At 45.7% G+C, this 971,365-nt stretch overlaps 1 protein-coding gene across 4 annotated transcripts; it reads left to right on the forward strand.

The window, feature by feature from the left end:
• Positions 1–58,815: 58,815 nt before the first annotated feature.
• On the forward strand, positions 58,816–606,568 carry LOC138453113 (uncharacterized). 4 transcript variants are annotated; one of them, XM_069605645.1, is made up of 5 exons: positions 58,816–59,555; positions 311,493–311,606; positions 372,558–372,806; positions 505,356–505,840; positions 600,466–606,568. In XM_069605645.1, exons 4-5 carry the CDS (start codon positions 505,362–505,364, stop codon positions 600,620–600,622), a joined length of 636 nt encoding a protein of 211 aa, XP_069461746.1. In that variant the 5' UTR covers positions 58,816–59,555; positions 311,493–311,606; positions 372,558–372,806; positions 505,356–505,361; the 3' UTR covers positions 600,623–606,568. The 4 variants fall into 4 exon arrangements, with proteins under 4 accessions (XP_069461746.1, XP_069461747.1, XP_069461744.1 ...); XM_069605643.1 differs by lacking the exon at positions 372,558–372,806 and having other exon boundaries at positions 58,829–59,555; XM_069605644.1 differs by lacking the exons at positions 58,816–59,555; positions 372,558–372,806 and adding an exon at positions 238,495–238,705.
• Positions 606,569–971,365: the final 364,797 nt, after the last annotated feature.

Here is a 971,365-nt window from a genome sequence, read left to right on the forward strand (position 1 = left end):
TTTAATGTATGACGGTGTTCAGTGCCCAACTCCCAACATTCCCTGTGTGCATGTCCACATGGACCCAGATATCTATCAAAGTCCCTGTGGTTCAGAAGTATTCGTGAATCGGTGATTGGCGTACTGCATGGCCATCCTGTGCATCACGTACTGGCAGGGGTGCTGCTTCACCTCCGTCTCCATCCTCATCATCTTCACCCAGTGAATGCATGTCAAAGTCAGATGGCAGTGGCACATTTCCCTGGACGCACATGTTGTGCAGCATGACACAGGCCATGGTGATCTTTGCCACCTTCTCAGGCCTATAAAGGAGTGCTCCACCAGACATGCTTATGCAGCGGACCCGCACCTTCAACAGGCCAAAGGTCTGCTCAATCACAACACGGGTACGGGTGTGAACCCAATTGTACTCCTCTTCATGGCTGTTCCATGGGTTCCGCACAGGGGTAAGTAGCCACGGCTTCAAGGGATATCCTCCATCACCTGCAGGCAAATACAAATAGGTGTGTGTCACTCTGAGATGCCACCTTCAGGATTCACAGTCATGCCCGCAGCTATTTGGTGTGGACATGCACATGTCCCTGTACGTATGCACAATTATTATCTAGATGCATTCTATACTGCTATGAGGTGTGGTAGTCTGGATGGCGTTGAATAGATGATGCCTCACATTTTTGCTGTGTATGGTCACACTAGCCACATTGGCACAGTTGCGATCCTATTTAGTCATGCATTGCTTGACATACACATGGGTGGCCAGGGTGTGCGTCTTACATGTGGTCATTTAACTTTAATGGTCAGATGACTGCCAATGATGTGTCATGTTGGGGTTGGGGGGTTCAGGTCAGGAGTCATTAGCTCTTCCTGCATTCTCCACTCACTGTCCATTCCCACCCAGGTGGAGTATGCATCCCCCCCTATTCCCACCCAGGTGGAGTATGCATCCCCCCTCCGATTCCCACCCAGGTGGAGTATGCACCCCCCCCATTCCCACCCAGGTGGAGCATGCATCCCAACATATCACTACCCCAATGCACTGCCCTGGACCAGTCAGGCAACTCACCAAGCAGCCAGGAACGCAGTCCAGCATGTCGCTCCATGTGACGGGGTAGCGTGGAGTTACGCAGTACCATGGCAACATGTGTTGATCCGGGAAATCGGGCGCAGAAATGTGTGATGATCTTGCTGGAGTCACATACCATCTGCACATTGATGGAGTGGTATTGCTTGCGATTGCGGTACACCGCCTCTACGCCATGGGGGACTACCAATTCTACATGGGTGCAGTCCAGGGCACCAACACAATTGGGCATGCCTGCCAGTGCATGGAAGCCTACTTTGGTGTCGGCTATCTCCTGGGCAGTCCGTGGTAGGGATATGTGGGTGTTAGCATGCTTCAGGAGGGCATCCAGCACTTGGGTCAGCATGCGTGAAAATAGTGATTGTGACATGCCATGCAACTGGCCCACTGTGTGCTGGTAGGTGCCTGTGGCCAGGAAGTGGAGCACAGACACCACCTTTAGTAGCAGGGGGATGGCAGTGCAAATTTCTATGAGGCTGGCAATGTCGTTGGTGATGGTGTCCCGGTCCAACCAGTACAGAGTGTGTATCTGGTCAGGGTTTAGATTGAATCGGCTGGGTCTGATGCAAGGGATTGGTGGCTGCCTACGAGGTACTACTGGCTGTAATGGGGGTAATTGCTGGGCCTGTCTCACCCTCCTTCTCCTCCTGCGTCTCCTCTGTGCTGCCTGTTGTTGCTGCTGTAGTTTTTGTTGTAATTTCTGTTGTTGCTGTAGTTGTAGCAGTATAGGCATGTCCTCCAGCACCATGATTGTAACAGCTAGTGGTAGCATTTTGGTGTAGGAAGGGTTGTGGTGTGTGGGTGTACTCCTTTTATACATGGGCCAGACTCCATTGAGTCCACCTGTGGTGATTGTGTGCACCTTTGGCAGTTGGCTTGATTGCTGATTGCTGTTTACGGGTGGTCCGCGATGCCTGTATGGCCGCCATCGTGCAGGCACTGATTACTGGCTTCGGGATGCCAGTATTTGCCAGTATTTGCATGCCCGTGTGGGTTGTGATGTCCTCCTATTCCCGGCATGCCGGTATTTACTCCCTGAAGGGGCGCGTGCACGTGCCCATGCCGGTATGAGGGGGCACGGTACGGGCGGTGCCGGTACTAGCGGGTTGTCGGGTCGGAATGCCCCGGACCCATTAACGATGCCGCTATTACCATTCCGCCTTCCTTATTTTCATTACCTCCATTCTCGTAATGAGGCCCAGTCTTTATATAATTAATATTAAAGGTTATGTACAATATCACGATAACTCACTTTGTACTCTGTTATCTATAATGGCAAATATATACAGTTCTACGTGGTACCACAATTACTATTAGATCTCTTTAAAGTGCATCAACTGTACAGTTAAATGGCACACAAATCAGTTTGTAAAGGAAACCAACAAGGTAAGAGGAAAGCAGTTGGTGAGAACAATAGGCAGAATAATGGTCCCTACCACTAGACACAGTTCTGTGTGGAGATCCCTCCACCTGGGAAACCTGTAGAATAAAGATATATCACAAGCCCAGTCCATGTATTGTTCACAAGAGACTTTCCAATAGTTCTGCAACCCAAAGTACCTGGCATTGTAGCGTTCCTCTTAGGGGAATCGACGGCCCTTCTTGAATGTCCTCCCTTTAATGCAGGAGTCACGGGTCGTCGAACGTCCAACGGAGAACAGGGTGAGCTATGACACTGAAGTGGCAGCTTCGTTCCTAGCGGTGCTCATTGACGGGGAAGCGTAAACGTCCTGAAAGGAAGAGGCGTGCGGGGCACCTCGGTGTCGATAGTTCTGGACTGCAAAGAGTTTGAAGAACTGTGGCCCAGCAAGGGTGTAGAGTCGTCGGCATCCCTGTGGTCTTTAGGTGGCGAGAAACCCACTGGCGGATACTCCTCAGCACGTCGACGGTCAGGCCTTCTCCAGTGGGATAAGACGGGCGACGATGCAGACGAGAGCGTCCTTGGATCAAAAGACGTTCTTAGGCAAATGGGAGCACGGCGGCACCGATCGGCGGCTGCGGTCGTTGACGGTGGCAGACAACAGTCCGGGCGCTTCCCCTTGTGATTCCGTGGCGGTCCCCGTCTCGGGCCGGCAGCCTTTCGTAGGTCTGTCTACAAGGGAGCTTTGGCAAAGATCAGCTGGTGCACGATGGTCCCTCGTAGCTCGGGAAGAGGGCATCTTACCAGGCCCTCTCTGGGTCAGTCCTTGGAGACACAGCAGCTTTCAGATTGATGAAGGAGAGCAACAGCAATTCTTCTCTTCCAGCAGGGCTTCAAGGTTAAGCTTCAGTTACTCCAGTTACTCATCGTAGTGGACGTCAGCTTCTGAACATGAATTCTAGCAGTGAGAGGCCCCCAGATATACTAGTTGATCTCCCATTCACTGCTGGGTCACACTCAGGCAACCAATTGGTCAGAAGGGCATCCATGCAGGCAGGCAACCAATCAGGTGCATAGTGCATTCAGGCCATTCACTTCTCTCCAGACACTCACAACAAGTTATGTGTATTGGGACAAGTACCCAGCCATTCAACACTCCACACTGCATTCATACCAGTTTCGGGCAGGGCTGTCTCAGTCATTGTGTCAAACACCAGATACTAGACATCCACAACACAGAATGCATATTCGTCACACACTCCATTCACCCAGGTCCCACCCACAGGCGTACCCACAACATACATTCATTGGGAAGGCTCCAGCCAGTCTGGCCGGGACTTCACAACAACACCATATATGGAACTTCGACCCAACAGCCGGTCAGGAGGAAGGGACATAGTCAGGGCTTCCCAGGACTTTGGGAAAACAAGGTAACAGGCAATAGAAAGCAAGAGGCCACAGGGGCCATCTTGTTTCCTATCAGGAATCAACTGATTCCAATGGCAGGGCATGGGTATCCCAAAATGGAGGATATTCAGGGCACCTGTCAAATTCAGCATGGAGCTGCCACCAGACCATACCCTGCTCTGTGGGCCACACACAGGTGCCCAAAAACATACACTAGGGGCACAGGTTTGTACCCCCACCCATGGGTGCCATAAGGGTATCTCATGGGTCTGTACATCAAACCAAAAGAAAGAGCTGCACCGCCTGGAGTCCCGCATGAACTCCTGCGTGGAAAACACAACAGAACACACGATTAAAAGCAGTAAAGGACATGTATACAGAAGCCCTGTCCCTCCGATGCATTTCCAACATCACAGTCGTCCCTGTCCTCATCGCTACAAAATCCGTCAGAAAATGGCAATTTGTGTGCATGTGGGTAAAGTACAGTCACACTTTCAAGATTGCTATTCGTTAACCTGCATGCATTCTCCTCCCGTTTCCCTGAGTGTGTTAACTCACTGCCTACCACAGGTGCCTTGGATGTTCTCGCACCCCCATTGGGTACCCCTAAACGACCTGCCTGTTCTGTTGTTCCCCTCGTCGCTCCTCATCACGTTTCTTTCTATCCAACTCCTCCCTTATTGCTTCTCTGAATCATTTTGAGTGCCCGCTCCTCCTCGTCACTCTCGTTACGTTCCCTTGTTACTCGTGCCAGCCTCAACTCTTTTAATTTTCCCTTCTCGTACTTACATGTCTGTTGCAATAATATCTTTCCTCTTTCTCTACTTCTTCCTCTACTTTCTCCATTTATGTTACTTGCCTTGTTCCCATCATATCTCTTTCGGCTGCCTCATCCTGCTCCTTCTCCATCACTGCCAGCGCCCCTTTCGTTCCTGCCCCTGTAGTTCCAGCCCCCTCAATATTGCTTCCTTTTCGTTCCCTCATCTCCTCTTCCAACCTCTGCTCCTGCTGTGCTGTACTTACCACATGTGTCATCTACCCTCTACACCCTGTCCCAGTTCCAACTCCTCTATTGCTCTTGCTGCACCTTCTGCCTCCTCTTTTGTTACCCCTTGCAATTTCAGCAGTACCTGCACCGCCACCCACTCGTCTGGGCCGACCCTTGCAAATTCTGTTTTAGAGCGCTGCAGTCCCTCCTCATCAAGGATCAGTCTGTCGGTCTCTTCTCCCTTCCCTTGCTACGGGATGTTTGGGGCATTAGGGGTGGTTTATACGTGGGATTGGAATATCCTTCCACAGCCTTTATTTCTCGTGGCTCCTTTATTTGGTCTAGGTCCCATAACGGGTATAAGACCTGCTCCTCCTCTATGTCATCGGAGGTGACACTGGGTGGCGCTGGAGGTGGCGCATATGAGTCCGCGCTATCCTCCTTCACACCCCCGAAAACTCATCCATGGCCTGTCCGCCTGGAAAATATGCCATAAATCGTATATCTCCATAAGGTTAGCTAACTTCTTCCCTTTGTATGTGCTCTGCAGATGGGCCAGTAGCGATTGCAGCACGTCTGGGGAACAACTGCTGTTAGGCGGCCAAGTTCTTATTACCTACCCTTCTGTGCCCTTAGTCCATTGTACACTGTACTTAATAATTTTGTCCTTGTAAAGGGGCAAGGTTAGGCACATGATGGGAGTTGAAACTGTTCCTAATTCACTATTACACTTCAATGAGAACAAAATCAGTTTGGGTTTTACCTGACCTCCAATTGCGGATTTTGACACTCCGCTGTCAAAGCAAGATGAAAGAAACTTGTAGGTTATGCAATGCAATATAAACAGTTTTCATCTTTTCTTTCCTTTTTTCTTCACGAGCCTCCGCGGCTCTACACCTTATGCAGCGTACTCTTGTACTTCCCCGCCTCCACCAGAGCTGCCGTAATTTCGCACACCACCTCAATCGTGTGCAGGATCAATCTGCGCACTGCCGCTCATTCACCTGACTAGCAATCCAAGAAATACCAGCTTGCTAATCCTCTACCGAATCCCAATGCAAGGTCCTATGCAATGCCCTATAGGTGACGTCACCAACTGACGACCAATTCTTCCAGTTATGCAGGCCGGTGATCTCGCAATTCCCGTGAGGGTCCTGCAGTCCTCAGCGGTCCGACGGTTGTGGAGGCAGCACCTGGCCGAGCTGACGTCACAAACGATCTCACTGGGGCCTCCAACTTGTTAGGGAGATTTCAGGGGCCAGCAGAGCCGTGCTGAGGTTCCGCAGACTCCCAGCTCATGGAAGGCCCTAACTCCTTCCCTGGTCCCAAGAGTCGAGGTCCATACAAGGAGAAAAGATTTACTGTGGTCTATTATGCAAAACACACAGGGGTCAGATACATGAACGATATTCAGGCACTTCTCCTTGTTCACTGGCTTGCAGGCCGATTCTGTATACTTGTGACTTAATGACCGCCGTCACCCAGCAGACTTCCCCTAAAACATATCGAGGCACAAGATTGGCCTCTGAGTAGTAGGTAATAGTAGGTTCAGTATAGGACCCTATAGGGAAGAGGTGTTATTGGACGTTACTGTGTCAGGTGGTGCACTTGGATCATCCCTAAAAGTTGTTACTTGAAAACAGTTACAGTGAGGAGGCCTAGTGATTGGTTGGCAACCCTTCGCCATCTGCCCCAGAGCCCAGTGCTCCGATTGGTCAGGCGGCGGGACCCCAAGTCTGGGACGAACTCCGTTCCCAGCCTGCAAGATACCTGTTCCCAGTACATTGCAACTATGTGTCTGTGTATTACAATAGAGTGTGGATGACTAATGCCAAGAGAGCGTTCCATTCCCATCATACAAGGTGCCTGGAGGTATCAATATGTTGCAAGCCGCTCTTTAGCTGTGAGGCGGCTGCTCGTTCCCAGCCTCCAGGTCTTGTCCCGTTCTCTGCTCGGCCGGGTCATGTGGTTGGAGTCCACTCTTGCAAGCTCAATTGCCTTGAATTAAGGTGTATTTCGCATGGAATATTCGCTGCTGCAGCCAATGTCACCTTGGCTCGGGATGTGTAATGTCACTTCGCAACATAGTGGCCTTGGCAGTATGCTGTTCATGCCAGGTTTTATTCTGCTAGCACAGCACCTTGCAGTCTGGGATTTCTCTGAGACCATTGCGGCCTACTGTCTTCTCTTAAGGACTGCTCTAGCTTTGGTTATAGAGTACTCATAGTATCCATAGGTTAGTAGAAGTTTTACGGTTGGTCAGGTCCCTTAAGTGCTCCTGTACTTACATAGAGATAATTGCATGTAAGCATCTGCAAGCATATTACATTAGCTCTTCTTTTGCTTCTTGCATTTCTGCAGTGCTATAGCGAGCCTAATGACAAAATAATAAATGTGCTGATAGTGTATATGTGTCCATCCTCTATCTAATCAAACTGTACTTGTTCTTCATGTGGGTTGGTGCGTGCATGTCCCATTTGTGCGGATGGCGCATGTGCTTCATGTCTTACGGAGCTATATTGTTGGGATGTCTCTAACGACCTGCGGCATGGCTGTCTTGGTTCTATGCCGTTAGTTATGTCGGTCCATGCGGTTCTCTCCAGTTCTGTCCTGTGTCTCTTCTTCACCCACCCTAGGCAGGGTTTGCGGTTTAGTAAGAGCATATGATCGCCCATTAGGGTCCCTTTCGCTGTATTTGTTCATAGCCGGAGCAGTAGGGATCGGCATAAGTACGTAGGATCGGCGTCCATGTTGTTGCTGGTGCTTCTTCTGGTTGGAGCGCCGTCTGTGGCTGAAGGTCTGCTCAGATTTTCCCTCTTCAGTGGCTCCCTGTCCCTGGAGCTAGGAATGTTCTGCTTATCACTGACCTTGACTTGCGAGCACCAGCCCTGGACAGTGTGCTGAAAAATCAGTTTTCCTTCATCCCTTAGTATGAGGCATGTGGCATCATGTAACTCTACTATAGTTATGCTATGATTTTTACATGTCTATATTGTACTATTTTCTTTATGGGTTAGTGGAACTTGGCTCTTCCAGGTTCCTTATATGATCCTGTAGTCCCATTTGTTAGTTGCAATAGGCGGCTGCAAGCTTGCTCTGCATCTCTTGCTTTCTTGCGTTTCTGCATTTGGCTAATGAAAGAAGATAAGAAAGGCTTTTGACAGTATGTATATGCATCTGTCCTCCATCTACAGAACTGTGTAAGCATGTTCTTCGTGTATGCACGTGCGTGTCCATGTAACTTCGTGGTGTCTCAAATTATGTCAGCACAGCTGTATATTTATCATTAGTCAACCTGGTCCAGTGTTGAGGAACCTGTATCCATGAAGACATCAGCTGGACAAGGTTTGAATGGTTGTCTGAGAGAATATCTGTTCGCATATGTAGAGGTCACTGGCCCTCCTGGGGGCTGGCCAAGCAGTGACTGGCCTCTTGCGTTTCTGGCTCTTCAGGCTGTAATGCTTATGGGGGTCAAGAGGGGCATTCCAGGACCCCCTCATTGGTTCCACCCTTTGGTCTTCTTGTAGACCACACCCCAAACCTAGTCAGCGTCGCTTTCGGGAGTCACATCTTCGTTTTTCCTCTGAGTTCATAATAATTTGCATGGTCATCCATACTCTATGGGCCTCATTATAACTTGTGCAGAATGGGTTTAATGGCGCCGGTAAAGGTGCCAGCGCCGTTAAACCCATTCCGCACAATTACGAGGTCCCCTCGTGGGACCCGCTCTGGAAGTCTGGTTTTTCCAGACGTCCATAGCGGGTCCCGCCAGGGGACCAGGGAGCTAACAACGGGCCAGTTCGTAATGGGCCCGTTGTTAGCTCCCTCCCCAAACCATTGAGCCCTATGAGGGCTCAATGGGAATGGGGAAGGACCAGGCCCGGGTTCCCTGAGGGAGCTAATACCGGGACCTCCATACTCGGAATGGCCCGGTATTTCCCCATTCAGGGAACCCGGACACGATTTTGCAGGCAGCCATGCCCTTATCAAGGGCACGGCTACCTCCAAAGTCGTAATGAGGCCCTATGTCATGTAACTGCATTCTCCATCTGGGTTGCGCCATACCCATTTCACCCAGTATTTCCTGTTGTCCATGGGATCTTCAAATATTATCATCTCGGTCAGGTACAATGGGCACTCCATTTTCTGTGTCCGTAATTTATTTATTTATTCCACTATCTTGTCGTCCTCACCATTTGTGTCTGCTAACACTTTCATCCCTATTGTCGTCTCTGTCATTTTTCAGCATTCTCATGATGCATATATTAATCACACATAGTGGTACTAGTACCAATATGAGTGTTCCTAGTAATACTTTTAGTCCGTCTTCAATTCATGTTGGCATCCATGAAAACATATACGACAGTCAGCTTTGATCTTTTCCTGTTCATTTCACCTCCTCCTACATCTTGGCATGCATTTTGACAACCTTGTAACTGCTTCTAACCTCTTCTTTCTTCTTGCATTGTCCATCTTAGGGAAGTCTTCAGTTTTGATGTATTTTTCTGGCACTACTTGTGCTGGCGTATTGGTGTGCACAAACAAGCCTACTCCTCCCCAGTTGGGTGGCAGCTTTTCATATGCTTTAGATCTGCATGCCCAATAATGATCCATTAGTACTGCCATCCCAACCTTCATGCCTGGATGCTTTGCTGTCTGCTTGCAATCTTTGTTGTCTTTAACATTCACTGCTGCATCATTCTGGAAACAGAATACTGCCTTCTTCAGTGGTATTATGGGCATTGGTCCAGCATCATTCTCCACCCAGGTAAGTAACTTTGCACTTGCATCCCACTCCTTTAAGCATTTGTCGTTCTCTTCCTGCACTGTGTTTACTGGAACGGTCAGGAGAGTGTGTGCTTTGACCCCTACTAAACCTTCTTTCCATCCTTCAGCTGTCTATACTTGGCCGTGCACGAGCATCTGTGATCTTTCCCAACATCCTGGTTCTCCTATTTCTTTGGGTCTCTTCTTAGGACATGATCATTCATTCAGTGTTATTGTTTTTGTCTCTCCTTTCTGTGGGCCGTCAGTTATGTATTGTTTAGCTGCTTCCCACAATGTATGTGTCTGGTTACTTTGAGAAATAAGGTAATTATGATCAGAGCATCAAATTCCTTTTCCTTATGGCAGTCCACTTCCTTCTCAAGATGGCTGTCTTAGTTCCGCCACTGGCAGTCCCAGCCAGTGATGTCAGTCTGGCACAGCCAACTTTGGATGTGCTCCCTCTGGGCCCTTCATCCTATCAGATCTGCTCAATCAGTTACAACGTTGCCTTCACGCAGATGAGGCATAGGTTAGATCTGGATCTGGCTTCTGTTTTTGCTTTTTGCATTGCATTGTCTGTGTGTCCTCTTTCTCATTGTGTAGTGGCATCCTCTTACCAGCCTCCAAGGGCACATATCTGAGTTGGACTGATTTCATTGGATGTTTATAAATGGGAAGTGCTCCTTCTACTAATATTTCTCCATATTCTATCAGGTGACTCATTTTGAACATACTTCCTATTGGATATCAGTGTGAAGATAGTTACAAAGGGGAGTTTATTTTATCGTTATGCACTACAAGGCTCAACCATGTGATAAAATAAGCATGCCTCTCTTCTCATTTGCATCTGTGATGATCCTTATGAAAGACTTTTAAGTGTATCAGTTAGTTTTACTATTTGCACATTATTGTGTACAGACACTATACTTTGAGTGCCAGCATACAAAAATGAAATGATCCTGAAATCTCTAAAAAACAAAGTTATACAACAATTTGACAATTTAAACAAAAAACAAAAAAAATCTCATCTTCTTAATATTAATTTCCTTGCTTAGCTTTTACAAAGCTATAATTGAAAAGAGTTTAAAGAATATCCCCAAGGCAGACCTGGTAGTAAATGTAGTATATTGAAGAATACATTGGCCCTCATTCAGAGTATAGTGGTAGTCATGGCACTATTTGCGCCACGACTGCCTCCCATACCGGTACCGACTCCGGTTTGGTTCAATGGGACTTACCGGTCCATTCCAACATTGGAGGGACCGGTTAGTCCCCATTTAACAAACCATTCCCCATTCCCATTTGAGCCCCCATAGGGCTCAGTGGGAATTGGGAGGGCGCAAATAACGGGTCGGCATATGCCAAGCCCGTTATTTGCACCTAGGTCCCTTAACGGGTCCCGTACTTAACACCTGGTCAGACTAGGCGTTAAGGAAGGGACCCGCTAAGGGACCTCGTAGTAGGGCGGTAAGGGATTACCGGCACCGGTCTCCTTACCGGGGCCCGGTATCCCTTACCGCCCTACTCGGAATGAGGGCCATTGTGTACTACATATGTTATCCTGATATGTTTTATTAGGTTCTTGCTAATTGATTTTAGTATTAATAGATTCACTTAGACATTTTATTAATTTCTTCTGCCATGTAAACTAATGGAGATGTTCACAAAGTTAACTTTTAATAAATTTCCTCCATTAGAAATGGATGGCACATACATTTCAAATAGTGTATCAGCAATTAGGAGAAAGCTGAAATGGCATTATGTGTAAACATTCCTTTTCCATGAAGAAAGGGAATTGTGATTAATTTAAAATATGCACTGCTATAACAAAAAACGACATAACCCTAGAAATGTTGTCCTGGTGACAAATACAACTGTACATATAAGCCATACCTGTATTAGGGTATGGTGGCCAGCATCTTTTAGAGTTATCCCCGCCACATTAAATTGATTTTGCACGTGTCAGCCATGTGTGCCCAGTTCAGCTGTGGAACGGATTATGTGTATTCCTCTCAGAAAAGGCTCACCCCTGCACACTGACAGGACTAGCCTTGGGGTAGGTAACACCCTTTGCCCCAGGACAGCCACTCTGCAGGACGCTGGCCTGGGAACAGAAGTCAAGAGGCACAACCATTTGCAGACAGGCCTCACACCAGACGCTGCATTTCTAAAGACCTTTGATCCTATTGAGAGGGGACGGGTGGAGTAAGGGTGAGCCTGCACAATTTCTGGAGTGCTATACCAACGTGATTGTCTCTGCCTCTCTCTTTCCTGTCTCCTTCATTACTCTGGAGCACTTTGGGTTTGACATCACAAGAGCAAGGTCCACTCATTTTAAAAGGCAAAGATTGGACTCCTAAAGCAGGCTAGCTTTAGTCCAATCACCTGATGACTTTTGTCTATAAAGGAAAGGGTCTCTCTGTCATGATGCATGCTCCGAAAACCCTGGAACTGATGGGCCCACCCCAGTCACAAGCACCCATAAGGGCTTATCAAGCCCCTAAGAGGTGCCTTAGGACCCCCTGGACTCAGTTCTGGCGCCGTTGGCACCAGGCTCATAATAAGTGTTGAATTGCATGGGACTACTTACTCAGCCTAGTGAGGCTGAGCCTTTCTGCATATCCAGGGTGTGGCTGGCTGAGGGACTACTTTGCCTGAAAGGCAGGGTGTGATTAAGGGACTACTTTACCTGGAACTACTTACAAGGCTATTTAAACCACACCCTGCAGACAGAACACGCTTCACGTTATTCTGCACTCCTGCAGCGTAACGCTCACCCTGTCTGTTCTGTCCTCGAACTGCTACAGCCACGCTCGTTCAGAATTTCCATCCATCGGTACCTGAGAGAAGAAAGAGAAGAGAACAGGAGTCAGTACACCAACAAAGGCCTTACCTGCATCATTCCATCCCATCGGTTTCGCCTCCAGCTGCTCTCTGGACCGCCGCACTTGCTGAAAAGAAGGTATCCGCTCTGGCATCCAATACTCACCCGGGGCCAGCATTCTTCCGGAATACGTTGGAGCGGTTCATCCATTTGTCATTCCGGAGCCACGCCGCATCTGAAAAGAAGGAAAAGAAACAGCAGGTTAGTCACGGACGGAGGAGAAAACAGCCATTCAGACATTCAACGGCACTCTCTCATGCTATTACTCGCATGAAGGAAACCTGCTCAGCATCTTAGGAAGAGTCAATCCTCCATTCAAAATCCGCTCGAGACTGCGCCTGAAAGAAAAGACAAAACACAGATCAAAACTTGGGCAATAAAGACTTCAAGCACCTATACAAAGCAACCATTGGCATAGAGACTTACCTGTTTGGCCCAGCTTTCCTAGACTCAGCAACAGCCCACTGGATCAGCAAAGTAACCATATCCGGGCAGACTGTGCTTGTAAGCACAGAGCCGCGCCCCTGCCAGAGATTGCAGGACGGAGAGCCTACCTCACAAAACTCTAAGGTGAGACCGAAGAGGAGCAGGGCATCAGAAGGTTAAGGAGGTGGATTGAATCCAGTCCCACCCAGTAGCTAATATCTTCTTTCGATCTTGCAGACCAACGCCTCTTTGGGGATAGCAAGGGAGAAGTCGAGGCAAGAAACATCATTCACGCAGTGCCACGCCAGAGCAGACATCATTCGTGCAGCCACGTGCTACGCCCCCGTGGGGACCAGGTGAGCGTTACACTCTCACCCCTTGTTGAATCATCTTGGCAATCATTTTGAAGCATTTTTTGGCCCTCACTTGAGATGACTTTACTGGACCCTGCTGAGAGAGCGGTGAGGTGAAGGAAGAGTTCCAAGTCAGAGACCAGCTCTATCCCCTAACCAGGGACCATTGGGGACGATCTGCTGCTGGAAAGGACCTGTCTCTCTGCCAGACACAATAAACCTCACCATGTTGGAGGAGACCTGCAGTGGTGTGCCAGCCTCCCCCGTGTTAGGGAGCCCGAGAACAGGGACACAGCTTGTCCCCGAGTCTCTAGTGTGGGACTCAGAGCATGCTGAGAGCCAAGACAGCTGGCATCCTAGTTTTGTTCACTGTTGTACTGCTTGGTGTGTGTTTCAAGAACTGTTGAACACATTTGAATCAGCAGGGCCCACCATTTGCCGCCTTTTGCTCTCTCCCGATCTTTACACAGCACCAAGAAGTCTGCATTGGCGATGCCAAACCAACAATAACTGCAAAGAAGGTACTACTGACTGCTAGCTGCCCACTTGGTTCATTTTTGGGCCTTAGAGACTGGTTAAGTCACTTTGAACCCTTTTGCTTACAAGTACATTTCCTTTTTCAAGAACATTGTTGCTTTTGCTTGCATATCACTCCTGATTACCACACAAGGTGAAGGAGGTATACTTCGTGACTGTGCTTGTTTTACCTTTATGGTTGTGTTGACTCTTGGTTTGTAGAAGTGTGAGAGCTGAGTGGGCGTTTTAGCCTCTACTCATTCTTGTACGCCTGCAGTGCAGAAGTCAATACATCACATTGGTGGGCAGCATTGGAATTTGGAACAGACTGTGCCTACAGCCTAGTCAGACAAAATACGAGTGTGCATTTAACATTTAGTTTCACTGCCAAGGCATATTTTGAATTACTATGATGTGGCTCACAATGGACATTGTGCAGCTCCTGAATACAGAGTGCCTGCACAAGCTTTGTGAGAGGTTGCGTCTCCCACATGAAGGTGTCGTTCGAAAAACTGAAGTGCTGAGAAACCTCAGAACAGTGTTAGGTGATGGGGGAATTTCATTTGTGTGGGAAACTCGTAAAACTTCCAGTGCGGAAGGAAGTATTGCTGGCGGTGGCACCCAAGGACAGCCTGGGCACCACATGCCCAAGGACGTAGTCCAACTATCTGAGGTGGGGTGTAAACCTTTTGAGGCATTTAGACATCAACTTTAGAGTCACAGTGCGGATGGACTGCAAGTAACAGAATTGACACAACTCAGGACAATTCTAACTTGGATGCATGTGAAAATACCCTTGCAAAAATGTGAGATGGAGTAACACCCGAGTGTAGGGGACATGAGTGCCACCAAGCCTGTGGCACCTAAGAAGGCTGCAGGGGTTATATGTGATCTTACCAACCACAATTACAGAGTGATAAATTTCATTGTGGAAACAATATAAAAAAATACCAATAATGTTTATTTATTTATTTGGGGGGTCCACCCCAAAGCCCCTCTTTTATAACGCTTAAAAAGCCACCCCAACCCCATCCAAACCCATTTTAACCTCTTTAGCCAATATCCTTTTCTATTTAATTAATGGTTGCAGTGTTTTTCCGTGTTTTTGTCCACTCTGAAATTTACCACTGTTATGTTCAGATATTTTGACTGGATACCGGCTGCAGGCTGGTACGTGAACACTCAATTCCACAAAAGGGCTAAGGCATATGCACCCAAATCAGAGGAAACTGATTATAATAAGCGCAAAGAGGGAAAGGACAGAGGCTCTGACCCTCCTTTCAAGAAAGATCTCCACAAATCCAAAGGGAAATCCTAGACCTGTGGTAGGTCAACTCCCACTCCTAAGCAGTGTGTGGACCCTTCTAGGATTGCCAGGGGTAGTTTCCAGCATGGAGATTTGACACATAGGAAGGGAGATACTCACTGCACAGGGAAACCCACGCAGGTTTTTGTTACTTATGTTCCCCTCGTGGAGGAGGCCACTGTCAGTATGGGCACCAGAACAGATCAAGTCCCTCTAGGTCAGGGAGTGGCTGAAAGGTCCCTACTCTGAATGCGAATGGTATCGGGTCCTTTGAGGGGGGTCCAGTTCCCACCAAGACTGAGATATTTCTGGACCGTGTCTCCAGAAATGGGGAAAAGTCTCCCAACTTGATTGAATATAAACGTAGTGCTACAAACCAACAGAAGTATACTCAAAATGCTTAATGCTTCTAGAGGCCTGTACTAACTTCATATTGCAAAGCAGCTACATAGAAAGAAGTGTGTTTCTATGTGTCACCGTTCATCCATTGATTCATGTAACCATTTATTTTAGCAAAGTGCCTAGTGGTCATGCATTCATGCATGCATGCAAACATGTTTACATATGTAGTTTCATGCAGGCCAGTGCAGAAACCTCATATGCGTATATACACTGGTAGGCCGTGAAATCAAATCCACTTTATTTTCCATGTTAAGGGAATAAACGGCAGTCTGCCTTAGAGCCAAGATGAAATCAAGCATGATTTGACTGAGGTCCTACATAGATAATTCGGCAACTTGCTATGAGCTGATCTTTTAGCAACTTGCTCAGGAGTGATAATTTGGCAACTTGCTAAAGAGGAGGAACTGCTCAAATGATCTATCTACATCACACATACGGGGTAAGGAACTTCCAAGTTATACAGGTTTAGGATCAGAAGAAGAGGTCCTGCCCACCGAATGACAGCACATTGATGCTAAGGGGATTTCCAAGCTATAGACCCTATATATACCATGACGCACCTATACAGGAGGTGACTGGCTTGCTGTGAAAGTGTTATGCTGAGAGCCTGTCAGAGGGAGCGGGAGGGGGTTGGGGGGGGGTGGGGTGACGCTTTAAACTGCACCTTTGAGTATTGCAATGGGGACTGCTTGACTGAATAACGTGCACAATTCTGGTCTTCTTTTTATGGCTGTTGCAGTGAATTGTGCTTTGCGCTATATTGATGATGATATATATATATTGAAATAGAGTTTGATTTATTGATGCTTTATTGATCTAAGCTTTTGGATTCCTTTGGAATCCGTAGATAAGGTTTTGAAAACCTTCATATAGTATTGCTCTTGAATTGTGACTTGAATTGAGCAGTGTACTTTGGCTTTCACTTTCCTTAGGCAGAAAAGATAAGGTTGGACAGGGCCTTTGGGTCTTTGTCAAAAGAAAGATGATTTAGACCCCATGCTGGGTTGGACAGGGCTTGATGTGTTGACATGTATTTGAAGCCCCATGATTAGAGTGTTGGTGTATATTGATTTGATTGTACAAGATGAGACGTGTTATCTATCAAACAACTGTGTTTGGATGCTATGTGCAAATAGCGAGATATTTGGAGGATCGTTTAACGATGACAAATATGTTGGAACAATATGTCGATTGAGCTACAATGCAATAAGTATTCTATGTGTAAATAAACGCAGTGGAATCCTAATTAACAACAGTGTGCTACGTGATGCATTATCCCTCTCTCCATGAAGCCTGTTCTGCCTTGTCAAGTCGTTACCCCTGTCTATATCCATTAGGAGCGACAGGATCTGTGATCCTGTCGTGCACGTGTTGAAGAACCCGTGAGTAAGTTATCAGGTTTTAGCGTTATACACTGATAGAATCGAGTGACTTGGGACTTCGTGAGCCTCAGAACCCTAATTATAAATCATTGTAGCAAGAGCACAAATCTGCACTGAATATAAGACGAGGAGGATTGTCCTCTGGATTCCGTTTCAGTGGCTGATATCTTCCCTATCGCAAAGCGCAGTGCTAGATCTTACTCTTGCCTATGCTGAGAGCTGGGGGTGGGGGGAAGCCCCCTTAAACTCAGAGCTCCGACAAGCGGTGGTGATCCCAAGGGACACGTGACAATTGTTGCTTTTCTTGCCTTTCACCCCCGATTCAATAGAGTGCTGCATCTACTATCTTTGCTTATTCTGTGTTCTTTCTTCAGGGGTGGGTTTTGTGTTGTGGTTTTCTAGGTAGTTTTTATTGTGTGTGGTGTGTTTAATGACAGCTTATTTATTATTCACCTTGATTGGAAATTCATTTATTTTGGACTGTTATACTTCACTGTTTGGGTTGTTACTGAACCACGTTAACACCCCTCTTAAGAAGATAGCCTTCCCTTGGCACATGTTACCACACAAAGCAAAGGAGGTATATCCTTTGACTGTGCCTGTTTCACCTTTATGATTGTGTTGACTCTTGGCTTGTGGAGGTGTGAGGGCTGAGTGAGCGCATTAGCCTCTACTAATCCTTGTGCTCCTGCAGGGCAGAAGTCAATTTGTCGCAGAAATCCTGGATTATCCCCAGGGCATAAGTACACATTTGGACCTTTCTTTGATCATGGAATATAAACTTGCCTGTAACCCTACCTATATGACACACAGGCCCCACTTGTCTGTCTTATTGATCAGAAATGCTGCTAACAATGCATAGGTCTCTTCTATGCCTGCCCCACAACCTTGGGACCCATACCATGATCCTGGGAGAAACCTGTACAACATTAATAACTATGGTGTCTGAGTATTTGATTTCACACAAGAGGCTGGAACTGCTGATTCCTACCTTTTTACCAAATTCTTACATATTGTGTAAGTGCTTAGGATATGGGTCAGCTTAACCCATTAACTCTTTAGGTCAGATTCTATTTTGGTCCAGAATATTATCTATTTTTCCTACCCCGGCCTGTTTTTCAATCATGTTCCAGGTTTGAGTCAACAATTCCCAAAGGGAGTATACAACCTTTGCATTCCTTTAAGAAACAGAACTAATAAAAAACACACCATGTTCGAACTATAATTGTGGTCCTTTTCCATATTACAAAAGGGTAGCTCTATTGGAACCAAAGCGGCACCTGGGCTTGAGTTTAGTAAATATTGGCACTTATGACATACATGTCTCTCGTATGTGCTAAAGTAATGAGTATATCATAGTTATTGCATCATTTCACATGTACCTGGCATTATGCATTCCAGGTCTAATTAACTGGACGCAATATTTTAAACCTTCCTGTTTATTTGTATATCAGTTACTTTAAAAATGCCTGCAAATGTTTTATTTTTGCACCTGAACCGCCAGGGTTGTTGCTAGGTCTGGAAAAGATACGGGGCTACACTAATGTGGGGGCGGTCTTGACTCGGGGCTAGCTAGCCTTTTGGCTGTAGCCACTGAGCTTCTAACTGGGCTACTACCAAAGGACCCGAGGCTATAGCCCCCCCTCAGCTCCCCACCTAGCAATGCCTCGGTATACAGCACACATATAAGCTCCCTACATACAACATTCGAAGGTTGTATGCAGGTACTCACTAGATTTAGAAGAACCTGTAATGTTTAAAATGATTGCTGTTTTGCATGATATCAAGAAGATCTTGGAATCACACACACATGTCAGTAGCTACCGTATACCGTCCTTTCATCGCCAGGTATTTTAACGTCGGACTTTCTAATGAGTACATAATAATGAAAAGGGTTATCGAAATATTTTGGGGGGGGTGTGTAAGGGCAGATAAGGGGTTGGGGAGTCGGAAATAGTTAGAAATAGCTGGGGGAGGCAGGGTTTTCGGGGGGGAACCCCCCCAAAAAAATGTATTACCATTTTCGTTATTATGTACTCGCTAGAAAGGCACATGTTACAATATCTGCCAATGAAAGGTCATAGAACCGTAGCTTCAGCCTCCCCTGTCAGAGGACAACACTGCTCGTCCCCTCAGGTTGGGTTCCTACCGAAGTCGAGGTTATCCTCCGAAAATGTGATCTGGAATATTTGTGGATGAACCATCAACCAGCCAACCCACACCCCAAAGCATCCCTATGCCTATGTACCCCCATTGCACCCCATGGCATCCCTCGTCCGGCAGCATGTGAAGAACTGGAGTACCAGGGTCCTAGAAATAGTTAAAAAGGTTCAAATGCAACACTGGCATCTATTTTTGAGAAGAGAACACCCCCTTCTCTGTCAAATATTTAAATAACTACTCCATGGAATAAACACAAACAGCATGCTTTTGAACGTTATTTGCAACCTGGTCCAAATCCAGTCCAGCGGTTTGGGCTGTGTGCTTCGGACGCGCCCACTGATTGGATTGTGAAAAGCGTGAAGTGCGTCAGATTTTTGGAAACACCTGTTGGATTCGCGGACAGCGGCCGGTGTCCGCGGACATCACAGTAAAAACATATTAAAAAACACAACATTGCACTTGTCAAACTAATCAAATAATATCTGGGGAGATGAGGGGGATGAGGGTGGGATGGAATATGGCTGCAAGAAGCAAAAAAACAGGTGTTTTTTGCCGCGAAAGTCAGCGTACAGTTCGAACGGTCCTGTAAAGTTCGCTGACACCTCTGCATTACTGGGTTGGTGAAAAGCAGTTCTTGGATGGCTTATAACTTTGGCGCCACTTAATTAAACTGTATGAAATTGTTCCCTTATATTCCTAACCTAATTCCGAATGAGTCTACAAAGTTTGGTGGGATTTTGCCAAGAGGGGGTGAAATTAGAGGGGGTCCCAAAATAATATAAAGGATTATACATGAGGTGCCATTTGACGAATCTACACTTAAGTTGGGGAGCTGATAATAGATCTAGGTATAAATGCTTTTGTGAAGTTTGGTGGGATTTTGTAAACAGGGGGCAACATTAGAGGGGGGTTCCAAATTATTTTAAAGGCTTATAAATAGGGTGCCTTTTGACAAATCTACACTAAGGTGTGCAAAAACATCATAGATCTAGATATATATGTTTTTGCAATGTTTCGTGGGATTTTGTCAAGAGGGGGAAAAATTAAAGTGATATAGACTGGTCCTACGACAAGAAAAGAACAGTGTCATTTGTGCATTTGAAAAAATCCTTTATGCACAAAATGAATAGATGGGATTGGAACCAGAACTATACCCACTTCTCTAACCTGAAGGGGTATGAGGCTGTTACACACGTCATCCACAGATATAGGAAGACCCAACACTAACTGATGCTCTGCCCTGACCCAGATGTGCAACAATTTATGTTAAGGTTACATACTAACTAATTACAGGTATTAACTGTTGGTCCGCGGCTGGGCATTTTGAATAAAGATAGGTGATGTTGCATCTGTGGGACAGGAGATAATCTGTAGACAACTAGGCATGTTTTAACACAGTGTCCCCGATTGGGTTCACTGTATATGTGTCTGTTGGGTAAACTGGTATGCAATTACGACTCTATCATGGGAGAGTCGTTTTTGGGACTACTGCTTAAACTCAGACTCTATTGGGACACAACTGGCACTATATAGCGTATGGACCAACGTTAAAAGCATGCTATTGAAGCAGCCATATGCCATAGAGCCCGGAGTGGAATTGGATTGGGAATGTTATTCCCTGTAATTGACGTCAACCTGAGGGGTGGACGAGTAGTCTGCTTAGCACCTCCTGGTATTATTATTTGTTTGTATTATTTGTGCCACACTTTTGTGTTTTTATGTTCTTATGCTTTTATGTTTTTGTGTATTCTTATTCTGTTTTATATATACGTATGCCTTCATCTGTTTACTTGAAGTTGCGATTGTATGTATTAAGTTAATGGATGTATTTGTATTATTTGTGTAAAGTTCAGATTTTCGACTAATTCACAATAAAATTATTATTATTATAAACTATATGAAGTTTTGCACTTATGTTCTTGCCCTAATTCCGAATGAGTCTACAAAGTTTGGTCGGATTCTGTCAAGAGGGGGTGAAATTAGAGGGGGGGTCCAAAAATAATATAAAGGATTATAAATGAGGTGCCATTTGACAAATCTAACTTAAGTTGGGGAACTGATAATAGATCTAGGTATAAATGCTTTTGCGAAGTTTGGTGGGATTTTGTAAAGAGGGGGCAAAATTAGAGGGGTGATCCCAAATTATTTTAAAGGCTTATAAATGGGGTGCCATTTGATGAATCTACACAAAGGTGTGCAAAAACATTATAGCTCTAGATATACATGTTTTTGCAATGTTTGGTGGGATTCTGTCAAGACGGGGCAAAATTAGAGGGGGGTCTCAAATTATTTTAAAGGCTTATAAATGGGGTGCCATTTAACAAATCTACACAAAGGTGTGCAAAAACATTATAGATCTAGATATACATGTTTTTGCAAAGTTTGGTGGGATTCTGTCAAGAGGAGGCAAAATTAAAGGGGGATCCCAAAATATTGCAAAGGCTTATGAATGTGGTGCAATTTGACAAATCTACACACAAGTTTGCAAAAAGATTTGAGATATAGATATAAATGTTTTCATAAAGTCTGAATGGATTTTGTCAAGTGGGGGCTAGGTAAGTGCATACATTTGAGACTTTTGAAAAAATGAAACATGGTTGGATTTCCAGCAAACTTGTGCAAGGAGCATTGGCAAGGATCTGAAAGCATGTTTTTGCAAATGTTTATTTTTGAACAAGGGGGAGTAGGACCCCCGGACAGGGTTGCCTCAGCAACCCATGTCACACTCTATCCTGATAGGCTGGAGGGTCTCCCACCAAGATGACCACTCCACTGTGTGAGTGACAGCTAGGCTGTATGAATGGGGATCTTTTGCATAAAAGCAGGGTCTTGAGGACTGGAAGAGCAAGATGTTGCCACTGGAACTAAGAAGCCGAAGAGGAGAGAAGTCAAAGACAACTGCAAAAACTGAACCACTGGTGAAGCCCTGCTGCAGCATCTCACCACTTTTCTCCACACGATGAGAGAAGATCTTCACCTGCAAGAGCCTTCTTCCCTTGAGCTGGTGGGGCCAACCAGTTTGCCAATCGCCTCTTCCCAGACCAGCCTTGGTCGAATCTCCTGTACCCTGTACTCGGAGACTGGAGAGCTAGGCACCAGTCCACCCGGACCACGATTTAAAGGCGCGTACCTTTTATTCGTCGGGCAGCACCGTGGCTGGTTTCATCCCTGGGTAGTGCAGTAACTCGAACCTTCCTCCACGAAGAGAGCCTCTCTTCCTCTGCTGGATTACCCAAACTGCAGGAACTACCAGGAACAACCACCACCGCAGGAGCCACTTCTTCATTTAAAGGTACATTGTTCCACCAGGCTGCCCTTTCTTCGCGGTAGCACTAAAGGTGTTTTAAATCCTTTAGCTACCTGTTGGGTTGACCACCCCTCTCTCTTAACATTGTCTTTCCAACTTCTGCATCCACCTTTTCCACTTCGTTAACCAAAGACTTGACTGCAGCTACAAGAACAATTTGCTACTGGGCCCTGGCCCTGTACCAAATGACTTTGGCACATGCCTACTGACTCTGGTGACATTTGTTAGATCTGCCTTCTTTTGATTGATTCTCAGCTAGAACTGTGTGGTGCACCTGTTTCTTTTAACTACCCTTTCCTTCCCATTTTTAAACCTTGTGAAATGCCATGTTGCTCAGTTTTCATTTAAATATTGCTACACTGATACACTGTCTTGCTGAAACTGGTCCACAAACTTACGAGAAGTGTTACTAGGGTGTGTAAGAACCTATTTCTATATAACTTGTGCTTTCCCTCCCTTGTGAGGAATTGTTAGGGGATCCCTTGTGTGTAGTTGTCACTGTGCCGTTTTGCTCAGTTTTCTCTCTGGTTCACGTGGTCTACAATTTAACTAGGGAGGTGTATATTTTTCCTTTAATTTATCTTGATTGATGGCTGTGATACATGTGTTTTATCTAGAAATGTGTAAAATAAATATATAACAAATTTTTACTACAAAGCTTTGGTCAGTGTTTCCTTGTGCCGTAGTACTGCAGACCTATTGTGTAAACCCTGAATACTGCTCATCTCCCTCTTGAGATAAGTCTGACCCCTCAGCCACAGCTACCAACTAAATCTTTGTGGTACAGACTGTAACCAAAGGGGATTTATTGCTCTCACCTATAGACCTAACCTTGTGTAATGCTCCCTAAGGTAACTGCACAGGATTCTGTCTAACAGTCTATGGGCCTCATTACACGGTAGGCGGTAAACCATGGCGCTATAAGCGCCATGGTTCATGCCGGTAATTTACTGGTACCGCTTTGGAGGAAAGGGGAATTACCGCCCTATTCCAAGGTTGGGAAGGTGGTAATTCCTCCTTCCTCCATTACCCTTCCCCATTCCCATTTTTGCCCCATAGGGCATAATGGGAATGGGGAAGGCGCTAATTACGGTACCGCAAATTGCGGTCCGTAATTAGCACCCCGGTCCCTTTGCGGGTTTGTTTTTTAACGCCTGCTAAAAGCAGGCGTTAATGTACCAACCCGCAAAGGGACCTCGTAGTAAGGCGGTAAGGGTTTACCGGTACCGGTAAAATACCGGTACCGGTAAACCCTTACTGCCTACCGTGTAATGAGGCCCTATATGTTTTTTTTAGTTCTATTTTTTAACTGTGAACGGTGGTTCCTAAAGGAACATTTCTTCTGTTGTTTTCGGATGTATTTTTGGCAGGAGAGCTTAGAACGAAAAATATCCCTAATATGGAGGGACAGGTGGACAGGGGAAAATATTGCGCGTGTGTTATTTGTAAAGTAGGGGGCAGTGTTTCTCATGCTCCTTGACTACAGCTTCAAAAGCACTTTGAAAGTGCTTCCCTCTGCAGAATGTTTTGTTGTACTATGTACAGAGGACTGTTGTCTTCGAAAAAAATGGATCAAGAGCCTCTTTTGATGCTTGCAAGGTAGCTGGTGGGAATTTGTGTCCCACAGAAGTAGGCTGTGTGATTACAGTATTGGTTGAGGAAGATGAGGTGGAGGAAGACAGCCTCCTACTTGCTAAGAAAGGAACAACCTTTCTGAGAGCATTGCGGTCATTGGATTTGGTGTGGCAGCACATGGAGGTGGTCCCGTAGGATTACTGTCCGGGGAGTCCGCGGCTCTATACAAAGTTGCACTCCTTCCATTTTACTTTGGTAGCTTTAGCCTTTGGTACATTCCCAACAGTGGTAAAGAACTGCCACACCCATGATTCTCTCTGGTGCTAGAGGAAAGCACTTCCTCTACCTCATCTTCTTTGTCCTCTTCATTGTCTAGGAAGTACTGCGCTTTTTTGTTTTGAAGGTCCTCCTGCAGGCGGTGGTGTTGTCTCTTGGGGAGGAGGGATGGCTTTAGATGATGCCATTTTTAAGATAAATAGCAGTTTTGCTAAAATGTTTCCAAGTATGTACTGTGTACTGGATTGTTAATGGATAATGAGTAGGAATAGGTGTAGGAGCTGTGCAAGGGACATTTTGAAGTTGAAACTTCCTCGATCAGTAGAAAATGAAGTTTCTAACTGTCCACGAAGCACAGATCTTATTGGGAAGTGCAGTCGGGTTCTCGGACATGTCATCATGCTGTGCTCCAGCGTATGGTCATTGGGCACTGTCCGGAAGGTCTGCAATGAAGTCAGACGTCTACGGATGCAAAATCAGTTGAAATAGTTGCAAAAAGTGTATAGAAGAGTTAAAAATGATGCTAGAAAGTGGAAATGGCAGGGTTTTAAGTTGACACTTTGTTAACTGGACACAAATATTGCTATATTGGGTAAGTATGATATTAGTAAGTTGTTGGAAAATAGCATGCACTGGTAAAAACCCATGAAATTCACTGAAAAAACGTTGTTAAAGGGACGTTATGGTTAGGCTGAGTAGTGTGGGCTCGCTTTGCTCTTCTTACCAGATCTCTACCTAAATAATAAATCACAGACCAATTATGTTCATGGAAAAGTTGTAGGCCGTAGGCATTTTATTTTCTTACAGAAAATACAAAACAACAAAAATCAATACAATGCCATATGCTTTTGGGCACCTTGTGTCCAGTCTCGAAGTTGCCCAAGGCTCCTCCTGAGTCCTTGTTATCCCTGGGCCTTCGTTCCTGGGCACATGCCGCCTATGACATGCTTTGGACCGTGTACCGAAAGAGTACTCGGCGTTCCCACTCCTGCCTGCTCCTTCTTTTTGGACCGTGTACCGAAAGAGTACTCGGCGTTCCCACTTCTGCCTGCTCCTTCTTTTTTGGACCGTGTACCGAAAGAGTACTCGGCGTCCCGGCTCCTGCTTGCTCCCTTCTTCTTCCGTTATTCTTGTTATCAAACGTTTTTACTTCCCCTTATCCAGACACTAAGAGCCTACCCGAGAGAGGTGAGCTCTTACCTGGTTTGTGCGACCTCTCCTTTTCCAGGCTTACTTATACACCCCAGGCCTTTTGTTGCTTCTTGGGGGCCGGGTTAGCCCCATGACCCCTTGCTGTTACATTTTGCACCTTCCCAGGTGCTGTTTCCTGTCCTTCCTGGGCTTTTGTTTCTTGTGGCGCCATTCGGACGCCCCTCCATACGCTTTCGTGCCGTTTTCCCCCACCCCGCGCCTAAACTCCCAGACCCTCTATCGTCCCGCATTTCATGCGGCCCGGGGCCTGGATCATAGGCTGAGTAGTGTGGGCTCGCTTTGCTCCTCTTACCAGATCCCTACCTAAATAATAAATCACAGACCAATTATGTTCATGAAAAAGTTGTAGGCCGTAGGCATTTTATTTTCATCCAGAAAATACAACACAACAAAATTCAATCCACTGCCATATGCTTTTGGGCACCCTGTGTCCAGTCTCGAAGTTGCCCAAGGCTCCTCCTGAGTCCTTGTTATCCCTGGGCCTTTGTTCCTGGGCACATGCCGTCACACCTGAGCGGGTGTTATTCGTGCCCGTTCAGGTCCCCCCCAAAAGCACCCTACCTACAACCCCGTTCCTGGAGTGCCCTAAAAATGTTGTTGGAAAAACCCCAATCCCCTTCCTTGATAGGTGAACCCCATCCTGGTGAAACATATCCGGATTGTTCCGGTGTGGTCCATGTTTTATGAAGTGTAACCCTGTGCTCTTGCAGTACTTTTCTACTGATTTATTTAGTTTCTTTCTGGCTATTTCGATTGCGTGCCTCCTCTGTGCCCCAAACCAGACCCTTCTTGGTATTATTTCCGACATGAAAATGTCGGTTTTCCACCAACTGTGGGCTATGCTATGTAGCGACTCGCAAATGTTCCTCTGTAATTTACCCCTATTTGTGCTCAGCAGGTCGTTCCCCCCGAGGTGTAAACCCAGGTACTCGGGGGGGGGGTCCCTGAAACCTATCAGGTCCGACAGCCTGTCGTGAATGTCCTCCCAGTGTATCCCCGGGAGGCCCCACCAGGATGTAATTGTGTTTTTGAAATGTAGTTATTGCTTCACTTCCTCCAGCCATCTGCCTGCCCGGGTCACGAAAGAGTGCCCCACTATCCATGCCGATTTGTAGGGTCCAGCTTCTATGAAAACGGGGGAGATAAGTGTTTATATCAGTTCCTCCCTTATGTATTTTTTAAAACATTGCAACTTCCATCCCCCAATCCTTTTCACTCCCTTTGCTCCCAGGCCCCCCGCCCATGCAGAGGTTGCCGCCCCTATCCTGAATGAGTGTGTTCCAAATTCGGCTGGATCCCATCCTGCTTTTGCCACCACCTGTTTTAATACCACCTGAAACTGGTACCTGCTGAGTGCGCTGCCGTCCCTATGTATTAATAGCTGCCCGTCGACTTCTGGCCGGAGATCTACGAATTCTTGGGTGATGCATCTGGGACAGTGGTCCTTCTCTCTGATGCAATTGAGGTCTATTGCTCTCCCCTTCCCCGTTTGGTCTGTTTTAGATTTCTTTAACATTATAGACTCCCCTTGTTTCCCATACTAATATTCCTCCTTGCCAGGCCGTCTCCTGCCACCGTATTACTGGCCACCACCTCCCCTAGCCTGAAAGCCCTGTAATATGCCAGTGCGAATGCTGCCCTGAACAGCGCGGTTTCGTACGTGCTGCTGCATGTATCTCGTAACACTTTTAACAGAATTATTAACTTCCCAAAGTTCACCGGCCTTCTGCTATCTGGTTTCTTCCCTTCTAATTTAGCCCATCCTCTCATAGCATATTTTATTCTAGCGCTGTCAGTTGGGTCCGGTATGCCCGCCACTTTTGTGGTATATGCCACCACCGCTAGGTGCGCTGCTGCCAGATTTTCTTTTTCACTTTGGCAAATGCCCCTTCGAGAAATTCACACATTTTTTCGGTTGAAATTTTTTCCACCTCTTGCACACCTGTTTCCACCAACACATCTTTTACATGCTTTTCGTACTGCTTACCCGTTTTGTACGTCAGGGCATTCCTGGTCAGTTTGTCAATGACCCATTCCGTCCTCTGTGTTTCTCCCACTTCTTTAGAGTCGACCTTGTAGCCAACCGTGCTTTCCTTTCCAGTGCTTCCAACGGGACCCATGCCTTCCGCGGCGTGGGTGTTCTTTCCTTGTCGGGCTCCGGTCTCAGCTCCCTGAATCTCTCCCACTGAAACCGAGAGATTGCATCAGCCACCACGTTTGCTTCCCCAGCGATGTGCCTCGCCCTTATGCATGTATTCATTTTTAGGCTTTCCAGAGTGATTGCCCGCATTAATTCCAACACTATTATGCATGACGCACTTCCTTTATTTAACACGTGCACCACCGCCATGTTTTCCGACCATACTGCCAACTCCTTGTTTCCTAGCTCTTCCTCGCATTCGCATAACGCGACCCATATTGGGAATAGCTTTAGCAGCGTTATGTTTCTTGTCCATTCTGCCACCTGCCATGTTTTTGGCCATTTGCCTGCACACCACTGTCTCCCCAGTATTGCGCCAAACCCAAGGCCACCTGCTGCATCGGTGAACAACACCCTTTTCCCTTCCTCGTTTACGGGTGAGCGCCATATCACTGACCCATTGAAGTACCTCAGGAATTCTGCCCACACTTCCAGATCTCTCTTGATTCCTCCCCCTAGCCTGACTCTGTGGTGCTCCATTGTAGCCCCTCTTGTTTTTAGTTCAATGCTTCTCTGGAACACCCTCCCCTGTGTTATGATTCTTCCTGCGAAGTTCAGCTTTCCTGCCAGCGCTTGCAATTCTCTCACTGTCACTTTGTTTCTTCCTTGTTGTTCCTTTATTGTCTTCAGCAGATCCATCACCTTGTCATCCGGGATCCGGCACACTCCCATGCTTGAGTCAATTTCTATTGCTAGGAATTGGATATTCTGCGTTGGGCCCATTGTCGGGCCAGCGGAAAACCCCACTCGCTCGTTAACTCCGCAAATTTATCCAGGGTTGCTTTGCATAGTCTTTAACCTTTGGGCCCTACGAATAAAAAGCCATCCAGGTAAGTTACCATCAGGGCCTCCCTCATCTCTTCTGTGACTGCCCACTGTAAAAATGAACTTACCCTCTCAAAATATGCACATGAGATGGCGCACCCCATAGGGAGACATTTGTCGATGAAGTATTCCCCCTCCCAATGCATACACAACCACCTTTGAGATCTGCTGTTGACTGGCAACAGCCGGAATGCAGATTTAATGTCTGCTTTCGCCATCCATGCCCCTTTTCCTGCTTTCCTGACCAGTTCTACTGCCTCCTCGAAGTCTGAATATGATACTGTTGCGTCGCTCCGGCGATGCCGTCATTCACCGAGGCCCCCGGGGGGTAGGATAGGTGGTGTATCAGCCTGTATTCCCCTTCATCCTTTTTCAGCACCAGCCCCAGTGGAGAGCATATAAATTCTTCAAATGGTAAGGCTGTAAAAGGTCCCTCCACCCTACCCAGTTCTACCTCTTTTTGGATTTTACTGGTCACTATATCTCTGTTCTCGGTTGCAGACTTCAGGTTTCTAGGAATGTCCTGCGCTCCCTGCCCGGGAAACGGGATGTTAAAACCTTCTCTAAAGCCTTGCCTGATCTCATCTGCTGCTTTTTGATGTGGGTATCTCTGGAGCCACACTTCCATCCTCTCAATTTTTACTGGCGTGGCCCCCATCCTGTCCCAGTTCTTATTTCCGTGTCTCATCGCTTCTGCCGCTTGGAGCTGCGGCCCTTGTGCACTCGAGCTGCTGTGGTCACCCTTACATCTCTCGCACTTGTGGCTGAACTTGCACTTCCATCCCCAGCTACAAGATACTCCCTTCTAAAAATTCCGACATTGTCCTGGTTCTGCCCGTGTTGCACCCGTGCTCCCACTGCCCCTCCCTCCTGCATGGTTGGGGGCAGGCTGCTCTGCCACCCTCTCTGTGACCCATAGTTCCTGCTCCGAAAATGTTGGTCTCTATTTCTGTCATAGCTGTATTCGTATCTTCTGTTATTGTAACTATAATCAGCTTTGTACTCATTCTGCCAATACTGCCTTCTCTGCTGCCCTCCTGCGCTTCGCTCCTTGGAATCCCATTTCTCCTTCAGCACATTAAATATGTAGAGATTAAAATTCTCCTCATCCAATCCCATATCCGGAAAGCAGTCCATCTCCTTTCTGAACTCGTGATCGTACTCCAGCCATGCGTCTCCCCCAAATGCCGCGTGTACCTTCAGCACCCTCTGCTGATACGCAACTAATGCTACCCAGTCTTCTGGGAATTTCTGTAATATAATTGTAAACATTATGGTAAAGACCGCCATCCAGTTGTCAAAATTACTTACTACTGGCCCCTTTTTCAGTAAGCTTTTCTCGTCCTCCTTAATGTCATCTAGTGCCACAATCATCCCCCTCTTTTGACAATCTAACAATGTGAAAATATCAATCAATTCCTTCCTCCATATTTTCTCCTATACTTTGTCATTTATATACCAAGCCATTGCCTTCATTGACCTGCCTTGTGCATCTTTACCCATGGTTGGTCTGTCATATTTCGTCATGAGTGGTCCCCCAACTTCCGCCGCTGCCACTCGTGGTACTGCCCCCGGCGGTGGGTCCCCTGCCACTGGTGTCCCTGTTGGCACCACCGGTTGTGGGTTGGGTCCTTGCAGTGCCCCCCCTGTGTTTGGCTCTACTGGTGCACCTTGTGGCGCCGGAACTATTGGTACCCCTTGTGGCGCCGGGACTATTGGTGCCCCTTGTGGCGCCGGGCCTGGGTTTCCCTGGGTTCTGCCCCTGTCCCCCCACCCCTCTCTGTTTCTCTCTGCTCACCACCCCTCTCCATTTTACCCAAGCCCTTAAATGATCCCTTTCTTCGTCATCACTGCTTTCTTCAGTTGAAGAATTCCCCTGCTGCTCCTCCCTGGATCCCTTATCACGTCTGCTCTTCTTGCCATTGGTTCTGGGCGCCTTACCCGAAACCGTGACGCAATTTTTTAACACTTTTACAATTTTATTCCCCACATCATTATTCACAGTACCTTTGTTTTTCTCTTTTCTTTTCCTCCTCTTGGTAGGTGCCTCTGTCTGTTCCTCCGATCTCCTCGACTCCTCTCTCCCCCTCTTCTGTCCTTGCGGTACCTCGTCTTCTCCTTCGCTGCTGCTGGGCTCTATGAACAGCAAGGGTGACATTGCCTTCGCCCTTTCTTCCTTCTGCATTATCTCCAGCACCCATTGTGCCCCATATTCTTTCTCTGCCTTCTTTGCCCATTCTGAGAATTCTTGAGCCCTTTTTGCTCTTCCTTCCGCAATACTTCTTGTCTGAATTCTGTCAGCCACGCCTTCCTGTTCCTGCACATTGTGCGCCCTCTGCTTCTCCTGGCCTGTCCGCGGCGAAAGTGCTCTGTTCACTTGTGTCCTCGTGGTCCGGCGTACTGCCCCGTCTCCTTATCTGGGCAACTCGTAGCCACTGCACTTAGACCAAATTAAGAGGATGTGGAAAATGCGATAGCCCGCAAGAGCAAACGTTTTTCCTTCCCCTTATCCAGGCACTGAGAGCCTACCCAAGAGAGGTGAGCTCTTTACCTGGTTTGTGCCGCCTCTCCTTTTCCTGGCTTACTTATACACCCCAGGCCTTTTGTTCCTTCTTGGGGGCTGGGTTTCCCCCCCGGCCCCTTGCTGTTATATTTCACACCTTCCCCAGGTGCTGTTTCCTGCCCTTCCCTGGGCTTTTGTTTCTTGTGGCACCGTTCGGACGCCCCTCCCTACTGGTTTTGCGCCGTTTCCCCCCACCCCGCGCCTAAACTCCCAGGCCCTCCATCATCCCGCATTTCATGCGGCCCGAGGCCTGGGGCATAAATTGCACTAATAAAAAGGGTTCCATGTGATAATATCGGCGCAACAATATCGCCATACAAAAATGTTGCCATATTTTTGCGCCATTATTACCCCATGGAACCTGCGGGGGACACCCCCGCAGCCCCCATATATTTTAAAAGGGAGCGGGGCACACCCCCGCTACCCCACCATCCATTTACCCCATAAATTATCCCCACCAAAAATATTGCCTATGGCCGTTCCCGACGACCATATGTACGGCGATATTTTTGGTGGCGATAATATTACCTGATACCATAAAAAACTATGAAATTCAATGAAAAAACTTTGTTAAAGGGATGTTATGGTTAGAAGTAAAACTAAAAAAACACCAGAAATTCGCCAGTTATGGTAAGCTAAGCAACCATAACTTGCGCCACCACTGTGCATCTCCATGCATGCCCACTCCCAAACCAAAAGTCTCCTGTTGTGAAAACAAAGACATAATATGAGGCTGGGTAGCCCAAAAAGGAAACACACCAAACACATGTTACAAAGGAACATACAATGGTCTTTATTTTATGCTAAACAGTTACAAAAAGTCAAAGACAAATCAGATAGCTATGGGCCCTCAGTACAACACAGCGAACTCCAGCGTGGTTCGGTGTGCTCAGTGAGTGGGAATATTCATTGAAACAGTCAGGCTTTTATACAATTTTCAACCTGCTGTCCAGCCCTACTTTGGGTTAACTATTCCATAAATACATTACTGATCTAGGGTTCATGCCAGGTTCGCTTCTAATTTGTTCGTCTATATGTATCTAGTTCATCTTTGGGTTACACATCAACAAGTCAAAATGGCAACAGTGTCTTCTCTAGGTTTAACATTAAGCCTTAGGACATAGTTTAAACAATGTAGTTAAACAGGTGTTCCCATTCAGTTATTAAAACAACATTGCAGTTAATATATGTTCATAGATCAGTTTCGTTGACACAGGTAATCCATTACACACAGGTCAGCAAAGGACAAGGTCTCAGTTCACAACCCTAACAAGTGGCCTGCAGGCAAGTTACATTTTAGATGTACACAGGGGTCATGACGGCCGTGTTCCATTCTGAATGACATTGTCCACCATTTAATTCACAGGGTGACTTTACAGGGAGAGAGAACCTAAAATGGCGGTTTACATTGATTCTAGGGTCAGGACCTTGCAACACGAATTTCTTCACAAGTACCTTGTTAGCAGCTTTGCGTAGGCCAATATACATCTATTCATAGCAATAGGAGGCACGATATAATTTCCAGTTTGACAAACCCTCCTTTTGGCCTATGCCAAGTGCTGGACTACTTCTGATCTCCTTGCAAATAACTCCATGCATCATCGTCCATACACCCTGAATCGCTGTCGGAAATATCTATTGCCATCAGATTGTTTACTAAAATCTCTTTCAGTACATATTCTTTGGAGGTTTTATCCAGGGCATACACTTTATGTCCTATCGCACCTATCACCTGAGCGCAGCATCCACCTAGCATCAAACATATACTAGGTAGACATTGGATACAACAACAAAGGAACAACAGAACTCCCAAAATGATCAGCAAGACTGAAAACACCTTCCAACCCCAAGATCGCAAGAAGTCCCAGAACCAAGCGCTAAAATCCCAGTTTCTCTCTGGAACATGCACTTCTGAACTAAGGATGTGCAGATTCTGTATTGCCTTGAAGATAGTTGGGGAGGAATCTGGTATGAAAACACAGCAAGCGGACCCCACTAATTTACATACTCCACCACGTTCAGCCAGAACGACATCTAAAGCCATTCGGTTCTGAAGTGCTACTAATCTGATCGCTTTCTGCTCTAATGTCATGTTATAGAGTATATCTGTGGTCCGGTTGATGGTTCTCTCCAGTACTCTCGCTAGTCTCCTGATGTCTTCGGAATTCGCTATCTGCCCAAAGAATGCAAGGAATGATTTTGCTACATCTCCCAAAACCTGTGCCGGAGTGTCACCATTCTCGTCCCGCCCTGGAAGAGCCTTTGAAACTTCTACAGTACTTGCTATTAACACCCGAGGTAATAGGATTCCTACATAACAAGTTCCCTGCCAATCCCTGGGTAACCATGGAAATGCTACATTACCGCAAACGAAATAGACAGGTTTGCCTACATACAAAGGTCTGTCTTCCCCAGTCAATTTTGCAACGTTGGCACAACCTTTAAAATCCCCCATTGACCGAGTGCCATTGCTCTGTATGCAGAAAGAAACTGTATTGGGGCTATGGTTAACAGTGTAGGAAGGAGGCATGGCATCCTTATTGCCTATCAGAGCCATTTTAAAGGAAATCAAAGATTGGAAAGGACGAGACAGTCTGTCAGAACGCCTAACAGAAGCAATGTTGAGCTTACTCCTATTTGCGAAAAGCGAGCATCCCAGGGGAGTCAAAGCACGTTTCTCAAAACTATTCAAATTAGTGCCATCAAAGTTCTCGGAGATGCTATCTTTCCAAGGGCCAAAGAACCGTGCTCTGAGAGAAGCATAACAAGCAGTTTTCAAAGATAAAGGGTGAATATACCAACCTAGCCCGTTATCCCCATGTTGCGGTAAATGTAAGCAGACCCAAAAGTTGGGCCTATTAAAGAAGGCATGTGTAGCGTTCATGATAAGTAGCACAGTATTATTATGATATTTTTGTCTGCTGGAAATCTCTAGGAGACAAAGTATGCAAATGTACAAAAGGTGTAGGAACAGTGGGTACATTTTCAGTCGGCAGCAAAGACTCTAAAGGATGAGTTTCTTCAAAGTACCAAAGGCCTAAGACAGTGACTATTATAAAACCAAATATTATCATAAAAACACAGCAATACTTTTTCGGGGCCTAGGCATTCTGCCCATTGTCCCGGCTGGTCACCCGATCATTTACAAGTCCAATACGAGCGGTGGCGGTAGCAGGCATTGTAGTCTTCGGATGGAAACCCCAATGTTCGTTGCTGGTGAGCCCCCGGTCGCGCGACTACTTAGTCCTTCCACAAGCCTAGCCAACAGAATACCCTTTTTTCTCAAATTTGGGCAAAAAGCAAGCCCTCGATGACTCTTTTCCTTCTCCGAATGCACAGCCGAACTGTGCCGTAAGTCTATCAGATGTACAGCAAAACCGTGCCGTATGTCTATTTTCTTGGACGCAGATTGTACTTTGCTGTTCCTGGTACTGATTGATCCGGAAACAATGTGTTGTCACTTCCCGTTGGAAGCAACGTATCAGGAGCAAATACAGATGCAGAGCCTGAAGCAACGATTTCCGGAAGCAAAACTTTTGGAAAGTGTGGAGACAAAATGGCGGCTTCCCCAAGCCTCACGGGCTCAGAGAGATTCTCCAACACACTCTCTGCACTTTTTACTGCTTTGGGATCGTTGGTTGCAGCGTTAGCGAGGGGTTCTGTTTCTTCTGTAACGTATGGCACTGGGTGAGGAAATTTCTTCAGATGTGACGCGTGTATCCAGTGACGTCGGCCTGCTACCTGCGCTGCAGTCTGGGTGACCAGCAGGACTTGGAACAGGCCCTTCCAGCGGGGTGCAAAACAAGTGGATCACTCAAAAGCCTTTACAAGCACCCAATCCCCAGGCCGTATGCTGTGGCCCGGGCCCTCGTATCGCACAGGTAAAGCTTCTCGTACTTGGTGATAAATCAAATACAGGTTTTTAGTCAACTGGCTACAATAATCTGAAAGTAATACATTTTCGACATTCTTCAAAGCTTTGCATTTAGGAAGATTCCAGATATTGGCAGGTCTCCCCATTACCACCTCAAATGGAGAGAGCCCAGTCTTAGTTTGAGGGGTTGTACGCATGGCTAGTAACACGATCGGTAAGGCGTCCGGCCATTTTAATTTGGTGCCGGCACACGTCTTAGCGAGCTTGTTCTTGATGATACCATTGTGTCTTTCCTCTAGTCTGGCGCTCTGAGCATGTCTGGCCGAATGGAATCGTTTGTCAATTTGCAATGCCGCACATATCTGTAGAATTACAGCAGCGATAAAATGTGGACCATTGTCCGACTAGATAACTTTTGGCAAACTGAACCGCGGGAAGTACTCTTCTAACATGGTTTTCGCAGGGCTCATGGCTGTAGCATCTTTGACAGGGAAAGCCTCGACCCATTTACTAAAGGCACAAATGACCACAAGCACGTATTTTAAATTGCTACACCGTTCCATTTCAATAAAATCAAAGTGGATGACTTCAAATGGGACAGAGGGTGGCCCAAAACTTCCCCTTGGAGTTGATGTCCCCTTTCCCACATTGTGTTGTAGGCAAATCATGCAGTTCTGGGCATAGCGCTGGGCAATTTTCGAAATCTTGTCATTTGCCCAAACTTTCTCTAACATTTTCGAAACCTGCGGGGCACAAACCTGTGTAGGGCCATGTGCCATAACAACCATCATCATGACATAGGCGTCAGGTAGCAGCCATTTCCCTTCGACCGTATCCACCCAACACCCATCATCATCAAGTTTCCCCAAGCCTTCAGCCCACCTCTTAGACTCTTCCATTGTGGCATCAGCTTGGATATCCCGTACAGACCCAACACCCTCATCTATTGCATAGGCATCTACAGTCTCCCTTGAAACATACATCTCCGTGAAGAGATCAGTGGCAGTTTGTCTAGCTATCTGATCAGCGAAAGCATTCCCTTTTCCTATATCATCTACAATCTTTCGATGTGCTGCACATTTCACGACCGCTAACTGACTAGGGAGCGCAAGCGCTGAGAGCAGTTGTACTATCAGGGAGCCATGTTGAATCTTGGTGCCATGCAAAGTTAAAAACCATCTCTCTGAGCAAAGTCTCCCCAAAGTTCTGAACCACCCCAAAGGCATACTGACTATCGGTATATATATTTACTGTAAGCCTTTTGGAAAGTTCACAAGCTCGGGTCAATGTTATAATCTCTGCGGCCTGCACGGAGTTATGCGTGATTCTCTTGTTCTCCACAACCGTGCTCAATGTGGTGATTGCATAAGCAGCTGTGGATGTACCATCCAGATGTTTGAAGCAGGAGCCATCACAAAACAGCTCCCCTTGTGCATTATCCAAAGGAGTGTTCTTTAGATCAATTCTACCCTTTGTTTCTTGTTCGGTAGCATACAGACAATCGTGTGACTCTTCGTCACTGCAAGCAGTACCTTGTGGGAAAGGTAGGAGTTCAGCCGGATTAAGAACACAACACCTCTTAATTTGAATGTGAGGAGCAAACAAGATCAATTCATATCTCGTCAACCGTGCGGAAGTGAGGTGTTGCGTTTGGGTTCTGTTCAGTAGAACATCTACAGAGTGAGGCACCATCAGGGTTAGATCATGGCCTAGGACCATTCCCTCACTCTGCATTACAGACGCAGCAGCAGCGACAGCTTGCAAACATCTTGGCAAAGCGCATGCTACAGGATCAAGGGCGGAAGAAAAGTAACCGCATGGCCTATTCTTCCCTCCATGTTCCTGTGTTAATACAGCCAAAGCACATCCATCACATTCATGCACAAACAACACAAAGGCCTTTTCGTAATTTGGTGTGCCCAAAACTGGTGCCGAGCATAATGCAGTCTTGAGCAACTCAAATGATTGTTGGTGTTCCGTGTTCCATGGCAATGGCGAAGAAATGCCCTTCTTTGTCAAGGCCAACAACGGTTTTATCACTAGTGAGAAGTTTGGGATCCATAACCTACAGTAAGAAGCCATACCTATCAAGGCTCTAACTTCCTTCTGTGTATTTGGGACAGACATGCCAGAAATTAACTTTATCCTTTCAGGTGTCAATCTTCTTCCCTCCTTTGACAGGAGATAGCCTAAATAGGCGAACTCCTGGCAACAATATTGAAACTTTTTAAGAAAAGCTTTGTGACCATGTTTAGCTAGATGAATAAGCAACAACACAGTGCCCTCCTTACAAGAGCTCTCGAAGTCAGCAGCCAAAAGCAAATCATCAACATACTGAAGCTATGTATAAGTAGGGGGCAATTCAAGGATATCAAGCTGTTCTTTCAAAGCCCTACTATAAATACTAGGGCTCTCACCTTGAGGTGCACGAGTAAATGTGAACGAGCGTCCTCCTAAGGTGAACGCGAACAAGTACCTACTATCCTTGTGTATAGGAATACTAAAGAAAGCATCCTACAGGTCCACAACACTAAAGTAAGTAGCTGCAGCTGGAATCATAGCTAATATTGTCATCACATCGGGCACAATTGGAAATTGCAAAGCGACGACTTTATTAATGGCACGCAAATCAATTATGAAACGGAATGGAATTGCATTATCGCCTTTCTTGTACACGGGTGAAATCGGACTATTGCACAAACTACCTGCAATTTCCTCAATCACCTCACGATGCACAAAAACAATGCATTTCAAGGCTTGCTCACCCTCAACTGAAATCTTACACTGTGGAATGCGCGGCAGCTTAATTCCATGTTTCAAAACTATTTTAACAGGCTCAATCTGCAAAACACCGATTTATTGTCGTCAACTGCCCACAAACACTGTGGTACATTACTGAATTCAGGTGGCAAATGTCTAGTCAAGAATTGAGAGACAGAAAGTTGCCGTGGTGAAATCATCAAACGCACTCCATCAGAAGAACAATGAATTACCGCATTTAATTCCTTCAACAGATTTAACCCCAACAAATTCTCTCCACAATTCAAAGTCAAAAGAAATGGACAGTGGAAGAGTTAGGTACCGGCGAAGAAACTGGACAGACAACTGGTGTGCCAGAAAACCCTACAGAAACATTGGTTTGCCCTGACAGTGGAATGTTTGGAACCCGGGAATGATCAATGGAACACTTCTGTGCTCCAGTGTCTATCAAAAACTGATGTTTCCTATTTCCCACTACCATTTCAATGCAGGGACCTTTCTGATTAACGGGAATAGGTGTAGGTTCCAAATTCTGCTTCAGGCAATCCTAGCGAAACAAAATATCATCAAAAGGAAGCTCTTCAGATAGATATGCAGCAGAAGGATGATCGAATATGTTTCTAGTATCCACACTCGAAGTCTGATTGTCCTGTGAAAAAGGTTGCGGGGGATCCTGTGAACACTGACCTCTACCAGGGCCCCCTACACCCGGGCGACCTCTGGATCGTCTACCCATATTTCCAAATGTGTTATTCGACCTCTGTCGAAGGACGGGGCATTGTGCACGCCAATGACCCTCCTGGCAACAATAGGCACACTGGTTAATGTTCACAGGACCCAAGGGCACATTCCCTTGTGGAACATACTGACCTCTAAACTGCGAACAACCCCCTCTGGGGCCTCTAACAATTTGTTGTAACAATACTCTAGTCTTTAAATCACCTTTTTCTCTTCTCGACTCTATCTTTTTCATTATTGACACGGTTCTCGTAGTACTGAGCCATGTGCAGTACTTCTGATTGGGATTTTGCCTACCAAGCGCTCTCGGAAGACATAATTTGTGACTGGATATCAGGCAGAAATCCACGTACAAATTTGTCCACAAATAATCTTTTCCCAGACTCTGTGCCTAAGTCTTGTCCACGGAAATCCAAGAATACTTGTTCGAACCGATTAAAGAACTCGGTAGAACCCTCAGACTTTCCTTGGACACAGGCCTTAAGCTTGTCCCAAATAATTCTCTTTTCGGGAATTATGGTTTTTAATTTAGCAACGATTCTGTCAGGCAAAGTTAGTATCACCTGAGGCGGTCTCTCTCCAGCTGGCCTTTCTCCGTCAAGCCTAGTTATGTTAACCCACGTATCTCCCAACCCAGGTACGTCGTCTATAGTTCTAACCTGTTTCCACAAATCTACGGGCAGGAGTACAGGAAACAACAAATCAATGTCGCCTAGGGTGAACACTGAGGACTGCAAAATGGACTCTATCTCTTTATAGAACCCTGTCAGATTTTTCCTAATGTCAGGAATAGACTGCCTAATGGTGTTCACTTCCTGCCGTGAAAACGGGACGTGAACAAACTGTGATACATAATGTGCAGGGATGTTCACAGCGACTATATTATGTGCAGGATCAGCCGCAATCTCAACCTTCGGGACAAATGTCGGAGGAACCTCTCTCAAAAGCAACTGAGATGTAGGCAACTCCGAACGCTTACTAAGCAACAAAGCCAAGTCGTGCGCTAAAGCAGTCGAAGAAGTGTCAAGTGAAAAATCTCTCTTATAAATGCTCAATAACTCTGTGGGACAACTAATCTTCCTTTTTACACACTCATCCTGCAGGTACTCTACCATTACCTGTATCACTTTCCTCTGCATTTCTAGCGTATATTGACAGCATGTGCCATATACCTCAACGGGAGTTATCGATATGTCTGAAATCCATCTAATCGCATCTTTCTTACAAATTCGCGTTTCCTCAGATATCGATTTACGACACGGAAGAAACCGTTTCTGTACATACATACTTTCCCCTTCGTCATCCTCATTCTGTAACCTTTCAAACTCCTTTCTGTACTCAAATATTCTCTCAACATGCTCATTTACTTTCGCCACAGTGTCTCTTGAAAATGCTAAAGTGTTTAAATCTCTTAACCCTTGTGGGAGATCTACATTATTTAATCTTCCCCACATTACACACAAATGAATCCCTAAACCTTCAATGAAAACATTTTTTCTCAGGAAAATTATCCATATTAGAAAGTGTGGCAAAAACATTAGATTGATCATCCTGTCAATAAGCCTACCCCCGGGCATCAGGACCAAGCCCATCAGCTCTGGAAGCAGGCATCCAGATACTACCTAAAACCCCAACAGCCCCGGCTGGAGGCTGTTTGGGTTCAGTCCTGGCGCCTTAGGTGCCAGGCTCATCATGGAAATCAGTCCTGGCGCCATAGGCACCAGGCTCATAGACTTTACTTACCTGATGCAGACCATGCTGCTAGTGAGTCCAAGCCAACGTGAGGCCTGGATGGAACTATTTTTCTACAGGGACTATTTTTTACTCGGGCGTGGTTCTAGGGAACTTCTTACCTGGAACTACTTTGGAGGCTATTTAAACCACGCCCGAACAACAGCACACGCTTCGCGTTATTCTGCATCCAGCAGCGTAACGCTCAGCGTGCCTGCAGTCTGCATCCAGTCTTCTGCCAAGCCCCCTCGAATCTGGAGCTCCTAAAACCAAGAGGAAAGAAAAGGACAAGATTAGAATACAAACTATTTCGAATTCCTCACCTGATTTCAGATCCATCTCGCCTCCGGACCTGGAAAGAACATCATTTCTGTACGTGTCGCTTCTCCAGCTGCAGCGCCGCGCCATACTCACCAGTCTTCACAGCATCTTTCGATTCGGCGCTGTCGCCATCATTTCTTTGCCGAAAGTCCGGCACCTGAGGGACAAAATAAAACAACAAGGTGAGCCGAGAAAACCAACAAATAAAACACTTATCATCATAGACTTACCTGATTACCACCGGAGGCATTATTCTATAACTCTCCACATCTTCATGTGCCGCACCTGCAAAGAGAGAGAAAACAACACGTTAAACACCAGCAACATTTACCGGACGGCATCAGGTAATACAGACTCTTACCTGAGCGCCACCAACTGCCACGAGGGGTATCTTCTCACGATCTTCGTTGTAAGACAAGGAAGGAAGGGGTGAACAAGAGTGAATCATCGGACATATTTAACTCTATGAACTTGATACTTATCGAACCTTGCCAGGAACCTCAGAGTCAATACTCTCTGGAACTCTCCCACACCTTCAAACCAGTGAAGTAACTGGCATCAACGTGCCCCTGCAATCCAAGCAGGATGGAGAGCTCACCATTTAAAAACATAAGGTGAGGTTCCTAAAAGGGGATATGGGAGGTGACAAGAAGGGAGAACGAGAACAGTGGGAGGGGGCTATCACTCATATCCCCGTGTGGCTAAATCCCTTTCTCCACTTGCAGGAGAATACTTCTACGGATCAAGCAGCCGAGATTAGGTGGCCCAGTCCAGACAGTCATGTCGGCACTACGCATCACGTTGGTGGAGACCGCCGTTGTCCGGGTCCGATCAACGCCCCTGTGGGAACCAGGTGAGCGTAACACATCCCTCTCTATACAATGCTTAGCCCATGCAAACAAATCCTGTTTCTTTTCTATAGGAACAGTATTACGAGTAACAACCCTCGACCTCGCACCCTGATCAACTACAAGTGGTACAGGACTACTTGGGAGTGGGGTGCAGGCAAATTCAAGGGAGGTACTATTACCGGTGCAATGGGAAGAGGCGGAGGAGCAGGTGGAGGAACAACAAACGAAGGATTAGGAACAAAGGGTTGACCAGGAAGAGCAGGAATAACAGCAGGAAGAGGTACTGCAGCAGGAAGAGGAACATACGGAGGTGGTGCAGAGGCACCAGGCCTTCTTTCATTTAGCAATCTGTCAATAAACTCATCGGAAACATGAAGATCTTTAGAAGGATAGATTTTCTGAATACCGAGTGAGAAAGCCTTCTCCATATTTTTAGTCACCTCAGACTGTTTGTCCTGATCATATAACAACACTTTTTCAGCGTTTGTCTTATGACGGCGCACATGTTGTTCCCTACTTTTAAGCTGTTGCAACGCTTCTCTTTTCCAATTCTGCAAAACATCAAATGCTGCAGGTCTAGCCTTTTTCTTTAACAAGACTGACTCCAAATATTCAATACGAGGGATCTCAAAACTACCATTGATTGGCCACTGAAGTTCGTGGGCATGTCTGGTTTGTTTGTGCCAAATATCATTAAATACTATACTTCCAATGCCATGCTTACAGTACATAGTACATGCCGGCGACCCCTCCTGTGGTGCCGGACGGCTAAATTCCAAAGATTGTCTATCGCTGCGGAATAATGCCCTAAAGCAGGTGGACAATTTCCCAGGCATATCTCAAATTCTTGGTGTTACCTGGTCAATAATTGTGTCTGCAGATACAATGCGCCAAATTCAATTTGTTAGGGTTAAATTAAGAATCGGGTCACGACTGACCTGACCAAACCTAAGGAGGTCCGATCGGATTTCAAAAAACTTACCTAATGAATTTTACCTAGTGTTTGGTGATTTCAGCAAATCTGCCCGCCTCAAGAAATGGACCCTCGTCAAGATGCCGTCTCGGACCACACGCTTATCGTCCAAGGATCGGATTGTGCAGCGCTGCTGAGGTGTCGCGTCTCGTTCAGTGGGGCCCCTTATGTCACACCGTCCGATCCCTGTCCGATAGCGTGTGTCAACCTTCAACAATCCGGCATCAATCTTGAGGGTCCCTATTCAGGGCGCCAACTGTGAAAACAAAGAAATAATATGAGGCTGGGTAGCCCAAAAAGGAAATACATCAAACACATGTTACAAAGTAACATACACTGGTCTTTATTTTAAGCTAAACAGTAACAAAAAGTCAAAGACAAATCAGATAGCTATCAGCCCTCAGTACAACACAGCGAACTCCGGCATGGTTCAGTGTGCTCAGTGAGTGGGAATATTCATTGAAACAGTCAGGCTTTTATACAATTTTCAGCCTGCTGTCCAGCCCTACTGCGGTTTAACTATTCCATAAATACATTACTGATCTAGGGTTAGTGCCAGGTTCCCTTCTAATTTGTTCGTCTATATGTATCTAGTTCATCTTTGGTTTACACATCAACAAGTCAAAATGGCAACAGTGTATTCTCTAGGTTTAACATTGAGCCTTAGGACATAGTTTATACAATGTAGTTAAACAGGCGTTCCCATTCAGTTATTCAAACGACATTGCAGTTAATATATGTTCATAGATCAGTTTTGTTTAACACAGGTAATCCATTACACACAGGTCAGCAAAGGACAAGGTCCCAGTTCATGACACTAAAAAGTGGCCTGCAGGCAAGTTACATATTAGCTATGCACAGGAGTCATAGCGGCCATGTTCTATTCTGGATGACATCGTCCACCATTTTAACTCACAGGGTGAATTTACAGGGAGAGAGAACCTAAAATGGCGGTTTACATTGATTCTATGGTCAGGACCTTGCAACACAAATTTCTTCACAAGTAGCTTGTTAGCAGCTTAGCGTAGGCCAATATACATATATTCATAGCAATAGGAGGCACAATATCATTTCAAGTTTGACACTGTGGCCTAAACTCCACCGTAACAACAAACAGCTCTTCTGGACATTTTTCGCAAAGGGTACATTTGCATGAACGCCTGCTCAGAACTGCACAAACTGGTTGCCCTTGTCTTCTTTTTTTAAAAAACTGAACTGCCCTAGACAGGAAAAGTATTTTACTTTCCTGTAACTGGCGTGCTACTGAGCTGCATACTTGTTTTGTAAAGCTCAATTACCTGTTTGTTTACTACTTTCTCTCTTGCTTTTTTCTATATACAATGTTTCATTGAGTGCTTGTAAAGAGTGTGTAATGCACCTGCTAACCACCCCTCTCCCCTCCTAAGAGTTGACATGGGCTGCTCTGCCACCCAGCAACTTAGAGAGCCTGGTGAGACATAAGAGAAACCCTGGCACCTAAGGTTGGAATACATACCTATATACCTTGACTACAGGGCATAAGTAACATCTCCCTAACAATTGTAGGGGAGGAATGGCCACGAGGCCCTCCTCACCTGCAGCTCCCTCCCCAGGTGAGGACCATGACTCGGTGGGCGCCCCCTCATGCCACCCGGGCCCAGGTGGAGGAGGGTTCACCCGCCGACGACATTGCCCACACGCACCCCGTCTTTGCATTTGCCAAAATTAAGTTAGGCCTAGACGCCATCTTGCCTAGCAAACATGGTGTGAGTTCAGCACACTGTAACGAGGCCCCCACCTTTGGAGGGCCTTTCATGCATCTCTGTCGCCTCAGCAGCCCTGACAGATCCGCTGCGAGCGCGTTCCCATGAGAAAGTCGGAGATGAGCTAAACCCGAGACGCCAACACGGCAACATTATATTAGTAACAATGTGATATTGCACCCCGTATGACCCGGACCACAAGGCCGGGGTAGCGAGGAAAAAAGCTGAAGCATCATTATCTGAAGAAGGTAGAAAACAATTCAAGTATTGGTATTAATGAACTACCTCTGTTTAAAACGTGAATAAGCCATAAAAATGTAACGTTATATGATATCCCTCCAGGTCTGGACTAATGCTGCTATAACCACGGAGAAAGATGTTGACCAAACGTGTAACCTCTATCTGTAAAAGTGTTTTTCAATAGTATGTAGAAACTTGAACTCATATATGTTTTTCAATGCACCCAAAGCGGCGAGCATCAATCTCTGTAGGCCATAACCTAGATATCTCTCGTATAACGTCTAATGTACATACAATATGCACACAATGTAGTGAATTTAATGTTAGCTAATGAAAAGGTACTGGAACCGACTGTATTAAAGAAATGTGTAACGAAATTGAAATATATATATATATATGTGTCTAAATAACGTCAAAATAAGGCAGATCAGTATAGAACTTCTGCATTTACTGATCGGCAACGCACGAGGAAAATACCTTTGTGGATATATGCAAGGCCATTCCCTCTCCCACCCCACCAAGCCTGCCAGATAAAAAAGCTAAGACTTGTGCCGCGCTCCCTCACCTCCCCCAACCAAGCTGGCGCTACTTCAGAGAGTCAGAGGCCCCGGCGCCGCAACCAAGGCCACAGCCCACCACCTGTGTTATTTACAGCACGGTAATAAACCCACGGATGAACCCACTGATCTACCAGCACCCTCTCATAAATCCCACGAACCCCCCAAGAATCCTGACCCCGTGTAAGGACGACCCCCATCATTTGGACAAGACACAGAGACCCATCTATATAATCACTTCTAACGCAGCAGACAGACATGTATCATTCGGCCCAGGCCCCAGAGCCCCGTCCCGCGACCTAAAATACCGGTCAATAGGACACAGGTAAATCTCACCCCCACCGACGACCACCAGACCTCTCACAAGGTGCATTCCTCATGTGTTGTGTTTATTTTTATAAGATAAGCTGCTGAAGCAATTTATCAATGAACTTAAATGTCATTTTCTGAATAACTGCAGTGTGCATGGCCTAGGGCAAATGAGACAGGAAAGGTATTCGTCATTGTCACAGGCTGCCCCAGCACATCAACACCGCACGGATGACCTCAAGCCGGCCTGCCAGGCCCAACCCAACCCACGAGGCTGACCAGTGACGTCGTCCCGCCAGGACCAACCCCGCTGCAGCAACACCTATAGTTAGTTGATGCCACCCAATCCCAATTGACTTGTGCCCCCTATAGTGTTTAGGTGCTGATGACGTTTTTTGTATTAGAAATACGCCTGTCTTTGCTATTGTCAGGCAGAGCGCTCTCGTAGGTTGCAGAGTTCTTTGCATGCCTTATCCTTGGATAAACTCCCACTTACGCTCACCCGCACTCTGTCTTGGTCTTATTCCCACTACGGGAGAGTCCCTTATTGTCTCTCATTGCGGGGAGGATCGTGCTGAATTGGGGGCGCTTCCCTTCAGTGGTGACCCCGACGTGATATCTCCAAGCTATTTTTCCTAACTCCTTCTTAACGACCCCCTTGTGGCACGAGAATCTCCGGTCGAGAAGGGATACGCATGGTGAGCCGTCTCCGGGAGGCCGCCCGCCAACGGCGACCGGCACAATAAGAAGTGCGCACTCAATGAGAAAGGGTACGGGATCCCGATTGGAAAAAAATCCCCTTTGAGTGCCGCTCGCCGGAGCCAGGGGCTGACCGTTGAGTTACCGGTGACGCCGCCTGGACGGACCCAGTTTCGGAGAGTATCGGTTCAAGACGGGCACGTGAGTACCGAGTGCGAGTGATCGTCAAGGGGAAAAGAAGGGGAATTGGGAACAAAAGAACGGGAATAGGTAGAGGAGAAGAATATCGGGGGTCTACTACAGACGGGTCTTGAAACTTTCTCTATTCTTTCTTTTGCATATGGCCATTAGGAGTAAGAAATAAGTGACGTGGTAGAAGTGACGGGAACCTAGCTCCGAGAGGGGGTGGAAGGCGGCGCCGCATAGTACTATCTAGACTAGTACTGTGAATATATGAACGAGTGAGAAATAAGTTATTGGTGTCTAGCAAAAGGAGACACCGGGAATATTTTTTTAGTGATTGTGCTCTCTCTCTCTATTTTTTCTTTTTCCATTTCCACGGGGTAGGGGGCGAAAACGAGAAGGGTATAAAGAAGTTAAAACATCCTAAAAAGTGGGGACTAAGTAGTGGCACGTACAGACGTGAACACAGTAACCGTAGCAGGAAAACAGGGACAGCTGGCTAGGGAGGAAAGGGAGGAGAAAGACAAAAGTGTGAGTGGAAAGTATTGCGAAGGGTGCGCGCACCGTACGAGTGTTAGAGACGGATGAGTGGCCGCGAGGTGGTGTCAGAGAGTGTGGCCATAACCAGTGCTTAATTAATTACAAGTGAGATCACATAAGAGTGCCTGGGAATGGGAAAGAGATGAGATATGGTGAGTGAGGAGAGATTTGTGCAGTGAATAACAGTGGGTGATAATTTTGAAAGGTCCGCTCTTGTCTGTGCCATAAAGGTATACATACGCATATTTGCACCTAATAAAAAGTAACGAAAGCGAACGCGGTAGCGCTAGCGATTTAAAGTATGGGGGCTGAAACTCCCTTGTCACACATTTGCAAGAGCTTGCCGGGATATGCTGAACGCATAAATAAATATCATGATCAATGGTTAACAGAATTGAAAGGGGAGGGGTTGCCCCAGATTTGGCCAGAAGGAGGGTCTTTTGACAAAAGCGTTCTTGATATGGTATGTACATGTATTCGCCTCAAGTATAAGGGAAAACAATGGCAGAACAGGAAGGAGATATTAGATCTTTGGAGATTGTTTGAGGAAGTACCCCCACCCAAAGCTCCAGCTCCAAATATTGATTTACCCTCCACTACAGACAATCCACTACTGATCCCGCGAGAAGAAAAGGAACAGTTAAGTACAGAACAGCCTGCGGAAGTGGTTATGTTGTACCCAATATTACCTAAACCAGCCCCCGCAGCAGGATATAGCGACCCGATTTATGTGCCTCCCCCTTCGACCAGCACGCCACAAAGACCAACTGCACCCCCACCGTACGAAAACACCAGAGAGCGCGCCCAGGGAGGCACACAGAGGGTGGACATAGAGAAGTTAACGAGTGACTTAGAGTCGAGGCTTACGGTGGCAAGAGATGAACTCTCAAGAATAAAAGACATATGCGAACGCACAGCATGTGCCCCCACACAATCAGGACGCACCTCTAGAGCGTCGAGCGAAAGCAGACAAATTGAGGAGGGATGGAAAAAGGGGGAAATATTGTTCAGAATTGAGGAAGAACCGACCAGGATAATAGAAGTAGGGACAGCAGAAGGAAGCATTTGTGATGTCTCGCGAGAGAGAGGGATCAGAGAGGATTTGTTATGTGATGTCAGAGGAAGGGGGGATGAGAGTGATAGATTGAGCATGGCAGTAGGAGGAGACGGCGAGGAGCTAGATGGTGCATGTTCACTGGGGACTATAGAAGATGAATGGATGGGACGACTAAGAAATAGGGTGGGGAAGATGGCGTCATTAGAGTCAGCAGTGACTAAGGAAAAGGAAGCTGCAACGGCAAAAGGGAAATTACAACTCCCGTTACTCCACAGGGGAGGTGGGAGGCCAAACTACATACCGTGGGCTCAGATGGACAAGGCTAATTTAATGAAATTACTACCACAGCTGTCAGGAGGGGCAAGCAAGTGGATATATGCATTTGAGAAACATACCGCTGGTATACCGCTGGCAGTAGGCGATGTGAAAAGCCTACTAGTGTCCGCAGTAGGGGATCAGGCAGACAGAGTATGGGCTAAAGCGGGTTTTCCAGCTGTGACTTTAGAGTGTGACCGCCATGATGGGGCTTCTTTTAACACCGTGCGAGCAAGGGTGTGGGACGCACTGCGGGAAACCTTCCCAGATACCCCTGATTTGCAGTCAGTAATGCAATGTACCATGAATGACGGGGAGGACGCTATGGATTACATTCTTCGGGTGCAGGAGATGTGGAGAGCGGAAACGGGTACGCCTTGGCACCAATCCACGTCTCTATTTTACTTCATCATTAAGAGAGGGCTCCCAAAGGAAGTGCAAAAGGCACTAGATAAAATAGCAGGTGTTGAGGCAAAAGGCTGGCCGGAGATCCAAAGCATAATAGTACACCATTGTAAACGGATCAAAGAAAGAGAGAGGGAAGTAGCACAGAAAAGGTTGGCGGATGAGGCGAAGCTGGTGCAATCAAAATTGGTGAAGGTCGCAGCAGCGGTAGCGGGACTCCCACTCGTACTGGAGGGAGAGGAAGGAGAGGAGGGGCAAATAGCAATACAAGGAAGAATAGCAGCGAATTGGGCAGGACAAGGGCAACGACAGTGGACAGAGCAGGAGCAGAACGGAGGTCCAACGTGGCAAGAGTGGGCCCCAAGAGGAGGAAGAGGTGGGTACAGGGGTCGAAGAGGAGGCTGTTGGAATTGTGGGAGGTGGGGGCATTACTCAAATGCAAATATCCCGCTGAGAGAGCTCTCGGACGAGGAGCTATTTTCTGACACTGAGGGAGATGGTGAAGTAGTGATGGAACTGGCAATGCCCTGCGACATTGTAGTTACAGCCAGACAAACTAAAGTTGAACTAATGGCGGTAGTAGGAGCGCCGCACACATTTTTTGATGAAGACATGAGTTCAGTACCTGCTAACTTATGGACTAATGGCCCCCACGATGTAGGGTTGCTGCATGAAGTTCAGCCCGTGGTGATAAAAGTAAAACAGGGAGCAATACTACCCCGGGTGAAACAATATCCACTGTCGCGAGAAGCAGAAGAAGGGATCAGAGAGACAATAGAAGCACTGCTGGCACAGGGTATAATAGTGCCCTCAAACTCCCCATGCAACACATGCATTTACCCAATCAAAAAAGCGAAGGGGGGTTCATGGAGGATGATACAAGATTTACGCCCACTGAACGATGTGGTAATGAAGGAGTTCCCTTTAGTCCCGAACCCGGCGACAATACTGTGCAACATTCCAAAAGCAGCATCACACTTCACAGTAATTGACTTAAAAAATGCATTTTTTTCGATTCCCTTAGCAGAAGAGAGCAGGTACTTGACAGCATTTACATTGGGAGGAAGGAGGTTCGAACACTGCAGACTACCACAAGGATATTGCGAGAGCCCAAGCATATTTAACAGGGTACTACATGAAGATCTGGGGAACTTGTCTGTAGAAAGCACAGTGATCCAGTACGTTGATGATTTATTGGTTTGTGCACAGGATGAGGAAGAGTGTAGACAGGACTCGATAACACTATTGACATTATTGGCCAATAAGGGGTACAAGGTGGACAAGGGGAAATTGCAATACTGTCTGACAGAGGTCCTATACTTGGGTCAGTTGATATCGAAGGATGGCAAGCGAATTATACCAGACAGGGCACAGGCGATTAGAACAATTGGAGAGCCCAAAACAGTAAAAGAGATGCAGAAATTTTTGGGTATGTGTAACTATTGCCGAGCATGGATATTGGACTATGCGGCGTACACAAGGCCCTTGCTACAGGCACTGAAAGAAGCACAACAAGAACACAAACACATAGAATGGACGGAGGTGATGAACACAGCATTTAACTCACTAAAAGAGCTGATATCAAGCGCTCCAGTACTAGCAAACCCAGATTATGGGCGCGATTTCTTCTTATTTTCACACTGCAAAGGAACACTGATGACAGCAGTACTGACACAGAAAACATCTTTAGGGCACAAACCACTCGCTTACTATAGCGGCACCCTAGACGCAGTAATGCAAGGTCATTTCGCGTGCGAGCAATCCCTAGCTGCAGCCGCATTCGCAATTGAGAAAAGTGCCACGATAGTGATGGGCTGCCCAGTGACACTGTTTGTGGAACACTCACTTTTTGCAATATTAGAGCGAACAAAGAGCACATTGACAACACAACGCGCCACAGCATATGAGATAATACTGTCCAGCGCTAACATCCATATAGTTAGATGTAAAACAGTGAACCCAGCCACATTCATCACAGAGGCATGCACCGTAGAGGACATGCAAAACCACAACTGCGCCACATACACAGGTGACGAAAGTAAGGATCCAGTGATTTTTGAAAATGCCCTGACCGAGGGTGAGGTGTATTTTGTGGACGGGTCAGCATCAATTGACATGGAGACAGGAGAAAAGCATGTGGGTATGGCAGTGGTACGATTAGAGGAAGATGAATATGAGGTACTAGTACAACACCGCCTCCCATCACACTATTCAGCGCAAGCAGCAGAACTAATAGCGCTAATAGAAGCATTGCATGCCGCCAAGGGGTGCGCAGTGACCATATATACAGACTCAGCATACATGACAACAACAGTTCACGGTGGGTTGGCCCGGTGGGGGCGGAGAGGGTTCCGACGAGCAGACGGAACGCCAGTCCAGCATGCAGAATTATTGAAAGAACTGATTGAGGCCCTGCAAGACCCCACGGCAGTGGCCATCGTAAAATGTCAAGCTCATACCACCAATACAGATTTTGTATCCTTGGGGAACGCGGCAGCAGACGCCGCTGCCAAAGCAGCTTCATATTTACAAAAAGGTGAAATAGGAGAGTACATGTTGCACCACACAGCGAGCCAAGAGGTCCCCACAGGATACAACATGATGTCCACACAGGAGATAATAGAGCTGCAAGAGGGAGCTAGTGCAGAGGAAAAATTACTGTGGACTAAGAGAGGATGCAGCAAATCACCGACTGATTTATTGTGGCGACAAGAGAGTTCAGGAAAAGTGGTAATGCCAATTACGTTGTTAGAAATAGCATTTCAACAACTACACTTTCCCGCACATAACACGAAGAAACACATAATGGCAGAGATACAAGAAGATTGGTTTGCACCATGCCTCCAGGAACACGTCACAAAGTTAGCCCTAGAATGCACGACATGTCAAATTTACAACTCAGGTATGACCTTGCGTACACTAAGGGGTACGATACCAAAACCAAGTGGCCCATTCAGAGAGCTCCACATTGATTATGTAGACATGGGAGAAAGGTGTAACGGAGCTCGATACATGATTGTGGTTGTATGTCCATTTTCGAGGTGGGTGGAGGCAGGCCCCTGTGCCCGCCCTGACGCGAAGGGCGCCGCGAAGTTCCTAGTGCGGGAAGTGTTTCCGCGCTGGGGAATTTGCGACGTTATTCGCTCAGATAACGGGACGCATTTTGTTAATGAATTATTTAAAGAAGTGACTACATTATTGGGAATAAAGCACAAATTATGTTCGATTTATCATCCTCAAAGTAATGGCGTCGTAGAAAAGATAAATGGCCTGTTAAAAAGCAGATTATCAAAACTTTGTTTTTCCCTTAAAAAGACTTGGATGTACTGCCTGCCTTTGGCCTTGTTTGAACTACGAAACCAACCAAGTAAGGATCACCATTTGTCCCCGCACGAGATCGTCACGGGAAGAAGAATGCACACAGCGCATTCGCCTCTCCGTGAGCGTTCTGATGCACACAGAAGCGCAGTTATATTGGGGGAGGAGTTCACAGAATACCTGCGAAAACTGACACGGGCAGCGCGCGTAATTGCAAAGCAACTAGCCCCCCCCTCGACAAGAGAGGAGGGGAACACGACTGAACCAAATAGGTTGCCTGAAACACCACTACAGCTAATGCCTGGTGATTTTATATATGTTAGAAGTTTTGTGCGAAGGTGGAACGCACCGCGTTTTCATGGCCCCTATGAGGTAGTGTTTTGCACGCCTACAGCAGTAAAGGTTAAGGGCCTACGATATTGGGTGCATTTGACAGACGTACGTAAAGCGTACAGCGCTGTGGAGAGTGAGGTGCAGGACGAGGCACAGGCAACAGCGGACGATGAAGTTGTGCGGAATGAATGATTGGAATTTTGTGTGCTTTATGAGATGAACAGTGAACACAATCAGCGCACAACAAATGTCCTGGACTAAAACATTTACATATGTATATGTAAATTTTCTTTTTATTACAATTTTTGAAAGTTTTGCGTGGGGTTCTTTTTTCCCCTCCTGTGCTTTTTAAAATGTTTTTTTATTATTGTTGTTTTTAAAATGTCATTTTTTTTTTATTATTATTATTTATATATGTATAGTAAGGTACGAATAATAATGATTGAAAGGCTACCTTGTCTGTCAACACACCCCCTCCCTCACCCAACCCTATATTTTATCACCGAAACGTTACAACGTGGAAATGTTTACATGTTTGTACTTAATGAACTCTTGTGTCTCAAACAGGATTTATCATGGCATCGAATGGGCAGCCTGCAACTAATAGATATGTTAGATTTAGAGAAATGTTAGTGGCTAGATTAATGTATTCATTTGAATGTGGTTTATCAATGTGTGCTATCGTGTTCTTCATCTCAATGTTTTGTCTGGTATTACACTGGATTATAGCGTTCATCTCTACCGAGATGAACGAGGGGGGAGGGGGGAACAACACCACCCTTGCCCCTGGAATGAAAACAATTCCGACTGTAAGTATCAAAGAAGGTGATTTCTTGATCTGGGATGGATCACACTTTGTGTGGGGATACTATACTACACCACCCACTGCTGTCCTCTCACAATCGAGAACCAAAAATGTAAATAATGACACAATGTCCCAACCTGGAACATACAACAACCGCACGATCCCTCCCGCCCCAATTTCAAACAACGATCTCTTGTTTATTAAGGAGGATGGAAGAGTGATTATGATGACAGAACACAAGTCCCTATATGAAGAATTAGAAAAGGGGGGTGGGAGGGAGGAAGGGAGGCCTGGTTCTTCACCTACTATAACGAGAAGGTACAGAAGAAGGGAGAAAAGTAGGCGGAGAAGAGAGACTGGTGGAAAGGGGTATGATGAGTATTACGGGCTAGGGTTAGACAAAATGGAAGACCCACGACACCCTCACCAAACAAATAAATGGTATGCAGATATGAGCACAACAGCCAAACAGACAACCAATGAGAGCTGTTATGTCTGCTCACTTATCCCCCATGCATCAGGCACACCTAAAGTATTGTTGCCACGAGAATTGCCCATTGTGGATGCCCAATGTCTCCTTCATCTCACGCTGTGTAGAATAAAGAACACCTTCCAAGCACACGATGTCTCTTTCAGAATGCTACAGAACAACAAAACGTGCTATTCGCAGGCGTCTGGAGTGATCTGTCTTAAAGAACCTTTCTTTGCAATACAAGGGACACTGTTTTCCGAAAACAAATGGAAAGACGAAGAAGTGCTGTGCAAGGCAGAAGCACTGAAAGGTGTCCAACCGGACAAGTTGCGGTGGATGGAAAGAACGTGCTTGCCAATATGGAAGGAACACATCCCTAAACTAACATGGGTAACAGCAATGGAGAAACCCTTCAAGCTACAAAGTGAAATACAAAACGAACTATGTTTCAAGGGAGAAGGAAAAATGGCAATGGGAACGAACAAGAACTGTAACAAAACTCTCACCATCCCAGATATGAAAAAAGGAACAGCAGCACTAATGGACACCTACTGGGTATGCGGAAACAAGGCGTACCTGCACCTTCCCCAATCATGGAGTGGCAGCTGCTCAATGGCCACTTTGCACTCAACACTAATGGTGATTCCAGAAAGCCATATTGACAGAAGCAACATGATGAACCAGAATGCAGCTTCTCCAACTACACAAGCGCACCTTTATGTCCTGTCCTCCGGAGGGAAGGAAGAAGAGCTCTCAAGGAACAAGCGAGCCTCGAACTACATATCACAAGCATCATCTGATTTATTGGCACAGATCCCAGACAAGTATCGCCTATTCAGCTCCGTGGAAACATTCTTTGCTTCGCTAGTATCAAGTGTCCAAGCAAGAGCAAATGCAAAATGGCTCCAGATCACACGGTGGGAACTGATCCAGTTGGCCAATGATACGGAAGAAGGGTTCAACATAATAAAGGTGGAACTACGAGCTCTGCGATTAATGACCATGCAGAACAGGTATGTTCTAGACCTGTTAACAGCAATCGATGGAGGTGTTTGCCGAAAAATAGGAAGTGCGTGCTGCACGTTCGTACCTTCCGAAGATGCAGAAAATGGGTCCCTGTCCCACGTTATTGAAGCAGTACATAACCTGGGCGAGAAGATGAAAATGGAAGGTGGAGCTGAGGATAGCTCGTGGTTCGACAATATCTTCTCTTGGGTTCCCTCATGGCTTGGAGTGACAATGAAGTTCCTGATACCAATAGTGGTAATCATCCTTGTGATGTTCTGCCTGTGCCAGGTGGGCCTCCGATGTTGTGCTAATGCAGTTCCTAACGGTGCAATGATGATGGTGACAATGGGCAACTCCGGTGGTACAATTAAAGCAACACAAGAAGTACATGTGCAGACAGGAGCAGACAACACCCCCAGGTACCAGTTAGTGCCTATGTGCCGTGATAAGTACATAGTAGATAAACTATGGCACACCACTATCAAAGAACCCCGAGACGTAGAACTGGAATGGTATGAGGAGGTCTGGGTGGATCTGGAAGAAACTGGCGACTGTATATATTTAACATGTACACCAGATGAGTATGCTAGGAGAGGTGAGAGCTTAAGGGGGGTGTGCAGAGCATGGATGCCTATAAAAGGAACCCCTGCATGGGATGGTGCAGTGTTAGAGGAACAAGAATGTAGAAGATTGGAAGAGCTAAAGAAATTCGTTACTTTAAGTAACGAAAGGGGGGAAATGTAGGGGAGGAATGGCCACGAGGCCCTCCTCACCTGCAGCTCCCTCCCCAGGTGAGGACCATGACTCGGTGGGCGCCCCCTCATGCCACCCGGGCCCAGGTGGAGGAGGGTTCACCCGCCGACGACATTGCCCACACGCACCCCGTCTTTGCATTTGCCAAAATTAAGTTAGGCCTAGACGCCATCTTGCCTAGCAAACATGGTGTGAGTTCAGCACACTGTAACGAGGCCCCCACCTTTGGAGGGCCTTTCATGCATCTCTGTCGCCTCAGCAGCCCTGACAGATCCGCTGCGAGCGCGTTCCCATGAGAAAGTCGGAGATGAGCTAAACCCGAGACGCCAACACGGCAACATTATATTAGTAACAATGTGATATTGCACCCCGTATGACCCGGACCACAAGGCCGGGGTAGCGAGGAAAAAAGCTGAAGCATCATTATCTGAAGAAGGTAGAAAACAATTCAAGTATTGGTATTAATGAACTACCTCTGTTTAAAACGTGAATAAGCCATAAAAATGTAACGTTATATGATATCCCTCCAGGTCTGGACTAATGCTGCTATAACCACGGAGAAAGATGTTGACCAAACGTGTAACCTCTATCTGTAAAAGTGTTTTTCAATAGTATGTAGAAACTTGAACTCATATATGTTTTTCAATGCACCCAAAGCGGCGAGCATCAATCTCTGTAGGCCATAACCTAGATATCTCTCGTATAACGTCTAATGTACATACAATATGCACACAATGTAGTGAATTTAATGTTAGCTAATGAAAAGGTACTGGAACCGACTGTATTAAAGAAATGTGTAACGAAATTGAAATATATATATATATATGTGTCTAAATAACGTCAAAATAAGGCAGATCAGTATAGAACTTCTGCATTTACTGATCGGCAACGCACGAGGAAAATACCTTTGTGGATATATGCAAGGCCATTCCCTCTCCCACCCCACCAAGCCTGCCAGATAAAAAAGCTAAGACTTGTGCCGCGCTCCCTCACCTCCCCCAACCAAGCTGGCGCTACTTCAGAGAGTCAGAGGCCCCGGCGCCGCAACCAAGGCCACAGCCCACCACCTGTGTTATTTACAGCACGGTAATAAACCCACGGATGAACCCACTGATCTACCAGCACCCTCTCATAAATCCCACGAACCCCCCAAGAATCCTGACCCCGTGTAAGGACGACCCCCATCATTTGGACAAGACACAGAGACCCATCTATATAATCACTTCTAACGCAGCAGACAGACATGTATCATTCGGCCCAGGCCCCAGAGCCCCGTCCCGCGACCTAAAATACCGGTCAATAGGACACAGGTAAATCTCACCCCCACCGACGACCACCAGACCTCTCACAAGGTGCATTCCTCATGTGTTGTGTTTATTTTTATAAGATAAGCTGCTGAAGCAATTTATCAATGAACTTAAATGTCATTTTCTGAATAACTGCAGTGTGCATGGCCTAGGGCAAATGAGACAGGAAAGGTATTCGTCATTGTCACAGGCTGCCCCAGCACATCAACACCGCACGGATGACCTCAAGCCGGCCTGCCAGGCCCAACCCAACCCACGAGGCTGACCAGTGACGTCGTCCCGCCAGGACCAACCCCGCTGCAGCAACACCTATAGTTAGTTGATGCCACCCAATCCCAATTGACTTGTGCCCCCTATAGTGTTTAGGTGCTGATGACGTTTTTTGTATTAGAAATACGCCTGTCTTTGCTATTGTCAGGCAGAGCGCTCTCGTAGGTTGCAGAGTTCTTTGCATGCCTTATCCTTGGATAAACTCCCACTTACGCTCACCCGCACTCTGTCTTGGTCTTATTCCCACTACGGGAGAGTCCCTTATTGTCTCTCATTGCGGGGAGGATCGTGCTGAATTGGGGGCGCTTCCCTTCACAATCCCACGGGCAAAGTGCCCGCTGGGTTGGGTACAGGGTGATAGTGGAGGTGCCGGAGACACAGCCTAAGGCAAACATCCTGGGCAAAGTGTCTACTGGGCAGGGCCAACAACCATGCTGAGGTGCCAAAATAGGTGTTGTGGTGGGGAATGGGGCATGGCAGCAGACCATTTACTGATCAGAGTGACCAGTGGGCATGGTTGCTGGCAATACACAGTGGGCACAAAAGGGCTCTTGCAGGAGTCTAGAGCATGGTTGAAGCACCAGGTCCAACTGGTGTGAAGTTCCTAGGTGTTTCCTTGAGTTGTGAAGTGGCTCCCTCTGTGCTGCTTGGTAATGATTCAAGAGGGAAAACATGTTTTTCCACAGCGGCATCCACTGTGTTGCTGGGTTTGTTTTGTAGATGCTTGAATTTGTTGGTACCCCCACGTGTTTTGCAAAAATGTGTCTGTGTCATGAGCTTGTGGTCTGATTTATGGCCTGCATCAGCTGTGCGCGTGTTCAGCTCCCTCATCTCGTCGCCAGTGTGAAGTTCCTCCCTGCCGGTGCAACGAGCAGAGAGAGAAACAAGCAGGGCCTACATCAGTGGCCCAGCTGTGGGAATGCAGGAGCAGACAAAGGACACAACACCCCTGTGTTCTTTCGTGCCCAGAACTGCCTGCCTTCCGGCAGGGCGGGCCCTTTATTTTGAGGGTGCCTCACGTCACCGCGCATGCGGGACGTGAGGCGGATCTGACAACTAGCATGGATGTCGGCCACTGCACACTGGGCAGAATGGGTAGCTTGCAGGTGCCCTGCAATGGCCAAAGTTCATGCTCAGAGCAAAGTGTTCGGTAGACGTGGCAGCAGGCCAGCCCACAAATTAACTGAAAATGTCGTTTAAGTACAGGTGTGGCTAACCTAACCTACTGCTAGACAAACCTTTGATACTCCTTTTAAAAAATATTAGTTAACGAGACATCATGGTTGCAGTAGAAAACTTTACAACTACAGAAATTCTATAGCTAGAATCTAAAGGAACAGTAGCTGGCCAGAGCCATGATTGCTCAGAATGCCACACGCGCCATCACAAGTGCCGTGCATTTACCTCAGGTCCTGAGGGACACGAGGAAGAAAACGAGCTCCTGAGAAACTGCAGTACCCTGGGAGTTATATTGCGTTCCACTTACCACCTGAGGGTCAAACAAAAGAAAGCCAGAGTGAACCGTGAAGGCTGTTTGTTAGACGCCATTTTCTATGTCAATTCACGCAATGCGTGACATTATGAGGAGTGCAGGGCAGTGGTCGAGTTGGCTGCTTTGGAAACCATAAGTTATTGGCTAGTTTCTGTAGTTGTGTGATGAAACAATGTGACTGTCTACATACAGGACATATACACTGTCTTGCTTACTGACTTCTTTTAACTGTATTGCGTTTTAACCCAGCACCTGTATCACCGTCTGAGCCATGGCTGAAGTGCACTTGAAAGAGACTTGCTGGGACTTTCTGCCCTGTTCGGCCCACACACCCCTTGGCAGGGCATTGTGGGAGCTCAGCTGGAACGTGTTACGTCCCTAACCACTCTCCCAGGGCTACCCTTCCCATAGCTCTCAACCTTTCATGGCCCTTAGGTGGGTGAAAAACACCCGATTTTGCATTTGGCGGGTGACAGCCCATTGATTTCTATGGCCGTGTAGGGAGCTTGGCGGGTGAGATAGCTGCCTAAGTGGCGAGTGACGCCCGCCAAAAGCGTCTGAGTTGAGAGGCATGAGAGTCCAGAACGGCTTCTTATACACGTCTGCACACGGAAGCCCACTCAGTGCTAGCCCCTAATGGCAGCAATCGGAGCGAGGCGCGTGCGTCCCACCCAACCCGTTGAGTGATGCTAGAAAAATAATCCCTGTCGCAGTGCTGAGAAGGCTAGAATTCCAAGCACTTTCATGGAAATGAACCTGCAGCCCGTGGAAGCCTAGCACGGGGCCGGAGGGAGCACCGTAGATTCTATGAACGCCCCCAGTCTTCTTGTGGGTGTTGGCACAGAGACATACGCCGGGCAGAACCGGTAGTTAGAATGAGGGCAGCAACACTTTCCCATACAACTTCTTTGGAAGCCATAGAAACTTAAAGAGCCCCCCCCCCCCCTCTTTCCCACAGCCTCGCTTTTCCAGATGTTTCCCCGGTCTTAGATCATTCCAGCCAAGGAATAATATTTATCTATGCCAGAGTCGACAGTGCTTGCCCGGAGTCAGTGGGGCTGGGATCAGGGCGCGGGCACTGCCTCGCTCTCAGCCTGTCTGAGCGAGCCGCTTCCTCCGCAGGTGCCCGTCTCCCGGTGCCTCTTCTCAGCCGCCGCCGGCTTCATCTGTCACCCATTAGCATTCCACAGATGTTAAGGCGATCTACTCACACACTCGGCAGCCTTGCCATAAAGACGCCATTCAGCCAGGGCGAACCCCTCGCTCCCGTGCAGACTGGCAGTCAAGTTCAGGGGGCTGCACACACTGCACTCACTGGCTGCCTGCAGCAGCGGGGCAGGGAAGCTCTGAGCGAGGCGAGCCTGCACCGCCGCTATGGGGCAGAGTCCTGCGTGAGCGACCTGGGACAGACTTACGACCCTAACCCCTCTCCCATGACCATCTCCCGGGTTCCTTGGCTTGTTGTTGGCCCGTGACCTTATTTCACAGGTGCTGCCCTCCTTGTCTCTGGTAAGAAAAAACATGTTTTCGTGCATGTAAACCCGTCTGTGTTTTATCTTTATTTATTTATTTATGGAACAAAAAGAGCCATTTGTATGGCTTTGTAATCGAATGCCACAATGCGCAGTGAAAACATTTTGTGTATTGTTATTAAAGTTATGACTTGCCCAGGAAGACGTAGCTGTTTGGCTTGAATACCTGCTGAGGGTTAAAACCAATATTCTTGGTTCCAAAGTCAGTAAATTAGCTAATATCCGATTTATTATCAAACAACAGAGCCATTATTGTGTATTCAACGTTTCGTTGTTAAATTCATCACACCAGAAGAAGACCTACGCTTGACAACATAAACCTACACAAAGCTCACACATCACTCTGCCAGACGTGAGTAGGTCATTCAACCCAATCCTGCTTTTCTCTCTGCATTCTGGGACTTGGAGTCCTGGCTGCATTTACAATGTAAAAAACTCAGTTACAGTTGCAATCTGGGAGTGCAAGTGCCAGAATGAAATGAATGAATGAACGAACGAACGAACGAACGAACGAACGAACGAACGAACGAACGAACGAACGCAATAAATGACCCACCCCGCATATCGTGGGGAAACTTGAGTTCGCCCCGTATACAGGAAGCGACTTTCTTTCATCGGCTGCAGCTCTCGGACTCGAATACACACAGGCACTGAGTCACATGCATTTCTTTTCATGTGGTCAGGGGTGTCAAGTTGACTCATGGCAAGTGTGGGAAGCGTTTCTATCCGCTTTCTATTTCTTGGCATTCTGACACATGTTCCTCCACGTAATAGAATGTATAGAAAGAGAAACAAGACTGGGTGAGCTTTTTGTGCTTTCAATCACCTCAGCCAGTGCATGCGTTTACACCAGAAAAGCAAGGAAGGTTATTCTGACCTAGTGACTTTCTACTTTATTGCTATTTTCCTGTTAGACCATGGATGGTGTATTAGTTGTGACCAAGTGTGGCTGGCACACTTTTTTGTGTTGAACCATTTTTTCTACAAATACAAATATGACGTTTCAATGCACGCTTTCATTTGGCTGTGCTCCTCCATCACTTTCTTTGAACTGTATTTCCCATATACATTCACTGAGTATAGATTTTCAATTGGGGCTTCTCCCCCACGAGCTTTTATAGAGTGTAAACCATCCAGATGTTCTATTTGGGTTGTATACATCCAGCGCCCTGATGCATGCGGGCTGCCGGCGCTATATAAGCACACATAACATAATTCCTCATTGCACGTTGTCTCTCTCACTTCTCGCTTTAGTTGTATTCCCACATTTGCCTTTCTCTGCCCTCACCCTCCAGGTCACAACCAATCCCCACCTGTTGCCATAGGGTTTTACTCCCCACGAGAGTTTCCTAGGTTGCGTTACCCCATAGGCTTTAATTAGGTTGTATTCCCTCACTGACCTTCATGTCTTTCATGTATAGTTTTAAAGAGGTTTACTATGTGCTTTCATTGCATTATATGCCCACATTTGGGCACCAACCATTCTCAGGAAAACTCTAAAGAGACGATCCACAGAGCTTTTTCCGCATGTACATATATGTTTGATATATATGTGCACAAGGGTGCATTCCTGGGCAGGTGTCAAGGGTTAGAGGAAGGGTATGCAAATGCTGCTTGACCCTGACTGAAGACATCGTCTGAGTGGTGCCGGAAGTGTGCAAAACGGGTGTCGCTTGTGAGATCTCTGCAGTATGCGTTTAGGACGGTTTCTGAGGGAAAAAGTGTGACAACAAAGGACAAGGTCGTTCACAATAAATCATTTTATTTATTTATTTATTTATTTATTTCATTGGTAAAGCACAAATACAACCCGTAGGCATTGAGGCGCTGTTGCAGGTACAACGTACTAGTCTAGCTAATGTAATATGTTATGTTATGTTATTTTGCACTTATATAGCACCTTAAATACCATTGCTATGGTCTGAAGGCGCTGGTAGGTTGAACGCCCTTGGGAACCGAAGTTCAGATCAGTAGAGAGAGTAGGGAGAGTCAAAAGGTGCGTGTGAGCACCGGCTATGTGTGCAGCTCGTGCGGTACTCGTGTAATAGCTGCTTCTTAGCGGTAGGTGTGGTGGTTGAGAGATCAGGAGAATTTGTGCGTTCTGGCAGGATTTATCCGGAACGGATGTGGCTGCGTTAGGCCTGAGGAGAACGCCTGGTTGGGGGTGTGAAACCAGCAGTGTTTACATAGAATGATGTGGAGTAAGCGGCGGATGTTGGTATGAGAACAGTTATACCGAATGGTGTCATAGTATCTCTGTGTTCTAGTTGAGTGGTGATGTAAAGGAGAGAGTAAGTGTGGTGGTGTGATATAATGGGTTATATGCTCTTTCAATGAGCACACTTCTAAATGCAACTTTCCCAGAGAGGGTACAGGGCGAACTTCTAAATTCAATTTTCCACAGAGAGGCTACTGGGCGAACTTCTAAATACAATTTCCCACAGAGAGGCTATTGAGCACACTTCTAAATTCACTTTTCTAGGGAGGCTATTGGGCACACTTCTAAATGCAACTTTCCAGAGTTTCTATTGGATAGACTTCTATAATCAGCTTTCACAGATGCTATTGAGAACACTTCTAAATGCAACTTTCACAGCGTGGCTATTGGGCACACTTCTAAATACAATTTTCCACAGAGAGGCGCACTTGTAAAATCAATTTTCCAGAAAGGCTATTGGGAACACTTCTAGATTCAATTTACCAGAGAGGCTATTGGGCACACTTCTAAATGCAACTTTCACAGCGAGGCTATTGGGCACATTTCTAAAGGCAACTTTCACAGCGAGGCTATTGGGCACATTTCTAAAATCAATTTTCCTCAGAGAGTCTACTGAGCGCACTATTAAATCAATTTTCCAGAGAGGCTATTGGGCACAATATAGTCATAGTTGCATAGACGTACAAGGTGACAAAGGTGTGATCAAACATCAGTTATCATTTATTTATTTATTAGCATTTATAGAGCGCGAATCTGCCCTTAGGCATTGTGGCTCTGTTATTGAAATACTTGCTGGTTACATAGGGAAAGACATATCACTCATTGTTAACCGGGTATACATAAGTACAGCGCTTAGTTGCATGATCCTTCTGTTTCACGAGTATGCATAGACCTAGCTTAGTTACAAGAGTCGGAGGAGGGGTGAAAGGAAGCAGGCGGATAGGGATGTGTGTAGGGAGCGAGGGGGTGGGGCTGAAAAGGCTATATGACCAGCATAGAAACTTACAGAATCATACATAGGTATAAAACCAGGTGACAATTATCCTATAGAACAGGCATTTAGGCTGTAGGACAGAATAGTTCCTGGCTAAAGGCGTGATGGGGGAATTCAGGTTTAGATAAGGAGCAGAGTTTTTAATGCTTTGCGGAAGATCCCATAGGATTTTACTTCCCATAGTGAGGGTGGGAGGTTGTTCCAGAGCTTGGCAGCAAGGCATTTGAAGCTGGAGCCTCTGGATTTGCATCTTTTCACTTTGGGCACAATTCGTCTATCTGTTTAGGGGGCCCTAGTGGGTCTGGAAGAGTGGGCTTTGGCAATTCCTTTGGAGAGGTAAGATGGAGCTGTGTTGGATTGGCACTTGTGGGTGATGGAGAGTGTTTTGAAAATGATCCGCTCCTGAATAGGGAGCCAGTGTGCATCTCTTTTAACTCTCAAGATGTGCTCTCTTTTTGGGATGTTCAGGGCTGCTCTAAGGGCGTTATTCTGGATTACTTGGAAGTTTGAGTATGTTTCTGGAAGAGGTGTCATTGAATAGGACGTTCTAATAATCTTTGAGCCAATGATTGCATGGACAGTGGTTAGGCACTTGTTTTTAGAGAGGAAGGGTCTGGCTGCATTAAGGACCTTGGTTGCATAGGCTGCCGAAGTGGCAATGGCACTTACTTGCCTAGTCATGGTGAGTGATGCGTCTAGGTAGACCCCTAGGGTCTTTATGTTGTTAAAGACAGGAATTGAGCAATTGTTGATTGTGAAGGCAGAATATTGATTGTTCAGGGTCTTTAGGGCACTTGGCGGGCCAACAGTCAGGATGTCTGTCTTGTCGCTGTTGAGACAGAGGTGGTTGGCTGCCATCCAGGCCTGAATTGTGGAATAGATAGTGTTAAGGGTCTTAGAGACTTCTATTTAGTTGCCTGAGAGGTGGATCAATATTTTTGTTCCATCTGCCTTTTGTTCCATCTGCATAGTGTAAGCTATGCGAGTGTAACAAAAATGTGGAATAGGGTCCTTGTAAATATATTGTACAGTGTAGGGGTGATGCAAGACCCTTGTGGAACACCGCAGGTGATAGGCGAGGGAGAGGCATTGGTGATCTCTGAGAAGACCCTCATCACTCTTCTATTAAGGAAGAATGCTATCCAGGCAGTGGTTGAAGGTGAGAAAAGAGCATGAGTGGTGAGGTGGTGGCAGAGGATCTGGTGGTTGACCAGGTCGAATGCTGCAGATAAGTTGAGGAGAATGAGCAGTGCAGACGTGCCTTCATCCCTGATCTCATCTAATAGATTTTTTAGATTGAGCAGGGCAAATTCTGTGCCGTGCCTTGGGCGGAACCCGTATTGCCGCATCCCTGGGATGTGATTGTCCTCCAGGAACTGCTGAACTTGTAGGTAGGCAGCTCTGTCCAATATTTTTAGGAGGAAGGGGACGGTGGTGATAAGCCTGTACTTTGTGGGGATGGCTGGGTCAAGGGATGTTTTTTTTCAGGAGAGGGAGTACCCAGGCTTCTTTGAGGCTGGCTGGAGCAGTGCCTTGAGTGAAGGAGGTGTTTATGATAGCTGTAATGATAGGGCACAGTGCTGACACTGTGGGGCACAGTGTCGGCACTGGGGCACTGGGGCACAGACTGTACCAACATGATGTATGTCAGCACAGTCTTTGACGAGGGGTGCAGGGCATATGTCGGCATTTGCATTTTGAGGGTTTTAGACTGCTAATCATTTTGGTGACATCGGTTTCGGAGAGGTCTCCGAAGAAGAACTGAATGGTGGAGGAAGTAGGGGAAGGAGGTGAGCAATTATTACTGACGGTCATGGGTACTATGTTGACTGTCGCTTGTTGAGATAAAATCTTCCTATTCAAGGTGTCGATTTTGCCTAGGAGTGCCTCTTGGATAATAAAGCACCAGATCTATCTTTAATGATTGTTGTGCGGGAAACAGCAGGGGATTCAAGTTCTCTGTAAACTGTGAATATTTCTTTTGCGTCTGACTTAGCATCGCTAATTCTGGTGGTGAAGGAGTTGGATTTAGCTGTGATTATGGCTGATTTGTATTGTTTGGAGGCATTGGTGAGTTCCTGTTTTGCAGCGATGGTGGGACATTTTTACCAGGTTAACTGGGCTTGTCATTACAGGGTGCGTAATTCTAGTAGGTCAGGGGTAAACCATGAGTTGGAGTGCCTAACAATCTTCTTTTTTGTAATAGGGGGGCTAGGGTGTTCACATTTTAAGGAGCAAGTTAGTTATATTGTGATATATGTTTAGGAAACGTATTCGCTGTTTGAAAATGGATGTCACTGTGATGCTGGAAATGCATCGGAGAGACATGGCCTCCGTATCCTTGTCCTTTACTGCGTTGTATCATGTGTTCTGTCGTGTATCCGCGCAGGAGTTCATGTGGGACTCCTGGCGGTGCAGCTGTCTCTCTTGGTTTGGTGAACAGACCCATGGGATACCCTTATGGCACCCATGGGTAGGGGTGCCCCTAGTGTATGTTTTTGGGCACCTGTGTGTGACCCACAGAGCAGGGTACTGGCTGGTGGCAGCTACGTGCTGAATTGACTGGTGCCCTGAGCGTCCCCCATTTTGGGATGCCCAGGCCCTGTCATTGGAATCAGTAGATTCCTGATGGAGACAAAATGGCCCCCATGGCCTCTTGCTTTCCATCACCTGTTGCCTTGATCTTCCCGAAGTCCCGGGAAGCCCTGACTCTGTCCCTTCCCCCTGACTGGCTGTTGGGTGGAAGTTCCATGTATGATAGTGTGTGGAAGTGCTGACCAGACTGGCTGGAGCCTTCCCAACAACCGTATGTTGTGGGTACACCTGTGGGTGGGAGCTGGGTGAATGGAATGTGTGATGAATACACATTCTATGTTGTGGGTGTCTAGTATCTGGTGATTGACGCAATCACTGAGACAGCCGTGCCCGAAACCGGTATGAATGCAGTGTGGATTGTTGAATGGCTTGGTACTTGTCCCAATACACATAACTTGTTGTGAGTGTCTGGAGAGAAGTGAATGGCCTGAATGCAGTGTGTGCCTGATTGGCTGCCTGCCTGCATGCATGAATGCCCTTAGTCGTGTTTGGAGGCTTGAGTATGACCCAGCGGAATGAATGGGAGATTGTAGTATTTACCATCTGACAGAAGCTGCCTGATCTGTATGAGACATGCCTGATCATGGTATGGTGAGTAGCATTAGAACACTTGGAACGCAGGTGTTAATAGAGTTCTGGAAGGAAGCACGAAATTGAAATGATAACTGTCCAGCTCCCGATAGTATAGGTTGTCTCCCTCCTCCATTCCTTATATATATTACTATACTTATGTTATTATATCATTTGACCCAATAAATATATTTAACTGTATAATTGCCTCATGTATTCATGATATATTACTCGGACACTTCAAGTGGCGACGAGGATGGGATGCGTTGAATGTACGCGGCGTCGAAGTACACGGAGCTGCTCCGCTCATGCCCGAGCGTAGAAGCGGCCCCGTTTCAACGTTCCTGAAGGTAACGTTTGGCAGCTCCAGTGCGGCACATGAAGATTAGGATGTTCCGTGATATGATCACTAAGCCGCTGCAGTATTTAGTGTAAACCAATCTGTTTACATTGACTGCGGAGTTCGCGCATGCGCACAACGCGCTTGTACAGGAGAACTGCCTTAAAGGTGCAGTACACATGATTTTTCCGACGTAATGCTACAATTTAGGCACTTCGACAGTGCTGAATAAGTATTGTCAGAGGAAGTGTTTGTAATAACATTATATGAGTGATCTCTTCTACTGACTAAGGTTATACTTATCTATCCAACCTCAGAAGGTGCATTGGGAACAAGTTTTGATTGAAAATATACTTGCATAATGGCAGGGATTGTGTAGGAAGTGCCCATATACCTAAACACAACCTGATATAGTGCAAGTTGGATCCTAAGGAGCAGCAAAATATATACAGTTTTTTTTGTTGTGGTTTACATAACATAATCTATCATGGCATTCAGCAGTGTGCCTCCACCTGCTTTCTTCATGCCCAGCACTGACGAACCAGCTTTACCTTGGAAAAGGTGGATAAAATCGTTTGAACATTATGCTGGTGTCATATGTGGTACTAATTGCAGTGCAGAAAAAAGGAAATCATTACTTTTGCACTGTTTGGGTCCTGTTGGACAAGAAAAATATGAAACACTTCCGGAATTACCAGAAGATGAGAGTGTGGATCTGAATGAATACCAGTTAGCGGTAAAGAAAATTGATAAACATTTTGAAAAAAAAGTGAGCATAATTCTAGAGCGTTATAAGTTTGGCAAACGCACACAGGAGGAGGGAGAGAGTGTGGAAAAGTTTGTCACTGCATTAAGGAAACTGGCAAAATCATGCAATTTCAATGAGCAATTGGACGAGAGACTCAGAGACCAATTTATGTTGGAGTGTCGCAGTAGCAAAGTAAGGGAAAGGTTGTGGTCAGAAAGTGATCCTTCCCTTGACACTGTTCTTAGAGTAGCAAAAGAAGTAGAGCACACCGAGGAGTGTGTTAAAGAATTGGAGAACAAGATGAAACAAGTAAAAATAGGAAACAGTAATAGTAAAATACATGACACACATGATGAGGAGTTGATTTCAATGATCAATAATGACACCGCTAAGAGGAGATCTGTCACTAAACAATATAATTCAACGAGAGCGGATAGAAGATCAAGCAAATATGGTCAGAAAGGTCCATCATATGAAGTTTCTAAGAAAAACCATAAAGAGAATCAATTAAGGAAAATGGAAAAAAAAACGTCAAGGAAAGTGTTACAGATGTGGCAATGTGAATCACTGGGCTGATGACCCAGACTGTCCAGCATTAAAGATCATTTGTAACAGATGCAAAGGAAAAGGTCATTTCTCAAAATGTTGCAGATTTAGCGACAGTGCCATGAATTGGATAGGAGATAACTCTGATAGTGATCGTAGTGAAATGGAAATTCAAGATGAGTGTGTATGCACTATAACTGACGATGATGATGAAGAAGTATTGGAAAGTCCCAGGGCAATGGTGTCGATTGATGGCAATGAAGTATGCATGATGATTGATACGGGTGCAAAGTATACGCTCCTGCCGAAGCAATTTTGGAACAGGAATAAACATGAATATTTGCATGAGACAGACATCAATCCAAGGGCATATGGAGGTGTGAGAATTAATGTCATTGGTTGGCATTGGGGAAGGTTGAAATTTAAGAACAGAAGTGCAAAAGGAAAAATATATATTACAAGCGAAGGGAAGACTGCCCTACTCAGCTGGACTCACCAGAGTAAATTACAAGTGAAAGTGGACTCAACCAGTGAGGAATCAGTCTTGGCTATAAACAGTGGAAGTACTGAATCGATTAATGGTGGTGATATTATACGTAGGGCTGGGTTACTAAAGGTCTTCCAAGATAATATAGGGTGTCTTAAAGGCTATACTCCTCAAATATTGCTAAAGCCAAATAAAAAACCCATAGCTCAAAGGTTGAGAAGCGTTCCTTTAGCGTTACGAGAAGAAGTCAGCAAGGAGATAAAGAAGTTAGAAGAAGATGGAATCATAGAAAGTATTGATGCCAGTGAGTGGGTTTCTCCACTTGTAGTAATAAGAAAAAAGTCAGGAAAACTTAGGATTTGTGTTGATTTACGTGAATTGAACAAATGTGTCATACCTGATCGTCATCCGTTACCAAATATACAAGAAGTTATTTCTACCATTGGGCCTTCTAAAATATTTTCGACGTTAGATTTGTCATCTGCTTATCATCAGATTAAATTGCATAGAGATTCGAGGAAACTGACTGCGTTCATAACTCATGATGGTTTGTATCAATTTAAAAGAATGCCTTTTGGATTAGTGTCAGCCGCATCAGTCTTCCAGAAGGTTATGTATGGTATGTTCAAGGATATCAATGGAGTGGTTTGTTTTCAAGATGACATATTAATTCATGCTGCCACTCAAGAATTGCATGACAAGAAATTATTACATGTATGCAGAAAGTTGTATGATGCTGGCATGACTTTGAGCAAAGACAAGTGCAAGATAAATTGCAAAGAGATCGAATATTTGGGACATAAAATTACGGCAGAAGGAATTTTTCCAAAGCCTCAATTGGTCAACACTATTGTGGGAATGCCAAGCCCAAGCAATAAGGATGAGATTCGGACATTTATTGGCATGGCTGAATATTACTCAAAATTTGTCAAGGATTTTGCCAAACACACTGTTCCATTAAGAGAGGCACTCAAGAGGAAAGTGTTCGAGTGGAATGTGGAATGTGAAAGTGAATTCAAATTCATAAAGGATGCAATAAATTCTGCTCCTGCATTAAAGAACTTTTGTACTAATGACAAAATTGTAATCACTACAGATGCTAGCAATATAGGATTGGGAGCTGTATTGTCACAGGAGAAGAATGGACAGGAAGCAGTAATTGCTTTCGCATCGAGATTGCTCAAGGGAGCAGAGATTTCATATGCCACTATAGAAAAGGAGGCTTTAGCTATCAAGTGGGCAGCTGATAAATTTAGAAGCTTTATATGGGGCAACCAAGTTGAGTTTCGAACTGATCACAAGCCTCTAACTTATGTGTTCATGTCAAAAGGTCTCAATAAAGTATCCAACAGAATGAGAAGATGGGTCATGATGCTGCAAGAGTTCAATTATACTGTGACATACGTTCCAGGAATAAAGAATGTGTCTGCTGATTGTTTATCTCGATTAACCAACATTTCTGAGATTGGTGATGAGGATGAAGACATGGAGGTGGTATTTTGTGTGGAAAATTCTTCTATATCCAAAGATGTTTGGGATCAGGCTGAATGTAATGATAATAACATCAAGAAATTGAAAGAATTGATTCAAAGTCATGATTCCATGAAGAAATCTAAATTTGAGGGGGCTGATCTAAGTCCTTTCTGGACGGTTGCAGATGAACTACATGTACATGGAAAGTTTGTAATGAGAGGAGATAAAGTCATTCCGCCGACGGATCTGCGGTTGAAGATTATAGAACTGGGTCATGAGGGTCATCAAGGAGTGATAAAGACTAAGCAAAGAATTAGGAATGACTATTGGTGGCCTGGTTGTGACCTGCAAATTGAACGTTATATTAGGGAATGTATCCTTTGTTGTGATGATGAGAAAAAATGTGTGGGTTCCAGACAACCAATGGTTACTACTGATATTCCTAATAGTGTGTGGAGGGATATAAGCATGGATATTTTAGGTCCCGTATGTTGTAAAGGTGTACAAAAGTATTGCTTGGTAGTCATAGATCTTCTCACCAGGTGGGCAGAGATTTTAATTACTCCTAGTGTTACGGGTAAAACTGTGGTGGAATTTTTATCAAATATATGTGAGAGGGAAGGTTATCCGGGAAGCATCCTCTCTGATAACGGTACTCAATTTATTTCTAAGGAAGTGGCTGATTTTTGTAAAAAATTTGCCATTGAGCACAAAACTAGCTCAATTTATCATCCACAAACTAATGGAACAGTGGAACGATTTAATAAGATCCTGAAAGAAACCATCAGAATGGCATGGGCCAATGGGTTAGATTGGGAGGATGCTCTTAAGGAGAAAGTAATTGCTCATCGCTTCACCCCACATACCAGTACAGGAGTCTCTCCTTTTGAGCATAGCAGAGGAAGAAAGGCAAACACCAAATTGGCTCCCATTTGGCTTATTAAAGGTAGTAAAGAAATAGAAAAGAAGTTAGTTAGTGCTAGAAAGAAAATCAGGGAAACACAAAAGAGAAACAAGGTTAATTACGATAAGAAAGTACGTAACAACAAGTATGATATGCGTAAGGCTGTTGGTAAGTTTGTTAAAGTGTTACTGCCTCTTGCTCTAAGAAATGGACCATGCAAATGGTCCAATCCTATTAGGGTGATAGAAGCGTTTCGCAATGCTGTCAGAACAGAAGACAATAGGATATGGAATGTAGAAAGAATTTGGATGTGTGAAAGTGATGAGGGTAACAGGAAAAAAGTGAAAGATATAGACCAGAATACAGTTAAAAATGCTAAGATGTCTAGAAATTCAAGCAGTAGTGCTAAAAGTAAAGTAAGTAGTACTGTTGAGAGGAGAGATAATGGCAAATCTGAGCAGTTCAATCTTTCCTTGCCAAGCACCTCCAGACATGGAGCATGTATGTCGCGATCTGGCAGATCATATCGACTACCGAAGAAGATGGAGGACTATGTGGAGTTCAAATGAACCAGCTGGAATGAGTGCTACAGCAGTTGTACATAGCTTGTGAATAGTGCAAAGGGAAAACGTGTGTTCCATAGCAATTGTACATAGTTTGGAATAGTGTAAATGGAAATTGTTTTGTTAGTACAATATAAAAGGAGGGAGATGTGTAGTATTTACCATCTGACAGAAGCTGCCTGATCTGTATGAGACATGCCTGATCATGGTATGGTGAGTAGCATTAGAACACTTGGAACGCAGGTGTTAATAGAGTTCTGGAAGGAAGCACGAAATTGAAATGATAACTGTCCAGCTCCCGATAGTATAGGTTGTCTCCCTCCTCCATTCCTTATATATATTACTATACTTATGTTATTATATCATTTGACCCAATAAATATATTTAACTGTATAATTGCCTCATGTATTCATGATATATTACTCGGACACTTCAGAGATCAACAGTATATCTGGGGACCTCTCACTGCCAGGAATTGTGTTCAGAAGCTGAAGTCCACTACAACGAGTAACTGGAGTAACTGAAGCTTGACCTTGAAGCCCTGCTGGACGAGAAGAATTTCTGTTGCTCTCCTTCACAATCTGAAAGCTGCTGTTCCTCTAAGGACTGACCCAGAGAGGACCTGGTAAGGCGCCCTTTTCCCGAGCTACGAGGGACCATCGTGCACCAGCAGATCTTTGCCAAAGCTCCCTGGTAAGACAGACCTTCGACAGGCTGCCGACCCAATACAGGGACTTCTGCGGAATCACAAAGTGAAGCACCCATTTGCCTAAGAACTTTCGAATCCAAGGACGCTCTCATCTGCATCGTCGCTGCTGTATCCTGCTGGAGAAGGCCTGACCGTCGACGCGCTGAGGAGCATCCACCGGTGGGTTTCCCTCCACCCAAATACCACAGAGACGCTGATGACTCGATGCCCTTGCTGGGCCACAGTTCTTCAAACTCTTTGCGGTCCAGAACTATCGAGGTCCCCCACACGCCTCTTCCTTGCAGGACGTTTACGCTTCCTCATTACATAGCACTGCTAGGAACGAAGCGGCCACTTCACCGTCGTAGCTCAACCTGTTCTGCGTCGGACGTTCGATGACCCGTGACTCCTGCCTTAAAGGGAGGACACTCAAGAAGGGCTGTCGATTCCCCAACGAGGAACGCTACCACGCCAGGTACTTTGGAGTTTCAGAACTATTGGGAAGTCTAGTGTGAACAATATGGGGACTGGGCTTGTATCTTTATTCTACAGGTTGCCCAGGTGGGGGGGATCTCAACACAGAGCTGTGTTTAACGGTAGTGACCAGTATTCTGCAAAGTGTTCAACCATCTTGCTTTTCTTCCTCTCTCTACTGCTGGTTTCCTCTTTATTGATCTGTGTGACATTTTGACCGTATAGATGATGCACTTTAAAGAGATCTAATAATCATTGTGGTACCACTTTAGAACTGTATATATTTACCATTGTTGATTTTCCGAGCACACAGTGCGTTATCATGATATTGTATATACCTTTGAATATTAATTATATAAAGACTGTGTTTTAACCGATACAGTGTGTGGACATTCCTTTGTGGGTGCTTGGGGACTACACTGTACTTAAGAACCAGCCCGCATCACCTCCTGAGAAGCTAGGCCTTGATTGCTCGTCCATTGCTACCACAATAGAGAATTTTGGCTGGGGTCCTCTGTGTCTCTCCTCTACCATCTAGAGAGCGGAAGTACAGACACCCCCCACCGGCGTCTTTACAGTAACTTCATGGCATCCTTTGGGAAAATAGACATATGTGCGACAAGCAGTGCAAGATTAATGGTCTATCTTGACTGTGTTGCAATGCTAAAAACTGTTATCATTTTAAAATTAATACTCAGAACCCTGATGAAGTGCAGGGCTCTGGGGTGAAACATTTGTAAACTATGTTAAACCTAATAAATTTCAATATTTCTGAACAATACTGCTTGTAGAGTATTTTACTGACTTGCTTCAATGCCTTTTTGGCTTGTGCTGCACAGCTTCCCTCGTTTTATTTATGATGATTGCACAACCTGTGACCACAAGTTACATCACTGTGTTTGCAGCAATGCCTTAATACACATTGGCCCTCATTACGAGGTTGCCGGTCTGGAAACAACAGTACTGGTAAGCCTGCTGGTACCATTGTTTCTGGACCAGAAAACTATGAATCTGCGAGCGGGTGCCTGTCCGCCTGCCAGTTCTGTTCTGGCGGACGGAACCGCACCCACTCGCAGACCATGTCGGATGCACCGGCACCATTTACGAATGGTGCCGGTGCATCCGACCTCCCCTTTCCCATTGAGCCCTTGGAATGGGGAGCAATTTTTATCGGCACCCAGCAAAGGGGAATTACTGTGTCGGCCGGGGCTGGAATGTCCCGGAAAGTCTCCGAAGCTGGGTGCCGGTAAAAAAAATGACTCCGGCGGCAGCTGTACCAGTTTTACCGGCACGGCTACTGCCAGGGTCATAATGTCCCCATTGTGGTAGCACATGCTATTATTAAATTGCACCAAACCACCCATTACTACTCTGTGATTTCCCCTTTTTGCAATTATCCATGTAATGCATGGAGTTTTTTTACAAATGTGTACTTGACAAATGTATGTAAATACCTCTGCAAGCTGTAGCTAATAATAAAGTGTTGTGTGTTCTTATATAGTGCTTCATATCGGATTTCTCCAGCTTCTAAGTGTTATAATACTTATAACCTGAATTTTAGTGGTACTCCTTTTATGGCCATGGATGGCTGAAAAGCTAAGGCAGCCAAGTCATGGGCTTTGTATTTGCCCAGTGGGTTCTATGTGAGAATGTTCCGTGGGAAAAAGTCGCCAGGTAGGCGATTTTGTTTCCGTGCACCACTAAAAGCCTTCCCCCACATATTCTCAGATGGGTATTATTTACTATTCTAACTCCAGTCCTAGAATATTTGAGCAAAGTTCTTGATTTTCGTGGGAGTGTACACTTGGGGAAATGTCGCTCCGTGGCGACTTTATCCCAGATTACTTTATACTGCCAAGTGCAGCAGGCAGCTGTTACATGCAGCGCTTTACTTGTGACCTGATCAACCAAACGAATGCCAACATGAAAGCAAAATGTAGACAACATGTACATCAGTTGTCTTTTTTGCTCCTTTGTGAATCAGTCTCTATGGCCTTAGTAGGAAAGTAGCAATTTTTCTGTCTATCAATCCAGTTACAACAACAAAAAAGAGGGAACCAGTAAGAAAGACAACACCTCCTCTTAAGTCCTTTCCTGAGTAGTGACTAGTTATGGTGTTTGGTGAATGCAGCTTAAAGACTATTAGAATCAGACTGCATCTCATGCAATCCACAGAAACCACCGTCCCTACCTTCAACAAGCCAGTCTATTTGCTTAGCGTCCTAGAGTAAAGCTAGCATGAGCAACATCAACAATTTTGGTTTTGGTGCGGGGATGGCATAAGCGTTTGGCAGGCTCTGCCATAATGGTATTACCTGGCCATAAATTGCCAACAGCTGAACAATGGTGTGAGTATCTGGGGTATATGCTGGCTATCTAATATCTATGACCAAGTCAAAATTGTCAGCTTTGATAAAACAGGACTTCGATGATGCGAGGAACAGATGTGAGGACACACATAATGCTTTTACAGATGCAATTAAGCCTTTAACACTCAGAAGACTGCTTGGAATTAACCCTGTCAGTCCCGATACAGGCCCTATATGGGCTGTGAGGCTAGTTCAGGGGCAACGTGTTTGTCTTTGAAGCAGATCAACACCGAGCAAAACAGATTCAAATCCCAGTCCTGTGCTTAGAGACTGGTCTCCAGTATTAAGTGCGTTATACAAGATCAATTAATTAATACAGAACAACGTTTAATATTGCTGCTTGATAAAGGTAGCCCAAAGAGAACAATGGATTCATTTTGTTGTTGTTGCAGAAGGGGCAGTTAGTGGGTGTGAATGGGAATGGCTAAATAACACAACACCCTCAAACTGTGTTTTCCTCCTCCCATTCCATCTCCCTCCTAGCTGTACACCACTGCAATAGTTTCACCTTATAGGTGATGCTTAAGTACCACCTAATAGCCGAAACTAAAAACATCAATCGTGCAGATTCTCTCCCTGTGTGCCATTGGGTGGACAGCTGGCACTGCTTCTGTGCTGAGAAGATTGTAGTGAGAAAGTGCACTCCATAGCACGGGGTGGCAGAGAGGAGTTTCCAAACACATGTTTCCATTTTATGTCTTGTGTGTTTTGGTTTGGCCCTGAATACCAGGAAACCGCAGTGAGCCTGGATCTGGAGCTACGGCTGGAAAGGGTTTTCTTGTGGCTTTTTTTTTTACAGGGTTTGGATTTTTTTGCAGATGATTCACTGGAGCCATGAAACTCGGATTTCACGTCGATGGGCCTATAAAAAAGCAATAAAGACATGTAGGATTTCACAAGGACATGCATTTTGTACAATGCCACTCTGTTCAAGTCAGACTACAATGACAGCCTGGGAACACGATGTGGTAGCGCTCTCCCCATCAGCTGTCACGCACGGTATTAGCATAATTGACCTAAAAACATGTGACCAAAAACATTTGATCGCATCATGTTGACCTTTTTGTTTTTCAGTCAAATTTAAATAAATATATATATGGGGTGGGTAAGGGTATAGATTCGATTGAGGGGGAGTGGGAGGGGTTGTGGGGGTCTCCCCTGGCATTTTAGACCGAAAACAAGTACAATAAATCAGTTCAAATGTGATTAGGTCAAACAGAGCTAAACCGCCACACACAGCATCTGCAACACATCCTTACTACTGAGATCAAGGCCAGCGAGACGCGACCCCTCATAGGCAGAAGCAGGAAGACTTGGCGAGTGATGGGTGAGTGATGGAGAGCCAGATCATGTCTCCACAAGTATGCAGTGAGTCTGGCTTTTAGGTTGCCAAGGACTGTTCATTTGAAGACTTGCATTAGCGTTCGCTGGTTGTTACAGAACGTCTGTTATGTCATGTATGTTAAAGCATGTTAGTGGATTTTATGCCCTGCTCCACAGTCATTCGCATGGCCCCTTGGACATGAAACAGTGGGGGCGTTGTGTCTGGTTAATAGGGAGAGAGGGGGAAATGCAAATCAGCGCTCCTCTTGCACTGATGTGTGCAGTTTGACGTCGCTGACTCCTGTATCCCGCCACAACGCCATGAAGTTGCAACTTGACATTTCATTGATACTTGCTACCCTCATGTTTATCAACTGTACCTCATGTACCTAGCGCCCAGTTGCCTGCGGGCTCGCGCGATTTACAAATGCAAAAAATAAATAAGTACTCTGGTACTGTGTTCAGGTATGTTTGTAGGTGGTTCGTGCCAAAGGCGTTGAGGTACTGGTGTTCAGAGGTGAGCCACATGTGCACTTGGTTCCATGATTCATACGCCGGGATTGCCATATGTATGTTGGCAGAACAGGTAGGGTGTTTTGATGGTTGATGTCTCTACGGGGTGGCATTATAACCATGTGAGGGTGGCATGATTGGTATCTGTATTAAGTGTTAGAACATAGATGTTGAGGCTGTTAGTATGGCGGGTGTCCAGTGGAGTCTAGCTGGCCTTCTGGACCTCTGGTGTGGCCAAGCCGGCATCCTGATGGTAGTGTACCACTGGCGCCTTGTCAGAGGCATAGCCATCATCGTCTAACAAGTGGGGCCTGAAGTTAACGAAGTTGGGCCCACCACAGTGACATTACCATCTGTAAATGCTGACACAGCATGGCTGAGTGGGCATTTTTACATATTTTGGGTGGGCCTTGCCCGCTCAGGCCTTCCCTGTCTATGCCTCTGCCCCTGGGTAGGCTAGTATCCCTGCCAATGGTTGGTGTTCAGTGACTGGTCCTAAATCAGAGTGAGGAAAGATAGGGAAAGAGGACAGAGATGGGCAAATATGCAGAAACAAGCGGTATTGGGCACCAAGTGGGGTGAAAACGCGCCATGGAAGAGATCACAGTATAGGAATACCTTAAAACCTTGCCAGGGTTAGAGTCAAGTGGGGCCCCTTATATGAAAACCATAGTGGGCAGAGTCGGAGACAATGAAGCATATGCCAGTGGCCAACTGTGTGCATGATATCAGTAGGCACATTTACATCCCATGCCTTCTGCAGTGGGTCTCGCAATATGGTTTTGTCAACCAGGCCTGTTCCGCGAAAGTGCCATGATGTGCTGTCCTGAATGATGGATGCAGAAAATGGTGTGAGGTCGCATAACAGTTTCAGTAGGCCATGGTGGAGTCGAATGTAAATATACCAGGTGGGTGGTGCTGACATGGTTTGATCCCAAGGTGATTCATTGTGTGTTCCTGATGGTGGACCTACCCCATGTTATCCTGCTTGAGTCTTGTAAGCAGTGGCCTGGGTTGGTATGTAGGTGCATCCTCTCGAGTTCAGTGTCAATGCCAGGAGCAGAAACATAATGGAACTTCCATAGATGGTTATTTCTGTTGAAGACCTATGACTTTGTTGTTTTCTTTGAACTTATGGTGATCTATGATTATGCAAATGCCTCTAAGGAGTTAGTTCCAGAGTCAATTCTCTGTGTCTCTTTCAGATGTAATGTGGGATCCTTAAGAGTACATCCTTGTTGGAGCTCAGTTGTCTCCTTAGGCTTATGGGATGATCTTCCCTTGCAAATTCTCGGCCCCACAACCCTGAAGGCTCTGGAGGGTGAGGCAGATGGCTCTGAGATTAATTATTTTCATGGCTGGTAGCTAGTAGAACCAGTTATGTCACCACAAGCGTTCACTGTGCTAATGTGTGTAATGTCAATGTCCACCTGAAGGAGTGTTGGTGGAGACAGCATTTTCTGACTACAGCGTTGAGTTGGGATTCTAGCGTTAGTCTGCTGTCCATCAGTTCAGCCGACCATTTTCAATGGTACTGTCTGAGGTAGGGTGTTTGTGTGGAAAACCACGATCTCTGTCTTGCCTGGATAGAGTTCTAGGTTGTACTGACATCCATGCATTACTTTAGACTATATGCGAGCTGTCTTGTTAGTTCAGAATATGTGTGTTTGTTGTCTGCCATTTTGAAGATGACTTAAAAGATGACCAAAAACTCCCATTTGCCTCCATAGCGCTCTCCCATACCCACTCAAAAACGTGTTGTTCTGTGAGAAACACTTTCATTGCCTGATCTCGTTTTCTTTGGTAGCTGTGATTATCGGACCGAATAACCGCGACTACGGGAAAACACTTGTGCTGCAAACTCAGTCCCTAGCCTATCTTCAACTCCCATATTTCACATGGTGCCCACTCCCCACAACCCCAGCCTCTAGCTTGATGCCACTTCATAGTTTTTCCACCTCCAAAAGCCATTTTTCGGCTTTTCGTTTTCCAATATTCGCGGGTTTAGCCACTGCAATTTCTCTTGAAGTGAACTACTTAACGTTTTAGGAAACAACTCAAGACTTGGCTTCAACCAACCAACTTGAAAGATAACAGCAACCAATCAAGATCTATGCAACAGATATCTTGACGACCACAGCACCCCACAGTGTGCATGAACAAGGGGTCCAGCACATCCCTCAAACATGTCATACCGTGAGGGCAACCTTTTAGCTTCAATCAGTGAAGAACGCTCACACCAAGCTCTTCACTTCTGAATATGAACAGGTACCTCGATAAAACAATCCCTTTAACCTTCAAATCCTCTTGCATTGTTCCCTTTAACATTTAACCTTCAAATCCTCTTGGATTGTTCATTACAATGTGCCAAGTAATGCAAACTTCGTTTGGGTACTATTTGTGGCATACCCCGTTGATTTGTGGACATCCTGGTGCGTGACACCGGACCATAACAGAATCTCTCAAAGAAATGTACACCCAAGACTCGGCAAATAACAATTCCCTAACCCTTTCCACTCTACCCACCACTCTCATCCCTAAAATAACTCCTCATTACTAAAATATTGCAACTTACACTTCTCTCTATCTCTTTAGACAAACTACCCGGTCTAGTGTACTTAACAAACTCCTACCATACCCATCTTCTATTAACAACCATTTTCAATCGATACTTTGCAACCCACGGCTTACCCACATGGCTATCTTACAACCATCTATACCCATCACAAAGAACATAGAGTTTTCATATCAGCACACAGATAACGGGTACTTTAATCTGCACGTATTAACAGCACTGATTTTCAGATTAAACTCCCCACACCTGCTTTTCTTGGAGAACCATGCACATAGAGGCCAACATTCTTGGCAGAAGGACCTATACAAGACCACGCACTCACCTTATTGTAGCATTCATTTAGACTGGCTTTTGCTGTGAGTGTAAAGGTCCTTTCCTCTAGGGACCGCATGCTGGCTCGCACATTCCATTTTCTACATCCTTTTTCTTGGTTGCTAAGTGGACATCGTTGCAGTGCTTCCTGTGATGAAACGCTGTTTCCAAGGACACAGGTGGATTTCTCTGTTAGTGCTGGCTCTTACCTGTCACATGTAACATCCTGAAAACTGGCTCTTTCAATTGTGGGCGGCTCTAGCAGGTGATTGCATTTAGAATTGTTGCAAGTTTAATCTAAACATCTGAGCAGCTGTAGTGTGAGCCCTTAGTTTGTGCAGAATCCTATAACCCTTGAGGTACATATACCTAAATATGATAATCAGTCCATATTTTATATCATTGTAACCATATTCAAGAAAACAAGGCACATGCTTACAGTTGGGATGTGGGTCATGAAGAAAGGAGCACTTGCTGGACATAAAGAGTGTCCCTAATCTGGAGGGCAGAGACTATCAGTGGAGAACAAGGCGAGTGGTCAAGGACATAACACTAGGAGCGATAGTTTGCTTTAACAAATGTCCTGTTATAAAATACAATTAGAAATAAGAGATACTGGATAGCTGGAGCCCTCTGTGCCTTGATTAAGATTCTGCATGTATGAAGACTTTGCCTTTTTTACTTGCAAAACATTAGGATCATGGGTGCACAGGTGCTGTGTATCCACATAGTATTGGCGGTGGGCAGTCATAATTTCGAAAAAAAAATGTCGACAGACAAAAATGTCGAAAAAAAAAATGTCGAAAAAAAAATGCCGACTTTCGTTTTTTTTAATTATATATTTATTTTAGGGGTTCGGCAGTTTAAAAAAAAGGGAAACATTTTAAAAAGGGGGGTTGGAGGGAACCCCCCCATTTAAAAAAAAAATGCATTGAAAAAAAAGTCGACATTTTTTTTTTCGACATTTGTTTTTCGAAATTTTGACTTTCGACATTTTTGTTGTCAAAATTATCACTATAAACCAGTATTGGCAATGCCAGCATGCCATGCATTCACTTGCACCAAAGTCTGCATGTCTGTACATGCGTTTCTGTATTTCACCTTCACATAACATTGCACACGTGCTACACAGATCGCTCTGAATTGTGTTGTGTGCATGTTTTGGTAAATAGATTATTATGTAGTATTGGGGAAAGTCACAACATTGGGACTATTGTCTATAATAACACTAACTCCCAACTTGACTTCGCAAACTCTGTCTACCTCTGGTTACCAAGACACAGAGTCGCTCAAAATCGTGGGTAGTTGGAAGGAAGCCACGGAATTATGTTTCCGATATCTGTATATCTCTACACTGGCCTCTGTGAATATGTGACACTGATTCAAAACCCTCTTTCTCACCCTCACCATGAGAAGTTCCCAAAATACTAAGGTGGAAAAACTCAACAGTCTTTCTTTGGATGCTCTCTTCTAGTCAAAGACAAAAGCTCCTCCAGTTCTCCTGACCAAGTTCTGTCCCAAAAGGAGGATGGAGGGTGGTTTGCAATCCTGACTCTGGCTATGGAATGAACTTCTGATCATTGACTGCAACACAGCCAACAGGCATCCCGTCAGAGAAATAATCAAAACTCATCTTTTAAGAGACTTTTGTGCATCTTTCCTCCTGTTCAGGAAGCACTATCAGGCAAATGAGATGGCCAAGCGGCACTGCATACACATGTTGTTCAACTCATCAGAGCACTGGAGATCCACTGACCAAGGCTTGCCAGAAATTTGGAAATTGGGTGTATATCTCATGACTCTGGGACTTGCTCGCCTTTGACATAGAAGCAGCCCGCACCTCTCAAGTTCAAATCCAGCAGCGCCAATCAGCTCTTCATCCTTCTCAGGTCAATAAATTGAGAACCATTAAATTGGGTACCACACCCCTCCCCTTTTAGCTCAACCCCAGCCACCATGTTCATATATCAAAGCCCTCACCCTCAGCCCCTTTCTAGCTCAACCTCGGCCCCCATTTTCATTTTTATCAACCCTCTTTTAGCTTAACCTCAGCCCCAGCCCCATTTACGTTTATAAAAGCCCCTACCCCAACCCCTTTCTAGCTCGACCTTGGCCACCATTTATGTCAAACTCCCAAACCCACCTCCAGACCCTCCCCAGGCCACGATTGGTGTTGCTGTGGGTAACGTGACCCAAAAAGCACTGTTATTGGACCCTCCCAGGGCACCCTTGCCCAGGCAGCCTGCAAAGGCCAGTGGATAAATCCAATTTCATGTTTGCCTATTCGCCTGCAGACCCCCTCCACTGCCTACCTAGAGGACCACTGACAAAAGGTAAGCAACAAAGCAATATACTCACACATTTTGAATCCATCATTTGGTCACCACATGGAAATCTAATGTCTGAATCCTGCTATTGTGAAGTCTCACCAACTGGAACTTTTGCAGTTTTGAAATTTACCAATTTGATTAATGGTACTGTGAATTTTCACTACATCTGAACTTTGCTACTGTGAGATTGACACCTTTGAGGTGCATTGTTTTTTAATCTTGTCCTGTCACTGTGGGGTCTCGTCACATTTGAATTTCCCTGCTGTTGGGATTCACCACATTTGATTTTGCTACTTTGGGATTTTCATAACACTTGCATTCTGCTATTGTGGTGTTACACCACATTTGAATCTTGCTGCTGTGAGATTTTACCCCATTTCAGTTTGCTTCTGTGGTGTTTTCACCTCACTTGAATTTCGCGACTTTAGGGTTTTCATCAAACTTGCCTTTTGCTACTGTGGGTTTTTACCACATTTGTATTTTGCTACTTTGGGGTTTTCAGCAGACTTGAATCTTGCTACTGTGAGAGTTCACCACATATGAATTTCTGCTACAGTTAGGTCTCACCACATTTGAATTTTGCTAACGTGGGGTTTTCACCTGACTTGAATTTTGTTACTGCTGGGCTGCTGTGGTTTTCACAACATCCGAATTTTGCTACTTTGGGATTTTCATCACACTTGCATTTTGCTACAACAGGGTTTCACCACACTCGGAGTTGCTGCTGTGAGGTTACATCACATCTGAATTTTGCGACTGTGGGGTTTCTACACATTTGAATTTTGCTGCTGAGAGGTCTCACCACATTTGAATTTTGGTACTGTGAGGTTTCGCCACATCTAAACTTTGGTACTCTGAGGTTTCACCACATCTGAACTCTGCTACTGGGTGGTTTCACCAGATAGGAATTTTGCGACAATGAGATCACCAGAAACCAACTAACAACCCATTTCTCTTTTCCACACCCTCACACCTCTCACATACTACACATGCTCAGAGAGCTACTGAAACAACATACCAAAAATGCACAAACCACACACCCCTCTCTAATCATGCTACAACCCCAATACCTGCAGACAACAAACAACTCAGACACTGGACACCACCCTTCCGGACACAACAATCCCAGTGCACGTAAAAGAGCACATCTAGAAAACTCACACACACACACAGTCACCAGTTTCCCCTGGTTCTGCAGGTATCAACGGATGAGCATGACCTCTATCCTATTCCTCTCTCCCTCACTAACCAAACCTACCCAGGTTTCTTACAGAGCCATGTGAGCGCCTGGACACCATGCAAATGGCAGCGGTGCACGGTATAAATCAACATCACATAATATTACTAATATTCACAGCTATTGATAAGGCACTCAGCAGCAGGAGGTATCCGGTTTGAACCGCTGCTAAAAAACTGGTATTATTATTGCTTAACGATAAGGGGATACAAAGCAGGCTTCTTGGGGAGATGGATTGCATTCCTAATCCTCAAATTAAAATGTTTTCTTACCAAGAAGACTAGGCAATCCTGTGGACCCGCGGAAGGATGAAAAACTCGAACATCATCAACATCAGGCCTGCAAGTCGCCATCTGCCCCATTAGAAAGAAAACCTATGCCTACCGACATTTTTATCTAATGTCAACGGCTTTATGTGAAAAAGGATGTGGGATAGGTAGGCTGAAAAATAAGTAAGGACACCTTCAGGACACAATTTACACACGCTCGCACGCACGCTGGCGCGCGCGCGCGTCTTCAGTCAAATGGATGTTGTAAAACTTCACGTCCAGGCTGGGTCTTAGAAAGTGAATGAACTCTCATTATGGAGTAGAATTTCAGAGGATCAAGTCTTCCCCACAATGGAATGACTCTATGCGTAATGGCACAGAGATACATGTGGTGAGTCATGCTTAAGCATAGATTAAAGTTTAAGAGTTGGCCTAAGCCCAACGTAAGTGCTGTGGAAGTGAATAGAAAGCTTTGTACGCCCCAGATAGACAGCACTTGTGGTGAGAACTCCCTCTCTGTTTTAATCCGTCATTGGTAGCAGGGCCCCGTTTATTAAGGGAGTAGTGGTTCAGTGGTTGGAACAAGAGCCGGGCACAGGAAGAGTTTGGAAGTCTGAACCAGTGTTTGTCATGCAAGCCTATATGGCGGAATTCTGACCTGCTTTTCTCTGCACCACTAAAACTATCCATTGCCCTGCTGGCAGTGCTTTTATTCTGATCTCTCATTTTTGGGTCTGCACCCCACGGGCATGTTGTTTGATGCAGATAATGGCCAGATGTAATGGAAGCGAAAAGGCTGGGGAGACAGATGTTTAGGGACATGTCTGTGGGTGATGGCTATTCATACGAGCCAATAGACTGGAGCGGGCCAGAGCCGTTGCCATGGATGTGGGACTGTGCAGATGGGATGGCTTAGTGCAACATTGTTCTAACCTCCGCCATTTTGGTCTGCGCTTCTGCAGGAGCTTTGGGGTTGTAGCCTTTTTATTCTCTGCACTGGGCCACTCTATTAGACAGTGGAAAAACCACCAAAGCTGGACGACCATCCGCGCAGCCTATGTGCACCACGAGGCCCACATTTTAATGATCAGACGTGTCCAGCAGACCTGGAGGGGGGTGATTTTCCTGTGCCTGGAACCCGTAGGCCACTTTAGGAAGGTGCATTGGTCGGACCCCTGCTGAAGAGGTTTCCTGCTCTGGGTAAATCCCCCCTGCTTTGGCAAAAGCCTCTCTGCCACTCACCTGAGGCTGCTGCTTAGGGGGAGAATGCTCCCCAAACTCCCCATTCACAGACTGTGTCCCCCCCTGGTAGCAATACATCCAGATGGACTGCTTTTGTTGTTGCTCAGTGGCAGAGGGCAGAGGTCGAAGTGGGCGTGAGCGGTGCTCCTCTACTTTTTTTAAATTAAGTTTCACTGTTCCTATACTTTTATTTTAAAAAGAAACTGTTCCGGAATGGTTTCATTTTAAAATAAAAGTGTACCAAGAAGCCGAGACGTGCAGTTGAGTGCACTGTGCCAAGCTGCCAGAGATGCGATGGTTCCTTGTGCTACTGAGGATTCGAACCTGGGACATGCTGGATGGGCTCCAACTGCACACCAGGATGAGCTATCGTAGAACTGCTCGGGTGCTGTTCCAGTGGCCAGCTTGGGAAAAATCCTATTCCCACGCCCTATCATAGCCCCACTCCCACAGTAATCCGAATTGATCATTTGCATTAAAGCAACTTAACGTGAAAGTACTGCAGGCACAGCTGTACGTGCAGTTAATGGGTAGGCGGGAGGGGCGGGGTTATTCTTTACCATTTATTTATCTATTTATTGTGCATTTTTGAAGCGCTTATACATCAAGGAATTGTGTTTCAAAGTGGTGCGTGATTAGAAAGAGGAGGGCGCGTAAACCTGCATGCCGTGGGGGACAATGAATAAAGGTAATGGGGGTTGTTTAAAATGCATATTGCATTTTATTTCACTATTTCTTTCAGCCTTTACACAGTGGTGGGGTGGAATGGAGCAAAGGTGTGACCCAGGTATGGGGTTTGCATTGTGCGTGGAATGGGGCATGGCGATGCGGTTCATGGGGAGCGGGGGCGGGCCAGCAGGGAATATAGTTCCACTACTTCTTTTCATACACTTCAATCACTGCTCAGTGGAGGTAACTCACATGACGGTGGTGAGCATTTATTTTATTTTATTTTAGCATTCATAGCAGTGCCCAAGACCCTCGGGTATCACGGCGCTAGTTACAATATGTGCAAAATGAACCGGTTATAAAGTGAAAGACAGCGCAAAATAGTTACAACATGGGGACGGGAGTTAAAAAGCATGCTTGGGTAGTGCGGTGCCTCATGGTACAGGGGCTACTGCAGGAGTACAGGTATGCATGTTGTAGACAGGTAGGATAACAAATACAGAATGGGGCAGTGTGATTCAACATCAGTAATAACAAGTCGGTTGAATATGAACGCCGGGCGGGGCGACGATATCAAATCCAGTAGTTACAGGTAAGTTAATTGCAAGCGCAGTGCAAGGCTGGAAAATGAAGAAACTACATTGGAATGGGTGCACAAGTTAGGGAAGCCTCGCCTCGTGAAGGGGAGGGATACATCAAGTATGCAGGTACAAGTAGGTAAAATGCACCATTGGAATGCCTCAACTCATGGTGCAGGGGGCTACACCCAGTATGCAGGTGCAAGTAGGTAAAATGCAACATTGGAATGCCTCACCTCATGGTGCAGGGGGCTACACTAAGTATGCAGGCAAGAGTAGGTAAAATGCAGCATTGGAATGCCTCACCTCATGGTGCAGGGGGCTACATAATGTATACAGCTAAGAGTAGATAAAATGCAACATTGGAATGCCTCAACTCATGGTGCAGGGGGCTACACCCAGTATGCAGGTGCAAGTAGGTAAAATGCAACATTGTAATGCCTCAACTCATGGTGCAGGGGGCTACATGAAGTATGCAGGTCCAAGTAGGTAAAATGCAACATTGGAATGCCTCACCTCATGGTGCAGGGGGCTACATCAAGTATGCAGCTAAGAGTAGATAAACCGCAACATTGGAATGCCTCACCTCATGGTGCATGGGGCTACAACAAGTATGCAGTAACAAGTTGGTAAAATGCAACAATGGACTGGATGCAAAAATTGGGAAGGCCCCACCTTATGGTATGGGGGGGGCTACATCAGGAGTGCCAACATGCATAAGAGACAAAATTGGTGCGCATACAAGTTCAGGAAAAGCCTCACTTTGAGTTGCCAAGTGCTAGATACGGGAGTGCAAACACGCCAAGAAAGGACATGTTCTTACGAGGGGTCATAAGGAGTGGAGAATGTGGGTTCATTACTTGCAGGCAGTCCAATGAAGTCCAAATCAGAAGGAAATAGGAGGGGAGAGGGTAGGCATTAAGGGCGTCAACAGTGCAAACCTTGGTAGCAGCATGGGACTGGAATCGCTTGGGCCGCTGCAGCGTCCAAGCCAGTATAGTCTGCGGCACAGTAAGGGAGAGTGGAGAGATATGGGAGTGGGGATGGGTGACGAATTAGATCTCGTCTGCGATGCACAATTACAAATGTGAAGAAACATGGCAGAAGTGCAGAGTAAGGCACCAGAGGTCAGGCTTACCTTACGGAAAGGAAGGTTGATCCGGGGTTGCCATCAGGAGTACAGCTTTCAGGCTTTGCCGGCTGAGACCGGCAGAGATGCTACGTTGCAGCCTCGACTTCAGCCTTTACTGAGGCCGGCTGCTCCTCCCGGCACAGGGTGAGAATAATAAAGGCTCCATAGCTCTTCATGGTAGCCAATGGCAAGGCTGCATGTAGAGGGCAGCAAGCATCTCTGGGTGTATTCTTTGGTTTTGTGTCTTCGTTAGTGTGACAATCAAATTGTGTGTCAAATTGCCTATTGCTTAATGCTGTTCTTCATGGTGTTTGTGCATCTATCATGGGCTGTAAATAGGCATGCTTTCTTTTGTGTACACTGGAGCACCTTGTATGTTCCTTCACCCTGTTTTATTGTGCTCTCTGGATTGGGTTCTCCGGGGCTTGAAGAAAGGGGGGTCAACTGGCAATGGCTCATTGTTTGGGGCTCTTGCTTTAAAGTGTTTCCCAGAAGTTAATCGCCCACCAAATCATCCCAATGAAGCAACACATCTGCTGACGGTTCTCAGTGCATAACCATTCAGGGGCCGGAAATGAGTCCACATTTCATTCTAATATTCAGATTGATGCAGGACTCTTAGACCCTTCAGGCTGAACTTCATGGATCAGCAATGGTACTCACGCGCAGTCCATTTCTGCGCAATATAAATAGTATCAATCGCTTATCACTCCACTCAAGCCTGATTACTCCCCCGCTGGAGTTCCCACTACACCTTTCAGCTACCTCTGCTGGCCCCGCCCCCTGCCTGCAACCCCCTGGGATTGGTTCCTTCTCAGGTAGGTCCACATTTTGGTAAATCCCCTACTAACCAAAGTGGCTCTGCTGTATATATACAGGCACGTCAATACACAAAGAGGTAGAGGGTGGTTGTTTGGAGTCTCAAGCAGACCCTCATGTAAGGGGGTTAACCCATCAGTATTAAACAATAGAGCTTTTGACTCCAGAATACCGTTTTCTTAGCAGGAGAAGCTAACTCATGTCCTCAAAGTTTATCCAACACTGGAAAATGATTTAAGCAATACTAGTTTGAGTTGAAAAAATATACATATTTTAATTTTCATTATACAAAAAATACATACAACATATATCATATAACAGAATTATGATTCAAAACGTGTTCAGAAAGGTGTATTAAAGAGGCTATTATAATGCTAGACAATAATTCACTGTAATAATGTGTGTAACGACTTCAAAATCACAGCGCATTGAAAAATGGCTTAGATATTAAAGTGGCTTGTGTCGTGCAAAGTCACTTAGACATACCTAAATTCATCACTCATCCACTTCATTCTCATTCATCCCGTTCATATTCTCAAGTATTCATATTCATTCAAGCATATAAAAAATCAAACATGGTTAAAAAGCCCAACATGTTTCTTTCCTAATCTATTCAGGGTTTTAATCCTTGGAAATTAATCAGGGGCAACAGGTTTGAAGCTATTACACACAAACAATATCTTGGTGCTGTTCTACTAGCCTGATATAGTAAAATAGTACAAGTAATTAGTTGAAATTAGTGATTGTTCAAATCTTCTGGTTCTGGAAGACGTGAGGAGAGGACTACAGGAGGTATCTACCCCTTGCCAACAGTCCAGGGTGTAGGTCGCTGATGGTCGTGCCTGACCAGTTTCTCCTATTAGTGAGAATTTTTGACTCATGAAATATACGAATTGTCCTGCCTTTACGTTATTGTGATTTCAAATCTCAAAAATAGTAGGATCTCACGAGAGGTTGTCCTTCTTATGTGGGTCAGGCATCGGTTTTCATCATGTCGTTGTCGTCCTTCCAGTCCGAACAGTGGTCTTGTTCTGTATGCTTGTTTTTCAGGCTCCAGAAGCGAAATAGATATGACAGGATCACGGCGTTATGGATTAATTACTTCCGTTTCCCTTTAAATCGGTTGCGGGTGCCTTTAGGGACTCGCCCTCTCCTTAATGGTGATTGCTCGTATCGTAGGTTATCGAGCTCTGGGCATACGTTCTCTACAGGTTATTGAGGCGCTTCCCCAGGCAGTCCATTCTGTATGCTCGATGTGCATGAATCATCCGTCTGGAGCGTCAGTCCCTCTGGCTCATTATCGCGTTGCGTCGTATATATACAGGTGGCAGGATACTGCTCCGCTCCTTCTTCCACTACTAACACTGCTGAATCTGGTGCAACCCAGCCCTTGCTCCTCAATATCTAACTAATCAACCAGCCCAGGCAGAAACTGCGGTCTAGTGATGACCATAAGCTTTTGGGACCACGCTTAAAGCTGATGAAGTTTGGTCCGACAAGCTTTGATGTGCAAGCGCCAACAGAATCGGGTGTGCAGTAATAGAATTGCGGCCAGAAAGTTGTCTGTAAAAGAAATGACTGTGGTTTGACCCGGTAAAGGTGTACCCATTATACCATTTAAGGAGAGCGTTGGTTGCGGGGCTGTCCCACCCTTTAAATGGTATAATGTGTCCCGGGGGAAATGATTGCGGCAGCAAAAAAACTGCCTTTTGCCACAATTTCTTTTGTAAAGGGACCATTTTTGCGACGATTTTAACACATATAAACAAGAATGCAATGCTCTTCCTCTTTCTTTAAGGGTGTCCTAAACCTGCTTGAATTTAAAAAGATCTATCAAAACATGTCTGTTCAACTTGAAACCAGGCTTAAACGAGCTGATACCTTTGTCTAACTGTCCTCCAACTGTCTGACTGTCCAGGCCCTTGTGGTATTTGTGCGCCCAGATGCCCATGGTCATTTGGCGTTTGATAGAAAAAAAAATAGTTTGCTAGAAATAAAAAAATACATAAATAAATAAATAAACCTGATGCTCTCTATTATGCTGCCAAACAAAGCCCCTGTTAAAACACCCCTGACGGGTTTCATCTCAGCTCTCGTTGACCATGTCATGACTCGGAAATAAAAATACAGTCACAGAGGACTGATTCACTAGAGAGGCCATGCCATGAACGGGCAGGCCGCCTGTGCCACGCTCCTGCTCTTTGGAGCAGGTTTAAAGCACAGACCAAGGTAAGTAAGGAAACCACCCACTGTCACTGCCTGTGATGGGGGCACAAACATGACTCTGTTTTGCCACATCCTCAACATGGCTCCTTTTCAGAGCCTTAAAATCACAAACTACTTCCAGACATTGATACACACTAGTAAGTTTACTGATTTGCACATGGTTGGGTCACTTGGGAGGAAGGATAGCTCAGGGGCAATGAGCTTGCTTTGGAAGCAAGACAATGAGGAGCAACACAGGTTTGATCCCTGGGTCTGCGCTTAGAAACCTCTGGGTATTACGCACGTTATAAATAACCAATTACAACTACTTCTGTAACTGCCCCGGTAAACTCAAAAAAGTATGCCATTAAATACTAGCCAGTGGCTCTTGAATTTCTATCTATCCATTTTCGTTAGTTGATTTTTGGTATAACTTTTAGATAGAATGCCACTGGCAGCCCCATTTTTGCTTTCAATCTCTCTTTGATCCTCTCACTCCTACTTCAAAGGACAGGATAATAGGATGCCCCTAAGGTACAAACAGGCTGTTTATGTAAGGCCCTAGTGCTGACCCACGTGAGCAGCGTTTATCCGTGCAAAGATAGGGTTTGACAGCCCCCTTTTGAAAAAGGCTTGTTGATGACACCCCTGCAATGCTGCATGAGCTGTTCCAGATGTTGGACTGGAGGAAAGGACCCTGCAAATGAGAGAAGGTGCGGTGCGAGCCTGGGTTGAAGAATTGATTGTGTCACATCAAGTGCAACCTACGCCGCTGTCGGAAGATGATGCATGAAGGATAGGGCTCGCGATCGGACCCTCTTAGTTGGGATACAGGCATTCGTTTTACTTGGTGGAGAGTTTACCCTGATATTAAAAGGCACATCTCAGATGAGGAGCTATAGATAAATCGACCGGATCACATTCGCACAAGTCAGTGACTTCTCTGCAAGCAATGCCATGCAGCGAGATCCCACTCGATCATGAACTTGCTTCTTCCTAGATCCCGTTCAGAAAATAACTCCAAACTGTCCAATCTATGAATAAGGGAAAGTCAATGAGCAAGGCAGATCCCATCAGGGAGGTTTGTAGAACATCCTGGCGTCCTTGCCAGCACCCGCTTATACATACCTGGGCTCTAGTCTCCACGCTTGCCCATCTCTCCACCCATATGGTGAAGCCTCCAAGCAACGCTGCGGTCAATGGGCACCAGAGTCGTCCAGGGCATGGATGCTTGTTTCTGCTGCTAGACCCATTTTTGTTCTGGTCAAGGCTATGCACTATCCAGGTGAGATGATGAGAAGGTACTTTGACACTTGAAGTTTCACTCAAATCCGAGTTGTGCCGGGACTCTCTCCCGGATCAAACAAAGAGAGTGAGGGCTGCAGCTCATGCACATCAAGTGATCTGCACGTTCCCAAGTAGTGGTTGACTGCTGTGTAGGCGTGGGAATGATAAAGTGCGGAGCTAGAGATGAATCAATCGACACCTTGTACATAGTAGCCACACCTAGGACTTAGAAGTAGGACATGGAGTAGCAGATGAGCTATTATCAATAGGGGCGGTCCAGTGGGGGAAGTAGGTCTGAATGGAGCTATCAGTGATTGGTCAGATGGTGCTTTAAGATTAGGGTCTTCACGTCCGGACTGATGTGTAGGATGCAGGGTGGCAGTCTTTTCTGCCATGAGAACTTTTCCCAGGGATAGGAGGCAGACCAGGAAAAGTTCTGCTTCCTGGTTTTTCCTCTTGCTGTCCTTTGTTTCAAGCCTGGCCATGTTGTGACTTCTGGCGGCTTGCTGGCCTCTGTAGTTTCTTTGCTAGGTAGAGTGGTGTTTTGGTTGTGACCGCTTTGCAGATGGAGTAGGATGGCTTGAACACGATGCTTCGCTTGAAGGGGTGTACAGGGAAGCTCCTTGAGCATGGCGGTCGCTAAAATCAAAACAAGTATTGACAAAAAGCAAGCTTTTTGTATAGTCATTGTTTAGACCATTGTCAACAACATGCAAAGGTTCTATGATCATCTGCCCCGCCGCGCATATCATATGACAGTAATTGGCATCATATACCAAAGCTTGGCATTAATTGCCCAGCCACATTTACCAGGTTCGTGACAATTGGCACTTGGTGTGTGCATCACCAATCAGCCAAAACTAAAGCGGGAATCTGTAGGGGAGATCAGGCTAGTTTCCATATGGAATATCATCACAGAGCAGAACACACAAGAGATTCTCACAAGAGACCGCTTCAGCAAAGCTCTAGCAGAGCTCCCAAGCTGATGCAGCATGAGTAGCTCCCAGGCTGACGCAGCATGAGTAGCTCCCAGGCTGACGCAGCATGAGTAGCTCCCAGGCTGACGCAGCATGAGTTGCTCCCAAGCTGATGCAGCATGAGTAGTTGCCAAGCTGATGCAGCATGAGTTGCTCCCAAGATGACGCAGCCTGAGTAGCTCCCAAGATGACGCAGCCTGAGTAGCTCCCAAGATGACGCAGCCTGAGTAGCTCCCAAGCTGACGCAGCATGAGTCGCTCCCAAGCTGACGCAGCATGAGCAGCTCCCAAGCTGACGCAGCATGAGTAGCTCCCAAGCTGACGCAGCATGTGTCGCTCCCAAGCTGACGCAGGATGAGTAGCTCCCAAGCTGACGCAGCATGAGTCGCTGCCAAGCTGACGCAGCATGAGTTGCTGCCAAGCTGACGCAGCATGAGTTGCTGCCAAGCTGACGCATCATGAGTAGCTCCAAAGCTGATGCAACATGAGTAGCTCCCAAGCTGACACAACATGAGTCACTCCCAAGCTGACGCAGGATGAATAGCTCCCAAGCTGACACAGCATGAGTCGCTCCCAAGATGACGCAGCATGAGTCGCTGCCAAGCTGACGCAGCATGAGTCGCTGCCAAGCTGACGCAGCATGAGTCGCTCCCAAGCTGACGCAGCATGAGTAGCTCCCAAGCTGACGCAGCATGAGTAGCTGCCAAGGTGATGCAGCATGAGTAGCTCCCAAGCTGACGCAGCATGAGTAGCTCCTCCCGAGCTCTCCTAGACCTAGACCCGCTCAATCAGGTTTCAGAGCCCGTCACGGGCTAATCTCAATTTGGGATGACCTTATAATGACTGCAGACTCCGCGTGATGCGCGGCACTAATCCTTCTTGACCTATCCGCCACCTTCGACACAATCAATCACTCAATCCTCCTAGACCGCCTCCATTCCCTAGGAATTCGTGGAACCGCTCTTAAATGGATAGCTTCATTCATCAAGGATCAGTACCAAATAACGACACTCTTCAATTATACCTCCCAAGCCCGACCAGTCGACACGGAAGTCCCACAAGGAGCGTGCCTTTCTGCCCTCCTGTTCAATCTCTACTTAATCACCCTCCCACCAATAATTCGTTTGCACAAGATCCTGTGCTATAACTACACTGATGACACTCAACTAATTTTAAAACTCCTGAACTGAAAACCCAACTACAGACCTGACCTGGCCTCCTGCCTCCTTGACATAGAACTCTGCATGACCCAAAGCCATCTCCTGTTAAACCCCTCCAGAATGGAAATCATGGTCTGTGGCAACCTGGAACTTCTCCCACAACCACTACCCTGGCCATCCGCCATGGGCAAGTCTCCGACCCCCTCCAGCTCAGTGAAAAATCTTGGATGCACCCTTGACTCTGACCTAACACTCTCGCGCCAAGTCAACAACGTCTCAAAGTCCTGCCACTACCACCTTAAAACCCTTAGGCGCATCTTTCCATGTCTCTCCTTTCCCAACAGACTCTCCGCGGTCCAATCAATCGTTATATCAAGACTGGACTACGCAAACCCCCTATACCTCAGAGTCCATCCGTACCAACTGAATAAACTCCAAAGGGCACAAAACGCAGCAGCCAAATTGCTTCTTGCACTTGGACCAAGAGACCACATCTCCCCAGCCCTTAAGATGCTGCACTGGCTTCCAGTAGCCCGCAGGGTGACTTTCAAAACCTTGTGCATCTCCCATCGAGCACTGCATAAAACCGGACCTCAATATCTTCAAGGCAAGCTAAAACCCTACAACCCCCCCACGCACCTTAAGATCAAGCTCAGCCGGCCTCCTAGTCATTCCGAAGACAAACTTAAATAGGTTAGGCGGATCATCCTTCTCAGCCTTGGCCCCCACGCTATGGAACTCACTCCCACCCCACATCCGCCGGACTGAGGATTTAATGGCTTTCCGCAAACTGCTGAAAACCTGGCTCTTCTCCTAAAAACCAACCTGTACCAAACTAACCCAAACAGACCAACAGCAACTCAATGACACCAATCCATCAAACCTCATGATGCGAGAAACTGACAGCTAACGACCCCCAATGTAATCTAGAAGGGCAAACAGAATTAAATTAATAAAGTAGATCAAAGCAGTGAAATGGTTAATAAGAGTAAATCATACGGGAACAGGAAAGAGATTTAAACTCCCGAAAATGGATAGAATGCATGCGGAGTAAACAAAGTGAATGGCATAGATGAATTACTTAGAACAGATAACTATATAGTCTAAATTAATGTGGGAATCGAATGAATATGTAGACCGGATGAGTGCATGGAATGGATGAACATGTTGAGTGGATGAGTGTGTAAAGCGGCTGGATGTGTAGAATGGACAAGCGTGTAGAGCGGATGAGCGTGTAATACAGGGAAGCGAGTAGAACGCAGAAGTGCCTAAAACAGATGAATGTCCAGAATGGATGAGCGTATACGGGATAAGTGTGTCGAAAAGACGAGTATGTGAACCTGATGAGTACGTAGAGCACATCAATATGGACAACGCATGAATATGGAAGTGTGAAGAGTGTGTAGACCTAGCGAATGTATAAAGCGGAGGAGCGTATAGAGCAGAGGAGCGTATAGAGCGGAGGAGTGGACAGAGTGGAAGAGAGGATTGAACGGATGAGAGAATGAGTGGATAGGGCGGATGAATGGACAGAGCGGATGAGCGAAAAGAGTGGATGAGAGGATAGAACAAACAAGTGGATAGAACAGATGAGAGAATGAGTGGATAAGGCGGATGAGTGGATAGGGAAGATGAGTGAATAGAGTGGATGAGTGGATAAAGCGGAGGAGTGTTAGAACTTATGAGTGGATAAGTGTACAGACTGGAGGAGTGGATAAAGCGGATGAGTAGATAGAGCGTATGAGTGGATAAGTGTACAAAGTGAATGACTGTACAGAATGGATAAAAGTATAGAACAGATGAGTGTAGAGATGAACATATAAGACAGAATATCGCTGATGAATGCGTGAAAGGCACGAGTCCTTAAAGCAGATGACTACGAGGAGCAGATGAGCGCAGGGAGCAAATGAGCACAGAGATCAGATAAGTGCGTAGAAGGGATGAATGCATAGAGGGATGAGTGCGTAGTGGGGATGAGTGAGTAAAGGGGGTTGAATCACGTAGAGGGATGAGTGCGTAGAGAGGAAGAATGCATAGAGGATGAGTGCCTAGAGGGGGTGAGTGCCTAGAGGGGGTGAGTGCCTAGAGGGGGTGAGTGCGTCGAGGGGGTGAGTGCGTAGAGGGGGTGAGTGCATAGAACGGGTGTGAGGATAGAACGGACAAGTGGATAGAACGGATGAGAGAATGAGTGGATATGGCAGATGAATAGATAGGGCGGATGAGTGAAAAGAGTGGATGAGAGGATAGAATGGACAAGTGGATAGAACAGATGAGAGAATGAGTGGATGAGAGGATAGAATGGACAAGTGGATAGAACGGATGAGAGAATGAGTGGATTGAGCGGATGAGTCGATAGGGCAGATGAGTGAATAGAGTGGATGAGTGGATAAAGCAGATGAGTGTTAGAGAGTATGAGTGGATAAGTGTACAGAGTGGTTGAATGGACAAAGATGATGAGTAGATAGAACTTATGAGTGGATAAGTGTATAGAGTGGATAAGTGTACAGAGTGAATGAGTGTACAGAACGGATGAAGGTATAGAACAGATGAGTGTAGAGATGAATATATAGGACAGGATACTGATGTTGATTGCATGAAAGACACAAGTGCTTAAAATAGAAGAGTGCAGGGAGCAGATGAGTGCGGGGAGCAGATGAGTGCGGGGAGCAGATGAGTGCGGGGAGCAAGTGAGTGCGGGGATCAGATAAATGCGTAGATGGATGAGTGCGTAAAGGGGGTTGAATTGCGTAGAGGGGTTGAGCGCGTAGAGGGGTTGAGCGCGTAGAAGAGATGAATGTGAAGAAGGGATGAGTGCGCAGAAGGGGTGAGTGCGCAGAAGGGGTGAGTGCGCAGAAGGGGTGTGTGCGCAGAGGGGGTGAGGAGATAGAGGGGTTGAGGAGGTAGAGGGGTTGAGTGGGTAGAGGGGTGAGTGGGGTAGAGGGGGTGAGTGGGTACATGCTTGAGGCCGACAAGAGTGCACGCGTGGGGCAAACAAAAGTGGATAGGGGGGGCATAGAACGGACTGAAGCGCAAAGAATTGTGTAACGTATAAAGTATGGTTTGGAACACAGATAACGCTTAAAGAGCATTTAACACCACAATGACTGGAATACGCATGGCGAACTAGAGCGCACAGAACGAACTCGAACGCACGCGGCAAGCCGGAATGCATGAATGCGTGACCGAAATATATGGAACAGACTGGGATGCATGGAGTGGATAGGAGTGCATGGAATGGACTGGAGCACGCGACGTATATAGTATGATTTGGAATGCAGAGAATATCTGAAAGGGTATATAACCCATTTTATACCATCACCACGCTTACTCTCTCCTTACATCACCACTCAACTAGAACACAGTGATACTATGACACCATGCGGTATAACTGTTCTCATACCAACACTCGCCGCCCACTCCACATCATTCTAAGTAATCACTGCTGGTAACACACCCCCTAGCCAGGCGTTCTTCTTCTCAGGCCTAACGCAGCCACATCCGCTCTGGATAAATCCTGCCAGAATGAACACATACTCCTGACCTCTCAACCAGCACACCTACAGCTAGAATGCACCTATTACACGGATACCGTACGAGCTTCACACATACCCAGTGCCCACACGCACCCTTTGACTCTCTCTACTCTCTCTACTGATATGAGCTTTGGTTCCCAAGGGCGTTCAACCTACCAGCGCCTTCAGATCATACCAATGGTACATAAGGCGCTATATAAATGCAAAATAACAATAACAAGCTGGTGCAGTTTAGGCCTGAGTAGCTCATCAAGTACCTATTTTTCCTTATCTTAGAGGGTAGGGGTAGTCGACCGCATTTGACGCTGCTGAAGTTTTTTCCCCATATGTAACTAGAATACTCCATTTTATACCCAAGTAATTTTGGAAATACCCCACCTGCCCTCCCTTGATTGCGACTGCGTACATAGTTTTTAGGGCCGGACGGGTGGCATTTGGCCGGCAGTGGTCCAACCATTCTGATTGGTTCGTCTTATTTGAGCACAGCGTAACGTTTGCATCCAGAATGAATGAATGAATGGCATTTATATGGAAGCTTTCTTCTGGAACTGACCGACTCAAGGCGCCAGAAGGCTTTAGCTACTGCAAGTGATTATGGAGCCTGTCAAACGCTTGGTCTTGTCTAATGAAACACAACCGCGGCACAGCATGGCACTACAGCCCTGTATTGCTGTCAACCAAATATGAATGATAGTACTTGACAAACCCAAGCACTATTGGATGATTAGAGAGGTGGGAAGTGGGACAGACCCTTCTGAGAGTTCTGCTAACAGGTGAAGGCTAGGATGATCATTACCACGGAAGGGTCTTTTTGTCGTCCCCTGGTAGGCTTGCTTCCTTCTGTATGGAGTCCTGATAAGGGTGTTTGCCATATTACCAGACGGTTGTGCTCCACTAATTCCCCTCTGGAACCTTGTTTTAGGATGACTGGGAATTTGTAGTCCTGGTCACATTCTGTTTAAAACTCACTGTAGTAGTAGTAGAAAAGTTTCTTTCGGGAAAACAAAACGTTCCCATAAAAACAGCAACAGTAATGATATGCTAGGTTATTTATAACATGCTTAATACCCAGAGGGTTCTAATCGCAGACCTGGGGATCGAACCTGTGTTGCTTCATGTCGTCTTTTTTCCAAGGCGAGCACATTGCCCCTGAGCTATCCTCCCGAGAGAAATTAACAGCATGATTAGTAATTAACACAGATAAAAAAATGACATTATTCAAAATCACTGTATTATGGAATGTTAGCCCAATAGATTCAAATAAAGTGAAACAAGACCACAACCAGAAGGCGCGCATTTGTACAATGAAAGCCCAGAACTGGTGACTGACATTTCAAGGCTATACAACCAATCAGCCAATGTTACCTCTCCTTAGTGACAATCATGGGAAGGTTGGCTCGGTCTTCCATACTGGACCTCTGCAGCTTTTAAAATGAGTAGGCTCCAGTTTGGTAACAATAGCTATTCAATTGCTGTCTGCAAGAGTGTTGCATGTAGGGTGGCGCACTGCGCGGCACACTTCGGTCTTGCGGACTGTAGACTGGAATTGTGAATGGAGACGGGGCTTAACTGGTAAGAGCGGGGGGAGCCAGGTAGAGTGGGGCACTAGAAGGAGGCAGTGTGGATTTTGGGTGCAGAGGGAAGCAGGGGTGGGCGGAAAGGACTAGGGTTCCATGACAGGATGTTTTTTCGTGGGTTTTATTTCTGTAGATTTTTTTCTGAAAAAACAAATATAATTTTTTTTTTGGGGGGTGGTTGCCACCCATACCCCCATCCCCTTTAATTTTTTATATATTCACGAACACGGACACCCAAAATGTATATTTTTCTAACCACCCCCCAAAAAAGCATGCTGTTTTTTTGACAAAAAATTTGCGGAAAAAAACACTGCAAAAATACATCCCGCGATGAAAGGACATCGTACCAGGACTAGAAGGGCAGGTAGAGGAAAAGGTTGTGGGAGGCCACCTTTGTCCGTCACTCTTTGTAAAGCTACATTGAGACCTAGATCTCATCTACTAGCACAAGGTGGATGTCAGTTGTCTCACTGCTCCCCCGCCAATCAGCTTTGTCAAGCACCAGTCATGGTAATTGACTATTTTGTATTTTTTGTATTTTGTTTATTTGTAATGCGCACCTAACCCAAGGGTAGCCAGGCGCAAAGGCAGCAATAGGGTTGCAAAGCTTAGTTACATACAGTGGGGTGAGGTCCAGCTAGGGTTACAGTGCCGGACGTATCACGCCAAATAGAAAGGGTAGAACACGTACAGTAAAAGGCAATACTATAAACATATTTGCATTCAATGAGGAGCCACATGGTAGTGGCGCATCTGGGTCTCTGAGAGTCGTTATGAGTTGAGAGATTTGAGCCAGTGGACGGTCCTGGCTCTGAACTGGTGGTAGGGAAGGTCCTCCCTGCAAGTAGGAGGGAGGGAGTTCCAGAATTGCGCTGCTTTTACTGGAAAGCTGTTGCCTCCAGATGTAGTACGTTTGAACCTGGGCACCAGAAGAAGGTTGGAATTGGCCGTTCTCGAGGGTCGGGAGAGGGTAGGTCTAGTAAATCTGGTGATGAGGTATTGGGGGGCTGCTTGGTGGAGGCATTTATGAATCAGAGACACCGATTTAAGGAATATCTTGTCCTTGGTGGATAGCCAATTGACAGATCTTCTGGAATCTGAAATATGGGCCGCTCTAAGGGCATTATTTTGGAGGATTTGGATTTTGTTAGAGATATATTTGTTGCAGCCTACATATAAGGCATTGCAATAGTCCAACTTGGACAGGATCAGCGCCCTGGCCAAGGTGGTACAGTTGGTGGGGGAGAGAAAGGGTTTGGCTGCCCTGATGAGTTTGCAAGTGTAGGAAGTGGTGGAGGCCATTGCGTTCACTTGTTTGTTGAAGGTGAGGGTGGAATATAGATAGAAGCCAAGGGTTTTAACCTCCTTAGCTACCTTGATTTTGTTATCGTCAATTATGAACGATGAGTATTTGTGGCCCAGTTTGTTGAGGTAGTGTGTAGAGCCTAGAATGAGAAGTTCCGTCTTGCCATCATTCAGGCATAGACCGTGTGAGGCCATCCATGCCTGGATGATGAGGTACACTTTATTAACGAAGGCCAAATCCTTGTCATAATCACCCGACAACGGGATGAGGATCTGTGTGTAATTGGTGTAGGTGATACCCAGATCATCTAGATCATCAAAAAGGGGCTTCGTGAAAATGTTATAAAGTGTAGGGGAGACGCAAGATCCTTGAGGCATGCCGCACGTGATAGGGGTAGGGTCGGCTGCTGCTGATAATGAGAAGACTCTCATCGTACGGTTATTAAGGAAGGATTGGATCCAGTTGGTTGCTTCTTGAGAGAAGTGGGAAGCTATTTGTAGGTGGTTGCACAAGATCTCATGGTCGACCAGATCGAAGGCCGCAGAGAGATCAAGAAGAAGCAATAATGCTGTCTTCCCCTGGTCTCTCAACTCGTCTATCTGTGCCTTGAGATCTATGAGTGCGGTTTCGGTTCCGTGCTGTGGCCTGAAGCCCGATTGTCGGACGCCTAGGAGATGGAAGTACTCACGGTAGTGTTGGATCTGTTGGTATGCTATTTTGTCGATGATTTTAAGAAGGAATGGTACTGTGGTAATAGGGCGGTAGTTAGTTGGGGTGGAAGGGTCTAAATTCGTTTTTTTAAGCAGAGGGAGGACCCAGGACTGTTTTAAATTATTAGGTACGGTTACGGTGCCTGATGTGAAAGACGCATTTTTCGAGATTCTTTTTTAATGCTTATCTTGGTCTTAAGGGAGGAGATTTTGTTCGCTAGGGCATTTTGAATGCCCGTGCACCAATTTTTATCTTTGATACACGAATCAGGTACTTGGATCGGGGATTCAACCTCTTTAAGTATTGTGAAAAGCTCTCTAGTGTTAGATTTAGCTTGTGAGATTTGCGTGCTATATGACGTTTGTTTGGCCAGTATAATTTCTTTTTTATATTGGGAGGCTAGACTACTCAAGTTTTTTTTGTTATTTTCTGAGGGGGAAGCTCACCAGATTTTTTCACAGCGTCGTTTTTCCTGTCTGAGGGCTTTGAGATGAGGCAAAAACCAGGAGTTAATGTGTTTCCGGGGCTTGCTCTTTTTTAGCTTCAAAGGGGCTATGGCGTCAAGGGATGAGAGCATGATTTTATTATAGATGTCCACCATCGTGAAAGGATCAGTGTGATCCGGGATGGCATTCAAGGTTGGTGTGATAAGCGGGATCAGATTTTCAGGGGTGATGTTTTTTCTATTTCGGGATTGGACAGCTGGAGCTATGCTGTTAGCTTGTGCTGGGGTTGCCTTTAGGGTAAACGAGATCAAGTAGTGGTCTGTCCAGGGCTGCGGGAGTATGGCAGAGACCAGGACTGGGCAGTTGTGCACAGCTAGCCAGTCCAGAGTTCTCCCTTTGATATGGGTAGGCTCGGTGATCTTCTGGGGGAAGCCCAGTTCCTCTAGGGTGTTGTTGATTGTTCTGGCATTGGCGTCTGTGGGGTCGCTAAAACCGAGGTTAAAGTCTCCTAGTAGGATGCGTTGTGAGGAGTTTTTAAAATTGTTTGATAGGATGTCTGTGAGGTCTTCTTCGAATGATCCTAGGGGGCCCGGTGGTCGGTAGATAAGGTGAATGGAGATGGATTGAGTACTAGATAGTGTTAACTTGGCTGTTAGAGATTCACAGGAGTTAACATTGGTAGGTGATTCAATTGTGATAGTAAATTTAGTTTTGGCTATGATGGCAAGACCTCCACCTCTAGAAGTGGTGCGATCAAGTCTTAATAGCGTGTAGTCATCTGGAACTGCTAGCATAATTGCAGGGCCTGCCGTGGGGTGAAGCCAAGATTCGGTGACTGCTAAGAAGTCCAGGTCTTCATTGTGTAGCAGGTCAGCAATGTCTGATGCATGGGCTACCATGGAGCGGGCATTTATTAGTGCACCCTTGGTCCCGAGATCTACTAGGTTTGGGGGTGGTGGCACAGATTCGTGCGTACTTTTCTGGTCACGGATGGGCTCACGGTGGAGTCTACTGTTCAGTTGAAGAGGGTGTAGGGATGGATTCCTGGTCACCTTGTTGTGGGCTAGTTTAGATGGGGGGTCATAGAGTCTTGCAAGCCTGGCACGTAGTCTACGGTTCCTCGTGAGAACAGGGCAAGGTGTGGAGTTCATTTCAGTTAATATGTATGGGTTATGTACGGGCTCAAGTGCTGGTGAGTTGGGTAGCATGATTAGGTGTTGGCTGTTCAAGATGTGCAGTATTAATCTCAGTAACACTGTATAAAGCGCATGGAGATACATTGTAATGTTGGGCAAGATAAACTGGTGCAGTGTAGTTGTTGTCTGGTAGCGTAGGTCTAGTCTAATGGGTCACCTAAAGTCGATTTGAGCAATCAAGGCACGAAAGCAAGGTCACTAACATAGTGCAAGGCAATGGGTCACCTAAGTTCAAATTTTAGCAATCAAGGCACAAAAGCATAGGTCACTAGTAAGGTGCAAAGGCAAAGGGTCATCTAGATTCGATTTTAACAATCAGGACACAAAAGCGTGGGTCACATTAGCAGGGTGCATAGGCAATGGGTCACCTAAATTCGTTTTTTAGCAATCAAGGCACAAAAGTATAGGTCACTAACAAAGTGCAGAGGCAGTGGGTCACCTAAATTCGATTTTAACAATCGGGACACAGAGGCATAGGTCAATAGCAAGGTGCAAAGGTAGTCAATACTAATCAGATATACTGAATGCAGTTTTGTGCTCAGGGCATATTTAAGCTAGTCAATGTTAATCACAGGTGTGCTAAATGCAGTTGCAGGGCATATGAGAGCAATACAAGTGTGTTACATAGGCAAAAGTCAATGGAGGCGCGTTCAGTAGGTTGCAGTTCTTCAAGATGCAATAAGTGACTATGTAGCTCACGCAGTAGACATGGTTTCAGATATAGGGGCATACATGAGAGCAAATGGCAGAGGCCGTGTGGAGGGAGGCAGTAGCAAAGCGGCACTGTGCTCAGAGTCAAGTTAGTCCCTGGAGGTGAAGGTAGGGAGGCTCTGCACGTACGTTTGGGTGAAGAAGGAAGAGAAAAGAGTGGGGTGACGGTATTCAGGCAGGGGACAAGATCGAGCAAACAGGTTATGTAAAAATAGCAGCTCTTTCTGCACATACGTGCAGTATGGTAGAATTGACCCCTTATGTTAGAGCAGCGGCTGGGGAGGATGTACCTTGTATGAGATGGGCCAGGGTGACTGGCACACGGTCCTCACGGCTCCAAACAGGCTTGAAACAGGAGACAGCCTTGCCTCCGTGGGCCTTGGAGCGAGTGGGCCGGCTTCGCCTGCCGGCGCCCAATAGCGCAGGAGATAGGCCAGTAGGCCAATCAGGAGGCTGCTTGGAGGCAGATTAGGTGGAAAGGGCAGCAGGCATCGGGTGGGCGGCCATCTTCAAATGGATAGGTACCTCATGTACCTTAATGGCGGCGAGGGCTGAATTAGGTGTTTCAAGGCGAGGATTGTGCAAATAACGCATTTTGCATTTCAAATTGAAGCGCCTGTAATAAAACAGGGACTATGTTCCATGAGGACATAAGGGGAGTGAACATCATCCCTTGATAGCACCACAGACTGTCAATCAACTTTATTCAGATCACAGAAATAATCTATCAAAGTGCATACATCAACATTGAACACACACAATAATAGAATGGACATTAAATGAGTTATTCAATCACATGCCAAGAATCGAATTCAATAACCTTCTCCTTAACTTCATTGCACGGTGTAAATAAACAAGCAAGGACCAAGCTACCCCAGAAGTGTTAGCCAACAAAATACAGGTCATGGCTGGTCTACACTGCCAAAAGTGTGTTTGGCAACTTCATAGTGCCCCTCCTGATCTGAGTGTGTGCTGCACAAAACAATAAAAAGTGTGGTAAATCCTCCACTGGAGCATTCCTCGGGAGGATAGCTCAGGGAGTGCTCGACTTGGAAGCAAGACAACACGGAGCACAACAGGTTCGATCCCCGGGTCCGCACTTATAAACCTCTGGATATTAAGCGCATTATAAATTTTCATATCATTACATGACAGGAAATTGACTCATGTACACCATCATTGCCTGTAGAAGGCCACTTCCCAGTGATCGACCTTAGTGGCAATAGGTTAAGTCTAGCCCACGTAATCAGGGCGCACTCCATTGTATCGGGAGGATAGCTCAGAGGCAACGTGCTCGCCTTGGTACAAGACGACACGGAGCAACACAGGTGCGATCACCGAGTCTGCGCTTAGAAATCTCTGGGTATAAGCATGTTATAAATAACCAATCATATCATTTAAATGTGATCCGCACCAAATAATCAGAAAGCCTCTCAGTGGACAGTGTTATGCCTTTGCTAACTCTTTTTCTTCCCCAAGTAGTTTTATCTGCATGTCGAGGTTCTGAGGTGCTGGTTTCCTCTGGAGCAAAGTAATGACTGATGGAGTGACAAGGCATTTGCTGCATCGCGATGCCTTTTAACATAAGAGGCCCAAGGAATCAATATTTAATTTGCCTCTGATGCTAGTATATAATTCAAGAGGATACTACGAAGGGTTGCTTTGATGTTTAACCAGACTCAGAACTAAAGCTTAACTGGCTCGGTCGAGTATATCGTCTTCAAAGTATGACATGCACAGCTCTCTATGAAAAGTATATGTAGGGTCTGAGATAGGAAAGCCTAGTATCTGTTTATAAAAATGATTTTCTTCAATCTGAAGACAATCTAGACCAGTTACAGCTCACAACCCTGGGCCATATTTTGCGACTGCTTTGGCCTTAGATGTGTAGACTCTTAACACAAAGACCAGCAGGTGAGAGTTGTAGCATTTTGCAAAATACAACTCTTCCACATTCCTGGTACATTTTAATCTTTTGATGATTAAAGTGACAGGCCCCATTCAGCCTAGGAGTGAACATAAAGCCTACATACGGGTAACTTGCACAAACCTCAAATGAGTCAGTACCAGCTCAGAAAACTGGAAGTTTATTTCGTTTGTGGCTGGATTGGCACACCATAATAGGCTAGACATAAACATCAAATAGTGATATGACATGATATATGGCATTTGTAACGTGCCTATACACAAGTATTTCAAGGCATGACGAGGCAAGGAAGGTGAAACAGAGAGGATAGAGACCACAATCTTACTACGCCAAGTGATATTGAGATTGCGGAAGTGCAGGGGAAGCAGGAGGGGAAAAGTGCCAGGGGGGAGGGGTAGTGCTGTGCATGGGATCAAAACAATAACAAGAAGTGCAGCCATCAGGTGGCAGGTGCAAGGTTAAGTGCAGACAGCAGGTGCCCAAAAGTGCTGGTAGAGGGATTGTAGGGTTACAGATACAGACCCAAGTGCAAGGGTTACCAGGAGGCTGGGCAGGTAGGAATCTGGGCCTGAAATCAGAGGGTAGCCAGGTGACCAGAGCAGTATCAGACAGGAAATGAGCAGGGGAGGGGAAGAGAGAAGGCAGAAGCAAAGAAGAAGGTCTTGAGGTGCTACCAGAAACCGAGATGGTTCTCCTCGAGTTTCAGAGAGGCATGAGGTTGTTCCAGAGGGAGGCCCTAGACGAAGAAAGAGATCTACCACCAACTTGTTGCTGGAGAAGCGACGGACCCTGGAGGAGGTGGAGGAGTGAAGAGCTCGAGAAGGAAGGTATTTACGAAGAGAGAGTTGGAGGTATTTAGGACCCGGGCCCCAGAAGGCCTTGTGGACAATGCAGAAGGCCTTGAACTGAATCCTTGCAGCCACTGGGAGCCAATGTAGAGATTTCAGTGCTGGAGTGATACGATCCCTGGGTTTGAGGCCAAGGACAAGTCTTGCAGTCCTTTTCTGGATGAGTTGCACAGGGCGGACAGTAGAAGCAGGCAGATTTAGAAATAGGCTGTTGCAGTAGTCCAGCCTAGAGAGAACCAGAGCTCTAGAGACAGTGGGCTTCTGGGGGAAGTAAGAATACCTCTGAGAAGGTGCAGTTGGTAGTTTGACTTCTTAGAGACATAGGAGATGTGAGGAGAAAAGGAGATTGTGGAGTCGAAGATGACCCTGAGGTTCTTAGTCTCACAGGTGGGAGCAGGAAAAGGGCCAAGGGAGGCCTGCCAGAGAGTGACGGGAAAGGAGGGTGCAGGTGTGCCAATGAGGAGAATCTATGTCTTACTGGCATTGAGGCAAAGGTCATTGGCGGCACACCACTCCTGGATAGCAGACAGACAGTCCGAGATGAGAGAAGGAGAAGAGGTGGCAGAGGGGAGCCTGAAAATGAGATGAGTGTCATCCGCATAGCACTGAAAGTTGGAGCAGAGAATGTCAATGTTGTAGCCGAGAGGTGCCAGGTATTAGTTGAACAGCCAGGGAGAAATGTTAGATCCCTGGGGAACACCACAGGTAGAGAGTGAGATAGAGGAAAGGAAGGACCCAAGTTGGACCTGGGAGGGTCAGTCAGAGAGGAATGAGGTCATCCAGGACAGGGCCTGATCGGTGATACCCAGGTCATCACAGAGATGATTGAGCAGGATGGCATGGTTGACCGTGTCCAAGGCAAAGAGAGATTGAGTAAGATGAGGACAGAGGGGAGATTAGAATCAAGGTTAGAAAGCAGGTCTTCACCCATATTCAGGAGAGCAGTTTCCGTGCTTCTGGCTGCTCTGAAGATAGACTGATGGCCATGGAGACAACCAACAGATTCAGTGTGAAGATTAAGCTGGGAGATGGCCAGCATTTCAAAGTTAGCCCAGGAAAGGAGTGATGGAGATCAGGCAATAGTTAGCCAGGCAGGAGGGTGCAGCTGAGGGTTTCTGGGGAAGAGGGTGCGCAAGAGAGTGCTTCAGGGGGAAGGGAAGGCTCCAGTGGTGAAGGTGTGGTTGCAGAAGTCGGCCAGGGCAGGAGTGAGGGTGTCAATGTGGTCCTTGATGGTTTTAGAGGAACAGGGAATAACCTGTTTTGATGAGACTTTCATAGATCAGACTTGTCTAGAAATCTTGTCAGGGGAGAACAGAGGAAAGGAAGAGAAAGAGGGGAGAGAAGTGGCCACAGGGGGGCCGGTGGTAGAGGAGAGAGTAGAGGGAGGAGGAGGAGAGGACGAGAGGCAGGACAGGATGTCCTGGCTTTTAGAGATGAAATGAGCCTTTCAAATGCTGAACTTTATTATGAAGCTACTAATAAAGCAACTTCATCTTTTCAATTCAACATATTTGGATTACTAATTATCCATTGCACATGATTTATTGAGGCAGAGCGTGATTACCTTATACCCAATTACACTGTTCCTATATTGAATCAACCTTACCCAGCAATACTCCTTCACAACCATATCTACAAAGTACTACTCAACCATATAGAAAGCAACAGAATACTCATCCACTCTCAAGCCAGCTTCAGACTCATGGGAGAAACTGAATCAGTACTTCTCTCCATATCGGACAACCTAAACATAAACGCAGACAGCCACACCCAATCGACCCTCAAACTATTACATATATCAGCCACCTGTAAAAGAATCAGGCAGACAACACTAATACAGAGACTGGAGGAACATGGCATAAAAAACTCTGCACCACAATGGTTGAAAGATTTCCTCGCCAACCGAACAGGAAGAACACACTTATCGCCATTTACATCTAGTACTAAAAACATCACCTGCGGCATACCTGTGTTGAAGCAGAGCCTCTTCTCGCTCCTCTTCAACATCTACATGCCCATCCGAATGAAACTCATTCCAACCCATAGACTGACGGCCTACAACTACGCAGACAATACCCAACACTTCTTCAAGATAACCTACGCCCAGACCCAAACAATACCCTCAGCAAATGCCTCACAGATATATACATCTGGATGACAAACAACAATCTCAAGCTAAATAGGACCAAAACAGAAATAATTAACTCCCCTCCATAAACAATGCAACACAGAGATACATGAGCTGGGCACCATTCATGGGAATCTAACCTGAGGCATCATCAGTGATAAAAAAAAAAAAAAATGAGAATCCTCATGGACAACAGACTTTGTCTTTAACCACAAGTCAATGCAATAGCAAAGAAATGCTTCTACCTACTGTGACTAATAGGAGGAATACTTGCTTACCTCAACTTCCCACACAGAACACTTGCAATCATCTCCATGGTACTATCAAAACTAGGCTACGTAAACAGCCTCTACCTTGGAAGGCCAAAATGTCTCACAAAAAAATGATAATATACTCAAGGGTAATTCCCTACTCTGTCAAGGACTGGGATGTCAGTAAAAGAAAAAACGAAACAATGTCCTGACAGGTTCACTAAACATACATATAAATTCAATTTATAGTAGTCTCCTCAATGCCAAGGGTATGGCACAAAATATCTGAAACAGCTCCTAGGTATGTATTTATTATTAACGTGTCCACCTAAGTCTTCGTTGGGATCTTTTAAGGTCTTTCAAATTCACCATTTCACAATTCTGTTTAAGAATTTTACAAAAATATATTTTTTATTATTTTGTTATTGCTCACAAGCAAGGTCTAAAAATGATCAAGCACAATTGGCTAAAAAGAAATTCCAAAGCAAGCGCAATATATACAAATAGAGCAAATAGGTATCCATGTTAATGTACACAGTTTTTCATACAAATCAAAATGCAATTGTTCAGAAACATTTGAAAAAAAATTCAAACATCAAACAGTTCAACACAATGTGAACATTGGAAATAATAGGACCCCTTTTGGAGGTTGAAACCATATACAGCTGAATTTTAAATTCTCAGTTCAGCTGGGGGCATTTCCAATTTACTGACTAAACTACGTGTGACACCAGGGTAGATCTTGAGGGTGTCGTACTCGTACATGTATAAATCAAAAAGTACAAGTAATCTACGTTTCGGCGGAGTAGGCAGTGCCGCCTTCCTCAGTACCAGTAGAAGTCATGACTCCTGAGGTACAGAAAAAATAATAAAAGGAAAAGAAGAAAAACATAATCCCACTAAGAATCTTGGAATCACAATCTAAATACCACAAAATAATTTGAATCCTGTGACTCTTTGGGCATGCAACTACAAATCCCACAAGACATTGGGCTCACAAATCTGTGTAGACAGAGAGATGAAAAGAAACTAATCCCTCTATAGACGGAGCCTGTAGTTAACAGTTGCCTCTTGTGCATAGAAAAGGTTCAAATAAATAAAAACCAATGTAAAACCATTAGTGATGTGTCAAGAAACAAAAAATATAACATGCAGAGAGCAAAACCACTCAACCACTACATTTGGTTAATCAAGACCATAGGTTACAGCCAGAGAAAAGTAAGATGGTGAGCAGATTTCCACTGCGCAGCACCATGTGTGTGTATGCACTAATATAAAATAGTGCACCAGGAACTGATAAAGGCCAAAGGTATACACTCACATGGCTAAAGCTCGAGATCTAACTCGCCTCTTGCGATAAAGTCAGTAGAGTGTATAACACATCAACCCGATCCGTACATGAAAAAAATGATAACGCATCCACAATACTGCAGAAAGACTCCTTCTGCGAAAAAATATGTTGTATGGGGTATCCATGGCCCTATGGAACCCACCAGTCGTGGAATGTTTATAGTGGAATGTTTTTCTTGGAATCTGTTCAGTTGGGAGTTGGGAGCAGGAGCTGACTGGAACTGAGGGTGACAGCGACTGATGTTATTTGGAATAAATAAGTAAATCGCTCGCGTGAGCATGGATGTGCTTCACTTTATAATACTGGCAACAGGTGTTGTGGACTTCTGGTGACCCCAAGCATGGGACGCTCACTGTGACCCTATTGTGCCTGCATGCTGCTGATCTCCCCTGTTCTGCTCCCCAGCCAGGCCTCCAACATCGCCGGGTGTGAGCACTGTGAGGGTCTCAGAGCGACCCGCAACCCATTCTGGACTTTGGTGACCAGTATTTGGGGCACAATATTTCCACGGAGGGCCAGAAGCCCAAGAACGGCATGGTTAACGCGATGAAGAATGTTCTGTCTTGAAAGGATAAAGGAGAGTTGAGATCATTCTTAGGAATGATTGAATACTATCAAAAATATGTGCAAGATTTTGCAGACAAAGTAGTGAAAATTAGGAGTTTGTTAACACAGGGGAGAAGAGTTTCTGTGGGATGCAGAGTGTGAAATTAAGTTTGATGGGATTAAGGATGAGACTTACATGGCCAGGGCGCGTGGGCAGTTTAATGCCGAAAGGAAATGCATCATCACGGTGGATGCCAGTGATACCAGCATTGGGGCTGTCTTGTCCAAGCTGGGGATGATAACCAGGAAGGTGTGATAATGCATGCCTCAAGGGTATTGAGGGGAGCAGAGAGAAAATATTTTGTTTTGGAGAAGGAAGTCCTAGTGTGCCACTCGGCAGTGGAACATTTTCAAAACTTTGTGTGTGGGGCAGAGTTTATCATAAGGACCAACCCTTAGCCCCTGAACGTGATATTTGAGGGAAAAGGATTGGAGAGTCCAGGAAAGTTGCTGGTTTTGTAGCTAGAATGCAAGGACACAGATTTGTCATGGAGGTAATTCCAGGAAGAGAAAATGTGTTGGCAGACCATTTGTCGAGAATGGGTGGCACTGATGAGGGTGAGATGACGGAGGTAACGGATACAGTATTTGTCACACATGATGGGGTGATTTGTAATGTAATGTAATTTAATTGTTTATGTATACAGCGCTTATACACAGGTGGAGTGCTTCAAAGCGCTTCAGGGCAGGAAGGGAACAAGGAAATACAGTAATCCTTCTTAGGCGTTGAAGTTTCTGGGAGGATTGGTATCCCTGGAGGATTGGTATAGAGCTGTGAGTCAGGATGCAGTGTTGGAAAAATTCATGATATTTGTCGGACATGGTTGGCCAGAGAAGAGTTTGCTAAGTGGTGAAGAGAAGGCATTCTGGAAGCTCTTGCAGGATTGAGCATGAACGATGGTGTCCTTTATCGATGGGATTACACGGTCGTGCCAAAGATTTTGTGAAAAAGGTTGATTGAAATTGCCCATGAAGGACACATGGGGGTCACTAAAAAAAAAAGGCTTGTTGAGGACTGAGAATTGGTGGCCAGGTTTTGATTGCCATGTAGAAACAGAGCAGTGTGTGGAACTGAGAAGTCTGGGATAGGGGATAGGCGAAGTGGCACGATTACAGCCCCTTGTGAAAGAGTGGGTGTGGAGTGACTTGGCCATTGATGTCCTGGGCCCGGTCGATCTTGGTGGAGGTAGAGGCAAGTTTATCCTGGTCATGATAGATCTGTTGGAACAGTGGAGGGAATTCAAAATTGTGCAGGAGGTTAGAGGAATTTCCGTGGTGGAGTTCCTACAAAGTGAATTTGAAAGGGTAGGTCTACCAAATTCTGTGTTTATGGTCAATGGTAGGCAGTTTGTAGGCGGATGTTTTCAAGAATATATGGAGCGATGTGGCATAAAACATAAACGGACGGCAGTGCACAACTCTGTGGGGGATGGTGCAGTAGAGAGGATGAACAAGTGTGTAATGGAGGCGGAGCGAATGGCAGGTGCTTGCAGGAAGCATAAGAAAGCTGCCATGAGGGATAGACTATATGCCCTGTCTATGGCACCACATGCTGTTACGGGGGTAAGCCCGTTTGAGCTGATAAGAGAAAGAAAGGGAAATACCCAAGTTATGTCCCCCTGGCTTGGCAGGGTGAGGGAGTCGGATTGTGTGGTGGAGGAGCTGAGGGGGACAGTGGATAAAAAGAAAGATGCTTGAGTGAAGAAGGAGAATGACAAGAGTGGAGGGAGGGTAGTGGAGGCACTTATATACCCACCTGGGTCCTGGCCTCCCAACCCCAATTGCCTTCCGCCTCCTCACGCTTCTAGCACTTGCCTTGAGTGCCCACTGGCCTGTGCTTCACAGGCCTGCACTTATTTTTTGGCAGTTGACTACTCTTACCAAGTGATCTCTGCCAGGCACTTAACAACTGCTTGCAACTTACTCCGAGTCGTCTCGGGAGGATAGCTCAGCGGCAACGTGCACGCCTTGGAAGCAAGACGGCACAGAGCAACACAGGTTCGATCCCCGTGTCTGCGCTTAGAAACCTCTGGGTATTAAGCGCGTTATAAATAACCTATAATATCATATATCATATCATAGCTCTTCCCTCCATGGTTCTCCTAGCACTTACCCCCCCTCCCACATCCCTTCTCTCTCTCGCTGCACTTGCATGTTCAGAATGCTCATAAGGCCTAGTAGGACCACCTCTCTCTTTCATTGTTATTGCCTTTCATTCCCATGTTGCTCCCCGTTGCCGTGTGCGCTTTGAAACACAATTTACTTGATATATAAGCGCCTTACAAATGCACAATAAATTAAATAAATAAACACATAAAACCTGAGCGTGGATGTGCTTCACTTTAAAGTAGAAGAGACCACATCACACCAGCCCTGAGAAGTCTACACTGACTACCAGTAACAAAAGTATTAACTTTAAAGCCATCTGCATCGCCCACAAATCACTACATGGACAGGTAGCTGAATTTCTCCAAGCTACAATCAGCCTCTACCAACCAGGAAGGAACCTAAGATCGCATCACTGCGTCCAACTAGAAACCTCAACACTATGAGAAAAGGACATTCAGAGGAACCGTATTCTCCTATTTCATTGACAGATTATGGAACTCGTTACAGAAGAAAACAAGAAGGAAAGGAAGACCATCTAACTTTCAGAAAATGACTGAAAACTTGCCTATTCAACTCATTGAGACAAGCATAAAAGTGTGCACCCCCACAAACCATACTTTGGGACCAAAGCAAACATCGAACAATACGGATCGAAGAACCAAAAATAAAACAACCACACACCCAGAGCCAAACAGAAACCAACTAACCAGCAAAAACTACCAGCAAAACTACACACAAAAACACACAAACACACACACTGCTAACCACACGACAAGACCAAACAGTTGCAAACAACAAACAACCCAAACACTGAACGCTACCCCTCAGAAAACAACAAGGCCAGTGCCCACAACAAAGCACACCCAGAAAGCTGACACAGACAGACGCCAGTTTCTACTGGTTCTGCCAGCATTACCAGAGCACAACTTCTATCCTATCCCTCTTCACTCACTAAACAACCCCACCCACTTTTCTTACAGAGCCACGTGAGCGTATGGAGACCATTCAAATGGCAGCGGTGCGCGGTATAAATCAACATGACCTAACATAAAAAACATAACAAAACATTTAATGGCCAATGTTCCAAGAATCTAGTTAGATGGGTAAATTGAAATTAAAGCCAACAGTAAGTAGAGGAGTTCAGAATGTCTTAAGGCCCTGAAATATGTCATTGGGATACCATCAGGTCCTGGACTCTTACTGAGCAACTAATTCCTTATATCTCTTCTATTGCAAAACTAACATTAGATGACCAATTAGCACCATTCTGATTATGACACAGGCAGTCGTCTTTACTACTGATGTGTTCATTTTACTTTCTTTTTTAAATAAAGTTTTAAGCTTTCACTAAACTGTATTAAAGTGAAAAACACTTGTTTTCCATTTTGCACTATTGGTTTTACTGTTAAATACTATAAAAGTGTTTGCAGTTGGAACAAGACAAATCAATGATACGTATCTGAATGTATATGTATATAAATAATTTCTTTTTTTTAAATGAATTTAGCGTCCGATTCAAGGAATTATTTGTGCGAAAAATAGGGAACTTGCGTGCCAAACTCTGTGCGTAAGTGTGGTATTTGCAGAAAATTACATCTGTAAATGGGCCCTTTGTTCTGTGTTGTCATTCCCTACTTAGCTTGGGACTGTCAACTTGTCAACTTTGAAGCTGTCAATTATCACACATTATTGACCATATTTCCAGGCAATAATGATAAGTGAATCAAGTGATGAGATATGATTTGTATGTGGGAAAGTTGAAGGTCAGGAGTAAGGATATCTTTTTTTTCCCTGCATGCAACAGTAGGTCACCTTGTTTGTCTACACTGGGGGTGAACACACCAGGGTTGGGTAACCTGCTCGTAGCCAATGCAATATGTTTGTACCTCGCTTCTGAAAAACTGCTAAACTCACATACATTGCCTTTTGCGTGGGAAAACAGGACATCTGACCTTAAATGATCAATAAAGGGTTAACTTTCTCAATAAAACGTTTCCTAGAGCTACAAGTGCACGAAGGCCGCCCAATCCACGACAGCGGCCTTTGATGTCAGCATTGCTTTATAGTATGCAATCTGAACATCTTACTCTGCAAAAGCAAAACCATGAACAAGGCATGCACGTGCAACCGACACACGGCATCAGGTGTCACTTTGCAAATGCTAACATGGACACAGGGAGACTGTCCAGGGTGAAAGAGTCAAGGTGGCATACCACACTCTTCCAGGTGCCACAGGCTAGACTAGTTCCCCTTCTGGGGAACTAATCCGGATGCTCAGAAGGATTGTTAACTAGTCCAGTGCTGTTTTTGTTTTTCGATGGACGTCTCCTGTAGTCTCAGCCTCTGCTCCATGTGACCAGCTTGGGTTTTGTATAATTCTGGCTGCCACGAGACCTCCTGCGTTTGTGCTCATACTTCAAATTCAGAAGGCAGGAGAATGCATTCTGCCTAACTGTTGACCTAACTAAAACTTAATCATGGAGGTATTTTGACCTCCCCAAAAAACTGGAATGATACATGTGTTAGAGAGAGTTTGGGATACTGCTTTGAGACGCATGAAACTGGCAGTTTGCTTTTCTTAGGAATGATACAAGAAACACTGCACACGATCTTGGAGAGATGGTACTTTTTTATGCTAACTCGATATTTTTTCTCTGCTATCTTTCAAGGCCACCATCGTTTCTTCCGCAACATTTTAGGCCAGGCACGTTATGGCTTTCCTTCCCGAAAAGTTAACTAAAGCTATAGTTAAATGGTCCTGACTTACAGATGCTCATAGGGAAACGTGAGTATCAAATGGGCCTCCAAAATGGACTATACAAGGCCAATTTACATCACTAGCACACATGGAAGAGCTGACCATGGGATTTGGGATCTTTTATTTCGGGGTGTTACATAGCTGGCAATAACTGGAGCACTGTACATGTCTTTGAAGGAAACATATGACATCAGCAGGGGGGTATATAATGTGTGGCAAGGGATATTCCAGCAATGTGGGTGGGATGTAATAAAGGAAGGCAAGGAGCCTAGCTAGAACATAGGTATTGATTGAAGGGTAAGGTATTGAGTTCCTTCTTGAAATGCAAAAGCATTGCCACGGTCCGTATTACCACCAGGATGGCGCTCCAGTAGTCAGGTGCATACCAAAGAAAGGCCTATTTTCTGGTTTTTATCTTGCGTGTCAGCTTTGTCTTGAGCGTAGCGATGGCGTAGCTCCTGTAAGAGTAAGACTCACCTGAGTTAAACAATTTTGCATCAAGGTAGACAGGTGTGTGAGCGGTGGTTGCCTCATGGGCCAATCAGGCAGTCTTAAAGAGTATTCTGGCTGGTATGGAAACAGAGGAGTTCCCTTAGAATGAGAGAAGTGTGGTTGAATTTTTAGTTTTCGGCTCTGAGTCACGTCGCGGTGTGTTAGGCAGCCTGGAGCGGAGCGAGTTGTGTTGCCGGAACGCCAGTGAGGAGGGCTTTTCTCCATTGTTGTGACCAAGGATATAGTGGACTATTTGGCTGACGGAAGGGTTTCATCTATTGGAGACCTTTCAGTTGATATGTTCTCAGTGCTGTCTAGTGATCCAGAGTGATTTTGTAGGACCAGGCAATGTGTGGCGTTATCACGGTGCAAGGCATTTAGCCACCACTAAATGGTGTCCTGCTTGACTGGGATTGAGGTATGGAGATTTATGTGCTTATCATCCAACAATGCAATTCCTGAGGCAGGAGCTATCCTGGGTACCACTGACCTTTAGGTATAATTGTTTATCATCTGCAAATTGGTGGAGTGAGATGTTTGGGTCATTGCAAAGTGACCCAGTAGACTCATATAAAGATTAAAAATCACTGGCAAGAGTATTGAGCCTTTTGAGATTCTGCAGGTGACCTGGCAGAGATCTGATCTCTAGTTGCCCATCTGGATGGGTCATTGCCTATATAAGAGGTAAAATGTGAACCAGTTGAGAACTGTGTCCTAGACGTCCAGTGTCATTGTGTGTTGTTTGAGTGTCGAATGCAGCAGAGGGTCGAAGAAGACCAAGAGGCAGGAGTCACCCAGTCCATGTTTTCAAAAGCATCCTCTAGGACTTGGATGGTGCCTGTTTCGGTGCTACATTTTGCTCTGAGCCCAGATTGCTAATCGTGGATCACGTCCTATTGGTTAATCCCATCATGGAGTGAGTTGGCAACTGCCTTCTCATTGATTTTTCCAATGAATGGGAGGCTATTGATCGGTTGGTAATTTGCGATATGGTTTGGGTCCAAGGTGGTGGGTTTTCAGAGGGCAGGGTGGATTAGTCATGTTTTTGGGAAGATGCCTTGCGTGAGTGAGGCATATACTATACTAAAATAAAACGAGCCAGATCGTGGACGACAAGGTCACATGACAACTGCAAAGCTCAGTGGAAAATCACAATCTTCTAGATGAGTGATAATCGGATTTTAGAATCAATAAGGGAACGGAGACCCCACTGGCTGACATTTCGGGAGATATTCTCTTACCACTGAACTCTAATACACCTGAAAAGCTCATCTCACTCGACTCAATATATCTACGGCACTTGAGCCGGTTTGACCCACAGTCTGCACAGACTGATTGGAAATATTGGCAGCGGTCCCCTAAACAGCAATAACATGGATTGGCTCCTTCCACATTCGTCCAGTAAGTCAGAATTGTCTTGACCACAGCTGCAGTAAGAAACATCCTGTGTTGCATCCCCGGGGGCTCCTCGTTCTCGCTGCTGCTACTCAACAGCTGCATGTGGCCTTTACGGGATGTGAACACGCAACCTCGGCTAAAGTTCCAAATATATGTTGATGACATGCAGACAGTACTATTCTTAGAGAAGGGCCAATAACAGTGCAATAGAATCACAGAGTGTGTGCAGCATGTGAATGTGTGCATAGACAGCACACAATTAGACGTTTCGGCAATAGGGGGGATATCGCTGTAGATAAAATACCCCTTCAGCAGGCTATAGGATCTAGGAGCTGCACCTTCCAGGAAATTAGGAACCTCAGCACCTGGTTTGATGCATATATTTTATTCGGCGTGTTGAAAACAGACAACAGCCATCATACTGATTACCAACGTCTAATCCTGAAGGCACTCCTGGTGAACCGCAGAACGCATTAATAGTATTTAAAGTTTGTCACCAAATATAGTTCCTCGCTATGGGGGTTTGAGAACGTAACTGATCCGCAGGTGGTAGAAAACAATTTTTTCAAAACATTGCTTGTTTTATCACAATCTGCACCAAATGGTGGTGTTCATATGGAGCTGGCAACATCATTTTGTAGCAGATGATATGTCTGCCGAACCGATTTTAATCTGGCTTAGAATCGGGAGCAACGTTAAGGCAGGGTTTACACGGTGTCTTTTGAAAGAATTATTAGCCAGGAACAGAGCATTCGAGATCTGCGGTACGTAAACACATTCCTAGTGAAAATAAGTGCACACCAACACCCTATTACAGCATGCATTCTGGAGGTGCCAGTAGTATGGCAATTAAAAACACAGGGGACCTCATTCATCAAGGAAAGACAGGATCACTGGAATTATTAGTCATCTAACTGCAAACATGTCAGGTTCGATCCAAAAAGATCTGGTATGGGCAAATAACCCAAATGAAAGAAACTTAATAACCAGAGCAAGATTTAATGATCTCCCTCTGAGAGTTATCAGCCCCCGGTGGTCAGACAATCGTGAGGGGAAACAATGCCTGTTACGCCAAGCTTCAGAAGAAGATCTTTTGCATTTTATGTTTTTTCGCCCAGCGTTTTGTTGTACCTGAGCAGGCATTGTCTAGAAGGAATTTGTTTACTTGCCTCCTAGGAAAAGAGAATGGCATATGAATCTTATATTATGGTTTGCCATCTGTGTATGTGTTTTTATGTACTAGTGTTTTTAATGAACAACTTGTCTCCACCATCTTATGAAATTACTTTTTATGCAGAGGACTATTTTATTCCATTCACTCTGACTCTTGTGTGTGGTGTGGTCCATGTATTTATTGAACTTCTAATCACTAGCGCCTTCTGAGTACCCCCTTATAAAGTATGTTTTTGCATGGTGTGGGGTGCGTGTTCCAAGGAACGTAGCAGATTTACTCATATTTTTACCATTAATTCTGCTCTGAGAATTTTGGATGTGTTTTCAATGAATAAGTATCAAGTCATGTGTATCCTGCGAAACAAATTTAGTTTGCAATCTATCTTTTAATTCGACATAGTATGTATTTTATCATGAATTTTAGCGAACATTAGTGGAATGGTTTATCTGTAATCACTTGTTTTTCTTTAGGCTTTGTGAATGGTTGCTGTGTGGTTATGGAATTCTTGTTCAGAAATAAACATTGCTTGATTGTGATGATTTATATGTAGTGCAAGGGGAGGGAGATGAACATATACAAAGCTCCAGTGGATCGACATCAAGGAAGGCAGGATCAGTCTAAATCTCCTTGAAACGGATCCACTTATTGCCAGAAAAAATGGAAAAGTTGGATACTGATGACCGGAATTGCACCATTGTAAATTGCTTTTGTAATTCAGGCCAGGAATGTTCCTAGCAAAGCGTCCAGGTGCAGAGGCCACTGAAGAGGGCCTCTCGGGGCACGCTCAAACTGAAACGTAGGTCAATTACACCCAGGACATTCTGTGAAGTTAAATTCGAGAGGGAGGAAACCAGAGGAACACCATCATAGTGCGCGGTTCAGCCTCTTGAATGCCATCAGGAGCTCCGGGGGTAGGCCCCATCAACCCTGACACCTGTTAAGCGGCTTCACTTCAACACTACAGCTAAGTCAATGCCTAGTCTGGGATGCTGAGGGAAACCCTTATTGATGTATTTTTATGTCCAGTTCAGTACTCTGGATGACAACCCTTGTATAACACCCCCCTCTTAGAATACCCCTGACCCCACTGAGCCAAGAAGTAGGTCTGTTTTGCAAATTTAAAAGGTTTATTTGAGAAATATAACAATATATATCTATCACACTTTTATAATAAATTAATATTGGATATCACACTTAAAATATGACAGTGATCAACAATGGATAATGTTCTACTGGTAAACTGATTTGGTTACTTAGAAGTAGTATAGAGGATGAGGTAGCTGAAATGCTTTATGGTTTCAAGGAAATGCAAGGTGGAATAAATGCAGTACAGAAAATAAACTGATATGGTTTCACAAGAGATAATATGTTCACTTTTCCCACTGCCTTGGTGGAAAGGGGAATTACCACCCTATTCCAAGGTTGGCGGGGCGGTAATTCCCCCTTCCACCATTGCCCTTCCCCATTCCAATTTTTGCCCCATAGGGCTCTATGGGAATGGGGAAGGCGCTAATTACGGTACCGCAAATTGCGGTACTGCAATTAGCTCTCTGGTCCCTTTGCGGGTTGGATTTTTAACGCCTGCAAAAAGCAGGCGTTAAAATCCCTAACCCTCAAAGGCACCTCGTAGTAAGGCGGTAAGGATTTACCTGTACCGGTAAAATAAAGGTACCGGTAAACCCTTACCGCCATCCGTGTAATGAGGCCCACAGTCTTTAGGAATACAATCAAATACAATACGGAATTCAGTTCCCCCCCCAGCAAGCTTAGACAACAGGTATGCTTTTTAAAACACGGGTAAGAGTGCTTTGTAATGTGGTGGCAAGGAAGTGAAAAATGCTAAAATTGCTTTTAATTCCCTAGAGGAGGTTCAGGGTGAGTGGTAGACACTTTAAATCAGTTCAGGTCAGCCCTAACAATGGTTCAGGGATGGTTATTAGGTTGCAAACGAATTTTAGCAGTTCAGGCAAAAGCGGCTATCTTTTTACAGATGAAGAAATCTGGCCAAATCGCAAATCGCGGTAAATTTCGCGAGTGCGTTTCTCGCGATTACGGAGGCACTATCCCAGCTTTAAAATGAAAGTTAAATTTCGTGCCTAGCCCAAACGGTTCAAGAGATACGGACGATGTAATAAAGGTAGATTTTCGGATTTAAAGTAAACTCAAAATGACAGGTGACAGCTTGCAGCCGCAGAATTGACAGGTGACAGTTGTGCAGCTTTAAAAATGACAGATGACACGATTTCTAGGAGGCTGTTCTAATTAGGTTAAAATAGTTTGGATTAGATTATTTTAACTAAGAGATTGGGTTCTGCACAGTTCTGGCGGATACTCACTCCTAATTTTGAAATGAATGGGCCTCATTACGGATCTGGTCAACACGTCCAGTGGCGGTTCTCTCTGCTCGGCGGGTTATTCAGGCACCAGTTCTGCTCACAGCGATCCGGATCTCTGGTTCTGCTCACAGCGGTCTGGGTCTGGTCTGTGGTTCCGGCAAAAGTTATTGACAAAGAATTCAAACAGCTCGCCCTCTGTTGAATAGTTTGGTTATGTTTGCTGGATTCTGAAGGCCTGCTGAGAATACGTTTGCTTGCAGTGGGCCTTCTAGGTTCAAAGTTCTGTAGTCTATGGGTCCCTGGTTCTGGTCTCTGTCTGGATGGGATGTCGGCCGTCAAAATGCTCAGCAGAAATGGAAAATGAATGTCTCTACCTGTCCCAGCAGTCTCTTTTTATGTGTTTTGGAAGTGGGTGTGTGTGTGGCATAACTGAGCCTGCCCATCTCTTGATTTGATAGGTCAATAGATTCTTTGGTCCCTGATTTGGGAAGGGATAGTGTGTCAGAGTGATGTCATTTTTATGGCCTCCAGAAAGAACACTCCCCTGTCATCTTTACACACAAATCTATTTTTGATTCAAATACATATTTCCCAGGTACACAAGTGGTTGACCTTACATGTACATATTACACCTTGCTTAAGGTAGTCTCTGTTCCGCCTCTGGCGTTTCTAGGAGCTTGCATTCAAAAATGGCAACTTATTTTCGATTTTAGTGGGTTTTGCAATATGGGATTTTCATCAAAAATTATGCAAAGGTACATTTCCCGTCCACATATATCCCAGTAACTTTCCATGTCTCTAGCTTAAATACAGGGTCTACAATATTCATAATTAGCAGGGTTTTGCCCCAGAACATGGTACAAATTGGAGTTTGGACTCAAATCGTGAGGGCATTTTCCATACTAAGACTCTCAAAGTTGTACATTCCTGTCATTTGGTTACAATAAGTTATCACTGTTTCTATAAAATATATATTTGTTGCAATTCAACTCCCCAAAGTGTTTGGGTCCGCCTCCAGAAGTCTGGGTGGGTCAGTGATCACATGTCTCTCCTTGCTGGCAGAGGGCTGTTGACAGGAAACACTCAAAATTAACGTACCCCATTCAACTGAAAGGGGCTATTGTCTCTCTCCTCCAGGCTGAAGGGGAAACCCCCTCCCTCTCACTCAGAAGGGTCAGGTGATATCCTGCCTCCTGTTGTGAGTCTCTGGGGTGTTAAGAGTTCTCAGCCTCTTGGCCTCTGGGAACAGCAGGTGGCTAAGATTTTTTAATTAACCAACAGGCCTTTGAAGTCCAGTTGACTCGGGTCCCTTTGTCAGCCAGTTCTCCTGTCAGAGTTTAGACCGCTAGCGCCGCCTTGTGGAATTTGTCGTTACTGCATCCATTTTTGGGATCTGTCTTGAATTACTGCATTTCAATAAAGTGGTCTTTTGCTTGATAGAATAGGACCCTTGCTTAAAATTGTTTTGATGGCATCCTTACAGATGGAACCCCCCACAAGAAGGTTGTATCTTTGGAGTGGTCTTGTGCCAACTGCGCAGTTCTCCTGGACTCCGGGATGGAATGATGGGCAGCGGCAGCTCATCCCCACATCTACCCAGTATATTGATTCAGCATGGGTCAAAACCCTTCACAACCCCCCCCGCCCGACTACGCTTTGATTCAAGTCAAGGGGAAGTCGGGTGCAAAGGAGGTTTTGAGCCCTTGCGCTGGTATGTCCACATTATCTTCTTCCAATTCTGTAGATGGCACAGTTCAGCATCTTTTCCTCCACCCAGTTGGATCGATCGGTCCTCCTTGCAGGTCCTGATGGGAATATTGGGCGTTACCCCGGGCCCCTCGGATCTTTGCTCTCGGTCCCTGGGTGTCCTCCTTGGCCAGTCTCCAGGTTTTCTTTCTCCTAGGACGACGAAGGAAAGTGGCAATACCTATTCATAGACATTTCTCCCCCACTATTGATATAGTGGGGCGACATATACATTTTATACTTTAATAGACATAGCATTCCAATTTTTAAAAACAAGATATAATTCAGAGACAGTGGCTTACAAGCGTCATAACATTTTAGAGACTATATGTGGGATATTTTAGGGTTGGAACTGAATTAATCTGGAGCGGTCCCCTCTGGTATTGCAGAGGACTCCTCCAGTTGCTGCAGCGTGTGCCTGGGATGGCAACACTTTAGCTGATTTATATGTACCCACTTGTCTTCCCCTTCCACCAGAATACCTTTGGGGATGCAGATCTTGTACGCTACAGCGGAGATCTTGTCTATAATTTCAAACGGTCCCTTCCATGTAGGCAAAAATTTTCGCTGTTTGGCCTGGTTCCTTTGGAAATTGTATAGATGGACCCGGTCCCCCACAGTATATTCCTTCCTGGTGGTCTTCAGGTCGTAGTGCATTTTCATACTCTCAGCTGATATTTTTGGATTCCGCTGAGCATAGGCAAAAGCATGTTGGAGGTGTTTCCTTAAATTCTCCACATACTCATGAGTTGTGGAGGCATTTATCAGTGTCTGCTCCTGGGTCCTGTAGAGCAAATGCTGAGGAAGCACCATCTTGCGTCCAGTCATCAACTCAAATGGTGACATTTTAGTCGCAGATGAAGGGGTAGATCTGATGGCCATTAGGACCAGAGGTAATCGGATATCCCAACTTGGCCCAGAATCTGCCACAAACTTTTTTAATATGCTCACAATGGTTCGGTTGTATCTCTCTACTGCCCCAGAAGAAGCTGGCCTGTAAGCAATGTGTAGCTTCCTTTTGACCCCCAGTATCTCCCACATCTTTGTCATTACTTCACTGGTGAAGTGGCTACCTCTGTCTGACTCAATCCTTTGAGGTAGACCAAAAGGGGAAAAGATGTGGTTAATCATCAGGGCAGCTGCTGTTTCTGCCTTGCAGTTTGGGGCCGGGAGACATTCCACCCACTTGGTAAACAAGCATGTAACGGTCAACATGTACTTGTTTCCTCTAGACGAGTGAATTACAGGGCCTACAAAGTCGATTTGCAAATCTGACCATGGCAGTGTCATCCCCCTCTTTTGGAGAGGCGCAAAGTGTGTGAGGGATGATGGCTGAAACTGTGCACACACAAGACACCCCTTCAAGTACTGGTCGAGGTCCTGCCCCATGTGTGGCCAGTATGCAACCTCTCAAGATTTCCAGTGTTGTGTGAAACCCCCTATGACCGGCGGTGGCCGCATCATGGGCGTGACTTAACATCAGGCTTCGGAATGAGGTAGGGACCACCCACTGATCATGGCCAGCTTGGGATTTCCTTGCTAACAACCTGTCTTGGATTCGGAACCTTTTTGGACATTTCATCAACACTCTTAGGTCCTCTTTCCCAATGTACTCGGTATCCGTCAGGGGAAAGTTCTCAGGGTCCTCAATGTGTTGGTAAAACTTACCAATTATTGGATCCCCCTTCTGAGCTGTGATTAAATCAGCATCAGGGGTCTCCTTACTCCATTGTGCCGTTGAAAGATCATTGTGAGCTTTTGTCTGGGACCTAGTGATAGCAGTGACCTGGATTTCCCCCAACAGGGACTCAATCTCTATTAGATCCCCTTGGATGGCCCCGGTTTTGGCCAGCTGATCAGCTAAGTAATTTCCAGTTTTGTCTGGTCCCTCTACTTTGGAATGACCTTTGATCTTTTTCCAGTAGATGGTCAGCCAATTCGATGTGACCAGATCATCAATATTTCGGATTAACTTCCCATGTTTCAGGGGTTTGTTATTAGCATATAACATGCCTCTGGTTTTCCAATTAACCAGGTGCTCCACGAACCCGTTCCGTACATAATCCGAATCTGTGATTATGACCAGTTTTTGGAGTTCATGTTGGAAAGCAGTGAGGATGGCCTGATGCACAGCCATCAATTCTGCCACCTGACTACTTCGGGGACCAATTTTGTATCCAGCGGAGGGTTCAGGGGACTCATTCACCCATGCATTCCCTACGCCGGCCACCAGTTCTTTCTCCCCGTTGTTGTCAACATGGTACGAGCATCCATCCACATAGACAGTGGGCATTCCCTCACACTTGTCTTCTTCAAAGACTTTGTGGGGGGAATTAAGGTATGCTTCCATGTTGTCCTTGATTTTTAGACTTTCGTCCTCGAGACAGTTTTCTCTGGCACAATCATGCAAGTCAGCCAGACCTTGCGCGACGGGACTTTTCTTGTTTTGGCCATATCTGACCTCTACAGGAAAGCCTTGCATTGACAGAATCCAGGAAGTAATTCGGGAATTACTCACATTTCCGGCCCGGATTCTGTCACTTTGGAGATATTGCAGAGGCTGGTGTGGAGTCTCCACTATGATGTGTTCCCCCTGGATAAACGGGCGGTAATTCTTCAATGCCCACACCATTGCCAGGAGTGCCTTCTCACAATCGTTGAATTTTTCCTCCACAGAGGATAAAGTTTTGCTCGCATAGGAGATTACTTTGTTGACCTTGTCATGCTTTTGGTATAATACTGCCGTCAAGCACCTATTAGAAAACCCTGTCTCCAGGAAGAACTCCTTGTTTCTGACAGGGTAAGCTAGGCAAGGCGCTTGTGAGAGGCTTCTTTTGAGTTGTCTTACTGCCTCGGATTGTTCTGGACCCCATTCCCACTTGACCCCCCCCCCTTCAAGAGATGAATCAGGGGTCTGGTGATCTCTGCGTAGCCCTCAATGAACTTCCTGCTGTAATTAGTCAGTCCAAGGAGGCTCCTTAGTTCCCGCAGAGTTGTGGGATCCTTCAGTTTCTGGAGTGCTTCCACTTTCTTTTCTTGGGGACAGAGACCCTGAGGAGTAATCTCCTGCCCCAAGAAATTAACACAGGTTCTACACCACTGTGCTTTCTGAAAGGAAAGTTTTGCTCCGGCGGCCCTCAATTGCGTCAGAACATAACAGATCTCCGCTATATGTGTTCTTCCACAGATGAACTTTTGATGAGGACATCGTCTACATAAGCCAGGTTACCCCTCGCACCCAGGTCAGGCATGGCCTTATGTAGGAAAATGTTCAATTCATTGCCGGAGTTGAGGTATCCGAAGGGAGTCCGGGTCCATGTGTACTGCTGGCCCCCAAAGGTAAAAGCCAGTTTGTATTGGTCCTCCCTACTGACAGGCATGGCCCAGTATCCATTGGTCAGATCTATTGCTGTGAATACCTGTGACCCCTGAATCTGGCCAGCCCTTGGTCAATGTAGGGCAGAGGCCATCGGGAAGTATGGACCCGTTTGTTGAGCTCCCTAAGGTCAGCACAGAGTCTCCACTGGCCGTTTGGCTTCAATATTCCCAGCACCGGATTATTGAAAATGCTGTGGTCTGGACGGATTATTCCCCGGGACTCAAGGTTCTTAATTATTTCCGTAAGGGACTCCATGGATGCGAGAGGCAAACAATATTGCTTCACAAACACTGGAGCCATGCCAGGGTCCGTGGGAATTGTTGTTGTGTGGATGTTGGTGCGACCACAGTCATATGAGTCTACCGCAAAGAGATCTTGAAAATCCAAGAAAACTTGTTTCAACTTTTGCTTCTGTTCCAGAGTTACACAGGCATCAGCTAGATTGACTCTCTCTTCCACCATCTGTCTGAAGCCTGGAAAGACTTCTGGTTTGGCTATCTCAGGGGCCTCCTCCAGCTGGGTGGAGAAGTCCCTGGTCAGAGTGCTGATTTGGACTGGAGGCTTCAGGTGGGAAAGGCAGCCCTCATGGACCTGGAAAATCAACTCATCCCTCCTGAAGTCACAAGTCACATCTTCCTTACCATAAGGACAAGAAGTGTACACCAGGAAGTTCCCCCCCATGCCGGGTGAAAATCCTGTCTGGGGTTGTATTGTCATCACTGTCAATGTCAAAACAGTCCTTGGGGATCGGTCCTAACAGTTCATTTCCTAGATCAATGGAAAAATGTCGGTCATCAACAGCCATTCCAATAATGGTGCCTGCGGCTAGAGTAATACTCTTTAAGTCGCTGTTATCCACCTCTATTGGAATGGTGTCATGTTCTATGTTGACTAATGGAGTTGGGTTTACCCCCAACCCTTGCTGTTGGAGAGAAGCATTTAGATGTATGTATCAGGGTTTTTCAATTGTCGGGTCCTTTCTGGGATGGTGACTTCCTCTTTAATCTGAATTTCAACTGCATAAGGTAGCAATTGAGCTGACCTAAATGTTTTTTCTGGATCATCAAAGCCCATGGGATTATCCGCTAATCGGGACCAAGCTATGAAGTTGATTAGGTCCAAACTAATGGCGAAGCGATTGAGAATGTCACTGCCTAAGTAAAAGGCGGCAGTGACGTCTCGCACGACCCAACAATTATGGGCTATGCTCTTGTTGCCAATGGAGATTTTGAGCATACACCTGCTTGGCAGGAGATGTTTGGAATTGGATGCTTCCAGGTCCATTTCCCATTTGTCTATCAGTTTGAATGTGGGAATGGCTGGATCTTTTGGGAGTTGGCGGAACATGGCTTCGCTGATGAAGCTCTTACCGTTGTTCACACACACTCGAGCGAGAACAGAGTCCTTCCCGTCATTTAACTGAACAGGGATGAACAACTGATCTCCAATTTGTTGAATATCAGCCAGGCTATGAGCTGATTTCACAACTTTCTGGAATATAGGAGTGGAAGTTTCTGATTATGGATTAGTAAAGAATTTTAGAGTGTTTCCTTCCAGTTTGGAATACCACCTTAATCCGGAAGGAAGGTTGATTTTCAGAAATAGAGAGGACCCCCCCATCACCAGTCTGTTGTCCTACTGCTATTACTGTCACGTCTGGAATTTGGTTGTTCTGGAAGTGAAATTCTACTTGGTCAGATTTTTGTTTCAACCATGTGGCAGGTGCCGTTTAAACTAACACGGTTTTAATTTTATTGGTCGGCTAGTCTGGGTCCAGAGGACCTTGTTTACACAATATATTAGGGGTGACAACCTTCTCAGGAGGTCATTCCCTAGTAAACAAGGGGTGCCCTCTGGAGTCACTACTATGACCGGGTGTTTCACCTTGTGTGATGTCCTAATCTGCAGTCCCCTCTACAGGAATTTCCTTCCCGTCAAAGTTCTGCAGTTGTCCCGGAAGAGAGGTGAGAGGAATACAGTAATTCTCCCACCTTCTTGCATTTAGTTCATCAAAGGCCCTTTTGGTCAGAAGAGTAGCTTGGGATCCAGTGTCCACCAGTGCCGAAATGGTACCCTGCCCCTGTACTTGTACCGGGGCATAATATCTTCCCTCCTTCTCCTCAAGGGTGCACAGATAATGCACATTTTTTGGACAACTGGTGGGCTAACTTTCTGGTTTTGGACATTGCTAGCAAAGAGATTTGGGCAGAATTCTGTGGAGAGCCTGGGGAATCTGAAAGAAAATGTTGGCAACTGGAAATGGTTTCGGGTTCTGGGCCGCCCCCCCCTTTTTGGAGGCAGTCATCAGGATGGGTTTGACCCATGGGATTTTGGTATTGTTGGTTCTGGGATGAGATGATGGGCGGCGGTAGCTCAGTCTCCACATCTCCCCAGTCTGAATTGGAATCCCTTGGGACCCATTTTTTCTTGGGAGGAGTTCCCCCATCTCTGAAGGAGAAGATCCTTTTCCCAGGATCTTCTGAGGATCCCTCTCCCTCAAATTGGAAGACCTGTACCTCCTCCACAAAGTGGGTCTGTTTGGGTCCTTTGTTTCTCCTACCCCCCCTCTGCTCCTTGGGAGGCAGGCTTTCAGGGGCAGGAGATTTTGTTTCCGGTTCCTGGTTTTCCAGGGGCTGTTTACAAGTTGGGAAGGAAGCTTCCTCCAAGGCTTTACACCCCCCTTGCCCTTGTGCCTCGTCCCTGGGAACCGGTGGGTTATCGGGGTGCTGCCCCCGTCATTGTTTTGGAGCACCAGGTCCAGAGTTTGGGGCATTCTGCGGTGGCATGCTCATCTGAGGGTTCTGTTGAGCCCTCACTATGTGACCCAGATCCCGTGCCATATTTTGGACCTGGCGCTCAAGTTGGGAAACCCGCTCAGGTTGATAAGGGGTTCTGTTTTCTCCCCTGGGCTGATCCCGGGAAGGGTAGCTATCCCTTCTCTGGTGGTACCCCTGGTTGGGAAGATTTGGATACCCCTCCACCCTTGGCCTCCCCTCTCCCGGATTAGGTTGTCTGGGCTCAGGGAATTGGGGAAAGAAGGATGGATAATTTTGGGGCTGGAAATTGGGTGGATACGTGGGGAAAAAGTTCTGCCCAGGATATGGTGAATTTCTGCCATCCTGGGGGAAGTTAGGAGGGAAATTCCCTGGGTTAGGTGCTTGGCCGGATCCCCCCCCTTGGGCTGGAGGAGTCCACACATAACCCAGGATGGGTCGGTTTCCCTTGTAGCGGGGACTTACATAATCAGGGGAGTGAGGGACCCCATTTGTGGGACTACCTCCTTGACTCCCTGTCTGTGACTGTCCCGAGGGCCTTCTGGTGTTAGGGTTATTTGGTGCAGGCAGGTTTTTAGGCCCCCCCCCATCTCCAAATCTAAAACGGGGGCAACCTTTACCTCTGCCACCTTGGCAGCAGCAGGGGTGCTGTTGGTTTTGGGGTTTTTCTGCGCATTATTTTTTTTTTCTATGGGCTTCTGCACCTCATAGATCCGGGTAGCCTGTTCAATGACCCAGTCTAGTGACCTCTTCTCGTGAAAATCTCTCACTAGCTGGGTCATGATGTATTTGGGCAAGGCATGGAAAAAAGTATTAACAAACTCTTTGCTGTCTGTGCGCACCCTTCTGGTGGTCTGCACAAAGGCACGCTTCAATTCTTGTACGAATTCTTGTGGGGCCTGATCCTCCCTACATTGCAAATCGTAGGCTGCCTTGCGAGCCTCTTGAGGATTTCTGTGCACAGAAAAATGTTTCAAGATGGCCGCCCTGTATGTGGACCACCTTGAATGGTTTTGATCCTCCAGCCCTGCAAAGAAACTGGAGTATTCTGGTGAGAAGGTCCATTTGACGTACTGGATGCAGCTACTGCTGTCCTTCAAATGGAAAGTCTCCATCATTTGCTCATAGAGCTCCAAGTGTTCCCAAACAGAATACTGGGCGTTAATATGATAAGGCGTGATGACACTCCTTATTGCCTTTATTTGTTTCAATGGGTCCTTAAGCAAGGCCCTTTTTGCCTTATTGGCCTTTTTGGTTCGGGTAACCCTGGTCCATCCATCCTCTGACTCAGAAGCACTGCTCCCAGAGGTGCCCGTCTGATCTTCCAGGTTTTCCCGGATTCTGCGAGCCTGGGAATGGCTGGCAGAATGTGGGGACCTGGTCTCCTGGGTCCTGTGACGCTCAGAGGAGTCTTCAGATTCCTCCTTGCTACCAGGATTTGATGGGTACCTCCCCACTGGCCTAACTGGGCAGAGCTTTTCAGGATGCCCTTAATGGGCCTACTCTCCTGGGGTTCCCCACTAAATTGCACTGTGCTTGGGTGCCCATACCCGGATGTCCGCCCATCCATTCCTGGGAGGTACTGGCCTATGAGCCCCATACTTCTAGCTGGATAGTAATCTGCCATCCCCGTGGCCCTGGGCTCATGTGCGCAAGGGGACATGGGGGTGGCAGAGTCCAGGGACTGGGAGAGATGAAGGCCTCTGGTACTAGGGCTCCTGAGGTTATGCTCAGGAGTTTCTCTTTCCCAGCAAACCTCATCTCTATCCGCCCCTGCTCCCTGTTGCAATGCAAGAGCCTGCGCTTTCAGTTCCTCAGTTAAGGCCTTACTAGACTCTATCAGTCTCTCCTGCATCGCTACCTGTTGCTGGAGCCTATCATTGTGCTGGCAGAGAGCCTCATTCTCTCTCTGTGCCTCCTGATTGGTCCTGGAGTACTGGGCCAGTCTTTGCTGCAGGAGGGTTACCTCCTGAGCTGTGTCCCTATTGGCCTGCTCCTTTCTTGCCAGAGCATTCTCCACCCTTCTGGTGTGCTCTAACAAGTTCTGGTGTTCTTTTTGGAGGTCACCCAGTCCCTGGAGGGCCAGGTGATTTTCTTCCATTTTCCTTTTAAGTGGCAGACTCCCTGGCCTAAGGTATCCCTTTCCTGACTAAGAGCCTGCATCTGTGCCGCCAGGTCGTCCCTTTGCCTTTGGAAGGCACCAGCTTTCTGGCGCTCCTGGTTAAACTCTGCCTGGGTATCCAGGTCTTTCAAAATCAGTTTATTGCTCTCTGCCTTCTCCCTATCTAGGTTGCTTTGCAGGGTGACTACCTGCTCAGCACATGCCCTATTGAAGTCTAACTGTTGCTCCTGCTTTTTCTGGCTCTGCAGTAGGGAGTCCAAACCTTCTTGGCCAGAAATCTGGTATCCTGGTCAGCCTTTTTCTGTTGCAGCCTATCCATATCCTCCTTTTTTTTAGTGATGTACTGTCTGCTGTAATTTTCTGACTCCTGACTCCTGGCTCCCGTGCAGCCTCTGCTCAGAAGAGACCAGGTCAGATTGGGCCTTTTCTAATGCCATCTGTTGCCTATTTGCCAGATCTTGGCCTTCAGCACATTTGTCCTGCATGGCTCCCATATATAGGTACACATATGCTGCTATCCTGGCAAGCTTATTATGTTCATCTTTGGCTTTAGGGGCCATATATAGTTCACTCAGGGCCACATGTAGGGGACCCTGATCTCTCCATATATCTGACCCTGTTTCAGTGACCTGTCGCGCGATTGCCTGCAACCAGACCGTTTGGTCCTGATGAGTCCACTCACCTCTCACAAATAGCTTATGTAAGAAGTGCTCTCTGGCTATTTTGATGTCTACCAGTGTCGTCATTCTGGAATTTGAGTTCCTTCCTGACTTATAGAAGTTTGTATTTTATTTTTGCAAAACAGAACGTTTCCTTACAGGGTTCCTTTGAGGAGTGCTTTACAGCGTAACACAGCGTGGTGATCCGACCGGATGTATGTCTCCTGTCAGTTAGCACACTGTATTAATCTGCACAAGTGATAGATCTAACCCAGAATCCCGGACGAGCCCCCATTTTGTTAAGCGGCTTCACTTCAACACTACAGCTAAGTCAATGCCTTGTCTGGGATGCTGAGGGAAACCCTTATTGATGTTTTTTTATGTCCAGTTCAGTACTCTGGATGACAACCCTTGTATAACACCCCCCTCTTAGAATCCCCCTGACCCAAGAAGTAGGTCAAATTATTTTAAAAGGTTTATTTGAGAAATATAACAATATATATCTATCACACTTTTATAATAAATTAATATTGGATATCACACTTAAAATATGACAGTGATCAACAATGGATAATGTTCTACTGGTAAACTGATTTGGTTACTTAGAAGTAGTATAGAGGATGAGGTAGCTGAAATGCTTTATGGTTTCAAGGAAATGCAAGGTGGAATAAATGCAGTACAGAAAATAAACTCATATGGTTTCACAAGAGATAATATGTTCACTTTTCCCCTGGTGGCAATTCACCCCCCCCTTATATGCAATGCAAGGAGATGGAAGTAACACACACAGTCTTCAGGAATACAATCAAATACAATACGGAATTCAGTCCCCCCCAACCCACCAAGCTTAGACAACAGGTATGCTTTTTAAAACACGGGCAAGAGTGCTTTGTAATGTGGTGGCAAGGAAGTGAAAAATGCTAAAATTGCTTTTAATTCCCTATAGGAGGTTCAGGGTGAGTGGTAGACACTTTAAATCAGTTCAGGTCAGCCCTAACAATGGTTCAGGGATGGTTATTAGGTTGCAAACGAATTTTAGCAGTTCAGGTAAAAGCGGCTACCTTTTTACAGATGAAGGAATCGGGCCAAATCGCAAATCGTGGTAAATTTCGCGAGTGCGTGTCTCGCGATTACAGAGGCACTATAAAGAGTAGCAAGTCGGTTCTAGGTCCGTTGGAAAGCCTAGAATCCCAGCTTTAAATTTCGTTCCTAGCCCAAACGGTTCAAGAGATACGGACGATTTAATAAAGGTAGATTTTCAGATTTAAAGTAAACTCAAAATGACAGGTGACCGCTTTCAGCTGCAGAATTGACAGGTGACAGTTGTGCAGGTTGAATGGATGGCTAAGCTTTGGGACATATTTCTGATGGAAAAGTTAACGGCAATGGTTAATGACTCTGTGGAAAACTTCCACAAGGACTGGGGCATGTATATTATGAAATGGGGGTATGAGAAACAGAGCCACCGGTTATGTTCGATGAGCCTAGTTGAGGGGTTTTCCGGGGAAGGGGCGGAGCGCGCAGTGTGGGAAGCGCTGAAAAGCGAATCCCAGCCGAGAAGTGGGGATAACTGTATGGGTTGTAAAAGCTCTCAATGAGAAGGGATCACGTGACGGGATCTCGCTCCATGATGGGGGAAGAGGAAAGAGACTCGCCAAGGGCTCCCACTTGTTAACTTGAAGTGCTTATTTGGTCATGTATGACATGATGTGCATTGGTTGGGGGGGTCGGGTGGAAGGGGAAGGAGAGGGGCAGTGGGGGACAAGGGGTTGTTGAAACAAGTTCAGAAGATTGAAACGATGTTGAGCTGTAACCCTTCAGAACATTTTAATAAAAACTAACGTTTTTATTTAAAGAAAGTTCGAGAAAAGTGTATTAAGTGTGAAGCCAATAATTTCATAATCGTACAGAGAGGCATAGGAGTCACAGAGGCTACACTTGGTAGCCCCAAAATAGTGGCAGTAGCTTTATTTGCGGTTCTGTTCCGCAGAGGTTACGTGGATCAGGTCCATCTTGGCCGCTATCGCTATCGGAGAGGGCGCGTGCAGCAATTCATGTCTCTTCATGTGACTTGTGGAGACCTAGGAGCTGGCCCATTTTAAAGCAGAGTCTCCCGGGAACAAAAGCGGTGTTAAAAAAAAAAACATGGCGGCCTGAGTTATGATAGTCTAGCAATCTCCTCGTGGCATCCACGTTAATGATTCCGGCATGAGCTGAGGCAGTGCACATCTGCAGACAAATAGGTGAAAATATGTCAAAATGTTCCTCGATTGTGTGCGTGCATAAAAGGTAACTAGAGGCAGGCGAAAACTGGAAATGTGTGGTAAGGTGTCCGTGTGCGTCTTGGAAGCAAGACGACATGAAACAACACAGGTTCGATCCCCGGTCAGTCTTAGAAACCTCAGGGTGTTTAAGCGTGTTATAAATACGCAACTAAGACAAAAAACTATTACGAAATAAAGAACAAACAATTCCTGTAACAGTGCCTCGATGCCCACGTGCTCTGTGAGTGCTGCAAAAATAAAATATAAAAAAAGCCTTAGTGACAATGCCAGTAATAATTAGTCATTTTCTTACTACAAGGAAAACCGGCTGCTTCAAACTGAGCTCGAGTTGTGTCTTCGTTTCCCGCCATGATGAATGTTGAGATATTCAGTGAATTACCTCTGCATAGATAATCAGAGCATGACCCATGCATACAGCCACCTCTGACCCTCCAGCCTGGCTTCATTCATTCGTTAATTCCGTTAATTCCTTCCTCCTTTAAGATTCTGGAGAGCGGAGAGTTTGACCCAGAGAGAAGCCCTGCAGGACATTTCGAAAAATCTAAGAATTCTCTGGATTATTTAAAAAATGTGAACAGATTTTTGAAAAAGAGAGTTTATAGCGAAATGTGCTTTGTCTGCAGAAAAAGCTGCACCACAGGTTTCCACTGCCAGATGTATGATATGATATGGCATTTGTAACACGCCTATACACAAGTGTTTCAAGGCGCGACGAGGCAGGGAGGGGGGGAACAAGGGTTGACAGACAAATGATCCTACTAGGCCAGGTGTCATTCAGATCGCGCAAGTGCATGGGTAGGGGGGACGGGAAAAGTGCAAGGGGGAAAGGGAGAGGGGAAAGTGCAGTACAAAGTGATTAGTAAATACAAGATAAATAATAAGGGCCAGCTAGTGGCAAGTGCAGGATAAGTGCAGACTAGTGCTGGGAGGGGGGGCTGTAGGGATACAGAGACAGTCCCGTAGTGCGGGGGTTTCCAGGGAGGCAGTACAGGGGAGAGTGGCTGGGCCAAGGGGAGAGTGGCTTGGCAAGTGGCCCAGTTGCTGATTCAGTACAGTTTCAGTGATTTAGCAGGGGAGAGGGGGAGAGAAATCAGAAGCAAAGAGGAAGGTTTTGAGGTGCTTCCGGAACCGGAGATGGTTCTCCTCAAGTTTCAGGGAGGCAGGAAGGCTGTTCCAGAGGGAGGCCCCTGCTGCGGAGAGAGATCTCCCCCCAACTCGTTGGTTGGAGAAGCGGCTGACCCTGAGGGAGTTGGAGGCGGATGAGAGAAGAGCTCGAGAAGGAAGATATTTATGAAGAGAGAGTTGAAGGTATTTTGGCCCAAGGCCCCAGAAGCCTTGTGGACAATGCAGAGGGTTTTGAACTTAATCCTCGCAGCCACAGGGAGCCAGTGTAGCGATTTCAGCCCTGGAGAGATACGGTCCCTGGGCTTGAGGCCAAGGACAAGTCTCGCAGTCCTGTTCTGGATGAGTTGCAGCGGGCGGAGAGTAGAGGCAGGCAGATTTAGATAGAGGCTGTTACAGGAGTCCATCCTAGAGAGAACCAGAGCTCTGGAGACAGTGAGCTTCTGGGGGAAGGAGAGGAAAGGAAGGATACCTCTGAGGAGGTGCAGCTGGTAGTGTGACTTCTTAGAAACGTCAGAAATGTGAGGAGAGAAGGAGAGTGTGGAGTCGAAGATGACCCCAAGGTTTTTTGCCTTGCAGGTAGGAGCAGGAAGAGGGCCAAGAGAGGCCGGCCAGAGAGCTGCAGGGAAGGAGGGAGTGGGTGTGCCGATGAGTAGAATCTCAGTCTTACTGGCATTAAGGCAGAGGTCGTTGGCGGCACACCATTCCTGGATAGCAGAAAGACAGTCAGAGATGAGGGAAGGAGAAGAGGAGGCCGAGGGTAGCCTGAAAATGAGCTGGGCATCATCCGCATAGCACTGAAAGTAGGGGCAGAGAGCAGCGATGCGGTGGGCAAGAAGTGCCAGATACTGGTTGAACAGCCAGGGAGAGAGGTTAGAACCCTGGGGGACACCACAGGTAGAGAAAAAGATGTCAGAGAGGAAAGATCCCAGTTGGCCCTGGGAGGGTCGATTTGAGAGGAAAGAGGTCAGCCAGGCCAGAGCCTGACCAGTGATACCCAGGTTATCACGGAGACGGTTTAGCAGGATGGTATGGTTGACAGTATCAAAGGCAGAAGAGAGATCAAGCAAGATGAGAACACATGGAATGTTAGAGTCAAGGTTCGAGAGGAGAACCTCACGGATGTTCAGGAGAGCAGTTTCTGTGCTTCTGGCGGCTCTGAAGCCAGACTGATGGTCATGAAGGCTACCAACAGATTCAGCATGGAGATTAAGCTGGGAGATGGCCAGTTTCTCCAGGAGCTTGCCCAGGAAGGGAGTGATAGAGATTGGGCGATAGTTAGCTGGGCAGGAAGGGTTGGAAGAGGGTTTCTTAAGAAGAGGGTGCACAAGGGAGCGCTTGAGAGGGGATGGGAAGACTCCAGAGGCGAAGGAGTGATTGCAGAAGTCAGCAAGGGCAGGAGCCAAGCCAAGGGCAGGAGACGAGACTTTCATAGATCGGACTTGTCTCGAAACCTCGTCAGCGGAAAAAAGGGGAAAGGCAGAGAAAGAGAGAGGAGGGGAGGCTGCAGAGGGGCCAGAGGCCGGGCAGGGAATAGAGGGGGGGAGGTGATAGGAGGAGAGTGAGGACAGGATGTCCTGAGTTTTTGAAAAGAAGTGGGAGGCCAGTGCCGTACAGAGGGCCTGGGAGGGGACAGGAGAGGTAGATACTGCAGCAGGATTGGCCAGCTCCTTGCAGATTTTAAAGAGTTCGGCCGAATTTGTAGATGCCGCAGTGATGCGGGCTTGGATAAGGGCTCTCTTCTTGGTGAGAACGGAGAGCCGGTATTGCCTTTGGAGTAGGCGACAGGCCAGTTTGTCAGAGGATGAACATGAAGCACGCCATTTCCTCTCTGCCACCCTGCACTTGCGTTTAAAGGTGACGAGATCAGAGTCATACCAGGAGTTGCATTTGGCTTTGGGTTTAAGGCGGATTCTCATGACAGGGGCAAGGATATCAAGAGTATCAGAAATAGCAGAGTGGAGAGAGGAGAGGGCTGTGTCAGGATGGGAGTCAGCCGAGGGGGGAGGAGGGGGCGAGAAGGTGGCAGCTAAAGCCTCAACTGACACACGCTTCATGGGTCGGATGACCGAGAAGGAAGGTGGCAGTGATGACGGTGGCTTTGCCTGTGGGGTAGGGAGGGTGAGGTGGGAAAAAAAAGGAGAAAGTGATCACTCCAGGAGAGAGGAGTGGAGAGAGGGACAGAGGCTGTCTCCTGCCTGGGCAGTGAAAGTATTCCCTTTCCTGGAAAGAAATAATCCCCTTCCCTTGGTTACTGATGGAAAAATCCCTCAAAATAGGAATACCAACATTGCTTTCTGCTTAAAAAAGAGCCTGCTCAGGGCCTATGCACCCATCCTCGTAGAAAGAGAGCTCTTTGCTGCTTGGAAAATTGACACTGTTTCATGAATCTTCACAAATCTTTCTCAATTCATGATGCATCCAACTCTGAATAACTGCGAAAAGTCTTGGCGCTTCCATCCAAAGTTACAGAAGGGGGTCTCAAAATGTGTGCTTTGGGTGCAATTTATTAAAGGCCAATTTTTGATTTCGCCTACAGCAGGGTTCTACAGCCTTTGGCTCTCCAGATGTTTTGGACTACAACTCCCATCATTCCTAGCCAGCATAGTCCATGGTGATGGATCATGGGAGCCGTAGTCCAAAACATCTGGAGACCCATAGGTTGCAGACCCTTGGCCTACAGCAAAAATTGTTTATTGGATCTACACCAAACTTGTGTGAGAAGCTTACGTTCGTCTGACTCACGAACCATTATTGGTTGGATGAAAATCCATCCAGTGTTTGTTTTGTAATTTACAGAAAAGAGGCCAAAATCCTGCTACATAGATCTTTTCCTGTTGGCCAATCCCGGGACGGTTTTGTGAGTTCAAATAGTCTACTTTATTTTTACAGATCAGGCCAGGTCTGAGAAATGTAGTAAAGGTCAACCAGATTGACTAATTGAACGACAGTTATTTTGATCAGTTCGGAGGCCACCATTTTTGTTTTGTGTCCTGATCACCCTGTGCTGCAAATAGTATTGCAGAGGCATATTGCAACCCTCTCTACGGATGGTGTGGGGAGACTCGGAGGGGTGTAATATGACCAGACACACTCACCGTAGTCCACACGTCCTGTGAGAAAACTGCAGTTTTTCAGCCATATAGTAGCCCTTTGGAGCGTGCTTTGATGTGAAACACCTATTGGGTGCGGTGACATGCTGCGTGAGGTGGCCGTGTGAAAAGGAAATATAAATGACTGGCGCCGGCACAGGTGATGCCAGTCACACCCAGCAAGCAATATTGTCTGTGTACTTATTTTGTTCCTCTGTGTGATTTGAGCAGAAGGCTGTAACAGCTGACTTCCAGTGAGTCCCTGCCTCTGTGTGGCTACACCATCACTAGCACCGCCAAGTGCTGATCTTCCCACATCGCCACCACCATCTGCAACCTGAGAGTTGATGTGACAGAGGGTGGCGCTGCCCCTCTTCCCTTGTGGGTGCTTCCTGAGAAACCGATATTGTTCATCCCAGGAAAGTGGTCTACTGGTCCTGGTCTTGGTTACATATCATGCTTTCATCCTTATTCTTCTGGTGTGCTCCTCTGCCACAGGCCATGCCTAAATCAAAGTGTTGTTGGGAAGGGGGGGGTGATCGTACCAGGCCCCCCAGTGCTTTCGAATGCAGCAGAGGCCTGGGAGTGTGCAGTAGGGGCCCAGGGAGGTTACAGGGGGGAAGGGGCTGTCTCTAGGGGCTACTGTGCGGGGAGGGTGGTGTAATGTTTTTGCTCTAGAGTATATGGGAAATCGAACACCATCTTAGAATAGTAGTAGCCATATTGGGATTGAGGCCTAGCTTTGCACTGCAGCCAGGGCTGCAGGCCCGAGCCACACACATATAAATAAGTACATGCATGGGGGAATAGGTTGTAGCTTGGGCACCAGTGAGAAAGGTCAGAGCTGCAGAGATTCATAGACCCTTCATTGTCACATGTTGTCAGCATTCGTATCCCAGAAGGAATGCACCATGCAAGGCCAAGAGGGGGTTGAAAGCTCTCTGCAAAAAGCGTTCCCACAAGAAGGAGGGCACAAACCGCTGACCTTCTATGTCCCTTCTATGTCCCAGCTTTAAATAATGCCTTCACCATAGGTCACATGATTTGTGCTGCGAGGTACCGGGAGGGGTAAAACAACATAGCCAAGGCAAGGGTGGGGAGCTTTGGACGGGCACTGATGTGTCTGGAATCGAGCTGTATGCTGTTAGATGCAATGACCTCGAAGCATCCTCTTACCCCTTGTATGTAGTACCAGGTGCATGTCAGGTTAGAGATAGAGCCTGTATTGTTTTTCTTCCCATAATTACCAATTAATTATAGCTTCATGCCTGATGACGCGCAAGGGGGAGCCCATGTAGACGAAGATGGACAGAAAGGGCTGGGACCAATGGGCTGGCATCCCTTATGGAGCAGGTAGCCTATGTATAGGTTTGCACCAACCAGCCATTTGGATTTGTACATTATGTAATTTAGGTTACTGATGATGATGATGTGTGCCTTCATGAAGTGTTCCTCATACTGATTTTGCCAGAGGGTTCCATGGCAGCAGGGTGCTTTGCTGGCGCATTTCTATTTTTGTTGAAATAAAACTTTGTTCTCCTTGCAAGAGGTGTCCTGGGCTGTTTTTCCCCTAGTGGGTTGCATTTTTTTCTGGTGTAAGCGTTGAGGGGTTTCTCTGCAGTGTCCACCAGACATGGCCATAGAGAGTTAGGAGCAGTGTTTAATTTGCAAGAAAATAAGTGCCAGAGCCCAAATATTTTGTAGCACGCTTGTGAGGCTGCGGGCGGGCAGTCAATTGCTGCCACTACCTACAGCTGCTCCCCACAGTGTCAACACATTTGGGGTTAAACTACAGATTGCCCCTGCACATTGGGGTTGGGGGGTGCTCTGGCTATCATCACTTCATAATCAATATGAGTCTGCGCAATAAGTGCCGGGGCTCAGAAATAAGAGCCTGGGCTGAGACCTGGCAAACCCGCCCAACCCAAATTAAGCACTGGTTAGGAGGTGCCTGAAGCATGTATACATACATGCAACTGTTTCATTTCGATAGAACTCCTGTTGATTCAAATATATGAGGTGTGACTGTATAGAAAGCAACACTAAAGGGTTTCATTTAAGTGAAACAACAAGCCTTAAGATTGTGATCAGGACTTAAAGAGTTACATGCCCATGGGAACACGAGCTGGCAGGATCTTAAATTTGGCCTTAAAACGAGGCTCTGATGGCACCCCCAATCAAGGGCAGATTCAACCCTCCCCTCCCAAACACCTGTTTACGGGGAAGGGAAATCGCTGGAGACATTGAAACCCAAAATGGACCCATTCCACAGAGTTACACCCCACTGATTACTGCAGAGTGTGGCCAGAAGGAAACCCTTCCACTTTTCTAAGGAAAGACAGTTTAACATGTTTTCATATATAAACTGGAATTGGAGAGTGGGTTGAAATACGTACCTCTCAGCTCACAGGCATTTGGCGAGGGTCACCCACTCTGCAATCAGTTCACTGACACGCCAAGCCCCTTAAATGTCCATACACGTCAATGGGCTCTCACCGCCAAAAACAATATCTACTGTTTTCACTTACCCTGGGGGGAGGGGGAGAGGTATTGAGCTGTGGAACTGGTGGGAGATCGACCCTTAAAAGAAACCTTAATTATGTACTATTGATAAGCCATGCCAGACACCGCCTAGGTCCTGCCCACAAATATTGTTGTTACTCCTTAAAGCTCCTCCTTAAGGTCGCATCCCAACTAAAGCGCTGAGTGTGATGCCGAGTCCTATTTTTATGTTAGTGATATTACCGAAAAAATTCAAACAAACACGAAAGGCTATTGAATTGAACTCTGAAGCTCGTTCATACAATCCGTAGGCCTAGTGAAGAATACCTCCTTTCATCTGAAAGAGTTAAAGGGTTCACACATGGAAAGCATTGCTGTAGACAGCTGGCCTGATTTACCTGTTTGAGGCCCCTTTGGGTCAAACCGAGGTCAGGATGAAAACCGGATCAGCTGTGGCGATCAATACCCCATGTCTTCCTTTCATCCCGAACCAGATCGGTGTTAACGTGTCTGAATGGGAGCCTCTTGCACAGAGAAGACAGCTCCGAAAGACTGTAGTCCTTTGTGTTTGCCAGTCGGCGCCATGTCTGCTTCTTTGGCGGAGGGAGCAGATCACAAGTTCAGGGGTTGTCAACAATGGTTGAGTTTGACATTAAGCAGCTTAGTGTGGAGAGTCCTTCTATCAGACAAATAAAGTGGACGCGATCAAGAAGTATGATGCATTCCCTAGACAAAGAGAACTGCTTGCTTGACAATTCTCAAGCACTTATGAAGCACGAAGGGGGTCTTCTTTGCAAAAGCGCCCTTCATTGAAAAACACTTAGTAAATCGGGACCACAATGTTTAAATAATAACTTCCAAGCAGTGATGAGCATTTTTCTTCTGCATGCAGTTCGTGTATTCTGTAAACATCGAACACCTACTTTTAACAAGCATTGACAATGCCAACAGTTTGGGCTTTTGTGTAGACGTGGGAAAGTACTTATCAAGCACAGTCTTAGAGGAATTAACTTGCCATTGATGGTGGTAGCTGCACAATGGTGCGAGTACCTGGGCATCTAGTAGTGGCAGTGCCTGGCAAATGCCTAATACTTTTATACAAGCAAACCGGTTGGCTTTGCCAATGCTTGTTTTTACTGGGACTTCAGTGAAGGACCTGCATAGTTCTTATAAATCGGTTGGCTGAAGGTAGACTAGGTTAAGACATTTTTATTACATCAGTAGCGGATTTACAACGCCTATTAAGTCATTAACTCTCACAAGACTGCTTTAAAAAAAAAAAACCCTGGCAGGTACTTTGAGGCCAATGTTCTATTGTAAGGCTTGATGAAAGCGAGCTCAAGGAGTCCCGGTTTCTTGGGCGGGGAGGGGCAGGATCTGGGTGGGAATGACCATAGGGAATGGTATGGCCATGGGAAGTCAATGGGTGGGCAAATAGCCAAACCACACCCACAAGCATTGTGTCCCTCCTCGTATGCCATTTCTCCCTAGCTATAATACAATAGTTTTGTTTCAGAGGTGTCGCAAGCGTCGCCTAAAAGCTCAAACTAAAAATGTCAGCTGGCAGTTTAGCTGAATTCATTTTTCGTGCCTTATATGTGCCTGTGTAGGGCTTAGTAAAGCCAGAAACGAGGCATTTTTAAAGCACTTTGATTGTTGCTTTATTCATGCCTTTCATTTTGACTCAGACTGATAGAGGACAGCCCCAGGGAAAGAAAAATGCTTGCTTAACGTTTCTCAAGCACATACCAATCAGTTGTTTAAGTAATAACTCCAATAATAGCAGGGGTGTGCATTTCCGATCTCCCTGCAGTTAATTTATTCTCTAAGTATTGAGTAAACACCTTAGAAAACGTTCACTGACTGTTTATTTAGCAAATGCTTATTATTCTATCCCCTGTACATGCCTGGTTAAGCCTTGGATGTCCAGGATGTCGACTGCAGTCCTGGATGTCAAACGCCTACCTCAAAATGTACCCATCCAAGACCAAATTCGTCTTCATCGGTCCCCCACTAAACAACAACTTGTCCAACAATGGATCCATGATATGAATCTAGAAGGATATGGTAGGGAACTCTCAGATCACTATTGACGGCAGCCTGTCCTTCCAGAAACACATTGCCAAGAAGGCCCAAATGGCTTGGCTCTAGATCTCCACCATTTGCAAAACCAAACCTGTCATTGTGTCGCAGGACTTCCAGACAGGACTGCAGACCCTTGTGGTCCCAGCCGCTCACTTGGCCCCCCCTAAAAACAGTCCAACCATGCTGCAGCACGTTATTACGAGTGTGTGCAAATTTGATCGAATCACCCCTGACATAGGCAAACTACATTGGCTTGCTCTCCAATTTAGAATACTGCTTAAGATTGCATCCAAAAAGCAGTCATGAATAGCACATCAATGTACATGGTGGCGAAGTTCCACATATCTGGTGCTACCCGCTCCTCGGGCAGCAAATCGACTAATCAGCTCGAATCACAACTCGTCCACAAAGACAAGACCTGCAAATACTCCTTCTCTTGTCACGCACTGACCCACTGGCACTTGATCCCGGTTTCAGCTTGGATGTCCCAAAATCTCCAATTTTGCGAATCTCTCAAAACGTGGCTTTTTCAATAACACCTGACCAAGGACTAACCACAATGGACGCACATACCGACACACAGACCTCACAGTACTGCGCTACTGCTAAAAGATGCCAGCCCAAAAGTTGTTCACCATAACCTGTACAGCGCGGTGCTGCTCGCGAACTAGGTCCCTGCTTTACATAATAAAATACAAAATAAGTTATTTTGGAAGACGTTTGATTGGTTCATCAACGCTTAAGAAATTCTTTTAATTTTGACTATGGTTGCCATAGAACAGCCCTTGACAAAGAGAAATAATTGCTTAACATTTTTCAAGAACTTATCAAGCAGAATGATTAAATAACTCAATTAAAAGCAGTGGTGCACATTTCTGTTCTCCAAGCAGTTGATGTATTCGCTAAACATTGAGTAAAACACTTAGATATTGTTGACTGTTTATTTAGCTAATTTACCATTTTGATCCACGGATTGGGTTTAGGAAATTCTGAAATAAGGCATTTTGCAAGTTTGATTGCGTAGTCAATGCTTAAGAGATGTCATTCATTTTCACTAGACTAACATGCCACCATTGCCCAAGTCATTTGGGTGATCCTCAGACAGTTCTCTTTCTTCCTGCAGTCTGAGGCTTGTAGACCTGGGTTCAAAATGTAACACTTCTTCTATGCAACGAAAGAACAGGGCTGGGTGTGCATCTTCTGAATGGCATAGAGCACGCTGGCATTCCTGCTGTTGTATATTAGTGCAAACCACCTGTTCATTATTGGCTTTTTATGAAGAAGTGGAAGGAGCCAGAGACCTACTGCGCCTCCGCTTGACCCAAGTCTAGCCCCTTCTGTAGCTTCTGACTTGACCATTGGACAGAGAGACCATCTTGTTTGTTTTGGGTGTGTGCAATGTTATAAGTGCAGCTAAAGGTTTTCACATGAGAAATGTAACTGTTCCCTTCGAAAACCAAAGCAGTTCCGGGAAAAGAAAGAAAGTAACAGAATATGACATCCACGCCAACCCCTGAATGTGAAAGAGAAGTCCAACACGACAGAGTCAGAGCTCCACTGCAAACCTGACTGTAAAAGATAAGGTAACCGTGGCAGAGTCGGAGCTCCACTGCAACCCTGACTGTTAGGGAGAAGGTCACTGTGGAAGAGTCAGAGTGCCACTGCAACCCTGACTGTGAAAGAGAAGACCAATGCTGTAAAGTCAGAGCTCGTCTGCAGCCCCTGACTGTTACGGAGAAGGTCAACGTGGCAGAGCACGACCTCTACTGCAACTCCTGACTGTTAGGGAGAAGACCAATGTGGTAGAGTCAGAGCTCTTCTGCAACCCCTGACTGTTAGGGAGAAGATCACTGTGGCAGAGTCAGAGCTCCACTGCAACCCTGACTGTAAAGAAATAGAGCATTAACATCGCACAATCGGACCTCCACTGAAACCTCTGGCCCTGAAGGGGAGCCACAATATGGCAGAGTCATACCTCCACTATGAGCAGACTCTTAAAGACAGGCCCTTTGAGTCAGAATCAGATATCCACTGCGACCCCAGCACTTTACAACTTCAGTGTGGCAAAGACAGACCTCTACTGCAACCCCTGACAGTTAAAGAAAGCCTCATGCTGGCAGTATCAGACCTCAACTTCAACCGCTGACCCTTACAATAAACTTCAGCATGTCAGAATCAGACATCAACTGGAATCCCTGACCACATTCTGCAGTGGAGAAGCCAACATTGAAGTGATGGCGGGGATCAATATTGCCAAAAGGTCATTTAGGATTGTGGCACTGGAGTGGTTCAGCAGCAGTACTTATTACTTCCTAGTTATGGTTGCAAAGTAAATTAGATGTGTACAGGGTTGCCCTTGGTACTCTTGTTCAGAGAGGAATTGCCATAGCATTTCGGTGCTGGACTGCCCATGTGGGCGGGACAAAGACTGATATGCAAATGGGTATTTCCCATCTGTGAAAGGCATAGTGATCAAAAAAGCGTGTGCTGCAAACTCTCATCTCAGAACAGGTTATCATGCCATGTTCTTTCTGGAGAGGAGCGCCTGCTACATTTTTTGAAATATTTGAAAGGAACTTGAGGTTGGTCACCCTGAGTTACCTGGGGGCAACCAGACGTGGACTCCCTGCTCACTGTTCTCAGAGAGGCACAGCTTCACCTCACTGATGATGCCCAACAAGGCTGAAACCCGTGTATGGGTGTAACGCTCACCTGATTCCCGCAGAGGCGCCGGTCTTGACTGGGTGAATGCCGTATCTTCAAAGGTGATGTGTAACACACGGTTGGCTCTTTGGGCTGGACCTCTGTGCACTGTATGTCTGACTCGAAGAGTAACATGTCTGCAGATAGAAAATATGGGATTAATGAACTGGGGTTATTGGGTGCCTCTCTCCTCTTCCCTTTCTCTTCTCCTGTAAAACCCCAAAGGTTAACGCCCTCACCTTAGGTAAGTGAACGCCGAGCTCTCCATCTGCCTCGGGGCAGGGTGCCGTAACCAGTTTCTTCACTGGATAAGGGTGCAGGCCTCTTGACCTCAGAGGACTGCTGTCCGTCGTTAACTGCACGAACGGTAAGTTCTGGGCACTTCAATGATATCTCTTGTTTTGCAGGGTTCCGGCGATGGCGGATGGCGGGCTGATGAGAGTTGAGGATCGAACCCGCGTGAGGAATAGAAGCGCCTGGAAGCACGTAAGTAAGCGCTTGTAGCCTGCTTCACGATGCGCACTAACTGTCCCTTTTATCTTGCAGGTACAAGTTCGGAGCTTTAGAGAAGCTGAAGGGTGCTGGAATACCCACTGGATTCGGCGTGGGAAGGAGTAATGGCACGTGAGTAATAAAGTTGCCCAATGTCTTTAAACGCACCTTCTTTTGTCTTTCAGATGCGGGATGCAGCGCCGAAGGCCTCCGGAGCGTGCGAAGAGCTGGTAAGCTTTTGTCTTTCAGATGCCGGAATGCAGTGCGAAGACCTCCGGAGCATGCGAAGAGTAGGTAAGCCTTTGTCTTTCAGATGCCGTAATGCAGCGCGAGGCGTTGGTGACAGCGATGGACCAGGTAAGAGATGCGCTGCCACTGAAGACCGTAGTGCTAACCTGTTCTTTCTTTGTCTTTACAGGTGCTGCTGAAGACTGGATTCCAGGATGGTAAGCCTTTGTTCCCTTAGGCCCAGGATCAGAAGCAGAAGACACGATGAGCGTTCTGCTGCAGAGAATGCAGAATAACGCAAAGCAAGATTCATCCATCGGGTGTGGTTTAAATAGCCTCCTGTAGTGCTTAGGTGTCTCCTTCCACAGCCACGCCTAGGTAAGAAAAGAGTTCCTGCTTTCCAGAAGAGTTCCTGTGTTCTGAACCTAGGGAGTGGCTCCTGCCCCACCCAACAGGAAAAGTAGTCCCAAACAGAAGAGGATCAGGGGTTCAACTGGCAGGTAAGTAAGCAGCATGGTCTGCTGCAGGTAAGTCCACCCAAGCATTATGAGCCCGGCGCTTCCAGCGCTGGGACTGGGCATCTTTATGAGCCTGGTGCCACTGGCGCCAGGACAGGGTCCAAAAGGTCCCAATTGGGACTGGCTGGCACTCGGAACCGGGGTTATGGGTCTGCTTCCACGGGAGTCGGGCACGTCCTGATCTTTTGGAAGCAGAGATCATGACAATGGGGTTGCTGGTGGTACTCTTGTTCAGGTTGGAATTGCCATAGCATTTCGGTGCTGGACTGCCCATGTCGGCGGGACAAAGACTGATATGCAAATGGATATTTCCCATCTGTGAAAGGTACAGTGAGCAAAAAAGCGTGTGCTGCAAACTCTCATCTCATAACAGGTTATCATGCCATGTTCTTTCTGGAGAGGAGCGCCTGCTACCTTTTTTGAAATAGATGTGTACAGTGACAGGAAGAAGTGAAGAGCCTAACGCTCGAAGAAAGGATGGATTCAGTGCAGACTGCCTTACACTTAGGAAGGGTGAGTTTTCTCTGGAGATCAGCACAAAGACAGAAAACCTGTTATTACAAAGTGAAACTGCCTCACTATGCGCTATACAAACACAATTTTGCTCTGCTGGAAGAATACGCTCTGAGGAGTAGCAAAGAGGTGACAAGCCAGGTACCTCTAGGAAGGATTGGGTTTTGGGGAGCTGCCCCAGGATAAGCAGTTAAGTTACTTGTGGAAGGGATGGTTTTAGGGGATTCTCTAGAGGCAGAGAATGGGTTACTTTCTGGAAGGAGAGGTTCTGAGGATTTAGGAACCTGTGACAAACAAACTGGAAGCGTGACTGTAGGCTTAATGATTCTAGCTGAGCTCCCACAAAACCCTATTTGACCAACCATAATAATGGAAAGGTCCAGTACATATTCAAAGTATTCCTATCTTGCAAATGAGTAGCCTAAGCCAACCTCAAGACTTATCTCTCTCAGATCAGCCCAGAGTTAAAGACCCACAATTCTAATGTAATCAAGCATTAGAAAATCATATGGATCAAGAATGGATTCATGATATTAACATAGGGAGTACATTCTATGGATCTCTTACCGCACCTCTATTTATTTTTTAAGCCAAATTTTATTGCGCAAATTGTCTTTTTGGCAATATTTCCACCTTTTATTACCACAAATTGCAGGGGAGACCGCACTCTCCTCCCTTGCAAACCCAACTCCCCACCCCCTTTATATATCATCCCCCGACTTAACACAGATAGGTTTGTGGTAAAAGAGGTGGTAACAAATCAGGTAAAGTTCATTCTGCAAAATTCCATTTGGCAAAGTGAGGAATAACCATTCTGTCACTTGTATAAAGGATGATTTGTCCGATTCACTCCCCCGGGGATATAAAGTATGTTACTCAAAGCAACAACCTGTTCTGTTTCTTCAACCACGGGCTGACAACATGCCACCAGTAGTCAGGAAAAGGTACTGGGAAGCCACCCATGGATATAAAACAGGTCAACTACAGCAAAGGTGGATTCGCGTGGAAAGGGAAACCGGACCCTAGAAATAATGGCCGCATACAGAGATGGAGAATCATCCATGTGCAGAAAGAAGCGGTCGCGGCAATCTCTCCAGAGATTAGAAACTTTGCCTGTCGGAGGATTAGCTGAGAGGATACAGAACTGGTCATATGCAGAAACGGTGGTTACTGGTGATTAATCATATGGGATAGGCAAGCGAGTTAGGCACTTAAACATTTGTCTTTAGCCTAGAGGACACACATTCAAAGCCCAGCAAGACCTACTCAACCCGTCACCAGTCTTAAGTCTATACACTGAAGAGCATTACAATAGCTGATACCAACCCCCATTATTACACAGCCCAGAGGCAGGAAGAAACAAGAAAACAGTGCTGCATAATTTACATTTTTAATGAAGTGGCAGATACTCTTTCTAAACAGTACAGACCTCTGGACTTCGCACATGAGTACAGAGCTTCCCATCTCTCGGGCTGGGTGGTCCAGAGCATTGTTACAGGGATACAAAGGCTATGAGCTGGGCTGAATTGGTTCCCCCAGGGGCACTGAGCCTTTCACCTGTAGTGCAGTAGCAGCTTAGAGGATCAGAACAGACCTACAAAATCATTCCCCTCAAATAAGAGATAGCTCCAAAAAGACTTGAAAGAGCTGGGGCTCATTACAAGTTTGCCTGTATCCCAAAGGTAATTCTGGCGGGATACTGGAAAACTGCCCCTACCGTCTCTGCCACCTGATATCCTGGTATTAAGGGCGGCGGAGCCGGCAGCGAGTTCCCATTCCATGGAGTCCCATAAGATTCCACGGGATGGGATTGCCGGAATGACTGGCACCGGTAGTAACAGTGCCGGTGATTCTGGCATTTATTTGTCTCTAGATCAGTGCTCCCACTGGCAAACTCGGGTTTCTCCGGTTCGGTAAAAATGCTGGTGCATGTATTACTGGCCATTTTCCCAGCTGTTTTTCCAGACCGGGTACCCCGTAATGAGGCCCTAAGTCTTGAATAAAGAAACGGGACACCCTCTCTCTTGACCTTGACGGTGTGTCAGCATCAGACATACACTAAAACACAGTGTGGAAGAATTAGGCTGACATTGCAACCTCAGACTCCTAAAGCGAGCCCCAATGTGCATCAGTGGGGGATAATCCAGGGGCTGTGATGCGGGTGGCAGCCTTTGGTCTGGGTGAGTTATGCGCCATCTGTTGAAGCTTCTCGCATACAAAGAGCAAGTGCTTCAGATCGAGTAAACTTCCTGTTGAATGCATAGTTGGAAGGACAACACACACGTTAAGTGCCCGCCCTTGATGAGGGCGTCAGCCTGCACATTCAGAGTTCGAATCCAGCAGTGCCGACTCAGACCTTCAACCTTCCGAGTTAGATATCATTGAATTAGGTAACAATCACACGTATGATTACTGTGCTTAGGTGCACTCAGTACAGCCCTACATTTGTATTATTGTCAGTGTTCACAAACTGATCTGAGCAGACACCTAGAACGCAGGCTACGTGATGGTATAAAGGAGAGGTTTTGGTGCAAGTGATGGTCAGGGGTCTCCAACTATACTGGTGGGCTTCTCCCATACACCAAACCAGTACTTCAGAATTAAACAACTTAATTTTACTTAGGAACTGATGTGAGTGGACCACAAACGGTGAAAATGGTGACATTATACCCCCACACGTTCCCGTCTCAGCGGGTTGAGCGCTCGCTGCTGCTATCTGAGCGTGATCTGCAGGTCGCAGGTTTGAATCCCGGCAAGGCCAACTCAGCCTTTCATCCTTCCGAGGTCGATAAATGAGTACCAATTTCGGTTGGGTGATATTGTATGTAAATATGTGCTCTGTAAAGCGATTTGGATTAAGGCACTATATAAATAACTCATTATTATTATTATTGTTATCCTGATCAGTGTATGACACACAGTGCTGTCCCCATGGGCATAGGACATGGGTGGGATAGGGAGGACAAATCCCCCCACAATTTTAAGGAGTGGGATATAATGGCATTTATCCTCCCCCCCAGAATCTCTGAGGTGTGACTTGTGCAATGTCACTGTCCCCCGGGACCATCAGCAACATTGATTTTGCATTTGTTATGTATTTGACATAGCACAGTATAACTAAATTAAGTCCTCAATGCAAGTAGACGTTTTTGTATTAATCATCAGGTCTATGAAAAGGTTCAAAACTGCATGCTTTTGGCTCGTGCCTTTCCATCTTAAATTTCATACTTAATTTTTGCCTCAACAATGACAGGCTTGTCTAAGGAAAACAGGAGGGCGATGAGTGTTCAGAAATTAAGACTGGAAACAGTGTCTTATGATATTAAATGAGGCCATGATGTCAACTGGCAGACAGATCCTACGGCACCCATTTTTAGCGCCATGTGACAGATCAGCTATGCGGCCAGTAAGATAGCCCAGCCAATTAAGTGCTTATCTGTCTGCAACCTCGGTTGCTTCTCAAAGCTAGGTCTGCGCTCAATAAATAGCATAATAATAATAACAATAATAATAATAATAAAGTGTCAGATTACAATCCAGGCCAGGCCAACTCACTGCTGCGGCCCGCAGGCCGTACGTTGGACAACCTTGCCTTCATCCGTCCGAGGTCAATACCTTGTGTACAGTTAACCTGGGTAAACAAGAAGCCGTTATTGTAGTGCTTTGAAACGGGTGTAATCCCACATGGATTGTTATATAAAAACAGGATGTTACTGTGTCACAAAGAGGGGACTCCCCTGTCAACCTGCTCCTATTGGCATGTTCTCAGCTCTGCCATAAGTGCTAAACATTGTTCACTATTGGTGAGCTCTAGGGTAAGCAGAAGCTTACTATGGAGAAGGTGAAGGCACAAAATGAGTACCTGGGATGTGGGCATCCGATCACTACTGGACAGCTCGGTCTCCTCAGGTTCCCAAGCATTTCAGGTTCACTTCCATTGTGAAAAATCTAAGACATGCCTGGCAGTGCTTCTAACATTGAACGTACACTCTTTTATTATGGTTGACTAAGCTGTATGCACAGACTGTGTCAGATCCCAACAAAATGACTACTGTTCTGCATGAGTACAGGGAGGAGTAGTGTCAAATACACCTACCTAGACACACACTACTACTAAACCAGCTGTGGGCCCCATCATACAAGTGAAAAAGGCACAGCCCTGCAGGTGTAACTCTGTTGCCTCTTTTGGTAGCGTTGGGTAAGGGAAGACTATATTTTTTATTTGTAATTCCTGTATAACGCTATTCGCCCATGGACCTCAAAGCGCACAGAAATCGAAGACAAGATTCACAAACAAAAAGTCAAGGGAATTTAGTACTCGGGCTGTAGACAGGAAACAGTATAGATACAAATATTTAATCTGGGCCAAGATTGAACAGGTGGGTTTTAAGTCTTTTCTTGAATTCCAGACATGACTTGGACTGCCTGACACATAATGCCGTTGCAACAAAAACAACAACAATATGGTGGCGTCAAAATAAAAGTATTACTTTAGTAAAAACTAACAATGCATACAGACAGATACAAAAACGAAAGACCCACCCCTGTAAAGGAAACACAGAGAATGGGTCTTTGACAATAAAGGGCACTTTGGGTTGATAAGCAGGGGCGCTTAGGCAATAGATTTCAGCAACAGTGCCAATGTTCCAGCATATGTCTTCAAAAGGCAAAGAAGTTGGGCTTACATTTTGCCCAGGTACTTTAAAGTGGACCACAAACACAGAGCCTCTTTAAAAGAGCACCTTTTTTTGTTTCTTGTCTTTTTGGATCAACCGCATCAGGCCGGGCTTCTAGGCAGTTTGCTGCAGTCGAGCCGGTGTTGAGATGGTCGAGACCTCCTTTCCCTATGATGATCCTGCGTTCAGTCGGTTTGAAGCACGGGCTCACACTGGATTGCGTTGGAGATGAAGACAGGTTGAGGTGATGTCTTCCAGAGGTTCGAATCAGAGGTTGAGTCGGAAGTGAGATGATGCTTCTGCTGGGTTTTGTTGAGGCTCGAGATGAATAATTCGATAGCTTACAGTGGGCATTTGAGTTTGTTTCTTCCACAGAGTTAAACCGGCGATATGGTTGAGATAAAACAGCCTGCTTCTGGATGGAAGAGCAGATAAGTGGGTCGAAGATCACCAAGTGGCAGAAGCAGCACTGCAGATCCTGCAGACGTTCAAAGTGAGTCGAGCATGGGTGCTGTAAACTGGGGGTCAAGCTACCTATGGACTTCCGAGTTACGGCGAGATTAGGGATCTTTAGCAGAATCCAAGATGGGCTGTCTTTGGAGTACTGTCTCCCAGGGGTCCTCCCAGTTAAGGTGACAGTGCCATAAAGGAGGGTGTGTCTGTCCTTCGGTTGATCAAAGAAGATGCTTCCAGGCTAGGGTAACATGTCAGGAACCGATCACAGAAGAGGCACATGAGTGTACTACATTTGAGGCTGGTAAGGTGTGCTGAAGCTGTCCCCATGTTTCTGCCCACAGTCCCTGCTTTGCACCCTGTGTGACTACTGATCTGTTTGAAAATGTCCTTCAGCATTTGATCATTCTGTAAGCCATGGCTTTGTGCCTGCTATCCATCGCTGTTCACTAGCATGCTCCACCCCCCCGGATTTCAATAAGAATTGTAAAAGAAAACCTATAAAGTGGCCCATCATCAGTGGCAAGAACATGTGATGGGCCAGCCTGTGCAGCCTGTGCGGAGGGAAATTCCATATGATGTCACTTCCGCCACCCCAATGATTTTTGTGTGAAATGCACCAATACATTGAGAACCCAAATCTTTCAGTAAGGAGCCTCGAGGACATCATTTACATGATCCAGGTAAAACATTCAATAACAGCATTCACACATATCAACCGGGTCCATGGCATCGACTTAATGCTAATGCAGTCCTGTTTTCTGTGGTGTGTATGTTTTGCTTGTAGTTGAAATCAAAGCCACATGTCCCAAAATGCATAGAAACAGGACTAGATGGGGAAGGGGATAGGATAAGGTAGGGGGAAGTGGATCTCCCACCGCATAATCACATTTTTTTAAGACAAATATACTAAAGACATTTTTTTTCAAAGTTTTCGCCTTTAGGTGAAATAAATGCAGTGAAATCATAGATATCCTGGTGATCAGACTCCCCTTTCAGTAAGCTTCATGCCACAGGAATAGCCTAAATGTGTGCCCTGCTGCTTTAGTCTCCTGATCTGCAGCTCTTGCACTCCCCTTGGCACAGAGCAGGTTCAGGGGTCACAGGTGCCCTGTGTGACAGCTGCTATGACAGCCAAGTCACTACACTAAAGAGGTTGCATTTAAGTGTACACCTCTGTTCCAAATTCTATGCAACTATGATAAATGCTTCACCTGGGAGTAGAGTAATTATAAAATATAGGATCTATGTGGTTTGGCCAATTGTTTTTTTTGGGCTGAATTACATGTCTGCATTTTTTGTGTGTGCAGCTTGTACCCTTTATTTACTGCAAAATTCACGGTAGATCCCCGTATGCCCCCCCACCCCTCCATATGCACACACTCCCCTGCTCTCATCTAACACAAAACCACCAACTATCGTTTTGCCGTAAAATAAATGGAATTCAGCAAAATGGTAATTGGGCCAAAGTTGATAATATCAAAATATAATCCGTACCCTGTCTGGTATGGTGCTGGATGGTTTACATAACTATTAAGAGCCACATCTGATTGTATCATACACAAGTCAACACTATAAGCTAAGGTCAGCTGTGGACGAGCTGTGTGTATTCTGGTCAGACAGCCTGTCTCGGCAAACCAGCAGGACAACCGACTGAAAATCAATGGGCCTCATTATAAGTTTGCCGGTATCCCACTGGTAATTCCGGTGGGATACCGGAAAACAGACCTACCTTTACCAGCACCTGATACAGGTTCTGGCAACGGCGGTCATTCCCCATTCCATCGAGTCTCATAAGACTCCATGGGGGAAGTGCCATTAATACCTGTAGTTTGGCGGTGTAGGAAAAGTGGTGGTAACGCAATTACCGCCACTTTTCCTGCCACTTTTCCTGAACCACCAAACTTCTTATGAGGCCCTAAGCCTTTCATTCGATCCTTTGCTGTCCTGGGAAACAAGAATCAACGGGCACCCTACACAAAAGCATTAGCCTCACACCCGGTTGTTGCATGTGAAATGATGCCATGTGTCTGAAAAAGGCGGCAGGGATAGCATAGGCAGTGGGAGGTCAGCACAGCTGGGAAAGATAGTGGGAAGAGTTTATAACTGTCCAAACAGGGTCATTCATTTAATTTGTATATAGTATCTTCAGCAAGTGTGAAGCGCAGGGACCCAAGCCCATGACAGTCTTTCTTTCCTTTCTTTCCATTTTCATTTATATCCCCTCCTTTGCTTTCTTACATCCCCTTTGTCTCCCTCTTCTGCCCCCTTATTAGTGCTTTCTTTCTTTCCCTCTGTTTCCTTCTCTAAATGTAGCTCTTTCCCTTTCCCTCTCTTTTTTACTTCTCTTTCTCTGGCCCTTGTCTCCTACTCCTTTCTCTTTCTTTCCTTCTTTTTGTTGCTAATTTTTTCCTTCCTTTGTTACGCCTTACTCTTCCTTTCCCTCCTCTTTCCTTCCTTCCTTCTTTCCTTCATTTCTGTCTTGCCTTGTCTGCTCCTTTCTGAATCCCCTCTTTTTTCTCGTCCTCTTTCAAAGGCCTCTCCAGAAGGAGTACGAAACGATGAAAGCACAATGAGAAGGAAGTAGGAGTGAAGCAAAGCAAACAAAGAACGGGGAACGAAAAAGGGAAAGCTGCATATAGATGAGATGGGAAAGTTGGCAGAGACTCTGAGCCAGGGAGTATGCAATGTGTAGCCCCCCAGCTGTGGCCGTGGTGCATTGATGGGGCGCGTGTGCATCTAATGTGAAATATTAGAAAATCTGCACCAACGTAGAGAACTGTGAAACATACATTCTGTGTACCACATGCAAACTCTGCAGCCGCATATCACTGCTACCCCCCAACAAAATCCACCAAAAAATTCGTTTTGTGATCTGACTCAAAAACGTTTAGTTCAATTTCTCGTTTTCAAATATGAGATGTTTTAAGTCCCACTTTTCAAATGAAGTCAACAAACACCCCTTCCCGCAGCAATCGTGTGTCACAGAATGTCCCTGGTGATACGCAGTCATCATTTGGCCGCCATGTCGGGTGAATTGAGATGTACTTGGAATTCGAGGCAGCCTATTCTATCACTATGTACCGGAAGAGCGGGTCAGTGCCACGCAGAATGCGCGGGGCATGGCCTTCCGGGTCAGCCCGAGTAACGAGCTCGGGATGGATTGGACGGGATGTGCTGCTCGGGACATGGCGCTGTGGGATCCAGACTGGAATGCAGCCCCCGGCCGCTCATAGATCACTTGCTTCCCCTACTGGGAGCTCGCGAGCGTAAATCATCGGCTGCTAGGATCGGAAACAGCTGTCACTGTTAGAAGATGTCACGTGATGATGAATCTTTTTCTCCTATATGTATACGAGCGACCTCAGACTTGGTCCTCATCCAAATAAGCATCCTGCTCATAGGGCCTATCTTTGAGAAGCAACAGAGCACTTTACAGAGGTGTGCACCAAAACAGATGCATAACAGAGCGCTTTACAGAGGTAACAGAACAGTTATACAGCAGGGGGGGGGGCGGGATACAGAGGGACACAGAGGAGGGATACAGCTGTGCCGGGTGGTGGGGAGGAGAGGGGTGCCTTATTATTAGTTTGGGGGTATTTACTCTATTTATACCGACAAAACCATTTACTGTTACCGCATGCGGTAACATAAAGGGTAAGCATGGTTTCTAATCATGCTGCCCATTTGGGAGTCCATAGGACTCCCCTTAGTACAGGCTTGTCCAACTTTTTCGAATGTGGGGCCGAAGCATTAACTTTTTGTCTCCCGGTGGGCCGGCGAGCCAAAAGTCAACGCCCTCACCAATAGCAGTATATTCAAAATCGATGGTGTGTGACCTTTGACACAATAGCATCTCAGGTAGTGATAGCCATGCAGTCCTAAAGATAGCTTTTGGCGTCAGGGACAGTGATCAAAGGTTAGTTTCTTGTGATTTCTTCCAGGCTGTATGTGTTGATATTTTCTGAAATAGTGGGGGCGACCGAGCGTAGGGAGGGAGCTATAACGATCTAGGAGGGTTTGGGGGTGACCCCGCCAAGATCTTTTTTTCCAATATAGGGCTGAAATGGTGGATTTTACAGCAGGAAAAGTGGCCAAAAAGCCATAAGTTTACAATCAGTTCTAAAGGGGAATATGTACATTCCATGTCACCAACAGCAGACAAGAACATTGTAGAGCACAACACATTTTAATGATCAATGTGTCCACATTGTAAGACAGCACTGTCACTGATGTAACACATTGGCATGCTGGTTGTGCCCAAAATATGCCTCTGTAGCAACATGTCTATGCTGGTTGTTCCCAATTTAGGCCAGCATTGGGCCTCATCACGACCCAGGCGGTAAGTTACCGCCTGGGTCGTACCCTTACCACCATGGTGTAAACTACGTTTACACCATGGTGGATGGCGGATTTACCACCCCATTCCAAGGTGAGTGGGGCGGTAAATCCCCATTTCCCATTTTACCCTTCCCCATTCCCATTTTTGCCCCATAGGGCATAATGGGAGTGGGGAAGGCGCTAATTACGCCACCGTAAATTACGGTGGCGTAATTAGCACCATGGTCCCTTAGCGCCATGGATTTTAACGCCTGCAAAAAGCAGGCGTTAAACTCACCATGGCGCAAAGGGACCTCGGAATCAGGCGTTAAGGGTCGGCGCCGTTAACCCCTTAACGCCTGATTCGTAATGAGGCCCATTGTCCGCTACAAAGCATGATTGATGCTGCCTGGGCAGTGTGCCCAATACATATGCCAAGTGATCTCTGTAATACACATTCATTACTTCTGTGGTAATGAAAGAAGCATAATCCCATTCAAAAGATGAAATGTGGAAAATGTATCACCCAAAGGTGAACCCAATTGAAGACTACTCCCATCTTAGTCATAGGGCAAAGTAGGAGTGTGTCCAACCCCAGAAAACTTCAATAAAGGTGTTTCATATTGTACCTATTGTGTACGTGTTATAGTTGTGATACCATGCCTCGCCTACACAACACGCCACTTTGTTAGCAATGATTTTGTCATATAAATTAAGTAGAAAGACGCAGCGATGGTAAAAATGTGCCTAGCAATGCAAGCTTTCAATTTTCCATCAAACACCAAACTAAATTAATGGAAAACATTTGAAGCAAACAGAACCGATTCCGAGATGAATGCTGGCCCTTATTCTCATAGGATGTGTGACAAGAAGAGGAAGGAATAGCAGAACAGGGTCAGAAGAGGAGAATCAAAATCCATCTTTCGGCTGAAAAGAATCTTGTATTGAACAATACACCCTGTGTATCTCACGACGAATTCAGAGAAAGTACCTTTCCACATACTATGCCTGAAGAGGCATCAGCGTGTGCCAAATATCCTGAAGGAGCACAAAGCATTCTACAGCATAGAGAAGTTAAATGTAATGCTGAAAACTGACAGCACACACATTGCAGCAGTGAGCGCTCAACCCACTGAGCTATCATATTGGCTATAGTAAAATGAGCAATTAATCGGTAGTGGATACCATTAAACTGGTAACTGAGATTTAACAGCAGACCAGTTAAGTTCATCTGCAGGTTTGGTGCAAAGTTGGCCGCATGTCAAGCATGCATACATCTACTTTTCAGGGTTCAGAGGTTGGCAACATAGGGAAAGCAGCGCACTCACAGGACATCCACACCCATACAAATTAATAAATAAACCAGGCCATGGCCTGTGACTGCCTCTGGTGCCCCCGGGGCACCAGAGGAAGTAACAGTCCTCCACCACGGCCCAGAATTCGGGTCCACGGACCTGACAACATTGAAAAAATAAATAAATAGACCAGGCCATGGCCTGTTACTACCTCTGGTGCCCCCTCCCAGGGGGCCCCAGAAGTAGTAACAGTGCTCCGCCAAGCCCCAGAATTCGGGTCCACAGACCCGACACAAAATTGAAAAAATAAATAAATAAACCAGGCCATGGCCTGTTACTGCCTCTGGTGCCTGCTCCAAGGAGGCACCAGAGACAGTAACAGTGCTCTGCCACGGCCCAGAATTCGGGTCCACAGACCCGACACAACATTGAAAAAATAAATAAATAAGCCAGGCAATGGCCTGTTACTGGCCCTGGTGCCCCATTCTAGGTGGCACCACAGACAGTAACAGTGCTCTGCTACGGCCCGGTTTATTTATTTATTTGCTCAATGTTTGTCGGGTCCGTGGACCCGATTAATTTATTTATTTCCGCAATGCTGGTCGGGCCCAGCATTGCAGGAATAAATTAATTAATCTGGTCCACGGACCTGACAAAAATCGAGCAAATAAATAAATAAACCTTGTCATGGCCTGTAGGCAGTAACAGTGCTCGCCACTGCCCGGTTTATTTATTTATTTGCTCAATGTTTGTCGGGTCCACGGACCCGACAAACATCAAGCAAATAAATAAATAAACCAGGCTGTGGCCTCGCGGGCCACATGAAATGGCTCGGAGGGCCACATTGTGGCCCGCAGGCCGTACGTTGGACAACCTTGCCTTAGTACATGTGGTGTTACCTGCAAACAAATGGAGGCAGTTATGAAGAGTTTTGGCACAAGAACTCGTAGTTTCGGGGAGCAGTGAGGCTTGCAGTAAAATACTGCAGGTTTTACCCCCCCCCGGCAAGCCCATAATTCCTCAATTATATATAATGGACCTCATTACAAGCTTTGCGGCTCCTGAAATAAAGGTACCGATAGCAACGTACCAGCACCTTTTCCAAAACTATAAATATGCCGGTAGGGGCACAGACCTAACGGAAGGCCTGACCTGCCGCGAGTTCAGGCCCCTATCGGGATACTTTTCACTGAAGCACTGGCACCATTAGTAACAGTGCCGGTGCTTCAGATTTCCCACTCCCACGGCAATGGGAAGTTACCGTTCCGCCACTGCCTATGATATCCCGGTAGCATTGGGAAACAGTGTTACAGAGTTGGAGGCCTCTAGGCATATGTGACGAAATGTCTTCGGAACTGCAGGATTATAGGGATGATCAGGGGCTAAATCGCCCACCCAGCCCCCACACAAACTAAGAGTGAACTGGATCATAAAGGTGAAACGGGCACAGCTAAGAGCTATACCTCCTTCGCCTTTTCTAATATGGTGGGCCGAGGGAAGGCTATACTCTTAAGAGGGGTGTGAATGTGATCCAGCAGCAACCCAAACAGCAAAGTGCAACATTCCAAAATAAAAGGAATGTACAATCAAGGTTCTATAAATAAACACACTTTCATTAAACACAGCAAAGTACAAATACAACTTTTCACCTCTGGACAAAGTCCTCAACTTCGTGGTCCGTACACTCATCCTTTCTTGCTTTACATCTGCCTCTTCTGCCCGTCGCCAGATTGGCCAGCTATGAAAATAATAGCTAAGTATAACTTCTTGTCATCATCTCCAAAACAATCCATGTACTTGCCCCACCCTACCTATCTGCTCATCTCACTCCATACTCTTCCCCTCCCCGTCTTCACAATTATCCTCGGCTCACCGCCTTGCCACTACTCAAGCCCCCTGCACTCCCTCTCTTTTTTGCTCTCTACCTCTCCTCTCTCCCCCTACTTTGAAATTCTCTTCACCTCCGTCTCTCTACTACTCCAACTCGACCACTATTTAAATCTAACTTAGAGCCCTCCTCCTTTCCGAAGAACTTCTTTTCTAGCACTCTATGTTGCTCCATCCTTCTTCCCTCTCTCCCTACCGTCATGGATAACACCATAGCACTTTTCTATCCACCCTCCATCCTTAATTTAGCACTTCCTCCACCATTCCCCCGTTCCTATCTCATTCTGTCCTGGTCATACCCCTGGTATATATTTCCACCTTCCCCTGCAACATCTGGTCTTCATGTCACATTCTCTCACCCCATTGTCAAGGACCCATGTCCTCCACTCTGTTATCAACGTTACATTTTGTAAGCGTTTTTTGTGTGTCAAAAATGCATTGTTTTCCTGTGATTTCTATAAATAAAAAAATAAAACATATAACTATTAAAAGACTATACAAAGTCCCCCCCTGCTAAGAAAGACAGGGAAATGCATATTGTAATAGATGCAAGTACTCTGGATATTCAGCAAGGTGGAAAAAGGCAATACAGTTCCACAACTTTCAAAAAGAATATGTCTTGTGCGAGGAAAAGGGATCAGAGGTGGCCTAACCAGTCTCTGGGGCCCAAAGCTGGACCAGGGAGGAGGCTAGGAGTCAGTTATATCTTCTCGCTTTTCTTGTCAGTTTGAAAGTTTCGAACCAGGCTTCTTATCGGTGGTCAGTCATAATGTAGAATGCAATAATGTCGAAAGTCAAAATGTCGAATTTTTTTTTTAGAAAACAATAATGTCGAAAACCAATAACATCAAATTTTTTCTACATTTTTTCGAATTTTTCAAAAAAATAAAAATAAATATATATATAATTAAAATGTGTTGAGTATGAGGGGTGAAAGGGTGGTGGGGGTAGGGGAGGTGGCCGGGGGGTGTTGGGTGAGGGGTCTGGGGGGGACCCCCCGGGGGACCCCGCCAAGTAAATGATACTCTTCTTGTTTATGTATTTATTGATAGTGCTAATTGACATTTTTTTCGACATTTTTTCTTTCTAAAAATTGACTCTTTTCATTATATGTATAGGTTTTCGACATTATTGTTTTCTACATTTTTTTTTTTCGACATTTTTGTAAGTCGACATTTTTTTTTCTACATTATGACTATAAAGCCTTCTTATCGCTTTGCAAGCGGATCGAACCATGTTCGAGTGCGGCGAGTTGTGAACGTCCAACCGGCGAGAGGTAACCAAGTTAGTTTGAATCACCAGCTTAAAGTGGTTTGAATGCAGCTTTTGAGCAATGCAGTTCGGAGGGCTCACCAGGGTCGATTTGAAGATCAAGCTGGTTCAAGACGTGGTTATGTCTGGTTTGGATCGATGACTGATGCTCCAGTGGTTCCAGTCAAGGTCTAGTGATGGTTTGAAGGTGTGAGCCTGATGGTCCGATCTGCAGTGTGCGAGGTGGTGATTCGATGGCAAGCTGGTTCAAGTTGTTGGTAACCACTGGTTCAGGTCAATACATGCAGCAATGTTTCCAGTGGTTCGAGACCAAACAGGTGAGGGCTTGGCTTGGTATGATGTGCCATCAAGCTGGGACGAATGTACAAAAAGCATTGGTTCAAAGGTCAAGAGAGCACCAAAAGCTCTCTTGAAGGTCCAAAGTGAAAACAAAAATGAATTAAAGGAAAGGGTGGGCAAGCCCCTCTTTTATAGGCAAAAGTCCACAGGTGATTGGACAAAAGCCATCCTCCTTTAAGGGATCAAATCCCAGTCCTTGTGACAAATGGTCTTTTGCCTTCTTGCAGCATGACCAAAGTGCTTTGTGTTAAAGGAAGTGGACGATACAGGAAAGAAGGAGCGCTACAGTCAGAAACAAGATAGTTTCACCTTACACTATCGTGTATGTAAATATATGCACAAGAAGACTATGGCCCTCATTATGAGTGTGCCGATCGGGAAAAAAGCCCGTAAACCAGGCAGTAGTACCAGAGGCAGAATTTTTCCTGGACCTGCGTACTCCGAGTTTGCTGGTATGTCAGTGAACTACCGGCAGGCCTGACCTGTTGGGAGTTCATAGCCCTACCGGGAAAGAATTGCCCCTATCACTGCCACTGCTACTACCGGTGATAGGGGCAAGCCCATTCTGTGGAGTCCTATGGAACTCCATGGAATGGGAACTTACGGTCGTTGCCGGCACGCGTAATACTCTGTTAACACTGGGATAATGGGCGCTGGTAGCGTTAAGGTGAGTCTGCCGGTAACCCGCCGGTAGCACTAGCGGTTTACCAGCAAACTCATAATGAGGACCAATGTCTAGTTCAAAATTAGCACCGCCTAAAGTTCTACATGAGAGTACACTTTACCTAATCTGGAATGGTGCTGATCACACAGAAGAAGCATTTCCTCATTAATGGTGTTCTCTGTGCAGTGATTGCGGCCTTTTCCCTGATAGCAAGAGTAGAAAGAGAAAACCCTGGGATTAGAACTGTGATCTCCTGGTGATGAGCACTGATCTATCTGGTCACAATTCCCTCATTAAAAATCAATAATGCTTCAAATCCAAATAATGGGTTCCCTAAGATGTCTGTGTGGGTATATAATAATGTGGTTATTTACATAGCGCGTCGTACTGGACTCTTTCAGCTCCTAAGAGCTGTTGTAATCACCGGAACCATTATTATCCACTTGTGGTACTCATGTTATGTTATGCCACATAGCTTTTATACTACACCATTCACCACCGCTCACCACTCACTCACCGTGGCCTTACAGCGCCATGGCTTGTCGGAAGTGTGGCGTATCGTGTCCTCACCCCGGGTATCTAGTCACCAGTTTGCGAGGGAACCTGAGCAAGAGAAGGGGAAGAGGAGAGGGAAGGGGAAACACAGAAGGAGGCATGTTTGGAGATAGCTTGAGTGCAAGTAGTTATCGCTGCTGTGGACCTTCCATCAGGATTGGAAGAAAGAAAGGTATATTCCAAAGTGAATGCAGGGTAATGGGACTGCATGCACGAGGCAGCTTCCAGGGAGGACTAGGTCATTGATACCAAGTAGGGTGTGGATGTGTGATGGACATGGGATGTGCTCAGGCGGTTTGGTGGCTCTTTTTCTTGGTGTATCCTAACTTTCCCATGGAGGATACTTCGGAATAATAATTATGAGAATGCCAAGCCTACAGCCCAAGAGTGGTGCAGTCAAGAATAGACTGTGCGCGAGACAAATGTAGCTAGATTACACTGGTGGACAGATTACAGAAATTGTGCACTGGTGCAAGTGCAACTTTGCACAGTATTTGCGCAAGGGCAAAGTTTGGCCTATTTTTAAAAATTATGGCACATATTAGAAAACCTTTACACCTTGGCAAGTGTAGTTGGGCATGTTATAAGCACCAGGGCAAAAGTTGCCCAGGCTAAAAAAAAACAAATTTTCAATGCATTTTTGCTCCAGGGCAAACTTTGCCCTAGGGTTTATATCAATCCGCATTAGCACTAGGGTAAACTTTGCCCTGGTGTAAAAATGTGTTAAAAATGCATCTTTTTTGCACATGGGCAAATCGTGCTGTGGTGCTTATAATATGACAAGCTGCACTTGTCACTGTGAAAAGGTTTTCTAATGTGTTGCAGTGTTTTAAAATAGGGCACATTTTTGACCAGTGCTAATACCGTGCAAACGTTCTCTTGCACCAGTGCAAAGTTTCAGTAATCTGTCCCCAGGGAGGGAAGGGCTGATCTTTTCTGGGTGACTAAATTCCCAGTATATGGTGTTCTACTCTTTATTGTGAGACATTCTGTGATTAAATTCAGCCGACAAAGCACCACTGCCCCTGAATTTGCTCTGATCTGAATGGCCCAAGGGTAGGCAGGCTTCCCGGCAATGCCTTTGTGGCATGGTCAGTCTGGGTGTGCTCAAGCGATAATGGTTAAATGTTAAATGTTAAAGGTATTTGTACCGCGCACCGTCACCAGCGGAATTGGTCCCCAGGCGCTCTGGAGGATCTGTAAATGATAAGGTGGGGTGGAGTGGGTTAGTAAGGTGAAGAGGGAGTATGATAGTGAGAGAAGTGGTGTTCTGTTGGCAGCTTCAACCCGGTATACAACAGATGCTGAGCTTTGGTGCGGGTATTGGATCGGTGACAGGCCACATGTGCTGTTGGTCCGGGTTATGTGTTGTTACAGTGTTGTGAAGTGCGTGCGGCTTGTTGTGCGAGAGATGGTTGTGTGAGTTTTTTGAGTGAGATAAGTATGCAGAGTTTGAGCTTATATTGATTAGTGGGTTACCTGACCCTTGGCATGTTGGCATTTGCAGTTCTGTTCCAGTGTGGCACCAGCTGACCCCCACAACTCTTTCCGGATGCGGCGCGGGCCAATGTTCAGAACTCTATCTGGGTGTGCGCAAGCCAACATTCACAGTCCCATCCAGATGCGGCGCAAGCTAGCGTCTAGAAATCTGTGTGGGCATGCTATCATTCGCAACCCAATCTGGATTCTTGATTGTACTTCCCACGTCCCAGTACAGCTACACAGAGCCTTTTCACAGGCAACACAGCTTGTTTGGCTCTCTAATTACGGAGGGTGAACCTGCTCGGGTGAAGTGGAAATTACAAACATTACGTACCAGGTGTCAAGGGAGCGCTGGCTGTTCCAGACTAATACACACTTCCTTGTTGCCCATTCCCGCTCTTTAAAAATGATTATTGTTATGCTATTTATTGAGTGCGGACCTAACTACAAGAAGCAACATAGCGCTTTACAGATCGGTACAACAGTACAGACACACAGCGCAGCGCTTTACAGCAGTATACAACAATACAGATGCATAACGCAGCGCTTTACAGGGGTATACAACAGTACAGATGCATAACAGAGCATTTTACGGAGGTATACAACAGTACAGATGCATAACGGAGCGCTTTACAGAGGTATAAAACAGTACAGATGCATAACGCAGCGCTTTACAGAGGTATACAACAGTACAGATGCATAACACAGCGCTTTACAGAGGTATAGAACAGTACAGATGCATAACAGAGTGCCTTTTGCCTCCCTGTTGTTTAGCGCCATGGGCGATCAACCACAAGTCGGATGCAAGAGGGTCATTTTGGCTGATAGGAACATGGAGTTGTGTCTTCTGGGCCGAGCATGGTTTTCTGGAGGATAAATTGACACTTGGACGGCTGTGTGTACTTCCTGGGAAAAGCAAGAGATGGAGAAAACGTCCTCCGCCTTGGTTCCCAGTTTAAGGAGGCAGGTATACTGCTATCGTTCCACAGCGATTTGCAACCACACACTGAAAATTGCAAAGCTCTCAAGCTTTTGTGTCCCGGCGTAGGTGAATACACCCGATTTTGTCCTGTGAGAGCCCATTGAAACGTATGCGCATGTGCGGGCTTGGCGGCTGAGTAACCTGATTACAGGGCTGGTGACACCAAAAGCGTGTGAGTTGAGAGGTATGAAATTGTGCAGACAGCGACCTATTCCTGGATGGACAGATCATGGCACTTTACTAGTTCAATGGTAGTGGCAGGTGATCCCCTGTAGACGTCACTATGCGCTACAGGTTTCTTAGCTACCCTCACCCCCCCATTTTAACACCATGCCACAAGCAGGTGAATCGCTGAAATTACTTGAAACTGTCAAGCTGGTGGGGTAAATAGGTATCACAGTTACCTGCTACCGTATCAACATTGTGCATTTAGGCAGTGCTTTAAACAGAGAAAAAAGAAGTGCAGGTACTCACCAATCTAGGCGTTAAGTATGCCCAGACCAGGGAAAATCCAAATATTGCTTCCTTCCCAGGCACCTGCCGGGTCTCCCCGACCCATTTCTATTATATATACCCTGCCTCCCCGTCATGGGACATAGACTCAAAAAAGTTGGGCAAATAGAGAACTATTTGTATCACTTTATGTTTGCTCTCTCCCCAATTACCTTCGCTCCAATCATACTTTCACCCTTTCTTTCGCCCTGTGGAACTCCCATGTTTTCTGAGTTTCGGCCATGGGACCCTGGCGCACTGAAACATTACAATCAGTGATTCCAACCAAAAGCTCAGTATAATGGTGTACCTTTAAGAAATATACTTGAGGGTTGATTCTGTCAGCCTAGTGCTGTCATTTCTCAAAGGCGTCCATCAATCATAGACTGATTTTGCACTGTTTTGGCACCAAAATTGTGACTCATAAAAGTTGTCAGGCTTTGAGGGAAAGGAGGGTCTGAAAAACAATTCATATTACATGACTAATTGAAATCCATCGGTAAACTAGGGTGCTTAAATAGAAAAAACACCCCTAAACTCTCACAATACACACTGCTGAAGGTCGCAGGGCGGCTGTATAAATGAAACAATGGGCCTCATTACACGTGTGCCGGTCCGGTAACAACGGTGCCGGTAAGACTACCGGTTTCCAGAGCAGCACACTATGGGTATGCCGGCCAGAGCCGCTGTGCACGACAGGGCTGACCCTGCTGGGCACAGCAGCAACGGTAGGCAAGCCGTCGGGGAAGCACCGGCACCGTTAACCGTGCTGGTGCTTCCATGGTCCCCATTCCCACGGGACTCCATGGGAATGGGGACTTACAAATTACCGGTGCCTGACTTCCCGGACCGCCAGTGTCGTAATCCCTTGGTGTTACCGGGAAGTCAGGCACCAGTAATTTTTTTGTGTCCAGCGGCAACCCACCGGTATCACAGGGTTATCGCCGGACCCATAATGATGCCCATTGAGCAGATGTCTGTATAATCTAGCTTCAAACATGATTAACCTAATGGGTTGCTCTCTAGATTTTACCGAAGGTAACATACCAGATTATAGAAAATTTGCACCGGTGCAAGTGCTAGTTTGCACAATATTAGCACTAGGGCAAAGTTTTCCCTGATTTTAAAACAAACACTAGGATATATCAGAAAACGTGCGCACAGTGACAAGTGCAGTGACCATGACATAAGCCCCAGGGCAAAAATTGCCCTTGTGCAAAAAAGATACATTTGCAATGCATTTCTATACCAGGGCAAAGTTTGCCCTAGTGCTAATACCAAATCCGTTATATCACTAGGGCAATCTTTGCCCTGGTGAAAAAATACATTGAAAACGTATCTTTTCTGCACAAGTGCATTTTTTTGCCATGGTATTTATAACATGTCAAACTAAATTTGCCATGGTGCAAATGTTTTCTGATATGTCCCAGTGTTCTTACAAATAGGGCACACGTTGCCCTAGTACTGATACTGTGCAAACTAGCCCTTGCATCATCTGGAACCATATATACTCGATATGGTGGTCATTTTATTTCCTCTGCTACTTTGATGGCTTGCACCCCAAAGCGCAAATGCATGGAAATTCAGTTGGACTCATGGCATGAGGCTTTTGCATGAACCCCCATGGTATCCACCTGCTTATGCCAGTTGCTAAAAGCTGTAGGATCGGAATCTAATGCATATCCCCACCATCCGAATCAGATGCTGAACATATACATCTCCTCTCTGCAACACCACACGGACGAGTCAGAACCTTGACAATGTAGTGCAGAGTGAAATGTGGTCAAAAACCATGCATACATCTTTGACACATTATTACTAATATTACTATGGTATTTATTGAGTGTGTCCTTTGCTCCCATCCACGTGTTTTACACTTCATTTACTACTATGGCAGATTGGAAAATGACCCCCTAAACCTGTCCTATTGTTCGGAAGGACTTTTTCCCCCCAGAACTCCCAATTTCTGCAAATAAGCCAAAGTGAGATTACATTATGTGCCCAAGATCACACAATTTGGTGAAACAGCAGAGCTGAGATTTAAACCCAATGTGCAATACCACAAACCTCTCCAGCTCTAGAACGTAGAAACTCAAGTTAAATAAAATACTTACCTACCTGGCATTATATAAATCGTTTTAGAAACATGTCAAGCAGCACAAACATTATTATAGCTTCATTGTACTCATCCTGACTAGCAGATCACAGCAAAACCCTACACATATGTGTGAGTTTTAAAAACTGTTTTCGCAGTGAAAGAAAATGGGGTGTAAAACTGGATACTTCACCTGCTGGAGTCTTTATTTCACAGAGCATGCAATTTATGCTACCCTCCCATTCACTCCTCTTAGCGGAGTAAAGTCCTTGTCCTCTCCCGGCACCCCTGTGCCTGGGCCATCAACCTCCAATCTCTCCTATGGAAATGTATTGCTGGCACAAGTCCGGACCGCAGGGGGAGCAGCTGTGTTTACAGGCCAGTAGGTGAACACCGAGCTGGAGAGGCTTTGGACAGTTGAGGTTTGTGTGATGAGAGCAGTTGCTAATTTTACTGAGTACCGGTGCTCTTCTCAAGCTTGGAGAAGAACTAGGACCTCAGTACTGCCAATAATGAGAAGTGGAGTTACTGAGGGTGGTGCATTTAAAGAACAGCGTTTAGGGATCCCTGCTATCAAACCCCAGGGGAGTAAAGCTTTGGGGGAAGGCACTGAATAATAAACAATGAAAGTAGGCCTGCATGTGGGATAAGAGGGTGTTGCTCATCTCTAAGCACAAGCTCATTTATTTCGATACATGTTTCAGCATATTACTCTCCTAGACATCTGCATAGACTTATCCTGAAATCTGTAGAATTGTAAGAGATGTATGGTGCGGGGGGGGCAGAGTTCCAACCTCTGGTGTGATAATTGGTACAGAATGCACTTTTCTGGGATGCAGAAGTTTGCTCCCCTTCTGGCCCTTAGGTGCATAACAATAAAAGTCCCCCTAGCACTATTGTGAGTCAAAAGGCAGGTTTCCCGGCACTGGAGGAGTTGAAGTAATCTCTGGTCCAAGGCCTAGTTGTGGTGTTGGTATCCTACCTTGAAGCCCTCTTTCTAGTGGTCAAATACACTGTAGATATAATAATGACATCTATAGTAAGGAGAGATCGTATGCAATCCCACCCCCCTTGAAAGAGTTTTTATTTTAAGAACATGTGTACAAAATATAAATAATGTGGTGAATGTGTTACAATGCCACATTGTAGTGAATGTGTTACAATGCCACATGTTGTCCGCATGTGTGCGTGCACCCGCTGTTGCCTGCGTGACTGCGCGTGTGCGCGTCTGTGTGTGTCTGTGTGTGTGTCTGTGTGTGTGTGTCATGAGGGACTTTACAAACAATCAGATGCTTTTTAGGCTCCAGAGTAGAGGACTGTTACAGAAGTTATCCTGGACCCTCACTTCGAGAGGGTGACATTTCCTTTGCCTCACCCAGAGCCATCTGGGCCCCTGCTCTGTGGATCAGTATGTCAGCCCCAAGATTCCTGGTTGATCCAGCCAGGATCCCTGATATCAAACCCGCCGCTTTCTCATCAGGAGGGCTAACCAAGCTCTTTCTTCTTCACCTTAGTGCCCCTAAAACAAGGGTGGCACTGCACACCTCACCACCACATCCCAGGAAACCACCTCAGCAATGTGGTGCTCCCATAGCCAGTGAGAGACCTGCTGCAGTTGGATGTGGCACCGCCCATTGCCTCGTCTTCACTTCGGCTGCTCCAGAATTGCAGCCTGGGACTTTTGTTCATCAGGGCCACCTCCCTAATGCGTTCCAGGGTTTACATTTCACAGGAACTGCCCAGGTCACACAGCCTGGGATAAAAATACTCTGGCAAGCCCCCTTTGTAGCCTATCAAGGACCAGCTTCAACTGCTACCCAATGGCCGACCACCACCAAGAGTCGCAAGATCTTACTAAATGGGAAAGTGTTACAGGCAGCCCTGGCCAGTCTGCCTACTGCAAAGTAAGGACTCCGTTTGTTTTATTAAGATCATTTTAAAGTGCACACTTTATTTTCTATATATATTTACATATTGTTTACTCACCTGATCAGGAAGAGATTATAGGGTCTGCGGTAGTGACACTTTAGTTATAGTTAAGTTGCTCAACCCCTAGGAAGAGCAGTTTTTGGGTGCCATTTGATGAATCTGTACAAAACTTTGCAAAGCATGTATATAACCAATATTTTAAGAATTTTCATATGTTTTCGCCAAGGAGGGCTATAGGCCGGTGGGCCAAAACATTTGAAATCCGAATAGACATGAATGGAAAGAAATATTGCTTGCGGCTACAGCACTAACCGCTGGATCGATTTGCACCAAACTTGCATCAGGAGCGCCAGCCTGGTCCCGAAAGTGCGCTTTTGCAGATTTGGTGTTAACACGTCCAGCAGATTTATTAAAAAGGCCCAAAATGTATGTAAAAAAATGTAGTGATATCTCTGTCCGGTCAACAGACTAGCTTCCTGGTTCGGTATCCACTGATGCCTTTGAGCCATTCAGGGAGCCGTGTAACGTTCACGAACATCATAGGTGCCCGCTGATTGGTCAATTCAAAATGTGAGGTGCGTCAATAAATTTGAAATGGTTGCCATGTTGGATTTGTGATCTGCCTACGTAGTTAGCATCCATCACTGCAAAAATACATTCAAAAACACAACATTGCACTTGTCAAACAACTGAAATAATCTCTGGGAAAGTGAGGGGTGATGAGGATAGGATGGGATACGTCTAGAAAAAGTCAAAAATCTGGGGGTTTTCTTCTCCGATGTCTGTAATGTCACATGTTCAAGTACATTGCTGTGATGCCCCTGATCTTGATAAATGTTTGAGGACATCCATGCAAATGTGTGCATTATAGAGTCGGTGAAGAGCAGTTATTAGTCAGTTCATGACTTTGGGGCCGTTCAACGAAACTGCACGAAATTTTGGAAAAAAAATATATAGGCCCTACTGTTTCGTCAAAAGGGGGAAGATTTAAAGAGGTCCGAAAACATCCTTTTGCAAATCTGTCTTGTTTTCTTTTTTGAAAAGTGTCAAAAGGTAGGTAAAGAAAATAGTGTTATAACTTTGGTGCCGGAACCTTAACCTGTGGTCAGTGGCCTAATGTTCTGGGGAATCCATGCCCCGGACAATCTTGCCACTGGCCATGGCCACAAGGGACCAGCTATGGCGCTAAAGTGGGCATGGCCATCAGGGACCGGTCATGTGATTAGAGTGGGCAAGGACTCTGGCAAGGACAGGTGCAAACAATAGTCATATAACTTTGGTGCCTGAGGCTTAGCTTGTGGTCATGGACAGTGGTTTATGTCCCGGACAATCTGGCCACTGGCCATGGCCACCAGGGACCAGCAATGGGGTTAAAGTGGGCATAGCCACCAGGGACCGGCTATGTGGTAACATTTTTGAAATCATGATACACCTGAATGGGAAACACATTCTGCTCGTGGTTACAGCCAGAAGTGCTTGATGAGCTTTCAACAAATTTGTGCGAGGAGCAATCGCAAGGACCTGAAAGTATGTTTTTGCAAAATCTGTCCTGTGTTTTCTTTTTTCCTAAGTGCCAAAATGTAGGTACAACAATGATAATATAACTTTGGTGCCTGGACAGTGGGACTAGCCCCCGGAAATGACATATGTCTACTCTGATTTGCTTATTGGGGAATGTGGCATGGCTGAAGCCCCTTCCCCATGGATTGTGGACACTGGCCATGGCTGCAAATCCTGAACACTGACCATTGGTCACATTATGGAGGTATAGTGGACACTGGACCAGGATGCAGGCTAGGTGCAGTGGATAACGAGGGTGGTTTGGTGGGGCCGGAGGAATGGTCGCGGCTCATGCCCAAGGCAATTCGACCATGACTTGTATCCCCAGCTTGCACTGCTGAAAATGACACACATCAGTAAGTGCTGCAAAAAATATGTTTGTGAAAGGAGGTGTACAGCCCTTTCATATATGTTAAAAGAGGAATTATTAATAACTTGTATACAGTGTTGTAATGGCATGAAACATTTTGACTTATAAAAACCAATGAAATTCACTGAAGAAACTTTGTTCAAGGGACGTTATGTTTAAGTTGCACTAAGTTGCACTATAAAAAACCTATGAAATTCATTGAAAAAAACGTTCTTCAAAGGACTTTATGGTTGCAAGGTAAAACCAAAAAACCAAAGAAATTCAGCAGTTATGGTGAGCTTTGCAACAATAACTCGCGCCACCGCCATGCACTGCCAAGACTGACAACCAGGGCATCAGAGATGATATCACAAATGGCATCATTAATGACATCACTGATGACATTACATAGACACCACTCCTCTGTAACAATCCCGATGGAAAGTCCCTACAAGGGGTTTTATTTAGAGTGCTGCTAGCAACATATGAAGGGTGATCGGGAAGCCTCTCATAAACTACTCATGAACCACAAAATGTACTTATTGCAATTTTGATCAGGTATGTTTGGCCAGTAGAATCACAGGTCCAAGTCTATCATAATCCTGACTATTGTTAAACTTGGAATCAACGGCTCGTAAAACAAGAATTACACCTGTGAAATTATAAAAAGTATATGTAGAGCACATACAGAAAATGACACTAACATTAGAGTTCATCATCATGTATATACATTTTACTGTCTGTCTGGGGCCTGCTTATTGTTCCATGTATGTGCACCATGAGCTCAGGCCAAACACTAAGGAAAGTGGCTTAAGAACATAGCACAAGATTAAGGTGTACATATACAGCAGAGTGTGTGCATCATGTTTTCAATGCAGTATGACCTGATAAAGTCCTGTTCTTACAATTGTTACTGTCACTGATCAAAAGCAACCGCTGATAGGTGTCGCCATCAGTGTCGCCATCGATGATGCCATTAAGGCCTTGTATGTTGGATGCCCCTTTCTATACAAAAATACAAAACACTGCTGTACTGAGGAGGCTTTGCCCTTTGCAATCCAGGGCAAAGCCAGCAAAAATCTAAGAGAAAACATCTAAAGAAATGAATGAGTGCTCCAGAGATAAAGCAAACAGGGTTTATTTTTCTCACCTCTTTCATATATAAAGCTGCTTGGTCATAGAGTATGACATAGTGCTTTGTTCATATTTAGCTGAGTTCATTATTTTGACCCTAAATTCTTCCTGCTGCAGTGCCTTCCTGCACCTTCTCTACTTCCAATCATAGCGTAGCCCTTAAGCGGTGCTCAGACTTCATAATCAGTGGGGCACGAGAGACAGGTAAGAGGTGACATGAAGGATTGCCATCTGGCAAGGATGTTGAAGCGCTGGCTTTTTTGATTTTTTATGAATATTAAAATGATGTGGATAATTTTGTCTTAGGAATGGTGGTCTGCAAACAGACCACCATTCCTAACAAACTCCATGTCAAAAGCAAAGGGCACACCTGTGGCCTGCTGCATCAGTATCCCGATATGCAGCAGCTCTTCTCCAGTGGCACAGAGCAGGTTTTGGTGGTCATAGGTGCCCTCTTGACAGTGCTTGGGCTGCATTTAAAGTATACACCCCTGTTCTCAAACCACATAACTATACGAAATCTCCATCCTGATGGCAGTTATAATATTTAAACATAAGTCATATCTGTGTTAGGGTATAGTGGCTGGTATTTCCTATAATTATTAAAGCCAGCCCTGTATCTGTATTATACATATGTCAGCACTGTGAGCCAGGCCAGCCATGGACAGACTGTGTGTATTCTCCCCAGACTGGCTGCCTCTGCTCCACCCAGCAGGACCATAGCCAGTGGAGATTGTCTTATTTCGATCCTTTCTGAGTTCGTGTTGCACATCCCTCCAGTAAGACATCCCTTCAGCAGAAGCTGTCCTAGGAACCCTGAATCAAAGGGCACACCCTGCACAATAGAACTAGTCTCTCACCAGGGTGTTGCACTAAAGGACCTTTGATGCTATGGGCTGAGAATGAGTCTGGGTTAGTGTAGCCAGAAGGAGATCAAAACATAAAGTTCTAGCATCTTGTTTCTCTCTATACCTTCCCTTCCGTACTGTCTTCTTCACTTCCTTTAGCACAAAGCACTTTTGCTATGATGAAAACTGGTAAAGCCCACTTGTTAGCAAGGACAGGGATTGGACCGTTAAAAGCCAGCTTAATTTTGTCCAATCCGAAGGAGTCTTTGGCCTATAAAGGAGGGGGTCTCCTACTCCTTCTTTGATTCAGTTTTGGACTTCAGTATTTACGGAATGATTCACGTGGAACCCTTTTGGGAGAGTTTACTTTTCAGAGCCCTCCGCCATTGAGGTGAATTAGTGCTCCAAGGCAGAGGAAAACTCACTGCCCACACCCAGGGCACATTGAGGGTGACCTTTGCTGAGGACCAGGATCTGCCATTATGCAACAAACCTCCCTGGGCTGGGAGAGCAGAACCTGAAAGTACTCACCCTGCCATAGAGCTTCACAGCATCTGGAGGACCAAATCAGTCAGGATCCCTGTTATGCCATATCGAACTGGTCGAACTGCTTTTGAACTGTGGCCACTGCACTCGAACCATAGGCCCCCACTGGTGCTGCTTTGGCACTCCATCAAACTTTGATAGACGGCTGCATCACACCCGTCAAACCGGCTTGCTGCTGCGTCATGCCAAGCAAAGCACATCACCTGTTCAGCTCCAACAACCTGCTTCCCACTGTGAACAAACTCAAACCTGCCACCTCGTCAAATTCTGCATCGGATCACTAAGGTCACTGCATTGAACCAATGGACATCGACTTTAACTTATGCATCACTTGCTGACCCAGGCCAGCAGTTATCATTGTTGAGAACTGTAATAATGGTACATCTGTAATCTCTTGTAGCTTATTAACATAGGCTTTATTGTAAGTTACATTAAGCTAACACATAAGGGAACCACTGGGTCCCATCACCCAGGCATAACTGACATAAGGTAGAACACTCACGCAGCATTCACACATCAACATTCCACATGACATCACAGGGTCTCTCTTTCACAGGCAAGCACATCACAACACATGTCCTTCCTTTCCAATGACACACAACTACATGACATTCACCAACAAGCACTTCACAACATACCTCCTTCCTTTCCCACACCACACCAGCAAACGCATAACACCACATCCCTTTCTTTTTTACTAGGAAACACAACACAATACAGGGCACTCATACAGGACATCCACAACATGCATCTTTTTATAGAGGGATGCAACTCTTAAGAAAATATCTCAGGGACGCTATCCCTACTCTGCTCAGGGACGCTAGCCCTATACTGGTGCGGGGCGCTATCCCTACTCTGATCAGGGATACTATCCCCACTCTTCTCAGGAACGTTATCCCTATACCGGTCCGGGCGCTACCCCTTTTTCACACAGGACGCTATCCCAACTTCACACAGGATCCTATCCCTACTTCCAATGTGGGACGCTATCCCTACTTCAATACGGTACTCTATCCCTACTTCAATACGGGACGCTATCCCTACTTCACACGGGACGCTATCCCTACTTCACACGGGACGCTATCCCTACTTCACACGGGAGGCTATCCTTATTTTACTATGGGACGCTATCCCCACTTTACTTTACTGCGGGACGCTAGCCCTTTATCTCAGTTGGGACAATATCCCTACACCTACATACTTACTTCACATTGATGGGACGCTATCCCTTCTCATACTCGGCACGCTATCCCTTTATCTCAGTTGGGATGCTATCCCTACACCTACATACTGACTTCACATTTAATGGGACGCTATCCCACGTTTCCAACATTCGCCACGCTTTTCAACATTGGCGACTCACTTCACAGATATAATACTTTACATAGTTGCACATCCATGTTACAATATTCTGCCCAAATATATATAAATATATATATATATATATATATGTGCCAAAAAGTCCATGCCGCGTTAATGCAGCCTACTTTGTCTCTATGCACATACTTTCAAAATTCTAAAAGTCCATGTTGCCTCAGACAACGTTATCCTGTAATTCCTCAGGAGGTTAATTCTATCTCACTCAAAACCTCTTTGTTGCACACCCAGGCATACCTAACCATACAGTCTTCATGCTTAAGTCACATTAAATATTTGATGAAGTCCATTTGTGACTGCAAATCCTCAAAAGGTTACTCTTCATCCAGTGACCTTTAAACTTCAATACCAGTATATTAAATGCGTATACTCTCACTACCATTTGCATTGCACTCAGATTCATATTTATAAAAAGTCCATATGTGGCTGCAATACCTAAAAGGGGTTAAACTTAACTTCCTTAAAGCACTTAAAATTCAAAAATAAAATGTGCTGCCCTCTCATGCTCAATCAATGCACTCACCTCTCATGCTCAAACACGAGCATTTTGACACTTCATTGCCATCTTCCTGCAAACATATACATAAAACCAATACAGCTTCCCTTCTTTGAAATGTGTAAGACCTGTAAAGGATACATTTCCCGTGCCTCTGGCATCATTACATTGCACACTCCGCCGTCAGGTATCTCCAGCTCTAGTTACCGGCATACTGCATTGCAGTCTCAGGCGCAGGCCTTTACACTTCTCGCATCCCCGCCGGGATGACACGTCTTCTTCGCTTCTTCTATCCTTCCACAAAGACATGCTTCGCTATTTACGGCGGCTCCTTCATTCACAGATGACATCTCTTGCTGTTAGTCACTTCTCGCTCTTGCTGTACCTCTATCACCTTCCTGCTTACGTTATGCCGCACCGCAGGGTCCTTTACTTGTGCACTTCCCGACATGCTATCAATACGAAACCTTCCTGCTGATTACTCGCAACAGCAGTGTATAACTTTCACAGTTTACAAAGAGAACTTTGGCACCCTGCATTCTTTCATGTCGCCAACTCTCCACTATCCTCGTATGATGTCATCATTTGCTGTGGGGCTCCGGAGCTGTGCTGAGCTCCTTCTTTACTAAGCCGCCAACGGCCCTCCACACCAACGCCCCCACTGGCTTTCAGTACGGATGACGACACTGTTGGCCAAAACAGGCCCATACATGTCAGGCTTTCCTGGGAGTTGTTCCTGGAACTTATTCTCCGCGACCCTCTCCTGTGATAAAACCATTGTTGCTAACTATGCTTAAAAACCATCAGCATCTTCAATTTACTTCCCCCTTTGCTTTGCACCACTGGGTGATGCTGGCACCCTTTCTTCTTCTCTGCATTTGGGGCTGTACTTCACATTTTGGGGCTCCGCTTTTCCTTAAAATCTTCCCCCTCTTTCTTTACTTGTGCCCCGAGCCAGCGATGAGGCTTTCTTTCACAGCATTTCCACCTGCACCTTGTCTCTGCTCCAAACTTCTCCTTTCTGGGGGTCTTCTTCACATTTGGGGCTTTTCTGCACTTCCCCCTGGTTTAAACCTCTGCCTTTGGGGCTGCCTCTACTTCAAACTTCTATTCTCAGGGAATGCTTCACTTTTGGGGCTTTTCTGCACCCGGCCCCTGATTCAAATTTCACTTTTGGGGTTTCACTTCACTTCCCCATTCTGCTTCTGCTTCTAATTAAAACCTCATGCCCCTTGTCTCTGCGCAGGTGCTTCCCCCTTCTCCTTGCCATGGGTTGAGCTTCTACCCCTGGTTGGCGCAGACAACCCTGCTATGGGCTGCCCTGGGTGATGGGACTTACTTCTCTCTCCTTGGGGGGCAGTGGTTCCTCTCCTTCTGCTGCTCCACCCTCAGCAGTCTTCTTCTTCCTCTTTATCAGCACACGTGCCTTTTAGTTGACCTTGTCACCAGTGTAATAATGGTACATCTGTACTCTCTTGTAGCTTATTAACATAGGCTTTATTGTAAGTTACATTAAGCTAACAAGTATGGGAACCACTGGGTCCCATCACCCAGGTATAATTGACATAAGGTAGAACACTCACGCAGCACTCGCACATCAACATTCCACATGACATCACAGGGTCTCTCTTTCACAGGCAAGCACATCACAACAAGAACCAACTTGACCCTCAATTCAAACCTGGTGAGCTAAACGAACTGCACATTCCAAACACTGCACTCGATCGCGCTGAGCTCCCATATCAAACTGACTATACTCCTGGTCGCTGCTTGACATAGCTCTACTCATCGCACCTGAACCTGGTTCGACCTTCACTGCAGTACAGTTCAGAACTTGATTGGACTCTGTCCAACTGCTGAACATTGGATTAAGGTGCGTTGAACTGACCATGCCCCTCTGGCCCACCTTTTGGTGTCCTTGTCCTAGACTGGCTAAGTTCCTTGTGCACCTTTTTCCACTGAAAGCAATATTGTTTTAAATTCCTACACAATTTCTTGCCATTTTTTCCTCCTGGCTGAAAACGTAGGGTCCTGAATCATTGCATTCTATATTTCTTTGTCTTTCTCTTACAGGCATGTGTTTTTATGATTTAGGGTTGTTTTACCACGACTGAAATGTCTGTGACGGAAATGACTGCATGAGAAATGTATGTTATATATAAATGTTTGTACATTTCTCATGCGGACATCCGTGGTAAAACAACCCCAAATCCGTACCAACACTAACCCCTGCCCACTCCCCCAACCCCACCCACACCTCCAATACTCCCCCACCCCCCTACTTACCTTTCATCGCGATGCGTGGTGTTCCTGCAATGCTGCGTCCCTTTCACTTCCGTGATCGTGAACAGGCGCTGCAGGGTCCATTTTTTTTTTGGTTGGGTTATTAGCCGCAGGGGTGTCTCCCGCAACCCCCGCTCACTGTAGTGAGGGTGATACCCCTGCAGCCTTTTCTTTTCACTTGGGTCAGCTGCTGGGGTGTCCCCCGGAGCCCGTGCTCACTATACTGTAAAGCATAGTGAGCAGGGTATTGCAGGGGACACCCCTGCAACACCCGTAGCCTTTGTTTTTCTTTTTTTTACCTACCCCACTAAAAGACCTAATATACATACCTGTAAGCGACTTCAATTCAACACTACAGCTAAGTCAATGCCTAGTCTGGGATGCTGTGGGAAACCCTTATTGATATATTTTTATGTCCAGTTTGTTTACTCTGGATGACCACCCTTATATAACACCCCTCTCTTAGAATCCCCCTGACCCCACTGAGCCAAGAAGTAGGTTTGTTTTGGAAATTAAAAGGTTTATTTGAAAATTAAACAATATATATATATCACACTTTTATAATAAATTAATATTTGATATCACACTTGAGAATATGATGTTGATCAACAATGGATAATGTTATAGTGGTACACTCTTTTTAAAGGCTTAGAAGTGATATAGAGAGGATAAAGTAGCTGAGAATGCTTTTATGGCTTCAAGGACAAGGCAATGATGAATGAAAATGCAGTACAGAAAATAAACTTGATATGATTTCAACCAAAACAATGTAATCACTTTCCCCCTGGTAGCAATTCACCCCCCTCCCCCCTTTATGCAATGTAAAGAGATGGAAGGAAAGCACACAGTTCTCTGGAATGCAATCAAATATAATTCAGTTCCCCCCTAGCAAGCTTAGAGGAAAACAGGTAGGAGTTTTAAACACAGGCAATATACTTTGATGTGGTTGCAATTAAGTGAAAAATATGCGTTAAATGCTTTTAATTCCCTATAGGGGGTTCAGGGTAGGTGATAGATACTTTGAATCAGTTCAGGCCAGCCCTATTCATGATGCAGGGATGGTTATTAGGTTGAAAACAGATTTCAGGGATGGAAGCAAAGACAAATATTTTTACCTGTGGCTAAAATGAAGCAAAATGTCAAATCGTGGCAAATTTTCAGAGTGCGTCGGGCGCGATTACGGAGGCACTATAAGGGGTAGCAAGTCAGTTTTAGGTTCGTTGGAAAGCTTAGAATCTTAGCTTTAAGATGACAAAACTCGCTCCTAACACAAACGGTTCCGGAGATGCTGCCGATTTAGTAAAGGTAGTTTTTCGGATTTGAAATTTTAAAGCTCAGAATGACAGATGACAGTTTTCAGGTTTAAAGATGACAGAATGACACGATTCTAGGAGGCAGTTCAAATAGGTTAAAATAGTTTGGATTAGATTATTTTAAACTAAGAGATTGGTTTTGGCACAGTGCTAGCTGGGTACTCACACTAGATTTTGGACAGGAATGCGACTTCGTCACGGATCGGGTCAACCGGTTTGACTGGACTCCTAGCGGTTCTCTCTCCATGGATGATCTCTGCCTGGTTCTGCTCACAGCGATCTGGGTCAGCTCTGCTAGCGGCACTGCACAGCAGTCTGGATTTCTGGTTCTGACAAAAGTTCTTGGCACTGCACGGCTGTCTGGTCTCTGGTTCCGGGTACAGCTCTGCTTTCTGGGTGTTTCTGGAACAGGGTTTTAGCCAGAATCAGACAGCTCAGCCCGGCTGTCTGAGTAGTTTGGTTTGGTTGCTAGGTTTTGAAGGCCTGCTGATAGGAGTTTAGCTGTTGGGTTCTAGAGTTCTTGGAGTTTCTGGATGTGAAGTCTAAAATCAGAATGTGGAGTTGTCTGTCAAAATGCTCCGCAGAAAGTGAAAAAGAAAGTCCTATTTGGCTTCCAGTGGCTCTTTTTATGTGTTTAGAAAGTGGGTGGGTCGGCTAATTCTGCATGCCCAACCCTCTCAACTTATCATTGGCCAGTTCCTCCTCTCTTCCTTGATTGGGGGAAGGAAATGGAGTGTCAGAGTGATGTCAGCCATTTATGATCTAGTGAAGAATGCCCCTTTACTTTTGCTTTAGAAATCATTTTTCATAACTACACATATTTCCCAGATACACAGTTGTTTGACATTACATGTACATATTACAGATTACTTAAGGTACATTCTGGCCCAACTCTGATCTTCCTGGGGGCTTGCATTCAAAAATGACAAGTTATTTTCGTTTTTAGTTGGTTTACCAATGTTAAATCCGTATCAAACATTACACAAATGTACACCCTCCTTCTACACACATTCCAGTAATTTACTAGGTCTCTAGCATAAACCCAGTGTCTGTAATATCAATAAATAGTGGGGTTTTGCCTCAGAACATGGTACAAAGTTGAATCAAGGCTTGAATTGTGGGTACATTTCTTAGATTAAGGTTCTCGAAATTGCACATTTTTGTGAGCTTAATACAATATTTTAGAAGCATTTAACTTAAACATATATTTGCTGCAATATGTTTCCACAATAGTCAGAAAACACATGTCTCTCCTTCCAGGCAGGGCTCTGTTTACAGTCCACACTGAAAATCAACATACCCCATTCAATTGCAAGGGTCTATTGTGTTGGGTCCAGCACGCTTAGGTCAACAGACCAGGGGGCCACTCTGCATTTGATTAACAGAAACCTGTGATTTCCTGGGCTGTTGTGTGGGTCTCTGAGGTGAGAAGGTTTCCCAGCCTCTTGGCCTGTTAATGCAATCAGATTGTCTTTGGGAACAGCAGGTGGTTAAGAGTTTTAATTAACCAGCAGGCCTTTGAAGTTTCCAGATGTCTCAGGAGGCTGATTAGCTTCTGAAGTAGCAGTTCTCCTGTCAGAGTTTAGACCGCTAGCGCCGGTTTGTGGACAAAGCTGGTACTGCACCCCCATGATTTTAGCAACTTTTTGACATCAAGAAAATGAATTCCCAACAGCTCTGGGTTGCTTTTGGCAATCAGCCTTGCCATTCCCAATGGTTTCAGGCTACTGTGTGTGTAGCCCAATGGTGGTTTTAGGCAGTGCCCTCCTGTGCTCACAACATAGGCAAAAATGGGTGGCAGCCTATTCTTCATGTTTTCCCTGTGCATTTTCTGGGGAGTTCTGGCCATCATGATGTTTTCAATGCCAGTAATGCACATTTTTTTTGTGGTAGGGCTCGGTTGCATGGGTAAAACATCCCACATACCATGACATGTTCAAACCTTTGGTAGTTCAAACTTTTTGTGGTATGTACATTAGATCTTTTGGTGGTGTAAGTAAATTGGATTTGGTCATTTTGTCCGAATCTTTTTTTATATTTATTTACACATTGGTGTGTTTAATTAAAATGTCTATATTTTCATAGAACCTTGACTGGACATTCCTTTTATTTACGATGGCTGTACTTTGCTATTTGGGTTGCTACTGGATCACATTCACACCCCTTCTGAGAGTTCCCCTAAAGTCAAATGAAGCATATCTCTTAACTGCGCCTGTGCTACATTTATGCGTGGGATCACTGCTGCTTTGTGGAAGTGTGGGGGGTGGAGAAGCTGGTTTAGCCATTACTCATCCTTATACTCCAAACCGTACCCCCACCACACATCGAAGGCAACTTCATCTGTGGTCTAATTTCAGAACAGTCGCTGTTTCATATGCTGTTGGGAGCAAGGAATAATGCCCCGTCCAAACCCTAAAACCCATCTGCTTCAAAGGAATGAAAACACTCCCATAACCTACCAATCACAAATGTGCTATTTTTCCATAAATATTTCAACCAATGGTATTGTCTTGCAGTGCCCTGCACCTTCATTGTTGAGCTTAGTGTAGGACCCAAAGGGTATATCTAAAGAAACCCCACTTCCTGACATTACCACTATTTAGAAGTCATTCCCTTTCAAGATGTCAATCTATTTATGAAAATTCCAACACTGACCTACGGATGGCAGGTTGTGTCACCACAACCTACTCAAAGTGTTGGTGGAAGTGACTGACTGGGAACCGAAGTAGACCATGGAAAAGGCTGACTAACGACCCTCAAATGACACCGGACGAACTAAACTCTTGAGCTCTGTCACCTAAAGGGAGGAGCCCGCCGCTCCTGCCCCCAAAAATGATATTACAAAAGAAGCCACACGGTTATTTTTTTTACATACATTCTGAATTAATACCAACGTGAGGTTGTTGAGCACTGTGCAGAATCCCAGAATGTGCTGTGATCCAAAAACTAAGTATGTTCTAGAAAAGGAGAACAAAATGGACAATATGGATTGGCAGAGGCATCGCTGGGAGGGTTCCAGACCCAGCAACACCCCTGTGGATTGGGCTGAGTAATGCAGATGGGTGAGGAGAGGGGACGGTAGAAGATCAGACATGCGACACAATAGCACATAGAGTAAAAGGAAGAAAGAAGAAGGGAACTCAAAATGGGTGGCTGAGCTCAGGACAAGGAAGTGATGGAGACAGTGGGGTAGGGTCAAGACAAGGGGCAGGAGGGATAAGGAGCGTTGAAACCTAGAAATCAAGAGTATGATGGAGCTAGGAACTGGACAGAGCAGTACAGAGGGAAGGAGCTAGTGGAGCAGGGAGGGGTAAAATGGGGGAGCTCAGCGAGACAAAGGGAGGGAGAATATGGGGTCTTGAATTGGGAAATTGAGAAAAGGGAGAGAGATAAGGGCAGGTTGCAGGAATGAGGAAAGTTTCAGAAGTCCTTATACTCAGGCCCGGCTCCAGAATGTATCATATAGGTAGGCCAGAGGTGTTATTGGGGGGGCCCAATTTCCAGTTGGTGTGAGAGTAGCCTAACCCACCCAGGAGCTACATTATATAGTCTTCGAAGCCTCTGGCACAAACAATACACAGGTTAGTTTCTTTTTCCATACAGGCACTATGGACAGTTATCCAAACAGCATGAGCTAATGAGGATCAGTACTTTATAAACAGCCGCAGCCATAACATCAGGCCTCATTACACGGTAGGCGGTAACCATGGCGCTATTAGCGCCATGGTTGTCGCCGGTATTTTACCGTGTCCGCCTTGGTGGATGGCGGAATTACCGCCCTACTCCAAGGTGAGTGGGGGTGGTAATTCTGGCAAATTGCGGTACCGTAATTAGCACCAAGGTCCCTTTGCGGTTTTGTTTTTTAACACCTGCTAAAAGCAGGCGTTAAAGTACCAACCCACAAAGGGACCTCGTAATAAGGCGGTAAGGGTTAATGGTCACCGGTACCTTTACCGGTGACCGTTAACCCTTACCGCCTACCGTGTCATGAGTCCCATCCTCTGGCCAGGCAGTCTTCCATACGTGTTTGATCAGAAACCCTCTAGTAAGTACGTACGACAGAATACACTAAACAAGACCCATACTCACCATCTTGCCCTAGTCCCTGGGAGGCAGGGCAAGCTGCTAAACTCGCCCAAGTACAAAGGATACATTCTGATTAGGTAGGAATCATTATGAGAGGTATCCTTAGAGTGAAGAGGAACAAAGTCATCATTCTTGCCGTGACACATTTTCAGGCAGGGCAGGCTGCCTGACACCCAAGTATAGAAGAGACATTCTGAAAGTCCCATTCTTGGCATCTTCAATTATGGCAGGCATCAAGCATTGTTATTAGGATGGCACTCTGTATGCAGTTTGTGTAAAAATGAAGAGCTCTACAAAGTCCATACCTGCACATCTTACCCATTTTATTTTTAGTTTGGGTTATGATATGACACCTTTAATCTGAAACTATTGTATTTGAGTACAGCAAAGTGGGAGTTGGCAAGTGAGAAAGGACACACCCACTACCTGCCCCTAACCACCCAAAACACATCCAGATCTCTTTGAGCTCACTCTATCAATATGAAATTTCACACTTTTGTCTGCCAGAGTTATTTCTAAGCAGTCTGCTGAGAGTGTATTGCAGAAGTAAATGGCTAATGGTGTAATAAACATGTCTTGACCAAGTGCGCTATTGGCCACTTGATTATTATCTGTTCCTTGCACTGAAGTCCTGTTAAAAACAAGCATTGACAAAGCCAGGTGGCTTATGTATAGGTATTACATAGGAATTTGCCAAGCACTGCTATCAAATGTCTAGGTAATCGTATAATTTTCCCGGCACTGTTGCAAACCTATGGCCAGGTAGTACCACCATAGTAGCAGTGCCTAGCAAATGCCTACCACATACGTAACCAAAAGCTTGGTTACCTTGCCTTTTTAACCAAGCGGCCCATCTGTGTCCTTTCAATTTCTTTTCATTTGTAGAATTCAAACTGCATAACAATGTATGATTAATTAGGTTAGACTTAAGGTTTACTCCCCAAAAACAAAAATACTTTGAACAAAAAACAATAGAGGAAAAAATGAGCAAGACGTGAATTTTTTTCTCCAAAAAGCTGTATTCTCAACAAATGAGAATAGCCCTTTGACAACTGGTTTAAACTAAAAGGGTAATTTTCTCTTTAACTTTTTAAACTCCCTTACAAAGACATCCATGCAAAAAGCTGTATTCTTGACAAATGAGAATGGTCCTTTGGCAACTGATTTAAAGGGGTAACTTTCTCTTTATCTTTGAAAAGTCCCTTACAAAGTCATACATGCAAAGATTTTCCGTCAGTTCTTTCCCGTATGCTAATATGGTCAGATTCTTTTTGCGATCATGAATCATTGAGCGCCGAAAGACTGTGGACACAGGACATAGTAGAAAATTAGTTCTCACAGGACGCAGGTGAAATGCCTATGACCAGTGCAGAGACATATATTTCATGCAGTCCTGGAAAAGCATCTGCATAACTGTTTAGCACTTCACAAATTGTGGCAATATTTGAACCTGCTGTGATTTCTTTGTTGTTGCAGCAATGGTTTTGCCACTGCACGGCTATCTCCCAAACAGCTGAGCTCTCTCGTGTAAACCATGTCTCGAGTCCCTGCTAGTAATCTAGACCACGCTCTCTGAACCTACCTCACTATTACTTAAACTGCTCATTCTGAGTGTACTTTTCCTTCTATAACTACAACTGTCCCATGTACCCTACTGTCAAATGCACCACACTCTACTGCGGTGCCTCCTCCCATTTTTCTTCCTCACTCCCAACCCCACCACACATTGCTGTCTCCCTCATGCAACATATCTCTCCCTGCACCTCATTCTGACATGTGGTTTATCTCTCCCAAAGAAGCATGGCACCTCTCCCTCTGCACCCGTCACTTTCTAACCCTACAAAGCCAAGAAAGCAACAACAAACTACCAGCCACTAGCCCACTACCGTGTCTCTCTGCCTACCTCCTGCTGCAAATACAAAAGCCCAGAAGGGCAGCAGAGCTACAGTGCCTGGCACTGAGAGCATCAGGCTTTCCTACCTTGTTCCCTGCCAGACCAGACTGTCTTTCGTTCTCACTGAAGCTGGTAGCACGACACCAGAGTGTGATTTAGTCTGTGACGGCCTGTTCTCTCACTGTGGTGAAAACTCTTTCATAGTCACAATTACAGTATAGTGGAATTTCCAAGGACTGTTTGCTTTGCATCAGATTTTGCACTCTCTTAAAAAGGTCCAGTATGTGAAAAGTGCATCCTGCAGCTTTTAATTCAAAATAATCTTTTTTTTTAAAGTAAAAGTGCATGCCTTTAAAATAAATTTGTGCAATATTTCCTATTTAATTCCCGGCCAGGTGGCAACTAAAGCTGAAATGAAACAGTTTTTTCTTGGACTAAACTTGGAAATGTTGCAAACAGCTGTTTTTATTGCGATCAGCATGCATCTCGGAAAGCACAGGCTACAAGTAGAGTCTACCGGCTTCATTGAGAAGGACAGGCAGTCATTGTTTCTCTGATGTACCTGACAGACTGTCAGTCCTGAGTCTTCTGCCAGTGCCCTGACTGCCAGTTTCTGGTTAGAATCTCAGTGTGCCAGTGCCACATACTTGCCAACATTCTATGACCATAAAGATGTAGGATTTTTCAAGTTTCAGAAATAATAATTCCCATAACAATGGGGGTCATTACGACCTGGGCGGTAGCCATGGAGCTTTTAGCTCCATGGCTGCCTCCCGTACCGTAACCGTGTCCGGTGTTGTTCAATGGGGACTTAGCGGTGTAGTCCGACCCTGCCGGGACCGGTAAGTCCCCATTGAACAAACCATTCCCCATTCCCATTTGAGCCCCCATAGGGCTCAATGGGAATGGGGAGGGAGCTAATAATGGGCTCGCGACTTGCAAGCCCGTGATTAGTGCCCTGGTCCCTTAGCGGGACCCGTAAGGGACGTGTGGTCAGACCACACGTTCCTTACGGTCCCCACCAAGGGACCTCGGAATAGGGCGGTAAGGGATTACCGGCACCGGTCTCCTTACCGGTGCCCGGTATCCCTTAGCGCCCAGGTCGTAATGACCCCCAATGACATCACAGGAAAATACAAAACATACATTGTTGGCAACATTGAAGCATTCTAAAATACACAACCCATCAAACAGCACAACATGGAAAGATGTTGAAATGTTAAAAATGTATAATTATGTGTTGCATGCTTGGTTCTGCAGCCTGCGGTAGAGTCACATAAATGACTACTCGCCACTTTAAAAGCAGTAGGATCTGTCACTGAAATCAACCCTACAGATTTAGGCTGTAGGCTACTGCTTTTTAAAGTGGCGAGTAGTCATTTATGTGACTCTACGGCAGGCTGCAGGTTCAGATTATCTGTAGGCTGTAGGACTGCTTAAAAAGCAGTAGCCTACTGCCTACAGCCTAAATCTGTAGGGTTGGCAAGTATGCCACCCCGGGGCTACAGCAGACTGGCCTCTGCCTCCTCCACCACCTACCCTTAACTGAAATTCTACTCTCTGTCTCCAAGTCCGACTGACTCCAGCCTCGGAACTTGGGAAGTTCCAACGTAAATTGTAGGCACACTGACACTGCAGCTGGCCCGACCCTTGCCTGCATTCACTGCTGATGTTTGTGCCAGCAAGGGAAGGGTGTTTAGGCTTGGCCCACGCCTGCGCATAGTGAGGGCACGTGAAAATGCTCAATCAATGCGCAGGAGTGGGCCAAAGCAGCCTGTGCGCCGATCCAGCACCAGCTGAGCAGCCTTGCTCTGTGTTGTTCTGCGTGCATGCATGTGAGTGACTTAGCCAGTTACTGCAGTGCTCTAGGGTTAACCCTATTCTTGACCACTGTGCAATGTGCGTGCTGTGTGCATGTACCATTTTCTTTTGTCACGTTCACTAACGGAACTAAAGGAAAACGGTACGGCATACAAACAGCAACAACTTTCTGTCCGAGCAGAGGCCTCCTTTCTAGGGGGGGCCAGAGCAGTTTCTTGGGGGGGCCTGGCCCTCCTGCCCCCCCCCCCCGCTGGAGCCGGGCCTGCTTATACTCCTATTTTCTTAAGAAAAACAGATTATTGTGACCGAGCCAAACTAAGATAGTTTCCTGGATAATCCTGTTTGACATATTTTGCTTCCAATATGATATTATTAAAAACCTTTTGCAAGGTGCTTTCTTGAAACATTGCTGGAGTGGTGAAGTGTTTGCTCCGGCTCAGAGTTGGTGGCGTGTCCAGACTCTTTTAACTGGGGTGGCCCAAGTGGGGCACTGACTAGGGTGACCAGACGTCCTGGTTTTGCCGGGACTGTCCTGGAAATTGGAGCCCTGTACCCCTTTATCAAGATTACGTTTCCATTGGAAACTGCAGTGGTCCCGGTTTTTGGTGGTAGGTCTTCGTAGCTGGCAGGCAGGAATGCACAATTTCACACAGAAGAAATGGCACATTTTCCAACTTAAGATAGTGTTAGTTTGTGATAAATTAGTGATAATTTAATGATATGTGTTTATTTGAACAGTAACACTTAAACCCCCTTCTCCTCCAACTGCTACATAAGTGTAGTGCCTTGACAGCCACTTTCAAGAGTTATTCCAACTTTTATGTTAGTTGCCCTGTCCCGGTTTTTTACTTTTAAAATCTGGTCAGCCCAGTGCTGACTTATGCAGGGGTGGCATGAAGTGCGAGCGCACACACGCATATTGATCATAGTTCAGGATATTGGGGTGGCACCTGGGGTGTCCAATCAGATTCCAGGGTTAGCAGGGCCACCCATGACCACTAACTGGACACGGCACTGCTCCAGGTCTCTCCTCATCCCTTCCGCATATCCCTTTAAGAGACGGGATGTCGGAGGCATTTGACTCAAACCCACGACTACATACTCAACCCCAGAAGATGGAGTAATGAGGCTCAAGCCTCGGTATCCAAAAATCACCGCTCATAAAAATATATCCCCAAGAAGAAGCAACGCAGCATTTGACTCTGACTGAATCCCAGGGGCAGCGCGCCCGCTTGGCCCTGATGGATTGGAGCGGGTCCTCCCCTGACGGCAGGCATACTTCCTCAGCTCAACCCAAGGCATGCTCGCGGGCGGCGGCCCCAGTCGCTTCTGTGCTCGTCCAGAAGGCTTGATGGGGGGGCTGCGTGCTGCAGAGCGACGTGAGGTTGCATATTGTCGAGCTGTGCACCGCGAGCTGCGTGCTACGTGCCTCTCGCTGCGGCGGTCGCCAGTAATTGTTTCATTTCTTGGAAAGTGAAACGCCACATCATGGTTACAGCTGCTGGTGGGATTTATCGTTGCAATTATTTCAAGGGTGATTGGGCCTTCGCACGTTAAGAATGTCTTTGGGAAAAGTAAGTGCACAGTAAAACACATGCAAGAGCTGGTGGCGGGACCATACATCACCGTGACAACAAACGGGTTCCGGGACCTTTCTCATCCAAAACAAATGGCACACACGTTCAGTTTCTGAATGCCCGAAGCTCGAGCAGAATCGGTTTTCGACTCTCTCCTAAAAGGAAGTTGATTTTAAAGATGTCGGGTTTCTCGACACAGGTGCAGTTTTTGTCAGCTGGTTTAGATGACCACATTTTCCAAACAAACAACCGGCCCAATTTCGCAAAGTGAATGCCACAGAAATAAACGAAGGACATCTGGCATGAGCCACGGAATATAAATCACAGACCAGGATGGCTAACCCTGTTGCCTGGCAGTGGGCACATCACAACCAAGCCCACAGAATAATTCATAGATTACAGTTCACTCTCTGCGGAATTAGGATCATATTTAGCTTATTTCAATGCCATGATGGCAGTGCTTTAAGTGGGATAAGAAATCGAGGGGGGCTCTAAGTCGTTGTGATGCAATATTTGGCGGTAGGGCTGATAAAGGGTCTCTCGCAGCCTCAAGTAGCTGATGAAGCTTTATAAGACAGTGGCCTGTGTAATTAAAGGAGTGACCTAAGAGAGACCATCAAGTTTACATATGTGCAATGAAAGCAACATTAATCTGGTTTAAAAGATGTATTGAAATATGGTTAATGAGCAAAATACATATATTCGAATATGAAACAGATCATCAAATCATAAGGGGCCAGTGCACCATGCAATCCCAAGTTCTTCTGAAAGAAATCCATTATTTTTACCTACTAATTAAAGGCATTCTTATGATGGTACTTTAAAACAATCTGTGGCAAAATCAGACAATATTTTGTGTTATAATTTTCCTTTCGTGTTTGAAAGTTATCTAATTTAAAATTACTGTAATTGATGTTGTGATCCTAAACATTGCTGAAGGTGACGTCTACTGGCAAAGAGCAGTATTGACACTCATATTTTTAAAGAAATTTGGTAAGGGTGGTCCGCTCGGAGAGCTCGGAGAGCCCTGGCTCATGGGAAATACGTGGAGACTGCCAGGGCTCAGCCCTGGCTAGCCCTGACCCACTTAAATCCCTGCATGTTGGGATATTTGTAACTATTTCAAGATCAATTTTAAATGGCTAAAACATGTCCAGGGAGATGTTCTGTCTTTTTCTGTGGATGTTCGAATGCGTTAATGAAAATAATGTCTGATGGCACTACAAGTACAACAATGATTGTACATTTCTCAAGTTTATGCTGATGTCATCTGATGGGGACAATAATGAGGCAATGGGTATACATTGCTCAGGTCTATGATGATAATGTTTGACGAGGATGTTAGGGAGAATTCAAATTTCTGTGCTAATTCCCTTCAACCATAGAGACCCCCAGCTCTTTTGCTGGACTTTAGGACTTTTTAATGTTAACCCTGGAGTGTGTGAGCCCCTTTTCTCACTCTCTCATGTGTTTTGACCTGATTTGGATTATGCGTTTCCTTTGTTTTTGGAGTCTGACAAACTCCATAAGCATCTACTTTTTGTATGGTTACACACAGCACCTTCAGGGGACTGTCCCAGAGAAATTCTTTAGATGTCTCATATGGTTTAAATACCTTTTCTTGTGTGAACTACTGTTCCCAAGACAAGTAAAGTGAAATTGACTTTACTAACCTTTTCTCTTTGTAGGTCCAGCACACACCATCTTATGTGGATTGCTGGGGGGTCCCTTAATAGCCCCTTATCCTACCTACTCATGTAACATTTTGTATGTTACCATCACTACTTTAAATGGCTGGTGGCAGTGGGTTAATTACCCTACCAATGTGCTTTTCTACCGCAGGCTGAATCCTCAGCTGCAGTATAGCATCCATGGGTGACTATTTTGTCTAAATGGCCCTGGTCTTCTTTTTTTCGCGATTTTTATGTGTGTGAGGTCTTTCTTGGTTCATTTTGCCTTTGGCGGGCTTCAGTACTGAAACCCTCCTCTGGCACCAGTGTGTCTGGAAGGGTAGGAAGTGAGGGATGTTCCCGAAACTCCCCTGTCCTTTGTCTTTAGGAATGCCTGAATGCACCCAGTCCTGATTTGATGGCAGCCAGTGTGCTGTTTCAGTGACAGCTAGGCTGTGCATGAATGGGAGAAGCCTCCTTAAAAGACAAGGGTTTTGGGACTGCTGACAGAGGTGACCACTGGGAAGTACAACCCGACGAAGAAACCATGAACAAAGCTTGCTGCATCCTCCTGGACCTTTGAATTGCCTGGTGAATCCCTGCTGCTGTGCTGAAGCTCCTTTTTCTAACTAATCGACTTCTTCCCTTGGGTTAGTGGGACCAACAAACCCTGAGAAGAACTCCACTGAACCACCTTCTCCGACTGGCTGTACTTTTTTGCTGCTGCAGGAACCGAGTGCCAGGGGTCGAGAAATCTGTAGTTGAGTGCAACGTGTGTGTTCCAGCCAGAAGCTCCAGGAGTCTCCCCAGGACCCTCCAGAAGCAGGACGACCAGACCTCGAGTCCCCTCATCAGAGTGCAGGACTCAAAGAGTGATGGAAGCCCAACCGCAATCCAAGATCCGTGTGGTGCTATTTACCGAGCGCTGAAACCGCAAAGTACCTCTGACCTGAAAAGAGCCCGTAGCTGCCGCCGACCTCCGAATTGTTGCCGCAGGAGTCCTTGTGATGTCTTCCCTCTTGTCCCCATGACTGAGGCTTAGGAACCCAGGATCTGCATCGCTGAAACCAGATAGAAGCCAGCTGGACCACTCTTCTTCTAGCCAAAGGTACTGTTCTAACTTGGGGTACTTACCTCAGTGTCTTTAGCTTTGCTCTTCTCAGTTGAGACTTGCAGTAGCTACTTTGCTAGATTTGATTTCAGCTCTACCCTTCACAAGTGTAACCGCTTGTGACCCTACAGTGATTTTTCTTCAAAAAACTCTGTAACTTTGTGCAAGACTTTGCTATCTAAGAAGAGCCTCAGCTCCTTAGACTTTACTCCAATTGACTTTGGCTGTCCTGGCTCCCTGCAGACTCTTCTAGTCCATTTGACTTTGATACTTACTGTCCCTCATAGGCGATAACTTGGTTTTTAACTATTATAGCTGGGAAAGGTTTTTATCTAGACTTCATTGGAAGATGTAAAGTGCTCACATGCTCTGAGAATTTGTTAACCTTTTTCCTTCCTCTAAGCATTCCTTTCTGCAAACCTCAGAATCTACAATGTGTACTAGTGATATATACATGCCATTACTGTCCTAGTTATTGAAGTCACCTCTGTGTGTAAGTAGCATCTCTAACTAGCTTTGTGTTGATTCTGGAACATTATTTTAAAGTATATTTGATGGTTACATATATTGCCCTTTTTAAAGAATGCTTATTTAAAAACTACTGTTAAATAAATAATTATTTATAACAAAAACCTCATGTATAAGTATTACTTGGCTACTTGTATTTGTGGATTTCATTGCTACAGCTCTACAGCTCACATTTACCCCACTTGACATAAGCCTGGCTGCTCAGTCACACTACCAACTTTTGTAGTACAGGCCTATACCAAAAAGAGGGATACCTAATACCAAGAGGACAAGGGTTGTCTAGTCTCCCACAGGGTTACTACATCAATTCTTGCCTAACAGAGGACACTAAAGTGGCAATGTGTGTACATTGATCACGTCTATGAGAGTAACATTTGATGGGGACACTTAGGAGGTAGAAGGTGTACATTGCCCAGGTTTGTATTCAGGTCTATGATGGTAATATCGGGGGTTGTTAACAGGGTAAATAGTGTACATTGCTGACGTCTGTTATTATAACCACTAATGGAGTACTTGGTGTAAATTGCTCAGGTCCGAGGGGAGCACAAATGAGACAATGGGCCTCATTACGAGTGTGGAGGTAGCCATGGTGCTATTGGTGCGATGGCTGCCTCCATACCGGGCTCCAATACCGGGTTCCTGCAATGAGGACTTACCAGGTCATTCCGACATAGGAGGACCCAGTAATTCCTCCTTGCCGGAACCCATCCCCATTCCCATTTGAGCCCCCATAAGGGGCACATTACACCTGGCCCGTTATTACCCCCCTATTTCCCTCGCGGGACCCGGAAAGGTCGCCTGGTTTTACCAGGCGTCCTCACAGGGTCCCGCAAAGGGAACCTCGTAATAGCGCATCCCATAATGAAGGGTGCCGGTCCCGTACTAGCACCCTTCATTACGGGAGTGCAAGCCTCGTAATGAGGCCCAATGAATGTGCATTGCTCGCATCTATTCCTTCCCCACCTTTAGCCCATTCTTAATTTTTCTTCCACTCTGCACATTACAGCATCATTCATCCCATCATTTCAAAACACTGTAATTTCACCCAAAGCATTTTATTGAAGTTTTCAAACACAAGATCCACTTGAACCCAAACAGTAGCTTAGATAGTCACAAATGTCAGCATTGTGCATGTACAAAGAATCTTCCTTTATAGCATACCTATGATACCCATTATGGTACCCCAGAATGACAAAAACGTTTGTTAAAATGTGGGGTGAAGTGTGGATATTTCTCTGTGATGTGGGAGGAGTCAGGGGGCACTGATAGCCTAGGCCCTAAGTATAGGAAAACAAAACAAAACAGGCAAATACATCCAGCGCACATTTTGATGCTTTGAGCCCTCATGCCAGTAGTTAATAACCTTTCCAAGTGAAGGTACAATGCGATTTGGGAGAGCTTCTCAGGAAGATGACCCAGCACCCCCAGACATGAAAAGCAAGACCATTCATGTCCCAAGAAAATATCACAATGAATCCCAACTGTTGCATCAGGTGGACTCTGTCTTGGAGCACACCAACTCTAGGAAGCTCATGGCTGCCTTCAGGTCCACACAAAAGGAATAGGTATGGCCATATTCAGATTTGTACATGAGTCCTCTTTCTATCCCCATGATGCTATGAAGAGGTATTGTTTCCAAAATGGTGGTTGCATACATAGAATACATGTCCCTTTTTCGTGTTGATTTTTTTGCAGTCGGTAAGGCCATATTAAGAGTATCGTGTTACACGAGTCCTATTTCTATGCCCATAAGGATGGGTATATACACTGGGCCTCATTATGACTCTGGCGGTAGCCGTGCTGGCATACTCTGAGTTCTGCGGGCGGGTGCCGTTCGCCCGCCAGGTCAGACGTTGCAATGGTACCGGCAAGCTTTTCTGGACAGGCATAATCGTAATGACACCCACTGTGTTCGAAATGGAACCCAGAAATTCAGAATGCCAGTTACATGTGCTTATCAGGGCACTGATCTTGACTGCACCAGGGGGAAAAGACATTGAGTGTGACCCACTAACCTGAAACAAGTGTTAGCATTTTGTGTTGACTTACCTATATGGTTACATGATATTTGGTTCAATATGAATTTAATGTAAAGCATTTGTCATATCTGGCACAATTACTAGGCAAATTGTGAAAGGCTTGGTATTGTATATGTAATTGAAACGTTGTTCAAAATTATCAAATACAATTGGGTTTGTTTACATGCTCATTGTTGGCACACAAAGGGTGTTGTGTAGATTCCACACAAAAGGTTGCCTGAGTGTGTCATGGACTCCACAGTTCACAAAGCCATTCCAGAAAGATTGTAGTTCACCCCATTTATTCAAGGTGTCAGGACATAGGTTAGGAAATGGTATCACTCAATGGCCCCTGTAATGAACTCGCTGCATCCAGATTTACTTCCTCAGTTAAAAATTCATTACCAGGAAGAAGAAACTTTCCAAATCCTCCATTGAAGTCAAAGCAAGCAATCTAATGTTCATAGCCCTCCTAATGCTCTCAAGTCGTTGTATTCTACTTTCCATATGAGCCTCTGCAGGGACCTCACATTTTTCTTCACACACTAAAGGTGTCTATTTCCTTAATTTTGCATTACACACTGGTCATCTTCATGTCCTGCACCCCCAGCTTTGTTGCAATGTGGCCATATTCTTAGTAACTTGATCCATATTGTTGTGTACCATGTGGGGGGTGGCAAGAGGTTGCTCTCCCTGGCTTATCTGTACCACTTGATGACCTTCGAGTTCCCTGAATGAATCACCAGAAAAGTGCTAAACGTTCTATAGAAGAAGAAACATTCAAATTATGGGGGATCACCCAACATGTTGGACCAGCACTGCTCTTGAGTGCCAGTGCTTCCAATGTTGTCTGTGATGGGCCAGTTCATGCATAATGGTGAATGGTGTGCTCTTATCAGACACCATGCCACAACCAGTCATTGCTTACATTTAGTGATTTGCCTACCACCAGGCTGATTAAGGTAGTCAATTATTATAATTTAGATTAGAGGCGTAGAGGGTAAATTGTTACATCTGGTTGCATTCACTTTGTGTCCAAGCAATTGCAATTGTTAGGAATGTACAGGTGACATCTGAACTTGCTCTGTGTCACCACACAGCTAATGCTGTCATGTCAGTAAACAGGTTGCAGAAAGGCACCTGTGTCCATTATAATTTTCGCATGGAACATTTTGAAAGGAGTGTCTGATTAACAGAACTACCATACAGAAACAGAATTATCTACACCATTTTATATTCATACAAATCAAAAAAGCCAGGTCTATCACTACCATGCTGGATGGCATTCTGTCACACGCCTATTTCCTAAATCTTGGGTTTACATGCACTCTCGAGCCTTCCTATTGAACACACCTAGCTTGCCCTCTTCTAATACTTTCTCTTCATGTTCCACTCCAGCATCTCCGGATGAACGGCAGCAATTTCCACTTGATCTTTCTTAACCATCTCCTCCTGATAATCAACTCCAACCTCCTGCTCACACAAAAATCCACCCCACTTCCATTATTCCTTACCATCAATTCCAAAATCCTTGTGGCACTCAACCCCCAACTGCTCCTGATGTTGCTTAACTTTCCCCTCCTAAAACTCCTTGTCCCACACTCCTCTCGTGCCTCTTGCACTCCAAGCTCCCTCAACAATCTCCTCTCTGCACTGCCAACACATTCTAAACTCCTGCTGCATCTGCCATCCCCAAGCACCCACTCTACTCTAGATTGGGCCTGTCATATTATACACCTGGGCGAACCTTCCACCTTCCGGTAATTGTATTTAAATATGTTTGTACTAGTATGTAATGACTGGTGGAGTGCCGGATTGGTCCATTTTGATTCTGTTATCCAAACCATGTGTGTCTGATTGAAGAGTATGTTTGCTGTGAGACTGACACACCCCAGGCATACAGCAACCACAGTGGAGTGGCATCTCTCCCTAAACTAACGGTGAATGTAACAAGTGTATCTGCAGCGTGGGTAGGCAGGCGTCTTTTTTTGACAGGTCCTCCATGGGGACTTGTCTCTTGCCACACAAGGCTGTGGGGCTGCATGGGTTTCCCTTAAAGGGCCAGTGTTGTTTATATGTTGCATGGTACTTCACCTGCATGATGATAGTTTAATGAGGGTGACGAGCAGACCCTCCCCATATCTCTCCAGGGTCCATCATATGCTAACCCGGGCACCACACTTCATATACCCATTATTATGTGTGGGTCTTCATCAGGGCTGGTTGGACAGTATGGCAAATCTAGGTGCTATCTGGGGTGCCCTTGGTACACAGAGTCATGCAACATATAGCACAGATGGTGGCATAATTAGAAGAGTACACTATTGAGGTCCAGCATGTACCATATCAAAACCATAGCAAGCGCAGAAATAGAAAGAGGACTTTATCCTCCTTGATTCAGTGCATGCTTTCGATTAACCCTGTAACTGCTGGGCTATTGTACAAGTCTATGCAAATAGGGCGAGCATACTCATCCTCGGCACTTGCCCTTACACACGCGGCCCTCCAGCCAGCGCATTGCACGTGCACATCCTGTGGCATGATAAAGGTACGCCTACAGCAAGACCCGACAGTGACCCTATCGACTGATAGAGCATCGTGCAATGGGAACACAGAGGAGCGCACATAATCTCTGGGCGCGAGGAGGTGTCTGGAATATTGACTCGGGCAAATTGAATTTGAGTTTTTTCCTCGCACTAAGAGAGCGCTGGAGATTTTAAATCAATTTGACGGGGCCAATGAACCTACACGCACAATCAAGAAGGCAGTCACAAAATTGTTTATTGTTTTGGTGACCTTTACTGTATGTGCTGAATATCTTATAGCCAATACATGGGGAGCAAAGCAATGGTGTGCATCAGCTGCCGCTGCAACATTGCCACGTGTCAGAAAGGAACACAATGCAGGGGACTACCCTGACTTCTTCCGTAGATACACAATGTGGTGAATGTCACAGGTGAACACGCTACACGAATACACCTGCTCCTCCATTAAAATATCAATATTGGAATAGCCGGACAAAATGACTGAGGGCAAAAATGTCCCACCCACAAAAGTCTGACCCCCATTTCCCCACAGATATATATATGGGGGGTAAAGTTAATAAAAATGTATAGGGGTAAGGTGGGGGTCTGTGAGGGGTCTCCCCAAACATATATATTTTGTGAGAATATGAAGAAAAAACGTCGGACCTTTGGTAGTCGGACTTTTGCATTCGGTCATTTCACGCAGATCCATCAATATTTACTCATTGCAAGAACGTTTTACAAGCATGCCATTAAGACAGCAGGTTGAATAACTCAGTGGATCAATGCATCTGCTGCAGATTTGATGTGAAACAGGTTCTGTCTCAACAGATCAACTCAGATTGCAAAGGTTCATAAATGAGTACGAGTAAGTTCAGGAATGTCATTTGAAGGTTACACTTACGACCCCTGATGTGTCCTTGCTAGCCTGTGGTTGCCCTGGCTACCCCTAAAAAAAGTTTTTAAACTTTTTTTTTCATTGAATCTCTTGGGCTGTGGCCAGTGCCAGGTGGCTCTTTGTTTCTGGAGTTGCTGGAATTTTTGCTGAGGCCTCTTAAAAAACCAGGGGGTTCCACAAGTGTAACACTTTGAGCAGTGACCCTAAATGAGAAAGAATAGGAATAACAAATAATTTGTCTTTCTGGAATTTATACAATAATTGCTAGGCTCATTAAAGGGGTGAAAGGTCATCTTCTATCGCTTCCCAGATGTTACTTCAAACACTTCAGGGTGGGGTCACATGACATCACTTCCTGTGATGTCATCAGATGTCAAGGGTCATGTGATGTCACTTCCACCACCGGCAGGCATTTTGGAGAAATTACGTCGCTGAGTAAGTTAGGTAATAGTTGTTCATTTACACCTCTTTGAGAGAGTCTAAATTAGGGATGGGCAAGCCTTAAAGTGCTTGGCTCAAATACTAGTTTGACCCTTTGAAGAAAATGTTAGAGTCGGCTCAAGTCATTCAATCCGCCAGATCAATGTTTCGCTAACCCGAGCCAAGTCAGTAAATATCTGATTTGATGTGAATAGCTTGCAGTCAGTTCAAGTCATAAGTTCCCATGGATGCATGGGCGCTGAGCAGCACATCCTTTGCACTGCCACACAGCCCCCCATGAAAGCTCAGGTAACCGCTGTGGATGAGATGACCTTTTTGTACGCATCACAGAGGCACACATTCAGATGCCATTTTCCACCCCATTTGTCCCTTTGCACAAACAAGGGGACATTTCTGTGCATTTCAAAGTGCATCCCGATTCCAAAAATAAATGGAATGCTCTTTCAAATTAGCATAAAATAGTCACCTGCTTAGAACAGATGCAAAGGGAAGTGAAATGCATGGCACGGTCACTGACAATGCTGCCACGCATTTTCTGTTAGATAGAAAAGCAACGGCTGAAGTCCCACTTGCATTTCCATCCCTCAAAAAGAGATAGAAATGTTTTTTTTATTTTCTATCACGCAATGCCTTTATCTCACAATGCCTTATTGAAACGTGCTTTCGACACACTTGTGGATGCTGGGAGCCTGCCATACATTAATTAGTGTCAGGAGCACTGCCCAAAGCGAATGGATGCAAGAAGGTGGTCCGTGCATCATTTGCTGCTGCACAGACCCCAGCTCCCCCCCCCCCCCTGAAAGGCTCAGGACCCCTTTGTGCATAAGGTGATCTGCGCATTTCTAAAATTAGCGCCAATGAATAAAGCACATTCTCTGCCATTTTGTTTTATTTGCTTTCATTTTTATGTCCCTTTTGAATTTCCTTTCTAGAACACTGGTCGAATTTCCTACCAAAGAGCTGTATTTGAGATGATTTGAGCTAACAAATAGTCGTATTTATAGAAGGGTCTCAAATTCTGGTTAGAAACGTTCCAACTATTTCAACCCTCAGCTCCAAATGGTCCAAGTCTTTCAAATAGAGTCAAACCCACATTGTTTAGATAAGATCGGGTCATTTTTGAGCCAGTTCTCCCATCCCTACTCTGAACGCTTTGAACAAGAATTATGTTCCATATTCGGTTAGATATAGAGCCTCGTTACAAGTTTGGTGGTAATCTTTCAGTAAATCTGTGCTATTACTGCCAGACCCGGTTACCGTTAGTGCCACTCAGTGTTGTGACATTACCACAGTATCATAAGTGGTGGTAAGGAGATGGGAATATCCATTTCTGGAGACCCTAGGACCCCAGGAGGATTATATTGTGAGTTTGCCACACCGGGAATGCTTCATGGTCAATCGACTGAGTTCTGGAAGTAAGGTGGATGATTTGCCTACAGCTTTTCCTGGACGTAAAACCTCAACCTTGCTGCCAAACTTGTACTGTGGCAATGCAGCAATATGGCGGGATAGTGATGGTAGTAGATGTACCAACAATTTACCACCATTGTTACAGCACCACTGAAATTAGCGGGACAGTGGTTAGGGCCTTATTGATATGATAGGACATGATAGGTTATTTATAACACACTTGATACCCAGAGGTTTCTAATCGCAGACCTGGGGATCAAACCTGTGTTGCTCCGTGTCGTCTTGCTTCCAAGGTGAGCACGTTGCCCCTGAGCTATCCTCCGGAGATACTCCTGCCTATTCATAAAAGCCTATACCACCACCCTTCCCAACATGTCTGGGAGAGTGGGAGAAGGTAGTGGGTTACTCACTGCTTTGGCCTGCTTCATCCTACTCCAGCTACAAAATCCATCAGTGCCTCTGCATAAAACACTGGTGTGGTTAGCACTGCTTTGGCATCCACCTCTGCCTACATAATGCACATGGGATCCTCACTACTTTGCCATTTTCCACACCAACAAAAAAATGCATGTGTGCCCAACACTGCCTTGGCCTTCTTTATTGCTTTCACCTGCGTTCATCCTGTTTTGTGGTTCTCCCAATCCAAAAATGCATGTGTGACTAAGACTGCCTTTGTGTTCTCTACTGCCTACAAAATTCACATGGGGTTCTCTCTGCATAATCACCACTGACAAAATACATGTGTGCCTAACACTGCTATGCCCTTCTGCTCAGCTACAAAATGCATGTCGATCACTGATAGGACTTTCTTTTCCCCCTATGAAATGTGTATGGGTTTCACAATGCTTTGGCGTTGCTCTCTTCCTGCAAATCGAATATGTGGTTCTCCCTTAATTTGCATTTTGCGCACCTAAACAAATCACATGCATGCCTTACTCTGCTTTGGCATTCTGCTCCACCCACAACATGCCCCTGGGATTCACATAGGTTTGACATTATCCAGACCTACACAATGCATTTGTGCATAAGACTGCTTGTCTTCTCATTTACCTGCAAATCGGACATGTGCCTAACATTGCCTTGACATTCCCTTTCACCTGAAAAGTGCACATGCGGCTCTTTCCACTTTTGGGTTCTCCCTGCCTACAAAATGTGTGTGTGCTGATTGCTTCCTTGGCAAATGTGTGTTGTGTTCTCACATCTTTGGTGTTCTCCCCTGCCTACAAAATTCATGTGGGCTCAGACTGCTTTGGTCTACTTCACTGCCTACAAAATTTAGATGTGCCTATTTATTTTATTGTATTGCTCATAGTGTCGACATAGCTCAAGAGCAGCAGAGCGCTTTACAAATGGATTGTGCCAGAATTGGGCTTGGCACTTCATCAGTAACACAGTATTGTCATTGCAGGGAGAGATGGAGTTTTAATCCGCTGTCCAGTATTGTAGACAGAGCCACGTTTTTAGTGATTTGCAGAAATGGAGGATGTAGGGGCATCTCAAGCCTCTACCAGGATTGGGTTCCAGATGGCTAGGGGTGGCAGGGAAGGACTGCTTGCAAGTCTTCTCTTTGCAAGTTTGCTTTGATTCCAACCTTTTGATAGTCTTGCTACGTGAGGTGCATGAGCCTCCAAAGGTGCGGAGTTTAGCAGCAAAGTATGTTGGTGTTCCGTTTGAGTCTGCTTTGCCGGTGATACATGCAGTTTTGAATATGATCCTTGTAGGGAGGGGGAACCAGTGAAGCATGCGCACTGTTGGAGAGATACGGTTGAATTTGTAGACACCTGTAATGAGGCAGGCTGCAGCGTGGTGTGCTGCTTTGACGTGAGCCAAGTATGCGGCCCAGTAAGGAGGGCATTTACCCCATCAATGTGGGAGATAACGAATGCTTGGACCTCCGTTTAGAATTTGTTTGAGGAATGGTTGATTTTGCAGAGTGTGCGAATCTGTAGCCATGCGGTTTGCGCCTTTTTGACGTTGTGCTTTTGGAAGGAAAAGCTACTGTCAAAAACTAAGCACAGGGATTCAAGTGAGTTTGACTGCCCAGGGGTGAACCCTTCCAGGCACATGCCATCCAACCATTGTTGCGTAAGTTGTTGTTTGGTGGGGGGACCAATGAGGACACATTTGGTCTTAGTTGGGTTCAGTTTAAGGTAAGCATTTGACATCCATATCTGGATAGTAGCCAGGATTTCATGGTGGCGAGTAGTGTTCTGCGGGTCATTTAACTTAAAGTACAGCTGAGTGTCATCGGAGTACTGATGGATGACTATGTTGGGGTCATTTAGGAGAGGTAAGGGTTCCATGTCTAGAATGAAGATGTTTTGGGAGACAATAGATGCGTGTGGGACCCCAGACGTGAATAGGAGCCGGTTGGAACTGAATGAGCCCATTTATACGACCTGTTGCCTATCGGATAAGTTGGATGCAAACCATTTTAGAACAGTCCCAGAGAAGCCCACCCTGTCAGTGAAGAGGGAGAGGTGTATTTTGTGATCATCTGTGTCAAAGGCAGCTGAGAGGTCTAAGAGGAGTAGGAGACACGAGTCCCCAGTGTCAGTGATACTGAACGCATCATCCACCACTTGGATGGTTTCAGTCTTAGTGCTGCATTTAGGGCGTAAACCAGACTGGTAATCATGGAGGAGAATGCCAAGCTGGTCTATTTTAGCAGGTGGTAGGATTGCAACTACTTTCTTGATAAGCTTCTCAATGAACGGGAGGCTCGTGATAGGCCTGTAGTTAGCTAGGTCCCCAAGGTGAAGCAGGTTTTTTGTTTAGGAGTGGTCATATGAGACCTGTCTTCGACACATCTGGGAGGTGTTCACAATACTGAGGAGTGTGCTAAGTGCAGCGGCACTAAGTTGTTTAATGAGGGATGATGCGAGGAAGTTGTCTGTGCAAGTAGTGGGCGGAGTGAAGCAGGTGTGTCTGAGATATCCTTACTATAGAGGAGGGTGAAGTCCCTGGAGGAGGGCAGTGGTCAGGGGGGGCTTGAGTGTGCTTGCCTAGAACTGATTCAGCATTTACCTCTGTCCACAAAACACATGTACGGTCCTCCCTGCATTGGTATTCTCTCCCACCTGCATATTGCATGTTTGGTTCTCACTGCTTTGATATTCTCTGCACCAACAAAATGCATCTGAGTACTTATATTAATTTGGCACTCTCCTCCTGCTAAGCCTGTTTTTAAAATGTATTTGGGGTTCTCAATTTGTTTTCATTTTGTCCCCCTTACGAAATGTATGTTTGCCTAACACTGCTTTGGCCGTCTCTACTGCCTAAAACATCCCTGCAGTTCCCCTACTCCTACAAACTAACATGACCTGTGATTCTCCATGCTTTGAAAGTCTCCCCACCTACAAAACACAAATGTTGTTTGCCCTGCTTTTGCATACTCCTCTTCCTACAAAATGCAGGTGGGCTTGTCACTGCTTTAGCCATCTCCTCTGCCTACAAAATGCACGCTTTGTTTTCTGTGTGGTAGCCTTTCCCCCTGCATACAAAATAAGACTAACACTGAGTTGGTCCTGTCCTCCTCCTACAAAATGCACATGTGTTTGCCCATGCTTTGGCATTCTCCTCTTCAAACAAAATGCAAGTGGGGTTGTCTCTGCCTTGGCCTTCTCCCTAGCATACACAATACAAGTATGCTGTTTTGAATCCTACAGATCTCTCACTTAACTCCTGCCTAAAGTCTCCTCCTAGATGGCCTTGGAAATCCAGACACTTCCTGATCCTGCCCTTGGGGGTGGTGTTCTGCGGGAGGACCACCTGGGAGGAGAAAAGGCCAAGGGGAGTGAGAGGAATCCGTGGGATGAGGCACAGTATTTCACAAATGCCAAAATACAGAACAGCTTGTTGTCATAATGATTTGTGTATTCTACAAGTTAAACACCATGTTGTGTGTAAAAATTGTCTACAACCCTTTGGCAGAAAGAGAAATAAAAGCCCTCCTCAAACCAGAGGAACTCATGCACCTCAAGCCTCCACTAACTCCCATACATATAGTGGAAGGAAGTATATAAATAATACCAGTCTGAATCCAAAATAAGTTTCTTTTCTCTTATCAATCAAGCTGCATGGCTAAACTTTATGAAACTTCTTTAAAGAATGTTATAAATTATTGAAAAACAAACTTTGTTACTGGGGACTTCGAATCCCATAATTCCCTAATGTACTGGGACGAGGAAGAGGGTTGAAGAGGAAAAATGCAGGAGTGGTCAGTTAATTAATGTGAATGACCCACACCTGAAGGAGGCTGGGAGGCTTAGAAGGCCCCCTCAGGTGCAGACAATGGGCTGTCAATCTAGGGAATGCTGTCCCTGTGAAGTCTCATACTGCAGAGACTGCACAGCGAAAGGCAAAAGCAGCGAGGGACGTTTTCCCTTTGGAGATGTCTCTGGTGTCTGGCATGAACCAGGAACTCCCAGGAGCCAGGAGGGTACCAGCAACAAGTGGCGCAGATGAAGGCGGAACAGGAGAAGGTGTTCACCGAGTCACTGGAGGCCACAGCAGCAGAAAACCTGCAACCGTGGAGAGGATCGGAGGTGTGCAACCTGACCGTTGAGTTCACAGTGGATAAGTGACTCTGGGAGACTCTCATGCTGCTCGCGTGGTGCAGGCAGACCAGTTCAGCCACGTGTGAGTGAAAAAGGCGATAAAGTTAATTTTGAATACCGAAATACTAAGAAGCAGCGAAAGTGGCCTCTTAAGAAACCAAGTGACGGTAAAATAGGACATGTGAGAGTATGGTAAACCCACCAACCCAAGCCAGGAGAGCTTAAACCTTGAACAATGTAAGTCCAGCAAATATTGCCAAAGACAGAAGGGGAGTAATAGCAGACCCCAGGGTTGTGAAGTCTGGCTTTCATGTATGCTAAACTATAATACAACAGCCAATAGAAACACACATTGCCAAAGCCAAAACGGAAGCAAAGCAAATCTACATTGGTGTCAATATATGGTTTCTGGTGCAGTAGGGGATCAAAAGAGGCAGAGAGACTGCCCTTCTGCAGGAAGCTATTCAGAGGGTGAGGAGCATCATTTCAAATGAATCCTGAAGAGCATACAAATAAATCTTGTTTCTCTAAAATGTTGATGAACGTTGAATGCTGCTCTCCAAAGTGTATTGTGAAGTTGTTGCAAAGTTGTTCAAGTTGCTGTTACCACTGAAGCACCTCCTGTTCATAAATAGCTATTTTGGCAGGTGAGTAAACCTAGATGGTGAACCTTTGAAGCAGTGGTCCTGCCACGAGAAGAGACCAGGTAGCAGTTGATAAAGTGCTGAACTGTGGTCCAGATAAACGGTGTGTTATCATTTATGGTGCTGAGGGAAGAATTGTAGCAACTTGTCGTGGAAGAGTTACATTTCTTGAAGGCATTCCGTTGTGTCACAACCATCCAGACAAAGACAATTTGTGTTACCTTAGAGAAAAGATTATCTTGCGGTGCACATGTATGAGCAATTGTCATCATGTATTGTGCTACAGGAAGGGTAGTGTAATCCTGCTGTGAAGGAATTACATTTCTTGAAGGCATTTATTTGTGATGAAAATTATCATGATAAAGACAATCTTGTATATTTCTTAAAGGCATTTAAGTGTGGCAGAACATCACCCTGACAAAGATAAGTTGTGTTGCCTGGTGAAGATTATCCTGAGATACATTTGTATGTGAAGGAGAGAAAGAACATTCTGTTCTGAAGTATTGAAACTTTTTATTGTCCAGTGGAAGTTACAAAAAACTGTGATAGAACTTTGTCATCAACCAGGATTTTCCTACCTTCTTTTTAACTGTGAAACAAGGGCCATGGTGGAATATGGGAAAGGGGATATCAGCCAGAGCATAAACCAGGACTGTGAACATATTACAGATTCAATTATGATGTTGTTTGTTTATGCCTAACTGCCATGTATTTCCTTATTACTTTGTTGAATTTTTAAGTGTGAGGGACAGCTATTCTTTATTAGCGTGTTTTCCACTAGTTACTTTAGGCAGGGAAATCCTTGTTAGGGTAGGGACAGTAAGGTGTTCATCCAACCTTTTTGATTTAACAAAATGGCATATTTTAAAAACTCTTTACAAAGTCATCTGACTCACATTTCTGACCCCTCACATATGGTGTCAGAAATGGGATGCAACTACGTTGATACAGACTAGGTCCCCACCAGTAAGCAAAACATTAAAGTCTCCTTATGAAACTGATAATACGCTCTATAGATGTATAAGAGATTGTTTTACATGTTAAATCACAAGATACCATCTTCCAAATAAAAAAGAGAATAGTCACCAAACAGCCTTTCCCCTTGACTAGCAAAAACGTTTATCGAAGGCCATTATCGAATATTAAAAGAGTGTCAGATTATAATCTAAAATTGTATAATAAACTCACTCTGACACTAGCCCAGACCTAGAATGTCCTTCACCGCCACACACATTTTTGGGTGATGTTACAGACAAAGTAGGAGAAGCTGAGGTAGAAACACCAGTAGAAGTAGATGTACGATCTGACTCGCATACGAGAGAGGAATCCCTTACCCCCCCTGCTCATTCAGAAAGGAATTCTACTAGATCAGAAGAGATACAATCTGAAGGAGTTAACATGACTATGTTGGATGCCCTGTTAACAAAATTCCCATAACATCAGATACAGGCTGAGGCTAGGTTTCAAGAAGTGCTCGACAGAATAACAGCATCTTCAAGAAAATGTGAACAAACCCTCCCATTCTTCATATTGTCCTCAAACCTCTTGAGAAGAGGCCAGGTAGCAGTTGAGAGAGTGCTGGACTGTGGTGCTCATGAACAGTGTCTTATCATTGATGGTGCTGATGGAGGAATTATAGCAACCTGTTGTGGAAGAGTTACATTTCTTGAAGTCATTCAGTTTTGGCCCAACCATCCCGACAAAGACAAGTTGTGTTACCTTAGGGAAAAAAATGCATGTGCGCCTAAGACAACTTTGACCTTCTATACAACCACCAAGATAATAACTGTGTGTATTACCTGGAATTCTCCATTAAGTACAACATACATGTGGGTTTGTCACCCCTTTGTCATTATTGCCCAACTACAAAATTAACTGTCTATAAAATACATATGTGCATGCACTACTATGGTCTTCTCTACTGCCTAATAAATGCACATGTGCATAACATGCTCTTCGTATTCTCCTCCTCATACAAAATGCATGTGTGGTTCTTCCTGCTTTGGTGCTTTCATCTGCATAGAAAATGCATGTGGGGTTCTCACTGCCTTGTCCTTCACCTACAAAATGTATATTTGCCTAACACTGCCTTAGAGTTCTACTCTGCTTACAAAGCAAATTGGTGCCTACAACTATCTTGGTGTTTTCATTTGCCTACAACATGCACATGGGATGGTCAATGTCTTGGCATTCTCCCTTGCCTACAACACACACATATGCCTGACATTGTTTGTCCTTCTCCCCTGCCTACTATACGCATGTGTGCCTAACAGTGATTTGGCTTCTCCTCCACCAACAAAATGGCCATGTGCCTAATACTGCTGGACACCCAATGATTTGTTGCCCCCCCCTTCCGACAAATCATGTGCCCTGAATCCCCTCACTGGATTTGACAGCAATTCCCTTATCTCTTCTAAGCCCTAGTGACATTATAATGCTACTCTTACCTGCACTATAACTAATCCTAATTACCCAGACCTACATAAATTCCCCTCCATTACTAGCCAGGGCTCCATGGTATTTTCCCTGCCTTTTGTATATGCCAACCAATAGGCGTTCACATTTCTTGATCATCCTCCTCTGTGTGCAAGTTTGAACCTCATAAAAGCTTAAAGAGTTTGACCTGGTCAAGCTAGTCACAATTGAAGTCGTTCAGGTTGTACTCAAACATTTTTCACAAAGGCCTTGAAAAGCTGTATATTGAAAACTAGCCCATACTCCCGTGAGGGCACCTCAAAATAAAGATAGCCAGCCTCTTTTGTTAGCATAAGTCAATGAAGGAAAGCTTTGAGGAATACCTGGCACTAGCTAAAGATTGCAATATAAACTGGGCCTCATTACGAGTCCTGCTGCCGGACTTGTGCATTTTTCCGGCACCTGGCTCCACGGTGTTCCTGGAAGTCAGGCGTTGGAAAAATGTTAATCCCCATTTCCATTTGAGGATTCAATGAGAATGAGGATGAGGGAAGCACCGGCACCGTTAATAACGGTTAATAACGGTGCCGGTGCTTCCCGTGCAGTCTGTAGGCGGGTGCCATCCTGCCCGTCAGGTCAGGCCTGATGGGCAGGACGCACCCGCCTGCAGACTCGGAGTCTGCTGGTCCGGTAACAACAGTGCCGGTAGGCTTACCGGCACCGTTGTTACCAGACCGGCACACTCATAATGAGGCCCAGTCATATTGGTGACCACCGCTCCCAGCTTCAATAAATACAATATATACGTTTGCCCATTTGCACAGTTATTATTGGGGCAGGCTGTGGAACCCTACCATTATTTGAGGAGCATGTCTGACAAATCAAAAGATGGAAACAGGATAGTAAAGGACTCATTGGCCAATACTTCTGAAAATGTCAAGGCAAAGGATGTCAAAGCACACCTTATTCCCCCAACTGAATTAAAATCACACTGTTCTATTTCATCAGTCCAGAGAGCTACAGTACTGTTCTAAAGCCACATGCCCACTCAAACAATTTTTATTTAACATAAGATGTCAGCAGGTCACCTGAGCAATAATTGGGATACTGTTTTTAAGTATTAAGTGGTAACTCCAACAGGAATTTTCAAAAGAAATTCTGCCATGTTATGCCATCCCTTTTTTGGTATTAAAGGAGAGAGGACAGCCAATGTGATGACCATGAGAGTGGACCCCAGCTGTGGGAACCTCCATTCAGAGAGGAACGACCTGCCCCACTTTTATTTATAGACAGAAAGACCCCTATTTTAGGGGCTTTGGGGATTCTATTTTTCAAATACACGCAATAGGGCTTTGATCATCAATACAAACCCAATGATGTAATACAGTGAGATAACGAGGTGATATGTGTTTACTAGTTTTGTAATGCTCACTTTACAGACATTAGGTTATTTATGTCATACTGTATTTCTCATATTTGCTTTGCACTGCATCCCCAATGCACCTCTTGCAGGGATAGTCCTTACGTTTGGGCAAACATACCAAAATGATGGCCGAGTACCTTAAAGAGCAATTGGCTCACCAGTGCCTGAATCCTGGGTCTCTCCCACTCCTGTCTGACTTGTGACCTCCTCACAATATAAATGTCCAATGGGCGCTAGGCGTCGTCTCGCATCACTTGAGTCCTCAAACTAAGCACCCTGATAATACCTGCATGGGGTAGAGGCGAAAAAAGTAAGGGCTTAAAAGGAAACAATGCAGAGAGGTACCGGAATCCCGCTTTACACAATGGCTGACATCGGTACACATAATTTCGGGAAAGCGCAGCACAAGGTGATCTAATGCTGGAGGTGTGTGATATATTCTGATGCAGTGACCACACAATTGAGGGAGCCTCCTCTCCAGCGTTGATCAAGTCCTTCAAACGTCTCAGAATGAGGGTCAAGGCCACCTTAAAGTAATTGAGAGCCACAGCACCAATATGAAATCACAGAACAAAAAAGTCACCTCACCCATTTCTGATCTGAAAACTCACAGGTGTTCCAAAAGTCCACCTCATCAACAACCACCTGAGGATCTGCACATTCATTGCCCAAGGCACAGGATATTGACTTCATAGAGATGAAGCCAACACAGGGCAATTCCATCCAGAAAGGCACGACCCAAGTGCCCCAAGTCATGCACTCCCTGAGATAACCGCAAGCAGGAAAGTCCCATCAAACTTTCAAGGAGTCCCCATAACACAACTGCGCCACAAATTAACAAAGACAAGATCACCATCAGGTGCTGAACATTGTTCAGAGTTGAAAGATTCTTAAAGGCTGTCTTTACCAAAGCCCCCTCTGCCAATACCCACTATCAAACCTGCAACCTGCTTGCTGAAACTAAACTCCACTCTTGGAAACAAGCTTTTCCTTCAGCTCCAAAATGGTGCTACCATTTGGTTGGACGAATCACACTGAAAAAAACCAAGGATTGGAGACAGATTGGTGGAAGCAATTTGCAGAACACATATTCACTTCAGGGGGTTAGAGAGTGGGTTGAGGGTCATTTGGCGCGATAGGCAGAAAACAGATGTTTACTTTAACACAATGTAATACTGCCCATATTTTTAACCGTGGAAGGATTGTTTGGGGTTGTTTATTTGTCTGATAATTGTTCGCAGCGAACTGTTTGATATAAAACTGCTTGCATGTGAACAATTATCGGACGAACAAACGAACTAAAATGCGCCCCCCTCTCCCCTGACACCCACTCCCACTACCCTACTTACCTGGTTGCTCGCCGCCACGTCCCCTTCACCCTTGCAAATTAAATCAGACACATGGGTTGGGAGCAATGAGGTTGGATAGGTATAATAAAATGGAACAAAATCCACTGGAAATTTGGGTCTAAAGAAAAAACATATTCTTTTTATTTTCAATATTCACTTGTACAATATAAAACAACCATAGCAACTATATATGTCCAACTGGTTTGGACCACACCTTTCATAACCACCTTTCATACACTTTCATACCATCTCATATTCCCATGTTATCCACACTTTTCTAGCACATATCACCAGTGTACTATACACTGTAATAGTTTTATTTACAAAAAATTGTAATGTCGGCCCTATATTTTCTTTTACAATTAGGTGCCTTTCCTCGAGTCACCTTTCTATACTGGTGGCCCCTGTCTACATATATTTCAGTCCTCAAATGGCACAGTTATTGCCCCGGATTTTCAGGACCTTCTTCAGGACAAAATGTAATATACAGAACAGTAATGAAATCTTTCTATTTGTGTCAAACTGTAGGTGATAGGTGTTTTTCACCGGTATATGTAGTTCTCAGTCACCTAAAAGTAATAAAACAACCAAAACACACTGATTACCAACCAACCTCTATTTCTTATTCACAGCATATTTAAATTTATGCAGCATAACCGTAACTCAATCTGTTGTGTTCTATCACACTCACCTCCGGCTAGTATTTGCAGGGGGCTTGTGTGTATCGGGTAAAGCTGTCCCTCTGGTTCTCACAGACCCTGTGGTGGTCTTGGAACCCCATGAAACCTTCCCACTAGGATCTCAGAAACGACCTACAAAAACATAGGTCCAGAGTGAACTCTCTTAGTTTTAGACATGGCCCATGGGCCGAATGATACACTAATAATATCTACATTGCATGTCAGGGGACAAGATAGAAACAAGCCTATATAGAAAAACTACAGATAAAAATTCTTTGTTGCATTTCCAAAGTTTCCATCCTGAAAGCCTTAAACAGAACTTACCGTACGGCAATTTCTCCGGAAACGGAGAAATTGCTCAGAGAAAGAAACATATTTAGAGCATGTGAACATTTTGAAGGTAAGACTGATAGATCGGGGTTATCCGAAAAAGGCTGGTAAAGCAGAATATGAAACGGGCACTGGACACACATAGGGATATATGCCTGCAAAAGAAAGCAAAAACCAAGAATGATAAACTAATCTGTGTGTCGACTTTTTCACCAATTAGTAATGTTTTTTTAAAAAGCATCACACGAAACTGGCACCTGGTTAGACATCCTGGTAGCCTTGACAAAAAGCCCCTGTTTGCCTTCAAAAGGAACTCTAATTTGCGGCAAAAGTTGGTACACACCTACTTGGAGACACAGCATGATGAGCCTACTGTACTGAACCAATGGGGTCTTCCCCCTGCGACAGGCCATTATAAGTGTGGACATTGTGCAGCATGCCCCTATACAGAAACACACATACTTTTGAATATGGAAGAATTAAATGGACCCTAAGGGGCCACACTAACTGTCTTACAAAAAGTGCGGTGTATGTAATACTATGCCCATGTGATTTTATCTATCGCGGTAAAACAATGCGCCAGATGTGCATGAGAATTTCTGAACACAGGTCATGTGTAAGAAATCAGTTGAAGGACAAACCATTGGTTGAGCACTTTATAAGGGCAAAACATAATGAAAACGACCTGATATGGTTTGTTTTACAGACTGTGAATGTTCCCACCATAGGGGGTGATCTGAGTGGTCTACTACACAAACTGGAACAGAGATGGATCCATTAATTTGATTCAGTCAATCACGGAATAAATGTGGCAGTAGAATGGAATAGGCTATTATGAATGTAGATAGCTAGGATTGCACCTTCTTAATGGCGATAATAGTAACACACTAGTGAGGCCCCAGTAGAGAGAGATCTATATATCACACTTTAGTATTCTGCATCTCTATTATATGAATTTTCACCCTATTACCCTTTGAGCTGCTATGGAGATACAAGTCATCCCACTCTTCTTTGACAAGAGCGAACAATTTTCCACTCTTCCAGTGGTCCTTGATATCGTGATCCACTTTTGACAGTGTGGGTCATGTAAATATTGACTGATGTGTCAGGCATACATGGATTTAGCTCTTCTAGTGGCCCTTGATATAGTGATCCGCTTTTGCAAGTTTGAGTCACGTAAATATTGGCTGTTGTGTCAGCCATACACAGATTTAGGTTTTTACTCTGTAGTCCCATTTCTATGACATTGAAGGGACTCTATTTAAATAAGTCCGTCATTAGTTTCTACAGAATCTAACAGTCACAATCCGAGTCAGATACTGACTGCCTCGGCAACGCGGCAGAGCATTTGGAGACCCAAGGAGTGAGGAGACCCTCCTTACAGGTAAGGAACGACTACGCGTCTACTTTTCTTTTACTAGCACCACAGGGTTCCGCGGACCCGCGTCGAGTGCATCTCTATATTGAGCCATATACAAATAAGCGGCGTAGTCGGCGATATATGACTCACGGGCTTGTTTTGTTTAGGCAGTCCATAAACTCTGCCACAAAAACGATGCAGGGTTCCTAATGGTGTGTGGCCGTGTGGAGCACGTGAAACAGCCATTTTAGTTTGACTGATCCAAGACACTGGCCTCTGGCATGGTTCACTTTTGAGATTTGGTGATTTTGTGATTTAAGATCTTGTGAGAGAGGAGTGAAAACATTTCTGTGGTGATGGGTACCAACGTAAGGGTCACATGGCGGCACATTTTGTGATTTTCAATATGCCGAGAATTGAGGTAATTGTAGGTGCTAACAGGAGCAGTCTTTCTTTTTAGACACTGCTCAGAAAACACAGCGTTCTTTACCTCATCAACAGAGTTGCGATTTCGACTCTCAATATGGGTGAGTGCTACCTCCCTCTTCTATAATAGTGAATGTATATACAATATTTGCATAATCATTCTAATTAGGCCATCTTGTTATAGGTTAATGGCCAGCTATCTTTACCCACATCAGATGACTGAGCTGCCGTCATCCTTTGACATCTAGAGGAAGTAAGTTGCCTTTTGATGTCATGTTACTGCAATGTAGATGTTATTTGTGTATCATTCGGCCCATGGGCCATGTCTAACTAAGAGAGTTTAGTGGACCTATGTTTTTGTAGGTCGTTTCTGTGATCCTAGTGTGAAGGTTTCATGGGGTTCCAAGAAAACTACGGGGTCTGTGAGAACCAGAAGGACAGATTTGCCCGATACACACAAGCCCCCTGCAAATACTAGCCGGAGGTGAGTGTGATAGAACACAACAGATTGAGTTACGGTTGTGCTGCATACATTCAAATATGCTGTGAATAAGAAATAGAGGTTGGTTGTTAATCAGTGTGTTTTGTTTGTTTTATTACTTTTAGGGGCTGAGATCTATATATACCTGTGAAAAACACCTATCACCTACAGTTTGGATCGAACAGAAAGATTTCATCACTGTTCTGTATATTACATTTTGTCCTGAAGAAGGTCCTGAAAATCCGGGGCAATAACTGTGCCATTTGAGGACTGAAACATATGTAGACAGTGGCCACCAGTATAGAGAGGTGGCTCGAGGAAAGGCACCTAATTGTAAAAGAAAATATAGGTCCGAAATTAACATTTTTTGTAAATAAAACTATCACCGTGTATAGTACACTGGTGATATGTGCTAGAAAAGTGTGGATAACATGTGAATATGAGATGGTATGAAAGGTGGTTATGAAAGGTGTGGTCCAAACCAGTTGGACATATATAGTTTCTATGGTTGTTTTATATTGTACAAGTGTATATTGAAAATAAAAAGAATATACATTTTCAGTGGAGTTTATTTCATTTTATTATACCTATCTAACCTTATTGCTCTCAACCCATGTGTCTGATTTAATTTATATTGTTTAACTGAAGGGGTTTGAGGGCTATACAGGTATCCCTTTGTGAGTTCTACCCTTCACCCTTGCACCATCTGATCCGTCCCTGTAATGCGGATCGGTTCCAATGCCGCAGGGACCCTTTTTCTTCTTTTTCTTTTTTTTCGGTCCCCCGCCTGCCATGTTGATGAAGCGGGGGACACCGCCGAATGCCCCCAAGGCCAATGCATACTGAACATGTGGAGTGGGCGACACTGCACCCCCCGCTCCACATGTTCGGTATGTATAAGCCTAATTGTTGGTTTATAATCGATCCAATGGTACAGGCCAAATTCAGTCAAATGCACCATTCCATCAATTAAAACTGAACAATTAGGCTAATACCGAAGGATGAAGGACTGAGTGCCCCTTCCTGGGATTTTAATCTACATCCATGAGTTGAAAAGGAGATCCCTATCATCAATGTGTTGGGCCACAGACCTTGCGAAGAAATACGAAAACCTTTGAGCCACTCATTCAGTGTATTGTCAATCTAACCATGACTAGTCCATATTCCAGTGATATGTCACTATGAGTTAACAATAGGACACTACCTTCTTTGACGAAATTGTCAAACTAGCTTTACAGCTTGCAATCAACTGTATTGAATCGTATTGATTTTCTGCCTTATCTATAGACTGACCAAATGGGGTTCTCCCTCCGTCTTTCAAATAAGAAATCTGCAGCTTGAAAAGTTACCTGCTAATCTGGAACATCAGTGGTGCTCATCTAAAGCAGAGATAGAAAAGGATCAATGCTGGACACACCAGAGATGTCATTATTACTTGTCTGATGTATGGTTTCATGACATACCCACACTACTGAAAGGAGGGTTCCGATTCTGCGGGGGGAAGATGGGTTTGGGTAGGGCAAGATTTGTTGGGAGGGAGCAGTGGGATAGTGGGAAGGAGGGAATGGGTGACAAATAAGAGGGATATTTCAACGAAGGAGGAGGTGTGCGTCTACAGCAAATGTCTTAGTCAATTAAATATCATTGGTTTAGAGGACATTGCATAGACAGATTTGAACAGGTGAGTATTTTGTAGTGTGCAGACCAGAGTTTCAGATGAGGGAGTCCTCAAAATAAGAGTTCTACTGAGCAATCATTTTGTAACTGTGCACAATGGTTGTCGTAATGTTTTGGGAAGTCAGCTTGAGGCATCTGATCAGCTGGTAGCATGGTAATGTTTTGGTAAGGTACCCTTTTGCTTGACCACGAAAGGCCTTTTTGGCCAAGGGATATCAACTATAAGTCAACACGTTGCGTCAGTCAATGTAAGCAGACTTAAGGCTAGAGGGAGGATGACATAAGGGGCATTATTTTGGGTTTATTGAGGCAGTTCATCGATGCCAGTGTAGGCCTTCTTTCAATTATCAGATCTTAAGATTTCTTGGCATTGGCTGTATGTCTTGTTTTATCTGGAGGTAGTAAAAGATGTTACTTAGAACAGCTATCATTTGTGGTATGGACATAATATTCGATTTAAAAGTTACACCCAAGTTGCAAACCACGTGCTTTGGTTCGGTGAAGTGGTGGTTGGGAGTACGCTCAATTCAGCTATTCAAGGTAAATGTAGGGAGGGAGGAAGTATGGCTATATCAGACCCAAAAGTAAACTTTTTAAAGTGTTGTTCAAGGATATTTGCTGGAAAATATTGCTAGACATGTATGAGGCAGTCAGCAGCACTGTGGAAGCTGCCCAGGTATCAATCCAGGCTTAGGCAGAGCTGTGTGTCATATGGATAGACATGAATACCTGCAGTATGGTGTGAGATGACGTGAGCCAATGGAGCCACGTACACATTGATTAGAAGCAGCGTTAGGCCAATCCATGTGGGGTTCTGCAAATGGTTGATAAAGCGGCAAATACAAAAGCCAATATTTTCACCAGAAGGGTCCAGATATGGAGAAAGTGAAGAATGGTCCCAGGGATTCCTATGGATTATTTTGGGAGATGAAGTAGCATATGATGTTTGACCTTATCAAAGGCAGTAGAGGATACAACTGGCCTGATCCTGTGGCTGACTTTTATGATTGTTAGGTAGCCTTTGTCTCAGTAGATAGCAAGAGTTTGTTGTTAAAGCTGGATAAATGGTGTACTCTGCCGGCCCTTTTAAAGTTACTCATTATTTCTCATACTAATACAGAAATGTAGATTAGGTTAGATGATGGTGTTCATTATTCGCATATTATATTTACAAGCAGTTGTCTGTTACTGGAGTGTGTTTTAACTCCCTATCTATTTAATGTATATCTAGCAGAACTGAACTGCACATCATCAGGGATTAATAACATTACCCCACATATAGGTAAGTTTAAGATCACTTGTTTGGCTTATGCTGATGACCTTACTGTTTTTAGTCTTACCCAGATTGGCTTGCAGCGTCCTCCGATGGCAATACATCACATTTCAATAGTGTGACGAATCAACTTCCGGGGCACCAGTGGTCCAGGGATGAATATCGGTTTCTAAACCATCAATGAACCGCACACCTCTAGTACACCAGAAGGGATCTGAACAGATTGGAAACACAAGTAGATTTTAAACCTCCTTTTCGAATTTTAGTAACGTGGACGGAATGGCAGGCTTATCTCCGCAAAGTCATGGATCATTGGTTAGTTGCAACAAAGCGAAAATACAATTATTACCCAATTATAAAAGGGACTGTCCAGTCAAGGTTATATAGAAATATCTACTTTATTATTATTACAACAGACAGTTCTAGCACACTACAAAATACAACCCACCCTGTAAAGGAACACAGAGGACAGACAGTTTCACAAAGGAAAGGGATGCACTCTGGATACTTGACAGGCGGGTAGTGGGTAAAGCAATGAGTCTTAACTGTTCAAGGTTATTTTGTTTCAGTACCACGGGAGCAAGGGGTCATAAATGCCACTAGGGGTCTTCAGAGAAGGACCATGGGGACAGCACTACAATGTACCTGATTCTTTAGATGATCTTGATGCTTGACAGCATCGAGTTGGTTCTAGGATGCTTTGCAGCTCCTGCAACATAGTTCAAGATGGGAGACTGCTGCAGGTATCAGGCAGCAGGCAGTTTGGCAAGCGAGGCTGGACAGACGGCTGCAGGCTGGCCTACACAGTGGCTCAGGGTGAAGAATCATTGTCTCTGTGATGGTTGGCGGATCCGGAATGCTGGTTGAGGCGTCTCTGACAGCTTCAGTGACTGTAGCATGACAACAGTCAGTGGTGTAACCGGGTCGCGGTTTGAGGGATCGGCTGCCTCGAAAATGTGCTTAAAAGTTGAACGCTGGTTGATGCTTGTTGTGCACTCCTCCTAGCTTCTTTGCTGGGCTATTGTTGTCCTTTAAGGTGGACGGCCCAAAGCTGAGATGATTGTTTGCAGGCAACGGCTTTGTCCTTTGGTGAGAGGCCCTCTGGCACTTCCCACCTAGGAAGCTTGCTTGCAGAACCTAGCAGAGCACGCTGTGTGCTGGCTCGGTACCGGTTTTGGAGCTGCTGGATGGTCCTCTGAGGTTGGCACTTCCCTCTGATCCCTGGGAGATATTTAGGGGAGGGATCTTGCTTCGCTTTTGGAAAAAACTGGCCTTCCTTCACTGGCAGAAGCTGTAAGGCAGACTGTACCTTCAGCCAGGGACCAAATGTTACTCCTTGAGAAGTCTTCAGATGATCTGCCAAAAAGTGCCCCAGTAATTGGTGCAGGCTAAGCCTACCATAATGAACCAATCCTGGGTCCCCACCAACAATCTTCTGTTATGCGTGAGGTCATAACCAGAGTGCTTTGCAACAGAAAAGGCAAGGGGTGACAACACGTGCTACTAAGTCCCACCCATCTTTCTGTGTGTTGTGGATCAAAGTTTCTCTCTGGTTAATTGCGCTCTCTGTGGCTCGTGATCAAAGCACAGGTCTCCCTTGAAGTTTGTGTGAGAACAGACTTTCTGTCTCCATCAAATCATATACGTCTTCCCTCTGAAAGGGTGTCCCCCTGCAGGGGTTGCTTACTGTAAACAGTTGTCCCAGACATTACATTCACTGCCCTACATACAGAGGGGTGGGAGCTATCTTCCAGTTGACACATTGCATATCAAAGAGGTGTTGGCTTCCTGTCCCCTTTTGTCAGTTCTTCAATAAGGCCTCTCGCAGACCTGTTTCAATTAACTCTCATCAGTATGTGCTGCCACCAGCAGAACCTTGACAATAGACACAGAAGATCCATGGAGCCTTTGATATTTATTTATTTATTTATTCATTTTAGCATTTGTGGAGCTCACTACAGCCCACAGGCAACAAGGCGCTATAAGGAGTTTTTAAGAAGGCTTGCTTGAGGGTTACAGTAAGCGGCCCCAAAGGTCTGTTTAAATACATTCGCTTATGCACATTTGCATAGTTACATATGATACAGATTGATTGTTACAGTTGGTTACTAAACTTGTCTAGGTATATAGTCTCCTATACGTGGTGAATTCAGTAATAATACATACCTAGAATGACAGGCTCTTTAGATGAAGAGCTTGGTTTTTAAGGCCTTGCGGAAGGTCGTGTGTGAGTCGATTGACCTCATCTGAGCTGGGAGGTTGTTCCATAGGGTAGCCGCCATAGTGGGGAAGCTTGTGCCTCCTGCACGCACTCTCCATGTGTGTGGAACAGTGATGCGGTTGGCATAGGCTGCCCTTGAGGGTCTGGAGACAGTTTGTCTAGATATCCTCTGTGTCAGATAGGGAGGTGCTTGATCGTGAAGGCACTTGTGTGTAAGGGCCAGAGTTTTGAAGATCACCCTTTCCTTGATGGGGAGCCAGTGTACCTCCCTCCTTATCCACGAAATGTGTTCCTTGCGTGAGGTGCCGGTGGCAGCCCTTAAGGCATTAGTTTGGCAATCTGGAGTTTGGCAAGGTTTTTTTGGGAGGTTCCAGTGAACAGGGCATTGCAGTAGTCGAGTCTGGAGCCGATGATGGCTCTGGCTAATGAGATGCAGTTTTGCCGTGATAAGAAGGGCCTGATGGCATTGATGAGTTTGGAGTGATATGCTGAGGATGAGGCGATGGCATTTACCTGTTTGTCCATGGTGAGGCTGGGCTCGAGGTACACCCCCAATGTTTTGATTGTTTGAGAGACTCTGATGGGGATATTGTCCACTGTGAAGGATTGGTATTTAGTTTCAAGTTTGCCCAAAGTGGATGGGGAGCCGACAAGCAGGAGTTCAGTCTTATCGCTGTTTAAACAGAGCTGGTTCTCAGCCATCCATGATTGAATGGAGGCGTAGATGCTGTTGAGTGTGTCCAGGTCCTTGGTGTTGACACCTGACAGGGGGATGAGAACCTGTGTGTCATCTGCATAGTTAGTATATGAGATGCCCAGGGAGTCAAGTATCCTAAAAAGAGGTCTCGTGAAGAGGTTGTAGAGGGTGGGGGCTATGCAGGAGCCCTGTGGGACTCCGCATTTGATGGGGCTTGGTGTTGCGCTGGCGGAGTCTGAGAAGACCTTCATTACCCTCTCCTGAAGGAACGAGGAGATCCATTCACACGCTTTGGTTGAGAAGTGTGCTGAGGTTGTGAGATGGTGGCATAGCGTTTTATGCTCGACCAGATCGAAGGCCGCAGAGAGGTTTAGGAGCAGGAGGAGAGCTGGTTTGCCCACGTCTCTTAGGTCATCTATTTGATTTTTTAGGTCAAGTAGTGCCGTCTTGGTGCCGTGTTGCGGTCGGAAGCCAGATTGGCGAAGCCCAAGGAGGTGGTTGTCTTCAATAAATTTTTGAACCTGCATGTAGGCTTCTTTGTCCAGAATCTTTAACAGAAAGGGGACAGTTGTAATGGGGCGGTAGTTCCCTGGGATAGATGGGACAAGAGAGGGCTTTTTTAGGCTGTTCATGGCAGGAGGAAGGTGTTGCCATGACAGGGGGACTGCATCTGAAGGCTGGTCCCCCAGACTACACCTCACACATGATCTCCCATCATTCAATTTCTTAAAAAACATACAAATTGCCCAGGCGAGTGCGGGTCATCAAATTCCTCCCAATTAGAGAAAAACTTGAATTTAAATTCCAAGAAATCCTCTGTGATGAAGATTAAACGATAACAAATAATAGTTTTGTGTGGCCCGTGAGTAACATGCATTTATCAATAAATAGAGCAAAATATGTATCTTGGTTTTGAATTGCCAATACATTGAAGGCAAAGAATGTACAACTTAAAATGAAAAACGAAATCTATCCAGATAGAAACATTTCAATTTCACTAAGAAACATGGAGGTTTTTCAATGAATCCATCAATAGGCCAATTGAAACAGAAGCTTCCCCCTATCATTCTCTATGGATTGGATGTTGATGTTATTTGAAGGTCTTGGATGGGCCATATGGAGGGTCAACTGTGGCACTCTCTGTTCAGCCTTTGAGCCTTTCCACTGGCCAGTCCAATGAAGCAGAAGGGGCCAAGTTAGGTCTGCTCTCTTTGGATTCTACGGCAACATTGAAGAGAATCAATATATATGCTAAAATCAAATTAGCAGAACATTTATCCAATATTGAAAGAGGCAGCTGAAGGTCTGACATCATCATTCTTAACTATTTTAAAGCTTGTGAAGATGTTTTACACTTACTTGATTTTGATGAGTCCTTATTAACAGTCCAGCCTAACTTGGGCCTTCTCATGATGGAAGTAAGCAGAAAGACTTATTATTGAGATTGGAAGAAATGCTATGCTTATGGCTTATACAAACGTTATTTGAGGGAATATCGAATGGTCTTCCCTAGATATGGTACCATAATATATATATATATTACATGGCCACGGTAGTGGCCATGTAGTTATGGTTAAGTTGCTGTTTCCATAGGAAGAGCACTTTTTGGGTGGCTTATAACTTCGCTCTCCCTGGACGGATCCTCACCAAACTTTGCAAAAAAAGTATTTGGGTCACTCTGAATATGTTTGCAAAGTTTGGTGAGAATTCGTCCAGGGGGGACAAAGTTATAGGGGGGGTCCCAAAACTTTTTTTTTTCCCATAGACTGAATGGGAAAAAAAGTTTGCTCGCGCCTACAGGCCAAACCGCTGGACGGATTTCCACCAAATTTGGACCAGGAGCAGCGGCTTGGTCCCGAAAGTGTGCTTTTGCAAATTTGGTGAAAATCCGTCCAGTAGTTTTTTTTTAAAATAACCAAAAAGTAGGTAAAAAAAAATTAGTGATATCTGTGTTCGGTTCGCGGACACACTTCCCTGTTCGCTCCGCGGACAGTGATCTAATTGGCCAATCGTCTTGCGTGATGTTCGCGGACATGCAACGTGTTCGCTGATTGGACGGCGTGGAGCGTGAAGCGCGTCAGATTTTTCGGTAGCGCCCGCCATCTTGGATTCGCGGACGTCCGCGGACAGCGCGGTGAAACTTTGTTCAAAATGTGTATTTTGTAGAGTGTGTTGGTGTGTAGGAGTGTTTGGGGAGGGTGGGAGTGTATGAGATAGGATGAAAGTTGTGTTTTTTATGTGTTAGACGTTCTTTTTGTGTTCGATTTGTTTGCGGACATCACCGGTGTTCTGAAATGTTCTAAATAAACTGACTAGGGGGTGTTCTAAGGACTCAATATGTGTCCGTTTTGTTCACAAGCAAAGTGAAACTGTTCTAAAAACACTCGAAATGTCCGGTTAGTGTTCGTAGGGGGTGTCCTGAGGACGCTGTCCGTATTGTTCTCTGTCAAGTCGAATGTGTTCTAAGAACACCTGCAGTGTCCTGAAATGTTCGCAAATAAACAAAATGGGGGTGTTCTGAAGACGTTTTTGAGAACACTCCCGGTGTCCTGAAATGTTCGTAGGGGGTGTCCTGAGGACGCTGTCCGTATTGTTCTCTGTCAAGTTGAATGTGTTCTAAGAACACCCGCGGTGTCCTGAAATGTTCGCAAATAAACAAAATACGGGTGTTCTTAAGACGTTTTTGAGAACACTCCCGGTGTCCTGAAATGTTCGTAGGGGGTGTCCTGAGGACGCTGTCCGTATTGTTCTCTGTCAAGTTGAATGTGTTATAAGAACACCCGCGGTGTCCTGAAATGTTGGCAAATAAACAAAATGGGGGTGTTCTGAAGACGCTTCTAAGAACACTCGCGGTGTCCGGGGAGTATTCATAGGGGGTGTCCTGAGGACGCTGTCCGTATTGTTCGCTGTCAAGTTGAATGTGTCCTAAGAACACTCGCGGTGTCCTGAAATGTTCGCAAACAAACAAAATGGGGGTGTTCTGAAGACGCTTCTAAGAACACTCGCGGTGTCCGGGGAGTGTTCGTAGGGGGTGTCCTGAGGACGCTGTCCGTATTGTTTTCTGTCAAGTTGAATGTGTCCTAAGAACACTCGCGGTGTCCTGAAATGTTCGCAAATAAACAAGATGGTGGTGTTCTGAAGACGCTTCTAAGAACACTCGCGGTGTCTGGGGAGTGTTCGTAGGGGGTGTCCTGAGGACGCTGTCCGTATTGTTCTCTGTCAAGTTGAATGTGTCCTAAGAACACTCGCGGTGTCCTGAAATGTCCCCAAATAAACAAGATGGTGGTGTTCTGAAGAAGCTTCTAAGAACACTCCCGGTGTCCTGGAATGTTCGTAGGGGGTGTCCTGAGGACGCTGTCCGTATTGTTTGTTGTTAAGTTGAAAGTGTTCTAAGAACTATCGCGTTGTTCTGAAATGTTCGCAAATAAACAAGATGGTGGTGTTCTGAAGACGCTTCTAAGAACACCCGCGGTGTCCTGAAATGTTCGCAAATAAACAAAATACGGGTGTTCTGAAGACGTTTTTGAGAACACTCCCGGTGTCCTGAAATGTTCGTAGGGGGTGTCCTGAGGACGCTGTCCGTATTGTTCTCTGTCAAGTTGAATGTGTTATAAGAACACCCGCGGTGTCCTGAAATGTTGGCAAATAAACAAAATGGGGGTGTTCTGAAGACGCTTCTAAGAACACTCGCGGTGTCTGGGGAGTATTCATAGGGGGTGTCCTGAGGACGCTGTCCGTATTGTTCGCTGTCAAGTTGAATGTGTCCTAAGAACACTCGCGGTGTCCTGAAATGTTCGCAAACAAACAAAATGGGGGTGTTCTGAAGACGCTTCTAAGAACACTCGCGGTGTCCGGGGAGTGTTCGTAGGGGGTGTCCTGAGGACGCTGTCCGTATTGTTTTCTGTCAAGTTGAATGTGTCCTAAGAACACTCGCGGTGTCCTGAAATGTTCGCAAATAAACAAGATGGTGGTGTTCTGAAGACGCTTCTAAGAACACTCGCGGTGTCCGGGGAGTGTTCGTAGGGGGTGTCCTGAGGACGCTGTCCGTATTGTTCTCTGTCAAGTTGAATGTGTCCTAAGAACACTCGCGGTGTCCTGAAATGTCCCCAAATAAACAAGATGGTGGTGTTCTGAAGAAGCTTCTAAGAACACTCCCGGTGTCCTGGAATGTTCGTAGGGGGTGTCCTTAGGACGCTGTCCGTATTGTTCGTTGTTAAGTTGAAAGTGTTCTAAGAACTATCGCGTTGTTCTGAAATGTTCGTAGAGGGTGTCCTGAAAACGGTGTCCGTATTGTTCGCTGGCAAGTTCAAAGTGTTCTAAGAACACTCACATTGTTCGCGGACATAAATGTTTCCCATAGATCATAGTTCAAATGTTTGACTCTATGGATGTGATATGCTGCGGTGGTTGTTGCCAGGGCATAGAGTCTTGGGTGCATGGCCATTTGGCCATGCACCCAAGACTCTATGCCCTGGCAACAACTACCGCAGCATATCACATTTATATTTGCTTACAACTTTGGGTGAAAAACAAATGTATAAGGAACAAAGGTATTAGATACTATGGATGTGATATGCTGCTATGGTTGTCCTTATTATTGTATACTTACTGTTTGGTCTAGTAATGGGAGTCCATGTTTTTCTTCTTCATTTCTGTGATAAAAGAAAATAGCATGTTAGTATTAGTATTTTGTAATGACTTATTACATTGTATAAGCAATATACTTTTATTTTTTTTCGACCCTCATATTTAGTAGAGTACAAATCAGAGTACTGTGCAATTTGCTTAGTTTCTGTATTTGTTGCTAAAATCATTGGGTCTGTGGGAGAAAAAAAAATCCATGTTGGATTAAAAAAAAAACCTTTTTCTGTTATGCTACAGTTTATTTGTTTGTTTGTTTTCAGTGTTCACTTGTTGTTTCTGGCTAATGCTTTATACTTTGCTTTGTTGTATTTTTTTTGGAGCAGTAACAGATTCTTCATTTGTTTTGATATTATAAAATTTTGGAGCAGTTAGATACCAATTGGCTTATTCTAACTGTCTATTTTTTTAATATATTTTAGTGGTTTTGATTTATCTATTTGGATATTGTTAAATTTTGGGACAGTTAGATACCAATTGGCGTATTCTAACTGTGTATTTTTTGGCCTAATTTAGTGGTATTCATTTATCTGATTAGTTGTTGTAGAATCTTTGAGCTGTTAGATAGCTTTTGGAGTATTCTAACAGTTTATATTATTTTAACACACATTTATAATTTTGGGACAGTTAGACACCAATTGGCGTATTCTAACTGTGTATTTTTGGTCTAATTTAGTGGTATTCATTTATCTGATTAGTTGTTGTAGAATCTTTGAGCAGTTAGAAAGCTTTTGGAGTATTCTAACAGTTTATATTTTTTTAACACAAATTTACTTAAAGGTTTAAATACCGTTTATCAAATTTTGGTTTTAAGAACATCAAATAAGCGTTTGTAAGATTTGCTGGTAATCTCTGCTTTAGAGTAATGGTACTATCATTACATTCAAACCATCCACATTTCTTTTTTATATATGCAGTGTAGTGCCCTGAATTGGTTGTGGCTCCTGCGTGGTAGATTATACCTATTGTTGTGAAGGTTTTCTTACCAAGTGATATTTGACCATGTGTGAATCCAGTCAGCTTGCAGTTGTTTTTGGTACCATCTGCATTGTAATGTAGAAGCATTAGTATTACGTATTTACTATGTGTTTGTATTACTAACGTGGAGCGATTATCTGAATTGCAGGTAGAGCATAATCTACCATGGTTTGCATTTTGTACAAGTTGCTGAAATGGAATGGATTCACAATTTGGTATTGATATATATATGAAGCGTTCATTGGGGATTTCTTCTTGTGTCACATTGTTGCAGAGAGTGCATGTATGTTTCCACATGTATGAAATCTGAAAGATTTCATTTATAGGTATGTTTTTGTTTTCCAGTACTTCTAGTAAGTACATTAGAAATTCTTGTGGATCTTACTGTGAGTTTATAGTGAATTTCACCATTCCAGCGCAGTAGTCCAATTGTCGTCTTATTCCAAAAACACTATATGTGTTGTCAGGATTGTTTGCTGCATTTCTGTGAAGTACTAACATTTGCAAACACAATGGGTCTGTACTGTGTAAGTAAATGTTGTCAACAATTGGTGGTAATTGAAATAGAATATTCATTGCTACATTTGCATAGCAACTTACACCATCTATATTTGAGAATTTAAATGGTCCAGGTAGTTCTGTATCTAACTGCTTTTTTTGGAGTTTGTCTTCCTTCTTTAAAGAAGTACCTGGTTTACTTTTTCTAATTGATTCTTTTTTGTTTGTGGTACTTGATGAAGTATTAGTTTCTTTTACTCTCTTTGGAGGATTTGCAGTGACGTCCTGTTGCATTTCTGTTTGATTTAGTTTTCTTTTACAACGTTTTAGTTTTTGTGGAACAGAATATGTGTTTAGATGGGGAGTGTATAGTGAGCGAAGTCTATTATATTCTAAAATGCAAGGAATATCAGCGTTTACTTTACTTGCATCAAAGTTGATTAGAAATAGACCGTCAAGTGTACGTAAGCGTGATAGTGCTACGTAGCTCATGCCTTCTTTAAAGACTGTGTTACCAATATCTATCATTGCTTTGTCTAGGGTAAGACCTTGTGATTTATGAATCGTGACTGCGTATGCAAGAGTTAGAGAAAATTGTTCTCTGCGTACATACATATCTTTGAAGAGAACGAATCTAGCTGTTGAGCGTCCTATCCGTTTTACTTCTGAAAGTTTGTCAAAGAGTATATTGACAAACTGAATTTGTTTGTCACGTGGGTATGTTTGAAAGCCAACAACTGTACCCAGTGCTCCATTAACTAGTCCTTGGTCCACGTCAAGGTTACATTTAAGCATTACTCTGCAATTTAAGGATAATTTTAACATCTTTTCTAAGCCTGCTGTGTTTGAGATTGATTTTTCTAAATTATTTAGTCTTTTTGTGGCTTGGTCACACATGGGTAGTGTCATACCATGTTCATCTAGTTTGTCTGTGGCGCTAATTTCCATTATTGGTTGCATTTCTTTACTTAACATTATTTCATTGAATTTGAGACAGCTTGCAAGAGTTGGCATTAAGGCCATACAATTGACATTTTTGTGGGCTAATTGTTCCATAACATCTGTAGCACATGCATTATCGCCATAAAGTGCATTAATGTGCCGGGTTTTCAATGTTGCTTCTGCTTCTTTAGAAAGTATACCAACTCTCAAACTTTTTAAAATGTTGGCATAAGTTAGATCTGCAGATTGGCGCATGTTTTCTGTTAATTCTCTGTATTGGAAATGTTGCCAAAGGTTGACATTTCCAATGCTGCCAACAGTTTTACGGCAGAGTTTGTGCCCTAATGTTTTAAAAATAGGTTCACCTTTTACTGGTGTTAATTGAAGCAGATCTCCAAAAACAATAATGTGTTTTCCTGCAAAGAGTTCTTCATAGTCTGTTTTGAGTACTTCTTGTAATCTGAGGTGAATCAAAGCTAACATCAGGTTGGAGACCATGCTCACTTCATCTATTAGTAGCATTTTCATTTGTTTCAATACTCTGCGTAATTCCATTGCAGCCTCTGCAGAAAGTTTGTAATAGTCTAATTTGTTCTGGTGTTCTACTGGTAATAGTAGTCATCGGTGTAATGTAACACCACCTATGTTGTAGGCAGCTAAACCTGTGGGGCAGTGACAACAGCTGACAGTTTGTTGTTTGTCAATTGTTGAAGGAACTTACTAATGATTTTGATTAGGAATGTTTTGCCAGAACCAGCTTCACCACTGACGTACAGTAGTATAGGTTTATAATTATGGCAGGAACATTCTTTATTTTCATGTTTTACACCATGTGCAATTTGTTTTGTTACTTCTTGAAAAATGTTACTTTGCTCAATGTTTAGTTTTGATTGTAGTATAGTTAAGTCTTCCTTATCTTCATACTGACACATGGTGTTTTCTACTTCTATCATAGCTAATTCTGCCTCATTTGTTATTAGTGGTTCTCCCAGTGGTTCTTGGCTTCCTGTTACAGAAGGTTGACTACTGTCAGGAGTATCCTTATCTAGTTTGGCTTGGAGTTCTTCTTCATGTTGCTGTTCATTGTGCAACATTGTTTTGTACTGTGTAAAGTTTACATCAGTTATAGTGCTTTCATTTGCTTTGAAAGCATCCTCATATGGGTCATAGTTATCTAGTAATTGTTCTTCTTTTCTCCATGGTTTCAAGAGTTGTAGCAGGGACATGTAATATACTTCTTTATGTTGAGGAGTCTTCAATGACAATTTGATATGATTAATTAAATTTGGTTTAGTGAGTTTAACTAAGCTGCCTTCACAGTCTGTCACTCTATATTTACCTTTTTTTTCATCAGGTTTCATATTACTTTTGTATGTGTAGTTTTGGGCTATTTGGTATAGACACATGTTTTCCAAAGTATTACTTCTGTTTGGGTAGTATGTGTCCAATAAATTGTTTTTTAAAATGTCTTGGCTGTTGGGATCATGTTTGGCTATTGTTTCTATATATTCATATGATTTTAGAACTCTTTTTCTAGATTTAGCTGGACCAAGACTTAGCCATACTATATTTTCAGATTTACCATACAATTAAGTACCAGTTAAACGATCAGCTGCTTCATAAGATCCACATTCTCTATGGGTGAGCATTTTTATGCCCAAGCTGTATAATTTCTGAGATACTGTTTTATCTGATGACAGGTCATTCGAGAGGTCTTGGAGCTCTGTCTTTTCTGCTTTAGTTAAGTATGCTGTGACATATCGTGCAACTGCAGTAGAATTGTTTGCAATGTACTGCACATGTATGTTTGCATTCCATAAGTGGGCAATGATTGCATTATAATCATTGATATATTTTTCTTCTTCTTTTCTTTTTATGTGATATGTATTTTTAGGTGACTTACCTTTAACACAATGTCTAACTGAAGACATGAGGTTGTTTACTTGACCTGTATTTGTAACTGGTCTAGGGAAACCAAATCGGCATTTGGTGTAGTATTTGCCTTTGTTTTTGTATTTGCGACGACAATATTTTCCACATTTGTGTCTTTGAAATTGTAAAATTTGTGCACGAAGATCAATATTTGTGGCTTCTGATGGAATTTCACAAGTGACATATTTTTCAATAAACTGTAAAACAGTGGCATCACTGTCTTGACCAAATTTAGGAGCATCTTTAATCCATAAAAGCATGTGGATATGTGGTGCTCCTCTGGCTTGGTATTCTTTTCTCCAAAAGAAGTGTTGCACTTCTCCAAGGGGAGGAACAGTTTTATTACAAATAAAATGTAGCATAGCAATGAAGCGATGGTGAAAATATCTTGAAACATTAACAGGATCCAAAGAACAAAGTTCTCCAGGTGTTAGAATATCTATGTTTGTTTTGTTTTTATTTGATATGCGTAGGAAATCATGTAAATCTTCCCATGCATATTCTGCACAACTTAATGTAACAAACCAAGTGGGTGGGCCAAGGTTTCTGATCATACAACATACATCTCAATGACGTCGAAACCAGTACTCTTTAGTACCACGCATATTTGCTAATAGATTTGTAATATTTGATTGTAAAACCTCATCCTTTTGTTGCACTTTCTCTAATAATTGTGTAGCTGTCATATTTTGAAAGTGTGATCCTGATTTTAATATGTGTGCAACTCCGTAACATAAAGTTGCTAGTTCACTTTCAAAGAGTAGGTGGAATATGTATTCCACATTTTGTCTAAATCTGGGATCTTCAGAATACATCCGTAATGAGCGGTATTCAGAAGCTGATATTTGAATAGGTCTATCATCATACCTTCCTCCTTTGCCAGTAGGAAAGAGTAGAGGAAAAACACGTGCTTCTATACTTTTTTCCCATACACTGATTGGCGATCCTTTTGTTTGACGCATTTGGTAGGTTTCCAGTACATCTTGTACGGTGTCATTACAGTGCAAAGGATGAATTGTATAATGAAGTATTTGATATTGTAGCAGGATCTAGTAGCTCAAATTGACCAGCTTCTTGTGTTTCTTGAATTATTTCAGTTGTATCTTTCAAGTTTTCTTCAATATTAATTTCTTTGTAATATTCATTATTTTCTTTAAGATATTGGAAGGCTTGTCTAACTTTATATAAATCTACCAGCTGTTGCCATATTTTTTTGTCTTTTGTAGGTACTCCATTTACTAATATAATTAAAGATTGCTGCATTGGACGTTGCACTCCTAGAGTATGCACATTTTCTTTTAGATTTAATGGTAAATAAACTACTTTTCCACGAATGCCTTTTACCAATTCAGAGGGAGGTAATTTTGCTGTTTTTGGTTGAAGGCGTATTATTGCTTGAAATGGGTGTACTGTTTGAATTATGATGCTCTCATATAAATTAAGTTGTTGTAGAGGTTTTGGTACTGGGTATAATTCCAAATTATTTGTGATAGAACGTGAAGGAGTTTGGTTGTTGTCAAGTTTTGTAGTGCAATAACTGCAAAGTATTAAGGGCTCAGTTATTTCATATTTGTTTTCTGCTACAAGGTAGAGAGCTAATTCAAACCATCTAGAATCTTCATTGTCTTCTTTTTTGTATGATAGGTCCACAGTTTTTGTGTTACTTTTATAAAAAATTCTACGGCAACATACACATACATGGTTTGGTACTTCAGCTGATGTACTTTTAAATTTTAGTATTTCTTTTTTGTATGTGTTTAGCAAAAGGTTGCCATGTGTAGAATTGTTGCTTAATTGGTTTAAAGCTATTTCATTCTGTAAATGGCTTTCACTTCCAAAATATTTTTTCTGGATATAGTGAATTTCTTCAAGTCAAGTAGGTCTTTTGCTGTACCATGTAGAAGGATGTTATTTAACTTTGCTAGTGCTAAAGCAGGACTTTTAGCATAGTACAGTTTATAGACTAGATTTCTTATAGTTGAATGATGTGTTGATATCCTTTTGATATCATGGAAAGTGGTTTTACAAGTAGGTCCTGTAATGCAGGCCAATGAATGTCCTTGTAGTCCTGTGTACTTGCGCACTGGACAGGTATCTATATTTTGCAGCAATTTAATTTTGATTTTGTCTTTGCTTTTTACATATTTATTGAGGAATTGGCGTAAAGATTTGAAACATTGTTTGGGAATGTTACACATTGACGTGCATGGCCATTTGTACACTAGACGTTCTGATTCAGTTGAATGGAGGGGTAATTCTAAGTTTTCAGGGCATATTTTTGTAAGGAGTACTTCTTGTTCCATTATGGTATTATTCACTTTTTCATAACCTCGACCACTGCTATTTATGGCAATTGTATTTGTTTGCTTTTGTTTGTACGCTTCGTCATTAAAATATGGTTCTGTGCTCGTAGTGTGATTCCATTCACCACCGCAGATACTTAAGAAGTTCTTTCTGTTGACATTTTGCTTATTGAGAAGTCTTTTTTGTAATTTAGTTATTAGTTTTGTTAGTGGTTTCATTTTGTTTAACAGTAAAATAAATACATTTCTTTTGAGAAGAATTACACTGTCCATCAATGCTTCTAAGATTAATTTCCTACGATAGGTTTTAAGCTTTGAACCTGATTTCTCTCCTGTTTTTATAAGATTTTGAAGGACTTTTTTGACAGTATATTTTGGCTAAAATACTTTTCTTGGTATGCTTACTTTGCACTATATTAAAATTTGAAGAAGTAGTTTTATCTGTACTGATAGCTGATTTTCTGTTAATTGTTTTTTGGTTTGTTTTACATTTTGATAGAGGAAGCGAAGTTGTTGTACTTGAAACTTCTTGTGTTTCACTAAATGATTGTATTAGCTGTTTTGTTTCAACTTTTTTTACAAATTCTGCTAGAGATGGATGCTTATGTTGGACACCTTTATTTCCATTTGCTCTACTTTTGCGTTGCTTTCTACAGACTTGACTTTTGGTAGGCATTCTTTAGGGTCTGTTGAAAAAAATAAAGAAGGTATGGGTTGGGGTGTTCTGGAATGTATGTGTGCTGTGTGCATGAGTGTTTGAGTAAGATGATAAAGATGTATGTAATGGTGTGTGATTGTGCATTGGGAACTAAAACTAGTAGGGATAGGTATTCTTGAATTTATGTGTTACTACACTGGGGTTCAGATGACAAAAAAAAAGTAAGCTAGTGGTGTGGAAAAGTACAAATAGTAAATCTAATGTATACAATTAAAACAGTTGTTTGTTCTATAATATGAAAATTGTAGTGGTTCAGTTGGCTAATTTGTGTGTCCAAAAATAGACATTTGTTGGCCATTCTGGCTGTAAATCGCTGTTTAAGACATGGACATTTTTGGACAAAATGGTACAAAATCTCTATTTTTAGAAACGGAAATAGCTCGTATTAATGTTATAGTATATTTGATTAATAATACAAATATTATGGTGATATTTTACTTACTTTTTTTTTAAATTAACAGGTAACTTCTTAGTTTTTCTTTCTTCTTCGAATTCGGCTGCTTCTTTTCAGGAAACTGGTCTTCACTGCAACTGTAAAAGCTTCAAATTATTAACTTTGTTTGTATATAGCACTGTTTTTAATTTAGATATTGATTTTTTTAATTGAAATCCTCAGTGCCTTCTGTAAAACCATTAAACTAATTTATTTACATAAGATACATTGCATCAGTTCAGTACATATGATATGTTCTTAATGAACAAATTGTATTGAATGACTAACTCTGTAGCAAAAAAAAAATATCTTTACTATGTCTTGTGAAATTTATAATATATTAGTGAATACCACTATTTCTGTAAGTAAACTGTTCTAGGTAATAGCGCCTCAATGTCATGTCTAATTTAAAGTAATTAAGTAAATAAATAAATAAAAACAAAAAATATGAAATTGTATAAGTATTTTTATAAAGGTTTAAACATAGATTGTGTTTGCATGCAATTTTGTTTGAATATATGTAGTCTATATATTTCATTTAAAAAATGTTAGTTTAACATGATTTGAGTGTGTGTGTATAAAGAAAGTAAATAGTATAAAGGTTTATAAGTGATAGTTGATTTTAGGAAATTGAAAAAAGTACAGTAAATTCATTTTACAGATTTTACAAGGTAAAAGTCTGTTTGACAATGTGTTCATCTACTACACAGAAAATATGCATACCTGTAGTTTGTGTTCATGCATATGGATATGCATGGAGCTGCAAGTAGAAATCTTGAAGACTTGTACAGTATTTCTGGTAGATGCTGCTTGCCAATGATATGACACTTGTACTCAGAGAGATTCAGAGTACATTTGCAGTGCTGATCTATGATGATGCAGTTAGATGTAGAGGTCTTGAATGTGATTGGTGCATGGTCATGTGATTTTTAAGGTACATCCAATGAGGGAATGGCAGAGAGAGTGTAGTGGAAATGGTAGAAGAGCTGTTCATGTTACGATATGTCCGCGGACATGGCGGTAGTTTGCGGACATCAGGAGTTACATCCGGGGATTTTTGGGTTCAGAAGTCATGCAAATGAGAATAAGCACTGAAAGGGATTGGTCAGGAAAGTTTGGTGGGTGTGTTGTGCCAGGAGAGATTTTCTCAGATACTCTTTTTGCTGAGAGAACAAAAGATAGCTATGGCTGTGTGTTTCAGAAAACAGATTGTTTGTATTTTAGGAGATTCGTGGATACATTGGTTGAAGGTGCATGCAGAAAGCTGTGGAGTAGCTGTAGATCTTGGATTCCCACATGTGGAAGTACACTGTCATGGAGTACGTGGAATGAAGTGGTTGGACTTGCTACCTCTCTGTGCTACTTTGGAGACAGAGCAACATCCAGACATAATTGTAATTCATTGTGGAGGGAACAGTTTAGGACATGTGACTGGAATTTTTTTGCAATTTGCTATGAAAGAAGGACTTAGGAAGGTTATCGACATGTTTCCTAATTCTCAAGTGATATTTTCACGGATTGCGCAGAGACAAATGTGGCTTCGTTCTTCTTCATTTGGTCAACAAATGGAAAAAGCAAGGCGCAATGTTAATAAGGCTGTTTGTGCCTTTCTAAGAGATTTTGGCATGTCTTCTTTTCACAATGAAAATATTATGTTTTGTAGTACATACATTTTTCGCAGAGATGGAGTCCATCTTACTTATGCTGGCAATCAGATTTTTCTGAGAAATGTACAAAATGCATTGCGACCTTTTTTGGAATTACAACAACGATTTTGAAGTAGATGTTAAGCATTTACAATTTTTGACTTACAAACACCACCCAAAGGCTCTTTTCAGAGCCACCACTTCTTTCCAGAGAAAATTACAATGTTTGTGATGGAGTAGCAACCCAATTTTTGTAATGTTCGCGAACTGTCCGTGGACTTCTAAAAAATACAAAGAGCACTGCTTCATTTATTTTCACTTCTATTTTTTAACTGGGAAAGGCGGCTCTGAAAAGAGCCTTATTTTTTTTTGATTTTTGTAATTTTGTATTTTTTTTGGTTTTTCAGACACGACACACTAGGAGAGGAGGGTAAAGGAGGGTAAAGGGGGGGACACCAACCACAGGGATAAGAAAGGGCGAGCTGAGAGAGGAAGATGTAGAGTGGGTTTTATTTGGGTAGTGAGAAGGTCTTCTCGTGCTCTGAGACGATAGTCTCAAAAGCACTCCGAAGTCGCTCCCCCCTGCAGAGTACTGTGTCACAGTACATATATACAACTGTGACCCTCGAAAGGTAAGGGTCATCAGCATTCTGTATGGCCTGTGAGGCAGCTTGAGGAAGACACTGTCCCACAGAGGTGGTCCTTGTGGTGACAGGATCAGAAACAGAGGATGAAGTAGAGGAAATCAACCTGCTACGTTCTTCGCAAGGTACAACCCTGCGAATAGCCCCAGAGTGAAATGACCTCAGGTGTCGCTTCATAGTAGTGGTCCCAAAGCTGTACTTACCGTGCTTCCCACGACTGAGTATCATTTTGCACTCATTGCAGGTAACACGGTTCGCACGAGCCTTAGGAACATTACCATGAATGGTAAATAACCGCCACACCCAAGACTCACGCCTAGTGCGGGTAGTAGGGTTTTCCTCTACCTCATTCTCATCATCCTCTTCTTCCTCCTCCGCATCCTCACTCCTGTTCCCCTCTTCAGGCCCTTGGGGAGGTGGTGGTGGTGGAGGGGGTGGGGGTGGTGCTGAAGCAGGTGCAGCACCAAGTGGCAGTTCAGCAGCCAAGGATGCCATCTCGATGATGGCATCCACAGTCTGCAGGTGGCAGCAAAAGTCACTGTGTTCTGAAGAATAGCCAGAAACACAATGGGAATAAGCTCTTGGGCGTGGTCTTTTATAGGGGTGCTTGTGCGCGGTTCGCGGACATGCGCACTGTCCGCGGACAGATCGAACACAAAAAAAGGATCGGAAAGTTTCAAAAGGTATATAGAAACTCAAGATTGCTATGTGGGACTTGTGCCATGGTGAGATTTTATTGAAAAATATTATGGATTAACTGAAAATGTACTTTTAAATTGTTCGGGGACACGAACAGTGTCCGCATTTCAGGACACACGATGAGCGTGGGCGCGGTCATATGATCCATTCGCTAACTAGTCCGCGAAGGAAGCGCCTATCCACAGGACACCAAGTGCACGGAGATTGGTTAACGCATGCGCATTGATGTCCTATGGACACTGTTCGGGTTCTGAAGTAATTAAAAGTGCGTCACACGTGAAACGAATATTTCAGGACACCGCGTGTGTTCTTAGAACAGTTTAAACTTGGTAGCGAACAGTACGAACAGTTGTACTGTTGTTCAGGACACATCATTTTCGTTTATTTACGAACATTTCAGGACACCAATTGTGTTCTTAGGACAGTTTTAAGTTGATAGCGAACATTACGGACAGATATAGTGTTCTTTAGAACACTTTAATTTTTGTTTCTTTACGAACATTTCAGGACACCACTTGTGTTCTTAGAAGAGTTTCAACTTGCTAGCGAACAGTACGAACAGGTGTGGTGTTCTTCAGGACACCTCCATTTTCGTTTATGTACGAACATTTCAGAACACTCGCACTGTCCGCGGACACTTTTATTGTTTTTAAAAAAAAAAAACGGAAACTATTCACAATACAATATAAAAATTAAACTTTATTTAACATATATTAATAATTTATGACAGAGAAGGTGAGGCAGAAACAGAAACAAAAACAGGAGAATTTGGGGTTTCAACATGATTGGTATTAGGTGAAGAAGGGATGGAAATCTCATCAAAACGTTTTGGATTATGGAGAGGGTTTGGGGATAATTGACTGGGATATGGTGAGGAGGGACAAGTACATGTGGGGCAATGGTACAAGGTTTTTGGTTTGAAATGGTTTTCTACAAAAGTTTTTAAATTATTAAAATTAGCCAACAATACATCCATTTTTTGTTCTATATTGTGAAGACTGTTATCCATACCAGGGTTTTCTGAAGTTTTTTCTATTTTGGTATGCTCTGTACAAAAAAATAATATATATGTTAAATGTATATAAAAAAAATAATAAATAAATGGTTTATATTATAAAGTGTTTACCATTAGTTTCACTATCGTGTGACATTTCTTCATGTGGGAAATTGTCCTCTAGCCATTCCAGAGTACTAGACATTTCTGTGAGAAAAAAAAAAAGATAACATATTTTTTAATCTAATACAAAAAGTTTATAAATATATGAGTAAAATGAAGTACACTTACTATTTCTGGTAAAATAAGTCCTATGTATTCAGTGGGTCTTGTCTTGTTCTCAGTTCTGTTGTATCTGTGAGGTAATTATGTTGGAAGCCAATTTATCTTCTTGTGGTATATTCCATTTCAGAACATATTGTATTTAAATGAATGGTTAGTGTGTTACATATATGGGTTACATTTCTTATGTATTACTATATATAATGTGTTTGTGTGCTGCTTTTTGAATTTGTTAAATGTTCCTATATTATGATATAACAATCAAACATACCCCCCCACCCTCCCCCACAGTTTTTAGGTAGTGGTACTGTTCTCCGAACATGTCCGCGAACATTAAATAAGTTCGCGGACATCAAGTTCATAAGAAGAGATCTAGTCAGTTCCATATGACATGTATATAAAGTCAAAGTCATTATTGTTAAGTTGTGCTACTAAAAAACTATGAAATTCAGTGAAAAAACTTTGTTAAAGGGACGTTATGGTTAAGTTGCGCTAGTAAAAACCTATGAAATTCAGTGAAAAAAAACTTTGTTAAAGGGACGTTATGGTTAAGTTGCGCTACTAAAAACCTATGAAATTCAGTGAAAAAACTTTGTTAAAGGGACGTTATGGTTCCAAGTAAAACCGAAAAACCCTTGAAATTCGCCAGTTATGGTAAGCTGAGCAACCATAACTCGCGCCACCACCGTGCACTGCTAAGACTAACACCCAGGACATCAAAGATGACATCACAAATGTCATTGATGACATCACTGATGACATCACATGTCTGGCTCACTATTTTTTCTTTTGCTGACATATCTAGGCCACATGGTTTTCTTCAGTAACAGTCAGAAACTAAGAATTTTATTTTATTTGTAGACATATCCTTCTAGTAGGTTCTTACAGTAATTCACTTAGAGTACAGTCACATCATATGAAACATATACATATGGGAAAACACAAGCTTGAAAGACAGCAATCCTTTTTGTGCATAAAGATAATCACTAGACTTATGAGCACTTTCTGATAGTTCTGTTGTTTTTTATGGCTATACTTTCCCTGTATATGGTCATATTTGGATACATTGTACTCACACTACTTTCCTTAGGGTCCAATCACATCAAGTGATACATATACATAGGGTAAATAGCAGCTTTGAAACAGAGCAATCATTTATTTGCATGAAACTAATCAGTTAATTTATGAATTGTTTCTGCTACTACTTGTGCTTTTTTGCTAACTTCACTTTCCCTGTATATACCCATATTGGTATGTGTTCTTGTGTCTTTTTGTTTTGTATATAGTAATGCAATTATGTAATACATGGGTTTTATTAGCTACTTATTACATATTTCACAGTACACAAAAATCTATTAAGAAAACAATTATCATTTCATTATTCAACATATTAACATTACAATTATCATACCTTCATCTTGTACGCTGCACACAATGTTATGTTTCTGTATGAGTAGCTTAGTATACTAGATAGAACCCCATAATAGGATGCTATTTATATCAATGCATCGTTCAATGCACTTATTAGGGTATATTTCATGCAATGATTCTTGACACTTTTTTCGCAACATAATAAGAATCCCTTCTACACATATTTCATGAGAAGTACATACACATGTGATGTCATCAGTGATGTCATCAATGACATTTGTGATGTCATCTTTGATGTCCTGGGTGTTAGTCTTAGCAGTGCACGGTGGTGGCGCGAGTTATGGTTGCTTAGCTTACCATAACTGGCGAATTTCAAGGGTTTTTCGGTTTTACTTGGAACCATAACGTCCCTTTTAACAAAGTTTTTTCACTGAATATATATATATATATATATATGTTAAGGTTACCGGACAGCGGACAGTACTGTGCTATGTTTTGTATGATTGTTGTTTGAAACAACTCCACTTAAGGTATGTAATTAGAACTAGAGTGGGAATAAAGAAAGGGTATGTTTAAAAGAAAACTCTATAGAAAATGTGCACAACATATTTAAAAAATGTGCCTATTAAATCGATCTTCCCAAGATAATATTTAAGAGATTTGCTAATAATGACGTTTTTATATGTACTGATGAAATTGGACAAATTTGATGTCAGATAATCAAGTTTCGTTAATAACTGCTTTGTGGGCATTTCTATTATTTATGTGTAATTATTTTATTCCGGGACCGTTGTACTTAATTAACATTTTTCATATCTCATTTTATATGTTATAAAAAAGTAAACAATCTAATAAATAAATACATACATACATAAGATCCAAGAGGATTACATAACAGGCCTGCCCCTGTTCTACACTTCACTCACAGTTGCTAAGAGAAGAAAAGGGCTCAGCAGCACTTTGACCCACTTCCAAACAACGCCAAGTGTGTTGCAAACCACCTTTAAACAACCCGGATCCAAGCAAACCGTGATAGGTACGTTTCACAATAAAGCACTTGATGTAGCGTGCTCAGTTGTGATGAATCCAGCTGTCAAGTGAAGTAAGAGTTTGCACATCACCCATATTTTTACATATGAAGGTAGTAATAAAATGATCGGACAAGTCATTACAAAAGACTGGCAGCTTTTTTAAGCAGACTCGGAATGTGAAAAACCTGCTGAAAGTCCTCCCTGGTTCCCTAACAAAAGAGTGATTAATCGTTCTAACCATCACCAGCCTCAAAGCCAATCTGTTCTCACTTTGCAGTAGGAAGGAACGAGTTCATGTCTATTCCGGGAAAATGTTATGAAGGGAATATTTTACACACCCCATCTCCCACAAGAACATTCCTTTCAAAGACTTTGCCACTCGCATCACAGATCACGCATGCATGCTCTGACTGTCCCTGTTCTGTGGCATGGTGTACACTGTCCAAATTGGTCCTGATTCACGGAAGTGTTTTATAATGGCGCAGTCCCATAGGAAAACGCTCTGTGAATCAAGTCTTTAGCGAAGGAGCATTTGACTGAGCATAAAAGCGACATAAGCAACACAAATATGTAAGCACCTAATGCAAGACACTATGTACAAATCAACCATGGCGTTAATCAATTGTGAACATTTATTTGTACTATCATTTTGAAAATCATAAGAGACATTTAACAGGGATATGGAACTACAAAAAAAGACACCTGGACATTGCTTTACAAACACGCTCGCCAAAAGGTATTAATGAATTTGCTAACTGCCACAAAGGTATGCAAAATTAGGATTTGTTTTGTATCGGGTTTGTTTGACATATGTCAGGGTCCATGTTGGAATCATTACTTGTTTAGTATGGATTTTGCAGTCTTTCTACTGTTTCTAGATGACAGGCATGCATGTTGAGGACATGCAAAGTATTCTTTTGAGTTCTTGTTCCCTGAGCAGTAGTTAGTGGGTTAGTTCAGAATTGTCTTAGAAGTAGACACATGCCAGTCATTAGAGTAGACGCATGGCTGCATGCCCCAGCTGAGGCTTTCTCTAGCTTGTTATGAATCACTTATGTTGGGCTATTTGTTTAGATATTTTTTATTTTACTTTTCTAGCACTTGAACAGGATGTGCTATAATAATGGACCGTGTAAATTGCATTAACCACAGCTGGCATGAAAAGGAACTATTTCGTGAAATTCATAAACAAGAGTATGGCGATACATTACTCATTTAATAATCAGCGCACACAAAAGAAAAAGGACTATGGTTGCTCCCTTCTCATCTTTTGGAAGGTCATAGTTCGCAATCATGTCAAGGTTTGCAATTGACTTCATGAACATGTGTGTAATGATGGAACGTTTCATGCTTGGAGAAACACCCCCCTCACCCCCACCCTGATTGCGAAAGGAATGTATTTGCTCTGCTATGACCGGTGGATGACCTCGAGGCCACGTGTTGCAGTTCTGGGGTGTAACACGTCAGAGTCTGGGCTTGGGTAAGTGCTGGTCTTTTACAGTTTCATTGATTCCTATCGGTCTAATGTTGGTAAATATTTTGAGAGATGTACAGCACACTGGATTCTTGATGTACTCATGCCTGGGGGGTTTGAACCCTAGAAATGAAGAATGATGGGTGATATTGGGTTGTCACAGAGATTTTGGGAGAGGATTGGCAAGTTGACATTACAAGGGGGGCCAGAGAAAAGTTGATATCTCTTGAAATTGGTTTGCCTGACATTTTGTGCTGGACTGCCCTTGTGGGCGGGACAAAGACTGATATGCAAATGGATATTCCTCCTTTGTGAAAAGTACAGTGAGCAAAAAAACACAGAGACTGCGGACTCTCAAAGCGGGGAAAAACCACAGAACAGGTTGGCATGCCATTATCTTTCTAGAGAGGGGCGCCTGCTACCTTTTTTGTAATTTTACAAGGAACTTGGGGTTGGTCACCCTAAGTTACCTGGGGGAACCCAGACGTGGACCCCCTGCTCCCTGTGCTCAGAGAGGCACAGCTCCTGAGGCCCAACAATTCTAAAACACGTGTATGGGGTTTCTGTTGGTACTCTGGGTCAAAGGAGGATTGCCTGGCATTTTGGTGCTGGACTGCCCTTATGGGTGGGACAAAGACTGATATGCAAATTGTTATTCTACATTGGTGAAAAGTACAGTGAGCAGAAAGCAAATGGCTGCGGACTCTCAAAGTGGGAAAAACCACAGAACAGGTTATCATGGCATGTTCTTTCTAAAGAGGGGCGCCTGCTAACTTTTTTGTATCTCTTGCAATATAATCAATATTTTATTTGGGGTTGCCACTGCCTCTGGGAAGTGATTATGGCAGTTCCTTTTTTGCTCTCAAAATGTGGGTTAGGCAGGCAGTATACAGTATGCTTGTTGGGTAGCTAGAAGAATTCTGTCATCTTTTGAACATTCTAGCACAGTGTCTGAGCGAAACTAGCTCAACTGACAGAATTTAGTAGCTTTAAAAGGATCAGATTAAAATGACAGTAGTTTGAAATGTAAATCATTGAAGACTAACAGGGTAATTCATAGAATTTCGCAGAAAAGTGTCGCAAGCGGCTGGCGCAGAGTGTCCGCGTGCGATTGTCTGCGCCAGGCACGTGCGCTAAAACCGATTTCCGCGCACAGCGTATTCATGAATTTTAGGCTCCCAAACCAGCCATGGCGCAGAGAATCGCAGCGACCCTGCAGCAGCGCCAGTAACGCCCCCAAGAACGCCCTCGCGCAAGGAAAAGCCATCAAAATCGCTAAATCATCGCAAAGGGCTGCGCTAACCCTGGACCAGTTCACCGGGCTGGCAAACAGCAAACGCCAAGCGGGGAACGTGTATTCCAGGGGTGCGCGGGAAGTTCCACACGCGATTGGCCCCGTGCAAGCAGGGTACGTGTATCCCAGGGGTGCGCGGGAAGTGCCACATGCGATTTCAGGAGGGTATGTGTATTCCAGGGGTGCGCGGGAAGTTCCACACACGATTCCAGCAGGGTACGTGTATTTCAGGGGTGCGCGGGAAGTTCCACACGCGATTCCAGCAGGGTACGTGTATTTCAGGGGTGCGCGGGAAGTTCCACACGCGATTCCAGCAGGGTACGTGTATTTCAGGGGTACGCGGGAAGTTCCACACGCGATTCCAGCAGGGTACGTGTATTTCAGGGGTGCGCGGGAAGTTCCACACGCGATTTCAGCAGGGTACGTGTATTTCAGGGGTGCGCGGGAAGTTCCACACGCGATTTCAGCAGGGTACGTGTATTCCAGGGGTGCGCGGGAAGTTCCACACGCGATTCCAGCAGGGTACGTGTATTTCAGGGGTGCGCGGGAAGTTCCACACGCGATTTCAGCAGGGTACGTGTATTTCAGGGGTGCGCGGGAAGTTCCACACGCGATTTCAGCAGGGTACGTGTATTTCAGGGGTGCGCGGGAAGTTCCACACGCGATTTCAGCAGGGTACGTGTATTCCAGGGGTGCGCGGGAAGTTCCACACGCGATTCCAGCAGGGTACGTGTATTTCAGGGGTGCGCGGGAAGTTTCACACGCTATTCCAGCAGGGTACGTGTATTTCAGGGGTGCGCGGGAAGTTCCACACGCGATTTCAGCAGGGTACGTGTATTACAGGGGTGCGCGGGAAGTCCCACACGCGATTGGCCCAGTGCGAGCAGGGTACGTGTATTCCATGGGTGCGTGGGAAGTTCCACACGCGATTTCAGCAGGGTATGTGTATTTCAGGGGTTCTGGGGAGTACTACACGTGAATTGGCCGTGTAGGTCCTCCCAGGTGTACGCTCCACAACCTCCACGGCCCCTTCAGGCAGCCCACACCACGGGGGACTACCCTGAACCCCTGCTCATGTCCCGCAGGCAGCCCATCCACCATGGGCAGCCCCCACCAGGCCCCCACTCATGTCCCCCTGCACCCCCACACCCAGCAGTGCATGGGCACCCTCCACCAGGCCCCCACTCATGTCTCCCACCACCCAGCCACCAGGGGCAGCCCCCACCAGGCCCCCACTCATGTCCCCCTGCACCCCCACCCCCCAGCAGTGCATGGGCACCCTCCACCAGGCCCCCACTCATGTCTCCCACCACCCCACCCCCAAGCAGTGCAGGGGAACCCTCCACCAGGCCCCCACGCATGTCTCCCACCACCCCACCCCCAAGCAGTGCAGGGGCACCCTCCACCAGGCCCCCACTGATGTCTCCCACCACCCCCAAGCAGTGCAGGGGCACCCTCCACCAGGCCCCCACTCATGTCTCCCACCACCCCCACCACCCAGCCACCAGGGGCACCCTCCACCAGGCCCCTACTCATGTCTCCCACCACCCCCACCACCCAGCCACCAGGGGCAGCCCCCACCAGGCCCCCACTCATGTCTCCCACCACCCCACCCCCAAGCAGTGCAGGGGCACCCTCCACCAGGCCCCCACTCATGTCTCCCACCACCCCACCCCCAAGCAGTGCAGGGGCACCCTCCACCAGGCCCCCACTCATGTCTCCCACCACCCCACCCCCAAGCAGTGCAGGGGCACCCTCCACCAGGCCCCCACTCATGTCTCCCACCACCCCCACCACCCAGCCACCAGGGGCACCCTCCACCAGGCCCCCACTCATGTCTCCCACCACCCCCACCCCCCAGCCACCAGGGGCACCCTCCAACAGGCCCCCACTCATGTCTCCCACCACCCCCACCACCCAGCCACCAGGGGCACCCTCCACCAGGCCCCCACTCATGTCTCCCACCACCCCCACCACCCAGCCACCAGGGGCACCCTCCACCAGGCCCCCACTCATGTCTCCCACCACCCCACCCCCAAGCAGTGCATGGGCACCCTCCACCAGGCCCCCACTCATGTCCCCCTGCACCCCCACCCCCCAGCAGTGCATGGGCACCCTCCACCAGGCCCCCACTCATGTCTCCCACCACCCCACCCCCAAGCAGTGCAGGGGCACCCTCCACCAGGCCCCCACTCATGTCTCCCACCACCCCCACCACCCAGCCACCAGGGGCAGCCCCCACCAGGCCCCCACTCATGTCTCCCACCACCCCACCCCCAAGCAGTGCAGGGGCACCCTCCACCAGGCCCCCACTCATGTCTCCCACCACCCCACCCCCAAGCAGTGCAGGGGCACCCTCCACCAGGCCCCCACTCATGTCTCCCACCACCCCACCCCCAAGCAGTGCAGGGGCACCCTCCACCAGGCCCCCACTCATGTCTCCCACCACCCCCACCACCCAGCCACCAGGGGCACCCTCCACCAGGCCCCCACTCATGTCTCCCACCACCCCACCCCCAAGCAGTGCATGGGCACCCTCCACCAGGCCCCCACTCATGTCCCCCTGCACCCCCACCCCCCAGCAGTGCATGGGCACCCTCCACCAGGCCCCCACTCATGTCTCCCACCACCCCACCCCCAAGCAGTGCAGGGGCACCCTCCACCAGGCCCCCACTCATGTCTCCCACCACCCCCACCACCCAGCCACCAGGGGCAGCCCCCACTAGGCCCCCACTCATGTCTCCCACCACCCCACCCCCAAGCAGTGCAGGGGCACCCTCCACCAGGCCCCCACTCATGTCTCCCAACACCCCACCCACAAGCAGTGCAGGGGCACCCTCCACCAGGCCCCCACTCATGTCTCCCACCACCTCACCCCCAAGCAGTGCAGGGGCACCCTCCACCAGGCCCCCACTCATGTCTCCCACCACCCCCACCACCCAGCCACCAGGGGCACCCTCCACCAGGCCCCCACTCATGTCTCCCACCACCCCCACCACCCAGCCACCAGGGGCACCCACCACCAGGCCCCCACTCATGTCTCCCACCACCCCCACCCCCCAGCCACCATGGGCACCCTCCACCAGGCCCCCACTCATGTCTCCCACCACCCCACCCCCAAGCAGTGCAGGGGCACCCTCCACCAGGCCCCCACTCATGTCTCCCACCACCCCCACCACCCAGCCACCAGGGGCAGCCCCCACCAGGCCCCCACTCATGTCCCCCTGCACCCTCACCCCCAAGCAGTGCATGGGCACCCTCCACCAGGCCCCCACTCATGTCTCCCACCACCCCACCCCCAAGCAGTGCAGGGGCACCCTCCACCAGGCCCCCACTCATGTCTCCCACCACCCCCACCACCCAGCCACCAGGGGCACCCTCCACCAGGCCCCCACTCATGTCTCCCACCACCCCCACCCCCCAGCCACCAGGAGCACCCTCCACCAGGCCCCCACTCATGTCTCCCACCACCCAGCCACCAGGGGCACCCTCCACCAGGCCCCCACTCATGTCTCCCACAACCCCACCCGCAAGCAGTGCAGGGGCACCCTCCACCAGGCCCCCACTCATGTCTCCCACCACCCCACCCCCAAGCAGTGCAGGGGCACCCTCCACCAGGCCCCCACTCATGTCTCCCACCACCCCACCCCCAAGCAGTGCAGGGGCACCCTCCACCAGGCCCCCACTCATGTCTCCCACCACCCCCACCACTCAGCCACCAGGGGCACCCTCCACCAGGCCCCCACTCATGTCTCCCACCACCCCCACCACCCAGCCACCAGGGGCACCCTCCACCAGGCCCCCACTCATGTCTCCCACCACCCCACCCCCAAGCAGTGCAGGGGCACCCTCCACCAGGCCCCCACTCATGTCTCCCACCACCCAGCCACCAGGGGCACCCTCCACCAGGCCCCCACTCATGTCTCCCACCACCCCCACCCCCCAGCCACCAGGGGCACCCTCCACCAGGCCCCCACTCATGTCTCCCACCACCCCCACCACCCAGCCACCAGGGGCACCCTCCACCAGGCCCCCACTCATGTCTCCCACCACCCCCACCACCCAGCCACCAGGGGCACCCTCCACCAGGCCCCCACTCATGTCTCCCACCACCCCCACCCCCCAGCACTGTGGGGCACCTGCCAGCAGGCCCCCACCCATGTCCCGCTTCCCCAGGCCCGATCGCGTGAAAAACTTCAAGCGAACCCCTGTAATACACGTAGCCCGCTCCCCCAGGCCCGATCGTGTGAAAAACTTCACGCGAACCCCTGGAATACACGTAGCCCGCTCCCCCAGGCCCGATCGCCTGAGAAACTTCACGCGAACCCCTGAAATACACGTAGCACGCTCCCCCAGGCTCGATCGCGTGAGAAACTTCACGCGAACCCCTGAAATACACGTAGCCCGCTCCCCCAGGCCCGATCGCGTGAAAAACTTCACGCGAACCCCTGTAATACACGTAGCCCGCTCCCCCAGGCCCGATCGCGTGAAAAACTTCACGCGAACCCCTGTAATACACGTACCCTGCTGAAATCGCGTGTGAGACTTCCCGCGCACCCCGGTATACACGCACACGTATTTTTTGTCAGTGGGTGTCCGTGTTTGTGGGTACCCCTTTGCACGTCATTTGTCCTGGAGGGCCACAGTATAGGACATTCATCATGGCAGTATATAGGTGCTATTTGTTGGCGCACCTTTTGGCGCACATTTCTTACAGCCGCAGAGACGCTACCGCCTGCTTTCTTGTGGCGGTCGTGTTTGTGCCTGTGCGCTGGTTTGAGCGTGCGCTTTTTTCCCCTATTCTATTCCATGAATACGTGTTGTAGGCGAGCGTGTGGGTGTTCCGCGCACTTGTGCCCTGTACTTTCCCCCGTGACGCCCACGTTTTGGCAAGTTGTTCCCCATTCCGAGTGTTACGCCCGTGTTCCGCCTACTTTTGTTGCGTGCGCCGCGCTATGTGCGAATTTCGCTGTGGCCTGTGCGATTTTCGCTGTGACCGGGCGCACGCTGTTAGATGGCCTGTGCGCCAACGTGCGCCGCGCACTTTTTTATCGCACATCCGCTGGTTTGCTCGCGCACGGACTTCCATGAATCGATGTGCGCTGCTTTTCGTGCGATTTTCGCACTTGCACTGCGATTTTCGCTATTCCACTGCGATTCCCACGTTTTTGCCCACTTGCGCCGCGCTAATTATTCCATGAATCGGCCTGTTAGTAGTTACATAAACATGTCAAAAGCAATTGAAGTTTAGCATGATTTAGTCACAGAAAACACAATGGTGCTAATGTTGCTCACAGGTGTCAATTAGTGCGAGGATACCTGTTACATTTGTCTTAGGTGCAAACAGACCCGCACCCCACCCCGGGACATTTTCATCATTGGCACTGCAAAGTGGAAAAGCCAAAAGGCTGGTGAAATTGCCTTTTATGCCACACCTTTGCAGTTCTCAGTACACACTGGGTAAACACTGCCTGCCATTTACGCATTGTGGGCAGTCTTTACGATGGATCCCCATGGAATCCACCTGCCTGTTTCTAGTGGAAAAAAACAGCGGATTCCAAAGGAATCCAAACCAGCGGATTCCAAAGGAATCCATTTGTTTTATGCCAGCATGTAAAAACCACGCTGGCGTAAAACCAAGAGGTTTGTGGAGGTAGAGGGGAAAGGGAGGTGGAAACGCAACGCCCGCTCCATGCCCCCTCTGCCTTAATATATAATTATTGGTGATATATATATGTATATATAGCACTTTTGTCCAGACCCCTACAGCTTCTAAGCACTCAACCCCATGTTGCATGGCATCATCCTGTTTCTAAGACGAGCGCATTGGACCTGTGATATTTTCCTGGCTTATATAAACATAATGATTTTTTAAAATACATTATATTAAATTCTACACTTTAAGGAAACATTTTCAAATGCAGCAATGAAATGTGCTTTTGATTTGCATATATGTTTTTTAACATTCACTGGAGCAGTCTGTTTTTTAGAGTCGGGCCACATTTTAAGCAGTGCAGCTGGAGGTGGAGGAAGTACACAGGCCTTCCAGGTTTAGGGTGATGTAGCCCTTGAATATGCGAGCAGGGAGGTTTGGTTAGGGGTATTTTGTGTTTTATGGGTTTCTCTTTTGCTTTAGGTGGGAAGTAGTATTTGCTTGGAACAAGGACAGGAAGGTTTTTTTTTATTTATGGGGATTAAGCTAATATGTGCTTTGTTATGCTACAGGAGCACACTCGCCACTTGTAGGGGCGGTTTGAGTACTGGGTTTCCTCTACTGTGTAAGGTTGCCCAGAGTCTTAAAGGCAGGCCTGTTTTGGATTAGCTGTAGCAAGCCGGTCTTAGATGCACAGGTACTCTTGCTAGATGTTATTTTTTTTTTTAAAACTTTATTTTTGGTTTTCAACAGATAACATTACAACACCCAAGTGGGTGTAACAACATCTGCAACTCCGATGTCCCCCCTCCCCTCCCTCCTTCCCCGCCACATAGCAGTTACAACCAAAGGATATAATGCTGTCGTGTGTGCACTCCCATTGGGATGTGGCTGTAGTTGAAGCGTCTAGCTAGGTCATTCAGTTGCTAGATGTTATTGCCAGATATATCTGGATGAAATACCTTGATGCGATTGCCCAACTCATTTTTCTTTTCAATGCTTTGGTTTCATGTTCTCTTGTTCTTGCAGTATAGCATGTTGCATGCTGTTGCAGTGTAAAGATGTATGTTGTTGTTTCCTGCCATTTCTAAACAATGCTGTTTCGCTTACATCTATAATGCCAGAAAAACATAAAAATGCGCCTGGCAGAACACTCCTGTGCCTTTGTTCAAGCTATACTATTCTTGAATCAAGGCTCACTGGCCTTCCACTTTCATTTAGGAATTGTGTGGTTTATAGAAGATGGGGGTGCATGGTCCATAATATATTAAAGTATGCATGTATGATTGCCTATACCATATCAGCTGCTATTGTGTACACCACCCTATCAGCTAGTATTGTGAATTCCACTGTCAGCAGGTATTTGGACCCCCCTAACAGCTGGTATTGTGTACCCCGCTCATCAGCTGGTATTGTATTCTCTATATCTGGTGGTATTGTGTATCCCTCTATCACATGGTAATGTTTACCCCCCACTCCCCAGATCAGCCAGTGTTGTGTCTACCACTATCAGCAGGTATTGTGTCTCCCCCTATAAACTGGTATTGTATAAGTCCTCCCCATCAACTACTATTTTGTATCCCGCTATCAGCTGATATTATGACCCTCCCTTCAGCTGATGTTGTATACCCCCACCAGCTAGTATTGTGTAGCCCCCACCCATCAGCTAGTATTGTGTATTTCCCTATCAGTTGGTATTGTGTACCCCCCGTCAGCTGGTATTGTGTACCCCCTCACCAGCTGCTATTATATACCCCCATCTGCTAGTATGATGCATGTCCCTATCAGCTGGTATTATGTATCCCCCTATCAGTTCGTCTTGTGTACCCCACTCCATGAGCTGGCATTGTAAACCTTCATCAGCTAGTATTGTGTATTGTATCGTATTTTATGTATATAGCACGCCTAGCCCACAGGCATCTGGGCACATTTCTTGGAGTTACAATTTATAGATACAAGCAAAGTATTTACACATTCAGAGGAGAATACTCACATAAGGAGTTAGATATATACAGATACAAGCAGAGTATATACACGTTACAGGAGAATTTTGACATATACTTTGATATAAACATGAGAGGAAGTACAATGCCTGTAATGTAGAGTAGCTGGGTAAAATCACAGGCATTTATCAGGGCGGTTTCAGTCCCGTGCCTGGGCCGGAAACCGGATTGGCGTAGCCCTCGAAGGTTTTTGCTTTCCAGGTGGTGCTGGATCAGCAGATAAGCTGCTCGATCAATGATCTTCAGAAGGAAAGGCACTGTGGTGATTGGTCTATAGTTGGATGGATTATTGGGTTTCGAGGGAGGGTTTCTTAAAGAGTGGCATAACCCAAGCGTCCTTAAGGTTGATGTGGGGCAAATGTCACCCATGCACCTGGAGGGTTTTAGACTTAGTATTATTTCTTCAATTTCTTTAATGCTGAGTGAGGAAAATGTGAACAGATCTGATTGATCAGGCGGAGGTGTAGGGATTGTCATTGAAGGAGTGTTGTTGGTTAGGCTCAATTCTTTTAGTCTCAATTTTCTATTGTAAGAGCTCGATTTTGCTTGACAGCGCTTTTTGGATGTTCTGACACCAAGTGATGTCCTTGGCGCAAGTGGTAGGTGGGGTCGTTGGTGATTCTAACTCTCTTAGCATGTTAAAAAGTTCCCTGGTATTTGATTTGGCATTATTGATCCAGTCATTGTAGGAGTCAGATTTAGCTAGGAAGATGGGCGATGTGTAAGTAGCTGAAGCTGGTAGGAAATCCTTCTATTAGCTCGTACTTTGTACCCGCTTCCATTAGCTGGTATAGTATAGGCCCCCCATCAGCTAGTATTGTTTATCCCACTGTCAGCTTGTATTGTGCACCTCCCCATCAGCTGATACGTGTATCCCTCCATCAGCTGGCATAGTCCCCAGCAATCAGCTTTCTGCATACACAGTAAGGACCCGCCTCCAAGACTTGTAATCCCATGATCCCCTTTGGAATAATTGCTTGACTAGCAGGATGATTCAGTTCTTATAATCTTCACAGTTCAGTTGCCTGCACACCTCAGAAGCTACAACTCACTTACACCCTCAACTCCACCCTCAAGAGACCAGACATTCCAATAAACACATTCAGCTCGATTGACTCTTTGCCCATCTGAGGGGTCTCTCCCATTTACACTTTCTGTGACATCATCAGAAGTCTTTTGCAGCAATGTTGAAGAAGAAGCCATCTTTCCAACCATCTTTTCACCAGCTGCAGACAGTGCCAGCACTGGGCCAGAACATCCCTCTGACAGCATAGACCTGAATGCCTGTCTATAAAAAGCAAAAAGTGGCAGGAGTCAAGCACCCTTCACTCGCAGAAAATGTCGTAGGAGACAATGGGCCTCATTACAAGTGTGCCGGTGCGGAAACAACGGTGGCGGTAATGTTTCCAGACTGGCACGCTACGGGGTTTGCCTGACGGAGCCCCTGTACCCAACAGGGCCGACCCTGCCAGACACCACTGCCATAGTAAGCAAGTCGTAACGGAAGCACCAGCACCATTATTACCGGTGCTGGTGCTTCCGTGTTCCCCAACCCCATAGAGTCCCATATGGAAATGGGGAATTACAATTTATCGGCGCCTGACTTTCCAGAATGATGGGGTTGTAATCCCCTGGTGTTACCAGCAAGCCAGGCGCCGGTAAATTTAACAAGCCCGGTGGCAACCTGCCGGTTTTGCCAGCACGGTTACCGCCAGACTTGTAATGAGGCGCAATATCTTAGGTCTTTGCGGAGCTATCTAACCAGCAAGACTTTGCTGCTGGGACAGATGGAGTAACGCAGTTTGGGATTTAAAAAACAGGGTCAGTAGTCCTCAATTTCTCAATTTATGCTTAATCAGAAACCTGTAGCGAGCTGAGCATTGAGTACATTTAAAATTAGGTTAAAAATCCCCCCCAGTTCAATAAAACCCACTGACGAATCAGAATGCCTCATGTGCAAATTAAAACCAGGCACACTAATACAAACATGTGTTTTGTTTGATCAGATGGGACAGGTATTTCACTTCTGTAATATAAAAAACAGCTTTTCCGGGCGCTCCTACCCCTAAAATCTGGGAAGTTTAATCGGAGTGTATGATGTTGTCAGATCATTAATACCTTTCATAATATGAGGGGAGAGTATCCCCAGAGCAGTTCAAATGTGAGCATCATGTCATCACTGACATCACTGAGCTTCAGGTATAAACAATGCCATGGTTATTGTATGTGACATGGATAAGACAAATGGAATGTCAACAAGGCCGAAACATGCCTGTGGATGCTTGTGGTCTTGTGCAGAAGGGATGTGACCAAGCAGTTAGGGCTGGACTTCCCCTTTTGTGGTGGGACCAAGCCCGATTTCCATACGGTCTTTCCCCCTTCTGCAATGGCTTGACAGACAAAGAACGATGGTCTGGAGGGTTACCCAGAGCGATGCCAGAGGTTGAGATTAATTCTAAACCTTCTAGCCATCACCTCTTTTGTTTTGCGTTCTGCCACTGGGTTCCACTTGCATTTCATAAAGCAGGAGCCTATAGAATATCATTCTGAGAATACCTCTGGCACCCGAAGGCATGATGAAGCTGGCCGTCTGGCACTGCTTAATTGCTCTAACAGACCACATCTTTCATTTGAAAAATGTCAAATTGTCAAGAATCCAGGACAAGGTCTACAGTTTTGAAAAGCTTCATGTTTGGACTCTGCAAACATATTAATTTTATCAGAGAGAAAGAAACCATTTCAGAGATCTTACAGGCTGAAAGTGGGAGATTGTGTTACCTCTCTAGTGGTTGAAAGGAGATCTCAATGCTTTTGCATAAGCAACACCTGCGGTGTTGCGGCTTATGAGGCAGAAAAGCGTCAAAAAAAGCTGTGAGATCTGGCCTCTCTGCTTGGCGTCCATCCCAGTGCCGCCTTGCTTCTTTCCAGATGCGAGTGCAGTCCATTAGGGAGTAGACACAACGACTCATTAAAGCATTGTGCTCCAGTTACTACTGATTCCTCGACCCACCATTGAAACGATGAGCACCAAGTCCGTCTCCCGGGCTTTTAAAATGGCCGCCATAACTGCTTGGCTTGTCTTTCTAATTTGGAAATTCTACTTCAGAAAGTGATCAAAACTGCAGAGCGAGCGAGGAAACCTCGCAGAAAGAACCTCATTAAAGAAATACGATCTGTTATTTTGATTTGTAAAGTGTGCATTGCGTATAATTCTTGAGTCAGAAAAATCAGTTCAGTTGGCTTTGCGTGCAACATTTAGATGAAAACCGAGCACGTTATTCGGAAACAAAACGCTTTTTCAATCGCAAGCGGCCTATTTCAGCTGTATGGCACAATTTTGGCAATATTACAAAAATTCCGTGGCTGAATTTCCAGGTCGTTCTGGTTTTTCTAGCAGCAGGAACGAAATAGACAAACAAGCAGCTTGAATGGCAATACCATTTCAAATTACACTGGGATTAAAAACATAAACTCCCGTTTACTTCCAAATCCAAAAAAGCTTTGCACTCTTAACTCTTTCTCCATGCAAGTTCCTAAAGCAGATAAATCCCATACGCGTCTTCTGGTTACGCTGTTGGCGTGAAGAATACGTGAGTGTCTACTCCAAAACAGCAGAAACAATGGGATATATTGTGCTGGAATTGAATGCTTTGACATGCAGCTCACATTGTTTCCAAATCTCATTTTGTACAAGTCCTTATTGTGGACAAAGGATGTTTAATGAGCTGAAACCTGGCCATTTGCTTATCTTCTCTCAAGCAGCAGACGAGGAGAAGCATCATTGGTCACAGTCAAGGCCCATGGTGTGTGGTGCTCCGCTGCTCTTGCAGTGACTGCCAAAGTTCTATGTGGAGCCTGAAAGCCTAGATAGGACTGAGTTTAGAAAGCACCTCCTGAGGAATACTAATTGCAGAAAGGAACCAACCTGGGTCATTGTCCCTGCTGATTCAGAGCCTGAGTCCATGTCTACTGTAGCAGAAGGGTGAGCGTAAGGCATTTGCAAGAGCTATTGCAGGCTTCATCAGTGAATGGAGATTGAGCAAGTTGTGCTTTGCAAGAAACAGGATTATGAGGATCCTGGAGATTAGATGCACAACCTTAATTAATTAGATACACAATTCACCTCCTTCAAAATTGATGGCAACACAATCAAAATATCTAAGTATGTAAAAACCCTAGGTGTCTACATAGACTCGGCTCTCACCCTAACCTGACAAACCAATGCAATTGCCTCATCCTCAGCCTACACATGTAAATTAATCACTACCACTAACCGCATCACAATAGCCAGAGCTCTAGTCATGTCCAAACTTGACTATTGCAATGCACTATACTTAGGAACCACCCAACGGAAACTGGATAAGATGCAAGTCATACAAAATAATGGCATCAGGTCAGCACTAAACATAGCGAGATCCCAGCACATCTCTGAAACAGATGTAACCTAAACTGGCTATCTGTCAAGCAAGGAATCGCACTGAAAACATGGTCACTCACACATAAGTGCCTCACAGATATGGCACCCAAATACATGTCCAATAGCCTCTCGCGCAACATACCCACCCGCCCCACTAGATCTGCCCAGACACACTGCTTCAGAATCCCCAGGTTCAATTTACAAAGAGCAGGAGGGATCGGCTTCCCGTTATTCGTTTCCAAAAGCTGGAATGCTCTGCCGCTATCTTTAAGATCTGAACCATTTTACCATTTGTTCAGAAAGAATGTAAAGATGTGGCTGCACGTACAAGAAAGTAGCAGTTCCCTGTGACTTTGCCTACCCTCAAACTGACTTTTACCTGTGTCATATCTATTTTACTCATAGCTCCACACCTAACGGAACCTACTATAAATATGTAATTATGTAATTCAAAACTTTCTATGTCTCTCTATGTAACAATAATATTTGTGCAATCCTGCAAACTGTAAGATAAGAGTATTGATATATGTAACATGTAAGACAAGCGCCCATATGCCTCTGGGCTTGGTGCGCTGCACAAATAAACAAACTAAACTAAACCATTGGCCAGGACTTTTCTAGGGCAACGCCAAACAGATGGGTAACCAGAAGATGACCCCATATCACCGCGACAGCCATTTGCAAAGCTTGGATGATCTGCCGTTTGATAATGTGGGAGTTGCGGGCATGTTTAACATCAATTGAACGAATTGAACAAATGCATCTGTCGACATAATTTGTAAGTGGGAAACACAGGGCTGGAATAGTGCACTTCTAGAGACATGTATCATCAGGACACCCCACAAGAAATGCAGTGCCACATTTTCATGGGATGCACGGCTTTACCACAAAGTCCTTTCATTTGTAGAAACCATATTACTCCATCTCAGGAAGGCTTTACAAGCCATACAAAAATAAATAGTATCTACCTACCCTGCAAGTCCATGAGCTGTATCTGCCTTCCTTGCAAGTCCATGAGCTGTATCTGCCTTCCTTGCACGTCTATGATCTGTATCTGCCTTCTCTGCATGCCCATGACCTGTGCATGGGCATGTGTTGTATCCACATTCTTTACACTGGCATAAGCTGCATCTGCCTTCTTTGCACAGGGATAAGCTGCATCTGCCTTCTTTGCACAGGGATAAGCTGCATCTGTCTTCTGTGCATGGCCATTTGCACATGCATAGTCTGTATCTGACTTTTATGCACTGGCATATGCTGTATCTACCTTATTTTCTCAGCGATAAGTTGTATCCGCCTTCTTTGCATGGGCATAAGCTGTATCTGCCTTCTTTGCACGGGAATAAATTGTATCTGCCTTCTTTGCGCAGGCATAAGCTGTATCGGCCTTCTATGCAGAGGCATACATTGTATCTGCCTTCTTTGCACTGGCTGTATCTGCCTTCTATTCACAGGCATAAGCTGTATCTGCCTTCTTTGCACGGGCATGACTTGTATCTGCCTTCTATGCAGAGGCATACATTGTAGCTGCCTTCTTTGCACTGGCTGTATCTGCCTTATATTCACAGGCATAAGCTGTATCTGCCTTCTTTGCACGGGCATGACTTGTATCTGCCTTCTATGCAGAGGCATACATTGTATCTGCCTTCTTTGCACTGGCTGTATCTGCCTTCTATTCACAGGCATAAGCTGTATCTGCCTTCTATTCACAGGCATAAGCTGCATCTGCATTCTTTGCACGGGCATAAATTGTATCTGCCTTCTTTGCACGGGCATGAGTTGTATCTGCCTTCTATGCAGAGGCATACACTGTATCTGCCTTCTTTACACGGGCATGAGTTGTATCTGCCTTCTTTGCACGGGCATGAGTTGTATCTGCTTACTTTCCACTGACATGAGTTATGTCTTCCTCCTTTGCATGAATATGCATGAGAATGTACGATAACGAAGAGCCATTTGATGCAGTTTCTCCAACCTGTTTCCCACATGCATGTTACTCTGTGGCCATCTTTCACAATATCTCTGCAAACATGGTCACTTTTATATCTGCGCCCTCTCAACAAAGTACATTTAAGGTGCCTTGGTCTCACTAAAATTCAACCATTTGGCAGGATCACAAGGCCGGAAAGCAAGTGTGTGGAATTGGGTGACTGAAGGTCGTTATTTTAATACTAGAAGCATCTTGAGTCCGGTGGCCTCCACTACCTAACAATCAGCAGTCCCCACCATACACAGGGGACTTTATTACATAATGAATACCCCTGCAGTTAATCAGTACTCTGCCAAGAATACAGCTCTACCAGTAGTTAATATCAGCCGTATAGTAGCTATTTCAGGGTATTACGACTGACAAGTACCAGTATTGCATATCTGGTGATGGAATTTACCACTGGCAGTAATAAATACAGCGGTAGACAACTATTCCCAATACTAGTATTCATTTTACTATCAAAACAATGAGGTCCCATGTGCTACAAACACTGTATTCATATTGGATTTCATTGTAAGGAGCGTCCAAGCTACAGCCCAAAGCATTCCTGAGTCATTGCCTGAGTATTTGGTGATAACACCTTGTTAGGTATTTTACTTAATACCGCTATATGTTTAAACGTGTTTGTTTACGTTTGATTTGCACTGGGTGCTGAAGTATACATGTTTGTTTGTTGGGTTGCCAAGGAAACTCCTGATGATTTCAGGTTCCATTCACAGGGATATAAGCCAGCTTCCCAGTGACTTACAGGGACTGTTAGTGGAGCTGTGGACGAAGGAGGGTCTCATGTTCTGTTGACCATTAAAATACTTGTTGGGAAACTTACCTGGTCTCTCATGTGGTCCGATCCTTTACAGTTTGGTGACGAGCTTCAAGCCCTCCGTGGCCCTCGTGCCCAATACTTTCTGCTCCTGTGGATTTTCAACTCTGTGGTCGCTTCCTGGATTTTCTGCCGCTCTACAGCTCCCTTTGGAGGACATCATCAGTATTGACTTGTAGTCCACATGGTTGCCAGGCTGCATTGAGTGAGACGCTGCCACAACATGAGCTGATCCATCTGCCGCTGCAACTCAAGGAATGTGGCAGCACTGGTCTTCTTTCGCTTCCCCCCTCAGTTTTGTGGGCCCTGAGTAAGCCAGTACCATCTGCAAGCTACATTGGGGGAGACGCTGCCGGTCCTGTTGAGAGGCAGATGGTCATGTCATAGATAGCTACTGGCCCTCACCCAGACCAATACCACACAGGTGAGAAATGTTACTCACTAAGGCACCCGTACCGCCCTTATCCCAAGCAGGTACAGCAGGAGATGAACACAAATGAAACTAAAGATGGCACGAATAAAACCAAATTAATGTTACGAGATTACATGTGCATGCTTTAGACACAAAGCAAATGTGCACTCAACAAGAAGAACAAGGACACTAGGTAATATATGCATTTATACATGAAGAATATTAACATGGCATCCATAAGACATAAAGAATACTACAAAATCAATGTATAAGCTGAATGCAACATGAACGACACGCGATCATAGCTCACTAACAAAGAAACACAATAGTAATGGGCCGCCATCTTTTCAAAATGGAAGACACAGCACGCTTTTAAGTTAATAAAAAGCCTGAAGACTACAAAAGAATTTAAGATGCTTAAATCACTGAAATACAGATCTGTGCAGCGTTCAGGCAGTAGCTGCTAATCAGAGCCAAGGTTACTGCAAAATGAGGGAGGGTTCGAACTCTGTAGAAAAGGCATGAGATAATAGTTCCTAGGACATAATAATTCTACCTGTCTAATTAAAGTTTGGAAGAGCACAACCGACTAAGAAGACCCCACATTGAATAACTCAACAGCGTCCCCAATGGTAAAATGAACCATAACACAAACACTTATTCTAGCTAAAATTTGAATAAATGCAGGGTGAAATAAATCCAAATGCAATCTCATCACGTGTGACCCATAATTGAAGAACACTGTCTATTCATTAGCAATGAACACAGACACCGGCCTCACTCCTCACGCTTATTCCCAGACTCGAGACAACCTACAAGGCCAATTACTAATCAATCCCCCTGGCTCATTGCCTAGGAATAAGAGATGGTATCTGTTTTTATTGAAATGAAAGCAGTGCATAGACCTCTCTCCCCCTACTCCTGTCTGGCTCATGTCTTGACAACGTGTCATTTGCCCAAGGTTGGTCAGGAGAAAGCCAACCAATAACAAACCCCAATGTTAGACCACCCAGTATGTATTAGGCCAACCAGTAGGGATGATGTCTTCTTTTATTATCAATTTAGAGGTGGTCTCAGGATAAGCCATCAGATTGCTGTTACCTGATCAGAAGTTGAACCCTTGCAGAATGTATATGTAGTCAATCCCCTTAACAAATCCCCTCATCCTGTAGGTTTTGGTAACTGTGAGTGTATGATGATGTTGTTGATGACACCTTCCTAGTATAACAATTGTTGTTTTTGATAAGCACGCTAAGACCGACGGCCTCTATGCTTGTATTCTGTCCCTGCTTTTGTTTGGATGTTAATAGAGCTGGGTTTTGCCTTTCACTTTGTCTATTTCCATTATTGAGTCTGGTTCTTCTAGTTCCTGACCCTCTGTGCAATTTTGGGGCTTTCTCAGGCTATCTTAACAGTCCTGAGAGGTCAGGTTGGCAGTTCCGTTGGTTCACATCTGACTTAATGGTCAGAGTAAGGAGCCCTCCACTGTCTCGTTTTCATCACGTCTTGTTTACTCAACATCAAAGATGACACATATTGTGAGTAATTTGGACAAGTCATTTCATGGAGAAACGGCCCTCCAATCCGAGCATTGGTACAGACTTCCACTGGTTACCTTTTGGCTACTGGTGCCAGTGGTAAGAGCATTTGGACTGTAACCTAACAGGCTTCCTCATGTCCCATTATTCTCTTTTGATGCCTGCATGGTTTCTCTTTCATTCTGCAACCATTGCCTCACCGACTCTCTGTGCAGCATCAACTACAGGGAGTTATCTGGTTTCTGCCATTATTTTTTTGTGTGCAGATGTGTTCACTGGGACAATGAAGTGTGCCTGAAAGTGTTGACCCACTTGCTTGTACGAAATGAGTACTCTTCCAGCACAGTTTCCTCCATCCCTTGGATAACCTGTAGTGAGATGGGACACATGGAAGGAAGACTTCCAGGACTACATACTTTCAATCTATGGCGCAACCTTCACAATTTAGCACTGCAGTGTACTCCTCGTTCACTGCCTGGGCTCCGAGGGCAAACCCATTTTAAAGAGCCTACCAGAACCATCTATATCTACCTCTGGTGCTGGTGAAGGGGAGGAAGCACCCAACCCCTATGAAACCATCCTCAAGAAGATGGATAAATATTTTGATGAACAAATCAGCGTCATTCTTCAGCAGTACTATTTTAGCACCAGGGACCAGGACAAAGATGAGTCCATGAAGGACTGCATCACAGGGCTAAGAGAGCTGGCTAATCGTTGTAACTTTGGTCAATCCTACAATGAAAGTCTAAGGGGCCAATGTATGTCAAGAGTGAGAAAATTCAATCATAGAGGAAATCTGGACCAAGGGAGATCTCAGTTTGGACATAGTTAAAGATATTGCAAAAAGGTTAGAGCAAATGTTGGCTTGTGTGAATGAAATGGAAAATAAGGAACCCAAGGACTCTGTGAATGCTGTGGGTCCACCCAGACATAAGAGACCTCTGTGTCTGCCAAGAAAGAGGATTCAGGGGAGAGCCAAGATTGCAAGCGGCAACAGGTTAAGTCTGGTCCAGTTCCTCCTGCAAAGAGATGCTGTCGTTGTGGAAGCACCTTCCACTCACCAACCTTGCATATTGCCCTGGTCACAATCCTATATGTAACAGATGTGGCAGGAAAAGGTATCACTCTTGCTTCTGTCAAAATATCTCACAAAAGGGAATTAAGGAGATCTGTGAATCTCATGAATGTGAAAAGGTGGAACAAACATATGCAGATGAATATTGCTATGATGTTGTTGGGGATGAACCCCGAGGTATGCCAGAGGGATACTGGAAGTTCGGGGACTTGGATGGCCCAACACTCTCCCCCAGAACACGTGGAGGACTCAGTCAATGGCAAGTTCAAACTGCAGTTTATTACAGATAAAACCAGAAAGGATCAGCACAGGAACAGAGAATATTCATGCACATCTCGCTCTTCCTCGGATTGCAGACAGGGTTTACTCCCAGATAGCGTCAGCACTTTGTCACAAGCTGGGCCCCTCCCCAGAAAACCTACTGGGCCAGGTGATTGAGTACAGAACTCTCGATATCCTATACAGGACGCTATAGATGTTATTCTACTGGACTTTGCATGTCAGGTGTCTGGCCCATTCTATCCCCATTTCACTAACTATGACATTGTTGCAGTGTTGTGGACTTACCATTGGTTCTTGCCCATTCCTAGGCACCCCTAGCATGTTAAATTGTGATTGGCTAGAGCTGGCGTCCCCAGGCCTCGGACCGGAAAAGGTTCTCAGCTCACTGTGAGGTCATGAGAACGATTATGTGTCTATATTGTAACTTGTGTGCATCACCTTGCCTTATGAGAGTGCTCTCCTGACCGACGCAACACTTTTTGCATACTTGTTGCATACTTGTTGCAGTCAGTGTCTGGCTGTCTTGTACCAGCTCTTTTTCTTCACTACTGATCACTGTCCATTTTCTGCTGCCGCCACGTCATGTGTACAAAGACCTCAAATTTGAGCTCGGCAGCTTTGATTTATGATGATTTATTAGTATTTTCTGCAGCTGGTCCCTTTGTCATCTGGGTATTGGAATGTCATCCGTATCTCTTGACCTTGGCTGCGGGTACTGTCTTGCTCTCTGTCCAGCCTGAATCAGCTCACCTCGTCTCTTGCTCAGAGGCCTGAGGCTTGCTGTACTTTTACGAAACCATATAATGCGTTTTCTACAGTGTCCAGCTATGCTACATTTTCCATAGGTTAGTCACATTTGGCTCTGTCGGGTCCCATACGGGCTCCTGCAGTTCCATAGTGTTATTTGCATTTAAACATCTGCAAGCTTTGCTCAGGATCTCTTGCCTTGCAGTTTCTGCATGCTGAGTTTGGCTAATGGCAAAAATGATAAAAGAAAATGACAGTATGTATATGCATCTGTCCTCTAACTATAGAACTGTACGCTCCTGTTCTTCATGTATTGGTATGTGTGTTTGTGCCCCGAAGTGCGGGTGGCACGTGTGCTTCATGTCTAATGCTGGTATGTCGTGGTGTCTCAAACGACGTCAGCACCATGGCTTCTTGGTGTTTAGTCCAAGATGTCCATACAGGTGTCTCAGATCATGGGCTGCGGCTCTTCATCTACGCATGGATAGATCTGTATTTCCCCTGGTCGGTATGGCTGGCTGAGGGGATACCTCCAATGTATTTGTCAATCATAGGCCCATTAGGACTTCATCCAAAATAGAATGGATGATTGCAGTGTTTTCTGGCCTTCTGCCTTGTCATGAATTTAGTGGGCGCATGGTATCAGGCTCCCCGATCACTCTTCAGTCCTCCCTCTGGTTGACCTGTCAACCACATCCTTATACAACAGTCACTTTGCTCTTGGCTGCCATATCTTTATGACTGCGAGGTGCCCATAGTAGTTTGTGTAATCATCAAATGACCAGTTCATTTAACAGCACACTCCCTCGGGGTTACACCATACCCACTTTCTTTCATAGTATTTTGCACCGAATGGGTTGTCCAGCTTCATTGCTCCAAGTGAGAAAAGTTCACATTGTGCAATTCATTCCCTTATCTTGTTTTTTTCTGCCACAATCTCGTCCTTTGCTACTCCTATATTTACGTCCATCAGGACCTGCATTCTGATAGCCTCTTCTGCCATTTTCTTGCACCTTGCAATGCATATGTTTATCCCACACATTGACGTTGCTGCCAGCACTAGTGCTCCCATTATAGCCTTTAATCCGTATGACAGTCATGACGGCATCCATGACAAAATATATGCTATCCAGCTTTGGTCCTTTCCAGTCCCCTTTGCTTCTTCATCCACTTTGGCATGCATCTGCGCCAGCTGCGCCACTGCATCTGATAGGGTACCATTGTCTTCATCATTGGCAGGTATGAACGTGCAACAGGAACTCCCAATTTTTGCACCAACTCCTCCTTCCATGGCTCTTTTGAGGTCCCGAACCCATCATTTCTGGAGTGCCACCAACCTTATTGCTCAGAGCTCTTCTTTTATTGCGTTGAACCCATTCACTGTGGAGTTAATGGTCACCATCAGCTCCCAACGGGAAGTTTGTAACCACTTCGCATTTATGTACGTCTGTATGGATGGTATTATTGATGCAAAGAACATTTTTGTCCTGCTGAACAGCCTGTGTTCGGCTGGAATTTCATCTACTTCTGTTTCTGAGGCTTCAGATAAGTCATTTCCTCCTCTCTTTAATCTGCTCAGTTCAGCTGGCTTCTCTGCGTTGGCTGTTGGTACCACATTGATCGACCTCTTCTTCCTTTTATTATCTATCTATCTTCGGGAACTCATCGAGCTTCACATCTTTCTTTGGCATGACCAACGAAAGCATGTTGATATGTACCAATGAGCAAACACCTCCCCATTCGGGTGGCAGCTTCTCGTATGCCTTCGATCCACATACCTTGTAGTGGTCCATCAGTACTGTTGTTCCTGCCTTCATAGCTGTGTGTTGTTCAATGCTTCTGGATCCAACATTTTCCCCAACTTCAACTTCACCATTATTCTGATAGCACAGTGCTGGTGTCTTCAGGTGTTTTTTCGGCATTGGTCCAGCTTCATTCTCCACCCATGTCAGTAGCTTTGCACTCACCTCCCACTTCTTCAAGCACTTGTCATTTTCTTCTTGTACCTTGTTCACTGGTGATTGTGCTAGTGTCAGTGCCTTGCTCCACTTTGTTCTTCCATCCATCTTCTGTGTACACTTGGCCATACACAAGTATCTGCGGTCTCTCCCAGCAACCAGGCTCTCCTCCTGTCTCCTTCACTCTTGTCCATGGACATGGTAGTTCCTTTAGGGTGATAGTCTTTGTTTCTCCTTTGTCAGGCCTATCAGTTATGTACCATATAGCTTCATCTAGCTGCCAATAATTGTTCATCATGTCTAAAGTCTTTATGTAGTTATCTTCGTATGGGAACATTGCATAGACATCCATCTCAATGTTGCTGTCTTCCCTTGAAACCTTATTCGAGTAATCACCATTGAGAGATACAGTAAGCATTTTGCTCTTGCTGTGGGTATTTTAGTTGCTATGAATGTTCTGGAGGCACTCATGGAAAAGGGGATTAAGGAGCAGACATAACGGCTGTCCCTGGTGGTTTCCTTACCGACTTTTGTCATGTGTTTATACCACATATTATTAGACACTCGAGCAGTGTCAGTGAGATACATGTCAACCCCTTTCAAGTCTGTGTCAACACTGCTCTTACCTCTCCTTTCCTTATTAGCAGTGTTCTCCTGTCCAACTGACATGGTTGTTCCATCTGCTTGGGTTGGGGGAATGATATTAGAGGGTACAGCGGTAGCACTAGCAACGCAGGTAATTTCCCAAAATACAAATATCACATCGCTAGGAATAAGTAAGACCAGCAGAATCATTAAACTTTTTAATATGACATTCATTTTCACTTACACTATTTGATCCTTGCAGCTTGAAGATATAATTGCCCGACTGAAATGCGTGAAGAAGTGTGTTATTTTGTTAGTATTCTAAATGCTCTGAAGCCCCGTGGACCAGGTAATCACTGATGGCAAAGGCAAACACTTCTTCTGACACTTTTCCTGCTGCTGATGGGTCTCTCAGAGTTTCGAGAACAGGGGGATTGCTATGCTCAAGTTGTGGATATGTTTGGGCCAAATACTCTATAAAGGCAAGATAATATACTCAGGAGGATTGGGCTCGAAATCTGCTGGGTCTCCTCACAGTATTCACAAATTGGTTTGAGAGAGTATCTGGGTGATGGGCAGAGGGCAACATGAACATGCACAACAGCAACAGTTACATCAGCTTTCACATAGATTGTGTGCGGAAAAGATAAATAACGAATAGAGTGCCCTAATCTGTGTCCACAAGGAGTTCCGGTCTCTACTTCTGCTGCTCCCGAGCACGTGACCATTGGATGTCCTCCTCTCGATGGTGTAAGTTCAGAATACATTAGTAGCTCTCCTAGGTGCTGAACGTTGGCCCTGTCGGTCAAGCTGACCTTGTTGCCAGCCAAGGCCACTGCTTTGTAGAGCTTTACGTCAGCCAAGTGGTTCCAGACCGGCTTCCCCTCGAGTTTGACAGCACGGTCGGCCACTTTCTCAACACTGTGCGGACCCATGATCCATGGCGCATTCCAGAGCCTGATGAAATTTCTGAGGAGGACAATGTACCGGACATTCACAGAGTTTTTAGGTCCAGAGTCTTGTGGTGCACTGTCACAGAGGCTCTCTTTGCTGTCTTCTGGGCCTCCCCGGTGTTGCATCTGGTGAAATACAAAAGAAGCTCTAGCCACCAAAGAAGTAATGTACTCCTGCTTCTCTTGTCCTAAAACATCTGCACTATTCTCAGTCTTTCAGTGCTCTTGTAGGAGGAGCCAGATGGAGTCATGTGCCATCCCGCGACCACCTCATGGGGCATTAAATGGTTGTCAGACCCAGGCTTATTGTGCAATGATAACAAGGCGAGCGGTGCAGCCAGTTGTTTTTTTTACTCTGCTGTGTCTTGGCTATACACTCTTTCAGGAGACCATTCAGGTGTTCACACATTCCATTTGCTTGCGGGTGGTATGCGCAGGTGAACTTGTGTTGAATGTCCAACAATGCTGTGATGTGCTGGAACATTTCATTGGCGATGTGAGGACCGTTGTCAGACTGCAGGACCTCACAAGTGCCCCATCATGGGAATACTTCTCTGAACATGAACTTAGTCCCCCTAAGCTCATCAGCATGCGAACAGGGGCCTGCCTCAATTCACCTGGAGAATGGGCATACATCCACTATCTTATAGCGGTATCCTTGGCAAACTTGGATCATGTCTACATAATCCATATGTATATGATGTAAAGGGCCTACAGGTCTAAGTATGGCTGCTCTCACAACTCTCAGGGTATGCCCTGCCATAAACTGCTGGCAGGTCAAACAAGTGCTCACAAATTCAGCCACGTGTTCTGCCAAATTAGGACAGAACCGTGTTTCTCCAATGCGTGTAGCAATTACCTCCTTCCCTGTGTGTGTTGGATAATGCAATTGTGTCAATGCAGTGTACAATAAGGCTAGGGGCATCAACCACTTTCCCTGTATTATCCTGCCGCCATAGGGCATCTGTCGGAGACATTTCGCATCCCCTCCTAGTCCACAGTTCCTTCTCTTCCCTGGATGCAGCTCCCTACAATTCCTTGATCTGTGCTTCTGGCAGTACATTGTAACCCTCCTTAAGGACCATAAATATGGTGCACTCTCGTGCATTTGGTGCTCCTTCTAGTTCCCATAGCTCCCCAAAATATGCTGTGCACTTTCCCTCAAAGTCTGCTGCTTCGTTCCCCCTTGAGATGGGATCTTCCCCTCTACTGTGTGCTTGGCACTTCACGATAGCTATCTTCCTTGGATAAGCAATTACTTCAATCAATCTGCCCAATAAAATTGCATGTGGAACGGGGGGCCTTGTTCACCCTTCTCAACCCTCTCCGGAGCCAACCTGACAGTCCAGAATGTACGGTTGACATCTCATAGGCGGAGTTGGAGTGTATTATCACCTCCTTCTCTATGTTGTTTTCCAGTGCTAGTATTAGGGACACTAGTTCTGCTGCTTGTGCTGAGTAATGGGATGGTAGTCGTGCACTGGCAACCACCTCACTTGACCCATCTTCCTTCAGTCTTACTACTGCAGTTCTTTTATGCCAGACCCCACCTGTCTGATCAATTGACGATGACCCGTCAATGTAGAGCACTTCTCCCCCCCTCAAGTGCATCCTCCTCTACCTTGCGACTGTCACTGATCATCTCTGTTTGCTGTACAGTCGTGTGCATAGTATCCTACTTGTAGGACATCTGCCTGAAATAATGCTGGGTTAAAAACCCTGCATCTCACTATCTTCAGTCCTATATTTGAAAGTATCACCTCGTATCCTGATGCCCTTTGGGTTGTCAGAGTGCTCTTTGTCTTCTGCAGTATTCAAAGTGGGTGTGCTGCACATAGAGAGTGGTGGTGCACCCCATGTTTATTGCTCGTGACTTCTCAACTGCAAATGCGGCAGCTGGCCAAGCTTGTTCGCGTTGATAGTGCCCTCTCATTATTGGGTCGAGTTTCCCACTGTAGTAAGCTATTGGCTTATGTCCCATGCTTGTCTTTTGTGTCAGTACTGCCTTCATTACTACACCATCAGAGTGTGAAAACGTGAAGAATTATTTTTTGTAGTCTGGGATCCCTAGCACTGGTGCTGTGCATATTGCCTCTTTCAGCATGTTAAATGCCTCAGTCATCTCTGTGGTCCATGTCAGTGTTTTCTTTTCTTTCTTTGCTTTCTTTAGGGAATCCGGTAGTGGCCTCATGTGAGTGCTGTAGTCAAAGACCCAGGCTTTGCAGCAGTTGCATAACCCTAAGAACTGTTGCATTTCCCTTGTTGTTGTGGGCTTACGTGTTTTGCGTATTATCTCTGCTCTCTCTGGGGTGATCTGTCAGACATTTTGGGATATTGTCTGTCTAATGTATGGCACCTTCCTCTGACAGTTCCTCAACTTGTCCTTGTCCACCTTGTATCCTTTGTCAGCAACAACAGTCTGCATGTGTACTGAGTCCTTCCTACACTGCTCTTCTTCTGTGCTGCAAATCAAAATGTCATCTTCGTACTGCAAAAACAAACCAGATAGATGGTGACTCGCAGTACCCATGTGGGAGTCTTGTATGTTTCCACTTCTGGTTTCTATACATAAAGCTGGTCAAGTCTTGGGAGTCTGGTTGTAGTGGTACTGAGAAGAACGCATTCTTCAAATCAATGAACACGAAGCAGGCAGCTTCTGCCAGAATGCTGCACACAATTGTCACTGGATTTGCAACTAAAGGATATTCTGCTTCTACAATGTGGTTAAGAGGCCTTCAATCCTGTATAAAACACCATGACCCCCCATTCATTTCCTCACTAGGTACACTGTGGTATTGCATGGGGACTCTGAGCGTACAAAGATGCCTCTCTCGATCAGGCTGTGATTGTCTCATAAATGCCATCATCTGCTTCTTTAGTTAGGGGATACTGTTTCACTCTTGGCAAAATTGCTCCTGGCTTCAGATTGATCTTCACTCCCCATATGCTCATAATGTGACCCACGACATAGGGACTTGTGGTCCATGTGGTCCTGGGTACGTTGGCCATGTCCTCCTCTCAGAATGGGGGTGGCGCTTCCAGCACTATTGCCATTCTTTGTGGTACTTCCCTGTAGTGGATTTATAACCAGTAAGTCAAAGTAATCTCGAACACCATCTCTATTTCTAGTCTCTCTTCCCTGAATAGCTCTTTGTCTGTCACTGTGGTTAACCTGTACCCTTCTGCCACTGCGATCACTGCTCTCCTTGCTTGCCCTGTGTCATCTATCACATGCACTGCAATCCAATCCTCTCTTGCAAACACTGCCTCTATCTCTATTGGTACTATGGTTCCTTCCTCCTGATCCATTGGTACCTCAGACCTGAATAGGTTTTCATTTGGAACTAGCCACATCTTCCCTGCAATGCCTGGGAGCCATGAAATGGCAATGTCAGTTCCATACTGGAACATTTCTGCATCCACTGGCACCCCCCTCAGTACCGTGCATCCACAATATGCTTGGACAATCCATCTTACATTGAGCATGTGTATTCCTGGTGTAAATCACACTATTCCCTTGTCTGTGAATGAAATGGTCATGTTCAGTCTGCTTATAATGTCTCATCCCAGTATGTTTACAGGTGTCTGTCGAGAGTAAAGTAAAGGCAGAGATAAATCATGATCTCCTATAGAGAGTGAGATATTGTCGATGACAGGAACCACTTCCCAAGCCCCAGAGAATCCTTGAGAGTTCATGACATTGCCTGAAATTGTAGATGCTCCTTCCCTAATGCAGGACCTAGTTGCCCCTTTGTCAACTAGAAAGGAAAACGCTTTGTCACCTATCCCCTCCCATAATCGAGGTTCCTGTGCAGGGTCGGGTGTGATCGACAGAATGGGACAGATCAAGTTCGTCTGTCGGGTATCTTATTGAGGTTATAAGAACATCCCATTCCTTGTAAAGGGGATGTTCCCAACCATGGTAACTCCTCCCAGTAGTCTGACTAGAACTTTCGCCATTGAGTCCACGTGTACTGCTGCAGCATTGCTCTGTATCTGTGCTAATTGCTGTGTATTCCCTCAAATCTGTGGTGCTTGTACATATTGTAGTACTGGCGCTGGCATCTGTGATACTTGCATTTGTGTTGGTGGGACTTGTAATTGTACTTGTGGTATCTGTTGATGTGGGTCTGCATCTGTCCTTGCTGTTGTTGGTCCTGTACATAGTAATCATCCTGGTCTCCTTAATAGGGTGGCTGGCCCAGCGCCACCCAGTTTTGTTGCATCCCCCTGAACCTACATACTCTTCAAATGTGTCCTAATGGCCCACACGTTCAGCACTGTGGTGGCTCCCTCCCTTGCCCTTGAAAACCAACCGAAAAATCCCCTGGGTGTTGCTTCATCTGTTGCCCATATCCCCGAAACCCTCCTGGAAAGCCGCCTTGGTTGTGATGCATCTGCAGCCCAAAGCCACACCCTCTCCGTTGGCCCCCCATCCTCAGAACCCTTCCTGTGAGCCACCCCGCCCCATGAATCCACCCCCAATGGGCAGTGCATACTGCTGTGGCTGTTGCTGCGGCTGCTCTCCCTGTGGGTAAGAGCTGGTTGAGACCGCCCCCTTCATTGCATACTTAGATAGTTTTTTCTGTACTAGTTTCACTTTGTCCATCTTCCTGTCCTCTGCCTTTTTCTTAATCTTCTCCTGCCATAGACTACAATGATGAACTATCGTGCGCTGTATCTCTGGCCACCCCTTTGCTTCCATCCCTACCAATTTCCTTAAACTCTTCTGGAGAGGCTCTGGTAGCCCCTCTACTAGTGTGTGATAAAATATTGCTACTGTTTTGTTCTCGCATATCAAGGTGCCAAAGCACTTGAATCTCCTGAATATACTGCACACGGTCTTCGTCTTCCCCCATCTTCTGAGGCGTAATCCCCCCCAATGTCTGATCTGTCTGGGTATTGTGTCCTTAGTGCTTGCCATACTGCTGCCCTGCAGTTTGCAAACGGCAACCCGTCATGTGCTGTGTTTTGTGTGATCTCCCTCGGGAAACCTGCCCACTTCCATATATCATCAGCCGCATCTCCTAGCACTGATACTAGGATTCCCTGTACGTCCCCCACAGCTAGCCTATTGCCCACTGTCATCTTCTCCATTTCATGAATCCATTTCCCAGCCCCTGCACTCAACGAGGGCAACCTGCATTTCATATTCTCTGTGTCTTTATGCTTCCATTGTATGTAGTGAGGTCGTACCCCTCCTATCTATATAAGGGCATCTGGGACAACCCTGCCTCATCCTCATGCATCTTTCTAGTCAGTCTGACTTGTTGTCCCCTCTCTCGCTCTCGATGCCTGTACATACATCTATAGGCTCTAGTATGGGTACTCTGGTACTGTTGGCTAAATCTCTTTGCTAACCATCCCCTTGAACAAGTCATGGCTGTCTCCCCTTTCCTTCGACCTGGGAGGTCTCTAAGTCTATCGATATATATGTGGTGGCGTCATGCAGGGTGGGTAAGTCAGCTGCCAGTCGTGCCTGCTCATTTGAGCTATCCCTCCTTCTCCCCCTGTGTGCACCCTAAATTCCCATGACACCCACTTGTCTGCCCCCGTTGACTGGGGCCGGAACTGCTCCCCCCTCTTGTCCTCACTGTTCCTGTCCTCATTCTCAAACCATGTGTCCATGTTGCTCCAAAAATTTTCTGCGAAGCTCAGTCTCCTCAATGTCAAGTCTGTGTTAGGATTTGTACTGAGGTCGCTGTCCCTCAAGTCGTATATGATTCCTCCCCCCCAGGCACTTAGGCCTGCTCTGTCCCTCTCTGCTGTGCTCCTACCCCGTGAGCTTGTGCTGTCTGGTTCTGCCCGTCTGTCCTCCTCGAGTCTGTCACCTCCCCTGTCTAGAGCTCCTTGTGTCTTTACCACCCTCTTCATCCTCCTCCCTGCACGCTCGTTCCCTTGCCAGCCTTTCCAACTGTAACTTCCGCTGTTCCCTCTCAGCTAACTTGCGTTTTTCCCACTCTGCTACTCCTTTTGGTCTTTCGATCTCTTCCACTTCCCTTGTCTTTCTACCCTGCTGCTCTTGCTCTGATCTTTTCCTTTGCTTGAGGTCTCTTTCGATCATCTCCTCCCGCTCCCTTTCTATGCACCCCTTCTCCTTCTCCTCCTTCCTTTGCTCCCTATCATCCCTCTTCAGCTTCTCGTCTCTCCTCCTCTCTCTGTCCTGGTATTCTAATCTCTTCTCCCAGTCCTTCTCCCTCCAATCCTCCTCATCCATTTGTTCGTGATTATGCTCCCGAGCCCCTCCCTTGTGCCCCTCTGCACCTTGCTGCCTGCCTCTTGATCAGTAGCTGGCTGCCCTGCGCCTTTCGGGCCTCTCCTCCTTAGTATATGGTGGTGGCTTATGTGTAAGATTTGAGTATCCCTCTGCCGCCCTTAATTCTGATATTGGGTACATACCTTGCTCATCATCATCGGATACTACACTCGGAGTGACATGGTGAGGTGCAGAAGGATGTGTCCCTGGCTCCTTCACCTCCTGCTGGCTCAACATCCACTGACGACTGGCGGCATCCTCCTCGTCCTCCTGAAACATGTGCCACAACTCGAATGTGGCCATGCATTTTGTTAACTTCTTCCCCTTGTATGTGTGTCAATAGTGATTGCTGCACGTCTTTGGAGAAACTTCCACAAGGTGGGCATGGTTTAGTTAACTTTCCCTCAGTACCTTTGGACCATTCCATGCTATACTTGCAAATCTTCTCCCTGTAAGGCAGAAGCGTCTTACACAAGTGCTGAAGGGGCGTGCCCCCCGCACTTCCCTGATACATGTTTTCATGCCTTTACCTGACCTCAAGTTGAGGGTTTGAACAGTCTGCCATTTAAGGAAAGAGTTGCAGTACAATAGCAATACTTTTCAGTTTCTATGAGCCTCTCTGGCTCCCCAACTTATCAGGCGTGCTCCCCACACTGCCCCTCCTTCACAATCACTACCTCCTCAGGCACACACACAATCTTGCGCATGCGCCATCCGCACACTGCCACTGGTTCCCCTCGTCTGCCAGTCCCAAGTTTCCAAAACTATCTCCTCACCATCTGGTGCTCTCTGTGTTCTATGTGTAAACCTATGTGTGCTGCCACCAATCTAACCAAGGTAGGTTTGAACAATCACATTACACGCACACATTGCAATAGACAGTTACTCCCAAACCACACAAAAACCCCACAGCTGTCTTCCCACTTCCAGGCGGAGTATACCAATATTCTCTTGTGATCAAACTGTACCCGCTGCGTTGCCTCGTGTACAAAACGCCTCACTCCAGGAGTCTTAATCAGTTGACTCACCTCCGCAATCAAGGCCAGCTCCCTTGCTATCCCTTACGGGGATACGGTCATCTATGACCAGAGCTAAAACACCCAACCCACAGGAAATCCACTTATTTACATAACTTTTGTCATCCATGTCTTCGAGTCAATAATCTAGGTTATTCACCAGAACTGTTTACCTCTAAAACCGAATGTGCCCTTAACATAAAAAATTGACAACTACCTCTGCTCCTCCCCCTACTAAATTTGATGATGCTAGACAATACTTTACCAATACTTGATGATACTAAACAATACCCCACAATACACAATACCCTCCCTCACACCCACAGTTGCCGTTAGACTGGGTCAATACTTACACTCCATGATCTGATGGTGCTGCTTGGCTGCCGACTCTCCCAGAAGGTGCTCACTTCCCTGTCCTGGTCTGCCTGGACTCCTCGCTGACTTCTGGCAGGATGATTTCCAAAGGAACCCTGATGGCCTTTCCACAGGCATGCCTTTCCTGTCTTCTCGAAATATGCGAGGGTCCTGCGGCCTCTCAGGTTCTGCGATGGAGCAGATGACCTGGTGCCGGGCTGGCACAGCCAACCATCCACTCTGCTACCAACTTGTTGGGGAAAAACCCCCAGGTATACCGGAGGGATACTGGAAGTTCGCAGACTTGGAGGACCCAACGCCCTCCCCCAGAATACATGGAGGACTCAAGCAAGTTCAAACTGTGGTTTATTACAGACAAAACCAACAGGGATCAGCACAGAAACAGAGAATATTCATGCACATTGTAACAACCTGGCTCCGGTATGTCAGAAAGAAAGAATTGCTGCCATTTGTTGATACCTCACGTCCTATTATTGTATAGTAAATAGAGAAATATCAACTATTGGGTTTGGACAACACCAAATCCCAATCTAAACAGATATTCCATATCAGAAAACCCACCTTGACACAGTTTACAAAAAATGGAAAGTTATTTATTTTTCAGTCTCAAGGAAATCATAATATTATTAGTAAACATTAGACATAGGAACACAACATGCAGAGTGGTCCATACATCAAAAACAAACAAAGATTTGATCAATGACAATGTTCAACCAAGGTAATGAACAAGAAACTTAAAAAAATGTATCATGCTTCTGAAATATAAAACTCTATAGATAGAGTGAGAGCAAACGCACTTAAGAAGAAAAGGTGTGGAATCAGTCGACAGACAAAACCCAGTGTGAGGAACCACCCTAGAGTGGTCACATAAGATATAAAGAAGAGAATAGAAAACAGGTTACATAGACCTAACTTATTCAGACCATTTGTTTGTGATTCAATCAAAGCAAGACAAAACAATTAAACAGTTGTACCTCCCAAATTATACTCTCAACATTTTTTGTGGAAGGATGTTGCTAATTTTCAATTAATAATTTTGAAAATAGAAAACAGATTGCATAAACCGTGCTTAAATCCAATAAATTGTTTGTGATTCAATCAAAGCACAAGTAGTTGAACAACTGTAACTCTAAAGTTATGCTCTTAACACTTTACATGAGAGATCTGGGTTACAATTTGTCTTATGCAAATGTAGCGGTTCAAACCAATTTTCCAGTCATTTTGAGAAAATAAAGACAATTTGGAGAAGCAAATAGAATTCCTTGTGTGCGACTCAGGGGCATTTATGTTGCCATTCACATAAAAATACCAGTGTCCATTTTGTTTTAAAAGAATAACCCCCAATCGGTCTGCCTACGCGGGCAAGGGAAGATGATTGACAAGCAGAGTACGATGAAACACAGTGGCTTGTTCAAGGAAAGTGGTATCAAGACACCACCTATGTTCCCTTGCTGTGGTTGCGGTGCGATGGTAAGTACAAATAATTAAAGCCACCTTCCTCAGGGCAGAGTTAGAAAACCCTATAAAGAGAAAGAGGGGTGGAGTGAAAATTAACATGAACTCTGTGTGGGTGGCGACACATGAATATGAGTTAGAATCTATGATGGAGAATTAAGCTGCAGTTTGGGTTTTGGGCAATTAATTAAACCCCCCTTAGGTGTAATAGAAATTCTTACCGTGAGGGGACGGCCAAAAAACCTAAGAAGAGCGTGCTGGTTCACCCCGGAGCAGCTAAGGGTGAAAAGGCATGCCCAATTACTGCAGCAACGTAGAAAAACCATCTGGTTCAACAGCTTCCTGGTGCAGAAATGTTTTTAAACCTAAGAATCAGCCCTACACGTGGTTTGGGGAAGGCTCCGGGCCAGGTGGTTGGGTACTGAGCACTCTATGTCCTATACAGGACGCTATAGATGTTATTCTACTGGCCCTCACAATGTCAGGTGGCTGGCCTGTTCCATCCCCAATTCACTAAATATAACATTGTTGCAGTGTTGTGGACTTACCAATGGTTCATTCCCTTTGCTACCCACCCGCAGGGTGCTAAACTGTGATTGGCTAGGGCTGACGTCCCAGGCCTGGGACCCGAAATGGTTCTCAGATCACTGTGTACTTCTTCAAGGTGATGAGAAAGATTATGAGTCTGTATTGTAACTTGTGTGCACCACCTTGCCTTATGAGGGTGCACTACTGAACGGTGCAACACTTGTTGCATACTATTGCATATGTGTTGCAGTCTGTGTCTGGCGGCCTGGGACCGGCTCTCCTTTCCCCCTTCCGATCACTACCCATTGTCTCCTTCGGCCACGTCACATGTTCAGAGACCAAGAATTTGAGCTCCGCACCTCTGAATTATGAGGGTTTATTAGTAATTTCTGCATTTGGTCCCTTTGTCGTCTGGAGACTGGAATGTCATATGCATCTCTTGGCCTTAGCTCCGGGTCCTGTCTCACACGTCTTGCTCTCTGGCCAGCCTGAATCATCCCAGCTCATCTCTTGCTCAGAGACCTGAGTACTGCTGTTCTTTTCCTAAACCATATAATGCGGTTTCTACAGTGTCCAGGCTATGCTACGTTTTCTGTAGTTTAGTCACACTTGGCTCTGTCAGGTACCATAGGTGCTCCTGAAGTTCCATAGGGTTATTCGCATTTAAGCATATGCAAGCTTTGTTCAGGATCTCTTGCCTTGCAGTTTCTGCATGCTGCGTTTGGCTAATGGCAAAAATAATAAAAGCAAATTATATTATGTATATGTATCTGTCCTTTAACTATTGAACTGTACTCTTGTTTTCTTCATGTATTCAAGTGTGTATTTGTGTTCCGAAGTGCAATGGCATGTGTGATTCATGTCTACTGCTGCTATGTCGTGGTGTCTCTAACGACGTCAGCAACATGGCTTCTTGGTGTTTAGTCCAAGCTGTCCATACAGGTGTCTCTGATCATGGCCTGCGGCTCTTCATCCACGCATGGATATATATGTGTCTCTTGGTCGCTAGGGCTGGCTGAGGGGATACCTCTCAGCGTATTTGTGAATCATAAACCCATTAGGAATTCATCCAAAATAGAATGGGTGATTGCAGTGTTTTCTGAACTTCTTCCTTGTCATGAATTTAGTGGGAGGGTGTGGGAGGATGGCAGGCTCCCCAATCCCTCTTCAGTGAGAGTCGGTCAGTGATTGAGGTTAGACCTACTAAAGGTGTGGATAAGAAGCCTCATCACTGTGGTGCTAGTAGATGTTTTGAGGTATATATGCTGATTGATTCTGGGTCAGACTACACAATTATAAATTGTGAAAAATGGCAACATAAGTTAGCAGTACTAGGCTATGCCTGACACACATAAATGTCAGTGCTTATACTAGTGTTCACATTGGCATGGTAGGTTGTTTTCTAGCAATGCTCAAATGTCAGCACAGACAAACTAGGGCCAAAGTATATGTTTCAGAGAAAGGGGGGTGCCTATTGGGATGGAACCGACAGAGTGCCATGGGCATTGTGATTGATCCTAAGTTGCATAGCAGCATATAGCAAATTCAGCGACCGGTTTTCCAGATGATTCTTTCAATGAGGTTTTCAGAGAGTCCCTAGGGTGTTTGAAGGGTTTCATGCATGACATACAACCGAAGAAAGATGACTCTCCATTAGTGGCCAAGCTCATTTGTGTCCCACTTGCCTTGCATGATGAGTTATCTAAAGAAATTAAGAGACTTGAGTATAAAGATGTAATTGAGGTAGTTGAAGCATCCGAATGGATGTCTCCTGTGGTAGTAGTTAGGAAGAGCAATGGCTGTATGCGGTTGTATGTTGACTTAATAGTCTTGAATAGATGTGTGATTGTTGACAGTTTTGCCTTACCTATCTTTGGGGAACTAGTGAGCCTCATAGCAGGTGCCCAACATTTTTGCAAATTGTATCTTGCTTCAGCTTCACATCGGGTGGTATTTCACCCAGAGTCAAGGGACCTTATCACTCTGAAGGGCACTTATAGGTTCAAAAGAATGCCTTTTGGACTCATTTCAGCCACAGGATTTTTTTGAAGAGCGGTGACTGCAGTACTTAGTAAGATAGTTGTTGTCTTCTATCAGGATGATATTGTAGTTATGGGTAACTCAGTGGAGGATCATGATGCTAAGTTGAGTTAAGTGCTAGAGCAACTGCGTGGGGCTGGACATACATTACATAAGAGTAAAGGCCGGTCAGGTTCCCAGAAAGTGATTAGTATAGTTCAGTGGCAAAGCTCTTGCCTTTGAAGCAAGATAACACAGAGCAACACAGGTTTTAATCCCAGGTTTGCGCTTAGAAACCTCTTTGGTATTAAGTGCTTTATAAAAAAATGATTATAATTATCTTGGTCATAAACCTACTCATGAGGTTATTTCGCCTAATGCAAGCCTGGTAGCCACTATTGTGGATGTAGAAGCCATTAGAGACAAGAAAGGAGTTTAATCTTTCTTGGAAGCAGTAGAATATTACTCTTAAATTTGTACAAAATGTTTCTGACTGTTGTAAAAACATTAGGGACTTATGTAAAAAAGATGCTGTTTTTGAGTGTAATGTAAAATGTGAACAAGAGTTCTCTGACGTTAAGAAGCCATCTCAAAATCACCCATTTTAGGTAGTTTTTGACACAGTTAAAGAGACTTTTGTCTTGACAGACGCCAGCAGCTCAAGGCTAGTTGTGGTCCTGTTACAAATAGATAATGGTACAGAGAGGATTATTGCCTTTGCTTCTAGAGTCAAGGGTTCCAAGCCAATATATACTGTTAAGATTCAGACTCATCATAAGACTTTAGTGGCCACTTTCACCTCCAAGGGACTCAAAAGAGTATCACGCAGAATCGTGAGGTGCGTCACCTCCTTTCAGGGGCTTCATTTTGTAGTATAATTTGTGCAAGGGATAGAGAACATAATTACTGATTATCTTTCATGCAATGGAGGAGGTGTGGAACAGTTGAAAGAAGGTGAGGAGGAGTTCTGTCCTGACGTTTTTGTAGTCTGTGTTGGCATAACTTCTCAAAGTGATTGGAAGGTTGCCAACAGGGAGGATTCTGAACTGTGCAGGGTGTATGGGAGGAAAGGTATTTTAGGCCCCTCCATTCCGACCCTCATGCACACGATGCTCGTCCTACAGCTGCCCAAGCGCCTGTGGCCAGAGGTGCCGGACAGCCGCGGAACGACACATACGGATGCAAAGCTCAATCAGAGGGCCGATTACTGACTCCATTTTGCACCAAACCCCAACTCCATTTTGTACATGTTAAAGCAGGCCTCATAGCAAAACCAGCCTGCAGGGCTGCAGCTTTCCCTTGAAACCGCGCTCAGTGAGCCAGTTATTTACCTCACTCCCTCCCTTCTGTGTCCCTGCAGCAGCCCTGTTCTCACAGGAGACGACACGAACAGCTACAAGTTAAACACTGTATCTCTCGCCTTCCTCCATCCACCACTGACCCATGAATGACCGGCCAAGAGTTTGGTCCTGGAAAAAACAATTCATCTCCACAAACATGTCTCATCACTTGCAGACCCTTCATTTAAGACATATACTGTGGATAACCCCCCCAATCTCACACGTCTTTTGATGTAACAGATACACACCCCATGACTGTGTGCCTCCCTGGGTCACCCACAATGCTAATCCCCTCTGTAAAAGCTATTAACCCCCTCCAGTGGTTGTATATGAGCGGGTTAAGTTAATACGCCTAAATCAATTGCAATGAACATGGAGTTACGAATCAGATGGTGGGGCCATATAATGTTGATTGCACATCGTCCCTTTCCAAAGATCCTCACAAATGTATGACATGTTAGGTGACTTGTTTTGTTATGATGTAAGATGTATGGTCCGTATGCTCACTGGGTTTTCAATATTATGTATATGCGCAAAATGGGTCCAAATGGTATAACACTCATGTGCACAATATAAACGGCAAGGCCACAAGGCCAATGTAAATAGATAGATTCTGCAGCACGATGCCCAGGGTGAACGTGACGGCACAGCTCACAATGTAATCAGAACCTGCTTATTATTTGTTGTAAATGAAATGGCAATAACATGGTTTTATTATATTCTAATGGTTCATGTATAATCCCACTAAATAGGACTGGGCCAAATTCAACAAGCCGCAGGACCTTATCCCCCCTTCTAAGCAGCACCGCACATAACAGCGCGCCCTCATCCCCCACCATTCTCCCCTCATGATGATATGATGGCCAGAGGCCCTTGTCTTACTGATGCCTTAATTCAACCAATGTAACCTCTCACCCTTCTGCCGAGCCGACACTGAGTATTGACCCCCCTTACCCCTGATAGCCTATGTCTCAATAAAACCTACCTCGCACCCACAGACTCTGTTTAAAGAAATATTGGCTACAAGCCCTCTTACCCCAAGGTCCTTTGATTTAACAATTATGTGCCCTCATCTGTTGGCCACCCCAGCTCACCCCAAATTACTAATCCCATGTGTGACAGTATATTTTCTTCATACTAACAAACAACAAACCATTCTCTCATGGATTTAAGGGAATGTTTGATGAATGTGTCAATTAAATATTGTGAATAGATTAGGCGCCTGGACCCATGTAGTCTCACTTTTATCATCCAGGTTAAACGTCTAGTAATATAATTCTTATATGTCAAAACGTATAAATAATGTTTATGGTATGTGTGGCCTCAAGGGCATATGTCACACAGACTATAACTTCATGGCTGGACATCGCCTGACCCTGCACCTCATCCAAATGAGCCCAGCTGACCCACGTGCTCCACGAAGTAACCAGTTCTATGCCAGCCAATCCGGGAGCACCACCTCTACAGAATGGATACACACCTGCCCCCTTCGACCAATGACCACAATTCAATGTATCCCCTATAGCACAGGTCATAGATGATGTGATTTTGTAATATAATGTGAATTTTCTGATGTTGGGGAAGAGCGCTCTCAGAGTTTGCAGAGTCATTTTGACCTTAGATAAACTTTACTTTTATTCTCACCCGCACTTGCTCCTGGTCTCATTCCCTCCTGGGTTGTGTCCATTATTGACTCTCATTGGGGAGTTATCACTGAATTTTTGGGGGGCGCTCACTTTTTATGGTTCAGACAAATTGGTCAATGAAGCTGGACTTGGCACATTCCACAGGATTAAAGATGAACTATGTATTGAGTAGGGACATGTTTTGCGATCAGGGTGCATTATTCCTCCAGGGAGGTGTCAGAAAAAAAGTTATTGGAGATAGCTTGGGATGACACAAACCAAGGGGTGTCTAAGATCTGATTATTGGTGTATCCAGGAGATGTGTAAATAAGGGTTTGTGTTGGTGGGTCTCTACTCAAAATCGGTGGAGACCAAAGTGCTGCAGGAAGCTGACTCGAGATCTGTGGTGCAATATTTGGATGAACATTTTCAAAGAGAGGTTTCTCCCAGCAAACTCCTACCAGACAGTCGTGTACAGTTTACTACTAAAGTAATGAGATTTCCTGGCGAGGATAGGTGTGGTGCAACATAAAGTATCCTTGTTTCATCCCGTCAACAGCAAGGTGGTGGAAAGATTCAACAGAACTCTCGTGCAGAGTGTCCGTATAGCGTTACAGGAAGGTTGAGACTGGGAGGAAAACGCAGACAAGGTTGTATGTGATACAGACTGGCACTGCATACAACCACAGAATTTGTGCCTTTTGAAGGACTGAAGAGGGGGAAGGCATCCACATCTCTCTAACTGCTGTGGTTGGCTTGAATGAAGTTTATAAACTGGAACAAAGATGCACTTAGGAAAGGGCTACGTGCCAATTGCAGAGACATGGAGAGGTATGATCGTGAAAAGAAGACCCGCCTCACCAGGGTTGAAGAGGTTGACAGAGTGTGGGTACGCGCGCCATGTGGGTTTTCCAAGGGAGAGAGTACGATCTCAGAACCCTTTCTTTTATTCATTTATTTAAACATTTATAAAGCGCATTGGGCCCAGGGGCAAACAGGTGCTTTAAACAAAGAAACACAGCACAATTAAAAAAAACAGGAAAGCCTAAAAAACAAGAAAAGCAACATGGGCTCCTAAAACCCAATAAAACCAATGAAACAAAGTAAAATCAACAGATGTAAACAAGACACACATTACAGAGGATAAAAGACAGCAGCAGGAGTAAAAGCAGTAAATATAAAAACAATCAAGGCAAACCTAAAAATAGCAAATATATTTACAGAGCCAGTAAAAACAGATTTAAAAACTGCAGCTTAAGGAAAATAAAACGTTTTGAGCATTTTATTAAAATGATCCAGAGAGACCTCTGAGTGTAGATAGACAGACAATCCATTCCAGAGGTACGGGGCCAGAACCTTGAAGGAACGTTTGCCTGCCCTTTCCAAGGTATAGCGTGGCACAGATGGCATATTGCTGTGTCTTTATCTGAGCATGTAACCGTTTTGTTTGAAGCTCAATCTCTGCTTAAGATAAGCTGGACTGCTGCCAAACAGACATTTAGGCGTGATGGTAAGCAGTCTAAACTTGATCTGTTCCCTAACCGGGAGCCAGTGCAATGATCTTCTGGATCATGGATCATCAGTGATGTACTGGAATATTAAAGAAAAACACAATAATGTGTGGCAGAGGTCGATGCTTCAAAGGAAGCTCCCTTTAATTGCATTTCGGCCGAGAGGATTTGCTTAACAATATGGTTAACACAAATGACTCAATGAACATAGGTTTTAGCAGTTAATTTATACACAAAGTGGCAGGCTGGTCAACATGTCTTTTACACGCAGGCACACGTAAGCAGAACTTGGTTTACAATAGTTTACAACCAGCGCATGATTAACAGAACAATCATCAGTCAACTTCTCAGTTTGCTTGTCCTTGTCAGGAAGGACCCTCCATGAATTAGTTACTTTACATCAATACAGCTGTTTTGATGAGGCCTAGACCGTGTGTCACTGTCCCCCAACCCTCACACATTACGCCACCTGACTCTTCACGTAAGATGGATGCCAATACAGAGCAGATGTTGGTAAATCAAAATGGCACCCAACTACATCGCAATATTTAAAAGCTAGTCCTCTTTATTTTGTATTTCTCCCTTCAGTGACAGGTTCTCTGCGCTTTAAGTGAGCAACCAATCTTACTGCATTGTTCTGGATTACTTGGAGTTTGGTAAGATTGTTCTCAGAGACCAGAAGACTCCCACAGTAACACAGTAATCTATCTTGGCTCTAATAATTTCACAAGCCAGAGTGGCCCAATTATTCTGTGAAATGAAGGGCTGAATCCGACCCAACAATATTAAATAATAGGCCGAAGAGAATATATCAAAATTGACATGATCTTTGATAGACACAGTTGAACTAAGATAAACTCCAAGGTTGTGGAAAGCGTGCGGGTGGGAAAAGTGGTGGATGACGCAGTGTAGCTGGAGGATGGGAGAATTTAGAATAAGAGTGCTGTGGTGGTGAAACCTCAATGTTGATGCGTCTGAGAAGGAGGGAAGTGGGTGAGGTATTTGACTTACTACCGTTATATGTTTAAAAGTGTCTACATTTATTTGCACTTGTGCAGCACGCCCGTGCTGAAGTATACATGTTTGTTTATTGGGTTGCCAAGGAAACTCCTGATGACTTCAGGTTCCATTCACAGGGATATAAGCCAGCCTCCAGTGACTTACAGTGACTGTTAGTGGAGCTGTCGAGGAAGGAGGGTCTCATATTCTGTTCATCTTTAAACTACTTGTTTGGAAACTTACCTGGTCTCTCGTGTGGTCCGGAACCTTAGCACACCTTACCCGCGTTTCCAATTGGAGTAACTGAATATAGCTTTGGGCTTTCGATAAACAGTGAGAGTTGATTTTGTTTTCTGAAGTAATTACCACCTACTTTTAAGTGGTAATATGTAAGGAATGGATGATAACCAGTGGCAATACATTTACTCCCAGTAGTAAAGTTACTGCCATCATTAAATTGATGAAATTGACTTTAGTGCAGGGCAGTATGAACCCTTGCTGCAATTGGCAGTGCAGAATTACCTGTGTTCATCTCCAACTGCTGCCAGCTGTAGTCATAGCAGTTTTCCTGCCAATAACCAGGGTCTATTAATTCTATCTGGGACATAGGACCAAGAGCCTAACCTATTGTTTTAAAATCACAGGTGCTGGGGTCAGTATTGCAGCGTGGTGGTAAAATGCATACCAGGTTATTTTTCCAGTCAAACTACCCCATCCCCTATATACCTCCGTACTTATGCCTGTGCGACGCGTAATATTCAGCATGCCAGGAAATGGCAGGCCAGAGTAGAAGTGACAGTCTCTGAAGCTGTATTGGACTATGGGCCGGCCCCTTAGGGGTGAGGGGTTCAGAAAAGGAGCAACCCCCTGCAAAGAGTCCACGGACAGGAAAAACACCTGCGGCAGGAAAACCTTTTGGTGCATTGACACAGAGCCCACAGATGCATATGCAGCGTGGCATACTCATGCCGCCATAAAGTACTGGCAAATTGTTTGCACTGGTGGATGCAAACTGAGCAGTTCATATGCTGCTCTTATAAATAGGTGCATACACGTTTCTCCAGCTTTTGCTGTTTCTTGGGGGATCTGGTAGCTTTGGTGGGGTTATGAGCAGGGTAACGTCATGGTAATACCATTGCAAATTCACCATTAACCGATTGGAAGCTACTCACACAGTGCTTGATGAGGCCAGAGCGAGCAACAGACTTGCCTGAATGCATGAGGCTCGGGAGGATAGCTCAGCGGCAACGTGCTCACCTTGGAAGCAAGACGACTCAGAGCAACATGGGTTTGATCCCTGGGTCCGCACTTAGAAACCTCTCGGTATTAAGTGCATTATAAATAACCTATCATATCATGAGGCTTTTGCAGTTGGAATCGGTCATCAGTCTGGCTATCCCGAGACGCCTCCAGTCTATGAGCGAGGCCCCAGCTATATCCATTCCCTGAATGTGCGGAAACATCTGTTATTCTTTGTGGTGTGGCAGGGGCCACGGTGGAAGCAGCATCACTGTTAGGATTCTAATCCCAGAAATATTTAATGTTTTCCAGATGTGTTGGCCCACGTTGAGCCTGGCACGAGACTGATCCATATGATTCTGCTTTGGAAAGTTTGCTTTGGGATCAAGTGACTCTCACCCCATCCAGCAATGCTTCCTGGCATTTGAATGTGTGTGTTTGGATCCCAAGGAGAAGAAAATTACTTTTCACTAAGGGACAGGACTTCAGATCTGTGCACATGGCTGTCTGGGCAAAAGCTATGCAGAAGACTGGCATGCGTGTGATCAAAGACCTGGAGGATTGAGTCATGTCTGCTACTCCTTAAGGATGATGGGATACAGGCAACCATCCTGAATGGGAGTGGAACCAGACCCAGGGCCTTTTGGTTCTGGCTGAAAATGGCACTTGATTGGCTGACATAGTGCTACAGGTCAGGCAGAGTGAATTCAATGGTCACCTTTGAGATGTGAGACAAATGATGCTGTGCAAAGGTCCATTTTCCCCTAGGATGGCTGCATGCATCCAAGCCTATTGCGCAAGAGGATTGTGGGGCAGAATGGTACTGCAGAAGAGCACTGCACTACACTGCTTCTAAGATCATCCAAATGATATGTGGACATTGATTGAATGGGTTACTGTATTGGGTGCTGTACGGGAGGCATGGTATCACAAGTATGACGTTGACACAAAAGATACAATTTGTGAAACCTTTATTAACTTCGTGGGGTTTGGAAAAACTCCTACTTTGCCATTAAATAATAAAGAAAACAGTCTTAGTGGTGCCTGTCAAATCTAAATGGTCTATGCCAACAAAACCAAATGCCTGCCCTATCTCTTGTACAATAGTGTGTAAAGGAGGTATTTATATAAAAGGAAAGTCAGTGTTTGTTAAAAAATAAATGTGGCTGAATCAGCTCTCCTCCCCATGGTTGGACAGCACGTCATAAGGCAGTCTCTGTAGGCAGGATGACACACTCTGGCTCGGGCTTTAACACTGAAACAGTTTGGAACGTGGATCGAGGCCCGCCAGGCCTTCCACGTCAAAGGCTCTTGTTCCAGTCTTCCCCATATAACAAAACAAAAGTTCACACTGTCCCCCTCTGTCGGGCTCAGACCTTTTCAAAGGAACAAAAAAGTTCAATGTTGGTCCCCCTCTCCCGGACTCAGACCTTGCACCTTTCAACATTGGCCCCCTTCTGCCATGCTCAGACCTTTCACAATTCAACAACACTGGCCTGGGCTCCCTTCCCCAATCTTTTGATACTTCGGCTCTCCCTCTGACGGGCACAGACCACTTTTCAGATGTTGAAGAATTTTGAATGTGTGGGGCTTCCTTGACAGACCGCCGCAGGACCACTTCGACTCAGAATTCAATGTTCAGCTTTTCCTCTCCCCCTTCTCTCAGGGTTAATTTTGTTCACTTTCGCGCTTACAGTTCATTCACTTTTATCGTCTCAAACAATTCACCTTTCACATAGACTTTTGAGTGGGCTACCCATCTTCGCCCTACAACTCCGTTACTCGGTATCGCTGATTCCACAGCTGTCTTTACCTTAAGGTTAATTCGTCGGTCTGCTTTTCCTCGCAATTCATCCACACGTGTGCAGCCTTCATTTGTGATATATTGTTGCAAACGTCAATCTTTCTTAGCACACACCAGTCTCACCGGCTGTGTGCGGTTCTTATTTGCTTTTCCGATTTTCCATTCACGAGTCAAGGTTAGTACCACAGGCTTGGCCACGCCTCCCCAACTTTACCGTTCACCTGGGAGGGTCGCTGGTGTCCTTGAAACACAATGCAGTCTCCGATTTTGGGATCTGGTCTTCTCCATGTGTCTTTCGTGGCCTTGTAGAGGCAACAACTTGCCGTAAGTAGCTCTTGGGGTTTACGACCCGCTGCTCTCGTCTTTTGGTCCGTCGCTCAGCTCCAGTAGGTTTGCTTTTGCCCCGGAAATTCTGCTCATACTCGTGTTCCACCTTGCTCAGAATGTGTCTCTAGGTTCCGCCTTTTACCCTTGTGAGGAGATCTAATTGGAATCAGGGGTATGCACTTGAAGTCAAGTGCCTGACTTTGCCTGACCTGATTAGAGGGACATGTCCAGTACAAAGTATAAGAGTGAGTCTTGATACTCTCAGACACCCTTGTCCTCAACATATTGTTTGTGCAGAAAGGGGTAGGGGGTGTTGGGACATCGAATCCTAAAAAATAGGAGAGGTTGGATGTACAAAAAAGGGGGGGGGAGTACCGCGTCTCACCATCGGCTGTCTCAACCCCACTTCCCGAATACCGCTCTCCCAGGTGATTCTCTCGCACTGGTCCACCCCCAGGGTCTGGATCCAAAGGTGATGGCCGTGCCCTGGCCACCTGCGAGAGAGATCCCCGGGGACTAGCAGGTGAGACACTCTCTGATTTCTTTCAGTGCTTTCAACTGATACAGCACATTTGAAGGCGATTTGTACACCACTACCATAGCTGGGACCAATCAAAGTGGGAGGAACCCGGTGGTGGCACTTAAACTGCTCTGTGGTATGCATCCTCATCCCCAAAAACAAGGAAAAGTGTACTTTTTTGAAGTGTAAACACAGGAGACTGCCACTTTGAAAACCTAACAAAAAAGTTTTTTTTGTTGATTCTGCAGGTTGGCACTAACCAGGGCTTTGAAGTGTTGTGATGGTAAAAGCCATAGCTGGACTTCACAGGCCCCAGGTCATTCCCCAAGTCTGTTTCTTTGATGTCTTATCTTTTATTATTGGGCTGGGGCAGACACAAGTGTGAAATGGAGAGGTCTAAGGGCCCTTTTCCCTGGCAAGTCAGAGCTCACTGGGAAAGGGCCATTACCATTCCAAAGCCCCTCATTCCGTGTATTCTCCACACTAAATGCCTGCACCACATACGCCCAAAACCATGTGATGCATGCGCACGTGCACATTTTATTCAGAAGATACGTGAGTGAAACAATTCTGTGATGTGAAGACAAGTAGGGCAATACACAGAGATGTCTGGTAGTCTTGTGCCGTTAAGGCATTTTCAAGTATCTGGGTGTTGCAATTATTTACGGACTCCTTTATTTTGGGAATAAGAGATGTTTCAAATTAATTTTGAAAACAAGGGGGTGTTTTATACAAATGGGGACGAGCATGGGTACAAATTTAAACTAAGAGTGCCACCACTAGTGGGGAAGAATACACAATTCGAAATAAGGGGTGGAGTACAGAGGGAGGTTTATGCATGCAGTATTGACTCAAAGATCAGCGGCTAGGAAGATGCTCTTAGAGCAGAAGAATCTTCAGCTCCCCCCTGAAATGCATGAGAGAGGGAGTCATTATAATGTGTGTCAGTATTTTGTTGCAGAACGCTGGTTCATGGCTTAAGACAGATTGCATGTCTTGTTTTGTAACCTATCAATGTCGTTGCTTCTTGTGCTGCGAAAGGCCTCGGAGATGGTGAGGTTTTAGACCGGAATGGATGGCTACTAGTTCCCAACATCACAATATAGGTGGGGAGAGACTTAACAGGATACTCACTTATTAAACAATTACATTCACATTATCCGTGTGCATTTGCAAACAGTGTGGTAAAATGCGTAGCCCACCCTTAACCTGTATGGTGGCCAATATGACGTACTATGTAACCTAAGCTTAAAGTATTCTTGTATCCGCTGCACCTAGTTACCTCCGGGTTCCGTGCACATTATAAATAAAACAAACAAACATACAAACCTGTACCCAAAAATATACAGAATTGTTTGACTGTCAACTATGGGGAAATATTCTGCCGAGGGGTCAGAGTTGTATCTGATAGACAATGAGAGCAAAGCTTGAGTTATCTTTAAGGTGACTCCGAACGCCAAGGTGGATTATATCCCCTTGTTTATAGACACTCAAGTACAATTCAATGTTGTACACGGGGGTCCTTCAACAGTTTTGACCCTCATATAGGGGACATCTGGCCCTTTCCTTTAAGAGGGCCATCGCTTCCTGTTTTGGTGCAGCCTGGGAGCAGTGCAGAATCAGCAGGAAATGGTGTGAGGAGTGACCCGACGAGCATTACAGGGTACAGTAGGTGTGCAGTAGTGTGAGCTCAAATATGTCTTCCATATTTCACTGTGCTGAATTCAGAGCGAGGAGTTATGACTTTTGGGTTCATGTGTATTGAATAATAGGCTTCGATGGAAGCCATATGGAACATCTCAGTGGCACATTTCTCTTAGCAACTCCGATGCAATCTGGTCTTTCTTTATTCTTGGGATCTTGATGAATGGATTTTCCCATTGTCTTTCAACTGTTCAATGGAGTGAGTGCAGCACATGGGAGAAAGGATTTCCTTGGCATACTACATTGATATGGAGAACTGTAATAGCTGATTTGGCCTGAGTGCTAATCTGCATTAACCCAACTCTGCTGCCTTCATTACAGTAATTGACATCTTGCCTTTTTGCTGAGGTTGGTGATTCTCATAGTCTCTCCATCTAGAACTGAAGTTATTATGGAACTCTGGAAAAAAGCACTGCCCATGCTTTAAAGTCCCAAATCTGTCAGTGATCTATCATCCGATAATATGCTGATTAGAGCCGCACGGACCTCATACTCTCTAAAGTCCAGGATGGACATGGTGGTCTTCGGCTCACCTCCTCGTGAATGGCAGAAGGATACTATGGTCACAGGGCCTGTCTGGTACTTTGATTCTTTCAAACCCTAAAATGCAACTGTTCAACACATATGTAAGACTCATTTTGAATTTGTATGTGCTGGGTGACCTAATTGTACGCTAAAGAAAGCGTTAGTCTGCCCCTAAGACGTGAGTCAAATCCGTAGTAAGTGGCAGTGTGCTGCCTATCTACGAAAGTGGATAGAGGAGGGACTAGCCCTCTTTTTTTGGTGACAGTGTGTGTGTTTCGCTCTAGCACCCACAAAATTGCAAACCTATTAAGTAAAGAAAAAATGTTGTGACTAAAGATAAAAAAATATGGAACAGGAATGAACTGCATCCTTTTATTAATCCTTCCTCTGTATGAATGCAAAATGAAAAAAATATGTTTAAAAATAAAATTATTTAAAAAATACAAAAAATTGTTCTAATTGTGACAATTTTAGGATTTGAAGGTATAATGGTATCTCAGATAAATAATGGATATCTCTTCATTCAGTGTTGACCGGTTTCAGCGGTTTTAATAATTGCTCCTCTTTCTTCAGGACATCTTGCAAACTTTTAATTATGGGAGGGTGTTAGATAGCAGTCTCTGGTCACATGGTTTATTGTATGAATACATCATCTTGAGACTTCTTTTAGTCTATAAGGAAGATGGAAAAGGAAATACAAATTATTTATTTTGTTTAACAAATTGTTTTCGTTTAATTTTATTCAATGGGAGGCATGAGGGCAAATTACTTACCCATCCGTGGTGGCACTGATGCTTTTTTTCTTAAACTAGATTTGTTAGACATGCAGCAGTCACTCCATTGAAATCACAGAGAAAAGAGAAGAGAGAGGGTTTGTTTTATCCTCCGATCGTTTTACCGAATCTCGAACAGACAACAAAGCCTATCTGTATCTTTTCTTTGTGCCCATGGTGTTTGGTCACAGACTGAGCAGGAGCCACATGGCTCATGAGAGAGACCAGAGTCCGGACTGGTCATCTTTTTCTGTCAGGGTACCTTGATTGAGTGAACCAAAATATCTTACTGGTTTCTCTGTCTCTGTCTTGGTTGTTGAATTTGCGTGGATCCACATTCTAAATGGGGCATAGTTTTTTTATTTCTCTTTTTGATCAAAAGCGGGGACTAACTCAAGACAGCTGTAGTCTGGTCTTGTGCGTTATTTCACTTCACGTGGTGTGTTTCTTGCTCTTTTGTGGGCTTGCTTTAGTGATTTTTCGGATGTCCACGTGCAGTTAATCATGAAGTCAGCTTTTGTGCTTAGATTTCAGATTCTTTGGGACCGGAACAGTTTTGTCTGTAACGGAAATACTGTCCAAATGGTAAATTGTTGCAAAGAGGTTGTGAATGGTACCTACTGTAATGTAGGAGTGTGTCCCTGTTTGTCGGTTTTTGGAACATGCTCGTGCTAAGTTTGTCGTCCTCTACTAGAACCGTCAGATCTAATAATTATATTTCTTTCTCGCTGAATTGAATCATACATTTTACATGTCTATTTTGGTTTTCAGCCATGTATACAATTGTAACAGCTGCGATTCCTGCTCCAAAAGGTTCTGATCATGACTCCCACAAGGTGAACTGTATGAAGCCTGATTATCAAGCCCTCCCCCCACAGAGCTGGTGTCTGGCAGTGTCTGGTGAGCTGATGTCCATCACTGACAAATAACCCTGGAGGGCCACAGTACCTCAGTCCTGAGTGGAATCCTGTAGATGGCTGCTTCAGCCAGGTTCAAATGGATGGCACTAACTCTGTATGAAAGAGGGCTACATGGTAATGCCTCAATTAACATAAGCAAGCATTGACAACTGATGACAATTCATCACTTGAGGACTGACACATGAATGAGGGCATGGGAGGACGTGCGCAGTGGGTCTCCGCCACTCCAACAGGTCTGCTTGCCCACGCTCATCACTGTACATTTCACTTGTTCCTCTGCGTCCTCCTCCCCTATCAGCTGCCACGGTATTCAACCTCTGTTCCCCCTCCCTACTCTCTAGCACCTACATTCCTCCATCACCATAGTGCGTTCAGTTGCTTCCTGCACATGTGCTCACTTGTGGAGTTGATCCCCGGGAGCCCTGCGTCTGGCAAACACAGTGCTTATATTTCAATCATGCTGCATTTGTTCCGTGCATTGCCCCCCTCTTCTTCCTCAGTCACACAGCTCCCTGATTATCACAGAACCCTCATGGGAAATCTGTAAAGCAACAAGGAACCCCTGAGTTAGTGGTGTTCACCCCCGCACAGCCCACAGAGGAGAGATCACTCACTAGACTTCCTCTGTTTCCAAACAGTGCAGGCCAGTGGTAGTGGAGAGGAAGGTGGGGGCAGAATCAGATTCAAGAACACCCTGAGATAGAAGCCTGTCCTGTTGCCCTTACAAATTAACAAGGGGGGTCCTGGGAGTCCCTCTGTCAGACATTAGTCCTGGTTGCGAGAGACTTACCCAGAGTCTTTAGCTCACTATCTTTCACAGAGAAGAAATATCCTAAACATATCAGTCTTTGTCCTGCCCTGGGGCAGACCAGCACCGAAATGCTAGGCAATTCTCCTCTGAACAAGAGTACCAACAGCATCCCCAGACACGTGTTTCGGTCTGGTTGGACCTCATCAGTAGGGAGGAGCTGTGCCTCTCTAAGAATAGTGAGCAAGGGGTCCACGTCTGGATTCCCCTAGTAATTTAGGGTGAGACCCAAAGTTACTTGCATATGCAAATTAACATCGGGGCCCTGGGAGTCCCTCTGCCAGACATTAGTCCTGGTTGCGAGAGAATTACCCAGAGTAAGTACTCTTGTTCAGAGGAGAATTGCCTAGCATTTTGGTGCTGGACTGCCCCAGGGCAGGACAAAGACTGATATGTTTGGGATATTTCTTCTCTGTGAAAGATATGAGCTAAAGACTCTGGGTAAGTCTCTCGCAACCAGGACTAATGTCTGGCAGAGAGATTCCCAGGACCCCACTTGTCTGTTGCCCTTACAGCCACACCACCGTTCAGGCATACTTACCTCGTGGGCATCCCATTCTCTGTCCTTCATCTGGACTACATCCAGATCCCAATGTCACAGCCGCAAGACTACCAGTTCCACCCGTAATCTTGACTCATAGCCACACCTTCCGCATTGCCTCTTGTCAGTGGAAACAAGTCCCAAAGTGAAGCCTCTGTGACTTCCTGAAGTGTACGTCTGATGCCCCAAAATACGTAAAGGCAAGAACTGAACCATGGGAACAAGCCAGAACAATAGAAAGAATAACATCGAATGTTGTCCGACTGTCGATTTTCTTGTCCCAGTCCTCGAATACTACTCAAGCAGGTTTACTATTGGAAACACAAATGTTGCTGCTATGTGTCGGATGTTCGGATATTATCAAATGATTTAGTGTTGTCTGGTTTGAATGGAAAGCTCACTTGAATACTGGGTAAAATTATTTCTCACTTTTCAAGTAAAGAATACACATTTAGTCAGTCATCTGGACGCAAATGACATCAATAGCACTATCAAATATATCCTGCAGCACTAGAAAACACTCTTCAGTAAGTTTATTAAACCAACAAAAGAAAAGCACAAAGCTAACAAAGCACTGACTTTCTTGCACCAAGACCCAAAGACAGAAGCTCAAGTAATTTCAAATATACATATAGTGTGCATGTACATTGCTAGATTAGTAGTCTGAAACCTAGGTTGTTTCTAAAACAAAAAAAAGATATACTTATTTAATAGTTTATTTAAATATCACTTAATTTTGTGATTGTATTTCCTCCCCTTAATGTATGATTTGTGTATGTCTTACTATTAATTCACTTGCAGTTTATGACTTAAGCATAATCATGTTGTGTTCTATGTGAATATTGGTAATATACAATGTTGGTGGGGTGGTTGGGACTTATTCAAACACATGCTGTATTTTCACTAATTAGTATTTACACGCTTTATCGACTGTCACGTTGGGCCCGCAGCAAGCTTTTGATGTGTATTATTTGAAGTGTTTTTTTTATTTTATTTAGGGTGTACTAATACACAGCTTGCATTGAAAAAGCCCACAGGAGCGAACCACATGTAGGCATTTCTCTTTGCTTAATACGAATGTGGTAATAGAACATAATAAAACCTTGTAACTAAAAACTGTTAACCTATCACGTTTAAATGATGCTAATTTGCATGAAAATGCAATATCGTGCCATTTCATATATTAAGTGCACAGTGTTAAAGTGCTGTATTCTGGTAAGTAAACACATCAATTATTCATTAATAAAATTAGCCCCTAGATTGCAGGTGCCAGGGATTGCGGATTCCATCCCCTCAAACTCACTATATGTTTTAGTCAAACATTTCATTGACAAGCGAGAACAATTTGTTATATGTCATGGAGCGACCCAATTATATAAAGATGTTGAGAGCTTTTGGTCACAGTTGTCCATTAATGACACAATCATGTTTCTTAAAGGAGTAATTGTGTTTTAATGGGTGACCAAGAGGTAATTTATCAAACGCTTGAATGCAGAGTATCATGTAATTATTGAATGCTCCCAAGCAAGAGAGGTGAGAAAAGATTGGGTCCAGCTTATCCAATATAGTAGTTATTGGTAGAGTAAAGTTGAGTCTTTTACCAGCAACCCTTGAGTGGTGTCCATCAAAGTATTCCTTTTGTTGTCTAAGTCCAGCGTTAGTGGTCAGTATCATGATGGGGACACCATGCTTTGTGCACACTGTTGCCTTGCTCAGGAACCAACTACATATACCTCTGCAGTTCTTGCCATACCTTAAGCCCCATTATCCTCTCACATAGTCACAATACTATTATCCTATTATTGCTTCACTAAAACATTGCTATACCAATCATCCTGAGTGTCGATGATATATTTAGCTATCATCTATATGTATTAACATTAAATAATTTAATTTTAATCAATAAATGTCCAGTTTACCATCTGCTTTTTTCAACATTGCCATGACTGATTATTCTCTTTCTCAAATAAATTCTGCAAATAGCATTAATTTTCCTATATTCCTCCAAAGATAAACTCACTGTGTTCTTGCAGCTGCCCCCAGAAATCCAACCTTCCATGTTCCTTGCCTCTAGAAAATTGTCATGCCAGTGTGGCAGTTCCACCAGACAATTGCTTGTCAGTGCTGCCCCAAAAAAGTGCAAGCGACCCTACACAATGTCCATCCCAGGGGGCCAGGACGGCCCTTGAAAATGCACATGCCATTCTCAAAGTGCCTTCAGAAAATAACCATGACAGCCTGAAAATTCTCATGCCAGTTTCACTGCCCTCTTAACATTGCCATGCTGTGATTTCAGTACTACCCTCAGAAAATACCCAAGCCATTTACAGTACAGTTACCCAAGAAGACTGCTGCACCATTTGCTCTACAGTGAATGCATATGACTGTGACATAGAACCCCGAGCCCACAACACCGCTCTAAACATATATACACAACACACACACATACCATGCTATGTGTCAGGGGCTACCCCCAACCACATGCTATGGAAAGTGCCATGCGTTCATACAACTAGCATGCTCAAAGACATACTCCCTCACCACACAGTCACTGGCAGAAACACTTTCCATTTGTTTTGCTTGCCTGGTCCCCCATCTCCAGAGAGTATCCTCCAGCTGCTTTCCTGTGGCCTTGGGTTTTGGTGGTACGCAACTGAAAGCAGCCTTCAACCTTGGCCATTTGCTGTACTGTACAGTGCCTGAGGTTGGGAAATTCCGAGGTCCTCATGGCCCGCATGCACGGTAACCAGCTTGCAAGCTACCGTGTGTGCTATGGTAAGCTTTGCGACCCAACACAGCCAAAAGACATGCAAGACCTTCTAATGCAGATACAGATCGGGTGCCAGTGCTCACTGCAGCAGCCGCCTGCGGGACCAGCATGCACTGACTTTGCATTGGTTCCTCCATAGTGGATGGTGGGGCATCACCCAACCCACATTAAAGAGGAGCCACCTCTGTAAAAACGGATGTGTATTAATGAATGTTATTTCTTGGAGCAGTGTTCCGTCCTGAACCGATTAAGTGGGAAGCGCATTGACAGACACCATTTTCTGACAGTTTAAATACTGGTTTGCTCTATTAAGAAAGTCTGTCTTTCATTAACCTTTTAGGTCCTGCTAACCTCGCTGTGTCTGTCCTCCTCTCCGAATGGGTCACCTTCACCTCTTCTTCTCTTCTGACCTCTTCTTCTAAACTCCTCCTCCTTGGAGATTTCAACATCCACCTGGATTCCACTTTTCCTGCCTCTTCACTTTTCGGTGATCTCTGTGCCTCTCTCTCCCTCACCATTCTCCCGTACAGCCCTACCCACTCTGACGAACACACTCTTGATGCCTTCATCCCAGCAGATATCCCACTCTCCAACCCTCTCACTACCCCTCTCTCCAGATCTGACCGCTCTCTCCTCTAATTTGGGACCTTGTGCCCCCCTGATTGAGCCTCACCAGCACTGCCAGCCTCCTTCGCTGTCATCCGTCTGATGAAACGGGTGTCAACTGCTGCTGCATTTGCCTCCACCTTCATCCCTCCTCCTTCCCATCCTCCTGACTCTCCCACTGACTCTGTCCTTTCCAATCTTCATCTTGTCATCACTAACACTCTTGACATTCTTGCCCGTCATAAGGATCTGCCTAAAACCTGCCTTCAAGCGTAACAGCTGGTACGATTCCATTCTAGCCACTCTGAAACGCAAGTGCAGAGTTGTTGAACGGAAGTGGCAGACCTTGGGCTCAGCCCCTGACAAACTGGCCTGTCGCCTACTCCAATGGCAATACCATCTCTCTATACACTTCAAGAAGAGGGCCCACATCCAGGCCTGCATCTCTGGAGCCTCTAACAACACAGCTGAACTCTTCAAAATCTGCAAGGAACTAGCCAATCCACCGGTAGTCTCCACCTCGCCTCTTCCCTCTCATGCCTTCTGTACTGCACTGGCCACCCATTTCACCTCTAAAACCCAGGACATTCTGACCTCTCTCTCTCTCCCCCCCCTCCATTCTTCCACCTGCACCTCTGCCTGGCCTTTCTTCCACCCCCACCCACTCTCTCCTCCTTCTCACCTCTCATAATGGAGGAGATCATTAGAGTGGTCTGAAGGTCTTATCCGAACAGGTGTCCCCTTGTTCTTCCAGAACCATTCAGGACAACATCTCCTCCCTCGCTCTGGCTCTTGCTGACTTTTGCAACCACTCACTTGCATCTGGCTCTTTCCCTTCTTCTCTCAAGCACTCCCTTGTGCACCCCCTCCTACAAAAGCCTTCTGCCGATCCCTCGTGTCTGGCCAACTACCACCCTATCTCTACTACACCCTTCCTTGGAAAACTCATGAAGAAGTTGGTCATCCCCCAACTGACCCAACACACAGAGCTTGCTGGTTGTATACATGACCATCAATCTGGATTCCGAGCATCCAGAGGCACGGAAACTGCTCTCCTGAACACCCGTGAAGAATTGCTCGCAAATCTTGACTCTAATTCTCCTGCTGTTCTGATTCTCCTAGACCTCTCTTTCGCCTTTGACACGGTCAATCATTATATCCTCATAAAGTGACTCCAAGATACACTTGGTATCTCAGACTGGGCACTGGATTGGCTGGCCTCCTTCCTTTCTGACCACCATTCCCAGGTGCTCCTGGGATCTTCTCCTCCTCCACCACGTTCTCTACTTGTGGTGTTCCCCAGGGTTCTATCCGCTCGTCTTGGCTTTTCAATATCTACCTAGCACCTCTTGCTCACATGAACTCTGCTTTCTGTTCTCATTTCCAGTGTTAGGTGGATGACACAACTCTTCTTCAAGCTCCCCTCTTCCTTATCCTCCTCTATCATCCCTGACTGCTTGTCTACAATTCAGTCTTGGTGCACCTCCAATAATCTCTGCCTTAATGCCAGTAAGACCGAGATCCTGCCTATCGGGACACCTGCTCCCAGTTTTCCATCCTGCACTCTGGCCACTCTCTATTGGCTCGCCTCCCTCTCCTTCCAGTGAGGTCAAAAACCTCAGGGTCATCTTTTACTCATCTAACTCCTTTACTCTTCACTTCTTGGACCTTGCCAAGAAGGCCCACTTTCAACTCCATTTTCAACTTCACCTCCTTAGAGGCATTTTTGCTTTCCTCATCTTCCCCCAAAAGCTCAATGTCTTCAGAGCTCTGGTCCTCTCTTGTCAAGGTTACTGTAACAGCCTCTTCCTCAACCTACCCCTTTCTTCATGCTGTCCTATTCAACTAATTCAGAATAGGGATGTGAGACGTATCTTTGTCCTCAAGCTCAGGGACTGTATCTCTCCAGCTCTAAAATCTCTCCACTGGCTCCCCGTTGTTGCAAGGATCAAATTCAAGATCCTCTGCATCATCCACGAGGCTGTCTGGGGCCTGCGTCCAGGCTACCTGCAACTCTCTCTTACTAAGTACTCTCCTTCCAGATCCCTTCGATCTTCAGGCTCCAACTCTCTTCTGATCAAACACTTTTCCATGCAAAGTGTTGGGGTCAGATCTCTCTCCACAGCTGGCGCCCTTCTTTGGAATCCCTCTTTCTCTCCATATTGAACCGGACCACCTCAAGTTGTGCAAACAACTCAAGATCTTTCTCTTCTCCTCCTCCTTCCCCCCCACCTCTCGTGCTAATCATACCCTCTGTCACTGAGATTGGGGGCCTGGTCCCTCAAGAGTCAAATAGTGTCCAGGCTTCTGCCCAATCGGCTCCAGCACCCTTCTGCATTGCCCACTGGTCCCACACCAGCCTGCCGGGTGGTTTCACCTCCACCCCGCACATACCTGTTGGGCGGGAGACCCCCCTCTTCCTCTGGGATGTCCGCGCCCATGAACTTGTCGGTTGCCTCCCCAACAGTCACCTCTGCCATTTCTGCCCCTAGCAGACCCCAATAGTACTTACCCTCATTCCGCCCCCCTCCCTTTTTTCCTCTTCTCTTCTCTTCTCACTGCACTTGCACTATCCAAATGTCACAAGGCCTAGTAGTACTGCAGTTTCTTACTATTTATTAATTGTTATTTCCATGTATGGTTTTCTCCCTTGTTCCCTTCCCTTGTGCTTTGTGGTGCTTTGAAACACTGGGCCTCATTATAAGTTTGCCGGTCCGTAAACAATGGTGCCAGTAAGCATATCAGCACCGTTTTTTCAGACGGGCAAACTACAAGCCTGCCTGCCAGAGCCGCTGTGCCCGACAGGTCTGACCCTGCCGGGCGCAGCGGCCATGGTAGGCAAATTTGTAACGGGAGCACCGGCATATGGGAATGGGGATTAAAGAAATTGCTAGCGCCTGCCTTCCCAGCCGCCGGACTTTGAATAGCCTGGTGGCACTGGGAAGTCAGGCGCTGGTAATTCATTCTGAGTCCAGCGGCAACCCGCTGGTAGCACCGGTAGGGTTACCGCCAGACACAGAAAGAGGCCCATTGTCTTGTTGTATAAGCGCCTTATAAATGTCCAATAAAATAAAATCAATAAAATTAAAATAAATAACTTGAAAAAGAAATCAGTACGGTTGATGCATCAGAAAGTGGGAGGCAACTGATAAAAGTGTAACAATTGGGATTATTTTGAGAAACATAGGAACAATTACGAATGTCACCACCTCAACTTCCAGAAAGAAAGCCATATATACATCATAAGGGTCAGGTCATATAGTTCTGTTGAGGGTGGATAAGGTATGGCCGATCTTGATCGAGTTGTGCACCACTATATTGAGCGCCAAGAGACCATGCAGGTGGCCACATTGCGCGGTATACAAACCTTTACCATAACACATAAAGACTCACTGCGTGGTATGAGCATGGAATTAGGGCACTTGGATTTGGACAGAGGTGGGATCGGAAGTATAAATAGAGTCACAAATAAATAGTGAGCTATACAAAATGGAGTGGAGGATAAGGAATTCTGGGAGTGTGGACACCATGCAGGTTGATTAGACAAGTGATACCAGCCATATGGACGCTGGTATCTCTGCATGAGAATAAAAGATGGTTATTTTTTATTGTTTTGTGTTGTATTGTTTAAAGCCTGGACCTAGCTTGAGAGCAGCATGGTGCTGTGCAGGGTGTGGATAACTAGCGTTTGGGCTGCCATCTTTTAACAGTAACACAATAGTTACTGCATGTTAGGTATATGTACACATCTCCTAGTGAGCACCTTCCTTTTGTTGCTGGCCCCCTAAATATATTAGGTTGTGCACACCCCATACCACCTCATGTTCAATGAGTTCATACCGCTGCCCACGACAGGTATCTCCGAGAGGTGGTGCGCTCCTCTGCAAAGCATCAGAAAGGTGTGAGCAGTGGGGGTGTGATTGAGGCACCCATTTATCTATGTTTCTAGGCATGGGATATATGTTAAGGATTTCAATCAGGCGACACACGCCTTGGTCTCGGCCTAGTATGCAGCGCACGACTGAAATGCGCTTTCTTTATATTATATATATTCAATATTGAGATGGTACCCCACTCATATCACACACCCTTTTCAACTACCCCAGGTCACAATGGACCATGAACCAGGCTGGTTGGTAAAATACAATATTTATTTATTTATTTTAACATTCAAAAGAAATCATACACTTTTAATATGGGGCAGCAATCACCAATGGGGTGATAATTACAATGAGAATGTAAGCAATGCAATGCACTGTGTTTAACCTTCTAGTGGAACAGATACACAGCACATCGGAATAGGAGCACTTTTTGGTTTAGGAAAGATAGCACCCAAGTTAGGATTTCCCCCATGCAATATTCCCTCACCCACAAATAATTAATTCTGAGTGGATAAACAGAAGCAGCAGGTAACCAGGAACAAGAAACAGGAAATGGAATCCAAATCTGACCTTCCCTCCCCAAATAAGAGAGAAAAGCGGATTTTAAACCCCTTGCAATGTTACGAAATGACACTCGGAAATGGACAAATAAATAATGAATGTGTATTAAAAACCTTGAAGCAAATATAATTCCTCACTAAAGCAACAATGCAAAGACACTAACAATCACAAAGAATGGATTACCAAAGCATACAGTTAAAAAATGAGTGGAAAGTTTAAAACAGATTGCAGCAAAATGACACGTCGGAAGCTTTGCAACTTTTTCAATTCCTGCCTGAAATTACCCAAACGTTTTTAATAAAGTGAAACTAGGTCTCTAGCTGGTAAATTGGAGGAGTTATACAAGATATAAAAATGTGCGCTTTGAGTAAAATGAAGCTGTGAAGTAGGAAAGGAAATCAGTTGCGACTAGAACAGTTTTACTTTAAGCTAGAGTATTCAGGTTAGCCCACCAAACAGGGACACAGTAAGATTCATGGTTGATTCGCGATTCCAACCCTGTCACCCCAGCCCCCAACCCTGGTGGAAACCAATCTCGAAATAGGACTAATGGTTTAGGATTACACAAGACAAAATTACTAAAGAGATGGCGCTAGCTCTAGAAATCAAGGGCAGGGTTGCAAGAATGAGTCTGACAGTTTCAACAAGTTATCAGGATATGGATAGGATGACTTAGAGAGTGAAATAAGGACCAAGGCAAGACAAGGTATACTATGGATTTCTATGGGGTTGTGATTTATACTCACAGTCCAACTTTTAGTTTTGGGATTTTTGGACCGTCAATAGGTTCTGGTCACCACACGGCGGCACGTCTGGCAAACAGCTGGGCAGTTCTGGTCACCGGTTGGCACTGGACTGGAATGGCAATTCTGGTCACTGGATACTAAAGGTCAGCTGGATGGCACGATGGCAGCGGGCATGCAGTTAGGGGGCAGCAAGCCAGGCTGGTTCAGGATCTTCCCAAAAGAATACCACAGCGTTCCCCTTCTTAATGGGAGATTAGTGGGTTTTCAGAATTGAGGCCTTGCTGGAGCAGGATCAGCAATGTTTGGGTTTTGCAGTGGGCCCTGGAGTAGAGTCAGCAATGCTTTGGCCTAGTAGTTGTGATCTAGAATCTGGACGGATGGAACAGGAACGCAGTGCAGGAACTGAAGAGGGAAAATGAGATAATCCCTTCCCCCCATTCTCATCCAGACCTTGGCCTAGGACGTTACGACCCAAGCACCCCCCGCGAGTGGAATTTGTTCCGTTCACTGCTGTACCAGATGTCAAGATCCACTGTGGCCATACCCCACACAGCCAGGGAAGCTGCCTGTCAATCAAACCACATGCTGGAACCTCAGGTGGAGCTGACAACGACCGTATGGATCAACTCAATTAGACAGCAACCACAAAATACCGCCATCGTTAGAGATTACATGACGACATAGCCAAAGGACAAGAACACACGTGCCACCCTGCACATGGATCAGACACACACCAACCCACATGAAGAACATACTCAGTGCTATGACGAAGAGGACTGCGCACACCCACAGACATGCATTGTTGTTATTTTTCACATAAGCCACCTACAGCACCGCAGAAACGCAAGATACCAGAAGAGCTTGTGTACATGCTTGCAGACGCTTCCTCGCCACTAAAACCATGAAGACGTAACCCTGTATATGGACTAATGCATATGAACCTCTTTCGCCCCTCGCGATCCCCAAATTATGGACTATGTACGGCCAACCGTAAACCAGGCAAGGTAGGCCGCAAAGCCACAGTCCCCAGGCCGGAGCAGCTCAGGCAAAGCTGCAAGGTGCTGATCATGCAAAACGACCTCCAACAAGAGCCCGCAGCCAAGGCCACGATGTTGCAACCTACATGCCACGCTCCCCGAGCCAAGGTTACACCTGCCACTGCTAAACACTCCTCAGAGCCGAAATACAAATCAAATGTTCATAATTCTGCTCCAGCCACGGTCCCACAACACGTGACCAGGCCTACCTGATACGATGCCAAGCCCCAAGGGACAGAGAAGTGCTGGGGTCTCACGTTTGGGACATAGACTGCAACAATGAAGTAACAAATTGGACACTGACAGCGATGGGAAAGACCTGCACACCAGCTAATAGTCAGACCTATCCATTGTCTGCCACTGATACATAGTCACACTTTGTTGCTAGTTCCAGGTACACCGCGAGCTGGGATCAACGATGGTGGCTCGCGGGTGCACCAATCAGAATACGAGGGGCTCACCACTGACGCTACTATAGTTTAGCCAATCACTAATCGTACCCTTGTAACAATTCCCTTGTAACAATTATTAGGGATGGCCCTAGCATACCACCTGACCCTTCCTCAACCACTAACAATCTTTCCTATATGTACCTATAGTGCCCTTACCACTCGGAGAGCCAAACCCGTGATGGCGTTAGGTTTTGGGGCTAGTTTTCCCAGGTGACACACGTAGCCGCGTCATATAGCTAGAAAAAGGGCCTGCGAGACCACGATGAGTGAGAGGTCTCCAGGATGCCCATGAACTGAGAGTTCGTCCCTGCCTGTTTTATTCAATAAACAGAAGTAAACTCCTTGCTCTTGTGTGCGCCTCATACTCTTTTTGGGACGCAGGAGGGGTTGGGGCCTCCCCAAACCCAGAGGTCCGCGGACGGCCCTGCCGACCCCTGGAAAATTACCCTGACAAGTTGGAGGCACTGCTGAGATTGATCACAGCGAGGCCGCTTGCGTCAAGGTGGCCCGGCAACGCGGCCCCCTCTGCCATTGCCCCCTTTGGACGACTACAGGACCATGGCGGAACTGCGAGATGACCGGACAGCGCAATCCGGAGATTGGCCGTCGGGAGCCGAATTGAGAAGTATCCCACCCGCGGTTGGTGAGTGTCCAGACGTGGTCTAGACGAGGGGAGGCGGCGAGCTGATCGGGTGGGGTGCCCGCAGTCGAGCAGCACTGGCAAGCGAGAGCTCTATGTGAGTATGGCACACACAACCAGCAATGTAATGTTGTGCGGGAGGGGCGAGGAATTGTGATTAGGGTGGTGGGGGACTCTTACAGTGTGTTAAGAAAAGATTTTTACCATTGGGCGGCAATCTATGTGTAAAGTGTAGCGAGACAGGCACGAGGGCAGTCCCCTCTAGTGTTACAGAGCAGACCGGGTGGGGCGCCGAGCACCCAAGTGTGACTGGCGGATCGCGCTGATTGGTCTAGATCGTGGACACCTGTATAAGGGGGGTGTGGCATTCCTATGAGTTGGCATTGTAGATCAATGAATAGATGAGGATTCCTATTAATTGAGTGTTTTCTCGGTGAATAGATGACGTATTGCCGCAGGAAGTAGCTAGATTGTTTCTCAGTGCAGAAGATAATCGGCTGGTTAAGCTCCCCTGGAGAGGGGGCGTATCACACGCGAGGCGACGCAGCGTGCACAGTCCGATTGTAATAACAAAGTGATTGATGAATACTCCACTCCAGACGTGGTGGGAAGACAGCTTAGGGATAAAGGGGAATAAGAGTGTAAAAAATGTCGCGCGTTGATTGTTTTCTTTAGTTGTACGTACCGGTAATCCCTTGTAGTGGTTGGTGATGTCACCCTTAGGGCTTGCATAGGATACCACAGTCCTCTCGTTTTCATCCAAGAGTGATCGGGGCAAGGAAAGACGGTTAGGGAGGGGTAAAAGGGAAGAGGCCGCCATGCACGGAGAACGCCGGCACGCACTCAACAAAGGGGGCTGCACCAGGAGGTGGTGCGGCCAGTGGGAGGGGATAAGAAGAGCATAAACTGCTCAGGCAGTGAGGGCAGGGGAGATGGAGGAGGAGCAAGAAGTAAGTTGAAGGTGCGTTAAGTAGCAGCAACACAGGAAGGTGGGGCAGCTGAAACGCACGCCACACCAGTCACACAGCCACAGGGGGCTTTGTGCGCCACAGATCGGAGGGGGCCCTAGTTTAATATTGTTGTCTAACAAAAGAGAGTAGTAAAAGTATTGTAATAAAACATTGCTTTTCTTGCAGCGGAAAGTCGGAAGACCCCAATTTATGGGGCCAGGGAAAGGTGGTATTGAAAAAGTAAAATTGTAACATGTCTACATATTATGGGATAGGGGCAGGGGCAGGGTTAGGTCTCAGAGCGAGCGCCTTAACAACACCACTCCAACACATCTGCTCAACCCTAATACTGCAAAGGGATAAAATAGTAAAGTACAGTATTGAATGGACACAAGGGACAGACAACAAAATAAGAATCTCATGGCCGCCCAATGGCAGCTTTGACATGTGCACCCAGCACTCACTAGTAGCGTATCTACATGACACATATAAGGGGAAGAAATTTGCAAGTCACCTAGAAGTTTTCAACCTCTGGAAAATGTTCCAGGGGTGCGCACCAGGGGTACCAGCGATGTTCACAGTGCAGGGAGTAAAGGATGAGAAGGTGGGTGGAGAGGGTAGGTGCAGAGCACCCCAAACCCCCCCAGTGCCGAGGAAAGTGAGGAAGAATCAGAAGGATCGTTCACAGTTGCAGAGGTGAAAAAGGAAAGTAAAGAAGAAATACTGATCACTAAAGAAGCAAAGAAGAGAACTGAGGGAAGCTACCCGATCACAATTAACAGCAGCTGAGGGATATTCGAACCCTGCATACAGCCCACCACCATACGCACCAGCAGACAGCTACCAAAAGGGGGTGGGTGCGAAGAATATAGCAGACATGAAACAAACACAGGTAATCACCGGGGGTGAAAAAGGGGTACAAATTGATTTAGCATATAGGACTAGACGAATGGATAGCTGCACAGGTGCTACTGAGGCTTCGAGGGACGTTAACGGGGGAAGATGAAGCAGCGGTAAAGAAGGTAGATAAGGAAGAGACAGACTACACGCAGAAAGGATACGGGGTAAGTAGAAAGGAAGAGGGAAGAATGACACAGGAGGAAGAAGAGATGTTGGAGGAAAGATTAGCAGAACTAAGGGAAGCATGGAGCACGCTGATCAGGCAGTTCGAGCAAGTAGAGCAGGAAAGGAAAGAAAAGAAGAAAGAAAATAAGGGAGACAAGGTGGGATTAAAACAGCAAGGGGCAGAACAAAGGAAACGAGAAGAGGATCACATAAGGGGGATCGCAGAAAGGGTGGTGTGCATGGTGCAGCGGGAAGTAAGGAGAAAAGAAGAGGAACAAGAAGAAAATGACAGGGAAATGGGACTATGGAGGAAGATGATTATATCGGAAAGTGCACAAAAATATGGGGAGGGGAAAGTTATAGAAAATATATTGGCGAAAGAGGGCAAAATATGGGGCAACAAGGAGGAAGATGAAAAGATATTAGAACAGGTAAGCAACACCATAATGAATGAGCTTTGTAGAGCACGAGCGGAAGTAGGTGGTGAAGTGAGCAAGCAAAGCAATACAGCGCTAGGGGAGATGCGCAAGGAACATGGAGCAAAGACATACGCATGTAGCAACAAGGAGGTAGCGACAACACCAGCACAAAGGGGCGCGGAGAAGAGAGGTGAGTACACAGACATAGACTTAGGGACTGTCACGGTGGGGAAAAAACACCCAGGCTCAGGATTGACATTTTCAGATGGATTTTGCAGTGAAGAGGAGGAGGAATCGTGCGGAGGACGAAGTGATGGAAGTGGGGAAGGGCTAAGCAAATTATACATAACGTGCACCGACTGCGGGTCACCGTGGGAATGTGGGACATGGGAAGAACAAAACACAGGTGGGGAGAAGAAAAGGCGACTAAACAGAAAAACACCACGGCCACTGACACCGCCTGCACAGCACACGCCATATATTAACAGACTCAGAGACCTCCCAGGGCGCAGAATGGAAGAACAAGTTGATACACACAGGATGGGGCAAGAAGGTAAACAGAGGGGTAAAGGAGCATAGGAGGTGATAAAGTAACACATCACAGTATTGACATTGTTGAAGAACTCTTTCATATGGAAGAGGACAGGGAATGTACTCACACATTCCCACATAGACGAACGCCAGGGGATGTGAGGGAGTACACTCTAATGCCACTACTAGAGAGAGGGGGAGCAAGGCCACAATACGTCCCATGGAAACATGCAGACAAGGAAAATATCAAATGCAGACTTCCATCTCTGAGTGGAGGGGCTGGGAAATGGATATATGAAATGGAAAAATACACTGCAGGACATACATTAGCAGTGGGTGATGTAAAGGGGTTGCTAATTTCAATACTGGGTGACGCTGCAAATGACATTTGGAAGAGGGCGGCATTCCCAGGGGTAACTATAAGTGACACATCACATGATGGGCAGCCATTTGCTAACTGTAGACACGCGCTATGGCAGGCACTGATGGTGCAGTACCCAGACACTTCAGACATAGGAGTAATAACGTCATGCAAAATGTGTGAGAATGAAGATCCTGTTGATTACATCAGGAAATTCAGGAGAAGTGGTGCCTGGAAAAGCGGGAACCGTGGGACAAAACACTAGCAATTTTTTATCACATACTGATCCAAGGCCTCACAGAACAAGTTCAGAGACAATTAAAGAAATTAGTAGGAATGGAAGCAAAGGCATGGCTAGTGCACCATTGTAGGATATGGCAAGAGAAGATGAAGCGAAAGGAGGAAGATAGAAAGGCAGTGGAAGCGAAATTGGTCCAAAGAAAGTTGTCCAAATATTCCATGGAAGGTGCTCTAATAACAGGCCCCACCCAGGCCACCCCAGCACTAGACACTACACAACAACAAACAGCATCACTACAGCAAGCACAAATGACGACACAGCAGATTCCACCACCCCCACCATACACAGCACAGATGGGAGGGGGTTATACACAAATGGGGAATGGATACACAAACAACTACCGGGGGAGAGGTGGCCAAACGAGAGGGAGGGTATTTGGGCCAGCAGCACCACAATAAGGGGGAGGATTCCGAGGGTACAACCAGTATGGACAGCAGTGGTATGCAGACAACACTGGGGGATACCCAAAGCAAGCGCGGGAGCCACCAACATGCTGGAGATGTAGCCTGGTAGGACATATGTCATGCACGTGCAGAATGAGGCCAGCACAAGCGGGTTGGGGAGAGCAAGGGCAACAAGGTTACACTGGGGGACAACAATTCTCCCAACAACAACAGCCGCAGCCGGAGACAGAAACACTAATACAACAGCAAGCACCACCACACCCTCAGCAACAACTGCAAAGATACATGCCACAACAATCGCAAGCACACTACCAACAGCCACAACAACAGACACAACAACAGGCGGTCACAACACAAGAACATGTCCAAACAGTCCAACAGCTTACACAAATACAGGACAACAACGTATTACCCACAGACACACCTATACAACAGACACAGCTGGGGAGGGTAACAATATTGGGTCACAACTCATACACAGGGAGCCGACAGTCACTATATCCACAATAGGACAGCCCTCATACGTCTTTGATGTGTCCCATCCTGTCGTTAACACCTAACCCTGTGGAGGAACCACGCATAAAGGTGGCGATAGGTGACAAGACATTCTCTTTCCTAGTAGACACAGGGGCCACTAGGTCCTGCATTAGGGAGGGAAAGATTAAATTTTCAGGTGAAGCTCTGCACACTCAAGGATTTTCTGGGGCTCGAGGGTTGGTTCCCTTCACTGATAACATCTCCTTATCTGTTGGAGATCACGACATGTCTCTACCACTGCTATACTCGAAGAAATCACCAGTAAACATACTAGGGTGAGACATTATGAGCAGACTGAACATGGCCCTATCATTTACTGACAAGGGAATAGTGTGCTCTACACCAGGCATTAACATGCTCACAGCACGCCACATACTGCAGGCTTACTGTGGCAAAACAGTGGCAAGGGCAGAACCAGTAGATGGGGACATCTTCCAATATGGAACAGACATGGCAATAGCATGGCTACCAGGAATTGAGGGCAAGGTGTGGAGGAGACCAGCAGCTTACCTTTTCAGACCAGAAACACTGACCAGTGAAAAGGAAGGGGCTATAATATCAGTGGACATATCATGTGGCAGCCACAGACTACATTGCAGTCCACGCACAGGATAGGGAGGGGAAAGCATGGAGAGCAGTAATAGCACTAGCAGAAGGATGCAGACTAACACAGGTGTCAGATGAGGAGCTCTTCTCAGACAAAAAGGAGATGGGGAGATGGTGTTCCAGATGAGCGTCTGTATTTGGTTAAGAGTGACATACAAGGAGGTAGCACAGAAAATTGCATGGCACTAGAAGCACCCACCACTACCGAAGTACCATTTTATGAGGAGGATTTAGCAGCAGTACCAACTTCTCTATGGACCACTAGTCCATATGACGTAGGCTGCATAAAAAGCATTGCAGGAGTACAAATAAAACTAAAGAAAGGTGCAATGCTGCCAAGGGTGAAGCAGTACCCACTATCCAAAGAAGCTGATGAAGGGATCTATGAAGCAATAACTGCCCTAGTGAATAGAGGAATATTGGTACCATCAGAGCCATGCAACACTGCGGTGTATCCTGTGCGCAAAGCAAAGGGAGGGTCCTGGCGTTTCATACAAGATCTAAGACACCTCAACCACATTGTAGACCCCTCAACCACATTGTAGAAGAGAATACCCAATAGCAGCTAACACAGCCACCATACTGTGCAGAATACCAGCAGAGGCATCACGATTCACGGTGATCGACCTCAAGAACGCCTTTTTCTCTATACCTCTACACCCTGATTCCCAGGATTTAACAAGCTTCACATACCACAACACAAAATGGAAACACACCAGATTACCACAAGGGTATTGCGAGTTAACATCCATCTTTAACAGAGTGATACAAATGGATCTGGGAAACATAGACATGAAAAGTACGGTGCTGCAATATGTAGATGACATCATCATCTGCAGCACCACAGAGGAGACGTGCAGAAGGGACTCTGTAAAAATGCTCACAGTACTGGCTGAGAAAGGATACAAAGTAGACAAGGGGAAACTGCAGTACTTTCAAGAACAAGTGCTTTATATAGGGCAGATCACTTCTCAAAAAGGAAGGAACATTGCACCAGAAAGGGCACAAGCAATAACGAATACACCACAGCCACAGACAGGAAGAGAATTGCAGCAATTTTTGGGCCTATGCAAATACTGCAGGGCATGGGTTTTTGACTACAGCTCATACATAGGACCACTGCTAGAGAAGAACAGAGGCGGGAAAAGAAGTTGGGATGGACAAGAGAAATGACGGAGGCATTCAATGAATTAAAAAATGCCATCTCAACTGCACCAGTGCTAGCTACCCCCAACTATGAAGAACAATTCTACATATACTCACATTGTGATACTGCAGTAATGAAAGCAGTACTGATGCAAAAAACAAGCATGGGACACAAACCAGTGGCGTTTTATAGTGGGCATTTGGATCCTGTAATGATGGGTCACTTCACGTGCGAACAGAGCCTGCCTGCAGCAGCGTTTGCGGTAGAAAAATCCTCCTCAATAACAATGGGATTGCTCTCTGTGCAATATTGAACAATCCAAAATCCACATTAACAACTCAAAGAGCCACAGGTTATGAGATTATACTGTCCAGACCAGAGCTGAAAATAGTAAGGTGCAGTAACGTTAACCCAGCACGGTTTATAGCAGAAGTTGTAGAAGATGGGAAGTACCACATGACTGGACGCAGGTAATTGAAATGTACTCAAGTACCAGGAGAGTGGAAGAAAATGCCCTAGAGGGGGGAGAAATAATGTACATAGATGGGTCATCAACAATTGATCAGAGTGATGGGGTGGGGAGAACAGGCGCAGTAGTGGTACGATTGAGGGAAGATGGGACATACGTTCCAGTGAGATGCGTACAATTACCACCACACTGTTCAGCTCAGGCAGCAGAGCTAGTAGCACTGATTTTAGCTCTCGAAGAAAGCAATGACAAAAGAGTAACAATATACTCTGACAGTGCATATGTTACATCAACAGTACACTCAGGATTAATAAAATGCCAACAAAGAGGTTTCAGGAGAGCAGACGGTACTCCGGTACAACATGCTCTCCTACTTGCTGAATTAATTGAAGTAATTAATTACCTCAAAGAAGTATCTCTAATAAAATGTCAGGCCCACACAAATGGAGACGAACCAATATCAAGGGGTAACGAAACAGCAGACGCACATGCAAAATATGCAGCGTATTTTGGCGAGACATGGACCCTCCCAGAAAAACAAAAAGATAGGGGGGGGGCAAGACAGATGTTGATGAAGGATGGATACACACACATCCCTGAGACACAAATAATGGAACACCAGGCAGCAGCACCAATGGCAGAAAAGAAACTAAGGGTTAAAAGAGGATGCACCATGTCCCCCACAGATCCATTATGGTGACAAAATAACACAGGGAAAGTAGTGATACCCCTGGCCCTATTGAAAATAGCATTGACCCAATTACACTGGCCCACATGTACAGGGAAAGAAGTGATTGCAGCATGAATAAAAGAATCATGGTTCTGTCCCAAGCTAAATTCACATGTTACAAATTTCATTTGCAGCTGACTCACATGCCAGCAATTTACGGCCAGCCACATGCTGCAAGTGATCAAAGCTACTATAACCCGCCTGAAGGATCCTTCCTGCACCTACACATTGACTACATTGACATGATCAGTGTATGTCAAGGTTACAGATACGTGATTGTAGTTGTGTGCCCATTTTCAAGGTGGATCGAGGCCGGTCCATGCTCTCATGACGCCACTGTAGTTTAGCCAATCACTAATCGTCCCCTTGTAACAATTCTCTTGTAACAATTATTAGGGATGGCCCAAGCATACCACCCGACCCTTCCTCAACCACTAACAATCTTTCCTATATGTACCTATAATGACCTCACCACTCGGGGAGCAAACCCGAGATAGCGTTAGGTTTTGGGGCTAGTTTTCCCAGGTGACAAATATAGCCGCGTCATACAGCTAGAAAAAGGGCCTGCGAGCCCACGATGAGTGAGAGGTCTCCCGGATGCCTATGATCTGAGAGTTCATTCCGGCCTGTTTTATGCAATAAACGGCAGTAAACTCCTTGCTCTTGTGTGTGCCTCATACTCCTTTTGGGACGCAGGAGGAATTGGGGCCTCCCCAAATCTGGAGGTCGGCGGACTGCCCGGCCGACCCCCGGGAAATTACCCCGACAGAACGTCAGGAAGAATGTGCGTCTAGAGTCTTGTCAAGGACACTTATTTATAATGCATAGTGACATCATCAAAGTATATGGCTGGGCAGGCTTAACTAAACACGCCTCTAACAACTGGATCGGACAAGGGTGATAGTCTCCACCTCTCTCTCAGCTGGTTGGATTTCCAGAAAATGTCAGATTTATGATGTGAGTTTTACAATGTCCAAAACCTCCCACGATTACTTTACTTAAAATCCATGTTTGCCCTAAATGACACCTTTATACAGTGGAAACATCTAACACTTACATAAGCAGATTACATATTTTATGCAGCACATAGCAGATCAATCCTCCAGTTTGTGAGACCTTGTTTCGCCCTTCTATCAGTTTTTCAAGCTTTCCAATGGGATTTATATGACTCAAAATGTTATAACTTTATACATGGGTGTGGATGATCATAAGGGATGTATATACAAAACTTTGCATTTGCAACATGGATGCTTTTCTTGTAATCCGCAATAATTTGCCATTTCTATCCCCAAGGAGTCAGCGAATTCTACCATGTCTTCAATGAAAGCCCATAAAATCATATTTAAACTATAACATTTTCGCATTTTTACAAAGTCTTGCTGCAGAGATAAAAGTCTTTAAAGTTCATTTATGAAGTAGTCTTTGGAAGCAATTGGCAGTCCTTTGTCTATCACTGGACCATTTTTTTCTTTCTACAGCTGCCACCAACTGTCACTTCCTCCAGAGTAAGATGGGGGTTACAGCTTGATTGAAGGTTAATTGCCCCCCCTCCCGTCTTCACACTTCCTGGCTCTGGGAGCTCCATTATCGGTGGGTTCAGCCCAGCCTAAATTCTTCCCAACCTAGTAATTATCAGTGGGGTGTTAGTCTCTGCTAAGAGTTTGTGGTGTGGCTCCCTTCCTTGGGGGAAGCTTCAACTCTGCCAACCAGAATAACCTGTTTTTGAGAGCTTGCAAATCCAGCCAAGGCGGTTTAAAACCTTTATTTTCTAATATTTGGTCCTGAATTAAAACAAGCCTGTGGAATAAAATATCCCATGTATGTATTTTCACCAGCCACAAACACCTTCACATTGCTAGGTAATGGCAGGCTCTCATTCAACAGTTTACTTTTTTCAAACAGGCATTTTTCTCCTTTCGTTTTGCAAAGCCCATTTTTTACACATGGTGCACAGCTGGCATTTCCTTTTACATTCGTTTGTGCATCTCCATCAGATTCCCACTCTTTCCAACAGCCATGGTTATTTTCCTGAGTGCAGGGGTTTTGTCTGAAGCACAACTGACATGGCTCAGATAGCTGGAGTCTCTTTTGAACTACTGAGCTTTGATACATTTGTAAAGAAATGAACGTGTTTTCCCGTGCGGGAAAAGTGAAGCTCCTTGTTGATTTTTCTCAAAGCTGGTTTGACATGGCCTGTCATTCAGAAATCATGCCTGGTTTTGCTGAAGCACAATGAGATATCCTGGGCATGGCAGGGCCTTATTGATTACAGTGGTGTAAAGAAGAACAGATGGAATTAGCGCCAAAGCAGCATTTTTAAAGGTGAAAAAGTTTCCTTTTCAATAGGGATTTTGGGGTTTCCAACAAAGCAGTGCTGCCTTTTCACTTTCTTCCTTTTGTATATGTCAGAACACACTAGCACGCTCTTTCAGTGTGTCCCCTTGTTCCATCCTGCCCAATGTATGGTTGGCAAGAAGGTGCATCCATCTTGTTGCTGCTGCAAAATGCAGTTTTGAGGCCATGGTGCTCACAGGAACCAGCGCAGCCAATTTGCTGTTTCTGCGCAAATGCAGCTTGGTGATGTGGGGAAATACTGTTGAGTGGGTCAATATATCCCACATATAGAAAGTATAAACCAAGCTGAGAGTGCTGTGTATAGGGTGAACTGGAGACTTCCAGCCCTTTAAGATGAGTAGCAATACCCTGGAGATTGATGGAGATGCAGATTTTAATCAAACATCAATAATTCAGACGACAAAAATAGCTTGGCAAAAAGTTCATCTGTTTTAATGTAAGTAAGTAAAACGGAGTACAACGAACATCAGCAATCGCTCGATAATCAACTCTCAATCATTTCATAAAAAATCTAGTTCTTTAACCCATAATTGGTCAAAGCTGACGTGTTGACCTGCGTCATTACCAACGTCATCCTACGTGGCAAACTTCTAAAACCTATCGGGAAGCGGGATTGGCTCTAAGTGAACTACTAAGTATAGGTATAATATCTGTATAGAGTAACAGAGAGCAAAAATTGGATAGTCAACAGCAGGTGTGACAACTAAGCCCTCCCTTCAAAATGGCCACTATGATTGTCACTAAATGTACGACATCCCATTGGCTGCACAAACTATAGGACCCCAACTACGGGGTCCTCTACAATTGGTTGGCTTCTAACCCCCATCAATAACTTTCCACCTACGTGAGCAGCATGTAGACTCAACAACCAGGTGTGGTGAGCTTGTCTTGGTACCAGCTTCCCACCAATTAAAAAGTACACTCTTTCACCACCTCAATCAGTGTCAATTAGTGTTTTTGTAGTTGGCCTCGAGTCTGTACTGTTCTCTGGGATTTCTTAAGGAGTATGGGTACTGTCTGGCTTCCGTGCGTGGGTGTGATCTCCTCATGCGTCTAACTTTCTTCCATCATGTGACTGGACACCACGAATTGAGCCTTTTCTGTGTTTTTGATTTTATTCCTCATTAGTCCTCTGACGTCTTTTGTTTTCACTTGACCTTCTTGAACATGAGCTTCTGTTCCTTCACGTTAATTGTATCTAATGTCAGCCAATTTAGTTCTGATAAGACCTTGGCTCTTTGGCTCATTCAACTCTTTAGCTGAAATATATTCTGTTTAATTCAATTGCTTTTGTAACTGTGACACTGAATTTGAGGCCTTCCTCGTTGTTCAAGACTGCTATATACATAGTCGAACCTTCATTCTTTATTCAATCCATAGTATCTTTGAGCTATATATGTATATGTTGGTGCTTGCCGCGATCTATTTACTATAACCATTTGGCTAGCTTGTGATTGCTTTGCTGCTTGCGTTTCATTGCATCTGCACATGTTTAAACTAAGTATCTTCATCATGCTTATGGCATAAATCTCTTTATCTTGATCTCAACATTTCACTTATCCTTAGTACTTCTTCATTCTTCATAAATCGTCTGCCTCTCTAGTCTTGTTATCTTCTATATATGGAATCGATTCAGTTTTGTATGATGTCCCCATTCATCCAGGTCATTCAGTTTCTTTGTTTCATCAGGAATCGCATTCAAATGGCCATCATATTTTCTTGGATGTAGGAATGGTTTCCTTAATGGATACTTCACTTCCCATATTCTCTTAGGTATAGGTATTCTTGTGGGTACTGCACAGAGTCATTGCTCTTCTTCTTGCCTTTTCATTGGTGTAGTATATGCCACATACTTTGGTCCATACTTCTCAGGCAATGTAGGCAGGTAGGTGGAGTAGGGGTCCTTGGCTCCTCCTGTACAAGGGGACGCACCCACAGATAACAGGTAGGGTGCAGGGGTTGCAGAGATTGCTGGGTTGGGTAGGAGGAGCGGAGGAGGAGGAGCTCTGGATGGGGAGAAGTGGGTTTGAGTAGAGCGATCAGTAAAATGTTCTTTGAAGCGTAGTGTCTTCACGTTCTTACTGGAGTGTAGAATGAAGGATAGTCTGCCATTGCGACTTGTATTAAATATTGTAAAAGATGTTCAGATGATCACATGATGGACTTTGCTCTCCTGCATGACGTGTTAAAGCACCTTTCTGTTTCCTTCGCAGGGGAGGAGTGGCTCCAGAGAAGCAGAGCCACCAGTCGGAGAGCAGGGTTCTCAAGAATACATTGCAGAGCTAAAGCAAGGTGAAACAAAAGGTGGTGTGGACTCAACAACAACAGTAAGTGAGAAAACACTTACAGATTGTGAGGTATCATCTACTGTAAAGATGACAGCATGGTCTTTATATCAGTAGATAAAACCGGCGTTCTTAGCATTGTGATTGGCCCCGATCCACAAGCATGTTGCTAATTAGGCAATAACATATGCTGTGGTGAGCTGTAAAGGAGTGTAAAGGATTGAATGTGCTTGCCAGCTGAGGTTGATAGGCCTGAGTGAAGCAAGGGCCTTTATTAATGTTAACAAGGTTTGTGGCACTGTTGCGAGCCATTATAGCCCGCCGTTGTGGATATTATCACCAGTTACGTCCACATCCTGTCCAACCCAGACCAAACATGGATACTAGACATTTTTTATGTGTAATGTGACTATTCCTTAAAAGTGCAGTGGATTCTTATCGTAGTTTCTATTTCAGCCCCTTTCTGTGGCATCAGGCCGCTCTCGCTGGGCCTCTTTCTATGTCCAGTGCAGGAGAGGCCCAGCGAGAGCGGCCTGATGCCACAGAAAGGGGCTGAAATAGAAACTACGATAAGAATCCACTGCACCAATCAAAACCAGATACGTTTATTTTTAAACCCAAAGGGGGGAGCGGAGATTGAAAGGGAGTTGTGGGGAAGGCAAGCTACAGCGATCTTAGAACACTAGAACATATCAACTTTCTGATTGCCCGAACCACACCAGCAGGGTGCTTTATTGTGCTCAACCAGGATAAAGACAAGGCATTCACTGGGCCATTCCCCAGCACCCCTGGAGGCAAGCAGAGGAGCACTCCATGACTGGGTGTGTGAGATGGAAAGCCACTCTCATCTTGAAATATGTTTCAACATCAAGATCAAAGTGTAGATCTTTTCTGCAAAGGGCTGTCACACCCGGGACATAGTTCTATGTCATTCCAACTCCTGGTTTTCATTGTGGATTTTGGCATAAAAATCTACCTTTTTGAAAGATTTGGGGTGTCCCCCCCTGTCCACTCCTTCCCAGTTGTTTACTACTTATTCTCCACACCCCATACACCTTATATGACCCCAGCATTTTTAATGAGGTTTTTCAGCCAAAAATCGGTGAAAGAAACCCAGGCGGTGAATGAACGTCGTAACCAGGAACACACTCTTCTCCAAGCTGGCTGAGGCTCTCTTTCTTCACATGATTTGATTACAACAATAAAAGACGCTTGGTGTGTGTTTTGGTCTCATAATCCTCCATTTGCAATGAATGGGTTTTGCGCTCTTTCTTTCTCTTTGCTTTAACTCTGTCACTAATGCACACTTAATGTATGTACAGCAACCGAATATGGCAGTTATTTAGCTAGATGTAATCATTTATATTGTCTTTCCTCTTCCATCAATACCATACCCAGAACCTTGTTGTGTAATCATATTCCAATAGTTCAACAAATCTTACATGCAATTAAAAAAAGGAAAGCTTTATCTTTCTTATGAGACTTGGGAGGATAGCTCAGGGGCAACGTGCTCGCCTTGGCAGCAAGACGACACAGAGCAACACAGGTTCGATCCCCAGGTCCGTGCTTAGAAACCAGTCCACGCTCAGAAACCTCAGGGTATTAAGCGTGTTATAAATAAACTATCATATTATGGGAGAGTGGGCCATGCATAAGACATTTTTTTAAAAAGGATACATAAATATTTCTTTTCCGGGTAGTTAATCATCTGGTCCGTCTTTACAAATTTAACGACTTGTAATTGAGTGCCTCTCGGACAGACCAAATTATGTCTGTCTCACTTCCTAATGCTGATGTAATGTAACTAAATGTATAAAGCGCAACTTAGACCCTCAGGCATCTAGGCGCTAATGCTGACTGATGGCGCCTGATTGGCTGAGTCAGACCGGAAGCCCGGGCCCGTTGTTACACCGCACCTCCCGCCCTCTATTATTATCATATGATTACTCCAGAATTAGCACTTCTTGTGCCATCAGTGCAGTGTGCAGGGCTGCACTGAGGTCAGGTGCTAATGTGTTGTCTGATATCTCCATGCACGGATATAGAACTTCTCTGCAGATACAGCGGCTCAAAGAACACTGTGCTTGCGTGCACATTGTTATCTCGTTTGAGAAAAGAAGACCGCTCTGAAGAAGACATTAATCTAGGGGTACAATCATCCCACAATATTTACCCCACCCCCTTGCAACATCCTCCTGTACAAATCCCTGTCACCCCAACCTATCATTTGCCCTTATCCTCTGGGTGACTGACACAACCCACCCAGGAAGTATATTTTTTCTCAAAGTACATTTTTTAAATTAAATCAGCATCAAAAAAGCCGCTGCAACGCATGTGCGTGGCTGCACACCAGTAGGTACATTGCAATAGGCCTTATGCATTCCACATTCAAACAAATGCAACAGGGTCTTAGAGCAGCTGTCAATGGTGTTTGTGTAATTGCTTTTTTTGAGTCGACCACATCGTGCACACACCTCAACACTCTATCGGCCCGCATCGTCGTACACAGCCTTTCAAGACGCGGTCCATCTTTTCAGCAGAAGGCAGCTCCTTGCAAATCAGTGGAAATAGGAGCACTCGCCTGCCACAGGCACGTGACCCTGAACCTTTTCCCTGTGACACACGTAGTGCTTTACTGGAAGTAATCAGCCTTTCCTCTCTGCTGACTCGAGCTGTTCCTTCCCCTCCTCCAATCCCACTGCACAGAAGGCAACTACTGCATACACTGGAATGTACCAAGCTGGACTTTGTTCTTATTTCTGCATTACCACATTTGCTAACAGATATGGGATGCGCTTATTACTTGTATTTATTGGGATGGCTAGCAGGATACCAAAGATGAGGGACATGACATGACATGACGTAATGGTACGGGCATTCAATGGGTGGGGGGCATACAGTCCATCCACATATTAATCACCGCCCCTTTGCACTCCACAACCACATGAAGCACATTCCTAATGTGACTTATTATCCTTGCACATATTTCTGGGGTCAGGACCTTCCCAAAAATTAACCTTGAGGTACCCCAACTCACAGGGATTATGTCAGGAGATTCTGGGGGAGTTTCAACCCGAGTGAGCCCCATTTTCCCCTATAAAGGCAACTACAGATGAGTGCTTAGGAATAGCCGGTCACATTCCGACCATGCCGGCATTTGGTACTTACCTTTACCAGCACTCGGTCCTGCGGCATTGGTGTAAATCCCCATTCATGGAGTCTGACAGGACTCCATGAGGGGATTTTCCGTCATCACGGCCACTGGCAATGTCTGTGGTGGTAATGAGGGCTTTCTTGGCCGGTAGGGCACCTGGGTTACCTCCAGCATTTAGCAGGAGGTAACCCAGGGGCCCCACCGGCAAACCAGTAGTCAGGCGGTCCTGTAAAGTGCCAGTATCCACAGATACCGGCACCCATGGATATCAGCACTCTTTTAACGGACCAACCCACTCGGAATGAGGCCGAGTATCCTGTCCAATGCAGGATTTCCATGTGGTACTTTGGGAATGTATGCCTCGCTTATGGCTACACCCTCTGCATACGTGTGTTCTCTTTATAGAACGCTGTGACCTCAAAATAAATTAGGGCTCCCTGGACATACGCTTTGATTGGATGCTTTGGACTGGCCTGTCCCTGATGGCTATCCTGTTGAACCATTATAGGGTGATGTCTCACCCACTAACAGGACATCCACACAGTATGCTCACATCTCCATATGGACGTGAGCCCCCTCCTTTCTTCTCTGACATCACAGACCATAGCCAGCTGAATCCTAATAAGGCCTGGTTAGAATTGAAGAATTGAACACTGTCCAGATTACCATCGAAACATAATGCATTGGGGGATGGAAGACCAAGGAGTCAGGGTGGGTCATTGTTACAATGAAAGAACTGAACAATGCCCTGTTTATCATGCAAGCATAAAACACGTGGGCAGCCCAAGCAGTCCTAACTATGCATGACTATAATGAAAGAAATAAGGATTGTTCTGGTTACCACCTTTATATAATGTGTGTGGGGGGGAGGGGTTGGAGCCCGAATAAGGTCTGGTTATACAACTCATAGTTGCCACCCAAGCATAATGCCCTGTGGGGAGGGAAGACTGCAGAGTCAGAATAAGGCATGGTGAGAATGAAGGCAACCAGCACTGCCCTGAGTACCACCCAAACATAATGCATAATGATGGACTGGAGACCAGTGAATCAAGTTAAGGCATGGTAATAATACAATAAATTAACACAGTACTGAATATCACCCACATGTAACTGAACATGCAGTTCTATACATGCTTAGAGTTTCAAAGGCATGTCCAAGTCTGCAATTTAATGGTTTTATCGGGTACCACACAAAGTATACCTATCAAGGCTTAAGGCCTTTATCATGTCCTTTTACAGGGACTTCATTTCACCAACATGCCAGGGGTAGCGGAAGTGACTTCACATGACCCATGGCCCCTGATGACATCACAGTGATGTCATTTGACCCCACCCTGAAGTCATATCGTGGGAAGCGATGGAACACGACCTTTCACCCATTGACAAAACAGGAAGTGGCATCACATAGCATTGTACACTACGAAAAATATGGTTACGATATCACTTTAATGTGATGTACATTTCATACAAGAATGGATCGCCATATGTATCGTTAAGATTAGTGTGTATAGGCCCATATTACCAAATTACTGTAAATGCAATCAGACGTCCATGACCAAATGATAATGATGTGTTATTATATAGCACTTAAGCGCTTTATATAGAAAAATTATACTCCCAACATCACCCAACCTGTTTTGGTACTCATTTATTGACCTCAGAAGGATGAAAGGCTGAGTTGAGGCATTTAACAACAGACTAAATCAGTGACCTAATCAGTGACTCACCCCCTGAAGTGTGCCTAAAATAAACCTTTAATGAGTCTAGCAATTATTGTATAGAATTCCAGAAAGACACATTATTTGGTATTCCTATTCTTTCTTATTTAAGGTCAGTGCTGAAAGTGCTAGACTTGTGGCACTCCTGTTCTTACTTTTCTTCTTTTTTTAATGACCCTGAACAAGAAAGCCACATGGTGCTGGCCACAGCCCAGGAGCTTGCATTACAAAACCTCTGGCGACCCCTAAATGACGTCCCTGGCCTTTTGGCATCTTTCATTCCAGAAAGACATAACCCTTGTGAAAAGGTGCAAACTACTTGCATGTGGCCAGAGAGGGCACTGGTCACTCTTCAGGCGCTTAACATCTCCATTTATTTTATTTTTTTACAGCAGTGTGCCCTTCCACAGCAACAACCCAAACCCAACATTGAAATTGGGAGATGAGACTTTTTTTGTGTGCAAATTAAACTTTGACTACATATTGCTATTTGTAACAAAACCAAATTCACTGTAGCCGTATGGAAAGGGCATCTGTATAGCAGCTTACTGTTATTTATTTAATTGTTTTTTATAATGCGCCCAATCCCATACTTGAGTTTGGTTTGTAGGTGCGGATCCGGGATTCGTACCTCTGTTGCTATCCGTGGTCTTGCTTCCAGGACCAGTGCTATCCTCCTCCATAAATGGAAGGGTCAACTGTGGACTGGGAACTAAGAAGGGGAGTTGGATATCCAGGGCCTCGCGAGAGCACTGCTACACCGGGCATATCAGGCTGGGACAGGTGCCTTTCAGCCCCAGAATAGATGAGTAGTAACACATGAGATGATAAGTTATTTATAGCGTGCTAAATACCCAGAGGTTTCTAAGTGCGGACCCCGGGATCGAACCGGTGTGGCTCCATGTCGTCTTGCTACCAAAGCGAGCACGTTTCCGCTGAGCTATCCTCCCATACATCCTCATACGCCACAATGCCGACCACATGTTTATGTTTAATTTGTCAGCCGGTCAAGAAAACAATAAAACTAAAACTCGATAATATAATATTCACACCGATGAGTAGCTGTATGAAAAAGGTTCAAATTCCGTAGCATAGCTAAAAAGTGTGACTGTGGCCTGAAAACTAAAACGAGGAATTTAATGTCATGTGATTTTAACCTGTGCCACAGTACCAACAAGTGTTGAAAGATAGGGGACACCATACTTCGGGCTTCCAGGCCCAAAGGTATCTTGCAGCTCGCATTGATGAGCAGTAATACATCTTCACACTTCACATCATCAACAGTATTTTTCGATTCAGTTTCGTATGATGTCACCATTCATCCAGGTCATTCAGTTTCTTTGTTTCATCAGGAATCGCATTCAAATGGCCATCATATGGAAAGGGGTAAACCAATACAACACAAAATACAATAAAAAAACAGACTGCCAATTCAAAAAGGCCTTGGCGGAGGTGGTATGAGAACCCAGCGCTGACAAACTGCAACTCGTATGCCCGTGCCCTAACCACTTCACACTCCAACATCATGCATGCGAAGCCCATAGAAGCGCAGCTAAGCCTTATCGCAGCCCCGTGTATCTAGTGACACACCATCGATGGGGGTTGACATGTGCACTCGGTTACTTTACAAGACCATGGGTCTCCTCAAAGGCTAAACAGGGCGTCACACAAAGTCAAACGCTTCAAATCTTGATACGGACTGAACTCAGATTTAATTAATTTATTTTAATTTTTATAACGCGCCACACACCCGTAGGTCTCAGGGTACACACAAAAAAATACAAAGCTGGATTATAAGAGGGACCAGAGAAAAGGGTCAATTTATGCAAGGTTGAAGAGATATAAAAGTGTATTAGCCCTGCAGTTGGGCAAACTAAATTGTGGATCACCTGCTGTGGCTCAACCACACCCTGTGAGGGAGCATGCACCAGATGAATGATGGATCCTTTCCTCCCAGTGGCTGCTCAATGCACCAGATGAATGATGGATCCTTTCCTCCCACTGGCTGGTCAAGGCACCAGATGAATGACAGATCCTTTCCTCCCAGTGCCTGCTGAATGCACCAGATAAATGACGGATCCTTTCCTCCCAGTGCCTGCTGAATGTACCAGATGAATGACGGATCCTTCCTCCCAGTGCCTGCTGAATGCACCAGATGAATGACGGATCCTTTCCTCCCAGTGCCTGCTGAATGCACCAGATGAATGACAGATCCTTTCCTCCCAGTGCCTGCTCATTGCACCAGATGAATGATGGATCCTTTCCTCCCAGTGCCTGCACCAGATGAATGATGGATCCTTTCCTCCCAGTGGCTGCACCAAATGAATGATGGAACCTTTCCTCCCAGTGCCTGCACCAGATGAATGACGGATCCTTTCCTCCCAGTGCCTGCTCATTGCACCAGATGAATGATGGATCCTTTCCTCTCAGTGCCTGCACCAGATGAATGACGGATCCTTTCCTCCCAGTGCCAGCTCAATGGACCAGATGAATGAGGGAGCCTTTCCTCCCATGCGTGCTCAATTGTCGCATATGACAAGGTACACGGCAGGGGCAGCCCTGATTCCATGATGCCCTTCCACCTGCAATCCACAGTGTGATAGCTGAGCCCACATCTCCTGGCCCCACACACTCTATGTGGCCGCCATTCTGACAAGCCCTTCCTTTTGTTACCACCAACTCCTTTCTTCCTCAAACCACCTCCTGTTGTTACCAACTCCTCTTTGTTCCCCTAATCCCTCCTGTAGTTACCTCATCCTCTTTATTTTCTCCAACATCCTCCTTTTGTTACTTAGGTGTGTTTTTCTCCTGTTTTACAAATTTTGCATTGTGAAACCTAGGCCTTTCCCCCTCTATTCTCGAAACAATTGCACTGTGAAAGTATTTAAAATTACATTCAGCAAATGGCGCTGCAGCCCTTGAAGCCCTTGAAGCCCACGCGCACATGGCAACCATGCTCAACCCGTGTTTTGCGGCATTAGCTCTTCCTTCTCTTTCCACTCCAGCTGTTTTAGGACTGCTACAAGCAAGAGTAGGACTTTGAGTAATGGGAATTAGCGATGAGTAACTTGGGAAGGTTCGAGTCCTAGGATAGCAGGACTGGAGCAAGGTCTCAGACCAATGATGAGTAGTATGAACAGTTTGTACAAAGTAGCCGGACTTTGACAAGTTTAGCATTGCTGATTGTTATATGTTTATATGAACATATGCTTGAATACACTTTGATTGAATTCTGGTACACCCCACTCCAATGTGCAGCCCTTCACCTGACTGATCCTAGCACAGGCATGTATGAGTCCCTCCCCCTCCTTTATTTAATGCCCCCCATCTTCCTTGCCCTCTCCCGTGTGGTCTAATCATCAGGTCATGGGATTCAGTAAAGCCTCACCTCCAAAAGTTTTCATCGGTCACTCCTTACAACATGTATTCTTCCTAGTCTGGCTCCTTTATTGCTTGCAGATATATGTGAACCCCTCATGGTTCCATATTATTCCATCTCCAGGTTTTTTTTCGTTGAGGTTTTTGCAGCCAATTTTTTAAATTCTTTTTATTTATTTGGGGGGGTCCCCTCCAATCCCCTTCCCAGTTTTTTACTACCTATTCCCCATAACCCCTAACCCTTATATCCCATTACCCACCCCCTCCAATGATTTTTTTCTCCAAGAAGCCTGGCGCCCTGCCGATGAATGAACGGCATACCCCCCTCACCACAGCAGTCCCACGTTGATGTGTGCCACCTTTGGTGTTTTTTCAGAACCTGAAGCCGCTTGCGAAGGGGATCACACCTGGTGGCCTAATGAAACCTGGAGTTTTCCTATGCAACACTTGCTCTGTGCAGAACATAATGCTACCAGCACTTGCTGCAGCGCTATTGGCACTTCCGGTGACATACATCCAGGCTCATCTGGTTAGGAGGCGCCTGCATTCAATTTGGGAATGATAGTGCTGTATCCGGCCCGCAAATGATGCTGAGGTAGCAGCATCCAAAACCCCATATTAGCAAGGATCTGCGTGAAGTTTCCGAATGGAAAAGCCTGAGTCCCAAAAGTCAGTTTTTTTTCATTTCTTTTCTATTTGTTTGCATATATATATATATATATATATATATATATATATATATATATATATAATGTGGGGGGAGACCCCCCCCTAGCTCCCCACCTTACCCCTATACATTTTTATTAACTTTACCATATATATATATATGTATATATATATATATATATATATACACAAACAAATAGGGGTCAGACTTTTGGGCTTCATACTTTTTGCCCTCAGTCACTTTGTCCTATTCCTGTTAGCAATGCCTGGTCTGGCAGCTTCAGGCGGCTACACATCCGGGACCTTCGACTCCAGCAAATGCCAAGGAGAGGGCAGCAGCAGCAGGCACATCTGCTGGAGCAGTCCTGCAGTCACAGGCGATCAGCCCACTCTCGAGCAAATAGGCAGGAAACATCTGAATACACACAGGAAATTAAAGACCAGTTGCACAGCAAGTACCGTCCTGTGTTTTCATGGGAAAAAGGAACGTCCTTGCGTGAATTATCTAGTAAGAGGGTACGATGCCCTGAAAGACATTTAATTTGTCTTAATTGGCATCGCCATTTGCTGAATATGCTTCCGATGCATCTAGAAAGCCAGCTTCGGGCAGGTCATTGGACAGCCATCTGCATTGGGTTCATGTGCACATTCCTCACAAGCAGACGGGCGGTCTACATGACCTTCAGTCAACCCAACCTTCAAGAACAAGGAGGAACAGACTATATTCCCCACGTCTTCACATGCCTCACAAACCTACTGTAAGGAGACACTACTTTGCTGAAACAAATAATACAACTGACCCTTACACCGTTTAGGGGAATATGAAATATATGTTTTTAAAGAAAATAGTACCCTGTGGGGGCATGTATTCGGCATCCAAACCAATGGGGAGGCTCAGAGTGGAGCCTTCTCAGGGCTGGCGGCGGCCATATTCGCAACAAGTTAAGTGCCCCCCCAGCACTCCCTTTGCCTCAGATTTCTCTCGCGCTTCCTCCCTCTTATCTTACCTTCTTCATTCTGGTCCTAATCGGTAGCAGATTTGCCGGAAACAGTATTATTTCTGGGGTGTCCGCTCCCAATCTGCGACACACCACCATGGAAAGAGAGATGGGACTGGACTGCCCTTCTCCCGTTTCGTGGTGGCCATGTTTTTTCTTTTCGAGATACCACAATGGGCCAGGGTCCTAATAGCAACAAGCCTCTAGCTGGGGGGGACATTACCACTTCAGGTAATGCTCTGGGGCCTGCAACTATGGGTCCCGGGGCATTACCTGAAGTGATAATGCGCCACTAGCTCAGAGCTTATAGCTTAAATAGGAGTAAAGAATTAGTGATCAAAGTGTGTTGTGTATTTTAGCGTGCATCTATTACCACAGCGCATGGTGTTCACGGGAACGTACTGCCAAAAGTCAATGGATATGGATGAAACATACAGTCCATCAACATGCGCTTCAAAATTGTCTCAAGCGCATGCATCTATCTGGTCACCCAGCTCTGCTGGCCAGTAAATGCCTTCTACACTGTTGTTTGAGTGTGGATGTATACTGCATTTGATTATATGCAGCTAGTGGATTCTTTGGCATTAAAATAAATAGCTTTAAGGACTCCTCAAATCTTCTAGATTAAGATCAATGATGGTTACAGATGATTTGGTTAATGATTTTTTTTATTATGAGAGAAGTGCTCATAGGAACTGGTGTAGGTGACTAACACCAACTGGCATGTTTCTTGTCTGTAGTGATTCTATGATACAATACACTTTCATGGGATAACATTTTCAGTCGGTTAATCTGGAGCAACAATGCTGGCAAACTGGAAGGGCTTCAAGAGAATGTCTTAACATTGATGCAATACTGTAGCTTCCTGGTTTCTGGCCTTCGGTGATACTACCCACACATGTATACAGTCTTGTGCTCATAACTCCTTTGGAAATCATGTGGTAGAATGCATCCTGGGAACTGTGTTGTTCTGGTTGACTGTGATTGAACAGACTGTGTGCCTTTCCTGCTGGTATGTGTAGCCAAGTCTCCTACCCAGGCGCACCGGGTCACGTGCATTATTTCCCTCTTCTTTTCCCTTCTGCTCCGACCATGATAAGCGGCACCGTGAATTCTCCCATTGTGTTTTTGTTTGCCGTCCATTATAGTTTTAATCTGCTGTATTACAGAACCGTTGTGTAAATGTTGGTGAAGTGGTGATTTTTTTCTTGGTGTAGTTCTATATTGTAATTAGCCCTGTTAGTGGTTGTTCAGAACGTAAACGTATACAATGTTGTGAATGGTAGTCCACAATATTTGCGACAATTGCGCACTACCCCACAATTCATATTCAACGTATGGAAGGGAAGCTGTGTGTTTATTAGGGAAGTAATAGGTACCCTACACTGCACATAGATTGTAAATGTATGCATTCATTTTAGTACCACTGTTGTTTGAGCTTACTATTTAAATGGGTCTCTGTGGTCCCAGTTATGTTTAATTTCTCTTTATTTTCTTGTAATTCGCATTGGTTGTTTTAGAGCGTGCCCAACCGCTAAAGACCATTAAATATTTGTTTAATAGTTTATATTTTTAGATCATTCTAACATGGCTGACACCTAGCTCACGAGCATCCATATTTGATTGGACGCAGCCGGTCAGATGGTTTGCCTCTGACTCATGTACAGGCAGACAGCATGTCCTCTCTAGTGTTTTGATGTTTATCAGGAAAGTAATGCCCTGGATATTCAGGTCTGGGTGTTTTTCTTTTAGTCACAATGTGTATTTTAGCTCTCATTTTTATTTAATTTATAGTTGATGACAGCCACTATATTGCATTGGGGTTGCCTTACACAAGTTATCCTTCTTTTCAGTTTTTTTTCTTTGCAGTCCTCCCTTTGGTTCCTGGAGTGTGCCTGGGCTTCACATTGTCCATTGATGGTTTCCTTTCTGTGAACATTTTTAGAAGATTCCAACATGTTGGACAAATCACTAGTCTGTGTTCCACTCTAATAGTCAGCTTTGCTGAGCTGCCTTATGCACTGTTGCTCTGCCTATCCACAAGTCAATCGGTGCATGGGCTCTACAGCTAGAGGAATGAAGGCTTGGTACACCTCTGCACACAGGTTGGGCACTGTGCCTTAATTTCTTATTTTTTTATTACTGTGCTGGTTTATTTAAATCTTACACATAAATCCATATGCCATGTCTTAATCATTTGACAAAGTTAGTCCCAGTTCCCAACTCTCTAAGACACTGGGGCTCATTATGGGTCTGGCGGTAACCCTGCTGGAAGCTGGAGGTAATTCCGACACCCTCCCGGTAACCAAACAGTGGTATTACAGGCACCAGTAATACCGGCAAAACCCCCATGGAGTCCTATGGGACTCCATGAATGGGAATGTACTACCAACCCAAACCGGCACTCGTGATCTGGCGGTAATACTGCCAGACTGAGTGCCGGACACGGTATTACCATTTACCTGGTGGTATTACTGGCAGGATGTCCTAAGAGCACTTGACTGCTTTTGATTCCACCTTTTCTTGTAAAATTCCAGAAGCCTCAGCTCCATCCTGTTACAGTTATTTTTGGAGTTATCCATTTGTGGGACCACTATTAGGTCGGCTTTCACCTTGGGGCTGCTCGGCAGTGGACATAATTAGGAGGAGGTGGGTGGCAGGGAGTGTGGGAGAGGTTCTCTATTTAGATCTGGCTGCCACCTTCCACACCATCTACCAGACCATCCTCCTGGGCTGACTTCACCATTTTGGTACTCCAAGGACTGCCTTAAAGTGGATTTGTTCCTTTTTGTCAACGAAGTCAGATTCTATATTCAGATTAACCCTTTAACATATTAAACTATTCAAGCCAAGAAATGATATCAAAAAGATTAAACTATTTTTCCACATATAGACACAATAGAATTTAAAAACTTTTTAAATCCTGTTTTCTGTAAAAGGTAATCTCAGGTCAAAAGGCGACCATAAATTAAGAAGGCAGCCAGAGCATACCCTGCCCCCACCACACAACCACACATCATGTTATCAATGACCTATTGGGCCTGTATCCTGCTGCATGTGACAATCCATATGATGTCAAACATGCTTAGAACATACCATCCTTTCTGCATTCCCATTTATGGTCCCCCTTAATGGTTCCACATGCACCCAAGTTACCACAAAACATTCCTTCCCCCTTTTCCTGCTGTACTAATGTTTATGGCATTTCACCCACTATCCCATCCTCTTACCTCCTCCCTACCCTATATCCTCTGCAGACTACTGTCTGGCTACCACTGGTTGGTGGCACAATACGCCAACCTCCAGAAAAGCCCTGCCCTTTGATACCACTAAACTGGTGATTTGGTGCAATATAAAAGCCTTGTAAGATTAAATAATATAGCTTAACAAAACTTAACATACTCCAAAGATTTGAACCGGCCAGTTATACACTAGACTCCCACCTCTCCAAAGGTGAGCCATAACAATTTAATACATCCCTTCGATCATACCATAATGTCAAGAATCGAATGAACATGGCATCGGCACAGTTTCTAACATTCTTCCCTAAGAAATGGGGTTTAACCACCTGCTCCTAAAATCTCTGAATTACTAACACAGGGGTAGACTCCTAAGAAAAAGTGGGGGGACTCATTAACATAACAATTGAATGAGGTATCACCAGAAATTAGCATGTCAAGGTGCCCTCTGAAAAAAGTGGATGACTTTGTCCACCCGTGTGTACCCTCGACTTGAGCCCTGCTAACCAATGAGGAGGATATTAACCAGTTCAAGAAAGTTGGGGGGCTTATTTGCAAAGTGGCTCACGCAGGCGACTCCTTACAATCCCTGTTGTTTACCACGTGTTGAAATAGTAGATACACTGGTTCATGTTTACTTGTCGCTGGTCACCGGATTCAGACGGATATTAAGCCCATACCGTCCAAAAACATCAGAAAAACCACAAAAGATTCCAGGACTCAGCGCCAATAGTAAAGGTTGTTTATTAGCATAAGCCCTCTACTTGACAACGCATTTCGGCTCCCACGAGCCTTTGTCAAATCAGGGCTATGTCGGTTCAAACAAACATATTATTATATTGAAGTATTACCATTCATACCACAATTCAAAATTGCATATAACATGTCAAGTTAGTAATTTACAAACATGTATGCCATTGGTTTAGATAGAGAATCAAGGGTTGGTGAAGGGGAGGATTGATTGGATTCAGAAAACACCACAGAGATCACAAAAATGGAAAAACAAAACATAAATGGAGAAAGAAAATCGAAAAGTACCCATTAGTACAATTGAAGGATTAAGGAGAATCCTGATTTAAAAAACTAAAAAACACATTAGAGAATCCGCTTACCCAACGTAATTCTGAAAAGATCCGTATTACTGTTGTCCGATATACAGTAATAGGGACAAATCCCAATGACATAAACTCTAGAATTGAAGAGTTAAAAATAACCCCAAATTAGTCTAAAAATATAATTGTCAACCGGTCACGCATAGTGATAGTAAGGCAACCTATATCAAATGTGGAGTGGATACCTATACAGGTCCTGGTCCCCATACCTTTTAATACTGTGGGGTAGCTGCTAATATTATACTTTCATAGCCAAATGCTCTAACTTGAACGATACCAAAATCTGACATAAAAATAAAAAATAATATTGAGAGGTGACTGTCCTCCATATAATCTAGTGCCCATTTTATTTTGGTTCGCGAGGCATTCAAGCCCCGAATATTGTACATGTAGGCACTCGAATTAGCGGTCAAATGCCCATTATGTTACATTTTGCACGGCAGTCCTGCCAGGAAACATTACAAATATAAACACTCGCACCAGCGTGTGTGCGAAGTGAGATGAGAGCATTTGCTTTCAACGAGATGAAAGCATTTATATGGAGCGAGTAAGTACAGATTATCTACTTACTCTATTCCTTCGGTTTCACTCGCGTCGGCTGCTCAAATTGCGAAGGCAGCCGGCGCCATTTTGAATATCCTTAAAAAGGCATTAGGAAACCATGGTAACGTGTCACATTGTTGCCATGGGAGCCTCTCTAGCACTTGCTCACCATAGCTAAGGCGTTCAGCGGCACTAATGCCGCCATGCTGGAATGGTAAAAACCGAGAACAAAAAGACATGCACTCGCGCGTTAGCACAGTGCTTCCCAAACTCTATTATTACAAAAATTGTAATGGGCGGCTACCACGGCCCCCATAATAATAAATAATCGAATGAGACTGAGCCTAATTTAGCGGCTAAAATCTCCCAGCATATACGTAGTGGGCGGTCCCCACGACTCTAAAAATAAAAAGTATAATACAATTAGAGTGAGCCTATTTACTGTCTAAAGTCTCCCAACATATCACTTGCTTCTATGAGAATTATGCCCCATATGCAAAAGGCAATATAATGCATAAAGCCCCAAGATGTTATAACACAAAGTCACTAGCAAAACATTTAATCTTTAGATATTAATATGTGTGCTAAACCCCACATAACCTAATGTTGGGCTAAAATATAGCACCAACCCAGCATTTTATTAACCAGTTCATCTGCATCCCCAATGGAACGTGTACTTCTGGGGTTAGTAATTGTGTTAGGAGCACCAGGAACCATGGGTTGTCGCGCCTTCCATCTCTGTTTTTAAGGTGCACTAGCAGCCAGTTGGTGGAAATCTAAAGAGGCCCGTGCTTGTGGTGCCTACTGTGTGTATCAAGAGAGATTTGTTTTAGTTTCCACTCATTTGGCGCGTGTGCTGTTTAGGTTTCCTCCTTTACTTTCAGTTTAAGGCGCATGAAGAATGCAGGTCCACAGAAATCGTGGTTTCCATTTTTTTGGTTTTATTCTCATGAATCCATCAATTGATGGTATAACAAGTGGTGCGGACAAGTGTTTCGACCTAACAGGTCTTTATCTGGGGGGTGATAGTGAGGGTCTGTCTTCATCTATGCTTGGTGCAAGAGGGTCTGGTAGGCCCAGATGGTCCTGGGTGGTTAGATAAAGATAGACCCTCACTATCACGCACCAGAAAAAGACCTGTTAGGTCGAAACACATGTCGGCACCACTTGTTATACCATCAATTGATGGATTCATGAGAATAAAACAAAAAAAATGGAAACCATGATTTCTGTGGACCTGCTTTCTTCAAGCGCCTAAAATTGAGAGCAACGGAGGAAACCTTTGTATACTAAACAGCACACGCGCCGAATGAGTGGAAACTAAAACAAATCTCTCTTCTGGGGTTAGTGTTGCGCCATTTCATACATGTCTCCAAAAGTAGTACATTAAGCCATGAGGCAAAACAATTCTTCTACAACCAGGCAACTTAACACTTATTGTCTTTCTCACTCTAGTGTAATATGCATGGGAAGGAAGCTTCTTCACTCGGAGCCATTTTGCTTTCCTCTCTTGACAAAGTTCATCAACCTTGATCATAGCTTTCATTTAAATAGGAGAAAAATACTAAAAATGACTTTCGCAAGGAGCCATTATATGGCCCCTCGTTTTCAAGTGGCATCTCCAGGGTCTGACAGAACTGCACCATTTCTACGTCTATGCCAATGACGCCCCAACCTTGTTGGAGGCGAACCTTGATATTCCAGCTTCCACCTCCCGATTTGCTTGAGGTCTGACAGCAATCTGTGACTGGATCAAAACAGACAGCATGAAATGTAATGCCGCAAAACTGAGATCATGCTGTCTGATCCCGCCAATGACCACTGTCACTGTGCCCATTGGAAGAGGTCCCAGCCCAAAACCTATAACGACAGTCTCTGACGTATCATTGATAATGAGTTACCAATGAATACTCAAGTTAAAATAAAACTGTCGGTACATGTTTTTTCACTTTAGACAATTAAGGAAATGCTAAATGCGTTCTTGTTTTCATTGAGTTACCCTTCTAATACGTTTATATCCTTGAGAATGCCAATGGAGGGCAACCTGCTGCCTTGCAGATGTTTAGAACTACAAATCCCACCAACCCTAGTCAGCGTAGTGCTGAGGGATCACGGGAGTCAGGGGCAAAAACACCTGGATGGCTGCATGTTCTCCACCCCTGGATTAGATTATGGAAATGCAGTGTATCTTGGGCTCCTAAAATACATTTTTAAAAAGGCTCTTTAGACTACAAAATCCCACTGCTAGAATTGTGTCGGATCGCTCGGGGAGCTGTAAAACACTGCATTGGGTCCCAATATCTGCTTATATCAAATGTATGTGTCGGCCATAGAGATTATTGTCGGGGAGGAACAACATTCCGGTAGAAACATTTAAAAAGAATGCCCACCCCCTTGCTCTCTTCCATCTACAAGCTTGAAACCGCTACACACTTTCATTTTCTCTCAGCTAGGTGGGAGTGGTGGGCATCTTCACAGCAGAGGCCATTTCATTCTGGAATATTCTCTCGGTTTTCTGGCCTTATGAAACTTCTGAAAAAAAAGATTGCTTCCAAAAAGCGAAATAAACAGTACGTAGGTAGAAGCATTACAAACTGTAGCTATTGGGGACATCAATCAATTTCACTTTATCCAAAATAAGAGCATGATTGCGTCGAAATAAGGCGTAAAGGTAAGCACATTTCAGACAGACCAAAACATGCTGTATGTGGTAAAGAGTTAAGAGAAAAATGAATGATATTTGGAAACATAAGTCACCTAAAGGATGGGAACGCAAAAAAAGAATAATTGTTCTGCTAAGGTAGCTTAACAAATTAAGCACTTCTTTTTGACATCTGTGTGTAACATGTAATCACAATTTCAGATCGCAGCTGTGCCTGCTCTGCTCTCCATCCCTATGAGGTCGGTAAATTGAATACCAATGAACTGAATAATGAACACAGCATTTAAAAGGGGGCGGAATCCTCCATATGTAAGGATATGAAAGTTGATATTATTATTTCTTCTGACTTCTTGCCCACCTGGGAAAACCAACCTCCACTCTGGACCGATAGGTCGCACGAGTGGGATTGATTTTGCCGATCTATGTTCCTCTTGCCACTGAGCACTCATCCTTCATCCCAGGAGATTGTATTTTGCATTTCGCTTGTGAGCACGCGTATTCTCATTGTGACGAGCAGCAGGTGGTGATGCTGGTCTGCTTCTATATGTGCTTCTCCCATGGTTTCTTTGGCACTTCAGCCATTGCGCCGAATCTTTCTAGGAAATATCTTGTACTTTCATTTCCACAAAACACATCTAAGGAACCTCAGCTTGTTTCCTCCTCCCCCACACTCCTCTCTCAACGTCCGTCGAGTCTCACCACCCGCTGCCCGAATAATTTCCACTCTCTCGCCTCACCTCTTTGGACGCTGCCTTCCACTCCTTCTGTTACAGTTCTTGCACGTCTTTATGCAAAGGACTCAAGCGGAATGGCCGGTTTCTACTCTATTTAATGTGGCGTCCTTTCTTCACATTATGCAGGGACGGCTGGCCCAATTTGTTCCACATAAGCACTCAGTGGTGTTTTTTCTGTGCCAATTCAGGGCTGGCTCAATGGCAAAGCAAACCTAGGCATCTAGCCACACTAGGGCCCTCGCCACAGGAGCCTCTTCGTCGGACAAGACTGACTCTCAGAAATTCTGATCTGGTTCCAGCACCCGGTACGAGTGCTCGGTTCCAAGCTATTTCAAGACACTCCTTACAGCGCCATTGGTAGAGGGAAAAGGGGGTGCTATTGTGAGCCTGAAAACATTACATTTTTTCCCATTTCATAAAATGTGGAGGATCGTAAAGGCACATTGTCTGAGGTAGCAGCCATCTTTGCACGGGTCTTAGAAGTGGTCCAGTACTTTGCCTGAGGGGGCACTCGCTGCTGCTGTAACTGCTGTCTCTGAGTTGATTCTGGGCTGATATTCCTTGGTTATGGTTTACTGGCAACTCTTTGTTGTACTGATGGCCGTGAGAAAAGGTTGCATATCCACAGCACATTACAGATGGAGTTTTCCCCAGCTGTCCTACCCTCTCACTGACTTGATCTGGCACTAACTACCCCTTTACCCTCAGTGTATGTCAGCTATCACACACTGATGGATCCCCCCACACAGTGTGAAAGTATCTGTTATCCTAGAACATCGTACAGCGCTTAACATGTCTTCAACTGACCAAGACTTTCAGCCACTTGAGTTACCATGGGCCGTATCGGCATGCACTAAAATGTGGTTTATTGTTACAATGTATACATATTTAAATGCATTAGTCCTAATTTGGGGCGAGGGGCTGTAAATCCTTTCCCCCGCAATCCCAGGCCCCCCTGTCCTGTTGAGGGAGGAGGCGAGCATGCAAAAGGCGAAGGGAATACTCAATTATGGGATGAAAATATGAAAGAACTTGACTGCAGAGAGGGTTATGCCAGTGGCATACCGAAAGGGGGACAGTAGCTCTGCTCCCACATATGCTCCACAGTGAAGATTACAAAGACTTTTATGGGTACTCTAAAAATTGTGTGGGTCATTTGGAGCTTTTGCAAGAGTTGTCATAATTGGTGCATCCCTCCAGCAGGGGTATTCTACTCTTTTGTCGAAATACACGAAATATACGTTTGCCGATTTTTTTGGGCTGCATTCCTTACCACTCCCCCCCCACAAAAATGCAGATGGTAATTTATGGTAAGGCATATAGAGGAGGCATTGGGTTGATGAAGGGTGCCAGGGTTCCCCCTACATTTTGCAGTAAAATCATTAAGCAATAGTGTGTTTCAGCAAAACAAAGGTCAGGGAAACCTCACAGACCCAGAGCATTGGCTACACCTGCATTGCAAATCATTTTATTCACACATTTTCTGTTTTAAAAGGGTGCAACGAGCATCACAAAGGGCGTAGGCGTTATCATCTTTCTATTAAATATCAACTTTTGTACTAATGTTTAGTGGGTCATCAGGACTTGTAGATGCCATAGGCCTTTCAAAACCCTTTGTTTCCTTCTGAATTCGTGCCTGTGCATGAGTAAACTGAATTACAATGTACTCACTTTTGAAAAAAGATTCATAAAGTGAGCTGATCCATATCTTCTTGTTTGGGGAGCAAACAATGTGTTCATCAGTTTTTTTTAGGGAACTACAAAATATGTCAATATTAAGCAGAACAACAATATGCTTGCTGGTGTGAAACAATGTCACAAGGAAAGTGACTTTATCACACACGCTCTTACAGGATGTGTCTTTGTTGGGGAAAACTACTAAAACAGTGCTGATCATGGGACAGTTTGCAAACTGGATCTATGTGATCACTGTGACGGCCGAAAATGCCGACTTTTTTTAACCCTTTACAACACATATGTATGCAGGGGAGACCCCCGCAGCTCCCCCATATTAATATTATACTTATTATATAAAAAAAATAAGTCAGCATTTTCGGCCGTCGCAATTCCCAGGTCGATATTTTTCTATGATTCCTGCAAACTTCTCAGGTTTTCCAGTATCAAATGTAAACTAATAAGCAAGACTTGGGTTCTGCTACCAGTAGTAGGCCTTCATTTATAGTGTGCACAAGAATGCTAGATAACATGGCCTTAAAGTTATGAACAAATTAGTGATGTTAGGTGAGAAAAGAGGGCATTGTCAATCTGCATTACACGCTTTGGTGGGCTTTAGAACCTGTATTCTTATGTTCACACTTCTGTAGGGCCGTCTCTGCTTTTGGTCCTTTTGCAGTCAATAAAATGAAAACCGTTTTGTTGAGTAATATGTGAGTGGTGTTTAGAATGGCGTGAAGCTGCTGTTTTTGGGACTTGTATTTTTATTTATTGTGGGAACACTGGTGTTTCGATTGGTAACTCTTACAAAAGGAAACAGCAATCAGCGGGGAAAGCCTGAATCAGGTGCCGTACCTTAGAGGCAGAGGCGTTGCTTAGGGGAGGTCGAAGGGTGAGGTGGCTATAGCCCCAAGTCTTTTGTTTTTAGTCCAGAATAGAAGCTCAGGGGCTACAACCAAAATGCTAGCTAGCCCCAGGTCCCGACAGACCCGACATTAGCGCAGCCACAGATCTTTTCCAGACCTAGCAACGAGTAGGTGATACAGAAAATGAGCTGATACACAAACTGAGGATGTGACAAGTTATTACAGCTATGTTGTGTTACAGTGATTTACAAAGTACCACTGACCCTGCCTAAGTGGCACCAATGCGCTGGCTTCTAGGCTGCTGGCAGTGCGCTGTTGAGGTTTAGCCGGTCAAGTGGCACAGCGAGTAGAGCGCTCGCTTTGACATCAGTGCAGAGCCTGCGAACGCAGGTTCGAATCCCGGCAGCACCAAACTCAGCGTTTCATCCTTCCGAGGTCGATAAATGAGCACCACACACCGTGGGTAATAATATGCAGCGCTCAGATACCTGAGGGTTTGTAGCGCTATATAAATGCCAAATTATTATTAATTATTATTACTCCTTGCACCAGGAAGCCTTCCCACTCTAGTGGCATTGTTGGAATGAGACGTGGGAGCCAAAAGAGGAAGCTGCTTGGGTATTGCTCCCAGATTTGACCACACATCGACAGATTCCCACAAAGAAAAGGACTTGTAGAGGAAGAGCCAAGTACCCCTACTCCACCTACCCCGCCTACATTACCTGAGAAGTATGAACCAAACTATGTGACATATACTACACCAATCAGAAGGCAATAAGAAGAGCAACAACTCTGTGCAGTTCCCATAAGAATACCTATACCTAAAAGAATATGGGAAGTGAAGTACCCTTTAAGGAAACCATACCCACATCCAAGACAATATGATGGCCATTTGAATACGATTCTTGATGAAACAAAAAAACTGAATGACCAGGATGAATGGTGACGTAATACGAAACTGAATCGACTCTATATAGAAGATAACCAGACCAGAGAGACAGACGATTTATGAAGAAACGAAGAAGTGCCAAGGATAAGTGACATCTTGGGATCAAGAGAAAGAGACTTATGCTATAAACATTATGAAGATGTGTAGTTTGTTTAAACGTGTAGAGATGCAATGAAACGCAAGCAGCAAAGCAATCATGAAGCTAGCCAAATGCTTATAGTAAATAGATTGTGGCAAGTGCCAACATATACATATATACCTCATGGAAACATATGGATTGAATAAAGAATTAATGTTCCACTACATATATAGCAGTCTTGGGCAATGAGGAAGGCCTCAATTCAGTGTCACAGTTACAAAAGCAATTGAATTAAACAGAAAATATTTCAGCTAAGGAGTTGGATGAACCAAAGAGTCAAGGTTTTATCAGAACTAGAATTGGCTGACATTAGATACAATTAACGTGAAAGAACAGAAGCTCCTGTTCAAGAAGGTCAAGTGAAAACAAAAGACGTCAGAGGACTATTGGGGAATAAAATTGAATACACGAAAAGGCTCAATTCGTGGTGTCCAGTCACGTGATGGAAGAAAGTTGGACGCATGAGGAGATAACACTTACTCACGGAAGCCAGACAGTACCGATACGCCTTAAAAAATCCCAGAGAAGAGTACAGACTCAAGGCCAACTTCAAACACTAATTGACAATGAAACATTGAGGTGATGGAGTGTTCTTTTAATTGGTGGAAAGCTAGTATCCAAACAAGCTCACCCGCACCTGATTGTTCAGTCTGCATGCTGCTCACGTAGGTGGAAAGCTACTGACAGGGGTTAGTAGCCCACCAATTATAGAGGACCACGTAGTTGGGGGTCCTATAGTTTGTGTAGCCAATGGGACGTTGTATATTTACTGACGTTCATAGGTGCCATTTTGAAGGGAGGGCTTAGTTGCCCCACCTGTTGTGAAGTATCCAATTATTTCTCTTCGTTACTCTATACAGACATAACACCTATGTTTAGTTACTCACTTAGGCCCAATCCCGCTTCCTGATAGGTTTTAGAAGTTTGCCATGTAGGATGATGTTGGTAAAGACGCAGGTCAGTACGTCAGCTATGACAATTGTAGAGTTTAAGAACCCAGCATTTTAATGAAATGATTGCGAGTTGAGTATCGAGTGATTGATGATGTTCGTTGTACTCCCTGTTTTAGTTACTTTCATTAAAACATTTTGCAAAGCTATTAGTGTCATCTGAATTATTGATGTTTGATTAAAATTTGCATCCCCATTCACCTCAAGGGTATTGCTACTCATCTTAAAGGGCTGGGAGTCTGAGGTAATGACACAGAGGCTGGTAAGTGAGTTTACAGCCTTTAATGAGCGGGCCAGGCCGGAGCGTACAACCAGCCACTTGATAGGCCTCCAGCAACTGTCACCACCGTCTCATGAGCCAGTATCTAACAATACACACAGAGATAGGCTCGTGAGACAGACGCACATTATGACATAGCATTTCAATAAGAACAGATTGAAATCATTACATATCTCCCCCCTTAAGCAGAACTAAACAACAAAACTAAAAAACAAATATAAGATGAAGAAATGTAAGAACTTAAGCAATAATTAAAACAATATGACCAACCAGACAATGCAACAAAAACTAGTGCACATAATCATGCAACCACCCAGGTTTTCGTGTAAACCTCCTCTGAGCACCACCACCAACCCCCATACCAGATGACACAAACAACTCATTCTCTTGCTCAGACTCCCATCCAATCTCCTCACCTTCAACTTGCATATCGTGTGATCCAATACTTCTCTCCATGGCTGACCTGTGCGCATGGCCAATTGTATTCCACCTTTTAAGTACCTATTAACTCTCTCCACCAGTCCATTGGCTCTCGGATGGTACAAGGCTGTCCACGTATGCAGAATGCCGTACCTTTCCAAAAATTCCCTCATGAATGCAGAAACAAACTGAACTCCATTATCAGACACAATCTCAGATGAACACCCATCCCTAAGGAAAATCTGTTCCAAAAACATCACTTACTCCTTAGCTGTAACCTCTCTAACAGCTTCCCATTCAACCCACATCAAGTGAAAGTCTACTAGAACAAATAAATACTTAAAACCATTACCCAGACCTGCAACAGGTCCCAAAATGTCTCCTGCTAATTTCTGCCACGGTTGATCAGGAACAGTATTGGGGATCAAATGAGTCTCTTGCACCACCTTATTTTTGTCACTCAACTGGCACGACATGCAGTCTTTAACAAATCTCTCTGCCATCTTGTCCATCCCTGCCCACAAGTAACTGTGTCTCAATTTCCTCTTTGTAGCCCCTTCACCAGGAAGACCCTGATGCGCTAACTCCACAAGTGCAATCCGTAATGCCTCCGAGAGTACAATGCACCTGCCTCTCCTCAATCTACCGCCAATGATGCTCAATTCTTCTCTGACCACCCACCAAACCTCAAACCTCTTTTCTATAACATCCTTGTTAGGCCAGCCATCCACAGTCCATTGCTTGATGGACTTTAAATCTTCATCTATGAGCTCCCCTTGTTCTAAAGTGATGACACGGAGGCTGGTGAGTGAGTTTACAGCCTTTAATGAGCGGGCCCTGCCCGGAGTGTAACAACCAGCCACTTGATAGGCCTCCAGCAACCGTCACCTCCATCTCACGAGCCAGAATCTAACAATACACACAGAGCCAGGCTCGTGAGACAGATGCAGATAATGACATAACATTTCAATAAGAACGGATTGAAATCATTACATAGTCCCCAGTTCAGACTTTTTCCACAGTAAGCCCCTCCGTCTTCACATGGTCTGTGGTGTGCTTGAATCGACATAGGGAACATTTAATTTCTACATCACGTTACAGTAGCTGCACTTTTCCGTTTCTTTCCGCCGTAAAACACATTAATGTTGTCGTAACCATCAACCATGGTTCTATCTGTATTGAATAGTAATTTTGGGTAGTTTTTATTTTTATTTTCCTGCTAGCTCCTGCAGGTTGTGTTCCATAACACAGTTGGATTGCGGATGATTGCATGTCCTGGTGCTATTGCATTTTCAGTAAGTGCTTTGTGGAAGATGTTATCGTTTGTTGCAGTGGGGATCTTTCGCAGTCAGCTTGTTCTGCAGTTTCTCTAGTGACTCTGCTACAGGGCAATCTTTTCTAAGTTCATTGTCTGGTTTGATACATTGTTCGTTTTGTTTCAAATTGATTTCCGTTCTCCGGGACTCTGCAGAGTCCAAAGTGCCCGAGTCACTTCATCTCTGCTGCATTAACAATGAAACCAAAAATGATTTTGAATAGACACACACACACACACACACACTAAAACACACATGCAGGGTATACAGACACGCCCGTTCTGAATATTTGGCATTATCATATGCTCAAATCATTTCACTGTTATTGCCATTACATTTCCAGGTACAGCATGGCATTTTTGGTGCAAATATTTAATGATGACGTTACGCAATATTATGCTATTGTATTGTGAGACAAGGGCCATTATTGTGTTCAATAAGTGGGTTGGCCATGGTATGTGCTCAAATATAGCTCCATTTCATGCTAAGATTGGCATGCATTTCTCAGACTAAGAGTTTTTAAAGGTTGAATTGGCGAAAACGTAAGATCTGTGGGGTGCAACACCACGGCACGGATTCACCATATTGCAGTAGAACAGTGGGACTGGTCGGAAGGCAAATGATACAGAATGTTTAACAAGGAGCTAATGGTTATATTGGAACACAGGCTTGAATGTCTATGTAACAGCACGTCCATGCTCGCTCCTGTTTGAAGGGGCTGCGGAGTAAGCAGAACAGCGCTGGGGAAAGGGTGAACGGTCTTACCTCCCAGAGGACAATTTTTTATTTGGCATCTATGATAAAGCAAGTCTAAAACTTTCAGCATTGACCCTATGTTTCCTTCTGGAATTCTAAAGAATAATTCCTAGACTCATTAAAGGTGTATTTCAGGCACACTTCAGGGGGTGAGTCACTGATTTAGTCTATTCTTAAACACTTCAACTTAGCCTTTCATCCTTGGGAGGTCGATAAATGAGTACCAACACAGGTTGGGTGATATTCGCTCATCTGCCTCCAACTCTCTCAGGGTCAGTCGCTTCTCCAAGCAACGAGTTGGTGGTAGATCTTTTTCTTTGGCTGGGCTCTACCTCGGGTACAGCCTCTCTGCCTCCTTGAAAATTGAGGAGAACTCTCTCCGGTTCCGGAGCACATCAAAACCTTTCTCTTTGCTTCCACTTTTTCTCCTCCTCTCCCCTGCTGACCTACTGGTTGAAACAGCAACTGCACTGGTTACCTGGCCACCCTGGCCCAGGTCCCTCCCACACCAGTCGCACATGCCCGCACTGCCTGCCCAGCAACCCACGCACTCAGAGACTGTTTCTATATCCCTACAGTCCCACTACCAGCACTTGACACCCGATGTCTGCACTTCCTTGCACTTGCCACCTGCTGGCCATTATTTTTACTTTTGTTATCATTCTAGTCCCATGTATTGCACAGTCCCCTTCCCTCCACCCGCACTTTTCACTTTGCCCCATCTTATGTACTTGCACAATCTGAATGACACCTGGCCTAGTAGGATCATTGTCTGCCCTCCCTTTGTTCCCCATCCCTTGATTCGCCGCGCCTTGATACACTTGTGTATAGGCGCGTTATAAATGCCATATCATATCATATCATCATATCATATATCATAGTTTTGCGATATTAAATGCTTAAGGGTAAGTTCTATATAATAACATATCATTATCATTTGGTCATGGACGTCTGCTGGCATTCACAGTAATTTGGTAATATGGGTCTATACACACTGATCTTAACGATACATATGGCAATCACACTACTAAACCCTTAGTCACCTCCTTCATCTTCTCTAGTCTCTTCTACTGCTCCATTCTTTTCATTGGACTCCCTTCCTCGCACCTCTCCCGCCTCAAATCCATCTACCACTCTGCCATCCGCTCCCTCTGCCTTCTTGCACCTCACAACTCCATCTCCTCTTCTCTCAACTCACTAGGATGGCTCTCATTTCATTCACAGCTCAAATTTAATTTCCTCTGTATTGTCTTCAAATCCCTCTATGGCCTTGCCCCTCACTACCTATCCTCCCTTCTCACTTTTTATACTCCTTCTCGTTCACTGCGTTCTGCGGATCTCTTCCTTCTCTCTCCTCCTCCTCCACCCTACGCCCCTTCCCGCTTACGCTCCTTCCAACTTCTAGCTCCTTTCCATAGGAACCGCCTACCCCTCCCCATCCGCTCTATTACCTCCTAACCCTCATTCCGCACTTCTCTTAAATCTTATCTACTCCACTCACACCCCTAGCATCTTTTTGTTTCCTCTCTCACTACTGACTCTACTTACCCCTCCTACCCCCTCTCTCATTTAGTCCCTTTCCATCAGCACCTTTCCTCAGCTATAATACAAATTGTGCCTTGTACTGTTTTCTGGTTTAGATTCATTTCTCATGTATTGCTTGTTGTTTTATGCTTGTTCCTCTTGTAAAGCGCCTTGGATTAAAGCGCTATATAAATAAAAATAAATACAAATACAAAAATAAATACAAATACAAACACAATCCATGCTTGTATGAAATGTATATCACATTATAGTGATAGCATAACCATATTTTTCGTAGTGTACTTCGGAACAATGCTATGTGATGCCACTTCCTGTTTTGTGGGTGAAAGGTCATGTTCCATCGCTTCCTGTGATATCACTTTGGGGTGGAGTCAAATGACATTACTTCCTGTGATGTCATCAGAGGTCAAGGGCCATGTGATGTCACTTCCGCTACCCCTGGCATTTTGGTGAAATGACGTCCCTGCGTTCCTAAAGTATATATTATTCTGCAACAGCACATTGATTCATGTAGCTATCAGATAATGATGTGCCCAGCAGAAAGCCTGCGTGCACCACTGACAAGCAAGGGTCTGTGCCACAGTGGAGGACTGTGCATGTAATACATTGTGAACTAGACAAAGGAAGAAATGTCTATGATAAATGATATGTCATAAGAAAAAATAGTTTTCAATTCTGTGTGTGCCTGAGGTCTTAAATACTATTAATGTTTCTTTCCCAAAACTTAAGTGTTTTCATCACTTGACAGTCGGCTGACATTACATGCTTCACTGCCTTTAATAAGTATCCTGGCGCTGCTATATATGTCTGAGGTTGACAGCATTATTGGAGTGCTGCTTAAATAGTTTAGGAATATTATACTGTCAGTAGCATTACAAGGCTTCTGGATATGCCATACAGCTGCATAATATGCCAGGTGCTGCACAACATATCCTAGTGATTGACAATATCATGGGTTGCTCTTATGAAGCAAGGGTGCATTTCCAAAATGCCATTTTGCTGTTTGGTGTGCCTAGGGCACTGGTTCATACTTGAGGTGGCCTAATTAAAGTCAGTCTTTTTATTGTTATATAACTTTTTATAGGGCGCAACCCGCCCAAAGACCTCAGTGCGCAGCAAGACAGAGTCAGAAACCAGACATAAGTGACCAGGGAGATATCTAATCATTCAAATTAAAAAGAAACATTTTAAGAGATCTTTTAAAGAAGGGTAATTCTGGGCAAAAACAGAGAGAAGTGGGGAGAAAGTTCCACAAGCGAGGGGCAATAGAATCAAAACTGGTGCCACCAAAGCACTTCAGCTTAAATCTGGGAGGTTCAAGTCTGTTAGAAGTGCTGGAGCGAAGTGAGCGAGAGGAACACAAGCGCTTAATTCGATCTTTGAAATAGACTGGCACTTTGTCGTTAAGGCATTTGTGAGTGTGAAGCAGGACCTTATAAGTCATCCAGTGTTTAATTGGAATCCAATGAAGTGAAATGCGCGCCTCAGTGACGCAATGCCTTCTAGAGAGGCCACAAACCGCTCGAATTGCGTTATTTTGATCAACTTGGAGCATGTCCAAGTTGGACCTACAGGTACCTGCCAGCAGGCTGTTACCATAGTCAAGTTTGGAGTTGACCAGGGCAACAGCAAGGGAGGCAGTATTAGATTCAGAAAGGTTTTATTTGCCTAATCATTCATGTGGTATAGACACAAGATGTCTTGACCTGACTGGCATGTTCCTTCATGTTTAATGAGGAGTCAAAATAGACTCCCAGGGTCTTGACCGAGGGACTAGTTTTGATAGAGGAACCAGCTATGTCGAACGCAGCATATCAAGGATTCAGCTTCAGAAGGCGCTGAGAGGTACCTACGAGCATAAGCTTGGTTTTATTTCCATTAAGTGGCAAGGAATTATTAATCATCCATTGTTCTATTTTAGCATAAATAAAAATATTTTTTAGGTCCATCTCACAATCACTGGTTAATTTAATTAAAACCTGCGTATCATCGGCGTAATTTGTATAGTCTATGCCGAGACTATCAAGAATTTGGAAGAAAAGTCGTGTGTATAAGTTAAAAAGTATAGGGGAGAGGTAGGCTGCCCAAGGAACACTGCATAGAGACAGGCTTGCGGAGGAACACAGCATTAACGGGAGCACTGTCTATTGTGTAATATACTATAGGTTCTGCATAGAGTTCTCAATCTACTAGGGAGAATTCTGGCATTCCAGGATGCTGAGGATGTGGGTAAGCGCACAGTGTGCAGTTGAGCTGCAGGACCATTGACTGCAGAGTCGCTATTTCCCCCAGGAATGATTTTGAGGTAACACAGAGCTATAGAAAAACCCTGTGCCTGCATGGAGCTTGTCAGGGATTGCTGGAGAGTGCAGTTGAACTGCAGTTGGGCGGACTGACCGGCTGGAGCAGCAGATGAAGCCACATTGAATGTGGGTGGTCTGACTGTAATATTGCACCTCCTTGTGAATGTACACAGTAAAAACAAAGGCAGTAATACAAGTACTCCAACAGTCCAGTCGTGGCTAGGGATTATGGGATCCATTATCACCCAAGCCCTTCATCTCCTTGACACGACTGAAATCATCAACCGTCCTTAAAGGAAATAAATAACAAATTTCATTCCCAGAATGCCAAACATCCATAAAGATGTGAATAAGGAGGATGATACTGCAATGGACGGCTCCAATATGCTCCCCATCCAACTTAATCTTGGAAGTCAAGACCAGCCTAGTACTAGTAGTTTGGAAGTAGATAGGCAGGCGGACTTGCCTAATGAAGATCAGCAGAGGGGTGGAATGATGGGCAAAATGATCAGATCGGACATACAAGAGTCCTTTCTAAATATGTCCCACATTTTTACAGACTTTGAATCATCGTTGACGGAGAATTCTACATCTTCCTTCCCTGCAATGAGTCTTTCTAGAGACGTTAGACGCGTTCATGAACTTAAAAGAAAATGACAACACTGGACATACATCACCAATGGCATTACACCAGGTATTAGCTTAACTTGTGAGTCCTTACAACAACATTAGGACAGAGGTAAACTCACATACTTCATTCTTAAAAATAATAAAAGCCAAACTAGAATAGTGGTGGCCATGGACTCAAACCTTAATCTACAACAGCAGTCCACACGCACTCCGCCGACGCATCAAGAAAGAGTGACCAATTCTGGTAGTATAGAGGCAGGGGCTATCGTGACTCTGGGGATGTAAATCAGAGTGTCGTTTGTAGTAGGAGCCTAATAGATCTGGAGGAGGGGCCTACAAAATTGGATGAAAGTCTAAATCATCTCAAGGGACTAGCTTGCCTCAAAAACCCTGCAAACCTGCCAAACAGCCTCAAAACGGAAAACTCAAAAACAAAAAGTGACTGGACCGAATAAATAGATCTTCTAGAAAATTATCAAGGAAACATCACCTACATTAGTAACGCAAGATGCTATTAAGCAGTAAATATTAAAAATAAAGCCTAAACGGGGGAAAAGAAAAAAACAGGTTATTGAAAACAAAGCAGTGGAGGAGATCGAAATGGTGCCACCGGAGCCTTCAGACTGCTATGAAGAGGACTCCGGAGTTTCACATGGAATAGGTGTTAATGGAAAAAGTGTACCGAATTATCCCCTGACAATAGGTTGGATTGCACCAATATTGATGTCATTAAAGATAATACGATTTCTATCAAAGAAGGAAGTGTTGTATGGAGAGGGGTGAAACCAACCAAAGGGTCAAACACATATCTAAGAGGTGCTCGTTCTAGTGCTGAGCTGGAGGGTTTTAATTCCAGCCAAGTTGCCAATAAACTCGACTATAGGGGAATAGGAAAAGCCACCGCAAAAGTCAACAGGCGGCAGAATGATCTCTCCTTAGAGCACCCTCTGAGGCTATTACTGGAGTACCTATTTAAAGAGGATAAAACACCGTTTTGAATAGACCAAATATTCTGACGCTCTTCTTTGAAATCCCTAGCCTGAGACTCATTTCATCATGGGATAGCGACAATTCATTGATTCAACGAGAAATTATTATGTAACCATGGACATTCCTTCTAAGATTGTGTCCTCTCAGCCATAGTCTGCGCTATATACATTTTTAAATAAATAAGTGAGTGATACTCTAATTAGGGAGGCCAACACACTGAGACAGTTGGGATATGATCTTGTAACTTACGATCCTCAGACTCCAATGTTGTTTAATCAGAATGATAATTGGAATGCATTTAGTCCACGGCATATGGAGGACTTAATCTCAGTATCTGGTGGTCAGATGGGAAACTGATCCATTAGCCATGCGGGAGCGAAACAAGTCAAATGATCTGGTGATAATGGTTGGTCTTGGCTTGCTGGATGCATTATCAAATTCCTACTCTGGGCATGTGAAATGGAAATGCAATCGTCATCTTGAGTCAAAGTGATCAGCTTAGAGTTTTTTCCCGGAAAGCCTTTGGGCACTGACATCTGTTTACAAACGCAAACTTAGAGGCTTTGTTGAATATGTATAGAATATTTTTTATACAGGAAACGTGTCTAATGGAAAATGTTTACTTGGATGATTATCATGTAGCATCACAATTGGAAATACAAGGTCAGGCCTTAAGGCTACTGTAATATTCTGAGGGGAGCATTAGCTACTGTCCTATCCCTGGAGTATGGTAATATGAGTGAACATCTTTTAATTCTTAATATATAGTGGAAACAATACCATAGCGAACCGCCTACATTCCTGGAAAAAATATCAGCTTTCCTCGAAGAATGGCACACTACTAGGAAATCAGGGAATTTTCTACTAGCAACAGATATCAATTCCACCTGTGAAATAATAAGAGAAGAGAGAGATTTCTTCAAAGAGTCCATTGCACAAACCAATAAAGAACGCCAGAGTGGTTTGTGTAGGACACTCTAGAGGTTTATGGCATGCCTATGCCTACTGGGAATATGGTGGGAGAGACCCCAGTGCAGTATAGATGGCACAGAGGAGATTCAATGCTAGATTTTATGTTTGTTTCTATGGAAATGTATAATAAATGCCAAAACATCAGTAATCATATGATCTCGCCGACATTCAATGCATATGTGAGCAATCCCATGGTTGAGGGACCGACTGATTTGGTAATAAATTGCAGGAATGATGCAAACGTGGTAAGATTTAATTAAAGCTTCATGGGTGTTGTTAAGAATACAACATTCAAATGTAAAATGGATACTTTTAGCCCTGATTTCTTCAATACTTTCATACAGGATAATGTTAGCAGGAAAATTAGATCACTTAAGATATTTGGGGGTAGGAAAAAACATAGCTACTTTATTGACAAACAAGTCCATGCACAAAACAATAACCTGAGGCAAAAGATTAAAGCAATCAAAAAAAGTGGTTTTGATCAATCAAAAGTGTCAATTAAAAAAGTGAGACAATCATATATGTTCTGGTCTCATCTGCACCATCCCCATTTCTCCAACGAGATGCTGAAATAATGGTAGCTATACTGGCGGGGAAAACAGAAACTCATTTCTGGACAACCATACATTCACGTGATAACAATTAAGCGTAGGGTCCACTAAACCCTACGATGGAGCAGGTGTGGGTGGGCTTCTTTGAGGACCTACATGGGACAAGAGATATCTTGATGTTGAGGTGCAGACTGAATATACATCATACTGGTCACTCATATTTGATATAGAAGACATATCTCTTATCAATAAAAACCAGTTGATAAGAGAGCTGGGTGCCCTAATTCACTATCTAATAGAGTATTCAAACAAGTCCTAGATATTGAACCACCATCCTGTCTACTCTTTCTAAGTATATCTTATCACAACAGAGGACCTCAGATTCATGGAAGAACTCTCATGTAGTCCCAATGTTCAAACAAGGGGATAAAACTGATCCTATAAACTATTACCCTTTTAGATGGCGACAGTAAAACCTTAAGTGGTGCTAATTCTCAGGGCATTGGAGAATTGGGCTAACTCTACTCAACACCTAAAAGAATATCAAACGGGCTTCCAGAAAAACACATGAACTAACATCAATGTATTTGTCATCAATTGCCTACAGGAAGGTGCCAGGGGAAAATCCACTGTTCCTATATTCATGATGTCACCAGATCTGTCTTCCACCTTCTGTCTATTAGATAGGCACATACTTTGGGAGACATTGTCAGAATGAGGAATTCCTGAGGGACTCCTCAGCATTATTGTTTATATACATAATGAGACAGTTAGAAAAGTTAGATTACACCATTAACAACAACTTTCCAAAAACAACTATATGCACAACGGTCTAAGACAAGGGTGTATTTCAGCTCTGTGTCTACTTTATTTTACTTTAATATATTTGCATAGCGCATCAATTGGTGTGGAGGCATACGGGCGCATAACAGACAGGCAAACAAAGAGGCCAGTAACAGAAAGTACAAAAGGGCATGTAAGTAGAACAACTCATGCAAGCAACTTCAGCTGATTGAGTATGGATACTATCTGAATAGTAAAGTTTTTAGGGTCTATTTAACTAATAGGTCTCTGATATTGAGGGGTTCCCAGGGCGATCGGCATTCAATGCCCCTGGATTGGGCTCACACAAATGTATGTGGCTAGCACATAACGATGATTTTATGCTGCTAGTTTGCACCCAGGTCGGTGTGCAGCACCTAACAAATGAACTGCATTCAGGGGATAGCTCAGGAGCAACATATGTGGCAAGAAAACGCAGCTCCATTATTTCATTCAAGAGTTGCCCCCACACTGTGGTGATAATCCCTCCTACCAAGTGAGGATATAATGTATCTATTCAACCAAAAGAAGGGACACATACATAATCAATAACATAACATGCTACCCTCAGAACTCGAAACACTACCAACAGCCACTTAGCAAATGTGGCCTGTGTGTAATTAATAACATATACAACCAATTTGAACTTGATTCTGTGTGGTGGAAATACTACTTTTAACATTGTATACTTTTATGTGGTGTATATGTGTTTTTTAATTCTTTTTTGATACTTGTGCTATGAATAAGTAAATGAATAAAAATATTACATTTTTAGAAAATTGGTAGTATATGTTATTAATTAGATTACACACAGCCCACATTTGCTAAGTGGCTGTTGGTAGTGTTTCGAGTTCTGAGGGTAGCATGTTATGTTATTGATTATGTATGTGTCCCTTCTTTTGGTTGAATAAAGACAACACAGCTCAACACAGGTTCTAATCCCAATCCCGTGCTTAGAAACCAATCTCTGGTACTAAGCGCATTATAAAAGAACAATTATAATTCATATATGACCAAAAGTCACTTGGAAACACATTTAGCAAAAACAAAAATTCTAAGGGTTGGGAAAACCAAAAGGAATCCAAAATGTATATGGAAGATGGAGGAGGTACGACTAGAAATTATGGAGAATCTTATTTACCTGGTTTTTCCATTAACGGCTAGTCTTATTAAAGCCCACATAAATTGATCATTTAAAAAAGAAAGAAATAATGTTAGCAGCTCAGATGAAAAAACAACAGAAAATATGTCAGATTCTCCCTGCTTCCCTTGATTAAATATTATTTGGGAAATGTTTTACCCAAGATAACTTATGGTCTCGAGGTTATGCCTGGATGGACCCTGGAAAGGGTGGATCACTTTGAGCTACTTATATTTAGGAAAGCATGGTTCTTGCCTTACTGCGTCCTGCTACCTATAACACACCACACACTGGGGCTCCAGTCTTTGAAAGGTTGTGTAGAATGTAAGCAATTGCTCTTCTTTCAGAGGTTTTTAGAACCACCTGTTCATTATCTTTTTACTAGTCTTGCAGAAATTGCAGAAGAACGCATCAGAAACCTAGTTAGTGCATATATTGCAAAATGTAAGGATCTGATTTTCACCCTTTATCAAACTAATGAAGGAATCATTCAAAATCCTGGTAGGGTGAAGCTGGCTGTGAGACATAAAGACTGGATAGACACATGTCACACAGTCCAGAATTACTCCTTATATGATCATTTGGGTCTTGAAAAGGGATGTACAAGGGTCCCTGAGACTTATCTAAGTTCCCTAACGAGGCATCTCAAAATAATTGTATGTGCTTTAGATCTAACCTATTACAAACACAAGAGGTTATTTGCATCCTGTGATGAATCAAGTGCATTTGCCCCTTCTCCACAAGTGGAGCCACTTCCTGTGAGGCTAGGGAGGTGAGCCCGCTCCACAACAACCTCCCTAGGAGTAGAGGCAAGTGGGACCTCACCGGGAGAAACTCCCCCTTAGGGGACAAGGACTCCCATTCTCCCGAGGAACTCCCTAAAGCTGTACACGTCATGTCCTACATGAGATGCTCTCAAACACCAGAAACCTCTTTACACCAAGACTGGGATGAAGAAGAAAGTCTAAAGTAAATTCAAAATGTGATAAACCGAAAGCACAAACTATTAAAAAGTTGAATGATGAGAGAGAAAAGCAAATGATACCTTGGGAAAAGGCACCAGTAGTTCAACCAATACAAGGTTGGAGAGACCAAAATTAACTTAACTGTAATATACCAAGGGGCTTAATTGCCCTAATGCTAAAGTGTAGATGCCAGAGGTACAGGAAAACAATTTATCACATCGGGGACCAGTCACAATTAAAATCAAGTTTTAATAATAAATCATAGAAATTTAAACAACCAATTAACTGAAGTGGTCCACAGTACAAAACATACAATATCCAATAAAAGACAAACTAAAACAGAAGTTACGTGACAAACTAGTTCAGCTAGTTACAAAACCAGTGTATTGAAAGAGCACAAGAGGGTACCTATTAAACAGATTGTGTAGTACCCTACTTCCGTTGGAATCAATGTGTCATGAATTTAGATCTCTGGTTACAATACAGAGAGATATCTCGACATGTTTATGTTCCTAAAACAAGTATGGAACATTCATCAGGAGGAAAATATTAACGTAACCCAGTTACAATTGAAATATAGCAAATAACAGTGAACACTCTCTAGCATCTGTGAGGATAAAACAGAAAAACAAATAGTCAGCTCATGAGTAGCAAGATGCTTTGAAAAGTTCAAAATCCATGAACAGAGGCATACAAAAAGAGGGGACAAATACCTCAAATGACGCCTGTGGGTGCTCGCTACTCAGAATAGTAGGAGGTAGAAGACCATTTGGTCAATCCTACAAGAGATAAAAAATACCTTATAAGCATAATCAGTCGCTTACAGAAAAGCAGAGATTGTGTTTCACACACAACAGAAGGGGAGACGAATGTGCAGGATGTCAAGCACTGTGTGGCAGACGTCACAAGGATACACCAGAAATACGAAGGTACGTGGGGGTGGATCACCGAGCAAAATGATTGAATCATTACATAACCGGTGAATTAATGTAAGTCAGAGAAACGCTATGCTCAAAGTGCAAATACAGAAGCTCAACAGTGCTCGAAATTACTATGAGGGCAATACGTCACTTCAAAAAGTAAAGTGGACTGTGAAGGTCAATTACGTCCCGAACCCGAAGATAACACCCAGGGATGTGCTGCTGTGAAATACATAGCAAAACTGGTATACCTTAGGAGAGCCCATAATGGCGACAGTTCAACGGGAATCCTTCGTTCGACACTAGAAGGAAATTGAAACATACGAGCGGAGCTAGCATTAATATTCGCTCATAACCCATCTTGCTTGAACTTGTTCATGAGCGCTTTAAAAAAATTTGCGGGAACAGCTCCGCGAATGACTCAGGAGGCTCGCCACCGCCGATGCTAACAGGTAGTCATAGTTACCTGGTAGTCCTACCACTATGTTTAGTGCAAATATGGCGTGTGCCTGGAAAAACAAGGCCACCTCGTTCCCGCTGAGTACAGAGCACTTATCCTCTGGCGGTTATTAAGCACTGGGTAAGCGAATCTTTTTAAAGCGCTCATGAACAAGTTCAAGCGAGATGTGTTATGATCGAATATTAATGCTAGCTCCGCTCGTATGTTTCAATTTCCTACTAGTGTCGAACGAAGGATTCCCGTTGAACTGTCGCCATTATGGGCTCTCCTAAGGTATACCAGTTTTGCTATGTATTTCACAGCAGCACATCCCTGGGTGTTATCTTCGGGTTCGGGACGTAATTGACCTTCACAGTCCACTTTACTTTTCGAAGCGACGTATTGCCCTCATAGTAATTTCGAGCACTGTTGAGCTTCTGTATTTGCACTTTGAGCATAGCGTTTCTCTGACTTACATTACTTCACCGGTTATGTAATGATTCGACCATTTTGCTCGGTGATCCACCCCCACGTACCTTCGTAATTCTGGTGTATCCTTGTAACGTCTGCCACACAGTGCTTGACATCTGCACATTGGTCTCCCCTTCTGTTGTGTGTGAAACACAATCTCTGCTTTTCTGTAAGCGACTGATTACGCTTATAAGGTATTTTTTATCTCTTGTAGGATTGACCAAATGGTCTTGTACCTCCTACTATTCTGAGTAGCGAGCACCCACAGGCGTCATTTGAGGTATTTGTCCCCTCTTTTTGTATGCCTCTGTTCATGGATTTTGAACTTTTCAAAGCATCTTGCTACTCATGAGCTGACTATTTGTTTTTCTGTTTTATCCTCACAGATGCTAGAGAGTGTTCACTGTTATTTGCAATATTTCAATTGTAACTGGGTTACGTTAATATTTTCCTCCTGATGAATGTTCCATACATGTTTTAGGAACAGAAACATGTCGAGATATCTCTCTGTATTGTAACCAGAGATCTAAATTTATGACACATTGATTCCAACGGAAGTAGGGTACTACACAATCTGTTTAATAGGTACCCTCTTGTGCTCTTTCAATACACTGGTTTTGTAACTAGCTGAAATAGTTTGTCACGTAACTTCTGTTTTAGTTTGTCTTTTATTGGATATTGTATGTTTTGTACTGTGGACCACTTCAGTTAATTGGTTGTTTTAATTTCTATGATTTATTATTAAAACTTGATTTTAATTGTGACTGGTCCCCGATGTGATATATTGTTTTCCTGTACCTCTGGCATCTACACTTTAGCTTTGTCTCTCTTTATATATACAGGCTATTGTCCACCCGGACATAGACAAAGTATACATTGCTAACTTTTCTTAGCTATTAGTATACCGGGCTTCCTCCTAGTATAAGTTGTTGCTTAATTGCCCTAAGCCATGAAAATAGTGACACGTTTATTGAGACCGGAAATCAAGAGATTGAAAGTTGTAGGAGATATAAGAAGGAGATTCCTAAAGGAAGAGAATGGTTCACAGACCCACTGGAAGTGTTACAGAGATTGATCAAGAAGTAACAAGAGGATATATAAGGATCCTACACTCATTTATAGACTTATACTGGAAGTATCCAAAGGAGAAGGGAGTAATTCTCCGAGCCTTGGTTAGTTTATATAGTAGTAGGGTCAGTTAGGGTAGTTTTGGACAGCGGACTGCTTTATTTACACTTCCATGACAGACTGACAAGCACATTAGTTAGAAAGATAGGTTGGGAACACCCATAGTGTTAGGGAAAATTAGGCCTTACGATTTTTACTTTAATAAACCATCCAGATGATGCCATCTAAGAGGCCGAGTCCTTCCTTTGACTCGCCACAATCCGTAACAAACTGCCTAAAATGCTTACCTTCTCTCGGTTTAGCAATAATAATACGGACACTGAACATCTAAAGCCTTTAAGCTTGTACTGCCCGGCTTTATAGTCTGCATGTATAATGTACTTTAGTTGTTTTGTTACTAACATGGCCTTTGTTGAAACAGAAATGTTATGGTAGCTCCTAATGCTTGTAAAAGAAGTATCACTGGCAGCAGTCCTTCGATTTCTAGGAAAACTTGATTTGCTAAAATGCTAAACTCCCTTGCACATAGAGCACATTTTAGTCACTCTGCAAAACAAGTGAAACAGACATTTTATGTTAGCGTTTATTGCGCGGAAGACTAGTATTACTGGCATGGGTAGTATTTCGACTTCTGGAGAAATTTGCTTTGCTAAGGGGCTAATGTAATTAATTTTAATCTCAAATGTATGAAATGGTGTATTGATTTGTGATATTACTAATGTAAAAGCCTGTGTACATGGGCCAAAGTGTGTGAGGAGAGAGATTCTCAGAGTGTCAATATGTTATTTGGTATATTTGGTTGTATTTCTACGGCAACAGATGCCCCTAGTGTGTACACTGAAAATGGTGAAATGAAATGTATTATTCATCTTTAAAAACGTAACATTTTAACCAGACACAAAATAAAAAAATAATTTTGAAAAATATCAGTCTGCTGCTGATTATAATAGGGGGCCTTTCAAAATACTTAGGATGCTGCTCAATATGGCACAGTTCTGCTCAATATATCGTAGAGCTCTGTAATATTCTTGCTCGCTGAAGAAATATTCCATCTTGACTGGTTGCTCAATCATTATGCCATTGTGGGCTGGGATTGGGAGGGGAGCTGAATATGCTATGGCCCGGGGTTACGTCCAAATATAAAAGTGGCGGGACTCATCAACAAACACAAAGGGATGTGATGTCACCAGAAATTAGCATATCAAGGTGAATAATGCACATTTCATTAAATTGACTTTGCATAATCACCCAAATTGCACAGGACGAATGGCATTTGCCTTTCATGAAATCAACATACACACAAAACCAAGAGAGGTTATTTTCTTCTAATGGTATTTTTGGAATCGTTAAAAGGTGTGCATGTTTTAAACTCCAAGAACCAATACAAATGTTTTCCCTGGAACATGTAGGACCAAAATGGGACATTTCATCTTTAGTTGTTTTTCATCAGGTTATATAGTGCAGTGGTGAATTCTCTGGCCTGCAAACCTGATCACTGTGGTTCGATCCCCGAGGTTGGCTTTAATTTATAAATTCAAAGAAGACATTCAATATTTATCATTTTAGCTGGGGGGACACTGAATCCATCCTCTGAAAAAGTGGGTGGACTGCGTCCACCCTCGTGTTGCCGCGACTTCAACCACGGCTATGTGTGAGAAATCTGAGGGTAGTCCTCCAGTAAAACCTCAGGAATCCTTTATTCAGGTTGCCAGGACACAGCCATCACAGTCGGATCTAGTTCCTCGGGGTGGACCAGTGGGGGTGGATCACCATGGTAGGGGATCCTGGGGTTATGTTTGGGGGATTATCCAAGGTGAGATGCAGTATTATGCCGAAGAAAGGGTCGAGGAACACAAGCTTCCTAAAGCTTTTATAGGTTGCACTAACTCAACCTCCCGAAAAGATCTCCCTTACTTAGATTCAACCCCTGCACATAACCTATCCTCTAAAGGCCCAAATTCCAGTACACTCAGAAACCATTCCTTTCAGTATGTTTGTTTTCCTGGTTCCTGCTCAAATACTCCAAGTCATTTGTTTCCCCGTTCTTCTGATTATTATTTTCTGCATTCCCAACCGGATCAGACAAAACACTACGATTCCCACAATCCCCTTTGTTCATGTCATGGCTCCAGCTATTCCCGCTTACCCCGCAAACTCTGCCAATCTGTTCTCTGATTGTCTTCTTCCAAAAACCCAATCTATTATGACAGAATACTATTGTTCCCACAATCCCCTATGTTCTGTTCTCGCTCCCGGTCAATCTCGTCCATTTCGCAAACCTTCCCCATTTTACCTAGTAGGATACTGGAATTCTCTAACTTCCCTCTTTCTGATACAAACATCTTTACACAGCGGTCTTGTAATAAATCTGTTTACCTGACATGTGTCAACACAAGGGCCAATTGCTCAGAATCACACACACCTGATGGCCATTTCCTTTCCCGAGAGGGATATAGGGTGGAGCCAGAGAGCACAGTATGAGCAAGGCAAGCAGGGCAGACAGCACGATGAGACGGCAAAGCAGGCGCTGCAGTTCAAGCAAAGGAGAAAGGCTATAGGAACGAGAGGGTGGCGAGGACAGAAGTGACCTTGCCCTATTCGTCCCAGACCCGCAGAACCTTCGTGGAAGACCTAAGACCGCAAACAATAGCACAAGTGTCCTAAGCCAGATGTCAACATTACACAGGGCAAACTTATGCCGATAAGCAGGAGCGAGGGAAGCTTCTGTGCCAGTGGTACCGGCCTTGACTCCAGAGAAGCCAACATCCAAGCAGTTCATCACATTCAATGAGTCGAGGGGAGAACTGATAAGACCTGAACTGTGTTGCGTGAGAATCGCAAAGTGTCAAGTTTTGAACCAAAGCTGATTAACTTTGAATGAACTGTAAAGAGTGTGAAGGGGAGACCAGCTGTAGAGAGAAACTGACACCACGTGGGTGCTAACTCGAGAGACTCTGGTCGAGCCCCATATGAGAGAAACTACAGATACCAGAAGGCCATAGGAGGCCAGCAAAATAGGTCATAGTGGTCACACAGAGGGTCAAGCAAAATCCCTGTACAATCGAAAGACTTTGATCTCCAAGCACTGTGAAAGAAAGGTAAGTGAATTTCAACAATATTAGACAATTGTGAATGTGAAGTAAAGAGGGACCTGAGCCTGACCACGGGAATTCCAGGGCTGAAGCCATCAACTAAGCAAAAAACATTGAGAAATTGAGGGAGGAGAAATCCCATAAAAGGCAAGGGGGGTCCGAGCCCAACCGAGGGAGATACAGGAGTGAAGCCATTGCCCAAGAATATAAAGAGAAGAGGGGTCCAAGCCTGACCAAGGGAGATCCAGGGGTAATGCTACTGTGATATATTTTGGAATACGATACGTGAAGGGTCAACACTCAGAAGAGGGGGGCCCAGGGGTGAACCCATCACCCAGCGTTGGAAAAGAACTTTCATTTGTTAAAGTAACTTTTGTTTTGTTGTTAGAACCCGTCAGTTTCTCGAAGGCAAGAGACTTTCAAGTAAAACAAGACCTGGCCATCGATGGCCCTGATAACTGAAAGCTCAAGGGTTAAAAGCTGAACTATCATCTTGTGCTAGAAAAGCCAGAGAGTATGTCCTGAGAGCTACCATTAGAACTGTTGTCTCCTGCTAGAGAAGCCCGGGACTGTACTGTGCTCAAAGCTCCCATCTTACCCTATGTGCAAAACATGGGGAAGGGAGACCTAAGCTACTGCATCCTGACATATTATTTGGGAACACTTTTTCATTTTCTTGAGAACTATCCTACACCCCTTTTTCTATTAGTTGTGAGGTTTGGCAATAGGTTTCTTAGTATAGGCCCTTTTTATTTTGACATAACGTCACTAGGACTGCCTTATTTTGATTGTCAATGCTTGCTCCCATCTTAGATATAGGTTTAGATTAGGTGCTTTTCCAACCTGCATACAGCATTCATTGTTCAATTAACACCCTTGAACTGTGATCACATGTGTCTGTCTTACTTGTTGTCACCATGTGTTTCTCACATATGACACTGTACGGATCTTTAATAGTATACCAGAGGACGGGGGCGTTCGCATCAACAATACCACAAGTTAGCAAACTATCTGGGGCCCAACCGGAATCTTCCCCCCGGCAATAACAGAGAACTCAGCCATGGCGCATATTGTAGTCCCTTTTATTTTCCAACTGACAATGTGATCATACCGGAAACAACTCAATCTGCGGCAATCTCAGTCTTTCAGCCTATGTCACCCGGTTTTGTATCATGGTGATACACAAACATTAACACAATCCCCAAAAAGTAAGGGGCATTCCCATTGGGTAGCTTGGTGGTATTACCTATAGAAGTATACCAACAAAGAGGATCAGGGATCACCCTGGTCCAACCTGATGCTCACAGTTAGTCAGTACTTAAATGTTCATCATATTTGAGGTGTTGTAATACATTCTTGAATATAACAACACAATTCTCTACAAAATACAATGAGTTAACTCAGTCAATATTTATTCCATCTCTTCACAATGCAGTATGCAGTGCAGAAGCCAATGCATTTTGGAGCAGTCTCTGTCTTCAGGGCTAACAATTGCAGTCAAAGCATACCCTCTCGTGGAACTGAGTGATGTCCTGCCACCCAATGGTGTTTGTGGTAAAGCACTTGAGCTTTTTCACCATCCAGACTCAATAAAGAATCAAAGGTTTTTAAGATCCTTTCCTCATTACCTATAGAAGTCCCATATGTTACTTATCCTATTGGTTTACCATGTCAGGTCGCTTCTCCTGAGACTCCCCACAAACTATCTATTGCTTTGTTACAGGGTCACACAATGACCATTGGCCATTGCAACATTCTACAGCACCCCATGATCTGAGTGTCTGGATTGGCTGGAGCGAGTCCCCCAAGGCCTGGGACGCTGTTCTGTTGACAGCGCTTGGTGTACCTTTTTAAGGTAATGGGAAAGACTATGGGCCTCATTACGGGTCTGGCGGTATCTCTGCTGCTGCTACTGGCGGGTTGCCGGTGGACCTGTAAACAATTACTGGTCCCTGACATCCCGGTGCCACCGGGCTATTACAAGTCTGGTAGCCGGGAAGTCAGGCTCCAGTCATTTTGTTCATCCCCGTTCCCATAGAATCCCGTAAGAGGAGCGGGGGACACGGAATCCGTGACAGCTTTGCCTACCGTGACCGATGTGCCTAGCACAGCAATTCCGACAGGCAAACCCACAGTTTCCGGGCAAGCAAACTCAGCATGAGGCCCAATACGTCCCCATTGTTGCCACTGGTCTGATCACCTAGACTGAGAGAGTTCCTGCAGTTTTAAGTTTTTGGTGGACAACATATGTATCAATATTGTCTGCTTCTCTGGGAACAGCTCCTCTTCCCACAATGAGTAAATAGCCATTGTTCGGCTCTGCTGGGTCACGTGTGTGAGAACCACAAAACTGAGCCTTTCTGTTTACAATTATGAGGATTTTATTTGGTATTTTGCAGGTGGCTCATTGCCTCCAGAATCTGGAATCTTCCACCCGCCCTTTATCCTTGGCTGCAAATGCAGTCTCTGTGCTTTGTGCTCCAGGGACAGCACTGGTACCTCCATGTATTTGAAGCCTGTGGTTGTATGTGTATTCACTACAGTCATTGTATGGTTTCCCTACATGTCCTAATATCTTCTTATAGGTTAGTCATGATAGAGCCCTGTAGGTCCCTTATACATTTCCATAGCTCCTTTTTATTAATTGCGGTTAAGCGGTTGCAAGCTCAGTCCATGTATGCTTGGTTTCCTTGCATTTCTGCGTATGGTTAATGAAAAAGAAAAGCTCTTGTCAGTATGTACATGTATGTGTACTCTATCTACTGTAAGATCTACTGTACTCTATCATAGTGCCCCCCTGTGTAGTGTCTGTCTGCCCCTTGCCCCCTGTGTAGTGTCTGTCTGCCCCTTGCCCCCCCGTGAGTGACTGTAAGCCCCCACGCCGCTTGTGATTGACTGTTGGTGCCCTCCCCGCTGCCTTGCCCCCCTGTTAGGTCTGTGTATCCCCCCCCTTGAATTGCCTTCTGCCACTCCCCCCTCCAATAACCCCTTCTTTGCAACTTTACTAGTCCTCGTCCCTCTTTCTTTCTCCCTCCTCTCATTCTTCCCCCCACTCAGCACTTACTCTTATCATTTGTTCCCGTGACTTCTGATAGCAGCTTGTCTGTCTCTCCTCCTCCCCCGCTTGTCTCCTCCTTCCTCCCCTCACCCCCTGCTCTATTAATTTGCTGCTGGCAAATTTGTACTGTAGCGTGTCTGTTCATCTCCTTCTCCCCACTCATATCCCACCCGACCCCCCCTCCCAGCCCTCCTCCTGTTTCCCTCGTGCACTACGTCAATTGTCGTCAGGCATAGTAATGCTACTGCTTGTTTTGTTCTCCTTCTTTCCCTTCCCTCTTTGCGTTATTTGTTCTATGCACTTGCACTATCCGAAATGTCGTCAGGCCTATTACGATAGTTATTTTTTCACATTCTGTACTGTTTCAAGGACTTTAATTGAATGTAACTGTATTTTCCCATGTTCCCTCCCTCATTGAAGTGCTTTGAAACACATTGTGTATAGGCGCTATAAACAATCAATCAATCTATAGAAGGTGCAAGCGTGTTGTTCATGTATGTGTGTTTGTCTGCGTATCTTTGTGTAGGAATGCAAGTTTGCTTTGTGACTAACGCTACAATGTCATGTTGTCCCTAGTGACGTTATCACAGCTGGATCTCATCATCAGTCAACCTGATCCATCGATGAGGCACCTGTCTCTTTGAAACCATCAACTGGATAAGGCTTAAAGGGTCGTCTGAGCGAATATCTCTTTCGCACCTTGAAACACTTGTGCATAGGCGCGTTATAAATGCCATATCATATCATATCATATGTGGGATACACTGGGCCTCTTTACAACTCCGGCGGTAGCCGTGTCTGCTACCGCCAATGCTGCAAAACTGGCACGGCTGCTGACGCAGTTGCATTTTTACCGGCATCCGCGAATAGGCAAGAACCGGGTCATGCAGTTGCTGGCGCCTGCAATAAGGGACTCCCCATCCCCAATCGGCCCCATAGGGCTGAATGGGAATGGGACTTCGGATGCACCTGCACGATTCAGAATGGTGCCGGTGCATCCGACGTGCTGTGCTCGCGGGTGCCGCTCTGCACGCCATGTCAGACTTGGCGGGCTGACAGGCGCCCGCGAGCACAGCTCGTAATATGGCGTCCAGGAACTATGGTACTGGCATGCTTACCGGTACCGAGTTCCCGGACCGCCATGCTTATAATGAGGCCCACTGTCAGGCTGCGCCCCTGGAAGCTATGGCAAAGGTGGAGGTTCTAACTCTTTTGTTCTCTCTTTGCAGGAGGACTCGGTCTAGTCCTCATTCAATATGGCAACTTTCTGTTTATCAATGCACCGTTCCTCCTCGGTTTTGTCCTGGTATTCTGTCTGGACACTTCTCTATCTCTCAATTCTTATTCTGCCTTCTCTAACACTTCCACGCTTCCTTTTGTAATTTTAGTTCCACCTTCTACGGTACTCTCAGTGTATCTCGGCGCCCACGCTACTTTCTGTGCCTTCTGTCTTTCTTGCTTTACACATTGCTCGTGCTGCTTTCTGTTCCTCCTATCTTTCTTACCTGTCACAGCGCTCGCGCTGCTTGCTGTACCTCCATCCCTTCTTCCCAGCTTAGCAACCTCTCTGCTTCTTATAAACCTTTCCCCGGGTTATACCGTGGGGTCTTGCCTGTTCTGTCTCCCCAGACATACTGGCTATTCTGACCCTAGCTATTTCAGGGGTCCTTGCATTTCACCCCATTGGATCCATAGAGTTCCCGTTACAGCCATTGGCCGAGTTCAGTCCTCCGTCTAGTGGGGGAATCCAATTCTCCTTGGGTTCTGCTTTAGGAAATAACCATCTGACAAGAAGGCCTCAAGGAGTTATCTGCATCCCAAGGAATCTACTTCTCAAGCACACCGCAAGAGTGGCCATAGGAAGCTTCTACGAACTGAGAGATTGGACTGTTTTATCTCCTGCCATTTCTTTGGAAACAAGCTCTGCCACACCTCCCAGGGTTGTTTGGTGCCCACTGGCCTTTTCCCTGGCATTTAGGGCTGGATCCTCGGGGTTCCCCGTGACTTGGAGCTCCTACCAGTCAAGGTGGCCTCCGAGGGAGCCAGACCCCACTTACACGATAAGAAGGAGAAGAAGTCTAAGGAAAAGAAGACTTCAGTATCTCAACGAATCCGAAAGAAGAAACAGTCGGAGAACAGAGACAGTTCATCAGAAGAACAAGGTTCGGAGGAGGTTCGGAGGGTACGCCGTTGCATGACATACACTGGCGTGCCTGGTGATTGGCCGAACAGTGAGTTACATCGTTCGTTTTTCATACTTTCCAGGGATCCCCTCTTCAGATCTAAAGAGCAGGGTGATTTTGAATGTGCCAGGGTACCATAAGCATAAGCAAGGGGTGCAAAGGTATGTCTGTTCAGTCTCCTGCAGGACTAGCACGCCCCTCTTCCTTTCCAGTGTCATTGCCTCAGTATTATATTAGTCTCCAACTATAATACACATGTTTAAATGATTAACAAGTAATTATCAGATTTCTTAGCAACTACAGAAAATGTATTTACAAAACTCCACGGTGCAGGGTTTGCTTAAGGGCTTTTGTGGCCTCTGTTACAGACAGATGTATGTCCACACACCAAAGAAATGAAGGGATGCAGCAGTATCTCCTCAGCAATCTATATAGCTAAATACCCCGCCATGGCAGAGATCAGAATCATCATTGACAGCCTCATTCCTCCATACACAAGTAAGAATAATAAACATGTGGCATACCAAGGGCAGCTTTGGCAGTCCACAACGTGTGTTCCAGCATAGGTACAGGGCACATTTTAGCCATACCTTTGAGGAACATGTACAGGCTGCAGTATAGATGCAGAACACAGATGTTATGTTGGTTGAGGTTATGCTATGTTAAGGAGATTACTGATGCTCAACCCATCACTGCCTGAAAGTTGTCTCTTGGAACTGAGAAAGGAATACAACACAACTGAAAGCACTAAGGAAAAAGAAAAGTGTGTGGATGTCCTCTAAAGAGTAGATGATCCACCAACCTTCTGAAAGCTGGCAGAAAAGAGATCCAGGGTTTGGAAAAGGCACCTCCCCTGGTTCTTTGTCTTCTGAAGAATAGAACCATCAGGAAGCAAGCATAAGATGAACACACATTCTAGGGGAGTCTAACATATTCAAATATTTTCTTAATGGACTTTGATCACTGAGCATAAAAAGCTCTGTGTACCAAGCAGGAAGCCTTAAAGTCAACACACACAACCTGGGAGCCATCTTTGTGGGCTGTACTTTTTGTTATGTCTGGTTATACATTGTGTGTACGCGCCTATGCCTGCAGGCCACTGTTGCACGTTATAAACTGAATAACACAACTGGGAGCCAATGTGGGGTGCGAATATCCAATAAGATGTGATCACAACCTGTGCATCAGAAGGTGAGTAGCCACATTCTGAACTCGCTGTATTTCGTGCATAAATAATGCTAGCACGCCAAACTAAATTAAAATGGCACAATCCAGACGCAATAATACCATAGTAACCACAGCGTGGACTCTGCCAGCAGAGGGAGGGAAAGTAAAAATGCAATTCAGCACCCAAAATTTAGGAAGACATTTTTCACCATTGAGGCTACTTAGGACATACATGAGTTCATCTGGCAAGATCTCTGGCATGCATGTCAATATGGTCCATGTATGTGCCCAACCAGCATGATTTGCATTTTAGACCGATTCATTTTTAAAAAGTTCTAAAATATCACGAGGCTCTTTTTCAAGTCCCTCAGAGTGTTTAAAAGGGGTCAAGAACGAATGTAAAACCATTGGATTTCCATTTCATGCACATATTTTTAGACGCTGCAAAAAGCTGATGGATTCCATTGGAATTTGATTTAAATGCCTCTAGTCAATTTTAACTTCAGTAGGTATTTTCTCTTTTTCCGTGTGTTAAGGCAATTTCACCTATTTAATACCTTTGCTGTAACTTGTAGTGCAAATAAATGATAAAAAGTGTATTGAGGCAAGGGTGTTGCATGCAAGTTCAAATGTTGGCGTTCCTATCCGTGCAATTTACATTTGTTTTTTAAATGAGTGCCTCAGTTTTTAATGGTAATAGGACAACTTTTAATTGACTGAGATTGCAGAACACTGTGGATCGGGGGCAATTGGAAGCCGATATAGAAGATTAGAGTTCTTGGGATTGGACCCTCAGGAAGAGTCTTCTGTTTATCAAATGAGGACTTTGGAAAATCAGAAAGAGATTTGAGATTAGGTGCAGAGCCTCTAGTCATCAAGAATTGGGACCCAAAGTGAAAGGCAATTTACATTTTCTCAATTATGATTATTACTGGAATGATGCACGGTAGAAGCAGTATCTATGAGGTGATTTGAAATAAGCATCTCAACAACCATTGGGAATATTTATAGTGAACACGTTCTAACATCCTGATGAAGACCACTGAATAAGAGGTCGAAACACGTGTTGGCGATATTTTCATGATAAATGGACATTAAAGAATATTTATATACATGATATAGAACTATTGTCCAAATTCTACTTCTTTCTGAGTGTATCAATTGTTCGCTTAAAATAGATTAATAGGTACATGTTGCATAGGCTAGATACTGTTAAGTTTAGCATTATTTTTAGGCTTCTTTGTCCTTGAAGCCAATTTCTTAATCCTATGCAGCCTAGATGTACCACTAGACAAATGTAGTAACCTGACAATTCTGAATAATTGAATTTAAAAGTGGCCAGTGGAGTGTAAGCCGACATCTTTGCTTCACCCTTCAATTTAGATTGATCCTCAGTGAAATCAGTATGGGTTTAAAAATAAGCTCTGCCTCATCATTATAATTATAACTATAGTCTATGTAGAATGATGTAATAAATCCAATCAATGTTGTCAAATAAGTATTGTCAAATAAATGGTGTCAACTTAATGCTAAATAAAAAGGTTGACACATTCCAGGGTGAATATTTAAAATCGGAAAGACAAATGCATTCCATCCGATCAGTTAAAAAGGCATAACCCAGTTTAAACTTCAATTCTGAACCCATTCAGCTTGGAGACGACCAAGCAGAGCATGGCGACTGATGGTAGCAAACCCCGGAAGGTGCAACAGGGCCAGGATTCTGTGAGCCCCCACACCCCCTTGTCTGCCCCTGGTCCCAAAACAACTGAGATGGAAATAACTACTGCTTCTGTACTGTGAAGAGACACATATCAGCTTTCAAAACGTCCAGACGCTGTCCCTCTTTAACAAATTGTTGAGTCTCTACATTGGCTCTACTTTCAGGTAGATTGAACATATGTGGCAGATTTTGAAGTAACAGGATTCTGCCAGATCTGCAGGGACAGATGAGTAGCCGTATGCAAAAGGTGCACATTCCCCAGCATGCATGCAGAGTCACATGTCACAATACCGAAAGCACACACAACTACTGATACTGGAATATCATTAAAGGGGTATATTACACAACAGTTAAACTTAAAACAATTGCACCTTGAAATTAGTTCAGTATGGCTGTAAAATAAAGGTTCTTGGGAAGCGCAATTGTTGGACTCCGGTTGTATACGAAGAAAAGCAAGCAAAGAGGCTTATATAAAGTCCCAGACAAGGACATCTTGTCCTCCGGTACACAGGTATGTCCCGTCTTCTGGAGACCACACAGCCTCTCTGCCTCGCTTGTGGTATTTTGAGGCTCCATTCCCCTTGGCAAGTGTCCAAAGGGCTTCCTATTTGCTATCCTCTCTGTTAGTTATATCCCTCTTCCAGAATCAAGAGCTCTCTTCCTCTGTCACACATCTCTTCGGGGGAGCATAGTCTCAGTCTCTCTCTCTCTCTCTCTCTCTCTCTCTCTCTCTCTCTCTCTCTCTCTCTCTCTCTCCCTGCCTCTCTCTGCTTCTCTCTCTCTCTGCCTCTCCCTCTCATCAATGCAACACACCTCCTATGGGATAATGGGGATCGCCAACCTAACCCTTTTCTGACATTCAAGGGGGTTCTCTTCTTCAACTACATTTGTCCTCTTCCAGGCATCAAAATCACTCACTCTTACTAATTTCCACACACCTCTTGGGTCAGTGGTCTCTGGTGTATTTTGTTCTTCTGGTCTCAGGGGGCTCTTCTCCTCTTTACTGGAGCACACAAACCTTCTGGGCATTGGCGTCTCTCTTCCTACTCACTGGAGCACACCCCTCTTCCAAGGTCACAAGGCTCTTCTCCCCCTCACTGGCGCACACCCCTCTTCTGGGTTCAAAGGACCCCCCTTTCACTGGAGAACACCCTTTGTCTGGTGTTCAAAGGCACGGTCCTTCCTCACTGGAGCACACTCCTCTTCGAGGGTTCCATGGGTTCACCTCTACTTCACTGGAGCACACTCCTCATCCAGGGTTCCATGAGTTCACCTCTACTTCACTGGAGCACACTCCTCATCCAGGGTTCCATGGGTTCACCTCTACTTCACTGGAGCACACCCCTCTTCGAGGGTTCCATGGGTTCACCTCTACTTCACTGGAGCACACCCCTCTTCGAGGGTTCCATGGGTTCACCTCTACTTCACTGGAGCACACTCCTCTGCGAGGGTTCCATGGGTTCACCTCTACTTCACTGGAGCACACTCCTCATCCAGGGTTCCTTGGGTTCACCTCTACTTCACTGGAGCACACCCCTCTTCGAGGGTTCCATGGGTTCACCTCTACTTCACTGGAGCACACCCCTCTTCGAGGGTTCCATGGGTTCACCTCTACTTCACTGGAGCACACCCCTCTTCGAGGGTTCCATGGGTTCATCTCTACTTCACTGGAGCACACTCCTCATCCAGAGTTCCTTGGGTTCACCTCTACTTCACTAGAGCACACTCCTCATCCAGGGTTCCATGGGTTCACCTCTACTTCACTGGAGCACACTCCTCATCCAGGGTTCCATGGGTTCACCTCTACTTCACTGGAGCACACCCCTCTTCGAGGGTTCCATGGGTTCACCTCTACTTCACTGGAGCACACTCCTCTTCCAGGGTTCAATGGGTTCACCTCTACTTCACTGGAGCACACCGCTCTTCCAGGGTTCCATGGGTTCACCTCTACTTCACTGGAGCACACCCCTCTTCCAGGGTTCCATGGGTTCACCTCTACTTCGCTGGAGCACACCCCTCTTCCAGGGTTCCATGGGTTCACCTCTACTTCGCTGGAGCACACCCCTCATCCAGGGTTCCATGGGTTCACCTCTACTTCGCTGGAGCACACCCCTCATCCAGGGTTCCATGGGTTCACCTCGACTTCACTGGAACACACTCCTCTTCCAGGGTTCCATGGGTTCACCTCTACTTCACTGGAGCACACCCCTCATCCAGGGTTCCATGGGTTCACCTCTACTTCACTGGAGCACACCCCTCATCCAGGGTTCCATGGGTTCACCTCTACTTCACTGGAGCACACCCCTCTTCCAGGGTTCCATGGGTTCACCTCTGTTTCACTGCAGCACACTACTCTTCTGGGCTGAAGGTGCGCTCCAGCTTCTTCCAAAAACTCCTATCCTCCGTGCCCAGCTTCGAAACACTGCCTGTGATCATTAACATCAGTTTTAAAGACCTCACCTTTCTCCCATTGGCTGTGACAAACTTTCCAATTGATTGGCTAATTGGTTTTCTAGTTCAAGCAAGTGGAAGGAAATCTTTAAAGGGCTTGCCACCATTTTAGATTTCTTTCACTAGGCTTCAGTGCAGGAGGTGGAGTTATTTTGCTGCTCTGCTCCAGGTGTCGGGTGTTTAAAATGTCATCGGTTAAGGAAAACCTCAGTGAGTTTGCCACCTGTAAAACATTAGTTTTTTTCTTTGGGAAGGGGAATGCTATAGCTGCAGCGGAGGGGGAAAGGGTTTCTCCTTTACAATCACTGCTGCTGGGGGTGGGGTGTTGGAGTTAGGCTTCAAGTATCTACACCTGTTGTCTAAGAGGCCTCTAAAGGTGCTTGTGTTTCCCCACCCCGTATCTTTCTATGAATCCCTGGTAGACAATCTGAAATCTGCTCTAGGTTTTGTAGCCCTAAATATGATGCATCCTGGGAAATGCAGTCCTAAATATCCTATTTTGTTGGTACCGGGTAATTACCGACCAGCTGATTTCAGGAATAGTTCAGGGAAGGTCTGCCTAACATCTTAGGTCTGATTTAGGGAGACCTATGGGGCAAATACTGTGGGGTTCGTGTACAAGGGCCTCCCCCCGTCATGCATTAATTGATCCCCTTGCACAGGATAACTCTTGGTTCTATGTCATATTTCTGCATTTTAAAGTAGGAACACAAAAAAGACTGATTTCTTTGGCCCGGTTTTGTGTTGGCTTTAAAAAGCGGAAATATTACTTACATACTGCCCCCCTCCTTCTCCAACCCCACCCTCTCCCACTCATTCAGTAGGGGCCTGACATTTCAATTGAGAGAGACTGCTCCATGCGGTCATGGAGCGGTCTTTCTAAATCTGTCTTTTTTCCTTTCGGAAACAAGGAAACACTCATTTGCCCTAATAGCTAACTCTTAGGCTGTTTAGTTGGTCAGTCGTGGTGGCTACTTTATTGTAAAGATTTAACACCCAACAATGGAAACTGTGTCATAGGTTCACCTACGTATAGTTATTGTTTGACTCATACTTACAGATTACTTCATGAGGAGAAAAAGAACATTTGAAATTCTAGAAAAAGCAAACCTTTTGTGTCAAACAAGCAGATCTGAACAAAGGTTTCCTAGAGGTCTTTGATATTAGCTTCTGTTGAGGGACCCTCCCACTCAAATGTCCTACATGAAAAGAAAAAGCAGGCAATGGGATGAAGAATGACACCAGTATTCAGGAAGACAAACCTTTCCCAGGAAACAGTGCCCCAGCGGGATAAGAGCATCTTTCCAGGTCACAGCACCAAGCAGAGGCACGTTGCAGAATGAGCCTCAGCCGTGTTGCAAATATATTTGCATGCTGGACTTTGTTACAACCCTTGCTATGAAGGGACAGGGCTTTAGACCATGTTGATGTTATTTTCATTTTTATAACTAGCAACGTTTGGTGCAGGTATTTTGTTTTGTAACCAAGTAGGTCTCACTATCACCAACGTTTATTTACTCAAGTTTATCAACATCATAGGGGAGAAAGCCCAAGGCAGCTGTGCTAGGATTTGACATTGTGATCTGGCATATGGACACAGATCTTAGGCCTTGTGGCATTCCAACGTATCAATTCGCCTTTCAACCTCAGTTATTGCATGTGACCAATATATTTTAAAAAGAATGGTGAGAATGTGACCGAAAGTGTGCTGCTGTGAAAGAACACGCTTGACTGCAGTCAAGATAGAACACATCACAGGATGAATTCATCAAATCAAAACTTGCATACAACTCCAGCCCGCCTGTGGGTTTAGAGAAGCACACTATTTTTTTTATTTTTTTATTTTTTTTATTACGGTTGGTTTATTTCAAACCTTTCATATTAAATCAGTACATCAATACATCTCCAATATCTTTATAAAAAAAAAAATCAAGGCACACTATACAATATCTTGACATGTCATACCTGTGTTTTGTGAAAAATGTTCACTCGCTTCTATGCATCAGGCAGTCAGGTGGGGTTCGCTCCCTGGGTTGGGGCGCAGGTTACATGCTGGGTGTTGCCCTCTCATAATGATTGCTCTGCCAGGGGGCTGCCTCTTTCATTAGGTCCTGCTTTCCTTTGTTGCGGCTTTCCTCTCGTTGCCACCCTAAGTTATCCTTGGGCTACAGTGCTGTGTAGTTGCAGTACCAGTGGATCAATTAGAACATATGCTAGCCAGGAAGGCTGAGAAGCACTATGCAGATTCCAGATGGGGGGTGAAGGATGCCTCAAGAAGTCTACTTCCTTACAAAGTCCACAGTTCAGCTTGTTGACTCCGGTGGCCTCCACCTTCCTCCACTGTCCCTGACTATGGACCCCCTGGTGAGAAAAGGAAATGAAACCGACACAAACGGATTCTGCAGAGAGCGGACAGGAAGTCTAATGTGCCTGTCCCTCTACTCTACATTCCATGGTAGAGAAGCATTGGCAAAGCCAGCAGTTTTGGCTTTTGGGTAGGCATGGCATAGGCAACTGCCATGCACTGATATAATTGTACTATCTGCCCATCAGGTTATAACTGCTGGAAAATGGTTTGAGTACCTGAGCATATAACAAAAGTACTTGGCACATGCCTTTCTAATACCTATACACAGGCCAAAACGGTTGTCTTTGCCAGTGCTTCTTTTCAAGCGAATTTTGGTGCCAGGCACAAGCACACGTATTGCTTATATATCAAGTGTCTAAAAGTGCACTTGGTTAAGGCATTCGCATATTTACAGCTGCGATGAAGCCTTCAATTCTCAGCAGACTCGTTAGAAAAAAATGTGGGAGGTCATTTAGATCACAAGGTTTGATGTCACTACTTGATAGAGCTAGCTAAAAGAGATAACAGCAGAATTTGTTTGGTGGAGGGGTAGGTAGTGAGTGGAAATGAACATAGCATGGCCTTAGGCAGTTAATGGGTCTGTAAATAACCTAACAAGACGCCCTGGTGGTGTGTCCCTCCTCACACACTATCTCCCACCTAACTTACTCCAATACAATAGTTTCAGCTTAGTTGTTGCTACAGCACCGCCGAATAGCCAAAACTAAATACAATGTTTGCCAGTGGAGCTGCAGGTGGCAGTCAAGCACACCGGTTCAAAGGGGATGCTGAAATAACTGATGCTTATTATTACACTGCAGTCTTTTTTATTGTATGTAACAGACTGTTGCTGCCTGTTTCAATACCTGTTGAATCTCCTTATTAATAGAATCCCTGGATAAAGAGATACACTCCATCTAAAAAAAAACGTTTCTTTCCACGAATACATAAATGAATACAGTGATACATAAAGGAACTGTTGAAGAACTGAAGGGATGATGGTTCCAAGCATTTGACAGCAGCAGGTTGTGCTAGCTTGTCCCAGGATAGTGGATAATTAATTTAATTTTTTTACATTTTTATAGCGCTCACACAGCGCACGGGCATCGAGGCGCTGTTACAGGAATTGTTTGTTTTTTAGTTGCGTAATTGTCTTTTTTATTTCTTTTCTTAGTTGCGTATTTATAACGTGCTTAAATACGCAGAGGTTTCTAAGGGCGGACACAGGGATCGAACCTGTGTTGCTTTGTGTCCTTTTGCTTCCAAGGCGAACACGATGCCGCTGAGCTATCCTCCCGGGATGATGTGGCTAAAAGGGGTTTGGGCTGGGCCTGCCAGATGTGCAGAGATACCACCCTGGGAGAGAATGCTGGCCATGGGCTGTGCCAGTGTTTGAGAGCAGACAGTGGGTTGGGGAGGTGGGCATCGGGACAGATGAGATGGGGGTGACCGGCCAGGGAGGTACCTTTATAATACAGAGACATAGGAAGGGAAGTGAGAATAAACACACAAATGACAGGCGACATGTTGCTTACCCCTCCTCCCCCGCCCCCAACCTCCCACCCCCAGAGTAGGATCCAGACACTAGTGTTTTGTTTCAGAGTTTAGGAGCTCTAGCACAAAGAATTCTGCGGGCAAGTAAAAATGACCAATGTCCCTTCCATGAGATGCTCTACGCATAAACACTGGTGTCAGTGGTTTCTACCCGAGCCAGAAATGTAGCCCTCTTAGTTTGTGACTGGATCACTGATATCCAAGTAGTAGATACACTTCTCAACTTTTTGTTGTGCACAGTTCAATGAAAAACCAGCAGCTGTTATGTGAGTTGGCCCGAATCACTTGATAGCAGCCCCTTTGCACTTTCCTGTAAAAGCATTAGGAAGGTGTGTTTATATTATACAGTTGCCAATTGGCACCACTCACTTTATCAGCATAAAAAGGCATCAGTCAGTCAAAGTATAATATGCATCCAGAGGATTGCAAAGCATACAACAGAAGATGGGTTATTTTCAAAATAGAACTCCATGCAAAAACTTAATTGACGTTCTTAAATATTCTGTGATATTGCATTGCTTAATACTTCGCAATTTGAATGACTAGTGCTCTTTAAAAATAAATGTTGCTGAAGGACTATTATCTTTATGGTCAATATTACTATACATTTTCTGTCTGCGAATGGTGCTGAACCAGTGTGTATTGTAGGAGTGCCACCTAAAAGTAATTTATTCTGCATCCCCCTCTCACCTGGAACTGACCACCTGTCTCAGGTACTTCCCAGGTTGTCTCTTTGTCTACCCAAGGAACACATGTGTCCCTTATCTAAGTGAGCGTAGATGTTCTAAGAGTTGTACTGAGCCCACACCAGACTCTTGGAACCTGTTGATCAGATGCTGAATGTTATGTTATGTTACTTGGCATTTATATAGCGCCTTATATATCATTAGTATGACCTCAAAGCGCTGGTAGGTTGAACGCCCTCGGGAGCCGTAGTTGTGGTCAGTAGAGTGGGAATGTGTTGTAGGGTGCCTGGGTGCACCAGATATGTGTGCAGCTGCTGTAATTACCGGATGGTAGCTGCCTCCTAGCGTTAGGTGTGGGTTTGAGGCTATCAGTTAGATGTGTGCAGTCTGGTGGGTGGAGCCTGATTTAGGCCTGGAGGATGCGTATGTGAACAATTACTCGGAATGTGCTCAGCTAGCTGCGTTTTATAGGGTGACGAGGTGAACATGGGGTCGTGTTCGTATGTGGACATCTAGGTCGGATTAGTCAGGGGTATAGCTGTGTTCTAGTTGAATGATGGTGTATAGTAGAGAGTAAGCATAGTGATGTGATGTGATGGTTATATTTAAAGTGCCCGAGACCAGGCACGTGAACAGGGTGGCGGAGAGGAGAGTGACATACAGACACATGGAGACAGCGTGCTTGGCTTACAGCGACGGGGGGGATACAATATCAAGCAACAGGAGGGAAATGGGGGTAGGCTAACATTTACATTAGTGTTTCATCCGCTCTGTCTGATTCCGTCCAGTCCGTCCGTTCCATCCTCTCTGTCCATTCCATCATTCTGTTCGTTCCTTGCCCTCCACCCACTTCTTCCATTCCATTCACTCTATCCATTTCATCCACTCTGTCCATTTAGTGTGGCACATGCCATCCCTCACAGCTCTATCTAGATGTGACGCAGGCTAAAGTTGACACTTTCATCCAGCTGTGGTGCAGGCAAAAGTTCACGACTCCATCTAAGTGTGGCACATGCTATTGTTCACATTTCTGTCTAGGTGTGGCGCAGGCTGTGGTTCACAATTCAATCTAGGAGCGGCACATGCTATCATTCACACTTCCATCTAGATGCGATGCAGGCTATAGTTCACAATTTCATCTAATTGTAGCTACAGCTAAAGTTCATGATTCCATCTAAAGTTAAAGTTCATAATTTCATCTAAGGGTGGCACATGCAATTCTTCACATTTCTATCAAGATGTGACGCAGGCTAAAGTTCACAATTTCATCCAGCTGTGGGTCAGGCTAAAGTTCACGACTCCACCTAAGTGTGGTACATGCTATCATTCACATTTCTTTTGCGGTGTAGCACAGGGCGAAGTTCACAATTTAATCTAAGTGTGGCACCGGCTAAAGTTCATGATTCCATCTAGGTGTGGGAAAGGTGGGGTTCACAAATCCATTTATGAGTGGCACGAGTTATTGTTCACATTTCTATCTAGGAGCGGCTCATGCTATAATTCACATTTCTATCGTGATGTGACGCAGGCTAAAGTTCACGATTCCATTTAAGTGTGGCACATGCTATCAATCCCAATTTACAATTTCATCTAGCTGTGACGTATGCTAAGATTCACACTTTTATCTAAGGGTGGTACATGCTACCATTCACATTTCTATCTAGATGTGACGCAGGCTAATGTTCATGATTCCAACTAAGGTTAAAGTTCTTAATTTCATCTAAGGGTGGCACAGGCTAATGTTCACAATGTCATCTAAGGGTGGCACATGCTATTATGCACATTTCTATCAAGATGTGACGCAGGCTAAAGTTCACAATTTCATCAAGCTGTGGGGCAGGCTAAAGTTCACGACTCCATCTAAGTGCTATCATTCACATTTGTATCTAGGTGTGGCACAGGGCAACGTTCACAATTTCATCTAAGTGTGGGGCAGGCTGCATAAAGAAAGGAATAAAAGAAAATATCTTCATTATGATTTAGTTAAAACAAGTCAACCTTACAAATAAAACAACAGAGCTCAGGGGCAGCGAGTGTCACTCCCACCATTTTAGAACATGCTGCCTGCTTAGCCTATGCAACCCAGCAAGTCACACTGGCAACTATTGCAAAAGACAGAGGGCACCCCACAAGGGTTCTTTTACCACTAAATGCTAGACCGGGACTTGGAAGTCACCAATTCCATTTGAGGTTACTGTATAAGTGGAGTGCGAAGACCTAGGCCCTCATTACGACCCTGGCGGAAATCGCGGTGCAAAATGCACCATGGAGCACGGCGGAAAGCTGCCGATAGCGCCATGGGGGTTGGCGGATTTTCCGCCCCATTCCGACCTTGGCGGGGCGGTAAATCCCCATTCCCCATTTTACCCTTCCCCATTCCCATTTTTGCCCCATAGGGTATAATGGGAGTGGGGAAGGCGTTAATTACGCCACCTCAAAATACGGTGGCGTAATTAACGACAAGGTCCCGTAGCGCCATGGATTTCTCCGCCCGGAAAAACCAGGCGGAAAACGCTCCATGGCGCTACGGAAACTCGTAGTAGGGCGGACGGGTCCGCCGCGAATAACGCTGGCGTAAACCCACTCCGCCAGGGTCGTAATGAGGCCCCTAGTCTTTTGGTTACTTGTTGGTGCTCAGATGACTCAAAGCCTCCTACTTAGGAAGTTACATTGGAGAGTCAGCACCAGAACAAGACCCTTTCCTTAAAGTCACTGAGGAACAGATGGACGATTGCTGTGAGAGCCACTGAGAATGTCTTTAACTGAGGACCAGAGAGACATGACACCCAGATACACGCAAGGGGACAATATGTCCGGATGTGCTTCAGGGACTTCAACCTGAGTAAGACGACCATAGGAAGGCACCAGTTTGAGAGATTCTTGGAAAAATTCCACCATCACCCAAAAGCCAAGAGGTGTTACTTTCTGCTACTTCCGATGCGCAAAAAACCCTAAATGAACCTTTCGAGGCAACATCAAACTTCCAGTCTCACTATGTCCCTATACAATGAAATTCTTCCTCAGCTATCGAGTCCTACTTCACAATGTCCCATATCAGCTACAAGTGATCCATAATAAACCACCTAGTTTCATTTTAAGCCTCAAGCCGAGAGATCCAGAAATCACATCATGCCAACACTAGTATCTCTAAATTGGATCCCTGTAAGAGCAGGGATTGACTGCATAGAACAAGCAGTAAGGAATGCAATGAAGTTGAACGTATTGTTGAAAATATCTAGATTTGAATGTATCCCTGTCTGTGTTATTTCATTGTACTTTTTCGATCTGATCTGGCGAGTACCTTGTTTCTTGCACAGCCTTTCAGTATTATCCTCCCATACTCCCTGTAAGTGATGAACTTGCCAATTACCAATGGGGGTCCTGGGAGTCCCTCTGCCAGACATTAGTCCTGGTTATGAGAGACATACCCAGAGTCTTTAGCTCACTATCTTTCACAGAGAAGACTCTGGGTACGTCCCTTGTAACCAGGACTAATGTCTGGCAGAAGGACTCCCAGGACCCCCCTTGTCAATTTGCATATTTAAGTAACTTTGGGTCTCACCCTAAGTTACTAGGGGAATCCAGACGTGGACCCCTTGCTCACTATTCTTAGAGAGGCACAGCTCCTCCCTACTGATGAGGTCCAACCAGACCGAAACACGTGTCTGGGGATGCTGTTGGTACTCTTGTTCAGAGGAGAATTGCCTATCATTTCGGTGCTGGACTGCCCCAGGGCAGGACAAAGACGGATATGTTTGGGATATTTCTTCTCTGTGAAAGATAGTGAGCTAAAGACTCTGGATAAGTCCCTTGTAACCAGGACTAATGTCTGGCAGAGGGACTCCCAGGACCCCCCTTGTCAATTTTTTTTAGTGATGAACTTGCCTGCAGCTCTTCTCTCAGCTCCAAGCTGCTGACATGTGCTGTAGTTCTGTGAAACTACATCTCCTGGCAACAGCAGTCCTCTAAAACATGTCGATGGCGCATTAGCGCCGGCACGTTTGAAGAGGCCGGTTGTCTCTGGGAAGTATAAAGTACCCATCCATTCTCGGCATGCTAGTTGGTTGACTAGAGAGTGCTGTGTGTTTTGTTCATGATTGTTTTTTGTGTGAATTAACTGGGGCTTTTTCGCTCACGTTAATCTTTGAACTAAATACAATTTGAATGTTCTATCCCGCTAAGCAGTAAGCACTGCACTGAAGTTGAAAGTCTTGTTGAAAATATCAGATTTGAATTTATACCTGACCATGTTATTTCATTGTACTTTTTCGACCTGATTTGATACCTTGTTTCTCACATAGCCTTCCAGTATTATCCTCCTGTACGCACTGTAAGTGACAAAGTTGCCTGCAGCTCTTCTCTCAGTTCCGAGTTGCTGACTTGGGCTTTAGTTTCTATGAAACTACATCTCCCAGAAATACCAGTCCTCTAAAACACATCGGCAGCGCATCAGCACTACCACGTTTGAAGAGGCCGGAAGAGGCCGGTTGTCACCGGTTTGCATCCAGTGGGCTCCGGGCACAACTCCCCAGAAGTCCTTGTTGTGTAAGGTATTATTTCCTTTACTGTTACACTTCCCAACAAAGTATCATGCAAAGTATTAACGAGGTAAATGAGGAACTTCACTCCTCCACCAGCATACAGCGCACTCCTCACTCTATCCCCTTTCAAGGAAAACTTGCTATCATAACTGAGAAATATAGCAGTCTAGACACTGTATCTGGCTCACTGTCATCTTTGCATGTCTGGGTGCCTTCTCCCCCACCCGGACTCAGGCACACAAATGGGAACAGCTATGGAACAGATGACTGCAGCCCATCAACTTTTGCCCTGCTCCACGATTCTATCTGATGATGTGGACATGCTGTTAGGTAACCACTTCATTTCTCCACCCTTACCAGCTATAATTCCTACTACTAACAACCAATCTGACACTAGCTTTGCTCCCCGTGCCGGCATAGATGAACTGGATTATACCTCCCGCTCTCAGGGCCATCCTCTATGCTTCTCCCTGTTAAACACCAAGTCCCTTCTTCAACACGGATCTTAAATAGACGAGCTATTTTTAAATTCTGCTCCTGACATTCGGACAGTGACGGATTGCTGGCTGAATGACCCTAGCCCTTCAGAGGCCACTTTGGCTGTTTAAGCCAACTACCACATGTTTCGGGCGACCGTCAAAGGAAAAGAGGCAGGGGTTGCCATTTTCTGCAATTAACTTCTGAAGTGCCATCTGACTCCCTGTAAATCACCCGATGAATGTGAAAGTCTTGAGGTGAAACTGAATATTAAGCATAAAGCCTCCATGATCATTGTTGCCATCTACAGATCCCCCAAAGCCATGTCCTCTTTTGTGGGGAAATGTATTGGCCTTCTTAACAGGTTAACTAAAGCCAACACATCTGTTATCGTTCTTGGCGACTTCAACCTGTGGGCACACGACTATTCTGACAAACTAGCTACCTCCTTACTGACAACTCTTGATCCTATAGGGTATGTCCATTAGGTGAATGGACCGACACACGTAGGTGGGCACACTATTGACTAGATTCTTTCTCACTGTTTACCTTTGACTTATCCGTCTCTGCGTGCCTGTGGTCACATCACCATCTAGTGTCCTCTCATGTACACCCACCGGCTCTCCCTCGCAAAATCAATGATGACCCTAGACTTGTGAAAAAGTCAAGAAATCTAAACAAGATCACTGCTGATAAACTATCAACCATTCTTAAACCAAAACTAAATTGTCTTGAGATGTTTCATAATGCAATAGACTTGGTCATCTCTGTCACGAAGATGTTGAACAAAGCTGTTAATTCCTTAGCTCCACCCCAAACCAGAACAATTAAACCAGATACTAACAAGAATACATGGTTTAATGAGGCCATCCTTGATCTTAGACATACTAAAAGGGCAGCAGAAAGAGAATGGCGTAAATCCCCCTCTCCACTTACACTCTCCCAATACAAACAAACAGCACGGAATACGAATGCCACCATTACTGCAGCAAAGACTGATAGCTTTAATAACAGCATCATACAGGCCAATCTAATTCTAAAGAGTTGTTTATGATCCTGAGGGAACTTGAAGGCAAGGCGTCCGTGGGGCTAGCACCCAACAAAAATTCAGCTTGGTGTCAAGGAGTTCCTGATGAATTGAAACTTAAAATTGCCAGACATCAGCAATCCAACCGTGATCAAAGAAAGGCTAGCCTCCCCACCTTGGAGTCCCCCCCCCCTACGAGTGACTCCAGTCCCACTATTACCAATTAGTTATTTTTACCCCCTGTAGCGAGGAAGAAATGTCTAAGGTTATAGGTGCCATGAAACCCACATTCTGTCGTGGTGACACATGCAAAACCTGCCCCATCTACCCCAGCATTTTATAGGCTGCCTGGATATCCTAGTTCTCTAGGTAACGGAACTGGTGAACTCTTCGCAGAAGGCCATGTCCCCCAGTTTCTGAAAGAAGTCTGGATCACCACCCTCTTGAAAAAGAAGAACCTTGATCCCTCCCTGGCAAAGAAGTATTGGCCAATCACTAATGTTCCTTTTTTGCTAAAAATCTTAGAATTATGAGTGCGCTCATTATTTCTCCTGCTGTTCTTTCTGTCAGTCTGCCTGTAGTGAGGGGGGCAGGAGTTTGATTTTTATTTTTCTTCTTCAGTCCCCCCTCTGGTCAACTTGTCGACCATACCACCAAGCAACATTCATGGTCTTTCTGTCAGCATCTCTGTCACTTCTATGAGTTGTCCATAATAGCTCACATGCTCATCGAGGACCAGCACATGTAGGCGTATGCTCCTTCCGTGTTGCACCACTCCCTCTTCCCTTCATACTTCCTCGAGTCACAGGGATTGTCCACCTTCGTTACTGCTGGAACCACACTGCTGTCTTTTCCCTTAGTCCAGCTCTTCATTTCATCATGACTTCTATCGCTCCTCCTATGCTCACATCCATCAGTATTTGCATTCCGATCTCTTCTTCTGCTGTTCTCTTGCATCTTGCAATGTATCTTGATCTTGCACAGTGAAGCTGCGCGCAGTAGTAGTTCTTCAGTTATCACCTTGAATCCATCAGCCAGCCATGATGGCATTCATGGCCATGGGTGGAGACGCTAGCCAGTTCTTGTCTTTCCCTGTTCAAATGTGTTTTCTGCTGAACCGTCTGTGTGCTGGCACTTCATCCAATGTTGCTTCTTGTCTTGCTCGAGAAGTAGTTCCCCCCTATGTACACTCCTCAGTCTGTTTCTCTTCTTCTTTGTTTGGGCTTTTGGTGCTTTGTTCGGTCATCTCTTCTTCCTTCTGTTGATTTCCATCTTGGGAAGTCGTCAGGCCTCACGTCCTCCTTGGGCACCACCACCAAGGGCATGCTGATGTGCACCAACGAACAGTCTCCTCCCCAGTTCGGTGGCAGTTTCTCTTGAGCTTTAGATCCATATGCTCAAATGTAGTCCATATGCACTGCTGTTCCTGGTCTCATCTCCCTACTGATCTCAACCTTCTTGCATCCAGCATTTTCATCCACTTCTTTTCACTGTTGTGCTCGTAACATAAGGCCGGTGCCTTCAGTGTATTTATTGGCATAGGCCCTTTTTCATTCTCCACTCAAGTCACCATTTTCGCACTCCTGTTCCACTCTGTTAGGCACTTGTAATTTTTTTCTTGCAGCTTGTTCACTGGTGCGTTGTGATGGTCAGTGCTTCTCTTCCTACAGTCTCCATCTTCACAGCCATTATTAGCGTACACGTGTCCATGGATCAATATCTGTTGTCTTTCCCAGGAACCATGTTCTACTCCTCTCTCCTTTACTCTTGTCCATGGGCATGTCAGTTCCTTCTGTGTGCTAGTCTCTGTTTCTTCTGTCTGTGGCCCCTCTGTTACATACTGGTGTCCTTCAATGAGCTGCCAGTAGTTGTTCATCATGAGTAATGTCTTGATGTAATCTTCTTTCATAGGGGAATGTCTCTTTTGACATCAATCTCAATGTTGCAGTCTTCCCTTGGAATATTCTTCACCTTTGAAACACTTTGGGATACATTGGCGTCGTGCTTTGCTGTATGTATTTCTGTTGCAATCTATTTTCTCAAGGCACTCAAGGCATAGGTGATTAAAGAGCAGACAGTACAGTTCTCCCCAGTGGTGTCCCTACCAATCTTGTACATGTGTGTTTATCGCTAGTTACTTGTGCTATGTGTGAGGTGTATGTTTACTCCCTTTGTGTCTGTATCAATACTGCGCTTACCTCTCCTTACCTTGGCAGCAGTGTGTTCCCTTCCCTCTGACAAAGTAGGCCTTCCTGCTTGGGTCAGGGAAATGTTAGTAGGGGGTACAGCGATAATGCTCACTGTTACATATAATTTTCAAAGGACCACCCCTCATTATTCCGCTGAGCATTAACAGTCCTGTCATAATGATAAGAGTCCTTTTTATCTTGCCCATAACCACTTACACTGCTGGATCCTTGCAGCTGATGAGATGATAAAGTTGCCCACCTGAAAATCGCAAGAAAGGCATTAATAGGTTAGTATTTGTCAGTACCCTCAAGCTCTGAGAACTAAACAATCACTGAGGGCAAAAATGAAACCTCCGCCCGGACATTTCTTGTTGAGTGTTTCTCTATGTGGGTAGGACAGTATATGCACTGTATTCAAGTTGGGGAAAGGTTTGGGCAAGGTATTCAATGGAAGCAAGGAAATATACTCCATGGAAACGTGCTCTAGGGCGTCTAGGTTTTCTGATATAGTGGGCAAGTTGAGTGGGAAAGGCTTCAGGGTGATTAGTGTAGGTAACATCAAAGAAATTGCCAACACAATTCTAACAACATACATACGAAACAACCTGCATGTGCGAGGAAAAGAGAGAGAACAAAACAGTGTTACAGCTGTCGGGTGCACAAAATATCATTTGAAAATTATTTCAGCATACTATGTACACAGGAGTGTCGGTCCCTATTCTAGCTATTTGTGTGCCTAGGACCATAGGATGGCCAGGTTTCCCTAATTCAAGAGTGTTCGTGCTGTCTTGCAGTTCATGAAAATCTGTTGTCTTGGCTCTGTTGATTGTTGCGCCCTCATTGCCACGGTGTCCACTGCTTTGTAGGGCTTGATGCCTTACACATCTAACAAGGTCTGTCATAAGGGCAAAATGTCGCACTCTAGTCCCTATTCATTGGATTTTAGTTGTCGGTTGTCTTCAGGCCTTCCCTGGGTCCATTGTATCTGGCGAGAAATGAAAATAAAGCGTTTGAGACCTGATAACTGACATATTCTTCAATTTCTTGACCTAACTTCTCTGCTCTACTCTCACACTATTCAGTGTCCTAGTGGGAGGAGCCATGAGTAAATTCATGCACCGTCCTGTCACCACCTGGTGGGTGTTAAATGGTAGTCGGACCCTAACTTGTTGTACAGTTCAAAATTCACCTGGAAAATGAGTAGACAACCACTATCCTGTAGCTGTATCTTTAACACATCTGGGTCATATGCACTTAATTTAGGTGAAGATATTCATGACACACATGATCACGTGGATCATATACACGTGATTTATGTTTAGGTGGTGGTGTACAAATGGGCCTTTGAGTCTTTGTATTTACTGTACTTTAAGCTATTTATAGAGCGCGCCTTTGACCCGGGGGCATAAGGCGCTGACAAGCTAAACAGGGAAACAGCAAGGTGGTAAATCTGTCAGATACAGTGGCTGTGTGTCTAAATTAAGAGGATCATTTTCCTTAATAAAGAGAATCGCAGGGTTTTTAGATCTTTCTTCTATGGCTCCTCTCACAACTCTCAGGGTGTGAACCGCAGTGAACTGCTGGCACTTTAAGCTGGTACTAATGAAATTTGCTATCATGTATCCGCTACCTGTCCCCCCCTTTTTTTTTAAAATCCCAACCGTCACAATTTACTCACATGCCCTCTGTCCCACCACATTGCCACTTGTTAAACCCTAGTCTATTAAATAGTCATTTATTTAAGACTAGCATTGCATTACTCCACTACTTTCATTACTGCTGAAGATAGACAATATATTTCCCTCATCAGGATTTACTCCCAAATTTTAATAGAACCATTATTCTCCAATTCGTGCAGCAATTACCCCTTTCCCCATGTGTGTTGGCTAAGGCATTTGTGCCAGTGCTGTGTTTGAAAGCGCTAGTGGCATGACTACTTTCACTGTGTTATTCTGTCGCAAAAAGGTGTCTGTTGTTGACATTGATCATCCACTCTTTACCCAGAGTTCTCTCCTCCCGTGGTGCAGCCCCTTGCAATTTCATAATGTGTTTCTCTAGTGGATTGTTGTACCCTGTTCCCATCACCATGTCCCTCACTCCTTTCAGGGGTGTGCTCTCTCCTCCAGTTTCTGTGCTGTGTTCCAGTGCCAATTGTGAGGGCAACTAGCTTTTCTTCCTGTGTCAGTGTTCACGGTCAACTAGTTTTGCTGCGTGTGCTTAATAATGTGATGGCAATCGTGCACCCCCAACCGTCTCACTTGTCCTGCCTTCCCTCAGTCTCACTACAGCATTTCCTAACCTCTTGACCCCATCAGGCTGATCGATAGTTAGTGAACCATCAATGAAAGGTACGCCTCCCCCTCAAGTGCACCTTCCTCCACCTTGTGTGCCTCATTTAATTGCTCTGTGTTATTTGTGTATGCATGGGCCCAGTCTCCTTGCTGAAGGATGTGTGCTCAGAATGTAGCTGAGTTTACTGTCTTGCAATGCACTTTAGGCACCCCCTCTGTACTGTGCACCCTCAATATACCTAAACAAGCTTCCTTAGTTTCAGCATGTGTATGCCTGGTGTTGAACAAGTTATTGCTTTGTTTGTGAATAAAATGGTCATATCAAGTCTGTTCATGATGTCACAAAAGTTCATTCCCTGATGCATGACCTAGTTGCCCCACTGTTACCCAGAAAAGAAAATGTTTTGTTACCTATCACCACCCCTATGCAATTGTCCTCCGTAGGATTGAGTGTTTGTGAGTGTGTGTGTGTGTGTGTGTGTGTGTGTGTGGCAGAATGAGACACATCAAATTTGTCTGGGGGCCATCCTATTACATGTATGACAATCCATTCTCTGTGAAAGGGTTGTTCCCCACCATTGTAACCCCTCCAAGTCGTCTAACCGGTACTATTGCTATGGTATCCGTGGGCTCCATTGTGTCAGTGTTCTGTATGTGTGATTACTGTTGTATAGTCCCCCTGGATTGTGATGCATGGAAGTCCTGGGGTAATGGTGCTGTCATGTGGTGTCTGTGTCTGTACCTGTAGTGGTGAAAGTGCCTGTGTTGGTGCTTGTGGTTTGCTGCTGCTGGCCCTGGGCACAATAATTTCCCTGTGCCCCTGCATACTATTGTCATCCCAGCTCCCCCATCTTTTGCTTTTCTCCCCCACAATGACAGGTTCTTGAAACATGTCCACACTGCCCGCAGATTCATCCCGGTGGTGGCTCCCTCCCTTCCATATCCCATGCAAGCTGCTCCACTCCTGACTGAGCCTCTTCCATGTCTGGCTGTGCTGTATTGTTCAGTCCTTCTCTCCTCCTCCCATCTCTTCCTTTCCCATTCCAGTGCCACCCACTCACTGGCCACTTTTATGGCCCGCTCATCCTCCTGCTTTTTGTGCCCATTCCCTTGCTAGTCTTTGTAATTGCAACTTTCTCTGTTCCCTTTCTGCTAGCTCATGTTTTTCTTGCTCTGCTATCTCTCTCCTCTTCTCTTTTCCCTCAAGTTCCCTTCCCCTGTTCTCTCTCCACTCCTTCTCTACCCTCTCCCTTTCCTTCAGTTCCCTTTCTATCCCTTCTCCATGCTCCTTCCCCATAAACTCCCACTTTTCCTTCCTCCTCCATCTCCTCTCTTCCCTTTCCAGTTCCTCCATTCGCTTCCTGTCTCTCTCCCTTCTCTCTTCTTCCTCCATTTTGTTCTGCCCAGTCAAGCCTTTGCGCTCCTTCTCCCCACTCTCTATTGCTGTGGTTACTCCTTGCAACTCCCCTGTTATCTTCCCCTTAATTTTGAAAAAATGAAAACGTGTGCTGCTAGTGGGTTGTTCTGCACACTCCTGTTTGTTCTCTTTAGTGTATGGTGGTGCTTTGCTTGTGAAGGTTGAATTTCTATCTGCTGCTTTCAGTTCTCTCATGGGACACATTCCTTGCTCATCATCTGTGTCACCAAATATTGCACTCCTGGAGGTGCAGAAAGGTGAAACCCCTCTTCCCTCAGCTCGTGCTGGTTCAGCATCTGCTGACGCCTCACCACTTTCCTTTTCTTCATGCGCCACAGTTCAACTATAGCCAGGCGCTTTTTCAGCTTCTTTCCCGTGTAAGTGCTGTGTATGTGTCAGTAGCAATTGCTGCAGGTCTCTGGAGAAGCTGCCTGTGGGTGGCTATGGTCTTATATATTTGCCTTCTGAACTTTTGAACCATTGTACACTATGTTCTGCTAACTTATCTTGGCATGGGTGTCATGGGTATCAGGCAGGTAGTTGGGGCAAGCTGGGTGTAGGCTTGGCAGGCCTGGCATAGGCACACAAAGAACCCATAACAAATCCCTCCCTTCATTCCTTCCTAGTGTTTGCAGTAACTTCCTGGTTACAACTTCCTGTTGCCAAACAGGAAGTGCATGATAGCTCATGAGCTTTCTAGTGTTTGGGTGTGGCTGGCTATATAAGCCACACCCAAGATTCTTCCAGTGCTTCGTGTTGCTTACTGTGAGCTGTATCAGCAACACATTTGTTGTGTTCTGGATCAGCCAGCATCTGCTTACCTCCTCCGGATCATCCTGTTTCTGCTTACCTGCTCCGGATCATCCTGCTTCTGCTTACCTGCTCCGGATCATCCTGCTTCTGCTTACCTGCTCCGGATCATCCTGCTTCTGCTTAGCAGCTCTGGATCATCCTACTTCTGCTTACCCGCTCTGGATCATTCAGCTTCAGCTTACCTGGTTCTTACTCCACGCTGCAGCTATCTCCAGTCAAGAGGGGACTTCTACACCGGCACCTGTAAGAACAAAGAAGAATAGCTTTAACACGCGCACATCAGTAACGCTGCGCATACTCACCGAATCTTTCCGCAATGCTGGAATCCAGGTTAGTTGCACGAGCGCACAAACCCCTGTAAGAAAGAAGAGACATAAGTCATTGCGCTCGCTCCGATAACGCAGACACTTATTTCACTGCGCTCTCTCTCTCTCTACGCGGTGCATACTTACCAAAAGCCTCCGTGCAAACTTACCTAACCACCAAGTCTCAGTAGTGCTGAACCCGGACTCGAGGCGCTAATACCACATAATTTCTCCTGCAAGGAAAAGGAAGAGACATTACCAGGCGCGCTCGAATTGAAGGCGCTGCACAAACCTCCCAGCGGCTAGCTTCTACACGCAGCACTACTCACCCACAAAAATACCGCCAAACAAAGACAATATGGACAATTTTGGACACTCAACATTCTCCGCGCAACGTTCACTTGTGGGAAGGACTTTCTAGCCAGTGAAGAAACTGGGGCCTTGAACTCTCGACCTCGCTGTGAAGGCATAAAACAGCGTTTGGCATCTGAACTCAGCCTACAGACATTGGCACCAATCACATGAGTGAATCGCGCCCCTGCAAATGCAGGATGGAGTGCACACCCTACTAAAGATCAAGGTAAGCCCATAGGGGGACATCACATCACACAGTAAAGAGAAGGGAAGGGTCCAGGGGAACCGGGGGAATTCAGGTCTGAGTGAACACCTTGTATTTGACAGGTATTCCTCCGGGTGAAACAGGGGAAGTGAAGACTCTGGGTCAAGGGAGGCTTGTCCATCGCTCCTGAAGAGACTCAAGTGAGTGTGACAATGGGGGCTGTGTCCTACATAACAGTTAAATGGGAGTCATTTCCCTTCTATTCCTAAATGCATTATGTGACACCGTTTATCTCACCTCAAGTTAAGAATTTCGACAATCTGCTGTTCAGGGAGCAAAAGTTAAAAGATCATTTAACATTTTAAAATTTCTATGAGCCTTCTTGGCTCTGCACCTAAACCAGTATACTCCATGTACAGCCCATCTTCACCAAACCATTGCTTTCTCCGGCAAACCCCCACAATCTTGCGCATGTGCCTTGCGCACACAGCCTCTGGGTCACCTCATCTGCCTCTCCAAATCCACACCACTAGCTCTTCACCATCAAAACTCTGGGTCCTATGCATCAATCTAAAGGGGGGGGTCACCAAACTAAAATCACAGTACAAATGAACAGACAAGTGCGCATACACAGAACAATAACCCATTGCTTCCAATCCCACACAACCCCACAAAGATCCCAAAATGAAACCCCACAATCCCCACAGCTGTATTCCCACTTCACCTAGAGTGGAATATACGTCATTACCCAATTCTCTTTCTATAGTTGATCTGCACCTGCCGCGGCGCCTGATGTGTGATATGTCATGGGTTTTGACCCATGTTGAATCAATAGACTGGGTAGATGTGGGGATGAGCTGTCGCCGCCCATTATTCTATCCCAGAACAAACTAAATCAATAGACTGGGTGGATGTGGGGATGAGCTATCGCCGCCCACATTCACGCCAGAATAGGAGAACTGCGCAGTTGGCACGAGACCACTCCAAAGATACAACCTTCTTGTGGGGGGTTCCACATCACCACTCTACTGTGGGGATGCCATCAAAACAATGTTAAGCAAGGGTCCTATACTATCAAGCAAAAGACCACTCTATTGAAATGCAGTAGTTCAAGACAACTCAAAAAAATGCATGCAGTACCCGCTTTGGACTCAAGGCGGTGCTAGCGGTCTAAACTCTGACAGGAGAACTGCTACTTCAGAAGCTAATCAGCCTTCTGTGACAATTGGGACTTCAAAGCTTGTTAGGTAATGGAAGATCTAACCACCTGCTGTTCCCAGAGACAATCTGATTTGATTAACAGGCCAAAAGGCTGGGAAACCTTCTCACCTCAGAAAGCCCGGGATATCACATGGTCATGCTAACCAAATGCAAAGTGGCCCCCTGGTCTGTTGACCTCAGCTTGCTGGAGCCCACACAAAAGACCTTTTCCCTTGAATAGGATATGGTGATTTTGACTGTTTCCTGTCAACAAAGATCTGCCAGCCAGGAGAGACATGTGATCACTGGCATCCCCAAACTTTGGGGGCGGACTCAAACACTGCAGTACTTTGAATTGAAAGCAAATATATATTTTACAGAAATACTGAGAACTCTTGGTAACCAGATGATAGAAATGTGAAATTTGGGGATCCTTAAAATGAAAACTTTGCCCACAATTCAAGCCCAAACTCCAATTTGTGTGATGTTCTGGGGCAAATCCCCGCTATTTATTGATACTACGACTCTGTGTTTAAGCTAGAGGCATGGGAATTTACTGGAGTATGTATGGACAGGCCGTGTATATGTGTATAATTTTTAATGAAAAACCAATGTTGCATAACCCACTAAAATCGAAAATAAGTTGCCATTTCTTTACATAAGCTCCTAGAAACGCCAGAGTCGGAACAGTGCCTACCTCATGTGATATATGATGTGTGTAGGTGATGTAAAAACAACTGTGTAGTTGGGAAAGATGTATTTGGATCAAATATAGATTTGTGTGTAAAGATGACAGGGGAGGGCCCTCTGGCCATAAAATCTACCTCATCACTCTGACTCACAACTCAGTTCCCCCAATCAAGGGAAAAGGAAAGCTTGGCCAATGATAAATTGAGAGAGGGGCTGGCTTAGTGATGCTGCGCACACACCCACTTTCTAAACACATAAAAGCAGACAGTGCAGGACAAGTGGGGATCCCTTTTTCACTTTCCGCGGGACGCTCTGCCGGGAGACTTCAGACTTCAATCCATCAATCTTCAGAGACCAAGACTTTACTTCAGAATTTGTAAAGAACAGGCCTAACCCACAAGCTGAGTTCTCTTCAGCAGGCCTCAAAATCATTTTCAGACTATTCACAGCCGGGCTGAGCTGTTGATTCTGGCCTGAAACCCTGCGCCAGAAAGATCCAGAAGCAGTGCTGTACCCAGAGAAAGCAGAGACACCCAGAAAGCAGACCAGAGATCCAGAGAACCACAGGCCGCTGTATCCGGGGAGCTGACCCAGACACTGTGAGCAGAACCGGTGCATGACAGACCCAGCAGAGCGGAGCTGACCCAGGCGCTGCGCGCAGAGACCGTCCGTGGTGAGGGAACCGCAGCCAATCCTGTCCCGATCCGTGGCGAGAACCAGTCCTTTCAAAGCTAGGAGTGAGTACTTAGATCAGATTGTGACAGAAATAAGCTCTTAGTTAAAATAATTTAATCCAACTATTTTAATCTGATTAGAACTGTCTCCTAGAAATCGTGTCACCTGTCATTTTCAAAGCTGTCACCTGTCAATTTGAGTTACTTTAAATCCGAAAAACTTGGTTTAACTTTCCTCTGAAAGCTTAGAATCTCAGCTTTCCAACGCACCTAGAACCGACTTGCTACTCCTTATACTTTTGCCGTAATCGCGATTCACGCACTCGCGAATTGTGCCGCGATTTGCGATTTAATCTGATTTCTTTACCTGTAAAAAGATAGCAGCTTTTTGCTTTCCTTTGCTAAAAATTAGCTTGCCTCTTAATAACCATCCCTGAATCATTGCTAAAGTGAGCCTGAGCTCATCCCAAGTATCTCTCACTCACCCTGAACCTCCTAAAGGGAATTAAAAGCATTTTCAGCATATTTCTCACTTCATTGCCACCCCATTCAAAGCACTTGGGCCTGTGTTTTAAAACTCATACCTGTTTTCTCTAAGCTTGCTGGGGTGGGAATAGAATTTCATATTGTATTTGATTGCATTCCTGAGAACTGTGTGTGTTACTTCCATCTCCTTGCATTGCATATAGGGGGGAGGGGGTGAATTGCCACCAGGGGAAAAGTGAACATATGATATCTTGTGAAACCATATTAGTTAGTTTCTGTACTGTATTTTCATTCAACATTGCATCCATTTGAAACCATAAAAGTATTTTCGCTGCCTTATCCATCCTACACCAACTCCTCATTGATTATAAAGAAGTGTGCTAGTGTCAGATTACCCATTGTTGATTAACATTATATTTATAAGGGCGATATCGATTATTAATTTATTATAAAAGCGTGGTATCTATATTTTGTTTTATTTCTCAAATAAACCTTTTAAACTTGCAAAACAGAACTACTTCTTGGCTCAGTGGGGTCAGGGGGATTCTAAGAGAGGGGTGTTATATAGGGGTAGTCATCCAGAACTCATGAACTGGACATAAAGATATATCAATAAGGGTTTCCATTCAGTATCCCAGACTAGGCATTGACTTAGCCGTAGTGTTGAATTGAATCCTATGACAAAGTGGGGGCTCGAGCCGGGATATTCTGGGTTAGATTTACCATTTGTGCAGATTAATACAGTGTGCCAGCTGACCAGATACACATATCCGGTCGGATCACCACGCTGTGTTACGCTGTAAAGCACTCCTCAAAGGAACGCTCTAAGGAAACGGTCTGTTTTGCAAAAATAAAATACTAATTTCTGTAAGTTAGGACGGAAATCAATTTCTAGAATGATGACCTTGGTAGACATGAAAATAGCGAGGGAGCACCTCTTACATAAGCTATTTGTGAGAGGTGAGTGGACTCATCAGGACCAAACGGTCTGGTTGCAGGCAATCGCGCAACAGGTCACTGAAACAGGGTCAGGTATATGGAGAGATCAGGGTCCCCTACATGTGGCCCTGAGTGAACTATATATGGCCCCTAAAGCCAAAGAGGAACATAACAAGATTTCCAGGATAGCGGCATACTTGTACCTGTATATGGGAGTCATACAGAATAAATGTGCTGAAGGCCATGATCTGGCAAATAGGCAACAGATGGCGTTAGAGAAGGCCCAATCTGACCTGGTCTCTTCTGAGCAGAGGCTGCAGAGGAGCCAGGAGTCAGAAAATGAGAGCAGAAAGTATCTCATTAGAATCAAAGAGGACATGTGTATCCTGCAACAGGAAAAGTCTGACCAGGATACCAGATTTCTGGCCTTGCAGAAGGAGTACCAAGAAGGTTTGGACTCCCTCCTGCAGAGCCAGAAAAAGCTGGAGCAACAACTAGACTTTAAAAGGGCATGCACAGAGCAGGTAGCCACCCTGCAAATTCATCTAGATAGAGTGAAGGCAGAGAGCAACAAACTGATTCTGAAAGACCTGGATACCCAGGCAGAGTTTGATGAAGAGCGCCAGAAAGCTGGTGCCTTTCAAAGGCAGAGGGACGACCTGGCGTCACAAATTCAGGCTCTTGGTCAGGAAAGGGACACCTTAGGCCAGGAAGTCTGCCATTTAAAAAGAAAAATGGAAGAAAATCACCTGGCCCTCCAGGGACTGGGTGACCTCCAAAATGAAAACCAGAACTTGTTAGAGCACAACAGGAGGGTGGAGGAGGCTCTGGCAAGAAAGGAGCAGGCCAGTAGGGAAGGGACTCAGGAGATAACCCTCCTGCAGCAAAGACTGGCCCAGTACTCCAGGACCAACCAGGAGGCACAGAGAGAAAATGAGGCTCTCTGTCAGCACAATGATAGGCTCCAGAAACAGGTAGCCATGCAGGAGAGACTGATAGAGTTTAGTAAGGCCTTAACTGAGGAACTGAAGGCGCAGGCTCTTGCATTGCAACAGGGAGCAGGGGCTGATAGAGACGAGGTTCGCTGGGAAAGGGAAGTACCGGAACATAACCTCGGGAGCCCTAGTACCGGAGGCCTTCATCTCTCTCAGTCCCTGGACTCTGCCACCCCCATGTCCCCTGGCGCACATGAGCACCGGGCCACAGGGATCGCAGATTACTATCCAGCCAAAAGCATGGGGCTCATAGGCCAGTACCTCCCAGGAATGGATGGGCGGGTATCCAGGTATGGGCACCCAAGCACAGTGCAATTTAGTTGGGAACCCCAGGAGAGTAGGCCCATTAAGGGCATCCTGAAAACCTCTGCCCAGTTAGGTCAGTGGGGGGGATACCCAGCAAATCTTGGTAGCAAGGAGGGATCTGAAGACTCCTCTGAGTGTCACAGGACACAGGAGACCAGGCCCCACATTCTGCCAGCCATTCCCAGGCTCGCAGAATCTGGGAAAACCTGGAAGATCAGACGGGCACCTAGGGAACAACGCTTCGGAGTCAGAGGATGAATGGACCAGGGTTACCCGAACCAAAAAGGCCAATAAGGCAAAAAGGGCCTTGCTTAAGGACCCATTGAAACAAATAAAGGCAATAAGGAGTGTCATCACGCCTTATCATAAGAACGCCAAGTATTCCGTTTGGGAACACTTGGAGCTCTATGAGCAAATGATGGAGACTTAACATTTGAAGGACAGCCAAAACTGTATTCAATATGTAAAGTGGACCTTCTCACCAGAATACTCCAGTTTCTTTGCGGGGCTGGAGGATCAAAACCATTCAAGGTGGTCCACATACAGGGCGGCCATCTTGAAACATTTTTCTGTGCACAGAAATCCTCAAGAGGCTCGCAAGGCAGCCTACAATTTGCAATGTGGGGAGGATCAGGCCCCACAAGAGTTTGTGCAAGAATTAAAGCGTGCTTTTGCGCAGACCACCAGAAGGGTGTGCACGGATAGCAGAGAATGTATTAATACGTTTTTCCATACCTTACCCAAATACATAATGACCCAGCTTGTGAGAGATTTTCATGAGAAAAGATGTTTAGACTGGGTCATTGAACAGGCTACCCGGATCTATGAGGTGCAGAAGCCTATCGAAAATAAAAATAACGCGCCGAAAAACCCCAGAACCAACAGCACCCCTGCTGCTGCCAAGGTGGCAGAGGTAAAGGTTGCCCCCGTTTTAGATTTGGAGATGGGGGGGCTTAAAAACCTGCCTGCACCAAATAATTCACAGCCCAGAAGGCCCTCGGGCCAGTCACAGACAGGGAGTCGAGGAGGTAGTCCCACAAATGGGGTCCCCCGCTCCCCTGACTATGTAAGTCCCCGCTACAAGGGAATCCGACCAATCCTGGGTTATGTGTGGACTCCTCCAGCCCAAGGGGGGGGATCCAGCCAAGCACCTGACCCAGGGAACTTCCCTCCTAACTTCCCCCAGGAGGGCAGAAATTCACCAAATCCTGGGCAGAACTTTTTTCCCGGGTATCCACCCAATTTCCAACCCCAAAACCATCCATCCTTCTTTCCCCAATTCCCTGAGCCCAGACAACCTAATCCAGGAGAGGGGAAGCCAAGGGTGGAGGGGTACCCAAATCTTCCCAATCCGGGGTATTACCAGAGAAGGGATAGCTACCCTTCCCGGGATCAACCCAGGGGAGAAAATAGAGCCCCGTATCAGCCTGAGCGGGTTTCACAACTTGAGCGCCAGGTCCAAAATATGGCACGGGATCTGGGTCACATACTGAGGACTCAACAGAACCCTCAGATGAGCATGCCACCGCAGAATGCCCCAAACTCTGGTCCTGGTGCTCCAGAACAATGACGGGGGCAGCACCCCGATAACCCACCGGTTCCCAGGGAGGAGGCACAAGGGGAAGGGGGGTGTAAAGCCTTGGAGGAAGCTTCCTTCCCAACTTGTAAACAGCCCCTGGAAAAACAGGAACCGGAAACAAAATCTCCTGCCCCTGAAAGCCTGCCTTCCAAGGAGCAGAGGGGGGGTAGGAGAAACAAAGGACCCAAACAGACCCACTTTGTGGAGGAGGTACAGGTCTTCCAATTTGAGGGAGAGGGATCCTCAGAAGATCCTGGGAAAAGGATCTTCTCCTTCAGAGATGGGGGAACTCCTCCCAAGGAAAAATGGGTCCCAAGGGATGTCAATTCAGACTGAGGAGATGTGGAGACTGAGCTACCGCCACCCATCATCTCATCCCAGAACCGACAATACCGAAATCCCGTGGTTCAAACCCATCCTGGTGACTGCCTCCAAAAAGGGGGGGGTGGCCCAGAACCAGAGCCAGGGGAACCCACAATGGCTCTGATCTCCAGTTGCCAACTTTTTCTTTCAGATTCCCAAGGCTCTCCACAAAATTCTGCCCAAATCTCTTCGCTAGCAATGTCCAAAACCAGAAATTTAGCCCACCAGTTGTCCAAAAATGTGCATTATCTGTGCCCCCTTGAGGAGAAGGAGCGAATATACTATGCCCCGGTACAAGTACAGGGGCAGGGTACAATTTTGGCACTGGTGGAAACTGGATCCCAATCTACCCTTCTGTCCAAAAGGGCCTTTGAGGAACTAAATGCAGGAAGGGGGGAGAATTACCGAATTCCTCTCACCTCTCTTCCTGGACAACTGCAGAACTTTGACAGGAAGGAAATTCCCGTTGAGGGAGACACAAGGTGAAACACCCGGTCATAATAGTGACTCCAGAGGGCACCCCTTGTTTACTAGGGAATGACCTCCTGAGAAGGTTGTCACCCCTAATAGATTGTGTAAACAAGGTCCTCTGGACCCAGACTAGCCGACCAATAAAATTAAAACAGAGTGTCAACCATGTTAGTTTAAACGGCACCTGCCACATGGTTGAACAAAAATCTGACCAAGTAGAATTTCACTTCCAGAACAACCAAACTTCAGACGTGACAGTAATAGCAGTAGGACCACAGACTGGGGATGGGGGTCCTCTCTATTTCTGAAAATCAACCTTCCTTCCAGTTTAAGGTGGTATTCCACACTGGAAGGAAACACCCTGAAATTCTTTACTAATCCACAATTAGAAACTCCCACTCCTATAGTCCAGAAAGATGTGAAATCAGCTCAGAGCCTGGCTGATATTCAGCAAATTGGAGAGCAGTTGTTCATCCCTGTTCAGTTAAATGATGGGAAGGACTCTGTTCTCGCTCGAGTGTGTGTGAACAACGGTAAGAGCTTCATCAGCGAAGCCATGTTCCGCCAACTCCAAAAAGATCCAGCCATTCCCACATTCAAACTGATAGACAAATGGGAAATGGACCTGGAAGCACCTAATTCCAAACATCTCCTGCCAAGCAGGTGTATGCTCAAAATCTCCATTGGCAACAAGAGCATAGTCCATAATTGTTGGGTCGTGCGAGACGTCACTACCGCCTTTTACTTAGGCAGTGACATTCTCAATCGCTTTGCCATTAGTTTGGACCTAATAAACTTCAAAGCTTGGTCCCGATTAGCAGATAATCCCATGGGCTTTGATGATCCAGAAAAAGCATTTAGGTCAGCTCAATTGCTACCTTATGCAGTTGAAATTCAGATCAAAGAGGAAGTCACCAGCCCAGAAAGGACCCGACAATTCTCCCTGGAAGTGAAAGTTAAGAGGACAAAAATTGCAAAACCCTGATGCTTATATACATCTAAATTCTTCTCTCCAACAGCAAGGGTTGGGGGTAAACCCAACACCATTAGTCAACATAGAACATGACACCATTCCAATAGAGGTGGATAACAGCGACTTAAAGAGTATTACTCTAGCCGCAGGCACCATTATTGGAATGGCGATTGATGACCGACATTTCTCCATTGATTTAGGAAATTAACTGTTAGGACTAATCCCCAAGGACTGTTTTGAGAGTGACAGTGAGGATAATACAACACCAGACAGGATTTTCACCCGGCATGGGGGGAACTTCCTGGTGTACACTTCTTGCCCTTATGGTAAGGAAGATGTGACTTGTGACTTCAGGAGGGATGAGGTGATTTTCCAGGTACATGAGGGCTGCCTTTCCCACCTGAAGCCTCCAGTCCAAATCAGCACTCTGACCAGGGACTTCTCCACCCAGCTGGAGGAGGCCGCTGAGATAGCCAAACCAGAAGTCTTTCCAGGCTTCAGGCAGATGGTGGAAGAGAGAGTCAACCTAGCTGATGCATGTGTGACTCTGGAACAGAAGCAAAAGTTGAAACAAGTTTTCTTGGATTTCCAAGATCTCTTTGCGGTAGACTCAATTGACTGTGGTCGCACCGACATCCACACCACAACAATTCCCACGGACCCTGGAATGACTCCAGTGTTTGTGAAGCAATATCGTTTGCCTCTCGCATACATGGAGTCCCTTACTGAAATAATTAAGAACGTTGAGTCCCGGGGAATAATCCGTCCAGTCCACAGCACTTTCAATAATCCGGTGCTGGGAATATTGAAGCCAAACGGCCAGTGGAGACTCTGCGCCGACCTTAGGGAGCTCAACAAACGGGTCCATACTTCCCGATGGCCTCTGCCCTACATTGACCAAGGGCTGGCCCAGATTCAGGGGTCACAGGTATTCACAGCAATAGACCTGACCAATGGATACTGGACCGTGCCTGTCAGTAGGGAGGACCAATACAAACTGGCTTTTACCTTTGGGTGCCAGCAGTGCACATGGACCCGGACTCCCTTCGGATACCTGAACTCCGGAAATTAATTTAACATTTTCCTACATAAGGCCATGCCCGACCTGGGTGCGAGGGGTAACCTGGCTTATGTAGATGATGTCCTCATCAAAAGTTCGTCTGTGGAGGAACACATAGCGGAGCTCCGTTATGTTCTGATACACAGTTGAGGGCCGCCGGAGCAAAACTTTCCTTTCAGAAAGCACAGTGGTGTAGAACCCGTGTTAATTTCTTGGGGCATGAGATTACTCCTCAGGGTCTCTGTCCCCAAGAAAAGAAAGTGGAAGCACTCCAGAAACTGAAAGATCCCACAACTCTGCGGGAACTAAGGAGCCTCCTTGGACTGACTAATTACAGCAGAAAGTTCATTGAAGGCTACGCAGAGATCACTAGACCCCTGATTCATCTCTTGAAGGGGGGGGTCAAGTGGTAATGGGGTCCAGAACAAACCGAGGCAGTAAGACAACTCAAAAGAAGCCTCTCACAAGCGCCTTGCCTAGCTTACCTTGTCAGAAACAAGGAGTTCTTCCTGGAGACGGGGTTCTCTAATACATGCTTGACGGCAGTATTATACCAGAAGCATGACAAGGTCAATAAAGTAATCTCCTATGCGAGCAAAACTTTATCCTCTGTGGAGGAAAAATTCAACGATTGTGAGAAGGCACTCCTGGCAACGCTGTGGGCATTGAAGAATTACCGCCCGTTTATCCAGGGGGAACACATCATAGTGGAGACTCCACACCAGCCTCTACAATATCTCCAAAGTGAGAGAATCCAGGCCGGAAATGTGAGTAATTCCCGAATTACTTCCTGGATTCTGTCAATGCAAGGCTTTCCTGTGGAGGTCAGATATGGCCAAAACAAGAAGAGTCCCCTCGCGCAAGGTCTGGCTGACTTGCATGATTGTGCCAGAGAAAACTGTCTCGAGGACGAAAGTCTAAAATCAAGGACAACATGGAGGCATACCTTAATTCCCCACACAAAGTCTTTGAAGAAGACAAGTGTGAGGGAATCCCCACTGTCTATGTGGATGGATGCTCTTACCATGTTGACAACGACGGGGAGAAAGAACTGGTGGCTGGCGCAGGGAATGCATGGGTGAAGGAGTTCCCAGAACCCTCCGCTGGATACAAAATTGGTCCCGAAGTAGTCAGGTGGCAGAATTGATGGCTGTGTATCAGGTCATCCTCACTGCTGTCCAACATCAACTCCACGAACTGGTCATAATCACAGATTCGGATTATGTACGGAACGGGTTCGTGGAGCACCTGGTTAATTGGAAAACCAGAGGCATGTTATGTGCTAATAACAAACCCTTGAAACATGGGAAGTTAATCCAAAACATTGATGATCTGGTCACATCGAATGGGATGACCATCTATTGGAAAAAGATCAAGGGTCATTCCAAAGTAGAGGGACCAGACAAAACTGGAAATGACTTAGCTGACCAGCTGGCCAAAACCGGGGCCATCCAAGGGGATCTAATAGAAATAGAGTCCCTGTTGGGGGAAATCCAGGTCACTGCTATCACGAGGTCCCAGACAAATGCTCACAATGATCTTTCAACTGCACAATGGAGTAAGGAGGCCCCTGATGCTGATTTAATTACAGCTCAGAAGGGGGATCCAATTATTGGTAAGTTTTACCAACACCTTGAGGACCCTGAGAACTTTCCCCTGATGGATACCGATTACATTGGGAAAGAGGACCTAAGAGTGTTGATGAAATGTCCAAAAATGTTCCGAATCCAAGACGATTTGTTGGTAAGGAAATCCCAAGCTGGCCATGATCAGTGGGTGGTTCCTACCTCATTCTGAAGCCTGATGTTAAGTCACGCCCATGATGCGGCCACCGCCAGTCATAGGGGGTTTCACACAACACTGGAAATCTTAAGAGAGGTTGCATACTGGCCACACATGGGGCAGGACCTCGACCAATACTTGAAGGGGTGTCTTGTGTGTGCACAATTTCAGCCATCATCCCTCACACACCGTGCGCCTCTCCAAAAGAGGGGGATGACACTGCCATGGTCAGATTTGCAAATTGACTTTGTAGGCCCTGTGATTCGCTCGTCTAGAGGAAACAAGTACATGTTGACCGTTACATGCTTGTTTACCAAGTGGGTGGAATGTCTCCCAGCCCCAAACTGCAAGGCAGAAACAGCAGCTGCCCTGATGATTAACCACATCTTTTCCCGTTTTGGTCTACCTCAAAGGATTGAGTCAGACAGAGGTAGCCACTTCACCAGTGAAGTAATGACAAAGATGTGGGAGATACTAGGGGTTAAAAGGAAGCTACACATTGCTTACAGGCCAGCTTCTTCTGGAGCAGTGGAGAGATATAACCGGACAATTGTGAGCATATTAAAAAAGTTTGTGGCAGATTCTGGGCCAAGTTGGGATATCCGACTACCTCTGGTCCTAATGGCCATCAGATCTACCCCTTCATCTGCAAACAAAATGTTACCATTTGAGTTGATGACTGGACGCAAGATGGTGCTTCCCCAGCATTTGCTCTACAGGACTCAAGAGCAGACACTGATAAATGCCTCCACAACTCATGAGTATGTGGAGAATTTAAGGAAACACCTTCAACATGCTTTTGCCTATGCTCAGCGGAATCTAGAAAGATCAGCCGAGAGCATGAAGACCCACTATGATTTAAAAACTACCCGAAAGGAATATAAGGTGGGTGATCGGGTCTATCTATACAATTTCCAAAGGAACCAGGCCAAAGAGCGAAAATTTTTGCCTACATGGAAGGGACCGTTTGAAATTATAGACAAAATCTTCCCTGTGGCCTACAAAATCCGCATCCCCAAAGGCGGTTTGGCAGAGGGGGAAGACAAGTGGGTACATATAAATCAGCTAAAGTGTTTCCATCCCAGGCACACTCTGCAACAACTGGAGGAGTCCTCTGCAATACCAGAGGGGGCCGCTCCAGAGTAATTCTGTTCCAACCCTAAAATATCCCACATATAGTCTCTAAAATATTATACTCTTGTAAGCCACTGTCTTTGAATGATAACTTGTGTCTCAAAAGTAAAATGTTAGGTATATTAAAGTATAAAATGTATATGTTCGCCACACCATTAATAGTGGTGAAGAAATGTCTACGAATAGGTATTGCCGCTTTGCTTTATCATCCTTGGAGAGATGAAACCATGGAGACTGACCAAGGAGGATGATCCGGGGACCGGGAGCAGAGACCCGAGGGGCCCGGGGTACCGCCCAATATTCCCATCAGGACGGGCGAGGAGAACCGATCGATCCAACTGGGTGGAGGAAAAGATGCTGAACTGTGCCACCTACAGGATTGGAGGAAGATAATGGGGACATACCAGCGCAAGGGCTCAAAACCTCCTTTGCACCCAACTTCCCCTCGACTTGAATCAAAGCGCAGTCGGGCGGGGGGGATTTGTCATGGGTTTTGACCCATGTTGAATCAATAGACTGGGTAGATGTGGGGATGAGCTGTCGCCGCCCATTATTCTATCCCAGAACAAACTAAATCAATAGACTGGGTGGATGTGGGGATGAGCTATCGCCGCCCACATTCACGCCAGAATAGGAGAACTGCGCAGTTGGCATGAGACCACTCCAAAGATACAACCTTCTTGGGGGGGTTCCACATCACCACTCTACTGTGAGGATGCCATCAAAACAATGTTAGGCAAGGGTCCTATACTATCAAGCAACAGACCACTCTATTGAAATGCAGTAGTTCAAGACAACTCAAAACAATGCATGCAGTACCCGCTTTGGACTCAAGGCGGCGCTAGCGGTCTAAACTCTGACAGGAGAACTGCTACTTCAGAAGCTAATCAGCCTTCTGTGACAATTGGGACTTCAAAGCTTGTTAGGTAATGGAAGATCTAACCACCTGCTGTTCCTAGAGACAATCTGATTTGATTAACAGGCCAAAAGGCTGGGAAACCTTCTCACCTCAGAAAGCCCAGGATATCACATGGTCATGCTAACCAAATGCAAAGTGGCCCACTGGTCTGTTGACCTCAGCTTGCTGGAGCCCACACAAAATACCTTTTCCCTTGAATAGGATATGGTGATTTTGACTGTTTCCTGTCAACAAAGATCTGCCAGCCGGGAGAGACATGTGATCACTGTCATCCCCAAACTTTGGGGGCGGACACAAACACTGCAGTACTTTGAATTGAAAGCAAATATATATTTTACAGAAATACTGATAACTCTTGGTAACCAGATGACAGAAATGTGAAATTTGGGGATCCTTAAAATGAAAACTTTGCCCACAATTCAAGCCCAAACTCCAATTTGCGTGATGTTCTGGGGCAAAACCCTGCTATTTATTGATACTACAGACTCTGTGTTTAAGCTAGAGACATGGGAATTTACTGGAGTATGTATGGACAGGCCGTATATATGTGTATAATTTTTAATGAAAAACCAATGTTGCATAACCCACTAAAATCGAAAATAAGTTGCCATTTCTTTACCCAAGCTCCTAGAAACGCCAGAGTCGGAACAGTGCCTACCTCATGTGATATATGATGTGTGTAGGTGATGTAAAAACAACTGTGTAGTTGGGAAAGATGTATTTGGATCAAATATAGATTTGTGTGTAAAGATGACAGGGGAGGGCCCTCTGGCCATAAAATCTACCTCATCACTCTGACTCACAACTCAGTTCCCCCAATCAAGGGAGAAAGGAAAGCTTGGCCAATGATAAATTGAGAGAGGGGCTGGCTTAGTGATGCTGCGCACACACCCACTTTCTAAACACATAAAAGCAGACAGTGCAGGACCAGTGGGGATCCCTTTTTCACTTTCCGCGGGACGCTCTGCCGGGAGACTTCAGACTTCAATCCATCAATCTTCAGAGACCAAGACTTTACTTCAGAATTTGTAAAGAACAGGCCTAACCCACAAGCTGAGTTCTCTTCAGCAGGCCTCAAAATCATTTTCAGACTATTCACAGCCGGGCTGAGCTGTTGATTCTGGCCTGAAACCCTGCGCCAGAAAGATCCAGAAGCAGTACTGTACCCAGAGAAAGCAGAGACACCCAGAAAGCAGACCAGAGATCCAGAGAACCACAGGCCACTGTATCCGGGGAGCTGACCCAGACGCTGTGAGCAGAACCAGTGCATGACAGACCCAGCAGAGCGGAGCTGACCCAGGCACTGCGCGCAGAGACCGTCCGTGGCGAGGGAACCGCAGCCAATCCTGACCCGATCCGTGGCGAGGTCCAGTCCTTTCAAAGCTTAGGAGTGAGTACTTAGATCAGATTGTGACAGAAATAAGCTCTTAGTTAAAATAATTTAATCCAACTATTTTAATCTGATTAGAACTGTCTCCTAGAAATCGTGTCACCTGTCATTTTCAAAGCTGTCACCTGTCAATTTGAGGTACTTTAAATCCGAAAAACGACCTTATTAAAATCGTTCATATCTCTGGAACCGTTTGTCCTAGGAACTTGGTTTAACTTCCCTCTGAAATCTTAGAATCTCCGCTTTCCAACTCCTTATGCTTTTGCCGTAATCGCGATTCACGCACTCGTGAATTGTGCCGCGAGTTGCGATTTAATCTGATTTCTTTACCTGTAAAAAGATAGCAGCTTTTTGCTTTCCTTTGCTAAAAATTTGTTTGCCTCTTAATAACCATCCCTGAATCATTGCTAAAGTGAGCCTGAGCTCATCCCAAGTATCTCTCACTCACCCTGAACCTCCTAAAGGGAATTAAAAGCATTTTCAGCATATTTATCACTTCATTGCCACCCCATTCAAATCACTTGGGGAATTTTGTATTGTATTTGATTGCATTCCTGAGAACTGTGTGTGTTACTTCCATCTCCTTGCATTGCATATAGGCGGGTGGGGGGGTGAATTCCCACCAGGGGAAAAGTGAACATATGATATCTTGTGAAACCATATTAGTTAGTTTCTGTACTGCATTTTCATTCAACATTGCATCCATTTGAAACCATAAAAGTATTTTCGCTGCCTTATCCATCCTACACCAACTCCTCATTGATTATAAAGAAGTGTGCTAGTGTCAGATTACCCATTGTTGATTAACATTATATTTAACATTATATTTATAAGGGCGATATCGATTATTAATTTATTATAAAAGCGTGGTATCTATATTTTGTTTTATTTCTCAAATAAACCTTTTAAACTTGCAAAACAGAACTACTTCTTGGCTCAGTGGGGTCAGGGGGATTCTAAGAGAGGGGTGTTATATAGGGGTAGTCATCCAGAACTCATGAACTGGACATAAAGATATATCAATAAGGGTTTCCATTCAGTATCCCAGACTAGGCATTGACTTAGCCGTAGTGTTGAATTGAATCCTATGACAGATATGCTCCATAACCGGAGGAACTTAACCAGTCAACTATCTTCCGCAATCTGAGAAAGACTCTAGCTAACTCCTCTGGGAATCCGACATCTATTTACCGAGCTAAAAACTCAATTAATTAAAAGGAATCCTCATCTACTCATCAAACTACAACGCCAACTCATAGGAATACCCATACATGTGTTCGCCATCCAGACCAATCAGTGCGGAACTCCGTCCAACATGTGGGGACTCGTTAACCCACCCAATAGGCTCATCAACACAAGAAGGGACTACCTCCGCTCCATTCCCCACTACAACTCATGTGCAAATCACCACCGATAGACCATGTTTTGCGACGATGTAAACCACCCACCACCCTATTCCTCCCCCCACAGCTGTCTTCCCACTCACTAGGGCAGAGTAATCACTTTATTCTTATTCTCCTTATCCTCTTGTTTTTGTTTTAAACTGCACAGTTGCGTCACCTCACGAATGATACGCCTCTCTCTGGGGAGACTTAACCAGTCAAACACCTTCCGCAATCTAGGATAGCTCCAGCTAACCAATCACTACGGGAATACCGTCATCCATGATCCAGACTACAACGCCCAACTCACAGATATACCTCTATTTATATACTTCTGCAGTCCAAGCCTGTCAAGTCTATAGTCCTGGTTGTTCACCAGAACCTTTTACCTCGAAGACCGAACACTCCCTACACACAAAATCTCCAGTCCCTATCCAGACAATACAAACATTTCTACAACATACTGATCAACAATACTTCCTAATACTTAAACATTTGGCCACTATTACCCACAAAAGCACACCCTCCCTTAAAGCCCATGTTGCTTGTTGCTTGGACTTGTATTTACATTTCCTGTGCTGCACTGACACTTGCTCTGATGGGCCCCCTGTCATGGCACTACACCTGCCCCTTCTTCTGCAGGGCTCTCACCTGCCTTCAAGCGGGGTATTTCCAAGTGGGCCCTGATGCCTTTATCCAGTTAACGTGTTTCACAGTGGTCTTCAGATGCATGTGAGGGTACCACAGCTTTGGGTCGGCGGCAGGGAAGGGGGTCACTTCAATGCAGGGCTTGCACAGGCAGTGCCCATCCACCAAGGGCCTTATAGTGACAATGGTCCTCAAAGAGGGCACCAACTTGTTGGGGATTAGTTGGATCCCCCCCCCACAAGGGCTTCTGGGGGCCCCAGAGTATGGGAGGCCCCAACACCTCCCATTTTGCCCAAGGGAATGCAGCACAGTCCAAGAAAAATGCAGCATGTTCCAAAAACTGTGGTTTATTTCTGGGCAGCAAGAAAAAACACACAGGGATTTGTGCACAGAGAAAATCCAGGCACCATCTCAGAGGGACTGGTTTGCAAGCCAGCTTTGTAACACACTGCAGGCTGACATCACAAAATTGTGCCACCTCCCAGAAACCTATCTCATCCTGAGATTGGCTGTTGAGTGATTGGTCACATATAGTTCCCTTATAGAAACGCTGATAATTGGTCCTTCGTTGTCAGAGGGCTGGCTTGGCTGTTCTCCCAGTGAGCTAATTCTAAAAATGTTGCATTGTGAATGTGTTCCCATCGGTTTTAGCTGAGCAAGGTTCTCCGGCCCTGGGGCTCGAGTGGTGATTGGCCAGAGCTGAGGTCTCCAAGCCTAAAACAACTCTGCTCTCAGCTCGACAAAGTAACTGTCTCTTGTGCATCATAACTATGTGTGAATCATCACTGCCTGAGCTTGCCTTTTTGTTCTCATAGAGAAGCCACAGAATCACGTGTCTTGCCTCCACACTCTGGGTTGAATTAGCTGTATTTAATGAGAATTATTGGAGCTGTCTGCGCTCTGTTCACTGTCGTTCAAGACACAGGAATTTCATCTTGAAACAAAACAGAGTTTATCTGGTTAGAGACGACCTTGGCTGAGCTGAGCCAGCAAGATGTATTCCTGTCTCTGCACCATCCCATCGCCACTTCTTCAGTGAGACAGGTGTATTTGGCTGTAATTTTCCTGAAGCCTGGCATGGCTTTACACTGTGCCATTTGATAATGAATGAATTGATGAGTTATAGTGCTGTTAGGTTAATTCATGTGAGCATCTGCAAGCCTTTGTTGTGTTTTGTAGATTCTGCATGGCGGTATTGCTGCATTGAGGATAATGTAGCATGTCTTCTTAGCGGCCCTAGCCATTAATGTCATTTAAAGTGTCTCTGCTAGCACCTAGAAGCTCTTCATCCACTCTGGGCAAGGTCTGTGTTACTTTTAGGTTGCAGTGTTGGTGAAATGGGTGTCTTTCAGCATCTTTGTTACCCGTGGGCGCACTGGGGCCTGATGCAAAACGATGAGTGCGCTCATTATTCTTCCTGCTGTTCTTTTTGTTTGTGTGCCTGGGGCGAGGGGGGCAGGAGTTTGATTCCAATTTTCCTCTTCTCCCTCTGTCATGCTCGATGCTGAACTTACCATTAAACATAATTTGACATTCCTGTGGGCCTCTTGTGGCTACATTAATAAACGCCTCAGCCACATCTGCCCTTTTCTTTCATCCAAGATTATTTCTCGATTTACCACTGCATTGGTGAATTCATGTCTATACTACTGAAACAGTTTGTTCCTGGGTACCTCCCATGCAAACATTGCAGCACTACAGGGGATCCAAAATGGAGCAGTGCATGCTATTTGTGGTCTTGCAAGACGCCATCATGTCACCAATGCCAGGAGGGAGCTTCATTAGCTTCCGGTGAAACTTTGCGTTACTCATACATTTCTGACTTTCAGCTACAAGTGCATGAACAATGAGCCACCTTTATACCTCATTGACCGCACTGGCCAAGCCGTCTCCTCAGGTCCTCCGATCAGGCGAGATTCTACCAACCCAAATTCAGGCTGGAGGGGTTTGGTGAGACTATGCTCAATGTCCAGGCTGCCTTAGTCTGGAATGCTCTTCCTCCTGATTTGAGAAAGATAAAAACTTTGACCGTCTTCAAAAGAACGATCAAGATCCATCTTTTTAATCTTACTCCTTAATCAGACTAATCTGTGATCTCTCTTTTCTTTACCTGTATCTTTGTTGTCAGTCTTGTTATGTTTGTGTGTGCCCTGAGACCTCTGGGTGTGTGAGACGTTATAAAGATTTAAATAAATAAATAAATAGTTTGGGAGACATAGGTTCCAAATGATTAGTTGTTAGAACCTTTAGAAAAAAGAAACTGGGAGCCAGAAGTCTGGGTAAGGCGATATCCTGCCTTTGCAATAGCCCGATGGTCACCCCCAGACAGTTGGAGAACCACTTCCACTTCCACAAAAGACTGATGATGTTCCTCTTCAGGAAACATTATTGCTTAGACCCTTGAGTATCAGTCATGTCACCTTTCCAGCTTTGTGAACTTGCATCCTAAACCAGACTTGCCCATCCTTATTGTATGATGCCAATGGTCTACACCCAGTAGCATCAGTAGAGGTTTGGACCTTGAACTTGCAGTCTAAACTACATCTGTGTGTCCTTATCATATAATCCACTTGTTTCATCTACTTTTCTCTCCATCCTACCATTTTATGATATTGCACAATTTACTAAGTTCTTCCCACCACCACCCCCTTTTCGCTTGCACTTAATCAATCTGAACGATTCCTAAGCCAGAAAAGCTGGGATTTGTCTACCACTTTTCTTTGCTCTAGAGGTGCTACAAAACAGCTTGGCCCATGGTAACACCACACAAATAAAACAATAAAAAAGATGAACTGCCAATCAAGTCAATCACTTTAAAGACATCACTGCCCAGACAGAGCACAGTCGAGCCAACTCGCAGATCATGATACGACATGATCGATGCCTGCTTCACACCATCAATATGCCAACCAAACCTGTTGAGCCATCTATCTTGACACCACAGCGAAAATCTTTTTCTTTATAGTCTATTTATTTTTTTACAAACCTCCAGCATTGGTTTTCCTACTGTAGATCTTCAGTCTGTCTACATGATGTTTTTCCATTGCATCTGCAAATTGATTAGCATTTATAGTGTTTTAGTATAACGTGATATTTGTGTGTAGTCTTCCTTGCTAATTGTGTATATACTTCATTGGACATTTCGTTTATATATTATATAGTTACTTGTTGCAGTGTGGTTGGATGCTTCGTCTGCTGACCTACCTTTTTCTGGAGGGTGTCTCCTGCCCCCAGCTATTGCTAGCTAAGGCAAAGGAGGTCTACTTTTGTCTGATGGACCTTTATGATTGACCCACCTCTGAGCCGGGTTGTAGTACAAGTTTGGGCATATCGCACAAGCCTTCGCTCCCTCATTGTACTTCTTCTAGCCAGACAATAATGTTATCTCAATAGTAGTGGCTTGTTTTTTTTCTGCAGTGCGAGCTACTGGATATCTTACCATTTCACTGCACTGCAGAAGCCTCACTGTTAATAACATCCAAATGGATGGTACTCACCTTGTTAACCTCAAAATGATGAAAGGTTGGGTCATGTTTTATGCAATGTAAACTTGCAGCTTGCATGCTGCTCAGCTCTCCTGAGCTGATGCCTACTGTATTCTGATACTGTACCTCACCTGCAAACAAGGGAAGATTTTGCTGGCTTTGCTCTTGTCGGTTTAAAATGATGGTTGTAGCGACCGATCCGCTGCACTGTTTATCTCTGTGCTGATAGACCACTTTAACAGCATTCAAATATGTTCTTTGCTTGACATACTTTTATCAACTTAAGATAAAAGTTATACCAAGTCCTTATTGTTTCTTTCTCGTGTCTATTGCCTTAGGCCAATTCACATAAATTTAGATTAAAATATGGTTTGCTCCTTCACCAACATATTGAAAAATAGACGTATTCCCTTCTTATAGAGTTTACAGGAAAGACAGCTTGAACAGGGTGATTTATTTTATTTGGGTTTTATTGAGTTTAGAATACGTTAGCCATTAACAAAAACTAATATAATGACAGATCAGCTTTAGGATGTCTGTGAGTTCATTGGAATCCCCCACTTCACTTCTATAAAAAAAAAAAAAAAATCACCCCTTCACATCATTGAACGTCGTCTGAGAGCGTGCAAACAAATCTTAACCCCAAGCAACTCTCATGGCTAAGGCACACGTCATATACAAGATAAGCAGTGACTGCTATGGGTACAATGAGAAGGGCAGCAGACGAATTCCCTTTTAGCCATAGAACTAGCATATCTCATATGGATGCTGGCAGCCATCTTAAAATGGTTTTGGTTTCCTTTCATTTCGGCAAAACAGACGAGGGACGTCACAGGAGAAAGAATCACTGTTACTCGGCCATGTTAAATGCCAATGAAGACAATCAGATTTTGGGAAATGATTTAAGTAAAGTAGTTTTTTCTCAGAATATTTTTATTTGGTATGCTTGATACATGGTAAAAGATTGCATATATTTTAAAAGCATGTCTTTAATCAACAGACCCTAATGTATGAATAAACAAACCAGTGCTACCTCTCTAGGGTTTCAAAAGTAAAAATTAAAGTGTGTGATTTGTTTGAGCCGGCTTCGTTTTGGATGTGCAGGGAGGCAGCTAAAGCCTGTCCCGTTTTCTCAAGAAGCTAAGTTCCAGACTGCCTCAATATTCAAACTTGTTTTTGCTGAGGGAGAGTGAACTCTCCTGCTTCCCACTGAGAGGTGCAGGCATTTCTGATGGACATGGAATAAGAAATAAAATGAGCCTCATTACAAGTTAGCCGGTCCGGATTTAACGGTGCCGGTAAAACCGTACCAGCACAGTTTTCTGGACTGGCTAACCACAAGTTCTGTGGCCGTCTGGTGTTACACCCGCCAGTTCTGACCTGGCGAGCGTAATGCCACCGGCCGCAGACAGACATGGAAACACCGGCAACATTACTGCATGGTGCCGGTTTTTCCACAGCCCTCATTCCCGTGAAGTCCTATGGGACTCTACGGGAATGGGGAGTAACGGAATGCCGGCTCCAAAATTACCAGACCAGCGGGGCTGTTATGCCCCGGTAAGTCCAGTGAGTCCGGAGCCAGTAAATCCCTACGGGTCCGGCGGCAGCCTGGCGGTTTTATCGGCACGGCTACCGCCGGACTCGTAATGAAGCCCAATGTGTCTCCTTAGGTCTCTTGGCCAGGTTCATTATCCTGTACGAACACAGAACAAAACAGAACTGAACACCATCCCCTTTACATCTCACCAGTCACAAAGGATGAGAGACCCCCACAAAAAGTGGCTCCTGCCTAAAGACACTTGGTGCTTCCCAGATAACTATGCAGCTTGGCCACATTTCCCCGGAGTCTCGCCTCACTGAGGAAGCCGTGGCATATCCCACATGTTAGATGTGAGCCTCGAGCTGCATATGGACCTATGTGGCTGCAGAGCCGCGAGTTGCAATGGACGCCTGTCAGTCATGCTGCCTCCTGCCCGCACCCCTGAACAGAGTTCACGGTCCTGACTGTACTCATGATGTTGTAAGGCCCTGCCCTAACCCTGCAACTCCTTGCGCACCTAATCCCCACTACTGATAGACCATGGTTTTTCACTAAAAGGATTCTTTCCTCAAGACATAGACACATAGTAGACACACATGTGTACAGCCTGTTCCTAACCCCAGTTCATCCCCCTTCATCCAGCTCTGACCCTTCCATGATGGCAACTCACTTACACCAACCATAGGGTTCAAGCATGTTGCGTGCATCTAGTGTACTACCCTAGTAACCCTGGTAAGTGCTTTCCCTTTAATGCATGGTGCAAAAGCAACTGTGGTGCCTTTCTCGGTGCATAGCCATACAAAGACCTGCAACACATGGCTTAGTAGATAACACCATGCTTCCATATGAGAACCTTCCCCTACTCCTAGCTTCTTTCGAGTCCCTTTCTGATCCATGGACTAGGAACTGCCCTGTTGCATGCCGCATTCTACTGACCACCCCTTCCACATAGTCTATGCCTCCACGCGCGGGCATACTCTATTACACCTTCTGCAGCGCAACATCAAAGTCCAATATATTCAGAGAAATGCAAAGTAGTTTTTCAGAACCACAGTTTGACAAAGTTCAAATGCCTACATATAAAAAAGTTTATGTTAATGATAATGTTAAAGGTATTTATACCGTGCACCGTCACCACTGCTGTGGTCCCCAGGCGTTGTCATTTGACCTAGAGAATGTATGAAAATTGGATGCTTCTATTGTGAAAACCCTGTTATATATGGAACTATCAATGTGTATCAAGGATCTCAATGGGGTAACGCAGAATGACAGAGCCCTGTATAAGTGTGGTGGGAGTCCTCTAAGACACCTGCCACCCAGGCACATATACAAGTCTTGGGCCCGTTTAGAAGCTTCGCCACCAATGTTAAAGGAAGACCACGGCCTCAGGTAACGTAGGAAACGTCTTCCTCTAGGTTTCTGGTTACAGGTCTAGGAATAAGGTGAGTAATTCAGGTAAAGGGTGGCACATGAATAAGGTAAGTACGTCAGGTAAAGGGTAACAGAGCGACATCAAATGGCACCCTCCCAGTCAAGCTGCTCCCTTCTAACTGACACTTAGTGAACACTCAAACTCAAACACTCACTCAACAATCCATAGGCAGGCATTCCAAAGCACACGAGCTCACAGCACTGGGACAGGGGAGAAGCCAAAGCACAACACAGCCCCTGAATAGCACAGGGGAGAGGGGACTGCAATGGTGTTGGTTTGCCCCTGACCATACCCCGAGCCCATGCACAGTGCCCAGACACCCTATAGCCTTGGCCCATACGATAGGAAATGACAGGAATGAAAAGCAACAATATAGACCAGCACAGTAGGGAGGAGCTTGAGCTATGGCTGCTTGAGCTGCCCACACTCAGCAGGCTAAGCACTCACCTCATGTGTTACACAGACCTTGAAGCCGGTTGAGTCTGTAAGGAGGGTGCATAGCAATATTTTGTCAACCCATTCCGTTGAAGTCAATGTGGTTTGTGGGGTATAACCGTTTCAGTGGAAATTCGTACCACAGAAGTCTATGGAACGTATTGAGCTTGCTAGGGGGGTGACATTATTCCAAGGCGAATAAAACCCCCAGAATAAGGGTGAGGTGACAGGTTGGTTTAACCTTTTGTGTGAGCAGTCCCCTTTCTTTAGCTTCCACCCCCATACTACATTCCACACATTTCTAAAGCCAAGTAGTAATTATGTCATGTTGGGATACTGTGAAAGTAAAGATTCTTATCAAATCTGTGTTTTGCCCTCTCTCCAAATATAGCTGGAAAACAAACATACATTTACAAGATATGTGTAATCCTGAAATTGGAAAAAAGACCACCTAGGCTAAAAAAAACAAAATCACAGTGTGTGCAAATGAAGGCCTTTTGCGACTTCTGCAACTAAAAGAGCGTATAATACTGCACTGCTACTTGATAGGGTAACAGCACTTGGGTTTGGCAGTATTGCCTAAGATAGTACCCCCAAAATCTTAATGAAGCCCAGAAAGTGTAAATGGACAAGAAAAAGAAACAATAAACTGGTATCTGGAAGCTGGAAAATATGAGAGATGTGTTACTCGTTATCCAGTCAATATGTCGAAACATTTTTTTTGAAATACCAAAATGTCGAACCAAAAGTGCTGAATTTTTTTTTATTCGAATGTATTGTTTTTTTTATTTTATAGGGTTTAGTTTTGTTTAGTTAGCAAAAAAAGGATGTTTAAAAAAAAAAATACGGGTTGTTGGGGGGAATCCTCCCCAATAAACATTTTTTTTTTAAAAAAGGGCATTCAAAAAAGATTTTCCGCCACTTTTGGTTCGACATTTTGGTATTTCGAAATAGTGACTGTCGGAAAAGTCTCTATAAACCGTGTTACTCTGCTGGACTGAAATACACTTAAGATAGCAAACTTCACATGTAGTTCATATGACAGTAGCATGCCCTCACCTTGTGCCCTCACCATATCCTTCCCCATATGGCATGAAAACACAGTAATGCAGAACATGGGTGTTGAGGCGGGAGGATGCATGCAGAATAGCGCTGGAGGCGAGGGGGCGAGGAAGCTGGAGAAAGGAGAAAAGAAAAGGAAGTTGGAAAAGCGTAAGAGGGGAAAGAGGACAGAGTTTCCAGGAGAACTGTTGCAGGAGGTTAGAAAAGGTAATTGCTAATTTCCGATGACCGCCGTTTGCAGCGAGGAAGGTCTTCGCTAGTGTCGTGTAGTACTTCGGTGGCAGTATTTAGACCATGCAGTCAGGTGAGGAGCGATGGCTGTTGGGGCACCACTCCTAACCTTGAGTGGAGACGTGCATGTAGTCAAAGTCCCATTGTATTGGTCGAAGACGACTGTACTTGTTCAATTTGCTTCTTAACGAAAGATAATTTCTATGTAACGACTTTTCGGATGGTGTGCAAATTCAGTAAAGTGTGTGTGGAGTAGTAATACTATGCCCCCTACTTGAAACTGCAAAGTCTCGGCTAATATCTACGGTTTTGCGCATCTTTTTGTCAGAGGTACAGGTGCAAAATTGGTCAGTAAATGGTTGCAGCAAAAGTGGCGTTCTGTAATGGCGTGGCAAGCTGATAAATGATAGGCTGGCGGTTACCCAGAGCAATACCAATAGTAATGATATGATATGATATTTATAATGCACGTGTAAACAAATGTTTCTAGGCGCAACAAGAGAAGGAAGACAGCGAGAGGACAAAACAACCAATCTCACTAGGCCTTGTGTCATTCAGATTGTGCAAGTGCGATACACAAAGTGCAGGGGGGAGAAGGAGGGACGTTCCTAGGGAGAGGGAAAGGGGAAGTACAATAAGGGCATAATTTCTCTGCGTAAGTGCAGCCAGGGCAGCGCGGCTCTGGTTAAGTGCAAGGAGGCAAGGGACTGGAGGGTTCCTGCTCTGGTTAAGTGCAAGGAAGCAGGGGACTGTAGGGTTCCAGATACGGCTCCTAAGTGCACGGTAGACCTGGAGGTAGTGCAGCGGTTACTGGTCGTGGAGGAGCCTTGTACCCAGTGAGACTCTGAGGGTAGCCAGGAAACCAGTCAGTGCAGCAGACGGGTGGGTCAGCAGGGGGGAGAGAGAGAGACAGCAGAAGCAAAAAGGAAAATATTTAGCTGGTTGCGGAACTTCGGGTGGTCTGCAGGGGTGGACTGGGAACCAAAAGAGGCCCTGGAAATAATTTTCAAAGTGGCCCCATTTTACAAATTTTCACCAAGCCCAAACCGTTCTCCTATGACAAAATTTGGTTACCACACAAAAGAGGCCTAGTGGGAGGCCATTCCACCCCTGCGTCTACTAACCATATAACTAAATGAAAATGACAACACTGTAATGAGTACATTTTGGTCCGTGGCTTAAAATCCCTTTTAGTTATGAATAAATAACCAAAGCAGGGTAACAAAATACAAAACGTGTCCAGTAATGTAAATTGTTAAAGAGCTCCAATTGTGTGCCAGGAAGACAGCAAGGTTAAAAAAACTAGGTACCCCTGCATGGCAAAAGTCTTTGGGCAAAAGTCTTTAGGCAGATGTCAAAAGAGGGCCGATGTGTGTTGGGGACTGGCTTCTCTTACCAGACGCCTGGCCCGCAATAAGCATTTTAGGAGCCCAAGCCCAGCACACGCATTCATCAGCAGAGGCAGGAGGCAGCAGACAGCCCCATGCCCCCCTGTCCAGCAGAACACAAACGCTGAGTCTGACTGACCGGGCGAGCGAGAGAATCTATTACAATGCAATTCAAAATAATAGTCCATTGGAGGCACGACTGAAAATACAAGTATTGCCAAATCTGGGTTATTCATAGATATTATACATAGTTCTCATCATATTCACTGGAAGACAAACCGAGCAGGTGGGGTTGGAGTGCTGTGATGGGAGAGAGTGTGGCAGAAACAGCATGTACCCACTGAGTGAAGGCGGTTAGGGGGCAAGTAGAGGAAGACATGCACCCACATGGAAGGTGGGGGTGGTGGTGAGACACCCAGAGGGTAAAACATTTTCTCACGGGGTGACAGGCTGAGGAAGTGACATGTATCCACAGGGTGATAACTTGAAATAGAGACATGTAGCCACAGAGGACACCTTGGAGACAAAAAGGGTGCACACAGGGTTACAGGACCGAGAAGATGAAGGGACATGTAAGCAAAGCGATTGCTCCTGACAGCAGGTCAGTTCTGAGGCTGACTGAGCCAGGAACACTGCATACGCTGGAAGACAGTGTGACTGGGGACAGAATAATTGATGTGAGCTCATAGAGGAGGCAGAAGGGGCATTGAAAGGAATGGGCATGCATTGAGAAGTGAATGTGTAGGGAGAGCCGTGCACACACCAGCATCGGGACTGCTAGGACTACTCTCAAGGGAAGTACCCACAGGGAGACATTGAGAAAAAGGGCATATGCCCTTTAGTCATGCGTCTACATTAAGGCACGGTGTGCACACTGCCGTTTTGAAAGTGTGACATAGTGAAAGCAATGCATAGGCGACCTGCACACAAACTGTCACGACTGCTGGCAGCTGGCGAGTCTGGCGGAGGTGGAAACTCCGACGCCATTAGACTGTTCCGCCACGTTTCCTTGAAACGCTATCCCGTGGTCTAGTCTTTTTCCAACATGGCCGCCGTCATGTATATAACCATTAGTTACTTGGTGGCTCAGCGTGTTGCAACTGTGCTTTCCCGTGTTGCGTGCGCTCCATTCTGTGAATCCTTCTGCGGTCTTAGTCTGCCTTCTTTTACCTTTCCCCTGCTTCCATACTTGCTACCAGTCTACCCATTTTTCCTTGTCTCTTCCTCCTGGTTCCCTGCCTCTCCACCTTCTTCTTCGTTTCTGCTTGTTTGTGGCAGTTGTGTTTTTCATCCTCACTCCAGTCTTGGAGAGCTCCACCGGAGACTTCTGCTTCAGTTACGGAAAGTTACCTCTCATCGGATCAGCCTATTCGACAGTCCTCTTCGAAGCATCGTGGGGGTTTTTTATGCCCTCGTGGCTTTTTCCCCTCAAACATATCTGGCTGTTGCGGAGAGGAGTCATTGTGAATTTCTCTATATAGAGTCACAGTGGCTTCCTTTCGAGGCAGACCGTATCTGCTCACAAAGAAGAAGACTCCAGTGTGACAACCCCGAAGAAAGAAGCTGAACTATTCTACCTCATCAGGTGAGGAGGCGGAAGAGATTTTGGGGCTGTGCAGTAATTCTAGCAGTGAGGAGGACATAGCAGATTCATAGGTCAATCCTGTAAAAGAGTCTGATAATCCTGACACAAACAACCCACAGTCCCAAATCCACTTATTTACAGCGTGCAACTAAATTGGGGAGCACGACATAGCAAAACTGAGTTTTAGAGTGACTGAAAAAGAGGACTGTCAAAACAAAGGCCAAAAAGCCCTCTCCTTCTTTGCACCACACACATACACCCTGCTACCACATTTTACAGCAAAATGCATCAAAGCATAGCCATGTTCAACTCAAATCACATGTCTATGCAAAATCAGAGACATTTCAAAAGTAAACCCCCGCTGCAAGCTAATTCAATAAGCCACACCAGTGAAAATAGACAAAAAGAGAATAGGTTGACATCACAGTGACACAAACTTTAACATTTAAAAACAAAAAAACACATTTGGGATTCACAGTTAAGGGGAGAAAGAAAGACGGAAAGAAAAGTAACAAAGAAAAAGAAAGAAGAAAGAGAAATTCATGAAGGCACGTTCCCAGTCTCTCTGCTAGCTCAACAATGCGTCTTTCTATTTGAGGGCATATTTCTATTGAATAACGAGGAAGACGCTTACGTTTGGACACCAGGCTGAGAACAGTGTTGGCTGCCTGCAGTCCAGGATGCTTGTGGCCGGGCAGGCTGGGGTTGCTTCCCTTGCTGATGGTCTGGTAGAGCTGCATCATACACGGGGGTACAGGAGGGCATGAGGGGTGCCTTGTGTCCGAATCAAACGCCCGCCGACATCAGTAGTGGAACGTGGCTGACGAGGCCTGTCTTCCCTTCCGAACACAAGAGCAGGCGGGGCTTTGCTTGACATCACTGCACGGCCAGAAGTGCAACAGAAGGCATCTCTAGGTTCCTAGTGCTCGTAGTAGCTCTGGTAGTGGTTGGGAGGTCCATGTTTTGACAGAACTCTTCTGCTGCTTCCTTCATCTACAGTAAAAGGGCAGTGGGGAAGGTGGCTAAATGTTCCAATGCATTTCTCTTACAGGTCACAAAGACCTCCACCATAGCTACTTAAAACCCAAGGGAAATATTGCACAGTTGGCCTTTATATCAGTGCATAATCCCCACCTTCCTCCCAGAATCCTAGGCAGCAGCGACTCTGAGAAGTCAACATTTCCCATCTGTAAAAGTGCAGTCCAAAAAAGTTGGCAGACTACAAGCCTGGCTGTGGCTGACGTGTAATACCATGCCATTTTATAAAACATTCTGCTCAGAAACAACTCAGTTCAGATGTCCACAAGCTTCAGTAGTCAAACACAGTAACCCCTTGATCTCCTGCAGCAGGTACATTTTGTGTTCGGTGCTTTTCCTTATACTACTTTAGCACAGCGAGTAGAGCGCTCGGTTTGACACTCAGCCTTTCATCCTTCCAAGGTTGATAAATGAGCACCACACACAGTGGGTAATAATAAGCAGCGCTCAGATAAATGCTAAATTATTATTATTATTACTCTCATGTTCCCTTGTGAATCCTGACTCCACGAGAAGTTGAGCTTAACGCAATGCTTTTCAAGGCATTCATGAGCACTTCAAACATGAGGCGGGGTCATAGAATTATTGAACCAGCATTGCGTGGTAACAGATAGAAAAAGCATTATGAAACCGGAATTAAAGCATGAACTAAATCGGTCAGAAGACTTGCTACCCCAAATTAATTTTGAGAAGCTGGGTTCAGATGTTAGGATACCCATCACACTGCCGTGAAATAACTTTCAAAAGAACTTACTAGCTTCGGTAAGAGGCGCTCCTTAAGGTGACACTCTAACATAACTTGGCACCAAGTTCAGCGTTAGTTTTAATATTAGGGAGCCGTCTCGGACTGGCACCAAAGGCTGGGCAGAGCCAGAGAGATCGATGGATGCCCGTGGGCTTGCAGTGCACGTTTTGTCTAACATACATTTACTGATTAATCCTCTGCACAAAACATTACATGGTGCACGGCAGGCTGGCAGCCGTCCACAGCCAGCAAACACACCATTTTGTGGAACTGGAACAGATGCAGGCGGCAGCTCTCACCTCGTCATTGCTGAAGCACTGGCAGGTTGCAATGGGCAGCGGGGCTGCACCTGCACATGCGTGCATGGTAGGGCACGTGCAGTGATGCCCTGGCGGTGCCCCCTACTATGCGCAGGCACGAGCTACAGGCTGAACGGCCAGAATCCTGCAGGCCACCCAAGCTTGCATCGTTATGTTACCCAGGGGCGTCATTTCACCAAAATGCCAGGGGTAGCGGAAGTGACATCACATGACCCCCCGCCCCCCTGCGTGACATCACAGGAAGTGATGTTGTTTGACCCCGCCCCGAGTGATGGAAGTGATGCCATTTTACCCCGCCCCCCAAGTGACATCACAGGAAGTGGCATAAAGCATTACAGTGCATTAAGAAAAATGTGGTTACGATATCACTGTAATGTGAGATACATTTCATTCAAGAATGGATCATCATATGTAGCAGTGTGTAAAGGCCCATGTTACCACAGGAATTTAGAGATCCTTTTATCACAGACGTGTTTATCAAATATAGAGATCTCTGATCACCTCCTGAAATGCTCTGTGATTTAATGCAAAGCATACAGGAGCCCCCATTCGTGCTATTTGTCCTCTTTCCCACTCTCACAGAGGTATTTTGAAAGAGTGCAATAAGAGTGTACCAGACTGTCCATCTTGGAATGATAACCTATCAGAAAATAATTCATATGGTTAGTCTAGTATTGCCCCTTGCGAAATACAAGTGGGATGGTACGAACAGAACACCTGCAACACAGCGCCAGTGGGCCCTCAGACCCTGGTAGGCTGGTCACACAGCAGTGTGCCAGTACGAACAGTTTGAAACTGAATTCAGGCCAGGCCTTCCCCAAGTGCAGGTGACAGAAAAACCATTTACCTGGGCAGCAACATCTGTGTTTTCACATTAGATTTCTTCTGTAAATTACTTGAATTACAGTGTAATAAAACCAGCTTTATTGATATAGCAATTATTTATTGATATTGAGGGGTTCTGTCTCATGACACAGGTGTAGTTTGAGAGGGATTTGTGCCAGTCGGGGGGGTCTTAGGGGGTGCATTCTAGTGTTTCGCCCCAGGTACCAAGTTGGCTAGAAACTGCCCTGTCTCCATGCCTCGAGGCCCCTGTTGAAAGGATCCCAGCTCCCAGGAAAAAGCTGGCACGTCCCTGCTCCGAGTCCCTCCTCCCATGTCCTCACCTTAACTGTCATCATACCCTGGTTTATCATTATTCTACTGCAATCAAGTGACACAAGACAGGTGTAGAGCATCCATTCTAAACTTTTGAAGTACATTATTGAAAGAATTTGGCAAACTGTAAGTTAGTGGGTACAAAGGCCATAAAGCTTTTAAAAAATTTAACGGTTAACGTTGGAAGAAATCTGTAATACCTCCTGACGCTACTGGTGAGTGTGTATTTGGGGAGCAGTGGGGGCGCCTAACTCTGCTCCTTAACGCAAGCGCTCCCAAAATCATTTGGTTGGCCATGTGAGGTTGTAATCGTAAAGAAATGCGCGTGTGCGCCGGTGGATTGTGGCTGCAATGTTTTCTGTTTGGAAGAAGTTTGCAGAGCATGTGATGTTTATAATCATGCACTTCTCAGTTCAAACCCACATGGCATGGCAGACGGGACAAATCCTCCGTTTTACACACAAATAAGGGCCATTTTGTTTAAGGTTCACAATGCCACAATAAGAAAGACACCGTTTTCTAGTCATCCACAAGGTCGCAGTATATTTGTCCCAGTGCCAACAATGCAACAGCAGTACATAGATTGTGCATTGTCACATTCCAAAGTAAGCAATGCCAAGTTTCCACATTAATCCCTCACATTTGCTCAGTGTGCATTTTTCCCCCATTAATGACCATATTTGCTCAGTGTTCATTTTTCCACATTAATGCCCATATTTGCAAAATATCCACAATGAACAGTCAATGCTACTTTCACACCAGGGAGCACACAAACCAATACACAGACAGCAGGTCCAGATAAACATGGACAGGTAAGAAGCAGGCACATGCACAAGGGTACGCTCGTGAAAAGCACAGGCAAACACAAAAAGAGACAGGTCAGTCACACAAACACTGAGGCCGAGGCCCAGAGCGGGGTAGGCACACATGCACATGAAGTAAAAAAATAACAGAAAGAACCCCGCCCTCTCCCCAACTTCTCAGCAGCACCAAACGGCAGCCGACTGTGCAGGCAGCACAACAGTGCCAACGGAATGACAACAGTACTCTCGTTTCAATACAAAACCCCGACCTTGCGGGACTCCGCGCTGGGAGGAGGCAAAGTGCAGCTGCAGAGGGCGTAGAATCCCTCAGTCAGATGAGAACGCAGCGTAGCATGGGCAGAGCCCGACAGAGAGAGGGAGTACAGAATCAACCTGGAGAGACACAGGGCAAACCCCTGGGTCAATGTGAAAACAGCCCGTTGAGTAGGAGAAAACAGCCAGGGGGAAAGGAACGCACAAGCACAGCAATGGGTGGAGAAGACCCAAGCCCAGGGACTCTATAGGCAACTTTGTCATACATGCTATGTCTTGGAACAGAAAGCAACAGACTTGCTCGCTCACTTGTGGTACAGTGAAAGATTCAGCAACATCAATCGTTTTGCTTTAAAAATAAGTACAGCCACCTTATTACCTCGCTATGCACTTGTCAGAGCTGGACCTGAGCCCCCTTCAGGCGGCTGCCGGCTTCCAATCCATGCTGGAGCCAACTTACTCTCTGTGAATGAGGTTGTTGACGTCTGGGCGGCAAAGTTCATTTGCTTGCAGGACTGGAGTCGGTAGGCGGTGCGTGGGGTCAGGACAGGCTGCTGCATCACACGAACGATGGAAACAAAATGGAGCCAAGCAACTTGCGTGCTGCTTCCGTGTCTCCACTCTCGGCACGCATTCTCATTAGCCACGCCCCCAGCCCATAATCATTGGTGGATTTGCCTGGGGGTCGCAGGGATTGGCCACCAAATGGCAGCCAACTGTGCAGGCAGGACAACCGTGCCAACAGAGGTCACCAACCAACCGACCCTCAAATGATGACCTGATGTTACCATTGAATTTGTGTCCTTCCCCAAAGAAAAAGAGGCCCTAGGTCCCCGTGGCCTTCCGGGGGAAGTCCCGGTGTCCCGGTGGGTCAGTCCGGGCCTGGTGGTCTTGCTCAAGTTTGAGAGGGGCAGGGAGGCCATTCCAGAGGGAGGCACCTGCAGAGTAGTGATGTCTAGCCCCCACTCTCTGCCTGGGGAAGCGTCTGACCCTCGGAGAGTTGGAGGTGGCTGAGCGAAGGGCTTGAGAAGGAAGGTGTTTAGGAAGAGAGAGTTGGATGTAGTGCAGACCCTGTCCCTAGAAAGCCTTGTGGGTGATGCAGAGGGTCTTAAACTTGATCCTTGCAGCCACAGGGAGCCAGTGGAGAGATTTCAGGGCTAGCGAGATATGGTCCCTGGGCTTGATGCCAAGGACAAGTCTTGCAGTCCTCTTCTGGATTAGTTGCAGAGGGTGGAAAGTAGAGGAAGGCAGATTGAGGAAGAGGCTGTTGCAGTAGTCCAGCCTAGAAAGAACCAGGGCTCTGGAAACAGTGAGCTTCTGGGGGAAAGTGAGAAAATGAAGAATACTGGTAGTGGTAGTGGGCATTATTAGCAAGGTCTTTGATGTGAGATGTGAGGAGAGAAGGGGAGAGTGGAGTCAAAGATTTCACCAAGGTTTTTGGCCTCACAGGAAGGCGAAGGAAGTGGGCCCAAGGAGGGCGGCCAGAGTGAGAGAGGGAAAGCAGGAGCATGGGTCCCAATAAGAAGGATCTGTCTTACTTTCATTAAGGCACAGATAGTTGGAGGCGCACAACTCCTGAATCGTGGATAGACAGTCAGGAAAGAGCGAGAGAGGAGAGGAGGCTGAGGGGAGCTTGCAGGAGAGCCGAGTGTCATCCGCTTAACACTGAAAGTTAGAGGAGAAGGTGGAGATAAGGTGGGCCAAAGGGGCCAAGTAGACATTGAAGAGCCAGGGTGAAAGGTTAGAGCCCTGGGGAACAGCACATGTGGAGAGAGAGGTGGTGGAGAGAAAGGACCCAAGTTGGACCTGGAAGGGTCGGTCCAGGAGGAAGTGTCATGAACCATGGACATAGCCCCTTCTGGTCTTCCTGGTCCTGGTCCAGAAGGAGAGTGTGCTCCTTGATACTTCCAACATGGCCGTGCCCAGTGCCGTGTTCCGTACTAGCCTGTACGTCGGACACGGCACATTCTATAAATGGGCCACGCCCCCGCGCCTCCGCGCGTCTCAACGCTATCTCTAGGTTGTGTCTCGACGTGTGTGTGCTGCTCGGCGTTACCTTTCCAAGTTCCTGGCCAACTCCCTTATTCTTTCTTCCCTTTTCCCCTGTTTCCAGTATCTCTTACCTTTCTTCGATCCTCTTCCTGGACGTCCTGGAACACGCGACTTCCTGGAACTTTGAACGCTCGCGCTGGAGTCAGACTCGACTCGCGCGCACTTATACAAGTCCCGGTCCGGCCGGGAGAAGGAGTCCTCCGCGGAACGCCACAAGAAGAGAACTCAGGTGAGCCGGGGGGAAACCTTTGACAGATTGAGACGCCAAACGATCAACACTGATACCACTATGGAGAAAGCGGTCCAGGACCTCATGCGCGGCATGCAGGAGCTAACAACCGAGGTACAGAACTTAAAGGCAGAGAACGCAGCCTTGAAACAATTAGTGCTGTCAAGTGACTCTGCCAATAAGGAAAGCGTGATACTGGGTGGAGTGGTAGACAAATACGATGGCTCGCCAAAATCCTTACGTGGATTTCTGGATTCTTGCTTGGTGCATTTTACATTCAAGCCCTATTATTTTTCAACTTCCAGGGCCAAGGTGGGCTTCATAATCTCCCATCTTACAGGGAATGCGTTATCTTGGGCCACTCCCCTAGTGAACTCTGGAGACGTCCTCCTGGACGATTATGATGCATTTATCCAGGCGCTCAAGTCTATGTTTGACCGCCCCGAACAAGTGTTCAGCGCCTAGGAACGCCTACTTGATTTTCGGTAAGGGTCCCAGGATATGCTAACGTTCGTTACCAGATTCAAACAGCTGGTAAAGGAGGCTGATTGGGGCCCTGAAGCGAGTTTTACCTTATTTCGCAGGGGCCTAAATGACGATATCAAGGATGAATTAGCCAGAGTGGCTCGCCCCAGTTCGTTTCAGGCTTTGGTAGATCTAGCCTTACAAATAGACTTTCGTATCCAGGAAAGAAGGGCTGAAAGGAAAAAGGCTAAGACTGCCTTTCAACGAACCCCTCCGGAGTCGACTGTGAAATCCGATCCTGTCTCAACCCCTGATAACGACTCCGAACCAATGCAAATAGGTGCCTTTCGTGGGCCAATTACTCCACAAGAAAGGATGAGAAGAATTCACACCGGCCTGTGTATGTATTGTGCCTCAGACAAGCATCTCGTTAGAGAATGTCCTTTAGCCCCTCCACGGCGTTCGGGAAACGCCAGCTCCCGGCCCTAGATGGAGCGAGGTTTCGGGAGAAAGATGTCTGCTCCACATCAATCACATCCTTGAACTCTCCTGGACAGAATAACCTGGTGGTGCTACAGGCCTTTCTGTCGCCCTCCAAGCATAAGACCTATCCCATACTGGCCCTGGTGGACTGTGGAGCTATGGGAATTTTCATTGATCAAGACTGGGTTATCAGATATAAAATACCATATGAGTCACGGAACATTAAACAGCCGGTAGAAGCAATTGATGGGAGACCTCTCTCTTCAGGACCCATAACCCTACAGACAAAAGAGGTCCGTCTCTCCATAAACCACCACCAAGAGCAGATTACATTCGACATCATCAAATCAGCCCATTACCCAATGGTTCTGGGTATGCCCTGGCTTCAAAGACATAATCCGTACATTAATTGGACAGCAGGGTCATTGTTTCTGGGCTCTGAGTTTTGTATGTCCCGCTGTTTATCCCTGGATCTCTCCTTAACACCAGCTATTGAACATTCAGGAGAGCAAAAAACCTCACTCATGGTTTCCAACATTGTACAAGTCCCAGAGGTCTACCAAGGATATACTGATGTCTTTTCGACTGCCATAGTCCAGGCTTTACCCCCTCACAGACCCGAAGATTGTGCCATTGAGACAGATCCCTCGGCAGTAATTCCCTTTGGCAGAATGTTTATCCTTTCAGAACCTGAGAAAAAGGCCCTCCGAGAATACCTGGACATCAATTTGGAAAATGGCACCATAAGACCCTCAAAATCTCCAGCGGGTGCCTCATTGTTCTTCGTTCCTAAGAAGGATTCCAAGGAACTCAGACACTGCCTCGACTACCGTGGTCTAAATCAATGCACCCTCAAAGATCGGTACCCTCTGCCTCTGATTTCAGATATCCTGGAAGCTGTCAGAGGCGCCGTAATATTCACGAAGTTGGACCTCTGGGGTGCCTATCACTTAATCCGTATCCGGGAAGGGGACGAATGGAAGACCGCCTTTAGAACGCCCTTTGGTCACTTTGAATATCTAGTCATGCCCTTTGGATTAGCTAATGCCACTGCAGTTTTTCAACGTTTCATGGATAGGGTGTTTTCTGACATGCTTTTTCTCTTTGTCATTGTCTATCTAGACGACATTTTGATTTATTCCAAGGATCACTTGAAACATGAAGAACATGTCATGGCGGTACTACAACGGCTCCGTGAAAACAAGCTCTTGGTCAAACCTGAGAAATGTCTTTTTCACGTGACTTCAGTTCACTACCTTGGATTCATCCTCAGCCCAGATGGAGTTGGAATAGACCCTTCAAAGGTAAAGGCCATACTGGCCTGGCCTGCTCCTACATCAGTGAAACAGGTTCAGTCTTTCTTGGGACTTGCTAACTTTTATCGAAAGTTCATTCCTACCTTTTCTGAGCTCGTCCAACCGATCGTTGCTCTGCTGAAGAAGGATGTTCCCTTCATCTGGTCTTCCTCGCAAGAGAGGGCTTTTCAACGCTTGAAGACAAGATTCACGCAAGCCCCCGTCCTGGCTCAACCTGACTTAGATCGCCCCTTCATAGTGGAAACGGATGCCTCCAACCATGCCATAGGAGCAGTCTTGAAACAGGTGCTTGAGGACAAGATGGACCACCCGTGGCTTACCTCTCTAGAACCCTAACAACCAGCGAAACCCATTACTCCATCCTGGAAAAGGAGCTGTTGGCAATCCGCCAAGCCTTCACAGAATGGCGACATTTACTCCTGGGTGCTAGATATCCAGTCCAGGTCCGTACAGACCATCGAAATCTACAAATTCTCCAATCTATGGAGTGCAGGAACAGTCGTCAGGCGTGGTGGGCCTACTTCTTTGCCCAGTACCAATTCCAAATCACTCATGTTCCTGGATCACAAAACGTGATTGCGGATGCCTTGTCCCGATGTCCTGACTATTTAACCACTGAAGATAGGACCTATCCTACAATGTTTCCCAACACAATCTTTATAGCTCAAGCGATCAACCTCTTGGAAGAGATTCGAGCCAAAACCCAGTCCTCTGACCTCTGGAAGGACGTCCCTAGGAAGAATCCCTGGAACTTATGAATCAAGAGAGGATACTTATTCAAGGACAATGCCTTGGTCATTCCCACACCGAAACTTCAACATAAAATAATAACTCTCTGCCATGATACTTTTCATTCTGGACATCGTGGTGTAACCAACACGCTCCGTTTTATACAAAGACAGTTTTGGTGGCCGGAAATGAAATGCAAGGTACAAGAGTACATCAAGACCTGTACTGTCTGCAGTCAGAATAAGCATGACAATAAGAGACCGGCGGGCCTTCTATTGCAACCTACACTGCCAACAAGACCGTGGGAATGTATAGCTACAGACTTCATCGTGGAATTACCACCTTCCCGGGGTTACACGACCATCATGGTAACCATAGACTTGTTTACTCATATGGCACATTTCACGCCTCTCTATAATAAACTTCCTTCCTCTTCAGAGCTCGCAGAAATTTTCCTAGAACACATTTTCCGTCTTCATGGACTCCCTTCCAAGATCATATCGGACCGAGGACCGCAATATATTTCACAATTCTGGAAACATCTCTGTCGTGTTCTAGGGATTCAACACGCTCTTTCATCTGGATATCACCCACAGACCAACGGGGCCACAGAACATGTTAATCAAACCCTGGAGCAATATCTTCGTTGTTTCGCAACCAAGGTACAGGATGATTGGTCCCTCCTTATACCCTTGGCCGAATTTGCCTATAACAATTCAGATCACTCAGCGATCAACGTTAGCCCCTTCTACTGCAGTCAAGGTTTTCATCCCTCCGTGTTACCTTCAGTTCTACCACATCCAACTCCAGTACCTTCACTTGATTCCTGGATTGAAACTCTCCTCAACATCCACAAGGAAGCCAAGGAACAATTGGGAAAGGCCCAGATTCGCACTAAGAGATATGCTGATTCCAAAAGAAGACCAGCACCCTCCTATTCTATTGGTGACCAGGTCTGGTTGTCCTCGAAACTGTTACCACGACATCTACGCCCTAACAAGTTAGCCCCCCGATATTATGGTCCATTTTCCATAAAAGAAATCATCAATCCTGTTTCTTATCGGCTCAAGCTACCAGACTCCTGGAAGAGAATACATCCATTTTTTCACACTTCTCTACTCAAACCCTACATCCACTCCACCCGGAAAACCAGCAGACCCAGTCCTGTGATTGTGGACAATCAGCTGGAATATGAAGTATCCAGAATATGTGACTCCAGGTACAAACGGGGTCAGCTTCAATACCTGGTCGAGTGGAAAGGCTATCCTCCTAGCGAGAGAACATGGGAACCACTATCCAACCTAAACACCCCTCGATTGATGAGAAGATTCCATCTTATACACCCTGGCAAGCCTGGTGGGACGGGGTTTCGGAGGAGGCATGCTGTCAGAACCATGGACATAGCCCCTTCTGGTCTTCCTGGTCCTGGTCCAGACAGAGAGTGTGCTCCTTGATACTTCCAACATGGCCGTGCCCAGTGCCGTGTTCCGTACTAGCCTGTACGTCGGACACGGCACGTTCTATAAATGGGCCACGCCCCCGCCCCTCCACGTGTCTCAATGCTATCTCTAGGTAGTGTCTCGACGTGTGTGTGCTGCTCAGCGCTACCCTTCCAAGTTCCTGGCCAACTCCCTTATTCTTTCTTCCCTTTTCCCCTGTTTCCAGTATCTCTTACCTTTCTTCGATCCTCTTCCTGGACGTCCTGGAACACGCGACTTCCTGGAACTTTGAACGCTCACGCTGGAGTCAGACTCGACTCGCGCGCACTTATACAAGTCCCGGTCCGGCCGGGAGAAGGAGTCCTCCGCGGAACGCCACAAGAAGAGAACTCAGGTGAGCCGGGGGGAAACCTTTGACAGGAAGGAGGTCAACCAAGCCAGGGCCTGATACGTGATGCCCAGGTTCTCACAGCGATGATTGATAAGAATGGCATCATTCACCGTGGTAAAAGCAGAGGAAAGATCAAGGAGGGTGAGGACAGAAGGAAGGCTAGAATAAAGATTAGTGAGCAGATCTTCACGGGTGCTCAGGAGAGTGGTTTGCATGCCTCTGGCTACTCTGAAGCCAGACTGATGGTCATGGAGACAACCAACAGATTCAGTCTGGACAGTAAGCTGAGAGATGGCTAGCTTTTCCAGGACTTTGCCCAGGAATGGAGTGATAGAAATTGGGTGATAGTTTGATGGACAGGAATGATCGGCAGAAGGCTTTTTCAGAAGGGGGTGCACAAAGGAGTGCTTGAGCGGAGAGGGAAAAAAATTCAAGTGGCGAAAGAGTGATTGTAGAAATCGGCCAAGGCTGGAGCGAGGATATCTATGTGGTCCTTAATGGTTCTAAGGAGCAGGGGAGCACCTGTTAGGCAACATCTTCATAGATCAGACTTGTCTAGAAACATCGTCAGGTGTGGCAGGAGAGAAAGAGAAGAAAAGAGGAGGATGCTTCCTGGCACTCTGACATTGCACCATCTCCCACATGACTCCCAGCACTCCGACACTGCCCTATCTCCCACATGATTCCCATCACTCCAACTCTGCCCCATTTCCCACATGCTTCCAAGCACTCCACCACTGCCTCATCTCCCACATGATTCCCAGCACTCTGCCACTGCCTCATCTCCCATATGATTCTCAGCACTGCGCCACCGTCCCATCTGCCACATGCTTCCCGGAACTCCGCCACTGCTGCTTCTCACACATGCTTCCTGGCACTCTGCCACTGACCCTTCTCCCACATGCTTCCCAGCACTCTTTCACTGCCACATCTCACATATGCTTCCCAGCACTCCACCACTGCCCCTTCTCCCACATGCTTCTCGGCACTCTTGTTAGGCAGAATCCTGTGCAGTGCCCTTAGGGACCACTACACACAATTAAGACTACAAGTGGTAATACAAGTTCACCTTTGGTACAAGCGGGACCACAATTACTGTGACTCAAGCAAACACTGACTCAAGGTTTCAGATAAAAAATATAAGTACATTTATTTTTAAACTGTTTGTTATAAACACAACACTTCTATTAATTCAAAACCACACGTAAAATACACTACAACCAACCAATTCACTTGGTACACTCTAACTCAAGGTAAGTACCCTATGTTTTAATGGACCGGTGTTGTGAACCAAAAGACGTTACTGGGAATACATATGTGATCCCTTTTTGACAGTAATGACAGTTCGGTCTTACTAAAGATGCGCGTATCCGCGGCAAGAAATGTTACCGGGGCAATAACACACTTAGCACCTGAGTTAACCAGAGAAAGTTTGGGGGTAAAAATCATAGGCAATACTTTTGTCAAGGCGGACAGAATCAAAGAACACTCGTTGACAGAAATCAGTCAATAGGCCAGAGCCAGTGTCAAGTGCAACCGGGTTCCTGTTGTCGAGGATCACACAGTCGGACAGTTCAAGATTCAATGTTGCCAGGAGTACTTAGATATTGTCAACAGAGGAAGCAAAAGTTATAAGAAGGAGGGAAGACAAGGTCTCGCCTTGGAGGAGGAGAAAAGGGATTCACCCGATTTCCTCAAGCAGAACACAGTACCTTATTCAATGAAGAAGCTGGTGCGACGGCAGTTGTTCCTGGTAGTTTCCTGCAGACCAACGGTTCCTGGAGCTTCAGCAAAAAGGAGGACATCTGGCGGGGTCTGCACCACACAGGGATGAAGCCGGCAGCAGCGACGGTGACTAAAAGGTGCGCTCCTTAAAAACAGGAAAGACTCTTCAGATGGCTATCCGGACCACTACAGCAGTGTGCATCGATTTTGACCAAGAAGAGGATCCTCTGGCTGTGGAAGATGAGCTGGTTATCCCCACCAGGCTCAAGGGAAGAAGACTCCAGACTGGATCTTCTCTGGTCGTCGAAGGGTAGATAGCTCAGCACTGCAGCAGGGTTTCACTAGTACGGGATAGTTGCAGCAGCCGTCTTCTTCTCTTTGGTTCCTTGTAGTTCCAGTGGTGACTCTGACTTCTAGCCCAAGATTCCTGACTTTTATTCGAAAATCCCCCATTCACACAGCCTGGCTGTAAATCACACAGCAGGGGGGTTGTCCAGCCCGGACAACCACCTCAGCCAATCATCGCAAAGTGTGACTTGGGTTTCCTAGGATACCCTGTGCAGGGGTGCCTACACCCCTCCCTCACATTCAGCCCACCTAGACATCCAGGCGCCTGGAGGAGGGTTTCTTGACAGAAGCCCTCCAAAAGACAGTGAACAAAGAAGGCGAACCTGGTTCGCTGCGCAAAGTAAAACACAAGAAGGACTTTAACAAAAACAAATGGCGAATAAACCCGACCGGACCCAAAAGAAAGAGTATTTGGTAAAGCGGGTTTATGTTCGAGGCTAATATAATAGCCTAAAACAATACCACGTTTATATAGTATAATCGCGGTAGAAAAGTTAGGGTAAATACCACTGTCACCAGCCAAGTCTAAATGATAAAAGAGCGAAACAATGCTCTAGGAAGTACAGATAGAAAGGTCTAAGGATTAACCCTTTTCAGTACTCCATGTAAGATGGGGTGTACTGGATCTGTGGTTATTTGACTAAGTAAAGTAAATGGCAACTTTACCCTTTTCTGGGGGACTGTAGCCAGCCTCAGAAATGGAGTCGTGGGAAGTCTAAAAGACAACCCTGTGTCACTGCACTGAAGGTGCTGTGTAACACACAAAAGAAGGGGGCTACTGAGGTGGTGTACTCCAGAGTCCACAATCACAAAAACAGATGAAATACACATGGCAAAACACAGGAAAGAGTGGGAAAAAGAGGCACACTCTTACCAAGTGGAAAAAATAAACTCCAGAAATCCAGCAAAGCTGCGGGGGGACTCACTAGGTGAGGGAAATTAGCCATATAATGAGAATTCTCCCTAACAACTCTGCCACTGACTCATCTCCCATATGCTTCCCGGTACTCCGCCACTATCACATCTCACAACATGCTTCCCAGCACTCTGCCACTGCCCTTCTCCCACATGCTTCCCAGCACTCTGCTACTGCCCTTCTCCCACATGCTTCCCAGCAGTCCGCCACTACCCCATCTCCCAACATGCTTCCCAGCACTCTGCCACTGCTCTTCTCCCACATGCTTCCCAGCACTCTGCCACTGACTCATCTCCCACATGCTTCCCAGCACTCTGCCACTGACCCCTCTCTCACATGCTTCCCAGCACTCTGCCACTAATGCTTCTCCCACATGCTTCCCAGCACTCCACCACTGCCCCATCTCCCACATGCTTCCCAGCACTCTGCCACTGCCCGCTCTCTCACATGCTTCCCAGTACTCTGCCACTGCCACATCTCCCACATGCTTCCCAACACTCCGCCACTGCTGCTTCTCCCACATGCTTTCCAGTAGTCTGGAGCAAACCCATCTCCTACATGCTCCTTGGTACTCTGCCACTGCCCATCTTCAACAAGCTTTCCAGTACTCTGCCACTGCCCCATCTCACACTTGCTTCCTGGCAGCCCGCCGCTGCCCCATATACCACACGCTTCCCTGCACTCTGCCACTGACCCATCTCCCACATTCTTCCCAGGACTCCGTCACTGCCCCTTCTCCCACATGCTTCCCGGCACTAAGCCACTGACCCATCTTCTACATCCTTCCCAGCACTCTGCCACTGCCCCACATCCCATATGCTTCCCAGCACTTCGCCACTGCCCCATCTCACACATGGTCCCTAGCACTCTGACCCTGCCCCATTTCCCACATGCTTCCAAGTACTCCACCACTGCCCCATCTCCCACATGATTCCTAGCTCTCCGCCACTGCCCCATCTCCCACATGATTCTCAGCACTCCGCCACTGTCCCATCTGCCACATGCTTCCCAGCACTCTGATGCTGCCCCATCTCCCACATGCTTCCCAGCACTCCACCACTGGCCCCTCTCCCACATGATTCCGAGCACTCTGCCACTGCCACATCTCACATATGCTTCCCACCAGTCTGCCACTGACCCATCTCCCACATGCTTCCCACCAGTCTGCCACTGACCCATCTCCCACATGCTTCCCATTACTCTTCCACTTTCCCATCTCCCACGTACTTCCCGGGGCTCTGCCATTGCCCTATCTCCCACATGCTTAAGATACTTAAAGAACTAGAATCACCATCAGCCCCACCGAACACTTGTAGTAAAGATACTATATGGTGGTCCAATATACAAAGAGCACTCCTTGACAAAATCACCACACTTCAAACTAAAATTAATGCCAAAAAAGTAGCTTACTGACTAACTCACAGTACAGTATTGCCACGGGAAATGCTTCCCCTCCTATTTACACCATTGAACCTTTTAGTTTTTCACCACTGTCTATCAAAGAGGTAGAAAACATCATTAGTAAACTCAAACCTTCCAACTGCCAAGGTGGTGTGTGCCCTGCACCCATCATTAAGGAGGCCTCCTATGAATTAGCACCTTTCATCACCACCTTCATAAACTCCTGTTTTAATTCAGGCATCATACTGGATAACCTCAAGGACGCGTGGGCCATCCCCCTACTCAAAAAACTGTCCCTAGACCCGAGCACCCCTACTAATTACAGGCCCACAATCATTGACCCCTTCTTACTCAAAATCCTGCACCGAGCAGCCTATCTGCAGATCCAGGAATATCTAGAATCCAACAAACTCCTCGGCCTCAGACAATCTGGCTTCCGACCAATACATGGAACAGAAACAGCCCTTATCGACTTAAAAACTCAAATTGAGGACCTTAAAGCTAACGGCAAGCTAGCCCTCCTACTACTGCTAGACTTACCTGCAGCATTTTATCTGGTTAACCATCAAATTCTTTGCCATCATCTCAAATCTGCAGCCCACTTTTCTGTCAAACCCACTACCTGGATTAGATCATTCCTGGCTCCACTGAACCTTCACCAGTCTTGTGCGGGGTCCCTCAAGGTTCATACGTTTCACCTACACTATATAACACTATATAACGTGTTCACGAAGCCTCTCTTCGATATTCTTGACTATCTGGGTGTCACCTACACTAACTAAGCAGATGACACCCAGATACTCATCCCTATCACTGGTGATTATACAGTTGACTCTAAAGCCTTAAACAAAATCTATCAGGTCATCCAGGCCTGGATGGCACAACACGGCTCTGTCTTAACAATGCTAAGACAGAGCTACTCATCCTTAGTTCCAACCACACTCAATAAATTGATCCGGCATTCAAGTCCTTCATCATTGATGGCAATACCATTAAGGTATCCAATGACATGAAAACCCATGACATTTATCTTGACTCAACCCTATCTCTTACTAGACAAACGAATGCTGTTATCTCATCATCAGTCTACACATGTAAACCTATTACAGCATGTTGACCCTTCCTCACTGCGGCCAATTGCAGCATCCTTGCCAGAACCCTCATCATGTCAAACTCGACTACTGCAATGCGCTTTATCTAGGGACCAGTCAACGGATCCTAAGCAAGTTACAGGTAACCCAGAACAACGCCATCAGGGCAGCACTAAATATCCCGAGGGACCAGCATATCTCTGACACCAGACATAGCCTCCACTGGCTCTCGATCTCCCAAAGAATCTCCCTCAAAATCCTTGCACTCACGCATAAATGCCTAGCCAAACATGCTCCAAAATACCTATCGAACCATTTCACACCCAACACCTCCACTCGTCCACAAAGAGCAACCCAGGAACACTGTCTTTCACTACTGAGGTTTAAGCTGCAGAAAGCAGGAGGGGGCAGTTTCCCAGTCCTCACCAATAAGTTGTGGAACTTGCTACCTAATCCACTCAGATCCGAATCCTCCTTCCACTCATTCAAGATGAAAGCTAAAATGTGGCTCATAGAGCAGGACCCTCAAAGCATCCACCTGCCACACTGACCACAATCTCCTACACTGCCGTTCTGCGACTAGGCGATGCCAGGCTTTTGAAGATTTTGATAACCAGTTTGTATGTATATATATTGTAAATATCTTGTAAGTAATTTGAAATTTGAAATGTATATTGTCGTATGTTGCTTTATTTTTTATATCACTGTAACCGTAAGTAATGCTCCCAGATACCTTTATCCCAGGTGCGCTTTATAAATAGCCAAAATACAAATACAAGTGCTTCCCTTCACTGTGCCACTGCCCTATCTCCCACATAATGCTTCCCAGCACTGTGCCATTGCCCTATCTCCCACATGATGCTTCCCAGTGCTGTGCCATTGCCCGATCTCCCACATGATGCTTCCCGGCACTGTGCCATTGCCCTATCTCCCACGTGATGCTTCCTGGCACTGTGCCATTGCCCTATCTCCCACATGATGCTTCCTGGCACTGTAACACAGCCCCACCTCCCACCTGCTTCCTGTCACTCTGCCACTGACCCTTCTCCCCCATGCTTCCTGTCACTCTGCCACTGACCCATCTCCCACATGATGCTTCCTGGCATTGTAACACAGCCCCATCTGCCACATGCTTCCCAGGACTGTAACGCAGCTCCATCTCCCACCTGCTTCCTGTCACTCTGCCACTGATCCATCTCCCACATGATGCTTCCTGGCACTGTAACACAGCCTCATCCCCACATGCTTCCCAGGACTGTAACACAGCTCCATCTCCCACATGCTTCCCAGGACTGTAATGCAGCTCCATCTCTCACCTGCTTCCTGTCACTCTGCCACTGACCCTTCTCCCACATGCTTACCGGGACTCTTCCACTGACCCATCTCCCACATGATGCTTCCTGGCATTGTAACACAGCCCCATCTGCCACATGCTTCCTGTCACTCTGCCACTGGCCCTTCTCCCTCATGCTTCCCAGCACTGTGCCATTGCCCTATCTCCCACATGATGCTTCCTGGCACTGTAACACAGCCCCATCTCCCACATGCTTCCTGTCACTCTGCCACTGACCCGTCTCCCACATGCTTCCCAGCACTGTGCCATTGCCCTATCTCCCACATGATCCTTCCTGGCACTGTAACACAGCCCCAACTGCCATATGCTTCCCAGGACTGTAACGCAGCTCCATCTCCCACCTGCTTCCTGTCACTCTGCCACTGACCCATCTCCCACATGATGCTTCCTGGCACTGTAACACAGCCTCATCCCCACATGCTTCCCAGGACTGTAACGCAGCTCCATATCCCACCTGCTTCCTGTCACTCTGCCACTGACCCTTCTCCCACATGCTTACAGGGACTCTTCCACTGTCCCATCTCCCACATGATACTTCCTGGCATTGTAACACAGCCCCATCTGCCACATGCTTCCTGTCACTCTGCCACTGACCCTTCTCCCACATGCTTCCCAGCACTGTGCCATTGCCCTATCTCCCACATGATGCTTCCTGGCACTGTAACACAGCCCCATCTCCCACATGCTTCCTGTCACTCTGCCACTGACCCTTCTCCCACATGCTTCCCAGCACTGTGCCATTGCCCTATCTCCCACATGATGCTTCCTGGCACTGTAACACAGCCCCATCTCCCACATGCTTCCTGTCACTCTGCCACTGACCCTTCTCCCACATGCTTCCCAGCACTGTGCCATTGCCCTATCTACCACATGATGCTTCCTGGCACTGTAACACAGCCTCATCCCCACATGCTTCCCAGGACTGTAACGCAGCTCCATCTCCCACCTGCTTCCTGTCACTCTGCCACTGACCCTTCTCCCACATGCTTACCGGTACTCTTCCACTGACCCATCTCCCACATGATGCTTCCTGGCACTGTAACACCGCCCCTTCTGCCACATGCTTCCCAGGACTGTAACGCAGCTCCATCTCCCACCTGCTTCCTGTCACTCTGCCACTGACCCATCTCCCACATGATGCTTCCTGGCACTGTAACACAGCCTCATCCCCACATGCTTCCCAGGACTGTAACCCAGCTCCTTCTCCCACATGCTTCCCAGGACTGTAACGCAGCTCCATCTCCCACCTGCTTCCTGTCACTCTGCCACTGACCCTTCTCCCACATGCTTACCGGGACTCTTCCACTGACCCATCTCCCACATGATGCTTCCTGGCATTGTAAAACAGCCCCATCTTCCACATGCTACCCAGGACTGTAATGCAGCTCCATCTCCCACCTGCTTCCTGTCACTCTGCCACTGACCCTTCTCCCACATGCTTACCGGGACTCTTCCACTGACCCATCTCCCACATGATGCTTCCTGCCACTGTAACACAGCCCCATCTGCCACATGCTTCCTGTCACTCTGCCACTGACCCATCTCCCACATGATGCTTCCTGGCACTGGAACACAGCTCCATCTCCCACCTGCTTCTCAGGATTGTAGCACAGCTCCATCTCCCACATGCTTCCCAGGACTATAACGCAGCTCCATCTCCCACCTGCTTCCTGTCACTCTGCCACTGACCCTTCTCCCACATGCTTACCGGGACTCTTCCACTGACCCATCTCCCACATGATGCTTCCTGGCACTGTAACACAGCCCCATCTGCCACATGCTTCCCAGGACTGTAACGCAGCTCCATCTCCCACCTGCTTCCTGTCACTCTGCCACTGACCCATCTCCCACATGATGCTTCCTGGCACTGTAACACAGCCTCATCCCCACATGCTTCCCAGGACTGTACCACAGCTCCATCTCCCACATGCTTCCCAGGACTGTAACGCAGCTCCATCTCCCACCTGCTTCCTGTTGCTTGTGGGATGTTTTTACCCATGCATCCGAGCCCTACCACAAAAACTGTGCAGTACTGGCATGGAAAACATCATGATGGCCAGAACTTCACAGAAAATGCACAGGGAAATGCATGAAGAATAGGCTGCCACCCATTTTTGCCTATGTTGTGAGCACAGAAGGACACAGAGCCTAAAACCATTGTAAAAGGGGCAATGCTGATTGCCAAAAGCAACCCATAACTGGTGGGAATTAGTTTTCTTCAGGTCAAACATGGCTAATTTATGGGCACAAAATTATTTTACTGCAGAACTACACCAATGCCATTTGTTGAACCTGGACAATATACTTCCATGTAATATCTCTTGTTTGAAATGCTTGAATTCAAGACTGATCCAAAAAAATTGCATGCAGTACCCGCTTTTGACTGAGGGCGGCGCTAGCGGTCTAAACTCTGACAGGAAAACTGCATGTCGGGAGTTGCAGGAGAGGCCTTTACATCAAAGGCTGGTTGTTAATTAAAATCTTAACCACATGCTGTTCCCAGAAGACAATCTGATTTAATTAACAGGCCAAAGGCTGGGAATCCTCTCACCTCCAGAGATTCACACCAGGAGTTAGAATCTCACATGACCTCTTGATTGATAGAAGGCAGACTGGCTGGGAGCCTCCTGGAGACCACACAATAGGCTCTTGCACTTGAATAGAATATGTTGATTTTGACTGTTTCCTGTCAACAAAGGCCTGCCTGCCAGAAGACACATGTGATCACTGACCCACCCAAGTCTTGGAGGCGGACTCCAACACTCTGAGAACTGAATTGAAAGCAAAATATATATTTTACAGAAACACTGCTAACTCTTTGTAATCAAATGACAGGAATTTATAACTTTGAGAGCCTTCATTTAAAAAATATACCTTCGATTCAAGCCCAAACTCCAATTTGTGTGATGTTCTGGGGCAAAACCCTGCTATTTATGTATACTACAGACTCTGTGTTTAAGCTAGAGACATGGGAATTTACTTGAGTATGTATGGACAGGCCGTGTATATGTGTATAATTTTTAATGAAAAACCAATATTGCAAAACCAGTTAAAAAACGCAAAATGTTGCCATTTCTGAATGCAAGCTCTTAGAAACATCAGAGTTTGAACAGAGTATACCTCATGTGATACGTGATGGGTGCATGTAATTTAAACCACTGTGTATCTATGAAATATGTCTTTAGGTCAAATATAGATTTGTGGGCAAACTGACCAGGGGAGGATCCTCTGACCCATAAAACCTACAGCATCACCATGACACACATTTCCTTCCCCCAATCAAAGCAGTGCGGAAAGCTTGACCAATGGGCAGTTGAAGGTGAGGCTGGCTAGTGATGCTGCACACACACCCACTTTCAAAAGACATAAAAAGAGCCACTGGAAGCTAGAGAGGACATTCAATTCCATTTGCTGTGGAGCATGCTGACCGACGACTTCACATCCAGAGATCCAGACTTCAAATCCATCAATCTCCAGAACCTGTAGCAGTACCCAGAAAGCAGTGTTACATCCAGAATCCAGAGAGGCTAGACCAGCAGAGCAGAGCTGACCCAGATCACTGTGAAGTGCCGAGACCAGAACCGGAGTCCAGTCCAAAACCTGACCAGATCCGTGGGGAGGCCTATTTCAAAATATATTGTGAGTACCTAGCAGAACTGTGCAGAACCAATCTCTTAGTTAAAATAATATAATTCAATCTATTTTAAATCTAACCAGAACTGCCTCCTAACTGTCACCTGTCATTTGCAAAGCTGTCACCTGTCATTTTCTAGCTGCAAGCTGTAACCTGTCGCTTTGAACTTTTAAAATTTCAAATCCGAAAAACTACCTTTATTTAATCGTCCGTATCTCTGGAACCGTTTGTGCTAGGAACTTGGTTTAACTTTCCTCTTTCGCACTCGCGAATTTTGCCACGATTTGCGATTTGGCCCGATTTCTTTACTTGTAAAAAGATAGCTGCGTTTGCCTGAACTGCTAAATTTCCTTTGCCTCTTAAGAACCATCCCTGAATCATTGCTAGAGTGAGCCTGAACTCATATTAACTAGATACCACTCACCCTGAACCTCCTGAGGGAATTAAAAGCATTTTCAGCATATTTCTCACTGCATTGCCATCATATTCAAAGCCTTTTGCCTGTGTTTCAAACTTCTGTAGTCTAAGCTTGCTGAATTGAACTGAATTACATTTGATTGCATTCCTAAGAACTGTCTCATCTTCATCTTCATCTCCTTACATTGCATAAAAGGGGGGGGGGGGTGAATTGTCCAAGAAAGTGATTACATTGTCTTTTGCTGAAAACCTATCAAGTTTTTTCTGTACTGCATTTTCATTCCACCTTGCATCCATTTAAAACCATAAAAGTATTGTTGCTATCTTATCCATTCTATAACCACTCATCCTTGATTATAAAGAAGTGTGCTAGTGCCAGATTATCCATTATTGATTACTGCTCAGATTAAGTGTGATGTTCAATTATTAATTTATTATAAAGTGTGATATATATATATATATTTTAAATTCTCAAATAAACCTTTTAACTTGCAAAACAGAACTACCTCTTGGCTCAGTGGGGCCAGGGGGATTCCAAGAGAGGGGTGTTATATAGGGGTAGTCATCCAGAACTCATGAACTGGACATAAAGATATATCAATAAGGGTTTCCATTCAGTATCCCAGACTAGGCATTGACTTAGCTGTAGTGCTGGATTGAATCCTCTTACAAAGTGGGGGCTCGAGCCGGACGTTTGGGTTAGATCTATCACTTGTGCAGATTAATACAGTGTGCCAGCTGACCAGATACACATATCCGGTCGGATCACCACGCTGTGTTACGCTGTAAAGCACTCCTCAAAGGAACGCTCTAAGGAAAAGGTCTGTTTTGCAAAAATAAAATACAAACTTCTGTAAATCAGGAAGGAACTCAAATTCCAGAATGACGACCTTGGTAGATATGAAAATAGCCAGAGAACACTTCTTACATAAGCTATTTGTGAGAGGTGAGGGGACTCATCAGGACCAAATGGTCTGGTTGCAGGCAATCGCGCAACAGGTCACTGAAACAGGGTCAGATATATGGGGAGATCAGGGTCCCCTACATGTGGCCCTGAGTGAACTATATATGGCCCCTAAGGCCAAGGATGAGCACCACAAGATTGCCAGGGTAGCGGCATATTTATATTTACATATGGGAGCCATGCAGGACAAATGTGCTGAAGGCCACGATCTGGCGAGTAGGCAACTGCTGGCACTACAGAAGGCCCAATCTGATCTGGACTCTTCTGAGCAGAGGCTGCTCAGGAGCCAGGAGTCAGAAAATGACAGCAGACGGCACATCACTAAAATAAAGGAGGATATGGATGTGCTGCAACAGGAAAAGGCGGACCAGGATACCAGATTTCTGGCCTTGCAGAAGGAGTACCAAGAAGGTTTGGACTCCCTACTGCAGAGCCAGGAAAAGCTGGAGCAACAGTTAGACTTCAATAGGGCATGTGCTGAGCAGGTTGTCACTCTGCAAAGCCACCTAGATAGGGAGAAGGCAGAGAGCAATAAACTGATTTTGAAAGACCTGGATACCCAGGCAGAGTTTGACCAGGAGCGCCAGAAAACTGGTGCCTTCCAAAGGCAAATGGACGGCCTGGCGGCACAGATGCAGGCTCTTAGTCAGGAAAGGGATACCTTAGGCCAGGAAGTCCGCCACTTAAAAAGGAAAATGGAAGAAAATCACCTGGCCCTCCAGGGACTGGGTGACCTCCAAAAAGAACACCAGAACTTGTTAGAGCACACCAGGAGGGTGGAGGATGCTCTGGCAAGAAAGGAGCAGGCCAATAGGGACACAGCTCAGGAGGTAACCCTCCTGCAGCAGAGACTGGCCCAGTACTCCAGGACCAATCAGGAGGCACAGAGAGAAAATGAGGCTCTCTGTTAGCACAATGATAGGCTCCAACAACAGGTAGCGATGCAGGAGCGACTGATAGAGTCTAGTAAGGCCTTAACTGAGGAACTGAAAGCGCAGGCTCTTGCATTGCAACCGGGAGCAGGGGCGGATAGAGACCAGGTTCGCTGGGAAAGGGAAACTCCTGAGCATAACCTCAGGAGCCCTAGTACCAGAGGCCTTTATCTCTCTCAGTCCCTGGACTCTGCCACCCCCATGTCCCCTGGCGCACATGAGCACCGGGCCACAGGGATGGCAGATTACTATCCAGCCAGAAGCATGGGGCTCATAGGCCAGTACCTCCCAGGAATGGATGGGCGGGCATCCGGGTATGGGCACCCAAGCACAGTGCAATTTAGTGGGGAACACCAGGAGAATAGGCCCATTAAAAAAACTTCTGCCCAGTTAGGTCAGTGGGGGGGGGTACCCATCAAATCCTGGCAGCAAGGAGGAATCTGAAGACTCCTCTGAACGGCGCAGGACACAGGAGACCAGGTCCCCACATTCTGCCAGCCAATCCCAGGCTCGCAGAATCCGGGAAAACCTGGAAGATCAGACAGGAACCTCTGGAAGCAGTGCCTCTGAGTCAGAGGATGAATGGACCAGGGTTACCCGAACCAAAAAGGCCAATAAGGCAAAAAGGGCCTTGCTTAAGGACCCATTGAAGCAAATAAAGGCAATAAGGAGTGTCATCACGCCTTATCACAAGAACGCCAAGTATTCTGTTTGGGAACACTTGGAGCTTTACGAGCAAATGATGGAGACTTTCCATTTGAAGGACAGCCAAAGCTGTATTCAATATGTAAAGTGGACCTTCTCACCAGAATACTCCAGTTTCTTTGCGGGGCTGGAGGACCAAAATCATTTAAGATGGTCCACCTATAAGGCGGCCATCTTGAAACATTTTTCTGTTCACAGAAATCCTCAAGAGGCTCGCAAGGCAGCCTACAATTTGCAATGTGGGGAGGATCAGGCCCCACAAGAATTTGTGCAAGAACTGAAACGTGCCTTTGCACAGACCACCAGAAGGGTGCGCACAGACAGCAGAGAATTTGTCAATACATTTTTCCATGCCTTGCCCAAATACATCGTGACCCAGCTCGTGAGAGATTTTCACGAGAAAAGATCTTTAGACTGGGTCATTGAACAGGCTACCCGGATCTATGAGGTGCAGAAGCCCATAGAAAATAAAAATAATACGCCCAAAAACCCCAAAACCAACAGCACCCCTGCTGCTGCCAAGGTGGCAGAGGTAAAGGTTACCCCCGTTTTAGACTTGGAGATGGGGGGGCCTAAAAACCTACCTGCACCTAATAATCCTAAACCCAGAAATCCCTCGGGCCAGTCACAGACAGGGAGTCGAGGAGGTAGTCCCACAAATGGGGTCCCCCGCTCCCCTGACTATGTAAGTCCCCGCTACAAGGGAAACCGACCAATCCTGGGTTATGTGTGGACTCCTCCAGCCCAAAGGGGGGGATCCAGCCAAGCACCTGACCCGGGGAACTTCCCTCCTAACTTCCCCCAGGAGGGCAGAAATTCGCCAAATCCTGGGCAGAACTTTTTCCCCAGGTATCCACCCAATTTCCAGCCCCAAAATCATCCATCCTACTTTCCCCAATTCCCTGAGCTCAGACAACCTAATCCGGGAGAGGGGAGGCCAAGGGTGGAGGGGTACCAAAATCTTCCCAACCAGGGGTACTACCAGAGAAGGGATAGCTACCCTTCCCGGGATCAGCCCAGGGGAGAAAATAGAGCCCCGTATCAGCCTGAGCGGGTTTCCCAGTTAGAGCGCCAGGTCCAAAATATGGTACGGATCTGGGTCACATATTGAGGGCTCAACAGAACCCTCAGATGAGCGTGCCACCGCAGAATGCCCCAAACTCTGGACCTGGTACTCCAGAACAATGACGGAGGCAGCACCCTGATAACACACCGGTTCCCAGGGAGGAGGCACAAGGGGAAGGGGGGTGTAAAGCCTTGGAGGAAGCTTCCTTCCCAACTTGTAAACAGCCCCTGGAAAACCAGGAACTGGAAACAAAATCTCCTGCCCCTGAAAGCCCGCCTCCCAAGGAGCAGAGGGGGGGTAGGAGAAACAAAGGACCCAAACAGACCCACTTTGTGGAGGAGGTACAGGTCTTCCAATTTGAGGGAGAGGGATCCTCAGAGGATCCTGGGGAAAGGACCTTCTCCTTCAGAGATGGGGGAACTCCTCCCAACGAAAAATGGGTCCCAAGGGATGCCAATTCGGACTGGGGAGATATGGAGACTGAGCTACCGCCGCCCATCATCTCATCTCAGAACCCACAATACCAAAATCCCCTGGTTCAAACCCATCCTGATGACTGCCTCCAAAAAGGGCGGGCGGCCCAGACCGGAACCAGGGGAACCCACAATGGCTCTGATCTCCAGTTGCCAACTTTTTCTTTCAGATTCCCAAGGCTCTCCACAGAATTCTGCCCAAATCTCTTCTCTCGCCATGTCCAAAACCAGAAAGTTAGCCCACCAGTTGTCCAAAAATGTGCATTATCTGTGCCCCCTTGAGGAGAAGGAGGGAAGATACTATGCCCCGGTACAAGTACAGGGGCAGGGTACAATTTTGGCACTGGTGGACACTGGATCCCAAGCTACCCTTCTGTCCAAAAGGGCCATTGATGAACTAAATGCAGGAAGGGGGGAGAATTACCGTATTCCTCTCACCTCTCTTCCTGGACAACTGCAGAACTTTGACGGGAAGGAAATTCCCGTTGAGGGGACTGCAGACTTGGACATTAAAATTGGGCGACACAAGGTGAAACACCCGGTCATAGTAGTGACTCTAGAGGGCACCCCTTGTTTACTAGGGAAGGACCTCTTGCGAAGGTTGTCACCCCTAATAGATTGTGTAAACAAGGTCCTCTGGACCCAGACTAGCCGACCAATAAAATTAAAACAGAGTGTCACCCATGTTAGTTTAAACGGCACCTGCCACATGGTTGAACAAAAATCTGACCAAGTAGAATTTCACTTCCAGAACAACCAAACTCCCGACGTGACAGTAATAGCAGTAGGACAACAGACTGGTGATGGGGGGTCCTCTCTATTTCTGAAAATCAACCTTCCTTCCAGTTTGAGGTGGTATTCCACACTGGAAGGAAACACCCTGAAATTCTTTACTAATCCACAATCAGAAACTCTCACTCTTATAGTCCAGAAAGATGTGAAATCAGCTCAGAGCCTGGATGATATTCAGCAAATTGGAGAGCAGTTCATCCCTGTTCAGTTAAATGATGGGAAGGACTCTGTTCTCGCTCGAGTGTGCGTGAACAATGGTAAGAGCTTCATCAGCGAAGCCATGTTCCGCCAACTCCCAAAAGATCCAGCCATTCCCACATTCAAACTGATAGACAAATGGGAAATGGACCTGGAAGCACCCAATTCCAAACAGCTCCTGCCAAGCAGGTGTATGCTCAAAATCTCCATTGGCAACAAGAGCATAGTCCACAATTGTTGGGTCGTGCGAGACGTCACTGACGCTTTTTACTTAGGCAGTGACATTCTCAATCGCTTTGCCATTAGTTTGGACCTAATAAACTTCAAAGCTTGGTCCTGATTAGCGGATAATCCCATGGGCTTTGATGATCCAGAAAAAGCATTTAGGTCAGCTCAATTGCTACCTTATGCAGTTGAAAATCAGATTAAAGAGGACGTCACCATCCCAGAAAGGACCCGACAATTCTCCCTGGAAGTGAAAGTTAAAAGAGGACAATATTTGCAAAACCCTGATGCTTATATACATCTAAATGCTTCTCTCCAACAGCAAGGGTTGGGGGTAAACCCAACTCCATTAGTCCAACATAGAACATGACACCATTCCAATAGAGGTGGATAACAGCGACTTAAAGAGTATTACTCTAGCCTCAGGCACCATTATTGGAATGGCAGTTGATAACCTACATTTTACCATTGATCTAGGAAATGAACTGTTAGGACCAATCCCCAAGGACTGTTTTGACAGTGACAGTGAGGACAATACAACACCAGACAGGATTTTTACCCGGCATGGGGGGAACCTCCTGGTGTACACTTCCTGCCCCTATGGTAAGGAAGATGTGACTTGTGACTTCAGGAGGGATGAGGTGATTTTCCAGGTCCATGAGGGTTGCCTTTCCCACCTGAGGCCTCCAGTCCAAATCAGCACTCTGACCAGGGACTTCTCCACCCAGCTGGAGGAGGCCGCTGAGATAGCCATACCAGAAGTCTTTCCAGGCTTCAGGCAGATGGTGGAAGAGAGAGTCAACCTAGCTGATGCCTGTGTGACTCTGGAACAGAAGCAAAAGTTGAAACAAGTTTTCTTGGATTTCCAAGATCTCTTTGCGGTAGACTCGTATGACTGTGGCCGCACCGACATCCACACAACAACAATCCCCAAGGACCCTGGCATGACTCCAGTGTTTGTGAAGCAATATCGCTTGCCTCTCGCATCAATGGAGTCCCTTACTGAAATAATTAAGAACCTTGAGTCCCGGGGAATAATCCGTCCAATACACAGCACCTTCAATAATCCGGTGCTGGGAATATTGAAGCCAAACGGCCAGTGGAGACTCTGCGCCGACCTTAGGGAGCACAACAAACGGGTCCATACTTCCCGATGGCCTCTGCCCTACATTGACCAAGGGCTGGCCCAGATCCAGGGGTCACAGGTATTCTCTGCAATAGACCTGACCAATGGATACTGGACCGTGCCTGTCAGTAGGGAGGACCAATACAAACTGGCTTTTACCTTTGGGGGCCAGCAGTACACATGGACCCGGACTCCCTTCGGATACCTCAACTCCGGCAATGAATTCAACATTTTCCTACACAAGGCCATGCCCGACCTGGGTGCAAGGGGTAACCTGGCTTATGTAGATGATGTCCTCATCAAAAGTTCATCTGTGGAGGAACACATAGCGGAGATCCGTTATGTTCTGACCCAGTTGAGGGCCGCCGTAGCAAAACTTTCCTTTCAGAAAGCACAGTGGTGTAGAACCCGTGTTAATTTCTTGGGGCATGAGATTACTCCTCAGGGTCTCTGTCCCCAGGAAAAGAAAGTGGAAGCACTTCAGAAACTGAAAGACCCCACAACTCTGCGGGAACTAAGGAGCCTCCTTGGACTTTCTAATTACAGCAGAAAGTTCATTGAGGGCTACGCAGAGATCACCAGACCCCTGATTCATCTCCTGAAGGGGGGGGGCAAGTGGGAATGGGGTCCAGAACAAGCCGAGGCGGTAAAACAACTCAAGAGAAGCCTCTCACAAGCGCCTTGCCTAGCTTACCCTATCAGAAACAAGGAGTTCTTCCTGGAGACGGGGTTCTCTAATACGTGCTTGACGGCAGTATTATACCAAAAGCATGACAAGGTCAATAAAGTCATCTCCTATGCGAGCAAAACTTTATCCTCTGTGGAGAAAAAATTCAACGATTGTGAGAAGGCACTCCTGGCAACGGTGTGGGCATTGAAGAATTACCGCCCGTTTATCCAGGGGGAACACATCATAGTGGAGACTCCACACCAGCCTCTGCAATATCTCCAAAGTGATAGAATCCGGGCCGGAAATGTGAGTAATTCCCGAATTACTTCCTGGATTCTGTCAATGCAAGGCTTTCCTGTAGAGGTCAGATATGGCCAAAACAAGAAGAGTCCCCTCGCGCAAGGTCTGGCTGACTTGCATGATTGTGCCAGAGAAAACTGTCTCGAGAACGAAAGTCTAAAAATCAAGGACAACACGGAGGCATACCTTAATTCCCCACACAAAGTCTTTGAGGAGGACAAGTGTGAGGGAATGCCCACTGTCTATGTGGATGGATGCTCTTACCATGTTGACAACGACGGGGAGAAAGAACTGGTGGCTGGCGTAGGGAATGCATGGGTGAAGGAGTTTCCAGAACCCTCCGCTGGATACAAAATTGGTCCCCGAAGTAGTCAGGTGGCAGAATTGATGGCTGTGCATCAGGCCATCCTCACTGCTGTCCAGCATCAACTCCACGAACTGGTCATAATCACAGATTCGGATTATGTACGGAACGGGTTCGTGGAGCACCTGGTTAATTGGAAAACCAGAGGCATGTTATGTGCTAACAACAAACCCTTGAAACATGGGAAGTTGATCCAAAACATTGATGATCTGGTCACCTCGAATGAGATGACCATCTATTGGAAAAAGATCAAGGGTCATTCCAAAGTAGAGGGACCAGACAAAACTGGAAATGACTTAGCTGATCAGCTGGCCAAAACCGGGGCCATCCAAGGGAATCTAATTGAAATAGAGTCCCTGGAGGGGGAAATCCAGATCACTGCTATCACTAGGTCCCAGACAAATGCTCACAATGATCTTTCAACTGCCCAATGGAGCAAGGAGACCCCTGATGCTGATTTGATTACAGCTCAGAAGGGGGATCCAATTATCGGTGAGTTTTACCAACACCTTGAGGACCCTGAGAACTTTCCCCTGACGGATACCGATTACATTGGGAAAGAGGACCAAAGAGTGTTGATGAAATGTCCAAAAATGTTCCGAATCCAAGACGGTTTGCTGGTAAGGAAATCCAAAGCTGGCCACGATCAGTGGGTGGTTCCTACCTCATTCCGAAGCCTGATGTTAAGTCACGCCCATGATGCGGCCACCGCCGGTCATAGGGGGTTTCACACAACACTGGAAATCTTAAGAGAGGTTGCATACTGGCCACACATGGGGCAGGACCTTGACCAATACTTGAAGGGGTGTCTTGTGTGTGCACAATTTCAGCCATCATCCCTCACGCACCGTGCACCCCTCCAAAAGAGGGGGATGACACTGCCATGGTCAGATTTGCAATTCGACTTTGTAGGCCCTGTGATTCGCTCGTCTAGAGGAAACAAGTACATGTTGACCGTTACATGCTTGTTTACCAAGTGGGTGGAATGTCTCCCAGCCCCAAATTGCAAGGCAGAAACAGCAGCTGCCCTGATGATTAACCACATCTTTTCCCGTTTTGGTCTACCTCAAAGGATTGAGTCAGACAGGGGTAGCCACTTCACCAGTGAAGTAATGACAAAGATGTGGGAGAAACTGGGGGTCAAGAGAAAGCTACACATTGCTTACAGGCCAGCTTCTTCTGGAGCAGTAGAACGCTACAACTGGACAATTGTGAGCATATTAAAGAAGTTTGTGGCAGATTCTGGGCCATGTTGGGATATCCGATTACCTCTGGTCTTAATGGCCATCAGATCTACCCCTTCATCTGCAACCAAAATGTCACCATTTGAGTTGATGACTTGACGCAAGATGGTGCTTCCTCAGCATTTGCTCTACAGAACCCAAGAGCAAACGTTGATAAATGCCTCCACAACTCATGAGTATGTGGAGAATTTAAGGAAACACCTTCAACATGCTTTTGCCTATGCTCAGCGGAATCTAGAAAGATCAGCCGAGAGTATGAAGACCCACTATGACCTGAAAACTTCCATGAAGGAATATCAGGTGAGGGACCGGGTCTATCTATACCAGGGGTCTGCAACCTGTGGCTCTCCAGATGTTTCGGACTACAACTCCCATGATCTCTTGACATTGACTATGCTGTACAGGCCGGATGGGAATGGTAGTCCAAACACATCTGGGAGCCAAAGGTTGCAGACCCCTGGTCTATACAATTTTCAAAGGAACCAGGCCAAACAGCGAAAATTTTTGCCTACATGGAAGGGACCCTTTGAGATTATAGACAAGATCTCCCCTGTGGCCTACAAGATCCGCATCCCCAAAGGCGGTTTGGCAGAGGGGGAAGACAAGTGGGTCCACATCAACCAGTTGAAGTGTTGCCATCCCAGGCACACTCTGCAACAACTGGAGGAGTCCTCTGCAATCCCAGAGGGTACGGCTCCAGAGTAATTCAATTCCAACCCTAAAATATCCTACATATAACCTATCAAATTCTGTGTTTCTCAAGTTTGTGTTCCCGTCGCTTAATTTAAAAAAATGTGCATGTTCATATCTGTTGAGTTCTAAAATATATATGCCACCCCACTATATCAATGGTGAGGGAGAAATGTCCATGAATAGGTATTGCCGCTTTTCCTTTGTCGTCCTAGGAGAAAGAAAACCTGGAGACTGGCCTAGGAGGACGATCCGGAGACCGGGAGCAGAGACGCAAGGGGCCCGGGGTACCGCCCAATATTCCCATCAGGACTGGCGAGGAGAACCGATCGATCGGTACCGGATGGAGGAAAAGATGCTGAACGGTGCCATCTACCGGAAGAAGATGAGGAGAACATCCCAGATCTTGCGAGTTCCATCAGTGAAACAGAATGGCCATCGCAAGAGGGGGGCTTGTGGGATGTTTTTACCCATGCATCCGAACCCTACCACAAAAACTGTGCAGTACTGGCATGGAAAACATCATGATGGCCAGAACTTCCCAAAAAATGCACAGGGAAATGCATGAAGAATAGGCTGCCACCCATTTTTGCCTATGTTGTGAGCACAAAAGGACACAGAGCCTAAAACCATTGTAAAAGGGGCAATGCTGATTGCCAAAAGCAACCCATAACTGGTGGGAATTCGTTTTCTTCAGGTCAAACATGGGTAATTTATGGGCACAAAATTATTTTACTGCAGAACTACACCAATGCCATTTGTTGAACCTGGACAATATACTTCCATGTAATATCTCTTGTTTGAAATGCTTGAATTCAAGACTGATCCAAAAAAATTGCATGCAGTACCCGCTTTTGACTGAGGGCGGCGCTAGCGGTCTAAACTCTGACAGGGAAACTGCATGTCAGGAGTTGCAGGAGAGGCCTTTACATCAAAGGCTGGGAGTTAATTAAAATCTTAACCGCATGCTGTTCCCAGAAGACAATCTGATTTAATAAACAGGCCAAAGGCTGGGAAACCTCTCACCTCCAGAGATTCACACCAGGAGTTAGAATCTCACATGACCTCTTGATTGATAGAAGGCAGACTGGCTGGGAGCCTCCTGGAGACCACACAATAGGCTCTTGCACTTGAATAGAATATGTTGATTTTGACTGTTTCCTGTCAACAAAGGCCTGCCTGCCAGAAGACACATGTGATCACTGACCCACCCAATTCTTGGAGGCGGACTCCAACACTCTGAGAACTGAATTGAAAGCAAAATATATATTTTACAGAAAAACTGATAACTCTTTGTAATCAAATGACAGGAATGTATAACTTTGAGAGCCTTCATTTAAAAAATGTACCTTCGATTCAAGCCCAAACTCCAATTTGTGTGATGTTCTGGGGCAAAACCCTGCTATTTATGTATACTACAGACTCTGTGTTTAAGCTAGAGACATGGGAATTTACTGGAGTATGTATGGACAGGCCGTGTATATGTGTATAATTTTTAATGAAAAACCAATATTGCAAAACCAGTTAAAAAACGCAAAATGTTGCCGTTTCTGAATGCAAGCTCTTAGAAACATCAGAGTTTGAACAGAGTATACCTCATGTGATACGTGATGGGTGCATGTAATTCAAACCACTGTGTATCTATGAAATATGTCTTTAGGTCAAATATAGATTTGTGGGCAAACTGACCAGGGGAGGATCTTCTGACCCATAAAACCTACAGCATCACCATGACACACATATCCTTCCCCCAATCAAAGCAGTGCGGAAAGCTTGACCAATGGGCAGTTGAAAGAGGGGCTGGCTAGTGATGCTGCACACACAACCACTTTCAAAAGACATAAAAAGAGCCACTGGAAGCTAGAGAGGACATTCAATTCCATTTGCTGTGGAGCATGCTGACCGACGACTTCACATCCAGAGATCCAGACTTCAAATCCATCAATCTCCAGAACCTGTAGCAGTACCCAGAAAGCAGTGTTACATCCAGAATCCAGAGAGGCTAGACCAGCAGAGCAGAGCTGACCCATATCACTGTGAAGTGCCGAGACCAGAACCGGAGTCCAGTCCAAAACCTGACCAGATCCGTGGGGAGGCCTATTTCAAAATATATTGTGAGTACCTAGTAGAACTGTGCAGAACCAATCTCTTAGTTAAAATAATATAATTCAATCTGTTTTAAATCTAACCAGAACTGCCTCCTAACTGTCACCTGTCATTTGCAAAGCTGTCACCTGTCATTTTCTAGCTGCAAGCTGTAACCTGTCGCTTTGAACTTTTAAAATTTCAAATCCGAAAAACTACCTTTATTTAATCGTCCGTATCTCTGGAACCGTTTGTGCTTAGAGCTTAGAATCTCAGCTTTTCAACAGGCTTAGAACCGACTCGCTACTCCTTATACTTTTGCCGTAATCACGATTCTCGCACTCGCGAATTTTGCCGCGATTTGCGATTTGGCCCGATTTCTTTACTTGTAAAAAGATAGCTGCTTTTGCCTGAACTGCTAAATTTCGTTTGCCTCTTACGAACCATCCCTAATTCATTGCTAGAGTGAGCCTGAACTCATATTAACTAGATACCACTCACCGCATTTTCAGCATATTTCTCACTGCATTGTCGTCATATTCAAAGCCTTTTGCCTGTGTTTCAAACTTCTGTAGTCTAAGCTTGCTGAATTGAACTGAATTACATTTGATTGCATTCCTAAGAACTGTCTCATCTTCATCTTCATCTCCTTACATTGCATAAAAGGGGGGGTGAATTGTCCAAGAAAGTGATTACATTGTCTTTTGCTGAAACCCTATCAAGTTTTTTTCTGTACTGCATTTTCATTCCACCTTGCATCCATTTGAAACCATAAAAGTATTGTTGCTATCTTATCCATCCTATAACCACTCATCATTGATTATAAAGAAGTGTGCTAGTGCCAGACTATCCATTATTGATTACTGCTCAGATTAAGTGTGATATTCAATTATTAATTTATTATAAAGTGTGATATATATATATATAGTGTTTAAATTCTCAAATAAACCTTTTAACTTGCAAAACAGAACTACTTCTTGGCTCAGTGGGGTCAGGGGGATTCCAAGAGAGGGGTGTTATATAGGGGTAGTCATCCAGAACTCATGAACTGGACATAAAGATATATCAATAAGGGTTTCCATTCAGTATCCCAGACTAGGCATTGACTTAGCTGTAGTGCTGGATTGAATCCTCTTACACACTCTGCCACTGACCCTTCTCCCACATGCTACCCGTGACTCTTCCACTGACCCATCTCCTACATGATGCTTCCTGGCAATGTAACACAGCCCCATCTCCCACATGCTTCCCAGGACTGTAATGCAGCTCCATCTCCCACCTGCTTCCTGTCACTCTGCCACTGACCCTTCTCCCACATGCTACCCGTGACTCTTCCACTGACCCATCTCCTACATGATGCTTCCTGCCACTGTAACACAGCCCCATCTTCCACATGCTTCCCAGGACTGTAATGCAGCTCCATCTCCCACATGCTTCCTGTCACTCTGCCACAGACCCTTCTCCCACATGCTTCCTGTCACTCTGCCACTGACCCCTATCCCACATGATGCTTCCTGGCTCTGTAACACAGCTCCATCTCCCAGATACTTCCCAGGACTGTAACACAGCTCCATCTCCCACATGCGTCCTGTCACTCTGCCACTGACCCTTCTCCCACATGCTTGCTGGCACTCTGACACCTCCCCTTTTGATGCACCTGCGCACACTGGTCAAAGACTCTGGGCCTCATTACGACTTCGGCGGTAGTCATGCCCTATTGGCGGCATCGCTGCCGCGGAAATCGGGTCTGGGTTCCCAGAATGGGGAATTACCGGGCCATTCCGAGTTCAGAGGGCCCGGTAATTCCTCCCTCCAGGAACCCGGGCCCGGATCTTCCCCATTCCCATCTGAGCTCCCATAGGGCTCAATGGGAATGAGAGAGGGTGCAAACAACGGGCCGATTACGAGCGGCCCGTTGTTTGCTCCCTCTTCCCTCGTGGGACCCGGTAAGGATGCCTGGTTTGACCAGGCGTTACTTATCAGGTCGCGTGTGGGGAGCTTGTAATGAGGCGGAACGGGATTTACGGGTCTGCCTCCTTTAGCAGAGCCCGTTTTCCGTTCCGCCTCAGTCATAATGAGGCCCTCTGTTTCACCCTGTCAGTGCCTCCAACACGCGGTGACACTTGACAAGAATACCGATCTGGGAGAGCTTCTCTCCAACATGCATAGCAGGGGTTTTCTTATGAAGGCAGTGATTCATAATAATAATAATAATTTGGCATGTATATAGTGCTATGAACCCTCAGGTATCTGAGCGCTGCTGATTGTTACCTAATTTATTGACCTCGGAAGGCTGAAAGGCTGAGTTTGTCTTTGCCGTGATTTGCACCCACATCTGTAGGCTGTGCCCAGATATCAAAGCGCCCTACTTGGTGTGCTATCGGACCAGCTTCTATTCGACTATTACAGTGCTTGAAAGCCCAGAACCCGCCGGCTGGTCATTCCCTACAATGGACCTTAAAGCACCTAGAAGTGGCAGCAAATAGTCATACAAGTTATTTAATTAATAATCTTGTGTAATGCGCTTAATACCAGAGGCCAGTCTCTAAGCACGGTACTGGGATTCGAACCTGTGCTGCTCTGCGTTGTTGCCCCTGAGCTATCCTCCCAGCCCTTCACAAAACCCCTTGATGAAATAAATGGATGACATGGTGGGTGGCATAACTGCACCCCCTTATGCTGTCACCGCGCGGGCAGTGAACTATCTTTCTCACACTTGAAAGCAGCATCAAGTGGCTTCCCCGAGCCGGGAGAAGTGATCACGACTGCAGACCTCAGATGCCCTTATAGCTTAGCTGCCCCCTTCTGTAACCCCACAGAAGGCCACCCCTTTTGCAATCTGGGTCTTGTGCCAACAGATGCAGTGTGTATGCATGCACTGGCCAGCCTTGAAGAGCAATCTAGAGCCGCGGCGCCACCTAATAACGTGTGTAGGGAGAATTACCTGACAGAAGGGTTATCAAATGAAGGCACTAAATGCGGGAGACAGCCCGACATGAAGACAGAGTGGACCCCTAAAGCCAGCCGTCACAGGCCACAGCCTGCAAAGAGCTCCGAGACGACAGCCAGTTCTCCCAGGTGTAAGTTTGGCCAAAGGCGCAATGAGTGCGGAGACTGCGGTTATTCGAAGGTCAACTCTCACTCCTTGTTTTCCGCCTCATTTTCAGGTTGTCCGTCGGGGTAGCTCATTGCCGTGTGTTTTGTTCGTAACGGCAAGGGGGGGGATCAGCCGCAACGTGCACGCCTTGGAAACAAGATAGCACGAAGCAACACAGGTTCGACATCGGATTTGCGCTTAGAAACCCCTGGGTGTTTAAGCACGTTATAAATACCCGACTAAGACAAACAAAAATAATACAATTAAGCAACTAAAAAAAAAATACAACCATTTTTCTGTAACAGCGCCTTGATGCCCAAGGGCACTCATGCGTAAATAACCAAACCATCCTTGGTGGCATCCATATAAGCTGCATCTTGAATGGGACATAGGTCAGGTGCTTCACAGGGTATAGTGATGCATTCCAGTTTGGAGGCACAGAATTGTCATCTCCATATTGAATTCGTGATCAGCATTTACTATGATAATAATTTGTTATGTATATAACGCTTACACCTAAGGTGGTATATACATCTGAACTGAAGTTACTACTCATTTATCGAATTCGCAAGGATGAAAGGCTGAGTCGGCCTTGCTGGAATTCGAACTTGTGTCCTGCAGATCACACATAGATTGCAGCAGTGAGTGCTCAACCTGCTGAGCTCTTTTACCAGCAAGGTACGATACCTCAGCTAGGCCTTTGTGTGTTTGTTCTGCAGCCTCTAATACCGAGGAATTTGCCTATCTTGTTAGAAATGTAATTTCAAATGTACAAGGTTCTGTTTAGTTTGTATTATCACATAAACAGGGCTTTTCTCTCTAATCTCATTATAGTCAAGTGCACACTTAGCAAAGCCTCTGGCATAATCAGCTGGGGTATTATGCAAAGCCGTGTCACAATTGTCATTAGGCTGGCATCTCAGGGATATTAAACAATGACAATGTACAGCTGCTCCCTTGATGCCTTGCGCAGGAAAAGACCGAAGCCTCCTAAACTGCGCGTGAGGCTAATATGCGCTGTGAAAAGTAACCGGCCATCTCAGCTACGGTTCCCAGGACACGGACCAATCAGGACTGAGACTGCCGCAGTCTAATTTAGATTGTGATTGGACGCCGCATGTTGAACCTAAATCAGGAGTGAAGAGGCTTCCGGTGCATACTGAGAACAGAGGAAGTAATTGTTTTCTCAAATACCATAACAGCTGCTGACGAGAAGGGGGAATGCCGATTCCTGCACACAGGTGAAGAATGCGTTCTTTCCAAGTCAAGTTTAAATAAACTTTAAACTGGACTTAAACATTTAAGGCAGATGTCTGATTCACTGAGCATTTTCCTATGGGATTGCGCCATTATAAAAGGCTTCTGTGAATCTGGCCCAAAGTGTCCTCATTGCCCAGCCTGTATGAATAAGGCAGTTTTCACGTGATCATGAATTCAATTACGTATATATACATGATTATTTTTTTAATCTGACTGAATCGACTAAATTCAGGAGCTGAATGAGCCGCCATTTTTAGGTAAGTCGGGACTGAAGGCTTATGTAGTAGAATCTTAGGGAGAAGGGAAAATAATTCCAAAATAGTGTGCAAGGCACAACCACCCAGTAAAGAAACATTTCAATTGGGGAGGGATGGCCGAGGACTCAGTGCACCTGGAACACTGTGTTCCACTCTTGGCTTGTACTAAACAGCACACTCTACTGTACTGTAGTGTGTGCTATACCAGGTGACAGCATTTTATAATAAGCTGCATACTGTAGTTAAGGATGCTCACTGATGCTAAAGCTTCCTATTAAGGAGGGTAAACTCCAGACCTTTTAGAGCAAAATATGGCCATTTGTCATAGATTTTTACTTACTCCATTCTTTCTCCTTTTTTAAAAATTATCACTTATGCCACTGTAACTCAATGGGCACAACCAGTTCTCCCAGTTCCCTTCTCAAAATCTCAACAAATGTTTCCATGGTTCTTAAAACCAACATTCATGTGCATTACATTTCTTTGCCCTTCTAGGCTCTTGTCTGGAAGTACCCTAGTGTTCTTGTCTGGTTCCCTAGTGAAAGAAGATGACACGTGACCTATGACCCAGCTCAAATCTCTGCTGGTCTCTTGTTTAAAGCTATGTATTGAGTCATCTAGCGCGCTTGGCGAGTTTTGGGTTGGAAATTGCAGACTGCAACTTGAGTCAGATTTTACACCGGGATGGAGGGGGATGAAGGAGTGTGGTTGATGGTTTGTTTAGGTTAAATACTTCTACAGCACGCTCACTTGCCAACAGGGTCCCTTCTAATCCATAGGTGGTTATTCAGTCCTGATTTTTGCCTTCCCTTCTAGGCATGAAGTCATGTTTTTTAATGGGAAAATGAAAGTAGAAAAAAACCTTAGAACTAAGTCACACAGGCCACAGCGCCACCCTGTAGCTATCACTGGAAGTTCACCCACAGTGCAGAGACACATGAGCCAAGCATTGTGGGTATGCAAATTAGCCCAAATGCAAGCCTTTCACTCTAGAAACATGCCTTTGTCATACAGGGTAGTGCTATTTAAAGGAGCACTGCAAGTGCCAGAATGCCAGGAATAAAGCAGACCGGACTGATTTCCTGACATTTTGTGCTGATATACACTGTTACTGTCAAGTGCAATAATTGTTAATTTTTTGGTAAGTACAATATGATATGATAAGTAATTTATAACATGACTGTACACAAGTGTTTCTAGGGTCTCGGGGCGGGGGGCTGTAATGGGGCTGTTAACTGATAGAGTAAAAAAAAAAAAGCATACCTTTAAGGCCGTGTTGCTATGCCTTTTGTGTGTGTACATTACAGTAATGGTGGGTTTCTGTTACGTTCAGGCTATCACCTGTGATCTATTAAATGAAAAAAGAGAAGTGGGTGCTGGACGCAAAACAGTGGATCAAGATAGTCAAGGACTTGGAAGACATGTTGTTCACAGATGAGACAGTTATTGCCTTCGACCAGTTCAACCGGAAGGCATTTCAGGAAAAAAAAGGACATCTATATAGTAAACAGCAACCACAGTACCTTCTGAAAGTCGCTTTTTGAGGGAACAAGTCAAAGGCCCCATAGTGATCCTCAAAGGCATAATCAGCACAGCCTTCTTCAAGGAGCACATTGTCTATGGGGCGCGCTTCCCGCACGTGTAAAGGTTTTATAACTAAGCCAATGCGAAAATGAGGGATAATATAGTGTATCGCGCTTGATTTGTAAGAAAAGAAGTGCCAGTGCCCAAATATTTTTAGCACGCTTGTAACACTGCAGGTGACCAGTTCCCCACCATTGCTGCCACCACCCACAGCTGCTCCCCACAGTGTCAACACATTTGGGGTTAAACTACAGCTCGCACTTGCTCATTGGTCTTGATGGATGCTCTGGATGTCATTACTTCCCAATCAATCTGAGTCTAAAACAGTAAGTGCTGGGGCTCAGAAATAAGTGCCAGGGCTGAGCCCTGGCAACCACCCTCCACAAATTAAGCACTAGTATCGATCCAACGCATTCCTCTGCTGCATGATTCATTGAAAGCCTGGGTCGTCCTAGGATATGAACTCTGAGTCTCCAGTTTGTAATCTGATCAAAACAATATGTGTGCACTTCAAGGGATATTTGAAGTCGGGGCATAAACCCATGTACAAACCTAAGAAAATCAACAGCATACACAAGGTTTCTGTTCAAGTACATACATGAGGCATTTGCTACAGGACAATTACACAGGTTAAAAATGTCATATAAAGGAATCAGTCATCAACAAATATATAATCTGCTTATGCTGTGTATACTGTACTATCTAATACATGAATTTGATCATTTTTTTGGCTTGCACCTAGATGAAATAAAACTAATATGTGGTGCTGTATTAGGTTACAGTAAATCATTCTCTCTATGGAGACATTTTGGATGAACGACACTGTGCAGGGAGTGGGTGCACGGATGTGTATTGTGGCTTTTGTCCGGCACATTTTTCTCAACCTTCATGGTGGCAAAGTGCAAGGTCTTGATCGGATAGGAGAAGGACGGGTATAAAAGGAGTTGAATTCAGCCTGCAATATCAGGCTCAGTACAAGTTTCCCAGTCCGGGAAAAAATGTAGATAAAATTGCTGGTAATTACAGCACGAGTATTTTTTCCTGACCGGGGAAACACAGTGTATAGGAGGTCGCTTTCTTAGGATAATTTCCTGCTACCAGCTTCCCGGGTCCATATTGAAGAAAGGTGCAGGGAATATGCTAGCCAATACTGTACTGTAATAGGTAAAGTGAGAGATGTACTTCACAGTAGAGTCATTAACAGAAGGACAGGAATAGCTATATGTTTCAGTATCTGTGGCATTGAGGCCAGGTGGATAGCTCAGGGGAAACGTGCTAGACTTGGGAACACAATGATGCTGTGCAACATGAGTCAAATAGTTCATGCTTCCAAAGTCGAGCTGGGCATGCCATCTTTGGTGGATGAAATGGAGTTGGATCCCGCTCTGCACTGGCGCAGACTATGGGCCAACCCCAGGGTGGGGGCAACACAATCCTTAAATACGCACATGTTGGGCAAAGGGGGGTGTCAGGGTCATGCCATGGCTGGTCCATGTAAAGAAGTTGTTGTCAAAATTGAACGCTGAACAGCTTGAAGCTTATTACTCAAGCGATAGCAACACATCTTAAGCATTTACTGTTGTCAACATCTAGACCTTATCAGGAAGCCATACAAAACCAGTGCCCTTTTTGAACAGATCCATGTACCAAACGGTCCAACAGGCTGATATTATGGACTGTTGATGACCCCGGATGGAAACCGGTTTGAAAACAATAAAGTATGTTATTTTCCTCCACTCCAGCCTGGATCTCTTTCAGCGCAAGGTGCGCAAACAGTTTCCCGGTAACATCGAGCATGGACAGCAGTCTGTAATTTTCAAGAAGATTTCTGTCTCCCTTTTTATATACAGGAATCAGTACAGACTGCCGCCATGTGTCGGTTATTCTGTGTTCAGTACATACCTTATCGAACAAAACTTTAAGCAAACCAGCCCATCCTGCAGCGTATTTTTTTAAGATTACGTTTGCAAACCCGTTAGGGCCAAGAGCCTTAGAGCTTTTTTGTTTGTTAATGGTTACAATTATCACATTGAAGGAGGTATCTACTGGCCAGCGTTCCGTGTTTGCGACACCTTGCAAAGAAATCATGTCAACTTTCTTCATCTCATCCCCAATAACACTGAGCTAAATCTTTTCGCTAATTGGATTTATAATTTCAACTTCCTTTGAGGCTTTAGCCAGAGTTAACAAATACCATATAGTTCTTGCCTTTTTCCCTTGAAGTGCCCCTTTTGTCCTCAGCCACTGGGCATTCTTAACAGAAAATGTCCAGTTTTTTAGCCAGCCTCTATAGTGGTTCTTGTTCTTATTAATCTCTTTCTACTTCACATGATCTGGAAGATGGGAATTTTTATGCCTTCTGACTTCTCTACATATATTGTGCTTAGAATTTCGTATCGCAATATCAAAGGGTTTGGGTTTTCCCGCGCCACTAACTAGCAGCCCGTCGCCTCCTGCTATTGCCACCTTACATGTCAGTTTTCCCAGCCATAACTTTATTTCGTTTGCTGTGTACCCATAAGAGAATGCCCCACGAGGCAAGACAAGATCATTCATGGCAGAAACCGCGTTATCTATGTTGCCTGGTGACCACTGAATAACGTGGCCTGCATGACTAGGAAACAAACCCTTTATTTTCGTTTCCTTGAATGCACCAAACGGCATCAAACGTGTTAACATCAACAAAGCATGGTCGCTACTCACGTTAGACAACACCTGAAGTTCTCTTACACATTCGAAAATGTTGTTACTGACAAATAATCGATTTCTGCACAACTTTTGCCATTCCTCCAGGTTTCTTGACCCAGCTAATCACCTTTGGTTAGGCCATCCAGTAATAGTAACTCACATTCTTTCAGAAAGTCCACCCACCTTAGACCCTTACCAGTCTCACTTTTTCTGTAAATGAACACTTCCAAGGCTAATATTGGTAACGGGTGCGCACCGCCCGCTGTTGCAACAGCAAGCATTTAAGTCACCTCCCACCAACAGAAGATTATGATTCAGAGCACCCCCCGCCCCACTTGGTGCAGACCGTATCAATGTACGCAAAAGCGTCCTCAGCGAAATCTCCACCCGGTGGGTCATATACATTTAACAAAAGCATATGTTTACTTTTTAACAAAAGCATATGTTTACTTTCTACTACATCGTTAACCACGATTTCTGCAGCAGTCACATTAGAATTTCCATCAACAACAGTTATCGCATTGGAGCATAGGGTTTGTCTGATTCCTTTTATAGGACCCCCCCATAAGGCCTTCCCTTTGGGCCTTTTTCTGCTAACCACTGATAAAGACAAAACCCGTCTATATGGACCACCGTAGTCAAACCGGTCTCTCGGAGTATGAATATGTCTAAATGCACCAATAGGGGGAGAGAACCGGCTATGAGAATGCCCCCTTGTGTTCCAGATTGCCAGCTTTAGGCCTAATTTCACGGCCTCCTGATGTTAGGGCAGGACACATTTTAACTATTCCCACCATTGAAAATTGAGTGAAGTTGGGAGAGAAGAGCCATTGGCAATTTTGACTTCTTTCTGCCCCAAGTACTGCTCCTTTGAACATTTCGCAAAAAAAAATTGTTAAGGTGACTGGGGAATTCAATATCTAATAAAAAAACAAGCGAGGCCAGTGTTTGTTGATGAGTGCATATCATAGCTGCTGTTTCAGCCAGACCCCAATGCAAACGTGTCACTTTTCCCCGGTTTTGGTCCATCTGCTCAACAAAGTCAAGATCTGCTGCATTTAGAATTCGTAGAGAAGGGACTCTAGACAGCAGCTTCAGGACTGCGGTACGATTTAGGCATTTCGTCGAGGGTACCTCAGGGACATGGCAAATATTTTTGGATGTAAATCCGGGGTTTCTTGCACAGACTGAACAGGATTTAGAGACCCGTTTTTTACTTTCTTGGATACCAGTAGCATTCCCATTGAATGCCCCTCCAGACACTACAGTCTTACAAGGCACAGGCTGCAATAGGACAATAGAATCCAGAGTAGTCAATGGGTCTGCGTCCGATTCCTGCCCTTGGCCTACGGATGCATCCTTGACCAGTCAGCTGGTTAAGGTGCCCACGTTCTTCTGTTGCCCTTTCTTCCTTCTGGAGTCCCTTCTTTTTTGCTTCTTTGATTTTTGTCTAGGCATTGTAGCAATGGTGATATTTAAGGGATTTTCTAAGGAATCAACCTCAGATACATGGGACGTTGTGGTGGACCATTCGGCTAAATGCACCATATGCTTAGGAAGGTGGCTGTAGGAGCATTGAATCCCTGCGCTGATCTTGTTCCATATGATGTCTTGCGTCCTGCTGCCATGCACTGGGTCCCTGCGCGACAATGCTCGAGTAGTCCCCTGTGCTGGGATATTGAAAGAAAAAGAGAACCCTGTCTGGAATGGCGCTGAATTTTGAATGTTGTACCCAGTAAAGGTAGTGCGTCAAGCACGATCCAATGATGCGTCTTACTACTTGAGTTTAAGTGCAGTGTTGGTTTGATTGGCATACAGGTGCCACAGCTGTAGAGCACCTTTAGTGCCAATTGCATGGAGAAAGCCGACACGTGTTTCGACCAGATGGTCTTTGTCAAAGCTGTGTTGTTGTGGCATAGTGAATGTGCCATATTGGCGATGTGGTGAGTGGCGAGTGGCCATATACTTAGCTCTCCGTCTTTCCTTGTGTGTTTTGTAGGTGGCCGGGGAAGCTTCAATGTTAGCCTCTAGCATCGATGTCTGGTCTGCACTCTGTAGTCTTTCAGATCCACTATATTGCAAATTGCCAAAACACCCCCCCTAATTATTGGCAAATGTATATTATCAGTTCTCTGGTTCTGCTCCAATACTGCTGAAAAATGTAGAATGCACTGACCTTGTGGTTTTAGGTCCTCGTGAATCCGCCCACATAACTCCAGTACAGTAAATTGGAATGTTCCAATGTTCAGATTAGTTGTGGTACTTGCTATAATTATATTGTTCTCAGTTAAAAGACAGGAATTGTCTGTTTGCTTCCCTGGCTGATCATTGCTAGTTTCCGGATACAAGTTAGGCGTATCGGAGATCCGAGGAGAAGTAGCACCCACGCTATGCAAGATTGTTGATGCTGTATTGCTTGATGCGTAACTGACGTCACCAAAGGTATTATGTTAGCTTGGCTAAAATCCTGCTACCCTTGCGAGACCCCTGGGGGGAGTAAAAGAGGTCAAGGAGTGAGTTATTATCAATATCGACGACAGATCGATTTGAACTTCTCGATAACTCACCCTCAGTTTGCATGGTTCAGACCTCTGTATCTTGGGCACCCTGATACCCACAGGCAATGTGCGCTGTGCCTGCGTAAAAAAAAGCGGTTTTCTCGCCAGGAGATCGCTGACTCATTTGTGCCGCTATAAGAACCTTGGTCGCTGCACCGATACTAACAACGGTTGGCTCCGAGCTTGTTGAGCGAGAGTGAGAGGTTTACGCAGGTTACATGACTTTGACTGATTTATTGTTTTTCCTGGCATAGTTCAAAATGGCTTCATAGTAGCTTAGGGTGCTCTTTTCTGTCTTACATTCTAAATGAAACTTCACACAGCCTGCCCTATGTATCCTTCGACTATGCCACAAAACTTTATCAAGATTAGACCGTTCAAATAGTCAATTCTACCACCTCTATGTGAGACTGCGCCAACCAGCAGAATGCAACGGCCGGGTCCGCTGCCATACTTGCTCCCGCTCCCCCTTCTGTGGTTAATGTCTCCGCACTGAGCACTTTGCAATTAACATATGGAGGGCTATAACACCACTGCTCGGCCCGTCCTCACTCGATACTCTCGCTGCAACAATTCGGTACCCAGCCACTCAGGGGCCATCCGGGACCACAAACAATGAATTGCAGTGTAAGGAAAGGACCCTGCAGCATGCAACACGTATGCCAACTCACACTGACGATTGTCAAGCCCCACCTCCCAGAAACATACATGAATGAGGGTGCTTCGGACAATCGAAACAGACTTCACATTTTGCTGGATAGTTACCTTCACTTTTTTCTCTGCCATCTCTTTCTCTCCCTCTCATCTTTGCTCTATCCTTCTAGCACAATATTTGCTCATTGAGATGGAGTATATATGATGTAATCTATACCAGCTCTGACACATTCTAAAGAGTACAGCCTGAAGCTTCATACTTGCTACCAAACAGTAAACCAAATGTTTTGTGAACCTTTTATTTTGACATAAAATGAAGATTTGCTCATATTGGCAGTGTCAGGGAATTTAAGAAGGACCACTTTTGCACCTATGCAAATCTTGATGAAACTTTCAGCAGGAGATTTAGTCAAACGTTCTCAATTGAACCAGCCAAGATTATAATTGAGAGAATGTGTTTGTCAATTTAATGAGCAACTTGTGAAGGAACATTGGTGTGTCCCAATGAAACTACATCATTCAATGTGAAAAGCTATGAGTAGCTTAAGGTGTCATGCATGACATGGGGCCTCTTCACAGCTATGCATAGTAAAACACAGTGCACAGTAGCATGGCATGCTCCCATGAGTGCCTCAAGATCTGTGCAACCCAAAATCCATTCAATAAAAGATTGTAGCAAGCACCCCCACGTCAGGGGGGGGCAGACGTGCCTGGTAACGGCCCACCAGCCCAAGCCTAGTCAAGCCTGAGCGAAACAACAGCCTCACTAAGGGCTGTCGGCCATTACTGGCCATGTCTGCCCCCCACCCCAACAAGGGGGGGTGATAGCCATTCGCACCATGGGGTTCATCTGGGGTGCGAATGGTTTATTTTTTTTCCCCAGAGAGATTGACTGCACATATTATGCAACGCCAATCTCCCGGAAAAGAAAGATGCCTACCGCCATAGGAAAAAGTGGCAGCTACAGATGGGTGGATCTCTGGAACCAGAGCACAAAGCTCTGCTCCAGCAGGTATGTGAGGTGGAAGGGAGTGCAGAACGGCTATGGTTTGTTTTGTGGCGTGGGGGGTAGTGGGGAGGTAGGGAGGCAACAGGGAGAGGCTGCTTGTTGCTTCCCCACATAAAAACAAAATCAAAAAGAAGATCATGGCAGCACCCGAGGAAGGGCCTTCTGTGGCTGGAAACAGCAAGAGGTACACTGTGTATTCTCGCCCGCTGTTCCAGCAACCTGATTGGCTGAGCTCCCTTCCCTGGGAAATGGAAATTCAGCTGCAGAGCCATCAGGTAACCACATCAGGCCTGACTTATGTTGCGGGGTGAAATCAAAGTCTGATACTGCAGGTAAGGGATGTGAACTTTTTTCCTAAGTTCCAGTGACAAGGTATATATACATCAGGTCAGTCAAAGGGCAAGTAAGTAGGAAGGTACACAGGAGATATCCACCGGCATCCACTCTCACAGGCTGCTTCATTCCAACTGAACATTCATGGAACTTACAGGGGCACTCACACCATGGGGCCGAAAAGCACTGATCCCTCATCCCGATCAACAAACGCTCTTCTCCTTTCATTCCGTGCTCGCTGTAGGCTATTAGAGGAAAGAACCTCTGTATTGCGCTCATCACGTGGAGACATTGCGGCCGTTGCTCATTCCACATGGCAGTTTGTTAGGGGTAGAGCTCCTGCTCCGTAAAAATGCTGCTCTCACAGGCCTAGCAGAAAGGCCCCTGTGGACTGTGGCACCAGCAAAAGGCCCCAAAATTGCAGTGCCAAGACCACAACCCCCACACGGAGCAGCTAACTCCACTGGTTTAACCCGACCGACACCCGCGTCGCACCTCCTGCTGCTCTGATGGTAAACCCCTGGTCGTTTGCATGCAGCGCTCTAACAGTTGCTTGTACAGAAACCTTTTAGTGATACAAATAATGTCAGTAGCATAATCCTCTCTGCCGGCTGAGACCACGTCTGCCTTCAGCAAACTGTTGTCTAAATGGTACTGTTGTCTTTTCCTTTCAAAGCTGCACTTTTGCTCTCTCACAATCCAGACCGCTACTGGCCCTTCCAGTGGCCACAATAATAACGGATGGCCCCACTGGGAACTGGGCAGAAATTGTTACAACGCAAAACTCCCAACATTCTCCCAGTGAACGTCACTACACCTGCCTTACTCCTTGTGCAGCAAAGGATTTCAGAACAGCTTTATTTCTAGCACTTAGAGGCAAGGTTTGCCTCACACAACCAACTCCTCTCCCAGGCTGGATCACTGCCAGTGACCAAAACATTTTTTTTAAGTGGCCCCACTGGGAAATACCACTCCAGTGCAGTGGTAAGACAACTGTAAGGTGCCCCCCCACCCTGGGAAGTACAGCACCAGTGGCCCAGTTTTATACATTCCAAAGGTAGGGAACACAAGACACAACAACTTATTCATCCAGACCAGACTTTCGAAAAGCATTTTCGAGAAGATCTCTCTTGATGCTTTGTCAACATTTTTACACCTTTTCGTCTTCCTTGCTATGCCATGTTATATTTTAATAAATGTAGTTTCAGATTTGTCTCTCCATCAAGGCCTCTGACTGGTCTGCAAACTAACACGCTCAAATTCTACATTACAACACACAATACACATACCAAATAGCCACCCACACATGGTAACTGAAGGCCCCTCCAAACATAAGTACACTGCATTGTTAAAATCAATTTACAAACCACAACCCGAGATAAAACCTCTTCCCACCACAGGCCCCTTCAGAACAAATGCCTCTATGCTCTCGACACAGAACATCTAGAAACTGACCCAGCACACAGAACTCGGGATACTTCCGGTCTACACGCATCAACACAACAGCAAAGCTATCTTGAATGTTCCCTCTCAACCACTAACATCGCCCAGCCTCTTCTCTTTGAGATGCCCCAGAGCACCAGAAGAACCTGCAAATGGAAATGGAGCACAGTTTAAATCCATACCACAACATAGCTGCGCATTCATCTTTCCACAGTGACAAATCAACTTCTAGGGCACCAGTGGTCCAGGGGTGAATATCGGTTTCTAAACCATCAATCAGCCCCACACCTCTAGTACACCAGAAGGGATTCAAACAGACTGGACTAACAAGCAAATGTTGGTAACGTGGACAGAACAGCATGCTTATCTCCACAAGGTCATGGATCGTTGGTTAGTTGCAACACAGAAAAAATTGAATTATTACCCAAAGATAAAAGGGACTGTCCAGTCAAGGTTGTATAAAAAATATCAACTTTATTTATATGACAACAGACAGTTCTAGTAACACTACGAAATACAACCCACCCCGAAAAGGAATGCAGTTTACAGACAGTTTCAAAGAAGGAAAAGTGATGCACTCTGGATACTATCAGGAGGGTGGTCGGTATGGTTAATAACTACAACAGTTTAAGGTTTCTTGACTTCAGCACAAAGGGTACAATGGGTCTTAATATGTTTCTAGGAGCCTTCTGGGAAGGACCAGTGGACGGAACCACAATGTACATTGTGCTGTAGGTGCTCTTGGTGCTCGACAGGGTCGAGTCGGCTTCAGGGCGCTTTGTAGGCTTCTGTGACAGAGTTTGAGATGGGAGTCAGCTGCGGGTATCAGGCGGCAAGACGGTTCAGTGAGTGAAGCTGGACAAATGGCTGAAGGCTGGCTTACACGGCGGCTCAGAGTCAGAAATTGTTGTCTCAGTGCTGATCAGCAGTTCTGAAGCATTGGTCGAGATGTCTTGGATGCCTTTAAGCAGCTGCGGCTTGACAGCGGCCAGCGTTGCAGTTGGTTGCAGCTTGAGGAACTCGACAGGCTCGAAAATTCCTCTAAGGCGGACATTGGTAGATGCTCGTGGAGGCACTTCTCCTAGCTTCTTCAATGGGCTTTGTGTCATCCTTGAAGGCCGACGGCCCATTGCTTAGGTGTGTTGCAGGCAACTGCCCTGTCCTTGGTTGTAGGTTCAGAGACCTTCTGGCACTCCCTGTCCTAGGATCTTGCTACAGAGTCTTTCAGGGCACTCTGTGTGCTGGCTGGGTACTGGTTCTGGAGTGGCTGCAGGGTCCTCTGAGTTCGTTATCTCCCTCTGTTCCCTGGGAGACGTTAAGGGGAGGGATCTTGCTTCCTTCTTTGGATGTCCTGGCCTTCCTTCACTGGTGGAAGCTGTAATGGAGACTGTACCTTGAGCCAGTGTCCAAGGATGAGTTCTTCTTTCCTACTTCTTGGGAAGTTTTCAGATGATCTGCCAAAAGAGGGGCTCTGCCCTCTTTTAAAGCCAAGTGGGCCACATTGATTGGTGTAGGCTAAGCCTGCCTTAATGAACCAATCCCAGAGTCCCTACCAACAATCTCCGGTATGCGTGAGGTCATAACCGGAGTGCTTTGCAGCAGGAAAGATAAAGGGGTGAAAACAGGAACAAGATGTTCCCCAGAACTAAAATGGCGGAATCCTTCCTCCAGCAGAAAGATCTCTGGGCTCACTCCTTTGTGACACTAAGTCCCACCCATCTTCCTGTCGTCTTCAAAGAGTCTCTCTGGTTAATGGTCCTCACTGTGTGGTCCCTGTTAAAGCAGCAGGTCTCCCTTAAAGCTCAGCGAGATCAGACTCTCTGACTCCTGCAAACCACATTCTCGTACCTTATGAATGGGGTCCCCCTAGCAGGGTGGCCTACGGTACACAAAAGTCCCAGACATGACAGCTCACTGTCAATGGTACTGAGGGCGGGAGCTGGCTTCAGGTTGAAACTGTTACATATGAAAGGTTGTTGGGTTTCCTGTCGCCTTTGTTAACCTCTGCAGCCAGGCCCCATGTGGGCCTGTTTGAAGTACCCTTTATTGGTATTTTAATCGCTGCCACCAGCTGCAGGGTCTAACAAAAGAGCAGAGTGTATCCATGGAGCATTTGTTAGTTAATCAGGCTGGGCATGGCAGGGAAGGTTAGGCCACCCCCTTCCTGGAGATGACATGGTGCACTCCTGGCTGTCACATTCCAACTAAATATGACAGGACGGACTGTGCCTGTACGCTGTGTCCACCCAGAGTACAGGGGTCTATGCGTTTGTTGTGGTGTGAGCATAGGAAAATGTGTGTGGATTAGCCCCATTTTCCTGAGGTTGGTCTACCATCATTCCATTTCGTTAAAAGTTTCAAAAAGCCCAGGCGAGTGCCTGCCCGAATTCCTCACACTCAGTCACGTTATTCCAGAGCTGGTGGAAGGGTTAGCTACAGAGAATAATCTAGAACACTATACCACTCTAAATATACCAAGAGGAAAATAAACATAATCCAAGAAAGGAATATCTAAACATTCCCTCCAGCAATCTCAATGTTGCCCACACCAAATAGATACAATTATTATTCATTATTACTTATTTATTGATTATTAGGCAATCAAAAATGTAAAGAAATAAACAAGGCTGGCTGAATGATCCATGCCTGACTTGGAGCAGCATGCAAGCTCTTGCGAGTGAAGCCTGAGGCAATATTAGTATTTGAATTGACAATTATTGCATAAAGCAGATGAATCTGTGTTTTGAACCTAGGAGAAAGAATGATTGTATCAGCCCCGTCTCTGGGTTCTTTACAATTGGAAAGCGCTATGGGCAGGAGGGAATAAAAAAAAGCTGAGTAATTATGTGAATACACTTTGATATTGAAAGACAAATCTAATGGGAAAGAAAAGGAGAGGTTGAGGGTGGGGACAACCAGGACAGATGGGTGTGGGCAACCAGCCAGGGGGCGAAGAGGGGTTCCAATCATGAACGGCCATGGTTGGGAGTGGGTGGGGTTCTGGCGGAACTAGTACGACCTGTCAGAGGAGATAAACCAGCGGGGTGGATAACAAGGCCTGGCAAAGGGAGGTGGCAGGTGGAGCAACCAGAGGCAGCCAGATAATAGGGACTTAGCCACTTGCCAGAGCAGGCACTGCCCCACTGTATTGCCAAGAGTCCTAGCAAAGGAAGAGGGGAGGGCAGCATGCTGCGCATGCAATCAGGCCTTTACCAGGCCACCCTAGCAAACAATGGCCAAGTCCACCAATCAAGTTCTCTGACCACCTGACCAATCAGGGTCACTGATGTCTGCATGTGGGTGGGTGTAAGTCCCGGGAGCAGGTGAAGGTCTCAGCCTGTGAGGGCCTGGCACATACCCCTTCCAGACACCCTCCTATATCTTATGGGTGTATGGTGGTGTAAGGGAGGGCTTCAGTGAATGAATAAACTGAGTTTTATAGCCCGTCACTGCAGTGTCCATCGCCTACAAATCAACAGAATGGCGGTGAAGATGTTCATTTTAAAAAAAAATATTTAATCCTGATGTTCAGTCTGCCCCAAAAGCACTACCGTTTTTATAACTATGCAAACAAATGCACAAGGAGATAAACATGATTTGCAAATAATCACACAATTTACTGCACAAGGGTGACGCCGGGATTAGAAGCCATATTACAATGTCACCACTAAGCTACATCTCCTGCTAGCACATGTCCAAGGTGCAGCTGGAGACCGTGAAGAGCGTGTAGTCCAGATCCACGGCAGGACGTGTTGCAGATGTGTTTGGAAGTTCGCACAGGTAATTCACACGTTATGTTAAATCTAGCAGATGGAAGGAGACTCTCTAGAGTCTAGAGGATTCGCACAAGAGACATGGAAATGTAATTTGCGCCGAGGTCCGCACCTGGCTGGCCCTCTTCATTTCAGACATTTAATCAAGCAGGCAGAGCATCACTTTTCTTATAATTGCAGCGCTACGGTGGGGGTGTAGGTCGCTCTCGTCTGCGTCCTGAAGTGACGTGGAAATGAGATCCCCCCCCCCCCCCCCCAAACTATTAGGAGGCCGGCGGCTGCGTAATGCCAGCCTTTTAATGCAGTAATTACTGTGCAGCTCGGCGAAAAGGCCGCGCTAGGCGGCGAAGCCCCAATGAATGCGTCTCCTCCGCGGCGCGCCCGAGTGTGGCTTTATTGTACAAACACACGTTTGGTTAAAAAAAAAAAAAAACGGCTCCGTATCATTTTTCTATTAAAAATGCAGCGGCTGGCGGGAGGCGCGTGGCCCTGAATCCCCGCCATGGCGACATCTAGCAGGATTAATTAATTAACTTGCCGCCTCATTTGCTGCAAATGAAGCTCTGATAGATAGTCGGGAGCCCTGGAGAGGAAAAGACATTTCAACTACTTAGCATTCCCGAGCCGAGCCCCCCGCTCCACCCTCCCCTGCTTTGGACAAAAGACATATCAACTACTTAGCATACCCCGAGCCGAGCCCCCCGCTCCCCCCCCCTCCCTCCCCTGCTTCGGACAAAAGACATATCAACTGCTTAGCATACCCCGAGCCCCCCGCCCCCCCTCCCCTGCTTCGGACAAAAGACATATCAACTACTTAGCATACCCCGTGCCGAGCAGCCCCCCCCACCCCATCCCCTGCTTCGGACACTCGGTCTGTGTTATTTACACGATGCGGAGGCGGGTCGCTGTCTGCAGAGAATAGAACGCTACAGCCCTGATGATAGATTTTAATGATGCAAAGAACATGTTATAAAAAAAAAATGAAATCACACATTATAGTGTAGCACAAGGGACACTGCAGTTAAGGTTACTCTACCAGAACTGTCAAGTTTCCTATAGCAATAGCGAGGAGGCCATCCAGTTCTGTTTTGCTTGGAATTCTGGAACTTGTATTTTCCATACATTTCAATTAGGAACTCGGACCATTCCGGAACTCCAAGAATATGAGGTCTTGCAAATCTGTGATTCTCGATACCGCAAGGGAAGGCTGGAATATCTGGTGAGGTGGAAGGGTTAACCGGTTTATGAAAATTCGTGGGAAGCCCACACTGACGTCAAGGCTCCTCAACTGCTCCGGAGATGCCACAGACTTCATCCAGGGAAGCCTGGAACCCCAAGGCATCGAAGGGGGCATACTGTCACGCCGTTTCCTCCGTGGTGACTTTGGACTAGATGGAAGGGCCGCCATTGATGTTCCATCATGCAACTCTGCTACGCAGAGCTGCCGTCTAGTGTTTTCCAAGATGACCGCCGCTTGGGATGTCAAAAGACTCTGGAGTCCACAGCGATACGTGTGGCAACCTCCGTTCTTCCCCAGTTGTCACACGCTAGTTGCGCTTATCCCTGTTGCTAAGTGTGCCCTGCTCGTGGCGGCTAACCCTCTTCTCCTCCTGTGCTGGGATCGCTGTTTCACCTTGGGTCTTCCTGTTTCTCTCCGGACGTGCCAGTGATTCTCTTTTTGCTCCGTCTCCATCCTGGTTTTGCAGGGCTCTCTGTTGGTGCCTCCTGGGTCCGCCCCCCCTACCCCCTGCTCGCTGGACTCTCTGTTCAATTCCCCCCCTGGATTCTCTGGGTAGTTATTTTTCTTCGTTCCCTTAATCCTGTGGGTGGGTTATCAGTCACTCCTTGCTCTCTGCCTTCTGCCATTCTCCTTATCATCCTTCAAGCCCACGGACTGTGTTGGGGTTATTCTGGATCTTCCTCTCACCTCAGCCTTCGGAAGTTGCTCTCAAGGACACACCTCAAAGTCTCCACCTGCCTATCCTTCCTTGGATTTTTTTGCCTTTCTCCCAGATTCCAAAGGGCGAAAAAAAAGGACTGGATGGCCTTCTCACGGTTGGCCACAGGAAAATGTAGAGTTCTGCTCTACATGGGAACATATTTATCTCTCCATCTTTGACCTCCTTCATGAAACTTTACCTTGGCTGGAAAGCAACTGACTGGGTCACATCCAAACACTCGTGCCAAATTGGTGATGTTTCGTGATATTTCCATGTAATAATTGAAATTTTAAAAATAAGTGTTTTCTTCCATCAGTTTTTCGATAGACCCCCCCACCCCCCAAAAAAAAATCTCTAAGGATGAACATCTTGAAATTGTCCACTGAATTTTAGGCACACAACTAGAACTGCTTCCAAGGGACAGCATGTCATGATCGACACCTTGAGCCACTCCTGGTTTTACTTTGACCCAGACTTAAAATTGGAAACATGAAATGACAAGTCCCAGCTTGAAAACTGAAAAGCCAGGAACGGTTCAAGGAGTCATGCATGGCCTGGGGCCACATGGAAGCTATGAACTAGCCCTTACAGGAAACTGGAGCAGAAACATTTTCAAAATCAGACCACCCATATTCGAGATATTCCATTTTGAAAAGCTCAAAAATGTATCTATGACGTAATAACAACTAATATGATTATTTGTGACTGACCCAAGAGCACACAATTCCACACCCGCAGTGACCAACAGCGCACGCAACATAAACCCATGCAGCCACAAGCTGCTTGGAATACAAATGTGCCCAATAGGCACAGACAACACACTCCACTATATACCACACGCCCTCTCAATAAACACCCACACCCTACAACCCCACAAACAGACAGACAACCACACACATACATACACACACACACACACACACACACATCCCCTTCCACACAATTATCCCTCTGACTATGTGTATGCACGTTCAGTAGGCTCCAAGTACGCAAAAGCACGATACACGCATACAATAGTATGTAATACACACACACCCAGGCAACAGGCAATGTAAATATTCAGCATGCATGTAAGCAAAGGTTTGGTATTCAGTATATGGATATGCACATACATACTTGGTATTCTCTGGGGCATTATACGTTTGCTGGTATCCCCCCGGGAGTTCCGGTAGGATACCGACAAATGGACCTACCGTTACCGGTGCCTACAGGCTGCCGGGAACGGTAGGTAAATCCCCATAGGACTCCATGAGGGGACTGCCGATATTACCAAACTTGTACTCTGCGGGTCCCGAAAAGTGCTGCTATACAGAAATACCAGCATGTTTCATCTGGACCGGCAGGGTCATACGAGGCCCACAGTGACTAAATGACTACTGCTCTGCTGGAGTACAGGGATGAGTTGTGGCTAAACCGCCTACTCAGCCCTACACTACTACTGAATCAGCAGTGCTCCCAATCAGAAAGGTGAAACAAGCACAGCCCGAAAGGGTGTTCTTCCGTCATCTCTTTTGATAACGTGGGCTGCGGGCAGGCTATATCTTCAGAAGGGGTATGAGGTGGTAGCAGTAGCAACTCAAACAACTAAAGTACAATTGTCTAAAATAAAAGAATGTCCAATCAATGTTCTTTATAAATATAGACTTTTAATTAAACATTCAAAGTGTAACTAACTAAATAAAAGCACAAGCAAAAACTCACCCCTCTAAAGAAACACTGAAATGCAAGCTGTTATAGGAGAGCACTCTGGGAAGATGTTTAGGGTTGTTTCGGGACTCAATTGGCACAATGTCAGTGTTCAAGAAAATATCTTCCAAGAAAAAGAGAGGGAAAGGGAATAAAAAGTCACCATGGCCCCAAACCCTGACTAGGGGGACAGGCTCTCTTCACAGTACCTTATTACGTGGTCTCGACAGCATTGAGCCTGACTTTCACATGCTTTCCTGCGGTCAAGCCAATGTTGAGACTGGTCAATTCTCCTTGATCAAACAGTGAATCAGGTTCAGGTTGAGGCTATGTGTGGATCGAGTCAGTGCTCGAGGCAAAGTGGTTTAATGGGATCCAGCAGGTATGAGACAGCCGTCGAGTTGGGATGAATCACTGTTCCCATTGGTTAGAGTCGGAGAGTGATACAATGGCTTCCAGGGGTTTGAGTCGGTGGTCAAGTCGGATCGAGTCGAGGTCCTGTTGCTTTGATGCAATGCTCAAAGTGCGGCGAGTAAGATACTTCCACAGTGATGAGCCGGCACACAAGTTGAGGTGGCAGTGATCTTCCCTGGTACGAGAATCCGTTGAGACAGGGTAAAGATGTAGCCACTAATCATCTGTTTGCTCAAAGGGCATCGAGCACGGTAAAACCGTCACGAAGATGGCTGAAAGCAGAGAAACAGACTCAAACTGCTCTTGGACTTCTGAGTTGCTGTGAGTCCCAATCCAGGGGCTGCAGGACACATTGGTTCCAGTGCAGCCAGTAGTTGAGGCTTTGTTCCACAGCAGTTCATTCCCACTGTTCCCAGGAGATGGCAGGGAGCAGAGTACTCCTCTGTCTTGGATACCACCTGTCTTTGCCTCTAGGGAAAAGTACTCTGGAATGGACTTCACTCCTAACAGAGGTCCAAAAGTGTATTATTTTCCTAGTGTTCAAAGTTGAATCAAAAAATGATGGGGGTGGGGGCGAGTTATAAGCAAAATGACACGCAGGATTGGTCCAAAGCAAGCCTGCTGCAATGTGTATAATGGGTATCAAGAAACCTTTGCCGTATAAAGTCACAGACTGGTTACCCCTCCCTTACTCAAACAACTTGCAACAAATGCTCACCCTTTCTAAAGTACGTTGTTGTCGGCTTTCATTTGGGCTTCCAAATCAAGAGAAGATGCAGCAATCGACGAAATGTATGTCATTCATTCATATATTATTTAAAGAGACATGTCCAGTTTTTTGTACATTGAGCTGCACGATCATCGTGGGCAATCAGCAAATAAAAAAAAAAAAAGCATTTACATCCACAAATGGATCCAGTTTGATTACAGAGTTCTGCCCTTATGAGCTGGAAGCACACATGAAAGCCGACAGCAACGCAATTTAGAAAGGGTGAGAATTTGTTGCAATTTGAGTAAGGGAGGGGTAACCAGTCTCCTTTAGACTTATAGGGCCTGATTTATGGAACGTTTTCCTATGGGACTGCACCATCATAAAACCCTTCCATGAATCAGGCCCATAGTGTACTACCTCTTCCATGTCAGTTCACCAAACAACAAAAAATGAGTGGAAGTACCCAATTGAAATTCTCTTATAAAATCACACACAGAATGCATTGCTTGTGGGAAATGGAGAGGACAAGAAAGTGAAGGGAAGCCTAACAGAAAGAAAGATTGTGGGACACTTCTCGGGGCCTACCTTCCCTCTCCGGCCACTTTAACCCCACCCCCTTGCATGCTGGCTGCAACGGCCTTCCAGTGGCCACCATCCTGTATGAGGTTGGCTTTGAAATGTCAGTGCTGCTTCTCGGCCACTGTTCCCAGTTTCCTGAAAGGTGTGTCCCTCCTTCCTGGGGAATCAAAGGTGGCTGGCTCCTTGCCATTGTTCCACAAGGGAGCTGTGGAGATACTCAGCCCAGACGCCCATACACATCAGCCCTGTAATAGAGTTCACACTGGTGTGAGATCAGATTGCCGTGGCTTCCATAACTGTGCCCTCGTAAAGGTCAACTTGGCACAACCCAGCCTGTCAGCGGGGGAAGTCATGTAAGGTTGGGAGCACAGCTAGGGCTGCATGTGGTGCAGGAGATGCACAGAGGATGGGGGTTTGCGACTATAAGAGGCAAATAACGCTAGGGGCCTGCCTAGGTGTGGGGCATGTGATGATATAGGTATCTCATTGTGAGCATCCAGGGTAGGCAGAAGCATGCAAGCCTTGAAGATCACGAATGGATAGTTGTCATGCATGGTGGATGGGTATTGATGGTTGGAAGGGTGTCACCTATTGTCTGGTACAGAATGGAGGCCACACCAGTGGTGACTGCGTGGGGTCCCCTTCTTTGACACGTGTTAATACTATAGAACAATGATGTGCGACCTGTGGTTCTCCAAATGTTTCGGACTAAAACTCCCATGTTCTGTTACCATTGACTGTGGCAGTCGGTGCTGAGGGGAATTGTAGTCCACATAATCCAGAGAGCCAGATATTGCAGACTCCGGATAGGACATTAAGCACCAGTGGCAAGAGTGGGTAGATGCTGTAGAAACCCACTGAGTGAAATGCCAGAAAGTGGTTATCTGGCTGGACAAAGGCTGATTGCAGTTTGAGTAACCTCCCCTGCCTCCATCGGATTTGGGGTGTTCTTAGCAGAGTACTGTGATCCCTGGACAGAGATGGGGTCCGATAGATATGTGCAACCTTGATCCTTCTTGGCATTCTTCTCACACTCTGAGGATGCACTCCCTTTTATATGTTACTTTATTTGGAAGCTCCTCCTCTTCTCCTCCAACACATCCCAGCGTTGGGATTGGTGTGCTCTGAGTCTTACTTTCAGTTTGACGTGTCACAGAGTGGGTGAATTTTTGAACAAGCCCCAGAGTGCAAAGACTAAAACCAGGAGTAGATGACCTACTCTGGCCTATCCTGTAGAATCTTGATGTTTCCGCGGATCAGTGTTCCCTGATCTGCCTATTAAAGAGGTAAATCTACCTACTTGCTTTTATGTGACATTTAATGACTAGACTAAGTGTGAGAACTGTTCTTGTGTCTAATGGTCAAAATTCAAGCTTCCTAATGTTTCAGTGTGATGCACCTGTCAGAGTGAATGTTGTGGCTGTTGCAGAACTGCCAGAGTCGGAGGAGAAAGGGGGCTGAGACTCAGCGAGGCCATATTACATAGCCATTGACACCCTTGTTTATCAGAGAGGACCCACACACCGGGCTGCTTTTCGCATCATGAGCTTTGGGGTTGTTATTAAGGGCATGGCTTTATCCAAACTTGGGTCCGGGTCCATGGTCCCTGAATGGGGAAATACAGGCCATTCCAACCTTGGAGGACCCGGTATTTCCCCATTCAGGGAACACATCCCCATTCCCATTTGAGCCCCCATACGGCGGGCCCGTTGTTAGCTCCCTGGACCCCTCGCGGGACCCGCAAAGGACGTCTGGTATGACCAGATGTCCAGAGTGGGTCCTGCAAGAGAACCTCGTAATAGGGCAGAATGGGTTTAACGGCACCGGCACCTTTACCAGCACCGTTAAACCCATTCCGCCTGGGTCGTAATGAGGACCATAATCTTGATGTCTAGGTCTTTGACCAATGAAACTGGTGTGGGAAAAGGGCCCAAACTAGCGGGCCCACACTCTGGGGTCCAGAACAAAGAAGGATTAGCAGTACCAACCACCAGCACCTCTGTCTTCTCCCCGTTCAATTTAAACCAGTTCCTGGCCATCCATCCACCCATGGCCTCCAGCAACTCCTCAACCGACCAGCCATATCAGGGTGAGACAGTTTGAGCCGCAGAATAATCTGTGTGTCGTCAGTGTGGGAGTAGCACAGGAAACCATGTGCGTAGATGATGCCAAGAAGCGGCTGGAGGTAAAGGATGATCATAGTGGGAGACAACGAGGAGCCCTGAGGGAATCCACATAACAGAGGCACAGTTTGGGAATGAAAAGGTGGCAGAGACACAGATTGTGAGCGTCCCGCCAAAAAGGAAGCAAACCAGGCAAAAACCTGACCAGATAGGCCAGCTGAAGAGAGATGGGAAACCAAGATGCCTGTAGCCCACAATGTCAAATGGTACAAAAGATGTAATAGAATAAGGGCACCCACCTCCCACCCCGGTCCACTAACCGCGTCAAATCATCAAATACTGACACTAAGACAGATTCAGTACCTCGGCCCGGGTGAAAACCCGATTGAAAGTGGTCAAAGAAGAAATATAGTTCAAGAAAAGAGCCTCGAAGAGGAGAAACGAGAGACTCAAGTAGTTTCACAAGAAATGGGAGCAGGGAAATAGGGCAAAAATTAGAAAGTACCAACAGATCCGACAACGTTTTATTAAGAAGTGGGAGTATAAGGGCATATTTTAGATCATCAGGGATAGCCCTTGATGAAAGTGAATCGATGACTGCCTTGACCAATCACGGGAAGATTGCACTCAACACATCTTTCAATATTGCAAGCTCGATATGGTCAGAGGGTGATGCTATTTTAGCCCTTTAATAGCAGCTAAAATGTCCTGGGCCATAAAAGTGGGAAAAGTAGACCAGTCAGCTGAAGCTCCACAGTCGCCCACAGATGTATAGGGCAAAGTGGAATGTGAGAGAGTAGTAGTAATCACACTACAAATAGCAGCTATCTTATTGTCAAAGAACTTAGGAAAGGAGTCACAAAGCTTCTGCGAGGGGGGGTAAACTGGGCTGTGACTTAGGCTGTGCAGTCAGTGATTAAACTGCTTCAAATAGAGTTTGTGGTTGGTTGATAGCCTGCTAAATCTTTCCACCAAAAAATAGTTGTTTGGCCACAGTAATAGCACTGTGGTATCTTGCAGTAGCCAGACGAAAGAGAACTTTATCGGCTAATAAATAGCCAGTTCGCCACTTCCTCTCAGCCTGTCTAAGCTTGTGTTTAAGATCTTTAAGACCTAGATTCAGGAAGTAACAGGGCACTTTACAATCACAGCAAAAGAATCAGGTTAGGGAGCAGATAAGCAAAGGAGTGGGGATCTAAAAACAGGAGAGGGAGCTCAATAGTCAGCAATGAATCTACAAGTAAGCAGGGCAGGAAACAGTGGCGATCAGATCACCCAGTCTCAGGTAAGGTGGGGAGTGGATGATGTATGGACCTACGTGTTAGGGAGGAGGCATTCCTTAAAGAGGAGGGTCTTAAGCTCCTTCTTGAACTGTAGCAGCGCTGGGGTGAATCGGAAGGTTATTGGGAGGAGGATCCAGAGTCTGGGGGATTAGACTGAGAAGGCCTGCTTTCTGTTTTGTTCCTTCCTGCAGCGGCAGGCTTCAAGTCTGCACATGTCCTTACTTCTGGTGGATCGTTAAAACAAACATTGGCAAAGACACTACGTTTGGCCATTATATGTTAGATGCAGCCTAAAGTATAGAATATGCATGGTAGTATCACCCTATGAAGGGTACGGCATTACATGTTCAGGCGTTTGCCACATATGCCAAGTGCAGCCACAAATGCCTCAGTAATGCCACCATATTCCTACCAGGTCACCATATGTAAGGGATCGCCTCACAGGTACTGCTACTTTCTACAGAGCACAAAGAGGTCAAGAGAATTATGAACAGGGGGCACTAAATGGGCTGGGCACTGAGTGAAGCAGACAGACGCATCGGGCAAAAAAGAGCGGTGACTGGAGTAGAGAAACACAGCGCCAAGATGGTGAAGGTTGCAAAATATGCCACTGGAGCAGAGACACACAGGGGAATGAGAGTATGAGGAGGGCAGTTAGTTACAGTGGGCAAATAGGTGGTAAGTAGAGCAGGGTAACTCAGGGGTTGATGGAGCGGGGCCACATCACACAGGTGATGATAGGCCTCCAAATACGGTGGCCAAGTTTACAAAATGGTTTTGCAGGACACTTTAGAAGTGGTAGCCATTGAAAGCGGCCTGCAGTGCACACGGTTCCATATAGTGTCATGCCACCACCGGCCCCTCCCATCCACTTTGTGGTAAAATAGGGACAGATGGCATTTTAGCACACACAGCACAAAACAACTATGGGACCATTATAGATGCAGGCCCCTCATCAGCTAGAGATGTGTCCAGGCCCTGGGTGCCAACATATATGCAAACATCCCAAGTTGCATACGTGTTGATACCAACATAAGTGACGTCAGAGAGAGGGCCCTGCAAGAAGCAGAATCAGTCTGTGATACTTCGAGGCACCATGGGAAGTGGCTTTACAATAACTTGGAATTATTACGTTAAGTGGCAAATAACTTTGGGGTGTGAAAAACATGAATGCCACTATTATTAGATATGAAGCAATTCTATAGTCATTAAAAAGTGAGTGGGGATTTTTTTAAATAAAAGCTTATTACAATAACATAATAATATACTGTAAGCTATGACCCGAATCAGTTAGATTACATGATTTGCCCTGGATCAGGCACTTTGGTCTTTCCAGGTGGAGGTGATATAAATATTTATTAAGGTTTGTTTAAAGAAATGCCTTGAAAATAATGCACATAACATCATAAACAAGTATGTCATAATAAACTAAACGTACACTATGTAAATTGTTATAGAAACAGCGTGAGCAAAATAAGTATGGCTTTAGCTTTATTTTCCCCAACCTAGCGCCTGGGGACCAATTCCGTTGGTGACGGTGCGCTATATAAGTACCTTTAACATAACATAACATCCTGCACAGCACCATGGAAAGTAATGTGAGACAAAACAATCTTACTTGGGTTTTAAAACCAGTCTTATTTCACACAGCATGCTGCATTGTGCACTTTTCCCGTTTCTCATCACTGCCATTCCCATTTCTTAAGGACCAAAGTCCCTGCTAATAGTCCCACTTCCTCCTCCTCATCACTGCCTAGTTGCTCCCATTGTGTTAAGGTGCTGCACGGACCTAGTGAGCAGCTGTCTGCTGCCCAAGCTCCAGCGATCACAGTGAAGTGTGAGCCCGGAACTGAAAAGACATGTACGGGCCATTGCCAAGAAAATGCAGGAGTTTGGACGCCCCGCATAGAGTGTCTGCAGAACGCGGGACTAATCCCATCAATACGCGTAAGTCAAGCAAAATACGGGATGGTTGGCCACCCTACCTCCAAACCCCCCATGAGGTACAGAGAGAGTAAAGTGAGCAGAGGAATGCAGGCCAAATAAATGATTAGGGAAACAGGACATGAGGCGGGTGAACCAAGCAGATGAACAGATAGAGAAAAGAGGGTGTTGGAGGTGGACAGGGCATAACAGTCCCACCAAAGTCTAAAGACAGCGAAGGAACAAAACACATGGAGAAGATAATGGGAGCAGAAGAACACCTAGAAGGAAATGGATTATGGGAGTAGAGGAAGACAAGGCAACCAGATTAGAGGAGCACAGAAGCTCAGGATATGAAGACGGTTGAAGGTAACAGAGAAACACAGGCCACAGGTAGTGCAGCGAGGCACAGGGGACAAATCTTTGAGGGGAGCACAGGAACACAGGGGATCAGAGGTGCACAGAGAGGGAGCGGGGGGGAGACGGACAGCATATAATACAGAGAGGCATAGAGAGAGAACACAATCAAGGTGTCAAAAACATGCCTGATGCACCTCACAATGTGCATGAATATTTAACCATAAGAATAGTTTCCAATTTGTGTCGGGGCCACAAGGGCACAAAGCCCAACTCGAGGGACTCTGGCCCCAGACCCCTTCAGACCTGCATGAACTTGGACAGACTGGGCAGTGCTTGCGTTTGTCGATAAAACGCTGCAGTCATGGTGAATAATCGTATGGTTTCAGGCATGACCAGGTCAGATGGAGCACACAGCTAATATCAATAGCTTCCATTGGAGGCCGATTGTGAGAGTGCATCATAATAGGCCCTAGTGGAGGGGTCTGCCACCTTTGGCTCACCAGCTGATCTGGACTGCAACTCTTATCAGCCCCAGCTATTATAGTTAATGAAGCAGGCTCATGGGAGTTGTAGTCCAACACATCTGGAGATTCCACAGGGTTTCAGAACCTTCTGGAATATATTGTGCATGATAGATATTTGAATGGGCAGGAATGTAACCTCAACCTAGGCCATCTTCAGTCCAGGCTAAGAGTCATAGCAATAGCCTCAAAAGCATACTGTAACCATAAAGGAAAAGGGGCGGCACACATGGGTATGCAGTGGGGAGAGCAAGCGCTTCATCACTGGTCATGGCACCATAGCAGTTACAAATTTAGATGGTAAAATGTAATTGATGAAGAATTGGGAGAAGTCTTGCTTCAAAGTTCGTGGTATAGTGTTTGACAACAGCATGTTTTGACTAGTATTCATTCATTCTTGGTATGCAAGCAAGTGGCAATTGGAGTGCTAAAAAACTGCCAATGAATTGGGAATTGTGGCACCAGTAGTAGATTAATTGGCGTGTAGTCAAAGCAGTAACCAGTAAGGCATCAGACGAGCAAATCATCAGCACAAATCATCAGCCAGTGAGATATCTCAGACAGAGTCCTGCATACACACTTTTTATCCCTGGAATCAGTGTCTTTTGTTTTGTAGGGGTATGACTAATCGAGAGTAAAAAAATGGCCATACATGAAGACCTTTGATGTCTGCTAATTTACCAGAACTGCTCATCTTGATGTCTTTGGGAAGAAAAACACCAGGGAATGGGTTGGTTCAGCCGCTACCCAATGTACCTCCCAGAGGGTGAATGAAGAGGGAGCCTGTCAGCTCACTACGCCCCATTAGACACGTTTAACGTTTCCCCAAGTAAGTTTTTCAGGTGACTGATTATAGCGATAAACTCTGCAATGAGAGCCTGAAAGGGCCATTAACTGGCTGCTAGTTTGAGCCAGGTAAGCCGAGAGCAACAAGAGCCGTGGGAGCCCCCAGAAACATTACTGACCCTGTCAGCTTCCTATTGCAGGGGTTTTCAACATTAGCATCCAAGGGGCAACCACTGAGGTCCTAATAGTTTTCAAATTGTTTTTTTTACACATGATCAATCTCCCATGAGAAAACAAAAAACACACTAAAATGGCCACTGCAATGGCAAATAGCCAAGGGAGTAGTCCTGTATCTATTTCCATGGCCGGAGACTAAGAAATTGCAGGACCAGGACAGGGGAGGAGCGTGTATGTGGTGTTGGTAGGGTAGGAGAAGCTTTGGGAAAGAGGAGGGCCGGGGGATTAGCCATGGGGGAGGGGCATTGGGATGGAGTCTGAAAAGAAACATGGCAGACTCCTAAGAGGAGGTGATTGTGTGAGCAAGAAAATAAGGGTGGTTAGTGTGGGATTCTGTATGCATCTCTGCCCACTTGATTGGGCAGCACCTCTCCCCAGATGCTGATATAAGGACTCAAAGTACCAGACTGCATGGAGTGAAGTCAAAGTGGCTGCAGAACTAAACTCACTAAACTGCAACAAAGTGAGAATCCCTGAGTGGGCCTGCAAAGTTTTACAAACGCACAGAAGAAGCGTTCACCTCTTACCAGACCGAGGCAAAACACTGGAGTGATCCGAAGAACAACGTACCTTTGCGCAGTCTTTCCCCTAGCACTTTACAGAGGGGATAACAGAATGCTATTCGCCTGCTTCCCATGTGAGGACTGAATCCAAGATCCAAGTTAGCGCTGCACTCTGTGGCATCTTTACAATCCTTGAGTTCATGAGTTAACCGAACATTAGCCCATGAGGTAATTAATCAATGCTTGTCAACAGCTTAATGATTATAATTAAAAAGCCCCAAGAGAATAACCAATCACAAGAGAAAATTCAAAGAAGCATGGGGAATAACCAATCAGGTGAAGATTAAGGAAACCCTCCCAATCCCAGGTGTAACAAAGGGCTGGGGAAAGAGCAGTTGAAATGAGAATCCCAGTGCAAACAGATGAGAAGAACACACAAAGAGAAAACGTTGGAGGAAGACTGCTTGCTGATAACCCAGGGAAAGGATGTTTGGAAAGACCACACTGCCACCAGTGCTTGGAGGAAGGCAATCCAGACATTAAAGGTTTGGAGAAAGTCTCTGGCAGCTGCAAAGAGCTTGGGACCGCGAAGATGGCACTTCCCATGAACCCTATAGGAATGGGTAAGCCATAAGGGTTAGAAAACGCTTGAAGAAGAGTGACCTCTGACCCTTGACAGAATGGTGATATAATAAGAACTGCCTGATACAGGCTGCGAATGATGGTAGAGTAATACCCATTCAGGCCTTTGTGAACTATGAGAAGAACGAGCTCCAGGAGAGACCTGTTGTGAAGCCTATGAAAGCCAAGGACCAGGAGAATTCTGTTGTGAAGCCTATGAAAGAAAGGGTCCAGGAGGAACCTGTTGTGAAGCCTAAGAAAGCCAAGGTCTAGAAGGAACCTGTAGTGAACCCTATGCAAGCCAAGCTCCAGGAGAAACCTGTTGTGGAACCTATGAAAGACAAGGTCCAGGAGGAAACTGCTGTGAAGCCTAAGAAAGTCAAGGTGCTGGTGGAACCTGTTGTGAAGCCTATAAAGACAGGTTCCAGGAGGAACCTGTTGTGGAAGTCAATGTCCAGAAGGGAAGGGACTTATGCAGGTTAAGTTGAAGTCATTCTGTTGTCCACTTAGTTTTGAGAATAGGGTGTCCCAGAAGGAGCAATGATTCTTAAGATTAGGATTTTGAAACATTATTATTTTGAACACTAAAATGTACAACACCAAAGAAACACCCCACTTTGCGTCATCCCATCCTAGTCACCATTTCATTACAGATACTTTATTGGTGCTAGAGGAACCCTTTTTAGAACCAATAGGTGTTTGACCAAACCCGTTCCTTATTTCTAACTGAAAATAAATATTCCTTCTGTTACAACTCAAACATCTGTGTCGTCAAGAGTGCATTTGCTCGGCCTACTACCTACGGCTCGTACAGCACTCTGAGAGCAACGAGCGGCAGGCCTGGGGTTTAAAGAGCAATTTCCATCCATGACCATGTCAGATGGAGGGAACAGCTAACAGCGATAGCCTCCATACCAGTCCAATGGTGAGAGTGCAGCATGGTACACCCTAGTGGACCACAGAGTGTGTGGTGTGTGAACCTTTAACAAAGGCCACCTTCAGACCAGGATAACCGCCTTATCATTAGCCTCAAAAGCTCATTCTAAGCATAATCTACATGACCTAAGCAGGCCTACCACATGAATAGGCTCCAACTACACGAGGAGCTTAGTGTTTAAAATGTTGTGTTTAGAAAAGTCTTGAACCTGCCTTTCAGAGACAAGCAAAAGCCTTTTCCAATACTTCATCTTTAAATGTATTGGCTGCTTGCAATGTATGGCTCTGAGGACCGCAGGTTGCTTCAGAGAGTGTAGAGGAGCAGGTGGACATGTCATCCCTAGCTTCTGCCCCCAAACCTCTGTCATACTGGAACAACAGGAGAAGAACTCTGTGGGAAACCAGGTATCATCCCAATACTGCATCAAGAGTATGAGAGACTACATGAACTCAGGCAACTGCAAATGACCTGGACAGATGAAATGACTGAAGGAGTTGAGGCGTTGAAAAAGGCAATCCGTACAACCCCTGTGCTAGGAATTACAGATTATCATGAAGAATTTTAGCTGTTTTCCCATTCAAAGTCTCTCGCCCAATGACAGTCTCTTATTGCAGAGGGCCTGATGTAACAAACAAAGCACAAAGGTTGCTTTTCTTTGTCAGGGTTTTCACATTAACAAGTTCACAATTGGTCTCCCTCATTCGGACTCGGACCACAGGTCCCCTCGTTCGGGCTCAGACCCCCTTTTCCACAATGTTTCACATTCACAAGTTCACCACTGGTCTCCCTCATTCGGGCTCAGATCCTCTTGCGGCTCCCCCTCATTTGGTCTCAGACCCCTTTTTCCAAAATGTTCACAATTGGTCTCCCTCGTTTGAGCTTGGAACACAGATCCCCCTTGTTCAGGCCCAGATCCTCTTGATATCAGAATCGAAGACTTTCAAATGTGCGCTGGGTTTTGCTTAAACTGTTGCAGGACCACTTCAATTCACTTCACACAATTGTTCTCATCAATCTTCTACTTTCATTTCTCTTGGTGGGATACCTTACAGAGACTTTCTATTGAGCACACATGCGGCACCAGACAACTCGTCAATGGTATTGTATCTTTTCATCTTAAAAGATGTTTAGCTTTACTCGCTTCTTTCATCAGATGCATTTAACAATGTTTGTTCCAGCACTCATTATACAATGTTGATGCTGGCAACCTTGACTTCAGCACAGACTGGTCCTGCATCGGTCTCCCCAACTCACCGTCCGTGTTGATCATTTTGTCACTTCTTTGTTCGTGGAGCCAAGGACGATAACCCCACATCTTCTGCTCCTCACCGCCTTGGTCAGTTATGCGGGAGGACCCCAGGTATCTCCGACACACAATACAGGATTCTTCAGTCTGGTTTCCCGGCCTTATGTTTTATGACTTGAAAGTTTCTTGAAAGTAACGGCGTCTTGCCGGAAAGGTCTAGGGTGCTTCCCTTCTTACAAACTCTCCTGGGTTTGCCGTATGTCTCCTCTCGTTCAGCTGCCAATTTGAAACTGCTGTACCTTCATGTGCTTTGCCTTACTCCGAGTGTGCTCTTGTGCTCTGCCTTTTATCTGTGTGGGGAAGTTCAATGGCAGTCAGGTGTAAGTGATTGTTAGTAATTGCCTGACCTTGCTTACCATTGTAGTGGGACATGTCAGGTACATGGATCAGGTGTGAGTCTGTTTTCTCCCAGAGCGAACTGTCCATGTGAAAGTGTTTGTGCAAGGAAAGGGGGGGTAGAGTTTCCATATATCCTACTTGCTAGGATGGGGTAAAGATGATACACGGAAAAGAGGGATACCGCATCTCACTATTAGTCATCCCACTCCGACTCCCTGAAGACCCCTCACCTAGGTGATCCTCCCGCACTGGTTCACCCCCAGGAATTGGATCCAAAAACGATGGGCATGTCCTGGCCACCGGAATATTACCGCACAAAACAGAAATCGGAATAAGCTTCTTTTGAGCTAGTTAGTTGGCAGCCCATCAAAATGTGGCCCTAACACTCTCCTTAAACAGAAGAACCCCTTTCCCTTCATGGTGCTCCCTGGCCCTAGAAAGCGCTGTGGCACCACCTACCTAAAAAGAGATAGAAAGAGGGAAAACTCGCACAACTCCTACAATGAATGGGAACCTTTGGGGCAGAGTACTAGCACTTAATTAGCTTTTTACAAAAACACCAATATTGGTTACACTGGTTAAAAAATTGTAGTTGGGTTTTCAATCTCCCCAAAACTACATGCTTTGCTCAAACAGACAGTTCGTGTGGGACTAGACGTCACACAAATTGTACAATTTAATTGCCCTCCATGAAGTGTGTCTGATTTCCTCAAAGCAGATAGTAATAAAACAATTAAGAATATAAATAACACTCTCAAATTGTTGTTATACTCCTTCAAAACTCCTTCTCTCTCCAGAGTCTACACAAGGGTTGATTTCTGAGAGTATACTTTTTCACATAAAAACAATTATAATGTCCGCTTCATTAGTGAGCGTTCCCAATTGATCAAGTCCACTATGTGTCTCCCTTAATCGGGGGACATCACAGAGTCTGGTCGACCGGTTTCAATGATTGTTTCTTTCGTACATCATCTTCTTCAGGACCAATTACTTCTTTTTTGAAGACCAAATCTGTGCGCCCATCAGAAAGTTTTTTAGCATATTCTGTGGGGCAAACAAAAGAAAAAGTCAGGGTGACTTCTCCCGTCTATTAGGCTGAGTGTATCACACTAAATACTTTAATATGTATGACACACTTGCTTTAATTCTTATTCAATTAATGAGAGTCATATCTATGACATTATAAACAAGCTACTCTTCTCACCACCCACCCGGGGCATGCAACATTCATATAGCATTTGATATTTTTAGGTACACCAAATCTTACCTGGATTGTTTGTTGTGTGTGCAATGGGAATGCACACCTAACATTATAGTTACGGCAGTTCTACTCGCTGGATCGGTACTTCCGCCTCAATGCTGTTTCTGTAACAACAGCATACAGACATATATTTTTGTCTTATGTCTGTTCTGGTTATTGTCAATGTGCTTCCAATATTACACACTCCCCATTATCCAGTGGGCACATGGCTGTGCAGACTATAGTATTTAGAACCAGTAGGGGAGGATGATTATGTAAATGACTGTACAACGTATACTGACTTTTATGATAATAGTCCCTGTGTTAAAGAAAATGCTCTCGGAGTGAGGGGGAATTCTCTTTATTGACGGGTCTACAAAAATTGATCAAACAACTGGTGAAAGGAATACTGGATCAGCAGTAGTAAAGTTGAACTGAGAGGGTGAATTTGAAGTAGTCACAAGCACGATATTGTCTTCGCATTGCTCAGCACAGGATGCAGAATTAGTTGAGCTTTTCGCCACACTTCAAAGATACGAGGATGAGGAAGTGACAGTGTACTCGGACTCCACCTATGTGATGTCAACTGTACACGCAGAATTGTCACACTGGAATAGGAGGGGCTTCCTCTGCACAGATGCACTCCAGTGAAACATGCAGCCCTATTGGATAAACTCATCGAGCCATTAAGACTCCCATTCACTATCACAGTCATAAAATGCGCAGCGCATACTAAAAGCACAGACATGATTTCTCGGAGGAATAAAGCCACCGATTTAGAAGCCAAAATGGCAGCATATATAACAAATATTTCTGATTTTGAACTAAAAAGTGGTTAACAAATTACAGGAAAATGCTTTTTGGTAAAGGAGGGTTTCATTATGCTGTCTATTGTTCAGTTCATTGAGATACAAGGTCGAGTCGCACAGGAGGATCAAGATTTGTGGAGAATGCAGGGGTGTTCTTTATCTCCCACTGAGGCAATCTGGAAGCAGGATAGCACTGGAAAGCCAGTTATGCCTCTTGCATTAGTGAGGGTTGCACTGGAAGATCTTCACTATCCTGCGCATATGACACGAGAACGATTGGTTTTCACCAAATATGCTAGAACATATGGCACAGTTTATTGTAAATTGCATCAAGTGCCAGAAATTCACTCCAGGCACACCTTGGGAACAGTGAGAGGATCAATCCCCAGATCCAATGGCCCATTTCAGCATCTACAGATAGATTATGTGGATATGCTGCAAACATACAATGGCTATAGATATATGCTGGTCATAGTATGTCCCTTTTTTAGATGGATTGAGGCAGTTCCATGTGTGCACCCCGATGCCACGTGCGCTGCCAAGTTCCTTGTGTGTGAGGAGTTTCCAAGATGAAGTGTGTATGAGGTTTTACGTTCTGACAATGGACCGTATTTTGTAAATGAACTATTTGAGCAGATACTCTTTTATTTGGGATAAAACACAAGGTCTCTTCAGCCTATCACCCACAGGCGAATGGGATTTGTGAACATTTAGTTAAGTTACAAAATTGGTTACATTGCCTGCCCCTCGCACTGTATGCATTGCAAAATCAGCCTGGTTCAGAGCACCACTTAACTCCTCATGAGTTGACGACTGGATGCCGAATGGGAACACTTCTTGAAACCAAGCTTATATCCAGGGGACCCAATGCTGGTGCGCAAATCTGTCCACACCCGAAATAAACCCCATTTTGAGGGACCTTACGAGGTGGAAGAAGTTACCCCAACAGCTGTCAAACTACTAGGAAGATGAGCCTTGCTTTATCTGCACATCCAACCATACAAGGGAGAATCTCCAACTCCTCCTGCAACTACTGACAGTGAAGCAAGAGAAGAAGTTCCACGCATGCAGACAAGATCAGCAACCAAGAGCAAAGAAAAAGAGTCTATGGAATAATAAAACCCTTTTTGAAATTAGAAATTGACATTTCTTAAATTTAATAAGGAATGAATGGACTTTCAGCTACGCTGAAACCTTTTAAAAAAGGTACAAGGAACAATGTGTTGATGCACAGAAGTAAAATCAAAATGAGCACCCTGCATCGTCTGTTACACATCGTAATAACATTGCACACATTCTTGTATGTTGTTTTTACTTACATATTACAGTCCCACCCAGCTTGATAAGATGACATGTGGACATTTTAAAAATTTTGGGAAATCCTAAGAACAATCATATTATTTTCAGAGTTATAGTGGCAATTATTTCACAATTTCGGAAATAAAAGTGTGATTAATAAAAAATAAAAAAAAGACATATTAAATTAAAAATAAGATGGGAAGGTTCCAGAATGTGATGGATGCATCAGGAATAATTATTGTGATGTAATTTTGTATTATGATCTGCCTATTCTTTCTCATTATCATGGCATTTAGACTATAGACACATAATAATTAAAAATACAGCTACAGTGGATGACAATGAAACATCCTTTATAATCCCCAATAAAAGCATGAGCAGCATATTCCCTGATTTTACTAAATACATTGTTAGACTTAAAAGAGATGCAGGGGAGGATCATGAGGATATAATTTGGCTCATTTAAATAGTAACCTATGGTACCAGCACATGAAGGAGGTGGGAGAGAGAACCTCAGATAAAAGCTGTTGCATGTGTTCTCTCATCCCCTATGCCATGAATGCAGCTAGAACATGTATTGCAAAAGAAATGCCTGCCCATGATGCAAAGTGCCTCAGTCATCTAGCAGCATGCACAATCAGAGGGAGATTCGAAGGAAAATGGGCAACCACACGATGGTGATGAAGGAGAACATTTCCATATGAAGATACCTATGTGAAAACTTAAAGGATGGGAAAAGGGATGGGCTGGACAAGCATAAAACATATGTATCCATCCCAGATTGGAGAACGAATAAAGGTTGTCAAAATGAGGAGGATGGACTGCTCAGATATAGTGGAAAGATCAGGAGTGCCAGGATGCTTGGAGAGACCTCGGGTATTGGTGTATGGATGAGTTGCCACCAGCACAGGAGGGGAAGAAGGAATGTTTTCTTGTCCTGCACACTTATTGAAGAAGGAACCAGTAAGCGTCTTACAAGTAGTAAATGACGTGTGCCTAGAGTCACGGGCCAAGTTCTCTAAACTACTAACATCGGTTGACAATGAAGCAGGACCAGTATCTATAATATCACTAAACAATGCAACCATATGCTTCAGGAATTAATCCTAGTTCTGGCTGGAGAAAATAAAGGACGTGAGCAGGTGCTCAAAGTACCAGAGATGAATGAAGGAACTGCTGTGCTGATGGATCAATATTGGGCCTGTGCATCCAGAAAATGCTCCATTGTGGTCATACTTGTTCCTGCATTACTGATTCCCCCAAGTGATCTCCATATTGACGATTTTCCAAAAATGAACACCAGAGGAAGAAGAGGTCACTTGACCTCCGCCGGATGACGAGGGAGAACTAGTTCTCATTGAAGTCAATAGAAATCTATAAAATATACCAGATGAGCATAAATTATTCAGCAAGACGGCATTGATAACGACATTTATATTTATGCCAGGACTCCAGACTGCAGTGAATGCAAAAATGGCTGCAGATTACCAGATAGAAGCTGCTACAGACGATTAATGCAACAATAAAAGGATTTAATGCAATTAGAGATGAACTGAGGGCCATTAGGCTTATGACCCTCCATAACAGGTATGTCCTGGACTTAATTAAAGTAATGGAAGGGGGCATCTGTGCCAAGGTTGGGCCTTCTTGTTGTACTTTCAAACTGTCAAGCTGTTCACCCTCACCACCCTTCTCCTCACCTGTGGCTTCCTCTTGTTTGTCCTTGGAGTGCTTGGAGGGTCTTCGGGGAGTCCTGGTATCTTCCTTTGTGGGCTTGTCTCTGGACTTCCTGTCATGCAAGTAGGGCCTGGCTCCATCGGAGGCCACCTCGACAGGAAGTGGGACCTGTCTTGGGGGGGGGCCCGAGGAGCCAAGGCCCCGCGACAGGGAAAAGACCGATGGACGGTAAAAAACCCTGTGTAGTCTTCCTGAGATTGTACTGAGTAATAGACTCTCCAATAGCGGATGTGAGTGATCCGGAGTGAACCCGGAAAATAGTTGATCAGGTAAGTTCGTACTGTCCACCAATATGAAGATGGCTTGAGGAAAGGAAGGCAGGATCCGATCCGTGAAGACTTGGCCGGATACAAGGTAAGTAGCAAAGAGGGGAGATGCGGGAGGAAAGAGAAGAGGGATAGAGCCCGGAACGGGGAAACGGTCCGAGCAGAGTGGGATAGGTAGGAATAGAAGGAGAAGCAGTTAAATTCCCTACTTACCAGAAACGGTTGGATCCACGAAAGGCACAGGGAGGAACACGTAGATACGCGAGGATGGCGGCGGGCCGCTAGTACGAGTGGCAAGGTGCCGAAGGCAAAGGAAAAGACTGGGAAGGCGTAACGGTCGAGAGACGTGAAAGGACTAAGGAAGTAGGTAGACAGAAAAACAAAGTTAAGCGGAGAGTAAAGGCAAGCGGGTAGGGGTTAACACTGCATGAGGCACTGAAGGAGCTAAAAGAGAGTTTTAGCCGAGCGCTGGTATCACAGGAAAAATAACACAGATACAACGTGCCGGGAGGTGGGCGGGGCTTGCTTAAATAACAAAGGCAGCCATGTTGGATGAGGACTGGACTGCTAACTGAAGGTTCTTCGCGGCGATAACTTACACTTCTGCCATAGCTTCCAGGGATAGATCCTGACAGTATAACCCTTCTCCCTCCGAAAGCCCCCTGGTTTTCCCGGGTATCTTTGGTGAAACTCTCTCAGTAACCTTGGAGCATGCAGATGGTGTCTGGGTTCCCAGGTTCTTTCTTCAGTGGAGAAACCCTTCCAATGGACAAGATACAGGAGACTGCCTTGGCGATATCGAGAATCCACCAAGTATTCCACTTCATACACTTGTGGTTCTACTGTGGTCAGAGTCTTGGCTTTCCGAAACTTTCGTGAGAAAGGATCCACCTTATATTCTTTAAGCAGTGATGTGTGGAAAACAGGGTGAACTCTCTGGAGGTTCTTAGGCAGGCGGATTTCGTAGGCCACTGGGTTTATTTGTCTCACAATAGGATAAGGACCCAGATATCGTGTAGCAAACTTGCCGGTATGTATCCATTTGGGTAGATAACTCGTGGATAACCAGACCCTTTGTCCGGACTTCCAATCTGGATTGGGTCTTCTGCTTCTGTCGGCCCACTTCTTTTGTGCTAGTTGGCTGTCCTCTAATGCTTCTTTCGGCAACTTATGTACCTTCTTTAGTTCCGATAACCGGTCATCTTTGGCAGGAGATTTGGTGGGTTGTATTCCGGACCAAGGCATCTGCTGAGGATGGTAACCATAAGTGCAATAGAAAGGACTCATTCTAGTCGAGGTGTGGTAGTTGTTGTTATAGGCGAACTCGGCCTGCGCGAGGTAGGAAGACCAGCTCTCCTGTCTATTGCTGCAAAAACATCTTAAGTACTGCTCAAGTCCGGCATTAAGTCTCTCTGTCTGACCGTTGCTCTGTGGGTGAAAGCCGGACGACAGTGCTCGGTGAATCCCCAACTGTTGACACAACGATGTCCAGAACCTGGAGGTAAATTGGGTACCTCTATCCGAGACTATGGTTCGAGGCAGGCCATGCAAGCGTACTATATTCCGGAGGAAGACTGAAGCCGTCTTTGGAGCTGACAGAAGACCTTCTAATGCTGAGAAGTGGGCCAGCTTACTGTGTGAATCGATAGTTACCATGATTGCGGTCATTCCCTCTGATTTCGGTAGATCGACAATAAAATCCGTAGACACATGTTCCCAAGGCTGGGTGGGTAGGGTAGGTTGCTGCAGTTTGCCCAATGGTTTGCCTGTTTGGTATTTGTTGGTAGCACAAATCGGGCAGGCCGAAACGTATCTCTCTACGTCCTTGTGGAGTTCTGGCCACTAGAACCTTCGGCTTATGAGATCCTGGGTCTTCTTAATACCGGGGTGTCCAGCGAGGGAGGCATCATGACACTAGGAGAGGATCTGTTCCTGAAGTGCTTTTGACGGGAGAAACAACCCAGTACCGTGGTAGTACAAACCATCGTTGGCCAGATTGACAGTGGTTGGAATGGTTGATAGCGAACCGTATTGGTTGGTAAGTTCTTGCAAAAAGAGAGAGACACCTACCATGATCTTAAGGTTGGGAAACAAGAGATCGTGATCTTGATTATGGTTGGTTTCTTCTCCTTGACATCTGGAGAGGGCATCTGCCATTCTGTTCTCTAACCCTGGTAAATAAGAGATGTTCATATTGAGAGAAGAAATATGCCCATCTAGCATGTCGGGCGTTAGTACACTTCATCTGCTGTAACACTCTGAGGTTACGATGATCAGTTCGTACTTGAAATGGGTGCGCTGCTCCTTGTAACAAGTGCCTCCACTATTGGCATGCCAGTTTGATGGCCAGTAGTTTTCTCTCTAAAACGGAGTAATTTTGTTCGCTCTTGGTCAGGGTTTTGGAATAATACGCTACTGGATGCGTGAGACCGTCTTCCGCCTCTTGCAATAGAATGGCTCCCACTGCTCCACGCGAGACATCAGTTTCCATTATAAACGGTCTTGCTTGATCTGGTTGCACCAGTATGGGAGCGGAGGTAAACAGCTCCTTGAGCTGTAAGAAGGCTCTTTTCTGTTCTGGTCCAGAGGAGTACTGAACCCCTTTTTTGAGGAGACCTGTGATGGGTAACATCACGGTAGAGAAGTTGGGGATAAATTGGCGATAGAAATTATCCAGACCTAGGAAAGACTGGACCTCCTTGACACTTCTTGGCTCCTTCCAGTCCAGGGTAGCCTTTATTTTTCCGGGTTCCATCTTGATCCCTTCCTTCGAGAGGACATAACCCAGATAAGAGACGGAGGCCACTTCAAATTGGCACTTTTCTGGTTTGACCAGGAGGTGATTTGCCCGGAGCCAATGTAACACTCTTTTGACTTGTTCACGATAGTCCAGTAGCTCTTGAGAATATATCAATATGTCATCTAGATAAACGACCACCGAAACAAACAACTTGTTGGAGAAAATCTTGTCGATAAACCTCTGAAAGACCGCAGGGGCATTTACCAGGCCGAAGGGCATAACCCTGTATTCATACAATCCGGATGGGGTCCGAAATGCGGTCTTCCACTCGTCACCTCTCCTCACTCTGAGGAGATGGTAGGCTCCTCTAAGGTCCAATTTGGTAAAGTAAGAAGCCCCTCTAACTGCTTCTAGGATGTCCCTTATGAGTAGTAGTCTATACAGGGACGTAGTTCGGTGGTGTCCTTCTTAGGAATGAAAAACAGTGAAGCCCCCCCTGAAGACCTTGATTCCTGTACTAGGCCGTTCTGCAGGTTGTCATCCAGATATTTTCTTAAGGCCTGTTTTTCGGAAAGAGATAGAGGATAGAGGAAACATCCTGCCAAATGGGACAACAGACTCCGGGGTCAGTTCTATGGCACAATCCTCTGGCCGATGAGGAGGTAAGAGTTTGGGTGTAGTGTCTTCAAAGACCTCAGCATATTCTTGGTACTGACGGGGAACCGAAAGACCACCTTGAGGAGAGGGGTTCCCTTGTCCTTGTTTTCTTTTTTGACTTGAAGGGCTGATTGGCAATGCTGTTCACAGTAGGAAGAATCAAAACGCACACAGTTGGTAGTCCAGTTTATCTGCGGATTGTGTCTTCTTAGCTAGGGTATCCCTATCACCAAGGGAAAGTTGGCTGCTCTAATGAGATCAAATACCAGCAGTTCCTGATGCTCTCCCAAATCCAAACGTAAGGGTATCGTCTCAGATTGGATTGGGCCTGAGGACAGGGGGTACCATCCACTCCTTCTACTGGAATAGGCCTTTCCTTCTGCCTAAAGGGGATCTGTTGTTCTCGAGCCCATCCTTCGTCCATAAAGTTCCCTGCAGCACCGCAGTTCAGCATGGCTAAGACCTCCACACATGAAGTTCCGGTTGTCCAGAGTTTGACTCGAAACACCATCAGGCTGTTATCCTCCTTTAGTTCTGTTGGTCTGGTAAGGTTGCAAGGACTGTGTCTTGTTCCCCCGAGACCTCCCTTGTGAAGGACCGAGGGTGGAAGTTTTCCTTTCTTCTTGGAGGAACTTCCGGACAATCTCTGAGGAAGTGCTTTGAAGAGCCGCAATACATACAGAGGCCCGAATCCCTGCGTCTTTTGCGTTCTGCAGGCGTGAGGGGGCCTCGGGCTGCCCCTATCTGCATAGGTTCCTCCCGGTTGGACGGTACCTTTGAAGGGTGAGGAGCCGGGCTGGATGAGGGCTGGCTGGGACGAGGTCTTCTCCTTTCCTGGCGTCGTTCGTTGAGACGATACTCTAACCGTAGAGTGAGTGACATGAGATCCTGAAAGGACGGAGGTCGGGCCACTCGGGCTAACTCATCCTTCAACTCATCCTGAAGTCCCCTCCGAAAGAGCATCTGTTTGGCAGATTCTGGCCAATCTGTCTTCGCCGCTAGTCTCAGGAAGCGAGATATGTAGGTCTGTACATCCGTGTTTCCCTGTTCTACATCTAGTATTGCTTCAAAAGAGGTGTACAGAACCTCAGGATGATCGAATCTGGCCTTGAAAAGGTCCACAAATAAGTCATAATTAGCCAGTGCAGGATCATTTATTGTTACCAACGGGGTGGCCCAAGCCAAGGCATTTCTGGTGAGATTGGCTATGAAGAACCCCACCTTAACTCTGGCGGTTTCAAAGGCGTGGGGACGAAAGGCGAAATATACGTGGCAGGCGTCTAAGTACTCCTTTAGACCGCCTGGATAGCCATCATATTTTCCGAAGGATAAAGGCATGGGTGGTAGGTCTCCTTGGTCGTCCCTATGTAGGACCACTTGTTGGCGCAGGGCGGCATTTTCGGTTTTCAGGGATTGGACTTCTAGGGTTAGCCCCTGTAATGCTGCCACCAGCTCTTGATACTGTTCAAGGGAAGCCATGATCCTGTCTGGCGTTGTATTCTGTCAAGCTGTTCACCCTCACCACCCTTCTCCTCACCTGTTGTTAAGACGGATTTCTGAACTCTGTCCTGGTGGCGCAGAAGTTCAGAAGGCCAACCTAATTACTTGGAACAGGGTAACCTCTGGACGAGCCAGACCAATCAAGGTAGCGATCGCGGCGGTCAAGACTAGGTCTCAAGAGGGGTGAGGGTGACTGAAGGCCCGCAATGAGCACACAAAGCAAGAGCGCTTACAAACTACTCCAAACAGTTGTTATATCAAAAATAGATACACATTTATTTTAAGGCCTTTAAAATAATGACCGTAGCGAGAAAATCACAATATCACAATATTAAGCCAACACATACCATATCAACACAATATATATACAAATAAGATAGTCATAAGCGTTACACGCACGAAATGTGTAGTCCACCTGAAAGGGAAGGAAAACAGGCAGTGCGATAATGCTTTAGACTCAGTTCGCCTTCAGAGGCACCTAACTAGATGGAAGTCCGAGCCCTGCGAAGAGTGGAGCCTTGTGCTCAAAGTACCTGCACACGCCGGTGCCAACGGGCAAAAGGAGAAGCTCTTCGGAGGAAGTCAGGCAGTTCGGGTTAGTGCACAGCAGAAGAAGAACAGGTTCCGCAACTCAAGCGCAGCCTCCACAGCGGGCAGAAGCAGAGCGCGAGTACGGCAAAAGGGTGCTGTTTTTACACAGCAGGGAAAAGCAATGGGATACTGCAGGAGGGCGACCAGATCCTAGCTATACTACTCACCGGTCCCCGAAGCAAGCAGACCCAGGCTTCTCCACGTTAGTTTCAGCAGCTGGTAGGTTCAGAAGAGCAGGGAACGCCTCGTGGTCGTGTAGAGCAAAAAGACGTCCCAATCGACGAAACCGGCACAGTTTGTTGCCGCAGCAGGACAACGGAGCGGCCGTGTGTATTCGAGCCAAATGTACACTCCTCCCTTCAGACCTGGGAACGCCAAGTGCACGAAGCGTGGGAGAGTGACAAGGACTCGAAATACAACACAACCTGGCGGCGGTTACAGAGCAGGACTCCCTTGTAAGCTGGTCAGTCAACTGGATGGCCCAGAGACACTTCCGAAGGCTTACTTGGCAGGAGAGGATGAAGTCGCCGGGAATAGCTGTTCCTGCTATTCCAAAGGTCGAAGCACCAGTACAGGCCTTCTGGTTTGATCAAAGGAGGAAAGGGTTTCACAGGACGACAGCGGTGCAAAGGAGGATTCCTTCAGCGGGTCACCAGCGATTCCTCGGTCCAGCCTCGTGGTTGCAGGATACTTGGCTCCTGTATTCCTTCGTTCGTGAGAACTCAGGAGATCGACATGGTAGTGGTGTTTCCAGCCCCCTCTTATCCACGGTTCCCTTCGCGCCAAAACGGAGGGGAGCCAATGGGAGATCCGCTCATCAACACACATACCATACGTGGACCAATCACGGACCACGGTGGTCCCAGGCATTCACACCACCCTAGACTCTCTGGCACCCAGGATGTGTATTGGGACCAGACATCCCAGCCCACACCCTGGAGGCATACAAACGACATGTAGAAGCCCGCGAAAGCATCTGCGTTTCGCGGGAAAGTACATGCCCAAATAAGGAAGGCCCCGGGTCGCTCGACCTGGGGAAGGTGAAGGGAGCAAGACGGTCAGTGGACAGGACAAAGGAGCCTCGTGGTCTGGCCATTTTGGGAGCCAGGCCACCATTTTGGGTTCAGTGCGAAAAACGCGCTCAGAACGCCAAAAGGAGCTCAAAATACACAAAACGATCGCTGCCACCATTCCAGTCCCTGAATGACTTGCACCGATCAAATACCATCCTAATAGAGTATCTAGGGCCCGTAGAAGGCTAGAGACCCAAGAGAGCTGTAACTTAGCTTACAGTGCCCTCTTGTGTCGTGTTGCACTAAAGCTGCGACACGATAAAAGAAACTACGGGAAACAGCGTTCCCCGGTACTGACTGTCTTAAGGGCATGTCACTTTCCCCGTAAGAAAGGAGCGAAAGCCCAGAGGAGTGTGGCAGAAGGCTGCACTTCTCTGGCAAAGTCAAGAACAAGGTGAAAAACAACAGCAAAAAGTTTAGGGGTTGCCACATGGAAGGAAAATTACCTACAATTATGAAATCTTTCCTAACACTCGCTCCTCCCAGACTATGGACAGGGGGAACTAATCCACCCCTGGATGAGTCTCTTGTTCAGGTCGGTTAAACATTCTGGACAACCCATCAGCATTGCTATGTTGGACACCTGGCCTATGCTCAATAGTGAAGTCGAAGCCTTGTAGACTTATGGACCACCTAAGCAACTTTGGATTCTCCCCCTTCATGTTCATTAGCCACTTTAACGGCATATGGTCAGTTTGCACAGTGAAGTGGGTCCCATAGAGGTAGGGCCTCAGCTTCCTTAGGGCCCACACAACAGAGAAACATTCTTTCTCTACCGTGGACCATCTGAGCTCTCTGTCCTTAAACTGGCGACTAATAAAACCGATAGGGTGTTCCTTACCCTTCTCATCTACTTGTGATAGTACAGCTCCTATCCCAGTGTCAGAGGCGTCCGTCTGCACGATAAAAGGTCTTTGATAATCAGGGGCCCTGAGCACAGGGGCCTGGCACAAGGAGTCTTTTAAGCCATTGAAGGCCTTCTCACACTCGTCGGTCCAAGTTACCTTCTTGGGTTTCTTCGGAGTTGTGAGGGCAGTCAGAGGGGCAGCTATGGTACCATAGTCTGCCACAAAATTGCGGTAATACCCCGTGAGTCCTAAGAAGGCTCTCACTTGGGTTTGCGTAGTGGGGGTAGGCCAGTCTTGTACTGCTTGTACTTTACTGAGTAGAGGCTGTATCCTCCCTCCACCTACTTCATGTCCAAGGTAAACCACTGAGCCTTGTCCAATCTGGCATTTACTAGCCTTTATGGTCAAGTGGGCTTTCTGAAGAGCCTGGAGCACAATCCCGAGGTGTTTCACATGGTCTTCCCAGGTGGCACTGAAAACTGCTATATCGTCCAGATATGCAAGACAGAATTCGTCCAACCCATTCAACACATGATTCACAAGCCTCTGGAAAGTGGCAGGTGCATTCTTCAACCCGAACGGCATTACCCGGAATTGGTAAAGGCCGTCTGGAGTAGAAAATGCTGTCTTCTCCCTGGCATGTTCTGCTAACGCTATTTGCCAATAGCCAGCAGTGAGGTCAAACGTGCTGAGGTACTTGGAGGCACCCAAAGTATCCACCAGCTCATCTGTTCGAGGCAAGGGGTGTGCATCTGTCTTGGTGACAGCATTCAGAGCCCTGTAATCCACGCAGAACCTCAATTCAGAAGTGCCTGCCTTTGGAACCAAGACCACAGGACTGGACCAAGGACTACTAGAGGGTTCAATCACCCCAAGGTCTAACATTTTGTTGACCTCGGTCTTAATATAAGACCGTACTTTATCTGACATCCTGTATCCCCTACCTTTGGTAGGTACACTGTCTCCTGTGTCAATGTTATGTTTGCACCAAGGTGTCAAACCAGGTGACTGTGAAAACAGGGGGGAAAATTGCCTAAGCAAACTTTTCACCTCAGCCTGCTGATCAGAAGTCAGGTGAGGGGCCACTCGGACACCCTCAATGGAGCTATCTGAAGGACCGCTCTGGAACAGGTCGGGGAGAGGTTCAGACTCCTCTTCCTCAACGTCTGACGCCAGTAGCAGTGCTGCGATTTCGACTCTTGGGACGAAAGCCTTCAGCCTATTCACGTGGAACACTTTTGGAGCCTGTCCAGGCCTTCCAAGGTCCACTAAATAGTTAACCTCACCCAGGGGCTCCACCACTGTGTAAGGGCCTGACCATTTGTCCTGTAAAGCTCGAGGCCTTATGGGATTCATGATCAGGACTTGCTGACCAGGTGTAAAGTTGATGAGGGAAGCTTTCTGGTCGTACCAATGTTTCACCAGCGCTTGCCCTGCCTTCAATTTATCACTAGCCAAGCCCATCAGAAGTACCATCCGTTTTCTGAGCCCTAGCACATAATCAACTACATTGGTAGTAACAGGGGGAGTGGGCATCTCCCATCCCTCTTTGACGATGGCTAAGGGTCCCCGTACGGGATGACCGAACAGAAGTTCGAAGGGGCTGAAGCCAACACCCTCCTGTGGTACCTCTCGGTAGGTAAACAGTAAGCATGGTAAAAGAAGATCCCATTTTCTTCTCTGGGGCTCCTCCAGAGCCCCAATCATGCTCTTCAACGTCCTGTTGAAACGTTCCACCAGACCATTGGTCTGGGGGTGGTATGCAGAAGAGAACTTCTAGGTGACCCCACATTCTTTCCACATAGCCTGCATATACTTCGACATAAAGTTGCTGCCACGATCTGACACAACTTCTTTAGGGAAGCCAACCCTAGTAAATATGCCGAGTAAAGCTTTTGCAACTGACTTGGCAGTTACAGTTTTGAATGGGATGGCCTCAGGATACCTGGTTGCATGGTCGACCAGCACCAGGATAAACCTATTGCCCGAGGATGTTTGCGGGTCAAGGGGACCAACGATGTCGATCCCTACCCTTTCAAATGGTACCCCCACAACTGGGAGCGGTACCAACGGAGCTTGGATTGTCGCGCCAACCTTACCAGACAACTGGCAGGAGGCACAACTCCTGCAGTGACTTTCTACTTGCACCCCCATCTTGGGCCAGTAGAAGTGCATGGATAACCTTTGCTTGGTCCTCTTCATACCAAGGTGACCAGCAAGGGGAACTTCATGTGCCAACTGCAGGAGGAAGGGCCTAACAGCAAGGGGAACCACCAACCTCCTATGGTCTCCTTCTGTAGACTCTGTGGGCTCACTATACAGGAGTCCACCTTCCCAATAAATCCTATGCGTCCCAGGAGGTTCACCCTCAAGCTGGGAGCAGGCCTGTCTCCTTAGGCCTTCCAGAGATGGGCACTCACGTTGGCCTTTACTGAATTCGTCCCTATCAGGACCTCCTTCAACTAACAAGTCTTTTAGTTCAGGAAGATCGTTGGGGTCGAATACTTCAGGCATCGCCACCTCCTCGTCAGGCCCGGGCGATTGACCAACTTCCTCCACCGCAGTGGTAGGCGAGCTCGGGGGAATATTCTCTTTCCCTCGTCGTGACTTGTTGACTCCTTTCGCCTTGGGTTTCCCCTTCGGCTGGGGCGGCGTATTGGACTTGGCCAATGCTGCCCGTGCTTGAGACCGTGTGTAGGGTCGTTCGGCAGTGTCTCCTACGAGCCCTAAAGCTCTGAGATCATTACCTAATAAGACCTTTCCCGGGACGTTTCTCTGAATGCTCACTGGAATCCTGACTGCTGTACCATTTAAAGTAAGATTTACAGGGATCACGGGAAACATACGGAGGGGGCCGTCAACCAACTTAGTGGGCATCAGAGTAGCTCTGGCAACTTCCTCTGAGTCTACCAAGGTAGAATCCACTACAGTGCGACTGCACCCACTATCCCTAAGAGCTGGAGTATCTACTCCATTGATCAGCACACTGTCTTTAAAGTAGTGCTTGGTATTATCCGGAATCCTAGCATAAGCCTCTGCGACTTTAGGCTCCCAGGAACCCAGGGACACTAAAACTACCTCAGCCTCTATTCCGCTGGGAAATGAGTCTGAGGAGAAGGATGCTCCCGTAATCTCTTCTTCCTCGTAGGAGGAGAAGGCCAGATTAGCGGAGTGGACCCCCAAAGGTCTAACCTTACAACGGGGATCCCCCTTCACGTGGTCAGTTGCTCCACAAGAAAAACAAGCCCCATTGGGTCTGTTTACGTAGGGAGGCTTATTGTAACCAGAGTTCTGTTTCGGAGGCGGACCTCCACTACCCTGTGAGTTCTCTTGTGTCTTACCCTTATTTTTCTTTTTGTGGCCCTTATGGGAAGAAGATTTAGCAGATTCCCCACCCTCCATATCTTTGGACTTTTTCCCCTCCTCCTGCTTACCAGGATGAGTTTTGTCCTTATGGGACACTCGATGTGACACCCATAAGTCTGCTGCAATGGCCAGCTTCTTAGGATCTATCTCCTTCGAATCGGCCAAATGCTGCTTAAGCTCCGGGGAAGAAGAAGCAAAAATGTGTTCCAGAATGACAAGATTTATCATGCCTTCGAAGGTAGAAACCTTATAACCTTCGACCCAGCCAGTTAAGTTTTTCAAGGATTCAGCGACATAAGATACCCAAGTACCACCTTCCTTTTTCTTATACTCTCGAAAACGCTTTAAATATTGGGCCGGAGTCTTCCCAAACTTTAAAATAAGTTTGCTTTAACATTGCGAAATCAGCTCGCTCAGCCTTCGACATTTCCATGATGGCACTACAGCCAGAATGGGGCAGTCTACTGAGTAACCACGCAATCTTATCAGCATTGTCAACTTCTTGAACTTTGCATGCATACTCAAACGCATTCAGCCAGTCCATAATGTCATTCCTTTCTTCATACACACTGAGCAGATCTTTCGGAAACCGTGGATGAGAGGAGGCCCCAGACCCATGTCCAGGACCCTTGGACCCATTTGCAACCTGAAGCTTGGCCAGTTCCAACTGGTGATCCCTGTCTTTTTGTTTTTCTGCCTGTTCGATTTTTAGTTTGGCTATGCTGAATTCAAGCTCCTGCTGCCTAAACCGCAGCTCTTGCTTCTTGAATTCAAGCATAGCCTCCCCATCAGCACTGGCAGAGGAAACATTAGACATCTCGTCCTCCCTGTCCTCGTGGTCGCGGTGGAGCAGTGCGGCGGCAGAACCGTCGGTTCTACCAGTGAGAGCAGCCCCACCACCTTCCGCACTGTCCTCAGAAGTAATAGCGTCAAGCTGCGCTTCTTGCCACGCCACGATTCTTTGGATCATTTCCAATTTCGTTCCTTGAGAGGAAACACCTCTCTCCGCACACATCTTTTTTAGTGTTTCTGATTTAGAAGCATTTAAAGTTAACAAGGTACTTGTTTCCATACTGTTTGATAGGACTATGGCCTTTTTAAAGTTATACTACAACAATTCACTACGTGTACTGGTTGGAATAACCTGAAATGCCTTAGTTCGAGCGCAACACTGGATACCTTCAGTCGTATCCCACCGCTATACACCAATTTTGTTAAGACGGATTTCTGAACTCTGTCCTGGTGGCGCAGAAGTTCAGAAGGCCAACCTAATTACTTGGAACAGGGTAACCTCTGGACGAGCCAGACCAATCAAGGTAGCGATCGCGGCGGTCAAGACTAGGTCTCAAGAGGGGTGAGGGTGACTGAAGGCCCGCAATGAGCACACAAAGCAAGAGCGCTTACAAACTACTCCAAACAGTTGTTATATCAAAAATAGATACACATTTATTTTAAGGGCTTTAAAATAATGACCGTAGCGAGAAAATCACAATATCACAATATTAAGCCAACACATACCATATCAACACAATATATATACAAATAAGATAGTCATAAGCGTTACACGCACGAAATGTGTAGTACACCTGAAAGGGAAGGAAAACAGGCAGTGCGATAATGCTTTAGACTCTGTTCGCCTTCAGAGGCACCTAACTAGATGGAAGTCCGAGCCCTGCGAAGAGTGGAGCCTTGTGCTCAAAGTACCTGCACACGCCGGTGCCAACGGGCAAAAGGAGAAGCTCTTCGGAGGAAGTCAGGCAGTTCGGGTTAGTGCACAGCAGAAGAAGAACAGGTTCCGCAACTCAAGCGCAGCCTCCACAGCGGGCAGAAGCAGAGTGCGAGTACGGCAAAAGGGTGCTGTTTTTACACAGCAGGGAAAAGCAATGGGATATTGCAGGAGGGCGACCAGATCCTAGCTATACTACTCACCGGTCCCCGAAGCAAGCAGACCCAGGCTTCTCCACGTTAGTTTCAGCAGCTGGCAGGTTCAGAAGAGCAGGGAACGCCTCGTGGTCGTGTAGAGCAAAAAGACGTCCCGATCGACGAAACCGGCACAGTTTGTTGCCGCAGCAGGACAACGGAGCGGCCGTGTGTATTCGAGCCAAATGTACACTCCTCCCTTCAGACCTGGGAACGCCAAGTGCACGAAGCGTGGGAGAGTGACAAGGACTCAAAATACAACACAACCTGGCGGCGGTTACAGAGCAGGACTCCCTTGTGAGCTGGTCAGTCAACTGGATGGCCCAGAGACACTTCCGAAGGCTTACTTGGCAGGAGAGGATGAAGTCGCCGGGAATAGCTGTTCCTGCTATTCCAAAGGTCGAAGCACCAGTACAGGCCTTCTGGTTCGATCAAAGGAGGAAAGGGTTTCACAGGACGACAGCGGTGCAAAGGAGGATTCCTTCAGCGGGTCACCAGCGATTCCTCAGTCCAGCCTCGTGGTTGCAGGATACTTGGCTCCTGTATTCCTTCGTGAGAACTCAGGAGATCGACATGGTAGTGGTGTTTCCAGCCCCCTCTTATCCAGGGTTCCCTTCGCGCCAAAACGGAGGGGAGCCAATGGGAGATCCGCTCATCAACACACATACCATACGTGGACCAATCATGGACCACGGTGGTCCCAGGCATTCACACCACCCTAGACTCTCTGGCACCCAGGATGTGTATTGGGACCAGACATCCCAGCCCACACCCTGGAGGCACACAAACGACATGTAGAAGCCCGCGAAAGCATCTGCGTTTCGCGGGAAAGTACATGCCCAAATAAGGAAGGCCCCGGGTCGCTCGACCTGGGGAAGGTGAAGGGAGCAAGACGGTCAGTGGACAGGACAAAGGAGACTCGTGGTCTGGCCATTTTGGGAGCCAGGCCACCATTTTGGGTTCAGTGCGAAAAACGCGCTCAGAACGCCAAAAGGAGCTCAAAATACACAAAACGATCGCTGAATGACTTGCACCGATCAAATACCATCCTAATAGAGTATCTAGGGCCCGTAGAAGGCTAGAGACCCAAGAGAGCTGTAACTTAGCTTACAATGCCCTCTTGTGTCGTGTTGCACTAAAGCTGCGACACGATAAAAGAAACTACGGGAAACAGCGTTCCCCGGTACTGACTGTCTTAAGGGCATGTCAGTTTCCCCGTAAGAAAGGAGCGAAAGCCCAGAGGAGTGCGGCAGAAGGCTGCACTTCTCTGGCAAAGTCAAGAACAAGGTGAAAAACAACAGCAAAAAGTTTAGGGGTTGCCACATGGAAGGAAAATTACCTACAATTATGAAATCTTTCCTAACACCTGTGGCTTCCTCTTGTTTGTCCTTGGAGTGCTTGGAGGGTCTTCGGGGGAGTCCTGGTATCTTCCTTTGTGGGTTTGTCTCTGGACTTCCTGTCATGCAAGTAGGGCCTGGCTCCCTCGGAGGCCGCCTCGACAGGAAGTGGGACCTGTCTTGGGGGCCCCCGAGGAGCCAAGGCCCCGCGACAGGGAAAAGACCGATGGACAGTAAAAAACCCTGTGCAGTCTTCCTGAGAGTAATAGACTCTCCAATAGCGGATGTGAGTGATACGGAGTGAACCCGGAAAATAGTTGATCAGGTAAGTTCGTACTGTCCACCAATATGAAGATGGATTGAGGAAAGGAAGGCAGGATCCGATCCGTGAAGACTTGGCCGGATACAAGGTAAGTAGCAAAGAGGAGAGATGCGGGAGGAAAGAGAAGAGGGATAGAGCCCGGAACGGGGAAACGGTCCGAACAGAGTGGGATAGGTAGGAATAGAAGGAGAAGCAGTTAAAGTCCCTACTTACCAGAAACGGTTGGATCCATGAAAGGCACAGGGAGGAACATGTAGATACGTGAGGATGGCGGCAGGCTGCTAGTACGAGTGGCAAGGTGCCAAAGGCAAAGGAAAAGACTGGGAAGGCGTAATGGTCGAGAGCCGTGATGGGACTAAGGAAGTAGGTAGACAGAAAAACAAAGTTAAGCGGAGAGTAAAGGCAAGCGGGTAGGGGTAAACACTGCAGGAGGCACTGAAGGAGCTAAAACAGAGTTTTAGCCGAGCGCTGGTATCACAGGAAAAATAACACAGATACAACACGCCGGGAGGTGGGCGGGGCTTGCTTAAATAACAAAGGCAGCCATGTTGGATGAGGACTGGACTGCTAACTGAAGGTTCTTCGCGGCGATAACTTCCACTTCTGCCTCAGCTTCCAGGGATGGATCCTGACACAAACCTTCCCATGATGGAGAAAATGAAACCTTGACAGAAGAAATAACTATGCTGACAACCTTGCACACAAAGATGGAGGATGAAGTTGATGGGAGAGCAGGAGATTACTGGTTTTCGTCTCTGTTTTTATGGATTCCAACATGGCTGACAAATGCCTTCAAGCTACTTGGAGCAATACTAGTGTTGGTATTGCTAGGCTTTTGTCTGATAAGGATCATTTTGGGCCAATGCCAGAAGACAACCAAGACATTTATTGGATGAATATAATGATTGACATAGATGCTGAAACTGGGAAACACATGCAAAATAAGGACAGCACCCATGAGAATATAAAGAAAAGTCCCCTGGCACCCCCAGGAACAAAGTTCTACTACCCTAAGGATCACAAGAAGTATGTAGGATGTTGGATATTTCATCCACCATCTGGGGAGTGCTGCCATATGACCTGGAGTGTGGATGAACAAATAAAGAATGCAGTCAAACTGAGGGCGGTGACAAAGATATGAATCCCAAAGAAACCACAGCATGAAGAGAAGATGGAGAAGATTTAGGTGGTGGTTGAGGACTCGTCCAGAGGGGGAATGTAGAGGAGCAGGTGGACACATTATCCCTAGCTCTCACCCCCTCACATAGGACATACTGGAATAGCAGAAGAAGAGCTCTATGTGGGACACCAGGTAGCATCCCAATACCACATTTAGTGTATGAGAGACGATATGCACTCAGAAACCGTACCAAATGTACCCTTGTACTGAAAGGGTGGAAGGATGTCAGCACACACCAATGGACATCATAGAGCTATAAGTGAAATTTGACAAGGACATAGTGACGTCATGAAGGAGACATACGAAGATGCACTGAAATGATATGAACGTATTTAAAGGACCAAGTGTAACTGGAGTAACAAGAGAAACATGTAATAGAATATGAAGGAATTAATATTGATATTTATACAGATATTGATATTTTATTTGTATCATGCTCACACACAAGGGTTTCAGAGTGCGACGAGGCAAGGGAGGGGAACAAGGGAGAACACAACAATGATCTTACTAGGCCCAGTGACATTGGGAACGCGCAAGTGCAAAGGAGAGGGAAGGGGAAAGTGCAGAGGGGGGAGAATATGAAGGAATCATATATGTGAAGAAGATAAAGTAATCTGCTCACTAATAAATGCATATATCCATAAACGCAAGGTAGATGAGACATATAGAATCTGGCTGCAGAAGAAAATAGAACATGGCTAAGGTGGCCATGATGGAAAGAGGGACATCAGACTTGTTTTAAAACTAATCAAGCTACCTCAGAGATAAACTAGGGCTGCAAAGTCAGGAGACACTGGAAACACAGCTCTGTTGTGAGTAATAAAGAGGAGTCTATTGGCCTGGGATCAAGGACTCTGCTTCAAGGAATAATTGCAATGCACAAGGAGAGTTAAACGGATTAGCCATGTACTTAAGACATATTTCTCTTAGATTAAGTAAAGAGGAAAACATCTGTAAGAGCCAAGTATTAAACAATGAAAGATGCGAAAAGCCTATACAAGGTGGAGTGAGCAAGTCTCTAGAGGCCGAGAGGAGTAAGGACACCAGCACAACTGAATCAAATAGCAGTAAAAAGAAGGTTGAAATAAACAAATTTGTGTCTCCTCACAAGTGATTCAGAAGTCGAAAACAAGGGCTATTCATTAAGCTCTTGATGTGGATAATGGTGCAGCCATACTCCCTTAAAAACCCCAGAATAAAGAACAGGATGCAAGGTCAATTACAAAGAAGAAGCCTTGGCTTGGGGCCGGCCCGATGAGAGACGGAGGACTAATTGGGAAAGCGGGGAGTAGTCTGTCGTTACTCGTGGCACCTGAGGAGTATTATGCTTAAGTCCTGTGAACAAGCCGAAAGGTTGGGAAAGCATGCCAATCAATCAGAGGGTCTATGTAGCAACATGTCATATAATGTTTCAAAGGCCAACCCACTGCTTTGAGTTTGCTATAATCAGTATTTTAAGTATTTAGAGGTAGGTTGAGGTGTGCCTAACAGGTAAGAGGCAGCCTATGGTGTCACTTACACTTATAGATACTATAGGTATATATGTTCCCTTAAGCAATCCCTTCCTTCAATAGTTTTACAGTTTGCCACGTAGGATGATATCATAGCTTACACACATCGAGGTATATAAACTTTGTGTAATAAAATGTGGTTGTGAATGTGTTGACTGCAGCGTGTGGTTCGTCAGATTGCCCTACTTTATTTTATGCTAATAATAAAGTAGTACTTTGCCATATTCTTTGAGTCTGTCCTGTTATTTGGGTCCGAGATCTTTATTGGTAACTCCATCTAGCACACAAGACGCTTCAAGGCGCTAGAGCGCAAGAGCGTGAAGACGCATATGAAATGGCTGTGCATTCATTTTCTATATCGCATTTCTGAATTTCCAGTTTACCATTATATACTGTCAGTCAGACATAATGAGAGTAATCACATTCACATCCCAATTGTATTATTCCCTGCAGTGCCAGCATGCCTTTGAGTATGCCAGTATTAATAAATGTCATTCATTTCAGTGAAAGAATGACTGCAGCTTCATTTAAAATGAAATATCATACATTCGAATTCTCAAAAGTTCAACATGGGTTTAACATATGGTTTCAGCGCAAATATGTTCACTACTTGTTTGTGCAAAATCGACCTAAATCAGAACAGGGAGATAAAAAAACAAAAAAAAAAAAAAAAAAAAACACTGATATAAGATTGGTAGTATGATGTTCACAGCATCAAGGCCAGGGTCTGACCGAAGCTCTGTTACTATGAGGGACTGAAGAATACCTGTCTGCCCAGACACCTGGGGATGAAGTATCTGCATAATGTGCTGGGTGCAGAGTGATACTACCCGGGGATGGAGTATCTGCATAATGTGCTGGGTGCAGAGTGATACTACCCGGGGATGGAGTATCTGCATAATGTGCTGGGTGCAGAGTGATACTACCCGGGGATGGAGTATCTGCATAATGTGCTGGGTGCAGAGTGATACTACCCGGGGATGGAGTATCTGCATAATGTGCTGGGTGCAGAGTGATACTACCCCAGTGACAGATTAGCACAAAGAAGAATGTGTCCTACGTTGCTGATGATTTTGCCTTACTTGCAAATGTGCAAGCTGGTATGGTAGGTGCTCGAAAGGATGTGACGTATACATCGTGGTGCAAAGGCGGTGTTATGAAGTGAAGGGTGTATGAACTGGTGAATGTGTGGCAAATGCTGCAGCTGAACGCATTACAAAGCCACGTTTTTACACACTGGATTTCGGTTTAACTTTTTGAAGTACCTTGTTCGTTTTTTTGTAACGTTTCTACATTTTCTGTCAAAGTGTGCACTTCTTATGTAAGGGTGCAGTGAGTGCATGGTAGTGCATGACCTTCGACCCTTCGTTTGTAGATGGAAGGTGCAATACACACACAGCTGTCGGACTGCATCTGGGAGCTGTGTCGTAAGGAGGATTTGAAGGGGGTGCGCACTTTCCAGGTTCGGTGTCTGGCACCCCTTCATGAAAACCCAACTTGTATCTTTAATAGCGTGATGGGTGTGCTTGGTGTGTGCACTGGTGTCAGGAGTGGCCATAAGGCAGTGAACGTGATTGCAATATGTTCATGGTTCTGGAACTGTTTGAATGGGTCCATCACAGATTTTTCTAATGAAATCTGCTTTATTCCCCGCGTGGGTTTTTCTGTAGATGCACAATGCTACACTGCCCAGCCCCTTTCTCTCCCTGCCTACACACACGCCTCGTGAAACACCGTCACATTCAATGTGCACATGCAAAGTGAACACACAGCACAAATTTCACATGGGGTGAAAGTTATTGAATCACCCACACGCCCATTTTGACAACCCCTGTCTGTTGACACTAATTTTTAGTGCATAACACAGGTAGGCAAACAGCGCTCTTTCAAAGTCTGACACCACTGTCCAAAATATATTTGCATGGCTGTGATGTGCATAAAAGATTTGCTGCCTGTAGGATCATTTTGGGGTTCATAATGTACCTCCTACGCATCCTGTTCGTTTCCATTAGAGAATGGCAGCAGAGAACAGCTCTACAAAGTAAACTACATTGTGTCATACGCGTCAAGCTATATTGTATACGTCGTCATGACAAAGCTGATACTGCAGAACCAATTGGCTTCGTTTATGATTACTTTCCAAATACAACTGATCTTCTCTGAGAGGTTTAAGCATGAAATTGTGAGAGCTGTCCTTAAGAGAGAACTCAACCCTTCCAGTTTTCAGATTTCTCCTTCACCTAGACAGTGGGCCTCATTACAACCCTGGCGGTAGCCGTGCCTGTAAAACAGTGACTGGCTTTCTTGTTCTATTCTTTTTAGGGGTAGCAAGGGAGACCTCAGGGGTCGCAAGTGTGACCCCTGTCGACCCCCAAATGACTGCCCTGAAGTTGGACAACCCTGTTTTAGAGCCTTCTTCACTGCACCTTCTTTAGGGACCACCGTCCTGCTACTAGTTGGGTAGAAGGTACAGTCTACCCACACATAAAACATCATCCACCTTTAGGCCATAATTTTATAGAGCGAATGCATCTGTATATTATTTTGGCTACATTTAACTTTTTCTTCAATTGTTTCTCTTCTTTTCTGTTGTTTTCTAATTCGTTTGCTTATTGTTTCAGGTGTGTTACATAAGTACACTACCGCTTTTTGTAAAGACACTAAAATATGTACTGTTCCCCACAACGTTAGAGGGAAATAGATGTTTGGCTTTGTGGAAATCCCTGTTGTCATGCCACCTTCTCCTGTGGACAGTTCTCACAAGATCTGACCTACAGGCAAAAAAGGAAATGGACAATGCACACCATTTCCATTTGTAAAAACGAACCGCACTCAATGGTGAAACATAAATAGGTCTGCCAGTGAAAGTGTTACATTTGTGACAGCCTTCAGAAACGTTCCCACATTTCCACGAGAGCAATTCCCATGCAAAGAAACAAATGATCATTCCCATTGCCATTCCCAGTGGCTGTTCAGCCTCTCTCCCGCAAAGACATATTGTAGTCATTGAACTGGTGCTAGGGGAAAGGCCCATGTGGAGTTTCTGGCCCTCTCCCAGATTCCAAGCGGCCTCTCAGGACCACTCTTAGTGTCAGGTGAGTCTACTACTACAGGGTGGGAATACCCATTGGTCTAGCACAGGGGTCAGCAACCCAAAGCTCTCCAAGTGTTTTGAACTACAACTCCCATGCTCCCTCACCATTGATTACACTAGTAAGAGCTGACAGGAGATGTAGTTCAACACATCTGGTGAGCCAAAGGCTGCAGACCCATGCTCTAGCATGCATTGGAGCCAAAGGGATTACCCTTGCGTCCACCATACCTTCGAATTGGTCATATACCGAATAATTGGGCACAAGTTCCAAATAGATCGCTTTGTTTATTGTTTTAAGAACTTGTTACTGGTGCCCAGCTAAACCCAAGGTTCTACTCTATACATAAGTATGGAGAGATTCTCTAAATATTGAAATAGAAGTCCTGATCCCCCTAATAGGATGCCCTAGAAACAAGCCACATTAAAAAGGTTCCACACTCAGGAGACGGGGCATTAAGTGGTAGGTACTGCCATTGCCCTCTGGCAAAGTCCTCTCTTGGTTTCATGTATAGAAGCGCTCGACTATATAGTTCTTTGTTTTCCCATGTTTCTTAGCCTGTCTCCCATGGCCAGAACGGTGGAATGCATGCATCTGTAATGGCGTTATCCTACTGGTGAATACAGATAACGGGAACTGTCTTTGTTTGGTCTGTTTGAATTTTACCATATTGGTTGGCTAATACAAAGTTCAGTTGGCTTTGGAGTTACTGCTGATATAGCACTAATTTCTATTGTATGCTTTTTCCCCCTCCAGATCACAATGGAGTCACACTGTGCCCTGAGGCTAGCATTGGCCCTTTGCTGTATATTACCCTTCTGCTCAGGTCAGAGCGGTGAAGATGAGCTGCTGGACACTGGATCAGGGTCCACCTTAGAAGAAATGAAGGACAGCGCCCAGGAGTTTAAGAACGAGGTCCATGATCCAGACCACTGTGGTCTGACCTTTTTTACCCCTGCACGTCCGGAATCCTGTGGAAGTGCGAGGTTACCAGCCGCGTCCAAGGAAGATCTGGATTACCTTAATGACCTCCTCAAGGACACCACGCGGATCCTGCAGAGCCTACAGTACACCACACACGCAGAGACGGGGGACCTGAGCTACCAGGAGGCCATTGTAGAGTCCATCAAAGGCACCAAAGAGGACAACCAGGAATTCCATGGCACCTTCAATAAGGTGTTGAATGAGTTTCACACAAAGATGGTGGACGACCTTCCTGACGTTGGAGAGGAGAAAAAGAAGTAAGCACACCTCATTGGCTAGTATCTAATATTTGTCATGCAAATGTGGGAAGTGTTTCTGGACGTAAGCCAGAAAAGATGCAAGGCATAAAATAAGCAGTGTGCATAGCAATTTTCTCTGCAGTTCTGTAGGTTTGCTAATTAAATTGACACTTGTGTAGCAAATCTAGCTATTTAAATTAACCTGTTCAATGAAAGCACAGCTCACCCAGCATTCCCTTCTTGCCCTCAAGGCTCTTTCCGCCCTCTTTTTTTTCTGTTAACTGCAAGTTCAAAGGGGTTAATGGAGAGAGAGTGCAACAGTAATCATCTCCTCTACTCTTAAAAGCACCAAAGACCTGTGTGGGAGTGCTGGCCAAGAAAAGGTCTTTCTTTTTCAAATTATTGCAAACCAGTGGCCATTCATGCATCAAACCTTAGGACTTTACAGATTCCTCTCACTAATGTCTTACTTCAGTGGGACACATAAATATTGCTAATTTTATATCTTGGGTACAAGTAACCTATGGTGACATTAAAACTATTAGTACAGCATTGCTAATCAAATAGGTGTGTTTGCTAATCAAAAATATCTTGATTAGCAAACTCTGCTAATCATGTTTTGAAAACATGCCTTGAAATGTCTTGTGTGTTCAGTACGTTTCGAACACTGGCCTGCCGGCTTCTGTCCCCTTGATACTAACGGCTATTCCAATAAGTACATCTACCTGTAACCTTTCTCTTTTTCCCTTTTTTGCGCTCTCCTTTTCCGAGAGAGACTTGGCATATTTGAGGTTAGGAAAGAGAGGGGTAAGATAGGTAAGTGTTCACTTGGTCGAGTATGTAATGTGCAAGTAAACAATAGGGGGCGCTGCAGGTGAATTAAAGGGTCATACGCCTGTGAATTGCTTTGCAAGGTCTCTCCATTCACAGTAATGAAGCTGGCGGTGCATGATGATGTTTGATTTTGATTTTGATTATTTATACCGCGCTCCAAGACAGACTCAACTGTATCCAGATGCAGGTGGTCAAAATAGCTATATTCAAGGTGTCACAAAACAAGTATCGTAGCGTCTCTGAGTTTGTACCTTTCAGCGGAAGCACCATGGACGTTAATTGCATTCATAAGTTTTGCACACATTCTGTGGCCCTGAGGCAAGGAATATCCAGAGTCAACCATGTATCAGAGACAGTTTCTTTGAATCATAGTCATAGCACTTAAATGGCCAGCTTGCACTTCTATAACTGACCTTCACATCTGTCATTTCAGATGAGTGCTCTTGCCCAAATGCAACATTTTCCTAGTATTCAAAGGGCCAGATTACAGTTCATGAAGTGGTTGGAGAGGTTACACGCTTTAGATAAATGGTCACCCTCCTGCCATTTAATGTTGACCGCAGCTCACCCTATGTTTAAGCACTTCACCCCAGACTGACTGGGCAATGGCCATTCCCAATGATTCCAATAGCCCTTTCAATGGATGAGGGATGAGTCAAAGTCTGGGGGTGGTGGTTCAGATCTGCCTGTAGCCTTTCTGTTTGGATCAGAAGAGGCGGTCAAAGTGCTCTCACATAGACATCTCCTCCCCACTCGACCTTATTCTATCATCCCATCGATATTTTATTTGTTCAGCTGTCATGTTATCATAAAAAGTAAGATAGCAAACAAATTTAAAAAACGGGCATTTAGAAATTGAAAAAAGTTTGTTTGTTTGTTTGTTTTATTTATTTGTATAGCGCTCCAGACCCAAGGGTAGAAGGGCGCTTAAAGAAGATGGTTACAAATTGTGATATATACAGTTCCAAAATAGAAATTTTTACAGACATTCAAGATACAGCAGTTAGCAACTTTCGCGGGCAAGGTTAAGTAAAGGGAGGTGAGACTTCCTAACTAGGGTGTTGCTCTTTGTTCAAGAGCCAGCCGATAACATGTTTCCTAAAGATCGGGAAGGATTCAATAGTTTTAATGCTGAGGGGTAAGGTGTTCCAGAGTTGGGAGGCAAGTACAGTGAAGCTGGTTCCTCCCACACTTTTTAATGAGAATCTGGGCACTGTTAAGCATAGAGTGTTGGAGGATCTGGTGGTCCTTGTGGCAGGTTTCATGGTAAACCTGTTAGTGAGATAGGGAGCGGCTAGGTGGTTTAAAGCCTTGTACGTGAGGCAGATGGTTTTCAAGTCAATTTTTTGTCGAATGGAGAGCCATTTGTGCGATTTCCTAGTGTTGGAAATGTGCTCTCACCTGGGAATGTTGAGTGCTGCGCGAAGAGCATTATTTTGAAGTACCTGTAGTTTGTTAATCATGGTTTGGTTAGCACCTAGGTACAGAATATTGCAATAGTCCAGTTTAGACTGTATGAGGGCTCTGACAAGTGTGAGGCAGCTGTTGGTGGATAAGAAGGGTCTACTGGCCCTAATAAGCTTGCTGGTGTAGGCGGTGGCAGAGGCAATCATGTTAGTATGTTTGTAAAGGCTGGAGTTGGCATCGAGATAAAAGCTGAGGGTTTTCACACTTTTGGCAATAGGGATAGTATGACCATCGATAGAGATGTTGTTATAGTTGGGATTGAGTTTGGACAGGTTGCCGGGAGAGCCGACAAGGAGGAGCTCCGTCTTCTTATCATTTAGGCAGAAGCCGTGCGAGGCCATCCATGCCTGAATGATAGAGAATATTTTGTTGATCCGGGTGACGTCTGTGTGGTAATTGCCTATGATGGTGAGGAGTATCTGGTGTCATCTGCGTAGTTCGTGTAGGTGACACCCAGACGGTCCAATCGGTCAAAGAGTGGCTTTGTAAATATGTTATACAGAATGGGGGAGACACAGGAGCCTTGTGGGACCCCGCATTCAGACCAAGAACTGTTGCATTTCTTACAAATTGGCATCCCTTTCTATACTTATGGATTCATAAAATTGATACACATTAATCTCCACCCTTATCGATACCAGGACAACACTATAACCTCGATTCAGAACCTTTGACTGCATTGGATATACATTTCAATAGCGCAGTACTCCATACATCCATCCCCACTGCACCTTATGCCATTCGTTCCCTGACATTATCATTTCCTCTGTGGACACTTTGAGAGACCACCATCTTCATCTAAAAAATTAACCACTGGCTTCAGTATGATTAGATCATATTTATCAATGGCCATATATACATTTGTTCTTTAGATATTTTAGATCCAATGCCCAGCACTCGTTTTCTGACCTTATCTCCAGGGGTACTTACCGCTTACGACTATAATATAGGGACTTCAAAGAGATCTATTTTTTCAGAATTATCATGAAGGTTAACATTTTTCTGTACGTGACTTAATCATGTCAAATTTCAAACATGCTGGCATCACGCATATATCCTCTCTATATATGTTTGGTTTTTCACCATAGCAAACACAAACATTTAGCACAAATTAGGATCTTTTTTCACGAGAAATAATTAAGGAAACTTCTTTTGTTTTGTTTTGCATTTTAAAACATAATTTGTGATCCCGTCAACACCGTAACTTAAACCGCTTTGGAAATTGCATACAAAATGGTTGACTATCACGTACGTATGACGTCATCACACCTAATTACGACGCGTCGATGTCAACGCTACCTAAATAAAAACAGCCATTTTAAGATAAACATGGCACCTGGACCATCCGCAGCATCAGTAGCATCCATGCACTTTCTGCGATCAGCAACAGAGGTAAATTTGAAACTGCAGAGCTGTTTTGCCACAATGTTACTTTAAATATTCCTCTAAATTAGAGAGCTCTGACCATGATTATTTGTCAAACGCTATACCCTTTCTTTATCGGCCTTACCAGTTCCTCCACACTTAGCTCGTAAATATATTGCTGAGTAAATCAAGCCTCTGCATTTGCTATACTTATGGCAACTAGACAAGACTTACTCAGAACCCAAATGCCCAAACATCAAATGAGTAGTATTTCCCTTTCTTAACCATTAATGTAAATTCTGCACATCATGTATTTTCTTTACATACCCTTTGCTTTTTAGGACATTACCACTCAAATAAAAATATCAAGATGACTTTGATTGCATTTACTTAAGGAGCCAACATAATTGGATAATTACAATCAATCTATACATATGATCAAGGAGAACAATGTAACAAAGCTCCAGTAAAGTGCCAGATGACAATGCTCACGCTATAATTTAATTTATGTGAGTGATACTTAAGCAATAAACCCTGAGCAGAGGGGCATTACCACTTCAGGTAATTCCCTGAGGCCCATAGTTACAGTCCCTGAAGTGGTAGTGTCCCCCATGCAAGGGGCTCATTGCTATTAGTACCCCGCCCATAGAACCGGGGTACTAAAAGCATTTGTTTTCTTTTGCGAAATGCTCTGGCGTTCAAAAAGTTCAAAAATGCCCGCCGGGGAAGGGAAAGCAAACTCTGTTGTCCCTTTCCATGGCGGCCATTGAAAATAATAAAAAAAGTAAACAAACAAAATGGCCACCATGGAAACGGAGAAGGGACTACACGTAGTCCCTGCTCTCTTTCCATGGTGGCCATTCAAATAAAAAGGAATAAAGTAAACAAAAAAAAGGCTGCCATGGAAAGGCGAGAAGGGACTACGTGTAGTCCATTCTTCCTTTCCATGGCGGCCTGTCACAGATCAGGAGCGGACATGCTGGAGACAGAAGTGTTTCCAACCCGTCCACTCCTGAAAAGCAGGTAAGTGTGGGGGGAGGGATGGATGGGCAAGGGGGATAGGGGGGTTAGAAGCACTTACCTAATTCCCCAGCAAGGGGAGATGGTGGCCGCCAGCCCTGAGGAGGCTCAGGGTAGCGGGATTACCATCTGGTATCGGCCACGTTCTGAGCCTCCCCTTTGGCTCGGAGGCCGCGACCCCTCCCTTGCCGAGTACTAATTAGGCAATATGACCCAAGGAGGGGGGACATTACCGGTCAGTTAGAAGCCTGAGAGAATCGAGGGCTTTAATAGAGCCTCAAGGGCATAACCCAACTGGTAATGGCGCCCCTTCGAGGGTCATATTGCCATTAGTACCCCAGCACGTCGTGCCAGGGTACTAATTGCAATTTTTCTCAAGTTGAGAAACAGTGCTGTGACCGTTTCTCAACTCGATCAAAACAAATAAATGCAGCCAGGGCCAATGAGCTTGCTTGTAACAAGCTCAATGACACTCGCTGGGTACTAATGTGAAAATAAAGGCTCTTACCTTTACTTCCAGTATATATTTATTTTTGAAATGTCTGCTTACTTTACAAATTTCAAACTTAATGTCACGTTTAATGAACCTGGCATCTTCCATGTTCCTTCCGTGTTCTTCTTTGCTTTGAACTCTTAATGGTAGCTTCGATCTGCCCACCAGTCATTTGAGTTTCAGACTAAGCATTTTTGGGAATTTACCCTCTCATGGTCGCCTTTACAACTTGGCCATATGTTGATATATGGAATCATGCTACCTCAAGGTGTGACCAAGTTAAAACCACCAATTAACAAAAGAAAGACATAGGGAAAATTTAAATGACCCCAAGATTCATTCCCTCATAAAGGCTTGCGACAGCTTCTAAACTAGAGCATCTTGTGGTCTCTATGTTATCACCCCCCTCAGGATGAGAAAAACTCCACTTAGAAAACAATTACTCAACATCTGAATGTAATAATCAATTGTAATATTTTATTGTATCAAAAACAATTTTTTAGCATATATGCACACACTTCATATAGTTAAAAAACGGAGTGCTATGTACTCCTCTGCGAAAAAACAGAACTTTATAAACACTTATTCATTTGCTTAAAAAGGACAATGCAGTGGAGCCTATAAACTAAGACTATACCTTACACCAAAACAGTTCAAAGAACTGTACCATGTACAAATCTGCTGACTTACTAGCTATCTAAATACTACAACACACCCTGTATAGTGATAAACACTTCTAATAAGTACATAAAACAGTCCCTATTTTATAGGATACATTCTTTTACCATTCAGTATCCTTGGTAGTTGAATCCTCATGTGTACGACCAAGTTAAAATCCAAACCGCTAGGCAGCCTGAGAGCTCAGGATAGTTTGAATTTGAGGACTAGTTGGAGAAGGCCACTAGATTGTGGGCCTCCTTTCTTGTTACCCACTCAAGCACACACCTCGTGGTGCCACTTGTAACTACCCATCATTGTGTGTTCTTAAGGTAATTCTCAGCTCCTTTTGAAAGGCTTTGGTTTTTTAGTTTGATTTCCCTTGTTGGAAAGCCTGGTTTAGTCCATTCTTGAAAGTTCAATGGGGACACATATTCTCTGACCAGTCCTTGCAGGGGCATCTTCACTTAGATCAATGTTACCCCTGGCCCTATTAGGGCCATGCCAGGAGGGTTACAAGGCCCAACCCATTAGGGAAAGAAAAGGTAAATTAAAACAGAAAAATCAGAGGTGGGAACAATACTTTATTTAATGTGTATGTGTTTCAGTGCTATACTGGGATTTATCTGTTTTCATGGGACTGAACCATTTAGACCCTTTCTAGGGGTGACCTTTAACATGGCAAAGAAAGGACAGGTCATTTCCTCGGCTGGGGAAGTAAACTAGCGTTACAGGAGAGTACCCTGAAAGAAGAAGGAAAGTAAAAAATAACGGTCAATGAGAGTTAGGAGAAAAATGTGGGAGACACTGAAGAAGGGCTCCCTGAGTGCAGCAAGCTTGAGCGGCCCTGCCTGGCTTTAATTAACCAGCAAGCCGGGTTGCATATGCCAGAAACAGCCTGGTGGGAAGCCTGAGCCCCAGCCTCGGGAGCTGACGGCACGCCCAAGGGCCAGACCAGATGAAGATTGCCGGAAGATTGCCATACCTGCATGTGCGGGGAGGCACATAATCAAAAACTGGCCTGAGAAACATCTTGATCTTCCCCAGGACCAGACAGGCTGGACGAAGAGGAAATGCACTCCAGGCTGCATGTGAGACCTGGTTGAGCATAGATGCCTAGACCAGGCAGCATGGCCTGGAAGGTATGCGGCCCACCCAGACTCAGTGGGTTGGAGATAGCCAAAGTCCCAGGCCGTGTGGTGAAGAGGTCGTAAATGAATGGGGTGGGTTGGCCCCCATTACAGTGCTTTACAGGCGCATTGAACGAACCACGTGGCAGGGATGTCATTTCACCAAAATGCCGGGGGTATCGGAAGTGACATCACATGGCCCTTGACCTCCGATGATATCACAGGAAGTGATGCCATTTGACCCTACCCCCAAGTGACACCACAGGAAGTGATGGCACGCAACCTTCAGATGTGTCTAACACCTGTGTTTCCAGGTGCTCTCATTTCAGCCAGATATAAGTAACGAAGCACAGAGGGAGGCGAGATTTGTCCACGATCACACAATTGGGGAATGTCATTCTCCAGATTCGACATGGAGCCTATATGTAAACCATCCATAATGAAGTACTTGCAACAGGTTAACCAAAATCTCTAATGCAGGTTACAGCTAGTGTATGAAACATCTATAGATCGGACACAGAAGTACTCATTATTTTTGGCATTGATGTGTTAAACAAGACAGAAAATCACTGACCTGGGAGGCGTGCGCTGTCTGTTTACCCAGGAGCAAAATGCTACACGAGCAAGGCCTGAAAATTAAATAATTAAGCAGGATTTAGTAGCAACAGAATTCCCTGGTTATAAATGAGTCAGCTACCAGAAGAAACTTATTGTGCGGGTGTAAGCTGAGGCCATCTGTCTCAGTGTGCATTTATCTTTAAATTATTTGACAAGCAGCCACATGCTGTCCCCCTCAAACCAGAGCCGAACATAACATCTTAATGTCCTAGGCTTTTATACATGACTCTTTTTCAATCTTTTTTAATGGTGTGAGGTGTGGGGAGGAGGGCGGTCTGCACTTCCCTCAAGCGTGGGTTCAATGCATCTACGATTTTCAGAGCTCTATGTGTGATGTACGTTATTCAATGACCCCCCCCTCACCCTGGACCGGCCATTGAATGAAGCTTACATAAAGCCCTTTCCTTGAAGGAGTTTCAATGAGGAGGGGTGGGTTACTCCATGGCTCTCTCGCTTCTGAGACTCTGTGTCCAATGCTCATTTTCTTAAACAGTGTTGCACCAGAGCAGGGTCCTGGTTGAGTTTGCGGCCCCTCTCAACCATTCACATCACACTTGAATGTGTGCATGGGAGCAGAGGCCAGGAAGTGGCATAGCACAAAATATGGGGGCCCCCCTGTGAACCATGATGAGAGCCCCACCCAAGCTCCTTAACCAAGCACAGGACACACCACACCCCAGTTACTTGACTGCACTTCATTAGCTTAATTTGTCATTTTTGTCTGTATTTCCCTTATAGCTGCTTTCAATGATCCATTTGAAGCCTCTACATCGGGTATTACGGTGCAAGATCTGCTCTCAAACTTGGCACATACTCCACCTTCTATGGCAGTTAGAAGGTCAAGAACATAACGATTTTGGAGAGCCACCAAACATAGTGCCCTCAACTCATCCTTTATTGCATTTAAGCCTTTTGCTGTAGAATTGGCCAATTGCAGCAGCTCATAACGTGTAATCTTGAAGCCACTTCACATTGGCTGCAGCCTGTACACCTGGAAGCAACAGGGATGTAAAGAAAGTGGCAGCCTTGGAGGACAACTTAAATTCGTCAGGGATAGCGGCCACATTTTCAGCACTCTTTCTGGACCAATCGTTGCTCTCTCTCCTCTTTCTGCTTAGCTTTTTTTTTCTTCTCACTTTGCTGTGCCACTCTCTTCTGTAGCCCAAGTTACACAGCACTGCTGTTTGCAGGCACTACCGGGGCAGGGTTGCTCAAAGTGACTATTGCACAGATCCCTCTCCAATCAGGTGGAAGCTGGGCATAGGACTTTGATTCACAGGCCCACCAAACGTCCATGATAGCCGCTGTCCCCTGCATCAGCGCTGCACTCCTCATCATCTTGGCACAGCCAGTATTAGTCCCGAGATCTATAGAACCACTGGACCTGAAACACAGAGCGAATTGTGTAAAGCTCTTTATGTCAACTGGTTGCTGTTTTTCATTTAATCAGGTCAATGCATGTACTTATTTTCCCCATATTGCCTTACATCTTCCATTCACCTTGGCTGCCAAGCTTTGTTCATACCCCATCAACCCTTCAGCACATTATTCCCCCCTCCCATTGGCCACCATACCACACTGCCCATTTTATTCTCATTAGTGGTTTTGTGTGACACCAGGGAATGCTTTGCCCATCCTTATCTTATGCCATGACTGATTAAGTTAATGTTAATGTTAATGTTAAAAGACATTTGTACCGCGCACTATCACCACCGCAGTGGTCCCCTCGCGCTCAAGTAACATCTATTCCGAGTGACACACATAATGAAGACTTAATATCTCTTTTGGATTAGACTACAGTGCCCAGATTAAGTGTGTGCCCAGTACTTTACCCTTAGTATGTAGAAGAGTCAAACGTGAGTGCAAATATGACTCACAAGTCATCTCTGGATATGATGTCGGAAATATTTACCATGAAATTTGCGTCAGAAAATCTACTGAAATTGTGTGGCCATTTGAATGAGGAAATGGCCCTGATTGGGACTGCTTTAGCAAAATTTGAATTCAAAATGCTATAACCAAGTGAAGATCTTCTGTCGGGTCACTGTGCCGGAGGCTCCAAAAGTCACCAAATTGACAGAGATACAAACAGAATCTCAAACTAAAATCATGGACACCAATAACTCAGAGTTTTTATCTCAAACAGCAGCGTTCTTTGAAAGTTCAGCAAAGTCAAATTGGGAGTCTTAGAGCTCGATTAAAGAGAAATCATAAGAGAAAGAGGGTGGAGGCGAAGAAAGTGGGCTCACTTACTGGATGGTTGATTCAGGATCAACAAAAAACCAATGAAGGTCTCTTAGAGTGACATCACTGAGTTGGACATTTCATCTGAGTCAGTAATTGAACAATGCTCTGCACTTGAACCACTGGTTAAGCAGCCTGAAAGACGGCAGAATAGGGTCTTGGAGGATAAAGTGGATAAAGCGGTGCAAGAAAGTGATAACATCCACTTGCCCCCCGTCATATCTCTGGCTGGTGTATAGTGGACTAAAAGCGAAAATGTGATCAATAGGGCGGTGCTTCTAAACATATTACAACAAATTCCTTCCCTTAGAGTCCTTGGCACAGCGGACTTTGATTTTGTCGAGATTGTGTATGCACCGCCTCTCCATAACTAAATTCAAAGGACAAAAAAAGGTGTCGCTGCTTCCCAGTGGTGGCTGCAAAATACTGGAGCACCCTTCCCCCGTTGTTAACATCAGACCCTTCCTATTGGTCCTTCCGCAAAAACCTCAAAACATGGCTATTCAAACAAGATGCATAGTCCACTCGGGTGAGAACAACGCTTCATACATCCTCACAGCAGCAGATCGCCACCTAGCTCATCTCCGATCTGACCATATTCTATGTTTTATGCTGTACTTATTTTTGTCTTTTTTATGTTTTTTGCCTGTATGTCCTCAGGGCCAAGATGCCCGTGGGTTTGGTGTGCTCTACAAATGTAAAATAAATAAATAAATTATGAAAAAGTCTACAACATGCTCATCTCATGTCCATTGCATTTCGAAGGAGGTGGCGGACATGTTCAGAGGTCACAAAGCTCACTTTTTAAAACTGGACTTTCTAATGAAAGAAGTGGAACAGAAGCATTTGGCACATACACAGTACTATAGGTCGAAGACTAGTCCCCGGTTGAATACAAATAAAAAGTCTGGTCCTTATGGAAAGTCAGAGGCTATGTGACATTCAGGGCAGGAAGTGGATTACCCAACTGCCCCTGAAAGTGCTTATGAATCAAGAGCGAATCGAACTACTATCGTTGAATTCACGTGGGTTCACTCATTTGCTGGCTCATACTGGTTCACTGCCCCTATTACAATCCTCAACAATCTTCCTATTTTAGGAATCCTGGACGACTGGAGACTTGCTAGTCGAAGGTTTCTCTGTCTTCCAAAAGAAGGCATAGAAAGGTCCTTTGGGGAGGACATTTTGTGGCCTAGTAATCGGCATTAAAAACGCTATTTGCACGAGGTAGCTGAGATGTCCCATGAGTAATATGATATGATATGATATTTTATTTGTATCGCGCTCGTACACCAGTGTTTCAGAGCGCGACTAGGCAAGGGAGGGGAGCAGGGGAGAACACAGCAGAACATAAAAACGATCTTACTAGGCCCAGTGACATTGAGAATGCGCAAGTGCATGGGAAAGGGAAAAGGGAAAAAGTGCATGGAAGGGGAGAGTGGAAAGTGAAGAAGCTCAGGAGCGCAGATAAATAAAATAAATAGAACATTGAGGAAAACTGTGGTAGTGCAGCCAGCAAGTGGTAAGTGCTGTGTTTAAGGCAGCAGACTGGGTAAGTTTGAATAAGTGCAGAAAAAGAAGAAAAATGGGGGGGGGGGCTGTATGGGTACAGATTTAGTCCCCAGTGCAAGGGGTGGCCAGGAGGCAGTGTAGGAAGGTGGCAGGGTGAGCAGGTACCTGGGCCCAGGGGACAGAGGGTGGCCAGGTGCACAGTGCCAAGAGAGCAGATCAGCAGGGGAGAAGGGGAGCGAAGGCAGAAGCAAAGAGGAAGGTTTTGAGGTGCTTCCGGAACCGGAGATGGTTCTCCTCAAGTTTTAGAGTGGCAGGGAGGCTGTTCCAGAGGGAGGCCCCAGCCGAAGATAGAGATCTACCCTCAGCTCGTTTCTTTGAAAAACGACTGACCCTGAAGGAGCTAGAGGTAGAGGAGCGAAGAGCTTGAGAGGGGAGGTATTTGCGGAGGGATAGCTGAAGGTATTTTGGACCCAGAAAGTCTTGTGGACAATGCAGAGGGTTTTGAATTTAATCCTTGCATCCACTGGGAGCCAATGGAGAGATTTCAAAGCTGGAGAGATACAATCCCATTGCTTGAGGCCAAGGACAAGTCTTGCAGTCCTGTTCTGGATAAGTTGTAGAGGGCGGAGAGTAGAGGCAGGTAGATTTAGAAAGAGGCTGTTACAATAGTCCAAGCTAGAGAGAACCAGAGCTTGGGATACCATGAGCTTCTGGGGGAAGGAGAGGAAAGGCAGAATACCTCTGAGGAGGTGCAGTTGGAAGTTTGACTTTTTAGAGACATCAGAGATATGGGCCGAGAAGGAAAGTGTGGAGTCAAAGATGACGCCAAGGTTCTTAGCCTCGCAGGTAGGGGTAGGAGGAGGGCCAAGGGAGGCCGGCCATAGAGTGAGGGAAAAGGATAGAGATGGTGTGCCGATGAGGAGGATCTCCGTCTTGCTGGCATTCAGACAAAGATCATTGGCAGCACACCAATTTTGAATGGCAGTTAGGCAGAGATGAGAGAGGGAGAGGAGATGGCCGAGGGCAGCCGGAAAATGAGTTGAGTGTCATCAGTGTAGCACTGGAAATTTGAGCCGAAAATGGCAATGCAGTGAGCGAGAGTTGCCAGGTATTGGTTGAAAAGCCAGGGTGAGAGGTTAGCCCCTGGGGAACACCACAGGTGGAGAGGAAGATAGATGATAGGAAAGACCCCAATTGGTCCTGGGAGGGTCGATCACAGAGGAAAAAGGTCAGCCAGGCCAGAGCCTGATCAGTGATACCCAGATTATCATGGAGACGGTTGAGCAGGATGGTGTCGTTGACCGTGTCGAAGGCAGAAGAGAGATCCAGAAGGATGAGGACAGAGGGAATGTTAGAATCAAGGTTGGAGAGCAGATCTTCACGGATATTGAGGAGAGCAGTTTCCGTGCTTCTGGCCACTCTGAAGCCAGACTGGCGGTCATGGAGACAACCAACAGAATCTGAATGAAGGTGAAGCTGAGAGATGGCCAGCTTTTCCAGGAATTTGCCCAGAAAGTGGGTAATGGAAATTGGGCGATAGTTTGCCGGACAGGAAGGATCAGCTGTGGGTTTCTTGAGAAGAGGATGCACAAGGGAGTGCTTCAGAGGGGAGGGGAAGGATCCTGAGGCAAACGAGTGGTTGCAAAAATCAGCAAGGGCAGGAGCGAGGGTGTCATTGTGGTCCTTGATGGTTTTGGAGGAACAGGGATGAACCAGTTTTGACGAGGCTTTCATAGATCGGACTTGTCTAACGACTTTGTCAGGGGAGAAAATAGGAAAGGAAGAGAAGGATAGTGGGGGGGTGCTTAAAGGGAGGTCTCCAAGCACAGACTGGGAGGGGAGGCGAGGGTGGACAGGATGTCCTGGGTTTTAGAGATAAGAAGCAAGGGCATTGCAGAGAGCCTGGGAGGCAAGAGGAGGGGAGGAGACTGCTGCAGGGTTGGCAAGCTCCTTGCAGATTTTAAAGAGTTCGGCCGAGTTGTTGGATGCTGCAGAGACACGGGCTTGAATGTGGGCTCTCTTCTTAATGTGGACAGAGAGTCGGTATTGCCTTTGCAGCAGGCAACAGGCCAGTTTGTCAGAGGATGAGCAAGAAGACCTCCATTTCCTCTCAGCCGCCCTACACTTACGTTTAAGTGTAGCTAGGTCGGAATCATACCAGGAATTGCACTTGGCTTTGGACTTCAAGCGGATCCTCATGACAGGGGCAAGAGCATCAAGAGTATCAGAGACGGAAGAGTAGAGAATGGAAAGGGTTGTGTCGGGGTGTGAGTCAGCCAGGGGAGATGGAGGGGGAGAGAAGGTGGCAGCGAAAGCCTCAGCTGACACACGCTTCATAGGTCGGATGTCCGAGAAGGTAAGTGGAAGTGTTGAGGTGTGGTTGGCTTGGGGAGAAGAGAGTGAGAGAAGGGAGGAGAGGACGCAGTGGTCACTCCAGGAGAGAGGAGTGGTCAGAGGAATAGAGAGGGGGTGGCCAGGGGAGATCAAGACATCAGGTGTGTGTCCTGCAGAGTGCGTCGGGGCAGAGGGGAGGATAGAGAGGGAGAGGGTATCGCAGAGGTTGCGAAAGAGCAGCGATGAGGGACAGTGAGAATCGAGGTGAATGTTGAGGTCACCAAGGAGGAGGAGTTGAGTGGTTGAGGCCAGAAGGGAGGAGGAGAGGTCGGCCCACTCAGGGAGAAAATAACATCTTTGCAGTTGAAATACGCCTGAATATTCTAAACAGTGAACACAGAATTCCTCTTATAAATATCTATAAGCCCTACCCCCAGGGAGAAAAAAACACTGATCGAATATTTGCTACTGTTACAGAATTCATTCTAAGGTGGTGGACATCCAGTGCTGATTATTTAATATTAGCTGGTGACTTAAATGATAATTGTAAGAGTCTTAGTAAGATCAATGCTAACAAATGGGTTTCATGTGACTCTAAATTGCTGCAGGAACATACTAACAGGTCTGCACAACGATGGGCTGGGTTTCTTTCTTAGTGTGACCTTATAATGCTTAATGGGCGCCCTCTAGGGGATTTACCGGGTGGTTATACCTGGTACTCTGGATCTAAAAGACTGACCATTGATTAGGTATGTTAATCGTTGGAACTAACCTATGCTGTAAGAGGTATGGCCCTTTGCCCTAATGTTAATAATGATCACTGTGTAATTAAGCTCTCCCTTGATTTGGTTAGAGCAAGTATTTGCAGGGAGTTTTTGGGTAGGGTACAGGTGAACAATTCTAAAAATAGAATCAGTTGGTTGGAAAGAAATGTGTGCCGTATGTGCCAATATATGGGAAAAATCGATCCCTTGGAATTAAGTGAGCTGAGCTGTAAAAGACCTGATGAGATTGAAATATGGATTGCACAATTAACATCTAGGTTTGCCGGTGTAAACTTATCTGTGGCATTCCAAATTAAAAATTCCCAATGTGCTAAAAAGATTGCCATCAACATCAGGAAAGCCAAACTCTCCCTGAGATTGAAGATCAGGGCCATACGCCATACAGCAAAAGATGAGAAGTCGCACCGCATTTCAATTAGACAAGCAAAAAATAAATATACTAACTGGCTCAAAAGGCACCACTTTTTCCTGAAAAATGCACAATGGCAAAATGATCTCAAAGCCCTGGCTGTTGGGAATATTAGGAAGATCTGGGAGGCCCTAGGTGCATATAAAGGAAATTGCAAAAAATACTCTGTTAATCCTATTTTTGTTAATGGCTGGACCTTATATATCGAAAAGACCTTTAAATGCAAGAATGTACAGGCTCCAACTCAGTTAATGCATTATATTCCTTTTGGGTTGACATATGATGAGGATGATTTGATGAATTGTATAACTTAACTTAAATGTCCCCCTGCCCCATACCCAAATGGTCTTGCTAAGGTTGTTTTAAAAGAAAATCCTGTACAGTGGGCAGCCTTACTTAAAATACTGTTTGACAAGTTTTGTCTATCTGGGCAGATTCCTAAATCTTGGTGTCTCTCTATTCTAATTCCAATCTATAAAAAGAGCGCCCGTACTAACCCTACCAACTATCATTTGTTATAAATGCTAGATGTCACTGGAAAATGTTTTGCAACATTAATATTAAAATCATTGCAAGAATGGGTGAGGGCACATAACATTTTGAGTCCTTTTCAAACTGGCTTTAGTCCAGTTTCATCAACCACCCACAACCTATTATTGTATGACATATTGGTGAAAAGATATGCCCCCGTTGAATATACTATTTGTAGGTTTCCGGGCAGCATTCGATACGGCGGACAGAGTAAGGTTATGGGAGAACCTACGCTTACTCTGTATGTGGGGGTGGCTTTTGGTGGGCATTAGACGGTTACGTGAACAAACCCAGGTGTCAGTACAGTTGGACGGCAGTGGTGCCAGAACGCTACCCATCCCCACTGGACATGGGGTTAATCAAGGTTGCGTGCTGGCCCTGCTGCTGTTCATCCTTTATTTATCTGAATTGCCTGGGACCTTGTCTGGGGTCCAGCGATACCCTCTGAAAATCGGGAATACCTGTGTCGATTGGCTGTCCTACGCAGATGATATTATAATATTTGATCACTCTTCTGTAGGTCTGAGAAGGGCAGCCATTGTCCTGGTGTCTTACCGAGAGGAGAATGTTCTTCTTATGAACTACAACAAGACTAGGTTCATGAGGAATGGTAAGTGTGGAATAACCCCAACCTTAAGATTAACAGGGGGAGTGATAGAAAAAGTCCCTACTTACAAATACGTTGGACTAGAAATGGACACGGGTAAATATAAGACAATGAGGGAGGGAAAATTCATGAAGCCATAATTCAAACCCACCTTATGAAAAGATTTGCATATAATACATTTGGGTATATATTTGCCTGAATATTGAAGCTTTACAAACAAATCATCTGCCAAGCAGTATTATATCTTTTAGAGGCGATTTCTATGGAAGACTTGTAGTGGATCAATAAACTGAAGGGAGATTCTGGCAATCTCTTCTAGGCCATCCCTGATTGCTGCCTATCGAGCTTATTCAATTGGAATTAGGTTTGTTTGCGCTAAGGTCTGAGGTTTTTTGGTGAAGAGGATTGCTTCTATTAAAGGCATGGAAAACTCCACAATGCCCACAGCTCACACTTTTGGGCCAGGACATAAAAAAGAACCAGGAAATACCAGTGTAAATGCTGGAGTAAAATTATCCTTGGCTTTTTGTTAAAAGTATTAATTGGTTACCACACCTGACATTAGAATATTTGACATTGAAGGAAGATTTTACAAAAGAAAAAGTGAAGGCATGGGACTGGATTGAAAACTTGAAAATCTTGAAAGCCTAAAAAGGTATCAAAAACATTATCAGCTGAATTATAACTTCATGTCCACTCAGCAATATCCGATAAAATGTCCTGATGTTCGAATAAGACGCTTTTATCTACTGTTAAGGCTTGACCAACTTGCGGTCTTATCTGTAACTGGTCTTCATCTAGGTGTGCCGAGAGAGATGCGTACTTTTCTAAGGTTGGGTGTACAAGAAACTGTGCATCATGTAATGACTGGCTGTAACCAATGGGCTAGGACCTATGAGAAAAGTTTGTGTCACTTTGTCGCTTCATTGTCCAGCCTAGGTGAACCTGATTTCTGGATTTATTGTATAAATTCGGGTCACATAGCTTTAATGATCGCTTTATACAGTGTTTGGAAGATTGCTGACGATAAACTTGGGAAGGGCCAAACAGGCAGATTTATATGTTATGTCATTTGCATGGTACTAAATTGGTTTGTGGTATATTTTATTTTATTCAAATGTTCATTCTTTATTAATTTTTACATTTATAGCAGTGCCAAGTCCTCAGGCTTCATGGCGCTAGTCACAGTAATTGCGAAGTTAAACATTTGTATATCCCTACAGCCCCCTACAAGCACCTGACACTTGATGTCTGCACTTACCCGGCACTTGCCATCACCCTGCTGCACTTCTTATTTATTGTATTCATTGGGGTTTTTTGTATTTATTTTACTGTTATCCTCTGTACTGCACTGCCCCCTCCCCTTGCACTTTTCCCCTTTCCCCTCCCCTTGCACCATCTCAATGTCACCTGGCCTAGTAAGATCGTTGTCTCTGTCTTCCCTTTGTTCCCCCTCCCTTGCCTCGTTTTGCCTTTAAACCCTTGTGTATATGCATGTTATAAATGCCATATCATATCATATCATTCTTCAATGTGCAAGCCCAAGCATATGGGGTGCAGTGTACAGGTAGTTCTTGTGAAGCATAAATTGACACAGTCATGCCTCATGGTCAATCAGGTATGTGCATAGTCTGTCATGCCACGCCTCATGGTACGGGGGCAACAACGGATATACATTGTCAATCAGATATGTGCTAAGTCTAGCAAAGCCACGCCTCATGGTACAGGGGGCTACTTCAAATATGCAGGTATAGTTACAGTTAGGTGCAATACAAGATCAGCATAGTCTGCCAATAGGTCTGAATGATAAGTCAAAAAACTGTAGTTACAGTCAGGCAAAATACAAAAGCAGCACAGGGCTGAATGATAATTCAAAGATGGTGGTTGAGGACAGGTAAGTATGCCACATAACTCACGAGGCTGAGAGGGTGGATAAAGGGTGGTCAGCAGGGTTTACAACTGTGCTTGATTACAGCGACATCCAAGTACAGCGCAGGTGGGTCAGATGCAGAGTTCAGGGTCACAATAAGGTAAGATAGTCACGTTAGGTCAATTGACAGATAACAAATATTGTGCGTGGGCAGCGTGTTACATCTGCTGCAGCCTGAGGGTATGTTTTTGTAGAGTGATTAAAGTCAGGGTGGTATCGGCGGCAGAGCCATGCTGCTGAAAATGCAAAGTTACTGTCATGCTAGTAGCCGATGCATGTGCTGAGAACTGATTGCAGGGCTTACCTTTCATGGCAGAATTACGACTCCCTACAGACGCCTAACTCATCCAGATCATTGGGGAAATGGAGGCAGCGAGGCAATAGGTGGACTGGAGCCATTGGGCAGGCTGGGCGACCAGAGGCTGGGCGATTGCAGAAGCCATCTTTGTATGCTCCGAGGTAGATGATGTTGGCAGAACAGGGGGTGGTCCTCCGATCCCTCCAGGACCCCGACAGGTCCAGACAGGCTCCTTAAAAGACGTCCTTGGGCGTCCTGTGCCTTCTGCTTCCAGATCCTCGACGCCAACAAAGTGTCCACCTTGTCTTCCTTCTCATAATATCTCTGTTTAAGAAACTGTAGGCCCAAGACCACCTTCCCCACCTCCAATTCCTTCAACTCCCGTAATTTCTCTCTTGCCATTCTCAGTCTGTCTTTGTCCCTCTTCCCCTCTCCAATTCCCCAGCTTCCAAACCTGCGGATCTCCCCCCTCAACTTCTCCACCCGTTGGATCCTCACCCTCTTCTTGGCGGCACCCTCCCTTATCAGGAGGCCTCTCCTGGTGGCTTTAGATGCCTCCCAGACCGTTTCCAGGTCAACCTCCTCAGTGTCGTTGTAGCTAAAGTAGTCCTCAATCGCCCCTCTCATTTCTTTTTTGGGGAATACCAGGTCCTTAAGTAACATGTAATTGCAGTGACACAGGGATTCTTTAGGTCTGAGGCCTGTCAGCAATATAACCATGTCAACCATGTCATGGTCTGACCAACTGATAGGAATGAGTTCACTGGTGGTTACTCTCTGGATATGCTGATGATGCACGTACCAGTAATCAATCCTCATTCGGGACACGTGGACTCGGGAGAAGAAGGTAAAACCTCTTGTGGCTGGGTGGCACTGCCTCCACACATCAATCAACCCCTCTGTTTGTGTTTCTCCACCTCCCGATTGGCCCTGACCCACATTTAAAATCCCCCCCAAAGCAAGCGGAGTGCCCCCATTCGGGTAAGTATCTCTCCCATGACTCCAGATAGAAACTAGGACGGTCTCGTGTTCAGGCAATATACCATGGCAAGGGTCACCTGAACCTATAGCCAGTAGAGTGACTTTCCGCCTCTTGTGTATTTCACACAAATGCCTATAAGATTGAACAATACTGGGCTACTCAACACGCCATGGCCCTAACTTGTAGCGGTCAACCAGAGATCATTCGGCTATGCGGCCCTTAAGAGCTGGAATGCTTTGCCTCTAGATTTGAGGTTGTGCCAATCGTTCTCTACTTTCAAGAGGGATTTGAAAACACATTGTTTGGTTGAACAATAGTCCAACTACAGCGCCCCAGTCAGGTTTGGCTTGAGTGTTGTCCACCCTTTCCCAGACTTATTCTCTGTTTTTTTAATCTGTCATGATTATATGCTGTATGTCCTGTTAGCGCTATTATGCCTCCGGGCCAGTAACATGCACTTTATAAACTTAAATAAATAAATAAATAAATAACTCCCTCCATGGTCCCAGAGACCACGAGGGCCCTCCCATCTGCCCTCCTCCAAACCCATGGTTCTGGATTCTCCGATTAAGGAAGATGCCCACTCCCCCCTTCTTGGTGGGCCTCAACGCCCAAAAAACCTGTCCAATTTCAGCCCCGAGGATGCGCCCTTTCCTCCCCTCGAACCAGCCCCGTTTCCTGTACCATCAATATATCCAAACCTCTATTACGAAATTCCCTTCCCAGCAATGATCGCTTAAAGGGTGAATTCAAGCCCTTGACATTTAAGGTCCCCATCTTAAGTGCCTCGGCCCTGTCACCTTTTTGAATTCACGCCATTCTGCGCATTGATCAAATGTCCTGAACACTCTATTCTTAGTAACACCCCGAAATTCAACTGCTCCCGGGCTGTCTCCCCCCACCTCATTCCCGCCCTCCCTTCCCACCTCCTGGTCCTTTGGGTCTCCCGCGCGGCTTGTGAGTCCTCACATATGGGCATAGATATCCCAACCTTCTGACAGGAAACTTCTGTTCCCTTCCCTTCTTCACAGTTCCCCCCTCACCCCTCCACCCCGTCCTGATCCCTCTCGCCCTGGGACCCACTTGTTCCCTGTGAGACGCCCACCTTATGATGGGCCATCAAGGGTGACCAATGCTTCCTCCACCGTCTCACATATCGTCAGAACCTAAACATTGCAGGCCACCCGGGGCCTGTGTTTACATCAGTCCGCACTTCTCCACTGGGGCCTCAGTCTTATTTCGCCGTTGGGGGAGTGTTAAGCTTCTTGTATTTTCAGCCCCCCCCGGCATCCTTCTCTTTACGCTGCGATTACCCTCCTGGCTCAGTTCCATTGCTGCGCCACCAGTTTCTCCTCTGGGGCCTTTATTCGAGATCTCCTCCTTTAAGACGTAAAAACTGTTGTGCCTCCTGGCCAATTGTGATTCGGTTGTCCACCTCTCCTCTTTCAAAGGTTAGCGCAAAAGGGAAGGACCAGCAGTATCTGATACCCTTCACCGTGAGCCATTGGGTCACAAGGTGGCAATCTCTACACCGGGACAGGGTAAGACTTGATAAATCCTGAAATACCTTGACGGTGTCTCCCTCGAATTGGATACCGCCCAGATGCTTGGCTTTCTCATGCACTTTCATCTTTTCTCTGTACCTCAGGAAACTGACCACTATCGACCTCGGGCCCCTACCATCTCCACTGCCACATCTGTGGGCCCTCTCCAACTGGAGATCCTTCCACCCATCTGCTGTGAAGATGGAGTTAATCAGACCTTGGACCTTCCTCCCCACATCTGCAGCCGTCTCTCCCTTCTGCTCTTTTACCACAAGAATGCATAAATTATCCCAAAGCTCCCTGTTTTTGAGGTCATCCAGTCGTCTGGGTATCTCCCTGATTGTCTCCTGAAGCGCTCTCTGCTGTGGTGCTGGGCCCCTGGGACTATCCAATGTGGCTGGATATAACAGGACTGCCTTGGGTCAGGTCCAGCACCTGGCCCTGCTCTGCCTTGCTGGCTTGGGCCCGGTGTGGCCTCCTCCTTAGTTGTGGTGTATCCCGGCGCAGGGACCCTGATGCTCGCCGATGACGACCTCTCCAGCCACTCCTACTGTGCTTCCTTTTTGTTGGGAGGAGTCCCTATCCTTGTGCCTGTGTCCCCAGGGGGACACCAGCCCTGGGGTCCGAAGCATGAGCTGTGCTGGTAAAAACACTCAGCTGAGGGGAAGGTCGGCCCTCTTCTCCCCTGTGCTCCGGAGTTCAACCCTCACCTCCAGTGCCCTGAGTCCCTGTGCCCTTGAGCTGCCCTGTGATGGCCTGTCGGTTGTGTGCTGAAGGGCCACCGGCTAAGTGATCGGGGGTTGGGGGGGAGGTGAGGAGAACCCACTCCTCCGTTCTTGATGGGCCTGCAGTGCTTCCTGGGCTCCCTCCAGTTCGGGTGTTAGTCTGTGACTGGCCTCCCCCTGGTTCCTCTCCCTTGCGGGTCTCGGCGAGGCGGACTATGCCCCCACACTTCAACCACCGTAGCTGTGGCCCGGTCTGCAGTCAGATTTCAGCTTTTGGACCCGGGGCTGCTCCTCACCCCACGAGCTCTGCGCGTCCTGAAGCACCAGCTGTTTCTGTGTTCCAGGCCACTCCATGGTAGTCTTCCTACTGGGTCTCCTCTTGTCCCTCTGCTTTGGGGCTGAACCGACACTCACTTGATTGCGGGAGGGATTTGGGTGCCGTAGGTGTTTTACCCCGAATGCTCCGGCAAACCCAAGGCTCCCACCTCACTGCTCACTCAGCTTGGCCTGGCCTGCCTGCCTTCACTGCTGCCGAGGAGCGTGTTGTTCACTGCCACTCCTCTCTGGGTGTGTGCCACTGGTTACTGCTGCCCAAGAAACGTGGGAAGCCAATATCCCTCTTAATAGACGGTGTGTGGTGGAGCTCCGTCTCTATGCGGCCATCTTAGTCCATGCCCCCTGTTGGTCTCCTATTGTTTACTTTTAAACACTCTTTACCAAGTTAGTTTTTTCTGGAAAATTATCCAAAACATGTCTTGGAGATTTACTTTCATGTTAAAGAGTAGTTTATATTGTTCAATTCATCTTCTAAATTAAAAGAACTAACCCGAAGATGTGAGCAAGGCCCCAGTTCAAATCCTTACTTAAAGGTTTCACTAAGCACAGACGTATTCAATAAGTGTATTGCAAGACAAAACCTACCTGTGTAGGTGTCTTGATAGTTCATGACAAACATGTACTTGCAAGCTATATTTCAATCTCTGAATTTTGCCATCAATCCTGTGTGTTTAGACACCAAAAACAGACAGACCCATAATGCGTCCTGGGATTTGAAGTACCCATAACTCTGTGATTAACAACATTCCGTACACATCTCCCATGCGATTCATAATTACATGAATACTTGACAGCTTTTATGTTCACTTATGCGTTCGGGCTGTGTGGTTTTTAAGTACACAACCCAAAAGTGTTCCCTTTGCTATACCAGGAAAGTGAAATCGCACCCCAGAGTTTGAAAGTGGGACTGGGAGATAATTATCTACTACTTGTAGCCTAGAAGAGCCTTCTTAGCTTGACACCAACAGCTCCCAGGAGCTACATTTAGCTCCCCAGATCTACTGATGCTGAACAAATACACTTACCAGAATTTAACTCTACATCTGGGACAACCTATAAACAAATATTAGGACGCATCTATACAACATTTAAAGTATATGGGGTAGGGAACGATGGACAAAATTATGTTTGCATCTTATGTGGAAGTTAGAGTTGCAGAATGCCATGTTCTAGGTCTTTGGTCCCCAGTGGTAGTTCCTGATCACTGATCACTGGTTAATGCTGGATAGCCAGGAGCTGCTTTTAGCTCCTGCTTATCCAATCTAAATGTCGATCCCTGCTGCCTCATGGTGATTTCTACATGTTGCCTATAATCTATAAGTATAATTGTCATAGACAAGGTATAGTGGTGTAGTCAAGTGTTTGGTGAAGTGCAGTCAGCATCGTGGACTTTCTGCTGTTACTATATGGGGGCATGGAATCTTATCTGACGGTGCTCGATGCTTCTCCCTTATCAACTTTGCTCTTTAAAAACCAGAGTGGTGCGCATAGCGCATACACGTAGTCGGGTTCTTAGTAATGTGCATTCGACAGTCTGTTTGCTGTTGGCCTAAAGGGAGGGAAGCCTGCTCTTCTGTCAAAATGTCTTCTTCTATTCATTACTTGTTGTAAGTCCTAACGCACCACACTAGGGATTTGCGATTATGCTCTTGAAAAGCAATGCTACAAGCTTCACAATATGGCGCAAAATCAAGCATCTGGAATTCCTTCTTCAAATAATAAAAAAAGAAATGCTAAAGTTTCTCCACCAACTAACTTGGAATCAGAACGCTGCAAAATCACTAACATATTCCCGCCCTTCCAAGCCACTTTTGCAACAGTTATGTAATCACCCACAAACCAGATTATTAATGTCACTTCCATTCCTCCACAAGCTAATCTATGTCTCTTTACCGCCTAATTATAAAAACTCCTTACTTAATTTGTGTTACGGTTCACAGCGAGTCTCTTGGATATCAACATCATGACTCTCCTATTTCCAATAACCAGATGATGTCTTACAATATTTTTTTTGATCTTTCAAAGTCACTGGACTTGGTGAAAATATTAGACAGAATTAATGACTCACTTAATGATTCCTGTTCATCTAGGGAGAGTGGGTCAAGTGACCCAACTAAGGAGTCTTGCATGATAATTGTGCTATTAAAAGCTGTTCTCTCCATTTTAGTTGAAATATTGAAAGAACAAAAGGAACAGCATTTTGCTGTTAAACAGAATGTGTCCATAATCATCTCAAATATTCAACTACCCTCTATTCCACAATGAGAAATCATGAGAGGACTCTATCTCTAACACCATCCATGATTTAGTCTCACAGGATGAACTAAGTCAAGCCCAACTCCATCAAATCCTATTGGTGTGCCAAAGCCAGTGGCTTCGATTGAATCATCTCTTATATTTCCAAGTATAGAAGTGAAAGCAATGGCTCCTGACCTAGATTTGACTACAATTCCTCTAAATCAGAAACTACCCAGAAGGAAATGTAATAGAAAGAAGAATAGGAATAAAACTGTAGGGAAATAAAAGGTACATCGACCAAACAGGGTCCTAATAAAAAGTATCCGGGGGATGTAACCACCGTGACTGATTCCAGTATAATGTGTGTCATGACTGCACATAATTCTGAAATTGTTGAAATACCAAATAGTAAAAGGAAAGGCAAGAACAAGAAGAACGCTGGTACCCTGGATAATTGGTTACAACTTCATAAAGCCCCATCCATTGAAGCAGAATTCACACGATCCATAGATCCCACAGAGGTTTAATCCTTGTCACGATTGATTGACATTAATGACATAATCGAAAATGAGTTGTCCAATATTGACAATATTTTGGAGAAGCTTTATTTTCCACAGACACCAGGCTAGGCAAATGTGCTTAAGATGCCCTTGCCTAGTACTTATCAAGTAGCATCTCCTAGGCGGGTGACTACCTGTAAAAAAGGCCACGAACAATTAAGATACCTGAACTGTTTGCTACGAATGAAAGTATCTTTCTGAACAGAGAGTTATCACTTCTCACGACTTAGAATTGGCGGAGTTACCTGTCTTGTTTAGGGAGGGCAAGTGGGCATATGTCAATTTTTACTCTCCTTTTATTGTGGAATTCCTATTAACATACATTTCACAATGTTTTTCAAAGTCAAGATATGAAATGGTCATTGATTATACTCCTGAGAATGTTATTGACTTGCCTTCTGTTCAACAGAAAATTTTTTAAGCAACATCAAAATTGCAACTAGTGACAGTGGAAGGAAGTTCTAGAAACCCAAGCCCATGACTTGCCGTGAACAATCAATAGACATTATGGATAATTGGTCATGACTTGCAGCTGCATTACTAGGCAACAATAATTCAAAAATGCAATGTCTCAGCTTTCCCTTTTTCTCATTGATCTCGTAGAACACTTAACACCATTGTTGTTTTTTAAATAATCCTGAAAGTTATGGTAACCTTAACTCTAGTGATGCGTTTGTACTCCAAGAAACCTGGTTGAGCAACAATTTACACATGGATGGTGCACCACAGTGTTGAACCCTACTACTAAGAAATCGATTAGTAGACTTTCTGGTGGCCCCATTATAGGAGCCAATATTTATTACCAGTTGTAAGAATATATGCTGCGAGGAACCTGAGGGTGTCCTCACTTCTTTTCCCCCATATATCCTCTTCTCGGGGGGCCGGGGAATGACATTGCTTTCGGATCCCAACCTGGGGGTTGTTTGCGAGGGAGGGTCGCCTTGGTGGAGGAGACCTGGGGAGTGGTAGTGGACATCCTTGGGTGAGACATGGTATCCCCCATTTCGCTTTTGTAATAAACCCTCTATCCCCCAAGCTTTTGTAAGCTATTGTCAACCCTTTCCCTGTTCTTCCCACAAACTGTCACCAATAAACATCCGATTAATACTGGAACGAGGAAGAGACCAACTAGGAAGGCACATCTGTATTTTGGTAATACAAACAAATAGCCTCAGCTGCGTACTTGGACGAGGAGGAGGACAGGAGGAGTAAGACAGAACTGCCATTCTAATGGTGAGCTGACTGGTTTTCTCTGGTCTTACTTTGATGTCGTGAGCTTTAAAAACCAACATCCATTTAGACTGTTTCAGATAAAAAGGTAGAATAAAAATAGCTGAATGCGCATTTGGTGCTCTTTCAGCATGGGAAAAAAGACTGAAGCGCATAATTCCAAACAAGGGGAGCAGGGGTTGCAGGGGTGTCCCGCCCTACACTAGTTTGTCGTTATGGGTTGCAGAGGTGGCAGGGGTTTCCTCTGCATACATTAAATTCCCAGTGTGGGACAAACAACCAAAATTCCAAAAGCTTGAGTAAAAAAATGCATACAAGTGGGTGCCGCAATTTTGTAACTCAAGCTTTTGGGTTTGGTTTTTCAATTTAGATCCGATTTAGACATGGAGCCAGCTGTGGAGGCAGTGAAGCAGATTGCTATGTGCAGGCAGACCTCTCCAGATCAGTGTTGTGGCAGGAGGAGCGTTCAAGTCCCTTTTACGATTGCAGAGTTTATGCAGCAGGAAGTGCAGAGGCAGAATTTATTTATTTATTTATTAAATTTATATAGCGCGCAGGCAGCCCAGGGGCATTGTGGCACTGTTACTTGCAAGGAAGACTTAGTTACAATGTGAGCAGGTTGTGCCTTGGGTTACAGTAAGGCAGTGACCTGTGATCAGATATATCACATAATACATCATACAATACAATTATGAGGGCTAGGCCATGTAATTGTTAGATGAACAGGGTCGTTTTCAGGGTTTTCCGAAAGGCGGTCAGTGAGGGTTCAGAGCGCAGGGAGCTAGGGAGGGTGTTCCAGTGTACGGCAGCGAGGTACGGGAAACTGGAGCCCCCTGCTCTGGTCTTTTTTACCCTGGGTACTGAGAGCATGCTGGCATAGGGTGATCTAGTGGGTCTTGTGGAGGAGACCAGGTGGATCCTCTGCGAAAGGTACATTGGGGCGGCAAGATGGACACATTTGTGGGTGATGCTTAGAGCCTTGAATAGGATCCTCTCCTTTATGGGGAGCCAGTGGGAAGCTTTTCTGGCAGCGGTGATGTGCTCTCTCTTGGCAATGCCTTGTGCAGCGCGTAGGGCACTGTTCTGTATTACTTGGAGCTTCTCAAGATTTTTGTTGGAGGTCCCAAGGAAAAGAATATTGCAGTAATCAAGTCGTGAGCCGGTTATGGCCCTGGCTATGTTAGTGCAGGTGTCTTTTGACAGATAAGGTCTGATTGCGTTAAGGAGTTTTGCATGGTAAGCGGCAGAGGAGGCAATGGCGTTTACTTGTCTGGTCATGGATAGATTGGAGTCTAAGTAGACGCCTAGTGTTTTTACCGTGTCAAGTACTGGGATCGTGATTGAGTCAATGGTGAAATGGCTGAACTGAGCATCAAGTTTCTTGATGGTGTCAGGGGAGCCTACGAGTAGGAGCTCAGTTTTGTCGGAGTTAAGGCAGAGGCCATTGATAGCCATCCACATTTGAATTGTGTTGTAGATGTTGTTGAGGGTAGCAGAGTCCGTGTCATAGTTGCCTGTCAGAGTGAGAAGGATCTGTGTGTCGTCGGCGTAGTTGGTGTAAGAGATGCCCATGGCGTCAAGGATGAGGAAGAGGGGGCGGGTGAAGATGTTGTAGAGGGTGGGGGAGAGGCAGGAGCCTTGGGGCACCCCACATAGCATGATAGAGGGTGATGCAGTGGCTAGGTCGGAGAAGACCTGCATGGTCCTGCCTTGGAGGAAGGAGGCGATCCATGTAATGGCTTCTTGAGAGAAGTTGGCTGTGGAGGAGAGGTGGTGGCAGAGGATGTCGTGGTCTACAAGATCAAAAGCTGCCGACAGATCCAGGAGAAGGAGCAAGGCAGGTTTGCCTTGGTCCCTTGCGTCGTCCATTTGGTTTTTTAGGTCGAGTAGGGCGGTCTCTGTCCCATGCCTAGGGCGAAAGCCGGATTGTCTCAGTCCAAGGAGGTTCTGTTCTTCGAGGAAGTGCTGGACCTGCAGGTAGGCTGCTTTGTCTAGAATCTTGAGGAGGAAAGGGACAGTGGTGATGGGGCGGTAGTTATTAGGGGAGGTGGGGTCAAGTGTGGGTTTCTTTATGAGGGGTCGGACCCATGCTTCCTTTAGGCAGGCGGGGACTCTCCCCGTGGTGAAGGAGGCGTTGACGAAGGCTGTTGGAAAAGGGGCCAAGGTGTCTGCGCAGTCTTTGATGATGGAGGCAGGACAGGGGTCGCCTTTGCAATTGGAGGGTTTTATGTTTTTCATAATGTTGATCATGTCGTTTTCTTGGACGGTTTTAAACAAGAAGGTGGGTGGGGCCTCAGTGGGTGATGGGGGCAGTGGTGGTGGGGAGGGTGTAGTGTGGGTGGAGAGTGTTAGTTTGGTGTTCAAGATTTTGGCTTGGAGAGAGCTGATCTTATTGCGCATGGCTGTTTGGATGTTGTCACACCATTCTTTGTCCTTAGTGAAGTTTTGGGGGGTGGGTGTGGGGTTCTCAAGTTCCCTGAAAATGGCGAACATTTCCTTGGTGTTCGACTTGGCCTCAGCAATTCTCTCTTCGAAGGATTTAGCTTTGGCTTTAATGATGGCTTTCTTGTAATTAATTGCAAGGGATTTGAAGTTGAGTTTGTCTTTCTCATCCCGTGATGTTTGCCAAAGAGCTAATGCTGCCCGTTTGTCGGAGCGTAGTTTTAGAAGGTCTTGGGTGAACCACGCATTAGCGTGTCTAGTGGGTTTGGTTTTCCGAAGTTTAAGTGGGGCGATGGTATTGATTGCTGCTGTGATGGCCGTATCATCATTTTTTGCCAGAGTTTCCGGGTCGTTGGAGAATGGGGCTGTGAAGGCAGGTCCCTGTAAGAAGGGTAGGAGTCTTTCTTTGGTCAGTTGACGGGCACTCCTTGTAAGGGCAGGAGGCAAGGGAGGAGGGGGGTGGGATGTGGTTGTAGTGGTGGGGATGTTAAAGGTGATGGTGTGGTGGTCGGACCATGGGGTGGGGGTGTTGCCCGTGACTGTGATGGGGCAATTGTGGTGGGCGATCCAGTCTAGTGATCTGCCTAGGGCGTGTGTGGGGTTGTTGATGGTGTTGACGAATCCTAGGGTGGCTAGAGCTGTGTCAAGTGCTTTGGCTGTAGGGTCTTTGGCGTCATTCAGGCCAAGGTTGATGTCTCCAAGGAGAATGGCTTTGGATGACTTTTTGAGGTTGTCCGCCAGGAGGTGGGTGATGGAGGCCTGGAAGTCTCCTAGGGGGCCTGGTGGTCGATAGATGAGGTGTAGGGTGATGGTGCATTGGTGCGAGATGGTGAGTTTTAATTGAAGGTAGTCGCTGTTATTGTTGATAGTTTTGTCAGCCCTTCTGATGGTGATTGAGTCTTTGGCTATGAGTGCGACACCGCCTCCAGTGGTCATGCGATCTTGTCTCGTGATGGCATAGCCAGGTGGGAGAGCGAGGGATAGGGCGGGGCCTGAGGCTTCATGTAGCCAAGTTTCGGTGACCATTAGAAGATCTAGATCTAGGGTGGTAATAAGGTCGTGGATGTCTAGTGCATGCGCATTGATGGAGCGGGCGTTGATGAGGGCACATTTGAGGTGCGGTTCAGGGGTGACATTGATGGTCGGGGGTGGCCTATCCGAACCGGTGGGAGGCATGTTTCCTGGGGTCATAGACACAGATAAAGTGGCATTTGCATCATTAGGTAGCAAGGCAGTGGTAGAAGAATTGCAAATAGCGGTAATTTCATTCAAACCAGTGGGGGGCATGTTTTCTGGAGTCATAGACACAGATAAGGTGGCATTTGCATCATTAGGTAGCAAGGCAGTGGTAGAAGAATTGCAAATAGCGGTAATTTCATTCAAACCAGTGGGGGGCATGTTTTCTGGAGTCATAGACACAGATAAAGTGGCATTTGCATCATTAGGTAGCAAGGCAGTGGTAGAAGAATTGCAAATAGCGGTAATTTCATTCAAACCAGTGGGGGGCATGTTTTCTGGAGTCATAGACACAGATAAAGTGGCATTTGCATCATTAGGTAGCAAGGCAGTGGTAGAAGAATTGCAAATAGCGGAAATTTCATTCAAACCAGTGGGGGCATGTTTTCTGGGGTCATAGACACAGATAAAGTGGCATTTGCATCATTAGGTAGCAAGGCAGTGGTAGAAGAATTGCAAATAGCGGTAATTTCATTCAAACCAGTGGGGGGCATGTTTTCTGGGGTCATAGACACAGATAAAGTGGCATTTGCATCATTAGGTAGCAAGGCAGTGGTAGAAGAATTGCAAATAGCGGTAATTTCATTCAAACCAGTGGGGGGCATGTTTTCTGGGGTCATAGACACAGATAAAGTGGCATTTGCATCATTAGGTAGCAAGGCAGTGGTAGAAGAATTGCAAATAGCGGTAATTTCATTCATACGTGTGAGTGACACATTAACAAGAGTCTTAGACATTGTATCCAATGCAAATGGCTCACGGTGGTGCTTGATAAGTGGCGTCAGCTTCGTTGTGTGGATTAGTTTGTGGTATAGATGCAGTACTGGGGAGGTGGCCTTTCGGTTAGTTGTAGGTAAGGTTCTCGACTGTAGTCGTGCATTGCGTGCACTTGTGGGGATGGGCAGAGTGACCAATACGCTAGGTAGAGTACGTGTGCGTAGACGGTCTCGCCGTTTTGCGAGTGTGTGGGGTAGTTCCGGAGTGCGGGACTCCTTACCTTGAGATTCCAGCAAGAGTCCGTGGTAAACGGCAGACTTCGAGCAGCGAAGAGCTGCAAAGAGGAGTGCAGGCCTTGTCCTCTGGCCTTCTTCTTGCGGCTTGAAGCCTGTAACAGACTGCAGGAGGCAGACTGTCCCGACCAAGCAAAGTGGTCAGAAGAATACACAGCTGCAGGTGGAGCAATGCAGTGTGAGCAAAGCCACGAGAAGCAACTGGGAGAAAGAGCAAGGTACCGCAGGTGAAGGAGAAACCTTGTGGCAGTCAAGGACCTTGCTGAAGAGCTTTAAGATCCAACCAGTGAGAGAAACCAGAATAGGGAAAACCGGGCTGGCTGGCACGTAGGACAAGCAGGAATTGAACATTGTTTTACAACGAACTGAAAGCAAGCGCTTTGGAATATCGAATGAAGTGTAAAGCAAATCCAAACACTTGTGAATGCCGAACAGAGCGGATGCAAGCTTTGAGCATTCTTGACCATTGAGCAGAGTGAAGGAAAGATTGGGAATCTGCCTCATACAAGTAACTGTGAATTGGATGAGCAAACAAGCATTGGCAACAGCCAAGAGCATTTAAGAAACTGTGTATTATATGAGAACCCAAGCATTGGCAACAGACAGGAGAGTGCAAAGCAGAGACATAGAGTTGATGGAAAAGAAGCTAAGAAGGGGTTTTGGTTGCGTGACCTGTGATGGGTGGACGTGTGGTCAGACAACTGTCCCTAGACTGAGTACACCTCTGGGTGGTAGAGCCACTGAAAAGATGCTTATGTTTTACAACAACCTTTTGTGTATTTTGAAGTCAAGGAATTGACCTGCCTACATGGACTAGTGAAATGTGACAATCGCTTGAAAGCTGGGAAGTGAATTGTCCCAGGGAACTGTGTTTTTTTTAAAAGGCTGGAAGATTGAAACTTTTGGGCAGGAAACACCTGTGCCTTTTGAACTATTTTGAACTTTGGTAAGGAGAAGCTGATTACAAGACATGAGCTGGACGAAGCTATGAACTTTCCTTTGAACACTTGTTTATATGCTGACATCCCTACACATTGTATACAGTTAGACGTGAGGGCAGGTATAGGTTTTGGACACAGACAGACTTTTACATTGGACATCCTGACACCTCTTTTATTTAGGTAGGGAAATCCCACCTTAGTATAGGTCAAGCTCTTATTAAATATTCCCCCTCTAGACCCCTGCACTCCTTTGGAACCAACTCTTTGTGTGTAAAGCGTTTCGCTAAACAGAAGGCAGGAGGTCAATTACTTTCCCCTGCTGGATCCCTTCTTTGAAACAGCCTCCCCCTCCCTCTTCATCTTGAGCAGTACTTTCTTAAATTCTGGAAGCTCCTCAAGACTTTCCTCTTTATACCCCCCACACTCCACTCTCCTCTGCTAATCTCACAGTTGCTTGTTTGGTGTGCAGGGCCTTTATGCATCCTCAGGGCCCTGACCTCCCACACTGAATCACCCCCAGCTTCTGTCTCTCCCCAGCACTTGCCTTGGCTCACCCTCCTCCCTGGAGGCTCACACTTGCCCTACGTTTCCCTTCACCTGTTGCTCACACATGAACACCACAACACCTATCCCATTCCCCCTTCCAGGGGCTGGAAGGGCTAAAAGGATGCAGGTCCAGCCAGGCTAGTGCGGGGGAATTCAGGTTAGGGAGGGGGTCAGGTGAGAACAAGTGGAGGGGTGGACTGGATTAAGGGGGGGTGCCCTGTAAGACTCTGAAGGAACCAGGCAGTCAGTCAAGAGGTAGACAGGGACATTAGCAGAGGTGGGGGAGAGGGAAGGAAGAAGACAAGGAAGGTCTTCAGAAGCTTCCGGAACTTAAGGAGATCTGGCTCAAGTCTGAGGGGGGCAGGGAGGCCAATCTCTGCTTGAAAAAGGTCTGCTCTGCTCCCAGGCAACTGCAGCTGTCCCACTACACAGAATGACACTGACCAGACCTGTAGGCGCACCCCATCCTAGGAATGGCCCACCAGGGATAAGGGTACTGCCGTGCACGAACGCCAACTGGGAAAGACAGAGACATCTCAGCCCGCTACTAAACGGAAGCGGGGTCACAGACATGTCCAAGGACCACTCGCAAACCCTCCCATAAACATCCATTTGGACCTGTGTCACAGACACCATGAGCCACCAGCTGCCCACACCTCAGGGAGCCCCTTAGAGAAACTCAGACAAGGGAGACCTTTTCTATGGCTCAGATGAAGGCAGTTTCATCCAACAGCTGAAACGTCACTGGATGCAGCACTCCAGGTGCCCAGCAGTCGCAACAAGACCAATCGAATTATTCCTTGACGTAGACCTAAGGTTAGGTCACCCTTTTGACCAGTATTTGACCTTGAGGAGGTCAAGAGAGAGGAGTCAGAAACTGAGTACACTCTCATTAGCAACTAAAACTAGTAAAGTTGTGACATTATATTTGTATGTGATTACTTGTTGGTTATAGGTCAAAGGATCGAATCAAAAGGATCTAAATACTATAGGGTCGAATGAAAAGGACCGAAAACAAAAGGGTCGAATTTTTCTTTTTCATTTTTTTGGGGGGATTGCCCCCCAAACCCTTGTTTTTGGTGTAAAAATCATCTTTTTTTCCTATACGGAAACCCAAAAAAAGATATACATTTAAAAAAAAAATTCAATCCTTTTGTTTTAGGTCCTATTGACTCGACCCTATTGCATTTGTTCCTTTTGCATTCGATCCTTTGACTGGACACCTTACTACTTGTTTGCACTACAATGGTACCTATATGCGTGATACTCGAGCATACATGCTATCCCACACGTGTACGATGGCATTGCATACTAAATGCTGCCCCACACACACAGCATTGATATAGTTTTCCTGTATGTTGACCTCTTTGTATATGTTTTTGTCACTATTGTATGTGTTATGTGTATAATGACAGATGAATAATGACAAAAGAAAAAAGAAACATGATGAAATAATTGTTTGAAAAAATAAGCTTGCAAGCAAAATAATAAATGCTCTGTGAACTTGATCTAGTAAAGTGTTATGGTATCAGGTAAAATTATCCCCACCAATAATATCACCATAGGAAATATTATTAGTGGGGATAAATTCTGGGGTTATTGGGACTGGGGGTTGCAGGGTTGTCCCCGGCTCCATTAAAACAAATTATGGGGGTTGCGTGGGTGTCCCCTGCAGGTTCCATGGCTTAATATTGCCGCAAGAATGTGTCAATATTTTTGGATGGCGATATTTTTGCAGGGATATTAACACATGGAACCAGTGTTATTGTATTTGTATGATGATACCAGCAGATACAGGGTCAGATACAGGGTTGTGAATGGCCTAACTAATAAAAGCCACCATCAAAGAATTGGATGAAAAATTAAAAAAAATCTACATGAATAAATGTGAGTGTAGAATTATATGTGGCAGGACGCCCCTCCTTGTTTCATAAACTGCACAGAGATAGAGCTAGACAACAGAAGGGCAATAGCAGGGAGGTATTTAGGGAGACAGAGCTGGATGTAGAGGGGTCCCAGGCCCCAGATAGCCTTATGGATGATGCAGAGGGTCTTTAACTTGGTCCTTGCAGCAACAGTGTGCAGGAGGGACCCCACCCGGCCCATAGGACTGTGGGTTTCCGAAACAGCACTTTAAGATGAGTAGCAGCACCCGTGAGATGGATGGGGATGCAGATTAATACTCTTGCATCAAATCAATAATGACAACTCAATAGTTTGGCAAAGGGAGTCCGTTTAATAACAAGTACAAAAAACCGGGAGTTCATGAATATCAGCAATTGCTCGATCTCCCTTCTCATTTCAACTTCAATTAATTTCAGAAAAAACATCATTGACGTGTAACTCCTGAAACTTAGCATGCAACTTGATTGGTTATAGGAAGGTAACTTTAAAATAGGCACTATATCTGTATATGGTAATGGGGAGAGGGGATTGGATAAACAATTTCAGGTGGGGCAACTAAGTCCTTCCTTCAAAATGGCTACTGTAAACATGACTAAAAGTACAACGTCCCATTGGTTCTACTCACTATAGGACCCTAGATTACTTGGTCCACTATGATTGGGTTGGCAACAACCCCACTCATACTTTTCCACTTGCTTAGCAGCGTGCAAAATAGCCGGCCAGGTGCAGGGAGTTCGCCGGCACCCCCAGCCTCCCTTCAATTATTGTTACAATCATTCATCACTTCAGTGGTCCTGTGTCAATCATTTCTTTGTAGTTGGCTTCGAATCGGCTTCTTGGTCTGGGAAAGTTAAGGAGTATAGTCTATGGCCGAGGGTCATGCATGGGTGTGAAAGTCTCATCCCTTCTGTGTGCCTGGTCACGTGATTCAGACATCGTGAAATCATTTTATTCTTCATACAATTTCATGTATTTGATTGAATTCTGCCCGCCATCTGCTACCTCTGGCTTATCTTGACCTTTTCTGAACAGGATACTCTGTTCTTATTTTGATTAATTGTATCTACTGTCGCCCTATTTCAGCTGATACGACCTTGGCTTCCTGGCATGGTTTCTTCCATCTGAGTTTCTCTCCATCTTTAATTCTAGATTTGTTTGTCACAAAGCTCTTCTCTTGAGACCTTTAGTAACCTTTGGTTGAGTCTGCTTTTGTGCATAGTGGAAGTACACGTATATAAGGTGCTCCTTTGAGGTAGATATGTATAGGTGGCGCTTGCCGCAATCTATCTTACTACTAAGCATAAGCAAGCCTCACGATTCCTTGCTTCTTGCGGTTTCTTGCATTTGTACACATGTACACTAACTGAATATCTTCATTGCGCATATGGCATAATTTCTGACATCTTGACATCAATGATTTCACTTTAGGCTCAGGATGTCACTTATCCATGGTGTTTCGTCTCTTTTCATCATTCATAGGTCGTAAAATATCTTCTATATGTGAGTCAGTTTGGGTTCTTATGACGTCACCATTCATCTTCCTTCAGTTTCTTCTTGGCTTCTTCAGGTATTGTATTCTGACAATCGTCATTCTGTCTCACATGTCGGTATGGTTTTCTCAATGGATATCTTACTATCCATGTTTTCTTAGGTATAGGTACTTTAATAGGTGCTGTGCTTCTGATAGGTACTGGGCAGATCCCAACTGCGACTCTCTGCTGGTTTATTTGCTCATCATACGTCACGTATTTCGGTGTGAACGTTCCTGGTACTTCAAAATGGGCGGTTGGAGTGTGAATTGAGCTTAGCACCTCCTCTATCCTCCCCCCTCTGGGCGATTCACCGACCACTTTCACTTCTTCCTTTGTATCCATGTTTACGTCATCCTATGGATCAATTTGTACTTCATCCTCTGGATCCAGACATAGAGGTTTGAAGAAATATCTTTTCGGAGTCCATATCTTTAGGACTCCTTTCAAGTTTCCTGCTCTTCTCACATGCTCATCTTTGTTCCAAGTCATTAGTTGACACTGTCCACTTGGACTACAATAAATCCATCTTCCCACATATTTCTGTGTTCCATTTGGTATCTAATCTTTTTTCCTTCTGGTACATAAAGAATGACCTTCACAAAGTCTCCTATTTCTTCATCAGTCAGGTCCTTGGGCTTCCATCCTGACTCGACATCAATCATGATCTTCATCCCTAAGGCCTTTTTTGCAGTTTTCTGGCATTTTGAGATTATTATCTTGATAACACAGAATCCAAGCAATATCATCATTAGCAGGGCTCCTAAAACTTTTAATGCATATGCCTTCCACTGTGGAACCCATGTAAATAGTGATCCAAACCAGCTATCATCATCAACTTCGTCGGTTTCATCAACCATTTGATTCTGCAGTTTTGTCAGCATCCCTATAGCTTCTGTTAAAGTTCCATTTTCATCATTGTGTGAAGGTATAAATGTGCAACATGATTCTCTGATTTTTGCACAAACTCCTCCATCCATAGCTGTGATCATGTCAAGGACATATCTGTTTTGGAGAGTTATTAGTCTAATTGCCCTTAACTCTTCCTTGATTGCATTGAATCCTTTTATAGTCATGTTGATGGTCTGCAGTAACTCCCATCTGGTTATCTGCAACAATTTAGTATTTGCTCCAATCTGAATTCTTGGCATGAAGATTGTGGTGAATACCAATGAGGTCTGGCTGAATAACCTGTGTCCATATGGAATCACATCAAAGGTTTCTATTGATTTGGCAGAAAAGTAATTCTCTCTCTTCATTGGGTTCATCAGTTTCACATATCTCTTCTTCCTCAGGTGAGCATCTGCTTTCGGGAAACTGTCAATATTCAGATCCCTTCTTGGAATCACAAACGTTGGAACATGGACATTCACCAGTGTGCATATACCTCCCCAATTTTTCAGCAGTCTGATATAGGCTTTGGATCCACATGCCCAATAATGATCCATGATCACAGTAGTTCCTTGTACCATTCCTGGAGCCTCAAATACTCATCCACAGTTCTGCTTCTCTCCCATCTTCCTTGTACCGTTATTACTGAAGCAGAATTTGGGACGCTCTAATGGCACTATCTGCAAGGGTCCTCCTCTGTTCTCGACCCATGTCAATAGTTTGGCAAGCTTTGGCCATAATGGCTTGCATCCATTTTGCAGTATGTCAATGGTACCCTGGTAGCAACCTATGACCCTCTGTGCTCTGCAGATCACTACTCCTTTCTCCCATCCGTCTGGTGAAAGTACTGTTCCCCAAATTTGCTTTTGGCCTCTGTTCTACCATATTCAAGCTTCTTGTGGAGTTATTCCATGAACATTCAGTTTTTGGTTTGCCTCTCTTTTGATCTCTACTCCTTTAACTCCAGGCTTCTCATATCTAAACACAGTGTTCTTTGTTTTTCAATTTTTTCGTGTCTTTTTGTCTTGGACATAATCGTCTTCATTAGGATCAGTTGCTTCAGTTGCCCATTTAACTGAAGCATCACTTCCCAAGAACTGGCTTCTGGTTTTGCACATTTCTATGTGTGATAAACATTGTGCTGTCTGGACATCAATTTCCACAACTATGAAGATCTTCGATTTTCCCATGCTCTATGGTAAGAGCGCACAGACAAAACATTCTTCCTCGGAATGTCGTCGTCCAAATTCTTTCATATGTTGGTACCAGATGTTATTTCTCAAGTGTGCTGTCCAGGTAGTCGTTTAGTGCGTTGTTGTCTTCTTGTGTGTGCCTCCTGATTCTCAAGGTTTTCATGTAGTTTGCTATAACTACATCTTTGAACACATCCGTATAGCTCCTTCTTGCTGGAGGATTCTCAGGTATCTCCATTAATGATCCGGGCATTTTCTTCTGTACCATTTGAGTAGGAGAAAGTCTGGTGATTATTTCCTTGTCCTCTTGCCTCTTTTTTTCTCTGGTTATGAATGTCCACATTGACTCTGCTATCATCTCTGCATGTGATAGTTTTGCTAGGCTTGTACTTGCACCTTTCATCGCTGGATCAGGGCTGCTTATCAATGCTATCTCTGTTGGTTTATTCTCCAACTCATTTTGTCTCTTTAAAAGTTCAGCTTTCTCCATTTGCTCTTTAGCTTCTTTTGCTGTGAAGTTTTTCATTGTAGATTGTCCAAACTTCTCCCATCCTTTGGACTGTGGTTCTGCAGTTATTGACACTAGACCTGGTGTATGTGCGCTCATCGTTTGCATGTGTGTGTCTTTCCTTAACTTTTTCTCATGGTTGCTCTGCCGACCCTTTCTCCGGCGTATCAATTTATTTGTTACACAAAGTATGTGTGTGTCATTGTTAATCACATCCATCTCAAGTTCACTCATTCCCCGATCAGACCTTCTAGGGACTGGAATGACTATGTAAGGTCTGGGTCTGGGTTCCTTTGTGGGTTTCATGCGTACATCATTAGGTGGGTGCACTGGAATCAGGACGCTTTGTGCACCAATAAAAAATGCAGTTCAAATCATCAGTGACAGTAAAACAATGATGAATACAATGCATAGGTACATGATTCCTCTATAGGTTAACCTACAACACTTAATTCCTGGACAATGCGTGTGTCTCTCCTCCTGAGGGATGACAACATTACTAGTCTGGTTGCCCATCTCGATCATTTAAGGAAATGAAAACTAACGCTTTAATACATTCTAGGAAATTGTGTTATCTCTGGATTCTGTTGTCTCTGCTTGCAAGTTGCAGATACTGGAACGATTGTCCTTCTTTGCCTGAATAACAGATTCTTTCTTATGTCTGGAAACAGTTCTCTTTTCTGTATTCGAAAATGTCAAATAAGGCAATAAGTTCAGCAAGTCTCTTTACTGGGCGTGTTCAAAATAAACAAGCTCCCAGTCAATTCCTTTTATCTGTTTCACTCTAGAAGACATGTCTTGTCCTTGTCAGTATAAACAAGAGTAAAGTTCTCTGGCAACGCTTTCTCGATCTGTCCCTCGACGGAAAGTTTAAAATCTTCTGTGATTTTGATGAGCTTGAAGAGCAACCAGAATTATGATTCCATTCAGGATTATACTTAAACGTTCTGTGTTTGCTGGGTCTTGAAGAAATGTCAAGACATCAGTGTGTCTCCCAACAAGAATTGGACAGTATTAATTTAAACGAAAGAATTGCATGCTGACAAGCCTATTCGCTTCTTCTTCTGCTTGGGACATTTGTCTTGTCCTCCCTGTATTCTGGAAGCAAGAGGAACTGCTCGGCGATCACTGTGAGCTGCCTCCTTATCATTTTTTCATTCTCAGGATCTTGAAGAAATTCAGTGATGTTAGTGAGCCTTCTCAGTAACGATGGATAAGACCTCAATACTAGTTCGAAGTAGCTCAGCACATCTTTGGTGATGTCACTACTGCGTGACACCATAAGTGAGTCCGAACAAAGCCTCTGTGTTGAAAGAGTCTGGGTACTGTATTTTCTTTCAATTTACGTGTCCTCAATCAAAATTTGGCATATCCTTTTCTTATCCAGGCTTCAGTGCCCCTCAGTCCAAAGTTCAAAGTCAGGCTTGTACATGTAACGTCCTTCTTCACCCTGCAACTAGGATGCACAGAGTGTCCATGTGCATGTCCTTATCCCCCTTTTTTGCTCAGAGGAAATGTCCAAAATTAAGCCCCAACTTGCATTAGTTCTTTGCCTTTACTTTGCTGGTCATGCATCCTTCTTCCTCGTCATGGATCTCGTCTGCACGTGCTGTGGTTCTTCCCCGCTGTCTGTAGTCTCTACGTGCTGGGGTGCGGGCAGAGGGGCTTCTTCGTTGTATGGCTTGATATCCCCCAAAAATATCCAAGCTCTTCTTCCCTGTAGCTTGACTGCAGAGGGAGTAACGTCCTCCACTCTGAATGGTCCATTGAACCTTGGCTCGTCCCACTTCTTCCTCGTGTGGTTTCTCACCAGGACCGTGTCTCCAGGGAACAGTTGTGGTAGACAAAACCCTTGAAGCTGGTCTGTTGCAGTATCTCCATCTGTGTTCTGTGCTGCCCTGCACCCTTTTCATTTTCGCTGCAGCTGTCCTCAAATTACATTAAGACAAGATGTCATGCAATTCAAGTAATTTTGCATTTCTGATCCTAACATTTCCCTTGTTGGCTGAGCATCACATCTAGCTCTATCTCGGGGTGTCAACGGTGTGTGCATCCTTCTGCCTGTCACTATTTTGTGCGGCGTAAAATGATGGTCAGAACCAGGCTGGTTTCTGAGTGCATACAGTGCCAGTGGAAGGCTGTACAACCATCCCTTCTTTAGAGTAAGCTTCAACTTGGCTATCCTTTCCTTTAACAAGCCGTTGAGCTTCTTGCATATTCCATTCCCTTGGGGAGGATACGCTGATGAAAACTTGTGCTTTATACCAAGTAACAAGCTAATCTGTTCAAATACCCCATTAACAAAGTGAGGTCCATTATCTGATCTCATGACTTCACATACCCCCCATCTGCGAAATACCTCCATCACCAAGAATTTGGCTGCACAGGTAGCGTCTGGGTGTGTACATGGCCCTGCTTCTATCCATCTAGAGAATGGACACACCACAATAATTAGATACCTGTACCCGTTACATACTTGAATCATATCGACATAATCGACACGCAAGTGCTAAAAAGGCCCATTTAGTCCTTGGGATGATTCCTCTAATTACAAGTAGTGCATGCACAGCCGTGAACTGTTGGCAGATTATACAGTTCACCATAAAAGATGCAACGTGCTCTGCTAAGTTCGGTATAAACCAGTTTTCAGCAATTGTCGCTGCTAGATTCTATTTTGTTATTTGCGGTGGATAATGCAACTGTTGCAATGCTATTTTCAATAGGGCTATAGGCATCACCGGTTTACCAGTGCTGTCTTGTTGCCACAAGCTCTCAGAGGGGTTTAAAGAACCCCCCCGCCGCTTCCAAAGGTTTTTTTCCCTGTTTGGTGCCTCCCCTGGAGTTCCATTAACTGGGTTTGCCCCATGTTAGTATAACCTTCAGGTTCACTTCATGCAACACTCATTCTCTCATGTACATCGGTTATTTCCACATCCATTATTACTTCATTTTTCGTTGCCACACGCTTGGCTTCCGTGTCTGCTACCTGATTTCCACGTGAGATCAAATCTGTCCCTTTCATGTGGGCGGCGCATTTCACGACCGCTATGCCCACTGGGAGTGGTAGTGCATTAATGAGCCTATCCAATAAGGCTGCGTGCTGCACTGGTGTGCCGTCTGCTCGGAAGTAGCCCCTCCTTTTCCAGTGCGCTAGGCCTGTGTGCATCTGTCGATGTCACATAAGCGGAGTCACTGTACACCATTACTTCCTGGTATGCGTGAGTCTCAATCGCGAGTATCAACGCCAATAATTCTTCAGCTTGTGCTGAATAATAAGATGGTAATCGTGCACTGAGTACTCAAAATTCTCCATTTGCTTTGTGCTTCATCTCAGTGGTGCCTGTATATCTTTACCGTCATGTTGATCGATTCTCAAAGAACCATCAATGAAGACGATTTCTCCTTTTGCCAATGCATTGTCTTTCAGTCGGGGAATCTCATCTTAAAATTCTGCATAGTTCGCACAATCATGGATTGGCTCTCCATCAGTGACTGGCTCTGCTATAAACATAGCTGGGTTCACTATCCTATATCGAATTATCTTAATCGATGGGTTTTATATAAGCAGAAGCTCTCTGATATGTTAACATGCCTTTCGCTTTCTCTAAGATAGCAAATAATGCTTGCTAGACAAACAGCATCATTGAGCATCCCATCACAATGGTTGTAGCCTTCTCTATGGCAAACGCTGCAGCAGCTAAACTTTGTGCGCACAGGAAGTGACCTCTCATCACTGGGTGTAAATTCCCACTGTAGTATGCCAGGGGCTTGTACCCCAACGTGGTTCTCTGTGTAAGTACTGCCGTCATAACACTTCCTTTTGTGTGTGAAAACAGGTAGAATTCCTCTGCATAATTGGGAATCCCTAGAACTGGTGCCGTGCAAATAGCCTTTTTCAGTCCAACAAACCCTTCTTCCATTATCTCGGTCCACTCGATTTTTTCCTTTCATCACCTGTGCTTTCTTTAGGGCTTGTAACAATGGCTTTGGATAGGAACTGTATTCAAAGACCCATGCCCTGACATAATTGAATATTCCTAGAAAGCTCTGCATTTGGTTTATCATGTGTGGCTTGGCTGTGTTCAATATGGCGTCAGCCCTTTCGTGGGTAACCCTTTTCCCTTCATGTGAGATCAGCTGGCCTATGTACAGCACTTCTTGTTGGCAATATTGTAACTTTTCCTTGTCAACTTTATATCCTTTCTCAGCCAATATAGTCAATAGCCTATTAGAATCGTGTCTGCATATTTCCTCTTTCTTGCTGTAAATTAAGATGTCATCCACATATTGCAAGACAACACTCTCTAATGCAATATTGCTTAAGTCAATTTGTAGAACTCTGTTGAAAATCGAAGGAGACTTACAGTACCCTTGGGGAAACCTTGTGCTCTTCAGACGCATTTGCCTGAACATGAATGACGTCAAATCTTGTGAGTTTTTGTGCAATGGGGTTGAGAAAAATGCATTTTTCCAGTCAATCACTGTGAAATAGCTGGTCTCAATGGGTATATTACATAAGATTGTAGCCGGGTTAGGGACTAAAAGGAACTCGGCCTCAACAATATCGTTTATTGGCCTTAAATCCTAAATTAAACGCCAAGACCCACCCTTTGATTTTTTGATAGGGTACACAGCAGTATTGCATGATGACTCTGACATCACTAAGATGCCCTGCTCCATCATAGCAGAAATTGTTGTGAAAATCCCTTCATCTGCTTCCCTAGACATAGGGTAGTGTTGTGCTTTTGGTAAAATTGCTCCTGGTTTCAATTAACTCTTCACTTCTCTGACTCCTTTCAGTAAACCTACGTCATAAGGGCCTGTAGTCCATACTGAGACAGGCACTTTCGCCATCAAAATATTCAGGACGTTTTTGTGCCTGCATCATTCTCTGGGGCACTTCTCTTTTGATCATCTTTACCCAATCAGTGAGATGAACCACAGCTGTTGTTTCCTCTACACCTGCTTGTTCTTCAAACAGATCGTCATCAGTGACGTCAGTCAATCTGTATCCTTCCTCAATGGCGATCACTGCACACCATTTGTGGAATCAGAAATTACAATATTAAGGCTTTTACACCATGCAAAGAGAAATATACTGACACGGGCTTGTAAAGATTCCCAGAACATTTATTGCAATTCTGTGCAGTTTACAAAACAAAGTACACAAATAGCTATTTGGCCGTCAGTACATTACAGAGACCACCAGCAGGGTTCAATGTGAGCAGTGAACAGGAATTGCTAGCTGGACATCAGCGTATTTATACAGTTTCTTTATAACAATGTCCAGCCTCCTACAAGTTAATCATGTACTGAGCTAGGGTCGCGCCAGGTTCGTTCCTAATTTACATATCTCGTGCATGCGGTTTACTTTTTAATACATTTGCTAACAAACACTATATTCTCTAGGTTTAACTTTACACTCTTTACACATTGCTTTAATACAGGTCAAACAGATGTTTTGCATGTCGTGTTTAGATATCGTTATTGTTCTTGTATACCTGTAGGTTAACATCGCCGATTCAAGTAATCCCCTGATCCCGAGGTCAACAAAGGACAAGGTCTACATGACCCTAACATGTAGCCTGCAGGCAGGTTGGACATTAACTCTCCTACAGAGGTTGAAGAGGTTAAAGCAAGAACAAGAGAACACCGGTCTGCCATTTTAGGCCACAGGGTGACTTTGCACGATAAACTAAAATGGCGGCTTTAACCTAAAACGGAGGCTTGATTCACTTAAGGTCACAACCTTGCAATACGGATTTCATCGCAAAGCGACTGGGCATAGGCCAACATATACAATTAGGATGAAACAATATATCAGTTTTAACACATTGTCTGCCTTCGTCATCACAACCATCAGTCAGTGCCACCTTTCTTCGCACTATGGCTGTGTGTATTGTCAAGGGAAACACTCGTCCATTTTCCTCATACATAGATATTCGTGGCCTAAATAGAAACTCATCTGGGGTTCTCATTGGTCTATCTGCAAGGCCTGGTAGCCATGACATTAATATTCATGCTCCATACGTGAATATCTCTGGTTCTAACGGAACAGCTCTCATGGCCGGTCATCCTGCGTATGATGATATGATATGATATGGCATTTATAACGCGCCTATACACAAGTGTTTCAAGGCGCGACGAGGCTGGGGGAGGACAAAGGGAGACGGACAACGATCCTACTAGGCCAGGTGTCATTCAGATCGCGCAAGTGCAAGGGAAAAGGGGAGGGGAAAGTGAAGGGGGAGAGGGAGAGGGGAAGTGCAGTACAGGGTTAGTAATATAAAAAAATAAATAATAAATAAGGGCCAGCTGGTGGCAAGTGCAAGATAAGTGCATACAAGTGCTGGGAAGGGGGGGCTGTAGGGATACAGAGACAGTCCCGCAGTGCAGGGTTTGCCAGGGAGGCAGTGCAGGGGAGAGTGGCTGGGCCAAGGACCGAATTTCAGTGAGTGGCCCATTTGCAGATTCAGTGCAGTTTCAGTAATTTTAGCAGGGGAGAGGGGGAGAGAAAGCGGAGGCAAAGAGGAAGGTTTTGAGGTGCTTCCGGAACCGGAGGTGGTTCTCCTCAAGTTTCAGGGAGGCAGGGAGGCTGTTCCAGAGGGATGCCCCTGCTGCGGAGAGAGATCTACCCCCAACTCGTTGCTTAGAGAAGCGGCTGACCTGAGGGAGTTGGAGGCGGATGAGCGAAGGGCTCGAGAAGGAAGATATTTAGGAAGAGAGAGTTTAAGGTATTTTGGCCCAAGGCCCCAGAAGGCCTTGTGGACAATGCAGAGGGTTTTGAACTTAATCTTCGAGACCACTGGGAGCCAGTGTAGCGATTTCAGTCCTGGAGAGATACGGTCCCTGGGCTTGAGGCCAAGGACAAGTCTTGCAGTCCTGTTCTGGGTGAGTTGCAAAGGGCGGAGAGTAGAAGCAGGCAGATTTAGATAGAGGCTGTTACAGTAGTCCAGCTTCGAAAGAACCAGGGCTCTAGAGACAGCAAGCTTCTGGGGGAAGGAGAGGAAAGGAAGGATACCTCTGAGGAGGTATAGCTGGTAGTGTGACTTCTTAGAGATGTTAGATATGTGAGGAGAGAAGGAGAGTGTGGAGTCGAAGATGACCCCGAGGTTTTTTGCCTTGCAGGTAGGAGCAGGAAGAGAGCCAAGAGAGGCCAGCCAGGGAGCTGCAGGGAAGAAAGGAGTGGGTGTGCCAAAGAGTAAGATCTCAGTCTTACTGGCATTAAGGCAGAGGCCATTGGTGGCACACCATTCCTGGATAGCAGAAAGACAGTCAGAGATGAGGGAAGGAGAAGAGGAGGCCGAGGGTAGCCTGAAAATGAGCTGAGTATCATCCACATAACACTGGAAGTAGGGGCAGAGAGCGGCGATGTGGTGGGCAAGAAGTGCCCGGTACTGGTTGAACAGCCAGGGAAAGAGGTTAGATCCCTGGGGGACACCACAGGCAGAGAAAAAGATGTCAGAGAGGAAGGAACCCAGTTGGACCTGGGAGGGTCGATTGGAAAGGAAACAGGTCAGCCACGCCAGAACCTGACCAGTGATCCCCAGGTTATCACGGAGATGGTTGAGCAGGATGGTATGATTGACAGTATCAAAGGCAGAAGAGAGATCAAGCAAAATGAGAACACATGGAGTGTTGGAGTCAAGGTTCGAGAGCAGGTCCTCACGGATGTTCAGGAGAGCAGTTTCCGTGCTTCTGGCAGCTCTGAAACCAGACTGATGGTCGTGAAGACTACCAACAGATTCAGCATGGAGATTAAGCTGGGAGATGGCCAGCTTCTCCAGGAGCTTGCCCAGGAAGGGAGTGATAGAGATTGGGCAATAGTTAGCCGGGCAGGAGGGGTCGGAATAGGGTTTCTTCAGAAGGGGGTGCACAAGGGAGTGCTTGAGGGGGGATGGGAAGACTCCAGAGGTGAAGGAGTGGTTGCAGAAGTCAGCCAGGGCAGGAACCAGGGAGTCGATGTGGTCCTTGATAGTTTTGGAGGAGCATGGGTGGACCTGTTTTGACGAGACTTTCATAGATCGGACTTGTCTCGAAACCTCGTCAGCAGAAAAGGGGGGAAAGGCAGAGAAGGGGGGCAGAGGGTTGGCTGCAGAAGGGCCAGAGGAAGAGCAGGGAATAGAGGGGGGGATGATAAGAGGAGAGTGAGGACAGGATGTCCTGAGTTTTAGAAATGAAGTGAGTGGCCAGTGCCGTGCAGAGGGCCTGGGAGGGGACAGGAGCGGTAGAGACTGCAGCAGGATTGGCCAACTCCTTGCAGATTTTAAAGAGTTTGGCCAAATTGTTAGATGCCGCAGAGATGCGGGCTTGGATAAGGGCTCTCTTCTTGGTGAGAACGGAGAGCCGATATTGCCTTTGGAGTAGGCGGCAGGCCAGTTTGTCAGAGGATGCACATGAAGCACGCCATTTCCTCTCTGCCACCCTGCACTTGTGTTTAAGGGTGACGAGATCTGAGTCATACCAGGAGTTACATTTGGCTTTGGGCTTCAGGTGGATTCTCATGACAGGGGCAAGGATATCAAGAGTATCAGATATAGCAGAGTGAAGAGTGGAGAAGGCTGTGTCAGGGTGGGAGTCAGCCGAAGGGGGAGGGGACGAGAAGGTGGCAGCGAAAGTCTCAACTGATACGCGCTTCATGGGTCGGATGACCGAGAAGTAGGGTGGCAGTGATGAGGGTGGCTTTGCCTGTGGGGTAGGGAAGGTGAGGTGGGAGGATACGAGAAAGTGATCACTCCAAGAGAGAGGAGTGGAGAGAGGGACAGAGAGGGGAAGGTCAGAAGAAATCAGAGCATCAAGAGTGTACCCTGCAGAATGAGTCGGCCCAGAAGGGAGAATAGAGAGTGAGAGAGAGTCGCAGAGGTCGCAAAAGAGTCCATAGGGGGGACAGGAGGCATCCAGGTAGATGTTGAAATCTCCAAGAAAGAGGAGTTCAGTGGTTGAGGACAGGAGTGAGGAGGAGAGGTCCGCCCACTCGGAGAGGAAGGAGGAAATTTGACCAGGTGGCCGATAGATAGTAGCCACGGTAAGGGAATGGCTAGGAGAGAGAGTCGGCAGACAAGGCATTCAAAAGAGGAGTAAGTCTGCGTAGGAGTGACAGTGGCAGGAATCCACTCAGGGAAGATAAGGGCCACACCCCCGCAGCACGGTTGGGCCTGGGAATGGAGAGGATCTTGTAGCCGTCAGGTAGGAGTGTGTCAAAGCTGGTGACAGAGCTGTCTGTGAACCATGTCTCAGTGAGACCGAGGACGTCAAGGTCCAGTTTATCAAGAAGGTGACAGATGTCAGAGGAATTTTTGACAGCAGAGCGAGAGTTTAGAGTGGCAATGTGGAGAAGGTTGCCAGCCTTGAAGGACTTCCGGGGAGGGGTACAGATCAGAGGTACGCCGAGCGGAGGTGAAGGAGCACAAGAGGGGGGAGGGAGGGTGGAGGCAAGGTAGCCGAGGACAGAGGAGGGGGGACAGCAGGAGAGGACAGGAAGTTGATGAGGCGTGGGAAGCGTCTATCAAAGAGGTGAATGTTGGCCTGAGGGCCTTGGGCCAAGACGGTCCCATTAGTGTAGACATTAATAATGGCCTTTGAGGAGTGGAAGGAGGCCAAGTGGACATCCCAGCGGGTTCCACCATTAATGGGAGAAAGGAGCGAGCACAGAGACCATATGAAGGGTCCATAGGTCAGGGGAAGGCACGAAAAAGAGGATGTCAGTGAGAGTTTCCTTGGAAGAGGCACTGGTGTAGGTGTCAGCGATAGGGAGGCCTGTGTTGGAGACCAGGATGTCCTTTTAAAACCTTTTCCTACCAGATTTAGTGAGGAGAGCAGGATAGTCAATGGAGAAGCAGTTAGAGAAGATAGGTGAGATAGAGAGAACCATGGAATAGGAGAGAGGGGGGAGGAAACAGGACGAGAGCAAGCAGACAGGGAGTGAGCGGAAAGCCCAAGTTTGACCACATTTCAGAGCAACAGTACATACAGAAATGAGTGTTAGGTAACCAGTGGAGAGGCCACCTAAGATTGAGAATCCTGCGAGGGGAGAAAAAAGCCCTAGTTTACCACAATTTAGAGCAACAGTGCATACAGTAATGCGTGTTAGGTAACCAATGGAGAGGCCACCTAAGTTTAAGAATCCTGCGAGGGGAGAAAAAGCCCTAGTTTACCACAATTTAGAGCAACAGTGCACACAGTAATGCGTGTTTAGTAACCAATGGAGAGGCCACCTAAGTTTGAGAATCCTGCGAGGGGAGAAAAAGCCCTAGTTTACCACAATTTAGAGCAACAGTGCATACAGTAATGTGTGTTAGGTAACCAATGGAGAGGCCACCTAAGTTTGAGAATCCTGCGAGGGGAGAAAAAGCCCTAGTTTACCACAAGTTGCAGAACACAATATGAAATTATGTAGGTGGTACCGTAACAATCAATTTAGCGCTGCCCAAAAAAATGAGAATCCTAGAGAGGGAGAAAAAAGCCTAGATTTCACAGTGCGGTAATAGGGCAGGAGGAATTTGCAAGTGGAACAGCAGAGGATTACAGCTCGTAAGCGGAGGGAAGGGTGAGCAAGGGGGTCGAAGGGAGGGGGGCAGGTGCCTGGCGTCCCGTGCGGACACCTGCAGACATTGAAGGAGCCGCCCTTTGCCTGAGGGGCCCTTAGCCGTGGGGGCAGCCTCACAGGGGGCTGCCCAGGAGGGTCCGTTAAGAGAGAGAGTTGTGTGAATACAGGGGTGGGGGGGTGGTGGGCGGTCAGGGAGGTGGGAGGGAGGAGTGGACCAGGAAGTGGCTGCAGGGGTGGGGGGAGGAGGGAAACCAACGTGTGCTCGGAGCACAGAAGCAAACACAATTATTGCAAAAACAAAGAAATGAGGAAATAAAAACCTCACAGGACCCCTGAGCGTCGGATGGGGCCTGATTCTGATGCCTGGACTGCCGGCGAGGTGCTCTCTCAACGCTGTGCTCATGGAAGAAACGAGCAGGGAGAGCAGCCGTCGGGTAGTCCGCAGAGACTATCACAGTCACCAATCAGAGGGGGTGGTGGGCGGGCAGGGAGGCGGGAGGGAGGAGTGGACCAGGAAGTGGCTGCAGGGGTGGGGGAGGAGGGAAACCACTGTGCGCTCGGAGCGCAGAAGCAAACACAATTATTGCAAAACAAAGAAATGAGGAAATAAAAACCTCACAGGACCCCCGAGCGCCGGATGGGGCCTGATTCTGATGCCTGGGCTGCCTTCGAGCTGCTCTCTCAACGCTGTGCTCACGGAAGCTCTAATGGGCACATATGCTCTAATCATTTCATATACGTTCAAATAATGCATTCCTAGAGTCGAACATACTATGTCCTTACTATGCCCTTGTCTGTGAATGAGATTGTCATGTTTAACTTCGTCATTAAGTCTCGTCCCAATACATTTACTGGGGTTTGCCTTGAATATAGCAATGGAACATTCATATCACATTCTCCTATGGAAACTGGAAGTTCTTTTGTGAAAGGAACACGACTTGTTGCTCCTGTGAAGCCCTGAGTATTTATGGCATCACTAGATAAAGAAAACTTGCCTTCACGTATACACGAGCGTGTTGCACCTGTGTCAACTAAGAAGAAATACTCTCTATCCCCTATAACGACATCTACCCTTGGTTTCTCGTGAGGGTTTGGTGTCACTGATAGGATAGAACACATCAGGTTTCCCAGTCAACTGTCCTAGTCCATATATAACTTTGTCCCATTTTGCGTAAATAGACTTCCTCCATCAGCAGTGTTATTTCTTATTCCAGAATTCAGTACCTGTCCTGTACTGACTGTGTGCAACAGTTGCATTGGCGACTGTTGAGACTATCCTTGTGGAAAATGTGCCATATTCTGAGGTTGTAAGCTTTTCTGAGCTCCCGATGCTTGATGCTGCACCGTGTGATTTTGTGCAATTCCATTTCCACCCTGCTGTAAAAACACAGGTGGATTCACCATCCCTACTCTTGTCCCTTGGTCGTTTTGCACCATATATTGACTTCTGCATGTGTGTGGTAGATCATGCGTGCCCAGTCATCCCACACATCCAACATATTGAAGGTGGTCTGATTATTTGCCCATTTGACATTTCCCATTTAACGTTTTGCATGTTTTGGAAACCTCCCTGATTACTCTGAAAACCTCTCTGATTACTCTGCCATCCTCTTCCTCGAAAGCCTCTTCCCGTTGGGTAAAACCCGTTATTGCCTTGATCACCCTGCCCCTGACTATTGACCTGCTGCTTGTTTGATTCGTCTGTATTAGTTATCATTGCCATATTTTGACAACTTCTTCCGCACTAATTTTGCCTCTTCAGCTTTTCGTGCAGACTCTTCTTTGCGATTCTTTTCCTGCAGCAGTCTGCAGTAGTGTGCTATGGTCAACTGTATTTCAGACCACGGTTTGGCTTCTATTCCCACCAATTTCTTAAGCTGCTTCTGTACTTGATCTGGCAGCCTTTGGCATAATATATGGTAAAACACGGGTACGGATTCCCTTCTTGAGCAACGGGAATTGTGACACATGGCACTCCTTTTCCTCTCTCATCATTTTTCTATCTACCGCAGGGGGAATATTTCCACATCGCCGTCTACCTGGCAATGTCCTTAGCCTGCTAACATAGGGTGGTGGAAACACCCGCTTCTGACCGTAAGATACTCTTTTGTGTCGGTCCAACTGTGTGGCTGACTCTGATGCCTTAGGTACAGATCCACTAGAATCTGACCATCTGATTCCCTTTCCACCAGAGAAGCATTTCGCGTCTCTCTCTTCACATTACTCTCTTTCAGCGTCTGCGCCCAACTCGTGCAACTTCTCCCGTCCTCCTCATTCCTGTTTAGCGTCAACCTATCTAGGGACAGCTCTCTATTTCTGCTACTTCTGGAGGCATCCTCAGTGTCGTACAACTGAGTGCTCTCCAGACTCTCGTCTTCTCTTTTTCCTTGGGGTACTTGTTCTAGCCCCATTTCATCATATATTCTATCGATCATCTCTCCAATGCTTCTGGTGTCGAAGTCATCTTCCATATTTGCCCTAGACGTGCCTGGTATGGAATTGTACTCAGGAAAGAATTCTTCTATATCTTCCCAGTCTACTACTGGATTGGGTTTTTTAACCTCCCTTTCCAGATATTCAAGATCCCGTGCTCTCTGTCTTCGCTTACGTTCTATGTCGTCATCAAATTCTCTGCGCTTCTTCGCTTCCTCTCTAACCCTATCTTCTTCCTGCCTCTTCACATCTCTTCGTTCATTTGCCCTTCGTATTTCCTCATCTCTGTCTTTTTATTCTCTTCTCTCATATTTTTTGTTCCTCTTCTTCTATTCTCCTTTGTTCATGCCGGTCCTGATCAATAGCTGCTCTTGGCTTGTTATCGCATTTCCTTTCTTGCTCTTCGCGATACAACTGTTCTCTTCTCAGTCTTTTTTCCTGATTCTTCTGTCTCTCAATCCTTTTTCTTTTTCCTTCTCTTTCCTCTTTGAATCGTCTGAGTTTTCCCTTTGTCTCACATCCTCAATGCCTTTACCATCGTTTTTCAATAAAATCTGACCTCCCATCCCTTAGTTTGTGAATGCCATCTCTTCATTTCTGTCCTCATCTCCTTTCCATCTCTTTCCCTCTCTTCCCGTATCTAGAGATGTACTTGCTTGAGCCTGATCTACTTTTTCCTTTTCATGTCTCTCCTTGCCCCTCGGGCCTTTGGAGGTAATATCTCTTCCTATGTCCTTGTATGGACTTTTGTCACTACTTTGCGTAGGCGACTCATATGACGGGTTGCTATATCCCGTGGCTGCTTTAAGCCCCCTCAACGGGTATAATCCTTCTTCTTTTCTGGCTTCGCTTTTTATTTCAGCCGGGGCAGGTGGCGCAGATGCGTTTTACCCCCCTCTGTGCATACATTAAGTATCCAGTCCACTGGCAGCTCCTCCTCCTTCTCCTTCTCCTCTTGGTACATCTTCCAAAGCTCTAAACTAGCTAGGCGTTTGTCTAGCTTTTTCCCAGTATATGTTGCGTACAAATATGTCTTTAACCCATTTTGCACTGTACTTTTTCAGCGTAGGTTCCTGTTTTGGCAACTGTTCGCATAAATGTACTAACGGTGTAACGTCTTCCACTCTCAAATTTGTTTATCCTCTCCTTCTGTAACACCTTGTTTTGCTTTATGTTTCACAAACAAAATCAACAATATGACCGAGCACCAATCGTCACAGGCTCCAATCCCGTTTTTCATTTAAAAAATTCTTTTCACCTTTTCACCTTTTCAAACAACAATCATCAATTCATATCACACAACATCCAGGCTACACAATCGCACAATTTTCATGCTGTTTCCGTTTACCCCAAAATTGTTCTTACCTCATGACATAAAAAAAAAAGAGAAAACCCCCCCAAAAAAAAAAACACAAAACAGACACGAAAGACTAGACAGACTCCGGCCGGCTACGTAAATCTCATATCCCTACCCTTTTTGTGACATGGAATGTAAGCCCATCCCTTTCAAAAACATCTTTAACCGTTTTGGTCGCCTATTGCGCCCTATTTTATCCAGGGCTTTGAATGCAGGCTTTTTCTAACTGCTATATTAAAGCGTAGGTATCTGGGCGTATGCTCTAGCTCGGGTATCCTCCCGGTATCCTTTCTCTGCTCGGGTATCCTTCCCAGTATCTCTCTATTTATTGCTCGGGTACCCTTGAGTCAATTTGTCCCCTTATTTATACATTATACTCTCACTCTGATGTTATTTCTGCCCCACCTCCCTCCGTTACCTTCCCTCCCTTGTTCTGAGGCATGCAACTTTTTGCCAAAGTATTTAGTCTTTTTCACTCACTATTGGCATTTTTTCCTCTTTGGATGCTCGGGATCACTGCCTTCGTTACCGCCTCTCCTTGTTTTTCTTCTGATCAGCTGCTTGTAGAAGTGGGAAGGGGTTTGTGGGGGAAAGCACAGGTTCCTTCAGACCTTAACCGGCAGGGTTTTACTTAACTAACCACTATCTACGGGGAGCCTCTCGTCATACTTAGCTGGATGTCAAAGGACTCGTGTTATTGCCAAGGGCTCAGAGTTTCTTATGTCGGCGGCTAACATGTGTCTTATCTAATCGATTCTAATCGAACCATCAATCTCTGCTACCAAGTGTGAAGGAGGGACCCCAGCCGGCCCATAGGACTGGGGGCTTCCCAAACAGCACTTTAAGATGATTGCAGCACCTGTGAGATGGATGGGGATGCAGATTAATACTCTTACATCAAATCAAGAATGACAACTCAATAGTTTGGCAAAGGGAGTCTGTTTAATGACAAGTACACAAAAAACAGGGAGTTCATGAATATCAGCAACTGCTCGATCTTCCTTCTCGCTTCAACTTCAATTTCAGAAAAAACATGACATTTATACTAAAAACACGTCATCATTGACGTGTAACTCTTGAAAGAATATGCAGAATAGCCGGCCAGGTGCAGGGAGTTCGCTGGCACTCCAAGCCTCCCTCCAATTATTGTTTCATCACTTCAGTGGTCATATGTCAATTATTTCCTTGTAGTTGGCTTCAAATCGGCTTCTTGGTCTGGGAAAGTTAAGGAGGATAGTCTATGGCAGAGGTCCATGCGCGGGTGTGAAAGTCTCATCCCTTCTGTGTGCCTGGTCACGTGATTCAGACACCTTTAAATCGTTTTATTCTTCATACAATTTCATGTATTTGATTGAATTCTGCCCGCCATCTGCTACCCATGGCTTATCTTGACCTTTTCTAAACAGGATACTCTGTTCTTATTTCGATTAATTGTATCTACTGTCAGCCTATTTCAGCTGATATGACCTTGGCTTCTTGGTATGGTTTCTTCGATCTGAGTTTCTGTCCATCTTTAATTCTAGATTTGTTTGTCACAAAGCTCTTCTCTTGAGACCTTTAGTAACCTTTGGTTGATTCTGCTTTTGTTCATAGTGAAAGTACACGTATATAAGGTGCTCCTTTGAGGTAGATCTGTATAGGTGGTGCTTGCCGCAATCTATCTTACTACTACGCATAAGCAAGCCTCACGATTCCTTGTTTCTTGCGGTTTCTTGCATTTGTACACATGTACACTAACTGAATATCTTCATCGCGCATATGGCATAATTTCGGAGATATTGACATCAATTATTTCACTTTAGGCTCAGGGTGTCACTTATCCATGGTGTTTCGTCTTTCCATCATTCACAGGTCGTCATATCTTCTATATGGGAGTCAGTTTGGGTTCTTATGACGTCACCATTCGTCTTCCTTCAGTATCTTCTTGGCTTCTTCAGGTATTGTATTTTGACAATAGTCATTCTGTCTCACATGTCGGTATGGTTTTCTCAATGGATATCTTACTGTCCATGTTTTCGTAGGTGTCGATACTTCAATAGGTGCTGTGCTTCTGATAGGTACTGGGCAAAGCCCAACTGCGGCTCTCTGCTGGTTTATTTTCTCATCATACGTCACGTATTTCAGCGTGAACGTTCCTGGTACTTCAAAATGGGCATTTGGAGCATGAATCGAGCGTGGCACCTCCTCTACAACAGTAAGCCAGTGGAGAGATTTTAGAGCTAGAGAGATGAGCTCAAGGATAAGTCTTGCAGTCATTTTCTGGATTAGTGTAAGGGGGTAAAGAGAGGAGTTAGCCAGAATGAGGAAGAGGCTGTTGCAGTAGTCAAGCCTGGAGAGAGGACCAGAGCTCTGAAGGCATTGGGCCACATTACGAGTTTGGAGGTAGCCATGCCGTTTTTACCGGCATGGCTACCCCAAACTCGGGTCCAGGTCCTGCAAAATGAGAATAACTGGGCCATTCCTACCTTTGCGTGCCCGGTAATTCCCATTTGCGGGACCCGGACCCGGTAGGTCCCCATTCCCATTTGAGCCCCAATAGGGCCCAATGGGAATGGGGAGGATGGTAACAACGGTCCCATTCATAACGGGACCGTTGCTACCATCCTGTTCTGCTAGCGGGTGTTGTTCTGCACGTCTTGTCTGACCAGGCATGCCGGGCGCGCAAGCAGAACTTGTAATGTGGCGGTAGAGTGAATACGGCACCAGCAGCACTACCGGCACTGTTATCATTCTACCGCCAGGCTCGTAATGAGGCCCATTCAGTTTCTGGGGGAAGGTGAGGAAAGGGAGAATGCCTCTGAGGAGGTGCAGCTGAAAGTGGGCCCACTTGACAAGTTCCAGATTGTGAGGAAAGAAGGATAGAGAGGTGTTGAAGATGAGACCAAGGTTTTTTGTCTCACAGAAGGGTGATGGGAGGGAAATAGGGAGCAGGGGTCCCATTGAGAAGGATCTCTGTCTTACTGGAATTAAGGCACGCATTTTTAGCAGTGCACCAAGCCTGACTAGCAGACAGGCAGTCTGGAATGAGAGAGGAAGAGGAGGAGTCAGAGGAGGGAAGCTTGAAGGAGAGCTGCGTGTCCTCTGCGTCACACTGGAAGTTAGGCGTAAAGAAGGACATCAAGTGGGCTATAGGGACCAGGTAGATGTTGAAAAGCCAAGGTAAGATGATAGAGCCCTGAGGGGCTCCACAGCTGGAGAGTGAGATGTGGAGAGAAAAGGGCCCAGTTGAACTTAAGAAAGTCATTCAGAGAGGACGGAGGTCCGCCAGTTCAGATCCAGGCCTGTGATGCCAAGGGTATCATGGAGCCGATTTATCAGGGTGGCATGATTGACCGTATCAAAGGCAGAGGAAAGGTCAAGAAGGGTGAGAACGGAGGGAGAGCTGGAATTGAGAGTAGACACCAAGACTTCACGGTGTTCAGGAGAGCAGTTTCCTTGCCTCTGGTAGCTCTGAAGCCAGACTGGTGGTCATGGAGTCATCCAACAGATTCAGCATGGTGAATAAGCTGGAAGATGGGACAGTAGTTTGTCAGACAGAAAGGGTCAGCAAAATACTTTTTGAGGAGATGGTGCACAAGGGAGTGCTTGAGGATTGAGGGAAAGGATCCAGTGGCAAAGGAGTCATCGCAGAAATCGGTCAAGGCTGGAGCAAGGGATACAATTTCGTCCTTAATAGTTCTGGAGGAGCAGGGGAGCACATGTTTGGATAAGACATTCATAGTACAGACTTGTTTAGAAACCTCTTCAGGTGTTATGGGAGAAAAAGAGGAGAGTAGGAGGGGGCGGGGGAGCCAAGGGAGGCCTGAGAGCGGGTGAGGGAGAAGGGTGAGGAGTACACGAGAGTGAGGACAGGATGTCCTCAGTTTTAGAAATGAAATGAGAGGCCAGAGAAGTGCAGAGTGCCAGGGAAGGCAGAGGAGAAGTGGAGACTGCGGTAGGGTTGGCGAGCTCCTTGAAGATTTTAAAAAGTTCAGCCATGTTGTTAGTAGATGCAGAGATGTAGGCTTTGATATAGGCCCTCTTCTTCGAGCAGATGGAGAGTCTGTATTGCCTTTGGTGCAGCCGGCAGACCAGTTTGTCAGAGGATGTGCTTGAAGCCCGCCACTTCCGCTCAGCCGTTCTGTACTTGCGCTTCAGAGTGGCCATGTCGCAGTCATACCAGGAGTTGAAATGAGAGTCCAGAAAAGTGCACAATCATACCAGGAGTTGCACTTGGAGGCAGGTTTCATGCGGATCCTCATGACAGGGCCAAGCATGTCCAGAGTGTTAGAGATGGAGAGTTGAAGGTTAGTAATGGCTGAGTCAGTTTGAGCGTCAGTGGCTGGACTAGGAGGGGGAATGAAGGTGGTGGCAAAAACGTCAATTGACACTCATTTCATAGGTCGGATGATGGAGAAGGAGGCTGACAGTACGGGTAGGGGCTTAGTCGGGGGACCCAGGAGGCCCAGGTGAGAGGACAGGAGAGCATGATCAGACCAGGAGAGAGGAGTAATGAGAGGGTTGGAGATGGGGATGTCTGAAGAGATGAGAGTATCCGGGGTGTGTCCGGCTGAGTGCGTCAGACAGGAGGGAGGAATGGAGAGGGGAAAGAGAGGTACAGAGGTTGCTGAAGAGCCCAGAGGCTGAATCTAGGAAGTTAAGGTGAATATTGAAGTCTCCAAGGAGGAGAAGCTTGGAGGAGGAGGCAGGAGAGAATAGATGAGGTTAACCCATTCTGAGAGGAAATGGGCGACCTGGCTTGGAGGCCTGTAGATGGTGCCGTTAATCCCATTCCGCCCTATTACGAGGTTCCCATGCGGGACCCGCTCTGGAAGTCTGGTCAGACCAGATGTCCATTGCGGGTCCTGCGAGGGGACCAGGGCGCTAATAGTTAGCTTACTCCCCATTCCCATTGATCCCTCTGTGGGCTCGAATGGGAATGGGGAAGGTCCGGGTCCGGGTTCCCTGAAGGAGGAACTACCGGGCCCTCCAAAGTCAGAATGGCCTGGTATTTCCCCATTCGGGGAACCCGGACCGCCTCCAAACGCGTAATGAGGCCCCTAGTGTCTTCAATAAGCGAATCCTTGTGAATACAATCTCGAGGTTCTATTTAACTCAATAATTTATTAGTAGGTGTTGTCAACTGTGCAGCACCACAAAACACCCAACATGTTTTGTTCTTTTTCGACAGAATAATAAAAATGTAAGAACTTCTTCAAGGGAAAAAAAACAATTTATTTTGACAAACAGGTCTTCACACTCTTACACACTCTTCTCTGTAGTGTTCTTCATAAACCTTGGGGGATACAGCATGAAAAAACAGCAATCAGTTACGCTGCTCACTGTTAGGAAAGCCTAAACATGAAGGAGCCATAAATCTCCTACTGTTGGCTCACCGTAGCAGTATTTGTTGTTAACACCTTCAACAGATATGTAGACACGTCTTCCAAATAGACTTGCAATCTGTAGACACAAACACACCAATCAGCATCGACCATACCACTCGAGCTTCAATCCAAAAAACAAAAAGTTTCCCTTATTGTCTGGATACTCTATCTAACAAGATCTATTGGGCCTCATTACGACCCTTCACGCTCCCGTAATGAAGGGTGCCGGTCCGGAACCGGCACCCTTCATTACGGGAGAGCCTATTACGAGGTTCCCTTATGGGACCCGGAACAGACGTCTGGTAAAACTAGACGTCCTTTCCAGGTCCCGCGAGGGGAAGAGGGAGCTAATAACAGGCCATTTGTAATATGCCCATTATTACCTCCCTCCCCATTCCCATTGAGCCCTATAGGTGCTCAAATGGGAATGAGGATGGGTTCCTGCAAGGAAGAATTACCGGGTCCTTCAATGTCGGAATGACCCGGTAATTCCTCATTGCAGGAACCCGGTATTAGAGCCCGGTATGGAAGCAGCCATGGCGCTAATAGCACCATGGCTACCTCCACTCGTAATGAGGCCCACTGTAATAAAATCGACGTTGTTCTGTAGTGGAAAGTTGATCCTTGTTCAAGGTAGTCACGTCTCTTCGCTCACAGGATGCAGTCACTCTGTCCGTGGTCTCTGTAAAAAGCACCACTCACTTCCAAGCAAAGACCAGACCTTAGTGCAAGAAAGGGGATATAATCAATATTCCTTCTCTGGCACAACGGTCGGAAGAACCTGATCACAAATGGAGCGGGGAAGCATAGTGAAAAGGAAGACACGTAGCAAGAAAGTGGAAGCGGACTGGGGGGACACGCTAGCAGGGTGATCATTCCATACATTCTGGAATTACGTCTCGAGTATTCCATCACTTCCGCCTGTCGAGGTCACGTTGTCAGTCACCTGATCTTATGGCGTATCATAACAAGGGTGCTTATAAAGGCGACCAATCTGTGCAGCCGGTTGTTGTTAAGGGCGTGTGTAACAACACACGTGATCGTTCGGTGTTGTAAATCGGGATTTGTTCGTTCAAAGAAAAGAGCTGCTAAATGAAGTTGAATTCGAGCCGACCAGGTTCCACAAATACTAACTGACAGCAACGGCAATAAAAGCATGGACCGACAACTCTGGAGGATACCACAATCACAGGAATGAACCGTTATCTGTAGTTCACCAACGGCTAACACTAGACCAAGCACCACCACGGGACAAATAACGTGGGGCTGTCCAGGATGCAATAGAACGTGAACCGAATACGTCCATGCTGAACCAGACGAATCCATTTTGATCGCCTGATCTTGCGTAACAAAACACTTTAGAAATGTCTAAAACTACCAGTTTCTTCCGGTTAGATGTCTGGACCCGAACTACATAGGATATATGATTGTGCAACAAAGGAGACTTCAAGACAGAGAGTTTCCGGATTGAAAATAAATTTCTTTTCCCTAAATATGGAGTCCTTTTTGCTGTTGGGCACCAAATGAATCATGGACCATTCACAGGACTTGTGAAGTTTGAACAACCTAGTTATAAATATTCTTGTGCAATGTGCAATGGCCTATGTACATGAAAAGTGGTTTTTCCAAAACCTGTTGAATTAACATTAACTATTTGTGATGAAATCAGAGGAATAGTATCCTGTTAATCAATTTTATTAGGTTACATTTGAGTTGGTAGACAGCAGACTACCCCTGATGAATTTCTGTTTAATCTGCTTACATACACGATCAGAAAGAAACATGTTTGGAATGTGATGAGAGTATGAGTATGTCTGAATTGGAATTGGAATGAATGTAGTGTGAAAATAAGTTTATTTTGGTGGTATTTGCACAACACTATCACAGAGGCCCTCATTACGACCCTGGCGCAAAGCGAAAAACGATGGCGGTAAACGATTACCGCCATCGTCTTCCGCTAGGGCCGATTACGACCCGTGACCGTAAACTACGATGTCATTAGCGGCATCGTAGCTAACGCTGCCGCTGACTGCGCCAAGGGCGCGCGCACGCGAACATCCACACCGTACTTAGCGCCATGGCGGAAAGGTACGCGAATGCCGACCCAAGCGGACATGCCCCTAACGCCATCACCCAGCCCGTTAAGTACCTTACCGCCATGGTGCTAATTACGCCATCGCGAACCAACCGTAAAGGGCCATGTAAAGTGAATGCAGCTGCCACAGGTGCACAGAAACAGCACAGGTGAAGGCAATACAGACTCAGGAAGTACAAAAAGAGCACACCCCACCCCTTCCCACACCCAGTCACACTCCACAATGATACCAATAGGACTAGCAATGTTGGTGTTGCAGCACCTCATAGCAATGCTAGTGCTACAACAGCAACTACAACAACAACAAAAACAACAACAACAACAGGCTGCACAGAGGAGACGCAGGAGGAGAAGGAGGGCAAGGCAGGCCCAGCAAGCCCCTCCAGCACAGCCAGTGCCACCACGCAGGCAGCCCCCAATCCCACGCATCAGAGCCAGCCCATTCAACCTCACCGCTGAGCAGATCCACACCCTGTACCGACTGGACCGGGACACCATCACCACCATTGTGGACATGATACACAACGACATCGTCAGCATGATTGATACACCCACTGCCACCCCCCCCTACTGAAGGTAGTGTCCGTGCTCCACTTCCTGGCCACAGGCACCTACCAGCACACAGTGGGGCACTTGTATGGCATATCACAACCATTATTCTTGCGTACACTGATGCAAGTGCTCGATGCCCTCCTCAAGCACACAGATGACCACATCTCATTACCACGGTCTGCCCAGGAGATTGCCAACACCAAAGTGGGTTTCCATGCACTGGCCGGCATACCTGGTTGCATTGTTGCCATTGACTGCACCCATGTTGAATTGGTGGTCCCACATGCCATGGAGGTACCGTACCGCAACCGTAAACATTTCCACTCAATCAACGTGCAAATGGTCTGTGACTCCAACAGGATCATCACACATTGTTGTGCCAGATTCCCCGGATCAACCCATGATTCTATGGTCCTTCGGAACTCCACAATACCACGCTACATGGAGCGACATGCAGGCCCAAGATCCTACCTACTGGGTGAGTCTAATGTCATGAGCATGGAAATGCAAAGTGGGTGTTGAATGACGTACCAATGCATATTTCATCTGGCAGATACAGGGGGGTGATGCATACGTCACATGGGTGCAACTAGCAGTAGCCAGATCATTCCCTGTGGCAGCACTGACGTCAACAGAGTAGTGTACACATCATGCCTGACCTAATCATCCCAACATGTGAATGAAAGTGCATCCCAAAAACGACACAACCATCTGCAAGTGCATTGTGCAAATTGTGACCGCATTGACCCTAAAGAAAACCACAAACATGCACGTCACCATGCACCAACTACTGAAAGGCCTGTCCCCCACAACTGCGTACAAAGGAGGCACATGACAGACAGGAACATCAATGCACCACTACAAGACCCACAAACTGTCCCCATTGACACCAGTAATGCTCACTGGGGTCATAATGAGCCAGACATCAATGTTGCTATCATGTGAGCTTCAAGCTCACAGGACACGTGCAAGGTCACATGAATGACGGCCTGAACGGACACAGTGGATGGCCACTCACAAGGCAATCGTCCCCCCTGCATTGTGTTTTTGCATGCAAAACAGTACATGAGAGCCATGAACACATACTGGTTGCACAGTGTAAATCCATAACCACAACTCCAATTGGTGCACAGTAACAGTCAGAATCAAGGCATGGTTGTGCGTCATGTTCACATATCAATCTCGTTCCTGACACATTCTTTTCTCACATTTTACAGGTGATGCGGGCTATCCCCTGAAGAGGTGGCTCCTCACACCAGTGCGGAACCCATCGAACCAGCATGAGGAGGACTACAACCATGCCCATGCACTTACCCGTGTGGTGATAGAGCATGCTTTTGGCCTACTGAAGGCACGTTTCCGCTGCCTCAGCAGGTCTGGCGGGGCACTCCTGTACCACCATGAGAAGGTTGCAAAGATCGTCATGGCATGTGTCATGCTACACAATATGTGCATCAGACGAAACGTGCCTCTGCCCCCTGACGCAGAACCACAACCACCTGATGATGGGGATGATGATGATGGGGATGGGGCAGCACCTCAGGGAGGCAGCGATGCACAGGAGGGGCATATAATGCGTCAGAATGTCATTGACCGATACTTCTAGCACACACAGCGAGTGTGTAACATATGGATGGCACTTGGGGCACTGTGTGTGTCTGGTATGTCAACACTGTGGACTGTAAAACAATAAAGCACACATACGCAATGAGCAATGTCCACACATTTCGTTTGTGAGAAAAGAAAAAGTGTATTGTTCTTCTGAATAGGTATAACAGAACCCCTCCCCCTCCCCCCTGAACACTCCAACACACCCAATTCCCCCTCCCCCTCCCCCCTGAACACTCCAACACACCCAATTCCCCCCTCCCCCTCCCCCTGAACACTCCAACACACCCAATTCCCCCCTCCCCCCTGAACACTCCAACACACCCAATTCCCCCCTCCCCCCTGAACACTCCAACACACCCAATTCCCCCCTCCCCCCTGAACACTCCAACACACCCAATTCCCCCCTCCCCCTCCCCCCTGAACACTCCAACACACCCAATTCCCCCCTCCCCCTCGCCCCTGAACACTCCAACACACCCAATTCCCCCCTCCCCCTCCCCCCTGAACACTCCAACACACCCAATTCCCCCCTCCCCCTCCCCCCTGAACACTCCAACACACCCAATTCCCCCCTCCCCCTCCCCCCTGAACACTCCAACACACCCAATTCCCCCCTCCCCCTCCCCCCTGAACACTCCAACACACCCAATTCCCCCCTCCCCCTCCCCCCTGAACACTCCAACACACCCAATTTCCCCCTCCCCCTCCCCCCTGGACACTCCAACACACCCAATTCCCCCCTCCCCCCTGAACACCCTGCAAACATGTGACAGTGCCCGTGGTGAAGTGTGTATAGTTTAGCACACTATTGACTGCCCCCTCTCCCGGAACCTGGGGCCCCCCTGCCTGTGCTCCTCAGGGTCCTGGATGACCTGCGGATGGGAGAGGCTTGTGCTGAACTTGCAGCTGAGGATGTACCGGGCTGCTCAGTACGGCATGTGTCCACAATTGTCTGGATGAGCTGGCTCATCATCTGCCGCACTGCAGCAAGTTCGGTGCATATGTCCCTGCTGGCAGTTTGGATGGCAGCCCTGATGCCATCAGCACTCCTCTCCATGGCTGCACTGGCACTTCCACATTCTGCAACATGCTGCGTGAGGAGTGTGCCCAGTGCATCCTGCCTGTTGGCAATCTGCTCCAGCGACAGCTGGAATTCTGGCCCAATGGAGGGTGCCAATGGGGGACCAATGGGACTACTCCCATCTTCCACAACTCCCACTGGGCTTGGAGTTGCTGGCCATGAATTAGCTGGTGATGGGCCCTGGGTGTCATCTCCATGATGGCTGATTGGGGATAGGTGTGGTGAGTGCAGTTGGGTGTTGTGGTCAAGTCCAGTGTCATCCTCCATATCACTGTCGGAGCAGGCAGCGATGGCTGCAGTCTCCCCAACAGTACTGCTCCCTGCTGACACATTGCCCTCAGTGGGCAACAGTGGGTGTTGTTGGGCTGCAGGCGCTGTCACGACCCCTTCCTCGGGGGACTTTGCTGCCCTGGCCTCTTCAGCCTGGCATGGTTTCTGCCTGGGTCCAGCAGAGGTGGATGCATGGTTCCCTTCTCCCACTTTCCTGGCCTTCTTGGCTGGGGTGCTGGTGCTGTCGTCCCTGCCAGTGTCCGATTGCGAGCCTGTGGTGGAGCAGAGGAGGGTGACTGTTATTGATGGTTCAGCGGACATTGAGCAGGCATTGTGAAGAGTGTAATGGATAGATGGTGGAGTTAGTAGCCCGTGACATACAGGTTGCCTCCCTTTAGGTTCGGTTTTGCATGCATGTGTGTGTCTGCCTACTGTACAGTGTACATGCTGCATGTGCACTGGGTGTGGCTCATCTGCTGATGTGTTGCGTCTGCCACATTGTGATTGTCACGTGCAAGTGTATCAGGGTGTCTTGCAAGGCTGGATATGAGGCACCTACCTGTGTCTCCAGATGTCGGGGCCCCTCTCTCCATCTCACCGACACCTTCGATGCACTGAATGCCAATCAGAGAGGCACATGTCTCCTCCCATGGCTGCATCTTCAGTGGGGAGTGTGCTCCCCCGCCAGTTCCCAGGGCCAGGTTACGGTTGGCAGACATAATGCCCCGGACCCTGATCCGCAGGTCGTCCCATCTCTTGCGGCACTGTTTGGAGGTGCGTGGGGTGGTTCCAACAGCACTGACACGTTGTGCCACAAGTTCCCACACCTCCTTTTTGCGGTCTATGGCTGTCCGGGTCATCTCAGTGGAGAAGACAACATCGGCCTTCTCCTGGAGTGTGTCTGCAAGCATTTGCAGTTCCTCACGACTGAAGCGCTCCTGCCGCTGCCTGTCACATGCCTTCTTGACAACTTTCTGCATGGTTGGCTGAGGAAATGGGTGGGTTATGGGAATGTCAGGGTTTGAGGGTTGGTTGTGGTGTGGTTGGGTAGGATGGCAATGGATTGTGTTTTTTAAGATGGCCGCTGTGCTGTTTCCCGTTCCGCCGCGATTACGCTATTTCCGGTTCCGCCTAATTGCGGTCACCGCTAATTACGGTGACCGCTGACTACGGTCGGCGCAATGATGGGTGGCGGTAGGTCACCCTGCGCTGTTAACGAGGCCCGTAAGGGCTGTTTACGGCATGGCGTAGTTTACGTTACCGCCATGGCGTAATGCTCGTGCGCAATTGGTCGTAATATGGCGCTCTTATCGCCATCGGACCATGGCGTTAACGCTCATTACGCCATGGCAGTAATTTCGATCACTTACCGCCTGGGTCGTAATGAGGGCCAGAGTGATCCAAATTTCGGATCACGTTTGGTTTACACACAATCTGGTATTATTTATTATCATTATTATATCTTTTTCTTGTCTTTTGGTGTTTATTCTGCTTGTTCACCTCCTAACCTATATGGGTACGTGTTAATTGTATTTGCACTTTCACTAATCCTCTGGATACTGATGTTTTTAATGCTTGTTGACTTAGTGAACAAACTTTTAGCTTTGTTAACCAAAGAGATTAATAAATGATATATATTTTTGCACATATGTTTGGAATCTGTTTTGGAATGGTTGTTTGATGCTCTAGGCATCGGGACCCATACGAATAAGGGAACAGACAAGCCCCTTAGCACTGATGTGTTTTTTGTTTAATGCTTCGCCTATATCGTTGAAGACGTGCTAAGGAAAGGGCTAATAACCCTCTACCTCCCTAAAGGTCTTTTGTGTCCATAAATACTAACCCATATACACCTGAGGCTCCTTAATATCCTACCCGGGTGGCCATGTAACTGAGATGAAATTCCTATTCATTCTACAAGGAAACGTTCCCTTGGGCCGCATATTGTTTTTCTAATTCACAATGGAATTAAGACATAAAGCTAGTTAACCAGAATTTGAAAGGACTCATATGTTCATACCAGACTGTTCCAATCAACAGCCTCATTCAGCCCTGTCACTGCTGATTTACACAGAAAAATCAACCATAGTTCTTTCGCCTGTAATCTTTTAATTACTGACTCGCCATTATTAGATAGTGAAATGTGTAACAACACTGTCAATCATCCATTCCATGGTCCATCATTACAAAATGATTTACCATTGGAGCTGTAGAAACTTTATTTTTTATACAGCTCTTGTGCTCTGAAATCCTCACCTTCATTTTACGTTTTGTCATGTTTATATACAATTTCTTGCAAGGACACCATATTGCATACACGACATTGCCAGTATTTCAATTAGTAACCTTCACCTGTGAGCACAGCTTCTCTAAACCTAGTACCACGTGTGTGGTTCTACTAGTTAGATTGCAATTCACAAAGTGTCCGCAGGGTATATGTCCTAACATTTTCGGTAGGCCCACACCTCGGTGACCCTCCTCTGTTGTTGAATGCCTCTAGAGATGTCATTTTTCATGAGATCTTTTAAATTGGGCCCTCTTTTGAAAGCACATAGTGGGGGTTCAAGTGGACATTCTCCACCCGTCAAAATGTGCCAATTCTTTCTAATAATCTTAACAACTTGATTGGCTAGGGGAGTAAAAACTAAGCTTTTCTTCTCTTTTGGTATGTCCCGATATTCCAGAAGTGCCTCGCGATTATTGTTTGTGGACCTTTTAAGTGCCCGCCTTACTATTTTCCTCGGATATTGCCTGCAATTCAATTTGGAACTTAGAGTTTTTGCTTCAGACAGGAAGATCTCTTGCGTTGAGCTATTTTGCTTAAGGCGCAAAAATTGGCCGAACGTGAGATTCTCCCTGGTGTGACCTGGATGACAACTATCAAAAACCAAGAGAGAATTGCGGTCAGTTGTTTTGTGCAATGGTTTCACTTAGAGAATATTTAAACCAGTGTCCACCGAAATTGTGATATCTAGGAAGTTGATTGCCATGTTACTCTATGTGGAAGTAAACTTGAGGTACCGATTTTGACGATTAATCCACTCCATGAATTCACTAAACAGGGCAGTCGAATCGTTCCACACAATCATAATATCGTCAATATAGTGACGCCACAAACCCAAATTAGAAAAATAGGGATTTGTGGGGCTATAAGTTACTTGCCGTTCAAAAGTTTCAACAAATAAGCTGCTGAAGGGGCCACAGACGAACCCATAGCTGTACCATGGGACTGATGGTATAATTGGCCATTAAAACTGAAATAATTTTTGATTAGTGGCATCTCTGCACACCATAAAATAAAACTATTTGGTGCCTTACCCTCTGTTCTCTTGGTGTGTAAGATCTCCTCTAACACCTGCAAGGTCTCTTGCTGGGGTATACAAGTGTCGAGAGACACAATGTCCAGACTCACTAACAATTGTTTAGTTGGATCAAACTGCATGTCTTTAACCATGTTGACGATTTCAGTGGTATCCTGTACAAAAGAGTACATAGTCGACACATATGGTTTCAAATATCTGTCCGCAAACTTAGAAGTGGTTCTAGAAGCTTACCTGTTCCTGAAACACTTGGACGTCCCGGTGGGTTTAACAATGATTTATGGATTTTGGGGAGGATGTAGAACTTGGGTATTGTTGGATTTTTTACCACTAAATAGTCACTCTCCTGTTGGCAAATCCAACCTCTTGACAAAAAAACCTTTTCCACTTTAGTGATGATCAGTGTAGACAATCTATTTGTCGGATCATCTGTGATAAGTTGGTAGAACTCTCTATCTTCCAGTTGGCAATGACATTCTGTCATATAATCTTGTCGGTTCATCATTACTATGGCTCACCTTTATCTGGCCTGTAGATGGTGGCCAGAGTCAGAGAAAGGCCAGGAGAGACATCAAACCTGCAGAAGAGGCATTCAAAAGAGGAGTAGGCCTGAGTGGAAATGTTAGTAGCATGGACCCACTCAGGGAAGATCAGGGCAGGATCTTGTAGCCCTGAGGGAGGAGAGTTTCAAAACTCATGACAGAGCTGGCAGTGGACCAGATCTTAGTGAGAGTGAGGACCTCTAGGTCAAGGTCTTCAAGGAGGTGGCAGATGTCAGAGGAGTTTTTGATGGCAGAGAGAGAGTTGAGGGTAGCTGAGAGGAGCCGGTTGCCACTTTTGAAGGTCTTCCGAGAAGGGGTACAGGATTGTGGTACACCCGTTGGAAGTGGCAGAGGGACCAGAAGGATGGCAGAAGGAGGAGTGGCAGGAGAGGGGAGAAAGTTGATGAGAGATAGAAAACAAATAATGAAGAAGCAGGAGGTTGGGCTGCAAGCCCTCGTCCATGACAGTGCCATTTCAGTAGACATTAATGATGATCCTTGAGGACAGGAAGGATCCCAAAAGTACAGCCAAGAGTAATGGGAGAGGACGAGAAAGAGGAGAGCACAAAGACCATAAGAGGAATCCACAGGTCCGGCAAAGGAACCGCAAAGAGGATGTTGGTGAAAGTCTTTCTGGAAGAAGCATTGACATAGGTGTCAGCAATGGGCAGGCATGGATTGGATACCAGGAGATTCCTCTCCAACTTTTTCCTCCCAGATTTAGTCAGATGGATAGGATAGGTGATATAATAGTAATTAGAGAAGATATGGGAGATTAGATTGAGAGCACCAGTAAGGGAGAGTGCAGAGAGAAGGAATGAAGGAGAGAGGGAGGATCTGCAGAGCATGACAACAGCTGCAACCAACAGGCTGACACAATTTAGAGTCCAGGAAGGGAAAAGGATAGGTTAAATCATATAGTATAAATACGACACCTAGAACCGAGTTACCAGGGCAGATGGAGTAGCCAAGATAGAGGCATAGATGGCAAAAGCCAGATTTTTTAAACACATCAACAAATGCAAGAACACACACATTCGACCTTCCTAGAAAAGAGGGAAAAAGCCTATTTTTTTTTATCACAGCAGCACATTCAATATCCCACAGATTCGACTTTCCTAGCATAGAGGGAAAATCAATGTTTATGGCCATCCGGGGGGGCTCAATTTGTATGTCTTCTATCCTTCAAAAACTGTATGAATGGAATTGGAATTTCCCTATGAAACAGAATACAACATTGAGTGATTTTAATTCATATTGTGAAACAGCACAGTTGAAAAGGAAAGGCATTGATGTTTTAAATGGGAACGTTATTGCCCAATGGCAAGGTCACCACACATGACTACAGGGGGAAGATGGTTCCAGTTCCTGCAACAATATGGACTGGATTACATTGATCCCACTCACACCAATCCTAAAATCAAGACTGGTACTTAGTCCAATGGGTACATTTACAGTAGAATAGATTACATATACACAACTCATTTAAGTCTTGTTAGATATGCTGTACTTCTAGACCTCTTTCAATAGTGTAGTAGCATACAACAATGAGCAACAAATGTGTCTCTGATTGATACTTGCTAAAACATGGGAAATTAGCTCATACCATTTTATGTGTGACGCTTTGGCTAGGGCAATGCTAGACTTAGTGCTGCCTAAGCACACTACTTTTTTACATTAGTTAAATTAGGTTGACAAATAAACAAACAATGCAGATTTACTAGACCACACAAACAATGGATCAGCACACAGATGTATTCTTTATCATGTACTTTATATGCAAGTAATATATCAACTTGGATATGACTGTTACAATCATATGAAAATGAAGGAAAAACAACAACCTGTAATTTCACATTTTACACTGGAAGGAAAACACTCTATATTTTGCAGGCCAAGACAGCCTTAGTTAATATTTACTATTTCTGGACAGATGATAAACTGGTAAATATTTTCACAGACAGCTCAGTGAGGCGAACACACTTCAATGCCCGTCTTTACATGTTCCCTCCCACAATAGAAGTTTCTCTTTTCATTTAATGAGATGATTTATCCATCATAATTTGGCAGGAGACACAGGGTTATCTTTGACCATGGCAGTCAAACTAGAAACCCTTAGCATTCCTGTGAAATGTATCCCATCACATGAGAACAAAAAAATGCATTGAAAACATAAGCGTTTGAGTCCTCTATATTTTATCCCAAATCAGACCAGGGGTTCTAATTATTTTGTGGCTCATACTCACCAAGCCCAGAAAGAGGACTTGGTTTGCATGGGAAATGGCTTCAGTCCAAATGGCTATCTTTCTACCACTGCTAGCTGCTTGCTGTGGTTATGCCGGCCTGCTTCTCCCTTTCTCCACTGTCTTCGGCTCCCGACTCAGACTGCAGTTTACAGCACCAGGTCAGCTCCCAGCACCCAGGCAGCTCGCCAGGCCCCGAACACCTCCAGTTTACTTCTGTTTTCTTTATTTTGTTCCTTCCTCTCCCATTCAATCTTTTTTTACCTCTCCTTTCTTCCTTCTCTGTCTTATAACCTCTCTTTTCTTTAGTCCCCTTTCCTATATCTTCCTAAAGAAAGCATATGATTTCACCACCCATTTTCATGCCTCCTGCCGTGAGGTCATCCATCAATCAAACACCTCCCCTGTTTAGCTAACCCCCACTAACTTTCCAGACCCTTTCTGCTTCTTCACAGTCATCTTTGTACAGCGTTGATTCTCCGACACGAATGACCTGTGCAACATTTTTTATCCAAGTTCTTGCAGCATCCTGCTCAAACAAAGAGTTGTATTTTACACTTCACATTCAGCTGCCCCATTCCTCTGAGCCTCACGTTCAGAACACAGCAAATTAGCCTTCAATGTCCATGTGTATTCACAGAGTCACATTGCAGTGTAAAAGTATGTGAACCCCCAGCTCAACTGGGCTATGGCCTACTCAAATATTATACTAATCACTAATTAGTTTAGTTTTGTTAAGATTAGTGGTTAATGGATTGGTATGTAGTTTTGTTACTTGTTAGTAGCCCTACACAAATCTAATTGCTAAACCCCAGATTACACCTCCTTTGGTATGGGATGTTTCTCATCAGAGCCTCACATCAGCAATAATTCACACACCTAACACCAGATTAGCACTATTTGTGCATAGTGCACATTACCCCTATTGAATTCAGCCACACCGCCAAAATGATTGGACTAGTTGTCCTTTGTTTCTGTAAGGACCTGAATAAACAAGGCCTCTACAGAAACACAAATCATAGCTACACCACATTACCCATATGATCCTCGGACACAATGTGAGAATGTACACTTTTCATTAATAATCAGCAGCAATTGTCCATAGAGCCGATCATTCACAATTCTCGTGTCCATAAACCTGTGATTATGCTTTTTAAGCATGTCAAAATCTTTTGCGGTTATTTTGTTTATTTAATATATCTTTAAATACATTTTTTGAAATAAATATTTTGGTCTTTTTTTAAGCTTGATAATGCACAATAAACCATTAATTCATACTTGTGTGGTAACAAGTCCTTCTTTAAAAAAAAATGAAAATGGGCAGAATTTTTCCGTGCAGTCAATTGATGCCAGGAGACTAGCAACAATAAATATTCATGCCTAGGAATATGTGGCACTAAATGTCCATAACTAGGAACAAATAGTTTATATTTCAACCATTGTTCATGAGTCAAGGATAGACAGAGATTAGAGAAATTAATAGAAAAGGAATGGAAAGTAAACACTCCTTCATATCGGTGTTGGCATATCCGTCACAAGGCACAATGCTGGTCCCAGCAGTTTTACAGAAGGCTTCTGTTTGCTGGATTGGCTTGTGTCCATGCCACACATTTTCTCACAAAATAGATGCCGTTTCCATCCCCTATATTTGGGGCTCCTCTTTTACGCTCACCAGTTCTGCTCTCTCCTTCCCCCTTCTTGATACTCCGGTCATGGGACGCCACTCCAGAGGCATCCTCTGTTGACACCCGGCTCCAGGGATGCTGGTGAGGCAAACAAGTTAGAAATCTAAATCAGAAGAGAAAGAGACAGGTTAAGTACCAAGCAAAACAATATTCTTCTTTTTTGTATCTCCTTTTGCAATTACCTGGAACTACATTTATGGATTAAACATAATATTAACCTACTATTTACAATCAGATCCTTCCTTTTCAACTACTTGGAAACCAACATGTATACTATACAACCTTTACCTAGAAGTACAATATTTATAAGCATATATTTTTTATTTATTATTGTATTCTTTTATTTTCTATTTACGCACCTCGCATTCATACTTTCATGCACACCTAATTATGTACTCTAATGAATCCCTTCAATCCCTGCCTGAGATGTTAAGCTTGTTCCTTTACTCACCTTGATTTTGATGGAAAAGCTGCACTTTTCACTCCCTACCGGATTCTCCAGGCTGTTCCAGCCATTTAACCTCATGCTTCGGGTGGAATGGCTTTATCTGGCTCAAATGGGCAAATTGTTCCACAGCCAGACCTCCTACCCTCATCAAGATCCTGTAGACCACAGGTGAGACCTTGTCCACAATTTTGTATGGGCCACGTCAGAATGCCAGAAATGTGGCATTCTTGTTTTTGTCTTTTGCAAAATTGAATTTGAACACTTGTTCGCCCACTTCATATTCCCTCACAGAGTTTTCTTGTCATAGTATGATTTGGCACTTTCAGCTGCTCTTACCGAAATCCGCTGTGCAAATGCAAATGCATGCTGCAAGTGCTTTCTCAGATCTTCCACATATTCATGAATTGTGGATGCATTTACTAGGACTTGTGCATTTGTCCTGTATAATAAGTCTTGTGGTAAAACCATTTTCCTGCCTGTCATAATTTCACGTGGGTTGAGGCTTGTGGATTTTTATGGTGTTGACCTAATAGCCATTAGCACCAAAGGGAGTCGTAAATCCCAGCTGCACTCTGATTGGGCCACAAACATTTTCAAAATGTCAATGATTGATCTATTGCAAAGTTCCACACCACCAAAAGAAGATGGCCAATATGAATATGCAGTTTCCCTCTTTTCTCCCCAAACTTGCCACATCTAAGTCATCACTGCACTAATAAAAATGACTTCCACAGTCTGATTCTATGTGTTGGAGAGGCAGGCTGAAACCGCCCACACACTAGACATCCCAGAGTATACAGCGCCACATCTTGGGACATAGGCGGGCAGTAGGCATATTCCTTTAATATTTCCAATGTTTTCTGTGAAGCCCTGCGTCCTTCTGTTATAGCATCATTAGCATGATGTAACATCAAACTACTTAATGACAAGGAAACCACCCATTGGAAGGAGATTCTCAAACTAAAAGTCCGTCTTTAAATTGAAGTCTCTTTTTTATTATTTAATAACACCCTCAGTTCCTCTCTCCCTTTGCAGTCCTCCTATGTTAAAGGATTTTGCTCTGCATCTAACAAATGATTGTAGATCAGACCTAAAATGGAGTCTTCTTTTTGTGCCTTGATTAAATCCTGTTCAGGTGTATTGAAACTTCACAGTGTGCAGGGGATGGGAGGGCTCCCAATCTGGACCCTCTTACTTCCTCTTTCTTTCGAAACTTCACTGCACCCAGAGGCTGATCAACTGTTCCCTGAGATTTGGAACATGTGATCTCCTGATCTTGGATTACACTGAGGAGATGCTCAAAGGGAAGTAACTCCCCCATCACTGCCCCAGTTTTAGCCAACTGATCTGCTTTGTCATCCCCCTCTTTGTCTTCCCCATGTATTTTTAAATAGCCATGTATCTTTCGCCAGTGAATGATGATATTATTTGCAGAGACAAGATTATCAATGGCTTGAATCAGTTTTTCATTTTTGAGTGGCTTTTTGTTACATGTGACCATTCCTCTCAATTTCCACCCCAGTAAATATTCCACAAAAACTGTTTCAGGCACAATCAGAATCAGTAGCTAAAACTCACTCCCGCTATTGATGAACCCAAAATGAGTACATGCAAATGAAGTTGGTTAAATGAAAAGGCAAATGGATTTTGTATATCTTCAGCTTGGGGCACACACCAATACCCTGCTGTAATGATCCAAAGTGGTGAATACCTTTGACCCTTCAGTCTGTGCTAGGTCTTGATCAATAAATGGAAGTGGCCACATTGACACAGATACTCTCTTAATCAGTTCTCTCAAGTCTGCACAATAACGCCATTGACCATTGGGCTTTAGCACACCTAATATGGGTGTATTTGAAGTACTGTGGATGGGTCTAATGATTTGATTATTTCTGCCAAGGATTTTAAACAGGCCAAATGTGGCCTATATAGTCACACAAAAAAGGCTCCCTACCATATCCTGGCATAGTAGTAACATTCAAATCAGTGCGCCCACACTCATAGGCGTCTTTGGGAAATACCTCTTTGAATTCCATGAATATTTTCCTCAACTGATCTTACTCCTCTTCATTGGTGCAAGCATCTACAGCTTAAAGTTTCTCTTCTACCATCTTAGAGAATTCTGGGAAATCCTCTAAAGTGGGAACTTCAGTCCTTTCTTCTAACTGCATGGCGGTATCCCTTTACAGAGATCCCACTATTGTATCTTGGCATTTGAGCCTCTACTTGAATTTGCTGTTTTTTCTTCCTCAATCTCTTCCACCTGAAACAGGATGCAATTGTCCTGATGATAACAAACCACATCATTTGATTCTTAAGAATGTACAGACTGCATCCTGAAAATCCCCTTTGGTTTAGAATCTAAGGACTCAAGGCAATTCATCCTGAGCAGCTTTCAGGGATGTTTCCAATAACTGGGTTATTTAGATCAGCAGTATATGGTGATTCCAGCAATGCCATCCCTAATGCCTTACCTTCTTCCAAGTGAATGTCTTGGCACCCCTTGTTATTCACCAGTATTCAAATGGGGCCCTCCCCAATCTCTACTAAAGGTGTATATTCACATTCTAGTCCCTGCTGTCTCATGGATTCATTGAGACACACAAATGCATTGGGCTCGTTCATCTGTTATCACTTTCTGTACTTTAATGCTATTGCGAATTTCACTGTGAAAGCATGAATGATAACATCCTTCTTTTCTTGTGGTTCAATTGCATATGGCATCATTTGTGCACAATGGTGCACTAGCCTTCTATCCTAAAATTCAGGTGCTGCTCCACCCAGTCTAGACCAAACGTTTTGATTCAGGAAATCTAAAACCATACACATTATGTGCATGATGTCATTTCCCAGATATAATTTAGCTATGGTTCCACTTACAATCCATACATGGTGATGAATGTTTTTGGACCCTGTTGTGATTTTCAACATACATCTCCCTACAATTCTTTGTCCCTACAGTCTGTACACAATCAATTAAGTGACTATTCCATTTTGAAGCGTATGATCTGCTTAAACAGTACAAATAAGCACTCTAAACTGACAGGTACATATAAGATATATCCACAAGGTAATAAAGTCACTTGGAGCAAAGAGAACATAGACAAATGTAACTCTAAATTAAAACAAAACAAGATATTAGCCAGTGACTTAATGACACTGCACCCCAACTCTATCATATAAGTGCTACAAACCCAGGTTCAGGCAATGGAAGACACTACAAAATAGATAACTACACACAATTTAGAATTAAGAAAAATCTTTGATGCTGCGATTGCAGGAAACAAGGGCACTAAAACATACTATAAAAGTAATTAAGCAATAGAGTTTTTATAACCTAATGTAATGAAACAATGGATAATCAATACCGATACTAAATACAAAAACTGTCTAAAACACAGAGACATTCGACCATAATACCAAGTGGCAAATTATATTTAATTGAATTTGCTTCAATGACAATACGAAATTCAGGAATATATACAATAAACACACCAGTTGCATAGTGAAAAATGAGATCAACACTATTTCTGAGTCTACTTGGACTAAGTACATTAGAGATTTATATTATGTTGCACCCACTGCGATTGCTGGATTGTACCATACATTGACTTATGATCAACCTTATAATTACATACAGGATACACACAATATTTATGATATCATTTTAAAGCTCAAGCCATCTGCTGCATAGAAAATATTGTTATTAAGAAGGAGCCCTCTTTTTGGGCTGTTATATTAAACGCATTATATGATAAAGTCTCACGAGCAGCAAGAGTTCCTGAGTGCTAGAAGAATTCCATCCTTATCCCAGTATACAAAAAGGGACCTCGAGAGAATCCCCCAAATTACCGCCTTTTGGCAATGGTGGACTTTTCTTGCAAAATAATTTTGCAATATAATACTGAAGACCTCTGGTCCTGGGTCAATGAGAAACAATTATTACAGAACCAGTAAAGTGGTTTTCGCAGTGGCATTGGCACCATTTACAACATACGGTCCTTCCAGTAGTTAACACATACTACTATTAACACTCTGGGTACTTATCTCCATCTTGCCTTTATTGACTATTCGGGGGCTTTTGATTGTGTTGATCCGTGTAGGCTGGCAGATAAACTGGAAAAAAGGGGGCTTGATCCCTGCATATTAAATCTCATTAAGAAAATGTACCAATACACAATGATCACCATAAGGCTTAAGCATAGAGGTTGTTATCAGCCCATATTGACAGTAATAACAGCTTTAAGCAGGGTTGCGTTCTAGCACCCTGTCTTTATAATCTATATGTTGCAGATCTGCATGACACCCTAAACAACTGTAACAATGTCTCTCCTTGTCTTGACATGCAGCACATTGCCTAGCTTTCCTATCAGGACGACAATGTCACCACGGACAGAACTCCCATATGCCTTCAAAGATCTTTATAAGCTGTACACAATTATTCTAAAGCAAATAAACCTAAAATCAATCACTCTAAAACAAACATTTTGAATATTGGAAATCTGTGGAAAATAGACTCTGCCCCTATTGAATTAGTGAAATGCTACCCATTTAGGGATTTCTCTTCAATCCAGTTTCAAGAAACAACAATTAGAAAATTATATTGTTCCTAATGAGGGCTATCAACAGTTTTATTCACACAGAAGGAGGTTTTTCCAATAACGCATTGCACCAAATCTATAAAGTTAGCGTTATTCCTGGAATCATGTACTGTCTTCAAAGCTACTCAGAGGGTCAAATTGCTGGTTAAAAAAAGTGGAAGGGACATTTTGGAGATCTGTGCTTGGTTTATGGAGCTCTGTACCAATGGAGGCAATCAGATGTGAACTTGGTTGAACCTCCCTGCTTACTCTTTGGAGGATTAAATTAAGTAATTTACATACAAAAATGAATATGGACTATGGCAATGATAATCCCCTACTGATCCTTTTCGCTAAAATGATTAGAAGAGATCTCAGAACTAATAGTATGTTATTTGGAGGGTGCATAAAGAGGTCTGGGAAACCCTCTAGCGGTACGAACATGGCCCATTGACCTGTTTTTGGGTGGATGGCCCCCGGGAGGGTCTCAACCATGCTTTAGCTCACTATGCTTTTCACAGAGGAGAAATTTCCATACACATATCAGTCTTTGTCCTGCCCAGGGGCAGTCCAGCACCAAAATGCTAGGCGATTCTCCTCTGAACAAGAGTACCAACAGCAACCCCATACACATGGCTCTGCCTAGTCGGGCCTATCAGTGAGGTGGAGCTGTGCCTCTCTAAGCACAGTGGGGAAGGGGTCCACGTCTGGATTACCCTAGTAACTTAGAGTGAGAACCCAAAGTACCCAAAATTTGCATAAAGAGGTCTGGGAAACCCTCTACCAGTACGAACATGGCCCATTGACCTATTCTTGGAGGGATGGCCCCTGGTAGGTTCTCAACCACGCTTTAGCTCACTATGCTTTTCACAGAGGAGAAATGTCCATACATATATCAGTTGGGGCAGTCAAGCACCGAAATGCTAGGCAATTCTCCTCTGAACAAGAGTACCAACAACAACCCCATTCACTCATTCATCTGTCAAATTCTATGAAGATATAAACTGGGCTCCTGTTGAGCCAATTAATTATGGAATTGTTTTTAAAAAGTGTGAAAAGGCTTTACAATGGGATCATATTAATAACTTAGAATACTTTACCAAAAAATGATGTAGGGATAGGCAAGGTTATCCCCATTCCAACCCTTTTTAAACACATTGTGAAATTCAAAGATCATCCGGTACAAAGATTTTGTGTGTGGTTGCCGTTTAACTCACTCCCACCACTGATGATTATGGGATCATGCAAAAATATACCTTACAAACCCCAGAGTCTGTCACATATGCCATCTTGAGATGGAAATATTGCGTCATTTGTTGACTCTGTGTGCCAAATTCAATTTTGCATATGTGTCAGGTTGTCCCAAACTTAGTACACAGTATCACTCAAATTCAAACCTGCCAATTTTATCATACATGATTTTAGTTAACTCTATGACCCTTTATAATGCTGTTTATCACATATGGCTTTGCATTTAGCAATTGCTCATGGAGGTCTCTGATATATCCTTGCAGCAAAAAATAGAGAGAAATTATAATATATATTGTGGGGAATGTATTCATGATTGCATTTTATCTATGTAATTATTCATATTATTTTAATTTGTATAATACTTGAATAATACTTCAGATTTGTAATGTATTTTTGTCATTGCTGCGTGAAAGGTTTATTTTGTAAACCACATACACTAATAAAAAATAAAATAATAATAACTAGCTGATATATCCGACGTTTCCCGGGATTTTATTTTCTTATAGGTACTTCTTGTTAGAAATACCTTCATGTAGCTTTACGTTTTTCGGAAAGGTTCCATAGGATAGGTGAAACGAAAAATTCACTACATATTTCGATTATTTCTCATGTTAAAAATGTTTTCTTATAAAGACTAGACAACACCATGTATTGTTCTTCTAAAAATGTTATTCTGAAATGTATAACTGTACATGAGAACAATATGATGGGTGACTTGATGCTGACGGTGCCAACAACTATGGACCTAAAGTTCAATATTACTAGTACATGTTCATTGTAAAGATTGTTTATAAACAAAAATGTTTTGTTTCCCTTCCCGGTGAACACTGTCTCTTCAATTACATTGGGCAGCAATTTGTATTTGTATTACGTATAGCCTTGTGCCATTACACAGCCTAGGTGGGTCGAGATTGTGAAGCAGCATGATGGGTGACCCAACTTTCAGTCAAAGGTGATGTGGTGGAATTCCCGGGAGTTGAGTGAGTTGAATATTTCTGTTGAATAGTTCACAGCTTCATCGGTATCCACCACCATATCGATTGAGTTGTACTCAGTAACCTTTCCCGGAAGCATATCCTGAATCTGATCCTAGGGCCTGGACCTCGAGTTTTGCTCCTCATGACAGGACCGATCCTTCTACGACCACACAGATGTTTCACCGATTACAGTCAGCCGTCTCATATCTGAAGGTTCTAAAATCCAGGGAAAGGGTGGGGTGTCCAAATGTCAGGTAGCCAGAAAGGTCCGTAGAGTCCTAACAGGTAACTATACATATTTTGGTGCAGTTTGATGAAACGGTGTGGAATCGTAATGGGAACAACACTTCGCCAAGCCATAAACCCACATGATTTTGACTTGTGCTGGAATCTGGAGAACGGCGTGGGGTGTCCAAATATCTTGTAGGCAGTCATGTCCAGAGAGTCCTGGCAGGCAACTATGTGAAATTTGGTGCAGATTAGTAAAATGGTGTGGAATTGTATAAAGAACAACGCTTTGCCAAGCCACAAACCCACAAACAAATGTTGACTTGTGCTGAAATCCAGGAAACTGGGATGGATGTACAATTGTCATTTGGGTACGAAATTTACACAGGTTACCAAAACCCCCACCGCCCCCTGATCAGTCACCCTGCATCGCTTTCTGGCCTACTCAGCACCTCCGTTCTGCGACTGCACCCGTGTAGTCCTCTGCCATCCTCGCACTTACTCAGAGCCCTGCAGCCCTTACCCTCATACTCCTTCCCTGCACTTCTCCCCACACCCTCTCCCCTGCACTTTGTGTTGAACTTGCACGATCTAAATGTCGCCAGGTCTAGTAAGAGCGTTTGTCTTGTCATCCCTCTGTCTCCCCTTCTTTGTCTTGTGGCGCCTAGAAACACTTGGGTAAAGGCACATTATAAATAACAAATCATATGATATCACATCATGTAGCCAGTAATGACCGGAGAGCCCTAACAGGTAACTATGCAAAATTTGGCACTGATTGGTGAAACGGTGTGGAATTGTATAAGGAGCAACGCTTTTCCCAGCCACAAACTCTTGAATTTGGCTGAAATCCGGGGAAAGGGTGGGATGTCCAAATGTCCTCTAGCCAGTAATGTCCAGAGGGTCCTAACAGGTAACTATGCAAAATGTGGTGCAGACTGGTAAAACAGCGTGGAATTGTATAAGGAACAACGCTTTGCCGCAATTCCCGCCAAAAACAGATGAACACATTTTCCCATATATATATATATATATATATATATATATATATATATATATATATATATATATATATATATATATATATATAGATTATGGAATGTTGTGTCATTCCATATTAACGTGTTTAGCAACTGGTGATCTAGTTGAATTTGTCTTAATTGACTATTTATTTTCTTTTATATATCACCTGGCTGCTTAAGGCGTTTCTCCCAGATAACACTGCCAACAGGTAATCAATTGATGGTCGTAAAATATCCGAGCAAGTGTCTTAGTTTAATAGTTTTGCCACAATTCGGACGCACAAATTCTGGACCTTCCCAGGTGAAGCCAAAATGATACGGCAATGGACTGCTACACAGGGGCGTTGCTAGGGGGGGGGCTAAGGGGGCTACAGCCCCTGATCTTTTGGTTGTAGCCCCGGATAGAATCTCAGGAGCTACAGCCAAAAGACTAGCTAGCCCCCAGTGCCAACAGTTCCAACATCAGCTTAGCCCCGGGTCTTTTCCAGACCTAGCAACTCCCCTGCTGCTACACTTTGGAGATATTCTGCCTGATTGGTCCCCTTGGTATCATGTCAGCGTGTGGTACAGATTAAGTTATTGATAATGTGACGTAAGCCGTGCAGTCGTCAGCCACATACAGTAAGCCGTGTTACTGTTTTTTTGGCGGCAAAGAACTGCAAGGGTCATATCCGCAGTCGAAGGCTTACTCCTTCAGGTAATGCGTCTTAAAATGAAACGTTGCTGTTTTGCAAAAACTCCCAGGCTGGTTGGTCACCAGCTTTTCATACAACACTCGAGTAATGCTCAAAATGGTGTCCCGAAGTCAAATTAAAAGAAGTATCCGTCTAGCAAGGACTGACAGAATGACAGTCTTGCCATCATGCCCTTACTTTGACCTTAACTGACAAAAAGGTCATCCATTTTGAAAGTGTACTACTAGGAGATATCCTGCAATGAACATATCAAAGGTTGCCTCCAGATTTTGCATTATTAAACTGCTGCGCTTCACAGCCCCATTTCTCTTTTGGAACATTAAATGGCAGCCGCCCTGCTGCCCGCGGGCAAATGGAGCCCGACCGCCGGAGCGGATGCTGCTTCGAAGGCGCGCTCGTCAAAATTAGCCAGTGGCTGAATCGGGTTAATGGCTGCTGAAAATGTGTGTTTAATTTCATTCTTAGCTCCCACATGTGCTTGAAGAGTAAGTACATAATCAGCAACGTAGCTGTGAGCTACAGCAGGAAGCGCGGAAGCAGGGAGCGCAGCCACCTGCTAGAAACGACTTTTTAAAGATATATAACAAGAGTGAGGGACGGCTAGGGGCTGTTTCAAACATCCATACGTAAAGAGCAAGGAGTTTATGTTGGCAAACTGTTTCAAGCTTCAAAACCAACAGCGGTATTACATGGATTTCATTGGCCGCCACAAGGCAAACACAGCACATATTCTCACTCTGCACTGACTGCAAAAGTTGCTAGTGCGCACGTGCACAATACAATGCTTCTCGCGCCGTTGTGTGACGTACACTGGCAACCTGCTGCGAGTGTACATTGCACTTTTGGATGCAAAAGAATGTGCAGGAAAATGGTTACTGTGCAACAATGCATGTCTTTGTTGACCATTCATTCATCAGTGCCACAAATATTGCTTTGCGCATAACCTGGGCATTTGTCCATATTTGTGCCAACACGCTTGCTCATTCTCTTTGCCACCCTTCAAACCCCACTAAGGAAAAAGGTGCTGATTGAGACATTCTTCCTTTGTTGGCATACAAAGGCCGCAGATTTATTTTCACAACATTCTTTATAACTACCAAACTCAAAACACTGCAAACTAACTTCGTGAAAATAGTTCTGAAGGTGCAGCGACCAGCCGACTGCTCTGGGTCCAAACTTTGCTTCCCCCTTTCCCAACCAAGTCCACTGTAGGCCAAAGCTCCCCCAACCATTCTTGTCTGAGCCCCGCCTGCCCTTGCAGGTGTTCCTGGCCTGAGGGAGTGCTACCTCCAGCACCCTAACTGCTTAGGCCACAAGGGGCGCCGGTCACGAGAAGAGCGAAAACCCTTCCCGCTTTTCCACGGCTCGTTAGTAGTCTGTATATTGCCACTGGTCACCAAAACACTGCCACGCCAAAGGTGGGTCCATGCCCACCGTGGCTCCCCCCTTCCTTATCTTATAATTCCAGAAGTTTCATGCACAGATTCCTCAAGAACAGATCTATGCCTGCCAATGACAAGTGCCTGCCAAGTCGCACTTTAGCTACCTTATTAATCCTTGGTACAAAACCCGTCTTGCTTTCTCTTTCAGCAGAAACATTCGACTGAATCACCTTTGTCATACTTCCCCTTCCACTTCTTCGCTCCATTTTTCATTAGGCCAAAGCTCCCGACCCAAATTCAAATAGCTCTGCCTGCCCTTGCAGGAGTCACCATGCTGCGGGAGCGCCGTTCCAGGCGGGGGAAGCTGAGCTTTATTCCCTTGTTAAAAAATGTTTTATCCAAATTTGTCTTCCTTCCCCCTTGCATCAATCCCCTCCATATTTTATTAGGCTTAACTCTCCATCCACACAAATCATCGTTCTGCCTGCACTTGCAGGCGATCCTGTGCTGAAGGAGCGCCGTTTCTAACAGGGGCAGCTGACCTTTTCTTCCTTTATAAAAGCCCCCCTCGCCACTAGGCCTCAGAGGGAGACTCACCACTCCATCTTTACTTGTCATGTAGGACCAAGCTCCCCCACCCTAAACCTCTGTGTACCATGACAGGGGGGAGCTGAGCCTTCCTCCTTTTAAGCAGACCTCCTTCATTGCTTTTATGTCCTCGTTATATCTAGGCCTCCCCCGCCAATCTTTCTTCCACTCCCTCAAAGTAGCGTTTTACCAATAACCCATACCCCTACCTACCAAATGCACCAACACTGTTACTTGTTTATCGAACCTGGAAGGATGAAAGGCTGAGTTGGCCTAGTGTAAAACCCAGCTCCCACTGCTATCGATGTACCCCAACGCATTGCTTAATACCCCTTTTTCCAACTTAGAATGAAACATTGTTAATGCATGACACTTGGCACCCAGTCATACGTTCAGAGATTTCGTTGTTCCCTGGGTCAGTGACACAATGTAAAAGAGTCTTGTTTGTCTTTAGTTGAAAGCTGGTACTATTCATGCTGCTTTTATAACCTTGTAAAGACGATGCTACATCACCCATTCAGCCCGATTAAATAATTTCAGCTCCTGTTATTTTGCTCAAACTGAACCCCCAATCGAGCACTAAATATATCCCACCTTTATAACCATGGCGTTATATTTACTTGCTAACTTGTAGTAACCACTGGCAGATGGGGTGTTTTGAGAGGTACATTTTCCCAAAGTCCCATGAGCCTCAGCGACCCCTGCCAATCCGCACGGATAGTATTAAATTACGAACCCCACCGGAAGTTACACCCCCAACACCATCGCCGAGAGTGAAGCCACTACATGATCATATCCTCAAAATCTGTTGATTCGCCTGCTGACCACTTCCGCTCCGTGGCCTGCAGCCGTGCGACCATCGGAGGCGTCACACTGCCCCAACAGAAAGGTGCGGGGTAATAAGCCAGTGGCCTGGCTTAACCTTCATAACCTAACCCTAGCACGAATATCACACTCGCTACTGTCCCAGGCCCCGTAATAATTCCCCCAGAGCTCCGTCCACAGCGCAAAACAAACAACAGCCATCGCCAGTGTGAAGCAAGCGCATACCCCTGTGAGTTACTTGCAAGAAGCCCCATTTTATCTGGAACACAAGGCTGCAGCGTTTGTACGTTGTAAGTACAACACATTTAACATAAAACAAATTCACTAGGGTGTTCTAACTGCCCTTTATACCAACGATTGGAGCCCTTGATCCGCATTTGTCAATCATTTCGCGCCATCCTTCTTCCCGCTACCATGCACAACAATAACCTCTGCATTTGTCCATTTGCCCTTATTGCCAATTAGCCACTTGCGCTCGTTCCTTCGCTGCGCCTCATTTCTTCCCAAGCAATGAATTGGCATGAAACAGTGTTTTCAAATGGCAAACTTGGCCGCAGTTTTATTTCCATAACAGAATTATTGTACACATTTTGCGAACTTCAGTCTGTAAGTGTGGCGCTTGCTCCGTGTCGGATCTCACCTGCTTCCCCCTATACCTTTGTATAGTTTCCATAGTAGGCCCCCAACTCCCCCCACCCTTTGTGCCTGAGCCTATCCTGCCCATGCAGGTGTCTGTGGGTGGGGAGAGCGCCGTTTCATTTTGGGGGAAGCTGAGCCTTAGTTGTTACCACCAGACGCCCCCGCTGTTAGGCCCCCAAGAGGCGCTGGTCCGGAAGAGCGAAGACCCGTTCCGGTTTCCTTCTGGCTCATCCGGAGTCTATCATTTGTGCTTGCTCGCCCAAACACCGCCACGCCACTAGGTGGGTTACCGCCCACCGTGGCTCCCCTTCCTCTTGTCTCCTTTTCACAACTCCAGCAATTTGGTACATATGTTCTAGTAAACGAGTTCCATTCCCATTGCAGACAGATGCACACCATCCTTTAAAGAGTATTTGGGGATTTTAAGCTGATCCGGCCATGTCTGATTTGTTGGAAGCCTTTGCCCCTGCAGAACTTGCCACAACCCCATTCAGTTTTCCCCCTCGATTTTCAACTGTTGAGTGGTTATCGGCTATGCTGCTATTTCCTGCAAAGAGAGCATTGCCCTGTTCTGGGACACTTCTTCCTCTATCCCTTTTCCATCCTGTTCTGCCTTAACCAGGGCGGGCCTGCTCCGGGACACTTCTGCCCCTGCCACCTTTCCATCATGCTCCGCCTTAACTCGGGCGGGCCTGCTCTGGGACACTTCTGCCCCTGTCCCTCCTGTTCCGCCTTCACCAGGGCAGGCATGCTCTGGGACACTTCTGCCCCTGTCCCTCCTGTTCCGCCTTCACCAGGGCAGGCATGCTCTGGGACACTTCTGCCCCTGTCCCTCCTGTTCCGCCTTCACCAGGGCAGGCATGCTCTGGGACACCTCCGCCTGCCCTTGCAGGAGTTACCTGCTTCCCCCTATTCCTTTGCACCAAGTCCGCAGAAGGCCCAACTCTCCCAACCCTTTGTGCCTGAGCCTACCCTGCCCTTGCAGGTGTCCGTGGGCGGGGAGAGTGTTGTTTCATTTTTGGGGGAAGCTGGGCCCTTGTTGTTACAACCAGACGCCCCTGCCGTTAGGCTCCCAAGAGGCGCTGGTCCGAGAAGTGCGAAACCCTTCGCGAGACATGACTTTCCTGGGGGTTAAAATGCACACCTTTCAGTGTTACCAAATACTATTGGACCCTGACCTGCTAATTACTGGCGATGTCACATCCCCTTGTTTGTTGATGAGTCCCCCCACTTTACTTATTAGGGCTTGACCCTGATAGCAAATTGAACCGTTGTGTACCCAACTGGGCCCACAACAGTCCACCTCACCCTTCGATCACCCCGAAGACCCTGGTATCCCCAAAATTGGGTGCCTAACCGCCCACATAACCTTCACCCCCACGGTACTGGTTTACCCCAACATGTCTTGTACGCCACAGCCCTGACACCCAGGGTTGTCATATAGAGTTACCCATCTAGCAGGCGCTTCTTGCATTATGTGGCTCTGGCCGAGAGAGAGGGAGGTCATGCGAGCTCAGCCCACCCGTCTCCCTTTGGCATGCCCCGGTTAGAAGCGTACTACAGTTATGCTGACTAGGAAAGTGTATTAGCTTATCGTGACCCTGACCCGTGGACAGCAGGTTTAAGATGTCCCATAAAATGACAGCCCTAGACCCGAGCTGCCCATCGCAACCGTGGCCATATGGCCAACCTACGCAACCCGTGGCAGTTGCCATTGCCAAGCGCAAGAGATACGCTCCCTATGGAACGCTCAGCCCGGGTAGACTATGGCCAAGTTGAAAGATGTAACCCTTTATTGTGCAGTTGCACGGGAAAGCGCTGCGGTTTAACACCGTCACCATCTAGTAGTATCTCCGCCGCCGGAATTAAACCTGTCAAACCAACGGCTGCAGCCGCACACACTTGGTTTGCTGCTGGCGGATTGCCCCGCCGGCCAAATCAAAGTGGCACATAACACAACTTGAAACCTGGCTGTACACTTGGAATAATCTTTTAAGGATGCCTGCTTAAACACTGCATTGCTCGCCCCCCTCACCTGGCGTTAATTTGCAAAATCATGGGACCCCCATGTTGCTGATGTCCTCTTCCCCTGAAGAAATGGGGCCAGCACAATAACCCACTCCAACCCAGTTTGAGAACTGACCTTTGGCCCAACGAACCGTCCCCACCAAACTTAACATCACCCCTTGTAATGCAACCATGGCATTATACTGCCTTGTCAGCACTCAACCTGTGTCAAGAAAACTTTGTGCCAACTGGCCCTCTTCCTCCGCATTAAGCGCATCCATGCCCCACCAAGATCTGTCCTCTAACAAACTTCCCACGTAATACCAAGCCCCCAGGCAACCCTATTATACACGTTGCACACAACCCACAGTGGCTGCTCATTTCCCTCTCCAAACAAGTCTGGCAACCATGCGCCTTTTAACACCGCTGCGCACAATCCCTTAAGCACCATACTCCTATTATCACAGCCGCGCCGGGGCCTTTTGATGAGTAAATCCATGCCTAGTAGCAGTGCTCCCACCGAGCGACCCCCCACTACTGTATTCCTTCACTGTGTGCGACCATTCCAACTGTACTGCCCTACGTATGCCTGTGCTGGGGGTGCATTATACTTTGATCAGGGCTTACCTGCAAATCATATTCCAGGCCACTATTGTTTCCCGATAGGCTCCTGCCACCGCTGCCTATAACCAAGGGCCAATTACAACCTTGTGGGTACTGCCAGTCCCCCACAGGCACTCACCTAGTCAAGCCGTACTCGGACGACCTCTCCTCCCGGTAAGGTGTCCCCTGGAATAAATTACCAGCCTGCTATCATGCAGATGCCTAAGTTACACCAATGCCCCATGTGGCCTGGGGACCTGTAACTGCACTTAAACTCTTTTCACCTCAGGCTTCCATGTCCAACCTGAACCCATGGGGTCGGGACCCTGCCCCAGCTCACTTAACTACCTGCTGTTTGTTGAACCGTCCAGCCTGGTGCCTGCTTATTAATATGCATCAGTTAGCCTAAGCCAAGTAGTCGTTTGATTGGTAAATCGCCTGTGCCACGGCTTATTCCTCCCCCCTCCTGTCGTTTAACCTGCCCTCTGTGATCCAGTAGTGTTACTGCACATTATTGCCGAATAACGAAGAATCTTTTAGATGCACAATCTGCCTCCTCCTAGTGTCAAACAACTCCTCTTTCGTTATTATTCTACCCGGAGAAGCGAATAGCCATTTGCCACCGGGGGCTCCTTTCCCATGGCGCCGGCGGCATGAGTGTTACCAGGCTGGAAAAGGACCCCGGGCTATGCTATTGTCAGAACTGTCAGGACTGGGGGGAGTCTTTTGGTCGTAGCTCCTGAGATTCTATCCGGGGATACAACCAAGAGACCAGGGGCTTTAGCCCGCCCCCTAGCACGCCTCTGGCCAGCGGCACCTCTATGCCCCCATCCGTCCCCCTTCTAGACCTGTGAAACCCTGTATCTGACAGTCGCGCCCTCAGCGCAACTTATGTGAACGCGACAGGACCTAGTTCCCCTATTCCGGCAACTGCCTCGTGGACAAGGTGGGTGCTTGGCTGTGGTCACAGTAAACCATGGAGCAAAAAGGAGGAGCCCATTAACCCATTGACCTGGCCGTCCCAAGGCCTGGACTGAGTGGACCCCACTCCCCGCCCGGTTATTTGTGCAACAACGGGGGGAGGGGAATTTTAAGAGGCCACATTACTATGAACAGACCCCAGCCACGTGGGGTGAAACGGGGGGGGGGGTCCCAGACCTAATGAAACTGGGCTAGCAAGACTGCAGCAGGAGTCCCCGCTGTTGGCCTACCTGATGGGGGGGAGGGTAATTTGACCCCAGGCCTGCCGGCTTTCAACCTGCTTGGATAAAACACAGTTCCCCGCACCACTGTATCCCCTGCCTGGCGACTGAGAGTTGGAACTGCGAATACCATAATGCCCTTGGGCAAACAGCCCGACAACCACGTGAACTTCTACAACAATGCAGCCAAGAGCCCGCCTACAATTCAGTGTGTGCCCATTCATAAAATAATGGAAGCTAAAAGTACACACTTTCCACTCCGTACGCCCGGCTCACTACCATTATCCACAACCCCTTCTAACAACTTTCCTTTCGGCTCTCTCCGTACCTTCTCTCCCTCTTGATGCTCAACGCAACCGCTTCCTACACGACTGCCCCCGAAAGCCTGTTGGAATCTGGTTCTCCCTTTGCCTCGAACGCTGTAAACTCCTTCAGCTGGAACGACCGCAACACATCCGGCATAGGGGCTGGAACCAAAGAAAACCCATCTTGTCTTTGGCGCTCAAAACGAAATCCTTCTTCCAGCATGGCGAGTCTGCAGGGTCCTACTGCAGCAGCGAGATGTCTCTGCAGTCGTACCCTGCTGATTATAAAGGGGCTCGCTCCGCCCCTTTCCTTTGTTTTGCCCTTCGCGGGCTTCCGGGTGATTTGGCGCCGTTCCGCCCCCTCTCCTTTCCCAGGGGGAGGGGAACAAGTTGTGTGAGGACCCTCCAGCGGTTAACATGCTGCCTTCTCCATTTTCTTTGGGTCTTTCCCGTCGTCAGCATCATGTATGGTGTATGTATTGTACCCACATCGAATCAGCTCTGAGCAATTACCCAATCACATCCCCCAACCTTAGATACTATCCTTTAACCACTGTCTAAAGCAGCACACCTAAAGACATCTCCGTAGTGCATTTCTGTCGCGCACGCCGAAGACCTCGCCACAATGGCAATGAAAACATCCACCCGCCATCGGGCCATTCGGAAATGCGTACGACTCCGCCATTTAACCTAGGAAGTTCGGCATGCACCGTGCTCAGAAAAATAACCAAGAGCACTTAGTAACACAAAAGTTTTTCATAACAACCGCCCTCCAATACAGTTCAAAGTCATGCGTTTCTGACCCATGTACTGGAGCTCGTCCGAATGTGCCTCGCAACAGGCCCCTTTCACTGTGATGAATTCATCTTTGTAACATGCAAAGTTGTGTTGCTCTGCGTTGAGGCAAACCATTGCCCCTTAGCTATCTCCATGTTCGAAGCAACGTGGTGAACGCAAATGTATGACACGGCGGCCACACACATACCAGCATGTCATTCACTGCAAATATCCGGTGCAGCACTGAACAGAACCGTGCGGTAGGTACAGTGATCATGACCAAACCTACCTAAAATAATGTTGCCCTTGACCCGGGCGAGGTCCCAAGCCAGTGATTGACACAGTGGGATGTGCATGTAGTGCCACTGTTCCACTTGAATGCATGCTGCACTCTTAATGGACTTGCGTAACCAGCGAGCTTTGAAGCAGTAAACCATTACAACCAGGTGCCACCAGAGAAATAAATGTCTGCACCCATCGAAAGCGCATATATGTGCAGAGAACCATATCGGTGCAAAAAGTCTGCAGACACCAAAAACATGGATCCCCTGACCCATCGAAAGGCCATATATGTGCAGAGAACCATAGCGGTGTAAAAAGTCTGCAGGCACCAAAAACATGGATCCCCTGACCCATCGAAAGCCCATATGTGTGCAGAGAACAATAGCGGTGCAAAAAGTCTGCAGGCACCAAAAACATGGTTCCCCCGACCCATCGAAAGCCCATATATGTGCAGAGAACCATATCGGTGCAAAAAGTCTGCAGACACAAAAAACATGGATCCCCTGACCCATCGAAAGCCCATATATGTGCAGAGAACCATAGCGGTGTAAAAAGTCTGCAGGTACCAAAAACATTGATCCCCTGACCCATCGAAAGCGCATATATGTGCAGAGAACAATAGCGGTACAAAAAGTCTGCAGACACAAAAACATGGATCCCCTGACCCATCGAAAGCGCATATGTGTGCAGAGAACCATAGCGGTGCAAAAAGTCTGCAGGCACCAAAAACATGGTTCCCCTGACCCATCGAAATCCCATATATGTGCAGAGAACCATATCGGTGCAAAAAGTCTGCAGACACCAAAAACATGGATCCCCTGACCCATCGAAAGCCCATATATGTGCAGAGAACCATAGCGGTGTAAAAAGTCTGCAGGCACCAAAAACATGGATCCCCTGACCCATCGAAAGTGCATATATGTGCAGAGAACCATAGCGGTGTAAAAAGTCTGCAGGCACCAAAAACATGGTTCCCCTGACCCATCGAAAGCCCATATGTGTGCAGAGAACCATAGCGGTGCAAAAAGTCTGCAGACACCAAAAACATGGATCCCCTGACCCATCGAAAGCCCATATATGTGCAGAGAACCATATCGGTGTAAAAAGTCTGCAGGCACCAAAAGCATGGATCCCCTGACCCATCGAAAGGGCATATATGTGCAGAGAACCATAGCGGTGCAAAAAGTCTGCAGACACAAAAACATGGATCCCCTGACCCATCGAAAGCGCATATATGTGCAGAGAACCATAGCGGTGTAAAAAGTCTGCAGGCGCCAAAAACATGGTTCCCCTGACCCATCGAAAGCGCATATATGTGCCGCGAACAATAGCGGCGCAAAAAGTCTGCAGGCGCCGAAAACATGGATCCCCTGACCCATCGAAAGCCCATATGTGTGCAGAGAACAATAGCGGTGCAAAAAGTCTGCAGGCACCAAAAACATGGTTCCCCTGACCCATCGAAAGCCCATATATGTGCGGAGACACCATAGCGGTGCAAAAAGTCTGCAGACACCAAAAACATGGATCCCCTGACCCATCGAAAGCCCATATATGTGCAGAGAACCATAGCGGTGCAAAAAGTCTGCAGACACAAAAACATGGATCCCCTGACCCATCGAAAGCCCATATATGTGCAGAGAACCATATCGGTGTAAAAAGTCTGCAGGCACCAAAAGCATGGATCCCCTGACCCATCGAAAGGGCATATATGTGCAGAGAACCATAGCGGTGCAAAAAGTCTGCAGACACAAAAACATGGATCCCCTGACCCATCGAAAGGGCATATATGTGCAGAGAACCATAGCGGTGCAAAAAGTCTGCAGACACAAAAACATGGATCCCCTGACCCATCGAAAGCGCATATATGTGCAGAGAACCATAGCGGTGTAAAAAGTCTGCAGGCACCAAAAACATGGCTCCCCTGACCCATCGAAAGCGCATATATGTGCAGAGAACAATAGCGGTGCAAAAAGTCTGCGGGCGCCGAAAACATGGATCCCCTGACCCATCGAAAGCCCATATATGTGCAGAGAACCATATCGGTGTAAAAAGTCTGCAGGCACCAAAAGCATGGATCCCCTGACCCATCGAAAGGGCATATATGTGCAGAGAACCATAGCGGTGCAAAAAGTCTGCAGACACAAAAACATGGATCCCCTGACCCATCGAAAGCGCATATATGTGCAGAGAACCATAGCGGTGTAATAAGTCTGCAGGCACCAAAAACATGGTTCCCCTGACCCATCGAAAGCGCATATATGTGCAGAGAACAATAGCGGTGCAAAAAGTCTGCGGGCGCCGAAAACATGGATCCCCTGACCCATCGAAAGCCCATATGTGTGCAGAGAACAATAGCGGTGCAACCCATCGAAAGCCCATATGTGTGCAGAGAACAATAGCGGTGCAAAAAGTCTGCGGGCACCAAAAACATGGATCCCCTGACCCATCGAAAGCCCATATGTGTGCAGAGACCAATAGCAGTGCAAAAAGTCTGCAGGCACCAAAAACATGGTTCCCCTAACCCATCGAAAGCCCATATTTGTGCAGAGAACCATAGCGGTGCAAAAAGTCTGCAGACACCAAAAACATGGATCCCCTGACCCATCGAAAGCCCATATATGTGCAGAGAAACATAGCGGTGCAAAAAGTCTGCAGGCACCAAAAACATGGATCCCCTGACCCATCGAAAGCGCATATATGTGCAGAGAACAATAGCGATGCAAAAAGTCTGCAGACACAAAAACATGGATCCCCTGACCCATTGAAAGCGCATATATGTGCAGAGAACAATAGCGGTGCAAAAAGTCTGCAGACACAAAAACATGGATCCCCTGACCCATCGAAAGCCCATATATGTGCAGAGAACCATAGCGGTGTAAAACGTCTGCAGGCACCAAAAACATGGTTCCCCGGACCCATCGAAAGCGCATATGTGTGCAGAGAACAATAGCAGTGCAAAAAGACTGCGGGCACCAAAAACATGGATCCCCTGACCCATCGAAAGCCCATATGTGTGCAGAGAACAATAGCGGTGCAAAAAGTCTGCAGGCACCAAAAACATGCTTCCCCTGACCCATCGAAAGCCCATATATGTGCAGAGAACCATAGCGGTGCAAAAAGTCTGCAGACACCAAAAACAAGGATCCCCTGACCCATCGAAAGCCCATATATGTGCAGAGAACCATAGCGGTGTAAAAAGTCTGCGGGCACCAAAAACATGGATCCCCTGACCCATCGAAAGCGCATATATGTGCAGAGAACCATAGCGGTGCAAAAAGTCTGCGGGCACCAAAAACATGGATCCCCTGACCCATCGAAAGCCCATATGTGTGCAGAGAACAATAGCGGTGCAAAAAATCTGCAGGCACCAAAAACATGGTTCCCCTGACCCATCGAAAGCCCATATATGTGCAGAGAACCATAGCGGTGCAAAAAGTCTGCAGACACCAAAAACATGGATCCCCTGACCCATCGAAAGCCCATATATGTGCAGAGAACCATAGCGGTGCAAAAAGTCTGCAGGCACCAAAAACATGGATCCCCTGACCCATCGAAAGCGCATGTATGTGCAGATAACAATAGCGGTGCAAAAAGTCTGCAGACACAAAAACATGGATCCCCTGACCCATCGAAAGCCCATATATGTGCAGAGAACCATAGCGGTGTAAAAAGTCTGCAGGCACCAAAAACATGGTTCCCCAGATCCATCGAAAGCGCATATATGTGCAGAGAACAATAGCGGTGCAAAAAGTCTGCGGGCACCAAAAACATGGATCCCCTGACCCATCGAAAGCCCATATGTGTGCAGAGAACAATAGCGGTGCAAAAAGTCTGCAGGCACCAAAAACATGGTTCCCCTGACCCATCGAAAGCCCATATATGTGCAGAGAACCATAGCGGTGCAAAAAGTCTGCAGACACCAAAAACATGGATCCCTGACCCATCGAAAGCCCATATATGTGCAGAGATCCATAGCGGTGTAAAAAGTCTGCAGGCACCAAAAACATGGATCCCCTGACCCATCGAAAGCGCATATATGTGCAGAGAACAATAGCGGTGCAAAAAGTCTGCAGACACAAAAACATGGATCCCCTGACCCATCGAAAGCCCATATATGTGCAGAGAAACATAGCGGTGCAAAAAGTCTGCAGGCACCAAAAACATGGATCCCCTGACCCATCGAAAGCGCATGTATGTGCAGAGAACCATAGCGGTGCAAAAAGTCTGCAGGCACCAAAAACATGGATCCCCTGACCCATCGAAAGCGCATGTATGTGCAGAGAACCATAGCGGTGCAAAAAGTCTGCAGGCACCAAAAACATGGATCCCCTGACCCATCGAAAGCGCATGTATGTGCAGAGAACCATAGCGGTGCAAAAAGTCTGCAGGCACCAAAAACATGGATCCCCTGACCCATCGAAAGCCCATATATGTGCAGAGAACCATAGCGGTGCAAAAAGTCTGCAGGCACCAAAAACATGGATCCCCTGACCCATCGAAAGGCCATATATGTGCAGAGAACCATAGCGGTGCAAAAAGTCTGCAGGCACCAAAAAAATGGATCCCCTGACCCATCGAAAGGCCATATATGTGCAGAGAACCATAGCGGTGCAAAAAGTCCGCAGGCACCAAAAACATGGATCCCCTGACCCATCGAAAGCGCATATATGTGCAGAGAACCATAGCGGTGCAAAAAGTCCGCAGGCACCAAAAACATGGATCCCCTGACCCATCGAAAGCGCATATATGTGCAGAGAACAATAGCGGTGCAAAAAGTCCGCAGGCACCAAAAACATGGATCCCCTGACCCATCAAAAACCCATATATGTGCAGAGAACCATAGCGGTGCAAAATGTTTGCAAACACCAAAAAACGTGTATCCCCTGCAAACGATCATCTGGCAATCACATGAACAAATGGCAGGTAAGACAATTACACTGGAATGAGCCACCCGGTCTCAGCTGCTGGCGTAAGTGTTTCAAGCATATATTCAAACCGTGTAATTACTTTAAAAAAACGTAATGCCATTCAGTGCCCATTTGTTTGAAAAAATGTTGCCCGAAAAAAACATCACATTTTTAAATTTTGTTTTTCTTGGGCTCCGCCCAACCACTCCTCCCCTATTATTAATCCCCTATTGCTCACCCCGCTGTGGCCCTTTTATGCCCTTACCCCTGCATATATTTCTCTGATTTTTTTTCAGGCAAACGAGTTCGGCAAACAATGGCAAAAAAAAATAATAAGGCACTGCAGGGGATCCTCTTTTATACAGGCCATCATGGTCCTAAGATAATTTTCCTTTAGAGGGTTGAGGTACTATGAGTGTGATACTGGCCTTCCTCAGGAGTATATCAAGTATTATCAACATTGTAATGTTCTGGATCTTTCTATCCACTTTTGCTCTTATTCGGTTTGATCTATGTTTTTTTGACAGTATATTTTTTGGATGAATGCATAATGAACATTGTGCTTCGAACGTGTCCATATTTCTCACCTGGGAATTCCTCAACTTAAAGAAATAAATTATTAAATTAACTCACTACTGTGTTGCCAGACCTTTTTTAGAGGGCCTAACATGTGTTTACCTATGATGCGTTGCCATATTGCCATGTTTATGGCCAATAGAGCAAATGTTCTTGCTTTCTAATGCTAAACTCTCCCGTTCTCTCCTAAACTTCTAGGCTCAACAAAGGTTTTGTGATGATGGATCATATGCTTCGACTAAACCGACGCCTTGCCCAGCAGCTGGACAGCACCTCACAGGACCTGGATGTGCTTCTGACCCAACATTTCAAGAAGTCCATGTCCTTGGTCCACAGGAGCGCCGTGAAATCCTGAGCATGGTGGATGCGCAGGACGCCCCGCTGAAAATAGCTGTACAAGGGCGGACGGTGGAGGCCCGTAACATGCATCATCCTTCGGAGTATCACACTAATGCTGGAGCGTGATCTCCTGTTGAATGGGACATTTGCACACCTGCAACCAAGTCGGTTACTTGAACTTCCTTGGATATACTTCCTGTGCTGCACGCCTCCTGGGTACTTGTTAGCGTGCTGGTGATTTATCCAAGATCAGAGAATCTACAATGTCATGCAGTATACAGTGTGACCCCTGGGTTCATACTTACCCAACCTGAAGAACTACCATCTCCTAGGAAATAGATAAGGGTATTTGTGGCATAAAGAATCCATTGCGGGCATCTACATGCTTAATGCACACAGGTCTGAAATGATTGTTAACAATTCACTAAAAGAGATTTAGTGTAAAACAAATCAATGTATCAAAGTAATTTGATCAGATGGTTAGAATTTGACTATATCTTACACATGCACAACTATTTCAACAGATTAATTTCTTGCACCTTTCAGACATCAATCTTCACTGGGGCGCTCATTAACCCTCATAAATGTTCTTCACAATCCTTCTAATTCAGTCTCCTGGAAGACCACTGAGGCATGGCCATGCATAGGGTGAGTCCACAAAGTCCTAAATAGTTGGATGACTTGCAGCATAAGACATATAAGATGAGGATACCTACACCTTAGAGCCACACTACAGTGTTTGCCGGTCCGGTAACAACTGTACCGGCAAGCTTACCGGTACCATTGTTACCGGACCGGCAACCTTGTAATGAGGTAATGAGGTCTATTGACCATAATAAAGCTTGATGGCTGGCTTTACAGGCCATTGTCAACGTTATGGCCCTTGAAAATCATTGCTCTGCGCATACTCAAGGAATTCATCTAATGCTGCAGTCTTCCATGACCCCAGATGGGTCACGTGAATAAAGTTCTATAAAGAATTGCTTCAAAAGGGTGTCTCCTTTCCCCTTATGATAGACATCCTCCAGATCTCCCTCCTCCAACCTTTTTAATGGTATTACATTTATTCTAAATCAAGAAACTCTTTATGTGTGAGTATTTTTATAATCAGACCGGAGTCTCTAATCCTACTGTCAGCAATTGTTTAAAAGGCCAAAACAACACACATTTCCAGAGGCTTGCATGACTAAACCCAGTGCATGCCGAAGTAGTTTTTATATTGCAGATGTTTTTTCAGTTCACATGATTTATTTGAGTAGGGTGTCAGGGTGATACTCCCGGGGCCGGCAGAGCCGTCCGCGGACCTCTAGGCTGGGGAGGCCCCAACTCCTCCCGTGTTCCCAAAAGGAGTATGAGACACACACAAGAAGCATGGCGGTACTGCAGTTTATTATAATAACGGCAGGGCTGAGTCTCGGTTCGTATGCATCCGAGGGGTCTCTCACCCGTAGTGGGACTTGCAGGCCCTTTTTTCGCCACTCTGGATTGGTTCCCTGAGTGGTAGGGCTAGTATAGGTAACATATGGAAAGAAATATTAGTGGTTGAGGATGGGTCAGGTGGTACGCTTGGGTTGTCCCTAGCAGTTGTTACTATAGAATTGTTACAGAGGGACCCTTGGTGATTGGCTAAGAGTAATGGCGTCAGTAATAAGCCCCCCTGTATTCTGATTGGTTCTCCTGTGAGCCCCAAGCCTGGGACCATTGCCGTTCCCAACTCGCGGTGTACCTGCCATTAGCAACAATGTGCAACTATGTGTTTGTGCAGACGATGGACAGGTCCGATCATGGGCTTGTGGTCAGGTCTTTCCCATCGCTGTAGGTGTCCATCTTGCCGCTTCGTTGTTGCAACGTGTGTCCCAGATGTGGGACCCTGGCGGCTTCCTGTCTCGTGAGCTTGGCACCTTGTCAGTTCGGCTTGGTCACATGTGGAGAGACCGTAGCTGGAGCTGAATTATGAGCATTAGATTTGTATTTTGTCTCTGAGGGCTTGGCACTTGCAGGTGTAACCTTGGCACTGGGCTTGCGGCATGAGAGTTGCAACATCGTGGCCTTGGCTGTGAGCTCTCGCTGGGGGCTCGTCCTGCATGGTCAGCACTTGTACTCTTGTTCTGAGAGGATTTTCATTGCGAGGCTCCTGCGTTGGGACTCTTGCTTGCGGCCTACTCGGGTCTAGTTCATGGGTGGCGGTACATAATCCATAGCATGGAGATCGCGGGGCGACAGAGTGTCACACGCAGCATTAGATATATATAGTGGTGTCGTCATAGGGATGGGTGGTGGAAGAAGCGTCAGCAAGCATGTACACGAGCTCTTCGGCATCTTGCGTTTCTGCGGTGCTGTAAAAAGGCCTATGTAAAAAAAAAACAACGCTGCACGTCAGTGGGTGTGTCAGTCACCTACGTCATAGCACTGAGTATGTTCTTTGTGTAGGTTGGCGTGTGAGTGACCTGTGTGCATGGTGGCACATGTGTTCTAGTCTGTTGGCTATGTCGTTATGGCATCTCTAACGATGTGGATACTTGTGGCTGTTGTTCTTAGTCGAGCTCACTCATGTCGCAGGCGTCTGCTTGAGCTTGGCGTGCTGGTGGGCATGCTCCTCTTATGTGTAAGTTTCTGAACCAGGGTATTTTATCATCTGGTAAATAGACTAACTCGTCTCGTGGGGGGTGTCAGGGCCGTGATCCTCTAGGCCATGGTCTGGATGAGTTTGGGGGAGGGTCTTGTCCCATTCTCCCACTACAATGATCACAGCTTTTCAAAAAAACTAATTAAAGTAGGAATCCTCAAAGTGTAACCTTGCCGTCCAATGAAAATCATGGTTGCCTTTCCTATGTGTCATGTCCTATTTGGCGCAACTGATCTGACTATATTTTCTATCTTTTGGTGAGCACAGCTTTCCTACAATGCTTCATGCACAGCCACACTTGGGCCACTCCGAGTGTGGTGTTCGGTTACACGGGCAGGATGCAATGTGCAAGAAAGGTCTTGACCTAAGCGGAGGAAAGAATCGTGGAAAGATCTTTCTCTGGACCTTGCAGCAGACTGGCAAGGCATACCATGCCCAGCTAAAGAGGCCGGCTGGTGGACAAGTAGCTATCGTAAAGGTTTCCTTCTACACCCACAGCCAACATAAGAGGTCCCTACTTGGTACAGAGCCAATCAAAAAGATCCCACTGAACACAAGGCCAATCCAATCATCTTAGCAATTAAGCAATGTTAAGAGCTTCCAGGTCCTGAAGCTGGTTTGGAAGAAGGGAGGCTTCCATTTACTCAGATTCACCTCTTAGCATTTTCCTTCATAGTTGTTGGAATTTGTGAGACCCCAAATTGTTAATATATTTACTTACTTCCAAATAGCCACTTTGGCCATCTTTTTTACCTTCAAAACACTAGGAATCTGAATGTGTAGGTGATTAGTGACAGGGTGAATTTTAAAAATATTTTTACTTGGAATCCCTGAAATTTAGCTGGAAGAACCCATTGTAATCAGCCGAACAGATCCCGTCCCTGTAGACCTCTGGGTGCTGCAAGAACAGTGACATTCCAGTGCAAAAGAGTTTGATACCTCATCCCCTAATCTTTTGCCACATATAGATCCAGGCTTCTAAGATGTCTTTGTCCTCTTCCAACGTAGGTACTTGGTCGCACGGCAACGTAGCTACTAGGTCGCACTACAACGTAGCTACTTGGTCACAGGGCATGGTAGATGCTTGCTTTGCATATGCAATGCAAACATCCTGCCTGAGCTATAGTCCTCAGAACTATAAGTAATCACGTGACCTTTCCAATAGTCTATGCAAATGCAGATGGATCTGTGTCTGTGCAGAGCCCACCAACATCTTGCTAGTCTTGTCCTATGCTGTAAGTTTGAGATACCGGAGTGGTTGACTCAAGATAATATGATGAAAGCCTTTAGTGTTTTTGGCCATTGGGATCCCATTGCTGGTGGGAGACTACTCCCACACTCACAGGCAGTCCTACGACAGGGAGAACTTGGAACGTATAGGTGATGTTGACCCAGGTCTACCACAGATAGTTTAAACCTGCTTGCAATTCCTTAGATGAAAAAGGTGCTCAGAACATTCTACCTCACCAGGGAGTCAAGAAAATATAGTTATTATAAACCATCCGCCAACTGAGCAAGGAATCGACGTAGGTACATATTTGTAGTCCAGCTGCAAAGTGTATGCTTTCTTATTTTTCAATCTTAAGTGGTGAGAAAATGTCATTTTGCAATCAATTTCAATATTTTGTTAACTGTAAGAAAAACTGGAATCAATTTATAGACATTCAACTCAGACTTGTACAATGTAAAGTAGTTCTATATATGTCTTTTTGTTACACCTTCAGAATGATGTATAGCTTCTCAGTATATCACTATATCTATCTGCTTGAGGTCACCTCCGAACACACAGCGTATCTGGGCAGCATATGTCGACAGCGTATCTGGACAGCATATCTGGATAGCGCATCTGGACAGCGTATCTGGATAGAATTTCTGGACAGGGTATCTGGACAGCGCATCTGGACAGCGCATCTGGACAGCGTATCTGGACAGCGTATCTGGACAGCATATATGGATAGCATATCTGGACAGCGTATCTGGACAGCGTATCTGGACAGCGTTTGTGTGTTTGATGTGCCCCAGGGGATCATGAGAGGATCTCCAGGGCGGTTTCTTGCTCATCGATAGTCTTGGTTGGCTACATTACCTAATTTGTGTATATGACATGTTCACGTCTCAGGGGTTGAAATGATGGACTTATGCACCATAAGAGATAGGAGTGAAGGAAATGGCCAATATTTTGATCAAGAGACTTGAACTCTGCAAGGTGTTTGCCACGTATCTCTCTTCAACTATACCATGGATCAGTGTGGAACAATGTGGAGGATGTATGTTACAGCAAGCAGAAAGCTTGCAGCGACACAGTGCAGAATGTCTTATCCTACCTTTTCTGTCATACCTCAATTCTTCTGCTTGTTCCGTTTGAAAACATGCTACAAAACTAATGGCAAGAACAATATTGAGTATGTATATTTCTACCACCAGTGGCTTCTTTTGCTCTTAAATTCTAATGTGTTAGAACTTTTGAAATCATTTATAATTTGTTAAGCCCCTGTCACCCTCTTCACCCACTCTTGGCATTCCAAAACACATACAACCCCAAAAGACATTTCACTCTGGGATTCCCCCCAAACCAACCAGACGTCCATTCACGTTTTGTCCAGTTTTGAGGGTACGACCAAGAACTAGCTTATCTACCAACACTCCCCAACTCCCCAAAATGCCACCAACATTCGAATTCAGTCAACATTGTTTTAGGTCGATATATTTGTTTATTTTTTTAAGTTGACACTTTACCAGTCGATATTATTACTGGACACCAATCAATGGGCACTTATAGTTGACAATGCCCATTGTGGACAACACCCTATTCCGGGTGCAATTCAAGATATTAGTAAGATTGTTGCACATCGATACAGCGGAAGAGTGAGAATTACTTGGTAGGTCCTTCCAGTTATGTATTGTAGGATGAGGTCAGTATTGTCCATTGATTGGGTAAGATGAAACCTCATACGTTATAACGAAAGAGATCATTGGCAGGGCCAATGGACAGATGGGATACTTCCGCCTTACGGCGGTGGCCACCAACGAAGTTGAAATTCTGCCGAGTGCCTTGGCAGCAGGAATACAGTCCATTGCCAGATGAGGCACTTTTGGCACTGGCATATGTTTGGTGGATCTGTTTTAGGCCACAAAGACATAGCAGATGCTTTAAATGTGCTCCATTGAAATGTCTAAGCACACAGGGATGCATGGAGTCTCTTCTTCAGCCTCTATTGAATCGCAGATAATCGATGACTATTTTCTGTTCATGTATGTAAATGTAAATGTATGTGCAAAGGAGTCATTTTTTTTCATATGTCTAAAAAGCAAATAAATATTTACACAAAAGGCAAATACTTTTTATATAATTGCATTTAGAAGCTCAATATGTGTTTAATTTGCATTCTGCTTTTGTTCAGCACAAACAGCATTCTCTGCAGGGAAACTTGATCCGGACCAATTTAAGATTATGTGCAAAATTCATTGGGCAGTCGAAAGTGAGGGGGATATTCAAAGGCTGAGGCCAGTGTGTTATCTGCCATGGATTTTGTGTTTGCATTTTAAACCAAAATATTAAGGCCGCTTCATACTTCTGATAAAATGCATATGTTATTATGTCTGCTTAATGTAGATTTGTGAATTATGCATTGATGTCCAGGAAGAGTTCTCCAATCCAGGACCTCAATTACCCAATCCACATCAGGTTTTTAGGCTAACCACCGACTATGTGAATCAATCCCATTTTGATTCTCTGTATTCAAATGTATTTTGTGTGGCATCCCGAAAACCTGGAGTGAATTGTACTGTCAAGGCCCAGGCATAGTTCTGTGAAGTGCTTCCAGATGGAGGATCCAAGAGAATATTGATTACATCAAAGAAACTGGCCAAGCTGCATGATGCTGCAAGATTTGGATTGAAGGGACTTATTGCTCCAACTCCAGGCCTCGAGGGCCTGAATCCTGTTTGGTTTATAGGATATCTCACATTAATTTTCATGAGAAAGAATTTGCATACATTTAGAAGCAGTGTATACAAATTTATCTGATGAATATTAATGAGAGGTATCCTGAAAATCTGACATGGATCCTGCCCTCAAGGACTGGAGTTTGACAACCGTGCACTGTTCAAACCGCCTGTACTTCTGTTAATCAGCTGAATATCAGATCCCTCTCTGTCCAGGTAGCCATATGGAATAATCTGGATACCAGCTCACAAAGTGCTGCCATTGACATCCCAGTATTATTCAACATATCGACAGAGAACGGTCTGGATTGTCCTAGAAATACTCCAGATGCCCTAAAAGTAATTTGCTAAAAAATAAAATCTATATCTCCAATCTATTAATTTCCCAGCTTTGGTAGCTAGATGTTCTACTGAGAAAATCTCTCAATTGGAAACATTGTTGCAGAATGCGATGCTCTGTTTATTTTATTTTTTAATTCATTCTTCCAGGCACTGTAGATGCACATGAAACATTGCAATGGCCGGGATTTTCAAAAGGACAATCTGAAAACGAAGTGAATGAACCATGTCCTTCTGCAGAGATCTAAAGCTTCTTAGCGCGCTATTTCTTTTGTACCTGGGATCTGTGAAATCCTTGATTAAGATTGTCTTTGGCTCACATAATCCATTTATAATCTATAAATTAATGGATTTCACTACATTATTCGGAATGTTGAGCCAATAAAGACATCTTTTTGCTACCCATATGGGAATGAAGCGCTGAACTCAAATGATAGAATATCACCGATCTGGAGTTGAGAACTAATGGGCCGATTCATGGAATTATTTGTGCGTAAAATAGGGTACTTGTGTGCCATTCTGCGCTCAAATCCCCGTTCATCGACTCATGGAATCGAATGTGCAGTACTTTTCCTGGACTTGCATGGAGTTTGCGCAGGATTGGCATATCTCTGTGAGATGTCGAGGGCCTTGTGTGACACTCCACGCAGAGCATGGGTGTGGCTTGCGCAGAAGACTGGGAAGAGGGTGGAAACCAAAAATGGGGAAGAACTTGCTCAGAAATGGGCGTTCAGAGGGACGACCTGCAGGCAGTCCCTCGCACACCAACAATTGTGTGGCATGAGACGTATTCATCGATCCGATCGCGCAACCTCACGGCCGGGAAATGGCCACGCAAGTCTCATAATATCCGCCACCCAAAGTCAGGCGTAAGTACACTTGCGCGTAGGATTTGCAGCGCAGAGGTGGGGTTGTATGTCGGATTGCGGGGTGCATGTCCTCAACCGGGGTTCTGATGTAACGTACAGGTGCATGTACACAGTGTAGCCAGGTGCAGAAACGTTTTTCAGGGGTTCGCACACAGATTTACTGAGTTTGGACTGAGTTACAATTTTTCATACGCAGGTTGTCGGGGTGCCGGGAACAGTTAAGGGGGAGCCTGAGCAGGGTCCCCGAGATGCATGTCTGCTTGCGGTGGACTTCCGTAATCTGTTTGAAGGATATGTGTATTTGCATGTGGGGAAGCTCGCAAAGGTAGCTGATTTGGCTGTTTAAGCTTTGCGTGTGGGCTTGTCGGTGGCATTCCGGCCGCAACTTGCGAATCCGGTTACTTTGCACAAACAATTCCATGAATACGTGGCACGTGCAATTTGTTATTCTGCGCGCAGGCTTGTGCAGTGTCCTTCTCAGCAGTCTGCCCTTGCAGGATTTCTACACACATTTCCAGGAATCAGGCCCTAAATGGCTTTGAGTTAAGTCCTAACACTAAGACCGTGGGAACTATTCTCATATACAATGATAAAGCCCCAGGTGGGAGAGAAAGTGCTCTTTCTGTTCTTCACTAGAGGAATTAGAAGTATACGGCCCTTGGATTCCAAGATGGCGGTGTTGGGAATCGGACGTGTGTGAGACGCGCTCCGTCCCCCCATAAGGCAGCGCCAGCAAAGCACATCAATTAAGCGGAAAAATTTGCCTATAGCAGAACTCACCGTGGGCAGCAAACGCCATGCTCGACTGGGAGTGCACCTAAGCAACCCAAGCCCGGTGGCGAACCCCGTTTCAGGCGGCTCCCTGGGGCAGGGGCGCGTCGTGGACTCCGGTGCCGGAGAACATCCCCGGGAGGCAGACCGAAGAGGTCCCGTTGCTCTCCAGCTGGGCAGCGCCAAGACTCCGCGACTCCGGCCCTGGGCTCCCAAGCCGGCGGTTGTGTGGATCGTGTCTGCAAGGAGGAGCACCGTAGACACGCCGCCTCCAGGCTGAGGAGGGGAGGCGTCACGATCCAGCAGGAGACGACCCTGACAGGAGGCAAGGAGTGCACCAGAAGGTACCAGAAGGAACGCAGCACCGAAGCACCACCTCCAGACAGCAGTAGCAGCGACCCGATCCTGCGGGGGACCGGAGTGACTACAAGGCAGCTCAGAGTGGAGGACAAATTACGGACGGGGCAGGACAACATCAGAGGCCCCGAGGCCCGGGGGGACGATTGGCATGCGGGAATAAGGCCGTCTCCTACAGCTTGCAGTCAACACTCCAGGTACGCGGAGCAGGGGGCAGAGGGGGCAAGGAACGCATGTAGAGGCCAACATAGCAAAGCTCCCCCCATACGCTTCAGGCAGACCTCACAGGACCCTCCACCATAACGCCCACTCCCTGCACAGGGACACACTGGTACCAGCAAATACCCTCAACGCAGGGGCGGGCCACCCCCTACCCATATCGCGGGAGTCGGATCAATAATACGGTGACAGCAATTCCCTAAGGCCGACACAGAACGGAGGCAACCAGCATTAACACATGGGAGAAGGGAGAAACACAGACAACGGGAACTCCGAAAACACCAGAAAGAGATGTTACCCCACTCGGCATGAATAGCACACGCAAAATGGAGACAAAGTTTGGGCTAATAAATAACACTCCACAGTGAATAGCGGACAAACAGAGGAGCGATACCCCCAAAAGGGCGGTAGAGAAACAGTACCGATAATACAGAAGAATCTTACCGCCCCTATGTCAAAATGTAGAGGGAGGGCAGCCCAACAAGACCAACAAGCATCACAGAAAAGAGGGGATCAGAGCCTAACACAACTGTGGGGGCCAGAACACTCCAATCCTTCCACATCCACTAGGAAAAAGACCCTAGAGGTCCAATCCGCAACACAGAACACGGACTCGCAGGACACAGGCATGGCATCTAAGGAAGACATGAAATCGTGGTTCGGGGAGTTCCAGACGCAATTCTTAGCAACAACGCAGTCCCAATTCGAAGCCATGAAAAAAGATATGCGAACTGCCATACAAGAACTACGAACAGAGATTACAAGTCTGGGAGAAAGGACGGACACCCTGGAAAAAATAACCCAAAACCTAGACGAGGAGGCACGTCAGAATGCGGAACTTCATGGAACAACTCTTGACCCGCATTCATAACCTTGAATTACAGTGCGAGGATCTAGAAAACAGATCACGAAGATCGAATATAAGAATAAAAAATATGGCGGAAACAGTGGAGGACAGAGACCTTAAAGAAGCAGTGCAACAGGTCTTTAAAGAAATCCTAGACTTAAAGGAGGGAGAGGAAGTAGGAATCGACAGGGTCCACAGGGTGGATCCAAAGAGGATCGGACCTGGCATGCGGCCAAGGGACGTTCTAGTTGCCCTCTCCTTATATACCCAGAAAGAACTAATATTACGGAAAGCCAGGTCAATGGAGCACATCAGGATGAATGGAGAAGAGGTACAGCTATACCAAGATTTGGCACAGTCCACACTACAGAAACACAGAGAAATGGCTCCGGTGGTGAAGATCTTAACATCAAAACAGATCAAATATAAATGGACATTTCCTTTCGGTCTCCTGTTCTCATGGGAAGGCAAGCAATGGAGAATAACGACATGTGAGGAAGGGAAACAACTACTGGGCATGCAAGATCGAGAAGTAGAACAACAAGGAGAGCAGAGAGATAAAAGACCCCAGAAAAGATCAGAATGGCACTGGACGAGAGTAGAGAAAAAGGGGAGAGCTCCGACGTCAAAAGAGATATGACAACAAAAGGGGAAGCTCCAGAAGCCCCCATCGAAGTAAATACGGCCTGCCCACGCAGACATACACAAAGAAAACAAGATGGCAGAAGGCGATTTTTTTTCTCTCCAAAAGATAAGGTGCGGAGGGGGGGAGGAGGGCTCCGGTAACACCTATTGGAATCCAGAGGGTCTTAGAATACCCTACAAGTTACCCCTGTGGTCAGATGAGCATGGCGCACACGTCGAAACGCCTGAGCGAACATAGGAACCAGGGCTCATCCCAGGGCAGTTTTCGGGGGAGTGGGGAAGAAAGGCGAGTTGGGGCATGCCTAGGGGGGGAGGGGATGGATACCGGGAACCACCATAGCTCTTATCATAAAAGTCAACCAGAGACTTTCCATTTATGGACGGGATGGGTTTCAAGGTATTAACATATAACATCAGAGGCCTTAACTCCCATGTCAAAAGGAAAAAAGTGGAAAACTACCTAAAACAAGACAAGTACGACATCATTATGCTACAAGAAACACACATAAAGAGACAGGACAGGGGAAAGGTACGGCTGAAGGGATACAACCAGATAATACAGGCAAACGCTAAGGACAAAAAGGTGGGGGTCCTGATTACATTCAGGGACTCATAAAGGTGCAAGTGCTCCAAACAGAGGCTGATGCTCTGGGCAGATATCTCCTAACCAACATGATAATAGAAGGTTGCCCTCTAACTCTGGCGGCCGTATATGCCCCCAACACAGTACAGGAGGGATTTCTGAAGGATATGCTTGAGAAGCTGGAACACTTCGCCACAGCGGAGATAATACTGGGGGGAGACCTGAACATCGCATGGGATCCCTCCTTAGATAGATCGACCCCCAGACAGCAGGGGCAAAGCCCTCCCTCGGACGCCCTAAAAAAGAAAATGTCTAATATGGCTCTGGGGGACATCTGGAGAGACATAAATACTAATCTCAGAGGATATACATACTACTCGCATGTACACCATACGATGTCTAGGATAGACTACCTATGGGCCTCACCGGGCATCCTAGGCAAAACACGAAAGACAGATATTGGGTCCATATCATTGTCGGATCACGCCCCATTGTGGGCGGAGATAGCATTAACCCCACGGGCGTCCGGGCTATGGAAATGGCGACTCCCAGAGGACATAATCAGAGATCGTGTAATGGGGAATAAAATCCGAGAACAAATCACTGAATACCTTACAAGTAATAACCACCCTGACATATCGATTGAAACACAATGGGAGGCTCTAGAGGCAGTAACCAGGGGACACCTAATTGCATTGAAGGCCCAAAAAGAAAAGCTCAACTATCTGTGGGAGAAGGAGCTGGAAGCCAAAATTGGGAGCATTCAGGCAGAAATACTGCTGAAACCAACTATAAAGCTACAAAAAGCCCTGAGGCACGTCCAAGGACAGTTAGAAGCGATTGCAACTAAGAAGGCAGAAAGTCACCTCCTGAGGCTAAAACACTGGTACTAAGGCTAACAGAGCAGATAAACCTCCAGCTAGACAACCTAAGGGGAAGCAACTAGATAGGACGATATTGGCCCTCCGCAATGATAAAGGGAATAGAAAGACCCATACAACCGAAATGGGGGAGATAATGGAGCGGTTCTACAGAACGTTGTACTTCACAGACGATCCCGATGAAAATCTCCCAAAAACATATATGGAGGGGGTGGACCTTACAGTGCTAAACGCCACAGAAAAACTCTCATTAGATAGGGACATAACGATTGAAGAGGTCAATAAGGCAATCAGGGACCTCCCCAGAAATAAGGCCCCGGGTCCTGATGGCTACACAGCGATATTCTATAGGGAATATGGGGACATACTGGCCCGACCTTGACCGAATTATTTAATTACTTCAAAGAAAAACACGACATCACCCCAACGATGAATGAGGCCAATATGCTGGTGATACACAAACAGGGGGAAGATCCCGAATCTCCGACCTCCTATAGACCAATAGCATTGATAAATTTAGACGCCAAGCTGTATACTAAAATCCTGGCCTACAGACTTACTCAAGTGCTTCCAAAACTAATCCATCAGGATCAGTCTGGTTTCGTCCCCGGACGACAAACACACGATAATATTAGGAGGGTCTGGAAAAAATAGGAATAACGGGCACGCCTGCAGCGATACTAACTCTGGACGCAGAGAAAGCGTTTGACTGAGTAGAATGGTCCCTCCTAATCCACATACTGAGGAAAATGGGCATAGGAGAAACATTTATTAAAATGATAAAAGCCAATTACAAATCCCCCAGCATTAGAATAGCGGTGATGGGCCCCTGTCCAATAAAATACGGATCGAGAGAGGGGCGAAACAAGGTTGCCCACTATCCCCCCTATTATACGCAATTTTCCTGGAAAAACTGCTAGCGCGAATAAGAGACAACCAAAATATAAAGGGAATAGACATGAGAGGTATTACCCACAAAACAGTGTCATATGCTGATGATATGTTGATAACGTTGGGAGATCCCGAAAACTCTCTCCCTATACTAGTGCAGGAGATAGACAACTATGGCTCTATATCCGGCCTCAAGATAAACAGACAGAAATCCGAATTATTGATACTGGCGGGAGACACAACCCGAATCCAATCGGTAGCAGGCGCCCTCCAACTAAAAATCGCTACGACAGGGACCAAATACCTGGGTATTACCTTAACACATAAAATACAGCAATTATACTCCCAAAACTACCCAAACCTGTTGCAACAAGTCAAACGGGACATGGAAAGGTGGAACCCGTTATCGATATCATGGTGGGGGCAGATAACGGTCGTCAAGATGACTATCCTTCCCAAACTCTTGTATCTATTTCAGGCCCTACCAATAAGACTCCTGAGGGCGTTCTTCAAATCCCTAACGAAAGCAGTCAAGGAATATGTCTGGCAAGGGAAAACCCCTAGAGTCTCAAGCTCGGTACTAACAGCCTCACGGAAAGAAGGGGGCTGCGCTCTGCCCCACTTTAGAAGATACTATGAGGCAGCCCAACTATGGGTCCTGAAGGAATGGATTCCGGAAGAGTCCCAAGAACTGTGGGTTGCAAGATAGGGCAGTGGCGAATACCCCGACAAGACACATGCTATGGGCAGGGAAGACACACAGACATCCCAATCTACGCATAAGCGAAATCATGCAGGCAGCACTGGAAATATGGGACGGAGCAACTAAGAAAGGTACACTAACCAAAGACCCAGCCCCATTCATGCCTCTATTTAGAAACCCAGAATTCCCGCCAGGTCTAGAGAATAAGGCATTCCAAAAGTGGGAGGAAGTGGGTTGCAATATGGTAGGGGATATGTATCAGGAACAACAAATAAGGACCTTTTAAGATTGCACAACCCTACTGCACCTGAAGGGGACGGATAGGTACAAATACGACCAACTGTACCATTGGCTAGACACACCGAGAATAAGACAGGCAGCCACCAGAGAACTAACCCCATTTGAGCAATACATCATGTCAAACGATGGGTCAAAGAAGTTCGTATCAAATACATATAGCTTCATTAACTCCGCAGGAGAGAAGGTCACTTGGCAATATATTAAGAGGTGGGAAAAAACCCTGAGAAGAACGATCCCAAAGGGGCAGTGGGAATACATGTGGGAGATGATATCTAAATTAACGAGAGCCATCCACTCAAAAGAAATGTGGATGAAAATTCTCCTACAATGGCACTACACGCCAGAATGGCTCCACGGAATGTTCCGGGACTCCCCCAATATATGCTGGAGGGTATGTGGAGGGGAAGGAAATTGGAGACACATTTGGTGGGAATGCCCAAAGCTTCAACAATACTGGTCGGATGTGAAAGACCACATGAGCTCAATGTTCCAGGGGGCTGGGACTCTGGGGGAGGAGGTGTGGCTTTGTGGGATTTGGAACCCGAAGGACAAAACCCTCTCCAAAACACAGCAAAGAAACTTCATCGGTCTTCTAATTGGGGTGTGGTTGGAAATCACCCAGAAATGGAAGCAAAAGTCCCCGCCTGTTGCAATAGACTGGATACGAAGAGCATGGTACCATATAACAATGAAACATATGACATACAACTTACAAGGGAAATATCAGAAATTCAGGGAGGACTGGTCGGACACCTTGGAGTACCTACAAAGCGACTATATGGAACAGTGGTGCCCACATAAAATTAGAATTCTTGATATGTTCAGATAAGTCACTGAGTCTACAAACAGAAGCTAAATAAGAAGGGTGGACATCCCGGGGGGGAGGAGGAGGGGGGATGGAGGGTGTTATATTGATTGTTCATGTTGTAAAACTAATAAAAATATCTTTAAAAAAAAAAAAGAAGTATACAGCCCTTGGAGGAGTGGAATCGATTACCATGGGCTGCCATTATTGAATGACACATGCACTGCCTATGTGATAGAGGGCCCGGAGGACCACACCGAAGATCAAGACTTGGGCTCCATTGGCAACCGTTGTTGTTATCTGTGAAGTAATAATGCTGCTGCATGGCCTGGACTCTACTCAGAGCTAGATTTGGAAGGTCAAGGTAGACCCTGTTGATAAACCAATTTAGCTATTGTATTTAATAGCTGGTTCCTTGAGGAGGGCTTTGAGTGAAACATGCCTGAGAATACCCGGCCATCACTTACTATATGGTTCCAGGAGGGAAGGGAATTCTGTGAATCGTGGCAGAGAATGCTTAGCCGTCACTTACTAGCTGGTTTTTGAGGAAGACGTGTGCGTGCAGAAAGGCACCTGCTTCTCCACCCTTGTGACAGGTAAAGGCCCGCAAATCTGAGACTCTAGGGAGCAGTGTGATTGCTATTTCAACCCCCACCACTGGTGACCTCAACATGGTTTCCCAGATTCCCAGCTCATGTTGGCTTGTTGCTCATGTTGGCTTGTTGCTCATGTTGGCTTGTTGCTCATGTTGGCTTGTTGCTCATTTTGGCTTTTTGCGGACTTGTTTGCGGCTTAGTTATAGCAGCACAATAAACCAGACTCCCCCCATTCCCTTATCTCCCAAACACCATTGCCCTTCCCTTCCTCAGGGGCCTGGATCTTTATTTACTGCTGTTCTGTTTGAACCAAGAACCGCATTACAGAAATCTAGGGCTTCTGTGAAAAACAGAAGCAAGAGCAGTTTTGAAAATTGGAAGATGGATTCTATAGTGCCGACCTAGCTGGGACATAAAGAAATGCTGTATAATAGAGGGTGAGTGGGCAGCAGGGTAAATGGAAAGAGGCAGAGGATAGAGAGATTAGGACCTTGCACTTAATGTTACATGAGATGCACGTGTTTTTTGAATTTCTTGTGTATCTCCCATGGGTGCTTTTGGGGAACTCCCCCTTCCCCCTTTGTATTTACAGCTCCTCAGTGTAGACGTGATATGTTGGCATGGAACTTCACTTCCGCTTCAGGTTTTGGTTTTCCATCTCGAGTTTTACTAAGCTCCATTTTTCCATTCCGCATTCCCTTCTCACTCTTTTGTGTTTTCCTGCTGGTTTAGGAAACTATTTGCAGGCGCCAGCACTGAAAACAAACATTTCATTCATATACATATATATATTTTTTTAACGAATTTTATTTATTCATGAACACCACTCAGTTACATGAATAGTATCATCTTGTCATATCCAGCCATTGCTATATGCACCCCTGGATTGAGCACTTGAACTGTTACCTTCCTAATCTGAATTATACCACACGCTGGTTACTGACGCTGCATGTTCTGGAAACACATTAGATAACATTACAAGACAATAGGTAACATCACACGCATTCATTGTATAATTTCAAGCAGGCTGAATTGAGACAAGGGGAACCAACATTGTGATACTGCAGACACCGGCTACATTTCTGAGTCAGCCATTTTAAAGAAAACGTCCGCCATTACTGCTTGGGGTAACGTCCAAAATGGCCCTATCGCTTAAACAGATCCTTAGAATATGGACTATCTGTTCTGCAGAGCGTGTCGCCTGTCTGCCATTCTATAGTCTTGTAGGCTGCTATTACCCTGCATAAGGTATCTGTTGTATTAACACTGGAATAGGTAAATCACAGTTCATTTAAGACCTTAAATATTTATTTTGAAGGGTTTCTGGCAGGTCAATCCTTTCTGAATAATGTTTACAGTTTGCTGCTCTGAGCAATATTGTATAGTTCCTTAATGACACTGGTTCGATGTCTTTCCCGTAATCATCAGAGTTTACTCGCCATTGGCATTCCAGTTTCTTTAAGCAATATTTCTTAGGGGTCCGGGAAACCAACGTTGCATTGGTTTATGTCTGGGAGACTTTACTGATTTTTGGAGTGCAATTTAAGTTATTGATCAGATTTTATTAAGCAACAACAGGGTCTCACCAACAGCAAATATTATCTAGCGAGGGATTTATAGATAAAAAAACAATTTCTAGACTCCAAAAATGAATCAATGTATTCTGATGGCTTGATGGAGTAGAGCATTTTAAAAAAAAAAAAAATGGAGCTACAAAGTTCACTGCAACGTGGCTGACTGGTCCAAAACAATCCGAGAATCTGTGTTACTTTGTTTAGATTTGATTTAGCGAATGGCCATGAGTATGCATGCATTCGGTCCCTAAAGCAGGGGTCTGCACCCTGTGGCTCTCCTGATGTTTTGCACTACAGCTCCCACAATCCCTCTCACTATTTACTATGCTGGATAGGTCTGACGAGAGTTATCATCCAAAACATCTGGACAGCCAAGGTTTGCAGACGGCTGCACTAAAGGATGGAATCCCAATGATGCCAGGTTCTCTGGCATACACTGCGCTAAAGAAATTAGGGCAGAATCAAGGCAAGCAGTCAAATCACCCAAAATTCGGAGTTTTGGTGATTTAACTGAAGTAAATACTAACAATATGTTATCTTTTCCCACTATTGACTGAGAAATATTGCAGGGGAAGTAGCACACAAGGAAATCGAATATGGAGGCATCATGAAGAGTCATTCTAATCAAAGGTGCCCCTACAGGGCAAAATAATCTGACTCCTGTAGTTGTTAATTGTCACAGTATTAAATACAGTACAGACTACTAAAAAAACATGACATATGGCACTCTAAGCTTCTTATATACTTCTCATAAATATATATCTTTATATAATAAAAACCTGTGAAATTCCCTGAAAAAACTTACCCTGTCACTTGGATCACAAAAAAGTTGTGCTCCTAGTGTCTGCAGACACTGCACGTAGACTGTGTGGGTGTAGGTCCTATTTCCCCACATACTGGGACTACCCATAAGCCCTGCAAACAGTTTGGGACTCAGATTACTCCATGATCTTTGGAGTTCCTGCCTACGGTTTAGTGTGCGCTCCTTGTGACGCCCAGGAGTGCCGTACGTCCATTTTTTATTTTGTGACCTTGTGCCATCTGGGGCAGTTTCCCCGTACTTCTCCTTTTATTTGGACAACTGACTGGTTCTGCTAAGGTAGGTCCATTTATAATCATGGGATATAGCTTGGTGGGGTGGGGTAGCTATCATTTGGTGTAGCTGTTCAGTACCAAGATAGCTCGGTAAACCCTCCCTTCAAACAAACTATTCCAGAAAATCCAGGACTGAACCATTGATAATACCCTCTGTCCTAATACCTCTAGGAAAGAAATTACCTTTTTGTGATGCCTCCCATTGTAACCCTACCATTTAAATGGTCTCCCTTTATGTGTGCAGCCACTATACTTTTGAATGAGGTGAAGAGCCTCATTGGCATTTCAATATTAAGTTCTCAATATAACTTTTTTTGCCCCCTACTTAGAAATGATGCAATCATTCAAATCTTCCCTTTATGAAAGACTAGTCAGAGATAGCTCTTGTCCTCTTCTGTCTAGATTATTGCAAAAGCTTCTACATGGGGCTAAATAAAAATTAACTAAGTCAACTGCAATTTATCCATAATAAATCATCAAGACTTATCCTAGGAGTCAAACCCTGGGACCGAATCTCACTAGCCCTGAACGCACTAACATGGCTCTTTGTTACACACCGAGGCAACTGCATAACTTTCCAAATTTCCAAATCCGAATTTGGGATGCATCCCTTCCTCAAGTGTTTATCCTGGGGGGTTACACATGCCCAGCTCTTTATAATATTCTGGCTAGGAAGACAGGCATCCACATCCATGTATTGAGGACTAATAAGAGATACACTAGCAATACAGCAATCAGCGGACCTTTAATGAGGACTAATAAAATATAGACTATCAAGGTAGAACTCCAGTGCTTTAATTCACATGCCCATACGAAAGCTAAACTTTATTTTTCCACCTGTGAATATGCATGTTCAGTTACAACTAGACTCTCACCTGCCCAGGATACTATGCTGCACTGAAGAGTGTTAGGCTCTCTTTTATATTCCACTAGTCTGGCTACTAATCCTACTGGACTGGCGTCGACCATAGTTTTCACGCCCGAATTAGGGTTCAAGTACGGCATGAAGGCTGCTGAAGCGACGCGGCTGTGGATGTCCTCGAATGAAGTTTAATAGTTATATAACCACCAGAATTCCTGGTCCACCCTGGTCAGGTTGCGGAGAGAGGCACTGATGGTGGGAAAATCTTGGATGAATATGGCCATCCCCAGGAAAGACTGTAGCGCTGAAACATTTACAGGTCGATTCATGGAAATAATGTGCGCTGAAAAATCCTGCGCAAGCGTGCGATTCGCTGTGAAATAGAGATAATCGCAGTGCATGTGCGAATATCGCAGGGAAAGCAGCGCACAACTATTCATGGAAGTCCATGCGTGAGAAAAATGTGGGATGTGCGATGAAAAAGTGTGCGGCGAACGCCGGCTCACAGGCCATCAAACGGCGTGCGCTAAGGCCACAGCGATAGCGCACATAGCGCGGCGCACACAACAAAAGTAGGCGGAACATGGGGTGTGACAAGCGGAATGGGGAACAACTCTAGTAAATGTGGGCATCACGGGGGAAGTACAGGAGGCAAGTGCGTGGAAAGCCCACACGCTCGTCTACAACACGTATTCATGGAATCGAATAGGGCAAACCAACGCACGGGCAAAGACGCGCACAGGCCCATACACGTCCGCCACACGAAAGCAGGCGGTAGCGTCCCTGCGCATGAAAAAAATGTGCACCAAAATGGGCGCTAACAAAAAGCACGTATACACAGCTCTGATGAAAGTCCCATACTGTGGCACTCTAGGACAAATGACGTGCAAAGGGGTACGCGACAAACACGGACACCCGCTGTGTGAATAATAGCGTGTGCGTGTCTTTCGTGGGTGCGCGGAAAGTTTTACACGTGATCGGGCCTGGGGGAGCGGGGTACGTGTATTTCAGGGGCTCGCGGGTGGTTTTACACGTGATCGGGCCTGGGGGAGCGGGGTATGTGTATTTCAGGGGTGCGCAGGCGTTTTCACATGCGATCGGGCCTGGGGGAGTGGGGTACGTGTATTTCGTGGGTGCGCAGGAAGTTTTACACGCGATCGGGCCTGGGGGAGCGGGATACGTGTATTTCAGGGGTTCGCGGGAAGTTTCACACGCGATCGGGCCTGGTGGAGCGGAGTACGTGTATTTCAGGGGTACGCAGGCGTTTTCACACGCGATCGTGCCTGGGGGAGCGGGGTACGTGTATTTTGTGGGTGCGCGGGAAGTTTTACACGCGATCGGGCCTGGGGGAGCGGGGTACATGTATTTCAGTGGCTCGCGGGAAGTTTCACACGCGATCGGGCCTGGTGGAGCGGGGTACGTGTATTTCAGGGGCTCGCGGGTGGTTTTCACACGCGATCGGGCCTGGGGGAGTGGGGTACGTGTATTTCATGGGTGCGCGGGAAGTTTTACACGCGATCGGGCCTGGGGGAGCGGGGTACGTGTATTTCAGGGGCTCGCGGGAAGTTTCACACGCTATCAGGCCTGGTGGAGCGGGTTATGTGTATTTCAGGGGCTCGCGGGTGGTTTTACACGCGATCGGGCCTGGGGGAGCGGGGTACGTGTATTTCAGGGGTGCGCAAGTGTTTTCACACGCGATCGGGCCTGGTGGAGCGGGGTACGTGTATTTCAGGGGCTCGCGGGTGCTTTTACACGAGATCGGGCCTGGGGGAGCAGGGTACCACTCACCGTCTGCCTTGCGTGTAGCCCATCACGTGTGAAACACACGCGCACCCCTGAAATACACGTACACAGGCCAGTCGCGTGTGAAAACACACGCGCACCCCTGAAATACACATACCCAGGCCAATCGCATGTAGAACTTCCCGCGCACCCCTGGAATACACGTACACTGCTCCCCCAGGCCCGATCGCGTGTGAAGATTCCCGCGCACCCCTGAAATACACGTACCCAGCCCAATCGCATGTGAAAACATACGCGCACCCCTGAGATACACGTACCCAGCCCAGTCGCGTGCGAAAACACACGCGCACCCCTGAAATACACGTACACAGGCCAGTCGCATGTGAAAACACGCGCACCCCTGAAATACACATACCCAGGCCAATCGCGTGTAGAACTTCCTGCGCACCCCTGGAATACACGTACACTGCTCCCCCAGGCCCGATCGCGTGTGAAGATTCCCGCGCACCCCTGAAATATACGTACCCAGCCCAATCGCGTGTGAAACTTCCCGCGCACCCCTGGAATACACGTACACTGCTCCCCCGGGCCCGATCGCGTGTAAGACTTCCCGCGCACCCCTGAAATACATGTACCCAGCCCAATCGCGTGTGAAACTTCCCGCGCACCCCTGGAATACACATACACCGCTCCCCCAGGCCCGATCGCGTGTAGAACTTCCCGCGCACGCCTGAAATACACATACCCAGCCCAATCGCATGTAACACTTCCCGCGCACCCCTGAAATACATGTACCCAGGCCAATCGCGTGTGTAACTTCACGCGAACCCCAGTTATACACGTACCCGCTCGCACAGGCCCTTTCGCGTGTGGAAGTTACCGCGGAACCCGTAATACACACGTTCCCCGCTTGGCGTTTGCTGTTTGGCAGTCCGGTAAACTGGTTTTGGGTTGTTGCAGACCTTTGCCCTGGATTGGGGATTTTGATGACTTTTCCTTGCGCAAGGGCGTTCTTGGGGGCGTAACTGGCGCTGCTGCAGGGTCGCTGCGCCACTCTGCGCCACGGCTGGTTTTGGAGGCTAAAATCCATGAATACGCTGTGCGCTGAAATGGATTTTATCGCACGCGGCTGGCGCTATCGCACGGGAACACTGTGCGCCAGCCGCCTGTGCCACTTTTGTGCGAATTTCCATGAAATACCCTGTTAATGGCGAAGGAGCGATCATCAAAGCCATAGCTTGTGTGAGTCTTTTAGTTTCTGGTTCAACCACTTTGTCAGAAAAGATGTGGCTCAAGAAATTCAATGTGTGTTTCATACATTTACCAATGCTATTATATATTATTTTTAATTAAGTGTGTTTTAGTTAACATAACTTTTCACCATAAGATAGTCAACAAGTCATATAAAAGAACAAATGCATGACTGTTCCTATATACATGAATTAGATACAATGTCTAATTAGTTAATATATATAAACATTCTTTATAAATATCAAATCCAAAACTATAAATTATAATTTAAAAATAATAATTTGTTTAAAGAGTCAATTGATTTCATAATGACTGTCAAAATACCTAAGAGTGAGCTCTTAAGTGAAATTGGAGATCCTGATATGCTCACTGTCCAACAGTCAGCATTTACAATATATTCCATATTATGTACACATTTAGAAAAGGTTCTTGCACATGAAGAAATTAAGAAAGATTAATTATGCGTATTTGTAAATGTATATATGCCATATGGGGAACTAGCCCTCCTTGCTTTGGGAAATTATTCTGTACTTATGTCGATACCTTAGACTCATTTCCAGGGCTATAACTGTCCTAAAGCTACCTAGATACTTCTTGTGAGATCCTCGCCCTCCAACGGACGCTATCTGACTCCTAGGTAGCCACCCACTCTACTTAAGTTCCACCCGAAGCAGACTATTCTGCGAGCTGCACTACCAGGCACTTGCCTCACGCAACCTATATAGCATTCTGCACCCGCACTCTTATCTCAATATGTACACCTCCCACACACAGCAAATCCTCGCAGGCATAGTCTACATCATACTCGCTAGTATTATTGCTTACCTAATGCCCAAAGCGCAACTCAACAGCCAAATAATGCAATTAGGGCACAACACCACACACGCTACCCCTCCCAAAAGGCTGGAGAACCAATTTAGGCAGCACAGACTCAGAACACGCACGCACCCCTTAGCATTCATCTCCACATCCATGAAGGTAACACATAGGTACTCACGCCTAGGATCACGCACTCATGCCAAGACCTGCCACCTTCCCCACGCAAGTGCCCACAAGCACCTAAATAGGGTTAAGACTCTCTCTCCCCTCAGACATCACATTACCAAAAAGCTTACTCCCACTACCAACCTCAGGCCACCTCAATCTAAGAAGCTCCAACATCTCAAATGTGCTCTACTAAATGTTCTCTCCCTCAACCCTCATGCTATAGAAGTCAATGATCTTATTACCAGTCAAGTCTTAGATATCTTAGCCATAACAGAAACATGGTTACATATAGCCTCTGGCCCTACTATCAACATAGCCATACCGTCAGGCTATTCGATCCTGAGACAGGACAGACTAGCTAAAACGGGAGGTGGGGTTGCACTAATTTTTTAAAGACACCCTCGCCATCAGACAGACTCCCACCACAGGGGAAGACACGAATGACATCCTCTCAGCCAAACTAGCGCTCTCCCCTAAAGATATAGTAAACATTCATGTCATCTATAGACCACCAGGCCCAGTCAGTAACTTCACAGGCATAATCAACCACCTCCTTGGAAACAACATTAAAAAAAACTCCAAAACACTGCTCCTAGGAGACCTAAACCTAGGATACAATGACAAACTAGACAAAGCAGCAACCATCCTCGCCAGAGACCTTACAGACCTAGGATTCACACAGATAGTAACAGCTCTGACACACAATAGAGGCTGTACCCTAGATTGGGTAGCAGATCACAACTGTGGCTCTACCCTCAACTCTAACAAAGCCCTCCCATGGTCTGATCACAACTGCCTTCAATTCTGCATTCCCATTACCACATATTCCAAACCGCCAATACCTGCACCAGCCAAGATAGCCAGAAGTGCCCAAAAACTTACAGCAGATAATATACGTCCCTTTCTCAACAATCCCTGCCTAGCACCTCCTTTCTCATCTGACCCCAACATTCTAGCTGAGATCTTCAAAGACACCCTCACCCATGCCATTAACACTGCAGCTCCTATTGAAAACAAAAAAGTGAAAAAATCGTTTCACTCCAACTCATGGTTCTCAGAGGACCTATTAAATCTACGCCAATGCAAGCGCCAAGCTCTCAAAACATGGCAAGCCAATCCCTGTGACGCCACCAAAGTAGACTTTCTTAGCATCTCTAAAAAATACAAAAGTGCCATATTTAAGGCCAAATCAGAAACCTACAATAAGTGTATCACAAAAGCCAACTCCCACTCAAGAGCTATTCACCATCTTTAAAGAGCTCACCGTTCCTCCAATCTGTACAGATGAGATTGTTAAGGATGAAGCCTGGTGCAATAGCTTCCAAATAGCTATGCTAAAGAAAATAGACCTTCTTCAAAATAAAATAGCAGAACACTTCACGGCCCTTCACCCCCAGCAGGCCCATTCCGTCAATACCTCTAAAGACAAGCATTCCCCTAAATTTAACTTTTCTCAAATCACTGAATCGGATGTTCTTCACATCCTCAAACAGCTCAAACCTTCTCCATTCAAAGGCGATATGTGACCCCCAACATCATTAAAGAGTGTGCTGCACCTCTCACACCGATCATCACAGCATTCATTAACGCCTCATTCAAGACTGGCAAAGTCCCAGACAGCCTTAAAGAGGTGTGGGTGCGCCCACTATTAAAGAAACCCTCTCTGGACCCAGCCCAACTGAACAACTACCGTCCCATTACAACGGTTCCATTTCTCCTTAAAATCTTAGATAAAGCTGCACACGTGCAGATACAGTCCTACTTGGAAAACAACTCTGTGCTAGGTAAAAGGCAGTCTGGATTCTGCAAAGGTCATGGCACTGCAACCGCATTACTAGATTTGAAGAACCAAATCACCCAAATTCTAGATAAAGGCAAGCCGGCCCTCTTGCTCCTCCTAGACCTCTCTGCGGCATTTGACTTGGTCGATCATGCCATCCTAACAAACCATCTCACTCAGGATGCACACTTCTCCAAACATGCCACAAACTGGATCACCTCCTTCCTCGAGGGAAGAGTGATGAAAGTGTTTTCCAATATAGCAAATGCAGAGCCTACCACCAGCAGGCATGGTGTCCCTCAGGGCTCATGTACAGCTCCTACCCTCTATAATCTTTTTACCAAACCTCTCTTTGACAAACTGGACGCACTTGGGATCACCTACACCAACTACGCTGATGATACCCAAGTGCTCCTCCCGCTCACAGGACTCTACCATCAGGACGCTGCCACCCTCCAGAATATATACGCCACCATCCAAGCATGGGTGGTCACAAACAGAGATAAGACCGAAAATTCTCATCCTTGGTCAAAAATCCACTCTCACTAACCTCGACTCACTCTACACCAATTTCTGCATAGACAATTGTGTCATCCCAGTTCTACCTTCTGTCAAAACACTAGGAGTCCACATTGACGCCTCACTCTCCATGGACAAGCAAGTCAATGCCATTGTCTCTGCCTCCGCCCTGAGCACTAAGCTTATTAATGCCATCAAACCTTTCCTAACCAAAGATAACTGCCTTTCTATTGCCAGAGCCACCATTGGAGCCAAATTGGATTATTGTAATGCACTAATGGCTGGCACCTCCAACTCTAATCTTAATAAACTCCAAACTACACAGAACAATGCATTAAGAGCAGCTCTCAATATACCAGAAAGGGACCACATTTCGCAAGCCAGAAAGGCAGAACACTGGTTACCTGTCAAAGAGCGTATTACCTTCGTAATTCTTACCACCGCACATAAATGTATCAATCTGTCAGCCCCCTCCTACTTGTCTGATACAATAGCCAGATCACACCTCACCAGACCTACTAGACAATGTCACACCAACCAACTAAGGGTCCCGCACATCAAACGAGCTAGAGCAGGAGGAATAAGATTCCCCTACATTGCCCCAAAGCTATGGAATGCACTACCCAGCACGCTCAGAGCAGAAACCTCTCTCCCTGCCTTCTGCAAAAAACTAAAAACCACATTGTTTAATTAATACTTTCTTCCCTCTCGTTGTCTACTTTCTTTTCCTCCTCTCCCTCAACTGCAATTCTCCTCTTGTAACTAAGTAATGACTTCACTGTATGTATAATAAGTCATTTTTAACTTCTGTAACAAGCGCCACGATGCCCATTGGGCTGCCTGTGCGCTAAATAAATGTGAATAAATAAAGATCATTAAGTCAATAAATGTTGTTTAGACTCCAAATGCTCTCTTGATTTGCAGAGCCTACAAAAACGCTCATAGTGAGGTATTCCAAGTCTAGGAGCCATTATCATCAAAGTTGAAACCAAATTAAGTTGCAACAGTAGAACAAATCTGCATAATTACCCATGAGATGTAGTAATAAAATATCTTTGAGGATTTAAGTAGTCAATGTAACAACTGTTAAGCACTATTGGTAAATGACAAACACCCATAGAATAAATCACCAACCTGATCAGACGTTAGAGATGAGAAGAATCGAGAAATCCCCCTGAAACACCTCTCTCTCTTCCACGGCTTAAATGGCCAGAAGAAAAGGGATGTCCCAGGGAAACCCTATGGGGGAAAAAACCCTGTGTGGTACGGAGTGTGTAGCTGATCTGGAAGTCATGAAGAGGAGGGCGTGTCTTCAATCCATTCTCTGGACCCATATATCTGACACAGATTAGAAAGAGAAAGAAGTGTAAGTAACTATCAGAAAAATAGGATAAGCAGGAAATGTCTAGAGAATAGATTTGTTAACTGTAATACCATCAAAACGCGTTTCAGGAAGTTAGACTCCTAATTCCTTGTGCACTGCCTCTTTGTCTTGTGATAGAGTAACTGTCGTAAGAGAACAAAGATATTTAACACAAGAGGGAAGTACGTGCTAGAAAACGTTTCTGGTAATACCCCAATGATACCTGTGTTTGATGTTTACTCTTCTCAAAGGACGAGTGTAGTGTGCTGGACTCGTAGGGGACTTCGGAAACCATAGAAGACTATTGGAGGACGAAATCAATTAGCAGTCAAAGAGGAGAAGGATTACGTTAAGAAACCACCATCCCTGGAGCCTGTAATGTCTAATGCTCTGTGCAATGTAACCGAGTGAAAATAATTCCCTCGTCGTAGGAGAGACTGGGCAGAGCTCGAAAAGCTGCACGTACCAAACTGGGAGGGAGAACGGCATCTACCGCGACTCAGGGAATACAGTGTATGCCGGAGTGAATTGGAAGAGAATCCTAGGTAGGGGAGGAATGATAGTCAGAGAATAAAAAGTTCTTATAAGGCAAAAACAGTAATATTCCTGGGTGCGAACTCACAAAGCGGTGGCTGACAGCAGTAGCAACGCACCAGCTCGTTGTTCGGGAGAGCAGATAAACAGGTCTCCGAAGTGGGGGCAGAGTCACCGTACGTGAGCAACACTGCAAGACTGAAATGCTGTGATAGTTACCCACTGCCATGTTGGAGGGAAAAATAGAGGAAACGCGGGCACGAGTCCAACGGTGCCATAAAGACCAGCGTTTCTTAAGAGATGTAACAGTCAAAGCGTATGAATTAAAAGTGGTTTGATTTGCTAAATGGGCTATATTATTTTTTCTGTCCCACAAAAAGTATTTTCTTTTTAATGACATACACAAAGGCATTTGACAATTGCATATCAAAATCAATTTCAGTATGAAATTATGTATAAGCCAGAGCAAACTCTGGAAGTGATTTCACCCTGTTATTTGGATCTCACTAGCTCACCCATACGTTGCATTTTTGGGTGTTACAGCTGGGTAAGTATTGTTAGGTATAACACAGGAAGTCCTAAAACTGACCTTCATAACTCTCCTTCAAGTTGGTTTAGCCAATCAATCTTGGCAGTGAGGAATGTTTCAAAGTCATATAATGTGCTTGGCACTATGAGACTTCTAAGCACTATAATTCAAACACAATAGAACATCTGAGATAGGGTTTCAAGATTGTAGGTCGATCTTATAAAATATACATAAAAATAAAAAAAACATTCGAGCAGACCTCAGTTCAAACCACTACCAATTATATGGCTAGTGCACAAGTGAAGTGCCTGAATGGTTCACCAGGTTGCCTTTTATACAAAACTGAGACTGCATCAATATAGGTCACTTGTTATTCATTTGCAAAAGATAATACCATAAATATGTTTAAAATACATACACAATTATTCACCTAATCTCAAGAAGGCAGGACAAATTGCATATTCGACAGAGGTTCTTGATATGTCAAGAATCTTTCCTGTGCTTTATGGCTCAATTGCATATTTAATCTCCCTCTTCATGGTCGGTGACTTATGTTTGAGGTCCTTAAACAAAGAACAATGGTCACCCTATTTGCACAACCTTTTAAAGCTACCTTTCGTGGTTTTAACAAGCATGGAAGGGCTGAAAATGTTGATTCAGTGTGTAACTAATCTTTGCTTAGTGCACTCAATCTTTACACAGGATTTAGCTAAGAGAATGAAATCATATTGAAAAGGCTTTTCTCACTTCGCTGAATGGGAAGTCTTGTTTTTAAGTTTATTCCACCTAAGTTTATTAGTGCAGGCCAGGTGGCTAAAACATGCTGTCTCCATGATAACCTGGGTATCACTGGTCAGGCTCTGGTGTGGCTGACTTCTTTCCTTTCCGACCGACCCTCCCAGGTACAACTTGGGTCCTTCCTCTCTGCTATCTTTTTCTCTACCTGTGGTGTCCCCCAGGGTCTAACCTCTCTCCCTGGCTGTTCAACCAATACCTGGCACTTCTGGCCCACCACATAGCTGCTCTATGCCCCAACTTTCAGTGCTACGCGGATGACACTCAGCTCATCTTCAGGCTACCCTCGGCCTCCTCCTCTACTTCCCTCATCTCTGACTGTCTGTCTGCTATCCAGGAGTGGTGTGCCGCCAATTAACTATTGCCTTAATGCCAGTAAGATTGAGATTCTCCTCATCAGCACACCCGCTCCCTCCTTTCCTGTAACTCCCTGGCTGGCCTCTCTTGGCCCCCTTGCTGTTCCCACACGCAAGGCTAAAAACCTCAGTGTCATCTTCGACACTACACTCTCCTTCTCTCCTCACATCTCTGATGTCTCTGAGAAGTCACACTACCAGCTGCACCTCTTCAGAGGTATTCTTCCTTTCCTCTCCTTCCCCCAGAAGCTCACTGTCTCCAGAGCTCTGATTCTCTCCAGGCTGGACTATTGCAACAGGCTCTTTCTTAATCTACCTGCTTCTACTCTCCGCCCTCTGCAACTTATCCAGAACAGGACTGCAAGACTTGTCCTTGGCCTCAAGCCCAGGGATCGTATCTCTCCAGGACTGAAATCTCTGCAATGGCTCCCAGTGGCTGCGAGGATTAAGTTCAACACCCTCTGCATTGTCCACAAGCAGGGACGTCATTTCACCAAAATGCCAGGGGTCGCGGAAGTGACATCACAATGACACGCCCCCAAGAGTGACATCACAGGAAGTGATGTCATTTGACCACGCCCCCGTGTGACATCACACCGAGTGATGTCATTTGACCACGCCCCCGCGTGACAAGTGGCATCGTAAAGCATTATCACTCAGTACACTAAGAAAAATATGGTTACGATATCACTATATTGTGACATTTCATACACGAATGGATCATCATATGTAGCAGTGTGTCAAGGTCCATGTTGCCATGGGAAGTGTATGAACAAAAATCCCCACGGTCGTCTCGGTTCTGCTTGTAAAACTGAAGAATTTCAGTGCAAGAACAGTTTGTAGCTGTAAAAAACGTATGTGTACCATCATGGCATTTGCGGTATAATTTTGGAATTACCCTTATGCTTTACTCAGTAGTTAATTCGGATAACATGATCGATATATCTCAGTTAGTTAAAAGAACAGTCAGATTCAAAATCGATAAATTACATGAAATTGTTACATTAAACATTAAAGCAAAGTCCAACACAAAATTAAAGCAACGTCCAAAATAGATATGTTTAAAATGTAATTCTGCTGAAATATCTATCCAAGGCGTATGCAATATTTCCACACGCAAAAGTAGCATTTCTTGGGCCCAAGACACATTCACGTTTACCGATGCTAGGGTGGCAAAAATAAACGAGCTTCTCACTTCAGCATTACTTGTAGGAAGGATTAGAACTGGGGCTGTGTGTTTTTTAATAGAACGTGTGTGAGCAGCCGGTATTGCCAAGGTGAAGAAGATTCATGTAATGAGTGTATGAAAGTTTATATGTTTATAAATCAGCTCCATAAAAGTGTAATGTGTTTGAAAGTGTTGCATAGATGGCAGCTTCCCCAATGTCGGTCTGGGAATGCTCGTCAAGTGCGTATTTTGATTCGTAGTGTATGGAACATTTAATCAAGGTTGGACAGGGACTGGGCCATCACATTGTCTCGGGCGCCAATGAAAAAGTGACCCACTTGTAAATGGCAATTAATTCCCTGCGGCAGCAGCTGCCGGCAGACTGACTGTTTTGGAACGAACCAGTCTGCCAGTGGGCCAGGAGGGCCTGTTAAGACTTGAGGAATAATACAATTATCACGGATAAAAAGCTTCAGGCTATGGTGGGACTGTCATGGTTAGCCAGTAAACAGGCAGAATGGATGTGGCTGGCCGACTTCGTTCCGTTTTGTGTGTTTGGGGTACGGTATTAGGGGGTCGGTGGCACGGTGAGGTGGTGGCGTGGGTTAGAAGGGGTCTAGAGGGGAACCCCCATTAAAAAAACACAGCAAAAATGGCCACAGTGAAAACACAACAGCACATATGCAAACGGCTAAAGTAGCCCAGAGGAAAACACGGGAAACCAAAATAACATAACACAACAAAAATAAACATATCTTTCAATGGAGTGAGGAGGACAGAAACCAGATTGGAGTGAAGGAAAAAGGGAGTCAGAATCAAGATAATATGAATGTCTGAAAATAGACAGCTCAAAATATATTATTAGAAAGGGAAGATGGTAGATTTGATGATCGTTAGAAAGAAGAGAGGAATCAAGAACATACTTTTTAAGAATAGGTAGAATAGTAACATGTTTAAAGAGAGAAGGGAACGTGGGAGCAGGTTGAGGAGAGTTGAATGGAGAAGTAAAATTAGAAAGACATAGGGATGTGCCAGAACAATAAGGGCCAAGGAAAGAGCGATAAACAGAGGCAGCACTGGGATTAGCCTATTACAGCATGAGAGTAAATATATATGGAGATAAGGAAGAAGGCGAGAATGAGACAGGTGAAGAGCAAGAAGAGGAAAACAGAGAGACTGATGTGAAAGCAGAAGGACGATGATCAATCTTTGACAAAAATAAGAAGCTATGTCTGAAGCAGGGAGAAAAGAATTAGGCACAGGATCAGGAAGGAGGGACACCAAAATAGTATTACAAGGAGGAAAGAGATTACATGGATAGTGAGAGTAACAGTAGAAATAGTGCAGTCATCATTTGGCATAAAGTAAACATCGATCATAGGAAGCGTGGAGCGAAGATTCAGTACCAAGATCATATGGAGAATGAGAGAATATGTTTTGCATTGCGCTGACGCCCCGTGTGCGAAGCACACACACCCGACCCACACACCCGACCTCAGTCAGCCTGGGCCTGCAGCGGCGGCGCCGTGGCCGCAGGCGAGGGCTGTGCACAGACACACGCCGCAGCAACAAATCCCCAGGCACACACCCGCCCGACTCACACACAGCCAGCCCACCCCGACCTGAGACTGTACTCACTGGGCCTTCGGCACAGCACTCAGGAGGAGCTCAGGAGCACGCCGCGCACATCTTTTAAAACAGAAACCACGCCAAAATGGAGGACAAGCAACACACAGCACGGAATGAAGATCCCTGTGGCCACGCCCCCTCCTCTGATTGGACGGATGCCAGAGGTCGCAAGAGATTGACAGAGGTCGCTGGCCAATCATCAGCGGTCGCTCTTGCGACCTCTGGCGACCCCCAAATGACGTCCCTGTCCACAAGGCCTTCTCGGGCCTGGGGCCTCAATACCTTCAACCCTCTCTTCCTAAATACCTTCCTTCTCGAGCTCTTCGCTCATCTGCCTCCAACCCCCTCAGGGTCGTCAGTTGCTTGTCCAAGCAACGAGTTGGTGGTAGATCTCTTTCTTTGGCTGGGGCCTCCCTCTGGAACAGCCTCCCTGCCTCCTTGAAACTTGAGGAGAATCATCTTCGGTTCCGGAAGCACCTCAAAACCTTTCTCTTTGCGTCTGCTTTTTCTCCTCCTCTCCCTTGCTGATTTCCTGGCTGACACTGAAACTGCACTGGTTACCTGGCCACCTCTGATCTCGGGCCCAGGACCCCTCCCCCGCCAGTTGCACTCCTGCTCTGCCTTCCTGGCAACCCCCACACTTGGTGACTGTTTTCTGTATCCCTATGGTCCCACTTTCAGCACTTGACACCTGACGTCTGCACGTACCCTTTCACTTGCCACCTGCTGGCCGTATTTTTACTTATTGTTTATTGATTGTCTTATTCCATGTACTGCACTGTCCTCTCCCCTTTCCCCCCGCACTTCTCCTTCTTCCCCTTCCCATGCACTTGCGCGATCTGAATGACACCTGGCCTAGTAGGATCGTTGTCTGTCTTCCCTCTGTTCCCCTTCCCTTGCCTCGTCGCGCCTTGAAACACGTGTGTATAGGTGCGTTATAAATGCCATATCATATATCATATCATATCATATCATGCCCTCTACATGGACCCAGTGTTCATCTGTCATAACACATTCTTATAATGACTGACAGAAAAAGCCACATGAGAAAAATGTTTTTTGTGAGGGGCCTGACTCTAGAGGGTTAAGACAGGATAATAGAGGAGGTGACCTCCCCATTTGACGTCCATGAATTGGGTAGTCTTTGACTCTACCTCTCCTATATTATCCAGAAAAAGCCACAGACACATTTCCATTTTGATTTACTCGGTGAAACTGACAAATGCAACCCGTTTTTATCATTGCTAAAAGAACAGGGTTTTGAGCGCAAAAAGGGATTATTTTAGGGCTAAGAAAAATTTATATTATTATTATATTCTAACAACTATACACGTTTTATATAATTCTAATATCCCTAATATCCCTGACATGGAAAAACCTTCCTTTAAACTGGTAAATGTCCTTGCAGACAGGAATTTCTCACGACTTTAGAAGTTGCCTCATTCTTCTCCTTGACTTTTCTATTTGTATTACTCAAAGTAGCACCTACATATTTTCATTTACTTATAGTGTCGACTTTTTGCTCGTTAATAAACCATGCACTTTTATTGGGAGGCCTAGATTGTTTGCCCACAAACATAATTTTGGTTTTAGCATAATTAATTAAAGACCATTTTCAGTGACATAGCCTGCAAGTGAATTTAATGGGCATAGCAGGCAAATAAGCATTTGTTCAAGAACACAACTATATCATCTGAATAGGGGGATAGCTTAAGGGCAACGCGTTTATCTTGAAAGCAAGACAATGCAGCGCAACACAGGTTCGAATCCCGATCCTGTGCTTAGAAACCAATCTGGTAATAAGCGCATTAGAAAAGAACACTCATAATCTGCATAGCCTAGCCAGGGGATTACAAAGATAAGGGCCCAAGACAAGACACAGTCCTCCTTTAGTCCCTTGTTAGTATAGAATAGAGTGCCCAAATTGTCCAGTTTAACTTGCACAGATCTCCCTTCATACATAGATACAACAAGCCTTGTGAAATGCCTCAAAGAAGTTATTTCTTTAAAAGAAGGGAGCGATTCACAGTGTCAAATGCGGCTGTAAAGTCTATAGAGTCCATATATAAGGATTGGCCCTTACTTGCTAACGCGGCCTCCATTAACTGCTGAAGAATGAGAATGTTGTGAGGTGTTCCATATCCGGGTCTAAAGTTGGTACTTATACAGCATTTGCTTATGTTCAGCCCAAGCTCTAAGATCTTTTTATAATGAATGTCCAAATATTTCTCCAAAAACATCCAGCATGGCCAAAGTACATGTGGTCCTTTTTTATGTATGAGGACTAAATATGGCTTTCTCCAAGATCTGGTTATATTCATGTCACCAGCTATGTTTTTAAACAAGGCATGTAGTAATGTAGCCCAACATTCATGATAGGCCTTAAGAACACAATTTACAAACCCATCTGGTGCCCTGGAAGGTTTGGAGGCTACAATGATATCTACAATATCCTCTTCATTGCAATAATAGCAATAGGACGTATTGGGCTTAAGGACTTCGGTCTGCGAAGCTGTAGTGTCAAAAAACATCTTGAAAATATGTTGGGTCCACATAGCTTCGGATAAAGGATTAATGCTATGTTTATTATTAATTATCATGAATTTGTTATGAAGTGCCCAGAATGTTTTTGTTGTCATAAGCTCTTAAAATGTTATTCATAAGATTCCAGTGCACAATATTTTCAGAAGAACGACATCTGCGTACCCAGTTTCTGTAGGTCTTTTTTGCAGTCTGTATATTTCTATATTTACTGAGAGGGGACATTTTTCCATCTTTATTTGAATTTCTAATAGAGTTTCTCATTGCTCTTAAAGAATCATACTGTCATGATCCCAGTCAGTGAGCATAGTCCTCATTCAGGCTTTCAGGCTAGGCAGAGAACCTTAGATACCACAGCAGGTCAAAGGTGGGTGTTAGCCTGGCACACATGGCATTTACATCATTATATGCATACACTTCCATAGACTTTTGAGATGTTTTACAGTAATTCCATAAACTTAACATGGCTGCCGCAAGGTCCTTTTATAAGTTGCAGCATGTTCTATTCATATTGCAGAGGGAGCTATTTAAGCCCCGCCTCTGCTGTAATGCACGCTTCGCGTCTGCTCCGCTGACAGCAGGAAACGCTACCAGTGTTTCTCCTCACAGAACCTTTAAAAGGAGATAATAGAGACATTCGTTTTACAGCAAGACTACAGAGTTCAATAAGTTAATAGAAAATACTTACCTGTCTAAGGTTATTTCCGAAGCAACTAGCTTCCGCCAGAAGTTTCTCTCACAGCTGCAGCATCTTCAGTTAGCAGTCTTCGCTCGTAGTCCCAGCATCTTCCATCAGAAGGTTCACTCACTGCCACAGCATCTTCAGTCAGCAGTCTTCGTTCATAGTCACAGTATCTTCCGTTAGAAAGTTCACTCACCGCCGCAGCATCTTCAGTCAGCAGTCTTCGTTCATAGTCACAGTATCTTCCGTTAGAAAGTTCACTCACTGCCGCAGCATCTTAAGTCAGCAGTCTTCGTTCATAGTCACAGTATCTTCCGTTAGAATGTTCACTCACCGCCGCAGCATCTTCAGTCAACAGTTTTCGTTTGTAGTCACAGCAATTTCAGTCAGAGGTTTCCGCCGCAGCCACTGCATCTTCCAAAGGTATTTTTCCTCAGCTTTCTGAAAACATGCAGACATGACAAGAGGTATTTAAAATAACAGTAAACAAATTTAATAGTTAAAGAAAGAAGACTTTCTGAGAAGTTTTCACCTCACAGTTGTTTCCGCACGCTTACCTGAAGGCTGCAGTTGCTCCATATAAGCGAACTTATGTTTTAAAACGTTTTCTCATTCTGAGTTACTGCAGCCATAATTCCTTTTCCTAATTCAGAGAACCTGCAAAAGAAAGAAAAAAGTGCAAGTTATTAGAAAGAGAGATTTCTCCAGCGTAGGAATTAATCCAAGCCCTAAAGATTACAGTATTTTCACCAGCTACTTACCCCAAGTCTCATTCTTAAAAAAGTTAAGACATTTGTGACAAGAGACTACAGAATACTTCAGCTACCCAAGTTACCATTGTTTCTTCATCTCAACGCGCCCCTGTAGAAAAGCAGGATGGGGAGCTCCACAAACTATAAACACAGGTGAGAAGGTAGCCATTAAAAGAGTACACATCTCATGCAGTAGTATCTTAGTCGGTAGATGTTATAGTGTTCTATTATTGTTATTATTGTTTAAACAGAAAGAGAATCCAAAAAGTATCAAGCACCAGCTCCACAGGCTGAGAAGACATTACGCTCTCGATGAGTCCATGTAAGCATTACACATACTTCCATATCTCATCACTATATATTTCAGTATTTCAATTACATTTTCTGGGGTATTATATACTGCCATATGGAGCAAGCTTTCATAGTTGCAATTTATAGAAATATTCATTTGATTTACATTTTTACTGCTCCAAAATATATGGTTCCCATTTGACTTACTTAAATAGGTGCCATGCAACTGGCATCTTGTTTTATCACTGCCAAGCTTTAAAACAATAACCACATTTGCATGGTCACTAAGCTTGGTAAATTGTGTGTTAAACTGATTGACATTTTTGACTAACATTTCACAAATACATAGTCAATCATGTTTGCCTTGTTACCGCCACTCCAAGTAGTAATTTGATTAGTCAAATGGGAAAATGAAGCATTAGCATTAGTCAAATTTAGAGTAGGAAATAACTCATTTTCCACCCTTATGTGTCAGACCAACCTAGCACCCTTGTGGTGTGCAATTATTATCCTTTAAGTCCAAGTATACATTAGAGGACATGCGTTCATGATAATATGAATGTAAGTCTCCATCCAGGATAATGGGAGCCCTATTGCCCATACATGCCATTTATTGATTACATTATTTTGCATGATATCGGATGCGTACTTCCCTACTGTGGGATCATAAATATTTATAACTAAAATTGACAGTTCCTTAAATCCTAGATGTACAGTTAATTTCCCATGGAGAACGCGATCATTCCTTCTATTTGGACAATATTCATCTGATCTATTTATGTATATTATTTGCCCACACCACAGGGTCTTTCATATTCCCTTTTTTGCCTTTGGTATACATCGTGGAACCCATCAAATGTAACACCAGAGGTAATCCATGTTACCTGTAACAATGCTTGGTCGTATTGTTCCATAATATGAAAACCCTCTGATCCTCTCATACTATGATTGTGATCTCTGGTGGTCCATGATAAAATGGTGAAATTAGCAGTGAGATGGCTCGGAATGTAGCTCTTGTCCACCACCTAATGCACGTGAAGCCAGCCCAAGAAAGTTGAGGCCTCTCTTTAATCTTTTTTCCATGCCTGTACGTGGGCTCTACTGACACATGTCGGACCTTCACAGTTGCAGGTTATCCTAATTTTGTCAATCTTAACATTAGAGGGATCATTTTTGTGTGCACCGTTATTGTACACTCTTTCGACTGGGTATCCCATTCTTAAGAAATTTTCTGTATGTTCCATAATCATATGATTACAAGTAAAACCGAAAACCCCCAGAAATTCGCCAGTTATGGTAAGCTTAGAAACCATAACTTGTGCCACCACCGTACACTTCCAAGACTAACACCCAGGACATGAAAGATAACATCACAAATGTCATTGATGACATCAATGATAATAATAATTTCGCATTTATATAGCGCTACAAACCCTCAGGTATCTGAGTGCTGGTTGTTATTACCCACAGTGTGTGGTGCTCATTTATCGACCTCGGAAGGATGAAAGGCTGAGTTTGGCTTTACCGGGATTCGAACCTGCATTAGCAAGCTCTGCATGGATGTCAACACGAGCGCTCTACTCGCTGTACCACTTGACCGGCTGTTGTGTATGAATGAAGGTATGTCATACTGATGACATCACATATGACATTCATTTTAATAAACAGACCCTAAAAAGGGGTGAGTTTATAATGTTGGAAACAAGATGTTAGGGGTGACTGGGAGATTAAAATGAACTACTTAATGTTTTAAAGTTATTAGATGAAGGAACAAAAGTGCCTTTTTATACACATTTAGCTGTTGATCTGAATATGGAATATACAGCACGTTTCTTAAGAATTGGTCGTCAGTCGCAAGAGTCTACAATAACAGTACAAACAACAATGATCCCTCTAATGTTAATATTGACAAAATTAGGATAACCTGCAATCATGAAGGCCGACATGTGTCAGTGGAGCCCACGTACAGGAATGTGAAAAAGATTAAAGACAGGCTTCACGTGCATTAGGTGGTCGACAAGACCTAAATTCCTAGCTGTCTCTATACTGATTTCACCATTTTGTCATGGAACACCAGAAATCACAATCATTGTATGAGAGGATCAGAGAGTATTCATATTCTGGAACAATATGACTAAGCGTTATTACATTTGTGATGTCATCTTTGATGGCCAGGATGTTAATCTTAGCAGTGCACGGTGGTGGCACTAGCTATGGTTGCTTAGCTTAGCATAACTGTTGAATTTCTTGAGTTTTTTGGTTTTACTTGTAACCATAACATCGTTTAACAAAGTATTTTCTTTGAATTTCATCATTTTTTTATTAGTGCAACTTAACCAGAACATCCCTTTGACAGCATTATTTCATCGAATTTCATACACTTGCACAGCTCCTACAACTATTCTTATTCATTATCCATTAACAATATAGCACAGAGCACATACTTGGAAGAATATTAGCAGAACTGCTATTTATCTAAAAAGTTGCATCAGCTATTTCCATCCCTCCTCCCGAATAGCAACCAATACCACCTCCAGCTGTAGGACCTACGCAACAAAAAAGAGCTGTACTTCCAAAGACAATGAAAAGGACCAAGAAGATGAGGTAGAGGAAGTGCCTACCTCTAGCACCCAAAGAGAATCATGGATGTGGCAGTTCTTTACAACTGTTGGAAATGTACCTAAAGCTACCAAAGTGAAATGCACTGAGCACAACATTGTAATCAGTCACGGACTACCTGGACATTACTCCTACAGGACCAAATCCATGCACCGCCACACCAAAACCAACCACCGCAATGCTCTCAGAAAGCTTGTTCCTTTCTTAGCCAGTATCTGGCTGTTTTAGTCCACCTCATCTTCCTCAAACTATACTGTAACCACACAGCCTACTTCTGTGGGACACAAAATCCCACCAGCTACCTTGCAAGCGATAAAATAGGCTTTTGATCCATATCTTTTGAAGACAACAGTACTATGTATGTACTGCAACACACCACTCTGCAGAGGGGAGCAATTTCGAAGTGCTTTTGAAGCTGTAATCAAGGAGCTTTAGAAACACTGCACTCAACCATAGATGTAACACACGCGCAACATCTTCCCCTGTCCACCTGCCCCTCCATATTTGTGGTTTGTGTCTCTTCTCTCATTTCCCTTCCCACCTTACTTTATGACCTCTCCTGCAAAAAAAACAAAGGTTCCTATAGGAACCACCTTTCACAGTTAAAAGAATTAATCTTATAGACTCCATCTACTTTGCATTTCTCAATAAGGATGATAGACTCAATAAGATTCTATCGCCCTAACGCCAGAGGCCATAACAGCACTGATTATGTTTTCCCATCACTAACGCTAACATCACTATACGTTCAGAATGAGCTCCACCTATTTCAATGACATTAGTGGGCAGCGTAGCCAAACGTACCGTGTCATCACCAATGTGATAAGGTTATCTAATGCAGAACGAGGAACTTAAACACACACATCCACAACAAATTCAAAACTTTTATTTCTTTTTACGAAAATGATAGAAACATTTTATTTTGTAGAAAACAGCAATAGTGAGGACTGTAACAAGTATTTTTCATTTTGACACAACAACGAAAACATTCAATTAAGTCCAAGAAAATTCGATTAACTCTTTGGAACACAGTTCATAGCTACCGAATTTCGCATCATTTTCATTTTTAGTGAAACTGTCAGTGGTGATCTTCTAATGCCTAATTCTATCATCGATCGATGAATGCAATTCTTTGAGTTCTTCACCAAAATTTATCTTCCTTGACCGACGAGTAATCTACACACATGGTGATCCATTACAGAGGAGAAATTAGGGTTTCAAAATTTAAATAAATTCAATCCTTTCTCATCCGCACGTTTCTAGAACCTATACGGTCCCATGTTGCTCTTTGTTACTGCAACCGCCAAAGGTAAGATTGTTGTCTGGTGATCGTCCCAGATGATTATCACATATCCGTTGTTGATAATTATTGTACAAATGCTGTTGAAGAAGCATTCGGCAAAGACACTGTATACATGACATGCGCACATCGGGATTATATAACTATGTTAAATCAAGAATGCAAAAACATATTTCAGTAACCACTTTATAGTTAAATATACACAGTACATTCTTATTTTGGCTTTAAAATTAAGTTACAATTAACACATACAATGTCTATTCTTTGTGTCAAATTGAACATTCATCCAACAGAACATTCATCATATGGCACACCAAAGCACACTTACAATCCACACCTCAATAAATATTATTTAAAATATTGCCTACATCGCGTTTTGCGAATACATACTTCCGATGTAGAGGAGGACCAACAGCTTCAAAACACAGTTTTCTAAAATAGAAACTTTACTTTCTGACATCGGCTTTCAATATAATGAATCTCATCATTTCTTTGTGGATTTTCGACAGATTTAGTCCTTGAAATTTTTAGTGCAGTGTATTTAATGACACATACCAATGAACCCCTTCATATAGCATTCACAGCATGCCTGAGTCAGTTTCGTTTTTGGAAACATGCCACAAAAATGAACACTATTACTGGCAATCAGTATACTGGAAAACAACTAAATATTTCAAGTAAACCAAATATTACAATATTTACTTCCATTTTACTGGTATCAATGCGCCTGTTCCCAATACTTTTACGTTTCCTTTCAAAGATAACCTCAGGCGCGGTCTACATAGGCACGGATTCCGATATACATCAATAGTGACATGCTCCCTGCTCTCTACTATGAGAAGCGTTTCCCCAGCAGAGAGCTGGAGCGACAGGATCGAAGGTATCGTGTAGAAAAGTAGTTTGTCAGAAAGAGCTGCAGGTACTGTGTTCCCACGCCCCAGACAGCCTTGTGGATAATGCAAGGGTCTTGAATTTCATATTTAAAACAACCACGATCATGTAAAAGTGTAGAGACACGAACAGTGGAGTGCAGGTTTACTAGCATCTGTGTACATCTGTTCCCGCAATCATATCCATTTCTGGATTCATTCATGCTCCCCTCATTGCCCTCCCCAGTAAGATGTAAAAGTGCAAAGGCCACAGGCGCATGCTCATAATGCACATTGGCAATACAAATTCCTTTGCCCGTTATTTCAATGTTGGCTAACACTGTGGCACATAAACCTTTGGTGTACTGCAATCCGCAGCCACTTATCATGGTACCTACTTTCCAGTGTGTCCAGACTTAATTTACTTCATTCATTTATTTCTTGGTCATGTGTGTAGCGCCTACACTCAAACATAAATGTGCACATCACCACAAGACCAAAAAAGGGTGGGGGGGGTAGGGAACAAAACAACAATTATATGATATGATAAGTCATTTATAACACGCCTGTGCACAAGTGTTTCTAGGTGCAACAAGACATGGAAGGGAAAAACAAAGGGAGAAATAACAACTGATCTTACTGGGCCTTGTGTCATTCATATCGTGCAAGGGGATGGAAGGGGAGAGTGCAATAAGCAACCTCCAGTAAGTGACGCCGGCGTGGCCGGCTCTAACTAAATGCAAATAGGCATGGAACCATGGGGTTGCAGATACATTCCATAGTGCGTGGTGGGCCCTGAGACAGTGCATGGGGCTACTGGTCATGAGGGAATCTGGTCCCCATAAGGTTTAGAGGGTCGCCAGGTAACCAGTTAGTGCAGCAGAATGAGAACATCAGCAGGGGGGAGAGAGAGAGAGAGAAAGCAGAAGCATACCGGAAAGGCCTCAATTACTTCCAGAAACTGAGGTGTTCATGCTCAAGTTTGAGAGAGGCAGGGAAGCTGTTCCAGAGGGACTCACCAGCCGAGGAGATAAATCTACCCCCTTCCCCACTCTCTACCTAGAGAAGCGTCTAACCCTCAGAGAGTTGGAGGTGGATGAGCAAAGGGCTCAAGAAGAAAAATGCTTATTAAGATAAAGTTGAAAGTAGTGTGGTCCCTGGCCTCAGAAAGCCTTGTGAACAAAGCAGAGGGTCTTGAACTTAATCCTTGCAGCTACCAATTGGAGTCAGTGTAGAGATTTCAGGACTGGAGAAATATCATCCCTTGGCTTAGGGCCAAGGACAAGTCTTGCAGTCCTGTTCTGGATAAGTTGCAGAGGTCGAAGAGTTAATGCACGAAGATTTAGAAAGAGGCTGTTACAATAGTCCAGCCTAGAGTGAACTAGAGCTCTTGAGACAGTGAGCTTCTGGGGGAAAGTGACAAAAGCAACAATACCTCTCAGTAGGGTCAGCTGGTAGTGGTACTTCTAAAAGACGTCCATAAAGTGAGGACAGAAGGAGAGGGTTGTGTTAAAGATGACAGCAAGTTTTTTTTTTTTTCCTCACCGGGAGGCGCAGGTAGAGGACCCAAGGAGGACAGCCGGAGTGAAAGAGGGAAAGCAGTAGCAGGGGTCCAATAAGAATGATCTCAGTCTTACTAGCATTAAGGCAGACATTGTTGGAGGCACACCATTCCTGAATCGCACATACACAGTCGGCAATAAGCGCGATATGAGAGGATGCACCACACAGCTTAAAGGGGAGCTGAGTGTCATCCACATAACACTGAAAGTTAAAAAAGAATGTAGAGATTAGGGGCGCTAGAGGTGCCAAGTAAAGGATGAAGAGCCATGGTGAGATATGCGGTCCCTGGTCTTGAGGCCAATGATAAGTCTTGCAGCCTTATTTCGAATTAGCTGGAGGGGGCTGAGAGAGAAAGTGGGTAGATAAAAGAAGAGGCTGTTGCAATAGTACAGCCTATAAAGTAGCAGAGCTCTACAGAGGTTGAGCTTCTAGGTAAAAGTGAGAGGGGAAGATGAGGTTTGGGCAAGCTTGATAGGCCTGGGACAATGTTCGAGGGACACAAAATATGTTCATTGCAGGAAGGGGGTCTGCAAAGGAAAGTCTGGACACACCAGGACTGCGATGTCCATTTGGACAATAGTCAGTGTATAAGATGCCTTTGAGGTGAACGTGGTGTACCACACCTTGAGCGTCCCCATCCGCCAAGCCCACATTACGAGCGCATGAACACAGGTGCCATCTGCCATGATACTGGAAGAGGGTATATGAGGATGAGGCAAGTGCCATAGGTCAATGCACCTGTTATTGCACACCAATATGTAATGATACTCTTATATGTTTGAACATGTAGTGCACTTACAAACTTTCTCACAACTGTTTATCTTGAATTATTTTTAATATTTGTATTTAGTTTGGTAAGGTGGATATTAATGACACTACATATTATACTGCTGCGGTTGACATAATGGCTGCATCAATCCACGGTATTGTCCGATGTCACTGGGGAATTTATCAATAATGGCCCGAACCACACACGCAGGTATTACTCTTCAGACGCAAAATCCCAATCTTCCATGATTCTGCCATCTAAACACAGGACATGCCACAAACCAGCACCACCTGTGTTGCATTTTTCTTATTTGCACTACCTTGTAAAATGTACTGCATTGTTTTAATTTATGAAATACCTTTTCATACAACGTATTGAGAGTAGCTGTGTTTTGAGATCCACAGACAGAACTCTCTGGTCCATTTAAATTCAGTAACACAAATGGAGTCAATTGTTATACTAATGTAACAATGAATCTTCTCTTTCAACTGTCACCAATTGTTCACAACATTTACTTAAACGACTCGGACCAGTTGTGTTTGCAAATGCTCGTCCTTCAGAGAAATGCCACAAACAATCCTGACAACACTTACAGTCTCTGAGGTATAAAGCAACAACTGGAATACTGGTAAAATGTACCATAAGCACACAAGATACACAAGAATTCCTAACGTACTTACTACAAGTACTGGAAACCAAAAACATCCCTCGAATGAATTCTTCCAAATTTCATACACCTGGAAACATACATGCACTCTCTGCAACCATATTTCACAAGAGCACATCTGTAATGTAATTGTAATGAACAATTTGTATATGTATCCATTCCAAATTCTGAATCCATTGCATTTCACCTGCTTCTGCAGAATGCATATGATGGCATATTATGCCCTTTTTGCAATTCAGACAATCGTTCCTCCATACAAATAAAAACATAGCCAATATGTCATGCTAATGCTTCTAAGGTACAATGCAGATGCTACCAAAAATAACTGTAAGCTTACAGGCTTCACACACGGCCAAGTATTTCTTGGAAATAAACCTTCACAACAGTAGGTATAGTATACCACAATGGTGCCACAACCACTTCAGGGCACTACACTGCTTCTGTAAAAAAAAAAAGTGGTTGGTTTGAATGTAACAATACCTCTGTTACTCCAAAACATAGGTTACCAGCAAATTTAACGAATGCTTGCTTAATATTCCTTCAACCCAATTGTAGACACTAAACTATAGCACATTAACAGTTAGAATACGCCAGCAGGTATCTAACTACAACTATGATACTACAATAGTACTTTTGAAATCTAGTAACAATACGCCAACAGGTATCTAACTACCTGAAAAATAACCTTCATTCCAAAACACTTCAAACACTTAACGTCAATTCTTATATGACAAAACATCTTCTAACCTCTAAAGAAGATAGAATATGCCAACATATATCTAACTACTTCAGGCATTCCCTCGATAACAACATACTTTAAACAAACATACTATCACCCTTACACTCACGTAACTGTAATCAGTTTTGTTTAATACAGTACAGATCATTTTTCCCATTGATTATTTAATGTCAAAACAACAGCAGTGTGTCATACACTAATGTTGTACCAAACATAGTACTTAGAATGTACTCTTTAAGAGGCTCTAAAAAAATGTTACACGTAAAATTGTATACAACTACAGCTTTTAAACTATCCTGCTTAACAAATTGTACTATTTTTATTTTTTTCCACAGATTATAAACCAGAAATTCCAGGAGCATAACGCTATAAAACTAAGTAACCACATCAATTATAATCAAATACATATTCTATGAGCACTATCCTCAATTGTACTTCAATCATAAGTACCATATACAGTTCAATTACATAATTTCTCCATATTACATACACTTTGTACTCCTACTACATTACCTATAATTACTATTCACATATTACCACTGTGGTGGTTGTGCCTAATGCACATATTCTTGGGGCCATGGCCTGCAGCCATGCCCCCCAGAATCTGGCCACTGGCCTCAACCGCCACAATACAATTAACTATATAACAAGTACGTACCATACATCGTCAACGAATAAAACTCACCCTGACCCCCTGCAATCGAAATTATGACCTGGGACACTAAAAGTGGCTGCAGAGTCGGTGGCATCTCCAAACCCTTTTTTCACCTATAAAAACAGGTCCACATTACCTTTAATGAAGGCCTTGTGGACAATGCAGAGGGTCTTGAACTTAATCCTCGCAGCCACTGGGAGCCAGTGTAGAGATTTCAGTCCTGGAGACATAGGATCCCTGGGCTTGAGGCCAAGAACACGTCTCGCAGTCCTGTTCGGGATGAGTTGCAAATGACAGAGATTCGAAGCAGGCAGATTTAGAAAGAGGCTGTTGCAGTAGTCCAGCCTAGAGAGAAACAGAGCTCTGGAGACAGTGAGCTTCTGGCGGAAGGAGAGGAAAGGAAGAATATCTCTGAGGAGGTGTATCTGGTAGTGTGACTTCTTAAAGACGTCAGAGATGTGAGGAGAGAAAGAGAGTGTGGAGTTGAAGATGACCCAGAAGTTTTTAGCCTCACAGGTGGGAGCAAGAAGTGGGCCAAGAGAGGCTGGCCAGAGAGTGACAGGAAAGGAGGGAGCAGGTGTATCGATGAGGAGAATCTCCGTCTTACTGGCATTAAGTCAGAGATCATTGGCAGCATACCACTGCTGGATAGCAGACAGACAGTCAGAGATAAGAGAAGGAGAAGAAGTGGTGGAAGGGAGTCTGAAAATGAGTTGAGTGTCATCCACATAGCACTGAAAGTTGAGGCAGAGAGCAGCAATGCGGTGGGCAAGAAGTGCCAGTTATTTGTTGAACTGTCAGGTAGAGTGGTTAGATCCCAAGAGAGGACACCACAGGTAGAGACCTGGGAGGGTTGATCAGAGAGGAGAGAGGTCAGGCAAGTCAGGGCCTGATCGGTGATACCCAGGTTATCACTGAGACGGTTGAGCCGGATGGCATGGTTGACAGTGTCAAAGGCAGAAGAGAGATCAAGTAAGTTGAGGACAAAGGGGGTGCTGGAATCGAGGTTGGAGAGCAGGTCTTCACGGATGTTCAGGAGAGCAGTCTCTGTGCTTCTGACAGCTGTGAAGCCAGGCTCATGGTCATGGAGACAACCAACAGATTCAGAGGCCGATAAAAGGAATGAATGTGCGCCGAAAATCTCCGCGCAAGCGTGCGAAAGCGTGCGAATCGCAGCGCAAGTGCGAAAATCCCAGCGCAGGCGTGCAAAAGCCGCACACATCGATTCATGGAAGTCCGTGCGCGTGTAAATCCTGGGATGTGCACTAAAATCCTGCGTGGCGCACGCAGGCGCACACGTCATCAAACGGCATGCGCTACGCACACAGCGAAAGCGCACGTAGCGCGGCGCACACAACAAAAGTGGGCGGAACATGGGGTGTAACGCAGAATGGGGAACAACATGTGAAAATGTGGGCGTTACGGGGGAAGTACAGGAGTTAAATGCGCGGAATGCCCACACGCATGCCTACAACAAGTATTCATGGAATCGAACAGGGGAACACGTACGCCAGCAGGAAGCAGGCGTACGCGGCCCTGCGAAGCACAAATGTGCACACAAACAACAAACAAGCTCAGACGCTATGATGAATATACCGTTCCTTGCAGCAGTGGTCGTGGGACACGGCAGGAGGAGGAGGATAGTCAGGCCCAGTATTAATTTTTACACCCAGGACCAGCTTTTTTGGGATGCCTGATGACCAGGTGTATGGGAGGTACAGGTTTCCACCTCACATAATACTCGACTTGGTGAGTGAGTGGGAGGATGACCTTGCATCACCCACCCTGTGCTCCCAAGCACTGAGCCCCTTGGAAAAGGTGCTCAATGTACTGCACTTCTTGGCCACTGGTTCATTTCAGCGGACAAGTGCCATAGTGGGGGGGGTGTCACAGGCCATGCAGTCACGCTGCCTACACCAGGTGTTGGCCATCATGACTGCACGCCCATCAGTCCGCAGGCACATATACCTGCCCAGAACACCTGCAGAAAGGCAGGCTGCTGTCCAGGAATTTTACGGGGTGGCACACTTCCCCAAAGTGCTAGGTGCCATTGACTGCACCCATGTGGCTCTACGTCCTCCCAGGGCAACTGAGCACATCTATAGAAACCGCAAGCACTGGCATTCCATCAACGTGCAGGTAGTATGTGATGCCAAGGGAATCATCACCTCAGTATATGCCAACTATCCAGGGTCCACCCATGACAGTTTCATTTTCAGAATGTCACCCCTAAACCGGGATCTAGAAGCTGGGCGGCATGGCGATACATGGCTGCTTGGTGAGTATAAATGCCTCTGCACATGCATGCATGTCAGATACTGAGTAATGTCACAACCTCACTAATGATACCCATCATCACCTCCCCAGGGGACAGTGCCTACCCTCTGAGCACCCACATGATGACGCCAATTCGGAACCCCACCACACCACCTGAGGTAAGATACAACACAGCCCATATTGCAACCAGGGGCATAGTGGAGCGCACATTCGGAGTGCTCAAGTCACGCTTTCGCTCCCTTGACTGCTCTGGTGGGCAGCTGCAATACGCGCCCCCAGTAGTGTGCAGGATCATAGTGGCAGCATGTGTCCTGCACAATGTTGCAACCCGCCGGGGCCTGCCGGTGGAGATGGTGGTGCCCCACATCCCCAACCACATGCACGGCCGCTGCGCATGGGAAGGGAAAGGGCACGTGGTGAGGCAGCCCGTATGCAGCTGGTGGCTAATTACTTCACCTAATATCACACCCCTGTGGAGTGCACACAACCCTGGCACATACCAGCTGACAATCAATGATGATGACATAAGGGACAGTCAACTGTCACAACCATACCAGCCTGAGATTGGTCACCTGGAAGTGTTACATTGTGTGCATCCCTACCTACCGAAAGACAACCAATGCTGTGTCACAAAAAGACACACATTTATGCTGCATGAATGACTACCCCCTTGCAAAATACAACATGAAAATAGCGCCATGTCACCCAACCCCACCCCGTCTCTGCTACCCAACACACCATGGCATGTCATGCAATGTGAAAGCAAACAAAGGAATGCACAACACATGACACAAGTCTCACAAAGTGCACTGTCCCAAATGGAAACAGGCCACAGACAATATGCTCCCGGTAATCAATAACAAACAGCACACATGACCAAATACTTACCAGCAACACAATACAGCAACACAGGATGAAACATTTCCAAAATATGACAGTACAACATCAAAGTAGTGCAAGTCTTACAACGCGAATAAGCCAGCACATCGACCCCTTCCAACTGCAGAGTGTTGCTGTCAGGCAAATGTGTCAGTGTACTGCATACAACATGAACTGCATCTGCAAAGGAGACGGCCTTGTTGAAGACATGAAGAAGGTACCTGTGAATAAGGAGGAAGACATGGATGCACAAGCACATATCAATACACCATGCAGTGTTCAATACAACAACAATCCCCACTAGGGATGTACACACAGTTTTGACTACAGACTGCCCACACAGCTCATGGGAGCCCAATGTCACTGTGTAAGTCAATGTCACTTGGTCACACCCTTTGCAAGCCCATGGAAAGGGGAAGCAGGAGGGGTGTGTGTGTGTCAGGAACCCAAGCATCTAACCCAAACACAGGACAAGCCTGCATGTGCCCAGCTGCAATACACAGTGGATGCCCACGGGAGCCACACAAGGCAACACACTGTAAAAAAAAGAAAAGAAAAAATCTAAAATGGCCATGTGGGGGCCAGGGGGAGGGGGAGGCCACACAGGAGGTTCGAGGACAGGGTGCACACCAACACCCACCTGTGTGGATGTTGCAAAAAAAAAAAATACCTCCATGGGCTCATGGCCTGCACGGCTACGCCAATGTGGGAGAACTGCTGTCGCTTTCTTTACCCTCTGCTGCTGCATCAGGAGGTGGTGGTGCTATGGGAGGCAGCCCCAAAGCCCTGGTATTGTCCTCCATGGCAGCAAGCATGCGGGTGTTGAAGGTCTGATTCTGGAGGATGATAGTGCAGAGATCCCCATGCAGCACCTCACGGGTTGCCTGCATTTCAGCACGCATGGCCTCATGTGATGCCCGGATCTCCTCACGGGTTGCCTGCAGCTCAGCTGAGAGCGAACGTCTGAGCTGCTCCAGCTGCTGTTCTGCCCTAAAATTTCAGGAAGCCTCAAGTTCAACCAGACTCTCCCTGAGGAAATGGAGTTCTAACCTCAGAGCTTCCCTGTGGCCCTGGGACTCTAGAGATATGGTTTCACGCAGAGTGTCCAGTGCCGCCCGTCGGTCCCTGTTGGATAACAACATGTCTTCCCTGTGTGATTGGCAAATGGAGTCTGTTGCCTGCTGTTGTGCTCCATCTGCCTTTCAGGGGGGAGAATGGAAGTGGCCACCCTCTCCATTGCCTGAGCCATCATTTCAACCGATGCTCCCTGTTGTGCTGCTATACTGTACATGGAGTTTTCCCATACAGTATTGCCTGGTGGCGTACGGCCACCGTGTCGGCGGGCACCACACCTGTTTGGGGCAAGGTGATCTGCACCTTGCTGTGCTGGCACTGCCTGAGGCTGCAGGACTGCATTCCCCCTCTGATCTGCTGGCCCAGGAACAGAATCAGATGTTGTGGAGTGTGACCCTGCATCCGTAACCGCCAAAGGCGTACTTACCAACACTGACATCCCCATAGAGGGTTCTATCCCTGGTGCAGGTGGGTTGGACAGAACAGAATCCCTGCCAGAAACACTCACCTGCGACAGCACATAAGTCTCATCATCCGATTCAGCACCTGAATCATAGAGGTCTGGGGAGGTGCAACCAGAGACACCCCTGGACAGTATGGTCTGCAGTAAGATTGGGTTTTCACCCACCACCACACCATGTCCTCCACTGGTGCCCGGTCGTGGCTGAGATTCCTCCTGGGTCTGCACCATCTCCTCCACCTCAACAGCATCACGTGCGACATCACCTGCAAAAACATGAAAGACAACAAATGGAAACAGGCATGAACACCATAGCACACACATAGGCCTGACAAGCCAGAGATCCATTACATGAATTACACATGTCCCACATGACTATAACCCTGGCATGCATGCACTGTCAATGAGTTGGAAGGGGAGGCAAAAAGCAGACACTGAGGACACCAAGATGGAAAAGCAACACATTTGCTGCATGCTGGGTTGCACTGGCATCACACATTAGCCTCTGAGTGTCATGTCCAATACACATACATGACACATGCCAGCACATAGATGGCATGTAGCATAGCCATGGTACATTTGACAAGTACAGCCATATGTCAGTGAATGAGTACTGTCACCCATCCATGTGAGATGGACATGATGAGATGAAAAATGCAAAATAGTGTGACAAAATACGCATGTGCCACACACTGCATCACATCCAGTGTACAATAATACAGTGATGGCATGCAGATGGATACATCAATGGTTGGTCACTTCAACATGACACGAAACAACTATCATGTTCCACATTCAAACAGGCCCCAAACGTTTTTGTGAGCAGGCCCTTACTCAATCAGCCTGAATGGTCTAATCATTCCCATAACAAGGTAATAAATGTGGCCCAATGTGGGGTGTAATCAATGACAGAAGCATGTCACATATGTGGCATTAGGGCTGAAAAATGCGTTGCAAAAATGGACGAATTGAAACAATCAGGCTGAATGAACACTAAAAATTCAGAACAATGTTGTTGCAAGATGACAGTTCAAGGGCAACTGCAGTAATGTTGCGCTAATTGGCTACTCTGGTCAGAAGGGATACTGTCATACCCAAATCCAGGGCCGCTGAATGTTTTGGAGGAAGCACATGGGTGACCCATATCACTTAGGACTACACACCCTCACCTGGCACTCAATCTGAACACGTCACCCATGCAACATACACATGGATTACACACACATGCATGGGCACTCACCGGACAATGCTTTGTAATCTGGTAGGTCTCCCACACCTTGGATCTGTTCCTCTGTGACAAAGGTTCCAGCAACAGACTCATGTTCAGTGAGTTGGTTGTCCTCTGGTGGAGACCCACCACCAGTCACCAGAGTAGAGGCATGATTGGAAGGCAGCTTGTTCTTTGCTCTGCGTTTCAGGTCATTCCACCGCTTGTAGCAATCATCAGCTGTGCGCCTCACAAATCCAAGGGCACTTATGTGGTCCGCGATGGTCTGCCAGTGTGCCCTACGTTGACCAGGTGTGGTCTTGCACCCTGCAGTCACCACCATTTCGCGGCTATGTGCCGACACATAGGCCACAAGTGCATCAAGTTTGGCGTCATTAAAGCTAGGCTTCCTTGACATGCCGGAGTGTGAGCCGTGTCTGGGGTTTCAGCCTGTAGTGCCAGAGCACCCTTCTTCTTCTTCTTGCAAGGTGGTGCGGATCCTGAGTGGCTTACGCCGCTCTGGTCAGTAGGGGCAGAAGTGCAGGTGGACTGGGTAACAGAAGCCTGTAAAGGCACAATGACCATAGGTCTTGGTGCAGGCATTGGCTGCAGGGTGATGTTGGCAGGGCCAACATCGGTTTTATGGACCTGGACCGACACTGTCCCGGCTCGGAGACTCAGAGCTGGGGTGGATTGAGCTGCAGCTGCCCCTGCAGCCTCCCCACCCTAGCTACTTGGGGCAGCAGATGACATTGCTGCCCCAGATCCACGTGGCCTGGTGACAGCAACTTTCACCGCCACACGTGGCTTAGACTTGCTGACCTGGAAGTCAGCCTGGGAGTCATCCTGTGCCGGTTCAGGTGCCAAAATGGGCTGGTCCAACAAGGGCTGAGCTGGGACGGTGTCAGCTACGTTTCCCACAACCATTGGGGGGGCATGGGTGTCCCCGATTGGTCCTCCACACACGGGGCTCTAGGGGCACCCTGCAAATCCTGGCCACGTCCCCTACCGCGCCCACCATGCCCACCTTTTGGAGGTCAGCCACCTTTGCCTCCCTTACTGCTTGGTTGCCTCCCAACCATGGCACTGATATTGTTGTGCGTATGGGAGTTGCAGTAAACCATTTTCCTGGGCAATTGGGGTGAAAGGGGTAGGGTACTAGATGGAATTCGTACCCTAGTGCTCTAGCAAGGCTGTATGTGACCCCTGGGGGAAGATGATGGGTCACGCAATGCACAGGCACCCCAAAAACAAAAGCACATGTGCACGCACCCCCTGGTAGACCACGTGTGTGGAAAAATAAACCCGCACTACGCTGTGGCACCCAGAAACACAAAAATAAGCATGCGCGTGTTACACGCAGCCTACAATGATCTCTGAAGGGGTACGCGACACACGGGGGCCACCACAGTTGGAAAATACGTGCGCGACTCACCGTCTGCCTTGAAAAAGAACGTGAAAAAGACGCGCGTGTGCGTGTTGGCAACACCCCCGCCAAAAGAAGAAAAGAACGCAGTCTGAGGAAACAGGGAGTACGAACTGGAAACGTTGTGAAGTAATCGCGTGTGAACTGACAAGAAGTACAAGATACACCTGCTCGCTCTCCACAAAAAGCACGTACAAGGAAATAGCGTGATACTCGTACCTTTTAAGCCAGCCCACATGTGAAACGTCGCTTACGCGCTTACGCGCTAAGGCCCTTTCCTCCAATAGCTCAGTTTTCTCACGTGCTGATTCACTATGCACCCGTGTTGTGGGCAACGCCTGCGCGTGTAACGTCGCTGACGCGCTTACGCGCTTAGGGCCTTTCCTCGAAATACACGCTGATGTGCAATTTTTTCACGTGCCAAATCACTCTGTATCAAGCTGGCCACGTGAAAACACACGGAAGACCATGCTCCTGCCCAAAAGGCCATTTTCCTGCTCCCAAGAGCCTTGAGCACGCTCCCACCATCCATCTGCTGCTGCCTGCCTGCTGCCCACGTGCCCTGCTATTTGGTGCCTGCACGTCCGCCATCTGCAGGGGTCCAGTTGCTGTGTCCACCCCTCCTGACTCCTGACTGGGATACTATCGCACCACAGCCCAGCCCAGGAACCAGTTGCCCACCCACGCCTTCCTTGGGGGTCGTCATGTCGGGGAAAACACCATCTGAGACTACTGGCGACCCCCAGTCAGAGAGGCAGAGGGCCACCAGCTTCAGTGAGAAGGAAGTTGGTGTCCTGGTGGAGCATGTCCTGGGGCATTATGGTGCCCTCTTTGGAACATCACGCGCCAACAAGGAAGGACGGTCGAGGATCTGGGAGGACGCAGTGGTTGCCATCCACGTGGAGGGGGTGACAACCCGCGACATCAAGCATGTCAAGAAGCGCTGGGAGGACTTGAGGTCCAGGACCCTCTACAAAGCCCGGCGCCTCACGGAGGGGGGCTGGGGCAGCATGAGCAACATCCAGATGAGGGTCCTGGAACACGTAGCCCCAGCGCTCCACGCGCAGATCCTTCAGAGGTAGACCCGTCTGGATTTGAGCAGTAAGTGGCCAAGCATTGCTGTGTGAGACAGGGCATGTTGCAATGTGCTGGTAGTCTGATACTTGCCTGTATGTGTGACATAGGCCATGTATGGATGTGTGTGTGCAGGGACATCATGGTCATGCATGTGAGACCAGTAATGTGTGAACTACATGGATGGCGCATGTGTTACAATGCAACATGGGGAGCTGTATGCGGAATGCACACATAAAAGCATGCCAGTCTCTGTTCTTGGACATGGAGGGGGTGTGAGGGATGGGTGCTGCTGTCATGTACATGTATGGTGCACATGTGTGTGTGTCTGAGAAGTGTGTGTGTGACTTTGAAACGCCACGGATGCATGACACATGTCCGTGATGATGAGTAGAATCACTCATGCAGTGCCGTCACCGTTGTATCCACTGTGTCTATCCACTGTGTCTGTGGTGTGCAAGCCATGATGCATGACCCTCCGGTGATGTGTGTGCATGGGATCAGTGTGAGCCATGATGCATGTGAGTTTGAAGGCAACATTTTGGTTAACAGAGGCCCTTGTACATGGATGCTGATGCTGATTGCAGGCGCCGGGACTGTCTCTGCATGTGTGTTGCGTGCATTCACCCATGTGTTGTGGAGGGACTGGATGGAAGTGACATTTGACAGTGCCACTCATGTGTTATTGCTTCCTGTCTAGGGGAATGTTGTAAAGTACCCTGATGCTTGTGTTCTATGTCTCCCTCTATGCAGCGTCAAGTGAAGAAGAGGGCGGAGACGGCGCTGTGGAGCCAAGCGGTGGGGATGCCTCCACCGGGCGGCGATGCAAGGCCCAGCCACCCTCCCAGGAATTGCCATCATCCGGGAGCGAGGGGGCTGGTGCCGCGTCTGCCACTATGGCTGTAGCGGAAGGGCCGGGTGAGCCCCCACAGGGGCTTGCAATGGCGGAAGACGGTGTGGAGACATCCAGGTTGGTGGTCTCCACAGAGGAGGAGGAGCCCGCTACTGAGCCGCACATGGGGCCTGGTGGGGGTAGTACCACTGGTGCAAGTGGTGCAGTCCAGGGCCAGGGTCAGGAGGCAGCACAGGTCACCGCGGAGGGGCCTGTGCATGTCGCTGTCCTTGACCCTGTGACTGCACCACCATTCACCAGCAGGGATGCCCCGTCCCAGGCCCGTCCGCAGGTAGGGGGGAGTGCCACGTCATCTGCCTCTCCACTACCTGCGGACGAGGGGTCCCACGACCGTATGGGCTCCGTCCTGGTTGGTGTCGCGTTGCGCACACGTGACATTCGTGATGACGTGTGTGCTTCCTGGGCGGAGCACGCATGCCATCACGAAGAGCAGCGTCGTGACGTGGCACTGTTCTGAGGGGCCCTAGTCGGTGGGTTACTACATGTGTCGCGCACTCTGGCGGCCCTCTCCTCCTCTGTGGGGACTAAGCGCCAGTCGTTCTCCCTGCCGTCTTCCGGCCCAGATTCCACCAGGGCCCCCTGTGGACCTGACCTGACCAACATAGCCAGCTTGGTGGAGATCCCATCCCTGCCACAGTCAGGAGTCGGCGGTCCAGCAGGGGTGGACACCACAACAACTGGAGACCAGCAGATGGAGGATGTGCAGGCATCGGACAGGGCACAGGGACAGCAGCAACAGCAGCAGGCTCTAGGTGGGAGCAATGATGGCTCGGGGTCATCAACATCAGAGGTGCACGCATCGGCCAGAGGGCAGGAGAACCCTGGAATGGGAGTATCTTCCGTGTGGCTGCGGTTGGGCCAGCGCATGGATGCGGAGCGGCGGTGGGTGGAAGAGGCGCAGATCACCATGGTCAGGGCAGAGTTCTCCATGCGTCGGGCGTTGAGGCGGGCAGAGTGCCTCGAGGCAACTCGTAGGGAGTTGGAACAGGCCATGAGTGCATCCTTGCAAGACCTCGGGCCAGGACAGAGGCCCGCCTCCGGGACAATCGACATGGAGTTCGATGATGCCCTGGCCCGGGACATCACAGAGTGAGCCGCAGGACTTGCCCGCCGCCATTGTATATAGTTACATAGTGTTAGGTTTCCTTTGTTTTTCTTTTAATTTGGAGTTAATGGACATTGCTCCACTTCGTGTGTATATAGTTTTTTCTTCATAGGACTTATTTGCAGGTTTCCTTTTGTTTGTGGATCATGGACCATTTGGACTTACATTGTATATAGTTGCAGACTTGTACATACTTTCTTTTTCTATATTCCCATGGATCAATGGTTATTTTTTATTTGGATTATGTTTTTATTACGGACATTGGCAATGGACCACTTTTTTATTCTACATGATTTTTCTTTTTTTTTAACTTCATTGGATTTACAATATTTTTTTTCTACATCGGTCATTGTACATTGATTTTCATTTTACTATTCCTCCAAGTCAGTTCTTTATGTTTTTAATACATTTTTTATTACTTCTGAATTGGTGTTGTGTTCTGTAATTGGTTTTGTGCATGTCTCATTGAACATTTCCTCAGTCACGTGTTGCCACTTTGTGGCTACGTTGTGCATTCCTGCATGGGCATGGTGGTTCATTTCGACTATCATGGCATGGGTAATTTGGGAGTGGGTTCTGTGGATGGTTGCATGCTTGGATTGGGGGCAGGGGGGATTAGGGTTGGCTTTAGGGACATGGGTCTGTTTTGTTAGGACATGTTGTTTGTTGGGACATGAGTCGGGGCCTGCTGGCAGGTGCCCCTCACTGCTGGGGGTTGGGAGTGCTGGGGGACATGAGTCGGGGCCTGCTGGCAGGTGCCCTTCACTGCTGGAGGGTGGGGGTGCTGGGGGACATGAGTCGGGGCCTGCTGGCAGGTGCCCCTCACTGCTGGGGGGTGGGAGTGCGGGGGGACATGAGTCAGGGCCTGAGGCTCACTGCTGGGTGGGTGGGGGTGCTGGGGGAAATGAGTCAGGGCCTGAGGCTCACTGCTTGGTGGGTGGGGGTGCTGGGGGACATGAGTCGGGGCCTGCTGGCAGGTGTCCGTCAATGCTGGGTGGGTGGGGGTGCTGGGGGACATGAGTCGGGGCCTGCTGGCAGGTGCCCGTAAATGCTGGGTGGGTGGGGGTGCTGGGGGACATGAGTTGGTGATCACTAGTGGAAGGTGACATGTGGGCTGGCTGGGGGGCATGCCCATGGTGGATAGGCTGCCTGCGGGACATGACCAGGGGTGCAGGGTAGTCCCCTGTGGTGTGGGCTGCCTGCATGGGCCGTGGAGGGGGTAGAGGGCACACCTGGGAGGACCCACACTGCCAATTCATGTGTGGGACTCCCCGCGCACCCCACTGGATACACGTTCCCCCGCTCTGACAGCGAAATCGCATGTGAATCTTCCCGCGCAGCCCCGTAATCCATGTACCCCGCTCGCACAGGCCCAATCGCATATGGAACTCCCCGCGCACCCCAGTAATACACGTACCCCACTCGCACAGGGCCAATTGCGTGTGAAACTTCCCGCACACCCCAGTAATACACGTACCCCGCTCGCACTGGGACAATCGTGTGTGAGACTCCCCGCGCACCCCATTAATACATGTTCCCCGCTTGCACAGGGACAATCGCATGTAAAACTTCCTGCGCACCCCCGAAATACACATACCCTACTCGCACAGGGCCAATCATGTGTGAAACTTCCCGCGTACCCCGGAAATACACGTACCCCGCTCGCACAGGGCCAATCGTGTGTGAAACTTCCCACGCACCCCAGTAATACACATACCCCGCTCGCACAGGGACAATCGCGTGTGGGACTCCCCACGTACCCCAGTAATACACGTACCCCACTCGCACAGGGCCAATCACATGTGAAACTTCCCGCACACCCCCGAAATACACGTACCCTGCTCGCACAGGGCCAATCGCGTGTGAAACTTCCCACGTACCTTGGAAATACACATACCCTCCTCGCACAGGGCCAATCGTGTGTGACACTTCCCGCGCAGCCCCGAAAAACACATACCCCACTCGCACAGGCCCAATCGCATGTGATTCTTCCCACGCACCCCAGTAATACACGTACCCCACTCGCACACGGCCAATCGCGTGTGTAACTCCCTGCGCAGCGGAGTCCGTGTATTCGGAGGGGTGCGTGGGGAGTTTTACAGGCATTTTCATGGTTGGGGGCCTGTGCGCCATGTACGGGATTTGTGCACTGTACATGGCGCACGGGGAGGGGTTGGGGGCATAATTGGCGTAGCTGCAGGGTCGCTGCGCCACTCTGCGCCACGGCTGGTTAGGGATGTTCAAATCCATGAATATGATGTGTGCGGAAATGGATTTTGGCGCACGCAGCTGGCGCAGACTGTCGCACGCGCACACTGTGTGCCAGCCGCGTGCGCCACTTGTGCGCTGGATTCTATGAATTATCCTGTCAGTGTGAAGATTAAGCTGGGCGATGACCAGCTTTTCCAGGAGTTCGTTTGTTGTCAATTGGAATCTCTTCCTGTGCTGTAGTATCAACTCTTTGGCAAGTGGCCGAATCGGGCAAGGCTGCCTTTGTTTCCACTTGCAGAGTTGTACAATAATCAGTAATTTTCCCACATGACCTGATGGCAACAACACATTGCGGTGAAGCGTTAAGATACTCTCCTCTACTTTTTTAAATTAAGTTTTACTGGTCCCATACTTTTATTTTCAAAAGAAAACATTACGGAATGGTTTCATTTTAAAATATAAATGTAGGAAGAAGGTGAAACTTGCACTTCAGTGCAGTGCACTGAACATTTCCTTAAACAGCGGGTGCGCTTGTTTGGGGGTTTGGATTGCGCATGGAAGGGTGTGTGGTGATGGGGTTTGTGGGGAGCAGGCAACATAGTTCCATTACTTCTTTTTGTACACTTTGACCAATGTTCTTATGTCCCTTATGATTTCCCTCTTCCTTCATATTGCTTCTTACATTGTAACGTTTGCTCATTCTCACAGAATAAAATGACTCTGTGGTTAGTTCACTTGCTAGAGTAAGCGAAGTAGTGGAAATTACCTTTTAGCTGCAATGATGTAGTCAAAGGAAGAGGTCCGCATTGCAAAATCTGCCGTGCACTGCCGTTTTGTAATAAGAGCTTCATGATCACACCGCAGCTCTCCTACGTCGATGAATAAGATCGTAGGAGATTCTTTGCCCTCCTAGATTTAAACACGAATTGAAGCCGCAACAGAAGATTTATCAAAACCATCCAGGCCAGTTATATATCTGATGTGACCGCACCCCCAATGCTACCTACCTATAGGTGACCAAAGCGACTGCGATTCACGAGACTCTACAATTCCCTGAATTCTCCCTTGTCTTGGGCACGACTGTGGCTTCAATTAAGTCCCACAGATTTATCTGAACATCTTGACAACATTGTCTCCCCGTCCTGACGAAGGCCATAAGAATGAAAAGGCCCAGATAGCCCTTTTATATGGCCGAAACATCTTGATGTAGACAAACCTTTTTTTCAACCACAGTGTCACATGTTTGCTCACTGTTTATGTACTGATATACAATCTGTACACCTGTTTCATTTATTTATATGTATTGACCCCTGTCGTTTCTTTGATATATCGACAGCAGTAGTTGCATCATGTTATCTATATAGTTGTATGTGCAAGATCTTTGGCTTGCTTTTGTGTTTTTGTGCAATTTGTTTTTGCTTTACTGTTTAATGTATGATGTGCAGCCTTAAAACCACTAGCAATTGTATGTTATTAATTACAAAGAGAAGTATTCCAAAACAACTAGGTGTGGTACTTTTTTTGCTAGATAGAAATGGTGAATGAGCAGTGAGGGGATTCTCTTTTTTTTTTGTTGACCCATTCACCTGTTTTGTTGTTATATATTGAGCCCTCCTGGGCAGAATAGGGTTTTTTTCAGGAGCCCTTCTTTATAGTCAAAGGAAGAGCGAAATGAGTTGCAATGCTCGGAGGAACCACACTGAGCAGCACCCTCCTCCTTAATAATGTACTGTAAAAGTGGCTTCGCTGCTTCAACTGACACAACTGCCCATGCACTCTGCGTGCACTCCACAATCAATGTTACCAATGCTGCAGTGTTAAAGGCATTCTTCTAATGCCATGCTAACTCAATCTAAAGTGTCATCATGTGATTCCTGTGATGTTACAAAAACAAGAATGCCATCATTGTATTTTTTTTTAATTGGGGATGTGAAATTTGAAGTAATGTATTTGCTCCTGACCGCAGTGGAGGAAAATGCCATAGCACAAGCGCCTATAAAAATCCCATCCCAAGTGTATAGCAAACAAGGAAATGTATCTACACTTTGGTGCAATTTCCAGCTGAGGTCTTGTTCAAAGTTCAATTTGGAAAATACGGTGGCACCGTTAATCAGGTGATTAATGTCAGATATGCATGGGGCCTGGCATCATTCTCTATGAATTTTTCGGCTCAGTACCCTCATGTCGACGTATATTCTAACCCGCTGATCACATTCTTTTTGGGTACAGGCACTATAGGGGAATCCCATGGAATGGACCCTAATGCCAGGTCGATGATGCCCTGCTTGGTGAGGAGCTGCAGTTCTCTTACTTGTTTCTGGGGAAAGAAATGGAATCCCATGATCGTGTTGGACTGTTAGGCATTCTCACATGTCAGTGTGAACTTGATGAATGTTTAGTTTTCCAATGCCATGAAATAAGGATGTGAAAAACATGCCAACTTTCGTTGATAGCTGTCGGTAAAGCCTTGCCATCCTCTGATATAATGTGTACATGAGGCCCATTTGATGCACCTTTTTGAAGCCCTGTATATAGCCACTATGTATTGTGGTTGTGATTACATGAAGTTGAATCTTGGCTGAGTGGGATTTGAATAGTGGCCCCAGACATTCCATTCACTTTCCTTCAAACAGAGGGGTGGGAACTAGCTTAAAGTTGACACATTGCATATCCAAGAGGTGTTAATCCTGCCTTCCTCTTGTCCATTCTGTGATCAAGCCTGACGCAGGCCTGTTCCAATAAACTCCTATTAGTATGCGCTGCCACCAGCAGTTTAGACACTAGGAAGGCAGATCCATGAAGCTTTTGATATTTTAATTAGGCTGCTCATGGCCAGAGAAAGTGTTGCATTCCCCCTTCTTGAGATGCATTGATGTACTAGTGGCTGTCATATTCCAGCTAAACAGAATCAGGGAGGACAGCACCTGTAGTCTGTGTCCTCCCATAGTACATTTAACTATGCATGCAGTGAGCACAGAAAATTTGTGCGGAATAGCCTCACACATTTTTGGAGGTTGATCTTACATCATCCATTTTCATTTCCAAAAAATCAAAAAAGCCCAGGCGAGCGAACACTCCCTGTGTGGATTGTCAAATTCCTTACAATGGGGCACAGCAAGAAGGACTGCTTTCTGGTCCTTTCCTTACGGCTAAGCATGGACTCTAACCTTTTGAGGGTAGAGCTACGGGAGGTGCAGCAAACTCCTGAGATACAGAGTTTCGCTGCCAGGTAAAATGGGGTTCCATTTGAGACCGCTTTGTATGTGATGCACATGGTTTTAAAGAGAATCCTTGCATGTAGGATGAGCTAGTGGAGATCACGTAGGATGGGGGTGATGTGGTCAGATCTATGGGCACCCACGATGAGATGTGCTGTGACGTGGTGGGCAGCCCTGAGGGGAGCCAGGTATGTGGTTGAGAGCCCAGTGAGGAGGGTGTTACCCCTGTCAATGTGTGAGATGACCAGTCCCTGATCTACTGTACGGACGTTAGTGGTGTGGGTGAAGGGTTTGGTTTTTCTAATTGTGGAGATTTGGAGCCATGGGGTTTGAGCTTTCTTGGCCACATGTTTTTGGAGAGGGAGACTGCTATCGATAATGGCGCCTAGCGATTTTGCTGTGTCGGTCAGCTTGGGGGTGAATCCGTCTAGGTTCATCTTGACAAGCCATTTTTGTACGATTTCTTGTTTGGCGGGGGAGCGATAAGGATGAACTCCTTTTTAGTGGGGATGAGTTTAAGGTAGGCGGTTATCATCCAGGTCTGGATGGTATCCAAGCAGCAGCGGGGGCAAGAGATGTCTTGGGGGCCAGTAACCTTAAGGTACTGCTGCGTGTCATCAGCACACTGGCGAAGAAGGAGGCTGGAAGGCCTGCTTAAGTTGGAAAAAGAGCAGGAAAAAAAGCTGAAAAACCAAAGGCTTACCAGTGATTGAAAGATGGGAGGAGACCTAATCCTCTTGCCCCAGCTGCCTTTGGACAGAACGTCATAGCCACACCTGAAACGTGTCTTCCCAGTGACATTTTATTGTGAGGGTACCAACATCTTTTGTAGCGCTGCTGCTTGAAGCAGTGCTGATGATGATATTTTCAGTTTCTACATGCTTTCTCACTGTCGATCATTGGAAATTGCAGTCCTGGCGATTTGTCGGATATCCTCGAGAGAGCAACATTTCTGGAGCATTTTCTTTCAGAATACAGTTGACTCAAACCCTGCTAACACTTGCGATTTCCGTACCTCCTCATTTGAGTAAAGGTGGAAGTCACATTATTTGACACGAGAATGCAATTGCATTACAAGGTTATCCATTGTCTCAACTTTGTTTTGCATCGTGGTCTAAAATATGTGCTACTTATAGTCCACATTTTTGTGTAGGGAAATATAGTAAGTTTAGAAAGGTTTTCTTCAGATTATCAAAGAGCAGTGTCTTGTTCTGACACTTCAAATAAGATGTGACGAACCAAGGGGCCCAAGGCTAAAATAAGAATGCAAAAACCTCCCGGAGACTTGCACCAAATTGTGGTAGCTAGTCAAATTGTTTATTTGTCACAATTAACCAACTGCCCTTTCTGATGACACGTGTTTCGGCTGGTTAGCCTTTCTCAAATCAGGGCAAATTATCATTCGTCTATAATTGGTTGCCAATGAAAGTTCCAATGGTCACTTTGATGGGTTCGATCCCCGTGCAACGTGTTAACTGGAAAGAGTAACGCAGAATCTTTCCAGTTAACACATTGCATGGGGATTGTACCCATTGAAATGACCATTTGAACTTCGATTGGCAACCAATTATGGACGAATGTTAATTTGCCCAGCCGAAACACGTGTCATCAGAAAGGGCAGTTGGTTAATTGTGACAAATAAACAATTTGACTAGCTACCACAATTTGGTGTAACTCTCCGGTAGGTCCTTTCTTTATTTCTGTGCACATCAAGGTGGTTCATGGCTTTCCCTCCACCTACTCCGGGGAGACGCGACAATAGTTCACAATTATATCTACAATCACAATTGACAATTGCATAAGAAGACCAGTTATACTTCCAAGTCTCCAGCAGAAGACCAGTCCTAGGGGGAGAAGTTTTACCTACTAAAACAAGAATGCCTCTATTCCTTTTCTCATTCTTGGGGCGTATTGTGCTGATGAATACATTGAAGTCACAATTCCAGCAGGCCCAGGTTGCTCATGTCACTGGTGTTAAAAGGCTGTGGCACTTGCATCAGGAATGGCTCAATATATAGAATGGTTACTGGGGTCAGCCTTGTTGCCATAATGGAGATTGACACCTCTTCATCAGACATTATGTTTTTTATACATATGCAGGGTCTTCACCTGGAAATGTGTAGGCAAATGTATGATCTGTTATCTACTGACAGGCTTGCGGTGTCCTCCGGTGATGGAACTGAGGACTTGAGAAGAACTAGCACCGACCTGGAAGAGCCGTCCACTTGTGGTCAAGTTGTTGCAGGTGCGCTTGATGGAGGATGTGGCTATCCAGAGTACATTAGGTGCACCACCACATGTGTCTGATGCTTGCACGTAGGAGAAGGAGAATTTTAGGTCCTCACCGCCTACTGGGCAGGTGGGGTATTCCCCTTCAAGTCATAGAAGGCAGGCCACTGCTATGTTCGGGGGTAACGGCGTGTGAGCTGCAACACCATAGGATAAGCGGGTCAGGCACTCTCATGTACACGTGTCTAGCAGTCACAAACAGACTGTGGCATTGCATGTCGGAAGTCCATGAAACAGATACCCATGCTATTCCTTGTAGGAGCGGCACTAGAGCAGAACGAAAGAGAACACTCTCAAGCACCTCCAGGTAGCACGGATGCGGCAGCAGCAGGGAAAGGCAGCACACAGGTAGCACAAATGAAAGAAACAGAACAGACAAGTCACAGATACTCCCTCATGTAGCGTAGGCAATTAGATGCCCCTTCATCGCCATTGCATTGACTTGGGTAAAACTGCGTATAATCAACCACAACACAGTGCCATGAGCTTCAGGAGAACACGTGTTTGTTCTTTCCTTGGCTCTGTGGCGTTGCTGACACTTAACTTCGTTTTTGCCACTTCGTTTCCTACTGGATTCTAACCTTAAGCCCTCCCACATAACGATGTGGAGGGGTATTATATCATCCATGCATTACAGTATGTGGCCAACATTGCCAAAGACTAAAAAAGGGCTACAAAAGGCCTACTTAAGTACAACATTTTTTCACAAAAAATCCTGATAAATGCAGACAGAATACAGCTCAAATACATTGTTTATTTATTTACAATGCATGCATATTCCGCACATTTGCATCAAATGAATGTGTTTGGACCTTATTTTAAAACATGCAAACTAATTGTTCATTGACAAACTACAAACAGGGCACAGAGAGGAGAGGCTAGTGAGATGTTATTGAAGTCTATACATTTACCATGAAACTTTGCAAAAGCCTGGAGAAAGAACCAAAATGCGAAGGCAGTAATAAGAATGTAATTTGGCTTAAGACACATTAACATGTAGACACAACAAAACAAAATAGACTGCCCTAAGTCAAATTGAATGATGGCTGTACGTTTTTCGTTCCTACTATACAAGTTATTTTAAAACTCGTTTTTTAAAAGATGTTTGATATATCTTCCAGCACTTAACGTATAACTTTTGCTGTTTGCCCTTCGAGGCAGCTCGGCTACTAATAGTGATTAGTTCCATTTAATTGGCAGCAGCCCTGTTACTCATTCTTCTGTATATTAATGTAGTTCCTCATGTTACTAATGATGCGAAATGACATATGCAATGTAATCGTGTAGCTGTACACATGAAGACAAATCGCGCTCATTAGACATTCTGCCGATGATGGACTAACGTGCAATTGGAAGACGCAGCACGAAAGCTTCACTCCTGAAAAGAAAGTGTAAAAGTGAGAGATGAGTCAGGTAGGTATTAAAGAACAGTACAACATGTTCAGAAACAGGAAGAGAATTTGTTTCCTTGAAACTGCATTTAAAAAAAGCTAAAAAAAATACAGGCGTGAGTTAAAAATCTAAGTAGTTGCATGCTATTTGTTCATTTATCTGTGTTTTTATTTTATTTTTCTGTAGTACTAATGTCACCAAGGGCAGGCAAAAGACTACATCAGAAAAATGTAGTGGTGTAAATATTGGCGTGACCTGTGGGGCTCAGAGGTAGCTAGAAAAGAACAGTAGCCAGTTGTCTAGCGGCTGAAGCAGGATCTAGAGCGGTGTTGGTATCGTAACCTTTGGATCTGCCAATAGCAGATAGCTCTTTGGAAGGCTTGTTTCAAACATTCCGTTTTATTGTATATCTTATTTGCTAGCCAAAATAATATGTATTAAGATTTAACCTATACCATAAGAAAAGGATAATATGGCTCTCTAGTGGGAATCATTTTTGGTCTGGGAGGATAGCTCAGGGGCATCATGCTTGTTTTGGAAACAAGACAACGGCGAGCAGCAATGGCTGGTCCCGTGCTTAGAGGCTGGACTGATGTAGGTCACTTACCTTCTATGTACGTATCTGCCTGTGGTATGGCCCAATGTCCCTATCTTGATTTAAATAATCAAGGTTGTCTTTAATTGTTATTGTTATTGCAGCATATTTTAAGAAATTTGAGGATTTTTTTTTTAGCATTTCTTCTTGCCTTTTTCTGGCTTCTTCTTGGTTTGTTCAAGACCTCCAAACTCGTGTCCGGGTCCCGAAAAAAGGGAATTACCGGGCCCTTCTGACTTTTGTGGGCCCAGTATGTCCCCATTCCCATTGAGCCCCGACAGGGCTCAGTGGGAATGGGGAGGATGCTAACAACAGACCCGTTCATGACAGGTCCGTTGTTAGCATCCTGGCCTGCTCGCGGGTGCGGTATGCACGTCTGGCCAGACCAGACGTGCATACCACCACCTGCGAGCAAACACGTAATGTGGCGGCCTGGTATGAACGGTGCCGGTACCTTACAGGCACCATTCATACCGCGGCCGCCAGGGTCGTAATGAGGCTCACTGATTCAAAACAAGCAAACTTCAAACATCAAGCAATAGCCTTCTGGTCAGTTGTGGGAAATATTTTTGCTATTTTACTCCCTCTTTTGTTTTGTGCAAGATATTCTGCCTGGGTTTTTTTACCAGGTTCTATTGGTTGGTTCTCCACCGTGTGTTGTTAACTCCCAATGTTGGCAGATTGTATGTTTCTTAATGTCTTGCAGGTTTCCATTTGTTTGAACATTATCAGTTTGGCTCCACTTTTACCTTTTCTTTCCCTCGTGTCCCTTTGAGGATCAGGCCTTGGCTCTCTTGGTGTTAGCTGTGGTGCTTCTGTATTGAGCCAGTTACAAAAGGCTGGGGCAAAGGTGTCATTGCAGAAGGTGCAGTAAAGTAGAAAAAAGGTAGATTTCCTGGGACATGAGATGACACAGCAAGGGTTAAACCCACAAAAGAAAAAGGTTGAAGGTATCCAACAATTAAAACATCACACAAACCTGAAGGGCTTGAATAGTTTATTAGGGATGACAAGCTACTTTGAAGGATATGCAGAAATCACACAACCATTGACTAAGTTACAAAGCAGGGAGAGCCCTGGAAATGGTGAAAGGAGCAATGTGAATCTGTGGCCAAATGAAACCAGTGTCTAATGAAGGCCCCATGTTTGGCTAATCCAAAGAAGAACCAAGATTTCTTTCTGGAGATCGGTTTCACAGATCAGTGTATGTCTGCAGTATTATATAAGAAACGTGATTCAAACAACAAAACCATTGCGTATGCTAGCAAGGTATTATCACTGGTAGAAACAACATTTAATATGGAAAAATCCCTTTTTTTTAAAAAAACATTTCTTTATTGGCAAGGAACAGTAACTGGCACATTACACATTACACCACAACCCATGTTACATAATTTGGAGCGTGGATAACAATGCAGAGTCTTAGCAATAAACCATGTACATTCGCAAGAGCACATCAAGTCCAACAAGGCTGCTCATAGTTCAGCTTACATAACTGCCTGCTCTGGTGATGGGGGAGACGATAGAAGCTCTAGGTCCGTCCTGCTGTTCAGATAGCTACAGAACTCTGTCCACATGTTTATGGGGCGAGTATTCACAGGCAGCATGTTGATGTAGTCCTCCTCACACATCTGTGTCCAGGTAAGAGTCTTTAACCACATTTCTAGTGAAGGGGGGGATCTCCGCTTCCAGCACTGCAGAATGCATCTCTTACCCACTATCGCCCCCACATTCAAAAGTTTAGCGACATGCCTTGCCCCAGTCCCCTCCCACAGCCCAAACAATACAGCAAGGGGGTCACGGTCGACCCGGAACCCCACCATCTCTGAGAGGGCCTCAAGCACAGCCTCCCAAAATGGAGCCAGTTCCCCACAGGACCAGAACATATGGGCGTGATCCGCATCGCTGGATCTGCATCTCTGACAAGGATGGGGCTGATCACGTGCGAATTTCCCAACCACGTGGGGAGTATAATACAGGCGATTAAGTAGCTTATATTGCACACATCTATATCTAGAATTGAGGGAGACCTTGCGTGTGTGTATACACATTTTTGCCCACATATCGTCAGTAATTTCCAACCCCAGCTCGTGGCTCCAAGCGGATCTTGTGGGATAATTCTACAACTCGTGCCATCAGTATTTTATACAGGGCGGACACTATGCCCCTATCCCCTGCGGAATTAGCAATGTAGCAGATCTCGGGGGACTCAGGGGGTTCGTCTGGGTACAGAGGCCACATGTCTTGGACTGCCACTCTGAGTCTAAAGTATTGCAGTAACTCCAGTGATGATTTGGAGTGCCCTGACCTCCATGTCTGCGGGGTGATGAATTTCCCCTCGGGGAACAAGTCAGAGAGTGAACGATATCCCAGGTCCAGCCAGTGCCGCATAAGGAGTTTATCCTGTGTGGGGGTGAGGCCCGGGAATGACCACAGGGGTAACCATTTATAGTACGGAGGGGTTTCAGAGTGGGATTGCAGAATCTGTTTCCATGCCCTGATTGTGGTGGCCACTGGGTCAGCCGGGGCATCCGAATGATACGAGTGGAAGAGGATTAGGGACGTAACATTCACCTCCCCAGTCGCAAGGATCTCGAGTTTAACATGCGGGGGAGGGTCTTGGTGTCTATACCAGTGTGTTGCATGCTGAGCTTGTGCGGCTATCCAGTATTGGGTCAGATCAGGTGCGTTGAAGCCCCCCCCCCTCATAGGGTAATGTCATATGCTGCCACTTCCTGTGTACGGCACCAGAATGCCACAGGAAATGGGCGCACCCCACATGCAGGTCCGTGAAATATTGCTTCCCGGGCCAGAGTGGGACGTTAGCAAATATGTATAGAAGCTTTGGGACTATAATCATTTTGATCAGCGATAGTCTCCCTGATAGGGAGAGGGGGAGGTTACACCACCTCTTCATTCTGGCCTCAGCATATTGCGCGGCAGTCCCGTAGTTGTCAGGCAATAAAGAGGATTTTGACAGGGATACCTGGAGCCCCAGATACTTGATGCCCCCAGGGGCCCACTTGAGCGGGAATTCACATGTCGGTTGGGGAGTTGCAGGTGTGGGGAAGATTTCTGATTTGGTGTAATTTATGGTGAAGCTCGAGAATGTACCAATTTTGGTTATTTCGCGGATGATTGGGTCCAGATGGACCGAGGGGTCCCTGATATACAGAAGTACATCGCCCGCATAAACTGATATAATTTCGGGTGTGTCACGCAGGCGTATCCCCTTGCGAGTATGCTTGTCCCTCACACTATCTGCCATGGGCTCGATAGCCATCGCGAACAGCAGGGGGGAGAATGGGCACCCCTGGCGTGTCCCTCTGTGGAGGGTGAAGGAAGCTGACAGATGAGAGTTAACCAGGACTTTGTCCACGTGGTTAGTATAAAGCAGTTTAATGTAGGAAAGCGTGCACGGGCCGATCCCCATCTTCTCAAGCACCATCCACAGGTATTGCCATGAAACCATATCAAACGCCTTTTGGGTATCTAGTGTCACCGCAACCGCGTTAGCCTTGGGGTCAATTCTAGAGATAACATTGAACAGTTGCCGGATATTTAAGGCAGTGGAGCGGGCGGCGACAAAGCCACTCTGGTCCGGGTGGATCAAATATGTCATGATGGGAAGGAACCTATTTGCTATAATCTTGGCAAATATTTTGGTGTCGGTATTCATGAGGGACAGAGGTCTGTAGGAGCCGCACTCATCAAGAGGCTTACCCGGTTTAGGGAGCACAGTAATGATGGCCTCGCGCAGGGACTGGGGGAGAGTAGCGAGGCGCTGCGATTCATCCCACGCCTTGTGTAGGCGCGGGGCCAGTAGGGCGACATGCTCCTGATAAAATTCGGCAGTTAGGCCAATCCGGGGCAGGAGCCTTTCCCTTAGGGAGGGCCGAGATAGCTGTGGCAATCTCGTCAAGGGTGAAGGGTGTGTCCAATTGCTCTTTAGTGGCGTGGGATATAAGGGACATGGGGATGCGGTCAAGAAGCCGATCCAGATCCTGTGGGCTATGTTCGCACTGCGGAGTGTAGAGGGCAGCATAGAATTCTGCAAAGGTCTCAAGAATGGGTTGGTCGGACCAATGCTGCACTCCGTTCTTATCAGTGATACTATCAATCTGGGTTCTGCCCCTCTCGATCTGGGCCAGTCTGGCCAGGGGTCAACCAGGTCTTTCCCCTTCGCCATACTTCCGAGCCACAATGGGTCGGGCGCAGTATCTTATCTCCCTGAGGGCGTGGGCCTCAAAGGTTTCCAGTTCCGTTCGTATCTGCGCTAACTTGGGAGGGGAAGGGGCGGAAGCGTACTCGCGCTCCAGTTCCCTGAGTTTGGTCTTGGATCGTCGTAAGGAGTTCCTAATGTCTTTCAGGACTCCAGCTTCCCTGGAGATGCGCATCCCTCTGATGAAAACCTTGAATGCCTCCCACCGAACCCCGTCGGTTGTGTCGTGGCGTTTGTTGTTATCAAAAAACGAAGTGATATCTGCAAGGATTTCAGCCTTGAAGACTATATTGTGTAGTGCCTCTGACTTAAAGCGCCAATTGGAGTGACGGGGAGGGCAGGCTGCAGAGTTATGTCCAGCATCACCGGGAAGTGGTTAGAACGCGTGCGCGGCAGTATCTGCATGCCGAGAATTTTCCCCATGAGCCCAGCCGACAGAAGGAAGAGATCAATTCTGGAATGACTGTTGTGCATAGAAGAGTAGGATGTAAATTCTCTAGCCTGTGGGTGAAGCGCTTTCCCGGCGTCAACTAGACCAGCAGGGACCATGTGGGCATGGAGCCGACGAGCGGCTCTGGACATCATCCTGGGTGCAGCGCCTGATCTGTCCAACTCAGAGTCTAATATGAGATTCATGCCCCCCCCCAGATGATCGGGACCCCAACATATCTCTGGAGCAGGGCGTTGATGTCATCGAAAAAGTCAGGAGCATCCATGCTCGGGGCATATGCGTTAACCAGAAGGCACTCTGTGTTAGCAAGCAGACAATGGAGGATCACATACCTACCTTCTCGATCTATGTGACTAGTGCGTAGGGAGAATTCCACTGACTTATGAATTAAGGTGAGGACACACCTGGACTGAGAGGAGTATGCCGTGTAATATTTGTTGGGGTCCCATGCTGGAGCAAGAGAGGACGAGAGGTATGCAAGGGTGTGGGTTTCTTGCAAGAGGAGTATTTTAACCCCATGCCTCTGAGCGATTGCAGTTATCCTGCGGGCCTTCGTGAAGTTGCTGAGCCCTCTGATGTTCCATGACATCAGCCTAATAGCCATTCTACAGTTTTCAGGGGGCATCCCAGCATCGTGCGGCCTTGTTTGTTGAACATGCATTGGTTATCAATGCAATGGCACGCCGCCTCGCACCCCAAGCCATTACTTCCTTGCCATTTTTGTTATAACATTCCGCAACTGTACCCCCCTCCCTCACTGCCCCCCGCACTCAGCAGTGCTCAGAGACCCACCTGGAGACCTAATGCAAGCGTGCCAAACCCAACAGGGCACCGCCCGCCTGTGCGCCCAACTGGGGCGCAATCAGTGATCATAACAAGCCAAACACAGCATTGCAGCTGAAGTGGGGGTTGCTGCTGCCGTGAACCCAACTTAAATGAGTGATTGGTGCAACACACCGTAAATCGTACAGCGATATCAATTAATACAGTTTCTGGGAGGCATTACAACAAGTTACAACTAGCAAAGGATATACAGGATACAGAATCCATAAGTTCAACAAGGGAGATGCAAATGTCGAGCGTGCTGGTGGCACACAAGGAGGCCCACATACAAGGGTCAGGACGGGTCAGAACGGGTTTCCTCAACCATCATCTAATGGCTCGTCCACCGGGCCAGGAAGCGGAATATGGGATTCAATGAATGTTACCGCCTCATCCGGAACAATGAAAAAGTATAGCTTATTGCGATGGGTGAGCTTCAGCCGTGCCGGGAACAACATGGCGTATTCCACTTTCCTCTCTCTAAGCAGCTTTTTCACACCGTTGAACTGCCTGCGCTCCATTTGCACATTAACAGAGAAGTCGGGGAAGATTCGGATAGTCTGAGACTCCAGTTTCAGCTCCCCCCTCTCCCGGGCCAAGCGTAGTATGTGATCTCTATCCCTGAAGCTAAGGACCCTGGCAATAATCGGCCTGGGGAAATCGCCCGGCTTGCGACTGGGGGCCAGCGCCCGATGGGCGCGTTCGATTGTGAAGAATGGAGAGAGTTGAGGATTGCCCAAGAGGTCTCTTAGGAGGTTTTCAACAGCTAGTTCCATCTTGCCTTTAAGGACAGTCTCCGGGACCCCCACAATGCGGATATTGTTCCTGCGGGATCTGGACTCTAAGTCGTCGCACTTCGCCTTGACTTGTTTCATATCACGCACCAGGTCTGAGACAGTGTTTTGGAGAGTGTGCACCTCATCTTCATTGGCCCCAATTCTGGTCTCGGCCTCCACCAGCCTATCGCCGTGCTGATCCAATTTGGCTCGCATAGAGGCCACACTGGTGTTAATGTCATCCAATTTTTCGTGGAATGACGCAAAGTTCTTTGCCATAGTTTCCATTAGTGTTGTGAGGACCGGCTGAGGGGGGCATCAAGGTACATCTGGATCATCCTGAGGCAAGGCAGCCCCCCCTGCTCCTGCCTAGAAAGGGTTTTAGCATACTTGTCCATTGCCCCCGCCTTGTTGGCCCCGTGTGATTTGTACTAAGGCCCCACATGGCAGTCTTTGCAGGATGTTAGCACGAGAGCTTCAGGCCCTTGGGGAGCAACAGGATAAGGAAGGGGGGCTGCACAGTCACATTAGGGTTAAGGGCTCGTAGGCCAGAGACAGCTTGGTATATGTGGGGCCCTTGGTGCCCGAATAATTGGATTGTATGCTGATTATGGGCGTAATAAGTCCTTTAGGGGCCCAGTGTGTGGCAACCTCAGGCCCCCGGCTCCTCACCTGCAAATGTCGGCGTTCAGCTCACAGCCGCCGCACAGTCCACAGCCGCCGCCGGCCGTACGAGGCGACCCGGCGGGGAGCACGCAGGTGGGTCCAAGCGCAGCCCGAGGCAGCAGTCAGCACGGCACCGCGGTCCCCACCCGAGAGGGGCAGCCGGACTGCCAGGCACAGATGGGGGAGCCGCTTCGCCTCTGGGGCAGCAGGACCACACAAGCCGCCACTGCGGGGCCGGGCAACCCGGCAGGGGAGCCGTCAGATGGATCCGGCTCGATGTCTTCGTTGCGGGGGGGCCACTCCGGCAGCCCCCGTGACGTGATGGGAGCAATCTGGCGGTCGCAGGAGTGATGTCGCCGCTGCGCCCGCACCCCACCAGGGGCTGGCCAGAGAGGAGGGCTGCGCGGGCCAGCGGCAGGCACAGGTACACCCCGCCACAGGGAGAACGGGGCAGGGGAAAGACCCCAGAGGCGGGCAAAAGGTCCGATCACACAGCGGGCCAGGCAGAGAGTGAAACAGGCCCGCCGCTCCAAGAGGTAGCACACAACGCAGCTGGGTGGAGAAGCCAGGCAGTCGACGAGTGGGAGAAGGCAGACCGGAACCCTACCAGGACACAGGGGGACGGGCCCGCAGCTGTAGCACGCGGCCCAGCAGGCCTCAGATGTCGGGTGCCCGGCACAGGGGAAGAGAGGGCCCCAAGCAGCCCTGGAGCTCCGATTTTCGCCCCAACACAGATTTATGTGTTGGTCCGATGATAAGCAGCACAATGCACACGGTCTCAGCTCTGGATGATGCAGGGAACCGCTGATTCAGGCGGATGTACAGCCGTCGGGTCACGGAGCAAAAGAGCTAGGCAGCCATCTTGCAGGCTGCTCAACAGCACCCCCAGGAAAAATCCCTTTTGACCACTGTGTGGGCATTACAGTATTTGTGCCCCATTATTTAGGGAGAACGGTTGATTGCTGAAGCTAATCATCAGCCCCAGCACTTCTTGCAGAGTATAAGAATCAGATCAGGGAACAGTCAAGAATTACATTGTGGACATTGGCATTGCAGGGATTCCCAGTGAAAGTGAGAAATGGGTAGAACAAAAGGAATCCAGTAGCTATGGGGCTGGCAGACTTACATGACTGTGCAGCTGTGGGTGCTACAGATGATGCAGAATTAGAAACAAACTTGATTGAATTTGAACAATCACCACACAAAGCCTTTAATGATGAAGCGTGCAGGAATCTCCCAACTGTGTATGTGGATGGGTGGGCATACTATGTAGGGTGGTGATCCTGAAATGGAAATGGTGTCAGGAATAGGGAATGTGTGGGTCACATGTTATGGCATCCCCAGAACGAGCATGAAGTTATGTTCCAAAAGTAGTCAAGTGAGAGAATTGGCTGCAATTTACAAAGCAATATCCACAGCAGTAGAAAATAAATGCAAAGAAATAGTTTTGATAACCGGGGTCCGTTCAAAATCGTGGACAAGGTTTTGCCTGTTGTCTACAGAATAATGATCAAAGAAGGAGCTCTGGCTGTGGACCCATTTGTCCACGTTAACCAGATCAAACAGTTCCACCCGAAGCATGACGTGAAAAGGTTAGAAAAACCTGGTGAAACTGATAGCGAGTAAGAGGTGTAACTGTTACATCAAAATCAAGGTGAGTAAGTCAGTGAATGGCAGTGAGGTAAGTAAGTCGCACAAGGAAGGAAAAGGATTTATCGGAATGGGTAAGTAGGTGTGTTGGGCATGGAAGTATGAATGAAAGTTGTATATATTTAAAAAATATATAGTAAATATATATTTTTATTGTTATTAGAAATGTATATATATATTATGCATGTATTTGTTTATAGGTAATTGTAAAGGGGGTTGTACATAGAATGCTATTTTGGCTTAATACTTAACCGGTCTGTCTCTCTCTTCTGGTTTAGATGAGTTAACTTGTTTCCTTCATCAGCATCCCGTGGATGAACTGGAGTCCCCAAATAAACCGGAGTGCCCTGGATGAACTGGAGTCCCCTTGATTGTGGATGGAGTCCCAAGACCAAAACAAAAGGGGGGAGAAGATGGAAAAGGATGGGTGAGAGGGATCCAGATGACGGGATGGACATCTACAGTCATGTCATGTGCGCTGTTACTTGGGCACAGGCCTCTCTGGCAAACAACCACAATTTGCAGACTGCCGGGGACAGCATTAGCACTTGTGGTGGATATATCAGCACAGAGTCTACTTCATTTTAAAGAAGTGTTCATTTTCCATTTCTTTTCTTTCTCTAGAATTGTTTCATTATATCCCCTGCCTAGCAGCTAAACATTGGAACTCCCTTCCCACCTCTGTGTGGGTCGTAAAATCCTACTGGGTGAACGCAAAGCACTCAAAACAAGCTCTTTTCCTAACTCATAACACCCTGACACCTGATCTCTCTGACGCCCTCTCTGTACCATGCCGCAAAGCCTGATCTTGCTATACTACTGTATTCTATGACTACTAACATGTACCTGTGCTACCTTATTGTATTGTTGGACGAAACCACTGTGAGAACATTGACCTATAACAGTGCCTCAATGCCTCTGGGTTGTATGTGCACTATACAAATTAAATAAATAAATATATATATTGTCAGTCTTCTGTGCTATTCTTAACCTATGGACATTTGTCGTAACACTTATTGCCATTCATTACTAAGAATAGACAATAGTTGCCGGGAAGGACAATGGTTGCTTATTTATTTTTGCACTCTATGCAGAGTTATTACTATTTTGTTTTTAAGCTAGACTCAGATACTTCAATATTAAAAAAGAGAGAACTCTCACAAAGAAACCAAGCACCACATAAACGTTTACATGAGTATGCCAATTCTTTATTTTATTTTATAAAGATATCATCAAAACCCTACTCAACTTAAACAGATTTCAATATTAAACAAGTCCCATAATCACATGGTTAATTACATGAACATTGGTGAATGATGGATTCATTTAAATGTATAGGCAATTGTTGCTATTTTATTGTTAAGTTAAAGTCAAGTTTAAAAAAAAAAAAGAAAAACGTATTTTTAAAAAGTGTACTCACATGGTTGACTGAGGATCATATGAGTTGTTTTGGTGTAGCTAGGGGTCATGCTTCTGCAGAGGCCTTTGTCTATTCAGATCTCTACAGAAGAAGGGGGGGAGATGCTGGAATAATGCAGTGGACGACTTTCAACCATGCACTAATTTCAGTGGGCCACTGATTTCAACAGAGACAGTGTGCACCAGTTTAAAATGTCGCTAGAATTACAGCATGAGTTATGTGTGTGAGTTTTTATAGTAGTACTGATATGTGGCATTGAGAGTACACTAAAGAGCGTGTTGATTTGGGGTTTAGCATAGTATAGTGTAGGGTGTCAACAACCTTAACCACTAACTAACACTGCTAACAATAACCAATTATAATTCTGCTGACATCAGTAATTAGACTGGGGTCAGAGTGGGTTTGCTGCAGGCTGCAAGTGCATGAATTCAGACGGCAATATGGGCCTAGGAAAATAAATACAAAAATTGAAAGCTGAACAGCAGTGTGCTTTGCGGATGTTAGAATCAGAGTACAATGAGGCGGCAAAGTAACTATTTCTTTGTTCAAAGAGGAAAGCCAGAGAGCTGGGAGGATGCAATGTTTCACATTACATCTGGACTTGGTTAATGGTGTGGTGAACAAGAGTGCTGTACAAAGGTCATTGAAGAAAACGCCAAAAGGTTGGAAAGATAGTGGAAGGTTGGCCAAAAAGTGGGTGGTGATTGACCAGAAGCTTCATTCATGACATCACGATAGAATGCATGAAAATGGGTGAATGAATGAATTAATGAATTTTTGTTTCGAAGAACATACAATTTATAAAAGATGGCTTACAAACTATACAAACAGGATAATTCATATAACAAAATAAAATAAGCACATTCAATTAGAAATGTGGGTCTGTGCAACCACAATCATTCTAGCAAATTATATGCAGTCAACTGTATTTGTGACTTCTAAATACATGTATACAGCCCCTGCAGCTTCTTTCTATAAGGGTGATAATATAAAACTAGTCGCTTTTTTATTGGACTGCAATTTGACTTTCTTAAAATTGGTATTAAAAATCTTGACCTAGGTTTGTAAAAAACTGGACAGAAAAACAAAAGATGAACCAGCTTGTGAGATAGAATAACAATTCATGGACTACGAATATTTGATTCGGAGCCCCTGCAGATTGAGCCGTCCTTTCCCCTAAACTAGCTACAATAAATGGTCTGTCCTCAAGTGTAGCAAAACACTCCTCTTTCATTTGCAATTAAACCAAAGCATATAATCAGGATTGTGCCCACTGCAACCGTAGTCATGGTTCCTGAAGACTGACTGCTTTTTGGACTCACAACTACTGTGCAACTTCCTTCTATGCTCCATATTTTTTTTTTGTTGCACCAATGCAACGTCTGCTTTGGAAGCATTTGCCGGAATGGCATAAAGCCCTAACAAGTCAAGGCTCGCAAACGCTTTTTCCCCAAGAGTTCAGCCAGGTAATATTCCTGCAAGTGTCTGAGAGTTTCAGATCTTGTAATGTCTCAAGTGTTAGGTGATGCTCTTAGGTTTTAGGCTTATAAAATCATTTATATATTCCACTCTTAGTTCTCGATGAAGCAAATAGTTTGAGGAACTCTTTGATACTCTAAAACCATTTGAAGGAATCCATATTCATTAACCTGAAACGATTGTACTGGAGACAGACCCCAAACTTCAGCATCATGTTGGATCAATAGTTAACCCACCCATCTCCAGTCCAAACCTATGCAACACACCACAAGCCTGTGCACATTTCGGCATTGTTTTGGAAATATGGCACGACCAATTTGCCCTACTGTTAATGGTCACCCCTAAATAGTTGAATTTGGCCACTCAATCAAGCTTAAGTCCAGATGCAAAAATATGAGGCAAATTTTTAGACTGCCTTCCAATGCACATAACTTGGGACTTCCTTATATTCAGTAACACTTCTCTTCCACCCATATATTTCACATAGGCATTTACAAGTTTCTGTAGTGCTGATGGAGTATGTGCCAGCAGCACTGCGTCATCGGCATAAGGCAGCACATGAAAATGGATGGTAAAACAGTAAAGGATCTTTACAAAGATAAAGGCAGAGGGGAGGTGAAGAAAAGAGAGCTTAAAAGCTGGGCTGAGGAGCAAGAAGAGGGTTGTTGGCTACAGATGGAACACAAATGGTGAGATGAGAGGAAGGAGAAAACAGAAAAAATTAAGGGGATCGGATCGGGTGCTGACTGAGCTGAGCTGGGCGAGACTGCTCACTGCACAGGGGGCGGAGACGGGTGCTAGATGAGAGCTTGCTGTACTCCTTAAGGCAGGCTGTGGGAGTGAGAGAGGGCAGCCAAAAAGAAAAGGAGAATGTTCACTAGCGCAGGCAGAATCATCCGATATCAAATTATTGGTGAGTATAGTTGAAAGAAAAGAGGGAAAGAAATAATTAATCAGTGACACTCATAGTCTAATTAGTGACGTGTCAAATTAGTCACAAAAGGGCAAAAACACATTTGTTCTTAGATAGCGAGACACAAATGTGTTGGCCTGTGAGAAAGTAATAATTAATTGGGAAAAGGGGTATTTAGCAGGAGTGCTAACGTTGTTTGCTATAATCTCAAGGCTGCATACAAAGTATGCATGTAGTCTGCAAAAGGTGTAGCTAATTTTGCTGAAGTCAAAAGAGAAATCATGAAAATATATATATATATATATATATATATATATATATATATATATATATATATGCACTGACAAATTATAAAAGCTGCATTTTTGCAAAGCTATGTTTTTGCCTTTCTTCCTATTTCTTGGAAGTGTTCAATAAGGATGTAATGCTGATGTCTTTCACTGCTCATTTTTGTCTGGTTTGTGGAATGAATACAAAGTGCCTGAGGGAATAATCGTGAAAGCCTGTGTGTGTTGTATTATTGTGTGGCTTGTACATTTTGTGATATGTGGTGAAGTCTGGTATATCCAGTATAGTTGATTTGAAAACATACACGGTAGGCGGTAACCATGTCGCTATTAGTGCCATGGTTGCCGCCAGTATTTTACCGTGTCTGCCTTGGTGGATGGCGGAATTACCGCCCTACTCCAAGGTGAGCGGTGGTGGTAATTCCCCATTCACCAAGGCCCTTCCCCATTCCCATTTTTACCCCCATAGGGCATAATGGGAATGGGGAAGGCGCTAATTACAGTACCGCAAATTGCGGTACCGTAATTAGCACCAAGGTCCCTTTGCGGGTTTGTTTTTTAACACCTGCTAAAAGGGGTTCCAGGTGAGCTTTGCTGGGACTTCCCCACATCCTCTGCTAATGGCCATAATCATGCTATTTGACCTAAGTAGAGTAGCCACCCCCAGCACCACTTATCACTTCTCGCTGGCTTTGATTGAGGGTGAGGACAAACCCCATAGAGTCCAAGGTGAAAATGTTGTTGTCCTGCACCACTGTGTCATTCCTGATTTCTTGGATGCATGAGTGAATGATGTCACTGTTAGAATATTATTGATGAGTGCCTGGAGCATTTGCTTGTGAATAGTGCACCAGTTCAGGCAGTTGAAGAGAGCTAGCCAGGATGGTGGGTGACAGAGAGGCTGTGGGGACTCAGAGAGACTTGAAACAACATACAGGACGGATTAATAGGGCAGCTGGATAAAGTCCTGGTTCAGCAGGGAGAGGTGTTGACTGCAGAGGCCTTTGGACAAACCCTGTGGGTTGCAGCTGTCAGGACACCCAAGGTGCAGAAGTCTGCAGACATGAGTTTCAATGCTTCTGAGGACCCCAGGGCAAGTGGCCAGGGCAGAGTGTAAGCTGACAGATGCTTGCCCATCGCGAACCTGTCTCCAGAGGGCCCTGTGAATGTTTTGTGCGCAGAGCCTACTCTGGGCCGAGTTGATGGTCCTTACCTTGCGACTACGCTGTTGGGAGACGTTGGAGCTCAGGAGCTCTGCCATGCACCCCTGCCAGACAATATTTGCTGATGTCACCGCTTGCCTGCAGGGGTATGGCGAGGAGTGGCACTCTCCCTGCCTTTTGGATTCTCTTCTGTTGAAAGAATGAAGAGCAGTGTCTATGGTCTCTGGATTGGAGGAAAGCACAGTACGACGTGCTGGTGCGTTCTCACTGCTACAGAGCACTGTGGCAGACAGAAGCATAGCAGACGAAAGAATGCTGGCACTGTGAAGGCTGATGGCTAATTGCATGGCACTCGATGCCAGATGGCATATTTATAACAGAGTTGGACCGGTGCTGGTCAAGGTTTGTAGCTGCGAGCAAGCCGTACTGTGAGCAAATGTTCCATGATTGATTTAAGTATTTCTATGGTAGAGTCAAAGCTGCTCTGTGTGGCGTGGTCCATTAGGGCATATCTATCATACACATTAGTGCAAATAAGGAGGGCATTTTTCACACGATTGTTCTTTTGACATGTTCAGTAATGACCAGTAATTTTCTTTGGCGAGTAACGTCATAGCAAGTTCTAAACAATTGAGAAATTGTGAGACATGTTTTATTGGAGTCTGTAATGACTCAATTGACTTCTAGCGCACTTTTACATGGCATGTGGAAACGTGGATATGTGTCTGTGTACAGCGCGTGTGGCAGCAGCCTAGTTTACCAGCAGCATCTTGAGGAATGTACAGGTGGAATGGCTGCCTAGTGCAGCATAGGCATTTTGTATCAACCTCTTTGGCATACAGCCATCAATGGTCAATTTGGATTAGGACATTTGTGCGGTGTCCAAAGGGGAGAAACATGTTGCACATATTTTTCAGTGATTGTGTTTGAGGTACAGTCCAAGCATTACATATGTTATGGTGTTAAGTGTTTGACTGCTTGAGGATTTTCAGGTCTATGTAGTTAACAATAAAATGACTTTCAGGACTTTCTCTAATGTATTAGATACATGTTAAGGTATGCAACTAAATGCTATTTGTGATGCGTTTATCGCGTAACCAAAATAACACACATGTCTAATGTATACATGCCTGTTTGCTGCCCGGAGCAGAGAGTTGAGTGTTTAGTTAAGTGTTTTGAGAGAATGGTTTTTCGTCTTGTATGTGTTATTAGTCCTGTCTATTGGGTTTATTTGGATCCTTGTGTAGCGTGGTAGTTCAGTGTGGCTTGGGACATCTCCCACACTTGTAGATGTGATTTTGTTTATATTGTCAAAACCTACATTTTCTTTTGAAAATGCATTTACGTTTCTTTTTTTGCAGGCTTGCAGGATAGGTGAGCAGGTGTAGTTTCTCAGGTAGTTCTTGGTCAACCATGGTTAGTTTTGCCAACCTATGTGCTCTGGTAGCGGGACCTTTGGATATGAGTAATTGAGTGTATCCTGACCAGTTACTGGTTTAAGTGTTGGGTTGAAGCCCTGTTTGTTTGTTTTTCCTTCCATCTGTTAGTTGCTATTCTTCAACTGTCTACCATCTCAACTTCGATGGTGTTGTTTTAATGGCCCTTTATTGGGAAACGTTGACGGTTGGCTATTAGTGCCTTTTGGTAGGTTGTAGTAGGTCATTATTCTCTGGAGAGGACTCCCAGAAAGTTTCAGGCTGCGGTTGCACGTTATAGGATGAGCCCGTGTAGGCACAAAAGTGTGGCTTGGTAGTTCTGTAGTGGACTGTCCAATGTTGGATGCAGAGGTGTCTGGCCAGTGGTTAAGGATGAGTTGTGGTTTGGAATTCAGGAGTTTAGGTGAGTGGTTCTTCGTGCAGTGTTTTGTCATATCACCTGTACACTTTGGTGCACATTTCTCTTCTTCCCCATTTTACACCTTTGTAATGTCAACAAGGGGAGATGTGTGTGTGTGTGTGGGGGGGGTGAATGGTGTGTATTTAAGAAGTGACTGTTCTCACGGTGTGTTTTATCCTCATGATAGTAATTATGGAAAAGTAGTGATTTTAGCTTGACTATATTTGCGTCCATCTATTGTTCTAGGCTGGACTCTCAGTCATTTGTTCTGCCTCTTGTATGGAGGGGCCCATTGTCAGGGTTTGGGCACTCTTGGTGTTGGCTTCATGTTCGAGATTGGAAGTCTAAAGACCTGGGGATGGAGGACCCCAGGTGAAAGAAGTTCATTTCTGTCTTGTTGGTTTAGTTGTGCAGTGTTTGTAGCCCATTGGATGTGGCAGGATTGTGCTAGGTCATGGCAGATCAAGGTCCAGGGGTGCCCCTCTGGATAGGAGGTATTTGGTTTACTTGGACTGGTTGAGGATGTTGTAAAGTTATTTTAGCATGCTTACGATAGTTTGGTCTAGGTGCTAAGAATCTTTTCATACTGGTTCCAGATATGTGCTTTTGTTTATTGTAGAAGGGAGGTGTGTCATATCCTGATAACTTGGATGCATGAGTGAATTATGTCACTGTGAGAATGTTGATGAGTGCTTGGAATGTTTGCTTGTGAACAGAGTTCCAGCTGAGTCAGAGAGAGCTAACCTGGGTGGTGGGCGCCAGTGGGTCCTGTTGGGTATTTTTTGTAGATTTGGGGCCTAGCAGTCTTTTCTTACCGCCAAAATGAAAATAATTCAGTAATAATCACTCTTTGCATTCAGATTAGGTTAGGTATAATAATAACACGGTGGATATGCATTATTTCAGTACACAGACATGCGTGGTTGGTATGCGTGGTTGGTGGTATTTTTGGTGAGCATAATTCCTTTGTTTTATTTGTGGCCCCAATATCCAGAAACCCTTATTTTTGTTTAGATTGTTCGTGTGATCACTAGAGAGACCTCAGGCCTACATTTCAGAAATACCACATTTTCATTTTTAGTGTGCCACCATGGGCAATTCTCACTGAATTATTTACACCAGCGAGCTAACATGTGGTACAACACTCACTATTTTATATACAATAGTGAACTATGTCCCGGGTCTCTATTTCTGCTGACTCATTTACCTTCAGCAGGCTATTTCACACACACAGTTATTTATAATTGCTCATACTGAATGAAATCGTGCACACAGCTGCAGCCACGTCTTATTTTTAGCTACCTTAAAAATGACAATTGCACTGTCTAAACATCTCCCCACATCATCAGCACTGTAATGGTAAATGCACAAAGGAAACAGAAAATAAAACACACTACACGTCTGCTTTCAGATATTTTTGTGTATTATAAAAATTGCATTTAAACACGATCTTACTCTTTTTACAGAGATAAATGAAATAGCACAGTCAACATTATCTGTAACAAAATGAGAAGAGAGTGCCGAGAACAGTCGCAACATTAAACATGTGGATACACTGGAATTCTTTCTTCTACACTGACTGAATAGTTTCGCACTCATGCACACTGCCCCGTACTTTGCAATGTATAATTACCTAATCAGTTCAGCAAGTGAAATTCTTCGGCTGGTCGCCTTCTGGATGTGGCAATTCCCTCTTCAAGCACCCCCAGTGAGAACAGGCATCTGCCGTTACTCAAACGGGGATTATTGTCTGGGATTCCCATTCTCTGCAGCAGTGCAGCTGGGATCTGCTTTTTCAATCAGGAACTCCACAGCTACCAGTCAGGTCTTTCTCCTCCCTCTCTCCTTCCCCCAGATTCTACAGGAAAACTTGGTTACAGCCTCTAATATGATGCTTGTCCAATAAGAATCCCCTATGTCCTATCCTCCTCCTGCACACAATAGAAATCTTTTACAGTAAGCAACTGTAACAAAACTGATTTCCTGCTTATTCGAATCTTTGCTTCCTGCAAATACTGTGGACAAAGCAGCACAGAGAAAAAAGAAAAATCTGAATGCGCGTTTAAAATGACTTTCAGAGTCTGCCTCATTTTGCAGTGGAGAACACATTATATTATTAAGAAGTTAAGATCAGGTTAGTTTTGTTAATGAGGTTAGTTTATTAATTCTCAAATGTGTCTCTTGCAACAGAGGAATTTCAGGTGATAAAATGGTGTGCATTTTGAATGTGAAAAATGTGTGCTTTTAAAATGAGAAAATGGTTTGTTTTTTACCTGTGTAGCCTGTCTTCATTTACATGTCCATAGGTTGCACTGGCAACACATATCTTGAAACAATTGCATCATAGCAATGCACCAAACCCATGCAATGGCGATGCATAAAAAAAACATGCTAATTAATCTTACATATCCCTCCTTTTTTTTAGAACTTGGCTACGATCCAAGCCAATTTTAAAAAAACAACTTGCTTCTTTTCTTCTTTTCAAAATGTGTCAATCCAATAAAATGAATATTCACGTGCAAAAATGAAAAATTTGAAAAACCACTGTTCAATCAACATAATATTAAAATCCCTTTGCCTTCCCAATGGAAGTGTCCATAGTCCAGTGTTCCAATTTTATAAGTCAATTGAAAACAACAAACTAAAACAACCAACTAAAATAATTAATTAACATAACAAATTAAAATAATTAATTAAAACAATAAATACGTGGAACTCCATATGCCAGGACACTTGTCTGCCTTTGGTTCATTCGGGTACTCTTTCATCTTGGCATTCTTGGATCCTTTTTCCACAGGAGTCATCTCTTTTGGCATTCCGGTTATTTTGTCTTCACCTCCACCCGGAGGCAGGCATCTTTTGATCTTCATCCAGGGGACTCCAGGACTCCATCGTCTCCTGTGACCTCCGGTACAAATATGTTAATATTCTAAATTAAATAGAAAAGAAACAGATTAAGAAAATAGCACAATACTAACTTCACCCTTTTGCCAAAAATAAAACATGCTTTGTAAAACATTTCGCCCTTTTTCTTTCGCCTTCTGAAATTAAGCACAGGTTAAAAAGAAAACAAGCATACATAAAACAACATTCAATATTCAATGCATTTTCATTCTGCACACCAACCATGAGCTTTTATTATTATTTTTTTTATTATTTTATTTTTTTAATTTGTTTTTATTATCTATATTTTATATATTTTTACATATATTACAGTGTGTATGTACCATTTCAACCATCTTTTTAACTTCTCTGTCACTGCCTCCTGATTGTGCCCATTTATTTTACCATTTTGTGTTCAAGGGACTTTATCTGTTTCTACATGCTCAAGCTGCCTGATCTCGTGTCTGGGATGGCATGGCTTGATCTGATTTACATGGACAAATTGCTCTATTGCTGTTTCAACCTCATTCTTCAAAATTTTATAAACTACAGGAGAGACCTTATCTATAATTCGAAATGGCCCCTGCCAGGCTGCTCGAAATTTAGAATTCTTCTGTTTACTTTTTCCAAAATGAAACATATACACCTGATCCCCTACACTGTATTCTCTCACTGATGTTCTTTTATCGTAGTATGTCTTAGCACTGTCAGCAGCCCTTTCCAGATTTCTCTGCGCAAATGCATGTTGTAAATGCTTCCTCAGTTCATCAATGTACTCATGAACTGTGGATGCACTCACAAGTGTCTGCTCATGTGTTCTGTATAGCAGGTGTTGTGGTAACACCATTTTCCTACCTGTCAAGACCTCATGGGGGCTAATACCTGTTGCTTTGGCAGGAGTTGATCTGATTGCCATCAAAACCAATGGTAAACGTAAATCCCAGCTGGAACCTGCTTCAGCTACAAATTTCTTTAAAATGTCCACAACATACCTATTACCCCATTCAACTCCACCTGAAGAAGCCGCCCGATATGCAATATGTAGTTTCCTTTTCACACGCAGTATTTGCCATACCTTGCTCATTAGAGCACTTGTGAAATTACTTCCTCTCTCTGACTCAATTATTTGTGGCAACCCAAACCTTGAGAACACATGATTCACTACCAATGTGGCTGCTGTTTGCACACTACAATCTGGTGTAGGAATACATTCAATCCACTTCGACATCAAACATACCACACTCAAAATATAACGGTTTCCTCTGCCCGACCTTTTTAAAGGGCCTTCATAGTCTATTTGCAAATCTGACCATGGAAGAGTTAGGCCTCTTTTCATAAATGGGGCTCTATGCATTGGTGAAGCAGGTTTAAATTGGGCGCATACTAGACATCCTCTAGTATATAATTCCACATCTTGGGACATATGTGGCCAGTAAGCATAATCTTTTAGTATTTCCAATGTCTTTTGTGAACCTCTGTGGCCTGCAGTTATGGCATCATGTGCATGGTGTAGCATTAGCCCTGTGAATGAAAGGGGTACCACCCACTGTATTTGTCCTGTTATGGACTCTCTAATCATGAGTTCATCCTGCAGTCTAATTCGTTTTTTATTCTTTAATAGTACCCTCAACTCTTCTTTTCCCATACAATCATTTTCTGTTAAAGGGTTTTGTTCAGGATCTATCAAATGATTATAATAGATTCCCAAAATTCGATCATTCTTTTGTGCCTCAATCAAATGTTGGTCTGGTGTATTATGACCCCACTGTACCACTGGTTGATCTACCTCCTTTGGTGCTTTAGAACGTGTTACTGCATCAATTTGTATTTCACCCAGTAAATCATCAATAGGTAGCAATTCTCCCATCACAGCCCCAATTCTAGCCAGGTGGTCTGCCTTATCATTTCCCTCCTTATCCTCTCCTGGTGTTTTTAAATGCCCACAAATTTTTCTCCAGTATATTGTTAAATCATTCTCTAACACCAATTTGTCTATGGCTTGTATCATTTTTCCATGTTTAAGTGGCTTTTTGTTGTATGTAATCATGCCTCTCGCTTTCCAGCCAGGTAAATACTCCACAAAGCTATTTCGTGCATAGTCAGAATCAGTCACCAGGACAAATTCACTGAATTTATTATCAACTGCAGTAGCAATTGCTTTATAAATGGCCGCCAATTCCGCCACTTGACTGCTCCTAGCTCCAATCCTCATCCCTATACTGGGGACGCCTTCACATTTCAACCAGACATTTCCTATTCCTGACACTAATTGTTTGTTACTGTCATTTTCAATGTGAAAAGCACAACCATCGACATATACAGTTGGCAAGTCCTTGCATGTTTTTTCATCAAAAGCTTTGTGTGGTGATTGTTCAAATTCCTGCAAATTAGGTTCCACTTCCATTTCATTTGACACTTGTTCAGCTGCACAGTCATGTAAATCAACTAACCCTTGAGCAATTGGGCTCTTTTTATTTTGTCCATATCTCACTTCTACAGGAAAACCTTGTAATGCCAGCATCCATGATTCTGGACTGCGCTAGATTACCTGACCTAATTCTTTTATTCTCTAAAAACTGCAAAGGTTGATGATTTGTCTCAATAATCACCTTTTCCCCCTGAACAATGGGGCGGAAATGTTGTAGCGCCCACACAGTGGTTAATGGGGTCTTTTCACATTCATTGAATTTCATTTCAACTTGGGAAAATGCCTTACTTGCATAGGCAATGGTTTTGTGATTCAAATTGTGTTTTTGTGATAACACTGCTGACATACATTGTTCAGAGAAACCTATTTCTATAAAGAAATCCCTACCCTTTATGGGATATGCTAAACATGTTGCCTTTACAAGACATTCCTTCAATTTGGCGACTGCCTCAGACTGCTCTTTTTCCCATATCCAGGGTGTATTCAGTTTAAGCAGTTTAGTCAATGGTTGAGTGATTTCAGCATAATTTTCAATGAACTTTCTGTTATAGCCTGTCATCCCTAATAAACTTTGTACCCCTTTCACATTTTTAGGGTCCTTTAGTTTTTGTATGGCCTCTATTTTCTTCTTTTGTGGATTTAGCCCATGTTCAGTCACTTCATGGCCTAGAAAGTTCACTTTTTTCTTGCACCTTTGTGCTTTTTGTAAAGATACTTTGGCGCCTTCTTTCTGCAATTGGCCAAGCACATGTCTTATTTCATCAAAATGGCTTTTCAGGCTTTAATTTTTTATCAGGACATCATCCACATAAACTATGGTTCCTCTTTCCGCTGCATCAGGCATGGCCTTCCTCAAAAAAATTCCAAATTCACTCCCACTATTAACGTACCCGAACAGAGTTCTAACCCATGCGTATTGAGTCCTGTCAAATGTAAAGGAAAATAAATTCTGAATCTCCTCTGCCAATGGCACGCACCAATATCCAGAGGTGAGATCTAATGTGGTAAATACGTTTGAACCATGTACCTGAGCTAGGCCCTGATCAATGAATGGCAGTGGCCATCTGGATACTGGTACTCTTTTATTTAACTCCCTCAAGTCTGCACATAGCCGCCATTGACCATTTGGCTTTAACACACCTAAAATAGGTGTATTGGATGTGCTATGAATGGGCCTGATGATTCCCCGCGATTCCAAATTTTTTATAATCTCTGCTAATGATTCTAAACATGCCAGTGGTAGTCTATACTGGCGTACAAATACTGGACTTCTGCTACACCCTTCTGGTAGTGTGGCCACGTGTAAATCAGTTAAACCGCAATCATAAGCATCTTTTGCAAATGCATCTTTAAATTCCATAAATATCTTTCTCAGTTCGTTCCTATCCTCATCATTGTCACACGTATCCGCTAAGGAGATCTGCTCTTCTACCATTTTGGAAAATTCTGGAAAATGTTCTGGTAGTGGAATCTCGGCACTTTCCTCTAACTGTGTGGCTGTGTCTTTTTGTAAAGCTGCCACTTTTAAATATTTTTGCATATCAGCTTCCACTTCAATGGGCTGATTTTCTGTTTGATTTTCATTTAAATTAAATGTTATGCAACTCTCTTGATAACAGCACACTGTCTCACTTGAATCATAAGTGTACACAGAATCAATTTTAAATATTCCTTTGGGCTGAGAGTCCAGGTATTCTGGTAACTCACCCTTGGCATCTACATACTTTTCAGGGATATTTCCAATCACCATGTTATTTAGATCTGCAGTATAATGTGATTTTTGTATGGCCATTCCTAATGGGGAGTTTTCCTCTAAATGAATATCTTGACAACCCTTATTATTTACCATAATTCTTACAGGCCCTTCACCAATATCTACCAATGGAATGTATTCATAATCCAGGCCTTGCTGTTTTATGGATTCATTCAGGCACACAAATGCATCAGGGTCTTTCATCTGCTGTCCATTTTTGCATTTCAGTGTTATTGCAACCTGTTTGGTGAATGCAGGGATAATAGTATCCTCCCTCATCTGTAATTCAACTGCATATGGGACCAGCTGTGCGCAATGATAAGCCCTTCTTTTGTCTTCAAATTCAGGTGCAGGCCCACCAGGTGTGACCATATTTTTTGATTAAGGAAATCTAACACCATACACATTCTGTGCATGATGTCATTGCCCATGTAAAAATCATTTTGTGCTCCACTCACTATCCATACATTATGGTAAATTGTTTTCTGCCCAATGCTAATTTTAAGCATGCATCTGCCTGCAATTCGGTTTTCAAAGTCTGGACTGTCCAACCCAGAAACATATTGGTTTTTAATCCTAAATTTCGGGATTTCCTCCCTCTCCATTATTTTTTGCAACAATTTCTCATTAATGAAGCGCCTCTTCTGTTCAAGCGCTAAAGTGGCTTTTATTGTTTTAAAACAGTCATTTATACCAACTTGAACCCATGGTTGCTCATCTCCCATGTGTATTTCAGCAAGAGTGGTAATGTGTTTTTCTGAATCTGCTTTAGGAGTAATATTTTGTTTGCATATCTTTTCTTTTAAATAAAAACATAATGTGTGCTCATCTATGGCGGTCTGCCAATTTTTCCTTGGGTCCAAGTATATTTGTACAGGTAGTTTTTCATTGTCGCTCTGCATTTTGTCTTGACACATTAATATAACAGTGACACTAGTTATGCAACTATTCTGGAGATATACCTCCACAGCATCATTTGTTTTGGCAACGGTGTGACATTCATTTATGTTGATGTTTTGTGATTTTAGTTTCTTAGGTCTCAATGGTTTTTTGGTTAAGGACCACAGCACTCCATTTACCCCATCTATGAGAGGAGACAATCTTTTCAGGCAATCTGTCCCCATCAGAAATGGAATTTCACAAATAGATGTGATCAATACCTCTTGTTTCATTCTGTGCTTTCCTATTTTTATGTCAACCTCAGTTACACCTATGATGGGCACCTCCTCCCCATTAAAGTTATGCACTGGATCTTGATTTTCCTTCACTGTGATCTGATTCTATGGGGATCTCCCTTCATTGATACTCTTTACCAGCTCCTTGGACATAATTGTGGCCTGTGTGCCAGTGTCAATCATTGCAAATGTTTGGCATTTTTCTTCTACAGTGATGGGAGCATAATACCTGTCCTCAACTTCCTCTAATACACATAAGAAGTGTGAATTCTTACCTATTTCAGGACTCACCTTTCTCAGGCCTTTTTCACTTTTGGCTAAGCACATTGGTAAATGAAAAGACATTTTTCCCTCCTTTTTACCCATTTCTGCGCAAGAGACTTTATTCATTTCTCCATGTTCAGAGGTTTTTTGGAGTGTGGCCACTGTTCGCCCATCCATCCAGGTATCATCAGGGGCCACATTACAACCCTCCAACTGAACATGTGTAACAACATCACTTGGCAATTCGTCATTGTCTAATTCTGTGCATTTGTGATCATTTATTGTGGTACCAGCCCTTTCAGCCTCTTCAAAAATATGTGGCTCAAAGAATTCTTCAGGTGATTGGCATGTACCCTCCTTTGGAGTATCTCCTTTTTCTGCCTGTGTTTGGTCATTGTTTTGACTGCCCAGGGAAGAAATCATAGCATCCCCACTACCTCCCTGTTTACTGGTATTCCCCATGCATGAGTCATTTTTCTTAAATCTGTCTCTTTGTTCTTTTGGAATTTCAGGTGTTTCTTTTTCATTTGCACAAACCTTCAATGTTTGATTTAGCTCTAGGTTAAACCGTATCTCTCTTTTAGAAGTATTTGCACTTCCTGTTGCATGTTCATTTACTGCCATTTTCAGTTTTAAATCATTAGACATCTCAGAGTCATTATGCGAAATTACATCAGAGCAATCTGTCTTTTTGGCACCGCAGGTATCATAAATACTTTGTCACTTTTCAGACGCCCCCCGGTCATTACTATGGCCATCAGCCCCCTCTTCGGTTGGTTGTTTTTGCGCTGTATAGAGCTTCCCTATTTGCTCAGCTAACATTTTCACTTGGGCCTCGAGGCACTGGAACCTTTCCATCTCTCTAGAAACCTCTTTCTGTGGCCTAGGTCGATATTGGTTGTTTTCCCCCTGATTGGATCTATTCTGATACCTCTCAGGTGAGTGATTTCTATTGGGATGGTTCCTGAACTCTTGATTCATTTGTGGAGGGGAGCGGGGTGCACCCATCCTTTGGTTGTAGTCCCCTGGTGGGGAATCATTGTACTGACGTGGAGTGTAATTCATGTTCTGTCTCATGTCCTGTCTCTCATGTTGTGGGTACTGACCCCTATGTTGATTCCCATTATCAGCAAATCGATCCACATATCGGGGTCTATCCTGATCACCATATATCATGGTGTTGGGATCAAATCTGCTCTGTGTCCCCAATGCCTGGTAGGGACCATCATTTCTTTGATCTTGATTTTGTCTTTGGTTATTATTCATACCTGACATATCAGGCCGATATCCTGCCCGGGGTCTATCCCCTAAATACCTAGGGCTGATGTAGCTCTCCCTATTACTAGAATCATGTGATTGGAACATTGGTACAGGAAATGACGATCTTTGTTGATTACCCCTTTGTTCAGGTGTCACATTATTTTTACCTGGACTTTGAGCAGACTCAAGGGACATTTTGGCTGACATGATTTCCATCACTGTGGCTGAGGGTTCTTTAGATTTGGGTCTAGCATCTTTCATTTTATCACTTTCTCTGCCCTGACAATAGAGTACCTCATATAGTTTTGTGCTTTGATGTACAATCCATTCAATGGACTTGTCACGGTCAAATTCACGGACCAATTGTGATATGATGTCTTTCTTTAGCCCATAGAAGTAGGCGTTTTTAAATTCATTAGAATTGGGGTCAAAAGATACATCAAAGCGAGAAAATGCCCTTTTTAAGTCCTGTAAAAACTGGCGAGGGGATGTATTAGGCCCTGCAGTAAGTGTGTAAGCAACTTTCTTTGCCTCCTGTAATGACTGAAAAGGAGAAAAATGACGCCTAATTTCTTTTTCAAACTCCACCCATGTCATATTCTGCTGTTCATTTAATCCCCTTATGATGCTGGCCGTCGGAGCATCTAAAGTTAAATGAAAATATTGTCTGTACTGTTCCTTAGGTATCTGGAGTGCTTTAAAAATGTCATGAACCGCTTCTAAGTGATCCTCAATGCAGCATTCCCCTCCTTTTTTAAATGGTTTGATCAGAGCTTTAATAGATTTCATTATTTTTATATGGCTACTTGTTGCATTGCATGGAATTGCACTACTTGGTGACTCAATCCTGGTTCCAGGTGTATGGGATTGGTGGCTGCCCCCCATGGGAGCATCAAATCCCCAAAGGGCGCTGCAACCAAGTTCAGTCACCGGCCCAGTCACTGGAGCACTAGCTCTTTGGGCAGAACTAGAATTCACCTCCACTCCATTGAATGTAGTACCCTGCCACCTCTCCTGGGACCTGGCAATGCACATTTGTTGTTCTAAGTCTTTGCACTTTTTTAAGGAGCCTGTGTGCTTCATTTTGCAGATAGTTGTTTTCATCACTCATTTTATTTATTACCTCCTGCATGTCGCACATTTGCATTTGGCATTCATTGAATTCTTTGTTTCTCTTGTCTCTTTCTTGAATCATTTTAACCATTTCGTGCTCTGCACTTTGGAGATCACTTTCTTTTTCAAAATTGTCTTTTTGTAAAATTTCCATTTCTGAAACAATCTCATCTTTATTCTGTCTAATGTGATCCACTAAGGCTTTTAAATGTACCAATTCTTGCTCACTGTCTTCAAACTGTTTCTTGCTTTTGGACAACTGAATATCAAAATCCCTGTATTTTAATTGCATGTCTTTCTGACATCCTTCTAATTCTGTTCTTAACATCTCCTCTTTTTTACTTGCCCTATCTAAGTCAGTCTTTAACCTGTTAATTAGCTGGGTATCATTTTCTTGCATTCGCAGGGACCTATTCAAAATAAACCATATTTTGGCGCATAGCCGTATTAAACAGTCTTTCTCTGCACTTTTATCGGCTGCATTCAATAACCTTGTAAGGCAGACCTGAATTATGCTGCCTTCTGCAAAAATATTGTCTAGTTTTCCTTTCTGCACTTCACCATGTATGCGGTCGTGCCATTCTGTGGCATTGTTCGATGACCACGTCCCATGTGCAAATAGCTTTGCCTCTAAATATTGCACTAGCTCTGGGAATGTGGCTTCAATTTGAGACATTCTGAATTTCGTTTTTAGTGACACACTGTTATTATGAAATGGGTTCCCTTTAATGTACAGATGGCAGTGTGAGACACGCTTGCCACGCCCAGTAGGTGCTCTATGATCACTTTCCCGGCCTGCAACGCACCATAAATATGTTGGGTATTTTGTGTAGTTTTGAGGCCTAGCGGTATTTTCTTACCGCCAAAATGAAAATAATTCAGTAATAATCACTCTTTGCATTCAGATTAGGTTAGGTATAATAATAACACGGTGGATATGCATTATTTCAGTACACAGACATGGGTGGTTGGTATGCGTGGTTGGTGGTATTTTTGGTGAGCATAATTCCTTTGTTTTATTTGTGGCCCCAATATCCAGAACCCCTTATTTTTGTTTAGATTGTTCGTGTGATCACTAGAGAGACCTCAGGCCTACATTTCAGAAATACCACATTTTCATTTTTAGTGTGCCACCATGGGCAATTCTCACTGAATTATTCACAACAGCGAGCTAACCTGTGGTACAACACTCACTATTTTATATACAAAAGTGAACTATGTCCCGGGTTTCTATTTCTGCTGACACATTTACTTTCAGCAGGCTATTTCACACACACAGTTATTTATAATTGCTCATACTGAATGAAATCGTGCACACAGCTGCAGCCAAGTCTTATTTTTAGCTACCTTAAAAATGACAATGGCACTGTCTAAACATCTCCCCACATCATCAGCACTGTAATGGTAAATGCACAAAGGAAACAGAAAATAAAACACACTATACGTCTGCTTTCAGATATTTTTGTGTATTATAAAAATTGCATTTAAACACGATCTTACTCTTTTTACAGAGATAAATGAAATAGCACAGTCAACATTATCTGTAACAAAATGAGAAGAGAGCGACGAGAACAGTCGCAACATTAAACATGTGGATACACTGGAATTCTTTCTTCTACACTGACTGAATAGTTTCGCACTCATGCACACTGCCCCCGTACTTTGCAATGTATAATTACCTAATCAGTTCAGCAAGTGAAATTCTTCGGCTGGTCGCCTTCTGGATGTGGCAATTCCCTCTTCAAGCACCCCCAGTGAGAACAGGCATCTGCCGTTACTCAAACGGGGATTATTGTCTGGGATTCCCAGTCTGCAGCAGTGCAGCTGGGATCTGCTTTTTCAATCAGGAACTCCACAGCTACCAGTCAGGTCTTTCTCCGAGCTGTCTAAAATGTATTCTCCCTCTCTCCTTCCCCCAGATTCTACAGGAAATCTTGGTTACAGCCTCTAATATGATGGTTGTCCAATAAGAATCCCCTATGTCCTATCCTCCTCCTGCACACAATAGAAATCTTTTACAGTAAGCAACTGTAACAAAACTGATGTCCTGCTTATTCGAATCTTTGCTTCCTGCAAATACTGTGGACAAAGCAGCACAGAGAAAAAAAAAATCTGAATGCGCGTTTAAAATGACTTTCAGAGTCTGCCTCATTTTGCAGTGGAGAACACATTATATTATTAAGAAGTTTTGTGAATGAGTTTAGTTTATTAATTCTCAAATGTGTCTCTTGCAACAGAGGAATTTCAGGTGATAAAAAGGTGTGCATTTTGAATGTGAAAAATGTGTGCTTTTAAAATGAGAAAATGGTTTGTTTTTTACCTGTGTAGCCTGTCTTCATTTACATGTCCATAGGTTGCACTGGCAACACATATCTTGAAACAATTGCATCATAGCAATGCACCAAACCCATGCAATGGCGCTGCATAAAAAAAACATGCTAATTAATCTTACAGTCCCCTGTGGGGCTATGCCCCTTAACTGAGCTACCTACATCAAAAAACCTCGAATAAAGGAACTTTTGTGCCTTGCTGCCTCCTGGAACTTACTTTACAACACACAGGGCCTCATCACGACTGGGCGGTAACACCGGCGCAATTAGCGCCGGCGCTATCTACCCTACTACCGAACCCCTCGGCGCTAATAGCGCCGGATCACGAGTTTGGCGGTAATGGTATTCCCCATTCCCCATTGAGCCCATTCGGGAATGCCCCATTCCCCATTGGGCTCAATGGGGAAATTTTGCGCTCATACCGCCGGCGGAAATCTGCCGGCAGTATGAGTGTGAATTTTCGGCAGATTTCCCCCCAGCTCAGAGCTGGGGCGAAATCCGCCGAAGCCCTTATTTGGCGGACCCTTAAATCTGGCAGTAATAGCGCTACCGCCGGATTTAAGGGTTACCACCGAAGTCATGATGAGGCCCACAGTCTTTACTTTTAAGTGTACTTGAGAAACCAATGAGACGGCTGCCTTTTCGACATCCACCAGTACTAGGTGAAACAAGGAAAACTATTCTTTCAAACCAAAATCATTTTTAACTGCGTGTCTCCTGTTGGAGAACAATTTCAAACGAGCATACACATTTTACTAACTTATCCACTGCAAGATGTTTCACTCTGCCAGCAATTTTCCAAGATACCATATTAATCACAATTGTGAAACCTCTCTTGCTATGGAATCTGTGGAGTCAGTGGCATCATGTCACAATTTATTACATGGCACACGAAAGCCAGGGTTCTCCTTCCCCTACAATGAGTGTGGCGCACAATAAAAACAATTTGATTTTTATGCTTTGGATCCTTTTTGAGACGGCCTCCAACCCGTCTCGCACCCAACCTCCACAAACACCCAGTGTCACAATGGACTGGGAACCAGGATGGTGTGTGTATAAATAAGATATTAATTAATTTAATATTTATTGTCAAATGAGAATAAACAGCTTACATCAAGCTTACATCAATTTTGTGGCAACACAAAAATTAAATCTCCTTTTTGATGAAGCAGGACACTGAGATAACTCAAAATATACAGTGACAAGAATTTCCTTTGACTTCTTTCACCACTACCATCAGAGAACAGTTCAAAACACACCAAGAAAATGAAGACAAACAAACAGGAAAGTGCATGCGCACAAAATGATGCTTGAGTCCCAGCAACCCTCCCCCGCCTGCCCAAACATCCACTAGGCTTTTAAGTTTTAGATGGAAAGCAGTGGCAAGAGTGGGAACACAAGGTAAAAATCGAATTTGGTATATAGTTCACAGAAACAATATGGGGAGCAAACAAAGAATGTGAAAACTCGTTTTTAGAGCACAATGGAAGAAGGGGGTTCACAATTATGTATTACCACTGCTATGGGAAAGAATAGAGGGACAGGGAATTTGTTTTGCTTAAACAAAGACTGGCATGGCTTTTAGAGAATACTAGTCAGTACACAAGGCAAAAAATCGGTTTTAGGATATTCAACACATGGGGAATGGGAAAGAAATGCAAATGGAAATTCGTTTTTACCTCACAATGGGGAAAGAGGAACAGAATGGGAAAATCGGTTTTGGGGATGTTGAGCACAATTTCAATGGGAAAGAAAATGCAAATGGGAATTTGTTTTTACTGATGCTTAAAACAGACAAGCTCTAGGAAATGAGGTAGCTCACGAGAGGAAAATCGGTTTTGGGTTAGGATGACAGATGCAATTGGAAAAATAAGGCTGCAGACATAAATTTGTTTAGCAGGGCACATTTGAAACACAGTGACACATTCTTTTCTCAGATCACAATGGGTTTAATTCTTTTGGGCAACACTTTATGACTATACACAATACACTGGGAAAGGATGGTTGGTTTTGAATTCCAACAATATAAATCCAGTGAAATAAATGGGGAAATTAATTGATTTGCTTAGAAAAATACAATAAGGATTTACACAGGCAAATGGGGATTCTTCAATGGGGGAATGACTGAAATACACAGTCAAACAGGGGAGGGGATTTTCAATGGGAAACTCTCTAAGGCAATGCTGAAAGAATATAGGGTTTGTGCACTCTATGGCTTGGGGTAGTTCTACTTACAGGAAGGTCTGAACTGGGCATCAGGGAGCTTCAGAGCTTCACAGTTGTGACAGCCAATGGGGTCAGTCAATGATTTCCTCTTTCCTCCAAGGTGTCACAAGTCAGCGACTAAGTCTCCTGGCTCCTCTGCAAGATTAGGCCTCACTGCTAGAGCTGGGATGTTCCCGCAGATATGGGCAGCAGCACACCTCAGGGGTTAGTGGCAAGAGTCCTGATCTGAAGCAGGGTTATTTAGTTAGAGGGCAAATTACATCACTAATATGTTTATTTCCCGCGGAAGGGATTGGTGGAGTGTCACTAGTCCACTCCCATCTGTGTGCTGATAGGTGCAGAAAATGTGGGAGTGCTTTGGGACACCAAGGGAGGAGACCACTCCATCATCTTGCTTCGACAGGGGGGCTTGGTCTGGTTCGGGACATAGAAATCTCACTGCATGACAAATGCCCTTAACTCCATGTTTTGCAAATATGAATGCATTTTTAAACCTATATTTTGCTGTGCCTCACATAAGCCTCGTCAGGTGTCTGTAGGTCACTCCTGTGCGTAGCTACAGTTTTTCCTCATTTACTCCAGAATTATTTCAGTGAAAATTATGGCCCTTGGTGGGCGGCATATGAATCATATTTTGCATGTTTTCATCAACTTTTTATCCCTCACACATTCACAAGGATGGCCACATGACATTTTCCTAAATAACTTGGGTTGTGTAGGTCCCACAAAAATCATTTTGGGATGCACAGAAGGGGTTAGTGGACCCCTTTCCAGAAATGCCACAACTCATGTGGGGTAGATATTAATGATTTTACACGATGAAAACCATTTCTCCCATTTTACACAATGGACAGCCAAAACCACTCCTTGGCCCTGGCCCCCACCCTTGCAAGTCCCTGTTCCTGGCTATTACGTCAAGAGGGGTTCTGTGTTGAGATTAGCTTACACATTCCAATGGCTAATGACCAGCTAATGCATGTTTCATTGCAGCCTGTGAGATCTGGGTCATAAAAGCTGGAGAGCAGACCTGCCCTTATCTTGTCCACACCATGACTTCGATTTCTAAGCCTCCTACTCTTCCTATCTTTAAGTAACAGGCCTCTCTAGGTTTCCAGGACAACCAAGGAAGGAATTTAGCTTCACATTTGAAGAAATCACAAGCAAAGAAAAACCCATGGCCTTCCCCCACTTTAGCCAAAATTGCCTTTGAACTCACATTTCACTTTAAAATGAACTTTTGAATAGCACACAATTTTAACATGTAGGAGAGTCACTGCAAAGTTGTTCCCTGCATACAGGTTTAAATGAGGGCATCATAATTACATTTTTAAAGGCTTTGGTGCATGTCTAGCTTTGCAGCTTGTCACTTGGAGGCAACATCAAAATGCCATTTTGGTTGATTTCAGCCTTGAAATGCCTTCATTTTACTGCAGCGATTTAAACCCAGTTCTGAATCCCAGTATGACAGAAACCAAGTTCATATATTGAAAGTCTTGCGGACACTTTGATGAGCCTTATTTTAGTTTAAAGGGAAAATTAACATTCATGCATTTGTTTATTTTACAGTAAAAATGCTTCATTTTGCTGCGAAGCCTTGAAACACAATCTCAGCATTTTCCTTTAATATTCTGGGCACTGCTGGTTCTGAGAATGTTACCTCAGCTCTCCAATAGATTGTCAAACCTTGCTGCATGTCTTTCCCTTATGCCAGGCAGTTGGCATCTTTAAATATCTTTTTGTCTTGAGGCCCAATTTCACTCCTTTTTGCTTTGATTTCCTAGGCCTCGTTTTCCACATTATTTCAGGGCAGGCATTTTTACTTAGGGGCATGTCCCCCACTGACTCTGGCATTTTTATTCCTGGATCTTTCATGTATTTATGCAGAGAGAAGAGCTAGCAGAGAGTGGGGTGTCCATTTTACATTGCCTGGGTTTGTCCCAGGAATTGCATTTAGAGTGCACCTGCTCTTGGGTTCGTTCCAGGACTCTCCTTCAGAGTGCATCTGCCCTTTTCCTAGTCCTGATGGAGTGGTGCACTGGTCAGCCTCCACTCTTTTCGGATCTTTTTCCGTTATGTTTTTGATCCTGGGCCTCTCCCATTCTGGAGGCTCCACCTCGGGCATGCAGAGGCAAGGAGTTATTTAATCTGCCAAGAAGAAAGAAGAGATTAAGTATTCCATACAATACTATTTTCCCAGAAAGGGACGTGTAATTTGAAAACAAGAGACACATAACATATATTCATTACACATTTTATTTCTTACATTCCAATCATTCAGCATCACCTCAAAATAATAATAATTGTTCTACTCCCTGTAAATGTATGATTTTCTTCGTCTGGGTTCCAATTCTTTTACCTTTACTCTTCAGAGGATTCCTGGGCTGTACCCTCACTGGGTTCTTCAATCATTCACAAGTTCTGCCTGGGATGACAGCTCTTCAGCTGATTGATGTGAACCCTTTTTTGTACAAGTAGACCCTGTCTCCTACTCAGTACTCTTTCTTATTGGTCTTTACACCGTAGTGGCTTTGCATCCCCTCTGCTGACTTTTCCAGATTTTGCTGAGCGTACGCAAAAGCATGCTGAAGGTGTTTTCGCAAATTCTCAATGTATTCATGGGTCATGGACGCGTTGATCAGAGTCTGCTATTGAGTTTTGTAGAGCAGATGCTGAAGTAGCACCATTTTGTTTGTCCACTCATGAGCTCGAATGGAGACATTTTTGTTGCAGAAGATGGTGTATACCTGATGGCCATAAGGACAAGCGATAGTCAGATGTCCCAACTATGCCCAGAGTCTGCCACAAACTTTTTTAGGATGCCCACAATCATTTTATTGTACCTCTCGACTCCTCCACTCGATGCTGGGAGGTAGGCAATGTGAAGTTTTCTCTTTACGCCGAGTATCTGCCATAACTTTGTCATCACCTCACTGGTAAAGTGACTTCCTCGGTCGAACTCAATCCTTTGGGGAAGGCCAAAATGCAAAAAGATGTGATTGATCATCAGGGCAGACGTTGTTTCTGCCTTGCAATTTGGGGCCAGGAGACATTTCACCCACTTAGTAAACAAGCATGTGACGGTTAACATGTACTTTTTTCCTCTAGAGGAGCAAATCACAGGCCCCATGAAATCTACTTTCAAATCTTATCAAGGCAGTGTCATTCCCCTTTTCTGTAGAGGAGCTCTGAGTGTGATGGAACTTGGCTGAAATTGCGCACACACAAGACACCCCTTAAAGTATTGGTCGAGGTCCTGACCTATGTGGGGCCAGTATGTGACCTCCCGCAAGATTTCCAAATTTGTATGAAACCCCCTATTACTGGCTATGGCCACATCATGGGCGTGACTTAACATCAGGCTTGGCAATGAGGTAGGTACCACCCACTAGTCACATCCAGATATGGATCTCCGTATCAACAATCCATCTTGGATTCGGAACATTTTGGAAAGTTTCAACACCCAGAGATCCTGTTTTTGGTATGATCGGTTTCGGTCAGAGGAAAATTCACAGGGTTTTCAATGTGTTGATAAAACTTCCCAATACTCGGATCCCCTTTTTGTGCCATAATAAAATCAGCATCTGGGGTTTCCTTACTCCACTGGGCAGTTGAGAGTTCATTTTGGGCAAGTGTTTGGGACCTGGTGACAGCAGCGACCTGGATTTCCCCCAACAGGAACTCAATCTCTATGAGATCACTGTGGATGGCTACGGTTTTGGCAACTGGTCAGCCAAGTCATTTCCATTTTTGTCTGGTCCCTCTATTCTGGAGTGACCTTTGATCTTTTTCCAGTAGGTGGTAATCTCCTTAGAGGTGACCAGATCATCAATGGCTTGTATTAATTTCCCATGTCTGAGCGGTTTGCTATTTACACACAGCATGCCTCGATTTTTCCAATTTATCAGGTGCTCCACTATCCCATTCCTGACATTATCTGAATCAGTGACTATGACCAGTGTGTGGACTTGGTGTTGCACGGCAGTGAGGATGGCTTGACCACCATCAACTTTGCCACCTGACTACTTCAGGGACCAAACTTGTACCCAGCAGAGGGCTCTGGTGCATCATCCACCCAGGTATTCCCAAAGCCAGCCACTAGTTCCTTTTCCCCATGGTTGTCAACATGCTAGGAGCACCCATCCACATAAACTGTGGGTATCCCCTGGCACATGTCTTCCTCATAGACTTTGTGTGGGGAAGTCAGGTATGCCTCCATGTTGTCTTGGGTTTTTAGACTTTCGTCCTCGAGAAAGTTTTCTTGCGCACAGTCATGCAAGTCAGCCAAACCTTGCGCAAGGGGACTATTCTTGTTTGGGCATTATCTGACCTCCACAGGAAAGCCTTGCATGGAGAAAATACAGGAAGGAATTCTAGAATAACTCACGGTCCAGGTCCAGATTTGGTCACTTTGGAGATATTGCAAGGGCTAGTGAGGAGTGTCAACAATGATGTGCTCCCCCTGGATGAACGGGTGGTAATTCTTCAATGCCTACACCTTTGCCAGGAGTGCCTTTAGACAATCATTGAATTCTTCCTCCACAGAGGACAAAGTCTTGCTCGTATAGGAGATGACTTTGTTGACCTTGTCGTGCTTTTGGTATAATACTGTTGTTAAGCAAGTATTTGAGAACCCTATCTCCAAGAAGAACTCCTTGTTTTTGATGGGGTAAGCCAAACAAGGCACTTGGGATAGGCTTCTTTTCAGTTGTTTTACTGCCTCAGCTTGCTCTGGACCCCACTCCCACTTGACCACAGCCTTTAGTAAATGGACCAAAGGTCTTGTGACCTCTGCGTAGTCCTCTACGAACTTTCAACCATAATTAGTAAGTCCAAGAAGGCTTCTTAGTTCACGCAGAGTCGTAGATCCTTCTCTGTCTGCAAAGCGGACCAAGTGGTCCCTTTGGTAGTTTATGTTTCTGCCAGTCCAACTCCCTGATCCTCTCATCATAGGAGCCCTCCTTGTCTAAGTGTCTGTTAGTGTACTTTTAAATCTGGATAAAGATGAATATCCATCAATATCTGCTGGGTACTGGCCTTCCAGCTCAGTTGTACTAGGTCTGATTGAGTCGAGCTGCCTAATGTTTCCCTGTTCTTGTAAACTGATAGGCATGAAGTTAGCAGCGCCCTGCACATATAATGTGGTGAGTTGGCTTGAGGCCCCTGGTAAAGAGGACATCACACCGTGGTCAGAGGTTGTTCTTCCATAACCTAACTGTTCAGGGTGCAGCCAGATTGCATCTAGCCATTTCCTTCTCCAATTTCTCTACTTTATCTTTCTCAGCCCCTATCTCTTGGTGGTATATAGAGGACTGAGCCTTGAGCTCTGCTACCAGGGCTTGAGTAGCTTCTATGACCTTTCTTTGTCTCAGGGGGATAGCTCAGGGGGCAACGTGCTCGCCTTGGAAGCAAGACGACAGGAGCACCACAGGTTCGATCCCCGGGTCTGCGCTTAGAAACCTCTGGGTATTAAGCGCGTTATAAATAACCTATTATATCATATCACATTATAAATAACCTATTATTTGTGCCACTACTTGGCCCATAAGTCCCCTTGTTCTCTTCACTGAGGGACTCATTTTCTCTCTGTGCGGCCTATATTTTCTGTGTGTATTCAGACCTCTTCATTTGCAGGAGACTAATCTCCTCACTTTGTGCACTTTTGGTCTGTGTTGCTTGCACAAAATCCCATTTTGTGTGCCTCACATGGCCCTTTAATTTTCCATTTTCTACTCTCATGTCAGTCAGCTCCTGGAAACATGACTCACTTTTCTCAAGGTCTGTCTTTAACTGGCACACTTCCTGGCACAGGGCATTTTTTTCCTGACACAATGTGCTATTCTGTTCGCTGAAGTGATCTCTCTGCTGTTTCATAGCGCTTAAATTCTGGCACTCCTGATCAAATTCTGCCTGGGAATGGACCTCCTTTATGATCCAATGGTTATTCTCCTCTTTCAATTGCTTAAAGGAATGGTGCAGTCAGAAATATTATTGTCCCTTTGGTTCGGCCATGTGTTTTCACCCATACGTTGATCGATCATACAAACATTTCCTATGCACCTTACCGTAGTTTTTGTCTTTTGCACACAAGCGAAATCAGGCAGCAAGGCGCGGCCATCTTGTGATAATCTTATCAGTTGCCGCATCGCCCAAGGTCGACTGCCTTTGCGGCACTAAATCATATCCCCCGCCCCTGAGCCTGACATCAACAAATCATTGATATTCTCCGCCTCTCTCCGTGATATTACTGGGCAGCGTAGCCAAACGCGCCCAGTCGTCACCTACGCGACTTGACGCAGAACCTGGAAAACAACACACATTGTCTCACAACACAGCGCGTCACAATTCGGAGTATGAAACTGTACTTTAAAAGGAAACAGCAAGACTGTACAATTGGTAAAGTACATTTATTTCACATTAAATGCTTTGAGAACAATCAGCGATTGACATATTAAATCAAAATGGAACTTTTTTTCTTTGCTCTCAATCCGCAAATGATTATCGTGAGTCACGCGCTGTTCCTTTTGGGTACACAGGGTGTTCGTTTTGGGTAAATGAAGCACTTTGGTCGCACAGTGAATTGCAAGGCTGGTGCCTCAACTTGGCACTAGCCCACCGTAAAGGTTGTTATGTTGCTCCTAATCGCGGGTACAGCGTATCGGCCCTTGGATATCATCCCAAAAAAGAGTCAAATTAATCCAGTGGTTGACATCACTGGATGTAGCTGCAGCTGGCGGTTGAAGAAACCATCGGTTGCGGTCTGGAAAGATGACAATCACAGAATGGCAGGATGTACCTATTTGCAAAACATAAAAATAGAAATGCGTCTCAGTAGCAGTACAATTAATCATTGTACTTATTAGCACAGATGTGAAATAATGTGAACTGATAGAACACAACGTGGAAAGTACTCCGCTATTTGCTTCCGAGGATAGTGAAATGGAGTATGTTCAGCTCTTAACGTAATACATAAACTGAGGCAACAATTTGAGGTGCACAATGTAATGATTTATTAGCGTTGAACCAGGGGGAAACAAGTGGTGGTCTACAAGCGTGTCGACGCTGGACTGCCCACATGCCCGGTAGAAAGACCAGCACACAAAGGTTGTACTTGCGCTTCACTGCAATATGCGACACAGAATGAACGAGTACAATGTAACTCAGCAATAACGGTCAGCTATTGATATTTGGACTAGTTCTGGTATAAAATCATCTAAAGAGAAACTTACATTATATTCGGCATTTCCATTCTCTTGGCGTAATGCAGAGCGTAACGCAGTCTCCGTTTGTGTCAACAATTTTTCATAAACTGAATTTACATGTAAATCCAGTTTTGGAATGGACAACCTTATCATATCTTATGTTATTACACCCCTCCTTCAATTCAATCCCTTTCAGAATGGCCCCTGTCTCTCAAGGTCAAAAAACAATAGAACCTTACACTGTGTGTGCGACGCGTGAGCCTCCCCAGCTCCCAAGCAAAAATTCAAATCTGGTGACCTTCACTCACAATGAACATACATTCTTAGTTTGCAACATCTCGTGTCAACGCATCCATGAGAACTGGAATAGTGAAGCACGGGCCCTGGAGGGAAAAATTGGGGGCTGTCACTGCTCGCTGTTTGTGGCGCTACTGAGGGGTAAGGGAAACTTGCCAATGATTGAATACAACCTACTCCAAAATTGTAGTCGAGGAAACACAAAAACGGAGTCAAAGTGTGTCTAGTAATAGCCCCACCTCTGCTTATCTCACGGCCTCCTACCCCATGGCATGTTTTCACAGTCAGTACTTCTTGCATGCCCAGTATCTTATGTAGCCTAGGGCTCATCCCATTTGTGTGACAAGCAGTTATTCAGCTGTTTGGGGAACCGTATGGCAAGGCAACTGCCAAAACCCAAAGATTCTTACACACTGTTATCCATTGGGCCCTACCACGATAAGGGAAGGTTCCACAGTAGCTCAACGAAACTGTGAAATGTGAAAGCAGTGTTACATTGTATGGCAATCGTACAAATTGTACTATTTGAAAAAAAAAAGGAGAAAGAGGATAGATTTCAAAAGAGAAATTGCATACCTCATTTGATCACTTCATAAAAACATTTTTGGCAAAAATAAAAATTGATGGTAATCATTTGTACCTCCAAATCTCCTGTGTGACAGAATTCTGTGAGTCCCTTCAGATCTCTTGATAGAGTTTTATCAAACTCAATCTTCTCAAGTGCTTTGTGTGGAGGTGAAGATGGAATCAACCACTTCTTCTTCCGTGCCTGCTCCGGGACAAAGGGCCACGTTCACATTGGTGTAAATGTTGGTTTTCTGTCCAGTGGTGAACGTTGGAACAGTGGTGCATTAGTGACTGCCATTTTTCCAGTAGAATTTCCACAGACCCATCACATGTTTTGGAGCTCCACCAAAGATGGTTGCTGAAAGACTGGGACCACTGTGAAATACTTTCCAAACCTTTTTTTTCCCTGCAACCAAGATTTTTTCATTGATTTGGCAACAATCCATACATCAAATTGATGTTGAATATTTGGAAACTACTCTCTCATTGTCTTGGCTATTAAAACATGTCTGTCCGTGGCTATAAGGTCAATTTGCATTCCCCTCGATTGTAGATCTTCCAGTGATTTTATAAAACCAAGTTTCTCCATGGCCACTGAGGAGTTACATTCGTACACCTGCAAGACCACCAAACTCACAATTTTTTCACTTTCCATGTCCTGAAAGTGGTATGTGCAGTACTTAGCAGAAAATCCGGGGCTTTCACACTGTCCATCGCCGGCTAGCCTGAACCGTTTGTCGGAGAATGTACTTTGAATAGACAATTGTTCAATTTTCCAAGCTTCACTAATGGCAGGGAATATATAATCACGTTGATATTTGTAGTACTGCATTTTAGAAATGAAATGGAGTCCCACAAACTGACAGAAACTGGATAACTTCCTGAAACTAGAGCCACTGAATAGTAAAGCTGCTGCACACACTAGATTACCAGCTGGCAGTTTCCCCAGCATCGGTTGAGCGGACCATGAACATGTTTTATGTAACATTTCACAGGTGGCATGTATTTTGAGGTTACTGCTTTGTTTTAGACGAGTCATATTAAACAATGGCTTCCAACATACTTCCCCTCTCACTGAATGCACAAATTTCAGCATCTTTATAATCTCCATCAAGCTGCTGTCGAATGCTATGTATTTGGCCTCCTTCATTAGACTGTCATCCTGCATTAATGTTGTTACGAACTGAACCGTTGTGGACATATCAGCCAAACTGGACATACTATAGTTGAGATCTTTGTCTAGTTCGTTGGTCAATTGTGTTGATGCTTCAGTCTCTGTCATCTGTTACTTGACCGTGAATAGGAGAAAACATAAATGTCGACTGCTTTTGGGTGGCATTTTCTTGGCGGGTGTCGATTGTGTCAAGTGCTCTGCGACTAATGTTAAAGTATCTTCTATACATTCAGTTTTTCATCTGGTGGAGCAGTCGCATTGTAGCAATGGTCCAAAAACACTTTGCTGGATTCGCCGGTCACATTAAATTCATTTTCTGGCTATTGGACAAAGGCATCTCGAGTGTGAACACGCCGCGCCTCAATTAATAGTTCCTCCATGGTGAAAACAGTTTGGCAAGCAGCATGTCTCATTTGTGTCGCTGTCTGTGTCTGCATAGTCCATACTCCATCGGGCAACTACAGGACAGATAGGAAAAAGGATTTTCAATGTAAATCCAACATACAGTATTGTACAATTTACATAAAAAAGCATATAATGAAGGCCTCAGCACAAAACAATTGCTAAAAATAGAAACTGTTTATAAATAACCTTATTTTTCTTTCTTTTCATTGAAACCTTCTTTAGTGTAACATCACCAACAGCAAGCTGGTGCACCGACTCGGATCCATGTGCATCCCGTTCAATATACGGATTTTGTATACATCCCTAGAAATGAGTATCCATTTAAAATAAGTCATTTGTATTACAAATAAAATTAGACTGACTTTCTTTCATTAGAGGGTACTGTCAGTACGCATACCTCTGGCTCCAGGTCGACTACAAGGGATGATATAATTGTAGAGGATGCTCCAGCAATTCCCTGAAACAGAGTACTTGCGTTAGTATGGATGAAAATATTGGAAACTGAACACACACTTTGGGACGACGACAAAGGTACATATAAATATTAAACCACGAATGAAACATTATGTAAAAGAATTGCACGATATGTAAATATGAGCAGATTATCTCATTTGATGGAACTGTCAGTTCCCATTCCTCTGGTTCAGGATCAACTACAAGGGATGTTGTAATTGTAGAGGATGCTCCAGCATCTCCCTGAAACACAGTACTTGCATTAATAAGGATGAAAATATTGGAAATTGAACACACACATTGGGACGCGGACAAAGGTACATATCAATAGCAAACCATGAATGAAACATTGTGTAAAAGAATTACACGATATGTAAATATGATCAGATTTTCTCATTCGATGGAACTGTCAGTACCCATACATCTGGATCAGGATCAACTACAAGGGATGTTGTAATTGTAGAGGACGCTCCCGCATCTCCCTGAAACACAGTACTTGCATTAATAAGGATGAAAATATTGGAAATTCAACGCACACTTTGGAAAGACGACAAAGGTACATATAAATAGCAAACCACAAATGAACCATTGTGTAAAAGAATTACACAATATGTAAATATAATCAGATTATCTCATTCGATGGAACTGTCAGTACCCATACCTCTGGCTCAGGATCAACTACAAGGGATGTTGTAATTGTAGTGGACGCTTCAGTATCTCCCTGAAACACAGTACTTGCATTAATGAGGATGAAAATATTGGAAATTGAACTCACACATTGGGACGCGGACAAAGGTACATATCAATAGCAAACCACGAATGAAAAATTGTGTAAATGAATTACACAATACGTAAATATGATCACATTATCTCAAATTCCATGCATAAAACGAGTCCGGAACCGAATTGCTAAGTAAGATTACCTGATACACGCTTGAAGTGGTTGATGACTTCAGGCAATACATGGATGTTGAAACTTGTTGCTTCATATTCGGTGGATAGTCATGGAGTTGTAAAGGGAAAGTATTGTTTGATTTAGAAATGCTAATATTAAAAAATGGCATGTAAGGAGACTGAATACGAGAAAATTATGCTTATGTAAATTCATAATATAGCATAGTTATCTGTGCCCATAAATCAATTTTCTATGAGGGTTCTAAAAACAAGGACTGATGTTTAGCAAAATGGTCATTATTTAAAAAGCTATACAATCATATAAATATCGAAAGTATTATAAGTGACATGTACACCTAAAATACCAATCAATCCATTTGGTTACCTGCACAATACCGCAAGGCCTAAAGCTAAATCCGGAAGCGTGACTCACCTGTGGCGGCATGTGAACGAATAAAGTCAGAATAGCGCTTGGGAGCAATTTTCGAGTCGTTTTCAGTTGATTCTTCTTTGTGTACAAGGATGTGTCGTACATATTCGGGGTAAAATGCAGGCTGCAGATGCAGTATCAATCACACCTCTTGTCTTCAAGACTTTTTTGACTCTACTTTCAAGCTCTGCCGGTGCATATCTGCAATATGTGACACATTCTCTAATTCGATCTACAGTCTTAGGGAATACATGCATTGTAGTGCCTTCAAATTTGTCATGGGTCTTCGAAGGGCAACCGAAAATCAAACATGCAGGCATTGTTGTAAATTCTGCAAAAAAAAAGGTCAACATTATTCGAAATTTACTTTGCATAAAAATGTGAGAAAGAAGGAATTAGACACTACATTCTTCAATGCAAGCTTTGTTTTAGTCACCGCAGCAAAACCAGTGCAGCGTGGGCGGCTGTATTATAGGATAACTTTCATAAACAATTCATTGATGTGACGAAAATCAGAGCATGTTACTCGTCCCTTGAATGTACTATCGTGCATAAAAAGGAAACATGCTTATATTATAGACAAGGTCTGCGAAGGACGCAATTCGATGCCAATTGACACTGATGAAAATTGATATCTCGATAACATAACAAATGAAACTCAAGTCAATAGCAATGAGACGAATGAACATAGCACTACTGAGTACGTTATTTCGAAATAGATAGAAATTTACAGATGAAGGAGATATGATTAGGATACATGTCCTTACCTTGACCAACAAACAGTTCGATTCAGCAAGCAGAGTAGTTAGTGTCAGGAGAACAATCAAGATGTTCACAGGTAGCACACTGACGAGTTGACTCGCAGCGGTCACAGATAACACGACAACAAGCAGATTAGCATCGGTTACCGTGGTTCTCAGGTAGCACGTTGACGAGTTGACTTGTAGTGCTCAAAGATGTTCTCATGATAAATATCAAGTGGTTTATAAAGAATTACAAAAAGGGGTGTGTATGTGAATGAATGACGTGAATATGTCGTGGTATTATGTGGATTGCTGGGGCACAGCCTGCTTCAAGGGGAGCCTGCCTGGAGACACGGGGTCTGAGGTGGGCATGTTAACAATGAACCCTGCGCGAAAGATAGATTTGAAGTGTGCATGGTGTTTGGCAACTTGACCGTTCGCGCCCCTGAAAGCACCCTTTGGCAGCGCACATCCACTGGTGCCAACTTCCTTTGATAATGGAGGGGGGATGGATGGGCCTGGGGCGTGCCGACAAGGCACAAGAACACTTCTGAATGGAGACACACTTATGTTGATTGCAGGGGCATAGCCTGCTTCAAGGGGAGTCTGCCTGGAGACACGGGGTCTGAGGAGGGCATGTCATCAATGACCCCTGCGCGAAAGATAGCTTTGAAGTGTACATGGTGTTTGGCACCTTGGCCGTTCAAGCCCCTGAAAGCACCCCTTGGCAACGCACATCCACTGGTGCCAACTGCCTTTGATAATGGAGGGGAGATGGATGGGCCTGGGGCGTGCAGACAAGGCACCAGAACGCTTCTGAATGGAGGCACACTTATGTGGATTGCAGGGGCATAGCCTGCTTCAAGGGGACTCTGCCTGGAGACACGCGGTCTGAGGAGGGCATGTGAACAATGTCCCCTGCGCGAAAGATAGCTTTGAAGTGTACGTGGTGTTTGGCACCTTGGCCGTTTGCGCCCCTGACAGCACCCCTTGGCAGCGCACATCCACTGGTGCCAACTGCCTTTGATAATGGTGGGGGGATGGATGGGCCTGGGGCATGCAGACAAGGCACCGGAACACTGCTGAATGGAGACACACTTGATTCACTGAAAAACTGAAACAACCATTGATGAAAAATATTTTGTGTTTTATTTTGTTTCTTATTTTGATGACACAAAACTACTACACATTGTAAAGGTCTGGTTGCAGCACAGTGAGGGAAAATCCCCTGTACTGACCGCTGTCACTGGGGAAAGTTTCTCTAAAAGCACCAATGACACAGGCAGGTCTTAATTCGTGAACGCGGTGTCCAAGCCTCCCATGAAGCCACCAGGTAAAAGAACGATAGGCCACCAGCCTGTACCACCTGTGAAAGAGAAAGATACAAACTATTTTTAAATTACCATGATAAGTGTATTAAACTTTAGTTGTCAATGACAATTCTTGTATCCAATGGCATTTTTGCCAGGACAAATGCTACCTAGACACTGCACAATATTGAACTACTTTTATACGACTATTACTAGAGAATTGCAAGGCTAAATTGATATGACAATTATATATTGAAGTTACAACAATATTGGAGACAACCATGAAATAGTAGTGTCCTAACTGACATCACAACCAGAGTATACTTACTCGTTACTTGGATTACGAGGGCAAACTGTTGTACAAAGTTTGTGCATAAGCACCATCAAAATCCTCAACACGGACCGGGTAAGGCAGGCTGCCCTGAAGTCTGGCAGCTCGGTAACGCATTGCGAGCGAGGCTCGCCTTGTGATATGTAGGACAAGCATCCAAAGTTTTCTCTGCAGTGGCAGTTCTCCAACTCAGTTGGCATTAGCGCGCACCGATTGCAGGTACACCAGGTGGAGATGCCGTCCATGCGACTAGGCTCAGGCTCTTGATCTGTTGAATCGTCCTCCCAACTGTCGTCCGAATCCCCATAGTTTCTGCATCTTTCTCTTTCCAGTAATTCCTCCTCGGAATAATCGGGCTTGTACTGGTAGGGCATTATTGTTGCCATTGTGTGGTAAACAAACAAAAATAATTTATAGCGATGGTACTGGTATCTGTTCACATGGGCTACAAGCAACAAAGGTAGCTGACCAGAGCAAAGAAACAAATCACATAATACTCAAAGAAATACAGTGAGAGTAATGGAATAGAAAAGCTGCTGTTATGTGTTGTGAAACGGTTTGTTTATACTTATTGAGGAAAGAGGCATCCTGCCATTTCCATGGTGACATGTCATTGGCTGAAGCGCAGAGAATGTGGACACGAGACGTGTTTTGACATTGTGAAATGGGCGGTACATGTCTAGTGATGTCAAGCTTAGGGGAGAGGGATATGATTTAGTGCCGCAAAGGCAGTCCACCCAGGGCGATGCGTCAACTGATAAGATTATCACAAGATGGCCATGCCCTGCTGCCTGATTTTGCTTGTGTTCAAAAGACGAAAACTCTGGTATGGTGCATAGGAAATGTTTGTACGATTGATCAACGTATGGTTAAAAACACATGGCCGAACCATAGGGACAATAATATTTCTGACCGCACCATTCCTTTAATCTGCATTTGAAATGCGCACATATCCTCTAAGCAGGCCCCATTGTGCCCCACTTGTTGACTCAATTTTAGTTGACTCTCAGGTTCTCAACCCCTTCTTGACATTCCTCTCTCAGTGCAGAAAATTGGGCTTCTTACTCTAATTCTTTTTTCTGCTCTGCCGCTAACTCATCCATTAGCTGCTGAATGATATTTTCTAATTTTAACTCAGAAATCTTGACACTTTCTCTGCTACTTGCTCATTGACACTCTTCATCGGTGCATGGATATCAGCAACATTTTTCTACACTGGTTCAAGTCCTACCTTGCCAACCTTCAGCAATTTGTTCAGATGGAGTCCTCTAGAATGCCAATGCTACCCATCACATATGAAGTCCCACAGCGTTCCATCCTCTCCCCAGTGATCTTCACTCTATACATGGATCCACTGGGTGCCCTCCTAGCCACAAACAACATCCGCATCCACAAATACGCTGACGACACACAGCTTTACCTCACGGTCAACTCCAACAAGGACATCCGGAAGGCTCAAAACCTGCCTCTCACTGATCCCTGTTTGGATGTCCAGGGCATACTTGAAGCTCAACCCCTCCAAGACCGAATTCCAACCTCTCACCCACAACATCAAACACCCGGACATACAGACCAGGCTATCAACCATGAAGCCTGAGGGCTTTACATCCGAGTTCACCTCCTGTGCTGAGTCCCTTGGGTTCCACATTGACAAACACCTCTCCTTCAAGACACACATAGCTAAGGAAATTCAGAAATCTTGGCATCAGCTCTCCCACCTGCAGATAGTCAAGCCCTTCCTCCCTCCGGAGAGCTTTAGATCCACTGTTCAAGCACTTGTCCTATCCCAACTGGAGGTGGACAATGCCCTCCTCAAAGGCCTCCCATTGTCTTCCCTTGTGCCCCAGAGAAGAATCCTACACGAGGCTGCATGCCTCATCAAGGATCTACGCAGATACGACCACATCACCCCTGCCCTATTCAACCTTCACTGGCTTTCACTGCATGAATCAATCACCTTCAAATCTTGCTGCATCATCTATTAGGCAGTCACCTGTATGTCACCCGGCCACTTCGTGGAAAACCTCAGCATCTCCAGCAGACAGCGTACCACCAGAACCCAGGACAGGTGCAGACTTGAAACCTGCTGCTGCAGAAAAGGAAAGGACCAGAAAACAAGCCTTCTCTGCCTACACCCCCAAGACTATACATCCTCCTCCCTGTGAGCATCAGACTCGCTCCCACACTCCTACAATTCAGAAAAAAACTCAATACTCATATCTTCAAGGAGTCTCTCCTCCTCACCACCTAGGCCATCCTGTCGCCCCTGCACCACCTGACTCCCTAGACAATGTCTGTCCCTCTCCTCCCCACCACCCTGTACAGCTATACCCCTCCTATGTGCCTATCCGTATCCTACCTCCTGCTCCGTTATGCATCTGTACTGTTGTATAGCTCTGTAAAGTGCTCTGTTGTGTATCTGTATCAGTGTATACCTCTGTGAAGCACTCCATCGCTTCTGGAAGCTATGCCTGTGCTCAATAAATCCAATAATAATAATAATAGTAATAATATTAATAATAATAATAATAATAATCCTCTTGGATCAGTCCACGCACCCAAGACATGCTCTGGTGCTGAATATATTGGAACGAGAGCTTCACATTTGTAGGAGAATCCCATGCCACCATATGTTGATTTAATTGCCACAGACGGCAGGTGGTAATGCGCAGAACATACCACACATCTACGTAGTGTAAGGGTGGAATCTGAAAACAGGTTTCCGGAAAAGGTGTGCTACCAGAGACCCAGAACAGAACTTGGTGCTTGTCAGGTTCAGTAGGGTGTCTATTATGTTGTGCTGCTGGATTGCTTGAGGGAAGCTACTTGAGAGCTGCAGAGACTAACAGGGGTTTTTGCTGTGAGCTATGGGAGCACAGAAAGAGTGATACCATGGAGACACAGCATATAGAGGCTGTGTTGCACTGATGACAAAGGCCATGCAGGCAGAATCCACTGCTGCAGCCCCACAAGGGGAGATCCTGTGCCATGTTCAGAGAGAACAAATGGGTCTGTGGGAGCTTCACTTCTACCAAGTCTTTCCCAGTGGATATTTATTTATTTAAATGTATAAAGCGCACAATGGCCCTTGGGCATCATGGCGCGGATACAGCATGCTTGCTTGGTTGAGAATGGTGCCGTTAAATGACAGTGCAGACAATAATGACAGCAGGAGGGAGGACAGTACAGGTTCCTTGGTTACAGTGGAACAGGATAGCAAGACAGGTCCAATGTTATCAACTTTCACGGTCAGCAAGGTATATGAGCAGCCAATGATCAAGCTATAGTGGCTTACTGCTGTCTATTGCTCCCAGCATGACCTCATTTCAACCCGAGGACTCGACACATCCACCCCGGAATAGTAAGATCCAGGTGGGTTGTCAGAATGATCGACAAATATGCAAATAACGTCCACTGGACTACATTATATGGAAATGTATGCCATACCTATTCTTTGTAGATAGCTTGGAAACCAGAATTGATTTCACTACCCTTGGATCAATAAGCCACGCCCTTGTTGACCCTTACAGCACCTGCATCAGTGCAACTCCTAACACTAAGCAACTTGCTGGAGAGTTTGGAGACACCAACCCCTAGTCTGGAAGTCATCAAGCTCTTCCCAGTTACACTCCTGATGATTCCCGCGCATGTTCTGAGTATTCTGGCTTCCTTTCATGTTCTCCATCAAATGAGACATATGAAGTCGATTGAGCGTCAAATTAATTCTTTAACAGTTCTACTAAATGGTAAATCTAGTTTATGCTCCTCCTCGGAGACAGCTGGGTAATTGTTTAGCCTTATTGCGTTCAATCATTGTCACGCCATCTTGTAATGACTTGACTTCTAATTAAACTTTTCCATATGTTGCTGCAGCTCGGCTGCCCTAACACTTCCAAAAGCATGTGCCGATCCAATCTGTTCAGAGCTAAATGCAAATCTGTTTTCCCTTTACCGGAGGTCCTGTCACGCGACAAGTACTACATTCAAAATACATGCAGCGCGAGGTAACTTTCATCAGGAGTTGAGCAGTACCCTTAAATGCGACGGTAATGTTATTACTGCCGCATCTAAGTGCTGGCCCAATCATGAGTTGGGCGGAATGTTTGGCGTTTTACCACAAGCTTTTTGCTGGAGGTAAAAATCTCCACATTCTGCCCGTTTTTTGGTGCTATTATTCCAATGGGGAATGGGGCTTAACCTTCTTAACGTTACTCGTGATATGGCGCAAATTGTGCCAGACTGAATAGCGGTAACGCTATTTGTGTTGGCAGTATCCCGGTGGTATTACCACTGTGGTACCGCCAAGGCCCTTTATTTCCAATGGATGAGGGGTCCCAGGCGTGGACTGTAAACGTAGCTGCCTGCAATTCCTTTGTTGCTTCACTTCTGCCTCTTCTGTAGTCCCAGGCTGATCCCTACGCCCCTGCTTCACTCCCACAACCAAAATCATATCTGTGATATTTGAACCTAGAATGAATTGTCATTAATGTTCACAGCCTTCTGTATTGCAGGTTGTGTACCAAAAATTAGGTATCCCACTTTTCTTTTATCATGTATTTCTTTTTTTCCAATTATGTTTTTATTGGTTTTTAAACATGCAGGTTAAGCAATACATCTTCAAGGTTGCCTTTTACAACAAACGTGCAATTAAGGGGAAGGTAGCAGGAAAGGGGACAGAACAGGAAACGAGAGAAACATAGTCACCCAACAAAGGGGGGAGTCTTATGGGGAAGAGAGGGCCCGGGGGAAGCCGGGCCGGAAGGGTAACAGGGGGGTAGCTGAGAGTCATGGTGTAGCAGGTTGCAAGGGCAATTCATAGCGTTTATTCAGGTTCGGGGATCCGTTGAGGCGCAGTCCATCCAGCGTGCCAGGTTGGTGGTCTGGGGCGGCTTATTTCTACGTGCTGATTGTGAGGGTTCGACCAGCCTGCCCGCCTTGATATCTGTTCTTCAGATCAGGTCCGCCATCCAGCAGAGGGTGGGGGGCTGCCTCACCAAGCCCGAGTTTTCCGTGTGTAGTCCAGGAAGGGGGACCAGACCCGTTCGAACTCGGAAGAGTTGCCGAATGTTATGGCTGTGATTTTTCCAGCAGCCACAGTTTCCCAGCACTTCGACCACCACATTTATATAGCAGGGCCCTCCGGGTTCCTCCAGAGGCTGGCAAGGGAGATTTTTGCGGCCGTCGGGAGCTTGATGCACAGGTCTGCTATGTGACCTGTGAGTGGGAATTGACCCTCGCCTGAGCCTCCTAGGAGAACGATGCCAGGGTCCCAGGGGATTGTGATTATCCATTTGATTTGTTCAAGCACCGATTTCTAGAACGAAGAGGACTTCGGGCAGGACCAGAGCAGGTGGATCAGTGTACCCCGATGGTGGCAACCTCTCCAGCATTGTGGGGGAATGGCCGGGTCGAATTTGTTCATGGTATCTGGCGTGCGGTACCATCTGTAACACACCTGGTAAGCGCCCTCTCTGTTTGTCGTGCATTTGGAGCTTTGTGTGCTCGGGCCCAGATCTGGTTCCATTCCTCAGGCTCGATGGGTCTGCCGATGTCCCCCTCCCATTTGAGCATATAAGGTTCTTTTTTGTCGGGTCAGATTTGACCAACAGTTTATATAGGGTTGATATTTTCCCTTTGGGAGGGCCCGATGTGAGTGTCCGCTCTAGGCTGGTTAGCTCTCTGTCGCCGAGTTTCTTGGCCGCACCACTGGATAGCCAGTGTCTAAGTTGGGCGTATCGGAATCTCTCTGTCTCGGGGATCTGGAATTTAGCTTTACAGGCCTCGAAGTCCAGATGATTACCGCTCTCGAAGAAGTCCGCCATGGTTCTCAGGCCGCCCTCCAGCCACCTATGGAAGTTGTGCAGGGCCATCCCAGGGGAGAAGTGCGGGTTGCCCGAGATGGGTGGGAGCGGGCCCGTCGGGCTTCTGGATTTCCAGAGGCAGGCTGCTTTCCTCCAACTTGACACAGTATTCCATGTTGCCGGTAGTGGGCCTGCGTTCTGGGGCTGGCTACAGTCTCTCATATGGGGTAGTGCGTCGATCGGGGTGGAGCTCCAGTCCTCTTCTAAGTTCAGCCATCTGGCCCGGTTGGTGGCCGTCTTCCATGCGAAGGCGTGCAAGAGCTGGGCCGAAAGGCAGTACCTGGCGATGTCTGGGACCCCCAGGCCACCCAGGGCCACGAAGCATGATATTTCTCGGGATTCACAGTTTCTTGCCCTCCCAGACATTTTTCAGAATCTCTCTCTGCAGTTTTAGCAGGGCTTTCTTATGGGAAGTTGTGGGGAGCCCCAGGCAGAGGTATAGTAGCCTTGGGAGTAGGTTCATTTTGTTGGGTGTCCTGACCCACGTTTGAGCTATCATGCTGCAACATTTGGTGCTGTGGGCTTAGAAAATCCAAGATGGCCAAAAAGCCCACATGTGCGCCAGAATTCAGGCGAACCATGCAGTTTGTGCGTACACCAAAATGGCTGCCTAACTTGCCACCCACCAGTGCGAGCATGATGGGCCAGGGTGCCATGAGTGGAATGGGTGCCAAAGGTAAAACAGCAGCGCCTGTTAGCTCAAAAACGCTTTAAAATTACCTTTGGTTTCTCTGAATGCCAGCTCAAAATGCCTATTTTCAAACATTGCAACACATCCAAAAATCTCACTGAACACCAACGGACATCTGGCAGAATGAAGTATGTGTGCATACAAAATCTGGGAAGATGAAGAGCTCAAAATAATGTTCATAACAAAACTGGCTGAGCTATGCATGTCAGCAGCCTAACTGAAACTGGATTAAAACCACCAAAATCGAAATGTTTAAATTAACTGAGTGACCTACTTTTGAGTGTCACATAGTTTGTAACTGTTAAAATGTCATAGTTTTGAACTTAGAATCAGCATTCTAGCTGCATATGTAAAAATTGTATTGACTTAAACTGGGGAACAAAAAGTGACATTTTAGCTGAAACCTGGCTTAATGAAATTGAATTTTGCCTGACATCTACCCCCACAGGAGTTAAAACCTGCTCAGCCACTCTTCCCCTTGCCAAAAGGAGTTGTCACCTCTCTGATTAGATTAGGGGTGGAGCAGCTGGGGACTACAGGGAGGTGAACAAAGGCCTGTCCTGTACTCAGGCAAATGTTATATTGGGGGCGTCGTAAAAGTAGCTTCCTCTTGGGAGAAGTGGGAGGAGAAGTGCCTCTGGGAGCCACCCGAGCTGGAGGCGGGGACAGGCAGAAGCTTCCCCCCTGTGCTTTGGAACCTCAACCACACCCATCTGGGCCAGAGCATAATTTTAAAAAGATAGATAACTCAAAGTGCGGACTTGTCAGAATTATATAAGTAATATTATTTTTGTGATTTTTCTGTGAACATTTTGAGATGCGTTAGGAACCTGTGGTGTATTCTGGGGGGTTGCTAGCGGAAAATAGGGTCTCACTCCAAATGTCTGCATGTTAAAAATCTGACACTTCATCAATTAATGTCCATACTCCTTGCGCACATGTGTGTAAATTTGGGTAAATGTCCGATATTGCAAAACCAGTTATAAAGCGTAAAATGTTGTCATTTTTGAATGCAAGCCCCCAGGAAGATCAGAGGCGGACAAGCATGGACCATAAGGAATATATAAGGTGCACATGTAATTTCAACAAATTGTATATCTGGGAAGGATGTATTTCAATCAAATATAGATTTGTGGGCAAACTGACCAGGGGAGGATCCTCTGACCCATAAAACCTACAGCATCACTCTGACTCACATTTCCTTCCCCCAATCATGGGAGAGGGGAGAATTGGGCCAATGACAAGTAGAGAGGGGCAGGCTTAGCTAGGCCCAGGCACACACCCATTTTCAAAACACATAAAAAGAGACTGCTGGGACAGGTAGAGAGATTCAAATCCAGTTGCTGCAGAGCGTTTTGCCGGACCACACAACATCCAGAAGATACCAGTTCCAGACTGACTCCAGCTACATACTCCAGAACCTAGAACTTATACTTTAGAACCTAAATTAGAGGCCTAAAATTACAAGCTGAGTTCTCTGCAGCAGGCCTCAAATCATTGCAAGCTACTCACAGCCAGGGGAGCTGCTTGAATCCCTTGCCAAGAACTTTTGCCAGGACCAGTGCAGAGATCCAGGAGCCGTGCAGAGACCGCTGTATCCGGACAGACCAGACCAGTGCCAGACCCGACCAGACCAGACCATGCAGAACCGCAGACCCAGAGACCAGATCGCTGTGAAGTGCCGCTAGCCTGATTGATCAGACCCAGTCCTTCCAAATATATTGTGAGTACAGCTAGGACGGGGCAACAACCAAATCTCTTAGTTTAAAGTAATATAATTCAATCTATTTAACCTAAGTAGAACTGCCTCCTAACTGTCACCTGTCATTTGTAAAGCTGCACCACTGTCATTTGTCAATTCTGCAGCTGCAAAGCTGTCACCTGTCATTTTGAGTTTACTTTAAATCCGATAAATGACCTTTACAAAATCGTTCATATCTCTGGAACCGTTTGGGCTACGAACTTGGTTTAACTTTCCTCTGAAAGCTTAGAATCTAGGCTTTCCAACAAGCCTAGAACCGACTCCTTATACTTTTTCCGCAATCACGGTTCACGCACGAATTTTACCGCGATTTGCGATTTGGTTAAAAATCCAGCCACGTGTAACCATCAGCAGCCATTTCTTTCCTTGCTAAAAATTTGTTTGCCTCTTAATCACCATCTCTGAATCATTGCTAAAGTGAGCCTGAACTCATCCCAAGTATCTCTCACTCACCCTGAACTTCCTAAAGGGAATTGAAACCATTTTCGGCATATTTTTCACTTCCTTGCCACCACATTCAAGCACTTGGGCCGGTGTTTTAAAACTCATACCTGATTTCTCTAAGTTGCTGGGGGGAGGGAATTTAACTGAATTATATTTGATTGCATTTCTAAGAACTGTGTGCTCTCCTCTTCATCTCCTTACATTGCATAAAGGGGGGGTGAATTGTCAAAGAAAAGTGATTGCTTGTTTTGTTGAAGTGATATCAAGTTATTTCTGTACTGCATTTATTCCACCTTGCATTTCCTTGAACCGTATAAAGCATTCTCTACCCCTTTATTCTTCTGTTCCAATTCACAAGTGTGCTACCTCATCTCCTACACTAACTCCTCATTGATTATAAAGAAGTGTGCTACTGTCAGATTACCCATTGTTGATTAACATTATATTTATAAGGGCGATATCGATTATTAATTTATTATAAAAGCGTGGTATCTATATTTTGTCTTATTTCTCAAATAAACCTTTTAAACTTGCAAAACAGAACTACTTCTTGGCTCAGTGGGGTCAGGGGGATTCTAAGAGAGGGGTGTTATATAGGGGTAGTCATCCAGAACTCATGAACTGGACATAAAGATATATCAATAAGGGTTTCCATTCAGTATCCCAGACTAGGCATTGACTTAGCTGTAGTGTTGAATTGAATCTTCTTACAAAGTGGGGGCTCGAGCCGGGATATTCTGGGTTAGATTTACCATTTGTGCAGATTAATACAGTGTGCCAGCTGACCAGATACACATATCCGGTCGGATCACCACGCTGTGTTACGCTGTAAAGCACTCCTCAAAGGAACGCTCTAAGGAAACGGTCTGTTTTGCAAAAATAAAATACAAACTTCTGTAAGTCAGGAAGGAACTCAAATTCCAGAATGACAACACTGGTAGACATCAAAATAGCCAGAGAGCACTTCTTACATAAGCTATTTGTGAGGGGTGAGTGGACTCATCAGGACCAAACGGTCTGGTTGCAGGCAATCGCGCAACAGGTCACTGAAACAGGGTCAGATATTTGGGGAGATCAGGGTCCCCTACAAGTGGCCCTGAGTGAACTATATATGGCCCCTAAAGCCAAAGATAAACATAATAAGATTGTCAGGATAGCAGCATATTTGTATCTATATATGGGAGCCATGCAGGACAAATGTGCTGAAGGCCAAGATCTGGCAAATAGGCAACAGCTGGCGTTAGAAAAGGCCCAATCTGACCTGGTCTCTTCTGAGCAGAGGCTGCAAAGGAGCCAGGAGTCAGAAAATGATAGTAGGCAGTATATCATTAAAATAAAAGAGGACATGGATAGACTGCAACAGGAGAAGGCTGACCAGGATACCAGATTTCTGGCCTTGCAGAAGGAGTACCAAGAAGGTTTGGACTCCCTTCTGCAGAGCCAGAAAAATCTGGAGCGACAACTGGACTTCAACAGGGCATGCACAGAACAGGTAGCCACCCTGCAAATTCGATTAGGCAGAGAGAAAGAGGAAAGCAATAAATTGATTCTGAAAGACCTGGATACCCAGGCAGAGTTTGATCAGGAGCACCAGAAAGCTGGTGCCTTCCAAAGGCAAAGGGACGACCTGGCGGCACAGATGCAGGCTCTTAGTCAGGAAAGGGACACCTTAGGCCAGGAAGTCTGCCACTTTAAAAGGAAAATGGAAGAAAATCACCTGGCCCTCCAGGGACTGGGTGACCTCCAAAAAGAACACCAGAACTTGTTAGAGCACACCAGGAGGGTGGAGGATGCTCTGGCAAGAAAGGAACAGGCCAATAGGGACACAGCTCAGGAGGTAACCCTCCTGCAGCAGAGACTGGCCCAGTACTCCAGGACCAATCAGGAGGCAGAGAGAGAAAATGAGGCTCTCTGTCAGCACAATGATAGGCTCCAGAAACAGGTAGCGATGCAGGAGAGACTGATAGAGTCGAGTAAGGCCTTAACTAAGGAACTGAAAGCGCAGGCTCTTGCATTGCAACAGGAAGCACGGGCGGATAGAGATGAGGTTCGCTGGGAAAGAGAAACTCCTGAGCATAACCTCAGGAGCCCTAGTACCAGAGGCCTTCATCTCTCCCAGTCCCTGGACTCTGCCACCCCCATGTCCCCTCGCGCACATGAGCCCAGGGCCACGGGGATGGCAGATTACTATCCAGCTAGAAGTATGGGGCTCATAGGCCAGTACCTCCCAGGAATGGATGGGCGGGCATCCGGGTATGGGCACCCAAGCACAGTGCAATTTAGTGGGGAACCCCAGGAGAGTAGGCCCATTAAGGGCATCCTGAAAACTTCTGCCCAGTTAGGTCAGTGGGGGGGGGAGGTACCCATCAAATCCTGGCAGCAAGGAGGAATCTGAAGACTTCTCTGAACGGCACAGGACACAGGAGACCAGGTCCCCACATTCTGCCAGCCATTCCCAGGCTCGCAGAATCCGGGAAAACCTGGAAGATCAGACAGGAACCTCTGGGAGCAGTGCCTGTGAGTCAGAGGATGAATGGACCAGGGTTACCCGAACCAAAAAGGCCAATAAGGCAAAAAGGGCCTTGCTTAAGGACCCATTGAAGCAAATAAAGGCAATAAGGAGTGTCATCACGCCTTATCATAAGAACGCCAAGTATTCCGTTTGGGAACACTTGGAGCTCTATGAGCAAATGATGGAGACTTTCCATTTGAAGGACAGCAGTAGCTGCATCCAGTACGTCAAATGGACATTCTCCCCAGAATACTCCAGTTTCTTTGCGGGGCTGGAGGACCAAAATCATTTAAGATGGTCCACCTATAAGGTGGCCATCTTGAAACATTTTTCTGTTCACAGAAATCCTCAAGAGGGTCGCAAGGCAGCCTACAATTTGCAATGTGGGGAGGATCAGGCCCCACAAGAGTTTGTGCAAGAATTAAAACGTGCTTTTGCGCAGACCACCAGAAGGGTGCGCACGGATAGCAGAGAATTTATCAATATGTTTTTCCATGCCTTACCCAAATACATAATGACCCAGCTCATGAGAGATTTTCATGAGAAAAGATCTTTAGACTGGGTCATTGAACAGGCTACCCGGATCTATGAGGTGCAGAAGCCTATCGAAAATGAAAATAAGGCGCCGAAAAACCCCAAAACCAACAGCACCCCGGCTGCTGCCAAGGTGGCAGAGGTAAAGGTTGCCCCCGTTTTAGATTTGGAGATGGGGGGGCCTAAAAACCTGCCTGCACCAAATAATTCACAGCCCAGAAGGCCGCGGGCCAGTCACAGACAGGGAGTCGAGGAGGTAGTCCCACAAATGGATTCCCCCGCTCCCCTGACTATGCAAGTCCCCGCTACAAGGGAAAACGACCAATCCTGGGTTATGTGTGGACTCCTCCAGCCCAAGGGGGGGATCCAGCCAAGCACCTAACCCAGGGAACTTCCCTCCCAACTTCCCACAGGAGGGCAGAAATTCTCCAAATCCTGGGCAGAACTTTTTCCCCAGGTATCCACCCAATTTCCAACCCCAAAACCATCCATCCTTCTTTCCCCAATTCCCTGAGCCCAGACAACCTAATCCGGGAGAGGGGAGGCCAAGGGTGGAGGGGTACCAACATCTTCCCAACCAGGGGTACTACCAGAGAAGGGATAGCTACCCTTCCCGGGATCGGCCCAGGGGAGAAAATAGAGCCCCGTATCAGCCTGAGCGGGTTTCACAACTTGAGCGCCAGGTCCAAAATATGGCACGAGATCTGGGTCACATACTGAGGGCTCAACAGAACCCTCAGATGAGCATGCCACCGCAGAATGCCCCAAACTCGGGACCTGGTGCTCCAGAACAATGACGGGGGCAGCACCCCGATAACCCACCGGTTCCCAGGGAGGAGGCACAAGGGGAAGGGGGGTGTAAAGCCTTGGAGGAAGCTTCCTTCCCAACTTGTAAACAGCCCCTGGAAAACCAGGAACCGGAAACAAAATCTCATGCCCCTGAAAGCCTGCCTCCCAAGGAGCAGAGGGGGAGTAGGAGAAACAAAGGACCCAAACAGGCCCAGTTTGTGGAGGAGGTACAGATCTTCCAATTTGAGGGAGAGGGATCCTCAGAGGATCCTGGGAAAAGGATCTTCTACTTCAGAGATGGGGGAACTCCTCCCAAGGAAAAATGGGTCCCAAGGGATTTCAACCCAGACTGGGGAGATGTGGAGACTGAGCTACCGCCGCCCATCATCTCATCCCAGAACCGACAATACCGAAATCCCCTGGTTCAAACCCATCCTGGTGACTGCCTCCAAAAAGGGGGGGGCGGCCCAGAACCGGAACCAGGGTACCCACAATGGCTCTGATCTCCAGTTGCCAACTTTTTCTTTCAGATTCCCAAGGCTCTCCACAGAATTCTGCCCAAATCTCTTCGCTAGCAATGTCCAAAACCAGAAAGTTAGCCCACCAGTTGTCCAAAAATGTGCATTATCTGTGCCCCCTTGAGGAGAAGGAGGGAAGATACTATGCCCTGGTACAAGTACAGGGGCAGGGTACAATTTTGGTACTGGTGGACACTGGATCCCAAGCTACCCTTCTGTCCAAAAGGGCCTTTGAGGAACTAAATGCCGGAAGGGGGGAGAATTACCGTATTCCTCTCACCTCTCTTCCTGGACAACTGCAGAACTTTGACGGAAAGGAAATTCCCGTTGAGGGGACTGCAGACTTGGACATTAAAATTGGGCGACACAAGGTGAAACACCCGGTCATAGTAGTGACTCCAGAGGGCACCCCTTGTTTACTAGGGAATGACCTCCTGAGAAGGTTGTCACCCCTAATAGATTGCGTAAACAAGGTCCCCTGGACCCAGACTAGCCGACCAATAAAATTAAAACAGAGTGTCAACCATGTTAGTTTAAACGGCACCTGCCACATGGTTGAACAAAAATCTGACCAAGTAGAATTTCACTTCCAGAACAACCAAACTCCAGACGTGACAGTAATAGCAGTAGGACAACAGACTGGTGATGGGGGGGGGTCCTCTCTATTTCTGAAAATCAACCTTCCTTCCAGTTTAAGGTGGTATTCCACACTGGAAGGAAACACCCTGAAATTCTTTACTAATCCACAATCAGAAACTCCCACTCCTATAGTCCAGAAAGATGTGAAATCAGCTCAGAGCCTGGCTGATATTCAGCAAATTGGAGAGCAGTTGTTTATCCCTGTTCAGTTAAATGATGGGAAGGACTCTGTTTTCGCTCGAGAGTGCATGAACAACAGTAAGAGCTTCATCAGCGAAGCCATGTTCCGCCAACTCCCAAAAGATCCAGCCATTCCCACATTCAAACTGATAGACAAATGGGAAAGGGACCTGGAAGCACCTAATTCCAAACATTTCCTGCCAAGCAGGTGTATGCTCAAAATCTCCATTGGCAACAAGAGCATAGTCCATAATTGTTGGGTCGTGCGAGACGTCACTGCCGCCTTTTACTTAGGCAGTGACATTCTCAATCGCTTTGCCATTAGTTTGGACCTAATAAACTTCAAAGCTTGGTCCCGATTAGCGGATAATCCCATGGGCTTTGATGATCCAGAAAAAGCATTTAGGTCAGCTCCATTGCTACCTTATGCAGTTGAAATTCAGATCAAAGAGGAAGTCACCATCCCAGAAAGGACCTGACAATTCTTCCTGGAAGTGAAAGTTAAAAGAGGACAACATTTGAAAAACCATGATGCTTACATACATCTAAACGCTTCTCTCCGACAGCAAGGGTTGGGGGTAAACCCAACACCATTAGTCAACATAGAACTTGACACCATTCCAATAGAGGTGGATAACAGCAACTTAAAGAGTATTACTCTAGCCGCAGGCACCATTATTGGAATGGCGGTTGATGACCGACATTTCTCCATTGATTTAGGAAATTAACTGTTAGGACCAATCCCCAAGGACTGTTTTGACAGTGACAGTGAGGACAATACAACACCAGACAGGATTTTCACCCGGCATGGGGGGAACTTCCTGGTGTACACTTCCTGCCCCTATGGTAAAGAAGGTGTGACTTGTGACTTCAGGAGGGATGAGGTGATTTTCCAGGTCCATGAGGGTTGCCTTTCCCACCTGAGGCCTCCAGTCCAAATCAGCACTCTGACCAGGGACTTCTCCACCCAGCTGGAGGAGGCCGCTGAGATAGCCAAACCAGAAGTCTTTCCAGGCTTCAGGCAGATGGTGGAAGAGAGAGTCAACCTAGCTGATGCCTGTGTGACTCTGGAACAAAAGCAAAAGTTGAAACAAGTTTTCTTGGATTTCCAAGATCTCTTTGCGGTAGACTCATATGACTGTGGCCGCACCGACATCCACACAACAACAATCCCCACGGACCCTGGCATGACTCCAGTGTTTGTGAAGCAATATCGCTTGCCTCTCGCATCAATGGAGTCCCTTACTGAAATAATTAAGAACCTGGAGTCCCGGGGAATAATCCGTCCAGTTCACAGCGCCTTCAATAACCCGGTGCTGGGAATATTGAAGCCAAACGGCCAGTGGAGACTCTGCGCCGACCTTAGGGAGCTCAACAAACGGGTCCATACTTCCCGATAGCCTCTGCCCTACATTGACCAAGGGCTGGCCCAGATTCAGGGGTCACAGGTATTCACAGCAATAGACCTGACCAATGGATACTGGACCGTGCCTGTCAGTAGGGAGGACCAATGCAAACTGGCATTTACCTTTGGGGGCCAGCAGTACACATGGACCCGGACTCCCTTCGGATACCTCAACTCCGGCAATGAATTCAACATTTTCCTACATAAGGCCATGCCCGACCTGGGTGCGAGGGGTAACCTGGCTTATGTAGATGATGTCCTCATCAAAAGTTCATCTGTGGAGGAACACATAGCGGAGATCCGTTATGTTCTGACCCAGTTGAGGGCCGCCGGAGCAAAACTTTCCTTTCAGAAAGCACAGTGGTGTAGAACCCGTGTTAATTTCTTGGGGCATGAGATTACTCCTCAGGGTCTCTGTCCCCAGGAAAAGAAAGTGGAAGCACACCAGAAACTGAAAGACCCCACCACTCTGCGGGAACTAAGGAGCCTCCTTGGACTGACTAATTACAGCAGAAAGTTCATTGAAGGCTACGCAGAGATCACTAGACCCCTGATTCATCTCTTGAAGGGGGGGTCAAGTGGGAATGGGGTCCAGAACAATCCGAGGCGGTAAGACAACTCAAAAGAAGCCTCTCACAAGCGCCTTGCCTAGCTTACCCTGTCAGAAACAAGGAGTTCTTCCTGGAGACGGGGTTCTCTAATACGTGCTTGACGGCAGTATTATACCAAAAGCATAACAAGGTCAATAAAGTAATCTCCTATGCGAGCAAAACTTTATCCTCTGTGGAGGAAAAATTCAATGATTGTGAGAAGGCACTCCTGGTAACAGTGTGGGCATTGAAGAATTACCGCCCGTTTATCCAGGGGGAACACATCATAGTGGAGACTCCACACCAGCCTCTGCAATATCTCCAAAGTGACAGAATCCGGGCCGGAAATGTGAGTAATTCCCGAATTACTTCCTGGATTCTGTCAATGCAAGGCTTTCCTGTGGAGGTCAGATATGGCCAAAACAAGAAGAGTCCCCTCGCGCAAGGTCTGGCTGACTTGCATGATTGTGCCAGAGAAAACTGTCTCGAGGACGAAAGTGTAAAAATCAAGGACAACATGGAGGCATACCTTAATTCCCCACACAAAGTCTTTGAAGAAGACAAGTGTGAGGGAATGCCCACTGTCTATGTGATGGATGCTCTTACCATGTTGACAACAACGGGGAGAAAGAACTGGTGGCCGGCGTAGGGAATGCCTGGGTGAAGGAGTTTCCAGAACCCTCCGCTGGATACAAAATTGGTCCCCGAAGTAGTCAGGTGGCAGAGTTGATGGCTGTGCATCAGGCCATCCTCACTGCTGTCCAACATCAACTCCACGAACTGGTCATAAGCACCGATTCGGATTATGTACAGAACGGGTTCGTGGAGCACCTGGTCAACTGGAAAACCAGAGGCATGTTATGCGCTAATGACAAACCCCTGAAACATGGGTAGTTAATCCAAAACATTGATGATCTGGTCACCTCGAATGGGATGACCATCTACTGGAAGAAGATCAAGGGTCATTCCAAAGTAGAGGGACCAGACAAAACTGGAAATTACTTAGCTGATCAGCTGGCTAAAACCGGGGCCATCCAAGGGGATCTAATCGAAATAGAGTCCCTGTTGGGGGAAATCCAGGTCACTGCTATCACTAGGTCCCAGACAAATGCTCACAATGATCTTTCAACTGCACAATGGAGTAAGGAGACCCCTGAAGCTGATTTAATTACAGCTCAGAAGGGGGATCCAATTATTGGTAAGTTTTACCAAAACCTTGAGGACCCTGAGAACTTTTCCCTGACGGATACCGATTACATTGGGAAAGAGGACCTAAGAGTGTTGATGAAATGTCCAAAAATGTTCCGAATCCAAGACGGTTTGTTGGTAAGGAAATCCCAAGCTGGCCATGATCAGTGGGTGGTTCCTACCTCATTCCGAAGCCTGATGTTAAGTCACGCCCATGATGCGGCCACCGCCGGTCATAGGGGGTTTCACACAACACTGGAAATCTTAAGAGAGGTTGCATACTGGCCACACATGGGCCAGGACCTCAACCAATATTTGAAGGGTTGTCTTGTGTGTGCACAATTTCAGCCAACATCCCTCACACACCGGGCACCTCTCCAATAGAGGGGAATGACACTCCCATGGTCAGATTTGCAAATTGACTTTGTAGGCCCCGTGATTCGCTCTGCTAGGGTGAATAAGTACATGTTGACTGTGACATGCTTGTTTACCAAGTGGGTGGAATGTCTCCCAGCCCCAAATTGCAAGGCAGAAACAGCAGCTGCCCAGATGATTAACCACATCTTTTCCCGTTTTGGTCTACCTCAAAGGATTGAGTCAGACAGGGGTAGCCACTTCACCAGTGAAGTAATGACAAAGATGTGGGAGATACTGGGGGTTAAAAGGAAGCTACACATTGCTTGCAGGCCAGCTTCTTTAGGAGGAGTGGAGAGATATAACCGAACCATTGTGAGCATCTTAAAAAAGTTTGTGGCAGATTCTGGGCCAAGTTGGGATAACCTCTGGTCCTAATGGCCATCAGATCTACCCCTTCATCTGCAACTAAAATGTCACCATTTGAGTTGATGACGGGACGCAAGATGGTGCTTCCCCGGCATTTGCTCTACAGGACCCAAGAGCACACACTGATAAATGCCTCCACAACTCATGAGTATGTGGAGAATTTAAGGAAACACCTTCAACATGCTTTTGCCTATGCTCAGCGGAATCTAGAAAGATCAGCCGAGAGCATGAAGACCCACTATGATTTAAAAACTACCCGAAAGGAATATGAGGTGGGTGATCGGGTCTATCTATACAATTTCCAAAGGAACCAGGCCAAACAGCGAAAATGTTTGCCTACATGGAAGGGACCGTTTGAAATTATAGACAAGATCTCCCCTGTGGCCTACAAGATCCGCATCCCCAAAGGCGGTTTGGCAGAGGGGGAAGACAAGTGGGTACATATAAATCTGCTAAAGTGTTGCCACCCCAGGCACACTCTGCAACAACTGGAGGAATCCACTGGAATCTCAGAGGGGGCCACTCCAGAGTAATTCAGTTCCAACCCTAAAATATTCCACATATAATAGATAAAATTCTGTGATCCTTGTATATATATATATATATATATATGTTCTTGTCTCCTAAGTTAAAAAAGAAAATGTATATGTTCATATCTTCAGATTCATAAAATGTATATGTTTGCCACACCATTAATAGTGGTGGAAAAATGTCTAGGAATGTGTATTGCCGCTTTGCTTTATCATCCTAGGAGAGATGAAACCATGGAGACTGACCAAGGAGGACGACCGGGGACCGGGAGCAGAGACCCGAGGGGCCCGGGGTACCGCCCAATATTCCCATCAGGACCGCCGAGGAGAACCGATTGATCCAACTGGATGGGGGAAAAGATGCTGAACTGTGCCATTTGCAGAAGATTATGCGGACATACCAGTGCGTGGGTCAAAACCTTCTGTGCACCCGACTCCCCATCGACTCAAATTCAAAGTGCAGTCGCGTGGGGGGGCCTTGTTGGGTGTCCTGACCCACGTTTGAGCTATCATGCTGCAACATTTGGTGCTGTGGGCTTAGAAAATCCAAGATGGCCAAAAAGCCCACATGTGCGCCAGAATTCAGGAGAACCACGCAGTTTGTGCGTACACCAAAATGGCTGCCTAACTTGCCACCCACCAGTGCGAGCATGATGGGCCAGGGTGCCATGAGTGGAATGGGTGCCAAAGGTAAAACAGCAGCGCCTGTTAGCTCAAAAACGCTTTAAAATTACCTTTGGTTTCTCTGAATGCCAGCTCAAAATGCCTATTTTCAAACATTGCAACACATCCAAAAATCTCACTGAACACCAGCGGACATCTGGCAGAATGAAGTATGTGTGCATACAAAATCTGGGAAGATGAAGAGCCCAAAACAATGTTCATAACAAAACTGGCTGAGCTATGCATGTCAGCAGCCTAACTGAAACTGGATTAAAACCACTAAAATTGAAATGTTTAAATTAACTGAGTGACCTACTTTTGAGTGTCACATAGTTTGTAACTGTTAAAATGTCATAGTTTTGAACTTAGAATCAGCATTCTAGCTGCATATGTAAAAATTGTATTGACTTAAACTGGGGAACAAAAAGTGACATTTTAGCTGAAACCTGGCTTAATGAAACTGAATTCTGCCTGACATCTACCCCCACAGGAGTTAAAACCTGCTCAGCCACTCTTCCCCTTGCCAAAAGGAGTTGTCACCTCTCTGATTAGATTAGGGGTGGAGCAGCTGGGGACTACAGGGAGGTGAACAAAGGCCTATCCTGGACTCAGGCAAATGTTATATTGGGGGCGTCATAAAAGTGGCTTCCTCTTGGGAGAAGTGGGAGGAGAAGTGCCTCTGGGAGCCACCTGAGCTGGAGGAGGGGACAGGCATAAGCTTCCCCCATGTGCTTTGGAACATAAACTACACCCATCTGGGCCAGAGCATAATTTTAAAAAGATAGATAACTCAAAGTGCGGACTTGTCAGAATTATATAAGTAATATCATTATTTTTGTGATTTTTCTGTGAACATTTTGAGATGCGTTAGGACCCTGTGGTGTATTCTGGGGGGTTGCTAGCGGAAAATAGGGTCTCACTCCAAATGTCTGCATGTTAAAAATCTGACACTTCATCAATTAATGTCCATACTCCTTGCGCACATGTGTGTAAATTTGGGTAAATGTCCGATATTGCAAAATCAGTTAAAAAGCGCAAAATGTTGTCATTTTTGAATGCAAGCCCCCAGGAAGATCAGAGGCGGACAAGCATGGACCATAAGGAATATATAAGGTGCACATGTAATTTCAACAAATTGTATATCTGGGAAGGATGTATTTGAATCAAATATAGATTTGTGGGCAAACTGACCAGGGAAGGATCCTCTGACCCATAAAACCTACAGCATCACTCTGACTCACATTTCCTTCCCCCAATCATGGGAGAGGGGAGAATTGGGCCAATGACAAGTAGAGAGGGGCAGGCTTAGCTAGGCCCAGGCACACACCCATTTTCAAAACACATAAAAAGAGACTGCTGGGACAGGTAGAGAGATTCAAAATCAGTTGCTGCGGAGCATTTTGCCGGACCACACAACATCCAGAAGATACCAGTTCCAGACTGACTCCAGCTACATACTCCAGAACCTAGAACTTATACTTTAGAACCTAAATCAGAGGCCTAACACCACAAGCTGAGTTCTCTGCAGCAGGCCTCAAATCATTGCAAGCTACTCACAGCCGGGCGAGCTGCTTGAATCCCTTGCCAAGAACTTTTGCCAGGACCAGTGCAGAGATCCAGGAGCCGTGCAGAGACCGCTGTATCCGGACAGACCAGACCAGACGGTGCAGAACCACAGACCCAGAGACCAGATCGCTGTGAAGTGCCGCTAGCCTGATTGATCAGATCCGTGACGAGACCCAGTCCTTCCAAATATATATTGAGTACAGCTAGGACGGGGCAAAAACCAAATCTCTTAGTTTAAAGTAATATAATTCAATCTATTTAACCTAAGTAGAACTGCCTCCTAACTGTCACCTGTCATTTGTAAAGCTGCACCACTGTCATTTGTCAATTCTGCAGCTGCAAAGCTGTCACCTGTCATTTTGAGTTTACTTTAAATCCGAAAAACGACCTTTACAAAATCGTTCATATCTCTGGAACCGTTTGGGCTACGAACTTGGTTTAACTTTCCTCTGAAAGTTAAGAATCTAAGCTTTCCAACAAGCCTAGAACCGACTCCTTATACTTTTTCCGCAATCACGGTTCACGCACTCGCAAATTTTACCGCGATTTGCAATTTGGTTAAAAATCCAGCCACGTGTAACCATCAGCAGTCATTTCTTTCCTTGCTAAAAATTCGTTTGCCTCTTAATCACCATCTCTGAATCATTGCTAAAGTGAGCCTGAACTCATCCCAAGTATCTCTCACTCACCCTGAACTTCCTAAAGGGAATTAAAACCATTTTCGGCATATTTTTCACTTCCTTGCCACCACATTCAAGCACTTGGGCCGGTGTTTTAAAACTCATACCTGATTTCTCTAAGTTGCTGGGGGGGGGGAATTGAACTGAATTATATTTGATTGCATTTCTAAGAACTGCGTGCTCTCCTCTTCATCTCCTTACATTGCAAAAAGGCGGGGTGAATTGTCAAAGAAAAGTGATTGCTTGTTTTGTAGAAGTCATATCAAGTTATTTCTGTACTGCATTTATTCCACCTTGCATTTCCTTGAACCGTATAAAGCATTCTCTACCCCTTTATTCTTCTGTTTCAATTCACAAGTGTGCTACCTCATCTCCTACACTAACTCCTCATTGATTATAAAGAAGTGTGCTAGTGTCAGATTACCCATTGTTGATTAACATTATATTTATAAGGGCGATATCGATTATTAATTTATTATAAAAGCGTGGTATCTATAGTTTGTCTTATTTCTCAAATAAACCTTTTAAACTTGCAAAACAGAACTACTTCTTGGCTCAGTGGGGTCAGAGGGATTCTAAGAGAGGGGTGTTATATAGGGGTAGTCATCCAGAACTCATGAACTGGACATAAAGATATATCAATAAGGGGTTCCATTCAGTATCCCAGACTAGGCATTGACTTAGCTGTAGTCTTGAATTGAATCTTCTTACAATTTTTAGTGCCGTGATGCGGCCGAACCAGGAGATATCCTGCTTGCTCCAGCGTCCCAGGCCATCTTTGAGTTCTCTGATCAGCTGCGGGAAGTTTGCTTTGTAGATGTTCTTACTTGGGAGCTGCACCCCAGGTAGCCTATCTGAGTTGTGGCCCACGGGATCGGAAATGCAGCTTGCAGGCATTTTTGAGGCTTTCTGGCACGTTGATGCCCATAGCGGTAGAATCTGCAATGTTTATCGTAAACCATGAGGCTTCTCTGAACTCCTCCAGCTCCTGCAGCAGGGCCTGCATGGAACCCTCCGTTTGGGTGAGCGTAAGCAATATATCGTCTGCATAGAGGGCCGTTTTATAGGATTCTCCCTTGAAGTCGAGGCCCTGGATCACCGGGTTGTGCCTAATTCTGCTGGCTAAGGGCTCCAAGGAGAGCGCAAATATAAGCGGGGACAATGGTAATCCTTGCCTGGCGCCTCTGGTGATGCTAATTTTCCCTGAGGTGGCTCCGTTCAGTCTCAAGTGGGTGGATGGGTGCTGGTAGTTGGGGAGTGCCCATCTCGTGAAGTTCGGGACAAAGTCGTAGTGGCGCAGAGTTTCTCCTATGTAGCCCCAGTCCAACATGTCAAACGCTTTATGCACGTCCAGCGAGAGCACCACCAGGAAGGTGCTCATCCTATTCGCCGATTCCATGATGTTGATAGTTCTTCTGATGTTGTCCTAGATATTCCGGCCCGGGATGAACCCTGTCTGGTCTGGGTGGATAATGTCTGGGAGGATGGGGGCCAATTGTTAGCCAGTATTTTGGCGAACAGCTTGGCATCATTGTTCAACAAAGTGATGGGTCTGTATGACGCGCATTGTGTCCGGTCTTTGCCCGGCTTCAGGATGAGGACCATGTGGTTCTCCTCCCTAGATGCCATGGTGGCCCCTGTCGACAGGAATGAGTTAAATAGTTCAGCCAGCTGCAGCGCCAGAATGTGCGCAAACTTCTTATAAAATTTTGAAGAGAACCCGTCCGGCCCAAGGGGTCGTGTTTTTCAAGGCGCGGATTGTGTCGGACACTTCCTCCGTTGTGATTGGTTGTTCCAGAGCTTCCAGGGCCGGATGTGGTGCGGGCTTCTGGGTGGCAGCCAGAAATCGAGACAGGGCTGGGACAGCCGTTAGAGGCCCCGACATGATGTTTTTGTGATGTTTTGTTATTAGGCCGAGCTTCTCTGCCTCCGTGTGGTGCAAGGTTCCGGCTTGGTCCGCCAGGCATTGGATATAGTTTCTCGATTGCAGTTTCTTTAGTTTATGCGCTAGGAGGCGGTTTGCGTTATTACTGTTAAGATAGTAAAATTGTTTGGTGTATGTTAGAGCTCTGGCTGCTCAGTCTGCTGGTGCATCTCCAGCTCCGTTTTTGTTCTTTTGAGGTTCCGGCCAATGGCTTTGGCTGGGCGCTTTTTAAAGCTGCTTTCCAATTCCACGACCTTCCTCTCTAGGCTGGTTTGATGCAACTGGTGCAGCTGGCGGAATCTTGCTGTCGCGTCTATGGCCCCCCCTTCGGCCACTGGGTTCATTGCGTCCCATATGGTTACCCTGGGGATGGTGGGGGGAAGAGTTCTCCTTAAAATAATTTGCGAGCGTATCCGCAAGTTCAGTACTGATGGCTACGTCCAACAAGATTTGATCTTGGAATTTACATGGCCTTCGTTAGGGCTTTGGGAGTCCCTGGTTTCAGAGGTACAAGGTTACGGGAGAGTGGACTGAGATGGTGATGTGCCCTATGTGGACACCTTCCACGCAGGGTGCCAGAGGACTCGAAGCCAGCACCAGGTCAATTCTCAAGTATCCTTTGTGGACGTGTGAGAGGAATGTATAGTCTCTCGCTCCTGGGTTCAGTAGTCTCCACATGTCTATAGTTTCTGTTTCCCTCAAGAATTCCGCCATAGCCAGCGCATTGACAAAGTCCTCTCTAGACAGTGGGAGAGTTTTGTCCAGGCTTGGGTCCGGCGGGAGGTTGAAGTCACCCCCGATCAGCAGTTGGCCCCTGGCAAAGGAGGCTATGACTGGCAGAAGCCTATGGAGAAAGGGGCCTTGCTCCTTGTTGGGGCTGTAGATGGCCAGAAAGGTAATCATCATTTCTACCAGAAGACCCCTGAGCAGCAGGTATCTGCCCTCCGGGTCCTTTTTGGTAGAGATTTGAGTCAGAGGCAGGTCGCTGCTAATCAGGATAGCGACCCCCCCTTTTCTTTTGCTTCGCTGAGGCAAAGAAGCGTCTCAGATAGCTTCGGATGTTTATACGCTTCTCGTCTGGCTCTGTGAGATGAGTTTCTTGGAGGAAGACGATGTCCAAACCGAGTCAGGCAAGTCTGTGTTCCACAAGTTTTCTCTTCCTGTGGGCGTTCAGGCCCAGGACGTTCCAGGTCGTTACATGTAAGATCTTATCCTGGGTCCCCATATGTGATCCTTATGAGATCTTGCAATGACGACTCCCCTTGCATCGATTCCCTCCTGTCCCATTTGTCCCTCTTCTGCGAAAAGACCCCCCTCCCCGTTACCCCCCAACACCCCAACTGAAAAAACATCTGTACCAGCCTTCAGCCAACGGGGCAGGCGGCCCGTCTAACGCTCCAAGTCAACGAGAGGCAACAGTGCCTCCTGTGTAACCAGTGAAACTGAAGGAAGTTGCAGCCCGGGTGGTCCCGACTGCGTTGATCTGCCAGGCTGCCAGAGGGCTGATGGTGGCCCGGGGGCATCTGAGAATGCCGGAATTCCATGGCGGGACCCCCGAGGGGTCAGTGTTATTGCTGTGTTTGTGGCTGTCGTGGTTCCCTCGTGAGGCCTTCGCCTGGCGTGGGAGTCGAGTTGTAGGGGCCAATGGGGCAGCCAAGTTTGTGGCCTGGAGGCGGCGCCCTCCGGCTCAGTCATTGCTGTTCTTCTTGTTTTTGGCAGGAGGGCCCCGCGGTCTGCGTCGCCTCTCAACGCGGGTCCAGGATTTTAGGGGCTCCCGCTGTTCCCCCACCGGATTCTGGGAAGCCTTGTCTCTCTCGTCCGGCTCCTCCTCGGGGTTTATGAAACTTGCCACTTCTCTGGGAGTGAGGATGTGTCTGGTTTTTCCTTCCCATGAGAAGGTTAGGGAAGTGGGGTATCCCCAGCGGTATGTGACCTTCCACTCGTGGAGCCACTCGGTTAGTGGCTTCAAGGCTTTCCTCTTAGTCCGGGTGATTGCAGCTAGGTCCTGGTATAGGGAGATAACAGCGTCCCGGAAGAGTATGAGGGAGGAATTTCTGGATTCACGCATGTTCTCTTCTTTAAATTTATAGAAATGCACCCTTACCAAGACGTCTGGAGGGGAGGCGCTGCTTTGCCTGGCCCTGGTTCTATGCACTCTGTCAAGTTCCAGGGGAGCCCCGTCTGGAAGGGTTAGGATAAAGCGTAGGAGGTCGTTAACATAGGCCCCTAGATCCTCGTCCGGGACTCTGGGGGGGATTCCTCGCAGGTGGATGTTGTTGCGCCTGGATCTGTTCTCGGCGTCCTCCTGTTTGAACTCCAGGGCCTCGCACCTGGCCTCCAGTGCTGAAATTTGATCCGCCCCCTCGCCAATTTCAAAGTTCTGTTCGAACAGGGTGGTTTCAATTTTCCTCGGTCCTGGATTCGATTTCCCCCACCCGCTTATCTAGGGTGGGGATCTTGCTTTTCAGTTCCTCAGTCCCTTTTTGGTATTCTTTGGTGATTGCCACGAGGAGGTCTTGAAGGTCCCCTTTTGTGACTCCCTGCACTGTTTGGTCAGGACCGGGTTCCGCGTGTGCCCAGGCTGGGTTCCTCAGGGCGCTCTCCACATTTGGGTTTGTCAGCCATGGTCGCCGAGAATAGGGATGTGATGTCTGCTTGTTTCGGGGGTCTGGGGTTCCTGGACATTCTGGGTTAAAGGTTGATTGATGCCTAGGTGGGACCCCAGGTTGGGAGGCTTCCCAGCTGTCAGCCAGGTGATGGGCGCTGGATTGGGTTACCGGAGGGCCCTTGATCCCCCTCCCCAGAAAAGCAGGATGTAGGCCTAGGGCAGTGTAAGGTTGCTGGGCCCCAAATGCCTGGGAGGCGAAGAGTCCAAGGGCTTGGGGGGATGGGGAGGTAGCTGTCGCTTGTAGAGCTGCTCAGGAGGGCTCACAATCTTCCGTGGGGCTTTCAGGCGGCTCCCTCGGAGCCCGAAGGTAAGGCCCTATGGTTGGGGATCTGCAGGTGTGGAGAAGGGCTCCCGGCGATGCAGTTGGGAAGTGGTAGGAAGGCTGGTGCATGGGTAAGGTCCCCCACAGGGCTGCAGACTAGCTGGGAGCAGGCGTCATGGGTCTCAGTGAGCAGGGCGTAGGGGAGATGTTGTGCAGGGCTCAGAACGCTGGAGAGTGTCTTGTGCAGCTTCAGCAGGTGCTGCCCTACCTCGGGCTATGGCTCCAGTAGATTATGGGGGGGCCAGAGGCATTCTCCGGCCAGCGCAGGCCCTGCATTGAGAGTCCAGGGGTGCCTCCGCTCCGCCGACCCGGCCTCGGGTCATGGTGAGACACAGGTGCGGATGGGCCCCCGGGGGAAGCACCTTCAGCCCCCGGGTTCTGGGCTGCGTCACGCTCTGGCCGACCTCCGAGCCGGTGATGGAAGGGGCGGTACCTTCGCCCCTGTGGCAGCCGCTCCAGCGGGTCCCGCCTGGTCTTCCTCTGGCCGGTGGGGGGGGGGCCCTCAGAGATGCCTCTGGCAAGCTCCGCCTGCTGCGTTGGCGCAGGCCCTGTAGCGATAGTAAAGGGGTGCCCCAGCTCCCCTGACCCAGGCCTCGGGTCAGGTTGAGACACAGGTACAGATGGGCCTCCCGAGGGAAGTACCTTCAGCCTCCGGGTTCTGGGCTGTGTCACGACAGCTGGCTGACCTCCGAACCGTTAATGGGAGGGGCAGTCCCCTCGCCCCCCGTGGCAGCCGCTCCAGAGGGTTCCACCTGGTCGTCCTCTAGCCAGCAGGGGGACCCTCAGACATGCCTCAGACGAGCTCAACCAGTTGTGTTGGAGCGGGTGTGCCCCCGCTGCGCCACCTGGTTTGCTTCTGCCTGCTGCCGTGCTTCGGGCCCCACACTGGTTCAGAGCCGCAGGAGTGGAGCCGGCAAACAGAAAGTGCGGGAGGAGCCTTCGGCAGGTGAGGGACTAGAGCGGGGCAGGCTGCACACCAGGTTAAGGGTCCGTCGTTGGCGATCCGCAGTGCTCAGCCAGCGGGAGGGATGGCAGGAGTTAGATACAGGAGGCTGGCGGTCGCTGGCAGTGGGCTCCGTGAGGAGCAGTACTTGGGGGATCTACCTCAGAGTTGCGCCTGCCATCCTGGATGTGGGGGGAATACTGCAGCTCTCGGTCAGAGCAAGACCGGCTCACATCTCGGGACTCTGGCGCATCTGCAGGCTGCTAGATGGCCATTGTGTGCCAGGGCCCCTCTGGGGCTGAGCACAATTTGTAGATTAGCAGTGGGTTAGCTTTCACTGGGGCATATTGATGCCGCGCGTGGACACGGCCGAGAGCTCTTAGAGAGCCAGACCGACCGCCATGGCGCCAAGCCAAGCCCCCCTTTATCATGTATTTCTATGCACATTTGTTCCTGATCAGCATTTTGTCATAGACCTCCTACTGCGCAGTGCCGCGATTGGTTACTTTGGGTTGGCATTCTCTTTTTGCAGCAGTTAAATACATAAATGAGTCCTAATGAAGCAGTTGCAAAACATATTGGCCCTCATTACGACCCTTGCGGAAAGTGACTGACCGGAGCGCCACAGCGTAAATAGCGTTTCCGCCATTGCACGAAGGAGCAAAGTGCGGCCCATTCCGACCCATCGGGCACGAGCACCACGCCACAGCGGAAGTGCAAAGTCCGCGATGGCGGAAATGACCCCAAAACGGCCCACACCGCCGCCGTACGGCGCCCTAGGTGCAATACCGCCACCCCTCTTAGCGGTCACCGCAGTGTGCGCCTACCGGAAAGTACGGTGACCGGAAATATACGGAAACGGAAGTTAAAACATGGGCCCGGAACGGGAAACATCCCGGCGTACACCTATAAAACCACTAAAACCACACAACCACTAAAATCACTACCCTGAAACACACCCCAACCCGTCACCCACCCTAGCGAAACCAAGACAAATGGGAAAAGTAGCGAAGAAAGCGTGCGACCGCAAGCGGCAGGTCCACTTCTCCCGTGAGGAACTCACCGTGCTAACAGAGACCCTCCAGGAGAATGCTGCCGTCGTCTTCTCCACGCAAATGACCAGAACGGCACTCGCAAACAAGAAGACCATATGGGCTCTGGTGGCACAGCGGGTAAGTGCGGTGGGGACCGCACCCCGCACCCCACAGCAATGCCGCAAGCGATGGGACGACCTGCGGATACGCGTCCGCAGCATACTCTCTGCCAACCGCAACATTGCCACAGCCACCGGGGGAGGTCCTGAATCACCCATCAAGTTGACCCCCTGGGAAGAAATCTGTGCCTCCACCATCGGAATGGAGAGCATAGAGGGAGTCGGAGGGATGGAGAAAGGAGTGCAGACATCCGAAGATTCAGGTAGGTGGGCCAGATAAAACAATGCCAAATCCACACAGTCCATCCATGTGAAGTACCATGCGTCCACATAGTGCAACAGAAACACATGTCCAGGAGAACGTCCACACACATCGGCCTGATAGCGCACGTTAAAACCCACAATAAATACATAAATAATTAAAAACCCCTAATACACGCACTACACGTGCAGCAGGCACACCCAAACTGCAGGCTGCCAAACAACTGCACCCTCACTCCACACACAAATCAAAGCACCTCCAAGGACCCGACCCAAATCACCCTCAGGTACCACCCCAATGCATGTGATACAATGCCATTCCAATTCCCACAGACCCATCAATAACCCTCGCCCTCCTTCACTCCACCACAGGGTCCGATCCAAACGACGAGCTACAGGACACCCCTACCAGCACACCTGCAAAGAGGGCCAAGACCAACGGCCAGAGACCCTCCACCTCAGCTGCACGCATCAAGACACGGCAGCAGCACAAATCAGGTTGCAGCACAGAGGAGGGAACATCAACAGGCACCCCAGCAGCCAGCATGCCCACAACACCACCACCACAGGTCCCCCCAATGGATGCCACAGAAGGCACTGCCTCTGGTGGCAGCAGCACCATAGGTGACACCCCATTGATGGCAGCATGCTCGGACACAGAAAACGGGGATGTCGAAGTCAGATCCATCCATGACCTGTCCCAATCCCCCTGTCTGTCCCATCCCGTACAACATGAGGATACCACGCAGGGGCACCCACAAGACGACGACTGGCCATCCCCCACAAGCCCTGTGGCAAGGCAACATGAGGACAACAGCCCCTCTGTGACACCCCCGCAAATGGCCATGGCCCAGCAGAGGCAACAGTCCCTCGACCAGGTAATCGTACAACAGCAGCAACTGGCCACACTCCTCAAGGACCATGCCGATGAATGTGGGGGCACTAAGGCAGACATAGAAACATCAACTGAGACACTTAGGGCAGAAATGGAGAGAGGTACAGAGACGCTAAGGGCACAAATGGAGAGTAGCACCGAGAGCCTGAGAGTCCAAATGGAGAGTAGCACCGAGAGCCTGAGAGTCCAAATGGAGAGTAGCACCGAGAGCCTGAGAGTCCAAATGGAGAGAAGCACCGAGAGCCTGAGGGGGGAACTGCATGCGACGTCCAAAGACGTATGTGCCGAACTTGCCGCAGTGCGCCGTGTGCTCACTGAGCTCTCGCAAACCCTTAGGGACATGCATGGACGTGAGCAGGCAGACACATCATCCGTTGCAGCCCCCAACGTAGATCTGGAAGGAACCTGCGCTCCACAGGCAGGGGTGCCCCTGATACCCGCAGAGGGGGCTTGCAATAGCGACAGCCCACTGACAATGAGCATCTTTGGACACTGGTGTTCGGGGGGGAGGTAGGAGGGTGGAGGGGGTGTGTTGGGCTCACTTGGGTGGCGGGTCGATAGGGTGTACAACATGATATCACATATGCCATAAAAAGTGCACGATCAACCAATGAGATGTGTGGACATTGATCTTTGTGTACTAGGCCATCATAGGCGTACAGTCCATATTGTGCATGTCCCAGACACACACAGTGCCACGAGTCCCGTGTCCATGTATCAGCCACGAATGTCACGGGCCTCCGGTGCCTCGCAGACTCCATGAGGTGCTGCCACATCCCCACCCTCATCATGACCATCATCAGGTGCTTGCAGTTCTGCGTCAGGGGGCATGGGCACCTTTCTACGTACGCACATGTTGTGGAGCATGACACATGCCATGACCATCTTTGCAACCTTCTCATGGCGGTACAGGAGTGCCCCGCCAGACCTGCTGAGGCAGCGGAAACGAGTCTTCAGTAGGCCGAATGCCTGTTCAATGACTACACGGGTACGTGAGTGGGCATGGTTGTAGTCCTCCTCATGCTGGTCCCGTGGGTTCCGGACTGGTGTGTGGAGCCATCTCTTCAGTGGATATCCAGCATCACCTGTATGTGGACGAGAAACGTATGATGTGGAATGCCATTGCTACGTACGCACACCCCCGCCCCTTCCTGCCAGGTCATTGCCAAATCACATACCCCACATAATCATGCATGTAATGAGACTCACCGAGTAGCCAGGATCTGTTCCCTGCGTGTCGCTCCATGTAGCGTGGTATTGTAGAGTTCCTCAAGACCATAGAATCATGGGTTGATCCAGGGAATCGGGCACAACAATGTGTAATGATCCTGTTGGAGTCACACACCATCTGTACATTCAGGGAATGAAATTGTTTTCGGTTGCGGTACTGGGCCTCCATGGCATGTGGGACGACCAATTCCACATGGGTGCAGTCGATGGCACCAATGCAACCCGGTATGCCGGCAAGTGCATGGAATCCCACTTTTGTGTTGGTAATTTCCTGCTCCGAGCGTGGTAGAGAGATGTAGTCGTCTGCGTGCTGCAGGAGGGCATCGAGCACTTGAAATAGTGTCCGTGAGAACAGTGGCTGAGAAATGCCATGCAACTGTCCGACTGTGTGCTGGTAGGTGCCTGTGGCCAGGAAGTGGAGTACAGACACCACCTTCAGTAGGGGTGGGATGGCGGTTGGGCTATCTATCATGCTGACAAGGTCAGCCTGTGTCATGTCCACAATGGCGGCTATGGTGTCCTGGTCCAAACGGTAGAGGGTGTGGATCTGCTCAGCAGTGAGGTCGAACGGATGTGCTCGGAGGCGTGGGATTGCGGGCTGCCTGCGTGGTGGTAGTGGCTGTGCTGGCGGCCCTTGCTGGCCCTGCCTTGGCCTCCTCCTCCTCCTGCGTCTCCTCCGTGCGGCCGGTTGTAGTTGGTGTTCGTCTTCTTCTTGGAGTTGGAGTAGTTGCAGTGCTATCAGGTCCCCCAGGGCCAACATCGCGAGTCCTGCCGGTAGCATTTCGGTGTGGTTGTGGGAGGAGACTGGCTGTGCAATTTATGTGTTTTCAGGCTGTATGGCCTCCACCTGTGGTGATTCATTCCACCTGTGCAAACTGCTCTCCCCTTTTGCCGAGCACGTCCCGCGCACAACGCTGCAAATCGGGGAATGGAATCTTGCTATTGCAATCATGTATTTGTACCCGATGGCCGTGTAACATTGGTTGACATGTTCATTCTGCTGTGGTCCCATTGTTGCACATACTATCTGTGCAGTCGCGAACAGACTTGTGAAGGGTCAGTGGAACGTAGTACTCGAGTAACGGTGGGCCCTCATGCATCACTGTACCGAGTTGCAACGACGGGCGGGGCGTCCCATTTGTGGGTGAAAGCAGTTGCCATTTTCACACACAGCCGCACTCGATGGAATAATTAGTGATTTCAAACGGCCACAGATGCCTTTTCGGCGTGATGTTGCAAATGAGGAATTCGAAGGGCGGCGCTTTCGGTTTCCAGCTAGCGGCGAGGAGATGCCCACAGGTCTGACTGCAAATATAACGTTCTATTGTTCAATGTCCTTGAGACAGGGCCCATGGCGAGGAAGCAATGATTGATATGAATAGTTTGGGATGCGCAATTGCTACGTGGGCGATGAGGCCGGACGTTCCCAAATACATGTTACTTCACTACACTGGAATTACGGGCTGGGGCACTGTGGATTTTGCAGGCTGCATAACGCACAGACTCAATGGATGTTTCTAATGTTATGTGAGTAATTATTCAGGCGTTTTGATCCCGGGATGAGGGAATGATGAATGGATGCATGGGCAGGTGATTTGATACAGAGTTTGCCATGTACAGGGCTTCTTGGGATCTATCCGCCTCCCCTACGCTATGTGATGCAGGGCTGCCATAGTGGGACCATCGTCTATCTGGCCTTGTTGAGCCCTCCCTGTCTCGACGCGCCCTCAGACACTTGTGTCCATGCACGTTAACATTCCCATCTGATGGATTCTGTTTTGACAGACGCATGCACAGGTACACTCGTTTGTGATGGTGTTTGCACCTCGATATAGATGGTTATGAGTCGCAAGTGGTTTTGGGGTGGTGATGATCCTTTGGAGTGGGCTAGCATGCATATGGCTGTGGATTTCGTGTGATCATTGAAGTGAGTTGTTGGAATGTGGTTCTGATGGCCATTCTGTTCTTTTTCTTTTCTTTTGGTTGACAGGTATCTCCTCCCCTTTTGCCACTGCCATCTGTATGCCACTCCTGCAGATGGCTTTTACTCCCGACACCTGCTGCTTCGTGTTAATCAGTGGAGCAGCATTACGATCTTATGGGACGATCGCCAATGGCCCACATGCCCTTACGCAGTACTGGTGGCTCGGAGCAACATTTCGGCCTTTCAGCTGGACTAGTGCCTCCCCATTGGGACGGCCCTGCGGTTCTGTGCGCTTCCATGTTGCCTTTTCGTACGTGAATGTGGCTCTGTGTACCATGAGGGAACAGGGCGACACACAAGTAGTGGCTGGTCATTTCTTGCGGATGCAGCCCACAATGGTGCTTAGTGTTTTGGAGTTCATGGCCTGATGGCTGTATGGGCTTGGTGACTTTGATGTGCATTAAATTTCTATTCTGATTTGGCCCGTGTAGCGTTTTTCTTTGCAAGTGATGTGGCATATGCCTATTTGGGGGGCGATGTATTGTGAGGAGATCTGCATTGGGTTCCAGCTTCGGAGTTTAGTTGCGTGGTACTGAACTGGGCGCGTTTGCCTACTAAGCCAGTGAGGTCAGGGATGGGGGCTGCCAATATGACAGTTTGAATGTTGTCATGCTCAGGGGCGGGGGATTGGGTTTTGTGTAACAGATGCCGGTCAGCCAGGTGGACTGGTGGAATGATGTGATTCTCGGAATATTGCTGGTCACAGGTGCCTGTGTTTGCGTGCGTTTCTTGGTGGGGGACTGTGGTCATGTCCATTGGGATGGCTTCTGCATTCGTGCCATCTGTGCCCTGCAGCTCCCATTGGCCCCTCTTGTGTTTCTTTTGTTCGTTGCCATGCATGGGTGACTTGTACATTTCACTGGTTGCATTGTGACTTCATTGCACCTACGGGGAGTTGTACTTTGTGGGCAGGGAGCGGTGTACAGGCACTCAGTGGGGCCGTTTACGGTTGATTCGCGATGCCGTACTTCTCACCATGGCGGAATGGTACATTACGCCATGCCTGATGGCGTTAGGTACATGTCCGCTAGGGTCGGAATTGGCGTACCCTTGCGCCATGGTGGTGTTTGCGGTTTCGCATGGCGCGCGCGCGCGTGCTTGGTGCAGTTAGCGTTGGCGTTCACTACGGTGTCGCAAATGGCTTCGTACTTTGCGGTGACGGGTCATAGTCGCACCGAGCGCTATTCGATGGCGGTATTGCATTTCCGCCATCGTTTTCAGATTTCCGCAAGGGTCGTAATGAGGGCCATTGGCTACAAGATTTGTTGGGCAAACTTGTTACTTAAAGACATTTGTGTAAGCACCAATAATATAATTAATTGTTTTAGAAAGGACATTTGAAGTCAGGAAAATAAAGGAAATTGACTAGGCTCTCCAAACTATATCCTTTGTTTTAAAAAGGTGGTATGCCAGCACAGTGCACACAGAGAACCAATCACATGTGTGTTGCTTCATCAAATACAATTCTCTAAACATGGTCAGTAGGTTCAAACGTATAAAATATAGTATTCTGGGAAAGCCTTCACAGATGTCTCAATTCTGTGTTACTGTTACCCCTTCTTCTTAGACCCATGCTACTTTCCACTTCCACCATCATGTCCCACGACTGACGTACTCATTGAAGCTCCAGATAGCTAGTTTATGTCCCCACTCCACTTTCCTTTGTTGATGCCTTCCTCTGTCTTATGCAAAGCACCTTCTAGAGTATGCCCTGTTCCAAGCTTCGTTACACACACACGTTTATCCAAGGATCACTGCTAGTGTTATGGTTTCCAATGTACTCCTACTCCAGCAGAAAGGAATCAGTCACAGATTGCAATATACACCCACTGCAGCAGAATAAAATCAGTAACGCATTGGAATGTACACCACTCCAGCCGCATGGAATCAGTGACAGATTGGAATAGGCTCGGGAGGATAGCTCTGGGGCATCACTCTCGCCTTGGACGCAAGACGCCACCAAGCAACACAGGTTCGATCAGCGGGTCATCGCTTAGAAACCTCTGGGTATTAAGCTTGTTATAAATAACCAATTACAATTACAATATACGCCAGTCCAGCAGCATGAAATCAGTGGCAGATTGGAATATACACCTTGGACTATACACTATTCCAGCAGTATGAAATCCGTTTCAGATTGGAATATACGCCAGTCCAGCAGCATGAAATCAGTGGCAGATTTCAATATACGCCAGTCCAGTAGTATGAAATCAGTGGCAGATTGGAATATACACCATTCCAGCAGCATGGAATCAGTGACAGATTGGAATATACATCCGCTTCAGCAGCATGGAATCAGTGGCAGATTGGAATATGCACCACTCCAGCAACATGGAATAAACTCATCCTCCAATGATTTTGCAACAGGATCAGCCTGGAATCTGGCTGGATCTAAAGACCATTCAGTTATATTTGGATCAAAGGTTGGTTTTTTCAAAAGAGGTCGTATGAGACCAGTTTTCAGGGTGTCTGGGAATTCTCCTTCTGCGAGGGAGACATTGATGATGCAGAGTAGCACATTGAGTGCCGGGCCCGAAAATTGTTTAATGATGGAGGCAACAGTTCTATTGTCATAGTAAGAAGTAGGTTTGAGGGAGGCAATTATGGAGATTCGGGGGAAAGAGAAGAGAGAATTTGGTCCAGAGGGGTAGTGTGCATGACTGGGTGCAGGGGATGCTAACGCTGTGAGAAGTTGATTTTATGGTCTCTGAGACTTTGTCTATTTTTTTTATTTAAAAGGTGTGCTGATTCCATTGCATTTTTCCTGAGTTTCTGGAACCTCAGGGTCGGGTAAGGGTTTGATAAAATGCTCTGCTACTTTAAAGAGGGCTTTCCTCCTGTCGGAGGCTGCTGTAATGGTGGCAGAGTAGTAAGCAGCTTTGGCCTCAGTAAACAGAGTCCTACGGTTTGCGCGGAGAGCTTTAAGGTTGGTGAGGTCTCCTGAGTTATGGTTTTTGTGCAACTGTTTCACTAGGGCTCTGATTGAGCATTTGTTGGATGCTAGCTCGGGGGTGTACCATGGGGTGGATGGTGTGATCTTTGGCTGGCTGGATTTTAGGGGGGCATAAGTGTCCACCAGTTTCATAGCAGCATTGCTGAATAGTTACAGGAGGCCCAGGGGATTCGAGTGGGTGATTGATAATGGGAAGGCAGTGTGATCAGACCAGTCAAGTGGGATAAGTACTGCAAAGGTAATGCAGGGGGATGATGTGAAGCCTATGGGCCTCATTACAAGTATGGAATTAGCCATACCGGGTACCGGGTCCTGGTTCCTTGAATGGGGAAATACCGGGCCATTCTGACCTTGAAGGGCCCAACATTTCCCCATTCAAGGAACGTGGACCCGGTACATCCCCATTCCCATTTGAGCCCCCATAAGGCTCAATGGGAATGGGCAGGATGCTAACAACGTGCCCGTTAATGACGGGCCCGTTGTTAGCATCCTGGTCTGTTCGCTGGTGCCGCTAAGCGGGTCCCGCAAGCAGACCTCATAATGAGATGGTAGAGGGTTAACGGGGCCCTATGTCTATGGTGCTGCATTTGCTGTGTATGGGGAGAACACAATTTGCTTAAGGTCCATGGAAGCGGTCAGTGCAAAAAGTGTGCTTCGATTGTGGTTGTCAGTCTGTGACTTTGGGACGTTAAAATCCCCAAGAAAGACATTATTAGAATGTGCTAATTTGGCAGAGGAAGGTAAGTTGGAGATGTCTGCAATGAACCAGTCACTCATGTGAGGTGGTCTGTAGATGAGTTGGAAGGTGGTGAATTCCTTGTGTGATAGAGGGCACTGCCAGGCAAGTAATTCAAATGAGCTTGTTCTAGGAGAGGGGAAGATGGTTCATGGCCAATCGCTCCTGTGGATGCTCCTGTGGATGCAGTAACCTTAGGGTCGGAGAACATCGACAACATATGGGGAAATTGGGGCAAACCGTGTATTAGTGATTAACAGGGCAGCAATGTTGTTGTTCGAGATAAGGTCTGCGATCTCTGTAGTGTGAGCGACTGCTGAGGGAGCCTTGGTCAACATGAGAGGGCATGTGCACGTGGTTCGTCGGTGCTGGATGGCTGGTTGGGGGCAAGGGCAGTATTGATGAGGTTCACTAGGGTAGCTTGCCAAGGATGCTCAGGGCACTTGGTTATTCGAACCCCAGGGAGAGTGGGGATTGGCTGGAGACCCATCGCAATGTCTTTTCATGAGTAACAGTAGCAGTGATTAGTTTGTAGGCACAAACAGCCCCAAACAGGTGAGGTCCTTGTTTTCACCCGCCCTTTGCTTGTTACGCTCACCTGGCTCCCACAGGGGCGTCGGTCGGACCCGGATGGCTGCGGTCTCCACCAACGTGATGCGTGCTTGACCCGTAGAAGTATTCTCCTGCAAGTGGAGAGATGGATTTAGCCACCCGTGGATTCAAGTGATGGCACCCCCCACAGTCCTCCCACTAATCACCTCTGAAGTGCCCTCTCACCAATCTCACCTTATACTCTTGAAAGATGAGCTCTCCATCCTGCATGGATTGCAGGGGCGCATTGATGCCAGTTACTTCACTGGTTTGAAGGCGTGGGAGAGTTCCGGAGAGTATTGACTCTGAGGTTTCTGGTGAGGACCAGTAAGTATCAAGTTCATAGAGTTCAATATGTCCGATGTTCACTCTTGTTCCCCCCTTCCTTCCTTGTCTTGCAGCTGAGTTTGTGAGAAGATGCTCTCGTGGTAGCGGGTGGCGCTCAGGTAAGAGTCTGTATTACCTGACGCTGTCCAGTAAATGTTGCACGCGTTTAACGTGTTGTTTTCTCTCTCTTTGCAGGTGCGGCACATGAAGATGTGGAGAGTTATAGAATAATGCCTCCGGTGGTAAATCAGGTAAGTCTATGGTGATAAGAGTTATATTTGTTGGTTTTCTCGGCTCACCTTGTTGTTTTCTTTTGTCCCCCTGGTGCCGGAGTTCGGCGAAGAAATGATGGAGCCAGTGCCGAATCGAAAGATGCTGCGAGGTCTGGTGAGTATGGCGCGGCGCTGCAGCTGGAGATGCGACGTGTACTGAAATGATGTTCTTTCCAGTTCCGGAGGCGAGATGGATCCGGAATCAGGTGAGGAATTCGAAAATAGTTTGTTTTCTAACCTTGTCCTTTTCTTTCCTCTTTGTTTTAAGAGTTCCAGATCGAGGCGGGCATGGCAGAAGACTGGATGCTGACTGCAGGCACGGTGAGCAAAGTAGTTCCAGGTAAGAAGTTCCCCAGAACCACGCCTGAGTAAAAAATAGTCCCTGTAATAAAATAGTCCCATCCAGGCCTCACGTTGGCTTGGACTCACATGCAGCATGGTCTGCATCAGGTAAGTAAAGTCTATGAGCCTGGCGCCTATGGTGCCAGGACTGATTTCTATGATGAGCCTGGCGCCTAAGGCGCCAGGACTGAACCCAAACAGCCCCCAGCCGGGGCTGTTGGGGTTTTAATAAGAGTCTGGATGCCCGCTCCCGGGGCTGATGGGTTTGGTCCTGATGCCCGGGGGTAGGCATCATGACAGCACTTCCCCCCCAAGGCCCCTCCTAAAGTTGTTCTTCCCCTTGGCCCTGGTTTTTCTGGGAAGTCCCGATGGAATCTCTTCACCAACCGAGGTGCATGAACGTGGTCACTAGGCTCGCATGACCTTTCATGTGGTCCGTAGCCCTTCCAATCGATTAAATAAAAAAGTTTTGATTTTACCATTTTGGAGTCCAGGATATTTTTTACCTCAAATTCAGGTTCTCCATCTATCAAGATGGGGTCGGTTGGTTTGGTTAATCTTGTTCCTGGTTGAACTGGTTTTAAAAGTGAAACATGAAAGACAGGATGAATTTGCATATTAGAGGGTAATTCCAATTTGACGGCCACCGGGTTGATAATGGCCTTAATGGTGCAAGGTCCCAAATATCTAGGGTTAAAAGTCCGAGTTCCCTTCAGAGGTATGTGTTTTGTAGCCAGCCAAACTTGATCCCCAATCTGGTATTGTGGAGTTTCACTTCTATGTTGATCAGCATTTTTCTTATATTTCTCTTTTGCTTGTTTCAAATGTTCTGTTGCCTCCTTAAAGGCTTGTGTAATAGTAGAGTGCAAATGACTAACTGCGGGCATTTCTAGGTGCTGAGGCAAATCTAGTTCTGAGGTTCGAGGGTGATGTCCATAAATGGTATAAAAGGGGCTTTGTCCGGTTCCTGAATGTACATAGTTATTGTATGCATACTCGGAAATCCATAAAATAGGGGGGACGCTGTTGCGCCGAAGCAAGATGGCCGCCTGAGTGTGTAGCTCCGGACTACGAGGGCCCATATCCTTCGATATAACCTCGTAAAATACATTTGGAACATCCATTGTTGCCGTGGCTGCAAGATTGAACTGTATTCTACACTCGAGCCAAATTTGGGTTCTGGAGACCCCCTGTGAACCTCGCTATCACCACCGTCTACGAGACGCGGCTGATGGCTGTTTTCACACCAGGACAGAGCTCCGTGGAGCTCGGACCAGTGAAGCCACTCTAGCCCCCGGGCGGGTGGCCTGTGTGGGGGAGGGGCATCGGAGCACGTGTCCTGCGCTGAACAGCCGCGCAGCCCAACGAATCTCCTGGTGGACCTGCGACTGCACTATACCATCGCGGGCTGGTGCCCGGTGCCTGAGACCTGTGATCCCCCTCTCATTCGGAGCCGGAGCTGCGAACAGCCGAAGCCGCAGCGGCTGCCCCGATCTACAGTGTGGCCCGTCTCCCTTGCTCCCCCCCTCCTGCGGCGCTCAGGCCACAGTCCGACATCAAGGTAAGGAGGGCGGGTGGTGTGGGGTGGGCTCAAAAGCTGGGATCCTACTCCTGCGGCGGTGGACTGGCCTGGGGCCCTCTCCTCCCCTGACAGAGTAAGGATCTGCGGCAGCATTCAGCTCTCCCACCGCAGCTACTTAAGCCACCCACAACTCGACCGCCCCTGTGGGAGCGACTCGGGGCCTGAAGCCCTTGTCACCCCGGACACTGTGGGGGTCTCCACTCCCCCCGACCTCTTCATACCCAACATTCTAACGTTCCACTGAAGGACCAACCGGGGCATCCCTGATAGAGCGCTCTCTACCCACTCTAATCCATGGCCACTGTGCCTGCACCTCATGCACCAATGCTGCAGTGACTCGGTCACTCACCGCACGCCCCCTTGGGCCCCAGCGCCCGCCTTACACTGAGCTGACCAGGCTATACTGGACCATCAGTGCCTTCATCCCCCACCGACTCTGCCTTAGGTGTCGCCCTCCCACGTGTCTGAGTCCTGCACATTAGGGGACACATACTAAGCTTAACAGGAAAAGATCGAAGCGCACCTTGCTGCAAACGGGTCACTGACCCTGCCCCACAGGGCCGAAAAGCTATTGTGGGACTCTCACTACCTCTGAGTGCCTACTTTCATCCGGGATTCCGGACCCTGATCCCGACCCTCAACATGACCAAGGGTGCTGGTGCTGGGAAAAAGCAAGGCTCATTAAACATGTTCACTAAAACGCCATCCAAGCCTGTCCCAGAGGACCCCAAGGGGCAACCTACTACCTCTGCCCCATCGGCTTCAGACGACTCGCAGAAGATGCTAGAATATATTTGGGATGGCTTCACTACGCTCGATACAAAACTAGATGACATGAATGGGACCATCTCTTCCATTAAAGCCCATATTGGAAAAACGGATGGAAGAGTCGCAGAGGTCGAAATCAGATTGGGAGTTGCCGAAGACGACCTGGGCTCTCTACGTGCTGCAGTCTCCACGCTCACCAACCGGGTGACAGCGGTGGAGAAGAAAAATTACGACCTCGAATCCCGCTAGAGACGGAACAATTTGCGCATTATTGGAATACCCGAGGACAATGGCCCTCATTACAAGTCAGGCATTAAGGGTTTAACGGCGCCGACCCTTAACGCCTGATTCATACTTTAACGCCTGCTTTTTGCAGGCGTTAAAGTCCAAGGCGCTAAGCGACCTTGGTGCTAATTACGGCACCGTAATTTACGGTGCCGTAATTAGAGCCTTCCCCATCCCTATTATGCCCTATGGGGCAAAAATGGGAATGGGGAAGGGCAAATGGTGAATGGGGAATTACCACCCCACTCACCTTGGAATGGGGCGGTAATTCCGCCATCCACCATGGCGGAATCCGGCATGGACCATGGTGCTAATAGCACCATGGTCTACCGCCTAACTTGTAATGAGGGCCAATATCTCAGAGCCCATGGAGGACTATGTGGAACGCATCCTAATGACACTCCTTGATGCCCCTAAACTCTCCTCGCAATTCGCCATTGAGAGAGCACACCGCTCCTTGGCCGCAAAACCCAGACCTGGCCCACCACCGCGACCCATAATAGCCAGGATTCTGAATTTCCGGGACCGCGATGCCTTCCTACGAGCGGCCAGGATCAAGGGAGAACTTCTCCTTGGTGCAAATAGGATCCACCTCTACCCGGACTACTCAGTGGCGGTGCAACGGGAGCACCAATCGTTTATAGCTGTAAAAAAGAGACTTCGAGGCATAGGAGTCAGGTACTCCATGCTCTTTCCCGCAAAATTACGCATTGAACACTCCAACAAAACTTTCTTTTTTACGATCCCAGAGGAGGCCTCTAGGTTCCTCGATGAGCACTTCCCTGGCTAATCCACTGCTGCTACAGGCCCAACATGTTATGATACCTATTTGATGAGTAAGGGCAGTGATGGGCTGCATTTAAGCTCACTCGTAGAGGTTCTGGACCACGCACTCCTACTCTGAATGTACTTCTGATTATTCCTGTTGGATTGACCCTCCGTGCTTTGACCTTCCCTAGGAGAAGAATCTCACTTTGTTTGACTATTATTGATACCCTACAGTCACTCTTGGGCTTGTAGTGGGCCGGCCCCCCTGGAGGGGAGCCGGGCTCAGTGAAATGCTCGCAAGCATGATGTGTCATGGCTGGAATCATTGGTAATGCATAAACATGTTGCGGGGACCCACCTGTCTTTACCATAAATCCTCCACTAATGTAACCCAAGCTGAACGCACTTGTTACTCCTACTGTGTTTTGTACTATCCTCACCCTCTTCCAGTCCATTGCGCCACGGTTAGCACTGCTAACAGCCCCCCAGGCGCTGATGCCGAATTGTTTGTTGATGATTTGTTGGGTATTGGGTTTCATTCCTCAAGTTGGGGGAGGGATGTGGGCAGGGGGCGGGGGGATTGGGAGTTATGTTGGAAAAATCTTGGCAACCACCAGAGAGGGCACACGTGACATACTAATACTACACAGGACCCCGGATGGGGTACTGCATGGGCCTAAGCCGAGAAGGCGTGGACCAACACGAACCCACAGTACAAACTTCAGACCTCCACTCCATGCAGATGGCGGATAACACTATAACCTTCATGAGCTGGAATGTTAGGGGTCTAGGCAACTACAGAAAGATGCGACAAATACAACTCGACACTGAGCGTCATGGTATCCAAGTCCTTTGCTTGCAAGAAACCCACGCTCGCTCCGAACAATGCGAGAGATTCGCTAAACAATGGGGACCCCAGAGGTACTACACAAATTACTCTACTCAAAGCAGAGGTACCCTCACCCTAATCCATAGGAACCTTAAATTCAGTTGTCCCATTCGCATGTTGACCCCCTTGGGAGATATGTACTCATTGTTGGTAAATTACAAAATCAAGAGGTAGCCATTTTGAATATATATGGGCCTAACGTAGACGACCCTGAATTTTACCTGCAACTGGCCTCGATTCTTGAAAGTTACCCCCAGACTCCGATCATATGAGGTGTAGACTTTAACACGATTTTAGATGTTACCCTAGATAGGTCGGGCTCCAGACCTCGCCAGCTATCAAGGGCAGCCTACACGATCCTCACAACTTTACCCAGACTGGCTGTGGTCGACGCTTGGCACTTGATATATCCAAACTCCCGCACGTACACCTATTACTCTTCAGTACATGATTCACATTCAAGAATAGATAGATGGCTAGTGTCCGACATACTAATAAGGTGCCTGTCCCACCTGGCAATCCTCCCCAGAACGCTGTCCGATCACTCCCCGGTGGTAGTCTCTCTAATTTGGGGACATGACTCTGAAAAAGCGAGACAATGGAAAATGAGGCCCTATGCCCTCCTGGACCTTACCTTCGTTTCTGAATTCGAGTCCTCCATTGAGGAGTTTTTTTAGGTCAACACAGATTCAGTACCCTCACTAGCCACCCTATGGGAGTCATTCAAAGCGTACGTCAGGGGTCTAGCCATATCTAAAGGTTGTGGCATTCTAAAACATATTCGAGAGGATATCGCTGCCTGTGAATCATCCCTGGCCGACCTGGAATCCCAATATTCTCTGAACCACTCTTCCACGGCACTTGCAGCATTGGGTCAGGAGCTGGATAGATTCCGCAGCCTTGCAGAGCAGGAAGTTAATTTCCTTGACAATCCCCGGGCAGTTAGACGGTATGGGGAAGGCGAACGGCCGGGTCGAGTACTGGCCAGGCTAATTTGACACAAGTTTGGCGCTCCCAACATCCCGGCAATTGAAAGGGCCAATGGTACTCTAGCTACCTCATCTCAGGACATCAACACAGAGTTCCTCGCATTTTACACATCTCTGTACTCTAAAGCCGATGAGCCTCATATCTCAGAAATCGACGCCTACCTAGAGGAACTCCCTCTTACGGCCCTATCCTTTGACGCCTCCGCTTCCCTAGATAGACCTTTCACCGTCAAAGAGCTAACCGAAGCCATCGATGCACTCGCTCCGGGCAAGGCCCCTGGTCCTGACGGTCTCCCTATGGACTTTTACAAACGTTATAAATCTATCCTGGCACCACATTTACTAGCATTATGGGAAGAGGCCTGCGAAGTAGGCACACTTCCTCCCTCTCTCCGTGAGGCCATGATAACAGTACTCCTCAAACCTGGCAAACCCCCCCACTGAGTGTGGCTCATATCACCCCCATTCGCTAATAAACTGTGATATTAAAATATTTGCAAACCTACTGGCTAACCGCCTAGCCCCCCTCATGCCTCACATCATACATCCCGACCAGTCAGGTTTTGTCCCAGGTAGATCCACATCCCTAAATCTTAGGCGGCTCTTCAATGTGATCAGTAGAATTAATCCAAACACACAGGCGGTAGCAGCCACCCTGGACATGCAGAAAGCATTTGACTCGTTGTCCTGGGAGTACTTGTGGAGAGTCATGGTAAAATGTAGGTTTGGCCCCAACTTTCAATCCTGGGTCCGACTCCTTTACACCAACCCAGTAGCCAGGGTCTGCACCGAGGATAGGTGTTCCACCCTCTTCCAGATAGCCAGGGGGACGCGACAGGGATGTCCTTTTTCGACATTAATTTTCGCTATAGCAATTGAACCCTTTGCTGACATGATGCGCCAATCACATTCTCACAGGGGCTTAAGCACAGCGGGGCAAGCTGATATCGTTTCCTTATACGCTGACGATGCTTTGCTCTACATCCGTTCCCCAGAAGCCAACCTAGCTCCAATCCTACATGACGTGACCCGATTCAGTCAGATATCCGGACTCAAAGTAAACTACTCTAAATCGACCTTGTTTCCACTCACGGACAACACACAACCACCCGCCGACCTTCAGGGGTTCACGTGGTCCCATTCCACCTTCACCTATCTGGGAGTGGCGGTCTCCTGGCACGTAGAGAAGTTGCGCACCGATAATTACCAGAATTACATAGCAAATCTAACGATCAAAACTGCAAGTTGGACTAGACTCCCCATTTCCTTAGCTGGCAGAATCGGTATCCTTAAAATGGTTGTGCTGCCCCAACTCCTATACCGCTTTACAAATATCCCACTATGGCCGGGCGACAGCTTCTTCAAGAGACTACGCAGCATTACCAATACCTTTCTATGGCACTCCGGAGCAGTCCGACTCAAACTAACTACACTCACCACTCTCAAGGAATTAGATGGGTTTGGCGCACCCGACTTCCTCAGATACTGGGTAGTTGCTCAATCCCAATTCGCCTCCTTCTGGTTCAGCACAAGGATCCCCCCACCTCATGTCCGACTTGAAAAACTATAGGTTGGTGAACGCACGATTGGTTCCCTAATTCTTAAGCCCGTTCCACCTGATTCCGACTCACCGGACCCGGTGGTTAGCACGTCACTTGCACTCACAAAAATATGGGTAATGGTTGCAACACCTAATCCGTTCCATGGTGACCTCCCACTCTGGAATTTGTTTCCTGATGTCCCATATATTTCTCAAACTATAGTCTCCCGCTGGTCGGAGGCTGGCTTCCTGGCCCTGCACGATGTATTTGACCGGGGCAACTTCCTGGAGTGGTCGGACCTTCCTCCACCCCTTAGACGTAAGCCATCAGCGTGGCTGCAACATTCCTCGCTCCGGAGGGTTCTCAATGCTAAATATCCCGCGTTTCCTGCAATCCCTCCGGATGACCCCATAATAACTGAACTGTGCTCTTCCGATGCCTTCAGAGGGAAAGTATCTAGACTTTATAACATGCTGCAGCATAGAGCCGCCCCCTCTTTTGTCAAGCTAAAACTCAAATGGGAGGAAGACCTCGGAGTCGAGATCACTGATGAGCGCTGGGCCCGAATGTGTTCGCGTACCCAGGAGGTGTCCTACAATTCCAGGTTCAAATTAGTACAGTTCAAGATACTGCACAGGTATCACCACACACCAGCTAAATTACACTGCATGTTCCAAGAGTATTCACCTCACTGCCCCAGATGTGGAAGCGACCAGGCTACTTATGCTCATATGATCTGGCACTGCCCACACCTTACACAATACTGGCAGGACATATGCATTTCTATGTCAGACATACTAGACTGTTCCATAGATCCATCTCCCATGCGCTGCCTCTTTCATGAGCTACCCGGTCTGAAACCTGACGCCAGGAAATTGGCTGGACTCTGTATGTTGCTGACAGTGTGCTGTATTTTGTTGCGCTGGCTTCGCCCCAAAGCGACCACACGCTCCCAATGGCTCCAGGCAGTCACCTGGGCACATGACACGGAGGAGGCCTGGGGGGCCATGCAACACCCTCACTCCAGACTTAGGGATATCTGGAGACGATTCCGCAAATACATGTCTGCTCTGTCCTCCAGCTCAGACTCAGGAACCCCCCCCCCCGTCCTTCCCACTCTTCTCGGTAGCTCTTTGCGGGATTTACCTCCCTCTCAAATCCTGGCGTAAGCCTCCCTTCAGTATCCGCTCTAAAGGTTTCATGTAATAATGTTGCATTGTATTGTGGAATCTGCTTTGTATGAATTGCAGGCTGATGCCATGATGTACCTTTTCTGATCAGTTCTGTGTCATGCTTTTGTTATCTCCTCAATGGGTTGTCAAGTTGAATAAATAAAGTTTAAAAAAAAAGAAACCCATAAAATATCTTTCCAATTACTTTCGGTCTGGTGTAGCATGCAACGTAAGTACTGCTCAAGGGTCTGGTTGGTCCTCTCCGTCTGACCATCGGTCTGGGGATGGTGACCGTCGATTTGTGCCAATTGACAACATTTCTTCCAAAAATGTGAAATGAATTGACTACCTCGGTCAGAGACCAAAACGGAAGGAAATCTGTGTATTCGAACAATGTTTTCGAGGAACTCCTTGGCCAGAATTGAAGCAGAAGGTAATTCCTTTAAAGGAATAAAGTAGGCCATCTTGGAAAAAAGATCCACAATAACTAGAATGGTGTTAAATCCATTACATGGAGGTAGATCTGTAATAAAGTCTAAAGATAAGGTGTTGCATGGTGTAGGTGGAATATCCAAAGGTTGTAAAAGGCCAGCTGTTTTTTTCTTCTGACTTTTGTTTTGGGCGCAAATGCCACAAGACATCACAAATTATTTTACATCTTTTCGCCAGGTGGGCCACCAGAATTGTCTCTTAATTTAACTTCAGTTTTTGCGATACCTGGGTGCTCTTCCATCAGGGTGTCATGATAATTGGAGATGACTAGTTCTTGTAGTTCCTTGTGTGGTAGAAATAGTCACCCTTGATAATAAGGTAGGTCATTGATGACGGAGTAGTCCGGGCCTTTCTTTACCCAGTCCTGCAGGGCTGTTGGATCAAAGAGTTGTTGGATTTTTACATGAATATCCTCTAGTGTCTGTAGAGTGGTTATGCCAAGAATGTTTGTTCTGAAATTATAGGCACCGGTTCCGGGTTCGCATATGCTTCTCCCATCCCTATTCGGGATAGGGCATCTGCCTTGCCATTTTTACAGCCTGGTCGATAAGTGATCACGAAATCGAACTCGACAAAGAACAATGCCCATCGAAGTTAGCGCAAATGATTGGGCTTTGGCTGTTTTTAAATACTGCAAGTTCCGGTGATCGGTGATTACAGTAATGGTATGCCTGGCACTGAGAAGATAATGCCGCCAAGCCTGGAAGGCGGATTTGATGGCTAATAAGTCTTTATCAGTAACCGCATAATTTAACTCGGGTGCCAAAAACTTTCTTGACCAAAATGCTACTGGGTGAAGTTGACCGGTCTCAGGATCCTTCTGGGACAGGACAGCTCCCATGGCTAAACTGGATGCATCAGTTTCAACTATGTATGGAAGTTCAGGGCGGGGATGTTTTAAGACAGGTGCAGACGTGAATTTCGCTTTCAGCTTTTGGAAGGCCTTTTCAGCCTTTTTGGTCCACAAGAAGCGTTTGTTTTTTCGCAAAAAGTGCTGTGATGGGGTGTACAACATGTGAGAAATCCGGAATGAATCTGCGGTAGAAATGAGCAAATCCGATCATGCTTTGTACCCCTTTAACTGAACTGGGTGATGGCCACTTGAGAATTGCGTCCACCTTTCGAGAATCCATTCAAACTCCTTTTGGAGTCAGGATAAATCCAAGGAATTCAACTTCCGTAGTATGAAAAACACATTTTTCCAATTTTGCATATAACTTGTGCTGGCGTAGTTTCTCAAGGACTGCACACACGTGCTTAACATGGTCTGATTCTGAGGAGGAGTACACTAGAATATTGTCTATGTATACGACAACACAGACATCAATGAGTTCACGAAGTACATCGTTCATAAAATACTTGAAGGCTGCTGATGCATTGGACAACCCGAAGGGCGTCACCTGATATTCGAATAATCCGTACTTGGTGCGAAAGGCTGTCTTCCATTCGTCGCCTTTCTTTACACGTACCAGATGATATGCCCCTCGGAGATCCAATTTAGTGTAGATGCAAACATCCTTTACTTGGTCTAGTAATTCGGGGATCAGAGGCAATGGGTATCGGTTCTTCACCGTAATCTGATTTAATGCGCAGTAGTCTATGCATGTTCTGAGGTCACCTTCCTTTTTAGGCACGAAGAACAAAGCTGAGGATGCAGGGGACTTGGATGGACGAATAAAGCCATTAGCAAGGTATTGGTCCAAGTATTGTCGTAGGTGAAGGTTTTCGGGTTCCGTAAGGGCATAGATTCTACTGCATGGAGGTTGTGCACCGGGTATGAGGTCGATTTGACAATCGTATGATCTGTGAGGTGGTAAGGTGTTTGCCTGTTCTTTTTGAAAAACATCCTGGAATTCTTGATATTCCTGAGGTAACTGCACGACTGTATTAGCAACTGTGGCCAGGCCTTTGTTCAAGGTTTTTTCCGGGTAACAGGTGTGTGCACACTCCGGGAAGGTTATTCTCTTCTCTTGCCAATCAATACTAGTATTATGTGTTTCCAACCAAGGGATACCCAGTATTATTTGGAACTGCGGGGCTTTGATTAAATCAAACACAATATTTTCTCGATGCCCATCTTGACCCAACAGTGTCATCTCTGTGGTGGAATGAGTTACAGGCCCAGAGGCAATTTCAGTTCCATCAACTGTGGTGATGACATCCGAAGAGGTTTTTTTTGCAGAAAGGTAGATTCATCCTAGAAGCCAATTCGTGGTCCATATAGTTTCCTACGGCCCCGCTATCAATGTATGCCCTCACTGCGTGCATACGTGATGGCTGCCTTGGATCAATAAGGACCATTGGTATGATTAGGTGCAAGGTCTGAATGTCCTTCTTCAAGCTCGGCAAGCAGACCTCTACTCTTGTTGGGCGTGGTCATTTCCCGAATCAGGTTCTGCTTGATTTCTATCAGCGACTCCGACTATTTTCTTGGATGGTTTTATAGGGCAATCCCGTAGAAAATGTCCTGAGGCCCCACATCTGCCTCTCCTTTCTCTTTCCTTTTGAGTTAAGGGTCCCTTAACCCCTCCCGATCTGCATAGGTTCTGCTGTATCTGTTCCTTTGGGGGTGACGTTGGGTTTAACCAATACCCGATTCTCGAATTTAACTCGGTCAGCCTTTCTATTCTGAAGTCGATGGTCTAACTGGACCACTAAGTCTATATATTCTACGCAATCCTGAGGTGGGTGCACAACTTGGGCCAACACATCTTTTAGTTCTTCCCGCAGTCCACGATGAAATAGTGTAATTCGTTTTACCTCTGGCCATCCGGTTTCCACCACCAACCTATTAAAGGTTGCGATATAGGTTAACAGATCTGGTTATCTTGTCATAGGGATAAAAGTTCGTTATCCAGGGCCTGTCCCTGGGAATGTCTAGCGAATAGTCTTTCCATGGTCATTTGAAAACCCTGAAAGTCCCGAAGAAGAGGGTCATCCTGATTGACTAGTGGAATCGACCAATCAGCTGCACTGCCACTCAAATATGATAATACAAAAGCTACTTTGGCTTGGTCATTTGGAAAGGCTCCAGGTCTGCATAAAAAGTGCAAACGACATTGGTTTATAAACACGGCGAACCTTTTTGGGTCCCCTGCAAAGCATTCAGGTGGAGCTCAAGGAATAGCCCCTGGTAAAACCACTTGCAGAGGATTGCTCGATGAAACAGGAGTTGGATTCCACCCGAGTCCTGGTAAAGGTGTTTGCCCTGCTTGGTTTTGCAGCAGCTGCCTAGCCAGATCGTCAGTGCGCTCCTTCGAGACAATCAGTTCTCTCCTGAGGGCATTAGTCTCTTGGCGAGCGGAGTGCACTTCCGCCCTAAGTTCCCCCAATAATTGGGCCAGTTGGTCGGTTTCTGAGGTTTCCATAACGCCCGGGTGGGGATTTATAGAGTGCTTCGCGTTCTGTTACGCTCACCAGACTCCCACAGGGGCGTCGGTCAGCCCCGGACAGGGGCGGTCTCCACCAACGTGATGCGCAGTGCAGAGATGACTGACTGGACTGGCTCTCCTAATCTTGTCTGCTTGACCCGTAGAAGTATTCTCCTGCAAGTGGAGAGATGGATTTAGCCACTCCTGGATTCAAGTGATGGCACCCCCCACAGTCCTCCCACTAATCACCTCTGAAGTGCCCTCTCACCAATCTCACCTTATACCCTTGAAAGATGTGCTCTCCATCCTGCATGGATTGCAGGGGCACGTTGATGCCAGTTACTTCACTGGTTTGAAGGCGTGGGAGAGTTCCGGAGAGTATTGACTCTGAGATTCCTGGCGAGGACCAGTAAGTATCAAGTTCATAGAGTTCAATATGTCCGATGTTCACTCTTGTTCCCCCCTTCCTTCCTTGTCTTGCAGCTGAGTTTGTGAGAAGATGCTCTCCTGGTAGCGGGTGGCGCTCAGGTAAGAGTCTGTATTACCCGACACTGTCCGGTAAATGTTGCACGTGTTTAACGTGTTGTTTTCTCACTCTTTGCAGGTGCGGCACATGAAGATGTGGAGAGTTATAGAATAATGTCTCCAGTGGTAAATCAGGTAAGTCTATGGTGATAAGAGTTATATTTGTTGGTTTTCTCGGCTCACCTTGTTGTTTTCTTTTGTCCCCCTGGTGCCGGAGTTCGGCGAAGGAATGATGGAGGCAGCGCCGAATCGAAAGATGCTGCGAGGACTGGTGAGTATGGCGCAGCGCTGCAGCTGGAGATGTGACGTGTACTGAAATGACTGGTGAGTATGGCGCAGCGCTGCAGCTGGAGATGCGACGTGTACTGAAATGATGTTCTTTCCAGTTCCAGAGGCGAGATGGATCCGAAATCAGGTGAGGAATTCGAAAATAGTTCGTTTTCTAACCTTTTCCTTTTCTTTCCTCTTTGTTTTAAGAGTTCCAGATTCGAGGCGGGCGTGGCAGAAGACTGGATGCTGACTGCAAGCACAGTGAGTGTTACGCTGCTGGATGCAGAATAACGCGAAGCGTGTGCTGCTGTTCGGGCGTGGTTTAATTAGCCTCCAAAGTAGTTCCAGGTAAGAAGTTCCCCAGAACCACGCCCGAGTAAAAAATAGTCCCTGTAATAAAATAGTCCCATCCAGGCCTCATGTTGGCTTGGACTCACTTGCAGCATGGTCTGCATCAGGTAAGTAAAGTCTATGAGCCTGGCGCCTATGGTGCCAGGACTGATTTCTATGATGAGCCTGGCACCTGAGGTGCCAGGACTGAACCCAAACAGCCCCCAGCCGGGGCTGTTGTGGTTTTAATAAGAGTCTGGATGCCTGCTCCCGGGGCTGATGGGCTTGGTCCTGATGCCCGGGGGTAGGCATCATGACATTGCTGAGGACGCCAGTGATGAAGACACCCAATGAGGACTGAATAAATAAGTGGTGGGCGGAGCAACCTAGTGACCAGCAGCCTACTCAATGCTTTCTGCTTAGAGCTGGCCTAGAGTCCTTGAGTGGAGGCTTGGAAGGCGCTGCACTACACATCCCCAAAACTGACCATATTTCACAGGCCAGAAGACTTGTCCACTGGCTCCCAGTCAAGGAAAGAATCAACTTTAAAATCCTCACTCTCACACACAAGTGCATCAATCACACAGCACCCCCCTACCTATCTGAAACTATAACTAAGAACTCTTCCATCCGTACCAGAAGAAGCCATCACGCCAACCAACTCCGAGTACCCACTGTAAAAAGAGCCAAAGCCGGCGGCATAGGCTTCCCACACATAGCTCCTAAGCTCTGGAATGCCCTCCCTAACTCACTCAGAGCAGAACCTTCTCTGTACTCCTTTCGCAAATCTCTCAAAACCACTCTATTCAACTAACTCCATCCTTCCTTCACCCACACCAGCTCGCATACGTCTGTTACGAAATGTGCCTTGTAATGAAAACTGCTTTGTAACCATCTTCCTTCCACGGTAACCAGATTATGTATGTCCTCATGTAACAGCGCCACGATGCCCCCGGGCTGACGTGCGCTTTAAATAAATCTGAATAAATAAATAAATAAATGTAAAATGGAGGTTGGTAGGTGCAACTGAGGAGCAGGGACTGGCCATAAGGCTAACCTGCCCAGTTGGTACCAAACACAAGCAAAATAGCGGTTTTCATTTTGAGACACTAGTAACGGGTACGTCCGACCTGCATCCATCAACACTAAAGGTTTCTGTTTCTGCCTTGCCGCTATCCAACTAACAGACCCTGCCCTCCTTTATTACAGAGTCATGGAAAGCAAGGCCAACATTATTGGGAGAAAGGGCGCTATATAAGACCGCTTTACATTGCATTACAATATTTTATGCATAGGGTGAGTTCAGAGGTCCTTTAACTGTGTGAATAAAATTTGACCAAAATGGCCCGGAAGGTAATTTAGAGGCAGAGTTCTTGCAAGTCACGTTCAGGCCCATTAACCTGGGGCAAGACAATGTTGGCACTGTTCTCTCTTTGGATATTTCTTTACCTCCCCTTATGTTCTTTGCACTATGAGACGGCAGGAAAGAAATGAGGGTTGCCTTACAAAACGCCCATAATTAACTAAATTATTACATACATTGATTATCAAATAGCAGTTAAAAGTGAAGCACATAAAATACATCAGTTGTGCAGATCTTTTGGAAGAGATTAAAAGCACAGACTATTAAAAACACAGCACAGGGTGTTGCGTTAGATCCTGGGCTTTAATCATCAAATTAAGCTTATTTTTTAAAATCTTTATTTTTATTTTTATTGTATCTGGTTTATTTCAAATCTTTACAAAACACATAGTAAAAATACATACAAAAATACATCAGATTCTCTTCTATTTTTCAATGAATAACAAATTAACATATTAAAACTTCAATGTTCATGCAAAATAACAATTTCATAACATTTTCAAATAAGAATACATCCGTCATAATGAGCACACATCATAAATAATTAATCTGCCTCTAAAGTAGAACAATTTAGCAATTTGCACTCAACAGAAGTGGTTGCGAACCTAAGATATGCTATTCAATGGTAGTTAAGAAGCGATATAAGGATAAAATCAAGGCAACATTTTCACTCCACGTCAATCTAGACCAAAAAAAGATTCTGTGCATATCTGAAATTATGGTTTCCCTCAAGTTTGAACAGTCCAAGGCCAATCTGTCTAAAGTGTGGACAATCAATTATCCAATGCGTTAGCGTTTCCAGGTGATAATTCTTATTACCGAAGCCACAATTCATATTATTGGCCAAAACATTGAAATATTCCCAGTACTTGATTCGTTCCCTAGTAGGAAATTGATTCAGGCGAAAATTCATAGAAACGCTCATGTTTTGTTGCATGGAAAGAATTTTAGATATGTACAGAGATCCTCCATCTTCATATGAAATTTAGCGTATTCCCTTGTAGGTTCCAATAATATCAACTGTACATGTCCAATCATGACGACATTTTTTTTTGTTTACAATACAAGGCCGGTTAATGAGTTCCTCTTTGCTCGAGTCAATTTCTTCAAGAAGAAGACACATCCTCTGCCTGTATAAGTTAACAGAGTTGGGGGTAGAGTCCACCAGTATAAGGCCTAGGTTAACATACAATGAATTCCATTGAAGATTTAAAAAATTTGCAAAATTTAAAAGTTGGCTACAGCGGTATCTTGTACGTAGTGAGATAAGTCTCAACGCATAGAGTTGGAACAACCAAACACCTCTTTCCTGGACACGGCTCTGCAAACAATGAATATCTAGTCCATAGAGTAAGATAGACTCACTCTTCATCAGATAATACTTCAAAATTGTGAGCAACAAAATGTACTCACCCTGGCATAAAGATATTTCATATGTGATAAGAGCGGTGTCACACTTTTTCTAGAAGGGTAGCTTTACACATACCTATTGAGGAAGAATTAGTAAGATTGTACCCCAGATATCTCAATTCAAAGACTCAATCAATTCTTTCTGTACCCATAGTCCAGTACATAGTTTTAATTTTGTGGAATTTTGAAAATACAACAATGTTGGATTTGACAGCATTGTGCTGCAAGTTATTAACAGCTGCATTTTGCATATGTAAATTCAGTTTGACTTGCAGCCCAAGAGCCGTCCTATCAAAGAAGATGAGATAATCGGCAAAGGCCACCCAATGCAGCTTTAGTCTACCCAACCTCACTGGTGCTATATTTGAAGCATTCCATAAATCTTCTATTTCGCTAAGGTATCAATTAAACAAAGTTAATGCCAGTATACACCCTTGCTTAACCCCAGTGAATGAGGCAATCAATGTTTTTAGTAAGAGCCCCTTCACGGTGGTCCTAATCCTAAACAAGGTGTCCCGATGCAGTAACACCACAAGCTGTACTAATTGGAGGGGAGTTTTATACCTCAACAATTTGTTCCATAACACAGATCTGATCACACAGCCAAAAGCGGATGACGTATCAAGAGAGCCCATATGAATTGGACCAGTTTGACTGTGTTTCACAGTGTTTAAAAGGTGAGTCTACATGGTGGCTTTTAGAGGTGTCCTCATCTTTTTCCTAGAACCAACTTGGAAGTGTGAGAGAATGGCTGACTTTTACCTTACAATTTCTTGTTCCCTAAGTATTAAAAGTGTGAAGACCTTTGACGGTGCATCAGTAAAGGTTATAGGCCTATAATTAGAAGCATCCAAAGTATCACCCTTTTTAAAAATCAGGATTAGCAGAGATTGAGCCCATGATGTTGGGATGCAATTGGATATGAAAATGTGGTCAAATTTAATTTGTGAATTGAAGCCCAAGAGCTGGATCTTGTTTCAGAATCAGGGACGGATACCATTGGGATCCGACGCTCTAGAAGAGTTCAATTTAGAGATGGCCCATACAATAGCCTCCTCATCCCAAGGACAAACTCCCTAAATGTGAGTGCCCACACATGGGCATCACACCTAAAAACTCTTTAAGCAGTTTTTATTTGTCAGTGAAGAACTTAACCAAGGCATCCTCAGGAACCAGAGACTCTAAGGAGATCTGAGATGTTCCAACATGTTTATTAATAATGGACCAAAATGTTCCTGACTTATTATTACAAAGTTGTTTAAGCATTATTTGGTTGCCCTTTATATGAGTATCAATTTTTTAAGATTTAACAAAGTTATTATGAATCTGACAAATTGAGTTTTAACATTTAGCATATTCCATTCGGGTCAAGGTTTGGTTTTGCAAATTTCTGATTTTCCTATTTTTTAGTTTCTTAGAGGTACCAACTCTGGAATCAAATGCATGAACCAATGATGACTCAGATGCGGCCCTCATTGGTCCCACAATCCATTGTAGGCAAAGCAACACAACCTCAGTGAGATTATCATCCCAATCTCCAGTGGGTAGATCAGCATTATACAATACCCCAGTGGTCTCTACCTCTTCCCTTAGTAGACAAATACATGTGTCACTTATTCTTTGATTCCATTTCAAAGACATTCCTGGTTTCTCAAATGAAATGAAGGCAAGTGAAGGAACAATTTCAAACACTGGCACTCTACCAGCAAATATCAGGTAAAGCATCATGTGATCACCCAAGCGCGGATCCCGGAGGTTCACAGGTCAACAGTTTCCTTTACCCCCTGAGGATACATAAAAGTTGTAAATTCTCAAATAAAGATGACCTGTATGCCATGTAAATATAGAGAAACACATCTTATTGCCACCTCTACTTGCTGTAGTTCCCATTCAGATACAAACCAGTCCCAAACCCTGCCTCTTTGACCACTGAGAGAGATCGTAGGGTAAGACTGAGTACAAGAATTCTATATAAGACCCTCTTCACAGTCACAATTAACAATCATCCATTTCTCCAGTAATTTTGATATTTTCTGCAAGAAACCCTCCAAGTTATACTTCTCTGGGTTCCAATAAAGATTTACCAACAATACTCCCCACTTCACCTCCAAAGAGTTAATAGATACTGCTAGAAGACCATCCGATGAGTGGATTAATTCTGTTGCAACTTTTAAATTGAAATCAATTGCGATTGCCAATCCACAACTTGGTCTTCCGAGATCAACTCATAGTGCAGGGCATGTAAAAGTCAAGAAGCCTCTAAGATCAAAGTGAGAGCAGGCCATGAAGCATAAGAATCTTACATTTGTCTAAGGAGCAAGGATTTAGAAACCACCTTTTAAGATTACTCAATCCACAGATACTTCAAGACAAAATGGTAATCGACCGGAGGCTAGGCTTATGAAAGCGCCTGCTTAACAGCAGAAAGGTTTTTTATGTTCCCTCAACCCAAGACCAATCCTGCCCATCCTTGAGCAACCCATAAACTGTCACGATGCCTGCCCCCGGGAAACCAGGTTTGGCCCAGCTACCCCTGAAGCAGGCATCATGCCATTTAATGCAAGCCCATGAACCCCAATTAGGGGCTATTTGGGTGCAGTCCTGGCGCCTATGGCGCCAGGCTCATAAGTTCAGAATCAGTCCTGGCGCCATGGGCGCCAGGCTCATGGTCAAGGACTTACCTGAAGCAGACCATGCTGCTAACTTACCTGAGGCAGACCATGCTGCCAGTGACCAGAAGTCAAATGAGGCCTAGGAGGGACTATTTTACCCTAGGAACTATTTTTTACTCGGGTTTGGCCGCGGAAGGATACTTACCTGGAACTACTTCCAAGGCTATTTAAACCACGCCCTGACAGCAATCCATGCTTCGCGTTATTCTGCACCTGCAGCGTAACGCTCACCGTGCCTGCAGCAGCTTCCAGTCTTCAGCCACGCCTGCCTGGATGCCGGAGCTCCTGAAAACCTGAAAGAAAGCAGAGGGAAGGTTAGAACTGGAGTTTTTACCTGAATCCTGAATCTTCTTGGCTCTGCCTAGAAGGAAGAAATCATCAGACGTGCGCCGCTTCGCATCATGCAGCGCCGCGAGGGAACTCACCCGAAGCAATCCTCCGCATTCCATCGCGCTTTTCAGCATCCAGCGGCCGCTCTCCAACACCTGTGGAAATAAAGACAATAAGGTGAGCAAGGGAGCATTCCCAGACAATAAAGGCAATCCCCAGGACTTGCCTGATACCACAGGGGGTACTTACCTCATCTCGGGTCGGCACGGCCTCTACAGCTTCTCCGCCGTACCCCGGCCCCAAAGGGGAAACAAAAGCAACACAAAAGCGCAAGTAGGGGAAAACGAATTCCGCTACAGACTTACCTGGCTACTGGCTGAGGCCGCAATCACCGGAACCTCCACCGATTCAGCGCCTGCAAAAGGAAAGGGTCACAGGTTAGACCAGGTCCTCATTATCGAACTGAACAGAATCCATAAACACTTACCTGCATCTTACTGGTTGCCACTTGGTACTCTTCTCAAGAACTATTAAGGCAACCTAGGGAATTTGGACAGAGTGAAAGCCAGACGTTTTTGAACTTTTTTTCGAACTATTTCCTTACGGAGTCAATACCGTTCTGCAACTCTCCAACATCCCACACCAGTGAAGTAACTGGTCATCTACGCGCCCCTGCGCTCGAGGCAGGATGGAGAGCTCATCTTTCCAAACTATCAGGTGAGAACATAGCAAGAGTTCGGAAGTAATTTGTGGGAAGAGATCGCAGGAGTGGGGGAAGGTAGGGTTGGCGCCCAGTCCCCGCAGGTGGCTAATTCCCTTTTCTCCATTACAGAAGAATATTCATACGGGCAAAACAAGCTTAGCTGGGTGGTCCGGTCCAGTCCATCATTTCGGTGTCCCGTGTGTCGCTGGAAGAGGTAACAACAGCCCAGTTCAGATCGACGCCCCCGTGGACACCAGGTGAGCGTAACAGAACGCGAAGTCTACCCACAAAAGGCCACCTGGGCTTTATGGAGACCTCAGAGACGGATCAGTTAGCCCAATTATTAGGGGAGCTAAGAGCTGAAGTGCACTCCGCCCACCAGGAAACTAATGCCCTTAGAAGGGAACTGATAGTTTCAAAGGAACGGACAGATGATTTGGCCAGACAGTTATTGCAAAACCAGGCGGGGCAAACACCACTACCTGGACTCGGGGTTAGTCCAGCTCCTGTACCATCAAGTAACCCAGTACAAATAAATTTGCCAGGAACTGTTCTATTGGCTCCGCCCGAACGTTTTGCCGGAGACCCTAAAAGGTTTGCCGTATTCATGAATCAGTGCCGCTTACACTTTTTATGCAGACCTGCAGCATTCCCAAGTGATCAAGCCAAGGTAGCCTTTGTACTGTCCTATCTCAGCGGCAGTGCAGCAGATTGGTTCATTCCTCTAGTTAATCAGGATGACCCAATTCTTCGGGATTTCCAGGGGTTTCAAACAAGCATGGAAAGACTTTTTGCCCGACACTCCCAGGGTCAGGCCCTGGATAACGAACATTTGTCCCTACGACAGGGGAATCAGGATCTTCTTTCTTACATTGCAACCTTTAATAGACTAATAGTAGAAACCGAATGGCCTGAAGTTAAACGAATCACATTGTTCCATCGAGGGCTTCGAGGAGAACTCAAAGATGTCTTGGCCCAAATTGTGAACCCGCCTCAAGATTGTGCAGAATACATCAACCTAGTGGTCCAACTAGATCACAGACTTCAAAATAGGAAGGCCAATCGAGTCAAGTTTGAGAACCGAATATTGGTCAAGACCCACGTCAGTTCCAAGGGAGCAGAAGCCTCAGAACCTATGCAAATCGGTGGGGTGAGAGGACCCTTGACTCAAAAAGAGAGAGAAAGGAGACGGCAAATGCAGCTATGCTTATATTGCGGAAATACTGGTCATTTTCTGCAGAACTGTCCTATAAAACCGCCTAAGAAGGTTGTGGGGGCAGCAGATAAAAACTCTGACTCGGGAAACGATCTCGCCCAGCAAGTGTAGAGGTCCGCTTGCCGAGCTTAAAGAAGGACACTCAGACCTCGCATTTCATCATTCCAATGGTCCTCGTAGGTCCAGAACAGCTATCTCGGATGCATGCGGTAAAAGCATACGTTGATAGCGGAGCCATAGGAAACTACGTGCACCGTGAATTGGCTTCCAGGATGAACCTACCTCTCGCCCAAAAAACCACCTTAGATGTCATCACCACAGTTGATGGAACGGAAATTGCCTCTGGTCCCGTAACTCACTCCACCACAGAGATGACATTGCTGGTGCAGGATGGGCACCAAGAGGCTTTGGTGTTTGATTTAATCAAGGCCCCGCAGTTCCAAGTAATACTGGGGATACCTTGGTTGGAAAAACATAATCCCTGCATTGATTGGCGAGAGAAGAGAATCACCTCCCCAGAATGTGCGCACACCTGTTACCCCAGGAAATCTCAGAACACAGCCCTGGCTTCTGTAACCCCAGCTGCCATGCAATTACCTGCAGAATATCAAGAGTTTCAAGATGTCTTCCAATAAGAACAGGCAAACACCTTACCCCCGCACAGATCGTATGATTGCCAAATAGATCTCATCCCAGGCGCACAACCCCCTTGCAGCAGAATCTATGCCCTTACGGAGCGCGAAAACCTTCACCTACGCCAATACCTGGACCAGTACCTTGCTAATGATTTTATTCGCCCGTCTAAGTCCCCTGCATCATCCGCTTTGTTCTTCATGCCCAAAAAGGAAGGTGACCTCAGAACATGCATAGACTATCGCGCACTGAACCAGATAACCATTAAAAATCGGTACCCGTTGCCTTTGATCCCAGAATTACTAGACCAAGTGAAAGAAGCTTGCATTTATACTAAACTCGACCTCTGGGGGGCATATCATTTGGTACGTGTCAAAGTGGGCGACGAATGGAAAACAGCCTTTCGCACTAAGTACAGACTATTTGAGTACCAGGTGATGCCTTTCGGACTGTGCATTGCACCAGCAGCCTTCCAGTTCTTCATGAACGAAGTCCTTAGAGAACTCATCGATGTTTGCGTTGTCGTTTATATTGATGACATCCTAGTATATTCTTCATCAGAATCTGATCATATCAAACACATCCGAGCAGTTTTAGAAAAATTACGGCAGCACAAACTTTATGCCAAATTGGAAAAATGCGTTTTCCACACCACCGAAGTGGAATTCCTAGGATTTATCCTAACCCCGAGAGGAATCAGGATGGATACACGAAAGGTGGATGCAATTCTCAAATGGCCTTCACCAAGTTCTGTCAAAGGTGTGCAAAGCATGCTCGGCTTTGCCAACTTTTACCGCAGTTTTATCCCAGACTTTTCGCATATTGTTCATCCCATTACGGCGCTCTTATGAAAAAACAAACGCTTTATGTGGACAGACGAAGCGGAAAGCGCCTTTCAAGAGTTAAAGGCTAAATTCACATCTGCACCAGTCCTAAGGCACCCACCTCCTGAACTCCCGTACATTGTGGAGACTGATGCATCCAGCTTAGCAATGGGAGCCGTCCTCTCTCAAAAGGACCCCGAAACTAACCAGATTCACCCAGTGGCCTTTTGCTCAAAAGAATTCTCGATTCCTGAATTAAACTATGCCATTACTGATGAGGAGCTGTTAGCTATCAAGTCCGCCTTCAAGGCTTGGCGGCATTATCTACTCGGAGCCAGACATACCATTACAGTCATCACCGATCACCGAAATTTACAATATCTAAAGACAGCTAAGGCCCAGTCTTCTCGCCAACTCTGTTGGGCACTATTCTTCGCAGAATTTGGTTTTGTAATAATCGGCCCGGTTGTAAGAATGGTAAAGCAGACGCCTTATCCCGAATAGGGTTGGGAGAAGCAGAAGTGACCCTGGAACCCGTACCTATAATTCCTGAACAGCTAATTCTTGGCATAACATCTGCACAGACGCTGGAAGACATTTAAGGAATTATCCGACAACTCTTTGATCCTCTTGCCTTACAAGACTGGGCTAAGAAAGGCGCAGACTTCTCCGTCACCAATTAGCTACCATATTACCGAGAACGTCTATTTCTGCCACAAAAGGAACTACAAGAGCTAGTCGTCTATCGTTACCATGATACGTTAATGGAGGGGCATCCTGGTATTACAAAGACGGAAGAGAAAATCAAGAAACAATTATGGTGGCCCACCTGGCGAAAGGACATTAAGTCGTTTGTCCTATCTTGTGGCATTTGTGCCCAAAACAAGAGTCAAAAAAGAAGACCAGCTGGTCTATTACAACCTATGGACCTCCCACTGATTCCTTGGCACACCTTGTCATTAGACTTTATCACAGACTTACCCCCGTGCTATGGTTTCAACACTATCCTAGTTATTGTGGATCTTTTTTCTAAAATGGCCCACTTCATTCCATTAAAAGGGATACCTTCAGCTGCAGCCCTGGCCAAGGAGTTCCTTGAAAACATCGTTCGCCTACACGACTTCCCATCCGTGTTAATTTCCGACCGAGGGAGTCAATTCATCTCACACTTCTGGAGAAAATGTTGCCAACTGGCACAAATAGATATTAGGCTTTCAACTAGTCACCACCCCCAGACCGATGGTCAAACTGAGAGGACCAATCAGACTCTTGAACAGTACCTGTGTTGTATGCTACATCAGTCTGAGAACAATTGGAAAGACATCTTATGATCGCTGAATATGCGTACAATAATTCAGTACACTCAGGAACTGGACACAGCCCCTTTTATACTATATATGGACATCATCCTCGAACCTCGGACTTGGATTCGCCCCAACGTTTGGAGATGCCTGCAGTAGACCATCTCCACACCGTCATTACACAAACCTTCAAGGAAGCAACAGAACATTTACAGAGAGCTAAGGATAAATACAAGAAAAAGGCTGATCAATTTAGGAGAGAAGCACCACAATACCAGATAGGAGACCAAGTATGGCTATCTACTAAACACATCCCACTCAAGGGAACACGAACCTTTAATCCTAGATATTTGGGACCATACTCAATCAAGACCGTTATCAACCCAGTGGCCGTCAAGTTGGACCTACCCGCCCATATGCAAATTCATCCCATCTTCCATGTCTCTCTCTTGAAACCATTCCAACCAGGAACTAGATTAACCAAACCACCAGATCCCATCCTCATTGACGGGGAACCTGAATTTGAAGTTAAAGACATCTTGGACTCCAAGAGGGTTAGGTCAAAACTCTTTTACCTAATCGATTGGAAAGGATACGGACCCCAAGAAAGGTCCTGGGAAAGTAGTGACCATGTGCACGCACCCCAATTGGTGAAGAAATTCCACCGGGAGTTCCCTAACAAACCAAAGCCCAGAGGAAGAACGACTTTAGGAGGGGCCTTGAGAGGGAGTGCTGTCACGATGCCTGCCCCTGGGAAACCAGGTTTGGCCGAGCTACCCCGGAAGCAGGCATCATGCCATTTAATGCAAGCCCATGAACCCCAATTAGGGGCTATTTGGGTGCAGTCCTGGCGCCTATGGCGCCAGGCTCATAAGTTTAGAATCAGTCCTGGCGCCATGGGCGCCAGGCTCATGGTCAAGGACTTACCTGAAGCAGACCATGCTGCTAACTTACCTGAGGCAGACCATGCTGCCAGTGACCAGAAGTCAAATGAGGCCTAGAAGGGACTATTTTTCCCTAGGAACTCTTTTTTACTCGGGTGGGGCCGCAGAAGGATACTTACCTGGAAGTACTTCCAAGGCTATTTAAACCACGCCCTGACAGCAATCCATGCTTCGCGTTATTCTGCACCTGCAGCGTAACGCTCACCGTGCCTGCAGCAGCTTCCAGTCTTCAGCCACGCCCGCCTGGATGCCGGAGCTCCTGAAAACCTGAAAGAAAGCAGAGGGAAGGTTAGAACCGGAATTTTTACCTGCAATCCTTACCTGAATCCTGAATCTTCTTGGCTCTGACCTAGAAGGAAGAAATCATCAGACGCGCGCCGCTTCACATCCTGCAGTGCCGTGAGGGAACTCACCCGAAGCAATCCTCCGCATTCCATTGCGCTTTTCAGCATCCAGCGGCCGCTCTCCAACACCTGTGGAAATAAAGACAATAAGGTGAGCAAGGGAGCATTCCCAGACAATAAAGGCAATCCCCAGGACTTACCTGATACCACAGGGGGTACTTACCTCATCTCGGGTCGGCGCGGCCTCTACAGCTTCTCCGCCGTACCCCACCCCCAAATGGGAAACAAAAGCAACACAAAAGCGCAAGTGGGGGAAAACGAATTCCGCTACAGACTTACCTGGTTACTGCCTAAGGCCGCAATCACCGGAACCTCCACCGATTCAGCGCCTGCAAAAGGAAAGGGTCACAGGTTAGACCAGGTCCTCATTATTGAACTGAACAGAATCCATAAACACTTACCTGCATCTTACTTGTTGACACTTGGAACTCTTCTCAAAAACTATTAAGGCAACCTAGGGAATTTGGACAGAGTGAAAGCCAGACGTTTTGAACTTTTTTTCAAACTATTTCCTTACGGAGTCAATACCGTTCTGCAACTCTCCAACATCCCACACCAGTGAAGTAACTGGTCATCTACGCGCCCCTGCGCTCGAGGCAGGATGGAGAGCTCATCTTTCCAAACTATCAGGTGAGAACATAGCAAGAGTTCGGAAGTAATTTGTGGGAAGAGATCGCAGGAGTGGGGGAAGGTGGGGTTGGCGCCCAGTCCCCGGAGGTGGCTAATTCCCTTTTCTCCATTACAGAAGAATATTCATACGGGCAAAACAAGCTAAGCTGGGTGGTCCGGTCCAGTCCATCATTTCAGCGCCCCGTGTGTCGCTGGAAGAGGTAACAACAGCCCAGTTCAGATCGACGCCCCCGTGGACACCAGGTGAGCGTAACATAAACTTTGGCCACCAATGGATCGGCCAGCAAAAAAGCATCATTGCCAGCCAACACATCTTTAGAAACAATGCTAGGCACTTGGGTGCGATATAAAACTAATACATTAGCATCCCCCATTGAGCCGATGGCATCCAGATTTCATCACTGCTCCCTTATAAGATTGGCAATATTGTCAGACTGAAGAACACAAAACATGCGATTGTTGTTAACCAATGGTAGAGTGATCCACTCAATATCATCAGTGTTCAAGGATCTAAGTGCCAGAACCAGTTAAAACATATCTGGAAATGTAGATCTATTCAGTCTGAATGTTCAAATTTCTTTTTGGGTCACATTCCCATCCCATAAGCTTGGAAGTGTAGCGCCCATGATCTGTCCCAAGAGAACTATTCGGAACGGTTATAGGCCCTTTTGTTCCCACCTAAATGGAGGTAATAGAGGCCCCTGACTCACCCAAAATGATACAATGGGTAAAGCAATTGGAGCAACATGGCCCCCCACCTCAATAGCAATCCTTGGCATCAAATTGCCCCTGTTGTCTATTTTCCCTGCAGAAGGCAGGAAGGAGGTCAGTTTACTTTGGAATGTTACAGCCGCGCTAGGTTGTGCAGGAGAAGAAAAAACCTTAAGCTCAGCACATATAGTGTTAATCCTTGGCACAGAAATCACACCCACCCCTTAAGGAATCCCTGAGATAGTACCCATCTCCTGTCAGATAGATTGTAAAACCATCAAGTCTGTGTAGGGGCTTTGTACTAGAAGCCTTCCCCTAGGAATGTCCCTTTTCACTAAATCTAATTCCATAGTATTACTTGAGGTATTAAGATCAATAATGTCCTCCCCCATGGGTGTGTTTCATAAAGATTTGAGTAGGGAGTTCTGCCCATGAATTCTCACTGACTGCATGTTTTTAGTTTTTTTCAGATTATTTTTCTTAGCGTTCTTATTTGCTTTCCTACTAACTATATTTTCTTTTTGCTGGATACTGCGAGAATTCAAGAAAACAGGGATTCGGGAGGCAATACTTGTGCCTGGTTGAGGGGAACAACCAACAGAGAATCTGTTTTTTCATCATTGTTTACTATACAGTCCACAAGGGGAGTAGGACTATGAGGTTCAGAGATTACTAGCCCCTCCTGGTTGCTACCAGATTCAACCTTGGGAGATTGCATAGTAGGCCCTCAATCCAGTCTGACATGAACACTCTGGATATTTTCCTGCAACCATGCCAATTTAGACATATTAGAGACCGCTTTGTCCCATATGTCATCATAAAGTCTGGATGGAGGATCCTCAACGCAATTCATACCGAATTTAGCTCACTGGAGTACTAAACCCGTCGCCAAATTCGTCCCCTTTGAATAGCCAACCCAGCTCTCCTGGTTGGCTGAAGCCTGCCTCATAGCAGGAGCCGAGAGAGATGGATATTGGCCCTGCTCACTCAGAGAGTGGGTCTGACAGGCCACAGACGTTCCTGACACTGAATTCCAAACCAACGCATCATGAACATTCAGCATTTTGTAACCACATGCCAAAATGAAACCCTCCAACAAATTCATTTTCGCACAGACATCCTTCAATAATAACCTCACATCTGGAATTTCACATGCGTTGTATCATGACCTTTGTCTAGCAAGACAAGATTCTGGTGAGAATGGGAAATGAACAAATATCAATGGAGACACTTCCTGTGGCTGGACGTCAAACCTGAGTGGGGTTGAAAGAAGAGCCTCTTGAAGTATGGCCTGGTCTTCTTGTACTGAATGTATTGACTCAAGTGAACTAGTAGATCCACCCAATAGAAGGGAGCCCCTTACTTGAGACACTGGGCCTCATTACAAGTTTGGCAGTAGCCATACCTGTACTACAGGCAGGCTACCTCCAAACTTGCGAATAAATCCGGCACCCGCAAATGGGCAATTACCGGGTCATGCTGAGTTTGGCAGACCTGGTAATTGCCCATTCGTGGCTGCCGGTAATAAGTGACTTCCCACCCCCATTCGTCCCCCAATGGGAATGGGGAGGGTGGTAGCACTAGTACTGTTAATAACGGTACCGGTACTACCATCATGTTCTGCTTGCGGGTGCCGGTATGGCCACCAGGTCAGACCTGGTGGCTGCAAGGGCACCCGCGAGCAGAACTCATAGTATGGCGGTATGGTAGCAACGATGCCGGCAGCGATACCGGCGCCGTTGTTGCCTTACCGCCATACTTGTAATGAGGCCACTGTCTTTAATTAATTAAAGGGAAAGTTGAGAGAGCCAGAAAGAGAGCAATGAGTAAGGACGCCCCCAGAACTAGAGGTCTGTGGAATGGTCTGATTAAACAAACAAATGTCATCAATCGCTGATGGCAGCATAGAGCGTGGAGTAGGTGGCCCTTATGGCAGACGTACACGTTTCCCCAATTGGCAGAGCACGACTGGGGCCAAAATCGAAACATCTGAGACAAAATTATTGTCCACGGAGTTCAACAATTCCTCTGGATCGACATGAGTTAGTGAGCACGAAGTATCACATATTATAGACTGATTTTGATTGCCATCTGCTGGTTCGAGTGGTACTTGTAAAGAAGTCCCACTGTTGCCTTTGTTCACATCTAGAAGGCGGATAGCCTCTTCTGAGGCATCCTCAGTCATCAAAGAATTACTATCCAGAAGAGATGCCCCGCCCCCTGAGCAAATTGAGCGGATGGAATTCTGATCATCTCACACACCACTACACCTCTGCAGCGGCATGGGTACAGATTGCTTTCTCCATTTTAAAGCTGATTTGGGGGTAACAGGTGCCCGCTCCATGAGGCACTAACACTTCTCAAGGCCACTACCATATAATATAGACTCGCGAGTTCAAAGGCTCAGCCTGCAGTTGCCCCCAATGATCAAAAATGAAGCAAAAAAGCAGAAAACAGGCTCGCAAACAAAGCCTCTCACGATGGCAGTTTTCACAATGAAAGGGAATGAGAATTGCAAAAAAGAATGAGCAGTGTATGGAGTTCAAAGACAAACAAATGTCCACAGTCACTCCAGTCTCTCCAGTAAGGTCCAAAGGTTAGTTTCAAGTGCGTTTAAACTACTGTTTAAAAAATAATATAACCTCCATAAAAAAGATGCTTTTCAGATTATAAACCGGAGTTCACAACAGAAGTTTTAGGGTTCAAAGTTCGAATGCCCCGCCCGTAGTCACCCCGATTGCCTGCCGTTGTCGAAATAACAATTGGATCTCCGGTTTGAAAGCAGGCAAACTTTCAAAAGAAGCGATAGGTGTAGAGTAAAGCAGTGCAACTTTTGCAGTTTCACGGAACCCACTGCACACACCTTCTCACTTGCTATGTAGAGTGGTTTGTGTCAAGGGTTTTTTAATTAAATATTATAAAGGCTGTAAATCACTCACGTTGGGAGGGGTGGGCAGAAGGCACACTCACCGCTGGGAAGGCAGCCGGAAGACGAGCGTACCCAAATTAGAGGTGGTGAACTATGGCACAAAGTTTCTCCTCAGGACACGCTGCTGTTCAGTAGTTAGTCCTCACCCCTGCTGACCTAGGGTGACCAGATACAACGGGACATGCCAAAGACATAGAAGTAAGACTAAAGTAAACACAAATAAATCTGTAGTCCTACTTCCATGATGCTGTCCTGTTGCAGGAGCGGGCAGGAGTGTGCTCGCAAGCACACTCCTCTCATTGGAGGAGAGCGGCCGGGGAGAGGAAGGGGTAGGAAATTGGGGCATGAAAAGCATTTCACACCCCCATTTCCGCAGGAAGAGTCGCATTGGGCCCAATTTTCAGGATTTCGAAATCGGGTCCTAGCAATAACCGGGACAGTAGCCACCCACCCTTGCAAACCCGGGACAGGGGTTATAAAATTAAAAAACTCCCGGGACCCCGGGATGGAAGGCGATTTCTCGGGACTGTCCTGGGAAAAACAGGACATCTGATCACCCTACGCTGACCACCACGGAACAGCAGGAACACTTCTGCTTCACAATTATCTCTGCTGTGCACGGGGAGTTATAGTACTCACTTATGTGAGGAAAGCAGCCCCCCCCTTGTCAATCAAAGAGCCCTCACCAGGCACTCTGCTGTGGCACTCACCAGATGTGCACTGCTGCTACGTATAGTGCTGACACCATCACTATTGCTGAAGGCTAAAGCTGATGCCGCGGTCTGAAGGCTTAAAGCACCAACTCTGAGCCAACTCTGAGCACAGTTACTACAAGGGGCGCACCAAGACTTTTTTTCCCTCCATAGATTACAGTAGTTTTGCAGATGCGGGACGGACACCAGGCGTGAAAAGCTTACAGCGCTGCTGCAAGGTCTGCTGCGAGGTCTTATTGCTTCATGAATAAGTAAAAAGTTCAACTTGCCCCTTTGCCACCATCACAAAACAGCAATTTGCACTGCTAAAATGTGTCTACTCCTCATGAATTTTCATGGGGCACTTTTTCAGGGTTGCTTTCCAAACCTTTGCCCCACCACAAATCGCATCGTTGCGCCTATTTGTCACACTCCACTGCTCATCTCCCAGGCAAGGGCCGTGGGACACAGTATAAGCTCCTCTGGGTTAGAAGGAACTGACCTCCCTTGCAGGCCTCTAATTTGTATCACTGAGTGACCTCAAACTTCCCCTGATGAGTCTCTGGGAAAGTGGCAACACCAAAACACATATGATTCAACCAATCACCGAACACATATGTCCATCAATGCTGCTTTTCAAGAGAACTTGTGCAAATAGTATTACTGTGCATTTTGCCTTGCCGAAAATGTTGCATACCTGCTTTGTTGCAACCAGGTTCAGGGCTTGCAGTGGTGTCCCCCACTTCCTGTCCTGCTGAAAATCCACCACGCAGTAGCTCTGGGGCTACAGGGTGTCCCCCCGCAACATGGGAACAGTGTACAAACAGGTTACCAACAAAATCCAGACGCTGCAAAACAACGCTCTCAGAGCAACCTCAACAATGGTGCCCCCCACTACCTTGTCGACAGAATAAATAGATATACCCCGAACAAACCTACCAGGACTTCATATGCAAATCTATTCACAGTTCCCAGGTTCAAACGAACCAAAACCGGCGGCAACAGCTTTCAGGTGAAAGCAGCCCAACACAGGAACTCCCTACCGCCCTCCTTTAGGACTCCCCAATCCTATACCCACTTTAGACATAACTACATCCAGTGGATAAAACATAATGACTGTTAATCGACTACCTAACCTAAGATGCCACTGTAAACCATATAAACATGTATATTTGTATATTTTAAATTTTAAATTGTATATCACTGCATCTATTGTAACTGTTCCTACTAATGTACTAACTGTAACTACTGTAAGGCACTGTAACTAAGCTGAGAATAATCTTGTCTTCTCCTGCGCCCTCTTACCCTCGGGTCTGGCGCACAATACAAATGAATACATACAAATACAAAATACAACCAGATGCCAATAAAGTTGACCAAAGTAAACACTAGCCATCTTGCAGGAGCTGCTGACCACTTGTGGAGTAAGGAAATCACATTGGCTCGGGAGGGAACAGTTGAAGGTACCAAAAAACATTAGATAATTCTCCAAAAAGGATTATAAAGGTTAGTGTGAGGCAGTTAGAACGTGTGCAGTTTTACAGCGTGCTATCCTCTTTTTGGGCATTTCCATGTTAGGATTTTCGTAGGCGGTATTTTGGGACTCATAGTAATCACAGAGATCCCTTCTGCATCTGCTTGCTAGCTGCCATGGGGCAGGATTCACAAGGAAGCCTGAAGCCTCTCCCTCCATGATCCCTCCTCCATCTGCCTGACCTTGTCCTACTGATCTGTCATTACTGCTACCTCAGCTGTTTCGCCACAGAGGTCAAACGCCACTAATGTAACCCCTGACACCAGGCGACCCTGAGCCTGATTTTCATATCAAGGCCAAGGGCATGTTCTATTTGATTAAGTGTGGGTCTGGATGGTTATGGTTCATGGGCCCCCTCCTTTTGCCCCTGACCACCTCTGGACTCTTTTCATAAACATATTGTGAGTAGGAGTGACCATTGCTGAACTGTAATTTCCCTTTAATTTTAGCCAATGGGTTTAAAATGTTAATGTTTTTGGTGGATTACGGCCTAGTGTGGATTAACTGCAACACCCTACTCTGTCCAAATTATAATTAGTTTTGTTTCTGTCCAGACTAATGAGTCTACATTTTCATTTGTTTTGGCTGCAAACAGCCTATTGAGTCTTAGCTGTATTTTATGTTGTTGCTCCCAGCCTGTTTGGGCAGAATTGTAACTAGCTGTGGCTATTAAGGGCTACCTGTAACCCAAAACTATTTCATTGGAGTACAGTTAGGAAGGGGATGACATGTGAGGGTTGACAAACACCTTCTGCATGTTGTTAGATTGTTTACCGTGTTATTGCATTGATTGCCTCCTCCCTGGGAGGTCAATCCTTTCAAATCTCTTATAAATCGCAAACCTCGGACCCCACCCCTATCCCTGTCGGCCTCCCCAAAGTATCAATTGTCAGAACTCTGCTTTTACCCTCTATACCTCTACCCTAGGAAGGCTTACCTCATCCTTGGGTTTTCACTATCACCTTTTTGCTTATGACATTCAAATCTGGCGCGCATGGTGGGAGTGCACCGGAGAGTGCTGTTCTGTTGTCACTGACCTCTGATCTCCTGTGTCCTACTGCTGTGATTTCGGCTTCATCTGCAGCGTCTCGAGCCGTGTGGAGCAACATCTTAATTATCTTTGGACGTTTGAAGTGGTAGGCTTTGCTTGAACACTCTTGCTTGTTACTTTGGACTCCGATTAAGTCCTATACCAATACAATCTTATACTATTTTACCCAAATGTGCGACAAGCCACGCCCACTCTACCCAGCTTTCCCATAAAATCCGGAGTGCACCGGAGAGGGCTGTTCTGCTGTTCAGCAGAGCAGTATAGCACCAAGCTCCTCCCCTGTACATTAACAAAGAATCGCAAATTGCATGGCATTCTACACCCTAACTACAACCATGCCTGAATATGCAGCAACCGTGTTTGCAATCCATAAGGATTCACTACACATAGAATCTAATGAATTGAAAAGGGGTCCTAGCAGTCTGAGGCATTTGAAAACTAAACGCTCAAAATTGCAATCTGGCGATATTAGGAAGTTTTATCAAGCCGGGAAAAGCCGCATAATGATACCTTCCTTTGCAGATATCCCGGTACCCGGTGCTGCTATACCTGAACCGATGCAGATTTTAGAACTCAGTAAGATCCCTGTGTCGCAATTACTGAAATGTTGTCGGCCCTAAAGGAGGGACAGCAGGTAACTGATACTGAAGTACTTGCTTATGCGACACAACCTAATGTGTGTTCCTCTGTAGCTGAAAGTATAAATGCTAAAGCTAAGGAAAAAAGGTTACCACCTCAGCATTGTGAAGTGATAATACATGCAAGCGACAAGTCTCAAATTCTTAGATTGTAAAGTCCTCAGTACAAGATGGTGGAAACTTAATTCATTTACACTCACCCATGACAACCTATGAAAAATAAAATGGTGAGAACACATTGCCGGAACAACTGACTGGTGCATCGTGTTTATCACCTAACATAGTTAATGAAACTCAAATGGGGATTGCACATCCAAGCCACTTTTAAACTTATCAAACTCACCGATTTTATATCCTGAGTCGGCAAATTCATCATTCACATCGAGTTCTTCTGTCATGTCCTTTGTTGAACCCACTACGACACCATAATTTGGGATGATCCATCCACCTAACTATATGTAGGAAACAACTCTATCGGCCATTAACAGGGGCTAGTTGCCTCACTAAAATATATGAATCAATCGAGAAAGAAAATGATCAACATTCAGTGTTATTGAATACTCCAGCAGCCAAAGTAAATTGGCTGGTGTTTGAAATGATTTGGCAAACTAATGATTGCACAACATGTTCAAAAACTAGTACTAACTTAAAAATGTAGGCAAACAATCCTCCAGAAGATCAAAACGAATGGTGGATATCAGGATGGGTTCCCATGCATGTGAAATAGTCGAAGATGTGTCCCAGAAAATCTCTTTGAGCCCGAAAAATGACTCTTTAACATGTATAATAACCGAGATTACTGATCCTACTGCAGAGCAAGAAACAATCAGTGAGGGAACAGCCTCAGCTCCACTGTTTGATTTGTTTCGACCATCAAAACGCAGAAAAAATACAAGAAGAAACACTACTGTCAAACAAACTAAAAACACTGAAAACCAGCCTTCCTTAACAAGAATAAGCAAAACTAAATCTAAGAAATGTATTGAGGGACTTACCACTCCAGCTCGACCCAAACCACACCTAAGAGAATCCATTGTAGAGGTTAATGATACTCTCCAAAAGGTTGCATAGATACTTACTGAAAATTCCCATGCCCTACTAGCTACTCCGATAAACTTAGATGAGGAAGAGAACGAGGTACTTATGAACCTCTCAACTTACTCTACAATGTCTCTTCCACAAATCGATGTAATACATGAGAGCTTTCATCAACCAAATGGGCTGGATAATTTTAGACGAGAGATAACAACCACCGTTGAGTCGGCAGATGAGTTTCCTCATTTTATGAGCTTGAAACAAAGAAGAACTCGACTCTCCACTCAAGCTTTGAACAATTCTCATAGGCATCAACAGAGAATACACTCATCAAAAACACTCAAGCAATACAAAGAGTAACACATCTCCACAAACAATGGACTGGATACAAAGTCCAATCTGTTTTGAAGGGCGCATCAGAAATGACAACAATAATCCTAGTAAGCCTGCTTTTAGCTATACGGACAGTTTAATATTAAAAATGACCAACAGACATAAAGGTTAACCCCCTTCCAAACCGGACAACACCACTGGTTTTAAATCCATTTCAAACTTCAAACATATTCAATCGCAAGATATTAAATCTACATGATTCATCAATAACTGCAAGTTGGATACAGTGGAGTTAACCATCTCCTCACAGATTCTAAAAGAACCTCTGTGGAATACGAAGGACACACTTTTGCACTATGGTTTTGACCTTCAAGTACAAAAAGGCATAAATATATCAAAATTGAGTCAGACAACCCACTGCAGGTACACTACAGCTGAAGCATAGCCCCAGAGATACACAAATCTAGCCACCACAAGGCAGCAGACCACCCAACCATCTCAGATTAGAAATGACCCTTGACCCAAGACCAAATTTGAACCCCTGTATATAAATTGTGAGTGGTTGAGAGGACAGCTATCTCAAGAAGTTTATTTCAAGGATGCTCCATCGCTGCCGGGTCACCCTAAATGGTCATGGCTAACAAAAGCCATCAGGGAGACCAACCATTTCAAAAATCATTAATGCCAAGAGATAACACAAAAGCAGAAGCTCACAATGGTGACATGGAATACTAGAGGGTTCAACCATTTATTTAAATCAAAGATATCAAATCCGCTAGCCAAATTTGACATTATTACCCTGCAAGAAACGTGGGTAACTTCCCAACTCATCTGGCCAAATTATGAAATATCATGGATTCCAGCTATTAAAGCAAGCCAGAGGCAGCCCAGCTGTAGGTATGATGACAGCGGTAAAACTGGAACTAGGAACCTAGTTAGAAGCATGGGCCGTGCGACATCGCAGCATTCAATTAACCAAACTATCAAAAACAAATCCCTATTTTCCATTGGGTTTACACACAGCGATTCTAAATGTTTATTGGAATCCGGTGGCCATCTCAGATGATACATTTTTCCTAATCATCGATCAAATGTTAGATTTGATCGGCCGTGATGATCAGATTCATACAACTCTTGTGGTGGGAAATCTCACTGTTCGATGTATTCCAAATACTACTAAATCTGTCAACCTGAGAGCAAAACGATGGATTCTTTTTTATGACTGAAAGGAATCTTATGATGCTCAATGGTACAGTGATCTGCAACATTCCTCTCGCACCCACATGGAAAAGAGATTTGTCTCATGCAATTTTGGATTATGTGTTCATCTCCACCAGAGAGGTTAACAGAATCCAAACATTTACTGTTATTCCATCTCTATCTAGTGATCATAATATACTAGAAATCACATGGGCCTTCCCTGATATCAATCCTTGAGAATACTTTAATATTCCTATTGCACAAAAATGAAAGTAGAAATAGAATAAAAGGGTCTTTCCCTAAACTAGATTCCTTCATAATTCAACTGCAAATTGATTTTATCCACTTGTCATCCTCTATAACTCGTAAGTACATGGACACCCTTAATCTGATCATTGAAACATCCATTGGGGGTTTCCGACCCATGTTTAAACATAAACATGCTTATGATTCAATGACTCATTCCCTGAAAGTGAAACTTCGCAGAAACATTGTTAAGCGGCTTCACTTCAACACTCCAGCTAAGTCAATGCCTAGTCTGGGATGCTGAGGGAAACCCTTATTGATATATTTTTAGGTCCAGTTCATGTACTCTGGATGACAACCCTTATATAACACCCCTCTCTTAGAATCCCCCTGACCCCACTGAGCCAAGAAGTAGGTCTGTTTTGCAAATTTAAAGGTTTATTTGAAAAATTAAACAATAGATATATATCACACTTTTATAATAAATTAATATCTGATAGTACACTGAGACATATGATGTGGATCCACAATGGGTAATGTTACAGTGGTACACTTGATTACTTAGGAGTAGTATAGAGGATGAGGTAGCTGAAAATGCTAGATGGTTTCAAGGAAATGCAAGGTGGAATAAAATGCAGTACAGAAAATAAACTGATATGGTTTCACAAGAGATAATATGTTCACTTTTCCCCTGGTGGCAATTCACCCACCCTAAATGCAATGCAAGGAGATGGAAGTAACACACACAGTCTTCAGGAATACAATCAAATACAATACGGAACTCAGTTCCCCCCCAGCAAGCTTAGAGTAAACAGGTAGAAGTTTGAAACACAGGCCCAAAATGCTTTTAAATGTGATGGCAATGGATGGGAAAATGTGCTAACTGATTTTAATTCCCTCTAGAGATTCAGGGTGAGTGAGAGATGCTTGTGGGTATTAGTTCAGGCTCACTTTAGCAGTGCTCTATGAGTTATTACCAGGTTGCAAACGGATTTTAACAAAGGAAAGAATGGAGCTGCTATTTTGACAAGTGGAGAAATTGAGCCAAAATCGCAAAACGTGGTAAATTTTGCGAGTGCGTAAATCGCGATTGTGGAAAATAGTATAGAGAGTAGGAAGTCGGTTCTAGGTTCGTTGGAAAGCCTAGAAATTTCGTTCCTAGCCCAAACAGTTCCAGAGATACGGACGATTTAATAAAGGTAGATTTTCGGATTTAAAGTAAAACGCAAAATGACAGGTGACAGCTTGCAGCTGCAGAATTGACAGGTGACAGTTGTGCAGCTTTATAAATGACAGATGACACGATTTCTAGGAGGCAGTTCTACTCAGGTTAAAATAGCTTAAATTAGATTATTTTAACTAAGAAATTGGGTTCTGCACAGTTCTGCTAGGTACTCACAATATAAATTTGAACTAGGCCTCGTCACGGATCTGGTCAACACGTCCGGCGGCGGTTCTCTCTGCTCGGCGGGTCAATCAGGCACCGGTTCTGCTCACAGTGATCCGGATCTCTGGTTCTGCTCACAGCGGTCTGGGTCTGGTCTGCGGTTCCGGCAAAAGTTCTTGGCACAGAATTCAAACAGCTCGCCTGGCTGTGGAATAGTTTGCAGATGATTTTAAGGATGCTGAGGCCTGCTGAGAAGAGTTCTCAGTTTGTGGGTTGAGGCCATTGTTTAAGTTCTGAAGTAAAGTTCTGGTCTTTGGAGATTGATGGATGTGAAGTCTGAAGTCTCCCGGCAGAGCGTCCCGCAGAAAATGGAATTGAATGTCTCTACCTGTCCCAGCAGTCTCTATTTATGTGTTTTGGAAGTGGGTGTGTGCGTGGCATAACTGAGCCTGCCCCTCTCTACTTGTCATTGGCCCAATTCTCCCCTCTCCCATGATTGGGGGAAGGAAATGGATTGTCATCATGATGAGGTCTGTTTATGGGTCAGCAGATCCTCCCATGGTCAGTTTGCCCACAAATCTATATTTGATTCAAATACATATTTCCCAGATACACAATTTGTTGAAATTACATGTACACATTATACATTCCTTATGGTCCATGCTTGTCCGCTTCTGATCTTCTTGGGGGCTTGCATTCAAAAATGACAACATTTTGTGCTTTTTGACTGGTTTACCAATATCGGACATTTACCAAAAATTACACACATGTTTGCAAGGAGTATGGACATTAATTGATGAAGTGTCAGATTCTTAACATGCAGACATTTGGAGTAAGACCCTATTTTCCGCTAGCAACCCCCAGAATACACCACAGGGTCCTAACGCCTCTTAAAACGTGCACAGAAAAATCACAAGAATAATGATATTACTTATATAATTTTGACCAGTCCGCACTATGAGTTATCTATCTTTTTAACTTATGCCCTGGTCAAAAAGGGGTGTGGCTTCCCACATCACATGGTGGAAGAACTGATTTATCCACTTCCCCCAAGCTCAGCTGGCTCTCACAGGCACTTGTCCCACTTCTCCCAAGAGGAAGCTACTTTACGGCCCCCCAATATAACATTTGCCTGAGTCCATTGTTCAGTCTCCTGCAGTCCCCAGGTAATTCAATCAGAGAGGTATCACCTCCTTTTTGTGGGGGCAGCAGAATGCAGCCAGGCCTGGGAACACAGCTGTTGATCCAGTTTCAACTCCTGTCGGGGGTAGTTGTCAGGCAGAATCCAGTTTCATTAGGCCAGGTTTCAGCTAAATGTCACTTTTTGTTCCCAGTTTTCTACATTCAAATCAAACTGACAATTTTTACACATGCAGCTAGAGTGCTGATTGTAAGTTCAAAACTATGACATTTCAACAGTTACAAACTATGTGAGACTCAAAAGTAGGTCCCTCATTTAATTTAAACATTTCGATTTTAGTGGTTTTCAGTTCAGTTTAACTTAAGCTGCTGACCTCCACAGCTCAGCCAGTTTTGTAATGAACATTGTTTTGGGCTCTTTTTCTTTCCAGATTTTGTATGCACACAAAACTTCATTCTGCCAAATGTCTGCTGGTGTTCAGTGAGATTTTTGAATATCCTGCAATGTTTCAAATAGGCATTTTGAGCTTGCATTCAGAGAAACCAAGGTGATTTCAAAGCGCTTTTTAAGCTAACAGGCACTGCTGTTTTTCCTTTGGCAAACATTCCACTCATGGCACCCCTGGCCCATCACGCTCGCACTGGTGGGTGGAAGCTTAGGCGACCATTTTGGTGTGCGCACAAACTGCGTGGTTCTCCTGGATTCTGGTGCACATATGGGCTTTTTGGCCATCTTGGATTTTCTAAGCCCACAGCACCAAATGTTGCAGCTTAATGACTCAAACGTGGGTCAATACACCTGACAAAGCCCCCCCACCTGACGGCACTTTGAATTTGAGTCGAGGGGGAGTCGGGTGTGAAGAATGTTTTGACCCACGCACTGGTATGTCCGCATCATCTTCTTCCAATTCCGCAAATGGCACAGTTCAGCATCTTTTCCTCCATCCGGTTGGATCGATCGGTTCTCCTCGCCGGTCCTGATGGGAATATTGGGCGGTACCCCGGGCCCCTCGGGTCTCTGCTCCCGGTCCCCGGTCGTCCTCCTTGGTCAGTCTCCATGGTTTCCTCTCTCCTAGGATGATAAAGCAAAAGCGGCAATACACATTCCTAGACATTTTTCCACCACTATTAATGGTGTGGCGAACATGTACATTTTATACAGTCTGATTTTAAAACAATATGTAACAGGGAACATTTGCATTACGTTACTATATTTTTGATATGTGGAATATTTTAGAGTTTGAACTGACTTACTCTGGAGCGGCCCCCTCTGGTATTGCAGAGGACTCCTCCAGTTGCTGAAGGGGTGCCTGGGATGGCAACACTTTAGCTGATTTATATGTACCCACTTGTCTTCCCCCTCTGCCGAACTGCCTTTGGGGATGCGGATCTTGTACGCTACAGGGGAGATCTTGTCTATAATTTCAAACGGTCCCTTCCATGTAGGCAAAAATGTTCGCTGTTTGGCCTGGTTCCTTTGGAAATTGTATAGATAGACCCGGTCCCCCACAGTATATTCCTTCCTGGTGGTCTTCAGGTCGTAGTGGGTTTTATTGCTATCAGCTGATCTTTCTAGATTCCGCTGAGCATATGCAAAAGCATGCTGAAGGTGTTTCATTAAATTCTCCACATACTCATGAGTTGTGGAGGCATTTATCAATGTCTGCTCTTGGGTCCTGTAGAGCAAATGTTGAGGAAGCACCATCTTGCGTCCAGTCATCAACTCAAATGGTGACATTTTGGTTGCGGATGAAGGGGTAGATCCGATGGCCATTAGGACCAGAGGTAATCGGATATCCCAACTTGGCCCAGAATCTGCCACACACTTTTTAAATATGCTCACAATGGTTCGGTTGTATCTCTCTACTGCCCCAGAAGAAGCTGGCCAGTAAGCAATATGTAGCTTTCTTTTGAACCCCAGTATCTCCCACATCTTTGTCATTACTTCACTGGTGAAGTGGCTACCTCTGTCTGACTCAATCCTTTGAGGTAGACCAAAACGGGAAAAGATGTGGTTAATCATCAGGGCAGCTGCTGTTTCTGCCTTGCAATTTGGGGCCGGGAGACATTCCACCCACTTGGTAAACAAGCATCTAACGGTCAACATGTACTTGTTTCCTCTAGACGATCGAATTACAGGGCCTACAAAGTCGATTTGCAAATCTGACCATGGCAGTGTCATCCCCCTCTTTTGGAGAGGCGCACGGTGTGTGAGGGATGATGGCTGAAATTGTGCACACACAAGACACCCCTTCAAGTATTGGTCGAGGTCCTGCCCCATGTGTGGCCAGTATGCAACCTCTCTTAAGATTTCCAGTGTTGTGTGAAACCCCCTATGACCGGCTGTGGCCGCATCATGGGCGTGACTTAACATCAGGCTTCGGAATGAGGTAGGAACCACCCACTGATCATGGCCAGCTTGGGATTTCCTTACCAACAGCCCGTTTTGGATCCGGAACATCTTTGGACATTTCATCAACACTCTAAGGTCCTCTTTCCCAATATAATCGGTATCCGTCAGGGGAAAGTTCTCAGGGTCCTCAATGTGTTGGTAAAACTTACCAATTATTGGATCCCCCTTCTGAGCTGTAATCAAATCAGCATCAGGGGTCTCCTTACTCCATTGTGCAGTTGAAAGATCATTGTGAGCATTTGTCTGGGACCTAGTGATAGCAGTGACCTGGATTTCCCCCAACAGGGACTCTATTTCTATTAGATCGCCGTGGATGGCCCCGGTTTTGGCCAACTGATCAGCTAAGTCATTTCCAGTTTTGTCTGGTCCCTCTACTTTGGAATGACCCTTGATCATTTTCCAGTAGATGGTCATCCCATTCGAGGTGACCAGATCATCAATATTTTGGATTAACTTCCCATGTTTCAAGGGTTTGTTATTAGCACATAACATGCCTCTGGTTTTCCAATTAACCAGGTGCTCCACGAACCCGTTCCGTACATAATCCGAATCTGTGATTATGACCAGTTCATGGAGTTGATGTTGGACGGCAGTGAGGATGATTGCAGCCATCAACTCTGCCACCTGACTACTTCGGGGACCAATTTTGTATCCAGCGGAGGGTTCTGGGGACTCATTCACCCATGCATTCCCTACGCCGGCCACCAGTTCTTTCTCCCCATTGTTGTCAACATGGTAAGAGCATCCATCCACATAGACAGTGGGCATTCCCTCACACTTGTCTTCTTCAAAGACTTTGTGTGGGGAATTAAGGTATGCCTCCATGTTGTCCTTGATTTTTAGACTTTCGTCCTCGAGACAGTTTTCTCTGGCACAATCATGCAAGTCAGCCAGACCTTGCGCGAGGGGACTCTTCTTGTTTTGGCCATATCTGACCTCCACAGGAAAGCCTTGCATTGACAGATTCCAGGAAGTAATCTGGGAATTACTCACATTTCCGGCCCGGATTCTGTCACTTTGGAGATATTGCAGAGGCTTGTGTGGAGTCTCCACTATGATGTGTTCACCCTGGATAAACAGGCAGTAATTCTTCAATGCCCACACCGTTGCCAGGAGTGCCTTCTCTCAATTGTTGAATTTTACCTCCACAGAGGATAAAGTTTTGCTTGCGTAAGAGATTACTTTATTGACCTTGTCATGCTTTTGGTATAATACTGCCGTCAAGCACGTATTAGAGAACCCTGTCTCCAGGAAGAACTCCTTGTTTCTGACAGGGTAAGCTAGGCAAGGCGCTTGTGAGAGGCTTCTTTTGAGTTGTCTTACTGCCTCTGATTGTTCTGGACCCTGTTCCCACTTGACCCCCCCCTTCAAGAGATGAATCAGGGGTCTAGTGATCTCTGCGTAGCCTTCAATGAACTTTCTGCTGTAATTAGTCAGTCCAAGGAGGCTCCTTAGTTCCCGCAGAGTGGTGGGGTCTTTCAGTTTCTGGAGTGCTTCCGCTTTCTTTTCTTGGGGACAGAGACCCTGAGGAGTAATCTCATGCCCCAAGAAATTAACACGGGTTCTACACCACTGTGCTTTCTGAAAGGAAAGTTTTGCTCCGGCGGCCCTCAACTGCGTCAGAACATAACGGATCTCCGCTATGTGTTCCTCCACAGATGAACTTTTGATGAGGACATCATCTACATAAGCCAGGTTACCCCTCGCACCCAGGTCGGGCATGGCCTTATGTAGGAAAATGTTGAATTCATTGCCGGAGTTGAGGTATCCGAAGGGAGTCCGGGTCCATGTGTACTGCTGGCCCCCAAAGGTAAAAGCCAGTTTGTATTGGTCCTCCCTACTGACAGGCACGGTCCAGTATCCATTGGTCAGGTCTATTGCAGTGAATACCTGTGACCCCTGGATCTGGGCCAGCCCTTGGTCAATGTAGGGCAGAGGCCATCGGGAAGTATGGACCCATTTGTTGAGCTCCCTAAGGTCGGCCCAGAGTCTCCACTGGCCGTTTGGCTTCAATATTCCCAGCACCGGATTATTGAAGGTGCTGTGTACTGGACGGATTATTCCCCGGGACTCAAGGTTCTTAATTATTTCAGTAAGGGACTCCATGGATTCGAGAGTCAAACGATATTGCTTCAAAAACACTGGAGTCATTCCAGGGTCCGTGGGAATTGTTGTGGTGTGGATGTCGGTGCGACCACAGTCATATGAGTCTACCGCAAAGAGATCTTGGAAATCCAAGAAAACTTGTTTCAACTTTTGCTTCTGTTCCAGAGTCACACAGGCATCAGCTAGGTTGACTCTCTCTTCCACCATCTGCCTGAAGCCTGGAAAGACTTCTGGTTTGGCTATCTCAACGGCCTCCTCCAGCTGGGTGGAGAAGTCCCTGGTCAGAGTGCTGATTTGGACTGGAGGCTTCAGGTGGGAAAGGCAGCCCTCATGGACCTGGAAAATCACCTCATCCCTCCTGAAGTCACAAGTCACATCTTCCTTACCATAAGGGCAAGAAGTGTACACCAGGAAGTTCCCCCCATGCCGGGTGAAAATCCTGTCTGGTGTTGTATTGTCATCACTGTCACTGTCAAAACAGTCATTGGGGATCGGTCCTAAGAGTTCATTTCCTAAATCAATGGAGAAATGTCGGTCATCAACCGCCATTCCAATAATGGTTCCTGCCGCTAGAGTAATACTCTTTAAGTCGCTGTTATCCACCTCTATTGAAATGGTGTCATGTTCTATGTTGACTAATGGTGTTGGGTTTACCCCTAACCCTTGCTGTGGGAGAGAAGCATTTAGATGAATATAAGCATCAGGGCTTTTCAATTTTTGTCCTCTTTTAACTTTCACTTCCAGGGAGAATTGTCGGGTCCTTTCTGGGATGGTGACTTCCTCTTTAATCTGAATTTCAACTGCATAAGGTAGCAATTGAGCTGACCTAAATGCTTTTTCTGGATCATCAAAGCCCATGGGATTATCCGCTAATCGGGACCAAGCTTTGAAGTTTATTAGGTCCAAACTAATGGCGAAGCAATTGAGAATGTCACTGCCTAAGTAAAAGGCGGCAGTGACGTCTTGCACGACCCAACAATTATGGACTATGCTCTTGTTGCCAATGGAGATTTTGAGCATACACCTGCTTGGCAGGAGATGTTTCGAATTGGGTGCTTCCATGTCCATTTCCCATTTGTCTATTAGTTTGAATGTGGGAATGGCTGGATCTTTTGGGAGTTGGCGGAACATGGCTTCGCTGATGAAGCTCTTACCGTTGTTCATGCGAAGCGTGTTCTGTTGCTTGGGTATGGTTTAAATAGCCTCCCAGCAAAGTAGTCCAGGTAAAGTAGTCCCAGGCTACCACACCCAAAACACTATACCGCATAGTCTAGTTCTAGGGAACTAGACTGTGTGGGTGCCTCCATGTTGGCTGCAGGCCCAAGGAAAAGTAGTCCCCTTCAAAGATGTTCCTTACACTGAATATGAGCCTGGCGCCAAAGGCACCAGGACTGACTCCAAGAGAGTCTTGGAAGGCAGTGAAAGGCTCCCAAGGCCCTAATGGAACCCCGAACCCTGACCTTACCTGGCATGTGGGCATGCCAGTGGGGGTTTTGGTTAAGGGTTGTGACACATATTCTAACTCACTCTGGCCTCAAACAAGGTTGGATTTTTGCTTCTACCCTTTTTATTTTTTATATTAAGTGTATTAACACATTTTTAGATCCACCTCGATTGTTTCCCCCTAAAGTTGGCAATGGGCTGATATCATGGCTTTTATATGCTGACAACCTGGTTATAATTAACCAAACCCCTATAGGGGTCTAAAGGAAACGTAATGCCTTGGATTAGTATGCAGTATCCAATGGTTTGATGATTAACACCCAGAAATCTAATATCATGATAATGTATACCAGTAAACGGAAATCCAAGCAGATGTTTAAGTGGACAATTAAGACACTTGCCGTTAATATAGTGGATGAATTCAGATATCTTGGACAAAATATTAACAATAATTTGACTGATCAATCATATACAACTGAGATGAAAATCAAAATGCAAACACTTTCGTCCCAAGGTAAATTAATACGAACCAAGTTTGGAAAATTATTACATGGCCTGGTTATTAATTTCGATAAACAAAATGTTGTTCCAGTAATTACATATGGAGCAAAGGCCACAATTCCGGAAAACCAGCCAAAATGGCATCTGCTAGAGGGCGTATATTGGAAAAAGGTATCATCTCTAGCAAAAACCACACCATGTGTTATTATTTGATGTGAACTGGGATTGGTTTTGTTAGACACCATGGTAGCCCGGCAATCCCTATCCTTGTTTAGGAAATGTATTATGGTACAGACAAACCAGGCAAACTTAATTCTGCTTCTTTCTGCTGCATTAAAAGGAAGAAATTATAGATTCATGACAATTTAAAAAAACGCAGATATTAGTGAACAACTACTTGTTGAGAACCCGTATAGGGCAACAACTAAAATCTGTTAGGCTGTTGGACTGGTGTGCAACTTGGGATAAGTGCAACAATTACACAATCTTTAAAACAGGAGAATTTTATTTGAAAGCACTTCAGCCATTGCCAATGTATCTACTAAAATTCCCAGATAACAAATATGCCACAATTCTTAATGAGAAAGCACCTTAACCTGTGGCGCACAAGAGTGCAAATAGCACTACGATCTAAACTCGCTGAGTGCATTACAACATGTAGGTTCTGCAATGAAACAGATCAAAGGGAAACATTAAAACATCTGTTTGTAGAATATCCACAATTGATCTTGTTAAGAAAATAATTATTTCATAAGCAGGATTTTTAATGCGGAGCATATCCCTTTAAATATTGCAACTTTTACTTATCTGCTGGCATTAAAGATTCACATTGACTCTACTGCCTCAGATATCCCAGAAAACTTGGTTCAAAGGGGTCTCTTGAAACGATGACAACTCTAATTCAACCCTATTCTATATCTATTTTTTCCAAGTATCCTGATATGTTGTATACCCCAGACCCCATGCATAGGGGTTCACACCGAATTTTGATGAAAGGTGTCAAACAGTTGAGTGCAATTGCATTGTACTCTAGAGATATTTAGTAGGGTCATGACGACATATTGTTTAGCAACATACTCTACTAGTATTGAGATACACTGCTATTGGTTGAGTGTAATAATTCGGGAAATCTCAGAAACGTGTTACTGCTTATCTTAACATAATGTTTTAGCACCAATTTCAAATGTCTTGAAACTATCCTCCAGGGCTCCTTTTCAGCAATTGCAGTTTTGATTAGCAAAAAGGTGCTTGGAATATGTGTACAGACCATCTCCAAAGGGCCTTAAGGAGCAGGGCAGCTGACAACTTTTTGTTCAAATACAGGTTTCTTTTTCTTTTTACATTTAGTGATTGTTCCCTTCAGTCTGTGTCCCACCTTTATCTTACTGCATTCAATGTGTTAGTCCTTTCCTGATTTTCACTACAAAATACATTGCACCTGTTTATTATTCAGGCAGTACATTGACCGTGGCAGTGCTGTTACACTGTAGCAACCGTGAGGGTAACCTGTTGACAAGGACTTTCTTGTCTACCTATGTCAGCCATGCGTAAAGCAGCATGCTTGTGAGCTGTAGGTCCAGTATTGATGCTAATGCAAAGTGTAATGCAAACACTTTCATATTCAGTAAATGTGAACAGTGAGCATTAACTTAGAAATATGGAAGTACAGTACATTAGAGGGTTTTTTCAGTAGTCTGGGCTGAGCGCAGAGGCCTTCAGCCTGCTACACTTTGGCCATTCATTTCTCTATACTTTTTTTTAAAAAAATATTTTTTTTGTATTAATGTATTTGGTTAAGTTTTAACTTTTCACATATGCAATTAAACAGACAAAAAAACAACTTAATTTGCAAACAATATTCTTTTTCTCTTCACATATAGGATCAAATCCAATAAAACTAGACAAGAACACTAAATCACAAATTATTACTCTCAGTACTCCCCTCAGCCAGCTATCCCGGTTGGTGCTTATACCCGACCGGCTGGCAGAGATGAGAACATTGATGTCAAATAGGGAGAATCCCTTGGGAACAACTGAGTATAACAGTCCTTCAATCACAGCATTCCCGCTCAGAATTATGGGACCTATATTGAAAGCATCTTAGATTTACAAAAGGGAGGTAGCCCTCTAAAACGCCAGGATAAAGCCCTCCAACACGCGTACCACTGCTATTGAGAGAGCCTGGTTCTGTCCGGATATTAGCCGGTCCCAAAACAAACATGGAAGAAATCTTTGCAAATGTATGCCAAATCTGTCAAATAAGCGAGATCTTAAATCCCAGGTTCCCCACACTCCATAAGAAGATGCTTTAATGTCTGGTTCTCTGGCATATTACACTTAGAACATCAGAACTTAATTGAACCCATCATTCCTCTTCTTTATAGCACATCTCCAGATTGTGCTATATTCACACTTGATCTGAGGAATGTTTTCCTTATTTTACAGTCAGAGAATCTCATCAAGTATCTTGTAATTTCGCCCAGTTTTTTTCCCCTTTCAGGAATGAGTTTGAATCCATCTTTCAATTGTGAGAATCCAGTCCATTGTATCCAAGGCTTTCTTTGCCTTCAATGGATTCTCAATTAAAGTCTGGAATCTGCTTTGATTAATGTCTCCTCCACCCACAACCCCAGATTTGTCAGCATCTTTGATCTATTGGTTTCCACATGGTTTCTTATATCCGCGTACAGCCTACCCTCCTTTGCTGTCTTGATCAGCTGAACTAGGGAGGATAACTTCCAGTCAGCTTGGACCTTTAATGATCTTGATGACAATTCAAATCTGATCCAGGAAACCGGGAGGCTTGCCGGAAGATCAAGCACCTTCTTCCAGATTTGCCCCTCCCACCTGTGCCAATTTGCCTACGAGAGTCACACTTTCACCTCTAAACCATACAAAACCATAATTTCTCTATACTCTTTTTCTGGAACAAAAGCCAACGTTCCAATAAATAGAAAACAAGAGATAACAATGCAAAAGAAATACGACAATGCAGAAGAAAAACACAACTCTGTACTTGCTGTAGTTTACACAAGACCAACGCTGTCTGCTGACAATTTTGTTTGGAAATATTTGTAGTGCTAGTTGATGAAATCAGCCTTGGTATAGCTCATGTAAGATTGATGCTGTTCACTGATATTTTTGTTTGGAAAGATTTGTTGTGCTGTATGGCAATTTTGTCCTTGCTGGAGTTTCCATAAGATTGATTCTGTTCGCTGATATCACTGCTAGGAGCAGAGTTCTTTCCTTCCCCTCTGAGCAGACAACTTTGGCAGTTGTAGCCGTGGAACAGTGAATGCCCAAATAGTATAAATAAGACAGGCTTCAAGCCCCGCATACTATTAGATGACAGAGGTAGACAAGGGGGCAGAAGATGAGACGGATGTTTGAAGGGAGAAGACCGAGGCTTTCGAGAAGGCAAGGGCTAACTCCCTCTTTTTTTCTTTTACTGGATTTTAAAGCAACTAAGTTGCATTACTGGCTCATTTTAAGGCATTTTGAATCCCAAAGCAGAACTTTAGTTTTTGATTGAGCGGCGTGGGATTAATTTTGATTTTCTTCCCAATGCATATCAGCTCTCCACCTAAAAGAGCAGGCCCTGTTATGAATGGGCTACACAATGGCACCATATATCCCAATGGACAATTTAAATATTTTGAAGCATTTGTCCTTATTATTTATGCTTTTCTGATGGTGGTCCGATGAGGTGTTTTTTAAATATTTATGCAAATAGTTTTGAATTTTTTCCTGGATTGTGTAAACTGATTCAGACATCAAATCGGATCCAATTGTCATCTCTACACCTTCTACAGTTAGTGAGTTTGAGTGAACTTATATCAAATTGAGAAAGGTACTTCTATGAGGTTTGCTATCATGATTTGGTGGGGCAGATGTTATGTTTATATAATGTTTTCTGTACTCATAGAGCACGCATCCACCAAAAGGCATCTTGATGCTATAAACACAGCAGGAACAGATGAGACAGCCATAACAAGCGCTACAAAAGATGGGTCTTCATTAAACACCTAAACTGAACATTATTCTCGGTAGATCTAGCGGGAGCAGCAGAGAATTAAAAGGCCTAGCCATGGCCACATAAAAAGTGTACTCTCCTGCTCTTGATCGCCAAAAACTAGGGACGGAGATAAGACAATCATTGTGAGAGTGCAAAACGTGACCAGGGGCATATGGCCTGAAATTTGCTTGCATATATTCTGCGCCCTGGCCATAAAAAGCCTGGTGAGCAATACACAAAGATTTGAATTCTATCTTTTTAAAAATAGAAAGCCAATCCGAAGAATGCAACACAGGAGAGATATGAGAACCTGCAGGAGTGCCCCGTAGCAATTCAAGCAGCACGATTCTGACAGAGCTGCAAACTGCAAATAAGAACGAGTGGTTGAGCCAAAAAAAGAGAAATGCAACAGCCAATTCGACTTTGGACAAGGACAGCAACTACCTGGGGGTGAAGATGAGGGAGTAGAAATGGTGAAACCTTCCAGAGAATCTTCAGATGCTAATAGCTGGCATAACAGATGCAGCTGACCTGGCACTCCATAGAAAGAGATGAAGAGATTTTTATGCCCAATTCTTTAACTAAAGACACAGGTACAGAAAGAGGCCCAGGCCATCAGGCTAAAAGGAAGGAGCCATATAGAGATGTACTTCCGTCTTGTCCCCATTCAATAAACCAGTTGTCACTCCTACAGTATCCCCAGTGGCGTAACACAAAATGTGGGGGCCCCCCTGCGAGCCATGCTGAGGGGGCCCCCCAACTCGGCAACAAATCACGGGTTACGCCACACTCTGGGCCGGCCTAGACTGTCACGCTTGCACAATACGCATGAACGTGCTGCTGAAGGGGTATGCCGCACACTGCACTAGGAAAAAGATATAAATATGTGTTTTAATGCAATATACCGCACACTTTCTGAGATAAATTGGCTATAAAGCCAGAGTGTTTGCAATTGTTTTGTAGGGTAACACAATCCAATACATGCAAGTCACCAACAGTGCACAGGAACATTAATGCTTCCAACTGGCTGCACAATGTAGACCAGTGTAAACACGTAATAACATTATAGTACAGAATGCCAGGCCACATTTAGACAAACCTAGACTGTTTTCAGCAAAATGCCAGTCAAAGCAATAACACTCATCAAGAAGAGAGCACACAATAAAGCATGTGTCTCCATGGCCTCGAACAACATGGCCAAACTCTTTAAAATCTGCAAGGAACTGGTCAATCCTGTTGTGGTCTATACCTCTTCTGTTCCCTCCCATGCCCTCTGTACAGCTCTGGCCTCTCATTTCTCTGCTAAATCTCAGGACATCCTGTCCTCTATGTCCTCTTCCTCTCTCGGCCCATTTTGGCCATCTCTTCTCTCCTCCTCCTTTTTCCTCTTTCTCTCTGACAACACCTGACAAGGTTTCTAGACAAGTCCGATCTATGAAAGTGTCATCCAAACAGGTGCTCCGCTGCTCCTCCAGAACCATCAAAGCCTATATTGACACCCTTGCTCCAGCCTTGGCCGATTTCTGTAATCACTCTTTCGCCACTGCAATGTTCCCCTCTCCCTTTGAGCACTCCCTTGTGCACCCACTCCTCAAGAAGCAGTCTGCTGATCCTACCTGCTGGAAAACTATCGCTCAATCTCCACCTTTCCTGAGAAATCTTTTAGAAAAGCTTGCCATCTATCAGCTAACTCTCCACACTGAATCTGTTGGTTGTCTCCATGACCATCAGTCTGGCTTCAGAGCTGCCAGAGGCATGGAAACTGCTCTCCTTAACACCTGTGCTGCTCTCTAACCTTGATTCCAGCATTCCTTCTATTCTCATCCTTCATCTTTCCTCTGCTTTCGACAGGGTCAACATCGCCATCCTGATCAATCGACTCTGTGAGAACCTGGGCATCACAGATCAGACCCTAGAGTGACTGACCTACTTCCACTTGGACCGCCACTCCGCTCCCAGGTCGATCGTGGTCCCATTCTCTCCGCCACCTCTCTCTACCTGTGGCATTCCCCAGGGCTCTATCCTCTCACACTGGTTTTTCAACCTCTACTTGGCCACTTTGGCCTCCCTGATCTCTACCTTATCCTCTAACTTTCAGTGTTGTGCAGATGACTCAGCTTTCCTTCAGGCTCCCCTCATCCTCCTCTCCTCTCTTGCTCATTCCTGACTGTCTATCCACGATTCAGGATTGGTGCGCCTCCAACAATCTCTGCCTTAATGCCAGTAAGACAGAGATCCTTCTCATTGGGACCCTTGCCACTGTGTTTCCTCTCTCACTATAGCAGACCACCTTGGGCCCTCTTGCTTTGCCTTCCTGCGAGGCAGAAAACCTTGGTGTCATCTTCAACGCCACACTCTCTTTCTCTCCTAACATCTCGGACATCACCAAGAAGTCCCACTACCAGCTGCTCCTCCTCAAAGGGACTCTTCCCTTTCTCACTCTCCACCAGAAGCTCACTGTCTCTAAGCTGGACTACTGCAACAGCCACTTTCTCAATCTGTCTTCCTCTAGTCTCCTTCATCTGCAAATAATCCAGAACAGGACTGCAAGACTTAGCCTTGGCCTCAAGCCCTGGGATTGTATTTCTCCAGCCCTGAAATCTCTCCACTGGCTGCAAGGATCAAGTTCAAGAACCTTTGCATTGCCCACAAGGCTTTCTGGGGCCAGTGCCAACACTAAATCCAATGCTCTCTTCCAAAATACCTTCTTTCTCTAACCCTTCACTCAGCTACCTCCAACTCTCTAAGGCTTAGACATTTCTCCAGGCAGAGAGTGGGGGTAGACCTCTCTCCTCTGCTGGTGCCTCCAACTGGAATGGCCTCCCTGCCCCTCTCAAACTTGAGGCGGACAACCTGAAGTTTCGGAAGCAGCTAAAAGCTTTCCTCTTCTCTGCTGCTTTCTCTCTCTCTCCCCCCCTGCTGACCTACCTGACCTACATGTCTGCTGTACTGACTGGCTGCTTGGCTACCCTCAGAGTCTCTCTGAGTCCAGGCTCTTTCTTGATTGGTCACCCTTGCACTGCCTCCGGGCCTACCATGCACTTAGGGGCTGTAACTGTAACCCTGCAGTCCATTGTTCTCCTTGCACAACCAATAGCTGCTCTGCCCTGGCTGCCCTTACTGAGAGCATTGCTGCCCTGTTTTCCTCTCCCCTCTCACTTGCACTTCCCTGCTCCCTTTTCCCTTGCACTTCTCGTTCTCACAATGACACAAGGCCTAGTGAGATCGTTTGTCTTGTTCTCCCTCTATCATCCCTCCCTTGTGTACACTTGTGTACAGGCGCATTATAAATGACTTGAATCACATCATATCATTTTATCACAGATGCCCAGAAAAATATACAATGCCGCAGTAAGAAATGGTTAGACTGGCAGCACCCAAATGCCAATCTAGCCAGGTAATTAAAGTTAGCAGGACTACTTTATCAGAAATGTCCAGTTAAAAGAAAGTCATACCAAACTGAGGAATGACTAGACTGGCTAAATCAAAATGCCTCTCTAGCCACTAATACCACATATCATGCCTGCTTAGCCTGTACATGGACAACCATTATGATTTATCACACAATCCTGCCCCCCACACATCCACTCTCCCTCCCACCCACCACCCCAACCTCCACAATCAGCTCCTTGGCCCAGAATTACCTCTGCGTCCCTCTTCCTTGTCCCAGAGCTTTCGTATGAGGCTCCTTGCCTCATAGGTAAGTACTGGGATGAGGAACTGCAGGACTAGGAGTGATGAAGATTACAGGTAGCTAAATCAGGCATTACCTCCATGTACCTCTACCTCTTCCCAGTACTTTTGTATGAGGCAGAGTGCCTCAAACACACGTACTGCCTCGTATATAAGTACTGGGACGAGGAAGAATAGGGCTAGGAGTAAGCAAGGCATTAAACACAAGTAGTAGCGCAACACCATTGAGTTGACTGGGCTTCAGCACTACCCCCCTTGACATTTTGGGCTATATTGACTCAACTTGGCTAATCTTTAGAGCAGTTGCCAGACCGAACAGGACACAGATTTTAAACGGCACCTGGTTTTTGCTGTTAACAAGAACACAGCAATTACCAACGTAAAGCATTTCACTGTTAGTACCTGCATTCAAATTCCACATTGTTTAGGCGATTGAAATCGTGATGTGGGTTTAGTACTTGCATGCCAGGGGAGTGATTGGAAGGGTAGAGAGGGAACAGGAGACTTATAGGAGAGAGTTAACAGCTTGTAACATTGAATCTGCACTAGAATAGTCTCATTAAAATGCGTAAATAATTTGGATGCGCCCACACAAATAAGTTTCCCCCTCCCCACTGCATGTGAAGTTAGCGCCTCTCCCAACATTTGAAGGGTTAGCCCCCCCGAAATGAAGGTTTTCTTGTGCCCCTGTACACAAGCACACACACCATTCACCTTATACACACCCTGTCATCCACACATTTAAGTATGCACCCTTTCACCATACACTCACACAGGTAGCCACCTATACATTTATGTGTGCACCCTTTCACCATGCAGGCACACCCCCACAGCCACCCATACATTTAAGTGTGCACCCTTTCACCATACACACACAGGCAGCCGGCTATACATTTGAGTGTGCACCCTTTCACCATAGACTCATACACGCACACCTCATGGAGTTGAGGGGGGGCCCTATTACTTAAAAAAGAAATTGGGGCTCATTACCGGTCCAGCGGTAACCGTGCCGGTGCTACCGGCGGGTTGCCGCCAGACCCATAAAAAATTACTATGGCCTGACTACCCGGTGCCTCCGTGCTATTTCAAGTCCGGCGGCTGGGAAATCAGGTGCCGGTAATTTCGTTAAACCCCAGACTCCACGGGAATGGGGACACAGAAGCACCTGCACCATTGTTAACGGTGCCGGTGCTTCCGTGACAGGTCTGCCTACCGTGGCTGCTGTGCCTGGCAGGGTCAGACCTGTCGGGCACGGCAGCCCCACCAGGCAGACCTGTAATATGCCGGTCCGGAAACAACAGTGCCTGTAAGCTTACCAGCACCGTTGTTTCCGGACCGGCATGGTCAGAATGAGCCCCATTGTTTCTTTTTTAAGTCACTATAACTTCATTAAGAAATTATTTCAGTTAAGGACCGAACCATAATCAAAATAATTTCTTTATGATGGCTGAGTGGCTTCAAAAACAAACAATTTCTTTTTGAAGGCATAGGGTTCCCCACCCCACCCCATGACATGGAGGCCTCCAGCCTAGGGTCTTCCATGTCATGGGGTACGGGGGCCCTCAGACTTCAAAAAGAAAGTTTCTTTTTGTAGTCACACTGCCTTCATAAAGAAATTATTTATGTTACAGAAATGTTCTTTATGAATGCAGAGTGAATTTCAAAAGAAACTTTTTTTTTTTTTAGAAAATATTTTTTTTTTTTTTTTTTTACTGGGGCCCCCTCCCAGCCATGTGCTGGTGGGGCCCCCCACACCGCGGCCCCCCCCGCACCACGGGGGCTGCGGGGGCCCCTGTTACGCCAGTGAGTATCCCACGGCCTCCAAGCAACCCCTAAACTGAGACGAAGTACCAGGCTGAGATAAATTAAGACGAAAGATAATCTCAGTGTCATCATCATAGGAGTAACAACGGAGGCCATGGTAGTGGACAAGATTGACAAGAGGCTGCACGTAAATGTTAAATAGTGTAGGGGCCAGGGCAGAGCCCTGGGGAACTCCACAGTGAAGAGGTCTGAAAGTTGAATGAAAATGGGAAGAGTGAGAGTTTGCCCCCTGTCTGTTAGAAAGGAAGTAAATCAGGCTAGGTCTGGCCTGGATATTCCTGTTAGGGCTAGATGGCAGAGTAGAGGGAGTGGTCAACAGTTTTTAATGCAGCTGAGAGATCTAATACAATCAGTGCTTCCACTCCGCCCTGATCTGACAGCCGGGCCAGATCATTCATCACCGAGACCAGAACACTCCTCGTACAACGGCCAGGCCAAAAGCCAGACTGAAAAGGGTCAAAGAAAGAACAATTTTCTAAGAAAGAACTAAGCAAAGGCAAAACCAAACATTGTTAAAGCTTCATAAAAAAAGACAAAAGGGATATTGGGTAAAGGTTTGCTGGAATAGAAGGGTCAAGAGAGGGCGTTTTCAGGAGAGGAATGACCAGAGCCTGCTTTAGTTCCTTAGAAATAAAGCCAGATGAACAAGACAAATTCACTGCCTGAGCCACCCAATATCAGGAGTGCCATCCTTAAGGACACTAAGAGGAATAGGGTCCTAAGGTGAGGATGACTTCAATTTCATAGTGGCAACTAGAATATCCACTGGTGCAAACAGAGGGAAAGTACTCCAGGAGTGCGTTGTGGTGACAGTGCAAGGCGCTAAAACTGGAGTTCCCGTTCAAAGGGGAGATAAATAAATAGTTATGCAAATGTCATCAATCTTCTGCATAAAGAAGTCTGGGAGCGAATCAGAGAGTTCTTGAGATGGATATACCCCCGCTGATAGGATAGAATCAGATAATAATGAACGTACAAGTGAGAACAGTTCCTGAGAATGATTAACGGCACCCCCCCACTCTGAGGGTGCATAAGGAACACTTAGCTTCATAGATAGATTTGTGATAAAGTTTAGTGATCTGACATAGGAACAGCTCATCATTCTGAGAATATGTTGACTGCCATTTGCTCTTCATTGAACTAGGGTTCAAGATCAGCTATATAAGTACAAGCTTGAGACAGTAAGGACGAATCAGCAGGCTGGCCATTACAGCAAGTATCATTAATAGCAGATACAAGATCATCCCTTAAAACCAAGCGCTAAATCCGTTTAGGCGCAGCATGCAAAGAGAACATAGAAAAAGCAGACAAAGCCATCAGTAGAAAATGGACGATCAAGTGGTCAGTCCAGGATATCTGGAAGACGGGAAAAAATGATGCTAAGTGAGCCAAGAGAAAAAAAATCAATTCGAAAGTATTCACAAGTGAGTGTGCAGGCTCCGTAACATGTTATTTAAGCCCAATATCCGTCATATCATCAAAGAACTGAGTGGACGACAAAGAAATAGGAGTATTGAATTTTAGATTAAAATCTCCTACAATGAGAACGTTTGAAAATGTAAGATGAAGATTGTCTGTAAGTTCTAAGAAGGAGTCACAAAAAACTGAATCAGCACTTGGAGGGCGATATACAGTTAAAATGTGCACTGTTGAAGAAGGTGAAATGGACACCCAAACTAAAAGAGCCTCCATCTTACTATTATGAAGAAGAGGTATTGATTTTAAAGTATGCTGGGAGTGAAATACCACAGACTCCCCCCCCCCCCCAGCGCCCACCAAAGTGTACAGAAGAACGATTGGCACGAATAATACTAACATTTGCAGGAAACGCTCGGACAATCGCTGGGCCTGAGGAATCTCTAAGCCATGTTTCAGTCATACAGACTACATCAGGCAGATGCTCCAATGCCAAATCATAAAAAGAACCTGAATGCGCAACCAACGAACGTGCATTAACTAAAAAACATCAAAAGGAACCTACTTTCCAAGAATTAGGAGCAGAATCTACCAGAGAACCGAGGTAAATGAGATAGGGAACACCACACCTGAAGGGCCAAACTTAAGAGAGCAACACAAGAAAAGGTTACAGCATTATTAGAACTAACATCAGGGGACTGGGGCCTCCTCCATGGCCCATCCTGAGCCCGAACGAGTAGGCTCATCCACTGCACTCCCGGTAGTGAGATGGGATTTCAGTACACAAGGTATAACCAGGAGCCAATCAGTGACTAGTAGCCAGATAGACACAAACAAAATACTGCGTGTGGTGCATGCAAGTAGGAAAATAAAAAGTTATAAATAGCATCGAGGGGTAGAAAAATACCAGAGTGCTGTGGGAAGCCAAGCACCCACCTGCAGATGCAGTCGGCTACAAGGATCTGATGTTAAGTAAAATAAAGAAAGAAATCAGAGAACAAATAGAATGCTGCATGTGTCTGCAACCGGGAAAAACAGGTGTCTAGTGACCCGTCAGCTCGAATAAGCCGTAGCTTAAAAGGAACCAAAGAAAGTAAAACCGAATATATAAGTAAACAAAATAAATGAAATATAAGACCAAATCTGAAACCAGGAGGCTTTGAAGCCATACCTGCAGGGAAGCCGAACAGAACATCACGGCTGAATAAAACCCAATGAGTGGCCAATCCAGGAATAGTAGCCGGATAGACAGATATAAAATAAGGCGCGTGGTGAGTCCAAATAGGAAAATAAAAAGTAACAAATGGGAGCCCTGGGTACGAGACCCGGGAAGTGCTGTGGGAAGCCAGGCACCCTGCCACCGATGCAATTGGCTACAAAGAAATGATGTTAAGTAAAATAAATCAGAGAACGAATAGGATGTTGCATGTTTCTGCAACAGTAAAATACAGGAGCCCAGTCACCGCCAAGTCAGAATAGACGCAACTTAGAAGGAACCAAAGAAAATAAAACTCAATAGAAAGTAAACAAAATAAACGAAATATAAGACCAAATCCTAAACCAGGAGGCTGAAAAGCCGTTCCTGCTCCTGCCGATGTTTCTATGAAGATTGCTTAGCATGATTTGTGAGGTTGCCTAGCATGGCCCTGGGAGGCAGGTAGTTGGTTTTTAAGGTGACTATGATTTCCTGGAGAAGGCTGATCAGTCTTAGGGCATCATTCCAACTATGGCGGTCCACGAACAACGGTGTCGGTAGGCCTATTGGCACCATTGTTACCGGACCGGCACGGTACGACACTGTGGGTGGCTGCCATCCCGCCCGCCAGCGTCAGACCTGGCAGGCGGAACAACACCCACATGCAGAGTTTCACGGAAGCACCGGCACCCTGGTCCCCATTCCCATCCAAATGGGAATGGGGATTTACAATTATCGGCGCCTGATTTCACTGAACGCAGGGGTTGTAATCCCCCGATGTTTGCGGCACGCCAGGCACCGTTTACCGCCGGACTTGTGATGAGGCCCTAAGTCTTGATTCAAGGTAGAGGCGATGACAATGATTTCAGCTTTTTCATTAATGACCTTTTGTATTTTTACTGTGTTGTGCATATTGACAATAATATCAATGTTTCTTTATTACATATTTCTCATAATTAAAAGATTTACTTTTATATGAGTGTGTAAGACACATTCAGTGAGTGTTCATTTCCGAGTGTTATCAGAGGCATTTTAACATGAATATTAAGTGTCGGGCATCTATTTGAATGATTGTGTTTTGATGTGTTATATAGTTACACATCGTTTTATACACACCAAGGGTTATTGGATGGTGAGAGCAGTGGGCTATCAATCCAAATATAATGTGACATTGGTAAACCTCTCCTGTGTTGGCAATTGAGAGCAGCCGCCTACTGCAGGGGTGGATGCCTGCTCTCTTTGCTGTTACACAGTGGGCCTCAATAGGAGTGTTGCGGTAAGGCAACATCGGCACTGGTAGTGCCACCGGCACCGTTGATACCTCGCCGTTGTTACATTCCGAGTGTGCTCACGGGTGCCGCTCTGGAACACCTGGTCAGGATGTTGTTACCATCCTCCCCATTCCCATTGAGCCCTATGGGGAATGGGGACGTACCGGGTCCGGGTCACGCGAAAGGGAATTACCGGGCCCTCCAAGGTCAGAATGGCTCAGTAAGTACTCTTTTGCGGGACCCAGACCCGAGTTTGGGGGTAGCCATGCCCATGGCTACCTCCAAATCCGTAATGAGGCCCAGTGACAGGTACATGCTTTTCCCTACCCCTACTAGGTCACAGACCCTGCTGGGGGGTCTTGGACACTCACATGGGGGTGGAGGGAAGGCTCTGGAGGTAGGGGTGATACAAATCACATCAATGTCCTAGGTAAGAATCTAACTTTTTTCTGCTCCCATTTTGTCTTAATCTTTGAATGTACTAATATCAAGTTACTTATCATGTACTTAACACAAGTTACTATTGTTTTTATTTTAAATGTTTCCTTTTCTTTATACATGCCATGTATTTTCTGGTCATATGATGTTCAACAATAACCAGAGTAACCTTATGTGGAATAGTTGGATTTGAATTAAATCAGAAAAATATAACTCGTTTTATTTGCTCTCTGAAAACAGAGTGTGGGACTTGGGCTTAAAGAACATGAATCTGTTTGTTTGCTTTTAAAATGTTAAACACACGAGCACAAAAACCAGAACTGTGATTCTGCATGCTGAAAATCCCCAAACAGTATACAGCAAAATAAGGCTTGAATACAAACAGTAGAATGTGCCGGTAGAGGCCAGGTAGGGCAGTAAGAAGTGTCATCCCCTGGAAAAATCACAAGAACAGGTTCAAAACAAAGGAAAGCGGTTTGAGGATGTGCTTAAATCCTTGGAGTGAACATTGTCCAGGTGGAATTTTGGCACACTGAGCAGTGATATGGAATGTCGGGTGGATGGGAGCAGTCCTTGAGTTGCCAACATATCAATCCTGCAAGGTAGTATCATATCCCGGGAGGTGGGGAGGAGAGTAGAAGAGAGTTCTACAATAGATATTACCACCCCATAATTGAGCCATGGGCCAGTGACGAAATTCTCCAATGCTGTAATGCCATTATAATATGGCAACATCCCCAAAACAGGTCAAAGACAAAAGATCATTAGCAACATCCAGGTGTTTGTGGTGACAGGCAGCAAAGAGGTCAAAATATACCAAAAACATTATCACAAGGTGCGAGGAGAGTGGGTTCACAAAAAAGAATTATGCAGGTGACAGCAAGAAAGGACAACAGATGCCACAAAATAAAAGAAATCCACTGCGTGTAAGGCCCATGAATAGCCGGGAAAAGGAGGAAAGGGGACGTGGGGGAACCAAAGAAAGACCCGGACAGCCGCAAGCAGCTTCCGTGGGCAGGGAAAGCATCGAGGCACAGAAAGCAGCTGTCAGAAGCAGAAAGCCATGGTAATCACAAAGTGTGGCTGGCAGAGAGATGATGCAGGGAAAAGGGCCTATATCGTCCGTTACAGCCCGAGTTATTTTTATTATTATTAGGGTATTTACTGAGCATGGATGTAGCTCCTGGAAGCAACGGAATGCTTTACATCATAGTGGGAAGAACACAGTGGCCCTCATTCCGAGGTTGGTGCTAGTCATGGTGCTATTAGCCCCATAGGGCTCAATGGGAAGGCGTCAATAACGGTACCGCAAATTGCAGTACCGTTTTTGACCCCGGTATCCCTTTGTGGGTCCCGTCATAACGCTTGGTAAAACCAGGCGTTAAGGGAGGGACCCGCAAAGGGACCTCGGAATAGGGCGCAAAGGGATTACCGGCACCAGTGTCATTACCGGTGCCCGGTATCCTTTTGCGCCCAGGTCGTAATGACCCCCAGTGAGTGAAGTAGAGAAAAAAGGAGCGGGGAGCTAACAGGGGAGTTCCCTGCACACTGATAGGTACAAGCGGTCAGGCAGAAGGCTAACAGACATTTCATTGCTCAGTGGGCATGCAAGGCAGAGCACGAATGTGCAATTAGTATATTTGGTGAACCCGCCCCAGTTGCACCAAAGGAACAGCTTTGCATGCACATGCTGGATGCCTTAGTGGATGTACTGGCACCAGTCGGTGCACAGAGGAAGATATGTGCTGTGCACCAGGGTATGTGCACAATATGTTGGCCAAATGATCTGAATGTGATCCTATCGCAGATGCTTCAACAAAGAGATATTCACTTCGCCTAGAAGAATACATATACAGCTGCACTTGGAAACATGATGGTGCGCACACCTGATGCATGCATGTTCCTACAGGTCAATGCACAGCAGGGTAGACAGCAGACTCATTTACCAAAGTTCTACAAATTCAGCCACTGTGACTGTAATCTGATTAGAGAGATGTAATATCACATCACTTGTCTCTGATAAATGATATTCCTATCAAGAGAAGTAACAATTAATAATTCAGTAATTCAACTAATGACATTCCATCGGCTCCTCGAGACCTGAGAGATCATTATACAAGTGTCTCTCTAACAACTGGGAACTAATTTGGACAAATGATGCAATTAAAAGCGAATTCTAAGACTGCTCTAGACATCTGACAGATCATCAATGACCGCTATCTCGCAGTGACTCCCCAATCAATTTATGTGGGTACTTTACACATGTAAGTCTTCCAAACCCATTAATCCACACTGATGAGAATGAAGCATTGATGTCTAAGCCCATCTAAATTGCTGATTTTATTTAATGCGTCCATGTTGAGACATCGATCACTGCCCTGCGTAATAAAAGTACCTGCTATCATATGTTTGATTCTTTTGCGGGAAAAATCACAGACCACTCAGAGGGCCCAATAAAGAATTCTGTGTAAAGTTAGAAAAGTGTTGTTCTGTGACGGAGCAACACTTTTCATAAATGCACCATATTCTGTGATAAATAGAATGACATTGCAACCTCCACTTTTGCATGCCCCTAACTTATGGCCTATGAAAAACCTCAGTGACCACCAGTACGGCAGTGCTAACATTGAAAGGGGATTCTCCGTACAAAGCACAACCTGTGAGGTGTTGTTAAAAACTATTGCTAACGCAGTATTTCTTGAATTTTCTGGAAGGTTGTGCACTTTTCTGATTTACTGAAAGTGTCTCCTAACATCTAAAGGCTCAGGGCCCAATTCAGAGGACCATGTAATATTAGAAAAGTGTTGTTTTCGTTAAAGAAACAACACTTTTCCTAAAAGCACCATATTCTCTGATAGAATGTGGGGTACTGACACCGAACCCTCCACGCATGCATGTTAATGATATATGGTCTGACAACGACCCTTGTTACCATCATCAATTCAGGTTATACACTGCCGGATATTCTCTCTACAAAGTTATACTTTTGTATTTAAAAAAGGAGATAAAATACAGCACCTGTGAGGTAACGTCAATAGCGACAGACGTCTTTCATATAGTATAGCACTTAAGCTGGGTATCTCCTGGTTGACAGCAGCAATATTCTGATTTGCTGAAAGATACATGAGACTTTTCCTAAATCAGAAAAGTGACAGACTGTTTCAGGCATTCTCACAGCTATGCTAGTTCACACACTTCCCCCACAATAATAGATTTCATCATCATGTTCAGCTCGAAAGCACAACATCTCCTCCCCAACCCTTCCACAAACCTCAGAATGATGGTCCAGGAAACTGATGGGAGAATGTTGCTTTTCCTCACAACTTTTCGCCAGAGCTCAGCGAATCTTTTAAAAAACAGAATGGAGCAATGCTTTCTATGGAATGCGCTCAGTAAGGCTGGTGTGCTTGCGGATCTCGAACAATTGTCTTTAACATCTTTTATTTTACAGCTGAAAAGCACAACAGCTCACCTCCAGTAATTGCATCCACCTCGGAATGGTGGTGCTGGAAACTGGACTGGAGCTTGTCAGCTTTCCGAACTAGTTTTGGCCAAAACTCAATTTCAGGTCCATAGTTGATATATAATTGTTTTTTAGGGTATGTCAATCTAGCTAATACAATTCTGAAGTGAATTCCAGCACCACCATTTTGAGGTGGGTGGAAGGAATGTGGAGGAGCGGTTGTGCTTTCCAGTAGAAAACGAGGATCAAATCTATTATTGTGGGACGGCGTGTGCACTGAAGTGGGCAAGACGGGTAGAACTACAGCAAAACCATACATCAAAGGAACACCTGTGTGATCAACCCTGGTCATATTATTCCAGAGAATCCTGAGGTGGCACAAAGAGGCAGTCCATGCAGAGGAAGCACAAAAGTATGTTACTCTAACTAGAGAAGAGTGACAAACCACAGCAGGCTTCATCCACAAAAGTCAAGAATCTTATTAGTGTGAATGAGATTTTGCTTTCATAATACCGATCTACTGGATTTAACTGAAGCAACGCGCTTCAATTCTAGATCTTGATTGTAACCATTGTTAATGCACTTCAGTCAAAGTAGGGTTGACGTACAACAAAAGAGAGTCCCTGAATCAACACTCACATTGTAATTAGACAGGATTTGCCAACCTACATGAGAGGGCAATTGCAAGAAAAGCAAGTGAAACCAGGTGAAAGGTGGGACCATCCTGTGTCGCGGATCGCCGCGGGACTCAGCAATACAAAATTACAAAAGTATTCAAAAAAGGAGTGTACGCAGGCAAGAAGATTTATTCGGAGCCCAGACGCAGCTATGACAGCTATATTCAAACAGATTGCAGAACAGAACTGTGTGAAAAGGTGCTGTCAAAGAAACGCCCCTAAATCTAAAACGTTGATAACAACCGAGCTAATTATCATTAGTAACTTTGCAACATTTAAAAATCTCTCCACACCAAGCTGATTGGTTCTCGCACATTATACCCTTATAGAAAAACATATATTATGTTCTGTAATTGCATCCACAAACCTTCCCACACCACCCTTAATTAGAATATGTGATGTCACAATCCAACCCCACTTCCCTCATTACAATGACAATTCATTAAAACATTTGAGATGACCAGTGGAACTTTATTCATCTGTCAGGGTCATCTCATCTACTTTCTCATGAGAAATGCTCTCTACCATGGCACTGTCAGAGCCTTGAACCACGGACATACTGCTATACAAATGTTGCATATTAAGAAATCTTTGGGATTCTTACAAGGTGAAAGATAGTCAGAGGCAATTTGAAACCGCTGTGTTTCTTTTGACCACATCTAAAAATCATGTTTTGCAAATCATTTTGAATTATAACACGTTATGCCCTCCTTGCCTGTCGGTGGGACACATGGGTTCTAATCTATGGCCCTTGAAATAATAACAACTATTAGTAACCGGCGAGGGTCAATCAGAATGAAACAAACATTCTGATTGGCCCTCACCTGGGCTTTACCCGCCGGGAATCCCTCGGCCGGGATTCCATTCCTTTGTTCCTGGCGGGAGACGTGGCAGCCCCTCAGCTAATGAGAAGGCTCGAAACGGACGGCTGGAGGCTGCCATCATCCCACGCCAGGGATTCAGGTATGTATTTTTTTTCCTCCATCCCCCTCCCCTGCAAACTATCCCTTCCCACCCTCCCAACCCCACTTACCTTCGTTTTTTTCTCCTTTTTCAGGAGCGAACGCGCTGGGACCATTTCTGTCCCGAGCGCGGCCGCTCCCGATGGCTGCCATGGAAAGGGAAAATGGACTCTGTTTTCCCTTCGCGGCAGCCGTTTTCTTTGACATTTGACTTTTTGTTTTCTGTTCCGATAAATGCTATTAGTACCCCGGTCTTGCGGGCCGGAGTACTAATAGCAATAAGCCCCTCACCGCGGGGCATTACCGAGTCAGGTAATGCCCCAGGGCCTTCGTTATAACTATGGTCCCTGTGGCATCACCTGACTCAGTAATGCACCCGCGGCTCGGGGTTTATTGCTTAATTATTTGCTTCTTACCATACCAGCCTGGGATTGTGGGACCTGTGAGTTGTTACCAGCCACTGCAGATTCGTTCCAGAATAAGAAAAAGCTAGCACACGTTTTCTGCAAAAGCATGCTATAAGGCCTACTTACTGGGTTTCAGCCTATTCCTAAATTTGGCTATACTTACCTGTGCCCCTGCATTTCTTTTATATTTGTGTTACTTTATTTAGGGCTTGACTTGTATAACGATTAAAACAAGCCCCCTCCCCTTTTACAGTGCTCCTCTCGCACCATTTCACCGCTCAGAACTTGCATTTTTATTACAATCCCATAACATCCTTAGAATATTAAGCAGAGCTACGTCCGGGACAACTATAAGACGCCTAAGGAGGTAGCTAGCCACCGGTTTAGGGACAATAATTGTAGCCATAAGGAAAAATCCTAGAAAATAGAGGTCACCTGTCTATACGACTAACATTCCCACTAGGGACGCCTGGGCTAGGGAGGAGGGAAAGGTTGGGTAGGTGAGAGGGCCAGCCATAGCACCAAGATCCTAAAGCACCCGGTAGCCTTAAAGATCTCATATCAGACCCACAGCAAATCTGTATGTAATTTTGAAATAAAAACCCTTGGAATGTTACTGGAGCGTCAGAAAGATTATTTGTGGTGGGGCACTCTGTCACACCCCAGGGAAATGATATATACTCTTAATAACTGTTTACCTGTTAAGTTCCAGAAAGGGGGTATGTGGGAAGGTGTTATTTAAAGTGTGACATCGGACTACATTTAAAATTAATTGGGATATCATTTCAATCAAACCCACAATACATTTTTGAGCTGTGTGCGCTGTGATACAGATAGCATTTGGGTTCAGTCTTCGCACAAGTCCTCACAGAAATATTTAACATTAAAAGTGAAGTTCTCTCAGAAATGTTATGGGCTTAATGGATAGGGCATGTATTTTTAAGCATATATCACCTTACCAAAAATGTTTTTTCAATGCTTCTTACTTTTGTTTTTCTGACATTTAGATATCTGAAACTCAAGGTTCGTACACTGCCATCTTGTGATAATTATATCCGTCCACCAATCATCCCAAGTTCAAGTGCACTCGTGGCAGTAAATCAGAACATCCGCCCCTCAAGCTGAAATAATTAAAGCTTAAACTCAGTGCTCCAGATAGGATTTTGGATTTGAGTAGTTTACTCCCAATTTTTGGAATTAGAAAGTGAATCCAATTTCAAGAGAGTCAAAATGATTTTCCTCCTTCGCAAGAGAATAAAACGTGTCTGACAACTATCCATTGTTCGTAAAATTAAAACTTTGTTAGAAAACATAAGTGACAAAACAGCTGTATTTCAAAGTGGTTATAATAATTTATTGCACCTGTGGAAAATATTTTCCCCACATATAAACCTTGTAGATGCATACTACCCAGCTTCATCTTCATGATACGTGGGCACAAACTCTGTTGAGAGTTACTACAGATGCCAGCTAGTTATATCAGGTGATTCATAAATCAAGTCCCTCACTCCACAACCAGCATCACTTCTCTGCTTCTCTGGCCTACTGTTTCTGCATGGCACTACCTGCTTGACAGCCACTCCATGTGTTATTGGTCCATCTCTCCTTCACTTTGCTACTTTGTTTGCTCTGTCTCTCACTCTGACGCTCTGCCTCTCACCCTTAAGTGTTGCAATGCCACATTTTGCGGTCTGTTTCTCTGTCATTCTGCCTCTCCCATCTCTGCATTCTAGTGTTGCTTTTTACCTCATATATCTCGCTGTATATAACTCCTCTTCCTCTCTCATGTCATTAGTCTGGCTATATCTGTTCATTCTTTTTCTCAGTTTTGGTTGCTACTCCTTTTGATTATCTTTCTTGCACTGTCTATTACGTTATCGGCCTGCCCTTCAATAGTCTTGCTTTTCTCTTTGCATCTCTCCCCACCTGCTGTTGATCTGTGTTTTATTTTACTGTCTCCAAATGTCTCTTTTGCTCTGCTTCTATTGTCCTATTATTAAGTCTATTTCCCTTCTCACTTTCTTTGTTGCCCGATCATGTAGCTCATTGCTCTCTCTTCCTGTTGCTCGAATTCCTGTTTTGGATTGTCTAGTATGTCATGTGCCCCTTCTCCTCCGCCAGACCTTTGTTCTTCTGTATTGCTTAGGTTCAGAGTTGCTCTTCCTCTCTGTTTTTCTGTTTGTCTTTTAACATAGCACCAATAAATATCCAAAAAGCTGAACATGCCTTTTTCTATTTAAACATCAAGTGCAGCTTTACTATTGGGAGGTCCTTTTTAGATTTGTGCAAACCTTCTTTTGGCCATTGGGCTGAGAATTATAGAGTAAGAGGTGTGTCTCACCAGATGCAGCACTTGGCTGAATGAAAATGCTTTACCAACACTGTATGCCATTACAAGTACAAGAGCCTATTTGACATCTATGTTCTGAGCCATTCCAGTTATAGCAGCCCAGATGATCTGTCTGTTCTGAGCCATTATAAGTGTAGCAGCCCTGAGGAGTTGTGTATTCTGAGCCATTCCAGGTATAGCAGCCCTGATGAGGTGTGTGCTCTGAGCCATTACAAGCACAGCGGCTCTGAAGAGTTGTGGTCTGAGCAATCACAGGTATAGCAGCCCTGATGATCTGTGTGTTCTGAGCCATTACTAGAATAGCAGCCCTGAAGAGCAGTGTGTTATGAGCAATCACAGATATAGGCCCTCATTACAACCCTGGCGCTAAACCATGTCGCTATTAGCACCATGGTTGGTGTCGGTGTTGTAACGAGTCCGCCATGGTGGAATGGGGAAATACCGCCCCATTCCAAGGTTGGCAGGGCGGTATTTCCCCATTTCACCATGGCCCTTCCCCATTCCCATTTTCGCCCCATAGGGCTCAATGGGACTGGGGAAGGCGCTAAGTATGGTACCGTAATTAGTACCGAGGTCCCTTTGCGGCACCCTACTTTAACGGCTGGTAAAACCAGTCATTAAGGTTGGGTCCCGCTAAGGGACCTCGTAACCAGGCGTTAAGGGTTTAAGGGCGCCAACACCTTTTACGGTGCCGTTAAACTCTTAACGCCAGGGTCGTAATGACCCCCATAGCATCCCTGATCAGTTGTGTGTTATGCACCATTTACAAGTAGAGCATCCCAGATGAAATGTGGGTGTTCTGAATCACTGAACATTTAGTGAGCCTTCTGTTAAGTCAAAGGTTAGGTCAACTGTGTTACAATTGAATGTTAACTGCATCTTAAATGCATATCTCTGATGCAGACTCATTAACTCACCTATTAACAGGATTTGAACTAAAAGGTTAAACAATAATCTCTGCAGCAGGGTTATTGACCCACAGAGCTGCCTTTCCCAACAGGCTATTGACACTAACAGGCACATAGGGCTAGGGGACTGACAGTTCCATGTGAGGATTGCTGGACATAAATGGCTTTCAAAAGCTTTAAGCCTGTTTGGACTATCCTACTTTAGTCAGGAGATTCATAATGAGGCTTTGAAAGACACTCAGAAATTGGACATGGGAGAAGCAGAGGTTTTGAAAAGCGCAAGACCGAGTAGAAGGGATTGAAGTATATGACAGCAATGCTATCTTCTCACACTGTCAGAGGTTGGTGTGAAGAGCTCAGACACTGTTCTTGCTCTGTACTTTAGCTTGCTGCAGAAACTGTCAACACATGATCGTGCTTTCTTAAGAGCAGCTCTGTTGAGAAATGCAGGTACTGTCCCAAAACATAGCAGTCTTGCTAAGAAATGTGGGCATGATACAATCAGCCATGCTGTGAATATTTAGCATTGTGCCATGACATGCGTACGGTATAGCAGCTCTGTTAGGCTACTTTGCCTGAATGCATAGAAGTCCTGTTAAGGGGTACAGGTACAATCTGTGCCACAGAAAATATTTACAGCACTGCTTCTAACTGTATCCATTATACCTGCTTGCGGTGGGTGATCAGAAAGGGAGTTAAAGTTCAGCCCACATGCCTAGCTATGCAATTGGTGTGCTTCTGTGATGAAAAGAAAACAAAGTATGAAATGCCCATGCTACTGCAACTGCGCTTTCTCTATCGAAGCCAATTAAGCAGAAATGTAGCCCTTGTTTAGGACAATTTTCAATTTACAGAATACTACCTGTGTCCTAAAGCAAAACAGAAAGCATGTTCATGATTCAAGATGCTTTAATAACACTGTAACCTACAAAATGCAGGCAGTTGAACACAGTGAACAAAACACAAATTCTCTTTTATGTTACTCAGAAAGTATTATCTTGATAGAATCATCAACAGAGGAGATTGTTAAAAAAATTAAACAGACCAGGACTCATCCCAGTTGTTTCTTTCTAGGAACTGTGTTGATTACTAAAATAAAAAGTGGATTTGTAAGCTGCTACTAGCCATGCTGTCACCAGTGAGCTCCATGATTTCTGTGGGTGCTTCCATAAATAGCCTGTGTAAGTGGTACATAAGGAAGAATTAAAAGGGCCGTATTGACAAGAATTCATTGCGTAAAAATCCTTTTATGCACCTTATCTGGAGGGCTGCTTACTCTCCTTGTCACATTGCCAGTGCACTTCTTATTCGAACGTCCTCTATGCACAATCTATTGATGTACTCCATGGAAACTCCAAGATGTTAATAATTATGGCATCCATTCAACTATGCCTTTACGAGTCTGAGTATACTGAAGAGAAAATGTGTGGGCAAGAAAGTCGCCAAAATAATGATGATTATCGCTTGTAGGCTCTTGCTCCTCCTCGCATATAAGACTTGGTGTATGTGCCATCAATGTGAGGTAATGCTAATTTTGGTGAAGAACAGTTGCTACCAAGAAAACTGTAGCCAAAGAAGAACCTCTGCTGCTATGTGTGACCCAGCTGCAAGACTCCAGGGCAGCCTGCCTTACAAGGTCCGTGTTGAGAATGCTGATGGTGCAGATGCACAAACATATAGCAAGGGTTTGCCCTCAAGCTCCTAATAATGTGTTAGTATTGCATCTGCCCATTTTATCTCTGCCAACCTTGAACTATAGCCTTATTTGTTGTTCTCATAGACCTTTGTGATATTCATGGGTTGACTCATGTTAAAGTTTTTTATATAATGAAAAATGTATTGTTCTTTTTTCATGTCAAACGATTCCATCTTCTATTTTGAAATAAAAAGCTATGAGAAAATCATGAAAAAATCATCTTCATATCTTTTATTTTTCAAAAGTGTGTATATATATTACCCTTATTTCTAAAGCATTGGACTGTGACTACTCACTACTCGCAAAGTATGTTTTTGAATTCCTAGCAATGCCTTATTTTTTATTGATAGTTTAGGCCAAAAAAGATAATTGCATTTTCTGTATTGATTCAACAAAATTATTTCTGTATCTTTTACACAGGCCTATGGCCTATCAAGCGTTTACATGGTGGATACACGGAAGACTGGGATTTTGCGTTCGACTTGTCATACCTACCTGTGTCGTGCAAGCCATTTGCGAACAATTTCCAAGTGCTTCCAGACAATATACTTAATTACAGAGAGTACCTCTACTGGATCATTATAACTTGTAGTTGGTATATATCATCAAGCTTTTTTTTAATAAAATGCAGATTTTACTAAAAATCTTTGACTTTCAATGAAAAATATCTGTATTTAATAATTTTGCATTAGTTACTTTCCAATTATTTCACGTTTGTGTATTTAATTTCAAGCTTTTGTTTTTATTTGGGAATTTCACATTTTTCCCCTATAATCCACAACAACATACAACAAGGCACAAACTGTCAAAACCTTAAATGCTCAGTACTTTCCCTATAAGGAGATTGTATTTCTAATTCTTATTATTTCTTTACATGATAATTCATTGTTTCACGTACCCTACATTTCATTTGATTCTATTTAGGAATACACACATCTTTTATTAAATGTCAACATTCATCACACTTTGACAGTCGTAGTAAATAAAGAGAATTGAGTAATACAATGGCAAGTGAATGGAAGTGTTTGTCCAAGTGGCCAATGCCACAGTAAGGTTTTTATTATATCTGTAGGTCGCTACCACCACCTACAAGAGCATACAACAACGTGTTTAGTCGTTGTTTGCTAAAACATGGGGAATTAGCTTGCTGTTATGTCCTTTTTATTTGGGTCCTCTTGGATACAATCCCAGACTTTAGTGCAGTGCTGGACACACAGATATTGCCACCAACGGTATCAGATGCACCAGGCTTTACAATCTATGCATTACAAAAATAAACAGAGCACACAATGACAGGCCACACACATTTTTCTTTTTTTACAATAGCGCTCTTTGGCTTTTATATGAATTTGTGAAAATGGGATAGAGTCCAAATATGGCTTATCCAAATGCAGTCGGAAATTCTTAGTACATCATGAAACACTCATGTGCAAGACAAATAAACATTAGTAAAATGCAAACGTGGATGACTCTTTTCTACTGAGGAGACCATGAAACGCTTCACATTTTATACATTCTTAGACAGCTCAGTAACTGCAAAGACACTCTGAAGGCCCTTTTATTAACACCAAACCTCCCACATGAGAAAATGGCAGGTGATGCAGAGTTATCTGTGCAACTTTGGAATGTAATGGACAATTTTGCAAGCCTGTCAGTGACTAACCACGCACAGAAAATAAATCTTTATAGTCTGTTGCATTAATAGAGCATGATGTTGTTCTTTCTAAATATTTTTCTAATTTTGTCATTTATTCTTACCTAGAGCTTCAGGGTGTCCTGTCTGGGTTGCTGACAACGAGATCCCTTCCATGATGCACACAGGCTCTCTCTCTCTGCCACACATCTACTGCAGTTCAGCGAAGGCCACCCCAAACCCTCCTTCTGCTCACTCTGCCTCAGCAGCCCGGCGCAGTCTCAGTTCAGCACATTGACAACCAGCACATCAAACTTGTTCTTTTATCATTTTGTGTCTCTTCCTTCTGCTTCCATCCAATCTCACTCTAGCCCCCCCTGTCCACTCTTCCTTCTGTGTCTTACACCCCCACTTCTCTTCTGTCCCCATTGCATATATCTTAGTAAAAAAAGTATATTTTACCACCCATTCTCATACCTCCTGCTGTGATGTCATAAATAATGTTTATAAAAAGTGCCACCCATCTTTTGCCCACTCCCTAGTAATTGTCCAGAAGCCTCTCTTCTTCTTCATAGTCATCTTTGTACAGAGTTGAAGAGCATTGCTTCTCCAACCCGATGACACTTGTAACACTTTCCCTCTAAGTTCCTGCTCTTCCTGGTCAAAATATGAGTTGTCTTTGCGAAATTAATTCTGAAGTTCATCGTGCTCTGAGTGTGACATCCACACACCGTGAAACGTTTTGCCATTTGTGCCTTTTATTTTCTAAGCCATCATTCACAGTATGCACCAACAGTTTTCACCCACAGTTTGCACCGTGGGCTAAGGCCTAGATATAACTTAGGTGCCAATAATAGTTCAATTGGGTTGGTTGTTGAATTGTCTTCTTCTTTGTTCTGAGACCAACCCCCCCTTTTGCTTGACTTAATCTTAAATTAAAGAAATACTAGAGGTCATACATGTCATATAGTCGTGCATCTCGTCACCTAATGTTGTTGATATGCTCTGGGCATCACTTTTAGTTCTAGATGAAGGGGTAAGGGGCGTTCTCATTCGACGCCCTGTCGTTGTCACTAATGCGGGGTGAGGTGGTGGTCTGATCCTGGCTGATTTCCGAAGGGCATATAAAGTTAGGGATGTGCAATACAGCCATCCCTTCTTCAAAGTCAATTTAATCTTGGCAATCCTTTCCTTAAGGAGGCCGCTGAGTCTCTCACTTATCCCGTGCAGACTAAAAACTTTGCTGTGCAAGTGGCATCAGGGTGTGCACACGGACCTGCCTTGATCCACCTAGCGAAGGGGCAAACCACCACTAATAGATATCTATATCCATTACAGACCTGCAGCATATCGACATAGTTGATATGTAAATGTTGAAAGGGACGATTCGGTCAAGATATTACCCCTCTAATCATTCTCAGTGAATGCCCAGCAGTAAACTTTGACACACAATGCAGTTTACCATATAGTGCAACGTGCTCAAACAAATTAGGAATGCAATTGTAGTAGCCAGACTCTCCCTAGTTACATGCGCAGGGTAATGCAGATGTTCAAGAGAAACCTTTAATAATGCTACTGGCATCACCGGCTTTCCAGTGCTGTCTTGTCGCCATAATGCTTCTGTGAGGATAAAGAACACCCCCTTGTTTTCCATAATTCCTGCTCTTCCTGTGGTGCACTCCCTTGAATCAGCATTAGTTGGGTTATTGACAATTTATTAAACCCTTCTTGCACTAACATGGTTGTAACTACTTTTTCTTTAATACTCTCAGTTTCAAAACTTGAAATGTCTGGGGAATATGCAACCCTTTTGTGTCTTGGTCTGCGGCTTCATTCCTACAAGAGATAAAGTCTGTTCGCAAAGTATGTGCTGCGCATTTAGCAACCACTACGGCGAGTGGGAGTTGTAGTGCCTTAATAAGCCTATCTAATAAGGATGCATGCTGCACTGGAGTGTCGTCTGTGCGGAGGTTGCCCCTCCTTTTCCAACATGCTAACCCTGCATGTACGGCTGACATCACATAGGTGGAGTCACTGTACACGTCACTCCCTGTCCTTTGTTTTTCTCGAGAATGACAATAAGCGCTACTAATTCTGCTGCTTGCACTGAAAAGTGAGACGGTAGCCTTGCACTTGCTACAACTTCAAATTCTCCATTTAATCTATGTCTCACTACTGGGTGCCTAAATGCCTTTCCCCACTAGTCTGACCAATTTGTGAAGAGCCTTCAATAAAGAGAATTTCCCCTGCCACTAAAGCATTTTCCTTCACAATTGATCTTTCATCATAAAATTCAAAATAATTAGCACAGTCATGCACATGATCGCCTTCTTCTACTGGCTCAGCTATAAACGTGGCAGGATTTACTATTTTACATCTTACAATCTTAATTGTTGGGTTAGCAATCATTACCACATACGCTGAAGCTCTTTGGGATGTCAGTGTGCCCTTGGGTTTCTCTGATATAGCAAATAGAGATTGTTCGCAAGGGAAGTGTCCTCAAATAACTGGGTCTAAAATCCCACTCTACTACACCCAAGGTTTTTACCCCAATGTGGTTCTCTGTGTAAGCACTGCTGTCGTGACTGCCCATTTGTGTGCGAAAACAGATAAAATTCCTTTGCATAATTGGGAATTCCTAAAACAGGAGCTGTGCAAATTGCTTTTTTCAACTCCTCAAATCCTTCCTCGATTTCTTCAGTCCATTCTATTTTTATTTTACCCACTTGTGCTTTGTTTAACGCTTGCAGAAGTGGTCTTGTGTATGTACTCTAAGCAAATACCCAGGCTCTGACATAGTTGCATAACCCCAAAAATGGTTGCAACTGTTTCACTGTTTTTGGTTTTGAGGTTTTCATAATTGCCTAAGCTCTTTCAGGTGTCACTTTGTTTCATGTGAAATCAACTGACCGCTGTATAAAACTTGTTCTTGACAATATTGCAATTTCTCTTTGTCTACATTATATCCCTTGTCTGGTAAAATAGCCATCGACTGAACAGAATCCTGTCTGCACTCATCTTCTGTAGTGCTACAAATTAAAATGTCATCTACATACTGTATCACTGCACTCTTGAGATCAATACTGCCTAGATCCATCTGTAGCACTCTATTAATGGTCAATGGGGAATCACAGTACCCTTGAGGCAAATAAGTATGTTTCAGTCGGGTTTGGCAAAACGTAAAGGAAGTCAAATCTTGTGAGCCTTTGTACAACCGGATCGAGAAAAACACATTTTTTAAATCGATGACCATGAAATATCGAGCTTCCACCGGGATACTGCACAGTATCATCACTGGATTAGGAACTAGAGAAAACTCTGCATCTGCAATCTGGTTTATCAGTCTGATATCTTGCATACATTTCCATGACCCTCCTTTAGATTCTTTTGATAGGTTGCACAATGATTCTTGTTTCATCAATGCTGAAATGGTCTGAAATATACGTTCATCAGCTTCTGGAGACATGGTGTACTGTTTTTCTCATGGTAAAATTGCTCCTGCTTTAAGCTTTATTTTAACCTGCCCTATTCCCTTCAATGCACCTACATCATAAGGGCCTGTGGTCCAAAGGATGCTTGACACCTTCTCCAAGTATTCTTGAAAAAAAGCTGGACGTTGTCACATTATCCCCATTCGCTGTGGGACTTCCTTTTTTTCTATTCTTATCCAGTATGTAATGCACATGAAGAACAACACTTCATCATCTGTTCGGTATTCCCTGAACATATCGTCATCGGTTATGTCAGTCAATCTCTACCTTTCCTCGAGAGCTATTACTGTTTTCCATGGTCTACCCTCATCATCTACTCCTTTAAGCATTGCCACTTCTCTTCGTACTATGGCTGCTTCTAATTCTATAGGAATAGTCTGTCCCCCCTCTTCGTCCATAGGTATTTGTGGTCTAACCAGAAACTCATCAGGTATCCTCACAATGTTTCCCACTAAGCCAGGTTACCATGTCAATAAAATGCTAACTCCATATAAAGAAATCTCTGGATGTACTGGAACGCCTTGCGGAGCCACTTGCCCTGTGAACACCAGTATAAACTATCCTGCATTTAAATAGTGTATTCCTGGAGTGGAGCACACTATTCCTTGATCAGTAAATGAAATTGTCATGTTAAGTTTTGTCATTAAATCTTTTCCCGAAATGTTAACCAATGTCTATTGTGAATATAACAAAGGAACAGACATGTCACATTCTCCTAGACACTGGTAATTCATTAGTGAAAGGAACTCAACTTGTAGCTCCAGAGAACCCTTGAGCATTCATGGTAATACCTGACATTGGACATTTTCCCTCTCGTATAAACAAACAAGTTGCTCCAGTGTCTACAAGAAAGAAAATGATTTGCCTCCTATCGTTACATCAACACTTGGTTACTCTTGGGTGTCTGGTGTCACAGATAGTAATGAACACATCAAGTCACCCTCTGAGCTGTCCTATTGTGGGTACAAGCTCATCCCATCCCCGTGAAAGGGTACCCTCCTACAGTGACACCTAATATTCTGGGTGTCAGAACTTGTCCTGTGTTTGCATACTGTTGTGTCTGCATAGGGGATTGTTGTGACTGTCCTTGTAGTGGATTCATTTGCACTCATTCTTGCTGTTGTATCTGCTTGTATTCGCAGCACTTGTGTCTGATAAAATGTGTGATCTTGGCCAAGCACTTCTCTAGTCTGTGTGCTATATGGTGGAGGATAAACTGCCCCCCATCTTGAAAATTGTCATTCTGTATATTCCCTTGGCTTCCACATAGGCGCAAAATATGCCTTGTCATCCCATAAGTCCAAAATACTGGGGGTGCCCGTCTGACAAGCCCTCCTTGGTTATATCCTCCCAGGGTACTCTGGTTCTCATTCTGTGTACCCTGAAACCCACATTGATTATTTTGAAATCCACCTCCTCTTCCTCTATAGTCTATACCTCTGCCTCGTGGCATGAACCCATATCTACCTTGATCCATCGGGTGCAGATTGTTCGCCTGTGATGCACCCATTGCTTCCTGCATTCGCAGTCCTTCTCCGCTTGTCAATACCGCCCCTTCTATGGCAAATTTGGACCATTTTTTTGGAACTAACTTGGCTTCCTCGATTTTCCTATTCTCATCTTTATTCTTATTTTTCTCTTATAGTAACCGACAATGGTGTACTATCGTCAGCTGTATCTCAGCCCATGACTTTGCCTCCATCCCCACTTGTTTTTTCATCTGCCTCTGTACTGGCTCAGCAACCCCAGGCATAAAATGTGGTAAAATAATGCCATTGTCTTTTCCCAGTTTCAAGCTACTATTTCTTCTGAATATCCTGAATGTAAGCAATAGGGTCTTCATCTTCCTTCATATTTCGTGTCATAATTGCACCCACATCTGATGTATCGGGGTACTGTATCCTGGGAGCCCTCCAAACGTCTGCTCTACAATTATTAAACGTGCTCCATCATGTGCTGGATTCTGTGCAGTCACACTTGAATATCCCGCCCTCCTCAATATGTCATTAGCCCTTACCAAAGACAAGCTGCCAGAAGACCTTGTATGTCCCCTATGGCCAGCGGTTTTCCCCTGTCATTTTTACTAAATCGTATATCCATTTTCCAGTGCCCGAAGTCAAACTCAGGAGCTTACATCTTAAATTATCCTTGTTCACCTGCAGCCATAGGATATACTATGGTCTTGCGCCCCCTTTTTCCAATAAGGGAAACTGAGTAAACCCCATCCTAGAGTTGGATCCCATCATTATTCTATCCATGGCAGGGACAATCGTCCTTGTCTGTCTCCTTGTAGGCAACAACCTTAACGTGCTCACATATAGTGGCGACTCTGCCTTCTCACTATACGATCGTCCTCGGGAAGCTCAGGATATGATATTGGATCTGACATCCTATATTTAGGCTATTCCAGATCCGACCATCTCACTTTTTTATCCATTTGCAGATTTCCTTCAGGGGCTCACACGCTCCCCCCTTCTACTCCAAGACTGGACTCTCTTTCGTCGTCCCTATGTCTATTCCCCAACTAGTGTGACTATCTTCCCCTTCACCCTTATCCAGATTCAGTCTACTTAAAGACAATGCTCTGCATCCGTGACTGAATGGAGTTTCTTCTTGCTTCGTAATTGAAATACTAGAGATTGATCAGTCTACCCTTGAATTACATACTTGCAGCCTTCCTTTAACTGTTGATAGACATTGTCGATCCTTTCTCCTATGATTGCTGCATCAGATCTTTCTTCTTCCAATACTACTCTAGATGCCACTGGCATTGATTCCTTTAGCAGAAGAAATTCTTCTATTCCATACCATCGTATTTCTGGGCTCGGCCCTACTGATTCCTTACGAGTCCGACAGGCATCAAGACCTCGCTGACTTCTTTTCTGTCCATTTATTCATCTAGTTCTCTTCACTTTCTCCCATCCTTTCTTCCTCTTGCCTTTCTTCTTCTACTCTCCTTATTTCTTCCCTTCTTTCCTCTTCTTTCCTTCATCTCTGTAATCTTGTGTCCCTTAGTCTTTGCTCTTCCTCCTCTTCTCTCTTCCTTTCCCTTCTATCCCTGTCTTCTATCACTCTCTGTCTATTGTCATACTTTCCGTGTTCTTCTGACTGTACTTCTTTTTTCTCTTGCTCCTCTTGATATATCTGTTCTTATCGCTCACTGCTCTTTCTTTTCTACTCGTCTTCTTTCAATCTCTTCTCTCATTCCTTATCCCTTCTTTCTTGTTTGTCCTTATCTTCTCTTTGTCTATCTTCCTCGATACTTTCTCCATATTTTAAGTAATATCTGTCCTCCCATCCATTCGTTCTGGCTGAGTATTATCTCATCACTGTTAACCTTCTCTCCTTTCCATCTCTTAATCTCCCTGTCTATTTCTGTTGACAAATTTGGCCGCTCACTCCTTTCTTCTTTGTCTTGCATGATCTTATAGATCTCATCTTTCCTCTTATTCTCCTCTGGACTATCGTCACTACTGTAAGCAGGGGGTTTGTATATTGTATTACTATAACCCGTTGCCGCTTTAAACTCCTTTAAAGGATATAATCCTATTTCTTCCATACTAGCACCTTTTGCTTCAGTGAGGTGAAGGGAGTGAAGGGCTCAACACCTTCCTCCTTACGCTGACTAAGCATCCACTCCTCAGGTGGTGGGTCTTCTCTTTCTTCTTGGTACATTTTCCAGAGCTCTAAAATTACTAATCTTTCTCTGTCTTCCCTGTGTACGCAGCGTGCAAGTATGTAGTCATGTGTTTTAACACCGCTTTTCACAATGATCCCCCTTGTGGTCATGGCATGAACATTTTATCTGCAGTGCATTTTACCCAATCTGCACTGTACTGTTTGAGCTTGGGCATATGCTTTGGCAGTGTCTTACATAAGTGCATGAGAGGAGTATCCCCCATAATGGCAAGTCGCAGTTGACTGTCAATACTTACCAGACTGTTAAATAAACTTTATACTTTTGCTTAAATCACAACTTTTCAATGTTTTTCTAAACAGAAAATATGAGCATGCACCAACAATCGCTGTTCAAGCCTCTAATTTAAATAGCCTAACTATTCTCTTACTTAATGTATCTCTTCTCTTGTTTGGTTTATCTATTCTCTTGATTGGGCCCAACCGTTTTACTGCACTGTTACTTTTTCAATTCTTCACAATCTCCAGAGCTCGTCAATATTTTTACTCAACAAACAGCATTCAGACTAGTCTACATTACATATGAGATGTCACGATACATAATCTTGATTACGCGTTATATATTTGCTCAACCCCTGATGGGATTTGAGACATCTCCTTCTAAATTCCATTGAGTCAGGACTCCTAGGCACTACCTTTTCAATTCACAATATTTCCTGTTACTCAAATAATTGTCACAATCCCATCCCCTTTTTTTAGCCATTCCCCTTAGTCTACTCACCATGTGTTAGTTGACTCAAGGCCTTTGGTATCGACTCCTCCTTCAATCTGATCACAGAGCGCCCGTGGAAACTGGGTAGAGATTTCATCAAAGGTGGACCTGCCCACTGTCTCGTTTCTTCTTGCAAGTTTATATCTATTGGCCACACGCCACAGTAAACCCCGCAATCTTCCAGCTAATGGTGGAGGATGCCCGATCGGCCGAACCACTGGAGAAGAACTAGTTTGGATCATTTTCAACCATCCGGATGGGGTTGCAGAATAAATCAAACCAACTTAGGAAATGGCATAGATACTGTTTTATTAACAATTATCTAAAACATAGAGTTACAACAGACATCAATGGACATTCACTCAGCCTCTCAATGATTTTCTCATAAAAACATCCTTATATGCAAAGAATATGTCAGAGGTGACATCATACTACGTGGAAAATAATAGGAAACCTATCAAGGGTTGGGATTGGTTAAGGGCGACATCTAAATATACTTTCTATAGGGACTAGAATTGTGATTGGCTGCCCAGTGTCAGGTGGACAACTTATGCCTACCTCTAAATCAAGTAACCTTCAACACTATTAAGTACACAGTTTATCACTGGTCTTCAAACTATAAGGCACTTCATTATACGTCCCTCTACAATTGGTTGTTACGCTTGTTATGCCATGTCTGGAACATTCGGTTCACTTAGCAGCACATACGCCCAGACCTAGGTCCCAGGAGGTGGACTTGACTTTATCTCCCAACCCAATTAGCCCATCACCTCTCATCAACCATGCCTTCTGCCATGAAGATTGTCTTTGAACTTGGCCTTGCAAAGTATCCTTGTCTCTGGGAATATATGGGAGTGCAGGAACTCACTATCGTTGTTCTAGGACTCCAAGCTCAACTCCATTTGCATCCTTGGCTCACATGACAGGAGACAGCGATTTGGTTCATTTTGCAGCATTAAATGAATACAACCTGACACCTTTGGTGTTCTTTCTTTGACCTTAACAAGGAATGATTAATTCTTTGCATGTTCACTGCTTTCAAGAATAGATAACCGAATAGATAACCGATCTTGGCTGCTTCGGTTTTGATACCAGGCCAGACAGCCTCGCCATGCAGCTCCACGATATTCAGCCTATTCTTGCTATGACACAATTCTCGCCTTTTCTCTCCATGGGTCATTAGCTTACTAAATTCATGACACCTATGTCCAGCTCCTATGTCCAGCTCCTATATAATGGTGGCTTCGCCTGCAGTATATTCACCACATATACCCAGCTTCTAAGATTACTTAATCTACCTTGCATTTCAGCATCTGTACAATTATTGAACGGTTGATTTTCTGTAACATTTCACACACTTGCAGTGTTCTTCTCGCATATGAAAGTTCTATCGACTCTTAACTTCGTCATCAAGTTCTGTATGATCCATGAATTCTCTTAAGCCAGTATTCTCGGGACGCCACATATGTCTCACGTGATGTCACTAGGTTCTCTCTTTGCTCCTTTTCATTTTCCTTCAGGGAGTTCCTCCCTCAAATTGTCATCTCTTCAGGGAAACATTTGATTGGGTTATCTCAGTGATTATCTTCTTTCAAATATTCACTGTGGTATTGGCACGACTGCTGGTGTCAAACATGGCATGATCTCAGGCTTCCAACATATAGGAGGTAGTGGGCTGTATTTCCTGCAGAGGCATATAACTGCTCCTCTACACTACACTGTGTTAAACTTGAAATATCATCGAGAATGGTGTACAAGATACTGTTAAAACAATCTTTCAATCTGAGAAAACTGGTGACCCTTAAAATGGACAAAAGCTCAGGGCTTTGTGTGAATAAGGATCAAAGGGTTGATAATGGCAAGAAACGGGGCTGGAGCTGGCCTGTTAGAAGGAAGAAGAGTTGGGGGTGATCAGAACCAGATGGATGCAAGTGAATGGAGATGGTTGGCAATGTCCCTGTGATGGTTGGCAATGTCTCTGCGAGATGCCATTTCACAACTAACACATTTAAAACAGCAGCACTAGAATTGAATATAGTAAAAGTTAATTTCTTGGAACTCAAGAGGGTTTGTTGCACTATTGGTGGATGAGAGCTTATATTCCTACTTAAGAACTTTTACATTTATTCAGAAATGTGGTTAACTATGGCACCTGTATTAGATGGATACTGGATACTTTTTCAATCGGCCACAAAGGGGAAAAAAGGCTGCCCTTAAAGCGGGTTAATTCTAGCAATTCAGAATGATTCAGGATACGAGATTATCAAGCAGATAGATAGAGTTAAGAGCTTGCTAGCAATGAGCTCAAAAAAGCGGAAGAATGATACATTAAAGTTCATAATGCTGGTAAATATATATTGGCTACTGGTTGACAGAGTACCCAGAGGCCCAAGTAATTGTGGCTGGGGACTTCAACGTTGACTGTGGGGAAGAGCCACCACTAATAGAAATTGATAAAAAAAATAAGGGCACTAATGGAAGAAGGAAGTTGGTACAGGGATCGGAATGGAAGCAATTTATGGAAAACTGGGGACTCTGTATAATGATTGAACTGCTTGGTAGTAACTGGCGTGATCGACCAACATGGCAAAGAGGTCACTCCTCAACAGTACTAGATTATATTTTTGCAAGCAGTATGAGGATGGATGACTGTAAAAAAAAAATGAAATTGTACGAAATAATATTAGTGATCATTATATGCTAAATGCAATCTTTGCTAGGAAATATAGGTCCAACATTAATAGATGTCTCAGTGATTTGGAGGTGAATGAGTACAAAAATAGTTTTAAATGGAACAATAAGAACATAGATAAATGTAACGTTGCTATTGTGAGAAGGCTGTCAACTAGCTTTTATGAGGATACAATATCAGATTTTTCGGCTAGTACTAATAATGGTTCAATTCAATTGGCAATACATTCAATATACCAGGGAGGTAGTCACCAGTGTGGGGGAAAACTTGTACACATAGGTTTGACAGATGTGTTCAGGACCCTAAGAGGGCTAGCCGGAAGGATATTTGTGAGATAAAAAGGGACGAGATACAAAAGGCAGAAATAGTTTCGCAGATAAAAAAGGTAAAACAGAAATTGAAAAATGTCATAATTTCGAATCGTCAAAAACTATATAAGACAGATGGGGAGTCTATGGTGGTTTTACTGCAGGGCATGAAGGAATCTAAGTTCTGCTCTGTTATAAATGCAGTTGAAGGAAGTCAAGCGGTGAATGCACAATAGACAGGCAATTTTAAACTATATTAACTAATTAAACTAATTATAAAAAACCTACATTACCTAATTAAACTAACTATCAAAAACAATTTTAACTAACTAAACTAAAATGAAAAATCAAAAATGGGCACATACGATCCGGGGGGGCACCCAAGAGGGGGGAGGTACAGGGTGCACCTCAACACCCACATGCAATGATGTTGAGAAAAAAAAACCTCCATGGACTCAACGCCTGCACAGCCCGACCTGTGTGGGAGATATCTCGTCGTCCGAGTCAGCCTCTTCCTGAAAAGGTAGACGTGGCACAGGAGCCTGACCACACCTAGGCGCAGCTTGCCCCTCGTTGGCAGCAAGTCCGCCTGACTGGTGAGCCTGGTTCTGTGCAGCGATGACATGTAGGTCAGCATGCAGAACCTTCCGTGATATGTGTGCTTCCTCTTGCAAGGTAACACGTGTAACGCGGAGTTCTTCCTGCGTGGCCTGGCTGGACAACTGATGCACCTCCCGGCAAGCACATAGCTCAGCCGAGATGGTACGCTCAAGCTGCGCAAACCTCCCCTCTGACCGCTCCCTCTGGGACATCAAGAGCACACCCAGACTGGGTCTGAGGGATTCATACTCAACCCTCAGGGCCTTCATGTGTGCCTCTGCGTGAGCAGCAATTGCTTGATGCAAAGACACCATTTCAGCCCGGCGTGCCCTGTCTGAGGCCGCCATGCCCACCCTGAGCGAGCGGGCCGTAGACTGTGCCGCCCGCTGCTGGAGTTCCACCTGCCTAGCACGTGGTAGCACTGATTGGGCCACACGCTCCATGCTCTCTGCGATGTTATCAATTGCAGCCCCCTGGTGTTCCAAATTGGCAACCATGGCTTGCTCCCACTCAGTATACCACAGTGGGGTGCGGCCACCGCGTTGGTGGGCTTGACACCTCCGGCGCCCAATGACATCTTTGTTGGGTTGGCACCGCCCGCGGCTGCAGGACTACGTTCCCCCGTCAACATGATGCCCCAGGCACATCAGCAACTGGTGTGGAGGGTGACCTTGCGTCCCGATCCACCACAGGCGGAGGTCCCACCACTGTCTGGCCCCTCAGTGCAGGTGTCGCAGACAGAGGTTCGTCCACATCAGAATCACCCACCCCTGACGAATGGACCCGATGCCCATCCAACTCGACATTGTCGTCAGAGTGATCATCCGGGCTTAACTCATTGCCAGCCACAGACAAGATGGTCTGTAACACATGTGGGTTCTCATGGTCTACCACCCCACGACCCCCACTTGTGCCGGGTTGCTGGTGTGATAGCAAACCTGTGTCTGGCATGACAACACCATCCTCTGGCTCCATTGCGTCATCATCTGGAAAGTGGAGAAAAATGTACATTACACATGTCAGAAGCACATAACACACACACACATAGACTTCACACAGACAGCCAACAAATGAAGCAGACATGTCACACACAAATGCGAACCTGGCATGCATACCAGGTCACTTTGACATAGCATCAGGGAGCAGGCATGTAGAATGGTGTAACACAGCTCTGAAGTGGGTTGATGCAGTGCAGAACATGTGTACGTTATCCACTATCTACATGAACAAGTACATCATGATGTGTATCAATTAACTTGAAGGCAGTGCAAGGGCAAGTTCAGGCATCACATGCAATGTGCATGCAATGTGTTGCATGGCTACAAGCAAACCCCCCCCCCCCCCAAGTGAAAATGCAAGGGTGCATTGCATGGCAGCAAAAGGGAGACCAAAGACCTTTGTATTGGCAGACAGTGGTGGCTAGCATCAATTGCATCATCTGAGTCAACTGACAACACAGCAGATGATGATGGGACAGAAAGCAGGACACATGATGCACCCTCAGTAGTACAGCCATGTGTACAGGAGCCGCTACACCAGTTGAACAGAGTCAGTGGGCCTGAAACGGGGGGAGGCCTGTGCCCCGCACAGACTGTGACACCCTAAACATGTGTGTGATGCAGGACTGAGCCAGAGTGGGCATGGAATGGATGATCAAATGCAAAGAAATGTAGGTCATCCTGGACACGTAGTACAATGATCCTCCATTCAAGGACACATAGGGGCATGCATGGAATACACATGGAGCATGAATGGGAACTCATGTCCCTGCAGAGCTTCTGCCATCTGCACAGTCCAAGTGAGACAACCTGCATGAAGTGCAGAGGATGTACCCCACTGCATGTGTCTGGCATGTTGGCTCGTGGAAGTTTGCATGTACACAGGTGTCTTGAACAGGCCATTGCAGTACGCCAACATGATGCACACCTGTGCAATGTGGAAAATGGGGTTCAGGGTGGTGGAGGGGCAAGTGAACATGCCTTCATGGAGTACCCGCATGCATGCAGAGGACACATGCACGTCAGTCATGTAATGACATAGTCCCAGTGCTGAGAGGAAACACACACCAGGCTGCATGCAGAAGGGCCATTGAGCTGGAACATGGACTGTAGGGGCAGCTGGGTGACTAGCATGTGAGTACGGTGCAAGTGTGGTGGTGAGGACAGTCCCCGTCTGCTCTACATGTCCACTATCCTGCACAGCAGGCACACATCAGTGAAGCATTTCATGACTTGCCCATGAGAACCATGTACACATGACATGCAGTGGCAGTCAAGCACAATACATCACACAAGCAAAACACACATGTTCTCGATGAACAGGCGACAACACTCACTAGACGGGGCCTCAAAGTCCTGCATCTCTCCCACTCCTTAGACCATTCCTGTTGGTATGAACTCTGCAACGAGTGACTCGGCGGAGTGAGGTCTTCCTCCTCAGGTGGTGGCCCACCGCCAGTCACCAGAGTCATATTGTAATTAGAGGCACGCTTCACCTTAGTGCTCTGTTTGAGGTCATCCCAACGCTGTTTGCACTCTTGCGCTGTGCGCACCTCATGGCCGAATGCTCTCATGTGATCCGCAACTTGCTTCCAGTGGGTATTACGATGGGCAGCCGTAGTTTGACAATTCGGCCCCACTAGCATGTCACGGTTCCTGCTTGCAGAAAGGCTTCTTCCTCGACGTGCCAGAGGCCGTAGCTGTGTTGGGGTCCCAGTCTGTACTGCAGGTGCAACTTTCCTCCTCTTGGACGCTGGTCCGGACCCTGGCTGGCAATTGCCGCCCTGATCAGTATGAGCAGTGTCGCTGGTGGATTGAGCCGAGGGAGTGGCAGGTGGAACATGGAGTGAAGCCCTGAATTGCATCAGTGGCTGCTGGATGCCCTGGAATGGACCCTGCGCAGCAACATCCGCTGTGCCAGGGTCATTGACCGGGACTGTCCTGGTTGGTATACTCACAACCGGGGTGGTGTTGGCTGCATCTGCCCCTGCACTTGCCAACACCCGGCTGGTCGGGGCAGCAGATGACATTACTGCCCCAGCGACACATGCCTCAGTCAGGGCAGCCCTGCGTGCACCTATTGTGTGCCTCCTGACCTCCTGGAAATCTTCCATGGACTCTTCAAGTGCCAACGCAGCCTGCGCTGGCAGACCCTGAGCCTGGGTGGTGGTGTCCACAGCTGCACCTGCAGCTACCACTACCCTTGGGCCAGTGGCAGCCGATGAAACGGACTGCCGGGTCACATGGGCACCAGTGCCAGATGCAAGAACTGCATCTCCTGGAGCCGCCGGGGGTGGTGGCATGACTGCACCAACATGTGGCACAACACTGTGTCGAGCTGGCGCACCCCTGCCTCTTCTCCCTCTGCAGCCACCCTGTACACCCTGGAGTCCCCCTACTCCCTGGTCACCCCGCCCACGTCCCTGACCACGCCCACCATGGGGAGTACACCCAGCTGAGGTGCCCCTCACTTTTTATGGCCTCCCAGCCATGGCACAGATGGAGTAGTGCCGGCACAGATGTAGTACTGCCAATGGGAGGTGTACACGCCAATTGTCCTGGGCGATTGGGGTGAAGGGGATGGGATACAAGTTGTTAACAGCACCCCTGCATCTGCAAGGCTGTATGTGACCCCAGTGATTAAGTGATGGGTCACACAATGCTCAGGCACCCCAAAACTGCTGTAAAACTGTGCACGCAACCCCCGTAGCCCACGTGCATGAAATTAACCTCCCGCAGTATGCGGTGGCACCCAGAAACATGAAAAACGCGTGTACGCGTGGGACACGCAGGCTACTATGACCTTGAAAATGGTACGCGATACACAGGGGGGCCCGCAGTGGGAAAAATAGCATGCGCGACTCACTGTCTGACTAGCGTGATAATGCAAAACACGTGTAGCCAATACCCCCGCCAAAAGAAGAGATACGTCCTTGATCCGCTGTGAAGTAGTGATGCTGCACGAAACAACACACACGTCGCTCTCCACAAAAGGCACATACAGCGAACTGCTGGCCCCGCTCACCTTTAACCCATGCTGAGGGAAATGTCCACGCGCATCACGTCACTTACGCGCTTAGGCCCTTTCCTCGGATTACACGCATTAACACGGGGACGTGCAGTTTTTTCACGTGCTGATTCACTATGCAGCAGTCACGAGGGAAACACCTACGCGCATAACATCACAGACGCGCTTACACGCTGAGGGCCTTTCCTCGAATTACACGCTGATGTGCAGTTTTTTCATGTGCCAAATCACTCAGTATCAAGCTGGCCACGCAACAACACACGGAAGACCACGCTCCTGCCAGGAGGCCATTTTCTTGCCCCCCAGAGCCCCGAACAGCCTCCCATGAGCCATCTGCTGCTGCTTGCCTGCCTGCCTGCTGCCACCGTGCCCTGCCATTTGGTGCCAGCACATCTGCCATCTGCATGGATCCAGTTGTAGTGATCACCCCTGCTGGAACCGAAGACTCCCGACTGGTGTTCCATCACTCCACAGCCCAGCCCCAGGACCCAGTTACCCACCCACACGTGCCTCGGGGGTTGCCATGTCCGACACAACACCTTCCGGCACCAGTGGCAACCCCGAGCCACAGAGGTAGAGGGCTGCTAGCTTCACTTCTGATGAAGATGGCATCCTGGTGGAGCAATTCCTGGGGCAGTATGATGCCCTCTTCACACCATCGCGCACCGACAAGGAAGGACGGAGGAGGATCTGGACAGACATAGTGGGTGCCATCAATGCGGAGGGGGTGGCACCCCGCGACATGAAACACGTCCAGAAGCTCTGGGAGGACTACAAGTCCAGGACCCTCAAGAAGGCCAGTTTACCAACCAGCAGATGAGGGTCCTGGAGCGCATTCGCCCAGTGCTTCGCCACCAGATCCTCAGGATGCAGGCCCGTCTGGAGTCGAGCGGTAAGTGGCCATGCATTGCCGTGTGAAACAGGGCATGTTGCAGTGTGCTGGTAGTCAGCTACTTGCCTGTATGTGTGACATAGGCCATGTATGGATGTGTGTGTGCAGGGACATCATGGTGCTGCATGTGAGACCAGTCATGCGTGAACCACATGGATGGTGCATGTGTTACAATGCAACATGCGGAATGCACACATGAATGCATGCCTGTCTCTGTTGTTGGACATGGATGGGGTGTGAGAGATGGGTGCTGCTGTCAAGGACATGTATGGTGTACATGTCTGTGTGACTTAGTAGTGTGTGTGTGACTTGTAAACGCCATGGATGCATGGCAAATGTCCGTGACAATGTTCTGATTCACTGATGCAGCCTAGTCATCCTTGTCTCCACTGTGTCTGGGGAGTATGAGGCCAGATGGATGAAACTACGGTGATGTGTGTGCATGTGATCAGTATGACCCATGATGCATGTGAGTTTCAAACCATCATCGTATGTTTCAACATGCGCCATGCCTGTTTCTGCATGTGTGTTGCCTGCACTGACACATGTGTTGTAGAGGGACATGATGGAAGTGACGTTTGACAGTGCCACTCATGTGCTATTGCTTCCTGTCTAGGGGACTATTGTACAGTACCCTGATGCTTGTGTTCTATGTCTCCCTCTACACAGTGGCGAGTGAAGAAAAGGGCGGAGACGGCACTGTGGAGCAAACCAGCGGGGATGCCTCCCCCGCCGGCCCCGTAAGGCCCAGTCACCCTCCCAGGAATTACCATCATCCGGGAGCGAGGGGTCTGGTGCCACGTCTGCCACTATGGCTGCAGCGGAAGGGGTGGGTGAGCCCCCATAGGGGCTTGCAACGGCAGAAGACGGTGTGGAGCCATCCAGGTTGGTGGTTTGCACAGAGTAGGAGGAGGCCGCTACTGAGCCACACATGGGGCCTGGTGGGGGTGGTACCACTGGTGTAAGTGGTGCAGTCCAGGGGCAGGATGCAGTACAGGTTGCCGTGGAGGGGCCTGTGCATGTCACTGTCCCTGACACTGTGACTGCACCACCATGCACCAGCAGGGACGCCTCATCCCAGGCCCGTCCGCAGGTAGGGGGGAGGTCCACGTCATCTGACACTCCTCTACCTGCGGACGAGGGGACCCGTGACCCTATGGAGACCATCTTGATTGGTGTCGCGTTGCGCACGCATGACATTCATGATGGGACGTTCCTGGGGGGAGCACGCACGTCATCACGAAGAGCTGCGTGCCAACGTGGGCCAGTTGGGAGGGGCCATGGTCGGGGTTTCGTATATGTGTCAGGCAATCTGGCGGCCCTCTCCTCTGTGGAGACTATGCGCCAGTCATTCTCCATGCCGTCTCCCGGGCCAGATGCCACCAGGGCCCCCTGTGGACCTGCCTTGACCAACGCAGCCAGCTCGGTGGAGATCCCATCCCTGCCACAGTTGGGAGTCAGAGGTCCAGCAGGGGTGGACACCCCAGCAACTGGACCCCAGCAGATGGAGGATGTGCCAGCATCATCAGGCAGGGCACATGCACAACGGCGCCGGTGGATTCCATCAGCCTGGATACCGTTGTGCTGGCAGAGGCAGTTGTGTCAGAGGCAGCGGCAGGCTCAACGTGGGAGGCATCATGGCTCGGGCCATCAACATCAGAGGGGCAGGCATCGGCCGGAGGGCAGGAGGACCCTGGAATGGGAGTGTCTTCCGTGTGGCTGCGGTTGGACCAGCGGATAGATGCGGAGCGGCGGTGGGCAGAGGAGGCACGGCTCACTATGGTCAGGGCGGAGAACTCCATGCGCAGGGCGCTGATGCGGCTGAGAGTCTCGAGGGTTTCTGCAGGGAGTTGGAGGTGGACATGGCGTCATCCCTGCGAGACCTCAGGGCCAGGGAACAGGCCCGCCTGCAGGACGTTGAACAGGAGTTCGATGATGCCCTGGCCCGGGATATCAACCAGTGAGCCGTAGGACTTGCCTGCCACCATTGTAAATAGTGCATTAGTGTTAAGTTTCCTTTGTTTTTTTTTTATTTTGGAGTTCATGGACTTTGCTCCACTTTATGTACATAGTTATTTTTATAGGGTTTTTGGTAGGTTATTTCTTTTTTGGGCCATCATGGACCCTTCAAACTTTCAGTGTATATAATTCAAGACTTGTACATACTTTGGTTAGTCTGTCATCACCATGGATCAATGTTTTTTGTTTTTATTTATTCAAGTACTTTATTTGGACTTTTGAAATGGACCACTTCCCTTTTTTCCTCTTGTGTTTTTTTGGCTTACATTGAATTCCTCATCATTTTTTGATTTTGTCTTTTCTTCATTTACTAGTTTGATTTTTCTTTTTGTTTTTTAATTACGTATTTTAATACACATCATATTTCTTCATTATTGGTGTTGTGTACTCTCATTGCTTTTGGGCATTGCTCAATGAGCATTGCCTCTGTCATGTGTTGTCACTTTGTGGCTCTGTTGTACATTTATGCATGCCCATGGTGGTTCTTTGGAGGCTTGCATGTGTAATTTGTGAGTGGGGGCAGTGGATGTTTGCATGCTTGGACTGGGGGGTAGGGGGGATTTGTGTAGGCATTAGGCCCATGGGTCTGTTTTGAGAGAACATGGTGTTTGGTGAGCCACGTTTCGGGGCCTGCTGGCAGGTGCCCGTCACTGGGGGTGGGGGGACATGAGTTGGGGTCTGCTGGCAGGTACCCGTCACTGGGGGTGGGTGTGGGGGATATGAGTCAGGGCCTGCTGGCAGGTACCCGTCACTGGGGGTAGGGGTGGGGAGACATGAGTCAAGGCTCTCAGGTGCATGGTGACAAGCGGGCTGCCTGCGGGGCACGCCCAGGGGCGATGGGCTGCCTGCGGGGCATGGCCAGGGGGGAGGGGCTGCCTGCGGGGCATGCCCAGGGGTGTAGGGTGCTTTCCTGTAGTGTGGGTTGCCAGCAGGGCATGGGGAGAGGGTTAGGGACACACCAGGGAGGGCACCCACTGCCAAAACGCGTGTAAAACTCCCTGCGCACCCCTCTGAAGACACGTACCCCGCTCGCGCTAGCGAAAACTCATGTAAAACTCCCTGCGCACCCCAGTAATACACGTACCCCACTCACACAAGGCCTATCACGGCTGAAACTTCTCACACACCCCCCCCAAATACACATACCCCGCTCGCACAGGACCTATCGCGTGTGAACCTTACCGCGCACCCCCCAAATACACGTACCCCACTCACGCAAGACCTATCGCGTGTGAAACTTCCCGCGCACCCCTCAAATACACATACCCCGCTCGCACAGGGCATATCGCGTGTGAAATTTCCCACCCCCCCAAATACACGTACCCCGCTCGCACAGGGCTTATCGCGTGTGAAACTTACCGCGCACCCCCCACATACCCATACCCCGCTCACACAATGCCTATCGCGTGCAAAACTCCCCGCGCACCCTAGTAATACACGTACCCCGCTCACACAATGCCTATCGCGTGTGAAACTCCCCGCGCACCCCCCAAATACACTTACCCCGCTTGCACAGGGCCTATCGCCTGTGATACTTCCCGCGCTCCCCCCAAATACATGTACCCCACTCGCACAGGGCCTATCGCGTGTGAAAATTCCTGCGCACCCCCCAAATACACGTACCCTACTCGCACAAGGCCTATCGCGTGTGAAACTTCCCGCGCCCCCCCAAATACACGTACCCCGCTCACACAAGGACTATCACGTATGAAACTTCCCGTACACCCCCCAAATACACGCAGGCACCCCCATCCACCCTGGGCATGGCCCACAGGCAGCCCACGCCACAGGGGGGTGCTTTTTCTATGCAATTTACCTGGTGCGAGCAGGGTACGTGTATTCTGGGGCATGCGCAGGTTTTTTACATGCGTTTATCGGGGATACGTGTATTCAGAGGGGTGCGCAGGGAGTTTTACACCCGTTCTCGCTGGCGCGAGCCAGGTATATGTATTCTGGGGCGTGCACGGGGAGTTTTACATGCGTTTTCGTGGTTGGGGGGGCTGTATGCTGGTCCACTGGCCTTTGCGCCATGTACTGGATTTGTGCGCTGTTCATGGCGCACAGGGTGGGGTTGGGGGCGTAACTGGCACTGCTGCAGGGTCGCTGCGCCACTCTGCGCCACGGCTGGTTATGGATGTTGAAATCCATGAATACGCTGTGCGCTGAAATGGGTTTTGGCGCACGCGGCTGGCGCAGACTGCCGCACAAGCACACTGTGCCCCAGCCGCGTGGGCCACTTGTGCACTGATTCCTATGAATTACCCACTAAATCTCTTACTGGTACCATTATAGACTCTATTATTTCTAATATCATTATTACCCTCATTAATTCTGAAAGTAAGATCTTTGCTAAAATCCTTGCTAACAGAATCGAATCCTCTCTACCCGCTCTGATCAAACCCGATCATGTTGGCTATTTTAAGGGTCGGAACATCTCTGCTAATGCTAGATTACTGCTTGATGTCTTGCATGTAGTTTCTAAGGATAAGAAAGATAGACAGGGCTACGCCACAGTTGTGCTCGATGCAGAGAAAGCCTTTGATCGGGTTAACTGGGGCTTTATGTTTCAATCTCTCCGATGGCATAGCTGTGGTGAGCATTTCATCTCCCTTATTAAACTTTTTTATTCTTGTCCCAAGTCATCTATTAGCATGAATGGCCAATCCTCATCCTTCTTTTCTTTAGGCAGAGGAACTAGACAGGGTTGTCCCCTCTCTCCTATTCTTTACATTCTCTCTTTAGAACCTTTGTTAGAACTCATCAGATCTGGCAGAAACATTCCTGGGATCTCCTCTGGGAAACCATTATTAAAATCGTTGTATGTGCTGATGTTATCCTTATTAAGAATCCCAAACTTTGTCTCCCTCATCTCCTGACCCGACTTCACCAGTTCTCCTTAGTCTCGTGCTATAAGCTCAACAAAGGCAGATCTGAGATATTACCCCTCAACTCCTTTTGTATCAAACATGACTTAGATGTGTTTGGGTTTAAGTGGTGTAATAATTCTATTAAATATCCTGGGACTCCTCTGTGGATGACACCGTCAAACTCAACACGCAGATGCTGTTCGACAGACTTAGGGAATTAACCTCAATGTGGTTACCCCTCTATCTTTCCTGGTGGAGTCGGCTTGACACCATTAAAATGATGTTGTCCCCCATTGTTTTATATTTTTTACAATTGCTCCCGGTCCCTTTGTCTCCCTCATTTCTTAAGCCTATCAACTAAATTCTTCTCAATTTCTTATGGGGCTCAGGTAAATGTAAGAGGATTGCAGTTGCCCAGCTAAAAAAACACATATGATATGGGGGGAGTTAGGTTTCTGGACTTCAAGCTATATCATTCAGCATTTCTTCTCAAACAATCCCGCTGCTGGTTTGCTCCTCCTGAATCCTCGGATATTCCCTCCTGGTGTGAGCTAGAAAAACACTTGGCACATCCCATTGATGTTACTGACCTTATCTATGTTTTCAATCACTCCTCAGCAGCCTTGTCTGACCACAGTAAGGCCTCTATATCTGCTCTAAGAGTGTTTCACCTCCCCCACACGAAGATCCCATCCAAGAACCTTTCTCCATATCTTTGGCACAGCAAACATATTACTATTAACGATAGAGCTCTGTATCATAAATCCTGGTGGCTGAGCAAGAGGCATAAGATTTATTCAGCAAATTGTCAATGGTTCCTCCATTCTCTCCTTCCAACAATTAAAACATTCCTTTTCCATCCCATTTTCAGATTTCAACTTTTACAATAAATTGGTTAATGATTGCTTAGACGCACTCCATAATTTCTCTAACATCATCCTTTCACCTAATGCCTCCAGACTTCTGCTGCTGACCATGGTTTCCGATGTCAAAGCCTCCAAAGTTTATAATGTTTTGACATCTGTGATTGTTCATTGGCCTGTCCATTTGAAATGGGAACATGACTTTGGATGTGTCCTCGGTGACCACACTTGGTCTCTTTTATACTCTAGGATCAGCAGCATCTCTGCTTCTGGCAACATAACACATCTGTTCTTCTTTATTCACAGAGCATTTATAACCCCCTTGAAATTATCCAAATCCACAGAAGGTGCAGATGATAAATGTTGGTTGTGTGGCGGTGCCCCTGCATCCTAAAAACATGTTTTTTGACTGTCCATATATTTTTAAGTTCTCGCAGGAAGTATGGACATTTCTTAAACGTATCTTGACTGTTGATGTTCCACTAACTTTTTTAAATATCTTCTTGGGTAGCCTAGCTGTCAATCACATTAACTTAAATGCTTCTGCCAAGCTTTACAACATGTTCATTGCCCTTGCTCTCAAACTCATTACAACCAACTGGAAATATTCACACAACATATCCACTAGAGGTTGGTGGAACAACATCTATCAGGTGCAAAGAATTGAATTATGCACGGCCACTTACCTCCATACTTTACCAAGTATAATGACAAAAGGGCTTTTTGTATTCGTTATCTAGACTGCTTTAATATGTCATCACATGGTTCCTGAATTATTGACATTTGATCTATTTCGTGCTTTGTCTGATCCCCTTTTTATTTGACTTTTAGTTGTTGCAAATGTTATGTTTCAATAGGTCTAAATATCATACTATTCTATGGCCTTTCCCCTCCTTTTTTCCCTCTGTTTTCTTGTTTGTCCCTGGTCTGTCCCCGTGTCCCTCCCTGTTAGTCTTCCACTCTATTTTGACCATAAATATTCTTCATGAATATCTGCACTGTTATTACTATTCATTGTTCTCAACCTCTTATAATCTCAATAAAGATGATTAAAACAGAAATCTGAAAGATTTAATTTTAAAACCAAATCAAAATAAATAAAAAGAAATAATGTGCAGTATTGGCTAATTACACTACTTCACATACAGAAAAGGGTCAATAGTGACCCTTCTGTGCATTACATGGGCATGATGAGGAGAGGGGGCTTCAGAGATGCTGACCTTTTCACCCTTCCTATGGCCTATTTTGAAGACTTTTTCTTTACTGTAAAAAGGGTAGTGCTTGTTGGGGCCAGTTTTGAATGTTTACCTCTACCCTTAGGTGGAAGTAAAAATAGGCAGATATTCGTCAGGAAGTCTCCCTGAAATGCTGTCAGTGGTATTCACATGGATTATGACTGGTGGTATTTGTTCAAGCCCTGAATTGGGCACAGGGCATAAACGGCAGGATTTGACAAATTGCACTGATTTGCCATTAGCGTGCAAATTGTAATAGCCCCCTTACTGGGTGTATGAAAATTGAATGCAAGAAAAAAATGCCTTTAGTTTGAACAGTTCAATAGCTGAGGTAAATGTGTACACAGCGATTTTGTGGAACTGAATTATGGTGTTGTAGGATCCAGACACTATGATATTAGGGTTAGTGGTGGACAAAATGGCTGAATTTCGCTCGGTGGAAACATTTTCAAATTCTGGGGAAAAGGTGCTTGCTTTGCTAATTTCATAAGAGGAGCAAAATTGGCTTTTCCTACCTGATATATCGGGTTGCCTGACATTTCATTTTACTGACACTCCACAAAACTATTTGTGCTCATAAAAACCATATATTGTGAGAAAAACAACATTTCGATTGTTTTTCCACCTGAAATATAATTTTTGCTGAAAATTTAGATTTTAAGGGACACAAACTGAAATTTCAGAAAAAAAGAAATTTTACAGAAAACTAAATGTGCTTAAAACAGTGCTAAGTAGGTGCATAACTATTCCCAGAGTTAAACACAATTATAGGTGAATTTCCCTAATTTAATTTCGCTAGCGGTAACTTTACCCACCTCAAATGAAGATCTATGTTTACACCATTTTATATGCCACTGCATGCAGCCTGCCCAGACCAAAAACCCATGCCCACGATAAATGTCCATGGGATTTGTGTTATGATGCCCGCTCCCGGGGAGCCGGTTCAAGCCCTGCGTCCCCGAAAGCGGACATCCAGTCCCCAAGGAAGGACCCAGCAACCCCATATAGGGGCCCTTTGGACAGTGTCCTGGCGCCTATGGCGCCAGGCTCATAAAAGACATCAGTCCTGGCGCCATAGGCGCCAGGCTCATTATGGATGTGCTTGGGTGCACTTACCTGATGCAGACCATGCTCCAGGATCCCGGCCTCCTTGAGGCCTGAAAGGAACTACTTTACCTGTGGGACTAATTTACCATCCGGGCGTGGTCCGGTCAGGATACATACCTGATTGGAGGAAGGATACATACCTGGAACTTCTTCCAAGGCTATTTAAACCCCACCCGAACAGCCACACGTGCTTCGCGTTGTTCTGCATCTAGCAGCTGGACGCTCACTGTGTCTGCTCCTGCATCCTGACTTCTGCCACGCCTGCCAGCATCCCGGATCACCTGCAAAGGAAGAGAAGAAGAGAACAGAAGAAGGAAAAGTCCTTACCTGCTAAATCCGCATCCCGGAGACATCTCGCCGACAATCCTGAAAAGGAAGACTTTTATTTAAAAGCTCATCGAGTCGATCGTTGCAGCGCCGCATTCCACTCACCTTTACTGTGCGCCTCCATGTTCAGCAGCGATCATCCGGATTCGCAGTCACGCCCCAGCGCCTAGGGAGAAAAAAGACCAGAACAAAAGGTGAGAGAGAGAAGGGAATAAGGAAAGCTAACTCTCCATGTTAAGACTTACCTGTTGATTCATTCCCTCTTCATTTCGGGTCCGTGCCGCATCCTGGCATTTCCAGACCCCGGCCTCTAAGGGGAAAAAGAGACATCAGCGTTAATGAGCGAATGAAAAGACATTACCAAAAAACGCTCATTAAAGACTTACCTGATTTCTACAAGGATTTCACCTCTCATCTCGGGTCGGTGCCTGTTCCCCGGCATTCCGTACCCCGGCCCCTATGGGGAAAAAGACACTAGCATTAGTACATTAATGCATGGACACAAGGGGAACCTCTTATCAAAAAACATACCTGGAAGCCAAGCAAGTTTGGTTCTCACCAGTCCGAAAATCCAGTGAAGTAACTGGATACCAACGCGCCTCTGCATCAGAAGCAGGATGGAGAGCTCCTCCTTCCAGACCCTAAGGTGAGACGCTACGAGGAATCACAGAAGGGTTTCGAGGAGGGTGAGAGGGGAAAGTGGGAGGCTGATTGCATTACCCCGCAGACAGTTAATACCCTATTTTCGCCTACAGAAGGTTACTTCTGCGAGCCAGACAAGCCAGATTTGGGGGCCCGGTCCAGTCCGTCTTCCGAACCCTGCGCATCACCTTAGAAGAGGTCACAGCATCGCGAACCAGACCAGCGCCTCCGTGGGAGTCAGGTGAGCGTTACAATTTGATAATGTATTTATAGTCAGATCTGTAAGGAAGGCATTGTATCAAAGTAAGACAGACACAAGTAATCTCAGTTCAAGGGTGTTTATTAAACTGTAAAATGATTGAGAAAAACACCTAATCTAAACCTAAATCTTAGATCGGAGCAAGCTACGACCATCAGATAATAATAATACAGTCCTAGTAGAGTCTAGTCAAATAAAAGGGCCTATACAAAAAAAGAAGATTGCCAATCCTTAGCATTATGCTAGAAAATAGTGTGGGATGATGTTCACAAGAAAAGAAAGAAGTGTTCACAAAATGATAAGTCAGGATTTCCCTTCCCCATGTTTTTTAGCATGGGACAAGACAGGACTCCTGAGCACAGCACACTCCTGGGCTTCTCTGGCACAAGCTTACAGTTCCTTTTCTATATATCAGGGCCTTCTGTGCCCAAGTCTCTTCTCATGCAAAGTCTCTTGCTTCAGAGGGCCTGATATACCAAAACAACAAAACAAATGTTCCTTCTGTTAATCTTCACGCTGGGTGATTACCCTTCACCCTTGGATCCCCCTCAGCCGGGCTCTGATCCTTCTCTCAGTTGTCAGCCTCCCTCAGTCAGGCTCAGACCAACCACTCACTGTAGACATCCCTCAGTCGGGTTCATACTTGTCGTCACAATGTAGTTTACTTAGCTTCTTCACAGAGTGGGATTCACTTCCCTTTGCTTTTCTCTTGATGTCCCTCAGTCGGGTTCACTACTGCCTTTCAGTCACAATCTCCACAAGTGCAATATTCCAAAATCTCAATGTCTTTTTAAACAGCCTCACAATGTTTAAATTAGGTCCCCCTCGTCTGGGCTCAGACCTTTCAAAGCACTTGCCAATTTTAAACAGAGACTTCCAAAGGGTGATCACGTCTCGCTGGGTCACTCTGTTAGCCTATGGTATGTGCAGGCTTCACAAAAAACACAGTTCACACAGAGTTTCCCTCAGCCGGGCACAAACACCTGTTTCACAATTCCCTCACTCGCCCTCACAATTTTACAATCGTCAAAACTTCTGTAACGCGTCAAGGACTTTCGATTATACAAGGGGTTTGGCTTGACCCTTGCATGACCACCCTGACACATCATTCCGGCCTTCCCTAGGGCCTCTTGGTACTTGTTGTTTCAATACTTTTGTGATTCCATATTCTCTTTGTTCAGGAGAGGGGTACCAGCTAGAGACCTTCAGATGTGACGTAGCAAGGGACCACTCTATCTCTGATACCAAGTTCGTTCACAACAAAGACCTCTGTCTGTTAATCTTCTTAATGTTGCCACTGCTACCTTGAGCCTAACACAATCCGGTCCCTTATCAGGTTCTTACAATTCACCGGCTGTGCTGAACTCGTTGGTGTTTCTTTTGCTGCTGCGTCAAGGATGGGATCACAATGGCAACTGCGCATCCCTCCCTGGCTATCAGTGCCGGAGGGTTTCATGAACCTCTGACATCCGTAACACCATTCACCAGCTGCAATTCCTGGTTTTGTGTTTCCTTTGTTGGAGGCTTTGGGTTGAAAAGGGCAAAGGCAACTACCTCCCTGGTGTCCTTTCAGGTCTTGCCGCCTTTCTCCTCTATTTGAACTGCCGTCCTGGAATAGCTGCTTCCTTGTGCGTTCGGCCTTGCTCAGAGTGTGCTTTTGTTCTCCAACTTTTATCCCTATGGTAAAAGGAAAGGGCAGTCAGGTGTGTTTAGGTGTCGTCAATTCCCTGACTCTGCCTGACCCTTGTGTTGGGAAATGTCAGGTAAATGCAGGGGTGGACTGAGAACCAAAATAGGCCCTGGACATCCTTTTCAAAGTGACCCCATATTACACATTTCCTGCAAGCCCAACCCTTTTCCTATGAGAACATTTGGAATTAAAATAGGTTACGATGCAAAAGAGGCCCAGTGTCCAGAGGCCTATGGGGAAATCTCCAGAGTTTCGTATAGGCCAGTCCACCCCTGGTTAAATGGCTCTGTTCTTAGTCCATTGTTGCTCACGGTGTGAGATTGTGTTTGTGTTGGAAAAGGGGGGTAGCGTTTCTAAATATCCTACTTGGCAGGACGGGGAAACTCTTCGGTGTCCCACTTCCACTTTCCGAAGACCCCTCATCCAGGTGATCCTCGTGCACCGGTTCACCCCCAGGAACTGTATCCAATAGTGATGGCCATAATCCTGGCCAGCTGGATGACAGATGCCCGGGGACTAGTTAGTGAGACACCTTCAGGTTTCTCACACAGCCCAATCAGAAAATCATCACTGTAATGGTCTACCATAATATTTTCTCTTATTGCTGGGTGGAGCGAGCCTTACAGAACATGCGTCAAAGTATATTTACATTCTTAAAGACTGGCTCCGCATGATGTCTGTTTGCTGTACGGAATTTCAATGGAAAATGATTGAGAAAGTGATGAAAGAAAATATATCATTATTGAAGACAGTATTCACATAGCTCCAGTAACATTACTGATACATATTAAATACCGTACTACGGTTCATACATATTTCATATTGGTATAACCTTGACAGATATCACTAATTAGTGCTTCATTTTGAACAGCCATCATTATATATCTTTTGGCAGTTCCCAAATGATATCATTCCAAGGTAGTCTGCGGTGTGGCAACGGGAGCATTACATCTCGGGAATCTCAGTGACCTCCAAATCCTGGGCCCGATAGTTCATGGTGCTTAATGGGGGAACCATACAATTTAACAAGTCTTTGCTTTCTAGCACAAGCCAAGTCATTATCTGGCTCTATCTGTGCTGCTCCAATGGTACGGCTTAAAGGTCTGCTTCCACACAAGCCATCTGCCTTACAACGTCATCCGTTACTGAGGCAATATGCCCCGAGGTGGCAGGCCCACGCTGTAGTTAATGGGCCGCCGCCCAATTTAAGGGCCCGAGCGCAGCAGCGCTCGTGACTAGATTCATTATCCATCTGCCACACCTGACCTTGTCTCAGCCCTTTCATCCAGCTAGACTTTAATTGCTCCATGCCCAGGCTCTGTCCCAAAGAGCACCTTTTTTAAACGGAAATCATATAGTGCCTCCTTTTGATTTATATTGGCCTAAGCCTAGTTCCGATTTTGAATTGACTTCGCCGCCATTTTAGAATCATCCGCCATTTTGATTTCTGTTCGCATATTCTCTGTTCTAAAATGGTGGACTGTGTTTTCAGCTTGCAACCAAGCCTCCTGACCTTTGAGTTCTGTTAATGTTTAGGCTGTCTAAGAGCCGACTGTTTAGACTGGGTAAAGAGACCTTGCGCTCCATATGAACTGTCATCTAAGTACTGTCTGCGCACACAATCCTCATCCTTGTATAAACATTGGGACAATGTAAAGGAAACCTCGAGTGTGGACACAGGCCAAATGTAATTGTGAAGAGACAACAAACAGTGCTTGCTGCAGGATTTGAGAACATACATCATCATTGTGTGTTCATGGAAATGCGAACCTATGTAATCCTTTGCATATTAATGTATAAGCCGTATGTGAACTAGGCACGAACTCCAGACCACGAATTATTAACATGTAAAGAGGCTGGACAATATTACTCAGAATTGTATAAAAGCATGAAAGTTTCTAATGTCCAGCACTCTCTCTCCTCTCTCTGAGGGGCTGGTACTCATTGTGGGGTGTTGAGAGCCAGATAGCTATCTGTGTTTCTTTGTAACTGCACAGAATAAAGATCTGTGAATCTTTCTAACCCGTGATTGGTGTATTTCCTTTTTTTGGTACTCAGCCTCAATATTTTCTTGTTCTTACACCTTGACTCTAGAACGTGCTGCCATGTCTCTATTATTTCCATCTGTGCCCAGATGCAATATTTGGCTGGGTTCTGACTTTGTGGGGATATGCGTGTAATAAGTTCACAAATACAAATACAAACTCCCTCAATTCTTTGTCAGTGGCTCAACATCCTCCTGGTTTTGTCGCTCGTAGGACTGGCCACCTGTGCCTGGACTTTTAGGGCAGTCTGAGAACTAAGAACTCTGCAAAAGCTCCACCACTAATCGTCCTCTTGTCTCTTCCCGCAGCTCCACTTGTTTTCACATCACAGCTGCTCCTGCACTGCATAACCTCCAGGCTGCCTGGTATGCACGTGAGGGAAGCACCGGCGGCTGTCCTGCCCCTGACGGTCCGGTCCTACTTGCCATTTCGAGCTCACCTAGTTAAACCTCTGGATAGAGTTGGGAAGGTGGAGGGGGTTGGTCTGGGCTTTCATCAGTTCCGGTGAACGGTTACTGAGTTACAGAGCTCAGTCCAGGGTGAAATGTAAGAATCCTGTGTGCCTCAAAACCATTTATGAGTCAGCAAACTGCCTCAAATGCTTATTGTTAGAGTGTGGCTACGTGTATGACTGGATCAAGGCAGGCTTTCAAGCAGTGGCTCCTTTTTTGCGTTGAATAGCTCTCATAACAACATGGATCCCCATAGGCCCTCAGAAGAGGACTGGATGATGTGAGGCGGCCTGCTTAACTACTTTGAGTAATGACATATATGTGAAACCCATGTACCTCAATTTGCTGAGATGAAGTGCAAATGTGTGCTCCTTGTTCTATGGTGTCAAATACAAAGTTGACATCACATAGTGAGCATGATTGGGCATCCATCATCTAGTATTCAGTACACACCATCAAGAGATTGTCATGTACCCGGCCCAGTGTTAATACTTGAGCAGGTGGTGGGGGGCGGTCTTGGAGCCTGGAGAGAACCTTGCAATCTATCAGTTGTCTCCACATTTCATCATGGATGTTCATTTTTAGAGTACTTGCCGCCCATATCTTCTATTAATTTCTATGGAAGCATTTCCTCAATTGAGATGCAAGGTGTCCTTGTTGCAGACACTGAACTACACAAAAAAACCTTGTTTAGCCACACAGTATAAAGGATAACTTAATGGCCATGGTTATGTTATGTTATGTTAACAAGTTTCATAAAGCTCTCGTAGGCCAGTAGGCATCCTGGCGCTACGGACATCTGGCGTAGCGCACATCCGGTATTTAAACGGTGAATGTTTAATCATCACATAGATTCCAGAATTATTCCAAAAACTCATAGGTAAATGAATGAAACACCCAGACATTGAAAGGAAGAAGACAGCAGTTTGCAGCAGGTGTACTTTTAGTCCAACCCACCCACCCACTGCTCAAGGTTGCCAGAAAAAAGAGAATAGAGTAAGGCACTGAATCAAGGGTGGACTGGCCTATACGGAACTCTGGTTCCGGGGAGGCCGCTGCACCCTTGGCCTCTTTTGTGTGGTAGCCTATTTTATTTCCTCATTTCCTCATAGGAAAAGGGTTGGACTTGTGTAATATGGAGCCACTTTGAACATTTTCCGAGGGCTTCATTTGGTTCCCAGTCCACCCCTGCACCGAATGCCACTCCCTACCCTAACAGAACTCTGAGACTTTTAGAACCTACTGTTGGGGAAGATGATGTTTCTCCTGGACGCGTCTGGAGGCCACAAAAGAAATATGGAGTCCTCTGAAAAATTGCGCCAGTCGGAAACCGAGCTAGCTCCATCTCTTGCTAAAAAAAAAAAAAAAGGAGAAGGAAGGGACCAGAGACACACTTCTGCATTAAAACTGCGGCACGAGCGTGGCGCTGCATTTTAGGAGTGTAGTGTGTGCACACTGTATTTTCTGGCTGAGTACTGTGTATACTTGATTGCTTTAAGACATTTGGTGCATGTTTGGTGAATGTTGTGCCTGCATATAGTAAAGGAATCATTGTATTCGGAGCACAACCAGAACCTCAAAACCTTCACACTACCTGAGGCCACATCTATTCAGTTTCACTGATGCATTCAAAACATTGACAGTGCTGCAAAGGCAGGAAGCAATAACATACTACACTGTGTCGTGTGATGCAGTTATGGTGTGCTAGGCTCCATTTTCCTATCCTTTATTATGTTTTGTTATGCTACACCATGTTGTGCTGTGCTACACGATGTTGTGTTATGTTTGGTTATGCTGCACCTTGCTGTCTTGTGTGGTGTTGTATTGTGTTAGGTGGGCATGCAGTTTCTCCATTTTCGGAGGAGGAAGCTGGGTACTGGTCCTAAAATAGATAAACAATGCTCTGTGAACTGCCCTACGATCACTGATTGGTAGAGACGGTCAAGGAACCTTGGCAAACTCTCAGGAGTGGAGTGGAGTGGGGTGGATTGGGGTGGGTGCAATACATAGAAGCCGGTTATCACATTGGGACTCATTACAACCTTGGTGCTAAGTGCACCAACTTTACCACCATGGTGTAAACTCTGTTTACACCATGGTGGATGGCGGATTTACCGCCCCATTCCAAGGTGAGTGGGGCGGTAAATCCCCATTTCCCATTTTCCCTTCCCCATTCCCATTTTTGCCCCATAGGGCATAATGGGAGTGGGGAAGGCGCTAATTACGCCGCCGTAAATTACGCCTAAAAGCAGGCGTTAAAATCAGAATCAGGCGTTAAGGGTTAACAGTGGCGTTAACCCTTAACGCCTGAGTTGTAATGAGGCCCATTGAGTGAAAAGGTGCCCAGTCAGAGCTATTGCTTAAATATGTGGATTCGGTATAGTTCATGTTGATATGTTCTGCAGAGGAAAAAGTAAAGGCTGGTGAATATCCCACGTCTTTAGGTGGAAGCATTCAAGAGACATCAACTGTTAGGGTTTAGCATCACTTGCAGATCAATGTGCATTTACTAGGATATGGTTGCATGTGTGTATGGTTCCCAACGTACCAATACGTGCATGGAATGCATCTTGGTCCATCCACGTTGCTGGTCATGCTCAGAAACTAGGATCCGGGTCAGATGGGCCCGATGTGCTGAGCAGAAGATCGTTTTTCTGCTATTCCCCCTTAACACCGGCATACACAGCAGGGTATGTGGTTGTGTTTTTTCACTACCACATGGGTCTGGTTTGCCTGATCACTGTGTGTCCAGTCCTCCATGGTCCCCTGCCTCGATAAACTCTCAGGATGTGGATTCCATAACCCCACAGACATTCCATTCACAGTAGCTGGAGCGGGTCTTCTTGACCTGCGTTTCCTCTGGAAATCCGGGTAGTCAACACCATGCATGGTCACATCTGTGTGACACATGCTGGCTTTACAAATAATGCCTGAGTGTAAGGCCATGGCAATGAGATTTTAGAAGGTAGGGTCGATAGGCTCTTCCCTGGAGTACAGCTGGAGTGTACCATCTGAAACCGGTCAACTGGTCTCTTGACAGCCAGCTAGTGAAGGTAATTCACCTACGGAAAACCGGGCCACATAAGTGTGAGCGCATGCCTCGGTAACCCAGTGTGTCCAGGTGCATTCATTAGGGACTGCTTTCTTGCAGTGCCCTAGGGATAGGGGAAAAGTCAGAATACAGGTGCACTGTGTATCAAAATGTAAACAAAAGCAAGGGCCCAGCTAGGGCATAGATCTCTTTGTTATGTCATGTGTTTTGCAATGAGCCTATGTCTACCAAAAAGGTCTCTCTGTGCAGACAAATCTATATATATAAAAGTGGAAATGTGTGGGTTTGTTTGTGGCAGGCGAAGTGTTGTTCCTTATACAATTGCACACCGTTTCACCAATCTGCACCAAATGCCTCCCCTGCACTTGCGCAATCTCTACGTCACTTGGCCCAGTAAGATCGTTGTCTCTGTCCTCCCTCTGTTCCCCCTTCCTTGCCTCGTAGCGCCTTAAAATAGGCGCGTTATAAATGCCTTATCATATCATAGTTACCTGTTAGGACACTCTGGACAACACTGGCGACATGAAATTTGGACACCCCACCCAGTTCCCCAGATTTCTGCAAAAGTCCACATTTGTTTGTGGCTTGGCAACGCATGGTTCCTTATTCAATTCCACACTGTTTCACCAATCTGCACCAAATGTTCCATAGTTACCTGTTAGGACCCTCCGGACGATACTGGCGACATGACATTTGGACACCCCACTCTGCTCCCTGGATTTCAGCAAATGTCTAAATCTGTTTGTGGGTTTGTGGCTTGGCGAAGCGTTGTTCCTTATACAATTCCACAGTGTTTCACCAACTTGCACCAAATGTTGCAAAGTTACCCTCTGGACATGACTGGCTACATAACATTTGGACACCCCACCACTTTCCCCGGATTTCAGCACCTTCACATATGAGACGATTGCCTGAAATCGGCAAAGCATCAATGTGGTATTAGAAGCATGGGTACTCAAACCTAGAATGCACCGTTTCTGCAACATTTGCACTGCAATGCACCACAACAAACTGTACCATTGCAAGATGAGGCAATGGGTGGGGAGAGAGCACAGTAGGTGCAAGTATGCAGCAGCACAGCAACTCTCGCCTCCCCCAACGTCTGCTCTGGGATATGTCAGCCATCCACACGCACCCATTCTCAGTGCAGTTTACTTCAGAGTGCAAGGCACATCAAGCAATAAGCCAACCGGAACAGCGACCTTCAGGATCATTGGTTTTAAACAATTGATGAGAGTGTTGTCATGTCTGTCCACAGACCCTGCTCAGAGAACGGGTACTTTTTGCTAGTAAGTAAATAAGGAGCCATGTTGTTTAAGAATGTACAAATCGATCTAGGAGCAGGGGTCGAAGTGAGCGGGAGCGGTCGGGAGCGGTGCTCCTGTACTTTTATATATTACCTTTCACTTCTCCTATACTTTTATTTTAATAAGGAACCGTTCCGGAATGGTTTCCATTTAAAATAAAAGTGTAGGAAGAAGATGAAACTTGCACTTTCAGTGCATTGCACTGAACGTTCCCTTAAACGGTAGGTGCAAGTGTTTGGGGGTGTGTATTGTGTGTGGGAGGGGGCGTGGTGATGGGGTTTGTGGGGAGTGGGTGCAGGCCAGCAGGGAACATAGCTCCACTACTTCTTTTCTTACACTTCGACCACTGTCTAGGAGAAGAGCTTTGCTGGAACTGAAATGGAGATTTTTAACATCGTCACACAGTGTTCACAGAGAACTTGTAGTCTCTCTCCCTTAGTGTCCCTAAATATAATTATAATGGTTCTTTTATAATGCGCTGAATACCAGAGATTGGTTTCTAAGCGCGGGAACGGGATTCGAACCTGTGTTGCGCTGCGGTGTCTTGCTTCCAAGAGAAACACGTTGCCTCTTAGTTATCCCCCCTTACCGGAGGCACAGCTTTCCATATTGGGAAGGGCGTAGCAGGATGGAAGGTTAAGCCGCACCGGGGCACATAGCCCCCAATCTGTTACTGTGCAATCTTATATTTAAGGCCAAAATCTCTTGAGAAATTGTGGATTTGGACAGCACACTTGCATTGGCCACACTTTCAGCCACCCCCTGTGCCCACTCCTATGAGTGGCAGCAGGACTGTGCCAATTCTGTTGTAGGAGCACCAAGCCTCGACCCTCAATACATAGCAAAAGCCCGGTGTGGGTATTAAGGTAATAATATCCATCATTGGCAATTCTTGATCACCTCATTTTTCATTAGAATGGTCAATTTTCAACAACTCTTAAAGCACAACGCTGCACTGTGCCAGTGATTATCCTGAGACTTAATGTGAAGAATTGCTCATATGGAGAGATCTATGTGTGAACATGTGTTTACGAGCTGTGGGAAATCCGGGTCGTTTACACTGTCCATCGTTGAAAAGTATCGTTGAAAAGTGCTTGGTGCTGTGACAGTGGTGCACCTTTCAGTCAGAAGACAGCAACGTCAATTGATTACAAAGTGGCCGGCATTACCACGATTTCCAGAAGCTCACCACAAATCAAGAAATGTGTGAAGGACAACTGGAAGTTGGCTTCTGAGCATACACAAGAGGTACAACAACCAATGTCTGCATTGAATTAAGTGAATATCTACGAAATCACATTGTCCTTTCCTTCCAAGAAATTGAATCTAATGAGCACACTTTGACCACCATTTTGAGTTGTCTCTCCATCACATGGCATTACTCACGCGCAGCTGTTTCACACGCACATCCACTATCTTAATGCAGAAGGATATTTCTTCTGGGAACTTATGCCCACACCAATGACCACAAGAAAAATATGGAGAATGGGGTGCACAATACACGCGTTGAACGCCTACATTGTACATCTCGGAATTGGTGAACATCGACCTGGGATGCGGTCCAAAAATCTACAAAGACCCAGGGCCTTTTATTTTTTTTTAAATGACCATATGACAAGGGCCCTCATTACGACCCTGGCGGAAATCGTGGTGCAAAATGCACCATGGAGCACGGCGGAAAGCTGCCGATAGCGCCATGGGGGTTGGCGGATTTTCCGCCCCATTCCGACCTTGGCGGGGCGGTAAATCCCCATCCCCCATTTTACCCTTCCCCATTCCCATTTTTGCCCCATAGGGTATAATGGGAGTGGGGAAGGCGTTAATTACGCCACCGTAAAATACGGTGGCGTAATTAACAACAAGGTCCCGTAGCGCCATGGATTTCTCCGCCCGGAAAAACCAGGCGGAAAACGCTCCATGGCGCTACGGGAACTCGTAGTAGGGCGGACGGGTCCGCCGCGAATACCGCTGGCGTAAACCCACTCCGCCAGGGTCGTAATGAGGCCCAAGGACTTTATGTGTGGGGGTTGAATGCACTGAAATACGAGCTACATGGCAATTCTCTGGCCCAGCACCTAGTCAAGCATCAGCAGATCCTTAGAATGTATAGTCATTCTCATGGGCTCAATAAGCAACTTGATTGGGACCGTCTGTTCTTCTGAATTATATAGATATATATATATATATGTAATTCTTTGGTGCCTCTTAGATGTTATTAACATATTTCCATTTGCTAACAGTAGGCTGTGTTCCTGCTTTGTGGATTTACCTAGTGTGTCAAACCCCTTATTTTCTAGGGAACTGTTTCAATGTGAGTTGCTTTCAAGCCTAGATCTATGACAGTGTCTCAACTGTAGGATGTCACTATGAGCCCAATATTTGACTCCAATAGGTTTTACCCGAATGTATATTTGTATTTACCTGATATGATAGGTTATTTATAACGCGTTTAATACCCAGAGGTTTCTAAGCGCGACCCTGGGATCAAACCTGTGGTGGTCTGGGTCGTCTTTCTTCCAAGGTGAGCATATTGCCCCTGAGCTATCCTCCCGAGACTTCTAGTTCTACCTCTATTTGGGTTTTGTAAAACACAGCAATGACCCAAAGGCATCTCAACGCTATCAGAGCGGGGCAAAATGGTTACAGAGGTGGCGACCAATCAGTGATACTCTACAGTCATCCGCATAAGAAAAACAAAGTATAGAAGACATTCACCATTGGCTTAAGATCAGGTTTAATATCGTAATAAGAATGAAGGCTAGAGTCAGGAACACTGCAGAGTTTACAATAAAAGTGTCTTCAGTTTCTTTCTTATGTGTATAAAATTGCTTTCCCGATGGGATGGTAGTGGAAGAGCATTCCAATATTGAGTTGGCTGCCCAGAGAAAGACCAGCCCCAACTCATCCTTTTTAAATTTAGGTAGACTCAAGAGCAACATTTATTGGATATGAAGGATCTATATGGATGACATCTGTGTAAGGGATTTGATAACAGATTTCCTACATCTTTAAACTTTCTTGTGGACCAGGAATAGTGTTTTAAATACTATTCTTTGTCTAATTAACAACTAATGCAAGACCTTGCAAAGAGCCGTCACATGACCATATTTCCTTAACCCCTGCAGGATGCTAAGAGCTGCATTTAGGACCTGCTGCAGTCGTGTTATTTGCGTACCATGTAGAGAAAGGTGACTGCAGTTTCCGTAATCCAGACTTGAAGAACGAAAACCATTCATCGGCATAAGTTTGATTGGGAAAGAAAGATACAATTAAAGATAAATTCGTTTATGTAGACGGTAGAAACAAGATTTCACTACCCTAGAAATCTGTGTTCACATAGATAGATCTTCATCACACCAAAGATTCCTAACGGCCTTTGTGGGTATTTAGGCGGGATCCTCCCGTGTCAGGCCAAACAATCTCATTCCATGCATGCATGTCAGCTTTTATGGCAAGTGCTTCAGTCTTATTTGGGTTTCTGTTCAATGAGTTTTTATTCATCCAATTCTTTAATGTCAATAAGCAGGATTAGAGCATTACAACTGTTTCTTCTCCATCTGGTGATAACATTATTTATATGCCATTCACATAACATAAACATGGAAACCGTTTATTTTGAATTAGCGGCATTAATGGCATTTGAATAGTAATTAAAAAAAACAGGGTTGACCATGAAGGCCAGTGTAGGACCCCGCAGATTAACTGATTGGCTTCATTCGGATAAAAAGGAGGTCATCCCTTTTAATATAGACTCACTAAACCTATATGCCGCAGCCGTAATTTTGTGATGTAAGGTATCAAAAGTGTTCTATTATAAGTCTACTAAAAGTTTAGCTACTGATCCATCCGCATCCACTTTTTTATTAAGACTATTCAGCATTGTTGTATTTACACTTCTGCACTAAAGCCTGCTCTAATTTCCAGCTGCAATGGGCTTTAGAGCATGCTTCTCTCTAAAGCCCATAGGTGGAATGGATTCTTTTCCACATAGTGTGCATATGGATAAGTAACCACCAACTCAATTTGTTATGGCAGAGAAGCTACTATGCCCCCTTCCAAACTGATAGTTTGCTTGTAAAATCAGATTCATATATGGAGACTGTTCTGTGGGCAGGGATTGGCCAAGTGTTGGCCTTCCCTATCTTCCTCCATTGTACCATCCACCGTATTGAGATGCGCTGAGCTAGCAACCTTGCATGACATTTCTGGGTTGATCACGGTCACCTAGAATGAGGACAGGTGCATGCAGCAGGCCAGCGCGGTGAATGGGAGCAGGGCACTAACATTTGAATTCTGCATGGCAACGATAGAATGTAATGTCCTGCTTTTGCAAGACCTGCCACTGCTTTTCTATATTTTTCTTCTCTTGCTTTATGGTCTCTTTCCCCCAGACCATAAAGTGTAAATACAGATGACATGATCTGATTTACATGAGTGACACTTTTCTGCCGAGTGCCTATTCTGTGCTTGCGTTGCTGTTGAACCAATGCCTTGGGTTTTGATTGTTGACCCTTGGTGCAATGTTTTCCCTACCCTGCTTTATATGTTCTCAGTGACACATCCCAGAATGTGTGTTCTCTTCTTTTTTCAATTGAGATGCTTTACTGATTCCCTCTCTGCTATCCCTGAGGTTTGGTATAAATGGTTTTGTACCCACCTACTAGCATTTTGATTATTTTGTTTGGAAATAAGGTAAGTGTTCTTTACAACATTGATGCCCACGAATCCCTGCTGGGTTCATAGCTCTGTATTAGACCCCTCTGGTCTCCTACTCTTCTTTGTGTTTGGTCCAGATATATTTGTATTAGGGATAAGTTAGCATACCATACCTTTCGATGGCTGTAGGTGTGTGTGTGTGTGTGTGCATACATTCCCAACAGATTTTTTAAATGTTTGTGTGAACAGGCTGTTATTTTAATTCCGTAAAGAAAAGGGTTTGGTAGGTTCTACTCGTTGCTGTTATGTATAATATTAGTTTTTAGTATGTAATGTCTCAAACACCTGTGCTCTTGTGCACATAAGTGTTACTTAATGCACCAATGCATGGACAACAATCATATCATCGACCTAACATTTCGGACTACGAGCCCACAGTTATGTAGAATTATTTTGTTTTTAGTATTAAGGGCAACATGTTCAATCTCACGTCCCTTGATATATGGTCTCACCCCACAACCACGGGCAATAAACAGTGAGTTTTTAAAAATTCGAAAAATATTATTTTAACTTAAACTGAAGTGTTCATCAGCTTTCCAAAGGAAATCACTATAATTTTGTAGATAAATGAACCATTTGTCAACAAAACGAATTTCCCCTGCCTGTATGAATCACTCTACCGGTTTACACACAAACGTTGATTTCCAGTCTCAAATATACGCATACTAGTGGTAGCCCCCGGCGTTGCCCGGGTCTGTAGCTGAAATGCACGTGGGGGTCTACTATAGCCGTTTGCATGTTATATTGTGTTATAACTTCCTATTTTTAAAAAATTGCAAAATCGGCAGTCTCCCGAAATTGATTATACTGATAGCAGAGGGGCATATCCTGCACCACCCCTGTGCAGGGCGAATGGGTGGGGTGGTCAAATTTTAATATCCCCAGTACACCTCAGACTGGTATGCCGACCTTATGTCCTAACTTCCTATTTTTGGAAAAGTCACCAAATTCACAATCTCCCGAAATCGCCTCTACTAATAGCACAGGGCCAAACCCCACCTTGTGCAGGGCAAATGGGTGGGTTTGGTTAGATTTTGGTATCGCCAGTAGATCCCAGACTGGTATGCCGACCTCGGGCCAAAGATTCAGCCCACCAACTGTTGTGGGGCTGGAGCCAACAATCGCAAAATCATCAACCTCCTGAAATCGGCTATACTGATAGGACAGGAACAGACACCAGCCTGCGCAGGGTGAATGGAGGGGGGTTGGTCAAATTTCACTATTGCAAGTGCACACCAGACTAGTAGGCCGACCTTGATATGATATGATGTGGCATTTATAAAGCACCTGTACACAAGTGGTTCTAGGTGCGACCAACATTTCAGCCCACCAACTGTTAATGGGCTGGAGCCAACCCTCAACATACAAACAGACTTTCACAAATATATATATATGTATATATATAATACTCTAACAGATACTACTAGGCAAAGACACTCCTTCTATGTTTGCTTCTATCTGTCAGTGGACTTTGAAAAGGCCTTTCTTTCATTCTGTTGAATTTGGCTTTCTGTGGAATGTGATGACTCTAATGGGGTTTGGGGCAAACTTTCTAAGATGAGTCTGCCTGCTTTATGCTTCACCGTTTGCAGAGGTTTGGGTTAACAGATTGTCCTCCAGGACCTTCCCTTTGGAGAGGGGGATGAGGCAAGTCTGTCTCCTCTCCCCTTTGTTATTTATGCTGGCTATCGAACATCTTGCAATTCGATTATGGACAAACCCGACTTGGTCTGGGTTCCGATGGCAGTCTGGGGATTACGACAGGGTCTTGCTATACACAGACAACCTCTTAGTCTATTTGGGTGACCTGCGTCACCTGCTGACGGATTACACATACTTTGCAGGAGTTTCAGATGGTCAGTGGACTAAGGATGTACTGGGGGAATCATTTTTTTCCCCCTTCAGCGTGCAGCCAGAGCTATCTCCCAGGATTGCCCATATCGTGTGTCAGACGGGGGCTTTCAGTACCTGGGTATAGGAGTGGGTCCTGAGATTGGAAACATTAGATACACTAACCAATACCCTGCTACCGGCAGTTCCACCTGCAATGTCACCCACTGGACATCCATCCCCTTGACAATACTTGGGAAGGTGGCCTTGTTCAAAATTTTAACTCTGCAAAGGTTTTTGTATATTCTCCAAAACTCCCCGCGTCAGATCCCCAGAGTGGAATTGTACATAATTGATGCCCCTCTCTGGGACTTTATGTGGGGTGGTGGCTGGCCCCAGATTGACATGGCTAAATTACCATGTTTGGTATGGGACGGCGGCATCATGTTACCCAACCTGTGCAGCTATTTTTTGGGCTGGTCAGCTGGCAACTGTAAACAACTGGCCACACAGAGACCCAGCTCTCCAGCATGTAAGGGCTAAGAGAAAGTGGATTCAGGTTTTGCCTCATATTCAAATTCTATATAGTAGTCCGGGAAGACTTCTGAACATGATGCAGCATACAATACAGGGTGGGGAGAGTGGCGCATCGACACTTACGATGTGGAGGGAAGGCTACCTTGAGCCAACCCCTTTGGCGCAAGGCGCATATGCTGGAAGTTAACAAAATTGGTAGATTAGGGGTATGGGAGATGTGCAACGTATTACAGCTTGCAGATGTGGTGAAGGAGGGTACACTGGTCCCTTTGGCCGATTTACACAATACGTTTAGCCTGCAGGTGACTGAAAGATACCACCACATGCAGCTATCACACGCTTTACATGCTCAATTTCATATGTTCCAAGACACCTTGTTCCCCATTTGAGGCAAATCTCCTTTCGGAGAGCATAGCTGCCAGTTTTATATCCACCCTATATCAAGTCCTCACTGCCTTCGGAACCAATGAGTTACCCAACCTCAAGGCTTGATGGGAAAGGGATGTGGGCCCACCTGGATCTGAGGAATGGGTGGAAGCTTTGATGTCTTCAAGGGAAATTGGGATCTCCGCTAGGATACAGCTAATCCAACTCTAAATACTCCACAGGGTCTATTATTCTCGCACTGCATTGTTTAGGTGGGGCCGCACTGACACTGACTGAATATCTTTATGTATTTGTATTTGTATTTATTGTTTTATATAGCGCCTTAATCCAAGGCGCTTTACAGTTAACAACAAGAACACATAAACATGGAACAGTAGAAGCAATATGCACCCTGCAACATTACCCAATCATGTAAGTTCCTTCTTGTTTTTTTTCGTATTCTGCTTTGATTGCAAAATAATAAAATGTGTTTAAAAAACAAAATCATCTACCATTCCACTCTAACCAAAACCACATCTCAACACTAAATTCCGACACCAGAATAACATAGTCCAGTGCAATGATATCATCAGTCACGACTCTATACAATTAATTTACCAAAACACAAGAGATGCCTCAACTCTCCAAACTGTTAGTAATCCTACTCTACTGCATAAACACCAGAGACCAACAACGGGAAGAGCACTTTAACTGCTGCCCAAAAAAGATCACAATATATCTAAAACTCACCACCGCTTTCCGATCCACTCACACCAACAATGAACCAAAGCAACCTTTCCCTTCTCCCTCTACTCCCACTACCCGTCCCACCTATCCCACCTCCTTCTCTTGCATGTCCCAAAGTGCCAAGGGTCTATGAAAATATCAGACATTTCTGATATATAAAACTTGTAGCTTGGTGGTTTAGCATACAGATGAGTTCAGCCAGGATTGCAGAAGCCTGTGAGGTTTTGGGGGTGGTCCTCTGTATCTTATATTACTTATATTATAGCATCTTTCATGTGTTTGCAGCATAGTGTGTTCAGCCCTGACAGGGTCCTCCATAAAATGCCCTCTTTGAGGGTAAGAGTTGGGGGCATCGGGTAGTGAATGTTTTCGCCTATAAAAACAGCCGCCATAAGCTCAGCAGTAGCAATGAGTCCAAAGGGATGTTGGGCTTGACTGTCCGGATTTCCATACGCAGCACAGCTTAAGACCAGAACTGGCCATTGGTACTTGGACGTGTGGACCCTGAAGTGGTTTCACATCCTGAGAGTGTTCCTGGTAGGAAGCCCACAGAGGTTGACTGAAATGACCACCTCTGATTGGAAGATGAGCAGAATGTTCAAATGAGTGTAACTCTGATGACTATCGGATTGTTACCCTGACTGCCATTTCTTTAGATATGGAGGGGCTGCTCCAGTTATTTGGAATGGTATGAAAGGAAAGGCCTTACATGAGAAGACTGAGTGAGGAAGTGTGCTCTGAATACTTCAAGATCCTAAATAATCTCCAGATGGTGGAACACTGCCCACTTATTTGGAGGTATTGAACTCTATCTCTCAGTGGGAGACTCTGGCCAATGAGGACTTCCCTGTCTTTGTGTGATCAGGAGCAACAGAATCTCAATGATTGCACTCACATTGACTTGGATGTTACTTTGTAACTGAAAGAGCAAATTATAGCTGCAAAATTCTTTTAAAAAATCTCTCTACCCAATGCCACCAATATATGGTGATAACACTATATGCAGTTCCTATCATGTTGGTCAGACCTTCACCTTGTCTGGTCTCACCACCACTGGATCTGTGTTTATGCCTGACCAGAGTGTCTGCATCAAACCCAAGCTTTCAGGAACAGTCCACACAAGAGTAACGCATTCTCTTCACTGCAACCCTGATGTGTCATGCTAGGCAACAACCCAACAATGGCATCCCTGCATAGCAAGCTAGACTTGCATGTTGTTGAAGACAATGCTTGAAAAGCATTCCACATGCAGGTCTCTTCATCAGTTGTACAGAAGGAACTTTCCATTGTACATTTTACAGGTATGCACAACTCAGTACATATTTGTCACAGGGGCTTGAATAAACTGAACATTTAGGTCCCATTTAAAGCAAATGAACACAGAAATCACGAAAGGGCTGCGCGTCGAGAAAGACACTGCGCTAGCCTGCGCCCTGAATAAAAAATGCACACCCTGCGTATTCATGGAATTGTTTGCAAAAAGTACGCGTATTTGTCAGTCGCAGCCGGAACGCCCCTGACACGCCCACACAGAAAGCATAAACAGCTAGATCAGCTACCTTTCCGTGCTCCCCTGGGTGCCAATACACACACTCTTCAAACAGTACTTGGGGTCCTCTGCAAGCAGACCTGCATCTTGGGGACCCTGCGCAGGGTCCCCCATAACTGTTCCCGGCATCCTGACAACCTGCATATGAAAAATCGTAACTCGGTCTAAACTCAGAAAATCTGCGTGTGAACCCCCGTAAACCGTTCCTACACCCCACGACACTACTTAGGCACACCCCTAAGTTACATCGGAACCCCGATTGAGTATGTGCACCTTCTCACATTTTCACTGAGCAATTTCATATCACATCAAGTTGAAATATGTTTTGCAAATGGCTGCTAGCAGCCGTTTAAGAAGAGTGATGTATAGAAAGCAGAATCTGACATGCAACCCCACCTCCTTGCTGCAAATCCTAAGTGCAAGTGTACTTCCGCCTGCCTTTGGGTGGCGGATCGTGTGAAGGACTTGCATGGCCATTTCCCAGCCGAGAGGTTGCACGATCGAATCCATGAATACGTCTCGTGCCGCGCAATTGTAGCCGTGCAAAGGACTGCCTGCAGGCCATCCCTCGAAAAGCACACATTTTTTTGCATCTTCTTCCCCATTATGGTTGTTCCGCCCCTTCCCAGCCCTCGCAAGCCACGCCCATGCTTTGCGTGGAGTGTCGTGCAAGGCCCTCAACAGCTCGCACAGATGTGCCGAGCCAGCGCGAACACTGTGCAAGTCCAGCAAAAGTACTTTGCATTCGATTCCATGAACTGACAAAGGCAGATTTGCACACAGTTGCGCATGAAAGCGCCCTATTTTATGCACAAATAATTCTATTGTTGTTATTTATTAGTGTTTATTCATACTGTAACAAATGTGCAGGTTCAGCAGCACTACTTACTAATCAGTTGCCAACACACAAACTATATTATTGCTGTAGTGTTCATATAAGAAACAGATCATTGATTTTAATCTGGGCATGGCATTTTCCAAGAAAGGACATTTTCATATACAAAATGTTTCTCTTCTCTGCAACAGAAGCTATTTAAAGAAAATTAAATGATTTTACTGTACTAACGTTGAAAACTGTTTCTTTTTAAAACTGTACAATGTTCAATGATCACTTCCAGTATATATTGTAGTCATAATAAGTATGCTACACTTGTCTTACTGAGACACATTATCAAAATCTAAATAAACCATACAAGCTATTTTCTGATAGAAGTTTATCATTCCAAGATGGCGAACCTGATAGACACCTATTGTACGCGTACTATCTCCATGACCAAAGGGAAGGGGTCCAATAGAACCAAAGAGGATTCCCGGCTGCTTTGAATACATTCAGACAGCCTTTTGGGACATAGAAATGACCTCAGATTTTTATATTTTATAAATATGTATGTGACTGAAGGGTTTTATGCTTGAATACCAAGTATATTATGCACACTTCTCTTGGTGCTCATTTCATATTTCACAGCACTCAACCTAACATTAAAGTGTATGTAACCCGGAACGATCTATACTCAGCTGTACAGTGCCAGGATAAAATGGCTGCTTTCTAAGGAGAGCCTCTTTCAGAATATCTGAGAGGGTGAACGGGTCTCAGGGCAGGGAAGTGTGGGCCGCGGGCCACTGCGGCATGCCCAGTCACCAATGCACACATATCTTTAGAGAATTATATATACGGGCCAGATGCACGAGCTCGTGCGTATTGACCCGAGACAGTGAGCTGGCTGCTTGATGGATCAGAGATGTCTTAATCTCCTTTTATCCGCAGTAAAGTAGCTGACAGTTTGACCTATGCCCGCTAATCCCGAGTAACAGCTTAATCTATAAAGTGCCTGTTTTAGGATGCATGATTGCAAACTCTAGGAAAATGATATTGACTCCACGATCTGTTTTGCTTATCGTCATCCCTACAGACAGTTCTGCTTTTCTATACATCACTCTTCTTAAACGGCTGGTATCAGTCATTTGCAAAACATACTTCAACTTGATGTGATATGAAATTGCTCAGTGAAAATGTGAGAAGGTGCAGCCAAAGCAAAGGCATTGATCAAGTCTGATTGTGCATCTGAAGGATGAGAACACAAAGCGACAGCCACCACTAAGGGTGCTTCACAGATGAAAGATGCACAGGCTGGAATGTAACACCGTGTCAGCCAAGCAAACAGTGCAGGCCACTTTTCTTTCTTTTTTAAAGCCAGCAATGCAGGATCTTGCAGAGTTGATCATACTGATAAGATAGCTCAGCGGGTTGAGTGCTTGCTGCTGAAATCTGAGCGTGATCTGCAGGTCACAGGATCGAATCTGGCAAGGCCAACTCAGCCTTTCATCCTTCTGAGATCGGTAAATGAGTACCAGTTTCGGTTGGGTGATATTGTATGTAAATATGTGTTCTGTAAAGCACTATATAAACAACACATTATCACTGTATTTTGCTAAATTCAGAAATGTGGCCTTGAAAGCTAGCAGATAAAAATATGGAGTTAGCACGATAAAGGTTACTTCTGTGCAAGATCCTGGGTTGGTTATTGTTTTACAACGTGCAGCTTTAAATACCCTAAGCAAAATGTGGGGCGCTCTGTCCGTATGTGGCGAGATGCAAGGAAGCGTTGCTGGTTACGTGGGGGGTCCTATGGAACATTGCTGCGCTCCCTGGGGTAGCATGGTCCACTTTCTGCTGTCCTTGTAATCAGATGCATTTATTTGCAATGTTCACTGCGGCTATTTGCAAACATGAATTCTTCAGTCCTACACACAGTAGGTGATCCTTCACCCCACACGCCCCCCCCCCGCATAATTCCTCACATCACCGTCCTTTATAATTTAAAAGAAAATGAAAATACTTATACTTTCTATGTATATATCTATGAGATTTATAAAGCGAAAGCCTAAGTGGGTGGCTATGGAACGCTTACTTGCCACCCTTCTTTTATGTTCATTATGCTTTTATAAAACAAACTCGGGGATATTCATACAGTGCCTCTCAGTGTGCCTTCATGGCACTATCCTTCTTCTGCCCTTCCGTTATCCCTCTGGAAGCTTCTCCAGTAATCTTCTTTGTAACATTATTCTTTCTTTTATCACCACAGATCCTCTGTGCAATCATGTTTACCTAAGAACCATCACTCCCCCAACGGTCCCACCACTGTTTACTTCTATTCTGGCTCATCCAACCACACTCGCCATTGCCCCCCCACGCCAGCTGACTCGCTAGACGATGTCCGCCCCTCTCCTCCCTGCCACTCCTCCTGTGTGCCCCTTTGTATCCTACCCCCCACTGTATATCTGTTCTGTTGTTACCTCTGAAAAGCGCTCTGTTATGCATCTGTACTGCTGTATACCACTGTACAGTGCTCTGCTATGCACCTGTACTACTTTATACCTCTATAAAGTGCCCTGTTATGCATCTGTACTGCTGTATACCACTGTACAGTGCTCTGCTATGCACCTGTACTACTTTATACCTCTGTAAATTGCTCTGTTATGCATCTGAAAAGCGCTCTGTTATGCATCTGTACTGCTGTATACAACTGTACAGTGCACTGCTATGCACCTGCACTACTTTATACCTGTGTAAAGCGCTCTGTTATGCATCTGTACTGCTGTATACCACTGTACAGTGCACTGCTATGCACCTGTCCTACTTTATACCACTGTAAAGTGCTCTGTTATGCATCTGAAAAGCGCTCTGTTATGCATCTGTACTGTTGTATACCACTGTACAGTGCACGGCTATGCACCTGTCCTACTTTATACCTCTGTAAAGTGCTCTGTTATGCATCTGTACTGCTGTATACCACTGTACAGTGCACTATGCACCTGTCCTACTTTATACCTCTGTAAAGTGCCCTGTTATGCATCTGTACTGCTGTATACCACTGTACAGTGCACTGCTATGCACCTGTACTACTTTATACCTCTGTAAAGTGCTCTGTTATGCATCTGTACCGCTGTATACTGCTGTACAGTGCTCCATTGTGTATTCGTATTGTTGAGTACCTCTGTAAAGCGCTCCATTGCTTCTCGAAGCTAGGTCTGTGCTCAATAAATATCATAATAAAAATAGTAATAATAATAACTCTCTTTATGCATACATTCATCCTTCTGTCCTTTGAATCAGGGTGAATGTTTGAATGTGTCATAGCCAGAAGGAATAGCTCAGTGTGTTAGGTTCTCAGCTCAGATGTGTGACCTCGAATGTGTCAGAAAGTAGAATATTGGCTTCACGGCCTTAGCGCTTCAGAATTGTGAGATCAATGAAGTTGCTAAAAAGGCATTAACTTTACAGCTGCAGAGTTATTCCTTTCTCCTGCCCTTTGGTTTGTCATTCCAAAACTGGATGCAACCTTCTGTGGCTATCAAGCACTGCAAGGAAACGTGAGCTACTCAAATCACCTATCACTTTCCCATTCATGTGCTAATCTTCTCAAAGATGTCCTTTCTGTGCTTTATACGCCTGTCCTCCCACCCTTTAATCTAACTTTCTTGCATTCATCTCCCCATCTGTCTGGCCATCCATTTCATCTATCCATTTCATCTATCCGTTTCATGATAGAGGTCAGATAGCACAGCGAGCTAAGCGCTTGCCAATGATATCTGTTCACAGCCTGCTTTGACAGGACTGAATCCTGGCAGGGTCAACTCAGCCTTTCATCCTTCCGAGGTGGATAAAATGAGCACCACTCTGTGGCATAATGATGTCTTCTGTTATTTGAGTGCTCTGGGACCTATGGGTGTGTAGGGGCATATAAGAAATACATTATTATTATTATCTATCTATACGCCCAAACTTTATCTGATGCAAGTGTATGCATTGGTAAAGTATCTGTGTACGTTTTAAAGAGCCTGTTGCTCTTAGGCAGGGGTTCGGTGGTACCAAACCAGTACCAGACTGGCATCAAAAGAAATATCTTTGCACATCTAAGCGTTTTGAAATTGGTCTTCTGCTTCCTGGGGTCCTGACATCGGCCCATGGCTGGAAAGATGGCATCATCCTGGTAGTATGTAGACTGGAGCTCTGACCAATGGGATGGAAAGATGAAGGGAGCTGTGAGAGGGAGAAGCTGGAGATTGCCCTTGGTCTTCAGTCTACTGATGCAGGCAGTTTACTGAGGACTTTCTAGGGGATCATTGGCTGTTTAGAGTGGGAGCCAGAGCGCAGAGTGGTTTGTCCTTTTTTGGGCCCCACTGAAAGCTCACTCTCAGATGCTAGTCCTTCCAATTCGTTTGACCATCAATAGATTCAGCCCAGGTACCGGCACACCCTGCCACCCTTCTGCACTGCCTTCCGGCCACCCCTCGCACTGGGGACTGTACCTGTAACCCCCACAGTCACCCACGCCCCATTTTTCTTCTTTTATGCACTTATCAGACTTACCCAGTTCTGCTGCCGTTAACACAGCTCTTGCCACTTGCTGACCGCACTACCCCTATTATTGCTTCATTATCTATTTATTTGTATTATTATTTCTCTGTTTTCCTCTGCTCTGCACTTTCCACTCTCCCCCTTCCATGCACTTTTCCCCTTTCCCTTTCCCATGCACTTGCACGTTCTCAATGTCACTGGGCCTAGTAAGATCGTTGTTTTGTTCTCCCCTATTCCCCACCCTTGCCTTGTCGTGCTCTGAAACACTTGTGTACGAGCGCGATACAAATAAAATATCACATCATATCATATGGGCCAGTTCTAAAATAAGGAAATAATAGGAGTCCTGCCTTGGGTGCAACCAACATTAAATCACTAGGAGCAACATATTAGGCTTTAAAATATAAATATGGCACACTTAAGGGAGGGGGTGGGTGCAACATTGGCACTTTGCCTCAGGCAATATGAATCCATGCCCTGCCCCTGCTTAGTCTGCCATGCTGCTTTCAGGAGTATTCTACCCAGCTGCTCTTTATTAGCCAGTGGATCAACCTGGCACTTGGTAATTATTTAAAGGTAATCGATGAAGGCTTTCCTTAGCACTGCAGTGTCCTAATGGTTCTTGAGTGCTGTCAGGGGACACTCTCTCGTCCTCTATGTGTGATTCTTTCAGCGAGCTCTGGGAGGACACTACACGCTTCTTGCAAAGTGAAAGGATGAAGAGGAACTGGTTGTCAGTGCCAGACTCCTTGGTGTACCCTAGGTCCTTGTTCACTCTCCATCCACATACTGCACAGTGATGGCTAGTATTGATGTTTACTTGATACCTTGTTTAATTCTCTCTATCAATATTTTGCTCTTTGACCAGTACAGCACTCCTTTGCTCCTGAGCTAAGTTCACACAATAAAAGTATACAAAGAATAAGAAGAATAAGAAGGAGAAGGAGAAGGAGAAGGAGAAGGAGAAGAAGAAGAAGAAGAAGAAGAAGAAGAAGAAGAAGAAGAAGAAGAAGAAGAAGAAGAAGAAGAAGAAGAAGGAGAAGAAGAAGAAGGAGAAGGAGAAGAAGAAGAAGAAGAAGAAGAAGAAGAAGAAGGAGAAGGAGAAGAAGAAGAAGAAGAAGAAGAAGGAGAAGGAGAAGGAGAAGGAGAAGGAGAAGGAGAAGGAGAAGGAGAAGGAGAAGAAGAAGAAGAAGAAGAAGAAGAAGAAGAAGAAGAAGAAGAAGAAGAAGAAGAAGAAGAAGAAGAAGGAGAAGGAGAAGGAGAAGAAGAAGGAGAAGGAGAAGGAGAAGAAGAAGAAGAAGAAGAAGAAGAAGAAGAAGAAGAAGAAGAAGAAGAAGAAGAAGGAGAAGAAGAAGAAGGAGAAGGAGAAGAAGAAGAAGAAGAAGAAGAAGAAGAAGAAGGAGAAGGAGAAGAAGAAGAAGAAGAAGAAGAAGGAGAAGGAGAAGGAGAAGAAGAAGGAGAAGGAGAAGGAGAAGGAGAAGGAGAAGAAGAAGAAGAAGAAGAAGAAGAAGAAGAAGAAGAAGAAGAAGAAGAAGAAGAAGAAGAAGAAGAAGAAGAAGAAGAAAACAAATGAATTCCCCCTCCAAGATCCAGGGCTTTGCGCTGGGCCTGTGTCCAATGGAAGCAGTGGACATGAGGATGTCAACGCTCTCTTACTACATTGGGTGGGGCAATATGTCATGTTTTCCTACCAAACTAAACCAATGGCCTACTTTCCTGGGGTTTATGAAAGATGAGGCAAAGCACTATGCAAAACCCATTCCTACCAAGCCCTCTCAGTCTTCGTACAACGGAAATTGGTTTTGATACCAGTCTAGGTCAGGGGGCTCCTATGTGGCTATGTCTCCAAGCGTCCACCCCTAGCCTTTGCTCTAGTAATCTACACAATGGAGGGGTGTGCTTTATAACCACTAGGGTGGGATGCATAGAAACCCAGCATTGGCAAAGCCACACTTTTTGCCTTTTGCACTTGTTCATTGCATTTTACATTTATAGTCATCAACATGCAAGCGGAAGTGCTGTGCTGGTCCTCAAGTGACTACTAATAGATGATCCTCTTTGTTGCTGATTCAAGACTTCTAACATTTTAAATCTGCAGCTGGGGCATAAAACGTGCAGTTTACGCAGCCTCTGATGAAGGCCCACGAATTGTTTTTGATTCTGTATCGTCCAGCAAGGCATCAACAAGGTTACAGCACACCGTGAAGTCCCGGTTACCCGAGATGTAAATGGCGTACCACAGAATGGCATAATCCTTAACAAACCACTTTTAGAGGGACGCAAACTAGGACTGCACTACTCTGTGATATTGGGCATCCAGTGATTGTACCCCCCAAAAAAGTCGATTGATTTTTTTTACCGGAACCAATCCATCAAAAAACACTGATTTACAAATATATATATATATATATGGGGGTGAGGGGTTAAAATGGGTTGGGGTACGGTAGGGGGGCTAAAAACATTGGGAAACAGAGGGTTCATGGGGAGACCGCCAAATAAAAAATAAAAAATAAGTGATTTTTTGGTTGATTTTTTTCAGTAAAAAATCGAAAATGTGATTTTTGGTAAAATCACATAGAACCGTAATATCACTGTAGGAAGACGCTTGATAACACTTGTTTGCAGCAAGATCAGAATATTGTGCTGCAAAATGACCCAGTACCAGTTTACCAGTCATGCTGTGCAAACAGGGCACTACATTCATGTAAGCATTCTAGTTATAGCGAAGTAAAATAAAAGATCCAACACTGAGAAGCTCCTATACAGATTCTGAATGAGAAACATTTGAGCAAGATTCATAATTCACCTCTGGGAAAATGAAGCAGATGCTCTACTCAGTCCTTGCCTGCAAGTTTCACACTTAATATCAGAGTTTATGTTCCATGCCTACCTCCAACCCGTGAACCAAGCGAGGTCCCGGCTGCAAATTGTAGACCTCCCACACACAGATCCATAGGCAGGCTTGGGGGTGGATGATTATTTCAACCAAACAGAGTAGGGTTTCTCCTTACAAACTGACCATTCATCCTTGAGTTCTTTCATAGCCTTCTATTTCACATTTGTCACCCAAAAGGGAATTACTTTCCCCAGTTAGATGAAGGAATAAAGAGAGATAGATATGACTTGATCCGAAAGAAGTTTTCGACTGTGTGAATAGGGAGTTGTTGTGGGTGTCTCTGAGTAGAGAATTCCTAAGGTAAGGGAGCACAGGAATAGAAGAGGTGCTTCATGATGGTAAAGTTACAAGAGTGAGATATGCCCCAGATGGGGAACTGATGGGGAGGTTTTTGTAGGCATGGGTATCAAATAAGAGCGCCTGCTTGTTCCTACTCCATTTAGCCTGTTCTGGAATTATTAAGAGGAGTTCCGTGTTGGCCAGCAAGTGGATGTGCCAGCCTGGGAGGCTAGGGCATTCCACTTGTGCAATTTGCAGATATTGCTGTGCTACTCACTTGCATGGAAATGGAAAAGGTAGTGCATAGACTATGGGGCACCTTTTGAAAGGACTGCATTTGAAAGAAGGTGGTAATGTATGAAAGCAAAAGAAGGCCTCCCGGCCAGAGTCCTTCCGTCCTCCGGCTCCAGCTCTCTGCAAGTCAAAGGTTTTTCCAAACAGAGAGCGAGATGTAGATCCCTTTCCTTGGCTGGCTCTGCCTCTCGGGAACGGCCTTCCTGCCCCCCACAGACTTGAGCCAGATCTTCTTAAGTTCTGCAAACTTCTCAAGACTTTCTTTTTCTCCTCTTCCTTCTCTATCCCCCCTCCCTTGCTAATGTTCACTCTGCTGCTGCGACTGGGGCCTGGCCGCTTCAGAGTTATACAGAGGCCAGACCACCCCTCTGACCAGTCCCTTCAGCATCCCTCACCAGCACTGCACTGCCCTCGGGCTCCCTCCCCAGGACTAGGCCTAACCCTAGTCCTCCCTGTCCTCCGCTCTTACCCTCCCTTCCTCCTCCCTTTCCCCTAGCACTTGCCTTCTTGGCCCCCCCAGCACTTGTCCTTTCCCCCGCTGCACCCTAGGCACCCCACTCCTGCACCTCACCCTCAACCCCCCTGCACTTACCACCTTGTTCCTGCACTTGCACGGTAGGATTACCACAAGGCCAATCTAACCATTTCTTGTTGTTCTTCCTATGCTCCCCTCCCCCACATTTGTCTTGTGGCGCCTGGAAACACTCATGTATAAGCGCCATACAAATGTCCAATAAATAAATAAAAATAAAGGCAATGATGATGGGCTCATCTAAATGTCCCAGTCTGACATTTTGTGTACATGTTATACATTTAGAGGTAGAACCTCACTTCGACTACCTGGGCATTCACATTGATAAAGAAATGGATGTGGGCAGGAAGTTGAAAGAAGTGGGAATAAATTGAGCTTCTCTGCCAGCGGTGACCTGAGATTCAATGGTAAGGTGCTGGGAATTCGTTGCCTACTTTGCGCTCTTTCTTGTCTGTATTATTAGGGCGCCCTTCTTGTTTTGCACTTGTGACTCCACCTGTATGGTTAGTGGACTTATCCAGTCCCACCAGGCGAGAATTGTTTGTCGTGGGAACGTCCACGTTTGGTATTTTCTGTAAGCTTACTTGCTCATGACTTCCTTGGGATTCAACGTTCCCTTCTTTGTTTACTGCTTTTTGTTGAATTTCATGTTCTCCAACCCAATGCTGGGTCACTGTGCGTATCATTTGCCCAGTGGACACTGCTCTGTTATTTCTTTCTATTGGTTTCCTCATCCATTTTATTGTTTCCATCAAGGCTCCCCTCAATTGGTTTTTTTCCTCTTGTTCGGTTGAGGCTAGTTCCCATAATCTTCTTTGCCAGGTTGCCGATGCTTCTGCCTCCCGATCTAATCTTTCAGCAATTTTTGTTGTAAAGCGATTCAGTTCCAAGATATGGGGCCTCATTACGACCCAGGCGGTAAGTTACCGCCTGGGTCGTACCTTTACCACCATGGCGTAAACTATGTTTACGCCATGGTGGTTGGCGGACTTACCGCCCCATTCCGAGGTTGGCGGGGCGGTAAGTCCCCAATCCCCATTTACCCTTCCCCATTCCCATTTTTGCCCCATAGGGCATAATGGGAGTGGGGAAGGCGTTAATTACGCCACCGTAAATTACGGTGGCGTAATTAACATCAAGGTCCCTTAGCGCCATGGATTTTAACACCTGCTAAAAGCAGGTGTTAAAACCTCCATGGCGCTAAGGGACCTCGGAATCAGGCGGTAAGGGTCGGCGCTGTTTACGCCGCCGTAAACCCCTTACCGCCTGAGTCGTAATGAGGCCCATGGTTTTGAATGTTTAATAAAACATTTGTATTATCTCAAACATTTTCATTTCGTGTTTCATATAGTTTGGTGTATGCTGCTAACGAGATGGACAATGCTGCCACGACGTTGTTGTGGATCTGGATCCCCGCTGCCGTAGATAGTTGTGACTTGAGTAGCAGTGTTCTTGATGCATCTACGGAATTTATCGTTTCATTCGGATTTTCTTGTACTGTTGTTAATTCTTGGTCTATTGTCGGTCTCTCAGCGTCTCATGAGTGATCTGGTTCATCAAGGTTACATTTTTTCTGTGCCTTACTCAGTATCTTATTTTGACTTTGTCCATTCGCTTCTCCGTGTGGTAGCCTTTTCTTTCGGTTTTCTCCTTGAGTGCCAGTTGTTTTTTAAAGGGTTGAGACTCATTTCCATTTTCATTCCTGCGGTTTGTATCGTTATTTGATTCGTTTGAGGTGTTAGGTCTCGGGGTTTTTTCAATTTCTTTGTCTCCACAGGTTGATTTGACAGTCGTTTCTTTGAATGAGTTGTTTGTTATCCAATGGTCTCCCAAATTCATTTTCTTAATGAAGATCGATCTTCTCTCTATTTCTCTCATTTCATCCGCCAGAGAGTTTTCAATAATATTGATTTTTTAAATCTTTTTCTTATTTGTGTCTTTTGGTGTAGACATATGTATTTTATCCAATTTTGATAGTACTGATTGTTTCCTGTTCGTAGCTGCAACTGTCAAAGGCACTGTGGGCGGTTCACTATGGGCCGAGTTTACAAGACCGTAGTTGTCATTGAACACTTCGTCATGGTCGTCGACCCCTCCCTCAGTGTCTATGTTTTCTGAAATGTCGGATATTAGACCGACTTGTTCAGCTACACTTCCTTTTGCACCAGTTTTCTGTGGCTCGATGTGTTCAGTGAAATTACATCGATTTTGTTCCTTTTGTTCTTTCTGTTCGTTTCTAATCACTTTTTTGAGACCTGTGTCATTTGTGTTATTTGACGTTTCATTAGGTGTTGTTTTCTTACCACTATGTGGGTCCATTATGCTTTTTTGCCCTTGTTTATGTCCGGCGTCTACTGTCTCTGTTGCAGCTGTTGTATCACGTTTGTGCGGTGTGGCAATAATACCTGTTCCGTGTGTCATTTCTGGGATGTTTTGAGCATCATGCACCGTTAGTTCTTGTCCAGATCAGTTGTTTACAGTGTGTTTGCCACATTCTGGTTGGTTATCCGGAGCTTGAGTCTGCTCCGTTCTCATGAGAGACCCAGTGCCCCGTTCACTCTCGTCCAGCCGGTCGGAGAGAGACTCGAGTTCCAGCAACTCTGTGTCCGTTATATCCACGTCTACGCTTCGGTCCACTCGCGTGTCGATGTGTTATTCCCATCGCGTATTGAGAGTAAGTGTTTGGGATGTGCAGGGATTGTGTTTGGCATTTGTGTTTCATGTGGGCTGGTACGGGCGAGATGAGCGACATTTTCCATTCCAATTGAGTTCATCACATTTCCCGCTCCCACGCCCCCACCAGTTACTTCCCCCTCGACCACACTTATTTTCGTTTTTGTATTGTTGATTGATTGCCCTCTTTAATGTTGTTGAATTCTTCTGTTCCCCCACCTTCTGTGCAGGACTAGGCTCTTGTACTGGGCCGCATAGCTCGCTCTTTATTCACTGGAGCAGTCTTGGTGCAAGACTGGGGACAGACTGGACTCCTGCCCGGACTCCCGCGTGGCGCTACGTGCCTGCGCTCAGTTTTTTAAGGAAGAGGAAATCCTTAATTCCAACACCGTAGTCGGTTTCTCCACTGCTCCATTGCTCACACGTCTGCTCACCACTGCTTTCTCCAGTTTAATACTGATATTATTGTCTAGTAAGTACAGTCTGCTGAGAAGTGTTGGTACTCCTGTATTTTAAACCCTTGGTCACCACCAGGAAGCTTAGGCAGTCCACCAATCAGAACATGTAAGAGAAGGATTATCACATCTCGAGTTTTCAAGTACAGAGGACAGCCGCGACCCGCCGAAAAGGAAATACACACTTCAGGAGAAAGACCTGACCGAAAGCCAGGAGCGCTCTGCACCGTAAGCAATGGACCGGTAGTGCCACCCACTGTTGTCAAGGCAAAGAGATTAGAGAAGAAAGATAAGATGGAGCAAGTCCTTGAAGGAAATTGAAAACAAGGCAAATGAAATGAAACAAAAGATAGAGATTGAAAGAGTGTAAGAATCAGAGAGAAGAGAAGGATTAGTAAACGACTGTGACGGGAGACAAAAGAGGAGAAACACAGTGGAATTGGAGGCAGAGAGAAGAGGAGTCAAATAAGAACAGAGGCCAAGTAATAGAGCAGATCAACTTATGATGAGGGCGGGTGTGGCGAAGATTGTAAAGTTGGAAGGAGCAGATAAAAGCAGTGTTAGTGATGTGAGATGAGGAGAGAGAATGGACAAAGGTGAGACCAAGATTATCAGCTGAAGAGGAGAAATGAAGAAACAAAGGAGATAAGCAAAGCACAGTGGAAGGATGAGAAGGAAAAGGAGAGGAAAAGGGGAAGTACAGGACTTCAGTTTTAGATGGGATGAGGTTGAGAAAGCATGAGGCCATCTAGGACTGGATGGCCGATAAACAGACAATACAGAGTAGTGAAGAGAGTCAGAGAGGGAAGAAAAGGAGAACAAGATTTGGGTGTCATCAGTATAAAGTGGCAAGATAGATTGAATGAGTTTACAAGATCACCGAGAGGAATTCTATAGACAGAAAACAGCAAAGGAACAAAGAAGAGGACCCTAGCGGAAAGAAGGGCCTAGCAGGGTGTAGCTGGTCAAGGATAGATCAAGCAGAAGAAGAGGAGCGCTGGCCGGCCCATGAGACAGAATATGAACAGTCAGATAGATATGGTTGGAACCACAGACGAACTGTACCAGAGAAGTCAAGAGAAGAAAGAGAGGAAAAGAGAATAGAGTGATTGAATGTATCAACACCGGAAAATAGTTCATGAAGTTTAAGAATAGAGGATAGTTTGTTGTGGCAGGTAGCGAGGAGAGAGTTTGAAAGATGTAAGAAAGCAGTTTCTTTAGAGTGTGAGGGCGAAATGCTGATTGAACAGGGGGAAGAAGAGGACACTTGAGAGTTGACAATCCTTTCAAAATTTTAGATAGGAAGAGAAGTAGCGAAATGTGGCAGAATTAAGAGGGGAGAGATGAGTCCAGATGAGTCCAGTGAAGGTTTTTTCAGTAGAGGAATGACAATGGCATGTTTGAAATAGGAGGGAAAATGGAGGAGGAAAGTGAGAGATGAATTAAGAAGGTGACATAAGGAAGATGTTGTGGGTAGACCAAGTGAATTAGAGGAGAAGGGAAAGGGTCAAGCAGGGAGGCAATAGAATAGAATAGATAGGAAATGAGCATTGTTAAGGTCAGTAAAAAGAAAAAAGGGAAATGTGAGGAGGAAGGAGAGGGAGGTTGAGGAACTGCGGCGGGTGGTAAGTAGGAAAAGGGGTGGAAGAAAAAGATGAGCGTAGTGCAAACACTTTAGTAGTGAAAAAGTTGGCAAAGTCAGAAGAAGAGTAAAGGGATGAAAGGGAAGAGTAAGGAGGATAAGAGGAAAATATATTGGGAAGAAAATTAAATAACCGACACAGGTGGTGAAAGAGAAAGAACTTCAAAGGAGGAGAGATACTGTTTTTTATCAGAGAGTAATAGAGAGTCATTGGGATGAATGGAGTGCAGATTACGTAAGGAGGTTTTCAGATAATTGAAGGCAAAGGTAGAAATATCTTGTAATTAATAAACAATGTCAAAAGACAGGAACAATAGGTATGTTTACTTATGTCATTTTATGGCACCAACATAATGAGTTGGTTTGATGATGAAAGCCTCCAAAAAATAAATATATCTTTCTTTTTAATTCATAGACAAAATGATGCTGACTATGTACTAACTAAAGTCCCTGAAGAAGACCATGTGCGACAAATCAAATGCACATCAAGGTGGTCGAAACCTGTCACGTCGGACAACATCTATTCTAAATTGAATGAAAAGTGGAGTTTGTATTAGGAAATTTAGTAGAAGAACTTGCTTCACAATTGATTTCTCAATAATTGTTATTTGAAAGTTGGACTTGATCTATTTGAAGTAATATATATTTTGATATATATAATTGTCTTATTATGTGTAAGTAGAACAAATGTGTTCATAGGTAAGTGATGTTTTATTTTTTTCTCTATATGGCAGTATTTGTTTTGCTTTTGCTATTGTTAAGCCACTAATTCCTTCCAATTGATATCTAATTAAAAGTACATACATGTAGTTACTGTTGTCAACACTTTGTACAAACCAAATTATTGTGAGCTATTTTTTGATTAACATGTGTCAAATGTTAAGTATAAAATGTTAAAGACACCCTGCCAGTTAACTGTAAGACACAGCCTATCTGTCAGCCACAGTCTCATGCTCACTGGGCCCTGCTCTGTATTGCATCATCTATTTCTTCTTCTTTTACTCAGGATTTGTGTCCCTTTGTCTCTCCCTCTCTGTCTCACTTTCACGCTTTTATGCTATCCATTTCTCTCATCGTCATCATCGCTTTATTGTGTAGCAAAATGTGTTGCTCACACGGGGATCTGAAAACAAATTCTTGAACTGGTGTCCTCAGCCAGGCCAGACACAGGATCTTCCTACCAGCTTCAGATATTGAAATATCTTTTAATGTGGCTTGGTACTCTCTGGCCTCTGGGATAGCCCATAACCTAATCCAATATCCGATTGGTAAGAAGGTGATACCATCAGCGATAGGACACACCCTGGTCTCTAGACAAAGGGATCAACAGTGAAAAGAGTCTTCTAAGGAAGGAATTTTCACAATGGCACATGATGCATAGCTCCAGCACCTCCTATGATACACAGCCCCAGGGACAGACCTGCGTTCTTAGACATCAAGGGCCTGTGCAGGGGAATTCCCAGCACCTTACCATTGAATCTCAGGTCACCGCTGGCAGAGAAGCTCAATTTATTCCCACTTCTTTCAACTTCCTGCCCACATCCATTTCTTTATCAATGTGAATGCCCAGGTAGTCGAAGTGAGGTTCTACCTCTAAATGTATAACATGTACACAAAATGGCAGACTGGGACATTTAGATGAGCCCATCATCATTGCCTTTATTTTTATTTATTTATTGGACATTTGTATGGCGCTTATACATGAGTGTTTCCAGGCGCCACAAGACAAATGTGGGGGAGGGGAGCATAGGAAGAACAACAAGAAATGGTTAGATTGGCCTTGTGGTAATCCTACCGTGCAAGTGCAAGAACAAGGTGGTAAGTGCAGGGGGGTTGAGGGTGAGGTGCAGGAGTGGGGTGCCTAGGGTGCAGCGGGGGAAAGGGCAAGTGATGGGGGGGGGCCAAGAAGGCAAGTGCTAGGGGAAAGGGAGGAGGAAGGGAGGGTAAGAGCGGAGGACAGGGAGGACTAGGGTTAGGGCTAGTCCTGGGGAGGGAGCCCGAGGGCAGTGCAGTGCTGGTGAGGGATGCTGAAGGGACTGGTCAGAGGGGTGGTCTGGCCTGGATGGTACCTATCCAGTCTTTAAAAAACAGTGGAGAACACAACGAAGGGGTATAATCTTGCGCTCACTGGTCGAGACAAAATTCAAATGAAAGAACTAGGAAAAGACATAGAAAAAAAATCAAAGAATAGAAAAAACATTCCAAAAAAATATGGTAACAGATCAAGAGCATTTCTACAAAACATCCCAAGTGCTACCCTAAAAGGAAAACCAAATGACATGGATATTAAGGCAGAGGGAGTAATCCAACATAAGCAAGCATCAGCACTCCCCAAAATTACTCAAACAAACTATATTGAGTTGAGCGATGAAGAGCAAGCTGACGATGAAATGGAAGACACCCAGGACTTAATTGATGATTCCTCGTATTACATAGACCAAGCCAAATCAGGGTTAGATCACTCTGCCTCGTCGGACGAGTCGAATACTCTTGAGGAGCAAAGACAGAAACAATCTGCAAGAGAAATACACTTTAATGAGGACTCAGATGATGAACAAAAGGATGACGCGTTCCACTCAGATACACCTCAGTTTAGGACCTTGTCGGAGAAAAGAACTGCAATTGAAGAGCAAAAGTCCATGCGACAAAGAAAAACGACTTCTGCAAAAGATGGTGCAAGTAACCAATGGAACCCAACTGGTCCGTCTCAACTACAAAAAGAAAAGAAACTGGACAGCAAACAGAAGCCAGAGAAAACAGACGAGAAAAAAAGAACAAATGGAAAGTGAACCTAGAAAGTGTGCACAAAGATAAAAGAAACACGAATCTAAATAGAAATAACGTGATGTACCTTTTAAAGAAAATACAGGCACTCAAGAAAATATCTTCAAATGACATTGCAATAGTCGAATACATGGACGAACATTGAGTCGATCGGGTGATTCTGCACGTCCATACGGAAAGAATGAAAACCCAACTAATACAAAGTAGGGAGGAGTTAAGATCATTGGGATATAGATTAAGTGATCACAGATCCCAAGACACAAAAGAAAAAAAAGATGCATAAAGGCGTCAGAGTGAATGTGAAGAAAACAAAATAATCCACGACAAATGGAGTTAACAAGCAAATCAGAAACTCAAATGAGACAAGATAAATTCAGGATAAGAATACACAACGAGGTGTCTTCAGTGGAGGACACAGGCGACACAGATGAGCCTCAGGCAAAGAAGAGCCCCAAAAGGAACGACTGGTCATGGGTCGCTAAAACCTTAGCAATGGTAAAGAAAGATTAACAGACAAAAGAAGAAGAGGAGGAACACAGTTTCCTAATATCATGGAATACAAGGGGTCTTGTCCATTTACTAAATAACCCAGATCAAAATCTAAAGAATGCAACCATATTATGTTCACAGGAAACGTGGCTGCTGGAATCTCCAACTAGCGATACTCACAAAGTGATTTTCAACCCAGCAACCAAGGGCCCAAAGGGAAGACCATGCTCAGGACAACTGATCATGATCAAACAAAAGTCAAACCTTAAAATACTCAAACATGGGAATATCAACCCTTATGTTCAATGGGCCTTAGTAGAACTGGACACTAAAACAGCTATGATAGTAAATGTTTATTGGAACACAGCCAGAATAAATGCTACAGAGATCCTGAACATATTAATGGACTTAATAAGAGATGTACAACAATGAAAAGAAAAACCAATAATAATAATGTGTGGAGATTTTAACATGAAATATCTGGACATCCAGGGAGTACCCTGTCTCGAAAAACTAAAAGACGGAAATAGTAATGCTTCAAGGTGGATAAAGATGGCAGAAGCACCCAACCTCTTCATGCTAAACGGCCAAATAACAGGAGATATCCCGGGGAAAACTACTTGGCAAAGCAGTAATCATTAATCAACAATAGATTACATATAGATAACAAAGGATAATCTAGACCAAATTCATAGTTTTTAAATTCTCCCACAATAGATCAGTGATCACAACATCTTAAAAATGATGTGGCCCATTATTAATGAACATCAAATAGAAGAACCAGACATGTCAACTGGAGATAAATCATGCTGGTAACAGAGTGAGATTAAAGAACATTCATATTAAAAAAATAACGGATGTATACCAAAAAGTCAAAAGAGAACTTGGCGATGACACCTCATATAAATGGCTACTGAACTCATATAGAACAAAGAATACGGGACAGAAGTTACCGTTCCTCGAGCCGAAACATCAATACAGTATACAAGTGGGAACGAAGAAAAAAACCTTGAAAAGTGAAATCCACGAAATAAAGAAAAAGTATAGATCTACTTGAGAGAACACAACAAATAAAGGAAAAAACACAAAAATATAAAAGCTGGTTGAGGGGATTAAAAAAACAATGTGAACAAGAACAAGGGGAAATGATGATTATTGCAATGGGACAGCAATCAACAAGAGATATGTGGACCTTGCTCAATACACAATCCCTAAACCAACAAAGTAGGATGAATAACAACATTACAGAAAGCGAATGGATCATACACTATTCGAAAGTTTTTGATAGTACTGAATCGGGAGTCACACCTATAACAGGTCCGGGTGATGTGGAATGGTCCATTAATCTCGATGAACTAGACATTGAAATTTCAATCATAACATTAAAGAACTCAGGGGCCGCAGGCCCAGATGGTCTGACAAATGTAGAACTGAAAAAAGATCCCAAAGTCTGGTCAAAATTTATCCTGGCACTCTTTAAGCAAATAGAATTCTGTAAATAAAATCCCAGAATCATGGACATCAAGTACAATAATCCCAATCTTCAAAAATGGGTCAAGAGAAAATCCTACTAATTACAGACCAATAACCCTATTGGATGTAATTGGGAAAACCTATGCCACAAAAGAAACTGACTGAATGGGCAACTACAATAAACATCATTGACCCAAGACAAACAGGATTTACAAAGGGCACAGGAACAGATCTCAACGTGTTCATCCTATCATTGATGAAATTGAATACAATAAAGTCAAAGGAAAAACTCTAACTCGCATTCATAGATCTGAGGCAAGCGTTTAACGGCGTCAATCGCAATAAGCTGTGGGGTAAACTAAAAAAATGGCACTGCCCAGATTCAATATTACAACCAATAATGTAACTACATAAGAACACCACAACAAGAGTAAGATTAAATACCCAAGGAGCACTGTCGAAGGAAATAAAAACTAATAGAGGTGTCAAGCAGGGATGCCCATTGGCAGCCACGCTCTTTAAACTATATATTGCCGACCTCCCAAAAGAACTGAAGCAGATAAATCATCACCCCCCCCCAAGTCTAAATAACACGGAGGTCTCAACAATATGCTACGCAGACTACCTGGTGCTTCTAAACCAAACAGAAATTGGACTACAACATCTATGAGATGGTCTGCAAATTTACATGGACAACAACGACCTAATAATAAATACCAAAAAATATAAAAAACCTTAAAAATTGGTGGGAAAAAAGAGTTACAGCAAAAGACTTTAAATGGAGAATAGGTTCCCAGACATTGGAAACTGTGAAAGAAATGTGTTACCTGGGAATACTGTTCAATCCCTCGATCTCAGAAGAAAACTGGAAAAGAGATCTTATGACAAAGGTAAAAATGCTGTGTTCACAAGCCAAAATCATAAATGCCAGCTTTGGGAAATTCTCGTTGATACCAGCAAAGATGTTTTACATCCAAAAAGTCACGCCCATATTAACTTATGGAGGGGAAGCTGGCCTGAATTTAAGCTGGAAGATATGGGGCTCACTAGAAGTAAATTTTGGAAATCACTACTAAATCTTCCAATATCTCTGCCAATTTCGCCAATAAGAGCGGAACTGGGTCTCCAATCATTGCACTCAGTCATTTGTTGAAAATGATTACTACTACTGAGAAAGATCTTGGTAAAAGAAGGGGTGATTGGTTCCAAGTAAATTTCACAGATCCAAACTTCTCCAGATTCAAATGGACGTGTTACCAACGAATGGCTACTTACACACTAGAGGACAGCGTGGAGTGAATAATGGAGACTGACGTTTTTGCAACAAAAGAGACACTCTCGAGTCAGTAAAACATCTTCTCCTAGAATGTGAGGCAGTCTCTATAGAAAGGGACAAAGTTGTTTCTAAACAATTAAGGCTTTTTAAAACAAGATCATTAGAGGACTGGTGGAACAAATTCCTGAACGAAAACACCATAAGACTAACATGTGCAGGAATACACTTCATTGAGAAAATACTGGGAGATTTCGACAGATATGAAAACACAAAGCAATGGACTCAAGGACTCATAGGTTAATGTCAATAAGAAAAATGAATGTATTTTTTGATTTTACTAGGGAAAAGGATTGGAGTGGGAGGATTTTGTGTAAAAGGTTTTATTGATTTAAACTGAATCACAATAAAAAAATAAAAATTAAAAAAATAAAAATCTCTGCTTTTTGCTCTCAGTCACTTTACTTTCTCCCTTTTGATAGATCCCTTTGTGATGCCTCTCGATTCTGCTCTTTTGCTTTGCTGGTTCCAAAATATGTGAACTCTTTACCCTCTATATACGTTCTTCCTCCTCCCGTCATGTCTTTCAGACCCGTTTAAAACAACATCTCTTATCTGTCCTTCCTAATGCTTAAATGTGTTATGCCTGTGTTCAGGGATTGTCACCTCATCCACTATATTGTGTAATGTTGCTTTCCTTGCCTGTAAAGCGCTTTGGTGGACGCGCTGTATAAATATCAATAAATACAAATAAGCCTAAAAATACCTCAATCGAAAGCCTGTAGACACAAGGATACTTTGGCAAAGTTGACTTTGATCACTTTCAGCTAAAACTAAACATGGATGTGGGGAAATGGGAAAGGTGAAACATATGGGCTGCAGGAATAAACATCCAAGAAGGATGATAGGAGCAGAAAATGAGAAGAGGAATGTTTTGACTGCTGTCCTGAACTGCATGATGGATTTGATGGCTGTTATGTGGAGGGTTAGGGGTTCAAGCAGTTTGAAAGATGGAGGCCGAAGATGCATCTGTCGTCTCTGAAATTGCAATGGGAAGAGAGCACCGTCAGAAGAATGTATGTATCTTGGTATATGGCAAAGCTGGCTCTTGTCTTGCAGGCAGCGGGAAGCCAAACCATGGAGGCTCTTGAAGATGATATGACATGGCATTTATAACGCGCTTGTACACAAATGAGGCACTGGATCATGAACCTGATTCTGGTTCAACCTGCGGCTTTTCTGAACCTTGATATCATAGTTTATTTATAATGCACTTAATGCCCAGAGGTTTCTAAGCACGGACAAGGGGAATCAAACCTGTGGTGCTCTGTGTCGTCTTGCTTTCAAGGTGAGCACGTTGCCCCTGAGCTATGCTCCCGAGACCTTTTGCATGCTCTTTGGTTGGTAGGAAGGGAGACCTTCAAAGTGTGAGTTTCCGTACTCTAATTGTGACTTAACAGCTTTCCTGAGGTGATTTACCAGGAGGGTGTAAAGGAGAATCTTAGGTAGTACCTTCTTGACACTGGTACTGCTATGGCAGCTTAGGCGCTTGTCAGCGTCCTATAAGATATTAAGGTTTCCGAATTTAGATTTGAAGGTTTACGATTCTCCCAATTAAGTTGGAGGGGTGAGGGTGTCTAATCGCTTAGGAAGATGTGTGGGTTCCATTGGTAGGATTTCAGTTTTGGCGCTGTTGAGTGTCGACCAATTGACGCTCATCCAAGCGTCATCGTCAAGCAGTGCCTCGGCAATGGAAGCAAAATGATAATTTTCCCCAGAGACACGGAAGTGAATCTGTGTATTATCGCAGAAGAGGAGATGGAATGTTCTTATGAGGCCCGTCAGTGGCCTGGTGAAGGTGTTGAATAGCTGGGGTAAGAGAGGGAAGTCTTGGAGAACTCTGCAGGTATTGGTCTTGGGCGCATAGATTACGTTGCCTAGTCTCACGCTGTGCTTTGAGTTCTTCTAGACAGAGAAGAGGCAGCTACCAGTGGTGTTAGAGATTGCTGCATTCATTTGACCTCTCTGCAGCAGGATGGTGTGCTTAACGGTGTCAAAGGTCGTGAAGCGATAGATCACCATAGAGACGCTGCTGGACTTGCCGAGTCGCAATGTGTCACCCCCAACTGGGACCAAAGATGATTCTGTGCTGTGACGATGGCAGACACCTGACTAGAGGTGAGCAAGGATCGGGTTCCCTTCACCATGATTTTGTGGCTGGGTTGAGACCACCAGCAATCTTTTCCCACTGAATGATGTGAGTTCAGGTGTCAGCACTGGGGTGATACAGTCTGGGTTTAGTAGAGAAATGCACACAATATCAACTGTTGTGGTGGATCACCTTTTTGTCTCAGTATAATTTTGGATCTTTAAATGAAAAGAAGAAGCCATTTTTGGAATGACACATATTTCTCCATCAGTTATTTTATGTTCCAAAAATGGGCGGCCTCACTACCTGACAACATCAAACAAACAATAATAATATGTTACGCAAATGTGGAAGATGGAATAGCAGTTGCCATTCAAGACTCGGGACGATATCTCAGGGGCAACACGCTCACCTTGGAAGCAAGAGAAACACAGGTTCGATCCCAGAGTCTGCGCTTAGAAACCTCTGGGTATTAAGCACATTATAAACAACCAATTGCAATTACAATTTCCAATGGCAAGAGGGTTACGCATTGGCCATGTGAGTTTAAGCATGATTCTGTGTCCTGTAGTTCTAGCAGCCCTTCTGCCTAGGTCTGCTGCTGGTTGCCCAGTTTGGCATATTTGAAGAACCAAGTGATGTCTTCCTCGTGCAGTCTCCAATTAACACAAAGCCAGCAGGCCAGCAGTGGCGTGTCCAGACTCTTTCGACTGGGGTTTCCCATGTGGGGCATTGACCTATGCAGGGGTGGTACAGTACGAGCAAACACACACTGGGCCTCATTACGACCCTGGCGGAAAGTGACTGACCGGACCGCAACAGCGTAAATAGCGTTTCCGCCATTGCACGAAGGAGCAAAGTGCGGCTAATCACGACCCATCGGGCACGAGCATTACGCCATGGCGGAATCCGAAAGGCTGCGATGGCGGAAATGACCCCAAAACGGCCCTTACCGCCGCCGTACGCTGCACCAGGTGCAATACCGCCACCCATCTTAGCGGTCACCGTAATGAGCGGTCACCGTAACGAGCGGGCACCGCAAATTACGGCCACCGTAAATATACGGAAACGGAAGTAAAAGCATGTGGCCGGAACGGGAAACAGCACGCCGCACAACTATAAAAACCGAATCCCAACACAACCATTAAAAATCCGACCCTGACACACATCCCAACCCGTTAGCAACCCCAGTTAAAAAAATAAATATGGGAAAGGTAGCCAAGAAAGCGTGTGACCGCAAGCGGCAGGTACACTTCTCCCGAGAGGAACTGACCGTGCTCACCGAGACCCTCCAGGAAAATGCCGCCGTCGTCTTCTCCAGTCAAATGACCAGGACGGCCCTTGCCAACAAGAAGGCCATATGGGCCCTGGTGGCACAGCGCGTAAGTGCGGTGGGGACAACACCCCGCACGCCACAGCAATGTCGCAAGCGGTGGGACGACCTGCGGATCCGCGTACGCAGCATACTTTCTGCGAACAGGAACATCGCCACAGCTACCGGGGGGGGTTCAGAGTCGCCCATCAAGTTGACCCCCTGGGAGGATATCTGCGCCTCCACCATAGGAATGGAGAGCATAGAGGGAGTCGGAGGGATGGAGAAAGGAGTGCCGACATCCGGAGAATCAGGTAGGTTGGCCAAGAGAAACAATGCGAAATCCACAAACCACGAACATGTGCAGTACCATGTGACCCCATAGTGCAATACATACTTTGCCCTGACAGCGCCCTCTAAAAGTCAGAATGAATAAACAAATCAATCAAGATGCCATAAACAACCCCTACATGTGCAGCATGCACCCCCTAACTGCAGGCAGCCAAATGAATGCATCCTCAATCCACACGAAAATGAGACCACCTCCAAGGCCCAGTCCCAAATCAGCCTCATGTACCACCCCAATGCATTTGATACGTTGCCATTCCAAATCCGACAGACCCATAACTAACGCTCGCCCCTCTTTACTCCACCACAGGGTCCGATACCAACGACGAGCTGCAGGACACCCCTACCAGCACGCCTGCAAAGAGGGCCAGGACCAACGTCCCAAGAGCCTCCACCTCAGGTGCAAGGATCAAGACACGGCAGCAGCAGGAATCAAGTGGCAGCACACTGGAGGGGACTGCAACAGGCACCCCAGCAGCCAGCAAGTCCACAACCCCAGCACCACAGGTCCCCCCAAAGAACGTATCTGATGGCACTGCCTCTGGTGGTAGCAGCACCATAGGTGACACAGCTGTCATGCCAGCATGCTCCGACACGGAAAACAGTGCTGGCGACGTAGGTACCATCCATGACCTTTCCCAATCCCCCTGCATGTCCCATCCCCTACACCATGACGAAACCACGCAGGGGCACCCTGAAGACGACGACTGGCCAACCCCCACAAGTCCTGTGCCAAGGCAACATGTGTTGAGCAGCCCCCCTGTCACACCACCGCAAATGTCCATGGCCCAGCAGAGGCAACAGTCCCTCGACCTGCTGATCGAGCAACAGCAGGAAGTGTCCACGCTACTCAAGGACCATGCAAATGAATGCGGGGGTTCCAGGGCAGCCATGGAAACATCCACCGAGACACTCAGGGCACAAATAGAGAAAAGTAGTGAGAGCCTCAGGGGAGAAATGGAGAGAAGCACCGAGAGCCTGAGAGCACAAATGGAGAAAAGCACCGAGAGCCTGAGAGCACAAATGGAGAAAAGCACCGAGAGCCTGAGGGGGGAACTGCATGCGACGTCCAAAGACGTTTGTGCTGAACTTGCTGCTGTGCGCCGTGTGCTCTCGGAGCTCTCACAAACCCTCAGAGACATGCATGGACGCGAGCAGGCAGAGACATCATCCGTGGCAAGTTCCGTCCAGGGCAGCCCCCAACGCAGATCTGGCAGGAACCTGCGCTCCACGGGCAGGGGTGCCCCTGATACCCGTAGAGGGGGCTTGCAATAGCGTCCAACCACGGACAGCATGCATATTTGGACACTGGTGTTGGGGGGGGAGGTAGTAGGGTGGAGGGGGTGTGTTGGGCTTCACTGGGTGGCGGGTCCATAGGGTGTATAAATCAAATCACATTAACAATACAGCATCTCATAATCATCCAATGACATGTGTGGACATTGATATTTGCGTACGAGGCCTTCATAGGCGTACAGTCCACAATGTGCCTGTACTACACACACACAGTGCCACAGGTCCCCTTTCCGTGTAATAGGCACCATGCGTGGTTGCTAGAAGCATGCATCTATGATGCTCTGTCGGATTGCACGTGCATCCTGTGCCTCATGGACTCCTTGAGGTGCCTCCACATCCCCACCCTCATCATCATCATCATCTTCAGGTGCATGCAGTACAGCGTCAGGGGGCATGGGCACATTCCTACGTATGCACATGTTGTGCAGCATGACACATGCCATGACCATCTTAGAAACCTTCTCATGGCTGTACATGAGTGCCCCGCCAGACCTGCTGAGGCTGCGGAAACGAGCCTTCAGTAGGCCGAATGCCTGTTCAATGACCACACGGGTACGTGAGTGGGCATGGTTGTAGTCCTCCTCATGCTCGTTCTGTGGGTTCCGGATTGGTGTAAGGAGCCATCTCTTCAGTGGATACCCGGCATCACCTGTATGAGACGAATAAAGGGTGTCAGTGGAATGATAGTGCTAAGTAGCCCCCCCCCCCTCCTGCAAGGTCATTGACGCATCAAATGGGCCACGATGTCATGCATGGAATGAGACTCACCGAGTAGCCAGGATCTGTGCCCTGCGTGTCGCTCCATGTAGCGTGGTATTCTTGTGTTCCTCAGGACCATAGAATCATGGGTAGATCCTGGAAATCTGGCACAACAATGCGTAAATATCTTGTTGGAGTCACACACCATTTGCACATTGATTGAATGAAATTGTTTCCGGTTGCGGTACTGGACCTCCATGGCATGTGGGACAACCAATTCAACATGGGTGCAGTCGATGGCACCAATGCAACCCGGGATGCCGCCAAGTGCATGGAATCCCACTTTTGCGTTGGTAATCTCCTGGTACGTGCGTGGTAGTGTGATGTGGTCGTCGGCGTGCTTCAGGAGGGCATCGTGCACTTGGAAGAGTGTCCGTGAGAACAGTGGCTGTGAAATGCCATGCAACTGTCCCACTGTGTGCTGGTAGGTGCCTGTGGCCAGGAAGTGGAGTGCAGACACCACCTTCAGTAGGGGTGGGATGGCGGTTGGGCTATCTATCATGCTCACGAGGTCAGCATGTGTCATGTCCACAATGGCGATTATGGTGTCCCGGTCCAAACGGTAGAGGGTGTGGATCTGCTCAGCAGTGAGGTTGAACGGATCGGCTCGGAGGCGTGGGATTGCGGGCCGCCTGCGTGGTGGTAGTGGCAGTGCTTGTGGGCCTTGCTGACCCTGCCTTGCCCTCCTCCTCCTCCTTCTCCTCCGTCTCCCCTGTGCGCCCGGTTGTTGTACCTGTTGTTGTTCGTCGTCTTCTTGTAGTTGTAGCACTTGCAGTGCTATCTGGTCCCCCAGGCCCAACATCGCTAGTCCTGCCGGTAGCATTTTGGAGTGGGAGTGGTTGTGGGAGGGGTTTGGGTCTGCTATATATGTGCTGTCGGCCTGTATGGCCTCCACCTGTGCTGATTGAATGATTCTGTGGCAGATGCTATCCCTTCTGGCCGAGCACGTCCCGCACGTAAGGCTGCATTTGGCCGCATGGCATCTTGGGATTGGAATCATGTATCAAATCCCGATGGCAGTGTGATGTACTTTGACTGATTTTCATGGTATGCTCCCATTGTTACACATGCTATGATTGCAGCCGCTTACATACCTGTGAAGAGTCAGTGGTATGTAGGGCTCGATCGATGGCCGACCCTCATGCAGCACAGTAACGTACTTCACCGACGGGCGTGGCGTCCCATTTGTGATTGCAGCCAGTTAGCATCATGACACACAGCCGCACTACATTGATGTAATTGTGAATGCAAGCGTTCACAGAAGCCTTTTCGACGTAATGTTGCAAGTGAGGAATTCGAAGGCCAGCATTTTTGGTTTTGAAGTAGCGGCGAGGATACGCCCACAGGTCTGGCTGGAAATGTAACGTTCTATTGTAGAATGTCCTTGGGACATGGCCCATAACGAGCAGGCAATGAATGATATGAATTGAATGGGATGCGCAATAGCGTAGTGGACGATAAGGCAGGACGCTCCCAAATCCATCTTGCTTCACAACACTACAGATCCGGCCAGGGGCACAGTGGTTTTTGCGGACTGCATTACGCACAGACGCGATGGAAGTTTCACATATAATGTGAGTGAATATTCATGCGTTTTCATTGCGGGATGAGGGAATGATGAATGGATGCATGGACTGATGATTCCGTTTAGGGTCTGCCATGTACATGGGTTTTTTGAATCACTCCCCTTCCCCTGCGCTATGTGATGCAAGGCTGCCATAGTGGGACATACGTCTATCTGCCCTTGTCGGATCCTCCCTGTCTCGACGCGCCTTCATACACTTGTGTCTAGGCACGTTACTAATCCCATGTCATGGGTTCTATCTTGACGGACGCATGCACAGTAACCGACGTTGCCAATGGTGTATTTAGCTCGATTGATTTCGTTATGATTCGATACTGATTTAGGGGTGTGTATATTCCTTTGGAGTGGGCTAGCATGCATATGGGTGTGGATTTGGTGTGTTGAATGAAGATTGTAATGCATCATGAGTCCCGTAATGCAATCGGTTAATTTGTGTTTCTTTTGGGTGACAGGTATCTCCTGCCCTATTGCAGATGCCATCTCTACGCCACTCCTCCAGATGGTTTTTACTCTCGACTCCTGCAGCTTCGGGTGAATCAGTGGAGCACCATTTCGATCTTATGGGACGATCGCCAATGGGCCACATGCCCTTACGCTGTACTGGTGGCTAGGTGCAACATTTCGGCCTTTCAGCTCGACTAGTGCCTGCCTCATGGGACGGACCTGCGGTTCTTGCCGCTTCCATGTTGCCTTTTGGAACGTTGATGTAGGCCCTGTGTGCCATGATGGTACAGGGCGTCACACAAGTGGAAGCTGGTCAATTATTGCAGATGCAGCCCTCGGTGATGATGGTTGTTTTGGTGTTATTTTGCAAATTGCTGTGGGGCCTTTGTCATTTGGATGTGCATTTAAATTGTATTCCGATATTTGTCGTGTTGCGTTGTTCTTTGCAGGTGATGTGGCGATTTTCGCTTTGTGGCGGTATGTATTGCGAGATGATCTGCATTGTGTTCCGCCTTCTGAGTTGAGTTGTGTGGTACAGTACTGGCCGCGTTTGCCTACGTAGCACAGTATGGTCACGGATAGGGGCTGCCATTGTGACTGTTTACATGATGTGCTGTTCAGGGGCGGGGGATTGGCTTTTGGCCGACTGGTGCCTGTCAGCCAGGTCGATTGGTGGAATGATGGGATGTTCAGAATGTGGCTGGTCACAGGTGACTGTGTTTGCGTGCGTTTGTTGGAGGGGGACTGGGGTCATGTCCATTGGAATAGCTTCTGTATTGATGCCATCTGTGCCCTGCAGCTCCCATCGGCCCCTCTTGGGATGAGCCTGGCTGCTCAGTCACTCTGCCAACTTGTGTGGTACATGCTTCTGCTGATGGTTGGTTTGTTTACTGGCAAGAGTACAGGGCTGGTGCAATCCCCCTCAGGATGCTGTTTTGGATGTTGCCTTGCGCTGGTGGCAAGCGATGGGGGACTACTGTTGTTTTGTGTCATGTGTTCTTGATTTTCATTTTGATGTATTGTACCTTCACATGCCTGTGCTGCGTCAGTACGGCTATGGTGACATGCCGTACATGGATGCCCACTCACGGGGCGCTTTGAGCCCCTGCATGCTTTTCTACGTTGGCATGCATGGGTGAATTGTAGATTTCACTGGTTGCATAGTGTGAGTACATTGCGCCTGCCAGGAGTTGTGCAATGTGGCCAGGGAGTGGAGTACAGGCACTCAGTGGGCCATTTACGGTTGGTTCACGATGCCGTATTTCTCGCCATGGCGGAATGGTACTTTACGACGTGCTTGATGGCGTTCAGTACATGTCCGCTAGGGTCAGAATTCGCGTACCGTTGCGCCATGGCGGTGATTCCGGTTTTGCAAGGCGCGCGTGCGCGTACTTGGTGCAGTTAGCGTTGCCGTTCACTGCGGTGTCGCTAATGGCATCGTACTTTACGGTGACGGGTCATGATCGCAACGAGCGGTGTTCGATGGCGGTATTGCATTTCCGCCATCATTTTTCCATTTCCGCAAGGGTCGTAATGAGGCCCACATAATGATCATAGTTTAGGATAATGGGGTGGCACCTGAAGTGGCCAATCAGATTCCAGGGAAAGCACGTGCCACTACAGGCCACTCCCTGGACACGCCATTGCAGACCAATAGGCAGCTGCTGAACAAAACTTGATCAGTATGTTATTTCAGCCCTGAGCACATGCAGTATGAAAGACTGCCTGAGCATCCCTCGTGCCGAATCCACATTTGAGGTTCAGAGAATTAAAAACCCAGGAGTTACCTTTAGAAATATGGCCTTCTTTCCAATGCCAAATAGTTCTATCGCTAAAATGCAGCAGGCCATGACGCAGGACCTCATCCAACATTGGGAGAATTGCAGCTAAGTCATTAGAAGTTATTGAACAGGTGGGAGCGCTCCAGAAACACACACTGGAAAAAATCCTTCGTCAGTTTCCGAGGGGATCAAATTACCAGGTGTGGGCCCATACCTTCCACCGAACCTTCAAGGGAAAAAAATACCCCAAAAATCAGCGGACAAAGAAATGCTAGCATTCGGTCTGGGTATGGATTTTAGTGCTTGGTGTGACCAAATCTTTTTCGGGAACGATAGTTTTTACTGACATATATAGTTTGATTCTGTTTTGTTTCGAATTCTTACAGAAATGATGCACTATTTTTTTATATGGCATCATGGTGCTCTGATGCACGGATTTTTTTGTTGCACCTTTACGAAACATAAAAATAAATGAAAATACAAATATTAATATGAAAATTGAAATACAAAAGTGAAAAATACAAATAATTATGATATTGATGGCAAATAATGGTTTCTTCTGACATTAATATATTACAGCAGCCACCAGCCGACACTGTCACCAGTAACACTGTAGTAACATACTACACCCATGTGGCATGTGAGTCACACCAGTAACACTGTAGTAACACACTACACCTATGTGGCATGTGAGTCACACCAGTAACACTGTAGTAACACACTACACCCATGTGGCATGTGAGTCACACCAGTAACACTGTAGTAACACACTACACCCATGTGGCATGTGAGTCACACCAGTAACACTGTAGTAACACACTACACCCATGTGGCATGTGAGTCACACCAGTAACACTGTAGTAACATACTACACCCATGTGGCATGTGAGTCAAGATGCCTATTGGAAGCGCCTGACAGCATGTAGCTAACGTAAGTACCACTCCAAAGAGACAACCTCCTCCTGCATATTGCAAGTAAAGCAACATGCTTATTGGAGAGTGCATGAGAGCAGGCCTCATGTCAGTACTACTGTGGTGTAGTAACCGGCTACAACCCACAACTGGCATGTGTGATGTTTTGCATACAGTGCAATAAGTGGAGTGGAGTGTCAGTGGAGTGAGGTACAATTGAAGGAGATGCCCGAAAAAGCTGAACACAAAATGCCAAATTCGCGTATACAGCGCAGTCAGCATGGAAAGAAAATGGCGAATCCCATAACGCCGAACAAGGGGAGCAGGGAGAGGGTCACGGGAAAGAAGGTCAGTGCGCTGGTGTTTTCTAATTCAGACATTTTCCGCGGTGCAGTAATCACATAGAAGGGAATCCAGTGCTCACATTAACTTTTCATAAAGTATAGCGTGCAGAGGTGAATGCTGGGATCTGCAGTACCTTTATAGGATCTGAGCTCCAATCTCGCATGTTTGCGGTGGAGACGGGTGCATGCATGAGTATTTCCGTACATTTTGCAAGAACCTAGTTGTGCGCGACAGATTTTAGTGGAATAGGCCATTTCAGTTTAACCTTCACACGGGCACGGGGCACTTAGTGGCCATCGCTGGAAGCTCACCTGCAGAGCAGAGTCATGCAGCGAAGCACCGTGAGTAGGCAATTTAGCTGAAAAGCGTTTTGCTCCATATGAGAAACTTCAGCAGTACTAATTTGTGTGTAGCTTTATCAACCCAAGGCTGCCAGCTGTCAACAATGCATAAACCAACCACTTACACACTTCACCATTATTGGGGATCATTAGTGTAGGGGGACATCCTTGAGATTAGAGAATTGTGTCATGTTTAGACGAAATCATTATGCCTACAATTTGCAATGTGAATCCCCAATGGGATGAGGAGAGCATTAGGGAGTGACCAAGCAGGAGGGGGAGCATGCAAGAGGCACAGCAAAGCCACTTTGATGAGGGGGATGGTAAACTCTGAAAAGTAGGGAGAGTCATCCAAGGGAAGATGTGGAAATCCCAGCCAGCTGTGTAACTCAGGGAATGTCCCAGCCCCCGAAGGGGGTGCTAGAGGGACAGCCTGCATAGCGGGCTGCCCCTCTGGCCGCCCCCTCCCCAGTGCAGGTAACTCTCACCGTTCCCCCTCCTGGAGGAGGGGGGCGTCCCCCGGGCTTGCACATCCGGTGTGTGCCTGGGGACGGAATATAAGTGGGGGTGGTGGGGACTAGTAGCTCAGCCTCTTTCCAGTCCACCCTAGCCCCGCCTGAAGTGTTGCACGAGAGAGGCCACATTGTATACTGAAGGGAAGTTTCCAAAACACATTCCAGCAATCTGAGAAAGGAAAAGCAACTTTGATGTAGTCTAGAATCTGCAGTGAGGGTTCCCAAAATCACAACCTCAACCAATGAACTTGGCAAAAAAAGGGAACGCTTCAGAATCTCATCTCTCTGCTCTGCCACCAGCTTTTCTTGTTCCCCCTGAGACACGGATCTGATCATGTGATGATGAACACTGACAACAGACCAAATAAGCGTTTGTGTAATGCGCACAACAGATCGGCACCGTTTCACACAATAAAGGGGAAACAGCACTGATCATCTACGGGAAGAAATGTGTGTACCTTCCCCAAATCGCCATGGCTACCAAAGCTATGGCTGAATATATACCCCGCCGTTTATATTCCTACTGCTCATTGGAATGTATTCAGAATGGGGGATTCATAGGAGTTCAGTGACTGCAGATGGGTCCTAGACTCGGGCTCACGGCATGTACACACCCTCTGCCCAACCTGATGGCTGTGCTCAGAGCTGGGGCGTTACTATGAGGGTGAGGGGTTAGAGCAGTGTGTGGACAGGCCGCTGCAGGGAAGCTTGACCTAAGCAGCTAATTATGAACAAGATTCAACACAACAGCCAGACACACATAAACCTACAGTAAGCATTTCAAGAAGACATTTCAACAATGGCAAACCCGGTAGAACAATGTCCATCCTATCTCTCGGCTTCCTTTTCTTTCTAAACTTTTGGAATCTTTAGTAACACCCTTATTGTCTTCTTTTCTTGAATCCACTGAAGACTTTAACCCAGCACAGGCAGGGTTTAGACCGGGCCGAGGCACAGAGAGTGTGTTAGTGTCCGTGCAGGATGATGTTTCCAGACTGGTCCATTCAGGTGGGGTTGGGGCCCTGATTTTATTAGACCTATCAGCGGCATTCGACACTGTTGACCACCCCATCCTGTTATCATGCCTGGCTCAGATAGGAATATCTGGCCAGGTACTTGCCTGGTTTACTTTTTTCCTAGCGGACCGTACACAGACACTTGCCATGCCTCCTTTCCTCTCATCTCCCTGCTATCTCACTTGTGATGTTCCCCAGCGCTCGTCTTTATCTCCGATTTTATTTAATATCTATATCTGGGCATTGGTGTGTCTCATCCACGCCCATGGCCTCAACTGCTACTCCTATGCCAATGACACCCAGATTTTGATCCGGCTAGACTGGGATCATACTGCGGTGTCGTTCTGCCTTCAGACCTGTTTGAGGGCTGGGGGTGACTGGATGGACCACAATTGGATCAATCTTAACGGAGATAAGACTGAGGTGCTGGTTGTTGGATGCCCTCCTAACCCTTCGCTATGGGTCTCTGCCTTCTGGCCTTCCACCCTTGGTGCCCTCCCTTGCCCAGTTGGGAAGGTGAAATATCTTGGGGTCATTCTTTGTTCCTCTCTATCTATGGCAAATCAAGTCGCGGCTGTGTGTCAAGCAGGCCACTACCAACTCAAGGTCTTGAGGAGGGTTCTTCCTATGATTCCCAAACCGCTCCGTTCTCTGGTGGTTGCGGCATTGGTCTTATCTCACCTAGACTATTGTAACTCGTTGTATTTGGCTCAGCCGACTGGCCTCATACAGCACTTGCAACGTATACAAAACCTCGCTGCTAGGTTGGCTACTGGCACCCCATATGGAGCTCATATTACCTTGGTGCTGCACTCTCTCCACTGGTTGCCAGTTAGCTAACGTATCAGATTTTAGGCTATGTGCATAGTTCATCGGGCTGTTCACTGTCAAGGGGTGGAGTTCCTTCATGCTAAATTCCTCCGCTATCAGCCTGAACGGTGTCTTCGCTCTTCCACCGCTGATGTTCTTGTTGTCCCAAAGTGTCGCCGTACCAGGATAGGTGGCCGCGCCTTTTCTATAGTTGCTGCCAACCTTTGGAATGACCTGCCACCTCCAATGAGAAAAATGTCTAATCATCTGGCCTTTAGAAGAGCGCTGAAGACCTCTCTCTTCTAGGTTTCTCTCTGTGGCTCAATACCTGGCTAACTTGCTCTCCCTCTCCAGCGCCATGATGCCTTCAGGCGACCGTGCGCTTTAGAAATGAACATAACATAACATAACAGAATAAAAAAGAATAATGTTTGGTAATGGGGCGGAGAGGACTGGTCTTTTCAAAATCAGTCACTAAATACCAAATGGCTCTTGGAACTCCATAGCTCTGATGTTCTGGCACTGAAAATCAACATCACCTCCAAAAACTGCAACCTAACCATTCTTTGCTCCTGGGATCCTGTGTATGCTTGGGCTTTTACCAACCAGTTACTGCAGCTGGTCTCTACCTTATCACAAACGCATTATAAAATCTTAATATTATGCAATATAAATATCCACTTCAACGTGCCATGTGATAATTTCACGAACTACATCAAGTATTGCTGTTACCAATTAGAACTTCAGATACTAAGCATGGCTATGCCTTGGGCATTGTTCTGTTCCAAGACATAATATGTTATGCTGATGAATTTTTCTAGAGTACAGAAGCTGCCATTTGATGGCTTCACAGCTCTAGAAGAAAGAGAGAAAGCCTGCTGTAATCAAGAAAGTTTACACTACTATGGACAAAGACTCCTTTTTGAGAATAAAGAACGGATATGTTTTCAAGGCCTTTGTGATGTTTAAATAATCTTCGAGCCAATGAAGGGACAGAGCAAAGTCATTCCAGAGTCTTGCCGCTAAAATATCGAAATCATTAAGAACCTTTTTGAAGGCAGGTGGTGAGAATCTTCTTCCAGGTAGAGCATGAAGGATGCTTAGCAACATATTATTCGTGATTTCCCACAGAAACAGAGGACACTGCCAGCCTGTTTGGTTTAATCAATTCTGGACGTACTACTGCCAAAGAAGCCTGTACTTGCAGAGGAAATGTTATCAATGGTTTAAACTGTCAAAAGAAAACCTGGGTTCCCTTTGATGTTTTGACACTGTATGGGACCCCATAACTCAAAAGGCATTACCCTCTATAAAACACTCTGCGAATCTTAGGCTTTCCTGTCAAACCCTCCACCCCCGACTGCCCTGACCAAGCGCAATAGCCCGGGTAAGCACCCGACCTAGTGCTGTACTCCAGAGGAGGTGCACCTCTCCTCAGACACACGTTCCTCCCCACTAGACAGACACCATGCCACATACTGGTCAAAGCAGAACAGCACGCTGGCACACCAATAGGCCCAATGAGACCAATCACAGCAGAACTAAACTGCCACCATCACACAGCCCACCATCCCACCCCTGCACCTCATCAACCTGCAACCCTGAGCCCTCACCTCCTCGCCAGACAAACCCCACTCACCCTGACCCACTATCCCCCCGCGTAGATCCCGCTCCACTCAACTAAGAATGGTAAGATGAGGAGAGGGAGCAGAGAACATTTTCCCCTGGAACATACCAGACCGCACAACGAGCCATATACAATAACCATCACACTCCGCCCCTGCTACCAACCGTCCAACTGCACCATCTGGTCACACCCTCACCGAACAACATAGCAACTCCAACCCATGCTTTCCCAGCCTTAGCACAGCAAGAGCAGCTCTAGCCAAAACCCCAAACTCCACAGCCCCCACCACTCTCACCCACACCCCTTGGACTGTCCAAATGTCAAGGAAAGGCCCAGACCACAGGCAAGCTGCATCAATTTGTTCTTTGCTTTCCCAATTAGTCCATCGTATATCATCGACCAGTTCCTTAGCCAAGGTCTATTCCTTAGCCAAGGTCTATTGTTTGTAGTTGATCTTATAGTCTGCTCACTGTTCTGGGACATTCGAGGGAGTGTGAGCACACCTCTATTTTAACTTGAAGCACAAATGAATAGCCTTTGTTTTGAGTTCTTCATCACGTGTCAGGAGACACTGGTTTTGTCAATTTCTGCATCTCAATTTCTGTTATTTAATTAACCAGGGTGACATTACCCTCTCTGGCATTTAGAGACTTGCACACTCCACCTCACATAGGCTTTTGCCTTCGTAGTTGTTTAATACTTGGCATCAGCAAATGTCCTTGCCCTCCTAATCTTTGTAGAAATGTGTCTCATGTATGAGATCTATTCATTCGCCCCTCTCTGTGCCTTGCGCCCATCTCTCTGACTTCAGGCCAACGCACTCCACTATTCTGCACATGAAAATAGCTTCTTCATCAACTCTTCAATTTGTAATCCTAGGCTTGTATCTCGAGGTATCAGGGTTGATTCTTTAAAATGGGCCGTCGTCCATTTTCTTCCAATGGCTGTCCTAAACATTATATATATATATATATATATATATATATATATATATATATATATATATATATATATATATATATATATTCCTCTTTTTAGCAAGCTTGAATATGTTCTATATGCTTCTTCTACCTTGCGTTACAGCGTATTTACAGTTACAGGTCAGCACGTTACTTAATTTTCTTGTTTTTTACAATAACTTCATCTTTGGTACATGTTTCTCTTAGTGCTTCTGTTACATCATCGTTTCAACTAAGGTTTATATGTCTTCTTTATGACATCATATTGCTGTCTTTAGATTCTTCTTTAAAATTCATCCATGAACCTTAGGGCCGCCTCCTTGCACTTAGGTAATTGACATCCTTCCTGGTAACTTCCCTCCGCTGACTCAACGTGAGGATATCTTCTGAATGGCTGTCTAAGTGCATATCATCTTTCATACATTCGACGTGGTATTGACACGTCACATAAGTTCACTCATGAATTCCCAATGGTAGTCCTTTGGCTGCTACTCCAATAGGATGGTGGCAACGGGGCGGAACTAGAGGAGAGGCCTCCACCTGTTCATCTACATGACTATCTGCCTTCTCTCAACTACACCTGACCGATTTACCAATGTCATTGCATTTTTACAGACCTACTGTTTACCCTCCTACCAATCCATTTCGTATTGAAACATTCACAATATACTCTTAGACAATATACTGCGATATACATAGATGCCCCAGATTTTAGCCACATTCACATGTTCATGAAAGGATTCTCAATAAAGGCTCTCACTGAATGCTCTCACTCTCCTGAAAAGTTTATTACATTTCATTAGAAGACAAAAGTCATAAAAAAAGCATTTCAATTATCACTGTTATAAAACACTCACTATAATAAAAGTTATTAATGTAAACACTTCTATCATTTTCTATCCAATACCGCTACTTATAATAAATCAATCAAATCAAAATAAAAAGAACTTCTTAAAGGAAATGTGAATGCTAATAGGCTCTCACTAAAATGCCTCATGCATGTTAATGACTAGTGGTGGGTGAAATTATCGCCCGCAAAGCAAAAAGTGTGAAATGTGCACTGGCATCTGCTTCCACCCATTCTGCGAAATGCGCATTATGGTTCTGCCTCCACTGAAATGTTGTCAGTTGTGTGCGGTTTCATGCAGAGCATGGTGTGCTGCTCCCATGTTGGTTCTGTGCATCGAGATGAGAAACTTTGCATGTGTTTTTTTTTTAAACCTTGTCAGTTTCATTCAACAGCACGAGAAACTACATGCGGTTCTTTCCGGACCGTGTTAGATTTACACAGCGCCACAAGAAACTTTGTGCGGTTCTTTCCTAACCGTGTATGTTTTGTACAGCGACACAAGGACTATGCAATTTGTTCCCGGTCTGTACTATTTTTGCACAGTGATATGAGAAACTTTGTGCAGTTATTTTTTCAATCACTGCTAGTTTCACTCTGCGACATGAGAATCTTTGTGCGGTTCTGTCTGGACCATGTTAGCTTTGCGCAGTGACATGAGAAGCTTTGTGCGCTTCTTGCTGATCCATGTTAGCTTTGCGCAACAACACGAGAAACTTTGCAAATTTCTTTTCTATCTGTGTTAGTTTCACACAGCGACACAAGAAACATTGAGTTTGTTTTTATGATACATGCTAATTTTGCCAGCGACACAATTAACTTCACACAGTTATAGGGCATTCATGCTAGGTTCACACAGCGGCATGAGAATCTTCACGTGACTCTTTTCGATTCGTGAGTTTGTGCAGCGACACAAAATCTTTGCACAGGTCCTTTCCAAAGGTGTCCGAAGCGGATCGGAATCTGATAGATTTTGCTTTCGCGGCTGGTGGAACGGAATCTAATAATTTCACTGAGCACTATTAATGACCCCTCAATTGAATTGTCTCTTACAATGCCTCATTTAATACCTCTTCGCTTTCTCAAATCCTCATATTCACACCACTCCTCTGTGTTAGTAGAGATCTGAGAGCTGAGCTGACAGCCTGAAGCTGAAGGGAGGCCTGAACTGTACAAACCCCAAAATCACAAACGTCTTCAACATTTCAAATCCAATGGAAAAGCCACCTAAGAAAAACTATCATGGTCTCTAACGGCTATAACAAAAGCCTTAAAAGAGATTTGGTGCTAATTGGGTTACCATGATGCAAACTTGAGCCAAATTCAAATAAGATAGTTCAATGGGTTTGACCTGCTGTAGTTAAGTTCATGGTGCTTCCATGAACAGCACAATGAAGAAGGATTATTCTCTTACTCTCAAAAAGCAAATAGGAGAAGCTTTTGAGTTCCCACCATCAAAAATCAAATTTGTAGTGGTGCAAAATCCAGGACAGAAAAAGAAGCAATAAGAGCCCCTCCTTTCTACATAAACTAGAATGGATATCGCTTTCCAGCTCGCAAGGGTCCTCAGCTCAACTCTGCGTCGCCAGAATTTTGGGATGATTTCAAACTGCAATCCTCTTACTCCTCCCAGTAGCTCCCTTTATAGCGCTTTTCTCCTTAGGAATATGTTTACCGTATTCCACTGGATTTCCAAACCTGCTCTCAGAGAATATGTTTATCATATTCCCCAAGAATGTGTTCACCATTTTCCCAAAGAATAGGTTTACCTTATTCCCTGAGAATACCTAACCCTGCCTGTGCCCATGCCCAGAGATCATATTAGAAGTACATTTGGTGGCTTGGAGTGAATCGGAACATTGAGCCAGCCCAGAACCAATGCTTACAGTCTCCTCTCATGTACCATAAACAAATAACAATCTTGCTCAAAGCCCAGGCTGTTCGAGAACAGCAGGGGATTCAGTTGTAATTGTTCATTTGTACACAGTGCATGACTGCAAATCAAATGCAACATTTTACTGACATCTTGTCTGCAATATATATATGCCAAACAAATGCCCAGCTATTTGTTACGTTTGTCTTGAATGAAACAGGATTACACTGTTTGTGAAACTGCCCATATCTCATGAATGTATTTTTTTCCAGTTCAGCTAAAATACATAACATCTGCCACCTACACTGGCACCCAGGACCTCAGTGGAGGTGATGGACCCCTGGAGGTGTTTGCCAGACTCCGCAATGCTTGGGAGAATGAGAACAAGGGCCTATCTTGTCCCTGAGCCCTGAATTGAGACTCACGCCAACCTGAGAGCCAGATTATCCAGGATCCTTGTGTTTTCATAGTCAAACCACTTCAAGCCATGTTTGAAGCACCGTTTGACACATTCAAACCAATAGGATCATCTGGTGCTGCCTTTAACACTCTCCCAATATTCGCACTGCTGTGCTGCCATCTTGAACCAATTTGCTGCTGCACCATGCCGGCTGAGCATGTCCTTGCCTCAGCTTGTAGAGGAAGCACATTGCTGTGACCACCTGTAGTTGATACCCATTGATGGTTGAACTTATCCTGATGGCTTCATCAAACCAAGACCTTCGAGCGTCATGTCGGACTGGACCACATAGCACTGTGCATCCAGTCATCAGTGGCTTCACCATTGAAACATCTGTCAACCCTGAACTGGCTCAGGTGGCTCTCATAATCTGCACTGTTTGAGCCCCACTTCGAACTGCAGTGACCTTCAGCCCGACTTCGACTCTGAATGTCTCCCTGTCTGGAACACTGCAACTGCCACATTCAATCCGGGTTCGAAACATTCACACATTTCCAAGAAGCTTGGTTAGACACTGTCAAAACATCAATAACAGTGAAAAAGTACTTATAAGTGTGCCCTTGGTCCATCTTTGGGACCTGGAGGCCAGTCTCTTTTGATATCTTTTCCTTGAAAGAAATCACATCTTTTTATGGGTGTTGTGGTTACTGACTGCTTTTCACCCAGAATGCTGAATCTTTCTATCTTTGTATATTCTGCCCTCATCCCATGTTGCAAAGAGGTACATCTCTTACTTCTACCTGTTTCACTTTTATTATTGGAATTACTCTTGATTGAGAACGTTAATTAAAAACCTTGAACCGTCTCAGAGACTCTGAGTGTTTTTGTGACATTCCATCCTTACATTCTGCATTTCTCTGGCTTCCTTTAGAGGGGTGGGTTTCTGTCAGTGTTACTGTTTTCTAATAAGAATATGTATACTTTATTTAAACACACCAATATGATTTATTGCATATTGGTGTGTTTAAATAAAGTATACATATTTGTATAGATCCTTGTTTGGGCCTTCCCTTACTTTGGATTGTTTCATTATTGCTGTTTGGGTTGCTACTGTTTCACATTTGCACCCCTTTTAAAAGTATAACCTGCCCTTAGCCCACGTTACCACAAAAGGCGAAGGAGGTGCATCTCTTATCTGTGCCTGATTCACCTTTGTGATTGGGATCACTCTTGTGTTCTAGAGGTGTGAGGGCTGAGTAGGTGGTTTAGTTACTACTTCTCCTTGCACTCTGATGAGGCAGAAGTCATTTTGCATCAGGCATCCACGCCCATGACCATTTCCAATCTTGTTGAATGGCCTTGGTGCAATGGCCTTGTACCAGTAACCCGGGATGGTGAAGTTGGTGAAGAGGCGCATAGTCAAAGCTGCTGGTGCATATGCACAGTGAAGTTCATATAGGACACTACTTCTACATCGCCAACAGGGAAACATTTTTTGCCTCACAAGAGTCAGCTGAAAGAACAGAAAATGACTACAAATCTAGGGACTGGGGCAGGGACTGATATCATGGGGGAAAGAGAGCAGAATAGTCCATACGGAAGATATCCCTGAAAACGGGGACACCCCCCACCTACCCCTCCTTCAGCTGGCCTGTTATTCATTTATGCATTTATATATTTATCTAGTCTGTGGACTGCATGCTACCACAGTATAGGGCCTTTGAGCTCTTCTGCCTCTCCTGTTCTGGAGCTGCTGCTGAGGTAGGCGCTGGAGTCCAAGGTTTAATCTCAGCTTCACGAAATCTCCTTACCTTGGACAGATCACGTTATCACCCTTTGCCTCGTATCCCATATTTATTTAAACCTAGAAATGCATGAAAATGGTTGACACTCAAAGGGATGTTTAAGACATTGGGCCTCATAACATTCCGGCTCTAATACTGCCAGTGCTACTGGCAGGCTGCCTCCGGACTGGTAAAAATCTGGGAAGTCAGGTGCAGGTAATTTTTTTAATCCCCATTCCCATAGAGTCCCATAGGACTCTATTGGAGAGGGGACATGGAAGCACCATGCTTCTGTGACGGGTTTGTTTACCATGACCAATGCAACCCCGGCATGGTCAGACCTGTCGAGCTCAGCGGCTCCGGCAGGCAAACCTGTAGTTTGCCGGTCCGGAAATAAGGGTGCCGGTGATCTTACTAGCACCCTTATTTCTGGGGACCACCAGGGGACCACCATTATTAACACTTACTTGCCATGGGGTCCACTGCATGCAATTTTACAGGTCCCCAAAGCAGATTGGACAAGGAAAGAATAAACACCACATGCAAATACGCTTTGCAGGTGGTGTTTACTTGTAGATTCCTATGAAATTCACATGGTCTGGACCAGATGAAAAACCGAGGAGGAATCCATAGGAATCCATTAGTTGAATGCCTTGTGCAGGCGTAAAACAAGGCTCAATCATGAGATGGAGGAATACTGAGGAGCTGAGATCTTATCTCCACTCAGTGCCACTCCTCTGTCTTGAAAGTGTTCCAAAATGAAGCGGCATGTTAGACAGAGGCATAAAAGCATTATGCTTCTCACTTATGCCTCCATTTGACACACTTCCTCATCTAAAATGTTTTTCAGAAAAGCTTTGAAAAGGTTTTTGTTCAACTTCTGATTGTTTGCTTTTTTCTCTGTGTTCTTGTTTGTCTTTTTCCGGTTGCCTATGTCCAGGGCTTTAAGTGGGGTAATAATTAAGGGGTGGTGGGGCCCTCATTTGGGGGCGTGGCTTGTGTGATGGGCGTGGCCTAAAAAGTACACAAACCATAGTAAGGTATGCAAACAAATATATAAATGCATGTAAGCATTTATATATTTGTATGCATACCTTACTATGGTTTGTGCACTCTGCAAACCATCTTTAATAAACCTCGAAATATGGCATGAAGTGCCCAGGTTCGGCGAGGGTTAAAAACGCCTCAGCGACCTGGGGGAACAAAGGGACAGTAACTTCCTCTGGTGACCCCTCAAGAGAGCGGTCACCAGAGGAATTTACAGTGAATGACATAAGTGCCAGCCAGCCAGAGCATTGCAGTGGCTAGCTGGCACTTCTGTCAGCTTGCCTAACTTAACAGCAGGCGCATCTCCTGTCGTGGCTGCGGACGTGGTGGGATAATGCATCCCACCAATGTTGTGGTGGGACTGGGGGGCCCAAGCAGAGCCTCGGCTCAGCCGCACTTTTTGGAGACTGCCTGGGCCTGGCCCCAGCTGGCCCCGGTGCACTTAAAGCACTGCCTAGGCCCTCTCTCCCTTCATGAGGCCTGTCTTTCCTTGCGCCAGGACACCCTTGGGTATTAGTTGCGCTTTATAAGCTCTTTAATGTAACATAATGTAACATAAAAGGACCCCAAAGGTTTTCTGCATGGCTTTTGGATGTGCAAAAAGCCACGGAATCCCTAGAGATTGATGTAAATGCCATCCTCCATGCATTGATACAGAAGCACGAACTTACAATTGCTTCAGTGAAGGGTTGTAGTTTGGGCATGTAAGGCCCAGACCACCTAGATGGACCTACTTATACAAATCGCTCCCCTTCCCTAAAACAATCTAAGTAGCACAAGAGGACAGCTTTCACGCATACATGCAAACATTATCCATTCCATTCAGAATGCAGTCCTGATTTTAACCATGCATTCTGGAAAATCCAGGACTACAAGTCCCAGAATGCAAAGTTAAAACCAGGACTGCACTAGCATCTCCCGAATGGAAAATGTTATGTTGGCATGAATAAACATGCAATTATAAAGGGGACATAGTGCTTGCTCTACGGGTTATTTGATTATTGCAATGACTCCAGGCTCTGCCATGCTTTCCTCTTCTTGGAAGAGCACTGCATTCCAAGCCTAAATGAGCAGCCGGATTCCATATGAAGCCATTAGTAAGCATAATTTGCAAGCAGTGCTCACTTTTTTTGCAAGACGAAGAGTGAAACTAAAGATCAGAGGCGATTTCACCTGGTTGTACTTTTTCCTTTTCTCGCCAGCTATGCAAAAGTTGAAAATTGCATGCAGGCTACCCAACAGCACATACGTGCTAACGTTGGCTGTCCTTGCATGCAATTACATTTAATTTAACATGGCTAGGCGTCTGGAGTCCAACACAAAAGGAGCAGCAGAGCTGTTAATCCCAACATAAGCGAATCCAACACTTTACATACAACAGCCATATTTAATTAGTGGCCTCGCCTTACAATCACAACAATAGTTGAGCTATTATATGCTATATGGCTATATATGCCATATATATGTCTGAAAGACATGCATGCGGATTGGCAAATCAGGATAAAACGCTCTGCCTAAGTATTATTATAAATATTGATCTGCTGGGGTGTTGCTAGGTCTGGAAAAGACCCGGAGCTACGGTAACGTTGGAACTGTCAGGACTGGGGGCTAGCTAGACTTTGGTTGTAGCTCCTAAGATTCTATCCGGGGCTACAACCAAAAGACATGGGGCTATAGACCCCTAATCTCTCCTCCACCCCACCCCTGCCCCCCCCACCCCAGGAACGCCTCTGTTGATCTGGATTATTCAGTCATTTGGGGCCGGTATTCATGGGAAGACCAAAGGCGCGAGCGCCCTCTGCTGGATGACGTCTGTAATAGACCATCCGAAAGCAAGAGCCAGGCTCTGCTGGAGCAAAGTGTCTGCAGTCAGTCAGTGTGATTAGACCATTGACATTTCCACTGCGGTAACAGAGCTTGAGGAGGTGGGGGAGGTGGTTGGTTGAGGGGGAGGGAAAGTGGGCCAGGAGCAGCATTCACACCATAGAGAAATACCTGATTGCGTGAAATGGAGAGTCTACAACCTTTTGATCTACTTCACACACATGTTCTATGTCAGCATTATTGGGGATAATAAACCGGGAATTTAAAGGGCAGAGCAATAGAGATAATGTTTTTATTCAAGTTACACTCGCGACTACCTCCCAATTACACTTCATGTTCCAAAAATAGAAACGTGTTTACTATTTACATGGCCAACATTGCTCTTTTAAAGCACACCATTAATCTGATGTCACAATAAATAAAAAGGAAACAATGTCAGTATATGTTAGGACATTTACACATTCCCTGGAAGAATTCCAACTGCACGCAGAAAAAGCACAGGCAGAACTTTTCAGCTATAATGAATTGATCAGAGATTCTGAAAACGTGAAATTTATTGCCCACCTTATAATTACTTTGCACAATCCTATGTTATGACAACATGGCTAGTTTGGCACTATCATGTTTAGGTCAGGTTCACCCTTACGTTTCCATGAAATCATAAGGGAGATTCAGGGCCCGATTCATAGAATATTTGCACGGTTCAATGTGAATTTGCACTGCTGAAAGTGACTTTGCACTGTTGAATAGTGACTTTGCACTGCCGACACAAACATGGATTCATGGAACCGTGCAAAGTGTATGTGTCAACTCAACTCGCAAAGGATCAAAGAGAGGCTGAGTCTTCCTGCCCATTTTACTGCTCTTGAGTACAGACAGGAAGTGTAGCGAGAATAAACACAATCCTTCCCTGGATGGCTTGGGCTCACAGTGTTTACATGTGTATGTTACTAGCCAGATGTGACTTTTTGTAATTATGTGAACCACCATACCAAAACTCAAGTATGGCTTACATTACCCGATTAAACTGCCACCAAATGATAGTTTGTCATAATTAGTATGGGTTTAGATCAGAGGTGCATATTTAAATACAACCTCTGGGTATCCTGTCATTGCATTGACAACCAAAGCACCGACAGCCAAAACCATCTAAAAAAAGCATCTTAAAAAAAGTCATCTAATGCATTATTTTAGATGGTAAAGGGTTTACTTTAATAAAAACATTTTTTTGTTTTTTCTAAGGTTAAAAAAGAGGGGTTGTTGTAGGGGGAACCCTCTTTTTCTAAGGTTAAAAAAGAGGGGTTGTTGTAGGGGGAACCCCCTTTTAAAAAAAAGAAAAGAAAATGCATTAGATGCTTTTTTTAATGCTTTTTTAGATGGTATGGCATTAGATGCTTTGGCTGTCGATGGAATGACTATAAACTCAACCTCTGCACTAAGGACTTTGCTGTCACATCAGCAGTCAAACAGGGCTCCTGTGGCCTCTGAAACTGTTCCGTGTGATTGGAGAGCAGGAGCTGCTGAAAAGGAAGACTCTTGCAGCAGGGCATAAGTGCACACTGTATTTATGGTATGGAGCTTAAGCAGACCCACTCGTCGGAGATGGATTACCTACATAATGTATTTATTAATAAAAATCAATAAGCTAAAGCTTTCATACCCTTTCCATTGGGCACTCCTTCACATGACCCCAGCCAAAAACGTTGATGCTCACCTTTCAAAGGACCTGGCTCATACTCAAGGCAGAAGTGCCTACTGAAGCCTTCTGCATTATAATAATTCATTATAATAATAATAATCATTATAATAATAATAATTGGAGTGCTGCAACCCAGGATGTATTGAATATCCATATCCTCTCCCTGTTCTGTTGGGATATGGCCCCATGCAACAACTTGTAATTCCCTCGCTGCATGGCCACAAGCCACCTAAGGAGCCTCTGTTCTGTTTTGACCATGATGTCAGACCCAAAGATTTAGAGGTTTCATTTAGCACACCGCCTAAACTACCGCAAATGCATCATTCTCAATTGTAGCCTAGCTGCGTTCTCACTTGGTCAAGCAACTACTAAGGTATGAACAACTTTGCCAATCCCCCCATCCCCAAGGTATAGCCCCTAATCTAGGATCTTTAGAACTGGGGCCTTGCACAAACCATCCTTCACGCTCTGGAAAGATGTTTGACAGGCAGAGGTCCAGAAGACCTTCTTCTGGGTATCCTTAGATATTGCATCATTAAGGGCAAGGGCAAAGGTCCTATACCCATTCATGAAATGCCTGTATTAACCAGTTTGGTGCAAGAAGGGTATCACCCGTGTCAACTGTAAGGGTGCAGAAGTACGAGTCTGACACAATGGTGGCATGGGGATTGGCACAGTCTTTTATTCAGACAAAAAGAAAGAGGAAACCAATCTCTCCCTAACTCCAACTAATGGAGTAGTCAGCGAGTTTCCTTTCTCCTGCTAAGGTCTTACCCTTATATGGCAACCTTTGTTGTTTAACAGGGACTGCAAGGTGTTCAATCATCAAGGATTTGGAGGTAGAGACCTGTTCTTTGGGAACTACTTGTAGACTCATTTTTTTTTCCCTTGATTTCATTTATGGTACTAATCATCCCCTGTCATAGGTGGGGATTTTACTAACAGGGTAAATGTGGGGAAAAGGGAAGAAGAAAAAAAAAAGAAAAATCCTGTAGTTCCCCCACCCTTTATAAAGTAGACATCAGAATTCCACTACTGACACCATATGTAAGGCTACAGAAGTGCAGCTCTGACACAATGATGGCACGGTGGTTGGCAAAGACTTTTATTCGGGAAAAGATAAAGAGGAAACCTAGCTCTCCCTAAATCTGAGAGGGGTTTACCTGCCTCTGCTAAGGAACTAAGGAATGGGTCCGAATGTCCAGGTAAATAGAGTCCACCATTGTGGTAAAATGCCTACTCCTATCCCTTACACTAATAAGAAAAGGGTAGTGGATCTTCTTGGTCCAGATGAATGACTCCCTTCTTCTGGACAATGAGCCATAGTTCCAATCCTAGGGGGAATGTTGCCTGTGAGAATGGCTCCCTGCTCAGGTTTGAAGGTTCCCACTCAAATATCATCCCTTATTGACCAAAGTTTTGCTTCTCTCTGGGGTTCCTGGAAAATGCCTCCCATCTCCAGGTATTTGGTTCTCAGTGTTCTAACAGACGGCAATGACTCCCTTCTCTGTGCCTTTTTCTGAATTGCTTCACAATACACAATCTTCAGGAAAGACACCAGGAGGTGTTATTTTCTTCTCTAGAGGTCTCTTGCTTCACAGTTCCGAGGCCCGGGCAGAATGACGCCCTTTCCCGAGGCCTTTTTTAGACTTTAGTATGCAGTTCACAATGGTTCACAAAGGCTGGAAGGAATGACTCTCTTCACCAAGCCCTTCTTTCGCAATTCACTTCAATACTACCAGGGGGTATGCCTCCCTTACCCAGGCTTGCTTTGCACTTCAAAAGTTCACAATTCACGTAAGCTCCCAATCTTATGGGTGCGGCTCCCAGACCCATGTATTCTACTTTATTTGGTGCAGTAGTTCTGGTTTAGAATCCTGCCAGGTACTGTGCCTATGAAGATGACTTGGACTGATCATAATAAAAGGGTGCGTGTCCCACACCCATGGGATTCTCCCCTTTTGGTGCTGTGGACTCGGTTCACTATCCTGCTAGGTACTGTGACTATGAAGATGATTTAGGTTACTTAGGTTACTCTTCATAGAAGGATGCAGGCCCAGACCAATTGGATTATCTCCTTTTGGTGCTGCATTTCTTTTTCTCTAGGGGTCTTAGCTTTACCCCACAGACTTCCCTTATGCCCCAGTATTGTGGCTCCAGCGTCTGCCAGGGCCCTCTGGTACCCCTTCCAACTGCCCGGTAGCCCTGGTACCTTCAGGGTCTCTACCGGCTTGGCCCGGTCAGTCTCAGGGTTCTTTGCCCTCTGTTTCAGTCTTCACTAGGGTACTCCACTCTTACGGCATGCAGCAGCATCTAAGCAGCACTTGCAGTTTCTCAGTGGGCACGTCTTCCTCCGACCGCACAGTCCTTCTGCTTGGTTTGCCTGTACATTCACTGCACTGCTTCACCGGATGGTCCTTCCATGTTGGACCAGGTAAGAGCCTCTTTGTCCGGTAAGCTTTCCTGTAGCTGCTTCAGTTCTCTGCCGAGTCGAGTGTTCCCTGCACTCGTGGTTCCTCGAGGTAGGGCTTCTCTCTTCCATCTCACAGTTCCTCCATGAAGGGCTTTTCTCTCCTTCCTGGTTTCCCACTTCAGTTTTGAATGGGATGTGCCAACCAGGTTTCGGGAAAAACTAGACTGTTCATTCATGTTCTCATGGGTGCCCTCTATGCTTCTGCATTTCTTGCTCGTCCCAGTATTGATCTTTAGGTTTTACATTGAGTCAATTGTTCTCTCCCTCATCTCAGTACTTAAGGGATACATGTACCTTGAGGAGTCCACACTCAACCCCATCCCAGTACTTCCGTTATTGGTGGTATGGCAAAAACATTTAGGAAAACTAGGGAAAGTGTTGGTGGAAGGGGGTATGGAGGTGTGTTAGGGTTAGGTGGGCTATGGGATGCCATGTTCTCTCCAGGTCACCACTAATCCCATAGGGGCTTCCCTCCCCATGAGATCCATCCGCTGAGTACCACCCAAGGGGGACATTTGGATAGTGGCCTCACCTCCCTGGCCTCATGGGAAGGGGCTCCCCCTAGGGGAAAGGTGACAACATCTGGGTATTCGTCACCCTAGGTAGTTGGGACGTCCCAATCCACCACTGCCTGGACTTTGGCCTTGAGAACCTGATTCTTACTGCCACCAATGCAGTGTCCTAAGTAGGTAACAGTGCCCTGTTCTATCTGGCACTTGCATGCCTTGATAGTCAAGCCAGCCTTCTGCGTGGCTAGAAAGGAAGCCTAGATAGTCTTCCAAGGTGTGGCCAGGCTGAAGTCCTCTGATCCAGAAAGGACCTGATTCTCTGAAAGGTGGGAGGGGCAATTTTAACCCCAAAGACATAACAGTGAACAATGAGTGCCCTTCTGGACTGGAAAATGCTGGCTTCTTATTATGAAGCCCACACGGACTATGGCCTCTTCCGCCATGAGGCTAGCACTAACAAAGGCCTCCTTGGGTATACCCTTGAAAGCTGGATCTCCTCTCCTATGTGTCATCTACCCACCCCTGCACATAAAAAAACTTCTTCTTGGGCAGGTTGGGGCAGGTGCCACCATTTTATGGGTTCCCTTACTCCTTCTTTCTATGGGAGATGATGAGCCATGTGTCAGGGATTTCCCGTCATGCTTTTGGGGCACTTTCTTGGCAAGAGAGTGAATACCGGTGCCCTAAACCTTCTTGGATTTACTTTTGTCAGATCGATTCTCTTCTGGCTTCAGTCTTTTTCTAGACGCGAGTGCTCACGTACCTGTCAGCCGCTTTTGCAAGCTCCCTACTGTCTAGGATACATGTTCCCACTAAATGCTGTTGTAACTACAGCTTATATATTTAAGGATGCAACCAAATTGTACATGCCCTACAAAATGTCAGCTTTGTTACACAGTGAGCCATCCACTCAGAAATTTCAAGGAATGATGTGCAAACGCCACAAAGATTTAACCATCTTTTTTAGTGAGCTCACAAACGCTCCTGAGATACTTTTTTTGATTTTTCATAACTTCCTGCAGAGGGAGGGTTTTTTATTTTCTCATAAATCTAACATCTCCTCAGGGCTCAACTGCATAATGACATCCCTACCAGCCTTCGGTAGGCGACTCATATGGGCTTCTCCCCAAAACTCTCTTCCACTTTCTGAGCTAGAGTGTCTGAACCAATCAAGGATATCTTTTGCCACCTCCTACTGTTGGGCCAAGTCATTGGGGATGTGGTGCCTAGACTTTCCTCTACTGGAGGTGCTTCCTTTCCTACTTGAAGATCTGGGCTCTGGCAGATTTTCCCGTTCCAGTTTGCACAGTTCTAGCGTTTCCAGATTCCTTTGTTTCTGTTCTGTTAGAGCTGCCAGAGTAGCTTTCTGCACCTCCCTTTCATCTCTCAGTTTTTGTTCTGCTAAAGCGGATGCAGGTTTCTCTGCCGTCTCTGCCAAAGCTGGAGCTTACCTCTGTCTAAAATCTCTCATTCCTCTGATTTGGTTAGTCTAAGATCACACTTCTTTCCTCAAGAAGGTACTTCTTTGCTTCTAGGTCTTCCCCAGTCAGCCTCAGCTGGGCCTAACAGAAACGTTGGACCTTAATGAAACATGCGACCTAACTGAGGACTGAGACAAGAGGAACCTTTGGAACCTCTGAGAGACCACACTACCTGCCCTCGAGGAGGAATAGTGGGAACCACCTACACTGTTGCTGTTCCCTCCATCTCTGTGCCCTCTCCCCCTGGGAAATGGGTACCTGAGATGGGGTTCAAGATATCAACTGTTCCCCTGGGAACCCTGCAGCCCTATAGCTTCATCAAAACCTTGGAGGCACCTAAGCAGTTCAGGCTTCCTAACCTAACTGCTGCATAGGACTGCTGCATAGGACTGCTGCATAGGAGTCCCCTTTTCTCAGTACGCTTACTTTCAAGATTCGTGCTGTGCTCAGAACAAGTTCCAATGTAGAAACCAAAAATGCATTCCAGTGATTCTAACGTTAACTGCAATTTTATTTATTTTGGATGATTAAGCGGTATGCACAGTCTGTATCAAATCCAAACCACTGCACACCAGTGTAATGAAATGACTGCTGCCTTGTAGGAGTACAGAGAAAAGTAGCAGAACGGTGATCTCAATCAAAAAGGTGTAACAGGCACAGTCAAGAAATATATATCCTTCCCCTTTTTTGGTAGTGTGGGCCTAGGGCAGGCTACACACTCAAGAGTTCGGTAAGTGTTTAGAGAGGTATCCATTTGCAGACATGCCCCCAAAATCTATCTCAATTCAACAGGTGAGTGGGCGTCGCTGCAGGCAACAAAGAGGTTTATTATCACAAAATCCTCCCTCTTCCCATTTGGGGAGATACAGATTCCAAAACACGCCGGCGCTGTGACTGACTGACGGATATAGGCCTTTACAAAAATAGCCTTTTATAGAGACGCCTGCATTAATAATTTAGACACGTAGATTGTACTGATTAGCTGAGTCATTTTCATTGAACACTGTGAGAAACCAGAGGGTATTTCACCCGATAGTCCCTGAGGTCCCTCTCTCTCAGGTGGGCAGGGCACGTCCATCACCTTTGGATCCAGACCCTGGGAGTGCACCAGTGCGGGAGGATCAACTGGGTGAGGGATCTTCTGGGTTTGGGGTGAGACAGCCGATGGTGAGACGCAGTAAAAAGATCTAGTTGAAAAATCTTTCAGTGAAAAGGCTGTATACCATTTTCTAGCACCCTCCTTTGAGGACCCCCTCCTCTCCTGTTGACGTTACTCTGTATTGACCAGTACAAATTAGCTTTGAGAAAACACTGGTTCCCACCAGATATTGTTTGCCTGGACAAAGGAAGGAGACAGTCTCCAGCACCAAAGTCAGCTTATAGTAAACCATTGTCTCACCCCATTTCTGGTTGGTTGTAATGTTTTCGATATCTGTTCCCTGCCATGTGCCAAGTTCTAGTTTAAAAAAAAACCTGTGCGCCGGCACTGTTAAAATCTATATTCTCTATTTATTTCTTATTTGATATTTTAATGCAATATTCGGCACCTGGCTTTTTGAGTGGAAATCCCCCTTGTATGAGGCCATTCTCTTCCTTGCACTCCACTCTTGAGGTCCAGTATTACATTATCTTTTGTGCTAGGCAAGCTTTTCTAATGGGCTTGTTTTTTTGATAATTCAGCCTTATTAAACTTTTCTGAGGCCTGCAAGTGCTGGCTAGTTCAGAACCATTTTGTGGTGTCCATATTGGATGGGATGGCTGCTCTGTACTGTTGCGTTTATATGTTAGTGAACTACAAGCAGATATTCTTCGTGTCACATATCAGCGTCTGCATCACTCATGTTATGTTTCATCTACGTGTGTGGTTGCACAGGTGTTCTTCATATATAAATGCACATTTAACCTAATGTCTGTGTATCTTCATGGTGAACTGCATGTGTGCTTCATGGCTTATGGATGCATGCATGTTCTTATCGTCGGTGTGGTCATTCTTGCCATCTTTAGCTCACTCTGTGTTTATTATTATTACTGCCCTTGCTTAGAGTATGGGTTGCACAGTTGTTTAAGTGATTAACGCTTCTCCTATTTACAATATTGGACCGGGGGCGGGAGTGAAATGTCCATCTGCCCATTAGCGGGGTGGGGGGCAGTAGCTATTTGTCCACCCCTTAACAAGTGTGATACCAGTAGCAACCCCAAACAACGATAGTACAACAGTCCAAAATAAAATAACATCCCCTCAAGGTTATATAATAAATATATATGTTCATGAATTAAACAATCCAGTGTGAAAAACACACCTGTTTCCACAGAAACAACCCTGCATCCTCCACTGCTATCACTTGTCCATCCTGATCTTAATGTCCTTTCCTGAAAACATTTTGCAACTTCTTTTTCATCTCCCACCTTTTCAATATTTGAACCATTTAAGGCGATTTGAGACCCTTTGGGTAGGGCCAGCCCTAAACAAAAATTCTAATAGATAAACAAATAAATGTGCAATAACCCTCAAGGAAGAAACTAACAAAATCCCACCCCTGTTGAAAGAACACAGAACAATCAGAACATATATGTGATAGCCCTCTGGGTACTGTATCAGGGGTGAAGAGACAAGACATTGTAACATTGTCACTTTGAAATGACTATGCCTTTAAAAAGGTGCAAACGGATGGCTTATTCAATATGGTCTGAAACATGTGCAAAGGTGGACTTGGCCTCTGAAAGGGGCATTAATCTGTTCCTGATGGTTCAATGGCCTTGAACTGGGCTGATCAGTGCTGTTCTTGTGGGTCAAACTGGGTCTGAGTGTGGTAGTTGCATTGATCCAGGATGCAGGACGAAGGCGAGGGGGGTTTGAAGTGGCACTTGGTGCAGTTCCATACAGTGTCACAACAGTCGAAATTAATTGAGGATGGATTGAAGTGTAGAAACCAGGAGTCCAGATGCTTTGGGATTCTCAGGTTGCCATGAATCCCAATACAGTGGCTCTGGGACAAGGGGAGCATGTTTTCTCTTGACTTCCAGTCCAGAATGCTTAGCTAGAACTGCAGGGGTCATTCACCTTCACTGAGGACCCTGGTTCCAGTGCAGCTGGCCGAGCACATGCCTTGGTCTAACCAAAAAGTCACCCCCCAACAAGCACCCCCAATATTCATGGGAGATGTTTACGGGGAAGAGCTCATTTCTGATTAGGAAGCACTCTCTCTTCAAATCACAAATGCAGGACTATTTTTGGGAATAGATTGCATTCTCAATAGAGGCCCAAAGAATTCTTCTTGTTCTGATGTAAATCCAAAATAAATCTTTTTTCTGTCCGTTTTGGCTTCCCTTTCTAGCCCCCCCTCCCCCCACCTTCCCAATCTGGCAGCTTCAAATGCCCTTTGGTATGCAACAACCGATTGTGAGGCTGGCCTTCATCATTAGTATGACTCTTTGAAGCATGGTTTCTAAGAGGTCTCTTGGGGAGAGTTCCTATGTTTGAGGCGAGGTGATACCAATTCTCCCAGAGATTCAAAGGAGGCAGTATTCCTGCCTTTTGTCTAACCTGTTGAAGTGGAGACAGGCAGGCTACCCGCTAATCTGCATAGCCTTTCAATAGCTGACCTAATCTTACAATGTTGACCCTTGTATGATACCAATTTGATGTGCCTTTAATAATTCTGTACACTATCAGTCACCATACCAAAACCAGATGCGACTTTTTCTTAGCGTTTGCCTTGGCAGCAGATTGATACAACCACACATGTTATATTTTAGATCAGAGGTGCAGAGGTTAAATACAGCCTCTGGCTGCAGTGACAGGGTATTCAAGGCAACTGACAGGAGACAAATATGACCTTTGAACCTACCTTGTGCCAATGGAGAGCAGTTGCTGCAGATGTCAGGAGTCTTGATTCAGCAGGGCATATGTGTGCACTATGCTTTGGCATTGAGCCACATGACAGGGGGCTCGCTTGGCAGACGGCCTACCTATTCTGAGAAGGATAACCTGCATCATTTTATTTATTAAAAATGTTACGACTTGGGATATCTCAACCGCACCTGATGGAAATCCTTCACGGTTAGATATTTCTGAGAGGTTGTCCTGACTAGTCACTGACAATAAAAGTCAGATGTCCTTGTATCATGTGTAGAGGGGCAGGTGGATGCGTTTTTCCCTAGCTCCCAGCCACTGACCGCTGTCGTACTGGAACAGCAGGAGAAGAGCTATATGTGGGACCCCATGTGTTGTGCCTATACCACATTGAGTGTATGAGAGACAATATGCACTCAGGCAACCATACCGAATGTACTGGTCGAAATGGAAAACTTTGTGGTATCTCACACATGATTGAGAAGTCAAAACTAAGGGCTGTTCTTTAAGCTTCGGATGAAGATAGTATGAGGGGCATGATATCACAAGTATGCCACTGACCCAATGGATTCAATTTGAAACCTTTATTGTAGTTGTTGGGGCTGAAGAAACTCCTACTTTGCCCTCTAACTAAGATGGAGTAGTCTCGACCATCAAACGATAAACAAAACAGTCCTCGTGGAGTCTGTCAAATCAAAATGGCCCATGCTAACAAAACCTAATGCCGCCATATATCTTGTATAAAAAGTGTAAAAAGGAGAAGTGTATGAAAAGGAAAAAAAATAAATGTGGTTGGACCAGCTCTCCTCTGCACGTTAGACCTCACGTAGTGAGGCTGTCCATGTCGGCAGGGTGACACACTCTTGCTCAGTTTTCGACACAATGAGCAGTTTCCAAACGTGGCTCAGGCCCATCTGACCTTCCACACTAAAGTCTCTTTTCCTGGTGAAAGATGATGGATTAATTGGGAAAGTGTGGAGTAATCTGACGTGACTCAAGCACCTGTGTTTCGTTTTGCTTGCGTGCTGCTAACTAGCTGAACGTCAAAGGTTAGGTGAGAATGCCAACCAATTGGAGGATCTATGGGGCAACATGCTATACAATGTTGAAAAGACCAATCTGCTGCCATTTTCGCTGCTATAATCAGTATTATACGTATGTGGTGGTAGTTTGAGGCAGCCAATGAAGTACTAACCCATATGAATGCATAGTTACATATGTTCCCATAACCATTCCTTCCCGTCAATAGGTTTTGCAGTTTGCCACGCAGGGTGTATAACCTCTGTGTAATCAGGTTTGTGTGTGAGTATGCAAGCATCAGTCTGATTTCTGCCAGTTTGCCCTGCTTTATTAAATTGAGAATAAAGTAGTATTTTAACATATTTTCTGAGTCTTGACAGTTATTTGCTCTGAGATCTTTATTGGTAATTCCATCTAGCATAAGAGACGTTTCAAGGTGTTAGAGCACATTTTGGTAGCAGTGCGGATGGTTCAGGTTTAATTGACGTAGGCCCAGATCCAGATCTTTGGACTTTTCACTGCTTCCACCAATAGCCAGAAGACCACAGAGCTTCCTGTGGAGAACTGCGCCTAACAAACCACGTGTAAGAAGATAAGGTTGGCAGGTCCCTCTTGGATGAAACTCATGTCTGTCCCCCCGCAGTTGCCCCGCGGACTGAAGGCAAACTGGTTGGTTGAGGAAGAGTCGATGCTGAGGGACTCGAGCTGAGACACCGATGAAAGTAGAACATTGAAGGTGGCAAAAATAGGGGGGGAATGTGTTGTAAATATAAAGTTTAAGAGTAACAGGATTTTTTGAGATTATAAAGAAAAGAACAAGATACTCAATAGCTGATTCCAAGGGGACGGAAGAGTATGCACTAAAATGACTCCAAATAGGGGTGTTAAGGATTCCTGAGGCAAGGCCAACAAGAAGAGTACATATCAAACTCCACGATGAAGTAAACAAATGAAATGAGATACATTTACTAAAGGTAGTAAAGGAAGGTGTACGCAGGGGAAAGTAATTAAAGTGCACATGTGTATGAGATTGTAATATGTCAGTATAACATTTGTGTTGAGTTTAGATTAATAGATCTAAAACGATAGGAAAAAATTAAAGTGATTATTAGATGGAAACTAATAAATAAATAAAGACATTATTAAAATATCAATGCTAAAACAACAAAATACTAAAATGTATTCAAAAGCGTAAATAAAGGAACAAAAGGAACATTGGTGCATAGATTTTAAAAGTGGTTAAAATATTTTGATTTTAGTATTAAAGCAGCAATTGATGGTGCCTGCTCATATTGATCTGTGTGGTATTTTTGATAAAATAAACAGAAGAATAGGTTGGGTAAGTATAGACAGTTGAGATCGACTTGTCATCATGGGAGACCCTCCTCTTCTACACTTATGCAGAACATTGCCAAAATACACAGCCAAAATAAGGAAGTATCATTCAGAGTGGGTTCCAGGTACGACCGATAAGACACTCATCCCGTGGACTCAGGAGGGTTTGTTGTCAAAACAGTATTGCGACATATGACGACATGTTTGCATGCTACATATAAGGGAAAGAAGTTACAGATATGGTTGGCTATTTTAGATATATGGAAAATGTATCACAGTGAAAAAGAAGATCCAGCCAAAAAGGAGTGGATGCTTAATCAGCATAAAGGGGAGGATGTAACGCTTCCGGCTCCCTTTTCCCTTCTGAAAAGAAGAGCGCAGATACAGATGAGATGGAATTGTATCCCTTAAAAGAATTGAAAGCAGCGGTGGGGTATATTCATCTGACATACGATCCCCCTGCTTATAACAGTGAGGACAATGCGGAAGAGAGCAAAAGCGAGAACGCAAATATATATTAACGCGCGATGAAAGTAAACAGCATGATGAGAGGAGGGATAAACAAAATATCGAGATGGAGAAGAAGCAAGGAAACAGAAAGAAATAAAGTACAACGCTAAGGGAATAACAAAAGTACAGAATGAATGGATTGGAGGACAAATATGACTTAAACTGGATGATAAGGGCATTAGTGGGGTCCGAGAAAGAGAAGAGCGGGAAAAGAAAGAATAGGAAGAAGAGAGAGCATACAAAGAAGAGAAGGGAAGAGAAAGCAAGCAAAGGGAAGAACGAAGTAGGGACAAGGCGAGGAAAGAAAAGGAGCAACCAGAAGAAAAGAAACACAAGGAGGTATAAGCACAAAGAATGAAAGTATGTAGGTTACAAAGAAGGTGAGGGGAAGCTGAATTAAAGGAGATGAGGAGAAGGGAAGAAGAAATTAACAGAAGTAAGGGATTGAAAGATGATAAAATAGATTATCTATGTCATAAAAGCATAGTGTCGATTGAAGCACAAGAATGGCTTGAGGAAGAGTGAGGTTCACAACAGCCCTGCAGGGAGCTGCAAGGAATACCAAGAATACCCACATGGGCTGACGAGCATGAAGTAGAAAATGTAGAGAATGTCAAAGGATCTCTATCGAGGGAAATGGGAGGTAGGTCATATAACGCCATAACAGACGAGCACAGAATGCTGTCTTTAAGCAGATTAGATCTTGATGATGCAGAGAAAATAATAGTCATACAAGTTTGGGCGTAATAATGTCAGATGAAGAAAAGGAAAAAATCAAAAAGCATGCAATCGGAGCGTGCATACAGATTTTCAAAAGAATCAAGTGTAGAGAAAAGGGTAAAATGGTCAGATCTAGAGGTCCCCAAAGCAAGAACACCAGAATTGACACCATACTCTGAGCGACCACAAGCACGATCGCACAGTACAGGGGAAATATGTAAGCAGATTATAGGCACTACCAGGACAGAGACAACGGGAAAGATTAGCCCCGCCTAGAAAACAATAAGTGTCGGTAGATATGATTACGGACCAGGATTTTCACAATTTCCATTATTAGAGAAAGGGGGAGGACGACGACAATATATTCCATGGTCACAAATGGATAAAAGCGATTTAAAATGTAAATTACTGAGTTTAACTTCCGATGTAGGAAAATGGATTTATGAGTTAGAAAGAATGACATTTGCAATGATGTTAGCCATTGGTTACATAAAAGGCCTGTTAGCAGCCATTCTATGGGAGAGGGCTGATGGCATGTTTAATAGAGCATGATACGCAGATGTGACTGCACAAAACACGACACATGAAGGGGCGCCATTTAATAATTGCATAGAGGATGTATGGTGGGCGCTCAGAGTACAATATCCTGATACATCAGATATGGGTGTGATAATGATTGGGAAAATGAGAGAGGATGATGACCCTGTTATCTTAATTCAAGATATTCAAGAGAGATGGCGCCTTGAGACAAGTGAACCATGGGATAAAACGGTAGCATTATTTTACCACATTTTGTGTCAGGGACTGCCCAAGCTAGTGCAATGGCAAATGAAGAAACAGGTTGCAATGGAAGCAAAACTATGTCCAGAAATACAGTCGACAATTGTGCATCACTACTGATTGTTACAGGTGAAGAATATGAAGAAAGCTGAGAGCAGAAAGCAGGAAGAGGCAAAGTTAGTTCAAAGAAGTTATCAAAATTAGCCATAGAGGGAGCGGTATTGATGAGTAATGAGTGTTTGGTGACACAGGAGATGTGACCAGCGCAGCAAAGTAATGCAGTGTACCCCACGGATCAGGGTAGGTACAATTCTTGACCAAGAGGAAGAGGGAATGGGCCGAGAAGAGGAGGATGAGGTGGATTTTAGAATCCTAAAGGAGGAGGAGACTTTAATGGGGGACAGCCGCAACTATGTTGGAATTGCAGGAGAATAGGACACATAGCTGAAACAGGTAGAAGCAGAAGAGACATGCGGAAAAATTGGCAAACTCCAAGAGGTGGGATAGGCTATGTTCCGCAATATAATACAGAGCCACAGGAGTATTATGTCCAAGATCACACGCAGACTCAGACATGTGCATCACATTTACAGCAGACACAGCAAGCACCATTGCAAATGCAATCACCACAATGGCAACTTCAGCAAGTACCTATGCAAATACAACAGGTACAAACTCAGAAGGTGCAGACACAACAGGTGATGATACCACAATGGAATATGAATGCAAGAGTCCAACAAGCACCTGCACCCAAATTAGAAAGTGTGACCATGGTGGGAGGAAATCCTTTCAGGGGTACAGGGATGAATTTATATCCAAAAAAGGACAGCCCATAGAGAGACCTGATGTGTTCAGTACTATCTGTGACACCGGACCCCCAAAAGGAACCAAGGGTCAAGATGATGATAAAAGGCAAGACATTTTCATTTCTTGTAGAGACTGGAGCAACTCGTTTCTGTGTCCATGAGGGGAAATATCCAATGTCAGGTATTGCCATGAATGCACAGGGATTCTCTGGTTTGATCAAGGTAGTTCCTTTAACAGATGAATAACCAATCTTTATAGGAGAACACAATGTGTCAATGCCATTATTATATCTTAGGCAGGCACCAGTAAACATATTAGGGCATGATTTCATGATGAAACTTAACATGATGATGGGCGTCACTCCGGGTTTGGAGCTAACCATGAAGTAATTAGCTCCATGGTTGCCTCCGAAACCGTCAAAATCCGGCATGGTGAATGGAGTAATTACCGGTCCATTCCAGGGTTGGAGGGACCGGTAATTCCCCATTCTCCTTTTGCCCTTCCCCATTCCCATTTCTGCCCCATAGGGCTCAATGGGAATGGGGAAGGAGGTAATTACGGCACCCTAAATTACGGTACCGTAATTACCTCCGAGGTACCTTTGCGGGTCCCGTACCTAACTCCTGCTAAAAGCAGGAGGTAAGGAAGGACCCACAAAGGGAACTCGGAATATGAAGGTAAGGGATTACCGGCATCGGCACCCTTACCGGTGCCTGTAATCCCTTACGTCCAACCTCGAAATGACCCCTGATATCTTTTATTGACAAAGGAATAGTGTGTCCCACTTGAGGGATACATTATATGAATGTGAGAGAGTTTATATTAGCACTCACAGGTCAGAAGGCATTATGAGGAGTTTCCTTAGATACAGAATATTTTTGTATGGAGAGACCATTTTATTTTCATGGTTACCCAGGTTGATAGGTAAACTATTGAGGATACATGAATTTTTGTTTAGACCAGAAATCCTCATGGATGATGAAGAAGGGCAGATTATCCCCTTAGAGTTAGAAGCAGCAGTGGTCAGAGAGGAAAGGGTGGTTCTTTGTGGAAAAGGTGATGAGGGAAGAGGATGGAGTAATAAACACCAATGGGAGACTGGGGGAGCTAATTAAAGACACTCAGATCCGGCTCCTACCGAACATCTCTGGACACTCATTTACTTAGGAATCCAAGCGTCTACCTTCTATCTCTCACTAGGTCTGGAGGACTAGGCCCATGGACCAAATAGGTACCAAGTCAAAAGTTAATAGAAAATTATTTAATTTTATTGACAAAGCACAATTCAACAATTACATTAAATCGAGACATAAAACATAGGCATAAAAAATGTATAAAACCTAGTACACATCTCTAAAAAGCCCAATGCACAGTTATAACAATTGTAAAGAAAAGTGTAAAGAAAGTGTAAAAAAAGTGTAAAAAGTGTGGCAAAGAGGATGGAGAACATTGATAGCCCCCAGTGAAGGATACATGTGGACAGATTTGACAAACAAAGAGTTGTTTAGGGGTGAGTACTCAGACGATGAATTTGTATTTTTCATATGTCCCACTTATTGGATCAGAGTAGAGGATAGAGAAATACTGCAGAGAATGGCACTGTTAAAAAATAAACTGTAATTTTACCAAGAAGATTTAGAGAAAGTGCCACATATCGTATGGACAACAAGTTCATATGTTGTGGGTCTATTATAAGGACTAGGACCAGTTAAAATTAAACATCAACCAGGGGCTCTTTTGCCACAAGCAAAGCAATACCCCATGTCTAGAGAAGCGGATGAAGGTATATTTGAGACCATTCTGCTTTATTGAAGCAAGGAATATTGCTGCCATCCGATTGGAACCAGTGAAAATATCAAGAGGGGGGTCATGGAGATTCATACAGGATCTACGCCCCCCTAAACAATATAGTCAAAGCTGAGTTTTCTTTAATTCCAAATCCTGCGACAATATTGTGAAACATCCCATCTAAGGCCAGATACTTCACAGTTATAGATTTAAGGAATGTGTTCTTTTCAATCTCCCTCGATGAAGACTCACAAGATTTGACTTTCTTTTCATAATGAAATATTCACCTGAAACATACTTGTTGTGAGTTTCCTTCAATGTGTAACAGAGTCCTCCAGATGGATCTGTAGTATAATTTATAGTGTTTTGAAGTATAGCGCTTCACTCAATGTGATAGCATTCTATTGCCAGCAATAATGTGGCACACATATAGCCAGCCCTATGTTGCTAGCATAACATATGGGTATGCAGATGGAGACAGGCTGCAGGTTTAAATGTGCGCCAATTTTTATTTTTCTCTTACTTGAAATTCCTCATTCACAGGAGACTACATTAGCTATCTAATTGACTGACTTAAATAACAAATACTAATCACTAGTACTAACTCAGTAACATTAAAATGTAATCTCTACGTGAAATTGAGTTGGAAATACATGTTTTGAAATTCGATTTTAAACATGCATTTTTCTCTGATTTTCTCTGGCTGCGCTGAATGTGAAGGACATGAAGGCAACAGGAAATCAAACAGAAACAGTTATTATAGTATGAAGATCCCATTGTTTGTGACACAGGGGTGGCAACCTAATACACTTTCTGCTAATATGATTGGAGGGAAGTATATCTGCAGATAGGCTGCATAAGCAACAGAGGTTTGCTGGAAAGGTCTGACAGAAAAAAGTTCAGATTTCTTTTTGCTTAGCTGCTGACATGGACCATCTGGGACTGGGCTGTGAGGAGGCATGCCCAGTCTCACTTATCACCGGCTTGAGAATTCCATATTCTCGCTGTGCACTTCAAGCTTTCAAGATTACAAAGACAACCCTGGGCCTATTCTTCGGAGACGAGCGAAGGGAGTTCGCGTGGGGGACAGATAATTGGTATTCATCCAAAGTGAATTGAGGTTACAGCATGCTGCTGTACGAATGACCTTCTAAAAATATCAGGCAGATTAGAAAAAGGGAATCCCCTCTGTTTAATTGCCACGCTGTAATGTTGCAAAGTGAATTTTGTTCTATCGCTGTATTTTTCTTTTCTTCTTCTTGTTACAGATAGTGCAGTAATACCAAGGGGTAAGATGTTATTTTGAAATGCAACTGTTTATGATACAAGTGATACATACACAAATCGTGTAGAGTGTTTTTGCTTTTGTATTTTCTTGGTGCATTTGAAAGAACACTGTATGAAATAGGGAAGATTTTTAAGTAATACATGTGTCATGTTTCCCTGCAGATAGAATAATAGAACTAGCAGTGATAAATAGCTGTGTGTGTGTGTTCACTCAGTGCATGATGTCTGAGTGGAATCCTAGTACAATAGACATTTCTGGGGGTCCATGAACCAGTAAGGAGGCCTATGGAAGCATAATTCACTGATGTATATAAATCAGTGATAATACCACATGTTATTGAGAATGCTATATGTGAAACTGTGGTGTTTCTGAATGTAGGTCTGAGGCCTCTATAGATCACAAGAACAGTCTAAGAATAAGAAGGGTTTTAAGTATATTGGGGCCACAAATAAAACAGAAAAATCATGCTCACTACTAAACCACCTACAATAATGTATACCACTAAACCATCCCATATAATGTAATAAGGAATGGTCACTGAAAGGAAATAAGGCCAAACCCAATCTAAATGCAAGGAGTAGTCATCACCAAATTACCATTATTTTGTGGCGGTAAGAAAATACAGCCAGACCCCAAATCTACACAAAATATCCTACAGATCAAAGGGAATGTTCAGCTTGAAATTGCAATAATTCAATACGCGGAGGACATTTTGGTGTGCAGTGAGACAGAAGAAAAATGCAGAGAAGATTCAGTTAAGCTCATGACCATACTTTCAGAGAAAGGGTATAAGGTAAACAAGGAAAAGTTACAATATTGTCAGGAAGAGGTCTTGTATATAGGACAGCTGATTTCTCATGAAGGGAGTAAATTGACACCTGAGAGAGCAGAAGCAATTATGATGCTTCAGAACCTAAAACAACGAGAGAAGTGCATCAATTTTAGGGCTATGTAATTATCGTAGGGCCTGGGTATTCGATTACAGTACATATATTCAACCACCTTTGAAAGGTCCTAAAGAAGCACAAGTGAGTAAGAGTAAAATAACATGGACAGATGAGATGACTGAAGGGTTTCAAGAATTACAAAAGGCAATCAGTACAGCCCCAGTGTCAGGAATTCCAGATTATCAGGAAGAATTAGTTTTATTTTTTTAATTCAAATTGAGAAGTTATGAAAGCAATCCTTACACAGAAAACTACATTAGGACATGGGCATAAACCTGTGGCTTAATATAGTGGGATTTTAGATCCAGTTATGAAAGGGCACTATCCCTGTGAGCAATCTTTAACTGCAGGTGCATTTGCGATTCAAAAAGCTTCAATTATAACAATGGGGTGTTCAGTAACACTATTTTAGAGAAACCCAAAAGTACATTAACAACACAAAGAGCATCAGGATACCAGGTAAATATTTTGAATCCTGCAATAAAAATTGTTAGATGCAAGACAATGAACCCAGCAACGTTTGTACCAGAACCAGTAGGGTAGGATGATTATGTACATGATTGCACAACACATACTGAATACTATGATGATATTCCCCAAGCTAGAGAAAATGCTCTTGGGAGTGGGGGGAAGTTCTCTTTATTGATAGTTCTTCATAAATTGCTCAAACGACTAGCGAAAGGCATACTGGATCAGCAGTAGTGAAGCTGAACAGAGAGGGTGAATTTGAGGTAGTGACACGCGCGAGATTCCCTTTGCATTACAACCACAGGCTGCAGAACTAGTGGTAATTTTCACCGCACTTCAGAGATTTGAAGATGAGGAAGTGATGGTGTACTCTGACTCCACCTATGTGACATCAACCGTACACGCAGGTCTGTCCCGCTGGAAAAGGAGGGGCGTCCTCTGTGCAGGCGGCATTCCAATTCATCATGCGGCCCTATTGGATAAGCTTATTGAGGTATTACAACTCTCATTCACACTCACAGTCATAATACGGGGGGCTGCAGTGGCCCATCAACTGGGTGTACCTGGGTGTGCCTCATGCTGCGTTCGGTGCAACTGGTGTTCGGGCGAGGCTGTGCGTCTCCGACTTGCAGGTTCTCAACTGGCAGCTTGGGAAGCTTTGTTCCTCATGTACTGTCCCCGTGGATAGCGAGGTGCTATTTACTATTTACTGTCAAACTTGCACTGCACACAGTGTGCCCTGTTTCTGAGGCACTATGCCGGTCACAAAAAGGAAAGCTATTAATAAAAAGCCATTGACCTCTCAGATAATCATTAAACCTGTTCTGTTGCCATGCTTCCAGTTCCTACCAGGGACTGCATTGTTGAGGTTCCGGTGTTGAGCTCATGCAATAAGCAGAGATTACACTCTAAGAGTACTGACACCCCCCTAATAGTAGTGATACCATTGACATGCACAATGGATGCCAAACGCATGACTTGGTAAACACAGGGGCAGTCAACCTTGAAAATATCTCAATAAATAAAATGGATATAATTACATCCCCTCCTATGGTACCATCTACTCCTTTGGGTGACATGGAGATTAGGGCTAACCCTGAACTACCTTCACCTGTAACAGGACAGGTGCTATCCAAATCTGAGGTTAGTCCTCAGCCTCACTTTAACCCCGAACAATGGTCACAAAAAAAAGGCCAATATGTCTAAGGAGTTGAACACGTGTAACTGCTTCACTGATTTTTTAACATGGATGGATTCATTGGATAAATGTTTGGAGGAATCCCATCTGGTAAAAATAGATAATTCCTCTCAAACAGACTTTTTACCTTTGCCTCGGGAAATCCAAAGTTTGGGGTGGGATTTATTTTGATTCTGTGTGTTAGGATTTTGGCCAGAATTTGGGCTTCTTCGTTGATCAGTGAGATTGGGTGCTATGCTCAACAGTCTTCAGGATCACGGCCCTTTTTGTGGAAGACTATGATGTTGGCAGCAAGCAAGGAAATAGGGAGTTGGTCATTGTGGGCCTCTGCGTAAAATTGTCTCTAGGATGATGGCCAATCGGTCAGCCATTGTTTTGTTAATGTGTATTGGGAGGCCATCTGGTCCCGAAGCCTTGCCTGCCGATAAGGCGCCAATGGCCCTTGTTATTTCCGTGGATATGATCGGGCTATCCAGTTCAGAAATCTAGATGGCTATATTTTATGGAGATGGAGGCCTGTCAGAAAGGAGTTCATCCGGTTAGATGGTATCAGTTTGGGGTTTGAGGATAGTTTGTGCTAGTATTCGGCAAACCATTTATTTATATCCGTCTCTGTGTGAGGAGGGATCCACATTGATCTCGGATATTGTGTATGTTCTGGGAGGCTTGTCTGGTACGGAGGGCTAGGGCCATTATGTGCATAGGGCAGTCTCCGTCTTGGTAACAGGCCTGTGACCAGGAAAAACATTATTTTTGAACCCGTTGGGATGAAATTTGTTATGAGTTCCACCCTGAGCCGAAGGAAGTGCGTGAGTATTTTGGGGTTTTGCGTGCATTTGTGTATTGTCTCATTCTGTAAAATGTCATTGTTTAGCCGAGTTTCCTTTTGTCGTCATTTTTTTAATTTGTGGGACCATCTAGAGATGCATTGTCCCCGTAGGGAGAAGCATCCCAACTGTCGTTGGGGTGGTATTCGTCAGTGAGATTGATCTGCCAAAATGTGTCAATGTCAGTCTCAAAGGTGTTCTATGAAGTCGGGGTAATGTAGTGCTGTAGGATTTAGTCGCAGTGCCGGCCTTTTTTGTGGAGCACCCGGGAGTAGGACGTGAAGGAGTACAGCTGCGTGGTCCGATACTGTCATGCATAGTATTTTACACTGTCGTACTGATGGGAGAATGTATTTGGGGGTTAGCCAGTCGTCAAGTCTATAGTAGGAGCCATGGCAGTTTGAGTAAAAGGTGATGTGAAATCATGACGATGTGGGTGCAAGGTACACCAGACATCCACAAAGCCTAGGTCTGTTATTAGGTTTTGTAGTGTGATACATTTGCGCAGAGTCGCTTGTTGGGTCTGGGTTGCGCCTTGTCTGTCCATCGTGGGGTCCAATGTTGTATTCTAGTCCATCCCTATAATAGTGAGGTTCCCCAGCAGGTGCACGCATTTTGCAAACATATGCATGAAAAAGGAAGGGGTGTCCATTGTGGTCCTTTATATGTTTAGAACTGTTATTGGTCGGTGCTGTATGAACCCATGCAGGGAGACATATCTACCCTCTACATCTTTGATTGTTCGCAGGACATGAAGTGGGATTTGTTTATATATCAGGATAGACACCCTCTTTTTCCACTCTGTGGAGAATGTGCGGTAGAGTCCACCAATCCATTGCCTAATTTCACGGATTCTCCTGTGTCAAAGTGTGTTTCCTGCACAAAAGCAAGGTGAATGGAATCGGTGAGAGATTAAATGGACCGGAGAGAAAAATGAGAATTGAAAAAAAATAAAAATGACTTTAAAGAAGGGATGGCTACATTGCCTACCCCTTGCATGCTCTAAGAAATCACCCTGGCTCAGATCAACATCCAAGTCCTCAAGAGTTGGTGACTGGATGCAGCATGGGAACCCCCCTTGCTCCCCCCACTAGGTTAAAAATGGATGCCCATAGTATAGCGAAGATATTAGGTGACAAGATGCATGATTACCTAACAATAATGATATGATAGTTTATTTTTATACGCCTATACACACACAATGTGTTTCAAAGCACTTAAAGGCAAGGGAGGGAACAAGGGAAAATACAATGACATTCTTACAGGCCATGAACAGTAAAGATGTGAAATTAACTATCGTACTCGGCCTGATGACATTTCAGATAGTGCAAGAGCTAAGACATAGATAAGGAAGGGAGGGGGGGAGTGGGAAGGAAATGGAAACAGACAGGCAACTACCGTACTAGGCCTGACGACATTTCTAGTAGAGCCGGAGCAAAACAAGAGGTGAGGGAGAGGGGTGCGAAAGGTAGGGGAGGAACAAAACAAGCGACTATCATACTAGGCCTGATGACATTTCAGATAGTGCTGGAGAGGGGGTGGGGAGGAAAAAACCAGTAAAGGGGGGGGGGAGACAGACGAGGTTGCTATCATACTAGGTTCAGCAACAATTCTGATAGCGTAAGTGCTTAGAAGAAAGTAAGGGGAGGAGATAGGAAAAGGGAGAAAGGGGGAGGAGGAGAGAACAGAGAGTAAGCAGTCAAAAAGAGTGGAGAAGCAAGAAGGGAGAGCAAATACAATTGCAGAAGTCAGTAGTAACACAATGTTGCAAGCCAGGATACAAGATGAAGATGGGAACAGCATGATTCAGGGCCACCATGAGTACAAGATGCAAGGGAAGTCCAGCATGAGAGTTGAGAAAGGGTGACACACCGTGAATGAATGAAGTCCATAAAAGTCAAATCCAGCATTGGCCACAAGACAGTGATGGTGAAACCAGAATTTATCAGGACAGACTCCTGCAGAAGTAGGCTTGAGTGGGGTGAGAGGGGAGAAGGGTAGAGGAATCAAGCAAAACCGGCAACACATGTGTGTGAGAATGGTGGGGGCACAAGGGAACATGATGGGGGGACTATAAGGGGTGGGATGGCATGGGGGACAGAGGGAGTAACACATGTTGGTGCATGCTTACCTGCTGTCTGAGCAGGGGTTTGGGCCCTGGTTCCTCCCAGTCCGAACAGGAATTGCCCTTTTCTTCATCTGCCCTTCGCTTAGGACGACCGGGCGAGAGACACCCTTGATCTAAGAGTTAAGAGCAGGAAGGAAGAGGCAGGGCTAAGAAGGTGGGTGGTGCTTAGGCCAGGTGACCTAGATCCACTTGCACCTGCTCCCCATCTGCAAAGGAAAGAGGCTGGAGGGCTCCTTAAGTAGGGAAAATGAGCAGCAATCAGGAAGGCACCAGGTGGGCGGGGCTTGCTAAGTGGTGAAAAAGGGCGGCAAGCAGGAAGGCACCAGGTGGGCGGGGCTTAGGACAGGTGACCTAGATAATCACTGCAAGTGTTTCTTTCCTGTTTCAACAGGTCAAGAATCGAAGGGAGGGATCAAAGAGAAGTGACAAAGACAGTCAACCCATTGATCCAGAGTATTTATTGAAGCAACCCAGTCTATATCCAGGTGACACGGTGCTGGTATGAAAGTTTGTACGCACTTGGAGTGCACCCTATTCTTCCACGGTACGAGGTGGAAGAAGTTACCCCCACAGCTGCTAAATTAAAAGGAGAAACATGTTTGGGCTTATTTGGTTACTACAAGAGGGTTTCATAGAGTAGGGGAGTGGAGTCTGGATGGTATGGTGATATTGCCATTCGTGAAAAATAGGGTTGGCGGTGCACTTTGATATCTGCAGATGGTGTTTAAATTGTGATGTTAAGGGCACATTGTTGTGTGTGGGTTGTGGCCAGTGGCCAGACTCTTGGGTGCATTGCTGGATTATGCTGTGGTGGTTAGAGCCAGTCCCTAGACTCTCAGGTGCATGACTGGAGGCCGTAGGTTGTCGGCCATGCACCCTAAGAGTCTGGGGACTGGCCACAACCACCACAGCATAATACAGCCATGCACCCAAGAATCTGGCCACTGGCCACAAGCATTGTAATAATATGTGTACAGAAATGGAATTTGGCCATTTGATAGAAGCATTACAATAACATGTGTATAGTAATTATACATACTGTATAGGCAGTGCATACTTTTTGGAACACAGTTACACAATACCATGGAGGTGGAAATGCTACTTTTCATTGATGTACCATTGAGGGCACAGATTGGGTTTGTTGTACATGGTAATGCAGGGGAAATCTTTGCTTATTTCTCTGTCAAAAAACAGCATAATATGTTAGGTAAGGTACTTCACAATGTAGTATTGCACACATTCTCACATATTCATGTAATTTGCAGACACTCATAATTAGTACATTACATGTGCTATGCTTCATCCAACATTACTGTGCGTTTTGCGCCGTTGCTGTGTTTGGTTGCATAATCATTGGGTCACTGGAAAAAAAATCCATACAGGATTAAATAAACCTTGGAGACTTTTACAGTACGTTTTGATGCAAGTGCTTGGGAATCACAGTAGACCTGTACCCTGAGTGTTTGAACAGTACATCTGCAGTGTTGAACTGAGATGACAGAGTTAGATGTAGAGTTCTTGGCTATGATTGGTGGATGGGTGTGTGACTGCTTAACAGTAGCCAATGAGGCAGTGCTGCAAAGAGTGAAGTGGAAAGGGAAGAAGGGTGCCCCTGTTTTATGGGGTATGTGGACACTGCCGTAGACCGCAGACAGGGTGTGCCACATCCAGGGCTTTTCAGGCTGCCTGGCATGGAAAGGGGACTCTGGGGATTAGCGAATCAGGTGGTCTGGTTGTGCTTTATAGGAGGGTATTACGTTTTTCATTGCTGTGTGTAGTAAAGATGGCTGTAGTTGCAGAGATGGAGAGAGTCAGTGTGTGGATGGTGGGAGATTGTTTTGTGAGTGATCTGCAGAGTTATGCAGGGAGAAGTGGCATTTCTGCCAATCTTGGTTTTCAGAGAGTGGAGGCTTTGTGGCGTGGCGTGCTTGGCCACCATTTGCAAGGAGTGCTTGCACTTTGTAGAGATATGGCCACTTTTAATACACCTAATGTTCTTGTGGTGCATTGTGGAGGAGTGCATTTGGGTTATATCAGTGCAGCGAGTTTACTGAGTGCACTGAAGGACTTGGTGAAGGCACTGATGCTGCTTTTTCCAAGTGCAAAGGTGGTATTTTCACACATAGCACCTAGAGCAGTATGGAAAAGACCCAATGTTTTCTGTCCTTAGCAAGATGCAGGAAGGGGTCTTGTGAACAGAGGCATGTCTTCTTTTTTGTGTAGTGCTGGGATGATCTCTTTTGATAATGAGAACATTGAGTGGGAACTTTTTTACTGCAGATGGCATTTTTTTGTCCAACATTGGAAATGCCATTTTCCTTTACAATGTAAGGGATGTTTCAAAGAGGTTTGTGTAAGCCTGCAAGGAAGAAAAGAAGAGAAAAAGCCAAAACAAATATTTAAATAGGTGTTTGTTTACGAGCACCTTCCAAAAAAAGGCTCTTTTCAGAACCACCACTAAAGAGGAAATCTCCTACCCTGGGTTACATTTCTGCCTACACCCCCTTGAATTAGACGATCTGTCCACGGACATTGCGGTAGTCAGCAGAAAGGACATGCCACATCTAGGGCTTTTGAGGATGGCAGGCATGGAAATGGGACTGTGGAGCCCAGGGGATTGGCCAATAAGGTTTTATGGGTGTGGTATGCAAGGAGGGAGTGTGGCGGAATGTCTGTTTGCTGAGAGGAGTGCAGATGGCTATGGCTCTGGCTGTGTCTTTCTGGAGCCAACGTGTGTGGCTTTTGGGTGACTCGTGTATCCATTGGTTGCAGGTGTATACAGAGCATTGTGGAGTGGCTGCACATCTTGGATTTGATCTTGTTGATGTGCAGTGGTATGGAGCGCGTGACATGAAGTGGGTGGACTTGCTCCCACATTGTGCCACTTTGGTGACGCACCATAATCCGGCCATTATTATTGTTCATTGTGGAGGGAACAGTTTAGGCCATGTAACGTGAAATTCACTGCAGTTTGCAATGAAGGAGACATTTAGGAAAATGATGGACATGTTTCCAAACTCCTGAGTATTTGTTTCTCGCATTGCCCAGAGACAGACAAGGCTGAACTCCAGTCCATTTGCTCCACAAGTGGAGGAAGTGAGGCGCAATGTCAACAAGGCTGTTTGTGCATTTTTGAGAGATGTTGGCATGATATCTTTCCATAATGAAACCATTAAATTTCACAGCACCAATATTTTTTGCAGAGATGGAGTACACCTTACTGATGCTGGTAATCAGTTTTTTTGCGAAATATCCTAAGTGCTTTGCAACCCTTTTTGCAAATATAGCAAGCATTTTACAGTAGGTGGGTTGCCTACATTACTCTAAACCTTGAACAAAACCTTCCGAAATCAAAAAATCTACACAAAAGCTCTTTTCAGAGCCACCACTTTCTCAGGCAAAGGAATGCAATGGTTTAGATGCTGCCACCACCCGCATTTTTATAGATGTCCAGGAACTACCGCGCTGTCTGCGGACTTCGGAGGCTGCGCAGGGGCATGCACCATTTTCTTGGTATTTCTATTTTTGAACTGTGAAAGGTGGCTCTGTAAAGAACTGTTTTTTATGTTTTTGTTTTATGATTTTTTTGGCATTTTTATATAGGACACACAAGGAAGGGAAGGGAAGGAATGGTAGGGAGGGGCACCAACCACAGGGACAAAGGGGCAGGTGGAGAGAGGAAGATGTTGGGTGGGCCTCACTTAGGTAGGGGGCACTGTTTCTCATGCTCCCGGACCGTAGCCTCGAAATCACTTCTAAACTATTCCCCCTGAAGAGTACTGCATCACAGTACATACAAAGTACAGTGACCCTCAAAAGGCAAGGGTCCACTGCGTTATGTATGGCCTGTGAGACATTTTCAGAGATCTGCAGCCCCACAGGAGTGTCTCTTGTGGTGACAGGAGCAGATATAGAGGATGTGATAGAGGAAGTCACCCTGCTACCCCATTCAAAAGGGATGATCCTCCGAACTGCTGCCTTGTGGTTAGACCTCAGATGTCGCCGCATGGAGGCGGTTCCATGGCTATACAGCCAGGCTTTCCTGACTGTGTATAGTGCATTGAACCTTGGCTGAACACGCCTTGGGTACCCCCCAATGGTGGTAAACAGCCTCCATACCCAAGACTCATGCTGGCAGCTGGTAGTAGGGACTTACACTACCTCATCCTCTTCATCTTCTTGATACCCCTCTGCATCACCACACCTGTTCCCCTCTACAGGCCCTCCAGAAGGTGGTGGTGGTGGTGGTTGAGGAGGCAGCTGCAGGAGCCATGGATGCCATTGTATGGAATAGCAGGAATCCAGGAACACCAATCTCAGCAATTGCTCTGTCCTGGCCAGCCAAAAACAGAATGGCAAGCAGCAGTGGGGTGTGGCCTTTTGTAGGGGTGCACTCCGCAGACAGTCACACAATCCACAAACACTTAAGCCACAGGCAGGGCTGAAAATGTTGCAATAAATCACTAAATCAACCAGGACATTGTCTAGGACCTCTGAAAGGGTGAGGTTTCACCTTAAAACACCCTGGATCGGGCAAAAATGCACTTTGTCTGGGGGTAAGGACAGTGTCCACGGATAGGCCTGACGCTCAGCGTGGGTGCGGTCACATGGTGATAGAACGGCTGTCTGTAGAACATCTATTGCATGGGATGTGATGTGCACTTGTGCCTATGTGTCCATAGGACAGGGGCTGGATCCCCAAACTAATTAAAAGTGCAACACATGCAGCGGACAGTTCCAGACAGATGAGTGTTCGGAGGGCACAGAGGATCAGATGCGCATGTGCCCAGGTGTCCGTAGGACAGGGGCAGGACCCCCAAACTAATTAAAAGTGTGCCACAACTTTCCATACATTTGCAGACAAGTGCCGTGTGTTAGGGAAAATTCTCTTAGAAGGCTAATTTCCCAAACCTAGTGAGTCCCTCAGCAGCTTTGCTGCATTTTTGGGTTGTTTTTTTTTTCTCCTGCTAAGAGTGAGACTCTTTTGCTCCCACTCTTAGGCATGATTTGAGGTATGTCTTTGACTTGTTATGTGCTTATGGGCTATGGGGTTTCTTTTTACACCATAGGGTATCATCTGTTTTTTCTGTATGTGTAGTACACAGCACCCTCAGTGCAGTACCACAGGGGTGTCACAGTGACCCCCAAACATATACTCCATACCCTGGGACTGACTACTGTCTCCCAGGGCATGTAAAGTCACCATTGGCTTTACTAGTCCAAAATTGTGAACAGAACCAGTACAAACCATCATATTGTGGAAGTACTGGTAAGGGGTAATACGTTTGCCCCTGGGTCTGTTTTCGAGGGGGCACTGTCCCGTCCCCCCTCGTCGAGTTTCTGGCTGGTGGCAGTGGTTACCACGTGAAATATTCCACCAAAATATTCTCTATGGGATTTTCCCATTGATTTTAAACGCACCACTTTTTGGTGCAATGTTAAAGAGAACGCTGGTTTATTTATTTAATATTGAATCACTGGTTGGGTCTTTTTGCCAGAACTCGATTCTAAAATGGCGTTTGTGTCCGTCTCTGTAACTCTGACCACGGTCGAGCCCTTTGTTCCACTATTTTGGCGGGCTTCTCCACAGAAGCCCTCCAAATGGTTCCACTCTGTCTTGGTTCCACAGGAAGGGTGGAGGGGGGAATTGGCACCCTGGACTGCATTGCCTTAGCAACCCAAGTTGCACTCTACTCTGATTGGCCCAGTGGTGAGCCGCCCGGCTCACCACTTAGCATGTGCGATTGACAGCTAGGCTGATGAATGGGGGTTTTTCTGCATAAAAGCAGGGCCTTTGAGACTGGAACTTCAGAGGTCGCCATAGGACCTAAGAGTCTGAAGAGGGATGAAGCTGAGCCATCTGCAATGACGACACCACCGGTGAAGACCTGCTGTAGCTACCTCACCACTTTCCCGACGACAAGAGAAGATCTTCTGCTGGACGAGTCTTCTTCCTCTGAGCTGGTGGGACCAACCAGTTCACCCTTTTCGCCTTCCAAAGATGGCCCTTGGTCGAATCGCCCGTGCCAAGCACCCCGGCGGACGGATAGCCAAGCTCACCACTTTTGACTGTTAATAAAAGGACCACACCTTTTAATCGGGAACTCCGCGGCTGGTTTAATCCATGTGCAGTGCAATGCCTCCACGTTTCCTCCTCCATGAGATCTTCTCTTCCCCTGGTGGGAACCACAAACCTTAGCCACTGCCAGGAACGACTGCCCCGCTGGAGCTTCCTTTCCAGGCCTTCTAACTATATATTTTGACTCACTCCAACCTCTTTTGAACATTCTGCAAAGACGTTCAGTGCACTTTAAACCGTGTGATCCTGGGCACATTTCGCTTTGCTCCTTTTAGAGTGGGCCTGGCCTATGAACTGTGGCTCTACAGTATAACCTGCCTTTCTCCCCTTGCTCTGAACTCTTAAAAGTGTTGGGAACGGTTTTATTCTTATGTTCTGCCTTTTTCTCTCCCTTTAACTACACTATTGGAGTGCCATCTGGGTTAAGCGCTCACTTCTGTCTTAACAAATAGTTGTGCTTTAACCCTGACTTGTCTGATAGTTATCAAGGGAGGTGTGTATACTTACTTGACTGTGTTTTAGATTACTTTTCATTGAGAGTGCTAGTGTATTACCTAACGTGTGTTTTAAATAAATAACTATATACTTTTTATACAAAGCTCTGGTCAGCGTTTGTTTGCTCTACTGTGTTTTGGCCCTATTGTGTATACTCTGCATACTGCGCTACACTTCTTGAGAGAAGTCTGACTGCTCAGCCACAGCTACCAGGTAAATCTGGGTGGTACAGACTGCTACCAAGTGGGTTTACTGCTGCTCCTGTAATCTTAATCTTTTTTGCAGTGTTCCCCAAGGGAATTGCACAGGATTCTGCCTAACACCGTGTTTGGAGGGTACAGGGGATTGGATGCGCATGCGCCCAGGTGTCCGTAGGACAGGAGCGGGACCCCCGAACTAATTGAAAGTATGCCATGACTTTACAGACATCTTCGGACAGGCACAGTGTTTGGAGGGCACAGGTGATCAGATGCACCTGCGCCCAGGTATCCGCAGGACAGAGTCTGGGTCCCTGAATCATATAAAGGTGAGTCATGATTTTGCAGACATGTCCGGATATGTCCGGACATGATTACGGACAGGCCGGACAGTCGTGCTGTACACGGACTCCTAACTTGGCTTTTAAAAAAAACACACACACACACACACACACACACACACCCGCCCCCCAGCAACAGTAAACACATAGAAATGTATTAACACACACAAATACACTTAATTAGGAAAGGGAAGGGGTAGCGGAATGGGAAACATATATAGGGGATATGGGGGAATTGGGGTTTTCCACAGGCTGTTCATTACGGGAGGGAAGGGATTGAGGTCTCATCATATGATATGATATAATATGATATGACATTTATAAAGTGTTTCAAGGCGCGACGAGGCGAGGGAGGGGGAACAGAGGGTAGACAGACAACGATCTCACTAGGCCAGGTGTCATTCAGATCGCACAAGTGCATGGAAAGGGGGAAAAAGAAAAGTGCGGGGGTGATGGGGGAGTGCAGCACATGGCGTCGTTCATTAAAGGGATTTGGTGGGGATGAGTGGCTTGGACAGGGTGAAGGGGCACAGGTACAAGTGGGGCACTGGTATTTAATATTGACTGTAATATGCCTTTCCACAAATGTCATTAACTGTGCAAAATTGGTGTTGAGCTGATCCATTTTTGCAGAGAAACTTATTAGTTAATTTACAACATTTGCATTTTGGGTCTGCCTGGTGATAATTCCGGGCTACTTTCTTCATGTGCACCATGTACTGTTAAAAAAAACATATTTCCCCTGACATGTGAAGCAATTTGCATTACTTTTCCTACTTTAAAAATGGTATTGTGTACCATTAGAGTTACTTCTGTCACTCATTTTATCATGGGGAAAATGCTCCTCTAGCCACTTCAGGGTGCTTGTCTTTTCTGTGTAAAGAAAACAATACTTCTTCCAACGCATGTTCATACAACAAACTCCAATGTTAAAGGAAGAAATATAATGTACATACTACTTTTCGTATGGGTTTCTTAGTAGGTTGGACTTGCTTGTGAGAGTTGCTTCTGACTGTAAGCAAGGCTGCACTGAGGTAATATTGTTAGATGCACAGGTCACTTTTGTGCTTGGTGCATTCCATTAGGTTGCGCAGCCTATGTAGTTGTACTTCTGCTTTCATAAGTACAGAGTTTATAGACATATTTAATTTTTGATTGTGCAACATATATGTGTTTCCCTTTAAACATCTTTGGTTTGTTCGCTGCATCCAATAACAATGTAAGGTAACCCCAGTGTTTTTGGGCAGTGTGAATGCTGGCCGGAGTCCGCGGTCAGTCGCGCTGTCTGGAGTCTGCGGACAGTCGCGCTCTCCGTGGACTCTGGGGCTATCATGTTCAGGCAGGTGGGGGCAGTATGATGTAAGGGACATGTAGACAAATTAAGGGTATCCTGGTAAAAATCCATGAAATTCAGTGAAAAAACTTTGCTAAAGGGACCTTATGGTTAGGTTGCACTAGTAAAAGCCTATCAAATTCAGTGAACAGACGTTGCTAAATGGATGTTATGGTTAAGTTGCACTAATAAAAACCTTTAAAATTCAGTGGAAAAACTGTTTTAAAGGGATATTATGGTTACAAGCAAAATCGAAAAAGCCCAAACATTTGTCAGTTATGGTAAGCTAAGCAACCATAACTTGCGCCACCACCGTGCACTGCTAAGACTAACACACAGGACATCAAAGATGACATCACAAATGAGAGATGATGGATTAATTGGGACAGTGGGGAGTAATCGGACATGACTCAAGCACCTGGGTTTCGTTTTGCTTACGTGCTGCTAACGTGCCGAAAGTCCAAGGTTGGGTGAGAATGCCAAACAATGAGAGGGTCTATAGGTCAACCTGCTATGCAATGTTGCATAGACCAATCTGCTGCCATTTTCTCTGGTATATTCAGTATTATACATGTTTAGAGGTTGTTCGAGATGTGCCTTACAGATAAGGGGCAGCCAATGAAGTACTAGCCCATATGAAGACCATGGGTACATATGTTTCCTTAACCAATCCTTCCTGTCAATCGGTCTTGCAGTTTGTCACGTAGTATGACATCATAGATGATGCATTTTGGGTATATAACCTCTGTATAATCAAGTTTGTGTGAGTGTGCAAGCATCAGTCCGATGTCTGCCAGTTTTCCCTGCTTTAATAATTTGAGAACTAAGTAGTATTTTGCCATATTTTCAGATTCTGTCCAGTTATTTCGTCTGAAATCTTTATTGGTAATTCCATCAAGCACAAGAGACGCTTAAAGGTGCTAGAGCACATATGCAAAGTGGTCATGAAGATTTTCTCCTCCCTAGTTCTAGATACAAGACGATGCCACATCTGTTGCACATTGAGTTACAACCACTATATCCTGCTTCCAACCAACCCGTGGATGTTCTCTTCACTAATAATCTCTCTAGTCACAAAAATATGGCAAGCGCTCAGGACAACCTGTCAACCTGACCTCCAACCAGCCTGCCTCCAACCAATGATATGTTTTTACCACTCTCCTAGTAGTCACTGACCAGAAAGGACCTTTGCATGTGTATCGTGCACTAGAATTCTCTCCTCCCTTGTTACTACTAGGCACAAGAAGAAGCTTTGTTTGTTGAACACTCAGTTTTTACCACTGAAAATTAGTTTTGTTTTTTTCTTATTTTTTGTATTAAATGTGTTTCAGTTCCAAAGAACTTTTCTCATTTATAAACAGAACATTTATACAAACATAGGCAGGCATGTTAATACTCTATAAAAAAAGAAGTAGTAATAAACCATGACATTTGCAATCAAGCAATCAAAACGTGCGTAAAATACAATGTTCAACTAGACAACTAAAATACATAAACTAACAGCCATATTAAGAAATGAATACTAACAAACTTCTATTTATCCAACTTCTAAGTCCACCACCCGCACTGGCATTAGCCTAGTCTCAATAATCTGCTAGATTTTGAATAAGGCTATATGTAAGTCAGTATTTTCAGAATGGACACAATAACGCTGGTAAGATAGCTAAGTGGGTTGAGTGCTTGCTGCTGCGATCTGAGCGTGATCTGCAGTTCACAGGTTTTGAAACCCGGCAACGCCAACTCAGCCTTTCATCCTCTGAGGTCGATAAATGAGTAGCAATTTCGGTTGGGTGATATTGTATGTAAATATGTGCTCTGTAAAGCGCTTTGCATTTAGGCGCTCTATAAATAAACACATAATTATCATTATCGTAACACCAGAATTCATTACTACAGAATGATTCGTAGTTGTGCACGAATCTAAACACCTTGGTGATATATAAAACGCTGCTTTCTTTACATGAGGTTATCAGATGCTGTGTGGATTCCTGTATATGGGGTGATTTGCATATTCGGCAGGCTCTGTGCTCGAGTGGAACATGCAAATGAGGGCCCTTTGTGGTTACCTTGGTGGAATAGGTGTATTCTCCTTAGTGGGATCAATCTTCTGACAGCTCCTGGAGGCCATATCGTGAGATATCGCCAACATTTCTGTAGTCTGAATTCCTCTAAAGGGTCGCGATATGATCGAAGTTTAGCCCCCAATCCCACTGATCGAAGGTAATCTCAAACTCACAGGCCGATTCATGGAATTAATGTGCGCCGAAAAAACGGTGCACGCATGCGAAAACGTGCGATTCGCAGAGAAATAGCGAAAATCGCAGTGCAAGTGCGATTATCACACAGAAAACATCGCACATCTATTCATGGAAGACCGTGCACGCGCAAAATGTGGGATGTGCGCTGAAAAAGGGATCAATCTTCTGACAGCTCCTGGAGGCCATATCGTGAGATATCGCCCACATTTCTGTAGTCTGAATACCTCCAAAGGGTCGCGATATGATCGAAGTTTAGCCCCCAATCCCACTGATCGAAGGTAATCTCAAACTCACAGGCCGATTCATGGAATTAATGTGCGCCGAAAAAACGGCGCACGCGTGCGAAAACGTGCGATTCGCAGAGAAATAGCGAAAATCGCAGTGCAAGTGCGATTATCGCACAGAAAACATCGCACATCTATTCATGGAAGTCCGTGCACGCGCAAAATGTGGGATGTGCGCTGAAAAAGTGCGCGGCGCACGCTGGCGCACGCTGGCGCACAGGTCATCGAACGCCGTGTGATAAGGCCACAGTGAATTCGCACATAGCGCAGCGCACATAACAAAAGTGGGCATAACACGGGGCGTTACACGCAGAATGGGGAACAACTCGTGAAAATGTGGGCGTCACGGGGGAAGTACAGGAGGCAAGAGCGCAGAACGCCCACACGCTCGCATACAACACGTATTCATGGAATCGAATAGGGAAAAACAGCGCACGGCCAAAGACGCGCACAGGCCCATACATGTCCGCCACACGAAAGCAGGCGGTAGCGTCCCTGCGCAGGAAAAAAATGTGTGTGAAAGTTCTACACGCTCGAGAAGTTCCACACGTGATCGGGCCTGGGGGAGCGTGTGCGTGTATTTCAGAGGTGCGCGAGAAGTTTCACACGCGATCGGGCCTGGGGGAGCGTGTGCGTGTATTTCAGAGGTGCGCAAGAAATTTCACACGCGATCGGGCCTGGGGGAGCGTGTGCGTGTATTTCAGAGGTGCGCGAGAAGTTTCACACGCGATCGGGCCTGGGGGAGCTTGTGCGTGTATTTCAGAGGTGCGCGAGACGTTTCACATGCGATCGGCCCTGGGGGAGCGTGTGCGTGTATTTCAGAGGTGCGCGAGAAGTTTCACACGCGATCGGGCCTGGGGGAGCGTGTGCGTATATTTCAGAGGTGCGCGAGAAGTTTCTCACACGCGATTGGCCTGGGCGCGTGTATTTCAGGGGTGCGCGAGAAGTTCCACACGCGATTGGCCTGGGTGCGTGTATTTCAGGGGTGCGCGAGAAGTTCCACACGCGATTGGCATGGGTGCGTGTATTTCAGAGGTGCGCGAGAAGTTTCACACGCGATTGGCCTGGGCGCGTGTATTTCAGAGATGCGCAAGAAGTTTCACACGCGATTGGCCTGGGCGCGTGAATTTCAGGGGCTCGCGGGTGTTTTTACACGCGATCGGGCCTGGGGCAGCAGGGTACGTGTATTTCAGGGGCTCGCGTGTGTTTTTACACGCGATCGGGCCTGGGGGAGCGGGGTATGTGTATTTCAGGGGCTCGAGGGTGTTTTTACACGCGATCGGGCCTGGGGGAGCGGGGTACGTGTATTTCAGGGGCTCGCAGGTGGTTTTACACGCGATCGGGCCTGGGGGAGCAGGGTACCACTCACCGTCTGCCTTGCGTGTAGAAGAACACGTAGCCAACACCCACCTGCTGTGAAGTAATAGCGTGTGAACCCCAACGCCTGCAAAACACACGCACCGCACCCCACGAAAAGCAATGCCCGTGCGCGATACGTCACAGACATGCATACGCGCTAAGGGCCTTTGGTCCAATGGAATCGCGTATGCGTGCTGACGCGCTTACACGCTAAGGGCCTTTCCTCGATTCACACGCTGACGTGCAGAATTTTCACGTGCCAAATCACTCTGTATCAAGCTGGCCACGCGTAAGCACACGGGAGACCACGCTTCTGCCCAAAAGGCCGAATTACTGCCCCCCAGAGCCCTGAGCAGCCTCCCACGAGCCATCTGCTGCTGCCTGCCTGCTGCCACCGTGCCCTGCCATTTGGTGCCTGCACATCAGCCATCTGCAGGGGTCCAGTTGCTGTGTCCACCCCTGCTGGAACAGAACACTCCCGACTGGGATACCATCGCTCCACAGCCCAGCTCCAGGACCCAGTTGCCCACCCACGCCTGCCTCGGGGGTCACCATGTCGGGGCAAACACCATCCGAGACCACTGGCGACCTCCAGCCAGAGGGGCAGAGGGCCACCAGCTTCAGTCAGAAGGAAGTTGGTGTCCTGGTGGAGCTTGTCCTGGGGCATTATGATGCCCTCTTCGGATCACCTGCGCGCCGACAAGGAAGGACGGGACAGGATCTGGGACGACTTTGTGGTTCCATCAACGCGGAGGGGGTGGCAAACCGCAACATCAAGCAAGTCAAGAAGCGCTGGGAGGACTTCAGGTCCAGGACCCTCACAAAGGCCCGGCGCCTCGTGGAGGGGGGCTGGGGCAGCATGAGTACCATCCAGCTGAGGGTCCTGGAATGCGTACGCCCAGCGCTCCATGCCCAGATCCTTGAGAGGCAGACCCGTCTGGAGTCGAGCGGTAAGTGGCCAAGCATTGCTGTGTGAGAGAGGGCATGTTGCAGCGTGCTGGTTGTCTGATACTTGCCTGTATGTGTGACATAGGCCATGTACGCGTGTGTGTGTGCAGGAACATCATGGTCATGCATGTGAGACCAGTAATGTGTGAAGCACACGGTTGGTGTATGTGTTTAAATGTAATATAGGGAGCCCTATGCGGAATGGACACATGAGAGCATGCCAGTCTCTGTTCCTGGACATGGGTGTGGGTGAGGGATGGGTGCTGATGCCATGTACATGTATGGTGTCCATGTCTGTGTTTCTGACCTGCGTGTCTGTGACTTGTGGATGCCATGGATGCATGACACATGTCTGTGACAATGTTCAGATTCACTGATGCAGCCTAGTTATCCTTGCATCCACTGTGTCTGGGGTGTACAAGTCCAGATGGATGAAAGTACGTTGAAGTGTGTGCATGTGATAGGCATGACCCATGATGCATGTGAGTCCAAAAACAACATTGTATGCTTCAAGAGTACCTTGGACATGTTTGCTTATGTCCATAGCATGCGCCATGCCTGTTACTGCATGTGTTTTGCCTGCACTGACCCATGTGTTGTGGAGGGACATGATGGAAGTGATCTTTGACAGTGCCACTCATCTGCTATTGGTTCCTGTCTAGGGGACCATTGTACAGTACCCTGATGCTTGTGTTCTATGTCTCCCTCTACACAGCGCAAAGTAAAGAAGAGGGCGGAGACGGCGCTGTGGAGCTAAGCGGCGGGGATGCCCCCACGGCTGCAGCGGAAGGGGTGGGTGAGCCCCCACAGGGGCTTGCAACGGCGGAAGACGGTGTGGATCCATCCAGGTTGGTGGTTTCCACAAAGGAGGAGGAGGCTGCTACTGAGCCGCACATGGGGCCTGGTGGGGGCATCCCTGCTGGTGCAAGTGGTGCAGTCCAGGGGCAGGAGGCAGCACAGGTCGCCGTGGAGGTGCCTGTGCATGTCACTGTCCCTGACACTGTGACTGCACCACCATGCACCAGCAGGGATGCCCCATCCCAGGCCCGTCCGCAGGTAGGGGGGATGTCCATGTCATCTGACTCCCCTCCACCTGCAGACGAGGGGACCCCTGGCCATATGGAGAAGGTCCTGATTGGTGTCGCGTTGCGCACGGCTGTCATTCGTGATGAGGTGCGTGCTTCCCGGGGGGAGCACGCACGTCATCATGAAGAGCACCATGCCAACGTGGCCCAGTTGGGAGCGGTCATGGTCGGGGGTCTCGTACATGTATCGGGCACTCTGGCGACCCTCTCCTCCTCTGTGGAGGCTATGCGCCAGTCGTACTCCATGTCGTCTTCCGACCCAGATGCCACCAGGGCCCCCTGTGGACCTGCCCCGACCAATGCAGCCACCTCAGTGGGGATCCCATCCCTGCCACAGTCGGGAGTCGGAGGTCCAGCAGGGGTGGACACACCAGCAACTGGACCCCAGCAGATGGAGGATGTGACGGCATCATCGGGCAGGGCACGTGCACGACGGCGTCAGTGGTTTCCATCAGCCTGGATGCCGTTGTGCTGGCACAGGCAGTTGCGTCGGAGGCAGCGGCAGGCTCGACGTGGGAGGCATCATGGCTCTGGGCCATCAACATCAGGGGTGCAGGCATCGGCCGGAGGGCAGGAGAACCCTGAAATGGGAGTGGCTTCCGTGTGGGAGCGGTTGGGCCAGCAGATAGGTGCGGAGCGGCAGCGGACAGAGGAGGAACGGCTCACAATGGTCAGGGCGGAGAACTCCATGTGGAGGGCGCTGAGGCAGGCTGAGTGCCTCGAGGGTCTTCACAGGGAGTTGGAGCTGGACACTGCATTATCCCTGCGGGACCACGGGGCCAGGGGCCAGGGAACATGCCCGCCTCCAAGCCATTGAACAGGAGTTCGATGATGCCCTGGCCCATGACAACAACCAGTGAGTCGTCGGACTAGCCCGCTGCCCTTGTAAATAGTTATGTAGTTAGTGTTAGGTTTCCTTTGCTTTTTTATTTATTTTGGACCTTTTGGACAATGGGCCACATTTTTGTATATATTTTTATTTTATTAGGTAGTATTCTTATGTAGGTTTCATTTCTTCAGTTGGGATCATGGATCCTGGTTTGTTTATCTGTATATAGTTGACTGTTGGATTTTTTTTTTTTTTTTTGATTTACCCATGGAGCAATGGTTTTCGGTTTTGTTTTTACCTTGGATTTACTTTCTTGAACTGTGACTTTGGACACCTTTCCTTTCCTTTGGATTATGATTTGTCGTTTTTCATTATTTTACGGACATGCTGCTTTTGGTTTTTGATTCCCATTGTCATTTGTTTATTTTTAATTCCATTTATGCTGTTTTTAATACATTATTTTTCATCAGACTTCAATGTGTAGTACCAATGCTGGGGGGTGGGGGTGCAGGGGGACATGAGTGGGACATGAGTGGGGGCCTGCTGGCAGGTGTCCCCCAATGCTGGGGGGTGGGGGTGCAGGGGGACATGAGTGGGACATGAGTGGGGGCCTGCTGGAAGGTGCCCCGCAATGCTGGGGGGTGGGGGTGCAGGGGGACATGAATGGGACATGAGTGGGGGCCTGCTGGCAGGTGCCCCGCAATGCTGGGGGGTGGGTGTACAGGGGGACATGAGTGGGACATGAGTGGGGGCCTGCTGGCAGGTGCCCCGCAATGCTGGGGGGTGGGGGTGCAGGGGGACATGAGTGGGAAATGAGTGTGGGCCTGCTGGCAGGTGCCCCGCAATGCTGGGGGGTGGGGGTGCAGGGGCACATGAGTGGGACATGAGTGGGGGCCTGCTGGCAGGTGCCCCGCAATGCTGGGGGGTGGGGGTGCAGGGGGACATGAGTGGGACATGAGTGGGAGCCTGCTGGCAGGTGCCCCGCAATGCTGGGGGCTGGGGGTGCAGGGGACATGAGTGGGGGCCTGCTGGCAGGTGCCCCGCAATGCGGGGGGGTGGGGGTGCAGGGGGACATGAGTGGGACATGAGTGGGGGCCTGCTGGCAGGTGCTCCGCAATGCTGGGGGTGGGGGTGCAAGGGGACATGAGTTGGTGATCAGTAGTGCAAGGAGACATGTGCCTTTGCTGGGGGGCATGCCCATGTTGGGTGGGCTGCCTGCAGGGGCCGTGGACACCTGGGAGGACCCACACTGCCAAATCACATGTAGGACTCCCCGGCACCCCTGAAATACACGTACCCTGCTGAATTTGCGTGTGAAATTTCTCGCGCACCCCTGAAATACACGTACCCTGCTGAAATCGCGTGTGAAATTTCTCGCGCACCCCTGAAATACACGTACCCTGCTGAAATCGCGTGTGAAAATTCTCGCGCACCCCTGAAATACACGTACCCTGCTGAAATCGCGTGTGAAATTTCTCGCGCACCCCTGAAATACACGTACCCTGCTGAAATCGTGTGTGAAATTTCTCGCGCACCCCTGAAATACACCCCTGCTGAAATCGCGTGTGTAACTTCTCGCGCACCCCTGAAATACACGCACACGCTCCCCCAGGCCCGATCGCGTGTGGAACTTCTCGCGCACCCCTGAAATACACGCGCCCAGGCCAATCGCGTGTGGAACTTCTCACGCACCTCTGAAATACATGCGCCCAGGCCAATCGCGTGTGGAACTTCTTGCGCACCTCTGAAATACACGCGCCCAGGCCAATCGCGTGTGGAACTTCTCGCGCACCCCTGAAATACACGCACACGCTCCCCCAGGCCCGATCGCCTGTGGAACTTCTCGCGCACCTCTGGAATACACGCGCCCAGGCCAATCGCGTGTGGAACTTCTCGCGCACCTCTGAAATACACGCGCCCAGGCCAATCGCGTGTGGAACTTCTCACGCACCTCTGGAATACACGCGCCCAGGGCAATCGCGTGTGGAACTTCTCGCGCACCTCTGAAATACACGCGCCCAGGCCAATCGCGTGTGGAACTTCTCGCGCACCCCTGAAATACACGCGCCCAGGCCAATCGCGTGTGGAACTTCTCGCGCACCTCTGACATACACGCGCCCAGGCCAATCGCGTGTGGAACTTCTCGCGCACCTCTGAAATACACGCGCCCAGGCCAATCACGTGTGGAACTTCTCGCGCACCTCTGAAATACACGCGCCCAGGCCAATCGCGTGTGGAACTTCTCGCGCACCCCTGAAATACACGCGCCCACGACATTCGCGTGTAGAACTTCTCGCGCACCCCTGAAATACACGCGCCCAGGCCATTCGCATGTGGAACTTCTCGCGCACCCCTGAAATATACGCACACGCTCCCCCAGGCCAGATCGCGTGTGAAACTTCTCGCGGACGCGTGTTCCCGACACCCGTAATACGTGTTCCCCGCTTTGCGTTTGCTGTTTGCCAGTCCGGTAAACTGGTACAGGGTTGGCGCAGCCCTTTGCGATGGTTTTGAGATCTTGATGGCTTTTCCTTGCGCGAGGGCGTTCTTGGGGGCGTAACTGGCGCTGCTGCAGGGTCGCTGCGCCACTCTGCGCCACGTCTGCTTTTGGAGGTGAGAATCCATGAATACGCTGTGCGCGGAAATTGATTTTATCGCACGCGGCTGGCGCCGACATTCGCACGGGCACGCTGTGCGCCAGCCGCGTGCGACACTTTTGAGAGGAATTACATGAATCGGCCTGTCAGTTTTTAGCCTATGGTAATCATGTTCCCAGTCCGCGGCCCAATCAATCGGATTAAACAGTTTATTCGCCACTTGGTGCATTGTTGCCATTTTACCCTGCCCCCCCCAACCCCTCTTTTTTCATCAAGACCTTCCCCATGCAATTTAAGAGTGGGCATTTGGGGACTTTTACAGCTTTAATGTACAAGGCTCCTTGCCATCTTTGGACCAAACCTGCAAGAGACTTCGGGCCCCTAGTTCTAGCTGGAGTAGCCCAAGGAGAACTGCTAGCGGAAGAGTCAAAGGTTTCCGCCAACATTTCCCTTCAAGTTTTTTTAGCCACAAGTAATCGTCTATTCCAAGGGCCTCAAGTCCATATAAAATAGCGCGGCTAAAGCTCTGTTTATATCGTAAAATAATCTCTTGAAGGCTACTGCCGGCTGTTCCATGCATACATTTTCTAAGAAATGCAGTGAGCATGGCGGCTTTATGACTTTTATTGGCTATTAACTCAGTGTATAACCACTTAATAAGAAACCACGCGTTGTACACTCAGTTACAGCAAATTAATGGAATTTTCTCCAACTAAGTCTATGATTTTCTCTTTGCCGGCATTCTGCGGCCACAAAAAGATGACACATTCAATAACAGCCAGTGAATTTAATCTCATAGCTGACTCCAATCATTTCTATTGTTTTTTCCTAGTTACTAGTTACTGACAACAAATGTCAAATGCATGCATATCATCCAAGGTGGTCACTGGCCTGGACTCCCTCCTAAAAGTCACATCACTTGCCTGAACTCCTCCCTAGAAGTCACATCGCTGGCCTGGACTCCCCCTTGCAAGTCACATCACTGGCCTGGACCTCTGCCTAGAAGTTACATCACTGGCCTGGATGCCAACCTAAAAGTCATGTTACTGGTCTGGACTCCTTCCTAGCAGTCACATCACTGGGCTGGACTCCTTCCTCACTAGAAGTCACTCCACTGGTCTGGACTTCTCCCTAGCAGTCACATCAGTGTCCTGGACTCCTCCCTAGAAGTCACATCGCTAGCCTGGACTCCACCCTACAAGTCACATCACTGGCCTAGATTCCTGCCTAGAAGTTATATCACTGGCCGGAATAACTCCCTAGAAGTCAGGCTACTGCCGGGACTTCTCCCTAGCAGTCATGTCACTGGCCTGGACTCTTCCATAGAAGTCATATCACTGGTTTTGTCACCTCCCTAGGGGTCACATCACTAGCCTGTACTCCTCCATAGAAGTCACGTCACTGGCCTTGACTCCTTCCTGCTAGTCACATCACTAGCCTGACGCCTTCCTGGCAGTCACATCACTAGCCTGGACTCCTCCCTAGAAGTCACATTGCTAACCTGGACTTGTCCCTGGCGGTCACACCACTAGCTTGTTCTCCTCCCTAGAAGTCCCACCGCTGGCCTGGACTCCTCCCTAGAAGTCACGTCACTGGCCTGGACTCCTCTCTAGAAGTCACGCCACTGGCCTGGACACACATTATGTCAGTGCTTTACCTCGACACAACTAAATCCTAAATGAACTAACTCCAGCCATACATGCCTTACATGGCCTGAGTTGCCAAACTCACCAAATCACCTTGGCCGAACCTGAAAGGAGGTTTGAGGAAATTCGAATAAACCAAATCTGTGTCAATTCATGAAATGTGGCATTTGGCTTAATCGGTTTGCCCCGGTTTATCCCTGGAAGACGGGAATAGCCCCACCACTGTGCTGAAAATGTGCATACAAGTCTGTCTAATGTTTTGGAGCGGCAATAGGAAAGTTCAATTTGGAAGATGACAGCTCTCCGTTGAGAAGGGAATTGCTGCATGAGCCAGGAGAAGGATTATGGTATGTGTTAAACCAGTTGTCTCTGGGCTTGAATGAATATGCTAAGGTTAGTGCTTAGGCAAAAAGGAAAAAAAAATGAACCATTTAACTTCATATAAATAAGCTTTTATAAAAATTAAAAAAAAGAGAGAAGACTGGAAAATTAAACATTTTAAATGTCATCCACTGAAGAAAGTCTGTTTATAAAAAACAAATATATAGGTAATTAAAACAATTACAGGGTTTTATGTGGGGGTAAAACCAGTGCATAGGAGTCAGGAGGCATCCTTAAGAACAGGAGCGGCTGAAGATGTGTGGGGGCACTTGCGGACCTATTCCATAAAGATATTTGTGGGTCCCCCTGCCTTCAATTGAACCCGTCGGGGGCTGCTGTGATGGTATAACATAGGCATATCCTGACGCAAAAGCCAAAAGGAGATGTCCCCACTTGTATTGTTTAGAGTGACAAAACATGCGCCCCACCTTCAATTTCTTTAATTTCCAAGCACATGTACTGCCACACATCAAAGAGCTGAAAGCAGGATAAGGCACGACCGGGATAAGTTCATACCTTTTAAAGAGGCCTGTCCTTCCCCGATGAGTACCCATTTAAAGTGACACGGACTTTATGAACACTGGCGGCACCTTTCAGAATTGTGTGCATGGCATTAGCCTCACCTGGCAGCTTCATTCTGCATCAGAATCCTATATAAAGCAAGGCATCGATAGTTACGGATCATCAGTGCGCAGGTGTTTTGCCTTTGTATGGCAGAACAAAGAAAGTCAGGCTGCTAAGCTCAGAAGACCTAAATGACCACTTTAAAAAAAAAGAGTTAACCTTTCCTTGTCTGAGACCCAGTGTGCTCATCAAGGTATGGGAGCCCAGTTCAATCCTAACGCTGGCCCTGTCCTCATGACAAAAATAATTCAACTTGCAAATCCAAACTTAATACAAAAATGCCTGATGAACTGCTTTTCAACCGATCTGCATTCCAGGTTATTGCCAGAAAAATAGTTGAGCAGAACGGTTGCGTGTGACCTGCAGGTCGTAGGTTTACAGAACGGCTGCATGCTTGCTCTTGTTATGCTTGCTCTCGAGAGCTTTGTGTGACCTGCAGATCGCAGGTTTGTAGAACGGTTCCATGCTTGCTCTCGAGAGCTGCGTGTGACCTGCAGATTGCAGGTTTGCAGAACGGTTCCATGGTGCTCTCGAGAGCTGCGTGTGGCTTCCAGATCGCAGGTTTTTAGAACGGTTACGTGCTTTCTCTTGTTATGCTTGCTCTTGAGAGCTTTGTGTGACCTGCAGAACGGTTCCATGTTTGATCTCGAGAGCGGTTCCATGCTTGCTCTCGAGAGCTGTGTGTGACCTGAAGATTACAGGTTTGCAGAACGGTTCCACGCTTGGTCTCGAGAGCTTTGTGTGACCTGCAGATCACAGGTTTGCAGAACGGTTCCACGCTTGCTCTCGAGAGCTGTGTGTGACCTTCAGTTCGCAGGTTTGCAGAACGGTTCCATGCTTGCTCTCGAGAGCTTTGTGTGACCTGCAGATTGCAGGTTTGCAGAATGGTTCCACGCTTGCTCTCGACCTGCAGATTGCAGGTTTGCAGAATGGTTCCACGCTTGCTCTCGAGAGCTGCGTGTGACCTGCAGATCGAAGGTTTGCAGAACGTTTCCACGCTTGGTCTCGAGAGCTGCTTGTGACCTCAGATCGCAGGTTTGCAGAACGTTTCCACGCTTGCTCTCGAGAGCTTTGTGTGACCTGCAGATCGCAGGTTTTCAGAACGGTTCCACGCTTGCTCTCGAGAGCTGTGTGTGACCTGCAGATCGCAGGTTTGCAGAACGGTTCCACGCTTGCTCTCGAGAGCTGTGTGACCTGCAGATCACAGGTTTGCAGAACGGCTTAATCTCGAGAGCTTTGTGTGACCTGCAGATCACAGGTTTGCAGAACGGTTCACGCTTGCTCTCGAGAGCTGTGTGTGACCTGCAGATTGCAGGTTTACATAACGGTTCCACGCTTTCTCTCGAGAGCTTTTTGTGATCTGCAGATCACACAGGCTGTGAATCTGAACCGGGCCAACTCAGCCTTCCAGGGTGTTAAATGAGTACCCATTTTGATTAGTGATAGCTATGCATAAACATGTTCTGTAAATTACATAGTATTATTATAAGTGTTATTTCACAGAGGTTAATAGAAATGTTGGTATTTCAAACTAGTTGTTTGCCCCATGGGAACGCGATACCAGGCCACGTGACTATGCGGATCCAGAGGAGCCCAAGGTCGCCATGACTACAGCGGCCTCTAGTGGACATTAGTAGTATGGCGCGCGTATATTGCATCAGATTCAAAGTTTTCGTTGTCGTAATCACATTTTTAAGTTTCACTTTATTTGCGTCTTTGTTAGATGCATTTCTTTGTGGTTCTGGTTTCCGGAAGCTCCAGCAAAAATACAAGCTCAGCCACAGTTTCACACTGGAAGTGTATATGACTAACGTTTCATCTCATTTGACGCAAGTATATGTAAAATAATCAACCCGAATTGGCATTGCGACGTTGGCATCAGCATCCCTTATGGGGGGGGGGCTACGCTTGCAAACTGAGGTGTGAGCGGGGCTTTAAATGGGCAGGCACTTGCCGGTCCTGAGTACCTGCACTTCTTTTATTGACAAGGCACAGTACCAGCACTTCTTAGCAGGAAGCCAATGCTTTTAATGGAGGAGTACCTGCACTTGTGAACTGTAAGAAGGTACTCTACTATAGTGAGTACCTGCACTTCTGAGTTTCCATGTAAAGCACTCAGTGTGAGCCTGGCCATCTCTGAACACAAGGCAACAGGGCTTTTGTTCACAGATGGCCAGGTTCGTCCTCCTACTTTCATCTGGGTAGTGTAAAACAGGGCGCTCTCCTCTCACTGGAGCCCCGCTGCCTGCCCCCCCCCCCCACCCTCTCCCAGCATGCGCGTGCAGCAGAGGAAGAAAGAGGCGCAGATCCGGGACGCCCCACTGGGCGGGCAGCAAAGGACATAGACATGGCATAGCGGGACCAGCTGCCAACTCCACAGCTCCCCTTACACCCAGAGCTGCACTCTGTGTCCCACTGCAACGTGTGCCAGGCAGACTCTGAGAAAGGCACCCGCAACATATACCCACTCATTGCACCACCCAACCAAACACACTAGGGTGTGCTGGCCAGGGTGTAAGTGGGCAACCCCCTGCACCCTGCCTTGCCAGAGCAGGTGCCAATCCACAGGAAGCACACTGCCCAAACCACCATGCGTACATCGCCACAGCAGAGTGACGGGCCTGTAAAGTGGGCGGATCTGCATCCACGCACCGCACAGCTGTGCACCTCTATGCGAGACATCAGACTCGCGTGCACTCGGAGAGCGCTCGCCTTCTCTGCACAAGGTTGCCCGTTCACTATCAGTGATGAGTGCTGGACAGCTCCCACCTTCCCCGGGAAGGACGGAAATGGTACATTCGTGAATTAAAGTGTCCGGGACAAGTCTCTTTTTCCTGCACATAAGTGGCCATGCAGTGTCATGGACAGCTCCATGTAAACAAAGAGCTTCGGTATGCCCTTGGTGACACGTAGCAGACTCGGGCATAAGAAATACAAAAACCAAAGAGAGGTAGAGCTGCTACTGACCAGGTTTGTCCCCAATATTTGTCAGTAAATGAAACAACTGTATCATGATATTGGGAATCCTGGTGTTGTAGGTACTAATAGGTGAGATCTCTGGGTTTGTGACCCATGGGATTGTCCAGAAAGAAAAAGAGGGTTGAACAAGGAAACTCACATACAAAAATGATTGTGAATAAACGTGATTTGTATTAAAATTAGAAACATTCAAAAAAGAGAAAGAAAGCATTTATGAACAACTTACACAAAGTTTTGCTTCAGTACATGGGTAAATTTGGAGTACTGCCCATGCACCGTACGGGCTTTTTTAGTGCTTGCTAGATACAAAGTATAATACATAGCCCGTAAGAGAGAGGTACACAAATGATTCTAGGTGTACGTCATGACCCATGTGTGACACATGTGGAGATCAACTTGTGTTCAATGAAATAGCTTATATTCAATAAAGCATCTCATATTACAGGTGCATGGACAGCTCCAACCTGCGACGGGAATGGGCTATCCGTGCATTAGAGTGCACCAGGCAGCTCTCTTTTTGGCCACAGTATTGGACGTCAGAGGGGCGGGCATTGCTGACCATGTGCACAGTCCTGGGAAGCTTCCACCTTCCCCGGGAAGGACACCATTGCGATAGAAGTGAGTAGAAGGAATCCTGGACAGCTCCCGTGCCGCCGCCCAAAAAATGGGACTATACAATTACTGCACCCCGTTTACTGCAACCCCTGAAAATGGTGACTTTTTTTTATTTCGACCCCCTTTTCATCCCATGTATGTGGGGGGATGTGTACAGTATATAATGGATGAAGGGGGGCTGTGGGGGTCTCCCCTCCCATGTATACATATGGTATGAAAGGGGGGTTGACATCTTAAAAAGTCTGCATTTTTGGGGGTCGCAGTAAACGGGGCGCATAAATCACATCGATCCCACACAATCAGGCGTCAAAAGGATAAAAGTGAGGGGGAGGTTTCATGGACAGATCACTGCCCTCCTGGGTTCCAAAGCGGTGCCGGTACCCGGTGGCCTTGTCCACTGAATGGCAATGCCCACATACTCGGGCATCCTCAGAGCTTGTGTGATCAGGGGCTCACACTAGGCACTCCTTTCCTTAGCACGTCATCAGGGTAAACATGATGGGGCGGGATGTCGGACAGTAGTCACCACCCTCCCTCTAGTCATCCTGCATCCTGCCTCTACCCCCTGGGGCTCAGAAAGACATCAGTGGGGGAGGGGAAGCCACTCAGGACTGTCATGGACAGGCACCGTCCCTTCGCAAGACATTTAGTATGAAAGTTAGCGAGCGGTAACCTGCCCTCTTCCTTCTCTGCCACATACAACATCATTGAGAGAAAAGCGATTGGTGGCGTCCTGGATGTCCCCTTCTTTCCCGCAAAGGACCTCATTGGAATAGAAATTGAAGGGCACGGCCTGGACCACTGGCACCTGCTCCTCCTCCTCCCACAATGGGGGTCATGGGGCAGAAGTGAAACACTAGTATAATGGCGGCTCTACTCCAATGGAGGGTGGGGGGTAATTAGGGTATATGCGACTCGGTGGGGTCCTGTGCACAGCTCTCTTCCTTTCAGTAGTCGGTTGCTGTTAGGGTGGAGGTAATTCGCGGGTATGCTGGACAGTTCTCTTCCCATCGGAAAACATCCTGAGGATTAAAGTTACCAGGTGGTATCTTGGATAGTTCCCCCTCCACCCTCTCCCCTCGTGAGAGTGCCATTAGGAATGTAGCGACCAGGTATCCTGGACAGCTGTCTTTCATTTCATCCAGGCATCTCTGGATATCTATCTGTCTATCTATATTTGTTTTTGTATAGCGCGAAATCGCACATAGGCCTCGGAGGTCTCACATAGACTGACAACAGACAACAACACGCTGATGCTACGAACTGGAGTCTAGGGCATAGAGAGAGTTAGCATCTCACTAGTTTTCTCCCTCATCAAACAGATGGGTCTTGAGTTCTTTCTTAAACACAGTAAGAGACACGCTGTTATTAACCATGGGGGGCAGTGTGTTCCAAACCAAAGGTTCCCAGAAATCAGAGTTTGTACCACCTACTCTTAAGAATTTGGTGTTGTTGATGCAGATCGTAATTGCTATTAGAGCAGAGGTCTCTTCTAAAAGGTGCCTTAATTACCTTGTTAGCAAGATAATTGAGAGCAGTGCCAGCTAGGCATTTATAGACTATAACTGTGCCTTTGAATTTGATCCTCTGTCTGACTGGAAGCCAGTGGAGCTTCCTCCTAGCCGCTGAGATGTTTCCACGTCGGCTCAGTCCACAGACTGCTCTGACCGCACCATTTTGCATCGTTTGCATTTTTATGATATTGCTCTTCGATGTGCCCATCAGGAGACTATTAGAATAGTCTAACTTTGAGTTTATTATGGCCCCAGCAATCAAGTCAAGATTTTGCTCATTTAAATAAGGGTGAATTTGCCAGATTAGATTAGAATAAAAAGCACATATTGATTTCAAGTATGACAAATGTCTCTTAAAAGAGAGATGCAAGTCCATAAAAATTCCAATGTTTTCACATGATCTGAAACCTCAATGTGAGTATTATTGATTTTGAATTTTCTGTATTGATGATTCAATTTTTTTATCTTTTGGGGGGTACCAAGTATTAAAAGTTTGGTTTTCCCTTCATTGAGTGCTAAAGAGTTTGTCGCCATCCCGTTTTGGATGGCTAATCTGGCGCTAAACACCTCCTTGACTCTTTGTGCATCCTTTTCATAAATTCCAGACAGTTTGAAAACCAACTAGATGTCGTCGGCATAGTTAGTAAACCGGACACCCAATGTTTGTAGCATATCACACAAGAGTTTAGAGAAGATATTAAAAAGCAGCGGGGACAAACATGACCCCTGCAGGACACCACATGTCAACAATGTTTTAAGGGAAGAGAAATTTCCCTTTGCCCTGCCACCATCCTTGAATCTAAGAAGGTTTTGAACCATTTAGCTGCTAATGGGGACCACCTATTGACTGTTGTAAGCCTCTCGGCCAAAAGATCATGGTGTATACGATTGAAGGCCGAGGAGAGATCGAGCAACAAAAGGCAGTGCTTCCTCGTTCAATGATTCAATGATGCTGGCGATGTTAGCCTGGAGATCTAAAAGCGCTGTCTCCGTTCCATGCTTCGCTCGAAGGCTGGATTGTTCGCTAGCCAATATGTTGTTAGTTTCCACAAACTTTTGGTATTGGAGGTACTCAATCCTGTCGATTATTTTAAGTAAAAATGGCACGTTGGTAATAGGCCTGACATTTCCAGGGACCGACAGATCCAGGTTCTCCTTTTTAATAAGTGGAGTAATCCATGCCTCTTTTATGTCGCCTGGGACATATGCCTCTTCGAAAGACTGCTTCACAAACTGAACCACCCAAGGTGCTAGGGTCTCCGCAAAGTCTTTAAAATGTTTCACAGGAAAAATATCCCCCTTACAGGGGGAGGGCCTAAGGTTATGAATAACTTCCATAACCTCTTTCACAGAGACTTTTTTGAAAGCAAAAGACTTGTGGAGGTGACTCTCGACAGTAGCCATGGGGTCAGGCATTTCCTTGATGTCGGGAAGTAAACTTTTCTGGAGTTTGATGGCCTGTAGATGTTTTTTATTTTTTTCGGTAAAACCATCATGTATTGTTTGACACCAAGCATTGCTCTCTTGGGCTGGATACTTAGCAGTTTTTTTTTGTTCTTGTAAGATCCAAAACATTTCTTTAGATTGCAACTTGACTTGTTGAATTCTTAGCGGCCTGTTTATAGTTTGCACTTGAAACAGCTGACGGCTGTCGCCATAGATGCTCGGCTTTGCGCTTGGTTCTTCTAGCTTCTAGAATATCCACAGAGAACCATTTATTTAAATTGGTGGATTTATTATTTTTTTCCGATTTTAAGCGGAGCAAGCATGTCAAAAGCTTGATTGGTTGCCTTTCTAAATGACTGGGTAAAGTTATCAAGAGATGTATGATGTTGTAATGATGGCAAAAGTGAAGAAACCTTCTCCTTGAATGCCTCGCTAGTCACTCCTTTACACTTCCGCCGAGTCCCTAGTGGCTTATTCCTTTCTAGTCGTGGCATCTGTGGGGAGGAAATGCAACATATGAAATTAACAAGGTGATGATCAGACCAAGCACATTCTAGGATTGATGTGACTATTATTTCCTGGTTTTTTTTTTTGCCACGATCCAATCTAGTATGTTGCCAGCATTATGAGTAGCATCTAAACCCAGCTGTTTGAAGTCAATAGATTCCAGTGATAGTTTGAGATCCTTCGCCACTAAATCAGATAACAAATGCGGTGGTATCTTTAGAGGCATTACCAATGCTAGCCATTAGTTGTTCCTCGAATTTAGGAGTTAGTCTTGGGGGCCGCTACAGTAGTAAAAGCTAAAGGAGGAGACATGATTAACTTTGAGCTTCACAAATATTGATTCGCAGTTTTCCAAGTCCTGCGTGCTAGAGATATATAGTTTTAGGTATTGTTTAAAAATAATTGCAACCTCCCCCCCCTCTACCCTCACCTCTATCTACGTGGAGGGTTGAATAGCCCTCTGGAGTGGCCAGCATCCTAACATGGTGTGTTGCTTGGGTCATCCAGGTTTCTGTAGTAAACAGAATGTCCAGGTTTTTTTCCTGGATCATATCTGCAATGTCGGTATCGTGTTCAACAAGGGAGCAGGTGTTTAATAGTCAGCACTTAAGTTTACCAGCTATGGCGGGTTTAACACTTTCTTCCTCAGGTTTGCTGGTAGCCACAGTATCATCATATACTAGACGCTGGCAACATCCGAGGGCCTTGAAAGCTGCCTCTCGGATAGGAAAGTCAGCAGTCATGCTAGCTGAGTTCAGATCAACCGGGATCAAAGGAGGAAGAGTAGCTGTGGCATTAGAGAACAATTTATTACTAACTTGCTCCCCTGAGCCTATACGGCATGGTTCCTTTACCTTGTTCGTAGATGAGCCACTACCGGGGGTATGTTAATGGCCGTAGATGCAGATACAGCTCCCACGTGAACAGATGTGTTCAAGAGGGGAGAAAGAGCCTGGCTATTACTCTCAGTGTGCTTCTGAGTTGTTTGCGTGGGTATCAGTGCGGTCTTAACTGCCTATTTATTCGCCAGGAAACAGTTGCTTCTTACCTGTGACTGTTCCCGGGCAAGTTTCAATGCCTCCAGGACCTCCATGAGCCCCATGTTTGTTACTGAGGATAAGCAGATGGGCCCGTACCTCTCCGTAGCTTGTACGGACCACTACATAGCGGCCTCGATGCGCCGGTGCTGACCCCCCTGTTGGGTGGGTTATAACATGAAATGGACTACAAGCATTTGGGAGTTGTAGTTCCCAGGCCTTGCGCGCACGTGTAAACATTTTTAAAACTGAGTGTTCGCTGCTAGCAACACTTCAGTATAGCGGGATCTGAGTGCCTGGCAGGATCCTGGACAGCTTTCCTCCCTAACCTGCGAATCAGGCCCCCCTTGAACAGAAGCAACTGGTGGTATCCTGCACAACTGTCTTCCATTTCAACTAGGCATCTCTGGACATAAACACCTGGCGGTATCCTGGACATCTGTGCTCTTTCCTTGTGATTAAGGCGTCCCTGGAACAGAACCACCTGATGGTATCCTGGACAGCTGTGCACCTTCCCTTTGCTACGGTTGTCTCTGGAACAGATTAACCAGTTGTCTTCCTCCCGTGTGATCCCGGCGTCTCTTGAACAGAAGCGCATGGCGGTATCCTGGACAACTTTCCTCTGTATCATGTGATCCCGGTGTCTCTAGAAAAGTATCACCTGGTGGTATCCTGGACAGCTGTGTTTCTCTCCTGTGATCCGGACTTCTCAGGAACAGAAACACCTGTTGGTTTCCTGGACAGTTGTGTTCCTTGACTTTGCTATGGGCGTCTCTGGACCAGATGCACCTGGCGGTATCCTGGACAGCTTTCCTCCCTATCCTGTGATCCCAGAGTCTCTGCAACAGAAGCACCTGGTGGTATCTGTGATCCAGGTGTCTTCTGAACGGAAGCACCTGACTGTATGCTGGACAGTTGTGCTCCTTCACTGTGATCCAGGCGTCCCTGGAACAGAAGCACATGGCAGTATCCTGGACAGTTGTCTTCGCCCCGTGTGATCCAGGTATCTCTGGAACAGAAGCACCTGGCAGTATCCTGGACAACTGTGCTCCTAAGCTGTGATCCAGGCTCTCTGGAACAGAAGCACCTGGCGGTATCTGTGATCCAGGCGTCTCTGAAACAGAAGCACCTGGCGGTATCCTGGACAGTTGTCTTCATCCTGTGTGATCCAGGCATCTCTGGAACAGAAGCACCTGATGGTATCCTGGACTGTTTCCTTCCTCCTGTGTGATCCAGTATCCTGGACAGCTGTGCTCCTTCCCTGTAATCCAGGTTCTCCGGAACAGAAGCACCTAACGGTATGCTGGACAGTTGTGCTCCTTCACTGTGATCCAGGCGAATCTGGAACAGAAGCACCTGGCAGTATCCTGGACAACTGTGCTCCTTCCCTGTGATCCAAGCTCTCTGGAACAGAAGCACCTGGTGGTATCTGTGATCCAGGCGTCTCTGGAACAGAAGCACCTTGGGGTATCCTAGACAGCTGTGCTCCATCCCTGTGATCCAGGCGTCTCTGGAACAGAAGCACCTGACGGTATCCTGGACAGCTGTGCTCCTTCCCTGTGATCCAGGCGTCTTGGGACCGCCCGGCGGTATCCCGCAGAGTTCTCCGCTGCCTCCATATCTTGGGCAGCCCAGGGGGAGATCGCGCACAGTGCAGCTGCTGTTCAGATGGGTGGGGGTACTGCACCCCCACCGGCACCTGCTGTACTCGGGACTCGCTCCGAGGCTCTTCTCCATTCTACTCTGAGCCCGAATCAGACTCTGCTGCTGCTCAAGTGACCCTCTGTGGCAAACCGAGCTGGAGACTCGGATACCGCGCCTATGCCCGGAACACCAGTGGAATTACACAAGCAGGTAAGGCAGAGGGGGTCTCTCGTTGCCCCTATTCGATTGCCCCTTTCTAAAAGTGCTGCCCCGCTTCAAAAGACCGAGGGAGGGAGGGAGGGAGGGAGGGAGGGGAGGGGAGGGGAGGGAGAAAGGAGGGAAGGGACAAGGGAAGGAAGGCTGCAACTGATCTGACAAACTGCCCAGGAATTTCGCACCAGATTACGGACTTTTCCCAGCACGGGGATAATTGAATTTTCTACCCGGCATACATTACTGCCGTGCCGCACCGCACTGCCCGGAGTCTCACATACGTCCCATTTAACCCGAGAACCGTGCGCATAAGCACTGTACTCCTGTGCAAATAAGGCACCACTCCGCATTCCAGCACATTTGCCAATTGAGAACCAAGAAACTTCTATACGTGGCAACTTCGAGTGCTGCCACCTCTCTGCATCCGACCACTGAGAGGTGCCACTCAAGAACCGAGGCACCTCTCTGCAAACCAGCCCCGAGTGTTGCCACGCCTTAACCAGGGCACATGAAGGCATTCAGCCCATTCACGTTCTTATTTTTGTTTGTTTTCTTTCTGGGAATCTCTCACTGGGCACTTGCTTTGTCACCATGGTTGCCCCCATGGCTTGGATTTGCAATGCACCCCATCTAGTTAACCGTCACAACCTGACTTCCACTCTGTGACGAATCAACTTCTGGGGCACCAGTCGTCCAGGGATGAATATCAGCCCACACCTCTCGTACACCAGAAGGGATCCGAACAGATTGGAAACACAAGTGAATTATAAACCTCTTTGTCCTATTTTGGTAACGTGGATGGAACGGCAGGCTTATCTCGGAAAAGGTTGTGGCTCGTTGGTTAGTTGCAACACAGCAAAAAAAAACATTTGCACCCAGCAGGGGAGAGCCATCCAATCAGGTGTCTAGGAACGAGGGCTTGAACCGACGGTCTAAGCCCACATTCCAAGCCGCCTGACAGCCGGCTCCCCCCACCACCCTCTTCCCACCACCCCGCTCGCCTCTGCTTTTTTAGATTTTTCATCCTCCACACCCCCAAACTACCTTATTGCGGTTGCGGCAGCCTACCTTATTGCGGTTGCCGCAGCCGCACCTTCCTTTCTGCTCAGAACAGCCTCCATGGAAAGGGAAGAAGGGCTCCTTAAGACAGAGTGTCCCTGCACACCGTGACAGCCACGGACGCATTAGCCTAAGCAGGACAGTGGAATATTCCAGCCAAGGAACTAACAGACGGGGTTCAAATACGAATTGCTTTAGCCTTGAAAAGGACCCATGAGGTCAAAAACCTTTTTGGCTAACCATTTAAGACTATGGGCCTCATTACATGTCACCCGGTATGGAAATAATGGTGGCGGTAAACCCACCGCCACCGTTGTTTCCATACCAGGTGATCACGAGTCCTGCAGGCGGAGGTGTCATTCCTGCCAGGTCTGATGTGGCGGGTTTAACACCGCCCACCTGCAGGCGGAAGTGGAAATACTGGCACCATCATGAGATGGTGCCGGTGTTTCCATGGTCCCCATTCCCATTGAGTCCTATGGGACTCAATGGGAATGGGGATTTACCAAATTCTGCCTCTGTAATTCCCGGGCCACCGGGGTTGTAATGCCCCGGTAATTCCGGGAATCACGGAGGCGGAATGGTAAGACGAGTCCAGCGGTAACTGAGCCGGAAAAACCAGCAGGTTACTGCCGGACTCGTAATGAGGCCCTATATGTCTCCCTTACACTAATAAAACCACAATTGGTTTGGAAAAACTGTTTTTGTAGATATCCATCTTTCTAATCAATAGCGCAAGGTATCCTGGACCAAACTTCTTTCATTCTTCATAAAAAGGAGGTGTGGGCAACACCTCCACCTACCTGTGACCACGCAGCTAAAACCAAACGCAGATAACAATAGAGTGAAGCACAAGAGGAGTTTCAAGCCTAGGGCCCAACCTTTCTGTGGTCATAACCAGAGTGCTTTGCTACAGAGATGGTAAAGGGGTAAGCACATGTAATACTAAGTCCCATCCATCTTTCTGTCTGTTGTGGATCAAAGAGTCTCCCTGGTTGATGGAGCTTTATGTGGTTAGTTATTAAAATGGCAGGTCTCCCTTGAAACTATAGCGAGACCAGACTTTCTGGTTCTGTCAAACCACATACGCGTACCTTCTGAATGGGGTCTTCCTGCGAGGATGACTACTGTAAACACACAGTCCCAGAATGACCGTTCACTGTCAATCGATAGTGAGGACGGGAGCTGGCTTCAGGTTGAAACAGTTCCATGTAAAAGATTGTTGGGGTTTCCTTTCTCCTTTGTTAGCCTCTGCAGCCAGGCCCCATGTGGTCCTGTGTAAAGTACATTCTATGTGTATGTTAATTGCTGCCACCAGCTACAGGGATCAACAAAAGGACAGGGCAGATCCATGGAGCCTTTGTTAGCTAATCAAGCTGGCCATGGCAGGGGGAGATTTGGCCCTCCCCCTTCTGGAGATACATCCCTGTCAGATCCCAACTAAATATGACAGGGGGGGGACTGCGTCTGTAGGCTGTTTCCACCCAGAGTACACAGGTCTATGTGGATGTCGTGCGGTGAGAATAGCAAAATGTGCACAGAGTAGCGCTGCACATTTTCCAGAGGTTGATCTAACATCATTGAATTTCAATTTCATTTTAAAAAAAATTAAAACCCACGCAAGCGCACAACCACCGTGCAAATGGTTCAATTCCTCACACCCTCCTACTAGGAGCTCAGTCTGCGACTGTTGAGCAGAGGGGGCTGCATTGCAAATGGGAGCCATGGGGTGACAAAGCACGTGCTCCAGTGAGAGATTCCCAGAAAGATAATAAACAAAAATAAGAAGGCGCATGGTCTGAATGCCTCATGTGCCCTGGTTCTGGAGTATCAGCACCTGGGACTGGAAGGCTTTACTCCCACTACTATATAAATATATATTTGTTCATTTTGATAGATATTCCTGTCATCGCTCAGTGTCACGTATCCCCCTACTCACTCTACAGCACTCTCTTACGTAGCGCCAACTTCATTACCTCCGAAGTGTCGCTTTAAATCGCTTGAACACATCCAACTGAATGAGCCGGGGTTTCTCCCCGCCCCGAATCCGGGTTTCAGCTGCATGAGGCTTCGTGTCACTGTGTGATCCACTCAATAGCGCGTCCGAAATGAAAAGCGCGTGGTGTACTTTCTGCCACCGCAGGCGGAGTTATGTCCACGAGTCCAACTGCTGTTGTATGTTTTCCCCTCATTTTCGGGCCCAATCGTATCCCTGTTAAACACGCCCAACCCCGTCTCCCCCTTATTACCATAATTTTTTTTTTTTATTGTGTTACAGTTCCACAAGAACTTTTCACAAATATACATGTAGATAATATAACACATATAAACATATTAATTTTAGCAACACTTAAAAAATTGATTGGTAGATACATAGAAAAAGAAAATACAACCATAAAATACTATATACACTAAAAGGTTAGACATATTGCACAGCAGATTCAGATACAAAAGACTAGCCGTCGATATTTTCTAAACCCATATGCAGTTCGACATCATCATCAAATTTACATAGGCGTTCTTTGACCACTTTCCATATCTGAGTGATGGCAATAGTCAGATAATTACTCCTGCCAGAGAGACAGCACAACCAAAAGTTTTCACTCTCAATATCAATAAATTCCCTATCCAATTTGGCAAAATATTTATTATAGATAGAAGTCATGGAATAGCAGCAAGTAAGTACATGTCTAATAGTTTCCACCATATCATTCTTAGCACAAAGTCTGCAAATCCTTTGATCCTTCGGAAGGTCTCTCCACGATCCGCGAACCCCCAGGACATCAAGGCGATTAAGTCTAATGTCCATGAAGATTCTACGATTTAGCTGTGATGGCATGAGAAGGAGGTATCTTTGAGGTTCTTTGATGCTGAAAGGCATCAATGCGAAGGTATGCCTTTCTCATACTAGAAACCTTCTCATGACTAGATACCCAATCCCACTTTTCAATAACATCTTTTAGGGATTTTAACACCGCACCTTCTCCGTGTTCCCATCTGGGTTTCCAGCCGATTTTTTCAAACATTTTCACATTGAGACTTTTAAATTTGATAAGAGCCTCCATCTTACCCTCCTCCAAGCCTTCCTTTAGAATACAAAGAAGAGTACCAGGCCGTGCCAATTTAATTATTATGTACAATTTAGCCCTATTATGTTCAATTTGAGTAGCCATAGAGATGAGCCCTGCTTCCAGACGAACTGCCTGAATAGGAGTATAGTTATTCAGACCCAGTAGTCTGCGCCATATGATTCCTTCCGTGGTATGAGCCCAATCTGACCAGTCCAAAAATGAGGTCTCTAATGCATATAGAAACATAGCTCCTCATTTTCGGGCCCAATCGTATCCCTGTTAAAACGCCCAACCCCGTCTCCCCCTTATTACCATTAATGCAATTGTTAATTCTTTCCATGGCTTGCCTTCTGGTCCTTCCTTTCTTTCTTTCTTTCTTTCTTTCTTTCTTTCTTTCTTTCTTTCTTTCTTTCTTCTTTCTTTCTTTCTTTCTTTCTTTCTTTCTTTCTTCCATCAGCCCATGTATACACCCATTCAAGTGTCTATTCGTCTAACTACCTGCCATTCATTCGCCGATCCTTCCATTAATCCATTCATCCATCCATCTACCCACCCACCATTCAGCGACATGGGTTATGATGCATTCACACGCCCACTTATCAATAAGTATCATTGTTCCATTACTTAACATTGTGGTTTTTCGTGTGTGGTCTGCCCACCAATTGATCACTGAAACTCGAATGCATGCACCCACACACGTGAAGTATGTGTGCAGTATGTTCGCAGTGCTGTTCATTTATCTATTCATGCATGTATCGGTAGAGTAGCTCCAACCCTTCGCCAACACAGGCCTGTAATCGCCCTGTTCCAGGCGATTGGCCCCCTGCCACCCCTCTTCTCTCTCTTTCACACTCGCTCCGCGAGCTTTCCTGTTCATCCCTCCAGTCTTAAAAACCGAAGGCTGTGGGTTCAGACGGCAGTGCATATTATCCCGGTTTACAACTGGCCACATTGTGTGATCCTCTGCAAACGGCTGCATTTCCCACTGAATCCGTTGGGAGTGCGATGCAAGGAGTCATCTCTCTAGTTAAACGGAGCACTGTAATTGATTCCTCGATAAAAGTCCCAGAGAGGACTCGGGCTCCCAGCTGCTCCCCGGGAGGCCAGTGCATCACCCGGCACTGACGGCAGCCTGGGCCCGATTGTCCAAAAAACAAGCCCGCGGTCACCGGTCGCTGTCCTCGCCTTCTGCTCGGCATTGGGAAATGAAAGAGCCAGCGGCCCGCATTGATGGGGTGAATTATGGCAGGCAGGGGGCTGCCAGCGTCGTTATGGACTCCCGGCTCTCTTAATTGAAACAGCTCTGCTGACCTGCTGCGCACAAATCCTCCGGCGTAGCCCGAGCTCATAACTCACCCCGGGGGTGAAATTACTATGGAGTTCCTGCGCGCGCGCCCGTTGTAAACAACTGCTTTCATTCGGACGGCGAGCGTTCATCTTGGCATGTGGACAGGAGGAAATCTGCCCCTCAAAGCACCCTCACAATCCAGAGGTGCCCCTCCTCTAGTCGCCTCCTGCCCACTTCCGGGAGGGAGCGCCCACGAAGGGGAATACTACGTGCACGTCTTTCTTCAGCCAAATATATACTGTACAGACACACACACAATTGAACACCATCGTACACACACATACAAAGAACACTCCCACACTGTATCGCCAGCATAGCCCCACATACAAACACACTCCCCCACCCCCTCACACAAACACGCACATGCACACTCTGTCTCGTTCATACACGCTGGCTACAACGTAACATTTTGAACACAACTGCAAAAAGGCAAACCAACACAACACCACCACTTAACACATAAGGAGTGCATCTCTCCCGCCCACACACTGAACACAACCAGTCATCCACAGAAATGAAGACTGTCAAAACACAAACTTCTCTGTGAAAAACACAGGACACCTAACCAGAGAACTCCCCCCAAACCCGAATCAAAAAATCACTCCCATAAATCACACACCCAACAAAGCGCATACTCGCTGTACAATTTAAAAGACACAGAGCACAGCCGCACAGACAGAAATGCACACAAGCACACACATGCACAGGAATAACATGGAAAAAAACTCATGACGCACATTTAACAACTACATACCTCGTCCCCAAAACACATTACGACCCAGGCGGTAAGTTACCGCCTGGGCCGTCACTTTACCACCATGGCGTAAACTACGTTTACGCCATGGTGGTTGGTGGACTTACCGCCCCATTCCGACCTTGGCGGGGCGGTAAGTCCCCAATCCCCATTTACCCTTCCCCATTCCCATTTTTGCCCCATAGGGCATAATGGGAGTGGGGAAGGCGTTAATTACGCCACCGTAAATTACGGTGGCGTAATTAACTCCATGGTCCCTTAGCGCCATGGATCTTTTAACACCCGCTAAAAGCGGGTGTTAAAAGCTCCATGGCGCTAAGGGACCTCGTAATTGGCGGTAAGGGGTCGGCGCAGCTAACGCTGGCGTAAACCCCTTACCGCCAGGGTCGTAATGAGGCCCAATGACAACACTCAGCGCTGGAAATGGAAACAATTTACTGGGCGAGCCCTCTCCTTCTTGGAGGGCGAGGCTGTGGGCGTAGGGGGCGTGGCCAGGTTGCACAGTATCTCTGCACCACAAGTAGCGGAATGATGTGCCCTCTGCCCCTCCCCTTTTCTGCCCTCCCCAGTGAATGGAGGGTAGCACAGGGGCAGCGCGCTGGTAAGCAGTGCTTTTAAGCTATCTGGGAAAGAGTTCTATTGAAATAAAAATCTATGCAGCACTTGTGTGACAGTTCAGTGTGTTGGTCAACTGCCCTCATATCCATCGAGGCAAGTGTGTACGGGTGAAGTTTAAACCAAAAAGTATATATATTTTTTTTAAGTTGCCGTCCTGGAACGGAACTCTCGGTCGCATAAAGCAAGGGAACGGTGAAAAGTTACCCTGGAAAGTAAGGAAACATCTTACCTCTTAGTTCCCTTCCACTTGGACCTCTGAGCACAGAACCCAGTCCTGGAGATTTGCATAAAAGCACAGAACATTGTGGGAACTTTAGAATGCTCACAATTATACTCGTCCTTTTTACATAGACTTCAATAATAGCCTGGCACTTAAGACCTTAATTTTGAAACATGTTGAGTCAGCAAGAAACCTTTTTATGGGAACAATGGAAGTTGGGCTCTGCTGTTTTCATTGGTCGCCATACTCACCCTAACAAAAAGATTTCTGTGAATATCGTTTGGGCAGCTGCAACACAGACTGTGATTTTTTGGCTGCTTCTCTCTTGAGTGTTATGTGCCTAGCGGGTTGCTCGTGAATATGAGAACTCGATTTCAGAAACCGGAGACAGAGCATCAGCTTATGCAGAACAAAATGTAAGAGTTCAGCTCCGCCTTGTTCCGGCTCAATTCCTACCCTGACAACACCGACAAATCACACGCAGGTGTCATGGAAGGTTTGGATGGTAGCGGGCTCCAGAAACTCAGAGGAACACAGGTCTGTCAACTGATAGCTTGGATGACAAACCGGACCACCTGGAGGAAGAAGGTTCGAACTGACAGACTACATTTGGATGTGGGGGACGTTGGCTAGAGATCACCCACCTCCCCAGTTAGCTGCCCCCCAGGCCCCAGTGAAATCCACATAGTGCAGATCGTAATCTCATTCAAACAGTGGCAACAGGGCATGGGAATGGGTAATGTTCACCTTTTTAAATATCACATAGCATAAAACAGCTAACAACACACACTCGTAAACAGACACACACATACAGCATATGAAGTACAGATTATAAAACACACATGTATAACAATCATACACAATATTCATTAGCTATCCACACAACCCCTTACACAAACACACTCATACGAGCGATCTCGCACAAAAACCCATCCATAGCCACACACAACAAGCACACAAAACCCATGTCACACATATAGGGCATGCAATTATGTTTCACTTGCGCATAGAGTTGAGCAAGTCAGGCAAAGCAGGCCGGTTCGAGAAAAATGTCTGGCTCGTGTTGGAATCGAGTTTAGAGCCGGTGCATGGCTTAATCTTACCTGCATGTGAAAATGTTTTAAAAAAAGAATACACAAGTATCCGAAAACGCACCTTGCCTAGCAATGGGCGGGTCGTGTCTATCTGCCTGACTTCCTGTGCCAACCCTCACACAACTCCGGATTGTCTTGGGGCAGGACAGGCAGTCTAATGTGCCTCTGCCAACACCCCACACTGGCATCTGCATAGGTCCATTCCAGGGCTGGTGGATGCCTTAATCACCACCTGGCCTGAACAAGAAGATCTGTTGAGGGCGTGGGAGGTGGTAAGAACACCAGGCAGGGGGTGCTGCGCTGGGCAGTGGGGAGGCAGGATGCCAGCCAGTGGTGTTTTGATGAGTGTGTGTGAGTGATTCTTCTGTTTGCATGGTGGGTGTGCGTTCATCTGTGATTTTGTAAATTTTAAAAGAAATTGAATTATGGTAGCCCAACCTCTGGTAAATGTGTGGGGCTAACTTACTCACATTTTCCCCTACTCACCGCACAACATACTGTCATATTTATTTGGGATATGCCAGCCAAGAGTACATCAAGGCATCTCAGAAGGGGGAGGCCAAACCTTTCTCCTGCCATGGCCAGCCTAATTTACTATCAAATGATGCATGGATCCGGCCTATCCTTTGGTGTAAGAACTGCAGAATGGTGGCAGCAATTAACATAATTGGCATACTAATAGAGTATACTTCAAACAAGCCCATATGGGGCCTAGCTGCAGAGGTGAACAAAGGAAACAGGAAACCCCAACAACCTTTGATATGCACTGTGTCAACCTGAAGCCAGCTCTCGCCTCTCAGTATCAAGGACAGTGACCTGTCTTATCTGGGACAATGTGTTTACAGTAGGCAACTCCTGCAGGGGAACCCCATTCAGAAGGTATGACTATGTGGCTTGATGGAGACAGAAAGTCTGTTCTCGCTGCAGTTTCATGGGAGACTTGCCGCTTTAATCAGGAACCACAGAGGGCTCCATTAAATAGAGAGACCCTTTGATCCTCAACAGACAGGAAGATGGGTGGGACTTAGTAATACATGCTTTCACACCTTTACCTTTTCTGTTGTAAAACACTCTGGTTATGACCTCAGGCATACAGGAGATTGTTGATGGGGACCCAGGATTGGTTCATTAAGGTAGGCTTAGCCTACACCAATCACTGTGGCCCATTTGGCTTTAAAAGTGGGCTGAGCCCCTCTTTTAGGAAGATCATCTGAAGACTTTGCAGGGAATAACAAGAAGAACGAATGTGTACCCTGATTGAAGGTACAGTCTGCCTTACAGTTTACGACAGTGAAGCAAGGCCAGGATTTCCAAAGAGGGATGCAAGATCCCACCCCTTAACATCTCCCAGGCCACAGAGGAAGATACTGAATCCAGATGACTCTCCAAGAGCTCCAGAAATGGTACCCAGCCAGCACATAGCGTGCCCTGCTAGCCTCTGCAAATGCCAGGGAGTCTCTGAAACAAACCACGGTTAAGGCCGTTGCCTGCAACACTCT

This window comes from Ambystoma mexicanum, chromosome 4p (genome assembly GCF_040938575.1).
Source record: "Ambystoma mexicanum isolate Mex_15411 chromosome 4p, UKY_AmexF1_1, whole genome shotgun sequence".
In the NCBI taxonomy this organism is placed as follows: domain Eukaryota; kingdom Metazoa; phylum Chordata; class Amphibia; order Caudata; family Ambystomatidae; genus Ambystoma; species Ambystoma mexicanum.

What these genes read in the sequence shown, in the direction of transcription:
- LOC138453113 (XM_069605645.1), top strand. Translation starts at nt 505,362, where the DNA reads ATGGAGTCACACTGTGCCCTGAGGCTAGCATTGGCCCTTTGCTGTATA. An exon ending in GTTGGAGAGGAGAAAAAGAA is followed by an intron (nt 505,841 to 600,465) that starts GTAAGCACACCT and finishes CTAAACTTCTAG; the next exon opens with GCTCAACAAAGGTTTTGTGA.